Source organism: Topomyia yanbarensis, chromosome 3 (assembly GCF_030247195.1).
Source record: "Topomyia yanbarensis strain Yona2022 chromosome 3, ASM3024719v1, whole genome shotgun sequence".
NCBI lineage: Eukaryota > Metazoa > Arthropoda > Insecta > Diptera > Culicidae > Topomyia > Topomyia yanbarensis.
The window spans coordinates 300,730,600-301,849,804 of record NC_080672.1 but is presented as its reverse complement, the minus strand read 5'-3'; the positions used below and the strand labels follow the sequence as shown (position 1 = coordinate 301,849,804).

The window sequence follows — 1,119,205 nt, the reverse complement described above, 5'->3', positions numbered from 1 at the left end:
GCCCATCACATGTTGACTACTGTCAAAGTCCGTATATCTCCATAGCGGATAACAGGAGTGACACCCTCCTGGGTAAACCCGACCGCCTATGTTTTTAGTTGATTTAGTGTAAATATTTCCTAACTTTAATTGACTTTCCTTTTTCACTCTGAAAATTGCGAACCTAATCTCGGAGTGTCATATACCATACAACCCAGTGCGTTGAGATCGGAAAAAGTCTAAATGTACGTGTGCATATGTGTTTATATGTGTATGTAGATAAACGTGAATATGCGTGCATATTTTTCAAAGAGCATTAAAAAACTTTCAACAAAGCCCTGAGACAGGGGGAACGGGTTTGGGCTTGCCATCACTCGCTTCGCTAAAAACACTGCTCTTGGCCAGAAACTGGTTCCTCCTCGGCACTACCTTACAGCATGACTTCGGGGAGGGGTTTTTATTTGCATAGCACCCACTCTATTTCAACTACTAAGTAGTTAATTTCTTCAGTAGGGTTACAACACTACTCCTCAACATACTACCAACTACCCATACTATGGCAGTCGGAGAGCTAGTTGTGGGTTGAGACTTAGTGCTCTTCCCTCTACGAAGACAATCTGGGTGGCAACTTCAGATTGTCTAATTTATCGAGCCTTTTTGGCTCCCTTGTGCCTTTGGCACCGCAACTCCCTTCTCGTAGTATTTAGCACCACTTACTCGTTGAGCTCCCAACTTGTTCGCGAACTACTCGATCTAGTCCCCGACGATGAACCTAGCCTACTTCGACGGAGAATTCCCCGGCGAGAAAAGTTCTCCCGAAACCGAGCCAACCAGCCAGTGTCGAGGTCAGTTCGGCGATTCCGCTGGAGCAGGGCGTCCAATTCGCTGGTGCCTCGACGACCCGCGACTGGTGGTGTCTCGTCGCGGTCTACTCAGTCTAGTCCCCGGTAGTGAATCTAGCTTACGCCGACAGAGAGTTCCCCGGCGAAAGACGTTTTCCCGATACCGATTCTTCTTTGGTTTAAGCACCACAACTTCTTGAGACCTTTGGTTCCCTGTCCGGTGCCATTTAGTACCGCAACTCCTTTAGTTCCCCTCTCGTTCCATTTCACTCCACTTCCCCGATGAACCATTCAGCTCCAGCCCTTACTTGTTCGCAAACTACTCGGTCTAGTCCCCGACAATGAATCCAGCCTACTCCGACAGAGAATTCTACGGTGAGACAGGTTCTCGCGAAACCGAGCGGTAGATTTCTCTCGATACCGATGTTCGTTTCCGTGAGCCATTTGGCTCCCGGCTTCGTCGCGATCTGCTCGGTCCAATCCCCGATGGTGGACCTAGCCTACTCAACAGGCCAGCCAGTAGGTGCTGAGGTCCATCCAGCGAATCCGGGTGTAGCGTAGCTTCCGGTTCACTGGTTCCCCAACGACCCACTGCTAGCTATTCGACGCGGTCTACTCGATATAATCCCCGGCGGTGGATCTAGCCTACTCACGGCTATCCGGTGCTACGTCGCGTACTACTTAACTGTTCCCTGGTGGTGGGCCTAATCTACAGCGCACAGAAGAGTATTCGTATCAAAAAGCCGCCCAGAGGACGCTAGAAGGTAGGCAGACATCTTGGAGCAATGGAGAGTTACGACGATGGCTACATTTCATCATCCCGAAGGTATCAACGAAATCTTGGTTCAGAGGAATGGATGTAGGTCGGGATTTCATTCGCGTGATGCCTCGGCTCATGTCCAATCACTACACGCTGGACGCCCATCTCCGACATATTGGGTTCGCGAATAGCGGTATCTGTGCTTGTGATAACGATATCGAACATATTGAACTCAACTATTCGATTCCCTTCGGGCCCGAGGAAGATCATCCAATGTCCCGGTTCAAGATGTACTAGCAAGCCGCGATCTCCTCTATATGTCCCTCGTTTACACGTTCCTAAAAACCATCAATATTCAAATTTAACTGCCCCTATTATTTTTCTTATCATTCTCAGAAGTGTCTTATTCCGCCTGTACCGTACACAAGATGGTCTGATGTGACTCCAAGACGACACAAAACATCTCTGCCATGCCCCCACAAACACAACGGCAGTCGGAGTCGCAACGCGGTGTGTTACCGACCCGCCTCTGAGCCGTACTTGAAATCATCTGGAGGACCCCTGCCGGCTCGAAGAAGACCGCCTAGCGATCCAATACATGATGCATCCTGATGAGAACCGTCCGAGTCTGTAATCCATACCGTTGATTTCCGATGCCGGAAACTGAAAGATAATATCCTTCTCCCCTATCAACTTTGTCCACTCTCTTTCCCCTGTCTCTGATACACAGATGCAGGACTTCACACCACCTCTTTCCCTTGAATATCGTCCCAATACTTAATTGCCCCCTCTCTTTTCTAGTTATAGTTGATTAATATATAGTCTAGTTAAGAAATGCCCAACAGTAGCACTACTTAAAAATAGCCCTGATTAATCCCTCCTAATCTTAATAAAATTGAATCACTGTCTCTAGTTATTCCTAGTTTTAATATGTTTATAAAATGTTCCGCTTAGTTAATAATTAATTGCTCCAATAATCTCCCTCCTATAAAAATCCTAAAGTGCATTACTATACAAAAAACACACAAAATGTCACACCCCCAAACAACGCCCTCCCTCCCAAACCTTACGAATATTACATTTTCCCCTCTTGTGTAATTACGGTTCTTTGATGAAGGGCCGAGCCGGTGCTGGCGTCTAGTGTTGTGAAATGAGATTAAACCAATCTCATTTGCTTGGTAGATACTGTGTTAGTGTGGGAAATGAAATGAGTAGGCTTTGCTTGATATGGAATAGAGAAGGCAGAAATAAAGTATACCGACAGAAAGAAGGTTATAACCGTTGCTATCGGCAGAAATAAGGCGATAGCCGCTGTCCCGGAACAGGAAATAGGCGTAAAGCCGCTGTCCCGGAACAGGAAATAGGCGTAAAGCCGCTACCATTAGGTAGAAACTAGGCAACAGCCGCTGTTAAAAGCAGAAAATAGGTAAAAAAGATACCATAGCAACGAAAATTATTTTTAAAAATAAATTAAAAAAAATGCAGAAAAAATTACGGAAGGTTGGAACATAGATTCATTTAAATTTAACCATCTACCAGAAACGGAAACCCGCAAGGAATGGCTAAGATGGAAGCGAAATTTCGATGTTGTGCGGCCACTGCAAGTGACGAGAAGAACAGTATAAAACTGAAGAACATGCTGTTAGCGAAAGGAGGGTTCGAGCTACAGGATTTGTTTTATTCTCTAGATGGTGCCGACGTGGTGGAAGATCGAGAGAATGAAACCGATCCATATAATATAGCGATCGAAAATCTGAACGAGTATTTTTCTCCCAAGCAGCATGATTTTTTCGAGCGAAGCGAATTTTAATACCGTTTACTTCCCAAGATGGAACACGTGAGCCATTAGTAAAAAAAATTAATGAGATGCACCGAACAGGCCAAGAAATGCGAATTTGGAAAACCCTAGGCCGAGAGTCGCGAGTTAAGGATCATTGATAAAATCGTGTTCTACGCATCGATGGAATTAAAGGAAAAACTGCTACAAGAAGAAGAACTAACATTGATCACGAAGATGGTAAACTCGTTTGAATTGATCAAACATCAAGCTAAACTAATTATGATCACAGGGAACGAGACAGCTACCAAATCAATGATATCGGACTCAACTCACGTAAATCGAATTCAAGGACACACGAAACACTTTACTGGAACATGTTACAGATGCGGACAGAAAAATCACTGGCAATGATCAACGGTGCCCAGCTCGAGGAAAGAAGTGTGAGAAGTGCAATAAAATTGGTCACTTTTCGAAGATTTGTCGCTCTGTTTTAAAACGAAAACAACATGGAAATACAAGCTTCGTTCCACAATTAAAGAGAGAAAGATTCGAAAATGTGAGGACAATAGATGTAACTGAGCACAACGAAGAACAACCCAGTTTCATCTATAACATTGGAGACGGTGATAAATTTTTATGGGTGAAAATAGGCGGTGTGCTTGTTTAAAGTGTTGATTGATTCTGGTAGCAGCAAAAATATTATTGACGATGCTACATGGGAATATATGCAGAAACGTGGTCACCAGGTCATATGCCTAATACGACTGCGTGGGTACGGACGGAACGCTAAACCGTTGACTGTGTCAAAGGTGTTTGTATCAATGGTGAACGTGGAAGGTGCTACTGGTGCTACTAGAAATTGTGAGCTAGTTGCCACGTTTCGTCGTTTTTGTAGTCGTTGGTGGATCACAAGCTTTACTCGGAAAGGAGACCGCAAAGCAGCTGGGTGTACTCACAATTGGACTTTCTTGTTCAGATACGACGATTAACGTGCTGTGTCCAATAGAAAAACGACCATTTCCAAAGATGAAAAATGTACAGCTTCGACTTCCGGCAGATACCAGCGTTGTTCCAATAGCACAACGTGTAAGAAGGCCGCCGATTGCATTACTGACCAGAATCGAAGTCAAGCTGTTTCAGCTGGTAGCTACGGACATTATAGAACCATTTACTGGAGCAGTTCCTTGGGTCTCACCATTAGTTACAGTTGTCAAGGATAATGGAGATTTTCGACTTTGTGTCGACATGCGTTGCGCCAACCAAGCTATCCAAAGAGAATATCACATGATGCCAACGTTCGAAGATTTATTGCCCCGTCTAACTTCGTCCAGATTTTTTAGCCGTCTAGATATGCTATATTTCACTCTAAGGAGGAAAATTTGGTAAAAACCAAAATTTCTCCCTAGGGTGAAAATTTGATGGTAAAACCAGTCTTTGTACAGGAGGGCACAAATCCTTATTTCATACTTAGTTGCGTTTCGGCTTCGCCTCATCAGAAACCGACACTAACTTATTGTCAAAATAGATTAGCGCCGGCTTGACGCAAATCCCTTAAAACTAAAACACACTTTGTGTTTCAATCGAACGACTGATCAAACGTGATGTCCCGTTCGAGCAGAAGTTCTGTTTATGCCGATGAGACACAGTGAAGTCGAAACTTGTCTTGGCTTAGCAGGCCTATGCGAAAGCACTTTCGCATAGGCCTGCTAAGCCAAGACCAGAGTTAAAAATGAATTTGAATATTGAATGAAAATTGATCATATTTAGCCGCATTCATTTTCAATATTCAGTGACGCAGCTGAAAACGTCAAATGAACAAACCACCCATTCATCCATGCTCATTATCATTCGACTCTGATTATTACACGAAGCGACCGTGCAGCAACGAATCAAACGCATCAAAGTAGGCCCTGCACAATGTAAACGATGATGATTGTTGTTTCATATGCTTTACTGGCATTTGAAAACATTTTCCTTGAAAATTAGTGAAGTGAATATATTGTACAATATTCAACTGAATGAATAACATGGATATTTGAATGAATATTTTTTCTATTCACCGCGAGTCGCATCAGGTTCATTTTCAGCCGTCAAAAAAGAGCTTCGATTATTTTTAACTCTGGCCAAGACAAATTTCGACTTCACTGTGTCTCAACGGCATAAACAGAACTTCTGCTCGAACGGGACATCGCGTTTGATCAGTCGTTCGATTGAAACACAAAGTGTGTTTTACTGTATCGATCTTGTTGGTTATTTTCGACAAATTTGAGACTACGAAAGTAATAAAATTGAAAGACGGATAGGTATTCTAAAGCGAATCAGTTATAAACTTAGAACGGAAAACTAGAACTAGGCAGGCTCATATGGGCATGATCGAAAGGACCCGGCGGTAAAATATGATGATGAGTTATGTTAACTAACGACGCCGGCGGTAAAACATGATGATGAGTTATGTTCTACCATAGACAATGCGGTAGACTTGGGTGCAACGCCCAACTCCTACTCTGCAGAAGGCAAAGAATTCTTCACATTTCCTTTCGATCATGCCCATATAAGCCTGCCTAGTTCTAGTTTTCCGTTCTAAGTTTATAACTGATTCGCTCTAGAATACCTATCCGTCTTTCAATTTCATTACTTTCGTTTCTCTTAGTCTCAAATTTGCCGAAAATAGCCAACAAGATCGATACAGTAGAACCTTGCGGAAATTAAAACATAGTAACATACAAAGTGTGTTTTAGTTTTAAGGGATTTGCGTCAAGCCGGCGCTAATCCATTCCGACAATAAGTTAGTGTCGGTGTCTGATGAGGCGAAGCCGAAACGCAACTAAGTATGACGTCTAGATATAACTAAGTATGACGCCTTCCTTCAGGTTTACCAGGATTCAATTATTATGAATAGTAAATAATGTTTGCAACATTTGATTCATTTTACAAATTATTTTTGTTAAATAGATTGAATTATACGAATCTTCAAGATATATAACAACTTTCATAACCCATAAAGGATTATTCAGGTATAAAAGACTGATGTCCGGAGTATCATGTGCGCCCGAAATGTTTCAGCGGGTCATGGAACAAATTTTAGCTGAATGTGAAAATAAATTTTATAGATGACATTATGATTTTTTGTGCTGATGAAGAAGAACATAATAAGGCGTTACAAGAGGTTTTGGCAGTCTTAAAAAGCCGGGATATTTTATTGAATCATGAAAAGTGCATATACAAGGTCAAGGAGATTGAATTTCTCGGCCACTTAATGTCACATCAAGGTATTCACCCAGCTACAAACAAAATTTCCTCACTACGAAAGATCCGTGAACCAAACACTTCGGAGGAAGTTAGAAGTTTTTTAGGATTGGTAACTTATGTCGGACGGTTTCTTCCCGATCTTGCTACTAAGACTGCTCCGCCAAGACAACTGACTTGTAACGACAGTAAATTCGAATGGAATTGTGAACACCACCCAGGTAACCAACAAGCATTAGTGTATGCAGTAAAATAGCATATAATTTGCATTTCGGGTGCTTCTTGCAGTATATTGGCATCCTCTATGCATATCTGTTGTTAATCAGCATTCAAAAAACTGTTTAAAAATTTCTAGCTAGTAATCAGCATTCTGAATGCACAACAGCAGTAGAAAAGCATTTTCTTGGCACAGCAGTAGAGTAGCCGTATATTTCGCCAGAGGTGACTTTTAAATAGCATTTAAAACGACTTAAATGCTTATCAGCTACCCGTTAAGACGCATTTTGCATGCTTATTGGTTACTTCCCAAGTAACAATTGAAGTTTTATAGCACGCTACAAGTGCAATCTAAGTTTTATGAGTGGCTATAAAACTACCACAAAACCTAAATTGTTACTGGGGTTGGGCAACGTTGTTTTGAAGATTTGAAGCTTATGATCTCGGATGTGAAAACTCTCATTTTTTGACAATTTATTACGTACCAGAGTAATAACCGATGCTTCCCCGGTTGCGTTAGGAGCAGTTTTGGTTCAATTTCCAAACGAACATGACGATGAATACCATAACCATATTATTTGCTATGCCAGCAAAAGCCTAACGAACACTGAAAAACGCTACTGTCAAACTGTAAAGGAAGCATTAGCATTGGTTTGGTCAGTTGAGAAGTTTGCTGTATATCTAATCGGAAGGACATTCGAACTGGAAACTGACCACAAGCCATTAGAAATTATTTTTACTCCAACATCCACTCCCTGCGCTCGGATAGAAAGATGGGTTTTGAGACTGCAATATTTCAAGTTCACAGTGAAATACCGAAAGGATCAGGAAATGTAGCTGACTCCCTATCACGTTTGGTAGGGGAGACTGAGGAGACTTGATCCCCGGGGAGACTTGATCCCATCATTGTAACTCAAAGGCGGATCAGAATACATTAATCGAATATACTAGAAAGTTGCGTAGTTATATCTAACCATAAATTTCACTAACACAGAAAAAAATAAATTTGACTTGTGTAACCGAATTTGACCGATTTAAAAAAAAATCTCAGAAGAATTGAAGAAGATTTATTTTCTAAATTTTCAAACTTTTATAAAATTGATAAAATCACCAACTACATACTCTACTTTTGCATACAGAATTACAGGAGAATGTCAATTATATGAATACGTTAAAAAAAAAAATTATTGAGCTGATTTTTTTTGCTCAACTATATTTTTACTAAAGTTTGCTGAAAAAGATGCTATGGGTTCACTTGATCCCTTGAAATTCGTGGAGATTTGATCCCTTTCGCCATACTTCATACACACCACTGAAAATAATCAAATTCACACCAGAACAATTGAAGTCATTGTTGCCATAAAATAACAACAAAAAATTTCAAAAACGAACGCTTCTTCCTAGGATAGGATCCGCCAGCTCTGTCCCCTGTTTTTGAACCAATTCTGAACCAGCTCGTGATTGGATGAAAGTGACATATGCAAACCTTCGGCTTGGAAACTAAAAGTACTAAAGGGCTGCTTGGAAGTGTTGTCATATTGTGATATCAAACATAAAACGACGATTGTTAACTGTGTTGATTTTTTTGTTTTCTCGAGATACCGCTTTATGAAGTGCAGGCATTATTTGGCAGACGAAATCAAACATATTATCCAGAACTGAAGTTCCCGAGAGATCCGGTAGCGCGGTTATCGTGGATTCTGTTCTGTGTGCGGAATAATGCAAAAATGCCGCTTTTCGAAATCAACAGGCTGTGTAGCGTAAGTATGACAATATTTTGAACTTCTTGTTCCAGTACCGAGTAAATTGGTAGTACTGAGCAACCAGGGAGAAAGTTATCCCGGAAGTCGCTTCTTGTTCTTCCTTTGCTATTATCGATACAGTTGAATTTTACAGTTTTCAACTGAATCGATCATCGGTGTAAATAGGAGCGTGTATTTTCTACTGCTGTTTTCTCCGAAACGATCACATGTAGTACTGGAACAAACCTATACATTGCTCCAAAACAAAAATAAACCTTGCAGAAAAGTAGTTTTAGAATATTTAAAATAAATCCGAACAGAGAAGATTATTCTTGTGACAGAGGTTGCTTGACTCAGAAAGCAACTTACAAAAATGAAGAGGCATGAAGATATTTTTCGTAATGTCCAACAACGAATATATATATTATTTTGTTTTTCTGTATTCCGATGGAAAAAACGTTATGATCGTTTAAATGCGGATATAAAGACTAAATCTTTTTTTTTTTCAGAAGCATGAAATTGGTACATAATATAGAATATTTTAATCAGAACAAATATACGACCGAAACAAAACAAATATTTTGGCAACATTGGTCGAGTGGGGTATGTCGTTTTCAACAGGGATTAGTAAAATATAAGAAGAAGCCAGCTGGCGGATCCTATCCTAGGCTTCTTCGTAAAGAAACATAACTGTAATTGTTTACTACAATATACATAGCAACCATTCATCCAACATTTGACGTTTCTCAACCATAATAAAGACACCCTAATAAAAAAAAATTATACACGAACTTTAACCCATATAATCCAACGATTCCACATATTGTTTGGATTATACCCTGAACAGGTCGTTAGGCTCTTGGATCATAAGATGTTTATTAGGGCAGCTTTCAAATAATTGCACGAAGATTTGGGGAATTCAGGTGAGAGATGCGTAATATGTAGTAACAAAAATAACAATATCTAATCATAACAATTTAATCAATACCTACTACAATCAATTTACAAAATTGAATGGGGTAAGGTACCCATTTTTGCCCTATTAGGAAGGATACCACATTATTTCATTAAAATTTTATTATTTCAGCTTCTTTGTTATAAAGGTCCAATTTTGTTTTCGATTTTAGAGGTTTTAACCTGCAGGTCATTCGACTCTTATTAAGAGCCAATATAATAACAAAATTGTCTTGAGAACAGTGATGGCATTTCACCCTAGTGATGCACTGGCGCGTAAGTGTGATGCCTACACAGAGGATACAACGATCACACACCACAGAAAAAAGCAGAACGATCTTTCTTTCGGAGCTGTATAGACCGATTTCAAGTGTGCGCTGGTGTTGAGGTAGTTGGGTGCGAGATAACCATGCTCTCTTGCTCTTTAAATTCTCTGTGGTGCGCTCAGATAAAGTCACCACCGCGCGCGCCCCAGAGTCGCTGTGGTGTATTCACTGGCGTGTATTCACTGGCGTGTGATCTTTGGTTTGTTTTCGTCTTACAAGCAGCATTGCGACTGAAATTAATTTGATTTGCACTGGTTGTTGCGATTGATTTGATTTGCACAGGTGTTGTGTGGATGGTGGTAGCTTATTTCAAGCTTATATTATTTTCTACTGAAGATTTCATACAAGTTGCTTGGTAAAGCGAAGGAGTTTATAAAGTATTGTTACACTACCTGCAAAACTAAAAGTACTCAGTCCTCGGAGCAATTTGGGAAAACTTTTTACGTATCATCGTATAGAGAGTTTTATAATGACCAGAGGCACCTGATATGCAAACTCGTGTTATAAGTATTAATAGTTTTATTATAACTTAATCCTACAAGTTTAAAATTAGGTATACGCTTGTGACGATAATTAATTTACATACAACATCACAATTGAGCGTACACCCGTTATTCATTTTTTTATTTGTCTGTTATTTTGCGTGGAAATAGTTTAAACAGCAGGCGAAAGCGAATGTTTCAAGAGCATGGGAGCTAGGACCGGGATTCTGCGCGTCAATGAGCGAAATAAATTGGCTCAGTTTCGGGGTCAAGAAAAAAGGCCACTAGTGTTCACGCTTATTTTAAATGAACAATGAATCTTGTGTTCCATAAAAGGATGTTATAAATGGGTCAGCAGCAACAATGTTTATTATACGTATTCTAGATTTTTGCGTCAGTTAGTATTTTAGACCGTAATTATAATGCACGGATTCATTGCACGTAATATCAACAGCAAAACAAAGTATTAGGTATCTGGTAGTATCTGTCGGAATCTCTGTCAATCTCTATGAAGTTTAAACAAGCGATTTTTGTGTGATAAATTATTCCTCATTATAACTTTCTTGAATGAGGTGTTTTATCAAAAAGGTAGTGTTGGGAAAATATCAAAATATCAATGTTCACAACAGAATCTTTTCATCGCCGATTTTCTAATAAAAAGTTCACTGATATAAAATATCGCTACGGAAAAAAATCGTCAGTGAGCTTCAAGAGTGCCGATGTTTGGGAACATTATTCGGTTCAAGCAAATATCGGAAGAAGAAAAGATCGCTTGCGAACTTTTATATCAACGAAAATATAGAAAAAAGTTCGCCTTATGAAAACATCTTGCACGATCTTCGAACAGGGGATTTCCGAGGGATTTTCAAAGATTCCAAAAACCTGTAGATTAACATGATATAAAAAACTACGTTCTATAATATTACGGCGACAGCTCAATAGGAGAAAGCGTCAGGCTACTTCAGTGTCAACGAAGCTTTCTTCAGAAGCCATCGTGTAAAAAAACATCAATCGACAGAATTAAAATGGGAAAGAATTAAAATGGTGCTTGAATGGTATGTTGTCAATATATATATATATATATATATATATATATATATATATATATATATATATATATATATATATATATATATATATATATATATATATATATATATATATATATATATATATATATATATATATATATATATATATATATATATATATATATATATATATATATATATATATATATATATATATATATATATATATATATGGAAAAAAGCAAATTCTGGTATGGTGGCCGGTTCTTAACAAAAGGGTGTTTGTATGACCGAGTATGAAAGTTATATATAGTTGAGCTAATGTATCTATAGTTGCATGTCCCATAGGAGCCGTAATTAGCAATGGTTATATTAATGATACATGGTAGTGGTAATGGTACAAGAAGTTTCACATACATAAATTGGTTAATAAACAATCTTAACATTTTTTATCATTTTTGTGATTAAATGCTTTCGTTTAATATATTGAAATCGCCCATAGAACTTCATCGATTTTTTAGCAGAATTTTCACTCAAATATTCTAGTTCTTTGCACACATACCAAAGATACGTTGAATGATTTCCCATATTTGCAATTAAAATTCTAGGGCAGTTCATAAGACACGTAGAACAACTTTCAACATTCTGCTTTTATTGCACTATATTATTAGTCTAACTAATGCTATCGTTGTAATGCAGTACAAGTGTAGATTTTCAAAAAAAATATATTAGAATTAGAACGAAATATTTTTTTGTATCGCTACGTCGCTCGAGAATAGCCAAAAAAGCGTAAAATATTTGGTTTTTACTGACCCAAGCATGACTAAAATGCGACTCACACCTTAAGTGCGGAACTATTAAACTATTATGTATTTACTTTGTTAGCATTACTAGAGCATTCGAAATTGATAAATTTTGAGAAGAAAATGGAATATGTTGAGGATAATTAGTATTGTCTGATATAATTTTACTAAATATCCATAAAAACTTATTTCATCAGGAATCAAATCCTATATTTCTGTTTATCAGAAAATTTGAATCACCTAATTGGAGAATAAAAATCACGGAAGTGTACTCGATAACGTGTATGCATGAATACTTACAGGTGAATTGATTAATATATGTATAGAATACGAAGTTTACGTTAATTTTTGATATAAACGTAGATCGTATTCCTTTTTCGGATCGAAATGAAAACAAAAGCACATCCTCACGTCACGAAATCAACTATAGGTTCAAGGTTTACACAAGAAGATTTTTATTCGGTGAGGTCATAAACATCCTCTGATACATAAACTTAATATTATAAGTTTTACAAATTATAAAATCACGGTAAACAGATAAACGTTCTTTGGAACAATTTAGTATGCACTGCAAAGACGGTGGATTTGCCATTTTGAACTTCTTTGCTATACTCGTACCCGAACATGTTAGGTTTTAATTTTAATTCTCTCTCTTATTATTCCATCGCATGGAAATTCGAGAGAAAACCAGCTAATTTATGTAAATGATGGCACAGAAGAAAAATGCCGTCAAAAGATTCCAGAACTAATTATTGAGGGGTTACACCACTATAGATCACGAAAAATAGGCATATTTCGGGAATTTATCTTGACGCAATAATGAGATGAATCGAGATCTTGTTTAACTTTCAGTTAAACAGTGCACGCTGCTCTGAAAATCTAGCGAACCCGTCTTAAAGCATTAGCGGCTGCTCGTTCAGTGGGCCATAAGTGCGACTTCCAGAGGGTTAATGAGATATATAACATTATTGCAAAAAAAATGATTTATTCGAGTAATTTCGTCACAAGTTGGCGGCTGTGCAGCACTTTCCCGTCGGTGAGTTTTTTTTTGGAAGCGGTCCACGGCCGGAACTCTATGTCCCGTAATTTTTGATCCAGAGCCAAAAACCAAAGCTTTTTAAACTTCTTAGAACGACAGCAAGCAGCATACGTAAATTTTTTTCTATGTCTTGATTTTTCGCGAAATGGCACATTTTTTAGTCGAAAAACGCTGAAAATGTGTTAAAAATCGACACAAAATTTGCTTATTAAAAAATTATGCAATGAAAAAATTAAATCCCTCGTACATCGCTGGAGAAAGTAATCTTGAACATGCTGTAAAAATTTTAGACTCATCAAAAATCATTTGTTCGAGTTACATTTCCGGCCAGATCAAAAAAAAATTATTTCGAGAAAAATACGGTTAACGTTTTCAGTATACTCGAGGTATACATAAGAGGCGTTGCGAAAAAAAATTGAATATTTATTTATTGTTTTCGCGATTAATTTTTTGGAATATCATTTTCAGCATTCTAAAGCACCAGTAAACAAAATTCAACCAATAAATAAAAATTAAATGTTTTAAAAAATCTACAGTGTTGTAACCCCTTGAAAGCACTGTACCGGTCAAATAGAAGCGCTTCTAAATTGGCACGTCATTATTTTTAATAACGCGCTACAGAAAAAAACAAGTAATAATGTGAATTCTCGTGAACGTTATTTTGTTTTATGTGGACTTTATCTCGGAAAAGTTGGACATCGGATAAGCCTCTTCTCGCGTGAGTGAGAGAGAATTACAATGCCTGCGTATGATAATAATCGAAAACGTGTGTAATACCAGGACATTACTTGTAATGGATCACTTTACTTTTTGGCGTCGCCAAATTCGCAATCAAAATAAGTTAAATTACCATTGAGTTATTCAGTCGAACAAAAAATAGGCCGTTCCTAATGTGGATGTACAAATTCCGTCTTACATCTGTTATACGATTAATCTGATACTACAGATCATTATAAAACTTTGTTTATACCAGCCGATACATTGATACGTAAAACGTTTTCCTTGTTTGCCCCTAGGCTCGAATACCGCCATCCACACAACACAACGCAATAACCTGTGCAAATTAAATCACTCACCCACAATGCCGCTTGTAAGACGAAAACAAACCAAAGATCACACGCCAGTGAATACACGCCAGTGAAACCACGCCAGTGAATACACCACAGCGACTCTGGGGCGCGCGCGGTGGCGAATTTATCTGAGCGCGCCACAGAGAATTTCAAGAGCTCTTCTCCACACTCTAGATCGTTCCAGTGTTGGGTGTATGAAAATTTACCTCTGCCATCAACGTGCGCTTACACATATCAAATACGGTGGTGTATATGAACGAAAGAGAAGCGCTCTCGTTTTGCTTGCCAGAGTGTGGGGAGCAATTTCAATTTCTCTTTACTGCACAGAGGATAGGGACATCACTGCTTGAGAATGGTGGAAATCTTCTGTTTGAGCGCAGCAAAATCTCTAATAGAGTATCCCAATTATCGCAATACCATTTGAGTCAATGCTTTGAGCAAATATGGCAGACGCTGCTCTAACCAAAGGCTTCAGATGGGTAGGGTGATAATAGAAATAGGGCAAAAACAGGCTTATTACCCTGCATGCTCTTTTAAACACATTTACAAAAAGGAATCAAGTGTCCCCAAATTAGGGATCGAGTCTCCACTAATCTAAGAATTTTCAATTTTTTTGTTGGTTCCTAGCAATGCTCATAGCTCATGTCCAGTATAATATTTCCATGAAATTTTTTTATGATTTTTAGTCATCCATAGAAACAATATAAAATTACAAAAAATACATAGTTTTTTTATCATTCCACGGAGTTGGACTGAAAAATAAAAAAGGGGATCAAGTCTCCTCAGTCTCCCCTCCGGAAAAATGTGAAGATTTCTTGTGTTGGTAATTCAAGAGTCGGTTGCTGTAGACGTCGTAGAAATCAGCACGCAATGATCAAGAGATATTAGCTGTGAAAGAAAGTCTCAAATCTGGAATTTGGAACAGCCCTATAGTGAAACCTTTTGAACCCTTCCAAAATGAGCTCGGATTTGTAGGAGAAACCATGGTGAGAGGTAATAAATTGGTAGTTCCGAAGTCTCTACGAAACAGGATAATACAGCTGGCACATGAGGGACATCCGGGAGAGTCTCTCATGAAAAAACGGTTGAGGGATCGCGCATGGTGGCCACTGATGGATCGAGAAGCGAAGGAATTTGTAGTTAAATGTGAAGGATGCCAACTGGTCGGACTGCCTAGCAATCCGGTTCCAATGAGTCGTCGTGAATTGCCATTGAAAGAGTGGGTCGATGTGGCGATAGATTTTATGGGTCCACTTCCGTCAGGAGCATATTTGTTGGTAATAATTATTTCAGCATTATTTCAGCAGGTACAAAGAGGTAGAAATCATGACACGAATAACATCTTGAGAAACGGTGGATAGACTAAATAAAATATTCACCAGACTCGGATATCCCAGAACAATAACGTTGGACAATGCGAAGCAGTTCATAGGAAGAGAATTTGAAGAATATTGTAAAGTACATGGAGTAAGCCTAAATCATTCTGCTCCTTACTGGCCACAGGAAAATGGACTTGTAGAACGCTAGAACCGTTCACTTTTAAAAAGACTACAGATAAGACATGCTTTAGGAAGAAATTGGAAGAAGGATTTAAACGATTATCTCATCATGTACTATACGATGCCTCATTCATCTACAGGGAAAACACCAACAGCACTGTGTTACGCTCTAAGCTTCCGTGCATCTAAGACACCTACTTCGGATTACCGTGATCGTGATTGCATAAAAACACAATGGAAAAGAACGCGAGAACACCAGGCGACGCGCAACGGAATCGGATGTCCAAACGGGTGACACCGTTTTATTGCAACAGTCCCAAGTAACCAATAAGCATTATAAGGTAGCCTAACATCTGCTTTAGATCCACATATAAAGCTGTATTAAAAGCCGTGAAGCTCTAAATACTGATATACCCAAGCAACCAAAAGTTCGTATAAGGGAGCTGCATTTCTCAATAACATTTATTTGGGTACCATCGCATTGTGAAATATATGGGAATGAACAACCAGATAGGTTAGCCAAATTAGGATCATCAAGAGGTATTTTTTATGATCGAGGAATTCAAGGTAATGAATACTTTCCTTCAATTCGTCTTAAAATTAATATGCTTTGGTCACAAGCTTGCGATCTTAATGAAATGGGACGAATGTACCATTCCATTTTACCAAATGTTAATCGTAAACCTTGGTTTTATGGATTAAATACTGGAAGATTTTTTATACAAACTTTCTCTCGAATAATATCAAATCACCTTTTATGTAAAAACCATTTATATCGCATTAATATAATTGATTCAAATTTATGTGAATGTTTAGAATCATATGAGGATATTGATCATATCATTTTACATTGTTCGTAAGTAATAAGGGAGCTGCATAAGCTTCTCGTTTTAAGTAATTTTGCAATACGTTTTATATTCTAATAGCGGCTTAAGCAGCTTTCAAGTACCATTAAATCTTAAGCAGCTTGAAAGTTCGTAAAGAACTTTATGTGAACTTTAAAGTGCATTTTTTATGTATTATCCGAACTTCTGGTTGCTTGGGTAAGGCTGGTACTATGCCAGAAAAGGCGAAATATAGCGCTGTTACTGTGCAGAGATTGACAGCTCGTTTCTGCAGTTCTAATGCTATTATATAGCACCAGCGCACAAGTGTCAAATTTGAAAGCCTTATATTGGCACTACTAATGCTATTAAAAAGCCTCAGATGGCTGTCATTGCCCGCCATAGTTTTTAAACCATTTCTCATGGTTCCTTTCGGTATGATGAGCAAAAAGGAAAAAAATTAAAATAAAATGTTCTGTTTAAAACCGTAATTGACTCTCTTCTAATGCATTGTAATGAATATTTTAACGGGCTTTCGTTCTCACATGATACGAATGTTTTACGAAAACTCTCTTTAGTAAGTCTCGAACTGAGGAACCTTGCCTAGTCCTTCACGGTAAGTGCGCTGCGTTTGCTTCCTGGACTATATTGCATATGTTCGATTGAAATGAACTATGCCGAATATAATCTTCAAGAAGAGTTGCATAACAAGTAAACCCACAGCTTTACAATAGCATTATATCGGCTTTTTATTTGCTCTATAATGGTACTAAATGCACATGTAAAGATCCTTAAAGCATGTACGCGTTATATCAGCTTTATATACGCATATAGAGCAAGCGATAATGCTATATGTCGGCTGTGCAGTTATGCATTACTGATGCTAATATAGAGCTTTATTGCATTGTTAATGCTGTAATGGAGTTTCAATGCAACATTAGTGCAAATGTATATCCAATATAGTGCAAATATATAGCCAATATATGCTTATGGTTACTTGGGTTTGACACCATCCAACAAAATGTAAACAACATTTGACCAAAACAAATATATGGTTGTTAGAAAAACAGGCCCAAAGGAAATAGTTGAAGATTCAGGATCAAAGAAACAATACGAAAGGAATGTGGTACATGTAAAGAAAATTCCACAGTTGGCAACAACCTCTACAACTCAACACAACGAACCAACAACCTCAAAAACACTAGATAAGGAAGTAGAATTGACTTCCATTAACACAAGTCTAGATCTCGCCGAAAATTTTCTGAATTTGATAATGAAGACAGAGATTCAAGACAATCCATAAAAAGGAAACCACGAGCTCGTGAACTTCCAAACAAATACAAAGATTATATTATGCTGGGAGGGAGAAACAGACACTACGCACGAAGTGTAAATAATAGCACTTGTCAAGAAGCAAGAAAACTTTCGACAGCCAAAATCAATCAAGGTGGGCGACGCATAAATGAGCAAATTTCTTTTTGCGTGTCATTGATGCAAGCGTGTTACCGGCACATGACTTCAATCGTGTGATGGAAAGGATCTTGGGACAGTATAAAATCAGTGAAAGTTTTTTTCCCGGGTGCTTTACATTGATTTGAAGATAAAGTCAGCCGACAGTTTGCTTCCAGTACTCGAGTGAAATGGGACAAATTTCGGAACGATGTGTCTAATCTTATACTTTTAAAATAGGATTTTTGTGCCGTTCTTCTCCTTCATTCTACCACGGTTTCCTAAAAAATTGCTTAAACTGAATATTAAAAACCGATACAACATTAAATTCAATCTGAAAAAAAAAGAATTTAATTTTATAAAAATTTAACTAACAGAATCCTTGAATAAGGAAACTCGCCGGTAGAGGCATGTTTATCTGATTTGTGAAATGTTGACCAATGCATAGGTATTTGATAGGTAGATATATATAGGTACGGCTGCAGCCTTGGAACGTAAATATCCATATAATGAAATAAACGACAAAACGTTTGATATAACATGTTTTCGTTTTTATATTTCCCCTTTATTTACTACTGAAAAATATTGCCATCCTAAATAAAGTACAGAAAACTGTTTCCACCTTTCTTTTTACATCATCAAACAATTTTAACCGTCGAACTGTCAAATTTAGCCAAGGTTATTTTGCAAATAACTTTCGAAGTGTAAGATTTTAACTAATAGATAGAAATGGAATTTTTTCATGATTCTGATCATCAGATTAAGCTGCATGAGCACCCGAACATTAAAAATATTATGTCGATGTCAAACTTCACGTCGAAGTAACTTGCCAATTTTTTCGAAACTTTGTTTATATTTATTAGCATGCATCTAAGCCGTTGATGATTTTCATTTTCGCAGTATACTCTCAAAAGAAACTTTAAACTGGAGAACCATCAAATCTGACTAGCAAGGTGTCACTCATTCTAAAATTGTTAAATCAGTCACAAATTTTTAAAACTTTCTTCGCACGATTTACACAATTATTACTTGGCTTTACTATAGATATGAAAATAGCTTTTATGACATGTTTTAAATAGAAAGATGATATAAATTATTTAAAACCAAAAAGTATTTTTGAATTACCAAAAAACGTGCACGTCACAGCATATTTTTTGATTCCATATTCCCATTTCTTGGAGTAGAGAACATTTACATTTACGTCACATTTCCATAACTGGTTTTATAACAAGCATAAAATATATTTTAGGCGTAGTTCATTGAGCTTAAAATGTAAATATTATTTGACATTTTCATATAAAATTAGCGTTTATTTTACATTATAGCAAGATCGCAATATTGTCTTAAAACGATGCTCGAAACTTTTGAACGCATCTAAATTCTTATTCATCATTGAATACATAGAAATACAATTTATTTGATTGTGGCAGCACGGATTACCGAAAAATCTATCTGGCTAATTTCAAAATGGCATTAAAATCACAAAAAAACTTTAATAATATTTACTGCTACACCCAATCTAGACAAAAAATCAAGGAAATTCATCGTTCGGAAACATTTTCAAGCAAGCATATGATAACAATACTCTCATTTCCTCGATGAACACTTTTTTGTGGCTCGGAGTGACAGTTTCGTTCTGGCTGGCTATGACATTCACATTTATTGAGTCTGTTTCTCCCTCCCAGATATTATGTAGTTAATAAGTCTTTAAAAAAAAGGATACAAAAGGAGATGTGATAGTGTGGGAAATGAAATGAGTAGGCTTTGCGAGAGAGTGAATAGAGAAAGCAGAAATAAAGTAATGATTGACGTGTACGGACGTATTTCCTTTCACTCAAATCCGAAGCACCACAGATACTGTACTGGATTTCAAACAGAAATCTTCGCGATTCTGTAGGGCGTACAATCAGCACTTCAACAGAGCATTTGCGGTAACAGAATATATTTTTGTTCTGACAGTCAGGCTACCCTGGAAGCACTTATTTTGGCAGATTCGAGATCGAAATTAGTAATCGTATGTCGAACTCAAATCGAAGAACTTAGCATTTCAAATGCTATCTACCTTCTACAGATCGGTATTACTGGAAATGAATGGGCGGACGAATAGGATAGAACGGGTGCTGCGGCTGACTTCGCTGGTCCAGAACCAGTTCTATCACTGTCGATAAGATCGATAAAGTATAAGATTTGCTCTTGGGCTGCACCCGTATATGTCAACCATTGCACAGTGGAAGAAAACCAACCGAAAAGGCATTTAATTGGACGCCGCTAAGATAGTATAACAATATATACACCAAAAGTTGCGAATTTTTTTAGGAAACAAAATGCAATCGAATTCTGCTCACCGCCCGCAACTGTGACCGGAGATATGGGGTTTTGAAGTTTCGGAATATTACCGCTTTCCATCAAATCTAGGGTCTAATTGAGAAGCCGTAGTTAAAGTACAAAGAATTCTGCCCTTAAAGTTGCGGAAAACTCCAACGATTAACGGGTTTTTAATTTGATGAAAACCGGTAATGTTCCGGTATTTCAAAGTCCCATATCTCCGGCCACTGTTGCGTGTGGTGAACAAATTTGATTGCAACTTGATTGTTGGAGTTTATCTCAACTTTTTGTGCATAATTCTTTGCACTTTTGAAGTGGCTTATAAACTGGATCTCTGAGTTGGTGAAAACCGGTAATGTTCCGGGTCTTCAAAGCCCCATATCTCCGTCCACAGTTGCGCTCGGTGAACAAATTTGATTGCATTGTTTCTTAAAAAATCCACAAATATCGGTGTATATATTCACCCTTATTCTTGTTTACGACGAATGCGAGATTCGTTCGAAAGCGATTCGAACGAATGGTAAGCCCATTTGATTTTGCCGTCGTAAACGAGAATACACACCACTTTCGAACGAATCTCGCATTCGTCGTAAACAAGAATAAGGGTGATTGTTATACTTTTTCAGCGGTTTCTAGTTAAATGCTTTTTTGGTCGGATGTCTTTCACTGTGCATTGGTGCAGCTTGCGTTCAATAAAAACTTTTCTGCCGGTTGTGAGTCTAAAAATATCAAAAAATTAGCTGCATTTTTCCAAGCAGTTAAGACTAGTCTAGTTAACTGACTGGACATTGCAAACTCAATTATTACATAGCTATTCAGCCTGCTGAGTATTATTCGTGTAATCTTTGTGAATCCAATTAGCAAATTCACAATATTAGATATGTAACTGCGCTGCAGTAATGGAATTGCGTATCCGGATTTTCGGCAGCTTTGACATCAAGATTAAATACTCAAATGCATCTTGCATCGTTGAAATAAAATTTGACCGTGGTTCAATTTTTTCACATAATATATTTTGCATTATAGAATGATTCATCATATTACCTCTTTGCCAAATAAGTAATTTATACTGCCTGCTTAATATAAATATATGTTTACAGTTATTTTGCTAATATTTGTATATATATACTGTCGCTGACAATATTTTACTACCATCTGTTACGATTCTAGTTAAATCTTTGCTAAACATGAATCATCAATTTTCTCCTTTACTAAAAACAAAAGCACGAAAAAGGGGGCAAATGAATTACAAATTGTTCAAACATCTTCTTTTAGGTTGGTAAAAACACATATAAGGAAAAATATCGCTGTTTTATGGATGCTCTTGCCGCATTACTAAGTTGATAAAATTGTTTACACAAATGCATGTGGCTATATTCCTAATTGTTTAGCATGTTCCATAGATCATCTTCAGCATTATTGTTCTTTTTATTGGAAGCTGGAGCAATCTTGCTTTTCACATCCAAAGAAGCAAAATCATTCTCTAGATTAGAGCTCGGTTTCATTTTCATGCTGCTTCGGGCACTAGATCTTTGCTGGCTAATGGAAGTAGATGTGTTCTGATTCCTATCGTCGTTCGCTGTAGTCGTAAGGGAGGCATTCTGGTATCCTTCTTCTGTGGATTGCACTGCAGTGGTCATGTGTGATTCGAATCCCGTCCATTCCTGATCATCGCTGTCCGGATTTTGACTAGATTTGACATTATTATTCGTTAGTTTGCTGGAATTTGCCAATCCAAAAAACTTACTATGACTTCATCGCGTTGGAATTGCTGTCATTGTTCCATGAGTTCCAGTCACCAGCGCCACCACTGCCACCATATCCGCTCAGCTTTCCATTGGAAGAAGAACGTTGATATCCATCGCTACCGTTAGAACCGGCATCCGACGGAAAACTGTCATACCGGTCATTACCTCCAGGAGCGTTATAACTGCCAGCTCCACTGAGATTTCCCCAACCTTTGCGGCCTACTTCGCCTACCTGTTGAAAAACGGGGAAAGAGGGCGTTTCAATAAGATAATTAACACACGCAAGGTCTCAATAAAATCAGCATACTGGTGGTGTACATTTATAATACAGGTACATAATTTCATTGGATCCATCAGTAATTTGAAGTTTTATATAATACGTCTTTACCTTCAACAGTGAAGGTAGATGACCTCTGAATATGTAGCAATTTGTTTTTCGATCTATATTATCTAGAAATGGTTTTAAAGCAACACTAAGCATTTCCATTCTCGAATCTGCTCGACATCGTGATGCAGATGACTGTTTCGTAAAATATACCCAACTCAAAATAAAATTAAGATACAAAAAGTCAATAATAAATTACAATTTCAACGCTTAGTTACACTGAACAAAACCAATCAAATTTAAATAGAAACGACGTGTATGCCTTTGCTTGCAACATGGCATGGTCAAACGTTCAAACACTGCTCGAAGAAAATCAAAATGAAACAAAAATTACCTTGCTGGCTAAGTTTGTAACCTGTGAGCCGACTCCTTCCAGGAGTGTGCCTTCTTTAACCTATCATAAAAACAAAAAGTACAAATAAAAATCATTCAAAATAAATAGATCTAAAGAAAACTAAATACAACAAACTACCTTATCAGTTACAGTACCAGAAACTTCAACTACCTTTTGAGAGGCCAAGCTTCCATACTTCATGGCATTTTCCTTGGCCACGTTAGCCACCTTGGAGAAAACATTCCAGCCCTGAAACGTTCACAAATTTGTGTGAGAAAACAACTATTAGAACATAAGCAGTATTAACATACACTAGCAAAAGACGATTGCACCGAATCGAAAAGTTCGTGTGATTGACTCCTCGGAGGCGGATCCCTGCTGTACCCGAAACCAGCATATTTACCTCCTTGATTCGGAGGTAAATGATCTGGTCGCGAAGCGTTTTCTTCCTGCTTGCGACTGAAAAAATCCTCCTTCTGCGATTTAAATTCGGCCGTATTGAACTGTTGATAGCTTGTTTCCTGATAGGTTCCTCCGTTCTGATACCCTCCGGAAGCCGAGGAATAGCCACTCGATTGAACAGATCCACTACTTCTAGAGTGGGTCAATCCACTAGTGACCCCACTATTAGAATGTGATGTAGACAAAAATCCACCATCCTTAATTCTTGCCAAAGCCGAAGCTTGGTCCCATGGTTTTCCCTGGGCTAGGGTAGATATTTTATCTCGGTATAATGCCGCAGCTCGAGTGTTGTACTTTTTCTGGATTGTCAGAGTATCATCCCAATCATCCTGTGAGTCGAAAAAGTCGCGAGCATTCTTATTTCCACCGACTTTCATTTTTTCCAGCTCGATATCTTTCCATTTGTCCATTGAAACTGAGCGAACAAACGAAAGATGAACTCCAAGCCCACGGTGCTTTCCGGAGCATTCCAAGCAGATCCAAATACCATATGTCACCGAAACCCATTGTGGATTGTGAGTTCCACACTCGAAACATTTCTATAAAGCGAAGATCAACTAATTAAGAACAGCAAAATATGATGATGAACTTACAGTGTTGTTATTGTTGGGTTTCAGATCGCTCAATACTCTTCTCGTCCGAGGACTGGCCATGTTGAAAGGTACTAGGTCCGACTACCTTTACAGTCCGCAAAATCAAAGAACCACTTTTAAAACAGCAGCGAGCAGACCTCGTAAAGCGACGACGACCTTGTTTTTTATTATTTCACCGTCTGTGCATCCAATAATCGATCATGCTTACTTGGAAGTGGTTTCCAGGAAGTACTCCGACTCCATGCAAATACTCCAGTGGGCATGAAACGCCACCACAAGGATATTTCCGAGTTTTAAAAAACTATTTAATATCTTTTTGGATGAATATTCTGATCAGAGAGAACGAGTGATGCAAAACGTCAAACTACGTGTCATGCAAAGCCCTGTGACTGAAGCTTCTGTACGCACGCAAGACCCACTAACAGGGTGGCCAGATAGAATTCCTTAATATCGGTACACGCCACCGAAAAACCACCTAAAATTAAGTACTTTTGGCCCAATCTCGTGGTATCGTGCAGGAAGGTAAAATTAGGTAAACCGTGTTGAAGGTAGTTTCCATTTAACTACGGCAAAAATTAAAACTCAACCTTTAGTTTAATTTGCTTAAATTTAAGTTGAATTTACCTAATTTTGAGTATACCCCAAACAACTCAAAAGTACCTTACTGCACGGAAGACCTCGACTGAGTCGAATCTCTCGTTTTGTTTTTGACAACACTAATAAGTGCGAAAGCGACGCACAGCTCAAAAGTACCTTAATTTAAGTTAAAAAAAACTTATTCTGTAGGTTATTTTATGGTTGCGTGTAGAGTCACTAATAGCGATTTCGCTTGAACCTGAAACTGAGTCAGGTTCTAACCCTAACCGCTGTCAGTTCATACATTTTGACAGCAGTTGGGGTTAGGAACTGACTCAGTTTCGCCTCAAACAAAAACCACATAAAAGTTTATCGGTAGTTATTGTGCTTTGCAGGATAATCTCTCGATATGCGATTATATGGAAGTTCAATCCAGATAGGCGCGTGACAGCCGCCTATATAAATTCATAGGCAGCTTTTACTTTGAAGCTTTTGAAAAGCACAAAGCTAGTAAAAAAATAAACAAACATTGCAAGAGAAGATCCTCTACATTCATTTCCAATAGAGACTGATTATCAATCCTATAGTTCGCTTATGTTCGACTGTCTCATTGTCTAGTGGCCCCACTGAAATCGGCTTGCGGAGCAACTGCGGCTATATTTGATGCGCCTTTCAGACGCCCGCAATGTGAGATTTAATTATAAGTGCGATAATATCGGTAGGCCGAGTTGTTGTCCCAAAAACGTAGTATTGACATAGAATTGTAAAATACTGACAACACAGATCTCAGACCAAATCCAACCCAAAAAATGAATGTTGAGTAGGATGTGTCCAAAATCAATAAAAATCGGTAGTTTTCGGTAGGAATAACAAAATATCGGTAGTTTTGCCTTGGTCGTCTTTGAATCGGTAGGGAAGACCAAAATCGGTAGGACTACCGATAAATCGGTAGGTCTGGCCACCCTGCCCACTAAAAACATTCACGAACCACCGCATTGAAATACAGTCGTAATTCGCTAGTTGGGCCACAGCCTCGTCGCAGCAAGATTCGTAGCGCTATTCGGCGCACGATTCGTCGCAATGTATTTCTTATGGGATGAGTGACACTTTAAAAAGGTGATGCAACTTTGTGTAAATAAAACATACGAAAGCTGGAAACTTTAGAAATACAGTTTTGTCAGTTTTATTGACAAATTGAGTTAAAGTCGAGGTTAAAGTAAATATTTAGCACACATTAAACCTTGGTAATAAATACTTTTGGAAGTTGTTCAGCCATTAGTATCAAATGCGCCAATTCGATTCGTCGCCCTTAAAAATGATTGAATGGCTTGTTTCCAAAGAAACGTACAATACGATTTATAAAGAAATCGCAATGGCAAAAATGCATGTGGTTTACCAGATACAATTATTATGGAATTTTCTTTACGTGTACAGTCTGCTGTATATACATATACCATGCCAGTGCTATAGACAAGCAAAGCAATCGAAAAATAACTGCCGAATTATTTGGTGATGAAAACAACACATTTTCAATTGCAAAAACCGTATGAGGTTAGGTATTTTTTTATGAAAGCAAACCAAACTCCTTTTGCGCTACTTTGCGGCAGTGGTTGTAATCTGGGACGGGTCATGTGGATAGAGAAAAAATAAGTTCCAAGTTGATCCAGCTGTCAAACGTGCCCAGTCAAAAAGGGCAACTTGCTGGCGGAGGCTATTTGCCAACTCGGATGCGCTAATTGCCCTTCAATTTGCCAACAAGTGGTTGGCAATTAGGGGGCTATTTCAAATGCAACATTTGAGCGATTTGTCGACGTCATTTTTTTGCCGCTCTACCCGCCCTTAAATCGCCTCCAAATCGTCCAGGGAACGCGCCATTTAATCGCCCCTAATTGCCTAATATGAAAATCACAAAAAATATTTATTTTCGGATTCATTATCTACTCACATAAACTTATCAGTATACTAGGTAATCACCACCAAACCAACGACACGACTAGACACTGGTGTTTCAAAAGTGTATCGCAAATATGACTACCCCTCAGTGACTCAGGTAACTGGTACTGTCAAATTTGATATTTGATTAGAAAAGCATGAAACCAGCAACACTGATGAATTTATTGTTATTTTTTCAAAACAACCCCTAGTTACGCTTTATTGTGGCAGAAAGTTTGATAAACAAAGCGTAAAATTTTTCTCCTTGGATCTTTTGATGACGTTCGATAGATTTTTAAAAAATTGGGGAACTACTGGACAAGGGACCAAGCAAGTCGTACATATTAAGAACCCTTTACTGAAGTCAGTGAATATAGTGAAGTGTAAGCAACTACATTCATCATTCGCGGATGATTGAAGCAAATCAGGATCATTTTGCCGAACGACGTTCGCTTCGACATAGTTCGTCTCCCTTCAGCAACACTCCAAGATCTTTTTTAAAAAAAATGCTAAAAAGAGCTTCGACACTAATTCTACGTTTTATTGCCCAGATCCCGGAACATCGATATCCCCGAGTGCTCATGTTTCAACCGGAGATTCAACTTAGTGTGGGGTTGATGAAATTTGCTGACTATTGGAGTGGATATTCATAGCTTCCAAAATTCCTGCCAACCCGCACAAGAGTACTACTGCATGATTGCAGTACTCTCACCTTTGTGCCTGCATAAGCTGACCGTGGTTATTCGAAGCTGCAGTGTTGGAAATTTAAAACAGAGCATCCTGGAAGTCGAGCTCATTCTTAAAGATTTATGAGAATCATATGGCGTCCCGGTAGGTGATGTCTTGAGAATTCTAAAATTTAATTGATGTCGTTGATCTACCGGCTGCCATAAAGCTGCAAGTTTTGTGTTCTACTTTCCCGGGTCATCATTGTCCTCCCTTTCACCCCTATACTTGATATTGTTGTTACTCAGAAACCAAACCCTCAGTAAATGTATTCCCCAAGCATAATCGGAATCTCTTACAATAAACAAATTAGAATCCACACTCAAGTTTTTTTACGCGGTTTTTTTTTGCGCGGTATTTTTTACGCGGTTTTTTTTACGCGGATTTTGAAATTTACGCGGTTTTCATTTACGCGGATTTTGAAATTTACGCGGTTTTCATTTGCGCGGATTTTGAAATTTACGCGGTTTTCATTTACGCGGATTTTGAAATTTACGCGGTATCCATCAACGAGGTTCCCTTTAACGCGGATTCTTAAATTTAAGTGGTCTTCATTTACGAGGATTTCGAAATTTACGCGGTTTTCATTTACGCGGATTTTGAAATTTACGCGGTTTTCATTTACGCGGATTTCGAAATTTTCGCGGTTTTCATTTACGCGGATTTTGAAATTTACGCGGTTTTCATTTACGCGGATTTTGAAATTTACGCGGTTTTCATTTACGCGGTTTTCATTTACGCGGCCTGTATCCCCCGCGTAAAAAAAACCTGAGTGTATTTCCTCTAATTTTAATTCCAAGCAGCAATTTTTCGCTAAACAGAATGCCTACCTCCATTGGTAGTTCATAATAATGGTAGCACAATTCAATAAATCCCCATTTGCGTAGTGAAATTCTACCACCCTTCACTGACTCCGCCGGAATGTTTGGAATCGGTAACGCCTACCTGCCGGTCAACAGCCACTGGACCTGATTCATTCAAAAATCGAATTCAACCTACGAAGATTTGAACATCGAGGCGAAACATTAGCAAGGCCTGCCTGTTGATTCACGATCAGCAGCACTATCGGATTTGTGGGTAATTGCAATTGTAATTTATTAGCTTACGATACCCTGTTTGTTACATTTGTGTACCTTATGTCAGGTCAAGGAAGAAAATAATAAGGGTGAAGTGTGCAGGAGCTAAACTGCCGTTATAAGCTTAATTGTCCCATGTTCTATGGGATTCCCTATCTACATGGGACAATTATGCTTAGAACGGCAGTAAAGCAGAGCTTAGTCGAATGATTACTGCAGCAGCTCAATCCAACATATTTCACAATATAGTACGCTCAAAAACTATTAGAATGTGTTCCCTTTTCAAGTTAAAAAAATCTAAAGACAATTCCGTGAAGTTTTCCTATATCGATACTCGTGCGATTCCCTTAACACAGTCAACATATGCATTAAATTGGCGAACGAAATATTCGTACGGGCGCTGCGACAGGTGGAATCGAAGACCAACATTTAATCAATGAGAATAAATAGCTAGTAGTTGATGGACGGTCGTGCACGATTCTGTCTAAACTCTCACGATAAAATTCACTACCAGGAAGAGGTGAGGTATGCGTAGGGTATCAAGCCGCTTTTGCAATGCTCGTGAATTTGCTAGCGCGGACATTTTATTTTCCAGGTGAGTTTTTTGAATGTCTATAACAAAGATTTGTAAACTAATATGACATTTGCATCAACAGACTTGATTTTAATGGTTTGCTCCAGTCAGTGTTTTTTCTCGGCGGTCGAAATAGACTGGTCGGCGCAAGGAATACCAGTACTATAAGTCCTTCGCATCTACATGGATTAGCTGTTGGCAGCTGTATTCCTAACGGAGAATCTACACGCAGAAAAATTTAACGTATTTGAATCTAAAATGTATGTTACTGAAATATAACTTCGAACGATAAAATTATTCGCCTATATTTTCAATAATGCAGCGATAAACTTTTAATAAATACATCGTCAATTCCGCTAATTTTGCTCTAAGTTCTATAAAACAATTACTGAAATAGGGAACGATAGTATTTCCGCTGTTTCTGAATGGCCTGTTGGATGGTCACGAAGTCCTTTAACGATTTAGACATTTTGCAAACGGAAATCGTCAAACGGTCGCTTTACTAGAGATACATTAATCATTCCAAACTATCGTATGACTCGCTCTTCAATGACTCGTTGTGTTGACACGGAAATATCGGAAGCCATAGTATAGCACTCAGTATTTCCTTGCACCAAAAATCATCCCACCATGGTTCTCAGGACTTGTTACTTTGCGAAACCTCAAAATCATTCGGTTCATTACTGCCTCAGCGTAGTAATTTTGCCAAAAACAGCTCTGGCAATGGAGCGTGATCGATCTTAGCCGTCTAACAGACAACACAAAAAACAACTCTGTCGAAGTTAACCTGAAAATGATTCTAAATTTTATCAGATATATAACACAATAGTCAGAACTTACCGCTCCGTTATCAATAGTTGTTAAAATATATTTTACAATTCGTGAAACATACCATAACTGATTCGGGTTAACACACCGGGAGATGGTGAGACGTGGAAAATTAATTTTTCCGGTAACTAGGCATCTGTCCACAGTAAACATAACATGGTTGCTATATACAGCGAGAATCAATAAACAAAGAAGTGCTGCTGGAGAAATTATTTTTACGTTAGAATCAAGGGGTCACTCAATGCACTGGTAAATGTTGCTAAATGACTCGGACACTTTTGCTTCGCAATGTTTCATTAAGTTTCAGGTCGTGTCGTTGACCAAACTATAGAAGGAATCAATGGTGAAATTGGTATTGCACACCAAAACCACAATCTGACTTTCATTAAGACTTACACAGGATTCCACAATTCCCATATTCGTTAGCTAAATGAAGTTCACTATACAAACAAAATACAAGCAAGAACACGCCAATTATTAAAAAAAAAACAATTTTGAGCTTAAGCCAAACATGAACCGCCATGTTTGAAAAACGCAAAAAACAACCAAGTCCATTTCAGCCTAGATTTCAGCCGTTAGAAAATTTGTCTAAGTATTGAAATTGCCTTTAAATCGCATTCGCTAATTGCATTCGTTCCTAGGGGCAATTAGCACAGGCGAGTTGAGTCAAACGTCAAACTAGTTTAAATCGCCTGACCATGCTCGTCCGCATTTTTTTTACCGGGGAGCGTGCAGGGATGCCAAGTGTTTTTCAAATTATCTGTAATATTTTCTTAAAAAGTCTGGAATTGTCTGGATGACCTAAATTCTTTAGAAAAAGGTGCATTCCTCACCGAGGGGCTTATTTATTGCATTTTACTAATGATTTGTTTGTTAGCAAATATATTTTGGCATGATGTTCAGCATAGACCAATTTGACGCATTTCAATTTGAATCTGAGTTTAGCGAAACCTTGGACTGCTGGAACTTCTAGCTGATGAAGATTCGGGAAAAAATTGTTGACTTTCATCAAAACAACTGGTATGTTGCGTTTCCTGCTTTCTCCAAAGTGGTTTATGAACTAGGGGCAGATCACTCTAAGAATGTATAACGAATTTGCATCAAATTGAAAAAAATGCATTTAATTTCCATTTTTGCATCAGCTTTGCACTGCCTCGCAGAAAAGTTTGTTTAACAAACGTCCTACGCTGATCCACTTTGTTCGACGTTTTGTTAAATGTAGGGTTAGTTTTTCTGTAGGGTTTTGACGTCTTACACGCAACGCAAACAACATAGCACGCAACGCAAAATACATTATGAATTTCTATTTTGATGGAAATAAATGCATTTAATTTCGCTGATTTTTAAAAATGCATCACAAGTGATCTGCCCCTAGTTTATGAATCAAGGATGCATTCTTGAAACTTATTTATTTTTCAAATTGTCTGGATAAATCTGGATAAATTATCTGAAATCTGGATCAGACAAAAATAAATCTGTATATCTGGACGAGACTTAAAAATCTGTAAGAATCCAAATAAATCGGAAAGGTTGGCACCCCTGAGCGTATGTGAGTAATAGTATGGGGGATGAAAAATAAAAAGTGGAAAATAAAACATCTATCCGCGAGTCCCGTCCCAGGTTGTAATATGCTGTCAGAAATCTTAATAGTATCGCTATGTAACATTTTCTCTGTTTGCTAATGAAATGCATTTTTATGTTACATTTTGGCAACAGCTTTAAGAGTCAGAACTTTAAATAACTCCTATTATATTTAAAAAAAAATCAATATGATGATCGTTGGATTTGTTTTGCAAATGGTGTCCATTTCGAATAAAAGAGATGAAATAATTCTAAAGCTTGATTTTACCACAGATAACAGACGTTTAGGCTCGATTTGAATCGTGTGTAAATACCCGCTACTGAGATTCCGAATAAATCAGACGTATAAAACACGTTTGGCAAACGTTTGTAGATGGCGCAGTGATCGATACAATGCAGTTGGAGTGCAGCTGTCAAACACGTGTAGCAAACAGTTGCGCAGATGGCAATAGTGAAACACGGATTTCCAACGTTTATCAATTTGAAAGTTTACACAGGTTTATGAAGAAATTTTGTTCTAGCCTAAACGTCTGTTATCTGTGATTTTACTAATACATATACTCTAGAATGCATCTTACAATCACGATTTGACTGAATTCTGACGAAAATTTATGATTTTATTTTGGTGGATGTGCAATACTTATCTCTTCCAACTCAAGCATGAGTAAAGTTTATGTACTTTGCACAATTGGTCTAAGGTATTCTGGTTGCAGTTGAAAATCGAAATGAACTTGCGCCTTTCGATTTTTCTCCTATTTTCAGTGTGCGGAACTAAAGCGCAACTGGTGTAGATGATGCGCAAGTTGATTTTCCAACATATACACAAGATGCGCTTTAGTTGACCACTCTGCAAATAGCGAAAAAACGAAAGGCGCAAGTCAATTCTCCGATTTTCATGTGCAACCAGAATATTTTTGGCTTTACACTATTCGTCTCTTTCCCTACCCGAACAGAAAGCAAAATCGAAATTGATCGTAGAAACGTTGATTTTACAATAGTTTTATTTGTTAACAACAACTTTTCTCGTAACATCAATGTACTTATGATGCATTCCTTCATGCCTCCAAAATCTACAACGGAACAACAATGTAAATCGATGTTTTTGATTTCAGAATGTATGGGAAAATATCCATTTTTTCATTGTTACATCCCTTAACGACCCCCCTTTTTTATGTAAAAATCGGGTTTACAATGAAGTTGGATGTAGAAACAACAAATGTGATTATATTTCCATTGTAAATTTTCCAGAATAACATTGTTTTTCGTTGTAATTTAACAATAACATATGCTGTAATACTGTTGTCCATTTCTATTCGGGTATTCTCTTTGATGAAATCAGCCCGGGGACAACTTGACAGCTCCCATATATTGAACTCATAAGCAAATTTTGTGGTGATTTGGTGATGTCATGGCGGCTCGAATGGAGCAAAATTTGAAAAAGGCGCATCCCATTTACTATTTTCCATATCTAAAAAATAATCAATTTAAGCATTTCTTTCATCAAATTTATTTCGCTGTTCACATTAGAAACTGCCCTCATTCCTCCATACTTAAACAGAAACATAGATTCCATTTGGAATTTAAAAAATCCGAAAGAAAATAAATCGATTTTCGGAAATACAAGAAGATGACTTTCAAAATCAAGCCACTACCACTTATATTGGAATTTCCGAAAATCTTCCGAAACTAATCAACATCTCCTAAGGCATCCTCCGGTAGAGCCGAGGAAAATGCCAGAATAATGCTGAAGGGATCCATACCAAAACCATCGCAACATCTTCCGGACAGAGTTATTGCAAAAGTCGAACAAAACTCTGGCCGAAGTCGAACAAAACAACTGGTTTGATGCCAGAATTCTGATAAAAGCACACAAATATTATTCAAAACCAATTTTGCTAAATGTGTAGAAAATCCTACATATATTGTTTATTCTCCCAATCAAAATGCTAGAATTCTTGACGTTCTTAATGAACTTGAAACAAGATGTCGCAGGTTCACGAATTGTTAAGCTTGGTGATTTACTTTCATTGGCCAAAAAGTTTTTCATTTATTTTTCATTTATAACACCAATGATTTACCGATTACAAACTTCACACAACAAGAAAACCAAAACATTTTTAGGAAGGAAGAGAGCCGGTTGCTAAAAACAACACCTTCCAACTAAATCTATAATAAGATTTATGTAACTTTGCTGACGGTTTCCAATCAGGGATAAATTTATTCTCTAATATTTTTCTTTATCCACATTTTGGAATACGCTTTTTCTAAATGTTGTTCTAGCCGCATTGACGGCGTTCATAACACACGTTACGAAACACGCTTTTCTCTTGAAACTTTTTCGTGTCGTTGTTCGTGGTAGTCGTACAAAAAAGGCATACTAGCGCCACCATCAAATCGGTGGTACATATATGAAACAAGCACTATCTGTCAAGTTGTCCCCGGGCTGGATGAAATGAAATACAAAAAAGCTACATATGGAGGTTACGTTCTTTTAAAATTTTACGCATTATTTTTGTACGTTATTCATTCAAATGTTTTGCACTGGGCTGCGAAACGTCATCCGAGCAGTCATGTTTTGAGTTGAGATTTAATGGCATTCGTGTGTGGTTTACCAATTTTTACATTTTCAATTAATCACTCGTACGTGCTAAGCTTTGAACATAGAATTTGGCTGCTGATCTGTAAATAAAGTATACGTATTTTTCAAAGCTTTTCTCAACAAAAGGAAGAGACGGTACCCATTAAAAGGCACAAAGAAATTGGAAAACATCAGTGACGGATTGCTGAAAATTTTAATTACGTGTACCTTTTGTTTACATAAAATTTTTCAGTTGTGTTTGGTAAATTTCAATTTAGATCGATCAAGATTTTTTACCAGTAGTTTCTTTATTGTCAGAAGTATCTTTGAGTGTTCGACAAAATGACCAATCAAAAGCCAACCGCCACTTCTCGTTTGAAACAGGATTACATGCGTCTGAAAAGGGATCCTGGTAAGTTTTCCTCTACTGTCATCACGCCATATTTTGCTAATTATTTTATTGATAGTGCCGTATATTACGGCGGAACCGCTGCCATCGAATATTCTTGAGTGGCATTATGTTATAAAAGGACCAGAGGATTCCCCTTACCATGGAGGCTATTACCATGGAACTTTATTGTTTACAAAGGAATTTCCCTTCAAACCACCCTCTATTTATATGATTACGCCCAACGGACGGTTCAAGACAAACAAGCGGCTATGTCTCAGTATATCAGACTTTCATCCGGATACTTGGAATCCAGCCTGGTCAGTGGCGACCATTTTGACAGGTATGATTATTACACAAAAGAGTAGTGCAATTAACAACATTCGCTTACGCCCGAAGGTTTGTTAAGCTTCATGCTAGAGACTACACCCACACTTGGTTCTTGTGAATCCACTACCTACATGAAACGAAAATTCGCCCGCCAATCGTTGGAGTTCAACATGAAAAACGAAGTATTCTGCGAGCTGTTCCCGGAGATCTGCGAAGAGATCAACGAACGGTTGGCCAAGATCGAGGAACATCGGAAGCAGAATTCCGCAAATAACAACGGTCCCAGTATGACCACCAATGGTGTCGCAAACGGAACATTGCCCACTTCGGATGGTTTGGAAGTGGAACCGGTCGATGGAGGAGCCACTGGAGTTTCGAGTAGTGATGAGAGTAACAATATTTGGCATTCCCTGTATACGAATCTGATCGTGCTGATTGGATTTGTCATATTTGCGTTGATAGTGCATTATGTGATCAAAAGCATGAACATTGAATGATTGTAAGCCGATCGAATGTGGCGCACTTTCGTTTCTCCAGAATTTGTTTATGTGGAAATGGTTCGGTCGTTTTTGACTTGATTATACAATATGGTTAAATTATAGATATGTTGATTATTATTATTACGATTATATTCGTGCATGGGCAAAATTTCGAATGTCTTCTGCGCCTTTTCGGGCTTAATACTACGTCATAGTTGGATCGTTAGAACCAGTAAAGCAAACCTGATCTAGCTCGGAATGAAAAAAAAAATAAATAAAACTGCAATAGACTTCGAATTAAAACAAAACATTTTAAACGTCGATTGTCAACACTCTGTGAGATTTGTGCTATCACTGACAGATCAGTTATGATGTAGATAACGCACTACTGTGTTTCTGAATGTGATGTATTCATTCAAGAAACGGGAACGATAAAATAACGCACGTTTGAAACTAAGTTCGAACATCAGGGGTCGTAAAACAAATCGCAATACAGATTCGTTACTAAAAGGTTTATAGCAGGCTGAAAATAAGATTTATATCAACATTATGCTAATCACCACGCGATAAGCAAGCACACTCAATAGCCATAATACACTGAAGCAGCGATAGCTTAACTGAACAGTGTACTACAGTAACTAAAATTTGATAAAGCAACAAAACATGTAAATGCACGCGATCGAAAAAAAACATCGTAACACTAGACGTCTACGGAGATTGTGAATTGAGTGATTCAAATAGGTGAAAATGCAGTATTTATTGTAAATTACAATTTGAATAAACTGTGGATAAATAAAGAAAAAACCATTTCAGTTTGATTACATATCATATCATCAACTGCCGTGAGCTTGGCGGTGAGCTTCAGTCTAGAAATCTTTATGCTTAGAGATTTATGTAGTGATTCTGGTGATCCCTAGAATCGAGCAGCTCAACGTCGCGTGCTTCGGACAGAAGCTAACGGGTACCCTGACGACTGGCAGATTGAATTAACGGGTATTCAATAAAAATGAGAATTTTTTGTCATGTAGTTAAAAACAAAAAAAAAAACAATTTCAACAAGTGCAGTATTTTTATTAAAAACATCATGTTTATTCTTCAAAAAAATCTGTTTTAATCCACCTAGTGGTGCAATGGTGCCTTTCTCATTTATTCAATTATGATTTAATGTCTGGTCGCGTTCAATATAACATTGTGGAAATGTTTATTACATTCTTATTACACTTGATAAGCATATATAAATGCATGACTATCACGAATCTGACGAACATGTTGACGCTGACACACTTGAAACAAGCAAACATATAATATTTTATTAGCTTATTCAGCGTGAGTTCAATGTTGCGTTCATGTTAATATATTTTGAAATGTGGGGAAGGGAAGGGGTATGATTAGTTGGAGGAAGAGGATGCGCTGGGAAACACTTAATACTTATTTTGGTATACGGGGTGGATGAAAGGAATGCAGGTGGAGGTTGGTCTGAGAGGGGGGGGGGGCTTCGTCGGACTTAAACTAGTTCATAACCCCTATGTTTGAGTAACCCGGGCAAATGAGTGGGTCATAGGTTTGCTTATGAGGGGTCGCCGCTTCCGATAGCCACCTCGCCCGGCGGATTCTCAGCGGCTTTGCGCCGCTTCGGATCCTTGGTCTCGGTTATGCTATATTTTCCAAGGACTATTTGGTATATAGATTCAAAGAACTGCTCATTTTTGAAAGAAGGAATGAACCCCTAAGTTTGAGCAAACGTCTGGATCACCAGTTTAATTGCGAGCGCTATTTAGTATACAAATTCAAAGAACTGCTCAGGTCTGAAAGAAGGAATCAATCCTTGTTTCTGGCAAATATATATGTGTATATTAAGCCAGAAACATGAGGGTTGATTCCTTCTTTCAGTCATAAACTGTTCTTTAAATTTGTATACCAAATGGCCCGCGCAATAAACTGGTGATACACTCGTTTGCACGTTTTACCCAAACTTAGGGGTTGACTCCTTTTTTCAGACATATGAGCATTTCTTTGAATCTGCATGTTAAATAAGGTCGCAAGCAAAGTGTAGATTTACACGTTTGCCCGGTTTACTTAAACATAAGGCTTGATTCTTCTTTTAAATATGAGCAGTTATTTGAAACTATATACCAAATAACTCTCAGTTTTGTCACATAACCGAGACCAAGGATCCGAAGCGTGATCCGCCGGCTTCCGATGGTAGGTCGGCGGCCCCTCGCGAGCAAACCTATGATCCACTCGTTTTCCCGGATTACTCAAACATAGGGGCTATCAACTAGTTTAAGTCCGACGGAGCGGAGCGATGTCGGACAGCACCAGGCTTAAAGCGATTTGGCGTAGCCACATTAGGCGTCAACGCCTAGTAACTGGAAATTCTACGTATTTTTTAAATTATGCCAAACGACCATTATGCCAAATGACCATTATACCAAACGACCATTATGCCAAATGAACGCATGTGTCACCTACTGTTATGCCAAATGAACATTATGTCAAATGAACTTATGCGAACGACGTGCTCCCATTTTTAACATTAGGGCCAATACAATAGTGGGTGAACGGAAAACTGTGAGTCTAGTTATGTACGGTATGCAATCTAGGCTCGATGGCGAATCCAAGACACGGTGTCTCGATCATATACATTTGGAACAACATCAGGGGCCCTATTCTCACAGTCACGTCACCTAGTGACTAGATGAAAAATTCCTTCTAGTCACTAGGTGTCGTGACTGTGAGAGTAGGGCTCCCGATGTTGTTTCAAACTGTTCTCGACCCCTATTCGACAGCTCTCACAACGCCACCCACGTTACGGCTGGGTAAGGCCAAACTGGTGTCGAGGGTCGTCAATTGTGGCTGTCTGACGTATTCTTGATGGTCACATCGTTAGCATTTCGGCTAAAAATTGGCAGACAACCCCAATTGATTAAAAAAAATAGAATATTCATATACAAGGAAATAATTTTATTATCGTTTCAGATAGCAGGATATCGGTAAATTAGCGGAGTTGTTGTCCTCTGCACAATGATGAATTTCGCGCTAAATCGTACTCAGAGTTGGCGGCACCCTCTCAGATTTTAATGAAACTTTCTGTACATGAAGACTTTGTCAAAAAAAACACTTGATACTTTGTTTTTTTCAAAAATGATCTAGACTGTCTTTTGAAAAGGGTCATGGTTTTTTATCAATTTTTTTGTTTTCAAATAGCTGTAGTCTAAAGATGACAAATCCTAGCTAACTAACTAATCTAACTTACTAACTAACCTAATTAACCTAGCTAACTAAACTTGATACTGTTTAACTTACATTTATACAATTGATTCATAATGATAATTTTACTAGAACTGCTCTTCACAACTATTGTTACTAGACTGCTTTCAGGCCTTAGTTTTATAGTATTGTTATTTGGAAAAATGAGTGTTGATGCAGGAAAGGTACAGGTAACCAGGTAATATGCCACATAATTTGTCCTGATTCCGAAAGTACAGGTAACGATTTTAAGGTACATTTGTATTTGTATTTGTATAAAAAAGTCCAACTGAAAATTTGTCTAAATGAACTAAACTAAACTAAGTTAAACTAAACACAATTAAACTAGTGACAATACACGACGACGAAACTGCGAAGAATTCATGACGAAGTCGAAAATTTCGACAGACTATTGGCAGCGTAGTTAGTGCTGCGCATTTTAGAATGCAGCAGGGCTCGTGGGCGAATAGAACGGGTAGGCGCGTAGAGGCTTATTTGCGCTAGTAGGTCCGGATCATCATATTCAGCCAGCAGAATCTTTGACACGAAGGTAGCCTGCGCTGCATGTCTCCGATGTGTTAAAGTATTAAGTCCTAAAAGACGACAACGGTCCTCGTTCGGTGGCAGGTTTAACGGATCGTTCCACGGCCATCCACGTAACGCATATCGTATGAATTTACGCTGGACTGCTTCGATCCTAAGGCTCCACGTTGCTTGATAGGGGCACCAAACGACGTTTTCAAATTCCACCAATGAGCAGTAAAGAGCCTTGAAACACAGAGGATCCCGAAATTCACTGGAAATTTTGAAAATAAATCCCAGTAATCGATTGGCTTTGTCGATGGACGCAGAGACGTGATGAGTATACGTTAGCTTTTTATCAAGAATGACTCCTAGATCCTTCACGTGGTCAACGCGTTGCAGCTGAGTTCCTGCGATGTTATAGTTGAAGGTAAGCATATTTCTCGTTCGATAATAGCTGATGACAAAACATTTTGCAACACTAAGGCCCATCATGTTTCTTACACACCAGCTATAAAAGGTGTCGATAAGATACTGTAGCTCACGGTAATCGGCTTCATTTCGTATAACAAGAAAAAAAATTAAGTCGTCGGCAAAAAACAGCTTTCCTCCACGCCTTAGAACGAAAACTGCATCGTTCACGAACAGTGAAAAAAGCTGTGGACCCAGCGACTACCTTGAGGAACTCCGGAAGTGTTGATGAAGGATTCTGAAACAATATCGCCAATTTGAACAACGACTTCACGGTGTACAAGGTAGGGTTGAAGCCAATGGCAGAATCTAGTAGAACACCCTAGCTTATCAAGCTTTGTTATCAGTATCTCATGATTAACTTTATCAAAAGCTGCCTTTAGATCAGTGTAAATAATATCCACCTGCAATTTCTTGGACAATTGTTCCGTGCTAAATGACGTCCCGAATAGAAATGTACAGTAACAAAACCATGATTTTCACTGTGAAAGTACAGTAATTTTACAATAATTTACAGTAAGTTTTAGTGTTATTAGCATACAAAAACAATAAACTTGAACGTTTTCACAGTAAATTTTAATGTAAAATAGACTTTTACAGTGAAAAAGGGGGGTGGTTATGTATCTTAACATTAAAAAAATCAATTTTTCTCCATGCATTTTTTCTCGAAAACAGTAAAATTTAATGTGAATGCACTGTATCAGTTTTCTGCTAAATAGTGAAATTTATTGTCACATGGAATTTTATTGTAAACCTACTGTGAGAACTTGGCATCGAACAATGTTGAAACAGTAATAACTATAATATTTATTGTTTTATGATTGTTTGTAGGGTAAATGATAATGTAAAATTCTATCCGGGGTGAAGCAGACGAGATTCGTCTAGACCGAACGTCCGGGAAAAAATCCGTGCTGGGATGTACTGATGTAGTGTCGACAAGCAGAAAATAACGCTTCGTTAATGATTGATTCAAATACTTTAGATTCGACTCCAAGCGAAGTGACTCCGCGGTAGCTCTCCATGTTGCATCTGTCACCCTTCTTGAATACCGGGAACATTACTGAGCGTTTCCAATCCTCAAGAAACGTTGGCTGCTGAAGCGATAGGATAAACATATATGCAAGTGGTGTTACAAGTAAGTCCGAACATTCTTTCAATACAGTTGAAGGTATAACACTGAGGCCGGGTGCATAAGATGACTTGGTTTTCAGGATTGCAGATATAACCATTTGTTCGGAGACAGTAAACACATCCATATCAACAGCACAAGCAGGAACGTCACGAGAAGCATTTTCGAGTTCGATTTCGGTTGGCGAGTCAGCTGAAAAAACACTTGAGAAGAATCTGGCAAACAGCGTACATTTCGCAACAGTGGTCGTAGCTTCTTCGCCGTCGTAAAGCATCCTTGATGGAAGTCCAGTTTCTTTTCGCTTCGTGTTGACAAATGACCAAAACCCCTTCGAGTTTCGGCGTAGATTATTCTGCATGCGGTTCAGATAGCGTTTATACAGAAGCTTGTAGTAACAACGATACTCATTACTGGCTAAAGTGAACATGCGCTTAGAAAGAGGACACCGTCGATTTGTGTACGCACGTAGGGTTTTTGCTCGAGCACGTTTTAGCTTTCGAAGAGTGCTGTTTGACCAGGGCGGCTTGCTAGGAGGCTGACATTTAGGCACTGAGGTCTCAACACAGTTCAGTAGTAGTCGCTTGTAGATGGTAACTGCAGCATTAACACTCACTTGGGCATGCAGTACACTCCAATCAATTTGCGACAGAGAACGCAAATAGCTAAAACGACAAATCCTAGCTAACTAATCTAACTTACTAACTAACCTAACTAATTAACTAACTAACTTGATACTACTTAACTTAGATTTATATAATTGATTCATAATGATAATTTTACTAGAACTGCTCTTCACAATTGTTGTTACAAGACTGCTTTAAGCCCTCAGTTTTATAGTATTGTTATGTGGAAAAATGATTGTTGATGCAGGAAAGGTACAGGTAACCAGGGTAATATGCCACATAATTTGTCCTCATTCCGAAAGTACAGGTAACGATTTTAAGGTACATTTTGGAGAGATTGCTTGTTCAAGTTTTCTCGCAGTAGAATTTTCTATAACTTTGTCATTGACATTTTCTATCTCACTTTTAGGTGGATTAATCACAATTCAGTATACATCAAAAGAAGGGGGCTTCCATTCTGAAAGTGTTTCTAACACACCAAATCGCTAAAATCAACTCCTAGAGAATCATTAATTAAACGCACGTTTTGGTACCATTGCGACCACTGTGCAGCGCGCACAGGCTAACCACTATCGTTAGTTAGGGCTGGTGCAGAGCATAAAAAACGCTCAAAACATGAAAAGGCCCATATACCATCTCGGTCTCCTCGATGCACCACTATCGAGACATAATACAATAACCATCTTGAAGCAACTGTCTGTCAGAGGCTCTGTAGCACTGATGTATGCAATATGTTTGATGATGTTTGCAATACCGCCAAACCCATCAACCTAGGTGAAGGATTTTGCCGCAGTCGACTTGACGGTATTTATTATAGAAATGTTTGGGATCATTTGTGCGTGAATGTAATCCGGGTTTCCACAAATCTGCCTGCTTCATGGATTTGTCGAAAAATACAGTTGAATTAGAGTTATCTAAGAAATGAGTACGGTTAAAATTGAATTGATGGTCTGTGCTATGTAATCGAAGTACCAGAACATAAACCGGATTTACATACCATTGGAAAGGTCAATTCAGAAACGCTAAAAAATCGAAAATCAGTTGAAAAATGACGACGTAGCTAATTTTTTGGTGCCGAATGACCCCATGAGTTTTTGCTACAAATAAGGGCTTGACCAGTTGGATCAAGAGTCATTGTATTGCATTTGATAGCACCTACAACCTACGCTATTTCACTTGAAAAGTTCAAAATCACTGTGGTATTGTGTAAGGAACGTAACAGGTGTAAAACGCTCCTTTTTGTACAGGAAGCAGTGCATTCTGAAATTTTTGTTTAACACCTGTTTAGGGCAAACATCACTAGAGAAAGTCGTATAAGAATGCCTACCTAAGCGCTTAGATATTTCTAACATAACATGCTACGTAGGGACCGACGTCAATCAATGTGTCAATTCATAGTGCAGCCGATAAATAAAACAAGCACGATTTTATGTATATACTTTATTAAGGACTTTTCCCGTTAATCTTCAATGTTCGCATTAAAATCACGACAAATTCTCGTGACACCTAGTTTAAATGATTTGGGGTACTGTACACAGCCTGTCTATCTGTCATCGGATCTCGACTTCATTCGCGTTATAAATGCAGCTCCCTTGTTCTTCCGAAAGCTTTCATAAGGATCGGAATTTCTTGCGCTAAACGACCCTAATCCTTCGCGATCATAGCCGCCCCAAACGTCTCCTTCGACATTTGCAGTTGTAACGGCTGGAGATATGGGAGCTGCAGTGGCCACCGCTGCATTAGGCTTCATCGCGGGTGTCATTTTTCCCTCTACAGCAGGAGAATTCGGCTTAGCGTTGAAATCGCTACCACCAAAGCTCGGAGGAGTGAGCGATTTTCGATCCTTAGATCGATCGTTATCTCTCCGAGGTGATCGACTTCTATTGCGCGTTCGGCGTGGTGATCGGGATCGGGACCTTGATCGAGAATGCGTTCTGGTTTTATGGCGGGGTGATCGTGAACGCGATCTGGATCGACTACGACTTCGGGATCGATATACACGTTTTTTCTGCTTCTTTGTGGCTTTCAGCCAGTCTGGATCGATTGGAGATGGTGAGCGGGAACGTTCGCGAGCCCCACTTTCGATTTCTTCCTCCTTTTGTTTACGAGACGCATTCTTCACCTTGAAATACTCATACAGAGCTAATTTTTCCCAGCCTTCACCATCTCGGGGTCTCTCGTGACTAGGCGGCGCGTAGAAAGCTTCTACAGCTGAAAGCAACCGTTCGTTAGGAGGCGCCGGTGGAGGCAACCGAATCTGGTCGGGATCTAACGGATGATAGCTAAAATCTTCCAGGCGAATCAGCGGAACCATGAGGCCCGCCGGCAGTTCAAAATAAGGTATTGACGGAGTGAGCTGTTGTGGGCTGAGGGGTGGCTCTTCTTGATTCATACCTTCTTCCTCGTCACGAACATGATCTTGTGCATCATCATCGCAACGGTCATCTTCATTATCCAAAGGTTGATCATCATATTCATTATCTCTATCATCCAATGGGTCATTATCATGCGAGTCGAAAGGAAACTGATGCATGCCGGGTGGTGGTCTCGACATGTCAGGAATCGGAAAATTAGGTGGTGGTTGTGAGTAATCGCCGTTGTTGTCACCGTCTCCAGAGTCGTGCGAGTGCTGCAATTATATAGATGCGTGAATTTCAATGACGAAATTATACAATTGAAAGTTAACTTACTGAATAACTCCCACTTCGATTGTCACCCCCAGTATTGTTATTGCTTCCGTTATCATTGATTCGATTACCCTGTCCTTGTGCATTCATACTCTGAAGATTTTGAATAGCTCCCGACAGAAGGTTGAAATTTATATTCTGGTCTAGCAGAGACGGAATTGACAATTCCCGCTCAATACCACGACCACTGCCTAGCAGAGAGTTTACCTGACCATGACCGTTGTTCGATGATGTAGCAAGCTCCGGCAACAATGGAACTGGTCCAGAAGGTTTTTGTTGAGAAGCGAGAGCTGCCTTGATGGCTTGCTGTTCGATTTGCTGCTTTTGCTTCTCCAGAAGCGCCAACTGTTGTGTTGCATGCTGGACGAACGCTTGATGCTGCTGCTGATAGCTACAATACACAAAACCGATATCGTCCATGATGACACATATTTCAAGTTGATTTCAGGATACTTACTTTTCAAAAGTCACCTTGGTGGTTTGTGTGATCTGTCCAACAACAGCCGCGTATTGTGTGAGCAGTGTGTTTTGATACTCTTGCAGCGAGGATGGCGGTGATTTCAGCTTCGAGATAACGCAAGCGTCGAAGAAGTTCCCCTTGGATTCCCATAGCGACAGCAGTTTAGTTAGCTTGGCTCGTTGTTCATCCGTTGCGGCCGCTGGAAATGAGAGTTGTACATGTAGAAAGATTTCAATTCCCATTGAGTGATTCGTCCTGAAGTGGAAACTCACTTATTTGCGCATTGCAAAACATTGGAATTACCGCGCCCTCCAAACATTTCTTTAGGTCATCGGCACGTTTTCGGATGCTGGAAGATATGTTAATATATACATTTTGAAAAAACTGTGTGTTGAAGGACTTACAAAATATACGCACTAAGGATCGCCAAAAAAACTTGAGAAAATGTTTTTAGGAAAAAAGTATTGAAAAATAAGCAAAGTAAAACTGAGAAAAATTCGACATCGATCGGATAATGTCAACACTCATGAGAACCCACAAGCCAACAAAAAGCGTCTCACAATTACTCCAGCCACCAGTTGTGTTAAGATGACACACTGTTGCTGTTATCAGCAAAAATTCTCCAGTAGGCGTTTGAACGTCGTAGAAGTCACAAGCATTTTGCCGCCTGTGAACAGTGGGTTTAATCCACCTAGTACTCCAATTATTCTTTTCTCATTTATCAAAGGTTACGTTCAACATAAAATTGTGAAAATGTTTATTACATTCTTATTACACTTGGTAAGTATATGGGTCATTCCAAGCGAAGTGATCAAGACACGTATAATCGACCGTCACGCATTTGAACCAAATTTGGAGGAATTGTTCATCTGGGGCGGGCCAATATATTAAATCCCAAATTTTTGTGTCAATTGAATCACCTCTCGGGTCATGGGAGCACCCCCCGTTTTAACAAATTACCAAAATCCACGGCTTACATATAGAGGCTAGTTCGTTAGAGTGTAAACATTCTTTCAAATGACGTCATAGAAATCGTTAGCGTAAACATTATAGTAGGCGTGAATTTTATTTTGCAGCAAACGCGTGATGAGTTCAGTTTGTGACATTTAAATTCATGTAAAAATGGTGAAGTGTTTTGTGCAAGGATGCACAAGTTATGAGGACGATAAAATCGGTCCCAAGAAAAAAATTTTCACTTTCCCAAAGCAAAAAGGAGTATGTGCTTTGTGGATAAAAGCATGCGGAGTTGGAAGTGAGGTGAACATAAAAGGGGCCAAAATATGTTCGAGTCATTTTTTAGAAGAGGATTTTATTAAACACTGAATTTTGCAAACGCAAGCTGAAGTGCATTCCCGAGTCAATTTTTGCCTGTCGGAAACATTTATGCGGAAGAGAAAAATTGTGAAATCTCCCAAAGAAAGGAACTCGTTCGAGATGCAGTGTCTGAATACGATCGGTAAAACAATTCCTATGTTTTCTTTATTTCCAATCATCAAAATGAATTACTTTAGGAACTATGGACCGAGTCTTACGCAGTATGCAGTTGTTCAAACTGAGTTTGAAACTGAGTAAGATGCTGTTGATTGAAGTAAATAGTACGTGGCTTTAATATCACCTTTTTTAAAAATAAACTGGTGCTATCATATTGGAAAGAAATAGCTTCAAAGGAACCTTCGACTGGAACGGAAACAAAAGCAAAAATACGCGGCGCAGTTGAAGAAAACCAAAGAGCTGTGTCAAGGTGTAAATCGTTTCAGCAAGGGTCAGTTACGAAAGCTACGGAACCCACTAAAAAGGGTGAGTTGGAGCGCTGAAGATATATCCACTGCAATATCACTTTATTCTGCTGGATCGAAAGCTTATCGTCTCCTACGATCGAAGGGGTTTTCTTTACCGGCTATGTCCACGCTTCGAAAATGGTCTGGAAAAAATAATTTATGCAGAGGAATTTTACTACCAGTTCTTGAACTTTTAAAATCGACGGCATACAGCGAGAAAGAGCGAGTATGTGTCTTGTCATTTGATGAGATGAAAGTTCGATCAGTTTACGAATATAACCGGCGAACTGATAAGGTACTAAGCCCATCTAGATATGCCCAGGTAGCGATGATTCGTGGCTTGTACAAAAACTGGAAGCAGCTTGTTTTTTACGACTTCGACTGTGCAATGACGGCATCGGTTGCCAATCGAATCATCGCTGCGTTGGATGAGATTAATTTTAGAGTGGTTGCCATGGTTTGTGACATGGGTTCAACAAACATGGGATTGTGGAGGGAATTGAAAATCAGTAATGAGAAACCGTTCTTCCTTAGCAACGGGAATAATAAAGTGTTTGTTTTCGCTGATACACCGCATCTAATTAAACTGGTCAGGAACCATTTCTTGGACACTGGTTTCGTACTGAACGGTCAGATTATTAACTCACGGCCTATTGTGGATCTAATGAATCTACAGCAACATGACTTGAAAATTTGCCATAAAATAACGACCACACATTTGGATGTTAAAGATGCTGGGAGGCAGAAGGTTAAGTATGCTGTGCAGCTTTTTTCTAACACCGTATCCCAAGCTATCAAAAGGGGAGTAAGTCTTGGCAAACTAAATTCGCCAAACGCATGCGAATTGAGCGAGTTTATTAAGCTCATCAACGATTGGTTCGATTTGTTCAACTGCTCTTCTACAGCAAAAGGTTGCAGAGAGCGAATGAAAGCGTTTGACCAATCCAATGAAACCCATCAGACTATCTTAAACAGTACAACCAAAGCTATTGTAACCACGAGAGTACCAAATAAAAAAGCCATGCTTCCATTTCAAAAAGCAATTCTCACCAATAACGCAACAATTGTTCAGCTAGATAAAACATTGGAAGTTACATACGGTATTCACTATGTTTTGACGAGGAGGCTCCAGCAGGATGATTTAGAGCGCTTCTTTGGTACTATACGCGCCAAAGGAGGATTGTATGACCAGTGGTCATTGACCACCCCACGGCAATGGCATTTATGTATAGGATGAGATTGTGCATCTTAGGTAATCTTCACACATAATGATATTTTTTGTTCAAAATGCGTCAAAATGAAACTTTTCAGGATATTAATGTTTGTTTCATATATCTTAAATTAATTTCCATTTAGGCCGTTCCGATTGTACACAACAGGTTAGTAGGGGAGACCGGGGCTAGTTGGCGGTGTTTTCAGTTTTCATTTTTTACCGCTTTGATTTTAGTAGATCTTGCAAAATAGAACACGTTGCATGAAATAGTAGACTGTTGGCAACATCTCTGAATTTTATTAAATTGTTTAATACGTTGTCTTCATTTCTAGAGACAAAAATATGTGACGCGAAAAAGCCGCCAACTTACCCCAGCCTCGGGGTAAGTTGGCGGTATGTATGGGGTAAGTTGGCGGAGTGCCAGAAAATAAGCAATCCAATGGAAATACAATTACATAAGTGGTCCATAAGAAATGTGCCGATTGTCTTTTCAATAAAACTGTATAGTATTCGACACTTTTCATTATATTTCAGTCTCAATACACCGCCATTTTGACTTCGACGCGTACTCCATATTCAAAAGCAAATTTTCGAAATTCTTCAGGCGATTGGCTGAAATAATTGTCCTCTGCGTTGACGAGAGACACAAGAAAAAGTTTCTCTTACTTTGGAGTGAATTCCAGAAATAAAAATATATGATGACTATTTTTGCACTATAAATAGTACCGCCAACTTGCCCCGTGTGCGTTACCGCCAACTTACTCCAACCGTATATTTTATAAAAAAGGATTTAAAAAATTGGACATTGGATAATGCGTTTCACATTACTTGAGGTACACAACGAGAGACAGCGCCTAATGTCTAATAGAAACGGAGAAAAGGGGGTTCCGCCAACTTACCCCAACCGCCAACTAGCCCCGGGCTCCCCTAATTGGAGTAATGTAGAAGAAGGGACCGAGGAAGTAAACGATATTCTACTAACGGCTAATCTGTTGAACGATATTGTGGATGCAGGGACATCAGAGCACATCGATGAAACCAGCTTCAACGCAGCTGAAGCTGAACTTGACGATAGTTTTACTATGACAGAGTTCGAAGAAGATGCTATAGATTATATAGCTGGATATATCATTAGAAAACTACATTTATCACAGCAGGTTACCGATGAATTGGCGGGATTTACTTGGGTAGATCAGTTATCGGAGGGTGGTCTTACGAAACCTAGCCAAGAGTTCAAAAAACAACTTATGAGTTAGGAAAGCTGCTTCATAACCGTACATGGCGATAAACTAAACTATAATGAGAAGGCAATAGAGAAATGTGTGGAAACCTCTCATACAACACCATTGGCGTGCGCAAGGGGGGGGGCTAGGAGGGGCTATAGCCCCCCCCCCCTAATGCTCTGGAATTTAAAAAAATATTAAGTATTATTACAATGTTGGAAAGACATGTCAAACTTATTGCATATCTCATTTTGTTTAAGCAAGCCATGTTATCTTAGTTGGCGCAAGTTCGTTTAAATCAGGAATCTCTATCGATAACAAGATAAGGTTTCTCGTTTTTAGAAGCTTCCTCCTGCCGTGTGGAACCGATCAGCTCCAGACTGCCACTATGTGACCGCCGTCGCCCTTACCACAACGGAAACTGAACCGAGAGCGACTCAAGGTCCGATGACTTTTGAAGGATTCCCCGCGGGTCCGAAGAATACCATCCGCCAATCCGACCTACTAGACTGCGCTAATTTGTTTCGCTGATCTCCCGTTTGTACGAAAGTTGCAAGTTTTGGTCTTCTCTCCCGGTCACCATCTACGCCTTCTCTTCCCTGTCCTTGATACAACTGCTTCTACACCGATTTTGGAAATAAGCCCCCCTCTGAATATCTTGACCAAGCATAAGTCTCCGGTAAAAAAGTTTAAATTTGTATTTCGTATTCCTAGTTTTAAGATAGTTGTAATTTTACCTCTTTGTTAAAATTATTGTCCCCCATCTTGTAAATAGAATTGTATCCCTAGTTTTAAAACACCTGTGAAATTTTTCATAAATTTTTGTTCTCCCTTTTGTGTACCAAACTATATTGTTAGTTTTAAGATAACTGTAAATATTTCCTAAAAACTATTACTATTGAATTCTTTGTTTTAAAATTTTTCATAAAAAAAATGTTTTGCCCCCTCTCTTGTATATAGAATCTTATTTCTAGTCTTAAGATAGCTGTAAAATTTTTCTCTTTTATAAAAAATATTTCAACATTGTAACCTCCTAGTTTTAAAATATCCAAAATGTAAAAACAACAGAATTTGGCACCGCCAAGCTAACGCATTTGTGCCTATCAAATAAACCATATGAATAAAAAAACAAGATAAGGTTGCTGAGAGGAAGCGGTAACTGCAGCAAAGATTCGGTTACCGGCTTAAAAATACAAGAGTGTTTGTGATCAATTTAATTTTTTGCTTTGACTAAAAATTATAAACTTTTCATTGCAAATGATTAATGCAGTCGGTAAAGGCATATATGGTGATTTCAGGAGGTATTACATGGAAAGCGAGAACAAGAGAAACTTTCAACTTTTTTCTAAAACTTAACAGTAATATAATCTTAGAAGAACTATATAGATGCTATTTATTTGGATAACAACTTATTCTACTTCTATCTTCTTTTCATTTTAACGACATTAAATTACCTAGAAATTAGGAAAAGTAGGAAAAGTTTTAAAAAATTAGTTATGAAAGGATTTGAAATATACAGATAGGAAAGCTAAAGCATGGTAAAGAGGGACGACTCTGCTGTTGCCGTGAAACATAGTAGATTTAAGCAATTCGTAGTAACTTTGTCTAAGCACGACTCCTACCAGCAAAAGATAAAAAATAGTCCGGAAGCTTCTAAGCCTGTTCCTGTAACAATTGAAGTTTTATAGCACGCTACAAGAGCAATAGTTTAATAGAGAATACCAAAAAATATATGTTTAAATATCTTATTTCATGGAAAGCATGAGATGTATAATTCCCCTTTTAGGACAAGAGGTTTTGGGGAGCGATCAACAAGAGTAGCAGCAAGTTTATAAGGTGATCAGTTCAGCAGTCACATGACTATCGGATAACACACGAGGAAACTTGTTTGATGTGGAGTGCCAACGAGCAACAGATGAGAAAAATCAGACTAGGACCTTATTGCTCGCCATTGTTATATATTAGAACAGTGTAGTGAGCTGAAAGCCGCTGAAAAGGACGATCACGACAGATGCGCATAAGGCTTGATAATTATGGACTAGCATGTTAGAGACAATGTAACCTTCCGGCAGTCGCGCTAGTGCACTGAGTGCACGATGCTTTGGAAATCTAGCGAAATCGTCTTAAGGCACCAGCGGCTGTTCGTTCAGTGGGCCATAAGCGCGACTTCTGTAGGGTTAAAATGATATTCAGTTTTGGGCATGAGAGGGGTAGGAGACTCGTTAAAGTGATCAGTAGACAACCTGTAAGGCGTCGTCGACTTTTGGGGAAAGCGTTGCTGTCACTGGAAATATGCAATCGAGGAAAATATGTGTGTGGAGCGTGACTGGAAAGTGGCTCCCAGGAAATGTCTAATGCATTTAACCATGGTTCGCATCAAATACCCAGTCGCTATAAATAGCACAGGTTTACGAAAAACATTGATTTCATAGTTTGTTTTCTAAATGCATTTTGGACCACTCAAAAAACCTCGAAAAGTGTTATTATATATTTTCCTACAGAAAGGAAGTTTTCTACTTTCTACTTGATTCTCGGAGTTGTTCAGAAGTTTTTGTTTGTCATAATTTTTTTTATAAATCCATTAAAGATTCACCCAATACCTTAAATAGAATTTTTTTTAAATTGAAAAAGTAATTTTAGGTGAAAATCTAGGTCAGAATTCACATACTGAAAAAATTGATATCTTAAATTGAAGTTAACAAAGTTTTAAAGTAAAATAAAAATTATATTTCAAACTTAAAAACCTATAGTGAAAAAAAAAATCAGTGGGCCATAATCCATTACCAAATAGAAAGAGAAATAATACATTTCGTAAATATTTTGATCTGATTGTTCAAATTCAATTTTTGTTTTTTTTTTGTATTTTTGTTTTGTATATCTCATTATGAATTTTTTATGGATTTTTCCACCTTTCGAGCTCAGTTCATAGTACTTTTTTATTGATTTTATTTATGCTTTGCATTTTGTTCAGTTGTAAAACTTTTCATTGAAACATTCTTGAGTTTTGGATGCTCAAGAAAAATTTAATTGGTATTAAAACAAGGTAGCTTTATAGAAGGCGGCCTATTAAAATTGAAATAGCTCGTATGTTGAGATCCACTCTGATTTTTAACGAAATTTTTCCAAAATGATTCTAAAAACTTAGAAATAAAATTCCAAATTAGAAATATTTGGAACTCATGTGAATGTAGAATCGTTATGAGTTTTCTTTTCCGGTATAGTGCTCTTTGTGACCGGTTCTGTAAATTTTTGACTGCAATTTGCTTGCAATGAAATGCAAAATTGTCACACGAAGGAAAATAGGGAATTAATTCTGCACAAAAGAAATGACAACCCGAGTATGATGATCACAATGGCCAAACCTTTATATGTGCTGTACAAACAGATTTTATGTAATGTTGGTCTGCTGTCCTGAAGGTGCCATTGTGTTGTCGAAGCGATGTCATCGTTTTCGTACAGGGCTATCAATCAATCGAGTTGGACCGTAAAGCAAAACATTATGGCCAAAATTGCGGGTCTGAAAGATGTATGGTCAGGATCTGAACAAATTCAATAAATGCACCTGAAAGGGTTATGAAAATTTGAATTTAAACAGCTTCCGGGACAGAAGCTTTATGTTGCCAAAGATCACAAATTTCCAAGAAGTATAAAATTGTTGTTGTAGACAAGTTTGCCGAAAAAGTGTATGATCTGGCAGTAAATTTGCAGTTATGGCCATAAGACTCCGATTTTCATCACAACCTACAATATGAACCGAGTTATACATCTACGATAGTCTTAAAGACAGCTAGTCATTAATTAGGTCCCTTCCAAATTTTTGCCAGATTTGGCGAGTAGCTACTACAGTAAGAATACGCAATAGCAGTTCCGGGATAATGACGTCAACGTCCTTGAGAATAGGATGAACTTCCCAAACTGCCCGGAATTCCAACCAATCCAAATCTATACTACATTATATAAATATATAAAATTAAAACATGGCTAAAGATGATAATTCAATGACCAGATACTGAAAAAAGCAGCAAGAGATGTTGACCAGCAGCTTGTGCAGAAATTAAATGCAGGTATCACGTCCAAAGTTCAAATTTTCTTTCGAGTCGAATAAAAACCGCAAAAATCCACAATGCACAGTGGTTCCATTCCTTAAGAGAGGGGTCATAAATGTGTGCAATGCAAATATCGCTACTAAACTACATTTCTTTAGTAAATTTTGGGTCGCTGAATCCGAAACTCACATTAAAAAAAATTGTATCCACATAACAGTGTGATATGGCTTTTCTTATTAGACTAATCGTTCATATTTAATAAACATTATTTTTTGCTCTAACATTTTTTAGAGTATCAAATAGTACATTTTTTGATGTGCTTGCAATAAAAACACGACTTTTTATTGAAAATTCTTGAAACTGCAGCTTTTGTGCTTGAACGCCAATATTTTAATATCGTTTCCAGTGAACATGATATCTCGTGAACCAAATCACAGACCAATCTTTTGAAAATAATAATTAAATTTGAATTGTTTGAAAATAATAATTAAGCTATTTAATTTCAAGATATGAAGTATTAATAAATAATATAGTTTTAAAATGTGAAATGAATTTTTTCGTCTTGTGCTAACTCGTCAAACATACAACATCTTAGATTCTCCAGGCATTCTGGGTGCAGACATGCGCAGCTGAAACCTAGTTTAAAAGGAACTGAATAGTCTGAAGATCATTTTAAAGAAAAATTTGCGAGGGATATCGACGGAAAAAGTTAGTTAAAGCCAAAACCACCATACGAATTCATCTCTATACTAAAAAATCAGTTCATTATTGTCAAAATCAAGTTTAAAACAATAGAACATATATCCATAACCATATAATCACGAGATAAAAACACGCTCTTGCCAATAATTTTTTTTTAATTTAATGGACTATAGGGGGACCACTGTGCAATGTATCTTTAAACTACAATAAATACGCATCATTTTCTTCTAATAACGTTTTATGCTAAAGCATACTTCCAATTCCAAGCATCAAGTTGGCTTTGCTTATTGCAGGATACATAAAGCATATGTTAAAAAAAATTCCAGTCAATTCATACGAAATTACAACTTTAAATATTCTTAAAAATTCCATGCATCAATAGTTTATGAGTTATGTGGGACTGAAAAATGGTCAATTTTACTAACTTCAAAAAAATCATATAAAAACGTGAGAATTGTTTTGCGTCAAAGACCACGAGAAATTTTTTTCGAGGAAGTTGAAAATGTTTAATGCTAATTTTTAAGCCTACTTAAAATGGGATGGTAATTAGATAGAGAAATACTTTGATTACCTTTTTTGAGAAACCCGTTTCTACATTTAAGAAATAAATGAAACAACTTCAATTTCAATAACAAAATAAAATAACTGTTTTACAATCGAACCTTTACCAGAAATCTACCGTTAGCCCCCCCTAATGGAAAAGGCTGCGCACTAGAGTGGGACATGGTTATATGAAAAAAATAAAATTTGGCTCCGAGTAACTTTTTGGGTCGCATTTAGCTCCCAGAACAACTCTGCAAATTTTTAGCTCGATCGGTGAAACCTGGGACGGGACATGCGAAGACGGTCTTCTTTTTCCCTCTCGGTTTTGTTGTTATTTTGCAAGGAAAAGTTCGCTCGCAATATAATTTCAAGCAAAGGTCAATGATAGAGCTGTGCAGATGAGGTACAGAGTTGTACCGATGATGTACGGAAAATGATGTAGCTTTCACATGACATAAATTATGTTATCATTCATATGAATAATCTGATTATAGCTTCATTATCCGTAACTGTCAACTAGTAGAGTTTTGTACCTATTTTTATCTAGAGACATTATTTTTTACCTAGAGCCGAAAATTAAATTACTGTTTACAAGAATTTTGAATTTGTCTTGTCATAGACTAATAGATCGCAATCGATTGATCAACTTCACCGGTCTGATATAAACAGAGCAATTGCATAACCTTTCTGCTGAGAAAGTTAAACTAATTTCTACGCACACATTATTTTCCACAAATTTGAACGAGAGACGCAATGTTTCATAAGTTGATTCAGTTGTGCAGGTTATTTTTGCTATAGCAACCCAAAATAAGAGGAAAAGGGGCTTCTAGTTCTAGATTTTCTGTACTCCTCCCTGCGGGAAACGCGAGGACAGGTTACTATGATTATTTAACAGAACTTTGTTGGCTGTTTTTGAATTGACAGAAGTGTGCTACCACGGCTCTCAGAAGCGAGGCTTGCTACTCCGCGAATTCTGCGATGACGTCAGAGAAATCGTTGAGATAAACAGGCGGATTTCTAGAAAGTTGATAATTGAAAATATTAAACTCTTACGGTGAAAAAAAACAATGTGCAACGAATTCTTGACGTAATTTACGCCATAATTACACTAGACACCAGAGGTAAAAATAATCGAAGCTCTTATTTGACGGCTTAAAATGAACCTGTTGCGATTCGCGGTGAATAGAAAAAAATATTCATATGCCTATAAAGCATATGAGACAACCATCATCATCGCTTACATTGTACCAGGGCCTACTTTGATGCGTTTGATTCGTTGCTGTACGGTCACTTCGTGTAATAATCGGAACCGAATGAAAAACTGCATGGATGAATGGCCGGTTTGTTCGTTTAACGTTTTCAGCTGCGTGCGGCTGAATATGATCAATTTTAATTCAATGAATTTGAATATTTTCAACTCTGCTGGACACAAAATATAATCAGTGCAGCCATGTGATTAGTAGCGAAATTTGGGAATTTGACTGCATGTCATAGAAAACATATCTAACCGTTATTTCCTATTCCCAGCATAGGTTTTGGACATCGGCATAGCTTCCTTCCCTGGTAACATTTGAAGTTTTATGGTAGTTTTATAGCCACTCATAAAACTTAGATTACCCTTGTAGCGTGCTATAAAACTTTGAATGCTGCTTGGGTTATGATCTATCAGGTGCCGATCATTCGGTGGCAGCAAACAAAATATGAATTTTATTTAATTATTTTTATTATTATTTAATGAATTAAAATATCAACAAAAGAATAAATTAATAAAATATTCTACAAATACTACTTAAAAATGATTCAATCTACAATTTATTTATCTGACAATCTCCAATCTTATTCACACAAGGTGATGGCAAGTTTTTCATAGTGTTTAACTAATTTTATGAAATAATTATCTCACTGATTATTCAAAAAATACTCCTCAAAATTTTCAATAAATATATTCGGCATTAATTTTTCACTGTCTAATATAAATATGCATTTGTCGGTCGCTAAGGTGATCAAACTCACGAATGGAATTATTTGTTTGTTAGAAAATAAAGTAGTATTTTTTTAAATATTTTTTTTTCATGAAAATCTATATAATAAAGTAACAATTGTAACAATCTAATAAATGCATCCTAAAATAGCCTGGAATTTTTTTTTTTGATACCAAATTCTTAACTTTCTTAATTTTGTGGCAATTTCATTATTGAGCTTTTATATAATTGATGCACAATTACAGCAGCGTAAAATCAATTAAACGAAAAATGACACATCATCATGTTTTACCGGCGTCGGCGGTAAAACATGATGATGAGTTATGTTCTACCATAGACCATGCGGTAGACTTGGGTGCAACGCCCAACTCCTACTTAGCAGAAGGCAAAGAATTCTTCACATTTCCTTTCGATCATGTCCATATGAGCCTGCCTAGTCCTAGTTTTCCGTTCTAAGTTTATAACTGATTCGTTCTAGAATACCTATCCGTCTTTCAATTTCATTGCTTTCGTTTCTCTTAGTCTCAAATTAGCCGAAAATAACCAACGAAATCGATACAGTAGAACCTTGCGGCAATTAAAACATAGTAACAAAATCAATTATTTGGAATATTTATTCTTTTTATTAATTGCCAATATACCGGGAGCAGTGCGGATAGAAAAAAAAATCTTCTTTAACGCATTCTGATAGCAATAAGAACTTTTTTTCCACCTCAACATATATCTAAAGGTTTTTTAACAAAAGCATATAAATATAGACTTAAAACAAATTTTATAAATACAAATTTTTTTTTATTGCGTCATAGACTTTGCCAGGAAATAACGATACTGCCCAAACGTTATTGCTTTCAAGAAAATGAAAATCGTCAAGATAGGTCCGGTTCGCAATGACAGGCCATTGCCGGTTCGCGGTGACATTTGCTTTTTTCACTTTGCACGTCCCGTCCCAGGGTGAAACTATATTTTTGCGCCCACGGTTTAAAGTTTACGTGGGATTTCGTATGGGCAAATTGTCTTTTGCAAATTAATTCTTCCAAGAGTCGCCCATTATCTTCTAAAAATAAACAGATGTCTGATTTTTATAGGAAATTTGTCAAGGAAACAAAGTCTAGAAGACTGCAAATCGATTTGATGCTTGTGGAAAAAGTTATTAAGCAAAAACGGATGGATGCCCTGAAGATTGATGAAAATTTCACTTTTCATAGCATCACTGCTTCTAACGATTTTATTATATACAAAATTTTTAACTTTCTCTTATTATGTACAAAAGAAGCCTCAATTTATCCCTCACAACCTTGCGAAGTGGCCAAAAAGTATAGATAAACGATTTAGATACGTTAAGAGATGATTAAAACAAAATTGCGTATAATTGGACAACCAACAGCAGTGGTGCTAGAAAAAATGAATATTTTATCAATCGTCAGAGCATCAATCGGTTTCTGCTTAATAACTTTTTTCTCAAGCATCAGATCGTTTCGTGGCTTTCGAGACTTTTTTTCTTTGTTAAATTTCCTATATAAACTACATAACGATTTATTTTTAGGAACTAATGGGCGACTCCTGGAGGAATTATTTTGTAAAAGTTACCTTTCCCATACAAAATCCCATGTAAACTTTAAACAGTGGGCGCAAAAATATAGTTTCACCGATCGAGCTAAGAATTTGCAAAGTTGTTTTAGGACCCAAATGGTACCTAAAAAGTTGCTCGGAGCTGGAATCTATTTTTTGTCCCACCCTACTGCGCACGCCTATGTACAACACCCCTGCCGGTCAGGGTGAAACAACTTTATTTCAGAACTCGTCTGTATAATAGAATTAAATTATTGAACAAAGCCAGTACCGAACAGTCGAAGAAAAAGCGAAGGAAACTTAATAAAACAATTACGTAAATGATGTTTTACTCTACTTGATTGTCAATTATGACTTTAAATATATTTTTTTCTTTTCTCAATTTTTATTTTGGTTTTCTAAGTGAAGCGCAACATAACAAGTGTCCAATCAAACTCCATTTGTACAGGTCTTTAATTGAATAAATATAGTTCAACGCTTTGATAGACACTTATTGGGTGCTGGATATCATAAAAAGTAGTCGTCGCTTTGTAGGATAAAAACACTTACGCTTCAAACTATTGTTGTTCAATGCATATTTTAAATAATTTTGTATGATGAGACGGTTATCCAATGCGTGGCTTTGAATTTCTTTGTAGCATAGCTATCCCCACACCTCTGTGCTCCAAAAAAAATTCAATCTTGCCGTTTTTTTTTCAGTACTGCCATGAACTTCTTTATGTCCGGTTTGAAAGAAAACCAACGGAATAAGTTGTACACAGTAGTATCCGGATGTTGACGAATGGCCAGCGCTCGAGGTATCAGATAACAACACACGGTTTTCAGCATTTTTTCTACTTACGATAACGTTCGCGATACACTGCATATCCAATGAATTCAGTGTGGTTATTATTATTACCTATCGTATTACTAGTTTCCATAACAATAGCATAAACAATTTGAAATGCTTTCGTTCAATGAAACTGTTTGTTTATTTCAACGATTTCTATGACGTCACAAAAAATGACAGTCGCGGAGTAGCTAGCCTGGTATATGTAAGCCGTGACCAAAATCCTCGATTTTCTTTTGATCATATCTCCGGTTCTATTTACTCTAGAATCAAACCGCAAGATGATTTTTGAAGAAAATTGTTCAAGGAGTCTAGAAAAAATAATCATTTTTGGCGGCAGTGCTGCTAACTACGCGATTTTTTCAGTTAAATACTAAAAGGTAATTTTTATTTCACTTCATATATTTTAATTTTGAAAATTCTGATGCCCTCGCTTATAACCTCAATATAATTTGAGCCTATCCTGAGATACTCTGTATAGAAGCAAAAAAGTCGGAATTTCCAATATAAAATCACACAAGCGCACAACAATAAAAATCCCATGGCCCGAGGGGTGATACAATTGACACAAAAATTTGGGTTTTTGTATATTGGCCCTAGATGCACAATTTCTCCAAATTTGGTTAAAATCCGTGAAGGTCGAAGTTTGCATCTCTTTTTGATCACTTCGCATGGAATGACTCATATATACACTCAGGTTTTTTTTTACGCGGGGGATACGAGCCGCGTAAATGAAAACCGCGTAAATTTCAAAATCCGCGTAAATGAAAACCGCGTAAATTTCAAAATTCGCGTAAATGAAAACCGCGTAAATTTCAAAATCCGCGTAAATGAAAACCGCGTAAATTTCAAAATCCGCGTAAATGAAAACCGCGTAAATTTCAAAATCCGCGTAAATGAAGACCACTTAAATTTAGGAATCCGCGATAAAGGGAACCTCATTGATGGATACCGCGTAAATTTCAAAATCCGCGTAAATGAAAACCGCGTAAATTTCAAAAACCGCGTAAATGAAAACCGCGTAAATTTCAAAAACCGCGTAAATGAAAACCGCGTAAATTTCAAAATCCGCGTAAATGAAAACCGCGTAAATTTCAAAATCCGCGTAAAAAAAACCGCGTAAAAAAATACCGCGCAAAAAAAAAACCGCGTAAAAAAAAACGTGAGTGTATGTGCAAGACTGCCACGAACCTGATGATCAACATGTCGACGCTGACACTCTTGAAACGAACAAAAATATATTTCATTAGCTTAATCAGAGTGAGTTCAATGTTGTCTTCATGTTAACATATTTTAAAATGCGTAGTCGGGAGTGGAGCGGGGAGGGTAGGGGATAATTAGTGGGAGGGGAGGATGCGTTGGGAACAACCTAACATATTCTAGTATACGGCTGGGTAAAGGGAATGCGGATGTAAGGTTGATCTGAGATGGGAGAGGGGGTGAGTTGGGGAGTGGTGGGAGAGGGAGAAATGGGAGGGGTGGATGGAGGGGTGCAATAACCAACTTCATATTATACCTTCCAATTGCGACTAGGTAAGTGCAAATTGATTCAGTCATCATCGAAGTGGTTTTAGTTCGGGACTTTAGGAATTATCGATAGTGGACAATTCATTCCAAAAATCTTTGATTCACCATCAGTGATCTAGGCCAGCGATTCGAAGTAATTTTATGTTCATTTTAAAAGATTTTTAATCTATGAAGTATTACTATTGTACCGGTTTATATGAGAAATTCCTATGTGACCGCAATAACCAACCTATAACTCCAGAACCAAAAGTCAGTACTGAATGAAATTCAATAGCAGTCAATGAAAGTATTATCACAAACTACCGGCATAACACTCGAAAACAATTCTTCGCCCCCTTCAACGGTCATTTTGAATATATTTTTATTTGGTACTGTGGTCGCATTTGAGATTATGGCGCCACTGATATATGCGCAAGTATACGGGGGATAGACCACTAGTGAAAAATTGTTCCCGAGCCCTTTTGCAAATGAGCGGTTGGGACCGTGTATAAAAAGTGGAGCTAGTGTTATAGTAAAATTGGCGGATCGATATATTTTGAAGGAATTTACTAATATTGTTATGTCTGTTAGTCTGTGGTGTTATATCATTAATTTGAAGTCAAGTTTGTTGAAGTCGGCTAAGAGCTCGCTGGAAAATAGGTGTAACATTAGCTTAGGAACTTGGTGAGTTCCCCGGGGGCATCAAGAACCGTCATAGCTCGCCAATGTAGTCAAAGCTACTTTGATTGACCATTAGTGATCTAGACCCGCAAATCCAACCTATTTGAATATGTATTACATCATTTGGATGCTATGGTGTTGCTAGTTTATATGGAAATTTGAGAGTACGGCCACACTGTACTCTTCAACCCGTAACTCCGAAACTGGAAGTCGCATCAAATAAAAATTCAATAGCAGCTTATGGGAGCGTTATACCAAGTTATACCGTTCATTTGAAACTAAGTTTGTACAATTCGGTTCAGCCATCTCTGAGACAATTGAGTGACATTATTTGACACACACAAGCACACACACCCATACAAAAAACGGAGCAAGTATGGTGAATCCGTTCGCCAAAGGTGGGTTAGGTCGCCGACCCAGCATAACATACAAGTGCAACCGCAACAGCAGCAGCAGCGAGAGCGGACTACGGAGGCGGCAAACCAACAGGACGACCAGGAAAGCTAAAGGTTTCAAGTGCGCACGCCGAAATCATTACCCAAGAATACCAGTAGTCTAGGTTATCCAAAGTGACGAATTTCAGGCAAAAAATCGAAGAACTCTAGAGAAAATTTTCAATAGGACGTAAGTAACATTGAGAGCCTCTCTTTGTTTACTTTCTCTTTCGTTTATTACGACGTCACTATAACACTTTGCACTAATTTTCCAGTACATATCGAAAGCCGACGGTTTTTATTAGAATATTATGCAAAGAGTAGAGTAATAAATGTTGAAATGGCCGAGCAATGAACAGAAGAGAAAGACCCCAAAGAGAATCTCTCATTGTTACTTACGTCCTATTGTAAATTTTCTTTAGAACTCTACGAATTTGTGAAAAGCAAGGGCAACATGCACGGCCACATCAAGGATCTAGCAATTAGGAAAAAAGAGAAAGGAGGAAAAGAAGAAAGAAGACCTTCGGCCGCGCCACAAAAAACTTAGGAGAGACGCTCTAGTCGTTAAAGCAAACGACGGCGTGATGTACGCTGCGATCCTCAAAAGGGCGAGAGAGGATCCCAAGCTGATGGTGCTGGGGGAGAACGTTATAAGAGCCAGGCGTACTCAGAATGCTGATCAAGCTGACGATAGATTCATTGATCAACAGCTCGGCCTATCGAGAACTCGTGGCAGATGTGGTGGGAGGAGAAGCGGATGTGTAATTTTATTTCAGGAAGCAGTGGTCGAGTCAGTGGCGTAGTAAGAAAATTTTTCGGGGGGGGATATGAAATTTTTTTTGTATATATATGAAAAAATGTTCAAAAACATTCTGAGCAGGAAAAAATGTTCAAAAACCAACAACTCAGGGAACGGGTTTGGGTAGTCAAGGTAGGAAAGCTAGCTGTTGGTATAGAATAAATGCTCTTCCCCTACGAGGACAATCTGGGCGGCAAACTTCAGACAGTCTAATTTACTGAGCCCTTCAGTTCCCTTGTGCCATTCAGTACCACTTCCTCGTTGAGCTTCCGACTGGTTCGCGAACTACTCGGTCTAGTCTCCGACGATAGATCTAGCCTACTCCAACGAAAAGTTCCCCGGCGAGAGAAGTTCGAGCCAACCAGCCAGGTGCTGCGGTCAGTTCGGCGATTCCGGTAGAATAGGGCATCCGGTTTGCTGGAGCCCCGGCGCGACTGGTGGTGTATCGTCGCGGTCTACACGGTCTCGTTCCCGGCGGTGAATCTGACTGTAAGCTGACGGATAGGTCTCAGACAAAAGAAGTTCTCCCGATACCGATTCTTCTTTGGTTTCAGTACCACAACTTCTTGAGCCCTTTGACTCCGTAACCGATGCCATTTAGCACCGCAACTTTTTTAAGCCATTTAGTTCTCTTCTTGGGCCATTTAGCACTACTTCCTTGATGGTCCATTCAGTCTTCGACTTGTTCGCGAACAACTCGGTCTAGTCCCCGACGATGGACCTGACCTACTCCAACAGAGAATTCCCCGGCGAGAGAAGTTCTCCCGAGATCGAGCTAATCAGCTAGGTGCCGAGGTCAGTTCGGCGATTCTGGTGAAACAGGGTATCCGATGAACTGGTGCGCCGATGACTCGCGAATAGTGGTGTCTCGTCGCTGCCTATTCAGTCTAGTCCCCAGCGGTGAATCTAGCTTACGCTAACGGAGAGTTCCCTGGCGAAAGAAGTTTTCTCAATATCGATTCTTCTTTGGTTTTCGCTATTTTTCTATCGGAACAACCGGTGGGGTGCCGTGGTCGGTCTGGCGAATCATGGAGCGTGACGTCCGGTTCGCTGGCGTTTCGACGACCCATACTCGCTGCTCTGTTGCAGTCTATTCGACTAGTCCTCGACGGTGGATCTAGCTTATACCTGCGGAGAGTTCCCTGGCGGTGATTGCTCTCCCGAAACCGTTGTTCGATGTCCATTCCGCTGTAAGACGGTCATGATCTACATCAACGGTTCTCAACCTTTTTTGTACCACGGACCCCTTAGATATCACACTGGGTTGCGGACCCCACAGATAAACATCAATTTTATATGCTATGAATATGTTATTTTCAATTTGTTAGGAAACAAGATTTGAAATTTCAATATGCACTCGGAAAATATATTTTTCTTCGCGGACTCCCAGCAATGACTTCGCGGACCCCAGGTTGAGAATCACTGATCTACATCATATCTCTGTTTACTGCGTTCCACGTCTCTACGTCGCTTGTCATTCTGTAGGCTACAGTATCCGGGTTGATGTCCGGTCCTCCCGTTTTAAGTAGCTCCCTGCACGTCACTTCAAACCTCGGACATTCAAAGACGCTCCAGGCACAGTGTTGACGTTACGTACCCACACTGATACTCCTTAAGCAGCCATGCTTCGGTAGGAGCTGTTTCAGGTGGAAGGTCATCTCTCCGTGCTTTCTATTGACCCACGTCGACAGGTTTGGATGAGCCGGTAGGTCCACTTTCCTTTCTCCGTATTATCCCATTCCTACTGCTGCGTCATCATCGAATCGATTCTCATCATCTTCCTCACGTTTCTGACGTTTCATTGATTGTAGCACTTGATATCCTCCGTCAGGGTAATGCAGATGGGGATCATCTCGGCGTCAAGGCATACTGCCTCCGGTACGTAATCGCAACTCGTACGATCAGCATTCGAAGCGTCCTGTTCAGCTTTTCGCGGTTTCACTTGGTTTTCAGCGCCGCACCCCAAGCAGGAGCCCCATATCGCAGTATCGATGACGAGACACTCGATAAAGACCCGACATTTCGCATGCGTAATCAACGTGATTGTTAAAGCTCAATCAGTCGTCGAATATCACTCCCAATTGCTTCAGTGCACGCTTCGATGCATTCACAAGCCCTTCGATGGTGATCTGTATCCGCTGAACCGCTTTGCAGTTGCTGTGCAACAACAAATCCGTCTTGTAGTGAGTTATTTGCAGCTTGACCCATTCATCCAGCTCTCGATCGCATCTATTGTCTCCGTCACCGACACCTCTATTTCTTCAAGTGTCTCACCGTTAGTGACACATCGTTCACGAAACCAACGATTTTCACTTTCCTGGGCAGCCGCAGTGTTAAGACCCCACACTGATAGAATATATTCGTAAATCGCTAGGAATTAATTTCGTACAAACAACTTTCATAAAATATACGAATTTTTCGTACATATGATGAACCGTTCGTAGTTCCATCGAAACTCTTTTATTTTGTATTACGAGTTTTTCGTGAAAACTACGAAATGACTTTCGTTGGCTTATTATGAAACAGCTTCATTCAGCAAACGAGTCGTTCGCTGTTATATACGAATATCTTTATAATATTTACGAGCACCATTCATCAAACGGTCCACGTCAAAAGAGCAATATGGAGCCATTGTTGATATTCGTCAGATAATTGTTGTTGTCTGACTATTTAGTAGTCGTATCCGTGTCCGCCTGTTGCAGGAAGATTTCCTGAACCTTCCAGTTGATTCAGAATCTGGATCAGTACAGAATCAGTTAAGCCGTCGCGTCCGTGCTGTCAAACATCGATCCTAAAAGATCGTTTCGTTTCTTTCACGAAAAATAATGTCGATAACTTTCGGGCAATGTAAACTAAATAAGTAAAATTTACGAAAACTTTCGTTCATCAATCAAGCGGCCATTTCTTCGTATTACAATAAAATCGATTTGGCCACATCGATTTGTTTAAATAAAAAAAACATCGATCCGAAAAGATCGACTGAAAACAATAAGAGACTAATAAATACGAAAACTTTTCTAAGATAAACGAAAAGATTTCGTGCGACCAAAGAAATCGTTCGTAATATACACAAACGTTTATTAAAATAAACAAAACATTTCATTTCATTCACGAAAAATAATGTCGTTATCAACGATAACATTCGTGCAGTGTACATTAAATGTGTAAAATTTACGAAAGCTTTCGTTCACCATACGGCCATTCTTGTTCATGAATTGAACGAAACTTACTATTTACAATGCACGAAAATACTTCGTTGCAGAAAACGACGAATGAATTCGTGCATTGCATGATTCATTATATTCACAAATTTATATTATCAGTGCATCCTAAGTGTTGGACAGAGAATGGAGCCCTGAGTAACGCCCGCTGCGACTCGCATTGCCTTCTGCCCATTTGTTCGTCTGGTACATCAGTGCTCTACTCTGGAAGCAGCTCTTCATGATCTGGCTCATTCTTTTATGTCACGCTGCAGCATTGGTCTATTCGAGGCTGGATGGCCTGGTGACTTCCCTGACTTTGGCTGCAACATCAGTTTCTGCACCTTCCTCATTTCGGGGATTACCATCGTCTAAAGACTTCAGCAGTAGCATCAAATACAAACTATTATTATTATTATTACATATTACATATTTGTATTTGGTAGCATCCTGAACATGTTCGGATATGCCAGGATCGCAGCTTTCAGCGCCACGGTTGGTATTCCATCCGGACCGAGGGTTTGCTTTGATTTTAGTCACATCTACGCGTCTTTGAGCTCGTCGTTAGTCACTTGCCACTCGACTGTGTTACCTCTGTCTTCTTCGCCGTACGGTGTCGGTGACCAGGCAGTTGAATCGTGATTCGGGAAGAGACCCTCAACGATTATCTTTAGCTTACTCGGGCATATTTCAGCTGGTGTCGACGGACCATCGTCTTCGTCATGACGAATCAGCACGCGTCCCCCAGGGATTGGCGTTTATTTCTCAGCACAGCTACTTATGGCAATTGGCTTGCTAAGCTTGATCTCCCGTTTTAAAGAGTCCCTACCTTCTAGATACGTCGCTTGCGCTCTTCTCTCACTCTCCGATCTTGCGCTCTGAGCCCGCCTTCTGGCTCTAAGACAAGACATGTAGCGTACTGAGTTACTCATTTAACCAGTAAGCTGCACGCCGCCTACTGCATGGTCCTAGTTCTCATGACATTGTAACGTCACAAGCCGTCACAATCCTTCTTGTTAGCCGTCAGCCGTATCAACGTACTTGATTCCGTTGTTCGCCGAAGTAACTCAACAAAGAGGTTTTCGTTAAAGGCTTTCGTCTTCCATTTTAGCTTGCCGCCTGTCCTTCTTCGTGCTGCGGCAGGGTTCCATTGGCCGATGCGGTAGCGAATCGCCTGGTGGTCTCTCTGGGGATACTTCTCTCACACTCTACAGTCCATGTTCGCCGTCAGTCAAAGACTACAGAATGTGGCGAAATTTCTCTCGGTACCGATATCCGTTTCGTGAACCATTAAGCTCCTAGCTCCTCGCTTCGCCGCGATCTGCTCGTTATAGTCCTCGGCGGTTGAGCTAGCCTCCGCAACGTGCTGACAGGTAGGTGTCGAGTCTGCAGCCAATTTTCACTACAAGGAAATATTTTCACAAGATAACTTTTGCAAATGAAACTTTGAGAATTTCATTTAAAATATTAGGCATATTTTTGTTTAACATATTCAATTTTTTCAAATTTGTCCAAAATACTTCGGGGGGGGGGGGGGGTTTCGTCCCCAAAACCCCCCCGCTACTACGCCACTGGGTCGAGTGCAGGAACCTGAACGAGATCACAACAGAAGACGAAGTGAGGAGCGCGCTAATAGAGCAATGTAACCCGGAGAAAGAGCAGATATCAATCAGGTTGAGGAAGGCGTTCACAGACAGCAGTGGTAGACCTACCGCCTACCGCAGCCAACAAGCTCATGTCGACCGGTAAGATCAAAATCGGATGGTCGGTGTGCTCGTTATGATTGATTCATGGAGCCCCTAAAGCCCGTGGTTCTCAACCTTTTTCGTATCACGGAACCCTTAGAAATTACCCTGGGTTGCTGCAGACCCCCTCGGATGAACATCGATTCTGTATGCTATCAATATGTTATTTTCAGTTTGTTAGGTAACAAGACTTGAAATTTCAATCTGCACTGTGAAAATGTTTTTCTTTTCGCGAACCCCCAGCAACGACTTCACGGCCCCCTAGGGGTCCACGGACCCCAGGTTGAGAATCACTGCCCTAAACTAATGAAGAGGTGTCTCAGGTGCCTGGGTTACTGTAGAGGCCCGAACAGATCTGATCTGTGCTGAATATGTGGGGAGAAGGGACACATTGCTAGAGACTGCACAAAGCAACCGAAATGCTTGCTCTGTACAAATGTGGGCGGAAAAGACCACATGATGGGGGGCTTCTTATCTTCTTATACTCAGAGTACAAAAAGGCGAAGGCATGCCAATGATGATGGAGATAACCCAGCTTAATCTCAATCATTGTGACATTGCACAGCTACTGTTGTGGTAGTCGACAACAGAAACGAAGTGCGACGTTGCAATTATTGCAGAGCCGTATCGTGTTCCTCCCGCTAACGTTAACTGGCTAGTGGATAGTACAGGGAAGGCGGAAATCCAAGTGATGTGCGGTTTCCCTGTTCAAGAGGTGGTGGATAGCACACACGAAGGCTTCGTGACCGCCAGGATCAACGGCGAATTCGTATGTAGCTGTTATGCTACTCCTCTGTGGACACCAGAGCAGTACAACCGGATGGTGGACGCGCTAACCGACTCGTTAGTCGGGTGAACGCCGGTTGTTATAGGATATTTTAACGCTTAGGTCGTCGAGTGGGTAGCAGACTGGCTAACGCAAGAGGTTACAGCTTATTGGAAGCACTGGCGAAGCTGGACGTAAGGCTGTGCAACGAAGGTTCCGCTAGCAAATTCCGTACAGACGACTACACAATTGGTCGGCTAAATTGTAGGGTAACGTCGAGAGTGAGGACTGGCGAGCGGAAGTGGAAAATAAAGGACTTCGACAAGGACCTTTTTGTGGAAGCACTTTGTGCTGACAGTGTCATTCCAATTCCGAGTGCCGATGAGCTGTCGGAAACAGTAGCTAGATCATGCGATGTAACAATGCCGAGGAAAATTGAGCCAAGGAACTACCGGAGTCCGGCGCAATGGGGGAACGAAAGGCTAAGCATCCTCCGACTGCCTGCCTAAAATGCAGAAGACGCGTTAAGAAGGCAAGATCTGAGGTACTCAGAGAAGAGTGTAAGGTAACATTCCGGGCAGTTTTAAACACGAGATAACGTTAAGCAAGTCCACCTGCTACAAGGAGCTGTGCAGAGAAGTGGACGCTAGCCCCTGGGGCAATGCTTACCGTGTCGTTAAGGCCAGGATCAAGGGTCCATTGACTCCAGGTGAAATGTGAGCCGACAGACTGAAAATTATCTTGGAGGGTCTTTTTCGAACGTTGATGCATACGATGGAAATGCAGTTTCCAACGTCAAGCCCTTTATAGTGAGAAAAGGGCTGAAAGCGAAGAAAGCACCTGGACCGGATGGTATCTGATGATTCCGCACATGTTCAGGATAGTCCCACAGAAATTCCTAGACGATGGCTACTTCCCGGATAAATGGAAGTTCAACAAGCTGGTGTTGCTACCAAAACCAGGAAAACCACCAGGAGATCCAGCATCGTATCGGCCGATATGCCTGCTGGACACCGTTGATAAGCTCCTGGAAAGGGTCATCCTCAACAGGCTGATGAGCTACGCTGAAAGTGAGAACGGGCTTTTGGGGTCCGGATAGGGACATCGACGGTGGATGCCATCCGCAGTCATTGCGAGCGCGGAGAAAGCATTAAAGCAAAAGAGAAGAGGTGAGCGTTACTGCACCGTGGTAACGATAGACGTGAAGTACGCGTTCCACAGTGCCAGCTGCACAGAATGCGGGCTCCGGGCTATCTGTGCAAGGTTCTGAAAAGTTACTTCCAGAACCGAGTACTGGTTTACGAAACTAACATGAGGCACATGTCGATTAGGGTCACGGCGAGAGTACCTCAGGGTTCCATACTCGGTCCAACGCTTCGGAATATAATGTACAACGGACACTGTTGTGTTGTGTTGTGAGATCCTGACGAGACCTTTGAGGTGGAGATGTTGATGGCAGAGACAATAGGCATCATGGAAACCTTGATGGCTTACGTCAAGTTGCAGCTAGCTCACCACAAGACCGAGGTAGTGCTGGTCAGCAACCGTAAAAAATCCAGTGTGTTGAGATCAGCGTCGGGGAATCGGTTAAATTACAGCCATATCGACTATGTATATGAGAAGGTCCTGCGAGGACAACTAACGCATTGGCAAGGATCGTGCCGAATCACGGAGAAGCAAGATGCAGCACGAGACGTCTCCTGGAGGGTGTCTCGTCCTCAACACTGAGTTATGGCATACCGGCTTGTGCTGCCGCACTGAGCTCAACGCGGAATCGGACTAAGTTGCCAAGCAGTATGCGTAATTGCCGGGATGATTCCCATCTGCATTGCTCTGGCTGAGGACATGGAATGCTACCAGCGGAGAAATGCTCGTAATGCAAGGAGACTGGTCCGTTGCATGGATGAAATTTAAATAATCATATTTACCAGGAATGACGGCATGGGACACCTCTCCTTCTCCATTTACGCACATAGGACTAGAAGAACTGTTGAGCGTTGGCGACAAAGGCTCGACTGTGGTGGGGGTTCAGTGTTCCCATAGTACCAACTGCGTTAAATTTCAGTATGCGCTTGTCATCGACACTCCTTCACAATGGCAACGTGAGGAATGAAGAAAATTTAAAGTCACGTAAATAATAATAAATTAAAAAAAATCACAGTGGCAGTGTAGTTTGATATAACGACATTGCCAATCATTGCGGAGTCCTTGATTCTTGTCGTTGATGAAACGAGTTGAATCAGCGTATTATATGCTTGTTCTGGGGGCGGAGCGAATTTAACGATCGTGGCGGTTGTACGACTTTCCCCCGAAAACCATTCCCCAGAAACTAAAACACCGAAGTTTTTTCCCCAGAAAGAACCATTCTCCAGAAAACCATTCCGTCGAAAGTACCAATTACCAGAAAACCTTTTCCCAGAAAGTATTTTTGCCCAGAAAACCGTTACCCAGAATGAACAAATACCCAGAAGTTCATACCCCAGAAAAAACCATTTCCCAGAAATTGAGGTATTTCAACTGAAGATGACTTATTTTTTATTATTATTAATATTCTGGTTTGGTTTTGTATTATAAGAGCTATTGATAAAATGGTATCTTTTAATGTTGTACCATCGTCCTGGTCGGCAATTAAAACTTCTTTTAATTTTTTGTCTCCTGTATGTTTTTTTACAGCGACGCCGGTTTATCATATCTCCTTGCAGATATCGCATATATTCCGCCGACGTGGACTGCTCTTCCTCTGAATGCTTTCACAACTGCATAAAGTTTAAGGGCACTGGTATCTTTTAAGAGTGCATTTAATTGGTTGTGATACCCTTCTATTGCGTTTGAGGTATGTCATTGAGGGTGTTGTATCGCATGGTCCATGGTGTTGCATCGCATGTGAAATTCAGGGGAAAATGTGGCCTGTGCCTGTGCGCAGTGTTTTCCAACCCTTCGCTTCCCCAATACCCAAGCCTTCAGGCACATCTTGAGGCTTCAAAAAGTCCAAGGCCTGGGTTTGTCTGAAAGAGATCTGCATTTGCACGCTTTTCAAATAAAGTCCAGATAATCCCAATTTTTGGATCCGTTTCCACCAATTTTTCGTTAGGTGGAAAAAGCAACCATATCGCACAGAATTGGGAATAATCCTTGCGATAGCGTTTATCTCAGCTGTTTCGAAATGTGTTAATGCAATCGACGGATTAATTATAATATTGTTGTTGGCTGCTATGGTTTTCATTAGTTCTAGAGCTTTTTTGTAGTTGGATTCTGATTTATCTGGAAGGAGCATGTGTACTAAGGGTAGGAACGTTCGTTCAATGCTCAATGTTCCGATTGACCCGCGGATGTCAATTTATGTAGCAGATGAATCAATAAGGACATGACCTGTGATCAACTCGTATGCACGGTTTATTCAAACATAGGAGTTGACTCCTTCTTTTAAACATGAGCAATTCTTTGAATATGTATGCCAAATGGCCCTCGGAATGAAACTTGTTATCTACTCGTCTGACCGGTTTTCTCAAACATAGGGTTGATTCATTCTTTCCAGCACACTATGGAATAGCTGGAGCAAAAAGTTGGCTAAAATAGGAAAAACATATTCGAACTATCACATTAAAGATTTTTATAACATTCTTCGATGTTTGTTGCACCACGTACCATCGAAAATTCAAGGGGTTCCTCTACTCTCGAGGCCTAAAATTGAAATTTTTTGGGAATAATTTGCGAAAGATCTACTGAATGGATCTTGATTTTTTTATTTTTATTTTGTTTCGGCTTTTCAATTTAACTTTAAACGACAAAAACAAACATCTCTGCGACCTTGAAACGTCATTTGTGACATTGATGTTTAAATTACATGGGTCCCGCTTAAGTAAAGTTTCGGCTAATGGGGTTCTCGTCTTCAAAAGTGAAATTCGAAAGCCATTACCATAAAAATGTTTCATTTCTTCTAAAAACTGTCCGTATGCAAATTTGCGTCGATTTTAATGACGTTTACAACGCTTTTTCATTAACAAGTGCACGATTTCACAAAATCCTACGTTGCTTGCCATTGTACCAAGAAATCGAGAAAAAAATTTAGTTTGGCTCTAGGCAACCAAAGCTTTGTGCTCAATCATTAACCGTCAATAGCACGCAAAGCGATAGAGATTTGAGGTGTCCTACTAGGTATTTAACCTAATGGAGCTCTTTTTATGTTTCTAAATCTTCAGGTAATATTACATGTCTTTGCAACTCAAATGTATTATAGAGTTTTGGGATATTTCCGCGGCACGATGCCGCAAATATTGAAAATCGACGATTGTTGAATATTTAACAAACAATAGGGTGGGTGCTCCAATAGCCGCGGTGTACTACTAGTCGCAGTAATAGGCTAAACACTTGATTAAAATGCCAAACGCCGTTAATTATTTCTTGCTTTGTGGTTTGCACTAAACTCGCATGGCAACACAAGTTTTATCATAGAAGTTTGCTCAAAAAACAACTGAAATAATGAGTTTTCCTTGATTTTTGAGCTGCTATGCAGCTATAGTGGGCCAAATGTACCTAGAGTTGCATGCTTCAAATCAATGGGTTTTGCATCTATAGGAACCGGAATTAGGAATTGGGCCACTATTGCTACATGCGGAGCAAGCGGTTTTAAATGCAAAAATTGGTTCAAAACCAATTATATTTTTTCTATCAAATAGGAATCGAAAGCTTTCATTTAACATATAATCATCACCCATTCCATCTTTTTAATGCGTTTAAATTTAAGCGCGATGCGTAAATATTAGAAAAAATGTGAATAGCAAACTTATAACAAGTATTTAAGCACACATGATCTAAATGTAACGAATTGTTTATTGAGAAAATAGAAGAAAAAATTTCGGTAAAATAATTTTCTGGGTTTTGGTACTTTCTGCGGAACAGTTTTCTGGGTTATGGTTCTTTCTGGGTGAAAGTTTTCTGGGCTTTGGTACTTTCTGGGGATTAGTTTTCTGGGAATTAGTGCTTTCTGGAATATGTGTTTCTGGGGAAAAAGCTTCGGTATTTTTTCTTCTGGGGAATGGTTTTCGAGGGAATGTTATACAATCATCGTGGCACAGTGATTGCATGCCGTAGTGCGAGCAGATCTGAGAATGCCAACAATCAGATTTAGATGGCACTGCAGTCGGGCTGGTGGTTTAGTGACACAAGTTCAACAAATTGCGTCTGTTGCTAATAGGAAATTTCATTGATTTAACGGTAAAAATAAAACTCCAAACCGATTGGCACAAAAATGATTCAAACTTCACAAAATAGTTCACAATTAATAGAATCTCTTCGTAAAATTAGACCAAATTACCTACAGTGATCAGTACCCAAAATTATGCCAAATATCCTTAATGCTACACGCCCACTATATCATATTCGTTTCTTCTTCAAATTCACCCGAGGATATCAATATTCTGAGATCTGGCCACTTCTTTTCGAAATTAGCAACTGATCGTTTCGCTTATTGTAACTTTTCAAAATACGAGCGAACATGGTCAAACTGATGTTACCTACTGAGCACAAACTCAGAAGTCACCCATTTATTTTCATATACATGTGCTTCAAGTTCAGATGGGATCACTTACGTATATTTGTATAGAAGATAGTTAAAATACAACTTACCAGTGGTGGATAACATCATTTACCAAATATATCAGGTGTAACTTTTGCGCAAATAAAACTCCAGCTATTAACGCCCTATAAGTAGATAAGATCGAAAAACAAAAATTCGGGTTTCGCTTCTTGCATTTTTTCGAGTAATCGAAAATGTCTGTCTGTGTCTTTGGTCTAGTAACAATAAACGTATGTAAAGTCTGTCCGTGCGTATTCGCTTGAGATTCGAAAGTATGTTTGTTGCGAGGTCGGGGATTTTTTTTCCAACAGATTACAACGTCCCGCCAATGACAGCTTAGATATTTAAACAGAAGTTAATCGTTCCATCTATGCAAGATTGTAAGTCCGTCGTCATGTCAGGTCTCGATCACGAATAAATTAAATGATTGTATGTTGCATGTTTGTGAAATATAGTAGACAAAAAAAACGTTAGAACGCTTCTAATTACTTTCTCAAAAGATACTGCGAAATAATTTGACATTTTCCCGAATCGGTACAATGCTGTAAAATCCAGCCTTTTCCTAAAATTGTAATTAACAAAAAAATATATGTAGATTGATATTTGTTGGTTTAGTAGTATGGTTATAAAGATGTTAAATTCGAGTATATGATCATGTAGAATACAATTATAATCAGAGCAGATGAGATTTACTACAAGCAAGAGAAAAAGCAGAGGACTTGGGGGCGTCTTAATATTGGAATGTGCAAAGCTGCCGAACATAGAGCAGATAGAGAATTAATCGAAATTCTGAAGAAGACATGATAGAAGGCTAGCAGCGTCAGAAATTAGAGAATGTGCGCCCTTTTTGCTTCAATAGGAATTTTGATTTCATCTCTAGATATGGAAAACGACTGGTTGATGACAACTAGGAATATTTTAGACAAATTTCAACGAGACATACCGTTAGAGATGCTATCCTTGGTACACGAATCAACGATGGGTTGCAATTTAGCATCGAATTCGCTCAGTAATATCTTATGATCATCGGCCTGTTTTACTAGAGCGTCATTCTGGGCCCGTGTTACAGCCTCATCAATTTGTACTTGCTGCTGCTGCAGTAAAACCTGGCAGAAAAGACAATAATAATCAAATCTAGAATATTCATATTACCATTTCATTTACCCCATGTTGCGCTTGGAGATTCAACTCCGACTGACGAATCTGTTCTCTCAACGCGGTCTGCTGCGCTGAGATGGCTTCAATTTGAGCCGCTATCTGAGGAGAAATGACCGGTTGCTGCGGCTGTTGTTGCGGAATTTGCTGAGGAAGTGGTGGATTTGACCAAATCTGTGGCATCTGATTATTTTGATTCTGCGGCTGCTGTTGCTGATTAAATACATTCATCTGTTGGTTCATAAACCCCGACGAATGTCCGCCTTGCTGCTGCATTACTGAAAAAACGCTCATGATAACGTTGCGTGAGATGGAACAAGTTACTAGAACATACTCGACTGCTGCTTCGTGGCCACTTTGTACTGGTAGTACTCATAGTACTCGCCACCGTACAGAAAAGCAAACTTTGCATTTCCCTTCTGTTTCGATTTGGTCATCGACTCGAACTCTGGACCATTGCGAGCAACAAATTCGGCAAGTTTGTCGATGATATTTCGCAATTCAATATCTACAGTGAGTAGAAAGTACACGAAAACACGGACAAATTATTGTAGAACCAGATATTTAAGGGAAAATCGTAAAAATAATGGCTTGCGACACCGGGAAACGCGAGTTCACACTATTCATACTTACCATTTGGTGGAGCTGGTATATCCATCGTACCATATGTAGAACAAAATGTACAAACAGCAAAATGTCTTGCTTAAACCTTAAACTTTATATACTTTTAGCAATATTTTTTAGCAAAATTCACGTTTTTCACGTTATCATGATTAGCACAAGCCGACAACGCGAAAGAACCGTACCAGACGCCATTAAAGTTCTTTTGACAACTGTGAAAAATAACGTCCAACAAAAACTACATTGCATTTGAGTAAAAATAAAAGCAAAATGCACTGAAAAAACTAAACACGTTAACATCATGTGGCAAACTATAATAGATTTTTCCACGGCTAATGTGAGAAGCTGAATGTGTCTAAAGCTATAGCTTAAGTTCCGCTAGCACCTCGTTTTTATTCTGTAATAAAGAAAAAAGGTCAATAATTTATTACTTTACATAATATATTACTTACCATCCAAAACTTCCAAAATACGCTGTCGAAATCCTATCTAAATATCAGTTCTGGTCGTTTTTGCACAACAATGGTGTCTCAAATTGATGTTGTGGAAAACTGAACCTTTTTTAAGTGTTTCTGCACTTAATATTGCCGAACTTGTCAATACCAATGGATTTCAAGAGCAAAACTTTTCTGATTTATTGCACTGACACATGAAATTGAATTGTAAAGGTTATCGATTATGCCATAAAGTGGTACACAAAATTTCAAGTGTAATTTTATTAAAGTGCAAATGGAAAAATCTTAATTTTTCAGTGTGGTTTGAAACTTAAATTTTATGGGTGGAATGTTTTCGAAAATATGCGTGAAACATGTATGATTTAATATGTTGACACTTAAATTTTAAATGCGATGATAGTGGATCATGTCATAGGGTGGCACACTTAATTTTGAAGTGTAAATTCATTGAAGGACAAATAGAAAGCTCTTGAATCCTCATTCAGTGTGGCTTGAAACTTAAATCTTAATAGGATTTTCGATTGATTGACACCAGTGTAGTGGAGTGCACTGAAACTGCACCGTTTTTTGCACTTTCTAGCAGAAGTGCAGAAAACTGGGTATGTTCCATTGACACTTCTGCTAGAAAGTGCAAAACCAGTGCACTCCACTACACCGGTGTCAATCAATCGAAAACCCCATATGTGTCGAATCTCTTCGAAAAAAAGTGTACATTATTTGCAGTGTAGACGTCACATGACACAAACACTACGTCACATGACACAAACACTACATCACTAGCTGGTGGAAAATAATAAACAAAGACGGCAAAGGCAAATGGGATTGTTTTCAACCAGGAAGCTGCAGAAATGTTCGTGAGACCGGGCGACAAGAACTCAATGAATTAATCCAACGCTTTTTCTTGAAAAGGGCGATACAGCATTGACACCATTCAAAGAAAATAAACAGTTAATATTTTCAGATTTGGGTTTATTAGACATTTAAGAACTATTGTGTTTTTGCATCATAAATTGCATGAATCAGTGATCGAAACTCAAAACTGCATAAAGTATTCAAAGATATTGAATTACATTTTGTTTTTATATACAACACTTTTCGGCCATAGTTTACTTTTTCGTTCACACGTATCACCATTGAAGTATCGCCTTAACGTTTTTTACCATAACTCCCGTTTTACGCCATCGATTTTGTCCGAGTTTCTTCAGTGACGATCATTGTTGCTATTTGTCGCATTCCTTGCGAAACATTTTTCTGCTTCAACTGCGTTTTTACCCCGCCCTGGTTGTTTGCATGGAGCGTGGAGGACGAAACTTTAAATAAACAAACAAACAGTTTTGCCCGTTGTATATTTTGCTGTAGTTTAAGAAAGCAATTTCGTATAATCCAAACTTTTAGGTCAATTTGTTGCGTTTCAAAACCTTCATTCGCATGTATAGAAAATGCCATTTGTTTACATTTGTAAATATCACCCTTTTCACAAAAAAGCGTTGATATTGGATTTTGGTTGCCATGCTGGTATGTCGCATTGTATGAACTTTGCACATAACATTCACGTGAAAAACATATAGCGCATATCCATATGTAAAATAATTGATGTCGATTCTTCCACCCATTCCATCTATAGGTAAAACTAATCGATATTCTCGTGTAATTCATTTGGAAATCTTAGTTAATGGTATTTCTTATGTTATTTATGTGATTTTCACATAATGTTCGCAAGAATTCCGCTTGAAAATCACATTGCCTACACTCTAATAGATATTCAAATGGCAAACGTCTCCTTTTCATGTGTTTTACAATTGAATCAATTCAAGTGTTTTCCACATGATGTTAACGTATCTAGTTTTTTCAGTGTGAGGAAAACAAACCCATCTTTTATAGATGAGTATGAATAAAATCTGCTGTTTTGCCGGAACCCAACTCAGTTCCATCAAAAACGTTTGTTTGAAGCAACTAACCTGGGTTAGTGCCTAGGTTCTCAATCGAAAACGACATTAGTTATGCGGTCTTATGCGGTCGCAAACAAGAGGAAGAGAAAGAAAGGTGAGAACATTTGTCATTTTTGAGTGCATTTAGTTTTATGCTTGTAGAATTATGCATGGCCGCCCGGGCCTTTAAAAGTAAACATAAACATCCGGACGAGCATCCTGATTCATAGCGCACGAGGAAGTGAGTGAAAAAGTTGAGCTTCACCTCGGATCTTCCGCTTCGAACACTTAGGGATACTTTTTTTTTTTTCTTAAAACTACCGATAAAAATAATAATGACCGGGCCAAAACACAACTTATATCAACAGAAAATCCTACTACGTGATTTGTTTATGCTTTTCTTCTTCATATCTTCTTGTTTTATCGGCTTCATCGAAGAAAAATGACAACCGCACTCACACATAGAAAAAAGGGCACACCTGTATCCGTTTTGGGTCGCATCCGCATTCCAATTTATTCAATCTCGCTAGTAATACAGTCAACATACTCCAATGATGTGTTGTGAGGTGTTTTAATTTTTTCGGTTATGAAATATTTGGTGCTTATATTACCCACTCTGAAATAATTTTATGTTGGCTAGATTTGCTAGAAACATGTTGTATTATGACAGAATATTGAAATAATTAGCATCGGATAAATTCTGGCGAAATGTTTGCTAATAAAATGGGCATTGTGTTTTATAGCAATATATCTAAATATGAAAAATAAAATTGCTGTTCTGCCGCGATCGCTACCCTCTAAGAACGGTTGGATTCAAAATCGTCCAATGAAGGACGTTCGTCGGACCAATTTGGACAACGTACAAATAACCGTTCAACAAACGTCCATCGTTGGAACCGTGTTGAACGATTTTGAAACAATTTTTTGGATGTCTCAGTTAGAAAAACTCTAGAAAGAGAACTGCGGAGACTCCATTTTGGATCGATTGGATTCGCGTTTAGCTGTCAAAAAATGAATCCAATCGAACATTGCCTATCTTTACACGCTCATTCATAACTACTCAAAATTTGAGTTCGGAGCACTCAATTTCAAAAGTAATAGCAATATGTCAAAAAATGAGTTTTAATTTGAGTAGAACTAACTCATTTCTTGAGTAATCACAAAATCTTCAAAGTTCTGAGTGAAAAGAATACTCTCAAAAAAGTGTGCGGAATTAGGTGGTGATTTAAATTTTAAAAAGAGCCTGAAGTTAAAGCCGATGATCGTTCATCAAACTAGAAGGTAAGTTTCATTGAGTTTTGCTTGCTTTCAAATCTTACTTCCAGTTGTGTTTTTGTAGAGTCGGCAATTTATACAAGATGCCGATCGGCATGAAATAGATGCAGAGAACGACCCTTGGATTAAGTTCCCGAACATCGCAAACACCTGGACAACGGTCTGGAGGATCAGGTAAATGATATTTGAAATGCCAATGAACGTCTTTGTACTTTTATTAAAAATGCGGAATGATTATTTTCTGTATTTCCCTCCTGAGTAAAATGTACTCAAATTTGACATTTTTATCCCAAACTCAAAACTGAGTAAACGAGGAAAACTCAATTTTTGACTATGTGCACTTTTAATGAAATTGAGTGACTGGCTACTCAAATTTGAGTTGTTATGAATGAGCGTGTATAACATTGGACGTGTTGCCATGCAATGCCGCGGCATACGTTGCCAAAAATGCTGTTTTTCTCTCCGCAGTTCTCTTACTAGAGTTTTTCTAGTCTCAGTGGGTAGCCGCATACAATCAACTGTCATCAATTATTGCAGGGCACAAAAAAGCAAGAAAACCAAAAATAAGAAGCCAGTTTTCTCGTCTTGTTTTAGGTTTTCCACTAAAACAAGACGTGACAATAGGGAGGGGGCGTTCCAATTTTACGTCAGAATGGTTCAGCTCCTGATTGGTTGATTCTGACTTTTTGCACCGTACGCAATGTTACTGCAGGGATATCGAAATGATGTTTGGCAGTGTTGCTATTTATAGGAAAATATTGTCATTATTTTTGACAAATGAAATTAGTATCGTTAAAAAAGTAAAAATAACTAAATTGAACTGAAATTGTGCGGCAAAGCGAAACAAGTATTTATCATGCATTTACCGTATACGTAGTTGATTAACTGTATCAAAAATAAGACAGAAACCACACTAGAATCTAAAATTATTCAGAAAATGGCTTCATTAAACCTTACTAAACACTCATGACATGGAAAAACGGTGCCCTCCATCAATATAGTGGATTCAAGATACAAAACATTGTCGGAATAAAATAAATAAATTAACAAAACTCCATTTTTATAATTAAAAATAGCAGCACTGTTCGGAAAATTTCGGCAGGGTGAAAATAGATGAAAAGAAGAATGCCGTAGGAAAAATAAGAAGCCGATTGTCATGTCTTGTCTTAGGTTTTCCACATAATCAGCGATGCCACATGTTTTTGTGAAATGTCTGTAGAAGAATAACTAAAATGTCTGTAAAAGTCTGTAGATGGTTGTGTAAATCCTATTTACACTAGGTTATTAATTTAAAAGTAGCTTGATATTAGTAAACTATTGTGAAGGAATCACTCGTATTCGGAGCAATTTATTCTAGTGCAACACTGTTACTCTTTTAAAAGTCTGTAGATTTCTGATTACGTCTGTAGGAGGCCATCAAAAGTCTGTAAAATACAGACATATCTGTAAATCTGGCATCGCTGCACATAATGTTAACGTGTTTAGTTTTTTTGTGTATTTGTATTTCAATTCTTTTTCTACGTGTGTACATCGCCATATTCTTGCCATCGGGTCGAGAAAAAACGAAGAGTTCTAAAATGAAAATACGTCAAGTTGACGTCGCCAACGAAATTTAGTACAAGACAAGCGAATTGCGAATGCGATTGTTTTTATTTTCATTGGTTTAGAAAAATGTTCGATCTTAATTCCTAGCGTAAAATTTTAAATTTTAATGATAATGGATTTTATCCAAGAAGCTGTATTTCTCGGAGTAGATGTGCTACTGCTTGGATTATGCTTTAGGGAATACTATCAGTTTAAGCAAATCAGTTCTGCATTGAAAGTAAATATAAATACTGCATTCCTAATAATTAGGAATAATTATTATGTCATCAATTATCATTTTCAACATATTAATCGAATGATCTGTTTTCACAGGATGCCCCTCAATTGGCGATAGACGACTCACTATCGGGCAAGTTGAGAAAGAATGATGGCAAAATCAAGTATGCCGTCATACGGGGAACTGTCACTCCGATTGGGAATGCATTGAAGAGTGTAATGACCCCGTCGGTGACCGGTGTGTTACAAATTATGAAGCTCAAGTATGTCCAACCTAGAGCTGCGTATTAATATTAACCGTTTCTAACTGTTTTAGTGAACACCGGGTGGCACGCGGTTTTGCCGGATTTTGGGCAGAACAGCGAAAATTGATTCATATCTCATGTAACGAAGTACCGTTCAGTTTGAATAACGGCAAACTTGGCGTGGAGATAGTGGATGGGTTATCTGCCGAGATTCTGGATATGGACACCGTTTATGATAACTATGAACCATCCAGTTTGTCTTTCTTCGACCATATGTTTGGATTTTTTTCGGGAGTACGTCAAAAGGGGATGCAAACGACGGAGGAAGTCCTTAGGGAGGGAAGCTTTATTACGGCAGTGGGTGAGCTTGAATTAGACGGGAATAGCATTAGACTGCAACCTTCCTCAGTGGCACCGATGTTTCTTACAACGGCTACTAAGAATACATTACTAAAAAAGTTTGAAGAAGCTAAGTCATCTATGCTTTTTAAGGTGATCATATGTGGAACCATATCAGCGGTGCTGGTAGGGTTAATAACGAGGAAGATCTGGAAGCGTAAGAAAATGGAATGGGATGAGAGAAATTTGAGGGAAAGGCTGGACAAATCACGAGCACAACGAAGAGCGCTTGCACGGCAACAAGTGTTCAACGACGAACAGCGGTGCGTAGTTTGCGTTGATAATCCAAAGGAGGTGATCTGCTTGCCTTGTGGACACGTTTGTCTTTGTGAGAATTGCGCTGAAAAAATCAAATTGAACTGCCCCGTTTGTCGATCGAAAATTGAGTCAAAAGCAGCGGCATTTATATCATGAGGATTTTGTAGGATACCGGAATGAATGTTAGTCTGTTTCACAAAGGTCACAATTTTACTAAGAATATGCACAACGCCTAAAGATAAAACGTGGTGACACAACTTAAACTACTGCAGCTAGGAGAATGTTCTGAGAGAAGTCCCTGTATTATAAGGAAAATAACTACATGTCTTACTCGTTCATGATTTTCTCGTAAGCTCGTTGATCATCAACCATTCGCAAAAACACACGATATTTTCGCTCATGATAGTCTCGATTTCTATCACTCATATCTGGTTTCACTATTTCTGCCGCGCCTCCCATTTCTTCTGCGGCTGTCTGAAAACGTACAGAAATAGCTAAAAGCTCATTTAAGCAAAAACTTATTTCCAACCTTCAAGTCCATGTAGATCCCGGCAGCACATGCTCCCATAATAGCCGACCCCAACAGTACGGCTTCGGATTCGTGTGGCAGGAGAACCGGTATCGAGCAAATATCGGCATGTGTTTGAACAAATAGTGTGTTTTTACTTAAACCTCCACAGAGCAGGATCGAACGAATCGGTTCTCTGCCTGATCTTGCCAGAACGTCTAGAATATGACGCGTGCCATACTGAGAAATGAAAGGTAATACAACGAAACCAAAAAAAAAATATTTTGCATAACAGAGAACTGTTTTGGCCTACTGACCGATAGTGCTTGCATCAAAGCCAGATAGATCAGTGCCAGGTTTTCCACATCTTTTGACATTGTTAGACCGGATAGCTGAAATTTTTCGAATTTTTGCGCCGACTATTATTCACTCAATAACGTTTTTACTCACCATTCCTTTCAATTTGGGATCCGCCAGAGGTGAGCGATTTCCATGAAAATCTGGCCACACGTGTAACGATGCCGTTAACACGTGCACTGAGGGTAAGTTGCTACGTTGCTTCAGTTTTAGAAGAAAGTCGTTCAGAAACGAATAGATATTGGCGTGTGAACCGTGCTCCCGAAGTAGTTGGTCATAGCATGGATGAGTTTGCAAAATAAAATCGATCAGAATACCGGTCGCGCTTTGACCTGCTTCGTTTAGATACAAATTCGGAATGATGGCATTTTTGTATGGTCCCCAAATGCCTGGCGCCATAACCGGTAGCGGAGTGAGACTCATGTGGCAGGAAGAGGTTCCACAGATGATGGCTAGTTTTGTTGTTAGCGAATCGGTCAACTGGGTGTCTGGACTGCGACAACCCAACAGCGCTAGTGCTCCAGCGTGCGCATCAATCATTGCGGTAGCTACTGCTATGCCTGCATTCAAACCCATATCCTCAGCTGCTACTTGGGCTAAACCACCTGCAATAGAATCCCCTGGAGAATGGAGTTTCTCCCCTATCAGATGAAAATTGTTTTCGGCAAGATCGGCCAGATTGATTTTGGCGAGAAAATCGCTAGACCAAGATGCTTTGATAGCATCATAATTCCACTTGCACACTGCGGAACAGATTGAACGCGCTAAACTGCCGGTGGCCTTGTATGTAAGAAAATCAGGAAGATCAAAAAAGGCTCCGGCTTTGGTCCATGTTTGGCGAAACATATTTTTCTTCAACCACAGCAGCTTCGGACATTCCATTTCAAGCGAAACTCCACCTCCGACGTAATTCAGTAGTTCATGTTTGGTAGCGTTGATTAAATCGGCCTCAGCCTGTGCACGATGGTCCATCCAAAGAATAATGTTCTGTTCGTTAGATCCCGTGGTGCTGATAGATAATGGCATTCCATTCTTATCCAAAGCAACCAACGAACAGGTAGCATCGAATCCTATGCCTTTAATTTCATCTTTGGGACAGTGAGATGCGACATTCTAGAAATTAGATATTTTGTTTTGAAGCAATTTTCGCCTGTTACTCTACTTTCTATATACCTACACGAACACATTCACAAACGGCGCTCCATATATCGTCGCTGGATTGTTCGTAATGGTTGGGTCGTGGGTTCCACGTCTTTGTCGTTTTAACGCATGTTTTCAGTACTTTACCTTTACTGCTTATCAGAGCTGCGCGTACACTTCCTGTGCCCACGTCGACGCCGATCAAATTCACTTGAAGCATTTACGCAACGTTCTTCACTTTCTTACGGAAACGTTAAACTGAAGCTGTACCACAGCCGCAGCGATTCGTTGCAGATGTGCTGATTGTGTATTGAAGTATTTAAATTTTATGATTAATATTTTTCGTCTCACAACAGATAACAGGCACAGGGTGGTTATAAAACATCAAAAATCAACAATAATGTGGTGTTTTTACCGTTTTCAATTAATGCACGTGGCATCAAACGCGCAGAAAATTCACCAGGCGCATTCTAAGGATTTTACGCCTATAATTTGAATTCCTATTTTGCCATATTCTATAGGCGCGAATCTATTCTCATTCTATATTCAAAGTGCGCCAATGAAATATTTTAGTACAATGCTTTGTGCGACCCCTTGATGATAGTGTGGTTTGTTTTTGTTTGGAATGAAATACTTGCTTCGTTTTGAAATGTGTCCGTTCATTGATTCTACTTTATAAAAATAATATCGAATTTGTTTTTAAATTTCCGCTGATAATTTCAGAATGGTTCGTGTAAAAAACAGGTAGGTGTTAAAATATAGATATAACAAATTGTACTAGCCTTATAACAACCAGTCATCTCAAGATGACGGGAATGGTGCATATGTGGACAGTATGCCTTCGGTCATTCGCAATTTTGTAATTAAACGAACGAACAGAAATTAAACGGAAGTTGTTGATCACGAACAAAAATTTACTAATCCGATTGAAATATCGGCAAAATTGAACCGAAACGGGTGATAATCGGTTTCGGGAAATTGCTAGAACAAAATAGCACGTATTATTACAAAACAGCCGTACTGGACTGCCTATATGAAAGCAAAAAGAACCAAGAAAAAAATAAATACATAAAGAGCTAAGTGACTATCTATTAAGGAATAACTTTAAAATAAGGAATTAAGGAATAAACGATAAAAATAAGGATAAAAGTCACAGTGGAAAACTACAACGGCCGGCTGGATGGGGTTGCACGAACTGTAGACGTAGGACTACACTACTTGTAAAATATTTATTTTCTTAGTACATTTAGGAATATTAAATCAAATATATTTCTTACGTATAGTTTAAGCACAACAAATCAACATCGAATGTTACATATTGAACCAAATCTTCTTGGTTATCAGGTCATTTCATTTGTAGCAGGTGATCGAATCCGATTAAACTTATTTGAGAGGATCTGAAGAAAGAAGACAGAAAACCGCGACCGAACTAATATTTGGAAGTTTTAAATCTTTATAACGCAACATCGGCTTTGAAAAATTGTAAAATCGTTGCGATTGTGTGCGGTAAAAAACCCGGACCGTTGAAGAAAAATTAAATTTTAGACAATTTCGTGTATAAACCAAGTTTTCTAGTTATATTTTGCCATGATTGTAACTTCCCAACAAGCAACGAAAACTGAACAAGCCTTAGTTACGTGGGATTAAGCTGAACAATAACTTCAAACCATTAATAACGAATTAATGCGTTCGAGATTGTACATAAAAGTGTGCTTAGAACGAGCACAACACAAAAGAAAGCATTATTGTGTTTGAACGGACAAGCTTAGTCGCGTGTTGAGCGGCCCTGCGTAGCGTACCTCCACAGCCAGTGTGACGTAATTTTTACTCAGCTACATTGACTGTGAAAACACGCAGCGCAGCGATCTGTTCCACCTGCTGTTCAACAGGCAACTGAGCTTGTCAGGCCAAATCCGTTCCTTAAATATTCGATGATGATGTCAGTCATTGAAGCATTGCGCGCTAAATCTGTCGTGCCAGACTTGGGAAGCGCTACCTTCAGTGTGCCTGGTATTTTGACTATGTTATACAATCTTTAAATTGTTAATGCCATGATATCAAAAATATTTGGGTTTATCTATTGGAATCTGTCCTAAGAAGTATTTCGGGGCGATATGTGCAAAAAATTGAAAATCTATCGTGATATGGCTGAATTATAACTTTAAAATCTGACCCCTTTTTGTTAGATACCATTTTTGTTTAATTTGCAAAGGGCACCCCCATATCGAAAACAAAGATGTAGTCCTACGCAAAAAAGGAAGCTTGACAACGAGATAACATCGCAAACACAAACATTAAATCCTAAGCCGTAGGTGTTTTTTTTTTTTTTTTTTTACAATGGAGAAGACCTTTATGTCCTAGCCCAGTACACGTGCTAACGGTAGGGTCCAATCTACCACACGGGGTGCACTGGGGGCGTGTCGGACTCGAATGGTGACCAGCCATTAATACCGACTAAACTCCATTGGGCTCCGCCATCATTCCTCCCAGGAACTACCTCTCGGTATTACTTCTGGGGGGATGGCTGTACTCAATGTACTCATTCACTCTCACTCACGCGATCATACATCCTGTATGAGGCTTACTTGGGTGCTCTCTCAATCACACTTTGATTCACTCTCAAACACTCCCACATGAGGCTGACTTTTGTGCTCACCTTTTACGTTCCATGCGAGGCTGACTTGTGTGCTCACCTTACTCATTCCTTGCTAGGCTTACTTTTGTGCTCGCCCTACCCATCCATGTGAGGCTGACTTGGGTGCTCACCCTATCACCTGATTCACTCTCAATCGTGCCACTCTATTGTACCTTTGTCACTCCCTCTGGCATCCCATGTGGGACATTTTTCTTAGGCCCCACTTCTGACATACCATGCGAGGCTGACTTTTGTACTCACCTTTTTCATTCCTTGCTAGGCTGACTTTTGTGCTAGCCTCTACCAACCTGTGAGGCTGACTTTTATGCTCACCCTTAACATGCAATGTGAGACTGACTTGGATGCTCACCCTTTCACTCCTCTGCCACGCCATGAGGCATCGATAGCTTAGTTCCAACATACTACGCTACGACCCTCCCGTCTTGGCATGAGGCAGTCCACTTATACGCCTATGCACTCACTCTTCTGTCTTGCTTCGGGGTGGCTGGGTTTACCCCTTACGCGGTTGCCATTCGCTGCGCCAACCTACCTCGGCATGAACAGACCATTCACTCTCTTATTTTGCGCTTGGCCTTTTTCGCTCCAGCTAACCAATCACTAGTTAGCCGTGCCCGCCGTCTGTTGCTCGGTTCGCCAGATTACCTGTAGCCTACTGGCAATCTGGATGGTAGCAGCCGAGACTGCGTTCCACTTCTCCACCGTTTGACACATCCGCTGAATAAGGGTATCCGGGGTTGTGTCCCAGCCACAGACGTCAAGCATTGCTCTTCTTTCGACGTCGAACCGATGACATACGAACAGTATGTGTTCGGCAGTTTCATCTACACCTGGGCAGTCCGGGCAGACTGGGACCTCCGCGTGCCCGAACCTGTGGAGGTACTGACGGAAACAGCCATGGCCTGACAGGAATTGTGTCAGGTGGAAGTGAACTTCCCCATGGGGTCTTCCCACCCAGCTCGATATGCTAGGTATCAGCCGGTGGGTCCACCTACCTTTCGAGGAGTTGTCCCACTCACGCTGCCATCTGGCGACCGAGGTCACCCTGGTGCGCTCGTGGGCTCCCCTATTTCCACGTAGCTCAAAGCACTCCTCATCTTCCCGAATGACCAGCCCGACTGGCATCATGCTCGCTATCACGCAGGATGCATCGTGTGATACCGTGCGGTAGGCAGATATCACTCTGAGGCACATCACGCGGTAGGTGCTCTCCAGTTTCTGTAGGTAGCTGGTTACCCTCAGTGCTCTTGACCATGACGGGCCGCCGTACCTGAGGCTAGATACGGCAACGCCTGCCAGTAACCTACGTCTACTGGCGCACACCTTTGAGCTGTTGGACATCATTCTCGATAGTGCCGCAACAGCAGTCGACGCTCTCTTGCACGTATAGTCGACATGGCTGCCGAAGGTCAGCTTGTCGTCTATAATGACTCCGAGAGACTTCAGACTTCGCTGTGAAGTGATCGCGACTTCTCCCACATGGATAACTGCATGTTGTGCCGACTTGCGGTTGTTGACGATAACTACCTCCGTCTTATGATGAGCGAGCTCCAGGTCTCTCGCGCTCATCCATTCCTCCACCGTGCTAATCGCGTGTTCTGCGGTTAGTTCTACCTCAGGAATTGACTCTCCGTAGACCTCCAAGGTTACGTCGTCGGCAAAGCCGACGATCTTGACCCCAGGAGGGAACTTCAGTCTCAGAACCCCGTCATACATGAGGTTCCATAGCACCGGGCCTACGATCGAGCCCTGCGGGACTCCGGCGGTAATCGGAACCCTTTTCTGACCGGCATCGGTCTCGTATATCAGTACGCGGTTTTGGAAGTAACTTTCCAGGATCCGGTACAGACCCACCGGTAGGCTAAGCCGGTGTAACGAGAGCGCGATGGCATCCCAGCTTGCGCTGTTAAATGCGTTCTTCACGTCAAGTGTCACTAACGCACAGTATCGAATACCTCGCCTTTTTCGTTGAATCGCTATCTCGGCAGTATTTATCACTGAGTTGAGAGCGTCCACTGTGGACTTACCCTTCCGAAAGCCAAACTGGTTGCTTGACAGACCGTCCGTACCTTCCGCGTACGGGGTGAGCCTGTTGAGGATGATCCTCTCAAGCAGTTTGCCAATCGTGTCTATCAGACAGATTGGTCTGTACGCCGATGGGTCGCCTGGCGGCTTCCCGGGCTTCGGCAACAGCACCAGTTTCTGCCTTTTCCATCTATCGGGGAAACGGCACTCGTCAAGGCATCTCTGCATAGCTAGCCTGAACATGTTCGGGTTCGCTATGATCGCTGCCTTGAGAGCGTTGTTTGGAACTCCATCCGGCCCTGGAGCTTTGTTCATTGCTAGGGATTTAGCCACTGCGAGTAGTTCTTCATTCGTCACTGGAGCCACCATTTCGACCGTGCCCGCACTGTCTCGTAGTGCAGGTGGCCAGGGGCTTGTGGCTCGAGACGGGAAGAGTACTTCGATAATCGTTGCCAACCGGTCCGGAGACCGTTCTGGGGGTGAGGAGCCCCCTTTGGTCTTGGCCATCACAATCCGGTAGGCGTCACCCCACGGATTCGCGTTGGCACTCTCACACAGGTTGTCGAAACACGCTCTCTTGCTGCTTTTAATAGCCTTGTTAAGGGCTAATTTCGCAGCTCGAAACACTTCACGGCGGTTCTCTCTTGCATCCTCGGTGCGAGCTCTTTGCATCCTACGTCTAGCTCTGAGACAGGCTGACCGTAGAGCTGCAATCTCGGCACTCCACCAGTATACCGGGCATCTACCGTTTCTTGGCAGTGTTTTTCTCGGCATAGTGGCGTCGCACGCGCGTGATAGAACAGCTACCAGCGCATCCCCGCTTAGACTGTCGGTGTTGGCCTCCAGTCCCAGGGCCGCGGTGAAAGCTTCGCTGTCGAAGTGATTGGACTTCCACCCGCGTACCTGACAGGGATCTCCCGCCCTCGGATGCTGCACACCATAGTTGATCTTAAAGCGGATTGCTAAATGATCGCTATGGGTGTAGCCTTCGTCTACCCTCCATTCCATGCCTGGAGCCAGACTCGGGCTGGCAAAGGTCAAATCAATCCACGCCTCCACTCCGTTTCTACGGAATGTACTAGCGGAGCCATCATTAGCTAGCACAGTATCGAGTTTCGCAAACGCTTCCATTAGCGCTTGACCCCTGCTATTTGTACAGCGGCTGCCCCACTCCACTGCCCAAGCGTAGAAGTCTCCCGCTATTACCGGTTTCCGGCCCACGAGGTCCGACGAGAGCCTGTCGATCATCTGGTAGAACTGTTCTATTGGCCACCTTGGTGGGGCGTAGCAGCTGCAATAGAACACACCATTGATCTTGGCAATCGCCACACCCTCGGCGGAGGGGTGTATTACCTCTTGAACCGGGAACCTTCCCGTTGTACAGATTGCCACCATTCCAGACCCGTCCGACACCCAATTGCCGTTGCCGGCAGGGATACTGTACGGGTCTGATAAGAGGGCGACATCTGTCCTCGACTCCGAGACCGACTGCCACAGCAGCTGTTGGGCTGCTGCACAATGGTTAAGATTTAGCTGTGTGACGTAGGTGTAGGGTGGACCGCTGCACTACTCATAATCGCAAGTCAGTCCCATGTTCTATGGGCTTCCCTATCTACATGGGACTGACTTGCGATTATAGGCAGCGCATTAGTGGCAGAAAAAAAACAAATCAGAGAGCGTGTCTAGTGCATCGAGAAAGACTGGCCGAACCACTCCGAAGGTTTCGAAAACTGCAAGGAAATCACCAAGCTGGGTAAGTGGCGGTACAAGGTGGAATTTGTTACCGGAGAGGACAACGGGGGTTTAGAAGCGATCGATTAGGCGCCCAGGAGTATTAAAATATTCACACGAACAAATCTGAAACAGTTCTGATGTTCTAGTACTGAAGGTCGAGCGCATAAAGAGGAGAGATGCGAACAAACAGCCAGGGGGTCTGGGCCATTTGGCATAAGGTCATTTAGTACACTAAATGGACATTTGGCATAATTTATTTTATCTCCAGGATAACGGTCATCTGGCATAATTTATAATTTTGCGCGAGGGTCTTTTGGTATATCGGACATTTAGGGCAACGGACATTTGGCAGAATTTTGGGAAGTGATCACACTGAACGTCATTTGCCGTTTTTATCTACAGGAAAACAGACAGGATTTCAGACTGCGAGAAGTAAGGTCATTCGGCAAAATTTAGACATTACGCTTAGGGACCATCCATAAATGACGTAGCATTTTTTGAGCGATTTTTAACACCTCCCTCCCCCATCGTAGCAATTCGTCATAAACTTCTAAATACCCCTGGTAATTACGTAGCTTGACGGTAACTCTACCCCCCCCCCTTATCCCCGCAAAATTTAAAAAAAATAAAAAACGATGATAGTTATTCCCCTTTAAAAAAGCTACGTAGCATGACATCCCCCTGTCGTCACACATCATCACAAAATACAAAACTCCCCCCTCCCCCATATAATGCTACGTCATTTATGGATGGTCCCTTAAAGTGGCTACGCTACATCGCTTCAGCTTATGTGCTGTCCGACATCGCTGTCGTCCCCTCGGGCTTAAACTAATTCATAGCTCGTATGTTTGAGTAATCCGGGCAAACGAGTAGATCACAGGTTTGCTTGCGAGGGTCTGCCGCTTCCGACGGAGGATCGGTGACCACCTCGCCTCGGTATCGGTTATGCTGCATTACACTGGCTTCGCCCAGTTAGTTGAACAGTGTAACAACAGTGTCCCGCAAAAAAGGAGTTCTGATTTAAACCGACGAGAATTAAACGAAACTTGGTTTGGCTTAGCAAACCAATGCAATATTCTATATTTCTCCTTAGTGGAGAAAATTTAGGTAAAAAACTATAACTAAATTAGTTATTGGAGAGGCGTTTCGAGTTCCTCTCACCAGAAACAGACACTAATTTAGTGACAGGACTAATACATTATTATTATTCACGGTGTGTCTAAAACCATTAATAACTAAAAAATGACCATACATTTGGCATACGGCATTCGAAAGATACAGTATCCAAGCTTCTTCTCAATGAATTTCAAAATGATCCATCGAGAGATTCGAGAGAAATGGCGATTTGAAGTTTTATGACACGTTTCATAAGGCTACCAGCAAACATCTACGGGTTTGGACCTATCTTTATAAACAAAAAAATATATAGTAATCAAGTATATCCGCTGCAAGTTTGAAAATATTTCATTGACGGAATCGAAAGTTATAACGATTTGAATGCGGTCTGCGGCCATAGATGGGTTTTCTACCAGATTTTAAGCATGAAGCCATGTTTGTCCATTGACTATTTAGATCGTTTATGCGTGTCGCTGTTTAAAAAAAAACCATTACCATTTGATTATACAAATATAATGCCCAAAAGGTATTATTTATATGCTGCGATGAAAATATATGAAAATAAGGTTGTCTACCTAATATTAACTATAACGTTCAAATTAAGAAAAATGAATAAAAGTTGGAATGTTTACTTAAAAAGGCCATATTTCAGTAGCTTGTTGACTGACTCTAATTGTTTTTTCATTACTTAACTGGTAGACGTTTTATCAACAATTTTCCTTCAGAAGAATATAAAATAGAGTATCATGTAATAGGTACAGGTATAACTATGAATGAGATGGGACACTTGATTACCTGACAGTCCTTTTTAGGGGATTGTGTGATCTTTAGATGTCATCAATTAATATTCCGGTTCGGATACCACATCGCATCGACGATAGAGCAGTGGGTATATGGCCAAGTTCCCTCCGGGTAGTGCTAAATTTTACTTTGTTCAGTTTAATAAGCTAGAAAGTGATAGCGGAGAGTTTATTATGCTGGGGAAATACGTATTATTTAATAACATTTTAAAAGACAATAAAAGATCTCTGATTAGGTGGGGCTTAGGGATAGGCACAAATATATATTTTTTAGTAAGATGGGACGGGTTGGAATTATGTCTTTGGCATCTGACATGGGCCATTCTCAGGTAAAATTTGATACTGTTGAGAAAGTAAATTTGATTTGTCGTATTTCAGATATATCTTGGTCCAGTTTATGTGCAACAACCGATCGGAAACCGAAGCTTTATCACTTACCTCCAACCATTTGGCTAGCTTTCTCCGGGAAAAGATTGAAAAATATTACGGCGAATTTGGCATTGCCAGTACCGTTCGATTGCACGTAATATATTTCAACGAGAAGACACGTCTATGCATCATCCAGACTCGTCACGGACCGCACCGTTTTGTTACCAGTATTTTGCCTCTGTTGACTGTGGTAAGTAATATTTCTATTTTTTGTGGATGTATTTTGTATCATTGCACTTTTTTAAGGCCGATACGGAGACGGTACGATACAGAACACTTTATGTGGGGGCTACACTTCAGCAGTGTCAAAAGTTTATTGCTCGATACCAACAGGAATACGTTAATAGGAGGATCGGTAGCTGCAACGGTCAAGCACAAAAGGATCGTTTTATTGAGGAAGTGACCAAAATGAAACAAATCTAGTACTTTTTCTATGGGATTATTAAATTCAGGTCAAATAATTTCTAATGCGTTGAAAATTATTAAAATGTTCAATTCTAGTACATATAATATGATTTAATAGTAACATTCCACAACACCAGTATATCACAGGGTTTGTTTTCAAACAGGCTTATTTTCTGTAGATTTCATACAAATATGCTTGTTTTCAAACACACTTAACTTTCAAATTTCAGTATATAACTTATATTCAATAGCAATCGTCATCACAATCCTTGCTAATGAATTTTAATCGAGCTGAAGCTCCTCCGGCTCCACTTGTGTTATTCAGATAGTCTGCAATGTTGGACGACAGTGAATACAGCAATTCGTCTCTTCCTCCAGGTGCGACCTGAAATTATTAAACAAAAAAACAATAAATTCGATGATTGGAGCATTATATTTCACGTTTTCGTGTTCGATCTCATTCAGATGAGTGTTTTAGCGAATCTTTCTTTGACTGATAATGCGTGGTACTTCATGTATCATATCCACAAAATCTTGAGGACAGCGATATTGCCACTGCTAATAATTCATGATAAATGGGCAAGATAACTGGTTATCTTGTCATGGAAATGTGATTATCAATTATTTCTGTGGAATGTACGTAAGCGAAGCTTCTTACGGGTTCACTCAAATTCATGTTGTCATTCCAATACTGTGAACAGGTAAGACTTCTCTCTATAAGAGAACTCGCACGGCTACAGCCAATTGACAGTCGCGGATCAAAGGAGAGGGTCCGGACTCCCCCCCCCAGAAAAATTTCAATTTATTGAGAAATTTTAAAACAGTTCCAATTTTTAATTAATTTTAAACTCTAAATTCAAACCAAATTTGACCATCAAAACTTATTTTCGTTGAACGAGGTAATTACATATTACGTATTGTCCAATGTTAATTTCAAAACCGAAATTTCAGACCCTACCGATGTTTTTTCTGGATCCGCCCCTGCTAACCGAAACATTAAAGAGTGTGATGCTCATGAATCTTCGAATATCATGCCTTCATAGGTATATTGATGACAATAGGTTTGTTCCAGTACACGGAAGTTACTCCGGAGCAAACAGGAGCAAAAAATACTTGCGCCTTTTTACTCCGGTTTGCTACCAGAAAGAGAAAAAGAGAAGAAGATAGTACAGGAATGGTTCTCTCCGGAGTACTTCCCGTTTCTCCTGGTACTGGAACAAACCTAATTAATCCGTAGAGTACTTGACAACCTATTACTGTATTAGTGTGTTCGACGATTTGTTTTCCTCCACCTGTCATAATGGCAATTAGAAACACTAAGCATATGGAGGCTCTCGGGTCCATCAAACCCGAGAGCCTTGGGTTTATGCTAGTGTTTCTAATTGCCATTATGACAGGTGGAGGAAAACAAATCGTCGAACACACTAATACAGTAATGTTCAATCTAGTACTAAAACACCTCAGTCACCATGACGTCTTGGACAAGTGCTTGAAGTTACGATACTTCCCTTCCGCGTAGAAAATCGCCAAAATAATTCCCATCCTCAAACCCGGTAAAGATCCCACCACGCTTACCAGCTATAGACCCATCAGCTTATTGTTATCACCGAACAAAATCTTCTGAATCTATTGGTTTTTAAGGAAACATAGAACATCCTCCTGATTGAACAATTTGGCTTCAGGAGAGGTCACTCAACGACGCACCTGCTAACGAGAATGGTGAACATCATAAGGAAAATCAACGCTGTCTCCATGTTCACTGCAATAGCTCTACTGGATGTGGAGAAAGCGTTTGACAACATGTGGCACGATGGGCTCATCTACAAGCTATGCGTGTCCAGCGTCACTTCAGGGAACAGTCGTATATAGCATTCCAGCTGGGGTCCCCCAGGGAAGTCTCCTTGGTTCGATGCTATACAATCTGTTTATTTCGGATGTTCCCCGCCCACCCGATGGCTCATGGCTGTTTGTGGACAACACCGCCCTCCTGGTGAAAGGGAGGAAAGTGACTGAGCTTCGAAGTATGTTGCAAATGCTGTCTGGACATCTTCATCGAATACACCAACATCTACAAGATAAAATTGAGCCTCGCCAAACCTCAAACGATCCTGTTTAAACATCGACAAACAGCGAGTCTGGATCCCCCGACTGACTGCAGGGTGTCACTTGGAGGAACACAAATCGACTAGTCTACAAAAGTGATTTGGACTCCAAGCTGCTGTTTGATCAACACATCGAGAAAACAGTCACTAACTGCTCTCTTATGGTGAAGTGCCTCTACCCTCTCATCAACAGACGCTCCAAACTCAATAAGTTGGCTGTTTAGGACCAGATCTTCTCGTGATAGACTACGTCAGCATTGTGTGGCAAACCAGCGCGATTACACACATGAAAAAGCTACAGGTGTTCCAAAACAGAACATTAAAAATGCTGTTTGATTAACCGTTTGATACCAGAACTACCTTAGTTCACACCCTTGCGGGCATTGATACCGCCATCACAAGATTAGCCAAAATTAAGGTGAAATTTAGAGAAAAATATCTAACTTCAAATTTCGAGCTAATAAGTAGACTTTTTTAGAATTAAGCTGTGAATAATGTAAATATGTAAATATTACGCTAAAATCTAGGTTAGGATAAGAAAAACAAGCAAACAACAGATTCCGTCAGTTTGGTAGTGCCTTAACAAGCTATATCGCCAAATAATAAAATAGAAAATTGTATATAGAAACAAAGATGAAAAGAAAGCAATCCGTATCAGAGCTCAAAAAATTGACATCCCTGCGTGGACTTGAAAGAAAACGAAATTCAATTCATGCACGGCGCGATGAATTGTTTGGTTCGCTTTCCTCGTCATTCGTTCTCCCGACACAGCGCATTCAGGTTTGGATATGTTCGGTTTCAGAAGCAAACTGAATTTTGTTTCTATGCTAGCTTGAGGGGGATTATTGAGCAAAAGTGTACCAGATATAGATTACGCAGTTCACTTATTCTCGAAAATGTAGAAGATGCCAATTTCTGCCTTCAAATTGTCAACATGTGAACAAATGAATGCTTTGGTTGATGAAGGAATTTATGTTTCGTCTGCACTCTAGCATTCGATTCTGTATGAAATTTCAGTCAATTGGAAAGTTAATGAATGAGGGAGGCGGTGAATCTGAATGTTGGTTTCGGTAAATACAAGCAGAAATGGGTAACTGATTTTGAATTTTCGCAGCACTGATCCGTATCACTTGTATCACCAACTGCATGTAAATACCAAAAGAAAATCTTGAAATAAATCAACGTTTTAATAAAAATATGAAAGTTGCTAACTAGAAATAAAAAATTCGTGCGACTTATCACATTTAAAACTAATTCCACTTATCTCCTAGTGTTTTTAACTGCGCTATCCATCTTTGCAACTAAATATCTAAAACTAAAACTGCGCTATCCATCTTTGCAACTAAACATCTTTGCAACTAAACATCTAAAACTAACTCTAATCTGAAACGTGACGGATTGACGCTAGCCTCAAAAAATGAAAACACTATTTGTGTTTCTGAGCAAACCCCTAGTCGTGCGGGATGTCCCACAAGAAAAGGAGTTCTAGAAACTTTTCCACTGCGTAAATTTCAATTTGCAATGAAAAATAAAGAAATATTCTGTGTAATACACAATATTGTGAAGTCATTGTAGTTCGTTGAATAAAAAACTATCAACAATGTTCTAGAATGTTGCCTACATATAAATACGAATATTTTTGTATCATAACATACAGTATTCGTTGCATGAATTTCAACTTACAATGGAAAATTGAGACATGTTCTGTAAAATACGCAATTTTGTGACGATATTGCAGTTTATTGAATAAACAACAATATCAACAATGGCTTAGAAACTTGTCTCTCATACACATACGGACATTTTGAGAGATTTTGTGGTCTTCATATATATTTGTAATTTTTAGTTTTTTGTAGCACTAGTAATTCTACAGTCATCTAGAAAGTAAAAAACCGCAGGTTTCTAAATTGTCCAAATTAGTCAACCGACTCCTGAGATATAGTGATTTGAAAATACCGTACCGATTATATTCGAGGCAAGGTCGTAGGAGTGTTAACAGGCACGCCATTGAAGTATCTCATTATTAATGTACGTATTCAGAGATCTCCAAGAGGGTGACGTGACGTCACATTTTCGTAGCCAACATAAGAACTTTGCTTGTAACAAAATGAACGAAATTAATTTTAAATGCGAACGAGGAGCACTTTAGTTTACATCAAATCAGTTAAAGTGTTCATTGTTTTCTTTTGTTTACTGCTACTATTGTTTGTTGATGACATTTTAAGCAATTTTGACGTTGTCAAACTGACCCCCATCGATCGATGGAAAAACGATGTTGCCTATTGTCAAACCCTGTATGTAGAGATAGGGATGCCAGTTACCTGGAGATCTCACACCTTAGTTCCCTTCAGCCAAAAAATCGCATGTTTGCTTTCAAATTTGTAATGTAAACGATTTGTTTTCCTCCAAATTAAAACGTCAAAACCGTTGAGCCCAAACTCCCTGTAGGCGAAAGGTTGAGAAGAAAGTATGACAGGACAATAACCAAGGGAAATACAGGACCCCAAAAAGGCACTGAAACTACCTGTAGCCTTTAAACAACCATCAGAATACTTAGTGGGAAATAGGTCATTTTAAAAATCGACATCATTTAAAACACTGATGATATAAATTCGTAAATATAATGAAAGCGATCATGCAATGCACGAATTCATTCGTCGTTTTCTGCAACGAAGTATTTTCGTGCACTGTAAATAGTAGATTTCGTTCATTTCATGAACAAGAATGGCCGCTTGGTGAACGAAAGCTTTTGTAAATTTTACATATTAAATGTACACTGCACGAATGTTATCGTTGTTAACGACAATATTTTTCATGAATGAAACGAAATGTTTTGTTTCTTTTAATAAACGTGTGTGCATATTACGAACGATTTCGTTGGTCGCACGAATTTATTTCGTTCATCTTACAGCGTTTTCGCTTCGAAAGTCGTTTCGTGGTTTTCACGAAAAACTCGTAATAAAAAATAAATGTGTTCCAATAGAACTACGAACGATTCATTATATATACGAAAAATTCGTATATTTTATGAAAATTTTCTGTACGAAAATAATGCCTGGCGATTTACGAATTTATTCTATCAGTGTATGAGTAGCATAAAGTTCTATGTGAATAATTTCCCACTCACACTGCTTGGGGGGTTTGTCAACCAATTTAAACATTTGAAACAGCTCGCCTAAAGAAATTCTCTTCAGCCGAGATCCTGAAGACGACAAAACTTGTTGCAAGTTGTCTTTAAGGTTCAACTGAGAACGCCTCGATAAGCGATCATTTTGGAAAACAAAAAAAAATAGTTTTTTTCTCACACCTTCGAGAAAATCTTCATAAAAATGAATCAATGTATTCAGGGCATTGGTAGAGTATTGTTGATTCATTTTCATGAAAATTTTTTGAACGGTGTTGAGAAAAAACTGCTTTTTTCGTTTTTAAAGATGCTTTCTCAGTTGAACCTTAACAATTACACGCGTAACCCGAAATTTCGTATCATAAAGATTTGTAGAAATGCTGCAGATTCTTCCACATAAAATGTACATCAATCTCATCGTGATAGAACATGACGAGTTGAGCACGCGCTGATGCCGTTTGTTGGTCACACTACGTTGATGACTAAATCATCGGCTTCGGATGCTTAAGATAAGCTAACATACTCACATGTGTACTCAGCCGACACTCTTCCGGATTCTGCACCAGCACAAAGTTGCACTCCCTGTAGGCTTGATCCGTGTCCCACAAATACAGTTCACTTTCGCCTCTGTATCGTAACACTACGTTTTTACCTCCATCCGTTCCAAGTAGTACCGAGTGCTTCTGTTTGCTCCCAAGTTCCACGATGGCACTTGATCCGCGACCCGTCCGAAGATGTTCCGACTTGATCGCGTAAACTTTCTGACCGCAGAGGTACGAAAAGATTATGGTGTTTTGATTCTTTGGCCTTCGCGCTAGTACCAGGTAGAGTACGTCCGTCTCCCCACAGCCTGTTGATACGGCACGTGGTAATACAACACGGTAACTCTTGCCATTTTGAATATCCAGCACTATAATCGCACCCTCGGCATCCGATATGTACACGTAAGGGGATCCACTCGAAGAGTAGTCTACCACGATGTACTGTAGTCTAGATGCTGGCTTCACTATTTCGCTCAAGTCGACGGTCTTAACGGTTTTGTCGTTATCGAGAGAGAATGCTACGACCTTGGGCGAACATCGTTTAATAGGCTGTTGCAAATAATTCGTAATACCGGTATCCAATATCCAGATGTTTTGCTGTTGATAAAATAAGTTTTGTATTAGTCAACACCTCTCACCCATGCTAATTTTGTATTACTCTGATATCGATGAACGCATCGACGACCGACTGGAGGGAATTGCAGTTGCCCTCTTCCTGATAATCCCAACATGGGTACGGTTTGATGTGTGCGTAACAAGACACACGTTTTAGATCAATCACTCCTAGCGTAACTGGAATGCCAGTTCGTAATCGAGGTAACACACATAGTGCACGATCACGCTTGTGATCAATCTGGAACCGCAACGGGATGATGTTGCTTGGTTTGTATCGTTCGGTAGTGATGAAAATGTTCTTCGTAGATTCACAAGGGAAGTCGATCGAATTCCCGTTAATTCGATAAATTTTATCGGTATTGTCTGGTGGCTTGTTATCCGCGAAACATACTACGGATACTAGACTCCAATATAAAACCCATACGAACATTGTTGTTACTCTTCAACGCACTGTATCGTTCAACGCAATGATTATCACCAAACTAAACCGCGACTGGTCTACCGCATATGGAAGAATCACATTTTATAACTTGCAAGTTACGGTTCGCGACTATTGTTTTCGCGTACTGTTAACGTTGTTTACATAAACATATCTTTGTTCATATCTTTGCGACATGCTTCCTCGAAAAGAGTTTCCGTTTGCCGGTGTCGGTTGAGTAAGCACTGACATTGACCGTGGAAGTGAAATGTTGTTTTGTTAGTCTGTTTCCGTTGAATTTAAAATGTTACTACAAAAAATGCTTGTTTTTTTTTAAATGGGCTATATTGGATTGGTGTATATGTTGAAAGAATTTGTTGCGATATACGACTTGATTCTGGTCAATGTTTGTAATCAAACACCAAAGAGAATTGAACACTACTTCAATTCTGTTGATTCTTTTTCACTTCCGGCTTTCTTGTGATTCCAGCAAATTTAAATTCGTTTATCTCTTTTTTATTTCATCAAATCTTTTGTACTCCCTGTACAACGTTAAAGTAACTTATTCATATTAATAACTTATATCTAAACTAACATCTGCTCGAAGAACACAGAGCTCTTAATATTCCCCGATAACAGACCGAAATATTTTTTGTAAAAAATGCAGCGGGTCTGAAAAGTATGTAGACCTCCAGGTAGTATATACCGTGTTCAATATATTATAACACACCTTCAGGATGTATTACAATTAATACTCGGAATACCAAGGGGGTAAAAAGTTACGCGGACTACCAAGTGACAGGTCAAACCCAGTTAAGCTCAGCCGGAAATGAACCGGAATTCTGGCTGGTTCCAGTTCGTATTCCGGCTCCAGTGACACAACCGATTCTAGTTAGAATCGGTTGTTGCACTGGAGCCGGAATACGAACTGGAACCAGCCAGAATTCCAGTTCATTTCCGGCTGAACTTTACTGGGAAGTAAACGTTCCCATTTTTCGAGCCCCTTGGTATTCCGAGTGTTATGTTTGGAAAGAGAATGGGCAAAAATCGGAAACGAAAAAAGCAGTTTTTTCTACACCGTGTGTTAGATCTTCATAAAAATCAATCAGCTTATGTAGAACCAGGTAGACAGAGTGTATGGTTCATCATTTGGAATTTCATCAGAGGTGTTGGTAAATCATTGAATTTAATTTCAAGTTCCGTCATTGCTAACAAGCCCGTGTATCAAGTTAACAATCCTTTCTATTTCCCTTCAGTGGTCGTTATTAACGCTCGAAATTTAAAATACAGGTAATTTTACAAACAAACCGATACGGAAAATTGGAAATACTTTCCTTGATTTACAACATCTCCGCTATCATAACTCTTTGTCTGTATAATATGTTATCGCTCGGTAGTTTTCAATCCAATAAATATATCGTATAGAAGAAATAGCGAAAAATTTCTAAATACTATTGCATTGAATAGTGATCCGGACCATTACGCAGATATGATTAGCTTTTCTAGGCAATACTCCCACGGGTGGTTGTGTGGAGTTGCTTTTGTTTAGAAAACTGGATACTCTCGGTAGCCTGCTACCCAGAGTTTATAAGGAACCAACAACTAAACACTTTTCTTTTTCGAGAGATCGTGTACCCGAAGATTAACTAAACTATTACATAATAAACTATGTTTTACAGGTCGCATCGCTTGCTTGGAGCAAATCCTAGGCCTTATACCTTTCTAAACCTCCAACCCCGCGACACCTATAGAAGAGTGATGAATCGTCGTCCTTCCGTTAGGTACGTGAAGCATCAACACTTTTCATTTGGGGGAACTGGGGGCAAGTCCGACAACTTAAGCGCAATCATTTTTCTAAAATACCACAAAGCTCCAAAAATTGTATATTCTGTGCGTAATCCTAGTTTAGATGGTTCTTAACAAGATATATTTTTTTAAGTGTTTCAAAAAATTGTATTCATTAAAAATTATTGGTTGCCAAAAATGGAGAAAAATAACATTTTAAAAAAGCTGCGGGTAAGACCGACACCCCGAAGTGGCAAGAGCGACACCCTTGTTAGCTTTTTGTCCAATTTTTTTCATTAAAAATGTGTTGTGTATGTGTGATAAAGTGTAACTATGTGTATATGAGTATATGTGATACAAATACATGCTTTCTGGAATTTCATCGCTTAGCAAGAGGAAAAGCATACGAATGTGTGGTGTGAATAAATAACGTTCAACACTTGGTTTGTATTATGGTAAAGATTTTCCCTCTTCATCTTTTCAAGCTTTATTAACGCTTGTGAAACCATTCTAAGAAGTAAGATCAGTTCTGCAAGAAGAATATATCCCCTGTTACTAAGATTCATTCACTTAGAAGTAACATACGCTTTTGTAGTAAGCTATCCGATTCGTGTTATGATTTTTCGGAACTCTGTTGATCAACAATCCGGCAGTCGATGGAAATTGTTCTTCAATATAATTTTAGAATCTCATATTAGATTATCCTTTTTCCATTCGTTTTATAATAAAACTATGAATCGCGCTCAAATTGATTTTTAATTTTTTGGTCGGCTTGAGACAAATGACAAGGAATAAATGCAAATACCAGAGTTTCCGTATATTTCAAATATTAACATGATGTTATAAAAGTAGAATACCGTAAACAACTCCCAGTAGTTCGCATTGAATCAAAAATGAACTCAACCAAAAATAAATAGCGTGTCGATCTTACCCCTCCTAAAACTATCGGTCTTACCCCAGCAGTGCACATTTTTGTTAAATGTCCAATAAACAGTGTTGGAATACTCAAACTTATCCTCAACGCAGATAAACAATGATATGGAGAGTAGATTAGAATGTGCGGCAAAAATACTGGTGATTTTCAAAGCCTTTGTGCTGTTAAAACCTTAAAGTGTTTCAACTAAAAATAACATCCAAGTGCGCATCAACTTTGTTTTCGCATCTTTTATTTATTTTGTGACGTTGGATGAATTTATATGGCATCTGTGTGTCTCGAAATGCTCAAAATAATCGTACTAATGATATCCTGTTATTATTGTATAATTCAAAATTTGATATCTGGGAAAAGTCGTGGGGTGTCGGGCTTACCCACGGTGTCGGACTTGCCCCCAGTTCCCCCAGTTATTCTTTATCCTTCCTCGTGAACGATCGAGCTGGGGCGGGTGGTAATGATGGCTATCATACTGTTGAGGTATTAATATAGATCGAATTGGAATGAGTTCCTACTTACCATTTCATAAGCAACTCTTATTATATAATCACCAGTCCAACATGATGAAGCCAGTGTGCAATCCGCAAAATCATCGTCACAATGCAAAGCAATGCAAATTGGCTTGGTTATCCTAAAATACTGTCAACTTGCAAAGTATAGGGGAAACCGAGGTGAGTTGAAACAATGGAAAGTTAGAACAATGCTCATTGTTAGCGAACCCATACCGTTAGGGATCTGGCAACAATGCTGAAGTTATGCATATACGAAGGATGTAAAACAAAAGTGTTTGACAGATCCCTAATGGTATGGTTTCGCTAGCAATGGGCACTGCTTCAACTCTCCTTAGTTTCAACTCACCTCGGCTTCCCCTACGTTGTATTTCCATTAATTTATTGCCATTAGAAAACTGCTAAAATTTCATTGCAGTAATATCTTTCGTAATATGTTTGGTTGTCATCAGTGGCGGATCCAGGGGGAGGGTCCCCTCCCCGAACTTTTTTAACTTCTTGAGAAATTTTAAAATAGTTTCTATTTTAAATTCGTTTTAAATTCAAAATCATTCCAAACCAGATTCGAACACCAAAACTGACTTTAATTAAATGAGGGTATTACATATTACGTGTACAATGAACAATTCGAAATCGAACTTTCGGGCCCCCGCCGAAATTTTTTTTTCTGGATCCGCTCCAGTCAAATCCAAATAAATCCAAACAAGTCAAAATCAGTGTGCCATTTCCAGGTACTCACTAAATTATTGTTTGCAAGTCGAACTGAAAACGGAAGTGCGGCGGAGATAGAAAAAAACCTACGTGTTTGAGTTGTGCGACACGAAAATTTTAAAATGCAAAAACTTCCAATTGAAAAAATAGCGAACATTGTTGCAAACTTTGTCGCCCAATCTCATAGAAAACATAAATGGGAAAGACCAGCTGTAGCCAAGATCGTAGAGTGCTTTACAGGAGGCGGGCATAGCGTAGTTGTTCCATCGCAGCTCACCTGGGTTCGATTCCCAATACCGTACGTGAGGTTTGATATTTTTCTAGAATTTTTTTCACCCGAAAAAAGAAGTGAATGACCTTAAAGTTTAAAACGCCATAATGGAAATAAAAACGATCGAGTTGACAACTTCATGTCATACCGTGAGAATTGAAGTTTTCTCGGCGTCGGGAGGTCCGAAATAGCACAAACCGGTGCCCAACCTACCGAGTTCTGTGGTAAATTGAATCTGGTTGACATTTTGAGCCACTTGAGATTTTTGGTGTTCCAGGAAGAGCTACTCCTCGTTTGAACGCGAATTAATAAGATCAGAAGCGGTTTGGTTGGGCTTCCTCAAGCTGTTATATTTGACTGACACTGCTGCCGCTAAGGGGTGGGAGGCGACGACAGGTCTAGGCATCCAGCGGCCAAACGCTCGTGATGTCCAAGGTTACCGTATTCACAGATTTTTCTGTAATGTCACAGATTTTTTTCACAATTTTTGAGAGTCTTTTTCACAGATGACAGATTTTTTGCATCTTGATAAAAATTTTCAAAGCTTTTCACAGATTTTTTGAAAAAATGTGATTTTCACAGACTTTTTTGGAAATTTATCACAGATTTTCACAGATTTTTTTCCTGTTTTAGTCATCACAGATGGTAAAAAGATTTTTTGGCCGAAACACAGATTTCAATGTGGCATCCCTGGTGATGTCTCCCTTCCATGGTTCTGATTGGCTATATTGATTTTGCCGAGGACGTCTTCCTCGGATATATAATTTTCAGCATTGCTCGGGCGAGCTCATTCTCTGGTCGAAGCGGAGACGATAGCAGTAGCCGACAGGTATAATTAAATTAGATAATGCACTGTGTACTGCTTTGCACACCACAACTAGTTGAAAGCATGCCGTTGCGATGAATCTAGTACCGCGTTGCTTTTTTCATAGAGTTTTTAAACTTCGGCAAAATACAAACCGACTGTTCTCAAATTTGGTAAGCCGATCGTTTTGAGCTTCGGGGAACACCTTAAAACTCGGTGTATTTGCAGCCGTACACTCTCTTGCTCATTTCGACGCGTGTCGGAAAGATTGGATTTTTTTAGGTACTCGTTGCGCATAAAAGATTAAAATCGCTGCTAATTGATTCGAGCGTATCGAAAATGTTGAGTTCCTCAGTTTACCCAGTCTGAGTATATGTCCTGCCCTATGTATTAAATATATAAGTCTAAACGTGTTTGAACTAAGCAACAAATAGAACGGTGGTATACACCAAGTTAACTAAAACGCTGTTAAATAAAACGTTAAAACGCAAGTTAAATAAAACGCTACAGATCATGCACTAAGTTCATTGTTCTAGTTTCAAACTGGAACCGGTTTAATAACACTGTAATTTAACAAATAGTTTCATTTGTTTTGATACTTAACCTAAAGATTGTTTACCTAAGTTCATTAGTACATTATTGAAAATTTAATTGGAAAATGAAATTTCATATTTCGTAGAAGAACGGAATATTTTCTCCTATTAATTGGTTAATTGAAATAATAGATTAGTTTAAAGGTATAGTAGAGAGCGTGGTGTTCTACTTCGTTTTAGGATTTTATTACTGTTAAATGACCTTCAATAAATTATATTTTAATAGAAAGGATGCATAGCAAATTCTAGCATACGTGAGCAGGAGAGTAAGCTAGAACGCGAGTCGATAATTATGATAGATTAAAATTCAATCGCGAATTATATTGCACACTACATTTTTTATTCGTGTCCTGCACAAAACCCTTTAATTTTTCTGAACCAAAAGTTCTTAATATTTTGTCATGGTAAATAATGTAGCTCATTTCTGTTTTTCCGCGGAACGCTTCAGATTTTCTGAGTACTGTTTGTACACGAAGCATGATAATACATCATGTGTACATTCCCCACAATAGGCAAGCTACTGCATGTTTAGCTGTTGTTAATCAGCATTCGAAAATCTATTTAAAAACTTCTTGTTAGTGAACAGCATTATGAATGCACAACAGCAGTAAAAAGAATTTTTATCACAGTGCACTAATGCAGCCGTTTATTTTTCCAAAAGCGACTTTTGAAAAGCATTCAAAACTAGTCGGTGATCACGCCGTTGATTTCTACTTCGTGGGCGGGAATGCAGGCACGATAGTTCTTTTTAAAATACTTGTTGTGAGTAATGTTATTTGCCTGCTTTAGATAGGATATCACAATGCTGAGCTTATCTGGGCGCACTTTCGAGATATACGTCGCGGCTGAATATTTCTGTGTCGGGAGATATGAGAAATTGTAAGAAGAGTGAGGCGTTAATACAGTACGATAATACGGTGTTTTTACAAGTTCTCAACCATCGGAAATAGTTATATTGGTGAAGCTGAATATTAAAAATTCTACGCATCAGTCTATGATAGAGGTTGAATTCCTCTAAAAATCGTCTGTTCAGTTAACCGATCTGCATGTACAGTCTTCCGGAAAAATGCTCCGTACGTCGCCTTCAAACACCTAGTATCAACTGATTTGACAAAGTCTTCCGAGAAAATGTGCCATCCGTCTTCAATCACTGCAATGATGATATTGCAGACAGATTAAAGATACACATGCAGTCAATTATTTCTGTTCTGTTGAAGCTCAATATGGCTTGGCTCGAAATAGGGTCGGAAGTTTCGGTTTTCTGCATCACTTTCGAATGAATCAGTCTTAACATTTTATTTATAAATGTCACACATACTTCGAAATTTAATGGGCATTAAAATCTCCCGGACCACTGTGTTTTCTTAGCTAATAGAGTGTGGATGGCACATTGTTCTAGGCGACTCACCCCTTGAGGGTGCCTTTCCCAAGTAACCATAAGCATTAAGCCATTGCACTATATTGACTATAAATTTGCACTAATGTTGCATTAAAACTTTATTACAGCATTAACAATGCAGTAAAGATCTGTATTAGCATCAATGATGCATAACTGTACAGCCGACATATAGCATTATCGCTTGCTCTATATGCGTATATAAAGCTGATATGACGCATACATGCTTCAAGGATCTTTAAATCATGTAAGCTTTACAAGTGCATTTAGTGGCATTATAGAGCGAATAAAAAGCCGATATAATGCTATTGTAATGCTGTGGGTTTATTTGTTATGCAACTCTTCTTGAAGATTAGATTCGGCATATTTCATTTCAATCGAACATATGCAATATAGTCCAGCGAGCAAACGCAGCGCACTTTCCGTGAAGGACGAGGCAAGGTACCTCAGTTCGAGACTTACTAAAGGTAACTTTCGTAAAACATTCATATCATGTGTGAACGAAAACCCATTAAGGATATTCATTACAATGCATTAGAAGATAGTCAATTACGGTTTTAAACAGAACATTTTATTTTAAAATACTTCCTTTTTGCTCATCATACCGAAAGGATACATAAGAAATGATTTTAAAACCATGGCGGACAATGACAGCCAACTGAAGCTTTTTAATTACATTAGTAGTGCGAATGTTAGGCTTTTATATTTGAAATTTGCACGCCGCTGCTATATAATAGCATTAGTACTGCAGAAACGAGCTGTCAATCTCTGCACAGTAATAGCACTATATTTCGCCTTTTCTGGCATAATACCAGCATAATATCAGTATTTGGGGCTTCACGGCTCTTTAAGACAGCTTTATATGTGGATCTAAATCACATATTAGGCTACGTTATAATGCTTATTGGTTACTTGGGTTTCCATGTACATACTAAATTACATATTTCAAAATCGTATGCGGATAATTCGGTGTTTTTTTTGCCATGAATTCACCAAACTGACCTGAACTTCGTCCGATCGAAACCATGATTAAGAGTGAACTTCGAAAGACCAAAGAAACGGCGAAGAATGAAAAAGAATACCCAAGTAGCAATTGCAACTTGTTGAAAGTTTTGAATGTTGCACAACTGCTACACAATATTTTTTATTGTTGGATATATTTGAAAAGAATTTCCACGGGTTTTTAAACTGATTGTGCAACTATGTAACTATAGAGCTGGCCAATAGTGTTAAGTATACAAACATCAATAACAGTTGTGAAACTAATCAGAAACTTTGCTAACTTGCACAAACAGTCTAACAAGTTGCAAATGGCTCTTTGTTTACCATTCCACCCTAAAACAGAACTGTCCAACTACCCAGTGCTCGACAAATGGCACAGCTATTGTTTTCATTATTTTGCTGCAATTAAGAACATGTTGCACAACATACAAACAAAGTGCGCTTTTCCCATAACATAGTTGTTACCAAGAGAGTTACAAATACTATACAGTAACAAAGCGTGCTACTTGGGTAATGAATATTGAGTAACAGTAAGGAATATAATCCAGAACAACTTTGCCGACAACAATAACTTAGTAGAATTTTTTTTCTTAAAAATTCTATCTGTTACCAGCATTTGAATAATCATTTGCCATGGTCTGTTGATACAAGTCCCATAAAAAAGCCGTCATTTCTTCAAGTTCTGCTCAGAAAGTATTCTTAGTATCAGCAGAAGCGATGCATCGTATTATCCTCGTGATGGCGAAAAGTTCGTTTTAAAATATTCTGGGAAGTGAAAAAGTTATCCGAAAAATGGCTCCCAACAAAGTTTTAAGAAGGAACCTAAAACAATTGACAGGCTAATAATTTTTGTGCAAACTTTAAATGCTTCTGCTGATACTTAAAATCCTTACTTATCGAGATTCTAACGAATGATAGCTTCTTCACGTGTCTTGTATCACCAGCCAATTGATTGAGTAAATACAAAAAGCACTTGTAATAAATTATACTAAAATAATAATTTAAATAATTTGAAGTTTTTTTTTCAGCTACGTCCGATAGATTCAGAAAAGTATTCTGAAAAATTCCTTTGAAGACACCAAGTCTCTGCAACATTAGTTCATATTTCAGAATTTTTTTTTAAATTCGTTTCAATTACTATTTTTTCAATGTGGTAAATGAATATAGATATATTACAATTACTATTTTTTGTATGAGGGTTTCAATTTTTTCTTCTGTCTTAATCCACATCTAATTTTAATTTCTGGTTAACATGTGTCCCGGGACTTCCCCCTGCCTTCCTCACTCGACGGGCCTGCGATTTCCTTTCATTGCCATTTCATTGGATACACTGAGAAAAGATATGTCCTCAAGCAGGAATCGAACCTGCGATATTCCAGTCTCCAGTTGGGTGCGTTAGCTACTCTGCAAACCATGACAAATCAATTCAATAATCTTTCATGAACTTGCCATTCGTTTAACAATCTATAGAAAAGCTTTGATTGAAATCTTACTTTCGACAATAAAATTCCAACTATTTTTTTTAGGAAATTACTGAAAATAATTTATAATAAATAGTTTTTGATTCTATATGAGTTCTGTTTTGCCTCACTATCATTATCTAATTTATTCCGTTTCCAATAATACCAAACATGTTTTGCCCAATTTATCCAACAAACCTTCCTTAATCGTTTCTACTTCCATAATTTTGTCTTTCATCCAAATAATGATTATAAGTAGGTTGTTCGCTCGAATTGTGAATATTTCCATCTCGAGACCGAATATAGAAAAATTATAGAAAGCATTCATAAGTTAACGCCTTATGACGATCTTAAATTTACATATTTGTAGATTGGGATAGATAAATATTTAATAAACACAGGGAACGCACGTGTTCCGGAACGATCGAGATTTGTTTAATCAGAAGTTGTCGCTCGTGAGAATTCATGAAAACATGGTTTCAACTTTAGATATGCTTTCTAGGTACCTATACATAGAAATATAAAAACTGTTATTTGTTGGAGCTCCATAGATGCTTCGGCATTGAGAAAAATGTTAAACATCAAACATTATCATTCGAAACCCCTTTCAAACAGCTTATATAAACTCTACAATCACAGAGTTTCCAAACAGTCTCTTAAAAGTGTTCTAGGGAACAAATTCATGCTCCAAATTCCTCTGGTATCTTGAAGTAAGTACCTAAACATTTCACAAACACACTATATTCTTATTAACAATACCACTAGATGCCGGGTAAATACTCACTGCTGCTGCTTGGATTAGCGGTGTTTGCCGTCATCAATTCAGCAGTAGCATACTCGAACAACTCGAACGCTATATATACCTGGGAAGGGGGTCGCATAGAATGGCCATGCCCAACGACGAAACGTTTAGTAAAGGCAGCTGCGAAGTACACGCCACGAGATCTGATCGCAACCCGGTGTCAGAGAGTGGAAGGCAAAACGGTGTGCGCCTTTCCACGTTACAAGAACATCATCCCAATTACTTTGAGTCAAATTTATGCCACCAAGAAGGGTTGTGATGTAAAATTTGAGCCGTTCCCTTGCTGGAGCGAGCAGGAAGAAGGAAACTGTGACGCCCTCCAGTCAGTTATCGACATTTTCAGTGTAGGTGAATTCGTTTGGGTGTTGGACAGTGGTATCATACAAACTCTCAGAACACCAATTCAACGATGCTCGCCGAAGATTGTAGTTTTTCAAGGAAAAACTGGCAGGAAATTGAAAACAATTAGTCTCGATCGGTTCGTAACGGAGAAGTCAAGGCTACAGTACCTTCAGGTGGAATGTTTGAAAGGGGGTCATTGCTATGTGTACATTAGCGACCCTGGAAATAACGTTATCATTGTATATGACGTATATGAAGGTCGCGGGTACAGAATTGTTCTACCGAGAGCAGTACATCATGGTTGCCGGATCAGAGACGTGCTATATATCTTTCTGATTCACCAAAAAGAAGGGACCAAATTGTACTTTAGTTATCTTTGCGGGCAACGACTGTTCGCCATTCGAACAGAACATCTACGTAGAGGTCATGGAGGCAACATCATAGGTGAGAAAATAATCGATATACATAGAACCGTTCTTCTAGTTTAATTTTAATTGTAGATATTGGAGAAAAACCAAACATACCTATCTTTGTTGGAACCGACGCCGGAAGTGGAGTGTTTTTCCGGGAAGAAGGGGACAGTGATGTTTATTATTGGAATACCAACCAATGCTACAAGAAAAGTAACTTCAAGATGGTTCACAAGAGTGATGGCGGTCTGTATGCTACCCATGTGTTCCCAGATTTCAAGATAAACCGTCTGTTGGTCCTAGAAAATGATTTTCCAAGCTATGTTAAGGACTATGCTGGTTGTGGTACACTGCACCAGATTTCTATATTAGATGGGACGTATACGTGCGAATAGTGTGTTACGTTTTTGAAAATAAATTGTTTGAATGATTAGGTGTCTTTCTTATAAAATTAAATAGGATTTTTTGGAAAGTTGGGGCCCGAACCTTAGCTATTTTTTGGTAAAAACCAGAGTAAAGTCTTGGTATTACCAGGGCCTTCTTAAGACTATTCGGTGTCTCTGACCACTACACTCAAAAAATAAATCACGTTACTTTCACGTGAAAACATATATGAATCTCATCCATCGCACTTTTCACGTACATTTAATAGGATGGGCCGATAAATCAGTATCTGGGGCAACACATAATAGTTATCTAACCCACCAGGTCAAAGTTACGTGTTTTTCACATGCTTGGGAACTGAAATTCACATAAAAATTACCTGGCGTCAAATATGTAAAGCATGATTGTGTTCATGTAGTCATTACGTCAGATAATTTTAACCTGATGAAGCAGATACTGAAATTCGTATAGTAATAAGTAATAAGTTTTAATTTTTAACATTTAAAAAATAAACTGCTTGTTTTTATTTCTTCGATTCATTTACAATAGAACTTATACTTTCAACATGTTGCAGAGCACATAACTGGTTGAAAAGTATTTCATAATCACTAGTTATCCTCTAGGGAGAGATATGCGGAGGAAAAAAAGGCAAACTAGCAACGGTAAATTTCGCGATAAAAAACTAGCATCACTTATTGCGAACCAAGTTTTGCGTGACTTTATTATCATAACGTTTATTTTAAAAATAAGAAATGAAGTGCATTGGAAAATTTTGTGCGAATCGGCCTTGTAATTACGCTCTAATAGCTGAAATAAGTTTTTTTTCGGTACCCGAAGGATGCTGCATTACGCGATAAATGGGTTGAATTTTTCGAGTTCCGGCGTTCCCGTTGCTGGATTCTTTGCGACTACGTAGCGCAAGTATTATTCAAACAAAAATCAGTAAATATGTATATAATAAGAAGAGAATACTGCAAAGAAAAACTCCGTTCCTGTGTATTCGCACGTTACGCTGTTATAGGAGCTTAAGAAAAACAAAAAAGCAAACTTTTGATGATGGATCTATTTCCCGCAGAAAACCATTCTTGACCCTATCGAACAACGTAAGCAAGAAGATAGATTAGATGCATAAAATATACCATGCGGTAGCTTTCGGACAAAAAATCATCTCTTCAGATCAATCAAAAGCAACACTGCCAGCAACGCAACCATCTGGAAAAAATCAGATAGAAGGTATTACCGACGATTACGCCGGGAATCCTACCTTTGGATATAGGTTGGTTACCCTAATTGAACAGCATTATTCTTGTCAGGAAAGTTCAACTTACAATAGCGCCTATTTATAATTTGTTGTCTAATGTTTATCAACAAAAATAAAAAAAATAACATTACTATCCAAAAATATTGCACCAGTGCAGTCAAATAATGATCGACTGGCTCAAAATGTTGACAGTAAGCTGGCTCAAGATGGCGTCTTCGCATATCTCTCCCTAGAGGATAACTAATAATCACCATCCCCTACTTGCAAATTTTATCCAGGAGCTTGTTGAACGAAAATTTAGCCATACATCCTTCGATCCCTGAAATTATAGAAAAGGAAAATGAAATTTATCTATCCTCAGAATAAATAAATGGAAAACTTGTGTTGAGAAAACCGAATTATGAAAATAGAACACCAACCAGTAAGTTGTCGGCCATATTCACGGTTGATTTTTTCGCACATGAAATTCATGTAAGCTGAATTATAAACCATTGTCGTCATTTAAAGATTATGTGCTATTCACATAACTTCTAGATGACTGCCAAATGTAATTTATAGGAATCACATAATGTATGTTGACAAGTGAAAAATATGTGTTTAAATGAATAATCACGTAAAATTAAAGTGAATTATTTTTTGAGTGTATTCAACAGTTTTAGAAAGATGTACAGTGCATAATTATCCATGCTACTCGCAGACTTTTCCAAACTTGTGCCAAGTAGGCCAACAATTTAGTTTGTATGGTAAAAATCTTCAAAATATATGGAGAAAATACGGGGCTATAAAGTCTACCACCAGGTGGAATTACACACATAAGATGATCTGAGTTGATCTGGCAATTTAGTGGCAAGTGAATCTATCATGCGCTGGTTTTCGAAAAAAAGCAATATCCCGGGCACCCTAAAGTATTTAGAGTCACAGAGAATAGTCGTGTTTCAATCTAAATGTCCACAAAGAAACGTTGTAATGGCTATTGAAAAGATAACACGGCATTTGAAGGCCAGAAATAAAAGGTATCGCATGAAGTTTCTCTTTATAGCAGTTGAAGTAACATAACAGAATTAATATGTGGTAATCTGACCTTCATAGTTGCAAGACGCCGTTGGAGGATGAAGAATGCTTTGGCCAAGAGGGAATGCTGAAATAGGGCGAGTTTAGCGTCCATCATTTGAACGTTGTTTTGCCCAGAAAAATTGCATTCCGTGAAGAGTTTAAGGTGCTTTCGTAAACAAAGCGCGAAATTTCCTATTCCTAGGTGCTTTTTAATAGTTTGATTTCCACATGTTTAATCTGAACTTGATAGTCGAGACTATAGCTGCTAAACGTCGCTAATATATGTACAAACGTTTGCTATTTTAGAGGATTAAGTAAAGTAAAATTTTGTATATTATTATTCCCTAGAGATTTTTTTCGGAGGGGGTCCGAAAATTTGATTTTGAAATGTTCATTGTACAATACATACTATGTAATAACCTTATTTAATTTAAATCATTTTTGGTGGTCGAATTTGTTTTGGGAACGAATTCAAGTTTAGAACAAATGAAAATAGAAACTATTTTAAAATTTCTCATCAACTTAAAAATTTTTGGGAGGGGTCCGGTCCCCCAGGACCCTCCCCCTGGATCCGCCACTAGAAAGAAGTATTTGTTGTTAATTTTTTCTCTTCTCATAGCTCTGAAGCTAAAGAATATGCAATCTATAAGATATTATGTATTTTGCTTCGAAGTTCAGGACTTCTTGATTGTGAACAGAACAACATTCCTAATGTGATGAAGCTGGTCAGAGTCGACATCCAACTTTTGAGAAAGCCATATATTCTCTTCAAATGAACACTCCACTTCGATGAATCTTGCCGCCTTTGAAATTAATCGATGTAATGTTGATAATAAGCGTTTATCGCCTTGAGTTTCATTCATGTTCAATCCTCGCTGTAGAAATAGAAATTATTTCTAAATATATGTTTTAGACCCTCGTTTCTTACGATTGGCTTGGAAAGACGTAGAAAATTAACTAAATGTTACATTTATATAATGATAATCTACTTACTCACATTTTATAGACAACGCCGGTGATTAACTAATAAGTCTTACTGCTGTTTACCCCAGCGTGTCTAAGGTTAATCTCAGTCGAGGTCACTGGAATTTTCTAAGATGAAAAGTTCAAGCCATCCTTCGTAAGAAGTGGCATTGCGTCTTTCGTTTAACCATAAATTTAGTTTTTGAAGTTAACGTATATTAACTACATTGTAAAATTTAAATCAATTTTTTCAGAAGCATAATGTTTCTCTACAAGCAAGAACAAATTAACAAAAAGAATAAGGTCGCTCCTGTTTTGCAGCTTTATGGTGTTCAAGTTCATTTTCAAACACTTTTGGGATTTTACAAGGATGAAGAAGATGATAGGGCAAAGCTACAGAATGTTAGAACTTTTAAGGTAGAAAAAAACGATTTAATACTGGTAGGTGGACATTTCATGAGACATTTCTTACGCATATCACCTAGCTTATCACTATTCACAGAAACGAGGACCATGGTATAAACTACTATATTAGAGATTTAAATTAAAAAGGCTGTACCAGTGAATTTTGGTAGAAAATATATCATGCTTAACTTGAACATTATTCTTGTCATTTGTACCATATGCATTCCGACACAGCGATATGGTATTTCTTACTTTTTCATGGTAGTATTATGGTCATTTTTACTATTCCTCTAATTACAATCAATGGTTAGAATTACTATTTTTAGCAGTAATTTCAACCAACCAAAACTACCATGAGTGATTCTTCAAACCACATTGTAGTTTCAAATATTTCCTGGTAGTTTAATAATTAATAATTATATACTGAAAATAGTATTCTCTACCATGGCTTTACGGTTATCACTACCATACAGTTTTTCAAATAAACCACACATTTCACACCAAGGAGCCTGTTTCCAAAGGAGCGGTGGAAACCAATCATTGTTATGCACGCTTCTGGGAGTGAATAAAAAATCAAAGCAATCCAAGTGGGTTTTGACTCTCAGGTTTTCACTCCTGGTTTTGGCTCCTCCTGTCCACTCCGGTTTGTGATTCTTGTTCTGTCGCCGCTTATAGACCTAATTTAATTTCAAACTTTGCTAACAGGTCTTCGAAATTTGTATGTTTAATTTCTCAATTATCCCAGCAGAAGGTACAGGGTTCGCCAGCTGGATGTATCCTTTTTGAACATTGAACAACTCCGATATTTTTTAGCCGATTTCAAAAAACAAGCTTTTTAGCACATTTTTTGCAATTTATTATAAACCAGGTTTAGAATACAACGTCGATTAAATGACCACCCCCATTTATACACAAAAAGCGGCTCTTTTGCGGGCATTTTGCATGACATTGGACAGCATGTCGGGCTTAATCGCAGCACTTTCAGTTCGTATATCAACTTTGAGTTCGCCAAGGTACTTATGTTTGCTAGAATACACTTTACTTTTCAAGTAATTCCACAGAAAAAAGTTTTGCACCATTAAATCCGGAGTACGAGGAGGCCATTCCAAATCACCATTTATTGAGACAACGCGTCCAGGGAATTTGCTCAGCAAGAACTTGATTGCGGTGCCCCGTCTTGTTGAAAATAGAAGTTTTTCAGACCTTTTTTCTGCATTTGTGGACAGACAAAGTGCGCCAAAATTCAACGCTCTTTAAAAAAATAAGGACCGATGATTGTTTTGGAGCGCACTCCGGCCCAAACAGTTACTTTCTGGTCGTGCAGTGGTGTTTGATGTATAACGTGTGAGTTCTGTGTCCCCCAAATTCGACAATTTTGTTTATTTATTCCGCCGGAAAGGGTGAAGTGAGCCTGCCATATTTTTTAGGATAAGCACGCACAGTTTTCACTATTGAACGATCGTTTTCAATGTAAAGCGCTACGATTTCAGGCGTTTTTTTGGTATAAAATGACTTATAGCTAAAATGGCACTAAATGATGTTTCAGACATGTGTTTATCTGTCAAAATAGGCTGGAAAATGGTGGAGTTGTTCAATGTTGAAATAGGATACATCCAGATGGCGCACCCTGTATATATTGAAGCAAGTCATTTGTTTTCAATTTAATTTTCTTTAACAAATATATTATTATAACATTAATAACGGGCAAACATATCTCAAATCCGGTGTAAAAATGTTTCTGTTGAAGTGGTGAAATCTAAAAGTTCAAATGCATAGTGGAAGGTTGCAAAGCAGGTGTACTATTTATTACTGCAATGGCCTGAGCCTAGCCTAGTACGCTAACAATTGAATGCTGACCTTCGAGGTCTATCGAAAAGAAGCTTTCGCCATGAACTGTACCAAGGATCTGTTTTGCTTTTGTGCTTGATGAAATGAAAATTTAAATTGAGCTCGGGCTTTTAAACTGTATGCTACAATTATAATCTAGTAACCTGTTTTCACTCCTTGGAGGTTTTCACTCCTCAGGAGCCAAAAAAAAAACATGAGTGATGAAATCATGGATTTTAATGATTTATCAAACTATGGTTTTTTCAACGCATGCTGATTGGAGTGATTTTTGAAACACTGCTACCATGTATTTCTTTTCAGTGTTGGATCATTCATTAGTTTGCAGACCTACAGGTGCGATGAACACAGTTACGAGTCTTGTACTAATAAAACGTCAAACTGAATAAATTGTAGAAAATCGATAAAACAAGTTTTTTAAATAATGTTTTCAAGCTTATAAAATGAGGAGAATGATTAATATAAATCGATATTTAATGAATAAATGAATCAAATTAGTTAGGCTCACTAAGTGCAAAATTTGACAATATTTAAAGTTATTGATTTTTCAACTTTAAATATTGTCAAATTTTGCACTTAGTGAGCCTAACTAATTTGATTCATTTATTCATAATAAAATTTATTTCATTTCATATTTATTCATAATAAAATTTATTTCAAACTAACAAAAGGGTTTGAAATAAATAAAAGGAATGACTAAACAGAATTAATAAAATGAAGAAACGGAATAAAATGCATGAACTGGAAAAAATCATAAAATCAATAAAATGAATAAACTAAATGAACTGAAAGAACTGTATGAAAAAATAAAATAAAAAATATATGAATGGAATAAAAATACAACAAATAAAATAAATAAAGCATAATAAATAAAATAAAACGAATAAAATTAATTATATGATTAAAGTTAATAAAATTAATATATTGAATAGAACGATTAAAACAAACAACATAAATCTTTTTCTATATATAAAAATCAATGTTTTTATGTATATGATTTATAGACTCCCAAACGGCTTAACCGATTGCTGTAAAAATTTGCACATGGAGGGCATTTGTTATAAAGCGTGTTTGTGTGCTATTGGTTGGGGATTATCTGCCCGCCAGATGGCGCTCAGAACAAATCTAGAGCGTTTTTCATTACATCATATCTAACAAAAACGTCAAACGGAGAAAATCGCGTGCAAAAATTTCCTTGCAACATTCAAATTTATTTAACAATTAAAGCACACAGAAGGCTATTAATTCTACTATCACCTCTGCATTTACTCATTGCAGTATCGTATAAGCATATTACATGTTTTTCGCGAAGATTTTAGGGAGATAATTGATAACTATTATTTTATTACATTTTGCCGATCACTTTTGCTATTATGCTTTTTTACATATGTGGTCTTGGCAACACCGTTTGTAGATAGTACATTTTACTGTGATGTTAAGAGAGAAGGGCTTGTTGTTGTGATATATTTCATGTGCTGTATTGCAACCGAGAGTGTAGGTATGAGGTTTGGCATTGGAAAAACATACTAACTACAGTCGACTTGGAGAAACATCACAACGCAAAATACCACATCTACAAAATATAAGCAAAGCTTTGGTATACTATATGTGACATTTTGACTTAAGATTAAATTAACATATAAAGAGTTATCATTTTTCTCTATTATTTGTGGACGATAAAGAGTCAATGCTAAGCTTTTATTTGGCATAATAAACTCAGTTTGTTTACATTTGTTAGATATTACGTTTTGAATAAACGGTATAGAAATGGTGTTTTCCTCCTATTTCGTCGAAAGTCGCAGCAACGCGCGATGAGTATTAGCTAGTTTAATAAATAAAAATAATAAATGAAATATACAGAATAAAATGATTAAAATAAAAAATAAGCGATATTAAAAAAGTTACAAAAATATAAAATAAATAAAATTGTGTCAAATTAATTATTTGCATGAAAGGAATAAATTGAATGACTAAAAAAATTGTCAGATTATTGAAAAGAAAAAAATAAAATGTATGAACTGGAAAAAATAAAAAAACGCGTAAAATGGAAACAGTGCACAAAATAAGTTAAATGAATAATTGAAATAATTTCTAGTGTTTTCATTCTTTTTCGTTTTCACCTTTTCGTTATCATTCTTCTTTTCCTGGCGGGGTCGTTCAAGATTATCTGGTGTTTCTACTGTATTGATGGACCTTTATAAGTTATCAGTAAACTGGAACGGTCAAATTTGTTTTGGAATTCTTTGATGTCTTTTTAGTCACAGATACCTGAAAAAGACAGAATGCGAAATAGAAAAAGAGAAAGCGCTTCGTGAATGAGATAGGTAGGTATTTCTAAGTACTCGTTTACATTGAAGGAAGTGTGAAGTGTCTCGGCAATGCTGTTGATTATTTTACTGACAATAGCACAAAAGCCGTACATTTAGTCGTTTACAATGCAGTCTCTTTCTTATAGCCTACAAATTGTTTCGTCCAGAATCCTCGTTTCAGAGATATGGATTAATTAGTTTTATACAAACCAATGCCACGAAAAAGAAATGGTTCTATCGTTGGTGTTCGTCAATAATTTTTTACGTATCGACTGCAGTTAACCAATTTTTGGGTCGCTATGTTTGGTTAATTCGATGAGCGTGTAAACTATAAATGCTAGTACCAGTGCTTCCAGAAAATTTGATAGCAAATTTGTATTTCATTATAATATATTCATTTGTTTGTCGAGATTTCTACAATTAATACGAATATTCTTCGTATTAATTGTAGAAATCTCGACAAACATATGAATACTGCTTAAAAGCCAACTGTCAACACTCTCTTTGAAAAGAAATTCCGGACAAACCGTCACTCGCCAATCACAGGTGTTGGTTGTAAACAAAAGAGAAAAGTTTTCTCTTTCATTAACTGCTATGAACTGTCCTCAGCCAGTAACGATTTGTCTGGAATTACCTATCAAAGAGAATTTTGACAGTTGGCTTTTAAGCCGTAATCATATGTTTGTCGAGAAATGGAATTTTGAGAATACTTGCGTGTTAAAGAGTGTGGATTGTGGAATTAAACGAAATACATCTTTCATGATTAATTAAAGTGTTAAAGAGATTTATGCATCGTTATACTTTTCCTTGACCTGATGTACAGTGTAAACAGTGCAATAAAATTACAATATCGCGAGTGTATTACAAAACATCTCTTAAACATTCTCTTACTGTTTCTTTTTTAATGTACTAACGATATTCATTAAGAAAAGAGTAATGATATGAAAGCCTTATTTTCGTACTCAAGCTTGAGATAGAAGAGTTTCAAGAGAAAGTATGTATGAGTATAAGCAAGCTTTATGTTGGTTTGACTTCTACTGTCGGCGTTTTATCAAATGCAACCCTAATAAAAATATTATACACGAACTTTAACCCATATAGTCCTACGATTCCACATATTGTTTGTATGATACCCTGAACAGGTCATTAGGCTCTTGAATCATAAGATGTTTATTAGGGAATTCGCCCATGTCTGCGGCATGCCTACATGTTCACATAGTACAGCTCAACTCGACTCCTTTTTAATATAGAAATTCTTATGGTTTAGTTTATGGAAGAAATGGTCACAATAAAAAAACCTTGACCTGATGTACAATGTAAACTAACAGATTTTCGTATGCAATAAAACTACAAATTACAATAAAAAAACGGTCCAACAGATTAAAACATTTTGCTCAGTCGAATTTTTGTAGAGTTTGTACATGGTTTTTAAATGGTTTTTAAAATTTGTAACTAAATCTAAAGGTATTTTACTATATCCTTTATTATATCCTTGATCTGATATACAGTCCTGTGACGACAGATTTTTGTAACCAATAAAACAAATTACAATCACAAATTTTAAAATGAATTAAACTTGTACAAATGGCAGCTCTGGCTCGAACTGTCTTGTCTTGAGCATATGTCAAAATACCATGTCGAGTGTCGACTGGTCGTCATGGTCGTCATTCTCATAGTCGAGCGTAGTCGTAAAAACTGTGTTCGCATTCGATGTGTAATAACAGTGAAAAAGTTTTGTTCGTAAATCAGTTCAATCATATTTCGTTTTGGTAAACTGTGTTGCAAGTCCGGAACAAAGACCGTAAGATTTGGTTTTTAGAAACATCTCCTTGACAACTTATCGCGACGCTTAGAAATCTTCAATTTTCAAAGGGATGTATTGAAAGCGATTTTTTGCGTTGTGAGTCGTCTAGTTGACGACTGCAGCTACTGCTGTTTGAAAAAGTGATGACGGTCACGGGAAGCGAGTGCAAAATAAATTCTGAAGATCAGAGGTGATGGTGATGACCAGTGATACTTTACGTATTGGCAGGAGCAAGCGTGAGCCAGCAGGATTTTGGAGGTCAGCCACTGCACTGTCTTGTGTATCGATCGAGAACCTGTTTCTAGTATTTACAATGTTTATGTTTTATTACCAATCATGTCCAACCATCGAACCAAGTTAGTGGCAAATTTGAACAGCTGGAGGAAGTAGTATTTGTCGCACAAAGAAACACAGATAACAAAATTTTATGGTGAACTATAGCAGCAAATTTTGATATGTTGAACTTGTTTTTATTATTCAGTTCAAATACCTACGGAAACGATATTAGATTAAAATGGGACTTGTTCGACTATTGCAAATGCAATTTTATTGATAGATCCTTGTATGAGATAATGCAGACTATGTACTTAAGCATTAAAATGCTACGTTAAACTTTTATCTTTAGAGATTGAATATTTTAACGCAGCTTGAAACGTCAGATATTTAGTTGGAAATTGTTTTACACCAAAATGTCATCATTGCTTTGAATTTTAAAAAGTTTCAATCTTAAGATCCATATCAATTGTTCATATTTGTTATTGAGGTACAATAAGCTCTCGCTCAATCAAACATTGGAAATATTTGCGCAACCCAAGAGGTCATTGATTTATGCTGCCTACTACATATGCAAAGAACAGGATCAGCTGAAATTTTGAATCCCATAATTTGATGATAAGTGTATGTTGGTCTTCTTAATCATTCAAATTACGCGAAAGATGGTCATCGCTTGCTAATTTGGCCTTCGTTTGTATTAGTTTGTAGGGGTAAGCTGCTGCTGTGGTGAATCGGGTGGGGCGGTAGAATATGATGTTGGTTAAATGGGGCAAGCGGTGATGCCGCAAAATATTTGGCTTATTTTTAGATTTTCTGATCATTCGGAAAAGATCAACAAGCCGTGCGGTAGCCATCGAAAACGAGGAACGGCAAATCGAGCTTACAGTACTACATTTCCAATCAAAATATGAGAGTACTTTTCGGCTAATGGAACTTTTTACTTGTCAGGTTTTACTTCATTTTATCACAATACAATAATGAAATATGTCATTAAGCTTGGGTTTGTCTTATTTCTTATTCTCATAATATTTGTTTAATTTCAATAAGAGTACAGAATTGTTGAGAGTACTGCATTTGATAAATCTATACAGTGGTTCAAATAATTGCCATATTAACGTTTTAAAATGGCTAATAGGCTTTGTATACAAACATTTGTTTTGTTGATTTCCTATCATATCAAAGTAGAACACTGTTACAATTGCTACCATGAAGGGCGTGTAACGTGTATTTTCATGAAACTCAACTGCAGTGGCAAAATAATAAGGGGAAGAAATTTGAATGTTTGACTGATGATATTCAAACATGGTGAAACAAAAATGTTCTATAAAATGTAGAAGAAAGCTCAATAATTTTATTGGAAAGCAATTGTTCATTTGAATCAGATTGCATAAAAAAATTAAAGGGTTGTGTACAGGACACGACCACGGTGACATTAAAAATGTAGCTTTTTTCAAGAGCGTGCAAATGAATTTTATCTATCACACATATCGACTCACGTTCTTGTTCACTCGCCTGTTTTCATATGTTACAATTTGCTATATACCCTCCCCATCAAAACATAATTTATTGAAAGTCTTTTAACGGTACTCTATTAATTAATCAAGTATCTCACTAGGTGATTGGCATTATTTGGCTGATCCATATAGTAAAAATAGGGTCTGTCCAGAAAATATATTCAAAAGAAAAGTTCCATATTGAGAGCTGTGATGAGGAAGCCCACGCCCGACAACGGAAATATACAGATTCTCCATGAAATATGATATTTCATTTTCCATTTAAATTTTCAATAATGTACTAATGAACTTAAGTAAACAATCTTAAGTTCAAGTATTTCTTGATCGATTAGTGGTGGAAAAAATGAAATTATTTGATAAATTACATTGTTATGCAACGTTCGCACTACCAGTTAAAACGGGTTTTTATGCTATCTTGGTGACATTTTTCTTGTTGCTAATTATTAAAACGTGTTATAACTCTGTAGTGTAAACATTGTATTATTAAACCAATTCTGCAGCGTTTTATGTTATATAGGTGTTTTATGTGGTAATAGGACTGACATAATTATATCTTCAGTACAGCGGTTTGTTTCATAATTTAAAACAGATTTATTTTAAAATTTAAATTAGTATACCCAACCGTTCTATTTGTTGTATACTTCAAAACGCAATTAGAACTGTGTTTTAAATACATAGGGTAGGACAGATATTCTGACTGGATAAACTGGGAAAACAATTTTAAGTCCAGTAACGCTTAAGACATGGCTTGAATTTGAATCGAAAAAGAACACCCGCTTAAACTGCTGCTGGGACGGTAAGTTCTGTTTTAAAATTTTCCGTTGTGTGCAGTACGAAACAAAAGTGTTTGAAATTAGAAAACAAAAAGTTCTGCTGGGAATGTGATTGTTTCCGATGCAATTACACTCAGATTTTTCACGCAGGGGATACAGGCCATGTAAATGAAAACCGCGTAAATTTAAAAAAAAACGCGTTAATGAAAACCGCGTAAATTTCAAAATCCGCGTAAAAAAACCTGAGTGTACTCTCCTATATAAAATACTACGCTGCTGTACAGTGCAATAACTACAGAAGCACGTTGTCAGATGCCTTACTGATAAAAAACATATAACCGAAATATGAAACATGAAAACCAATAGGCTCTTTACCCTACGCAGCTACAAAGCGCCGTAAACATGGATTAACAAGTTACAACGCACACGCATGCATAAAAATAAATATATTTTTTTCAAACGCAACACTCTTAAGCAGCACACACCGTATTGAATTAAATCCAAACCACCCCGCCCACCCACTTTGCAAATCATTCTATGACACCGTGCTGGTACCCGAAAAATCCGCACACGGCCACCGCTGCCGAAAATGCATAGCGTCTACCGCTTATTGTAGTTCCCAGACGCTGCAGCCATGATCTTACCCGTTCGACATAAGAACAAAAACTGATTCAAACGGGTACGCGTCACCTCTATTTATAAACTAACCGTATATGGTTTAGTCACTTAGGTGCGAGTGTGTGCAAATGCCAACGTTACCGAAAATAGATAGCGCTTACTGCATCGCCCGGAGACGATGTTGGTCGTATGGGATAAGAGCAACAACTGATTTAAACGGACATGCGTTGCTTCTATTTATGACTTTTCGTGTTTCATTGAGCAACTAAGCTGCCCTCGCTTGACGGCTGTGTCTGAGAAATCTGGCTCACGAATGGTAATTTTCCCGTTTTTCGTGAACTTTTTAATTTTACCATTTTCCAAAAGTCTACTTTTACTGGGGAGATATTAAATTATTACCAATATTTAAGTTAGGTGTTTCTGAATCGGTTGGTGTATGAATGATTAAAATCCATCTAGTAATATCGAAGTTATAAGCGTGCAAACCTTACATAGTTTCGTTACATGGGAGATAGTTTAGATTTTAGAATGACACCTAGCCCCAGATAGTGGAGTAAGACATTTTTAATGTCAAAAATGTCTGCAGTATGTTTTACACTCAGTTGATCTTCCATCTCTTTATGCTCGTTCACTCAGCTTATATGCATATGTTATTGTTTTTGTGTTGCGATGTTACGTCTGAAATAAAGGAGTGTCGTTTGGTTATTCGAGATTCTACGGACTAATAACAAATTGTAGAAGCAGTTATTAGAATAGGTTTAGAACCTTTCCTTCGACAAATAGCGCATAACTCTGAATTGAAACAGAATAACGAATCATAATCAGTGGAAAAGAACAGAGAGTGTTTTGGTTTTGATTTTCTGCAAACTCAGCAGCCTCGCCAGGTCTGTTTCAGTGTAAAAAGTGTCACATAATAGGAAGAAGCAAAATAGCTTTGCGCTTGTGTTGCTTCGGGTGTTGATCCATCCGGAAAGCAGAGTACCACACAATTACAACACAGAACACTGTCGAACCGAGTGGTGGTGAGTCACGATGCTTGGACGTGTTCGGCTTAAAGAAAACGGAATCATGGATGAAGAGTTGCCCACTCTTCTCGAGACGACGTTTCGATATTTGGCCAAGAACTTGCATGTGGTATGCAACGTCGATCCGGTATCCCATCAACTTGAACTGAAGGACGATATCGTCATCCCGAATGAGATTTGTGATAGGTAAGCAATTATTTTGTTTAAATGTTATGCGTGATCATATATCACTGATTTTCAGGTCTGTTTCAGTTATTGATAATTTTTTTAGCGTCAGACATTCACATGAACTGGCTGGTTGGTGATTATGAATAAAAAAAATTACAATCAGCTGCCAAGAACGGTCAGAGAATGCAATGAAAACACTTCCTTTGAAAAATGCATTATAATTTTTAGTTTCCACTAGACTGCCTAGAAACGCAAGTCAGTCCCATGTAGATAGAGAATCCTATAGAACATGGGACTGACTTACAATTATGGACAGTACATTTCCAATTCAATGTATTGGGTTTCTGGCAATATAGGTGGGAACTTTCCGTCTCTATCGTACCCTTAATTTGGTTATTTGTTACTAAAATATAATTTACTTTCACAGTTTAGCGATTTCTGCTGTAAGATTTTTTAAAACATTTTGTCAAACGGGGCCATTCAGCTAGTTGTTTTAGGCGTTTGCCGATGCCAATTTTGGTGCTAGTTTGGATTGAGCTTCTCCAAGTTAGTACTAGTTACTGATCAGGGTTATTTGAAACACTAAATCAAACTTTATTTAAGCTGGGTATTGTACTGCATGCACAAATTGGTTCAATAAATTCTCCAATTCAGGGAATAAATTTTGCAACTTAATACAAAATCTCCATTTTATTTTGATGCTACCTTAGGCATTACAGATTATTTTTCACTTACAATCTAACTTCAGCTAGGTCCACCAGAGATATAAGTCTTGGGCACCTTGTTGTAATAGGTATCCGCATTATTTATTACTATATCTTAAATTAATGACACTCACTAACACAATCAACTGCATATTCTCTCATATACACTCACAATCTCTCTCATTCCAAAAGCACAAACGCTCGTGGCCTTCGCGATAACACAAACCTGGTAACAAACGCTAACACATAATTGCAATCATCCATGCATTTTTTGTTAGGGGAAACTGTGTCACTGCGACCACTAATCAGGTTATCTTTTGTGGCTGCCCCTGTTTGCCCTAGATGTTTCAAATTGCCCGAATCCAATGCAGTTGGAAGCGAGTTGTTTGTTTGTCCACATATGTCGTCCCAACCGGGTAGTATATTATTAATGTTGCTGAGGATCCGTTTGGTACAGATATGCCATATCTCGTGAGGCGTCATAAGATGCCTTCCGAAGTATCGCTCTCTTCGAAAAAATAGTACTGCACAATGGCAGAGAATATGTTCCAAGCTCTCGGGCTCGTAGTTACAGAATCGACAAATGTCATCATGACTTTTGCCATTTTTTCAGATGATACTTAGCAGGACAATGTCCTGTAAATAAACCTGTGATTATACGTAAATCTTTTTGTTTTAGATCCATTAGTTTTGTGGTTCTCGTTGTATCTGGATGTGTGAATTTTTTAGCTTGTCGAGCGCCTTCTACGTTACGCAAGTCGTTTAGTAGTTGGTCTCTTGCCCAAGCCGAAAGTTCTAAGTTGATTGCACAGTAGATATACCTAGAAATGGTTCTGGTCCAACAAACATGTTTGATGAACCACGCTTGGCTAAATTGTTACCATCGATTTCTTGGTGGCCAGGTACCCAGAATATCATTACTTTATTCCGAGTTGCTAGTTGTTGTAAAGATGAGATGTACTCCCAAACCAGCTTGGACTCACATTTCGACGACCTTAATGCCAACAGTGCTGCTTGGCTGTTCGAAAAGATTGCGATTTTTGCATGTCTGCAGTTTCGTTTCCTACAGACCTCCGAGCAGGTGTATATTGCATATAATTCTGCCTGGAAAATTGTTGATCACTTTCCCATTGATATCACTTCTATAATTTTTGGTCCGTAGACTCCCGAGCCAGTTAGCTCACCCATTTTAGAACCATTCGTATAGAATGATATTGTACCTTGAGGTAATATGGGAACCCCTACATCGCACATCTGACGATCCACTATGTGGACCTCATATGAGATATCGAAGTTCGGTTTGGCCTCCGTTTTATCTTGAACTGTAGTCAAGACAGGGTTTAGTTTGAGTTCTTTTATTATACTCAGGTAACCATTCCAATCCCCATCAAATAATGGTTTACTCTTTAGCATTCTCAGCGAGCCAAGTCTCGCCTCCCTCATAACATGTTTGTGTAATGAAGGAAGATGAATTATGGCTTCCATGGCTGTAGTGGGTGTTGATTTCATATTATCCACACATACGTACGCCCGCAATTTCGCCAACATTTATACACCCTGGTAATTAAATGAACGTTTTAGCACTTATAAATTTACAGCCGCGATCTCAAGCATTAATCCACCACTCGCGCGAACATAAATAGGTCACATCCGGCAATCCCTACCCTCGGTCCTAGCAACCTAGACTCATGCCTTCAATTGGACTAATAAAAAATGACGCTTATGTCTACTAGACAACACGTTCCATGGCAACATGACCGGGAGCTCTAGTGGTGTGGGGGAACTCTTTTCTGGTATCCAAACCGCACACTGAAACTTAGCTTTATTTTCGCGGTCCGCACGGTCATCCAAGCCACACGGTTATAAAAGCGAATTTATCCACGCGAAGTTACAGACACGCTAGCAGACGCAACAAACCCGTTAACATACAAACTCTCGAGCCATCGCGATCATCTACGCACAACTACATCCTAAACGCGGTCTCAAGTGCGGACCTACAACCACACGTGTTCAAGTGATCATAAATCAGTCACGTCCGAATTTTTTTTACCCTCGGCGCTAATAGCATAGGTCCATGCCTTCAGTTGGAACAGTCGAAAGAATAACACTCATTTCTACTAAACACGTTCCCTGGCGACATGGTCGGAAACTTTGGTGATATGGGGGATCTCACTTTTTTTAGCATTCAGCACGTTAATATACAAACGCTTAGGACCTTCGCGATAATCCGCGCCCGCCAAAGCCCGCGGTCTCGAAAATATGGAAAGTGAAGTGAACTGAATGTTTTAGCACAAATAATCTTATAAACGCGGTCTCAAGCGGGAACTTACCTACAAACGCCCATGGTCGCGCGATAATCCAGAAATCTCTTCCTTCGCCTAGGTCCACTCGTTTAGTTGGAATAATAAAAAATGACGCTCTTATTCATTAGAGTAGAGAACACGTTCCATGGTGTCATGAACGGGAACTCTAGTGATATGAGCAAACTTATTCTCTTCTAGCACCTGAACCAGACAACGAAAATTAAGTATCAGGCCAACGGAGTTCCGCAAGGGTCGATACTGGCCGTGACCCTCTTCATAGTGAGAATGAATTCGCTCTTCGCCGCGCTGCCCGGAGGCGTTTATGTCTTCGTGTACCCGGTGACATCGTATTGGTGGCCCTCAGGAAGACGATCCCGCGCACAAGAATATCTCTGCAGGTCAACGCAGTCGGCCGATGGGCACTCGTCACCGGATTCAACATCGCCGCCACCAAGTGCGCCATTACGCACTGCTGCAGCACATATCACCCAGCCAACGCTCGTCCAATCCGCCACAACGGTACAGTAATTGCGTTCCAAAAGCAACCAGTCGTCCTCGGGATCACCCACGACCGGAAACTGACAATGATATCACACTTCCGGCGGCTGAAAAAAAAGACTGCGAGAGCAGAAAGTGGTTGGTCCGGACCATTTGCGCCCACCACTCCAAAAATCACCGCCGGGCAGCGCTGAACGTCGGACGATCTCTTATCCACAGTAAAATCTTCTACGGAATCGAACTGACTTGCCGGAACCTAGAAGAACCCTCCGACATCCTCGGGCGCCTATACCATGGAGCGGTGCAGCTAGCCTTCGGTCTACTACCGAGCGCCCCAGTGTACAAACCGGAGTACTACCCTGCCGCTGGGAAACAGCCGGGTAGCCTTCAGAAGGGCATTAAGCTTACTTGAGAAAACTTCGGCCGACGAATGCCCCCTTCTCACCACTGGCTCCAACCAACACCAGGAGTTCACCAGCAATGACCTCCCACCCATCGCTCGTCTACACCGGGTGAGACTGTGGGCCTGGTGCGACCCCGTACCCAACACCGACGACAGCCTTGCTCGCACTATAAAAGTCGGCGACCATCCCAGCAGCATACTGGTTAAACATAGACAGCTAGTGCACCGAAGATACATCACATTCAAATCTTTACCGAAGGTTCCGAACGACGCCTACCTCCCTCCTGCTCAGTTTTCTCGGCGGAAGCGTCCGCCATTGCAGTGGGAATGATCCAAAAACCCACCGATACACCTACGGTCATCTTCACAGACTTACTCTCGGTCCTGAGGGACGTCGCTAACGGGACCTCCAAATATCCCTTCGTTCAGGCCATTTCTCCACTTAGAGACCCACTGGTTACCATCTGCTGGGTTCCGGGCCACAGCGGCATCAAGAGTAATACATATGCCGACCGATTAGCCCTCATCGGCAGACGGGCCCGGATCATCGGATCCAAATGAGACCCCAACCATTGACATCATCAGGGAGTTCAACACCAGCTTACAGAACGGATTCACCAACCACTGGCGGAGATCTCGCAATCACACCCAAAAAATCAGGCTCAACCGAGATCTGGACCGACCGAGGCAGCCAGAGGGAACAAAAAATATTCTCCCAACTCCGCGTAGGGCACACACGAGTAACCCACGCACACACCGTGTCCAGCGAGCCCGTTCCAGAATGTGCTTCACTGCAACACTCGGCTCACCGTCGAACACCTGTTATGCAATTCTCGAGAACGGGAGGAGCTGCGGCGTCAGTACGGCCTGACGGGTCTGATACAAGACCCCCTATCCAACGACCCGGTTCGAGAGGAGGCACTTCTCCTCTTCCTAAAGGACGCTGGCCTATACGACCGCATTTAAACAATAACAAGGATAACGCAGGCCCTTCGCCACACTCCCCGGAGATGTGATGTGTTCCCGCGGCCCATCCCACCATATATCTGCAAACAAACCTCCTTCAAGGCACCATCTTCCATGATACCGCTGCCGCACCCACTCAACCGTGAGCCCTCTGCCATACCCTGACGGGGTGCTGGACAGGTTTTCCCACGGCCCAAATCAACCCAGACAGCAGCTGACCCCAACACCAAATGAAAATCACCACAAATCTTAAACACAATAAAATGTAACATCTATTAATTATAATCCAGCTTTATTTCATGGGCGAATGACCTATAGGTTAAAGCCCCAATAAACAATAATAATTACAACACGTTCCATGGTGACATGACCGGGCGATCCAGGAATTTGGAAGAACTCACTTTCTTCTAGTATCTGAACCGTACACCAAAAATTAAGTACACGCGAATATGCAAAAGGTCACACGGTCATAAAATCAATTTTATACACGCGAAGTTACATACACACTAACACACGTGACATATAAACGCCCACGCGATCGAACACGTTAACGCACAAACGCTCGGGCCCCTTCGCGATAATACACGCGATCGTGAAGTCCCTACGCCCGCACATATGTGTATCGTACAGTGGTTATCACATTCAGAATCACGGCCCGCTGCAATTGGCCTTAAGTGGGTGAAATTTCCCGTCTCTTCCGCAGTTGTAGTAAGTTATGCTGACGGGGAACACTACCGAGACATCAGCTTTACAGCTCCAGTAGGACAACTCTTGAAAAAGAATGTAAAACATGTGGAATTTGAATGTGAGGGTTTTATCAGGCCCGGTTTCATTGAGCGTTGTTCTTGGAGCTGTCGCTTTTGCTACTGTCGGTCATGTGCGGTTCATATTTCTAATACCAAACTGAAAGCACATATTGTTTCATTTGAAAAGTTCTTAAATGGCGATTGTTATTCGTTTACAACTATTTTGTTTCACAACTCCCCACTTCCCTACTTTAATGTGTATGCATTTAATGTAAACAAGAAAGAATAATCATTTAGAAGTGAATACGTGTTTCCAAAAATGTTTTACCCGCAAGTCCCAGTGTTTGCACTTTCAACGTGTTCTAAAAGGGCGATAAACAAGAAATCTTATATCTGCGTGTTTTTTGTTGGGCCCATTTTCCTACCTTCGCTAGCAAAAACGTGGTACTTAATAGGTTGACAATGTTCTCGTAGTGGAAAAGAAACCAAAATAAATTGCCAACGCAAATGTAGACTTGCTATATACGTTGCAGTTGTGCGCCAAGAACATGTGGGAAGGTTGACGTGTCGCAGCATTGGCAGTGAAACCAATGTAAACAACTTTTGAAACAGACGACGCGACTAAGCAGGAAAGAAGTTACAGCTGATCGTGTAAAATAATGGCATACTGTTATGATACTGTTGTTTCACCTACACATACAAAACTGCTGATTTATACAGTCCAAAAATGAGCCCAGAAGCTAATCTGAAGTTTTTATTATTTTCTAGGCTAAATCGACTGCTATTGTCAATACATATATTATTTATTATGATACGATTCATATCCGGTAGGAGAGTTTTAATTATCAAAGCAAGCATTTTGTGGTACCAATATTTACTTTCAAAACAAGTGCTGAATAAAATGGTATCGGGCTATAAGTTTATTTTGCAACTTACGATTCATTCAGAAGAAATTTTAATTTGCTTAACTGTAGTATTCTTATTCAATGACCAACCGGCTACGCTTGACTAATTGAAATGTATGTACAGGCTCAACAATATGTAAAGCTACAGTAACTTAAGGTTGCACAGAGAATGCGAAAAATTCGTATGTAGAACGTTGTTACAGTACTGCTGATTGATTTTTATGAAGATCTGACATACGGTGTGGAAAAAACTGCTTTTTTCGTTTGCAAATTTTGCGCATTCTCTGTGCAACCTTAAAACACGAGCAAGTAGATGTCGACATCGCAGTAAGCATACAGAGCAGCAAATAAAAATAAAATACCAAGCATGAACTTCCCTTATGCAATGATGCGCTCGATTATACATACTGATATGTGACGTTCGAACTGTTCGACCGTTTGATTGACGATGTGTATAAACAGTTTGTCTGTAGATTGTATGTACATTTATTTCACCGGATACGATTGGGCTTCATCATGGTCTTGTTTGTAATCGTTGTGAATAACTGCAACTATATTCTTGGTGTTCATGCAGAATTTAGTCAAAAATTGCGCCTGTTAAAGGAAAAAAAATACGCTTGAACTTCATACTTTTATTTTCGACAGGGCAATTCGATCGTGAACCGACAAATGGGCGAAATTAACAAATGTACACAAACAGAGATTTGATTAATATCTGAAAGAGGAGTAAAAATACTTTATAAAAAATATAAAAACTCATTTATAAATATTTCACACTTCATGAAAATCAATAAAAAACAAAACGGCGGATCCGACTTTCGACTGTAAACAAAAAGCCAGGCGGGTTACGCCTCTGCATTTCTAAGGTAGTGTATACAGGCGAAATTGACAGCATCATTGTTTACAAGGTCCGTAACAGAGGCGACGCGTGGTTCCATCGTCAACCTGTTCAATATACCACTAAGACCCTTAAAACGTCACAATCGTCTCTATGAGACGTTTCGGTTCAGCTGATTCTTTCGTCGTCGTTTTCATCCAACATCTAACGAATAGGACCAATGAAAAATGTTCGTTGACAAAATTTCGCTGGAGCTGACCAAAACAAATTTGTTGTCAAATCCCACCAGTGAATTGTCCAACAAACTTCTTGTAGAATGCTTAATTTACCGTAGAAAAAGAACAAAAAATTATAACATATCCGAGAAGGTTCCCACTTAATTAGAATTGAAAAAGATTTCTTAACAGAAACAAGGGATGATCCATAAATGACGTAGCATTTTTGAGTGATTTTTAACACCTCCTTTTAACACAAACCCTTAAATACAAACCCCCCCCCCCACCCTGGTAATTACGTAGCTTGACGGTAAACCTCACCCCCTTGACCCCGTAAAAAATTTAAAAAAATAAAACTATGTTAGATGAAACGGGTAAAGCTACGTAGCATGATATGATACCCCCCTGTCGTCATCACAAAATACAAAACTCCCCCTCCCCCATATAATGCTACGTCATTTATGGATGATCCCTAAGCAATACAACCATGTATAACCTTCCGACAGTCGCGCTAGTGCACTGAGTGCACGCTGCTCTGAAAATCTAGCGAAATCGTCTTAGAGCAGCTGCGGCTGCTCGTTCAGTGAGCCGTTTGCGCGTCTTCCAGAGGGATAAAGAGATCAAAACTTATATATCGTTATATGATTTGAATTAACTTGCAATGTGGAATCTTATTTTTCTATACACCGAGAATTAATCGTCCTTCTGTGTAAGATAGATTGAAACATTTGTCAACCGGTTTTATAAAATACCTTAATTCCTTCAAATTTGATAGACATTTGAATGTTTTATTTTCCTTGCAAATTTTTGTAGCAAACAGACATTTAACATCCACGCGTTTATGATTAGAACAACCCCTGATTTGAGTTTGTCTGTTTTACACATTCAGTAGATATATTTTTAGCATGTGCATGCAAAGATCAAGATTTCTTTGACGCAAAACTGGATGGTTCATTATTATAGTTGAACCAACCAAATACATACGCGTATGTATGTCCCAGGGACAGAAACATCTTGTTAGACTACCCAAGAAAAAACAAGCGTTCGACCAACAGCTATGAACGCACGGCGCAAGGTGTTCGAAAATTATAAAGCGCTCTCGTTTTGTACACAGCTCCAATGCCCATATGTACATCGCAGCAATGCACGCTGGTTCAATATTTAATTTGAACCGGTGAAAAAGAGAATAGAAAGAGCCTCGCCCATGACACTCACGCTGCTATTCCAGCCGTCGCTCATGCAACTGCTCCCTCTAGAGCATGCGGTGAGAGTACGAGATGCGTGCATGTTTCTGGTTGCACCGGTCATAGGAAAGCACTGCTGGAGACCCTAGGTTGATTTATCGTTCAGATCAAATTATCGAACTTCAAGGTTCGGAGATTATTACTTTCATTAAAAATAGTTTACGTTCTACTGCTGTAATGTTAACGAAAAGTTGGTTTTGGGTCGTCTGATTGTTCCTACCTGTTCAGTGAACAGGTTGAACGTACCGACGCGTCGCCTCTGGTCCGTAAACAGAATCGCCCTAAACAAAAACCAAGTGCTTGTTACGCCCAGGAAGAATAACAAATTTTCCCCTCCAGCGAGCACGGCGAAAGCCACATTTGATTTTTGTTTTTTGGCGACACTGCAGGGCGAAATTGAGAGTCGTCAAAACAAGAGGGCGACTCAAAAATGGCCTAATCAACATTTCATAACAACACTCGGCGAAATAATCTGTTTTCAATTTTATCAACGAAAACGTTATTATATAAAACATTTTAGTTATGCTTCCGAAAACTAGTATTGTTTCAAAGTGTTTCAATACATTTGAAGGCGCAGTATGCAAACACTGTTAAAATACGATTTAATTTTCTGAACCGAATTTTCAAAGCTATTTTTCTCGATTCGATATCATTGCGACTTCGGCCCTTTGGTCGATTCATGATCGAATTGTTAGAAGTTGCGAGTTCTACATTCTGAACAACACTTTTGTTGGTGAAGGGCAGTAATGGAATTTACGTTTCCATTTCGTCTCATCAGTATCCGACGCCAACTTAGTTCCAAACACTAATAATATTTTCGATTTTGACGTAGTCGGTGCTACACTCATTAAAACTTGGGTGTAATCAGTCTATCTCTTTTTTTTGCATTACACCGGTGTAGAACCAGCTAAAAACTAAAACGCTATAAATGGGCCCTGGATTGACGCTTGCTCCTAGAACGGATTGTGTTACGTTGAGAGTTTTCACCCCATTTGCATTGGCTTGATAAACCGAGAACATGATCGTGGCCGGCAATGACGATTGACATGCTATTGGTTTACTGAAGTAAAAAGAGATAAAGTGCATTCCCAATAATTTATCTCAAAAGCAAGACGAGTTGAACTACCTATAGGCAACATGATAATCGTTAGAATGCAATCTACGAATAGTAACGTGCCTCGCTTCACAACGCAACGCAATTTGCATTGGTTTGCTAAACCGAACCAATAATCTCCCATTAGCTTAAAATGAACTTTTTTTTCTCGCGGGACATCATGTTTGACTAGATGTTTGCTTAGGAACCCAAATAGTGTTTCCGAGCTAATGTTAATCTATCGTTAGCTTAGTCCTGGCGCTAAATTAGTGTCGGATTCTGATGAGGCGAAGTCGAAACGCAAATTCCATAACTAAGTTATGAATCACTTTATCGCTTTTGTACGATATTTGCAGCATATAAACTTTCAAGTATCTTAGCGGGTCTGTAGTAAAATATTCTCTGCCTTGAATTATAATACGAACAACGGCCTCTCCATTAAGATCCTGTATCAAGACTTTGCACTTGTCAGCATTTAAACTCAATCCCACGTACTCTAAATATTCTTTTATCTTCGCAACAATTCGCTCGATATCCTCGACTCTTTCTGCTATTATGATCAAATCATCTGCAAAGGCTAGAATGATCGGCAGCGCTATGTTAGTTTGATTATTCATGTGCAAACTCTCTATTTCATCCTGAACTGATTCCAAAACTGACTCCATAATAAGATTAAAAATAAATGGAGACAGCGGTCAACCTTGTTTTATACCTCGAATGCTCTCAGTTGGTTGCGTCAAAGGTCTTTGCCACAAAACCTGTTGCTTTGCGCCCCTAAGGCATACCAAGATTCCGTCAATAAAATTCTTTGACACTCTTTTGCCTATATTAAAATCTTTTATCAACATTTTTTAAGATACTTTATATTAAAGCTTACCTCTCAAAATTGCAGGCAGAGACGTTAGTGACACACGATCAAATGCTTTCTCAACGTCCAAAGACATAAGTATAAGTGGTTTACCACCATTCCAAAATTCTTATAGTACATGTAGATGATCGGTAGTAATGTGACCAGGATGAAAAACCGCTTGATGTAATCCAATTGGCGGAATCAGCTTCTGAAGACTTTCTAGAAGCCAAAGAGCAAACACCTTATATGCGGTACAGCTCAATGAAATCTGACGATAATTACTAATGGTTTTAGGCTGACTTTTCTTTGGAATGGGAACTATGACCACATGCTTCCACTCGTCAGGCAATCTATTATCAGCCCATACCCTTAACAGCAAACGATGCAGTTCTGCAACAGTTCCATCGTCACTGTACTTGAAATATTCAGCATACAAATTATCGACCCCGGGAGTTTTACTACTTTTCAAGCCTTCAAGAATGGACCGTATATCTGCTAACGTGGGGGCCAGACCTTCAGAACATCAGGTATCATAGGTATCATTGATACATGTTTATGTTTATTACCTTCACCAACAGGCCCCTTGGCCCCAATGGTGTTAAAAATTCGCTGGAGTCCGGTAACAGCGCTCTGGCAACCATAGTTGGTTCTCCTGAACGGAACTCGCAGAAGAGAGTTATTACGTAGAGCTCGAACGCGGGCTTGAAGGTCCAGACGTCCGAGTATTGTAGGGCAATCCACTCTGGCAGAGAGTCCCTCCGAATGCTGAGTGTATCGAGGTGTATTAGCTGGCAACGGTTTTCATAGCTCGGCAGCTGAAATCTGTTTCGCCATGGGAGATGCCGAAGGGCGAAGCGTATGAACCTGCGTTGGACAGCCTCGATTCTGTCAATCCCGTTCTGGTAGTACGGATTCCAAACAGCAGAACAATATTCTAACGTTGAGCGGACCAACGCGCAGTAAAGCGATTTAAGACAATATACGTCCCTAAAGTTTTTCGCTATTCGGAAGATGAACCCAAGCTGTCGTGATGCCTTATCCACGATGTATGAAGTATGTAGTTTGAATGTTAGTGCCGAATCCATGATGACTCCGAGATCTTTAATGTGGAATGCTCGAGCCGAAGAAATGGTAGTTAAACTGAGTCGGATGGCGTTTCCGCGTGAACGTAACGATTGAGCATTTGCTCGGGTTCAAAACCATTCTGTTTAGATCACACCACGTACTAAAGCTGTCCAGTTCCCTCTGAAGAAGCTCGGCATCGGTTTTATCCCGTATTTGTTGTAAAATTTTCTTGTCGTCGGCGAAAGAAAGGCGGGGTCCTTGTAATGTGATGTTGACGTCATTAAAGTAGAGGAGGAATATTACTGGACCGAGATGGCTTCCTTGTGGTATGCCGGATGTAGCGAAGAATGGTGAAGATAGACAATCCCTAATGCTGATTTGGAGTTGTCTTCCATCGAGGTAGGAATGAAACCAGCGCAGAAGTTGTCCATGAATGCCGAGTTTATCCAGCTTCGCTATTGCGATATCATGGTTGATTTTGTCGAAGGCCGCAGATAGATCCATGTAAATAGCATCGGTTTGCAATCCGTCAGCGAATCCATCCATTACATATGTTGTGAACGAAAGCAGGTTTGTCGTTGTCGTTGTCGATCGTTTAGGTATGAAACCGTGTTGGTCATCTGCAATGTGGTGTTTGCAGTGAAAGAAAATAGGATCTAACACAACCAGCTCGAACAGTTTTGATACGGCACTCAAACACGAGATTTCCCGATAATTGTCAATGTTCGATTTGTTTCCTTTTTTATGAACTGGAAACATGTGCGCTGCTTTCCACCAGGAAGGGAATGTACCAGTAGTGAGTGATAGCTCGAAGACTCGCCGAAGTGGTTCAAGAAGCACGTTGATGCACTTTTTGACAAAAATCGAGGGAACACCATCTGGACCCGGGGAACAAGATGCTTTCAGTTTGGCATTTGCTGCAAGAATGGCAGCATTATCGACACAAATTTGGTTGATGGTTCGTCCTAGAGAAGGAGTTGAATTAGCGGCGGCAGCGACTTGTTGTGGTGGCAGGCGCTCGTTGGAAAAAACGCTTGAAAATTTGTCGGAGAACAGTTGGCAAATTTCCTTAGTGTCGGAGCCTAAAACTCCATTAAACGACAAAATACAACTGGCATTGCTAATAAGCGCAGATTTTTCGATATCCAATCGTACAAAATCATTACTTGCCTGGCACCACGTCAAGCCAGATAATTTGAAGTCGCCCAGTATAACAATATCATCAGACGGGGTGGCGATTGAGGCGATAAAAGAAACGGAGGAAAGATGTACATCGATCAGGCTGGAATCACGAATTCTGTCAGGTGGAAAATACACAACATACAGGAACAGATTGCGATCGGCAAGTTTCACTAATATCCACACTTGCTCGCAGCTCGCCCACTGGTCATTGTTGATCACTCGGGCTTTTATACCACGGCGAACGGCGATAAGCACACCACCGCCTGATGTCTTGTGGCGGTCACAGCGGTAGACATCGAATGTTGAACCAAAGACCTGACGAGACAGAATACGGTTGTCGAGCCACGTCTCGGTCAAGGCGGTACCGTTGTAACAGCAACCCGTGGTCGCGAGCAAATAGCCGTCCGTTGATGAATTTAAGCCACCAACATTCTGGTAGTAAACCTCGATGTTGTTGGAGGACGGATCGGGTACAGCAGAGAGCGAAGCCATGTTGCATGGATGATCCTTTCGTCAATCCCACGAACAGTATCGGAACGGTTCACGGTCGCTTGGTCGACTGTGATGAGGGATTCGAGGCATTCCGAATCAACTGCGTCGCGTCCCAAAATACGACTATTGTCGTCGTCGAGAGAAATGGTTGGCATCTGATAACAAGATGTCGGTGCTAAAGGCAAAAAACTGGAAGCGAAGAATACATCATCGCTTGAAGTGTTCGGAACAGATGTATACTCGCCATTTGCGGCAGGTTGGAAGACCCTTTCACCCATCCCACACACAGGACCGGGACGACTGATGATCGCTGGCTGCAAGTACTCGACTGTGGTGGGGGGATCGAGGGCTTTCATAGTGCCAACTGCGGTGCGTCCCAGTATGCGCTAAAACCCGGTGGCGGAATGCGGAGAGCAGGAGCGGGTGGTAGCAGTTTACGGCGAGAGTCGTTCGATGAGCTAGAAGCGTGAATCGGTTCAACCGTTGTATCGTTACAATTTGTATAATACTTACCGAGAAAGGCGGCTTGGAAGACCCTTTCTCCACCCACACATACAGGACCGGGACGACTGATGAACGCTGGCGGCAAGGGCTCGACTGTAGCGGGGGGATCGAGGGCTTCCATAGTACTAACTGCATTGCTTCCCAGTATGCGATCGGCATCGATACTCCTTCACAAGGGTGGTGTAGCTTGGTATAGTGGCATGGCCAACGGTTGCGGAGTCCTCTGCAGGACCATTGATGGGCCGGGTTGCATTAGAGAAGTGCACGCTTCTTCTGGAGGCGGTGGAAAATCAGTTGGCGGGTTCCAGATGTTCTGGGTACGGCTGTCTTCAAACTCCCTGAACAGTATGCCTTGCGGCCATGTGTCAGGGTTAAGAGCTGCATCACGGTACTTTGGGTGAACTCCAACTTTGAAGGATATGAAGTTCAAAGTACTGACGTCTATGCCTTTCTTAACAAGCGGAATAACCTTTATCTCCTCGTTACAATTTAGTCCTTCTTTAGACATTTTCTCGACGGTCTCTTTGCTAACGCTAGGATGAAAGCGGGAAAGATACATCCAGTTTGGCCGGACTGGAGTAGCTGTTGAAACCTTTTTAGCGAGGCGCGAAATTTGCTGGTTATTTTTGAATAACTCGGCTTTTAGTTCAGCACAGACGTCATCCGTTTTCCCAGCGATAGCAGCGGTAACACATCCAAGTGAAGAAACGGTGTCGCGAAAGCGAGCAAACTTCATCAGCTTGACACATTTATAGCACATCCAAAATAAGTTTGGGTTTTCCGCAAGTTTTTTCAAAAACGGTTTGTTAAGTTGTTTCCCACATTGCATATGTACCACATTTTTGCAAAAACCCATGCATTCAATAAAGTCGTCATCCGATTTGACAGTTTTCGCGCAGTGATCGCATGCACTTGCCATAATGCGTTCCGATCTGAGAATGCGAACAATGAAATATAGATGGCGCTGCGTTCGGTGGAAAATTTTGGTGGTTAAGTCACAGAAGTTCACTCAATTGCGTTCTTCGCTGGTTTTTTCGCAACACAAAATCAAACAGGAGACACTTTCACACTGCACAATAACAATGTTAAAAACAAAATTCTCAGTCGATTAACACGACAGACAACGATAAAAACTTCACAAATCTCGTCAAAAAGTAAAAATAGTTGGAGCGATTTTTGTAAAGAACTAATCGGTAGTAGTACACTGAACCAAAAAAGTATCGCTAGTCACCCAATTGTTAAGACCAATCCTGCCAACGTTATTCTTTCGGAGTCCTGTTTTCTTTTTATGGCGCTTTAGATAACGAAAAGTACAGTTATTGCGCTTTCCAAATCACTAAAAAATCGCACTACTTTCTGCTCTTCACACTCTCTCTTTTTTCTTTTAAGTTCATCTTTAGAATTTGCCAACATATGTGCCTATTTTGGATTGCCCGAGCGACCCACCCAAAACATATATCTCATTACACGTGCCAAAGCCAAACGACATGCTCTTTTTTTACAATGCAGAATGCAATTTACGCACTGACCCAGTACACGTGCTTAGTAAATGCCAAGCTACCACACGGAGTGTACTGGAGTGTCGGGCTTCACCATGAACAAGGTAATACCGACTAAACTCCATTGGGCTCCGCCGTTGTTCTCCCCAGGGACTACCTCTCGGTATTACTTCTGGGGGGATGGCTGTACTTGATGTACTCACTCACTTTCGCTCACGCGTTCATACATCCTGTATGAAGCTTACTTGGGTGCTCGCCTCCATGTGGGGCTTACTTTTGTGCTTACCTTTTCCGTACCTTGTGAGGCTTACTTTTGTGCTCACCTTTAACTAACCATGTGAGGATTACTTTTGTGCTCACCCCTATCGTACCATGTGAGGCTGACTTGGATGCTCACCCTATCACCTGATTCACTCTCAATCATACCACTCTATTACGGCCTGTCGTTCCTCTTGCATCCCATGTTGGACTTTTTTCTTATGCCCCACTTCTGACATACCATGTGAGGCTTACTTGGGTGCTCACCTTTTTCGTACCTTGTGAGGCTTACCTTTGTGCTCACCTCTAACATACAATGTGAGGCTTACTTTTGTGCTCACCCCTATCATACCATGTGAGGCTGTCTTGGATGCTCCCCCTTCACTCCTCTGCCACGCCACGAGGTATCAGTAGCGAAGTCCCAACATACTACGCTACGACCCTCCCATCTTGGCATGAGGCAGTCCATATATACGCCTATTCACTCACTCTTCTGCCTTGCCTGGGGGGGGCTGGGTTTACCCCTTACGCGGTTGCCAGTCGCTGCGCCAAGCCTGCCTCAGCATGAACAGACCATTCACTCACTTCTTTGGGCTCGGCCCTTTCCGCTCCAACTAACCAATCACTAGTTAGTCGTGCCCGTCGTCTGTTGCTCGGTGCGCCAGATTCTCCGTCACCTGCAGGCAATCTGAGTGGTTGCGGTCGAGACTGCGTTCCACTTCTCCATCGCTTGACACATCCGCTGAACAAGGGTATCAGGGGTTGTGTCCCAGCCGCAGACGTCAAGCATTGCTCTCCTTTCGACGTCGAAGCGAGGACATACAAACAGTATGTGCTCGGCAGTTTCGTCAACACCTGGGCAGTCAGGGCAGACGGGGACCTCCGCGTGCCCGAACCTGTACAGGTACTGTCGGAAGCAGCCATGGCCTGACAGGAATTGTGTCAGATGGAAGTGAACTTCCCCATGGGGTCTACCCATCCAGCTCGATATGCTAGTATCAGCCGGTGGGTCCACTTACCTTTCGAGGAGTTATCCCACTCACGCTGCCATCTGGCGACCGAAGCCACCCTGTTGCGCTCGCGGACTCCTCTAATGCCACGCAGCTCAAAGAACTCCTCATCTTCCCGGATGACCAGCCCGACTGGCATCATGCTGGCTATCACGCAGGATGCATCGTGCGGTAAGCAGATATCACTCTGAGGCACATCACGCGGTATGTGCTCTTCAGCTTCTGCAGATAACTGGTTACCCTGAGTGCTCTTGACCAGGACGGGCCACCGTAGCTGAGGAAAGATACGGCAACGCCTGCCAATAGCCTACGTCTACTGGCGCACACCTTTAAGCTGTTTGACATCATCCTCGATAATGCCGCAACAGCAGTCGAAGCTGTCTTGCACGTATAGTTAACATGGCTGCCGAAGGTCTCCTTGTCATCTATGATGACTCCTAGAGACTTCAGACTCCACTGTGAAGTGATCGCGACTTCTCCCAACTGGATAACTGTATGTTGTGCTGACTTGTGGTTGTTGACGATAACCACCTCCGTCTTATGTTGAGCGAGCTCCAGGTCTCTCGCGCTCATCCATTCCGCCACAGTGTTGATTGCGTGTTCTGTGGTCAGTTCTACCTCGGGGATTGACTCCCCGTAGACCTCCAAGGTTACGTCGTCGGCAAAGCCGACGATCTTGACCCCAGGAGGGAACTTTATTAAGTCATACACGAGGTTCCATAATACCGGGCGTAGGATCGAGCCCTGCGGGACTCCGGCGGTAATAGGAACCCTTTTCTGACCGGCATCGGTCTCGTATAGCAGTACACGGTTCTGGAAGTAACTTTCCAGGATCCGGTACAGACCCACTGGTAGGCTAAGCCGGTGTAACGAGAGCGCGATGGCATCCCAGCTTGCGTTGCGTTGTTGAATACGTTCTTCACGTCAAGTGTCACTAACGCACAGTATCGAATGCCTCGCCTTTTCCGTTGGATCGCTATTTCGGCAGTCTTTATCACTGAGTTGATAGCGTCCACCGTGAACTTACCCTTTCGAAAACCAAACTGATTGCTTGACAGGCCGTCCGTACCTTCTGAGTACGGGGTTAGCCTGTTGAGGATGATCATCTCCAGCAATTTGCCGCTCGTGTCGATCAGACAGATTGGTCTGTACGCCGATGGGTCACCTGGCGGCTTCCATCTATCGGGGAAGCGGCACTCGTCAAGGCATCTCTGCATGGCTAGCCTGAACATGTTCGGGTTCGCTATGATCGCTGCCTTGAAAGCGCTACATTAAGCCCTGGAGCTTTGTTCGCTGCTAGGGAATTAGCCACTGCGAGTAATTCTTCATTCGTCACCGGAGCCACCATTTCGGCCGCACCCACAATGTCTTGCGGTGCAGGTGCCCAGGGGCTTTTGCCTAGAGACGGGAAGAGTACTTCGACAATCCTCGCCAACCGGTCCGGAGACCGTTCGGGGGGTGGAGATTCCTAGTCCCACCAGGAGTACTTCCTTCAAATTTGAAGCAAATCGGACATGTTTAGCTACCGGACCAACGCACCTGAAGTTTGTATGGGATTTTTCGACAATTTACACGGAGAAAATCTATTAACTCGCATTTTCGCCGCTAGGTGGCACTGTATGCATCGTATTATCACTGTAAGTGAAAATAAGAAAGATAATATAATTGTCTACAACTTTGTCGAAGACTGCTAGTCAATTAAGTTATTAAACTTTTAACGAAGTGATGTCTGAGTCAGTTTTGCATGTGGCGTAGCAGTGCATGGTTGTGTATCAGTACTCGACTCCCACAAACTATATATTTTTGTGAAATACTCGTTAGGTTTAGCTCAATAGTATGTTCAGAAGAGTAAGTAACACGAGTCATGTTTTGGTTAGTAAATTTTAGCTCTACCTGTTACCGCCTTGAGGGCGCCAACACTATCTTTTCATAGAAGTGATATAGAATGTCGAGATATTCGGAAGAATTATTGCAAAATGCCTGTTCTACAACTTTGTGGAAGACACCTAATCTCTATCTCTTCCGTTGAAAAATTAGTGTTGGCGCCCTCTGCGCGGTAAAATGTGAAACTAAAATTTTCTAACCAAAACATGACTCGTATTACTTACTAGTATGTTCTTCTGAACATACTATTGACCTAAACCTAACGATTATTTCACAAAAATGTTTAATTCATGTGAATCGAGTACTGATACACAACCATGCACTGCAAGGCCCCATGCAAAACTTACCCAGACATCACTTCGTTAAAAGTTTAATAAATTCTTTTAACAAAGCATCCGGCTATTACTAGCAGTCTTCGGCAAATATGTAGGCAATTAAATTATATTTCTTATTTTCACTTACAGTGATAATACGATACATACAGTGCCATCTAGCGGCGAAAATACGAGTTAGTGGTTTTTTTCCATGCAAATTGTCAAAAAATCCCATACAAACTTCAGGCACATTGGTCCGGTAGCTAGACATGTCCGATTTGCTTCAAATTTGGAGCAAATACTCCTGGTGGGACTAGGAATCGACTCAGGCATGGGCCGATAGGGGTCATTTTTTCCTAATGCACATTGATTATGTGTAGTACAAACGGTGCTGCATCAATCTATAATATATAAAGATATAACGTGAAAAATCGATAGCAGTCTGAAAAGTTATATTACCCGATAGGATATCTTCATGTGTTGAATGTAGGAGCAGTATGTACCACGCTTTAACCCTTTCATGCCCAACTTTTTTCTAGTTCAGGTAGAGTTTCAAAACTATTTTTCCTTGAAAACGGTGGGGTAAAGAAACACGAAAAGCCTTTTTTCATAAAGATAGGTGCTTCCCTCGCAGTGTTAGAAGCTGCTCAATTTTTACCCTCCAATGCTCAATACAATTCTCCAAGAATATTTACAATAGTCCAATTGCGTGGAAAACGTAGCGGAAGACAGTCTAAATTGATAAAATTTATCAGCTTTCAATAAGATTGCAACTTAAAAAGATATATGAAAAATTCATTTTCCGTCAAAAACGTAAGCTGTCGTTGGCAGCACTGCTCCGTCGGAATCCAATCAGACTAATTGCAATAACTTCAGTTCTAGAGCTGATCTTTGTATCTGTTAATACTCAAATGAAAGGCAATAGTCACATTTATTAGCCTTACTTGTTTTTGTGAGCAAATCTTGCCTCAATCAAAAGTTAAAGCTGTTTAAAAACGTTGTTGTCCACAAACAACATGGGCATGAATGGGTTAATATCTCAAAATGAGGATCATGATGTGCTAGAAAGGCAAAACCGTACCATCGTAAATTGGATGTCATGGCTTCCAGACACTCTAGATTAACTTCCTGTAAAACAGCTAAGCAAACTCCTCTGGAAAACAAAAATTTGGCTATCTGGCGTCGTTTATTCAGATCTCGATAGCCGTTGACATTTAGCAAAGCGTAAACCTTTTATGAGTTTGGGTACTATCGGTAGATCTAAGCTACTTAGCGTATCGGATTGCTCGGCACGGACAATCTTGTGAGCAATTACCACCGGATCTGAAAGCGACCTTTTAATGGGTATGGACGCTGGCTTGTCCAATGACGAAATAGGGGAGCGAGTCAAATGATCTAAACCTACCACGGTATCATAGACATCGGCATTCCGGGTGTTTTCCAAAATATGAACCTGGATCATTCCCCGTATCTCAACTGGATCAAAGCGACGAGACACTGATAGTCGTGATCTTCAGGTGCGACGATATCGTGGCTAAAGCAGCGATTCCACAATTATGCATGCCTTCCGGTTCTTAGCCGTAAGCAATATCTTTCCATATCCTCAAGTGAAGAACAAGAAATTTCACACGATCTTCCTAACCTTGCGAAATTCGGGTGATTTTGAAACAGTGATGTTACATACAACAACTACACAGGCACGTGTGAAGTTTATCGGGGAAGGATCGAATACACTCTTCACATCTATAGCGGATCAACTACAGGGTACTCTTCCCACTGAGGAGTTTCTTAATGTACTTCGATGTTTTGTTGCCGAAGATATTGAGAGACACCCTATCTTTTATCTAGATACCAATAAGTAATTAAGAATTTAAAAAGTTTTCTTTTTAGTTTAATAAAAGAAATGGCAGAAAACAGATTTAACTTCTGCAGATGCATGTGCGTGAGTTGAGTTCCAAGCACACGGTAACATTAATAATTCATTCCAGATAGATTTCGTTTTTCTTTCGTTGCAAAAATAGATGAATAGATATTATATTTTCTAATGGCCTGGTGCCTTGTGTATCTCGGAGAATGTGTCTCGCGCGCACATTTTACAAAATCAATGGCTTTATACTCTTATGTAACGCCCCGCGAAAGAATAATTATTAAAATGCGTATTCGAACGGCATTCATATTTCCACTGGAGGTCGCAAACCTGAAGACTTTGATTTAAAATTAAAAGACAAAGCCCGCGAGTAGTTAGTTAAATTACAATATCTACCAAGATATATCCTAGTTCATTTCCCTACCTACTAACAAGGTGCGGAAAACTCGCTCACCGCCATGAGCGTACATGAATTTGTTTCCTTATACATCGTCGGGGGTTTGCGCCTGAACGATTGAAATATATGGCTGGCCTGAAAATATCGGTAGGAGTCAGTGTCCGCCTGGACACCGCACGGAGTGGCAATTCCTGCTGTGTAGGTTCAACTCGCAGTCATTTCCTTGCTGCGTGTTAATTTTATCATGCGCTATACATGTTATCGCTCGTGTTGAACTCTACCATTGTATGCACAAATGCCGTACTTGCGATGTAGACAAGATGGTAATGTAAATTGGGTTAGATTTGTTTGGATTTAGTTTAATTTTCAATGTTCAGGCGCGTTCGTCTCCTTCCATGCGCTACATTCGAGAGGAAACTTAGATGTCTTCTTTTCTATGCTAATAAATAATCTCGAAAGTTGTGCGTTTTATAGCGTATCATTGCGCTAATATAGCTCACTACTTTCGGTGATATGCATTTGCATAGAATTGACAAAATATCGATTGTCGCTGATTAATTTTCTTGTTTTTAACTGTAATGATAATATCTTTTGCTTCAATCATATGATTATCCACGTTTAGGTGGTTTTGGTAAGAGGCGAAGCTGGCCCATATTATAACTCAAATTGATGTCTAAATAAATTAAGTGATAACAGTTTCGGTTGAAACCTGACTCAGTTTCGAGATCAAACAAAAACGCATTCGAGCTAGGGCATACGAGTCCGGCGCATAAAGTTCATACCTTTTTGTGTGCATGAAATTAGGTGTGAATAAACAGATAGAAAGGGAATCATATGTATCAACTAATAACAATATCATACAATATAATAGATAAATCGAAATTTTAAAAACAGTTTACCAAACGAAATTTTCACTGAAATGCTGTTAAGTTTATTAAGTCTCTTGGAACTAATAATTGGAATGTGGATTGCGTGAAATTTAGTAACAAGGATCACCGTTCTGGCGAAGTAACTATTGGTGTTTGCTTCAGGCAAGATTTGTTCACAAAAATATATAAGGCTAGTAACTAGGACTATAACCATTCATTTATGCGCTTACAATTGTATTATCTATAGCACTGCAGTTATTGATATTAGTCTGAAAGGATTCCGCTGTAGCAGTGTTGCCAGGGATATTTTCAGTTAGCAGTGAAAATAAAATTTGTAGATAATTCGTTATATTGCATTATTATTGAAAACTGATAAAAACACATAAACGTAGACTATCTTTGTCTTTTTTCCTGTGCTATGGGCTATTGAACAATTTGGCAGCCCATAGCACTCTGATAGAAGCATCACTCTTAATAATCAGAGGTTTTTAGTGTTTCTTGATACAAACAAATAAAAAAAATTAGCATGAAAGGTTTCGAGTGATCGGTGTGAATGAATTTGTTTATAGACATCATTCAAAAACCGGGGATGGAAAACGTGTGCAACTTTCGTAGCCATATATTTTTCCAATCATAATAACTGGCCAACAACATTTCGATCCGCCTCAAATTTTTTAAAATCACAGTATTTTCAAATCGATTGGAATTTATGAATCGGACAAGATCGGTTGAGTTTGAATCTAATATTAATAGAAGACCCCATGTTATATAATACTTTCAGAGAAAATCACGGTATAAAGATACTTTCCTAAGATTCAAATTTGAAAAATGATACATGGTTAATTTTACGAAGATGCGAATTTTAATCCAGGTCGCAATTCTATGATTGTGAGTATTGTGCGAATTATATTAGAATTTAAACTAAACTGTTCTCATTAGAGTCAGACCCAAAAAAATGTGAAAAGCCTTCAGGCAGCACAGAAAAGCTGTTAGGAAAACTTGGAGTCTCAAACCGAATTACATCTTTGAGTTTATATAAAAAAAAATTGTATGTTTAATAATGTGGTGTGGTGTCAGATGGAAGAAGTGACGACGATCCTGTAAAAACTTAGCTATCTGCTGAGAATGGTGTTCATTGCGATAACTGGGGCACTTACGACACAGAACTGCGTAGAACTGAAGAACTTATAAATACTATCAATTTGGACAGTCTTCGGCTATCTTTTCCAAGCATCTGGATTTTTGCAAAGATTCTAGGGGAATTCTATTGTGCTTCGGAAAGTAAAAATTGAGTAGTAGCTCATTACTGAAAGAGAAGCACATACCACAGAGAACAGACGTCCATCTTTAGCGTTCAACTTGTGTAAAAATCACTAACGTTATCGAAGCTAATTGGGATATCTCCACCCGGTGCGTTACTGTCGTCATATTTTTAGTGACCGAGCTCGATAGATTGAAAATCGAATTGTAAAGTCTGAAGATATTTAGGTTTGAAGGAAACCATTTTTGTTGTAAAAATCACTTTCAACTGTCCAAACCCCTCTCGCAGGTTGATGGGATTGACGGTATTGTAAACATCATCAAGCCACAATATATTCAATAGAGTTATCTAAATATAAGGACCTTCGCTCTTTTTAGTTTTTATTTGCACCAAGTTCTACTACTAGAGGTTAATTAGTTCTCATGTTAATATTCCACCAAACATTATGACTACTGAGGATTTGATTTATATAAGAAGCCCGCTTCAAGATGTTGATTACAATACGCCTCGATAGTGGTGTGTCGGGGAGGCCGGGAGGGCTGATATGAGCCTTTTGTCTGTTCTATACCTTTCCTCTATTCACCAGCTCATAACCAACAATCAACCAGTAACAAATAGATAATTGAGAAAGGATGTGCTATGTGTGGTGATTGGCTATTCAAGTATTAGTAGTGTTTGAAGTACTAATGTATGTCTCATGTGATGATCATAACTTCAGCTGTATCTTGTACCTATCTAATCTATTACGTCTCTCATATATTGTCTTTTATTTCTTCTTTTCGAGTCCTATACTGCCATTCTACACCCGCCTTCAGCTGGGTCAACAAAGATGGTGATAGTGAACGTCTTAACACTCACACATTCTCAAACGCGGTCTCAGCGGGAACCTACAAAAATGCCATCGTGCACGCGATTACGAATCGGTCATGTCCGAAAGTCTATCCTTGATCCTAGAAGCCTAGGTCCATGCCTTCAGCTGGACCATTTAAGAAAATACGCCCATACCTATTAGACAACACGTCTCATGGCGACATGACCGGGAACCCTATCGATATAAACGATCCCACTCTCTGCCAGAATTCAAACCGCGCACTGAAAATTTAATATCAGACTCACGGTTCGCGCAACCATTCAAGAACATACGTTACAAAATCACGTCAGCGCACAAACGTTAGAGCCCCTCGCGATTTTCCAAGCAACATACGAACTCGCAAACATGATTACACCCCGGTGATAAGGTGAAAATCTCAGCACTCATAAACTTACCAACACGATCTCAAGTGTCAACCTACAAACTCCCGCGCTCGCGCCATCATGAATCGGGATCGTCCGGAAGTATCTATCCTCGGTACAAACAATCTAGGTCCTTGTTAATTATTAAAAAAATAATAAAATTGAAAAATAACTACCATATCCACTAGACAAAACGTTCCATGGCGACATGACCGGAAACTCTAGTGATATGGGGTAACTCTCTCCCTGTCAGAATGTGATCCGTACACCGAAAACTAAAGATCAGAATGACGGTCCGCGAATATATATATGAATATGAATCGCCGCAGGGTTTCAAAATCGAATTTATACATGCGAAGTCACATACACGCGACAAACACGTCAACATACGAACGCTTAAGCCCTTCGCGATCATCTACGCACACCTATGCCCGCGATCGCGTAAACTTGATAACACTGCGGCAATTGTGTGAACGTTTTAGTACTTACGAAGTTACAAACGCGATCTCAAACGCCAACCCGCAAATGCGCGATCATGAATCGGTCACGTCCGGAAATCTTTAACCTTCATTCTAGCAATTTAGGTCTATACATTCAGTTGGACCAATCAAAAAAAAAAAAAAAATAAAGCTCATATCCACTAGACCACGCGTTCTACGACGACATGATTGGGAACTCTAATGATATGGAAGAACCCACTTCCTTCTGGAATCTGAACCGTACACAAAAAATTAAGTATCAGATTCACGGTCCGCGCGCGATTATTCTAGAACACACGCGAATATGCGAAAGGCACACGGTTATGAAATAGAATTTATGCACGCGAAGTTACACGTTAGCACACGCGACATACAAACGCACACGCGATCGAGCACATTAACGTACAAATGTTCGAGCCCTTCGCGATGATACACGCGATTCCCTACGCCCGCACATGCCTGAACCGTACAATGAATATCACATTCAGAATCACGGCCCGCTACAATTGGCCTATTGCAGTGTTTTATTGGGCGACATTGCCTGTCTCGTCTGCAAATTGTAGTATGTGATTCTGACGGGGAGCCCTTCCGAGAACCTAGCTCTACAGCTCCAGTAGGACAACTCTCGAAAAAAAAAAAAAAAAAAAATCACTTTCAACTGTCCAAACAAAAGGTTCTTTTGAATTTTTTTCCAGAAATAGTCTTATTATCCAGTGTAGCGCATTCATCTGTATTTGACTCCTAAAGTGCATAGACTCTGGGTCTTACTATAAAAATTGATTCCGTTAGACACTAGTTACACTGTTACCAGTTATATTATATATAAGTAATACATTTCTTTGCATTGTAATCAATAAATATAACATCTCAAAATTATCACAGTAATGTATTGAAACTATGAAACAACTTTCACAAAATAAAAAAAAATAATTATTTGTGCCTTTGAGGGTTAATATGACTCCCATGGTTGGAAATAAAGTAAAATGTGATATCAATTGATACAAAAAATATCTATTGCGCCTTTTTTAAAAAGACCTATTATGTACAACAATAATGTTGCCAAAAACGGAATCCATTGGTTGCCAAAATCTGAGTGTACCGAAAAGGGAGCATGCAAAAATCGGAACGTGCCAAAAACGTAATCTTACTGTACTATCAATGAACAGCCTCCAAGAAACATAAAACACACATATCGTCAATACTTCCTCCATTCCATTACACGTTGAATAACCTTGTCAATACGCTCCAGTATTGACAAAACAACTGAACGTGTAAGGACCGCTAATATGGAACACAAACAAGTCAAACATTCTTCACTAGTATATATGATGATTGACAGCTGGAAAAACAAAAAGCACCACAAAAAGGATAAGCAATCAAAAACAATATTTAGAAAACAATATTTAGAACAGATGGATAAATCGTCGTACCCGGAACATCACGTTCCAGATCCATTCTTGACCGCTCATCATTCCGAATTAGATCCACATAACATCACTGTGAACAGTCTAGTGAAAGAAACCGATTCTACGCACCCCGGCTTGCTCACAAAGTCAACTTACTGTACTATCATACTACAAATTATGCAAAACATCAAACTGTCTTGAAAACAAAAACTCCAAAGTCTGTTAATGATTAGCGGCTCTCAAGCTTCAATAATCCATTGTGGTATAACAAAGTTGGGTTGACGATGTGCATCAAAAATATTGAACCCGTAAAGTCCGCTATTCATTTAATCGCTTAGCATATTACAAACACGCACATGCACTCGACTGACACTACACCACTTCATCGATACAAAACACCGCGGCAGCGTCAATGCAAACAATCGCAAGCACCGCTCCCGCTCGCGTGCGGTGGGAATTGAATCGATTTTCGATTTAGACGAACATAGATCGCGATCCAAATTTTTGAGGAAGAATCGCCTTGCCGAACGGATCCGCTCATCATTGTTCGGATACAATTCCGAACATGTATCGGAAAGAACCTAAATCGCAGCGATCCAAGGTGAGCGTAAGAGAGAAAAAATACGAACATGTGAGCTACCATATTCGCTTGGCTTTAGCCGATCGGGAGCTCAACAGATGACACTCATAAACAAGAAAGACAGAATAAAGCATCGGAGGTGGGTGAGTGCGCGTGAGCCTTGAGTGAGCATAAAACGATGCGATTCTTCCTATCCTTGCCTACTAACACCAATCATCTCCTGTGGCACTTGTGAATGATGCAGAGAATTCCTCGGTCATAATAGTCATGAGTGTCGAACTAACATTCCTTCTCATCCCAAAATTGACCTGCATGGGCGTGGCAATTGACGTTATTGATCAATAATATGCTTATTGATCAATGTTCAATATGCAATTTCAACAGGCTTTGATCAATCACGGGAAACTCACGGGCGGTCAACTAAGCTAACAAAGATAAACGATGGAAATGAACTGTAGAACGGATAGATATTCTAGAGTTAATTTAGAATAGGAAACTACATCTAGGTAGGCTCATATTAGCACGATCGACAATCCACCAGAATTGAACAGCCAAGAAACTAAATCTCTGATCTGTGCAGGACATGCGAAAAGGGCTAAATTTCAAGAGACTACAAGGAGGAATCGAAGTGCATGATCTGCACAAAGGAGGATTAGAAAGACCACTTAACGGGAGGTTTCAAATGTCTGGTGTACATCGGGGATTTTGTGATACCTCTCCAGTGAGGAAAAGTTACAGTCGGTTATTAATGTTGCAATAATTTTGTGTGCATCCTTTAAAATTACAATATAGTACGGCATCCTGAATAACAATGACAACAATGGCACATCATGCTGATTGTAGCATTGAATTTTACAAATAGAAATAAGTGTTTTTTAAAGCTCATCCAAGACCAATCTCTTTCCCATTACCCCGCGTGTTTCCCTAGAACCGATAAGACAAGACCTCTCCTCTATCATCTTCTGTATGAATCGACCAAAGTTTCCAAAAGTGAAAGAATGCGTTAAATTGTACATTGTTTGCATTTCTGCATGCATCAACAGAATGTTATTGCGGTCCGATAACGTATAGTGACTCACGATGAATTAGTTAAGCCACTAACACGACATGCATGATGTGCGTATACATGGGAACGGGGCTTGATAATAGCCTGGAAGAGGTGATAATTTGTCGGTTATTTTTGAATGCCAAGGTCAAATGAACTGCACATGTCCGATTATCGAATTCAAAAGCGGAATTTCGAATGTTTTTAAATGATTGACCTGGTTTGCAAGAAAGTTCAAAACCCTTTTTTTTCAATCGGTTATTTTGTGATATGACACCTCCTTAAATTCAGTTAACTGTTTCAATATCGCTTAAAATGTTTATCATTGCACTTCGCAAGCTGGTTGAATCAATGTTGAGTTCTTGAAAGACTGTGAGGAAACTGTGTGTTGGGTGAGTGTGGCCGATCCTTAGCCGGGTCAGTACACGTTGATCAGCTGCATTATCTCTGTCTCTCCAACGTTTCGTGTCAAATTTCACTTCTCTCAATTTCGTGTCCCGTGAGGCACACCACTGCTCCTCCCAATGTCGACGCATTGATGATTTCACCTCTCTCTACCCATCTTACGCGGGAATAGGTGCATTGATGCCGGCTGACTTCTCGCCTCATTAGCAAGTCGATCGGCTTGGTTGTTGTCGCGAATACCGGCATGACCGGGAATCTCCAACAGAATTTCACATTTCTACCACGTACCATGTTTTCCACCTCCTGTATCCTGTAACATTGTTTGGATCTGCCTGATTTTAGGGCCAAAAGGCAGCTCGCTGAGTCCGTAAAAAATACTAAGTTATTTATATTTGGCACGAAGAGTGCCATTCGGATGGCATACGCTTCGGCAGAGAAAATGCTGTATTGCTTTGGAAGACTACGCGATTGTTCCACTGCAGCTGCGTAGAGACCGGCACCCACTGTATCGTCGATTTTGGAGCCGGCCGTGTAGAATATGGACGTTTGCTGAAATCGGTTGGTTGGCATGTTTTGGATGACGGGTCGAACTTTTTTGGAGGGTCGCCTGCTTTCAAGACTTTTTTCACATCCCATACAACAGGCGGTTTTGATATGTGCCATGGTCGATGTCCTTTCCTGACAAGTTTTGCTACCGCGCTCAGTGGTTTTCTAGTTAGTTCCTGGATACGAGAAGACGCGCGAAAGTTAAGAAAGGTAGATAGTAGGATACATTGTATATTGACATTGTCATTGGTTGATTGATCATTGTGGTGGATGTGCACACTTTGTTGTAGTGGTTTACAGCCTGTAATCGCAGAGGCGAGGGGAGGGTCGATATTTCGGATAATTATTGGCACTCCGATACTGTCATGATGTTCTTGTGAAGTGTGGTATGATGTTCTGGATGGACGGTTATCAAGAAGGGTATGCATCGTAGACTCGTGAAGCAATGCCATATTGTAGATACAGGGAAAGGTTGATGGGGTTCTACTGTGAATGAGAGGGGAAAATGTATTAAACTTGGACATCAATAGTTTTCAAAAAGATGTAGATAAGAAAAATGTAGCTGTGATCACGGCTTGCCACGACGTCCCGGACTGGCACATAGGGTGATCTACCTCGGGTCCGAAGGGAATCTATTAGTTGGGACTTGGCAATACAGTACTCTGCGTACAGCCAAACAACATGCTCGATGTCGCGATAGCCGTTCTCACAAACACAATGATAACTGTCAGCAAGTCCTATACGACGGAGATGCGCATCAAACGTGTAATGGTTGGACATGAGCCTTGACATCGTACGAATAAAGTCTCGGTTCACATCCAAGCCCTTAAACCAAGCATTCGTTGATACCTTTGGGATAATGGAATGTAGCCACCGTCCCAGATGCCCATTGCTCCATGAAGTTTGCCAACAATCGAGCGTCCTCTGACGAGCGATACTGAAAAATTCATTGAAGCAAATTGGTCTTTCGTAAGTGTCGGCTTCTAATACGCCCACATTCGCTAAAGAGTCCGCCTTCTCATTGCCCGCAATAGAGCAATGTGACGGGACCCAAACCAAGGTAATCTGGTAAGATTTTTCAGATAAAGCACTCAGATATTCCGTATTTTCTCCAGGAAATACGGTGAGTGCTCTCCAAGCTTCGCCGCACGGGTGGCCTCAGTGGAGCTGAGACTGTCCGAAACGATGAAGTGATGGTCTGCGGGCAGGGTGTCAATGATCTCGAGAGTATACTGAATGGCAGCTAATTCTGCGACGTAAATTGAAGCAGGATCATTGAGTTTGCATGAGGCAGCAAGATTTTCGTTGAAGGTACCGAAACCTGTGGACCCGTCGAGAATTGATCCGTAAGTGTAGAACGTTTTGCCGCAGTCGATTTGATGGCATTTATTATAGAAAATATTTGGGATCACTTGTGGGCGAATGTGATCCGGGATACCACAAATCTTTTCCTTCATGGATGTGTCGAAAAATACAGTTGGAGCAGAAGTATCTAAGAGACGAGCATGGTTAACGTTATACGAAGATGAATTGATGTTCTGTGCCATATAATCGAAGTACAAGGACATGAATCGGGTCTGAGAATTAAGCTCGACAAGCCTTTCGCAACTTACAATCACCAATGAGTTCAAAATATCGCATCGAATGAGCAATCGATAATAGGTCCCAAAATTGATTTTGAACGGGAAGACGCCCGCCAGCACTTCTAAACTCATCGTTTGGGTCGAGTGCATGCAACCCAAGGCAATGCGCAAACAGCGATACTGGATTCTCTCTAGTTGGATAAAATGTATGTTCGCAACGGAGCGAAAGCAGAAACATCCGTACTCTATCACTGATAGTATCGTTGTTTGGTACAGTCTGATTCGGTCTCCTAGGTGGGCACCCCACCATGTTCCGGTTACTGTACGGAGAAAGTTGATCCTTTGTTGGCACTTCTGTTTCAGATACCTAATGTGACATCCCTAGGTATCTTTAGAGTCCGAGATACTTGAAAGTTGAAACCTGAGCAATAGTTTTATCCATCAACTGAAGCTGTTGTTTCGCTTGTTCATGCTTCCTTGAAAATACGACTAGCTCAGTTTTCTCCGTAGAGAACTCGATACCCAGCTGGAGAGCCCAAGGCGACAAATTGTCCAAGGTATCTTGCAATGGTCCTTGCAAGTCGACGACTTTGGGACCTGTAATAGAGACCACACCGTCATCTGCAAGTGTGCAGGAATTGACAAGACATTCGTCAATGTCATTCACGTAAAAATTGTTGAGAAGAGGGCTTAGACATAAGGCCTGGGGAAGACCCATGTAGCTAAATCGTGATGTCGATAAATCACCATGCGAGAAATGCATTTGTTTTTCAGACAACAGGTTTAGCAAAAAGTTTATTAAAATTAGTGAAAGACCATGCTGGTGCAACTTCTCATAAAGAATGTTGATAGAAACTGAATTGAAAACCCCGTGATATCCAAGAATACTGATGCCATCTGCTCTTTGTTAGCATATGCCATTTGAATTTCTGTTGAGAGCAACGCAAGGGACGTACGTCCCCTTTGCCTTTGCGGAAGCCAAATTGTGTATCTGACAGTAAGCCATTTGCTTCGCCCCAATTGTCGAAGCGAACAAAATCATTTTCTCGAAAAACTTCCGGATACAGGACAGCATTGCAATCGGTCGATACGAGTTGTGGTCGGGGGTTGGTTTTCCTGGTTTTTGGATGGCGATGACACTCATTTGTCTCCATTCATGAGGGACAATGTTACCCTCAAGAAACCTATTAAATAAATTCAACAAGCGTCTCTTGGCAGAGTCTGGCAGATTCTTTAACAAGTTAAATTTGATTCTGTCTGGTCCTGGGGCTTTATTGTTACATGCAAGAGAGCAAGTGAGAACTCCACCATCGAAAACGGTGTTTCGTTCGCGTTATCGTGAGGGGACTCGGCGCGATAGATCTTCTGTGCCGGGGCCGAATTTGGACAAACCCTCTTGGCAAAATCGAATATACAACGGTTTGAATATTCCACGCTCTCGTTAGTACTGTTTCGGTTTTGTAAGCGTCGGGCCGTGCCCTAAAGAGTGATCATCGATATTTCTCTCGTTAGCCCGTCGACGAAGCGGCGCCAGCAGCTACGTTTTTTGGCTTTCATCAAACTCTTCATGCGCGTTTCCGCCATCGCGTACTGTCGGTAGCTAGCTGGCAGCCAGTCGTTCCGGAAGGTCTTATACGCGGCGGCCTTCTTCGCATACATGTCTGAGCACTTTGTCCCACCAGGACGCCCGCGAGAGTTCGCGTTTGGTACGCGTTTAATCTGAGCTTGAATTGCGGTATCGAGAATCAAACCAGCCATGATCCCGTACTTTTCCGCCGGAGGGAGCTCTTGTGTCGATTCTACTTTTCCAGATATCGCGGATGCGTAGCCCTTTCAATCAATATTTCGTGTAAGGTCATACAAAACATTGATTGTATTCGGTGGCCCTGAACCGTTAGCAATATTAATTACGATTGGAAGATGGTCGCTGCCGTGGGGATCAGAGACTACCTTCCACATGCAATCTAACAGCAGCAATGTCGGGCAGAGGGACAGGTCTAAGGCACTCGGACGCACTTGAGGGGCAGGAATCCGTGTCATTTCACCCGTGTGCAAAATGGTCATATTGAAGTTGTCGCAAAGCTTATGGCGTGAGGTAGATCGATTATCGTCATGGAGGCAACCCCATGCCGTACCGTTGGAGTTGAAGTCACCAATAACTAGCCTCCGTGCGGGGAGGAGTTCCGCAATATCGCAAAGCCGTCGGTGGCTAACTGAGGCTCTAGGGGGAATGTAGATGGAAGAAATGCAAAGGTCTTTGCCTTCAATTCTGGACAACAACTTCAACGACAACTTCAATGCCTGGCGTCGAGAGGAGGTCGATTCGATTGAAAGAATTGCAGTTTTTGATCTCCAAAAGTACTCCTCCGTCAGAGTTTTCTCGATACAAGCAAATAATACTAAAATCGTGGAAATTTAGGTCTATTTCTGAAGTAAGCCATATCTCGCATAATGCTAATGCATCGCATTTCAAGTTATTTAGTAAGATTTTAGAGGATTCTATTTTCGGGAGGATACCTCTGCAATTCCACTGTAGAACAGTGATTAAATCCGTGACCTCGTTCGATGAATTAGCCATCGTAGAATACATTCGCTGAAAGGAGGGACCATTTCACAGTGAACTGCATCAAAAATGTTTTAACTGGTGGGAGAAAGCTTATTAAGATGCTTTTGAGAGGGTCAGAAATATTTAGTGCTGTAAAAATACGACCCACAATGTCAGAGAAATTTATTAAGCCAGCGCTGTTTTTTTCTCTGGTTGAGATACGGGAACACTTGGGGTTTTTGATGTTCCTGGAAGCGCTGGGAACTCTTTTTCGAAGCTCAGGTTTCTGAGACCGGGAGCGACTTGCTTCGGTTTTGCACCAATACTTGCTTGAGTAGTTACACATTCTGGCCTTTACGGCGGAGGAAATGTTCCACACAGGCACAACGGAAGATGTTCCCTCCTGGGGTTCATCACAGTTGCCTTCCTCAGTACACAAGTTGGTATAGATGTTCGTAGAGGTCGGTGGCGTAGCTATCTTAGATATTTCTGCAAAAGATCGCTTAGGGACCATCCATAAATGACGTAGCATTTTTGAGTGATCCCTAACACCCCCTCCTCCATGGTAGCATTTCATCACAAACCTCTAAATAACCGCTCTCCTGATAATTCTGCAGCTTGACGGTAACTCTCCCCCCCCCCCTCCTGTCCACGCAAAAATAAAAAAAAGATGTTAGATGAAACGGGTAAGATTGCCGTGACATCAGGCCAACCTCTATTCCCCTTTAAAAAAAGCTACGTGGCATGACATGACCCCCTACCTCCCTGTCGTCACACATCATCCCAAAATACAAAATTCCCCCCTTCCCCATATAATGCTACGCCATTTATGGATGATCCTTTAGAGCGTCCCTGAAGGGAACGCTTAAGATTCTCCTCGCACTGTTTGTACGCAGGACATACCGGGAGATCATGTGGGGTTCCCCTACAGTAGACTGCCGTTCTACACATAATTGTCCCATGTATATAGGGAATCCCATAGAACATGGGAAAAATATGCTTATAACGGCAGTAGAGACACTTTTCGACATCTCTTCCACAGGAATCATTCGAATGATTCCCACCGCATTTCCCACAACGGGCTTTGTTGCTACAATGGGAGGCTGAATTGCTTGAAATTAGTACAGTTCATGACCCGCGGCGCAAAAAGGTGAACAGGTAGACGAACCTTTTCAAAGAGGAGGTAGTCGGGTAGAGCAGAACCGGCGAAGGTCACCAGATAAGAGTCTGAGTTGACGTATATTTTCTTCCCGTCAGCTGCGACTGATGCTGAATGCAAACGTTTGCCCTCCAGTATCTTCACTGGCTTAAGCATTGGGCCTTTGTAACAGTCAGTCCCATGTTTCAGCAGGTCCTCGCAACTTAGATTCGAATCGGAAACTACTCCGCAGACTTCGACCTTGTTAGCTGAAATATACACCCTGTAGTCCTTCGTAAAAGACCCGTAGCCAGCAATATCATTTGCCTGATTTAAACTGTTTACCACCACCCGAAGCTTACCAGGGTGAATTTTTCTGTCACAGCCGAGTACCGGTCCGTCAGAACTCAAGAAATCTGCAATAGATTCAAACACTTTTTGTCGTTGGTCCGGAAAAAAGATCACGAAAAGTCTGTTTGCCGAGTTTGGATATACTTTGAGCCGGGGAGCTGATTTTGTTTCGACGTCCATCTCACCTTGAAATAAACCGCAATCAGGGGAAGTCATTTTTGCACGGGCCTATTGCCCAGTTCACGTTAGTAAGAGAACCAAGTGGAAATGCAAAATAATACTTAACTATTGTATGTAACGGTATCCAGACGACTTACTAAAAGAATACAACTTTACTGGTCACTGGCCGGGTAACGGTACTCAGAAACAGAAACACAAAAGATGGGAAAAATACTGATACCTCGACGAGGCGGAGAGTGCGCAAGATAACCTTGAACGCGGATGACCACTATTCTTTGTCGCTATACACCACTCGGACTGGCAATAAAACACTTCTATCTCGATCGAGCGCTCGAAAACGAATGATTTCTGACGGTTGTTGCACCTCTTACAAACATATGCAGATATTTAATTCAAAGGGAAGCACTACGCGCAATGACGCAAATTAACCGCTTCTGTCACAAGGCAGAAGCTGAATCAACGTTCAATATCTATTTTTAATTCAATATTCTGAATAAGATGATTGATTTTTATCAATATTTTCAATTTTTTTTTGAGAAATGGCTTTACCTGAGGAATGCATTTCTGGGTATTAATTCATTCTGAGTAATGCTTTTCTGGGAAAGAATGCATTCTCGAATATGGTTTTTGTAAAAATTAGTAGTTTCGACCATTAGGTTTGCTGGATAATAGCTCTTTCTAAAAAAACTTTGGTGTTCTATTTCCTTGGGAATGATTTTCGGGAGAAAGCCGAAAAGCCAAATAAAAACTAAAAATGATATTTATCTAGAAGAACCTTTACAATTGTGTTAGTAACACAGATTGAAATACTATGTTCTATCTATCTGACCCAACTATATCCATTTGTAGGTAAAGTAATGCCAGATTTTTGTGAAACGGGGTAATCCACAAATTTCAGAACGACACGTAACCCAGATAGTTTAGCATTTTCAATGTTAAAATAAATAAATATATTAGTCATAGGAAAGTTATCAACACATTGTTCGATAGATTAGATCGAATTTTAATAAAGCTAAATATAAAACTTTTTTCTATTGATATCTAATCCATTCACCATCTGTTCCTCTTTCAGATTCTTGCGCTACCAGCAGGACTGCGGCCAAGACATCAATGACCGCTTTATTCAGATATTCCGTGATACGGAAAAGACACCGCTGCGTAACATCCGGCTACGCAACAGTACGATCACCAATGAGGGTATGCGTATTTTGCTACGGCACAAACTGAACTCTCTGTCGATGTGGTATTGCAACAAAATAACGACTGCGTCGTGGAATATTTTGATCGAGAACTGCCGCCAGTTACGTTCGCTCGAGCTGGGTCGGTTCGTCGATATGCTGAAGCACAGCGAACCGAATGAGAAAACGCCGATAGATTTCCAGCTGGTTCTGCCTCAGCTGCGTCAACTGATCCTCAACGGTGTTGTGCTGCAGCCCATGATTCAGTTCGGGTGAGTTAAAATAAGCGAAGTAGGTCATGTAACTAGGTGTGTAACCAGTTTTTGTTCCAGCCATCTATGGGAGCTGACGTATCTCGATCTAACAGCATGCATATTTGCTGATTTCAGCCTGCAAGCTCTGATCGATTTACCCAACCTGAAAGCACTAATTTTGTTCAACGTTTGGCCATTGGATCACGAGTTTTCCACACTCTGCAAGTTGAAAAATTTGCAAACTTTGGATCTGTCTGTGTCCAGAGCAAATGTGGACGGAAATTATCTGACTCCAAATAAGGTAAATACATTATGTTTATTCACCGATAAAATCGATGTTTATTCACATATTACTTGTTCTCTAGTTGTTATCAAATTTAGTTGAAAATCTACCACTCCTGCGACATTTAGATATTTCTGGCACGAATCTTGCCGGGGATGGAGTAGCGATGAAGACGAATAATACTGCTAGCAGTTCGGATATCCCGGGCTTGGCTAGCCGTGCCGATCGGCCGCTGGATTTTCTTGGACTATACTACACCGCTCATTCGGCCTGCAAGTGGCACGATATTCCTGCAGTAAAAGTAATTTCACTGTTTAGCTATATGGAGATATCTTGCAGGTCACTTAAATTTTGTTTCTTTTTTCAGATCGCTGGCGAAGCGACAGAAGACCAAATTTTGGTGGCCGCTTCCGTCTACCAGGATCGCTATGAGCTGCTCACGAAAGTTCTAAATGATCTCTATCATTTGCTTCGGTTCGAAACATGCAAGCAAATTCACAAAGCGTTGGATGTTGTGTTATCCGCTATGGACAAACACATCCGTGTAAAAAATATACAAATCAGTGGCAGGTACACGTTATTTGACGTTACTCGAAAGCAGTGGTAATTTTCTTTTCTCTTTATTTTTCAGTGCCACGTTGTTTTATATAGTAAAAGGACGTAATAAGATCCAGTTCGGAGTTCCTCTGAAGAATCATATCATCCATACGCTCCTTAATGGAATGTCAACACATCTGACAGATGACACGATGATGAGAAATGGTTGTCTAACGTTGTGTCAGTTCAACATACCACAAGATGTGGTGGGTTAATTAAAAAAAAATCCGCCCATGTAAATGATAGATAACATTATCCATATTGTTGCAGTTATTCGAGTATGAAAGGTTAGTCCGTATTCTACTTCACGGTGTGTCCTACCGAGAGCAGGAAGGATTTGTACAGCGTATAGCCATTTATCTGTTAAATTCGCTAGCTTGTCAGGTGGACGGAAGTCAGAAGATGTTTCTCGGAGATTTGGGTGCTATCTCGGTTAATTTTGAATCTATTATCATGTCATCATTATTGTTCTAATAACACCACTTTTTTCAGACAATGCTTAATTTGATCAGTGATCGGCTGTCGCGCAAAATTTTTGACGATGTTATGGAAGTAGCGTGGTCTACTATGTGGAATGTGACCGATGAAACGGCGAAGAATTGCGAACGTTTTTTGGACGGCCGTGGAATGGAATATTTCTTAGGTTGTCTGAAGGTATTTGTCATTTTACTGTAGAGTTCGACATTTTGTTATCGTGAGCTGTGATTTTAGTTGTTTCCGGAGAAAGACGATCTATTGCGGAATATGATGGGTTTGCTGGGAAATGTTGCAGAAGTAAAGGATTTACGACCACGGTTAATGACGCCAGAATTCATTACAGAGTTCGCCGATCTGCTTGATTCGTCTAGCGATGGAATTGAGGTAAGAATCTCATACTGTTGATTTTCCTTTTCGTTTTCCATTCCACGAACACTCGATTGTACAAGCCGTGTGATATCCAGCGAGCTGAAATCTCTCGAAGTATTTGAGCAAAGAATAGACCCCCTTGGTACTTGCTACCATGTCGTAAGAGTAAGAGGCGACTAACAGGAGGCATCCCTGAGTTGAGGTATCTTTTCATGCCGAATGCCGACGTCGCTTAAAATGACTTAAACATTTTAGCTCCTGTGGGAGTATTATGGGCTTTGCGCTTTCACTTATTGGCGAATCTCTATGAAATGGTTATTTATTTCTTCGCAGACCGTGGGATTGAACTTATGGGCATGTCCCAGGTTCAATTTTTCTGAAGGTGATTATAACACAAAGTGTTTAGGCTCTTCTGGATGTTGTACAAAAATGGCGACAGATAACATTTCGAATGATAAATTAGTTTCCAGTATGAACGTATAGAGCATACCAAAGTTCAGTTGTGGAAATACTCAATAAATACTTCAGTTCTAGCAGTATACCGTTGTTAGAATACACATATAAATGATCAGTACCCTTGTTGATAAATACACTCAGGTTTTTTTTTACGCGGGGGATACGAGCCGCGTAAATGAAAACCGCGTAAATGAAAACCGCGTAAATTTCAAAATCCGCGTAAATGAAAACCGCGTAAATTTCAAAATCCGCGTAAATGAAAACCGCGTAAATTTCAAAATCCGCGTAAATGAAAACCGCGTAAATTTCAAAATCCGCGTAAATGAAAACCGCGTAAATTTCAAAATCCGCGTAAATGAAGACCACTTAAATTTAAGAATCCGCGATAAAGGGAACCTCATTGATGGATACCGCGTAAATTCCAAAATCCGCGTAAATGAAAACCGCGTAAATTTCAAAATCCGCGTAAAAAAAAACCGCGTAAAAAAATACCGCGCAAAAAAAAACCGCGTAAAAAAAAACTTGAGTGTAACAGATCCTTGCTTAAATATCTGGTCCATCCTTGTGTGGTGTTAACCAGTATATTTTAGTAAAACCCAGTCGCGAGCCAGCTAAATGCCGTTTGAAGGAAATGGAGTCTAGTGGCATCAACGAGAGAGTTACTTCTGCGCCCCCCGAATTTTTTCAGCAGGAAATGTGCCGCATTCTGGAACCTGACAAGAATAAAATCGTCTATATCGATGATATTCTTCTGTTCGCTGAAAGTTTGGAGGAACTTCGAAAAATTGTAGCCAATACGTTACAGATTTTACGAGCATATAATTTGACGCTAAACACGACCAAGTGTGAATTTGATCGAAATACGATAAAGTTCGTGGGACATGAGCTGGACGAGAACGGTTTCCACATTGAAGAAATTAAAATAAAAGATATCCGAAGATTTCGTCATCCTACAAATGCATCAGAGCTGTAAAGCTTCTTGGGTGTAGCCGCTTTTGTGAGCCCATATATAAAAGATTTTGCGAAAATTTCATCTCCTTTGTAGGCAGTCATATCATCGAAAACATGGAGCTATGACCAGGAACAGACGAAGGCATTTGAGCTGTTTAAGGAATCAATCGTAAATTGTACCATTTCTTTGGGGTACTTCTGTGAAAAGGATAGAACCGTTTTATATACGGATGCTTCGCCTAATGCTTTAGGGGCAGTACTCGTTCAAATCGACAACAAGGGGTCCCCACGAATAATTAGTTTTGCGTCCAAGGCCCTCACCAACACAGAGAAAAAGTATGCCCAGAATCAGCGCGAAGCTTTGGGCCGTAGAATATTTTTCGCATTTTCCACTAGGACGACAGTTTACGTTGTGCACCTATGCCAAGGGCATAACCTTCATTTTAAATAGAACCCGAGAAACATCTAAAAGGGCACTGACTCGAGCAGATGGATGTGCATTACGACTCAGTCCTTACCGCTATGATGTTGAGAACATTGCTGATCCTTCTTCTCGCTTGTATTGTGGAAACGATGAGGCTTTCAATTAAGAAACAAGTCCGTGGGAAATTGCCCATTTGGAAGCAAACACTGTTGAATTTTTGACTGAGACGGAAATTATAGACGCTACTAATCGTGATACCACAGTCCAACGAGTGCACTGGAATCGTCAGATTGGCCTAAGGATCTACAGAGATATAAAGTTGTATTGAGTGACTTGTATGCTAAGGAAGGTATGCTCGTAAAGAACGGTTGTATCGTGGTCCCCGAGGAACTTTGATTAAAAGCTCTAGAAATGGCTCACGCAGGGCACCCACAAACTGCAAAATTTAAAAGCATCCTGCGTGAACGTGTTTGGTGGCCTGGAATTACAGGTGATGCGGAAAAGTGCAGTGAATGGTAAACCAGAGAAGCACACACCCATGGAGCGAACACTGGTCTCTCGTACTGTCTGGGAAGTCTTTACGATGCAATAGACCATATGCGAAGTTTGGGGGCATATCTATCTTAGTAATCATCGATTTACGATCCACGTTTGCAATCGCACGTCCAGTCAAATATACCTTGCTCGAGTACACCAAGAAGATCCTGGACGACATATTTGTAAGGGAGGGGTTTCCAAAGTCTATAAAAAACAAACAACTGGCCTCCATTCAACGGGTTTAATATAAGCAGTACAGCGCAAATTGCCCCAACTAAAAGACACTCTTACGTCAAAACTAAAAGTCAAACACTGATTGACGTTTGAAAGTCATCGATTTCAAGGGGCTCATTAGTTGATTTCTATGACGATCTAGAAAAAAATACTTTGAAATCAAATGGAACTTTATTTATATTCCAGAATGTTCCTAGTAAAATAAATGTATAAGATGTTGGATGTTAGATGCCCTTCTTCCATTCAGCATCAGTTAGGTTGTTTCGCAGAGATGTTAGTTTTCTGACTTCTTGGAGGTCATCTCTGACTACTCAATTACATTATCTAATGATTTGAGTACGACAGCTTTGTCTGCAGCAGCTATGACAGATTTAAGCTCTTGCATGTTATCCTCCACCGGTGGAGATTCATGATATTCAAATTCTAGGAAATTGACAATTAGTTTGTTCCAAGAATGCTTTATTGTTGAAGCGGAAACATCATCCCACGAGCTGGACAACCAATCCAGACAGCCAACTTTAACATAAGCTTTCTCTCATAACGCATTTTTATTGCGTTGATTACGGACTGGTCCATGGGTTGGTATTTGCTTGTAACATTGGGAGGCAAGTAGATAACTTGGATCAATTCATCGTCACTTTTTAAATCGCAGAGATCGTGGTGAGCCGAGCAGTTATCCAAGACAAGAAACGCTTTTGGTTCAAGCCCGTTCTCGTTGCAGAACTTTCGCACGGCGGGAACGAATTCCTCGTCAAACCACTTTCGAAACATGAGTCGGGTCATCCAAGCCTTCTTCGAATTGTAATGAGAAACCGGTAGAACTTTCTTGTCACGAGGAAGGTCTCTCGGATATTCAGACGTCCCTATAAACATAAGTTTTAATTTCAAGCTTCCGTCCATATTCGCACAAGCCATGTTTCGATTCAATTTACGGCCAGATGCAGTTTTTTCATCCCACAAGACTACCGTTCGAGATGCAATCAGTTTAACGAATAATGCGGATTCATCAGCGTTAAACAGTTGCGAAGGTCTTAAACCCATTTCCACGATTTTGTTCACTCCTTTAAACTTGACGTAAGCTTCGAGATCGGCGAAGCTTTTTCTCCAACGGATATAACCGTACGTAGGCCAAAACGATGGCGGAAACGACGAGCCCACCCATTCGATGCAAGAAGTATCCGTTTTGCTGTAATGTAATAATATAAAAATTAAGAGTTTGCCTGGTCCATAATGTAATGAATATGTATATTGACTAGAACAGGGATAATCGAGTTATGTTATAAGATAGAGAAGAAACAGCACAGTTGTAAGATAGAGAAGAAACAGCACAGTTGAAGGAAAAGTATTCGCGGGTAAGGATTCATACTGCTAGTATGTTTACCGTTTCAATTAATAGTCGATTGATCTGCTTCGGACCTAGGAGACAAAAAGGAGATTAGGAAGAGACAGAAGCGGATTCAATGCGAAATTTGCCAATATGACGTTGACCCCAAGGCGATGGTAGGATGATTTTCCATAGGATGACAGACTAGATGACACGACGATACACGCTCTGAACTTGCGCCAAATAGTTTGTATTCGATTGATCCGCTTCTGACCTAGGGGACCCATGAGGAGATCAGGAAGAAAATAGAAGCGGAACCAATGTGAAGTTTTAATTGCATCACTGACGACTTAGCAGTTCTCTTTTTTGTCTGGTCCAATGTATCCTGCTCCTAACAATAGCAGGATACATTGGACCAGACAAAAAAGAGAACTTGACGTTACACACTTCGAGACAAACAGGCGCAAAATTTAGTCCTCCCGAGGACCGGTGTTTATTTGGCGGACAGTCGCTAATCCTTCCGATTTTGCAAATTTTGTCTCGCGGGACGGACCGAGATCCCTCAAGCTATAAGCTGCAGTCCTATCAGCCCGTTAAAAAAAAAAAATGAAGATCGCTATTTTGCTCAATATGAAAAACTAGCTCCATGAAACTATAGTTCAAACCTTGGTTAACAACTTTGTCGAAGACGGTAACTATCTACGAGTTTTCAAAAAAAAAAAAAAAAAAATAGTTATAGCAATTTGAAAACTTATGGTTCAATCCAAATGCAGAAATTTATTATTTTTTTCAACACTGCCAGTGCACCACCGACATAGACAATTAAAACTGATTGGTCCGTAATATTCAACCAAGCAGCGAGTGTTGCTAGGACTGCCTCTTTGTTATCCAATGAACTTCGCCTGGTATAAAAACGGCACATAAGAGAAAATTCGTCAGTTTGCTTTCTGACCTCGTGGTAGCTGTTACGTTTTGTGTCAGCTCAAACTCTTCGGTTGGAATATATTCAATGACTGCCGCCAGGCATCATTCCATCCAATGAGGCACAGGCGTGCCAGTTTCATGCATATAATGATCAGCACACATCGCAGAAAAGGCAAAACGCTCTTTTTTTCGGAGTTCAATAAACGGATTGCAAGTGTGCGCGTGCGAAGGGGTGGTTGATGTTGGCTTATTGAATACTGATATAACATGTTCCAGCCGTTGATTTGATACTCGGGGCAAACTGGGTCAACTTTGTACATATTATCTATGTATATGCTGCTATAAACACTGCATGATACTGTACCTTGATGTGGTCCGGGGGCTTTTCCACCAAAGCAGTATTACAGTGATTATATTACAGAAACTTGGGATACGATTATTTTCTTTTTAGTCAAGCTACATTGTGAACAATTTTAGTACTTAACTTGGCGACCTTTATTATCCACTGCCATGGTCAAATAATATACAATGTGGGTTTAGGGCCCAATTTTCTCTGCAGGTACCCATCTTTTGTTGCTATATTTTCAATTAGATCCATGATAACACTCACTAACACAAATTGCTTATTCTCTCATATACACTAACAATCTCTCATTCCAAACGTACAAACGTGGTCTACGCGATAACACAAACCTGGTCACAAATACGAACGCCCGCGATCTCGCCAATATTTAAACACCCTGATTGATTAGGTGAACGTTGTAACCTAAGAACCTAAGCTCGCGCAATCATGATTCGGTCACGTCCGAAAGTCTCCGCCCAAATTCATGCCTTTAGTTGGACCAATAGAAATAAAAACTAGACAAGACGTCCACGCGCGATCATTGAAGAATACGCGAACATGCGAATGGCCACACGCTTAGAAAAATAATGTGTCCACGCGACAAAAAAGTCCACATACAAATGCTCGAGTCCTTCGCGATCATCCATGCACGACCACATCCACGATCTCGTTAAAAGCATAACACCCCGGTGACTAAGTGGATGGTTTAGCATTTATAAAGTAACAATCCCGATCTCGAGAGTGAACCTCCAAATGCCCGACAGACTAGTCGACGGGGCCTAGTTCAGAGTTTTTGGGCATTCTTCAATGCACGATTAGTGACCTAAAAAAAGAAACATTCGGCATGTTATTTTTCCTTTTATTACTATATCTTAAGTTAGGTTCATACTAATACTCACTAACACAATCAATTGTATATTCTCCCATACACACTCACAATTTCGCTAACATTAAAACACCCCCCTACTTAAGTGAACTTTTCAGCACCTATAATTTTACAACCGCGGTCTCAAGAATTAACCCACCACTCGCGTGATCATAGACCGGCTACGTTCGGAATTCTCTACTCTCGATCAGCCTGGGCTCATGCCTTCAGTTGGACCAATCAAGAATGATGCTCATATTCACCAGACAACACGTCCCTCTACCATACACTAAAAATTAATTATCAGATTCATGGCCCGCGCGCGATCGTTCAAGAATACAGGTGAATATGCGAATGGCCACACGAATCTAAAATAGAATTTATGCACGCAAAGTTAGAGGCACGCTAGCATTCAAATTCTCGAGCCTTTTGCGATCACACTATTATACATTTAGTAAACGCCCACGCTAACCCAGACAGATAAGCACTGTACTGACTTATGGACGGACATACTAAATGACTTAAAATTACGCTCAACAAACCTTTCATACCCTTCCCCGTCCATCATCCCTTCTTCTCCTATGGAGTGCATGTCGTCCGCATGGACCAGCTCAGCCATTACCCAATCTATCCACCTGACCCGTACCAGGACTAACTTAACTATAACTGTTCCACCTGGTTTCGAAGAAAAAAATATGCCGCTATAAACACTGTTTATTTGTATAACTGCTGCATGTATGACGGGATTATATTATGGCATCATGCGACTAAAATACTACAAGATTTAGGTAAAAATTATTAAAAATTGTTTATAGATCTATTTAAAATTAAAGAAAACAAAACGGCGAAACATACATTTTCTTCGAGATTTCGACTTAGGCCCTTCTTCTCATATGGAATATAAAAGGCTAAGGCTAAACTAACATTTTTTGACAAACCAGAGGCGAATGGTTATTATTTACAAAATTATTCTGTAAACGGCGGTTTTATTATGTAAATGATACTTAATATCCACTGTGATCTTGTCTACTTGGTGGTTCTTGCACATAAATATTCAAATAATTCGATATTTTCATGAAATTTGAAGTAAAGATGCACGCGCCCTTTCATTTGCATTGGGTTACTACGCGCCCATTTCCTGTGCCCTATTAAAAAATATCCTCTCAAGCTCGCCTATTTACCCAGCCCTACCCAGAAAGACAGGGAAATAACTTCAAAATAATTGAGTTGGTAATTACCCACATGAAACTTTGGAACAAACCTAAAATTTGACTGAACCACTTTGTGCATTAAGGGCACAAAACCTAACTTAAATTAAGTTTTATTTTTTGTGTTTCGAATTCATCTCGTCGGTAACTAGCACCATCTGGGTGTCTAGTTAGACGATGTATCTAAACTAGTACCCATCTAAGCTTTCTCGTCAGAAAATCTGAGCCTCTGTGCTTGCTTCCCGGGACATCACTCGGGACAAGTCAGTTGCTTTGAACGTTCACATGTGTCGTGTGAACTGTTTGGAATTTTTTGTGTGTCTAACTAGTGCTAATTTGGGTACTAGTTTAGATACATCGTCTAACTAGACACCCAGATGGTGCTAGTTACTGACGAGATGAATTCGAAACACAAAAAATAAAACTTAATCTATCATTTGAATTTTGCCACGCATGTGTCGTGGGTGCACGTTTGAAGTTTTCGAGGTATGACCAAGATTCCATTTGCACAAACGCGTCGCAGGTGATTTATATGAATGTAATGCAAGCGTATGTAGGGGTAGATGGAATGAAATACACCCCTAAGAAAATATAATCATAACTTCTATAGACCATCAATTAGGAGAATTCAATTAATGATATCATTTAGCCAGCCAATATTTTACTCTGAAATCACAATCGCTTTGCAAAATATTCAGGAACATGAAAAATATTCAATCTTTCAAAATCATTATAAATTGCTCTTTGAATAATGGACAGGGCAAAACGCACCTGTGCTGGGGTAAAATACACCATAACAACGGGGGACAATACATCGTAACAAATATCAAAATAGCTGATTTTAATGCAGAAGATAGCAAAAATTGCAGCATTCGAATTAACAGCCTAAATGTATTCTACTTCACTTCGGTTATGTGTCTGACATTACCTACCCATCTTTTTTTTTTTCTAAATACCAATAAAACAACAATTAAAAACGTTTTCGGCCGTCACACTACAATTAAACAGAAAAAGCTAGATACCAAAGCAAAGTTATTGTGCATTTCGTGATCTCACTTGTGGTTACACACCGCTAACACAAAATTTCTAACCCAAATTTCCCGCGGTGCCCACCAGGGTACGAGCTACCCTAGTGAAAATCAGATACCCAATCCAGGTGGGATTATTTGTCATATGCTCGAATCCTATCTTTGATTAAACTCGAATCCTACTAGCAGATGACAAAAGATTTTAAGCCTGTTTCTAATGACCCTTCCACTTCTAGTTTTCCGATTTGTATATTTCACATCCTTGCGCTCACTGGAGTACTGTGGCTCTAACTTTTCATAACGTTCTCTACTCTAGCTAATTGAATGTCATAAAGAAGGTGAAAAATTAAATAAATGAGAAAGTTAACGTTAGTGGAGGAATACGTGTAACGTATGGCGACCGAATCATTGCAAATTGAAATTTACTATTTGCAGGTTAGCTACAACGCTGCTGGCGTTCTCGCCCATATCGCTTCGGATGGGGAAGCAGCATGGGTCATTGCTTTGCCCACTCGTGACCGTGTTTTGGTTCGCATGGTGGAAGCGATCGAGCGATGGGATTTGTCGGCCGAGCGTAACATCAACTACCGTAGCTTCGAGCCTATTCTTGGATTGATTCGTTGCTACCACACTCCCGCTTGTCAACATTGGGCTGTCTGGGCCTTGGCGAACTTGACCAAAGTAAGTAGAGAAGGGAAGATAGCCATGAATACATTTTTATGTTCGTATTAATATTTTAGGTATATCCCACAAAATACTGCCGACTGGTTGAAAAGGAACGTGGTATCGAGTTGTTGCAAGCTTTAATAGAACATTCTCAGCCATATCATCGGCTAAAAGAGCTGGCCCAGATGGTACTAACACACTGTCGAAATTTCAACGACACCATTGATCAATGCCGGAAGATGGAACTAGACGGCTGAGAACTGCAACTAATCGGTCGGAACATTGGGTAAGCAAAAAATACCAATCCCCATGTTATTGTAACCTGTAAATTTTATTTTTAATCGCAAAGTTAGACAAGCAAGGCTGGCCGTACGAAATACCAATAGTAGGATAAGGCATGTATATTACAACTATTTAACGATTTAAATTATTCACAAAAATAATAGTGATATAGGTAACATTGCTGGAGCACACCACCCATGTTGATATTTAAAACCGCATGTTAACTATATTCAGAAGAGTTCACCAATTTGGCACCTTATCAAATTAAGGCTAACACTATCGTAAAAAGAAACTATTTGCAAAATCATAACGATGCTAATTGTTGAGCAAACGGAAAAACACACATGCTTTGCTATACTTAGCTACTATTCAGGTAGACATTAATAAAACAAAACTTATTGATAAAAAGAATCTACAGAAATCATTCATTTTATCGCACACTAGATAGGACTCACGTGGACTGGATACATCTGTTCTTTTGCCCCTTTTCTGTACACTCATGTTGGTTCTCCAGTTTTCTGTTTGGTCCAATATTCATGTTGCCCGGTAAGGCACTTTGCTTAGTAAGTATTCTTCCCCAAAATTGTCGGTGTTAAGTCAGACCGAACTAAGTGACATTGCATTGAACTCGAGAAAAACGAATTTAAAGTTTTAATCGCAGCATCCTTTACGTTATAATTTGAAACAAATTTTTGCTATAATTCTTGCTTATTGTAACATATTTCAAACCTGCTAAAAGTCGAATGTAGCTGAAGAAATTCTTTATCCAGCGCAATGATTATCTCATTTTCTAGGGTTTTGCGACCTAGTTCACTCTGACTTAACACCGACCAAATGTTCCCTGTATGTTTTAAAAATCACCATGTTTTTGTGTTTTTTTTCGTAATGTCATATAATAATGTATGGTTTGGAGATCATTTTAAATATAAAATAGGCAAATACTCAAAAAATTGTTTTCGAATTTCGCTTACCTTTGTGCCGAGGATCTTCTATTTGCACCATTACTACGTTCCAACTTCCTGACAGAATATATTATACGTATTACTTTGCTTGTGTCGTTGTTTGTGGTCGCCAGTGTACACACATTCATCTATAATCTTGGTATTCATTGTTGTTGGCGTAAAATTTCCTTCTCCGAGACTCTCTTGTATTTTGTCCTCTACTATCGCCCTGCTAGTCTAATAGCTTCATCCTTCAGTCAGATTTACCTATGTCTGCACTCTTTTTAAAAAGCTACACGCCATAATCTATGAATAGATGGCCACGGAAATTGACAGATTTTTTGAAGACACTTCTCTCCCATTGCATCTTCCAAACCCTTTGCAATTGAATACAATGTTGCTGTAATCGTTTTGAACCAACGTCTAAATTGACGATTAATGAATTTTGTACAGTACAGACGAACAAATGAAATGGCTTCTGTCAAAACTATTTGGATCATTGCGTTAAAAAATCGCAGAAATCATCGTTAGGTAATTTCAGGTACTTTTGCAATTAGGTAAAGCTATACAGTACGGCAATCGAGTGTTTATATTCTAAAAGTGGTTTTGATATTGGTATCATAATTGAAAAATAAAATAAAATAAAGATCTGAATTCCAATGATTCATGTGTTTTTAAATATCACAGACCCCACTAATAAATCAACTGATCACTGATTTATACTGAATATAATTTGTAGTTGCGCTTCTTCATTTATATCAACACATGAAGTATTTTGCGAACCTCTGCTTTTGGAAGCGCTTAAGATTCAGCACTTTATTGTTTCGCCAGTCTGTCTTCGCTTGCTAAACAAGTGCGCTGTCTTTTTTGTTGGCCTCTGTCCACACTGAGTGTATCACCGACGCCAGAGGGGTGACTCTACCATCTGGACCCTAGTTATGGGCCCATCAACACATGCACCTGGGGAGTGGGCGGGCTCGTCTCGCCACCTATTGGGACTACCTCTCACTAGAATGGCTTGTATTGCGACTGACTACGATCTTGTCATTGGAACGAGATTCTTAGACGCTCCCATTGTATAGGTAAGCGAAATTGCATTCCTACCACCCAATTCCTTTTTGGTCCATCATACAGTGGCTCGTGATTATGGCCAGTGAGTAATACTTAATCAAATTATCGTGAGAGGACTGCCCAGTCCTACGGGCGGTGGTCCTGCTACAATGGGTAGTAGTAACACAAATCACATCACACACATCAATACATGAACCAGGACCAATTGCTTTGCTTCTCTTCCGAAGTAAGACGCGATCACAGATTTTTCATTTCAGAAAACCTCAATGACCTTGGTTGGGATTGAACACAAAACCCACAGGGGTGAGTGGCGACGGTTCTCCGGATAAGCTAACACGATTAGTCAAAGCGACGATGGATCGGGTGACGTGCGTTGTTCGAGTATCAGGAACACTCTCGAGTCCCTTTGAATCTCGAAGAGGGTTATGGCAAGGTGATGGTCTATCGTGCCTGCTGTTCAACGTTGCGTTAGAAGGTGTAACAAGGAGACCGGGGATAGACACGAGTGGCACGATCTTCAGGAAGTTCGTCGAGCTTCTTGGCTTCACCGACGACATTGACATAATGTCGGATACGTACATCAGACTGAAAGCTGAAGCCAGCCGGATTGGATTTGCCATCGACGTTTCGAAGACATACATGAGAAGAAGAGGTTCTAGAGACGACAGTGTGAACCTCCCATCCCGAGTTCGTTAACCGCCGACAATGATACCAGCAGAGAAATTCAGAGACGGTTCTTGGCGGGAAATCGTGTATACTTTGGACTCCGGTCGAACAAAATTCGCCGCCGCACGAAGTTCATTATCTACAAGGCGCTTATTAAACTGGTGGTCCTCTACGGCCACGAGACTTGGAGCTGGACTGGACGTGGAGGACCAACGCGCCCTGGGAGTTTTCGAACGAAAGGTGTTGCGTACCATCTATGGTGGCGTGCAGATGGAAGACGGAACGTGGCGCATGCGAATGAACCATGAGTTACATCAGCTGCTGGAAGAACCATTCATCGCGCATACCGCAAAAATAGGACGTTTGCGGTGGGCTGGACACTAGAGTGGGACATGGTTATATGAAGCAATAAAATTTGGCTCCGAGTAACTTTTTGGGTCCCATTTAGCTCCCATAACAACTCTGCAAATTTTTAGCTCGATCGGTGAAACTATATTTTTGCGCCCACGGTTTAAAGTTTACATGGGATTTCGCATGGGAAAATTGACTTTTGCAAATTAATTCTTCCAAGAGTCACCCGTTATCTCCTAAAAACAAATAGATGTCTGATTTTCATAGGAAATAAAGTCTAGAAGATTGCAAAACGATCTGATGATTGTGGAAAAAGTTATTAAGCAAAAACTGATTGATGCCCTGAAGATTGATGAAAATTTCACTTTTCATAGCATCACTGCTTCTGACGGTCTAATTATATACAAATTTTTTAATTTTCTCTTATTATGTAGAAAAGAAGCCTCATTTTTTCCCTCAAAACCTTGCGAAGTGGCCAAATAGAATATATAAACGATTTAGACACATTAAGAGAGGATTAAAACAAAATTGCGTATGATTGGACAACCAACAGCAGTGGTGCTAGAAAAATGAATATTTTATCAATCGTCAGAGCATCAATCGGTTTCTGCTTAATAACTTTTTTTCAAGCGTCAAATCGCTTCGTGGTTTTCGAGACTGTGTTTCTTTGTTAAATTTCCCATAAAAGCCACATAACGATTTATTTTTAGGAAGTAATGGGTAACTTCTGGAGGAATTATTTTGTAAAAGTTAATTTTCCCATACAAAATCCCTTGTAAACTTTAAACAGTGGGCGCAAAAATATAGTTTCACCGATCGAGCTAAGAATTTGCACAGTTGTTCTAGAACCCAAATGGTACCTAAAAAGTTGCTCGGAGCTGGAATCTAATTTGCGTCCCACCATACTGGTCACCTCGTAAGAATGTCGGACGACGACTCGGTGAAGATGGTTCTTGAGGGCGACCCTACAGGAACAAGAAGACGGGGCGTACAGCGAGCAGGGTGGAACGACCTGCGGACCCTTCGAAGACTGCGAGGCTGGCGACAAACACCAATGGACCGAGTGGAGTGGAGACGGCTGCTGCATGCAGCAAGAGACAATAAGGCTCTAGCTTGAACGAAGGAAGGAAGCTCTTCCGATCAATGTTTCGCGTGAGGTCATACCAGGCATTGATTGTCTCCGATGATCTTGAACCATAAGTAATTGAAGTGATGATAGGCAGATGGTCGCTACCGTGGGGATCAGGTACCTTCCACAGGTAATCCATGTCAAGCACAGGAAACTATGCCAAGCAAAGGAATAAACCTAGCGCACCCACCCGTGCTGGTGGAAGAGGAATCCGTGTCACTTCACCCATGTTTCAAAAGCGTCATAGTGAAGTTGCGCAAAGTTCTTGGTTTAATGTAGATCTATTAACCCTAGAACGTTGAACTTGCATTTTCCACCCTAGAACGTTGAACAGGGGTACAAACGTACCCCAATTTTCGCAGGTAAAAATGCAAACAAAAGAAATGTATAATATATCATTTTCTTCGTTTTTTAATTGCGAAAATAGCTGCGTAAGTGAAAGTACGGAATTTATTGAATCAATGATACATAAATTGGCTTTAACAAAAAATGAAAAAATCGCGGCTGACTTTTTTCACAAAAATTACTATAACTTTGCGAATTTTCAACCGATTTGAAAAAAATCAAATGATTCTCAAAGTTGAAAGAATGGTATAGAAACGGTTTAGTATGGAATTACGATAATTTTGAAAAGGGCAATTATTTGGAATAGTGAAAGTTTAACAATCGGGTTTTAGAAAACACCACGAAATGGGGTGAAAATTGAAATGAAAAAAAATATTTCTGACCGGTAATACATTGGTAACACGAAACGTTACTGTTACAGCAGTTACTGTGCGCTAATTATACTTGCGAGCCATTCTTTTGAAAAAAATATAAAAAATAAGCAAACATAAAAACCAGCAAAAATGAGAACTATGGTAGTAACAATTAGTATTATTTAATCGTTTTTAATTATTTATTCAATTATTTTAATTTAATTATGAAATAGAGCAAAGTGCAACGTTCTAGCGTTAAAATCGTGAGGGCAACCCCATGTTGCACCGTGTGAGTTCAGTAATTCCGTGGTATTACAAAGCATTTGTGGCCTCTCCAAGACTTCAGGGGCTATGTAAATAGAAGCAATGTAAAAAGTTTTGCCTTTAATTTGCGCTTTGAAGACTGGAATGCCTGGTATCGAGGGGAGGTTTTTGAGATCTCCAAAATTACGCTTCCGCTATTAAAATAGAAGAAGTTAAAGTCTGTTTCTAAAGTAAGGTATGTTTTACATAATGCAAATGCATCACATTTCAAATTATTTATTAAGATGTTGAAAGAATCAATTTGCCATCGAAGGATTCGGTCATTGTAAAGAGGAGCTATTTAGCAGTCAGCTGGCCCAAAAATAGTTCCACTGCAGGAAGAGAAGTAATCAGAAGCCTTTTAAAGAGGATCAGTAACATTGAAACCTGTGAAAAATAAGTCCACAATGTCAAAACTTTTCATTAGTCTAGCACTGGACTAATTATCTGTCGCAAACAGTGACATTTGGGGTTTATGATATCTATCTTCTTGCTGCATACTTGTTGGAATTCAAGTTACTAAGTCAGGAAGCAACTTGTGTCTGTTTTAAGGCAGGACTTCTCATGTTTGTTGTTGAATGTTGTCGGCGCATTCACAGAGGATGACACCATGATGGTGCCTTAACGAGACAGTCTAAGGTAGGAAACTGTTCTACTTTTCCGGGACGCTTCCGCAAAAAAATGAGATTTTCCTTTTTTGGTCCATCAGAATCAGGTAGTTAGTTTTCAGGTGGGCATAGACCTGTGCGCCGCCGCGCCACGCCGCCGCCGCCGGTGATTTTCAACGTACGCCGACGCCGAACGGTAGATCGGCGGCGCGCCGCCGATGCATTTTTCCCGCGCCAACAATTCGCGAGCTCTAAAATTATTGGTTCATAACTTTATCCACAAATCTAGGAACATTGTCTATGGACCGAATATACGACGTTAACTGATTCATGATTTATCACGTCTTGATCATTATTTGGTATTAGTGGTCGTCAATTGGATTACAAAATTAAAATAATCTTGATATTTTCTCGAAAACCATTACACGACACTCGCTATATAATTCAAAGATCCATTCTTGCTTCGTCAACTGGTTATGATTGTGAGCATATAAGTTTCAATTCACCATTCGTGTGCGTGAAATGGTCCACAAATTAAAAAAAACTTACACTTTCAAGATATATGTGCCTGAAATTTACGATTATGTGCCTGATCCTAATCTTTGCACCTAATCAATTTCACTGGAACGCAATGTATTATTCATTGATTTTTTAACCGATTCTTAATTCCTATTATGCTACACACGATTCACCAGTCGAGCTCGTGAAACTGTTCATGATGTAATTCATGAAGTAATTAATTTTCCACATAATTTTATTATACTTACGTAAAAAAATACAAGGAACTCAGACTATTATTCATGGATTATTCGCTCTGCCTTTTGGTTTTGAAATTTCTATGTGAGCTATTGTGTACAACTGCTAGCAACCAGTCTCATAGGCACGAGCATTAGATACAAAGACATTACTAGGACCTGTAACCTTGTTATTCCTTTGTTAAAATTCAGAGAAATGTTCGGAATTAAATGAAACTGCACTGAGCAAAATACATTACCTAACCACAATTCATGTCCGTGAAATAATTTAGAAAACTATAAGACATGTGACTCTGTGTAAAAAATCCAACGGTAAGCTCAAGACTAAAATATCACGATAACACGACGAGAATTTACGAAAATCCTTGCACGTCGTTCAATTCTTGACTGTTTTAGTCAATAAAGTTAATACAAATCAATGTTTCATCGAGTTATGAATTAGAATCATAAAAATATTAAACATATTCAGACACAACCACCTACTAAACATTTGAGTATAATGTCATCTTTTTTTTTGCGTGAACTAGTTTTGTGAAAACATAAAAATTATTTTCAATACGTGGTTAATTTATAATTGATTGAATCGTTACCTATTTTAAAAAAAATTTCTCGAAGAATAGTTGAGCAAAGTGATCTTGACTTTTCGCGACGCTGGTGCACAGATGTGGCGATGCAGAGGGTTAGATTTCTAGTCTCATAAATTATGCATCGTATGATCTAGCCCCACTCAAGAAAGATTTTCAGTGATTTGCACCAGCCCGGTATCACAGACAAATAAGACGTAACACGAGATGAATTTTCATCACTCCTAGAAAAAAAAGGTCGATTTCAATTACAAATCGGTGGCCTTAGTGAAGAGATTTTGACACAGAGCTAAATGCGTTACTTAGTTTCCGCACCCACCCGAAAACGTTACGGTCTTTTTAATCTAATGCAAACCAAAACAAACAATATGGGCCGGAAATGTGAAATTCATTCTTGTCGAAGTGCCCAAGGTGGGAGTTGTTCACAACCATTTCTTAAGTTACAACACGATGCCGATCGGTGAGTAAGCACATAACAGGACGTTAGTAATTTAATTGATTCGGTGTATCGAATGTATGCAATGGATTAGAATTCGTTGGTCCCCGGAACTGCTGGAGAAATTGGCGGGGTGCAGGTGCTATAAAAACTAGAGAACGCTCAGACCATTTTCAATCAGACTTGTTTAGTGATCAGTTTCAACCTAACAGGAGTTAACACGTTAAGTCGTGGAATGATTATGATTGATAGTAACTGTATATTTAGGTTTCGTCAGGGTGTAGAACTGTATGATTGCAGCACATCGAGCATACTTTGCACTCAAGATAGCAGCAGATCGTACGTTGTAAGAAAATGTAGTACCAGGGAATCGTATTCCTTATCATTGTGGCGATTTTGTACTTACAAGAAGTAAAAGTAAACACCAGCCTGGAAAATGAAGTAATGTGTCTACCTTGAAAGGTGTCCTTACACGATCATTAAAAGTGACATTTCTGCGCAGTAATACCAATAATAACGCCTCGTGTTAGGGTACCTGATATCTGCGGGATTCTAAAAGAGCGATGGTAAACAACCCAGGGACAACTTGACAGATAGTGCTTGTTTCATATATGCACCACCGATTTGATGGTGGCGCTAGTATGCCTTCTCTGTATGAGTACCACGAACAACGAAACGAAAAAGTTTCAAGACAAAAGCGTGTTTCGTTACGTGTGTTATGAACGCCATCAATGCGGCTAGAACAACATTTAGAAAAAGCTTATTCCAAAATGTGAATAAAGAAAACTATTATTAGAAAATAAATTTATCCCTAACTGAAAACCATCAGCAAAGTTACATAAATCTTATTAATATTTAGCTGGAAGTCTGTTTTTAACAACCGGCTCTCTTCCTTCCTAAACATGTTTTGGATTTCTTGTTGTGTGAAGTTTGAAATCGTTAAATCACCACCAAGCTTAACAATTCGTTTTGAATAGAATTTGTGTTTTTATCAGAATTCTAGCAGCAAAATAAAATCACCATATCACCCCCAAAATTTGCTTATGAATTCAATATATTGGAGCTGTCAATTGTCCCCGAGCTTACGGTAAAGATGACTAAATAGAAACAAAAAAACAATGAAACGACAACAACAATTAATTTTCTCAAACAAAACAAATTTTTTTTACCGTTGCTTAATTTCCCAAATATAATTATTATGGGTCATTGAAATACAGTCGTTACTCTGCACTCTTCAAATTTGTCCATTGCAATCATTATTTCATGCGAAGTCGTAGTATGCGACATCGACAATTTTTCTATTTCGTTCTTCAAATTTTACAACTGTAAAAATAGTTCCACCTTTCATTTATTATCTTGCATTTGGCAAGCAGGGTGGGCACTATTGGAGCTTCAGTTGAAAAAAAAAATCGATATGGTTGCGAGAATTACATTTTGTGCAATGTTGAACACAGATGTCGCTAGTACATCGCTAGTCAAGAATTTTTTTAGTTACATAGGCGTCAATATTCGTCACGCCGACACACGTCGGCGCGCCGCCGCCGGTAGGGTCCAACGGCGTGACGCCGCCAACGCCGGCCAAAAATGTCGCTTACGTCGCCGCCGATTAAAAATGCATCGGCGCACACCTCTAGGTGGGCATAAGAATAATAGAAGTTATCATAAGCCTTTTGAAGAGGATAAGTAACATTGAAACCTTTGAAAGATTAGTCCACGATGTCAATTTTTTTCATTTGTCTAGCACTGGACTAAGTATCTGTCACAAACCGTGACATTTGGGGTTTATGATATCTATCTTCTTGCTGCATACTTGTTGGAATTCAAATTACTAACTCAGGGAGCAACTTATGTCTGTTTTAAGGCAGGACTTCTCATGTTTGTTGTTGAATGTTGTCGCGGATTCACAGAGGATGACACCATTGTTTTGTTATGATATAAAACACTGATTCGAATATTTTATACTTTTATATTTGTCTTTAACTTTAAGCGATAGCGTCGTATTCGACTGGCTGTTCCTACTTGAATGACTACCTGTGTGGTTATGATGATGTGTGTGTAATGTTACTGCAGGAAACATACGAGGGGTCACTACATAACGCAACATCTTCCCCTCAATAAAATTTAAAGATTTAGTTGGTATTCCATCAAACGGGCCGGCAGGCGTGTCTCTCTTCTCGGGCGAAGACTCTTTTCCTGAGCTGGTTTGTTTTTGGTTTGCGTATCGCTATCATCACTGTTCACTGTCCTAAACGCACTCTGCGGTAAATTGTTCGAATCCAACACAGCAACCGGTGTGTTAGTTGAATCGGTAGAATCTTTTTGACGTGTGCTTTTGTCATCATCTTTATTGTTTTGTTGTTCTCCACCTGCTGAGTTCTCTGGATTATTTGCTGAATGCTGTGGCTGCGATGTTCGCAGTTTCAGATGTACAAGACTTCGCCGATACTTATTACCTCCCACATCTACTAGGTATGAGCGTTCATTTAAGCGGTTGTTTATGGTCCCTGGAGTCCATATTTTTGATGATGCCGGATCCAGCTGTACATACACAGGTGCACCAACTTGAAGCTCCGGTAAGTAGCGAATCTTTTTATCGTAATGCTGCTTGTTCCGCTTACGTTGTACCTCTATCATAGATGGAACATCTTCTACCACCTTCGGGAGTAAACGATTTGCGCTGGTTGGTACTGCACTCCCAGTCGAACGGGAAAATAGGCGTGCGACCGAACTAGAACCGATTTTACTCGGGATATTTCGCCAGTGAAGTAACGCATACCAAAATTCCGACCCACTTTTCTCGGATTTCTTCAAAAGATGTTTTGCAATTTTGACGGCGGCTTCCGACTTCCCGTTTGCCTGCTGATGATGAGGCGCTGACGTGACTTGCTTGAAGCACCAGTCGGAAGCAAATTGAATCATTTTGCGGTTAACGAAATTGGTTCCGTTGTCAGACAGTACAAGTTGAGGAATGCCGTGACGGGCAAAATTTTCTTTGCAGATAGCGACCACGGAATCTAGCGTTAGGTCCTTCAGTACGTTGACCTCAAAAAAATCCGAATCGTGATCCACTGTTACGAGAAATTTATGCTTTATTCCTTTGTAGTCGGCGAAGAACACGTCGAACGAAACCATCTGGAAAGGATACACTGGAATCAGATGGGTTTTCATAGGTGGATTTGCCTGCGATGCGGCGAATTTTGCGCATACTGCGCATTGCCTTACGACGTCCTTAACCTGTGAGCTCTTACCAGGCCAGAACAAGTTAGCTGGTGCCAGCCTCAAAGTGGCTTCCATTTCGTTATGGCTTGCATGACAATTATCTATAAGCTGTCTTCTTAATGTGTATGGAACGACAATGCGATCATTACGAAACACTAAGCCGTCCTGTGATGAGAATTCATGTCGATGATTGAAGAAAATTTTTACACCATCGGGTACTTGGTCGACCGATTTAGGCCAACCTTGTTGGATGAACTTGGTTATGATCTGCATCGTCTGATCCTGCGCCGTATGTTCTGCGATCTCTGTGAGTCTTGCATCCGAGACACTAAGAAAGCTACTGATTTTCATTTGGGCAACTTCATCGAGTATTGTGTATACATTTAGTTTCTCGTACGTGTCCGAAATCTCCTGATTCACAGCACGAGAAAGCGCATCTGCCACCACGTTATCTTTCCCGGTTACAAATTCCAGGGTCAAGTTATACCGCTGCAATTTCAATAACATATGTTGCAAACGTTTTGGCGATGAAAGAAGAGGCTTGTTGAACACGTTTATCAACGGCTTGTGATCCGTTTTGATAATTGTTCGAGGATTCCCTCCGATTATCTGGTGCAAGCGAAGACAATTGCCAGGAGTTCCTTCTCTATTTGGGCATAGTTTCGTTCGGTGGATGTCAGTGTTCTTGATGCGTAAGCTATGACACCGTTTTCTTGGAAAACTGCCACTCCTAATCCAAAGCAGCTGGCATCGCACTCGATGGTTAATGGTTATGTCACGTCGTAGTACTTCAAAGTGCCTATATCGGATACCAACGATTTCACCTGCTCAAATTCATTCTGTTCAGCTGACGACCACTGCCAAGGTTCGGTTTCCAAGATTAGCTTGCGGAGACATGTGAGATTAACGCTCAAATTGCAAATGAACTTGCTCAGGTAGCTGACCATACCCACAAATCTGTGGACTTCCTTCTTGTTACATGGAGTTGGGTAGTTTTTTATGGCTGTTATTTTCGTTTCATCCGGTCGTAGACCCTGGGTGGTTAAAACGTGACCGTAGTACCTAACCGATGTCTGGCAAAGATTCAATTTTGAACGGTTCAGTTTGACATTATTTGCTTTGAGTCGATGAAGAAGTTCCTTTAGACAGTGATTGTGATTTGATAATGCTTCTTCTAGCGTGTCTCCTACGCCAAAAACAAGCAAATCGTCTGCAATGCACTCAACACCTTTTGAATCCTGGATAACTTCTTGCAGTTTTAATTGAAATAGTTCTGGTGCGGATGCTATTCCAAACGGTAGACGGGTCCAACGATATCTGCCAAATGGAGTCCAGAATGTTGTTAATTTACTGCTGTCCACGTCTAGAACCACGTGCCAGAATCCTTTCTTCGTGTCCATTGTTGAGAATACACGAGCTTTTCCAAGTTCTGGTAGAATTTCGTCCAGTGTAGTGAATTGTAAATTCGGTCTACGCAGTGCCTTGTTCAATAACACCGGATCTAAGCAAATTCGTACGCCTGCACCCGGTCCGCCTCGTTGTACTAAGACCAGATTGCTGACCCATTCGGTGTGGTTGGCTTCCTTCGATAATTCCACTTTCCTCCAATGACTCCAGCTCTTTCTTGAGCTCATTGCGCAATGTAATTGGTATATGACGTGGCGGTTGGATTGATGGTGTCACGTTGCCGTCAAGTTCGAGCATCACTGTTCCCGTAAATTTTCCGTATCCTTCGAAAAGCTCTTTATGTTCGTCAACTATCTGCTGCGCTTCCACTCGATAAGCATGAAGTAATTTTTCTGACGAGGTGCTTGGTTCCGGCGTACTAAATTCGACTGCTTCACAAAACTTAACGAAACCAAGCTCTCGAGAAGCCCTGGCTGACAGTAGCGGACGATGATCCACATCCACGACTTGCAATATCAAACGATATTTGCGATCTAAACGACGACACTTCACTTTTACTTGTCCCAGTACCTTTATTGGGCTACCACCGAAGCTTTGCAGTCGAACCGTCGATGGCTGCAAAGACGGTTTACCTGTGAGCTCCGCTAGACAAGTGAAACCAATTAGGCTAGTATTAGCTCCAGTATCCAGGTCGCACAGTATTAATTTCCAAGATTTGTTGAATTTCAAATCCAGCTCGGCAGCTACACGACCTCCGTTATCCGAGTTATCAAAAATCTTAGATATTTCGTACTCCTGTTCACTTTCGTCCGACGATTCTTCATCTCCGGAATACTCATCATTAGAGTTATCTTTCTTCACCTCCCTCACAGATCGAGATCTCCGGTTCTTTGATTTTTCCGTAGCTCTACATACCTTCTCGAAGTGGTTTTTTCCATTACATCGGTGACATCTTTTACCAAGAGCGGGGCATGTCCCCTTCGAAAACTCGTGCGCGTCTCCGCAAAACTTGCATCGAGGAGATTTCCACTGTTTGGAACGAGATTTGCCCTTGCTGACCTTGTTGACTTCGGATTCTGCAGTTGTATATGTCAATTCTTGGGACCTTTTTTCCGTGATTTCTTCTGCTCGGCATAGATCCCTTGCTTTATCCAATGTTATGTCGGGTATAGTCAACATTTTGGTTCTTAGGTGTTACCATTTGTTTGCTGTTACAATTTTATACGTAATAAGCTCCGATTCTAAAGCCCCAAGTTTGGAAACTTTGGCCAATCCCTTGAGACGAGAGGAAAATTCGTCAATTGATTCTCTGAAACCTTGTACAGCCGAAAAAAAGCCTAGCCTGTCCACAATAATGTTACGTTTTACGACTACTTTCGATTTGATAGCAAGAAGAGCAGATTCCGTATTCGCCGATTCTTCTGCTGTGAGCTCAAAATTGAAATATTTCTTTCTTGTCGGCTCACCTATTACTGTTAACAGGAAGCTAACTTTTTTGGAATTGTCTCCGGGTGGCTATTGGTCCATTCCAATTGCCTTAGCGTAGTCGTTCCAGCTCTTGACGAAGAAATCGAAGTTCACCTCCATGTCGCCGTCTAAGGCTAACGGCGATGGATGCGGGACCGGAACATTTGCCGCACTTGGCCGTCGCTGTTCTGTTTGTTGTTGATGCTGCTGTAAGCATGAAGTTGCTGTTGCTGTTGCCGATGCATTCACTTTCTGCATAAGCTGTTGAAATATGTGGGTCTGGTGCTCCAGAAACATTTTGAACTGGTTAGAATCCATGTCGATGAGGATCTACCGATTTTCTTCGCCGAAAGAAAAACAAAATGGCCACCGTCGCGCTTCACACGATTTCCTTTAGCGAGTCTTCCACTTATTTTCGCGATCTACAAAATGACGCCGAAACAAGATTATTCGAAGCTCGCACCGACTTCTGACACCATGTTTTGTTATGATATAAAACACTGATTCGAATATTTTATACTTTTACATTTGTCTTTAACTTTAAGCGATAGCGTCGTATTCGGCTGGCTGATCCTACTTGAATGACTACCTGTGTGGTTATGATGATGTGTGTATAATGTTACTGCTGGAAACATACGAGGGGTCACTACATAGCGCAATAACCATGATGGTGCCCTTACGAGACAGTCTAAGGTAGGAAATTGTTCTACTTTTCCGGGATGCTTCCGCAAAAAATGAGATTTTCCTTTTTTGGTCCATCAGAATCAGGTACGTTTGTTTTCAGGTAGGCATAAGAGTTGTGAATTTTGAGAAAATGAACCGGTGGTGAAGCACTTCAACACTCTACGTCTCGGACTGGAACATATACACGTAGCTTTGTCGTAACGCGAATATCGCAATTAAATCGTCACTGTTGTGCTATCTTATGACATGCGCCATTTAGTACTTTTCGAGAAAAACGATTTTTATAGTTTGAGATAGGATATCTTGAAATTTGTGAATGTTAGAAGCTTTTCGGAGAAGGCGATCGTTGCTTCTACCTCTTCTGTAGTAATCTCTCGATTTATGCGAAGATTGGTTGACTATATTGACAGCTTTTGTTTAAAGTCGCTCACATACGTGTAATAAGTGAGTATTGATGATAAAAAATGTATAACTTGACAGAAATGTGTACAGAACTGATTCGTAAAACTATGCGTTACAGATCACTATGCTCAATGTTAAACTTTTCCATGCGGTGGTAGCATTATCAGGTTACAAAATGATGGTATTGGAACACAAAATTTTCACAATTTTCCTCCTTTGTTCGGGAAAAACAATGAATAAAAGTTGGTTTCATCAACAATTTATAGAGAATATATATCAAACAAGGTTATTGTTGACAGGCGACTAGACGAAAAAAATATTCTTGCATAATCCATCATTACATTTCGGCATACTTTCCAAAACTAGTGGAAATCTCAAAAGGAAATTGATTGTGTGGCTTTACATTTCTGATGTAATACTACGTTCACACTACGAGTTAAAACGTGTTTTAACGCTATCTTGATGACATTTTTCTTGTTGCTAATTATTATAACATGTTTTAACTCTGTAGTGTGAACATAGTATAAGAAAGAATATGGAAAATTTAAACATAATAGTTTACCAAATTGCATTTCAACCCCAAGAAATTAGATTACATTTTTTTTTGGTATCTGTTTATTTGCGAATAGTATTTTCATTACATCGTACAGAACTCGTATTATTTTATTTCATGTAAACTAGTTACACTGTATATTTTGTATCTAATAGTCAAACAGCATGAATTATTTTTACATCGTTTTGCTGCAAAATTGGTGACACTTTATGTGCCTCATAATCGCACCCCAAGGATGTGCAGCATAAAAAAACAACTCGAATCGACATTCAGTTTTCCAAGTGCTTTTAAAATACCTTAAGTTACTATGTGTGATTTTGTGTTATGGGAAAAGTCTTTCTCACAGACTAAACAATAAGCAAGAGAGCTCCTGTCGGTATTTAGCTATGACAGTACATGTCTAACTTGTGATAACTCTGAATAAATACAATATCAAAAACATGTAGAAATGTAAACTATAAGGAGTTAGATGAAAACGACAGAAAAAGAGAGACACAGATACAGGTGAATATTACAGATAAAATGGCACATTTATATGATGACGGTACCCTATACTAGATCTTTCAGTTAACAAATTTTTTCTAATGTTTGTTTTTATAAAATATCTTTTGTGTGCATGTTCTTTCTAATCAGTAATCACGTGTTTTTTGTCCAAGTCTTTGACTATTTTGTGTGTGAATTTTAAAATCACGATTTTTATCTCAATACAATATATCTTTAGAAATAACAAATAAAATTAATTTCAATGGTTTTTAAACAACTTTTGCTCGAGTCTTAACAGCTCATGACAGGGTGGTTTGTTACATGAAGAACAAAATAAAAAACTCTGATTCTTAAAATACGTTGTCGAAGAATATATCACTACTTCCGTACCCTGCTATTAGCACATCTTAGCTGTTGTTACATTAATTAGCAAATTTTCATCCTATCTTTTGCATTGTTTCTGGGGAATTGCTATGTTGTTGTTCACTTGACCAATAAGTCACCCAGGGTACAAGTATATCGCAAATAATTCCAAATTGCCACAACATTTTTGTTTAAAAGTCAGGTTTTAATTTTTTTTTTCTATAAAAGGCGCTGTGAACAATATGCTGTTTGTGTTATACACAGAATGGCCGATGACGTGGAGATTTGTTCTTATATGTCATGTTTTAACTCTGCAATCCAACTCGAAACAAGTACCTACGTCCTATCACCTAGTGGGGGGAAGGGGGTAATTACTATGCTAATGTTCAGTGTTCAGCTTCATCTACGCTTTGATCTTGCTGCGTTTCCGGAGGTTCCTCCGGTTCCGTAGCAAGTCCTTGTGCTTTATCCAGAGGAAGAGGCATTACTTCCGGCGGTATCGCCGAATAGGTATTGTGGATGATGTTTTTGAACTCAAGAATCGTTTTCATTGTCGTGCTCGTGGGTGAATGAATTTTCGCGATGTCATTTTCCTCCGGCGGTGGTGCCAGCGTTTCAGATTCAGCAACAGTCTCTGGCTGGGCATCATACTTGAGCTCGTCGTATGGCTGCTGCTGGGGGATGTGGGTGATCTGCGGTGGCAACGCAACGGGTGGCTGCTGAATGTCTTGAATACCTTGAACAGAAGGTACGGATTGAAGCACTCCTGCTGCGGCATCGGCGAATGATGGTGCCTTGACAACGAGTGGAGCGGGGACGAGTATTTGGACAATTGACGGCTGTTGGATCATGACCGGCGATGGTACCATTGAAAGCTGTGGTTGAAGCAGCGGTTTGAGTAACGGAATCGGTGGCTGCATGAAGATTGGGGAATCAATCGGTATTTGTTGGGGAACAATGCAGTGCGCTATGCCGATCAACCGTGCATGGTAGGATTCCATCTGCGAGACAAGCTCCGGCAGAGTTTCGTCACATAGTACGGGATTTTCTGTAAGCAAAAAATTGAAAAAAAAATTATACCTTATAAATTATACTCTTATTTTCTAATCTTTTATCTGGAAGTTATTTTTGAGTGAAATTTAGTATAAAAATATATAATCAGTCTTTTTAGAAACATCCGGAGCAGAACAATCATCGTTAGTGCAAATAAGTTTTGTCTTGTTCCTTGTTTCCTTCGTGTTTTCTTTCTTTTTCCTGTTTCTTTCTTTTTACCTTGTGGCGAACAAGATTGCTTCTTGTAGGCGCTTTTCGCGGGATTTTAACGTCTATTTATCAGCCATGGCCGTAGAACTAGATAGGGTGATATCCGAACCGGGTCTGAAGTGCGAAGACCTGTCGAAGCACGGGGTTGGTTGCTTGAAGGACCCCTCACTTCAACATATTAAGATCTTGGGATAGTACATTTCGAACGACTTTTGTAAACCTCGTGTTAGACCCTCAATGCAGGAGTTGAAACAGCTAGTTAAAGTTGAAATGGAGCTTAATCTCGCGGAAGTTACGTACATTCAGTTACACCACGTCAGAAACTGTTTTAATTACGTTTAGAAAGAAAGTTTAGGCAAAAGTTTGTGCAGAAAACTTAATTGCAAAGAACAACATGCAACACGAGGTTGAATTTAACACCAGAATCAAGTCATGTGCAGAGCATGCCTAGCGCTCTTCATCGTTCGCGACCGGGTGAAGCAAAATCTCGAGCGGGAATCCTCGCAAGAAACCCAAGCTTTCATCTAGTATGTAGGGCATATCCAGGAAGCTTTTCTCGCAAAGTCTCGTGTGCTTTGTTATCTCGCAAGCGAAAATGAAGAGCACACGCGAGTGTGGATGCACGAAGAGCATGGCCTACTAATGGCATATTCGTTTTGGACAGTGCACTACACCGGTGTAGTCGGTGTTACACTCATTCAAACTTGGGTGTAATCAGTCTATCTCTTTCTTTGCACTACACCGGTGTAGCACCAAGAAAATACGAAAACGCCATAAGAGTGTTCTCGATATTTCGCGCGAACAAGGAAGGCGATGTACTCGCCAACGAACGAGAATAGCAAAAACGAACAAAGCATTCGTTAACTAAATACTCTAAATGCTAGAAAAACCAAGACACCCAAGGCTTCTCACTACATTTTTGTAACTGCACAGGATTAAAAATTTATTTGCCTCCGGTTTTGCAGCAGATGCAATGGATACATAAATTAATATGTCAAGCATATGTTTTAAAAATCATTTTGGAATTATCAACTGATATTCTTTGTGTAAATCATGAATGAAACAGATATATTTTTTGGTAGTTGACTTGGACCAACAATTTCAATTTCTTTCAAATATTTCGAATATGCACAAAATGACTACAGATGCTTACTTAAATTAAAAGGATATATGTGTAGATACGAAACAATAACTATTCTTTAGTCTTTCTTATCGTTATACGCAAAACTACTCCATGTGCAATGGAACACCCAATACACATGAAACAATTATACGTAGAGTGGCAGTATAAGTTCTTAAGAATGTTTTTCCAAATTATTATAAATATCCAAATAGTAGAACCAACATTATAGCGTATCTCATTATTCCCTAATGAGGTCCCGGGTATATACTAGAAACTTTGCACGTGATTATCTCGAAATCATGTTTTTCCCAAAACGTCTTTGCTGTGACTACGATTGCCGAAAATGTTTTTAACCGATGTCTCTTAGAGAAAACGCACTTTTGTGGAAATGGTTATAACTTCGAGAATTAGGGTGGATGTACCAATAGTTCGCATACTCAAGGAAAACTTTTGCTAAAAATCGATGAATAGACCTATGGGCAATGTTAAAACATTAAACGAAAGCTTTCAATCCCTACTTCATAGGAAAAATTTAAAGATTGTTTAATAACCAATTTATGTATTCAAAACCGCTTGTACCACTATAGGAACACATGTACCAATAGTGGTGCAATCGCTGATTTCTGGTCCTATTGTTGCAAATCCCATTGATTTCTTATGGGACTTGCAACTATAGGTACACTATGTCAACTATAGGTGCAAGGAAGCACCTATTCAAAGAACATCAACTTTTTAAAAGTTTTTTTAGCACATTTCAAGGATACCAGTTTTATTGTCGCATAATTTTAGTGCGATGAATCGATAAAAAAAATATTTGTTGATGATTGGTACCTTAGTTAGGCGTATAACCCACTACTGCAACTATTGATTGGTGCACCTCAACTATAGGAGCACCCACCCTATTAATATTTATTCATATTCACAAGTGGGTTTTGCAAAATAGACATTGTACTACGCTAGACGTATGATAAGTATTTGATATAAAAAATGCTACATACCTTCATAGAATTTCAAATTTTTCCCTTTTGCCCTGCACCTCAATATATAAAACCGCTTAATCACAGACAAAAACTCCGTTGTATTTGTTTTCATTAAGGCTTTCAAAACGAATTAATTTTTGGCTTGTTTCTCTATAAACTATTAAAAAATGAATGGAGGGAGAGGTTGTATTTTGATAGGTTTTGTCTTCCTTACAGAGAAAGCCTAGAAACCTGCTCGGTGCTGTATAGAATCCGCGTATCATGAATATACATTCGTAAGACATCAAACATTACGTTTGTAAAAGGTTTTCTAATTATAATTGATATAGTTTAATTGATTTGTTAATAACATATTTTAGAAATCGAAAACAACTGCGCTGGATTCAAAGATAGATTGCAGAATCTGATTATCTTCACTGCAACTGAATAAGCAGAGAGCAGTCTTGTGGCGCTCTTATTTTTCCAGTATATAAAAAAGGTACTTTCGTTTAGTTACCAAGTAGTTTATCCGTTTTTACTCGGTTTAGAGATATTGACCTTAAAAAGAGTGAATAGCTCTGTAAATAGCGAAAAGCGAAGCGAAAACAGGTTATGGTATTTTAGCAAACTGTCTATTTCAGCCGTCTATATTACTTTCGAGAACATCAGAAATCGCTTGAAGCTTCATAATAGAAGTTATGGTGAAAAAACTGTTTTTGAGGGACCTTTCACAAACAACACCCTGTATCTCGAAAACCAAGAGTTTCCGAAAGAAATCTTCCTGGTAAGTTTCTCTACAACTTTATTGAAGTGAGTATTTTTCTATCTGAATTATTGAAGAAAATAAATTTCGTAACTAACTATTAAGAGGATTAGTCAACGATCCGATGTGATTGAAAGAAAGAGCGTTTTATTTCAAGAAATTTCCTCAAAGACTTCACAGTACTAAAATCAATAGTCTACTTTGTGACCACTGTGGAACGGGGCGAAGATAGAAACCCATACGAAGAAAAGAACGCTATATGGGATTTCGCCAGGGGCGAAGATTAGAATTGAGTTTCATCTTGCGTTAATTTTCGCCACTTTTTAAAATTGTTCAAACTTAATTAAAGAAAGGTAATAATCGCGGATGTGCGTTGACATGTATTCCTGCAATGCTTAAAAACATTACTATTGAATATTCTAACGCTTACTCACAAAATTTATATAACTTTCCCCGCGATAAAAAATTGTCACCATTTTTAGTTTTCAGGAAAATAAGTGCTCTACAGGTACTACTTTATTTACGACTAAAAATACGTTATGAAATATTTTTGTTGAAAATAGGGCAGTTTTCACATTTTATTCGACTTAGTTTGTTTTTCAGTAATAGTCGAAAGCGGAGTTCCAGATCGTAAAGCAGATAGAATTATTTATAATTGTTCTGCAAGGGGGGCGAAAATTAGGGAGGGGGCGAAGAATGATACTTCTACCCTAGTACAGTGGTGCGAATTCAACGGATATTCAATTTAAAGATCATTTCTAATAAATAGCTTTCAAAGACCAGGTCGTTTTGATACGAGTTATAAATTCTTAGAAAATCAAATCTTCAATTGTTACGATCAAGTAAGTTTACGGGCTTTAGACCAATCATATACCATGCAACTTCCTAAGAACACACAGTAGCTCCCATTTGAAGGAGACGCATGGTAATTTACTTGCTTCGAGAAAAAATAAGATTCAACAGCTGTGCAATCAGAAAGAAAGTTGATTGGTTAATTGCAAACATATTTCCTGTTTACCTTGAAGGAATATCTCCAGTTTGTTCGGTACTCCATGATTGCTGCAGCGCGTCTGCGACACAAGATCGACGGACAGCACACGGATCATGTTGTTAGACAAGTCAGCAGTACACAGTACCGGAAGCCCGTGGAAATCTTTATCCATCGTTGTAAGCAAATTGTACGACGCATTCATTGATTGAAGCGATGGAAGGAATGTCTGAAAATTTAAATTTAAAAAATGTCAGTATCTACGATTTACTTTGCTGCTACAGATTGTAATTTACCTTGGACAGCTCTTCCAATGTTTTCAATTTGTTGAATGACAAATCCAAATGTTCCAAGTTCTCCATGCCAATCAGATCATCGGGTGTAATAACTTCTAGCCTGTTGTGTGCTACATTCAGAATCTTCAGGTTGTTCAACCCCATAAGGGTTCCGTCGAGGGATTTAATTAGGTTATGTTGTAACCGCAGTTCGTAAACAATTGAACCAGAATCGACGAGGTTCTCCATTCGACCGGTGAGTTTTTCTATCCGGTTGTAGGATAGATCAAGAATTCGCAGCTTCCGCAGTCCGGCAACTTCTTGTAGCGAAAATTCATTCAACTGATTGAAGCTAAAATTGGCCATAATCAATCCCTTCATGTTGAGCAGGGAACCATTCAGATTAGTCAATTTATTATCAGCCAGTTGCAGTTCTTCCAGTCGTTCAGCTTCAGTGAACTCATCTTTTCTTAGATGACTAATTTTGTTATTGAATGCAATTAGCTTGGTCAGATGACCAGATCGTGACAGCAGACCGTCGAATGACCTCAACTCATTACTGTGGATGAACAAAGAATCCAAATTCTTCAAGTATTTGATTTCGATTGGTAAATGGTCGATTTTGTTGTTTTGAGCGAAAATTGTCATTAGGTTGGGAGAAGCTAGCGGAAGTTCATCGTCCAGTGACACCAAATGGTTGTCATTAAAAAATAGTATTTTCAGTTCATCCAAGTGCCGCAAAGTTCCATTCAACGAGGTAAGGTTATTATGACCATAGTGAAGCGAGAGAAGTGTCCGAGGCAAAGCATCAGTATCTACCCGTTGCAGCAAATTGGAGGCCAATATCAAGTGCCTTAAGTTCTGCAACTGTTTAAACGTGTTTCCATTGATAAACCGTAGAGTTCCTTTGGCGAAGTCCAACGTTCCAACATTGGGCAAATGCTGGAACATATCGGCCGGAATTTCCTCCAGACGATTTTCTGCTGCGCTAAAGAACTCTAACCTTGGCAGGTTCTGAAACGTCGATGCCGGTAAGTGACTGAAACGAGAGAACAAAAACAGTTTAGCAGATAATTGAATTACTTGGTGTGGTTGGTTGGTTAGAGGCAGAGGCGACGAACGATCAATCGAGATCAGACCGGCAGAATCAAAGGTGACGGGGTCAATTGGAATACATTTATTCCGAATGACAAACAACAGGCAGCGGATGCCCAAAGCATCTATAAAATGATGGGAACAGCCGCAGTGATGAGTTCGGAGAAAATCAGTGTCGCTATGATTGTAATCTAACATGCATGTGCTCCGTATGGAAGCCGTCCATGCAGTGCACGTGATTTTTTTTTAAATCAAACATTATGGATCAGTGCAACATTATGTTGCGGATCTGTTAGAATGTCGATTGGTAACACATATCTCGTGATATTATTTGAAATGAAGTATCACTGCACAGTACATCTCAATGAGGCTGGTAGATTTAATGGAAGCGAAATTGATCAATCTTCGTATAAGAAGTAATACTATGTCCATAGTCGACTATGGAAAAGTTTTAGTAGGTACAGCCGTATAAGATAGGTTTGGCCTTTTACAATTATTAGAGTGGCCTTAGTTATATTTTTTCGCGAGTTTTTAAAAACAGCATAAATCTCAAAAGACTGAACGATGATTACTTATACCTGAAATAACTGATACATTTTTGTTTTCCAGTATTCGAGTTGATTTGCCTGCCGCCAGCATTTAAAAGCGGAACTTATAAAATAAAAATAAACTTTTGTGAATAGTTTGTAATTGTTTTAAGAGCAATAACTTTAGAAAAAAGTATTTATAGTTCCAAAACAAACGATCCTGTTAGATATTGGGTGAGGCCAGGCGGGAGCTACAGTTAATTAGGGGAAGATAGGGTAATACGCACCCCAATGAAAATATTATAACTTAGCTACAGAACATTAATTGGGATAATTGATTTATTGATATAGTTTAGCCAACATTTTTTGCTACAATCGCAATCATAACGCTTTGCAAAATATTCAAAAACATTAAAAATATTGAACTTTCTTTTCAAACTCAATACAAATTACTCTTTGAAAAAGTAAGTGCAGGAAGGAGCCTCAACCTTAAAAGATCAAAAGATAGGATGATTGCGACAGAAAACGGAGCAGCGCCCAACCTTCAACGAAATGGCCAAGTAGAATTCGATGGCCATCATTCCGGTTGGGTACCCTGCGAATATCCTCCGCAATGAACAACTGAATGCTCGATGTGCACTGATCGATAGCAATACGAGCCACAACTTTAGGAAGTGCACATCCTAACAAGGGTATCTCGAAATCGCCTGTGCAGACAAGGATACGGCTAAGTGGCTGCAGGATGCCACGGCTGCGATCAAACCCTGGGAAGCCGCTTCATTGGAGTCCAATCCGTTGAAGTGTCGCAGATACAAAAACAAGCGAGAATTTTTGCACAAAACGCTAAAGGGTCGTAAAGATAGGAACGGTTCTTAAAACCGTAGAGCTCCTGTTGATGAGGCTTCAGTGAAACTGATAACCTCCCAACACAACCAGCTGAAATGCGTATGAGGAATTCCACGAACATCCATTAGAAAATATTTAAAATCGTGACCGACCAGCTTAGATTCCTATGAAACTTTACAGGTTTCATCGGTATGCTAGACTGAACATTTTCCACAGTCAATAAGATTATTTTGACTCAAGAGCAATTTTTCAAAAGGGCGTAGACGTTTCTAAGTGCATAATTTCAATTTTTATTCGATTACTCTATTTTATACAGCAAAACTATCTGAGAATGAGTTACACGAAATGAATATTTCTTCATGAAAAAATATACACTGAAAACATTTTTGTCATTTTTTACAAAATCAAAAAAAAATGTTAAAAATTTAAATTGCAAAGCAACCCATTTTTTATTTTTTATATTTTGCAAAAACTTAATGAGAAAAGAAATATTTTGAATGTGATGGCTTGATGGAGAACTTAACGGTAAAAAAGTTTTTCCAACAATAACTTTATACATCATATCCATCATAAAATGTCAAGAGTTTAATGTTCATAAATTTTTGTTTTTGTGAAAAATGACAACATTTTTTCAGTGAATATTTTTTCATATAGAAGTATTCATTCTCTGTAACTCGTTTTCAGATAGTTTTGTTGTATAAAATAGAGTAATCAACCATTAAAATTTTGGAAATTCATGCACGTAGAAACGTCTACACCCTTTTGAAAAATTGCTTTTGTATCAAAATATTGCAATTGCCAGAGAAAATCATGGAGATTGATAAACCGAACACAGCCGCAAAGTTTCGTTCGTATCGACGATGGTCATATTTTGCGGTCGGCTGGTTTCTCATGAAATCCCTCGCATTCTAGTTGAAGGGTGTCCCGGCCTTCGTCGAACGTGGAAGTTCTAGTCTTGCATGAACTGGAAAGCTCCTGTGCGTAGCCCAACGCGGAGCACTTCGCAATGGACTTCTGATCATAGTAAGCCTGCAGCAACGTTAACGAGTGCATCAGTGGCAGCCCGTCTCACGAGTTAAACACAAAAGCACCCTACAGTATGCGACTCACGAACTGATTCGCAAGAAGAGAATCGGACATCCCCTGTAGGCGAAGGTGCGCAGACGGAAAGAGCCGAAGGAAATACTAGACCGAAGAAGGATACTGGAACGTCGAGCAGCAAACAGCCTGCGACTATCCGTCGGCAAAATAATGCGGATGGAGTATAGGACCCCAAAATCGACGGCCGAAAAGCGCCAAAACAATTGCAATGGGTCTACATCTAAGTGAACCTTCATCACGCTAAAGGTGCCACAAGCGTCCTTGCCTCGAGGTTCACCAAAGAGCGCCTGGACATTGATCCTATGCAGAAGTCGTGGGAAAGTAAAAACAAAATCTTTGCTTTGAATCTCTCGGCTGAAAAGTTAGTATATTCTAAAGACCAGCCAACTCCAGGAGTTGCTGTTTTGATAAACTGAGCAATAAAATGTTCTCCAATTACAGGTTTCATTCAACGACATGTTACAATAATAGTGGAGGTACCGACGGCTAGGGGTAGGAGATTGAGATTGCATGTGCCTACTTCGCTGGCGATGCGGATATATCACCACCTTCTGTAATCGATACCCTCATAACGTATTGCAGATGCATAAACAAGCCTTTCATCATTGAATGTGATGCCAATGCGCATCGTACAATATGAAGTAGCACGGATATAGAGGCCACAGGTGAGTACCTACTAGAATGCCTTTTGTCAAATGATGTCAATGTATGTAATAAAAGGGAGTTGAACCTACATTTGAATGGCTGGCGTCCAAAAGGGGCTAACCCACATTTTTTCGAAATCGACATTTTTGCATTTTTTGATAGTTCTAAGTAATCCACGCGACTTGCCATTTAAGGTTTTTGAAAATATTTTTTACATTTTTTGCTATTAGCAGTCAAACTTGACCATGGAGGTAACCCCACTACTAGCTGGTGTCCAAAAGGGACTAACCCCACATTGAGTCTTATGGAAATTCAAGTTTCCTCGTTCATTTTCCGAGGTTTTAAGAAAAAGTAGTCTATAGATTCGCAATCAGTACATTTTATGTTGTAGCTCACATATCGGTAAACTCGATATAATACTGTTTTTAGTTGGATTGCATTGTACGTTGACGTTTCGGCCCAAACAGTCGTTCCTGAAGGTGCGGGCCGCTCACACATTTGCTAAGTAGGACTATTTTCTATCTAACATGTATTTCTTGCAAAAATGCATATTATTGATAACATTTTTTCGAAAATTCCAGTGAAAGTGTCATGTCTTTACATTAAAAGTTGACCGATCACGGTACATTGTGGTTGGAAAGTTAAAAAGCTTGGAATCAATTTGAAATGAAATCTTTCGTTATAGAGTTATGGTATCTTCGGAAGAGTTGCTGTATGGCACTTAGCGCTTTATTTGGTTGAATCATTCTAGTTCGGAATTCAGTCGCTAGGGCGGCTCTGTTCAACTTTTAAATAAATCTAGATAGATATTGTCTAAGAGAATGTTATAGGCCCTATTATTTTAAACATATCTTCTGAAGATGCAAAATTTGTAGGTCCTGCATGTTTCGAGATAGAGAAGGGTTTAGTTAAAACATTTACTTACAGATTATGTTTTCAAAAATGTGCCATAATTCAAAACATGTAGGACCTATAAAGTTGGTATCTTCAGAAAATATTACCTGACATACAACTTTGCCGTCGACACCATCTTTCTATCTCGTTCCATTAAAAAGTTGATAACAGCGTCGCCCTAGCGATTGAGTTTCGAACTAATATGAAATGATCAAATAAAGCGCTAGATGTCATACAACAACTTTGTCAATGACACTATCTAAAACGTCTAAAGTCTAAAACGAAAGATAAGGAAAGGACGTGTGAATTGTTGGTTAGCCCCTTTTGGACGATAGGTACCCCCGGGGTTACCCCCTCGAACTACGAAAATGCTCGTGAATTGAAAGGTAGTAACTGTAATGATCTTATTTTTTCTAGACAACATGAGTCATTGAACTACTAATAAAATCGTGTATTTTTACAATAATAACAATGTTAATTTGGAAATGCCGAAGTTTTTTCTATTTCCTGTACAAAATGTACAATGCGGGTTAGCCCCTTTTGGACGCCAGCCATTCATTTATTAATGAAGTTAGGCGCGAAGTAATGGACCTCACGCTATGCAGCGTTCAAATAACAGAAAATATAAAGGGTTGGCACGTTTTTGACGAACCTACTCTGTCGGATCACAAACTATGTGTTTGTGATCCGATAAAGTAGTTTCGTCAAAAACGTTCGCCATAGAAGTCAATAAAGTCATAATGCAGAAACACAGGGAATAAGAAAAACAAATTGGTGCGTATTCCTCTCACACCTAGAGCAGCCGGGGAGTATGTTCCAATCTCAAGCAGATCTGGACCATGCGGTAAATGACCTACAAAAGTGGATCGTAACCGCCAATCATGACAGTTTCCCTTTTCTAACGAGGTCTGTATGTCTCGATGTTCCTTAATGTAAGGAAAATCTGGTAACTCTTAGGAAGGAAGCTAGGCGCCTGTTTAATAAAGCGCAGATTACTGTTAACTGGTCAAACCACAGGATCGCCCTTACCGAATACAACGCTGAGTTGAGAAAGGCCGAAAACTATCAATGCGCGAATTTTGTAATTGCATCGTAAACTGTGCAGGATTTAGCGATGGCGATGATTTTCTCACAATTGGCAATGGTAAAACAATGGATGTTCAAAAAATCACCCACTTTTCAGAATCGGTTTACCAAAGAATTCTACAGATCAGGAATGCGATGGACTTCATTTCACAACATCTCTAATAAAATGGGTTGAAAACCCAAATCCTACAAATCCTCCGGCCTTGATAATATTCTTCTTCAAAAATTGGTAGGGGAATTATGGTTAAAACCGACACCTTAAGCTTAACACTTTTTCTAAGTTGCCACAAAACCAATAAAATTATAATTTTAATGCACAATTCTTCTTCAGCAAATTCTTAACAAGACTTACTTTTTTCAGCGCTTCGAAAAATTAATTTCATTAAAAATTATTGATTGTAAAACTTGGAAAACAAAGTGACTTTTTGTTGGCACTGCGGTTAAAACCGACACCCTATAGGGGTAAGATCGACACCCCCTTTAATTTATTTTCTTTCCACTTTATTAAAATCTTTATCTTTATTAAAAATTAGATATATTCGTGATTAATAAAGTGTGAGTATGTATGATGCAAATATGTGCTTTTTATTGCTTCATCATGTAGTGAGGGGAAGAAAGTTCGAAAGCGTAGTACTATAAATAAGAGTATTTTATGCTATAGGATTATTTATTGATATGAGTATTTCCACATAATCCTTGCGCACATCATTGCAACCTCCAGTGTCATTTTATTTCGTAAGAAAAGATTTGCAAGCGTTCTACGTTCTGCTAATTGGATTCATTCACTTATAAGTGACACACATACACTTCTTAGTAAAACTATCTTTTTCAGATTTGATTTTTCGGACTCTGATCATCAACGATCTATTGGGGTATACATAATATCATTGTCTCATTGTGATAAAGTTCGTCTATGACAAACCAAGAGAACACTAGAAATTCGGTTTGATGAGCTTTTTGCAGAAATAGCAAAAGCTTCGATAAAATCAGATAAGCAAAAATTCCAATTTTTGATTTTTAAAGAGACTTATAAGAAATAAACACAATAAAAGTATTTCTGTGTCTTTCAGCTATTATTATAGTGTGCTAATAGTGTAATTGAAGTGTCACAAAGATCCCCAGCCTTTTGTAATGAATCGCAAGTAAACACAACCATCTAATCAGTGTGTCGGTTTTACCCAAACCAAAGGGTGTCGGTTTTACCCCAACAGCGCACATTTTTTTTATAAAAGCAATTAAAAATATTGAATTTCTCAAACTCGTCTTCAATGCACCTAGTTGATCATAGGAAAGGCCGATAATAATAGGTACTGAAAAATGGGGTGATTTGAAAAGCTTTTGTTCGGTTAAAACCTTAAAATCTACCAACGAAATTTTACATCCAGACGAGTATGAACGCTGCTGTCGTATGTTTTGTTTATTTTTATGACATTCGGCGCACTAACGTAAATCTAATTTTTCTTCATATGCTCTACATAAACGTACTAATAATAATGTATCATTATGAAATGAATAAAAATATGATTTCTAGGAAAAGTTGTGGGGTGTCGGTTTTACCCACAGTGTCGGTTTTTCCCACAATTCCCCTAGGCATAATTCTTCTGGATTTACTAAACATCCTGAGATCCAGTCTTGATCTTGGGCTGGAGAAAAGTTCGATTAAAATTTATTCCAAAAAGATGTAAAAAAGAGTAGACACTACTCAAGGCCTATCAGTTTGATATCAATACTTCTGAAATTGATGGAAAAATACTAGATCGCTATATTCGAACGGATCACTTATCGAAAGCTCCGATAAGCAAATACCATGTTGCATATGAAAAGGGCAAATCTACGTGACAGCTCTACATAACTTTTTTTTAAATTTTTTTTACATTTTTTTTACATCTACATATCTTATTAACACTTATTGAGAAATTGAATCGAGAGTCGATTACAAAGTAATAACAGTAATAACAATTTACGCTTTAGGATCTTCCACTCTGAAATACGGAATTTATATACACTAGACAACAAGAATCACCGCGCCATAGTTGAAGACTCCAGTGATGGGATGGGCATCCTTCATCTGAACCATATATTCTAAATCAATCAGAATGGCGTCCCATACGAACACTACTCGTTTATATAAATGAATTCAAATACGCGAATTTATACTAACGCTAGCATACGCGACAAAAACGACCTTGCGATAATCTACGTTAACATAGAAACACTTGTGCCTTTGGCGATGATATATTCAATCTTTGGCAAAAGAAACAATCTCAGATACATTAGAAGTCTCGGGGATGATACCGCCGGAGACTTTAGAGATATGGGGTCACTCACTCGCTTCCAGATACGAATCATGCACACAAAACCACGATTCGCGCGATAATTCAAAAGCTCACGCGAATACGAAAGTGATTATACCGTTATATAAACGAATTTATTTTTTCTTTTTTTAACTACTACTAAGAGTGACTAAGAGTGATTAATTTTTTTATGTTGTAATGACACTCAATTAGCAAGGGACAGGAAGGGGTGGATTATTTTTAATATTAAGAGCGATAGTATTCAAGGAAGAGCAAGGGTGTGAAAAAAGAAAGTTTAGGAAATCATGGAATAGGGTCATATGAGGAATTCCACGAAGATCCGTCCGAAAATCTCTACAATCGTAACCGACCATCTTAGATTCCGATGAAACTTTACAGATTTAACCGGCATGGAAGACTAAACATTTTCCACAGTCCATAAGATTATGTTGACTCAAGTGCAATTTTTTAAAAGGGCGTAGACGTTTCTACGTGCGTTAATTTCAAAAAAAATGTGTTCCGCCGGCGTCGGCGGTAAAACATGATGATGAGTTATGTTCTACCATAGACCATGCGGTAGACTTGGGTGCAACGCCCAACTCCTACTCTGCAGAAGGCAAAGAATTCTTTACATTTCCTTTCGATCATGCCCATATGAGCCTGCCTAGTTCTAGTTTTCCGTTCTAAGTTTATAACTGATTCGCTCTAGAATACCTATCCGTCTTTCAATTTCATTGCTTTCGTTTCTCTTAGTCTCAAATTTGCCGAAAATAGCCAACAAAATCGATACAGTAGAACCTTGCGGCAATTAAAACATAGTAACATATAAACTTATAAATTTATAAACTCTGTCTCAAACGCGAACATACAAACACTCGTTGCCACGCGATCATGAAGTTTACACGCCCCGCATTTGCATCGTACACTCTATATAACAATCGAATTCATGACCAATAATTTATTCAGTTCAGTTTATTCGTTTATTTGTTCAGGACCCGAAACTCCCACCTCTATTTGGGTGCCTATTTCGAATGAGTTCTGCAAATTAATTAATGATCCAACTGAATAATGTCTCATCTCACTGCTAGGTGGATTAAGGTGGTTTTTCCTTCCCATCGAAATTGAAACGTTCGTTTTATCATTTCAAAACACGACTTACCGTAGATTAGACCATGCCCAGTTTGTTGTGAATTGCACGGTGATAGGATCCGGTTTTTATAGGTACATGTGCTATGTTTGTTCACTCCTATGATATTCTTCCGTCTCCCTTTTCGCAATGGTTGCACAATTGCTAGTGAAACTTGTATAATGTAAATAATACGGATTGATCTAATTTAATAGTTTTATAGCTATTTGAAAGTGGTGCAATTTGATTCCGTACACCCTTTAAGGGGGATCTCTACTCTCGAGACCAGAAATTGAGCTTTTTTGGGGAATAAATTACTGAATAGATTTTTATTTTTTATTTTGAAGTTTATGTTTTGACTTTTAAATTTTAATTTTGAAGACCAGTAAAAACATTGAAGACTTTGAAACGCTATTGATTACAATGATGTTGAAACTGCTGCCGTATAAGACATTTCATAGCAGCATTGTCCGATTACATTTTTTAAAATTATTTAGCAAACATACCGCTTTGTTTTCCCGTGATTTTTTTCACTTTGCAATTTCTAAAATTTATGATTAGTCAATTTGTTTTAAATTTGACATTTTTGACATATTAGAGACTATAAAAATAGAACGTAAATTTTGCCAAAAAACAACTCACAACTTCGGGCCTCGAGGGTAGAGGACCTCCTTAATCTAAACCAAAAAAATCAACACCAAGAGAATACTAAACAAGTAGTGCCATTTTCGTATTTGATATGGTACTACATCGGTCTAGTCGTTGTTACATTCATTCAAAATTTAGAGAAAGACCATTTCTTTTTCATACCACACCCGTGTACTACTGTTATACACAAAATGGGACCATGTATATAGCACACGGGTCAAATGTTCGTATCACGTCAATGTTGCACCATGTACGGCGAAAGCATCAGTATTTGCAACGACCTGGGTGCTTACTCAGCGCTTGCTTATATTCATTCTTAAAGCTATTTCGCGACTTCTATCTGAGAAAGAAAAGACTAATAGCTATTGATGAACAGTTTCTGTAGTCAGTTGAGCCGTGCCTTGCACTGAGCGTTGATATGGTGACTAGGTACACAACAAGTAGCCTGCAAATTGACACCGCGCGGCCCAAGAAAACATGAATGAGTGATAACGATAATCGTCCTGGCGGTGTTTACAATCTTTCAAATGCTGTGACGACAATTGTTGGAAGAACCTCCCGGACCGAACTGGTGTGATTCAGAAAAAATGTGCAACGCTATCGCTCCACGTGATTAATGGGTGCAGTTGTAGAAACCTTACAACGAGTTTGACCTCAAATTTGTCTTTTAATTAGCACTATCCTAGAAAAGTTTAAGACCTCGTGGACAAAATACGTCTTTTGGATGTTCTTTGAATATTTTCAGCTTTTTTCGTGCACATTGTAACGTAAACGAGTGTTATATTTTAATCGGAAGGATGGTTTTGTTGTTCGATTTTCCTCAAACGATTTGCAATATTAACGAAACGTAGCTTTTTTTTATATATGAGCAAGCGGTCTTAGTAAAATATGTAGTATAGTAAAGCAGAATATATTTCAGTTATTTTTCCGTTATTGATTTTAAAGAGCAACTCTTTATACATACTCCATTTCTCGTACCAAGCTATACAATACTCAGCATACACAAATCTGTAAAAATCTAAACAGTCGGAGATTGACAGCATGTGTGCCACGCGCCCACTAAACGGTGGCGCTTAAAACCAATTCCCATCACCATAAACATGCGAGCGTGTCTCGTTCTCATCTTTTTGTGCTCCCATTTACGACCGGACCGCATCGTTCATCTTCATCATCATCATCATCATCATCAGGATCACCAGTCCCAGCATCCGACCGCATGCTGAGCGATCGCTTCGAGCGAATTCAAACCCAGTAGTTCAGCGTAAATCTGATGCGTTCGGAATATGACTTATTTCTCAGTCCATCAAGATGGCAATCGCATTTATCTTCTTACCAATAAAATAATAATAAATTCCTTTCAACATTCTTTCCACCTCATCCGCTGCCGAGAACTGGGATTTTTTTTTAACGATTTGATTTCATTTCGCGCTCTCTCCCAGCCCAGTTGGTTAAATTTAATTGTACATAGTTTTACAAATTAATTATTCTGCATCTCATTTTGAAACCGTTTTTCGCTGCATCTTTGCTCAATGGATTCGTTCTTTTACCATCAGAGCACATGAACACGTAGAAAGATGTTTTTATGCTCGTAGCTACATTCTGCCCTCCCGACTGCAATATTGTATCCGGACAGTGGCGCCAATCTGCATGCAGAAGAATTGCTCAATTTGGCACCGAGATTTTTCCACTCAATTTCCAAGAAGTATTTAATTCAATTTAAATTCTTTGCATACTCCGACTCGCTGGAGTCCGAGCTTTTTCCAGTTTTGTCATGGAATGTGAGAAGGTATTTTCTAAACGCATGGTACAACAGCTTGTTCGATGCGTTCACTGATAACGTGTGATGTGATTCATAGGGTATAATCATAAGAGGCAGATTTAGTAAGTGATATGACACTTGTCTGATTGAATTTTGCTTTGTACTTGAAAACAGTTGAACATAAGAACGGCTTTCGGGAACTCGCTCCTAGTGAATTCAGAACGAGAGCGTGAAGAATAGGATATAGTTATAATTATCAGGAGAAAAGTAAAGCAAATCGTTCCGGTACGATTCGGAGTGATTTTTCGAAAGCACATTTGCAGCGATCTTTTATATACAAAACAATCAAACTTTGAATGGAAGAATTAGAGACAATGTCTATGTATTATATCAAAAGCAGTTTAAGAAATGTTTATTAAAACCTAAAAACTTCATACAATCCTGAAGTACTAAACAAGAACCGGATAAAAAATTGATTTTTTGTGCTTTGTATTCTACTCGTCAATAACTGACACAAATTTAGGGCCAATTAGACGATGAATACAAACAGCCCATGGCGCAATATTGGGTGTCATTCTTTTTTATTTCGGTTTTAACCTTAAGGTCATTCGCCTCTTCGGGTTAGAAAAATCTCGCATGAAAAATTTCTAACCCTATGTGCGGGGTCGGCACTCGAACCCAAGTGCGCTGCGTACAAGGCAATCGATTTACCAACTACGCTACGCCCACCCCCCAAAGGGGTGTCATTCTAAAATCTGCAACCAAACGATGTCACGATGTATTTTGGACACTATCACACATCTCTGTTGTCTTTGTGGATGGATTTAACTTTTTACTATCAAACAATTGGGAATTTCACTGACATTAGAGGAATTCCACGAAGATCCGTCCGAAAATCTTAGATTCCGATGAAACATTACACGTTTCACCGGCATGGAAAGACTAAACATTATCCATAGTCAACTTCTGTGTGAAAAACATATACACTGAAAAAATGTTAGGTCATTTTTCACAAAAACAAAAATTTATGTAAAAAATGCAAAAAAATGTATTTTCGGCAGTAGGCTGATAGCACCCAGTCGTTGCTGGTTTAAGGACCAAATGTCAACAATAGACTTAGACTCTCGTGGAGGCATGATATAGGAGACTTGTGAGAGCTATGTGATCTCACCGTTTGACGACCATTGCAGTAAAAATACTATTTTCTTTTGGACATAATTCTGAACGTCCTTTCACATCAAAATGTTTATAATAAAAAATTTCTGTTCTCGAAATATTTTAAATTTTTTTTTAACAATTCAATTATTTTGTTTACGACCTTTTCGTGAGTAATTCGCGTTTCTCCATCAACAGCAATAGGTTTATCGAAGGGGCTATAAAATTCAAAATGTTATTCAACCATAGGGTCTGATGATTACTATATAGTTAAATCATAATTTCGATGTTTTCATGTTGCTTTCAAACGGTTTACAATATCGCTTTGATGTGAAAGGAAAAGTTACAGGAATTTTATTGGGTTTTTTTTTCAAAGGACCTATTGTCGTTGGTGGAGAAAAGCGAATAGCTTATGGAAACAAAATAATTGTGTTGTTAACCCTCAAAAAGGCACGCGGGTCTTCCAGGCCCGGCAGCTATCGATTTCTTAGTTACAAAGCGTTATGCATGCAGTAAGAGCTTGATCATGGAAATTCCATTAACTGACGCAGAAATTCATTGAAAAAGTAAGATATTACGGAAATATTACATATGGTGTGCTTCACAGATTCGTATAAACTTTTTACATGCACAATAAGGCAAGGGGGCCTAACAGGCCCGCTAGGTATTCCGACATCAACTGTGCATACTGGTGATGCGAATAATATTCCTGGCACGTATGTTTGCATCCAAAAATCAATTTTGATGAATTCTTTTCAGGTTTTACAAATATTTCCTAAGCTTTGACGAACTTATCTTCGATTAACTTAAGACACATTTACCATTTATTTGTGTCATGTAATTTTTCTCACGTAAACGCTTTTCAATGCACCCATAACTGTGCACGCACTAGACCGGCAATTTTTTTAACTTTTTTCAGAACACTGCTAAATCAAGTGTTAACTAGCTCTACACACCGTATTCCACTTATGAGCTTTTTGCTATAGCTCTAGCTCACTCACAGGAGTTTTGTAATTTCTATGGTGAAATATATGGAAAATCGGACACAACAAATCAAAATTCAATAAAAATTACTCTGAATACCTCAAAACTTTAGATGGTGTAGCTTTTTTTTAATAACGAACAACTTTGTTGAAAGTTGCATAATGATTGGAGGTTACCGGACAAAGTTATTTAAGTTCCAAGACTAGAAGATTTTTTGAAAATGTCCTATTCTAACTCGTCGCTGTTGTGCTATCTTATGACAAGCGCCATTTAGCACATTTCGAGAAAAACGATGTTTAAAGTTTGAGATTGAATATCTTGAAACTTATAAATGGTATAAACAATCCAAAGAAGACAATTGATGCTTCTATCTGTTCTGCATTAATCTCTCAAATATTACGAAGATCGGTTGACTATGTTGCGAGTTTTTACTATGAATGTAAACAAAAGTCGCACTCACACGTGTCATAGGCGTGTATTGATGACAAAATTTGTATGACGTGTCATAATCGTGCATGGAAAATTTTCCATAGAAAAAAATCATCACTTTTTAACTTTTATTCATATCTTTGGGTTCATATGGTCTATAAACATTCGGTGAAATGCATTTTAAAGGAAATGAGTCAGGGAATCTAGAAAAAATGGTTATTCTTGATTACAGTGTTGCCAAATATATTTTATTTCCAGTTCAAAACTAAAACTGTGTTTTTCTCACAACTCGTATAATTTTCTTTCGAAAATGTTTATACCATTGTGTTCCTCAGACATTTTCACACATAAAACCGTCTAAAACTTCAATATAACTTGAGCCAATCCCTAGATATAGTGATTTGAAGCAAAAAACTCACAATTTCTTATCATGTTTCTAGCTATATCTATGTAACCAAGTAGAATTTCAAAATTCTGAAAACGCCACTTTGTAGAGATTTTTCAAACAAGTAATGTAGCATATCTAACTCAGTTTACCCCAAAATGGCGTTTGTCATAAGATAGCACAACAGCGACGAACTTCGCGCGAGAAAGAGATGCAGCATTTAACATTATATTACAATATCTTTTAACACAAAGTTAGATCAATTTGCAGTCTTCTGCAATGTTAATTATTTCATCTTCAGCTATACAGCTGAGGATTTTGGGCTACATAAGATGATATCGACATTTTTTACTGAATTTATTGTTTCCAATGACGATATTTCATATATTTTTGCATACAAATTAAACATTCTTGTGAGTAAACCAGAAGCATCCCCACAAGTTAGTATTTGGACATCTGGAGCCAATTACCATTCGATTGAGTGGTGTTCCGAAAAAAAGTTAATTTTTGTGCCTATCTGACGCATACTCATGAAGTTAGATCACTGTAACAAATGTTTGGTTCAAATAGAACCTCACAATTTTTCTTCAATTAAATATATATCTGAAGAATTTTGAATTTTTTTGTGAAAAATCTTATTCAAGAACAGAGTTGCCATTTATGTGGTCTGTATGGCAAAATAACAGTTTTTATCATACCATTTTATTACATAGCGTCGAAGCAAGCTGTGGATTCATAGTTTTGGTATTATAATGTCAATATACTAGCACACGAAGCTGTCATCTCAGCGTATTCTGATTTGACAAAGTTACACCGACTATGATCGCAAATCAGTCGTGTAAAGATAGGAAGTCTTATAGAAAACAGGAAAAATATACGATCGAGGGCAGTACAGAAGTTTGAGACATGCGTTTTTAAGAGCAATGTTTGGCTCGGCAAATCTTTTACTCCTGAACGAAAACTGTCAAAATTGTATATTTTCATAATATTCAATTTTTTCTTGCCAGAAAATGGAGTGAACAAACGTTTTCCAAGGACAAAGTTCTCCATTTTTGGCCTATTGTGGACACATTCGAAAAGTGTTAATTATTTATTTACATATTTTAGCTTTTGGCTTCATCCAATGCTTACTGTAGTTAATCCTAAGGGTGCCGGTGTCCAATAAATTCAAATAGCGAAATCATTCAAGCACTCGAAGAGTCATTCGCAGAGATGCCAGATTTGCAGACAAGTCTGCAAATTCGCAGACTTTTAATTTAAGCTGCAGATTTCTTCGATGTCGCAGATATTTGCAGATTTTTTAGTTTGATTGCAGATATTTGCAGATTTTTTAGTTTGGTTGCAGATATTTACAGATTTTTGAATGAAAAGGCTTTTGATTACACTAGCTTTCCTGACATTTTTGTTCTTCCCAGACTTTTAAAATTGTTATTGCAGACATTTGAAAAAAGTACCTGGCATCTCTGGTCATTCGTTTTCGAGCTCTCCATCGAGACAGAGGTTGTTTTTTCTAGTCCGTAGTGCTGTGTGAGGCGATAAAGGCGATAGTGTTAATCCGCATTCAAGGTTATTTTGCCAGTTCGGTTCGGTCCTCAGTCTTTTGTTCGCGTGTGAGGATTAAACAATAGCCAGCTGTATAAGCTGGATCGGTTCGTCGTTGGACACCAGTTTAAAGCTAAGTGGTTTTTGTCATTTGTAACACATTTATTGCTTTCTTCCGTCTGCGCGGGCGCTGACCCCGTGCGTTGACGTTTTCTATGGTTCCCTCTCCGGATGGTCAAATGGAAGTTGAATCGGGTTCAACTTCTAAGGCTCCCCCCCGGCCCAAATGCTATCCAGAACTCTCAACTGGTCCATTTGTGGTCTTCTTTCGGCCCAAGACTAAATCACTGAATCTTCTTCAGATTTCTAGAGACCTGACGGAACGGTTCTCGGCTGTGACCGAAATTTCAAAGGTCCGCTCGGACAAGATAAGGGTGTTGCTAGCCAACTCAAAGCAGGCAAACGATATTGCTTGCTGTGAGCACTTTACGCGGGATTATAACGTGTATATTCCAGCTGTAAGAGTACAATCCGAAGGCGTCGTAACCGATGAGAGTTTGACGTGCGAGGATCTGCTGAAGTACGGGGTTGGCCGTTTCAGAGACCGCTTACTTCAGCCAGTGAAAATACTTGAGTGCAAACGTTTGCACTCAGTAGTAGTTGCGGGGGATGGTTCAAAAACGTACCCCCAATCAAACTATGGTACCAATGGTACCGCTTTGTCAAATTTCGTCCTCTTGCACAGGGTTCGTCTGCCTGTGCGTCTGTTTGTGCCGCGGGTCATGAATTGCACAAAGTGTAAACAACTGGGTCACACAGCCACCCATTGTAGCAATAAGGCCCGCTGTGGAAAATGCGGGGAGAATCATCTAGATGATTCGTGCAGTAGGCAAGCCGAAAAGTGTCCTTACTGTGCGGAGAGTCTGCATGATATCTCGGCATGTCCCGCGTACAAACTACGCGGGGATAAACTGAAACGTTCCCTTGCGGGACGATCCAAACATTCTTTCGCAGAAATGTTAAAGAATGCTACGCCACCATCCTCAGCAAACATCTATACTCACTTGCCTCCTGACGAGGGCGAGGCTGGTAACCCACAAGAGGGAACATCTACTAGGGTGCCTAGAATTTATAGGAAGAGGAGGAACATTTCCTCTCGTAAAGTTCCTTGTAAAGGCCAGAAGGTGTCCCTTGACGGGGCTCCGAAAGTGACATCTATTGGAAGTGTTGCAACCAAACCGAAGCAAATAGCTCCTGGTCTCGGAGGATTAAGCTCAGAGAAGGAGTTCCCAGCACTTCCAGGAACATCAAAAATCCCAAGTGTTCCTTTGTTTCAGTTCGAGAGTAATCACAGCACTGGAATTATAAAACTCTCGGACATAGTGGACTGGATAATAAAAACTTTCAATATTACTGATCCTATTAAAAGTCTTATGTTAGCTTTTCTCCCTACAGTGAGAACATTTTTGAAGCAGTTGACTGCTAAATGGCCCCTCCTCTCAGCGATTGTATCCTTCGATGGCTAACTCATCGAACGAGGTCACGGATTTGATCACTGTTCTACAGTGGAATTGCAGAAGTATCATCCCGAAAATCGATTCCTTCAAAATTTTAATAAATAATTTGAGTTGCGATGCATTTGCATTATGTGAAACTTGGTTAACTTCCGACATAGATCTCAACTTCCACGACTTTAATATTATTCGCCTGGATCGAGACACCCCCTATGGAGGAGTGCTTTTGGGGATCAAAAAGTGCTATTCCTTCTACAGAATTAACCTTCCCTCGATAACAGGTATTGAAGTTGTCGCTTGTCAAGTAACAACCAAAGGCAAAAGCCTTTGCATAGCTTCCATATATATTCCCCCAACACCGCGGTTGGGCACCGACGGCTACAAGACATCTTAGAATCCCTGCCAGCACCGCGACTAGTTTTAGGAGACTTTAACTCTCACGGTACAGCATGGGGTTGCCTCTATGATGATAACCGGTCTTCCTTAATTCAGGATCTTTGCGATAACTTCAATTTGACAATTTTAAACACGGGTGAAATGACGCGGATTCCTGCTCCTCCAGCGCGTCCGAGCGCCTTAGACTTGTCCCTTTGCTCAACATCGCTGCGGTTAAATTGCACGTGGAAGGTAATTCCTGATCCCCACGGCAGCGACCATCTGCCGATTGTAGTCTCAATCAATAACGGTTCAAGGCCATTGAAATCAATCAATATTTCGTATGACCTCACACGAAATATCGATTGGAAGAGCTATGCTGCCGCGATATCCGACAACATCGAATCTACTCAAGAACTTCCTCCGGAGGAAGAGTACAGCTTTTTGGCTGGCTTGATTCTCGACAGCGCGAATCAAGCTCAGACTAAGCCAGTACCCGGCGCGAACATACAAAAACGCTCTCCTAATCCGTGGTGGGACAAAGAGTGCTCAGACGTGTACGCGGAGAAGGCCGCCGCGTATAAGACCTTCCGGGACGACGGGTTACCCGCTAGCTATCGACAATATGCGACGTTAGAAACGCGAATGAAGAGTTTATTGAAAGCCAAGAAACGTAGTTACTGGCGCCGGTTCGTTGACGGACTAACGAGAGAAACATCGATGAGCACTCTTTGGGGCACGGCCCGGCGTTTGCGAAACCGAAACAGTACTAACGAGAGTGCGGAATATTCAAACCGTTGGATATTCGATTTCGCCAAGAAGGTTTGTCCGGATTCCGCCCCGGCACAGAAGATTTACCGCGCCGCGTCTCCTCAGCGTGCGCGAACGAAACACCTTTTTCGATGGTGGAGTTCTCACTTGCTCTCTTGTCGTGTAACAATAAAGCTCCGGGGCCAGACAGAATCAAATTCAACTTGTTGAAGAATCTGCCTGACTCTGCCAAGAGACGCTTGTTGAACTTATTTAATAAGTTTCTCGAGGCTAACATTGTCCCACTCGATTGGAGACAAGTGAAGGTCATCGCCATCCAAAAACCAGGAAAACCCGCCTCCGACCACAATTCGTACCGTCCGATCGCAATGCTATCCTGTATCCGGAAGTTGTTCGAGAAAATGATCCTATCCCGCCTCGACAATTGGGTCGAAGCAAATGGCTTACTGTCAGATACACAATTTGGCTTTCGCAAAGGCAAAGGGACGAACGATTGTCTTGCGTTGCTCTCAACTGAAATTCAAATGGCCTATACTAGCAAAGAGCAGATGGCATCAGTGTTCCTAGATATTAAGGGGGCTTTTGATTCAGTTTAGATCAACATTCTTTCAGAGAAGCTGCACCAGCATGGTCTTTCAGCGACTTTAAACAACTTTTTACTAAACTTGTTGTCGGAAAAGCACATGCATTTTTCGCATGGTGACTTATCGACATCACGATTAAGCTACATGGGCCTTCCCCAGGGCTCATGTCTAAGCCCCCTGTTATACAATTTCTACGTCAACGACATTGATGAATGTCTTGACAATTCCTGCACGTTAAGGCAACTTGTAGACGATGGCGTGGTGTCTGTTACGGGACCCAAAGCTGTCGATCTACAAGGACCATTACAGAATACCCTGGACAATTTGTCTGCTTGGGCTATTAAGCTGGGTATCGAATTCTCCACGGAGAAAACTGAGCTAGTTGTATTTTCAAGGAAGCGTGAACCAGCACAACTACAGCTTCTATTAATGGGTCAAACTATCGCTCAGGTCTTCACAGTAAAATATCTAGGGGTCTGGTTCGACTCGAAAGGTACTTGGGGATGCCATATTCGGTATCTGAAACAGAAATGCCAGCAAAGGATCAACTTTCTTCGTACAATAACCGGAACATGGTGGGGTGCCCACCCAGGAGACCTAATTAGGTTGTATCAAACAACGATACTGTCGGTACTTGAATACGGATGCTTCAGCTTTCGATCCGCCGCGAACATACATTTCATCAAACTCGAAAGAATTCAGTATCGTTGTTTGCGTATCGCCTTAGGGTGCATGCAGTCGACCCATACGATGAGTCTCGAAGTGCTGTCGGGCGTTCTCCCGTTGAAAAATCGATTTTGGGAACTCTCATATCGATTGCTCATTCGATGCGATATCTTGAACCCGGTCGTGATTGAAAATTTCGAAAGGCTTGTTGAGCTCAATTCTCAGACCCGTTTCATGTCCCTGTACTTTGACTACATGGCGCAGAATATTAACCCTTCTTCTTACAATCCCAACCGTGTGCATTTCATAAATACTTCTGAATCTACTGTTTTCTTCGACACATCCATGAAAGACGAGATTAGTGGAATTCCGGACCACATACGCCCACAAGTGGTTCCAAACATTTTTTATAATAAATTCCGAGAAGTCGACTGTTCTAAGATGTTTTATACTGACGGATCAAACCTCGAAGGGTCCACTGGCTTCGGTATTTTCAATCAAAAGTTCACCGCCTCCTACAAACTCAGTGACCCTGCTTCAGTTTACGCCGCAGAACTAGCTGCCATTCAGTATACCCTTGGAGTCATTGAAACATTACCCGCAGGCCATTACTTCATCGTTTCGGATAGCCTCAGTTCCATTGACGCTATTCGCTCGATGAAACATGGAAAGCACTCCTCGTATTTTTTGGGGAAAATACGGGAGCTACTGAGTGCTTTATCTGACAACTCTTTCCAGATTACCTTGGTATGGGTTCCTTCTCATTGCTCCATTCCGGGCAATGAGAAGGCAGACTCCTTAGCTAAGGTGGGTGCCTTAGAAGGAGACGTTTACGAAAGACCAATTTGCTTCAGCGAATTTTTCAGTATTACTCATCAGAGAACCCTCGAAAGTTGGCAAACTTCGTGGAGCAGTGGGGAGCGGGGAAGGTGGCTACATTCGATAATCCCTAAGGTATCGACGAAACCTTGATTCAAGGGGATGGATGTGGGTCGTGACTTCATTCGTGTGATGTCCCGACTCATGGCAAACCATTACACGCTGGATGCACATCTCCGGCGTATTGGGCTCGTAGATAGTGGTATCTGCGCTTGTGGCGACGGCTATCACGACATCGAGCACATTGTCTGGGCGTGCACCGAGTACAGTTCCGCCAGGTCTCGGCTAATGGATACCCTGCGGGCCCGAGGAAGACCAACCAACGTCCCGGTTCGAGATGTGCTGGCAAGCCGCGATGTCCTCTATATGTCCCTTATATACACCTTTGTGAAAACCATCAATATACAAGTCTAACTGCCCCCTCTTATTTTCCTTATCATTCTCAGAACCCTCTTCCACCTGTATCAAAGCATCTGTATCGAAAGAGCCAACAAACACGGGACCTACGGCACGAACATAACACGCTTTACTCGAAATGTAGCCGATACACATCTGAGCCGTACTACGAAATCGTCTGGAAAAACCCCTGCCATCTTAAGGAGGACCACCCGGCGTCCCAGTACATGATTCCCCTGATGAAGGCCACCCGAGTTTGTAATCCATCCGTTGATCTCACGATGCCTGAAACTGAAATAATTTTCTCTCCCAGCCATCTTTGTCTACCCTCCCTCCCCTGACTCTTATACCCAGAAGTAACACCCCTACCCCCCCCCCCCCCCCCCAATATCATCACGAAGCATTTAGCTCTTCTTGTCTCTTCTAGTTTTAACTATTATTTTATATAATCTCGTTGAAAACGCCCAACTCTACTACCCACAAAAATAACTATAATTACGAATCTTTACAAAATTCAATCATGCCCTCTAGTTATTCCTACTTTTAAGATACTCGTAAAAAATTGTCCCCCTTAGTTAAACATTATTTGCTCCAATAATCTCACTGATAAAAATGTCAAACCATATTGCCACAAAAACTAAATGACCCCCCTAATCTTACGAAAATAATATTATCCCCTTGTGTAGATATATAAGATAGCTATAAAATCGCATTAGTTTCATTTAAAAAAAAATCAATATGTAATCCCCTAGTTTTAAGCAATTTAAAATGTAAAACAAAACAAAATTGGCACCTTTAAGCTAACGCAACGTGCCTTATCAAATAAACGATCTGAATAAAAAAAGCACTCGAAGAGTTTGTATTTTTGAATAAAATTGGTCGATATGCTTTGGATCTTTCATGCTATTACTGTGAGAGGGTATAAAATTTTAACGGGCCTTAGAGGCCCGGCTTGCCTTTTTGCGTTAGAATTTTAGCTTGCCTTCACAAGGGTTAAAACAAAATTAAAATATTTCGAAAACTGCTACATTTCAGAAAAATTTTGTTTTAAGCATTTTGATTTGAAATGACGTTTAGAATGATATCCAAAAAGAAAATTATATTTTTGTCTGAAAATAGCATGTAATATAAAAATATGTCAAAAGTTGTTAGGAAAACTGTTTTATTGAATGTTTCTAAATGATCTAAATACACTGAAACAGTTTCTTTTGCGTATTTAAAACGATAAACGTTGTGGATTGTTGACATTTCATGAAGGGGAAACACGAATAACTTTTAAAAAGGGCATAATCACACGAATTGCCTGTTTTTATTAGAGCAAAATTCCAAATAAATCGACAACTATCGCATTATGGAAGATTTTTGTTAAATGTATTCTGATTTGAAATGATACTTCGAATAATATTCTGTAATAATATTACAGTTTTGTATGTCAATTAGAATGAAATTTAAAAACATATATAACATTTGTACTGATACGTTCTCCATCATACAAACACATTCAAAATGTTCCTTTTCTCTTCAGGTTTTTGTTCACAAAATATAAAGAAATTAGAATTTTTTTGTTATTTATATTTTCGTTTTTGTGAAAAATTAGACATTTTTTTCGTGTATATTTTTTCGCACAGACGTATTCATTTCCTGTAACTCGTTCTCAGATAGTTTTGCTGTTTAAAATACAGTAATCTAGCAAAAAAAATATCTGAAATTAATGCACGTAGAAAAGTCTACGCACTCTTGAAAAATTGCTCTTGTATCAAAATATTGCAATAGGCAGAGAAAATCGTCGAGATTCATAAACCGAACACAACCGCAAAGTTTCGTTCGAATCGACGATGGTCATATTTTGCGGACCGCCGGTTTCTCATGGAATCCTCATATGTCGTGCACAGCAGAGAACCTGAAACAGGTCGTCGACTTCGAGACAGACCCCGCATTCGCTGGCTGTGTGCAATTCAGGAAAATATGAATGCTGTGGACATTCAAGGAGAATGAAGGGTCAATATCGAGTAACATACACCTTTGTATTGCGCATTGCGCACATAATAAATACGACTGAAACTGCGGAAACGCAAATAGAACTGCGCTATTCCATCTCTAGCCGGCACAATATTCATAGATTTTTCGTAAACTTTTCGACAACAGGAAGTGTATCTGCTCAATTTATAGCAGATTGATTCCTGGAATATCAGCAGCATTTAGTTTGAATTGAAGCAGCTTAAATTGTTTTTTTTTTATTAAGTACCTACCACCGGTGGCGGCGCTGTATAGCATTTACTCAGAGCACGTGTTTAGGTACTAAATTATGATACGCCTGGCGACGAGTGAACACTTAGGTACGACGTAGCATCACAGTCGGGAACTTCTCCGGCGTCACTCGTTGGCGCTTGCTTTCCAAAGCAACATTTATAAATAACGTCAAAACTTAATTAATTGCCGATCCGACGCTTATCAGCCCAACAGCCAGCCAAGCATCAACTGCACACCGTCAAATAAGCGCATGGCGCCTAGGGGAAAATAAAGTTCAAAATGTACGTATACTTTTAGTACTTGCGATAGAGCTCTTGGGTGTACGTGTTTGCCCTATGTGGACGTACGTTTTCGTAACAGTAGGTAAACAAACCGTTAAAGGAATGTTTATTTTGTACTGTTGATAATGGATGAACCTTTATAAAAATACCAAATCTATTCTTAATCTTCATGTGGGAAAAATAAGAATTTGAGTGTGAGTGTTCAGCAATTTGAGAAGCGATGTAGAGCTGAGGTTGTAGTAATGAATAACTAGTCTGTGTATTATAGAATACTGTACAGTGGAATGCGCAACACTGCATAAAATGATGCCTACTAATATGTTCCTGGCACCCACAGTTTTTGCCGTAACCTTGAGTGACTTCAACAGAGTTACACAATAAATTCATACGGAATGATTTGAAAACTTACTGTTTCATGGCTTACAGCATCATATTTATAATACCATTCCATGTATTTTATTATACATTGTTAGAAAAGAGTATAATAAAATGTCTTGCTTAGTCGATTGAAATATTTTGCCATAATGTCATGTGTATCAAAACTAATACAGTAAGATTCCGTTTTTAGCACGTTCCGTTTTTGGTATGCTCCATTCTTGGCAACAAAAATGTTCCGTTTTTGGCAACATTGTTGTTGTACATAGTAAATCTTTTACAAAATTCTCATACACATTTAGTTTTAATAATTGATATCACTTTTGACTTTTTTTACAGACATGGGGACATATTTACTACATTTTATGGGGGCAGGCATAGCAAATAAAATTATATTTGCTGATTTTCTTCTATCATTTCATTTCATATCACTTATTCTTATATAATTACTGTTGTTATAACATTTATGATGTAACAAATTGAAAATAAAAGCTTTTGCAGTAAGGTTCCATTTTTGGCACGGTTCCTGTTTTGGCAACTGAAAAAAATATATATTGTTGCCAAAAACGGAATCCTACTGTACTTTTCTTGCACGTTCTCCGATAAAAGAATGTTTAATTTGCACGATATGTAGCCATCTGACATGTTCGATAGGTAGATTTGGCTTCACTGTGGGCGTACCTTTAAACATAAACAACGCTTTTGCGAATAACAACATATACTAAAGACGATGTTTTAAATATAAAGACATGCGGAAAGAAAAACAGTAAATTGGCTATGCGGTTTACCAAGTTATTTTGTCTGCTAGTTTTGGCAACCAGGAGTTTTGTGTACACGCCACAATAAAACAACCTACAGAATAAGTTCTTTTAACTTAAATTTAGGTACTCTTGAGTTGTGCGTCGCTTTCGCACTTATTAGTGTTGACAAAAACAAAACGAGAGATTCGACTCAGTCGAGGTCTTCCGTGCAGTAAGATACTTTTCGATCGTTGTTTGGGGTATACTCAAAAGTAGGTAAATTCAACTTAAATTTAAGTAAATTAAACTCAAGGTTGTGTTATGATTTTTGCCGTAGTTAAATGGAAACTACCTTCAACACGGTTTACCTAATTTTACCTTCCTGCACGATATCACGAGATTGAGTCAAAAGTACTCAATTTTAGGTAGGTTTTAGGTGGCTTGTAAACATCGAGTAACTTGTAGTTTTATTGAAGTTGATGAGAATAGCAATATGACGATATTAAGAGAGAACTAGTCGATACGTTTATAATGTTCAGACTTTGCAACTATCGGTTATATGAAATAAGAAACTAGACACGTAAACGTAATTATATGCATTTCTTGTTACATCAATCTCAAGACTCCCCCGCGTTACTTCCTAAATCCGCCATATTTGTTTACATTGCTCTAAAGACGCTGAATCCCTCTGGATAAAGACTCGATACGTCTATCGTTTGTTTAGCATTTATCTGTCAGTGTCATTCCAATTGAGCACGAGACCTGCCAATGGTCCTCGTTCCAGAAGGATTCGAAGCGATTTTCTTCGGATTGAGTGCTTTTGACAAGTCTTGTGCTCGATTGGAATGACACTTACAGATAAATAATAAGAATAAGATAGAGATGGCGAGTCTTTATCCAGAGGGATTCAGCGTCGCTAATTGCTCGTTTGGAATCGTTGTTTTCGGTTCGATTAAAATTTTTGGCTTCAGTCTTCGCGCATCACAAAAAGCCACTTTGCATACTTTGTTTTTCCAAAATGATCTAGACTGTCTTTTGAAAAGGGTCAAACTTTTTTTTTACCAATTTAGATCAAACGGCTATAGTCTAAAAATGACAAATCCTAGAAAAAAGTGTTGCAGGAGTGATTTACACAAAATTAGTTAAATTTTTGAATAAAAATATTGAAAAAATTCTTTATCGACTCCTACACTGAAAAAACTCGATTTTAAAAATTTAAAGTCGATTTACAAAAAAACCCATCTTTGATTTGGATGAAATTTTGTTCCAAGATAGGTTATTATGTTTCCTATCTACCGTCAAAAATTCAAGTTGGACACTTTTAAGGAAAAAAAAGTTATATGAATAAAAAAATGTCCTTGTCCAAACTGAATTTATTTTTTCAGTGTATTTTTATCGAAAACTAAACCAATGAAAGTCATAATCCTCTCAGAATACAATTTCTGAACTGCTAGTTGCCTGATACTTGCAAAAAGTGACCGTGATAAAGCGCATTTCTGCCCTCTATTATTTATGTAATCGAACCAGAGAGACCTCTATGAAAAACGCCATTGCGATCACTTCCGTATTTCCAGATTCAGCAGCAAAAACACGAAGTGCCACAGATACCAATAGATTACAATACTTCGTTGCGTTAGAGACCTTCATCTTTTCAATCGATTATGTTTTGGTTTCGAAACACGTCAGCTGTATATAGCGAGTAGCTCATGCGAAGCTAGTTATCTTTTTCGTAATTTACAAGCATACTAAGATGATCTCACCAAGGTGCTTAGAGTTCTAAGGTGATTCGTCTTTGGCAGTAACTAGGTGAGAAGTGAGGGAAGCGTGCAGCAGACTGCGGGGAAGAAAAATGACAGCGAACAACTTTATTTACCCACTGAAATCCTAGCAAACATATGGAGAGAACTAGTAAACAATGTTGTTAGCTGTCGTATCTAAAACCAACATGGCTGAACGGCGTTTTTAAGGATCGTATCACCTGAGAATAAAAGCTCCTTGGATCTCACTGTACAATCTTTAAATTCAAACCCTTATTTTCGACATACCACTGAGGCAACGCTTGGAAAATATTATTCATCCAATCGTTAACCACATTTTTGCCTTTCTCATATTCTATAGGTTATGCAATCGCTCTAAAAATCGTCACCCTAATCCCAGCCCGGAGGGCCGAATTTCGTATGCCATTCGACTCAGTTCGTCGAGATCAGAAATTGTCTGTGTGTATGTGGAAAAAAGTCACCTCTGTTTCTCAGAGATGGCGGGAACGATTTGCAGTCTCAAATGAAAGGTACAACCTTCCCATCGGATGCTATTAAATTTTTTGTTGATTGGACTTCCGGTTCTGGAGTTACGGATTTAAGAGTGCGACCACACAGCAAATTCCCATATAAACTGAAATGAAAAATTCTCAAAGGGGGAAGTGTGGGAAAATTTCAAAATCGAATTTGCATTTTTGATATCAAATGACTTTAAAATGCATAAAACGTTGAGATTTGATGAAATCTCGAAAACAATTTTTTTAACGAAAATTGACTTTTTTGGACTTTGGCATATTTTTGCCTTTCTCATATAGAAAGGTTATGCAATCGCTCTAAAAATAGTCAACCTAATCCCGCCCAATTTTTTTTGACTTATAAAGGCTTAGATAGGAGTATGCAATGAGGGGTTGCTACTTTAAAATTAAAAATAGTTTAAAATTTCTTAACAAGTTGAAAATTTTCGGCAGGGTTCAGACCCCCCGAATCTTCCTCCTTGATCCGCCGCTAGTTTCAAGCGATGTTTCAGTTTCTCAAGATCTTGGCTGTCGATCTATTGTATGTATGTGCAAATCGTACTGAATATGTAATATACATTTCCATCATTGTATTGAACATAACCAGCCATGGAATCGTAGTTTGGACAAATGACAATTGCACCACTAGGTGGATTAAAACAGGTTTTTTACATTTTAACGACATTTAATTAGCTAGAGATTTCTAGGTAGGGAAAATTATGAAAATTTAGAGCTATAGTACTCAAGTGAGAGCAACAATGTGAAGTATGCAGATCGGAAAACTAGAAGTATCTTTAGAAAAAGCGCTTCTGTTATAATCTAGCCAAATATTAAAAGATGCCTTTCTACTACTCATGCGCAAATTAATAAGTATTGATGCCTTGTTAGCTTAGTGTTGACTATCAGAGATAGTACTTCATCAGTATTTAACTTAATAGGGTCAGACAGCGCAAAATTTAAAATAAAATTTAAATTTGGATTTTTTCATATTAAGGATCTCTAAGATAAGAAAAATATTCCCGATTCCACTTTATTTTTCGACACGTCCATGCAAGAAGAAATTCGTGGAATCCCGGATCACCTGCGCTCTCTGGAGATCTCTAAAATATTCATAAGTAAATACCATCACATTGACTGCCATAAAATGTTCTACACTGATGGATCGCAAATCAATGAGGCCACTGGCTTCGGTATTTTCAACAATAACACCTCGATCTCTTTCAAGCTTGCAGAACCTACCTCCGTTTATACAGCCGAACTAGCAGCAGTTCACTATAGTCTGGAAATCATTGATACTTTACTTCCGAGCCATTATTTCATCCTCACAGATAGCCTCAGCACAATTAAGGCACTACGCTTAAAGCTTGATAATCACGCCCCGTTGTTTTTGAAGAAGATACGAGAATACTTAACTAAATTAACAAATAAATCTTATCAAATTACCTTAGTGTGGATTCCCGCTCATTGCTCCACACCGGGTAATGAGAGAGTGGATAATTTAGCCAAAATAGGGGCGCTGGACGGTGACATCTATGAAAGACCTATTGCCTTCAATAAATTTTATAGCGCTTCTCGTCAGAGGACGCTTACTAGTTGGCAAACATCATGGGACAATGGAGATCTGGGACGGTGGTTGCACTCAATTATCCCTAAAGTATCAACGAAGGCATGGTTCAAAGGGTTGGATGTAAGTCGAAACTTCATTCGTGTGATGTCTAGACTCATGTCCAACCATTATACGTTGAATGCGCATCTCCGCCGTATTGGGAACGCAGAAGATAATCAATGTGCTTGCGGAGAGGGTTACGAAGACATTGAACATGTTGTTTGGTCTTGCAATGAATATCCCAATTAATAGACTCCTTACGAGCCAGAAGAAAAACACCCTATGTACCTGTTCGTGATATCCTCGCTTTACGAGATCTTACATACAAGGGCCATATTTATCATTTCCTGAAAACAATAAATATTCAAATATAATTATCCCCACAATGTTTCTAGTTTTCCCTTGCTACCCACATACAATTTAGATTTCTTCGCAGTTAGTTAAGTTAGATAAAACGTTATAAATGAAGAAAAAAAAAATAAACAAATATTACAGAAAAACTATCAATAGGTTTACAATGAAATTCAAGAAAATAGGGTATAAATAAAAATATTCAAAATTATGATTATCCTCAGTGTTAGCATTAGAAAGTGAATTTTTATTATAACGTGATAGTCTTAAGAACTTTTGTAACATGTTATGTAAAAAAAACCCGGCGTAAATAATCGTTTGCAAATGCCGTGTCAAAAAAACGTTTTATAAAAAAAATAAGAAAAATATGCTCAAGAAAAAAATTACTTGAATTCGACTTGGTTCGCTAGAGCCCATCAAACTACCAACTATCAATTTTCATATGAGGCTGACAAAATCGTGGGCTGATAAAATCGGGTCTTCACTATAATCTATCAATCGTACAATGTAATGGTACAACAACATGACAACAATGTTCCATAAATACCTTCTCGTCTCATTGCGACTGTACTCTCTGCAAAATAGATCTTTGTCAGACACGTCCATAGCGAACTAGTCCATTGTTCACATTGTTCTTTCAAAATGATGTTCTTTGGGTGTTTCAAACAACTCGAATAATTAAAAATCATATTCGATTTTGTTCTGTTTGCTTTCGTCCATTTCCGGACAGCCAGTTTATAAAAGGAGCAAATGAGTTATTTTAAATCTTCAATCTTTTCCTAATACACTAGTCATAACACTATTTGTTACTTGTATGAACTTGTCAGCTTCAGATTCGTCCAAATCTAAAAAAATCAGATCCGTTCAGTATTTAGCTAATTGTCAGCTAATGATCGTTGCTGAAATAATACTATTATTGTTAAAGTATTATTCGAACAGCATCATCTTGAATATAAGCAAACATGCTTACCATGTTCTTGAACATATATTACGAAAAAAATTTTTTACATAGCTAAACTAAAAATTATGAGCAGGCAAGCGTTTGGCGAAGCTACAACCAGAACAAAGATTTCACGAACAGTACTACTTTCGTTAGTTGATATCTCAAATCAATCGACCTATCAAATGTTTCATTACGAAACAAATCTTCTCTGCAATACCACTAGGAAATTAGTTTGGCTTGGAAATATAAATGAACGGTTCTAACGCTCCCACAAGCTGCTATTGTATTTTTTGTTGATCCTACTTCCGGTTCCGAAATTACGGGTTGAAGACTGCAGCCACATAGCAAATTCCTTTATAAACTTGCAACATGAAGATGTCCAAATGATGGAATATTGAAACAGATTTAACATTAGGGGAAAGAGGGTAACAGTGGAACTATGAAAACGTATTGTTTTCATAGTTCCACTGTTACCCTTTTTCCCCTACTTGGATTAGCGGGCCTAGATCTCTAAAGACCAATCAAAGTAGTTTTGGCCATATTGGCCACCACTTGGGGGGGGGGGGGGGTGGAGATAGCGTAGTTGGTCAATCGATTGCCTTGTACCCAGCTCACCTCAGTTCAATTCCCAACCCCGCACATTTCAGAGATTTCTCTAACCCGACGAAGAGGCGAATGACCCTAAAGTCAAAACCTCTATAATCAAAACAAACAAAAATTGGCCACCTATGACGGTTCTTGATACTCTCGGGGAACTATCAAAGTTCGTATGATAATGTCACACCTATTTCTCAGCAAATTCTTGACTGATTTTTACAAACTTGGTTTCAAATGATAAATACAATACACCTATTGACTGCTATTGAATTTCATTCAGATCTGACTTTTGATTCCGGAGATACTTACAGTTAGTTACATAGGAATTTAAACCGAAATAAGGTACCGGGCATATTTCAGAATTAAAGTCACATGGGATTCGGTGATGACTGAATCCATTTTCACCAACTAGGCCTCTCTCACATCCTCTTTTACAGGTATAACCCCTGTCCTTTCCCACTGCATTTCAAAATATGTTAACACGAACACAACATTTAACTCATGCTGATTTATCCACTTAAATATTATATTTTTTGTTCCAAGAACGTCATCGTCAACATGTTGCTCATCAGGTTAGTGGCAGTCGTGCCCTTGTAGATATGTGCAAAAGCTAATAAGAATGTAATAGACATTTTCACAAATATATTGAATATAACTTGCTATTGGATTAATAAGAAAGGCACAACTACACCATTAGATGGATTAAAACAGGTTTTTAACAAATGGACTGGATAGATCATTGCAAGATTAGATTAGTGTACATTTTCCTCTGTAAACTTGATTTTTTTTTTAAAATCGGTGACATTTACATTTGCCTATGGTTGTATGCGATTATATATTGCATGAGGTGTGAAGGATATTTCCCAAGCAGCACTTGTAACAAGCAACGACAGCGATTAGTTGCATAAGCAAAGGCTTTTACACGTGTGCTTTTTGGGTTGCTAAACCAGCGCAATAATGATTGCCATATACTTTTATGTAACGAATTATGTGGCTGAAACTGCTAGTCAACAACTGGTGTTGCTCGGGTTACTCTATTGACGAATTTCGTGCCAAATCGTATTCAGAGTTGGCAGCAACCTCTCAGATTCTAATCAAACTTTCTGTACATGAAGACTGTGTCACAAAAAACCACTTTGCATATTTTGTTTTTCCAAAAATGATCTAGACTGTCTTTTGAAAAGGGCCAAACTTTTTTTTACCATTTTTTTTTCAAATAGTTTTAGTCTAAAAATGACAAATCCTATAAAAAATGTTGTAGGAGTGGTTTTTACAAAATTAGTCAAATTTTCGAATTAAAAAAATTGAAAAAAATCTTCATTGACTCCTACACTGAAAAAATCGATTTAAAAAAAATTAAAGTCGATTTACAAAAAAAAACCATTTTTGATTTGGATGAAATTTTGTTCCAAGATAGATAATTATTTTCCCTACGTACCGTCAAAAATTCAAGTTGGGCACTTTTAAGGAAAAAAAGTTATTTGAAAAAAACTTTTCCTTGTCCAAACTGAATTTTTTTCTTCAGTGTATTTTTATCGAAAACTAAACCAATGAAAGTCATAATCATCTCAGAATCCAAAAAAACTCAGTTTGTGAAAAGATATTGTCTAATTTAGAACTAAGCATATTTTTATTAAGGAGTTTCATTTTTACTACTTTTTCATTTTTCATGAAATCGAATTTTTTTTAGTACTTTATCTAAAAGTACTCTTCCTTGAGAATGTTTTCCCAAATTTTTATAAAGATCCCAGAAATAGATCGAAAGTTACAGCGCTTTCAAGCGCGCTTCGTCTACCAAGAGCAGTGGTAATTTGAAATTTTAAACTCGATTATCTCGAAATGTAGTTCTACTAAAAATGGGTTTTCCGTGATCACGATTGCACAAAAACTAAACAATTTTCTTAATTTTTTTCAATTGATCGTAATTTAATTTTTTCGTACTTTAGTGAATATGTAACAGAAAATTAATTTTGTGATATTTTTATCAGTTTGTTCAACTGTCTAGTTGTATAACTCTCGGGGACTCGTTATGGTATTTCCATAGTCGCGAGCAAGACTGGCTCTTTTTGCCATTCGCTTGAGAGTGCCACCAATAGTATCACAGGGTCGTTTTCCATGGGATGCTGCAATAAAACGCCATTCTGCGCTTAACTCATACTTTGACTGGAATCTACACAAGCTTGCAAAGTTTTTCTTATTTTTGTATTGTGCTGCTGCTGCATCAGATATAAAATAAATTTTAGAAAAGTTTGTCAATTGTTTCATAAAATTTATCAGTTTTGAGAGGACCAAATGAACTACAGTCTTCAAGTCTTCCAGTCTTCTTGTCTTTCAGTCTTTAAGTCTTCTGATCCTCCAATCTTCCAGTCTTCATTCAAGTTTGTTATGAATATATACCAAATTCGTTACTGATACTTTTTGCATGTATCAGGTAACTAGCAGCTGGGAGAATGGATTTTGAGATGATTATGACTTTCATTGGTTTAGCTTTCGATAAAAATACACTGAAACAAAAATTCAGTTTGGACAAGGAAAAGTTATTTTCAAATAACTTTTTGTCCTTGAAAGTGCCCAACATGAATTTTTGACAGTAGGTAGGGAATATAATTACCTATCTTGCAACAAAATTTCATCCAAATCAAAAATGTTTTTTTGTAAATCGACTTTAAATTTTTAAAATCGATTTTTTTCAGTGTAGGAGTCAATGAAGAATTTTTTCAAAATTTTTATTAAAAAATTTGACTAATTTTGTGAAAACCACTCCTACAACATTTTTTTGTAGGATTTGTCATTTTTAGACTATAGCCATTTGAAAAAAAAATTGGTAAAAAAGTTTGGCCCTTTTCAAAAGACAGTCTAGATCATTTTTAGAAAAAAACAAATTATGCAAAGTGGCTTTTTGTGACAAAGTTCTCATGTACAGAAAGTTTCATTAAAATCTGAGAGGGTGCTGCCAACATGTGTTCGAGTCGGCGCGAAATTCGTCTATTGATACATCGAGTTTTCTTGGTTAAACCAAAGACTAACAGACATAACACTCAAAGACATTTTTTCAGTCGGGAATGTTGCGCTACTGATATATGCGCAAGTATAGGGGTGGATAGACCATTAGTGTAAAATTATTCCCCATCCTGAGGGATAACGCTTTTGCAAATGAGCAGGAGGGTGTCACTCCTATCATCCGCTATAGAGGTATACAGACTTTGACAGTAGTCAACATACGATGGGCCTAGCCGCTTCTAGGCACATGTCGCCCGCGCTATAGCATTGGGTTGTATTGATTTTAACAAAAGGAAGTTGTTGGCTAGGACAAAATGGCAGGGGGCTGCAAATGAGTGGTTGGGACCGTGTATAAAAGGTGGAACTAGTGTTATGGTAAACTTGGTGGATCGTTATTTTTTAAAGGAATTTCCTGATAGTGTTATGTGTGTTAGTATACACGCAGAAAAAATTAGCATATTTAAACCAAAAATATGTGTTATTGAATCCAATCATTTATTGTTTATCACTTTAACAAACAAACTTATTGGTTTGAAAATATTTTTTTATTAGAACAACAACAAATTTTTGCTTTCAATAAATACATTTTTAGTATCAATAATTTTCTTTTAATTTCAATAAAATAATTATTGAAAAACGGAACGATAATTTTGTTTTATTGAAACAATAAATAAATTTTATTGAATTCAATAAATAATTTTATTGTCTCCCGACCAATAATTTAATTTATTGAATTTAATGCAGATGCATTTATTGAATTTAATGCAGATTATTGAACCTACAAATCTTTTTTCTTCGTGTATGGTTAAACGGCATTCGAATTTATTTTTAAATTTATTGAATCTTCCATCGCCAGAAATATGATTGTACTGCACACATTACAATAAAAGAAGGACGTCTTTATGATGATTATTGATTACTGCCGTTTCATGTTTTATCGCATTCACTTTCTCTAGAATCTCCGTTGCGAGGTAAAAGAAGGCACAGGAAAGTTAATAATAGATTAGTTCTAGTACCCAGAGCAATTGAGAGAAATTTGTTCCTCTATTCGGTTCTTCTCTCTTTTTTGCCTTTGCTCCGAGAAGTAAGAAACCAAAAGTCAACGCTGGAACAAACCTAATGACAATTGAATTCCGTGGAATAAAGAGCTTCCGTAGGAAAAGTGAAGCCGCGGGATAATTTGTATGGCCACGTGGGAGTATTTAAATTTGATCCTTCCTGGCGATTCGACACGTTTCACTACACAGTGGAAACTTTTGTTCTTACTGGTCGAGGTATAACATTTCCAGCAGAAATATTTTAATTTACAGTCGTATAATAACATCCTTTCAATCATTGTTAAATGAACAAAGGATGCCAGAACACCCAGGTACTTTGAATTTTCAATTACGTTGAATAATATTCTTAAAATGGCCCATTATCGCTACCACAACGGGGCTGCGAATGGAGTCCAATCTTCGGGGTGAACTGAATTCAACTCATCCCGGTGTTATCAAGTTCAACTGAAATTTTAACAAGCAATAACAATAATGTTTATTGCTTCCAGCTGTGATTTATGTTCGTCTAATTGTTGCACTGGTGCTAAAGATGCTCTGGAGTACAGAGGTTATAAAATTAAATTTCATCATTCGTTACGGGTTTGCCCAGACTTGATCAGTCATCTTGAGGTATGTGCTTATTGCGTGATTGAGGGTAATAAGCCTATACACCGCTACTTATTGTTCCTGATTCAATGTCTGGAATGTGATCATTTTTAGAAATTACATCAATTTTAAGGGAGGTAAGGGTTTCAGCGTAAAAATACCCTTTTTGCAATTTTATTTTAGAAATTTGAGTGAAGCAATTTGTAATTTTTCTGTGCAAAAATATCGATAAGCGACTCGGTGACGGACCTTTTTGCAGAAGGTCTCTAGAAAAAACACGATTTGCGGTTTTAACTGCCAGTCAAAAACTAACCGATTTATTTCAAACTTTGCATAAACATTTTATGCAAAAAACCTAACCCCTACGTTGAGTTTTCGAGATATTTTTTCAATTAAGGGAGTTTTACATTTCTTATAAAAGAAATGTGTAGAATTCGCTCAAACTTTCAAGATGTTTTCCGAGACCCGGAGGGCTGAGCCTTATGTACCAATTGACTCAGCTCGACGATTTGGGACAATGTCTGTGTGTGTTTGTTTCTTCTTTTTTATGGAGCATAAAAAACTTTCAAAAAAGCTCTGAAACAGGAAAAAAATGTTCAAAAACCCTAACGTCTCAGGGAACGGGTTTGGGCTTGCCGTCACCCGACCCGCTAAAAACCACTGCTCTTGGCCAGAACCTGATTCTTCCCCGGCACTACCTCACGGCATTACTTCAGGGAGGGGTTTCATGTGCATAGCACCCACTCTATTTCAACTACTAAGTAGTTAGTTTCTTCAGTAGGGTTACAGCACCACCAATCAACACACCACCAGTTCACCACCATGCACACAGACCATGGCCGTCGGAGAGCTAGCTGTGGTTCGAGACTTAGTGCCCTTCCCCTACGAAGACAATCTGGGCGTTTAATTAATCGAGCCCTTTGGCTCCGTTGTGCCATTCAGCACCACGACTCGGCTCTCTTGTGCCATTCAGCACCGCAACTCCCTTCGCGCACCATTTACTCGTTGAGCTCTCGACTTGTTCGCGAACTAATCGGTCTAGTCCCTGACGATGGACATAGCCTACGGAGAATTCCCAGACGAGAGAAGTTTCCCCGAAACCGAGCCGACCAACCTGGAGTAGAGGTCAGTTCGGTGATTCCATTGGAGTAGGGCGTCCGGTTCTCTGGTACCCCGACGACCCGCGACTGGTGGTGTCTCAGTCTAGTCCCCGGCGGTGGATCTAGCCTAGTTACGAGCTAACCGGTAGGATGTCGCGGTCAGTCCAGCGATTCCGGTGGAGCCTGACGTCCGGTTCAGTAGCGCCCAAACCCAGTGCTACGTCACGTACTGCATAACTGGTCCCCGGCGGTGGACCTAGTCTACACCGTCGGAGAGTTCCCCGGCGACGGAATTTCTCTCGAAACCCGATTTGTGGCTTCACAGCGACTTTCTAGCCAATGGCTCTACTTTGTTGGTGCCTTCGCGACTTTCTCTGTAGCACGGAGAGTATACTCGAAATCACTCTGTTGACAGCGTCCCAGTTATGGTCAAAATACACTGATGTCAGTTGAACCAATATATTCTGATACTCATCTATCAGGGTATCAGAATATATTGGCTTTAGTTAGCTCTAGTTTATGTATGTGAGTACTAAAATAAATCTCAATTTTTCAATCTGTAATGCTGGCCACCCCATTAAGAAAACTTGCCTTAAACGTACAGTGCACAAAGTGGAAGGCCTGGTCGAATATGTGGGTAGTATGGGTACCCACTCGAAAATAACCGATGGGGGAATTAGCCACTCGAAAGTTTGCAACCAAAATCTGAGATTAATCACATATACGTCTCGCGCATAAAATGCATGCGTCTAAAATTCTAGATGTACAACAGTTTCTCATTTTTATTAAGATACAAATGTTTTTGCTTTACAATTTACATTTCTTGAAAATGTGTAGAATTTGTTTGAAATTATTTTTTATATTTATGTTAAGGGGAATACATTTTGATACATATACATCTTAAAACAAGGAATTCAGATCGATATTCAAAAAACAATAATGCAATTTTACTCAGACTAATGGATGCAGTTAGAAATATTTTTAAAGACTAGATATACAATTTGTAATTTTTTAACAAGAATAATCATTTGATTAAAAATTGAAACAGGGAGGAACACTAGTAGGCTTATTGTAAGGAAGATAACACACATACACAAGAGGGATGGATTCCGACATCAGTATCAGGAGAAGTGAGAAGATGGCGCACAACAATGACAGGGGAACAAGAAATTAAACTTGCAGCTTTTTGGCAAACTGGCCTCCTTGGATCCGCTAGGAACTCGGTCAGATTTTCAGGTGGGTATATGTCAACCAAAAGAGAAGAGATAACTAAATTTGGATATCTATCGCGTTTTAAAATATGTATATGAGATACAAATAGGGGAGATCAAAGATAGTCAGCACATCTCGGACGGAACGAAACCGAAGGGATTCGTCTAACGGAGATCTGGCGCTAGAACACTAGACTCATGACCAGACAACATGTTTAATGTTGCGATAACTGAACAACCATTACGCTTATATACAGTTGAGATTTTTCTGAGGTGAAAAATCTGTGATCACGCCTTCCTTCGGAAGGGAAGTAAAGTCGAAGGTCCCCGGTCCTTGAGTTGATGGATCGATATTCTAATCCAGATAGTAGAGTCACCTCTCTGGCGTCGGTAAAGAAGAAGTAGGTACAACTTCCTATACCTACTAACAAATTCCTCCTCCCGTGATATTTGTGGAGTGCGCAGTAGTATATACGGCCTCTAGCAAAAGCAAGTATCGGACTAACCATTCCTTCCCTTTCCTTCCGCGACCTACGTTCGCGCCTGGCCGGCGCCGCTATTGATCAAACTTTAGGATTACCAGGAGCTGCACATTGAAAGATGTTTCGCTACTCCCAAGCATAATTATCTACTGATTCTCTGTGCAGCTTCAGCTAATCCAGATCGATAACGGAGTAGCAGCCAGGGGTGGTCGCACAAGCTCTAGCTCAGTATTATCATTTCATCGCGAAACGTCTATCGTTTGAATGTGGATCTACATGGAAAGCTGTTATTTCCGAAAAAGGATTCTTGGTCCCGTGTATTGCGATCAAAGGTTGAATCGAGTACCACTAGACGAAATATTGTTTCTGTCGTTAACCCGTTGACGAACCGGTTTCAATAGCCGCGTTTTCAGCTTTCATCTAGTTTTTCATTTACGTTTCCAAGAACGCGTATATTCTGGAAAAATTCGGGCGATCTGACGTTCAAGAAGTCCTTACAGGACCAGCTCGCGTACAATTTTTAGCAATATCTGCCCATCATGGAATGGGACACCGTCTACGGTTGTTCGCGCTGGGTACTCATTTCGTCTAACCTTCTAATTGCAGTGTAGAAAATCAAGCCAGTCAAAACGTTGTACGCTTTCACTGCAGAAATTTTTTCTTTTCATTCGATTGTTTCGAATATAGTGGACGAGTAACCCTTTCAATCAATGGGGACACTAATTGTAGCGAGGTCGCGTACAATGATAAATCTAACGCGCTAGGCCGCTTGTGGAGTAGGCATTCGTGTCATTTTCACCGTATTCAAGATAGTCATATTGAAATTGTCACGAATATCACGCAGTAAGATATATCGGTCATCGTCGTGAAGATAGCCCTATGGTATACCACGGATGTTAAAGTTTTCTAGAACCAGCTGAGGTTCGATGTATATGGGAACAATGTCAATAAGTTTTTGCCTTTGATTCGAACTTGACAAGCAACAACTTCAATACCTGGTACATAGCAAAGGCTAATCCGATTGAAATAATAACACGTTTTGATCCCCAAAACGCTCCTACATAGTGTTTTCTTGGCCCTGGCAAATATTGTTAAAATTGTTAGGAAGTTAAACAGGCTTTACAAATTGCGAATGCATTGTATAAAAACTAGGAATATAATAAAACTGACACACTTTCGTCGGTTTTGTATCAGCACTTATCAAGGGACACTCTCAGGTCTTCACGAGGAAGTTCAGGAGCGGAAATGTTTCGGTGGCGTAGCCTTCTTCATCATTTCTTCTTGTAGCGTTCTTCAAAAGAATGCATTTTCCGCACCGTGCCTTGTTTTTGAAATGGGTATGGCTATGGCCTCATTGCTTGCAACGACGACAGCCCATGCCCGTGGCACAAAAAGGCGAACAGATAGACGAGCCCCGTTAAAAAACAAGGTTTGGAAGAACAGATCCGGCGAAAGACTCAAAATGGGGCTGATGAAAATTAGTTGTTTTCTTATACTCCACGATTTTTGCTGAACGCATGCCAGAATTTTCACTGACTGAAGCGAAGAGTTCTGGAAGGAGTCAACCCCATATTTCGCAATTAAGGCCCCTCTCTGAGACTACACCCCCAATCTCAACTTCCCAGGCGGGTACGTAGATAAAATATTTCTATCAATGAAGTTAAATGGTTTATCTTTGGTCTAGAAGTAGACTATCCAGGGGCCGGTTGTATTAAATTGATATGGCTTGTATTGAAAAGGAGACTTATCGGAAATATTTTTGCCATCGGTATTCAAATCTCGACAAACATATGATTACGGCCTAAAAGCCAACTGTCAAAATCCACTTTGAATGGAAATTCCGGACAAACCTTTACACGCCAATCACAGATGTTGGTAGTAAATGAAAGAGAAAAGTTTTTTCTTTCATAAACTGTTGTGAATACAAGCCATATCAATTTAATACAACCGGCCCCTGGATAGTCTACTTCTAGACCAAAGATAAACCATTTAACTTCATTGAGAGAAATATTTTATCTACGTACCCGCCAACCTCCATTAAGCCTGCAAGGATGTTGGTCGTCGGAGATACCTTCCCATTGGTCAACACTATCGTGCAGACTTCAGTACCCACCAAAGAAGGCTGTATCGCGGAAAATCGAAAATTAATGCAATAAAATTCATAAGAATGAGTAATTGGCACTTAGCTGTACAAATGCTCCGTGTAGTATGAGTAATCAACAAACACATTTGCGCTGAGTCGTTAGCTATACAGTCCGTTAAAAAAGGGTTTTTTTTCCAAATGGCCACCAGGTATTTAAAGGGAATTTTTATTTTCACTTACACACGCCGTGTCTGACCTTTCGTTAGTACGGGTAGAAATCACTTCGAATCTTACTACCCACTCGGGAGAAAAGTGTTCCGCCGGCCCTGGCGTGGAACAGTTACTACCAGTGAAAATGAAGACTAATTTTAAGGAAGTGACCTACATACAACTGTATCACGTCCGTAATTGCGTACAGATAGCTTTTAGAAATTTAGCTGAGGCAGAAAGCTTCATTGTGATCAACAAAATGCATCACGGCGTCGCATATGACAAAACGTTAACACCAAGATGTATATATGGACCGTGATGGAATTAAACTTCGCCTCCACGACCTAAATTACACCATCTTAAAAAATTCATATCGAAATACAGATAAGTTGGTTTTTGGTTTTTAATGCATTTTTCCATAAGCATCGGACCTTTCCGCGATCTTTGGGGTTGTATTTCATTGTGCCTATTGAAAAAACATCGATTCCGGTCCAAAGTTTTCTATTCGAGTTCCATTTCTGTAGATGCGAGCTTATGAGTTCTGTCACACAAAAAAAATTCCATTTACCGATAACACCATTATATCAATAACAATTAAAATATAAAACCATTTGGATTAGCATGGCCATTAAAAAGTATTTTCGATTGTATCGGCCAATCTCTGGAGAAGTGGCGGAAATCCAGTAAAAATAACACATCTGTTTCTCGGATATCGGTACCGGAGATACGGTTTTATGAGTACGATCACGTAATTTTGTGTCTTGAAATAAATCTTTTTAAATATGACCCAAAAGCTCGGTATTGTCCGTCTAGTTTTCTTTGATGATCTAAAAAACTCTATATAGTCAGATCCATCACTTCTAGCGGTACCGAATGTCCCTAGAGCACTAACTAAAATTCTGTACGAATCAAATCCCTTTGTCTGGATAATAGCGATTATAAAATCATCAGATTAGGAGCCGTTCAGACACCACGTGGACAAAAAATCTGTGTATTCGACCCTCTCCTCCCTCTTCATGTGCACACGTTTTCTGTACCCCTGCCCCTCTCCCAGATGTCCATGTGGACTTTCTGACCTCTTCGTCGGGTAATTTCATAAGAAAGGTATTTAAATTCCAGGAAAAAAAATCTGATTTCACGTTTGCGACTTGTGAATCAATAATCGACCTTTTCATGTCCAGTAAATAAATTAAATTTGAACTTAATCGTAGAAATAATGCATAGTATATAAGCCAATATTGTAATACCATTCTATGTAGTCTACATATGCTTGACGAAAATAAATAAATAAATAAAAGTCCACAGAACTTTGAATGTTCTCCTAGACTATCTAATTTCTGAACATCTAACTTGTATGTTTTTTTTTGTTATTTTTATTGACTTTAGGGTAATTCGCCTTTTCTCTGGTTGGAAAAATCTGTTTAGAAAAACCTCTAATCCTATGTGCGGGGTTGGGGATCGAACACAGGTGAGCTGCATACAAGCCAATCTATTTACCCACTACGCTATGTCCGCCCTCATTATAACAAAACAATTTCACCTACGTTTTCTATCCTACTCAAGACAATCTCGTCTATAAATGTAATTGTTATTTTAAATTATTTAGCACCTAAGACGAAAAAATATTTGCCATCGACAAAAATAAATCATCATCATCCGTCCCCATTGTATGTTTATACGTTACTTTATTGTATTCATTTATCTTAGTAACACAAAACTGAACTATTCTATGAGATCTTGTGTCATCAACAAGCAATCCAAAGTCGTTGGGGGTTTCTGATGTGAAAAATCTCTTAACATGTTTTTTTCGGAAGGGAAATAAAGCTGTTGGTCCCATTCCATACGTAGGTGGGCCAATATCTAGGGTCTAGTTGACGGAGCCGTCTCACAGGCGTCAGTGATAAACACTCAGTGTGGACAGAAACCGGCGAAAAATAAATATGAATAAAAAAAAATAGTTTCAAACCCAAAAATCATAATAATTGACAAAGTTGCAATAAAGTGTCATGGGAGCAAAGTTTTTCTTGGTGTTTTTTATCATGACGTTTTCGTTTTACTGAAACTGTGCAAAAATGAAAGAAATAATAAAACAAATAATGCAAATTTGCTTTACTTTCTTATAAGGAAAAAAACACAATGAAAATTCCAGGTGGACAATTCCCATGGCTCTGCTCCCCTCTCCGTGCACAAACGTGGACTTTGTTTTGTACCCCCTACCCATTCTTAAGTAGCCCACGTGATATGTGAATGGTTCCAGTTTTAGAAAGCAATACTTTCAAGATCTTCTGTTTGGAATTAAAATTATTATTATATAGAAAACGCATAAATTACAACCGGTTCCTCAGAGTTCAAATGGTCTGGATACTAATTTAAAAAAATTAACTACTAGAATGTTGGCTTGGAACAAATCCAAATCCTCGGCTGTAGTGGATGTACCAAAGCTTCCATTCTATATCATATCTTTTATCTTTCTCCATCAATGATGAAGAAGGAAGCGGTCGGCTATCTTGTTGTTGTGGCTTATGTTTTGATTGGAATAACTCCTAAGAATCACTAGCAGCCAAAATTCAAATAGATAATCAGAAGAAAAACATGAAGTATGAATGCACTGCGAAAACATTTGCAACGCAAAAATACTCCCAGAATACTGTATTATATCGATTCGTATTATCTTTTATTGACTTTCAACGCATGACGTTTAATTTCCTGACATTACGAGACAATGTTGCATTTTAACTTGAATGGTGCGAGCAATAACATTCTTCTTATGAGCTTTTAATTACTGGACGCTCTGTCGGAGAAAGATAGTGGAAGACAAGTCCGTCTACCGTCCGGGATGAATAATAACTGTTATCAAAAAGAATGAGACCACGATGACCTAGCAGGGCTTGTAATTGATAATTCCGAATGGTCATTACACCTACCTTAAGTTATCATAGTTCATCTTCAGCGACTTGATATTCATGTTCATTTCGTAGAACGTTTGCGTGGCCAGGTCCAGCAGCTGCGAGTGTGATATCGTAAGCCAAATGTTGTAATCGGGAGTGAACCGATCCTGCAAGGCGTCCACCACCTGATGGAAGGACTCCATTTGTTCGCACTTGACCTCGATCGTGTTGGCGAAGAAGCCATGAGGCGAACAGCTACAGGGAGAAATTTCCCGTCGGACGGCACAGTTCAACGAAGCACTGGCCGTCATGCCAATGATCGTATACAGTAGCGTTGCCATTTCTGCTCTGTTGACGAATTTATCACTTTTCTATAAAGTATAGAATAAATTCACTCACACTTCTGGAATGAACTTTCTGATAAGACCTTTCCGTTTCTTTCTGTTCTGCTAAAGTTGATTCACTTTGTGGGTTTTCCTTTTCACTGCTGTTCGTTTGTTTCCCTTAATTTGTATTTCTACTTTTTTCGGGGTCTTTAAAAGTTGTGTTGCTCATTGAATTGGGAAAAGGGGATTACCCCTAATCCGTTTCGTCAGTGTCCGACTAATTTAATAGACTGAGGCTATCCCCTGGTTGCTCAGATCCTGACAGAATCGCCCCGCTGGCGCCAAAACAAATACATATTCTTAAACACAGTATCAGGAGGTCACTGATAAGCACAAAACAGTAACCGAAAGGCGCCTTTCGTGTATCAGTCTGTTGGCTCACGAGCTGATCTGCGTGTTCAAGCTGATCCTACGAAAAGTTACGTTCTTCGTATCACCCACTCAGTCTAGCCCGATCTTAGGAGACAAATTTGGTTCGCACTATCGCAGTGCACTCTGTACTTTCGGTTCACTATCAGCATTCCACAGCTTCAGAAGCACTCCACAAATCAACATTGATGGTACATACAATAATTATCAAAATAAGAAAACCACAAACACTTCTGCTCTAGTGAGGAGCAAAATCAACAATATTTGTTAAAAGGTTCACCACTTACACTTTAACTGGACGTTTCCCAGCAAGATCTGCATCGAAGCGCGGTCGAAATTATACTGAGAGCAGCACATTTGAATATGTTCCTTTTAAAAACAACGACTCCATCCCGAGTGAAGGAAGATGCTAGTGTTGCATCTCTTCGTGTTCTTTTGCGGAAAGAGAAAAAGGTGAGAAAGAGAATCTCTTCCCGAAGGGGTAACGTCGATGGGGATCTATAATACCTATTGACCGAGGTGGCATGCAAGGAGCAATGTTGTGAGAGCAATAATGTGATCTATCGGTGTACGGTTTTCCACTGATCGGTCGGTCGGTTGTTTTACAGAGAAAAGGCGCTGCGAACGTTCTGCCGTTGAGTAGGTGGTGATTGGGCGTTGGATCATCTAATTGAATTAACCTCTTCATGTTCATCTTGTTTTAGAAACAACAATACCTCTTAATTCATGTTATTTTTACTCGAAGAAATCAGACAGGGCTGTTGCTGAGAGTTCCATATTAATGGCATATTTATATACTGCCCGCGAAACAAATTTTCATCAACATTAACACTCATTACCAGGTCGAGCATGATTTCGATGCATACAATGCGCGAAGACGAAAACTTTCCTTAGCATTTTTTACTATAGGGGAACCCGGGGCTATTAACATCGTGGGGATGATTCAGACCCGCTCGATTTTTCAGTTTTTTTCAGAAAGGAGATACAACGTGTTTCATTTTTGTCACCTTCAAAACAAAAATCATTATAATGGCAAAACCATGATTAAAGTAACAAATAAAAGTGAAAAAATAAAAGGCGATTTGCTAAGGAAGCACCGAATAGCCTCGGGTTCCCCAACTATAAATGGTCAGCGTTAAGCCAGAGCGAACTGGTCTATCATCATGTTTTACCGCCGGCGTCGGCGGTAAAACATGATGATGAGTTATGTTCTACCATAGACCATGCGGTAGACTTGGGTGCAACGCCCAACTCCTACTAAGCAGAAGGCAAAGAATTTCCTTTCGATCATGCCCATATGAGCCTGCCTAGTTCTAGTTTTCCGTTCTAAGTTTATAACTGATTCGCTCTAGAATACCTATCCGTCTTTCAATTTCATTGCTTTCGTTTTTCTTAGTCTCAAATTTGCCGAAAATAGCCAACAAAATCGATACAGTAAATACAAATTAAATACGCTAAGGTCCCACACAAAATGGCCATCATTTATTGGCTCACCGAACGATCAAATTTGTCTAAACTATTCCTCTGTTTCGTGTTGACAGATCAGAATTATAGAAAAAAAACCTGTTTTAATCCACCTAGTGGTGCAATTGCGCCTTTCTCATTTATCCAAACTATGATTCATTAGCTGGTTTTGTTCAATAGAATTGTGGAAATGTCTATTACATTCTTATTTCAATTAGCACGTATCCCACGACTACCACGAAAGTAGACGCGGACTCACTTTAAACAAAAAAGTATAGGAAGAGCGGGGCTAGTTTGCGGTGTTTTCAGTTTCCATTTTTCCGCTTTGATGTAGATAGATCTTGCAAAATAGAACATGTCGCTGTTGCCAACATCCCTGAATTTTATCAAAGTGTTTGTTGCATTGTCTTTGCTTTTATAGACAAAAATGTGTGACGCGATTTCGAAATTCTTCAGAGATCCCCTATATTGACGAGATACACAAAGTTTTTCTTTGGAGTGAACTCCAAAATAAAAATATTTGATGACTATATTTGCACTGTAAACAGTAACGTCAACTTGCCCCGCGTGCGTCACCGCCAACTTATTCCAACCGCATATTTTACAAAAAACTATACAAAAAATAACTTTAATTCATGGATAGATTTAATATCTATACGGATACTGAAAGCTCTTTTTACGCACTATCGAAAAATAAAATCAATTGGGAAATAGATTTAAAATCACCCTAAATAACACAAAGTGTTCAAAATTAAAAAAAAAAACTTGGTATGCTCGAAAAAACAATATCGCCCACAACTTTTACAAAATAAAATGTTTTTAACAAAAACACATTGGATAATGGGTTTCACATAATTTGAGGTACAATATACAAAGTTTCATTCAAATTGATGAATATTTTACTTTTTTAGTTCGCCGTATTGGATCCGCCATTCTGAATTTTCCAAATCCAATCTTAAATCCGTGTTTAGTGACCTTAGAAACCTATAAATTGACCTATTCTTCGACAAATAGATCGCGTAACTTAAATTGTACAAGAAAAACTGTTTTCAATTTTTGACAAGCGTTTTCTCGAAACAAGATTTTTCGAATCTGCGGGCATCCTCGTTTTTGAACCATTCACCAAATCAACTTCGCGTTTTTCTCGCCTAATAGAAGACAACATTCTCTGGTGCTGTAACCTACAAAATCGCAATATTTTGATCATTGACGATTTTTTACAGCCGACCAAAATGGAAAAATTATTCGAAAAAACGATACTTTTTTCAAGCAGCCATCATTTTGCTTCTATAACGAATTTTTTCATGTTGTTTAGGTTGGGGCACCTCTATGGAATGTAAATGAAAACGTCCAGGTGATTAAGGGGGGCGTCTGATATAAATTGCTCAAACCGAAATTTATTTTGCTCTACGAATTTGAAGGCAAAACAACAATGGATCTTTTGTGCAATATTAAGCTCTATTTATAAATTCGTTGTGCACGAAAACAAAAATATTTTCGGTCACCCAGAGCCACACGTACGAGCGTTCCAAGAGTAGACGGGCAACCATGGCCACGTCGAGGAGCGCCGCGGCGAACATATAAAATTGTCTGATACGGGAAATTCAATAAGATTTGTGAAGCTTAGACTTGTAGTCATTCGATAAACTAATAAAATAGTAAAAAGATGAAAACCGAAAAATTACATTTTACTGTAAAATTCGCTCACTTTTTTTTCAAAATAATAGGAAGAATTTTTTTTCAGTTTTCTGTGGTTCTTCGACAGCCTACACATATTATGCATTCTCATAAAAAAATTAAGTCAATTCGTTGATTGGTTTTTGAGTTATCGTGTTCGCCAATTTGAAAGACGCGGGTTGTAGAAAATGACCCATTGGGTATTTTCTCTTGAAAATTTGGGTAAAAGAAGTTTAGAATGTATTGTTTACACTCAGGCCCGTAGCCAGGATTTTAATTCGGGAGGGGTTTAATTGTTTTTGCATAAATCTGGACAGACATATGATTACGGCGTAAAATCCAAATGTCAAAATTCACTTTAAAGAGAAACCCCGGACAAATCGCTACTGGCCGAACACCGTTCGCCGCACTAAATGCAAGAGAAGCCTTTTCTTTTTTGTTCACTACCAACATCTTTGACAGTTGGCTTTTACGCCATAATCATATGTTTGTCGAGAAATCTTTTAATTCTGATGACTTAAGACAGTCGCTAGAAACTACAAATTTGTTTTTGAAAATTTCTTAATGAAAACAATTCGAAGTCTAAGAGAATAGGAACACAAAAATCCTAACAACCTGCTCTTTGTCACAAAAAAGGCGAATTATTGATGTTGAATTTGATTTTTATTATTTATTTACAAGTTACAATTTACTCTCGTTATACCAATGAGTATTCTAGAGTTAAAAGTATTTATAAGCTAACAGGAATGTGACAATCCTTGACGGTGCTGAAAAATCCAGTTGTTCCAAACTACACGTTTAAAAGGTCTAAAAGCCGCTAAATCGAAATCAGTTGAAAAATATCCATAAAATGTTCGAACACAGATAATGTCGAAATTTCCACTAAATATTCTGATTTAGCAAGCAATTTGTATGAAGATGCGTAGAAAAGGTTCATCTTATATTTTCTTGATCTCGCGTCCTGCAACTGATATCAGTTCTATGGCATCATGCTAATACATTTTTTATATATTCTATTAAAAATAAACTATTTTTCAGACTGGCCTTAGCTTGACAGATCGGAGGACCAGTCTGGAAACTTTCTTGGAGATCAATGCCAATCCCCCTATAGGCCAGTAATACAAAAAAAAAATATTTCGACAAAAGCGTGTTTTTTTCTCTCGATTATATGGTTATGGATATATGTTTTATTGTTTCAAACTTCATTTTGCCAATAATGAATTGATTTTTTGTTGCTCGTCAGGATTCTTTTTTGTCGAACTTTAGTTATCTATATTGGAATTTTTTTTAGCGGACAATGTTACTAGTAGCTGTGTATTGAATGATTATTATCGGCTTTTGGTGAATATGAAGTGTAGAAAGATGAGTTTGTTTGTATATGTATTCGAAGAATTTAGCTACAAATATTGAACTTGGCTTTAACTAACTTTTTCCCTCGATATCTTTAAAATGGCCTTTAAATGCCCTCGATATCTTTAAAATGGCCATCATACTTTTCAGTTCCACTTAAACTGGGTTTCAGCTGCGCCCAGAATGCCTAGAGAATCTAAAATGTTGTATATGTTTGAAGAGATAATACAAGACGAAAAATAATATTGCACATTTTAAAATTATATTATTTTATTATTACTTCAGGTCGTGAAATTATGTAGCTTAATTATGATTATCACATTTTTTTCGATCGGAATATTACAACTTAAGTTATATTAATTTATTGGACGCTATACTTTTCGGTACGGCATATTCGATGTACGAGGCAAACGATTCACTCCACTTCGTACCACAACGATGCTTTCGAATACGATTTTTTTTAGAAAGCCCGTTGCGATTCATATGATGTCCGTAGTTCCAATTCACAAATAAATTCTAACTCATGAACTGTTACTAAAATTATTGGTACCATAATAAGGTTTTTTTTATTTATGCGAAAAGCTTTATTTTTACAGTAGCAAATACCCTTCGTATTCATAAAAACTTTTGGGAAAAAATTCACAATTAATTTGAAATTTTGTCGTGAGCTTGCTATTATAATCACGAACAAAATTCAAAGTTTGAAAATTGGTCTGTGATTTGGTTCACGAGATATCATGATCACTGGAAACGATATCGAAATATTGGCTTTCTAGCACTAAAGCTGCAGTTTCGAAAATTTTCAATGAAAAATCATGGTTCTTTTTTTACAAGCGCATCTAAACATATACTATTTGAAAATGTCAGAGCGAAAAATAATGATAATTAAATATGATGTCATATCACACTGTTAGGTGGATACAATCAATTTTTTAATGTGAGATTCGGACTCAGCGACCCCAAATTTACTAAAGAAATATGGTTTTGTATCGATATTTCCATTGCATATATTTGGGACCGCCTCTCTTAAGGAATGGATCCACTGTGCAATGGGATAGAAATTGTCTAAAAATCGAAAGAAAATCACTTAACACTGATTACTGATAGCTTCTAATTTACGTAAAATTGATTAAATGGATTATTGATGACACCACCAAAATAACTAGAAACTATAAATACGAAAAGCTCAATATATTCAGCATCTCTTGCTTCTGACGCATGAAAAAGAATACATCGCACTTCATCCCCTTTGTGGAAGAGTAAGTGATTTCGGTTACACTTTCTAAGTCAATTCTTCACTTCGTTAAGGGGGGAGTACGGGTTCCAGCGTAAAAAATCAGTTTTTTGTCAATTTTTTTTTTAGAAAGATGGGTGAAGCGAATTGATCGAAACTTTTGTACATTATACTACATCCTTTCAATAACATTCTGTATTTTTTCATGCAAAAATATCTACAAGCGACTTGGTGATGAAGCTTTTTGTGGAACCTCTCTGGAAAAACACGATTTGCGGTGTTAACTGCCATTCAAAAACTACTTGACCGATTTTTTTTTCAAATTTTGCATACACATTCTACGTAAAAAATACCTAACCCCTACGTTGAGTTTTTGGGATAATTTTTCAATTAAGGGGGTTTTTTACTAAAAAAGCGAAATTTTTCTTGAAAAACAGCGATTCCGCAACTTTTGTAGTAAAAAACCCCCGATCTCTATATAAAAGTAGATATAGAAAGTATCATCTTTACCCGAAAGACGTGTTGCTGTTATTGTCTCCAGATTCAGAACTGAACTGACAACTCTTGATATGTTGTCTTTGCTCTTAACCCATATTATTAGGGAAATCTTCAATAAACAGACTTGTATTACTTTGAGAATTTACTGAATGTATGGTCTAGCCTGATATTTTCTTGTTCGTTTTCTTTTATGATCCGTGTTCAACGAGTAACGACTCCGGAATTTCTTCTTAAAGGAAATGTGGAAATTTGGTTTTGTTCTTTTTTCTAAGATTGTGTTAAGTGTGTTCGATTTGGAAATAAAATTTGAGGACAAGCAAAACTCTACATCTATAAATTCTGATGAAATGAATTTACCCCAAAAGATAACAAACATTGATCCAAAACTCGAAGAGCTTTGTTCTCGTTCAATCATCTTTCTTTTAATGTCGAACAGGATTCTCAACCTAAAATTGTAATAAAATCCGTCGTTTATTACAATGACTCGAACTGTTTACTTTAGTTCATTCAAATATAAAGCTTTGAATTTAAGCCAATTGTATTTTACCAGGCAGGATAGGATCAGGAAGAAGGGTCATTCTAGTTTACATTAGCTATCTCCTAGATCGAGAAAAGTAATGAAAAAGCCATGATAAAATCCGTTACTACATTAATCAATATCTTGAAAAGGTATACGATTATCGAATAAATTTGGTCTACACCTTTCCACACCTCCTTGTTCATAAAGTGTCATTTTCGCCTGAATCTGAAAATATATTTTTTCTGCTGAGAATGGGACTTTGTATACATTGAAATTTATCTGAATTTACTGTTCATTTAAACCCAACATTTGTTTGTAAGTCCTTGTTAATCGACTTCTCAATCCATAGGCCCCGCGCACACCAAAAAACTCATAAAATTTTAATAACTTTCTCGGGTGATTTTACATCGATTCATCGCATTCTACGAAATTGTAGACAATGAAATTGTTCATCAGATTCTCATCCTAGTATTTTTTGAATGTCTATAGTACCAATTAGTAGCAGAAATGCGAATTAATTTCATTAAAAAACTTATAGCGGTAAGCTTGAATCTAGTTGGTACCGCCACACGGTCAGGAATCAGGAATCAGTAGCGTCTGGCTCAAATGGCACGTTCCCCATGTTGATCGGGGATTTGTGCCTTGCCAAGAATAGTCTTTTCATCATTTTTCTGATGGGAAGGATTGGGGAAGTGGTAAGGTTAGGGGTAAGGAAAACAACGACACATAACAATTAAAACAGAGCATTCTGCACCCCCGGAGTGATGCTGAACGATCTGCAGGTGCTACAACAGCAGGAATAAAACTTCCAACCCCCGGAGGGATTTAGAACCTCTACTCAAACAGTGAGCGGGTATATCAACACCCTCGAGGGGATATTGAGATAACAGAACGACAACACCCCCGAAGAGATATTGTCATTCAAATACGGCTAAAAAACTATAGCTCTTTACCACACTGGGTTAGGAACAAAAGCATATCCTTAAATTTCAGCTCTCTGTACATAGGTTCATCTATGTATGGAGAACCAAAAATCCGGATGCGCAATTGCATTAATACAGGGAAATTGCATATCAAATGATATGATGTTCCGTAATCGGATTCACAAAAGATCACATGAATAATACTCAGCGCGCTGAATAGTAGCCATGTGATAATTGAGTTTGCAATGTCCAGCCAGTGCCCTGACCAGAATACTGCAGTTGTGCTTGGAAAAATGCAACAAATTTCTTGACATTTTCGGACTCACATCCGGCAGAAAAGCCTTTGTTTGAACGCAAGTTTGCAAGCTACGCCAATGGTTGGCATGTTCGAATGCAGCCCAAGAGCGAATCTTGTGCTTTATCCAACTTATTGACAGTGGTAGAACTGGTTCTGGACCAACGAAATCAGTCGCAGCGCCAGCTCTAGCCAATTCGTCCGGCCATTCATTTCCAGTAATACCGGAATGACCGGGTACCCATAGAAGGTAGATAGCATTTGAAATGCTAAGTTCTTCGATTTGAGTTCGACATGCGATTACTAATTTCGATCTCGAATCTGCCGAACTAAGTGCTTTCAGGGCAGCCTGACTGTCAGAGCAAAAATAGTTTCTTTTACCGCAAATTCCCTGTTGAAGTGCGGATTGTACGCCACACAGAATCGCAAAGATTTCTGCTTGGAATACGGTACAGTATCTACCAAGCGAATGAAATTGGTTTAATCTCATCTCATGACAATAGACACCAGCACCGGCTCGGCCCTCCAACAAAGAACCGTCCGTATAACAAACTACGTATTCTTCAAGTTGTCGCTCCATCCAGCCAGACAGCCATTCCTCACGAAGAGGAATTCTCACATTGAAAGTTTTAGTAGGAAAACTACATGTGAGTGTAAGGTCACTGGGAGCAAGTGTATATTCATCCCAAGTAACCATTTGGGGCCACAGTCTTGTGTGGCTAGTTACACGATCTATTGGGTTACTGTTCCAGAGCCCAGTAACCTTAAGACGGTATGCACAAGAAAGTGCTTCTTGTTTCAGAAACACATGTAGTGGTTTTATGTTCAAGAGTGCCTCGAGAGCAGCAGTAGGTGTTGTCGAGAACGCACCAGTCATCGCCATCAAGACCATCCTCTGAAGATGGTTTAACTTTGATTGGATTGTCGTGACTCCTTCCTTCTGCCACCAAACAAGGCACCCGTATGGCAGTATTGGTCTAACAATTGTTGTGTAGATCCACTGAATGTACTTGGGTTTGAGTCCCCAGGATTTGCCGAAAGCCCGTCTACATTGGCCAAAGGCCATGCAAGCTTTCTTGATCCTGAAATCGATGTGAGCTGTCCAATTAAGTTTTGAGTCGAGAATTACCCCAACGTACTTAACTGGATCTTTGACAATAATTTCAGAGTCAAAAAACTGCAATGGACGAGCTCCGGTTGTAATCCTTCGTTGCGTGAAAAGCACCATTGAGGTTTTATTTGGATTAACTGATAGTCCAACATGAAGACACCACCGCTCAACAACACATAAGGCTTGTTGCATCAAATCAAAAAGTGTGTTAATGCAAATACCGGTGATCATTATATGATAATCATCGGCGAAACCATACGTCGGAAACCCAAGCTCATTTAGTTTTCTCAACAAGCTATCGGCGACAAGGTTCCATAGAAGTGGTGAAAGCACACCACCTTGAGGACATCCGCAGTCACTCAGTTTCCTCATCTCTACTTGTCTTAACGATGAGCACAGATGTCGGTTGCTAAGCATTGCGTGTATCCAGTTCGTGATATATGAAGGTACTCCATGATCTCGTGCTGCTTCCAAAATGGATTCGAAAGACACGTTGTCAAAAGCACCTTCAATATCGAGAAAAACTCCTAAACTTGATTGCTTTTGTGAAAAAGCTTTTTCAATGTTGTAGACAACATTGTGTAACAGGATGGTAGTAGACTTCCCCCGCTGATATCCATGTTGCATTGCATGCAGCGGGTGCTCGCCCAAGCTACCATCCCGAATGTAGTGGTCGATTAAACGTTCCACTGATTTGAGAAGGAAGGAGGTCAGACTGATCGGTCTAAAGCTCTTTGCCTCCTCATAAGTGACGCGGCCACCTTTGGGAATGAATTTGACAGTTATTTCCATAACTGACATACTTCAACCCGCCGGATGCCACGCGGCCTCTAGGCTGGTTTTGTCCGGAGAAAGATAATAGAGTTATCAACCTCCTAGTGGACCACAGCCAGTTACTGGGGAGTTCGCCCGGCTCTTCCCAGGCTCCGTTCGCCATTGAGAATATTTTAAACCCCCTCAACAATTTTACCCATAGCACGGGTCGCATGACACTATGGAATTGGGGTTCCCTGTTTGGTGTTACCACCGGAACAGGTAGTGCGTAGTGTAATTCTTAGCCGGTTGAAACAACCACTACTGACACTACACGGCTTATCTAGGCTGTTCGGAGAAAGAAGCTGACATTGATGGACAGCTCCCATAGATGGCCGAACAGCCATTTTTAAAAAACTTATAGCGGTAAGCTTGAATCTAGTTGGTACCGCCACACGGTACTATCTTTGATTTTAGGCCTGAGTTTAGTCCGGCCTAAGACGTTAGTACCTGTCATTGCAGAAATGGCTGCATCCTGAAGCCAAATGAAAACAGTGTAAAAGGCCGCCATGTTCCTCTTGCATACATCTCAATAATTTGAATCAACTTTTCGAACTTTATGTGCAATATTATGGCCCATGTTGCACACAAACCATATGAGGGCAAGTAAGCAAGTTTTATCCCGTACGAAAAACAGGTGTAATCGAATTTTAAATGCATTTTTTTAAATATTCTTTATCGTCCTATATCTAGAAGGTGCTACACGCTCATTTCAAAACGCCACATCGAAGAGTTATATTGCAGGTTAGCAGAAGTCGAATCATATTGAAACAAACCGTCGAACGACATTTTATAATTGGATTCAGAGATGAAAATTGTTTTCAATTGTTAGTTTACCTATGGCTATCAAAATGAGTGAAGTTTAATTTGCTCACAATTTTGTAGTTATATTAACAAGAGTAAAAGAAAGGAATATATAATCACAATTTGTACCGTTTTCTAGTTATATCAACATAATAAGTAAGTGGAAGTTTATTTATCTTTTTACTGCTTTCGAAGGAGCTCAAAACTAAGATTGAATAAAAATTGTAAATGAAGCCATGCCATATAACCTAAGTAACACTTTTAAATATGACGGCAAACAAGCTGCTACAAATATTCTCATTTTGATCGTTATTTAAATGTTATCGGAGCTTGCTTATATTGTTCCGTAATTTATACTTTTCTAGCATATCTTGAACGATTTGCATTTCCGCTGAAGTACAAATTTTGGTTTAATTCTTAATGATAGAACAGCAAAAAGTTGAATACGGAAAAATCGCCTAAATCGTGTCGGAACGTAAGGGGGGTTGTGTAAAATATTATCGGCAGGTATTTTCGATACAAAGATTGTTTGTCTTTTCAGTCAGGCGCCACATCGAAAACTTGTTTTGCGGTATACACTATAATTCAAAATCTACTGGACCAAACCTAAGACAAGACGTGACAATCGGCTTCTTGTTTTTCATTCGACATTCTTCTTTTCGCAGATTTCCACTCTACCGAAATCTTCCGAACAGTGTTGCTATTTTTTAAAATGAAAATGGATTCTTGTTAATTTATTTTATGCCTGCAATATTTTGTATCTTGAATCCATTATATTAATAAAGGGCACCGTTTTTCAATTTCATGGGTGTTTAGTAAGGTTTGTTGAAACCATTTTCTGACAAATTTTAGATTCATTTATTCATTTTTACTCTTTTAACGATAATAATATTATTTGTCAAAAGTAATTAAATTATTTTTCTATAAATATAGCACCACTGTCAAACATAATTTAGCTATCCCTGCAGTAACATTGCGTACGGTGCAAAAAGTCAGAATGAACCAATCAGGAGATGGAACATTCTGACGTGAAATTGGAACAAAAACGACCCCCTCTATTGTCATGTCTTGTCTTAGAACTAAACGTTGAGACATTTGCACAGTTGTTTTTCACAGCACAGCTTTTATTTTTTGGTCGATTTTCGATTTTTTCAAAGCACTTTAAAATCAAAGTCCGATTATTGCTAAAACAACGATTAATATGATATTGTAAAATAATAATATTAAGCAGTTTGCAAAAAGCTCTTGTTGCCTGGGCAATGATCTGAAGAAGAAAAACTGTGCAAAATTTAAAGCGATTGGTCCAAGAAATTTTGAGATATGATTTACACCGGATTTCGTCGAGATCGTGAAGATTCACTGTCTGCATCCAGTATCAGATTCAATTTGTAAATTTATAATGGACAATTCATTATCAGACTGATCGCAGACTATAGAAAGTAACTAATTGTAATTTTTATTAATTAAAATTACTGGACTTTTGGTATTTCAGGCTTGATTGGGTAATCGTGCTGATAATTTGGATTACTTCATTTTCAGCAAAGTAGGTCTTCCATATGCATGGTTAGTAGAGAAGGTGGGTAGCATGGTATAATAAGCCACACCCGGCTAAAATGTCAGATTTCTATTCCATGGACGACTGATACAAATATTTCAAAAGATTTATGACATTTTCGACGACTCAAAAGCCATTCCTCGTAAAATTAAAATATCTAAAAAATCCAACGTACGTCGCTATTGGCATAAGGAATCAGAAAAACTTTAGTTTTTGGCACTAGGTTAAAAATCACGGCCGTGGATCCCTTTTAAAAAAACGCGCATAAGAAAAAAAAGTTACAGAGCCGCCATCTTGTGATGAAATTGCTCGAAAAAATTATTTTGTTCATTCCCATTCAACAAGGTGTAGATTGACCTTTTTATTGAGCAATAAAAAAGTCTCGAAATAAGCCTATTTTTTCGTGCTCTACAGTGGTGTAACCCCTTAAGCTAAATCGAGAATTTAAAAATCGTTTTTAAAACATAAATACATAGACTAATAAATGGCATAAACAGTGAATTTTAAATTAACTGCAGTTTTTTAACATTGCCGTGTATTGCTGACCAGAACGCAGCAATGCAAATGGCAGCATCATGTTACCGGAAGAAAACAAAAATATGCAAAAATTTGTCATGCTTCTCTTGCATACATTTCGTTATTTTCAATCCTCTCTTCGGTTTTCTTCTGTATAAATATGGCTCTCTTTGCTCGCAATAAAGATGGCAATAAATAAGCCAGTTTATCAGGTAGGAAAGACAAGCACTGACGAACTACACTGATAAAATAAAGTACTAATTAATGCATTTTCAATAAAAGTGGAATAGCCCATTAACTGGGTAGAGTCCGTACCCATTAATGAATACAGATCTTGTACGTCAACCTGGGCATGTTTTACCCATTATGTTTCGTAGAAATGTTACATCAAAATGCGTAAAAAATATCCATTCATGAAAATCGCACCAGAATGAAAGATACTGACAATAGAATTATTTCTAAATTAAAAAAACATAAATCAACATTCATTTAACATTATTGTCTCCTTAACTACTTAACAAAATAAAATCGCCAACTGGATATATTTTTGATGGCTGGATCTTTTGGCTGCTCTAAAAATGCCGAACTGGCGCATATTTGCAACATCCTCAGTATCCTAAACAGCCGTTGTTTTATGAGCGTTGCCGAAATGTTCCGTTTCCGCCACGTACTCAGATGCAGGCCGGTAATTTGCAGCTTCCGCTACGAATCTTAGTTTGTAGGTTAACTCGCTTAAAATAATTCTTAATGACTTTTCACTTATTATTAAAATCAGTATATCCATTGACATTATCTCATCGAATAGTTGTGAAATGAATAAAAGGCAATAAAATACCCATTTTTTGACAGCTCAAATAACTTCCGAAAATGGGCAATTATACATAAAACGGGTAAAGTTTTTTTACCGTGTTTATCTACCCGCATTTTTTTTATTTCCTCGTTCTTTCCTTCTCTCTACACGCTTGATTCCAATTGCACATCAAAGGGTTACAGTAGAGCACGTTTGGATAAATTGAAATCTATTCAATCAATTCAGATCAAAGTAGTTTTTGTGAATTAGAAACAGAACTACAATAAGAATTGTTTTGATTCTTTTCTTTTTGATTATCGCTAAGAGAATAAGCGGGACCATTTAATTCGTTAATATAAATCGATAACATATTTTCACGAATGATTGCGCATATATCTATTGTATCACACATCAAAGAAAGTAAATAACGGAAGAAAATTATTGTTTTAGGGGATAGATCCAAACAAATGACAATTGGATATAGATCGTAAAATGCAATATTTTATGAATTTACTTACACTGGTCGTTAGCAAATTGAATCAGAATGTTAACAGCTTCGAAATTAGCTCTTCAAATACCCTAAGCTAAGAGTAAATAATTGATTTTAAATATGTGTAATGTTCCAATAAGAATAAAATCACATAAAACTTCTGAATACAAAATGTTTTGAAATTTATTGTGAACACAACGATGATCAATATATTTATTTCCATTTTTTGCATAAATCGTTCCAATTTGCATTGATGTATTATAGAAATATATCTATATTCTGTCTGCCACAGCGCAAAAAAAATTAAATGTAACGCTCGTGAATATAAATGATCATTCTGTCAAAGTTTAATTTTATGTTTGATCTTTGTTTACATTTTATTTAAACCTCGCTGAAAATCGTATATAATTTTAATTCGCAGACCTTCATTGATAATTGATCTTTATCCCAAACTTGTGAAAATTCACTTGAAACGAAAATAAATGTTCTCCCCCACGTCGATAGGTATCATGTTCAATTAGAATGACACTCACAGTTCATTTTAAATTCAAATTGAAATATTTTAACCAATTTTTTAATCAAAGTATGAAATCTCGACAAACATAATTCCGGCTTAAAAGCCAACTGTCAAAATTCTATTTGAAAGGGAATTCCGGACAAATCGTTACTCGCCAATCACAAATGTTGGCAGTAAACAAAAGAAAAAAATTTCTCTTCCATTAACTGCTATGAACTGTGTTTATCCAGCGACGGTTTGTCCAGAATTTCCTCTCAAAGAGAATTTTGACAGTTGGGTTTTAACCAGTAATCATATTTTTGTCGAGAAATAACTATCATGGCACCAATTACAACCAATGGTTTAGCCACCTCTAACTCAACGAGCGCCTTTTCGAACTGAATAAAAACATGCATATGTATATCAATTTATTTCCTTTTGTGCATATTATGTCACTACAAAGTACTGCACATCATCGGCCAACTTTCAACTATCCAACACGTTAAAGTTCTATGTTCAGAAACATATCGGCAACAAATTGACAAAATTGTTCTCAAACCCTATGGAACGAGATATTTGACGAAGAAAAGTTATATTACTGCAAGAAAATATCGGAATGAATTTACTCATTTTCTTTAACTTGAATTTGTTTTTTAACGTTGACGTGTAACGCAGACCAGAACGCAGCCATATTAATGACAGCATCGTTTTATTAAAGCTTACCAAATATTTTAGGCCGGTTTAAAAGTTAGTCTGGTTTAAAAACAGTTAGTACGGCATTGTGCTTACGGCCATTAAGGTTTCAATCAAAAAACTTTAAAAGAAAAAGTTGTTCTAGACCCTCCGACAGAATATTTTAATTTTACTTTCAAATGAAAGAGAAAAGTCCATTCTTCATATCCCGAAGTTTTAGGGATGCCGATTTTTTTTGAATAAAGTTGTTCGACAAAGACACCGTGTAAGAGTCATCGAAAAACATGTTCTTTCTTAAATTTATTTTTGAAAAATTTCGGAGGGGAGGGCTTTAGCCCCCTAGCCCACCCTCTGGTTACGTGCGTGTTTACACTGTATTTTAATCGAAGTCAGTTTTTCTAAAATTGTTGCCGATCGATTGATATCTGCGTGTGTTATAGCAAATACGCGCGAGGAATGCATAGCTGTGTAAAACAAAAGTTCAGCGTGGCCACCGAGATAGCTAACTAGAGGTTCAATACTAATAATTAAGCGAATATAAAAGAAGTCGAATTATTTTGCCCACTGCACCCCTTAATTGTACATTTTAGCACTTGTAAACTAATAAACGCGGTCTCAAGCGCGAGCCTTTCGGTTTTAGCGGCCTAGGTGTAGCCTTTAAGTTTGCCCAATCTAAAAACAAAAAATTGACGCTCATGTACACTTTACAACAGGTTCCATGACAACTTGGCTGGATTTAATGTGATGAGAATGTAATACGATAATACCTTTTATAAACTTTTTCAGAAACTTTGCATCATGAAATCCGGGATTATGTCTAAATAAAACTATATTGAGCTACTGAGATCCTTACTACCAACACTTAAATTAGTGCAAATTCTATGGCACCTTCGTCATTTAACCTTCTCTTTGGTTGATGGCTTGATTATGAATCAAATTTCAGAAACAACAAACATTATTTTTTCGAAAGTATTATGTTTCGCCATCCCGGATTTTGGATATGACCTTACTGAATCACCAAACCAAAAGGCGTGCAATAAAACATGTTTTGGATAAGGCAACCCGCCGATCGATGGCACGCTATGCTATTCCAAGTCACATACGTACGAACGTATCGAATCACGGCATCAGCACCGGCATTCCACCAATGCCTTCGTGAACGAGCCAAATTTTCAGGCGCCATGACACTCCGGTATGCAAATTAATTATCTCTGACGATTAATGTGCGGCTCCATAATAAATTTATTTACCGGCTTACACTGACTGTAGAAATTTCAAAACTGCAGCAGAGTGCTTCATGTCTTGCTGCCGTGTATCAGGTTGTGGCGCGTGTCCCGCGAAGATCTCCCTCAGTTCTTCTGCGAAATTCCATGTGGACACATGTTCTGCTGTTCAACCGAACATTGGACAAGATTTACGATAACACGATGCAAGCGTGATTCGCGCAATCCGACCTGTCGTGTTTTACGATGTGTAATTTTGGTTGCTTTCTTGCTCAACTCCGGTAGCACTTTTGGGTTTCATGTAGAGTTTTATTACGATCCCGGTGCTCTCCTCGTCGCCGTAGGGCCTACTTCCGACGTTGATTAATGCGAAGAAATGTTCCATGTAACATCGCTGGCGCCATTTCACGTGAGTCAGCGGTGAAATATTTAGCAGCATTTTTATTAATAGTCGCGTTAATACCTTGACACTTGCGTTCCGTTGGGGCTATTTTCGGTCATGCGTTTATTATTAACTCCATGTATATTTTCGGATTAAAAAGAAAGACGTGGGAATGAAGGATCGTCTACTCGGGTAATCTCGTAAGTCCACCTTTGGATTGACCATATTCGATAAATGATGATACCTCAGATAAACAAAAGTTTCTTAAGCTTGAATATGAGCGTATAGTTTTTGATTAATGTTTAAAACAAAATATTTGTTATATACGGTTCACCGAACATATACAAAAATGTGCTCATTGCTTTTTTGGGAATACGACGTTGGACCAATGACATTTTCCAAATATACTTTTCAAATATATCCTTTAACACCAGAGCTATAATTAAACTGGAACATTTGCTTGGAGAAGCTATAATTAAATCAGGGAAAAATTCAAAATATGCAAACAATTTAATAAATCAGTCCGACCGTGGGTCTTCCCATTCGAGCGTGGCAAGCGCTATGCCCTGGCACATTGAGACGTGAATGACATGGGGAGGATACAGCGTTGAGAGTGAGAAAAACGAAAAATATTGCCTCTGAAGAGACGATAATAAATAAGCAATTAATTCCCAAATTCCCCACTGAAATGGCTTATTGGTGACATTTTTATTAGTATGTTTTATTTGTTTTGCCTACCTCTCGGCAAGATTATCACTGGAATCAGGTTGCTTGTTTCGCATGAAAATGAACAAATTTGGTTGTTCAGTTTTCTGTCAGCTGCTACGAATGCTCGCGATAAAAACCAATTCAATAACCAGACAGTGCGACGGGATAAATTTCATATCGTTTGTTTTGACCAGCGGGTGGAGTGTCATTACCATTCGCTTGGTCGAGATCGTGAAATGCCTAAAAGGAGAGTCTATAATTATTGTGACACTTTAGATTGATTGGTACATCGGCTATAACTATCGAAATGAAACTAAAGTTTTGCAGTAGTTCAGTATACGCTATATCCTATAGGACAGGATCCGCCATTTGGCTTCTTTTCCCATGTAAAAAAACTTTTCTTATTTTTTTACCTTGTTGAAAGTAACAGCACTTGTTTTATTTTTTTGGCAAATTTGGTTCATATTAATTTTATTTAATATGAACCAAATTTACGACGTTTGGTTTGAATCTTCATATTAGATTAAATTCTGCTTTATATAAAAGTCGAAACTATTTTTCTAGATCCCATATAAAAATTGATTGATTTTCGAAGTACTTTGGAAGCGAAACCTGATTTATTTGATTCGGTTAGATAGTATGACAGACACGGGATAATGTCATCGTTTATATTCCGGATAAACGGAAAGGAAAAATAAGCTAGGGTTATTTTAGGGAGAGATGCCGCGTCGGGTGAGATGCCGCACTCTCTATATCTCGTACATAGGGTCACTTTTATACGGTAATATGATATTGAAAGTTTGTCTTTCAAAGAATTACAATACTGGAGATGTAAAATTATCCTTATTATTAACTCACGAAAATTTTATTAATGTTTATGTGCATCCGGTTGCATCACGGAGTGCCGAAAATTTTTCAGTACCACACTAAAATTTCGTTTTTTTTTTAAATTGTTCGATTTTTTGATAAATCATGTATCGGTTAAATAGTTGGTACCTTTTAGAAGGCATTCTGATCATGAGCACGGTCATCCATAATTTCAGAGGAAAATGTCGTCGTGCGGCATCTCTTCCATACAATTGGTAGAGATGCCGCATCCAAATTGCGGGTGAGATGCCGCACTCGATGGCGGAGGATCCATAGCTAAAAAGTATTTTTTCACATCGGAGTGTCATTAAATGAACATTTGCGTTAGGTATAGGTTCTTAATAAGGTTTATCCACAAACTAATTGTACGAACACAGTGACATATCGTCGCTGTTGTGCTATTGTGCTTATGACAAACGCACATCACTTGTCTAAAAATCTCTACAAAGTGGTGTTTTCAGAATTTTGACATTCTGCTTGATTACTGAGATATACACGCAGAAAAAATTAGCATATTTAAACCAAAAATATGTGTTATTGAATCCAATCATTTATTGTTTATCACTTTAACAAACAAACTTATTGGTTTGAAAATATTTTTTTATTAGAACAACAACAAATTTTTGCTTTCCATAAATACATTTTTAGTATCAATAATTTTCTTTTAATTTCAATAAAATAATTATTGAAAAACGGAACGATAATTTTGTTTTATTGAAACAATAAATAAATGTTATTGAATTCAATAAATAATTTTATTGTCTCCCGACCAATAATTTAATTTATTGAATTTAATGCATAATTTTATTGAACCTACAAATCTTTTTCCTGCGTGTAGCGTGAAACGTGCTGAGAAATTTTTGATTTTTTGTTTGAAATGACTGTGTATGGGGATTGGCTCAAGTAATCTTGATGTATGAGATGTTCTTATGAGTAAAACTATCTGAGATACATAATCGCATAATCATTTTCAAAACAAAAATACACGAAGTGTGTGAAAAATTCCGTTTAAGTTTTAAACTGGAAATATAGCATGTTTGGCAACACTGTAACCGAACATAACCATTTTTTCTAGATTCCCTGACTCATTTCCTTCAAACTGCATCTTACCGATTGTTTATAGACCAAACAGAGTCAAAAATATGAATAAAAGTTAAAAATTGATTTTTTTCTATTATATGTATAGTAAAAACTCGCAACATAGTCAACCGATCTTCGTAATATTTGAGAGACTAATACAGAATAGATAGGCGTCTTCTTTTAATTGTTTATACCATTTATAAGATTCAAGATATTCAATTTCAAACTTCAAAAATAGTTTTTCTCGAAATGTACGAAATGGTGCTTGTCATACGATAGTACAACAGCGACTATACAGGATTATGAGTCTATTTATCTATATATTTAAACGTGCGATATGTACTTCGGTTTATTCTTTAAAGGTTCAGGCACTAATTATCGTGAATTATCGAAAATTTCGAGGAATTAATGCTTTTTTCAAAATGAATCTTTCAAGAACAAACCTAAGTTATATGACTGACTCTAGCAGGCTCTGATCGATTTTAATGAGCATTTGTTTTTGTTGTATTGTATGTATTATATCATGAGGTAAATCAAATGTTCGAAAACACTAATTTATGGTAAGGGGCACATTATTTCGAAACCGCTAATTTCGGAGGTATAGTTTAGTCGAAGAATTTTACACCGTAAACCAGCACATCATCTGATAAAATAGTTTTGGCGGTCAATTCTCCTAGAAGTAAAGTTTTCGGGAGTGCTGTTATTAATCACTTTGTTGAAGACATGAAGGCTCCATATGTTCAGGGTATCTAAATATTTTAGGCTATTTGCATTTACCTTTAAAATAAATTATTATGATTTTACTGTTTATGATAAATATCTTCTACAGTTTCTAAACTACAAAATTCACATATTTTGCAAAGCTTGAGCTTGTGAATCTTACAATAAAAAGATATTTTGGATAAAAATAGATTTAAGACCATTTCGTACATATCATTTTACAGCTCGATATACTCCGTAGGAGTAGATCACTTGTGATGCATGTTTAAAATCAGCTAAATTAAATGCATTTCTTTCCATCAAAATAGAAATTCGTAATGTATTTTGCGTTGCGTGTAAGACGTCAAAACCCTACAAAAAATTAACCCTACATTCAACAAAACGTCGAACAAAGTGAATCAGCGTAGGACGTTTGTTAAACAAACTTTTCTGTGAGGGAGTGCAAAGTTGATGCAAAAATGGAAATTAAATGCATTTTGTCTAATTTGATGCAAACTTGTTATACATTTCTAGAGTGATCTGCTCCTAGTATACTCCCTACATACAGTAAGACTGATTAAGGCTACGATGGATGGTGTAAAGTGTTGTGTCAAAATTTCAGGCGGCCTTTCGGTCCGTTTGAAACACGCAGGGGACTAAGACAAGGCGATGGGCTGTCCAGCCTGCTGTTCAATTTAGCGCTGGAAGGTGTAATGCGAAGAGCGGGGTTCAACATGCGGAGCACGATTTTCACGAGGTCCGGACAGTTCGTGTGCTTCGCTGACGACGTGGACGTAATCGGTAGAAACAAGGAGACGGTAGCAGATCTGTATACCCGACTGAAGCGCGAAGCAGCACGAGTAGGACTGAAGATAAATGTGTCTAAGACGAAGTACATGCTGGCTGGCGGAACCGATCGCGATAGGGAACGCTTGGGTAGTAGTATTATGATTGACGGCGACGAGTTCGAGGTGGTTAACGAGTTCATCTATCTAGGCTCATTGGTGACTGCGGACAATAACACCAGCCAGAAGATCAGAAGGCGTATTATCTCTGGAAGTCGTGCTTACTATGGGCTCCACAAAACTTTGAGATCCAGGAAGCTTCACTACCGCACGAAATGCGCCAACACACTGATTAGACCGGTGGTTCTCTACGGGCACAAAACGTGGACAATGCACGAGGAGGATCTGCAAGCACTCGAAAGAAGGGTGTTGAGAACGATCTTCGGTGGTGTGCAGGAGGATGGCGTGCGGAGGAGAAGGATGAACCACGAACTTGCGCGACTCTATGATGAGCCAAGTATCCGGAAAGTAGCTCAAGTTGGAAGGGTACGGTGGGCGGGGCATGTTGTGAGGATGCCGGACAACAACCCCACCAAGTTGATTTTCACCTCCAACCCGGCAGGTACAAGACGGAGAGGAGCGCAGTGTTCCCGGTGGCTGGACCAAATGGAGCAGAACCTGGCGAGTATCGGGCACCTGAGAGGTTGGAGACAAGCAGCAACTGACCGAGTGACGTGGCGGAATATTGTGGAACAGATTAAATCATGTTAATATGATGTATAATCAGGAAATATATAATATACCTAGTATTCATGCCCACAACAAAGTTGTTTTAAATGACAGTCGCATCAAATTCGCTGAAGATGCGAAGTTTGCTTCTATTTTTGGACAAATTAATTCTTCATAATTCTAAAACTTCAAAGATGACGGTTTCGGAATTATGCCATTTTGACGGCTAGTTCGATTTTCACCAAACCGAATTTCTGGCTACGCCGCTGACTCCTAAGTAGAAACAAAATCGTTCTACACTCATCCACAAGAAACCTCTTCGAATACTGCCTATCTGTTATAATACAGTGAAGAACCGTATCGATCAGCCCCCGATTTAGTCTGCACCAGATTTTGTCTACCCCCGATTTTATCATCTTTTTGACCCCATATGGCCTGCGTTAAGCCAATCCGAACTGAGCGCCATAATTTTTTGACATTAAAAATGTCTTATTCCACTATCTGGGGCTAGGTGTCATTCTAAAATCTAAACTATCTCCCATGTAACAAAACTATGTAAGGTTTGCACGCTTATAACTCCGATATTACTAGATGGATTTTAATCATTCATGCACCAACCGATTCAGAAACACATAACTTAAATATTGATAATAATTTAATATCTCCCCAATAAAAGTAGACTTTTGGAAATTGGTAAAATTAAAAAGTTCACGAAAAACGGGAAAATTACCATTCGTGAGGCAGATTTCTCAGACACAGCCGTCATTAGAGGGCACCTTAGTCGCTCAATCGAACACGAAAAGTCATAAATAGAAGCGACGCATGTCCGTTTAAATCAGTTGTTGCTAATATCCCATACGAGCAACATCGTCTCCGGGCGATGCAATAAGCGCTATCGATCGCTAAGTGACTAAACCATATACGGTTAGTTTATAAATAGAGGTGACGCGTACACGTTTCAATCAGTTTTTGTTCTTATGTCGAACGGGTAAGATCATGGCTGCAGCGTCTGGACGCTACTCTAAGCGGTAGACGCTATGCATTTTCGGCAGCGGTGGCCGTGTGCGGATTTTTCGGGTACCAGCCAGGGTGGCCAGATAGAATTCCTTAATATCGGTAGGGTCACTAAAAGTTTATCGGTAGTTGTCGGTAGGCCGGGTTGTTGTCCCAAAAACGTAGTATTGACATAGAATTGTAAAATACTGACAACACAGATCTCAGACCAAATCCAACCCAAAAAATGAATGTTGAGTAGGATGTGTCCAAAATCAATGAAAATCGGTAGTTTTCGGTAGGAATAACAAAATATCGGTAGTTTTGCCTTGGTCGTCTGTGAATCAAAAGGGAAGACCAAAATCGGTAGGACTACCGATAAATCGGTCGGTCTGGGGTACCAGCACGGTGTCACAGAATGATTTGCAAAGTGGGTGGGTGGGGTGGTTTGGATTTAATTCACGGCAGAATGCGACTTATGCGTGCTGCTTGAGCCCAGTAAAGTTCAGCCGGAAATGAAGCGGAATTCTGGCTGGTTCCAGTCCGTATACGGGTTCCAGTGACACAACCGATTCTAACTAGAATCGGTTGTGTCACTGGAGCCGGAATACGAACTGGAACCAGCCAGAATTCTGGTTCATTTCCGGCTGAGCTTAACTGGGAGAGTGTATATTTATGCATGCGTGTGCGTTATAACTTGTTAATCCATGTTTACGGCGCTTTGTAGCCGCGTAGGGTAAAGAGCCTATTGGCTTTCATATGTTTCCTATTTCGGTTATATGTTTTTTATCAGTAAGGCATCTGACAACGTGCTTCTGTAGTTATTGCACTGTTCAGCAGCGTAGTATTTTATATAGGAGAGCACACTCAGGTTTTTTACGCGGTTTTTACGCGGATTTTGAAATTTACGCGGTTTTCATTTATGCGTTTTTTTTTAAATTTACGCGGTTTTCATTTACGCGGCATGTATCCCCCCCGTAAAAAAACCCTGTAATTGCATCGGAAACAATCACATTCCCAGCAGAACTTTTTGTTTTCTAATTTCAAACACTTTTGTTTCGTACTGTACAAAACGGAAAATTTTAAAACAGAACTTACCGTCCCAGCAGCAGTTTAAGCGGGTGTTCTTTTTCGATTAAAATTCAAGCCATGTCTTAAGCGTTATTGGACTTAAAATTGTTTTCCCATTTTATGCAGTCAGAATATCTGTCCTGCCCTATGTATTTAAAACACAGTTCTAATCGCGTTTCAAAGTATACAACGATTAGAACAGTTTGGTATACCAATTTAAATTTTAAAATAAATCTGTTTTAAATTATGAAACAAACCGCTGTACTGAAGATATAATTATGTCAGTCCTATTACCTCATAAAATACCTATATAACATAAAACGCTGCAGAATCGATTTAATAATACAATGTTTACACTACAGAGTTATAACACGTTATAATAATTAGCAACAAGAAAAATGTCACCAAGATAGCATAAAAACCCGTTTTATCCGGTAGTGCGAACGTTGTATAACAATGTAATTTATCAAATAATTGCATTTGTTCAACCACTAATCGATCAAGAAATACTTAACCTTAAGATTGTTTACATAAGTTCATTAGTACATTATTGAAAATTTAAATGAAAAATGAAATTTCATATTTCATGGAGAATCTGTATGTTTCCGTTGGCGGGCGTGGGCTTCCTAATCATGGTTCTCAATATGGAACTTTTCTTTTGAATATATTTTCTGGACAGACCAGCCTATTTTTACTAGATGGATCAGCCAAATAATGCCAATCACCTAGTGAGATACTTGATTAATTGTAAAAATAGATTACCGATAAATGACCTTCAATAAATTATGTCTTAATAGGGAGGGTATATAGCAAATTGTAACATAAGAAAATAGGCGAGTGAGCAAGAACGTGAGTCGATATGTGTGATAGATAAAATTCATTTGCACGCTCTTGAAAAAAGCTACATTTTTAATGTCACTGTGGTCGTGTCCTGTACACAACCCTTTAATTTTTCTTGTACTTTTCGTGCCAAAATTAATTTTTCGATACCTTCACATAGACAGTTAAAGAGCACTTACTTGCATTCGTTTGCTATTTGAGTTTCTAGTGTTACATTGGATGCTGCAGCGCTTGGTCCTCTTTGACTTAACATTCAGTTGACTTTCAGTTTTCATTTTTTAACGCTTTGATTTTGGTAGAACTTGCAAAATAGAACACGTTGCATGAAAGGTAAGACTGTTGGCAACATCTCTGTATTTTATGAAAATGTTTGATACGTTGTCTTAATTTCTAGAGACCAAATTATGTGACGCGGAAAAGCCGCCAACTTACCCCAGCCCCAGGGTAAGTTGGCGGTATGTATGAAGTAAGTTTACGGATTACCAGAAAATAAGCAATCAAATGGAAATTCGATTACATCAGTGGTCCTTATGAAATGTGCCGATTGTCTTTTCAATAAAACTGTTTATTATTTGACACTTTTCATTATATTTCAGTCGCAAGACCCCGTCATTTTGACTTCGACGCGTACTGTATATTCAAAAGCAAATTTTCGAAATTCTTCAGGCGATTGGCCGAAATAATTGTCTCCTGCATTGACGAGAGACACAAGAAAAAGTTTCTCTTACTTTGGAGTGAATTCCAGAAATGAAAATATTTGATAACTATTTTTGCACTGTAAATAGCACCGTCAACTTGCCCCGTGTGCGTCACCGCCAACTTACCCCAACCACAAATTTTATAAAAATGGATTAAAAAATTACTTTTAGGTATGGATAGGTATAATATCTATACAGATACTGAAAGCTCTTTTCACACACTATCGAAAAATATAATCATTCGATGAATAGATTGAAAACCACATTAAATAACACAAAATGTTCAAAATTAAGAAAGTTTACAAGGTATGCTCAAAAACAAAATATCGCCCATATCTTCTACAAAACAAAATGTTTTGCAACAAAAACACATTGGATAATGCGTTTCACATTACTTGAGGTTCACAACAAGAAACAGCGCTTTACGCTCTAATAGAAACGGAGAAAAGGAGATTCCGCCAACTTACCCCAACCGCCAACTAGCCCCGGGTTCCCCTACTCATAACCGTGTTTTTGTAGCGAGGACGCGGGTTGAATAGCCTATACCCTCCTACTTGATAATAAAACTCAAGACTCACTGAATTACAATTAAACAAACTACTCTATGCACCCATGAGGGGCAAACTCCTACGTGCAAGTATTGTAATCAGAATGCACATCATGGACAACCTTGAAAAATGCATCTCAACCGATACCACCTCATTTACGGCAAACCAACCCCGAACAGAATTTTGTTATTCTTTTCCCTCTGTAAAAGTGTTGCGCAATTTATTAACGGCCCCTAATCGTGAAAACCTAAACCACATCAATAGTGAGGACAGCATGAACGAAAACGATAAATCGAGAAGATCTATACGTGCAATAACAAATCGTATACCCAAGATCCTATTTAAGTGGTTACATACCTTTTGATTTTTCAATAAATCGAATTTTTTATTACTTTATCTGAAAGTCTCCTTGAGAATATTTTTCCAAATTTTTACAGAGATCCGAGAAATAGAACGAAAATTTTACAGCGCTTCCAAGCGCACTTCGTCTATAAAGAGCAGTGGTAACTTGAAATTTTGAGCCCGATTATCTCGAAATGTCGGTTTCCAAAATTCTTTCCGTGATCACGATTGCCGAAAAATTACTCAATCGATTTTGTTCAATTTTTTTTCAATTGGTCGTAATTAATTTTTTTCGCACCTTAACGATTCCTTTTTAACGCATATATTTTTGTTTTGTAGATGAGAATTTTTTAATACAAATTTTAGGGCTCAAAACTGCGCTTTGTAGGAAAAACGTTCCCAATGAAGGAAAAAATTAAAGTTTATTCAACTAATCGTTAAGGTACGAGGTATACTCATACACTAATGGAATTTTCCGGCTTTTGGGATTTTAGTTGATCTATTGGTGTTCTATCGTGATCACCGCAAACCTCATAAAAAAGGGTTTTGGGGGAAAAGCCAAAACTCCGCCAATTATCAATATATTTCTATAAACTTATGCTTATTTTACTGAAAAATGTACCACCAAAATACTGTAAGTTTGATGTAATCAAATCATTTCTTTATGCCTACGTAAATTCAAACTTTCTTGACATTTTTCTCACAAAAAGGTATGTAACCCCTTAAATATAATTAAATTGGATTTGTTTATTATTTGCACATTGTATATATTAAAAGATCCACGGCTCTGTTAAGCTAACACTTTGAGTCGTACTAAATAAATGAAATAAAATGCGTTTACGCCAGAGATGGAGGTATATTTTCGTACGTATGAGGTTATGTTTTCAGCAGGAACACGTAAGTCACCAACTATTAGGCTACCAAATCATCAAAATATACATGACTTTTAACAATTTTACCACTGACATCCATTAGTCTATTTTTGAACATTGTTTCATGTTTGGCGTTGTAATCTCGCCTCGAATTAACATTCTAGCCGGATTTTTTATTGCTATCTTCATCCGCGAGGAATGTGAAATTGATGCACTTCAGAATAGGTGACGTTGTCCATTCATGAATTTTCTTCACCAGTGCCGAGCTGGGGAAAACAGCATCATGTGATTTTTCGTGCCCACTTGAGCTTTATTGATTTCAAATATTTTGTTGCGGCTGGCGAAAACTAATTTTCTCTCCCCATTGGTTTTTCCGGAATGCAGCTTTGTTTTTCCGTGCGGGCTTGGAGGAATTTTCCTAAGGAATTTTAATTTCTTCTGAGACCGTATATTGAAATTGTTTCGTGCTCTGGGAAAGCAATCGTTTATTAATTCAAATCTTTCTTGATATTGCTATATTTTGCTTTCTCTCTGCATGTGAATTTGGCTGTGAGCAATTAGATTCGCTACGCGCGGGAATAATATGTTTAGGGAGCGTTTATCGAATCTGGCGAATCGATTGTCAACCAACGCTCAATCGGAAGTAAAGGCAGTGAGATGGAAAATGACAACATAAAGTTAAGACGGTCGTTTCATGCGATAAGAAGAAAATAGAAATTCAACTTCAATTAATTTCCACGAAGCTTTAGCAGAAGGTGAATTATATCGGCCGAGTATAGCAGACTGATGATCAAGAGATTATCTGTGTAAAACATAGGTTCGAACCATATTCTGAGGTATTTTAAAGTCAGGACTTGGGCTGTCGTTCTACCAACCAGCTGAATCTGAAACTGAGCTGGATCACGCTTCTTTGTAAAAACGACCAACTCTGTTTTTTCCGTAGAGAAATCAATGTCTAGCTTCAAAGCCTTAAATTGATAAATTATCCAAACTATATTGCAATGGTTGTTGTAAATTTATGACTTTTGGTTCTGTAACAGAAACCACGCCATCATCTGCAAGTTGCCTTAGAGTGCATGGCCTGACAATACAATTCTCAATATCATTCACGTAAAAATTGTAAAAAGAAGAGGGCTTAAACAAGAACCTTGTCGAAGGCCCATGCAACTTATTCTGATAGCGGTAAGCTTGAAGCTAGTTGGTACCGCCGCACGGTACTATCTTTGATTTTAGGCCTGAGTTTAGTCCGGTCTAAGACGTTAGTACCTGTCATCGCAGAAATGGCTGCATCCTGAAGCCAAATGAAAACAGTGTAAATGGGGCGCCATATTCCTCTTGCATACATCTCAATAATTTGAATCAACCTTTCGACCTTTATGTGCAGTATTATGGCCCATGTTGCACACAAACCATATGAGGGCAAGTAAGCAAGTTTTATCCCGTACGAAAAACAGGTATAATCGAGTTTTAAATGTCATTTTTTTGATATTCTTTATCGTCCTATCCATAAGGTGCTGCACGCTCATTTGAAAATGCCATGTCGAAGAGTTATATTGCAGGTTAGCAGAAGTCGAATCATTTTGAAACAAACCGTAGAACAAAATTTTATAATTGGATGCAGAGCTGCAGTAAATAAAAATTGTTTGCGTTTGTTAGTTTACTTATGGCTATCAAAATGAGTGAAGCTGTTTAATTTACCCACATTTTTTTAGTTAGTTTAACTAGAGGAAAAGAAAAGAATATATAATCACAATGTGTACCCTTGTCTACTTATATCTTCTCACAAAGACCACAATAAGCAAGTGGAAGTTTTCTCATATTTTTACTGCTTTCGAAAGAATCTAAACTAAGATAAAATAAAAGATTGGAAATAAAGCCATGCCATGCAACCTATGTAACACTATGACGGCAAACAATCTGCTACAAATATTCTCATTTTGATTGTTATTTAAATAATATCGAAGCTTGCTTTTATTGTTTCACTATTTATAATTTTCCATCAGATCTTGGACGATTAGCATTTCCACTGTAGAACAAATTGTCGTTTAATTCTTAGTGGTAGAACAGAAATGCACAGGGTTTGAAAGAAGTTGTGAAAGTTGAGACTGGACAGTAGGGTGTCGCAAAATGACATCATGTTAAAAAAGTCATCGGGCTCACTTCTTAAATGAAAGGTTAGGGTATTAGGACCACTTTCTTCTTCGGAGTGAGTTTGCTAAAACGCTTCCTACTGGTGGCGACTTTTGATTTTTTGAAAAATGGGCCGATTTTGGATAAAATTTCAAATGTATGCCTGTTGAAGTGATCCTGAACTGTCTAAGATTTTTTTCAGCATTTTTTTATTTTTCTGGAGATCCAAACGGAGCAGTTTGGTTAGTTAGTTTGTACAAATTTTGAATTATAAGAGCGGCAGAGTCATTAAAACTTAGTAAAAAGTGAAATTTTTTGTGCTTTTCAGTATTTTTTCTTCAAAACTGGGTATCTACAAAATTTTAAAAGTACAGAAAACACTTTATATAGTTGAGCCGAATTTAGGGGTGTAATTTTGCTGAAGAAAGTGTATAGCTACGGCTAATGGGGTATAAGTTATTTACGTTTTTGTTAAATAACCTTTTGACATTTTATGATATTCATAAAAAATAACACTGTTCTACAAAATAAAACAACTTAAGTGGGCTTAGTACGCATATTATTTTTCGGAAAATAGAAGGAAAATGATGAAAAATGGCGTTTTTCGCTTATCTCTAGTACATAAGAATCGGCTTTTATGAGCATTTGACGATTTTTTTAAAAAATATTTTCTATATTCATTGCCTCCTAGCGGGCTTGAAAATCACTAAAATTAAACAAATATGTCGAGTTAACGGCAAGTTATGGCGTATATTTGAAGGCTGAATTGATTAACGTACTTACATTTTGTATATAAAATCTTATTTTCATGTTAGGAACTTTGAAGTGGAGAAAAATGCAGAAGAGTGAGGTGAGTGTTGAAAAACTGATATTTACTGTTTAGATCACATAATTCCGATATAGTCAAATTTGGGGCAAATATCCTCGAAAAAGTTTTACAACAGAATACAGCGCATCTTCTGACACAATCGTTTTGTTGAAGATGCCTCCTAGAAGTAATTATGGAGCATTAACTCTTCAAAAATTAATTAGAGACTTGTCGTCATTAGCAAAGTTATCATTATTTTATAATTTAAGTTACAAAAAAAATCATCAGATGCTCATTAAACCTCGTCCTGACATACTAAAAACGTACAGAAAACGTCATTTTTCATAATTTTGCTTCTATTTTTCGAAAAACAATGTGTGGTCAAAGCACATTTGAACTGATTTACTTTTTGGAACAGAATTATTTTTGATAAATTGCTAAAAATGTCAAAGGTTATCTAACAAAAACTTAAATAACTCATACCTAAGCTGACCAACTCTGACGAAAAAATCCGTACACTATGAAAACCATTTGCCTGAGCGAGATGAACGATTTCGCTTCGTTGCGGTATGGTGTACGGATTTTTTCGTCAGAGTTGGTCAGCTTACTCATACCCCATTAGCCATAGCTATACACTTTCTTCAGCAAAATTACGCCCCTGAATTCGGCTCAACTATATAAAGTGTTTTCTGTACTTTTAAAATTTTGTAGATACCCAGTTTTGAAGAAAAAAAGCTGAAAAACACCAAAAATTTCACTTTTTACTAAGTTTTAATGGTCCTGCCGCTCCTATAATTCCAAATTTGTACAAACTAACTAACCAAACTTCTCCGTTTGGATCTCCAGAAAAATAAAAAAATGCTGAAAAAAATCTTAGACAGTTCAGGACCACTTCAACAGGCATAAATTTGAAATTTTATCCAAAATCGGCCCATTTTTCAAAAAATCAAAAGTCGCCACCAGTAGGAAGCGTCTTAGCAAACTCACTCCGAAGAAGAAAGTGGTCCTAATACCCTAACCTTTCATTTAAGAAGTGAGCCCGATGAATTTTTTAACATAATGTCATTTTGGGACACCCTACTGGACAGATGACTTGGAAAAATGACACAAAAAGTTGAATTCGGAAGAATCGCCTAAATCATGTCGGAACTTGAGGGGGTTGTGTAAAGTATTATCGGCAAAAAATGGATGCCTTAATTGTTTATTCAGTCAGGTGCCACGTCGAAAACTGGTTTTGCGGTGTACACCATAACTCAAAATCTGCTGGACCAATCGTTGATACATTTGCATAGTTGTTTTTAACATCACTCCACAAGTAACAAATGGAGCTTTTATTTCTTGGTAGATTTTTGAACTTTTCGTAGCACTTTGAATCCAAAGTCCGATTATTGCTAAAAAACGATGAAAATGCTATTGAAAAAATAATAGTATCAAGCATTTTGCAAGCTTTTGTAGTTACCTGGGCAATGATGTGAAGAAGAAAAACTGTGCAAAATTCAGTACGATTGGTCGAGGAAATTTTGAGTTACGATTTACATCGTATTTTGTCGAGGTGCCTCCTGAAGATTCACTGTCTGCATCAAGTGTCAGGTTTAATTTGTTAAGTTATAACTGTCAATTGATTATCAGACAGATTGCAGACTATAGGAAGTAATTAATTGTAATTATTTATTTTGTAATCGGGATTTGGAGCTTTCTCAATTTTCGCACGACTTCGCAAAAATTCGTTGAATAGAACGTTTTAGCAATCCAAGATGTTGAAAGCTCAGCAATATGGATATAACCCATTTGACAAATTTACTTCGCTGAAAATCAGTTTTTGGAATTGTCAAATTCTCAGCTCGTACTGATAATTTGAATTACTTCATTTTCAGCAAAGTAGGTCTGCCAAATTCTATATGCATGGTTAGTGGAGTAGTTGGGTAGGATGGTATAATAAGCCCTACCAGGCTAAAATGTCAGATTCCTTTTCCAAACACCACATAATTATCTGAAGCAAATAAATCATTGTTTTTGGCTTTTTCATTTGCTGCAGAACAGCAACTAATACAAACGTTTCCAAAAAGGTAAGCTTCCATTATTGTTCTGTTAGCATTTGATTTAATTTGAATTAGTCAGATTTGGCTGAACTTTCTGACTACTAAATATAATGTTAGAGAAGCTCTTTCAATCCTTGGAGTGGCTAGAGACTAACAATACAACTCTATAACGTTCACGATAGTATGCACCATTATTAGCAAAATAGTGAAATAACGTTGTATACTATGTTCACACCACAGAGTTAAAACATGTTATAATAATTAGCAACAAGAAAAATGTCATCGAGATAGCGTTAAACCACGTTTTTACTTGTTGTGTGAACGTAGAATTAGCCACTTGAATCTTAAATAATTCTAATGTTACTTTGTTTAAGCTAAATCGAGATTCCAAAATAATTTTAAAAATATTAATATATGGCATAAACAGTGAATTTTCATTTAACCTCATTGTACGGTTTTTAACATTGCCGTGTATTGCCGATCAGAACGCAGTAATGCAAATCGCAGCATCATGGTACCGGAAAAAGACAAAAATATGACATGCTCCTCTTGCGCATACTATTTTCAATCTTCTCTTCGGCTTTCTTCTGGATCAATATGGCTCTCTTTGCTCGCAATAAAGATGGCAATAAATAAGCCAGTTTTAGCAGGTAGGAAAGACAAGCACCGTCGAACTATATTTACCTGTATTTTTGATTTCTCTGTTCTTTCCTTCTCTCTACACGCTTGATTCCAATTGCTCATCGATGAGTTACAGGAGAGCATTTGGATAAATCGAATCGAATATCGCATATTCAGATCAAAGTTGTTTTTGTGAATTAGAATCAAAACTGCAATAAGAATTGGTTTGATTATTTTCTTTTACATATCGCTGTGAGAATACGTGGGATCATTTTATTCCTTAATATAAATTAATAACATATCACGAATTATTGCCCATATATCTTTCGTATCTTACATCAAAGAAAGTGAATAACGAAAAAAATTAGTTTTTTTTCATTGGATGGATCCAAATAAATGACAATCGGGTGTAGATCGTAAAATGCACTATTTTATAAATTTTCTTATTTTCACTCCCAGTTTACAAATTGAATCAGAATGTTAACTGCTTACAAAGTAACTCCATAGATACCCTAAGCAAAGATTAAACAAAAGATTTTAAATATACGAATTTTTCCTATATGAATAAACTCACATAAAATATCCAAATAAAAATATTTTAAAATTGATTGCGAACGCAATGGCGATCAATATATTTCTTCGTAAAAATATATTACTAGGATGCTCAAAACTTTCATTTCTGTTTATTTATAAAATCGTAGAAAGTTTGTTAGCAAATAAAATCGTTCCAATCTGCATTGATGCATTACAGAAATATGCAATCAGCAATATGAAATATACACTTGTGATCATTCTGTCAAAGTTTAATTTTTTGTTTGACCTTTGTTTACTTTTTATTTAAGCTTCGCTGACAATTGTACAATTTTAATTTGCAGAGTGTGATCTAACCTTTATTTATAATTGATATTTATTCCAAACTTGTGAAAATTAGCTTGAAACGAATATACACCCTTATTATTGTTTACGACGAATGCAAGATTCGTTCGAAAGCGATTCGAACGAATAGTAAGCCCATTTGATTTTGCTGTCGTAAACGGGAATACAAACCACTTTCGAACGCATCTTGCATTCGTCGTGAACAAGAATAAGGGTGATAAATATTCTCCTCCCGTGTCGACAGGAATCGTGTTCAATTAGAATGATATTCACAGTTCATTTTTAATTCAAATTGAAATATTTCAACCAATTTTTTAATCAAAGTTTAAAATAACTATCATGGCACCAGTTACAAACGAGGTTTCAACCACTTTAAACTTATTTTCTTTTGTGCATTAAATATTATGTCACTACAAAATACAGCACATCATCGGCCAGCTATAAACTATCCACCAAGTTAAAGTTCTAAGTTCAGAAACATATCAGTTACATGTTGACAAAATTGTTCTCACACGCTATGGAACGAGACATAACGAAGAAAAGCTATTTTACTGCAAGAAAATATCGGAATGAAAAACAATTCTCCATGTTGTCTAATTTACTCATTTTCTTTAACATGAATTTGTTGTTTTTTAACATTGTCGTGTATCGCAGATCAGAACGCAGCATCGTTGGTTTAAAGCTTACCAAATTTTTAGGCCGGTTTAAATATTAGTCCGGTTTAAAAATAGTTAGTACGCGTTTGAGCTTACGGCTATGAATGTTGCCAAATCGCCATATGAAAAATGCATGTGCTTTTCAGACAATAAGTTGCATAAAGAATTTTTTAATATTAGTGACAGGCCACATTGATGTAATTTCTCCGAGATACTCCTTTTATGCCTAAGAACACAGACGCCATTTGTTCTTTTTTTGCGTAAGCTACACACTTAATTCGGCTCGGCAATTTCCCAGCAGCCGTTTTGTCAGCAAATTTAGATAAATCAGTAAAGTAAGATTTGTTAGCTGATTTTCGGTGCAATATTTTCCGAGTACCAGTTATGAAACGTCACTTTTACTGAGATCCCAGCCAAAACATTTTTACTGTGATCTCAGCTGTTGAGATTTCGGAAAAAGATGCAAAAAAGCTAAGATTCGGCAGAAAAAATTAAGTGTGTTGTTGGATTTCTGACGAAACTAGTGCCAGACAGTCATTCGTTCCCTTTCCCCTCCGAAAACCAAACTGGGTATCTGATAGACGACCATTCGCCTCAACCCAATTGTCGAGACGTCGTAGGATAATTTTTTCCAACAATTTCCTGATACAGGATAGCATTGCAATCGGTCGATACGAGCTATGGTCGGAGACTGGTTTTCCTGGTTTTGGAATGGCGATATCTCTCACTTGTTTCCAGTCATGCGGGACAATATTCTGCTCAAGAAACTTGTTGAATAAATTCAACAAGCGTCTTTTTGCTAGGTCAGGCAGATTCTTCACCATGTTGAATTTAACTGTGTCTGAACCCGGAGCATTATTGTTTCATGGGAAGAGTGCAATTGAAAATTCCATCATTGTCAAGGGCGAATCTATGGAATCGTTACTTGTGGGAGCATCGCGAATGATTTTCTGTGCAGGAGCGGAATCTGGACAAACTTTCTTGACAAAACTAAATATCCAGCGATTCGAAAAATCTTCACTTATATTAGTCACGTTTCGATCCCTCATTCTTCTGGCTATGTTTCAAAGAGTACTCATTGATGTTTCTTTTGACAAGCCGTCAACGAAGCGTCTCCAATAACTTTTCGGCACGTAGACTGTGAACGTGTACCCCCTTTCTGCTTCCGTTTTTTTGTAAGCAATTCAATGTTCGTTTGACAAGCTACAGCCCTGAATGTAAATTCTATAGAAAGAATAGCACTTTTTAATTCCTAGAAGCACTCCTCCATACGGGACGTCTCGGTCTAGGCAAATAATGTTGAAATTAATGTTTGAGGTAAGCCATGTTTCACATAAAGCAAAAGCATCACATTTCAAATTATGCGGCAAACTTTTAAAGAAATCAATTTTAGGGATGATGCTTCTGCAATTCCACTGTAAAACAGTGATGGAATCTTTCACCTCACGCGATCAATTATCCAACGAAAAATACAATCGCTGCAAGGATGTGCCGTTGAGCATTCAACTGCTTTAAAAATTTTCTAATTGTTGTGAGGAACGCTGAGAGTATACTTTTTAGTGGTTTAGCAATATTGAATGCTTTGATAATTTAATCAACAATTTCACAAAATTTACCCCCGGTTGATGCTCAGAGGAAGTCGAAATTTTATTATTTCCAGTAATGGTGTTCTTTTTGGATTGTACATTCCCAAAACAGGGAGGAATTGACTTCGGTTTTGAGTTCGTCTTTATTGGCTTTGGGCGCAGTTAATCTATTGGAGAAGACGTTTTAAGGCCCTTGCTTGGCAGTTTGATAAAAGAAGATTGTTTTCTTTTCCTGGACCCTCCAGGTAAAATAAATCATGTGCCTTCGCACGCTCCGTCAGAGTCAGACTGTTCCGAAAATAGAACAGTGTAAGTGTTTACTAGGAATATCGGTTTAGGAGTTGCATTTTTAACCATTTCTGTATAGCAGCGCTTAGATCTCTCCTTCAAGGATCGTTTAATTTTATCCTCGCGCAGTTTATATATGGGGCATGTAACGAGCTCATGCAAATTTCTCCGGACATTAAACATTTTTCTGATTTTTTATTGCATATATTCTCTTGATGAGACCCTCCACATTTGCCACACCAGCACGGAACAGTAAGTGGATGTGTGGCCAAGCTGTTTACAGTTAAGGCAATTCATCACACGAGGGATATAAAGGCGAACAGGGAGACGAATCTTATCGATAATGACTTAGTTGGGCAGCACAGACCCAGCGAATATCACTCGAAACGAGTCTGACGGTCGATAGACATTTGTATCTCCTTCGTGTGATACTCAATGCAATTGCTTGAATTGAAGTATCTTAACATCTTTAAGCATGATGTCTTCGAAACAACCAACCCCATGCTTAATAAAGTCATCAACAAACTCGATTCTGTGATGACCCCATCAATTTCAATTTCCTCTGAAGGTATATACGCTCTATGTTCACGCGTAAAAAGCTTACAAGAAGCAATTTCATTGGCTGATGTGTTGATGTTGTAAACTCGGTGCCCATTGTTTAGCGATGTGACACTTTTCGGTGCCGTTGCTTCAGCGGTAGACAAATAGGCCTACATGCGACACTTCCAATCTCTTCCCGTTGAGCTGCCCGTTGGTATTACCACCACGAGCGCGCTCTCTGTTTCCGCCACTGCGGTAGACAAATGTGGCTGCCTGTGGCTTGCTGTGGAAACCTCACCTGGTGATGCGACACTCTTCGGTGCCCACTTGTTGTTTTTCCTCATCGCACCGCTTCTGCGGTAGAAAAATAGAACAAGTGGGTCGATTAGAGTTGCCTGATGATACCGTTACTCTCGAATTCTGCCACCGCGGTAGGGAAATGTCGAAACACCACTTGTCGAGGATGCCGTCGACCACGCCTCCGACGCCCACCTGTCGACTTACAATTAACGAACTGGTCTCTCTTTCCCACTTCACAAGCTATACGCGTCTCTCGAGAACAAAACTTCCCAGTTGGAGGTATTACCGTCTCAGCCGGTTGCCCAAACTGTTGTGATTCCCATACCACATAGAACGGTTGTCCCACCATCACCGGACCGTTCTACCAGAAATTTTGCTGTTTGTACGCTTATCCATTCTTCTAATTCTATACCTATTATAAATGTAATTGTCCATTCTTTCAATTCTATATTAGATACAAACTAGAAGCATGTATTTTGCAAAAGAATATATTTATACTCCTGTGTGATTGGTAGCAAATTTGCCTGTACTAATCAGCGGTCAAAATTGGCAATGATTTTTCAACCAGCAATTTACATTTACGCAGGCTCAAATTTTGTGTTTTTTTTTGTTTGGAACCGTCTAGTCTGATAGCAGTGCCTTATTTCTGTGAATTTTATTAAACGATTTATAGGAATACAATATGCACGAAAACAATTTTAAGTAATAACAAAATATATGCCAATTCCCTCGAATCCTTGTCGCAATTGGTGAAGCTTGGTTTTCCGTTCGGTAATTTGTTTCATGATTGTGATTAATCAAACGTGTTGTGTCTAGCTTGAAGTGCCACGTCTCCAATTATCATATTATTCTACCATTTTAATGTCTAAAACCTCCAGCTTCAGGCTGCGCTATTGTCCACATCAAATTTAAAAACACTACTCCAGCAGCTACAATTGCCATCGTGACGCACCATTTGTTCCAGTTTTCTTGTTTAGAGACTTTCACAAGCCATCTGTGCCAGACATTTAAAACCTAACGCAAACAATGCTTACCTTCTCTCCCTGCTTTATCCCAACGTCCCGTAAAATTTTACTACTTTTCGAAATATTTTGAACAGTTTGGAAATCGCTTCGCATCGTAGTCGGGATCTTTAGCTAAACGTTCTCGTATGCTAGTTCTCATCGCTTCACAGTACGAACTCTGCAGTGTTGGATCATCCGATATCGTATTGGCTAGTTCGTCCAGTGTAACAGTGCCGCCGTTTGCGACGGTGTTGCTTGTACCAGCGCTACTGGGATTACTACTACTTCCGAAACTAGTCGGATTGACGCCGGTGCTGTGGAAAGCCTGTCGCACGCCGGTCGCTATCAGTGACGGAATATCCGCAGGAGGTTTGGTTTCTGCTATCAATTTGCGACGTTTCGAAGACATACCGGATATGTACGCGTCGGAGTAAGGGCCTTGCTGCATCTGTTGATAGAAAAGAAGAACGGAATTGGATATTGAAGGGAATAGGCATAAGCTTAATATTGTCTTCTTAGAAGCGTGTTAGGAGCCACGAGAACCAAAGTCGTGCTTACTTCCCAAAGAACAAAGTTGTAAAACTTTTTAGTGGACTTCAAGATTTTTTTTGAGTTGGCTTTTTATAGGACTGCAGCCAACGGCAAAGTGGATCTCGGTCTATCCAGCAAGACAAATTTCGCGAAATTGGATGACGGGGAGACTGTCTAAAAAAATAAACACTTGTCCTCGGTAGGAGGTTAACGTTTTGCGCGCGTTATCTTAAAGAGTCGGATGGCACGTCCTCTAGTTTATCTTTTCCTATAAAATTCTCCTGCAGTCACGTTTAAGTCATCGTTATCTCTATACTAAACAAAGATCGAATTGAAATCGCTTCTGTCTTGTTCATGTTCTACTTTTTCATATCTTTGATCTAAAGCGGATTAATAGACTAATAATAAATACAGGCTGTTTGGTTCATGGTTAAGAACCTCTCAAGGGATGATTGACTGTCATATTTGGGGAAAAATCGTTCTACACATACCATCAAATTTCAACCGTTACAAAGTTATTGAACTTTTTGTGTTAAAAACTTAGTTGTCTTAAAATAGTTCTAACTCAAAAAGTATACTTTGTATTTCAAATCTTTTATATCCATTGGACAGGTGAAATTTCCCACATGTTTCAGCTAATGAGGTTAAGTAACCTTTTCACAGCAATTTATTTAAAATTTAACAATTTTGATCGATTTTTCGTTCATTTCGCGAAAATCTTAAAGGTTAACATAGCTGCATAATTTGTTCTTTGACATGATACACTTATCTTTTCTTGTTGCAATGCATTTGGGTTATTGAACTTGGATATTTTCATCTCATTTCCACTAATACTAGCTCTTATTGAAAAAGTATGGCACTTATTGTACCTTTTCTTATTCTTATTCGAAAATCAGGAAAATTCTGCAGAGAAAAATGTATTAGTACCTTTCAGTTAAGTGAATTTAGTATTCTTTTAGAAGTAAATTAGTTTAAAGTTAGTGTTATTATTAGCATTTGCGTCATTTTCCTAAAATAGTAAATAATAAACAACACCATTATTATCATGGAATTACTGCATCTCACCAAGTTCTACAATTCTTTCTTTGACTTCATTCAATTATCTCTTTTAGTTTCGAAGCAAAATCATTTTATCACCTCGTTTCATATGCAAAAACAACTATTTCGAACCCACTACATTTGTGGTGAGGTCATGCTGTGTTAACTATTAAATCGCAGCGAAATGAAAGCGATAGAGATAATGTGTCAAATAACAAGTTATAAAGAATGTTAAAGGGCACCAAATGAATAATAGTAACGGTAAATATAGTTGATTATTAATTAGAATAATTACAAAAATCTTCAAAAAATCTTGAGTTATTTTACTAGTTAAAAGTCATTTAGTATACTTAACTAAAATATATTTGTACATACATCGAAAGGAAATTTTCTCAGCTTTCCAATGAAGCCTTGGAAATAACGATATAAAGCATATTTTTTGATTAGAGTCTTTTAAGCACTTGCAAGTCGGTTACAGGAAAAGTTTAGTAATTACAAAGAGACTAGAAGAGATAGGAATATGATGCCGAAGAACAAATTATGAATAGTCCCAAAACCCAATTTTTGGATAATAGATATTGCGATAACCATGATTCATTATTTTGAGAAAATTAACAACAACATCATCAAAAACGACAGCTTTTTACTGGTTCACAACTAAAAGATAATTAAAACTAATAAAGATATGAGAACACCATTCAATAAGAAATTTCCTCCCTTTCCATTGGAATTAAAAGATTTAAAATACAAAATATACCTTTTGAGTTAGAGGTATTTTAAGATAAATAAGCTTTTTACACAAAAAGTTCAATAACTCTGTAATGGTTAAGATTTGATAGTATGTGTAGAACGATTTTTTTTCCCAAATATGGTTAAAGAGGTTCGAGAGGTTCTTAATCATGAACCAAACACCCTATATAAAAGATGCTAAAATATTGATACTCGCAAATACTTGTTTCACTACAACGGTGCTATATATCTTCTTTTTTGAGAGTGTTATCCAACTGGAGCTGTAGAGCTTGTTTCTCGAAAGGGCTCCCTTTCAGAATCACTCACTACGATTGTATACTATTCCCCCGAAAATCATTCCCCAGAAAGCCATTCCCCAGAATTCTGCCCCCCAGAAAATATTATTCCCCAGAAAGTCATTTCCCAGAATGTACCATTCCCCAGAGTTCCATCCCCCAGAATGCACCATTTCCTAGAAATTCATTCCCCAGAAAAGCTTTATTTTTTATTCATTTGATCTTTTTAACTTACTACAGTCGTGATTCGCTAGTTGGTCACTTTTGAACTGGACCGCTTTTTAGTTGGACCATTCTCCAACTAAAAAGCATCTTAATGTCAAAATCCTATGTCATAATCACCTTGACAATCAAACTGAAAATAGTCAGAGATGTGAACAGAAGCATTTACACTATTAACGTCTCCTTTGGATAGTTTGGGACGTCTGTCAGTCGGTCCAACTAACGAATCACGACTGTACTCGGTCCCACTTCCATCAAACGATATTCTTTGCTTTCGATTCGTGCACATTTCACACAAAATAAAATACTGAAGTGTTTTCCCCAGAAAGAACTATTGTCCAGGAAACATGTAGAACAAATTGCAGAATCTTATCATAGGAAGCGATAGCACCCCATCATAGGATTCAAAAGAATGAAACAGTTTTATGTAAGTAAGATTATATGGTGCAACCAAAACTTTGTGTATTATCGAAGTAATTGAAGTGATGTGTTAAGTTGCTGAGGATGAGCTGCCGAAAGCGATGGCTCCTCGCAAGTAAGCCACTTACACGATTTACTCAAACATAGGAATTGATTCCTTCTTTCAAACATGAGCAGTTCTTTGAATCTTCATGAAAATGACTTTATGTCTGCCCCGTTTACACTTGAAGTATTGTCCCAACTTTTGAGCAAGTTTATCCTGTTTGGCATAAAGTCTTTTGGCACAACATCGTCTGACATGAGACATTATATGGTAGTTTGTCTTTTGACCTAACAGTAGTGTAGCATAAGCACAGCAAAACAGACATAACTATGATTAATTCCTTAAAAATATCGATCCGCCAAACACTTTACACGCTTCTAACCACTCATTTACAAATTAGTTAACCCTCAGACCCAGGAACTTTTTTTTACTAGTGGTGTATCCCGTATACTTGCGCATATATCAGTGGCGCAATATATGGATTATAATCGTAAATGCTATCACTGTTCCAACTAAAAATATATTCAAAATGACCGCTAACATTGGCGAAGAATTGTTGTCGAGTATTATGTCTGTTAGTCTATGGTATAAGTACCATTTGGCATAAGGTATGAAAATACTTTTGAATGTATTTCGGGTAGATCGTACATTTGCGTACGAAACATTTCAAATGCAAAGGAAAGATAAATCTCGACAAACATATGCTTGAAGCCAACTGTCAAAATTCACTTTTAGAGGAAATTCTGGACAAAACGTTACCCTCCAACCACAGATGTTGGTAGTAAACAAAAGAGAAAAGTTTTCTTTTTCATTAAATGCTGTGAACTGTGCTGTCATATGTTTGTCGAGAAATGCTCTAAAAACACACCAAACCGTTTGTCAAAATGAGCATTCAATGAGGCAATCCATTAGACGTTTGTTTGATAATTCAGCGGGGGGTTCTGTCAACAAGTCTACTCCTGTGAACAGAAAAACTCAACAAACAACTTTCGTTAGTCCGATTCGATTGATATTGGATCGAATCAACGATATTATCGGACGTCGCACTCCTCGGAGTAACGTCAGAATAAGTAAACAAGAAATAATCAGCTGATCAGAAACGTCTCATGTAGGGTTGCCACCCCTCCGGCTTTGACCCGGAGACTCCGGTTTTCGGGAGCGATCTCCGGACCTCCGGGTTTCACATCAATTTCTCCGGGTTTGTTGGGAAGAAGCATAATTTCAATTTTTTTTAAATTAATTGATTCTTTGGTTCAGATTTATTTTACCTGACTAACCCTTCGTTTCAAGGCGGCGAAGATGACTTCAACAAATAGTACTGATTTCGTTCGCAAAATAATGAAAATGAAAAACAAATCAAATATACTACAAATTCATGAAAGCAATATTTCGCTATATGCTACAATTAAAATTTTGCATCCCACTAAGTCGCTCAAAATTGTGTAAAAAGTTCTTTTGTTGCAAGTTTACCAAATCACTTCACTGTTGGTGGTGCGTATCTGCAGGGATGGCAGATTTGTTCTAATTTCACTGGCTAGGTCAACATCAAACGAATTCTTCCAGTGTTGTTGCTACTCCTGCAGCGATCCTTAACTGTTGGCAAAGAAAGTGAGTTTCGCCCCTTTGTTGGGACCTCTGGTGACGAATAACCGACACCATATAGTGCTTCCCACGTGATGCCGCTGACCCGCCCCCTTTGCACTGCTTTTTTTGTTAGTTGTGGTGAAGAGCAATGCTCGTTCGACTTATCCTCCACAGCAAGAGTAGCTGGAGCTTTTGTATTCTTGGCACTTAGCTGGGAAAACGAGATACTACATCTAATTAAACCGACAAAACCGTTCTCAAACATGAAAAATTTATAGCTTTATTTTAACGCCATGGAAGAGTAGCGCGCACTAAGCTTGGTAAAAACTTTACGCTCAACGGTAATTGTGACGCAATTTTGGTAATTTTTCAATCACCAAGTGCAAAAAGCCATGACGACTTTCAGAAAGAATGAAAGAGTACATACTTGTCTCTTTTTCACTCAATACGTGATAAAAAGCTATTGAAGTGCTTTTAAATGTCGAGTAATCGCGTTGATTCCAATTTCTGTCTAACCGCTCAAAATCCGCCCCCCGCCGCGGGTCAGTATAAATCTCCGGGTCAAAGCCTCTCCAGAGGTGGCAACACTACTCATGGATTGCCTAATTCGATTTTAATATAGATTCAAGGAAAGTTCAAAAGAAGGAATTAACACCTATGTTTGAATAAACCGGTCAGACGAAAATATGACAATCTTGCGTGCAAGAGTTATTAGACATACAAAATCAAAAAACTGCTCATGATTGAAAGAAGGAACCAATCCCTATGATCGAGTAAACCGATTATATGAGTGGATAACAGGTTTGCTTGGGAGAGACAGCCACATTCGGCGGCATGACCTCAGCAGCTCCACACAGCATCAGTTCCTTGAATTAGGTAATCAGCAAACTTTAGGCTCCACCACAAAAAAAAATGATTACGAACATTAACTTTTCTGGGGAATGGGGCATTCTGGGGTATGATTTTCTGGGGAATGGAGCATTCTGGGTAATGGCTTTCTAGGGAATGGTACATTCTGGGCAATGTCCTTCTGGGGAACGGTGCATTCTGGGGAATGGAATTCTGGGGATTGGCTTTCTGGGAAATGGCTTTCTGGGAAATGGCTTTCTGGGGAATGGTATACAACCCTCACTACAATTGCATACGAGAAGGAAAATGTCACCCACTAAAACACTGCTTAAGGGAGGGGGTGGGCGCTTTGACGATTCAGAAAATCTTGACCTATTCATATAATTTCCATGCAATAAAGCAACATTTGAACATTTTCCTAAATTTTCATTGCAAAATCTCGAAAATTGAGTAAGTGACAGTGAAGGAGGTACTTCAAAAACTTGTGGTGTACACCGTAACATAAAATCTCATGTACCATACGTTCTGAAATTTTGCACAGTGCGTCTTCACATCATTGCCCAGGTAACTACGGGAGCTTTTTACAGAATTATTATTGATATATTTCTAACACTAACATGTAACCAATTTTTTTTTGCGAAAATCGGGTTGTTGGCTTCAAAGTGCTACGAAAAATTCAAAATTCGAGAAAAAAAGCTCCCGTAATTACCTAAGGAATATTGTAAAGAAGGACTGTGCAAAATTTTAAAGCGATTGGTCTGGTAGATTTTGAATTATGATGTACACCGTTTTCGAAGAGACGCTTCTGTAGATTCACTGTCACTCGTTCATTTTAGTATTTTGTAATGAAATTTTGAGAAAATATTGTTCAATTGTGGCATTATTATATGGAAATTGACCTACTAACACTCTCCGTATTGCCACAAAAATTTTCTAAGAATGTATGCCTCGTTTACCGAATTAACCTTACCCCTCGTATTGAAGAAAAGGGGGGGCAGTTGACACAACCAGGTCCCGGTGTGCGGTTGCGCGGCGAGAACTCTGAATTTTTCGGACTGTGCGAGAACACGATCCTTGAAAATTAAGGTATCGGGAGTGAAGCCGCGTGCTAGTGAACTTTACAATTGCGGGCTGTGCGAAAGCGAGACCGTGTCCGCCACACTATCTGTGAAAACAACAGCCGGAGTTAAACCGCGTGGTAGTGTCGATAAAGCTTGCCGACAGGTGCAATTCAGTCCCGATGTGAACGTGTGCGACGTGAACTTTTTTTAATTCCTGGCTGAGCGAGAGTACGGACGTGTCTGCAAGACGATCCGTGAAAAAGTGCCCGCAGTGAAACCGCGTAGTCGTGACGAAGAAAAAGGGGGCCAGCTGATACAATCTGGTCCCGGTGTGCCGTTGCGCGACGTGAGCTTTACCATTCCTGGCTGAGCGAAAGCGCGGATGTGGCCGCAACACGGTCCGTGAAAATCAAGGCAACGAAAGCGCGGTCTTGTTGCTCGCCTGGCGCGATTGGCTAAAGAGGATCGAGAAGTAAAATTGTGTAACACCCGTTCACGTGAATGCAGGCACGAAGATCAGCACGGGATCAAGTGCAGCAAACTGTCGCAGTGAAGTTACAGCACGTCCTGCCGGATCCCGAAGGACGGTCGACGACGCAAATGGCGCTACCACGAGAGGAATCCACGTCATATATCGGATAAGTCTGCACAATATCCCTAACACCTCTTGCACTTTTGGTAACATATGCATGACACTGCATATTGGATTGTTTGGTGGTCCGGACGTGAAGGAGACCCGCACATGGGCCGTCCATGTTGGGCAGCAAACCGTGAGCTTATTTTCTTTAAATAACAACAGCAGGGAAAAGCACACAACAAAACACAAAAAAATTGTCGCTGAGTACATTTTCAAGTTTGTAAGGCGCTTGTCGTGCTTTGTTCTGCGATTATCATATTTAACGTTTGCACAGTCTTTATCAATTATGCTGTCGATTAATTTGTATCAGCTAATCGATTTACTCGATTATACCGAAAGCTTCCAATCGATTATTGATTTGTCCATTATTTTGGAGATTAATCGATTATTTGCGTTAATCGATTAAAAAAAGGCATTACTAACCACTAACCATCTCATTTAAATGGAAGTTATTTGCTCTACTATCACTTGTAAAGTCTTACCTGTCGTCTCTGTCGAACGATGTCATGCGAGATTACCGGCACCCAAGTGGACGGCAAGTGTGTATGCCATGGCTCAGAACCCACCACTACCGACGGTAGAACTTCTTCGTCATCCGTCCGTGTGGGTGGCGGAGGTACCTGAGGATTTCTTGCTGCCATCGGGATCGTCATTGTCACGTCTTCGCAAGGATCTGCAACAACAGACGGCGTTGGGAGTGTTACCGATGGTACCGCCGATGATGGTGCCGGAGCCGCGGAAATCACAATTGCTGCACATTGATCAATATTGACGATTGGAGGTTCAATAGAAATTGATATTTCAGCAATGTCAGACACAAGCTCCGGCGTAGTCGTGGACTCCGTATCATCCACGTCCATAGGCTAAAATGAGTTACAATAATTAAAGCATTTCAAACAAGACAAACTATCGGTAAAACTACTTACACTTGGGATACGGTTGCGTGTTTGACTCTGACCAGGCGCGGGTCTTCTGACAACCAAAAATTCCTGAATATCTTGTTGGTCGTGTCGGCTTGAACGTTCCAATTGCCGATGAATGGCAGGCAAAAACAGGTGCAACAGATCCGGGCTCATAGTGGGTACATCCTGAGTGCTGAAAATTGCCATATTTAATAACTCTCCGGAGAAAGCCTGTGCATTTGCAGGTCCGGCGCAGGTAACCAGAATCATGAAGAAACGACGGACGAAGGATATTAGGAAGCGCAGCAAACGAACTCCAAACTGTTGCGAACTGTCTTCCCGTATCAAATTAATGCAGAACGGTACGGAGCTGCGGATCAGGTTCTCAATCGAAGCTCGCGTGTCATAGTCCGGAAGGTCATAGGTAGAAACGCGTGAAAGAATTGGCTCGAGTCGTTGGATTAGTAAATTGATGGCCTGTGAAATATGTTTACTATTATAGGAAGAAGCATAAATTAAACGTTTGATTGCTTACATCTTGCATAGCAGCTTCGCTAATGGCTTGTCCGCTGAACAATGTTTCAACGACGTATGCCTGTAGAGAATCGCGTACCCGGTTCAATGTGTTTGGATTGGGAACAATTTGTTCGAAGTCGGCTAACGTAAACTGGCTACCGAATAAATTGAACGGTAGCGACGTAAGAATCTCTGAAGGTGCTGTAAAATATTGATTGAAGTAGTGATTTAAAAAATCTAAATATTACTCTGTACTTACGTGCACTGGCCTGACTAGCTACTGAAGTTGGAGTGGTTCTACTACTATTATTGTTACTGTTGGCCGCACTGTTTCTAGCCGTTGTTGGTTCCGAAGCTGCACGATCAGAGTTCTCACGGATATGATGGCTGTTGCATGGAAGGAACCTGAAAGCGAAACAACAGACATGTGAACGAATGTATTCGTTCGGTTTCGGTTAACGAACCTATCGAACGAGGAAAGCATGTTTGCCGGAATGGGTCTCACATTGCGCACATGCGTCGGCGGGATGCTATGAACGTGCGGTCTCGACGTCGATCGCGTCTGAGTGGAAGTAGTCGGAAGGGTAACCGTGGCAAAACGCGATTGTGCTCCACTGTCGTTACTGCCTCGATTGACGTTGGTTGATGTGTTATTGGTCATCGTTGGATTTGCTTGCGGACCTCCACCCGAGCTATTGGTAGTGGTACTATTACTATTGGTAGTGGCAGCTCCGTGCGCTGCTGATGCCGGAGGATTGCCACCGGCGTTTATCTGTACGTGAATATCGGCATGGATCGGAGCAGCATTTACAACAGCCTGAAACAATCGAGCCACCTGCATCTGAGCATTATTGTTGGCGTTGTTAGCTGGAAACAGAAACGGTTATAAGTTTTTATATATGTAACATGGTTAACAAAAATAAAAAGAAGCTTTTAAGAGATTAGTCTATTGTCTACAGAACCGGTCGATTAAAAAAGTCGGAAAATATTGGGATATTATTTTTGCACATAGTCATCGCGAACCGATGATTTATTTTATCAAATTATATACTATTTTGGAAAATAAAGTAAATGATTCTTTTTGTAATGGTTAACACAACGTTAGGGGCGTAAATACGTGCAAAGAAATTCACCTTGTGTTAGTTCCTTTTCCCGCACATTGAAATATTATCATGGTTTGCAAATTAGTGTTGATACTCAAGATAATCTAAGCGTGTAAAATCCCAAATATAATATGTGGGTTTAAGGATTTACTGATTTTTAAAACATTTTAGTTTGTAAAAGTGAGCATTTGTTGACCACTGACAATTTTAAGGAATAAAACCTCATGACGTTCTTTATTAAGATTTATCAACCGAAGGACGAATTTCGATTGCCAATCTGCATGACAGGCAGGCCCGTAGCATGCGGTTGGCCGGGTTGGCCACCACCAAGGGCACCAACCTTAAAGGGCCGCTGAAATGTGGGTCTATTTTACAAAATTAGTAGACTTCAAATTTAAAAAATGGCGAAAGCTATTTCAAACTATCGCTTGTTTTCTAAGTTTCATGAAAACAAATGGGACAGACCGCATTCAAAGACAGTAAAGCAGGCAAACTCCTTAAAGCTGTAGAAAGATCTTGGAGTAAGCTAATTCCATTAGCTTCGAGAGCTTCCTGGGAACCGCAATAGAAATTTCGCAATAGCACAAAGTTGCCGGTGCTTAAAACCTAGGCCCAGTCCGTCCTGCACTACGCCAAATATTTGGATGAAATGTTCATACATTTGAGATGTTTGTTATCCTGGAAGCGCTGGAAATCCTCGTTGGATCTCTAATTTCTAAGACCAGGTAGGCTTTATGGCAGCGTTTTCTTTTATGTAGTAGTAACAGATGTCCCCACAAAACTATCGTGGTGGATCTCTGCGCACTGGCCACGGCAGATTTTATTGCTACAACAGTTTATTTGCTTATATTTAGTGCGCGGTGCGAATAGCCGATATGAAGTCGAAGGGACATACAATTTTGTCTCGTCCTGTGCGATTTTCATTGAAAATCTTCGTTGACTGAAGCAAGGGGTCCATAAAAAAACTAATTCCGTGATTAAGTAGATCAAACGCATAACAAACTCGAATCGGTAATCACACTATCGATCTCAACTTTATTGGCAGGCATGTAGACGCGGTATTTCGGCGGTTCTGTAATCGACTTCATTCGACAGTAATGCATATTTCCTAATCTGGTCAAACTTTCTAAATATCTCTCACGGCTGAATTTAGTTCTTTCCAAATCTTTACAATACTCAGCAAGTCAGGTCCTATTGAGTTCAATGTGTTTGATTTCTAACGGGAAATCGTAAACCATCAACAAAAATTTTACGACTACAAAGGAGACATAAGGAGATAAAAGAAATTGAAAAAAAAAATGAGTCAGGGAATAGTAATGAAAAAGTGTGGTCACGTATCTTTACCCGATGTATGACTGGATGCTACCGACTTTCTTGACAACTGACAAAAAGGATGTTTAAAGTGATTAGCACCCTCAAGCAGACCTTCCCGACAGTTTTCAACGATTCTCCGGGAGCGTTTTTTTTACAATAGAGAAGACGTTTACGTACTAACCCAGTACACGTGCTATTAGTAGGTGTCCAAGCTACCACACGGGGTGTACTGGGGGCGAGTCAGGCTCAACCAGGGGGCCATACCGACCAAACTCCATTGGGCTCCGCCATCTATCCCCAGGAACTACCTTTCGGCATTACTTCTGGGGGGATGGCCGTACTTAACGTACGCGCTCACTCGTGCCTGACATTCGCACTCACGCACGCCCTACATTCCTCTGCCATGCCTCGAGGTGCAGTAGCGATAGGTACCGGCAATATACTCTAGGTTACGACCCTCCCATCTCGGCATGGGCAGACCATACCTCCGTCTATCATCCGCCTATTCACTCACTCTATCGTCATGCATCGGAGTGGCTAACGTGGTTGCTACCGCTGTGCCACTTTGCCTTAGCATGAGCAGACCGTTCATTCATTTCTCCGCACATAACCCATTCCGCTCTAGCTAACCAAACCCGAATTAGTCACACTCCTCGCCTGCTGCTCGGCGCGCCATGTTCTCTGCAGCCTGCTGGCAATCTGAGTGGTAGCAGTCGAAACTGCGTTCCACTTCTCCACCGCTTGGCACATCCCCTGTACAAGGGTATCAGGGGTTGTGTCCCAGCGGCAGACGTCTAGCATAGCTCATCCTTCGACGTCGAAGCGGGGACATACGAATAGTATGTGCTCCGCAGTTTCATCAACACCTGGGCAGTCTGGGCAGACTGGGGCCTCAGCGTGCCCAAACCTGTGTAGGTACTGTCGGAAACAGCCATGGCCTGACAGGAATTGTGTCAGATGGAAGTGAACTTCCCCATGGGGTCTTCCCACCCAGCTCGATATGTTAGGTATCAGCCGGTGGGTCCACCTACCTCTCGAGGAGTTATCCCATTCGCGCTGCCATCTGGCGACCGAGGTCACCCTGGCACGCTCACGGACTCCCCTATTGCCACGCAATTCAAAACAATCTTCGTCCTCCCGGATGACCAGCCCAACTGGCATCATACCCGCTATCACGCAGGATGCATCGTGTGATACCGTGCGGTAGGCAGATCACTCTGAGACACATCAAGCGGTAGGTGCTCTCCAATTTGCGACGGTAACTGATTACTTCCAATCAGGGATGCCAACGGTACCGATAAACTACATTTTTTTCGGTATATTTACATTTGCACAAGTCGTACAGCCCGCTACAGCGACGCATCACTGCAGCTCTTGCCAGAACGGTAGCCAAACCGAGTACATTTTCCCGTACATCAGTAGAATACATTTTTGTTTTGCTGCTGTACTCCGACTGCTCGGTGAGAGTATGGCGTAGTAAAGTTTGTTCTCTCGCTTTGTACATTTTTCTCTGCATAGCCAAAGGGAGACGCCCGCACACGAAAGCGCTGATGCCGGCCGTGGCGTAAATGAGCTGCATTCCTTGTCGTCATTTTTGAATAAAAATATTAAAAATATTGAAAAATGTAAAATAAGGAAAGAGAAGCTGTACCGCTCGCGTCTGGTGGCTGTACTGGGGACAGTAGTTTTTTGTCATGTTACTGCTTTGCACACAGGCAGCCGTACAGCGCTGGGCGTCCTGCACTAGCGAATGACAGCAGCATCGAGAGAGAAATGAGAATGTAGGCAGAAAAATTACAGCCGCAGAAAAGGTAGGCATTTTGCATCCTTGCTTCCAATGCCCTCGCCCAGGACGGTCCACCGTACCTAAGGATAGATACGGCGACACCTGCCAGTAACCTACGTCTACTGGCGCACACCTTAGAGCTGTTGGACATCATCCTCGATAATGCCGCAACAGCCGTCGAAGCCTTCTTGCACGCATAGTCGACATGGCTGCCGAAGGCCAGCTTGTCGTCTATGATGGCCCCAAGAATCTTCAGACTCCGCTTTGAAGTTATTTCGACTTCTCCCGCTTGGATAACTGCTTGTTGTACCGATTTACGGTTATTAACAACAACCACCTCCGTCTTATGATGGGCGAGCTCTAGGCCTCTCGCGCTCATCCATTCCGCCACTATGCTTATCGCGTGCGCCGCCGTTAGTTCTATCTCGAAGATTGACTCCCCTTAGACCGCCAGGGTGATATCATCGGCGAAACCGACGATTTTCACACCCGGAGGGAACTTTAGTCTCAGAGCCCCGTCATACATAAGGTTCCATAATACCGGGCCCAGGATTGAACCTTGCGGGACTCCTGCGGTAATAGGAACACTTTTCTGACCGCCATCGGTCTCGTATAATAGTACACGGTTCTGGAAGTAGCTTTCCAAGATCCGGTACAGGCCCACCTGCAGACCAAGCCGGTGTAACGAGAGCGCTGTTTGGAACTCCATCATGCCCTGGAGCTTTGTTCGCAGCTAGAGAATTAGCTACTGCAAGTAGCTCTTCATTCGTCACCGGGGCCATCATATCGTCTGTACCCACCGTGCCTTGCGGCACCGGGGCCAGGGCTCGGGACGGGAAGAGTACTTCGATAATTCTCGCCAACCGTTCTGGCGATCGTTCGGAGGGTGAGGTGCCCCCTTTGGTCTTTGCCATCACGATCCTGTAGGCATCGCCCCACGGATTCACGTTGGCCTCCTCGCACAAATTGTCAAAACACGCTCTCTTGCTGCTCTTGATGGCCTTGTTAAGGGGCGATTTCGCAGCACGAAACACTTCACGTCGATCCAATCTAACCTCCTCAGTGCGGGCTCGCTGCATCCTACGTCTAGCTTGTAGGCAAGCTGATCGTAGGGCTGCGATCTCTGCACTCCACCAATATACCGAACGTCTGCCATTTCTTGGCAGGGTTTTCTTCGGCATAGTGGCGTCACACGCGCGTGATAGGACAGCTACCAGCGCATCCCCGCTTAGACTGTCGGTGTTGGCCTCCAGTCCCAGGGCCGCGGTGAAAACTTCGCTGTCGAAGTGATTGGTCTTCCACCCGCGTACCTGACAGGGATTACCCGCCCTCGGATGCTTCACACCATAGTTGATCCTGAAGCGTATTGCTAAGTGATCACTACTGGTGTAGCCCTCGTCTACCCTCCAGTCCATGTCTGGAACCAGACTCGGACTGGCAAACGTTACGTCAATCCACAACTCGACCCCATTCCTACGGAATGTGCTAGCGGAACCATCATTGACTAGCACTGCGTCGAGTTTCGCAAGCGCCTCCTGAAGCGCTTGGCCTTTACTATTTGTACAGCGGCTGCCCCACTCCATTGCCCAAGCGTTGAAGTCACCCGCTATGACAAACGGCTTCCGACCCACCATGTCAGACGAAAGCCTGTCGATCATCTGGCTGAACTGTTCTATTGGCCACATAGGTGGGGAATAGCAGCTACAATAGAACACACCATTGATCTTGGCAATCGCGACACCCTCCGCAGAGGACTGTACTACCTCTTGAACCGGGAACCGTCCCGTTGTACAGATTGCCGCCATCCTAGACCCGTCCGCCACCCAGCTGCCGTTATCGGCAGGGACGTTGTACGGGTCTGATAGGAGCGCGACATCTGTCCTCGACAAGGATAACAACTGCCACAGCAGCTGCTGAGCGGGTGCGCAGTGGTTAAGATTCAGCTGTGTGACGTATGCCATTGCTTCCTCTTTCCGGCCTCCCCGAAGGGACACGCAGGTCCGCCCATAACATGGCTGCGGCCCTGCTTCTTACTAGCGCAGATAAGACACTTGGGTGCCCTCTCGCATTTCCGCGGCCTGTGTCCCTCCTCGCCGCAGCGACGACACAACTTGCTCCTGTCTCGGCCCTTACAGTCGTATGACTTGTGGCCTGGCTCCAGACATTTAAAACACCGGTCCACTGAAGACGGCTGTGGTATGCTAACTGGGCATACTGACCATCCGATCTTCAACTTCCCTTTATTGGTTTCTTTTTTGGCTTCCGCGACCGGTAGCTTGAAGTAAGCTACCTGCATGGCAAGCATCTCCCTGATACGTACAGAGGTCTGATCGATTTCAACGCCGCACTGCTCCTTAACGGCCGAGACGACGTCCTCTGCGTTTGTGATCTCGTCCAGTTGCTTGCACTGGAGTCACTTCCGCTCCCAACGACCTCACCTGAGCGCCGTTTCCCAAGATCTCTTGGGCCAACCTCCTATACGTCACTCTGCTGGATTGTGCACCACGCTTCAGCACCAAGATCATTTCGCCATCTTTGGTGCGTCTGACGCTTCGCACATCCTGTCCTAAATTCGAGAGGCTTTCGGCCGCCCGCATCGATTTTAGGATCTCAACGTAGCTACCCTCGTTGATTTTCACCAGCAGGGCCTCTCCTCTGTCTCTCGTCTTCTTTTTCTTCGCGGGTCGACTTCCGCTTCCTACTGACCACCTGCCATTCACCATCCTCTGCCGATGGCGCCGGTTGACTGGTGCCAGGTTGCTCCACGTTTTGCGCCCGATTGGCGACTTTCGCCTTTTTAGGCTGAGAAGTCGCCTTTTCGGGTCGCCGCCCTGCGGGATCCTTCGCACATGGATCCGCGCCTTCCAAACAACGTTTGGCTTTATTTGTTGCACGTCGTTTGGCGTTGCCCCGCGCGCCTACACTAGGCCTAGGCTGCTTCGCAGTCTTGCCCTCCATCAAGCGTTTTGTGGCCGATAAAGCGAAATATATCGCCTCCTGCGCCATCGTCGCTCCGCCCTGGAAGGAGAAGGCCTCGGTTTGGATACCTCTATCGGTCTTCTCTCTTCCCGGCAACCTCTCCATGTAGGCTACTTGTTCTTGTCTTGCGACTCGAACAGCCTGGCGGAGCACCAGCAGGTTCTGTTTAAGCTCCTTGCTGATGTTATTCTTCCCGCTTGTGAACTCGATAATACTATCCAGCTGCTTGACCACCTCCTGCATCGCGGGTAGTGGTCCGCCAAGCGTGCTGGTAGTATTATCTCCTACTACACCCATTACTCCCTCGGTGCTGTTGTTTACATTCACCGTCGCTCGATTGTCAGCCCCTGTCGGGGGAGATCTCGCCAGACCCCCTTTGGCAGAGGGGTTCAGCGCCATAATCATTTCCTCCTCCTCAATATACCCTTTTTTATTATTATTTCTAAGTTGACTCATATTCAATCCCACGAGTTGCGCGAGAAAATAGGTCCGCCACGCCAGAGCTCCGCATTAACGTGGTAAGAGACGCTTACTGTGGGGGGTGCCCAGGTACCCCATAGGCTCCGTTAACGATCGGGCATCTTTTTCACCCCCCCCCCCCCATCGATCATTCATCCCTCGGCACGAGTCGCTTCACGCCTTGGAATTGGGGTTATCCCGTTTGGTGGGCCCATATCACCGGAACGGAAGATCCGTAGCGCTATTGTATGCCGGCCACTACACGCCCCCCTTCCCTGTCAGCATACGACCACAGTCCCAACGAGTTGGCTACCCGAACTTTCCTATGGCTACTCGTATCCCAGCCGGCTCCGCGGGGAAGTAGAGATAGGAGTTCCTGGGCAAGAGGCTAAGGACCACTATGGCTAACCACCGGGTCTATATAGCGCATTGCCCAGGCATTTACCAGCCAGTCGATGAAGAGTTGGACCGTTTGGAAAATGGTGGAATCATAACACCAGTTGAGTACTCGGAGTGGGCAGCTCCGATAGTGATTATTCAACAGGATAAAACGACGCACTACAGCCGCATCTCCCTCTGCCGCAAGACATCTTCGCCAAACTGGCAAATTGTAAGGCATTTAGTCAAATTGATCTCTGATACATTTCTACAGGTCGAGGTGCATGAAGAATCCCGAGAAATGCTCACTATCAATACGCATAAGGGGCTCTACCGATACAATCGACTTTCGTCGGGAATTAAAGCAGCGCCTGGCGCTTTCCAGCAACTAGTGGACACCATGGTAGTGGGATTGGAGGCCACATCAGGCTATCTCGACGATGTCTTAGTTGGTGTTGTAGACCAAGAGGATCATCAGCGGAATCTTGTGAAAATTCTCTGTCGACTACTAGAATATGGATTTACCATCAAGTCGCAGAAGTGTTCGTTTGGCCAGCAGCAAATAAAATACGTTGGACACCTTATCGATAAGCACGGCCTACGTCCGGATCCAGCCAAAATAAAAGCGATCCGTGACAACTTAGCTCCAACGGACGTTTCACGAATGCGTTCCTTCCTAAGGGTAATTCATTATTATGGCAAGTTTGTCCCTAGCATGCGAACGCTTAGCTATCCACTGGATGATCAGCTCAAGAATGGAAAAAAGTTCGTCTAGTCATCCAAATGTCACAAAGCCTTCGAGAGCTTCAAAAATATTCTGTCGTCCGACTTGCTATTTACGCACTATAATCCGGCACTCGAAATCATTGTTTCGGCGGATGCATCTTCCATCGGAGTCGGAGCCACGATAAGCCACAAATTCCCGGACAGATCTATCAAAGTTGTCTAGCATGCATCCAGAGCGTTAACTTCAGCTGAGCAAGCATACAGCCAACCAGATCGCGAAGGATCAAATTCCGTTACTTCGGATCTTCAGATCGAAAAAAGGAATTCTCGTCTATACAGCCAATCGATTACAACACTGGGCGCTACAGGTGCTGATGTATGACTTCAAGATCGTCTACGTCAACACAGATAAATTCGGAAATGCAGATGCACTATAGCGGCTGATTGAGCACCATGTCCAGCCGGAAGAGGACTTTGTGGTGGCTAGCGTTGTGCTTTAAAGTTGGCTCTAGCAACAAGTTTGATCGATGCGCTTCCACTCAGCTTCAAGATGATTCAACATGCAACACGTCGGGAGATCAAATGCTTCTACGATCGCCGACATTCCCTATTGACCGTACAAGGTTGCATCATGTTCGGTGAGCGACTGGTGATCCCGTCGAGTTTCCGAAAGCGTTGTCTGCGTCATCTTCACCGAGGTCATCCAGGAATGCAGCGTATGAAAGCAATTGCACGTAGCTATTCTGGTTGCAGTTATTGAAAACTGGAAAAGCCAACCATCGACAATCGTATTTTCTCTGGTTCTAAACAGTGGAATCACTACTTCCGACATCATAGATTAGCACTAAACAAGAGACAAACGATTGTCGCTGGTCGGATTTTCCAGATTTCAACTGCAACCAGAATATGTCTAATGGTCATCGCTGGATGTGGACATCGTGACTCACGTCAGTTCCTGCCATCATTGCGCAGCAGTAGCTAAAAGCCCACCAAGGTCCGCACCGCTGTCGTGGCCAGGGATGCCAACGGTACCGATAAACTACATTTTTTTCGGTATATTTACATTTGCACAAGCCGTACAGCCCGCTACAGCGATGCATCACTACAGCTCTTGCCAGAACGGTAGCCAAGCCGAGTACATTTTCCTGTACAGCAGTAGAATACATTTTTGTTTTGCTGCTGTACTCCGACTGCTCGGTGAGAGTGTGGCGTAGTAAAGTTTGTTCTCTCGCTTTGTACATTTTTCTCTGCGTAGTCAAAGGGAGAGGCCCGCACACCAAATCGTTGATGACGGCCGTGGCGTAAATGAGCCGCATTCATTGTCGTCATTTTTGAATAAAAATATTAAAAAGATTGAAAATATTAAAAAATGTAAAATAAGGAAAGAGAAGCTGTACCGCTCACGTCTGGTGGCTGTACTGGGGACAGTAGTTTTTTGTCATGTTACTGCTTTGCACACAGGCAGCCGTACAGCGCTGGGCGTCCTGCACTAGCGAATAACAGCAGCATTGAGAGAGAAATGAGAATGTAGGCAGAAAAATTACAGCCGCAGAAAAGGTAGGCATTTTGCATCCTTGGTCGTGGCCAAAACCAACATATCTGTGACAACGTGTGCACATAGACTATGCTGGACCGACTCAAGGAGAATATTTTCTACTGAGTGTCGATGCCTACTCCAAGTGGGTTGAAATAGTCGAAAACAAATCAACCACTGCTGTCACTACCATCGACATGCTTCGCAACTTGTTTGCCCGTCTCGGTATGCCTGAAACATTGGTTAGCGCCAATAGTCCACAGTTCGCTAGTACCGAATTCGACAAGTTCTGCTTAGAGAATGATGTCAACCATATTACTACAGCACAGTACCACCCACAATCAAACGGGCAAGCGGAAAGATTTGTGGACACCTTTAAAAGATCAGTGAAGAAAATTAGAGAGGGGAAAGGAGCCATCCAGGAAGCAATAGACATATTTCTGATAACCTACCGAACAACGCCGAATCCAGTTACACCGGAAGGTTAATCGCCATCGGAAGCAATGTTTGGGCACAAGATCCGCATAAGCCTAGACTTGCCGCGTCCGTCAACCGTTCTGGTTGTTGAATCCGCTATAGAAAAAAAGATTGACCGGAGATTCAAAAATGGTGATTTATGCGAAGGTTTACTCTAACAACCAATGGAGATGGACATCCGGAGTTGTCTTGGAAACGATTGGGCGCGGTATGTTCAACGTGTGGGTGAAAGATTCGTTCACATCTCAAACAACTACGAGCTCGTGCCATGGGTGAAAGGCCGTCAGCGAAGCCAGTTAAGAGCGATGTAAAGTTTCCGTTGGACATAAAGGCGTGGAATCTGTCTAGTTCGCGTACCAGTGCAAATGATATCACCAGGTCCCCGCTGCTACCTGTGTTGTCGTCAGTAACAGCCGAATTACCGTCAACAATGCTTGGAGTACCATCCGAGCAGTCCACACCGTTGCAGCATGCAATGCCATCAGAAGCACCTGCGTGAGTGTGGGTGTCTCCAGAAGCAGATACGTCATTAGCACCTTCGCCTGAGTCTACATCATCCTCCAGTTCAAGCTCTCATCGTCATCGTCATGAGAATTCCTATCATCCAATGAAAACCCCACAGCTGTCCGGGAACCTCGTCGCTCTTCTCGTTCTAGAAGACCGCCGATTCGGTTTGATCCCTACCAGCTGTATTGAGGAGGGAGATGTTGGGGAGAAAAGGACATCCCTACCAACTACTCGCCAACACTACCGCTGAGCTCACTGGTGGAAGTGCAGCTGTCATCCGTCGATGCTAGAACAGCCGGATACACATAACCTGTCAGTCAGTACGACACCGCGTACAACGTGTTTAGACTTATTGTTAATAAATTTTAATTCGTTATTTTATAGATTATGTCGCGTGTTTTATTCGTCAGACATGAGTCTCGGTCACCAACAACCGCGACCGTAAAATTTGTATCTCCTCGCGCTCTAAGAAACCGTCCTCTTTCGTGGATTCCTAGACACCATACTGCTTATGGTCAGAACAATTCTGTGGATAGATGTTGCCACAAATTCAACGAAACCTCACATCTGTTTGATTTTGATGTCACCAAATCTAGTTATAAGTTCGATATTAGGAATTTTCAAAAATTTAGGATTTAGATAGTATGTAATTTTTTATAGAATCTGTACGATATCTAATGAAGATCGAAACAATTAAATAAATAAAAACTCCCCGAAATGTGAATTTTGACAGTTGACTTGTACGGCCGTAGTCGGGAAATGTGCTTTTTTCGTCAGCAATGGAGCTTCCAACTTAACTTTTATCGGCAGCCTAAAAGACATTCCAAAGTTAAGCAACTTTGGAAAATCTCGAAACACAAGCTTACTTCGGAAACCATCAAACAGTAGGCAAAGTGACCTTTTTAATCGGAACTAGGCTTTTTCCAGTTTCAGTTGGTTTTTTACACCTCAGTAGACTCACAACTACTCGACGTATTCAGTTTGGAATTTGTTACGCTTGAAAGGTTATAAAAGTAAAACAGAGTGACAGAAAGCATGCATAAATAAAAAAAGGTAAAACAAAATAATTCTAAACAAACCAAAACCACCATAAAATAAAATCTAAACATAGAAAGCACAACTCTACAGAACAAAACGTAAATAAAAACATACAGTTCGCTAATCGTTCGGGAGAGCCCGTGCTAACGGAGTCAGACTCACTGGTCGTCCGCGAATTGGTGGAAGAAGAGGAATTGGAGGATGCAGTCATCGAGTCATCGTTCACCGACTGTCCAGCGGTGTTCGTACTATTGTTTCGAGCGGTAGGTGCAGCTCTCGTAGCTGAACTTTCTACAGTATGCGGTAAAACAAAAAATTAGTCAAATCATGATAAATGGCGTTCGTCCGTGAAGAGGCGTTTCGTCCGGTTCAAACCTGAAGGTCCCATCGTCTGAAGGATGTTCTGCATTCGTCTAACGGTCGAAGGGTCGTACAGGGGTATATATACACGAGTGACAACATCGTCGGGAAGATTGGCTAGAGATGGTCTAGCAAACTGACCTTGTTGTTGTTGGATTTGACTTTGCGGGGTAGAATTGCCGGATCCAGGAGTGGCAGTTATGATTGGTATCGCTGATGTACCCGTTCCAGTAGTTGATGCCGAAGCGCCAGCTGGTCTGTTTTGAGAACCGATCGGGTTCAGGGGCTGCATCACTGCTGGACCGTTGACTACTGGAGTAGGGATTCCGGGAATCGACAAGTTGATGATCTGTGCATTAATATTGTTGTTTCCCATCTCAGGGTTGTTATTGTTATTAGTTGCTCGTAGTAAGTTTGCTAGATTGATGTTATTCTGTAAAAGAAAAGAACTTAGACAATATTTTACGGCAAACGTGAATCCGTAGCCTACCGGAACGGCAGCAATTCCCGAACTTACGAATGCGGACTGCTCAACCAAAATCGGTCGACAGCACAGATGGCGGGGCGTTGTCGTTTGCAAATCCAACATTAAGTCGCTAACTGCATGCTGGGCATGGGACATATAATGTAGTGCTTCAGATATGCGATCAAATACGCGCTGGGCGTTTTCTCGAGCGATTGAGTCCTAAGAAGGTGCAAGTATTAAAGTAAGAATGAGTTTATTATCTACAGTATATATTATACTTACTCCTTCCTCGTAGGTCGGGTCATTCTGCAAAATTTCGTAGTATTGCTGCATGAAAGGTTCCATTCTGCGCTGCACGTTTCGCATTTGTTGCACTACCTCCGCCAGCGTTTGAGTGCTGGTAGTTTGATTACGCGAAGAATCTGGGCGAGCCTGTCTCCGGGAATCAGCACTGGATTCCGAGGTGCTTGAAGATGTCGAAGAACTTCCCGATGAAGCACCGGAACTTTCCTGTGCTGGTGTAGCTGTAGCACTGGTATTAGGAGGTGTAATGATAGCAGAATCTGGTATAGTTCCGAAGACCTGCACCGAAGGATTCAGCGTATCCTGCTGTTGAACAGTCACGTTAGATATTCCATTTTGACGAAAAGCAGCAGAAACAGCACCCTGAAAAGCTTGGACGAAGTTTTGCATCTGATTGTGTGGAATGTCTACGTCTCCGACTGTACTAATGCCCACTTCGAACACGGTAGACTCCATTGTTTGCTGAGATAGAATATCCATCGCGGTGTTGTTTAAACCCCTTTCCGGGGTTTCCAAGTAGTTGACAATATTATCGGCACACTGAAGCATATGACGAGCGACAGTAATGCGATTCATGCACAGTGTTGATGATGGACTCACTGTTGGAATTTGTGGAGGAGTCTACAAGCAAAAAACAGTTGTTTTGAACAATCTTCTCAGGATAGGAGTATTTTAGAATTTACCGTAGCATTAACATTCAATGGAATAGAAGTCATCGAACCGAAATACATGGTGTTGAAATCATCCAAGCCACGGAATATTTGTGGACGAGCGGCGTTGTCACTACTGCGGGAACGTCGAGCCGAGGATCTTGTCCCTTCGTCGTTGGAGCCCCCTCCAGTGGAACTATTTCCCCGTGCCGAGGGTGGAGCTCTCTGGACGAGATGGACGACTTTTCCGTTGACATCATATTCCTTGAGAGCCTTGTCATCGCTCAACACTCGACCACAGTAGATTAAACGTTGCATTTCCACACCAACATTTATCTTTTCTGCTATTTGTTCTTTGAACTGGCGCACAGTGATCTGAAATAAATTTGAATATTAATAACTAGTAACAATAGTGCTGTTTTTTAGTTTAATTCATATTTTGAAATGAAATTTTGCTCCGACATAAACAATAATATAAAAGTATGAGTGAATGAGATTGACACTACGGCCATATACTGCCCATGATCAGTTTGCGCCACTTAAACTTTAGTAAACAATATTGCATGGATTTGCAAGTTTGATTGCATTATATTGGTAATGCATCATTCAATCTCCTATAAACTTATCTGAAAAAACACTGCTAAATCAAATGGCTTATTGTTCCACAAACCATAGGCCAAATATGAGGGTTTTTTTCAACAATTCTAGTCCACTCAAGAGTTTAGAAATTCATAAAAACTCCGAGTTACTCTGCATACCTCAAAACTTAATGGCTTATAACTTCTTTAATTACGCACAATTTTATTGAAAGTTGCGTAATGATTGGAAGTTACCGGACAGTTATTTAACTTTGAAGATCAATAGAGAAAGAGAGACTGCACATAACATTTTAGAATATGTTTTTACCACAAAGTCGGGTCAATTTGCAGTCTTCTGCATGGTTTTGCCTTTCATCTTTAGCTATACATCGGGGAATTCTAGGATAAATAAGATGAGGATGGTGCATTTTACTGAACATGATTGCTTCCATTGCCGATATTTTCATAGATTTTTCACATACAAATTTTAAAATTCGTGAGGTGATTAGACCAGAAGCATCTGAACGAGTTTATATTTGAAATGGGGTTTCTTGTGCCAATTACCATTCAATTGAGCAGTGTTCTGGAAAAAAGGTAATTTTTGTACCGGTCTAATAATTATCTAATGATAGGCTGGCAAAAACTTGAAATGGGGCGATGAGCCTTTTCCTGTCTTGTTATGAAACTTAATTTATACAACATATCCATGGAGTAATGTAATTAGTAACAGCTTTTTTAAAATTATAAACCATTTAACACTAGAAAATCTGACTTAATTCGTTACGCAAATTTAACAGGTCGGAACCACTGTTTTTAGTGTTTTGGATGCAATACATAAACACGTCATGTTTGTTTTCATACCACTTCGCTCAACTGCGTACAGAGATACTTACATCATCCTCCACGCTGAAATCATGATTCTGAGAATCAAGCGTCTTCACCTTCAGGTTTATCATTTCGGCGAGCTAAAATTAAACATAACATTCACATCATTTAGCAATGCACTAATTTGTAGAAAAAGAAATTGCAAAATAATTTGACGAAGGAACCGCCATCTTTTTTCCAACCCTATCTGTATTTCTAACCTAACAATTTAAAAACCTTAGCCTTCGCAGAAATGGTCCAAATTTAACTGAAATCAATCACCTTGCAACGCCTTCACTTGTAAAGGCTAAATAATATGTATCCGCTCCAGGAATAGGGCAACTTTTATCAGCAAAACGTATTTTTTTCCTTGTATTTAATCAGCACCACTATCGATCACCGTCGATAATCATTCCAGAAGCAATACGCGAAAAATAGTAGCTTACGAGAATTAGCACCCAATGGCTCCAAATAGTAGTTAAAACCCAAAATCTTTGTGAATATTTAACTTCTGAATCAAAGTGCAACTTTATCAGCGTATTTTGCACGAATCGAACGATAAAATTCACTGGAAATCGGACTTTAAACTAGCAAAATCTTTTCAACTGACGGACTCGACTGCTTCGTCTTCACTTCACACGTCCGTCATCATTGATTTTATTCCTACGCCACTGTAATTTTGAATTGTCATCAGTAACTGTCATCATTACATTACACCAGGGATGCCAGGTAATATTTTCTGAAATCTGTGCGCAGCTATCCTGCTTTTTACGTGCGGTAAAGGCGATCTAAATTATTTAGTTCGTAATACGATTAATTGCGCTTTTTTGACAGTAATCGTTTACGCCTGTGTGACAGCAGCGCCCAGCTGAGGATGTCGGGCGTTCATTGAATAAACATTCCTTACATCCTTCTTCTTACTGAGCGGATGACGTAAACGGCTATTGTCAAAAATGGGCAATTAAGCGGTTTACTGCCGATATACCTAAGCATAAGAATCCCATATGGATTTTTGTCGAAAATGAGATATCTGTTGGATTGTATTCTGTATCACCACTGAATCATAATGCGCAAATAAGATTACCAGGTTTGTTCAGAAAATATGGTTGGTTGTCCCATCCATAAAGCTCAATGAAAAATGTAAATCTTCAACATCGTTTTTCTCGGCTTGCTATTTTTCAATATGAGACTCTTATGCATATATGGGCAGTTTACGAACTAAATTTAAGGACGATCAGACAATAGATCAGCTTCCGTCAACGTCAACGGAGCGTCACCGTTCCATCAGGATAAGTTACATGCAGTTAAATAGAGGCATTCACACACAACATCAACGGCACGGAACGTTTTGACGTATGGCACATGTGAAACGGGCACAAGAGAAAAGTATTAAACTTATCCTGACGGAAAGGTGACGTTCCGTTGTCGTTGACGAAAGCTGGCTGATGTATCGTCTGAATCGTCCTTTAAACCGCCATTAGGGCACGTAAAAGCTGAATATAAAAATCTGCAAATTTGTGTTAACCCTCCGGCACTCGCGCAAATGGCTCCCCGAATGAGCAGCCGCTGCTGCTGGAAGATTTCGCTAGAGTTTCGCAAGGTGTTGCACAACATATACAATGGCGCGAGTGCCGGAGGGTTAAGGAAAACGAACAAAGTTGTCTCAAAACTTGAAGTGGCGACCTTTTTTTAAGTTTTTGCGCTGGGAAAAAATTGAAAAATCTGTTCTGCATTATAACAACAAAAAGTGGAAATCGGCACAGTTTTATGTCGTTTTCGCTTGAGGCAGATACTAACTCAGTTTCGGACAAAACTGCTGTCAAACCGTTTGTTTGAAACCAGTTTCGAACCTGGGTTCTAACCTGAAATATATTTCGGGTTCGCTCACACCACTGCGTTTTTCGAGAACCCAACTCAGTTTCATTAAAAACGTTTGTTTGAAGTAACTAACCTGGGTTAGTTTCTAGTCAATCGAAAACGACATTAGGAATCTGTGCAACATATTGAATATCGACGTCAACATTTCATTAGGCATTATATACAATATGCTCATGTTGAGAAAATGGCGTCTGAAAAATTACCTCGTACTTTATATTCCCATTTATGAACAGGAGCTTGATTTAAGGACCAAACAACTCAATGCCGTGTTAAATTAACCATTTTCCCGAATAATATACCAGATTTATAAAAAAAATTGTACTTATGTGCCTTTTCGATAATCCATTATTTCGCCAACAGCCAGGCTTCAAAATCGGCTTATTCAAGGTACAGTGACACAATCTCATTTTCATACACCGCTGTGCGGAATGCTTACATGCATTTTACAAATAAAAAAATAGTTCACGAGTCATTTTATTTATGTAGAAATAGTTTACTAGACAGCATAAGGAAGATACAATAATTATCTTTGTACTACAAATGCTAATTTTTTCACAAAAAAATCATAATTCTAAAGATAATCAAATATACACGCAATCTCATATTCGTACAGTACACATATTTTTTTCAAAAATCAATTGAAATTTCTACAATAAATATTCAATGTGGTACCTTTTGTTTGTAATTACAGTTTTCAATCCTATTGGAATGTTAACCACTAGTTTTTGTGTGCATTCAACTTAAATTTTATCCCATTCTTCTAAATAGTAGTTTCCAAGATCATTCTCATTATAATTCGGATAACATTTAAACAATTATAAATTTACTCTATACGTTTTTTGCGCTCCTTATGCTTTAGGTTCTTCTCCTGATCGAATTTCCAATGTCCATATTTTTTTAGTAAAAGTACCATTTTACGGAAGCTTTGCTTTAAAATTTATTTTAAGATATTCATATTAAAATACACATTCTGATCCCTCATTCCATCAATAAAGACCAAATTTCTAGCACTTCTAGTGGACATATAATACCCCATACAATAACTACACTGTCCCTGCTCTTAGCTGCTGTTATAAAACTATTACGTCCAGGTCTGAGTTCGATTTTCTCCACCCAAAACAACAGCCATTTGAGTCGAAGATGTTGAATTTGGACTCGGAGAAAAAATTTATCATCTTTCCAATATTCCAGTAAAGTTGTTTAGTGTATAAAAATCAATTCTTTGTTCATCTCATTGATGAACAGCTTCTTGCTCAGAACACAGGCATTGTAATTGTCCGTTCTCCGTACATTACGAGCCATACCAGAGCAGACTTATACTTAAATGCTATGATTCAATTTATTTACCATGTATATAACATTAATTACTCGATTTTCCCAAATTTTTCTAATTAAAAATCGTTTATCCCCACATTGTAAATTTTTTACAGTTCAAGTTTTTCGCAATATCTGTTCTGCATTTCGCCACATCAAAGTTTTTAACAACATGTTAAATAGTTGGACGCAACCTTTAAACAACTTCAAAGATTTTATGAAGTGATTCATTTAGCTTCATTTTGGTGAGTAATAATTAGTTTCCGTCCCATAATGGCAGTTAGTTTACTTTTTTTTAACCATTACGTTAATTTGAGGGAATTTCTTAAAATAGTGTTGAGGAAACTGTGCCAATGAACACTTTTCTGTAGTCATAAAATCTATTTTTCAAAGTAAAACAAAAAAATAAAGAAATAACAGGTCTTAAATTACAAATTAAATGACTTTTCAAAAGTGTACGAATATGAAATTGTGCCATTTTCACACTAAGTAATGATTTTTTATGTGTAGTGTACGGAAACTTGCACACTTTAGATTACAAATGATAAGAAAATGACGGATGATGATTCTACTACCACATTTACAAAACAATACCTATATTAAATAGCGCAAACGTTTGTGAAACAATATTAAACATATACACTAGAGGTGTACGAATATGAGATTGCGTCACTGTATGTATAACGCTTTGTTAGTGTCCATTTGAAGTAAGTATTAACCGGAATTGTTTACGTTTTGTTTATCGGCCCATTTGAAATCTCGACAAACATATGATTACGGCCTAAAAGCCAACTGTCAAAATCCACTTTGAATGGAAATTCCGGACAAACCGTTACACGCCAATCAAAGATGTTGATAATAAACGAAAGAGAAAAGTTTTCTCTTTCATAAACTGTTGTGAACTGTGTTCGACTAGTAACGGTTTGTCTGGAATTTCCATTCAAAGTGGATTTTGACAGTTGGCTTTTAGGCCGTAATCATATGTTTGTCGAGAAATGTTCTCGTCGATATTTGTGAAACACAGATTAATCTGTGCACCTGGCATCTCTGCAATACACGATTAAACGAAAGAAATCAACAGTGAGTATACGAAACACCACACAAGGTCACCCAGTAAACGAAAGGGCGACTAGGCGGGTTTAAATAGATACTGCGGCGAGCGGTCGGCTCTTAGCGAAGGAAGAGGTGGCTAGGCGGATAAAACTAGAAAAACTCTAGAAAGAGAACTGCGGAGACTCCATTTTGGATCGATTGAATTCGCGTTTAGCTGTCAAAAAACGAATCCAATCGAGCATTGCCTACACGGTTAAATAAAACAACCTGCAGAATAAGTTCTTTTAACTTACTTTTGAGTTGTGCGTCGCTTTCGCACTCATTACTGTTGTCAAAAACAAAACGAGAGATTCGACTCAGTCGAGGTCTTCCGTGGAGGAAGGCACTTTTGAGTTGTTTGGGGTATACTCAAAATTAGGTAAATTCAACTTAAATTTGAGTATAAAAACCTATCAATCAGTTGTAATTTTTGCCGTGGTTAAATGGAAACTACCTTCAACACGGTTTACCTAATTTTAAGTTCCCCCCACGATACCACGAGATTGAGTCAAAGGAACTCAATTTTAGGTAGTTTTTCGTTACCGTGTATCCTTATAACATTGGACGTGTTGCCATACAATGCCGGGGCATACGTTGCCAAAAATGCTGTTTTTCTCTCCGCAGTTCCCTTACTAGAGTTTTTCTAGGTAAAACTAGATGCTGACGATCGGTATAGGCTAATAATTGTAATTGAAAATCATTTACGATACCCTGGTGGTTTTACCAATTTTCAGTTCAAAGAAACTAAAAATATAATAAAACTTTGTTCTAGGCTACCCGCTGTAACATGCCGTTTACAGTAAAAGTAGTGTGAGCTGTTTAAACTTTCAAGCCTTTTGTTAAAAAGGGCTTATTGTTCCGCCGAACGATCTTACGCCGCAGAAGGGGGTGCGCTATAGCTTAAACAGCCGGTAATTCCTCGTCCAGTTAGTATCGTTCTGCGTAACAAACCAATACTAATTCTGAGTCTCTAGTATAGACAAAAATATTGAACGTGTAAAGCGGCCCAATATGGACAGTCTATGACTTTCTAAACGTCTCTGGTCAAGGTGTGACCGTGGCTCTCACCAACCCAGTCAAAAAGGCAAGTTGCTGGCTAACGAGGAACTATTTGCCAACTCAGGTGCGTTACTTGCCCTTCAATATGCCGGCAAATGAGGGGCTATCTCAAGTGCAACATTGCGGCGATTCGCCGCCGTCATTTAATGTTAAAACTACCGAGCCCACCCATACATTTTGTGTGCCAACAGGTGCGATACACGCTTGAAGAGGCGTTGTAGTCCCGTGATAGCGGCATTAGGAATGTGAAGAATTTAGTCGTACGGGAAATGAAGTCCAGGCTTCGCGATGCTTTACCAACAACATACGAAATGTCATTCTTGAATGTATGTTTCGAATCTAACAGTACTCCAAGATCCTTAACGCAGCTCACCCAGGGAACAAGAGCTCCCGATAAGTTATATTCAAACTCAATGGGATCTTTTTTTTCTGGAGAACGATACCACAGAATATTTCGCCGGATTCAGAATCATTCGGTTGTTTTCACACCATCTGCTGAAAGTGTCTAATTGCTGCTGCAAATAAAGTGCGTCCGTTCGGTTCTTAATTCTGTTGAAGATTAATTTTTGAGGATAATCCTTAGTAGCGTCAAACGTTTGTTGTTTGTAATCAAAGTTTTTGTCGTTAAAATGAGGATAGGTGAACCAGGGGATAGGCGAACTGCATACAAATTAAATATTTCGCGCATTAAAATAAATAGAAGGAAAAATGAAAATTGTTCATATGAGTCTACGTGTCTTTATATTTGCCGGATGAATGGTTCAACTTTCCTTCTGAGGTGGTTCAAGTATCCCAACCCGTGGCGATACATGAAACATTTGAATTTTAAATGGGTATGAGGTCTAACATTCGCTCCAAGCAAGTGATGTGACCTTTAAAGTATAGTTTGTTATCTAGTTGTTTAGTTGGTCTTCGAGTATACAGTCACTCGAAAAACAAAATAATGTTCAGTTTTTGATTATTTTTTAAACTCTGGGCAGCCAGTTTCCGAGAGTAACCTATGTTTTCTAAACAAAGGCAATTTGAACTTCATACAGCCAGCCAGCCGTGGGAGTATTACATAGAAAACCTAATCTTATCTGCGACCTTGACCAGACCATTATTTATCTCAACTATTTATCTATTTAGACAGATTTCGTCATGTGTATTGGATTGAAAACCACCCAATAATAATATGATCAAATAGCTATGATAGCGCGAAATGTTACAGATTAATGAAAGTACATTCATATCGGACTATTAATAGAATACGCGTATACGAAGGATAATAACAACCATAGAAGGGCATTAGAATGTATTGATAACCTAATAGGCGGGAACTTGAAACTTGAAATGGAATTCAAAATAGAGACTCAGCGAATTGTTAGTACCCGTTGCTATATGAACAAACAATAATCCAACTAAAGTTGTACTGGGACTGATCTCCAAACAAGCATTCATGTTGATTATATTTCACTGAAATTTCAGCTATTCGAAGCATTGCTAAGCTGTCAGTTTGATTTACTGAAGCTCAGCAAAAGTGCCATTCTTTCACTGATTGTTTCAGCAATCATATTCTATTGATTTGCTGATTGTCGGCAAAATAATGGGCTACTGAAAACTAGCGAAACAATAATGGTAAAGTTAAACTCTTAGCAAATCCTGTTTTGCAGGAAAAGTTTCAGTAAAATATTTTGCTGAAACAAAATACAAAAAAATGGTGTATAGATCCGTTTGCATCCTCTCATTCTGCATAAGGCTGATAGCACCCTGTCGACTCCGGTCTAAGGACTAAATGTCATCAATAGATGTAAACTTGTGTGGCGGCATGAGATAGGAGACTTGTGAGAGCTATGTTATGTCACCGTTTGACGAGTTAAGTTTTTATATTTGTATACAGCGATGCCAGATTTACAGACATGTCTGTATTTTACAGACTTTTGATGGTCTGCTACAGACGTAATCAGAAATCTACAGACTTTTAAAAGAGTAATAGGATTTAACAAAATTGCACTTGAATAATTTTATCCGAATACGAGTGATTCCTTCACAATAGTTTACAAATTTCAAGCTACTTTTGAAGTAATAACGTAGTGTAAATAAAGTTTAAACAACCGTCTACAGACTTTTACAGACATTTTCATTATTCTTCTACAGACATTTCACAAAAACATGTGGCATCGCTGTTTGTATAGTTCATATATATTTATGTATTGATTTTTGACAGATACCGTAGAAATTAATTGTTGATTACTTATTGTTATATTGTCGCTTACTTGCAACTAGATAGTAGTGTGGCAGTCAAACAGTTCGAATGTTTCATTAAATTTGCTACAACATCTGTCCAAGCGATTACTCTGGCCAAAAGCTGTACGGTGCCTTGAAATTCACATACCAAACAAATAATTTCTGGAAAGAATTTCGGCACAGTCAATATTGTTCGACAACACATCGAAAATCACCATTCTTTGTAGAAAAGTACTACAATACTCCAGCGCTGGCGAATCTAGCTATATGCATCTAGTATTATACTGCAGCAGGCGTTTCCCAGCGGTTTTCTTAGAGCAAATCATACAAACACCACGTTTTAACGCGTCTACACTTGAACAGCATAATCCAAGAAGCTACGGATCAGAGCGCATTATACAGACGATATTGGCTGGCCCATCTCTGTTCAAGTGTTCTAGCTTTTTTATACTACTCTTTAAGCCCGGAAGCGGTTTATTTGCTCCCATATTTGCCCTGTGAACGGCTCGGTTGCCTCAAAATTTGAAAATGGTTCAATACCATCTCCACTGGATAAGCCTATTGTCGATCGCCAAAAACTTGGCACCTTATATTTATCGACGTTGATTTGCATGCCATTCAATAAGCACCATTTATCAACATTGGCTGTATTATCTTGGAGCACAGAATAATCAAGTCTTGAGGCAATTGAGCGAAAGAATTTCAAATCGTACACTCAAAAAAAAGTAAACGTTATGCCTATTGATTTTACACATAGATTTTTGCAATTAACGAAGGCATATAGACACTATTTGCTGGCACATTAACCTAATGTGTGTATTTACAAGAAATATTAATCTTACATTCACATTTCATAACTATTAGGCACATAAAACCCCATTCTATAACGATATGCACATATAACTTATGTGTGTGCATACATAGTTTATTCAGTTGGCACATAAAAGGTATGTGTGCGCGTGATAACAATAGCATTTCTTCTTCATATGAATTTTAAGCGGTTTGAAGCAAATAGAATTAACGTTTGGATTTTTTTCAGTGTAGAGTAGTTTTCCAGACTTGATGCAGGCACAGAGATCGTTGATGAATAAGAGAAAGATAAGTGGCCTTAGGAGACTTCCTTGAGCAACACCGGTTGGCGTTTCACATACGGTTGAGCGTAGTTTTGCCAATTCTAACAAAAGCGGTTCGTTCGGAGAGGTATCTCTCTAATGAACGCAGGAGGTCGATATGGACGTCTGTTCTTTGTGATTGAAATATACTTAGTGCCTAAATCTGCGAAATAGTGTTCCAGAATATAACCGCTAGTTCACCTTAATAGCTGTCCGGAATTTGAATATACAGCAATGTGTTTAAAAATGTCCTTTCTCTTAAAATTCGAACAAGTGGGTTTTCTAAATTATTGTTAAATGTATGTCAAAAAAAATCCCGAAAAACATTAAGCACGTCGGTCCGGTAACTTGGCTTGTCCGAATCTTTTAAATTCTGAGCAGATACTTCTGGTGGAAAGAGAAATCGACATAGGGGTGAACTGCTGGGTGTCATTTTTCTTGGTTTTACAATCCGCATCTCTTAGTGGTACCACTAAAAATAAACACTATTGAATACCTACGAAATGAAATTAGCTTAAACATTGTACAGCGCAAATTCATTAGTTGGGGGTTCGCTAGTTGGGGCATGCCCCAACTAAAAGACACTCTTATATCAAAACTGAAAGTCAAAAACTGATTGACTGGAAAAAAGCATACTTTGAAATTCAATGGAATTTTATTTTTTGAATTCATATTCCGGAATGTTTTTAGTGAAATAAATGTGTTAAATATTTCGCTTCTTTCATTCAGCATCGATTAGTTGGTGTCGCAGAGAGGTTAGTTTACTAACTTTTGAAGGTCATATCTGATGAATTCAATGATTTTTAGCTGCCACTAGTATGTTTGTGCTTTATCGGCTTTTTCCGACGGTGTATCCATTTCCTGTTTTATGTGAAGGAATTTATCAAAAAATAATTTATGGCAAAAAGAGCACTAATGACATACTTTGTCACAAAAACAAACAACTTTAAAGTGGAAGGAAACAGCCAACTTTTGTGAACCGAAAAATATTTGTTTGTTTTTTATTGAACGAAAACAAAAAATCAGCGTAATTTTTGTCAGTTGCCCTAATTAACGGATACGATTCGCTAGTTGGGGCGCAGTCGTGACCCAACTAACGAATTTGCGCTGTAGTCCAGTTACGTTTAGTGCAGCTTAATTCTTTTCCTGAGCGGATTCGCCGCTGGACTCTTTTTCATCGAGTTTTTTTTGTGGAGTTTATCTTTATCTTGGGCGATATTTTGCCATTCGTTGTAGGAAAGTTCTTCGTATCGAGCCACACTCGTCAATATAGAATCCCACCAGGTATAAGAATAACTAAAAGGACGAAAACGCTTAGCGGTCAACCTTGAAGCTGCCCTTATAGGATGATGCATCGGGCGGCGTTGTATATGTCCCCAATAACGCATCTGATGGACTCGTATCTTGGTGATGCTTCGATCACGGAGGAGTAGTTGCATGGAACGTTTCACTGTTTGATCATTGTTGTGATAACAGAGAGAAGCCATCTCATGCACTATTTGTCGGTCGTATCTCCGCAACGATTTGCGATTGCGACTGCGCTTCGTAAGTACGGCTGTTTGAGTTCCGTACAACATTGCTGAGGCAAGAATGGTCTCATAAATAAGATGCCCCAACTTCCAGGTTGGTTCGCGCTTTTGAACAAAGCTCATCATAACTTTGGATTTTTGATGGCATTAGGGCAACGCATTCTGGTAGTCAATGATCAGTCCAATCGCGGCGTCAATGCAGTTCCCGTGTACTTTAAACTTTCTCTCCCATTGTAGCTTCTACCAAGAACATTTAGTTTTTCCGGAGCGGGTTGGTTTGGATCCCACACGAGAACTTTACATTTATCATCATTCATCTTCATTCCAACATATGCGAAGTTCTCTTTTATACATTCAACTATGCGAATCCTGACTAACAACCCACCCACTACCCAATCCGTGGTACTTATGGGAGTGTCACTGAGTCGGGGCCTTCCGTTAAGTAAGTACCACATCAACACTTTCTTTCTCATATCCCAAGATACGGTAAAGATTGATTGCCACCAATGGTGGTTCTCAGGCGAAATTCTCGCTTGAACTGGATCAATTGTTATTCCCAAACAATGCAAGTAGTCTGGCTGGAAGTGAGAGTCATCAGTCTGCAATCTACGAAGTATACCGTGCTTAGGCAACGCAACTGTTGGGGGTCTTTGTTGTAACTCTATTGTATATACTCCTGCACGATTATGTCGAATTTATGTCCGTTTGCCATGTCCATGTGATAAAAACAGTGTTTAGAAATTAAGACGAATATTATCCACTGTGCTGTGATAAAGTTAAAAAAAAAACACTACCCTCTCATCGCTTTTTGTTTTTATTTTCTGCAGTTGCTTTTCCTTCATTGTTTGCCTTAGAAACTAGGGTTTCTTTCATTTTACTTAGAAGCTAAAGAGTTTCCTCTCTTTTCTCTGTCACTTAAAAGTATTTTCATTTTTTTTTCATTCCGACATTTCTTCGCAATCATTTTCGCTATTATTTCGTTCTTCTACTCACTGCTATTTTTATTTTTGTAAACCTTTTAGTTTTCAGTTTTTTTTTGTTTTTTTTTACTGTTCAGGGTTTTATCGCTTAATCCTAAAAATCTTTTTCATCTATTTTGCTTCATTTTAATCCTAGTTTCATTTAACATCATTAACCCTAAAAAATCAATCCGTCTTCAAGCGTCAATCTTCCTCTGTAGTCGGTCAATTAAGTGTATTCTTCTCCACCTCGAATAATCGCATTCAATTTTAACTATTCCTTTTAATTCAACAAAGAAGTCGGAAAATTATAACGAACAGAAACAGAACATGATTGATCAGCTCCTTAATTAATACTTGTCTGTTTTGCGACTCATCTTACTCCAATTCCGTACCGAACGGTAGGATTTAGTATCACCATTAAATTTAGAGTTTTTATTGTTGCGCAAACTAAGACGAATTGGAAAATGAACGTGTAAACGAAGGTGGAAGCCCCGCTCGCGATTTTTCTCAAATGTGAACCTAAAAAATGTTGCACAAATGATCGTTTGACAGATGTTGAATCAGTTTCAAAGGAAAAAATGGAAGATATTCACATACATTGTTTTCGTTCAGTGTAGGAATCAGTGTTTTTTTTATTCTCATTTTTGCATTTTAATCATTCAAGTAGGTCAAATTGTATTGAACGAAAGTTTCTCTAAAGGGAACACAATCTTTGCCGAATTTTTTCTCGGTTGCATTCAGCTTCTCTAGTCTAAACAATTTTTTATCCTAAATATTTTCTTACAAACTATCAAAAATCTTTTCATTTGTTTTATTCCTATTTCCCTTCTTACGCTCCACTTACGCTTAGTGTGTCTGTGGTTTGTTGTCTTAAAAGCTAGTTGTTTTTTTTTCTTAAGCCTATAGCTACTTTTCATTTCAGCTACTAATCCTCTGTTTTTTTTCCCATTTCTCATCATCCTATTCTACTGCTACGGTTTTTCCTACGTTTCCATTTCGTCTACAGTTTTTTTTTTAATTTTAATTCATCAACTTGCAAAACCAATTACTCAAAACACTTACGAAAAACAGTAGACATGCAAAAACAATCGATACCAAAAATCTAGACAAGTTCCTTCCGTCGGGAAACGAATGCAATATACGTAAAGGTAACTCCACGTTCGAAAGTATTTGCGTAAAACAAGACGGGATACCTGCGAGCTACAGCTTCCAGGCTTGACACTCATCCATCAATGCAACATGGATTCAAAAATATCTCGCGTGTTTTTTGAAAAGGGCCAATAAGCATGCTGTCAAAATTCACTTTGAGGGGAAATTCCGGACAAACCATTAGCCTCAGACTATAAATCTTAGCAGTAGACGAAAGAGAAAATTTTTTTCTTCCATAAAATGTTAACATCCGTTCTCGGAGAGTTACGGTTTGGCCGCAATTTTCTCTCAAAGTGAATTTTGACAGCATGCTTATTGGCCGTTTACAAAAAACACGCGTGATATGTTCAATAATGTGGTTTTCGTTTGAAGCGAAACTGAGTCAGTTCCTAACCACAACTGCTGTCAAAATGTATGAACTGACAGCAGTTGGGGTTAGAACCTGACTCAGTTTCAGGTTCAAGCGAAATCGCCATAAGTATTCTGAAAGCCATGAAATGCAGAAGTCAGGTATCGCAACATGTTTTGAAGCATAAAACGTATGCTGTCGGGGATCAATAAAGCCGCAGTATTGTACCCCATTTTGGTTTTTGCTTACTGGCACAGTACAAAGCGATTCTGACAGCAATGAACAGAAAACTAAATAGGGTCCGTAAACGGACTTTCCTTGACGTTCAGTGGTTTTGCATTGTTGATTTGTGTTTTATTTCTGTCATCCGAGAAAATAAATACATGGAATTTGCAAATATTCTTGCTCGTTTTGCCCTATAGGTTCCTAATTTTCTGCTGGGATAAAAGGTAAATGGTTCCAAAAAAAGTCTCGTGCGAAACCGTGCCACTCTCTATAATGGTTTTTGATTCAATTTGTGGATTTTGTTTTTTTTTGTTGTATATTTTTGCATTTGTTGCCGTATTCCGCTAGAGGTTTCTTCTATTTATTCAATCTATAAGTACGCGCGCAAAAAGACATCCGCGCGCTGTATCCATGCTAAATAAAATTTAAAACATCTCCGCAGTGCGTTAATGTGTATTGGATGTAGTTAGTTTCGTTTGCGAATGTATGTGTGTATAAGGGTACAGTCGTATGTTTTCATTTGCTGCTTCATCTTCGTTTCTCAGTGAGTTCTTTCTTTCCGTACTAAATGTATAAGTAAAAATAGTCTGATTTGTTGTCTCTTGATCTGCCTATCATCACTAATCTGATTGGGTTCTTGATTTCCTCTTCGTGATAAATAAGAAAATATAGCTTAAAATTTTAGTGATGACCAGAGTGGTATCGCACCGTCAGACATTTTTTTTTCATACAACTTCAACAATTAGTGTTCTGTTTGTTTATATTTGCGCCTTTGTTTGTTTTTATATATGTTCAGTCATTTGTTAATCATTTCTCATAACTTTTCATTTTTATATTTATTTCCCATAAAGTTATTTATTGTATACTTTTCTTAATAGTGTTCTCGTTAAGTGTTTTCGAAGATGGAAGATTCTCAAGTTGTCTTGTTTTTCTTTAGTTAATAGTTTGTGTGTTGTGTTTTATAGATTCAGCAGTGTTTTAGTACAGTTTGTAAATCAATGACATTCAGACAAAAGTGCTCATAGGTTGTCAGAAAAGTTTGGCGATTGAGTCTTCTTCATACTACAAAAAAAGATGTCCTGAACAAGGATGGTTCCTCCACGACGACGGTTCAACGCTAATGCATTAGAGTACAAAATTGGGGACCGTGCTTTGAAAAGGCGAAATTCTTTTATCTCTGTGCAGACAGTGCGTACTAAGCCCTTTAGTTTGTTATATAATTTGAATATTACGTTACTTACGTTTAAAAATCGTCCTTAAAAATCGAGAGAACAGTGAGCGATACGACACACCTATGAAAAAATGGTTTCGTTTTGCGTCCAATAAGTAGATATATTACATTGTATCAAATAAGTCTCCAAGAGAGGCTAGCAAAAAACGAGCTTAGTGAGAGTGTGATTCGTGGACTAGAGCGTATAAGTGGATTAGTACACCTTATGAATACTCCATTTGTTTGTCGATAAATAAGCTATACAATATTGATGACTTTCTCTTTTCTTCGAATAAACAAACAAAAAATAATATTCGTATCACAGTTTGGAAATACTATCACATAGCGGTTTTCCTTCTTTTCCGTTTTAAATCCTTTATGTTCTAAAACAATAATCGTCCTATATTGTGTATATATGCAATAAATAATCGTTAAATCGCTTGATTATTACTATCAGTACGCACTGCCGATTGCCCAGACACTGGGTAATATTTCTAAAGGTATAATAAACTTCGCCTTTCCCCTGCACTCCGCTGTATTATCTGCACTGAAAACAATCGATCATTCAGCGTTCTACGGCATCAAAGATTGATGGGCGGGACAGAATTAAGTGTTTCAATGCTACAAGATATTGAATAGGAAATCGGGTTCGGTTCAGACGATGACATTTGTTACTATGTTTACAGATTGTTGCTACCTCATATTCCGAGTTTACGTATAAAACCTACTGAACAGATCAGCTTTACCGGTTTAGACCATTTTCTTTTACGTGTTGAAGCACAGCGTCCAGAGAGCCTGAGAGCGTTAGAGGCGCTGTCACCAAGCTGACGCGTTGACATTAGCTTCGAAAATATATCATCTTAATTTGTTATTTCACCGTTAATATTGTTGTTGTTGTTGATGCTGCTGCTGTTGCTGCTATTACACTGACATATTTTGTTCTCCTAATATTCCTTAGATTTTCGACGAGGTGAAAATAACAGATTCCACACACATACATATTTGTCTTAGTTACTTGCGTGTTGAGATTTTGCTTTCCTCTTTCCTGCGAACGAATTTCATTCGTTTGCGATAACAATTCGACAAAAGGGGACTTTCAAAAATATTTGTGTAGAAAAATTGAGTTGGTTGTTCTTTTTTTCTTTGTTGGTTGTTTTGCTTGAATCTTTGTTACAGTTTGTTATTCTGTTTATTTGCATATTACATCATAGCACTTTTTTCAATGTGTTCGTGTATTTTTTTTAAATAGACATCCTCCGGTTGATTTGATGAATGCGAGCTCAGAGCTTCAATTTAGCGCACAACACACTGACAAACTTCATGATAACAAGTGCCGTGCACGCTTTTAGCATTAGACATAAACACACGCGTGGTGGGGAATATTCGTGACATGTTTCAAAAAAATTGTGGAAAAGGCACAATTTTCATGTTAGTCCTCCGAAACTGCGTTTGCTTGCTTTTATGATTGTGTCGTACCACTTCGAGACAGTTTGATGCTGATTTTGTTCCCGGGAGAAACAATCGTAGAGTTTGTGGAGGAACGGGGATATGTGTTGGCTAAAACAAACTATAAGAAAATAAAGTGAAAATATTGAGATAAGAAGAGAAAAATAAAAAAAAAATATTTACCTACATTAGGTTTGGCGGGAGAAGATCATTTTTATGTTACACAATCCTTTCACAGGAATTCACTCCAGATAGTGATCTAGTATGTGGATTCGCTTTTTGTCTTCTTTTTAGTTGATTAATAATTTAATGCACTACCACTAAATAGTAGGCGTCAGGAAAACATAACATGACAATCTGATTTCACTTTCTATCTATAGTTTGACTCAATTGAGGCTCTGTACCGGACAAATAAGCAAGTTAAAAGTAGTGAAAGTAATGAATTTAAAAAAAACCCAAAGACTTTAGGAATGGCATGAAATTAAGAGCACTTTAATCCCGTGCGGTTCAAAATGGAACCGACCGGCACAGCTTTAATTCATATGCATGCATTGCCTGTATATAGGAAAATAAGAAACAAAACGTTTCTATGGATTCAGATTAGTTGGTACCAAAGAATGATACACACAAAATTCGACGGGTAGGTTTCTATTCCTTTTTGGTAAAGGGGACGGGCGTAGTTGGTAGGTCGATTGCCTTGTACGCAGCTCACCTGGGTTCGATTCCCAACCCCATACATAGGGTTAGAGATTTTTCCAAAAGAGATCTCTAACTTGAAAAGAGGCGAATGACGCTAAGGTTAAAATCTTTATAATAAAAATAAAACATACAACAATAAACTTTTGGGTAAGATTCTATTATCATTTTGGTAATAGATCTTGCAATTGCGCTATCGGCTCTGTTCGTATGTGAGTTAATTCGGTCGATTCCCGTGATTGTATTGGCACCGAGATAAACCAGTCGGAATTTTATCCCATTACTGGGTAGCTTCTGCCGAAATATGGGATTTCCTATCTTTATGGGACTGATATACGATCATGGGTAGTCCATGGATTCGAACTAGTTTGTCGTGGATCGGGCCCCTTGGTTTGGATAAGTTGATCCAAACCGCAGGTCATGCTTCCCGTATAGGACGCGAAGGACTGTTTACATTTTTTGCACTCGCTACCTTGTTTTTTAACCTTAGGGTCATTCGCCTCGTCGAGTTAGAGAAATCTCTTTGGAAAAACCTCTAACCCTATGTGCGGGGTTGGGAATCAACCCAGGTGAGCTGTGTACAAGGCAATTAATTTACCAACTACGCACTGCCAGCCCCCTTAGGGACCGTCCATAAATGACGTAGCATTATATGGGGGAGTTTTGTATTTTGTGATGATGTGTTACGATAGGGGGTAGGGGGTCATGTCATGCTACGTAGCTTTTTTAAAGGGGAATAGGGGTTGACCTGATATCACGACAATCTTACCCCTTTCATCTAACTAACATCGTTTTGGATTTTTTTATTTTTTGTGGGGACAAGGAGGGGGGTGAGGGTTATCGTCAAGCTACGTAATTACCAGGGGGGGGGGGGGTATACAGAAGTTTGTGAAGAAATGCTACGATGGGAGAGGGTAGTGTTAAAAATCACTCAAAATGCTACGTCATTTATGGATCGTCCCTTACCTTGTTGTTGATGTCCGGATAGAAAAGCGATTTCAACTCAACACAACACGAAACACCTCACCACTATATAGAGTCGGTTTTGCGTTTGACTGTATTTTGAACCGAGTGTGAGCCGATCTGCAAATACGAAAACGTGTCGTGTAGTGAAAAACGAAGCCCATCTTTCTCCAGATTATGTTCGCTTTGCATGATGCGCAATACACTGACAAGTGAAATGCTACGCACTGTAATAAGATCCGAGACGTTTATATGTAATGTATAACTATTGATGAAACGCGATCTCACATTCCATATGAGTGCGACAGGTTCGAATGTGTTGAGATTATCGTTTGGGGAATTTTTTTCTTGGTAATTTTTTAACATGAAATGACCATTTTTTTCTTCTAGCCGTAAAGGTATTTTGGCCTAGTTTTGAGTGTATGCGTATACTACGCTTTTCAGTGACATAATAGAAATATTTGCGATCCACTCTGTAGTGTGCTCGATTGCAAACTTTGATTTGTTAGGGAAAACTTTGTCACAGCGAACAGTATCTTTTTCAGGTTATCTGTTATGGCAGCCCCTGTTTGTTCTATAATATATTACAAATTACCCCAATCCATTGTAGTTGGGCGTGAGTTGTCTACATATGTCGTCCCAACCGGTAGCACCAATAAGCCCAGGTACTCTAGTACACAGTACTTGGCCTTATTATACTTAAGGGGGTCGTCTGGTGTAGTGGGCAGAAAAATCGACTTTTTTTTATCCGCTTATAATTGTTAGTATTGAACCTATAGAATGGTCTCCTGCCATCTCGGTGGTCACGCTGCTTTACTTTTGTGTTAAACAGCCAAGCATTCCTAGCGCGTATTTGTTGTAACACAGATTTCATTCTATCGGCAACAATTTTCGAAAAACTGACAGCGATAAAAATGCAGTGCAAACGATACACTCTAAACTACTTCTACCCAAATTTTCAAGAGGAAATACCCAATAGGTTATTTTTAAAGCGTTTTATCCGTGATGCAATTTGATGTGGGACACCCTTTAATAGCGTTTTTTCTCGAAACCGTGTCTTTCAAATTGGCGAACTTGACTTGAGTTTTTTTATGAGAATGTACAATATGTGTAGACTGTCGATGAACCATAGAAAATTGAATAAAACAATGTTTCTCTCTATTATTTTGAAGAAAAATGAACGAATTTTACAGTAAAATTTGAGATTTTTCGATTTTCATGAGGCAATTTTCCGAAACTCGAACTTTTTCCTATTTTTTTGGTTCATCGAGTAACTACAAATCTTCTTGAATTTCCTGTGTCAGACTATTTTATCAAGAGCTATCGTGTTCGCCGCCGCGCACCTCGACGTTGTAATGGTTGGACGTCTACACAGAAAAAAATATTTTGTAATTTTAAATTTTTTTTCATGCGCATATTTGGAGCATGAATATAAATGTAAAATTAAGTTCCAGTGCAAATACACTTAACTTATCGTGCTTTTTTCAGCGATAAACATTGTAATTTTACACGTTGATTGGAAATTATAGTTTCATCAAACGGCAAACCCATGCTCTTGAATGTATTTTTAATCCCATATTGCTGTAAAATAAATGACGTGTAATATTACGCGAACGAAAGTGTAAAATCACATGCTTTTTGATGCTCTTATTGAGTGCATCGAATTCAACTTAATTTTCAATCAAATTTTTGATTCAAGCTTTGTATGTTTACATTCGTATTGATTTACATGTCGTTTAATTTTCATTATTTTTTGGTGTGTACTCTTGGAACGCTCGTATGTGTGGCTCAGCGTGCATAAAAATATTAAGCAGGCTACTTTTGACAGCACAAGAACTTCCTTCCTTCAAGTTGTAGTAATCCTTGGTGTACACCTACGCTAAAAAATCAACACGCTCATTCCCAGTAAAGTTCAACCGGAAATGAGCCGGAATTCTGGCTGGTTCTATTCGCATTCCGGCTTCAGTGACACAACCGATTCTAACTAGAATCGGTTGTGTCACTGGAGCCGGGATACGTATAAGAGCCAGCCAGCATTCATGCTGATTTTCCGCTCAGAGTTTCCATGAACATCGACAAGTTCAGTTCAGTTCGACCTGTGTTCAAAATTTCGTGCACGCGTTCAACCTCAAACATGCTTCGTCTCGATTGTACGGGTTCGCCTCGAGCAACGAACCCAAGCGAACAATGTACAAACTCTAGTTCAAACATCGCATAAGGCAAAAAGAGTCAATGCTAACGACGATGAGAGTGAGAAAGCGAAAACTGGTGCCACGAACCTAGGTGTACGCACACCGCGTACGTACATGGGGTTCGGTTGTGCAGCCGAACATGTGCACATGTTTTGGTACGAAATAGCGTGTTTGAGCTCGTACACGAAGCGTGAGTTTAAAACGAGCACCGAACCAGAGCGTACATTGTATATGATGTCCATTTAGGAAGACTTAGAGCTTAACTAGGCTGGTGCTGAAATGATAGATTTCGAGATAGCTCTCATTTTACAATGTAATTAACGTATTTACCGCTAAACAATGCCGATAAATCGAATACTTTATTGAAAAATGATTGAAGTATTTAAAATATTTTAACTTTCAATCACCATAATAATCTATACTGTGCAGAAAAGCCTTCCGATTAAGGAATTATTTCATTTTTTTGTTTCAGGTAAAAATTACGAGCTGATTCTTTCACGAAGTTTGAGTTGTCCACGGTGAGCTGCTGCGTGAGATTGTTTTTGTTTATAAATCCGCTGTTTTTATTTATTTTGGCATACAAAGTACTTTTTTTGTTGAGTATATGTTAAAAAATGCGCAAGAGATAATCAGTTTCTCTTTTTGTTTTCATGTTCAAAAAAATCCTACAAACGACCTTTTTACGAGCCACTGATGAGTACTTTCTCTTTCGATTATTTCGGCGCCACTATAAAACTTTCCACTGTGATTCCCGTACATGTCGAAATATGGCGGTTTCTCTAGTATATTGTACAACAAGTTAAGGGATGAATGCGACCGATCTATTAATAGATGAAAAAGTAAGCAAAGGGACCTCTCATTGTTACTTAGGTCCTATCGAATATTTGTAACATTGATTTCGAAGCCCTGATAGCATTATGATTGATGTTATCCACCATCCGGCAAATCCATCAAATGAATATGGTGGACGCGTGGAATTTCAAACTTATTGACAGTTCATGAAAAAATTTATAGTATACTCTATGCACAAATCTCAGTAAAATCCAAGTCACCCCGTACGGAAAAACAGGAAATATGTGAGAAACTTGCAAACAAAAATAATTTTAACCTGCCCTTATATAAAATATTGATCTGCATCTGAAAAGTAATTGATAGAAAAATTGTTCCGGAAACCATACACGTACCAGCTGGGTCTCCCCAGCGAGAAGTATTAATTTCTGATTGCAAAATGAATATATTGAAAAAAGAGCACAAGAAGAGGGAGAAGAACCCCAATCATCAAAATATCAACTAGTCCTACCTCCCGAGAGGATACGAAGAAAGTCTTTGACTAACGAGAGTGGATAACTACTTACACTTCTCCGGGAACTAAAGTGTGCTGCATCATCCTAATGATGACCGGTTGTTTGCCTCTGTAGCAATCCTGTTGATTTATATCTTCACGGCGCCAATTTCTACGCCAGTTGATTGTTTTTTTTTTTGTGCCATTTTATTAACCACCACCCATCACTAACACGGAATCTGGTTTTTTACCTTCCATGCACACCCACCGAAAAAGGTAATGACTATCAGTTTCGTTGAGACTGGTAGATTGGCACGGAAGTAATTTCCGTCCTAATTTCACTTGAGTACCTTATCGATTAGTAATTAAAAATAAATTAATCGCAACGCCGATATTTTTGCTGTATCGTTTCACTCCAGTGGGTACAGAGTTTTTCCGTTCTGCACCATCCCAGAGTTCATTTTATTCAATTTAAATCGCCTTCCAAAATTTTCCTTTGCCTTACACTAAACTTCACACTGCAAAAAGAAACAAAAGCATTTCTTTCTCTTTCCTTTCGCTAGCTTCTCTGCTACTTCGCAAAGAAAATAAATTTCCTCTTCTACTATCCCAATCGTTCGCATCTTACACTCGTTTTTGATTTCGCTTCCTTTCTTTTGTTATCTCATTCTGTCGCACGTTCCAGTTTCTGGTTCTGTTTTAACTTAAACACTACAAAAATATAACTAATTCAAAAAAATCATTGAAAATTTTTCAGATTTAGTAAAACGACCTACGCTTTCTTCTATCTCTTCGCCGTAGGAAAACTGGTTCTTATTTTCCCACTCCTTTCATTTATCTCTATTTTTCTTTTCTTTCGTTCATCTTTTCTGTTCTTCCTGCACATTGATGTGCATGTGTTTCTCCTAAAATGTAAATTTTCAAATCGGTCTATCTAAGAACTAATAACTAAAATTATGAACTAGCATTCCTATCTGCTTCCTTAGCTTTCTGCTCACATGCCTGATTTCACGACTTACGAAAATCAATCTTCAATTGAATTTGTTTTCTTACCGGACAAAAATAAATTAAAAAATTAACCTAAAAAGCGACTCTCACTTACTTTCCTTTTCTCGTTTTTTTCCGCGACGCTCGCTCTTGTTTCTCTATCTCTCTATTTCAAAAGACTTCATTTCCGATCATGTCTGGCCGAGTCAAGCCAGATATGAAAATGGGAATTATTTTAGTATTATTTCGTTATCGTAGTGTTGTGAAAACACTGACGACGACGAAGAAAAGGACATTGATTGACTGGTTGGCTGGTGCGCTCTAGGATTGCACTGCCTAATCAGCCGGCTTACTATTTTTGCTACTTTTTTCAATAGTTCTCCTACTGAAGAAAAGCTCATTCGTAAAAGTTTCCTTTCGATATCTCAGATAGTTTTTGGTGTCTCGCCTGTTTTAAAGGGGCATTCTTTTCTGCCTTCTGATCCTTTTCGAAATATAATCAGTGCTTCTCGTTTGATTTCGAGTTCTTACTTCTCTCAACAGACGTTGCTCTCTGCTGTCGCAGAGAAGAGGTGAAATAAATAAGGTTTGAAAAACAAAAAAAAAACTATTGGAAAGAATAAAAAACTAAACAAAAAAAAAACTTAACAAACAGAGTAAGGACTCGTTCCTATCCGGCCGCCCGGTTGCAGTAGATTCTCCAAATTTCGTTTCTCGTGCATCGGACAACAGTGTTTATTTCTGATCGGTAACAGAAAACGGGACAGAATACTAAAAAGAAATTAACAGTCAATAACCAATCCTCATCACACCTGGTGATGATGGTTCTCCGGCATAATAGGCTTTAAAGTCATAATTTTGATTTGCGCAGAACGAAAATCACAAACTTTTAACACACACATCCCTACATTCCGCACGCAAAACTTCTTCTTCTTCTTCTTACGCATCAATTGGTTAAAGTTTTTGGAATTCATTGAATTAAGGTTTTTACTCTGTTTTCAAGTCATATGGAAAAATCAGTGTTCTCTCGTCTCGGATGAGGTATTGGTTTCCTTCTTTCTTATACGCCATTAGGCTTTTCTCCCGAACGTCACAAACCCCTTGAGTTGCTTCTAACCGCGTTTGGCATTTTGCTTCTATCAGACATTCTGATAATATCTCGCTTTTAGAACTTTAAAGTTTCGACTGTGAATCGTTGCTGCTGTTCGTGTTCTCCTTAACTTTTTTTACACACACACATTGTTTCAATGTTGGCATTCAACAGCCGGTGATAGCTGATACGACGGCAACGACGGCGTTGTTATTATTATTGTTGTTGTTGTTGTTGGTGGTGGTTGCGGTGGCTGCGGCGGCGGCGACGACGACGATGACGATGACTGGAGACTACTCTTTCAACTGGCGGCTACGAGCGACCTAGATCTGGCGGGCCCCAGATCTGGATCTCTACTTCGGAGCATGTTGATACTGTGTGGTATATGCCTCGTCTGGAGAGGCCGCCGTGCTGGCCTGTTCTGAGTCGCCCATCTGCATCGTATGGATGATCGACGGCGTGGGCGCATAGTACGGATACGTTGGGCTAATGTACTGTTTTTTTATTGGGAAGATTTGCAACTGTTACACACCGAACTAACATTGTTACTTGTTGTGATACTTACCGATGATCCAATCTGTAGTGTGGTGAGCTGCGGCATCATACCATAAGGAACACCCGCCGCTGGGTTATCGCTTGACATAATCATCGACACGCCACGTGGCTGCACTGGCGCAACGGAGTCTGTCTTATAAGGAGTGCCCACGCTAAGGTGTGGCGCCTGCATTTGCACATACTGCTGTTGAAACACCAACAGAAAAGAAATAAAAGAGAAATGAGCACACTGACCAAACGTTTGGTCTCTCTAGTTTTACATACCTGATCTTCAACCTGCGCAATCGGTTGCGTCATCATGTAGCCCCACTGGGACCCGGGTACGGCATAGCCTCCCATCTGAGGAGTGCCGAACCGCCCGTATGGCATCCCGATATGAGTGCCCACGTTCACACCTATACCGTTCTGCTGCATGTTCGGATCGTATGCCACTGGGATACCCTCGGCTCCGTCACGCCAGGTCCGTGCATTCGGATCCGGGCTCTTGAAGGGATTCTTTTTCTTCGAGCCACCGTCGGCGAACTTCACCAGCAGCGGTTCCTTGGCACCCTGCAGCTGGGTACCGTTGAAGATCTGAATGATCTGCTCGCACTTCTCCCGCGATTCCATCCGGGCGAATCCGACACCTGCGTTGATTGTTTTGAAAAGTTTAGTATTTGTCTTTCTACAATTAGGAATGGATGTTATCGGCGTCGAATAATTCTATTTGCATGTTTAAAGTTTACATCAGAAGCACGGAGGAGTTTTGTTTGTCAATTCGTTTGTTTGAAATGCGTATGCTTTACTAAGCCGTGGGTAAGAACATAGAAGTTTTTAGAAACATGAATTCTGTACATCTCAGGATAAACGTTTCGTATCGGACAAAAGTACAGCATTTTTTGTTTTTGCTATTCTCATATAGAAAGGTTATGCAATCCCTCTGAAAACCGGCCACCTAATCCCAACCCAGAGAATCGAGTTTCGTAAACCAATCGACTCAGTTTGTCTCTCTTGTGCCATTTAGCACCATTTCTTGCAAAATTCCCAAAACGGGAAAAATTTTGGATAACACCAAATTCTTGTGCATAAGGACACCAGGCATTAGGCTGAACTGCTCCACATGTTCACCTTGGAAGAGCGTAACAGCCCCCGTAACCCGAAGACGTCGTTGATTTTGGCGATCACGCAGCCTTCGTATGACCGTTCTACTACTTCTTGAATGGGTAATTTGCCCATAACTTGTATCGCAGCCGTTCTTGATCTCGCCACTCAGTTACCGTCATCAAGGAGGACTTGATATGGCTCTGCAATCAAGGCGAAGTCACACATTGGTTCTGTCGTAGACTGCCACAATAGTTTCTGTGCTGTTTCAGATTTATCAGGGTTATCTCCATTACCGTTGGCCTGTAGTCGCCCTCTTGTATGCAGTGTTTGTAGGAAGCCACCCGTCTAATGGTCGTTTCCGTCCTCTGGAGTGCAAAGCATGCACTTCGGCCTTTGTGTGCAATCTCTCGCAAGATGGCACGTCTCCTCACATTTCCAGCACATCCTGGATCTATCCGGGCATTTCCAAGTCCCTGCCAAATGTTCAAACCCCAAACACTTGAAGGATTTCTTCGCTTGTTTATTCACTCGAGGGGCGGCTCTCAATGGGCATCTCGACCGTAACTTTCTCTACCTCCTCCGTACTCCTTCTTTAACCCTTTGCGACGCGATTTTTTCATTGTTAGTACTGTTATTTTTAGCTTTATATAGGTTTTCGGGATCACTGATTCTGATTCTGATGTAGAAAATGTAAAATTCAAAATGGCGGATTTCGTCATATAGGGTACTTAAATTTCATTTTTTAAAATATTGGCCTAAAACGTTTTACAAGGGGATTTTTGGGGTCGCTGATTCTGATTCTGACGTCGAAAATGTAAAATTCAAAATCCTGATCGATAGAGGAGTGGTTAACGCACCCAACTAGAGACTGGGAGATCGCAGGTTCAATTCCTGCTTGAGGACATATCTTTTCTCAGTGTTTCCAATAAAGGTCAATTTTCGCCGTTTCTTCATTCTCACCGTTCCGGTCATTCTTTCTCTGTCTGTTTTCCAGTTGGACACGTTCATAAAAGTCCTTGAAAAAGGAAACAACAAAGACTCACGTCCAAACACGGAATATATAAACTGTTTCTAATATGTGTAAAATTAAATTGCTTAATGATGAGTACAGGCGTGCGGTGTCCTATATTTACGTTTGCATTTCCGCAACCCGGTATTGACTTGTTTCGGTAGGTTAGCAGGTTTGTTCTGTTATGATTGCTCTGCTAGCTATGTAGGGGAGTGTATACTACATATACTACACGCTTCACAAGACATCGAAACGTATCGCTATTCCCAGGCCATTATTCGCGACCTCCACAAAGTAGGATTTATTGTACTCATTTGGCTCGGCAATTGATTAATTGATTCGTAATGCAGTCAGAGCAGGGCGTTATATCTAACACTTCTTCCCTTCAGAGAGAGATCGTGTCAATGTTAAACGATTTCTTTTATTGAGTATTTTATTAATACAGTATTCTATTAATTCGGAGCTTCTCAAATTGATATATGGGCTACTCTAATTAAGTCATGAATCACTGCAGATTATAAGAGGAAACTTATTTCTGCCACAGTATGGTCCAACATTTTTGAAAGCAACAAAATGGTGATTCTTTATTTAACACTTGGTGTGATAATTGCTATACGGTATGCTGCAGATGAATTTGTACTACTCTATCCACTGCTTTTTCTTTTCCAACTTTCTGTACAAAAATTTTATGACACCCTGGCTTGTCATTTGCTGACACAATGTGCACAAGGAGCGAAATGCACCGATGAAACACACTGCGATGTGTAGATCACCTGCACAAAGAGATTTTCGAAGACGGAAAATAGATTGATCTGTGCACCAAGAAATGCGAAAATTTCGCACAAAGAGGTGCATTCCATCTTTGATGACACTAAACATGAGCACACTGACACTGAGCACGAAATTACAAAATTTTAAAAACCCGAACTCGATCCAATCCCGAAGATTTTACAATTGAAAAACCCGACTTGAATCTGAGATTGAACATTTTGTTAAACCCAAGAATTTCGAAATTTGAAAACCCGAAGCAGAAAATTTAAAATTTGAGAGACCCGGTCCGAGCCTGACTTGTTAATATGGAGAATCAACTAAAGATCACGAAGATTTTTAATTTTCGGCACCCGAGCTGGATCCTGGGCTCATCTAAGAGGGATATAATTACTCGAATCTGAAGTAGCACCATTCGAGTCCAGTTATATCTACCTATGCCTAACGAATTACTGTGGAGTGGAATTCGCATTTATATTTACTATTATTGAATGTTGACTTTGTAATGCTATGAGAAATTTTAAAAAATTCGATTTCTTAACCGGAAAACACGAAAATCGGCGGCTAACTCATGCGGAAACAAAAAATAATGATGATAGTTTCAAATAACCTTGCCCATCGTACTTAACCAAAATTTCTATTTTTTAATCGAAAACTATTCCTGCAAGAGTAGTTTTGTATAATTTATTACATGTATTCAATTAAGCTATGGCAATTCGTATTCGATAGTTTACACGACTTCACCCGCGTTACTGGTGGGTACAGCCAAACTTGGGTCGAATCAAGATTCCCTGATGTGTTATTGATGTCACATCATTAGCGTTGGAACGATCGTCTATGATGGGCTATATAATTTATTTTATGCTTCAGATAGAATAATATTCGCGCCAATAGAAATACTTCGACATTTGTAATGTAATTCTCAGGACGACCTCAACCTTCTAAAAATGCGCTACTGACTTGAAGCCCAGTCAAAAAGGGCAAGTTGCTGGTTAACGGGTGGCTATTTGCCAACTCGGATGCGCTGATTGCCCTTCAATTTGCCAGCAAATTGCTGGCAATTTGGGGACTATTTCAAATGCAACATTTGGGCGAGTAGCCGCCGTCATTTTTTTGCCGCTCTATCCGCCCTTAAATTGTCCCCAAATCGCCCAGGGAACGCGCCATTTAATCGCCCTTAATTGCCTAATATGAAAATTACAAATAATACTAATTTTCGGATTCATTCTCTACTCGCATAAACTTATCAGTACATTTTTTTTCCCCTTTTTTATTTCGACTATGTTAGTCACATTTTCTTTTTTACGTTTTAACGACATTCAATTAGCTAGAGATTACTGGGTAGGGAAAGTTATGAAACTTAGAGCCATAGTACTCAAGTGAGAGCAAGGATGTGAAGTAAACAGATCGGAAAACTAGAAGTGGCAGGGTCATTAGAACAGGCTTAATATCGTGCGGGCTTAATTTTTGCCTGCCTGCCTTATCAGTACACTAGGTAATCACCACCAAACTATAGGAAGAATCGATGGTTTAATTGGTATTGCACACCAAAACTGACTTTCGACTTTAAGACTTTAGGCTAGAGATCTTGTTCCACTATACTTATACACGACTCCACAATTTCCCACATTCGTTGGCTAAATGAAGTGCACTAGACAAACAAAATACAAGCGAGAACACGCCAATCGTTAAAAAAATTTAAGCTTAAGCCAAACATGAACCGCCATGTTTGAAAAACGCAAAAAAAAACAACCAAGTCCATTTCAGCCGCCAGAAAATTTGTCTAAGTGTTCAAATTGCCTTTCAATCGCATTCGCAAGTTGCCTTTTTTTTCTAGCGAGTTGAGCCAAACGTCAAACTGTTTAAACCGAGGGATTGCCCTTCCTATGATGATTCTCAGGGATAGACCGTTCCAACATCAAATTATGGTCTTGTCAAATTTTGGTCTTGTCAAACTGCAAATGACGTGAAAACCCAAGATGATACCAGATGAGGTAAAGGCATACGTAAAGCGAGAGTTTTGGCTTTACAATTAGCAACATCTATATTGCGTAAATACTGCTTTACTTCCAGAAAAAAGAAGTTGTTAAAATCGAAATTAATTAAAACAATGTTTTGAATATAGAAACTAGTGCTTTCAGCCTATTTGAAGTTCTCAAGGCGTTTGCCCCCAATAATATTATTGTACACACATGCATGCACCTTATGCAGATTATCTTGAATCTGTTTTGCGCTTGTCAAATCTGCCACTCTTCTTATTCTTATCTGGATACGCTCTTCTTCCCTTTGGGGCAGACCCTCGGTTTAAACCGCCTGACCATGTTCGTCCGCATTTTTTTTGACCGGGAAGAGAACAGCCAATATTTTTACTAACGACGCTGAATCCCTCTGGATAAACGTCAATCGTATGTTTACCATTTACACCCAGGTTTTTTACGGGTTTTTTGCGCGATTTTTTACGAGGTTTTTTTACGCGGATTTTCCAATTAACGCGGTTTTGCAAAAATATTCTAAGGCCTTTTGAATGCATACCCATATTGATTGGGTTACAGCGAATTTCGCTAAACCGGAAGTCGCCATCTTTGATTTCAAAATGGCGTCAAAAATCGATTTCTGGCAACTATTCTTCAAGACCATTCCGAAAATATCCATATTGATTGAGTTATAGCGAATTTCGCCAAACCGGAAGTCGCCATCTTGGATTTCAAAATGGCATTAAAAATCAATTTCTGGCACCTACTCTTCAAGACCATTCCGAAAATACCCATATTGTTGGGGTGCGGGCCATAAAGAGACGAGTCTCTCTTCCATCTTTCCGAAAATCTTCAAAGTCTTTTGCATTCAAAAGGACTGAATATTTTTGCAAAAACTGCATTAATTGCGAAATCCGTGCAAAAGAAACTTCCAGTCTTTTGCTGAGTTTTTTTACGCGGATTTTCCAATTAACGCGGTTTTTTTTACGCGGTATGTATCCCGTAAAAAAACTGGGTGTATCTGTCAGTGTCATTCCAATCGAGCACGAGACCTGTCAATGTCATTCCAATCGAGCAGAAGACTTGTGATGAATGAATTTTGGAAAGTATTGTGATAGTGAGTTAAAATATTTTGAATAAATTTCTGAATCGAATCTCTAAGGCAAGCTTTTAGTAGTACGGTGGTTACTAAAAGTTACTTAAACCGTTTCAGCTATCCGTAAACTTGTAATTTTCTGGTAAACAACAGAACTGGACCAATCCCGCACGAAGGTCGTAGTTTACCGGGAAGCGAAAAAAAGCAATATTTTTAAAACCGGCGGTAGTTTTATTGGTACAAAATTTCACACAGAATTTCATGATGAAAAAATTATCGACGTTGCAACTCTGCGTATCTGTCGTATACGAGTCAACTGAAGTTAACGCTGTGATAGTGGTGCTAGTTCACAGAAAATAATGTTACCAAACCATTTTATTTAGTTGGGATAAAATGGCGAGTCTTTATTCAGTAATTCAGCGTCTTTAATTTTTACGATCAATACTTTAAGATCGTGAAAATTCGTATTTTCATGTAGGAATCCAGGTCATCCCGGGTACAATCTGACAGAAAGTGCTTGTTTTATATACGTACCGTATGAGTGCCATCGTTGTTCATGACACTATGAAACAAGCAGATTGTACCAGGGCTGGGCTGTGACATGATCCGAATTCCTTCATGAACCGTAAGAATACTGTGTGTTCTGTTCAAGCCATTAGCAGATTTGTAAAAGCTTCAAGTAAAACACGTGTTTTGTATCTTATGTTATGAGCACCGTCAGTGTATCTATCGCCGATACTACATAATTCAAATTTATCTCGGTGGAGATTTAAATGTGTTCAAAATCGCGACCATTTCTATTACTTTACCTTTAGGAAGTGGAAGTAGGCAAATGCAAACCCATCAGTTGCTACATGATACGAAGCGAAGTCAGCAATCCCAACTTCGCTATAATCGAACCCAACGACGGAATGCTGGTCAACAAGCCCCAGCTCAGCGGAAAATGTGCCCTCCCGAGCATTGTCAGCGAGCAGGCACCACCCAGCAACGATTCGAGCGCATTGTCGGTGAGAAATGCGCACTCAACAATTTGAACCTGACCCCAGAGTCTACTTCGATCGTACCGCAACAATGCGGTGCCATTCATAGCAACATCAACCAACAACAATGTGGCCATTCGAGGCGAGCTCCGATATCACCGTGGAGAACGAGATATCCACATACGAAGCAGCAAGGTACACCATAGACGGCCTGCTGTTGCTGGCAGCAGGGCCGGCGGAAAGCGTGGGTAGTATGGGTAGTACTACCCACTCGAAAATAACCGAATGGGTAATTACCCACTCGAAATTTTGAACCATTTCAAAAAATTTAGATGCGCAACGCATGTATCTCGCACTACACACATTTGAAAACATCGATGTACCACAATTTCATTTGCATAAACGAACGTGATTAATGTGAATGTAATGTAAGCGTGTGCATTGCGAAAAGGGAAACAATCCTTACTAATGGACCCCTCACCCTATGCTTTCTACCCACTCGGGCGTAAAGTGTTTCGCCGCCCCTGGCTGGCAGTTATTATTGCCATCATCATTTGGAGATGGAGGCGAAACGCCAGAAGAATCCAGGAACTAGAGGCGCGACGATGCGAGTTCGCCCAAATCAAAACATTGTGTAGCGTTCTAAACGATGAGCGGCGTCATTTGACACCCGCTTAGTCAGCGATCCTGGTGCACTCGGCCCCAAGAAGGACTAGCCATGAAGCGGTGCACACGGCACTAACCATAAACACAATAACTCTGTAAGATTATTTGGATAAAATAAAGATCAGTTTTTGATCTGTTGTCAATCGGAGAAGTCGATTTTATATCACGTCCGGGTAGTGGAATAGGGTGCGGGCCTATTCCTCAGTTTAGTTTTAATTTCAACCCAATGTTCAACGGTCCCTGCGGAAGCGGGACCGAAGCTAATTGATAACTTTCAGGAAGAATGTTTTGCTCGTATTCTATTTACTACTCATTAGTACAGTTGAATATTGTTTATTACAAACTTTATAAAAATTATCACAAAAATTCTTTACTTTTTCGAGCAACAACTTCCAAATGACCTGCCAGGTACAGAATAACCAAAGTAACTTTTCGGAGTTAATTTAAAGCGAATATAATATGTTATTTATCGATAAAACTACGGTTCAAATAATCGCTTCGAGGACGATAACATCTACCGACACAAATAAGAAAAAAAAAGTACCACTTACCCTTGGACTGTGCATTCTGGTCGCGCAGTATTCTGGTCGAGATCACCTGACCGTACTTGGATAGCAAGTTTTCTACATCCGTCTCCTTATAGTTAAGTGGTAGATTGGCGATGTACAGGTTGGTAGGATCCTGTTCTTGTTGCTGCTTGATGGCCCGATCCGAATTTCGGATTGTTTATTTGAAGCAATCGTTTCAATTTACCACAAAAATACAATACAAATATATGGGTGACGGTTTTGGTTGTCGTAAAAGGAAGAAAAAAACAAGAGATTAAGTTAGTACACCTGTTGAGTTTCTCGAGTGGCTAGCGTTTCTAAGGTGGGAGGGGTTTTCCTGACCGAGCAGTTTTGTTTCGTTTTTTTTAATGAAAATGCTTTTTTGTCGGGGACACGAACGACGGGGGCCTTTGCAACAGTACTATTTGCTGGTAAGTTGAAACTGAATAGATTGAAGGATTCCTTCTAACAAGGACAAGCTTTTACCGGAAGAGTTCATTGAAATTGGGCGAAAAGACAAGCTTTGGAATGACGACGATTTTAAATCCTGTGGTGGTTTAGTAACAGAAGGACAAAGTGGAAGGGAGTACGTTATGAAGAGTGTCACGAGTACGTTCCGTGTGGTGGTCTCCATTGAAGTTTTTGGGATACACACTTGTTTTGGGGTAGTTGAGAATTAGTAGATATGTTGATGTATTTTTTTGAAAAGAAATAGGTGTAACATAACGCACGAATAACATGAAGATCCTGGCACTGTCTAGCGCAAATGTTACTGTTGAATCCCTAAGGGTATTTCGTACGCGCAACCTAAGACTGAGCTAGCCCTATACTTAACTTACATAAATTGTGTAATATTGTTTGTTTGGCCGGCGCACTATTATTTGAATGTAATGGTAGTTGTACTAGTAGTTTTATATAGTGATGGTAGTAAAACACACTTTTACATAGTTTGAATACTCTATACATTACTTGCTGCTTGTAACTTAGGGGTTAAGGCTATACAATTAGAACTGACTAGCAAGAGTTAGATATTTTTGTTGGTTAATATATTGTGGCTATTCGTTAGCTAATCCTATACTGTTAAGGAACGGAGAAACTCCAAACTGTCTAAACTGTATGAGTACTATGTACACAGATAACAAAAGGTAAACACTAGACTACCTGAACTTCTTTCAACACACTCTTTTATATGTTTGTACAAACGAGATAAATATATTGTATAAAAAAACAAGAAAATATGTGGGTAAAGTCTAGCCCCTACTTCGAAACTACGGTGGACGCTTGGGGAGTGAGGTTGTAAATTTAAACACAATTTAAAGAATATCTATATTTGCACTACTGAACCGACGATTAAAAATTTGAGTATACTTCAGCGAAATCTGATAAACGATTGAAATACCTCCGATTTTGTTGTCTTGTTACATAGTGTTTAGTTTGTCTTTTTTTTCTCTCGATGGATTGTGGGTTAGTAACTGATGCACAGAATTAGTTCAGCTTCTTTGTACAGCTTTTTTATAGTTGGTTGCGGTTGGTTAAAGTGTATTGTCGTTAGCAGTGGTGTACGAGCTTGCGATATACATTCTAGTTTTACTTTACATATACATACATATATACAAATTTTCTGTACTTAATTGGATCACGATGTTCGCTTTGAAAAGGGCGTTAGCAAAAAGGGTTTTCCGGTTATAATTATCGAAATTCGTCTTTGAACTAATGTTAAACGAATTTCGCCTAACAAGTGGAGTAAAAATCGATACAAATTTTCTGTTAGCAATAGTTTTACTTCGTAGGTCACTGCATGGAGTAAATACTAACGAAAAAATTCTGGAAAAAGTATTATTTCTACTAACATCTGCAAAGAATGTTAGTTATTACTACAAATGCTGGACTCCGTCAAAGTTTTATGCGCTCTTTCAAGAGGCCGATTCTTTGTAAATTCGAAATTACGGAAGTGATCAACTACGCGAAGCAATCCATCATGGGAATGGAAATAATCTGGGAGGAATAAGAAAAGCATTCGGATTAACCAATTCGACAATCTGGTCGATGAAAACCATTGCGGTTTTCAACACACGGACTAATTTTCCCTGCGCGGATTTCAAGGTAGTATATAACTCAGCGCAACCAATCAACTATCTTATAACACCTCATTAAGAGGTGAGACTACATTAACAAACAACGGATTTCGCAATTTTTGGAAGGGAAAAAATACCCCAAGAATCTTTGGGTATTTCTTGCAATGCACATTGAATGCATGAATAACCCCAACATGAAACAAACCCTATCATAGTGGGTATCAAAGTACATGGAACTTACCAATTTAGATCATTGGTAAATATAAAAGGGGGCTATCGTTTATATTGGTCACTTCAAACGATTATAAAAGTCCTGGGAAAGGTAATCTCAATTCACTTTGAGCCAAATCCAATCAATATAAAGAATAAAAGTTATTCGTACTGCGTATCTAGATCATTGGTGTCCATAAGAGCAACAATGCTTAGAAGAGTACCCAGAAAAATAATGAATTTTTGAAACTAGATGGGCCCACTAGAGTGACAGAAAAAAAATGACCCCCATCGGCCCACCCCTGAGTCGATTCCTAGTCCCACCAGGAGTGTCTGCTCCAAATTTGAGCCAGATCGAACAAGTCTAGCTACCGGAACAACGTGCTTGAAGTTTGTATGGGATATTTCGACAATTTACATGGAGAAAACCCACTTGCGAACATTTTTACCGCTAGGGGGCACTGTATACATCAGATTATCACCAAAAATGAAACTTAAGAAGATAATTCTATTATCTACAACTTTGTTGAAGACTGCAAAGCGATCCGACTCGAACAAGAAAAGTTATTAAACTTTTAACGAAGTGATGTCTGAGTCAGTTTTGCATGGGGCTTAGCAGTGCATGGTAGTGTATTAGTACTAAGTTCTAACAAACTAAACATTTTTATGGAATAATGGTTAGATTTAGCTCACTAGTGTGTTCGGAAGAATTGTAGTACATAATACGAGTTATGTTTTGGTTAGAAAACTTTAGTTCCAGCTGTGACCGCATAGATGGCGCCAACAATAACTTTTCAACGGAGAGAGATAGAAATTAGGTGTCTTCTACAAAGTTGTAGAACAAGATTTTTTCAGTAATTTTACCAAACATCTCGATATTCTATCTCTCTCCGTTGAAAAGTTAGTGTTGGCGCCATCTATGCGGTCACAGGTGGAACTAAAATTTTCCAACCAAAACATAACTCGTGTTATGTACTGCAATTTTTCCGAACATACTATTCAGCTAAATCTAACCATTATTCCACAAAAATGTTTAGTTTGTTAGAACCTAGTACTGATATACTACCACGTACTGCTAAGCCCCATGCAAAACTGACTCAGACATCACTTCACTAAAAGTTTAATAATTTCTTTCAACAAAGCCGGATTGACTAGCAGTCTTCGACAAAGTTGTAGACAATTAAATTATCTTTCTTATTTTCACTTACAGTGATAATACGATGCATACAGTGCCACCTAGCGGTGAAAATGCGAGCTAGTGGGTTTTCTCCATGTAAATCGTCAAAAAATCCCATACAAACTTCAGGCACCTTGGTCCGGTAGCTAGACCTGTCCGATTTGCTTCAAATTTGGAGCAAGTACTCCTGGTGGGACTAGGAATCGACTCAGGGGTGGGCCGAGTGAGTTTTCAAAAATTCATTATTTTTCTGGGCACTCTAGGGCCCACCCATGATTTGATTCCTTGTCCCACTAGGAGTGCCAAATTCGAAGCAAATTGGACAAGCCTAGCTACCGGACTAACGTGCCTGCAGTTTGTATGAGATTTTTTGACAATTTAGAAGGAGAAAACCCACTAGCTCGCATTTTAACCCCTAGGTGACACTGTGTGTATTAGATTGTCACTTCAAGTGAACATAAAAAAGATTATTTAATTGTCTACAACTTTGTCGAAGATTGATGGACGAATCGACTTTGTTTGAAGAAGTTATTAAACTTTTAACGAAATGATGTGTGAGTCAGTTTTGCATAGAGCCTAATAGCGCAGGGCTGTGCTTCAGTACTGGATTCCCACGAACTATACATATTTTGTGAAACAATGGTCAGCTGAATGGAATGTTTAGAAAATTTTTAGTATATAATACGAGTCATGTTTTGATTAGAAAATTTTAGATAGTTTTTAGAATGAGAGAAAAAATATAGACATTTTCAGAAGAAAAAAATGCTACAAAATGACTGTTCTACAACTTTGTAGAAGCAGTCTTCCCATGAACATCGACAAGTTTGCATCCGTGTACAACATTTCATGCGCGCGTTCAACCTCAAACATGCTTTGCCTTTGTGTACAGGTTCGCATCGAACACCGATCCTAAGCGAACGATATGCAAACTTAGGTTTAAACACCGTGTACGTACACTGTGTGCGTACATAAGAAAGGCACACACAAAACAGAATGAGTCAATGCTAGTGATGATGGGCGAGAGAAAGAGTAAGCTAGTATCAAGAACCTGTGTGTACGAACACCGCGTACGTACATGGGGTTCGGTTGTGCAGACGAACATGTGCTCGGGTTTTGGTACGCATTAGCGCGTTCGAGTTTGCACACTAAAATGATGGTGTAGGATGAGCACAGAACTAGAGCGAACATGGTGTTCGATGTTCATTTGGGAAGACTGTCTATCTCTCTCCGTTGAAAAGTTAATGTTAGCGCCATCTATGCGGTAACATGTTGAACTAATTTTTTTTTATCAAAACATGACTTGTATTAATTACTAAAATTCTTTTGAGCATACTATTGAGCTTAACTTAACCAGTTTTTTTTTCAGAAAAATGCATAATTAATGGGAATCGAGTACTGATACAGAAGCATACTAGGCCCTTTGCAAAACTGACTCAAACATCTCTTCGTTAAAAGTTTAATTATTTCTTCTAATAAAGTCGGATTGATTTACAGTCTTCGACAAAGTTGTAGATAATTAAGTTTCTTTCTTTTTTTACTTGCAGTGATAATCTGAAGCACATAGTGCCACCTAGCGGCGAAAAGGCGAGCTAGTGTGTTTTCTCCTTGATGATTGTCCGCTAGCTAGACTTGTCCGATTTGCTTCAAATTTGGAGCTGGCAATCCTGATGCGAAATTGACTCAGTTGTGGGCCGACACGGGGTCATCCTTTGTCACTTCAGTGCTCAGTAACAGTTCCATGTGTCTGGTGGTACACATTTGCTATATTGGTTAAATAGGAAGTATTATTGGAAGTTTGGAACATAGAACAGAAATCGCATGGATTTTCAAATACGAATTTGTAGAACAGTAGAAATATTGGTGGACGGGACAGAAATGTGAAGAAGCGAACGTTGAACATATACCTTCCACCTGATACAACGGGTGTGTTGGAATCGGTTTGATAGTGTTCAGAAGGTAAACTGACTTGATCAAGTTACAAACGATCAGTGACTGTATGTGCGTATTAAGGATTAAAGGTCCTTTCTACAACAACAGCATCATCAATGTGCACTGCCTCCGTGACATGGGAAGGACGCCTGGATCGTGTATACGACAGTTGCCAATGGTGGGATGTAACACTTTTTATTGGTAAAATGTTACTCGATGTGTTCTTAATTTGTGGCAATAGCTTTGACAAAATGACACGGAACTTGGAACACATCCTCCGACATCATCTGTATATGCGTTATATAAGAGGTTTAGGGTATTAACACTAGGAGATAACATGGTACATGCACCTCAACAAAAACCTATTTGAAATAATCCAGTAGATTTTAGATCCACGAGCTAGTATAGCTCTTTCGACCAAAATTCCATGTCCGATTTAAAGTATGACAAGGTGCCCCAATTTGTTGTAGAAAAACGCATAAATCTTAAAAAAAGCCTTTGCCCAAAGAAGTATACTTCGATACAGCCACCAGTGCGGTAAAATATCAATTTCAAACGAAAATAATCGTTTCAAGTTAAACTTCGAGCCTTTCACTGTAAACATACCACCACTATATCAGTTGAGTTCGGCTGCCGTCTTCGTTTGAGTCACTCAAAGTTCACTGTCAATTGAATAACAGGTTCTAGTCATTTGACGTTTTTGCCTGTTTAGTTTCTATTGAACACCAACCTCACATTAGCACGGTCTCAGCTAATGGAAGTGAACCATTCCAATGAACCACTCACAAATGAATATGAAGGAACACTCACTGACATAAAAATAACTCCGACCAAGATAATAAATAATATAGGGTAAAGGCTATGATAAGACGAGGCAACTCAAGACGGATACAGGTACGAGCATTTTTTCTCTGTATGAGTAAAGTTGTATTTTTTTTTCGATGAAGCTGATAAATCAGGAGGATATGAAAAAGAAAAGAATAAAACAAATGACGTAGTGGGCTTTTCTGCTTAACAAACATAAAACAAATTCACTCAAAAATGACAAATGTTCCGAACCTTTCTTTCTCTTCTTCTTGGAGAGTTTTCTTTCATTTCTTGTGCCCTGGTAAATAATTGTTGACAGATGACTGTATGCAACTAGCGAGGTTGGCAGTGCAGCCAATTTCTTTGTCATATTTAGATATGTTGCTATAATACACATAATAATGACTGTTTTATTAACTCACATTTCGCCAAAATATATCTGGAACTAATCAATCCAAGATTTTTATCATATACTACATGTTTCTAGCAAATTTGGTCAGCATAACAGCCTATTCATCAGAATCAAATTTGCCACAAACTTTGAAATAGAGATGGACGTACTACCAAAATACAGAAATATACAGAAATCGTATTACTAGTTGCTTTATCTTGTCTTAGGTGTAAACGGACGAACTCGTTAAAGGTCCAAGATGATAGATAACGGAAATCGATGGTTAGTCATTTTAAATGAAGGCGTAGTTGGTTGAGTGGTAAGCGTGACAGCCACCCATCCCAGTTAGTCTGGGTGCAATCCCAGCCGAGGTCGCTGAGATTTTTCTGAGGTGTAAAATCTTCCTTCGGAAGGGAAGTAAAGCCGTTGCCTAGCAAAAGCAAGTATCGGACTAACGTTCCTTCTGCGATCTACGTTCGGGCCAGGCCGGCGCCGGTTTTGTTCAATAAACACTTTAGGATTACCAGGAGTTGCACATTGAAAGATGTTTACCTAATCCCAAGCACTACTACTGATTCCCTGTGCAACTTCAGCTAGTCTAGATCGATAACGGAGTAGCAGCTACGGGTGGTCGTACAAGGTCAAGCTCAAGCTCAAGCTCGATGGTTAAAGTCATTTTTAAATCAGAGATGAGGGCAACATGGATACCATTTGAAAGGAGGTTAGGCCATTTTGAAATCCAAGATTGCGGCCTATAGTGACCAAGAAACTGTGAAAACAACTATCAATATGGGTATCATTTAAAATAATCATAAAATACCGTAATTTATGAATTTAGGCCATTTTGAAAACAAAGATGGCGGTTTCGGGTAACCACCACAGTAAAAACCATGATCAATATATATCTATATCGCTTTTGCAATGATGGTCACTAGATGACGGAAACTGATGATTGAGGACATTTTGCAATCAATCAATCCAATATGGCGCCTTTTGGTTACCTCAAATCAATAAACCCACCTTCGATATGACCTATTTATAGCATTCATATCGAGCAGAACCTTTTCGAATTCTTTCTGAAAAAAAAGATTCTCGTAGACTATAGACTGTGCTCGTAATGTGTTCCTATATAACCAGTGTGGAAATGTTTTACCTCTTCACCATGTCATCGGAATTGTACACAGGGAACTATTGGTAGAGGTGCAAATAAATAGCTGAATTACATATTTGATTTTAGCAATGAATTTGACAGCTTCGTACAATTATGATAACATACTGCGGCTATCATATTTCTTTTTCAAATTTTCTTAAATTCGCAGAGTTCAGACGAAAATAATGAATCTACTAATAACAGCTTATTGAAACTGGTTGCAATGAAAAATGTTATTTGGTAGTACGTTCATCTCTATAATATTTTTGTTGCAAATTTGATTCTGATGAATAGGCTGTTATGCTGGCCAAATTTGCTAGAAACATGTAGTATGTGATAAAAATGTTGGATTGATTAGTACCAGATAAATGCGAAATGTGTGTCAATAAAACGGTCATTATTATGTGTATTATAGCAACATATCTAAATATGACAAAGAAATTGGCTGCACTGCCAACCTCGCTAGCTGCATACACTCATCTGTCATCTGGCACAAGAAAGGCATGATAACCAAAAATACGAAGCCAGTTGTCTCTTTTTGTCTTAGGTTTACCCGGATCTCATTTGACTGGTGCTCACTGGGGAAATTGAAAGCTGATCTATTCATTTGAGAGGATCAAACGAAGGAGGTTGAATATGAATTGCGACTCATTTGAAAGCAGCGGTGAGTGAAGTGCCATGAACCCAGCTTCAGATTAACAACAACTGATGCGTTAAATGAATGTGAATGCTACTGCAGACGACTGATTGACTGCGTTCATTCAGTTTCGATTGAATGAAATGAAATTTTACTGCACTGACAGCCACTCTTAACGCTTTTTTTTGGTTCTGTAATCCAGTGATGTGCTCTAACATTTAGACTACATTCAGGCGCTTAAACTACTGCAAAACAAATACATAAATGCTTACTAATGCACTTGTTCACTGTTCTGTTAACCTCAAGATGTTTAAGACTTTTTGGCGGTATCCAACGGGGAAACAGATCGAAAAGGTGAGTTAAACGAAAGCAATTATGTGAAAAAACCTCCTCAGAGGTGGGATTCGGACCTCAACCCTGCCCAAGCAAAAATTGAAGTTTTATAGCATGCTACAAGATCAATCCAAGTTTTATGAGTGGCTATAAAACTACCATAAAACCTCAACTGTTACTAGGGTGGGGACTCCGGCCCAATGCACAATCGCTTATGCTATCACTGGGATATGATGACGTCCGAGAAGGGGCACATGATTATAGCAGATCACACACAACCGCAGCTGTAACCCAACACATTTGATTTATTTAATTTCGCCGCTGGATACCAAGGCCCGGGTTTTTATTATCTTCTGGTTTCTAGTTTTCGCTCACTGCCCATCGTACTTCGGTTTCTATTACATCATTTTACTGAATATGCTATTTTTTCGGATGTATATCGTTTAGAGGTTTAAGCCAGGGAGAAAACTACATTAAGCAGAACAACACCGGACGCGACATCGAATACAACAAAATCAGAAGCAACATCCCAGGCTATGTGGAAGATGATAAGGTACACAGGACCTAGCACCGCGGCAGAATACATCAAACAAATTATGTCGAAATACGGAGAAGTGGAATCACTTACGTGTGACGCTTGGAGAAACATTTTCCCCGGAATTTCCAATGTTGTGAAAACGGGGGTGATTAAATTTATTTCTTCTTACTTCACTAAATGCAAATCTCCGAAGTAAGGCGTAAACTATACGCAAACAACGCTGTTCATATACCCCGTGCAGACCACTACTTGCTAGTTATGTAACCCACAACAGAAAAACATGCGCTGAAGTATCGGGTGTGAACACATTTTCTACAGACAACACTAAGAAGCAGCCACATACACGTACAGATAAACCACAAACAGCCGCCCAATCAAACAATTGCGAAGTGGGAACGATTACGCCAAGTGTTTCCAAACCAACAACCAGCATCACCAATAAAGAAGCAAATGCCGATAAAGACGTATGCATAACAGCGACCCGCAAGAACAAGAAACAAATAAGAACATTTGACCTTGAGCGGCAAGAATGTAGTGTCGATGACGACATAGACGAGAACGATAATGCGAGAGAAGGTAGACCAAATGACCTTCCAAGTTGCAACAGACGACGCTGCTAATATTTTACCTCCGAGAAATAAGATATCAACACGAAGCAGCAAGCTGCGTTAATAAGCCACAATGGCCTTTTCAGTATTAGGAGAATTCAACAGGTTGTGGGCCCTATTTCAGCTGTAACATTTGACCAAGTTAATATGTGTTAACACATATGTTATCAATGGAAAACTAGGGACCTTAGCTAACCACTGTCGTGAGAATTAATTTGACTTTACCAAAATCTTTCAAGCTTTAGTGGCATAAAGAGTAACGAATAGCAAACAATCTTCTAAGGAGTGTATAACAAATCGCTTGCCTAAGCAATTAGTTCTTAAAATAGATGGCGCTTAAGTCATTTGCCTATACATTACCACTGATGTACAAGTGGTGCACTGTTGCGATTGCGTGTTCACTTTGAGACATCAGTGAGTAGAAGGGTCTGGTGTTGTGCGTTTCCTGGCGTAGGTCCACATCGAAGCACCGCAATCACATATCTTGGTGGTAGTAGTAAATATTCGAAAGAGATCTTGGATGACTAAAGTGGAGGAGTATTTCGTGCTAACAGCAGTTGAACACGAGTTAGCTAATCCTAAGCTCTATGGGAAACCTGTTATATATGTTAAGAAGGTTGGCAAAGTTGTATTATTGTGTCACTCGAGGCCCCACAAGCGGTCAATCACCTCTAATACAGAACTCCTATCCCTACAGCCCCACGGTACTACATGGAGCACGAGCAACTTTTGTGAAGATCGTGTATCCAACCCCGGTGGGATCTTTAGTCGTTTGCTGAGAGAGAAGGAGTCGGGTGAGCGTCGGAGACCGCTTTTCACAATAACCCAACTATGGAACGACGAACAAGAGGAATTTTTCCCATGCGACCGCCCGAGGAGGGTACTCCAACAACTGCTGATCTTAGTATGGGGCACAATGGGAACAACCAGAGACTAACGGGCTTCCAGGAGGGACGAGTTCCAATAGCTACCGCTACGAACGGACAGAAAGGTCAGCAAGGAAAACACACAGCAAGGATCCTGTGAGGAATGCTGCGATTAGGAAACTCATCCTCGCTGGAACGCAGAGGCATATAATCATGTGGACGACGGAGATGAACAAATCCGTGATCCGCGCCTACTATTTTTCCATGGCGCTTTAGACCGGCATGAGCGGACGACCTCCGATACTTTAGATGTTCGATGAGAGTTTGTCGGATAATATGCAGAAATATATGTTCACCCCAGCGGAATTCGATCTAATTCAGCAGAAAACGTAGAGCTGAATAGAAGGAACAATAGTGCATACAATGTGTCGAGGCGAAGTACAGTAAGGTTGAGCGCTTGGTTTGCGAGTGAAGGCTGCGAACCTGTAGTGTTGGTAGAGGAATATGCAACTGAAGTCCCATCGATCTACTTTAATGTGGACGAAGCGGTGGTGCAGTATCGTGACACGGCACCAAGGTCGTGCTCCAGGATCCCTAAGATGTAGTATTGTTTTAAGTTAACCTGCGTACTTCAGGTCACGAACGGTAACGTTCTTGCAATGCACTTGGAATTTATGCAGAACCTGCGAGATCTGCAGCCAATAGTATTCTTTGGTGCAGTGGCGAACGATAGATGTTGAGGACACCAACCTTGAGTCAACCCACCCCAACATCACCGGGATAGCCCAGTGCCATGGCAGCGCAGATTGGAGAGTCGGATCTCAAACAAACGTACCGCTATTGGAAGGCTGACCGCGTACAGAGATGGCAGAAGATCGGCGAAATTATATCGTCATATGGCTGCGATCATTACACGTACTGTGCTTCGCATATAGGACTTCAACAGCTGACGGAGAGACTTTAAACACTAGTACAGATTGAGTGTCTTATCAAAAAGGCTAAGGCGTTACATTGACTCTGCGAGACGATGACCCAAATCGGATGTTCAGTGATAAGGAGCGCGCGTTCTATAACCAAATCAGCCACGAGAAGCCCGATTACAGCGAAGGTCTACCGGATTTTTTTTTGTTGGAGACGGATCACTGCGACCAACATTTAGATCTATTGTGGTATGCCCCTTGCTTAATCTAAGTGTACTATCAACTATGACATATCACTATTGATGAGTGATTGTCTTTATTGAGATACACACTCTTCCCAGCTAGGCACTACACTTCGGAGGAAGTTTATTAACTGTTTGGATTTGCAGTCTAAATATCAAAAGGCTCCACTTTACCGAAGACTTTAAGTCTGCGTTGCATCAGTGCACTGCATTCACAGAGCAAATGTTGTGATGTTTCACTTTCCGATCCGCAGATGCGGCATGTATCATTTGTAAGTTCATAATCAATCTTTAAGATGATATTTACTCGGACAGTGTCCGGTAAGTAGTCCTGTCAAGATGCATAGCTCTTTTTTATTTTATCTATGCAACTCCAGGCTTTTTTTGTTTTAATAAAGACGGCGCCGGTGGTTGAGTGGTCGTTGAGATTTTTCTGAGTTGAAAAAATCTGTGGTCACGTCTTCCTTCGGAAGGGAAGTAAAGCCGTTGGTCCCCGGTCTATGAAATTGGTGGATCGATATCTAGTCCAGATAGTGAGGTCACCTCTCTGGCGTCGGTAAAGAAGAAGTGATCCAACTTCTATACTCTTACTAACAAAAATATCCTCCTCCTGTGATACTTGTGGAGTGCGCAGTAGTATATACGGGCTCTAGCAAAAGCAAGTATCGGACTAACCATTCCTTCCCTTTCCTTCCGCGATCTACGTTCGGGCCTGGCCGGCGCCGGTATTGATCAACACTTTAGGATTACCAGGAGTTGCACATTGAAAGATGTTTCGCTACTCCCAAGCATAATTATCTACTTATTCTCTGTGCAACTTCAGCTAGTCCAGATCGATAACGGGGTAGCAGCCAGCGCACAAGCTCAAGCAACTCCAGGCTTTTTTTATCGTTAGGTGAAATAAATTTCTTTGATTGTCGCAGTCCAGTTATGGTACTCCAATTGTTGTTTATAGCTGTGATCTCCCACTTTTTCAGCTTCATTTTGAGGGCACACGATGAGACTCCACAGAATGGTTCTGGTCGGATGAAATTAGTGGAAGACCCTCTTCTTGCTAACTCATCGGCTTTTTCATTCCCTGCAACTCCACAATGTCCTGGAACCCAGTACAAATTGACCTGATTTTTCTACGCCAATTGTCGGAGTGCACGAATACACTTCCATACTAGTTTTGAGCGACATGTAGGAGCCCTTAGGGCATTTAGTGCTGCTTGATTGTCTGAGACAATGCAGATATTTGCATACCGGTATCTTCTCCTCAGGCATACATAGGTGCATTCTAGAATGGCATATAGGGACCATTCATAAATTACGTAACGCAAAAATTGCCCAAAATTGACTCCCCCTCCCCCTATGTAACAAATTGTCACAAATTTTTCCATCCCCCCCTCCCCTGTTACGTAACAAATTCCAAGAAATTTTTTTTCTTCGATGAAAACATGTTACGTAACGATCTAGTTAACACCCCCTCCCCCCTATGTCGCAACTTGTCACAACTTGTCGTACCACCTCCCCCCCCCCCCCCTAAAAGCGTTACGTAATTTATGAATGGTCCCATATTTCTGCTTGAAAAACTGTCGGCCAGTATCCCATGGGAATACTAGCGTTTATTCCTGGTCCTGTAATACCAGATCCCGTCAAATGGTTCATTGTGGACCCATATGTGTAGAAAATTACTGAGCCTGGACGGAGAATAAGGCCACCTTGTTCCCAGGTTGACCGTACAGACTCATTAATTTTATAGAGTTTCAAAATACGGCATTACCTGTAGCCAATCTTCGTTTGTAATAACGAGGTTATTCATAGGAAAATCCTTAAGGTCTACCGGATATCGGCGATGTCACTAGCTTTTAGGCCGGTATTTGGGAGGTGCCCGTACAACATCGCGAAGGGCAACGGTGGCTAAGATGCGAGGAGGAATGGGTTTGCGAGAAAAAATGACTATTACCGTCGAAGCTAATAATGTAGGCTCGCGGTACCTTAGGAATTAGGCGACAATTGGACCAAACAGCATCCAAACCATTTGGTACAATAAACTGACTGTTGTACTTCTCATAAAAGCTATGGGTTTTAACAAGGCGTTACGCGAACTACGCTTATTCCCGGATTTAATCACCCGTGGTACAGCAATTCTCTTCCCTAAGGACAGCTAAGATATCGACGAACAGACCAATTACCTGTCTATCAAATCTGAACAAGATACTGAGTACCATCATCACCACATACGTATGGGCCCATTGTGAGCAGAATAGCATCCTGACAGCGGAGCAGAAGAGATACAAGAAAAACGCACATGGCTGCAAAGAGCAAGCCATCATCGATGCAATCATTGTTGGACAAGCAGTATATACCCGATCAGAAATACATAACAGAAATATTTCGAAACTATATCTCGCATTGCTACTTGTTATAAATATCTGTTATTTTAACTACTAACGAGACCAAATTTATAACAAAATATGTTACAGAAATTATGTTCTGTTATAATCTTGTTACTTCATTCTGATCGGATAACCAACGTAACCTATATCTATTACTAGAAGGTATACGACTCCATACCATACTTGTTCCACATCAAGGTAATGGAGATGTATAAAGTCGACCCTGTAGTTGACGGCAACACTACAGCTCAGAAGTGAGGAAGATGTGTTACGGTCTACAACGCTTTGCATCTTGAAAGGGGTATTCCAAGGCGATTCCTCGCTTTGGTTTTTTTTTGCGATGAACCCCATCTGTACGGTACTCAACCGTAACGGGCATGGCTTTCAGAAAAAATAAGGAAAGCTCACCGGAAGAGGTGACCTTCTACATAGGCGATCTCAAGGTCTATGCTGACTTGACTAGTATAGTCATCAAACTAGTCGAAAGCAATAGTTAGTGGCGACATCGACATGCAGTTTGTTCTTGAGAAATGCCGATCTATTCAGCTACCATAGGGGTGCTTGCTCGACACTGGTGGTTACGAGATCGACGAAGCCGTGGTGATTCGGGACATGATTCGTGGTGAATCTCACACTACTTTTACAGTAAACGGCAAGTTACGCCGGGCAGCCTAGAACAAAGTTTCAACAGTCTACCGATCGCCAGCATCTAGTTTAACCCGCCTAGCCGCCTTTTTGTGTACTGGGATCGTATAAGTATCGACTATCGATTTCGACTGCTCCCAAGAATTCGTCACATCGACATCTCGCTTGAGTTCCGAGGCAAGTTCTTGAGTCGAATGAACTGGATCTTGAAGTCTTTTCTGAACGCGGGGAATAAGGTCAGAGTCAGAGAACACGTTTGCTGTCCCCGTGTTGATCTACAGTTTCGGCGTCATTAAATGGAGCAGGACTTCTCTGGAAGAGTCAGAAAGAAGATTGAGGAAGGCGTTTAAACAAGCATGAATGCGTCATCCTCAGTCGCAGCTGGAGAAATTCACATCACGCTTGACTAGGGGTTTGATCAGAACCACAAATCGTGTCTCCGTTTTTTTGGACGCGGAGCTAGCTCAGTTCTGTCACTAAGGTAGTCTCGAATTCTGATGAGACGAAGTCAAAGCGCAAAGATGGTTTCTCCTTAATGGAGAAAAAATAGTTTTTACGTGGTTTATCAATGGTCCCGTACTAAACTAAATGCATTGAATAGCATCGGTCCTAATTGCAATGTATCAATTATTGTATGTCTTAAAACGGATCGAAGGTAAAACACCAGTTGATACACAATTCTTTGTTCTGAAACACTGTCTCAACTGTAGCAACAAAAGAATTTTCCAATTATTGTATTTCTCGTGCATGAAAAGAGCACTTTTCCCGTAACATGTAACCCCTTAATAAATCACGAGAACCGGAAAATCGAGACTAAGCATAGAGAACCGGAACGAACAAAACGATATCCCATTAACTATATTCGATAGGGTTTTCCGGCGCTTTTCATAAAGCTCTACCAGATGAACCGAAATTACCCAGCTGAACGACAGAACAACGCCATAGAGTGTGGAGAAAGAGGAGCGGCTAAAGTGAATGCACTGCGGTATCGATACAAGACGGCATCATCAGCCATGCAGGCAGGCAGGCAGGCAACTTTGTTGGGCTTCTAAAATGCGGACCAGCAGCAGCCATGTACTACTGTGTACCTCTCTACTCTATAATAATGCAGCAAGAAAGGCAATTAAACTTTCCGGCTGTAGTTTGCGTACTTGATTGGATTAAAAATTCATAAAATTATTATTCTCCGGTCGCTGTCGGGTGCGGTGCCCTCTGGAGACAAACTCAGCTCGTCAGCTCGTACGGTACGGCGCTGCTGGCAGGCGCACTCACAGACACCGAGTGCCAACTGAAAACTCGCTCGAAAGGATACAGATTTTTCGCTCGCTAGCACTATCAAACAGAAGACATTTTCACTATAAGCTGTTTATGTATGGTTCTATGTGTATTGTGTCTACTAGGCGCACTATAGAATATATATGAAGTAAAAAAAAAGAAACAATTGGCTTCAAATGGCTTATACGAGATTTGCTATAGTTAAAGTTGGAAACGGGAAATAATAGACGTAATGTATATATTTCGACTGGTTGGCTGGATTAAAGTGATATTCTACTATATATGAGTTATATGAGGCTCTAAGGCTTTGTACGGGAAGAATGCTGCACGCTTGACTATAAACTCTAGGAACTGAAACGCTGGAATTGAACACTCGGTTTGTTTGCTAGTAATCTCTATAAATAGTTTAAATAAATGTGTGGAACTAACTCTCGAAAACTAACTGGAAAACCAAACTCGCTAGGAATCAAGATAAAACGATCGAGGAGGAAATTGAACAGTACGAGACACACTCTTTGGATTTCGGCTGTAGTTTATTTGGGAAAGAGGGTCGCTAATGGGATTTCTAGATAGAAAACGCTTGGGCGGTTAAATATGGTCTGCTCTAGAATCTAAGTGACTATAAACTAGTTCTGGTTGTTGCGGACTGATTCAGGTGGGGTGGGTAGTTGGACGGAAGGAAAGGCTGGTTGCGGCAGGATTCAGATTAACTTAACTCTGATTACAACATAAACAACAGAATAGTTTGGAGCTAACTATATATGTATATATGAGAGTCAACGAGGAGGAAAGGGTGGTTGTTTTGTCAGGGTTTGGAAGCAGTTTGTTAAGCCAACAACGTTAGCTTATTTGTGGGCAAACTTGTCTTTCAATTGGAGTTGGTGCGCTTGGTGATTTTTGGGTTAGTCAGTGTCAGAGTGGGTTAATTATGTGCAACAGTTAGGCGATCCAATTGAACAATAATTTTTCATGACCGAAGTAAACCGGTGTTAGTATTTAGGGAGCTGCTAATTTAGCTGTCGGTTAGCATCATTCTGGTTGCAGTTCAGGGATTGGGTAGTGTACGTGTTCAGGAAGCGTAGAGTTGGAATGGTGAAAATAGAAATAAGTAGAGAAAGTAGAATCAGTGGCGGATCCAGTGGGAGGGTCCTGGAAGTCCGGACCCCTCCCGAAAATTTTCAACTTGTTTAATTTTAAATTAATTTGAATTTTATATTGGTTTCAAACTCAAAATCTTTTGAAATCAAATTTGACCACCAAGACTGATTTTCGTTAAATGAGGTTTTTACGTATTATACAATGTTCATTTTAAAATCTAAATTTCGGACTACTCCCGAAATTTTTTTCTGGATCCGCCCCTGAGTAGAATGTTTCCTTTTTAAATTAATGTATCCAGATTTTCATATCACACTTAGTGTAGGTTATACTCTCCATTACCTGGAGTACTGCCCTTTTAAACACTTGATGGATCATTCCTTTTTGTTTATATTATCTGGTGTACTGACCAATGTGATCGACCATTGATCTAGTGCGGTATATCCCTAGATCAAAGTATGATTATTAAGTCGGTTAGTTTCTATTTGTCTGAGTTACCAGTTCGGATCTGCAATATTTTGCCAATAAAGAATTATATATCGTTTCTAATTACCCATTAAGGTAAGAGCGACCAGATCATCGATGGCATAATTAGTAATACATCGAATAATTTGTTTCTGTTAGATCTATTTTCATTGCAAAAACCTCTTGGATTATCCTCAAACTACCCAATCAGCTGCTAATTATGTTTACTATGTTGAGTTAGGGACCATTCATAAATTACGTAACGCTTTTAGGGGGAGAGGGGGTACGACAAGATGTGACAAGTTGTGACATAGGGGGGAGGGGGTGTTAACTAGATCGTTACGTAACATGTTTTCATCGAAGAAAAAAATTTTTTTCTTGGAATTTGTTACGTAACAGGGGAGGGGGGGATGGAAAAATTTGTGACAATTTGTTACATAGGGGGAGGGGGGAGTCAATTTTGGGCAATTTTTGCGTTACGTAATTTATGAATGGTCCCTTATTATCGTGGTAAACACATTTTTTCTTAGATGAGCTTGTTAAACGACATCTGATTGCTAGATGATTCACAGTTTCATATCCTGTAACTCTTTAATTAATCCATTCTCAAACTAGTTTGGAAGTGAGTGTGAACGATCTAGGAGCATTGAGCATTTGTATCTCCTCTGACAGTCTGAGAAGATACTAATTGTGTATGGCCGAAATTTCTTTTCGGATAGCTTGTTTCACATTCAGTATATTTTGTTCGGAGAAAAAAATCCAAAAATGGCCATCTCCATTCTCTATCAGGATCAGCTATTATGAGCTGAAGCCTTCGTGCCTTCAACAAAATTGTTAACAACTTTGCCGAAGACACCAAGTAATTCTCTAACGAAATTTGTTTGATGAGTTAATTCTCTATAATTACTTCTAGAAAGATTAATCACAAAAATTATACGATCACTAGAAGCGCTATACTATGTAGTAAAACTTCTTCGAGGATACTAAACCAACAGATTTTTCAGTTTCAAAATAGAGTGATCTTGACCGCAAATACAGTGCGTAAAAAATTAAAGACACCCCTTTATCGTTTCGTTTATTCAAAGAAACGGTTATTTGTATTATATAATAATTATTTCTTTAAGGTTTAGAATATCATTCCAGCGCAAATAAATATAAAAAAGTGTGTTTCAGTAAAGTTATAAATATGCATGATCATCCCTATATTTGGCACATAAAAAACTATGCACATCCCTATAAAAGTGTCATTAAATTGCACACGCTATATTCGTTTTGTAAACAAGTAACGTAGAACTAGTTTTGAATCAAAGCAATGTTAATGTAGGTTTCGTAAATGGAATGGACTTCCGAACTCAAGGGGGTCTCCTCAGTCAGATTCAAAACATCGATTTTTTTCGTTGCTTCAATCGTTAGAATTATTATCTGAGAATATTTTTTAAAACTTTCAGGGTATAGCTGATTAACAGCTCATGTCTGTAAGTTTTCTTTAATTTGATTTTTTTCCTTCCTAAAACTTCAAGGCATATTTTATGAAAACCATGTTTTTCACAACTCCCTGCATGATTACAAAAAAAAAAACTTTTAGAGCTATGTGTATAAATAAAACATTTTTAGAGCTTTTTAGAGAATTCAATTGTACACACACTGAACTAAATAGAAGAATTAAAAAAATCTCATTTTACAATGCTGTTAACAGTCAAAAATATCAAATACTTCATTTAAATAATGACTAAAGAACCTAAAATTACAATCACCACTTCTATTCAGAAAAGTCTTCCGAATAAGGCAATATTCCACTTTTTGTTTCAGGTTAAAAATACGAGCTCAATCGTGCACGGAATATGAGTAGTCCGCAGCGAGCTGCTGCGCAAGATTATTTATAAATCCATTTTTGTTTCCTTCCACGTTTAAAAACCTTCTTATGTTCAAACATTCGCAAAAGATAATTTGTCTCTTGTTGTTTTCGTGGTTAAAAAAATCCTTTAAAACGATCTTTTTGTAAGCCACTGATGAGGATGTCGCTTAAGCTTCTCACTAGAACAGCTTGTGCCGCGTGATGTCCCGGTTAGTCAAGCACATAAGCTCTGGGTCGCTAACGAGTATAGGGAACGAACTGCGAGTATGTGTCCTTATTTTCTCCAAAAGAAAAAAATCGGTTAAACACTCGGTACCAACCAGTTGCTTTAGGCGGTCACATACGTTGTATGAAATGCTTGGATTGAGTATCTAACAGGCGCTAATGTGGTGTTGGGTTGGATATATCGTATAATTGGCAGCAAGTTGGTATCAGTTACTGACGAGTGAAACACAAAACCATAAAATTCAACTTTTCATCATTCAATCAACTTTAGAGTTATTTTTGTACTAAATGACATCCAAGAACGAATGAAATGTTTTTTTCTTATATCGTCCTACAGTTTTTAATGAATCAGAAAAGAAAAATGAGGAATGTTCTATATTGTTTTACATATTATAACTGATTTAGAAGATATATTTAAGTATTCCGCACTTTAAAAGTGCACAACGTAAAATCACGACCTTATACGCAGTATTTAATAACGTGATAAATTTAGCACTGGGTTACTCGGTTTGATTTCTTTTTTCTTTATTTTCAATGCCATTTGATGTCTATTTTCATATTACATAACACATAGTGCAAAGCGTGGCGCCCGTATTGACGTTCTGTCTAAGGTTAGGTACGTGTGGAATTCCAAAACAGCGTATACCTTCTGCCTCAGGATCGATCGAAAAACAAGTGATGCAAATTTTCATCTTCAATGACCATGATTCAAATTCAAAGCCTCCCTTAATCATTCATTTTCAAGTTCGCGGGATTTTCATGGCTAAACCGCACGTCTTCATTTCAAATCGATGCTTTTCATTGCGCAACCCAAGTTGTCATCTGCTATGTAGAGGCCAAGTTAGATGTGTACATGTTTTGCATTTTCAAGCTTACATAAAACAGTAAAAAGTACGTTGAGAGTAGTTTTGCTTGAAAACCCTAGTCAACACCCCAATAGAGTGATATTCACAAAGTCAATGAAATTGAAAATGAATGGAAAATTGTTGAGCAGCTGTTTGGATGAGTGGTGAAAACGAAGAACTGTCAATTGAACATAGTAGGGCTTGATTTGAGATTTTTTCCTCCTTCAAGTTCAAAACAATCTGTTGAAAATTTGCTGTTCTGTCAGAAACACAAAACTAATAAGGCTCTGAATTTTACTAAATTTATTGGAGGAATGACCTTAAAACGGATAAAATTGGCGTGATGGTGCGATCTCAAACTTTGAGATCGATTTTTTAATCCTTTTTCACTTTAAGGCTTCACTAAAAATAGTAAATACAAAGAATTTGTAGATTTCATAGTTCATTCTTCCAATGACAAAGGTTTTCTTTCGAGAGGTCAAAAGATGAAGTCTTTAAATTGACCCGTTTTCAAATGATTCGGCGCAGTTTTGAAACATCATGTTTTAAGATAAAAGCGTTTAAAGTTTTGAAAACACTTTCGATGAATTATTCATGGTAGAATGTCAATATTTTGTAACAATTATAAGGAATTATGCGAAACATTCTGGGACTGTGATAATGCCATGAAAAGGTTTCTACGCGAGACGCGCGTCTCGAGCCGAGAGCGTCCTATGGCGACCAGGACGCCGCTTCGAACAATGGTCTGTAGAACCTTTTTTGAAGCGCGGATCAAAAAACCCAAAAAAATCAAATTTTTGAAAAAAATATGAGAGCCTCCCCGAAAGTTCTTATACAAATCGATTCGTACATGCCAAAGAAAAAAGGAAAACGCCGTTCATTATTTCAATTATAACTTTTGTCAAAATTAAATGCATTCTCGGCACACTCCAGTTGAGTTTCGTCGATATAAGTCCAAGAATGAAGTGAATGACGGGAGCGTGTAGCATGCAGCCGAAAAGGCGGGAGTGCGTGAACGCACCCCGCCAGCCCCCTGTCAAGAATGGCGTCTCTGTACAGCCAGCATCACTGCCATGAAAATCAAAACAATAATTTTGGATCGAATCATTAAAAGCTGTATTTGGTTACTAAGTGCCGATTTTCTGAATGATATGGTATTTAATCATCCCGAAAGATGCAAAACGTCGTGTGGAATGCTTCAATGTTGCACATAGCGCCGAACAAAATTCTTTGTTTGGGGCTTTATAGCTATAACGCCCCATATATGTAGGTCGCTGTCAAACTCCATATGTTGGTATAGGGTTGCCAGGGGGCTGCACCCCGCCTGTGCTGGGTTTGGCTGTCGCAAGATGACGGCAGCTCTGGAGCTGTCAAACAGGAAAACGGATGTTGAGAAAAAATTCAGCCTGCTGAATGCGGACGTGTGGCGAGATTCGTTTGGAGGACGTCAGCACGAGAGCTGTCAAAAAACGGAAAAAACCGCTTGTTCAGATAAAAATTGGAGTCTTGCCGAGTCGGGTGATGTAGCCTGTTAGCGAAAAGCCGTTCTAAAAAGGCTCCTTAAATCGAATTTCCAGTGCTCACTTGGTTGTTCCAATACAAACTTTATCGCAGTGAGAATATTCAACTGTAATTTTCGACACATAAATGGGAAGTGATTCACCGAATCCCGGATCAAATAGGCCCGCAAGTGATCCCCAATATGGCTGCGTGCAATTAAATAGGAAACACGGCTGGTTTTTGATGGGCTGGACATGCAGCATCAATGCCGTATGAGGAGCTATGTCACCTGAAACATTCTGCGTAAAACTTGGAACAGGTTGTCGACTTTGTGCCAGATTTTGCACTCATTGGATGTGTGATATAGAGGAAGATGATCATGCGGCGGACAACTGGCCAAAATAACTACACATTGGTCGTAGTGGTCAAATTTGCTAAAAAATGCGATCAAGTTCTAGAAATAACAAAAGCTCGGTCATGATCTGGAAGAATAGATGAAATGTTTGGCCACGAATTTAATGATTATTGCGGGTTGAAAATGTTGTTAGAGTTTCAGACAACCACAACATAACCTATTTCCTTATTCGAAATAATCACAGGTGGCTGTGTGCTCCAATGCAAAAACAGTCAATGGTTTGATGAGTGCCTCAGACACAGGCCTGAGAATTGAACCCAATTTAGTTTCACTTGCATCAACCGGATGAGTTCTGCTCAGATTAGAATATCTGCCGACTCATTCACAATGCTACAATTTTTGAAAAATGTTTCTGTCAATCAGTGCTTACGACTGAACCTAAATCATCACAGTTTAAGTATAATCGCTATATGTGAATTGCATTATAACAATTTAGAAAAACAGTAAAAAACATGTTCAACATGTTGATTTCAGTAAACCTCCCACAGAAAAAACCTGTTTTAATCCACCTAGAGGTGCAATTGTGCCTTTCTCATTTCTCCAAACTATGATTTAGTAGCTGGTTCGTACAATATAACATTATGGTAATGTTTTTCATTCTTATTACACTTGGTAAGTATATATAAGAGCACCTTTTTGCATTCATCGCGGTATCGGTTTGAATCGGCGTTTTCTATGTGATCGCACTCCACAACCCGTAACTCTGGAACCGGAAGTCGGATGGAGATGGAATTTAATATCGGTTTCCGGGGACGCAACACCTTTCATTTGAGACTAAGTTGATCAAATCGGTCTAGCCATTTTCGAGAAACCAATATAACCGTTATTCTGAATTTGGATGCTTCCGGATCCGTCGATGGTGGCCAGTGTGGCCAAAGAGACTTTGAATGACTGTTGGTGACCTAGATCTACAAATTCAACAAATGTGTTTACATTTTGGAAAAAAATTCACCTTTTTACATTCATCGCAGAATTCGTTAGAATCGGGATTTGCTGCGTGATCGTACGTATCACCCTGTAATTCAGGAACCAGAACTCGTATCCACACAAAATTCAACAGCAGCTGATGGACCTTTCATTTAAAATCAAGTTTGTCAAAATCGGTTCAGAAAATTCCGAGAAACCGATGTGGACAAATCAACAAATTTTGTTTTGTAACCATACTCTTCAACTCGTAATCCGGAACAAGATGTCGGTTGAAAATGAAATTCAATAGCAACCTATGGGAATATTATACCTTTCATTTGAATCTTAGTTTGTAAAAATCGGTTCAGTCATCTCCGAGAAACCGATGTGGACATTTTGTTAACAAATCCGCACATACACACATACATACATACATACATACATACATACATACATACATACATACATACCTACATACACACATACATACACACATACATACACACAGATATTTTGCGATCTCGGCGAACTGAGTCGAATGTTATGAGTCGGTTAGAAAGTCGGTTTTTGGAGCAATTGCATAACCTTTCTATATGAGAAAGGCAAAAGAATAATATTTAGCTTAATCAGCATGAGTTCAATAGTATTTTCATGTGATTATATTTTGAAATGATGGTGGAATGAGTTTGAAAGTGGAGGGAATGGGGGGTTAGTAGAGTGGGAGTGGAGGATGCGTCAGAAATCCTTCATCTTATTTCGGTATACGGGATGGATGCAGGAAATGCGGGCGTGAGGGTGGTCCAAGGGGAGGGGAGTGATGAAGGATGGTGGTGTAAGGGCAAGACGGAGGGAGGGAGGGGGGCGGCGACGCAATACTCAACTGCATATTTTGTCTTCCATTTGAGACTTGACTTTGAGAAAATCGGTTCAGTCATCACCGAAGAACCGATTTGACTTTAATTGTGGAATATGCCCGGAATTCCGGACTTCCGGAATCGTCGATAGTAGGCAATATATTCAAAGAATGGTTGATTGGCAATCAGTGATCTAGATCTGCGATTAGAAGTTATTTGGTGACCATTTCAATAGTTTTTAGCCTCTGAGGTATTACGATTGTACCGATTTATATGGGAAATTCCAGTGTATCCTTACTAACACCCCTGTAACTCCGGAAGCAAGAGTCAGAACCAAATGAAATTCAGCAGCAGTCAATGGCATTACTGTATCTTTCATTTGAAATCAAGTTTGTAAAAATCGGTAGAGAATTCGTTGGGGAATGGGTGTGACATTAGCTTAGGAACTTGGCGAGTTCCCCGGGGGCGTCATGATCTGTCATAGGTGGCCAATGTGGTCAAAGCTGCTTTGATTGATCATTAGTGATCCAGACCCGCAAACTAGAGTAATGTTACATCAATTTTAATATGTTTTACATCATTTGAACATCATGGTGGTACCAGTTTATATGGGAATTTGCTGTGTGACCGCACTCTTCAACCCGTAACTCCGGAACCGGAAGTCGGATCAACTAAAAATTCAATAGCAGCTTATGGGAGCGTTATACCTTTCAGATTAAACTAAGTTTGCGAAAATCGGTTCAGCCATCTCTGAGAAAATTGTGTGAGTTTAAATGACACACACACATACACACACACACATACACACACACATACATACACACACACAGACATTTGCCGATCTCGACGAACTGAATCGAATGGTGTATGACACTCGGCCCTCCGGGCCTCGGTTAAAATGTCGATTTTTACAGTGATTGCATAGCCTTTCTTTATATGAGAATGGCAAAAACTGAGCAACACAGGATCAGTAAATAGAAAATAAGGATACAGACACATGTGTGCAAAAACTTTTACCGTTCTAAACTCCCTGACAGGCACGATTATCCGCTGCATCTCAGCAGTTCTGGTGCAGAACCAAACCGGTAGCAGACATTCTATTCAATTAGAAACAAGTACAAAGCTTCTCACTTCAACATCCAACGCCTTAAAACAGCTAAGATGCTTGAACATCTGGGAATAAGAAATTTCAACGTACGATAAGCATTATACACAAGTTATTCAATAACCCCGGTGCAGCTGCTTCTGGAGAGTACTGCTTCTTTTGCTCCAAATTAAAAATAAACGTAGCAAGTGGTAATCCCCGAGGGAAGCAAGCACCTGCAAATTTGCTTCACCATTTTCCATCATCATTGTATTTTAACTCATTTAACGCTTGCACATTAACTAGAACGAAACAAACTAGCGCGGAAGGTGAGTATGGTGTGGTTTTCGCCAGGAAGGAGTTTTAGTTTTTGTTTCACTTATTATGATGGTAATCGTGGCGTACATTGTTTTTATAACGCCACTTGCAGCAGCGAAAATCCTAAGGAGTAGTTTTCATCAACCACACCGTATCCCTGTGGAGCTCCCCCGCAATGCACTAAGTGCACATCGTTTTGAAGATCAGCCGAAATCGCTTTAGAGCTTCAGACTGACGCCTAAATGTAGATCATAACACGACTGTCGGAAGTTCATGCAAAATTTTTAAGCATTATTCTCATATTGAAGCTTCTCGTTACGTATGACTTAAGCTGAACTGCTTTGCCAAATAACCATGAGTCACTAATAGCCATGCGTGCATGAAACAATCAAGTTTTTTTTATTTTAAAATGTTTCAAGTTACAGGCGAAAAAATGCAAACGCAGTTCAATTTTACAAAACAAAGCGACAATTTCACTAATACAAACACTCGAATAAATCAATACTGGGTATCAATATTGGATCAGCTCAATAGAGAAGAGCGTAAAATAGTTGAAATATGCAGCCAAATTGGTCAACTAGTTTCTAGTGATTATATTCTATAAATAACGTTATAGAATTTCTTAGATGATAAATAATGCCTTGTGTATGAAATGATACACATTTCAAATTACGATTGTGTCAATGCGGATAACGCACCAGTTAAATGCCGAACCGCATGAATTTTGTTCTGGATACACCCGATATATTTTAATTTAACAACTGTATCCTTCAAATACGAGTTCTTAAACTGGTTCCGTATGCACAGGCCGTAAACCCACTCCATAATGGTTATCACCTCTCGCAAAAGGCGACCATTTTAATTGTTTCTGTCTGTACTTGGAATGATTGAGTGAAAATTTTAATAATCTGAACAAATACAATGAAAAGAAAGCCAAAAATAGGAGCTTCGAAATACATAGAATAAGAAAGTGAAAAGAAAAGATAAATGAAGGAAAAAAGAGTTGGCGGATGGAAGGAAGGAACGAAGGAAGGAAGGACTATTTCCGGGGTGGGGTTTGTGAGAGGGGTAAGTATTACTTGCATGCAAACAAACGTACAATGGCCGGCCTATGTAGCACCCAGATACCCACTTTGGCCATCTGAGCTTGAATGCCCTTCGCTTGGAGACCTTTGACGGCACCCTCGGCGCACGCCGGTGATTCAAAGTCAACAAATCCGTAACCTGAAAAATAGAGCAGCGCAGGGAGCGTCGTATCGAGAAAAAGAGAAAACAGAACCGGTGAAGGGTTCGTTAATTGAATGGGATATCTGGTATTGATAGTGGGCTTACCTTTACATTTATTTGTTGTTTTATCTAGTATTGCCTTTGTGGAGATGATAGCACCGTATCTGGAAGGAGGGAAATATTGGGTTAGGTTCTGCTAATTAATATTTTTAGGAAGAAGAAAATGTATCGCCATCGAACTTTGATGGATGTAGATAAATATTTAGACGAAATACATCAAATTATGTAACGACATGATAAATTGGTACAATATTTAGATGATGTTTGGATGATGGATTCCAGATCGTCTCGGGTTGCATATAACCGAAAAAGCATTACTGTAACGCGAATAGCTTCATGAAAACTACCGAATAAAACTATGCTATATTTTTCACTTCACTGTGTCTCATCGGCATAAACAGAACTTCTGCTCGAACGGGACATCACGTTTGATCAGTCGTTCGATTGAAACACAAAGTGTATTTTAGTTTTAAGGGATTTGCGTCAAGCCGGCGCTAATCTATTCCAACAAAAAGTTAGTGTCGGTTTCTGATGAGGCGAAACCGAAACGCACCCGTGTAACGTACCGAATAAAAGTTAACAACAGAATGAATGAGTCACTTCGAAAACTGAAACTCACAGAAAGCAATATTTTTTGTTAGGAGAAATTTTGCCACTGCGACCACTATTCAGGTTATCTTTTGTGGCCGCCCCTGTTTACTCTACATGTTACAAATTGCCCAAATCCAATGGAGTTGGAAGCGAGTTGTTTGTTTGTCCACATGTGTCGTCCCAACCGGGTAGTACATTATTAATGTAGCTGAGGATCCGTTTGGGACATATCTCGTGAGGCGTCATAAGATGCCTTCCGAGGTATCGCTCCCTTCGAAGAAATAGTACTGCACACTGGCAGAGAATATGTTCCGAGCTCTCGGGCTCGTAGTTACAAAATCGACAAATGTCATCTTGATTTTTGCCAATTTTTTCAGATGATACAGCAGGACAATAAGTAATAATAACTGTTCTGCTTAATTTTTCCAAATAAATGATAACACAAATTAAAAAATATTTTGAGCATCAACATGACCGTATAATTCGTAGCTGCTATTCCGTGATAGAACAGAACAAGTGAAATTGTACAGAAAATCAACGAATGGGGCCTGGGAGTAGCTATGCATTCTCAATGTGCATGTTTCGAGAGTGCTATACTTTGAAATGTCAATAACGATGCCGGCCACGTCCTTAAAGTCATCGGGGAAGGGAAGGAATGTTAGTGTAACGAAAGTTGTTGTGGAGACTGTATATACCTCTACATCTCCACGTTTGCCACGGAAAGAAGTTTTTGTTAGTAGATGGATGGGGTACAGAGTTACACAAATATGGATTCACCTTGATCTACGTAACTCTCAGAAATTGTTATTATGTGTAATAAACCTACCCACCTAAAAGAGCGATGTCCTGCTTAGGTAGAATAGTCCCGGGTTCCCCTACCATCAGGGTGTGCCAACCCTACGAGTTTTCCCGTAGATCTACGGTTCTCTGTTCTTTCTACGAATCTACGGATTAACTCGTGAAATCGACGGGCTTTTCATAACTTTTGCAAAATTCTACGGAAATTTGGTGAAAATAATACGTCTTAAATTTTTTCAAACGATTTTCCATCATGAATGTCCAAGAATCATTACACTTCCTTACACTCAAGATTTCTTCATTTTTCATGGTATTCATTAACGCGAACATTATATATCATGCATGCTTTGCTCGATTGGATTCCGTAACCAAATCGGTTGATGCATTTGAGCAGGAATAGGCAAGAACTCCGAATTATATTTCTTCAAGATTTGACTGATATTCGCGAATTCCTAATTCCTAACGTTAGTGTGATAGAACGTCGTTGAACTCAACAGATTATCCTCATCGAAAAAGTCTGAAATAGTACTGTTGGCTACCACACTAACTTAGAAGGTGAAACAAACATTGCGCTAGTTTGTTAAACCAGAAAATCTTGTTCAAATTTGTTCAATATAAAATTTCTTGCCAGCGATTTGAAAAATCCAAATGAAGTATCTTACTGATTCCAACTCCGAAAACTTTGAACATGTTCGAAGAAGTTATTAGGATATCTATATTGAGTTATCTATGATGATTAGAGCCCGATTTTGATTCCGGAATCAGGCGTATGACATTCTGGAACGCTTAGTGTCAATAAATGTGAATAACTGAATATTCAACAGTGTTTGGTTTTCAATATTGCACCTATACACGAATATGAACCAATACAACGAAGTTATGTCTCTCGATTTCAATAGTTGCTCCTAAGAAAACCAGAGCTTGATTTTGAGTATACAACCTGCGAACTCATCAATTGTTTGTGGATTTCAAGGCAGTGTACGATTCAGTGCAATTAAATTAACTGTGGTCCCAAATAATGCTTCCCGACAAACTGAATAGGTTGGGTTGAGAAAAAAGCTACGGAATAGCCAAAGAGACACCCGACTCGTTTTGTGACGTTGGAAGTATTGAAGTGAAGCGATGCGTTTCTTGATTTGTTATTCAAGAGTGCTACAAAGTGCGATGTCAAGATCTGCTGTGCAAAGAAACGGCACTATCATTAAAAAATCTCACATGCTTTTTGGCTTCCGGGTGACTTAGATACCATTGAAGTCGATCATAGAGCAGTGGAAGAGGCTTTTGTGACTTTTGAAAGAGAGGCTGCCGGGCAAAATAAAGTAAATGGTAGTTGATAGAGAACCAGGTCGTCATTAGGGTGTTGGTTCAGAGATAGTAATGGGTGCGGTAAGAGGTTATCTACGAATTCATATATCTCGGAAGACTAGTGGCATTAGTGATAACTAATAATGAAGATAGCCGTGAGATAAAAGCGTTGTGCTGTAAAAGGCATCTTCTACGATTTGCATATGGTTGGTGATATCGCAAGGCTCAAAAAGCACGGCAGACTACAGTTGGTCGAGCACTTATCTAGATTGCCGGAAAAAAACAACTAAAGTTCTGTTCAGTTGGTAACCTGGATGAGGTTGTTGAAGCTGGTGTAGACCCCGTGCTCGAGTAATAGATGCGAGAGATTTTTTTGTTTAAAATTGGAACAAAACTTTAGGCAGAAATCGTCATGGCAACGATGATTGGATTTTTTTCGATTTTTGCGAACAACAACAACAAATTCAACATAATAAATTTTAGGTTTTGCAGTATACCAATAGTCTGTTTATATACAGAAAACTGTGCGTTACCTGTCGCCAGGGAACTACTTAATTCATTCATATGTAACAATTAATTCCCAGGTGCACTTTAAAATGAGGGACCATCCATAAATGACGTAACATTTTTTGAGTGATTTTTAACACCCCCTCTTCCATCGTAGCATTTCGTCACAAACCTCTGAATACCCACTGGTAATAACAAAGCTTGACGGTACCTTGTCCCGTAAAAAATTTAAAAAAAATAACGATGCTAGTTAGATGAAACGGGTAAGATTGTCGTGATATCAGGTCAACCCCCATTCCCCTTTAAAAAAGCTACGTAGCATGACATGACCCGCTTCCCCTTTATCGTCCCTCCCTCCCCCATATAATGCTACGTCATTTATGGATAATGAATGAATGCTTTTGGGTCAGACAGAATCGCACTAATTTTTTTAAAGAATCTGCCTGATCCAGCAACGAGTCGATAATTGAATTAATGCAATTGGTTCCTACAGAAGAGCATTGGTCCACGTAACTAGAGACAATTCCATACTAAATTTGCAAAAGGGCGAATAAGATTTGTAAACAAACTTTTATTTTGATGGTTTCTCTTAATTTACTATAATTTCAAAGCAGAAAACAATTGAAATTACTTCTACGAAGGGTAAAAATTTACATTAACGCATATTTTGCATGAAATTCCACTCTGCAGCAGACTAGTGAGCGAATCAAGTTTGTTTACAAAAAACAATTTCGCCCTTTTGACGAATTAATATTGAATTAACATTGATTATTTATAAAGCGGGATTTCGACCACAATTTGTATCGGTCGATTGCATACTACTACGCGTAGACAATTTCGTTGAGGTCAATCGTTTGTTATCGAAATTCAATTTGCTTTTTGCAAAGAGAAGGATACGAATGATTGTTTTGCGCTGCTTTCAACGAAAAGTCATCTAGCATACGCTCTAAAGAGCAAATTGTTCAGGTTGTCTAGGCCAATAAGAGAGCTTCTCGTATTGTAATCACGGATAAACTTTACCGTTAATCCTAAATAATTCTTCGTATAATTTGTTGTTAGAAAAGCACACTATCTTTTCTCGTAGCGATATGACAACTTCTAGAACCAACTACATGCGTTTCCCATAAAGCTCTTGTTTAAGTCTCTTCTTTACAATTTCTACCTGAATGACATTGATAAATATCTTGTCAACTCAAGAACACCAATAAAATGGCGAATTATGACGTGGTTTCTGTCAAAGAGCTACAGATTTGCAAAAAACATGGTAAGGTATCATTGAATATTTTTGCACTCTCGCTGTAAATTCGCGTATCGAGTACTCCAGGAAGGAAATGGTTTTCAATGAAGCTCTGCTTAACATCAGCTTCCAACAGTAGATAGAATGACCGCTCAAGTTTCGAATTTAAGTATCTGAAGGATAATTCGACGCTAAATGCATTTGAAGAGGATACGTTCAGGTATCGATAGACTGAATTCAAACTAGGAATTAGTTGTATTCGCACATTTATTTGCTCTTGGTAGGGCGTTCACCAGGGAAACTTACAGACTGCTACATCACAACATCAAGTTTCAGGAATCAGAATATATTGGCGCAAATGGCACGTTCTCCGTATGTAGTTGGGGATTTGTGTCTTGCCGTGTCTTCTCTTTACTTCCTGAGCAGAAGGAGAGTAGAAGTAAGTATAATTGGAAGGGTAGGAAAAATAACTACAAAAAAAAAAAATAAACAGCATATAAGTTAAACTCACAAGTAGTCAAAATCGCCTGCGAGTAAAACTAAAGCTCTTTACCACACTGGATAAGGAACTTTAGTATATCTCTGACTTTCATTCATCCAAACACGGTTTCGTCTATGTAAGGACGGCCGAAAATTCGAAATCGCAATTGTGCTACTGCTGGACAGTTGCATATCAGATGATATGAGATTCTGTAATCGGATTCACAAAGATCACATGAAAAAGTCTCAGCACGTTGAATAGTTGCTATGTGACATTTGAGTTTGCAGTTGCTAGTTAAAGCCCTGGCCAGCATGTCACAGTGGAGCTTCCAAAAATGTACGAGATTTTTCAAAATCACTGGCACGGTTGTTCTGGAAACGCTTTTGTTTGGCGACACGTTTATAGATTTCTGGTGCTCGGATGAAGCCCAGAACCGTATTTTTTCTCATATCCAACTTGTCGAAATTGGTAGGGCGGGCTAAGGACAAACGAAGTCAATCGCTGCACCTGCCCTGGTCAAATCGTCAGCCCATTCATGTCCAGTAATACAGAAAGGTCCTGGCATCCAGACAAGATAGATAGTGTTGACAAACTTAATTCTTCGATATGGATTCGGCACGCGATCACCAGTTTGGGCCGATATTTGTCAGAGCTAAAGGTCTCATTTGTAGCCTGACTATCGGAGCAGAAGTTTATAACTTTGCCGGACAAGCTCTGTTGAAGGGACGATTGTACCCCACACATAATCATGAAGATTTATGCTTGGAATGCAGTACAGTATCTACCTAGCGAGTGAGATTGCTCCAATCTTATTTCACGACAGTAGACACCAGCACCAATACGTCCCTCCATCAGAGAACCGTCAGTGTAACAGACCAGTTGCGTTTATTGTTGTCTGTAATAACGCTGGGAACAAGAATATCTTCAACCCATGAAACCATTTGTGACCACAGTTGTGTATGACTGGTAGCAAGATTAACATGGGTACTGTTCCAAAGCCCAGTAATCTGCAGTCTCTATGCCCTTTATGTAATGGTTTGATATTTAGAAGTGGAGGCAGCGGTCAGACTTGTGGTGACGGCACCAGTCAACTCCACGAGCGCTATTTTTTGACTTGATTTTCATCCCCTCTGCCACCACACAAGGCATGACAGTATTGGACGAACAATTGTCGTGTAAATCCAAAGATGTATTTAGATTTGAGACCCCAGGTCTTTCCAAAAGTTAATCTGCACTGCCCGAAAGCCATGCACGCTTTTTTTACTCTAAATCAACGTGAGCAGACCAATTCAGTTTGGAATCCTATGGGGCGGACATAGCGTAGTCGGTAAATCGATTGCCTTCTACGCAGCTCAGCTGGGTTCGATTCCCAACCCCGCACATAGGGTTAGAGATTTTTCCAAAAGAGGCGAAGGTTAAAATCTCTATAATCAAAACAAAAAAGTTTGGAATCCAATATAGCTCCAACGTATTTGACTTGATCTGCACACAGTAGCTCAGAATCAAAGAACTGCAAGGGATGAACCCCGGCAAGTATAAGCGAATAATCTTTCAAATGAAACTAGTTCGACGCTAATCGGACACTAACTAAAAAGATATATTCATAAATAAATAAACAAAAAAAAAAATAGATTCATCTGAATAACATACAGTTTTTTCAGAATTGATCATTTATTTCACCTTTGAAGTTCTGTAAAAAATCTATCTTTCGTCTTCAAGACTTAATATTTTGAGAAGACTCTACACAACCTGTTAGGAAAAGAGAAAAATGTTAAATCATGTTCTCATGATTTAACAAAATTTTAAGGTTTGTCCGGGTAGGCGATACTGTGCATCTGTTCGATAGCCCTTAATGCTTGTTGCATTAAGTCAAAGATTGTTCTGATGCAAAGTCCAGTAATTAGTATTTGGTAATCGTCAGCAAACCCGTAGGTTGGAAATCCAAGCTTATTGAGTTTCTTAAAAAAAAGCCGTCGGCAACCAGGTTCCGTAACAAAGGTGACAGAGCGCCAACCCTGAAGACAACCCCAAACTTACATATCTCTGTCTTAGTGACGAGCACAGAATGCGATTACTAAGCATTGCGTTCATCCAACCCGACATACCTTTGGGAATAAATCGAAGAGTTATTTCTCGCCATGCTTTCGCGATATACCCGATAGCACGACTGCAAAGAGTAATCTTTTTCAAGACATGTTTGAGAATATCAAATCCCTTTTGCAGCAGCACGGGAAAGATTATATCTTTTCCAGGCAATTTGTATGGAGCAAAGCTGTCAACTGCCCACTTGAACGCTTCAGTGCTAAGCAATGTACGTGCTAACGCCCACGAGTCTGAATCACCACAATGAGATCTGTGAACATTGCTCAGCTCCGGATCGATACAACCTGGGAAGCGTGCGTCGAAGAGGTATATAAACACCATATCTGGTTTTAAGGAGTTTATCTAAAAATCTGTTGATTTCGAAAGAATTTAATTTAAACTGCTAGCCTCGTTCAGACTAGAGACATTAGTGCCAGCTAGCCCGCTCTGCAGATCTAAGACATTTCTTATATGCACTACGAGCTGGCCTGAAAGCTTTGGAGTCGTCATGCAGACGCCGGATCCAATCTTTTTTTATAAAGGGGTTCCCCTAGTCGATTTAACAGTACGAAATGGACAAGCTCCTTCGTAGGATGCTACTATGAATGAGTTTGTCGTATCCATCGTATATGTCATCTAAGTCGCCTAGATGACTAATTGCTAGAAAATATCCATGAAATTTAGTTGTCAAGTTTTACAAAAAGAGGTCCCAGTTTGTAGATTTAGGTTAAATTTTGACTCGAAATATTTGGCAATATTGTTGAGTGGTACTTGACACAACTTAGTTGAAGATATGCAAGCTCAACAGCAAATTAACTAGGGAGGTTTCAAGAATGTGTAACAAGAGCTAATAATGAAGAGTAGAACAAAAACAGTAACACAAAAATTTCAAGCGTTCAGCTCCAACGGTACGGATCCACATCAATGAAATAATAACCAGAATAATAATAAAGCACTTAATGTTAATCTCGTGCCCGTAACAATTTTCCACCTCACATTCTGCGGTGCTACAATTATAGCGAAGTCAGAAACAAGAAACATGAAGGGAAACCGGAAAGAATACGGAACGAAAAAAGAATACATAAATAGTGCAATCATCAAACGACTGACGGGTGCGACACTTGGCCACCCAAATAGGGATGCTTAATTTTTTTTTCTTCGAACCGATTCGAACCTGAAGCTTAAATATGACCATCTCGAAATGTTTCCACCAAACGTATCGGGAAACAAGTCTTGTCTTTCCGTAATAGAGAAATTTGAGGGTGGTTATCGAAGCAGGAGGAAGAACGAATCGGGCAGATAATTTGACCGGCAACGTTGCTGGTGAGGTGTTTATAAATCATTTCCATTTATCGAACCACAATGAAGAGTGATAGGTTCTTTATTGGACGATTTTTGTGTGGATGCTTCTACCGGGCTTGACTAGGACCGACTACATTGTACAGGGGATCATGGCAGCGAAGGGTGAGAATTCCGAGCTTGACGCGGAAATCATACCATCAACAGTGTTTAAGGCAACTCCTACGAGAATGCGAGATTGATTGCGGGATTAGTGATTGGTGTGGTAGCAAGGAGAATGTACAAGGAATGAAATATCTTGGTATATTAATTTTTGTTCGTGGGGACGACTGAATAATGGCGCAGAAGATAAGTTGGCATACCACATAACAAGCGTATCGGGGTGGCAGGATAAATCTATATGCAAATCTGGTCGAAGGTGAATCGTGTTTGTTCCAATCAATTCAAGTTTTAGTCGTTAAAGTTGAAATTTTGGATTTTTTTGCAATTAGCCAAGTTAAAAAAAAACTATTTCGTTGGATGTTACATCCAGTGACAAAATCAATATGTCCGATACCACCACCGTTACCATACCACATCGAATGTCCCCTCAGTGGAGGCGCATGATAGCTCTGCATAAATACTCACTGTGCACACATATTGATCAGATCCTTGTCGGTCGTACCCTGCTGCAGTCCACGGATGTAGAGGTTCGTCTTGGAGAGCTGCTCTGTCTGCTGTGGCGTATTACTGGGGCCCATCGTGTTGTTTGTGTTGGTATTACTAAGACTCGTACTCAGTGTGCCACTCTGGGAGCCGGTGTTGGATGAACTGCTGGAGTTGGTGTTGCTGGGCGAGGCTGCTGTCGGTACACGCTGGCCGTACTGAAAATAAACAGAAAGGCAATAATGAGATCCGGTTGTTCGCCGCTGTCGCCCAGGTTTCACAAAGATAAAAATTATAAATTGATCTAATCAAAGCACGTTTCTACTGGGTGTCTACTTATTTGGGAACGGTCTCGTTCCAGCAAGAAAGATTGATCGAGAAAGCATCATGGACGTACAGAAAACTGTTTGCATTTTTTTTTGGTCGAAAGCATTGAAGCATAATATCACTACCGAAGAAATTGTTTGCATTTCGCCAAGAGCTCAGTTCCCAAATTAGATTGCTGGGGTGTTTTCTCTGGGGTTCGTCTTCGCAAACAGCTCACCGCCATGATTAATTTCAAAATTTCCATAAAAAATCTCTTTACTTTTCCATTCTATTTTACCGCTCGGTTTCATAAGTTTGCTTTCACTGTACTTGGTAAGGCTTGTACTTTTCATACGGTATGGCTTAGCGAAATACATACGCGAAGTTGTCCTTTTCCTTTTTCTTCCTGCAACAGAAAGAGGAGACCTGCTTACGGTACATTCCTTTCGAACAACGGACCGGTGGTACCGAGCCTTGAGGATATGTGCCCACATAAAAATGAGGGCTGCCATAGGAATAAGGATGGCATGACGACGTGATGAAACTATGCGTTTCCATTCCTGGTCTGGGGACTTTTATTCTGTGAAAAATTAAATGCCTTTAACGGTACGTGATTTGAAGTTTAAACACAATGCATAATGGAGTAAGGAGTTCGTTTGTGTCATGAGACAAGCATTTTTTGTATATTACGAAAATCGACCGTAATTTGATAATGATGATATTATTCGTGCAAAATTGTGCTATATTTGAATAAATTTTGTCACTCTGTCTTCATATTCAAATACAAATTAGGTTTTCAATTTGAGATTTTGTATTATCTCGTCAGATAAATAGCTAATCTCCTATCAACAAAAACAAATTTCGATTTGATTTGATTTCAATCCAGTTCATCACAACTTTTAAATTGTGCTTTTTTATATCTCCCTTCAAAAAATAGAGTAAAAATCATTTGTGGAGGGTGCAATAAAGTTTTATCTCATAACAACTGTCTTCGACGCCATTTGCGTTTGGTTAAAAAAATGGAAACACGATTTATGTTAACATAAAATGCGGTATTAGAGCAGAAGCTCTGATTCTGATGATACTGTAACGAAATCGAAACATGGCTCGGCTTCACAAGCAAATGGAAATGCATTTTGTTATATGAAGAAAATTGGGTAATTTTGTATTGAAGCTTTTGTAAACAGCCGATGTACATTCAATTAAAATAATTAATGAACCAGTGTACTAAATAGTGACCTTAACATCGCAACCATCTCCAGCAAAAGCGGGCTCATGCAATAAGTTGTTCGATGCATCGAATAACACATACATCCAAACATAACTGTGTAACCGAACACTCTACGTTTTATTTTCACAAAAGTTGTGTCTTTAACAAAATGTCAGATGTCAGAAATCGATGCTTGACGCCATTTTGAAATATCTATTCATAATAAACGGACTTCCTTCACTTTATATAGTTAAAATAATAATAAATCAGGGGACGATCGTCTACTTTCCAGCGCATCGGTTTGTCATTCCCTGCCGAACTACAAGCTCTTGGAACCCAGTACAAATTGATCTGATTTTTCTTCGTCGTTCGGTACGAAAATATAACCCAATCTAGTTTTAAGTATCGCAGGGCTCACGTGGCTCACATGTAATCATCGTTACTAATCTAGGCACATTATAAAACGCGAAAGAATACCAGGCATTCCATTTGGCACACATACGAGTATATGTGTCAGGGTTATTCACCACATACACAATAAAAACTCACATTTTCACAAACTAGCATTCACACAACTTCTCTGGATAAAAAACCCACTATTACTCCGGATAAATAAATCCGACGCAGAATGGGCTAATGAGTTTAGCACGGAATTCTTTTTGTGTTTGTTGCCATGCTGGCGCTCGTCATGCATATGGAAAATCATGTCTATCCTACTTTGTTGTCGAGCTACTTGGTAATAAAGTTTGTATATCGACACTTTTTTATTTCCACGAAAACGAAGATTATCGTCATCTCCGGGTTAAAATTTTATCGAAAAACTTATTACCACGCTATTTATGGAGACTGTATTTTCTGGCTAATCATATCCTGGAAATGTTCAACATCGAAAAGATCCTTCTCGCCTGAATAGGTGAGAATTACTATGCCTGCACATTACTATAATTTAGGAACATAAAAAATGTTTCAAGGAGGAACATTCTTCGACGCATCCGTAATTCCCCAAATATAAAAAAAATATCTATCATTCCCAATTCCGTTCGAAAAAAATGCGCGCTACCTAAAAATTGTTCCAATATTTCGTACGAGACAAAGTATCCAACGGTATAGCATACAGAAACGACCCGTTTTGCCATTGTTCTCGCACGTTGGTAGCCGCCTTTGGCCGCCAGCCGGATGTCTAGAATCTCATCATCCGTATGCAGCACTACAGAAATGGTGAGTACAAACCATCAGCCCTGAAGAAGCCGAGATACTGAAATACACTCAAGTTTTTTTTTACGCGGTTTTTTTTTGCGCGGTATTTTTTTACGCGGTTTTTTTTTACGCGGATTTTGAAATTTACGCGGTTTTCATTTACGCGGATTTTGAAATTTACGCGGTTTTCATTTACGCGGATTTCATTTACGCGGTTTTCATTTACGCGGTTTTTGAAATTTACGCGGTTTTCATTTACGCGGATTTTGGAATTTACGCGGTATCCATCAATGAGGTTCCCTTTATCGCGGATTCTTAAATTTAAGTGGTCTTCATTTACGCGGATTTTGAAATTTACGCGGTTTTCATTTACGCGGATTTTGAAATTTACGCGGTTCTCATTTACGCGGATTTTGAAATTTACGCGGTTTTCATTTACGCGGATTTTGAAATTTACGCGGTTTTCATTTACGCGGTTTTCATTTACGCGGCTCGTATCCCCCGCGTAAAAAAAAACCTGAGTGTATTCATCTGGCCACCGCGCTGGCTGGGTGACGCGCAACCCATTCCTGTGAAATTCAGAACCAGACCTGGTGTAGTGAGCCACTCGTGAAGAATGGTTGATGCTTGGCTGCTTGCAGAATGCCGAAATAGCAAGTGGCACATTCGCGGATCATCTTCGTAGTTCACATGGGCTCAGCTTGGGCTTGGACTGAGATTCGGGCACAGATGAGAAACTTTACTTGCTTGGAGGGTGTCGGAAGCAGTATGTGAAAGAAATAAAGAAACGCAAACGCGAACAAAGGCTAGTACTGTGAACAAAGATGGAAATTTATTCCTCCAACGCCTCCTCTTTTCGTTTATGTTGCATGTGGAAAATTTTCATTAAATTCTTCTACTACCATAAACGCCTCGTGCATTTCCTTTTCTTCCATTGACGTTCGACAAAAGAAGACGCTGAAGATGTGTGAACATGAACCGACTGGAATTGAACAGGATTTGAAGAGCCTTTTTGAACCTATTCGAAATGGAACGTATGAAAAAAGCTGATCGATCGAGCCAACGAAGGGTTCGGGGTTGGACTGTGGAAGCGAATCACTCTCAGTTTTCGAAATCTCATTATAATGGCCTTCCCCGGAAGTACAGAGCACGCTCGTACCGGGAAATGTGTGAATGTGGAAAACTTTTGGCAAAAGTTTTTCCATGGTACTTACTCTTGTTTCCGAGCAGCTCGTATAACTGGCACTTTCTACGGCGGATTGGAATTGTTAGTAAAAGAAGTGTCGATTGCAGTTCGGGATTGAAATTAAATGGGCAAAGTGTGGAATGCTCAACGCTGAACTCTTCCCGAACAAAGCTCGTTGTAGTTTTCCAAGTAATAAACACATGGGTAGCTGCGAGCTCGGCGGGAAACTTGTTTAGATTCCTCGATATGGGGCCGGGGTTGGAACAGGGTACGGAATGTGCGCTATTGGAAATGCTTTTCGAATTAATTTAGAAGCAAAGTTTAAAAGACGGATTATACATGCTCTTTTCGTAGTAGTTCTAGTAATTTCTTAAGTTTTAATTTGATGGAGCAGTAATAGTTGCCACTTGAGCTCGTTACAATCCAGGACGTTGGAAGCCGTGTTTGGCCCTAGGTTTTACACCACTTGTTTGTAATGGGCTATTCATGACAAATTATATTTTTAAATAAATGTTACAGTTTTCATATTTTGCTAAAATGTCCTTTAGGTTTCTTTTTGAATTTTTGAAAACTAACATTTTCTTCTTACATATCAAAACTGTAGTTTCTAGCATTGAAAAGTTATTAGTTTCTTTTTTGGTGTTTTGCATTTTCCTCCTCAGAAACTAGCACCACTTTAAGGCTGGTTAGATAAGTCTAAACCAGCACCAAATCGTCGCCAGCTCACACGCCTTGCGTGAACGCTTAAACAACTACCTGGTACCGAGTGATGTCTTGGTAGTAAGCGCAGAAGTTTGGTGCTGGTTTGGACTTATCTAACTAACATTTTGTTGGTGCTAGTTACTGACGAGGAATCCGAAACATTAAAAAACCAAACTTTTCTGTTAGGTACAAGCCCTTATGCTCAAAAATTTTAGTCATGCCTAAGAAAATTTAGGAAGTTTTGCAAAGTTATAAGTGCTTTGAATTTCAAAAGTTTTTTTTGCCAGATTTATATATCAATCGTCGCCGTTTTCTTTTCAGTCATACTTCGAATCACGATTTTATGTGTAGTTGAAACATTCATGTGCCCTAATCAGTGATATTGGAATTCCAACAAAAAAAAAAACCGTACTGAAAGTAGACAGAACTTTTCAACGATACTTGCTAGATAATTAATTGCGCCCTTAATTTTGTCGGTGAACACTCAGTACTGCAAAGGTTATATCAACTAAATTGTTTTTAAAATAAATATCGTAATCTTTGTTTTTCCACACTTTTTTTATAAAGTATGAAAGAAGGAGCTGATATATGATCGGTGTTAGGTCAGACCGGACTAAGTGACAGTGCATTGATTTCAAGAAAAACGCGTTTAAAGTTTGAATCGCACCATCCTTTACATTATAATTGGAAAATAATTTTTGCCATAGTTCTTGTTTATTGTTTCATATTTCAAATCTGGTAAAAGTGGAATGTAGATGAAGAAATTATTTATCCAGTGCTATCATTAACTCATTTTTTGATGTTTTGCGACTTAGTCCGGTCTGACTTAACACCGACCATATTGTTCGAGAATTACCTTGGGACCGAGGGAAGCTGTAGTGTCGGTCTTCAATTTAATTACAACTGCCACGCGTGCGACGGCGAAACTTTAACAACGAACTGAACTGGGAACGATTTCATCCAGTTTCACTCACGGTGTTGTCCGGCGGATTTTAGCTACTGTTACTGAACTACTTTAATTTCACTGTCACAGAACTTCGGTATTGAAAAATCACGATGACTTCTAGTCAAAATTCTATTTTATTGCTCGACTGATTTATTGAGTAAATCTAGTTTGATGCAGTTTCAACAACGGGTGTATTTCGACTAACTCATTTTACTATATTGAACGATAGCGATCTCGAGTGGTGAATATAATAAACGATCATGTCCGAAAGCTACTGGTTACTACCTGCTGATAACGATCGGGTAATGTGTAACAGTGATAAGCGCTGATACGGGATAAAAAGAGAGATGACAATTATAGATTTGTGGATCACGTTTGGTTGCCAGAATCTACCCTTTTCTTAGGTTTGAACATGCCGCCCACCTTGGAATCATAGGGATTCCAATCAAATCTGTCCTGACACATTTGCACTGCACTGCTTCTTTTACTCTAACCTTTTATCTCTATCTATCTTCTACTACTATTTTGAAATTCACGATTCAATTGTAAATGTTCATCATTTGAACACAGTCTCGGCTTGAATTCAATTCTGTTTTTCAATTTTGTTGTTGCTTCACTGCGATGTGATGACACGTACCGGCTACACTGGAGGTTCGTCTCGATGAAATAATGTAACTTAGAATTGAAACCGGTAGGAATTATATTCGCCGGACTGGAATATTTTCGGATTATCAGCTGCGACGATTGCGATGGTCTGATGTTGCCATCGATGAGCTTGTTGATCAGGAACAATTTCGGATAATTGAGTGACTGCTGCTATTGTGCTCGAACTTTCTGCTAGGAGTGCATCATACTGCCGTCATCCTTCCTTCTGGCGTGGTCCACGGGATGCAGGTAGGTCAGATCAAATATTTTCTAGTAAAAGTAGGGTGGTTTTTAATTTGAAATTAAGAACATTAACAGAACTCGCCTGGAGTGGAGGCCTCCTGGCCTCCACGGGTGCCGATTGCACCGATGACGCCGACGAGGATACTGCATGAGAGTGGAATCATCATGTACTGTTGGGATGTCTGCGATGCTGCAACGTAGCTGTTGATGACCATCAGAGTTGGTTGGCCAAACCTTCTGACGACCAATCGATTGCTGGCGCTGCTTTCGTACAACGGGCCCATTGCACGACGGGAAACTTATTCGGATAATAAGGCTGCAGTACTATCATGATGTGACGAAATTTGATGTGATTACTAGTATGAATGGTACCGTGCACCATAACCGTGACGAGAAAACATGCTCGGGGAGACGACACTGATGACATAGATAAAATGCGATTGACGGGTTGGAAATGTGACGACTGGATGACCTTCAAGTATCGACGTCCCGGGCCGGGACGTAAACAGGACTAGCTATGGAGGATGAACATTCCTTAAGCTTTTTGAAATATATGATGAAAAAATAACTTAACTGGATTGCGGGAGCTCTTCGTTTGAAGGCTCCCGCGGTGCCGAAGCACCTTGTTGGAAGAGAACTAGTTCTCTTCGTGTTGAGACTCGATGTTGTCCCGGATGGGAAGGACACAAATCTTGGCAATGCCCCTCCTGAACGTACCATCCTTGGTGCGGACAGTCACGACGCGTATGTTTCCATCGGTACTGAAGAACACTTCCGCTACACGTCCCAATCTCCATTTCTGGGGAGGTAAGTTTTCCTCTTTGACAAGCACCATCGTTCCGATTTTGATGTTATCCCGCTTCTTGGTCCATTTTGTTCTGGCTTGTAAACTCGATAAGTATTCCGTCTTCCATTTTCGCCAGATCCGCTGCACGAAAGCTTGGCTTCGCTGCCAAATCGCCAATCGATTCTCCGGAATATCTTGTAGGTCCGATTCTGGTACAGCGGTGAGTGGTCTGCCAGTCAGAAAGTGCCCGGGAGTTAGGGCTGTATAGTCATGCGGGTCGTTGCTTAACGGTGTCAAAGGACGAGAGTTCAATATTGCTGCTACTTGTTGCACTATGGTATGAAGCTCATCGTACGATAATGGATTGTTGCCAATTGTACGACGGAAATGACCCTTAAATGATTTCACAGCCGCTTCCCACAACCCTCCGAAGTTGGGGGATCGGGCCGGAATGAATTTGAACTCGATTCCATCATCTTCTGCTGCACGAATCATTGAGTATTGAAACTGTTGGTCATTGAGCTGCTGGCGGAGTTCCTTAAGCTCCCGGTTTGCTCCCACAAAGTTTGTGGCATTGTCGCACATCACCAGACGTGGTCTGCCGCGGATGGCTACAAATCTTCTAAATGCTGCGAGAAATGCCTGCGTAGATAAGTCTGCGACAATCTCTATGTGCACTGCTTTGGTTGCGAGGCAGATGAAGATACCCACAAAGCACTTCACGGGAACGCTGCGGCGAACGGGATAACGAATATAGAACGGGCCGCAGAGATCTACGCCTACTTTCTGAAACACGGCTGCTGGATTTACTCTGACAGAGGGCAGATCTGCCATGATCTGCTCGTGTACCTTTGGTTTGCTCCGAAAGCATTGCACACACTGGTGAATTGTTCTTCGAGCGAGGTCCCGAATTCGAGTGGGCCAAAACTTCTCCCTGACCGATGCTATTAATAACTGCTGACCGGCGTGAAACAATTTCCGATGATAGTGACTGATGATAAGTTTGGTCAGAGGGTGCTGATGATGTAAAATCATGGGATGTTTGCGGGTTTCGGGGATGGGCGCGTGTGCTAACCGCCCACCCAGGCGTATGATTCCATCTACTAGCTGGGGATCATAACTAATAAGTATGGACGACGATTGCACTTGTCGACCTTTTGCTAAATGACTGATTTCTTCCGGAAAGCTCTCCTGTTGCGCCAACCGGACCAAAGTGGTGACTGCTTCCTCATATTCGACGAACGATAATTGACCTCTGCGTCTATGTGATACACTGCCTGCTTTAGTATTGTACACAAATCGACGAATCCACCCTGTCATGTGAACAAGGTCTGGAAATGACGAGCGTAGCGAGAAAAGTTCGCTTGGTGGTTTTGCTCCAGTGGAAAGAGTCACTGATGATTTTTCTTCTAGCAACGATTGGTCAGGTTCTAGAAGAACTTCTGTGGTTATGGGCCATGTACTGCGGTCATGACTAACCCACTGTGGGCCTTCAAACCAACGCTTCTGATATTGAAGTTGGGCGGGCGCCTTGCCCCGCGAAATTATGTCTGCCGGGTTCTCCACACCGGCCACGTGATTCCAAACACCTGATCTGGTAATGTGTTGAATCTCTGACACGCGGTTGGCGACAAATGGTTGCCAACGGGATGGAAGCGAGGACAGCCAACATTTGACAATCATTGAATCCGTCCAGAAATATGCCGGCATGGGCGTTTTAATACTACAGACGAGTTTTTCGTACAAGTGACTTAGGAGTAAGGCCGACGAGAGCTCCAATCGAGGGATTGATTGCCTTTTTTTCTTTCGATCTGGATCTTCTAGTGGTGCAACCCGTGATTTCGCCGTGATCAACCGTACGGTGACTGATCCATCGGCCGATGTGCTCCGGAGGTAGAGACATGCTCCATAGGCGACTTCCGAGGCGTCACAAAACCCATGGATCTCTGAACTGACGGAGGTAGTGCTGAATCCTGTCCAACGTGGAACGTGAAGCGATTCCAGCGCAAGGAGGTTTCTTCGATATTCCAGCCAGAAGTTCTGGGATTCGGTTGCAAGTGGTTCATCCCAATCGCACTTCTGCTTCCATAGTTGCTGAAGAAAGATTTTGGCTTGTACTATCACGGGGCCAATCAGACCAAGAGGATCAAATAGACGAGCTGAATCGGCTAGGACGATTCGTTTTGTAATGGGAAAATGATCGTTCCATGCGGGTGATCGAAACATGAATCTATCGGACCGATGCTCCCACAGCAATCCCAAGGTCTTCACAGGTGAACTGGACGAATCTAACTCCAGCGTGGTGCGATCATCGAGCAAGTTTTCCGGCAAGTCTTCTAGGAGTTGTGGTTCGTTAGACACCCACTTCCTCAAGGTGAATCCTCCCGACTCGGTCAATTCTACCATCGCCTGGACCAACAACTTTCCATCTTCGATTGTGTCCACTCCTGTTAACATGTCGTCGACGTAAAAGTCTTCCTTTAGAGACTTAGCAGCATTAGGGTAGCTAGCTGCTCCTTCTATTGCCAGCGTTTGCAGGCATTTAGTTGCTAAATATGGAGCGGATGCAGTTCCGTACGTGACCGTAGTTAGCTCATACGTACGGATTGGTTCATCAGCAAAATTCCTCCACAAGATTCGTTGGAAATGCTGGTCGCTCGGCTGAACCTTTACCATGCGGTACATTTTTTCTATGTCCGCAACAATAGCCATTCGGTGGAACCGAAAACGAATGGAGATAGATAATAGATCCTCTTGGACCACGGGTCCGACCATGAGCGCATCGTTGAGGGAGATGCCACTAGTCGTTTTGCACGAAGCATCAAAGACAACACGCAGTCTAGTAGTAGTGCTGTCTGGCTTCAAGACCGCGTGGTGCGGTAAATAATATACTGGGTTTGGTTCAACTTCATCGGACACAAGCTTCATGTGTCCGAGCCGTAAATATTCGCTGATAAATTCAGTATATGGCTGCAACAACTCAGGTTTCTGGTGGAGTCGTTTCTCCAGTCCGAGAAATCGTCTTGTCGCTATGGCTTTTGATTCTCCGAGTTGTTTGATTCGATAATCTTTCTTTGGAAGAGTGACAACGAATTTCCCATCTTTATCGCGCACCGTTGTACGATCGAAAAATTCTTCGCACGTCGACTCCTCCACTGACAAAGTGCTCTTGCTGTTGCATGATTCCAGTTCCCAAAATTTTGTAAGTAGATCACGAAGATCGAGCGATGCACACGGGTACGAAATGGTTCTGGAAACTCTAGCTATACCACTGGCTACACGACCTGATACAATCCAACCAAAAACTGTTTTCTGCAGCGTTGGTCCATCTTTTGAAAGCTTCAGTTTTCCGTCTGTAAACAGATCATAATAATACTCTGCTCCTATGATAATATCTACCGGGCCAGGTTCGTTGAATCGGGGATCCGCGAGGTTGATATCGTCCGGAATAGACAGTTGCTGAATATCGACAGATTGAAACGGTAAATCGGACGTGAGCTTTGGCAGGACATGAAGCTTGACGTTTTCGCAGTATGAGGAAATGTAGGTAGACCTCGGAGTTATCGTTGCTTCTACCATCTTCGTCGATTTAACGACCGATCCTCCAATTCCTGCAACCGACAGGTAGCTGGTCATCTCGGGTAAGTTCAGCTTCTGATACAGATTCGTGGTTACAAAACAATACTCGGAGCATGAGTCCAGAAGCGCTCTCGCAAACTGGACGTTTCCGTAAGGATCAATCACTCGCACCATGGCGGTGGATAACAAAACTTGTCGTGCTGGAGTGTAGGTGTTAGCAGACAATGTGTTGGTGTTTCCCAAGGAAGTGTGATCTGTGGTAGGTGGTTGGTGACAGTGTGATTGCAAGTTCGTGTGTGCGACAGGGAGTGAGTTCGTAGTGGGTGCTGTGTTGTGATTGTGTGTGGTCTGGTACTGTGGCTGTGGTTGTGTTTGTGAAGTGCTCGCTATTGATGGTCTGTTCTGCGCATGCGGGACGGAGTTGTTCTGCGGTGTAGATGATGCAGCTGCTCCGCCGTTCGTCGCTCCATTGTGCAGAAGCGTGTGATGTTTCTGCCTACAGTATTGGCAAAAACCCTTTGTACAGAATCGAACCATATGCGATGGAGAGAGACAATTTAAACACAGCCCACGACGCTTTACGTGCCACAGTGGGACGAGCCCGGACTTAAGTCCATATATGAAGGTTATGCGATATTCTCAGTAGTATTTTTCTCGTATCAACTGAGCCATTAGAGACATTTTCGCGAGATTTTAGGTGATTTGAATGCAAAATGAATTTTTGACAGCTTTTTGAAGGGCATAACTCAAGTGTTTTTTGCATTATTTGACCATAGGAACTACATACGGTTATTCTCGTTTTTCAAAGAAACGGTTGATTTTATGAATTGCGTTACTTCACCAAAATAATCCGTGTGATAAAATTACATCGTAAAATCGCCAAAAATAAGTCACTAGTTGGTTTAGTCAGTGTTTAGATAACTGTTTGTCATGAATTTTTATTGAATTCGAACTTCTAAAGCGATAACAACAACGACGCCCGTGAATGCCCGCGATCACACTATGCTCATTCGAAAGCTTTTCATTTTCTCTTTAAAATGAGCCTATGCTAGTTTTGCGAAAACTTGCGATAAGCAGTCAAAATTTGAAAAAACTGTGAATGGAGACGCATGGTTATTACTGATATTTAATTTGAATATTCACTTTATGACTAGAATAATGACACTAATTTATGCACAGCAATAATAGCATTTAGAGCATGATCTACAAGGGTTTTACTAGTGATCAAGAGTAAGGAGCCGAATGGGAAGTATGGTTTTTAAGTGGTAAAGGAATTAAGAATGTTTAAAATTCAGTCAATATTTTCAACCATCTGAAATGTGTCATAAAATGTTTCATGAACTATGTTTGCTAACTTACGCAATAACTGTCAAATTGAGTGAACACAGTTGAGTTCTAGTCATTTGATAAGACTTTTTTTTCGAGTTTGCATAGCGCTGATATAGCTTAAAGGTATGCGATATTACCCTAATAAAATAAGACCATTTTTAAATGAACCATTAACGCGAAAAAAGGATTTTGGATTTATTTTAATTTAAGGTATGAAATAAGCAATATAAGCAACTTAAAACACACCTGCGAAAACAAAATCGTTAACCATCTTGTTGATTAGTGAATGTAATCAATATTCCACTAAGACGCTCAAAATGTTTGTTGTGAAAATGAAAAAAATGGAGTTTTCATACCAAGTAACCCACTAATGAATTAAACGTTCCAAAATTAATCGATCACATCTTATTTCATCCTTAAAAATAATATAGTCATTTCTAAAGCCACATAATGAGAATCAATTCGTTTCAATACGGAAAATAAATTCCAAAATTACAATTGAAAGAAATCTTTATAAAAGACAAAATATTTACTTTTAAGCCACTCTAATAAATAGTAAAGTTAATTTCTATTTTCTATAACCAACATAAGAATTCAGCGTACAAAAATGTCTTTAAAAATTTTTTTAACCTTCACAGCAAAATAATTATTTTTGAGCCACCCTAATGTATAATAATTTTTTTTGCAGATATTAATATCAAAAACGGTTTAGCACACGAAAATTAATATACACAAATTTTAAGAACGATTTAGAAAAAAAAAATTTTTTGAGACACCCTAATGAATAGTAAATGTTTATTTTTGAAATGTTTTAATATCGAAAACGAATTCAGCGTACCAAAATTACATAAAGACGTCCTATATGAACCGATACGGAAAAGTTTGGACTTTAGTCCACCTTTTGTTCTAAGTCGTGCCACTGTGCGTGCTCGTACCGCTCAGTGACCTTCATCTTTTGGAACCTTTGGCATTTGAACGCAGAATGGGGACCTTCCCCACAGAATGGACAACGATTGGCAGCTTCAGTTGTCGCGTGAGAATGACTGACGGTGAAACGAGGTTTCTTCATCTCTGTCTGGCAGGGTTTGGCTGGGGCAATCGACTGAAGTACAGCACAGTGATTGCGAAGAAAATCGACTAACTCATCATAGGTGGGAACCTCCTTAGAACAATGGTGCGATTCCCAATGGCGGAGAGTAACAGAGTCTAGCCTGGAGCACATCATGTAGACGAGGATGGTACTCCAGTTCTGAGTGTTTTCGCCGATCTTATCTAACATTTGCAGATTCCGGTCATACTCACTGAGCAGATGGCTCAAACCGTCATAACATTCGCGTTTCATTGGTTCCTCAGCAAAAAGTGCATCAAGGTGAGCCTTTACAATTAGTTTCTTGTTTTCGAAACGTTTCTGGAGCAGATCCCACGCTATTTTGTAGTTCGCCGCTGAAATCTCTATAGTACAGATTTCCTGCAGCGCGTCGCCTACAAGCGATGACCGAAGGTACGTGAATTTGTCTATCTCGGTTAGTTGGTGGTTGCGGTGAATTAGGCTTATAAACATGTCTCGGAACGTGACCCAATCTCGAAGTTTGCCTCCAAAATTCGGGAGTTTAATTTCTGGCAGCTTCACCTTCGAGAAAGCACTGGGAGTTATTGGTACTGGTGCAGTTGATGACTCCGAAGACGTTGAAGCATGGGCCGTTGGGCCAAGCAGTCGCTGCAATGATGCCCTCAACTCGCAGTAAGTGTCTTCAGCTTGCTGTATGACAGAAGATTGTTCAGCTTCCCGCCTTTCACTGAGTGCTGCTAGTCGAGCCTCACGATTGCCTGGGTCTTCCTTCGACTCTTGTCTCTCCTTCTCCTCTGCATCTTCCATGATCATATCTATTTTCCTTCTAATTGTGTACATCTTCTTCATTGCACCTTCTAGCATCTCCAATCTGGTTTCGACATATGCTTCATGCTTCTCTCGCTTGAATCCCTTGATGAACTGCTTCACACCGTCAAACGTGCTTCGAATCTGTCGCTGCTGCAACTTTAGATCCTTTAGTTCACTTGACATTTTTAATTTAATCACTCTCGAACCACTTTTCAAAATCTATTTAATTAGTTCACTCTCTAAAAATTTAATTCACATTCACTACGACCGAAATACCTCCACGTCCGCGCTTGACAGAAACAGACCGTATTAAAGTTGACAGCAGCAAGGGAAAACAACCGAGCGAACAACAACCAATCAGAAAAAACCAGCAGATACCAAGACCAACCGTCAATCGAACTCAAGGGCTCCGAAAGTCACATGCAATCAAAAAAGACCGTAGATACACGCCATTTTCAAATTTATTTTTGGGTCAACCAACATGCTAACGTCACACCACAGATCATGCCAATTACTTCCCTTTATTTCGTTGATCCCAGTTGGCGTTGAGTTGTCCTACGTCCTTCCTGAGTCACAAGTGAGATGATCGCCGAAAATCCGCTTTTCAACACGTGGCTCGTTGATCGCCGAATACTGCCTAACAGCAGCCGTTGTCTTCACGATGAACAATGGCCGTCGCACTACAATGGGACCCGCGCGTGCCCACGCTGTGCACAATGGAGTCGAAGCACTGACGCCTTTGAACGTTCTTTGCCTTTTCCGACTTTCCCACGGTCCACCGGTCCAGGAATCCGGCTCGAAGGACCAAAAAATGTTCGAGAATTACCTTGGGACCGAGGGAAGCTGTAGTGTCGGTCTTCAATTTAATTACAACTGCCACGCGTGCGACGGCGAAACTTTAACAACGAACTGAACTGGGAACGATTTCATCCAGTTTCACTCACGGTGTTGTCCGGCGGATTTTAGCTACTGTTACTGAACTACTTTAATTTCACTGTCACAGAACTTCGGTATTGAAAAATCACGATGACTTCTAGTCAAAATTCTATTTTATTGCTCGACTGATTTATTGAGTAAATCTAGTTTGATGCAGTTTCAACAACGGGTGTATTTCGACTAACTCATTTTACTATATTGAACGATAGCGATCTCGAGTGGTGAATATAATAAACGATCATGTCCGAAAGCTACTGGTTACTACCTGCTGATAACGATCGGGTAATGTGTAACAGTGATAAGCGCTGATACGGGATAAAAAGAGAGATGACAATTATAGATTTGTGGATCACGTTTGGTTGCCAGAATCTACCCTTTTCTTAGGTTTGAACACATATATTGATCGAATTTTTCTAAAATTAGTCGTACTAGTACAATTTCATTGAAGACAGCATGGCTCTATCCAAAATGGTTAAATAGTTTTTCTCAGATCATGGTAAAATTGAAATGCCCCCAACTATTATTCGGGGATTCGAAAACTACGAAAGTTCTTCCAAAGACATAAGTTATTTAGCATTAGTCAAAACATAAAATTCCTATTACATTTGCTGTCAGAAAGGCTATGCTATGGAAGGGTCGTTCTGTTTGGAGGGTTAATGTTTTGGTACAAAAGAATATTGTTAGTTCTGTATCAGCCTAATGCTGATTTCGTTTTTAGACCAGAGTTGCCCTAGGTTCGCTCGGAGCTACCACTTTTGTATGGATATTGTAAATATTAGAGCGAACCTAGGGCGACTCGACTCTAAAACCGAACACAGCACAAGACGCTCCGTGTATAGTGATAGGAGGCAAAATCGGCCCAAAAAAGTGTCAGATGACAAATAAAAGTAAGCAAATGAACAAATGGACAAATAAACAAATAAATGAAAAAGCAGATAAACAAATAAAAGAATGATCAAATAAAAAAATAAACAATCAACAAATAAATACATAAACACATAAATAAAAAAAATTATAAATAAATAATCAAAAAAAAAAAAACAAATAAACAAATGAACAAATAAACAAATAAACAAATAAACAAATAAACAAATAAATCGATAAACAAATAAACAAATAAACAAATAAACATATAAACAAATAAACAAATAAACAAATAAACAAATAAACAAATAAACAAATAAACAAATAAACAAATAAACAAATAAACAAATAAACAAATAAACAAATAAACAAATAAACAAATAAACAAATAAACAAATAAACAAATAAACAAATAAACAAATAAAAAAATAAACAAATACACAAATAAACAAATAAACAAATAAACAAATAAACAAATAAACAAATAAACAAATAAACAAATAAACAAATAAACAAATAAACAAATAAACAAATAAACAAATAAACAAATAAACAAATAAACAAATAAACAAATAAACAAATAAACAAATAAACAAATAAACAAATAAACAAATAAACAAATAAACAAATAAACAAATAAACAAATAAACAAATAAACAAATAAACAAATAAACAAATAAACAAATAAACAAATGAACAAACAACTAAACAAATAAACAAGGTTGCATGGCGGTTTTTCTTCACAACAATTTAGTAGAAACCCTGAATCCCTGGTAATTTTTAGTTTTACTCTGTACTGCAGTTCATTTTGTAAAATGGTAAAAAAATGTTCAAATATAAAATAGCGGAATTTTTCTTGAAAAATAGCATTTCCGCCATTTTGTGAGCAAAAAACCTCCATAATGGAAAAATTATTTCAAAAACTCAACGTAGGGGTAAGTATTTTTTACACAGAATGTAAAATATACATTATACATTAATTATACATTATACATTAATTATTAATTAATTACATTATTATACATTGTATATGCAAAGTTTGAAATAAATCGGTTAAGTAGTTTTTCAAAATCGTGTTGTTTCAGAGCCTGCACAAAACTTCGTCACCGAGTCGCTTGTCAATACTTTTGCATGAAAAAATTACAGAATGTTATTGAAATGATGCAGTATAATGTACAAAACTTTCGATCAATTTGCTTCACCCAAATTTCTGAAAAAATGGCAAAGAATTTGTCTTAAAAAATTAGCAAAGAATGCGCTGAAACCCTTATCCCCCCCCCCCCCCTTCTTAATGGAATGTACCAACCATGTTTTTTGAAACAAACGAGTAGAGAACAGAAAATGATGCAAGCTAATATAAGGTGAATGCAGGTAGATGATCAAGTTAGGTGAATAGGTTATGGATTTATCCTGAATTGCTTATTCCGACTTTTTAAAGTTTATCGAACAAAATCTGATTGGTCATTTTAATGGTTGAAAGAACACAATAGAAAGCAAAAAATTTGTCCTAAGCCATCAAACAGAAATTGAAAACTCTTTGAAATGTTGAAATTTCTTGCTCATAAAAATAGGTGTTCAATCTGCTGCTTTGTCGGAGACATAAACAAAACGAAAATCTTCTAAGAGGCTAAGCGAAGCAAAGATTTGAAATATATAGATAGGAAAACTAAAAGTGACAAGGTCAGTAAGAACAGATTTGATATCTTACGGACTAATATTTTGTCTTCAGCTGGTAGAGGATGGGCTTATGCAGAGAAACATTAGTAAATATCCTATTGCAAAGGAAGACTATGTTTACCGGTAATTATTTGTATTAATTTCGCAGGCTTCAAAAATAGTTTTATTTATAATTGGATATTTTAATACATTTTTTAATTAGGTATTATATTTCCTCTGAAAATTTAGTGACTACTACCACAATCTTCATTATTGGCAATTGATGGGCTATTGGACGAAATCGGAAATAGTTTGGTGGATTCAGTTCTTATAGAACCTTGAAACATTATCGCACGTTCTTACTATAATAGCTACTGGCTAGATCCAGTAAAAAGTAACTTAACCATCATGGGACTTAATTAAGGATGAAATCTGTTTGTTATGGCATCCCATTTTTATAACTTCCAAATTTGTAGCCCAATGCCGTGGTTATCTTGCTACAGGAACAGATCCCTTGCTAAACCATTATTCTTTTCCGGGAAAATAAACTTGAATCTGACAGGAAACTTGCCGCGAGTGGGTACTTTGAAGAATTTGAGCTCATGTTTTGTTTAAAATCGGATTTTGCAAACGATTCATCGTCGCCCAAGACACATCCATTCAGCCTCATCAGCACCTTGGTGTTACGGTATAAGGGCTCGTATGTTCACAGCGGTTTGTTGTTTAAGGCTTCAGCGGGGTGGTTTATTTTCTCGGTAACATTTGTGTAATATTCGGAGACAAATTAGCCAATATGCCGATCAGAAACACATAACATAAATATTTCAAAACTATATCTCGCATTGTTACTTGTTATAAATTTCTGTTATTTTAACTACTAACTACTAATGAGACCTAATTTATAACACAATATTTTACAAAAATTGTGTTCTGTTATAATCTTGTTATTTCATTCTGATCGGGATTTCTACGGTTAATATGCAGTTTTGTCGCTAAATGAATAACAGAGATGTTGGGATCAGTCTTGATTTTCCGAATGACCTTAGGTTGTTCGGAAAGTTTAGTTGATGATAAACGGTTCCACTTCGGCGCTTCAATTGCACTTTTCTTCTATTTTTCCATCACTTAACTCACAGCCAGTGACTTCTTCTCGTGCTCACTCGAGAATGTACGGAATAATTTCGATATTTGCAAGCGAAGGAAAAATCGCATCTCACTCTCTTCGCCTATGAAGCATAGAAAATGAAGCAAAGCAACCTGGCGCTGCGAACGCAGGCGAGCTGAAGCTGCAACAAAAATAAAGCAGCGAATCAATTGCTGCTTTGTTCTATTCCTTTCCAGTATGGATGGTCCTTCTCGAATGGCTCGTGGTTAGCATCGGGGTTTCAACAAACAATTCTATTGTATTTGAATATCATTTTCCCACAATACAGTAAATCCTTGGATCCTTATTTATCGTTTATTGGATAACCAATAAACCACTAGGAGCTGGATATCACTATTATTTTACCCCAAACAAACCCGGCGAAAGAAGCCAAGAATTGATCCACTATGTTCCTGCTCGCATGTCATAAGAGTCGACAGAAACAAGACATTCTTTTTCATTTCCTGCACCTTATAGACTTTTTAATTGCGTATATTAAATTAGTAAACTATTTCTTATTATTTTTCTTGCCCATTCATAAAAAATCTGCTTGCTTTTCTTTCTAGTAGTTTAAATAATAAACGACGCGTGTATGAAACGGCAAGTATGTTCATCACGCAAAGCGAGGTTTTCACTTGCAGTTATTGTTTATTTTGGGCCGCTTAAAATTATTTCATATTCCCGTCACGAATAAAAACGATGTCTTCATAATTTAGTTGTAGTATAGCCTCGGTTCGATTACTAGTTTGATATTTTTTCGAGATTACCTGGTGATTTTCCCTTTTGCTTGTTTGTCTTATCTAAGTATAATAATTTAGTTAAGTATATTGCTACACATTTTCCCACTATTCGTTGTTAAAATGTCCCTAAAACGTATTGTTAGGCACCTAATTAGTCTCAAATCAGAGACTCTTAAAATCTTAAATTGAGCGCCAATTTGACATAATTTTTAATCGAATGCCTATCCCTTCTCGTAATCTCCCTCTTTGCATTAAAATGTCAGTGTATATCGAAACATCGTTTTTGACAGAAGTTTTGAAAAGTGGTATTTTACTTCAAAACTCTTGGGGCCCTTCCCGAATTTTTTTTCCTAGGTACGTGCTTACTCCGCATGAAATTTTCAAATTTTTCAATTTTTTTTCCGCATGAAAACGTAAAAAAACTGATTTTAGGGAATCTTTACCAACGCATAGATATATATCACTTGTATTAATAAATAGCATTTAAACAAAGTTATTCCAACATAACTATTTTACAAGATTGTGGTAGCTTTATTTTATTGATTAATAAATTTCATTTTTACCGGATTGGAGAATACCCTCTTAAAATAAATTAAGATGATAACCTATTTACATGCATCATCCAGTTTTCTAACCGAAAGCAAGAAAACATTTTTTACCATGTTTTCGGGTTTGGAGCCACTAAGGGATTATTAATTAATAACGAAAAGTAAAAATTGCCAGAACTGACTCCCCTCTTCGCCATGCAACAAATTGTTTCAAATTTCTTTATACCGCCCCCTTCCATAGTACGTCTCAAAATCTTTAAAAAATGTATTGTACTGCTAATATTTCAGTGGTCGCGCTACCCAAGTATCCAATAAGCAAACGCAGGCTTATAACTACTTTAGGTCGGTGTATAGGTCAGGTTTTACGAGCTGGTAGGCCCTATATACTGATTTAATGCTGATAGAGCGCAAGAAATGTCGAAATATTGTGCTATTACAATGCAGAGATTGGCAGTCCGTTTTCTGCAGTAGTAATGTTGTTATGTAGCACCAATGCAAAATTGTCAAATTTAAACCGCCTGTTTTCGGCACAACTCATACTATTAGATAGCTTTAATTGGATTTCATTTTCTGCAATGTTTTTGCAACGCTTTCTTTTGTTTCCTTCTCAGTATAATGAACAAAGAGCTGGAATAATAAAATAGTGTATAGAACAGTCTTTTAGATATAGAGGATGTTCTCACACCATATGAATAGTCTTTAATGAATATTTCCTTTAAAGGGCGAACACGAAATTATTGCGACACATTCAACAGGGCATAACTTTTTTACCATTGGGATAAAATCAACCAAATTTTGCACACTTTCTCATTGATGTGTATTATTTACATGCTGTCAAACTCGAAGTCGTGTTTTTCGATTCAACGAAAATGGAGGTGAACCAACGCGAGTCGAGAGAACAAATTCTTTCCAAACACCTGGAATTTCCTGACCTGTCGCACCGGCAGTTGGGAAAAATGTTGAACATTCACCATTCAACCGTCTCCAGAGTGTTGAAGCGGTTCCAGGAGCAGTTGACGTTGGACCACGGCAAAGGAGCTGGAAGACAACCGGGACCGGAGAACAAAAAGACGGAGGGAAAGGTGAAGCGGATGATTAAAGCAAATCCCAACGTCTCAAGCCGTGATTTGGCTAAAAAGATCGGCATGTCGCAGAGCTACGTCCAGAATGCAAAGAAGAGAGCTGGACTACATACATACAAGGTACAGAACTTCCCAAACCGCGATGAGCGGCAACAATCGACGGCTAAAACTCGGGCACGGAAGCTCTACGAGAAGATGCTGACAAAATATGGCTGCTGTGTGATGGACGACGAAACGTATATAAAAGCCGATTTTAAGCAAATTCCGGGGTTGGAGTTTTTCACCGGCAAGAGCAAGTTCTATGTGGACGACAAATTTAAGAAGAAGAAAATGTCAAAGTTCGCCTCCAAATATCTCATTTGGCTGGTCATCTGCTCTTACGGACTGAGGAGTGAGCCCTTCGTGACAAAGGGCACAGTGAATGGCGAGATCTACAAATCTGAGTGCCTCAAGAAGCGCCTTTTGCCGTTCTTGCAGCAGCACGACGAATCAGGAATCAGGAATCAGTAGCGTCTGGCTCAAATGGCACGTTCCCCATGTTGATCGGAGATTTGTGCCTTGCCAAGAATCGTCTTTTCATCATTTTCCTGATGGGAAGGATTGGGGAAGTGGTAAGGTTAGGGGTAAGGAAAACAACGACACATAACAATTAAAACAGAGCATTCTGCACCCCCGGAGTGATGCTGAACGATCTGCAGGTGCTACAACAGCAGGAATAAAACTCCCAACCCCCGGAGGGATTTAGAACCTCTAGTCAAACAGTGAGCGGATATATCAACACCCCCGAGGGGATATTGAGATAACAGAACGACAAAACCCCCGAAGAGATATTGTCATTCAAATACGGCTAAAAAACTATAGCTCTTTACCACACTGGGTTAGGAACAAAAGCATATCCTTAAATTTCAGCTCTCTGTACATAGGTTCATCTATGTATGGAGAACCAAAAATCCGGATGCGCAATTGCATTAATACAGGGAAATTGTATATCACATGATATGATGTTCCGTAATCGGATTCACAAAGATCACATGAAGAATACTCAGCGCGCTGAATAGTAGCCATGTGATAATTGAGTTTGCAATGTCCAGTCAGTGCCCTGACCAGAATACTGCAGTTGTGCTTGGAAAAATGCAACAAATTTCTTAACATTTTCGGACTCACATCCGGCAGAAAAGCCTTTGTTTGAACGCAAGTTTGCAAGCTACGCCAATGGTTGGCATGTTCGAATGCAGCCCAAGAGCGAATCTTGTGCTTTATCCAACTTATTGACAGTGGTAGAACTGGTTCTGGACCAACGAAATCAGTCGCAGCGCCAGCTCTAGCCAATTCGTCCGCCCATTTATTTCCAGTAATACCGGAATGACCGGGTACCCATAGAAGGTAGATAGCATTTGAAATGCTAAGTTCTTCGATTTGAGTTCGACATGCGATTACTAATTTCGATCTCGAATCTGCCGAACTAAGTGCTTTCAGGGCAGCCTGACTGTCAGAGCAAAAATAGATTCTTTTACCGCAAATTCCCTGTTGAAGTGCGGATTGTACGCCACACAGAATCGCAAAGATTTGTGCTTGGAATACGGTACAGTATCTACCAAGCGAATGAGATTGGTTCTCATGACAATAGACACCAGCACCGGCTCGGCCCTCCAACAAAGAACCGTCCGTATAACAAACTACGTATTCTTCAAGTTGTCGCTCCATCCAGCCAGACAGCCATTCCTCACAAAGAGGAATTCTCACATTGAAAGTTTTAGAAGGAAAACTACATGTGAGTGTAAGGTCACTGGGAGCAAGTGTATATTCATCCCAAGTAACCATTTGGGGCCACAGTCTTGTGTGGCTAGTTACACGATCTATTGGGTTACTGTTCCAGAGCCCAGTAACCTTAAGACGGTATGCACAAGAAAGTGCTTCTTGTTTCAGAAACACATGTAGTGGTTTTATGTTCAAGAGTGCCTCGAGAGCAGCAGTAGGTGTTGTCGAGAACGCACCAGTCATCGCCATCAAGACCATCCTCTGAAGATGGTTTAACTTTGATTGGATTGTCATGACTTCTCCCTTCTGCCACCAAACAAGGCCACCCGTATGCCAGTATTGGTCTAACAATTGTTGTGTAGATCCACTGAATGTACTTGGGTTTGAGTCTCCAAGATTTGCCGAAAGCCCGTCTACATTGGCCAAAGGCCATGCAAGCTTTCTTGATCCTGAAATCGATGTGAGCTGTCCAATTAAGTTTTGAGTCGAGAATTACCCCAACGTACTTAACTTGATCTTCGACAATAATTTCAGAGTCAAAAAACTGCAATGGACGAGCTCCGGTTGTAATCCCTCGTTGCGTGAAAAGCACCATTGAGGTTTTATTTGGATTAACTGATAGTCCAACATGAAGACACCACCGCTCAACACCACATAAGGCTTTTCGCATCAAATCAAAAAGTGTGTTAATGCAAATACCGGTGATCATTATATGATAATCATCGGCGAAACCATACGTCGGAAACCCAAGCTCATTTAGTTTTCTCAACAAGCTATCGGCGACAAGGTTCCATAGAAGTGGTGACAGCACACCACCTTGAGGACATCCGCAGACACTCAGTTTCCTCATCTCTACTTGTCTTAACGATGAGCACAGATGTCGGTTTCTAAGCATTGCGTGTATCCAGTTCGTGATATATGAAGGTACTCCATGATCTCGTGCTGCTTCCAAAATGGATTCGAAAGACACGTTGTCAAAAGCCCCTTCAATATCGAGAAAAACTCCTAAGCTTGATTGCTTTTGTGAAAAAGCTTTTTCAATGTTGTAGACAACATTGTGTAACAGGGTGGTACTAGACTTCCCCCGCTGATATCCATGTTGCATTGCATGCAGTGGGTGCTCGCCCAAGCTACCATCCCGAATGTAGTGGTCGATTAAACGTTCCACTGATTTGAGAAGGAAGGAGGTCAGACTGATCGGTCTAAAGCTCTCTGCCTCCTCATAAGTGACGCGGCCACCTTTGGGAATGAATTTGATTTCCATAACTGACATACTTCAACCCGCCGGATGCCACGCGGACTCTAGGCTGGTTTTGTCCGGAGAAAGATAATAGAGTTATCAACCTCCTAGTGGACTAGTGGGCACAGTGAATGGCGAGATCTTCAAATCTGAGTGCCTCAAGAAGCGCCTTTTGCCGTTCTTGCAGCAGCACGACGAAGCTCCGCTATTTTGACCAGATTTGGCATCATGCCACTATTCTAAGTGTCCTGGAGTGGCATGAGGCCAATTCTGTCCAATTTGTTTCAAAGGACATGAATCCGCCAAACTGTCCGGAGCTGCGCCCAGTGGAGCAGTACTGGGCAATGATGAAGCGGGAACTTCGGAAGAGCAAGAAGTCAGTCAAAGACGAGAAGGACATGTTAAGAAAATGGAAAAAAAACTGAGAAACTGGTACCGGATGACACTGTAAAGACTTTGATGGAGGGCATCAAGCGAAAATGCGTTCAATTTTACACTCAAGGCTTCATCGCACTATGGGGTAACTAGGCCGAAAACCTGGACAAAATTATATTCTGCTGTTCTATATATTATTTTGCAATTATAATTCAAGAGAAGCTTAAATATTTGATCTTGAGCACATTTTTCATAAAAAAATCCACCTAACAGTGTGAAATTTGTTTTCTTCTAATATTTCTTCAAAAACTCTATAATTTTCCAAATTATATTGTACATTGGAGACAATACATAAATTACCTTGTTTTATTGATGATCATTCCAAAACTTTTTATGTTATTTTTCTCCAAGCAAAAAGTAATATTTTGAAAGGAGACGATATTTAACTGATTACTACAGAAACTGCTGCTTTGTATGCATGCATTCAATATTACAGTCACAATAATGCTGCCCATCATTGTGTATGTATGTTTTGTTCTAAGTTTCAGGTGAAAATATTTGTGTCGACATAGATGAAAAAATTACTAGGAGAATCTCATTCTCTTGGTATATAGTACATTCAAGAAAAAAAAAACACTTTCAGTTTATCAACTATGAACAAAAGCACTAAAAAACTTTTTTTCGGAAGTGCTACTGTATACTGAAGAAAAGTGTGTAACGTTAACATTCCTCGATGACTCTTTGTTCCTCATCTGCAAGTTCTACCGCTGGTTTGAAAAGGTGAGGAGGGAGGGAGGTGAGGGTTTGTCATCGAAAATTTATGACTATCATAAACGGTAAACAATTTACAAAACTGATAAGAAATCTTAGCAGGCGATTTAGTTAAATAAGACTTATAGTTGCTTATAATGTTTGATAAAAAGCTCAAAAATTATGTAAAAACTACTATTTTCAAATTGCTGTCAAAACAACGGTCGGACGCGGTCGGATGAGTATCCACTTGCGATGGACTGACAATAGCCGATAGTTTCGAATGCTTTCAACCTTTTATCTTAATTTGACTTAATTTGATAACTTTTTCAATTGCGAAATAGTACTAAAATCACAAAACAAATAATTACCTTTTTTGTCAAAACAAAATAGTTTGACTTTTTTATTTCGATATATCCAGCATTAGAGTAGTTAGAATAGGTCATTAGCAACGTTTCCTAGTATAATAATACTACATTGATTGTATTGTTCAATTTCAGTAGAAAGTGTTTCCTATTGCCTGATTTAGTAGAAAAAACGTGTTTATTTTTAATAATGTTTGACCGTGTGTCACAAATTTAGACCAAAGTTTTTAGTTATCATTTCAATGGTACACGATGTAGAAAATATTGAAGAATGTTTAAAAATATAGTTTGATTAAAAAGTTAGAATTTTTTTCCCTATTTTGTCCAACTTTTTGTTCTAGCCACCCCATAGTGCATCGATTAACTTTTCTTTTGATTTTTGAGGTAAATAGATATATAAAACTACCCTAAAATTTTGGTTTGATTTTAAACATTATAAGAAAATTGGCATAACATTTTCGGTGTCGCAATAATTTCGTGTTCGCCCTTTAGTAAGTTTCGAACAATGATACCTTGCCTTGCCATTCACGACAAGTGCACTGCTTTTGCTGTCTACACTATATTCAATATGTTCGAATTCAATTAAATATGCCGAATATTATCCACAAGAGGAGATGCGTAACAAGTAAACCCACAGCATTATGTTGGCTTTATATTTGTGCTATAATGTAATGACTTTGTAATGCATACATGCTTTAAGTATCCTTGAAGCATATATGCGTTATATTAGCTTTATATGTGTATATAGAGCTAGTACTAATGTCACATTGCGCTGTTATGCATTTACGATGCTAAAGTAGAGCTTAGATGCATTTTAAATACCGAGATAGTATTTTATGTAAGATTAGTGCAAATGTATAGCCATTGTTGTTCAATGGCTTAATGCTTATGGTTATTTGGGTTACCACGTTATACACCACAAATGACTTCGCCTTCAAGCGCTAGCAGTGGCTCATTTCGGATGCCATTAATGCAATTTAGTTTCCCTCTGCTACCAACCTTTTTGCTTTGTCCAGAAAAGCTACTGTGGATTCCGGCGCTAGCTTAGTCCTGTTACTAAGTTAGTGTCGGATTCGGATGAGAGGAACTCGAAACGCCTGTCCAATAACCAATCAATTGTGGATTGTTTTTGTAAAGAGAACATTGAAAACAGATATTTTGGGTTTTGGACCACTGAGCGTTGTGACCCATAACCCATCGGACGTAATGACACGATGCAGTATAATACACTGAATTCCGGTTCACGAAAGTTTATTTAACTAAACGACACTGCTCAAAAAAGATTTTTTTTCGCGTTTTCCTCAAATTTTCAACTTTAATGTATTTAGCATAGTGATTTCAAACACGGAACTTATATTTGTGTTATTGGTGTAAATGTGACAACATACAATCGTGTTTTGAATATTGCACACCGCTTTTCTCGAAATTCGTCAAAATACGGGGTGCAGCATAGCGTTAAGAAAAACAAAATTAGCATGATAAGCTATCAGAACACTTTTTGCTTCTGGCAGCAATCTCAAAAAACAATATCGAATCTACAAGATCAAGGGATTACCCATTAAGAATACACCTGCAAGCCGTTTATGTTGAAAATAAGTATGTAGCAAACCTGATAAATGCTTTCCAATAGAAATGCGAAACCGAGAACAGGGATGTTGTTGTTGTTGCAGAAACTAATAGGTTACTCAATTTTATCGTGAATTGTTCATGCCTTACGCTCAAAACACTGTAGATACCTATGAAGATTAGGTAGCTGCATGTCAATTTAGCATAAGCAAGTAAGCTAAGCTGAGAAATAACCATAATTGCACAAACCAAACAACACATCGTTTACGTCTTTGGAGTGGTTTGACTAACGAAGCTTCGAGTCAATATAACGGCAAAATGAAAGGAAACTGACAATTAGCAATTTATTAGTTGAAAATTCAAAGGCGAACCTCCATCGAAATATTACGAATCGAGAAGAAGAGGAAACAACGAAAGGTTAGTATAAATCATTTAGCATCGATGACAATATAAACCAATACGACACGCCTCGAACAAATGAACACGGTCCAGTTAAATTTATTTAAAAAGGTACACATCTCAGCAAATGTAAACTTTATACGCTTTAAGGTGTCTTAAAGATGTACACTTGAAAAAAGAAAGTTTTCGCATCAACTTCTCTTTCAAAATATATTAAGCATATTCAAAACAAACCTTAGGCATTTTATAAGCTGTAGATTGATTCTTCTGATGCAATAATAGCAACTCCTACCCAGAAGTCAGCTCTAACTATTCCTCCATGTGAAATATCTATCTCATAAATTTATTCAAAACTTTTACTTCTTGCTTCCGGTGCAAAGAGTCCGACAGTAAACGCCAGGCAGCAACATAATAACAAAGTTATCATGGAAGCCTGAAATTTTGAATCGAAGTAATCGTATCAAATGCTCCCTTCTCGGATCGTTCATTTTATTTCATTTTGTTTCATTCTTAGCAACAATTTCGTTACATAGCGCAGTTACCAAAATACCACTTCCATTAAATTTTTCCCGATTATTTTACTCTATTTGATCGTTATACTGTTTTAATTTTCAAGTCAGCCTGTTTGATCAATTGATCAATTTCTTTTTATGATATATAAATATTTCGGAACCTTAGCATTCCAAATAATTATAAAATGATACCAGTAATGTAACCAACGACGAAAAAAATGTTTTCTAGAGAGAAATTATCAGTATTACAATAGAGGGTGTTCCAAGATTTTTTGAGGTTCACCCTGTGTATATTAACGTATTATACAAAAATAAAAGGCCAAAACAGCAACGGCAACTATTCGCGTTATTCCGTTGCTTTGCTGCTTAGCTACTTGCAGCGATTTGGAGCACGATGCAACATTCCATCTGGAATGCAAAACAGAGGAGATGTCGAAATCCCAAAAATTCTTACAGCTAAGCTTGCTTCGTGTGTAGGAGTTGAATACCTCCCCGTTGGCTGTTTCTCTATCAGTTCAAAGCGGGAATTTCGCTGACTCGGGATCGCTCGGGATTCCTTTGCTGCGGAAGAGCAAATCTCGGGTTTTGTTTGCTGGAAAAATTGCCAACCATTAGAATAATAAGCCACTCGTACCGCACCCCGCATAGCATCGTGGTTAGCATGCTAAAACCATTTTCGGAACACCGAAACCATTGGCTGGCGACGGTGTGTAACTTGCTTTACAGGAGCTTAGAACGTGATTCACGATTGCACGTGGACCATCGGGATGTAGAGGTAAGCAAATGCTTGTCGTGCACCACCTGTAGAAGTAGCCGCTTTGCATAATTTGTGCCTAGAGTTGAACATTCCGGACACGACTGTTAATCCGATAGTTGGAATTCGGCATGCTGACTCGGCAGTAGTGTATGCATGTGTGGCATTACAGATAGGAGCTTGGAATATTTTGAGTCGAAAAGAACACAGAAATAATTCAGAGAAATGAGTGGGCGGTTTTGTAGTCGGATGTTACTACGAGAAAGCTTCGAATATTTCTCGAATAAATTCGAATAAAATTAATACAAAATTTTATTTGGCTTTACTAATTGTACTCAAAGCCTGCTTCGATGGAAATCGAATTTTAGTTCGAGTTAGACTCTTGCATACATTTCTTGAGATCCAGTTTGTTAACCCCTTTATGCCCATATTGTCCATACACAATTTGTCCAGTAGATTTTGAGTTATGATGTACACCGTAAAACAACTTTTTTTTGAGGCGCCTCCGGAGTTTCACCGTTACGAGCTAAATAGTTTCAAATAGTTCTAACCTCAGAATAACAGCAAATAAAACTAAATTTCTTACGCGTTTTAATGATATTTTGGCACTGGTAAGTTTTTTCAGAGAATAAAATGAAATTTTTGTCGTAAGCTACGACTCACTTGCGAGTGAAAAAATAACAAACTGCATCACGTTGTTAGTTCATGAGCTGAATCATAGGTGTCGCATGACTGACTTTAGTTTCGCCGCAAATCGCCAATAGAAATAGTATCAAAGTAATCAATAAGCATAAAAACGTAGCCGTATATTTGCTTTGGGATTGCATACAGAGCAGTCTTTTAAAGTCGGTAAACCCTATATACTGATTTAATGTTCATTTAATGCTGATATTGTGCTATTACAGTGCAGAGATTGAAAGCTCGTTTTGGTACATTACCTTATAATAATGCTACAATATAGCACGAATATAGAACCGTCAAAATTAATAGCAGGTTATTGGCACTACCAAAGCTACTAGATAAATTCAACTGGCTGTCATTTTGAGCAATGTTTTTGCAACGCTTTCTTGTGATTCCTTCGCAGTATGATGAACAAAAGGGAGAAGAATGTAATTCTAATTAGAACTGAAATTGATTCTCGTCTAACGATATGGGATGAATTTTAATCGTAACGAAATTTGGTTCTCAAACGATATCAATTATGTTTAACGTAAATTATCTTTGGATAGCCTCGTACAGAGTCACCTTACCTCGTCATTCTCGGCAAGTGCGCTCTTTTGCTGCCCAGGACATATTAAATATGTTCGAATGCAATGATATATACCGAATATAAATCTCAAGAGGAAATGCACAACGAATAAACATACAGCACTACATTAGCATTATATTGGCTTTATATTTGCTCTGTCGTAGCACTAAATTCAGTTTGAAGGCATACAAGCCTTAGGGATTTTTTAAATGTGTTCGCGTAATTTCAGGTTTTTATACTTATATAGAGCTAGCGATAATGCTAGAATTCGGCTGAGCCTTTATGTTTTTACGATGCTAATATAGAGCTTGATTGCATTGCAAATCCTGAAATAGGATTTTAATGCAGTAGCAGTGCACATCTTTAGAAAAAAAAAAAATGCAATGGCTTAATGCTTATGGTTACTTGAGTAGTGCTAATATTTAGGATGGGAAGAGCGCAGGTTTCAACCGCTATTCTAAAGCATTAATTTTGACAGCTGAATTTGGTTGTTTTTTGAAAAGGGATATACAACCTGTTTCATTTTTTTACCATCCTCAAACCAAAAATCTTTATAATGGTAAGCCCTGATTAAATCAACAAATAAAAGTGAAACAATTAACAGGTTAGTGTTTTGGAAAGTTTGAGGCTCCTATTTTATGGAATGATTTTTATTTTGGGTGAAAACACCGATATTTTCAAGACGCTAACAACTTTTGTGCGAAGTGAGCGTACGGGGCTATTCGGACCCCCTATTCCATCAACCACTGTTCAGTGGCTTGCGGCTCCGCACACGATTGCACACTCCACATCAAAGAAAATACATGATGCACTAATCGACAGTTGTGACTAACCACATTAAATTTTTGTAATGCAATTGCTTTTTAAGTAGTTTTTCCAATAAATATTTCATAGGTAGGCATAATTCCATTGCAAAAGAAAATTAACACGGTCTGAATTGCCCCGTAGGGAGGTCCGAATGACCCCTACATTGTAAAAGGATGGAAAAACGTAGTTTTGTAAATCATTGCCTAGCGTTGCCATGGAGTGGTGCAAATGAACTTTTATGGTACTAAATTGTAGCTGAGGTTTCAAACTAACAATTGGGACCTTTCACCGATAAATTTTTTTCACATCTGTCTACATAAAAGGGTGACTTAATTAGGCGGGTTCGGGATCCCCTACTTGAATACTGATTTTGATTCTTGCATATAGTCTTCCTGTATACAATGTTTTTTGGCATTTGGATCATTTGGGCATAAAGTATCCTTCCTACATGTTGTTTCTTCCACCAGTAGATTTAGACGGCCAAACTAAGTCTCAAACCGCCGAACACTGGTTCTGATGGTTCGAGTTTTAGGTTTGACATTTCTTCTTTCACAAAATTTTAGAACTCGAATTTTGAATTATATTGTACATTGTACATGGTTGTCATATATAATAAAATGAAATATATTCATGAGAAAGGCACAATTGCATGACTTGGTGGATTAAAACAAGCTTTTTCAAATACATTTTTTTCTGTCGGCTTCTGTCCGCACTGAGTGCCTATATCATCGACGCAAGAGAGGTGACATCTGGACTTTAGATAAAGGCCCATCAACGCATGGAGCGGGACCAGCGTTTTTGCTTCCCTTCTGAAGGAACACGTGACCAGTGATTTTGCACCACCGAAAATCTCAACGCCCTTGAATGAACCCAGGCCCACCAGGGTGAGAAACGAGCTAATTTTTCATTATTACTTGCTAATTTACCATTGTGCGCGATAGGGTAATTGAAATTTAGGGCTACTTGACCGAGTATTCGCTACCTGGTGAAGGTCTAAAATGAGGCTTACGGAAGACGCTTTTATGCAGTCTACGCAATTTAGTACTGATATTAGTGCGTTAGCAGAAGCAGAAGGTCTCGTTTTGCAGTACAACCGAAATCGTGGATGATAGTGAGTACATCAAAATTAAGATTCCCATGTATGTATATAGAACATGACAAAATCTAGATACGACTACACGACCTCCGTGCACCCCTGACCCCCCTCCCCCACTTACCACACGCATGTTACAACGTTCCGTTACAACGGAAATTTACAAGTCAAAGCGAAACACATGCAAGGTTCTTTTATTTTACGTGTTTCACGCATCTAACTCTAAATGAGTTGTGTCCGTGCACGTTTACAAATTCGAGTAAATTTGAACTAGTTTTGAGTAAAAATACATGATATCAGTAAAAAGGCGGTGGTCAGCTTTTTGTTCGTCCGCCTCTTTAACATCATCTATTTTTATTAGGTGATTCATCAGCTAACTTTGAAAATGAGCACCTTTCATAATACTATTTTTCCCTTCTTATTTTATTTTATCAAGTAGAAGTCTTCATTTTAATATTTTAAAAATTGCACATATTTTGTCGCACGCAGTTCCAAATGTTCTATGATTTGATGACATTGTAAGGGAACACGCGTCCGCCGTGTAATGCCAATCGAGCTGACAATTCGTTGGACAGAGCAAACTAATGTCTATGTTTATTTAGTGTTTATTTGACCAACTAAGGAACTAATCCACTGGGCATTATTTGTGCGTAGGAAATACGCATGGTTTGGTCTGAGTGGAATGATGACTGTTTAATCGTGTACGAGAATTGAGAATTAATAATTCGCGAGAAGTAATAAGTAATTTCATAAAAACATAGTGGAATTAAATGGAAGAAAACCTTTGAAACATTACGTACATTCCACTAAGACCACCGTTCGCGTATATATTGAAAAAAACATAGTGGAATTAAATGTATGAAAACCTTTGAAACATTACGTACATTCCACTAAGACCTCCGTTCGCGTATATATGGTTAATTTCATATAGTTTTGAGTAACACATGCACTATATTATTAATTGCCATGTAAATCATATTCAATGAGCATAATAATATTACAGCTAGATTTTTGCGAGGGGACAAAACCAGAAGTCTCTTCTCTATTTATCGCACCTTCTACATTTTACAGTTTTGGTACATTGTTAGTTGAAATTAGTAATTTGATTTTTCCTGCTTCCATATGTAATCTTTCAGATTTTCTAGTTTTTTTTTGCACTAAATTAGTAAATTAATTTTGATCATACTTCTTATTGTTGCTTCTATTATTACTTGCTTTTTCTAGTTGTTGGTAGGGGTGACCTGGGCTGGTTGGCCGAAGGGGCAGGTTGGCCTTTTATGAAAAGGCTATTATGTGCAGTAGCGACATCTATAGTGATTTTGGTGTGGTATTAGGTCACCAATGTACCGACGTAATTTCAGGTGTTTTGGTGGTGTCGATTGTACAGGAGCACGTTTTTTTTTTTTCGGCACTGGTGAGTAAATTTCTGTTTCTGAAAAATAATGTGTGTAACGCGAATCAATTTACATCTGATTTCCAATAACTTTGTACTGTTGGATAGGGTATTCAAAGCCCAACAAAATGGTACAACGGGTACCAGTGTAATCTTATATTTGTTTGTGTAAATCGTGATTGTTCTCGAAAATATACATTGGGGTAGGTTGGCCGAGTTCTGTGCGGGGCTGGTTGGCCGAGTTGCAAATGTAGTGTAGAATAATGTGTACTTTGATATTTGTGAAAAGCCAACCTTTTTCAAAGCAAAATTTCATATTATGCTAATATTGATGATTATAAGGAAAAATATACACGAGAAATATGTAATAAAAATAATTTAAAATTATTACCAAATAGAATTAAGAGATTAGAATCATTAAAAGTCGGAAATAGTTTATAAAATAGTTGATTCCGATATTTTATGAATTAAATGCCAAACAGGTTTCAGAGTCTCTGGCGTGTACCGCTTCAATCCTGAAATTTTCCCTCCTGAGGAGTTTCTGGCAGGATTTGTCACCGATCGACCCATCCCAGCACAAAATTCGTCCATTAGCATAGAATCTGCTGTAGATGTAAGACTCTCTGAAGACGTCAGACTTGTTCCCAAGGCGAGTGAACGATCTGATTCGAAGAAGTGGTAAGTTCGTAAATGCCGATTGTCTCAAATTTTGACCGATTCCCCAAAAAAAGTAGTATTGGAGGAGCAGAAAAATGAAATCAAACGTAAGCGTACACTGGCGGAGGAAAAAAATCAGCGAGAGCTGGTAAAAAGTTCATTAAAGCTGCCAAAGGTAAGTCCGAAAAGGTTAAAAAGACTAAAAAGTGAAGAGTGGATTGTATTTTCTTTACTTATATACAAAAAAACGATATTTTATCTAATTAAAAGTTTTCCACTGATACATTTGACGTGTTTAATTTATTTAACCAAATCTGGCCAACCTAACCCAGCCCTAGGGTTGGTTGGCTGATTTTTCTTTCCGCATTTGTTAATGACTAATAACTTTTTCCCTAATTTTTTTCGTGAATGAAAAAAATTACATATGTGCTCAAGGGTTGCATCTTCATGACAGCGCAAACCGGTTTTCAAAAAGTCTAACCAGAATGAGTATAGAAAATCCGAAAGCAAAACTCGGCCAACCAGCCCCGGTCTCCCCTATAATAAAAAAATAAGATTTTCAGTTTAGTTAAATTTGACCACTTAAATTTTTCATTTCCTTGTCACAAAAATAATCGATATTTTTCAGTAGTACAAAATTGAACTAAAAAACATTTTAATGTGGCAGTTTGGTTTTCACTCTTATTCTATTTTCTATTCGATTTTTTTGTTGCTTTTCCTTTTGCTAGGTTTTTTTTCTGTAAAATAATATTTGAACTAAGCATAATTTAGGACATTGTCTCATTATTCGTCATTACAACATTTCTAAAACAAATTTTAAGCACTCATAAAATCTTGAATCGCGCGCGAACTTCAGCACAATATTGAATTTCTTTGTGCAGAAGTATATATAAGTGTCGGACTAACATTCCATTCATTTCCTACTGAGACCTACGTTCGGTCCTGGTCGGTGCCGGTATTCATCAATAAACAACTTGGAATTACCAGGAGTTGAAAATTTATGTATGCTTTGTTATTCCCAGACATTATCATCTATTGATATTTGACAATTTCGTGCAATTTCAGCTACTCCCGATCAATAACGGAGTAGCAGCCAAAGGTGGTCGCTCAAGCTCAAAATACATGATATCGGTGAAGAGCGCCGAAAACACATCTCTTTCAATAGGAGAAAACAAATTAGCTAAGAGTCAAGCAGGAAAACATTTATCAATGTTCAAAGTGTACAGCACCAGTCTGTGAAAATATTATGAAAACACCCCCGTATAGAAGAGAGAACCCGTAGCCACGTCTAAACCATCTTATCTATTAAGGCCCGTACAAAGTAACAGCATGTTAACAAGCTGTGCATCTTAGCAGAGAAGGAAACCCCGCACACAGCTGCTGACTAGCAAGGTTCCAGTTAATTGATTTAAACCAGAGATATCCGGCAAATCACCTTCATCTGGTGTAAGTACAATATGGAATAAAAGATAAACTCAAACGGTATACCTACATACAACAGTACAACATCATGAAAACATTATCCAAACAAAATTTAATGAACTGAAAAACGACAGGAGTAGAAAAAAATAAGTAATGAGGTGTATTCTCACCATACCACTCGAAGGATACCTTTCTTATGTTTCATCGTGCAAGCTACGGTTTGGGGCAAGAGTGAGTAAAAAATCTCAGCGGTCTATAGAATTGCTAATCGAATATTCTTAAATGTCAACAAGATATGGAGAGGGATTTCCGAGCGATGAAAATATATCAAATAACAGTTTTAAGCCCAATTGTATTTAATACAGGTTATATTACATGAAATAGATATAAAATGTTTACGATATCACTCGTACTCTTGCCCCAAAGCACCACTAAGAGCCTCACTTGGCCGCGCACGTTCTGTAGAATGATGGCCTGCCTATTCATCACCATTAGTCGGTTTCCCGTGCTCGGCTATGTAGTTCGTCCACGAAAACTTCGTTTTATGTAAAGTTCAGCCCTTGTAGGCAGAAATTGGCCAGGGTGCTTGCTTGGTAGGGCATAGAAAATAGCTGCGAGGCTTGTGATAAGGAAGCAGAAAACTCATTCTGCGGGAAACCACACGCAGTCGCTAAATTCTGGTCACGTGTTTATAAAGTTGAAGTAATAATACTTTTCACGAAATCCTAATGTAAATTCCTTTTGATGAAAAGCTCTAGATGGAACAGGGAGGCCCAAAACGTCTAGCTCACGTACGTCATAATTTTTCTTTCGCCAGTATCATTGGTGACATCTGTACAAGGATTATTCCCGAGTGCACGCTTATAATGGAGTGTTTCCTTATGAATTTTCCTATCCTTCGCCTTAGCTATGTATGTAGATGGTCGTTGGTCGACGGGCTACCATTGGGCGGGCAATTGGAAGCGTAGAATAGTACCTAATAATAGAAAAGGCGAAGGAGGATGCGGATTGTGGATGCCTACAATCAAATGTTCATCTCGGAATATATTACCGGTACGCTATTAGTCTGGATTCCGGCACGTTCTTTGGCCTGTTAATCCTCAACCTTCGATACGGCATCCGCTTCGGACCAAATGGTGGCTAAATGGAATGACGTCACATCGAAAAATATATAACGGTTGCTGTTGAGGATGCTTTTTCATTTGTATGCTTGCGTGATAAGAAACGAGACGATGGAAGGAAGCTTTGCAGTGCTCTTTTCATTTGAATTACATGAGCAGTGATCATTATTTACTCTTGTCTCTTGGAAAACTCGTATGGTTTGCATTCAAATCGTTTTGTTCTTTTTGACATTTCGTCGCTGTTGTGCTATCTTATGACAAGCGCCATTTAGCACTTTTCGAGAAAAACGATTTTTAAAGTTTGAGATTGAATATCTTAAAATTTATAAATGTTAGAAGCTTTTCGGAGAAGGCATTCGATGCTTCTATCTTTTCTGTAGTAATCTCTCGATTTGTGCGAAGATCGGGTGACTATATTTACAGTTTTTGCTTAAAATGTAAACCAAAGTCGCTCACATACGTGTCATAAGTGTGTATTGATGATAAAATATGTATGACGTGTCAAAAATGTGTACAGAAGATTTCATATAAAAATGAATTATAACTGATTCGTAAAATTATGCGTTATAGATCACTATGTCCAATATCATACTTTTCCATGCGATAGCAGCAATATCAGGTTACAAAATGATGGTATTAGAACACAAAGTTTTTCCAATTTTCCTTCTTTATTCAGGAAAAACAATGAACAAAAATTGGTTTCATTGACAATTTAGAGACAATGTATATCAAACAATGTTGACTAGACGAAACAAAACAAAACCGGGGATCTTCAAGATGTGTGAATTGAGTAACTTCAGGTTCCAACAGTTCTCGTTCACACATACGATGTTTTGAATGGAATTTAGATGCGACGTTCACAGAAACAAGAATCAATCTATTATATAACTAGTTAAGTTCTTAAGTCTGTTGTCACGATATATTGCTCATGCTTGTCTCATAAATAAGCGAGAGTTGTTAAGTGACCAACAATGTACTGTATTAGGTATTAAACTTGTGATTCCATGATATTTCAGGATAAAACGAATAGCTATCCTCGAACACACCATTTCCTAGAAACCTAAAGATCTTTTATAACATGAACACCATTGTTGAATGCCAATCCAAACCACCTATATATTGCCGGCATTATTCAATTCTGCGATTGTGCCTCCCACATAGGTCCTATCCAATCGGTTATTTGTCGTACATTCATCATAATTTCCCCATCTAATCAACACGCACTCACAGCATGGCGGCGCAGATGGAATGTTGCAGAAGCTCGTGTACCGCCAAAGCAGTTCTACGTCAGGTTTCCCAAATGTGAAAGACCAAACGTCGGAATAGAACCACACAGCTAGATCTATGTACACACTTACCCAGCTCTGAACTTGACTTGCCTATTTATACATACAAGCTGCTGTAATGGCTTTCCTGATAATAATGGCGATGATGATTTGGTGCGGCCCTACGCTTCTTATCGGTCCGACGCAAGCTGACTGACAAGTCGTCCGACATGAGTGCAAATGTATAAAACAATCTAAATTAAAGCATCATCCGAGCGGTTTGAGTGTGAGTCATAACAGTTCAGTCACGTCACGTGTACTTCGGTCTGATAGCAATAAATACAAACGCCAGAAGTGGTACAGTGTCGGACAAAAGAAGAAGACCACCTTGGTATTAGCATTTCTTTTTGGGCCACGTTTTGAATAATCTGATGCCATCTAGCGGTGGTCACTTTGGTTGATGTGAATAAACATTTTAACGAAAATGTCAGGATTAAATTCATAATCTGATTAGTGTTTCGTTATTTCCTAGTTTTTTGCAGTCGAGTTAAACTGCAAGTATGTTCAGCCTCAAAGAAATAATGAAAATCAGATTAAATATTCATCTATCGGCAAGTTTATACAGGAAAGAAGTTCAAGATTTAATCTTCAGAAATTTTTTTTGAATTTTGAAAAAGAAGATGGCTAAATCGAGAGAATCGTAGCGAGATTTAGGATTTTAGGTGCCTGAAATACGTTTGAGGAATATCGTAACGGAGAATAGCGAGAAATACACTTAATTCAAACATTTTTTACAACAACTAGCAAAAGGAAAATTTAAAAAAATCTGGAAGAAAAAGATTTAAGAGCTGAAAAAAGTTTGAGATACAACGAAAAAATATCGATTGTTTTTGCGACGATAATATGAAATAATTTTGTGTGGCCCAAAATATGTACTAACTGTACTGAAAAATATACGTTATATGACGGGAACACTATCAATTTCATGCGCACATACTGTATTATTAGCCTATCTACTAGAAAGGCCGACGTGTTTGCTATCTTCTAACTGCTGTACAATAACTTCCATAACTTTGGATCAAGAACCATATTTACAAGAAGTAAACTTCTATGTTGGAAAGCTACTTAACCTCGTCTTCATGGCTTTCAACAAAAAAGTTATGACAAACCCACGTGACATGCATCGTGGTTTGCTACTTTAGAATAGTGCTATTGACGCATGTCTTATATCCGACCTCACAACACGCGATATTTGTGCTATCACAGCCAATGTGATTGTTGATAACTTAAACAGGAAATACGTCTATTGTTGTGCATATTTTCCGCATAATGAATCATTGCCTTCTGATAATTTCAAAAGGGTTGTATCATATTGTGTGCAGAATTGGCTTTCCACTCACAATCGACAGTAATGCAAGTTTGGGGCAGCTCAGTTATTAATTTGCGAGACACCGATTTGATGAAATACTTAAGTAGCACAAATCTTAATGTAGGAAATCACCCAAGATATGCACGATCTGGCAGAGAAGAGGTGTTAGATGTAACTCACTGTTCTCACGGTATTACGCATGAGTTAGCAAACTAACTCGAACCGTCGTGATCCGATCATAAGTACATCGTCTTTGATCATTTAAACATCTAGATGTAGCACTCTCTTGAGCTGTGTAATAACCCAGTTTTGAATAAGCAGTAGTACAAAATTGGACGTAATTGTGTGGTCATATAAATTCCCCCTCTTTTTGATCAAACTGTTGATGTGTGCAGATCATTTCCTTTACGCATTTTCGGTGATCGGAATATTGAGTCACTTCCCACTACATCATACTGACAGTTGCGAGAAGCGGGCTACATCTAATCCCTTAAAATGGGTACAAATTTGGATGAAAATCAAAGTAAAAAAGTAATCGCAGATGTGCTCTCTCGACCAATACTTCGGCACATTGTATAGACGAATCTCAATATTTATTGAATGCAAGCAAAGTTGGAGAGGTCACTTTTCGATTGCACTGAAGGATGAGCTGTTAAAAGATCTTCTGTCCTTTTCAATCCTTCCTAACTTTTTTATCCCCAGTTTCAGTGGGTTAGGCTATGGTGTTGTTTGGTTTTCTCCTAATAACGAACAATTCTATACCTGGCTGAAACAGTAATTGGAGGCAGGCCCGATGAGAGGGGGAGGCAGCCAGCGCAATTGCCCTGGGGCCCGGGTGGTATTTGGGGGCCCGCGTTTTTACCCGGGAGATGGGCGAACACGTCCGGTATTCATTCAAGAGCAATAAAAATAGCAATAGTAATTTTTTTATAATCATTCACCTTATTAAATTGTTATATGATGAAAGCGTAAAAAATGAAAACTTTATTTGATAGTTGATATTTGTTAAAACAAACGTTTTTAAGAGAATTGTCTACTTCGTGTACAAGTTTAAAAAACCTGTTTTAATCCAGCGGTGCAATTGTGCCTTTCTCATTTCTCTAAACTATGGCACGGAGGCTTTTTATGTTCAACGTAATTGTGGAAATGTCCATTACATTCTTAGTACACTTTGCACTTATACACAATGGCATGCCAGCCACGAACTTGGTGAGCTATGTGTCGACGGTGAAACACTTGAAACAAAAAAATATCATACTTCATTAGCCTAATCAGCATTAGATCAATGTTATCTGCTTGCTAACTCATTTTGTCATGCGGGGGTGGGTATGTGAGGAGGGCGACAGTCCCATGAACGAACGACTCCCCAGCTTAAATTGGTATGCTTTGTGATATAGTGGTGCACGGTGTTCCTAAAACCGTTATTAACAAAAAAATGATCAAAAAATTTGTCATACTGCATTCGAAAGATACAGTATCCAAGCATCTTCTCAGTGAATTTCAAAATGATCCATCGAGGGATTCGAGAGAAATTGCAATTCGAAGTTTTATGACACGTTTCATAAGGCTACCAGCAAACACCCACGGGTTTGGTCCTATCTCTACAAACAATTTTTTTTTGTCTACATATTTAGTACATGGCATTCGAAAGATATAGTAATCAAGTATATCCCCTGCAAGTTTGAAAATATTTCATTGACGGAATCGAAATTTATAACGGTTTGGATGTGGTATGCGGTCATAGATGGGTTTTCTACCAGACTTCAAGCGTGAATCCATGTTTGTCCATTGACTATTTAGAGCGTTTATACGTGTCGCGGTTTTAAAGGAAAACCTTACCATTTAATTACATAAATATAATGTACAAAAGGTGTTATTTATATGGTGCACTGAAAAAAAAAATATGAAAATAGGGTTGTCTACCAAACGTTAAATATAATGTGAAAACTAAAAAAATGAATAAAAGTTGGAATGTTTACTTCAAAAGGCCATATCTCAATGGTTTGTTGACCGATTCTAATTATTTTTTTCATTATTGAACAGGTAAACGTTTCATTGTTAATTTACATTAAGAAGAATATAAAACAGAGTCATCTACATCAATAAATAGGCGATATAGTTGATCTCAACTATATGTATTATCATTATTTAGTAAATATTTTTGTTTTAAAAATAGCTGCCTATCCATTTTTATATACTAGTTGATTGCAATTGCTGTATAAACATCTGAATGTCAAATTCTCATGATAAGTTCAATTCGACAATAAAACTGACAATAGTTAGAGATATGAGCAGATGAACTTGTACTAATAACATCCCCTTTGAACAGTTTTAACATCTGTCAACCCAACCAGCGATTGCACAAAATTTCCAACAAAAACCGTATCATAACATAAATTGATCTGAATCAGCAAATACCTTCATATTTTTTTAAATTTATTGGTTTATTTTTCCATCATTTGTAGTTTGCGTTCGTTGCATTCAACTAATGTATAGGTCATCGTTTTGAATACAAAGATATTCACTAAATAGTGATAATACATATAATTGAGGATAATTATGTTGTCTATTGTTTGAAGTAGGCAACTCTATTTTATATTCTTCTTAATGAAAATTAACGATGAAACGTCTACTTGTTCAATAATGAAAAAATAATTAGAATCGGTCAACAAACCATTGAAATATGGCCTTTTGAAGTTAACATGATTTAATTTTTTTAATTTACACATTATATTTAACGTTTGGTAGACAACCCTATTTTCATATTTTTTCAGTGTACCATATAAATAACACCTTTTGTACATTATATTTATGTAATTAAATGGTCAGGTTTTCCTTTAAAAACCGCGGCACGTATAAACGCTCTAAATAGTCAATGGACAAACATGGATTCATCCCATCTATGACCGCATACCACATCAAAACCGTTATAAATTTCGATTCCGTCAATGAAATATTTTCAAACTAGCAGGAGATATACTTGATTACTATATCTTTCGAATGCCATGTACTAAATAAGCAGACAAAAAATTTTTGTTTGTAGAGATAGGACCAAACCCGTGGGTGTTTGCTGGTAGCTTTATGAAACGTGTCATAAAACTTCAAATTGCAATTTCTCTCGAATCCCTCAATGGATCATTTTGAAATTCACTGAGAAGATGCTTGGATACTGTATCTTTCGAATGCCGTATGACAAATTTATGGTCATTTTTTTTGTTAATAACGGTTATAGGAACACCGTGGGTGGTTTAAAGATGATGGGGTTGAAAGGGAGGGGTATAAGGGCTGGATGGGGTGGTGGTCTGAGGGGTGATTTAAGGAGATTTTTAAGGGAGAGGAGTGAACAGTAGAGGGGGGGGGGGTGTAACCCCTCTCCGTAAACCATCAACTACGCTTCTGTTAAAATCCAGAAACCTTATGCGAGTCGAAAAAAAAAATTTGGCCGGGATTAGGTTGACGTTTTTCAGAGTGATTGCATAACCTTTCTATATGAAAAAGGCAAAAATGTGCCAAAATCCAAAAAAGTGAATAGTCGTCAAATTTTTTTTCGAGTTTGCATCAAATCTCGACGTTTCATGCACCTTGAACACATTTAGCATCAAAAATAAAAATTCTATTTTCAATTTTCCTATAGTTTATATGAGAAATTTCTGTGTGGCCGCACTCTGAAACTCGTAATTCCGGAACCATAATTCCGATCGATCCAAAATTCAATAGCAGCCGATGGGAAGGTTGCACATTTCATTTGAGATTAAGTTTGGGCAAATCGGTCCAGCCATCTCTGAGAAAAATGAGTGACATTATTTGACACATACGTACATACATACACACACATACAGACTTTTTCCGATCTCGACAAACTGAGTCGAATGGGATATGACACTCGGCCCTCCGGGCCGGGATTAGGTTGGCGTTTTTCAGAGTGATTGCATAACCTTTCTATATGAGAAAGGCAAAACGACTTTTATAGCTTGAATCGACGAAATACATTATAAAAGATTGAGAATCCAATTTAAAGTATTTTCGAAGAAAGCAATAGAGCGTCAAACAGAAATGCGAGCGCACGGACAAACGCATCCGTCCTCTTCTATGTTCGCTTCTTTGCTGGTGGTGCCGGTTGTTGGCTTGGAGACACTGGGCGTGATCGTTTTTGAATGAATATTTGTTCCTGTCAGATCCGTAAATATTGGTTTTGTAGCCGTTTGTGGTTTGGCATAAGATAACGTTTACGGTTATAATAGGTGGGCTTTTTTTAGCTGCTTTTGCAGAAAGTTTTCCGTAGTGCAGTGTCTTTTTGTAGAATTCGCGCATAGGAATCTACCATGGTTGCATAACCAGTATTGTCTGATGAAACGTCCCATTTTCGGTCGATCCGCATAAAAAGATTACGTACGAAAAAGTTAGTTTGTACGGAAGCATTCTCACCACAAGAACAACGTTAGGGACACCCGGGAAAATGCGAAGCTACAGCTCTTATGGAAGCCACTTCTCCGTATCTTCACATAAATTTGGTAATCACGATGTCAAGAGCTTGTTGAGATAATTTGTGTAAGCACATATCTCTAGAGCCCATGCCTATATATACGGGGATGATGCTGTTAACGCGGCAGCTTTCGTTGGTGTGCTGCACGTTATTCCGCGAAACAAACGACTGTGCTTCTTAATGTTCGATATGATGCATTTACAGGGCGTTGACTTCTACCTGATTAAGCACAATCTGCACATTTAGTAATTTTTTCACTTCCTGAGTAGTTGGTCTTACAGGACATTTAAAAAAATCAATTGTAACACAATTCGTCTGCAGTCGTTTTTGTCGTGTATCGATTTTTAGTTTCTACTCCGGGCGAGATGAGAAGGTAGACTGACCTTAATTAACCGGTGGTTTAAATGGATAATTTTTGTATTTTTGTATTGTTATAGTATATTCAAGGATTTTTTCTTCTAAAAGTGCATTTTGTTGAGATAGAACGGTGATTTTGGGCCTCGCCAAAGATGTGTGTGATGTCAATAAGAACCTAATTATAATGTGCGAAATAAAGAAATCAAATCAGTTCAGTTCATCCAACACCAGTAGTACTCGTTTGCCATTTGTACTTGCAGTTATTTAATTTGCGTCTTATTATTGCGTTATGTGTCTATATTGTTTTCGGGTCCTGCATATTCTCACAGAATATTAAAACCGTTTCCTACGTTAGACATATCACATTGTTTATTAATTAAACCTGCATAAAATCCACGATTAGAAACGGTTTTCAATATAGATTCAATATGAGATAAACTTATGTAAATTGAAAACTCTTTTTGATTTAATAATTTTAAACGAGAATTTTGAACAGCATCTGCTACCTTCTCATTTTGCTTACAACGAAAGCTAAAAACTGCTCCATTGCTACCAGCATATAAATCAATCCGTGTGTCGCTTTGCCTGCACAGTAGAAGCAAAGTAGTGTGTTCCAAACCAATATGTCAAAAAATGAGTGATGATTACAATAGAAGAAAGTGGCCTATTGTGGTCAAACTGTACTCCTGTTTACTTTACGAGACGTTCCTTGAGATCTATTGTTAAAAGTACAAATATGGCCAATGTTTACACGCTACAATTTGACCATGTCAGACATAGCGTACTGATTATGTTCCAGACCATCAATCAATCAAACGAAATATAACCGCTCACTGTTAAAATAAAAATTCCTAATCCCTCAGGGGGTTGGAAGTATTATTCCTGCTATTGTAGCACCTGCAGATCGTTCAGCATCCTTACGGGGGTGTAGAATTGTATTGAGTCGTTACCCAAGTAACCATAACACTAATTTAAAACTCTAGATAAACTATAAGTTAGCGTTTCCATTGCTAACGAGCCGTATTCAAGTATTTTTAATGCTTCAATGCACCTAAAAAGTAAAGCATTACATTTAGCGCTTTATCGACCTACAGAACATAGGCCTCGAGTTAAAAAGCTTTTGAAGATAAATACTATGGAGCTTTTATAGAAAACTCCAAGTACTAATATAGAATCTTCTTATAGTGCTTTGAGACACCAAACAATAACAAATATACATATGCGTTCCAATAGTCACCTAAACTCGTATGCCTTCATGTAATAAATGATGATGCAATATACTTAAAATCAAAATGCAAATTCTACACGATTTTTCGAAAAAATACAATATCAAATATAATCCACAATAGACGTTTGCGTAATTTCAACCAAATATCTAGGTAAAGTTTGGATTAAACTAAGTATGCATGCAAATCTTTTCACAGATCAGTGAGCAAACGCGTATACCGAAATGAGACGAGGTTTTTGGACTGCGGATCGAATTCCATTTCTGTAGTCACTAAATCATTAATTTAAACAGTCGGCATGTCAAACAAAAAATGATCTCTATGGAACTATGAAGCCGTAAAGAATATGTTTTGTATGAGAGTATAGAACCATTAAATAATGCTTCGTGGTCTCTTGGGTATATTCCTTACCCCTAACTTTACCACTTCCCCAATCCTTCCCATCAGGGAAATCATGGCAAGGCACAAATCTCCGATCAACATGTGGAACGCACCATTTGAGCTAGACGCTACTGATTCCTGAGTACCCACAAATTGAAAAACTTGACGCTATGGCAATTTTACCCGATTTGGATACCTCGGAATAAGAAGCTGCCGCATTTACATTTCTGGCACCCTTTCTGTGGATGTGGCAATATGAGTCAACCGGAGACTAATAGAGACCACTGACTTACGAGTTTCCCTAGGCTGGAGAGGCACTAAGGGCCGACTTCTTCACCTTCGCTTAGCACTTAAGCCAGGTTTAAACGTACTGATGTTAAAGTTAAGCGAGGGTGAAGAAATCGGCCCTAACTCATACTGAACCAGATGACTTAGGTTTAAAAGGGCCCGGCGGTAATACAAGCCTTGGGGCCCGACGCGGCTCTCGACGGCCCTGATTGGAGGAGATAAGTGGGAAGGCAGGGGAATTCCGTTTTATTGTTGAACTAAACAACATTCACCAGAATAAGATATTCCTTTACATTCCGTGCAATTCCAAGGAACGTTTGAAGAGTTCTGATGGTTTGATGAGGCCAAATTTTCATTTTTGATTCGCGGGCAGTTTGCTGGGATGTTTTGAGAACCAAGTCGATTGCAAAAAAAAGATATAGCAGTATTTTTGCAGCATCGACGAACGATCGCTGTAATTTCTAGCTAAAAGGGTTAAAAACTGAGCTATGGCTTCCAACAAATAATGGCGAATGTTTATAAACCTAAATCGGTTTAAGCCGAATTTGAATGAAAATATATTTCTTCGGGAGTGTTGTCGTTCTGTTATCTCAATATCCCCTCGGGGTTGTTGATATATCCACTAATCGAGAATCTATTCCCTTGGGGGTGAATAATACTTCCGTATTGTCTATGTTCTCCGTGTCGATATTCTCCTTATCCCTAACCTCAGGAACACATTCGATCTAGTCTTGGGCTCTAACGCCAGGTGTCTTACGGCCTGTAGGCTGAGCTTTCCCGGAGCAAAATAATATTGATATCAACCTCCCAGATTGACATGCGTGCGAATTTCCATACTAATTAGTAGAACAAGATTGGAGACAGTAAGAACGAAATGAAACCAACATAGTAGTTTTAAAAAAATCTTGGACCCGAAAATGCAAAAGATACGAGAAATAATGAATCCTGGTTTTGTGGCAATTAATAACATAGTGCACGTACAACTCAAAAGTATATGAAAGTGCTCAATATAATGAGGTAAATTATTATAAAGAACATGATTTGACTTGCCGCAAATGGGTAACTGGTTTTTGATCTTTCTCATGATTTGTCAATTTTCAACCCTTATACATTCTTCAACTGATGACTGTTATACTCAGACAAGACCATGCGTATTCCCCACACGCGTTTAATGGCATGTGGATTAGTTTCCTAGTTGATCAATGACATATTGAACAAACAAAGAAATTAGTGAACACAGTCCTAAGAAATTCTTGTAATGGAATTTCTTAGGACGATGCAAACTAATTTCTTTCTTTGTTTGTACAATCAAATAAACGACCATTTGAACAATTCCATGCGACTACATATGTGCAACTTTGAAAATAATAAAATGAAAACTACTAAATTTTCACAATGAAAATAGATAGGAAAGAATCAGTGACATAACTAAGGTGGTTTATTTTCAAAAAATGCACTGCTGAAGAAATATAGAACTTATAAGAATAGGTGATAAGGGACCTGAACGAAAATAGCTTGGCTAAATCACGTCATTCTTGAAAACAATAGCTATTGTTTAGTTTATTCTAAACTTTAAGAAGTCGCCATTGATGTTATGCATTTTCGCAATGTTGACTGTCCAACAATTCAAAGAGGGCATTTAGGTAAGTTCTGATATCTATATTCGACTGCAAGGAAGTAGGTGGTGCGAAATCTCAAATTCAGTTGTCTGTTAATGCATTAATTTACAAAAGCTAGCATTAGGTTCCAACGCCTCCTTTTCCCTTATGTTTCAATTCCCGCCTAGAAGCCTGGGAATACAGATTTTTTTCGAATCGATTTCTAGCGTACCGAATATAGACTTAACGAACCCATAAGGGTTATGTGTAATGTTTTTAATAATGTTTATGATCTTTTTGACTTCTCTGTATCTAGTGATGTTTTTAAAAATAAGCTTAGAAGATTAACCTAGTTCATAATATGTAATTTTAATATGTTCTGTAATGTTACTGTAATATTGTTCAATGTGTAGTTAAGATTATTATAATGTGTCATTCTAAATCTGTAAACGTTTGTGAAGCTAGTTTGAAAAGATGATGGGGGTTTTATGCGCATTTGAAGGTTGCTTCAAAAGTTCATCTTCAAATGGGATTTTCCCCACGTAATTACAATTTCACTTCATAGAGACCAATGCTGTTCAGATGAAAAGTAAAAAAATAACCAAAAAAATTCTTTCAATCCGCGTCACAAAATTATGGCATAATCGTTCAAAGTAAACCAGCTTCAAGAAAAAGAGATATGCAGGTGAGCATTTGCTGCCACAAATAACGTGGAAAGAACTCGAATGGAGTGCCACGTATAACCATGTTCTTTTGCGGAACAAGCGAGTATTTGCAAGGGAATTAATTGAATTTTACTAACATGATAAGATTAAATTGTAATTTGGTGTATTTTTTATGCATTATGAGAAGCAAATTCTAGTAAAACACGTATGAGTTGCATGAAACAACACCGTTTGACCACAATTAATATCTGCTGCAATTAAACCGGTTGAGACAGATGACTGTATGTATGCCCACCAAATTACCCAGCCGATCTGTCAAGTGTACACAATAATTCGCTTTTCAACTTCAGAATTCAGGTGAAATCGAAGAGGACGAAATAATGGTCTCTTTTGATGTAACCGCCTTATTCCCAAGTGTCCCTGTAAAAGATTCAATTAACCTTCTCGAGGATTGGTTACTTCAACAAAACGGTAATAATCTGTGGAAAAGCAAAGTAAGAGCTTATATGAAACTTACACGCCTTTGCATGGAAGAAAATTATTTCGCATTCCGGGGTGTCTTCTATAAACAAACTAAGGGTGCTCCAATGGGTAACCCGCTCTCTCCTTTTCTTTGTGAACTATTCATGGCAAATCTTGAGAAACGTCTGCAAGAAAAAGGTATGTTACCAGCACGCTGGTGGAGATACGTTGATGATATCTTCTGCATCACCAAACGAAAAAAATTACCCAAATGTTGGAAGTCATTAACAACATGCAAAAAAATTTAAATTTTACACGAGGAAGTGAAAGGTAACAAATTGGCTTTTCTGGATGTCATGGTAAAGAGAGTGGGAGGGTCCTTGACTTTCGAAATATATAGGAAACCTACGAATACTGAAAGAATTATACCAAATACTTCAAACCATTCTTACCAGCAGAAAATGGCCGCTTTTCATCATATGGTTCATAGAATGCTTAGCTTACGTTTGGGGGAAGAAGCAAAAATTAAAGAAACAGAATTTATGTTAATTTGGTATGGATCTTGTTTTTAGTAGTAGAAATTACCAACTAAAATCAATACTAGGGTCCATAAAAGATTCAATAGACACTCTAAGCAAATCTGGGACATACAAAATATCATGTTCACATTGTGATAAAGTTTATATTGGGCAAACTAAGAGAACATTAGAAATCTGGTTTGAGGAGCACATCGCAGAAATTACTAAAGCTTCTAGGGAATCGGACAAAGATGTACCATTTCACTTCAAATCTAAGGTAGCGGAGCACGTCTTTTTCAAAAAGCTCGACCTAACTACCGAAGATATAAAAATTCAACGACAAATTTCCAATCCTGGAAATTAGATGTAGCTGAGAGCTTGGAAATTTTCAAACAGTCCCCTTCGTCCTTACTTAATCGAGATCAAGGTAATGGATTCTCATGGCTTTGCAAACTACTACCCGCACACAAAAAATGGCCAGCTTCACGCATCTAGTTACCTACGCCCCTTTCTACCTGCTGTTATGTATAAAAGGTTGTAGCAATAGCAGTTTTCTTTAGACTGATATTGAACACTGAAGAAGACTATAATAAGTAATAGTTAAAATACTACTATCTGATTTATAGTGAAAAGCAACAGTTTTTCATTATTATTTCGGTAGTGGAATTAAACGGAAAACATCTGTCTCAACAGGTTTAATTATGCTATTCCACTAAGTCGCACAAAAAGTTTTGAATTTTGTAAGAAATTATAGATCATATTAAAAAATATTAAATATAACTTAAAAAATAACTATAAATTGGCCAAATTTTTGCCACAAATAGTGTGTGTTGAATATTTTTGTGTCGCTCCAGTTTATCAAGGGATACTCATCGACACGAATCAGAATACGGGCACGCATCGTAACAAATAATATACTTAGTTCATTGTCATGCGCAACGAGATATAACCCTTTAAATTGGTAATCGAACTTCAGTAGAATGGGCTACAAGTTAGATTTTAGTCGTCAGTGTACTGACTACGACGTATAGTCTTCCTCGAACACTGATTAGGGTTAATATCACACGCGTCATTGGAGGCAACACCACACACTTCATTAGGGTCAAGTCAATACCACACATTTGATCATACTGGAATAACCTATAGGTTTTACTCAAGCAAGTCACTTAGAACATCTGATTTTTGTTTTATTCGTCAACGGTATCTATTAACGCATCATGTTTGGAAAAATGCATCTGAACATACTTGAAATCTGCCGTTCTCCAAGAATATATCGTCAATGGTAATCTTAAGTGTTTCAAAATGACATAGGGTGATGAGCCTATTATCGCTATGTTTCTATTATTACCCTACCCATATGTAATATGAAGCCGTTGGTTAAAGCAGTGTCTGCCATCTTTGTTCAACGCATTGAGTCAAATGGTAGCGCAACAATAGAGGCACTCAATTCGAGTTGTCGTTGCTCCCAAATACGAGAATTTCACTGTTTTCAGCGCATTTGTGGTATTATCTTAACAACGAAGCAAAGCTTTTGATGACAATTTGTACGCATTCCATTCAATGAGGCATCCTCCTTAGTATGGTGAAAATAGGCACTTTACCCTACTGGTTCAAATAAGAAAGATTAGGTCTTCAGATGGTGCTAGTTTGAAATTGTTGCGAATAATCAGATCAGAAACACTTTATCGTAATCGATTGAATCTATTTCTTACATATAAATAAAGTTAATCATAACTGCATTTCAACACTGTTATAAATCGTGCTGCATCTGAATTATGGATTTCAGAAATATGTATATAATTTCCAGATATAATTATGTTATTCGACGTACTTCGATTGGATTATGTCTGTAGAATTAATAATAGTATTTAACTATTAAAATAGCAAAGATTGTTGAGCTGATCTTTGTTAAAATGAATACCTATTACGTTTACGCAAAATCTGGATTTTTCATGTAACGCTGATAATTGTTTAGACTTTTGTCTGAGTATCAGGTTTTTATCTGCTTATATTACAACGAATCATATAATAAAATACAGAAAATAACTTAATTTTCAAAACTGAAAGTATTGTATGCTCTAACTCGATTATACACGACACTTCAAGTGTGAATTTACGTTTAAACGGTCAAAATCAAAGTGATTTTTTGCGCGTGGTTCAAAAAAAAAGTTTCCATGCTAAAGGCTAATTAATATGTTATTTTTCGTTAAGAATATGATAAATGTTCCTGTTTTTGGTAGGCGTCATATTAATTTGTCCGACACTGTAGGTGCTTGACGAACTGTTGGAATTTATAGAAACACCATCATCTGAACATGATTGACTTATATTTGAGAATGGCTCTTCCCATCGATAGTGAAGGAGTGAAATTTCCAGCATTCACGGCTCAAATCTGCCTGGTGCGGTATTAAATGGTGGACGTAGAATTACAACAATATGCCGCCTTCGTTTCTGCTGTTGACTTTGATAAGGGTTGCTGCTGCAGCATCGTACCTAGTGCGAAACGCCCTTCGCAAAATATTGATCGTAAGAGGGGGTGGACCAAGTAGAGGAACGAGAAACGCTGAATTATTATTTGCATACCAAAGTCAGCTGGGAGTACTGCCACCCTCTCCTTTCAGAGTCCGCTGTTCGTCAATACCGGGTGGTGAAAGATTACGTGTCACCGATCACAAATGGCATTAAATTAGCATAAAAGGACTGTCCCGCCATGGGTGCCTCTTCCATAGGACGCAAACAACGGCCTATTTATTGAACTTAGGTTCGAGATGGTGCTGGTGGATATTACGGGCGTCGAAGAGATCGATTTTATCCTTTTTTGCTGTCCCTCTATGAGTGACGTGGGAGTGCGAGCGGACGGTTCATGGGTGGGGCATGATTTGCTCAAAAACTTTCCAGAGAAGCTTAAAAAGTGGAGCCGGTGGAAATTGAAAAGCAATTCATTACGAGACCTTTTAGTACAGTATTAAACCTAATTACAAACTGTAATCGTATTAGTTCAATACGATAGCCAAAGAAGCAAATATCGGTAAAGTGATGGACATGAGAAGTTGGCTGTTACTATAACAGTCTAGCAGTTGTTCAGGTCTAATCTCATGTATGTAAAATAAGTGACGGGGTCGTCAGCACAAATCATACACTTTGCAACTGGTGTTCAACTTTTCACCCGTAACACTTAGGTAATGTTTATTTTGGTTTGGCACGTGAAATCAGTTCATATTTCTAGTAACGTTATCTGGTTCTGTAACTAAAAATCATTTTTGCGATTCGATTATTGCACTGGGACTAGTTCATTATGACATGTTTTTCAGGTTCAACTTCATGTGCTCGTGAATTGAATCTTGATCCTATTTTGACATTAATTAGCAAACCATTCAACCACTATTTTGACAGCATGTCGATTGACTGACTTACGAATCGAGCTTTCTATGCACGTTTTTATAACTATGGCAGGGTAGCGAATATCACAAAAGGCTGTTCAACATTCTTTCACGGTATAGATGAGTGGAAGAAGAAACGCCCCCAGATTGGTTGAATTGTCTCATTTGTTCTTTTCACAGGATGGGCCTCAGCTGTTTGGAACTGATCCTCCACCGCATATCAAGTTTGTCAAATCAGTTCCAACGTATTCGAGAACAATACAACGAACCCTTCACAATGGAGTGTAGATAAAAAAATATTTGCTCAATCAACCTTTCTTATGAAAACTCATCTGAGCTACTTGCTGTTTATCATCCAAATATTTTATTCAATTGCGAGTAACATAATTGATTCAATGGAAAATATATTATATCGCAACAAAAAAATCAATGGCTAAGTTTTACACTACTCTACATTAGAAAGTATGGAATTCAAGTACCTGATGTTTTGTGTTATAAAGGGTGGTCTCCGACGGTGCCAGTAAGCTTACCTGTAAGAAGAAAAAAACAGAAAAGTTTTATTTAGATTACAGTTTATTAAACGCTCACTGATAAAATTTATTGCTTATTTTTCATGTCTTGATTCATTGCCCCAGCAATGTTACCGGAAAAAAATATTCCCCAACCCGCTAAGCCAACCTCCGCACATAGGGTTAGAGATTTTTCCAAAAAAAAAAATTTGCGACATTTGTGAATAGGCCAGTTACATAGTAAAGGTTGGTTAGTGTGTTAGCAACAGCAGCTATGCAAAAAAGTACAAACGAACAACACAAAGTTGTAGAAAATCGGGATTGCGTTATCTGGTAAAAAATTGCCATCGTGGATCTTTCAATTAGAGTAGGGCGAATTTGTCGCCGGGAACTGTCCGAGTAGATTGCGACCGTAGCTAGGACCAAATGGCTCACGAAAACGGACATCGCCATCGGGAGAAATTCCGCCGCCAGGGAACTCTCAGTCGGAGTAGGATAGAATCATCACCGGAGACTATCGCAGTAGAACGAACAAAAGCTGGAGATACTGATATCCATTCCGGTGCTCTAACTAATCAAAGATTTGAATTCATTTTCCGATCGAGATAAGAATGGCATATTTGCTTCAAAAACCCACCAAAAATGCACTACTATTTGACTTAATTCTAGTTCTGACTGCAGCCAATTGAAGACATTTTGTTAATACCTGGGGTTTTCACAATCAAAATTTGACTTTAGACTTATAAATACAGCATACTAAATCATACATAAATAAATCTGATAGTGTTTTTTTACTCTTATGAGCAATGGATTAGGAAAAGTTCGCCACTTCAAAAAATAAAACTCACACCTTGACACTGCCCAGGTAACCCAGGTAACCACTAAGCATTTGTATACAGTAAAGTAGCATATTATTTGCATTTCAGATGCTTTTTTCAGTATCTTAGCATTTCGTATGCGTAACTGTTGTTAATAAACATCTAAAAATCTGTTCAAAAACTTCGTGTCAGTAACCAGCATTTTAAAAGCACAACAACAGTAGAAAGGCATTATCATGACAGTGCAGTAATGGTGCCGTATATTTTGCCAAAAGCGACTTTTAAATAGCATTTATGACTATTTAAATACTTATTGGGTAGCCGTTAAGACGCATTATCCATGCTTATTGGTTACCTGTATGATATCACCATGTTTTCGATCCATATTCGTTACAAAAAATAATGGCTTGAACGCCATCTTTTGAATACACCGGATTCTGTTTTTGCACGCACTTTTTTTGCACGGTTTTTTTTGCACGACTTTTTTTGCACGGTTTTGCAAAATAACACAATTTTTATGTATAAAATACCTATTTCGATATACAGGTTTAATGATTTGATCATCCCGTGAACAAAAATCCGTGCAAAAAAAATCCGTGCTATTTCGAGAAACCGTGTAAAAAAAATCCGTGTTATTTTGAGAAACCGTGCAAAAAAAATACGTGTTATTTCGAGAAACCGTGCAAAAAAAAATATATATATATATTTTAGGGGGTGGGCGTAGCGTATTGGTAAATCGATTGCCTTGTACGCAGCGCACCTGGGTTCGAGTCCCGACCCCGCACATAGGGTTAGAAATTTTTCATAAGAGATTTTTCTAACCCGAAGAGGCGAATGACCTTAAGGTTAAAACCTCTATAATCGAAACAAAAAAATATATATTTTTAATAGGCATTTAGTAACGGCAGCTGAAAATAAATGGCATTGGATATTTGCAATGCAAATGGGGATGATCTGCCATCTGTGCAAAAATCGCGCATTTTTCAATATTAGGAAATGAGTTGTTATAGGATTGTATGCTTTTTAGATATCATCAAATAATATCCCGGTTCATATATCACATCACATTGGCAATGGAGCAATTGGTATATGGCCAAGTTCCCCCGGGTAGTGCCACTACACAAAGTATATTAATTTTGCTTATTCAGTTTGATAAGCTAGAAACTGATAGCGGAGATTTTAATATGCAGGGATACGCAATACGTATTGTTTGGTCTGAGTAGAAAACGACTGATGTTTCTTTTTATCAACCAATTAGTGATCTCTGATTAAATAGAGCTTTCAAAGAGTTAGGGACAGGCACAAGTCTATTTTTTTACTGAGATGGGACAAGTTGGTGCTGGACCTGTGGCCTTCGTTTGGCATGATCCATTCTCGTTGGTACGGATGTGTTCATGACTGGTTTGTGGATGAGTGGTCCTACTTACAAGTGAATTGATCACTTTGCTTGGGTGGAGATATATGTGACTTCTGCTAGCTGTCAAGCTTGGATATGTTAACTGGTTCCAAGAAGATGTGCAGGACTGGCACCTACGAGAATGTTGATTGTTTCACTCGAGCTTTGGTTCTTGGAAATAACAAATCGCTTCCTCGGTGTGATATATTCGAGTTGAATGCTCAGTGGTTGAAATGTGCATTCGGTTCGAGCAGATTGAGTCGTTTGGAGGATTGGTGGTCTCCGAGAGCAGATGCGAGTAACTCTGAAGTATCCAATAAAGGGAGATTGTATCTGTGGAACTGAAAAATATTGTTACTACTCTAGCATATTTTCCTGATGTATTGTACATCATAACAACTACCAATATCGACTTTTTAGAACAGAGATTTTCAAATTCTGTTATAAGATCGAGAAGAAATATAGCACAGTTGTAGTGAATAAAGTATTTGCGAATAAGGGCCAATACTGCTGGCATCTTTTATCATATTTATTAATAGTCGATTGATCCGCTTCAGACCTAGGAGACGAAGGGAAGAATAATAGGAACAAGACAAAAAGCGGTTCTAATTCTAAATTGGTTTAGTATAGATATAGACGACTCAAACGCACTGGCAGGAAAATATTTTTTTAGAAGTAGACAAATTAGAGAACATCACACTTTTTGAGACACACATGCACAAAACTTTAGCGTCCTCCTGAAGATCGGTGTTTAATTGGCAGATAGTCGCCATTTCGTAGAATTTTGCAAAGTTTGCCTCGCGGGACGGATCGATATCCACCAAGGCATAGGTTGCAGTCGTTAAAAAAAACTAGATTCGCTAAGTGTAAAATAGCGAATTTTTCACCTTTTCAGGAAAGAATTTTTAATCAAAGTGCAGTTTAGGAAATTTTAAATGCAAAGAAGGGGTCTGTCAAGATTGCAAAATGGCAAATGCTGCCTCTTTTCAGGAAAGAGTATTTAATTAAGTAAAAGCCAATCAATAGGCCGTTGAAAATTGACAATTTCTGACATTTCAATTGCGCAAGAGAGTATTTGTATCAAAATGATTTTTTTTTTTACTTTTCATGAAAATTCTTTTAATGAGAGGATAACCATTCACATGAAAAAATCGCAAAAAATGACAATTTTGATATTGTTGTCCCAGAATCTAACAATGTTTCTTACAAAACTGTATACGACCGTATACTGTTCGAAAGGTCTAGTTTTCTTCGCTCAAAAAATGTTACAAAACCGAAAATCGGCTGAAAATGACGGCGTAGCTAATTTTGTTGTGGCAAAGGTCCCAAAAAATGCTTTTTTTTGCTTTAAAATTTCGTGTGTACATTACTTTGTATCGCATTTGCTATACTAGTTCATTTTAAAAGTTTAAAATCACTAGTACAGTGTAATCTACAAAAAGTGAACAAACTCTAAATAGTTGAAACATTTTACCATTTTAACTATTGCTTTTCAACGGACAATAACTTCTTTTAACGAATAAAAAAACTTACATTTTTCTAAAAAAAACCTCCTCGAAAAATTAAAAAACTTCTACTGGGCACATTGACAGCCCCCTTGTGCATTTAAAATGCCCAACAGTATTCATTGTTAAATACCATAATCAAATAGCTGTTAATAAAAAAAATTCAGATTTTTTTTACACGGTTTCTCAAAATAGCACGGATTTTTTTTTACACGGTTTCTCAAAATAACACGGATTTTTTTTGCACGGTTTCTCAAAGTAGCACGGATTTTTTACACGGTTTCTCGAAATAACACGGATTTTTTTTGTACGGTTTCTCAAAATAACACGGATTTTTTTTACACGTTTTTTTTTGCACGGAACGCATCCCCCGTGCAAAAAAAGAATTTGGTGCACTTTTTTCCGATTTTATCCGATATACGTTCACGTACACCAAATCATAACGCACATTCAAACCCAATCAGCCAACGTGGAACTGCTTTACTCCTTATCAAAAGGAAGCCATGCAACTCCCACGGTAATGGCATGGTGTATAATATAATACACATACATTCCTTCCATATGTTAACCCCACCATTAGACGAATCAGCTCGTAAAGCACGAACAAGGTTATTGTATAAATGTGTACGCGGGCAACGATATGGTGTTCCATAAATCCGACGTGCGTTTGGATATCAGATAGAAATAGTTTTTATTTATACGCAAAAGAGATGATTTCAACGAAATAACGTCCCAGGATCGAGTTTTAGTGTTCGGAAAAGTTATTCCTGAAACTAATAATAGGCTAACAATTCAGATATGCACAGGTAACATTGAATTTGGTTGGATTTTGCTCACACATTTTTGAATAGGATTTTTATAAACAAAACTTAAGACCCTAGTTTATCTAAACCCGGTTTTATCAGCTTTTTGAGCCGATTTTGTCAACCTCATATAAAAATTGATAGTTGGTAGTTTGATGGGCTCTAGCAGTGGAACTAAGTTGAATTCGAGTAAATCCTTTCTTGAGCATATTTTTCTTATCTTAGAGATCCGCAGATGTATGCAAAAATGTTTTTTTTTTTAAATTTGCACTGTCAGACCCCCTTAATGAAAATTTAAGCTAAATAATCAGGAAAGGTTATGAGGCTATATCTAGGGACTAATGAAGAATATTTTAAGAGCTTCGGTCTCTTAAAAAGAAAGAAAAATATGTGTCCCAATTTTGTCAATGTCCCCGTTTTATCCGCCTAAAATTCACCATGGGGCTGATAAAAACGGACCTTCACTGTATTCTTATGAAAATTGTAACCTCCGGAAAGTGTTGTGTCAGAATCCAGACTATTTTATATCTAATATTATGCAATCGTTGTTATCGGATACAACTGTGCAAAGCATGCTACGTAGTGCGTAACATGGGTAATTGATCACAAGACACTGACCACGTAGAATGAGCAACCGATCCACAATTACTAGGTGATGATAGCGATATCGAATGTCAATCAAAATAACATCCTGTTTGGTCACGGGAACAGAATCAGCTTGCAGAGCAGAGAAGACACAACAGTACTAGTACGATATAAAATTATGCCCTGTAGGAGTAGTGAGGGTAAGCTCCACGCCCGATTCCCAGAAAAATAATTGTTTAATAATACTGCAATGCCAAGTTGTTAGTGTTTTGTTGACTATTTTGAGCATTTAGAGACACTTTGAGCTCACATTGGTACATCAAAATATGAATAATATGAATAAAAATAAAGAAAACATACCAAAGTAATTTTCATGCGGCACCGGATGCTACATTTTGTTGAAAGATTTTAGGGTTTTCAAATGACAGAATCTTTGAAGATCACATTTCATATTGCACATTATTATCACAATCTGGGTAAGAATGAAGATGAGTTTGAACAATAAATTATGATTAGTTTTGTTTAATTAATTTTATTTTTTCCAAACGCTGAGAGTCACCTAACAGGGCGGATTCGGTGAAGGAATTCAGGGGGTCTGGACCTCCTCCGAAATATTCAAGTTGCAGTGAAATTTAAAATGCAAATCGTCCTGTTAAACTGTAACTAATGAGTTTACACAATATATTTTTTCTATTTTTATTTCTTCATTTTCAAACCAATTTTTTTAGTTTTCATTAAATTTAGACTCCTTCCGATTTTTTTTCTGGATCCGCCCCCGACACCTGAACAAGAATTTAGCACAGAAAATATTAGTTTTTGTTTCCATTACAGACGTGTTAACCTTAGAGCCAATCGCCTCTTTTCAGGCAATAGAAATCTTTTTAGAAAAATCTCTAGTCCTATGGGCAGGGTTGGGAATCGATCCCAGGTGAGCCACGTACAAGGCAATCGATTTACCAACTACTCTATGCACGCATTTTAGAAAATATTCTTTGTAGCTTTATGATATTACGCTAACTAAGCTTAAAGAAGCCTGGCTTACCCCCAGTACCCCTAGCACTAAAAGCTAACCCGATCAAACATGGCAAATTTGTTTACGCGACGGGGGCAAGTGTATTTATTTTTCGACGAAGCCGCTAGAAATAGCAACCAGCAACTTGTTGGATTCTATATTTCATTACATTCATACCCACGACGGCGTGGGTGGTGATTATTGTTCATCGGGTCGGTCAAGCTTTTCAGAGTGCCATCCGTCTTTGGGAAAACATTTCGTCGACGTTGATTCTGACAGCTATTCGCCTACGTACAGTTCTCTTTGCTGTCTGTCAGCACAGTATTGCTACCATTATTGAAGAGTGCGAGAGATAGATTCGATGAATGGCAATGGCCTTTGTGACATCACCCGTTATTGATCAGGGTTGCAGCTGGCATGAGATATAGAGGGCGTGCGGAATTTTTGCATGAATTATATGCGCCAATAATATTCTTTTAATATTTTTGTGATGAAACTCTCTGTATTTTTTTTTTCTTTCGAGCAATCTAAAACTTGTTTGGAAGACAGTTGACAGTCTTTTCCGGGAACTTATGCACGCTTGTCTCATTATCCTGGAAGGATCTGGGTGATTTGGGATTGCAACGCAGCAATTGTGTAAACGGTCTCTATCGCACAGAGATCTGAAAGGTCAAATAACGTGAACTTAATTGATTAAAGGCCAAATTATCGATTAAGTATATTGAAAGGTTGTGTTTGGAGTAATATGGAATTTGCACTAAGGTTTTTTTTGTTATAAGAGGGATAGGTGCCGTGAAAAACCGCGAAAAAAACACGGTAATTGTGAAAACTGTGCGAAAAAACGCGTGACATTAAATGCAAAAAACGATTTAAAGAAAAGTGATAATTTCGGCTTTTTATCAACAATTTTCATAGTCCTTTTCAAGGTAAAAGACATGGATAATTTTTGAACAAGTTTTTTTGCACGGATTATGCAATTATCACGGTTTCTGCTATTATTCTAATTTCTTTTGAGTGCAAAGAACTTAGAAGATTTTTGGAAAAGTGGAACTGGTTCGTGAAGTTACCTTTTGGCCCGGTTGTTTTCGGAACAGTATTAACGAGTAGATGCCAAATATCGGTGTGTGATGCCATTTTGAAAACCAAGATGGTGACTTCCGGTTTGGCAGAATTCTTCAAAACCCCATCAATATGGGTTCCGGTCTGACAGAATTCTCTATAACCCAATCAGTATGCATGTGTTCAGAGCAGGCTTAATGGGCGCATGAGACCATATTGACATAAAAAGGGCGATTACCGGTTTAGCGATATTCCGTATAACTCTGACAACTTTGAGTGATTTGGAACTTAATAGAGAAATATGCAGTTGCCAGAAGTCTGACATGATTTTAACATCCAAGATGGTTCTGATTTTTATTGTATCAATATCCCTTGAGGGGGTTTTCCAGTGTACAACAAAACGATACTTCCATTTTTGTATACATATTTATAAATTAATAAAAATGTGGATTTACTCGAATTTGAGTTGGTTCGTCTGCTAAAGCCCATCAAACGTATTTTCATGCGAGGCTGGCAAAATCGAGCTGCAAATTGGGGGTAGACAAAATTGGGTGTACATAAAATCGGGTCTTCACTGTATTATTATAATGTATTATGATTTCGCAGGCCCGGATGGTATACCATCTATTATTCTTAAAAATGCCCTGTCGGTGTATTGGAACTTCTTTGTCATCTGTTTCCGACCTCTGGAAATCCTCCTTCATGTTTCCAGTTTACATGAAAAGGAGATAAAAAAGAAGTTGACAACTATCGGGGTATTACTATGCTTAGCCCAGTTGCTAAGCTGTTTGAAATGGTCATCTTCAATCACTGCAAACACTAGACTCAACATGGATTTATGCCGAAACGTTCAACATCTACGATTTTTTTGTCGTTCACGACCTATGTGACAGATGCTATATCTGACGGCCTTCAAACTGATGTAATCTATACGGACCATTCAGGTGCTTTCGACAATATTAATCACGCAACTGCAGTGGCAAAGTTGGATAGACTTGGCTTGGATGCAACCATATCTCAGTAACCGTCATCTGGCTGTCAAGATAGGTGGTTGTGCACACCAAAAAATAATGAAATTTAAACGACATGTAAATCAATACGAATGTAAACATAGAATGATTGAATCCAAAATTTGATTGAAAATAACATTAAAATCAATTGGAGCATCAAACAGCATACAATTTTACACTTTCATTGTGCAATATTACAAGTCATTCATTTTACAACATTATTCGAGTAAAAATACATTGAGGTGCATTGGTTTTCCGTTTAAAGAAACCGTAATTTTCAATCCACGTGTGAAATTATAATAAAATTTGTTGATGAAAGCACGACAAGTCGTGTGTATTTGTGGTGGAACTTAATTTTACATTTATATTCATGCTCCAAATATGTGCATGAAAATAAACTTAAAATTACAAAATATTTGTATCTGTGTGTATCAGAAGAGTTCTTCGCTACATCCGGTATTCCGCAAGGCAGTAATCTCGCTCCTGTGATTTTTCTCCTGTATTTCAACAACGTTAACTTCTGCTTAGAAGGTCCACGATTGTCATTCACTGAAGACCTTAATTTATACCCACAGAATCCGGAATACTGACAAAGCAGCTTTTCTTCAAAGTCAACTGGTAAACTTTGCGGATTGGAGCGAAATCGAACGAATGACCCTAAATCCTAAAAAATGCACGATAATTACGTTTTCGAGGAAAAATTCGATTCAATTCGAACACTGTCTAGCAGAATCCACGATTGATAGAGTAAATTGTGTCAAAGATCCCGGAGTCTTTCTCGATGAATAATTGACATTTAAGCAGCATATAAATTTTATTCCAAGAACAATCTTTTAGGACAAACTATGCTAAAAATAGCCCCATCAATACAATGATGCATCATTATAATGAAAATATTGTAAAATATTGTAATACCATTCTATGTAGTCTACATATGCTTGACGAAAATAAATAAATATTGCTCTGTTTGCCCTCCGCAGATTGCCTTGGAGCAACCCATACCAGCTGCCAAGTTACGAAAGTCGCGGACAGCTTATGGGACGCGATACATTGCAAGTGCGGCGGGACCTGTCCCGTGCTACGACGATTTTGGATATTTTAAACGATCGAATTCACTGCCCTGAGCTTCTTGGTACGATAAATATGAACGCTCGCCCTCGTGCTCTGCGCAATAATGTATTCCTCCGATTACCTCTTCGCTGGACTAACTATGGAGCCAACGGTGCCCTCATTGGTTTGCAGCTGACTTTCAACAGAGTTTCATTCGGATTTGACTTTCACATTCCGCGTAGTAGAATACAAACTAATTTTTAACTATTTTAAGAAACTATCATTAGGACCATACTGTGTCTGTTGATATTAAATGTAAATAAATAAACAAATTGACATCCATTATCTATTTATTTATTTATCGCACGCATCAACAGGCCGCACTCGGCCCCAATGATGGAAACTTAAACTAATTACATTTAAAAAACTGCAGGAATCGCTTTCTTAAAAATATCCGAGACAAATGAAAGTCGAACAGGTGCGACACACGATTGAAGAGGCGTTGTAGTCCCGTGATAGCGGCATTAGCTGTTTGAATAGTTCGTCGAAACGGCACTCTCAGAAGAACGTTTCCGCGTAACGTTCTGGACCTTGCTTGGATGTTGACTCGCTCTAGTAAATCTGGAGAATCGATGCGTCCTGACAGAAGATCAGAGATGAATAAGGCTCTTGCAGTTTCTCTACGGTGCTGAAGGGTATCGAGCTGGATGAGTTGACACCGACTCTCGTAGCTTGGTAGACGAAAAGGATCGCGCCAAGGCAGGCGTCGAAGAGCATACCGTATAAATTTTCGTTGAACGCCTTCAATTCGATCGCTGCTGTTCATGTAATTCGGGTTCCAGACTGCCGAACAATACTCCAGCGTGGAGCGCACTAAAGAGCAGTAGAGGCTTTTGAGACAATAAATGTCTGTGAAGGATTTAGCCGTACGGAAGATGAAGCCCAGGCTTCGCGATGCTTTACCAACAACATACGAAATGTGATTCTTAAATGTAAGTTTCGAATCTAACAGCACTCCAAGATCCTTAACGCAGCTCACCCGGGAAACAAGAGCTCCAGACAAGTTATATTCAAACTCAATGGGATCTTTTTTTCTGGAGAACGATATCACAGAACATTTCGCCGGATTCAGATTCATTCGGTTGTTTTCACACCATCTGCTGAAAGTGTCAAATTGCTGCTGCAAATAAAGTGCGTCCGTTCGGCTCTTAATTCTGTTAAAAATTTTCAGGTCATCTGCATACGACAACCGTGGCCCTTTCAGCTGATAGTTTACATCGTTGAAATAGAGAGTGAATATCAAAGGTCCGAGATGACTTCCTTGCGGAATTCCAGACGTTGCGGAGAATAGTTTGGAGTATGCATCACCTATGTTCACACTGAGTTGACGGCCAACGAGATAGGATTGGAACCATCGCAGGAGTGATCCACTGAAGCCAAGTTTTTCCTATTTAGCGATTGCGATATCGTGATTGATTTTGTCAAAAGCTGCAGATAAGTCAGTATATATAACATCAGTTTGTTGATTCGCATCGAACCCTTCGGACACAAAAGAGGTTAGAGATAGTAGATTCGTCGACGTCGATCAATTCGGCATGAATCCATGTTGGTCTTTAGAAATATATTCCTTACAGTGAAAAAACACTGACTCCACCACGACTAACTCAAAGAGCTTGGAAATGGCACAGAGCGCAGAAATTCCTCTATAATTGTCAATGTTCCTCTTATCACCTTTTTTGTGGACAGGAAAGATGAAAGCTGCTTTCCACAATTGAGGAAAAATCGCGGTTGTCAGTGACATTTTGAATAGTTGACAGAGTGGTTCCACCAAACCAGATATACACTTTTTCAAAAACACAGCAGGGACACCATCTGGCCCGGGAGATGACGATGCTTTAAGCTTGGATGCTGCTGATACAATATCCGAGTGCTCTACACGAATCTCATTCACTGACCGTTCGAGTTGGGCCACGTCGCTAGCTGCAACGTCAATCTGCTGCGAGGACAATGTCTCACTGACGAACACACTCGCAAATTTAGAGGCGAACAATTTGACGAGTAGACGCAAAATGTCTATATCTGATTCTATTTTGAAAAGTAAGATGGCGACTTCCGGTTTAGTGGAAATCTCTAAAACCCATGAGAATTATTGGAATAGCGTTGCTGAATAGATACGTCAATGACCAGCGGAAAGAAACCGGCTTGCCTTCTGCAATGTTTTTGAATGGCGAAGCTGGTCATGATTCACAAGCCATCGTACATCGAAACCTAAAATATTCGAACATATTTATCCTCATATGGTAACCCTAAAAAGAGCATTTAATGAGAGTGAAACAATTCATTTGGCAACAGTAGAGAATCGGATATACTTGTACCGCTATTTCCATTAGAAACACCGAAATAACTTATTTTCATAAAACCTTTCAGAAATTAGTAAAAATTGCAGCATTCGTATTAACAGCTTAAAATGTGTGCTATTGCATTTCGGTAATGTCGTTAATAATACCCATCTTTTCCACTTTTGTGAAATCCCGACAGAAAACAAAATTATGTCTTTGTCCAACGAGCTTTCTGTTCCGTTGTTGTAGTGAACTATGCCCCCTTGATGTGGTGAAGTTTACCCCCGCAAAAGTGAGTTTTGCCTTGCCCAATTTTCAAAGCGTAATTTATAATGATTTTGAAACATTGCTAATTTTACATGTTTTTGAACATTTTGCAAAGCGTTATGATGGCGATTACAGGGGGAAATGTTGGTTGAATGCAGGCATTGCATTTATCGCTCATATGAGTAAATGCGTCCGGATAATTTGCTACTGCGACAATAAAAACTCACATTTTCACACGAAAAGTTATTGCCATTCACACAACTTCTCCGGATAAATACAACGTGTTATTTCAAAACACGAAAAAACAAGTCTGTCGTACTTCTTTTCCGCTTTTCTTTGAAATTAAGAATATATTTTGACGCTTTCATTGATTTCCACAAAATTAAAATATCACCTTCTCCGGTGAGAAGAAAAAAATCAAAAAAACTTTATCCAGAAAATTTATTCTCACGCTATTTGTGGAGACGGAGAATTTTGCGTTTCATCTTATCTCGGAAAAGTTGGACATCGGATAAGTCTCTTCTCGCGTGAGTGAGAGAGAATTACAATGCCTGGTTGAATGATATTTATTAGATTCTCCCAATTAATGTTCTATAGCTAAACTATGATCATATTTCCTTAGAAGGCGCGTTTTACCCCATGTTTTCACGAATAGCAGGTATCTTAGAAAGGATTTTTTACAATAACCCTGCAATTGTCAGTATGGTAATCGACAACGAATTCAGTACCAGGACATGACTTTTAACGGAGCTTTTCACTTGTGTAGTCGCAATATTCGCAAACAAAATAAATAAAATGCACATTGAGTCATTTAGCCGCACATAAAATAAGCCGGGCCTAATGTGGATACAATTAATCTGGTTTTATGGATCGTTATTTAACTGTGTTTATAGCATGATGATACGTAAAACTTTTTTCAGTTTGCTCCGAGGATCGAGTATATTAAGTTTCCCTTGGTAGTGTAAAAAAATACTTTATAAATTTGTAAATAAACTTTCCGAAGTAAATTGTATCAAATCATCAACAAAAATCATATTTTCAGCATCCCATAAACCAATACCATCTACTTTACACAACGAAACAACCAGTGCTTATCTACTCGATAATCGCAATCGCACTACCGCTTGCCAGAGTAAAACATAGCAAAGAGCACACGCCAGTTACAACTTTATTGTATACACCACAGCGCCCTCTGAAACGCGCGCCGGGTGAATTTATCTGTACACGCACCTAACGCCACATATAATTTACAGAGCAAGAGAGCGCGGTTCTCTCACCAAACCACCCCATCGTTAATCCATTTATTCAGCTTCAAAAGAAAGAGCTTTCTGCTTTTTCTGTGGGGTGTCATCATTGTATCTTCCGTGTATGCATGAAACTGGCACTCCCGTGCAGCATTAGAATGGAATGCTATCAGCAGCGCCTGGCGGCAGTAATGAGATGTATCACTTACCACCGAAGAACGCGAGCTGACATGAAACGCAGCAGCTGCTACGCTTACAACGTCAGAACACAAACTAACGAATTTTTCTTATCTTCCCTTTTTATACGTGTCGCAGCTCATTCGATGAAAAAGAGGCAGTCCTAGCAACGCTTGCTACTTGAGCGAATTGTACCGACCAATCATGGGTCAGATAATTACTATTTTCATAAAATCCATTATTTACGTTATTTTTAGTAATTGTACATCCTACAGAATTGGATACAAAATTGTTGTACATATTTTCAATCAGATAGCGCAATAATCTTATTTTTACATTCATTACAATGGCAGATATTCACGTTCAAAAGTATTCTCCGGGTAGGAGATTTTTGTTCCAATTGTTCCTGCTTTCTAACACGGAGCTGCACAAATTAATCCACGGAGATGAATCCTAATAATCACCTTCTTTCCCGGTGTTGACATACAGTCAGCGGACATCTGACAAGTGGACTTGCTGAAACCGACTGAAATGACAATTCTTTCTGATCAGGATTTGCGGCTCGGTGCATGAAATTAGCGAGAATTAATCAGGAACGAGCTTCAGTCAGATGATTTGAAATCGGTTTTTTGTGTGTATGCTATCTTACATCCACCAGAAATGAAAATGATGGCCTCTGCTAGTAGCACGTATCGATACAAACTGTTCATCCACCAGTCGTGTACAGATCACAAATATTTTTCGGTATTATACAGCCATCCGTTCGTGCCAAGAAACTAAATACGAATGTTGATAGAAACAAATCTGTAGCAGACCTATATTTAAAACTTTTCATCATTTAAGTGTTCGGTTGGCGCACCATATTGACGGCTCTAACCGAGATGAGCTGAAAATTTTCACCATTTTCGGTAGCTTTGAAAGATTTTTTAAAACACAGTATTTTTGGTATTAATGCATGTCATACATACTCCAAATTTTAATACATTGCGGAACATATTTTCGATAAAATTACCTTAAACTTCAAATCATTCTATTAAGTATGATGGAAGTTATTAACGTTCAAAATCTGACGCGACTGCCGCAGCTGATATTTTGAAACGGAACCCCCATATTGAAACGTTAGAAGTATTCTACTTCAAAAAGTTTTTTGGGCATGACTTGATCTTGTTTTCTGTTTTACATTATACACAGTTAGTGGTGAAGAAATAGCCAATGTTAGTTGGTCAAGAATGTTCAGGTATTTTTCTAAATTACCCTAATTATTGTGTTTTTTGTAAATTTTATGAGCCTTTTGTTTCTATTTTTTCATATTAATACTATCCTGGTTAAACCAAACTGGATTTTGCAATGCTTGATTTCGTCGTTTATTCGTGATTGGAGCTTCCTTCTATATTATTTGTTACAAAATATTATAGAAGATCTCCACTGCACATTCAATGTTCTCTTGATTCTTTAAAAGGGACTGCCAATTTCCGCTGCTATATTTCATCCTCGAAATCTATTGCTATGTGAAGGGTTTCATTTTTCCATAAGAGAGAATGAGATTTATCAACACAAATATCTTCATTAATGATTGTTAATAACTATTCTAAGCACAGTTTTGCTGATTTTTATATGGTTTATTAGATTAAGTCCTGCAATGCAATTCACTCAAACATATATTGTAATGTTTCGATTCTAAGTTGCGCGGATAAAATGACCATATAGATGAACTTTAAATTTTTAAGGAAAATTACAGATTATTCCCTCAGCTGCTTGAAAGAAAATTTTATATGTTGATTTGCAAGCTAGATGGAAATCACAAAACAAAAATGCGGATTCCGATAGCGACATCAAATGCTTTGAATTTTGATGAAACAATAAGTTCAGAATTAAACATAGTTGAAACTGCAATGAGAACCCCTCCACCTGATATTTATTAGGTTAGTCGTAAATCACGATAGTCGCTTGCAAAAACCTCTTCATTTTTATGTCCTAATTCCAACTCGTTTCGGTACCTAGAATTATCGAAAACGAGAAGCCTAATATATTCTTGTAGTTTATACCACAATAGATCTAAATACTGATCGCAGTGGTTCGTCTCCTCTATTAAAATTTTGACAGTAAATCAAAATTTCAATGGCTTACAAAGAAGTTGGTTATGATTCATTATGGGTAACAATATCATCTAAAAATATGGTACCATTACCAATTGCATCATGTGCGTTTAAATTGACGAAAACACAAACATTCAAAGGAGCAAAATGAACAAAGATGTTGGTTGTTGTTGAGTCCATTGCAGTTGTAAAACTGCATGTGGGAATGTAGCTGCTGTTGTTCATGCTGTTGTTGCTGCTATAGTTGTTATTACTGCTGTAATTGTTGTTGTTTCTGTTTTCATTGTGAAATCAAGACACTATAACTGAATTTATTTTTTTTGAAAGACGTTAATATTAATGTCAAATAATTCCAGGGATATTTATTGTTCACTATTCAATTCCGACTAATTTCTTAAAAAGGCTCGGTAAAATTACTCGGTATCCTTCAAACCATTTTTGTTTTCTTTTGGAACGTATTTGTGCATTTAATTACCTGATAGTATTTGCACCATTTTTCGGACGATTCTGCTGATCAAAGTTAGCTCAACAGCAAAGATTGAAAATTTACAATAAAACTCTCGACAAACATATGTTTAGTATAAGTCAACTGTCAAAATTCACTTTGAGGGAAAATTGCGGACTATTCGTTATTGGCTGAACACAGTTCACAGCAGCTGATGGAAGAGAATTTTTTTTCTTCTGTTTAGTACCAGCAGCGGTCATTGGTTTGCCCGGAATTTCATCTCAAAGTGAATTTTGACTGTTTGGCTTTTACTCTCTAACCAAATTTTTGCCGAGAATGAGTTTATTTCCATAATAAAACGAAATAAATCGCCCTGCAATTGGGACGTTTTTATCTATGGGTACCAGTAGTTAACATTTAAATTTAGTGCAAAAATTCCACTCGTACCCTTCAACTAAGAAGATTACAGATTGTGATTGAGCTACTTATTGATTTTTCTTTCTGCGCACACTCGGATGGCATGTCACAACTAATGTCACGATACTTAAAGCAAACCAACAACATAACAACATTCTACAAATTATTTCGCCTCGACACAAACAAGGAACAGTTTGACATTTCGAACAATTTCTTCCACAATTCCCACGAAGCTGACTACGATTAACTTTTTCATCCCATTTTGCACTCATACGCATAAATTGTCATGTCAGTTCGGCAAAGCTCCTTAATGAAAACAAATTGAAAATCAATATTTTCCTACTGACATTAGCACCCCACAGTTGTTGGCTGTTCGCGGAGTTTGCCCATTCACACAGAAGGTACTAGAACGTGAGATTCCACTCAGCAGCAGCAGCCGACACCCGTTCGGTGGACCGCACTACCAACAGCCCATCATAAAACTCCATTAGCGCGTTAACTGAATCACGCAGCTAATTAGGAACCGAGCCCATAACAGCAGGCTTTGCGTATCGGGGGACCATCAGGATGCTCGGCTTGGTCGTTGTCACATATTTTAAAGTGCGCTGACGAAGTATCAAATTGTTGGCGTTAATAGCCGATAGACTCATTACCCGGGTGCGGATAGCGAAAAAGTGCTTCCTTAATTGCTAGCCCGATGTGATATATGGAGGAGCTGTTTACGTCGTGCTGATGTGAAACGTGGGATCAAAATATCAAGTTACCTATTCACCGAACAAGTTTGGGACTGCATGAAAACCGTTACTTAAATGAAGGCTCAAGGTTAAAGATAAAATCGAATACTAGCCTTGCAATAGACCTGGGTGTTAAAAATTTGACAATAATCGGTAAACGACGTCCGATTACTTCACCTACAAGTGATAACTCTCATGCAACGCAACCGTTTACATCAAGGACTTGCTCTGACTGGATTTGAGTCCAACGCTGCGTTGGATCGATTTTGGTGATTGAGTGTTTTAATGAACTGTCAAAACGATTAGTGAAGCACGAAGAAATATAACCAGCATCAGCAGATCACCTCCGGTTTCCATCGACAGACGAAACGGGATACCACATCATCGCATACATCGAACCAAATCAATTGCACAATGAAGGAGATTGAGCTGCTGTCTGTAAAATGTGTTAGCCTGGCGTACTCAATTCTTGATCTTAACGGTTGAAAAACTCTATTGATTACCAATTAGCTAAGCTAAAATCAACATCAAAATACCCAAAACAATAAGCATAACTGTCAAAAGATGAATTAAATAGAAATCGATATTATCAATTTACGACAATTCATTTATAATCCAAAAATACCGGGTGAAGTGCTATCTCCGGACGGACTTTCAATATAAGTAAAAAAAACCGGATCAGGTATTGATTTTCCCACTAATTGTTTTTCCTGTAATCCTGCCTGCTCGATGTACCATAGCTGACAATCACTTTAAACCAATGATTCACCGTTATTTATCAATCTTGTCTGTCTATTTATGTACACAGCGAACCACGACTACTGCCGAAGGCAGTCTGTCGGAGCCGTCGTACCGCTATTGTACCCACAGACTTATTGGAAAAAGGTAGGGCGTTCTCCTCAACTCCACCGCAGCAGATTGGTTGCGATTACGACGCTATCGTATGTTGATGTACATATTAGGGAGCTTGTGGCACAAAGGTTTAGCCGTGATAGTACGCGGTTTTGTGATCAGTCAACTTTTACAGAAAACAATAATAAAAGATGGCTGGGTAGTGTCTGTGACGTAACCGGAGTGTTTTGACTACACTTCGGACTGTTAATTCAAATCTGATTATATTCAACGGAATCACGTTTGAATAAGACATTTTCAAATTATTCTTTAATATAATTATGGTAATTCTAAAAAGAACATTTGATAATGGCGTTGGTGCACTAGATTCGAAGATCGTTGAATGCTGCTGACTTCTGTCTTATGTTCAGGCTCATCTTTTGTTCATGAATGCGATTTTGACATGATTGGTGTAAATTTTCAAATTTCAATTCTTCTCTGAATGATTTGATTACGCTGATAAGAGCTGTTTTGTTAGCTAAAGACAATATTTCCCGAGTAGAAGATTTTTGTCCCAATTGGCCCCGGTTAGTAGCACGGAGCTGCACAAACTAAATATGGCAGTCAGTCCACGGAGGCAGACGCATCCTAATGATCATCCGACATCCGACAAGCTTGAATGACAGCATTCGACTAAAAGCACAATTCTTTCTGTTCAAGATTTGCGGGTCGATGCATGAAATTAGCGTGAACCAATTATAAATGAGCTTGGGTCCGGTCTTTTAAAATACAGTTTTTTATTGTGTATACTACGTTCCAAGCTTCTGATATTAAAATAATGCCCTTTGCCAGTAGCACACGTAATAACACAAACAAATTGAATCACAATTTACCAGCCGAACATAGCTCACAAATATTTCCTAACAGGTATTATACAGCCGTTGGAGGAGATGCTCCGTTCGCTTCAAACAGATCAATACGAATGGCAATAGAAAAACATCTATAGCGGATCTATATTTAAAACTTTTCATCACTTTAGTATTCGGTTGATGCAGCATATTGACGGCTCTCACCGAGATGGGCTGGAAATATTCATTTTCCGAGTAGTATTAATTTTAATATCATATTCAGCCAAAACAAAAAACACGTGTCAATTATTTTTAACAAACGAATACAAGAAATTCTTTTGAAAGGAATTAAAATTTTGGTTGAAAATCTGACGTGGAATAACCCACATACAACTGGCTGTAGCTCTATTCCCATTGGATAGAAATCAAACAAATTTTGCACGGATTTTCTTTGAAGTGTATTGCCCATGCTCTGTAATTGGCGAATTCGCTAAAACGCTCTAGATAGAGCAAAAGAAAATCAGGTTAATTGGTAATCCTCTTTGCTACGGTGTTACGAACACACATTGTATAATATGCAATCAATCAATTCATCCCGAAGAAAATATACCGCGAACCAATGTACCCTCCATGATTGAATTCCAGTGACTCTGTCGTGCACACGATTCCCAAGAAAAACAAAATCCCGACCACCCTAAGGTAGTGTTATGCATTTGAAGGTGAAAAATAAAAGATATTGCGTGGTGTTTCTCTTTATAGCATTTTCACAATGTAGCAGAAACCTGGCAGAATTAACATGTGGTAATCTGATTTTCATAGGTACATAGCGTTGTATGAAGATGAAGAGTCCCTGTGGCCAATACAATACAAACTTTGAATTATAAACAACTTACAATATAAATTTCTTCCATTTTTAACAATGCTCTGAAAAGTTACCTGTATTCGAGTAAACCTATTTTAAATACAGGCGATAGTATGGATTTATGTCCATTTGACTGCCTAGAAAAAAATGAATTTATGAAAACTCAATCGGCCTACCCCTGAATGGATTCCTAGTCCCACCAGGAGTACTTGCACCAGATTTGAAGCAAATCGGACACGTCTAGCTACCGGACCAACATGTCTGAAGTTTGTATTGGTTTTTTCGACAATTTACAAGGAGAAAACCCACTAGCTCGCATTTTCGCCGCTAGGTGGCACTGTATGCATCGTATTATCACTGTAAGTGAAAATAAGAAAGACAATTTAATTGTCTATAACTTTGTCGAAGACTGCTAGTCAATTCGGCTTTGTTAACTGTTATGTGTCCAACAAAAAAACACCTTTAACATGCCAACGTGGGTACTCGGGTACCCACAAATTTAAATGCTCATAACTGTGGCTTCCTTTATCCGATTTGGACACTATCAAAACTCTTCAAATTGTCTCGGAAGTATGTTATTTATTGTTACGGGACCCTATGGCAATTTAAAAAATGGAATTGGAATGGAATGGCCACCCACGGCCCCACGGGAACCTGCTCCGGAATGTCCGTTCCGGGGTCAAATCACAAAATGGTTCCAAAACCACGAGATACAGCCTACTGATGCAATTCCAAGAATTTTGATATCCATATTGTTAGTATTCCATTGAAGTTCACAAATAGTATCCCAGTACTGGAACCTGCTTCCGGAAATCCGGATTCCCGGGAACCGAATGAAGTAATCCGATTCATTTTTACCAAGTCTAAAAGTGGATGAGTTTCCGAATCCAAAACACCACAAAGTATCAAAATCGGTTGGAAATTACCTTAGTTATTAGCATTTCAGTTTTGTGGGTACCCGGGTACCCACGTCGGCCTGTTACGTAGTAAAAAAATTCAGGAGCCCCTCCTAACTCCTCCCCTTACTATATCAACAATATTATTAACCCAAAAGCTTGACTTAGTGAAGTTCTAAGATGTCACAAAGTTTCAATTTCCAGCTATGGATAAAACATAGGAATTTCATTAATTGAAACCTAAAAAGGTACCCGGGTACCGCGTCGGACACATAACGCTTAAAAGAAGTTAAACTTTTAGCGAAGTGATGTCTGAGTCCGTTTTGCATGGGGCCTAGTCGTGCATGGTTGTGTATGACTCGATTCCCACGAACTACACTTTTTTGTGTGAAATAATGGTTCAGAAGAATTGTAGTACATAATACGAGTTATGCTTTGGTTAGAAAATTTTAGTGCAACCTGTGGCCGCATTGAGAGCGCTAACAACACTAACGAACAAGCGAAATTGCCTTGAGAATCAACGAATGGGGCCACGTTTGGAGGATTTATATACTTTGAATTACTAATAACGGCGCCGGCCACGTCCTTATAGTCTTCGGGGAAGGAAAGGAATATTAGTGTAACAAACGTTGTTATGGAGACCGTGTACACCTCTGCATCTTCACGTTTGCCACGGGAAGGTGTTTTTGTTAGTAGGATGGGGTCAGTAGTGTTATTATGTGTTTATTGCTCAGAGCAGCCGGCTGCCGAGAATTTATTATAGATTTGTTTAATAAATTAATTTTGAAATGCTCGGTTTATAAAAAAGCAACTTTAGCTCCGAACAGTCGGGAATACTGCTTATGTTTAATTGGATGAAACGGCAGGGGAACGATTTTATTATTCCTTGTTCCTACATTTCAGCGAAACACGGCAACCTAAAAACAATACAATGTCATGAAAAGCGATTACTTTTAGTGTCTCGAGACATTTGTCGATATATTTATGTAATTAAATGTTTCGTAATACACGCATAATTTATATTATTTTGGTATTATTATTAATGACAATTATGTTTTGGTATCTTGCTCCGCGGACGATTTACGTTGTACTGTTGTACCCTACCGAAATACTTAGTATGTCGGATATACAACCGATGCCGCATGCGCGTTTTTTTGCGATAATTACTAGAAAAAGATTGAAAACAATAAGCACGAAAAGAAACTAACTTGTCATGTTTTGCATCAATAATTAAGCTTCAATATTTTTATACTCATGAAGAAATAAGGTTAACGTGACAGTAATGTAGTGCATACAATACTCACTACAATAAGAACAATTAGTATAATGTATTGATGATTTAATGGACTAAAAGTAAACCAATGAATATGACAATAAAACATTTGTTCTTCGTGCTGTTATGACTGCCGAAAATTGGTAACTGTACTCTTAGAAAAAATGAAAATTACATTTGTCGTAAAGAACGTAGGTACGTATTTTTCTGTCCAATAACAGGATTTTACATACTATGATGTGTAAAACAAAATGTTATAACTGTTTCAATATAAAACTCAGACTGAATGATCTAGGAAAACCGAACAACTCACATTTTTACATGTAATTAAATGTAAATTTATTTGAATTGAGACGCTTCTTGCAAGACGTTAAGTTACAAGATGTTTTTTGCAGTGTTTTTTTGAATTCTTCTTGTGAACTGTGAAATCTCAACCCTCATACTTAATTCAAAAGTCATCAATCACTCAGACAAGACCATGCGTATTCCCCACGCGCATTAAATGCCCAGTGGATTAGTTTTCTAGTTGGTCAAACAAACACTAAACAAATAAATAAATAAATTAGTTTGCTCAGTCTACAGAAATGTCAGCTCGATTGGCATCAACCGGCGGATACGTTTTCCCTTACAGTGCCATCAAATCAAAGAACTTTTAAAATTACATACGATAAAATATGTGCAATTCTGAATATAACGAAATGAACAGAGTTGAGTGGGGTCAAGTAGGTCAGTTTTCTTCGGCGAGCTCGTGCGATGATATTTTTGCACTAATTTTGACAAACGAGCACTCGTTGGAAAGGTTATACATGTTGTAACGCTTTAGCAATAATGATATTATGCCTGGTTAAATATTTTTCAAACTAAATCCGATAAGGCGAAGGTACCTTTTTTCGATGTTTTTAAAATCTGGGGGTACGATAGGTCACTATATTCGAGGTTCAATTAAACAATGTACATGCCTAGAAAATCACCGGTTCAACTTTTATTTAAAGAGTATTAATACTGCAGATTATTTAAACATTAAATTGACGTCATTCAGGTAATAAAATGAAAAGTGGAAAATGATTTGAAAAATCATGAAACTGCGAAAGGAAATGTTGAAAAAACATGTTGTTTCAGCAGCTGCGTCTGGCTTTGTACCTGCGAATGACTTCCTCGGTGTCCTCGTCGTCGCCAGAGTGTGAAATTGAAGTTGTTCATTCTGGATCACGTGGCTGATTAGCTGTGAGACGATCAGTAGTGACCTATAGTGCCCCCAAACGGCTGACCTATCGTGCCCCTAAGGATATGTTTCATGTTGATGTCCGTATTTTTTCAAAAACAAAAATATCGAAAAACCAACACCAAACTCGTGTTTTTACGTACGAAAAAACTAAGACTTTTTTACATTGATTAAATGTACTGTACAGAGGACGAAAGACAATGCGTTTTCGCAGAACAACACGGTAACAGCTGAAATGACAATCGTCGACGATGTTCTCTACCATGTATCTAATTCACACAAGATGAGCGACCTCTGCAATAACATAGCAAAGATATTGCCCTGTACCTATTGTACCCCCATACCTATTTGACCCCATTTTACTCTACTGTTTCATTGTTTGCATTAAAAGAAGATCGGAAAAAATAGTTACATAACCGAGGTGGTTCATTTTCAAAGAATGGCATGTAATGGTTCGTCCAGCATTGTCCCTCTGAAGTATTTTTGATAGTTGACTTTTGCGCTCTAAATACAAGTTCGTCGAGAATTAGGATTTTTTCTGCATATAAGCATTTTCAATTAACTTCGTATACATTTCAGGCTATTCTGAGTAATATTCATTTTCTTTTCCACCTTCTTCACAGTGTAGATTCATAAATTAAATTATTAAATTTTTAAACCCTTTTAGAAATTTTGCACATGATTTGACTATTGAATCGGAACTGGCTCATGAAACTTCCAAGGTACAATCTACTTTGCAAAATGTAATTCTCAAGAGCAGATGCATAACGAATAAACCAACAGCGTTGCATTAGCACTATATTGCCTTTATATTTGCTCCATAATAGCACCAAATGCATTTTGCAAGCAATATATCAGCTTTATATACGTATATAGAACAATCATTACTGCTATATTTCGGCGGTGCCTTATGCATTTACGATGTTAATATAGAGCATCATTGTATTGTAACTGCTGAAATGCGGATGTTGTGCAACATTAGTGCAAATATATAGCCAATATTGTTCAATGGCTTAATGCTAATGGTTACCTAGGCCTGATGTCTAAATCATCAGTGTTTGTATTTACAACCAAAATTTCAATCCGTTCGAAAAAAATTTCTTCCATTCTTTAGGTTTTTTTGAAAAAAATTGTAATTTAAAATATTGACAATATTGTGCCAAAATATAGAAGTGCCTTGTATTAATGTTATAACAGTAATATCTCGCAAAGTATTTTGAGGTGCACTCCAAAATGTTTACACAATCTTTTTAAAATTATTCTAAATATAAGTAAAAAATAAGCTAAACAATTTGTCCAGATTTGAAAAATGCAATTTGCTTATAATAATTGCAGTATAGATAAGTTATACAACAAAAAAGAATTTCGTAATTTTTTCCGATACGCTCAAGCGAAAACGTATTCAAAATTTTAAAAACACTGTTCGACTATTGTGTCGGTGCTGACTCATGAGACATGTAAGATTTTTTTCCACATCCTACTTTACATGCTCGTGATCGAGATGCCAAGCTAGCTGAAAAGGATCCGTGCTTCCCCGAATCGAAAATTTTAAACTTATGATATTATGTTGATGGTGGAAATTTCAACCCATTTGAATTTGTTTAATAAAAGAGTAGCAAAATTATTTAACTTTTGAACTAATACTCATCGTTTCGTTTCAAATTGTCAGTACATACGTAATGATAAAACTCATCGCTGGAATTGTTCTGTTACTAGCGCTTTCTCGCTGTACCAGCACCTGTTACTACACTTGGTTCCGCAGACGTCTAAACTAATGCAGTTCTTGAAGCTCTGCTCGTGCTATTCCCTTCGGCTTGTTCCAGCACAGTCTCACAAATAATATCCTGGAAACATCCGACACGCAGGCCACCGCCGGCCGTGCTGAAGTGAACTCATCAAAAAAGCAGCTAGCTATGGAACACGAGAAAGCAGGAAAAAAAGCTATAACGAGAACTAAATCAGCGCCTGCAGAACCCGTATCAGTACACATTCCATTTGAATAGCTTTATTCTTCGTTTTCCCGACGAGAGTGCTTCTTATCGCTCACGTCTATGTACGTACGTACATGCATACACGATACACGTATGTACGTACGGAGGGACTCGTGCTGGGTCGCGGGACGATGCAAACGTTTTTCCTAATAATTACACTCAGAATGAACGCGATATGAGAGGTTCTAAGGGGTTACAGGCGCAGCAGGTTCTGTTGATAGTGTTCCGCTTTTCCGCGTGGGTGGTATCATGTGGTTTTTGTTGTTGTTGCTGCTGGTGGTGGTGGAACCATCAGGGAAACCGCACCAGTCGGCGGTTGCATGGCGCTGTTGGATGAAGAGTTCATCCATATTGAGCTCGTTACGTCTCAACCACAAGTGTAAATGCTAATCATTGTGATAATTGTGCGTGAGCATCGTGGCATCATCGTCAGGCCTCTCGTCAACTCGAACGCATTTGACGTTTATCTCGCACGGTTAATTTCGCGGTTATTGTGTTTGTTGCGTAATTTCAACACATGTAGGTAAATGGATACGTGGTGCTATTTGGGAGAATGAAGGTTATTAACAGTGACGAGTAAAGCTTTTCGGGATTAGTTGCGATGCCAGTATAATGTACACAGAATTTAATGCACTAGGGGGCAAGGAACTTGATCGTCTTTGCTAGACTTGCATACGAACATTTGTGCATTGAAAGACAAAGGCGCATTTTAATGTAGCACATTACGATAAAACAGTTCAATTGAGAGTAATGTTTAGATTATAATTGCCAATAAAAATAGCACAGGAATCAGCCGGATGTATAAATGTGGCATATAGCGGGTATTAGGGATAGATTAGGGTATTAGATTATATTAGGGATCATTCGTGATTATCTCAAATAGTCCCTCATTCCAAATTCCTTCAGTTGTAAACGTAATTAATATAGTAAACAATTTATTTTAAACTATTCAACGTGTTGGAGTTTCCAAAGGAAGTTCAAATCTGTCGTTTCTGTCGGAGTCGCTACTTGTGATAGAGTGTTTTGTGGATAGGGTACCCGAGTACTCACAAAACTGAAATGTTTAAAACTACGAAAATTTCTATCCAATCTGGTTCGTTTTCAAAGTAGCTAATGAACAACTGAGCTCATATAGATCAGTAATTTATGTACGTCAAGTCCATAATATTAGTCAAATTCTAAACTGCAATTTTTATGTCATATTCAAGAATCAATTAAAAAACTGTAACTTTGTAGTTATTTTTTCCCTTTTTTATTTCGACTATGTTAGTCACATTTTCTTTTTTACGTTTTAACGACATTCAATTAGCTAGAGATTACTGGGTAGGGAAAGTTATGAAACTTAGAGCCATAGTACTCAAGTGAGAGCAAGGATGTGAAGTAAACAGATCGGAAAACTAGAAGTGGCAGGGTCATTAGAACAGGCTTAATATCGTGCGGGCTTAATTTTTGCCTTCTGATAATGAGGGTCGAGCTTAGGCAGAATAACTACGAATCACTCGAGTTCACTATCATGTGTCCTTGATAAAGGTAGACGTATCTATCTTTACCGTGACAACCGGCCGGTTGTCACGGTAAAGATAGATACGTCTACCTTTATCAAGGACACATGATAGTGAACTCGAGTGATTCGTAGTTATTCTGCCTAAGCTCGACCCTCATTATCAGAAGGCAAAAATTAAGCCCGCACGATATTAAGCCTGTTCTAATGACCCTGCCACTTCTAGTTTTCCGATCTGTTTGTAGTTATTGTTATTAGGGATCATAAAACAAAATAAAATCTCTAAGAACTTCAAATATTAATTATTTGCGAAAGAACTGATCTCACTTTAATTCTAGGCGAGCTGTATTGGCACAGAAGAGGGCCGAAATGTTTGATGGTTCGAGAGACAGCAGAAGTTATTTCAAACGTTCGAAAGCGTATATTTGATCATCTCTACCGGTTGAATTCTAAGTATTCATATTTTGATACATATTTCTGACTAAGTTTAAGTTATAAAATGAAACTCCTAATCAAATTACTCTATTTGTGACCTTGAAAAGGGCCCATGATAGTCGTGGGTCGATAAGTTATTTTGAGCTGATATACTGGCAACCGGTTTTTGCCCCCGACAACCGTACGACACGACAACGAAATATGACAACTAAATTGTTTGAAAATAGGCTATTTCTTTCAAGTCGTAGATCATAATTGGCTCTAACCTGGCAAAGGGGAGTACGCTTTCCTTATAAAATACATTTTGGTGTTCAGACATTTTTAAAATTTTATGGAGTCGAATTTTGGAACTAATAAAAAAGATACTGAAATGTTTCTATTGTGGCGAATAGTTAATTAAATGACATCGTCCTGTAAAACAATCACTATTCTTTAGTATGTTCCAATTATTAGGGATGAGATTTCATCATTTTGAGACATTCCAATTAGTCAAATTCAATCAACAGGTCTCTTAGTGATACCATATTTGAAAGTATTTTTTCATTTGCGAGAGCTTCAACGAGCATTTTTTTGCATTGCCTCACCTATTTATTTTTTTACACCTATTTAAAATATTGCTTCTTGATCGGCTAACCGAACTAAGATTGCGAAAGAGAGTTTCAATTGGATATTTTATTATTCAACACCCGTGTACAAATGTATCTAGAAGCTCTTTCACTTGAGAATAATATTCATTACAGTGAACTGCAAAGTACAGACTCAAGTCACCAAAGTACCACAAGTTACACACAACGCCGAGGGACAATACAGCATCCTTGAAGAATAACGTATACAATAAAGGTTTCATATTGCTTACTTGTGAGACTGAGAATAAACGTTAAGACTAAGTTTCCATTCTATCACCCAAATGATATCTCAGTCTGTTATTTGAGGTATTCAATGGCCTATCCGGTTGAAGGTGGTACTCATCAAATTTAGCACACATCTCATTTTACGAAACTAAAAAAAAATTAAGATTGCCCATTAAGGCAATCTCACCTTCACCAGCGGATTCGGTATTTTTAGAAACATCGCATAAGAAAACTTGAGAAAAAACTCGTCGAAACAACGATTGAAAACTATATTCCTGCTTGGAGCTCTATCATGTAATTATCTCAGTGATGGCTGCACCGATCTTAACGAACCTAGTTTCAAATGAAAGACCTAACGTGACCACTAGACGCTATTTTATTTTTGTATATGGGTTTGTTGTTCACTTTCTGAGATATGGGTGATTTTATCAAAACAGAACATGTTTTAAGCATATAATTTTCAAATATAGCAAATTAGTTACGCAATATAATTGGAAAGTTTATAAAACAGGGACGGATCCAGGGGAGGGGTCCTGGGGGTACGGATCCCCTCCGAAATATTCAACTTGTAGAGAAATTTAAAATTGATATCGGTCTGTTAAACTGTAACTAATGAGTTTACATAATACATTTTTTCTATTTTTAATTCGTTATTTTCAAACCAAATTTTTTAACTTTTTTTCATTCGGCACTCTTTTTATCCATTTTGCAATTTTAAGTTCATTTTATTCATTCTTTCTATTTTATTCGTTTCATTCTTTGGATTAATTCTGATGAGTTTGTTCATTTCATGCATTGCAGCTATTTTAATCACATTTTGCATTATATGCATTTTATTCATTTTTCAAGTTAATAATTTCATTCAATTTCATTATTTTTACAACAAGGGCCTTTTTATAACCACATAAGCTATTTTGAGCTGATTTACTGGCAACTGGCTGATCTAACCGGTTTTTGCCTCCGATCTCCGTACGGCATTTTCTTTACGTTGTTCATTATATTCATTTCATTGATTTTATTAATTTTATTCATATTATCAAATATATTCACTATAATCATTTTATTCAATTCGTTTATTTTATTGATTTTACTTATTTCATCCATTACATCAATGAAATTGATCTTATTCATTTTATCTCTTTTATTCATTATAATCATTTTATTAAATTTATTTATTTTGTTTATCATGTTTATTTTATTCATTTCGTTCATTTTATTTTTGATATATTTTATTTAATTCATTCACTCAATTGATTTCATCCATTTTATTAGTACTATTCATTTTGATCATTTTATTAATTTCATGAATTTTAATTATTAATTTTATTTACTTTATTACTTTATTAAGTTCACTTAATGCATTCAATTTAATGAATATGTTTAATTTATTTTATTAACTTGATTAATTTAACTCAATTAATTCAATTCATTAAATTAATTAAATTGAATAAAATTATTAAATTAATTGAAATACTGAAATTAATAAAATTATTATATTAAATAAAATTAATTGAATGAATTGAATTATTTAAAAAATTAAATTAATTAAATTAAAATTAATTGTGTTCATCAAATTCATTCAATTCATTAAATTTACTAAATTTATTGAATCAATTAAATTAATTAAATCATTGAATTAATTTAATTGATTTATTTCACTTAATTAAATTAATTAGATTATTCAAATTAACTAATTTAATTAATTAAGTTAATCAAATAATTAAATTCATTGAATTCATTGAATTAATTAATTCAATTAAATTCGTTAAATTCATTAAATTGAATAAATTAATTAACTTCATTAAATTCATCAAATTCATTAAATTAATTAAATTCATTAAATTCATTGAATTCATTAAATTCATTAAATTCATTAAATTCATTGAATTAATTAATTTAATTAAATTCATTTAATTCATCTAAATTATTCAATTCCTTGGATTCATTTAATTTATTGGATTCATTGAATTTATTTAATTCATTTAATTTATTGAATTCATCTAATTCATTTAATTCATTTGTCCTTTAATCCATTTATTTCATTTTATTCAGTTTTTTATTTTATTAATACAGCGAAGACCTGTTTTTATCAGCTTCTTCGTTAATTTTAGGTTGATAAAACGGAGATATTGACAAAATCAGGACAAATATTTTCCTTTCTTTTTAGTAAAACGAAGCTCTTTAAATATCTTTCTTTAATCCGTAGATATAGCCTCACAATCTTTTTGGATTATTCAGTTTAGGTTTCCCCTTAACCCTTTCATGCCCAACTTTTTTCCAGTGCATGTAGGGTTTCTAAACTATTCTCCTTGAAAACGGTGGGGTCGAGAAACTCGAAAAACCCTTTTCAGAAAGGTAGGTGCTTTCTTTGCAGTGCTAGAAGCTGCTCAATTTTTACCTTCCAATGCTCAATTCTCCTAGAGTATTTACAATAGTCCAACTGCGTGAAAAACTTAGCCAAAAAGAGTCTAAATTGATAAGTTTTATCAGTTTTCATTAATATTGCAACATAACGAAGTTATATAAAAAAGTTATTTTCCATCGTAAATGTAAACGGTCCCTGGCAGCACTGCTCCATTGGAGTTCAATCAGACTAATTGCAATAACTTCAGTTCTAGAGCTGATCCTTATAATTGTTAATACTCAAATGAAAGCTAATAGTCACATTTATTGGCCTTACTTGTTTTTGTGAGCAAATCTTGCCTCAATCAAAAGTTATGAATGGTTTAACAGATTAAAATTTAAAAAAAAACATATGTCGGATATCTTAGATAAGAATAGTATGCTCAAGAAAGGATTTACTCGAATTCAAATTGGTTCGTCTGCTAGAGCCCATCAAACTAGCAACTATCAATTTGCATGACGCTGACAATCGGGGGCTAATAAAATCGGGGGCGGATAAAATCGGGTCTTCGCTGTATTATTATTCCTGTTCAGTTCTTTCTTTTTTTCATTTCCTCCAATTTGCTAAATTGACTAAATTTAATTTATTCTTTTAATTTTGTAGCTTTTTTTTATTTTTCTTATTTTCATTTAATGAGCTTAGCTGATTAATTTATTTTATTATTTTGATTTATAGTAATCATTCTACTCATTCTATGAAGTTGATAACTTTTATTTCATTATTTTGCCTTTTAATTCCTTAATTCCATTCGTTTTATTGATTTTTATAATTTATTCGGTTTATTCTAAGTTTATTCGTGCAGGATTAGAAACTGTGCACATTTCACTTCTATTTAGGTGCCTACTTCGCATGAGTTCTGCAGACTATTGAAAGATCCAATATTGATAGGTGTAAAAAATGTCTCATCGTACTGCTAGATGGATTAGGATTTTTCTAAACAGTAGTCATAAAAGCATAAGAGTCCCATATTGAAAAACAGCAAGCCGAGAAAGACGCTGTTCAAGATTTACATTTTCATTGAGCCTTATGGATGGGACAACCATGTTTTGGTATTTTTTCGATATTTTCTAAACAAATCTGGGAATCTTATTTGTAAATTGTGATTCAGTGGTGATACAGAATACAATCGAACAGATAACTCATTTTCTACAAAAATTCATATGGGACTCCTATGTTTTTATGGGCAGTATATTTCTTCACCATTTTCACAAAAAGCAGCTTACAACCCGGAGAGCGACTAAAATGATGTGCCTGGTTGCATCTTAAGGTAAATAAGTATGTGGCAGCCGACTGGTCCACTCACATCTTTAAGTAACTCGTTAGAACGTGATCGATACGTATAGATTATTGTCTCTAATTGTTTTTTGGTGTTTATGGAGAGAGATGAACATAAATTAGGGAGCAAAGAGAGAAAAAAGAATTATTTAAAGTAAATCAATCCAAAAGCGCCTCTTATATCTTTTACATACACGTTCGAAATCGCGCTCCGATCCTCTCATTTCTGTTCAAATAAAATGACAAATTTTCGCTATTCGTACAGTTTTTATGCGTTAAGTGCAACACCTTTAATCGAAACTATTACTCAAAGTATAGTTAATCATATGATAGCAAATTCAGCAGGCAAAAGTATCTGTAAAAGTATCACACACACCGTAGCAAAATATTGAAAAAGTTTGACAGGATTCGGCTAATTTTCATCAATTTAGGGAAATCTAGAAGCAAGTCTCTTCGCCAACTCTCACGTCTTTTGATCAAGCATATTTATAGATTCCTGCCAATTTGGTGATGTTATTATTAAACAATATGACAAATTTTACGTAAATTACAAAATGTCAGTAAACAACACGAAAACTAAAAATTACAGAAATAATAATTTCTATTTTGCTTACATTTTTCTAGTAGAGTATAACACATATTGGAAAATATATTTTCCCTTGAGAATTGACTAAGCAAAAGGTCACCATTTCCAATTACTTTCCTTTCTTTTATCAGAATAATGGGTTATATATGTTGAGATGAGGGAAAAATGGTAAAACTTTGAATTTTTGTGAAGGTATTTAGCCGTATTTATATGAAATACTTGTTATACGTCTAGCCTAGTAGAACGTCCAATTTGCAAAATCCACTTGAGAATATAAGAAAATATTAATTAAATGTCGAAGTTAAAGCAATTTCAGCAAAACGCGTTTTTTTCAAAGAGGTTTGCCGTGACTACGATTCCAGTCCAACAGCTCAACTGAAAGAATAAAACTAAAAAAATCATTAGTATATGTACCATGTACCAAAGACACCATGAACGATTAATTTAAAAAAAAATCTTCTTGGAAACGGGGACGATTTTTCCAAAACACACTATTTTCATCTGAACAAAATTATTACAAAATTCATAACAATAATATAAAAATATTGACGAAAAAATGGAATCGTTCAAGAACACGGCAGTTAAATTACAACCAAGCTAAACAAAAGTTTTGATATCGGTTGAAAACTTTTTCGGTAATCGTACCCGGCAATCGTAGTCACCGCAAGGACCTGGATTGGAATACATATTTTGCACCAAATTCGCGTGATGTCGAACTGTTTCACCACTTTAGCAAATCTCCTGCCAGGTGTAAAATTTCTGGGCAAATTTTGACATTATCTCCCTCGAACGCACTCTGAGACGGTAAAGTTCGAATTGACGCTGAGATATTCTTGTCCCAGGAGTTGAGGAAAAGCGGGGAGTGTTCTTCATATAAACATGTTCAGGATACAATTTACTGTAAACTAGTTTAATCAGTTCCCAAAAGGGCCCCGTTAAAAATCTGCAATGTTCGGAAAAATTCTATTCCTTTCTGCCATGAGAAAGAAGAAACAACGAAATCTATACTCCCCCAGCTTCGGTCACCTGTACGTTGACCCCGAGAGAAACCGATTGTCCAAAACGGGCAGAGATACAACACCAACAATAGCCGCATCAGTTTCAGCTATTCTTGTACCACTTCAGATCCAGATGTTTGGTATTCCCAATTCACCTTGCCGCGTACATACATATATACGACGCTGCTCCTTCCCGAGCAGGACCGACCAGCCAGCAGTAGAAGAAGCGGCAAAAAATCGAATAACAATATAACACATGTTCATTTCGCTACTCGCAACTTCTTGACTATAGCACAACTGCAAGTTGGTACGTTACGGTGACTGCTTTTTTCTTCCCATTCCTTAAGGTCCTCGGGCCGACCTCCCAGAATCGATTACGCCAATTCTTGCTAGCAGTACTTGTCTACCGGAGGGAAAAGCTATGCCACGCTATTGATCCCATTCCAAATGTAGCGCCGCCGCCATCCCGGAGAAAATTTCCTGCTTTGGCGGGTTGTAGCAGCGCTATTGGTATACTTGGAAGGATAGAATTTGAACAGGATTTGGCGACAAATAGTAAAGCCGGGTGAAACACTCACAGGACATCGGAATAATGTCGTGATATAAATAGATATTTAGTTGCGCACACCAATATTAGTCTCATGTAAGGGTTTCTATGGTGAAGGATACTGGGAACCGACGGTAGGATAGGAGAGTGAAACTGTATGCTGCAATGAGAGTGAAATTTATTCGTTTAGGAAACAGGCAGTTGGGTTCAGATCGGGAAAGAATCAAGAGATGCTCTGACGCTGGAGTCAAGTCAAGGAAATTAATATTGAATTATTTTGCTCATAAAGAGCGACATTTTCCAAAAAGAGGTTGCAGTATACATACATTTCAGATTTGTAGTGTTTCATTGCATTACATCATAATTGGGACATAATCCCTTCATATTCATTCCTATTTTTTTTTTGAAGTGTAGTACATTACACTTCATTCTATGGTTCCTTTTCAAATGACAGATATAATGTTCGATTAAAGCTCCTTAGGGAAGGGATCAGAAGCACTAGGAATGAAAATTAAAATTTCGAACGGTTGCTTTCGGTATCTGCTTTAATTTTCGTGCGTGGTGCAAAAACACGAAAAAAGTGCCGTGCCCATGATTTTATTCCGTACATCCTTACCCACCAACCGATTCAGCCTTATTCCACACATAATGCTCAGAGTCTGTGTGCGGGTAAATAGGTGCCTGGGGAGCTTTGGCGACCGCAACAAATTACAGGTAACCATTTCTCCTGCTAAAACAAGTACCTACACACGAAAGCAAGCTAATCCGTGACTACACGTTAGTGTTTATGTGACAGGAAAACAGATTCTCATTTGCTCGTAGCTTCCACCGGAAATTGCCGAGATTTATAGACGCTGCTGCGCCATGTTCGCAATCCATACCATGTTCCACGTCTGCTGCAGCGGTTTACCCGACAAATGGGTCGCCAAAGCGATCAAATTTTAAGATTGTTTTTGCCGCAATCTCCTCTCGGTCTAGGAGCTTTCGGTATTTTCGACATCATCCGAAATTGTACGCTTCCGGTAAGAGTGCAGGGCTCAAACTACTCAAAAATTCATTTATCAATTTTTCAATTGAATTTCCCTCAAAAAGCTTGTTCGAGTTGTACAACAGTCAGTCTGTTTACATCGGGAAAGTTCTCCTGGGTCGAGCATGGAAAATTACAGCAAAACTTTTCCTCCCCCAAAAAAAAAACAAGTTTCGTCCGGCGGTTCCAGCCTGCGCACCTCTCGTACGTTTCTTTCCGTTCTCCGGAGGGGAACGGAAAGAAACGTAATGGAAGGAAAATGGAAGGAAGGAAAGTTTTAACGACCTGTTATTGTTCATTGGGCCGTTTCGGACGAGTTACGGCAAGCGGAAGTACGTAGCAGAGTCGCATCGATCCGATTGAAATGAAACAGCCTCCAGAGCTGGACAAGAACAGGACGTGTTTGAAATGTTGTTTTCGTACCTCCGGCGAGACTGCCAAAGTGCCATCGGCCGACCGAAATATCTCCCATATATGTCGTGCTTGACCGGAGTCTGGATGTGATTTTTTTCGCACTTGCCGGATGTCGGATGCATGTATGTATGTGTGTCGGTGTGGGGGCAGTCCTTAGACTTTGATGCCTTTGTAGTTCAAGTTTCTATTCTACTCGTCTTCGGTGTTGGTGCTTCAATTGAGAACCTATCAGGGGGTGAAGAGTCATAAATTACAGGGTGGCACAAAATGGTTGCTTAAAAGTTCCATGCATGGATGGTTTCAGTGCATTCTCAAATGCAAATTAGAAGGCAAGAGAGTAGTTTTCTCGTGACCTTGTATATCTAAATTCTTGTTAAATTAACACTGTAAAATTGTACACGAAATTACTACTAGTCATAGAAGTTCAACTATGGAAACAAAAGAACAATTCTTCAGGTAATCCCATATAAACACTCCAACAAGATATAAAAACAGATTCGACGCGTCGGTTTCCACCGGATCGCAATTCAACTCGTGTCAAATCTCCGGGCAAGCAGTTTTGTGCCAAAACGCAGGTTCTGACTCACCCTAATCTTGTTGTGTCTTTTGATCTGAATCTTGTAGAACGCCGGAGGTGTATACACCCGCTTGAATTGATCTTCAGTGGGCGGGGAAAGGAATAGAAATGACACTAGAACAAAAGATGTGGTTTTCTTTTGAATAGATAAATGCAGACCTGTAGCTCATTTTGTTATCCGGTGCCTGATGGTAAGATACTAGCCTAACTGCATTCTATAGTGGTGTAGTTCGATGGACACTGCATAGAAATACTCCACTTAAAGGCATCCCACACATTCAACGAACAAATAAAAATATGTTATTAATTTTTAGTCATGTAATGGTTATGTGAGTATTCATAATGGATGGACATGTTCTCATCCACATAAAAGCCTGTTGGTAATTCTCCGTTCGAGTCACCTCTTGTTTTATTCAGTGTTGTTTAGATACGATACTAGACGTTAGCTTGGTTGTGCCAATTTTTGCGTTTTGCTTTTTTAAATTTATTAAAACTAGAGGTTAACATTTATAAAGTATTGTAAAGCTTTTGAAAAGCTCTTGACATTGGGAGGTTAAGGGAGGGTATTAAATTAATTAGGGGAAACAAATCCCAATTTGCTTTTTGTGAGGGGGTTTGATTCCAACATTGGAGTTACTTGAAACAGCGTTTTTTAAATTGTCTTGAGGATATCGAAAAAACTAGTGAACCAATTTTTTCGTATAGCATTTATTTTGAAATGCATGAAACATTGTTCTATGTGAAGCACAGAGATTACCTTTATTGACTCAAAAATAATAAAAAAAAATCATTAAAAACAATGTTTTTTAAGGCCCTGATTTTTGTGGTAAATGTTTAAAATTAATAATATTTTTCGGTTCATCGATGATATAAAACCCTTTGAAGTAAAGCAAGGTGTGGTATTATGATTCCGCATGAGAATTGAGGCCAGGATCACTTAGGGGAACTATGGGTAAGACGGACAGGTGGGGTGAGACGGACACATGGTTATTTTAGGGATATAACATTAAAACTTCAATTGTATTGTATGTGTACCCTATCATTATGGGTAACCATGAACTATGAAACACTTAGTAGGCCTTGAATACTGTTAAACGTGTATAATTTAAGCAAATATTGATCATCAGTAGTGCAGCTTCTTACGGATGTAATTTTCAAGTTTCCGATTTTAAGGTTCATCGAAAAACATTCAATTTTTTGCGGATTTTTTCCTTTGTTTCGATAAAGTAACTCTTAAGTGAAATATTCGTGGAAAATAACAGGTACGTTAATTTATGCGTCAATAAGTACAAACGTTAAAAAAAATTATGTACTGTTGGGGGGCAAGACGGACGGTTTTGATTAATTCTATTGATACATCCTTATATGAATGTATAAACGAAATTCTAGCAGTCAAATGTGGAGAACCATCCAGTTAGGGGCCATGCATAAATGACGTAGCATTTTAGGGGGTAGGAGGGGGGGGGTATACTGAATTTGTGTCGAAGTGTGGCGTGGGGGAGGGTAAGGTCAGAAGTTGTGTGACGTAGCATTAGGTTCAAATTTTTTAAGGGCATTTAAACCCATTGATTAGAGAAAACAATTTATTATTCCTTCACTCCAAAGAGAAATAATTTTTAAATTCACACAAGTTACTTTTCACGCGGTTTTTGATGTGGTAAATTTTACGATTCCAGGAATTGCAAGCTCGCAAAAAAACGAAACATTTTGCATGCGGATTCAACTTGCTACATTAGTTAGCTTATGTTGCTAACTAGTAGACTTAGTTTGGTAGCTGAAGCAAATTTTCTCTTCGAATTCAACCATTTAGGTGAACGTGTGCTTCTTAGAATCTTGGTAGCTGTAGAATTTTTAACTGAGAGCTTATCTTCATGCTCCATGAAAAAGCAAAACTATTAACACTACAGACACTTTATATAACACACTTGCGGAGAGAAAAACAGCAAAACTAGCAACCATGAATGTAAACTGGCATCACGGAAGCTCCCATAAGCTTTGTATGGGTTCAGCCTGTACATCCCCTTTCAAAACTTTGCTAGTCTGTGTATAAAGTGTCTGTAATCAACAATATATTTGTCATGAAATGGGCATATAATAAGCCGCATTTTGCTGTTATAATGAAAATATTGATAAAGGCGTCCATGTTGTAAACGGAGGGGGAGGGTGTAGGGAAATGTTACGTTATTTACAAGGGGGAAGCTAGAGTTTTGTGACCAAATGCTATGAGGGGTCAAAAACTGCCTCAACTCAAAATCGTACCCCAAAACGTTATTTTTCACCTCGAATTGAACATATATATTAAGAAGAACCATAATCCATTCAAAACATCCGTTAGCAATAGTAAATTTTAATATTTTGTGTTGTGATCATCTTTTCTGAAACATGTCCGTCTTACCCACGTTCGTTTCACCCGCAGCCTGGAAAAAGTGCAGATGCTTCTTCGTTTTCTAATCCTTTAAAAATGATACTTATTGATTTTTGTAAAATAATCCCTCTGGGCACTCGAAAGCCAACATATGGAGCTACAACATAGAGTATTAGATGTTGACAAAAAACATGCTCTTACTATGTAATATTTCAGTATTTCCTTAATATGTCCGTCTTACCCCCAGTTACCCTACGCCGATTTCGATGACAGCGACAATATCGACGAGAACATTAATAATTTTCAATTTCTCATAGCCATAAATTTGTTATACCAAATTGGTGCGTATTATGTTCATTTTCCCAAAATAAAATGTCAAAAAAGTAATTTATTTTTTGGATCGAAAGAGGAAGTGCCCCCCTTTAAAGACATCCCCGAAAAGGCAAAACATCAGGTGAACCGCGGTGGTCATCCTTGAACTTGCAGGAAGATCTTCAGGTCGATCTCAGTTTCAATTGTTACTTGGGTAACAGGTTAATTTTATTTTCTATGTACTCCTTGAGGAAGTTTAACCCTCCGGAAGTAGCGGAACTGGCTAAGTCGCTGATGCCTTAAGACGGTTTCGCTAGATTTTCAAAGCAGCGTGCATTCAGTGCACTAGCGCGACAGCCGGAAGGTTAACGGATGTCACAGGTCAATCAAGAACGCCTTTAAGCACAAGTCTAAAGATCTACAAGCGTTACCACTGCTAAGAATGGCAGAAAAAACGAATCGTTAAGACAAAAGTGAAGTGAATCCTGCAACCGACTGGACAAGCGGTGAAAATCGATGTTTGGTTCTATTTTGGAGGCCAAGCGGGCGACATGGGATGAGTAATTTTCTCGATTCCTAATTCCTAATCCTAACAATAATTGGATTTTTGGATCGCGCTTCACGAGTAGATGATGGAAATTGATGTTTGGCGCCATTTTGAAACCCAAGATGGTGAATTGGGGTTGTCTATAACATTACCCACAGGGGATTCGTATTCCTAAGAATTTACACGTTCAACAAGGTACATTTTATGAAAATTTATTGAAGAATAATAACAAAACATATATGAACAAGAAAATGATAAAATTTAATATGAACGACAAAAGGCACTATAACCCCAACTTCTCGTATTCGGACAAAGGTCGAAAAGGTTCCTTTCGATTTCTGAGATTTTTTCACATTAGAAAAATTGCAAAATATGTATGATTTGCATCATGGAGCAAAAAGTTATTAAGAATAGGGGATTTTGAGGCCAAAATGACCCAGTACCCCACTATTCCGTATTTTTCTAGAAACAGTAATATCTTCATTCAAACACTAACATTATTTCCTTTAAAAATAGGTATAAATTGTAGTTTTCTAATTGCTACTTCAAAAGTTATAGCATTTGTGATTCCAAACTGAATTGCTCTGCTCACATTGAGTTCAGAGTCAAGAAAGCGTCCATGGCCTTCGGGCAGTGCAGACGAACTTTTGGAAAGACCTGGGGTCTCAAACCTAAATACATCTATTGGATTTACATGACAATTGTACGTCCAATACTGTCATACGGATGCCTTATGTGGTGGCAGAGGGGAGAGGTGGGGACAGTCCAGTCAAAGCTAAACGATCTGCAAAGAATGGCGCTCATGGCGTTGACTGGTGCTTTCACCACGACTCGGACTGCTGCTCTTGAGGCACTTCTAAATATCAAACCATTACACATACACCTCAAACAAGAAGCACTATCATGTGCATACAAACTGCAGGTTACTGGGCTTTGGAACAGTAATCATGTTGATCTTGCTACCAGTCATACACGATTGTGGTCACAACTGGTTACATGGGGTGAAGATATTTTTGCTCCCAGCGATATTACACTCATTTGTAGTTTTCCTTACAGGACATTCCATGTGAAGATTCCCTCTCGAGAGGAGTGGTTGTCTGGCTATATGGAATGACAACAACAAACTCAAGTGGTCTTTTACACTGACGGTTCTCTGATGGAGGGACGTGCTGGTGCTGGTGTCTACTGTCGTGAAATGAGATTGGAACAATCTCACTCACTAGGTAGATACTGTACTGTATTCCAAGCAGAAATCTTTGCGATTATGTGCGGGGTGCAATCGGCCCTTCAACTGAGTTTGTCCGGCAGAGTTATAAACTTCTGCTTCGATAGTCAGGCTGCAATCAAGGCCCTTAGCTCAGACAAATCCCGGTCCAAGCTAGTGATCGCGTGCCGAACCCAAATCGAAGAGCTAAGCATTGTCAACACTATCTACCTTGTCTGGGTGGCCGGACATTGTGGTATTACTGGAAATTACTGGAAAAATACGGTCCTCGGCTTTGTCCGAGCACCGCAATTATTGGAGAAATCTACAAACGTGTCGCCAAACAAAGGCGTTTCTAGAACAACCATGCCCAGTGGTTTCGAAAAATCTCCTACATTTTTCGAAGCTCCACTGCGGCATGCTGACCAGGGCTTTAATCGACCACTGCAAACTCAATTATCACATGGCAACTATTCAGCGCGCTGAGTATTTTCATGTGATCTTTGTGAATCCGACTACGGAACCTCATATCATCTGATATGCAACTGTCCAGCGGTAGCGCAATTGCGATTTCGAGTCTTCAGCCGTACTTATATAGACGAACCCATGTTTGGGCGACTGAAACTCAGAGACATACTAAAGTTTCTTATCCAATGTGGTAAAGAGCTTTGGGCTTATTCGCAGGCAAGTTGAACTACTTGTGAGTTTAACTTAGCTGTTGTTTATTTTTGTTTTTGTGCTGTTATTTTACCCACCCTTCCAAGTCTACTTGCCCACACATCCTTCTCCTTTTCTTCCACTCAGGAAATGATGAAAACACACGGCAAGGCACAAATCCCCGACTACATACGGCAAACGTGCCATTTAAGCCAATATATTCTGATTCCTGAACGTTATTTCCTTTAAAAAGAGGTATAAATTGTAATTTTCTAATTGCTACTTCAAAAGTTATAGACACATTCCACGCACTTGTATCGCTTACTTCTTGAAAATAAATCTGCTAATATAAGTAAAAGTTGTTCTGAAATATGTTGGTATAGGTTTAAGGCTCCCAAATCATATATATATATATATATATAGAAATTTTTTAAAAGAATTTTATGACGCTCGTCAATAAAAACCAGTAATACATTTAAGACTCGTTTTTAATAATTGAATAGATTTTCCCGTACCACACCAGTAGGCTCGTAATAAAATTAATTTGGAGTAATCTTAAATGCCATTTTATTGTATACATATTGTACAATCATTTCATCTTTGGACGCAGATTTTTTGAGTGAATGGATTGCCGGATAAAAGGGGGGCAAAAATTGATCATTTTTGCGTTGTCCCCTAACGCAAAAATCATGTTTTTCCAATTTTTCCCGAAAACAATGCACGATATCTATGAAATATTTTCAGAAGCTATTAGTACTCATCAATACCTTTCTAAAAATGTGCTATTTGTGTATAACAAACTTTGAAATCGTTCTTTCATATGGGTGCACTGAAGTGTTGTCCCCTAACGCTTTCCGTTACAGTACGGTAAATCCTTCTGCAGAGATACTTTGGGAGCCTACAGAACAGGATATAGACATAAAAGATATAAGCAACCTATTTCAGAAATAGCGCAGCCATGCAATGGTATGAGTGGCCTAAGGGATGGAAAGAGAGAGAGAGAGAGGGGGGGGGATAGGGCAAAATAATCGAGTTTTTATTACATCTATCTATCTTTACATCTATCTATCTTTACAATGGATAAACTATCTGAGGATAAATCAACAGTTTCAGAACAGGGTTCAAAGATATGGAATGGAACGCAATATACCGTAAACCGGGGTGACTTTGATCATCGGGGTGACTTTGATCACTCGAAACTTTTTTCATAGATCGCTTATTAAACCAGAATAGTCTACCGAATCATTTTTGTTTGAAATGATTTTTACTCTAAACTTATGAAATACTGGTTTGTTATACTTTTTGAGTATTTTATTTGGTTTTTGGGTACAAAAACTACTAAAAACCGAAATTTGACTTTACGTTATTTTTACGAAGCTTCATAAAGTGTCTATTTTTTATAAAACAAATAAATCTCAGATTTGAGCAAGAGTAATAAATTACAAGCGAGATTTTATTTTCCTTTAGAGTGGGATATACCAAATTTACTTTTAAGAGTTTGTTTATTTTAAATACATTTTTTTGTGAAACTAGTTGGCAATTATTTCAATTTTTTTTTAGCTAAAACTCGCAACTTTTTTTATTGTTCAATATTCCAACGTGTTAAAATGGATGAAACATTTTGTACATTGATAAAGCACTGAAATAAAACAATTTTAGCAGTTTTAAAGGTTTTCAGAATCTTTTATTCTAGTTGGACACAAATTATACGAATTTTGGTTACTCCAATTTTACAGTACATTGAATACTTTGTATAATACCAATTAACATCCATTTAACAATGAGTATCTTTCCAGAATTAGTTTAAACAAACATTTGAATGAAAAACATTGACATCAATAACTTAATGTGGGTGAACATGCAGATTATCAAAGTCTCCCCGGAATACGAAAACGGACATCAACTTGAAATTATTTTTGGAAAAATAGCTGTAATCGCACAATTTTAGTTAAAACCATCCAATCTTGTTCTCCTAACATCAGTACATGGTTTAAAAATATTAAACTTGAAAAAAATGTGTTACGTCTAAAAATATGTAATGATTACTTCGAAAAGTGATCAATGTCACCCCGGTTGACGGTACCAAACAAGTATGAGAGCGCACGGAAGAATTTGGTCATAGGGAATAACACTCACTTGTCCTCCTTAAATATTCTTTCAAATTGGATAACACTGTTCAACACACGATCGGGGAGCAGAACGAAAAAAAAAATAGCGAAGGTTTTGGGTCCCAGGAAACCCCTGGTGAAGAAATTTTTGAAAAAAAAAAAATGGAACCGGGCTTCACAGTTTAACCCTTTCATGCCCAACTTTTTTCTAATGCATGTAGGGTTTCAAAACTATTTTTCCTTGAAAACGGTGAGATCAAGATACACGAAAAGTCTTTTTTCATAAAGATAGGTGCTTCCCTTGCATTGCTAGAAGCTACTCAATTTTTACCTTCCTATGCTCAATACAATTCTCCAAGATTATTTACAACAGTTCAATTGCATGGAAAACGTAGCCAAAGACAGTCTAAATTGATAAGTTTTATCAGTTTTCAAAAATATTGCACCATAACAAAGATATATGAAAAATTCATTTTCCGTTGTCAACGTAAACTGTTCCTGGCAGCACTGCTCGATCGGAATCCAATCAGACTAATTGCAATAATTTCAGTTCTAAGGCTGATCCTTGTAACTGTTAACGCTGAAATGAAAGGCAATAGTCATATTTATTAGCCTTACTTGTTTTTGCGAGCAGATCTTGCCTCAATCAAAAGTTATAGCTGTTTAAAAACGTGCTGCTCACATTGAGTTCAGAGTCAAGAAAGCGTCCATGGCCTTCGGGCAGTGCAGACGAACTTTTGGAAAGACCTGGGGTCTCAAACCTAAATACATCTATTGGATTTACATGACAATTGTACGTCCAATACTGTCATACGGATGCCTTATGTGGTGGCAGAGGGGAGAGGTGGGGACAGTCCAGTCAAAGCTAAACGATCTGCAAAGAATGGCGCTCATGGCGTTGACTGGTGCTTTCACCACGACTCGGACTGCTGCTCTTGAGGCACTTCTAAATATCAAACCATTACACATACACCTCAAACAAGAAGCACTATCATGTGCATACAAACTGCAGGTTACTGGGCTTTGGAACAGTAATCATGTTGATCTTGCTACCAGTCATACACGATTGTGGTCACAACTGGTTACATGGGGTGAAGATATTCTTGCTCCCAGCGATATTACACTCATTTGTAGTTTTCCTTACAGGACATTCCATGTGAAGATTCCCTCTCGAGAGGAGTGGTTGTCTGGCTATATGGAATGACAACAACAAACTCAAGTGGTCTTTTACACTGACGGTTCTCTGATGGAGGGACGTGCTGGTGCTGGTGTCTACTGTCGTGAAATGAGATTGGAACAATCTCACTCACTAGGTAGATACTGTACTGTATTCCAAGCAGAAATCTTTGCGATTATGTGCGGGGTGCAATCGGCCCTTCAACTGAGTTTGTCCGGCAGAGTTATAAACTTCTGCTTCGATAGTCAGGCTGCAATCAAGGCCCTTAGCTCAGACAAATCCCGGTCCAAGCTAGTGATCGCGTGCCGAACCCAAATCGAAGAGCTAAGCATTGTCAACACTATCTACCTTGTCTGGGTGGCCGGACATTGTGGTATTACTGGAAATTACTGGAAAAATACGGTCCTCGGCTTTGTCCGAGCACCGCAATTATTGGAGAAATCTACAAACGTGTCGCCAAACAAAGGCGTTTCTAGAACAACCATGCCCAGTGGTTTCGAAAAATCTCCTACATTTTTCGAAGCTCCACTGCGGCATGCTGACCAGGGCTTTAATCGACCACTGCAAACTCAATTATCACATGGCAACTATTCAGCGCGCTGAGTATTTTCATGTGATCTTTGTGAATCCGACTACGGAACCTCATATCATCTGATATGCAACTGTCCAGCGGTAGCGCAATTGCGATTTCGAGTCTTCAGCCGTACTTATATAGACGAACCCATGTTTGGGCGACTGAAACTCAGAGACATACTAAAGTTTCTTATCCAATGTGGTAAAGAGCTTTGGGCTTATTCGCAGGCAAGTTGAACTACTTGTGAGTTTAACTTAGCTGTTGTTTATTTTTGTTTTTGTGCTGTTATTTTACCCACCCTTCCAAGTCTACTTGCCCACACATCCTTCTCCTTTTCTTCCACTCAGGAAATGATGAAAACACACGGCAAGGCACAAATCCCCGACTACATACGGCAAACGTGCCATTTAAGCCAATATATTCTGATTCCTGAACGTTATTTCCTTTAAAAAGAGGTATAAATTGTAATTTTCTAATTGCTACTTCAAAAGTTATAGACACATTCCACGCACTTGTATCGCTTACTTCTTGAAAATAAATCTGCTAATATAAGTAAAAGTTGTTCTGAAATATGTTGGTATAGGTTTAAGGCTCCCAAATCATATATATATATATATATATATAGAAATTTTTTAAAAGAATTTTATGACGCTCGTCAATAAAAACCAGTAATACATTTAAGACTCGTTTTTAATAATTGAATAGATTTTCCCGTACCACACCAGTAGGCTCGTAATAAAATTAATTTGGAGTAATCTTAAATGCCATTTTATTGTATACATATTGTACAATCATTTCATCTTTGGACGCAGATTTTTTGAGTGAATGGATTGCCGGATAAAAGGGGGGCAAAAATTGATCATTTTTGCGTTGTCCCCTAACGCAAAAATCATGTTTTTCCAATTTTTCCCGAAAACAATGCACGATATCTATGAAATATTTTCAGAAGCTATTAGTACTCATCAATACCTTTCTAAAAATGTGCTATTTGTGTATAACAAACTTTGAAATCGTTCTTTCATATGGGTGCACTGAAGTGTTGTCCCCTAACGCTTTCCGTTACAGTACGGTAAATCCTTCTGCAGAGATACTTTGGGAGCCTACAGAACAGGATATAGACATAAAAGATATAAGCAACCTATTTCAGAAATAGCGCAGCCATGCAATGGTATGAGTGGCCTAAGGGATGGAAAGAGAGAGAGAGAGAGGGGGGGGGATAGGGCAAAATAATCGAGTTTTTATTACATCTATCTATCTTTACATCTATCTATCTTTACAATGGATAAACTATCTGAGGATAAATCAACAGTTTCAGAACAGGGTTCAAAGATATGGAATGGAACGCAATATACCGTAAACCGGGGTGACTTTGATCATCGGGGTGACTTTGATCACTCGAAACTTTTTTCATAGATCGCTTATTAAACCAGAATAGTCTACCGAATCATTTTAGTTTGAAATGATTTTTACTCTAAACTTATGAAATACTGGTTTGTTATACTTTTTGAGTATTTTATTTGGTTTTTGGGTACAAAAACTACTAAAAACCGAAATTTGACTTTACGTTATTTTTACGAAGCTTCATAAAGTGTCTATTTTTTATAAAACAAATAAATCTCAGATTTGAGCAAGAGTAATAAATTACAAGCGAGATTTTATTTTCCTTTAGAGTGGGATATACCAAATTTACTTTTAAGAGTTTGTTTATTTTAAATACATTTTTTTGTGAAACTAGTTGGCAATTATTTCAATTTTTTTTTAGCTAAAACTCGCAACTTTTTTTATTGTTCAATATTCCAACGTGTTAAAATGGATGAAACATTTTGTACATTGATAAAGCACTGAAATAAAACAATTTTAGCAGTTTTAAAGGTTTTCAGAATCTTTTATTCTAGTTGGACACAAATTATACGAATTTTGGTTACTCCAATTTTACAGTACATTGAATACTTTGTATAATACCAATTAACATCCATTTAACAATGAGTATCTTTCCAGAATTAGTTTAAACAAACATTTGAATGAAAAACATTGACATCAATAACTTAATGTGGGTGAACATGCAGATTATCAAAGTCACCCCGGAATACGAAAACGGACATCAACTTGAAATTATTTTTGGAAAAATAGCTGTAATCGCACAATTTTAGTTAAAACCATCCAATCTTGTTCTCCTAACATCAGTACATGGTTTAAAAATATTAAACTTGAAAAAAATGTGTTACGTCTAAAAATATGTAATGATTACTTCGAAAAGTGATCAATGTCACCCCGGTTGACGGTACCAAACAAGTATGAGAGCGCACGGAAGAATTTGGTCATAGGGAATAACACTCACTTGTCCTCCTTAAATATTCTTTCAAATTGGATAACACTGTTCAACACACGATCGGGGAGCAGAACGAAAAAAAAATAGCGAAGGTTTTGGGTCCCAGGAAACCCCTGGTGAAGAAATTTTTGAAAAAAAAAATGGAACCGGGCTTCACAGTTTAACCCTTTCATGCCCAACTTTTTTCTAATGCATGTAGGGTTTCAAAACTATTTTTCCTTGAAAACGGTGAGATCAAGATACACGAAAAGTCTTTTTTCATAAAGATAGGTGCTTCCCTTGCAGTGCTAGAAGCTACTCAATTTTTACCTTCCTATGCTCAATACAATTCTCCAAGATTATTTACAACAGTTCAATTGCATGGAAAACGTAGCCAAAGACAGTCTAAATTGATAAGTTTTATCAGTTTTCAAAAATATTGCACCATAACAAAGATATATGAAAAATTCATTTTCCGTTGTCAACGTAAACTGTTCCTGGCAGCACTGCTCGATCGGAATCCAATCAGACTAATTGCAATAATTTCAGTTCTAAGGCTGATCCTTGTAACTGTTAACGCTGAAATGAAAGGCAATAGTCATATTTATTAGCCTTACTTGTTTTTGCGAGCAGATCTTGCCTCAATCAAAAGTTATAGCTGTTTAAAAACGTTGTTGTCTACAAACAATATGGGCATGAATGGGTTAAAACCAAAGTTTGTATGGAGAACTAGGGGTGTTCAAGAGACAAGATATCAATAAAAATGGTCATCATAAATTTTCGCATCTTACATAAAATGCTTATTACATCGAAAAAGTAATCTATGCAAGTTTTTAGCGCAATCGGACATCATTAAGGGGGTGCGGCGTTTGAATAATGTTTTCATAATATAAGAAAAATCCAAAGGGGGAGTACATGAAATGTTGAAAATCGAAAAAAAATGTCGAAATATGTCTAAAAATAGCATGAAACATCAGCATCTAGTCTCAAAACAAACGAAAACCGCTGAAAACAAATTATAAAAAAAAATTTAGATCCAAGGACTTAGAAATTTATGAAAAAATGATTCGAAAATCGAAAATTTTATTGTAATGCCCTACGATTGAAAAAAAAACCCATCGAACTAGGCTTGGTAGCAGCACAAATAAAAAGATGGCAGGGATTTGGGGTTCCAACTAAATCACCGTGAAGGAATTTTTGAAAAAAAATGGAACGGGATTTCACAGTTTAAAACCAAAGTTTTGTGAAATTTTTGAAAATTTGCATCTTTTAAGTGAAAATGGACATTTTTGATCGAATTTTTCCAACATATTGGGCTTGGAAGCAGAACAAATAAAAATATGGCGGAGATTTACGGTTCCAACTAAATCACCGTGCAAATTTTTGAAAAAAAATGGAACGGGACTTCACAGTTTATAATTATTGACCACTTTTCTTCTACATGAACCAAACATCGTAGTTTAACACAGCTTTTTAATGTTTTTATAGCACGTTAAAGTCTAAATTTTATCGAGGATACGCATTTCTCAGAATTCGCAAATAAAAGATACAATTTCACGAAATTCTCCAGTTTTCTATCATTTAGATAATTCAGTGACAAGCCGGCCAGCTGATCCATGAGACCGCAATTGTGTGCAGATTTTAAACAATTTCTTTTATATTGAAAAATATCTAAGTTTTCCAAAAGCTGCGTAAAACGGCTGCATTTTGATTAATTTCCGCAATCATAACTTTTAAGTGTCTCTTTGCAGACCTATGAGTAGAAACGGTTGAACAAACGCCAGAGGCTGAACTGGAAGGGCGATATTCTATTTCGAAATCTTTACTCCAACCGTATTACTCGTTTTTCGCGACATTATATACAATATGTAAATATCATAACTGCTTGACCGAGTATAATCGTTTGACAGTCTTACCTTTGCTGAGTTGCTTCAGTGTCACATTTGTTTATTTTTAACGCAACAAGAAAATAAATATTGAACTACCCTAATGACGTTTTTTGATCTGCCCTAATCAACAGTCAATTTTATTTTCAAGATTTTATAATGTCCAAAAACATAGCGCATTAAAATTGTTTGAAAAAACTTATTTGGTCAACAAAATAAAAATTGTTGAGTCACCCTAATAAACAGTTAATTTTATTTAATATGTTTTCCGATGTCAATAATGTATTCAACTTACCAAAACTACTTGAAACCACCTTTTTCGAACCATTAGAAAGTGGCGATTGTGGTCTACAATCTCTTCTATACCGGGCCACACTGTTGTATGCGGTGTGGCCTGTTCTCAATCCATATTAATTTGATTTCTAAATATCATTTGTCAAATACACATGAAGGTGAAACTAGAAATACATCTAGTTTGGCATTTCAAATCTTTGTTTTGAGTTATTTACATGTCTAGAGGTAATATACTTCGCTTTGTTTGAGCTTCAACAAACACTTCGGTCACGTGAAAAAAAAATTCATGAAAGCACGTAAATCTAAGTATACAGGATTGTTCTGTGACTATCGATGACCAAATTCCTAGAACAAATGGATGCTCTAAAGTTTGAGACAGAGCAGGTTTTTTGATAAATACAAGTGTAGGTTGGAAAATCAACATTTTGCTCTGTTGTCCACTAATGCGACATTTTCACCTCTCAGAATGAAATGACAACCTGAAAAATACCGAACCCATAATATTAACGTTGTGTTAGGACTTTTAAAGTGTTTTGAGCGTACATCGTAGGATTTTTCAAACGACAAGCTGTTAACAGTTGCATAATGCGTGCAAACGTTGTCCCCTAACGCTGGAATGTGTCTATAGCATTTAATAAATGTTTCCTCCATATTTTCCCATAGTATCAACTTCAAAAATTTCAAGCGAAGTGGGCGGGAGTCTAGAATTTCCCAAATGATGTGAAATTTGGCATATGAGCTTACTTTGACATTTGTCACAATATGCCTTTGGTCTCGGAAAAAGTAAGTTTTGAGTAGGAACAGGGAAAGTGTTACTATATCTATCATCCTCGATGGAGTCAGAAGGATCATCATTTTGAAACCCATCTTGGGTCAATATTTCAGGCGCGTGGTGGTAAAAAGTGCTTTGCTAGTTTATTCAGTAAAATTGGTTTGATTTGATTGTTTCACAACTTTGTAGAACAATATTAACAGTTTGGACGCAAACAATGTTGTTCTCCCAAATACGGCTTCGGGACCATAGCGCAGTGAAAATGTCTATTGTCATTTGACTCGGATGTTTAAGATCAATAAATTGATTTAGGGATGATTAAAATGGTGGATGATCCGTTCAATACCATATTTCTGCATGTTAGTGGCTCAGAAAACTAATTAAGATATTTGAACTAAGGATTTGCCTTTGAATTACTTCATACTTTTACACTCGTAGTGATTTTTAAGTCGTCGACAACCAGGTACATTTTTTGACATTTCCTCAGAAAATTACTATCTGATTTATTCCCATCTGAATTAATTTAAATTCTGCGGCTGAAAGTTAAGTATTTGTCATACCTTTCGAGTGGTATATAGGGGACATTCTCCTAAATACAAAAAACGATTAAATGCAATTAAACGATATACAAAAATATAGCTTTACAAAAAGTAATGCAAATTTCTACTTACATAAATAATAAACTTCTGGAATAAATTAAACAACCGCATAGAATTTGTAATTATAATATGAAGTCATTTAAGCAGAAATTTTCTTTATTGATCTGTGATAAGGAATTTGAACATCGTTTGCAACTTGATCGCAGTTCAATTAGCAACTTTAGATAGTACGTGAAATCACAAATCAGTTTTACCTTTTTATTTTTATTGAATGGTAAATAAAAAGTGTATGAAAAGTTTCCACTCCATCGTGGCGGTGTGTTTTCTTTGTTTAGAGTTCAAATATGTTCGCCAAAAGACCTATTTTAATGGGTTCGAAAGCATTCCTGGACACATTCAGTTAATTTATGAGAACAATCAACTTTAAGAGAAATTGACACCCACAATTTCCGCCCTGGTTGTTCCCTGCAACCATACAGACACACGCCCATGCCAAACTGTACACAAAATAATGTATTGGTGTCACGCACGTAGAACCGGAACCGGGCGGAAGTGGAATTAAACTTTGATAATTGAATTTGTCTATGCTGTGCTCGAGCTTTCCCGTTGCAGTAGTAAGCATTCCAGAATCAGGGCTACCATCTTGACAGTCAATCGATTGGAAATAGGTTTGCGGTTCTAATTTAATTAAATTTCTTTCTCCCAGAGTTCTGCAACAGGCACGCCGTTCCGGTTGCTGTTGTTGTTTTGCCCTTCCGGGATGATCTGATGGATTTCCGGATGATCTGTTTCGGAAGAGAATAAACCACAACAGTCGGTCTGTTACAACGAAGGAAAAATGCACCGCAAACGACAGAAACAGCCGGGACGTTGTTGGTCGGATGTTGATAAAGAAAAATTGAGAGTAAAAACACAAGATTGCCACAGAAAAGACGTACCATATGGCAGTATATCACTTTACCGCAGTTGCACATTGTTTGCGTCGTTGTCCCCCGAGATGATGACGTTTGACATTTTCTCGTGATATAGGGGGACTTGCGCGGCTGGTCCTTCTGCTGGTTACCGTACACGTTTTAGCGGAACCGGTGCCAACCAGGCGACCTGGTCAGATTTCAGTAGGTGGGTGCCAAGTTCAAAGGCCGAGGTCCAATGGTGTACAACACAACCCGTTTACCAAAAGCAACACAACACCGATGGTAACAATTAGCAAAGGTCTTACGGGACTCACTTCCGTGAAAATCGATTGAGGGTAGCCACCTGCACGCTGCAAGCTGGTTACAATATGGTTCGCACTTGAAAGTAACTTTGCTCCCTTTGCCACGGTGCAGGGTTGTTCGGAGTATTACGCGACTGGCCGACTATCCCAAATGTTTCCAATCACAGCTGGTTACCATATGTGGCAAATGGCCCACGCGTATCATATCCAGGGAAATGCACTAGGAACACGCAAAGCACCGGTTCTTCTTGTTTTCCTATTTCGTTTGCAGTGGAATTCACACACACGGGCTCTGCTAGTCCAAATCGGTGAACAATCGGAAGCACAGTGAGACCACGGTATGAATGGCCATTAACTTTGGGAACCCGAAAGCGGTGCACCACGCTCTCTCTCTATCGCTGACTGTATGCTTTGTGTGTCTGTGTCGACACGGCATCAGGAGGCGATGACGTTGATGAAGGCTAAACGACAACGACAACGGCGACGAGGACGGTGCTGATGACAACAAGCCGATATTTAGGGGCGTCTACTATCAGCACATGCGCATAGTTTGCATTACTTTGGTTCTCTCTATCGCTTACAGTCTGTTGCTCGCGACAGATTTATGCTGGATGCAGGAGAGAGGAAGCATCCGCCCCGCTTATGCTACAGAGTCAGTGGTGGGTGAGGGTGTGCAATAATGTCGGCAGCAAGGACTCCGGCGTATCTTGGGTTTATCGCACATTGCGGCGCACATGACTGGTTATCGCTCGTACGGAAGGGTAGGGAGGGTCGATGAAAGATGCTACGAATAATTTGTGCGATCTAGCTTTATGTTGATTGTTTGAGAAACTTTTAGTCAGTAGCGAGTTGGAATTTTTAGCGGTATGAATGTTGATCCAACATCCAACATTTTGGATAAAAAAAGGATTCTGCATCATTACAGTAGCGAATACTGTTTTGAAAATAAAAATAAATGGTGAAATCGGTTTGATGATTCGAGCATGAAGTGCATGTTTGCCGGCATAAAATTCGACTAAGTATAGTACAACCGCCAGTGTAAAATCGGGTATTACTATTGTAATGTTATAGTCGACTTTCACTGTTGAAAGAAACCTGCAAATTTCCATTTAATCCGATGTAACAAAAAGCATCTATCAAATGTATGTTACGTGCTATATGAAAATTATATGATCATATCGTCATTAGAAAAAAAATGTCAACCGGCAATACCGTGACTCGAACCGACGACCGGTAACCATTTACTCACTGAGCACACCTCTTTACTAACTGGGCCATACCGACATACAACTGCTTGGTCGAAAAATGGTATCCAGCACAAACCCATCTGGATGGGGTTCGTAATTTTACAGATTACGACATGTACAATTCGATGACCAGCTGGAAAATGAATATGTGGTGTTGTTTGTTGTTCATGTCAACTTTATTATAAATATATTAGTGTGTAAAAACTACAAAACATTGCATAACTACTAAGGCGGTGAAAATGGAGAAACTGATCGAATAATGAGGGAATGGAATAGCTGGAATGAAAACCTCGCGAAGATAAAAATGTCTCCTCCACTGGTTGGATTCGAACTTAGCATCCTCAGCTACTCCTAAGCTATCGCATTACCCTATGCTAAAGCTCAGAGATGGAGAATTGCCACTGTGCATGAGAAGTAATGCGGGGTGTGAAACCTCTCAAATGATCAAATCGAATGTTCAAATTTATTGATATTAATTTTTGTAAAGCGTTTGGAACAGTTTTTAATTTAAATGAAATGGACGAAAATTCGCTGACAACAGGGGTTTTTTATTTATTTTGGTAGTGCATGGTGTGCAATTTAATGTTTGAAAATAATTTCCGTCAAATGTCCACCACACTTACGTTTTAGAAAAAAGACTCAGCGTAAAGCGGCCAATTTATATTACCCTTTTTCGATATGATTCGTCTCATCTTAAATCACAACCATTTTTTAAACAGGCTAGTAGTGTAGGTATATGAATAAAACATAATACAAATCATTTAAATTTTAAAACTATCGGATCCGGAATATCTAACGTTTGGCAGCCAATACGTATCTTTTAAACAAGATGTATTTGATGAAAATAGTGCAAATTGACATCAATACTTCCAAGATTCTCCGCTCGCGCAAGAAGTAAACTGCTCGTTGAAAGAGAAAATGTGTTTTGCCAATTACAAAGTTAACCTTATTCGGCTCCAACATGTACGAAATGTGAAACTGGTACAGTTCTTAATTCGATTCACACTAGATGAACGATATGAAAATTTTGTTGAATATGATAACGTTAAGATCCCTGTGTATATGGATGATGCAGTTGAGGTGCGACAACACGATCTATCTCCGGGTACATCGGAGAGCGCAATCCGCAGATTCAAGTAGCAATACAATGAAGTGATCTTAACGTTTACGATTCTTGAAGGAATTTGTTGGCCATTGCCTACGGTGGTCGGGTAGTAAGAATACGACTTAACCGCTCTATTCCTTCCAGCATGACTCTGGAACCTGGTACCTCGTATGTATAAACCCTGATGTGCATCTATAACCAACTAACTACCACGTGTCCGCTCTGTGAATAATCTGAGCAGTATGAAAAGCAGCACGCCGAAGCAAAACATACAACCAAAGCAAACCTCACGGACAATCAGTGATAACGGTTAACCCATCAAAGAATATTGTATCATCCACAATTATAGCCGATGCTTTCGTTATAATAACCAGTACCACCAAAAAAGATGCATAATGCTTCACCGAAGAGGCATTTGTGATTAAATAATGCATAAATTTGGAAACGTTGTCCATGCGTATATTTTTACATGATGACATTGCACTGAAGTAATTAAAAATAATTACATCATATGTAAACTCAGTTGTCAGGACACCCAGTTGGAAAAAAATTAACGAAACACCCTTTAGAACAAAAATACTACGGGCGACTTAATTAACCAATTTTAACGAACTAACCAGTAATGAATTGTCATAATATAGAGGATGTTCGTGATTTTCTCCAATTCAAAATGTTCCTATTTTGGCATATTTTTTAAACAATTATTTGTAATAAAATGAAATAAAAAGGTGTTCTTTAACACTTTTTTGGTTGAAAGAAACCACATATACTAGTACTATTTTTAGTACCAAACAACATGCTGCCGAGAAAAAACGGATCGTCATTTGTAATAAAGGCATTCCACGCCAATTGTCGCAGCGCACGGAATTCGAACAACGGAGTTCGAAGGAGTAAACAGCTAGCCTTGCCGAGACCCCACATGGACCAACATGGCTGTTGCAGATTTTGTAGCAATCAAACGAAAATGAATGGAAACGCGGTAACCAAGTGTGGTCAACATTTATTCAGCCTATAATTTTGAATTTAAAGCGATGACATAGTCAATCCCTTGCAATTAATGCAATCTTCAATTTATGGAATAAGGTTTAACGAAATTGGTTGACAATATTCAGAAAAAAAGTCATAGAAATTCGAATAAATTAAGAATGTTCACTCATTCAGCCAATATCTTTGAATTCAACGAAATGACATATTTTCAATGAATTTCAAAAAACTGCCTTTCATAGAAGATTTTTTTTTGTTTATAATTGTTTGGCAATATGTACATCATAATAACTACTTACTTTGTTATCAAAAATAAATTTCAACATATCATCATTCGGATAAGCTTCAAATAATATTCACTCAATTTCGAAGTAGCTATATATGACTCAGAAAAACACGGAAATTATTTTTAGAACATCTTCTAAAACGACGCTGAAAATCTAAGTCATTAATATGGAATACCAACAAAATAATAATGTTATGTGAAATATTAAAAATAAGTGTACTGCAGATTTGCCTGTAATATTATTCGAAGTGAGATTTTTGAAGGAATGCTTCGAGAAATCAGCTGACGCAAAGTGTTTGAAGGCAACGAACGGAGAATTTTTTGCGGGAGACTGTACGCGGAGATTAGTTTACTGAGCAGACGATCTCTTAGGGAGTTCAGCCCACCTCATTCATACAACAACCCGAAGAATTGAAGGTTGAAAACTTGTAAAAACACCACAAAACTCGATTTCCAAAATATTCGACGAAAGCTCGTTCGTGTTTGACTGTTGCTCAATTCATGTAAATTCTAGTTGCAAATCTGGAATAGTATATTCGTGAAATCAGTTGACACTAGGTATTTAATTTAAGAATTGTACGGCCGTGACCGATATCATAAAAGTTTCCGCAGATAAGCTCAGAATTGTGATATCCTGCTTAAAACAAGAAAGAGACATTACTGACGACATGTCCTTTATGAAGCACTACCGCGTTTACATGCCCGATTACATAGTCGAGATCGACAGTGTGGTCATCGATGCGAGTTGCTTTTGCGTAGATTTACTGAGATACGGGGTTGACTGTTCCAAACTATTAGTCCAGGTGTCCTTGCTTCAGTGAGTGACGATTTTAAATGGTAATTGCAGAGAATGATACAAAATTGTATATCCCTTCCAACTCGTATCTTTTGGTGACCTTTGGCGTGACTACTTTACCTAGTTACGTCTGCTTTGACAAGGTTTGTCTGTCTGTTTGGCTGTTTGTACCGCTCGTCATGTTTTGCCCTAAATACAAGCAAATGGACCATTGTAGCAATAATTTACGGTATGGAAAGGTCGCAGTGAGTTATGAAGATAATTATTGCATTAGGAATGCTGAAAAGTGTGCGTTTTGTGGGGAGAGTACAGTGTGCGTACATATACCGCCCGGAGAATTGAAGGCGTTTCCTTAAAAGACGCTCTAAGTCATTTTTTGTAGAAATACTAAAGGAGGCTACTCCACTCACCACGACAAATCATTACTCTTTTTTGTCTCAGGAAGAATGCGACTCTGGCAATTCCTATGTGGGGTTATTTATTACTGCTCCAAAAAATGTAGGCAAGCGAGACGGCCTGCAAAGGTTGATTTTTTTCTGCTCCAGTACTATTGCAGTAACAGGCAACGAGAAGAAGCTAATAAAAGCAACTAACAATCCCCAAGACAGCAGCAGTGATGAAATTATGAACGACAGCGACAACCAAATTAACATCAGAAGTTATCAGGTGGTGCTGAAAATGTTCCATCGCCTTAGAAGAAAATCTCCGTAGGTGCTGACAAACTCTGTGAGAAGAATTCGATAAACACAATTTAAATATTTTTGCAAGAAATGAAACAATTGTTGCCATCTTCTTATTGCTTCGGCTTAAAGGGGTCTCCTCGTCGGTCAGCTTCAAAAATCACAATCGTTAGAATTATTATAATAATTCTACCCATTAAGATTTTCCTTTCTTGAATAAATATTTAAATTGTGTTCATCGAATTCTTTTCACGTAGTGCTGGTAGGTTTCCAGGGACCCATAAATTTCGTCATTTTTTTCGTTCTGTTCCCCGATCTTGTGTTGAACAGTGTTACCAGAGAATATTGGTGCAAAGTTTCAGAGAATAGTTGATTAACATGTCAGGCCTGTAAGATTATTTTAATTGGATTTTGTGCCTTCTAAAAACATGTTTTTCAAAATTCCGTGCACTGTTACAAAAAAACACAAATGCGGTGTATACAAGTAAAACGCTCTTTTAGATCATTTAATTGTGCATAGACTGAACTAAATTTAAAATTTTCATTTTACAATATTATTAACGCACTCCTAAAGAGGCCGAAAAAATAGTGCTTTACTAAAAATGACTAAAATATTTAAACTATCGATCATCATAGTAGTCGATACTCTGCAGATAAGCCTTCCGAATAAGTAAGTAGTTTAAGTTTTGGTTTCAGGAAAAAATGTGGGCTTAATATTGTACGGAGTTTTAGTTGTCCGCGGTGAGCTGCTGCGCGAGATTGTTTTTAAAATAGCCATTTTTATTCACGCCTTCAAAAATTTTTTATTTTGTTGCCCCAAATTTTGTTTGTTGTTTTCATGATCATGTTGGGAAATGTCCCATTGAGTTTGATAGGAAGACTTTAATAACAATCTTTTTTTTTATTTTGATTAGCCGCTTCCCCAGGAGACAACAAACGAAATGGACGTTGAACAAGATTTGTCATCCAAAAAAATGTACTCACTGATCTCGGTCGATCCGGTCCATAGAGTAAGTCTTTTTAAGAATTTTGGTGGACCTGCCGGAATGATATTCGACCGTGACCGAAAGTTTAAAAATCCGCCCAGATAATCTCAGGATTAGATATAAGAAGGAATACCGTGTATACGTACCTACCTAAAAAGTAGAGTTAAATGGTGTACTCATGAAGTCTAGTTTGACATCTGCTAGAACACGGAATTGGCTGTTCCAAAGGCCCCGTACTGCAACTAGTAGAGATTTAGATTTTCAAGCGATTGCATTCAGTATCACTCACACACAGGACAAGATTTTTTTCGAAGAATTTAAAATGTGAGGTGTAAATTTAACGTAGATAATGACCCCTTTGTTCATTAAGACTCGTATCGGATGACTTTCATGGAGTCTGCTGTCCCAAGCAAATCTTCATGGATTCAAACACCACACTGCCCCTTGAAAAAACCGTAAATAAGGCCGGTGCCAAATTTCACAACCATCAATGATAATACAGGGATTTAAGGTTTTATATAGGATCTACCGGGCCAGGGTGACGGTGTTTTCACAGATTGAATCCGTTCGAAACACTCATGGCCAACGCCTTGACCATATGGGTATTACGAGTATTACGAGTTTACTTAGGTTGTCAAATTACGTCCTCTTGGACAAAGTTCGTCGGCCCTAAAGACAAGTAATTTGGCCACACAGACACAACATTAATGAAACTGAAGCGATCTCTAAATGGACGCACTAAGCACTCTTTTGCAGAATGCTAAATGCTAAAGGGCAACGCCACTGATCCTGATAAACTCTTACGCTCTCTTGGGTCAGGAAGGAATGTGGCTCTGGTGTTCTACAACAGCAATGCCACATTGACATCGCCATGCCTAAAACAGAAAAAAAACTGTACCAAATTTTCAAAAATGCTATGAAAAATCGGAATATTTTCAAACATTGGTGGAAATATGTGCAATTTTCATATAAATGCCAATATTCTGTCATCTGTGAAAAAGAATCTGTGTTCAAAAAAGAGACCCTGATCTACAAGAGGGGACATGTTTGACGGGGCTCAGGAACTATAGGAAGAGGAGAAAGATTCCCTGAAAAGGCCCAAAGGTTCGCCATAAGAGGTCACATTAGGAAAGCCCTTCGCTATAAAGACGTTGTTGGAAACGCTTGATGAAGGTTAAAAAACGCGTTTATAGGTGCCGGTTCCCGAGAGAAACATAAATGAGCAGTCTTTGGTTCAAGTCCCGACATATTCGCAACCAAAATAGTCAAACTGCTAGATATTTAATTTAACGAATAAGGTTCGTCCGGACTTTGGCTCTAATCTCGATACAGAAGACCTTGAGGATAACATTACACCTAGTGACGAAAGGCAAGTAATTCTCGGCATATGAACGAGCCTTAGAGGGTAGCTTAACCCTCTCTTGACCAACTTTGTTCTCTACCGTATGTAGCGTTTCAAAACTATTTTTCCTTAGTACTGTTGATGAAACACGAAAAAACTATTTCGATCAAGATATGGGCTTTGTTCGCAGTGCTACAAGCTGGTAAATTTTTACATTCCGATTTTTAATACAATTCTCCTAGAATATTCAGAATACTCCAATTGCATGGAAAAGATAGTCGAAGACAGTCTGAACTGATGGGCGCTATCTGTTTTCAGTAATATTGCAAGACAACGGAATTATATCAAAACTTCATTGTTCATTCACCTTAACCTGAGACTGTCCCTCGCAGCAGTGCTTTAACGAAATCCTATCAATTCAATCGCAATGATTTCAGTTCTACTGATAATAATACTAACAATTGTGTGTGAAAGGTGATAGTCCCAGTTATCAAGTTAACTTGATTTTGTAAACAAATTTTACGAAAAGTAAAAGCAATAATTAGAAGCAGTCGTGAATTTTATTGTAATCTCATTCGTTTTATATGTAACATTGCTGGAAAATACCGATAAATCGTTACTAACTTAGCAAAAAAATTTAAATTTAATAAAAGATAATAGTCTTTTTAATCTTTTGATGCTATTTAAACTAGGCGAAATTTGAGGAACTCCGGAACACCTACGTCCGTGAATGGTTTTAAACACTTTTTATATTAAATTTCGAGAACTGGACTGTAGCAAGATGTTTCACGCCGACAGGTCAGGTCTTGTCGGTTATTCTAGTGATAATATTTTAAATAAGTCTTAAAATAATTCATTAGTATTACGAACTCCAAAAAAAATGGAAAATCTGAAAATCGGCGCAACGTATCTTGTCGAATAAACGAATGTTATTATTAATAATGAAACATAACCAATAGACACATTTCTTCAACAAGGCACTATCAGACACGCAATTTTTATGTAGCATTATTTATAGGCGATCCCTCCAGTACAACTGCGTGAGCAGATGGGGTTCAAAAGAGAGCCGAGTAATATAACACTAGCGAAGCACCCGCAGCAGAGTTTATATACACACAGTGGAAACGGACCGAATAAGTAAAAGCTACGGCTGGAAACGGAAAAAGAAATCCTAAAATTAGAAAAGACGCTCCATGTCGACGAGTAATGTAGCACCCTCATATCTAATGTACGCTGCTGAGTGATTAATAGAAAAAGGATCCACAACACAGTCTGCGTGGGGAATAGCTTGATTTGGTGACACGCTTTGTTGACCATCATAACGGAACATATGTTGAAGGTCGTTCTACTAAGTTTGCGAATGCTTAGATTTTTATGTGCTACATCGTTTGATACGTGTACGAAAACAACAAGCAAAGAGACATTTAGCTCAACTTCAAATTTGGTAGCCAGTTGTTAGATGTATCCACGTCTTCGTTTACATTCTACCTTTCCTATCTACATCCAGATCTACATTTCTCATTATCAATCCGGTAGCACTTTTGGGTTCCCTGCTTCCTATTTCCATAATTTTGACATTCAAACCGCCGCCGCACCCGTCACGATTTTGTTCCTTCGTGCGTTCGTTCTATGGGCTGCTATACCTGATGCGAAGCCATGAAAAATCATGATGTCTTTCATCAGTCTGCCCTATGGCTGCCTTCGGAGACAGTCACAGGGATATTGATGGAAGGAGCAAAACGACATACGAGCAAAAATCATTGGAAAAAAGCACTTAAGATTTCTTCCTAGCCTGGTGTAGTCCTAGAGTAACGACACACATCATAGTTACAGAACTGTGGCTATATTTAGTTTGGAACAAATAACAAAAATCAGCGCTTATCTCCAGTACGAACGGAAGGACGACGACGTAAAAGTAACCAAAGAAACAAAGGGAGAATCTGGGGAGAGGGAAGCAAAAAGTCATTCCTCATACTTTTACTAATTCAGTTCCGACCGGCATACAGCGCTTGTGCTTCTCGCGAGCCGAAAAGGTCTCCATTCCGGTTTCCGAAATGTTGCGGGAAAGTATGCTCGTTCCTGACAGATTGATTATTCGATTTCACGCCCGCCGTCTCATTATTGTCGGTTGTTGTATTTAGTTGCTGGCGCGATACGTATACATACAGGGTGTTTGGTTCATATGAGATGGAAGGAGGGTGCGAGTACAATCGTTTTCTTTGACATTTAACAGGTTTATTAGATTTGTGGTGCGACCTATAATAGGCTCCGTTCGTGCACCGTCAAGCTAATGAAGGATTTGCGTGGGCGGATGTATGCTGGATGACGTGTTTTATGAAGGCTGCCATCAAAAAAGAAGTATAGAATAATAATAAAACTACTATGAAGCGAAACAACTCCATTGGTGTCACGTGGGTACAGAAGCAGTAATCAAATTCTATGGATTGTGCAAACTCACACAGGCACATATGAGCAAAGACCTCGCAGTCGAAGATAGCATTCTGCCAAGTTTTAGTCAACATACATTTCCATCGATTCCTTTTCAATGTTGATCTGTTCATAAATTCATTGGATTGGAAATTTTGCCTATCACGAAAATTGATCGTTTTTCACGCCAGTTTTGTTATTGTAGGTACTGTTTACGTAGGAACTAAGCGAAGATATTGATACCCATTAAGGTATTAAGGCAACTATACTCATAATTTTTTTTTCCTTTTTTTATTTCGACTATGTTAGTCACATTTTCTTTTTTAAGTTTTAACGACATTCAATTAGCTAGAGATTACTGGGCAGGGAAAGTTATAAAACTTAGAGCCATAGTACTCAAGTGAGAACAAGGATGTGAAGTAAACAGATCGGAAAACTAGAAGTGGCAGGATCATTAGAACAGGCTTAATATCGTACGGGCTTAATTTTTGGCTTCTGTTAATGAGGGTCAAGCTTAGGCAGAATAACTACGAATCACCCGAGTTCACTAACATGTGTCCTGATAAAGGTAGACGTATCTATCTTTACCGTGACAACCGGCAAAAATTAAGCCACGCAAGATCACCACTGAAAACAGATTCTATTAATAGCAAGAATAAAATTACGTTATCAATTGACGTACACGTTATCGCTGTACGAAGGGTCATAAAGGAGCGGATCCACGAACAGAGTCATTTATGCGGTAAGCGCCAGAAAATCTCTTTCCAACAATAAGATCCACTCATTTGAATAACGCCATTTTCAGTACTTGTTAAGGCACTACCTGATGGTTTGCGTGGGAAGAGCACGTCAATCTTATTACCGCTTGCCCGATAAGAACGTTATCAACGATAGAACAATTCTAAAGAATTATGCGATTCTTAGAATTCTTCTTTGGGAATAATTCTTCCTAAAAGTGATTCAGGATGGCAAAGCACTCCATCATCCAGTCATAAGGTGTCCTTCTGCAGTTCCTCCCATTTCCTTTAATTTGAATTTTTTCAAGTATCTGGTTGTGGAGCAACCAAACTGGATCGTAAAGTCAAACATTACTGCCCGATCGCGGGCCTGAAAACTGTGTGATCAGGATCAGACTAAATTGTACGACGGCAAGGAAACGCATGCCAAATTTGACTTCAAATAGCTGCAGCGGCAAAACTTTTATGTGGCGAGGGATCATGGAAATGTTTCCAAGAAATACAAATTTGTTTTGCGGACAAGTTTTCCGATAAACTGATGATCTGACAGAGAATCTGCAGTTATACCCGGAAGACTACGATTTTCATCACAATCCGGACAACGGAGTTCCCACTGCAATAAGAATGCGCAGGAGTGAAACGTGATAATTGCGTAGATATCATTAAGAAAGAGATAAAAATCCCAAACTGCCTGGAATTCCCCCAGACGAAATTAATCGGGGTACCATCTAAGTCCAAGTAGAAAGATTGGAAAAATGGCTGAGAATGTTATTTCCATGGATAGATACTAGAACGAATCAGTCGGTGAGGTTGGCTGGTAGCTTGTGCTGAAGTTTAACCCAAAGTACGAATTTTCATTCGAGGGGTAGACAAATTTCAAAAGCCATACTATATTTTTTAAAATACAATAAATACGCAACATTTTCTACTAATAACGTTTTATTATTTACCAAATAGATTTTGAGATACTTGCGAATGAAAGTATCCCGACAGAATTGACATGCGGTTCTGACTTTTGTAACTACATGGCGTTGTTTGAGGATGAAGGGTGTCTTGGTTCAGAAGGAGTAAGGATGGAGTTGCACAGATTGAACGCATATCCGCCGCTCGACCTCCGTTGTTCAAACCATTAAAGCATGCTTTGTATTTCATGGAGCATTTTCTACTTTCTTCCTAAGAACAAAGTTTGACTTAAACCGACATTTAAATGAATGACACACAACCTAGCATAAATACAATCGGACCATGTGTATCGACTGGTCAGTAGCATCACCACCATACAGCCCTTTGAAAAGTCTTTGAATTAAACATAAAAAAATATTTCCTACACTCGAGTGTCCGGAGTTGACATTGCATTACTCATAAGTTGAGAATTCAAGAATTGATTCAACTAATGAAAAATTAACTATACATTTGCGGTAATCAGTTGCTCAGAGTAATTAAAAACAGTAAAGATAGAAAACCCGGTAGCGTCGGCATAAAACTTTTCAATATTGTTTCAGGATATATCGAAAAACGCTGATTTCGACTAGCATATTATGCTAAGAGTTAATGAACAAACGTATAAACGGACGAGTTATTAGCGAAAGAGAAAGTAAACAAAGAGAAACTGTCATTTTCACTTAGTACCATTTGACATGTTTGGCTAGATTTTATTTCTTCTGCCTCACCGAATATGTTTTTTATCGAGAATCTGTAAATATGTAAATCATATCCTTTGGTTTCAGCTACCTGAGCCATGCGTAGAACCGAATACAAATGATTTGTACAAGATCCTGTAGCATTTACCATTCTACTTTCAAATGAATGTTGAATGGTCTACCCATTTTTACCCGCTGATGAGTTATTTTTGGGTGCAAAGTAGGCCGTTTTTCGAACAAAGAATGTAAATATATTAAAAACTGTTAAACATACTAAGTTGCTTTGTTTGACATAATTTTGTATTCCATTAATTGAAAACATTTTGAGCTTCTAATAAATCTTGAAAAAAGTTATAATAAAAAATAAATAATTTTTTCGGTCTTTTCCCAAATAACTCTCTATATATCAAAGGTTGTTATTGTTATTGTTTTTAAATATTTAACCTTATTCGCCTTTTTGAAAATAATATATGTTTCATAAAAAACGGATATTATTCCGGTTGTCTTCTGCTGGGCGCACTGCTTTCCACTCGTCTTAAATTTCTTCCTCGGTGGTGAGCAATAGCCAGTCCTACCATCTGCTGCTTGCTGATAGTTCCGTATGCCTTCGCCCTTCCTCGTGTTTGCGATGATGTCGTCCCCGCTAAAACGGCTTTGATTTTAGCTGTTAGATGTTTGGTGCTTTTTGTGTTTTCCAGTGACACTTGTATAGCCGTGTTTAATAATTCCCTAGGTGAGTTAGCTTTTGGGGTGGGAATACCGTGGAATATCGTTTGTCCGGAATTTGTTTTTAGACTGGTTGTCTGTGGCGCATCAGCAGATGCCGAAGGTAGTTTGGTAGTGTTGGTTGTATTAGGTGAATTTTTTTGGTTGTTTTAACGCATGGCTTACCGTAGTGTGCCATCTGGTTACAATACTGGCATGTGGACGTTTGCCCAAAGTATGTGCATAGCATTCTTTGGATGTAATTAACATTTTGACATAATCTGCCCTTGAAGGTTAAGTAAAAAGGTATAGTTTGGTTCAGCCGCATTCGCACCACTGGAAAACAGTTGAGAATGCCAGGCAAAAAGTATCTCCAAGTGTCAGTTGTGACCGATTCAACTTCACCATATTTCGACATAAATCTCTTAATATAAAAGATACTAGCGCATGGTGCCAAATCGGGACGGCGATTTCCGTAAGAACATTGTCCATATACACGGGGATATTGGTATTGACGTTTTCGTATTCAATGTCGTGTTGCATATTGTTCTTCGCGTAATAAGCGAAATTTATTTTGTGATTCACACACATCGCTCGCAGTCGGGGGCAACGGGGCTTCGTTGTATCCATAAGTTACACATAAGCATTTTTGTTAGTATGTTGTTTACAAACGATGCGTTTTTTTGCCTTCTTAGCTGTGCGAGATGAGAGCAGAATGATCTCAAAGATTGTTAAAGATAGGATATTAAAACCCTCGGCAAATTTTTTGAAAAAGTATTTTCTACAGAATACACCAACTCGCTTTCTTCAATCATACGAGAAATAAATTTAACATCTCTCTTATAAGCGGAATAATCAATAAAGTTTTTACTTAAAAAAATTCTTCCGAAAGTGGAGATCGTATTAACTGACCATTTCGAAGTTATGCAGGACACTTACGTTTTTTCGCAATTTAAACCGCTAAGCGATCGGCTCCTTAATTGTCATGAATGTTTCAAAGATAAACTACTTAAGTGCGCAAGGTTTGAAGAAATTTATGCTTCCGACCAAGAATTGACTGGTCGTTGAATTCGTTTATTTGGTTTTAAGAGGGTAGTGGGTAAAAAATCGACTTCTTTTTTATCCGCTTATTTGTTGTTATAGAACCGCTAGTATAGTCTCCCGTAATTTTGGTGGCCATGCTGAACTTCTTTTGTTTTAAACAGCAATGCATTCCTCGCACGTGTTTGCTGTAACACACGCAGATTTCAATCTATCGGAAACAATTTTCGAAAAACTGACAGCAATAAAAATAAAGCGTAAACAATACACTCTAAACTATTTCTACACAAATTTTCAAGAGAAATTAGCCAATGGGTTATTTTCTACAACGTTTTTTTTTCTGTGATGTAATTTGATGTGGGACACTCTTTAAAAGTGTTTTTCTCGAAACCGCGTTTTTCAAATTGGCGAACACGATAACTCAAAAATTAATCAACGAATTGACTTGAGTTTTTTTATGAGAATGCACAATGTAGTCTGTTGATGAACCACAGAAAACCGAATAAATTTTTTTTTCTCACTATTATTTTGAAGAAAAGTGAGCAAATTTTACAGGAAAATATGAGATTTTTCGGTTTGCATGAAGCCATTTTCCGAAACTCAAACATGTTTTTTCTATTTTTATTAAGCTTAACAAGAACTGTTTAAGCCATTATCCAGCTAAATTGATTTTTGGGTATAGAATTTCCTCTGTCAGACAATTTTATCAAGAGTTATTGTGCTCGCAGCGGCGCTCTTCGGCGTCGAAATGGTTGGACGTCTACTTTTGGAATGCTCGTATGTTTGGCTCTGCGTCACTGAAAATATATTTTTTTCGTACACAATGAATGTATAAATAAATCTTAACATTACACAAAAGATCCATTATTGCCTTACCTTCAAAATCTTTAAAGAAAATACTTTTCAGTTTAAGCGCTACCGCCCAAAACAAACGTTCTACAAAACGCTAATTAGACCGGATGTCCTGTATGGCTACGATACCTGGACTATCCTGTCAAATGACCGATGTGCTCTTAATGGTTCGAACGGAAGGTGATGCGGGCGAAGGTTGAATTGATCGCGATCGTTTCATATTCATAATTCTTTCAAGCAAACCAAAAAATCATAGAGCAAAATAGAAAAAAATATTTTCACAAATCATTAAGCTTGTTTTAGTTTATTTGACACGCCCTCATGCGTTAGCACAACAGAGCCGCTGGTGTTTCGTATATTAACAATACGATAGCAATCCAAATTTAAAAAAGTCTGGTAGATACTTCCTCACCTGAGGATCATTCTGAGTTATTTCTTGAACTTACGGGTTATAAATGTGAACCCGCCGTCTTCGGCATTAGTTTATTCTCTGGTAGTACTGGCTGTTATTTGGGAGGTACTGAACACGGATTTTACAATTGTCAGTTTTACCTGCACCAAAGTCTCAAATTTGGCTATTATTCGTGGTTCAGGTGAGGGCATTACTGACTGTGTGTCATATTGGATTGCCGTAGACAAGCTTTCCTTTACGATAATTGTACATGCTTTCCCGTAATGTGCAATATGACCACATAGCTTGGCCTTGATATGTGCAAAGCTTTGTGTGCTTTGTATTGTAAGGTAGGAAGAAGTAGGTCAGTCGAAACGCATTTTGGCCACTTAAGCAGCATTAGAAATGTCTTCCGTAACGGATTCTCCGAATTGCGATATTTTTTATGGTCATATCACAAGCATGTGGTGCAGGATAGAGTGGCTCGCGGTTGTATGGGAAAACTTCAAAATGATTCAAACTAGCGGGCACAGCACTTTTGAGTTCCTTTTGTGGTCCAAAATACCTGTGCAAAATTTGGTAGCGGTTGGTTGCTTCCCAGGTTTGCACATTGCGTTCAAAGTTTGCATGGGATTTTGTGTGGGGAAATCAATTATTTTGCCTTTACGTTAATAAAGATAGCTATTTCACTGAATATAAAAAACAGCTTTATATAACTATAGTTCAAACATCGGTTAACAACTTTGTCGAAGACCGTAACTAGCTACGAGTTTTCAAGAAACAGTTATAACGATTTTAAAACTTATGGTAAAATCCAAATGCAGAAATTGATTACACTAGTTTACAAAATAAAAATAAAAATGTGAACTTTAATATTCGAACATCATTTCTGATGTAAAATTTCGTGCTCAATCCGAAAATGAGGTCCAAAAAAATTACAGTAGAACAGAGTTCGAATATTACCCCACATTAAATTTTCTCAAAATTCTTCCACTTACTTGTTTAACAGAATTGTAACAGAGAGTCTCTCATATATTATGAAATAAAGCCTCCATTCTACAAAAATTTAATAACTTTCACAATTTCTTTCCGATTTAAACTAATAAGTGCTTATTTTCATTGGTTATTAGCAGGCTTTAATGTTCCATAAAAATATAATTTTTAGGATTGCATTATCTTGCCCAAAATATTGACCAAACGCTCATTTTTCTTCAAAAAATGACGAAAAATCAAGAAAAAGTTCAATAGATTCCTAAATCGCCAGAACCAGTAGTCGCACTAAAACAAAATGTTCTAACGATGGAAAGTGCATTCAAATACCTTTAATTCAACATTATAATATTTCATATCGATGCATTTTACCGAACGCACGTTTAATTTTAAAGGTGAAATTCATTTTTTACTGTAACTCAAAAACTGTTCTACTTTGAATTTTTTGGACTTCATTTTCGGATTCAGCACACGATTTTACATTGAAAATGACCACCAGCTTGTTTAGTTCAGAAATGCTGTAAACTAGTGTTACTTTTTCCAACACTGCCGATGCGCCACCGACATCGGCATAAAAAACTTAAATAAATGAGAATATATTCATTGCAGAGACTTGGTACCTTTGAATGAAATGTTCAGAATGAATTGCTGAATAACATAGACGTAGTCAGAAAATGAAAAGAAGAGGGGAGGGGGCTTGTGTACTTCCCAGTCCCTTTTTTAGAATGTTTTGAATAAGACAAAGAATCATTACGTCCTTGTAAATGTTAACGACTGAACATTCTTAATATTTTGATAGACCCAAATATGAATCATACTACAATCTTCGTTGTGGGAAATAACATTTACAATATTTAAAATTTACACCTACAAATTTATGTTGTTCTTCCTTTTGGCAAAAACTAATTCAGGTCTGGAAATCGCGTTGGGTTCTAACCTGAAGTATATTTCTGGTTCACCTCTGTTTTGCTTGAACCTAACTCAATTTCATAAAAAAACGCTTGTTTGGAGTAACTATCCTGGTTTCGTTACTAGATTCTCAAACGAAAACGTCAATAGAAACAATTCCGAGACTTCAAGGAATCTAAGAATATGCATTTTTTTTTTAATTCTGACTCTGAACGGCTAAGAAATAGGGTTTTAAAATATGTAAAACTTATAAACCGTTGTACCATTTTAAATGAGATAACAGTAGAGCCCGTAAAGAGTAGCACTCAAACACGTAAGATTAATTTTTAATTCGGCGGTATAAACCTGCGTTGAAGATGTGCTCCTTATGTTATACTAAACTATCTGAAAAGGGAACTGGGAAGTACCAAACCACCCCCCCCCACTCTTCTTTTTATTTCCTGACTACGTCTATGTTATTCAGCAATTCATTCTGAACATTTCATTCAAGGGTACCAAGTGTCTGTGATGACTATATTCTCATTTATTTAAGTTTAAAGCATCGGTGTCGTGGTTTACTGACAGTGTTGGAAGAAATAATGAATTTCTGCATTTGGATTGAACCATAAGTTTTACAATCGTTATAACTATTTTTTGTAAACTCATAGCTAGTTACCATCTTCGACAAAGTTGTTAACCAAGGTTTGAACTATGGTTTTATAAAGCTGATTTTTCACATTGAATGAAATAGCGAACATTATTAACGTAAATGCAAAATAATTGATTTCCCCATATAAAATCCCATGCAAACTTTCAACGCAATGCGCAAACCTGGGAAGCAACCGACCGCTCCCAAACTTTGCACAGGCATTTGGGTCTACAAAAGGAACTCAAAAGGGCTGTGCTGAAAAATGTCATATTCGTGCCACTCTAGTGCAGGATCTTGTAATGGTACCTCAACTTTATCATCGTCCATATATAGTGGGGATCTAGCTTCTAAGATTCTTATACTTAACAAGGTTATTGTGCAGAATGAATCCTTTTGATATTGGTACTGTTGGGTTGATATAGTGGAGCAGGTTAAAGGTAACTTTCTTCAATTTGTCTGCTTGGGCTATTAAGCTGGGTATCGAATTCTCCACGGAGAAAACTGAGCTAGTTGTATTTTCTAGGAACCAGCACAATTAAAGCTTCTATTAATGGGTCAAACTATAGCTCAGGTCTTCACAGTAAACTATCTGGGGGTCTGGTTCGACTCGAAAGGTACTTGGGGATGCCACATTGGGTATCTGAAACAGAAATTCCAACAAAGGATCAACTTTCTTCGTACAATAACCGGAACATGGTGGGTTTGCCTCCTAGGAGACCTAATTAGGTTGTATCAAACAACGATACTGTCGGTAATGGAATACGGATGCTTCTGCTTTCGCTCCGCCGCGAACATACATTTCATCAAACTCGAAAGAATTCAGTATCGTTGTTTGCGTATCGCCTTAGGGTGCATGCAGTCGACCCATACGATGAGTCTCGAAGTCGTATCGGGCGTTCTCCCGCTGAAAAATCGATGTTGGGAACTCTCATATCGATTACTCATTCAATGCGATATCCTGAACCCGGTGGCGATTGAAAATTTCGAAAGGCTTGTTGAGCTCGATTCGCAGACCCGTTTCATGTCCATGTACTTTGACTACATGGCGCAGAATATTAATCCTTCTTCTTACAATCCCAACCGTATGCATTTCATAAATACTTCTGAATCTACTGTTTTCTTCGACACATCCATGAAAGAGGAGATCTGTGGAATTCCGGACCACATACGCCCGCAAGTGGTTCTTTTATAATAAATTCCGAGAAGTCGACTGCTCTAAGATGTTTTATACTGACGGATCAAACCTCGAAGGGTCCACTGGCTTCGGTATTTTCAATCAAAAGTTCACCGCCTCCCACAAACTCAGTGACCCTGCTTCAGTTTACGCCGCAGAACTAGCTGCTATTTAGTATACCTTTGGGGTCATTGTCACACTACCCGCAGACCATTACTACATCGTTTCGGATAGTCTCAGTTCCATTGACGCTATTCGCTCGATGAAACATGGAAAGCACTCCTCGTCTGTTTTGGGGAAAATACGGGAGCTACTGAGTGCTTTATCTGACAAATCTTTCTGGATTACCTCGGTGTGGATCCCTTCTCATTGCTCCATTCCGGGCAATGAGAAGGCGGACTCCTTAGCTAAGGTGGGTGCCCTAGAAGGTGACGTTTATGAAAGGTCAATTTGCTTCAGCGAATTTTTCAGTGCTACTCATTAGTGTTCCCTCGAAAGTTACCAAAACTCGTGGAGTAATGGGGGGCTAGGAAGGTGACTACATTCGATAGTCTCCAAGGTATCGACGAAACCTTGGTTCAACGGGATGGATGTGGGTCGTGACTTCATTCGTGTGATTTCCCGACTCATGGCAAACCATTACTCGCTGGATGCACATCTGCGGCGTTTTGGGCTCGTGGATAGTGGCATCTGCGCTTGTGGCGACGGCTATCACGACATCGAGCACATTATCTGGGCGTGCACCGAGTACAGTTCCGCCAGGTCTCGGCTAATGGATACCCTGCGGGCCCGAGGAAGACCAACCAACGTCCCGGTTCGAGATGCGCTGGCAAGCCGCGATCTCCTCTATATGTCCCTCGAATACACCTTCGTAAAAACCATCAATATACAAATTTAACTGCCCCTTCATTCTCAGAAGCGCTCTCTTCAACCTGCACCATACACCCACGAAGATTTGATGAGACTCCAAGGAGACACAAAACATCTCTGTCGAATGAGCCAACAAACACGGGACCTACAGCAAGAACATCACACGCGCAACTCACCTGTCATCTTTGTCCATCCTCTCTCCCCTGACTCTTATACCCAGAAGTATAACCCCTACACTCCCGTCCCCGCCACAAATATCTTCCCGAAACATTTAGCTCCTCCTGTCTCTTCTAGTTTTAACTATTTTAACTATAGTTATTCCTACTTTTAAGATAGTTCTAAAATTGTCCCCCTTAGTTAAAAATTATTTGCTCCAATAATCTCCCTGCTTAAAATGTCAAACCATATTGCCTTAAAAACTAAATGAACCCCCTAGTCTTACGAAAATAAAATTACCCCCTTGTGAATATGTATAAGATATCTATAAAATCTCCTTGGTTTCGTAAAAAATCAATATGTAATCCCCTAGTTTTAAATAATTTAAAATGCAAAACAAAACAAAATTGGCAGCTAACGCAAACGTGCCTTATCAAATAAACGAATTGAATAAAAAAAACGCTTTTAATCCACCTATCAGTGTGATAACACATTTCTTATAACTCTTGTCACTCTCTTTGGATAATATATCGTTTGAGAACATTTAGAACTTGATGCTTCGCGATGTTTTTGATAACACATACTACATGGGATAGTGGCAGGACTCAGAGAATCGCTCAAATCAGCATAGGACAACATCAGTGCTAGAAAAATTCAAACCAAATCAATGGGAAATCGAAAAAATGGCCCATAAAATAGACATACAAACGAATTATTGCTAATGCTCTGTTAATAAAATAATAAAGAATTTTCCTAAAGGGATTAAATATTGTACTGAGCCAAAAAAATCGAAATTTTTTTTTTGAATCGATTTGAAGTTTATACTTTACTCAAATTTCCACGCGACTGAGAACTAAGAAATTGTTTAATAAGCTTTCGTAATATTGTGTAGGAAAAAAGCTGAAAATTTCAGTATTTTCTCTATCTGCAACATATAAACCCTTAAGTATACCAATTAATTGGTATACGAATTGGAATAGGTTCGCCAAATTTTGGAAGAAGTCTATAAAATAACCCCTTGAAAACTACCTAAAAATTGTTGTAGTTCGATGCAATAAAAAATCCCCAAAAATGAAATGTACCTATTAATGTGAAACACAGTGAATAATACATACAAAAAAAACCATTTTTATCAGTCTCATGGTGTATTTTAGGCTGACAATATGGGGACATTGACTAAATCGGGCAATTTTTTTTCTTTATAATAAACTGAAGCTGTTAAAATATTCTTCCCGTCCCTTGATGTAGTCTGATAACTATTTCTGATTGTGATAAACTTTTTATTTTTGCATATTTCCATCTTCATGATAAGGAAAACATGCTCAAGAAAGGATTTACTCGAATTCAGTCTTGTTCGTCTGCTAGAGCCCATCAAACATATGTTCATATTTGGCTGATAAAATCGGGGTTTCAATGTATTATAATAGATATTCAGCATTCGAAGAAGTTTCTTGTGAACGAGTGTAGAATGACTTTGTTTCTACTTACTTTAAATCAGCGGCGTAGCCAGAAATTCGTTTTGGTGAAAATCGATCATACTGTCCAAACGGCATAATTCCGCAACCGCAATTTTTGAAGTTTTAAAATTATGCAGAATTAATTTTTCAGAAAATAGTAACAGAGTTCGTGTGTTTAGCGAATTTGTTGAGACTTTATTGAAGTCATGAATATTAACCTGAGAAAATTCACCATAAATACTTCTTGGACGATATACCGTCAAAATTATTTTATCAAATGATGCGCTGTTTAACGTTTGTAAAACTCATCGAAGATACTAAACCTCCGAGATAGGCGGTTTCAAAATGATGCTATCTTGACCTTAAATTACTGTTTTTAAACATTTGACCTATACATATAATTAGTCATACAACAAAAATCAAATGCTCATCAAAATCGATCAGAACCTGCTAGAATCGAATGGAAATTGTCATTTTTCATAAATTTCTCTCTACATTCGGAAAATGTTATCCTCGTTATTAATCATAATACGTTTTCGTCTCAACTCGACGCATTCCCAAAATAAAAACCTGTTTTAATCCACCTAGTGGTGCAATTGTGCTTTTCTCAGTTGTCCAGACTACGATTCCATGGCTGGTTATGTTCAATACAATGATGGAAATGAATATTACATGTTCAGTACGATTTGCACATACGTACAACGGATCAACAGCCACGATCTTGAGATACCATGTGATACTGAAACATCGCTTGAAACCAGCGGCGGATCAAGGAGAAAGATCCGGGAGATCCGGGTCCTGCCGAAAATTTTCAACTTGATAAGAAATTTTAAACTAGTTTTAATTTTAAAGTAGCAACCCCTCACTGCATACTCCCTCTGGGCCGGTATGATTGACGATTTTTAGAGTGATTGCATAACCTTTCTATATGAGAAAGGCAAAAATGTACCAAAGTCCAAAAAAGTCAATTTTTGTCAAACATCTCAATGTTTCATGCATTTTAAAGTCATTTGGCATCAAAAATACAAATTTGATTTTGAAAATTTTTCATTTCAGTTTATATGGGAATTTGCTGTGTGATTGCACTCTTCAACTCGTAACTCCGGAACCGGAAGTCCAATCAATAAAAAAATTCAATGGCAGCCGATGGGAAGGTTGTACCTTTCATTTGAGACTAACTTTGTGCAAATCGGTCCAGCCATCTCTGAGAAAGAGAGGTCACATTTTTTCCACATACACATATACACACACGTGCATACACACACAGACATTTTCCGATCTCGATGAACTCAGTCGATTGGCATATGACACTCGGCCCTCCAGGTCGGGATTAGATTGACGAATTTTAAAGTGAATGAGAAAGGCAAAAACATTTTTAGCAAATATTGAAAGTTATGCATTTTTTTGGTGAGCAGTTCTATGTTTCATAGAAATTAAATCAATTTTAACTTCGCTTCCTATTAAATAAAGACCCTTATTACAGTACATCTCTACAAAAACGAGCTCAATTTGAAAATAAATATGAGGATTATGATAGATTACAGAACTCTGGAATTTTCTATTGGGATGTTTTCAGGCAGGATTTTGATATTGATGCAATTAGACAACTGTGAAATCAAGACCAATAGATCAGTTACAGATCAGGACCCCATTCCGACAATTTATCAAAAGTCCTCATGATGTTTACAACAACAGGTTATCAATCTACGGATCAGATAATTGTTATTGTAATATTGAATTAAATCAGTCTGCATCAATAAATTTTCAACTTCAATCCAATATTTTTTTTGGGTGGGGGGGAGGTGTGGGGTTGTATGGTGTAAAACCCCAAAACCTTCTCTTGGCTACGCCGTTGCTTGGAGTTATTTATTTCGTTTTTCATTTTCCGATATGTTTCAGATCGATCCGATGGTTATAAGTTAGAAAAATTGCAGTCAGAAGGTTCGCACAAATGAACATTTTTGCACTGATAAGTTATAAAGTTCCTTCCAGACAACTTGGAAGTGTTCGGTGATTATTTCTAGCGGTTGTAGATAGAAAAATGAAATACAAAATTCGTGTTTCGAAATAATGTTTGGCTTATTTCAATGGATTATTACTATATTGAAAAATAAATAGGCGACAAAGAGTAATCCACAAACAACAAGCCATAACTTTTAAAGTATTCAAAATAAATATTTGAAGTCTTCAGTAAAGTTACTCGCAAAAGTAAGAGCTACAAATTTGCTGAAGACATCATTTCGATATAATCACTTCCACGAAAAAGTGTGAAAATATCTCACTTATAGGGGGATTAATCAGCAAAAGCACAATACCAAAAGAAAGAGCATATTGCCTCCATTAAATTCTCCGAAGATACTATTGACCTAAAATAAGCCGTTTTGGCGTTAATAATAGATTACATGTTTTGGTCATATTTCTGGAAACGGGAAATGATAAAAAATCTTTGGTCCGCGTTTAATGTTTAATATCTCTTTTGATAATAGTCCGATTTCAACAATCTATAGCTTGATCGAAAGGTATTCGTTAAAGCTGTCTAAAAACATATAAACTGTTAATCTATATTGTCAATTTCGGCAGATAATTCAAAAAAACTGCAAAAAACGCCATTTTTACGCATTCAAACATTCATATCTCGGAAACTAAACATCAGAATCAAAAACAAATTAATAGCGTTCATACTGTTTTTTAGTTCTTTAATTTAAAATTGGTTTGGATAAGATCGGTTCAGCCATTGCTGAGAAACACGAATGAGAATTTGTCCGTTACATACACACACACACACAGACACACACACACACACAGACATTGTCCCAAATCGTCGAGCTGAGTCGATTGGTATATAAGACTCGGCCCTCCGGGCCTCGGAAAAAATCTTGAAAGTTTGAGCGAATTCTATACATTTCTTTTATAAGAAATGTAAAATGTCATAAAATTTTATGAACATGATTAACAACAATGCAATGTAGTAATAAAAAATTGCAGTTTTGTCCGCTATAAAGCCGTACTGTTATTGGAATATAGAACACCATAGTTTTCTTATATTGATTAGGTCAATTCTCAAATAATTTATTCGTTTTGATTTTGTCACCAAATAACTAAAATAATCCTGCCATAAAATGGCAAAGGCAACGAACGGCATTCAAATTATTCTTATAGCAAACAGGAAAATGTTCGAATCCAATTGTGTGGATAAAAGTTTGCAGAATAAATAAGATAAATAATAACCATCAACCGATGCTCAAGGCAGTTAGTGCTGGATTTGGAACGCCTTGTTGCGGTTAGCATCAGGAGCGCACAGAGATAAGGATATCGGTTCTTGGAAATCGGAAATATTCAATCTTCAGCACAAACGGCCTCTCACAGAAACGCCAACTCGCAGCCAGGTCGTAGGAAGCGTAGGAAGTTTATCGTCTCGAGGTCACTGGTGGATGACTGTCGGTCGGGGAGGGCGTATCAGTGATCGTAAAAAAGGCAACAAATGGAATGACGGTAATTGATTTTGCTTTTCACTACAGTAAGTGGTTCATTTGCTGAATTGACTGTCTCATCGTGAAAGGGGTGATTCCGGCTGTCGCAAATGTCTGTCACCAATCGAACTAGTGTGGGACCGGGCGGCACCAGCTCTTGGAAAGTGTTTAAAAGAAATTGAAAATCGACCACCATTTATGAACCTCCAAGTGAAATTGCAATTTCCGAAGAAGCTTACTGGCTCAGCACTTTTCAATTTGTGTGTCACCTTTGTGGGTTTGATAGTTTTCAAGTGTTTAAAAAACTTCAAATGCTAAGTACTACACGGTAGGGTACACCCAGCTTGATGGGGATGAAACTTTCTGAACGGTTGGTACTTAACCTAGTAAACTTTGTGAAGAGGCGAGAATGTAGTATGTAAGAGGCAAACATGTCTAGATATACACCCTTTAAATCAATTACGGTGGCATCCGATTCGAAACACGTGTTACTTTATGTAACCTTTCGCTTTTACTTTATCAGGCCATTTGCCATCGCAAAGTGACGTTTAATTAAAAGCAATCCTACTAACAAGGAGAGAGCAGTAATTTGATGCAATTGAAGGCTTAAACCTCCAATAAAACCCAATGACCCATGTCCTATTAAATACTACCATCCTGGCAGGGCCCGTCAATCCATCCACCTGCCGACCATTTTTGCCAAGGCTTCCCACATACTTGTTCGGTTCGGAATGCGGGAAGAATGGAACGGAAAAGGCAAACATCAACCGGAAAGCGCCATCCTCTTTCCGGCTTCTCGTCATCGGTAGATTCGCTGTTGAGTTCACAGTCAAGACTCGAACAGCATGGAGAAGTGGCAATGACGTAACTTCAGTTGAAAGTGGTTCACCGTTTCTCACATACCCTTCGCCAGTGCTAAACGCTTGCTGGCTGTGAAAATTCGCTCAAGTGCGGCATCCAAGCGCAATCACTTGAAGCGGGGAAACCTTTTGCTTGTCTTCACCGACACGAACCGAACCGAAGCACCCCGCTGACGCGACGTCAACATCCAGAAGGGAAAAGTATCCTCCGCTCGCTACCCACCACCATCAATGGTATATGGCTAGTGTAAACTAATTTGCCAAAGTACACACACGTACAGTGGGAGCAGCCGAAAGAAGGTTTTTGATTGTACTTGCGTTACACGAGGAAGCAAGGCCGTCGTAGAACCCCCCCCCCCCCAATCTTTTTCACCGATCTTTCTAGCTATGATGAATGCTGTGTTGGAAACTTTTTGATCCTATCAGACTCTCATCGAACACAATACGGTTGAACGTTTCTTTCTCTTGCGTGGCTCCGAGTGCCTTTCGTGTATCCAAAAAGATCCTTACGCGACATATTTACACCATACATGCATAGCTTTTGATGGAAAGGGAACGGTGCGTCAGTTGCGTGGGTTTCCTTTTTTACTGAGCACACATCGGTTGAGTTTGATTTATTCACTTACCTGAAACGAGAAAGAGGAATAAACAATTTTAATCTCTTGAATATTCAGCGAAAAATGTTATAAAATAATTGTTGAAAATATATCATATTACATAATTCAGTGATGTTTCCAATTTGTAATAACATTTTCGTTTACCGGTACCGGTAATCGGATTCCAGTCCACTTGTTCTACGATTTAATGAAATGATCCATAGTAATAGTATTATCTCAGTTTTATCAAGGTTGTATGAGTTTTAGCGTAACATATTTAACCCTTTCATGCCCAAGTTTTTTTTTCTAGCGCAAACAGGGTTGCAAAACTGTTTTCTTATAAACTGTTGGGGTCAACAAACACAAAAAAATGATGCGATGCTTAATACAATTCTCCTAGGATTGTTACAATAGTTCAATTGCTTGGAAAAGGTAATCGGAAACAGTAGAAATTTCAAGACTATACTTCCGAAACAGACCGTGACCGTGACTACTATTCATTTATACCTGAATTTTCAAATGACATTTCAGTCCACGAACTATCTGAACACGAAATTACCACTGCACTAAAAAACCTAGACACACCTGACGGAATTGCCCTAATATTTTTAAAAAATCTAGCAGAAGAACTTACTCTACCATCACCCAAAACGAATCTTTGAGAGCGGAAATGCATCTGTTTTTTTCGCTCTCAAACTGTGAGCGAAAAGCTCACAAACGATGCGTTAGTGTTCAACCAACCTCATACTTGTGCAATACAATATCGTACCCCATAGCTAGACGCTGTTGGCTCATGCAGTGCAGAGATAACTTGAATAACACATACCATCGTCTCCATGCTGTCCCATTTGCGATTTGCGATGCTGCAATGATGAGAAGTTTATACAGCTCATTTGAATGACTACTCATTATGTATCGTTATGGCCCAAGTAGGCGTTCTAGTGAGTAGATGTTTGTCGGTTCTAGTCCTGATGCTACCCGTTAATCTTTTTTACATTTCTTATAAAAGAAATGTATAGAATTCGCTCAAACTTTTTTCCGAGGCCCGGGGGCCGAGTCTTATGCACCAGTCGACTCAGCTCGACGATTTAGTTTCCAAGATATGAATGTTTGAAAGTGTAAAAATTGCGTTTTTCGCATTTTTTTTAATTATCTGCCGAAATTGACAACATAGATAAACACTTTATATATCTTTGGACAGCCTATACGAATACCTTTCGAACGAACTTGAGATTGTTGAAATCGAACTATTATCAAAAGAATGGACGAAAGATTTTTATCATTGCCCATAGCCACAAATAAGACCAAAAAAAGGCGCCAAAACGATTAATTTTAGGTCAATAGTATCTTCGGAGAATTTGAAGGATGTAATATGACCTTTCTTTTAGTGTTATTTTTTTGCTGATTAATCCACAAAAGAGTGAGATATCTTGATAAATTTTCTTGGAAGTGATTGTATTAAAATGGTGTCTTCAGCAATTTTATAGCTCTTACTTTTGCGAATAACTTTACTGAAGACATCAAATATTTATTTTGAATATTTTAAAAGTTATAGCTTGTTGTTTGTAGATTACCCTTTGTCGCCTATTTATTGTTCAATATAGTAGTAAAGCATTTAAATTGGCCAAATATTATTTCGATAAAACGAATTTCGTATTTCCTTTTTCTATCTACAATCGCTAGAAATAACCGCCGAACAATTCCAAGTTGTCTACGTGGAACTTGATCACTTATCGATTCAAAAGTTTTCATTTGCCCGAACCTGATGACTGCATAGTTTCTAAGTTACAAACATCGGAGCGTTCTGAAACATATCTTAGAACATGAAAAGCTATATAAATAACTCCAAGCAAACTTCGCAGCTAAGAGAAGGCTTCAGGATTCAACCCCACGCCTTGCCACCCACCCAAACAAAAAAATAGATTGATGGATCTTCCCCTGTAACTGATCTATTGGTCTTGATCTAACAGTTTTTTTTATTCATTTCGTTTATTTGATAGGCACAAATGCGTTAGCTTGGCGGTGCCAAATTCTTTTGTTTTTACATTTTGTATATTTTAAAACTAGGAGGTTACAATGTTGAAATATTTTTTTTTAAAAAAGAAAAATTTTACAGCTATCTTAAGACTAGAAATAAGATTCTATATACAAGAGAGGGGGCGAAAGATTTTTTTTATGAAAAAATTTTAAAACAAGGAATTCAATAGTAATAATTTTTAGGAAATATTTACAGTTATCTTAAAACTAACAATATAGTTTGGTACACAAAAGGGGGAACAAATATTTATGAGAAAATTCGCAGGTGTTTTAAGACTAGGGATACAATTCTATTTACAAGATGGGGGACAATAGTTTTAACAAAGAGGTAAAATTACAACTATCTTAAAACTAGGAATACAGAATACAAATTTGAACTTTTTTAGCGGAGACTTATGCTTGGTCAAGATATTCAGAGGGGGGCTGTAGAAGCAGTTGTATGACCGGGAGAGAAGAGCAAAACTTGCAACTTTCGCTCAAACGGGAGATCAGCGAAAGATTACCGCCTCAGTCTAGTAGGTCGGATTGGCGTTGATCTAACAGTTGTCTAATCACATCAATATCAAATACCTACCTGAAAACATTCCAATAGACACTCATTCCAGAGTTCTGAAATCAATCATAATCCTCAGATTTCCTATCATATTGAGCTCACTTTTGAATGGATGTACTGTAATATGGATTAGGGTCTTTTTTAATAGGAAGCGAAGTTGGAAACACAGAACCATGAAACAACATTTGCTGAACATGTCTTTATTTTTGGAATGCGTAGAGTTGAGACGAAAACGTAATATGAAAACAAACAAATTCCGTTCAATTCGGCAAGTCTATAACAAAAACTTCATAATCAAAAACAAACCAAATACGCAAGAATTAACAAAGTTGAAGAGAAAATTATATCTGCCTCATTTGAAAGACCAATTTCATGTAAATGTACCTGTACAAATGGACACCAATAAAGCAAATTTAAACTGTTAATAAAAAAAAGTAATATGATTAATAACGAAGATAACACTTTCCGAAAGTAGAGTAAAACTTATGAAAAATGGCGTTTTCGGTTCGACTCCAGCAGGTCCTGATCAATTTTGATGAGCTTTTTATTTTGTGTTACCAATTATATGAATAGGAAAAATAAATGTTCGCAAACAGTAATTTAAGAGCCATTTTTTTCTCCATAATTTTAAAACTTCAAATATGACGGTTTCGGAATTATGCCATTTGGAGATTAAGTTCGATTTTCACCAAACCCCCACCAAACCGAATTTCTAGCTACGCCGCTGACCCTAAGTAAGTAGAAACAAAGTCGTTCTACACTCGTACACAAGAAACTTCTTCGAATACTGCCCATTTATTCCAATACAGCGATAACCCCATTTGATTAGCCCCCGATTTTATCAGTCTTATATGAAAATGTTTGATGGGCTCAAGCAGACGAACAAGGCTGAATTTGAGTAAACCCTTTCTTGAGCATATTTTTCTTACCTTAAAGATGCAAATATACCAAAAAAAATATTTTTTTTTTAAATTTGCGCTAGAAGGCCCCTTTGAAAGAAATTTATATTATATAATCAGACATAGCTATCAGACTATCAAGGGAAGGGAAGAATAGTTTAACAGCTCAGTTTATTATAGAGAAGGAAAAAATATGTCCCGATTTAGTCAATGTCAGCTTAAAACACACCATGAGGCTGATAAAAACAGATCATTACTGTATTTATTATTCACTGTGTCTATTTGTTTATTTGTTGTACCGTCACCAACAGACCCCTTGGCCCCAATGGTGGTTACTTAAACTAATTGCATTTTAGAATACTCATTATTTTAGATTTTATCGAATTCCTTGTCAGGTTGAAGTCAAAAGCCGTCGCCACACTGTTAAACACACGCTGGAGTCCAGTAACAGCGCTCTGGCGTCCATAGTTTGTTCTCCTGAACGGGACTCGCAAAAGAGAGTTATTGCGCAGAGCTCGAACGCGAGCTTGAAGATCGAGGTGTCCGAGGATTATAGGGCAATCCACCCTGGCAGACAGTAAGTCCGAGACGAACAGGGCTCGAGAGCAGTCCCTCCGAATGCTGAGTGTATCGAGCTGTATTAACTGATAACGGTTTTTGTAGCTCGGCAGTTGAAATCTGTTTTGCCAAGGAAGATGTCGTAGTGCAAAGCGTACGAGCCGGCATTGGACGGCCTCGATTCTGTCGACGCTGTTCTGGTAGTAAGAGTTACAAACAGCAGAACAATATTCCAGTGTTGAGCGAACCAGCGCGCAATAGAGAGATTTTAAACAGTATACGTCCTTGAAGTTTTTCGCTATTCGGAAGATGAACCCAAGCTGTCTTGATGCATTATCCACAATGGATTATGTATGTGGTTTGAACGTTAGTGCCGAATCCATGATGACGCCGAGATCCTTGACGTTGGAGTGTCTTCGAATACTCGAATCAAAGTTCCACATTAATAGGTTACATCCCATTTTCTGAGGATATTTTCTTTCAATTACATCGAACTACACCAATTTTTTGAGAGTTTTCAAGGGGTTATTTTTTCGACTTCTTCCAATATTTTGGTGAATCTATTCCTATTCATGCGATAGTTCATGTTAAAAGGGCTTCCTCTTTTAATTGGTATACTTAAGGGCTTATATGTTGCGGATTGAAAATACAGAAATTTTCAGCTTTTTTCCTACACAATATTACAAAAGCTTATTAAAAAACTTTCTCTAATAAGGTTGTAAAAATTAAAAAGTATTTGAGAATTATTAATATCTTTAGTCGCTCCACAACGCTCCAGTGACTTGCGGTGAGCACGATTTCTCGAATTGCTGAACTGAAAATTATGGAATAGAAGTTAGTTTTTAGAATTCTTTACAGATTTAACCCACCGAAAATCGCGCAAATGGCTCGGAATGAGACCCGCTGGTGCCCTAAGACGATTTCGTAAGATTTTCAGAGCAGCGTGCACCCAGTGCACTACCACAAGTGACGGAAGGTTATCGAAAAGTGGAAACGAGAATTCCATTGATGATTTTCTTTAACGGGTTTCGAGAGTTTTTTATTTGTTCTTTGACATTAGAATGAGCGATAATAATTCAAACCAGTCACTTTTAGAAAAAGTGGAAATCGAAGTAAAGTTTGAACTATGCACGCATGCACTTCAGAGGTAGCGTGATATCGAGAGCTACAATTTCAGTTTTTAGTTCTCTGCATCACACTGTTAGGTGAATTAAAAACGTTTTTCTAGTAAGGCTTAGTTCCCAACACATATATACAAACGAAATATTAATAACAACGGGGAAAAGCGTCAATGACGATGCTGAAATACAGACGCGGCGACGGGGAGGCAAACGATATTATCTCACTCATCATTAGTGTGAAACTTATATATGCCATTTTACTACTGCACCAGTGTGTCGTCATGGTACGGGTAGTAAAGAGGTGTCTTTACCGAATAGAAGTTTGTCCGATCTAATCTAGAATCTGATATCAGGATTTTTGACATTAAAAATGTCTTACTCCACTATCTGGGGCTAGGTGTCATTCTAAAATCTAAACTATCTCCCATGTAACAAAACTATGTAAGGTTTGCACGCTTATAACTCCGATATTACTAGATGGATTTTAATCATTCATACACCAACCGATTCAGAAACACCTAACTTAAATATTGGTAATAATTTAATATCTCCCCAATCAAAGTAGACTTTTGGAAATTGGTAAAATTAAAAAGTTCACAAAAAGCGGGAAAAATACCATTCGTGAGGCAGATTTCTCAGACACAGCCGTCAAAAGAGGGCAGCTTAGTTGCTCAATGAAACACGAAAAGTCATAAATAGAAGCAACGCATGTCCGTTTAAATCAGTTGTTGCTCTTATCCCACACGAGCAACGTCGTCTCCGGGCGATGCAATAAGCGCTATCGATTTTCGGTAACGTTGGCATTTGCACACACTCGCACCTAAGTGACTAAACCATATACGGTTAGTTTATAAATAGAGGTGACGCGTACCCGTTTGAATCAGTTTTTGTTCTTATGTCGAACGGGTAAGATCATGGCTGCAGCGTGTGGGCACTACAATAAGCGGTAGACGCTATGCATTTTCGGCAGCGGTGGCCGTGTGCGGATTTTTCGGGTACCAGCACGGTGTCACAGAATGATTTGCAATGTGGGTGGGTGGGGTGGTTTGGATTTAATTCAATACGGTGTGTGCTGCTTAAGAGTGTTGCGTTTGAATAAAATATATTTATTTTTATGCATGCGTGTGCGTTGTAACTTGTTAATCCATGTTTACGGCGCATTGTAGCTGCCTAGGGTAAAGAGCCTATTGGTTTTCATATGTTTCATATTTTGGTTATATGTTTTTTATCAGTAAGGCATCATCTGACAACGTGCTTCTGTAGTTATTGCACTGTTCAGCAGCGTAGTATTTTATATAGGGGAGTACACTCAGGTTTTATTACGCGGTATTTTTTACGCGAATTTTGAAATTTCCGCGGTTTTCATTTACGCGTTTTTTTTGAAATTTAGGCGGTTTTCATTTGCACGGCCTATATCCCCTGCGTAAAAAAACCTGAGTGTAATTGCATCGGAAACAATCACATTCCCAGGCGGGTGTTCTTTTTCGATTCAAATTCAAGCCATGTCTTAATCGTTACTGGACTTAAAATTGTTTTCCCAGTTTATCCAGTCAGAGTATCTGTCCTGCCCTATGTAGTTAAAACACAGTTCTAATTGCGTTTTAAAGTATACAACAAATAGAACGGTTAGGTATACTAATTTAAATTTTAAAATATATCTGTTTGAAATTATGCAACAAACCGCTGTACTGAAGATATAATTATATCAGTCCTATTACCACATAAAACACCTATATAACATAAAACGCTGCAGAATTGGTTTAATAATACAATGTTTACACTACAGAGTTATAACACGTTTTAATAATTAGCAACAAGAGAAAATGTCACCAAGATAGCATAAAACCCGTTTTAACTGGTAGTGCGAACGTTGCATAACAATGTAATTTATCAAATAATTTCATTTTTTTCACCACTAATCGATCAAGAAATACTTAACCTTAAGATTGTTTACTTAAGTTCATTAATACATTATTGAAAATTTAAATGGAAAATGAATTTCATATTTCATGAAGAATCTGTATATTTCCGTTGCTGGGCGTGGGCTTCCTCGTCACGGTTCTAAATATGGAACTTTTCTTTTAAATATATTTTCTGGACAGACCAGCCTATTTTTACTAGATGGATTAGCCAAATAATGCCAATCACCTAGTGAGATACTTGATTAATTAATAGATTACCGTTAAAAGACCTTCAATAAATTATGTTTTAATGGGGAGGGTATATAGCAAATTGTAACATAAAAAACAGGCGAGTGAGCAAGAACTTGAGTCGATATGTGTGATAGATAAAATACATTTGCACGCTCTTGAAAAAAGCTACATTTTTAATGTCACCGTGGTCGTGTCCTGTACACAACCCTTTAATTTTTTTTTACTAGAAGTTTCAGATCATGGAGAAAAGAATAAAACAAAATACAATGCAGCAGCAGCAATGATGATGAGATTGCTTGTGGCGGATGGGTGGGGGAATGTAAGGTGTAGAAGAAAGATACGTAACCAAATACTAACAAAGTTTCCTTGTGTGCGGAGTGTGTGTCATCGTTTTTTTTCGTGAGCGTTGCGCTCATCTCGAATTGTGCGCGACCAGCTCAATGTTCAAAAAGGATTGTATTTGGGAATGAGATTTGGGAATGAGCTCGAAAACAGAAAATGTGAGCTCGCCGTTTTGGGTGTATGATTTGCAGCAGAGAGCAGAATAGTTCTTGGAAATTGGGGATTTTTGGGACAAATGTCGCAACTTCAACTGAAGTGGGCGGGGGTGTCTAAACATGTCCAAATGATGTGAAATTGGGCATCAGAGCATACTTGGATATTAATCACAGTATAAGGAGACTTTAATATTTCAAAAAAGGGTTTTTGCAATGCCCTAGTATGGATACTTAGCGTGGGATTACCCATATGCAAAAAAAGCATGCAATGTATTTCTTTTAACAAGATCACGTATCGAAATACCGCGAATCTCCGACACCCAGTTACAGCTTGTTCCTTGCTAACTTGCGAAACGAGCGAACCCTGGCACTGTGAAAAGCATCTTTTAACACAAAGTCAAAGTAATGCTAACTGAATGTAAGTACCAAAGTGTACGTACGTATAATCTTTTATATTGCGAGCTGAGCCTGAGCCTTTTAATTCCATTCATTCCTGAAATTGCAAAGACTTCAGCTGGAAGGGTTCTTCCTCCTATCAGGCAGCAACGACCAGAAGCGTGAGTAGATATGACGTCATACTGATTGTTTGTGTGTGCGGGCCGCTCCGAAAACAGCTGCCTTCAACACCCACGCAGGCAGCGGTTCCAGCAATTTGGCCAAATCAGCAGAAACAAAACTCTTGTTACCCCTGCTGCTTCTGCTAACGTAACTGAACCGACAAAGTTAACCAACACACCACCGACCGTCCCCAATCTGTAGGGTAAAAGTATGCAGAAGATAACCAACACAACGTCAAATATCTACCTACTCTTGAAATAGATTCTCCCCTATACCGGCTCTAACAATGAATTACGGGCTGGGGAGCAAGGGGGAAAAGCTTTTGGCAAACATGTTTTACTTCGCGAAAGCCTCTTGTTGCAAAATGAAACGAGCTAAAAAGGAAAAGCTTTTAAAGCCAATGACGTGGATGGGTTGTGTTGATGAAAGTTTACGGGGAGTGCGAAGCGAGCGTGTTGGCATTTTGGTGATTTTACTGCAAAGTGACGTCGGAAATATACCTACCGTGGGTTTCGCTTGTCTGAATTGTTTTAGATTGTTGACAATTTGCTGCAACTTTAGGCTAATGAGTTTATTCTGGTCCCGGCTGTGTTTTACTCTTGACACCGCTAAACGTTCCGAGCAAGTGGGGGGGGGGTCTGATTTATAGCAAAGGAGCATTTTATTTATGGTGAAATGCAGTGCCTTACCGTGTTGGTCACATAGTACAGTGAAGCAAAACATAAAAGGTTTGCACTGATTCATTTCTACACAATAGCTTAGTTCACATTTTTTACCTGGTCCCATTTTCACGATCGCCAAAGGGAATAAATTGTTAGTTGAATACCTACTCGAAAGGACACGAGGAATTTATGCGACATTCATAGGTGTTACGAATGATAGAGTTTGTTAGAAGAGAAGGTTAGTGGGTTCTGAGTTTGGTTTGAATTGATTCATAAAACATTTAATAAAACTGAGAAACATTTCTTTTCAAAAAAATTCGCCGTTTTAAGCACATGTCCCCGTTCCGACGAATTATTAAGTAGAATACTGTTAAAGTTTCATCATTATGGGGATTCCTTTTCAAAATTTGCGACCGGATTACCGAGACTGAACAGTAGACAAATTCACGATCAAAAACTCGGGTTTTTGATCGTGAATAACACGTCAACGAAATATCGAAATTTTTGCGGTATCTGATCGGAATAGTGCACACCAATTTTTCTTCTAATTCTGTATAATGAATGATAACTATAAATAACAAAAAATGGCTTTCTGAAAGCAGTTGTTGTCTGTGATTCATTGTCTACTGTTCGGCGAGCGAATATTTTATTACATTGTTAGCACCGCCCCATTGAATACACCTGAACAGTTGCTGCGCATAAAACAAATATTTTATCTGCTGTATCCTTAAAAATAGTTTTCAATTTTAGTATACAATAATGTTACTCACGGAAACAAATTTCATATCTTACTTGGCAAAGAAAATATTTTTAGCCTCGCAAAATTTTTTAAAATGTTTGTATTATGGGGAAACTATAACTAATTAATGTTCAAACTTTGCTTTCCCCTGAACATATAGAGATGTCCCTTCGAAACGTTGCACTATGGAAAGGCATGTGACCAAATAATTGAATACTACATCAGCTCTATTTCAATTGCATACTGCGCGTTTATATATATACTATAATTAAGGAAATCCTTGTGAATCTCGGAAAAATATTTGACTTATCTGGGTAAAATGCATGTTTGACGACGAAAATTTTGAAAACATTCATTCCATGTGCCTTTTTTAAACTTTTCTTATCTCTTATTAAATTTTGAATGAAACAAATGTTCAAGTATATCTTTTGAAAGCTGAGATTACCTGTTTTGTAATGATATTATTGAAAATGGTTATTCATTGTATCGGTATGAACTTTTATGAAAAATAACGGATCAAAGTTAAAAAATATCCACAAATCAAATTCGGCAACAAGTCTACCAAAGACCACCTGAACTTTCGATGGAGGATGCAAGTATAATGATTATTCTAACTTATAGCGAAGATTTTAGCTGCCCATATTTGCTCTATAATGAATACGCTTCAATTGAAGTTTCAATAGCAGTCACAATTAGTAGCCTTTTTCATAGAATTCGTTTGTATGGGACTCATTAACTCAAGGTTATCTTGCGTTCAAGGTTATCTTGCGCACTCTCCGCCTCGTCGCGGTTTTAGTATTTTTTCCCTTCGTTTGTGTTTCTGTTTCTGAGTGCCATTGGCCGGCCAGTGACCAGTGAAGAAGTGTTCTTCTAGTAAGCCGTCTGGATACCGTTACATACGCAAGTTGAGTATTATTTTACGTTTCCTCTTCTTGGTTCTCCTACTAACGTGCACTGGGCAATAGGCCCATGCAAAAATGACTTCCCTTGAATACCGAGTTCTGACGGATCGGTATTCGACCGTGACACAAATATCGAAAATTCGCCCTGATAAGCTTCGAGTAGTTGTAAACAGTTTAAATCAGGCCAATGATATTGCTGGCTACGGGCCTTTTACGAAGGAGTCCAGAGTGTATATTCCAGCTAATAGGGTTGAAGTCTGTGGGGTCGTTTCCGTTTCGAGTGCTAGGACCTGCTGAAACATGGGACTGGCTGTTTCAAAGACCCCATGCTTAAACCAGTGAAGATACTGGAGTGCAAACGTTTGCATTAAGCATCATAACATACCTCAACTCAGACTCTTATCGGGTGACCTTCGCCGGTTCTGCTCTACCCAACTACCTCCTCTTTAACAAGGTTCGTCTGCCTGTTCGCCTCTTTGTGCCGCGGTTCATGAACTGTACTAATTGCAAACAATTGGGACACACAGCCTCCCATTGTAGTAATAAGGCCTGTTGTGGGAAATGCGGTGGGAATCATGCGGATGATTCCTGTGGAAGGGATGTCGAAGTGTCTCTACTGAAGGAGAAACCCACATGATCTCCCGGCATGTCCCGGGTGTAAACAGCGCGAGGAGAATCTTAAGCGTTCCTTTCAGGGACGCTTTAAGCGATGTTTTGCAGAAATGCTTAAGATAGCTACACCACCGGCCTCTACGAACATCTATACCAACTTCTCTACTGACGAAGGCGATTGTAATGAACCCCAGGAAGGAACATCTTCTGCTGTACCTAGAAGCAATAGGAAAACGAGGTACTTTTCCTCTCCCAAGCTTCGTCGTAAAGGCCAGAAGGTGTGTCTTCATGGCCCCCCTAAAATAACTACTCAAGGAAGTATTGGTACAAAAGCTAAGCAAGTCGCTTCCGATCTCAGAAATCTGAGCTCAGAAAAGGAGTTTCCAGCACTTCCACGAACATTAAAAACTCTAAATGTTCCTATATCTCAGCCAGAGAAAGAAACCAGCGCTGGCTTAATAAATTTCTCTGACATTGTGGACCGGATTCTTACAGCTTTAAATATTTCTGACCCCCTTAAAAGCATCTTGATAAGCTTTCTCCCCGCAGTAAAAACATTCTTGATGCAGTTCACTGCGAAATGGCCACTCCTTTCAGCGAATGTTTCCTTCGATGGCTGATTCATCGAACGAGGTTCTACAGCGGAATTGCAGAAGCATTATCCCGAAAATCGATTCCTTTAAAATCTTACTAAATAACTTGAAATGCGATGCATTTGCACTATGAGAGACATGCCTTACTTCAGAAATAGATCTACACTTCCACGATTTCAATATTATTCGCTTGGATCGAGAAGACTCTTACGGAGGAGTACTTTTGAGGTTCAAAAATGCTATTCTTTCAGTCGAATCGACCTTCCCTCGACACCAGGCATTGAAGTTGTCACCTGCAAATCAGAATTAAAGGTAAAGATCTTTTCAATGTTTCTACCTATATCCCCACTAGAGCCTCAGTTAGCCACCGACGGCTTTGCGATATTGCGGAACTCCTCCCCGTATCGAAGCTAGTTTTTGGTGACTTCAACTCCCACGGTACGGCATGGGGTTGCCTTCATGACGATAATCGATTTACATTACTCCATGAGTTTTCCGACAACTTCAATATGACCATTTTGAACACGGGTGAAATTAAACACGGGTGAAATGACACGGATGCGTGCGAGCGTCTTTGACCTGTCCCTCTGCTCGACATCGCTGCGGTTAGATTGAATGTGGAAGGTAGTCTGTGATCCCCACGGCAACGACCATCTGCCAATCGTAATTAATATTGCTAACGGTACAGGGCCACCGATTACAATCAATGTATCGTATGTCCTCACACGAAATATTGATTAGAAGAGCTACGCATCCGCGATATCCGGAAAAGTAGAGACGGCACAAGAGCTTCCTCCGGAGGAAGAGTACGGGTTCTTGGCTGGTTTGATTCTCGATACCGCAATTCAAGCTCAGACTAATCGCGTACCAGACGCGAACTCTCGTGAGCGTCCTCCCAACCCATGGTGGGACAAAGAGTGCTCAGACGTGTACGCGGAGAAGACCTTCCGGGACGACGGGCTGTCAGCTAGCTACCGATAGGACGCGATGGCGGAAACGCGCATGAAGAGTGTGGTGAAAACCGAAAAACGTAGCTGCTGGCGTCGGTTCGTCGACGGGCTAACGAGAGAAACATCGATGAGCACTCTTTGGGGAACGGCCCGGCGCTTACGAAACCAAAACAGTACTAACGAGAGCGTGGCATATCCAAACCGTTGGATATTCGATTTTGCCATGAAGGTTTGTCCGGATTCCGCCCCGGCGCAGAAGATCTACCACGCCGCGTCCGTTTTCGATGGTGGAGTTCTCACTTGCTCGCTTGTCATGCAACAATAACGACCCAGGGTTAGACAAAATCAAATTAAACTTACAGAAGAATCTGCATGACACTGCAAAAAGGCGATTGTTGAACTTATTTAATAAGTTTCTTGACGGTAACATTGTCCCTCACGACTGGAGGCAAGTGAAGGTCATCGCCATCTAAAAGCCAGGAAAACCAGTCTCCAACCACAACTCGTATCGACCGATTGCAATGCTGTCGTGTATTCGGAAGTTGTTCGAGAAAATGATTTTGTTTCGCCTCGACAATTGGGTCGAAGTAAATGGCTTACTGTCAGATACACAATTTCGCAAAGGCATAAGGGACGAACGATTGCCCTGCGTTGCTTTCTACAGAAATCCAATTGGCCTATGCTAACCAATAGCAGATGGCGTCAGTCTTCGTGGATATTAAGGGGGCTTTTGACTCAGTTTCTATCAACATTCAGTTAGATAAGCTGCACCAGCATGGTCTATCAGCGACTTTAAACAACTTTTTACAAAACTTGTTGTCGGAAAAGCACATGCATTTTTCGCATGGCGATTTAACAACATCGCGCTTTAGATACATGGGTCTTCCCCAGGGCTCATGTCCCCTACTCCACAATTTTTATGTGAATGACATTGACGATTGTCTTGCCAATTCATGCACGCTAAGGCAACTTTCAGACAATGGGGTGGTCTCTGCTACAGGATCCAATGCTGCCGATTTGCAAGGACTCCTGCAAGATACTTTGGGCAATTTGTCTGCTTGGGCTCCACAGCTGAGTATTGAGTTCTTAACGGAGAAAACTGAGTTGGTCGTCTTTTCTAGGAAGCGGGAGCCGGCGCAACACTAGCTTCTATTGATGGGTGTAACGATCAATCAGGTCTGGTTCGACTATAAAGTTATCTGGTGATGTATTAGGTATCTGAAATAGAGATGCCAACAAAGATTCAACATTCTCCGGACAATAACTGGTACATGGTGGGGTGCCCACCCAGGAGACATGATCAGCTTATAACAAACAACGATATTGTCGGTGATGGAATACGGGTGTATCTGTTTCCGCTCCGCTGCGAACACACACTTCATCAAACTGGAGAGAATCCAGTATCGATGCTTGCGCATTGTCTTAGGTTGCATGCACTCGACCCATACGATGAGTCTCGAAGTTCTGGCGGGCGTTCTACCGCTGAAAAATCGATTCTGGGAACTCTCATATCGATTGCTCATCCGATGCGACATTCTGAACCCGTTGGTAATTGAAAAATTCGAGAAGCTCGTCGAGCCTAATTCTCAAACCCTATTTATGTCCTTGTACTTCGACTACATGGCACACAGCATCAATCTTACTTCGTATAATCCCAATCGTGACCCTTTTCTAGATACTTCTGATTCTACTGCATTCTTTGACACATCCATGAAGGAAGAGATTTGTGGAATCCCGGACCATATACGCCAGCAAGTGATCCCGAATATATTTTATAATAAATTCCGAGAAGTATACTATGACAAAATGTTCCACACAGACGGATCAAATCTCGATGGGTCCACTTGCTTCGGTATCTTCAATTATACTATTACCGCTTCATTCAAGCTCAATGATCCCGCTTCAGTTTACGTCGCAGAGTTAGCTGCAATTCAGTACGCCCTTGGGATCATCGATACTCTGCCCACAGATCACTATGTCATCATTTCGGACAGCCTCAGCTCTATCGATGCTCTTCGAGCGATGAAGCCCAAAAAGCAATTCCCGCATATCCTGTGGAAGATACGGGAGTCCTTGTGTACTTTATCTGAAAAATCTTACCAGATTACCTTTGTTTGGGTCCCCTCTCATTGCTCTATCCCGGACAATGAAAAGGCCGACTGTGTGGATGTGGGTCGGGATTTCATTCGTGTAATGTCCCGGCTTATGTCCAACCACTACACGTTGGATGTGCATTTGCGGCGTATTGGGCTTGCAGAGAGTAGTCTGTGCGCTTGTGACGAGAGCTATCACAACATCGAGCATGCTCCGGGTATTGTGACGCCAGGTCTCAGTTAAAGGATTTCCTTCGGGCCCGAGGTAGACCACCCAACGTCCCAGGTCGGGATATGCTGGCAAATCGCGATCTCCCCTATATGTTCCTTATTTATATTTTCATAAAAACTACAAATATCCTAATTTAACCCCTCTATTTTTTTTATTTATCGTTTTTAGAAGTTCCCTGTCCTGCATTCCCGATCAGAATGAAATAACAAGATTATAACAGAACACATTTTTTGTAACATATTGTGTTATAAATTAGGTCTCGTTAGTGGTTAAAATAACAGGAATTTATAACAAGTAACAATGCGAGTTATAGTCTTGAAATATTTCTGTTATGTGTTTCTGATCGGGTTGTGGAGCCGATCAGCACCAAAGTGCCACTATGTGACTGCCGTCGCGCTTACCATGAAATTCGAAGCGAGAGCGACCGATTCTCCGCAGGTCCGATGAAACCGCTTCCATCAACCAGGGTCTTGACGTCTGGCTATCTTGAGTCTATACGTTATGTCGCTGATCTCCCGTTTGTCTGAATGTGGCAAGTTTGGTCTTCTTTACCTGTCCCCATGTCCGCCTACTCTCTTCTGTCGCTGATATAACTCCTGCAACACCGATGTTGGAAATAAATCAAATTTTCATTATGTATTCCTAGTTTTAAGAGATCTTTATTTTTGTCATAAACAACTCTTCTTTCCCACCTTTTATATCGAATTGTATTGCTAGTTTTAAGATTGTTGTTAACTTTCTCATAAAAACTTGATCCTCTTCTCATATATCAAACTTAATTTTTTGTTTTTAGATAGCAGTAAAACTTTTCGTATAAAATTTATTTTCCCTCTTTTGTATATTAAACTGTATTCCTAGTTTTAAGATAGTTGCAAAAAACTTTCGAACAAACTATTGTAAGCCACTGTTGTTTATAGCATTGTATTTCTAGTTTTAAGATAGCTGTAAAAGATTTCCTCTTTTATAAAAAAAATATTTCATCATTGTAAACTCCTAGTTTTAAAATATCCAAAATGTAAAAACAAAAGAATTTGGCACCGCCAAGCTAACGCATTTTTGTCTATCAAAAGTGAGTCACTCGATTATACAGTGGTGGCTCGATTGTATCAGCCTTATTATACAGTGATGGCTCGATTGTATCAGCCTCTTGATGTTTTTGGGCTACTGAGCTGTCGTAAGATCACTCGGAGGCCCAAGGCACTATTGAATGCGCTATAGCAAGCTTTATGATTGTGTTGATTTATAAATGCGGTGCGCATCTATATGTAGATTTTACTGTTTGAAAAAATTAAATGCAAAATTTTCATTACACAAAACGTCAATTAATAGATCTACGTCAATTTCACGATTACGCCATCCTTTTTTTAGTTCAAAACGAGAGATAATTTTTTTTCTGGAACTTATTACCAAAATAAGGAAATTGTTGCCAAAAGTCTGTGGTACAAAAAATGAGAAGACACTGTATATCTCACATTAAGAAGATAATGGAGACGCCAAACCTTCCAACAGAACCTCCGCGGCAAACAAAAACGACGCACACCGAAAGTAATTGAGTGAATAATGAAAATTTATCCCACCGATAACCCAATCACATACAAAAGCCATCGGAAAAGCTCCATTTTGCTCCGAAAAGTTACACGCCAAAAAAAATTCTTTCCGAGTTACGGAACTCCATTAGTCCTTCTCATCACACTCAAAGCAGCACTCTCAATCACGTTCGGTAGCAAATTGGGCGAGTCGCTGAAAACTTTGCTTTTTCCGATACATGTGTACGTGACAGAATGATTGTAGTCTGACGGTAACTTCCTAATAAATAGAAGGAGCTTGTTTCGTCGTTATAAACAGGAAAAGTTAAAAGAAAAATTTCGTTTCCGAGTGCTTGCTTGTCGTCGATGTTGTTTATTTTGCTCCGTAAACTCATCCATCGGCCGAACCCAGGAAGATAAGGCTCAATTTGACAAGTGCTGGGTAGCTTTATGTATTTCCCGAGGCATCAATTTCAAGTCGTTCATTTTGTCTGTCTCGCCCGAAATAAATTGCGCCAAATTGGACAATCTATGAGAGTAATGTTTCGGACCGAAGAAATATTAGTGAACACAGGAAAAACATGGATGTTGAACGAGTATAAAATTATTGAAGTATTAATTAGTGGATTTGAAGCAACAAAATTGAAAAAGATTTACCCCTAGATTAATTGTCAATAATAGTTTTAAAGGTATTTTTTCGTCAAACTGTTCAGATGAAGACATAAAAGTTACTTACTTCCAAGGGTTGACGCAGAGTACCGTGAAAAAGACGGCTGCCGCGGAAGGGGAATTCCAATTATCCGACAAAAAAGGAAACAAACAACTTTTATTGTACGCATTCACACTAACTTAGTCACTGTTGATGTCCATCAGCTTTCTGCGTCACGCAGAGTTATTTCCCCAAACTTAATTACATCGCCGATTGGTCTCATCTCTTCTCACCACCCACCTTCCAGGCAGCCGAACCCAAGTCAACGCCGTTAGTTTGCCGTTGCTTATCGCATAGCCCTATTGTGTAGAGAGCCACATTTTTCATCTCCGAGACCATCGTTAGTCGAATCCTGGAGTGTATGTCTTCCCCATAGGAAAGCAAGGGTGGAAAAAAGAAGCCATGAAAGATGACGGCGAAGATGATAATGCGGTTTTCCTTCCCGTGTCGGCTCCTCTCGGAATTCGGGACTATATATATATATAGATATCTGGGACAACCGGAGCGTTAATCGAATGTGCGAATGGGTCGAGTCCTCCGTTCAGCCACCCACACACACAGAAACAGTGCAGCGTGTGGGAGGATGGAAAATCGGTTGCTGTGCTGCGGTGGTGGTGCAAAAGAAAAAGAATATAGCTGAACAATGGAAGAAATCGATTGCCTCTGGCACTTTATCAAATCGGAACGAAGAAGTTCGGCAGTTGTGTTGTACATACATATAGGAAGGAAGGAAGTAGCCAGCGACGATGGGTTGGTAGAAGGAAGTTTGTGCCTATTGTACTAGTCCCGAGTTCAATGCAGTGCAGGAAGAATGGTTGGATGATAGTGGTGACAATGACGCCGGCGGCGAGGATGATGATGATGGTGACGATGATGGCTATGGCAATGACGGTAACAAACCGCAACCCAGTGGCACTGGTTGTGTGCCCTTTCGTTGTTTGCGGTGCATTGTAATTTGTGATTCTGTGACTATCCAGAACTGCAAACATCGCTACGGATGGGATATATAACAATCCTGCATGATGGTTTGTTTGGGGTAAAGTCAATATAAGGTTCAATCTTGATCGGGTTTCTTTGCTTTTCTGTTCCCCGGTATAGACTGTAATGGGACCTTCATTTCGAAAAAAGTCTCGGAATTTGTTGACAACTCGCGTTGAAACAGTTTCCTTTTTTCGTTACGAAAAACATTTTCTCACACGACCCACATATTAGTTGATGAATGTTAAACCGGCATTTTATTCAAAATTTCATAAATATTTTGAACGATTCGAAGTTTATAAAAAGTTATATACACAATAATTACGTTTCAAACAATATTCACTGATTTCTGATCTAAGTGCCAAGCAACGGGAAGGAAGCCCACTATATGAGGTAAAATAGGCGCACACACTTAATTTTTTCTGCCGAATCTCAGCATTTTTTTGCAATTTTTGCCGAGATTTGAACAGCCAAGCACTCGGCAAATTCATTTTTCACTGAAATCTCAATAAAAACTACAATTGTTTGCTGAAATATTTCGCTGAAAATTAGCAAATAAGTAGAACCTTGCCGAGATACCTGTATAAATATTTACTGATTACTCGACTGTGCGGGAAATTGCCGAGCTCAACTAAATGTGCACATATACTTTTTTTAGACCACGAACTTATAAGAGGCCAGGCATTTGGTTCCATAACCAAAAGACAAGAGTTCGTTTTCGCTTTCTTGTCAGCAAATCAGAGCTTCTGTCTTTGCCCTCCGGGACATCACTCGGGAAAAGCCAGTTGCTTTAGGTGTTCATAGTGATGTCTGATTTTCACAAATAATCGATTATTCGTTAATCGAATAATTTTTGAGAGCTTGATTAATTCATTCGATTAATCGACCAACATAATCGAATAAAATCAATAATCGATTACTTAGTAAATCTTAGTTTGCGAACCAAAAAAAAAGGTCGCTAGAAATATTTTGAAAAATTTGGAGGAGTCTTGTCATATTTTTTTTCTGCGACTTTCATTTTCAACGCATACCCTTCATTAAATATGCTCTCGATTAATTGATAGCAGCTACTCGATTTGCTCGATTTGCTGTTATTATTCTGCTTGTAATCGATTATTGATTTTTCGATTATTTTAGAAATTAATCGATTATTTGCGTTAATCGAGTAAAAAAAGACATCACTAGGTGTTCACATGTGTCGTGTGACAGTTTGGATAATTGTGTCTAAGTAGTGCTAATTTGGTCACTAGTTTACATACATCGTCTAACTCGACCCCAAGTAGGTGCCAGTTACTGACGAGATGAATTCGAAGCACGAAAATTAAGTTAGGTCTGGTTCCCTTGTTGCGCAAATTGGTTTAATTTAATATTTTTCTTTCGGGAATTAATGTTGCATAATCCAGTGAAGCCACATTTGACAAGTCTCCGCTATAGCCGAGAGGTGCTACAAAAAGGGCGGTTATAGCGTAGTCGGTAAATCGATTGTCTCGTTCGCTGGCCACCTGGGTTCGACTGCCAACCCCGCGCATGGTGGAGTTAAATTTTTCTAAGAGATTTTTCTCACCCGAAAACAGAGCGAATGACTCTAAGGTTAAAACCTCTATAAGCGAAACAAAAAAGTGGTACTGCAATGGTACCGCGGCAAAAAGATAGATTTTGGTAGTAAGGATATTGATGCAACCAACATTCCGCAATTTCATTCAATCGAAAAGTGCTGGGCAATTATCAAGCAGAAGATACAGCAAACTGGTAGGGGAATTATGGTTAAAACCGACACCTTAAGCTTAACTCGTTTTTTAGGTTACCACAAAATCAATAAAATTATAATTTATACACAGAATTCTTCTTCGGAAAATTCTTAACAAGGCTTAATTTTGTCAGCGCTTCAAAAAATGAATTTCATTAAAAATGATTGATTGCAAAACTTGGAAAACAAAGTGGCTTCTTTTAGGCATTGCGGGTAAAACCGGCACCCCATAGGGGTAAAATCGACACCCCATTTAATTTATTTTCTCTCCACTTTATTAAGATCTTTATCTTTACTAAAAATGTGTTATACGCGTCATTAATAAAGTGAGAGTATGTGTGATGCAAAAATGTGCTTTTTGTAGCTTCATCATGTAGTGAGGAGAAGAGAGTTCGAAAGCGTAGTATTATAAACAAGAGTATTTTATGCTAAAGGATTATTTCTTGGTATTGATATTTCCAAGTAATCCTTATGCACATCATTGCAACCGTCAGTGTCATTTTATTTCGTAAGAGAAGATTTGCAAGTGTTCTACATTTTCCTAATAGGATTCATTCATTTGTGAGTGACACACACTTCTTAGTAAAATTACCTGGTTCAGACTTTCATTTTACGGGATTCTGATAATCCACGATCTACCGGGGTATACAAAAGATCATTATCATCACTGTGATAAAGTTCATCTATGAGAAACCATGAGAACACTAGAAATTCGGTTTAATGAGCTTTTTGCAGAAATAGCAAAAGCTTCAATAGAATATGATAAGAAAAAATTCAAGATTTTTATTTTTTAATGAGACTCATAAGAAATAAACACAATAAAAGTATCTGTGTGTATCTTTACCATAACTATAGCATGCTAATAGTGTAATTGAAGTGTCACTAAAGATCACAGCCTTTTGTAATGAATCGCAAATAATTACAACCATGTTAACAGCGTGTCGGTTTTACCCTAACAAAAGGGTGTCGGTTTTACCCCAACAGCGAACATTTTTTCTTAAAAGCAATAAAAAAAATTTGAATACCTCAAACTCGTCTTCAATACACCCAGTTAATTATAAGAAAGGCCGATAATAATAGATACTGAAAAAAGTGGTGATTTGAAAAGCTTTTGTTCGGTTAAAACCTTACAATCTATCAACAAAATTTTACATCCAGTGGAGTATAAACGCTACCGTCGCATGTTTTGTTTATTTTTATGACATTTGACGTACTAACGTAAATCCAATTTGTGTTCAAATGCTCTACATAATCGTGCTAATAATAAAGTATTATTATGAAATCAACAAAAATTTGATTTCCAGGGAAAATTGTGGGGTGTCGGTTTTACCCACAGTGTCGGTTTTACCCATAATTCCCCTAAGACTAGTGACTAAAGGGCGAACACGAAATTATTGCGACACATTCAACAGGGCATAACTTGTTTACCATTGGGTAAAAATCAACCAAATTTTGCACACTTTTTCATTGATGTGATGATGCAAATTTTCGCCAGGTTGTTTTGAAATTGAAGGATGAATAAATCTTAAATTATGCCCTGCTATGTTCAATTCGCAGTTTTTCGTTTGCATCATTCATTCAAATAGCCGGGCTGTTCAATCATTTTCCATTCATTTTCGATTTCATTGACCCTGTAAATATCTCTGCACTGGGATATTGACTAGATTTTTCAAGCAAAACTATTCTGAATATACTTCTTACTGTTCATGTAAGCTTTAAAACACAAGATATGTCAACATTTAACCTAAGCTGGCCTCTACAGAGCAGATGACAACTTTGGTTGGTGAATGAAAAAGCATTATTTTGAAATGAAATCGTATGGTTTGGTTATGAAAAACCCGCCAACTTGAAAGTGAATGATTAAGGGAGGCTTTGAATTTGAATCATGGTTGGGTTTGATTGAGCTGAAAGTTGGCATTTGAAAATGAAAATTTGCACCACTGTTGATGTGTATTGTTTACATGCTGTCAAACTCGAAGTCGTGTTTTTCGATTCAACGAAAATGGAGGTGAACCAACGAGGCGAGTCGAGCGAACAAATTATTTCCAAACATCTGGAATTTACTGACCTGTCGCACCAGCAGTTGGGAAAAATGTTGAACATTCACCATTCAACCGTCTCCAGAGTGTTGAAGCGGTTCCAGGAGCGGTTGACGTTGGACCACGGCAAAGGAGCTGGAAGAAAACCGGGACCGGAGAACAAAAAGACGGAGGGAAGGGTGAAGCGGATGATTAAAGCAAATCCCAACGTCTCAAGCCGTGATTTGACTAAAAAGATCGGCATGTCGCAGAGCTACGTCCAGAATGCAAAGAAGAGAGCTGGACTACATACATACAAGGTACAGAACTTCCCAAACCGCGATGAGCGGCAACAATCGATGGCTAAAACTCGGGCACGGAAGCTCTACGAGAAGATGCTGACAAATATGGCTGCTGTGTGATGGACGACGAAGCGTATATAAAAGCCGATTTTAAGCAAATTCCGGGGTTGGAGTTTTTCACCGGCAAGAGCAAGTTCTATGTGGACGACAAATTTAGGAAGAAGAAAATGTCGAAGTTCGCCTCCAAATATCTCAGTTGGCAGGCCATCTGCTCTTGCGGACTGAGGAGTGATCCTTTCGTGACAAAGGGCACAGTAAATGACGAGATCTACAAATCTGAGTGCCTCGAGAAGCGCCTTTTGCCGTTCTAGCAGCAGCACGACGAAGCTCCGCTATTTTGGCCAGATTTGGCATCATGCCACTATTCTGAGTGGTATGAGGCCAATTCTGTCCATTTTGTTCCAAAGGACATGAATCCGCTAAACTGTCCGGAGCTGCGCCCGGTGGAGCAGACACCTTAAATATAAAGACAAAAATGCAAAAAATGAAACAAAATATATAAATTCTTAAAATAATAAAAAATTCAAATCAATAAATTAAATAAAGTGCCTAAAAAAGAGCGCAAAATAGCGAAATCGATAAAACGCATTAAATTAGTAAAATTATGTTTAAAAATAATGGAAGTCGTAAAAGTATTGAAACATTAAAAAAAATGCATGAATTGAACCTTTGTAATAGTAATAGAAGGAAAACAAAATTATTAGCAAAAAAGGACAAAAAATATAAAATGAAAAATAATAATTAAATAAACACAATTCTTGAAAAAAGTAAATAAATAAAATGAAATTTAAAAAAATTGAATTAATATAATATAATGCTAATAAAATAATACAGCAATTAGTTGGAGAAAATTACTAAAATTATAAAAAAATGAAATTCATCAATGAATAATATTTTAGAGATGTATAAAAAGAATAACATCAACTTGATATGAACAAATTAATAATAATTATTAGCAAAACTAAAACACTATTAAGTAATTAAAATAAATGACAGAAAGGATAAAACAAAACAAATAAAATGCACAAAATGATTAAAGCGAAGAAAATGGACCAGTTAAAAGTTTGTTATTTCGAGAGCTGTCCTACTGAAGCTGTAGAGCTAGGTTTTCGGAAGGGCTCTCCGTCAGAATCACATATTAAAATTGCAGACGAGACGCAGGCAATGGCGCCCACTGCTTAGGGCCAATTGCAGCGGGACGTGATTCTGAATGTGATATTCATTGTACGGTTCAGATATGTGCGGGGGAAGAGACTTGCCAATTGCGTGTATCATCGCGAAGGGCTCGAGCATTTGTACGTTAACGTGTTCGATTGCGTGTGCGTCTGTGTGTCGCGTATGCTAACGTGTCTGTAACTTTGCGTGTATAAATTCTATTTTATAACCGTGTGCCTTTTGCATATTCGCGTGTGTACTTGGATGATCGCGCGCGGACCGTGAATCTAATACTTTATTTTTGGTGTACGGCTCAGATGCTAGAAGAAAGTGAGATCTTCCACATCACTACAGTTCCCGGATAGGTCGCCATGGAACGTGTTGTCTAGTGGATAAGATCTTTATTTTTTGATTGGTCTTACTGAATGTATGTACCAAAGTTATTAGGACAAAGGGTAATGATTTCCGGACGTGATCGCGACGGACGTTTGTAGGTTCGTGTTTGAAACTTCGTAAGTGCTAAAACGTTCATCTTATTACCGGGATGTTATCAAGTTTGCGTGATCGCGGGCGTAGGTGTGCGATGTTAATCGCGAAGGCCTTAAGCGTTCGTATGTTAACGTGTTTGTCACGGGTGCATGTGACTTCGCGTGTACAAAACTTGATTTTGTAACCGTTTGGCCATTCCTATGTACGGGTGCGTTCTTGGATGGTCATGCGGACCTTCAGTCTAATAGTTAGTTTTCGGTGTACAATTCACATTCTGACAGGGAATAAGTTACCCCATATCACTAGAATCCCCGGTCATGTCGCCATGTAACGTGGTGTCCAGTGGATATGAGAGCTTTCTTTTTTCAATTGGTCCTATTGAAGGCATGGATCTAGTCTGCTGATATCAAGGATAGAAACATCCGGAAGTGATCAATTCATGATCGTGCGAGCGCGGGAGTTTTTAGGTTCACGCTTGAGACCGCGTTTGAAAATTTATAGGAGCTGAGACATTCACTTTATCACCGGGATGTGATCTTATTTACGACATCGCGGGTGTAGGTGCCGTGGATGGTCGCGAAGGGCTCAAGCATTTGCACATTAACGTGTTTGTCGCGTGAGTATGACTTCGCGAGTATAATTTGGATTTTACAATGATGTATTCTTGAATGATCGCGCGCAGACCATGAATCTGATGCTTAATTTTTAGTGTCCAGATGGTAGAAGAGAGCCCGTTTCCCCAGGAGTTCCTGGTCATGTCACCATGGAATGTGTTGTTTAGTGAATATGAGCGTCACGTTTTTATTGGTTCAACTGTAGTCCAGACTGCCAGGACCGAGGTAAGACTTCCGGACGTGACCGTTTCATGATCGCGCGAGTGGTGGGTTAATATTTGAGACCGCCTTTCGAAGTTCAAAGGTGCTACGTTTACCTAACAACCGGGGTGTTTTCATGTTGGTGAATTCGTGGGTGTAATTATGTGTGGCTTATTGCAATTGCACGGTTGCGTTTGTGACCAGGTTTGTGTTATCGCGAAGACCACGAGCGTTTGTTCCTATATGATAGATAGCGTATAGTAGGTATATACTAATAAAAGGAATCATAACATGCCGAATAAAGAAAAAAATATACAAAGAGCTCCATTAGAAGTGTATGGAAAAGCAAACTAATAGATGTACAAAAGAAAGAGTCCGGACAATCCGATATTACTAGTAATCAATGGACTGAGGAATTAGCCAAAACAGACGCAGAGGTTAACATTGTTGGTCCAGTGCATGCTTTGCCAATTTCAACAAGTTGACTTCAAACGTGCACTGCAACTATTGGTGCAATTTCCAAATTTGTCGTCAAACAAAAACCCGCCCAGTAATTTCAAAAAATCTCTTATATTTTTCGAAACAACAAGGCTTTAACCGACCACTGCAAACTCAATTATCACATGGTTATTATTCAGCACACTTAGTCATTGTCTTCTGATCGTTGTGAATCCGTCTACGGAACCTCTATTCCAATATTCCTCGGTTGGGCCGAGCTCTAGTGTGTTAGCAGGCTTCCAGTCCTCAGTTTTGGCAGAATTCAAAATTTGGCCAAAATAGCGTGGAACAATAGTGTTGCTTCATGAAAGATATCATACATTCTTTCAGGCAATCTTTCTCGTAATTATCCTTGTTGACGGGCTTGGTCGCAATGAAAATGTCACTTTTCAAGCCACAGGTACAGAAAGGCTTCCAAACTAGATATTTCTGCGTGAAGTTTTATATGCTTGAAAATATCCGCCACTGATCCTTCCGGTTGCCATTACGCTTGTGACAGTTGATTTGGCCACTTTTAACGATTTCCTTAACTTGGCGTGCAATTAGTACGGATTGAGGCTATACGCGAGCAAAATATCCCTGTGTTGCTGCTCTTACTTGGACGACACTTTTAGTGTCTTTGAATGTACAAATTTATCAATACTTTCATATTTATCCAGGTGTCGGTATTACATGGATTTTTTCGAATCTTTATCTGGTTTCATCTAGAATTTTATAAAAAAAAACTTTTTTAAGTTTCGTGCAAAACTGATTCAAGTGAGTTTTACAAGTCGTTCATTTATATATTTGGTACAATATTATTGAAAAAAAAAAACTCTTAATTAAAACCATGTACAAATTACGAAAATAGTAGGGTAAGGTGGGGCAAATCCGACCTAGTAAATGGTTTTGGATGAAAAATGCTCATTTTACATTCTGGGCAACTTTCTATATATAGCATTTCATTCGTATCTTGGGTAAATTTTCGGATAAAAGCATTTTACGAAAAAGTTCATTTTTGCTGTTTTCAAAAACCGCCTATGTTTTTGGTTGATTTTAAAAAGCAAAAGAAACATTCAATGAAGGTAGAATTTATAGAGTGAAAAACAATTAAAAAGGAATAAACGAGAAGAAACTAACAGATAGACAAAATAAAAAAAAACGAAAAAGCTAAAAAAATGACGTGTAAAATAAAAGAAAAAGATTAATAATATGTAAATAGTCAAAAAACTACCAACATCAAAAACTAGAAAAAAATCCAAAGCGGAGAAATGACAGGAAATGGCCAAAATTAAGACAGCTCAAAAGATAAATTTTGAAAGCATGTAAACGTTTTGAAGAAATAGTAAAATGAAAAGGCTGAACATTTGAAACAATCAAATTAAATGAAAAAAAAAAATAAAAAGGAAATTAAACAATAACTGAAGAAATAAAAAAATATTGACAAATGGTTAAAGTAGTGAAAATGGGTAAACATCAGAATGAAAAAAAAATCATGAGCATTGAAAACAGGAAAAACGGCAAAAAGTAAACAAATATAGAAATGAACAAAATGACGTAGAAATATCAATAATTCTACATATTTGAAACATAAAAATTTTCAACGTAATAAGAAATAAAAAGCATAAAAGCGGGAAAATGCAAAATATGTTTTAAAATAGAATAAATGATAAAGAAAAAGAATAAAATAAATAGATAAAAACAAAATTAAAATCAAAAAGCGGATTTTTTTATAAAGGACCTCATTTAGGACTGAATGAGTGCAATGCGATGGGAATTAGAACAATTGGACGGAATAGATTAAAGAAAAAATAAAAAATCAGGAGCAAGTAGTAATAACCCAAAAACAGACAAAAGTGAACCTATAGAGAACATGTAAAATCATCATGCAGAAAAATAAGGGAAAATTTTAAAAATAAATCAGGTAAATAATAAATAAATCTGTATAAAGAAATAGTAAAAAACTGATGGAATGGAAAACAGAAAACATTCACAAAACGCAAAAAGATCAAAATGAAATAATGGGAAAACAACAGGTAATGGAACATAACAACAAAGAAAAATGGGAGAATATTGAAAAAATACACACAAAAGAAAAGTATAAATTTCAAAACTTATAAATGAAGAACGAAATAATTTTCCACACGAAAAAAAGTAACACGAAACGAACAGAAAAAATATTTTTTGAAGCAAATGAGAGAAACCTAAAATGAAAAATATGGAAAAAGGGCGGATAGAGAAACATTAAAATAAATTTATCGAAAAATTTAAAAAAACATGCAAAAAAATAATTGGAAACAAAAGTTTAGTGAAATAAACTAAATAAATCCAAACGAAATCAATTGAACCAACGGATTGAAAGCAAACAAATAAAATGATAGATAAAATAAAAGATATGAAAAAAACATGAAACGATTAAACAAATTGAGAAAATGAGTAAAACACTATTTTTTAAAAAGAAGCAAATATGGGAAGAGAAAAAATTGGAAACAATAGAAATTCTAAATTATATGAAGAATAAAGAATTTCTCTGACGAAATGCCAAAAAATGAAAACATTTATTTAAAGTAAGTAAGTTAAAGATGAAAAAACTTTTGGATTCTCGTATTTAAATAATATTTTCCAAGCGAATACGAAAAATTTCTATGAATTGTTTTATTCGTGGATTTTGTGTTGTTGCTTAATTTGTGGAGTTATGCAGAACTCGATTCTTAAGCTCGATTAGACCGATTGAGCACTCTAAAAGAAGGTTACTGAGTTTTCTTCTTCTTTCGAATAGATTCTTTTGTGACTCATTTAGTAGTTTGAAATAATTAGGATTGAAATAAGTATGAATAGAAGCCACATAACGTCCTGAAATGATAAGAAATCGCAATTGGACTAGCAAAAAAAAATTAAACCACTGTTTTTCGAAACCAATCCACAGCTTGAAAAGTTTCGAATTATTTAGTAAAATCAATTTCGAGAACCCGGAACACACAAACATTCAAAAAAAGTAAATAGTAGGTCAAAACCCATGAGATGATTACAGTAAAATATGAAATAGATCATAAATTTCAGTCTCTTAATACACTCTTTTCAAAAATATCCTATGTCTTGTTGCCCACTGCGCGTGCTTTTGAGTTCTAAATTTCAAAGTTTTCTTTATATTGGTCTTTCGTGCAGTATAAACTTTATGATATAATTTACGATTAACTTTATGATAGAAATTGGAGTAAATTTAACCAATATAAAAACTTTGATTGGATTTTCAAATAAATTGTTATTGAAACACACCGAAGACCCGTTTTTATCAGCCCCTTTGGTGCATTTTTGATTGACAAAATGAGGGCAATAACAAAACATATTTATTTATTTTTTTTAAAACCGAAGCTGTTAAAATATTCAACAAAATTAAGGGCTGATAAAAACGGGTTTTCACTGTAATATTTGACAGAATCATTCTTTCTGTTCGAAGTCCTGGCCCTCTCCACAACTTCGGGCCCGGTGGGAAACAATCCATCCCCTCTCGACGGCCCTGCATTTACAGCTTTCGGCGGCTGGTAGGACCATCGGGAACTATCGTAACCCATCGATAGGGGATTGTTTTCGTCAATGTAGGACGAAATATCGGGGAGTATTGCGGAGCGGTCCATTTTCGATAATGATCCGAACCATGATCGAACTTGCGCTCTTTTACATCATACTAAGCCTGAGTACTAGGAAAGCGAACGATTTTTTTTTTTTTCGATTCCTAAATCGATTCCATTAAAATCACGTATATGGCACCCCTATCCCATTTGTATTGAACTGACATAAGTCAACATCTCAGCGGGCACATAAATTATGGGCCCCACTGACAGTTCAAATTGTTCTGCTCGTTTTGCTCGAAGCTCGACCTTAACTATTCAGACACGGCACGGCATGCTTCAATCATTAGATGTTTGTTAAAAAGTTTAAATATCGCACCGCCAATTGATGAAAAGTGTTGTTTTGAACATGTCGGTGAATAACAAAAACTTTTCATCATAGTTCACCAACAAATTAAACGAACTCGAATATCACAAAATTGTGTCGAATGAAATTGATTCTATTTATTGTGGATCGACCCTAACGCGACGTTTTAGATGTTGGCATAGAAATCATGGCGGCGTAGCAGATACCTGATTAAAATACTTTTATCTCCATAGCCACTGCACAAGACTCAGATACACATTAAGACAAACAATGTCCTATGGTGCGTTATATTCACCTATCTTCCAACGGACTACTGAACCAATCAAATCATTTTTCAGCGCGATTTTCGAAATAAATATCCTATATAACAAAGAAAAAAACCGAAAGGTAATAAAAAACGAAAGGTAACAAAGTTTAATCAACTGCAACAATTCGGTTCCACTTCAGCGCTAAAAGTTCTTCCCGAAAAGCGATTTATTCCAAACCGTGGATCATAATGGTGGCGGATGGTGGGGGTGTCTCGGTTGATGTCAGTATTTTACAACAAGCACAAATTTGTCGAAACGAGCAAAATTCAATCCCTACTTGGCAAAATTGGGTCCTATGATGAATACAAACTGTTCGGTGTGTTAAGCTCCCAATCCCCACAAACCCTGAGTTTCCATTCATCCAGACTGCCCGCTCGATTCAATCATCGAGCGAAGAAAATTCTTCATTTTTCACCCGAATAAATTATCCGCGCTGAGACGAAGCAAAATCGATAGTGGTAATCTGGAGCGGGAACAAGAAGATTGGCATCCGCTCGGGGACTACTGTACTAAGAACGGAGAGACCGAACTGTGGAAATCAAACAAAGTAAATTTGATAAAATATTTGATCGATAAAAAAGAAGAAGAAAAATAAGTAACACGCGAATGCTCGTTAAACGAAAGTGCTCAGGAGAAGAAAAAAAAAACGATAACTTCGGTGACAGCGAGCGAAATCCAGCAACGCGAATGGCGAATTTATTGATTCACCGGGAATGGAAGGCAAATGGGGAGAGACGAGCAAATGTGTCACCACTTTCGCAAGCTTTGTGTGATATTGGTGGCTGTCAGTTTGCTAATGCTGGGAAGATCATCAACCCTTCAGCAGTTATTTTATCTCGATTTGGAAAATTTATTACTTTTACGCCAGATAAAACTGTTTTTTTGCTCTGCTAACTTTGTATGTATTCAGAATCATGCTTTGCTCTGGATGTTTGTTACTAAGGTAACTTTCATTCAGTGAGGTTTTACATTCCGAAAAGCTGCATAACAACGGTTGAAATGCACACGTGTGAAGCTCAAACGACGTAGTTTTCTTGTGTGAAGTTATTTCTGTTCATTTGACAGGTTGCTATTAAATTAATAATAAACTCTTGGTACACTGTGGCACATAAAATATATTTACTTGCACACGGATCTACTGCATAGATTAAAACCATTATCCTTATTAATGTTGTTGGACAAAAAACAAATACTGTTAATTAACCGCAAAAATTATCGCAGTCACCACCAGAGGGTTAGGTAGTGGTTCTGATTACCGCAACCCCGTTGGAACATGTTTCAATCATTGCCCTGGTTGGGTCATACCACCATCCGATATTTACCGCATAATCGCCCACCCTTTCATTTTTCGTGATGTAAAGTTAAACTAGCTACCTTCCATAGTGTTATCGCTAAAATTACCCGGCATAATCGTAAAACAACAATCGTGTGCTGTACGTTCCGAATGATTTTCCATGGGTGCAAATTTTTACGACTAATCGTTTCAACTTTTGTGGAGTTTTTATTCCTATTCTGTTCACCTCCCCCGGGTAACATGGCTTCCAAGAAGCTCGTGTAAAATACAATGTACCTAGATTTACAGAACCGCATTTACCGCTTCGAAAATCCGTTCCACATTTGGTTATGCCATGCTGTTTAGATATCGATTACCGCAAGGTAGAATATAATAGGATTTAATCCTCGTGTCTTCTGAGAAGTCCATGTTCATGCTAAACAGACAGGAAGTGGACGGGCAGGTGCACAACGCTGAAGTTTGCTACTGCTTGCTGCTGGGGTTACTACTGCCGGAGGGAGTTCCGAAACAGGTTTTAACCTTTGAGTGTTTGGTAGACTGGAACGGGATTTCGTTTTTGGTATTAAAAATGCTAACTCCCCTATCGTGGGACCGAGTGTTATTCGCAAATCTAAAATCTAAGACCGTTGTTAATATTTGCATATTTATTTTGAACTAACAAACACTTATGGATTAAAGTAGTTATGGAATTTGCGTTTCGACTTCGTCTCGTCACAGGACCTTTTCATGCGGGACATGACGCTTGACTAGGGGTTCGCTCAAGAACACAAATTGTGCGTCCGTTTTTTTGAGCTAGCGTCAACCCGTCCTATCACTAAGTTAGTGTCGGATTCATATGAGACGAAGTCGAAACGCAAATTCCATAATTAATTTAGTTAGAGGTTTTGTGCTCTTCACGCGCAAAGACTGTTTCTAAGCAATTTTTTCCTAAATGGATAATTTTTTACCTAAATTGTTCTCTTCTAAGGAGAAATATAGCGTAGTGCACTTATCGATACAGAAACAACATGACTTTGGAATAATTAACAAACAGAAATAGATAAAATTTTATACGACTCGATTTGTACATATTTTCAGCATGAAAAATAATGTATTTTGCACTTATGAGAGATTCCATGAAAAACCAAATGAAAAGTTCAGTTTATGAATCTCCATAAATTTTCTGGCAATTGCAACATTTTGATACAAGAACAATTGTTCAAAAGAGCGTAGACGATTTTGCATGCATCACTTTAAAAAAAAAGTTCGATTACCGTATTTTATACAGTAAAACTATCTAAGAACAAATTACACGATTATGATGGAGAAAGTCGAATAACTTCAAAAAAGGATGAAATAATAGTTTTTGCTGGAGCAAAATTCCATATTCTGTAATGAGATTACAGTTTTGACTGTAAATGAGTAGGAAATTCAATAACAAGTATAATGTTATCATTAGAAATATATTTGTACTGATAAGTTGTCCATCATGTTCATTCAAAATGTTTCTTTTCTCTTCAGGTTTTGGTAAACAAAATAGAAAAAATAAAAAATGGGTTTTTTACAATTTAGATTTCTAACATAATTTTTTTAAATTAACCCTAGAACGTTGCATTGGGGTACAAATGTATCCCAACCTTCTTTGGAACCGTGTAAAAACGAGAATTCGAAATTTATCGACCTGGGACCCTAATCATAATTCAATTTAGAGTTCCTAGTAAGAGTAGGAAAAGGTGGTTTAGCCAGTTTGTTCATAGACTACGTGGAAGCAGGTGTCAAAGTTGGCGTGGGATACATTTGTATCCCAGTGCACGGTTGCCGTTAGTGTTTCGTCAGGTTTCGTGCTGTCAATGGAAATGTGACTCGTGACAATACCAGTTTAAATATAGGTTGTTTACTACGTAAGTGACAATTAGTATTATAAAATCGTTTTTAATCATTTATTCAATTAATTTAATTTAATTTTGAAACAGAAAATAAAATCGTTCTCATTTTTGCTAATTTTAATTGTTTTATTGTTTATGTTTTATAGTTTTTCAAAACAATGGTATAATTTGTGCATAGTAACTGCTGTAACAGTAAGGTTGCGTGTTACCAATGTATTACTGGTCAGAAATATTTTTTTAAATTTGAAATTCCACCCCATTTCGTGGTATTTTCCAAAGCCCGATTTTTAAACTTTCACTCTTCCAAATAATAGCAGTTTTTCAAAAATATCGCAATTCCAATTGATACCGTTTCTAGACCATTTTTTGAACTTTTAGACTCATTTGATTTTTTTTTTCAAATCGGTTGTAAATTCGCTATGTTATAGTAATTTTTGTGAAAAAAGTCAAAACAGCAAACTTTTTTTTTGTTCAAGCAAATTTATGTATCATTGATTCAATGAATTCTATACTTTCACTTACACAGCTGTTTTCGCAATTAAAAAACGAAGAAGATGATGTATTGTACTTTTCTTTTATTTGCATTTTTACCTGCGAAAATTACGATCAAACGCGTGGGTACATTTGTATCCCAGTGCAACGTTCTAGGGTGGAAAACGCAAGTGCAACGTTCTAGGGTTAATACAAATTTTTTTTCGTGCAGAAGTTTTCATTCCCTGTGACTCGTTTACAGATAGTTTTACTGTATAAAATACGGTCATCGAACAATTTTTTTTCGAAAATGCCGGATGTAAAATCTTCCAAGCCCCCTTAAAAATGCACTCAAGCCTATATTATCTCATTGACTGTGAAAAATGTTTAGTTTTCCATCCCGAACGTGTAAAGTTTCATCGAAATCACAGATGGTCGGTCACGAGTTTGAAGATTTTCGGACGGATCTCCGTGGATTTTCTCTAACTGTAGAGACACTTTCGGCACAAAACTTTCTTTTTAAAAGGTCAGCTGTGTTTTATTGATTTAAATAAATCGTAGCTCGAAACTAGTTGTTTAAAATAACATGTACATCAATGAAATTTTGCTGAAATTTTTTTTTGTATCCTGCGGGGAAAACAGATCGAAACGGTAAGTTAAACGAAAGAAATCATGTGAAAAAAATCCCCCCAGAGGCAGGATTCGAACCTGCAACCCTTGAAACTTCGGCCCAATGCACAATATGTTGAGTGGCAGCTGCGGTTGTGTGTGACTTCGCTTTAGAGACAGGCTACGATCACTGTCGCCAATGCGATAATCATGTGTTCTTTCTGGGACGTCGTAATATTCCAGGGACAGCATAAGTCTTTGTGCATTGAACCGGAGTCCCAAGGGTTGCAGGTTCGAATTCTGCCTTTGGGGGGCTTTCTTTTTTTCACATGATTGCTTTCGCTTAATTCGACATTTCGATTTGTTTTCCCCGTTGGACACTACCAAAAAGTCTTAATTAAGGTATTGGCACTTACAAACCAAAAACTGAATTATTTGTATACAACAATACATGTTTGAAAAAATAGTGCATTTCTATAGTCACTTCTCAAATTGTCAATCTATTCATCGCATTTGAATATTGACTAGGTTTTTCAAGCAAAGCTACTCTGAACAGACTTCTTATTGTTCATGTAAGCTTGAAAACACAAAACATTTAACCTAAACTGGCCTCCATAGAGCGTCATCTGCTTTGGTTGGCTAAAAATATAAAAATAATGGTTGTTTAAAAAAGATACAAAATAGTAACTTTTCCGATTGGAAAAAACACGAACAATCTGTGTCATACGACAATTTCATTGCAGGTTAATATGTTAAAATTAATCATTTAGGTCGTCCGTAGTCACTATTTTAGATAAACGAGCTAAAATCTTCTAATTTCAATGCTATGGTCATTTTTTTCGGTATTTATTTTGCAATGTCAAATACTATCAAAAATTAGTTCTTCAATCGAACTTGTAATTTCACCTAATTTGGGTGACCCGTTTGAGAAATTTTGGTTTCAATCGAATCCGTACTTCACACTAGGTATGATCGCTTTAACTCAAGCTATATATTATCAGATCATTATAGTATGGAGGTTGTGGAGTAGTATGCACCGTAAACCGGGGTGACTTTGATCATCGGGGTGACTTTGATCACTCGAAACTTTTTTCTTAGATCGCTTATTAAACCAGAATAGTCTACCGAATCATTTTAGTTTGAAATGATTTTTACTCTAAACTTATGAAATACTGGTTTGTTATACTTTTTGAGTATTTTGTTCGGTTTTTGGGTACAAAAACTACAAAAAACCGAAATTTGACTTTACTTTATTTTTACGAAGCTTCATAAAGTGTCTATTTTTTATGAAACAAATAAATCTCAGATTTGAGCAAGAGTAATAAATTACAAGCGAGATTTTATTTTCCTTTAGAGTGGGATGTACCAAAATTACTTTTAAGAGTTTATTTTTCTTAAATACAATTTTTTGTGAAACTAGTTGGCAATTATTTCAATTTTTTTTAAGCTAAAACTCGCAACTTTTTTTTATTGTTCAATATTCCAACGTGTTAAAATGGATGAAACATTTTGTAAATTGATAAAGCACTGAAATAAAACAATTTTAGCAGTTTTAAAGGTTTTCAGAATCTTTTATTCTAGTTGGACACAAATTGTACGAATTTTGGTTACTCGAATTTTACAGTACATTGAATACTTTGCATAATACCATTTAACATCTATTTAACAATGAGCATCTTTCCAGAATTAGTTTAAACAAACATTTGAATGAAAAACATTGACATCAATAACTTAATGTGGGTGAACATGCAGGTTATCAAAATCACCCCGGAATACGAAAACGGACATCAACTTGAAATCATTTTTGGAAAAATAGCTGTAAGCGGACAATTTTAGGTAAAACCATCCAATCTTGTTCTCCTTACATCAGTACATGGTTTAAAAATATTAAACTTGAAAAAAATGTGTTGCGTCTAAAAATATGCAATGATTACTTCGAAAAGTGATCAATGTCACCCCGGTTTACGGTACACGAAAACCTTAAATTTAGCATTTTTTTCCAATATAAAAAAGACCCTATAATTCAACCCCAATCGACTCACTCACACAAACACACATTGATTGGTGTATATGAAATGAATAAAACATAATGTAAATACTTCAAACATTTCTATTCCTGCTTTTTCGTTAGAAATATATGAAAATAAGAAAGAATTATTTACCCAAACAGAGCGCGACCGTATATACAATTCACGTATCTCTCGTATTTGAACGATTATTTTGCAACTCCACAGAAGTAGTCTATACAATCCGATACTGTTTGACTGAATACGTTGAACCTCAATAGTACACACCGCTTTAAACAACGGCTTCAAATTGATAACGATAATAGAACAAACTCGGGTTCAACCATTTCGACATGTTGTCGCTATTGTGCTATCTTATGACAAACGCCATTTTGGGGTAAACTGAGTTAGATATGCCACATTAGTTGTGTAAAAAATCTCTACAAAGTGACGTTTTCCGAATTTTGAATTCTGCTTGGTTACTGAAAGGTGTTAAGAAATTCTCTGATTTTTACTTTAAATTACTGATTGTTTTAAACTGGAAAATAGCAAATTTGGCAATACTGTAACCAAAATCACTATTTTTATCGATTCCCTGACTCATTTCCTTCAAAATGCATTTAACCGATTGTTTATAGCCCAAATTAAGCCAACAATTTGATTAAAAGCTTATAATTGACGCTTTATTTGTATCGAAAACTTTTCATGCACGATTATGACACGCCATGCACATTTTGTCATCAATACACACCCACGACACGTGTGAGTGCGACTTTTGTTTACATTTTTAGTAAAAACAATATAGTCAACCGATCTTCGTAATATTTGACAGAATAGATAGAAGTATCAATTGTCTTCTCTGAATTGTTTATGCCAATTATAAGTTTCAAGATGTTCAATCTCAAACTTTTAAAATTGTTTTTCTTGAAATGTGCTAAATAGCGCTTGTCATAAGATAGCACAACAGCGACGATGTACAAACTAAAAAGCAAAGAGATGCTATCCCTAGTAACAATTGAGGTTTTATGATATTATTATAGCCACTCATAAAACTTAGATTACACTTGTAGCGTGATATAAAACTTCAATTGTTACTTGGGATGTTCTGTTGGAATTTCAACTCAGCTGTAAGCTCTTATATTTTTTTGGTCTAAAATTTGCTTAGAGTCTTAAAAATCAGACCAATTTTTGACGGCGACAATAATAGATAAATGTTCAAATTTTCAATTATGTCGCAAAGCCTTTTATGTATACCTCGAGCGTACTTAAAACATCAAACTCCTTTTTCACGAAACCACTTCCTTTGAGCTGGTCGTAAATGTAACTCGAATAACTCTGGACATTTTAAAATTTTAACAGTATATTACGAATTGAATTCTCAAACGACGTACATGGCATTTCATTTTTTGAATGATTCATTTTTTTATAATAATCAATTTTGTGTCGATTTTTATAACATTTCCAGTGTTTTTTAACCAAAAAGGACGCCATTTCACGAATCCACAAAATATGGAAGAAATCCTAAGTACGTCGCTTGCTATTGTTTCAAGGAATCAAATCAAATTTTACAGGATGGCTTAAATCATATCTCGTAGATCGTTCTCTGTCTGTGAAATTAGGAAGTAACGTGTCATATAGCTTCATCAACTTGTCGGGTGTACCTCAAGGGAGCAATCTCGGACCGTTGCTTTTTTCCTTATTCTTCAACGTCTGCTATGTTATACCCCCAGGGTGCAAACTCATATATGCTGATGATCTCAAACTCTTTCTCATTGTGCGGTCAATAGAGGACTGCATCGAACTTCAGCGACATCTAGATGGTTTCTGTAACTGGTGTAATCGCAACTTGTTGGCTCTCAATGTGTCCAAATGTTCTACAATATCTTTCACGCGCAGAAAAAATCCAATTCTATAGAGCTACAACATCGCCGGCCAATTGCTAGAGAGAGTGTCAGTTATCAGAGACCTTGGTGTACTCCTGGACTCGCAACTGACATTCAGAAACCATTACTCTCACGTTATAGCACAGGGAAATAGAAACCTTGGCTTCATAATAAGAATCGCCAACAAGTTTGCTGATCCATATTGTCTGCGGGCATTGTATTTTTCACTTGTTCGGTCTGTCCTGGAAGCTTCCGCAGCCATTTGGTGTCCTTATACGAGCATTTGGACTAACAGAATTGAAGCAGTACAAGCAAGATTCCTCCGCTTTGCTCTTAGAACTTTGCCGTGGCGTAACCCAACAGAGCTACCATCATACAATGATCGCTGTCGTCTGCTCGATTTGGAAACTCTGGCAAAAAGGCGAAATACATTCAGAGCGGTATTTGTTGGGAAAATATTGACTGGTCAAATGGATGCCCTAGATATTCTCTCACAAATCAACATTGACGTACCCCCCAGAAACCTTAGATCACGTAACTTTTTAAGACTAGACTTTTTTTTTCAGCGCACCGAGTACGGTCAGAACGAAGGGCGGTGTATAATGTTTTCAATAGTGTGTATGACCATTTCGATTTTTATGTTTCTAGTGATGTTTTCAAGAATAGACTTAGGAGATTGACTTAGCTTATAAGATTATGTGAAAATATTTCTGTAATGTTATTGCAATGCTGTATACCTTGTATGTAATTTTGTTAATTTGTAATGTCAGATCATTGTAATTGTAGAAAAAACGTGCGAAAAGATTATGGGTTTTTACGCGCATTCGAGGTCTGCTTCTCAAGTGAACCTTGAAATGGGCTTTTCCCATACAACAACATTAAATTTCATGTAGACCAACATGGGTCAGATGAAAAATGAAAATAAAATAAATAAAACAACTTTAGTTTAAACTCTAGGTAAAAAATTTCGGGGATATTCCAAAAACGCGCCAGCGGGAAAAAACTACACAACCGCCATCTTGTGACAAAATAACTTGAAAAAAAAATTTGGTTTGTTTCATAGTTAGCATTATAAATCCCATTTTACAGGGTTTTGATTCATTGAGAAACTTCCTGAAATTTATCTATTTTTCATATTCTACAATGGTGTAACCCCTTATGCCTGTTGAGCGGATCTTTCAAGGTGTTCTCTAAAGCTGAAAACACTTGACTGAGATGCCCTCCACATTTGAGAACAGCCGGCTCTAGTGTTTACTAGTGTCTAAAATGAAGGGCAATACGACTATGGGTGTATTGCGTGCAGTGGAGTGTAAAAAAATGTTCTTTTCGACCCGCAACCTGCTCTGTGGAAATGCAGGAAAATAATTGACTGTTTTACATTACTTTAATTTTCAATACCATAATATCAATAATTTATCTATTGGAATCTGCTCTTAAAAGTAGGTCTGAAAATAACAGAAAATTGCCTTAAAAAAACAAAACATAAAACATATAAGCATTCAAACCTTAATCACTTTTAGTTACACATCATTTTTGTTAATTTTGCAAAGCGCACCACCATATCGAAAACAAAAACGTAGTTCTTGTTAATATAATGGCTTTTTATAACGCGAAATCTAACTACATAGGCTGAAAATGGGCAAATTCCATTTCCATTTTACATGTCAATTCTTTTATAAAACCGAAGTTAAGAACCGCTGTATTAGATAATCGGCTAGAAACTTCCAGCGTAAAACTTGGGCGGGGGTCTTTCCGCGAAAGATTCGTTCAAATAGAATCGCGTTTATACAAACTGGTTGCAGGAAACGTCGCATTACACCATTAACTATTTTTTCATTTGAGCTTTGACCAGATCTGCCATTTACTTAAATCCAAACCAGGTACCGTTAACATCTTCGTTGTTCAATATTCAACCTATACAATCAGAGACGTGCAGAACAGTGAAATCACAATGCAACATTGCGAATCCACGCTGCCAACACAACAACAGTAGGCAGACAGTATTATCTATAGCAAATCCATCGAACACTTACCGTGGTAGTGGTGTGTGGTGTGTAGGGAGCATAGGCCGGTTGCGCCGTCAGCGGGGCCGTGTACCGGTAAGCCTGCTGGGTCGGTGCGTAACCGTAGCCTGTTCCTCTGTATGGACCACCGGGGATTCCGCCGGCTGGACTAGTCATAGCGGGTCGCTGGGCACCTTTTAGTGTGTTCGGGGCAGGCGGCGGTGGTGCTCCAGGGTAGGCGCTACGAGGCGCTGCAGTCGTGCTGCCCTGTAAATATACACGAGAACGAGAAAACCGGAAATATAATGAAGGGGGTAACAATAAGTGAAAAACGAAAAATTGGAAAACAGATTAACCCAAATTTGCTGCCAGCAGGCGCGCGCGCTCCGCTAGCAGTTGACTATTTTATTGTGCACTTTTTGTCCGCTGGTGCGGAACGGTTGAGTTATTTGATTTTAATTTTAATTGTTTTCCTCTCCTACTATTTTTTGTTGGTCTACGGAGCGATACAAACTAGTGACCATGTGTAGTGGCGCGAGGTGCAAATAATTCTTTTTTTTTCTCATTTAAGCTGAGTGGAAGCAACGGAACCACCAGAAGAGCTTGGGAACCAAACCACACACAGAGGAAAAAACCGAGGCACGAAACTGAATACTGCGTTGCTTCTCTGCTCGAATTGGTAGGGAAAATGTTTTCTAAATATGTTGGATTGGTAGTGTGGTATGCCTATTTCGACACTATTCAGTACAATGTCGTACAGACTTGTTAATTACAAGAATGGGTATTGGTATTGACTGATTTACTTCATTGCTAAGAAATAGTATACAAAATGGCGTTGAAATTGTAAAATATCCGTAATTGAATGAATGAAAAATTCCGATCGGGTACCTCGTTTCCTAAGTGTGGTAGGCATTGCTCTAACGGCTTCAAGTGGCTAGATTGACTCTAGTGGTAGGGTAAATATGAGCAGTGAGCAATGGTGACAATAAACTTGATTCCGCAAAAAAAAAAGCATTAAGCAGTGGAATTGCAAACTGCGAAATCTGTACATGTATCAGAAGCACAAAATTTTATTAGATTCGGAAGCCCGCCTGTTGATGAAGTACGTGGTCTGCCATTAATCTCAATCTTCATCCACGTACAGTGTAGACAATTTCGTTTGACATTAGATTACGCAACGGATGTTGTGCTGTGACATTTTGGAATTCAGCACAATTTTTTACATGTTCCTGTAAACCTTCAATTCACACACGATGCGGCCGATAAGTTTCTATTATTTTACGAAAAGATTTTATAAGCGTTTTAATAATTGCCCATTACATAGACATTTCAATAACATCAATGTAAAGGTAATAAACGGTGGAATGACCCTCTTTAAAATACTTACATGTATGTGCACCACATTACCAATTAGTACGTGTCAATTTCGGCTCCAATCGTATGTGGGCTAATTCGATCGATGTCGATGATTGTATTAGTGCCCTTTCAAACCAGCAGGAGTTCTAGCCAGTGTCGTCTTTAGACCACTTGGGGCCCCTGGGCACCATTGAATTGAGGTGCCCCTATAGCTTAGCAGATGTAAGCTTCACACTACAAAGCTACTTTATTTCAGTTTCGGGGAAAATATAGGCGTAGCCCCTTTTTGAGTGCAGCTATTCTTTTGTTTTCATCCGTGGTTCAGTTGAACTATCATTGAATTTTCAGAGTTCTCTTTTTTGGTTCTAAAACTCGATTATCTGTGTTTTGCGCTGGACCGATCTAATCGAAATAAAAGTACCTGTGTCAAAGATTTGTTTGACTATTATATTTATTATATTTGACTTATTTACGGGACATTATCCTGCTAAGTATCATCTGAAAAAAATTGGCAAAAGTCAAGATGACATTTGTCGATTCTGTAACTACGAGCCCGAGAGCTCGGAACATATTCTCTGCCATTGTGCAGTACTATTTCTTCGAAGGGAGCGATACTTCGGAAGGCATCTTATGACGCCTCACGAGATATGGCATACCTGTCACAAACGGATCCTCAGCTACATTAATAATGGCAGCCCTAAGTTTGCGCCGCTAAAACAACAAAAATAATCCATAAAAAATTGAAAAACGATCCATAAAAAAGTTGTCCATGTTCCATAAAACAAAACTGAAAATCCATAAAACAGTGTGAATGATCCATAAAAAGGAGTGATTTGATCCAAAGATTATGTAAAATTGAACCATAAAATGGTCGCAAAAGAGCACTAAAATAGTAATAAAAGAGCAATTAAAATCAACCAATGCCCCATAAAAATATTGGAAATGTTCCATAAAATGATACATTTTGCGCCATAAATTAACTGACATTGATCCATAGAATATTAACAATGTATATTAAAATACGTCGATATGTTCCATAATATCGACAAAAATGTTCCACGGTATTACAAAATGGAGCAATAAAATGTCAGAAAAAGTTCCATAAATTTGATGAAAATGTTTGCTAAATAATTTTTCTTGGTCCATAGAAGATGAAAAAATGAACATTAGAAATGATTCATATATCGAACGTTAAATTATGGTTCATGGATATTTACAAAAATTAAATTTAATGAATTCATGTGAAATTGTTGCTATTCGAACTAATAATAAAGTTTATTACATTTGGTTGTAATGTCAAACTACAACAAACAATGCATACATTATAGTTAAACTTCAGCTTCCGTATCCCACTAGTCAGCTAACTGACCTTAGCTAACCTGAAATCATTATGGCAACTCTTTAAACGTCAGGGTATTTATGATATAAGAGCGCTGGGAGTTATTAGACCACTGATACAGGCTGGCATGAGTCGCAAATACTATCTGAATAACTATCTGAATAACTATCTGAAGTCAGTCTCTACGCATCGCTCGATCGAGATAGAAGTGTTTTGTTTTCGGTCTGTTGGAAAAAGAACAGTGCAGTAATCCGCGTTCAAGGTTATTTTTCCATTCTCTGCCTCTTCGAGGTTTGGACTTTTATTCTTTTGTGCGTGTGTTAACCGTTAGGCCACATTCCTCAACCTTTTGTTCGTAAAGCGAGGATTGAACAATAACCAGCTATTTAAGCTGGACTGGTGCGTCGTGGGAAACGAGTATACAGATAAGTGAAATCTACCTTTTTGATACATTTACGGCTTTTTCCCGTCTGCGCGGGTGCTGACCCCGTGCATTGACGGTGTCGATGGCTTCCTCCCCGGATGGCCAAATGGAGATCGAGTCGACTCCTAAGGCTCTCCCCCGACCCAAACAATATCCAGAGCTCTCGACCGGTCCCTTTGTGGTCTTCTTTCGGCCCAAAACAAAATCGCTGAATCTATTACAGATTTCAAAAGACCTGACGGAACGGTTCTCGGCTGTGACCGAAATAAAAAAGGTCCGCTCAGACAGGCTGAGGGTCGTGCTGACTAACTCAAAGCAGGCAAACGATATTGCTTGCTGCGAGCACTTTACGAAGGACTATCACGTGTATATTCCAGCTGTAAAAGTACAGTCTGAAGGCGTTGTCACCGATGACAGTTTGACATGCGAGGATCTGCTGCAGTACGGGGTTGGCCGTTTTAGAGACCGCATACTTCAGCCAGTGAAAATACTCGAGTGCAAGCGTTTGCACTCAGTAGTAGTTGCGGGGGATGGTTCAAAAACGTACCCCCAATCAAACTCTTATCGGTTGACCTTCGCTGGTACCGCTTTGCCAAATTACGTCCTCTTGCACAAGGTTCGTCTGCCTGTGCGTCTGTTTGTGCCACGGGTCATGAATTGCACAAAGTGTAAACAATTGGGGCACACAGCCACCCATTGTAGCAATAAGGCCCGCTGTGGAAAATGCGGGGAGAATCATCTAGATGATTCGTGCAGTAAGAATGCTGAGAAGTGTCCTTACTGTGCAGAGAATCTGCATGATATCTCGGCATGTCCCGCGTACAAACTACGCGGGGATAAACTAAAACGTTCCCTTGCGGGACGATCCGAACGTTCTTTCGCAGAAATGCTAAAGAAAGCTACACCACCAACCTCAACAAACATCTATGCTCACTTGCCTCCTAACGAGGGCGAGGCTGATGACCCACAAGAGGGAACATCTACTAGGGCGCCTAGAAGTTATAGGAAGAGGAGGAACATTTCCTCTCCTAAAGTTCGTTGTAAAGGCCAGAAGGTATCCCTTGACGGGACTCCGAAAGTCACATCTATTGGAAGTGTTGCAACCAAACCGAAGCAATTAGCTCCTGGTCTCGGAGGATTAAACTCAGAGAAGGAGTTCCCAGCACTTCCCGGAACATCAAAAATCCCAAGTGTTCCTCTGTTTCAGTTCGAGAATAATCGCGGCACTGGAATTATCAAACTCTCGGACATTGTGGACTGGATAATAAAAACTTTCAATATAACTGATCCAATTAAAAGTCTTATGTTAGCTTTTCTCCCTACAGTAAGAACATTTTTGAAGCAGTTGACTGCTAAATGGCCCCTCCTTTCAGCGATTGTATCCTTCGATGGCTAACTCATCGAACGAGGTCACGGATTTGATCACTGTTCTACAGTGGAATTGCAGAAGTATCATCCCGAAAATCGATTCCTTCAAAATTTTAATAAATAATTTGAGTTGCGATGCATTTGCATTATGTGAAACTTGGTTAACTTCCGACATAGATCTCAACTTCCACGACTTTAATATTATTCGCCTGGATCGAGACACCCCCTATGGAGGAGTGCTTTTGGGGATCAAAAAGCGCTATTCCTTCTACAGAATTAGCCTTCCCTCGATAACAGGTATTGAAGTTGTCGCTTGTCAAGTAACAACCAAAGGCAAAGATCTTTGCATAGCTTCCATATATATTCCCCCCAACACCGCGATTGGGCATCGCCGGCTACATGACATCATAGAATCCCTGCCTGCACCGCGACTAGTTTTAGGCGACTTTAACTCTCACGGTACGGAATGGGGTTGCCTTTTTGATGATAACCGTTCCTCTTTAATTCACAATATTTGCGACAACTTCAACATGACAATTCTAAACACGGGTGAAATGACACGGATTCCTCCCCCACCTGCGCGCTCAAGCGCATTAGATTTATCCCTTTGCTCGACCTCGCTAAAGTTAGAATGCGCGTGGAAGGTAATCCCTGATCCCCACGGTAGCGACCATCTGCCGATCGTAGTCTCAATCAATAACGGCTCAAGGCCATTGGAAACAATCAATATTTCGTATGACCTCACACGAAATATCGATTGGAAGAGCTATGCTGCCGCGATATCCGACAACATCGAATCTACTCAAGAACTTCCTCCGGAGGAAGAGTACAGCTTTTTGGCTGGCTTGATTCTCGACAGCGCGAATCAAGCTCAGACTAAGCCAGTACCCGGCGCGAACATACAAAAACGTTCTCCCAATCCCTGGTGGGACAAAGAGTGCTCAGACGTGTACGCAGAGAAGGCCGCCGCGTTTAAGACCTTCCGGGACGACGGGTTACCCGCTAGTTTTCGACAGTACGCGACGTTAGACAAGCGAATGAAGAGTTTGATGAAAGCAAAAAAACGCGGTTATTGGCGCCGGTTCGTCGACGGATTAACGAGAGAAACATCGATGAGCACTCTTTGGGGAACAGCCCGACGTATGCGAAATCGAAACAGTACTAATGAGAGCGTGGAATATTCAAACCGTTGGATATTCGATTTCGCCAAGAAGGTTTGTCCGGATTCCGCCCCGGCACAGAAAATCTACCGCGCCGCGTCCCGTCACGATAACGCGAACGAAACACCTTTTTCGATGGTGGAGTTCTCACTTGCTCTCTTGTCGTGTAACAATAAAGCTCCAGGGCCAGATAGAATCAAATTCAACTTGTTGAAGAATCTGCCAGACTCTGCCAAGAGACGCTTGTTGAACTTATTTAATAAGTTTCTTGAGGCTAACATTGTCCCACACGATTGGAGGCAAGTGAAGGTCATCGCCATCCAAAAACCAGGAAAACCAGCCTCCGACCACAATTCGTATCGACCGATCGCAATGCTATCTTGTATCCGGAAGTTGTTCGAGAAAATGATCCTATCCCGCCTCGACAATTGGGTCGAAGCAAATGGCTTACTGTCAGATACACAGTTTGGCTTTCGCAAAGGCAAAGGGACGAACGATTGTCTTGCGTTGCTCTCAACCGAAATTCAAATGGCCTATGCTAGTAAAGAGCAGATGGCATCAGTGTTCCTAGATATAAAGGGGGCTTTTGATTCAGTTTCTATCAACATTCTTTCAGAGAAGCTGCACCAGCATGGTCTTTCAGCGACTTTAAACAACTTTTTACTAAACTTGTTGTCGGAAAAGCACATGCATTTTTCGCATGGTGACTTATCGACATCACGATTTAGCTACATGGGCCTTCCCCAGGGCTCATGTCTAAGCCCCCTGTTATACAATTTCTACGTCAACGACATTGATGAATGTCTTGACAATTCCTGCACGTTAAGACAACTTGCAGACGATGGCGTGGTGTCTGTTACGGGACCCAAAGCTGTCGATCTACAAGGACCATTACAGAATACCTTGGACAATTTGTCTGCTTGGGCTATTAAGCTGGGTATCGAATTCTCCACGGAGAAAACTGAGCTAGTTGTATTTTCTAGGAAGCGTGAACCAGCACAACTACAGCTTCTATTAATGGGTCAAACTATAGCTCAGGTCTTCACAGTAAAATATCTAGGGGTCTGGTTCGACTCGAAAGGTACTTGGGGATGCCATATTCGGTATTTGAAACAGAAATGCCAACAAAGGATCAACTTTCTTCGTACAATAACCGGAACATGGTGGGGTGCCCACCCAGGAGACCTAATTAGGTTGTATCAAACAACGATACTGTCGGTACTGGAATACGGATGCTTCTGCTTTCGATCCGCCGCGAACATACATTTCATCAAACTCGAAAGAATTCAGTATCGTTGTTTGCGTATCGCCTTAGGGTGCATGCAGTCGACCCATACGATGAGTCTCGAAGTGCTGTCGGGCGTTCTCCCGCTGAAAAATCGATTTTGGGAACTCTCATATCGATTGCTCATTCGATGCGATATCTTGAACCCGTTGGTGATTGAAAATTTCGAAAGGCTTGTTGAGCTCAATTCTCAGACCCGTTTTATGTCCCTGTACTTTGACTACATGGCGCAAAATATTAATCCTTCTTCTTACAATCCCAACCGTGTGCATTTCATAAATACTTCTGAATCTACTGTTTTCTTCGACACATCCATGAAAGACGAGATTAGTGGAATTCCGGACCACATACGCCCACAAGTGGTTCCAAATATTTTTTATAATAAATTCCGAGAAGTCGACTGTTCTAAGATGTTTTATACTGACGGATCAAACCTCGAAGGGTCCACTGGCTTCGGTATTTTCAATCAAAAGTTCACCGCCTCCTACAAACTCAGTGACCCTGCTTCAGTTTACGCCGCAGAACTAGCTGCTATTCAGTATACCCTTGGAGTCATTGACACATTACCCGCAGACCATTACTTCATCGTCTCGGATAGTCTGAGTTCTATTGACGCTATTCGCTCGATGAAACATGGAAAGCATTCCTCGTATTTTTTGGGGAAAATACGGGAGCTACTGAGTGCTTTATCTGACAAATCTTTCCAGATTACCTTAGTGTGGGTCCCTTCTCATTGCTCCATTCCGGGCAATGAGAAGGCGGACTCCTTAGCTAAGGTGGGTGCCATTGAAGGTGACGTTTTTGAAAGACCAATTTGCTTCCACGAATTTTTCACTATTACTCATCAGAGAACCCTCGAAAGTTGGCAAACCTCGTGGAGCAATGGGGAGCTAGGAAGGTGGCTACATTCGATAGTCCCTAAGGTATCGACGAAACCTTGGTTCAAGGGGATGGATGTGGGTCGTGACTTCATTCGTGTGATGTCTCGACTCATGGCGAACCATTACACGCTGGATGCACATCTCCGACGTATTGGGCTCGTGGAGAGTGGTATCTGCGCTTGTGGCGACGGTTATCACGATATAGAGCACATAGTCTGGGCGTGCACCGAGAACAGTTTCGCCAGGTCTCGGCTTATGGACACCCTCCGGGCCCGAGGAAGACCACCCAACGTCCCGGTTCGAGATGTGTTGGCAAGCCGCGATGTCCTCTATATGTCCCTTATATACACCTTCATAAAAACCATCAATATCCAACTTTAACTGCCCCTTTTTCCTTATCATTCTCAGAAACGCTCTCTTCCACCTGTACCATACACCCACGATGGTTTGATGCGACTCCAAGGCGACACAAAACATCCCTGTCAAATGAGCCAACAAACACGGGACCTAAAGCACGAACATCACACGCACAACTCGAAATGTAGCCGATCAACATCTGAGCCGCACTACGAAATCGTCTGGAGAAACCCCTGCCATCTTAAGAACGACCACCCGGCGTCCCAGTACATGATTCTTCCTGATGAAGGCCACCCTGATTCTGTAATCCATCCGTTGATCTCCCGAAGTCTGAAACTGAAATAATGTTCTCCCCCTGCCATGTTTGTCCACCCTACTTCCCCTGACTCTTATACACAGAAGTAACACCCCTTCCCCCCCCCCCCCCCCTCCAAATATCTTCATGATGCATTTAGCTCTTCTTGCCTTTTCTAGTTTTAACTATTATATTATATGATCTCGTTGAAAATGCCCAACTCTACTACCACATAAAATAACTCTAATTAATGTCTCCGAATCTTTACAAAATTTAATCACGCCCTCTAATTATTTCTACTTTTAAGATAGTCGTATAAATTTTCCCCCTTAGTTAAACATTATTTGCTCCAATAATCTCATTGCTAAAAATGTCAAACCATATTGCCATAAAAACTAAATGACCCCCTAATCTTACGAAAATTATATTACCCCCTTGTGTATATGTATAGCTAATCAATATGTAATCCCCTAGTTTTAAGTAATTTAAAATGTAAAACAAAACAAAATTGGCACCTTTAAGCTAACGCAAACCTGCCTTATCAAATAAACGAATTGGAAAAAAAAAAAAAAACTATCTGAAGTGAAAACGGACACTTTATACACGAACACTGACTAATGTGGCTACGCCACATCGCTTTCTAGTGCACTGTCCGACTTCGCTGCCGCTCAGTCGGCTTTTAACTAGCTATAGCCCCTATGTTTAAGTAAACCGGGCAAACGAGAGGACTACAGGTTTGCTTGCAATTCCAGCTACGGGTTAATCAATGCCTCGTCCAACGGATCTTCAGCGGCTTTGTGCCGCTTCGGATCCTTTGCCTCGGATATGCGGCCAAGCCGCATCACACTAGCTCCCAGTATAAGCTCACTTGTTAAAGCACTGTCACTGTTATGAGAATTATTAAGCACAACTTATTTTTTCAGTTTACCATAAAATTTCGCATGAATTCATTAAGTTTATTTTTTCTAGTGCATAAGCACATATTAATGGATGGTTTTACATTTTCTTTTCTTATGGATCGTTTTGTAAATATCCATGAACCATAATTTAATGTTCGATATATGAATCATTTCTAATGTTCATTTTTTCATCTTCTATGGACCAAGAAAAATTATTTAGCAAACATTTTCATCAAATTTATGGAACTTTTTCTGGCATTTTATTGCTCCATTTTGTAATACCGTGGAACATTTTTGTCGATATTATGGAACATATCGACGTATTTTAATATACATTGTTAATATTCTATGGATCAATGTCAGTTAATTTATGGCGCAAAATGTATCATTTTATGGAACATTTCCAATATTTTTATGGGGCATTGGTTGATTTTAATTGCTCTTTTATTACTATTTTAGTGCTCTTTTGCGACCATTTTATGGTTCAATTTTACATAATCTATGGATCAAATCACCCTTTTTTATGGATCATTCACACTGTTTTATGGATTTTCAGTTTTGTTTTATGGAACATGGACCACAATTGCCCTGACATTAGATGGGAACACCCCAGTTTCAAAAAGAATTCCTCTTCGATAACAGATGGTCAAATCCCTTTCCTTGGCTTTCCCATATATCCAATCTATGATTTAATAGCTGGAATTTGACCTTCACAGATTTGAACCAATTTTGGAGCAAATATTCATCCAAGGCCAATATATCCGCCCCCTTCGTCAATGGGAGTGTCCCCCGTTTTGACAAATTGCTGAAACCCTCGATTTTCTTTTAATTATATCTCCGGTTCTATCTACTCTAAAATTAAACTGCAAGATGTTTAAGGAGGAAATTTTTTAAGGAGGCTAGAAAAAATATTTGTTTTTAGTGACAGTGCTGCCATTTTTCCAGTTAAAGGTCATTTTTCTGGCAAAATGAATATTTTAATTTTGAAAATTCTACTTTTATCGTGTTCCTCAGACATTTTTACATAAACACCGACCCTGAGAGGCACAACAAAAAGTAGTTTTTCATCTTTTCTCGTGTACTTCACGATAAAGTATGTGCGAACTCAGTATACTAGAGTTGGATTTATGCCGTTGTGAGTTTGTGATTTTATATGAGAAATTGGGGTTTGTTCGTTTCTAAACGGTGTATCTCAGCATAGACTGAAATTATATTGAGATTATTAGTGTTTTTAATGTAAAAATATCTGAGGAATACGATGCATTTATAATTTTGAAATCTGTAATATACGTATTTTGAACTTTTATTTGTTTACTTGCAAAATCGCATAGTTGGCAGCACTGCCGCTAAAAACTAATATTTTTTCAAGACTCCTTGAACAATTTTCTGCAGTTTGATTTTAGAGAAAATAGAACCGGAGGTATAATAGAAAGAAAACCAAGGGTTTTACCAATTTGTCAAAACGGGTTTTGCTACCATGGCCCGAAGAGTGGTTCAACTGGCACAAAATTTTGGATATATTGGCTGTGCTATTTCTCGCGTGGGACTGATAAGAATTATAGTTGTGATGTGCATCGAAGATATTTGCGTTCTTGAGGAAAAGCAACAGAACTTCTTCTTGCGTCGATTCGTTCAATTGGGTATCTCTATAGACGTGGGTCTGCTATAGAAGCAAATCAACAAATTCGTGGTAGTTGGTCAGGAGGTAATCAGCGGTGAGCCTGGTGTTGCAGAAGTAGCATTCTTGTAGATAATCTCCGGAAACCGTATGCAGGTGAGTGATTCTGGTGTGCCCGACTCACAGCCTGGTGAGCGCCTTCTGCTCGGTTTAGTTTTGGTGGTCCGTCCATTTGTCAATAGATCCTTTAATTTTCTGGAGATAGCCGGTAGAATATCTCCAATGGTTAGTGGAATGTTGAACAATACTTTAGTGGGGGGAGGAGCTAAACAATGTCCTCTTTCGGTACCTTCTCGGTAAGGAATATGGGCGAAGTTATGCCGAGAGACAAGTCAATTGGCGTCCAGATGTCCCCGCATTCCGCTGTGCCCTGAAACCCAACAGATGGTGGTCAGCGGGTCATAGGCTGCTTCGATGTCTTGAAGAACTGGGTGTCGTGATTCCCCTGTTAGAAGTGCTGATAGTACTGATAACGAGTCTATAAGTATCACTGTCGGCAGGTTATCTCGCCTTCTGCGTATAGCCAGAGGAATTGCAACCGCCTCAGCCGAAAAAACGGAGTAGCTGCGCGGTAGACGAAATGAGAGGCCGGCTCCAGTGCCTCTCCTATCCCTACACCCTGGTAGGTTTTAGATCCACCCTAACTGCTCTGGAGGACTGATAACCAGGATTGGGCCGCGTACACGGTTTGGATGCTGCAGAGGGCAGTATTACTTTTGTGCCTCGGGTGTCGGGAGCAGATTCCGACTCTTTCCGGGTTGTCACAGTCCCGTTTAAGTTGCCGAAAGTGCGTAAGAAGAGCGAGCTCCCTGTCAACACTTACAGTTACAGTTTCACCGAGTATTTTGACTTGTACTAATCAGCCAGTTGCTACGTAATTATATGGACAGCAGTAGGCGGTGACGTATTTGCTGGTGGAGATCTGGAAACCTACCGAAGATGCCATTTTCCATTGGCGTTTACGGCCACTTGCAACTTGATCTTATTGCGGCGCGTGGGGTCACCACCGACGACTAGTCTGATATCATTAGCATGAATGAAGATGAAAATGTGCAATACAGGCTGTAAGCCAACGAAAAATAAGGTCACAACGAGTACAGATCCCTGCGCGAACTCGTTTTCTTCACAAAAGACGTCGGATTAGTTGCCACCGATGCCAGCACGAAATCTTCAGTTGAATATATAGCGTTGTATAAATTGCCCAAGATTGCCTCGGATTTCCAACTGTTGAATTCATCCAAGAACCCCTTGGCGCCAAACGGTATTATAGGCCTTAACCAAGTCAAGAACGGCGATGTCTGTGTACATTCCATCAGCGACGGCCTACCCGACTATTTCCCGGAATGGCCAGAGCTAAGCGCCAAGTTTAAGGCTAGTACGGTAAGAAATTTGATTATGGGCCAGGCAGGATTTTAATTAAAAACCTGTTTTAATCCACCTATAGGTGCAATTGTGCCTTTCTCATTTCTCCAAACTATGATTTAATAGCTGGTTCGTACAATATAACATTATGGAAATGTCTTTCATTCTTATTACACTTGGTAAGTATATATAAGAGCACGAATTTGCATTCATCGCGGTATCGGTTTGAATCGGAGTTTTCTATGTGATCGCACTCCACAACTCGTAACTCCGGAGCTGGAAGTCGGATGGAGATGGATTTTAATATCAGTTTCCGGGGACGCAACACTTTTCATTTGAGACTAAGTTGATCAAATTGGTCAAGCCATTTTCGAGAAACTAATATAACCGTTATTCTGAATTTGGATGCTTCCGGATCCGTCGATGGTGGCCAGTGTGGCCAAAGAGATTTTGAATGACTGTTGGTGACCTAGATCTACAAATTCAACAATTGTGTTTACATTTTGGAAAAAAATCACCTTTTTACATTCATCGCAGAATTCATTAGAATCGGGATTTGCTGCGTGATCGTACGTATCACCCTGTAATTCAGGAACCAGAACTCGGATCCACACAAAATTCAACAGCAGCTGAAGGACCTTTCATTTAAAATTAAGTTTGTTAAAATCGGTTCAGAAAATTCCGAGAAACCGATGTAGACAAATCAACAAATTTTATTTGGTAACCATACTCTTCAACTCGTAATCCGAAACAAGATGTCGGTTGAAAATGAAATTTAATAGCAACCTATGGGAATATTATACCTTTCATTTGAATCTTAGTTTGTAAAAATCGGTTCAGCCATCTCCGAGAAACCGATGTGGACATTTTGTTAGCAAATCCGCACATGCACACACATACATACATACATGCATACATACATACATACATACATACGTACATACATACATACATACACACTTACATACACACAGATATTTTGCGATCTCGGCGAACTGAGTCGAATGTTACATGAGACTCGGCCCTCCGGGCCTCGGTTAGAAAGTCGGTTTTTGGAGCAATTGCATAACCTTTCTATATGAGAAAGGCAAAAGAATAATATTTATTTAGCTTAATCAGCATGATTTCAATGTTATCTTCATGTGATTATATTTTGAAATGTTGGTGGAATGGGTTTGAAAGTGGAGGAAATTGGGGGTTAGTAGAGTGGGAGTGGAGGATGCGTCAGAAGTCCTTCCTCTTATTTCGGTATACGGGGTGGATGAAGGAAATGCGGGCGTGAGGGTGGTCTAAGGGGAGAGAAGTGATGAAGGAGGGAGGTGTAAGGGCAAGGCGGGGGGGGGGAGGGGCGGCTACGCAATACTCAACTGCATATTTTGCCTTCCATTTGAGACTTGGTTTGAGAAAATCGGTTCAGTGATCACCGAAGAACCGATGTGACATTAATTGTGGAATATGCCCGGAATTCCGGACTTCCGGAATCGTCGATAGTGGACAATATATTCAAAGAATGTTTGATTGGCAATCAGTGATCTAGATCTGCGATTAGAAGTAATTTGGTGACCATTTCAATAGTTTTTAGCCTCTGAGGTATTACGATTGTACCGATTTATATGGGAAATTCCAGTGTATCCTTACTAACACCCCTGTAACTCCGGAAGCAAGAGTTAGAACCGAATGAAATTCAGCAGCAGTCAATGGCATTACTGTATCTTTCATTTGAAATCAAGTTTGTAAAAATCGGTAGAGAATTCGTTGTGGAATGGGTGTGATATTAGCTTAGGAACTTGGCGGGTTCCCCGGGGGCGTCATGAACCGTCATAGGTGGCCAATGTGGTCAAAGCTGCTTTGATTGATCATTAGTGATCCAGACCCGCAAACTAGAGTAATGTTACATCAATTTTAATATGTTTTACATCATTTGAACATCATGGTGGTACCAGTTTATATGGGAATTTGCTGTGTGACCGCACTCTTCAACCCGTAACTCCGGAACCGGAAGTCGGATCAACTAAAAATTCAATAGCAGCTTATGGGAGCGTTATACCTTTCATATGAAACTAAGTTTGCGAAAATCGGTTCAGCCATCTCTGAGAAAATTGTGTGAGTTTAAATGACACACACACACATACACACACACACATACACACACACATACATACACACACACAGACATTTGCCGATCTCGACGAACTGAATCGAATGGTGTATGACACTCGGCCCTCCGGGCCTCGGTTAAAAAGTCGATTTTTCCAGTGATTGCATAGCCTTTCTTTATATGAGAAAGGCAAAAAGGGGGCCCATTTGCTACATGACTTTTCCGGTACACGGCAACAGATTTACGCGTCTTGATTCCTTTTTGGGAAATGGTATAATGAGGGCGGTACTCCAGGACTCTGAGAGGGACCCGCCCTCCCAGATACTGTTGCAATTGACCAGCAGTGCAGTTTTGCCCACTAGAGGCAGATATTTTAAGAGAGTGAATCCGATATTATCGATATTATACCAGTGGCTTTTCCTTTCTCTTGGTTCAGTGCCGTCGTGAGTTCCTTTCCCGTGAGTCAACTGGTTCGGTGTCGTTGTCGAGTGGAAAAACGATTGCAGATAGTTTTGCTTGTTATTTCCTCCTGAGGAAGACTGGCGAAAAATATGTATTGGCCGATAGAGAGGGGAAGTAACGGCTTAACTCATTGGCAATCTTGATGGCAAGCGAGTATCCGAAGTATCTTTTTTTCGCGGTTAATGCGTTGGCTTTTCCAGAAATCCGTAAGTTAGTATGGATGCCATCAAGAAAATCATTACAGCTGGCTGCTTTGGCATCGGTGAAGGCTTTTCTGACTATGGTACGAAGTTGGTAGTAGTTGCTAACTAGTACTTCCAAAGAGAGGGTGATCAATTGATGTCACTTCTTCGAGGAACATACGGTTTTGCCGCTTGTGTAATGAGGTCGCTGATTTCTTTTGGAGAAGAGCGTATCCGGTCCGGCTCGATTCTGTCAGCAAGGTTTGACCCGTACGCCTCCCAGCCAGCGTCATCATAAAGCCAGTGTGGTTGTCCTCGGGGGTATACGGTTGCAGGAAATGTGAATCGAGTAGTGGTCGCTTCTTCTCTAGCCATATAGGACGGCCCGCAAGACCGTGTAATTGATCCTTCGAAAACCTGCAATCCGCTCCGTGTTGATTGCTACCGACCGATACGTCTATCCGACCGCTTCTTTTAATGTATGTTGGCTCCGGACGAGGTCCAGGGGTGTGGAATCAATCTCTCTTTGGATGTGGGTTTCCTGCGAGGCCAGGCAGACAAGGTTTGCCTGGGAGATGCTCCTCTGAAGGTGTTCGAGTTTGTTTGTTTGTTTAGGCTGTTTATATTCCACTGTACTGCTAGTGTGTATTGGTTCGAGTGGTAGCTAGGTTCCGAAGACTTGGCACTAGAGCGGTGCCTACTAGTGGATGGACTACCATGTGAGGGTCAGCCGATACTGGCAATAGACTCCTCTGGGAGGGGACTGAACGCCGGTGGTTCTTCGGCTGTGGTCTTCTGAGTGTTCCTGTACGAGATCTGTTCCTTAATCGAAGAATGATCACATTTATCGGGCTTGGTGTGAGATATGAATTTTTCTGCTTTGGGTGTTGCGGTATTTTTCTCTGAAATAGAGCTCTGAGTCGTTCTGTATGTGCGGTTGGTTGCGATGGAATTACCCGGTAAGGAGCAGGGTCCTCTGCACCGACAGTCGTCGGGGGCTCGTCGGTATCAGCCGGAACTTCCAAGGACAACGACAGTGCAGGGGAATAGACATTTTACCTAAAGGATCTGTTTCTAAGTTCTGGACAGCTATCTATGTCAGATCTTGTAGACCTCTGTCATTTTCTGCATGGAGCTGGATTGGCGGGTCGTGCGCAATGGTATGATGAACCGCAGATGAAGACAAATGGAATGATGAACGGCCTACTTTGCTGTTTTTTTCCTGTTTCTCCTTGGAAATTTAAGTATCAGTACTTTACTGGATGCCACGAACATCCGACTATTGGAACAAGGGTCTGCGCCTAGTTGGTTTGAAGTCTGTAGTCGGTGCGGCCAGGCAATCGTCCTCTGGAGCTTCCAATTGGAGGGCTGCCGGGAGCCTCCAGGCCACCGAGGGGTGTGTTCAGAGAATCGAAGGAATGACTTAGTGTTAAGGGAGATATAGCCTTTGTTATCGGGGAGTCCTGCATTCCTTGTTTTACGTATTTCAGGTGAGGTTTACCTAGTGTCCAATCAGTGGGCGGGACAGCGGAGATGGCCGGGTAATCCGCCGTATGTTGGTTGAAGCGGTTGTGGTTTTTGTAGTTATAGAACGAGGGAGCAGGACGGTAACTGTTTCCAGGGTGTGGCGAGCTGTTGTTGTGTTTCGAATTGAACAGTTAGTCAAACATGAAGTACCGTGCGAGCAGAAGTTCTGTTCATGTCGATGAGACAAATTGTGTTTCCGTTTTGAGGATTTAGCGTCTAGCCGGCGCTAAATTATTCCGATAATAAGTTAGTGTCGGTTTCTGATGAGACGAAGTGGAAACGCACGTAAAAATAAGTTTTGAATTTGTCATTTTTTATGGCTGCTATTCAAATTAGTTTGTTTCAGTAGCAGAATGTACGGAATATTTCAATTGTTGCTTATCCATAATTCATGATTGCTTTTAAAAATATTAAATTAAAACTATCCAAAGGATGTAACAAAGTGGAAAAATCAAGTGTGTACGATTTCAAAAATTGTTATGTTGAATGCTTGACTGGTCTGAGAAATGTTCGCAAATGTAGAGTAGAATGGGGTCAAATAGGTATGGTGAATTAGACACTCGGTAGAGAACCTAGTTGGCGACTGTCATTTGGGCTGTTACTATGGATCTGCTTTATTAGTTAGGGCGTCGTTCATGTTTTAGCGTGTTGTTCTGCGAAAACGCATTGTCTTTCGTCCTCGGTACAGTACATTTTATCAATGTAAAAAAATTCAAGTGAGTTTTTTCTTACGTAAAAATTAATGCTGAACACGAGTATTGTGTTACTTTTTCGATATTTTACTTTTTGGAAAAATACATGAACATGTAACATACGCTTGAGGGCACGATAGGTCAGCCGTTTGGGGGCACTGTAGGTCACTACTACAATGTAAATTTGATTTGATTTGTACGTAATTTCGTACGAAAGACGCCAAAACAATGTGAAGAAGACAGAAGGAACACAATTGCATCTGCTCAAGATGGCGCAAGTATTCGATCATTTTCTAAACAATTCAAGGTTCCGTTTGAAACATTACGTGCTCGTGTGAAAGGAAAGTGCTCATCATCAATGAAAGCGCATCAGATATTTCGCGTGAGTTAACAACTTTTTGGTGTTGTTGAAGTAGATAATCGGAAAAAAAACATGATCGAAAAAGAGAAGGAAAAGGAATCAACCACGTTGGCCGGAATGCACAACTTTAATTCCACACTCTGGCGACGACGAGGACACTGAAGAAGTCATTTGCAAGTACAAAACCAGACGCAGCTGCTGTAAAACATGTTTTCAACATTTCCTTCCGCAGTTGCATGATTTTTCACATCATTTGACACTTCCTCATTTTCTTACCTGAATGACGTCAACAGATTACATTTATAATTTATTTTTTTTAATTTTTAAATAATCTGCAGTATTCATACTCTTCAAATAAAAGTGGAACCGCTGATTTTCTTGGTGTATGTATACATTGTTACTTCAAATAAGTGACCGATCGTACCCCCAGATTTTAAAAGCATCAAAAAAGTACCTTCGCCGTATTGGATTTAGCTTGAAAAATATTTAGCCAAGCACAAAATCGTTATTGTCAATACGTTGCCAGATGTATAACTTTTCCAACGAGTGCTTGTTTGTCAAAATCAGTGTAAAAATATCGCTCGTCAAAAAAAAACTGACCTACTTAACCGCAGGCGACGATGGATCGGGTGATGTGCGTAGTACGTGTCTCAGGGACGCTCTCGAGTCCCTTCGAATCACGCAGAGGGTTACGGCAAGGTGATGGTCTCTCATGTCTGTTATTCAACATCGCGCTGGAAGGTGTAATAAGAAGAGCAGGGATCGACACGAGTGGTACGATTTTCACCAAGTCCGTTCAGCTACTTGGCTTCGCCGATGACGTTGATATTATTGCACGAAACTTTGAGAAGATGGAGGAAGCCTACATCAGACTGAAAAGAGAAGCCAAGCGCGTCGGACTTGCCATCAACACGTCGAAGACAAAGTACATGATAGGAAGTTCACGAGAAGAGAATGAGAACCGCCCGCTTCGAGTTTGCATCGGTGGCGACGAAATCGAGGTGGTTGAAGAGTTCGTGTACTTGGGCTCACTGGTGACCGCCGACAATGATACCAGCAGAGAGATTCATAGGCGCATCGTGGCAGGAAATCGTGCTTACTTTGGCCTCCGCAAGACACTTCGGTCGAACAGAGTTCGCCGTCGTACGAAGTTGACCATCTACAAGACGCTGATTAGACCGGTAGTTCTCTACGGGCACGAGACCTGGACCATGCTCGTGGAGGACCAACGCGCACTTGGTGTCTTCGAACGGAAAGTGCTGCGTACCATCTACGGTGGAGTGCAGATGGAAGACGGCACATGGAGACGGCGTTGGGGGAGCCGCTCACCTGTCATACCGCGAAAATCGGACGACTACGGTGGGCCGGGCACGTAGCCAGAATGTCGGACAATAGCCCGGTGAAAACGGTTCTCAATTGCAATCCGACCGGTACAAGAAGACGTGACGCGCAGCGAGCACGATGGATCGACCAGGTGGAAGACGATTTGCGGACCCTTCGCAGACTGCGTGGCTGGCGACGCGCGGCCATGGACCGAGTGGAATGGAGGAATCTGTTGTATACGGCACAGGCCACTTCGGCCTTAATCTGTTGATAAATAAATAAACTTAACCGCAGCCTACTCTAATATTAAATTTCGCAGTATGTGCGTCTTGCACTAATAAATAAAACTGGTTTTAATTTATTTCGATCAACCATTAAAAGCGTAAATTATTTTTTTTCAAATTTTGCGAAAATTTTCTCGTAGCTTCAATACGTTACTGCGATAATTTTTAAATAACTTTCGCTACGTTGTTCTAAAACAACATTGCGCATTTAAGGTTTAAAAGCGACGTTTAAGAAGTTATGATTAGCACAATGAAAGTGTCAGGTGTACATTATGGGACCGTGCTAAACGAGTGGATATTTTCGTTTTACTCAACGAATTTTTACACATATTTCTAAAATAATGGTTTTTTAGAGCGAGTAAAGGCGCTTTAACCTAGGTTTATTAGCCAGGGCAAGGTGTAAATATCTCTGTCCTACCCCAAAGGACCAAAGGAGTGGCATTAACCTTCTTAGCCAAGTCACTCCCAACGATTTATATATCCCCTTTAAACTGAAACGGTCGGTACGGTTGTCCTCGTTTCTTCCTCCTTTAAGATTCAAAACAATTCGTTGATTAAATTATTTATTAAATGAATAATTTAATTGCCGTTTAATTTTGAAACATATTCAAACCAAACTCTGCACAGTAGGCCTGGCCGTTTTAATATTTGCGACATATGAAAAAATGCTTTAAAGATTAATATTGACAAGAAAAACACTACAGAATAACTGCAGTGTTTTCCAGGATGTTTTTCAATAGAGGCTGTGTTAGGGTTAGAATCGAATAGAATAGAATAGTATAGAATATTTCTAAAATAATGGTTTAGAGCAGTTTGCGTCTATTCAATAGAATATCGTGTAAGTCATACCAATATTCTATTCTAACAAGATGCCTGCAATTTTTAGCACGTTTGGAATACTCATATTCCGATCCCTACAGAATCAGAAGTGCTAAAAAATCGTATACGCCTTTTATACAACGAATCGCATAGGGGTGTGGCTTACGGGACAATTAATTTTATCGACATACCGACGTAAGGTGCTCTAAATCATCCGACTAGTTTTCGGCCAAGATATTATTGGTGTGTATCATCACACCATTCATAGCGTAATAGAGCAGAACTATACATCACTACATGCGGAGCTCCAACCGGGAAATTTATCGTTGCCAAAAACTACATAAGAGTCGGATGATTGTAGACTTACATAAATACAGAAAAATTACTTTAATACTATCTGTCAGAAGTACGTAGACAAGCTGCATTAGAATTAACCGACTTAAACTTAATTTTTCTTCACTCTGATTGGAACTCTGAATTGAAACGCATCTTTTTCGTTATTTATTAGGGCGCCATCACTGCTAGCTAGAATGATTCTACATGTCCCCAACATTTCTAGCATATTCTAGCCAAAATTCGGATGGTTTGAATGCGCCAAAATTCGGATGGTTTGAATGCGTAAGTAGGATTGTACAAGTATGATTCTAGAAATCATTACTACGTATTGTCCCGAGGAGCTCTGGTCTTCGCTTCCACATGATCATCATCATTGTGGCCGAACAATCCGTGTGTTCCGAATCATGACCGAATATATTTTAGATTTCAAGGTCTCTCGATCTTGGGCCGCCATTATCGTGTCTTCCTAAACGTCCAACACATGCGCATCTGACTCGACTGCACACAGTCAGCAAATACGGGCTTTCGCACTAAGTTGATAACATCTTGCAATTTCTATATTAAGCATAACTTAAGCTGGTCTCTCTTACGACATTCTCGCTACATGTCCAACCCACTGTAATTCGTCGTGTTTCATCAGCTTTCTGATGTCGACTTTTTTATGCTTGGTAAAACAGCTCGTGCGCCATACGTCTCTGTCATTCTCCATTTTCTACTGTTCTGTCGACGTTGAATTCTTCTCTCAAGCATACCGAGCACATAATGATCTGGTAAAATGCCAGACCTTTTTCTAGACACCCTTTCACAAATTTTTTCTGATGGTGGTCTCGGATGCAATGGAAGTGTTGTTTTTCAAACCACAGGTACAAATAGCCTGCCACATCAGATTTCTTGGAGAAATTAGACAGTTTCATATACTTGAGCGTGTCTACCACCTTTCATTTTGGGATAGCCGTAGAAAACTCCTGCAAAGAAGCTGTTTGAAATCGGTTTCGTTACCTTAAGTTAGAGTATATTGGATTGTTGCGATGCGCGAGCAAATTTTTGATGCGTTGTTAAAATCAAATAGAAGCATTATTCTGCATGCAGACATACTTAATTTTTTCTGCCGAATTCAGCATTTTTTGCAATATATGGCGATATATGAACAGCCGAGCACTCGGCAAATTCATTTATCGCCGAGATCTCAGTAAAAGCTCCAATTGTTTGGTTATAATCGGGAAATATTTCGCTGAAAATCATCAAACAAATGACATTTTTCCGAGATATCAGTATAAAAATTTACTGATTATTTGCTGATACCAATGAAGTGGGCACCATAATCATCGTAGTCCAACAAACCAGGTGCTCAAAATCATGACCGAATGAATTACAGATTTCCAGGTTACCCGATCTTTAATGACGAATCTTTTCCTCGATCGCACACAGACAGCGTTCTAGGTTCTTTGCTGAGAATAAATTATCTGCGCTCTCTTTCGGCATTCGCACTACATGTATAGCCCCCCACTGAAGTCTACCGTGTTTGATTAGCCTTGCGTGGTTAGTATGTTTATACACTTTGCACAGACACATACAAAATGAGTTTTTTAAATGTACGATTAAAAGCAAAACGTCAAGGTTTGATCGTAACACCTTTATTCTTAGAAAAAAAAAAAAATTAATGGGCTTGATCAGCACAGGCTCTATTCATCCCTGGTAATGTCACTGGCTTGAAAGTGATATTATCAAAACACAGAAGAGAGACAAAATGGCCTTAGATACTTCCTAATTAAGTATAGTATAGTGGAAGGCCGAAACCATTTTATTGGTTTTATTTTACTTCCCTAGAATTTTGTGGTTCATCTTAACACGAAACAACGTTGACACCCACCATTGGATAATTTCCTATGAAAAAGATTTTTTATCACCTGAGATCATATTCTTAACAGCTAACCGGCAACTATTACAACTATATTCAGCCAACATATGTCATAGTATTGCGTCACATTTTTTTGCAATCATAACAAGCCCGGCTTTTAACTACGATACAGCTCTTCTGTGTCAAAGCATGACATGGCGAAAAATCCGGAAGGATGAACATTTCACATTCAACTTTGTGTTTTCAACCGCACATCCACCGTCCGGTCCGTTCGGTGCAATTAGAAACGAACTTTCGCAAGCCGGAGCAAGAATCAACAACAAAGAACATAAATCATCGTCAGCATGGAAGCTCATAACAATTTGATGTTACGATTGCCGAATGCCGCATTTGGCCAGCCGAAGGTAATGGGCCCTGAATAATAATCTATGCTACTATTGAAGGTTTAATAACCAGTGCTAAGTGGGGATTTTTTTTGTCTGCTGCGAAAAGCCATACAATCGACCGGCCAACGAAAAATGTGAAAACCTCGAAATCGCAAAGTTTAACTTATTTCTGCGTTTTGCGCGCGGATAGCAGCACACAGGAACCATATTTCCGCCTCTCGGTCCCTCACGGGCTGTGTTTATTGGTGGCCAAATTTATGGTCCTTCCGTGCAGTTGTTGGCATCCACCCACTCGTTATATATATGTATACAGACAGACCAGTCGCCGAGAGTATGTGGGAAACTTTCGGGTGCGATTCATTTTTTTCCTGTGGGGAGGGTGGAAGGGGGATGAGTAGGAATCGGCTGTTGTTGAAAATTGCAGACTATTTTCAAGTGGCGGTTTGTGGATGAGTGCTTTTGCGCAATTCCGCTTTCATGAGTGTTTGGGAAGGGTGAAACGGTTTCCATAATGGCCGAACTATTGCCGAATTGCCACCGGAGGGACAATGGACTCTGCAGTATGGTATTGGAGTCGGTTTCAAATTGTTCTGGAATATGAGATTGAGTAAACGGTTGTCTACAATCGGGATCGACGAAATATATTTTTTTTTATTTTTTGAGAAGTGCGAAGTATTCGTTGGTTGTTACAATAAATTGTTAAATGTAACTTTGTGAATGATGTTCTTTAATTCAATTGATTGGAAGGTATGAGGTGTGAGAATGCTATGGAGCATTACCAACAGCCTTCATTTTTAATTGATTTTCGAACCAATTTAAAATTCCAATTATTGAACGTCAATAACAAATGCTTACAAGTTTCAAAAAAAATCTTGTGCTGTGAAGTTACCGATCAAACAAGCTTAGTTTTTGTTGTTTATTTGATAATTACTTTATAATTAATCCAGGTTCAGTTTCAGTTCTTCTCACACACTAAATAAATAACCAAAACATGACAACTAAGAAGTTGAAGAAACACAACAATACCAGCATGATGATTACAGGTTTTTGGTTTGGACCTCTATCAATGGAGTTCCCAGCGATGGAATTTCCCAACATTTTGCCACTTTCCATTTCCCTCTCATCATACGACTCAGCCTTGGATATATATTCCCACCACCGGCAGCGAGAGTCTAAGCAAAGATATTAAATTAACAATATAGCCAGGTCTGTCAAACTCGACACATACACACACACAAGTGTACATATGACTTTTTACGTTTAATCGAGTCTCCCTACGTTGATGTGTGATGGTGTGCGGACAGTATTCTGTGCTTAGTAGAATACAATGCCGCTAGATGGCGCAGTAGTGCCCGATTCCAGTATCGCTTGAAGTTTACCCGGATTTGCTTAAGCCCGTGCTGGTAAACTATTCATCGCAAATTAATACGATCTTGTCGCTCATCGATTGGTTGGAAAAAGCTTGTTGCCGATAGTGACTCGAACCTTTCACTCGTTAAAGTTTAATTAAATGTAGATTTAACGTACCAGAGCCTACCAGAAAAAACAAGGTAATCCGCTTCGTTTTTACCCAACGAAATCTGCTGGGTGACCTGCGAATCCGTCACGTTCGAAGCATTCTTTCTATAAACTTATACCGTTCGTCACTCTCGATTTACGCCGGAGGCCAACGGCGATGGAAACGACACGAAAAAATAAAAGTTCACGGAACGCGGCACCATCAGACTACACTGAAAGAAGTGAAAACGGATACTGCAGTTCGCTAGGATGGCGCATACTTGGAGCGTGTTAATGTTTGATTTATATTTCAACGCCTGAACTTCGGCCCGAGAAAAGATGCCTTGGAACGAACGGGGGAAAAAGGTAATAAGATACTGGTGTACATACAGTCAAGCAAGTGACAAACTGGAAAAGAAAAATTAGATTTTCGTTGTTGTGAGAAAATCAGACTGTTCACTCTAGCCAATCATGGAAGTTATTCTAATAATAATTGGATTGGATGTATCTGAATACTAACGATACGATTGTATTGCTGTTTTTAAACGTTTAATCCAGTCAAGGATAACGAATCAGCACAGCGAATGCCGTCATAAAAAAGAAAAGTAATAAAAATTGTAGAACAAAAGGCGGCCTATTGGAATTACGAAAATTACGAAACAGAAGGAGCATGTACTATCCAATAGTATAGTTAGATATTCTGCCAACTGAACTAAACGACATTTCAATCGTTATTGAGCATGAGCATTAACATGATGACCGTACATTTCGTAGTTAATTCCAATTCAAAAGTCATTCACTCAGACAAGACCATGCGTATTCCCCACGCGCATTAAATACCCGGTGGATTAGTTTCCAAGTTGGTCAAAAATACTAAACAAACAAAGAAAATAGTCTAAAGAAATGTCAGCTCTATTGGTATCAACCGGCGGTTACGTGTTCCCTTACAATGCCATCAAACCAAAGAACATTTAAAAGTACATGCGACAAAATATGTGCAATTCTGATTATAACAAAATTTTCAAAGATAGCACTGTTGATGAATCACTTTATAAAAATAACTGATAAGCGCAGCGGACGAAAATAACTGACCACCACCACTGAACGACATTTCGATCGCTACTATGCAGACTGGCTCGTGATTGTATGGAAAAAATTGAAAATGATCCTAATTAATGAGCACAGCACTTTTATGTTTCCTTTGTGATTTAACACGACTATGCCAGTTGTGGGAGCGATTGGATGGTCTTCGGCTTTCCGCATAGCGTTTAATGTTTGTATGGAAATGAATAAGGGAAAAGTCACATTTTTCAGCTACGCTTATACTTATATTGCACTGAAATTTAAAAACCAACACAATAAATATGTTATTCAGAAAGTGGCTAGGAAACTATGTCGAAAACAGTAACTTGCTAGAAATTATTATAAAAAAATATAACGATTTTGCGATAATTAAGCCAGACTCGCTAAGGATGCTAGGTTCGAATCTAGCTAGTAGTGCGAAAACTTTTTTTTCGTCGATTTTCATTCCGTCTATTTAATTTGTTCAATTTCTTTCCCGATTACCTTAGTAGGAACTGGTTTTGACTATTTAAGTCAAAATCGATCAACATACAAAAAGTCTTGAAAAATTTACGTCTCCAGACTCTGACATATACTAGCAACAAAATTGACATAGTTTTATGTTTGATTTTAATTTTACATGTTGTAAATCATGTAAATCGTAAATCATGTAAAGTTACTCGAAAGAAGGCGTTTGTTTTGAATGTTATATTTCGTCATTCCTTGAATTACGGTTTGTTAAATTGTGTCATGTTTGAAATTACGATTACGATAAAATTCGTATTTTTTTGGTGTACCCTACCACAAATCTTGGACAAAGTTCGAGAATACAGCGTGCGGATGATTCATCATTTGTCCGTGGAATCTAACGCAGTGTACGATTCAATGAAACTTTTGGACAAATCTGGTTAAGCTATTTCGTATGAGTGACGAGTCAAAATCTACCATTAGAATCATTACAGTAAAATTTCAGTACAATCGACCGAAACTGTATGAAAGCAACCAATCAGTCGGCTATGACAACACTTATATTCATTTAACACATCAGTTGCTACTGAACTGATGTTCAGTTCATGGCTCTTCATTCATCGTCACTTTCGAATGAGTCGCAGTTTCTTTCTAGTCACATCACCAATCAAATGAGATTCAGGTAAACAGTCGAGAACTCGTCCAAAGTCTAAGGTAAAGGAAATTGATGATTTTTAAATCCAAGATGCGGTTTCCGATTATCACAAAGCAGTGAAAAGCACCATCAATTTGGGTGTCATTTGAAAAGAGGGTGGTCAGCAGATGCCGTAAATAGATGATAGAGACCATTTTCAAATCCACGATGACGGTTTGCGGTTTCATTAATATGGGTGCCATTTGAAAGAGTGCTAGTTAGTAGATGATGGAAGTTGATGAATGAGGCCCATTTGAAATCCAAGAGGGCGGCTTCCAGTTACCACAAAACCGTGAAAACCACCATCAATATGGGTGTCATTTGGAAGTCGCCATCTTGGTTTTCAAAATGGCGTTAATTCTATCATTTACTGGCTACCACGTTGTAGATGACGCCCATATTGATGATAGTTTTTACTGTTTTGTGGTAACCGGAAGTCGCCATCTTGGTTCTCAAAATGACATCATTCTGAATCATCAGTTTTAATTACTTACTGAATACAACCTTTCATGACGCCTATATTATTGATGGTTTTCAATGTTTTGTGTTAATCGGAAGTCACCATCTAGGTTTTCAAAATGGTGCCAATCATCAATTTTCATCACTTACACATTAAAAAACAAACCACATGATAAACAACATTAAAAATTACCTCGACCCTACATGTATGTATTACCTTCAGCGGAGGTTCTCATTCAAATGACCAAAAAAGTAAGTAAAATTTTTATTTTTTAGGGTCAATGGAAAAACATAGAAGAAAACAGTTTTAGGATTCAAAAAGCTTATATTTTCGTCTTCATTTATAATTCGGCCATGGTGACGTTCTATCTAAGGTTAGATGCGCTTGGAATTCCAAAACTGCCTCAAGGTCGATCTAACAAAACTAATAATAAGTCTCTAAAGTGAATTTATTAGAGGACTGACCTAAGAACGGGTTGAAAACTTCAAATTTGACGTAATGATGCGATCTCAAACTTTGAGATCCATTTTTAGCCCTCTGTTAGGCTTCACTGAAAGTAGTAAATTCACTAAAATTTAGAAATTTTATAGGTCATTCCTCCAATGAAAAAGGTTTTCTTTCTAGAGTTCAAAAGATGAAGTGTTTAAATTGAACCGCTTTCAAATGACGCAGTTTTGAAAAACCACGTTTTGAGATAAACGCGTCTAAAGAATTATTCGTGGTAGTATGTCAATATTTTGTTACAATTACATGGAATTGGACGTTGGTGATTACGAATTTAAAATCAGTTTTAAGAAATTCAAAATGGTCAATCCAATTTTGGAAAAACCCTTATTGAAAAATAAGTGGCATATCACTAAAATCGAGCAAAAAAGGTTTTGCAGTTTATAAACACGAATTTGAGTTAATATGTATCAAAATCAAAAAAAAAATAAAAATGGAAATTCCAATATGGCGGACTAAAATGTGACTTTAACAATGTTGATCAAAAATTTCTGTGGATGTTTGATAATTCACGATTAGTTTACAATACCTCTATAGATCAAGCCGTAAAATGCGTTCTCGAGACCTATACACATGTACAGTGCAGCGCGAAGCATTCTGGGAACGTACACAATGTCATGGAAAGGTTTCTACCTGAGACGAGCGTCTCGAGTTGAGAGCGTCTCATGGCGGCCAAGATATCACTTTGAACAATGGCTTGTAGAAACTTTTTTGATACGCGGATCGAACCCGTCTAACGTAATATACAAGACACTCATTCCTTTCGAAAAAATGCAACGTAAAGAAATTATATTTTTGAGAATTTTGAGTGAGAACCTTCCCTTAACCGGAGTAGTTGTCAACTGAATGGGGTTCATTGGGATGGTTTACTTCCATATGCTGAGACAGTGCTGTTGGTGATGCTGGTTTTCAATTGAAACTAAACGGGTAAAAAAATCAATTGACCAGAAGCTACTATTCAATTGACAGTGAACTTTATACGACTCTGACATGAAGACGGTAGCAGAAGCCAACTGATATACTGGCGGTATACCTACAGTTAATGACTCGCAGTTTCACTTTTAACGTATATTTTCGTTTAAAATTGGCATTTTATCGCATTGGTCGGAATAGCCGGAGAGTCATCCGACTCGTGTGTGATTATCGCACTTATTCTTGTTTACGACGAATGCGAGATTCGCACAAAAGTGGTTCATATTCTCGTTTACGACAACAAAATCAAATGGGATTGCTATGTGCTCGAATTGCTTTCGACCGAATCTCGGCTTTGGCGTAAACAGGAATAAGGGGGTGTATATTAAAATCTTCCTCTTGGAGGGAAGCATCGGGCTAAGACAAATTCGTGTACAACTATCAAAAATAAAGTTGTATTTTGCGTTTCGGATTCTCTTCATCAGTAACTGGCACAGACTTGACACCAGCTAGACATTAAATCTAAAATGTCACACGTCTTGTGTGAACACTTAAACAACTAGCTCGTCATCGGGACCAGCCAGTTGTTTAGGCGTTCACAGAAATCGTGTGACTTTTTGCATTTAGTGTCTAACTAGTGCAAAAGACGGTGTCAGTTACTGATGAGAATTCAAAAAAGTACAATCTATCTTTATCCGTTCGTGGTGTTAGATCGATTGAATCAGGGCAATGTACTCTTTAATTTATTGCTCAACATTGTGATCGAGGACGTGAGGCAAGGACACGGAACTATTACCATTGCTTCATGGACGATATCGATATCATTGGTGTCGATCGCAGTGTAGTGGGAGATGCGTTTGTGTCATTTTGGTCCACGTTTAGCGGGCTGCAATTCAGCCTGCGTGTAAGAATCCTGACAAGCATTCTCGCGGAAGAAATGGCTTAAAGTGAATTGTCCAGTCTAAGAGTTGAAAAAGTTTGCCAAATATTGATAGTTACCTTTTAACTATTATAAAAAACAGAATTTACCGCATTTGAGATATAAGTCGGAAACTCACCTGCAAAAGAGACAGAGAAAAAATATATGATTAATAGAGGCAAAATTTCAGGAGACTGACATGCAGAAAGACGGTAAGAAAGCTGACGAGGTTTATAAATGTCAGAAAGTGGTGTGTGTTTGTGTGTGTATTAAGATGGTAGTTATTTTTGCGATGGTGGAATCGCCAGTCAAAAAATGATATCAAAATAAAATGTATATAAAAATTCATAATTTTTTTCAAAGTGGTCGAAAAATTGCGAAAATTAGTAGAGTTTTAGCGCACTATTAAAGGTTTGAAACGGAAAGTTTTCGGATTATTAAAAAAATTACAACGATGCTCAAATTTCTGGTTTTCCTTAATTTAATTTTTTTTAAATTTTTTTAATTCATGTAAAATTTGGTTACACAATTGACATGTAGAAAACTAGTAGACTTGTACAGCATTATTTTGCTAATAGTTATATGTAATTTCCTCTTTTGGCTACTAAAGTCGGATAGGATAGGATGATCAGCCACAAAGCATATTCTCCGTATTCCGGCATGAATCTTTTATTAATTTGATTTGGAACGCCGTGTTAGGTCGTGTGAACGTACTTCGATTTTATCGTCAACGATGTAAACAGAGATTTTGGTTTTATCGTTGTCGTGTTCGACTTAGTGTTACAGGATTGTTCTTCGCAATGAAGTTTTCCGCCGGAGCTAAACTTCTCAACGTTGCCAGTGCACAGTTACGGACGTGGTGTAACTGTATGTATCCCTGAAGTTAAGCTCCATCTTCACTTTTAGTAACTGTTTTAACTCTGGGACTGCAGGTCTAACGTACGTAAATCGAAATTGTTGTTTCCTGTAGTACCGATACCGTTTGTTTTCTGTGGCTCACTCATTTCACTACGCAGCCGAAGATAACGATACTATATTGTTTGAGCAGTGGATATGCAATAAAGTGGTAGGTAGAATTGTTTGATTACTTTACTGGTAGTTTTTGCTTTTATACTTTAGAAAATGGCAAGATAGTCAGACTTTCATAGTTATTTGTTACCTTCGGATATTCTTTTTTATTTCGATTATAGAGGTTTTAACGTTAAGGTCATTCGCCTCTTCAGACTAGAAAAATCTTCTATGAAAAATTTCTAACCCTATTTGCGGGGTTGAGACTCGAACCCAGGTGCGCTGCGTACAAGGCAATCGATTTACCAACTTCGCTACGCCCACCCCCGCTCGAACATCCTTCCCTGAGGCAGGATTTCCGCACAGCATTGCCTCAAACAATGAATTGTAGCATATGAGTTGGACATGACGGCATTAACCCATTACTGCCCAACCTATTTTGCATACGCAGCATAATTTGAGTTTTACGATTGGAAAAATTGAAATAATCGTTCAAATAAAAATATTTTCTTACACGAACTAACTAATATAATAAAGAAGAACTAGTACAAATTTTAAAGCGATCGATAAAATTGCTCCTGAGATATCGTGGTCGCACCAAGCAACTTTCCAAAAAATATAATTTTAAGATAATCGAATTTAACGGTCGGTGCAGCAAGGCAACGCACAGTGGTTAAAACGCCAGAAACGTTGTCTTAATTCACTGGAGGCCAAACCATCAAATATATTCACAGGGGGTCTGTGGGGAATTGTTCATATGAATGTTCTCGCCCAACCTGATCAAAATTAAAATTAGGCTTACTATGATCGAACTAAAAAAATAACTTTCAATACTGACGAGATAGAAAGTTTGTGTCTTCGACAAAGTTTTGAAACTGCTCGTAATAAAGAATTTATTGAAGAACTTGAAGTTATATGACCGAAGGTTACCGATTTAGAAAGTGGTATTTTGTTAAATTTTGTTATAATTTTGTTATTTAATTCTGGTAGACTTGTTGCCAGAATGATTCGAAGTTGCAGTTTTACAGATATTTTACGAACCAAGTTCGTAAAAAAATATTGGGTACGTACAGTGCGGTATGAAGATGTACAATTTAGCATATTCTTAGCTAATTTTTACTAAGGAAAGTTCGATATAGGGTTAACGAGTACATGACGGAAATAGACGTTTGAAGCCACTTTGAAATCCAATATGGCGACCTCCGGTTAATATAAATTCACTATATCCCCAGTGATATGGTTTCTTTCGGATTGAGGTTGACGAATACATCGATGTTTGAAGCCATTTAGAAATCCAAGATTTAGATAAAGTCACTATAAATCCAGTGGTATGGGTATTTTCGGAAGGGGCTGAAGAGTACATGACGGAAATCGACGTTCGAAGCCATTTGGAAATTCAAGTTAGCGACTTCCGGTTTAGATTAATTCACTATAACCCCAGTGATGTGGGTAGTATTGTAAGGGGGATGATGAGTATAAGACAGAAATCGATGTTTGAAGCCATTTTGAAATCCGAGATGGTGACTTCCGATAATATTTATAAATTCACTATAACTTCAACAATGTAGGTATTTCAAAAATGAAATTGACGAGTCGATGACGTAAGAGTCTGAAACCTTTTTGAAATCCAAGATGGCGACTTCTGGTTAGGTACATTTTCTATATGCTAAACAATAGGGTTTTTTTTCGGAATGTAATAACTATGTAGAAGATACAATGATGACCCGATTTGTCTACATTTTATTTTGTTTACCACTACATGCCCGCGATTTTCACAACTTTTTGACTCGATTTTGTCAGCTTTATATCAAATTCCGTTTGCTGGGCGCTAGCAGATGAACCAAGCCAAATACTTTTGAAGTATATTTTTTATCTCATTCCTTGTTTTGACGTTAGTCTTGTTTTTTTCCTTTTTAAAGGATTTTTAGGAACGTGGAAAAAAGACAGAGAAAAAATGACCGGATAGGCGAGAATGAAGAAACGGTGAAAATTCAATTTAATGGAAACACTGAGAAAAGAGTTGCCCTCAAGCAGGAATCGAACCTCGTTAGCATCTTTGCGATAGGGTTTGAGTGCAGACTTCAACATACCCCTCCATAGCTCTACCTACTGCCAAAGTCTGGCGGCGACTGAGCTAGCTAAGGGGACAGACAGTGATAATAATATCTGAAGCCTGAGCGCAGCCCACTGGACCTAAAAATAGATAACTAGAGAGATTTGGCCCGATTGAGGAGAGGGAGAGGTGACGATCTGCTTATAGGAGACATTGGGGGTCAATAGGTCAATCGGTAGGTATTGGAGGCTGTGGCAGTGATCACGATACTGTCGGGAATATGTGATGGCATCATCACAGTTCCTCGATGGCGGAGGGATTAACGCACCCAACTAGAGACTGGGAGATCGCAGGTTCGATTCCTACTTGAGGACATATATTTTCTCAGTGTTTCCAATAAAAAGGTGATTTTTTACCGTTTCTTCATTCTCACCGGTCATTCTTTCTCTGTCTGTTTTCCAGTGGTCACGTTCCTAAAAATTTGCAAAAATAAAAATAGCATTTTTTTTAAATTCTGCATCGGAAGCCCTCCTCAAGAGAAATGTGTGCTAAATAATCTAAAAGGTATTTTGAGACTGTCTATTTTAACAACTTCTATTCATTAAAAAGAATGGAAAAATATGTCTCGTTTTTGTCAATATCGCTGTTTTGTCAGCCTAACATTTACAAAGGGGCTGAAATCAAAGAGTCTTCGCTGTATATAGGGATGGATATACTGATAATATGGTTATAGAAAATTTTGCTCAACTGGAAGTCGCCATCTTGGTCGTCAAGATGATGCCACTCATCGACTTACGTCATGTACTCGTCAAGCCTATTCCAGAAATACTCATACATAATCATTATTAAATTTCGAGAACTGCTTTGACGAAACAAATTTTAATAAGAATGTGTAGCGAACTTTTCTTTACGAACTAATTCAATTTAGGAACCCCCGGTTTGGTTCGTATAAAGAGGCATACCTACTAAGGACTTGATTCTTGGTGTTAAACGTCATGGCAATAATCCTAAATGATTCAAAAAGGAATTTGTTTGTTTCCGGATACTGTTTTAATGTTTCGAATTTTCAAAACACGCCCCTACCGACTAATTATAGCCAAAATATTCTTCTTTAACTATACCGGTCGAACCGAACGGGAAATAGGGGTCTAATCCCTAATGAGCAAAGCAGCGAACGAACGACTTCCAGCAACAAAGTCCGTCCAGATTTTGGCTCCAGTCAGCATAACGCGCGGCGGCGGAGCAGCAGATGCGAAAGCACGATTTCCAATTCTCCGCGAGCCATCCCGTGTACGTGTCTACGCTTAAGTTTTTCAACTTGATCCAAAAGTGTACCGAAGAGGATGACTTGTTCGCTCTTACCTAAACGAAACGCGGCATCATCGTCGTCGTCGACGTCGTCTTCGCAATTGAAAACCTCTTGGGTTCCGAAGAAAAGACGCCTTGATTGGCAGTATTCGATTAAAAGATCAACTGAAGTCTTACGACGAAGGCTAGCGCAAAAGGGTTGGGAAGGAAGAGTAATTGCAGTGGGAGTGTGAGATAGAGAGACGGAGTTTCATCCAAAGCGGAAATGAATTTCCTTTTGGAGGGGACTCCCCCGTCTTCGTAACGAGGCGAAAGAAAAGCAAATATGATAATAAAAGAGAAGAGTTAATATTTCCCGGATTAAATTCGGTTCAACAAAATTAATACGCTGGTGGTGATGGTGGTGATGGTGGTGGTGGTAGGGGACGCAAGCAAGCATTTGCAGTTCAAATCACGTTTGCTAGATTAAATTTGGCTCGAGCTCTGCTCGGTAATTTAGTTCGTCTCTCGCGAAGGATTGAGCTAGGTATCATTCATTTCGCGACTAAAGAAGAGTCTGCGATGTTGGCGTTTCTTTGCAATTGGAAAATTACCGAGGAATAGACTATTTATGAAATAGGGCGAAAATAATTGCATAAATGATGTGGAAATCGAAAGTAGAGACGGCAATAACGATCTAATAACAGCTTGTATAGAAAATACTCGTGCCTAGGATAAAACACTAATTATCTGTTCAAATTCTGTTATTAATTCTAACCAATCGTTACAGCGATGAAATCAAACATTCAGTATTTTGAATAGGGTCTGTACCCCAAAATGCACTTGAACTATGTTTAAATATTTAATTTACCATTCTATAGAATTTTCAACGACACGTTAACGCTAACGCATTCTCTGCATTTTTCAGTGGAAAACATAGCACAGCTGTGGAATAATGCATTAACGTTTGAACAGACGAAAAAATCACAGCGCGGGAAAGTTCGACTTTCCAGTTTTTGTTTCAAGAGTGCAAAGTTCATTTCAATTTCCATCCCACTGATTCCAGCGATCAACGATAATCGTATCACGTACCACCCTCCTCAAATGCACACACGTTCAAGCGTGTGCCTCATTCTATCGTGTAATGCACAAATCGAATCAATTGTGGCTTCAATTGCAGAGCATTCCACTCTCAGACTGGGCCACGCCACGCAACTGCTTCAACTGCTGATGCTGCTGCTGCAGTGAATCGCTGAAATTCAATCCAAATAATTTTCGGTTGAGTGTCCTTGGGCTGTGCAACACCTCCAACAGATACCTGTTCCGGATGATTAATCGGTGAGCTTTGGTTCCGACTCGATTGACTTGATTTCCGAAACCCCCTCACCGGACTCAACCCGAATTCCCATCCTTCCCGGGTAACATCCGATGAATGCAGGCGCAGAGTTCCATGAGTGCGCGGCTGCCAACGAGTACTTCTGGAGTATGTTCCTAACAAGTTCAGCAGTGCATTGGTGCAGCAGTATACGCTGCTGCCCTGCCCGCCGTGCTGATGGATTTCACCGTACGGTGGAATTCCATCCATGCATTCCGATTGCCACCTTCTCTTGTTGACTGTCAGCACTGTGTGCACAGCGCAGGACGATAGCTAGGTAGAGTGAGTAAAAGGGGGAGGGGGGCGGCAGTTACGTTCCATAGTGATGGTACCTGGAGTAGCGCCGCTTGCATGCTTTTAGTGGTTCTTTTTGGGAAATACCACAGCAAACTATGGTGCTTCAACCTGTCAACCGAGTGGTTTCTTCTGTTCAAGGCTGTCACTTTTTATTTCACCATTTGTGGTTATTTAATCAGTAGTAAACATACTGTAGTGGTAATACATTTTGAATTAGGGTGCAAAATCAATATTTTGGACACCGGAGGTTGGTGGAACTAGAGTTACTTTATTCAGAGTTAGGTGGACACAACAGCCGGAAAACTGGTAGCTCTTATTTCAGGAAGAAGACACTGGCATTCCATGTAAACGTTCAAGCACTAGCTTAATAATTTCATTGACGTCGTGAGTAAGAACTTTACATGTACGAATAGAAAAACCAATTCGAAGATATGATAATATGGTTTCATACTCTCTTGGTTTTACAGAAAAAATTCTTATTCTTTTTATTTCCTTACAGTCCATAAAACAAGAAAATAGTAAAATAACTATGACCATAACCGCAATACCTTTTCCATATACATCCTAAAAAAATATGCTATGTGACGTCATGCTCGATTGGCTCCGACATTTGACATGTTAAATTGGCTCCGCTCAGTGTCTCCGCCTAACTATGAATATAGTAACTATATTGAAATCCTCATTTTTTATTTCGATTATAGAAGTTCTAACTTTATGACCATTCGCCTCCTTTTCGAGTTAGAAAAATCTCTAACCCTATGTGCGGAGTTGCGAATCGAACCCAGATGAACTGCGTACAAGGCAATCGATTTACCAACTACACTATACCCGGCACTGTAAATTTACGCTAACATTTGGATGTTTGGTAAACTGTTCTTTCAAACATAGACGGTAGACTGTTTCCAATTGAATTGAAGGTGACTTTCAATATTATCACACAAATTGACTATTTCATAGTTGAATTTACTATAACCGATTGAACCATGAAAACGTGAACCCCAAAAGTTACTATTTTTCATTTGACGTTTCGTACATTGATTGATCGTATATACTTTGTTTGTAGCACTTTAGAAAATTTTAAATGGCGCATATTTTTGTTGAAGTTTTCATCTCGACTTTTCATAGTTAGGAGTGATTTTGGTTGAAAAACACGCCTTCTTAAAAAATTAATTAATTTGTTTAAACAAATAACGCTCTCGCAAATTTTCACTAAAAACTAACAAAGCTCTAATCTTTGTTTTAAAAATTGCATGTAGCTGCAAGATAGAAACTTAATTGCTTCGACGAAAATGCGCGTTTGCAAAAGTTCCAAGAATCTTTTGAACAAAGTGTTCACAAAAAAAATCAAGACATGAAAAGATGCTATAAGAAAACTGATTATTCAAAAATCACCCCAGCTTCAATATTTGAAAAATCATAACACTTGAACCATTATCGATAGCCATATAGTTTATTCAGCAAAGTTGCTTCAATCTGATTGTTTTATAACTTTGTAGGATATTGTGTAGCTTAATTTTATATATGTAAAAATTAAGTACGTTGGACGTCCTAACTACAAGGACCACCCTAATTTATCTAATATAAAAAAAAATCGACGGAAGGTACTAAGAAAGTTTGCCGAACACAATATATCAAAAACTAACGGTTTGGGTGCATACAGGGGCCGTATTCTTACGGTCACGTCACCTAGTGACTAGAATAAAATTTCCTTCTAGTCACCAAGTGCCGTGATGTGAGAATAGGGCTCCAGTTTTGCCTTCCTAAATACGACTTTAGGACCATAGTTTAGCAAATTTCCATAAAATAATGCAAGATTCGATCAAATTTTTCAAAAATTTTATTGCGAAATTTCGACGGAATCAGGAATCAGAATATATTGGCTCGATGGGCACGTTCTCAACGTTACATGCACAAAGTTCCGTAATTGGATTCGCAAAGATCACATGAATAACACTCAGCACGCTGAATAGTAGCCATGTGAGAATTCAGTTTGCAATGTCCAGGCAGTGCCCTGAGTAGAATACTGTAATTGTGCATGGAAAAATGAAAAAAAAAAATCTTTGACATTTTCGAACTAACATACGGCAGAAAAATGTTTGGTTGAACGCAAGCTTCGCTAATGGTTGGCATGCTCGGATGCAGCCCGAGAGCCAATATTGTGCTTTATCCACCTTACAGTCGACAGTGGTAGAATTGGTTCTTAACCAACGAAGTCAGTCGCAGTGTCCGCTCGACCCAATTCATCCGCCCGTTCATTTCCAGTAATACCGGATAAAATGTAGATAGCACTTGAAATGCTAAGTTCTTCGATTTGAGTTCGAGATGCGATTACTAATTTCGATCTCGAATCTGCCGAACCGAAGTGCTTTTAGAGCATCCTGACTGCCAGAGCAAAAATACATTCTTTTACCGCAAATTCCCTGTTGAAGTGCCGATTGAACGCCACACAGAATTGCGAAGCTTTCTGCTAGAAATATGGTACCGTATCTATCAAGCGAATGGGATTGGTTTAATCTCATTTCACGACAATAGAAACCACCAACGACACAAAGAACCGTCAGTGTCACAAACCATGTATTCTTCAAATTGTCGCTCCACACAGCTAGACAGCCATTTCTCGCTATGAAGAATTCTAACATTAAAAGTTTAGGAAGGAAAACTATATGGGAGTATAAGGTCACTGGGAACTACTATGTACTCATCCCAAGTTTGGGATGAGTAGGGGCACATGGGGAGACTTGACCAAGCGCAAAATTCTATTTTCGGCTATGGCGTCTTCTATTCGATTCTTAATTTTTTTTCAAAAATATTTTTATACTTGTTTCGATCCCTTAAGGTAATTTTGAAAGTTTGGAGTAAAAAATCCTTTCCTTGCAGAAAATATTACGTGATTAATAAATTTGCATTAAATGATGTAATTTTTTATGAAACTTTGTATGGACATATCTACTCGACTACTAAATACTGTTAAAGGACTAATATACCATCTTAATCCTTGTGAAACAGTGAAATGATTTTACATAAACTAGAACATTGGAATAGTTATTACTAGAATTCGCATAAAATTGAACGCAATAACTAATGTTGGGGAGACTTGACCAAGATTTTATAGGGAGACTTGACCAAGTGGCGATCAGCTGAAGAAAGATACAAAATTCCTAATATTTATTATGCTTTGGTATCTACTGTTAATGTTAATCACGCCATAAAAAAATCCCACTCAACACATAAGGCTTCATATTTTAAAATTTGTAAGCAAAGTTAGCAATAGTAGGACTGATTTCGTGACGTGTGAACATGCAATGCAAGCAGTACAGTTAATCCTTAAAAAGAAATGCATTTAAAAAAATCAAAATTTATCACTCTTTAATATTTTTACTGCTACCTAAGGATCTCGACAATAGGGAAAAAAATAATTACAGTATGTTTTATGTCATTATTTTTTGTTATGATTTTTCAAAATTCTCTTGGTCAAGTCTCCCCACGCCTTGGTCAAGTCTCCGCAATGGGGAGACTTGACCAGAAAAAACGATCACAGAAAAACTTTTGTAACTTTTCAAAAATTAAATTAAAAATTCTGCAAAAAATCATGAAGACGCGCAATAACTTTGCGCGTTATATCTGAATGATGTTTGGGGGATTGAAGGCTTTTTTAGAGATTTATGCAGTTTTAGCTGAAAACCTGGTCAAGTCTCCCCATGTTCCCCTACATCCTAGACTTGTGTGACAAGTTGCACGATCTATTGGGTTACTGTTCCAGAACCCAGTAACCTTAAGACGGCATGCACAAGAAAGTGCTTCTTGTTTGAGTAACACATATAGTGGTTTTATGTTCAAGAGTGTCTCTACAGCAGCAGTAGGTGTTGTTGTGAACGCACCATTCATCGCCATCAAGACTGAAGATGGTTTAACTTTGATTGGATTGTCGTCGCTTCTTCCTTCTACCACCACACAACACACCCGCATATCAGGATTGTTGTTTAGATCCAGTGAATGTACTTGGGTTTGAGACACCAAGATTTGCCGAAAGGTTGCATACATTGGCCGAAGGCCATGCAAGCTATCTTGATTCTGAAATCGATGTGAGCTGACCAATTTAGTTTTGGGTCAAGAACTACTCCAAACGTACTTACCTTGATCCGCGGCAACAATTTAAGAGTCAAAGAATGGCATGATTTTTTATTTGGATGAACTGACAGTCCAACATGAAGCCACCACTGCTCAACAACACGTTGAATCAAATCAAAAAGTGTGATACAAATAACACCGATCATTATATGATACTCATCAGGGGAACTGCATATCGGAAACCCAAGCTCAAGTTTTCTCAAGAAGCCATCGACGACAAGATTCCAAAAAAGTGGTGACAGCACATTACCTTGGGGACATCCGCAGACACTCAGTTTTCCTCTCTCAATATTCCAGTTCGATCTCGTGCCGCTTCCAAAATGGATTCAAATGCTACGTTGCCAAAAGCAGAGGCCTCTTGGCATGCTGCTATTATGAGTGAGTTTGTTTTATCCTTGTTTGACCTTATCCAAATCACTTGAATGGAAAATACCAGTCTTCCCAAATGAACACCTTACACAATGTTCGCTCTAGTTCTCTGCGCATATTAAACCCACACTTCGTATATGAACTCAAACACGCTATTTTGTACCAAAAGACGTGCACATGTTCGGCTGCACAACCGAACCCCATGTACGTACACGGTGTGCGTACATACCCGACCAGGAGAAAATAACTGGATAATAACCCGAGCATACTATTTTTTGGTATTCATACCAAAACTTGGTATTAATTGATTATTATACCTCATTGAGGTATTAGGCAGGTATTGAAAAAACATTTTTCAATACCTGCTTAATACCTCAATGAGGTATAATACTTTATTTTAGTATTATTTATGTGTTCCTGTGATTTTTACAAATACCAAATCAATACCTTCTTGAAAACCTCCATGGAGTGAATTTTGTTACTGGAAAGTTGAAAAATGTTTTATTATTCTTCAGGTATTATAATAACTCGTTTTATTATCAAAAAGTTATTTGTAGAACATGTCTGTGTTATTTTTTTGGTATTTTCCCTCTTATGTAGAGCTCATTAATACCGTATTGTGGTAAACAGTCGTTGGTATTGATACCTATATTTAGTATTCCGCAGTTATTTTCTTCTGCTCGGGTATAGGTTCGTTGCAACAGTTTTCACTTTCTCACTCTCGACATCAGTAGCGTTGAGTCTTTTTGCCTTGTGCGAATCGTTCTCGTGTACGCACCCGGTGTACGTATACGGATGTTTGAACTAGAGTTTGCACATCGTTCGCTTGGGTTCGATGTTCGAAGCGAACCTGTACATCGAGACGAAGCAAGTTTGAGGTTGAATGCGGATACGCGTGGTTTTTTTTATTAATGTTTCCTCATTCTATTTTCTACGTCTGCTGCAGTCATACCTACAACTGAGCCAAGTGAACAGCAGGCCTCTCGATCTCTAGTGTGCATGGTCTCGAGAACAAAGGGAAATTCTTGGCATCATGAGAAAAGTTGGCGAAAAAGCACTACTCCGACCGCACCAATGCCGCAGTCGTTGACTTTAAATTTTGTTCAATATGACCGAGTTTTTGTGAAATTGAATACTTTCTGAAGGTAAAAATAACTTAGGCTTGTACTAACTTAGTCTTGTACTTCCAGCATCATCATCTTCGCAATGCAGTGTTAATATCATTCAACACGTTAGCACAAGCCGAACGTTTCGTTTTGCAGAACAACTTAAAACACGTGGTTGAATGTGACAGTGATGGAATTAAAATACCCGTATATATTGAAAATGATTATATCGATGTAAAGCTACATGACCTACCTACCTTGTACCCCTCCTGAGCCAATTGCAAAATGCATGTCGCAATACGGAGAAGTAGAATTCGTTACACCTGATACTTGGAGAAACTTCTTCCCGGGTATTCCTAACGGCGTTTTTGTAGTGAGGCTGCGGGTTGAAAGGCCTGTACCCTCTTACTTGACAATAAAACTCAAAACTCGTGGAACTACAATTAAACAAACTACAATATGCACCCATGACGGGAAAACGCCTTCGTGCAAGTATTGTAATCAGAAAGCCCATCATGGGCAACCATATAACACAAAACGCTTATTTTACACGGGGATACGTACCATGTAAAACACCGAATTAAACGCGTTAATTCCGAAAATTGTGCAAAAAAGCGTTACACTCAATGCAAAAAACTTTTTTGGGGAAGGCGAAGATTTCAGATATTGCAATTAATCTTCCGATAGTCGTGCTAATGTACTGAGTGCACGCTGTCAAGCGGCAAATCAAGCAAAATCGTTTTTCAGAGAGCCATGTGTTCGACTTTTTGCCAAAATAAGTCCTTTTGACTGCAAAAGATTTAAATGATTTTTGAGCAAGTTTTTTTGCAAGGATTTCGCAATTAACACGGTTTCTGCATTGTCACATGGAATGCAAAGATTCATGGAAAAGTGGAAACGATTGATACACCCAGGTTTTTTTACGTGGGGGATACGTACCGTGTAAAAAAACCGCGTTGATACGAAAATCCGCGTAAAAAACCGCGGTAATTCGAAAATCCGCGTAAAAAAACTCTCAGCAAAAGACTTTTTTTTGCATGGGTTTCGCAATTAACACGGTTTTTGCCAAAATATTCTAAGTCCTTTTGAATGCAAAACACAAACTTTTTCCTAAAAAAAAAATCTGACTCCCTTCAAATGCAAAGAACTTAGAAGAATTTTGGCAGTTTTTTTGCGCAGATTTCGCAACTAACACGATTTTTGCAAAACATATTCTAAGTCCTTTTGAATGCAAAAGACTTAGTAGATTTTCGGAAAGAGACGGGTCTGGACCTTATGGCCCGCACCTCAACAATATGGGTATTTTCGGAACGGTCTTGAAGAGTAGATGCCAGAAACTGAATTTTGACTCCATTTTGAAATAAAAGATTGCGACTTCCGGTTTAGCGAAATTCGCTGTAACCCAAGTTCTTTGCGTTTAAAAGGATTTAGAATTTTTTTCAAAAAAAATGTTTGTATTTTGCATTTAAAAGGACTTAGAATATTTTTGGAAATACCGCGTTAATTGGAAAATCTGCGTAAAAAACCGCTTCAATTGGAAAATCCGCGTAAAAAACCATGTTAATTAGAAAATCCGCGTAAAAAACCCTAGTAAAAACGCGTAACAAACCTGAGTGTATTGAAAATTTCGTCTGGCCCGCACTTCAGCATTTTCGGAACAGGATTTACGGGTAGACACCAACTGTCGATGCCTGACGCCGTTGGTGTCCGGCGTAGCGAAAGTTTCTAAAACCCATCCAATATGGATATTTTTGGAATGGGCTTGATGAATGCATGATAGAGTACAATATCTGACGCCATTTGGAAATACAAGATGGAGACTTCTGAGTTTGCAAAATTCTATATACCTCAGGCAAAAGGGACTTAAATATTTTTGCTAATTAAGTTCGTAACATAGTAGAAGCGGAATCTTGACCGAAATTCTAAAAGTCGGGAGTGACCACAAAGCAATTGTTTTGCGTAATCGGTACGATTTCAGTGGAAAAAGAAATACCTTTGGATGGACTCATATCCCCTACCTACAAGAAGCGTCATACACTCGAGTGCGAAAACCATCGAGGAATAACGCTGCTACACCCAAAACGTACCCGGTAAGATTCGCTTACATTAATGCAATAAATACGAGCAAAAATTGCAAGCGTTCTGGTAATGTGCGAAAATTGCAAGAAGCTTCCTTGCATGCAATGCAAGAAACAGAAAAAACGAATTTTGCCTATGTATTAGCGATGTATGTGTATTGGTGACCAATATGCTTTATAAAAAAAGACTGTTGGCATTGAAACATGAACCCCGCACAAACAGATCGCTAAGCAATACTTTATCCACCCAACCATACTACCAGATAGCAATAAGTGGATAAAAGTCATATATAAACACTTGGATGATTTTACGATTAATGAAAAAAGTAAAACACCCACCCAGATTTGAACTCAGGCTCTTGCGCATCATAGCTCTAACTATAAGTACTGATCTGTCCTTACACGTAAGAACAGAACGTTAAAACTCGTACAATCGTCACATCCGCCATTTGATGCCGTCTCGTGTGTAATGAATAAACCACAAAACTGCGTTTGATGATGTTGGTGAGGAATGAATAAAAAGTAGACGGAAAATAAAAACTCGCCCTGCGTTGCTATACCAACCAGCATAGGCACGTGAATGCGGTGGTAATCCTTTGACAGTGTGTTGAAGAAAAGTATGTACGTATAGAGAGAGATGAAGTGGTTTTATCTGCTTGCAACAATTGCCAGCGGCTTTCACTGCAAAATTGCAAGCGATGCTAACATTATTTGCAAGTGATTGTCGCTTGCAATTATTGCAAGAGATTTTTGTTTTGGGTGTAACAATGACTCTTCCGTGTTCCGATAGCTGACTGCGCCCGTTGGCTGAATCCTTTGTTTGCGAATATCATAGCGGTTTTCGAGAACGATAAACAACGAGCCAGATGTTTATGGTTTATCCTGACAAATCCTGGATAAATTCCGGCAATACGACTTGCGGAATCGGCATCGGTTTGTAGATTTCAAGGCGGCGTACGATTCAGTGAAACGAAATAAGCTGGATTTTTGACATCACTGATTAATCGTTGTATGCCTAACAAAAAACACCTTTAACAGGCCGACAGAGAACCCGGGTACATACAAATTGCAAAGTTCATAACTAAGCCCGTCAAGGGGGTGGAGATAGCGTAGTTGGTAAATCGATTGCCTTGTCGCAGCTCACCAGGGTTGATTTCCCAACCCCGCACATAGAGTTAGAGATTTTTCTAAACAGATTTCTCTAAGCCGGCAAAGAGGCGAATGACCCTAAGGTTAAAACTTCAATAATCACAAAAAGCTCGTCAATAACCGATTTGGGCACTTTTACATCTCTTGAATTCAAGAACTCATCTAATTTTGGAATTTGCAAAAATGAACAGAAATTTAATGGATTGGAATCTGAAAAGGTTCCCGAGTAGCTTGTCGTAAACATAACGAGTAAGCAAATTTATATGATGCTAGATTGGTTAAAAACAGCCCTATTGAAGCACTCTCCCATCTATTAGTATACAACATAGCGTTCGAAGGTGCGATACGACAATCTGATGTGCAAAGGATCGGGACCAAGATTCCTCAAGCTTCTTAGCTTCTCGGATGACATCGACATAATCAACGGTGATCGCAGATCAGTGGAAGAAGCATGTACGCTTTTTGAATGGTAGATACCAGAAGCTGCTCAGTTTTGACATATCAATACAACGCTCCTATAATATTTACAAAACTACAACTGCGTGGAAAAGCGTAGTCCATGGCAGGTTAAATTGCTAGGATGTATCAGTTTTCAATAGTATTTCAAGACAACGACAATATATAAAACTTTCATTTTTTACTAGTAACAAAAAGCAGGCAGCACTACTTCAGCGCAATTCAATCAGATTAATAACAATAACAAATTGCGAATTGCTACTCTACGAATATAATTAATAATTGTAACTATTGTAATAAAGAGTAAAAGCTACAGATATTAGCCTTACTTGTTTTTAAATCCACATTTCTTTGTTATGAAAGTTATAAGTCCTTAAAAACGATGTTGTTTATAAAAAAACGTGGACACGAAGAAGTTAAAAGCAGCTTCGACTGCTCACCAACATGTTTGAGCAAATCAATCCTTATACATACGTATCGATCGGATTGAAAATTTATCTCAATTCGTACCTAATTTATTTTAAATGAACACATACTTTTGATCAATCTTTCCTCTTATTAATGTGTATCAGCACCACAGTACGTAAACTGTGATCTAGTCTATATACACACACACACCCTGTCTCTATTATCAATATTACCCACGAAAGCAGTAAAAGCAATCATGCGGGCCAACTGAGAAATATAATTCAATGAAATTTGGAATCACGCTGATGGAACCCAGTCCCCCGTATTTAGGCAAGGTACAGAAAGATACACAAGCACAGAAATGGAAATAAACCTAGAGCTTCGCTCAACTGTAAAGCCTACCACCCAACAAATATTACTTGCGAAAGAAAATTTATAAATAGATAGGAGCAAATAAAATTAAACCGCCGAAAGGCAGAAACCGTTTGTTTTCAATTGAACTAATTCGTATCGCTTTGGGACGTGGGCTTCTGGTAGCAGTTGTTTTGACTAGAAAGCTTTTGATTTGCATTTGATATGGCTTCAATGAAGACTAAAAGATCATTGGAAACAAAAGAAACGTGGATGATTTAAATATAGAAGCTGAATTTTGTGATATTAATATGAGCACATTATTGTAATGCTTATTAGTTATAGCAGACCGAGTCAAATGTGAAATGTTTCGGCCTTCAGCTGCTGTCGACGAACGACAATGGTTGGAGGAAGCGTTCTAAACACTACTCGCGTACAACATACAGAAGGGTATTATGACATTCATCTCAATGTGGAGTGGAATTAATGCAATAATTTATTAGCTGGTTTTGACAAATTAGTTATGAAATTTGCGTTTCGACTTCATCTCATCAGAATCCGACACTAACTTAGTAATGGGACTAAGCTAGCGCCGGATTGATGTTAGCTATAAAAACCTGTTTTAATCCACCTAGCGGTGCAATTGTGCCTTTCTCATTCCTCTAAACTATGGCACGGAGGCTTTTTATGTTCAACATAATTGTGGAAACGTCCATTACTTTCTTAGTACACTTTGCACTTATACACAATGGCATGCCAGCCACGAACTTGATGAGCTACGTGTCGACGGTGAAACACTTGAAACAAAAAAATATCATACTCCATCAGCCTAATCGGCATTAGATCAATGTTATCTGCTTGCTAACTCATTTTGTCATGCGGGGGTGGGTATGTGAGGAGGGCGAAAGTCCCATGAACGAACGACTCCCCAGCTTAAATTGGTATGCTTTGTGATATAGTGGTGGTTTAAAGATGATGGGGTTGAAAGGGAGGGGTATGAGGGCTGGATGGGGTGGTGGTCTGAGGGGTGATTTAAGGAGATTTTTAAAGGAGGGGAGTGAACAGTAGAGGGGGGGGGGGTGTAACCCCTCTCCGTAAACCATCAACTACGCCCCTGTTAATATCCAGAAACCTTATGAAAGTCGAAAAAAAATTTGCCGGGATTGGGTTGACGTTTTTCAGAGTGATTGCATAACCTTTCTATATGAGAAAGGCAAAAATGTGCCAAAATCCAAAAAAGTGAATCGTCGTCAAATTTTTTTCGAGTTTGCATCAAATCTCGACGTTTCATGCACCTTGAACACATTTAGCATCAAAAATAAAAATTCTTTTTTTAAATTTTTCCTATAGTTTATATGAGAAATTTCTGTGTGGCCGCACTCTGAAACCCGTAATTCTGGAACCAGAATTCCGATCGATCCAAAATTCAATAGCAGCCGATGGGAAGGTTTCATCCTTCATTTGAGACTAAGTTTGGGTAAATCGGTCCAGCCATCTCTGAGAAAAATGAGTGACATTATTTGACACATACGCACATACATACACACATACACATACACACACATACACACACACATACAGACTTTTTCCGATCTCGACGAACTGAGTCGAATGGGATATGACACTCGGCCGGGCCGGGATTAGGTAGACGTTTTTCAGAGTGATTGCATAACCTTTCTATATGAGAAAGGCAAAAACGGAGACACAAGTTATGTTCCTGAGAAAACCTCTAGTCAAGTGTGATGTTCCGCAAGAAGGAGAAATCTTAGGGGTTTGCTCTGGAACACAATTGTGTCTCCGTTTGTTTCTCCATTATGGAGCAAATTGTTTAAAAACATCTTCGACTTCGTCTCATCGGAATCCGACACTGACTTGGCGATAGGACTAAACTAGCGCTGAATTGATGCCGCCTCGCTTTTGGAGCTAGCTTTAATCCGGCGCTAGTTTAGTCCTATCACTAAGTTAGTGACGGATTCTGATGAGACGAAGTCTAAACGCAAATTCCATACGTAGTTCAATTTGCACCCTTAACGCGCAGATGTGGTTTTAGACAATTTTTTCCTTAATGCAGAAAAAATTGTTTTTACCTTAATTGTTCTCCACTTAGTAGAAAAGTGTTTGTTTATTATTGAACGCTCTTATACAAGAGTCTTCTCAGTTCGTTAGAGTAAAAACGACTGATGGTTCAGTCGGCTATACAAGAGTCTTCTCAGTTCGTTAGAGTAAAAACGACTGATGGTTCAGTCGGCTACTGATTAGTGGAAATGGTACACATAGCAATTCGACTTATTACGTAATCTTATAATTAATGGTTTTAAATATACAAAAAGCATACGGCTCCGTTAGTCTCACACATCAAGCGGTGTCAAATAAACGATATAAAGAACAACAATCAGAACTCACAATGAGACAGTGTTTTAGTTTCAGCGGAGAAGTTTGTAGTACCAAACTCCCTAACATTGTTGAGTATTTTTTCAATTGTGGAATGTTTTGGACTGTAGACATGGATTCATAAACTAACAAACGACTAATATATAGAGATTGAAGTTCTTTGGGGATTAGTCAATTTAATTTACCTCTTTGCATACTGGCATATTATTTGCAACAAATGGCTTACAAACGAACAGTATCTACGATATACGTATTTCGCGATAGTAGTAATGTTTCTTTAGCAGCCATTTTTCATATAACTGAATGAAAACAAATATTGCCCCGGACCTTCAAAGATGTTACAAAAATACTAAAATCCTCAAAGCGACACTGTATTCAACAAACAACTTAAATGGAATAATCGAGAAACAATTTGAAACAGTCACAAAAATGACTTTCAAATCATTGTTCGACCACGACCCTTCTCTTTGCTTCTCATCCGGCTGCACTAAATACAATCACCGAAATTATCTCACCTGTTCATTTGATCGCATTTTTCCACGCGCTTCAACCCACCACTGATTTTTTCTTCTTTCGTTTGTGTCTTCAATTTAATCTTCATTCTCATTTCACGGCTAAGGTTAAAAACCTTCACACCAATTCGTTCCGCTGTTACTCATATATTAAGTATATAGATACTGGTAGGTATGGGTCTACGGGCGACGCGCATGCAGAGAGTGAGTGTGCGAATCGGTGAGTACGGTGTACGCGCGAGGGGATAGCAAAATTGCGAATTCAACATCAACGAGGTGTGCAGCCATCGGCACCACTCTTGATTTTATTTCACTGCTACGTGTGCAGAGACCGGCTACGACCGAGCGCGCGGCAGTGAGGAAACACTGTTCCGCTGTCTGTTTTAGTATCAGAACTCAGGGGTCATGTGCTTAATATAGCCCACAGCAATTATTTGATTTTTTTAGTTTGACAATTGTTTTCACTATCTCACAATCCAAATAATTACTAACGATCTGTCGCGGAATTGTTGGATCTTACCACTCTGTAAAGCCTCGGTAAAAATTGCTCTGCCAACCCTTTGCAGTATTGAGTGCCTGCTCCAATCCAATGATGTATCCATCCTTCATAAAGTACACACCTGACCATCGTCACGTTCGTATGTGCGTACCTGACAAGATTCACCGCAGTTGATGCCTTGGTGACGGACTACGATCAAAATAGAGTGCTCTTTATGGCAATCAACGTCGCTAGCAGTTAGTGTGGTTGTGATACTGTAAAGTGTTGTGACTTATTCACTTCTCAGTACCTGTTCATTCTCAGGTTACAAGCATAGATTGAGCAAGCTCTTAAAAATGTCTGAATTTAATAGTAAACCTTCTAGGCAAACTAACTTAGTATCTGATAGAGGAAATATGTTATGTATCGGAATGAAAAAAATATTTTTCAAACTCTGACAGGATGTTGACTAATTATTGTGCCCATAGCAGACTGAACTGCAGACTGAACCTTCTCAATAAAAGTGTTTAGAATTTATCAATGACGGATTCGCTAAAATCATATATTCTCGTCGATTGAGGGTGTTTAACAAGTTGATTAACTAACTTTCCCGAGCACCTTAATTCTTAGAGACGATGAATAATAGGGAATATCTCTGAAGCAATACAATATGTAGCCGACAGCTGTGCTTTCTGATAATTCATTTTAATACATTAAGTGTGAATGTGAGTTTCTATACAAACTAGATGTGATCTTTTGAGATATCTAAACACACAATTGTGACACGTCCTGTATTTAAAAATTTACACAAAAATCTACTAATTGACGATGAATGACGATACCATTATAACACATTTTTACTATGTTTTCTTGAAACATTTGAACTTAGTGTCAATTTTGGTGCTAGTTTAGATGTGTTATCTAACAGGCACCAAAATGTTACTGATAAGGAGTATCCGAAAGGTTAAAATAACATCTAAAAACCTTCTTCTGAAATTAGTATTCATGTTCATCGCACAGATGGCACTCGAGTCTCATGGCATTTTCATTTTTAACATTACACTACACCGATATAGCCGGTGCTACACTCATACAAAGTTGGATGTAATCCTTTTATTTTTTGCACTACACGAAAACATAACGCCATAACTTTTTAACGGTTAGTCCTTGCGACATGATGTCTACGACAAACTTGCAAAGCGATACCAGATTTGCAGACTTTGTCTGTATTTTACAGATATTCGCCAGTCTCTTACCGACGTGCTACCGAATCTAGTCATCAAAAGACTTTTGAAAAAGTAGTATGTTTAGCTAGAACGACTGTATTCGAACATGAGTCATTCCATCAAAATTACATACTTTTTTATTCTACAATGTTGCAGTGTAACCAGGATTTGCACAACCATCTACAGACTTTTACAGACATTTTCGATATTCATCTACAGATATTTCGCCAAAGCATGCAGTGTCGCTGAATGTAATTGTCGAAGACGTCAAAATTCCAAGCCTTACTGACTTCAAAATCCAGGAAATATACTCAAAAAAGTGTATATTTTTATACTTTATCAATATGTAATTTAGTCAAATTTATTTTTTTTGTCCAAGTAAGTATTCGTTTCTGGCCAACAAACAGAATACAACCCAAGTAACAATTTTGGTTATATTGAAGTTTTATAGCGTTTAACAAAACTAATATTTAAAACCTCCCATGCTAACTTTATGGTCTTATGTACTTCCTGGAGGATGCTATAAACCCATGTTATGACAAATTGGCCCAGTTTTATTGTAATCAGTAGAACTTGTTATGCAAACTATCATAGGAGTAATAGTTTCATTACAGTTCTATTCTACTCTTTAGGTGTGATATTAAACCAACAGCATAAAACCTTCTCCTGACCTAGCAGTGTGAAAAACCACTATATGAGCGTTATTTAACCATCATAAAACTGTAAAGTCTTCCTGAAGAAGTCCATAAAACTTCATATGCTATCCATGTTAGAACTTTCAGTTTTAACCTGAATTTTTACACTGATTAGATGTATTCAATAAAATTTTATCGTAGTTTTATCCCTTAACATCGCATGATGCCAATCATAAAACAAAATGCCATATTGTAAGGTATACATTTTTTCAGAATAGTGATTAAAAGAATTTTATTATTGTTCATAACACACCCATGCGTGTTTGAAGGCATGCCGTTAAGGATTTATGGTGAAACATCACGAAAGAGCAACGCAAAATAAATGCGCCCGATGAATTCTACTAAAAAGGGCATTCGGTAATATTTTTCTGCAAATATTGAAACAACACTTAACCAAGTTTTAGTAAAAAATGTTAAATGTTTTGTTAAAAAGTGCAGATTCTTGCAAAAAAATGTCTCAAAACGTTTGATTCCATACAAACAAGAATGCGTATATTTGAGAAATTTTACTTCGCAATTTGCTATTTTTGCTTCAAGGCGACATTTTTTTTAATAAAACTTGGTATACTTGAATAATTCTTTCATAAGACAATTTCTCCTAAAACGGTCATAACTGAGCAATTCATATAGCAAGCGTGATTATCATGGCACTTCTGCATCTATGTAGAGAGTGACAAGTTTTATGCTGGACTAAATCACAGCTTGCTGGTTTTGATTATTTTGACAGTGACTTTGTCCAAGATGGTAAATCGAAGGTGGGGGTTTTTACTATGTAACGGTGTGCTTGTCAAATTTGAGTAGCGCAATAGATTAAAATACACACACTGAATACTCGCCATCTCTATAGTGTGTTCACCATTTACTGTCAGTGTCATTCCAATCGAGCACGAGATTTGTCAATAGTCCTCGTTCGATAAAGATTCGCAGATATTTTCTTTAAATTATGTTCCGAAATCTAGGGACAGATCTTGAGATGCATTTTTTAAAAATCAACGAAATTAAACATTTACTTTCCATCGAAATATTTGAAATGCATTTTGCGTTGCGTGTAAGACGTCAAAGCCCTGCCACAAACTAATTCTACTCCAATAAAGTTTCGAACGAAGTAGATCAGCGTAAGACGCTTGTTGAACAAATGTTTCGGTAAAAGAGTGAAAGTTGATGCAATAATGGAAATGAAATGCGTTTTTTTCAAATTGGATTCAAATTTGTTATGTATTTCTAAAGTGATCTGATCCTAGACCGAAATGCATTTGTATGAGCTTATTAAAAAACAAATCATTGCAACCCTCTCGTGATTGACAACTGCAACAGCACGCACAAAAAAGCTCTCACCTTTATTTACCATCTTGATAATCATCCTGGAAAAACGAGAAAAACAAACCAATCCTCCAGTCAGCGGTTGTTCAGAAATTCTTATTAACCTGCAAAGACGAAATAATCCTGACTTGGTTCGTCTTCTGCTTTGGGTCAAAAGAAATTGAGGAAGAATTCCATTTCCAAATGGAATTTTCGAAGTAACTTAGTTGCACTACACTTACTATATTACATGCAAATAAACAATAAGATTCGAGCTTCTGATGACAATTTTATAACTCCTTAGTATGCCTTTCATAAGAGTAATTATTTTAAAGAGTTTTTAATATAGATATTCCAAAACCTGAATACGTGCAATAATCTCCGATAAAACTGTCTTATAACTTAATTTCTTGTTGTATGTTAGTTTTATTCCAGTTTTAACAAAGTATATAGAACCGTTTCACAACCACTATATAAACTTGTAACCTAAAGCTTTATCGTGGAAGTCATAACATAGTTTTATAGTGAAATTTAGGAACAAATGAAATGACAGCTGCATAAAACCATAATAAAATCACCGGTTTCAAGGATTCCTTCATAAAACCAGTATAAAACAATGATAAGTCCTCGAGGCATTTTAATTGTTACTTGGGAAATTATTAACTCTACAAATTGAGAATTTTTCTGCTCTCAGGCCTCCAATCTTCAACGACACCGTAACGGATACATCGGTCAATTGTCGCTATGTAGTCCTGTGTTATACTGTTTTGTTTTCAGAAAATGGTCTTCTAGACAGAGGGCAAGGTGTTTTTCATTAATTTTAAAACATCTTTCAAATGTGTGTAACGTCTCATCAGTAGTATACATATATTCAAGGAGAGCAGTTTAAATGAAACGGATTAGACCAAAATGATCATTTCGATCTTATATGATAATTATTTACGTTCAGCGATATACTGGAGTAAGCCATTTTGTGAAACCAAATATCCATAGAGGCTGAAGAGGTTTGGTCTCTCTACTCTTTTTTGTGATTTATTGTATACAAGCTTGTATGAAAAAGTCCTATGCTATATTTCTTCTTAGTGAAGAAAATTTAGATAAAAACAATTTTTTCCACTAAGGAGAAAATTCTTTTAAGCCACATCTGCGCGTAAAGGGCACAAAACTTATAACTAAATTAGTTATCCACTAAAGAGAAATATAGCATGGCGCACATTACAAACCAAGTTTCGGTTCCAATAATTCTCATCAGCTTAATCAGAACTCCTTTTCTTGCGGGACATCACGCAGGACTAGGAGTTTGCTTAGGAACACAAATAGTGTTTTTGGAGCTAGCATCAATCCAGCGCTAGCTAAGTCCTGCCACTAAGTTAGAGTCGGATTCTAATGAGAAGAACTCGAAACTCTTCTACAATAACTAATATAATGAAAAAGTCGATTCGAATCGGTTTCAAAATGTGGCCCCAGTTCGATCCTATGGAAAAGTAAGCAGTTTTAATCTTTGATTAATAAAGTTAATCGACGTATGCAGTTGGAATGCTGTAATCGAGAGCTCTAAACGATGATCATGTAACTTTATTTTTCATCCATGACCGTAGAAATAATTTGATCTTGTTTATTATAAAAAGTTCTCAAATGTCTAAGAGAGAATGCTTACGAGAAAGTTGAGTATAAAGAATAGCTCTCCTGCAACTTGCGCGCGCATTTTCTATATTCAGCATTCTCGCAAGTCCATTTTTAAATAATTGTAGGAACAACTAAAATACGAATATTATGGGGTTAAACCCTACGACAAAGCGGTTATTTCACATTGCTTTCGAGTGTACATCGTAGTTTGTTATTGAAACACTCATAACCGAATATATCAATCCCTAATTGAACTTGTAGCCGTTGCAAGCATTCGGCTCCTAGTCTACGATTTCTCATCTATCATTTTTCGGGTTTCCATGTCGAACCAATCTGTTTGTGCCCAAAACTCCTGCGACTGTTCTACTGACTTGCCAAGCAACATTCAGATTATCTTCAATTGACAGTTTGTCAAACATCCCGAGTGTTTCCACATCTTCGCAACGCTCTGTACCGACAATTGTATGTTTAGTTATATGTTTTCCTGCACATGAAATCGGTGGTGCGGGACCAACTAATGGCCAGAAACCGTTCCAGGTGTCTTTTTTTAAAATGCTCTGATAATTTTGAATCGGTATGCTCCTTTTTGTCTTTACTAATGAAATCCTATCCAAAATCTTTGAAATTACACTCAGGTTTTTTCTCGCGGGGGATACAGGCCGCGTAAATGAAAACCGCGTAAATTTCAAAATCTGCATAAATGAAAACAGCTCAAAAGCTGTCTGACAGTGACCTGACCAAATTCAACGGATCCTGATGGAGGACTAAACATATGTAAAATTTGGCTTCAAACAACTTCAGCGACAAAAGTTTTATGTTTCCGTGGATTGCCGGGATGTTTCCAAAAATATAAAATATTTTTTGCGAACAAGTATGCTAGTAAGCTACAGGTCTGGCAGGACATCTGCAGATGCGACAGGAAGACTCCAATTTTTATATCAACCAACCATATTAACGGACAGCTATCAATTTCCGTTCATTGGGTCCAATCGGGACCATGTCAATGTTCTCTGCTAAAAATATAAATAATTTATGAAGACTGCAATAGCTGAAATTTTACTTATAACTAGTCGAAATATCATGATCGAAGAGATACTGGGGCAATTCGGAACTTTTTCTTCTTCTGGCGTTTGAAATACAATTGACTAATTAATAGTATGTATTACTGTTTGTTATTAGCTATATATTTTTTGCTTTTTCATTTTGACTAAATTCAATTAGCCATCGATTACTGAGTAGGGAAAGTTATGAAAATTTAGAGTTATAGTACTCAAGGGAGAGCAAGGATGTGAAATATACAGATCGGAAAACTAGAAGTGGCAGGGTCGTTAGAAAGAGGCTTGAAATCTTACAGACTAATATTTTGTCTTATACTGGCACGAGTCGAGCTTGGGCAGCATTACTACGGATCTCTCAAGTCTACCAGCATGTCTCACGGCAAAAACAGACTTGTCCCTTTGTCTTTGTCTTTGGAAAAAAGTAGGTGAAAGAAAAAGGGAAGGAAATGGAAAATGACGCCACAAAACAATCACAACGCAGAACAGTAAACAGCCTGGATTCTTCACTCCCGAAGGATGAACTCTACTGATGAAGCCTATAGCTCTTTACCACACTGGGTTAGGAACATCATATCCTAGAGTTTCAGCTATGTGTGGAGAACGAAAAAAAACGAATGATGTGAAGTTTCATAATCGGATTCACAAAGATTACACTAATAATGCTCAGCACGCTGAATACTAGCCCTGTGACAATTGAGTTTGCAATGTCCAATCATTACCTTGTCTAGAATACTGAAATTGTGCTTGGAAAAATGTAACAAATTCTTTGACATCTTCGAACTCACATCTGACAGAAAAGTTTTCGTTTGAACGCAAGTTTGCAAGCTACGCTAATGGTTGGTATGTTCGGATTCTTCGTCTACCCATGAATGTCGGAACGACCGGTAGATAGCATTTGAAATTTCGATCTCGAATCTGGTTTTAGGGCTGCCTAAATGTCAGAGCAACAATAAATTCATTTACTGCCACTTCGGAACGCACAAAGGAAAAGTACAACGCACGAATGCAGTATGGATCCATGAATTTCTTTGCAATTCTCACAATGAAACCAAGTTTTTTGTTTGCCTGTGCTATAATGCGGGAGCAGTGATCTATGAAATGTATTTGAGGATTCAGCTGAATATTAAGGTCTCTAACAATTGACACTCTTTGGTGATGTAGTTCCGTGAGATTGGATTTCTTTTACGGGTGAAGAAAATCACAATGCATTTAGAGACACTGATAGTCAACAACTTCTAAGCACAAGTTGCAGAAGGCATCTAGTGCTCGGTGCAGCTCAATGCAGTCGGTTGTAGATCGTATAATGAGAACTTCTCCAAGCAAGATAGGTTGATTGTAGTCCCCAAATAGTAAATGAGCTATCTGGGGATCAAAAGAACTTACGATGTGAAGTGCGGAGTCAATGTGCTTCTGAATAACGCTTATGTCGTCGGTTGAATCGGGAGGAAGACAAATAACACCCACACATATTCTAATATCATGTATACGTTTGCATACCCAAAGTTGTTTGAAATTGCAGACAATACCGGTTTTTCGTTGGGCGGCAACATTTGTCACGGCGATGAGTACACCCCCACCTCGTTTTTTCCAATACTGGCTGTGTCAGGATCGTTGCGATGAACATACGGTATACGACACCCCACCACTGTTTAGGACAGCGCGTCGATTTGGCCTGATAGCTCAGAGTATAATTTCATTATCTCATTCAGTGTTGTCTGCTTCTTGCGACAAATTGAAGCAAATGTTTTTGAAGTGCAGTGTTCTCACGCATCGAGATCAGACCGGCACTGCCATCCACATCTATTGGGCTACTATTTCAGAGCAACCTTCAGACTGTATGCACAAGAAGGTGTTTTTATGTGACAGCATACTACTTTGAGAACATCCGCAGACACTCAGTTTCATTATCTCTATTTATCTTAATGATGAGCGTATATGTCTGTTGCTAAGTATTGCGTGTATCCATTCCGTGCTATATAAAGGTGTTCCAACACCACACGGTACTTCCAAAATGGATTCGAAAGACACGTTGTCAAAAACACCTTAAATGTCAAGAAAAACTCCAGACTCCAAGCTCTTCTACATAGTTTTTTCAAATCTAGTGAGTATTGCATTCCACCAACGGGTAGAAGCACGCATAATTCGAGGCGGACAAGCCTCTTGATATGCTGCTAATATTAGTGAGCTTGTTTTATCCACGACCTCATCCAAGTCACGTGGGGACTCAATCATCGGAAAATGCCAATAAAACTTGGTCGCCAAGCCTTCTTCGTAGAGGTCTCGAGACGTTTAAATGATTAAAGACGATGTACTTCCGATCAGATAATGTCGAACTTGTTGAGTACTAACCAGTTTGCCAACTTATGCGTAATACCGTCAGAGCAGAGAGTTACATTTAGCACATGTTCCCTGAAGATCGCGTAAATGTTGGACGATTTCCTACATCGAGTAAATGCAGATTTGTACTGTTCAACTATTCCATCAATTCAGAACCTCTCCAATTGAAATGTGAGTTGCCCCAAATTATGTGCTGGGCATTTTCATCACTGCCGATTATGAGTGGAAGCCCATTTCTACCACGGCATAACAACTCTTTCGAACTCATCAGAAAGCGATGATTCATTGTGCGTCAGCAATAGACGTATTTCCTGTCTATGTTATTACCAGTCATATTGAGTGTAACAGGACAAATATCATGAGTTGTTAGGTCTGATATGAGACATGCGTCAATAGCACTATTTGCAAGTATTCAATCACGAGACATTTCACAAGGATTTGTCATGCAATTTTTGTTGAAAGCTACGAAGACGGGAATAGGTAGCTTTCCAAAATAGAAGTTACATTTATGGATTCTGAAATTTATTTTGAGAGCACGGTTCAGCCGCTAGAATAGAGTGATGAATGTGTGAGCGAGAGAATCAAATATACACTCAATATTCTGTATCCCTTTCCTGGACCAACCGTCAAAAGTCACACGAAGCGACAATGGAGAGTCGACCATGTCGATGGCCTAGGACCAACTCGTATCTCTCACGACTACCAATCAACTATGGGCGTACGCGCACTTGGGCTTCCAGAGTCCTGTTACACCCAAATTATCACTGGGAGCTCCGGTACGGAACTTCACAATCAAAGTCCAGGACCATATACTTTTTTTACTTGGATAAAACGGGTCGTAGGTCAAAAATGATTTTTCAGAAAATTCTTGTTTTTGGTGCATTAATATCTTCATGCTCTTGTTGTTTAGAAACAACGTTTTTAAACAGCTATAACTTTTGGTTAAGCAAGATTTTATCACAAAACAAGTGAGAAAATAACTGGGACTATTATCTTTCACTTGTTCACTAAAATTTGTAAGTATTATCCGTAGAACTAGTTATTGTAGTTGTTGCAATAAGTCTTATTAGATTCCAGTAGAGCAGTACTGCCAGGAACAGTTGCAGTAAATGACGAAAACTGAAATATCGATATATCTTCTTTATATTGAAATATTCATGAAACCAGTTAAAACCAATCAATTTTGATTGCGTTCGGCTACCTTTTCCGTGCAAACAGACTATTGTAAATGTTCTAAGGAGCAAAGTACGGGAAAAGATTAACCATATGTTGGCATTGCGAGCGAAACATAGGTTTTTCGTATTAAGCGATCTTAATCCAAAAAGTCGTTTCATTATATATAATAATTCCAAGGCTTGTACACGATAAGTATTATTTGTACTACAAAGTATTCAAGAGCATAGGTATTACCACATTTTTTCCACAAATGCCTCAATACAGTTAAAGTTATCACTATGCGTTATATTGTATTGTTCTTAGAATGTCGTGTTTCGCCGGATGAGAGAAACAAGGAATAATTGAATCGTTCATATGGCGTTTGGTTCAATTAAACATCCCGAGCAGAAGAAAATAACTGCGGAATACTAAATATAGGTATCAATACCAAGTACTGTTTACCACAATATGGTATTAATGAGCTCTACATAAGAGGTAAAATACCAAAAAAAAAAAATAACACAGAAATGTTCTACAAATAACTATTTGATAATGAAACGAGTTATTAAAATACCTGAATAATAATAAAACATTTTTCAACCTTCCAGTAACAAAATTCACTCCATGGAGGTATTCAAGAAGGTATTGATTTGGTATTTGTAAAAAATCACTGGAACACATAAATAATACTAAAATAAAGTATTATACCTCGTTGAGGTATTAAGCAGGTATTGAAAAATGTTTTTTCAATACCTGCCTTATACCTCAATTGGGTATAATAATCAATTAATACCAAGTTTTGGTATGAACACCAAAAAATAGTATGCTCGGGTTATTATCCAGTTATTTTCTCCTGGTCGGGATGAGCAACACTCCCGACAGTCGGATGTCCGGAGTTGAAGTTGCACTTTTACGAACCGCATTAATTCTACAAAAGATGGATCTATTTTAAATTCTCGGCGGCCGGTTGCCCAGAGTAGTGGACACATGATGACACTTGTTGAACTTGCATAGATCGCGTCGCTTGTCAGACTTGTGTAACGCTTTGCTCCATCTCGCTGACAGGAACTCCTTCCCGTGACAAACGTGGAGATGCAGGGGTGTGCACGGTCTCCATAGCAGCGTTTGTCGCACTTGCATTCCTTTCTTTCCTCGATGAAAACGAACGTTTATAACCGCATAAGATAATCTAGCGTTCTATCAAAACAAAAGCATGCACAATTATTCAGTCGGTAGCATGACAAGTATCAAATATTCTACACGCAGTTCTTTGGATAGCCAGCTATAGAACTAATAGAACATCCAATAAATCTTTTAAATAATCTCGGTAGCCGGCTACCCAGAGCAAAAAAACACGTTAATGCTTATTAATAATCTTCCCCTTCTCGTGATGCATGTGGAGATGCAGAGAATTCGTTGGTCTCTAGCAGAGACATGTGTCGGACTAACATTCCTTCCTCTCCCAGCGAATCTGCATTCAGGCTTGGCCGACGTCGGTATTGATCAGCATGCAGGGATCAGGAGAGATTGCACAATGTGGATCAGCATGGTATTCCCAAGCATGCTATTCCAAAGAACGTTTTGCAATATTAATCGGTCCTGGTCAATAGTGTAGTAGCAACAAACGGGTGATCTCGTATGCTTATGCGTCATTAGGACTTAAGTATAACCAGTGTGATCATAACAATAAATAAATCGGCATTCTATTATTAACTTAGAATCGGCATTCTGTTATACTAATGCAACGGAAATAACTAACTTTGTATTCCTGTTTTCATATTACTTTATTAAGTAATATTATCCTCTTACTACGAAATCATTATACATGTGCAACTATCTACAAGAATATTACTTGACACAAGAAAAAAATAAAGACGCACGCAAATACCTTCTGTATAAGATTCCGCATTTTATTTAAACGATCGCCGGGTAAAATCAACACCGACACGATAGATACCACGAAAAATTCGTCGCGTGATTGAATATTACTAAAATATAAGCAGTGCTCTTTATAGCCGGCTATCCGGAGTTCAAGTTGCTTATTTTGCTAATCGTATTAATACAACAAATGATAAATTTCCCAAATCCTCGGCAGCCAGCTGCCCAGACAACTTGTTACATGATGACACCATTGACACACTTACTAACAACTCTCCCCTTCCCGTGATACATGTGGAGATACAGAGGATTCCTCGGTTTCTAGTAGCAACCTGTATCGGACTAACATTCCTTCCCTTCCCAGAAGATATGCATTCGGACGCGGCCGGCGTCGGTATTGATCAGCATGCAGGGATCAATATAGATTGTACAACGTGGCTCCTCATGTTATTCCCAAGCATGTTGTTCCAATGAACATTTTGCAACCTCATTTGGTTCTGGTCAATAACGGAGTAGCAACTACAGGCGATCTCTTATGTTTATGCTTATGCGATTTTAATCCCAAAAGGGAAAATCGGATTGAGCCAATTTGCGCATTAAGGGCACAATACCTAACTTAAATTAAGTTGGATTTGACATCGTCTAACCAGAGACCCAGTTGGTGCTAGTTAATGACGAGATGAATTCGAAACACAAAAATCAAATTTAAGTTAGGTTTTTAGTGTTTCTTGACCCTACCAGCTCTGAGGAAAACAGAGACATGGTAGAGTGGACATGGTAGAGTTCATTTATTTTCGAATGGAAAATCAAAAATGTTATTAATTTTTGGTGCAAATTTTTAGAAAAATTTATGACAACGCCTTTCTAAGCAATGTTGTAGATGTACAATTTACACCTAATGCATATTCATATTAGCAATCAGGGATCCAGCTCAATATCATGACGATAGATTTTCCTGGCCATCTATTAAAGATTCATGATATTAACGAAAAATATACCGAAACAGCAAAGACATTCAAAATAACGGTGTGTCACTTAAGTGTTTTTTACGTATTCAACAATGGAAGAACCATGTCAACTTCTTGACACATTCAACCTGTCATCCCATGTTAAAGAAAACGAAAACGATTCTTGAAATTAGCTTAGCTAAATTAAGTGTGAGACATATCGTTTAATGTGACACTGACTTACAAACACAGCGACATGGAAATAAATTCACCGACTAACATTGCCTTCGAATGTTAGCATTTTAGATCAGCCAGCACCGCGATACTACCTCAAATATGTGCGCACGTTCATATTCTAGCGTCCATAGACATGTTTATATCGTACCGTCAACAGCCATAAAATGACATCCATACTACCAACCAACCGTCGTTGTTTCCTCCTATCAACTGTGACTTGTCTGCGGCGTTGCGAGATACGTTCCCTACGTGTGTACCTGTACCACTATGTACTTAATGCACCACCATCAACACAAAATAAAAGCCCATCACAGCGGAGAAATTCTCGCTTAGAGCCTAAACATGAACCCGTAAAAACCCCTATTCATTGCATCAATTCCGGCGCACATTCGGTCGCAGAATGGTTCTTGGATGGCTGCCGAAAGTGTATTTCACGCTGGCAGGAATTGTGTCAGATCATTCTCACGTAGGCAATGCTACTAATGCTTGGAGGCTCTTCACGACCATCATCAGAGTGCCGGGGAACCAACAGGAGCAAAAAAACCCTTGACATTTAATTGATGGTACACTGAATAAAAAATGCGGCACATGATATCACCGTCTAAAGCTGTCACCGTGATGCTGTCGCACTTTTAGAGCAAAAAAAAGTTGGAAAGTATGGAATTTTTTAGATGTTTTAGGATCCGTGATACAGAATTTTTTTATACGCGTGGCTTTTAAATTCTACATCGATTCAGTTGTTTCTTTCAGTTTGCAAAGTAGAAAAACAGCTAATTACAAAATTGCCACACACCAGTAAACAAATACATTAATTTTCCTACCGTTAACTGGAAGTAGTTTACTAGTATACACAAACAAGTGTGAGTTGCAAAATGAGCAAATTATTATATCTTATTATCTTTACTCTGACTGGGACTGCTCCAGATAAATCATTTTAATTTCAGTCCTTTCATATTTCGAGGAAAAGAGCAGCGCGACAAAAATCACCACCCAAAGCAAAAGCTGAGTGCTATCTAGTTGGGCGTAAATTTATCGATTAAAACAACTCAATTGCTGAACACCAGTCCCTCAATTCCCTTCCTTCACTGAACGTTACCAAACGGTTGATTATAGGTGTTGATTGTTCGGTGGCTCTGCCCCGCATTGGAAGCGATACTGGTGGATAAGAGTTTCGTCGGACGTGGGGACCTGAGCATCAAGTTCCGGGTGCTGAAGCAAACCCGGGCTAGGTTTTCGCCAAGCTGAACCGGTTCAGGCCATAAATCACTCCAGCACGATGGAATGTGTTATTGAAACTGACTGGACCGATGCAATTTCTTGCCGCAGTTTGTCTGTTGTAGCCGAGAGACAATGGAGAATTTTCCGAGTCAAGCAAGGATCGGTAGGTAGATGCGGGGGAGGGGGCTAGCGAGGGTTCAATGAATGGCGATGATGATGATGGTGCGATGGTGTAGATCTGATGCGATGTACGTAGATTGCACAGTGCGCTAGTGGTGAGTAGCGGCGTGGCGTAGCGGGCGCAATGTGTCCTATAAATTGAACTGGAATGAGTGGAATTAGGAGCGCCTAAGGCCTTTGTGAATATTGGTTGAGATTTCTAGCGATGATGAATGAGGCAATAATATCAGGATACCGTCTTGCAAGAACAGTTACATGGCGAGCGTGCTTATCTTGGAGAGAAATAGAGCAGAGCGGTGCATGGTGTAACGGACTGAGCGTAAACTGTTGTTGTCCACTAAATTAAAGGTTATAATGTATATTGTCCCCTAAGGAGAAAGATAGGGTTAAAACCAATTTTTCTTCACTAAGGCGAGAATCCAGTAAAACCACATTTGCGCGTAAAGGGAGGTATTATACCCTAAACTAAATCAGTCATTGCGTTTCGACCTAGTCTCATCAGAATCTGACACTAACATAGTGACTGGTCAAAGGTTTTGTACTCTTTACGCACAAATGTGGTTTTACCCAATTTTCTGCTTAAAGGATAAAAATTGGTTTTCATCAAAACTTTTCTCCCTTGGAAGGAAATATAGCATACTGCATCTTCCACTAGCTTTCTAAGCCAAAACAAGTGTTCCGAATTCGGAGTTTTTGGGGACAGCGTCAGTTCGGCGCTAGCTTGATCCTGTCACTAAGTTAATGTTGGATTCTGATGAGACGAAGTCGAAACGCAAATTACATAACTAATTTGGTTATAATGTGCTAAAGACTTTGATTGTGACTTGTAACCGAAACTTTCAAATTTGAGGGTTTCTATTCGAAAACATTTTTTCTTTTGAAAAGAATAATTTCTCAGAAAAATATAAATCCTTGGTAAAAAAAATTGGTTCCATACAAATAGATTCCGCAAAATAGAAAATAAATAGACCATTCTAGTTAAAATGGTACATAAAAAGACTATTTCCATCGTCTTCGTTTTTCACATCTCAAAGCAAGGTTTTTTTTCGAAAAATATTGTAACTTTGCGTCTCACGAGATTCACATAAAAGGGGTTTCGCATTTCTCTACTACTATGTAATTTCTATTCAATTTTTCGTAATATCTTAGTCACGATTTTTAATATTTTAATAACGAGTAGTGTGATTTATATTCATGATTTCAGAGTCTTTGTGGCGATTTTCGTAATTTCTATTCCGCGTTGTCGTGATATTTTAGCCACAACTATAGTGATTTATGTTCATTATTTCGGGATTCCTGTCACAATTTTTGATATTTTACTAACGAGTAGTGTGATTTAAGCTCATGGTTTCGGGATCTTAGCCACGATTTTTGATATTTTATCGCGAGTAGCGTGATTCATGTTTATGATTTTATAATCTTAGTCACGATTTTCGCATTTTTTTCACATTAAAGTGATATTTTAGTCACGAGTAGAATACTTTATGTTCATGATTTCAGGATCTTAGTCACGATTTTTCTTTTTTTAATCGCTAGTAGCCTGATTTATGTTCGTAATTTCAGAATCAGAATTAGTTAGAATATTTGTAATTTATAAGCACGTTATTGTGATATTTTATTTTTGAGCTGACTCTCGAATTTGATACGTGGAGTAATGTGACTCATATTCATGATATCAGTAGTTTTATCACGATTTTCGTAATTTGCCTTCGCCTAATCGTCACATGTTATTTTTGGTTATTATCGAATCGTAATGTGAGAATATGACTTGGATCACAAAGGTGAGACCGATTCGCGGTGTATTGTACGAACATGATTTTTGTGGCTCTATAACGTATTTTTGGTGCTCAGCGCAGTTTTCGTTTTCTGTCCAGACAGCACGCTTAACCTTATCAAATGAATAGCTTCATATTCGAGGTCCTAATAGTTTTCTTATATTTGCTTCTCGAACCTATGACGGATCACTAGCAGCTGTACATAACTATATAATATTGCATGTAAAAATGTATGGAACAATAATGACTCCACGAATAACATTCGAAGTTTTGTGAAATTTTTCACGTGAAAATGTCATAACCAACAGTAGAGTTGAAATTGGAATTGATTAGGGATCTCTTCTAAATATTAGCTGCATCATCAGCCAGTTCACGAATCCACGAATAATATCTCATAATTTTGTGTACTATTTCGTGACTATTATACTCGGGATCATAAATTAGTTCACGAATACATGAATAATTTTATGATTTTTTTTTAACTATTTCCGACGTTACTATTATACTAGGAATGGTGCACTATTTCACAAATACATCGCTGCGCTGCGACTAATATGCAGGGAATCGTGAATCAGTTCACGTATCTATGAATAATGTTTTAATGTTTCTAAATCCAATTCTAAATCTATGAATCTAAATCACTATTCATCCTTTGATTTTATGAATAAAGTTATACTGCCCATAATCGCAAGTCAGTCCCATGTTCTATGGGATTCCCTATCTATATGGGACTGACTTCCGATTATTGGCAGTGTAGTTCATGTACAGTAAATATGGTAATGACATGACGCAAACCGTAACTAAAGTTAATAAAACAAAAGCAACTATCTCCACTAATCAAAGAGTAATGCGGGCACTACTGAAGAGAAATTTGAACATAATTATAAAAGACATGATTTTTGTCCTAACTTTTTTCTAACGGTTTTCGCGAGGTAAAAACCAGATTCCCGACTTTGGGACTAGTTTTACCTTCCATGGACTGTCCTTTCCACTAGTCAGCAAATCAAAATTCTCGCCATTCGAAGTGATTCATGCGGATGCAAACTCCAAAATAATTACTTACTTTATCGGTGTACGTTCTTTGATAGATAAAGAATAAACAGCAAACCGAAAACAGACATGATGCCACAAACTAATTATGTCGGAACACAGCGAAAAATGGGAACTAGTCATAATTTCTAGTATAAAACATTTTCGAAAATTTCATGTATTCCGTTTGTTGTAAATATGTACTAAGAAATTTAATACAAGATCGATGGCATTAGTTTTCATGCAACAGTTAAAATTTTTCGTTCAGTATCACTGGACTCAAACATAAAGGTCAAATTTATAATGCTATTTTGCAGATAGACGTTTTGAATTGGGCTCCTATATTAAAAGGTTTGATCGGATGTCAAGCATTTCCCCATCAAAGAGAAAACATCGGTGAAGTTAGTTTCCGGTTCGTAACATTCAACGTTTCAACTACACGATACAATGGCATGTATAGAGAGTTTCACAGCACCCATAACTATACAAATAATTCTCTCTTTGCTCAACTTCTCACAGTTTTTCAAAGACGAAGGAATCACTGCATTTGTTGTAGGCGAGTGTCTTTCAAATTTACGCTTCTGTCACAAAATATCCCATACCAACAGCATGTGGTCTACAAACACTTCTAGAAGTCAGGCGTGGATTTGAAAATCGGATCAGCGTATCTGTTCCCATGTCGTAAGAGGCAACGAACAGTAGATGTGACTGTGATGGACTCGCGATATGCATGCTGTCACAGTCAATATTTCTGTTGATACCATAAACAGGAAAGACGTCTATTATTCGGCACATTTGTCGCATAATGAACATCACATCACATCACATTCTGATGATTTCAAAAGGGTTGTATCATACAGTGGTAGAAATGGGATGCAAATGCCCACCAAATTATTCGGGGAAGCTCGGATACCAGATACTCTGATACCAGATCTGGGAGGCACTGAATTCATGGAATACTGAAGTAGCACAAATCTGCAAACACCGAATATAGAAAATTGCCCAACATTTGCACGATCTGGCTGAAAAGAGATGTTAGATGTAACTTTCTGTTCTGGCGTTATTACGCCAGATATCGTCACACATCGTAATCATAAATCCACGAACTGGGACCACTTCGAAGAGAGCTTGGCATCTAGGTTCCATGGGTATTTTCCAACGATTCTTGGATAAAACAAATACACTCATAGTAGCAGAATACCAAGAAGCTTGTCCGCTTCGAGTTTTGCGAGGTTCTAGAGAAACCTGTTGGTGGAATACTGAACTTTTTTCGACTCAAAAAGCTATGCAGAAGAGCTTGGTATTGTGGACCCAGGGGGGGGGGGAGGTCTCGCAAAGCATGCAGAAATACCCTTCGATTCTCTGAGCGAAGTGGAAGAAACCCTCTGCACAAATGTCTCGAGCCTCAACGAGACTGGTAGATTAAATAAGTTACTTTCGAAATCGAAAGACTTTCATGTTAGTTTGTTTAGAACTGCTCACGATGAATACTCGCCTGACAAAAATGCAGTACTCAACTGTCATTTTGATACACACTTTCCAGACTGGGACAGGACGGACAGGAATCTAGGAGCTTAACGAACCCCCTCACCCAGTCCTACAGCGAATTGGGGAGTCTTGCTGGGATATGTTGGGGTTTGGATTGGGCTCTGCTAAACCTCTAAAAAGCTGTGCAGCCTCTGCCAAGAACCAAAGTTTCCAATAATCTAAGATCTTAGCAATAAAAGCACTGTAGCCCAACCGGAGTGCCAAGCGACACATCAGGATCGAAGCCAACCTTATTATGGCATAATGGCCATGGCGTACGTGAACGGACAGGGCATGGATCACGAATTCGACGGCGACTTTAGGCTGACAGGCGTGTTGTTCTACTCCCTGAGTAAGGAAGGACAACACCGACTTGAAATGGTAAGCAAGCTATCAGCACGGCTGCTTCCGTCCCAACAAAACCCTGGCAGGTTTCCGGGAACGTTCAAAATTCGTCACCATTTAGTTGGTTCGGTTGGAGCATTACCCATTTTACGCCAATCCGGCTCTCAGCACTATTCCCCATGAAGGATGGTGTCAGCCGTAGCATGACCCCCCTGCTCGCCCGGAGTTGGGATCCAACAAAATGGAGACATCCAATAAAACAAAATAAGAGGACGCGATTGCGTTTGCAAGGAGCGGTAAGCTGCACCGATTACGCCACTGGGAGCCACAGCGAGTACCAGCAGCGGCTTGATACAGAGTAGGTCACGAGGAAACCAACGTGAGATCGAGTGTACACTGTGAGATCAGGTAGCGAGTCCACCCCGAATGACTCACACCTTGGGAAGTCGTACTTGATAGAGGTGAGGAAAATGTCGACGAGCTTTATCAATTCGTGAAGGACAAGCACAATGTGCACAACAATGTGAGGCAGCTTGTGACAAGTATCAAATCGTCCCTAACAGTTGCAAAGCGCGAGCAGAAGGCGCTCTTGATAGGAGTTAACAGTGCACACATAGTGACCACCAGGTGATCACTTCGTGCTGACAGCGTCAATCGAGTTCCGAGCGCCGAGGAGCTGTCGGAAACAGTAGCAAGGGCATGTGATGTAACAACGCCGAGGAAAATGACAACACGTGTCGTGTTGGCCAGGATCAAGGGTTCAACGACACCAGTACAAATGTACACTGACAAAATGAAGATTATCGTGGAAGGTCTTCTCCCGAAGCACGACTCAACCGGATGGCCACCTACACCGTACGTCAATGCAGAAGTTGGAAATGCTGGTAACAATCAAGTCTCCAACAATGAGCTCCTTATAGTGGCAAAAGGGCTGAAAGCGAGGGAAGCTCCCGGACAGGACGGAATCCCCAATGTGAGAACGTTGCGAGGACAACTAACGCATTGACAAGGATCATGCCGAACATCGAAGGAGCAAGATGCAGCACGGTACGTCTCCTCGTCCGAGTGTTTCATCCTCAATATGTTGACAAGCACGTTTCGCCTGACAACTGTTCGTGCGTACAGAACGATATCGTCGGAGGCGGTATGCGTAATTGCGGGATGATTCCCATCGGCATCATTCTGGCTGGTGGACCCAACGACTCATCCCAAATGTGTATACTTAGATACATAGGAAGCATGGAGAGGTGAACTTCCATTTGACGCAGTTTTTGTCCAGGCATGGATGCTTCCGGAAGTATCTGCATCGGTTTAGACATGCTTCGTCACCCCTTTGCCTTTGGAGTGTGTATGCGACGTTCGGGTCGTCGAGGCGCCAGTTACCTGGACATCAGGCTTCACCCGAACCGCCGAACCGACCTCGACACCCTACCGGGTAGGTCGTGAGTAGGCCAGACCCACCGTCGGGGATTAGAGGGAGTAGACCGCGTCGAATAGCAGTGGGTCGTTGGGCGCCATCAAACATTGATACCAAGAAAATTCCGCTGCCGGGAAATTCTCAGTCGGAGTAGGGTAGTTCTCCGTCAGATAGTTTCCGAGTATATCTCAATAGCCTTGGAGCTAAATCGCTCAAGGAAGCGGATATTGGTGTCGGGAGAAATCACTCCGTCGGGGAACTATCGCTCGGAGTAGCGTGAGTTCACCGTCAGGGACTATCCGAGTAGATTTTGATAAGACCGTGTGCTGATTGACTAACGGAAACAAGAGCTGAATGGCGCATGGAATAGGAATCTAACCAGCTCACGGGGACGAGACATAACGGGTGTTCAATACAAAATGAGATTTTTTCAGTCCGGTAGTTAAGCAACTAAAAAAAATCAGCTTATTCAGTATTTTTTATTAAAAACATAATGTTCATTCTTCAAAAAAAACGTCAATTAATATTGGAGAAGCCATACGACGCAACTTAGTCGTAATAGTCTCACAAGAGCGCAGGACGGCACTGACGTCCATTTTCCGGATACAATTCCGGATCCTGGTAGTCAACTGCTTCGTACCCTTAGCCCGCCAATTATTTTTGTACACTAGGGCACTGAGAGAGCCTGATATTCTGAGGGAGCCGAAAAAATCCTCAATGGGCGGCACTAGGGCAAGTTGGTCGGGTTCCTACGGTATCTTTTTCTGCTCAAGATACTCCAGCGTCTTATTGGCGTAATGGGCAGACACCATGTCCGGCCAGAAGACGTACTGCCCATCCGCATGATGCTCCTTTAAGTACGGCAAAAGAATTTTCTCAAGACACTTCTCCTGGTACACTTGTTGATTGATGGCGAGACCACTCAGCTTGAACCACGGCTTTGAAATCCCTATGTCCGATATGGCGATGTACAGCACTTTTTTTCAAATTTATGCTTAAACTTATATTTTACTTCGAAGCGTGTGGCCGACTTGTCGCTGGAATAGTAGCTGTCATTTCCTGGAATGTGTGTTTTTGTGAGCGGAAAGTAACTTTCATCGTTCAGCACGAACGACGTTCCGCGGTAGTTCTTCGTCATTCATCGGCACTGCGATTTCACGATCGCTATCTGCTCGTCTGTGTACTCGGGGGACCGAGTATTCTTCCGACAGATGATGTCTTTAATATTGAGGGTTCGGTGAATCAAGGTATGGGAGCAGTGATATTTTCAGTCGCTACCGGCCTTCCGAATCACTCTCAGGGATGCCAGGATCCGGTACACTGTACTCACGGGCACGTTTTCGCCTCGAAAGTGGTCTACTGTAAACTTTTTCCACGATGCGTTTCGTAAAACCGTACAACGCGCTCGCGGAGTGCTTGCAGTTTCGACGGCTTTTTCGATTGTACTGACAGCACCCGAGCGAAAAGAAACATGCCACCCATTTCTAGGGAGTCCAGAGAGCAACTCTCTTGGGGAGAAAAAAACGCTCTTTACTTTAATTACAGAAAGGTATTGAAATCATTCTCATCTTTTATTGTACACCCGTTAAATGGTAATTTAGTAGATGGAGACAAAAAGCAAGAGAAGAATCAAGAGTTAAATCAAAGCTCGTCATTTCATGAACCAAGTGAGGCTCCGACATAGAGCAGAAGTTGTGAGTCCCACACAGAGACAATACACTACAGGCCAGACTTTTGAAGCATTTTAAACTTTTTTCTTTAAAAGAAGCAGGTATTGCGTCAAACCGTCCCAGTTGATAACGTCCGAAAACAGTGAGTGCCATGACTTCCTGAACGTTATAACATCCGGTGCCGTTCTTGTGTCTTAACGCCCGAAAGTAGTTCTGCGTCATAACGTCTGGGATTTAACTCTACGTCATAACATCACAATATAAGGGTGTATTTTAAAAACCCGGACGCAGCAATCATAAGTGGGACAGAATGGAGACGATGGTATGTGTTATTCAAGTTACCTCTTGACTTTGTAGCTGTGGAGTTGGATATTGTATTGCACAAGTATGAGGTTGGTTGAACACTAACGAATTATTTGGGAGTTTTTCACTCACAGTTAGAGAGCGAAAACAGATGCATTTACGCTCCCGACGATTAGTTTTTAGTGTACGATAATCCCTCTTTAAGGGTTTACTATGGCATTGTCGCACTTTTTTTAATCTAAAGTTTTTTAGAACGGCTCAATGCGTTAGCACAACTGAGCCGTAGGTCTTTTAATTTTTTTTACAATAAGTAAAAATAAAAAAAATGCTAAGAATGTCGGTCTGCCAGATCTTGTTGACGCAGTTTGCTGCTGCGTGCTGAGATCATTCAGTCTGCCTTCTCTCGCGTTATCGTTCCCGTCCATGAAATCATCGGTACTGCTTTCTTGCTGTTCACGATCTGACGTTCTTATTTGATTCTTGTTCTTACGGGTCATCGGTATTTGCTTCTTTATTGGCGATGCTAGTTGTTGGTTTGAGAGCGGTTATCGTGGTCTTTGTTCCTGCATTATTGGTTAATTGGATCGTTGTTTTTGGTTTATCTGAAGGTGTCGGTGGCTGCTTGTATACTTGAACGTAATAGATTCTACTTCTCCATATTGTGACATGATTCGTTTGATGTAATCTGTGCGCGGGGCTAAATCATGGATACGCGCATCCACCATGTCGTTTTCCATATACACGGGGATCTTGATTCTGGTGTTATTAAATTCGACCTTGTGTTGCATGTTGTTATTTGCAATGAAGTTCTCTGCCAGCGCTAAACTTCTAAACGTGATCAAACCACAGTTTTTAACGTAGTGCAGCTGAATGTACGTAACTTCAGCGAGATTAAGCTCCATTTTAACCTTAACTGTTACACTTTCTGAAATGTGGGTCTAACAGAAGTTTTATCAAAGTCGATTGAAATCGTGTTATCCCGTAGCACGGACACTTTTGTTTTATTTGGCAAATTCATTTCACTTCGCAGCCGGGGGCAACGATACAATTTGTTTGTGCACTGATATAGAACAAAAGCTGGCTTGATTCAATGGTGCCTATAGCATGATGTAGCGCAGCGATTTTTTTGCTTCTTGTGCGAGGTCAGAAGATAGACTGGTTGTCGCACATGATGGGATTGTATAAATATAGCTTCCGTTTTTTTTATTCCAATTTTACCCTTCAATTTAACACACACATACACACTTTTAAATGTATAAAAATTGAGTTTTTGACAAATTTATGAAAGACCATCCCCATGAAAGTATATGCGAACAAATTTCTAATTTGGAAAAAATGAATAACTTTTTCACTCTCTCACATCTTTTATTAAAACAAAGATGCTGCCTCATAAAAATATTGATCAATTTACATATTTTATTAAATAATCGCAAAGTAATGGTTATTTTCATATTGTTGCCCCAAAACCGCATAGTATTTCTATGGAGAGGTCTCTTCTTCATCTTTCCAGAACAATAAAAAAATGAAAACTGGCTGAAAAATAATGGCGTTGGTATTTTTTTAAGTGCAGAGTCCCAGAAAATGGTTTTCTTTGCTAGAAATCAAACTTTTGAGGGTGCATCAAATTGTTCACACGTGGTTTTGTGTCATTACAATTAAGGATGACATGAGACTCCCCGGAGGGACTCGAAAGCCTGCATTAAATGGTAACATTGTGTTGTTCCCTATTCTCACTGCCACTCATCATCAAACTCACACCGGTTCAATCTGATTGGACAACCGATAGGATGTAGATTGTTCTTCTAATAATTGAGACTATTATGACGACAATTCATTACAAAAACTTTTCTTCTCTAGTACAGTCAGAAAAACACCCAATCAAAAATTCAATTCACGGCACAGCATATTAACTGGGACCTGGAAAAATGTCATTTCATTGTCTAAGGATCCTTTCAACGTTCCCACTAACAGTGTATGATGGAGGGTCGTCTGAAAAGATAATATCTCTTCGAAAGTTGCCAAACGAGTTGAAGGTACCAATGCAACATCATCCTACCGCTTAAATTGCTCGTGATGATTATGATGATGATGATGATGATGATGAATGGTATACGTGCTTTTGGCGTGAAAATTTTCCACCGCAATGGAAATACGCCAAAATGCAGAAGTATAGTAAAAAAAAGCTATCTGCGATAAACCGAGTAAATATCAAGCGGAAAAAAGTGAATGCACGAAAAACTAGCACTGCAAGTTGCGGGAATGTGTTTGATGATTGGATATTGCTGCATGAAACGGTCATGTGTCAAAAGTGAACAACTGCATATTGCTTTTTTTCCGACGTCTGGGATATGGCATTTCACTTGGCTGTTTATCACGCGTGCGAATATATTTTAATTATGGGGCGAAAACCTCTACAACCATCTCGATGTGTCGTTATTGTTCACACTCAGGCTGTATAACTTAATTAGTATCTTTTGTTTCCGTCAATTGCCGGGATAGAGGTGTAATCAAACCTTTCGCCGCTTTCCGTTCCCCCACAAACAGACACTCTCAAATTCAGCAAATTCGCGTTAAATAATCTCTTTCATCTGCTAATTGTCGAGTTTCCCAGAATCATTCACCGCACACCGATCGCACCGGGTGCAGACCGGTACTGCCTACAATTCGGAACGGGGCTCAGGCTCAGGCTACGGCATGTAGTAAGCTAAAATAGCTGTCGCGAATCATCATCAAGGCCGGCTCCTTCCCCGCACCAGGTCGCAATGGATGATCTCATCGCACACGGGGGCTGCTCCTCTGTAGGTCTGTGAAACTTGATTTGCCACTTTTACTGCAGCAGAGCGCATTAAGCAGAAGGTCTAGCCGTTCGTTCACATGGGCAAATGTTTGCCAATTGGTTGTGTGCATACTTCGCAACAGGTTCCAAAGTACAGTTCATTATCGGGCTCGATTAGCTGTGGCAAAAACTGATCCAGTATACCGTCGATTGGCGGTATTGAGTGCTGATGATGATGATTATAGTTTGTTGCAATTGAATTGACACTATTCAGGGGGGAAATTTAGGGCAATTTGTTCTATTCATACACGTTCATCTGACGAATCAGCCGATCAGCTCCTGGAGTTTGACAGTCAAAATTTATTGAACAAAGCATCGTAAAATTTATTCCTGTGAAATACGAAGTTAGGTCTGGTTGTCCTAAAACAACTTGTGCTCGTCTTTAATCATCGGTTGAAACTTACCTGAAAGAAAGGAAGAGAAAAGAAAACAAACATTAAGAGATCTGATAATAATAAACCAATCATTTTTTTTGTGTCGTAAGAAGTAGGTAAGAGCAGATAATATGATGACCATTAAATTAAAAATAGCAAACTACTATGTAAGCGGCATAACCGGAACCCTCCACAACGATGCAAATCAAGTATCGAAGTCCGTTTCGCCCAAATTTCTTTCAGCAAGTTAATCAGTCACGCGATGTTGGTTGATATTGTTGATGTTATTTTCGTAGTATTCACCCGTGTTGTCTCGGCATCTCCACATTGGGATGACGAATTATTCCGCACTTTGGAACCAGTTTGGGCTTTTCCGTTTTATTTCTGAACCTTACATGACAGCCCATATATCATCACACAATGGCCTGCTGTGATGGTCAGGAGATAAAACTATATAATAATTCATAAGCAATTGATAAATGTTGTTCCATGCTACGCCGTCAATTACACCCGTTACAACTTGAGCGAAAGGAGTCTATTTCTTTCGCCAGTGAATCACCACAACCATAACTGAACTTTCAAAAGACTAAGTAAAAGTTTGCAATAGCAATTAAACAATCACCAAAACATTACTGTTGAAAACTATTTTTCAAAACGAATTTGGATCTTTGGGAACGCTCTAACTAGTACTAGATCACTAGTATTTTTCACTGTAACGATTTAGATCTTGATAATGCGGTATGTTTCGGTCACGGTTACCGACCGTCATTCCATACTGGAGGAATAAATAAAAACCACAACTTTCGCACACCTGCTCTTGCCACAAACATCATCAACACGGCAGCAAAAACAAAAACAGCAAATCGAATAGCTAAATCTATTTCTGGCATGCTGCGCCAGCGGATCACGTTGAAGGTAGGTAAATATTCAGCAGCAGCAGCAGCAGTGGGGTGAAGGAACTTTCGCAAGTCAATTCTTGCCCATCATCATCGTAGTCGTAGTTGGAAATTCGCAGCAGTACCGTTGGTTGAAGCGATGGAGAAGGTGGAAGCGATTTGAACCGTGGTACCCGGATTTAGTTGGGTGAGATTATTTGTGCTATGATATACGTACCGGATGGCAGTTTGCAACGCTTGAAAAGGGCTGTTTGTCTAATTGGAAGCACAGTGTTTTGAGGGGGAATCATTGTGATTCCATTATTTGAAAGACATTAAACATGCCAAAATGCACGGTACGCGAGAAAGTAAGGTCTTTAGGTCAGGGTTAGAGACTAGAGATGGTCGGGTTTCAATTTTTTCGAACTCGAGCCTGACCCGAACTCGAAAGCTTGAAAATTGAAAAACCCGAATCCTCGAGCTCGAACATTTTAAAATTGCAAAACCCGAACCCGAAAATAAAAATTTTGCGAAACCCGAGCCCGACCCGAACCCGATATTTTCAAAATTTAAAAACCCGACCCAAACCAGAAAATTTATAATTTGAGAAACCCGATCTGAACCGGACTTGTTAATACGGAGAATCAACCAAAGATACCGAAGATTTTTAAATTTAGGCATCTGAGGTGGATCCAAGGATCATCCAAAGCTCATCAAAAATAGTTATAGAATCACTCGAACCTGAAGTAGCACCATACGCGTCCAGTTATAGCTACATATGGCAAAACGAATTACTGGCGAGAGAAATTGGCATTTATACAGGGTGTTTGGTTCATGGTTAAGAACCTCCCAAGGGATGATTGACTGTCTTATTTGGAGAAAAAAAATCGTTCCACACATACCATGAAATCTCAACAGTTACTAAGTTAATGAACTTTTTGTGTTAAAAATTTAGTTGTCTTCAAATAGCTCTAACTCAGAAAATATACTTTGTATTTCAAATTTTTTAGATTCATTGGATAGGTAAGAAAATTTTCCACTGAAAAATGTCCCAAAATGTTTCAGCTAATGAGGTTAAGTAATCTTTTCACAGTAATGTGTGTGTGTGTTAACCATCCTATCTCCCACTAGCTGGTAGTGATTTACAGAAAAAAGATGTTTGCATGTATTTAAACATTCATGCAAATAACTTGGTTCACGGATTTAGGAAGGTGTTAGCTCAATTGACTTTCCGATGACCCATTTCGTGTACAGTGCCAGACATGTTCCGAGGTCATCGTTCCATCAACTAGCCCCGCCTTACTGTAATGTTTGTATCAATTGGATTGTAACATTACAGTAAGACTTTCGATTCCATTTAAGCAGGAAATCGACGCGTATTTAGTATATTGGTTCAATTTGTATATATAACATAACAAATGTGTACTAAAACACTTACCATTTTTGCAATTTTTTACCTTCATTTCTATCTCCCATTTACGTTTCCTTTGACTCTCATCCCCATTTCTTGAATTCCTGCTTATTTAAGAAAGAAAAGGGGACATAAAAAAACCGATAGACTCCGTGTTTTCCTCAGCGCTTTCGTTTCTCTTAGTATGGTGTCACTGCCTGTTGGACTTGTGTAAGTTGTTCCATTGGAGATCTCCAAGGGGCTGAAATTGGAGGAAGATCTGACTTCTATCCAGAAGTATCAGTTTTTAACATTAATAGATTATATGTGTGCACTACAAAACAATCCCGTGTATAATGCAACCATTTTTTGAACATTTATATGTACATATACACACATATACACATACACACAAACACACACAACAAAATAATAAAATTTAAACGACATGTAAATCAATACGAATGTAAACATACAAAGCTTGAATCAAAAATTTGATTGACAATTAATGGGAACATCAAAAAGCGTATGATTTTACACTTTCGTTCGTGTAATATTACATGTCATTTATTTTACAGCAATATTAGATTAAAAATACATTAAAGTGCATTGGTATCCAGTTTAATGCAACTGTAATCTTCAATCAACGTGTAAAACTATAATGAAATTTGTCGAAGAAAGTACGATAGTTTGTGTGTATTTGTGGTGGAACGCAATTTTACATTTATATTCATGCTCCAAATATGTGCATGAAAACAAATTCAAAATTACAAAATATTTTTTTCTGTGCATATATACATACATAGATACACACATGTATACATAAAATTATACACATACATTCATACACACATACATATACAAATACCTACATACATATACGCATTGTAATACATATATACATGCATACACACATATACACAATTTCATACATATACTCGAGTTGAAGGAGGACCCCACGATTAACAGCTCAACTATACAAGAGATTATTACTACATCACTGGGAGAAAGGGCAGAAGTTAAAGCCTTAAGCCAGGACTGTGAACAAGCTGAAAGGTGCACTGAAGCTGCATTTTAACCTGGGCGAGTTGCACATGACGATCCGGTTAACTAAGGAGACACGGTACCGTACCGAAATGGTAGGGTATAAACAATAGAGTTCTATGCAAATCACTTCACACTAATTGGAGGTTTGTTTTCCTCCAGCTGTCATATATAAAACTGTCAGCCAATTTAAACGTTAGAAATAGCTCTCGTAAAGTATTTATAATGGTGTTGAAAAGCTCTACTTTGCCTTAAAACTTATTCGGGGGACGTACAATTCCGGTTGGTTATATTCCAACATGAAAATAATCCGACCGAATAGTTATTTTCGATTTGTTTTCCTCCATCTATGATAGGTGGAGGAAAACAACCATTGAACACACTAATACAGTTACAGATTGTCAAGTACTCTATACAAATCCTATCAAGCAGCAAGTGTCACCCCAGCCAAGCAAGGGCCCAAAAAGCATCGCTATGTAACCTATCATCTACCACCTCACACACGAAATCAACCGACAAATGAGTACCGAAAAATATAGCCAACTACAGCGGCACAATCATCAAATCATCAAAAAGTCGCAAGAAAATGATTCCAGAGAACACTATGCTGAAGCATACACTACCAAGCAACTAGCGGAAGGAAAAGTGAAAGAGAACGTCCCGCCAGACTGAGCAGTGTGTACCCTTCCTAGAGTCGACAAGTCGGGACACGAAAGGGCTGGCTGTGTGTGTGTTGCTACACGACACGGAAGGACTGGATGACTGCAAGATGCGCGATACACATCGTCACTGATGCTACACACACCCACATGCGCAACGTACACAAAATACAACTTGACACATACATCAATCCAAAACCTTCATCGATTGAGCCGAGGGGCTATTGATGTCAATCCCTCTGTTGAAACAACTCGTGCTGATGCGGTGTTGAAAATGTTAATGAGAGATATATAGATGTTAATATAAGATAGGTATAAAAAATTGTACTTATCGTTTTGCTGGTACTTGATGTAGCCAATTATCACTGTTGATAGAGCCGATAGACATCGGATGTCAACACAGTCGCATGTATGGCATATATTTCGAATTCCAGATTCCGGAATACAAACCAGAAATTCTTGTGAGTCGCCCCTCACACAAGTTTGCTTTGTCGATCCTGCATTGTCGTCACACACTTTCCAAAAATGATAAGTTAATGCACAAAACGGGAGTATTTAAGTTGAACTCCATTTTCCGCATGCGCAAGGGTCTTCCTCCCGCACAATCAAATACCACTTCACCGTCGAAGGTCGCTTTAACACACGATAAAACGCATAAACTAACGGAGACAAAAAACGAGACAACTATCGCGCCGCCGTGTTGCCAGTCCTCTCATCTTTTCACAGTAATTTATTTAAAATTTAACAATTGTGATCGATTTTTCGTTCACTTCGCGAAAATATTGATAGTTTAATTAACATCACTATTTTAATAATTCAAATTGTTAGTCTTGAAGAGTTGTATAATTTGTTCTTTGACATGATACACTTATCTTGTCTTGTTATCATGTGTTTGGGTTATTGAACTTGGATATTTTTATCTCATGTTCACTAATACTAGCTCTTATTGAAAAAGAATGGCACTTATTGTACCTTTTCTTATTTTTATTCGAAAGCCAGGAAAATTTTGCAGGGAAAAATGTATTAATACCTTTCAGTTAAGTGTATTTAGTATTCTTTTAGAAGTTAATTAGTTTAAAGTTAGTATTATTATTAGCATTTTCGTTATTTTCTTAAAATAGTAAATAATAAATAATCGAGCTTATTATTAAGCACCCTCATTAACAGAAGACAAAGATTAAGCCCGTACGATATTGAGCCTGTTCTAATGACCCTGCCACTTCTAGTTTTCCGATCTGTTTACTTCACATCCTTGCTCTCACTTGAGTACTATGGTTCTAAGTTTCATAACTTTCCCTACCCAGTAGTCTCTAGCTAATTGAATGTCGTAATAATAAACTTCACCAGTATTATCATGGAATTAATGCATCTCAGCAAGTTCTACAATTCTTCCTTTGACTCCATTCAATTATCTCTTTTAGTTTCGAAGCAAAATCATTTTTCATATGCAAAAACAACGATTTCGAACCCACTGCATTTGTGACGAGGTTATGCTGTGTTAACTATTAAATAGCAGCGAAATGAAAAGCGATAGGGCTAAAGTGTCAAATAACAAGTTGTAGAGAATATAAAGGGGCACCAAATGAACAATAGTGACGACAAATTTAGTTGATTAATAATTAGAATAATTACAAAAATCTCCAAAGAACGCAAATTTTGAGTTATTTTACTAGTAAAAAGTCATGTAGTACACTTAACTAAAAGATATCTCTACATACATCGAAGGGAAATTTTCTCAGCTTTCCAATGAAGCCCTGGTAATAGCGATATAATGCATATTTTTTAGATTAGAGTCTTTTAAGAACTTGCAAGTCAATTAAAGGAAAAGTTTAGAAGTGGAATTACAAGGAAACGAGAAGAGATAGGAATATTATGTTGAAGAACAAATTATGAATCGTCCTCAAATCCAATTTTTGGATAATAGATATTGCTGTAATCATAATTCATTATTTTGAGAAAATTAACAAAAACCTCATCAAAAACACTACTTTTCTCACCTTTCCAATAGCACTAAAAGATTTAAAATACGAGGTATACTTTTTGAGTTAGAGGTGTTTTAAGATGAACAAGTTTTTTTACACAAAAAGTTCAATAAATCTGTAAGGTTGAGATTTGATGGTATGTGTAGAACGATTTTTTTCTCCAAATATGACAGTAAATCACCCCTCGAGAGATTCTTACTCATGAACCAAACACCCTGTATTTACTATTATTAAACTCCGCATTTGTAATGTTCTGAGAAACTTAAAAATCGTCGATATCTTAATCGGAAAGTAGGATAAATCGGTTAACGGCTAACGCATGGGGAAACAAGAGGCATAATGATGACAGATTCAAACAACCTTGATCAAAATTTCTAGTGTTTTTTTATCGAAAACCATTCCTGCAAGAGTAGTTTAATATAATTTATTACATGTATTAAATTAAGCACTGTCAATTGGCAAGTCGTATTCGACAGTTTACACGACGTCACCCGCGTTACTGGTTGGTACAGTCGAACTTAAACTTGTGTCGAAGGGTGTCAATCAAGATTGTCTATCGCGTTCTTGATATCACTTCATTAGCTAGTACAGTATGCGCGCCATTAGAGACGCCTCGCCATCTCCAATGGAGTTCTCGGAACGACTCCAAACTTCTACAAATCCGCTCAAGGCTTGAAAAGAGCACACAATATTTTTAAGATTAATTCCTTAAAATAGTGGAAATTCATGTATTTTCATGAAGGAATCCGAATCATGCAACGGCCTAGCCCAGGGACAATCTGACAGAAAGAGCTTGTTTCATATATGTACCACTGATTTGATAGTGGCGCTAGCATACCATTGCCATATGAGTGCCATCGTTGATAGATTGTCTCTACTTTCCGTAGATTGTTCTTGCTTGAACCAATATATTTTCCGAAAATTTTACTTTGACTTGGTCTATCGATGATTATCATGAAAAGAGAGACGGAGAGAGATATAAATTGGGTGTCTTCCACAAAGTTGTAGAACTGGCATCCTACAATAATTCTTCCGAACATCTTGATATTCTATCTCTTCTATTTGTGTTGGCGCCATCTATGCGGTCACAGGGGGAACTAAAATTTTCTAACCACAACGTAACTCGTATTATGTAGGGTGGTAAGCCTATTTTAACCATACTTAGCAGGGTGTCACTAATTCATTAATCGCTTGGCCTACAATCATTGAAATGCGTACAAATTGGTATCAACAGCTTTGCTTCATTGTAAAGAACCAAGATAATAAAACAAATGCGCTGAAAACAGTGAAATTCTCGTGTTTGAGCGCAATGAAAACTCCTATTGTTGCGCTACCATTTGGCTCAATGCGTTGAACAAAGATGGCAGACGCTGCTCTCACCAACGGCTTCAAATGGATAAGGTTCTTCTGAACATACTATTGAGCTAAATCTAACCATTTTTAGACAAAATTGTATTGTTTGTGGGAATCGGGTACTGCTACACAACTATGCTCTGCTACGCTCCACGCAAAACTGACTCAGACATGACTTCGTTAAAAGTTTAATCACTTCTTTTAGCAAAGCCGGATTGACTAGCAGTCTTCGACAATGTTGTAGACAATTAAATTATCTTTCTTATTGTCACTTACAGCGATAATACGATGCATACAGTGCCACCTAGCGGCGAAAATGCAAGCTAGTGGATTTTCTCCATGCAATTGTCGAAAAATCCCATACAAACTTCAGGCATGTTGGTCCGGTAGGTAGACTTGTCCGATTTGCTTCAAATTTGGAGCAAGTACTCCTGGTGGGACTAGAAATCGACTCAGGGATGGGTCGATTGGGTTTTCAGAAATTCATTATTTTTCTGGGCAGTCTAATGCTCATTGTGCACGTTTTTAGAGTTCTATATTTTGAAATATCAAAAACGGCGCTGGCCACGTCCTTGCAGTCATCGGGGAAGGAATGTTAGTGTAACAAACGTTGTTATGAAGACCATGTATACCTCTACATCTCCTCGTTTGCCACGAGAGAGAGTCTTTGTTAAAAGGGTGGAGTAAAGAGGCACACAAATCAGGATAAGTGATACAATCTATGCAACTATCAGAAGTGTTTTCATGTGTTTACTGCTCTGGGAAGCCGGCTGTCCAAAATTTATGATAGATTTATCGTTTGTTCAATTAATTTTGAAACACTCGGCTTGAAAAAAAAGCAACTTCATCTCCAGACACTCGATAGTCGGGAGTGTTGCTTATGTTTAATTGAATCATACGGCGGGTGAACGATTTTATTATTCTTTACTTCTTTATTTCGGCGAAATACGTCATTTCAAAAGTAATACGATTACTTTTAATTTCTCGAGACATTCGTCGAAATAACTATACAAGCGAAGATTTCGTAGTACAAGTATTATTTATGGAAGCAGCACGAGGTCATGGAGTACCTTCATATGAATGGCTGGCGTCCAAAAGAGGCTAACCCACAATTTGCATTTTTACAGGAAATGGAAAAAATTTCCGCATTTCCAAATTAGCATTGTTTTCATTGTAAAAATACATGTTTTTATTAGTAGTTCATGTTGTCTGTCTAGAAAAAAAATAAGGCACAAATCCCCGACTATGTACGGGGAACGTGCCATTTGAGCCAATATATTCTGATTCCTGTCTGGAAAAAAAATAAGAGCATTACATGCACTACTTTTCAATTCACGAGGATTTTCGTAATTCGGGGGGGGGGGGACCCCGGGGGTACCTAGCGTCCGAAAGGGGCTCTAAAATCTAAAAATTATTTTCAAATTTCTTAAATGGCAGCACACGTGGATTACTTAAAACTATCAAAAAAATGTAAAAATCTTGACTTCGGAAAAAATGTGGGTTAGTCCATTTTGGACGCCAGCCATTCATATATCACGAACTGGAAACACGCAATGCTTAGCAACCGACATCTGTGCTCATCGTTAAGACAAATAGAGATAAGGAAACTGAGTGTCTGCGGATGTCCTCAAGGTGGTGTGCTGTCACCACCTCTATGGAACATTGCTGCCGATGGCTTATCGAGGAAACTTAATGAGCTTGGGTTACAGACATATGGTTTCTCCGATGATTTATATATTGTGATCACCGCTATTTACATTAATACATTTTTTAATTTGATGCAGCAAACCTTATGTGTTGTTGACCGATGGTGTCTTCATGTTGGACTATCAGTTAATCCAAATAAAACATAAATAGCGCTTTTCACGCAACGAAGGAATACAATAGGAGTTCGTTCGTTGCAGTTCGTTGACTCTGAAATTTTTGTCGCAGATCAAGTTAAGAACGTTAGGGTTGGTCAGCTCAAATCGATTTAAGAATAAGGAAATCTTACATGGCCTTCGGCTAATGTAAACGAACTTTCGGCAAATATTAGGATCTCAAACCCTAGTACATTCAGTGAATCTACACATCAATACTGGTATACGGGTGCTTTGTGTGGTGCGACAATCTAATCAAAGTTGGACCATCTTCAGATGATGGTTTTGTTGGTGGTGCGTTCTCGGCAACACCTACTGCGGCTCTAGAGCCACTCTTCAACATAAAACCACTATATGCGTTTCTGAAACAAGAAACCCTTTCTTATGCATACCGTCATAAGGTTAATGGACTCTGGAACAGTAACCCAGTAGATCAATATATACTCTTATGTAGTTTTCCTTTAAAAAAATTTAATGTGAGAATTCCTCCTCGCGAGGAATGGCTGTCTGGCTAGATAGAGCGACAACTTGAAGAATACGTAGCTTGTTACTCTGATGGTTCATCGCTGGAGGGCCGAGCCGTTGCTGGTATCTATTGTCATGAAATGAGATTAGACCAATCTCATTCGCTTAGTAGATACTGTACCGTATTCCAGGCAGAAATCTTCGCGAATCTGTGTGTCATACCATCGGCACTTCAACAAGGAATTTACGGTAAAACAATTCATTTTTGCTCTAACAGTCAAGTTCTGCTAAACGCACTTAGTTAAGCAGTATTGAGATCTAAATTAGTAAACGCATGTCGAGCTCAAATTGAAGAACTTAGCATTTCAAATGGGTACCCGGTCATTCCGGTATAACTGAAAATGGGTGGGTGAATTGGTTGATATATCCGTTCATCGAGAAGAATCTTTTATCCCCTTGGGAGCTAAGAATACTTCCGTATTGTCTATGTTTTCCATGTTGTTATTTTCCTTATCCCTAACCTTTCCACTTCCCCAATCCTTCTCATCAGGAAAATGATGAAAAGACACCTCATACCAAGGCACAAAACTCCAATCAACATGGGGAACGTGTCATTTGAGCCGTTCGCTACTGATTCCTGATGTTTAATTTTCAGTGTATGATTCAGATGCTAGCAGAGAGTGAGCTCCGTTATATCGCCAGAGCTTCCAGTCAAGTCCGAAACCGAGGGTAGGGATTTCGGTTCTTGAGTTGTATTATCGCGCGTTGGTTTGAGCGTTTGTATGCTAACGGACTTGATTGCGTGGGGTGTATGTAGATTCATTTGTATAAATTCATTTGTATAACCGTGTAACCACTTGCACATCCGCTTAGTCACCGGAATGTTTGCACGAACTGCGAGTTTGAGGTTCAGGTGGCTCAATTCTATAAGGGAGTGAGTTCCCCTATGTCACTAGAGTGTCCGGCGCTGGCGCTTTACAGACGATACTGAAAACATGGATATAGGCTGCTTGGACCAAAGGTAGGGAAACTCGAGCAAATGATAAGCCAATAATACCCCCATGCTCACGGTCCAGATTCACCCCCATTATATGGTATTTTAACAATATTTGTAATGGGATAAACCCATGAAAACACCATCGCCATGGCCCGGTAGATCCCGTGTAAAAACCATATTTTGGTGTATCTATGGGTTATTGAGACCATTTTATGGTGTTGGTTGTCAAATTTGTAACGGACCATATTCATGGTCCTTTTAAAGAGTTGTATGGTGTTTGAGCCAATGAGAATTTGCTCGGGCATGCAAACGTGGCCGGTTCATGATCACGTGGTACCGCGCGTTGGAATAATCGCACTTGAAATCGCGTTAATTAATTCTTAAGGGCTAACAAATTCACACCGGAGTGTTTTTATGTAAACAAAATCGCGGTCGTAGATGTGCGCGACGGATCGCGATTTTTTTTGTTAGGGGAAACTTTGCCACTGCGACCACTATTAAGGTTATCTTTTGTTGCTGGACTGATCGCGATAGCATGTTCGCATGTGTAACGAGATCTGTAATATCGTGAGAGCCACAAGCGTTGTTAGGTTAACGTGCTGAACATTACAAACTGGTGGATTCTTAGTACTAAAATCACTGAACTGTGCACCAACTGTGGGCGCCCCACCAAGCCGTTCAAAGCAACCGATTAGAGTGCAAATACTGTCTGTTTCACGCAGACCCATTCACAGATCATTCAAACGCACAACTGCTGAACCATCTCGACTTTCAGTTCCATATTCAACCTGCCGGTTCAATATTCGATCGAATCCCAATTTCGAGGCAACAAAACAAATTCTTATCAGTAGCATTTTTACTACGTGCAAAGCGTCTGTGGTACGACGTGCAAAGCTAAAGAACTAGGCAAACTATGAAATATAAGTGTCTCTTCCAAGAGACATTCATATTTGTACAATCTCTGTAATTGTAACTGTAAAGTCAATCGAACCACTTGAAGGCCAAGTTCCGCAACGAAAACTAGTACCTTTGCCATGTTTTGCAGAGCTGCGGCGCCAACACCGACTATCTGCGTATATTTGTCCAGATTGCCACAGCCCCCTAGCACCACCATCAGCGCCAACAACCTTGCATTATATGCTTATCATTTGACTGAGTGACTGCTTCCCGTTGGAGCGCGCCCGGGAAATCATTAACGCGCAAGCAAATTCCGGACGCCATCCATTTACGCGACACTGTTGGCGAAGATAAGCTCTTTTTCATGTCTCCTTCCGATGGCGTTCTTCCTTTCTTCTTCGAGTTCACGCATTTGGTTCGGTGTCATTAATGTGTCCGGAATCAGATCCAGATAAAGAGAATACCCGGTACCGAAAAAAAAACTGAATAAAGGAAGGCTCTCCTGTGGCCAACAAAATCAATCGCTAAGATTGAGGACGAAATAAATTGTTGTCAAATCGTTGAACAAAAAATAACCATCAGAATCGATGCTTTACTAATGCAACACCATTATCCAAACGAAAAATTCGTCGGCGTCACAAAAGAAAAGGTTCGATCGTTAGCGCCTTTTTTGGTGGCCCAACAGTTCAAGAATACATTGGAGCGGCGAAGGACATTGTAAAAGTAAAGAATGTTTATGCAAAATAATCGTGGTCAGTTTTTTTTTTCTCGTGATATGGAACAGTCAGTGTTGCGGTTGGCCCATGTTTCCTTTTCATACAGCAAAGTTCGTTGTCCCTTTCTCCAGTTGATGGATGATAGACAGTTACGAAGGGTTTTCTTGGGTTCCGGAGATTATGCGATCTATGTACAGGCTTTGTTCACCGTCGATTCCGGAAGATTTATCGAACCCGAGCAGCCAAAACAATTAATCATGTGCTTCCAGAATTTATGGTTCCGCTGCGATAAGGATGCCGAAGTTCAATCGCTTTTGGGGCGCTGGTGTTCGTGTGTCAGTGAGCCGGTGGTTGTAAAATCATCTGTTTAGCATAGGTGTGATTTCAACCGAAGGAATGGCATTTGGGTGTTTCTAACATGGTTTTGCAATTATCGGCAATGATTCAAATACCTTTGTGGGGAGGTGGAAATTATCTTTTGCCAATTGTATCCATTCGATATACAACCTGGATAAAATTTTTATAATTGATGTTAAAAATAATTATATGTTTATGAAAACAAATCCTGACGTACTAGATACAAACGAAAAACGATCTCAGCTGACATTACACGCGAGGCATATATCCGAACGACTCATACATTAGTGATAGTGGATTCCCGTGAAATTAGAAACCAGTTACCATATTCACATTCACCCGTACACGCTTAGCCTAAAAATATCTGCTACAAGGCTTTTCTTTCATATGGTTTTTTTCTCCCCTTAAGCCCACCCATAATCCTTGCAGTGACGTGTTTCCTTATATGCTCCAACTTTGCTGGCATATACTTTTCCCCAATAGAGGGCCCGCTTTGCCACAAATCTCCATTTATCAAGTTAAGCTTTTCGCCTTTCATCTCTCATTAGCTTGGGTTGTATACTACCAGTGTAATTTTAGTACCTAACCGAAAAGTTTTACCACAACATTGCCGAATGGGGACAACTTTTCCCTACAATCGAGAAAGGAAAACAGACGATAGTAGAAACGGACACGAAAGGAAACTGTTATTCTGTCTTCTTCGTTAACTTTTATTTCTACCAGCTATTACGCCAAGGCTGACTACGTGGTTTGCTTCCCTGTAATTTATAACCATAACCACCCTCAAAGTTGCTACTTCGCTCTAGGGTCGGTGTAGGCTTGGACTTGGAGGAAACGACTCTTGCGGGGCGGTATAATAATAGCGCATCTGCGAACCTGATAAATTGGACATATTCTTTCCTCTATCTAGTTCAAAGCAACTTGTTGGAACTGGGTAGTAGTGTGGACAGAGGGATTTTTTCTACAGATGACATGATTCATGTTAAAATTAACTCTCTGCCGATGACTTTTTGATGTTTAACATGATTTGTTACCGACAAAAATCAATTCTCAACACGCGTGCAGTAAAAAGAAAATCAAAAAATGACGACCATCTCATGATTTGATTTCCAGATGTGGTTACAAATCCGATCATTTCCCGAATTCAGCTTGTGTCTGTCACAAAAAGTCGCACAAATCAAGCGTTTGCCCGACCGTATCGTACACCATACCATATTGTATACAGTATAGCACAACACAACATATACTGCTGCCGATGACTGACGAGCGACGAGAATGCGATGAATGGAAATGAGTGATGACATGCACACTGTCACGTCTCACGTCGGCATGCGTTGTGGATCCGCGCCGCGCCGCGCCATGCCTCGCCGCGCCACGCCGCCGGAATGATTGGCGATCCAGAACATGGTGGGATTTGGGGGGAGTCGTGGTGGTGCGCGGACAGTAACCGATGATGCGAGGAATAAATGATGCGAGGGGTGTAAACAGAGCCGGAGAAGTGCAAAAAGATGATTGATAATGGACAGACTTCAATTGGTATCGCGCAGTGATGGAATGTGCGAGTGTAGGTCGATGAGTTTGCGAGGTCTAGACAAGGGTTGTCTCTCTTTTGGTTCTATTCAAAACACCTTGCTTGTTGTGGTGTTAGAATGGGTCCGGTATAAGTTGCGGCGATTTTATGCAGGATGTCTCATTACTTCGAATCCAATGTATTTACGAGAAAACTACCACATAAACAGGTAATAGAATAACCTAATAACCCGAAACGTGTATTGATATGTGCGAAACAAAAACATCAAGGTATCCTCTGGAAAAATACTACGACGGGTATTTGAAATAAGATAAACCCAAAAACGGCTGATGAAAAAAAACGAAATTTCCAAGCAAAAGGGATATGGGATGGTCACCTCTCACGCATCAAAACCGCTTGATTAAAATTTTTCGGCGGATGCAAAGGACCATGTGGGCCTTACCGCTGAAGGACCATCAATACTGGACTACGGATTGCCCCATAAATTGACCATACATCGTATCTTAATTGGACCATTACTGATATCATTGAAGGACCAAGCAAACTACCAATGACTAAGCATGAATTACACCATTTTTGAACCATACCATGCCAGATACAAATACAATATATTCAACCAAGCCAGGACTATTGCTTACACCATTGAAGGACCATGAAAACGAAAGAGCACTGGTTTGATTCAATACAGCAGTCGCTGACTTTAAATGATGTGCTATACGACCGAATTATCCGGTCCGGTGAAATATTTTCTAAAGGTGAATTTACTTTAGGTTTACGGAAGTCGCTTTTATCCAGTTCCACCACCTACGTCATTCAGAGTTATTTATTATTATTTAACATGATAGCCCTAGTTGAAATTACGCATTGCAGACCATATTTTTACCGACCACCATTTTATATTTTTCAACCGGTAAGCTCAATTTGAGATACAGATTAAAAATAATTGGTTCAATAATGTGTTAAATGACATGTCGCCATACGAACAAGTGGAGTCAGTTATACCTGAGGGATTCCATGAGAAACCGGCCGACCGCAAGACATGACCATCGTTGATTCAAACGAAATTACAGAAAAAATGTGTCATTTTTCACAAAAACAAAAATTTTTGTAAAAAATTTAAATTTAAAAAAACCCATGTTTTTATTTTTTAATATTTTGTCAACCAAAATCTAAAGAGAAAAAAAATATTTTGACTGTGATTGCATGATGAAGAACTTATCGGTAAAATTTTTTTTTTCTAACAATAACTTTTTACATGTTTTTTTAATTTCATACGAATTAACATACAAAACTGTAGTTTTATTACATAATATAATAGCAAGTATAAGTTCAAATTTAAATTTATTTCAGCAAACCTGAACCTCTGTACTAATTTGAGTACTAGTTTAGATAAATCGTCCAACTAGACGCCCAGTTGATGCAAGTTACTGACGAGATGAATCCAAAACACAAAAAATAAAACTTAATTTAAGTTATTCGTGTTTCTCCATCTACAACAATAGGTTTTTCAAAATGCCCGTAATATTTCCTGTAACTTTGCTATTGACATCAAGGCGATATTGTAAATCATTTGAAAGCTATATAAAACAATCAAAATATTATTCAACCATATGGTCTGATGATTAAATTATATATAGTTGAATCATATTTCGGTTGCTTTCTTGTAGCTTTCAAATGGGTTACGATATTCCCTCAATGTCAAAGGCAAATGTTAATGGCATTTTGTAAAACCTATTGTTATTGATGGAGAAACGCAAATAACTTGTGAAAAGGTCGTACTAAAACGAAATAATTGAGTGGATAAAACAAAATTTTATATATCTCAAAAACTACTACATTTCAGAAAACTTTTGTTGTGAGCATATTTAAAAATAATGTTGTATTTTTGGCTGCAAATATTATGAATTATAAAAATATATCAAAAGTTGCTGTTAGGAAAACTTTATTGAAACCTTGTTCATGATCCAAATACACTTAAAAGGTTTCTTTTACGTCTTTAAATCGATAAACATTAGATTGTTGATATTTTATGATAGGGTAACGCGAATAACTTTTAAAAAGGGCATAATTACGTTAATTAATTATTTTTGTTGGATCAAAATTCCAAATATCTTGAAAACTATCGCATTTTGGAAGATTTTTGTTAAATGCATTTTGATTAAAAATGATACTTACTATTATATTCTGTAATAAATTTACAGTATTGTATGCACTCGCGCCGTTGTATTTAGTACAACATTTTCAGAAACTTTAGCGAAATCTTCTTTCAGCATCAGCAGCTGCTCAATCGGGGAGCCATTCGCGCGAGTGCCGGCGGATTAAAACATGCATAAAGCTATTGTTAGAAAACAAATTTACCGATAAGTTCTGAATCGTGCAATCAAATTCAAAATATTTCTTTTCTCTTTAGGTTTTTGTTGACAAAGCATAAAAAATTAAAAAATGGGCCTTTTTTGAAATTTAAATTTTAAACATAAATTCTAGTTTTTGTGAAAAATAACGTCGAAACGACTACGCCCTTTCAAAAAAATTGCTCTTAAGTCAAAAAAATCTTATTAGCTTTGGAAAATGTTTAGTCTTGCATGCCGGTGTAACCTGTAAAGTTTCATTGGAATCTAAGGTAGTCGGTTCCGATTTTAAAGATTTTCGGACGGATCTTCGTGGAATTCCTCACCTGATACTTGGAGAAAAGTTTTTTCAAGTATTCCGGATTGCGCTTGTGTGGCAAAGATGCAAGTTTAATGAGCTATTCCTTTGTATCAGACTAGGCAAATCGAAACACAAGAAACGAAAATTGCACAAACTACGCTGTGCACCCATCAAGAACAGATTCTTATATGCCCGTAATGTAATCAGTAATCCTTGCGGAGAAAATGCTGAGGTGAATGCATCACAACCGGCTATCAGCACTCATCAACGCAATCCAGTTTTCAATACTTTCACCTGAACCACAATATTGCGATCCAGGTCATAGTGACAACTACAAATACAGTGTTGTCCAGTATCTCTAAAATCAACAACCATCCCCATGAACTAATGCCAATGACAGAGGGTATACACTAGTGACTCGCGCAAGTGCAAGAGACAAGGAAGACAAGCAAACAAGAGAGAAGTTGGTAGGCAGTAAGTTTTACATGGGACCTAACAGCACATGGTGGAGAATCAGGAGTCCATTTCGGTAATCTCTTCAGCAAACTTCCTCAGGAGATTAAGAGCTAGCCTGAGGAAGACCAAATAGTTTGAAATAAAATTCTGCCGCTAGGTAGCGCCAGTGAGCATGTTATTTTTTTCTGTATCTTAAGATACAGATTTTTTAGAAATTCTGTGACTTCGACTAAGTTGCTCAGATGATCAAAATTTACGAGCGGGGTGCCAGAGAACTGGGCATTACATACATTATAGAATAGTGCCATTAGGCGGCGATGTGAGCATCTAGTTTTTTTGACCTACCGTATCGCAGTTTCTTGATTTTTCAGTAAGTCGGTGTTTTCGGCAAAGCTGCTCATGAGATCAAGGCCTACGAGGTGGTATATCGAATAGTATTGAATACTTTCACTAGGAGGCGGTAATGAACATTCATTAGAAGGTTGTTCTCTCTTTCTTCGAATTAAATCCGAAAATGGTGAATGTTCCTGAGGGAGAGTTAATCAGTTATATTCCGGAAATAGGGTCATTCGCCTGTTTTCGGGTTGGAGAAATCTCTTTAAGGAAGTCTACAACCCTACGTGCAGAGTTGGGAACCAAACCCAGGTAAGCTACCTACAAGGCAATCGATTTACTAATCAAGCTATGCCCACCTCTTTCAATGAATTGTCAGATAAGGTCCTTTTATCTTATTGAACTAAACTGATAAATTATTTTACCAGTGATACACTGTTCATGAAATTGTGTGTATTCATGATTTTGGAACATGCACATAGAGAAAGATAAATTTGGAAGTCATAAACCCGGTTGAACATTTTTGCAACACCACTCCCCACTCAACCTCTCACGATAGTGATCGGTAAAAAGGACTACTTATAACATCCAGAGAAATACTGTGTGTTTTTCGTAGAGCAGAAAAAATGTTAAAAAACACGGGGTTGAGCAGCCACACTGACCCGCTAAAACAACTACTTTTGCCGCAGAGCCCTTTGATTCCCTGTCCAATGCCATTCAACCCCTTCAAGCCCTTTGGCTATCTTATCGTGCCATTTAGCCCTACTTCCTTGTCGAGCCATTCAGCTTCCGACTTGGTTGCGAACTACTTGGTCTGGTCCCCGATGATGAACCTAGCTTACTCCGACGAGGAATTCCCCTGGCGATAGAAGCTCGAGCCGACCAGTCAGGTGCCGAGGTCAGCGCGGCGATTCCGATGGAGCAGGGCAACCGGTTCAATGGTGCCAAGACGACCCGCGACTGGTGGTGTCTTGTCGCGGTCTACTCAGTGTAGTCTCCGGCGGTGAATCTAGCTTACGTCGACAGAGAGTTCCTGGCGAAAGAAGTTCCCGATAGCAATTCTTCTTTGCTTTCAGCATCGCAACTTCTTGAGCCCTTTGGTTTGTTGTCCAGTTCCATTTAGCACCGCAACTGCTTTAAGCATTTTGACTCCCTTCTCGTGCAATTTAGCACCATTCCGTCGATGAGCCCTTTATCTCCCGACTTGTTCGCGAGCTACCCTCCCGACCCGAAACCGAGCCAACCAGCCAGAAACCGAGGTTGATCCGGCAGTTCTTGTGGAGCAGGGCATCCGGTTAGCTCGTGCCCCGACGACCCGCGACTGGTGATGTCTCTTCGCGATCTACTCAGTTTAGCCACAGGCGAATAATCTGGCTTATGCCGACGGAGAGCTACCCGACGAAAGAAGCTCTCCCGATATCGATTCTTCTTTTCTTTTGATTTCGCTGTATTTCTTTCGGGGCAACGGGCAAGGTGCCTTGGTCGGTCTCGTGATTCCAGGTGGTCCGTAAGGCCCAGTTCTCTGGCACCCCGACGACCCATATCCGATTCTATGTCTATTCGACTAGTCCCCGGCGGAGAGTTTCCCAGCGGTGATTGCTCTCCGAAAACCGTTGCTCGCTATTCATCAGGCCATTTCCACTGTAAGGCGGCCATGACCTGCTCCGTGTGTTTACGTCGCTTCTGTAGACATTATTCGGGGTGATGCCCGGTCATCTTGTTTCAAGAATCTCTTTGCGAAACTCGGACATTCAAGGACTATGTGCTTCGGTATCTCCTCGACGTTCTCACACTCCGGGCATACTGGTAACGTTGCGTCCTCGAATCGATGAAGATATTTCCCTAAAGTAGCCGTGGCCGTCAGGGGTTGCATCAGGTAAAAATTGACCTCTTCGTGCTTTCTATTGTCCCACGTCGACAGGTTTGGGATAAGCCGTATTGTTCCATTCTTGCTGCAACCTCGTCATCGAATCGATTCTCACCATCTTTCTCGAGTTTATGGTGTTGCTCCAATTGTAGCACTCGATATTCTCCACCAGGGGGATGCAGAAGGGGGATCATCTCGGCGATAACGCATACTGCCTACGATGGTATTGTTCTGTAGGCGCTCGTGACTCATAAGGCCTTCAACTGGAACGTCCTGTTCAGCTTTTCGCGGTTCCGCTTGGTCTTCAGCGCCGCACCCCAGGCCAAAACCTCGTATCGCAGTACGGATGACGAAAAACTAGCCAGTAGCTGTCTCGTGTTGCTTCTCAAACTGCCAGCGTTTGGCATGATCCTCGCTTCTGTGTTCGTTGACTTCGCCGACTTTCCGCAGACGCAGTCGATGTGGTTACTGAAGCTCCACCGAACGTCGATTATCACTTCCAATTGCACGCTTCGATGTAATCACGTACCCGCCGATGTCGATTTGCATCCGCTCAATCGTTTTGCAGTTTCTGAACAACAACACATCCGTTTTCTGGTGAGCAGGTTAACGCCGTTCATCCAGCTCTCGATCGAATCTATTGTCTCCGTTACCGACACCTCCACTTTTTCAAGTGTCTCACCAATCGCCGTTAGAAACCCACGATTTTCACTTTCCTGGGTAGCCGCAGTGTCAGGACCCCATCGTACACCCCCTTCCAGATTGTTGGCCTGAGAAAGGAGCCCTGAGGAACGCCCGCTGTGTCTCGCATTGAATTCTGTCCTTCGTTCGTTTCGTACAGCAGCACTCTGCTCTGGAAGTAACGTTTCAGTATCTGGCATAGATAGTTGCGGACTTTCACTCTGTGCAGCACTGCGGCGATGGCTTCCCAGCTGGCGCTGCTGAACTCTTAATTCGGACAATAGCGCAGTGTCGATCTACTCTTCGCTTTTGTTGAGATGCCTTCTTGGAACTCTCGCGCGCTGCTCAATTGTCTCCACTGTCTATACTACTTTGCGAAATTTGAACTGGATTTTCGACAGTACGCACTCGCCATCCCTGCATTTCGACATCCAGTTAAGGATGATTTTAGGTTTATACAAGGCCGGATCACCCGGTGGCTTCCCTGGCTTTTAAAACAACAAAGCTTCTGTACTTTCCACAATTCGGGGAAGTTGCCTTCATTTAAACACTTCTGCAACACCTTTCTGAAAATATTCGAATATGCCACAATCGCAGCTCTCAGCGCTACGTTTGGTATTCCATCCAGATCGCGGGATTTCTTTGCTTTCAGTCGCATTGATGCTTCTAGGAGCTCATCATTAGTCACTAGCCGATCGTCGGTGTTTGTTGCTTCTTCTTCGTCATACGGTGCCGGTGGCCAGGCAGTTGGATCATGCTTCGGGAAGAGACCCCCCACGATTATCTTCAGCTAAACTACTTACTAAACATGATGTCCCGATTTAATGCGGCCATAAATGCGCGCCTACCTATCTGCCTCCTCTACTATTGCTCTCTGAGCCCGATTCCTGCCTGTGAGACTAGCAGCGTGTAGTGTACCTGTAAGCTGGGCACCGTCTATTGTGTGGTTCCAGATTTCGCGCCATTGTGGCGTCGCAATCCGTCACAATCCTTCTTGTTAGATCAGCCGCATCCACATTCTCGATTCCGCAGTCCGGCCGAAGTACTTCCGCGAAGAGGTCTTTGTTGAAGGCATTAGTCTTCTACTTTCGCTCTCCGCTCCTTCCCTTGCTGCCGCATGGTTCCATTGGCCGGTACGGTAGCGAATTGCTTGTTGGTCGCGATGGATACACTCTTCAGTCCATTTTCGCCGTCAGTGAAGGACTACAGAATGTAACGTCGATGATAGACTCCCTCCTGTCTCTCCGAATAATCGTAGGTCTAACTACTCTAGAGCCAGGACACATCCTCTTGTGTTGGTTACTCTACAGCCCAGGCATTGAAGTAACCCCTAATGACTACCGTCTTTCGGTCAATCAACTTTTCGGGTATCTGCTCCAACATTAGGCTGAACTGGTTCACTACCCATCATAGAGGTGCGCAACAGCTGTACATGAAGACGCCATTGATTTTAGCTATCACGAAGCCTTCGTATGAACGTTCTATCACTTCTTGAATGGGAATTGACCCTTAACTGGTATCACAGCCATTCCCGTTCTATCCGCCACCAAGTTACCATTATCAGGAGAGTATTGATACGGTTCTGCAGTCAGAGTCGCACATATTTTCTGTCGTTCGTAAAATGCCACAACAGTTGCTATGTGGTATCACAGTTTTAAGCCATTGCAAACCCCTGCCAAGCGTCTAAAGCTCACACACGTGAAGCATTTCTCCGCTTGTTTATTCACTCGTGGAGAGGCTCGCAATCGGCATCTTTACCATCCAACCGTAACTTTGCCTACCCTCAGCGCCTTGTCAGCAGCAGTTACCGGTAGACGAATCATCGCTGTCTGTGTTCCTCCGTAGTCCTTCTTTAATCGGATCATCATGTGCACTTCGCCCAGGTTGCACTGTGCCTTCAGTGAACCTCTCAGTTTGTCTAACGTCGTGATCGCATCTAGATCCTTGCACACAATCACCGTCTCCGAGCTTATGGCTTTAACTTCTCCCTCTTCACCCAGTGATTTGGTAATAACCTCCTGCATAGTCGAGCTGTTAGTCGTGGGATCCTTCTTCAACTCGAAGACCATCTCGCCTTATTGGGTCCTTTCTGACCGCCTTGAGCAGCGCTGCATACGTCGTGGCGTCATTAGCTTTGACGAGTTCGGCTTCTACTTTTGGCGCCTTTTGACGAACCGAAGGTTTCCCTTCAGCTCCACTTTTCGCTCTTCCATCTGCTTTTGCTGTTTCCCGTGTTTCTCCGACCTACAACGGTACTCCAGCTTTTTCCCTGTTGGGTGACGTCGTTTCCTTCGACAACAATAGCGTCCTCATCTTTTCCTTCTGGCAACGACAGAGTCTGCCTCTTGGGCCCGCCTGGTCTTCCGTCTGCTGGCGAGGTTATTGTCCGCTTTGGAGTGACGGAAATGGGTGTGTTCTCCACTCCAATCTGCTTCTCCTTCACCTGCTTCGGAGGGGCTAGGAAGATAGTAGCCTTAACCGACGCCAATGCTCGCTCAGTTACATCAGCCCACGGCGTTACCGTTTCAAACTCCTTCACGGCAGACACCCGAGCCTTTCGGATTCTGAGAATCATCTCCTTAACATCCTTATGGGCATTGTTTCTCGCGTCCACCAACTTGTGGAGCCTCTACACCTAGCACTTCGCTGCGACTGCTTTTGGCTTCTGTAGAGTGTAACTCATCCTGCTCTGATCTGGCTGTTGTTGCTGTTGCTGCAGCTGCTTCTTCTCCACTTGTTCTTGCTGAATAACTTCAGCTGCTGCTGGTGGTGGTGACCTCGCCAAACTATTTCTGACGAACGAAATCGCCGCGCCTGCTCCGTATGTCTGCGTTTCTTGTTTCTTCTTCCTTTTATTGGGTCTCAACTTCGGGTCTCTATCTTCAGGCGTTGTACGTGTCGCCTCTTATGATTCCATGGTTAGCTGTGAAAGCAGAGAAGTCATGCTAGGGTTCATAGGAAGTAGTGTTCAGACCCGGATCGGCGTAAAAACGGGAATTGTCCATCCGAACCTAGTGCCACCAACTATTGGTGATGAATTTTGAACGTACCTGGAGACTTGCCAAGATTTTAGTGGGACCGAGGCAGCCATACTGTTAGCCCACTCACCATTTCAGGTCGGTGTCATCCTACCTTACTCAGGGAGTAAGACAACACGCCTGTCACCTCAAAGTCGCCATCTAATTCGTGAACCGTGTTCTGTCTGTTGATGTTCGCCATGACCAGTATGTCGTAATCAGGATATTACTGGCGTCAATCCTGATGTGCCGGTTGGCACTCCGGTTGGGCTGGGCTAGGGTACTTCTATTACTAAGATCTTTGATAGAATATTAGCAGAAGTGGCACAGACTCATTTCGACAGAGCTGCTGACTTATATGGTATTTAATAGAGGTTTAACAGAGCCCAATACTGCCTATCCACATTATGTACTACCAAAACTCTCCAACTTGTGTTACATTCGGGAGGGGGTATCGTTTTGCCCCTGAACGACTGTTCCTGTTAACTCCATCTTTCCCTCGTGTGTCTCCATCCTATCTCCCACTGGCAATATCTTAGTTGGTGGATTTAGGTAGGTGTTAGCTCAATTGACTTTCCGATTACTCAATTCGTATACAGAGCAATCCAATTTTTATATTGGCTTCCATATCTATGATAAATTATCAACTTTATCGCTATAATTAATACTGTACAATAAATCAACACGATCTAATTTATTCCACTGGGTAGAAAGGCTTCTAAAAACAGTGTTGCAGCATACGAGGAACGGTCGAAATTCCATAGAAGTATAATTCCGCGAAAAAGTAGTGTTATCAGTAAATTTTATTGTACCCAACCAGCATTCCAATCACAGAATGTCACACAATGTTTCAATTTCTAAGAAAACTCCAACCAACGGAGCAGCATTTCTAAACGCATGACATATTCTATTACTCAGCTCTGCCTCCGACAGACAAATAAAAGACTGAAAACATTTCTCGTGAAAGCTTCCTCCATTCACAAACTCCGACATGAATAGCTGGGTGGATCTGAATCACTGACAAAAAAGTAACAGATTCCTATAGTGCAACTGACAGCTGATGCCGACCGGTTGGTGATGCACTTTGAAAGAGGCAGCCTCGTTATTTACGACTTGTATGAGTGTGTGTATGTGAGTTGTGTATCTTTACACAACACACTCGAAGAAGTAAAAATCTCAAGAAATCCGACAGCTTAATGACCAATTCCGATTGCAATCACGAACGTTTTTCTTGTAATTCCGGAAAAAGCTGGGTAAATGCGAAACGAAAATGGCCCAACGATTTATTTGCTGCTCCGAATTGCTGCCATTATTCGCCTAGAAGCGTTAGTGTGTATATGTGTATGTGTGTGAGTTTGCGTAGGTATCACAGCCGGTTGAACTGTGAATCAATAATGAATCTTCTTTTTCTGCTCCATCGAACTGCGAGGAAGGTCGAACCGTTCGGAGCGGGAGGGTGCTGGAATCGGGAGGAGAATCACGTTAAATATTAATGCGACGGGCGGTGGCATACTTTACGTCGAAGGGCAACAAGGTAGTGTAGCGGAGCGAAGAACAAAAGCGCCAGGCACGCACACCGGAAAAGTGTGAAGGAAGTCGAGTTTTTCATCCAGTGATTGCGTTTTGTGCGAACGACAGCGAATGCCGGTGGGGTTTACTACTATACTACAGGTAGGTGGTAGCTTTGCCAAAAGTTGCACGATAATCGTTGATTATCGTTTCCACTTTGGATCCCCCTTCGGACCGTTCGCGTTCTATCCGGGCCGAGATGGAAAGGAATGATCATTAAATGTGGACCCTTTTCGGAAGGGCAAATAGCATTGACGGCAAACAATGGGGGGAATCGCTACGGAAGAAGATTGGTGCCTATCGTAACCAGCCATTGCAGCATAAATAACGGAGCTTTATATAGATAATTATGGCTATCGAAATGGTTTATGTACATGGTTTATCAGTTAACTTGAATGACTAGGAGTGTTGAGAGGGAAACAGCACTCATTAGGAAGTGATAGTATTAATCATCGTTAAACGTAAAAGTTTCATTTTACGCATTGAAGTCATGCAAAACACGCATTACAATTAAGAACGAGTGTTCATTATCCAGATGTTGTGTTGGAACAACATAGATCCAAGATCTGTCAACTGTGTTAAACAGTAGTGGAGAGACGCACACATTCGCGTTGAAACCCCAACGTGGTCAGGACGTTTTCAAATTTCCAAAATCTACAGCAAAAAGCGTCCCTAAAAGATATCGGCAACCACTGTCGTCGTGCGAAAAACTAAGAGAAACTAACTCATTCCTCGATCCCGGGCTCTGATTTGACCAAAAGGTTCACTACTGCCTTTAGTACCGAGCCGGTGACTTTGTATGCGAAAAGGATTTCGGTCGTACCATGACGGTAAACATCGCAACAATACGTAGAAACAAAACCTGATTGTCAAAAACAAAAATATTGAATATATTCCACTGGACGTCACGTAAAAATGATTTTGGAACAAATGTTAGATCAAAAATTATACCTTGCTAAACGGATAGCTTCAAAATTGTCGTCGTACACAAATCCGCTCACTTGTTGATGATTTGGCAAGCCATCTGTAGTTGTGGAAGGAAATTCAAGAGTTTCATCGTTAGAGCGACTATGAATGGGCGCTACAAGGAGGAATGTCACTAGAAGAGAATATTGCCATGAACTCAATCATACGAAGGTCCCATTGAGTTCTGGCCTGACTTAAACAGCTGCCATTAGCCTTGGAATGTCATTGTAAATTTTATTGAAAAAAGTAACTTGATCAGATTTTCGTCGCATCGAAGACTGTGGAGCATAAAGCTTTAATTTTATAATATAAAAAATAATCAACAGAACATCTGATTTGGAGAAGTGATCAAAAAGGATGCTTGGTTGAACCAACTACTGTGCAAAAACAATGAGATATTTATCGAAAAGTTAGAAAATTCATCCGAAAATATTCATTACAAGTACGTTGAAAGTCCTGATAAGAACTGGTTTGTTGGATTACACTGTGTTATCCATAGACATCACAAATTTGCTAGATAAACTATTTTATTGGCACCCGCAAAGGATCATAATCCGTATTTTTTGTCATTACGTAATAAATATATTAATTCAAAGCAGTGTTTTTCCTTTTGTTTATTTAACAAGACTCAATGCGTTAGCATAACTGAGCCGTCGGTTTTTTATGATTTTTTATAATAGAAGTTTTAACCTCATTGGCCTCTTTTTCGGGTTAGAAAAATCTCTAACCCTCTTTACGGGGTTGGAAATCAAACCCAGGCCGCGTTGTCTGCCGGTACTTGAGGGTGATTCCGTCCGCCTTCTCTCACGTTCTCGTTCAGTTCATCGGTACAACATTCATATTACTCACGGTCGAGTAACATAATCATTACCTCATGACTTAGATGGCGAAATTGCACAGCATTAACTTCTGCTACGTTGAGCTTCTTGTTCATCACCAACAAGTGCTGCATTACACGAATCACGAATAATGCACAATAATGTTGTGTATTTATTAAGGTTTTAACCCCAAGGGTCATTCGTCTTTATTTGGAAATAATACTTTATTCACGGAAATAATATATTACAATTGATGAAAATAATAGTTTGCGACGATGTCACCGTAGCTAGAGTAGCTCTGATTCTCGCTGTTAGATGTTCGGTGCTTTTAGTGGTCTCGAGTAACTTTGGTATAGACGTCTTCTTTTTTGTTTATTTGTTTCCTAGGTATGCTAACTATTGGCTTGTCCTGCATTTATTTTTGGTTGGCTGTCTGTGGTGTATCAGCAGATGTCGAAGACTGTTTGGTGCTGATAGTTGTAGTAGGGAAGTTTTCTATAGCTGTTATGGCGTATGGCTTACCGTAGAGTACCGTCTGGTTACAGAACTGGCTCGTGGGCGTCTGCCCAGGATATGCGCATAGGGTTCTTTGCATGTATGTAACATTGAGATGATGTTCCCTCGAATGTCAAGCGAGACGGTATAGGTTTGTTCAGTCGCATTTGCCCCGAACCAAAACTCCGTTGAGAATGTCAGGGAAAAAGTTTCTCCAGGTGTCATTTGTTCTATACTTCGCTATGATTATTTTAATATAATCTGCACTCGTAGATTTCTGTAGATCATTGTTCATATACACGAGGATCTTTGTTTTTACGTTATCATATTCGACATCGTGTTGCATCCTTCCCTACAAAGCTTTCTGCTTCGGCTAAAGAGTTGAACGTTATTTGTATTACTTGTCTCGTATGATGTAGTTGTATGTCTTACACTTCTGTAAGTACAAGTTCCATTTTAACCTTGATTAACTGTTCCACCTCGCGCACTGTAGGTCTTAAACGGGCCTGCGAAAAGTCAGTCATGATTGTGTTCTTCCATACTAGGCGAAATTTATTTTGTGTTTCACTCGCAGTTGGGGCCAATGGGACTTGCAGTGTTTTAGACAAGCGTATGTTACGTTCGCGACGGCGCCTCTACATTTAATTTCGGATGAATATTTGACGACAACAAAAACACAATCAGTGAAATGAATAATATGGCAGAAAATCACTGTAGAAGCAGCAATATGTTTATATTCGTTGAATGAATAGTGGTATAATTTATCCTTCTTTATTTCATGAGCTGTTCATCAATGCACGTTTTTTCTTCTTAGAAAATTTCAACAAGCATATATGTAAGCACTAATTAAAGCAGACGCATTATAAATAAGTTACCCCATGCTAATACTTCGGTCTACTTCTGTTACTCGAACAAAGATTTCTTTAAGTTCATAATGGCACACCTAAACCAAAAACAACGAGGGCACACTTTCTGTTTTTGGACTCACGATTTTATGCCCAAAAGCAATCCCTTTTAAACAATAAGCAATTCTCTCACAGTTTGAGGTGAGCGCAATGCTATCGAACAAAATCGATGGCACACACTCACGTACAGAAATACGTCGTTAATTTTCAATTTCGTATCAATTTGCTTCTTGCGATTCCCTCCACAAGCAATCTTAATATTGCAGCGATGCATTTTGTATTGTTCCACTCTCTTCTCCGCTGCTATAAATGACTCATGATCTGAAACTTCTAGAAAAAGATCCGGCCATCAGATTCCTAGATTAGAGCCGACAAACATCTATTCTCTTTACTATCCGTTCTATGACGCCATACGCTCGTTATGTCGTAAAATGGCATGTATATATAAGCTTAAGTACAGATTTGCAGACATGTCTCTTACAAATTTCATCTACAGACTTTAAAAAAGTAGTATAAAGTTTAGCAAAATTGCACTAGAACAACTGTATGCGAACATGAGTCATTCTCTAAAAATTGCATACTCTAATGTAGTAGGATTTACGCGACCATCACAAGTGTGAAGTTGATTGAACACTACCAAATCATTTGGGAGATTTTCGCTCGCAGTTCGAGAGCGTAATAACAGATGCTTTTATGCTCCCGATAATTTATTTTGGGTGTAGCCTTAACCCCAGAGATTCGAGTAAAGAATTGCTCAATGCTAAAATAGTGGATATTTACATTCAAGCTTCTCGTATTCGGTTTGATCGTTTCAGGGATGTGGAACTGACTTCGTTCAGCAAGTTAATTACCACAAAATGTACATTAGAGTGACAGGAAAAAAATGACCCCTATCGGCCCACCCCTGAGTCGATTTCTAGTCACACCAGGAGTACTTGTTCCAAATTTGAAGCAAATCGGACAAGTCTAGCTACCGGACCAGCGTGCCTGAAGTTTGTATGAGATTTTTCGACAATTTACATGGAGAAAAGCCTCTAGCTCACATTTTCACCGCTAGGTGGTACTGTTCGCATTATATTATCACTGTAAGTGAAAATAAGAAAGATAATTTAATTGTCTACAACTTTGTCGAAGACTGCTAGTGTATCCGATTTTGTTAAAAGAAGTTATTAAACTTTTAGCGAAGTGATGTCTGAGTCAGTTTACCATAGGGCCTATCAGTGCATGGTTGTGCATCAGTACTCAATTCGCACGAACTAATCATTTTTGTGAAAGAACCGTTAGATTTAGCTCAATAGTATGTTCAGAAGAATTGTAGTAAATAATAGGAGTCATATTTTGGATAGAACATTTTAGTGCTACATTGTACCGCATAGAGGGCGCCATCACTAAATTTTCAACGGAGAGAAATAGAAATTAGGTGTCTTGCACAAAGTTGTAGAACAGGCATTTTGCAATAATTCTCCCAAACATCTCGATATTCTATCTCTCTTCTAGGAAAAGTTAGTGTTGGCGCCCTCTATGCGGTCACAGTTGGAACTAAAATTTTCCAACCAAAACATAACTCGTATTATGAGGTATAACTCCCCTGAACATCCTATTGAGCTAAATCTAACGGTTCTTTCACAAAAAATGTATAGTTCGTGGGAATCGAGTACTGATACACGACCATGCACTGCTAGGCTCCTTGGAAAACTGACTCAGACATCACTTCGTTAAAATTTTAATAACTTCTGTACGATGATCATATGCAGGTGCCTTGGTCCAGGATTCAACAACACCAACACTCGATGCAACACCAGTGATAGCGTCTTATCGTTTCCGTCAGAATAGGCAACTTTTGCAAATTACCTAATGAGAGGTCGACTGTACTTGGCAGCGAACGAGCTGCGGGCAGCCAGTGTTAGTTTGGCGCGAAGCCAGTAAAGAAGCCATAAGCTAATGGCACAAAATATATTTTATTATAAGATGACTTTTAGAATATAAATGCATAGTTGTAAAATTTAATACATGATCCACTACGTTAAAATAAACAAGTTTATGTGTACAAGTGCACGGAAAGTGACTACGATGTGCAATTTTTAATGTGCTTGGCTAGTGAGTCTTTCACTAACCTTTTGCTAGAGTCACTACAGGCGAAGGTGGCAATTTTATTTTGCGTCACGGCAAGAGAGTCCGATAATATGAGCTACCGACTTTTAACTTCTTTTAACAAAGCCGGATTGACTAGCAGTCTTCGGCAAAGTTGTAGATAATTAAATTATCTACCTTATTTTTACTTACAGTGATAATACGATGCATACAGTGTCACCTAGCGGCAAAAATGCGAGTTAGTGGGTTTTCTCCATGTAAATTGTCGAAAAATCTCATACAAACTTCAGGCACGTTGGTCCGGTAGCTAGACTTGTCCAATTTGCTTCAAATTTTGTGCAAGAGCTCCTGGTGGGACTAGGAATCGACTCAGGGGTGGGCCGATTGAGTTTTCAAAAATTCATTATTTTTCTGGGCAGTCTAATGTACATCTTGTATCTTCATGTACAAATGTAGGTATAATATGATAGGCAAGTTAGCAAAATTAGAAAATGGATATAGATAACAGTAGCCTTAAAATGCATCCGAGGCGACAGTAGCCCCTAAAATGCATCCGAATCAAATTATTTTGTTAGAAAAAGTAAAGAGATATCTGAAGCTTAAATAATATCATATTATATATAAAACATTTAGAGCAATTGTAGTAACTACCCTGAGAAAAAATAATTATAAAATAAAATAAATATCAAATTTAATTTCTTTTCGCTATTCTCAGGTACAAAAATGAGATCGCGAAAGCTAAATTCAAATTGTTGTAGATAGCCATCAAGATTGCTTACTGCGAGCTTTTCACGCATGAATAGCACGTGCATGTTCCTTAACACAACGTTGAGATCGACGGTGTTGTCACCGAATCGAGTTTGACGCATTTCGAGAAAAAAAGATTTTTAAAGTTTAAGATTGAATTTCTTGAAACTTATAAATAATAAAAACAATTCATAGAAGACAATTTTACGATGATTGATTGACTATATTGAGAGCTTTTGCTGAAAACGTGAACAAAAGTCACACTCACACGTGTCATAAGAGTGTATTGATAGCAAAATTTGTATGACGTGTCATAACTGTGCATGAAAAATATTCTATACAAATAAAGCAACAATTTTTAATTTTTATTCATATCTTCGGAATAGTTTGGAATGGGTGAGATGCATTTTAAAGAAAATTAGGCAAAGAATCAAAAATAGTAATTTATTGTTTTCGGTGTTGCCAAACATGCAAATGTTTCAACTTAAAACTACTCTCGTGCAAGGCTACAGTAGCTAAAGTAGCGCAGTCTGCACAGCACTGGCACGTGGCGGTTTCAAACTCATAGGTAAGTAGTGTGGTTTGAACTTAGGATATGCGTGGAGCAATGAACATCAACGACGGAAACACGTGGGCTACTCGGCCTACGCTACACAAAAGCAATTGATATTTTTACGAAACCTTCTTCGTATTGTTGCACAGATTTTGTAATAGCGCTATTATACTATGATAAACCATGTTGACGCATCTCGATTGTGACTTCAACATCTTCACACTCGATAACATGTTTCAACTTGTTCAGCAAACTAATGTTTCCTGTGGTGGGTTAACATCCTGAACAATAGGATTTGAATGTTTCGTGTTTCACTCGTCAGTAACTGACACCAAATTGCTGCCAACTAGACAAGATATCCATACTAACACCAAATTGGCGTTAGTTAGACACTACATCAAAACAGATCACACAACATGTTTGAACGCCTGATTGGTACCGATTGATATCTCGATTAGCAAAGCATAGAAGCTCTGGGTCGCTGATGAGTATAGGAAAACGAACTGTCTTGTGGCATGAGCACCAAACGTCTGTGAGTATGCAAAATTTTTTTTTTTCTAAAGACATATCGTCTAACTGGCAGCAAGTTCGTGTAAGTTACTGACGAGTGGAACACGAAACATTCAAATCCAACTTGCCCTCATGCAAACATTGGCTTTAGATCCCTTCTCTCATCCAAAAGCTTGTTTTCCTAAAGAGTCAAACCTGAGAGTGGGATGTCCTCCATGATAATAAAAAATCTATTCATTTCAAAGACCAAATTCTCACTATTATTAGTTTTAGTATATTTGTATTTTGTTTGGAAATCCTGGACAATCAAACCTCCGCTAATCTATCTATTGTATGGCACAAAGAAAGAAAACAGTTCAGACGCTAACCTCTGCAATAATTTAAAAAAAAACTGGAAGATTTCCGAATTTATCCGTTTGACTGGATTGCGAAAATAACTGGAAATTCCGCTTCAAACTGGAATGTTGCCTTCTTCTGTTTCGGAACAGCTAAAGTTAGGAATAGTGTTGGTGTGTTCACAAGTAGTGTTTCCAATTTTGGACTAGCATGAGTCTGGTGCATTGGTCAAGTGCAAGATTCTGAAGAGACGAAGTCGAAATCCAAACCATCCGGATAGGTAAGGTTTTGTAGCCTTTGCATAAATTTTGTTTGAAACCAATTTTCTCTTCAGGGACGAATGTTGCGTACAACTACCTAATGGCTATTTTTTAGGCCTTGTTACCTCGCTTAAGGTAAAGCTATATTTTTATATTATAAATAAAACTTTGTCACTAAAGTAGTGTAAATGCACTTTTAAGTGTGTAAAAGTTTAATCGCATATAAAACCAAAAATAGTACCGGCTGTCATCAAACCTTTCAAGTGTAATTCAGTGCATACAAAAAACTACATAGTTGATAATATCCACTCCCGTCTAGTAGAGGTCATATACTAGTTAATAAAGTTATAGATAATTGAATCAATTTATAGATAATTAAATCAATGCGTTTCCAGATCGGTCAATACTTAGACATCAAGTAGCGAAGCGGAAACAGTGCTTCATTACCATTCACCGTATTTATACGATCACTTCCTCTATTCCCCTTGAAACAGTTATCGGAACCAATCCAAACCTAAACGAAAACAAACAAAAAACAGGTTATATCACTTCCCAACCAATTGACGGCCTTCCCTTTGGCACCCTCTTTCGCAGAACCACACCAACAACAAAACTCCCGACCATCCGATCGACCGGCAGATTTCTACATCCTAGGTCAATCCACCCGAGGCCGTATAATCAGCTCGATTCGCGTGCACGAAGAGTCGAGAAAAGAAAGCCCGAAAAAAAACGCGAACTACTCCCCAACCAGCTCACAGATGATATAAACATTCGCCACACGATCGCGCGGCCGGGCACCGTCGCTCGAAACCGCTCGAATATTAGGAATCTCGTTTTTGTTGCGCCCTCTTCTTTCCTTTCATCTCACGCTCATTTCATGGTATGCGATCAATTTTTTTTTGTTCCAAATGAAAACAATCTTCCACCGGCCGGAATCCCCGGTGCGGAGGCAAGCCAGCACAGCATTGAGCCGGTGAAGCGTGTTTTCGTTTCCCTATGCATACATGCAACGGAGTTATTTTCGTGGAACACAGCACGCATTCAATCGCGAAACGATCGCCGCTACTCATCATGGAGGCCGCACTGTTGGTTGAATAATATATGTAAGTAGGATCTACACCAGTCTGGGTAGCGAAGAATTCACAACTACCATAGCCAGCTCTAGCGGATAAGAATATTGATCGGCGCCGGGGAGTGAGTGGCTACGTGAAACCGGCGGTTTACTGCAGTTTGGTTGAGTGGAGATATGTGGAGAAAGGGAGGAGAAAGAAATCTTCCCAAAAAACAGCATAACAATAACAAAAAACAACACAACACAACACGAGAAAGGAAGAGGTCAATAATCTCTAATGAGAATAAACAGGGCGGAGCGGACAGTGACTCATAACCAGCACCAACACCATCGGAAAGTGCGGCGCAGCGCAGGCAGCACGCATACGGCAAAACGTTCCGAGCGATTTATCGGGAGCTGTCTGCCCTACGACGACGGAGCAATCAGATGTTGTTTCGCGGAACCTGAGGGAAGGTCGGTGTGTTTACTAAATGATCGAGATCGTTTGCTTCATAAAAATGGTTGCTCTTGATTCTGGAGGGTGACGTGATTTCGTTCAAGGTTCCCTGTCATTCGCGGGGTAACCATTTGTTGTTCAAACAGAAATGACTCTTCGGTTTCTACGGGGGGCACATCTGTATTCTTTGTGGACCAATTTTCGATTTTCAGGCATAAACCTAGGAATGATTCTATAATTTAGATGAAATGCCTTATAAATGTGTTATCTTCATAATCAGTATCAACCGATAAAAAGTAAATTATCTATTCATATGCTGATACATATGATTTTTTGTTTATTTAGTTCTGTCAGCAATACATTTGGTGTGCCGGAAGGTAGTGTCTTAGAACCTTTTTTATTCTACATGTATATAAATGACACGAGGTGAGTTTTACGCGAAGTGATCAAGATACGTGCAATAGACCTTCACAGATTTGAATTAATTTTATGGGAATTATTTATCTAGGACGAATATATAAAAATCAATATTCTGGTGTCGATTAAACCTTGCTCCAAAGAAGCCCTCCCGTTTCGACAAATTGTCAAAAACCTTGATTTTATTATGAATATATCTCCAGTATTATTTGCACTGAAATCAATCCGCGAGATGCTCTTTGAAGGAAATTGTTCAATGAATCCAGAACGAATACTGAGTTTAAGCGTCATTGCTGCCAAATATTATTTGAACCATACCCGAGATACAATGCTCTTCAAACGGTCATAAAAACCGACCCAGACTTGATAGACGCAAACCAAAAACGCAATGTTTTATCATTACCCGTCTACTTCACGATAAACTATGTATGAACTCAGTACTCAAGATGGTTTCTTATCGTTGAGTTTTTTGCTTCAAAACAGTGTGTGTCTGTATTGACTCAAATAATATTGAGGTTTTAAGTGTATTTTTATGAAAAAAAAAACCGCGGGACACGATGGAATTAGAGTTTCAAAAACAAAAATAAATATGTTCTAAGTAAATCGAATTTTTAGCTTTTGACTGGAAAATTCGCATACGGTCAAGGCTCCGAAAATGGCAATCACAGGCGAAATTTTTTTTAACAAATTTTGCGTCAAACTGTTTTTTCCGTATGTGTATAACCCCTAATATTAAACAAAATAAATAATAAGCCCAGAAAAAAAATCCATGTCATGACGAATTCCACGAAGATCCGTCCGAAAATCTTTAAAATCGTGACCGACCATCTTAGATTCCAATGAAACTTTACACGTTTCACCGTCATGCAAGACTAAATATTTTCCACAGGTAATAAGATTATTTTGACTCAAGAGCAACTTTTTAAAAGGGTGTAAATGTTTCTACGTGCATGAATTTCAAAATTTATTTGTTCGATTACTGTATTTTATACAGCCAAACTATCTGAGAACGAGTTACAGGGAATGAATACTTCTGTCTGAAAAAAATATACACTGAAAAAAATGTTGCGTCATTTTAAAAAAAAAAACAAAAATTTATGATAAAAATTTAAATTGCGAAAAAACCCATTTTGTTAAATTTTTTATATTTTGTTACCAAAAACCTAAAGAGAAAAGAAACATTTTGAATGTGATTGCATGATGGAGAAAAAATTGGTAAAAAAGTTTTTCTAACAATAACTTCGTACATGTTTTTAAATTTCATACTAATTGACATACAAAATTGTAATTTTATTACAGAATATAATTCTAAGCACCATTTAAAATCAAAATGCATTTAACAAAAATCTTCCAAATGCGATAGTTTTCGAGATATTTGAAATTTTGCTCCTTCAAAAACAATTAATTCGTGTAATTATGCTCTTTTTAAAAGTTATTCGCGTTACCACATCAAAAAATGTCAAAAGTTTAATGTTTATCGTTTTAAAAACGTAAAAGCAATCTTTTTAGTGTATTTGGATCATGGAGAAGCTTTCAATAAAAAAGTTTTCCTAACAACAACTTTTGACATTTTTTTATAATTCTTACTATTTGCAGTCAAAAATACAATTTTCTTTTTGAATATGATTCTAAACGCCATTTTAAATCGAAATGCTCTTAACAAAAATTTTCTAAAATGTAGTAGTTCTCGAGATATTTTAACCTTTGTTTTAACAACACAATTATTTTGTTTTATTACGACCTTTTCATAAGTTAGTCGCGTTTCTCCATCAACAATAATAGGTTTTTCAAAAGGCCCGTAAACTTTCCTGCAACTTTCTTTTTGACATCAAGGCGATATTGTGAAACATTTTAAAGTTACATGAAAACAACCAAAATATGATTCAGCTATATAGTTTAATCAACAGACCCTATGGTTGAAATATATTTTGGTTGCTTTCATGTAACTTTCAAATGGTTTACAATATCGCCTTGATGTCAAAGAGAAAGTTGCACGAAAGTTTACGGGCCTTTTGAAAAACCTATTATCGTTGATGGAGAAACGCGGCTAACTTATGAAAAGGTCGTTCATGCAATCACAATTAAAATGTTTCTTTTCTCTTTAAGTTTTTGGTAACAAAATATAAAAAATTAAAAATATGCCCTCTCGCAGGTTGATGGGATTGACGGTATTGTAAACATCATCAAGCCACAATAGATTCAATAGTTATCTAAATATAAGGACCTTCGCTCTTTTTAGTTTTGATTTGCACCAAGTTCTACTCCTAGAGGCTAATTACTTCTCATGTTAATAATCCACCAAACATTATGACTACTGAGGATTTGATTTATAAAAGAAGCCCGCTTCAAGATGTTGATTACAATACGCCTCGATAGTGGTGTGTCGAGGAGGCCGGGAGGGCTGATATGAGCCTTTTGTCTGTTCTATACCTTTCCTCTATTCACCAGCTCATAACCAACAATCAACCAGTAACAAATAGATAATTGAGAAAGGATGTGCTATGTGTGGTGATTGGCTATTCAAGTATTAGTAGTGTTTGAAGTACTAATGTATGTCTCATGTGATGATCATAACTTCAGCTGTATCTTGTACCTATCTAATCTATTACGTCTCTCATATATTGTCTTTTATTTCTTCTTTTCGAGTCCTATACTGCCATTCTACACCCGTCTTCAGCTGGGTCAACAAAGATGGTGATAGTGAACGTCTTAACACTCACACATTCTCAAACGCGGTCTCAGCGGGAACCTACAAAAATGCCATCGTGCACGCGATTACGACTCGGTCACGTCCGAAAGTCTATCCTTGATCCTAGAAGCCTAGGTCCATGCCTTCAGCTGGACCAATTAAGAAAATACGCCCATACCTATTAGACAACACGTCTCATGGCGACATGACCGGGAATCCTATCGATATAAACGATACCACTCTCTGCCACAATTCTAACCGCGCACTGAAAATTTAATATCAGACTCACGGTTCGCGCGACCATTCAAGAACACACGTTACAAAATCACGTCAGCGCACAAACGTTACAGCCCCTCGCGATTTTCCAAGCAACCTACGAACTCGCAAACATGATTACACCCCGGTGATAAGGTGAAAATCTCAGCACTCATAAACTTACCAACACGATCTCAAGCGTCAACCTACAAACTCCCGCGCTCGCGCCATCATGAATCGGGATCGTCCGGAAGTCTCTATCCTCGGTACAAACAATCTAGGTCCTTGTTAATTAATAAAAAAAATAATAAAATTGAAAAATAACTCTCATATCCACTAGACAAAACGTTCCATGGCGACATGACCAGAAACTCTAGTGATATGGGGTATCTCTCTCCCTGTCAGAATGTGATCCGTACACCGAAAGCTAAAGTTCAGAATGACGGTCCGCGAATATATGAATGGGCGCAGGGTTTCAAAATCGAATTTATACACGCGAAGTCACATACACGCGAGCACACGCGACAAACACGTAAACATACGAACGCTTAAGCCCTTCGCGATCATCTACGTACACCTATGCCCGAGATCGCGTAAACTTGATAACACTCCGGCAATTGTGTGAACGTTTTAGTACTTACGACGTTACAAACGCGGTCTCAAACGCGAACCCGCAAACGCGCGCGATCATGAATCGGTCACGTCCGGAAATCTTTAGCCTTCATTCTAGCAATTTAGGTCCATACATTCAGTTGGACCAATCAAAAAAAAAAAAAAATAAAGCTCATATCCACTAGACCACGCGTTCTACGGCGACATGAATGGGAATTCTAATGATATGTAAGAACCCACTTTCTTCTGGAATCTGAACCGTACACCAAAAATCAAAAATTAAGTATCAGATTCACGGTCCGCGCGCGATCATTCTAGAACACACGCGAATATGCGAAAGGCACACGGTTATGAAATAGAATTTATGCACGCGAAGTTACACGTTAGCACACGCGACATACAAGCGCACACGCGATCGAGCACGTTAACGTACAAATGTTCGAGCCCTTCGCGATGATACACGCGATCGCGAGTCCCTACGCCCGCACATACCTGAACCGTACAATGAATATCACATTCAGAATCACGGCCCGCTACAATTGGCCTAATGCAGTGTTTTTTGGGCGACATTGCCTGTCTCGTCTGCAAATTGTAGTATGTGATTCTGACGGGGAGCCCTTCCGAGAACCTAGCTCTACAGCTCCAGTAGGACAACTCTCGAAAAAAAAAAATATAAAAAATTAAAAAAATGGGTTTTTTCGCAATTTAAATTTTTATCATAAATTTTTTTTTTGAAAAATGACAACATTTTTTTCAGTGTATATTTTTTTCGGACAGAAGTATTTATTCCCTGTAACTTGTTCTCAGATAGTTTTGCTGTATAAAATACAGTAATCGAACAAAAAAATTGAAATTCATGCACGTAGAGACGTTTACGCCCTTTTGAAAAATTACTCTTGTATCAAAATATTCCAATTGCCAGAGAATATCATGGAGATTCATACAGCGAACACACCTGCAAAGTTTCGTTCGAATCGACGATGGTCATATTTTGCGGTCGGCCGGTTTCTCATGGAATCCCTCTCATTTATAAAAGTTTGTTGATGCTTCTTGCATGACCTGAAAATGACTAAAAGACCGCAAGGAGATAAAAAGGTAAACAGAATCCAAATTTCCAACGTTTTGCCTGGATCCACATTTTTCTATCGTAGTCTAATTGAAATTTAATTATATTGCATGAAAATTTGAGATGAATATGGATTAATGCTTATTTTTAATTGAGAAATAATGAAAAACAAATAACTTGTAACGTGACAGATCAAAAATTCGAAAAAAGTTTTATAGACTACACCAACAGCTTGCATACAATGTCTCACCTACATTTTTCTTACTACTTTGAGTTTACTTTTTTAAACTGTATTTTGAAAACCGTAGTTTTATTCATTTTCAAGAAAATACAGTTGATCTTATGTAACGTTTTCTGCTATAAAGCAATTGCATCAAGTTTGATTGAATTACATCAAAAATGGTGACCATCTTCGATTCTGATGAAACTTTTTAAGTTTCATCCATATGGGAGACTTAGTATTCGGAATTGTTAAATAAACAATTTTTATTCAAGAGTAATATTTAAAAAGGGCGTATGAGACCTTGAATGCACTAATTTTAAACTGCTTACTGTTCGAAAATCCATTTGTACAGCAAAACTATATGATAGCGAGTTCTAGGGGATTAATTCTTCTGTGTGAATATTTTTTGGTAAAATTTTTCAAAAAGTAAAAACAAAAAAAGTTGAAAAACACAATTACAAAAAACAACGATTTTTTTGTTAACGCAAGCCTAAAAACTGAAGAAACTGTAATTGCATTATTAGAAAGTTATTAGTTAGAAAGCATTTTTCACAACGACTTTAAGTATCCTTCTAAATTTCCTAATATTTTCCAATAATAAATATAACTTTCTTATACAATATACGGAATAACACTTCGAAGCCAAATGCTCTTAAGAAAAATTTTCCGAAATATTTTGTTTTAAAAAAATCTAGTAGTGAAAATACGCCCTTTTAATAAGTTACTCACAAATACCAAACGCCAAAAAACATAGCGCGTTTAAAATTTAATTAAATAAAAAAGGTTTAAAACACAATTTTATTGTGGAGAAAATAACAACAAATAACATTATAATAAAAACTTAAAACATATTTCAAAAATCTTTTAATTTAAAAAAAAATTCTGTAAATAATTTAGTTGTAATGTATTTCAAAATGTTTTTCCAATTCAAAATGGTCATGAAAAATTGTCCTTCAAATGCAGATGTTTTTAAGGTAATTTAGATTTTCTTTCGACATTATGTGTTACTTCGTGAAATTACAACCTTTTCATAAGCTATTCAAGTTTGTTGATCAAAACCAATACATTTTTCAACATAAACATTTCCCCTTAATACTCAGTTCCTAAAGCAAGGATGATCTGTGTACGAATGTCTCGATATACGTGCTTCAATAAAAAAAAATACAGAACTGTAACGTGACAGATTCTGGTTGAAACTTGACAGATCATTGAGAATACTCCATAAAATCGACAAAAAGTTTTTTCTTCAGGAAAACTATATTTCAAAGTCTTCTTTGTTTTCCAAGCTTCAACTTAAAACTTAGTTCATGCAAATTTGGGGGCCAACGGAACAGATTTTTTCAATTCAAGCCTTCAAACTCACTGCGAAAATTGTGTAACGTGAAAGACGTATCAAAATGACAATAACGCGTAAACCGTTCATGATAGAAAATAACTTTCTGTAGAAAAAAAAATGTGCGGCTTAGTGACCTTAATAATGTGCAATTGAGATAAAATCTGATTTTATCAATTTTGCAGACTTATCTTATGAAATATACGTGAACTTGTAAAGTGACTGACAGAAGCCTTGACCATATTTGGCAGCACTGCTTTTAAACATTAGTATTTTTTCTGGCTTTCTTAGCGAATTTCCTTAAAAAACCGTCTCATGGATTGATTCTAGAATAAATAGCAATATAATCAAGGGAAAATCACGGTTTTTGACAATTTATAAAAACGGGGAGGGGGTGGTGTTCTCTCATAGACTAAGGAGTGGATCAATCAACACACAAATTTAGATTAATATATATTGGCTATAGATGAACAATTGCCCGAAAATTGGCTCAAATTTTTTGATCACCTTGCGCGGAGTGACCCATGTAGTATTAGTGCCATTATAGAGCTAATATTTGGCCAATATATGAGCTCTGTGAATTTATTCGTTGTGTATCTCGTCTTTAGAATAATATTCGACCTATTTTCTTGCATTCAAACAAATACAATCTGTTAACGTGTCGCGTTCGTATGAGCAATATACAAGATGATCAAGCATTGAATAACTTACCCATTGCTCTTGCCTAGTTTAGTACCTAAGGATCACAATTAAGTGGAACCAGATTTCGAGTCTTAGCTATTAATATAGCAATAGACAATATTACATCATGTTGAAAAGAAACATTAAAACTGCGTTGCAAAATCACTGCGACAAAAATGACTGGCAACTAAAGCTGTCTAAAAGCATGAGTAGTGCTGACAACAGGCTTCCAATGTGGACTGTTTACATTGGTGCTCTATAACCGCGTTAGTATTACAGTAAACGTCAATCTTTATACTGACGAATTTCGCTCTAAACCGTATTCAGAGTTGGCAGTACCCTCTCAGATTTAAATTAAACTTTCTGTACATGAAAACTTTGTCACAAAAAGCCACTTTGCATACCGTCAAAAATTCAAGTTGGGCGCTTTCAAGGAAAAAAGTTATTTGAAAAAAAAAACTTTTCCTTGCACAAACTAAATTTTTTTTCAGCGTATTTTTATCGATAACTAAACCAATGAAAGTCATAATCATCTCAGAATCCAATTTTCCAACTGCTAGTAGCCTGATACATGGAAAAAGTATCAGTAACGAATTTCGTATTTATTCATGACAAACTTGAATGAGGGCAAAGATAAGCTATTTAACATCATCGATATAAGCGAGATTTAACTAAATACCACTTGGCCGTGTACGAAGAAGTATCTTGTCTATGTACCCGCCCGGAAGGTAGAGATTGATGATGTAGTCTCTAATAGGGGCGAAGCTCCTTCTTTCGCTTCGGTCAGTGAAAATTCTGGTTCGCAAGCAATTGCGTTCAGTAAAAATCAAGGAGGATTTGAAAACAACTTATTTTCCATCAGCCTCATTTCGAACCTTTCGCCGAATCTGCTCTTCCAAACTTTGATCTTTTGGACGGGGCTAGTTTACCTGTTCGCCTTTTTATGCCGAGAGGCATGAATTGCCGTTGTTGCAAAGAATTGGGCCTACAGCGACTTATTTTAGAAAGTCTAAGGCACGCTGTGGAAAATGCGGAGAGAATTATAAAAAGTTTTTCTACTGTGGAAAGACTCCGCATGATCTCTTGACAAATCCCGCATATAAATTATGTGGGGACAAAACATTCTCTTAAGGAACGCTCCGATAAGAAATGGAAAAGAGCGCTACGCTACCGACAACGACTAATTTCTACGTTTCCTTGAACACTAAAGAGCGAGAGTCTGATCATCCCATTGTGGGAACATCTTGAAATGTGCCTATAAATTTCCGAAAGAGCAAAATCAGTTTTCTCTCTTAAGCTTCCTCGTAAAGGCCTGAGAGTGTCCCTCGAAGGGTGCTGTTACAAAACCGAAGTAAGTGGTTTCTGGTCTCGGTAATCTTAGAAACTAGCAGGAATTTCCACATGGGACTTCAAAAACCCCAAGTGTCCCTATATTCCAGTCCCTACATTTTCTCCCAGGCTATACACAATGCATTTGCACTACGATTAAACCGTGAACAGTCTCCTACTTCGTGGTGGGCAGAATGCTTAGAATTGTACACGAAAGGGACTTTTGAACGTCGAATCGCCCGAATTTTTCCCAATATACGCGACGCTACAAATGCAAATAAAAAACTCGATGAAAACTGAAAAACGCGATTATTGGCACCGGTCCGTCGACGGATTAACGGACGGGTCATCAGAGAAACAGTGTTTCGTCTGGTGGCTAAGGCCTACGTTGTGTATTCAATTCATCCTGTGATTGGAATACATGGAACTTTCGTCGTATGATGACAGCTATACATCGCTTTTATGCTAATTATCATGACAGAGGCTGAGCTGCCAACATTCTCTCTACAAAACTGATGGTTTTATATTTACCTATCAACGACCATGCCCCACATCGTTACAATTACTGGAGGCTCTCCGTTTGTGGAGTATTTTCCATACTTTTTGTATATCCTGGAGAAACCATGGGAGTTAAACTTAGCTGAAAATATATTTTCTCTGTAGCTTATAATTATCGATTTATGGGACGTTTTTTATGACGACCTCCTTAAATTCAAATTTTAAAGCCTAACATTTTTGTTTTGGATCTCTCGTAATTACAATGTTCAGAAATATTTTTTATTGTAACAAAATGTATAACTTCGCTGGAAAGACCAAATCACTGTGGCTTGTTTGACAAAAGTAGTAACAGATTTTGTGTTTATTTTTCTCTGTTATTGAAGCTGTATAATAATTGTTGATTTTTTTCTTCGAAACGCTGATAAATAGGTTTGTCCTTAGGCACCCGTTCAGAAGTTATACACTGTTGAAACTGAGCGAGTAGGCGTTGAACACCCAAAAACGCTTTTGATTGATATTTTGAGTGGCGTGTACTCAGTGTACTAGCGCATCTGCTGGAATGCATTAAATACGAGAAAAAATAACCCTACTACTCGATTAAACAATCAACTGGAATAATTATATCGCTACGAAGCCGAAAAAGAATTCGAACTAAATAGCGACTCTGGAAATATTATTAATACTGTATAGCAGTAGTACGGCTACATTTATCGAGCCAGTTGTCAATAGGCAGCAGGGCAAAAGTCAATCCAACCACAGTACGGTATGAGATCATTATCGTGTCTGCAGAACGTCTCTCGTCACCCCCAGCAGACACATACATTCCCACATACCTAATATGCGGGTTGGTATATTGGTACGAGGCATTCGATCAATTATGGGTACATAGAGCGGTTGCCATCATCATCCGACGCCGAATCGATGAAATGTGTGATTCGGTCTATTTTTTCCACCGTGACATGTGGTGCATTTGATCAGCCTCACAGGAATTTGTAATCGGACAGATAACAACATTCAGAATGTCTATAGCAGTTCATTTGATCTTCGATAGGGCGCAACTGATAGGTTCCAAATATATGAACTAGAACCAAATTAATTATGGCGATACCTACGTGAATTCAATGTATGAAAAAAACAAATTGGTTGACACTTCTATACCACTACTTCGCGTAGGATGAATTAAGCAATTTTCAGATGTTGATACTATTTGTCTAAAAAATCTAACTTAACTCTAAAAGTTCATCATTCATACCTACAGGCAATCCAATTAGCAAAATATCAAGACGATAATCCAATGCAACTCCGTTGTACGATACTATTTCGCTGGAACACATAGACCGCTTGGTTTCTTATAGATGATACCACGAGAGGAGGAAGTGATTTTTCTCGCCAGTTTTTCGACACTCTACCAGTCAGACTTATCCCACTGTCTGGTCTGTCTGACCGTCTGGTTCGATTTTGGAAAACGAAAAACTTACTATTTTTTCGTCGCCATCGTCTTTTCGGTGGAAATTCATGTTTCCTTGGATTTGTATAGCACACGACTTCGCACAGCTTAGACAAATATGTACGGACAGAACTCGACTGCTGATTGTGTTTTTTTCTGTGTGTGCGAAGTAGCACGCCATGTGCATTAGATTATGCGAACTGAGTGTTTGCGTTTGTTTTTCCTGCTAAGATTTGCTAATTCCAAGCAAGGTCTTCTCCGAATCGGTCTATGTACACAAAACGTGGGGTAGGGTTCAGTGTTTTTTTGAAGAATGTTATATTTGTACTAGAAAATACACAAAGAATTGTATACTAAGTAGTACAATGCACTGTGTGTCTTATAAAATTCATAGGAAAAACTTTTCAAAAACATGGATACGGCGATCTGCTTAGCCACGGTAGGTTGATACTTGCAATCTCGAAATATCATAAGTAAGACGAACTTTGTCATATTTCAAAATTTTAAATGTGATGGAAACATTTATAACAGAGTATACTTTTGATATACGGTATTGTGCCAATTTTCGCCCTTTCCGTGTGAAATGGCAAGCGATTACCTTCACTGTCTCGAGACATTTGTCGAAATGGATATGCTAATACCTATGTTATTGAATTACATAGTATTATTTATGATGTATTAACTTTGGTATTGTTATAAGAAATGAGACAATTATGTATTGGTTTCTTTCTCCGCGAACGATTGGATATGGTACCGATTATTATATTACAATTATTCGCGCGCTTTGTTATGCTAACTGAGCGTATTTTAAACATCATAAAATAAGCACTATCGAAATACATGAAACGGCTAGCTTTGTATGTCGAATATACAAACGATGACATGTGCGTGGGTTCTGTCAGCTAATTACTAGAACAGGATTGGAGGCAATAAAAACGAAAAGAAATTAATAGGGTGATGAGCCGATTTTCATCATACTAAGCAAGGTGCCTCACTAATTCGGTAATTTCTTGCCTTACAATTAATGGAATGCGTAAAAATTGACATGAACCGCTTTGCTTCGTTGTTAAGCACCAATATAATAACACAAATGCGTTGAAAACAATAAAATTCTCGTGCTTGAGCACAATGAAAACTCGAATCGAGTGCCCCTATTGTTGCGCTACCATTTGACTCAACGCGTTGAACAAAGATGGCAGACACTGCTCTAACCAACGGCTTCAAATGGGTAGGGTGATAATAAAAACATGGCGCAAATAGGCTCATCACCCTATAATTTAAACCAATCGTGTGAACAGGAAATGCAGCAGATACAATAAATAAAGAAGGAACTCCTGTTGTTGTCACCTTTTACGTCAACAATTAAGCTATGATATATAAAGATATGATAAAATGCTGTTAACATGACAATCAATAATATATTGGATGTATTACTCCAAAGTGTATGAAAGTGCTCAGTACAATGAGAACAATTAATATAATTAATTGATGGTTTATTGAATTAAAAGTAAAAGAATGGAGATGACAATAAAACGTTTGTTCTTCGCACTAATATGAATAACGCAAATTGGTAACTAGTTTTAGATTCATTTCGCCAATTGTCAACTCTCAACCCATGCATCAACAGTCATCATTCCACTCAGACAAGACCATGCGTATTCCCCACGCACATTGAATGCTCGGTGGATTAGTTCCCTAGTTAAAAAACGATTAAAATAACATACGACAAAGTATGTGAAGTTCTGAATGTAATGAAATGAAGACTTAGTTATTTGCAATAAAATAAGATTTTCAAAGGTAGCACTGTTGATGAATCACTTTATAAAAATAGGTGATAAGGAACGCGGACGAAAATAGCTGTCCACCGTCTATCATTGGTTGTCTTGCTAAAATGTTAGAAAAAATCGGCCTTTCGCACACTATCAAAATTTGAATAAGATTTACTGAAATTGAATTCACCGATTGTTTAAGTAAGCGAAATCCATGGACTGGGAGTATATAAGGTAACATTTGTCAATTTTTCGGTTTATGCAATGTAAACAATTCCACCAACGAATCATGATTTGCTGAAATACTTTTAGTAGAAATGTTTACTTGACCAAAATGTGCGTAGTTTCGAAAGAGTGGGCATGCGCTCTCTCGAAACAACAAACATTTTTCCTAAACATTGTTTAAGCATGGAATAAAACGAAAAGGATATATCTTAATTTCATTGAGATGACTCGCACTCGTATTTCCCGTTAGCACCTGAATAACAGACTTAACCTAGCTCTAGCTAAATTTAACTTAAAATTGAGCGTAAAAAAACCAGCGATGGGTTGTTACCTGAGTTAAATGAAAACAACACTGACAGCAGTTTATCAAAATTTTCTTTATTGAACAAGGGCCCTAAATTAAGTCAAAATTATCCAAAGTTTTGATAGCAATTACAAAACGAATACAGCACTGTCTAGTACGAACTGTCACACCAAAAGTTTGAAATCAATGATTGTCACAGAGTGTTGAATAATCAGCATGTTTTATTCGGGTTCATCATCAAAGGAAAGAAGCATCTGAAAATGAAATTTCAAGATTTGACAGGTTTTCTAATTTATTTTTTTTTTTAAATTTCCAAGGGTTTTTAAACAAATAAATTTAAAACCCTAATTTTTATTCTTTACTGTTTGAGATTGCAGCTTGAGGACCATTCAAAAAATAACGTAACACTTTTCGAGGGATGGGATATAACAAAATGTGAAATGTTGTGAAATACGGGGGACGGTCAGTAAGCTATAACGTTACGTAACATGTTTTCACTGAAGAAAAAAAATTGTTTTGGTATTTGATACGTAATATGAGAAGAATGAGGGGATAGATAAAGCAGTTTATGACAATTTGTTACATAGGGGAGGGACGAGTCAATTTTGTGCAATTCTTGCCTTACGTAATTTATGAATGGTCCCTTGTATTTCATTTTATTTAAATGCATCAGTTTTCCTATGAATGCAAATCTACATGACAGGTCGCGGTAACATCCGACCCAAAAGCTACTCTTAGATACAACTACGTAGTACTTATGGAAAAGTAGTTGAGTCGGTGGCCTTCTATAAAGTAAGTGCCGTTTTAACATTTCCTATCTTATTCCAAGTATAGGTGAAGATGATCGTAACCAGTTCTTATGTTATTAATTTTTTAGGAGATACACGGCGCCTTCGAAAAATTATTACGGAACGAATGTTAGAAAGATAGTAGATAGAATGGAAAGACTGAAAAGAAATTTCTCACAAACAGTCTGAGTTAGTTCACTCCCCAGTAAGGGTTGCAGTCAATAAATAGCACTGGGCTTTTCCATAGAAAGCTTTGCAGTATGCCTGGCAAAAAACTAAATGAAATTTCTCATTTCGGTGGAAATATTTACATGAGACTATTTTCTACGAGCGCATTTTTTGACGTGACTAACGATTTACCTTTCAATGTAGGTGCCCCTGTTCAACATTTCGGAAGAAAAATCTTGTAAGCTTTCGAACGTTTATATCTATTATTGTATTGCATGACATGAATCAATTGCATGTTCAGCAATGTTGTATTAATTTTTTAAGTAGGTATCACATTAACGAAAAAACAGAGTTTTGAAAAAGCATTCGAAAACTACTTGGAAAAAGTGAAAATTTCCAGGCCATCTCGGTCAGAGCCGTCAAGTCAATGTGGTAAACCAAGCTAACACTTATAGGATGTAAAATTTTAAATATAGATCTGCTACAGACTTGTTACACATATTCTGAGACATTATGTAAGCACGTACAGTGGAGACCCGATTTTATCAGCCCCCGATTATATCTACCCCCGATTTTATCAGCTTTTTTACCCGATTTTATCAGCTTCATATGAAAATTGATAGTTGGTAGTTTGATGGGCTCCAGCAAACGAACCAAGTTGAATTCGAGTAAATCCTTTCTTGGGTATATTCTTCTTATCATAGAGATCCGTAAAAAGCAAAAATAAAAATGTAATTTTTTTATAAATTTTGCATTGTCAGACCCCCTTAAGGGGAACATAAATTAAATAATCAGAAAAGGTTGCGAGGCTATATCTAAGGACCAAAGAAGGATATTTTAAGAGCTTCGGTTTATTAAAAAGAGAAAAATATATGTCGCGATTTTATCAATGTCCCTGTTTTATCAGCTTAAAATTCACCAAGGGGCTGATAAAAACGGGTCTTTACTGTATAGCAATCAATACATAAAATTCGTCACGATCTGACGAGACAAATGAAACACTAGCGTTACTTTTTGCGAAGCTGATCGTTTGTATGCTTATTGTTATTTGATCGAGATGAGTGAGGCTACGTAGAAAAGTGTGGATACACTGCGGAATAAAGCAGTAGCTACTGATTCTAAATATTGTCGAGTTCGTCATTTTGTTCGTTTAAGATGAAAATGAAGCTGGAGCTTACGGAAGTCACTTTCATACAGTTCCATCGTATACGAAATTCGAATACCAAACCGAGACTGAAAGCTTTATTGTACTGTATTGTGTTCGACAGGGTTTTCAGATTTCAGTTGATAAATTTCCAATGCGTTTTCCAAATCTGTAATCGAAACCTTGGTGACATCTTAAAAACTGTTCGAGTTCGTTCGGTCGTTGTCCCAGTAGCGATATACTATTTATACATTTCAATAGAAACCTAGAAATATGAATGTCAAAATTCTTAGCGCCACAGAAGTTTGTTTATTGTCCTAACGAGACTAGCTGATGATTTATCCCGCCACGGTCTCAACGGAACAGGTTCGCGTGGAGTCGACAGTGATTCAAACCTTCTTCGGTTTGCTGTTGTTTTTTTTGCTGTGGAAATTGTCCATTAGGAGGTCGATAACAGTTTAACATCTTCTTCCAGACAAAACCAGCCTAGAGTCCATGTGACATCCTGCAGGTTACAGTAAATTGAAGTTGAAGTCGAGTAAATATCAATCTATCCCGCCTTGGGCAGGATGTAAAAGCTTTAATTGCTTTGGTTCCATAAGGCAAAACTCTGTGCTGGAAAGCTACTTAACCTCGTTTTCATAGCTTTCAACAATAATGGGATGACAAATCCACGTGAAATGCCTCATGTGTGTGTATTTGCGAATAGTGCTACTGACGCATGTCTGACATTCGGCCTCACAACTCGTCATATTTGTGCTGCAACAGTCAATATGACTATTAATAACACAGACAGTAATTTCATCTATTCTTCGGTATATTTGTAGTGTAATAAATCACACCCTTCTGAATATTTCAAAAAGGTTGTATCATACCGTGACACTGTGACAGAAATGGGTTTCCCCTCATAATGCTGCAGTGATACAAATCTCCATCATATAGGTTGCATGCTTTATGCTCTGACAGTATTATGCATGAGTTGAAAAATGGCTCGTTTCCAACGAACTCGAACCGTTGTTTTCTGATCATAAGTACGAAATGGTACCTCAATTTTCAAACGATTGAATCTCCAAGTGACTTGATTTGACAAGTACGATGTCGTGAATAAAACAAACAGCATGCCGGTTCGAGTTATGCGTACCTGGAGAGGAACTCCTTGATGGAATACCGCACTTGCTATACTAGAGAAGTATAGAAGAGCTTGGAATTGCATACGCAGAGAAGGATCGTAACCATTTAAATTGGTTCGCAAAGCTTACACAAATACCCTTCAATCCTCTGAGTGGCACAAATGTTCCAAATCTCAACGAGGCTAGTAGATTAAATAAGTTACATTCGAAAACGAAAGGTTTTCATGTTAAAACTGTTAATGGTGGATACTCGTCTGACGAAGATGGTGTACTCAACTGTATTTTTGACACTCACTTTCCAGATTGTACGGAGATATCACCGACGATTGCCTCTGACTTCATTTCAGGTAGTTCTGATTCTTATGCATTTGCTCGTATAATTGTGACAACCGAATTATCACGATTGAAAGTTTCGCTCCGTATAAGTCTCCGGGAAAAGATGAGATCATTCAAATTCTGCTTCAACCAGGATATGAAAACTTCAAGCATACTTAAAGCATATTTGAAAAAAAAATCTTACCTGTAATTTTGGAACATGATACATTCTATTGGCGTGGCCGCGAAATAAATGTTAAATTCATTCTCGAAGGTTACCGAGCAAAAACTTTCGAACGATCAGTCTGAACTCCTTCTTTCTCAAATCTGTAGAACGTTTAATCGATCACTACATTCGAGATCACGGAGTACCTTCATTCATCACGAATTAAATTGAATACACGCAATGCTTAGCAACCGACACCTGTGCTCATTGTTAAAACTTAATGAACCTGGGTTTACAACAATTGTTTTCACCGATGATTATCATGTCAGGATCTCCGGTATTTGAATTAACACATTTTTTGAATTGATGCACCAAGCGTTATGTGCTGTTGAGCAATTGTGTCTTCATGTTGGACTATCAGTTAATCCAAACACCAATTGTGCTTTTCACAAAACGAGGGATTACAACCGTAGCTTGTCTGTCGCAGTTCTTTGACTCTGAAATGATTGTCGCAGATCAAATTAGGTACGTTGGGATAATTCGTGACTCAAAACTAAATTGGTCAACTCACATCTATTTCAGAATGGACTCAAACTCAAACACATTCAGTGCTACACAATCGTGTGGTGATAGATTGATGTTAATTTTGAACCATCTTCAGAGGATGGTCCTGAAGGCGATAACTGGTGCAATGTCGGGTCGAAAGGCACTTTTGTCCATAAAATCACTTCATGTGTTTTTCAAACAAGAAGCGCTTTCTTGTGCATACAGTCTTCGGGACCACCCCTTGCTGCTACTTCGTTATTGATCTAGACTAGTTGAAGTTGCACAGGGAATTAGTAGATAATTATGCTTGGGAGTAGCCAAACGTCTTTCAATGTGCAACTACTGGTAATCCTAAAGTTTGATCAATACCGGCACCGGCCATGCCCTAACGTAGATCGCGGAAGGAAAGGGAAGGAATGGTTAGTCCGATACTTGCTTTTGCTAGAGGCCGTATATACTACTGCGCACTCCACAAGTATTACGGGAGGAGGATATTTGTTAGTAAGTATAGAAGTTGGATTCTACTTCTTCTTTACCGACACCAGAGAGATGACTCTACTATCTGGACTAAATATCGATCCATCAACTCATGGACCGGGGACCAATGGCTTAACTTCCCTTCCGGAGGAAGACGTGCACGCACTAAGTTTGGTAGATTCGGGAACGAAATTAGTGACCGCATGTCGAAATCAAACCGAAGAACTCAGCATTTCAAATATTATATATCTCTTATGGATACCCGGTCATTCCGGTATTACTGTAAATGAACTGACAGAATAATCGGCTAGAGCAAGCGCTACGACTAACTTCTTTGGTCCAGGACCAGTTTAACCACTATCAATTAGTTGAATAAAACACCAACCATTAGCATAGCTTGAAAACTTGCGTTCAAACAAAAACTTTTCTATATAAGATTTTATGGTTACCGGAACATATTTATATTGTGGAATTGTCGACTTTTCTCGGTGCATTCACCGGGAAAAGTCAATAAGTCCATGAAATAAAAACTTTTCTTCTGAATGTTAATTCGAAAAAGTCAAAGAATTTGTTGCATTTTTCCAGGCACAATTGCAGTATTCTAGTCAGCGCACTGACTGGACATTGCACACTGAATTCTTACATGGTTACTATTCAGCGTGCTGAGTATTATTCAAGTGATCTTTGTGAATCCGATTACGGAACCTCATATCAGTTGATATGTAACTGCCCTGAGATAAGATAATTGCGGATTTTTGGTTCTCCATACATAGACGAACATATCTAAAAGGAGCTGAAACTCAAAGATATGTTATTGTTCCTATCCCAGTGTGGTAAAGAGCTATAGACTCCATCAGTAGGGTTCAGAAAAATGGCATCCGAATAACATGCGAAACGTGCCAATCGAGCTAATATATTCTGATGTCTGATTCCTGATTTCGGAATCTGCAATGTTCCAAAAGATTTTGATAATTTTCTGACAGTTTTGAAGAAGTATGCTTCTTGCTTTTCAATATAGATAGCAGTTCATTGCAACTAGAATATGAATGTGACCTACACCAGCGATTCTCAACCTGGGGTCCGCGGACCCCTAGGGGGCCGTGAAGTCGTTGCTGGGGGTCCGCGAAGTGGAAAATCTTTTCCGGACGGATATTGAAACTTCAAGTTTATTTATCGTATCAGACTGAAAATAATGACAGCACATAAATCGATATTAAGCCGTGGGGGTCCGCAGCCGCCCAGGATAATTTCGAAAGGGTCCGCGATGACCCAAGGTGATTTGGAAGGGGTCCGCGGAGCAAACAAGGTTGAGAACCGCTGATCTACATCATTCACATTATTTAATTTATTTCTATGAAATTGTGGGAAAATGGAGTTGTTATTGTCTATATATGAAAATCTGCAAAAGGTGTCCTCGACCACCTCGAATGTTGGGTAAACAGTTTCCAGTTTGTTTTCACATTGGTTTGATTTTTTTTTCTTGATTTATATACAAATCCCCGAAAATGTCAGGTTTTCTCAGATCATATTGAATTCCCTGATTATCCGATTTTTTGTTTCAAGAATCTTCTGTTGGTTAATGCCCTGAAATGGTACTAATTTTCATAGTTACACGAGTAGAGTTTGCTTGATCTTGGTGACGCGGGTCAGTGCTGGCGTCAACCGATAAAATTGTTTCCTTTAACCCATTTTTGTGACTCAAGAAGTTGAAATTAATAGTTTTTTCGATATTGACAATTCGAATATTTTTCCAATCTGACAATCATTGTTACTTTCTCTTCTGTTAATGACTTGGTCATTTTTATATTTACCCCTTAACTCTTCGCATAATATGTTAGTCAAAATCGCTGTCTTTCGATCAGTATAGTAAAGTAAGAGTAAAGTTTTATAATGACGCTGTAATAATCGGAAAAGACAGTAAAAAGGGAGTCTCTCATTGTTAGATACATCTATTTGAAAAAGTACTCAAAAATTGTATAGAGCTTTTCAACAACCGCGAATTTAAATAAAAGTGATGGAATATCAAATTATCAATAAGTCAAGGTTGGATATGGAAAGTAATATAACGTAATTCTAAATCCAGCAAACATTTCAAATTTGGATCATCATCGAGATTTAATATCTGCGACTTTTTTTCGTGAAATTCAACGGGAAAAACAGGTCGAAATGGTGAGTAAAACGAAAGCAATTATGTGAAGGAATCTCCCCAGAGGCAGGATTTGAAGCTGCAACCCTTGGGACTCCGGCCCAATGCATAAACCCTGCTGCTATCCGTGGGCTATGATGACGTCCCAGGAAGGACTAAGCTAGCGCCAAATAGACCCTAGCTCCAAAAAAACAAAACTGCTATTTGTGTTTTTTTAGCAAACTCCTAGTCCTGCTTGATGTCCCACAGAAAAAGGAGTTATGATTAAGCTGATGAGAATAAATGAAATTGAAACTTGCGGGACATCATGTAGCACTAGGGGTAAAAAACTCAAATAGTGGTTTCGTTTTTTGGATCTAGCATCAAACTGGCGCTAGCTAAGTCGTGTCACTAAGTTAGTTTCGGATTCTGATGAGACGTAGTCGAAACATAAATTCAATAGCTAATTTAGTTACAGGTATTGTGCACTTCACCATGTTTGGTTTTAAACAATTTGCCCCTCATTGGAAAGAATATTTTTTTCCAAGAAATTTTTCCACTTTGGATAAATATAGCATAGTGTAATTCTATTTCGTCCGGTAAGATACGACTGTTTTCAGGTTTCAGCTAATTCGCAGCTCAGCAATGCTAAGAATCAGTTGGAAAATCTGCCCAAAAAAAGTAAACGTTTCACAAAAAATGCAATACGAAGATCGTTTTTTTTTCGATTATAGATGTTTTAACCTTAAGGTCATTCGCCTCTTCGGGTTAGAAAAATCTCTTATGAAAAATTTCTAACCCTATGTGCGGGGTCGGGACTCGAACCCAGGTGCGCTGCGTACAAGGTAATCGATTTACCAATACGCTACGCCCACCCCCACGAAGATCGTCTTACAATATAATTTTTCGACTCCAGAACTTTCAATAACATTTAAACTACAGAGTCAGTATCAAATATTTCTCGAGACTTTCGTACGCACCTCTTCACAAACGTCAAAGTACATTTGACCAAGTTTGGGTTGAAAACCAAGGTTTTCAAGGTGCATTTTTCTTCAACTTAATCTGTAGACTTAGCACATAAAAACCCACTCATCTACACTGCAATATCCCCAAAAATGGTAGACAACAACTATCATTCTTTCGTACTTAGTAGTTAAACTCCGTTTCAATATAAATTAGGAATACTAAAGTAATTTGTTATATTTCCAGAATCTCCAAACCTGTCCCGAGTATTATCCCCCTATCTACAACTACGGCTGTGCCGAAATAAAGACTTTTCACTCCAACTCCTACACTGGAGCTCAATCCGCACAATTTCCCCATTTTACTACCGGCAACCAGCGCCATTGCCTGACAGTGGCAACGATGCAATTTCGCGATTCACCACGATGCCACGCAGTCAAAATCGTATGTGGCTGACTGTCTGCTGGCTGGCTACACGAAGCGATATCTGGAAATGCGAGGAAAAATCAAGCCGAAAAACTATTCACCAGAAACGAGCGACGACGACGACGACGATTGGAGTGGAGAAGCATAGGAAAAATGGAGGGCAAGCAAGTCAGAAAAACTAAAAGTCCACACTGCCACATAGTACACTTCCACCGAACAACGGACGAAGATGCTTCTCGTCCGTCGGGTCGGTTAGACACCGGACTTGCCTATTCTTCTTGATTTATATTCCGTTCGAGGCTGAGACTGTTGGGTCATTGCGAAGGCAAAGCGAAAGCCGCCTTAGCGGCAACCGAAAACGGAAGTTGTTAATTATTTTTTCCTGCATCGCTCCCCTCATTCTTAAAGTTTCGGTTGACTATCGTCGTCGTCATCTTCGTCGGATTTGCAGCCTTAGCTGGAAGAACTAGATGCCCCACGACACGAGGAGATTCGACCGTTCTGGTTGTCGCCATTTTTAATGTACATTCCAGACACACCGAGTGGCTCTCGGTAAAAGAGCTCACAATAAAGGAGATTGGGAATTATGCGGCCAGGTCCAGACCGTTCATTAGCAGCCCCAACATCAACTTCATACATACTAGTATGTAGTTCAAAGCCGGATTATGATAATTGCAAAAGCAGAAAGTCTCGGTTGAGTTGCCAACTGACTGACTGGCACGCAACCTCAGCTTCCTGAGAAGCTGCTTTGGCCAGACACGCGGCCCAGCCCGGCAAGGGTAGAATCACGTTTCATCAACCCGGATAATGAGCGCTAGGAACGGTAGGCGGAGAACTCAATCATGCGGTCAGCTGCCCGCAGCAGACTTACTTGGATTGTGCGGCGTCGGCGGTGGTATCGGCTCCGTCAGCGTTCAACCAGATCCAGAGATCGACGACTGGTCCGTGATTTTCGTTCCGCGTGCGTGTTTTAATTATATCTATGTACGTATATTGATCCGAAGAAGGTAATATAATCCAATTTTCACGGTTAACCAAACGGTGCAGTCGTCGTCGTTGTAGACGTCGGTAGGTGAACTTTCCAGAATACCCGTCGATGCAGCAAAACCACAAAACGTTGCGGACTTGTCTGACTCGTGTCGGCTGGAACTGAAGGAAGATGTGCACCGCCGGTAAGCAGATTTTCTTGGAATGAAACTGGAAAACTTCCAACTATTAGCTTTCGCTCTTTTGACCACACTTATACACTACTTTTAGAGGAACTTCATCACTTCCACTTGAACTTTCTTCCTCGTCGAAGACGATTTCTGGAATGCTGCCTTTTTCTGGGGCGTTGTTGTCACACACTTTCGCCGGAAAACACACTCAACACACTGTGGTGGAAGTCGCGAAAAACCGAGACGTCGACGATCGAATGGTCCACGCCTAAGGAGTGCAGCAGCAGTAGCAATAGCACGTAGCTCTACTCTGTCGGCAAAGCTCGTCGTGTTTTTGTGGTTGTATGTATGTTGCTTTTCTCTAGCTATTCAGTGCTCTTCTTGGGAGAGCTTTCGACGGGTCCACAACTACACACAAACCGGTACCTTCGGGGGGGTTTTCGCAAACTCACACTCGGCTGGTAATACACCGCTCCCAGATATGTGTGGGGGTGGTGACTCAAGAAAACAACAAAAACAACAACACTCTTCAACTGCTCGTAGACAAATATTTTCACATACACTTCAAGACCGATTTTTTTTCGGCAGAAAGAGATGATTCAGAAGGCGACCAAACTCCAGGCAAGTAAAACAATATTGATCGCGGTACTTGCAACCCAGTGGTACACGCACTGATTCGGCACAAATGAGGCTTTTCGATTCCCGACGTTGACCGTGTAACGAATACCTCTTAGATGACTCAACCTTTTTCTGTCTAGAAGACCGATAGCCCGATGACAACTGGTTCGACCCGAATCTACCCGTGTTATCAATCCTAGGTACAAAACTGAACTGATGACGAGATTCCATTCATCCAGCCATGTCCGAAGTTTTTCCTCTCTGCAGTTCTCCAGCGAATCCTCTCGAGAGGATCGCACACCATCGCACATCCATCGTTCTCGCTCTATATCTACGACCGCACACACTTGTCTTCCAAATATTGCACCCCTTCAGAAGAAAACTTTCTTCTACACTCCACTCCACACGATCGAAACCAGAGAAAGCCATGAGAAAATACAAGTGTCAAAATACATCCGCTCTGTTCTCACTCTCTGGAAAGCGTATACGCAAGTCACTCATTCTCTCCCTCTCCGTCATTTCAGAACTCTCCTCTCCCGTACGAAGCCTGCTATTCCAAAACACACTCACACACTAGCACTTAACCACCCTCTTCGATACACCCAAAACAAGTGCGGTTTCCTGCCCGCACGGTGAAACTTCACCACCCACCACCCACAATGGTTCTCATCCTCTCCGACAGAGCTAGTACACCAGCACCTACACTACTATTCCCTGCATTTACAGCACACTCACACACCGATACCGGCTCAGCTGCCCGAAGAAAGTAGAAAGGGAATTTCATCAAAACAGTCTTCAACCCGTATCGGAAAGTGCTTTGTACCGCCATCCCACCCCATCCCTCTACTGTTTCACCCAACAGCCTACTGCTGTTGCGGAACCGGTACCACATCCGGAAGGGAAAGATTTTCTCCCAGCATAGGTACATCATCGTCGGTCAGGTTCACAAATCGCAGTCACAGCGCAAAATGGAACACGAGATTGGTGTGCTTATGACGGTTTGATGATGGAATGGTTTTGTATCCGGTTACTGATATTGTTCATCAACCATCACGCCTACGTGGAAGCCCATGTATGATATGTTTGGAACCTATATCACTAAATGTAGTAGGCTATTGTCAATGCCGAGAAAAGCTTTTGCCGTTCGGGGAACATTCGAGAGCGGACGAAACAAAAATAAAAGTCAAAACGTCGCACTGATACAAATCGAATGAGTGCGTAATTCAGCGCTCGATCTAGTGGTGGTGCATGGTTGAACAATCACGATATGAATTCTGGGTACTTCCGAAATTAGCACACTGTATTTTCGACTAAATTGTTCTAGCGCCAACGTTTTTAGATTTGGTGCTACACCGGTGTAATGTGAGAAAGGGATACATCTACTGCACCCAGTATTGAGCGAGGCATGTAATCGGAGTCACACCGACAAAAACCGAAACGCCATTAGAACTTTATAAAATTGGATCGAAAAAAAATGAAACACCTGGTGAGGCTGCTTCCGTCACATGCACCAGGTTGCAATTGTGGCTGTGACCACTATATTTCACAAATAACTCCACACGATGTATCCGCGCGCGTGTGTGTGTGCGTGGCTGGCATGAAATTATAAAGCGGAAAATTATTAAGCTTTTGAAGCCGTGCAAAATGGACCACCACAATTTTTGGAAAACGATGCGGCCGGCCACACCGGTGTGATGTGATGTGTGGTAATAGGAAGCCACCGTCATCAGTTCAAGGTTTCGCCGATGGATGCGGAACGCGGCGGGGCAGCGGCGACCGATCGGTTGCCTTAATCCGCTCGTTTCTCGGCTGCGGGTGGTTGCTGAAAGTGTAGCATGGGGAGGAATGTGGTGTGATTCGTTTGTATTGTTCCGTGGGATATAAAATAAATGGTACGATAGAAGTTCATGGACGAGGCCATTTTCTGCCTTTCATCGGTAGCAGGCAAAATGTGGCGTGGGATAAAATTGAGGCTTAATTAGTTAACATTTTTGAAGTTAGGTTTGTGTGGATTTTTGTGAGGCATGCTCAGAATATGGGAACAAGGTATCTTGGAAGAATTCATTTTCTAGACTATGCCTGAAGTTAGGCATCGCACACATAAAAAGGCTTTTGTATTCTCATACAGAACAGGACAAAAACCCGGGAGCAATCAAATGTTTTTGCCAAAGAGTAATTTGATGAACTATTTAAACTTTACAAGCACCATTCTACACGGCCCCTGGGTCGATTACCACCAGGTGTGCCTGCTCTAAAATTGAACCAAATCTGACAAGTCTAGGCACTGGACCAACTTGCTTGACAGATTACATGGAGAAAACGTGCATATTCACCGATAGGTGGCACTGCAAGCGAAAATAAAAAATATAGATGTCTAAAACTTTGTCGAAGACTGCCAATCAATCCAAATTTGTTAGCATACTGTTTTACTAAAACCAAACCAGTTTTTCAAAAAATCACAAAATTCGTGGCAATCATCTACCTATTCATCACCATACGCTGTTAAGCCTATTGCAAAACTGACTCAGACATCATTTCGTTGAAAATTTCATAAATTTCCCTAACAAAGCAGGATTGACTTGCAGTCTTCGACAAAGTTTTAAGCAATTAAATTATTTTTTCTTGTTTTTACTTGCATTGATAGTCTTACGAACACAGTGCATCCTTGTGGAGGCTGGGTTTCTCCACGTATATAGTCACAAAATCCCATACAGACTTCAAGCAGGTTGGACTGGTAGCTAGCCTTTATCCAATTTGGTCCAAATTTGGCGCAAACACTCATTGTGTGATTAGGGATCGACTCAAGAGTTGGCCAATTGGCTTTACAAAATATTGTTTTTTTTGGAATGTCCATTCGACACGGAAACACAAGAGTCCTACTGGAGCTGTAGAGTTGGCTTCTCGGAAGGACTCTCCGTCAGAATCCCTCACTAGAATTGCAGATGAGACGAAAAATGTCACCCACTAAAACACTCCTTCAGGCCATTTGCAGCGGGCCGTAATTCTGAATGGGATATTGAGTGCACGGTTCAAATATGCGGGCGTAGAGGCTTTACGATCGCCTGTATAATCACGAAGGGCTCGAGCATTTGTATGCTAATGTGCTCGATCGCGTGAACGTTTGTATGTCGCGTGTGCTAGCGTATATTCGTGAGTATAAATTCGATTTTATAACCATGTGGCCATTCACGTGTATTTTCGAATAATCGCGCGGACCGTGAATCTAATACTTAATTGTCGGTGCACGGTTCAGATACTAGGTGAGAGTGAGTTCCTCCATGTCACTAGGCTTTCCCGTCATGTCGTCATAGAATGTTGTGTAGTGGCTATAAGCTTTCTTTTTTTTTCTTATTGGTCCAACTGGAGGCATCGATTTAGGCTGCAAAGATGGAAGCTATGGACTATTGAAGGTGCCCGATTCATGATCGTGCGCACACGTGCGTTTGTAGGGTCGCGTCAAAAAATGTCGCTCATTTTTCTCAGAGATGGCTAAACCGATTTGCCCAAACTTAGTCTCAAATGAAAGGTGCAACTTTCCCATCGGCTGCTATTGAATTTTTTATCGATCGGAATTCTGGTTCCGGAATTACGGGTTTAAGAGCGCGGCCACACAGAAATTTTCCATAGAAACTATAGGAAAAATTAAAAATAGAATTTTTATTTTTGATGCCAATTGTCTTTAAGGTGCATGAAACGTCGAGATTTGATGCAGACTCGAAAAAAAAAATTTGACGAAAATTCACTTTTTTGGATTGTTGCCTTTCTCATATAGAAAGGTTATGCAATCATTCTGAAAATCGTCAACCTAATCCCTAATCAACCTGATTTTTTTTAACTGGCATAAGGTTTCTTGATTATAACAGAGGCGTAGTTAGGGATATACGGAGAGGGGTCCCCCCCTTCTACTGTTTACTCCCCTTCCTTTAAAATCCCTTTAAATTACCCCTCAGACCACCACCCCATCCAGCCCTCATACTCCCTCCCCTCTCAACCCCATCATCTTTAAACCACCACTATATCACAAAGCATACCAAATTAAGCTGTGGAGTCGTTCGTTCGTGGTATTTTCGCCCTCCTTACACACGCACCCCCGCATGACAAAATGAGTTAGCAAGCAGATAACATTGAACTAATGCTGATTAGGTTAATTAAATATGATATTTTTTTGTTTCAAGTGTTTCACCGTCGACACGAAGCTCATCAAGTTCGTGGCTGGGTGTACTAAGTGTACTAAGAATGCAATGGACATTTCCACAATTATGTTCAACATAACCAGCCACCGACCCATAGTTTAGAGAAATGAGAAAGGCACAATTGCACCACTAGGGGGATTAAAACAGGTTTTAATTTATCGATAAATAAAAAATAAAAGATGAAAAGCAGAAGTTCGTACGTCTTTTCATTTTTCCACAAAAAAATCTCAAATATTGCTTAATTTTCCGTCGAATCCAGGAGAAGGTCCCCTTAAATATGTATCTTTTGGTTGTTGTAAAGGTGTGAACTTTCACCGATTTCTCCGAGAATTCATGACTTCAAAATGAAATAGCACGATTATAACAGAAAAAATGTGCCCAACCGATTGAGTTATAATTAGGTCTCGTTAATAGTTGAAATAACCGAAATTAACGGGAGATGTAGTTTTGATAGTGGTCTGTTATGATCTTCTAATCAGGACAATACTTCCAGGTACTACAGATGACTTTCACTCCGTTATGACTCCTGGTTTGTATGTCACAGGTTGAATGTTGCAGACAATTTCCCAAGCCTTCAAATAGGGGAACCCGGGGCTATTCGGACCTACTTAAGCCAATCGCCTTTTAGGTGGATAGATGTGAGAAAATTTACCGATCAAAGGTCCTAATTGTTAGTTTGAAATCTCAGCTACATTTTGATGCCATAAAAAGTTCATTTTCACAACTCAATGGCAGCGCTAGGCGACGATTTGCAAACCTCTACGTTTTTCCATCTTTTTACAATGTAGGGGTAATTCGGACCTCCCTACGGGGAAATTCAGACCGTGATTTTTCTTTAATTTTTTACAATGGAATTATGTTTAGCTATGAAATATTTATAAAAGTGACTCCTTAAGAAGCAAATAATAAAATAAATTGATTTACAAAAACTTAATCTGGTATGTCACAGCTGTCTATTGGTGGCCCATGTATTTTGTTTGCTGTGGCGTGTGCAATGGTGTGCGCAGCCGCAAGCCGCTGAACGGTGGTTGACGGAATAGGGGGTCGCTCATTTCGCATAATTGTGTGAGCGTCTCGAAAATATTTGTGTTTTCACCCAAACAAAAATCATTCCATAAAATAGGAGCCTGAAGCTTTCCAAAACACTTACCTCATATTTTTTCACTTTTATTTGTAGCTTTAATCAGTTTTTCCATTATAATGATTTTTGTTTTAAGAATGGCAAAACAACGAACAACGTTGTATCTCCTTTTTACAAAGAACAAAGAGTAAAATTCAGCTTTCAAAATTAATGTTCCAGAATAGCGGTTCCACGAATATGTACGTTAGTCAGAAAGTCTTGCTATTTTCTGAGAAATCGAGGGGGTCCGAATTATCCCCACTGTCTTAATAGCCCCGGGTTTCCCTATGTATTTTCGAGCATTATGTTAATTTCTCATAAAATTGTGGTAAACTGCAACGTACTCAATCAATAGAAGTTTTGAGAAGTCAAATGAACTAATCATTCTTATGTCTGTCTGCTTTATTGCCATACCATAGCACACCACCAGCCTTTCGATCTGGTTTTCCCACATCCCATAGATGGTAGCATGCGGACGACAGTAATTGTAATTGTACCCAATCGAATGATGGCAATTCCGATGTTTCCACTCACTCTTCGCACCGCCCGTATCATCCGCTTACGCATCACGCCATCAGCACCCGTGACATTACCAATACCCACAAAAACCAGCAACACTGTCACTCAATCGCCAAACCCAACGCGTTGGGTCGCTGAGGGGTGAATCAAGTGAATCTGACCGGAATGATTCTAAGTGATTTTCTAAATGAGACTAGAATGACGGTATTATCTGCAAAGATGACTATTTTTTAATTCATAGATTATAAAATATTCGCGGTTGCCAGTATTAGCATTTGTTGTTAATTCGTGATATTCATATCGTTTCTTTTATCAACAGCAAGAGGAAAACAATTCTTGAATAGCTCTCTTAACCCTCGCCTAGCTGTATTTGGTTATCCTTCCGTTAGACTAGGACTAATATCATTACAATTATTGGAAGTGCGCTTCTTATCGATCTATGCAATAAAAATAGCACTCAGTTCGGAATTAAAACACCCCCCGATCCCGATATTGACACTGCCACTGCTGATGATAACAATGACGGAACACTAAACATCATTCTAGATATATCGCTGTTCGATGGATATTATTATTGTGATGTGGCAATGAATGGTGGCTGCCGGGAGACGAGCCCGGAGACGATTGGCGAAACTGACCGTGTGTCTGTGTCTGTGTGTGTGCGCGTGTGTGGCGGCAGAAAGGGCGACAGTTTCGCTCAGATGCCTAGCCGTAATAATCATTTTCGAAAATGACTACCAACCAGAGCAAACGCCTCGTGCCCCGGGGAAACAAGGAAGCAAAAATCCCCTACGTCAGCGCTGTCATTAGAGGATCTCGTCAGATAGAAGATAACTTATTTTTTCGGCCTTCCATTGTTATTATAGAGCTGCCGGGTCGGTCTGTCGGTCGGTTGTGATATGAACCATCGTCATCATCATTATCATCACCACCGTTCAAACTACATAGAAGCTTGTAGGTATAGGTTTGTCGTTCGCCGACCGATGAAAATGTGTTTCTTGCTAGTATCGATACGTACATGGCTTTAGTTAGTTTTTCGCACATGAACTATGGGCCGGCATTGGTTGTTTTGCTGTACTTATATATACCAACAGTATTGTTATTTCATCCGATTTTTTCCGATAGAATAGATGCTTCGGTGCCGAATTGTATTATGTTACCGCTTCGTTTTGTAGAGGACCTCCAGTCAAATTGAACATTTCGGGATTCAAAAAATAATTAAGTGACCATAACTCGCCAACAAATGGTTAAGAACAAACGAGAAAACAACAAACTTTACAAACAATTAATACTTCTGAGATGCTGATGGAAGATCCAAGGTAATTCCCATTTAATACCAAAATAAGCTGATTCTTGCGTGTAGAAGACAAAAGGTTAAGTTGCCGGGAAAATCGGTGCTTTTCTAAACTCTCTTCCTTTAACTCCTTGCTCTTTCTTGAGTGCTATGGCTCTTAATATTGAAAAATTGATTTACTGATTTTTAAAGTAGAATACTACTATTGTTTCAATATAGGAGCCTCTTTGAAAAATTTTCGGCCGAAATTTTATCCGCTTTTTTGAACGCACATATCTGCCGTTGCACTGAATGAAAAAAAATAAATTTTTGCGCTATCTGATTGGAAAATAATTTTGTAACAACTTCCGTGTAAATATACAATTATTTAAAAAACGGAAATAAAGGATTTTGTGGAAGGAGTTATTATCTGCGCCATGATTGGTCCGTACAATTCGATCAACGGATCAAGCGAACCAGACTAGTTTTCGTTCGAAGGTTCACCTTTTTGACGTTAAAAGTAAACTGGCCCTTCTGGGTTGAATGTAAACTGAATCGAGCACAGTACACACTCAGGGATGGCAGATTTATCTGGCACCGCCAGAATTTTTCGCAGCTTCCAGACAAAAGACAAACCTATCATTCCGCCAGATTTTTAAATTATAGAAATTGTTTCACATAAATTTTGGCAATTTGGGTCATATTGACAGAGATTGCAGTCAAGTGACAGATTTTGCCAGACATTTTTAGTTGAACAGCCAGATTATCTTTGAAAAATAATGGTAACCCTGTAACACACTATGTGAATGGGGTAGTATGCGAGGCATGTTAGCTTTGATTTTCTTTTCGCTCGATGGCCAGCCCCTTTGGTTTCGAACGTAAAGTGAACCGAGTACAAAACTGGGATGTCGTATACGAGAGCAGCATTATTCATGTTTTAGACTCGTGCAGGCTACACCACACATACGCTCGCTGTCTGGACGCGCTAAAGGAGGAAAGGTGAAGGAAAAGCCAAAATCCCACTTAGTTCGTAGCGATCTCCATTTTCCTATCGGCGAATCTATCGTTTGCTGAAAAAGGGTCACTAAGCCGAGCGTGTCGGTGCACCTGGCAGCAGTGTTGGAATATCTTACCGCCGAAGTATGGGAGCTGGTGGGAAACACTGCCTGTGATAACAAAAAGACCAAAAGAAAGCCTGCGCAACCTACTGCTGCTGGCTGGTAGTACGACAGTCAAACGAATATTGAGAAAAAGTGACTAGCGCAAATACTCATTTTTTTCGCTCTTTCGCTTATTTTTATGCCATATACCTTTCCATTCCTTTATGCTATTAAGACTAACATAACCAAAACCAATATGCATATTTCCTCAACAATCCGTCCAGTCGACAGTGTTGCCACACTTGCATTTTCTGTTCTTCATCAATAACATTCCAAAAATATTTCAAAAGAATGTTGTATATTTAAAAAATTTCCAATTTTTTATATATAAACCATATTTACCATAACGCAATATTTCAAAATTTATCACTCAAACATGATTCCGTGGAATTTGAATATAAACGGCCAAAGTGTAGTCACGACACTCCGATGAAGTCATAAACATTACCGACCTTTTTTCTCGCCGGCATGTTGGTAACAACTAAAAGTAGTATATGTGGTCTTCTTCGTACGAAAAAGTGGTCCAGAAGACCTTTTTCCATGTTATCATAGAAACTCACACAAAATAAACGAAAAAGAGGCTATTTGAATCGAATCACGAATAATGCTGATTTAATCATTGGAATAGGTCGTTTGGGTCTCATGCAATAGATTTAGACCGAAAGTTTTAAAAAAATTAAATGGTAAAATCATAAGTGCTGTAGCGTTCGCTCAATCATCATCGATTTTTGTTTCTGCCAAATCTTGGGTGTAGCTGTGCGTGGATGATCGCATTGCATGTTCGCCTTTGTGTGTTATCGCGACGGGCTCCAGCGGTTGTATGTTGACATGTTCGATCGTGTGGGCTAATGTATATATAACTTCGCGTTTATAAATTTGATTTTATAAACGTTGTCATTCGCACTTTCGCGTCCCAAGTAACAATTGAAGTTTTATAAAACTATTATAAAACCACAATTGTTACTAGGGGTATGTTCTTGAATGATCGCGCGGACCGTGAATCTAATGCTTAGTTTTCAGTGAACGGTTAAGATGCTAGAAGAGAGTGGGTCCCCGGCCATGTTGCCATAGAACCTATTGTATAATATATATCAACGTCATTTTATTTTATTACTTTTCATTAGATTGGACCAACTTAAAGCTTGTACCTATATAGCCAGGACCGAGGATAAGGACTTCCGGACGAGATCACGAAAAAACGGATGTTTGTAGGTTTTTGCTTGGGACAGTGTTTATATGTTTATTAGTGCTAAACCGTTCACTTAATCAGTGGGGTGTTTTCATGGTTGCGAGATCGCGAACCTAGGTATACGAGGATGATCGCGATAGATTGAGCGATTGTATGTTAACGTGTTATGTTATGTGTTTGATCGCGAGGGGGCATTTGTATGCCGTGTGTGCTAGTGTGTGTAACTTCGTGTGCATAAATTCGATTGTATAACCGTGTTGTGACTTGTGTATTCGCATAATTTCTTAAATATTCGTGCGGACCGAGAGCCTAACGTTTATTTTTAAAGTACGGCTCAGAAATAAAGGCATATACCTAAGAACGCGCGTTTGTATAATCGCCCTTTAGATTCGAGGGTCTGCCCCAAAGGGAAGAAGAGCGTGTCCGGATAAGAATAAGTAGTCAACAGTTTTTTCGGCATTTAATTAGCAAGGGACTGGAAGGTGAAGTATATTTTTCAATATTTAGAGCCATAGTACTCAAGGGAGAGCAAGGTGTTGAAAGGAGAAAGTTTAGAAAAGCGTGGAAGGATCATATATGCAAGCTTAGAGCTCACCGGCGACTTAACCCTTTGTCTGCTACCGTAGTGGTCAGGGTCTTTTGGCATTAGAAATGCGAATCACCTGAGTCTACGGCATGTCCGAACAAGGTGATTCGCATTTCTAATGCCAAAAGACCCTGACCACTACGGTAGCAGACAAAGGGTTAAGTCGCCGGTGAGCTCTAAGCTTGCATATATGATCCTTCCACGCTTTTCTAAACTTTCTCCTTTCAACACCTTGCTCTCCCTTGAGTACTATGGCTCTAAATATTGAAAAATATACTTCACCTTCCAGTCCCTTGCTAATTAAATGCCGAAAAAACTGTTGACAAATTAACTCAATAGGTCGTTAACAAAAATGGTTAACAAAAAAATGGTAAAAAAGAATAAGTAGAGTGGCAGATTTGACAAGCGCAAAACAGATTCAAGATAATTTGTATAAGGTGCGTGTGTACAATAATATTATTGGTGGCAAACGCCTTGAGAACCTCAAAAAGGCTGAAAGCACTAGTTTCTATATTCAAAACATTGTTTTAATTAATTTCGATTTTAACAACTTCTTTTTTCTGGAAGTAAAGCAATATTTACGCAATATAGATGTTGCCAATTGTAAGACCAAAACTCTCGCTTTACGTATGCCAATACCTTATCTGGTATCATCTTGGGTTTTCACGTCATTTGCAGTTTGACAAGACAAAAATTTGACAAGACCATAATTTGATGTTGGAACGGTCTATCCCTGAGAATCAACATAGGAAGGGCAATCCCTCGTTTAGATTACGTTTATAAACTGTAGGTGTTAAAACGTCCACTTGGTCACAAGGGCGTTCTTATGTTTGCCGGATCGCGGGCGTAGTTTTGTGTGGATGATCGCAATTGCATGTTCGAGTTTGTGACCAGATCTGTATTATCGCGCAGGACACGAGCGTTTATATGTTAAGGTTTGATCACGTAGGCACGTTGAACGATCGCGCGAACCGCAAGTTTGAGTGTTCGGTTCAAATATAGAAGCCAGTGAGTTTCCCCATATCACTAGAATATCCGGCTTTGACGCCCGGATGCTTTTATTAGTTGATTTTTTTAGACCAAGATTGAAGGCATAGACCTAGGCTACTAGGACCAAAATAAGAGGTATTCGGACGTAACCGATTCATGTTCGCGTGGGAACGGGCGTGGGAATAGTCGCACTTGTGATTACGTTCATAAATTTGTAAGCGCCAATATACTGACATGACCACCGAGGCTTTTCTATGTATGCGAGATCGCAGGGGTACGTGTGCACAGATGATCGCGATTACATGGTCGCATGCGTGATCAAATTTGTACTATCGCGAAGAACAGGAGCGTTTCAACGTTAACGTGTTTGATCAAGTGGGCGTTTTTTATGTCGCGTATGCTAACGTGTTCATAACTTCGCAGATTTGAATTCGTTTATATAACCGTGTAGCCATTTGCAAATACGCGTGGCCTTTTGAATGTTCGCGCGACTCGTCACACTGATGTTTAATTTTGAGTGTACGGTTCAAATGAAGGAAGATGGCATATGGAACCGTGGTTATAAATTCGTAAGCATGGCCACGTTGACTTAATCGCCAGGACGTTTATATGATTGCGAGATCGTGGGATTGCGTTTGCGACCGAGTTTGTATTATCGCAAAAGTCTCGAACTTTTGTATGTCGTCGTGTGCGCTCTGTTAATCGCGCGGGCATTTTTATTGTATTTCGTTTGCATATGCGCATGTTCTTTTGAGTGTCGCTCAGAAAGAAACAACAATCAGTAAAGGTAAGATGGGCTTATGAAAGGAATACTACAATATATTAAAGAAAAATATTAGATATTGCGACAATCATGCGCAGAACGGTAAAAAATAATTGAAATGAAAGGTGAGCAAAAACATACAGCAAAAGATTAGTATTCCGAACACCTCATATATGGTAGAAACGCTAACTAATGGATGAATGTTGGTTTGGGCAAGTGAGAGTAGGTAAAAGTAAGCAACATAAAAAGACTCAATAAGCCCTCCCGGCTTCCTCGATGTACCATTATCGTGGCGTATTGCAACCAACATCTTAAACCAACTTTCTGTTAGAGGTCAGTTAGAAAAGCTTCAATTAATTTGAATAGAATATAGTTGTTTGCCTATTCAAAACATATAATGGAGATTTAGGAATAAAATAGCAAATAGTGATGGCCGATTGTAATATTGGTGAAGATGTTAGCTATACCGTAAACCGGTGTGACTTTGATCATCAGGGTGACTTTGATTATTCGAAACTTTTTTCGTAGATTGCTAATTTAGACAGAATAGTTTATCGAATCATTTATATTTAAAATTAAATTTGCTCTGAACTGATGGAATAGTCATTTGTTACGCTTCTTATGCATATTGTTTGATTTTTGGGTACAAAATCTCAAAAAAACTAAATTTTACTTTACCATACTTTCATAACGGTTTCAAAGTGTCTATTTTTTATATAACAAATAAAGTTTAGATTTTAGTAAATTTAATTTTAATAACAATTCTTTGTGAGACCAGTTCGAAATTATTTCAAATTATTTCAAGCTTAAATTATTCCATATTTTTATATTCAATATTTCAACGTGTTAAAATGGATGAAACTCTTTGTTAATTGATAAACCACTGAAAATTACAATTAACCAGCAAAAATGTTTTCAAATTCATTTATTTTAATTATACTCGAATTATACGAATTTTAACTGCTCGAATTTTACAGTATGTTGCAACCCTTTGTAAAATGCAGATCGACATGTATTTAACAATGAGAATCATTTCAGAATTAGTTTAAATAAACATTTGAACGAAAAACATTGATATCAAGAACTTAATCTAGTATGGTTCAGCTATAGTTATCGGGATGAATAGCAATACTAATCTACATAATTTTACCGACACTACAAATCCGACAATGTTGATAAAACAGATCAATATATACACTCAAATTATATTGATTACCAGCATAATACTGATCCTGGAAACTATAACTGAACTGTACTAGAAATTCTATAATGCATTCTTGAAAAAAGAGTTGTTTGCGATTGTCGTAAGGCCACTGAATAATTCGTTCTGTAACCCGCTTCATTTATCAGTTAAACTTGCATCTGATTATAGACTCAATCATTCTACAAAAAATATGGCAGTAAACCAACGAATTATTGCATCATTGATCGAAAAATATGTTCAATAAGTCCATTTTTGAATGGTAATGATAACGAACTATTCAGTGTACCGTTAGATCTTCAAATTTAAAAGATACTACCATCAATACGATGCGCGGTATTTTTGGTTTATAACAAGTTTCTACGATAGCGGTAATAACCAATAAAAAGTTTTTAATGATAACAAAAACAATTTCTAGCAACGTTATTGTATGACACCATTCTATTAAGTGTTAAAGTGAGAACAAATACACTTCATTTTATTATGATCTTCAAATTGGACGTAATCAAAATGGATATTAAAATTCACAGATTAACAAACCTAGATCATCAAGGAGTTATGTAAATTTTTAGAAACATTTGTCCATTAACTACTTCGAAATCAATGGAGGAAGTGTCTACATACCTATCCAGATCGATATCCAATTTCTTAGCTTTAGACCATTGCATTTGAACTTTACAAATTCTAATAAAATCAATATACGGAAACCAAAGTCATTTCTCTAAAGTTGTCGTACACAGCTTGGTGCTAGCGGCCGGTTTATGCAATCAAATTGCATCACAAGAAAAGGTTCGTCAAAATTCATCTCTTCAAACGATCGTTATCATAACTTCTAAAAATAAAAAAAAATAAAACATCATTACACTTTTTCATGCTCGTTTTACTCAATTTCATAGTCGTATCCAAATGCACGTACCTTACTTTTAACACAGCTCATAAGGTCTTGTTACAACGTTTGGCCAATTTTTTGTTAGGAAATCCGTTTTTTCTTCATTTCCGCTTCCGATTTTACTCCTTAAGATTCTTCGATAGTGCATGCTTCACGATGGCCCAATATTTCTCATATGGCCGCATTCCGGTGCAATTTGGAGATCTTCCTGTTACATGAAATTGAACTACTTGGCCTTGTATCACTCCAGAACATTTTTCGAGTAATGACACCGGCCAGAAAAGCGTAGAGTTATCGTGAAACTTCAAAAGTGAAAGTAGACGCTTTTGGAGGCATTCATTAAAGTACATTTGCCCTTGGACCGTTCCGGTTGTCATGAACGATGTACTCCGCTATCCACACGAGCAAATTGCCTGCCGAATCATGTATTTTTGGAAAACTTAGACATCTTCTATTATATTCTATTCTAACCCTTACACAGCCATTATTGAAAAGCATCCTAGAAAACACTACAGTTATTCTATAGTGTTTTTCTTGTTAATATTAATATTTGAAGCATATTTTCATATGTCGCAAATATTAAAACGGCCAGGCCTACTGTGCAGAGTTGGGTTTAAAGATGATTCAAAATAAAACGGCAAATAAATTATTCAAATAATGAATAATTTGAATATCGAATCATTTCGAATCATAAAGAAGGAAGAAACGAGGACAACCGTACCAACCGTTTCCGTTTCCGGGGATATGATAAATCATTGGGAGTTACTTTGCTAAGAAGGTCAATGTCTCTCTTTTGGTTCTTTGGGATTGGACAGAGGTATTTACACCTTTCCCTGGCTAATAAGCCTAGGATAAAGCGCCTTTACTCGCTCATTACACTTTTATCTCTAAATTCTCGACAAACATATGATTAGGGTTCAACTGTCAAAATTCACTTTAGAGGATAATTCCGGACGAACTGCTAATCGCCCAACACAATCGTTGACAGAAAACAAAAGAGAAAAGTTTTCTCTTTCGTTGACTGCTATGCATCGTGCTTGGGTAGTGATGGTTCCTTCAGAACTTCCCGTGAAAGTGAATTCCGACATCCGGCCTTTGAGCCTCAATAAGATATTTGTAGAGAATTGACCTCTTAAATCATTATTTTTATATTATTAATAAAACAAGAAAAAACACTTCCTTTCGCATTCCAAGATCTCCGTCCTGATGCTCTACACTATTAGAAACGTCATCAAAATGCATGATGTTATCCACACTATACTTTTTCCTGACTTCACATTTCACACAATCACTAACACATTTCGTCACAGATGTTGCGTTGAGGCTTCAACTGGTAGACATACTCCGTGATCTTCATAAAAACTAGGATCCGAAATTCGATAAAAAAACTAAAGATTTCAAAAGAAAATGACGGCCACGATTTTTTTTGCATCCGATATGCATGGTTCTTGGCAAGCTTAGACATCTTCTGCTTTCAAACTTCCTAATGAACGTCGAACGTTGACTTACAATCGATGAACCATTTCTAGATCCTTGCATGATAATGGCACCGTGAGAGAGATCTAGATTCTATGTAGGGTAAGGTGTGGCAAATCCGAATTAGTAAATGGATTTGGCTATAAAATGCTCATTTTACATCGGATCAAGTCGTATATACCAAATTAGAGGTTGGACTTCTGGGCAACTTTCTATGTATAGCATTTTATTCGCATCTTGGGAAAAATTTGAGATGCATTTTACGAAAAAAATCATTTTTGCTGTTTTCAAAAATGGTGGGGTAAACCCGACCGCCTGTGTTTTTGGTTGATTTAGTACAGACATTACCCAAATTTTATGGTTGTTCAACAGGGGCGGATCCAGAAAAAAATTTCTGAGGGGGTCCGAGATTTCGATTTTGAAATGCTCATTGTACAGTATGTAATAACCTCATTTAATTAAAATCAGTTTTGGTGGTCTAATCTTGTTTTGAATGATTTTAAGTTTAGAACGAAATAAAATAGAAATTGTTTTAAAATTTCTCAGCAAGTTTAAAAATTTCGGAGGGGGTCCGGACCCCCAGGACCCTCCCCCTGGATCCGCCACTGTTGTTCAATGATAAATCAATGAATGGTATGTTATTGAATTGTAACATGAAGAAAATGGAATTCAATGTCAATCTTGGAATATCAAAATCACGAGCAGTAGCACGTAAAGATAATTCCATTTGCATCGGCGAATTGCTCGACGAATACTATATTCATCACGTTTTCGTGTTTTTCGTTTGTTATTATGAACCATTGCGCAAAAAAATAATAAATGATGATAAAAAAATATATTTCAATTTGATAAACAAAAAATTTCTTAGCAAAAAAGCGGTCGGATTTACTCCACTTTTTAGAGGTCGGATTTGCCCCACCGCGTCATTTTTCATTACGATGCGATTAAAAAAATATGAAAAAAGTTGGACTAAATTCATCTATGCACTTTGTAGGACTTTAATCAAAGAATTTAAACCCACTTACATTTTTTATGCAATCACTTTTACAATCAGAAATATCCTGTAGTCAATGATGCACAAAAATCAAATCAAAAGTTGTAAAAACACACTTATTGTCGTTTGAGCATCTCAATGTAGACTAATAAAATGCTGTCATGCCACCATTATGATTACTTTTGATGCTCTACACGACAGCATTGATAATAGTTCGCGTAGTGCTTCCGATTTTCGATAACAGAGCGGGGTCGTGTTACCCAACGGTCGGATTTGCCCCACCTTACCCTACGCACAATTTGTTAACGTCGCTCCATTTTCGCAACGATTGCACAATAGACTGCCCAGCAAAATAATGAATTTTTGAAAACTCAATCGGCCCACCCCTGATTCGATTACTAGTCCCACCAGGAGTACTTGCACCAAATTTGAAGCAAATCGGACAAGTCTAGCTACCGGACCATCGTGCCTGAAGTTTGTATGGGAGCTTTTTTGCAGCTAGATGGCACTGTATGCATCGTATTATCACTGTAAGTAAAAATAAGAAAGATAATTTAATTGTATACAACTTTGTCGAAGACTGCTTGTCAATCCGGCTTCGTTAAAAGAAGTTATTAAACTTTTAACGAAGTGATGTCTGAGTCAGTTTTCTATGGGGCCTAGTTGTGCATGGTTGTGTATCAGTACTGGATTCCCACGAACTATACATTTTTGAGAAATAACCGTTAGATTTAGCTCAATAGTATGTACATAAGCATTGTAGTAAATAATACGAGACATGTTTTGGTTGAAAAATTTTAGTTCCAACTGTGACCGCATAGATGGCGCCAGCACTAACTTTTCATAGAAGAGAGATAGAACATCGAAATGTTCGGAAGAATCATTGAAAAATTCCTGCTCTACAACTTTGTAGAAGACACCTAATATCTATCTCTTTCCGTTGAACAGTTAGTTTTGGCGCCCTCTATGCGGTACAATGTGGAACTAAAATTTTCTAACCAAAACATGACTCGTATTATTTACTACAACTCTTCTGAACATACTATTGAGCTAAATCTAACGGTTATTTCACAAAAATGATTAGTTCGTGGGAATCGAGTACTGATACACAACCATGCACTGCTAGGCCCCATAGAAAACTGACTCAGACATCACATCGTTAAAAGTTTAATAACTTCTTTTAACAACGCCGGATTGACTAGAAGTCTTCGACAAAGTTGTAGACAATTAAATTATCTTTCTTATTTTCACTTATAGTGATAATACGATGCATACAGTGCCACCTAGCGGCAAAAAGACGAGTTACTGGGTTATCTCCATGTAAATTGTCTAAAAATCTCATACAAACTTCAGGCACGTTGGTCCGGTTCGCTTCAAATTTGGAACAAGTACTCCTTCTGGGACTAGGAATCGACTCAGGGGTGGGCCTATAGAGGTCATTTTTCCTGTCACTCTATTGCACAATTGCTAGTGAAACTTATACAGTGTAAGCAATACACTGTGAACTGATTTCAGCAAAAATTTCAATAGAAAATACCTAATGGAAAATGTTACATCAATTTGAAAGTGATGCAATTTGACTCCAAACACCATTTAGGCAGTCACGATAATTCTAGTTTGAACACAAAGAACGACAACATTATAACCTTCGATGGATTAAAATAGGAGTTTTTCCACTTCGGACCCACTGTCTCGTGTCTATAGACTCAGTTGGTTTCATTCCTATAACAGAGACGCGTCGAATGAAAGAATAACATATTCCGGAAGCACCTTCTAGGCAGAAAAAAACATGGCATCGAGTGGTTGTCTCTTTAATTGCACACGCGCACTTCTACACTTTCAGCCTGGTTGCAAATGTAGAGACACGTGCTTATTTGAAAGTACTCTAATTTGCCAATAGCTTCAACATGTCTAATGACAGTTTTGGCAACTACCAAAATCACAAATTACATGGATGGAACTGTAAAACAGAAGACATGATACCTATTAAGGTTCTATTACAATAATTGAAATTCCGTTTACTGCAAATCATACAGTCAATATTTGCTCGATGCAAAAACACACTCAGTTAATAGTTCCGATATCAAATAGTCGAAAAGAAACTCGAGATTTGCATTCGTATATATGTAGGCATCAACAAAACTTCTCTTATTAAGGCAAGCATCGAATCGATGTGATGATGAGTGCCTCATCAATCGTAAAACAGGGATTGACCCGGTTCGAAACAGTACCAGACCACTGTATCGATGATTGGTCCCGGCAAGTTACTATTACTATTGTCTATTTATCGTCCCCATCATAGACGACTGATTACACGGTATCACACAAATGACTCATGGTCTGCTGAACTTTAATACCGCAGAGAACTCAAGTACGGAGTTCACTCATACCCCCACAGCACAGCTGAGCCTATCCTGAAGCTGCTGCTGCTGCTGCTATCGACCGACTGCCTGGTAGTGGAAAAGACCGCTTGTGTTTGTTTATTTACTTTAGCAGCTGCTGCTGCCTTCATTTCCAGTGAACCCAGTGCAGTGCCAGCCAATGCATTCTGTTCCTGTATCGTAGGTTTGCTGCACTATTTGCGACCGGAGTTCGGCATTGAGGCAAAGTTTTATCAGCAGATTTATTTGTCTCAATGCGGCTGTGGCTTTGCTCGGAACAGCAGCTTAATCTGCACTTTATGCAAGTTTTCAACTGAAATGAGCTTTACGTTTATGGGCTGGGAATAATTTAAATTGGAAAAGCTGTTAGTTTGGCTCGTTTTGATTTTAATTTAGGTCTTCTAGTTTCAGTGACCTGTGGTATCAATGCCACGACGACTGTACTTAGAGGGAAGACCTAGATAGCTTATCAAGAGTAAACAGTATCGCGTAGAGCAATTCCAGATAGAAACACAAAAGAAATGTAGAAGCTGGTCTGATCTACACGATATATATGCAAATTTGAGCATGTGTGTGCATATGATAGAAATTCTAGATCTAACGTTCGCGAACTGGCTAATACATTAGGTTTCCTCGAAAGCACTAGGCTATAGAGATTCTAACATTATGTTTATTTTTAAATGAAACCTGAGATCCTGCGCCAAGAAGTTAAACGGATGGATGCTGCTGAATTCAAAGCGTTCACGTTTATAGGATCTGATTATGATAAGTTTTCAGGTAGGGGGCAAACATTGATAATAAATATCTCAAACCTTGAGCGCAGTCCCCTGGACTTAAAAATAGATGAGAGAGATTTGGCCCGATCGACCAGAGGGAGTGGTGACGATCTGCTTATAGGAGACATTGGGGGTTGATAGGTCAATTGGGATGAATTGGAGGCTGCAGCGGTGATCACGATACTATTGGGAATATGTGATGGCATCATCACAGTTCTGTCTGTTTTCCAGTGGACACGTTCATAAAAATCCTTAAGAAAGGAAAAAACGATGACTCACGTCAAAACAAGCAATGTATAAGTTTTCAGTAATGGTAAATTCATGAGAAACGTTGGGAAGTTTATTAAAGAGTATTACGTGACTTTCGGATAGATTCCGCAATCGTTTATCTGACCCATCCAACATTTACAGATTATACTTCATGCATTAATTTCCGATAATTTACGGGTGGTTTGGTTGAAATAGGTTCAAAACTGAAAATACCGGACCCAAATGAACTATTTTGGAGTCACAAATGCTTAGTTACTTGTATTTCAAATATAATCAGCGGTAAAATCCATAAAATCCTTCACCAAAACTGGCATAGGAAAAAATATATTATTTAGCAAGCAGTTTGTAACTACCGACTGGAAACCGTTGCCTTAGTGACAGATTTATTTAAGTATAGTATAAAATTATTCATCAGTGTAGACAAAGGGAATTTTTTTTATGAAGGGAAGCCCAAATCTGTACGACATGGCCTAGAAAGTTATAGTTTTCGGCAAAGTTGTTGAACAATTTATGGACTACTCTTTTATTACATTGGTTTTTGAATACGAGTGAAATAGCGATCTGTCTGAGTGGAGCTGTCAAAAAGTACATTTTCCTCACTAATTTTCATGCTAATTTTAAAGACAATGCGCGAGTCCAAGGAGCAACTAATCGCTCCCATAATTTGCACAGTAATTTGGGAGCACAAAAAAAACTCAAAAAGTGCTGTGCTCGCTAATTAGGATTTTTTCTTCGTACAACTTCGAACCAGTATAGTACCCATGCGTAAACACGATACTGCTGAGACTTCTAGTAAAAATCAAAAGGCTGCGGGGTCGCTCGAGGTAATGAATATATTGTTGTGGCTACAGGGGCCCCTTTTCAAAGTTTCTGAGGAAATGTGAGGGAGAGTTGTTGAACGTTAGTAACTTTCATTGTACTGAGGGAAATTACAAAATTTCTATAAATAAAGAAAGACTTGATTTTTAGAAAATCTTTCGTAAACGACGTGGGAAACGAAATTTCCCTGCCTTGTGGGTGCATGGTTCGACGCTGTAGTAAGAGAAAGGCAGTTTGAATTTTCTTCACCCATAACATCTGTTCGGAAACTGTTTTTAAATTGAATTCGGGCACCTAAACTGCACACCTAGAAATTTACATGGATGTGTAAATTTACATCTCTTGACCATGACATATACGAGTATAAAAATGACATAGTTTTACGTTTGATTTCAATTTTACATGTCGTGGAATTTTGCGAGTCACGTAATTTTACTTCACATATCGTCGTTTTTGTGCTATCTTATGACAAACGCCATTTTGGGGTAAACTGAGTTAGATATGCCACATTAATTGTTTGAAAAATCTCTACAAAGTGGCGTTTTCAGAATTTCGAAATTCTGCTTGGTTACTTAGATATAGCGAGAAAAATGATGAGAAATTGTGAGTTTTTTTGCTTCAAATCACTGTATTTAGGGATTTGCTCAAGTTATATTGAAGCTTTGGATGTTTTTATGTGTGAAAATGTCTGAGGAACACAATGGCATAAACATTTTCAAAAGAAAATTACACGAGTTGTGAGAAAAACATAGTTTTAGTTTTAAACTGGAAATAAAGGACATTTGGCAACACTGAAACCTAAAATAACAATTTTTTCTAGATTCCCTGACTCATTTCCTTCAAAATGCATATCACTGATTGTTTATAGACCATATGAACGCAAAGATATGAATAAAAGTTAAAGATTGATGATTTTTTTTCTATGGAAAATTTTCCATGCATGATTATGACACATCATACAAATTTTGTCATCAATACACGCCTATGATACGTGTGAGTGCGACTTTTGTTTACAGTCATAGTAAAATCTCGTAACATAGTCAACCGATCTTTGTAATATTTGAGAGATTAATGCAGAATAGATAGAAGCATCAATTGTCTTCTTTGGATTGTTTATTCCATTTATAAGTTTCAAGATATTTAATCTCAAACTTTAAAAATCGTTTTTTTTTCGAAATGTGCTAAATGGCGCTTGTCATAAGATAGCACAACAGCGACGATATGGCGTTTGTTTAAAATGTTGAAGAGTGTAATTTTATGATACTGCGCACGGAAAGTACATCTTTCATGTAAAATTAAACAGAGCACGATTATATTTCGTCATTTCGTCGATTGCGGTTTGTTAGATTGTGGCATGTTTGGAATTACGTCAACGATAAAATTCAGATTTTTTTGGTGTGTGCCTAAACAAGAGTAGATATGTCAACCAATGATTGCGCTTAACTGTACTCCTACTGCACTGTTAGCCTCAAATTACGCAGTCGCTTACAAAAAAATTACGTAAATCTGTTGCCAAGCTCCTTGGAGGAAAAGTTTACTGTCAAAAACTTAATTTGTGATGTTTTTCGTATACTCCGTAAAATCGAGGACAACGGTCCATTATGTGCGCTGTAAATGTATTTTTCGACAGTTTATAAATAAAATAAAAAAAACCATTAAGAGGAGTTTTCAATTTGATAGATTGCTCTCAAATAACGTACCCTGGAATTTAGTCTAAAAACTCTCCAAAACACATGTTAAATTATGCTACATGTATTTGTGTGCTTCATTCATCGTTCGCTAGTCAAATGAGAAGCATGTGGATTCACAGTCACACACATGTCGTTTTTGTTAATCAGTTTTATTTTGCATTATAACGAATAGCTTTTTCGAACGAATCATTCTCAAAACCGACAAACGGGTATCAGGCTCAAGCGAATCACCTTCATCACGGAAAAACATTCCGCGGAATATGGGTGGCATGAGCAACATTACGATGATGAGTTCTCAATGTTTAGTGGTTCAAACCAAAAGATGTTGTTTATGTTTAATGGTTCGCAAAGAGTGAAGCCAAATCTACCAATCGAACAGTCAGATGGGTATCTATCGTGCAAATTAAACAAACATTCTTCTTTCGGAGGACAAAGTAATTAGTGTTAGTGTTGATAAAAATAATATTATGGCAAAATATTTCAATCGACTAAACAAGACACTTCATTCAGATTATTATACTTTTTTGGTATAATAAGTGTTATAAATAAAGTGCAGTAAGCCATAAAACAATAATTATTCAATTCACTTCGTATGAATTTATTGTGTAACTCGGTTGAAGTGACTCAAAGTTTTAGTAAAAACTGTGGGTGCCAGGAACAAAGAAGTAGGCATCATTTTATGCAGTGTTGCGCATTCCTCTGTACGGGACTCTATAGTACCACAGACTCTAGCTCAAACCGGTCCTGGTTTGCTGCTTATAATCTCAGCAAAACCAGTAATTGACATTTAGTGTCTAGCTTCAGTCGGATGTTTCATCAATTGTTTTTTTGTATCACACTATCAATTATCTTAAGTGACATTAGTACCGATCGTGTAATTGTCAGGCCCAAGCGCAATCACGATACACAGGTTATGTCCCAGGTATTTTTAAATAAAAAAGGATAGCAATTAACAGTTTTCTAAAAGATTTATACTTCATTGGTATAAAAATACCATTGCATCCCGTTTTTGGCTTTATAGTTTTATTGCTCACTTTTGAAATACTCTGGAATATATTTGTAAAAGTTATATAGGTACTCTTTTTATGGAGAGAATACACGAAGATTCCTTTTCAATCTTTTTTAATTTTGATTTTTTTTTCAATTTCACGGACACTTCTGATAATTTAATTGCAAAATATTGGTAAACCCTTTGGATCAAATTTGTAGAGATGAAGAAAAAACTTGTTTTAAGATATTCATCTTTATTTGATGGTTTATACGAGTGGTTATTTTTTATATATTATTGTATATTTTCTTTTCGATTATTGGTTTGAAGATCATATCAACCTTCACAGCACCAGGTTAAAACTTTTCTGAAAATTTTATTTTAAATTTGCTTTCATTCCGTAAATTTTTGACTGATTTGGATGAAATCGCCTTTAAAAAATCGGAAATTTGGTCAAGTTTCTGTGTACCAATTAGCGTTTAAATCCACTGACTAGAATTATTATTCCGAATTCCCGTAGGGTACATACGACATACCAGTAGAGTGACAAACGAGTTTTAAAAAAAAATTTCATAAATTTAAGTAATTTTTTAATAGAGTTGCATATGACATTGAGTATTTAAGTAATTTATTAATACTGTTACATAAATACATTGATCTCATCAATTTAAGTAATTTTTTCAATAGTGCTACATATGACTATTTTACATCGTTCCTTCACATTTGACATAAATTTGACCAATCTTGTTCACTGGAAAACCGGAACCTAAGAAAATGTATTTACTTTTTTATCATTTCAGCTTTTTCGATTCATAAATTTATACGAAAGGCAATGATCTTTTAATCATACGGTCCTGAAGGTCTCTCAATTTCGGTAAGGCTATTAGAGTTCCAGTTTCGTATGAAATCAAATTGGGACATTTTTACGCCATTTTGAAAACTGAGATGGCGGCTTCTGGCTACCACAGTGAAAACCTTCATCAAACTGAAGGAAAGTGGTTAGTAGAAGACTGAAATTGATTTTTAACGCCAATTTAATGCCAAGATGGCGGCTTTCAGTTCCAAAAAAATCAAAGAAAAAAATCTTTAAGTGAAAACCATCATCAATATAAGTATCATTTTAAAGGGTATTGTTAAAAGAACACAGAAATTGATTTTTAACGCCATTTTGAAAACCAACATGGCGGCTTGTGGTTCTCAAAAACAGTGAAAACCATCATCAATATGAGTATCATTTGAAAGGGGATCTCTAGTAGAAGACCGAAATCGATCATTGATGCCATTTTGAAAACCAACATGGAGGCTTCGGGTTACAAAAAAAACATTGAAAATCATCCTCAATGTGGGTATCATTTGAAAGGGAATAACAAGTAGAGGGCCGAGAATTGACGCCATTTTGAAACCCATCATGGTGGCTTGCGGTTCTCAAAAAACAGTGAAAACCTTTATCCATATAGGTGTCATTTGAAAGGGAGTGGTTAGTAGAAGACAGAAATTGAGTTTAACGTTATTTTGAACACAAAGATTGGGGCTTCTAGTTACCACACAACAGTGAACACCATCATCAGAATGATTGTTATTGTAAAGTGATCATCAGAATACGGAAATTGATGGTTGACACCATTTTGAAAATCAAAATGGCGGCTTTCGGTTCCCACAAAACAGTAAATATTGGTGTCATCTGAAAGGGAGTAAGCAGTAGAAAACTGCAATTGATTATTGACGCCATTTTGAAAACCAAGATGGCAACACTTGGTATCAAAAAACAGTGAATACCATCATCAATCTGGGTGTTAGTTGAAAGTGGACGGTTGGTAGAATAAGGAAATTGATTTTCACTCCTATTTGAAAACCAATATGGCGGCTTCTGATTGCCACAAAATTTATTTAGAAATGAAGCGTTACGCAACAACTATTTCATAACTAGGTGGGAATCAAAAATGTGCTGTTGTGATAGACATCCACCTTTCCTAGTGACTTAAAAAGTGCAATTTTAGGCTGATTTTCAATATAGGCGATGCGAGAATAGCCCAATGAAATCATATTATTTCCAACATGTTGAATGCAGTTCACAACAAGATTAGTTCGTTCTAGCATTAGCCGTTTACATGGGTTGTCAATTGCAACTTAAAACTAAATAATCACTAATTATCATTTAAATATGTTTCGATTATGTTCACAGTGGGGATAATAATGAAGACGACATCATGCTTGACCAGGGGTTTGCTCAGGGACACAAATTGTGTCTCCGTTTTTTGGAGCTAGTGTTAATCCGGCGGTAGCTTAGTCCTGCCACTAAGTTAGTGTCGCAAATTCCATAACTAATTCAGTTATAGACGAATTTTGCGCCAATTCGAGCAAATGTTGGCAACACCCTCTCAGATTTTATTGAAACTTTCTGTACATGAGAACTTTGTCACAAAAAGCCACTTTGCAATCATTGTTTTTCCAAAAACAGATCTAGACTTTGTTTTGATAAGGGTTAAACTGTTTTTTACCAATTGGCTATAGTCTAAAAATGACAAATCCCTCCTACAAAAAATGTTGTAGGAGCGATTTTCACAAAATTGGTCAAATTTTTGAATAAAAATATTGAAAAAATTCTTCACCGACTCCTGCACTGAAAAAAATCGATTTTAAAAATTTAAAGTCGATTTACATAAAAACCCCATCTTTGATTTGGATGAATATTTTTTCTAAGATAGGTAATTGTGTGCCCTACCTACCATCAAAAATTCAAGTTCGGCACTTTCAAGGAAAAAAATTTATCTGAGGAAAACTTTTTCTTGTCCAAACTGATTTTTTTCAGTATATTTTTATCGAAAACTAAACCAATGAAATCCATAATCATCTCAGAATCCAATTTTCCAAGTGCTAGTTGCCTGATACATGCAAAAAGTATCAGTAACGAATTCGGTAGATCAACACATAACGCACGACCAGACAACATGCCTAATTTCACGATAACCGCCACCACAAGCGCAGAGACCGTTCGCCCGAACTCTAATGGGCCGGAGATTGGCATTCTAAGTATAATGATTGTACATGACCCGAGATATCACCCGAATGAAGTCATGACCCTCATCCATTCTCTTGGATCAATGTTTGTTGATACCTTTGGGATTCCTGAACTTCCATCCCTCCACGAAATTTGCCAATTTTCGAGCGTCCTCTGAGAAGAAATATTTAAATTTAAAAACTCGTTGAAGCTACGCGATCTTTCATAAATTATTACCTTCTAATGCCTAAATGTTCACCTTCTCACCTCCTATAACTGTAATGATGTGAGCATGATAGGTAAATATAAAACCATTAGTTTTGTCGGGAGAATATTGACTCTTTTATGATTGCACTCACCACTACTGTCATAATAATTAGCATATAAGCGATACATAGCTGTCATAATATGACGAACGTTTCGTGTTCCAATCACAGGATGAATCGAATACACAACGTAGGCCCTAGCCACCAGATGAAGCATTGTTTCTCTGATGATTCATCCTTTAATCCGTCGACGGACCGGTGCCAATAATCGCGTTTTTCAGCTTTCATCAAGTATTTCATTTGCATTTGTAGCGTCGCGTATTTTGGGAAAAAATCGGGCGCTTGGACGTTCAACAGTCCCTTTTGCGTACAATTGTTAGCAATCTCTGTCCACCACGAAGTAGGAGACTGTTCACGGTTGTTCGCGACGGGTACTTGTTTCGTCTGATCTTTAATCGTAGTGCATTGTGTGAAACCTATAGAAGATTGAAGGGACCGAAATAAAGAGACACTTGGAGTTCTTGATGTCCCATGTAGAAATTCCTGCTAGTTTCTATGACTACCGGGACCAGGAACCACTTACTTCGGTCTTGTAACAGCACCCTTCAAGGGACACTCTCAGGTCTTTACAAGGAAGCTTAGGAGAGAAAACTGATTTTCCTCTCTCGGAAATTTATAGGCACATTAGATGATGTTCCCACAATGTGATGGTCAGACTCTCGCTCTTTAGTGTACAAGGAAACGTAGAAATTAGTCGTTGTCGGTGGCGTAGTGCTCTTTTGCATGTCTTATCGGAGCGTTCCTTAAAAGAATGTTTCATTTTGTCCCCACATAATTTATTTGCGGGATATGTCGAGAGATCATGCGGAGTCTCTCCATAGTAGGAAAACTTTTCATGATTCTCTCCGCATTTTCCACAGTGTGCCTTGTTTCTACAATAAGTCGCTGTAGGCCCAATAGTTTTCAACGACGACAGTTCATGCCTCGCGGCACAAAAGCGATTAGTTCGAAATGAGGCTGATGGAAAATAACGGTTGTTTTCATATACTCCTTGATTTTTCCTGAACGCAATTGCTTGCGAACCAGAATTTTCACTGGCCGGAGCAAAGGCTTCTTGAAGGAGCGAACCTCATGCTTTGCAATTAAGGTCCCTCTTGGAGACTACACCATAAATCTCTACTCCCCTGGCGGGTACATAGACATGATACTTCTTCGTACACGGCTAAGGGGTATTTAGTTAAATCTCGCATATATCGATGATGTTAAATGACTTATTTTTGCCCTCATTCAAGTTTATTATGAACATATACCAAATTCGTTACTGATACTTTTTGCTTGTATCAGGCTACTAACAGTTGGGAAATTGGATTCTGAGATGAATATGACTTTCATTGGTTTAGTAGTATCGATATTATAACCGGTTAGCTTTCCAAGTATTAGGAACTATGATTTAAGTTTATCTTAGCAATCGCAATTTGGAGTCTACCAAAATTATTTAGTCACAACAGCCAACATGGCAAGAAGTCGTTTTTACTTCCCGTCCTAATAAAAAAAATATCCTCGAAATCAGACTAACGCCGCCGATAACGATATTTTCATCGGCGCACACCTTTACGGTGAACGACATGATGTGGAAAATAATTTTGCAAAATTATCTACAGTAATATCATATATTTGCCATTAAATTTGAAAATGCCAGGGTTCACTGAACGCCCTTTATTACCTTAGAAGCTTGAAAAAAGAACAAAACTAAAACCAAAGTCTTGATTGTCTAAGAATCGATTTTATTGCTATTTCTAGTGCATTACGCGAACCCTGCATGCCACTATTTCGAATTTTAATTCATTTGTAAACATAAGATGAGAGTATAAATGAAAGCTTACTTAAATGGCAGCTTTCATTTTAATAGTATTGAAATAAAATCGATTTCATCCCCATTCCAGCTATTGCAGGAAATATTTGAGGTGTATTTCAAATGGATGTAGTTTTCCAAGAATTTAATATTTAAACTTTGTTTAAGAAGTTCATTATTAGATTGTCATGATGTAGACAGTGCAAACAGCTTTGTAGCAATTTAGAAGGGAAAGCTTCAAACTTTAAAAGCAAACAGCCTGCTTCCCACCTCACAACACTTCGTTGTAGCATAACTGCAATCTGCACTTCTGGGGAGCCATAAATTCACTCACCATCCCTCCAGCATGTTCCGTACTGTACATATAAATCGAAATGCGGTAAAAACTTACCTGGAACGAGAAGAAAAGAGAAAGAGAAACACACAATTAATTTATTATCATTAAATAAAAGCCAAAGTTTCGAATTCGCACGCCATCCAATCTAGCACCATAAATGATTTCTACTCGTATTCTGGCGAATAGACTGCTGCAGAGGACCCTCCACTCAATTTGTTTCGAAAATTCTTCCCACTTGGTTCGAGCCTTTGGCAAACAAGCAGTCACTTTAGAGTTCCTCTGGTGGGTACGTCCTCAGTTCAGCAATGAAATCTGGAACTAACACTACCTCCTAGTTGAGTGAGTGAGAGAGAGGAGGTGTGTGAAAGAGAGAGAGAGAGAGGGAGAGCTCAGAACACAACTCTGGGGAGCTGTTGTCATAATGAAGCAATTAATTTGTCTGTGTATTTCCAGCGAGCAGCAGCCGAGCAACTTGAAACGACAACGCCGACGACGTCGACGCCGCCCTGGTAGAACTTTTTGCTGATGGAAGCCCTGACTAGATCTGCACCCAAATCCATGCGGTATTTATTTTCATCGTCTATCGCCGTCATCGTTTCACAGTCTGGTGCAGTTTAACACTACATAGAGAACACACCCAGTGAATAGCTATTGCTAGGATATTGGAGCAAGTGAGAAGTAGTTCATCTTGCAACTAAAGCTCCCCAAATGAATTGGAACTATGTTGGTCGGATGAGCCTCTGCTGAGGTGGATAAGGTTTTTGGAATTTGTTCTAGGAAGCATCCAATAATAATTGTGCAGGGGCACTGGGGATGGAAACATATTCCTAAGATCACCTGAGTCGCAGTGCATAGCTAATAGTATAATTGTAATTTCTTTTAAAACAAGTGCCCATATTTTTTTTTTTTTTAATTTTCAGCTACCAAAGTAGATGGATATGAGAAATGATTTATTGTATTTATGAAATAAGACAATAAAAATAAAGAGTTTATCGATCTCAGGAGCCTTGCGTGCACCACGAAACACTGTCCATTCCCAATCCTGATAGAACAATTTCGCAACCACAAAAGCAGACAGCCGAAACTAAAAGTGTAAAAGAAAAGGATAAATGCAATCAAGTTTTACTCTGGACTACTTGTAATGCATCGTACTTGCTCCGCGCATACCGGAGGTAAAAGCTAATACTAAAGTTTTTGCTACTCCTTCCTACTGGGTGCAGATCGAAATTAGCTTCTCGAAGTTTCAGCCAGAGGCAGCGGTTCAGTCAAGTCCGACACCAGTGGGGCGTGGAGGCAAACCGAGAGAGTTCAGATTTACGCCGGGTTGCGTGATCCAAGACGGTAAATTCTGAGCAGAAGTGCTTTTTTGCCACAGCAGCAGCAGCCGCAATTCTACTACTTGGCTGAGATTAATACTTAGCACATTCACTCTTTTGGCTCGGTTTGCCTCTGGTAGCTATAGATTTTTCTGTGTAATTAATCACGGGGAGATACTTTGCACCGACAGGGAACTGGAGATGGCTGGGAAGAACCGAACAAGACATCCGCTTCTGAGTGCTTTCCTCGCGGGGAAAGTAGTTTAGAAGATGAGATGGTTGGTTGGAAAGTTTGAAATTAGTGAAAAATAGACCAAAAGATTTCGAAACAATTTAATTAGAGCGGCTCGATGCATCATGGTCAAGACGGGGGATTCGCCAAAAGTTTTAAGTACGAGAACAAATATAAATAAGTTTAAGAAGTCTTGTGAAGCAGCTGGTTTGTTTGGTATGCCGTTGGGATTTTCAGAAAAAAAGTAGTAGCATGAAATTCTTCCTAGCAAACGACAATTAGCCAAAGCAAAGCAAGTCCATACCGAAAAGGGACCGAGTCTAATCCATTAGCATGTATAGTAATTTCTTTCGGTTTCACTGATGAGCAGATTATTTTGACTCAGATGTAATTTAGAATATTTTGCATGTGTTTTATTTTTCATTCTGCAGGATTCAGAAATCTTAATGGCACGTACCACGTATGTAGTCTGGAATTTGTTCCTTACCATGTGCTCCCATAATTTTCCTGATCGAATAGAAATGAGAATTAGAAGGATGGGGAAAATGACAGCACAAAAACAAACAGTAGGTAAGCTAAACTCGCAAGTGGTTCAAATCGCCTGCGAGAAAACCTAAAGCTCTTTACCGTAGAGAATGAAAAACTTAAATATGATACTAAGCTTCAGTCATTGTTTTCCGAGCTCTCGATCGAAGCAGATCGTTTTATTGTGCCGTACATAGTGTATATAGGTATATATCACAAGTAAAGTTTAACTATATTCTGAGGCAGAACCTAGACTGGTGAAGTGAATCGCAGAAGAACCTGATCGGTCGCGATTTAGCTACATGGGTCTTCCCCAGGGCTCATGTCTAAGTCCCCTACTCTACAATTTTTACGTGAATGACATTGACGATTATCTTGCCAATTCATGCACGCCAAGGCAATTTGCAGACGACGGGGTGGTCTCTGTTACAGGGCCCAAAGCTGCCGACTTGCAAGGACCATTACAAAATACTTTGGACAATTTGTCTGCTTGGGCTCTTCAGCTGGGTATCGAGTTCTCCACGGAGAAAACTGAGTTGGTTGTTTTTTCTAGGAAGCGTGAGCCGGCGCAACTCCAGCTTCTATTAATGGATGCAACGATCAATCAGGTTTTCACATTTAAATATCTCGGGGTCTGTTTCGACTCTAAGGGTACCTGGGGATGTCACATTAGGTATCTGAAACAGAAATGCCAACAAAGGATCAATTTTCTCCGGACAATAACTGGAACATGGTGGAGACCTGATCAGGTTATACCAAACAACGATATTGTCCGTGATGGAGTACGGGTGTTTCTGTTTCCGCTTCGCTGCGAACATACACTTCATCAAACTGGAGAGAATCCAGTATCGTTGCTTGCGCATTGCCTTGGGTTGCATGCACTCGACCCATACGATGAGTCTAGAAGTGCTGGCGGGCGTTCATTCGCTAAAAATCGATTTTGGGAACTCTCATATCGATTGCTCATCCGATGCGACATTCTGAACCCGTTGGTGATTGAAAACTTCGAGAGGCTCGTCGAGCTCAATTCTCAAACCCGATTGATGTCCTTGTACTTCGACTACATGGCACAGAGCATTAATCCTTCTTCATATACTCCCAACCGTGTTCGTTTCCTATATACTTCTGATTCTACTGTATTCTTCGACACATCCATGAAGGAAGAGATTCATGGAATCCCGGACCATATACGCCCGCAAGTGATCCCCAATATATTTTATAATAAATTTCGAGAAGTCGACTGTGACAAAATGTTCTACACTGACGGATCAAATCTCGATGGGTCTACTGGCTTCGGTATCTTCAACAATACTGTCACCGCTTCATTCAAGCTCAATGATCCCGCTTCAGTTTACGTCGCAGAGTTAGCTGCAATTCAGTACACCCTTGGGATCATCGACACGCTGCCCACAGATCGCTACTTCATCATTTCGGACAGCCTCAGCTCTATCGAGGCTCTTCGTTCGATGAAGCCCAAAAAGCAATTCCCATTCTTCCTAGGGAAGATACGGGAGTCCTTGTGGACGTTATCTGAAAATTCTTATCAGATTACCTTTGTTTGGGTCCCCTCTCATTGCTCTATCCCGGGCAATGAAAAGGCCGACTCTTTAGCAAAGGTGGGCGCATTAAATGGTGACATATACGAAAGACCAATCTGCTTCAACGAATTTTTTAGTATTTGTCGTCAAAGGACACTCAACAGCTGGCAAATCTCGTGGAGCAATGGTAAACTTGGACAATGGCTACATTCCATTATCCCAAAGGTATCAACGAAGCCTTGGTTCAGGGGGATGGATGTGGGTCGGGATTTTATTCGTGTAATGTCCCGACTTATGTCCAACCACTACACCTTAGATGCGCATTTGCGGCGTATTGGGCCTGCGGAGAGTAGTCTGTGCGCTTGTGACGAGGGCTATCACGACATCGAGCACGTTGTCTGGGTATGCGCCGGGTATTTGGACGCCAGGTCTCAGTTAAAGGATTCCCTTCGGGCCCGAGGTAGACCACCCAATGTCCCAGTCCGAGATATGCTGGCAAATCGTGATTTTCCCTATATGTCCCTTATTTATACTTTTTAAAAACGATAAATATCCCAATTTAGCCCCTCTCTTTTTATTTCTCGTTTTTAGAAGTTTCCTCCTGCCGTGTGGAACCGATCAGCTCCAGACTGCCACTATGTAACCGTCGTCGCCCTTACCACTACGGAAACTGAACCGAGAGCGACTCGAGGTCCGATGACTTTTGAAGGATTCCCCTCGGGTCCGAAGAATACCATCCGCCAATCCGACCTACTAGACTGAGGCGCTAATTGGTTTCGCTGATCTCCCGTTTGTCCGAAAGTTGCAAGTTTTGCTCTTCTCTCCCGGTCACCATCTACACATTCTGTCCCCTGTCCTTGATACGACTGCTTCTACACCGGTTTTGAAAATAATCCCCCCTCTGAATATCTTGACCAAGCATAAGTCTCCGATAAAAAATCAAATTTGTATTCCGTATTCCTAGTTTTAAGATATTTGTAATTTTACCTCTTTGTTAAAACTATTGTCCCCCATCTTTTAAATAGAATTGTATCCCTAGTTTTAAAACACCGGTGAAATTTTTCATAAATATTTGTTCCCCCTTTTGTGTACCAAACTATATTGTTAGTTTTAAGATAACTGTTATTATTGAATTCCTTGTTTTAAAATTTTCCATGTAAAAAATTTTTTGGCCCCTCTCTTTTATATAGAATCTTATTTCTAGTCTTAAGATAGCTGTAAAATTTTTCTCTTTTATAAAAAAAAATATTTCAACATTGTAACCTCCTAGTTTTAAATATCCAAAATGTAAAAACAAAAGAATTTGGCACCGCCAAGCTAACGCATTTGTGCCTATCAAATAAACGAAATGAATAAAAAAAACCTGATCGGTCGCTACTTTTTACGAGGGTCGTTCAATAAGTCCTTAGAAAAAGATGGAAAAACAGTTTTTTTGAAATTTTCTTTTTTATTTCTCAATATAATCTCCTTACACCTCTACACAATTTTACAACCTATTTCCCAAAATTTTTATTCCGCCCAATAATAGGGTTTCGTAAGTTCTGCAAAATACTCCTTGGAAATGAACCGTCGTCCGCCAAGCCTGTCTCTTCGTTTCTGGAATGTAGTAGTGTATTCAGGTTTCGTCCACAGTGACATATCGATGAAGGAATTCGGCAGGATTGCGATAGAAGAGTGTCAACGATTGAGCTTATTCGCTTCTGAGAGCAAACGCGACACCCATCTAGCCATGCAAAATTGAAGCAGCTGTACCTTGTGATATGCCTGTGGCCTCAATTAATTCCCGCACTTTGATTCGCCGATCGCTTAAAATCAGATCGTAGATTTTATCGATGATTTCAGGAGTAGACTCCTCAACAACTGGGCATCCAGAACGATGTTCATCTTTTGTGGATGAACATCACGTTTAAACTCATTGATCCAATTGTAAACCGTCGCAAACACAGGTGCATATGTGCCATGAACTGCATCCAACTCGGCTTTGATTTTTTCCGTGCTTAAGCCTTTCAAATGGAGATGTTTGATGACAGCCCTGAGCTCGGTTTTTCCATAGTTATGAACAAACAAATGTTGTTGACTTTAATCGACAATATAAATTGACCAACGCTATGGATCGAAATTTTGACAGCTTTCCTATCTATTTTCCGACACTACGAGTGCCACCTCTCGGATTTTCTAAGGACTTGTTGAACGACCCTCGTATATCCCTTTTCCCTTAATATAAGTTTCAGCTTCCGTTTGCACCAAGGGCTATCTTCGTGCCTAAATATCCGAGGTCAAAAAAGAATGAACTGGAACAATAAACCCACTGATACTCTCATGGATATACCGGATATCCCCAAAATTATGCCTTCCCCAGTACACCTAGCATAAAAAAATATCCATCGCTGAATATTTTAAAGATCTCACGGGAGTTAACGGCTCACTACCTGGCTGTAACTCAGTTAACACGTATTCGCTAATAAGATACATGTTGCCTGGCAAACCAGATTGCTTGCTGCGAGCGTTTTACGAAGCAACTTAGGGTATACGTATCTGCTAGGGCAGTGGAGATCGATGGGGTCGTTGCCGAACCGGATTTTTCTAGTGCAAAGACTTGTTAAAGTACGGGGTTTGCTGCTTCAAGGACCCTTCACTTCAGCAGGTAAAGATTCTAGAATGCAAGCAATTGTATTCAGCAAAAAACTGGGGACAATAATACAACAACTTTTACTCGATCGGACTCGCTTTGGGTAACTTTCACCGGTAACTTCTCTTCCTAATTATAGTCTCCTGGATAAGGTCCGTCTACCTGTTCGTCTGTTTATACCGCGCGTAATGAACTCCAGCAATCGCAAGCAGTTGGGCCACACAGCCACCTATTGTGGCAATGAGAAACGATGCGACAAATGTGAGGGAGAGCATGAGGATAACTCTTGCGACAGAGAACAGAAAAGTGTATTTACTGCGGGGGCCCTCCGCATCGCCTTAAATCATACCCTGCATATAGGCACAGTGCGGGGATTAAATTAAGCACTCCCTTAAGGAACACTAGAAACCCTCTTATGCAGTAATGCTGAAGAGTAGTTCGTCACCAATCTTTGCTCTTTTGGCTCGTATTAAGCAAGAATCTAATCACAAGAGGGAAAATCTTTTGTTAACCCGGGAGAATCCAGGAATAGGAGAAATGTTTCCTTGCCTACACTGCCTCGTAAGGGTCCCAAGGTGTCCGTCCTTCTCTAAGAGTGCGCCATCTACAACCAACGAATCTAATGGAAGTGCTGCCATAAAGCCGAAGCAAGTTGCTCCCGGACTTGGAAATTTGAATTTCAACAAGGAGTATCCACTACCACCCTTTTTTAAGCAGATACTCAGTCTAGTACTGGACTAATGAATTTTTTCGATATCCTGACATGTTTTTCACAACTTTTAATATTACCGATCCTCTTAAAAGTCTTCTGATAACTTTTGTCTTCATAGTGAGAACATTTTTGAAGCAGCTGACCCCTCCTTGTAGCGATCGTATCCTTCGACGGCTAAGTCATCGAACGAGGTTACTGATTCGATCACTGTTATACTGTGGAATAGCTGAAGTATTCTCCCAAGAATCGATTCTTTCAAAATCTTACTAAACAGTAGTAGATGTTGTCGAGAGCGCACCAGTCATCGCCATCAAGACCATCCTCTGAGAACGGTTTAACTTTGATTGGATTGTCAGAACGTCTCCCTTTTGCCACCAAACAAGGCGCCCGTATGCCAGTATTGGTCTAACGATTGTTGTATATATCCACTGAATGTACTTGAGCTTGAGTCCTCAAGATTTTCCGAAAGCTTTTTGTTGATTTTTCATAAAAAAATAATTCGGCAAAAAAAATCTTTTAAAACCTTATGTGACAGACAAACTTCTCACGTGAATTTTAAGCCTAAGATCACGAAAATCCGGTATAAACTGGTGATGTTATTAAGCACCGAGTGAAAATTGTTCTGTTTTTCACATTTCTCTTTTGGTCTTAAATAAGATTACACTAGTTTACATGAAAAATGAAGTTGCGAGAAAAAGTGTTTTCTAGATTAATTTTGGGTAGCTGAACACAAAAATAATACTCTTTCAAAGAAATTCGAGTTTAAAAAAAAGTTTTTCTTTTGATTCCTCATTTTTGGTTTTGCTCTGTTTTTTATTACAGAAAAATGATTTTTCATATTTTCAGAATCTTATGTGACAGATTTTAACAATTTTGAGGTAATCGTGATAAGCTAAAAAGAAAGTTGTTTTCTAAGTTAATTTTGGATCGCTGAATACGAAAACAAAGTCTACTTTTTTTAAAGAAGCATTTTCAAGATTTCCTCGAAAAAGGTGTTTTGGGCACTATTTCAGTTATTTGTCAATACCTCGTTCAAATTGGATCCGATCGAAACAGTGCGAAAGGTATTGGTATGCCCTTTCCGAAAATGTATAATATGTGTAGATCAAATGTACATTTATTATGATTAAAATCGACCAAAGTAAAAAAAGTCTAATGTTCGACCTTTTGGTATGAAGCATTGAGTGAAAACGTAACTTTTTATTTTTCGCACAATCATATTTTTGGCTGAAATAATCTACTATACTGGATAGTTATTGTTTGTATTGGCTACTGTCTTCTCGAGCTTGCATCCATCCATCTTACGGCATTTGAATGGTTTTGGATATTTCATTGTACAACTAAGTGCTCTTTTTAAAATGTGGAAATATTCGTTGGAAAAGTTTTGTTTTTTCTGTGATGAGTACATATATTACGAATTAAAGGAATTTTCGCCTTCTACTTCAACAGGCTTCACAGCAGATTCTCAGTTCACATGATATTACGTGGCTAGTGCTACGATCCCATGAGACTCCTTCCCGATAGGGACTCGAATATTTGACGACTGGCGTATGAGACCAGTGCTACACCTTCTAAATCGCCGCACCAGGGTAGGGTCCGCTAAAATCATAAAATTTTCATTTCGCTCAATGTGCCATAGCATTAACATTTTTCATCCGATGTTAGTGATATTAGGCTTAAAATTAACGTAAACATATTATCTGTCATCTTAGATTCTAAAAGGTCTGAAAAAGGATTTGTTTTTCTGTAAAAAAAATCAATTGTAAATGAGTAACTTTTAAAAATGGTCAAAAATGCACTTTTTTAAACTTTGGACGCTTGCAGCACCAAAAATTTTACATATGATCGACACATATTATATGTTTTTGGAAAGGGCATCTTGGCACCTTTCAATCTGCATATTGACTATATTAATTGGATGATTTTGACACGAAATATTGCTGTATCGATTTTGTTGGCTATTTTCGGCAAATTTGAGCCTAAGAGAAACGAAAGCAATGAAATTGAAAGACGGAAATATTGACTAAAAACAACAAAAAAATGAATATTGTTTTCGTGTTAAGCGAACCAAAATTAGCCTAAAAAATACTTTTTCTTGAAGCTTCATATTTCTTCGAAACTAGCGTTATAGCTGTGTACCTGAAAGCTGGGTTGTATGGGGGTAGGGCTATGTCGAACAGCCTTTCCAACACTTCCTTCGTCTTCTTCTTCGTCATTGCCTTCGCCGGACGCTCGCTACCGGCCCTACGCTCCACGCTCAGCGCTGCTAGGATCCGGTAAACTGCACTCACGGGCACGTTTTTGTCTCAAAGTGGACTACCGTAAACTTTTTTCCACGATGACCATGCATTTCGTAAAACCGTACAACACGCTGCTTGCTGTTTCGACGCCATCTTCGATTGAAATGACAGCACCGGAGCGAAAAGAAACATGCCACCCATCTCTAGGGAGTCCAGAGAGCAATTCTCTTGGAGAGAAAAAAAAATTACGCTCTTTATTTTAATTACAGAAAGGTATTGAAATCATTCTCATTTTTTATTGAACACCCGTTAGATCATTTTTGAAAAAAAACAAAGTATGCAAAGTGGCTTTTGTGAAAGTTACGATTTAGCGTGAAATTCGTCATTAACTACATCACGCATCATAAGCAAATTTCCAGCATCCATTCCCACAAACAAGCTATTTTCATTACTTCTATGCGAGCTCGGCTGACAATCGGCTGAAATTCTCTTGCTCTTGTTTCCTTTGTTTCGCGATTTTTTTTTTCAAAAATGACAGTTGGAGCAAAAAGGTGCGATAACGCTAAGCAGGAGACCATCCCGATCAGAAACACATAACAAAAATATTCCAAGACTATATCTCGAGCTGTTACTTGTTATAATTTTCTGTTATTTTAACTACTAACGAGACCAGATTTATAACACAGCTTATTACGAAAATTGCATTCTGTTATAATCTTGTTATTGCATTCTGATCGGGATATCACCGGAAATGTCCGAATAAACATTCCAGTGTTGAGACGAGTATTGTACAATCGCTACATGTAATCTATGTTTCACTACATCATATGGTGGGGTAGCTAAAGTAACAGACCGACATTCCAAAATTCAATGCCATCAATACCACCATATTGCACGACACTGCTGAGGTTTTGGATCTTATGACACAGTCCATTTGAAAATAAATCTGAATAATAACAAGCAGATCAATCATTACAAAGTACTTTTCCGTTGGAGTTGCTTTGAGCATTATACCAGGTTCGGTGTTTATCGTTAAAATCACAGATAATAAAAAATAGCAATCGATTTCGAGCATTAGCGTCTCCTTTCAAGAAAATAATTTGGTCGACAGTGCATTAGAAACGCAAATAGGCTGCAGCAATAAAAATTATACCAAGATTGGTTTCAACTTCGATACCTAAACTCTCTATCACCTTTGTGCCATAAGACGGTAAGATGCGATGTTTGATTCTGCGATTAACCGCTATTGATTAACCTTCACCGAATCTAACAATTCGATCAAATCGATGAATAACAAAGTTATAGTTACTCTTCAACTTAATATTTGGTTTTAAAAATGTTTCGGACACAACGGTAATAGGTATGCAGATTATGTGCCCTCAAGAAGTCGGAAAATTTGTCTTTGCACGTTTTAGTGAACGAGAATTTAAATCCATCACAATTTTGTTAGCAAGCAGTTTGAAAAACTTCAAACATGTAGCTAGAATCTAGCATTATAGTTATCAATTGAAACATTGATTGTCGCAAAAAAAATCAAATTTTCTTCCTTTATGTTACCTAGATCCATTGGAGCAAAGGAAGCGATATGTGGTGATTAAATTGGAGGCGTGGTATTCATCGTTCTTTTAGCCGCGTTACCTGTCACTGAAGCATAAGATAACGCACCATCGTAGGATGGTGTGACAAAGATTGGAGCCGCTCGTATAGGCAGATAAGTTGTGTTTCTATTTTAAAGCGAATTAACATGGTTAAACATGTTTTGCAGGAAGGTACCTGTAGTAGCAGGTAAATTTTGTATTTGTTGTTTTGTACGAGTTTATAATTTTTTCACTAATAGGACATGCTCAGAAATACGATTTATAGTTTCCGCGACAATTAGTGCATTTGAAACTTTCTTTCACCAGACAAGCGTCCTTTGTAAGCGATTTATCACAACAGATCATACATCTGGATTCCGAATGATACTTTTTGTACCGTACCCAAAGCCTTGGCATCTACGTCACCGGGTCAGATTTAGAATTCTGCCCCCATGTCGTACATAATGTTCCCACTTTACTCGTACGTGGAACATAAAGCATGTTTTTTCTAATAATTTTAAATTATTAACCTTATTATGCTTAAAGTGAATTAAATAAAGCTCCTGAATATGTTCAGAGCGTGCTGACGTGTTAGTGTCGTTAGGAAGTGAAGGAATGAAGCCAAGCGAATCTTTTAATTGGTTGGATATGTCGATCAAACTTTGACCATGCGGTAAGCCTTAACCCTTTCATGCCCAACTTTTTTCTAGTGCATGTAGGGTTTCAAAACTATTTTTCCTTAAAAACGGTGGGGTCAAGAAACACGAAAGACCTATTTTCATAAAGATAGATACTTCTATGGCAGTGCTAGAAGCTGGTCAATTTTTACCTTGTAATGCTCAATACAATTCTCCTAGAATAATTACAATAGTCCAATTACGTGGAAAACGTAGCCAACGACGGTCTAAATTGATAAGTTTTATCAGTTTTCAATAATATTGCACCATAACGAAGATATATGAAAAAATCATTTTAGGTCGTCAACGTAAACTGTCCCTGGCAGCACTGCTCCATCGGAATCCAATCAGACTAATTGCAATAGCTTCAGTTCTAGAGCTGATCCTTGTAACTGTTAATACTCAAATTAAAGAGAACAATCACATTAATGAGCCTTACTTGTTTTTGTGAGCAAATCTCGCCTCAATCAAAAGTTACAGCTGTTTAAAAAAGTTGTTGTCCACAAACAACATGGGCATGAATGGGTTAAATGGTCTATCTTGAAAACATATGAATAAAATTGAAAGAAATTCTCCGTGAGATCCAGAATACGACGATTGTTTACAAATAATTTATTCACTGTAACTCAACATTCTCCTCTACGACCAATCTGAAAAGAGGCCTTCGCGTCCGGAAGGAACGTTGAAAGCTCAGTTCGAAAGGTTCTGGAGTCATCACTGTTATCGGTAGAGAAGATTGTGGTTTCTTTTCATTGGCTTACGCACAATGCGTGGTAATTTACAAATTCCTTCAGCCTCACACCGAATGAGCTGTGGAGAAGTTTTTTTTTAATATTTGGCGCACGGCCTTTCTGGGAGGACCCAGACATGTTGCAAAAATTAATGATTTCATTTGGCTGAATTATACTCGAAAAAAGATTGAGTCTTGAAAAAGACTGATTGAGTAGAAAATAAACGGTAATCTTGAAAAAGACTGTTGATGTTGAAAAACTCTAGGAAAACCCCAAGCTATCAAATTTTTGTTGACCGGATCGAACGAAGGTTCAAATCGGACTGAAGCTGATTTGTGTAAAATTGTTTAATTCGTCAGTCGACTATGAAATCTATATCCATATACTAACTTCCATAGCACATCTTGGTTCATGAAAATCCTGACTATTATCAACACAGCAATTCCTATTATAATTTCTGTCACGCTACAGTTGCTTAGAGGTAATGAGAGAAATACAATTCAAGGTCGCTATCTAGTATCAAATATATTCATTGGACATGAGGATAATCTATCATAAGAAACTTTGCAGCACATGATATATGAGGGCGGCGCTTCACCCAACGATAATGGAATTCAACACATATCTATGAAGGTGTGAATAGCTATGGAACGAAAACTTATTATCTCTGTTGTGTCCAAGGATGGTCGAAAGCAGGTGCTAGTTTCAATGAATAGAAATGCAGCCCATCATTAATCAGAAATAACATCATAATAGGTAGCAGTAATATATAACAGTAATATGTTGTGATAAAAGTTCAGTTCTAATTTATAGCACAAAAATGACGACGTGCGTCACCGTTCAGTGTCATATCACATTAAGGTGCCGTTGCCGCCCCAGAAGTGCGACATCCACCAAAGGATGTCTTTTCATATGTATTCATTCAATTAGATTTGCTAAGGAATACTGGGCCAGTCGACTGCGACGGTACACCAATTAATGTGTCTACAAGTTTCACTTCTATATCATTTCATCTTTTAGTGCGTTGATGATGGAACTCAATAAAGAATTTATGTTCTAGGAGCGGTTGCTTGATTGATTATTTATTGACTAATTGATGATGGTTGGATTGTGACATTGATCTATCCAGGCTTAGTATTATCTCTTCTGAGACAAATCAAGTTCCGACCTGAAACCCGATACTCTCAGAGTATACAAAGAAAGTATTTCCAAAATCAATGCGACAAATGTTACTGAGAATACTAGAATGAGACCGCCAATGAATATTAATTGTATACAATTTGTACTGCTCATATATACATAGACTACTGCTTCATCCTTACCCATACACTGTCCTACAGTACACCGTAGCTATCCGGTACTGAGTCGGACATTGAACAGGTTCTACCTGTAACTCAACTTAATTACAAAAAAACCCTTTCTTTCACATGTCTCCCAACAAGTCTGGTCTGCTCGCGACAACTGACGCATGTCTCAGAGCTTGCATAAATAAGTAGTAGGGCTATTTCTCTACTTTATGATAGATACCGAAGCACTCCAATTGTATCACCATTTAAAATACATTAGCTTCCAAATTCCTATACGGATTTGTTGTTAAAATTTGTAGTACTGGTAGCTTGAATGACAAAACGTGACATCATTTTGTTAGTGCACCTGTAGTAGGCTTATCACCCTACCTAGATAGAACACAGCCCGTACACCAAACGTAAAAGTTTCCGCAACTGAGCATACAGCTTTGTGGGGCAGCAGAGTGTTGCTTGCTAGTGGCTGCTGGAGGTGCTTGCGGTGGTGGTGGTGGTGCGAGAGACGATTTTGTTTACTACTTGATTGATGAGTTGCGGCTAGCCGAGGAGTCGTTGTTTGTATTCAACTGTACGGTCAGCTTCGAAGTGTGAGTTTATTTTAGTCTGGCTGTCTGGTGTTTACTAAATGCCACTATCGTTCTTCCAGGAAACGCTAAATGTAATCAGTTTAATGCTATAGCTGTGAGCAGATGCAATCTTGCTGCACAGGACGAAACAGGGGGTTTGATCAACAACGTGGTTGTACATTGTATAGGGCGAATGTTGACGGAAACGATTGGAGATGAGATGGAGTTTAGTTTTAATTTTATTCCAGCTAAATGAATAAAAATGCACTCGCTTTCGGACATCCGGGTAATCCAACCGAGTAGTTTTTCAATAGTCCACAAATGAATGGCGCTTTCATGTAGTCTTACGTGGATAGATTTTGGCACTTTTCAGAACAAATTCGATTTCCATTTCGCTGATTTGCACACGTGAGTTGGAACAACCACTTTGTTTATCGAATCTAGAAACTTCGAAGAGTGACTCATCTACACATTGAATCAGATTGACACTATAAGTAAAAGCATGTAACCGGTCAGCAAACTACGAAAACTTTTTCAATTACTCATCTAGGATGTCGGAGTGATGATGAGGTTAGGTTTCGACAACGAGGTTGACGTGCACATATGAAACTGAAGGGTTTAAATATTGGAAATATTTTCTTCTTCTTCTTTACCACGAATCTAGTATGTGAAGGGATATTGTGGTTATAGTGATGTAATAAAAAAAGTTAATCCTGAGAACTTCAACCCGCTTTGCAAAATTTTGTTTCTACAGTTTTTGAAACCGATAGTCAGTGTACCTACAGGGCGATTGCACGGCTGGTACAATGAATTATGTGGAGAATCATCCCCATAATGGATGGGATGCTAAAAAGTGTTTCCAAACATTAGGGAAAGTTCACTTGATCTCTTACGTCAGCTCGCATACAAACAGTGTGACAAGAAACTAAAGCATTCCCATCAGACACGCCGCAATCATTTGCAGATATGCTAAGGAGAGCTACGCAACCATCCACTACAAATCTGTTTGCTTTCTTCTCTGTAGCGAGTCCACGTTAATTGTATTGTATTGTTTATTGGGGCTTTAACCTCGATGAGTCATTCATCCACGTTAAATTTCGGACAGCAAGGTACAAAATGCTAGCAAAAAAATCAGCACATCATTTCGATGCTAATTCTATTGTCTTCAAATTTTTCGTTGTGTCCAATATCGTAAAGTGCATTAATTTGGGACGTTTGACGTAACGAAAACAGGATCATGAACAAAAATCCTGTTTTATAATTATGTTCAATTTCCCTTCAGTAACGCCTGAAGAACGCTTTTATAAGTGAAGATATTAGTTTTTGATCTGTGAATATCACAGTTTCCGCCACATTATTGCCAAATTGATTTTCTGTACACGTGAACTGGTTCACAACTTTATAAACGTTATTCATAAACCAAAAGTTGACTCGTGATTGTATTCATAGATTTAGGAACATTATTCACAGTCCGATTATACGACGTGAGCTGATTCACCATGAAAAGATGAAGCTGCTTGTCGCAGTGCGCTTGAATATTTTATTTTAAACCACTGCGATGGTACAGGGAAAAAAATTGTTCCCAAAATCGTGAATAAAGTGCCATGAATTCTGGAACAATCACGTTTTTACGCTACGAAAACAGGACCATGACAAAAAATCATGGTTTTTATAATTATGTTCAATTTCCCTTCAGTAACGCCCGCATAACGCTTTCATTAGTGGAAATATTTGATTTTGTTTTGTGAACTTCAGTCACGGTTTCTGCCAAGAACTAGTTCACAACTTTATGAACATTATTCATAAAACCAAAGGTTGACTCATGATTTTTTTTTCATAGTTATAGGAACAATAGTTCACAAAATCAAAATATTCTGGCTATTTTTTCGTGAACTATTCCACGAAATTCGGAATTTTATTCATGAATCCATTCAATCCTCGAGAACTAATTCATGATCCCTAATATATTAGTCACGATCCAATATCAGTGCTCGTGAAATGGTTCACCAAATAATCAAATATTATTCATGCATTCGTGAACTGGTTCATGATTCCTAATATATTAGTTACGATCCAATATCCATGCTCGTAAAATAGTTCATGACATCATGAAATATTATTCATGTATACGTGAACCGGTTCATGATACCTAGTATAATAATCACAACTTACCATTCGTTTTTGTGAAATAGTTCACGAAATCATAAAATATTATTCATGTATTCGTGAACTGGTTCATGATTCCTAACATACTAGTCACGATGCAATATCCGTACTCGTGAAATAGTTCACGAAATCATGAAATATTATTCATGTATTCGTGAACTGGTTCATGATACCAAGTTTAATAGTCACAACTTATCATTCGTTTTCGTGAAAAAGTTCACGAAATCATAATATATTATTCATGTATTCGTGAACTGGTTCATGTTTCCTAGTATATGATTTACGGTCTATCTAGTATCTATTGGCGTGCTTGTGATATTTAGAAGATATCCCTAATCATTTACAATTTCATGCAACATGGTAATGAAATTTTTACGTGAACTCTATCACAAAAGTTGGAGTATTATTCGTGGAATCATTTTTGTTCCATGCACTTTTTTATGAAATACCCAGCTACTAGCGACCAGCAATAGGTACGAGCAGTAGATATAAAAAACTTTAAGAATCTCGAACATCGTTATTTATTTGATAAGGTTCATTGTGATGTGCGGACAGAAAACGAAAACTGCACTGGGAACCCAAAATAGTATGCGTGATATAGTTCACACAACCAGATATCACGAATGAGTCTTATTTTATTGATCCAGTTCATAATGTAACGTTATTCCGAGTAAAAAAACCATTAGTAACCAAAAAGTAGTAGATCACGATAAGGCTAAGAGAATTTACGAATACCATGATAAAACTGCTGATAACTTGAACATTAGTTACACTACTCTTTGAAAGTATACTCTAAAATAAAATATCATGATAACGTGAATGGAACAAAAACTAAACATGCCCAGGGAACAACAGTAACCCAACCAACCATTCTAATGTAACGCCATGTATACAGGGTGTTTGGTTCATGGTTAAGAATCTCTTGGGGGATGATAGACTGTCGGGGCTGATATTTGAAGAAAAAAATTGTTCTACACATACCATCAAATCTCAACCGTTACAGAGTTATTGAACTTTTTGTATAAAAAACTTATGTCTTAAAATACCTCTAACTTTAAAAGTATACATTGTATTTTAGATGCTTTGGTTCCATTCGAAAGGTGAGAATTTCCTATTGAATGGTGTTCTCATATCTTTTAGTTAATTAGTTTTAATTACCTTTTAGCTGTAAAGTAGTTAAAAGGTAGTGTTTTTGAGGAGGTTTTTGCTAATTTTCTGGAAATAATGAAGTATGATTATAGCAATATCCGTTATCCAAAAGTTAGGTTTTAGGACGATTCATAATTTGTTCTTGGACGTCATATTCTTTGCAACTTCATTCTTCACATTACTTTGTAATTTCATTACTATACTTTTCCTGTAACCGACTTGCAAGTGCTTAAAAGACTCTAATCTAAAAAATATGCTTTATATCGTTATTTACAAGATTTCATTGGAAAGCTGAGAAAATGTCCTATCAGTGCATGTACAAATATTTTTTAGTTAAGTGTACTAAATGATTTTTTACTAACGAAATAAAAAAAATTGTGTTTTTTGGAGTTTATTAATTATTCTAATTATTAATCAACAAAATTTATCGTTACTCTTGTTCATTTGATGCCCCTTAATGTTCTCTATAACTTTTTATTTGACACTTTGTCTATATCTCTTTTCATTTTGCTGCTATTTAATAGTTAACACAGCATGACCTCGCCGCAAATGTAGTTGGTTCTAAATCGTTATTTTTGCGTATGAAACGATGTGATAAAAACGATTTTGCGTCGAAACCAAAAGAGATAATTGGATGGAATCAAAGAAAGAACTGGAGAACTTGCTGAGATGTATTATTTCCATGATAATAATGGTGATGTTTATTATTTACAATTTTAAGAAAATTAACGAAAATGCTAATAATAGCACTAACTTAAAACTAATTTACCTCTAAAAGAATACTAAATTCACTAAACTGAAAGGTATTAATACATTTTTCTCTGTAAAATTTTCCTGGCTTTCGAATAAAAAGAAAAAAAAAGTACAATAAGTGCCATACTTTTTCAATTAGAGCTGATATTACTGAAAATGAGTTAAAAATATTCAAGTTGAATAACCCAAACTCATGAAAATAAGAAAAGGTAGGTGTATCATGTCAAAGAACGAATTATGCAGCTCTTCAAGACTAAAAATCTGGATTATTAAAATGATGAGGTTGACTATTAGGATTTTCAAGAAATGAACGAAAAATCGATTAAAATTGTTTAATTTTCAATAAACTACTTTGAAAAGGCTACTTAAACTCATTAGCTGAAACATGTGATGGTATCACTCAATGCGAAATTTTCTCACCTTCCCAGTGCACAGTGGTCCAGGAAGCGAAATTAGCGGGAAACAATTGTTAACGCTTTCATCTTTAGGTTTAGAGATTTGGTGTCTTAGAAACATTTATTATGCGTGACAAACTGCATCTTTTGGCTGAAATGATTTTAGGGTGGTCCTTAAAATGTCAAAGTTGTAGACATTATTTAAAATTATAGTTCAGATAGAATGATACTTTCTTCTGCAATATTCTAGAACAATCAATTCTGAGCAACTTTGTTGAAGATACTAACTTTGTATCTCAAACCGTTTTCATTTTATAGTGAGTTCCATATCATAACATAGGGTGTCTCTCAAAAAAGCAGTTTTCTCCGTACAGTTTTTTAATATGATTTTTCTCACAAAAGTACCTTTCAGTGTACTTTTAGAGCATGATTAGAGACAACTTTTGCTGAAGAAAGAAAATTTTCATCTTGTCTGGTTCAAAAGTTATGCTTAATTTTCACTTAAAAATACGCCCTTTTCAAATGACGATATCTCAAAAGGGGGCAAACTAAAATCGATAATTTTGATTGCATTTGAAAGGCTGTACTTTTGCCTACAATATATTGAAAAATTGGAGAACGCTTTTTTGTCTTTCTCAAATAAATCAAATTTAAGTAAAAGCATTTTTGCGTATAATCCTACAGCGCTCATATTAAAAAATATTTGTTTTACGCTGATTCTGTGAATTCTTCTAAAGACTGTGGTTGAGATTTGATGGTATGTGTAGAACAATTTTTTCTCAAAATATGACAGTCTATCACCCCCCGAGAGATTCTTAACCATGAAGCAAACACACTGTATATTATTTTAGGAAACACATAGTTTCATGAATACGAGGTTTATTATTCATGATTCCAGGAACTTGGTCACGGTTTTCGTAAATCGTTCAGTTCACGAAATCGTGATCTTTTGTTCACGAATTTATGAACGGTTTTTTCCGTGTATATTGTTTTGAACATAACACTCGGGGAGAATCGTGTCGACTAACAATCAAGCCACTATATGCTAGTACTTTCAGAATGTTATGATGTTGTTTGCTCCTTTTTTTCTCCTTAACGAGTTATTTAAGGTGGAAGTTACCTAAAAAATATCGCAAAATTAGGAATATCTTTTTAAATTCAACAGATAGGAAGTAACTATGTTCGGCTAAAATATGAGTTTCGATACCGCAAATAACTTTGTGGAAGATTCCAAGAAGGTGGGAGAATGTCCAAAAAAGTTATAATGAAAAAACTAACTTTAAGGGGTCTTCCGTATAATATGTTCCATAACTTGCACACTATTGAAGCTAGATATATGGTGCCTTCAGCAATTTCTTTTGTAGTTACATTTGCTACAACTTTGCCGAAGACACAAAGTCTCTATCTTAATTAGTTCAGAAAATAAATTTCGTATATCACTTATAGGTGAATTAATCACTAAATGATATACTCCTGTAGATGTGCAATCATAAAAGCAACAACTTCTCCGAACAAACTATACTTCTAAAGTTAACGGTTTAGACGCTATTAATTTTGAGCACGAAAACGACGTTTTAAAACACTGTGCCACCGAACCAACGCACAATGGGAAAAAGTACAAAAAAGGCGACTTTAGTCAATAGTGTGATAAATTGCTAAGCGCGGTTATCGAAAATGTGCACTTCTTACGTAAAAATATCTGGGGAATCGATTGCAGGTATTTAAAATAATCGCAAAGTACGCTATCATGCTTGTTTTGCCCCAATGTCCCCTTTTGTTAGCGTTTCTTTGTATTACTGGCTATACAACTCGGAAGAAAACTGAATGGGGGCTACTATAGTTAGTGTTTCTTATGCAAAAAAGTTCAAAGATTCTATTAAAATAGTAGGATTGTCTGGATAAATCTTTTTATTCCGTTTTACCCCATTCCTCCCCAAACGTTGGGTTTTAGTTTAATTTTACTCAACCTCTTGGAAGCATGCTTAATGCCGCTGATCAAAACTAGTGTTTCTTGAGCTTGAGCTTGTGCGTCCACCCCTGGCTGCTACTCCGTTATCGATCGGGACTAGCTGAAGTTGCACAGGGAATCAGTAGATAATTATGCTTGGGAGTAGCGAAGCATCTTTCAATGTGCAACTCCTGGTAATCCTAAAGAGTTTTTGATCAATAGCGGCGCCGGCCAGGCCCGAACGTAGATCGCGGAAGGAAAGGGCAGGAATGGTTAGTCCGATACTTACTTTTCTTAGTGGCCGCATATACTACTGCGCACTCCACAATTATCACAGGAGCATATTTTTGTTAGTAAGAGTATAGAAGTTGGATCACTTCTTCTTTACCGACGCCAGAGAGGTGACTTCACTATCTGGACTAGACATCGATCCACCAAACTCATAGATCGGGGACCAACGGCGGTACTTCCCTTCCGAAGGAAGACGTGACCACAGATTTTTTCACCACAAAAAAATCTCAACGACCTGGAATTGAACCCAGGCAAATTGGAATGAGTGGCGGTCACGCTTACCACTCAACCACCGGCGCCGTCTTTTTTCCCCGGATTTTTCTACATAAGAATTACTATTTTCCATCAGCATCATTCAGCCTCTTTTTGAGAAACTAAGCCAGGTTTTACTTCACACTTGAGATATGGGAAGAGTTGGGGTAAAACGCGTACACACGTTTCGTGCGGTCATTCTGTCTTCAATAGATTTCCCAGAGTTTTGGGCATAAGAAATACTATTTTTGATCAACTGCATTCAGCCTCTTTCTGAAATGTAGAGGCAGGATTAACTTGACACTTGAGTTATGGGAGGAATTGGGGTAAAACGGCTACATGCATTTCGAGCGGTCAGTCCAATTATATTCAAACGATAACCTGGATTTTCATGCATAAAAATTACCAATTTGGATCAGCCGCGTATAACTATTTAACGAAATATAAAGCCAGAATTAACTTCAAACTTTAGTTGTACGAAGAATTGGGGTAAAATGGGTGTACATGTTTCGTGACATAATTATACTTATCTTCAATCGATTCTCTGGACTTTTTTACATAAGAAATACTAATTTTGGTCTGCCGAATTTACCTTTCTTCCGAGTTATATATTCATTCTGGAACATAAACTCAAACGAAAAGGGGAATTGGGAGTAAACGGGCATGATAGGGTACCGTGCGGTCGTTGTAATACTATCAATCAATTTTTCAAACCTATATAAAAACACCTTTCCTGGTAGGTAGGTTCATTTTTTCCCACTGTGCCACGTGCGTTGCTCTGCGCTTATCGTGGCAGTTATCGCGACATGAAACATGTTGCCTGGTCGTGCGTCTAGAATTAACGCGCTAGACCTCCGCTAAACGATTCCCTTCAGCCTCGTTCCAGTCCAAGATGTGATAGATATCCTCGATCTCCTCTATATGTCTCTCATATAGATATTTTTAAACATGATAAATGTTCTAATTTACTTAGCTCTTCTTTTTTTGGTTGATATGCTAACAGCGACCTGGCTCCAAAAGAGTTTGCAGCGGGTCCAAGGTTTTTCAGTCGATTATCTGGTTTATGATGCCCTGACAGTGAACTTCCGTTTGCCAAAAAGTTGTAAGTTTGTTTTGTTCTTTTCCCTGTAATTGTTGTCTTCTCTTCACTTTCTCTGATACGCGCTCTGCTACTCTGATGTTGGAATCAATCCCTCTTGTATGTCTTTGGCCTGCCTTATGAAAAGAATAATAGTGTTTCTCCTTTTTTTAATTGTTAATCAAATAATAGTTCTTGTAAAAAATAGTTACATATCGTATATTTAGTCGTCAACAATATTTCTAACTGCATCAATTAGTCTGAATAAAATTACATTAATATTGTTTGCATATCGATCTAAATTCCTTGTTTTAAGATGTAGACGCACAGTGGCGGATTTGGCTAAAAACCTGGCCAAAAGTCGAAAATTGCATGGTAGTACTTTGGGGTCTAGTACATATATTGTCCTTCAGATGGTGCTGCCGCATGCTATTTTAAGTGAAACACTCCAAAATTTTCATATTTGAGGTGTTGACACATCCAAACAGTTTAAACCATCGCGTTTTGCAGATATTTTTCATCGAGCGCCCGAAATATCAGTATTATTCAAGTGTAGCTAGATTTTGATAAAAGTGTCGGTTTCAAATTTATAATAATGGAAAGTTATGCTGACGGTATGTACTTTATTTACATGTATCGGTGTCAAAACATATTATTTTGTTTGTCTATAGAAAATGTCAATAACTTTCACGCTTTTGTAGCAGACGATTTCAACAGACATTTTTGCTAAATGATTGAAATACTTTTTTTGTCCACGTATGTCCACTATGTTTCAAGGCAATTTGTATTCCTTGAACGATTCTCTATTTGGAACATTATAGAATTCTTGCCCGAATTTGCCCGTTTATGAGTAATCTTTCATTAAGTGGAGAGGGAGATGGATTATTAGATCTTCAGTTTAAAATTTGGACTCGTACTTTTAATTACTGCTGCACCTCTGGTTGTCATAGCGAGTCGAACAATACTGAATTTTGATCAGCAAGAGTTGTGTATTTAGTGGTGAAAATTTCATCGAGATTCATAAACATGTTCAAAAGTTATCAAAAGTGGAACGCAAAAGACGTAAATAATTTTGGTTCAATATGATTGAAATCCAACGAGGTCAACAGAAGTAATCGCCAAAGGTTCCATATATCAAAAAACGATTATGAAGACCATGATTAAACGTTTTCGGGGAGCTATGACCTCTGATCATGCAAAACAAAACAAATCTAGAAGTGGAATATATGACTGGATACTACAAGCGAAAAGAGTAGAGTAGTTCAAAATAATACTGGGATCTCCGGCCGTGATTTGGCCAAAGAGCTCACTTTGGCGTACACTCCAGTTTGTCGAATTTGTTTGTGAGAAGATTGACAGTCGTAGCATGTCAGCAAGCATGACAACAAAATGTGGTTGCTGAAAACTATAACAGGAAGCATCGTAAAATAATGTACTTTGTACAAATCGGTCAAATTTAATTTAAATAAAACTATCAATCTTAGTGAATTTCACTTATTTTCGTATTTTTCTCATATTTATTTTTAGTTACTGCAATTTGCATGCAACCTTGTTGTCAATTATCACTCCATGCATTTCGTCGCAGAATCGGCTTATTTTCTGTATATTAGAAAAATACTATTTTTCGTTCTTTGAGAAATATGTGCATCAGCAATTGAACAATAATCGTACAGAGAGTTTTAAAGTTTTGTAACTATATTGCATAATATTTCAAAATACATAGTTTGAAATGACTAATAACATCAATTCTCATAATAGCTACATTATCTAGATACCCAAACAGCTTAATGCGTGCAAATCAACAAATTCTATCATTTAGCTACACACTATTTAAAATTTTTATACAATATAAACGTTATTGGCATTCACTGGAACCATTAAATCTTCATTCGTGAAAATTTACTTATATTTAAAATAAAATGTCGGCCATTTTGCATGCGCCATTTTGAATTTTGAAAAGCTGACATCAAAATCGTAATCTGCGCCCCAAAAAACCGTGGTATGCACCTTTGCAGATCAATCAAAACCATTTCGACTTTTGGCCAGGTTTTTAGGGAAATCCGCCACTGTGAGACGTTTCAAAATGTATTCCCATTAATAATTATATAAAAAATTTAAATTCCAAGCAAATCCTGATTATTATCCCCTATTTCAAGAAATTTGGCATCGTCCAGCAAACGCAAACATGCCTGGTCAAATAACCAGACTGATGAAAAAACCCACGTGATCCGCCGGCCTGGGGTTACTGGTTTTGTCATATTTTCAACACAAAAATCAAGCTATAATATTATTATACGACTGATAAAATATGGTTTACATGACAGTTAATAATAATTAATTAATAATAGCAATAAAACATTTGTTCTTCATGCTGATATGCATAAGACTGAAGAAAATAGGCAACTGATTTTCCATCCTTCTCGCGAATTACCAATGCTAAACCGTCATACATGATTAAAGTTATCAGCCCACCCAGACAAGACCATGCGTTTTCCCCATGCACATTTAATGCCCTGTGGACTAGTTCCCTAGTTGGTCAAATAAACAGTAAACAATTAAACAATTAAAATAACATGCGACTAAATATGTGCAATTTTAAAAATAATAGAATGAAAACTACTTATTTGCCATTGAATAAGAACGAAAGAATAGTTGCATAACCAAGGTGGCTAATTTTCAGACATAACACTGCACCGTTGATAAATAAAATAATAAAAAAATCGGAGATAATAGACACGTACAAAATAACTGACTACCGCTCAAATTTCTAAATTTCTTGGCGCACCTCTTCCCACCATCAAAAAACAATTGTGCTGGAACAAAAAATTTCAAAAATAATGGTAATGGTCTAATGTCTATCGTACATTGCGTCAATCGCACAGTGGCGTAACTACTACCAAAACCTGACCAAAATAACAAAAAATGAATTTTTGTGTTTTTACCCATTTTTTTCAACACAATTGTTTTTCTATTTTTACCATTTTTTTTGTTAACGACCTATTGAGTCAATTTGTCAACAGTTTTTTCGGCATTTAATTAGCAAGGGACTGGAAGGTGAAGTATATTTTTCAATATTTAGAGCCATAGTACTCAAGGGAGAGCAAGGTGTTGAAGGGAGAAAGTTTAGAAAAGCGTGGAAGGATCATATATGCAAGCTTAGAGCTCACCGGCGACTTAACCTTTTGTCTGCTACCGTAGGAGTCAGGGTCTTTTGGCATTAGAAATGCGAATCACCTGAGTCTACGGCATGTCCCGACAAGCGTAAAGTAACTTGTTACTACATGCTGTCGGATCCGACAAAAAGTTAAGTCACGGTAAACTTCCACACTAAGCATTTGCGACGTTGAAACTCCATTAATCTGTTTAATCCATCATCACATCATCATCCATCATCACAATTATAAGTATCATTGCAGGCTGCTTATTGAAGAATGTGAAATATAACTAACAATAATCTTACTATATAAATAGTCACACACACAAGTTGCCTTCTAAACGTAGGTGAATCGTTCGTTCGGGTTATATCTGTTGTGAATTTGAGTACTGTATATCAATGCTCTTTTTTTGGTGCAAAGTTTATTAATTAGAAAGTTTATTCAGATTTTTATGTAGATCACTCACAAACATCTGACTAACGGTCTTAGGAAATTTTGTTTACAATTGAATCTTTTTAAAAAAAATTGTTCACATGTTAATTTTTTTTTGATTCTGAGTATACTCAAAGTGCTATTTTTGAACCATCGACAGAGAGATTATTTTCTACATACCCATAGAAGCATTAAAAGGCTCACAAGAAGATTTAAATTCTGGAACAATTTCTTGTTATGCTTATTTAAGATATGTTTGGCAATTTAGAAAATGAGCTAACGGAAGAACTTTATTGCACTAAAGAAAAAACTAGCCTAATTTGATCCAAAATTAAGCAGTTTTAAGACCAAAAAAATGCTTTAATTTGTGGTGTTACGTTCATAAAATCAAAACCTTTAAGTGCGAAGCCTTCTAACTGACGCCATCCCCAATAACATCGTTAGATTTGAAGAAATCAAAATTAAAGTGGATTTTTTTTTAATTTTGGTTCTTCATTACACTGCTAGGAGGATTAATACGATAATTGTTTATTCATATATTGTGCAAAGCTGCAAGGAATCACTTTTTACTACTCTATGACATATAATAAGACTTGAAAACGTGCAAAATAACGCTTTTAGGATGGGGGGCGGTACGAAAAAATTGTGACATATGGGGGAGGGGGAGTAAGTTGGAACGTTATCTAATGTTTTACTAGGGGAGTGGGCGTAGCGTATTGGTAAATCGATTGCCTTGTACGCAGCGCAGCTGGGTTCGAGTACCGACCCCGCTCATAGAGTTAGCAATTTTTCCTAAGAGATTTGTCTAACCCGAAGAGGCGTATGACCTTAAGGTTAAAACCTCTATAATTGAAATAAAAAAAAATGTTTTACTGAAGAAAAAAGAGGGGATAGAGAAATTTGTGGCAATTGGTTACATGGGGGAGTCCATTTTAGGCAATTTTCGCGTAAAGGGAATTTTTGAATGGCCCCTAACCTCATACACATTTTTTCGACAACGAAAAACCGTATTTAAAAATCTCAAAATTCAATCAGGATTTCGAAGCTCTTCAGTGATAATTTATTGGTGATACCGCGTCAAGTTTTAAAATAAAATATTGTAACTCTGTCGGTTGAAAAAAGCTGCACGCAACTGCAAATCAAAACTCACCTTCTTTTATCATCAAACAACGGGTTTACGTAACTTTCCCCCTAAAATCGGCTTATATGACGGATGGATTTCAATTGCGTTACGCAATAATCGGGGTATCCAGCAACTTGGGCCAAAGTGGGATTTCACACCGGCTGCACATTGATTGAACCCAAATTGGCTATTTTTAGGCAAATAATCCAGCTGGTTTCTAGTGACAGCCTTGCCCAACGTACGAGCTACGGGAGAGCTTGGTTGTAATCCTTTTCCGAATGCGGTTGCTGATTGTGAGTGGTATGAAATGAGAAAGGGACTCCGAACCAATTCGTCGCTGCCGTCATGCAACATCAGACTGTTTGACAACAACAACAAAAAAACATCAGCTGCGAAAATTGTCCGGTTTGTTACAAATAATTCAATTTTTCAATTCATCCTTCAGTTCTCAGCTCGGTTAGGTTTTTTACGGCCAGGCAAGCCGTAGCGTGACGTTTTGCGCGAAACGGTTGGGGGTTCGGGTCCCAGGCAAAGCTTTGAAAGAACGGTATCGGTACAACTGCTATAGGCAACCCGGAGGACTTCCGGTCCAGGATGACTGGAACATGTAACGCAATTAAAATTTTATGTTTGTCAAACCCATTCGCCTCTTCCCGTTCTTGTGTCTTGCCCGGTTATCCACGCTCGGGGGATGATTTAGTCGCCTGTTGCGCCGTTTTCCCGAGCTACAAGGAGGACGAAACCCCGTGTACACAGTCCGGATGAAATAGGTTTCCCGTAATAAATGCGGCTGTTCATTTGATTACTGGTCGTATTTCACCCGGATTTGTGGATCTGGCATCTAAACTGTTTGAAAAAGTTGACGATTCTTGCTCTCACAACCAGGCCCGACGAGAGGGGGGGGTCAGGGGGGGGGGGCAACTACCCTGGGGCCCGGGTCTGTTTTGGGGGCCCGCATTTTTAACTGAATTAAATTTATTTTAATTTAATTGATGAAGTTTATTGTTTCTGTCGACACTGCAAATATATTACAATCAACTACTTCAACTTTAGCGGCATTAATTGGGTTCGCAATAATACATCATTTCTGTACCCAGACTCATCACACTCATCAACTAACACGTGTATCACTCAGCTACTCGACGGTTACAGCACCGCGGGGCTAGTTCAACTATGTGACGTCACTAATGACAACAACTGTATTTTGGATCTTTGCTTTGGAAGGCAGGAGCTCTCCGATCACTTTGCCGTTTGTCGTGCTCCAGCTCCTCTCGTTAAACTATGCCAACACCACCCTGCTCTTCATTGTTTTCTCCAAAAATGTGTACCTTGTACATTCGAAGATACCACTGAGAAACTGGCATATGCCTATCGCAAGACAGATTTTCGAGGAATGTACCTTTTCTTGTCTCGTATCAATTGGAATGAAATCTTGTCACAATCTGATGCAAACGCAGCGACTGAAATTGTTTCGAACGTACTGATTTATGCTATCGACCAGTTTACTCCTAAAAAACTCAATCATGGCTGTGAATATCCTCCATGGTCGAATCGTACACTAAAAAAGTTTAAATTGGCCAAAAGGTCAGCTCTAAAAAAGTTTTCGAAATACCGAACGGATATGCTAAAGAATCAGAATCTTTTTAAATCATTGTTACAAGAGACTTAATAAGTCTCTCTTCAATTCCTACCTTCATCGTATTCAGAGCCACCTTCGTAACAATCCAAAAAAGTTTTGGAATTACGTTAATGAACAGAGGCGTGAGTCAGGTTTACCCACTTCTATGTCGCTGGGTGATTTAGAAGCGACTTCATTGCCGGACATCTGTGAGTTATTTCGCCAAGAATTCAGCAGTGTTTTTACCAATGATACTCTTAATAATCAACAAGTCTCCGCAGCAGCCGACAACATTCCCCGTAGGACTAGTATTGGACCTCATTTCACGATATCTTCCGATATTGTACAAAAAGCTTGTCCGTCGTTTTCAATATATCGTTAAGTTCCGGAGTGTTTCCTACCATCTGGAAATTATCTTACGTTTTTCCGGTTTATAAAAAAGGATCCAAAAGCGAAGTTCCCAATTACCGAGGAATCGCATCTTTATGTGTACTATCGAAATTATTGGAGCTCATCGTTCTCGAGTTTTTGACACATTGTTGTTCTAGATACATCTCAGAAACTCAACACGGTTTCATTCCCAGGCGATCTACTTGCACTAATTTAGTAGCCTACACCTCATTTATCGCTCGCTCGCTACAGGATCGATTGCAGGCTGATGCAATATACACCGATCTGTCGGCCGCCTTCAATAAAATCAACCAATGGCTTCGATCTTACTTGTCAGGCCGTAAAATGTCTGTTAAAATCGGGAATCATTTATCCTCATCCTTCGACGTAACGTCCGGCGTACCTCAAGGCAGCCATATCGGTCCTTATATTTTCCTTCTATACATAAACGATCTGGATTCATTGATTAAGTGCTTCAAGGTGTCTTATGCCGATGATTATAAGTTATTCCATATAGTTAAAAGTTACTCTGATGCTTTGTTTTTGCAATCTCAGTTAGACATTTTCGCTAATTGGTGCATGACTAACAGGATGGTTTTGAATGCCTCGAAGTGTTCTGTGATTACGTTTGCACGAAAACGCTCCATCGTAACATTCGACTACACTATCTTGCAAAACAAATTAAAAAGAAAACTACAGTGAAAGATTTAGTGGTTCTTGTGGATTCAAAGCTTACATTTAAGGATCACATTGCTTTTATCTCGTCTAAGGCTTCGCGTAATCTAGGAGTTATTTTTAGGGTTACTAAGCATTTCACTAACGTACAGTGCTTAAAAACGTTGTACTGCTCGCTCGTTCGTTCCACACTGGAATACGCCACCGTTGTTTGGGCTCCTTTCTACAAGAACAGCATTCAACGCATCGAGAGTATTGAGCGTAAATTTGTGCGTTTTGCGCTGCGCCACCTGCCTTGGAGCGATCCCTACAATCTGCCCAGATACGAAGATCGTTGCAACCTCATTGGTCTTGAAACACTGTCTTTGCGCCGCAATGTGACCAAAGCGTCTTTTGTCTCTGATCTGTTATTGTCTCGCATTGACTGCCCTGATTTACTCCGTCTTCTCAACATTGATATTCGCCTCCGAAACCTTCGTTCCTACTCTTTTGTCCGTCTTCCAGTGTCTCGTACTAATTATGGCAAAAATGAACCCGTCAGTAGCATGTGTAGAGTGTTCAATCAATGTTACAATGTCTTTGACTTCAATTTGTCTCGCACTTCTTTAAAAAAATTGTTTTCGCGCACCCTTTCCCAAACCTGATAGTGTTAGCCAATTTTTTATGTTAATGTTAATACTTTACCTATGTAAGATAGAGTTTAAGAAGTGTTTATTTTAAGCAGTGTTTAGTGTTAGTCATTGTATCATTTGGTTTGTTTGTTAAATGTTGATACCTAAAAGATAGAGGTTTTGTGCCTACGGGAGAAGGAGCTTTTGAAAATCCACTCCCGCGGGTTTTTCCCTCTCAATAATAATAACTACGTTCCAATCGTTCCAATGGTTTTCTGAAGTACGTGAACGTAACCCAATTAGATTCATTCAACAGTGCAATAGAACCATTCTGGTTTCATTTATCGCAAGTGTTTGTCAAAGTGTACAGTATGAAGTTGTTTACAATTTATCATATTCTTAGCTAATGTTACTAATAAAAGTTGGATATTTTCGGAATGGGGTTGACGAGTAGATGACGAAAATCAATGAATGAAGCCACTTTGAAAACCAAGATGGCGAATTCCAGTTAAGACATCTCTATAACCTAAAATATTGACATTTTCGAAAAAAGTTAATCATAGAATTGAAATAGGTATATTGATTTGTGATGCGGATGATATGATTATAGAAAACTTCTCTGAACCAGAAGACGCTATATTGGGCTTCAAAAGGGCATCGCTCATCTACTCGGCAAACCCGCTTAAAAATACCCTCATAGTTTATACAGATATTGTTTGAAATAGCTCCAAGGTACCATTTCTATCATCTACTCATTACGCCCGTTTCAAAAATTCCCAAATTGTTAGGGTTATCGAGATTATTGTTCAATCGGAAGTCTCCATCCTGGATTTCAAAAAGGTGCCAAATATCCATTTTCATCATGTACTTGTCAAGCCCGTTCCGGAAATACCCATATTGTTAGGGTTATCGATAATGTTGCTCAACCAACGAATTTTGATAAGAATGTGAAGCGAATTTTTTATGATCTAAATCCCAAAAAACGAACTAATTCAATTTACGAACCCTTGGCTTGGTCCGTAAATAGAGGTTCCAGTGTACACATTTGATGCAGAAAAATGTGGGAATTGAACTAGATACTTATTCTACCTATTAGTATTCACCAAAAGTTGAAACTCTTTCTCTCACAACTCTCTGTCTCAGTCTTTCTAACAGCAGACTTCGCTGTTGGATCCCATTCATCGCATTCGGAATGTTTTCTCTCTGAATGTTGGCGCAAATGTAACAACTGATTCCAAAACCGATTTTACTATGTTCAGAAACCAATAAAGAAAATTCGTTCAGGTCATAGTGACAACTGCAATAGCTGCATCCAGTGCCTCAAAATCATCAACATGTACCAACAATAAGAAACAAGGCAGCATCAGTGGTGCGAAATTTTACATTCAGTTGCCTATTTCTGATTAATTTGCTGAATTCAATATTCAGTTTCAATGCTTCCCTCATTCATTCACTTCCAAACTGACTGAAATTTTATGCAGAATCGAATGGTTGAGTGCAGAGGAAATATAAATTCATTCACAAACCAAAGCATTCATTTGTTATTATGTGGACAGTTTGAAAGCAGAAGTTCTTTTACATTTTCGAGCATAACTGAACTGCATAATCTATATCTGGTGCACTTTTGCTTGATGATCTCAGAGCGTACGGACGAGGAAAACAAACAAACCTTCGATTCATCGCGGCGGGAATAAATAGAATTTTATTTCTCTTTCAAGCTCACGAAGGGATGTCAATTTTTCTAAGCTCGGATTCTGAGCAGCATTAACGATGGTAGCATTAACGTGCGTCAAGGGAGCATGAACGATGGCGATATGGACTGTATGGCAATGTCGCAAAAAAGGTTTCCAATTGCAATGGCAAATCGGACGCAAGTCATTCTAATGGCCAGCCACAAACAAATATTCCTTTATTATTTTTATTTTTTTCATCTATTACTTATTTAAAATACTGACGACTCTGGTAAGCTAACGCATTTAATCGTATCAAATAAACAATTTACATAAAAAATAGTTTAATTGAAACGGTTGCATTTGTATAGTTCCTCTAATCGATGTTGAAATAAGAAGTCATATATGGTACGGCCCGTCAGTACTTCGAACCCCGGGGCCCGGCGCGGCTCTCGACGGCCCTGCTCACAACTGAAAAAGTGTGCAGAAAACACACAAAGCTCCATAAGAAACGCCCTTTTCTGTCTCCGACCGTTCCCGACTGGGTGGCAACTGAACCGCTGATGTGAGGAACGATTTAACCGCCCTCTTCGCGTTGCTGTTTGCCGTGTCAGGACTCGAGAGGAATGTCGCCTGCAGGAGCGGAAACTTTTTCGGACATGATGTGACAGTTGCACCAGAAGAGGAAGAAAGTAATTATATCAACTAGGGAATTTCGCTGGGGTTTTCCTTCCTCTGCGCGATGCGTGCACCAGCGGAATCTACCTCCCTGGCAGAGCGACAAAAATGCATCCGATTCAAAGTTATCCTTGTCGGTCGGAGTTAACGTTTGCACGTGGGTGAGCTTTCCGACAGAAAGGGCCGGGTGATGCAAGCTAATAAAAATGCTAATGCCGGGTGGACGTGGATGGTCGACTTGCAGTATCTGCCTGTCAATTAGTTTATTAGCATACTCGAATTAGATAGTCGCGCATTACCTTGTACAGAGTATTTTTCGTATTTTGATGTTTTGTTTTTCGATATGTTACTTGTAACTTAAAGCAAGTCAGTGGAATTTCGTTTACATGTATTTAGCACAAACTAAATTAATGGATGCCCTCGTTGAGCAAACATCCCACGATCATGGTACGAGTGGAGCAGTCATAATTTTTGACCTACGAAAACAGGGCTCAAAACCCCAATACGTCCTATACAAAAATATATCGCGAAAGTATCGTTAGATTACTACTTATTAATTTTTATGAAGATTTTACCAATGCAATGGCGTGAAAAAAACTACTGCGTTGCCTTAAATGAAATTATTCAACTCTGTTCATAACTGCTACGCAGATCGTAGGTTGCACATTTTCACATTTTTCATCGATAACTACACGTGAAAACAACGCTGCAATAAATTACTCTTTCCAGGGTGCAAACGATGAATTTTGGTACGTCATGCAAGCTTCCGTAAAGTAAATAGCAGTCGCTCTCGTGTAACTCGATTAATATTTTAATAGTATCTCTCTTGCCGCTGGTCGCTATTTTCCTACCAGCGCGTGTGACTATAAAACAGAGGAACCCAGCGAGATGGCACAAGGAACGAACGAACGAACGGTACGCTACGGTAGATGATTGAGTGCGAGCCACATCATCTGAAATTCCACAGCAAAACACCTTCACCATCGTACGTACGTACGTACCTAGGTACCTACATATAGTTTTCTGAAGACTTTCTTGAAAAGCGATCAATTCAACGACAGCTAGGTGTCGGGTGCTAATCTTACCGTTATTATGCTACTCTTGGCTGTCGGGTTCATAAATTTTCCGCGACACAAATTTACCTTTTGTGCTACCTGGTCTCGGCTAGTGTCACCGCTACCACTACTGGTTGTGGTTCGTCCTAGACCTTTGGTCTCCCAGTAAAGTATATAAGATGATTTATGACGAAAGGGATACTTGTGCGTTTTATGTGATGTGCAAGTTGATACAGCGTCTTTAAATGCTGACACGTGGAAGCTGGCCAGGGAGATCAGTACATCGATGGTGAATACATGAGTAGTATTGAAATCCTTGGTATCTAAACTCGTAACAGATAATGTCGAATGGAAATTCGATTTAGTGAAGTTGTGAGTTTCGTAAATTGGCTTCTTTATTTAAAAAATAAAGCACTTGATTTCCCTTACCTTTTTGCCTTTCTCATATAGAAAGGTTATGCAATCACTCTGAAAAACGTCAACCTAATCCCGGCCCGGAGGGCCGAGTGTCATATCCCATTCGACTCAGTTCGTCGAGATCGGAAAAAGTCTGTATGTGTGTGTGTATGTATGTATGTGTGTGTATGTGTGTGTATGTATGTGCGTATGTGTCAAATAATGTCACTCATTTTTCTCAGAGATGGCTGGACCGATTTGCCCAAACTTAGTCTCAAACGAAAGGTGCAACCTTCCCATCGGCTGCTATTGAATTTTGGATCGATCGGAATTCTGGTTCTGGAATTACGGGTTTCAGAGTGCGGCCACACAGAAATTTCTCATATAAACTATAGGAAAAATTAAAAATAGAATTTTTATTTTTGATGCTAAATGTGTTCAAGGTGCATGAAACGTCGAGATTTGATGCAAACTCGAAAAAAATTTGACGACAATTCAATCTTTTGGATTTTGGCACATTTTTGCCTTTCTCATATAGAAAGGTTATGCAATCACTCTGAAAAACGTCAACCTAATTTTTTTTGTTCAACTCGCTTAAGGTTTCTGGATTTTAACAGGGGCGTAGTTGATGCTTTACGGAGAGGGGTTACACCCCCCGCCCTCTACTTTTCACTCCCCTCCTTTAAAAATCTCCTTAAATCACCCCTCAGACCACCACCCCATCCAGCCCTCATACCCCTCCCTTTCAACCCCATCATCTTTAAACCACCACTATATCACAAAGCATACCAATTTAAGCTGGAGAGTCGTTCATTCATGGGACTTTCGCCCTCCTCACATACCCTACCCCGCATGACAAAATGAGTTAGCAAGCAGATAACATTGATCTAATGCTGATTAGGCTAATGAAGTATGATATTTTTTTTTTTGTTTCAAGTGTTTCACCGTCGACACGTAGCTCATCAAGTTCGTGGCTGGCATGCCATTGTGTATAAGTGCAAAGTGTACTAAGAATGTAATGGACATTTCCACAATTATGTTGAACATAAAAAGCCTCCGTGCCATAGTTTAGAGAAATGAGAAAGGCACAATTGCACCGCTAGGTGGATTAAAACAGGTTTTTGGAATTGAATTTGTGCAACATTTTTTACCCGAAAAGTCAAAAACATATGGATGAGCCAATGGGCACACAAGGGCACGATACCTAACTTCGAAAAGTTGGATTTGAGTGTTTCGTGTTCCACTCGTCAGTAACTGACCTTAACTTGCTGTCAGTTAGACGTCAGTTTAAATATATACCCATAACATAATAGAAATATTTCAAAACTATACCTCACGTTGCTACTTGTTATAATTTTCTGTTATTCTAACTACTAACGAGACTTCTGTAATGTATAGCACCACTTAATACTAAAATTGCATTCTGTTATAATTGTGTTGATGCATTTTGATCGGGTACTAACACCGAATTGGCGCCAGTTAGATATTAAATACCAACAGCTCATAATGAAACTTCCGGTCTATCCATTTGTGAGATGGCTGAACTGTTAAAATATCTATCCCATAATCGATTTGGAGTATATCTGACCATTGAAAGAAAACTCAGGTGTGGTAGAAAAGCAAAGGTATCTGATCCTGAAATTCGTTGCAAACGTTCTTCTTTTCAAACGGAACCCGAAACTGAGGGAAACTGAGATTTTTAGAATTTTGTTGCAGCGAAACCGTTAATACGTGTGATTATGCCCTCATTAAAAGTTATTCACGTTTCCCCATCATAAAATGTCAAAAATCTAATGTTTATCATTTTAAAGACGTAAAAGAAACTACTTCAGGGTATTTGGATCATGGAGAAACTTTCTATAAAAAAGTTCTTAACAACAACTTTTGACATATTTTTATAATTCATACTATTTGCAGTCAAAATGATTCTAAACGCCATTTTAAATCAAAATGTCAGTTACAAAAATTTTCTGAAATGTACTGTTTCTCGAGCACGGTGTGTCTAAAACCAATATTACCAAAAATGACCATAAATTTGACATACGGCTTTCGAAAGATACAGTATCCAAGCATCTTCTCAGTGAATTTTAAAATTATCCGTCGAGAGATTCGAGAGATATGGCGATTTGAAATTTTATGACACGTTTCACGGGTTTGGTCCTATCTTTATAAACAAAAAGATATTTGTCTACTTATTTGGTAATTGGCATTCGAAAGATATAGTAATCAAGTATATCCCCTGAAAGTTTGAAAATATTTCATTGGCGGAATCGAAAGTTATAACGATTTAATGTGGTATGCGGCCATGGATGGGTTTTCTACCAGACTTCAAGCATGAAGCCATGTTTGTCCATAGACTATTTAGTTCGTTTATACGTGTCGCTGTTTTTAAGAAAACCTTACCATTTAATTATTCAAATATAATGTACAAAAGGTGTCATTTATATGCTGCGCTGAAAAAATATGAAAATAGGGTTGTCTACCTAACGTTAACTATAACGTATGAATTAAAAAAATGAATGAAAGTTGGAATCTTTAATTAAAAAGGCCATATCTCAGTGGTCACTGAGAAGATGCTTGGATATTGTATCTTTCGAATGCCGTATGCCAAATTAATGGTATTTTTTTTGTTAATAATTGTTTTAGAAACACCGTGCGAGATATTTTAAATTTTGTTATAACAACACAATTCTTTTGTTTTATTACGACCTTTTCAGAAGTTATTCGCGTTTCTCCATCAACAACAATAGGTTTTTCAAATCACCCAGGACATTTTATCTTTTGAAATCAAGGCGATATTATAATCCATTTGAAAGCTACATGAAAACAACCAAAATATGATCGAATTATTTAGTTTGATCATAAGACCCTATGGTTGAATAGTATTTTGGTTGTTTTCATGTAGCTTTCAAATAAGTTACAATATCGCCTTGATGCCAAAGAGAAAATTATAGGAAATTTTATGGGCCTTTTAAAAACTTATTGTTGTTGATGGAGAAACGCGAATAACTTCTGAAAATGTAATAAAAAAAGAATTGTGTCGTTTAAACAAAATTTGAAATATCTCGAGAACTACTACATTTCAGAAAATTTTTTGCTATGAGTATTTTGATTTAAAATAGCATTTAGAATCATATTCAAAAAGAAAATTGTCTTTTTGGCTGCAAATAATATGAATTATAAAAATATGTCAAAAGTGGTTGATCGGAAAACTTTTTTTATTGAATGCTTCTCCATGATCCAAACACACTGAAAAAGTTTCTTTTACGTCTTTAAAACGATAAACATTAGATTTTTGACATTTTATGATGGGGTAACGCGAATAAGTTTTAAAACTATCGCATTTTGGAAGATTTTGGTTAAATGCATTTTGATTTGAAGTGATACTTGGAATTATATTGCACCTAGAAATGTTAACGCCCTTTTAAAAAATTGTTCTTGAGTCAAAATAATCTTTCTGATTGTGGAAAATGTTTAGTCTTCCATGCCGATCAAACGTGTAAAGTTTCAAAGGAATCTAGGATGGTCGTTCACGATTTTAAATATTTTCGGACGGATCTTCGTGGAATCCCTCAACTGCCTCAGGAACGCAGCGAAAATTGCAGGAGATTCGTAATCCTACACCTACAAAGTAATTAAAATAGCAGGTTTAAACAGTTTTACAGCACAAGTTATGCCGCGGCCCGCGAAGCCAAATCCTAAGGCAAAGAAACGCCTTAAAAGAATTTGCTGGCGAAATACAGTTGTGGCGACATGTAACGTACTGTTAAGCCGTTTACCTAGACAAGAATTGTAAACTTCGTTCAATCGACAGAGTGACCCGAAAAACTGCCAAAGAATAAAAAGGTCGCAGTTTACAAAAAAGTTTTTCGTTTGGCAAGCAATCAGTAGTTACGGACTGAAAAGACTCGCATCCGTAATTTCTGGAACCATCAACCTAAAAAAAACTCATCAAATATGGACCGACCGAATGGGATTTTTAGAACGTAGTAACGGTGGATATTTATCTGAAATTATTTCAAAATGTTGAATTTTAGGCCATACGTTACTAGCATAATTTGTTATCAATGTTTTTTGTGCAATTTATTTCGATTTAAAAAAATTATTAAAGCACGCTTTACAACTACTCCACTGAGATAATATATTCGTAAATCTGCTACAAATTGGTTTCGTACAGAAAACTTTGGTAAAATTTACGAATCTTTCATACATATTATGAATCATTCGTAGTCACTTTTATTTTTATTATGAGTTTTTCGTGAAATCCACGAAATGACTTTAGTTGGCTTGTTACGAATTGTTCGATGGAATATACGGAAGTCTTTCTAATTTTGATGTGCCGGTCTCTTTATCTCGAAAAATCGAGTTTTTTCAACAGCCGATTAAAATATCGATAAAGCAAGATCGATTTATTTCAAACTGCCCATCACTGCGAAATATATTCGTCAATATTACGAACTTTTTCGTGTATTCTATTAAACAACCCCACAATTAATAATATATTTTTTTGGTTTTTGACTTAATTGCCAATACCACCTTATTTAGAACTGGTGGTATCCAACGGGGAAAAAATTCCCCCAGAGGCGAGATTCGAACTCGCAACCTTTGAGACTCCGGCCCAATGCACTAACCCTTATGCTATCTCTGGGTATGATGAAATCCCATAAAGAACATATGATTATCCCACTGGCGACGGTGATCGTACCCTGCCTGCAAAGCGAGAATCACACACAACGGCAGCCGACCACCTTTTATGATCGTCTGATGTCTAATTTTTAGTTCATTATCCACTTCGGTGGGTGACACAGCTAATGAAGACTGTCGATTTCTGGTCCCTTGCCCAGTGAACAGAAGTATGACGGGAGCGAACTCGCCGTTCGAATTAAACTAATAATTCAATTTTTTGGTTTTTGACTTAAGTGATATCTAGCGGGGAAATTAAATAGATCAAATGTGTTGGAGTGGTCAGCTGCCGTTGTGTTGTGATTCTCGCTTTGCAGGCAGGGTACGACCACCGTCGCCAATGGGATAATCATATGTTCTTTCTGGGATGTCATCATATCCAGCGATAGCATAAGGGTTAGTGCATTGGGCCGGAGTCTCAAAGGTTGCTAGTTCGAATCTCGCCTCTGGGGGAATTTTTTTCATATGATTGCTTAGCTTCACTCACCATTTTCGATCGTTTTTCCACATTGGAAAGTGGAAGCAAAGTTTCAAAACGAGCGCTACAGTTTTGATAGACAAGTTTGTAATTTGTTGTATAGAACATGGTGTTCAATTTGTTTCAATACAGAAGAAAAAAAAATTGTGATATCGTTGAATAACCACACAGGAACTTGAAAGAGCGACGCACTATTTTGTTTATTACTTGGCCTCCAGTCGATTACTAGCGCTTGTAATGGCTTTATCTTTGTGAAACACCACAATAAAATTGGATTTTGAGATGTAAAAAACTCGAATCAAGCACAACATTTATCAATCACAAGTGGCTGAAATGTGAATTGTTGTTGTAGTATTCAAAATGTTTTTATGTAGTATCGTTGAACGAAATTACCTGATTCGTATGTTGTACAAGCGGTAAAATTAACTCATAACAAAGTTATGAATCATATGAAATTTTTTTGGTACCAGCGCGACTTGTCTCGAAAGGATTATTGTGGTATCACTGTGGAACATAATATAAATTTGTTTCAGACTCCTTTAAAAATACCGCATTAGGAAAATTTATATTTTATCTTATTTGACTGAAACAATTCGAACTTGTTAAACATAAAAACCGCATATGAGCCTTCAACAAAACATCTCTCGCTAACTTTATTTTTTTCACATGTTTGAATTGCTACTTGTGTAGTGTAGGAGAGAAACTTATGGCTGAAGTACGAAATGAACTGATTTGATGGTATATAACTGCAAAACAGCAATCAGCCTTGACTCGAGTAACTGCAGGAGATGCTAACATTAAATGCAAGTAATTGGCGCTTGAAATTAATGCTAGAGATTTTTGTTTAGAATACAGCAGAAGTCGATTTTGGAATTGTACCAGAACCACATTCCGTACATGTTGGAACCGAACTTTATAATTGTCAATATGTGTTTTCTCTTTCACTAAGTACTCCTTTTCTCGCACGGCTTAGCGCTGCGTTGCGTTGCATTGTCACGATGATTTTGGTGGATTGCACACTGACTTCATCGTGTTGCACTGCTGATTATCTAAAAGAGTTGCTTAGGACATGGTAATTACAGGGTTGCTGATACGAAGTGGTACCCATGCAGAAGACTATACATTTTTTGTCCTTAAACATTTATTATTCGTTTAATGGCGATCATTGTGTAGAAATAATGCAATATTCCAAATCAATTCACTTTTGCACGACATGGTCACTTTATGCCTTTATTCCAGGTTATCTTCCAGAACTTTGACCCTTTCGCGGACAATAATATCGGGTATTCCAATACTAGCGCATTTAGTACTTCAGACCTTACACTCTAAAAAGTATTAGGCATAAAAATCCATGAGATTTGCCACTGAATAATTTAGTGGTCATTGCGTCAGCGAAAACAAGGTGTACGGAAATTGATCACGTTCCGTCAAACAAAGAAGCTCTTTTGCTCTATTCAGCCTAACTTTTTTCATTTTGCTGTAACATTGGAGCTATCTAGTTGTTAGGAACTTGTAAGACTTCAACATGAGCTCGTTTTTTAATATATGCTGTATTCTTTCACGGGATATTTTAGATCTTTTGCCAATTCATTGTGACTTCGTCGTGGATTTTGATGAATTTACGTCTTGACTTTCGTAACCATTTCTGCCGTTGTTGCGGTTTTGATCCACCACCAAAGCATTATAACGACTTATGGTACAATACACGAATATTTTATTCACTTTGGGATGACAGAGCTCTCGAACAATACGTTTGAACTCCATTTTGAATAACTTTTGTTTCTATTTTGTTCTTTTTAAAACTTGTTTGCAACATAACAAGCTATACCGGTCTAAAGTTGATAATACTTCATATCAGCTAGGATTCCTAGTATCGGCCCTTTTGGGCGAGTACCGATTCAACGGTACTTAAACCGTCAGTGCCGGTAGTAGCGGTAAAATACCGGTTATTGAAAATTTTTGCTAAAAAAAAACTAAATAACACCAGAGCGAAATAAAATGTTATAAAATGTACCTTTTGATCTTGCACAGAGCAGAAACAAAAGATTAGTCTGTTATAGTTATCAGTAAAGCAAGCAATCAATTCTACTGCTTTGTTGCTTAACCACTGCACAAACAGTATAGTATTTTTTCTTCGGCTGCGCAGTGAAATCAGAAAACTACAGAAGTAAAACGTACCTCTACTAGGAGAGTTATCATTGCGAATGACTTCAAGCAAACTCGAATTAGACCAAATATGTAGTTGGTGGAACAGTTCCAAACGGTGATATGGGCGTAAGAAGTTTAGCCGAGGCTGAAAGTATCATTGTGAAGATTCCTGTGTATATGGATGCTAATGAAATCGAAGTAGTTCCTTAAAGGAATCATGTCGAAAGAAGGACAAGTGCAATCCATTATCCATTATTGTGAGAATCCAGTTGATGAAACATATTCGAAACATTCTCACATAACTTTCGATGCTAATCACATATAATCAAACTACGCTGATCACAAACTCAGGTCAGATCCATATGTGCCCTATTCGGATCGAGGTCAGGTATTAAGTTGGTGTTCGTTCTTCTATCGATTAATATTTAGCAGCAAAATGAGTGCAGGTGTGACTTAGGGCACAAACTTTTCATGTCGGTATTCTTCGAATAATGGGGACCAACCCGAATGTCGCTTATGGGAGATTCTAAAAAGAAATTGTTTCTTTACTTGTGTTAATTCTAAATACACAAATTTAATGAAAGGTCATTGAAAATAGTTGCAAAAATGTAAAATATCCAGTAAAGTACAACAGGAGTTATATGCGTTCATCTAATGCCACTTTGCTGACCTTATTTGAAGCAGACCCTTATACGTGCTGAAAGGTCAGGTTGAATGTATGCGTCATGAAAAGCTTCGCATGGTACCGAAAATACCGGTATCAATATTCAATCAGTGCCGGTATTGCGGTACCAAGAATGGGTCGACTCATATTACAACCTCAACAACATGGTAAGGATAGAATTGACAGGAAGTGTTGATGCTTCACCTACTTAAAGGAAGAACAACGATTCATCACACTGTCTCAGAGTTAAAAGTATAGAAGGCTTTAGGTCTAGGATGCGCTCCAAGCAAGCAATGCGACCTGTAAAGCATAGTTCGATATCTAGTTGTTTGGTTAGTCATGACGCACACGGTCACTAGGGTGGGACAAAAAATAGATTCCAGCTCCGAGCAACTTTTTAGGTACCATTTGGGTCCTAGAACAACTGTGCAAATTCTTAGCTCGATCGGTGAAACTATATTTTTGCGCCCACTGTTTAAAGTTTACATGGGATTTTGTATGGGAAAGTTAACTTTTACAAAATAATTCCTCCAGGAGTCGCCCATTACTTTCTAAAAATAAATCGTTATGTGGCTTGTATAGGAAATTTAACAAAGAAAAAAAGTCTCGAAAACCATGAAACGATCTGATGTTTGAGAAAAAAGTTATTAAGCAGAAACCGATTGATGCTCTGACGATTGATAAAATATTCATTTTTTCTAGCACCACTGCTCTTGGTTGTCCAATCATACGCAATTTTGTTTTAATGCTTTCTTAACGTATCTAAATCGTTTATCTATACTATTTGACCACTTCGCAAGGTTTTGAGGTATAAATTGAGGCATAATAAGAGAAAGTTGAAAATGTTGTATATAATAAAACCGTCAGAAGCAGTGATGCTATGAAAAGTGAAATTTTCATCAATCTTCAGGGCATCAATCGGTTTTTGCTTAATAACTTTTTCCACAAGCATCAGATCGTTTTGCAGTCTTCTAGATTTTGTTTCCTTGACAAATTTCCTATAAAAATCAGACATCTGTTTATTTTTAGGAGATAACGGGCGACTCTTGGAAGAATTAATTTGCAAAAGACAATTTTCCCATACGAAATCCCATGTAAACTTTAAACCGCGGGCGCAAAAATATAGTTTCACCGATCGAGCTAAAAATTTTCAGAGTTGTTCTGGGAGCTAAATGGGACCCAAAAAGTTACTCGGAGCCAAATTTTATTTTTTTCATATAACCATGTCCCACTCTAACGGTCACTCGAAAAAGAAAAGATATTGTTTGGCGTTTGAGTTTTTTTAAACTCTAGGCAACCTTCAGAGAGAAACCTATGTTTTCTACACAAAGGCAATTAGAACTCCAAATTGCCTGGAAAAGCTAATCATATCTTCATAAATGAAAATGCGACGAATTTTCAGTACCTATTGGCCCCTGATTATCAATACTAGTCAGATCAAAAAAGGATTTGGACTGATCTCCGATCAACTAATGATTTGTACGGTAGTGTTTTCATGCTTAGATCCGTTCGCACTCTCTCATTCTGCTACTATCGACAGAAGACTGGTAGCACCCAGTCGTCGCCGGGCTAAGGCCCATGACTTAGAGTCGTGTGGAGACATAAAACGGTAAGAAAGTAAATCTGTTTCTTTAATTGAAATTCCAAACGGAACCACTCGCACAGATCACTTAAAAATATTGAGATTTTCACAGTTTTGATCGCTGAATTTTAATTTTTTTTAATTTCGATAAAATATATCAAACGAGGTTGCAAGGGACCATCCATAAATGACGTAGCATTATATGGGGGAGGGGAGAGTTTTGTATTTTGTGATGATGTGTGACGACAGGGGGGTAGGGGGTCATGTTATGCTACGTAGCTTTTTTAAAGGGGAATAACTAACATAGCTTTTCATTTTTTTAAAAAAATTTGCGGGGACAAGAGGGGTAGAGTTACCGTCAAGCTACGTAATTACCAGGGGGGGGGGGGGTATTTAGAAGTTTGTGACGAAATGCTACGATGGGGAGGGGGGTATTAAAAATCACTCAAAAAATGCTACGTCATTTATGGATGGTCCCCAAGTATTGTTCATTGCATTAAGTATTATTTATTTAAACATTTCTTCAAGTTAACTTCGTTTGTAAAAGTCTGAATTTCCTGAAGATTACTTTATTGTAAACTTACAAAACTGAGACGCAAGGCAGGACATCCATTATGCGTGCAGAACTTTTGGAAAACAGATTAAAAACGTTTCACTTCAATGGTTATTGAGATACAACAATTGTTTAGGAAGCATGTGTTATTTGGTTAGACTATTTCCAAAAGGTTAAGTTCAGATCGTTTAGGGTTTGGCGTGGAATTACTCTGTTTTGGTATAACCAGCATCACAATAAGACGAAAGAGCCTATCATGGTAACAAAAAGTGGGAAGGGTTTTCGTTCATCGCTTACCGGCTGTGCATACGAAAACCTTTCATCAAGCATGGATAAAAGGATTATTTCAATTGCTCCAACATATTTATCCCTAATTTTCATCTTCTTTTGGGGAAACACTATACGAGAACTGATATTTTCTAGCAGTACCCAGCAGCCTTGGGGAGGCAACCGTGAGAACCATGCGGTAAACAAAGTTTTCCTTGCCGGTTCTTCCGTTCTCGGCTGCTGCTTCACGTATGTGTTTGGCAAACAAACTCCCCACTTGTTTATCGGTGGATGAAAACAAACTTTTTTCTTCCAACGGAAATCTTATGAACATAGCAACTGCACCGAGTGGTGACGACCGAGCAGCGAAGCAAATCAGGAGAACTGTACTGAATATTTAATGAAATTTGTCAGCTTATTTGTTTTCCTGCTTTCCTCTTGTGAGATTCGTGCTTCGTGCTTGCCAAGGAACGAACACCCGATGACGACTTAAGAAGTATGGATGTGAATTCAACAGTGTAGGAAGCCAGCTGCAAGAGTGCATCTAACGGCAGTATCCATCATAGATAATCTTGGAAAAATCTAGATCGGTAGAGCTTTACCGAAACGGAATCGTCGCAAAGTGCAGTGCTTGGAAGAAACGACACAGATGTTGCTCCATTTTGAGTGGTTTATGATGATTTTTTACTTTTCCTATAAAATAAAGGTGAAGAAATTGTTTTTTCAAAGTTAAAAAAAAATTTCCTTGGTACGAAAAATGGGTTCGCCCTTGGAAATCAATACCACTCGGTGACGTTTGGTTTATGTGAACCCTGGCATAACAAATTATCAAAAACGTCAAATTTGTGTTTAGAGGTTAACGCCAACATTCCTGAATAGATTGGGGTTCTGAACAACCAAATATCAATAAGAAATATTTTTGGACGTCAAGCACAATTTTTAAGATATTTTCAAGATCTTCAATGGAATTTCGTGGATTACGTTGAATCGAATTGCGTAATCATGATTAGTTGTTGTAATCATGATTAGATTCACATTTTCTGGATTTTAATTTCTAAATGTATATATTCGATTAGTCATTTAACGTGATACTGGGCATACATTGTCAACGCCATTTTCTGCGGAAAAATCCAAAAAAGACAATTCTGCGAATTTTTTGTTAAACGTTTAGAACTCAAAATGATCAGGAAACTATAGAAAGGTAATATTCAACACACGATGAGACCGTATAGAAGTGGAAACAACTACTGACTACTTTCACAAACCATATGTACTGCATTTTGTGTCGGAGTGAACATCCCGTAACTTACCTGGAAAGGAAAGATAACAATGGAATTACTTTTTTTGAATTATTTATATTAATACTATTTATATTATTTAATAATATATTATTTGAAAATATCGTTCAGATTCTAATTTAGAATAGCTCACAAATCTGAATAGCCTCCTTTTTGAAAAGTGAAAACGCCTCTTCCACTGTTCTGCGATCGACACCAATTATGTCGATGTCTTCCGCAAAGCAAGGCAGGTCTAGTCATAGTTGATTCAGTATAATGTGCATCGCATTTTCGTATCGCACCCTTTAGAACAATGTTGAAAAATGATTCTATAACACTGAAAACAAATTGGATGACTCCCCAGTGGTTTTAGTTCATTCAGAGCCGTACGAATGATCTTAATCATTAAAGTTAAACAGAGAAACAGACGAAAATCGAAAACGAAAAAAGCAGTTTTTTCCGCACCGTTTGATAGATCTTCATGAAAATCAATCAGCTTATGTAGAATATTGTTGCACTACTGCTGATTGATTTTCATAGAGATCTAACAAACGGTGCGGAAAAAACTGCTTTTTTCGTTTCAGGCATTTAATGTATATGAGTAGGATTTGATCGCGTGGGCGTTTGTATCTTCGTGTTTTTGAATTTGTTCATATAACAGTGTAGCCGATTGCATAATCCTGTGAGCTATAGAATATTCGCATGAATCGTCATTCTGATGTTTAATTTTGAGTATATCGTTCAGATGAAGGAAGAATGTGAGCTCCCCGATCGCACTGGAGTCTCCAATTACGGTGACTTGAGACTTGCTCTCTAGTGTATGGGTAATTCCATCTCAGATTGCAAACCAAAATTTCACTTCCTTACAAAAAAATTTCTTGCATTCTTTAATTAAAAATAAGGGAAACGTAGCACTATGTTGAACAATGCATACATAACATCACAAACAAATTGGACGACTCCCCAGTGATTCTGATAGTTGGTTTTAAACCCAATCAGAGTCGGCCGAATGATCTTAATCAGTCTAGAAGTATCTGTCACTGTATATTGCGAATAACTGAATCGTACGCCGCCTCTAAATACTAAGACTTTATATTAGACCGCAAGTTGTATTCTTGAAGCGTCGCAAGGATTCGTTGCAGATTTGGTTGCCCGCGTTTGTAATCGTCTATAATGATGTCTGTTAACGGGAGTAGTCTGCTAAACAGAACACGGGAGAGTGCTGTAAGGAAATAAATGGCCTTTCTAGCTTCATATGAAGTTGAGGAATTCATATTGTTTTTATCAACCTCAATTTTTAATTTAGTTGCATATTCTCTGCTAGATTTGTTTTATTGTTTTATTGTTTATGTATATCAACAGGCTATGTTGTTATGCCCCAATGATAAAATAATTAATTAATTAACATAAAATACAAATTAAAAGATTATCATTAAAATACACAATTAAGACACATTATACCATACAAATAACATAGTCAAACATATTAACGAGTATGGACAACACTATTAGTCAGTATGGTTCTGATCCTGACAAACTCCTCGCAAACCGACGACGGAGCGTTGCGCGTGGAAGATGGTAGTCGAAGACCGAAGCGACTCTATTGAAGGTCCTCTGGATACCGTTGATCGCTGTGTTCATCCCATAGTTGGTTCGACGAAATGGCAACCGAAGCATGAGCCTGTTCCTTAGAGCTCTGGGGAGGACGTTGAGCGAGATATCTTGCAAAAGGGCAGTGCAGTCGATCCTATTCTGTAGAATGTCTGCTACTAAAAGCGCTTTGGAGAGATCCCGCCGGGTTCGCAGGGTGTCCAGGTCAATAAGTAGACAACGACTTTCGTAGCTGGGTAACCGATGCGGATATAGCCACGGTAGCCTGCGCAAAGCGAATCTAATAAATCTTCGTTGAATAGATTCTATTCTTTCCGCACTGTTCAAGTAGAAAGGACTCCACACTGCGGAGCTGAACTCAATAGTTGGGCGGACCAATGCACAGTACAATGACTTCAAACAATGTACATCGGTGAAGTCTCTAGCTATTCGCATGATGAGGCCCAGCGTTTGTGATGCTTTACAGACGATGAACGAGACGTGCTGTTTGAAAGTGAGTTGGGCATCCAGGATAACTTCAAGATCTTTAACGTGGGTGACGCGATCGATTTCAACTTCCCCCAAGGTGTATTTGAAGCGAATAGGTTGCTTTTAAATTTCCATTTAAATCACACCAAGCTGCGAAACTGTCCAGTTGTTTTTGTAGGAAATGGGCATCAGCAATCGAATGAATCTGTGCATACATTTTCAAGTCATCCGCAAAGGACAGACGAGGTCCTTCCAAAACATGAATTACATCGTTGAAATACAATAAAAAAATTATTGGTCCAAGATGACTTCCCTGTAGAATACCGGAAGTAGCTTTAAACTTATCTGACTGTGAATCACCTATAGTGACATTCATCCACCGGTCGGTAAGATAACAATTTAACCATTTAAGGAGTGAACCATGTAATCCTAGTCTCTGCAACTTGGCAACGGCTATAGCGTGGTTAATCTTGTCGAAAGCTGCCGACAGATCAGTGTAAATAACATCCGTTTGATTCCGTTCCGCCATAGTCGTAGTGATGAATGAGGTAAGACACAGCAAATTCGTAGTAGTCGAGCGTCCGGGCATGAAACCGTGTTGGTCATCGCTCAGGTATTGCTTGCAGTGACTGAAAAGATTATCTGTCCAATAACAAATCAAAGCGCTTCTTTCATTTGGTAGCAATTCTTGTTCATTTGTTCGACTCTCAACATGGTCATTGATCACAACTGTGACTAAAGCATTTTTCTATCACATACGTTTTATAGAATTACTTGGCCTCCGCGAGCACCTCTTCATCATACAGCGGCTCTGGGTTGCTTAGAAATTTTAATACGAAGAAAAAGTCCCAGAAAGTAGATCTTTGACAAAAAACTTTTTTCGAGATTCCACCAAATCTCATTGTTTCATGGAAAATATTTTTTTTTAAATGTGGGACAATTTTTTTTAAACTTATGATTGTGTAGCTTATTGGGTAACTTAAATAAATCTGTGTAAAAATTTCAGAAAGATTCTCAATGTACTTTACGAGATATTTTAATTATAACTGGCTATCACTTGTCATTTCAAGTAAAATTATCTAGATTTATTGTTATAATTGTAATATCTCGCCAAATATTTTGAAATCTACTTCCAGATTTTTACACTACCACAACATGATTCTTTATTTAAAATACATAATAAGGCCATTTTTTTTGTTTAAAATTTAAATTTAAATAATTTCCGAGTTATCAGTGATTCAATTTTTTTCGGTTTTATGAATTTTAAAAAATCAAAACATAAAAAAGTCATCTTCAGTCAAAACAAAAAATACGTGTTCATTATTTTTAGTAAAATAATGCAAGAAAAAATTAGAAGGACTTAAAATATTGGTTGTAAATCTGACGTGGAATGACCCGTATATAAGTTCGGTTTTTAGAGTGGGAGCTCCCGGACGAGTACGATTCATGATCGCGCGAGAGCGGGCGTTTATATGCTGCAATATGAGTCCGCGTTTATAAATTATTATTTGTATGTCGGCACATGAGACCACGTGTATGACACCACGTTAATTTAATCGCCAGGATGTATATAAGATTGTGAGATCGTGGGATAGGTATGCGTGAATGATCGCGTTTATGACCAGGTTTGTATCAACGCAGAAATCTCGAGCGTTTGTATGCCATCATGCGCGTTCTTTTTATCGCGGGGGCGTTTGTATGTTGCATATCCCGAGCAAATGATAAGCCCATAATACCCCCATACTCATGGTCCAGATTCACTTCCATTATATGGTATTTTGATAGTGGTTGTAATAGGATCAACTCATGAAAACACCATCGGCATGGTCCGGTAGATCCATGTAAAAACTATATTTTGATGTATCTATGGGTTATTGAGACCATTTTATGGTATTTTAATGATTGTAAAATTTGTAACGGGCCATGTTCGTGGTCTTTTAAGGGGTTTTATGGTGTTAGACCCCATGAGAACTAATAAGATTTTATGAACGTGTGATCGTTTGAATATTTCCATGTGTTTTTGAATATTGGCGAGAAAGAAACAGCAAAAAAAAAAATACAATACACTTATTAGCCATTCATTTGGTAAAAGATAGATGGATCTACAACTCGTTTACTATAATAAGCTGGAGAAAGAGCTGAGATATTTTGACAACAATGCGCAAAATGGCTACAAAAATAATTGAAACGAAAGGTGAGAAAGGCAAAACTATACAGCCCATGGCAAATATACATTAGTATTCTGGACACCACTAGCCACAGTGGCACGACTTAGAACAAAAGGTGGACTAAAGTCCAAACTTTGCCGTATCGGTTCAATTAGGACGATTTTATGTAATTTTGGTACGCTGAATTCATTTTTGACAATAAAACATTTCAAAAATAAGCCTTTACTATTCTTTAGGGAGTCTCAAAAATATTTTTTTTTCGAAATCGTTCTTACATTTGTGTATATTAATTTTCGTGCGCTAAATAGTTTTTGATATTAACATATGTAAAAAAAAACATTATGCAATAGGGTGGCTCAAAAATATTTTGTTGTAAAGGTTCAAAAATATTTGAAAGAAGTTTTTGTGCGCTGAGTTTCTATTTTAATTATAAAAATACTGCTACTTATTAGAGTGGCTTAAAAGTAAGTATTTCAATATCAATTCTTCAAAAGGGCTAATGAGATTTTCGTAAACAAACTTATTTCGCTCATTATTCCGCTGTCGAATAGAATTTCATGAAACATACACATGATTCAACATCTTTACCCTTGGTAGAATCAATTTCAAATGTCTTCTGCGTTGAAATTATAACAAATTAAGAGAAATCAGCAAAACAAAAGTTTGTTTACAAATCTTATTAGCCCTATTCAAAAGTTGATATGGATTTTGTCTTTTATAATGATTTCTATCAATAGTAATTTTCGAATTCATTTTCCATATTGAAACGAATGAATTGACATTATGGGGCTTCAGAAATGACTATTTTGTTTTTACGGATCAAATAAGATGTGTTCGATTAATTTTGGATCATTTAATTATTATTATTATTTCGATTATAGAGGTTTTAATATTAAGGTCATTCGCCTCTTCGGGTTAGAAAAATCTCTTATGGAAAATTTCTAACCCTATGTGCGGGGTCGGGACTCGAACCCAGGTGCGCTGCGTACAAGGCAATCGATTTACCAATACGCTACGCCCACCCCTATAGGATCATTTAATTCATTAGTGGGTTACTTGATATGAAAGCTACATTTTCTATCATTTTCAAAACAAACATTTTGAGCATCTTAGTGGAATGTTTAATTACATTCGTAGGTGTGTGTTTAAGTTACTTAGATTGTTTATTCCATATCTTAAATTCAAACAAATCCAAAACTCTTTTTTCGTGTATGGTTCATTTAAAAATGGTGTTATTTTATTTGGATAATATCGCATACCCTTAAGCTATATCAGTGCTATGCAAATTCGGATCAAAATAGTCTCACCAAATGACTAGAACTCAACTGTGTTCACTCTGTTTGACAGTTATTGCGCAAGTTAGCAGTAAATAGTTCCAGAAACATTTTATAACCTATTTCAGATGGTTGAAAATATTTACTGATTTCCAAACATTCTTAATACCTCTACCATCTAAAAAACATACTTCCCACTCAGCTCCTTACTCTTGATCACTAGTAAAACCCTTGTAGATCATGCTCTCAGTGCTATTTAAAAGTTGTGCATGTATTCGGGTCATTATTCTAGCTATAAAGTGATTATTAAAAATTGAATATCAGTAATAACCATGCGTCTCCATTCACAGTTTTTTTTTTTAATTTTGACTGCTTATCGCAAGTTTTCGCAAAACTAGCATATACTCATTGTAAAGGGACTTATTTTTGGCGATTTTACGATGTAATTTTATCACACGGCTAATTTTGGTGAAGTAATGCAATGCATAACATCAACCATTTCTTTGAAAAAGGAAAATAACCGGATGTAGTTCCTATGGTCAAATTATGCAAAAAGCGCTAGAGTTATGCCCTTCAAAAAGCTGTCAAAAATTCATTTTACGTTTAAATCATCTAAAATCTCGCCAAAAATGTCTCTGATAGGAGAAAAATACTAGCGAGCATATCGCATAACATTCATATATGGACTTAAGTCCGGGCTTGTCACACTGTGCTAGCTACTGGCTTAAATCTAGTTTACGCTGGTGATGGTATGAAAAGCATGCAACATTGAAAAGGCACAATGGGATGGCTTATCCTCGATTCGCCATTATCAAGGCGTATTTTTATCGAGAGTAGGCGTACTGGAGCTGTCGAGCTAGGGTTTCGGTAGGGCTTCCCGTAAGAATCATTCACTACAATTGTTGACAGAACGGAAAATAAAACCCACTAAAACACTGCTTACGGCCAATTGCAGCGGGCCGTGACTCTGAATGTGATATTCATTGTACGGTTCAGATATGTGCGGGCGTATGGACTTCGCGATCGCGTGTATCATCGCGCAGGACCCGAGCGTTTGCACGTTAACGATATCGATCGGGTATGTCGCGTGTACCAACGTGTATAAATTCTATTCTATGACCGTGTGTCTTTTCGCACATTTGCGTGTGTTCTTGGATGATCGCACGCGGACCGTGAATCTGATACTTAATTTTCGGTATACGGTTCAGAAACTAAAAGAAAGTGAGTTGGTCCATATCACTAGAATTCTTGGTCATATCGCCATGGAACGTGTTGTCTAGTGGATATGAGCGTTGTATTTTTATTAGTCCAACTGAATATATGGACCTAAGTTGCCAGGATGGAGGGTAAAGATTTCCGGACATGACCGATTTATGATAGCGCGAACATGGGCGTTTGTAGGACCACTTTTGAGACTGCGTTAGCAAATTCGTAAGTACTAAAGCATTCACCTTATTACCGCGGTGTTGTCAAGTTTGAGCGATCGCGAGCGTAGGTTTGCGTGAATGATCGCGAAGGCCTTGAGCGTTTGTATATTAACGTGTTTGTCGCGTGTGCCCGCGTGTATGATACTTCGCGTGTATAGATTCGATTTTATAACCATGAGGCAATTCATATATTCGCGTGTGTTTTTGGATGGCCACGCGGACCATTATTCTGATATTTCGTTATCAGTGTACGGTTCAAATTTTGACAGGGAGTGAGTTATCCCATATCACTAGAGTTCCCGCTCATATCGCCATGGATCGTGTTGTCTAGTGGATATGAGAGCTTTCTTTTTTCAATTGGTCCGATTGAAAGTATGTACCTAGACTTCTGGTAGCGTGTTTGTCACGTGTATGTGACTTCACGTGAATAAATTCGCTTTTTTGCCGCCATGTGTTGTTTAGTGGATATGGAGTGTTTTACGAAGTATTGCTAGTGTTCATTAAAATCTGGATTGAGTTACGGATTTCAAAGTTATGGTAATTAGATCGTAAACTTAGATCTGAACGAAACATTATACTTTTCAGACCGAAAATTCAAGGTTCATCTTATAATAAACATGTTTTTCCCATCTGCTGAATTTTGAACGAATCACAGCTATGCCACTTCACAACATTCATCCTAAAAACAACGCTGTCAACAACTGTTTCCGTTATCGAAATATTGCTGTACCCTTAACCATAACACAAACCTTGATTCCACTCACTCCACTGAACAGAAAGAGAGCAAAGAAACAAATCCGTTCTCGATTTACATACAAATGTCAATAATGTCACCAAATCTGCCCTATCTTATCCGTATCCTTCAGTGAAAGAGACCGCCTGGACAAATGTAATTTTTCATCCATTTGTGTGCTCGGTGGTTCGGTCGTGTGGACACATACTGGCATAGTTGGCCTGAAGTTATCCCCGCCCCGTTCCACCCGGTCACCCCTACGCTACTGCTACTGCACCGCACCGACTTTCCGATGTTTCGCAGATATCAACTCCAAGATTCCAAACCCACCGGCAACCATCAGCAAGCGAAGTGGAAAAAGTATGCAAAATGTGCCCCCTACTTCGTCATCCCCAATCACCCGTGATGCCCTGTAGGAAGGGGAGGGCGAGGGGGAGGGGTTAAGAACATCTGTTTTGCCGATTGGGCCGCGTATTTTATCTCCGCGGCAACAACGTAGCTACGATATATGGATGAAGCTACTCGACGATAGTTTGACCCGACAGTTGCGGAACGTGCCTGGTCATTCCAATACAGAAGGGAGGTTGCTTCGAGGAACTGTGCTGCTATGGAAGTCGAGTCAGATGGTGCAGAAAATTGAAATATGTAGTAGGAACTGGACTCGATGTAGGTATGTGTTTTTTTTGCTGGATATTTTTCATTTCTCATTTTGATTCACAGATATTAGCTTGCGGCTGCAATCGCCAAACTTGGACTGGCGAAATACTTTTACTCGATGTCGTCCGCATTTTATTGGAGAGTTAAGGGACGAGAGGAAGTAACACATGTGGGACTAACCAGAGCAGTATCTAGTTCCGATATTGTTGACTTTGGTTGAGAATTATTTAATATCGTAGGGTATTGTTAGCTTTCCTGTATTACCGGGAGATTATAAACAAATAACTATTCTGCTTTTGTAATAAAACCTGATTCAGCTATGCTGACAAAGTTTCGTCAATTCACAAGTAGGGTATCAATTTTGTAATACATCTAAACATTGTGGCGCTACAAAAAAAACTGACCTTGCGTCGTTCTGAAAGTCACTAAAACTATCATTCATCGGCTCAGTAACTAAAACCATTTCCAACCGATTGGCTCAAATGAACTGGCTGCGGGGATTGTTCGCATTTTCAATTTATCAGTTATTCTCATCGACTCCCCAATAGATTACCTCTTTTAGTGAATAACTTTTGGGATGCAATGCTGCTCGATTCATGGATGCTCACGTTAGTATGTGTGCGGCTGAATATACGTATGACTGACTGAGCCGCTGTGTGCAATTTTCGCCTGTGATAGTGAGCAACAGTGGTTGCAAAAAAAGCATATCCTACATTTATTCATATCAAAGCACTATAAACATGCATAAAAGATAAGATCCACATCATAAAACACAGCAAAGTTGAGGTCTCGAGTTGCTTCCGCCTGTTACCACTAGCTGCTATACCGTGCCCAAGGACTCGTCGGTCGAATGCCAGAGATATTTAGCAGCATCGGGAACCGCATTGATGGCAACAGCCGTTTAGATTAATAATGAATTTGTAGTCGGGAGGTTGGGGGAAGAGGGGAATTCAAGTGGTGTACATCGATTTGGTATCAGAGATGGGTTCAGGGCGATAGGAGCTGGCATTTGAAGCTGAAGTTTCGGTCGTTCGGTGGAATGCTCAGTCTCGTTAGATTCATAAATCGCTAAAGTTGCTGGTCCGGCGGGAGGGGTCTCTCGCAATTTATGTACATGCGTGAGAATTGTATGCATGAGTTTTAGGTACTTCGGCACTGAGCGTTTGCAGCTGGAGAAATACGCAGCGTCATAAATATGAATTACTGTATGGATTATATACCGTCATTCTAGCGTTCAGTTACTTCCGCAGTGTGTGGGGCAAGAAAGCTATACGACTGCTGTGGATATGTAGTACAATCTTTTCTTTAGTTTCTGATTTATATTTTTTAGAGCTAAGCGTTTTTTCTGGAATGGGGAAAACCCGATTGAGTACTGGTTCGGTTTACCCAGGCTCGTTTGCCAAGATAGTGTAATGTAAAAAACTGATTGATAAAACATCCGACCGAAGTTTTAACTACTGGGTTTGCTGAGAACAAGGATGCAAAATGCCTACCTTTTCTGCAGCTGTATTTTTTCTGCCTACATTCTCATTTCTCTCTTTATGCTGCTGTCGTCCGCTAGTGCAGGACGTCCAGCGCTGTACGGCTGCCTGTGTGCAAAGCAGTAACATGACAAGAAACTACTGTCCCCAGTACAGCCATCAGACGCGAGCGGTACAGCTTCTCTTTCCTTATTTTACATTTTTTAATATTTTCAATCTTTTTAATATTTTTATTCAAAAATGACTACAATGAATGCGGCTCACTTACGCCACGGCTGGCATTAACGCTTTCGTGTGCGGGCCTCTCCCTTTGACTATGCAGAGAAAAATGTACAAAGCGAGAGAACAAACTTTACTACGCCACACTCTCACCGAGCAGTCGGAGTACAGCAGCAAAACAAAAATGTATTCTACTACTGTACGGGAAAATGTACTCGGTTAGGTTACCGTTCTGGCAAGAGCTGTAGTGATGCGTCGCTGTAGCGGGCTGTACGGCTTGTGCAAATGTAAATATACCGAAAAAAATGTAGTTTATCGGTACCGTTGGCATCCCTGGCTGAGAATATCGTCAATAATGTACTCAGCAATACATTTTTTCATCAACCTCCCCGCTAAAAAACACTAAATATTGTGATTTAATCAGCATAATGTGGCGCATCACACGAATATTATGTGGTTCGATCGAATCTGCATTTTTCTGTTTCATTTTGCTGTCGTTATTTAGCATGAAAATCACATTCGCTTGAAAAGTTTCAACTCAAATCACAACATTTTTCGAGAGTTGTCCTACTGGAGCTATAGAGCTACGGTCTCAGTAGAGTTCTCCGTCAGAATCACTCACTACAATTGCAGACGAAACGGGAAATGTCACTCACTAAAACACTGCTAAAGGCTAATGCAGCGTGCCGTGATTATGAATGTGATATTCATTGTACAGTTAAGATATGTGAGGATGTAGGGACTTCACGATCGCGTGTGTCATCGCGAAGGGCTCAAGCGTTTGAACGTTAAAGGGCTCAATCGCGTGGGCATTTGTATGTCGCATGTGCTAGCGTGTTCGTGACTTCGAGTGGATCAATTCGATTTTATAACCATGTGTCCATTCGCATTTTCGCGTGTGTTCTTAGATTATCGCGCCGGGCCATGAATCGGATACTTAACTTTCGGTGTACAATTCAAATGCTGGAAGAGAGACAGTTCTTCCACATCACTAGAGTTCCCGGTCTTGTCACCATGGAACGTGTTGTCTAGTGAATATGAGCGTCATTTTAGATTGGTCTATCTGAAGGAATGGACCTACGCTGCTAAGACCGAAGGACGTGACCGAACATTATGCAATTAATGCTTGAAACCGCGTTTGTAAATTTATAGGTGATCAAACGTTCACTTAATTACCGAGAAATTTTGATGTGGGCGAGATCGCAGGCGTAAGTATGAGTGGATGATTGCAATTTCATGTTCGCGTTTGTGACCAGGTCTGTATTATCGCGCGAGCACGTTTGTTCCTTTTGAAATGAGAAAGGTTGTGAGAGAATATGCAATTGATTGTGTCAGTGAGTGTTAGTATGAATCTAACTTAAGATATAGTAATAAATGAAAAAAAAAAACATAAATTAAGTTTTATTGTTTGTGATTCGAATTCATCTCGTCAGTAACTAGCACCATCTGGGCATCTAGTTCAAACGTTCAAAACAACTGACTTGTCCCGGGAAGCAAAAATAGGAGCTCATGTTTGCTGACGAGAAAGCGAAAATGAACTCTTGTCTTTTGGCTAGGGAGCCAAAATGGTGCTAGTTACTGACGAGATGAATAAACACAACAAATAAAACTTAATTTAAGTTAGGTTTTGTGCCCTTAATGCGCAAAGTGGCTCAGTCCAATTTTTACTTATGGGCCTTTAAGTTTGCATAAAAATAACATGCCAAATAAAAAACAAAGGATGCAGAAGGATTAAGTAGAAGCGTATGAATTGACCGATATTATTTTTAGTATACATGAGTAGTGGAAAAGCAAACTACTAGAAGTACAACAAAAACAGACTAATGTAGTAGAAGAAAAGAACACCTGAAACATGCAATCAAACTAGTTGTACTCGTCTAAATGCTAGCAAATGATATTTTTTTACCATTAACGACACCTGCATTCGGTTAGTTTTTTCATGCTATGCTGAAATTGAAAAAGTGACCAACGAATCCCTGGAAGGGTTACCCACTATTCTATCATATAGCCCAGTTCTGCATCTATTCCCTTACCCAGCTGTCACAAACACTCAGAGGAACACACGCACAGATAGAAATACGACTAGCACGTAACAATTTTATACTACTACTAACAACTATGATGATTACTGCATCAAAACTAATAGGCTTCTACTTTTACCTTTCCTCCATTAATCTGTGCACGATGACGAAATCGACCGATAACTCGACACACAATGGCTCTCACTGCAAGCCATATCCACCAACAATAGCATTAAGATGTGGAACAATGTGTGCAAACACGGCCCATAGAAAAATCAGTTCAAGTCGACCCGCCAGCGTGCACAGACGAACGGTTGATCGTTAGTTTGGGCTGGTGCAAAATATGAAAAATACAAAACATAACTAATGGCCCTCTCTCGGTCTCTTCGATGCACCACTATCGAAGCGTAATGCAATAATCATCTTAAAGCAATTGTCTTTCAGAGGTGCTTTAGAACTGATGCACAAATAGTGTTGATAATGTTTGCAATACCGTCAAACCAATCTACCTAGGGGAGGGAGCTTCATTTTATTCATCGTTTAAATTTTATTCAGAGCACAATTTTATTCATTTTAATAATGCAATTTATCCTTTTACTTTATTTTATTTATTTGATCAGTTTTATTGTATTCGTTTAATTAGTTTACTTCATTCAGTATTCATTTTGTTCATTTCAGTAAATTTGTTCTTTCTTATTTTAGTTACCTAATATTTTTGCTAATTTGCTCAATTCCAATTACTTTATTCATAGTTTTCTTTTTAATTGTTCTGAAAATTTTAAATGTCGAGTTTATATATCATTAACCAAATTAAACGTTGTTCAAGTCATTATTAACCGTTTAAATCATACTATTCATATTATGAAGAAATTTTACATTTTAGTAATTCTATATTTTTCATTATGGTAAATTTATTTGTTTCTATCACTACATTACTTTCATCGTTTAATTTTAATAAATCATTCAGTTAATTTTCTCATGCAATACGTTTTCTCATTTATTAATTTTGCGTTTTAATTCATTTTATTCTTTTAGCTATATTTATTTATTTAATGCAATTAATTCATTTAGTTAATTTTTCTCATTTTATTGGACTTATTCATTTTATTCAATTAATAATTTTATATTTGCCTTTATATTCCTTTTATTTATACGTTTCATTTCATGCAACTCATCAATTCAATTTATTTTAATTTTTGTAATTTTAAATCATTTCATTCATTTTTCATTAATTCTATTACTTTTATTCAGATTATTCATGTTATTCATGCAATTAATTTTATTATATTCATTCGTGTTACGGCAGAGCTCAATTTCTAGTCGCCACTCATTTATTCGTTTCTAAAAATATAAAATATAAAACTATAAAATCAGTTCAGTCAGTCGCAGTCGGCGGTGGTCGCTTGATCGTAGTTCTTTGTTCCATTTCCATTTCTATCGCAGTCTGTCTATGTGCTGCTTTTCCGTATACGTTGGAGTTTTGTGCGTCGAAAGTGGGATGGCAGGAAACGGGTCCTACCGATGAGAACGAACAATTCGTTTTATTCATCGTATATAATTTATTAATTGTATTGATTTCATTAACTGTATTGATATTATTCATTGCATTCATTATATTCGTTGTATTTCTTGAATTCTTTGTATTCATTGCAATCATTATATTCATTGTAATCATTGTGTTCATTGTATTCATTGTATTTATTGCAATCATTGCATTCATTGTATTCATTGTATTAATTGTATTAATTGTATTAATTGTTTTAATTATATTAATTGTATTAATTGTATTAATTGTATTAATTGTATTAATTGTTTTAATTGTATTAATTGTATTCATTGTATTTATTGTATTCATTGTATTCATTCTTTGTATTAATTTCGTTTATTTTATTTTTCTATTGATTTTCGTTTATTTACTTGATAACCATTCTGCGCAATTAAAGAATTCGATTTTATCCTTTATATTATTCATGTTATTAAATTCGTTCATTTTACTTATTATAAGGAACTAGGCTAATCCGGACCGTTTGCCAATTCGGACTCGCTGCTGTTCCTCGACGTTAAAGCCCATATATTAGTTTCATTGCTGCCATGCCCAAGTAAACAATTAGCTTTACAACGTAGCCTTATATCTGTTGTAGATCTGCAAATAGGACAGTCTATGAAAGCCGTTACGCCCTATTGTTAATTTAATACTGATATAATAACTGAAAAGGCAAAATATTATGCTTTTACAGTGCAGAGATTGACAGTCCGTTTTTTGCATTATTTGCGCTGTCATACAGCACAAATGTAGAACTGTCAAAATCGAAAGCCTGCTATCTGCACCGCTTGTGCCATTAGACAGCTTCAATTGATTGCCACTTTCAACAATGTTTTTGCGACGCTTTCTTATGTTTCTTTTTCGGCATAATAAACGAAAAGGAAGGAAAATTAATGAATCGTTAAGAACTCTTATTGACATTCTTGTAATGATAGTAGATTAATTTTCTGATCTTACCGGAATTTCGTTTCAACTCGGGATAATAAATGTTTTACAAAAATACCTCTGGTGGGATTCGAACAGAGGTAGCTTGCATCGTCAATTGCTGAAAGAGCACAGCTGTCGCTGCCTAGGTTAAATTAGATATGTTCAAATGCAATGGAATATGTTGAATACAATATTAAAGAAGAGATGAATAACGAATAAAATCACATAATTGCACTAGCATTATATAGGCTCTATATTTGCACTACAATACCATTAAATGCGCATTTCAAGCCTACATGCTTTAAAGATCTTTTAATCTTGTTTGCTCTATATTACATTGACATAGGTACGTATATAGAGGTACGACATTTTCCTGCACTTTTATGCATTAATAATGCTGATGTAGAGCTTGATTACATTGTAAATAGTGATATAGAGTTAGTGCTAATTAATAACGAACATAGTGCTTTAATGCTTATGGTTATTTGGGAAGGAATAATAAAAATATTTCAAATTTTATGTATCATGTTATTGTTTTAATTGCCGCAAACTCGCATTTCATTGATTTTGTCGGTTATTTCGGCAAATTGCAGACTTTATAAAGGATGTTTATTTTTTTTATTGGGTATACTGTAAGGTAAATATTTTATTTATTTATACAAAATAATAATATCCATCGGTTTTTGGAGTCTTAGTGGACAGACAGAGTGAGAAAAAGCATACCTGAGTTGAACATTTTCATGTCATTCACAAACAATTGGTAGAAATTGTTATAAATGATAATACATCTTATGAACAAAGGTAAAACATTATCATGATGAATAAAAGCGTCAAAGCACAGTAGATCGGCTACTGGACGACTCATTAAACTCGAAAACCTCTACCACTGTGATGATACATGTCCGAATACATGCAGCAATCGATTTGTGGAGTCTAAACAAGATAGAATGAAATTTTTTGCTGAAGCAGTGTTGAATTTGAAAAATGTTCTATTTGGAATCTGAAAACTATCGTTGGAACATAGTACTAACAGCAAAGGACCCAAGCTACTCCCTTACACTACAGACTACCGTTATTACAGAGTAATTGGAGAGTTGTGACTATATGTTGTAATCTAATTTTACTCATAGAATTCTTCCGGAAAGATATGTATCCAACCAAGACACAAATTGTGAAGAAATGTCGAGACGAGACAGCTTGCAGAAAAGAATTCTATGATTAATTTTATCAAATGCTGCTTTCAGATCAATGTAGATGACCTCCATCAGCACTTTGGCCTCCATGCTAGCAACACAGTTGAATATGAAACTAAACAAAATTGTTGCAATTGTTCTCCTTGGCAAAAAATCCATGATGCTTTAGTTCTTTGCACAATCCAAAAAGCACCACTCACAATAACCTCAAATAGCTTCGAGAAGGCTGATCACGATCATTTGCCATATTCAGCATGAGCGATTGCCCATATGTGAAGGAATTTGGCTCTAAAGCAAATTAGTTTTAAACATAGAATGGAAAACTAGCTTAAGTTTAACGTTTCGCGTTCCGCTCTTCAGCATACGGTAGTCATCGGAACCACCGTAAATATGTTGAGTCCAAAAATGCAAACATGACTTATGATCGTATAAAACGACTGTCGTTCCTTTAGAACAAAATATATGATTCTGAGAGACTATAGTGGAATTGAAATTTTTGTTTGGCTGGGAAAACTTTGTTTTTTTTCTCACTAAGGAGAAATTACGTAAAAATCGTGAAACATGAAACGTTAAACCCAATTTACTAAAGTAGGTTTTGGGCTCCTAGGCACCGGAAAAAATAAAAAAAAAAAACTAAGCGTTGTTATATCTCTCCTTGGTGGAGAAAATTTGAGTAAAAACTATTTTTTTCTCCACTAAGAAGAAAATTGTTTTAAACCACTTTTGAACGTAAAGGCCACAAAACCTATAACTAAATTAGTTATTCGAGAGGCCTTTCGAGTTCCTTTCATCGGAATTCGACACTAAGTGACAGGACTAAGTTAGCGCCGGATTGACGCTTGCTCCAAAAAACAAAAACACAATTTGTGCTTCTGAGCAAACTCCTAGTCCTACGGGATGTCCCGCATGAAAAGAATGTACTGATTTGAACTGATGAGAATTAATGAACCGAAACTCCTCGGTGGAGAAAATTTGGGTAAAAACTATTTTTTCTTCCACATTTCTTGCGGAACATCACGTAGGACTAGCGGAGCAAACCTCAGAAGCACAAATTGCGTTTTCGTTTTTTTTTTTTGGAACTAGCGTCAATCCGGCGCTAGATTAGTCCTGTCAATAAGTTAGTGTCGCATTCTGATGAGAGGAACTTGAAGCGCCTCTCTTATGACTTATTTAAAGAAAAAAACTAAAGCTATTCAGGCACATATGAGCAAGAATGAAAGCAACAAGTGATGAAACGTTTATATTCTGCTTGCTGGGAGTCAGGCATTCTACCCGAGCCTAACAACATGGTCCGTAAGTGAGCATAACTTACAAAGGAGCTTTGCTGCCAACTCCGTCGATAAATTCTTCACAAAGCTTCGTCTGGATTCGTCTCATGGGAGCTTGCTTGGATCTAGTAGTCAGTTTATAGCAGATTCGTTACAGAATACCGTCTTTCAATTTTCACATTTTTCATTTCTCTTAGTCATCATTAGTCATATTCAGAAACATCTAGTTTGAACCGTTACAAGCCAATTAGTTTTTGATCACCTGTATACTGATTTAGATACCTACATATTAGATGTATGTAAGACAGATACCAGTATTTTTCCACGCTACTTATATTTGAAGGAACTAGAACCGGAGCAAGAAGAGCAAAATGAAACAATTTTCACGCAGGTTGTACAAGAATACCTTAGTTTGGTTTCCCTCACGTTGCTCCATCCCAGGTAATGAGGAAGCGGACTCTTTAGCTAAAGCGGGAGCTTTAGAAGGTGAAGTTCACGAAAGACAAATTTGAGGAATTTTTTTCAATATGCTGGATGGAGAGGATGCTAGAAAGTTGGTTGACATCGTCGAGAAATGATATCAATGAAAGTTTGGTTTAGAGGAATGGATGAGGGTCGGGATTTTATTCGTGTGATGTCTCGGTTCATATATAAGTGCCTTGTTTTTCTAAGAGACGGTTGAAACTGTGCGCAAGTTTTGATTACTGTTGATTCTATGCTTTGAAGAGCTTGCGAAGGGCTTTCCGTGGACGCTTTGTGATCTGGCATCGATACATACAAAGAGTGGTCTGCATGTGAAAACATGTTACGTAACGATCTAGCCAACTCCCACTATCCCCTATGTCACAACATGTCACAATTTGTTGTACCCCCTACCCCCCCACCAAAAGCGTTACGTATTTTATGAATGGACCCGTAATGATAGTAGCTTGTATTTCAGTTCGTTAAAAACGATGTTAAGTTCACTTCATATTGACACGTCATGTCGAAAAGGTTGCGCTTTAGTATCTGATACCAGATCGGGTAGTTATACCTCGATTTTGTCATCATGCATGTACCTGATTACCTTGAGCCCAAGATCTTCATATTCATCGATATGATCAGGATGCACATAGTATTTATGTATTTATGTATTTATGTATTTATGTATTTATGTATTTATGTATTTATGTATTTATGTATTTATGTATTTATGTATTTATGTATTTATGTATTTATGTATTTATGTATTTATGTATTTATGAATTTATGTATTTATGTATTTATGTATTTATGTATTTATGTATTTATGTATTTATGTATTTATGTATTTATGTATTTAACAATTTACGTCCATCTGACAATGAGTCTTAATGAACTAAATTACAAATAATTAATCTAAAGTGATAACAAACGATTTCGAAACTGTGCAGAACTAATGACGAAGTCGAAGATGTCGGTAAAATCGTTGAATCCGGACGGACCATTGCTAGTATCGGGCTTTTGGCAGCGTAGTTAGTGTTACGTATTTCAGTCTGCAGCAGTGTTCGAGGACGAAGGACACGGGTTGGTGCGTAGAGTGTAATTTGTGATAGGAGATCGGGAACATCATATTCGGCGAGAAGAAGCTTAGATACGAAGGTAGCTTGCGACGCGTGCCTACGATCTTCTAAAGTGTGCAGTCCTAGTAATCGACAACGGTCTTCGTATGGCGGCAAGTTCAGCGGATCATTCCAAGGCAATTGACGTAACGCATATCTTATGAATCTGCGCTGGACGACTTCAATTCTTTGGCTCCAAGTTGCATGGTAGGGGCACCAGACGACGTTTGCGAATTCCAACTGTGAGCGCACCATCGAACCCAAGTAGCACGCTTTGTTACTGTATAGTATTTGTAACTCTCTTGGTAACAACTATGTTATGGAAAAAGCGCAATTTGTTCGTATGTTGTGCAACATGTTCCTAATTGCAGCAAAATAATGAAAACAATAGCTGTGCCATTTGTCGAGCACTGTGTAGTTGGACAGTTCTGTTTTAGGGTGGAATGGCGAACAAAGAAGCATTTGCAATTTGTTAGACTGTTTGTGCAAGTTAGCAATGTTTCTGATTAGTTTCACAACTGTTATTGATGTTTGCATACTTAACACTATTGGCCAGCTCTATAGTTACATAGTTGCACAATCAGTTTAAAAACCCGTGGAAATTCTTTTCAAATATATCCAACAATAAAAAATATTGTGTAGCAGTTGTGCAACATTTAAAACTTTCAACAAGTTGCAATTGCTGCTTGGGAACAATACAATGCTTTGAAGCACAAAGGGTCCCGGAATTCGTTGGATATTTTGAACATAAAACCTAGTAGACGATTAGCTTTGTCAATGATCGCTGAGAAGTGAAGGATGACGCCCAAATCTTTTACATGATCAACGCGTTGCAGCTGAGTTCCAGCGATGTTGTAGTTGAAAGTAAACATGTTCCTCGTTCGATGAAAGCTGATAACAAAGCATTTAGCAACACTAAGAACCATCATGTTTCCTTTACACCAACTATAAAAGGTATCAACGAGATACTGTAGCTCGCGGCAATCGGCTTCTTTCCTTATAATTAGAAATATTTTCAAGTCGTCGGCGAAGAACAGTTTCCCTCCAAGCATTAAGACGAAAGCCACATCATTCACGAACAGTGAAAACAGTAGCGGACCAAGTGTACTACCTTGGGGAACTCCAGAATGGTTGGAAAAGGACTCAGATTCATTGTCACCAATTTGAACAACGACTTTACGGTGAACAAGGTATGATCGAAGCCAACGGCAGAATCGGGCAGTGCATCCAAGTTTATCAAGCTTCGTTAGCAGTATCTCATGGTTAACAGTGTCGAAAGCAGCCTTAAGATCTGTGTAGATCGTGTCCACCTGCAGTTGTTTGGACATTTGTTCCATACAAAAGGATGTGAAGGAGACCAGGTTCGTCTCCACCGATCGACCGAGAAAGAATCCGTGCTGACAAGTGCTTATGTAATGTTTACTAGCAGAGAACAGCACCTCGTTGATAAGCGATTCGAATTTTTTTGACTCGACTCTCAGCGAAGTGATTCCCCGGTAGTTCTCGATGTTGCTTTTGTCACCTTTATTGTGTACCGGAAACATGACTGAACACGTCCAATCATCGGGGAATTTTTGCTGCTGAAGTGACACATTGAAAAGGTGCGTCAGTGGAATCGCTAAAATATCCGAACATTTTTTCAGAACAGCTGGCATTGCACTTAGTCCTGGAGCATACGACGATTTCGTTTTTTGTATTGCAGAGAGAACCGATTGTTCTGAAATGGTGAATACATCCATATGCACCGCACCAACAAGAACATCACGGGACGCGTTGTCGAGCTCGATGGCAGTTGGCGCATCAGTAGTGAAGACACTCGAGAAGTAACTGGCAAATAGGGAACACTTTGTCGCCGTCGTAGTCGCTACTTCGCCATTGTAGACCATCCTAGACGGAAGACCCGTTTCCTTCCTCTTCGTATTCACAAAAGTCCAGAAGCCCTTCGGATTTCGTCGTAAGTTTTGTTGGATGCGGTTCACATATCCTTTGTACAGCAATTTATTATAACAGCGGTACTCATTACTGGCTATTGCGAAAAAGCGCTTGAGAATAGGGTATCGTCGATTTGTGTATGCAAGTAGAGCTTTGGCACGGATGCGTTTCAGATTCCGAAGTATTGCGTTCGACCAGGGAGGGTTCCTGGGAGGCTGATAATTTGGAACAGATTTTTCAACACAGTCAAGGAGTAACCGATTATAGAGATCAACTGTAACATCTACATCCACTTGATCAAGTAGTACACTCCAGTCAATCAGCAACAGTGAGCGGCGTAGAGCTACTAGATCAGTTTTGCGAAAATTACGACTATTCACAGCTAAAGCTTCTTCATATAGTGGTGAACTAATGGTGGAAATGGATATTTCTTAAGCGGGATGATAGTTATCCAAAGGAACGATCACACTGGAAGCTTCGCTCACAGAACACTCAGGCAAAGCATTCTCATTAACAAAGACAAGGTCAAGAAAACGAGATTGATGGTTGGAAACCGTGCTTACTTGACTTAGTCCGTAAAAAGCCATCCCGTCCAGAAGTAAGCGGCTGGCAGGATTTGTTGTCGAGAATAACGGGTTAGGGTAAGCGTACCCACGTCCAGAAGAAACCCACGTGAGTCCTGGTTGGTTGAAAGCCTTTTGACCAAACTTTTAAACTTCCGGAAGTCGCACTAGCGTACGAACGGCGCTGGTGGTAGAGTGGTAAGCGTGACCGCCACTCATTCCAGTTGGCCTGGGTTCAATTCCAGCCGAAGTCGTTGAGATTTTTCTGAGGTAAAAAATCTGTGGTCACGTCTTCCTTCGGAAGGGAAGTAAATCTGCTGGTCCCCGGTCCATGAAATTGGTGGATCGATATCTAGTCCAGGTAGTGGAATCACCTCTCTGGCGTCGGTAAAGAAGAAGTAGATCCAACTTCTATACTTTTACTAACAAAAATATCCTCCTCCCGTGATACTTATGGAGTGCGCAGTAGAGATGGTCGGGTTTGGGTTTTTAGACCCGAAACCCGGACCCGACCCGAACCCGACGGGTTTCGGGTCGGGTTCGGGTTCAATAAATTTAAGCCTCTCGGGTTCGGGTCGGGCTCCGGGTTTTGAAATTTGAAATTCTTGGGCTCGGGTCGGGTCCGGGTTTTGAAAATTTTGAACATTCGGGCTCGGGTTCGGGTTTTTCAAATTAGAAATTGTCGGGGTCGGGTCGGGTTTGGGTTTTGAACAAAACACGCCTACCATTTCTTGACGCTGTATATACACAAAACCCAGCCTTTTTTATACTTCGTGATACGAATGAAAGACACATATAACCGTACCAAATGGTAGCACCTTTAAATCGCTAGAATTCGTCGTATTTTCTGGTGCTCAAATATAGTATTTTTTCATTCTTGTATTAAATTCTGTCTCTTCAGATTCGCAAACTGACTGAATTATTTTATGTTTTAAAAGAACATTCATGAGAGAGCATTCAACAATACGTGTCTCACATCTAAAATCTCTTTGCGATTTATTTTTAATGATAATTAGTAATAAATCAAGTCAACAGGAATTTATCGGAAAATATTGGTTCAACTTTCTGTTTTAAAATATTAATTTCAACAGGTATTTTAAAACCGATACGTAGGCCGCGGTCAGAGTAAACGCGTAAAACTCAGCTAAAGCGTACAGCAAATAGTATCCAAAGCAAAGCGAGTAGAAATCTACGGAAAGTAGAAACAATAATCACCAATCTATTGATCCGAAATCAAACAGTGGGTGTTGCGAGTGCAGTTAATGGTAGTACTTTTTGCTACATATTGAATAATAATTGTCCATTAACCCTACAACGGTTTCGTGACTTTTTCTCTAAGTAAACGGTTTTTTTGGGATACATTCGTAGCCAAGAACTAAAATCGCTCTAATATGCCTAATTTTTTATTAAATTTATAATTAAATTGGATAGTTTTATTCTCAAACATACAATTTTTCACAAGTTTTTCGTTTACTGTGTATCGATGTTTTGCTTTTAAAAAAAGATAAAATAATGTCTTCGGAATTATGCAAACACGACAAAACATTAACGTAAATGGTTTTGTGGGGTACATTTGTACCCCAAACAAACTTTAAGCGGGCACAGTTAATTTGGTCAAATGCAACAAATAGGTTTTACCTGCGTGCTTTAATAGAGGTTTAATAATAATAATCAAATTGATTTATGATAAAGAATGCTTGCAGTTAAAATAAACTGTAATCATTGACTAAAAAGGACGTTGTAGCCCGGGCCCCGGGGACGATTTCACAATTCCCACATATTGAAATCACAAATTTGGTGGTACTGCTCTGGTAAATTACCACAGCTAACATGTGATATATTATAGCAAACTGCCTTGCAGGAATGGTTTTACATTTTCTAGAAAAGAAATGTAAAGAATTCGCTTTTGATACAAAATTAGAAATTTTGGTTAAGTACGACAAGCAAGGTTGTTTGAAACTGTCGGGTTTCTCAAATTAAAAATTTTCAGGTCCGGGTTGGGTTCGGGTTTTAAAATTTTAAAATTCTCGGGGTCGGGTTCGGGTTTTACAAACTTTTCATTCTCGGGTACGGGTCGGGTCCGGGTTTTCTTATTTTTAAATTTTCGGGCTCGGGTCGGGTGCGGGTTTTTCATATTTTATAATTTCGGGCTCGGGTCGGGTTCGGGTTTTTCAATTTTCAAGCTCTCGGGTTCGGGTCGGGTTCGGGGTCGAAAAAAAAGAAACCCGACCATCTCTAGTGCGCAGTAGAAAATACGGCCTCTAGCAAAAATAAGTATCGGACTAACCATTCCTGCCCTTTCCTTCCGCGATCTACGTCCGTGCCTGGCCGGCGCCGGTACTAATCAAGAACACTTTAGGATTACCAGGAGTTGCACATTGAAAGATGTTTCGCTACTCCTAAGCATAATTATCTACTGATTCCCTGTGCAACTTCAGCTAGTCCCGATCGATAACGGAGTAGCAGCCAGGGGTGCGTCGCACAAGCTCAAGCTCCAAAAGTCGGACTAGTGTACGCTGCTCTGAAAATCTGGCCAAATCGTCTTAGCGGACCAGCGGCTTCTCGTTCAGTGGGTCATTTGCGCGACTTCCGGAGGGTTAAATGTTCTCAGCCCTGAATTCCTTGTATTATGGAACCAAAAAAATAATAATATAAGATTTAGTTGTAATTTCACCTTCAACAATGGTTCCACCTTACAGCAGATGAGTAGACACGAAAATGTTTATAACATTTCGTCACGATGATTTGATCCATTGATACATATGATTTTCACAGAAGCAGTGGTTCTTTGCCTACACACAATAACGAGGCAATTAAAAGGATAGAATGGCGGCTATTGTAGGTACGTTCTGAATAAATTCCATTCACGAAAACACAGTCTTGATGAGATTATTCTCAAGCGCCGCAAATTGGCGCTTAACAAAAGCACCAAATCATCTTATAGTTTCCACTGTTACCCTGTATGTTCCTTAAAACACAAAGAATGATATTGACGAAATCATCCTGAAGCCGATCAAATCCGAGATTCTCACTGTGACACACTTTTCTGACACATCAACAGAAATCGTTGATGAATAAACCAATGATGGTTGGTCCTATTTGACTACCTTGAGTGAAACATATACGCATTTGAAGCAAGATTAAGTGTGTGGTACCAGTCCTAATGATGCCAATTATTACTGAATATATAAACATGTTACTATAAAACTTAGCAGCCTGCTGATTTTGGTCGACCTTCACTGAATTCCCGATTTTTTTAAAACTTTGTGCACTTGGATAGGAATGTTTTTGAAAAGATTCTAAACTTTTTAAAGTTTTAACTTGTACTGTTTGTTGTTCAAATATGTCATTTATGATTTTTCGGGTGATACCGAATTTTTAGTAAACTAAAAATCAGACTAACATATTACAAACATTTTATAGAACTCCTCGTATGACACTAGTCATGGAATATATCCAGAAGTAACAATGTCAAATCAGCACTGTCAACCCGTTTTAAATCGATTAACTAACACGAAACAAAAAGTTTCACCACGCAGTCATTTATGCAAAATAAATCAAAGGCGAAATTGACTCCCTGAATACCGATGAGTCTAATAAAAAGTAGCTAATTTTGGCAAGGATAATATGATTTGTCAAATCATTAGCCACTAGCTACGTATGAAATAGTTTTCTAAACCAAGGATTAGATATGTCTCGTCAGGTCTCCGCTTTCCCTTTATCATCAAAGTAGAGCTGTCTAATTATTTTTATAAATCCCTATCCATAAGAGAAATAATGAGAAGCTATTATGTTGATTCCTAATTTCTCATTCAAAACACTTAAGATGGTTTAATGTAGTTGGCACGCCACAGACCTGATGCTGAATCAACCTAGGTTCAATTTTCAACCCAAACCGATAATCAAGCTTAGATAAAAGCTGTGAAAAATCCATTAAAAGATATTCCCATCAAGTAGAAGAGCAACACGAAAAAAACGGAATATTGAGTATTAGTTGTAATAAATTTAGAACAATAGCTCTGGTGGTAAACATGTATTCTTCATCTACTATCCACTCATTTCTACGATAGACGCTCGGTTGCTGAAACATTGACAATCGAGCGGCTAACCAAGAACGGGCAAAATTCGGCTAGAGTAAACATTACAATTTGTGAAATCACGTTCTGTGCGCTTCCAGTTGTCCTTTTTTTCGGTCTCGTGTATGTATATAAATATCTATATATGTTTACCCTGAAGCTTGTGACGGGGACGACCACACCCTAAACTAGACACGGCGCCGAACACAGTTGGGATGCTGCGGGAAACTTTTTGCCGCCCCCACTCCCCCCGGTTGATTGTGTTTGTGTGCTGCAGTGGGACACGCCAACCAGAACGGGACGCTTGCAACGTGTTATCTTCGGTGGGAAATTGCGGGTTGTGAATTACTGCAAATTTGAAGTTCGCTTCAGATTAAATTGTGTGAACTGATGTCGTTATGGGTTGGTTCAATGCATTGGGATTTTCAAAGATTTCGAGCATAGCCCCATCAGATAGTAGTTAAACTTTAATATGCATTGACGGTGTCATCCCACTATGACTACAGAATAGTGAACTCTGATAATCAATCACGAATGTAGACATTCTGGCGTTGCATAAATGAACTTTCGCCACCATTCCAATACACACACTGTTCTCCGATTACATGTTCGTGCTTTTAAACAGATGCCACTACTCAAATAGCCGCGCCCAGGACCCGCTACGATGCCACACGCTTCAACCACGACACCCTAAAGTTATGCAACTGGCCAGTGGACACGAACTGCACGTGACTTCAACGCTGATGGTGGTACTGGGTCTTGTTTCATTCAGCTAGCTCAATGGAAAAGCCATGCACATTTCCCGCTCGATGTGATGCGGAAACTGGGTATGGCATGTCTACTATGCATAGTCTTTCGATACGACGAACGACGGATGGAAGGCTGTCCATACATATTTGGTCACATCCTGGGCTCACGCGATTTCCGCCCTACAAACAACTGTGGCCGGAGGCAGGCAGTGCAGTGGCGAGCATCAAATAAATCCAATCACGGTTGATGGCACGTTTCGGAGATTTTTCCATGCGCCATGCGAAGTCGGAGATTTTTCCCGGTTCATGCAAAGTCGAAGATCAAATTACGAGCAGAGGGATCTTGATATTAGTCAATTCGAAATCACGTTCTAAACAATTTATATCACCAAATGAAAAAGTGATCCAGCTGAAAACTGTCATTCGCGAAAGTGTTACAACCATAAAGAATCCGTGCTTTAATTCTCACTTCCGCAAGGCCTTTGATTCCCGCTCATTTTGCACGAAGCAGCATACCAAATTAATTCCCGGGCCAAACGTTTCCACAGCCTCCTCGGTTCCCATCCTACTGCTCTAATATCCCGGCATAGTTTTATAAGAATTATTGCACACAAAATGTCACGTTTACTAGCCCGCTACGGTGTGTGCCACGCGGTGAAGGAAGAGATCAGAGAATGCTCGTAACTCGTGGGAACAACCCCATTCCACCCAGTTTCATCTCCAAAGGGCGGGCGGCTGGCTACTTTTTAGCGCGATGGGGTCAGAAAGACCTAGATTCGTTGGGGTGGGGGGGGTCGGCTTTCCCAGCAGAGCGTGTGTTGATTATGCGGGAGATATTGTCACAGCACAGCTCCTTGCGTTCACTCAATAATGTCGGCCTGTCGGCAATGTGGGGGCCTGGAATGCACCACGCTGCTGATTCGAGCGATTATCCTACAACGAGCACTCACAACACGGAGGGTTTTTTTTGTGTCTCTGAGTACTTGAGAAGGCTAGGGATGTTCTAGGAATTTTATATAAACTGAATCTCCCAGGGCTAAAAATAATGAAACGTGGTTTGGTAATTCTTTTGTCGTTTCTGAGGTTCTCCGGAATGGAATGTTAATTAAATTTGCTTTCGTTTTTGCTGGATTTGGTTGAATCATTTTCTGATTAGCTCTTCCTTCCAGCGGAAGCAAATTTTCATTCGTGAAAGTGGAATATGATTATTCAATCGGACAAGCCTTGCCACCGGACTAACGAATTCAAAGTTTGTATGGGATTTTTCGACAATTTACATGTAGAAAGTGCACTAAGTTGCATTTTCACTGCTAGGTGGTATTGAATGCATCAGTTTAGAATTGCAAGTGAAAATAAGAAAAAAAAATTTATAACCCTCAAGTTTGTCGAAAACGGAAAATCAATCCAACTTCCTTAAAAGAAGGTATTAAACCTTGAATGAAGTGATGTCTGAGTCAGTTTTGCACGACGAATCAGTAGTCGATTCCCACGAACTTTATAGCTTCGGAAAATAATGGTTGGGCTTAGCTGAATAGTATTTTAGTATATAATATATGTCACCTTTTGACTGTAAAATTTTAGTTCCATATCTCGCCGCATAGAAAGCGCCAACACTAACTTTTAAACGAAGAGAGATACACTTTGGACATGTTCACAAGAATTACTGGAAACGGTTTATTCTACAACTTTGTAGAAGATATCTAATTTCTATCTCTTTCCGTTAAAATGTTAGTATTAGCGCCATCTATGTGGAGAAATGTAGAACTGAATTTCTAGTTCAAAGATGGCTCATATCATGTACTAAAATTCTTCCAAACATATTATTCAGCTTACCCCAACCCTTATTTCGCCAAAAAATAAAGTTCGTTGGAATCGACTGTTTACAATTTTGTCGAAGACTGAAAGTCAATCCAACTTCCTTAAAAGAAGTTATTAAACTTTGAATAAAGTCATTTTTCCATAGGGATTAACAGCGCATGGTTTTCAGTCTTCAACAAAGTTGTAAGCAAAAAAAGATCTTTCTTATTTTCACTTTCAGTGATAAACTGATGCATACAGTGCCAACTAGCGGTGACAATGCAATGTGAGCTAGTGGGTTTCCTCCATGTGAATTGTCGAAAAATCCCATACAAATTTCGAATACGTTGGTCCGGTAGCTAGACTTGTCCAATTTGGTTCAAATTTAAAGAAGACACTACTGGTGGGACTAGGAACCGACGTGGAGGTCATTTTTTCTTGCCTTTGTCATTGTACATTGAGTATCTATCATGAGTTTTCTCTTCCGCATATCCCTACGGCCGTCATGGACTTCAGGTGTGTCAAAATTGGACCCCCAATTCGAAAAGTTGAGCGTTTGCTGAAAATTAAAAGGTGTATTGGCGAATATTAAGATTATACTATACAGCTGCAACATGTACGAAATTTTGTGCTAATATAATGCAATACTTCCGGTACAACCGAAAGCGTGGTTTCACATGACAATCCCTGTGTACTATGAAGATAATACTGTTCAAGGGCTTATATTTGTTGAGGTGCAGGAAAAAAAGCAAAGCTGAAATATTTATATCAAATACTTGTTGTACTTCAGATATAGTACAATATCTTATTTGAAAAATCCATTTGAGAACATGAAAAAATATTAATATTTGCCGAAGTTTTAACAATTTCCGCAAAACGCGTTTTATAAAGAGGTTTGCCGTGACTACTATTCCTGTCTAATAGCTCAACAGAAAGCATAAAAACAAAAAATAGAACCGTACAGGAACTTGTGATGTTCTTAAATGATCCATTGTAAAGATTTATTATTTCATTTTTAACTATTAAAAAATTCCTAACATTGATATGATACTTTTGACACAAAATGGAATCGTTCAAAAACACGGCAGTTAAATTACATACAATTAGAAATTTTTTTGAGATGAAAACTTTTTGGGCAATCGTAGTCATCGCGAAGACGTTTTTGTAAAAACATTATTTCGAGATAATCGCGACTAAAGTTTCAAGTATATACCGAGGCCCTCGTAAGGAAGCAAGATCAAAAACACAATAACTTTGTTTCTTCTGCTTGGATCTTTATAATAATTTGGGAAAACATTCTTAAGAACCTATACTTTAAGAAAAAAGAATAAATTTTTTTTTGATTTTTTGATCAACCTCCTTAAGCAAAACCATCCCTCCCTTCGTTACACTGGAACCCATACCTGCTTATTCTTAGACCACATTGTGAACATATGACAATCAGTCTACAAGGTGTCAGTACCACAAACAATTAACACGCTACGAAAAACGCTGCGCGGGTGTATCCCGGACAAAAACTGTTATCCCAAAAAATACCAATAAAAGCTTCAGCACAAACCATTGTCCAAGCAGTAACATCTGTTTATCCATCAGCGAAAGCTAAATAAGCTATCTTCCAGCACATTAGAAGAAGCTACCAGCAATGCCAATGATATGCCAAGAAACAAGGAAGATGGTTTCACAACCGTAATTCGCAAACCGTAGAAACAAGTCATAGCAATCAGCCTCACCCCAGACGAAAGTATGGACGAAAGCAGACTGAATGATTCTCAGGTATTGTCAGGCGACGCCGAAAATGTTCCACCGCACAGTGGTCGCAATGGTACCAAAACGTGTGTTTTGCCTTTCTCATATAGAAAGGTTATGCAATCGCTGCACACAACGACTATTTAACCGAGGTCCAGAGAGCCGAGTCAAAAACACTCTGAGCAGAAAAAAAAATTACAAAAACCAACAGCTCAGGAAACGAGTTAGGGGCAGCCCGACACGCTTCTGAATTCTCTCCGCCCCACCCTACGGCATTATTTCGGGGAGAGGTTTATTTATGTGTACAGCGCACAATCCCATTCAACTACTTAGTAGTTAGTTCTTTCAGCACATCTCCTCGTCACACTACCAGTTTTCGATCATCCACACAACGTAGCAATTGCTATATTGCAATAAGAGAGATAGCTGTGGGTCAAGAATTAGTGCTCCTCCTCTACGAGGACAATCTGTGCGGCAAGCTTCAGACTGTCTAATTTACCGAGCCCTTCGGTTCCCTTGTGCCATTTAGTACCACTTCTTCGTTAAGCTTCCGACTTGTTCGCGAACTACTCGGTCTAGTCCCCGACGATGCACCTAGCTCACTCCGACGGAGAGTTCCCCAGCGAGAGAAGTTCTCCCGAAACCAAGCCAACCAGCCAAATGCCGAGGTCAGTTCGGTAATACCGATGGAGTAGGGTGTCCGGTTCGCTGGTGCCCCGACGACACGCGACTTGTTGTGTCTCGTCGCGGTCTACCCAGTCTAGTCCCTCATGCGGTGGATGTGGCTTGCGCCGACGGAGATTTCCCCGGCGAAAGTAGTTCTCCCGATACCGATTCTTCTTTGGTTTCAGCATCACAACTTTTTGAGCCTCCCTGTCCGGTGCCATTTAACACCACAACTCTTTAAGCCCTTTGGTTTCCTTCTCGTGTCCCGACGGTGAATCTAGCTTACGCTGAAGGAAAGTTCCCCGGCGAAAGAAGTTCTCCCGATACCGATTCTTCTTTGGTTTTCGCTATATTTCTATCGGGCCAACCGATAGGGTACCGTGGTCGGTCGGACGATTCCGGGTGGAGCTTGGTGAAGTCTACACGACCAATCCCTGGCGGTGCATCTCCGGCGGAGAATTTCCTGACGGTGATTGCTCTCCCGAAACCGTTGCTCGCTGTTCATCACGCAGTGGCGGATCCAGGGGGAGGGTCCTGGGGGTCCGGACCCCTCCCGAAACTTCAACTTGTTGAGAAATTTTATATTAGGTTGCATTTTATATTAGTTTCAAACTCAAAATCGTTTTAAACCAAATTTGAACGCCAATACTGATTTTCATTAAAAGAGGTTTCTACATTGTACAATGTTTATTTCAAATCGAAATTTCGGACCCCTCCCGAAATTTGTTTCTGGATCCGCCCCTGTCATCACGCCATTTCCGCTGCAAAGCGGTCATGATCTGCGTCACCACTCTGTTGACCGTGTTCCACGTGTTTACGTCGCTTGTCATTCTGTAGACGACATTATCAGGGTTGAGGTCCGGTATTCCCATTTCAAACGTTTTCCTGCACGTCACTTCGAACCTCGGACATTCGAAGACCACATGCTCCTCGATGTTTTCAAACTTCGGGCAAAACGGTGACGTTACGTGCCCGAACTGATGAAGATACTTGCTGAAGCAGCCGTGTCCCGACAGGTGCTTTGTCAGGTGCTTTCCATTATTGATCGATGTCGACAGGTTTGGGATCCCTTTCTCATTATTGTTCCATTCCTGCTGCAACCTCCCAACAAATCGATGCTCACCATCTCCCTCCCGTTTCCGGTGTTTCTCCGATTATAGCGATATGCTCTTCCAGGGTGGTGCACATGTCGATCCTCCCGGCGATAACGCATACTGTCTCCTACAATATTGTTCTATAAACGTTCGCAACTCGTGCGGCCATCAGTCGGAATATCCTGTTCAGTTTGGTCTTCATCACCGCGCCCCAGGCAGTTTCGATGAAGAAACACTTGCTAGCAGACTTCTCGCGCTGCTCTCCACTGTCGTTTGTCACGATCCTCGCTATTGCGTTCGTTGTCCTCGCTGACTTTTCGTAAGCGTAGTCGACATAGTTGTTGAAGCTCAACCGACCGCACGCTCCTCCGACATCGATCTGCATCCGCTTAATCGCTTTGCAGTTGCTGATCAACAACACCTCCGTCTCATCATCTGCAACTTGACCCCGTACATCCAGTTCACGATCGCGACACTTTCCTGGGCAGCCGCAGTGTCAAGACTCCATCGTACATCCCGTTCCAAACAGTTGGAGCGAGAATGGAGCCCTGAGGAACACCCGTCACAGTCACTAGTGTTGACTTCTGCCTTTCGTTCGTCTGGTACAGCAGTACTATGCTCTGGAAGTAACTTTTCAGGATTCGGCACAGATAGTCGGGGACCGTCATTCGATGCGGCGCTGCGGCAATGGCTCCCCAGGTGTTAAATGTTAAATGCATTTTTCACAGCTATCGTGTCCACAGCGCAGTATTCGCCTCCGTTTAGATGCCTTCTCCGCATTCTCGAGCACTGCCCGAATTGCATCTACTGTTGATTTTTTTTTTTATTCATTTCATTTATTTGATAGGCACAAATGCGTTAGCTTGGCGGTGCCAAATGCTTTTGTTTTTACATTTTGGATATCTTAAAACTAGGAGGTTACAATGTTGAAATATTTTTTTTACAAAGGAAAAGAAAGTTTACAGCTATCTTAAGACTAGAAATAAGATTCAATATACAAAAGAGGGACAAAAGATTTTTTTATGAAAAAATTTAAAACAAGGGATTCACTTTGATATACAAAAGGGGGAATAATAGTATTTTACGAAATATTTTACGGTTATCTTAAAACTAACAATATAGTTTAGTACACAAAAGGGGGAACAAATATTTATGAGAAATTTCACAGAAATCTTAAAACTAGGGATTCAATTCTATTTACAAGATGGAGGACAAGAGTTTCAATAAAGAGTAAAAATTATAGCTATCTTAAAACTAAGAATACAGAATACTAATTTGAATTTTTTAACTAAAACTTATGCTTGGTCAAGATATTCAAAGGGTGGCTTATTTCCGCATCAGTGTAGCAGCAGTTGTATCAAGGACAGGGGAGAGACAGGGAAAGAAGAGCAAAACTTGCAACTTTCGCTCGAACGGCGGGGGGGGGGGGGGGGGGAGGGGGATCAGCGTATCAAATTTGCGCCTCAGTATAGTAAGTCGTCGAGTACCGGATTGGCGGATGGTATTCTTCGGACCCGCGGGGAATCTTTCAAAAGTCATCGGACCTCGAGTCGCTCTCGCTTCAGTTTCCTTCTATGCAGGCGTAGCGGTAAGGGGGATGGCGGTTACATAGTGGCACTCTGGAGCTGATCGGTTCCACAAGGCAGGAGGAAACTCTAAAAACGAAAAATAAAAGAGAGGGGCTAAATTGGGATATTTATCGTTTTTATGAAGGTATAAATAAGGGACATATAGGGGAAATCACGAGTTGCCAGCATATCTCGGACTGGTACATTGGGTGACATCTACTGTTGATGCTCCTTGGCGAAATCCGAAATGAATGACAGTCCGCGCTCGCTCTTCGTGCATTTCGTCAGTCACAGCCTTATACGAAGGATTCTTTACAGTTTTCCGAGTGTAGCCAGCAAGCATAGCAAGATAGCCCGGTAGTTTCCCTAACTTTGGTGACAACACCAGCTTCTGTACCTTCCACATTTCGGGGATGTTGCCGTCATCTAAACACTTCTGCAGTACCATTCTGAAAATATCTGGATAGGCCAGAATCGCAGCTTTCACCGTCAGACTTGGTACTCCATACAAGCCGGAGGCTTTCTTTGATTTCAGTCGCTTCGAGGCTTCTGCAAGCAATCGTTAGCCAGTAGCCGATCGTCCATGTTTACTCCTTCTTCCTCGTCGTACAGTGTCGGTAGCCATGTGTGTATGTATGGGTGTTATGTGTGTATGTGACAACTTGTGTCACCTCTGTTTCTCAGGGGTGGCTGAACCGATTTTCACAATATCAGGCTTAAAACGAGAGGTACAACGACTGCTATTGAATCTATTTTATTGATAGGACTTCCGGTTTCGGAGTTATGGGTTGAAGAGAATGGTCACACAGCATATTCCCATATAAACTGGTACCACCATGCGGTCTAAAATGTCTACAACATTACTTGGATTTGCGAATCTGAATCATTAATGACCTACCGAAGGTGATTCGACCACATTGGCCGCCTAGGATGGCTCTTGGAGCCCGAAGGGAGCTTGCCAAGCTTCAAGTTAAGGGGGCGTCTGGTGTAAACTGCTCAAACCGAAAGTTATTTTGTTTTACGATTTTGAAGGCAACAATGGATCTTTTGCGTATGTCTGACACAGGAAATGCATTATGATTTGTGAAGCTTGGACTTGTAGCTATTCGATGAACACAAAAAAATGGTTAAAAGTCTCGGAAAATGGCTTCATAAATACCGAAAAATCTCACATTTTACTGCATAAAGTGGCTCACTTTTCTTCAAAATAATAGGGAGAAAAAAAATCAGTTTTTTGTGGTTTATCAACAGGCTACCAATAATGTGCATTCTTATAAAAAATCATGTCAATTCGTTGATTAATTTTTGAGTTATCGTGTTCGCCAATTTGACAAACGCGATTTAGAGAAAAACGCTATTAAAGGGTGTCCTACATCAAATTGATTTTATTTCAAACGAAAGTCAGGTGGTAAGTCAGGTCACAGGAATTTGCAATATAAACCGTTACAAGCGTTCAACATCTGTTGAAATGAAAATATAATAACAGGGACCAAGACGCACACTAAAGAGTCTCTTTATTTCTGCTCTTTGATGTGTGCAGCCATGGAGTAGAATGTACACATGGAAGCAACACACATTGGTGTGAAGCGGTCTATTGTAAAAGAGAAGAACGGTAGTTTGCATGAAAAGTGCAAAGAGCGTTTCTCTTTATTTGCTACGAGGTGCATTCCATCCCTGTCCGCAGGTGGATACTACCATGTAGGGTTTCAAAGCTATTTTTGCTCGAAAACGGTGGGATCAAGAAACACGAAAAGCATTTTTTTGACGTAGGACTACGTGTTTGTTTTCGATATAGGGGTGCACGTTGCAAATTCTACAAAAATGGTATGTAACGAAAATTTTGGTCCAATTTTAAACGCATATAATTCAGCCATCTCAGGATAAATTTTCATTTTTTTTGCGCATATCGTCCTGAAATACTTCTAAGAATAGATTGCAATAGATAAACCCAAAGATTTTTGATATCATGGCATTAAAAATTTAAATAATGAACAACCTAGTCAAAATATCGCGCGTTTTCACACAGAAGATAGCGCTTCCCTAGTCCAGCACGACAGAATTGTGTACCTAACACGCTACGCTTCTATGAATGACGTCATCATCGACTATTTAAACGGACGGATTTCGCCGAACACGCTCAGTTGCCTGTTGAGCGGCAGGCGAAGCAGATCACTGCGCTGTGTGTTTTCAAAGCCAGTGTAGCTGAGTTAGAAGTCCGTTACACTGCTTGTGGAGGTACGCTACCCAGTGAATGCGACTGAGCTTGTCCGTTCAAACACAACAATGCTTGGTCTATACATGAAATGTGATTATATTGTCTAAAATTTCATTTTTCTTCACTGATCCGGGTTTTTTACCATACACAATCGAAAAGTTTTTACAAGCTAATCTTATGCTATAAAGATTTAGTTCCAGATATTAGTTCGGTCACAGTTTTCTGTCTTCTTTCTTCACATCTTCTTAAATAAGTTTAATCGGATTCGATCACCTACTACAAATGAAATGACCTGATAACCTGATTGGTAATATTCGATGTTGATTAGTTGTGATTAAACCATACGTAAGAAATATGTTTGATTTATTATTACTATAAATGTACTAAATAAATATTTTACATTAAGTAGTATAGTTCTACGTCTACAGCTCGTACAACCCCATAGGGCTGCCCCGTGTAGTTTTTATAAAGATAGGTGCTATCCCCACAGTGCTGGAAGTTGCTCAATTTATGCCTTCCATTGCTCAATACAATTCTTCTCGAATATTAACAATAGTCCAATTGCGTGTAAAACGTTGTCGAAGACAGTCTCAATTGTTGGGTTTTATCAGTTTTCAGTAATATTGTAAAATAACGAAGATATATGAAAATTTCATTTTTCGTTGTGAACGTAAATTGCCCCTGGCAGCACTGCTTTATCGGAATCCAATCAGACTAATTGCAAAAACTTAACACATTTGTTAGCCTTACTTGTTTTTGTGAGCAAATTTTGCTTCAATCAAAAGCTACAGCTGTTTAAAAACGTTTTTGTCCACGAACAACATGAGCATGAAGGGGTTAATCACCTTCAATGTACACGTATGATAATATCCCTAGTAACAATTGAGGTTTTATGATAGATTTATAGCCACTAAAACTTAGATTGCACTTGTAGCGTGTTATAAAACTTCAATTGTTACTTGGGATGCGTGATCAACTTCGAATGTATTATCAGAATGTGAGAGGACTTCGTACGAAAATCTATTAGCTGTTCGTTGCTGTCACGGATGTTGAATATGACGTGATTGTTTTAACTAAAACATGGTTGAATGATCCAATCAACTCGATGCAACTGGTAGGACCAAGTTACACCATCTACCGCAATGATCGTGACCCATCAAGTACTGGAAAAACGCGAGGTGGTAGTGTTCTTATCATGGCATCAAATCGGCTATCGTCAAAACGAAACATAATTAACAACAACTATACAGTAAATATTCGCAAATTATTTAAGCGATACAGCGCTTCGGCCTCCATAACTGGAATTGAATACAGTCTTCGCTATGTTCCCTACGATGTGTTCAACCTAAGTAACATTATTTTTTCCGATGAAGATATTCTTGATGCCATTGGAAAATGAAGTCACCAACATCAGCTGGACCAGATGGAATTTCTGCTATAATTCTGAAGAAATGTGCAAGCACACTACGTGCTTAGGGTTGCCACCCCTCCGGGTTTGACCCGGAGACTCCGGTTTTCGGGAACGATCTCCGGGCCTCCGGGTTTTACATCGATTTCTCCGGGTTTGGTGGGAAGAAGCATAATTTCAACTTTTTTGAAATAAATTGATTCTGCAAAATATTAAAAAAGTCTAAGTTTACTATTACTCTGGTTCAGATTCATTTAGCCCGACTAACCCTTCGTTTCAAGGTGGCGAAGTTGAGTTCACCAAACATTGCTGATTTCGTTCACAAAACAATGAAAATGAAAAATAAATCAAATTTACTACAAATTAAGGAAAGCAATATTTCGCATCCCACTAAGTCGCTCAAAGTGGTATAAAAAAGTTATTTTGCTGCAATTTTACCAAATCACTACACTTTTAGTGATGTTTATAGGCAGCTGCACCAAGGTATAGCGGGTTTGTTCTAATCCAACTGGCTAGGTAACATCAAACAAATTCTTCTGGTGTTGTTGCTACTCCTGCATCGACCCTTAACTGTTGGCTAGGGAGGTGAGTTTTGCCCCTTTGTTGGGACCTCTGGCGATGAATAACCGACACCACATAGTGCTTCCCATGTGATGCCAGTGCCCTGCCTCCTTTGCTCCCCCTTTCCTGTTAGTTGCGGAGGAGAGTATTGCTCGTTCGATTCATCTTCCACAGCGAGCGTAGCTGGTGCTTTTGTATTCTTGGCACTTAGCCAGGGAGGAAAATTACTACTCCTGATTAAACCTACAAAACTGTTCTCAAATGTGATAAATTTACAGCTTTATTTTAACGCCATGGAAGTGCTGCGCACTAAGCTTGGCAAAAACATCACTCTATGGTGATTGTGAGATAATTTGGGTAATTTTCTAATAACCGGTGCTAAAATCCATGACGACTTACAAAAGGAATAAAAGAGTACATACTTGTCTCTTTTTTACACAATAGGCAAGAAAAAGCGAATAAAGTGCTCTAAAATGTCGAGCAATCGCTTTGATTCCAATTTCTGTCTAGTTTCACTCACTTTTTTCGTGAGGGCCGATCAACAACGGATCAGATGTTCAGATGCTAGGCAAATGCCGGGAGTACAATTTGCAGACACACCATCTGTTCATTGATTTTAAGGTGGCGTATGACTCAGTGAAAAGAAATGAGCCGTGGTAGATTATGTCAGAACATGGTTTTCCGGCGAAACTGATTAGACTGATACGTGCGACGTTGGATGGTTCAAAATCAAGTAGTCGGATTTAAGATGAGATCTCAACTTGAAGACTGAAGCAAGCCGATGCATTTTCAAATTTGCTGTTCAATATTGCTCTTGAAGGAGCTATCAGGAGAGTTGGCGTGCAAAGGAACGGACCTATCATCACAAGGTCGCATATGCTCCTTTGTTTGGCGGACGATATTGATGTAATCGAAATCGACCGTAGAGCAGTGGAAGAGGCCTTCGTGCATTTTTAGAGGGAGACAACGAGGATAGACTTAGTCATAAATTCAGCTAAGACAAAGTACATTTTTTGATAGGGGAAACTTTGCCACTGCGACCACTATTCAGGTTATCTTTTGGGGCTGCCCCTGTTTGCTCTACATGTTACAAATTGCCCGAATCCAATGGAGTTGGAAGCGAGTTGGTTGTTTGTCCACATGTGTCGTCCCAACCGGGTAGTACATTATTAATGTAGCTGAGGATCCGTTTGGGACAGGTATGCCATATCTCGTGAGGCGTCATAAGATGCCTTCCGATGAATCGCTCCCTTCGAAAAAATAGTACTGCACAATGGCAGAGAATATGTTCCGAGCTCTCGGGCTCGTAGTTACAAAATCGACAAATGTCATCTTGACTTTTGCCAATTTTTTCAGATGATACTTAGCAGGACAATGTCCCGTAAATAAACCTGTGATTATACGTAAGATCCATTAGTTTTTCGGCTCTCGTTATATCTAGATGTATGAATTTCTTAGGTTGTCGAGCGCCTTCTACTTTACGCCAGTCGTTTAGTAGTTGGTCTCTTGCCCAAGCCGAATGTTCTAGTTTAATGGCACAGGTAGATATACCTAGAAATGGTTCTGGTCCAACAAACATGTTTGACGAACCACACCTGGCTAATTCGTCGGCCATTTCGTTACCATCGATTCCTTGGTGGCCAGGTACCCCGAACATCATTACTTTATTCCGAGTTGCCAGTTGTTGTAAAGATGTGATGCACTCCCAAACCAGTTTGAACTCACATTTCGAAGACCTTAATGCCAACAGTGCTGCTTGGCTGTTCGAGAAGATTGCGATTTTTGCTTGTCTGTAGTTTCGTTTCATACAGAAAACAAGACAAAGTACATGGTAGCTGGTAAAGAGAGAGGCAGGTCTAGTGTTGTTGGTTCCGAGGTAATGCTTGATGGCGATGTGTTTGAAGTGGTCGAAGAATTCGTTTACCTTGGTACACTTGTGATTTGCGACAACGATATTTCCCGTGTGGTAAAAAGGCGTATGCAGCTGCTAACAGGGCCTTTTACGGTCTACGTAATCAGCTTAGGTCGTGCAACCTGCAAACGTCAACAAAACGTCGCCTTATACAAGACACTGATCCTTCCTGTCGCTCTTTATTGCCACGAAGCGTGGACGTTGAGGGAGGCAGATAGGAGAGCATTCAGAGTTTTCGAGCGCTGCGGACAATACTCGGCGGGATATGCGAAAATGGAGTGTGGTACAGACGCATGAATCATGAGTTGTACCATGTATACAAGCGGATATTGTAAAACAGATAAAATACGGGAGACTGCAATGGGCTGGTCATGTGGTACGAATGTCGGAAGAAAGAATTGCAAAAACAAGCAGGGAACCAGGAAGAGGACGCCGACTTCGTGTGAGGCTACGTACACGTTGGCTATACGCAGTGGAAGAGGACCTGAGATTAACGTGCGGGGGAACTGGAAGGACTGGATGGAGCTCTACGATACGTCCGGCATTGGCAAGATGGCGCTGTAGCCAACATATCGGGAGTCCTCCAGGGAAAAAAATTGGGATCCTTACTTTTTTTCTTGTATTTAAAGATGTTTGCTTTAGCTTACCGCAGGGATGCAAACTAATCTACGCTGAAGATCTTAAACTATTTCTGATCATACGTTCAAAAAATACGGCATCACACTACAGCGATACTTAAATGCTTTCTACTATTAGTGTACTCGTAACCTTTTAACTCTCTACCATGGCAAAACCCAATGGAACTACCACCATAAGTGGATCGCAGCCGTTTGCTTGACATGGACACCCTTGCAAAAACAAGAAATATATCTCTAGAGCTGTTTTTATTGGAAAGCTTCTGACTAGTAAGACAGATGCCCCAGCCATATTGACACAAGTTAATATTTATGTGCCTTCTAGATATTTGAGATCACGGGACTTTTTAAGACTTGACTTGAGTCCTGTTGAGAAATAGTACAATAAAAGGATGAATATAAAGTGATGATTTCATCTCTTAGTTTAAGTATAATAATACGGTCAGGACTGGATATGGCGCGTCCATTTGCAGAACGTAGTAAAAAGGAAAAGATAATTATAAAATTTGGAAACCAAAAAAGAAGAAACTAAATTAACCATTCAGTTAAGTCATCCCAAGCTTCCTTGATATCTCTCAAAATAACTGAATCTGCCATTCCATATTCGAACATCCCTATATAGCAGAAATCATTGTGCAGCGCATACCGGCGGCAGTTCTCGAAAGTGGAAGGAATGGTATTTACATTAAAATAGAAAATTTAATGGAAGATAAATTTACTTAGGTTCTGCCACCGAAACGCGCACGTTCGGCACTCTTGCCTTCTCCTTCCTATTCCCGGCAACATTGTTGCAGCGCGGGAGTCTTTGCTCTTATCAAACTAAACCTAACCTGTCTCACATATGTACGGTGGCCCACGCGGGGTTACCCCGTCCCAAGGAACGTGTTTTTTTGTTTGATGGAATAATGAAGCAATAGAAAGAGATCTCTTCCGGAATTAAATATTCAAATAATTCCACACGATTAAGCCCACCGCCAGGGCGCTAGACCCTATCACCGAAGCGTAGGTGTAGTATATATGTACATGCATACTTCTGTAGCCCATTGGAAACTGCAATCGGCAGTACGGTTGCCGGGAAGATAGAGAAAAAATGTATTCATCTCACGAAACTGGAATGAATTTAAATTTGGAGATCATCGCATCAGCTGATGCGAGGGGCCTTCTGAGGCAGCATCTAGCGGGAGCGAGGCAGCATTAGTTAGTAGACACCGACTAGTACTACTGCCGCTACTAGTAGTGGGGCATTGGCGTAAGAAAATCGCTTGCATGTCTGTCGCTTTTCAGTCTTTCCTGTACGGTGTATGAGTGTTTGATTAGATTTAGCAAGGAAACGAAGTTATCATCATCTCGCAGAGAAATGTCGAGCTGTGCAAACCGTGCGCCCGCCGCTGCCGGAAAGCAACGTGCGGAATACTTGATTAGGGGCTTTACGCTGTGAGTTCCAGGCCCGGTTTATAATTGAGTTTGGTTGGCCCTTGCTACTTTGTAGTTTCCGTGGATTTTTTTCGTCATGTTCCCATGATGGTAGCGCTTCAAGTGGAGATTGCATGATCATCATTGGGATCAGGTCATATAGGTGGGTGGATGGATTGTGTATATAAATTGAAGTCATGGTAAAATACCCAATAAGGTTATGTTACGCAGACAATTTGTCAGTACAAGTAAAATCAATCACCGAAACGGTACCATAGATGGGAGAGAATTTCAACTCTCGAAGTATTTCGCATTACCATTTCAATAGCACTAATCGAATATAAATTTGGTCCGTTCCGATAAAACCTCACATTTTCAAAGTTTGATCCAACATCTTATTAGAATTGTTCGGATCACTGAATCTGTCCGCCAAGAGCCTGTCAAATAAATCAATTGCTCCAATCCATCTCTTATCCAGATTGAGTAAACTGTTTATCGATAGCATCAAAATCACCGGAAACTCAGTTCCCGATGGGCGGTACGTACATAGCGTGAGAAAAGTTCGCTTTCGGTCAGTGGTTTTTTGTCGACACCCACCCAGCATTTTTCCTGAAATTAGATGAAAGACCGATCAGGAAAGCACGCAAGACTAGACGATAAACGAGTCTCTGTCAACATTTTGACATGGAGCCAAAAGAAAAGTCAGCTTTTTCTGATGCCTATTCCCACTGCAGCTGAAGTTTTTTTTCTTCTTTCCCACCGCCGTCACCCGCGCCCTGCCAATGGTAAACTGACGACGGATTCTGATTTCATTCATTCACTGTTGGTAGGTAGAAAATGTGAACTGTCACGAACCATGGCTGACTCCCGTGACTGGCTTTGTGAACATCGTTGTCAGATTCGGATGATGTCATTTTTTTCACTTTTCACGTGAGTAAAACGAAACACATATCGGGGATGTGTGAACTATTCCATACGAACGGGAAAAAATGTACCTGAAAACAGCCTTACAGCCCTCGAATGATGGATAAAAACCAACCAGCATTGTTCGAAAGGCTAAAGGAAAAGCACGTAATCTCAGAAAACATGTTCTTCCTGTGAAGGTAGCGCTCCAACGCGAAAATGACGCGTAGGTCGAAAGCTAGGACCGTTGTCATTTCAGTAAACCATTTATGCAAATAAACTTTCTCGTATTCTTAGTAGGTAGCCCAACGTAGTTTATCCTGGCTGGCTCGCTTGAATACGTCGTATTTTTCGGTGCGCTAAAAAGGAATATAATAAGGCCGAGAAAAGGTAGCCTGGTAGAGAAAGGAATGTAAATAACATCATGATGCTGTCGTAATATGTGCTCCAAAAGACAACGGAAAACACAATAATAGTGTTTTGAATTTTAGTCGAATCAATATGGGACAATACTTTCGTAACAATACATAGTACGTGCTTGTTCTATGGTTTTTAGATAATCCAATAAACATCACTGTAACCACTGGCAGCTTCAGCGGGAGAACAGAATTCCATTCAACTAGAATAGTATACAGTTTTTTTTGTATGCAATGTTTTCCTGATTGTTCAATTGCATACTACATTGCGACACAGAGGTGTTCGTTTCATTCTTTTGCATCTTCGATGCTCGAGTACCTATATTCGATTCCTAGTAAAAACACGGTGCTACAGTGATTTTGTACTTTTCAAGTAACCTAGTGTAGGTTGTAGATCTCGCCAAATGCAACACAATGTTGAAAAATGTTGAATACCAAAATCTTGATTTAAGGCAAAAAAACTAATTTTGGGAACCTTCGGCCTTGAAAAAATTTCTGCGCGGTCATTTTATCAACCGATTTTGAATTTTTTGAGTGTTCTGCAAAGAAGAAGAAATTACCTTTTCAACCTTGTTATGTTTCTTTTGTTAAAGATTTGGGTCAACAATATGAAAACAACCGTAATTTTGCGATTTTTCCATGAAAATTATGAAAATTTCTCAACATTATTCTGAAGAAGCGTTTCTGTTTCAATAAAATTTTAGACAGAGCATTCAATTACGCATCCAACGACCTATTTATCATCCAAATTGGTTCAAAAATGGCAGAGTTGTTAATTTTTTTCCAAATTAGAAACTTGCTCGCATGAACTCTAAAGGGGTTAGTGAGGTATTATCTCGCACTATAAGATGCTATAATTGTATCTTCCGTTATTTTTTCCAATTTCAACCTCAATGTTCACACGCATATTTTTGAATGAAAACGTAATCGAGCAAAAAAGATTTTTTTTTAAATTTTATATGAGACTGTCCCCTTAAAAGTTCATGTGACCATGTTTCTAATTTAGAAAAAATATTAATAACTCTGCCATTTTCCAACCGATTTTGATAATAAATAGGTCGTTGGATCCGGAATCAAATGTTCTTCCTAATTTTCTGTTTAAACAAAGTCGCTTTCTAATAAAAATGTAGGGCTATTTTCCTATTTTTAATGAAAAAATCGCAAAATAATGAGTACTTTCACATTGTTGACTCAAAACCGCATAGTACTTCTTTCCAAAACACTTAGAGAATTTAAAATCTGTTGAAAAATAACCGCGTAGAAAAAATTGTCGTGCTGAAAATCCTGAAAAATGCTCTTTTTGCTATGAATCAAGATTTTGAGGATATATTAAATTGATTAACCGTGGTTTTGTGTTGAATTTGACGATTTCTACAACCTTTTTCAGACCACTTTAAATGTACATTCATTTTTTAATTTTATAGCACCGTGTAATTGAATAGTGATTTCGATTGTTGAATTGATGTAAAGAAATGATTTTTTGTCGAGCAATAAGTTGTTTGATTATAAATCAGTGTGTTTGTGTCTAATTAGCGAACGCTGCAAGTGTGGATTAGGCGAAAAATGTTAAATTAATTTTTAAAAAATAGTACCTAAGCTTTCAAATTTATATGCGTTTTGAAAATCAATTGCTTACTAATGTCATCCGCTAAACGATTGACTAGACGTACTGTGACAGTTGCACTCCAGCTACATAGCATCGATTGCTACGCCACCTATAAACGTTCAATGAGTTTTAGCCGTTCATCATATTTTAAACGAGGGTTGTAGATATTCACACATATTTCGGATACGAGACCAAAGGTCTGTTAGAGTTCTATGCAAATAATTCCACAAAATGCTATTTTTCACCTTAGTGAAGGAGAATTAAGGTAAAACTATTAATTCATTTTAGTTATGGAATTAACGCTTTGACTCCGTCTCATCAAAATTCGAAAATAGCTTAGTGACAGAGCTAAGTTGGCTGGAAATGAATTTTATAACAAACAAATAATCGAACATAATAAAATTAACAAAAATGTAGAAAATAAGAAAAAATTTAAAAAATATATATAATTATAATAACGATTGTTACATATCATCGCGAAAATAACCCAACCGATAAGCTATTTTCAATTTATTTTCCATCTTATCGGAACACTACGACAGGTGGATGAAAACAAATCGGTACTCACACGAATACAGTTACAAGTACTCTATGAAAGGTTCTAGAAAATTGAATGCTAGCTCGTATGCAAGAAAGATCCATTCTGTGTGCTCGATGAAAGATTGGAATTAATATGGTGGTAATGTTTCGTTAGGTCTGATGTCACAATTTTATTTTAGATACTTGAAGTTCAACTAAGAAAGCCTCGAAAAGCGACGATCTTTAAAAATCGAAAAAAGGATTTTTTTTGCTATCCTTACACAAACTTTTTTTTCGAGAGTTATTCCTACGGGAGCTGTAGAACTGAGTTCTCGGGAGGGATTGCCGTCCGAATCATTCACTACAATTGCTTATTGCCAATAGCAGCGGGCCGTGATTCAGTTTATGATATTGAGTGTACGGTTCTGACGTGCGGGCGTAGAGACTGAGCGTGTAACATCGTGAAGGGCTCGAGCGATTGTATGTTAACGTGTTCGTTTGCGTGGGCGTTTGTATGTAGCGTATGCTATCGTGTATGTAGCTTTGCGAATATGAATTCGATTTTTATTTTATAACTGTTACAAGAAATCAGGAATCAGTAACGACTGGTTCAAATGGCACATTCCCCATGTTGACCGGAGATTTGTGGCTTGTCGTTTGTCTTTTCTTCATTTTCTGATGGGAAGAATTGGGGAAGTGATAAGGTTAGGGGCAAGCAAAATAACGACACAGAGAAAATAGACAATAAGAATGTATTCTTCTCTCCCAAGGGAATAAAAGACACTTCTCTTTGAGCAGATATATCAACACCTCAGAGGGGATATTGAGATAACAGAACAACAACAACAACGGCTTAAACTATAGCTCTTTACCACACTGGGTTAGGAAGAATAGCATATCCTTGAGCACAGATGAACACATATGTATGTAGAACCAAAAGTCCTGATACGCAATTGCATTACTGCAGGGCAGTTATCTATCAAATGATATGAAATTCCGTGATCGGATTCACAAAGATCACACGAATAATACTCAGCGCGCTGAATAGTAGCCCTCTGATAATTAAGTTTGCAACTGTCCAGTCAGCGCTCTGACTAGAATACTGAAATTGTGCTCGGAAAAATACAGCAAATTCTTTGACACCTCCGAACCAAAAAAAAATGTTTACTACATCGACAAATGTGTTTTTGTGAAAAATCGCGTAAAAAGGAACTGTGCAAAATTTCAAAACAATTCCAACAGGGATCATCCATAAATGACGTAGCATTATATGGGGGAGGGGGGAGTTTTGTATTTTGTGATGATGTGTGACGACAGGGGAGTAGGGGGTCATGTCATGCTACGTAGCTTTTTTAAAGGGGAATAGAAAAGAATTTTTAAAAAATTTTACGGCGACAAGGGGGGCAGTGTTACCGTCAAGCTACGTAATTACCAGGGGGGGTATTTAGAGGTTTGTGACGAAATGCTACGAGGGGGGAGGGGGGTGTTAAAAATCACTCAAAAAATGCTACGTCATTTATGGATCATCCCACAGATTTTGAAATGTTGAAAATATTAAAATGTTTTTTATTTCTTCCGAAAATAAACTCAACTCTTCCTTAACAAGGGATAGTACGCCGTGGAGCTCAACGTAATAAGAAACCTTCGGTGCCTTACATTTTTTCCACCAGACTAGGAAAGTATCAGAGAGTATGATCCAAATCAACTCAAAAAGGAAAAAAATACAAATAGGGGTGCCCATTTTCACCATACTAAGTAGGGTGTCTCACTAATTCATTAATTTCTTGGCCTACAATCAATCGATTGCGTAAAAATTGACATCAACAGCTTTGCTTCGTTGTTAAGAACCAAGATAATAACACTAGTGCGCTGAAAACAGTGAAATTCTCATGTTTGAGCGCAACGAAAACTCGAATCGAGTGCCCCTATTGTTGCGCTACCATTTGACTCAATGCGGTGAACAAAGATGGCATACACTGCTCTAACCAACGACTTCAAATGGGTAGCGTGATAAAAGAAAAATGTCGAAAATGGGCTCGTCACCCTATATGTGTTTGTACGTATCCGACAAAACTCTAAAACTTCTTTACTTCGTCCATTGACATCTAGCATAATATTCGTATATAAGACAAATTTTGTCTCTATCATTTCGTTAGGCAATCGTAGAACGATTCACTTGTATTATTTTCGACTAACATGCGACTCAAGCGTGTTAATTACAACTTTATTTAGAGCTGGCACGTTCCGTAGTTTCGCTTGATGTTTACAATTAACAATCGCGAGTACCTAACGTATGCAAGGAAATGAGCTAGAAGAAGGCCATTGTCTAGCGGTACCTCATTAACGTTTCCAGCGAAACCAATTTTCCTGTCAAGAGTGAGACATGGCGGCACACATAAGTCAGACCCCTGAATTGGAGTGTGAAAATGAGAAGTTATATGCATAGAGAACAGACCTTTAAGGTAGCCGATATAGCTGTGTAAACATTCAATCGAAAATACGTTACAAACCACCATGGCACTCAAGTTCTCACGCGTAAATCACCCTTCGACGCAAGCTTGCACGCAATGCCCATGTACCGATCGTAGCGCCGTCCGTTAGGTTCAAGTAACCAAATAGTTAAAGATACTAGGAAATTTTCCTTACAGACATTGAAAAGTTTTCTTGGATGTCAGATCTCAATGGTAAAACTCTAAACAAGCTATTTTTTTCCAAAGATAACAAATGACAATAACAGATTTTTACTCATCAAACCATAAATACATTTTCCTACGAACTAGTAACATAACATTACTATTTAACACATACTAAGCGAGTATTCGTCAGTGTTAAAAAAGTGTTCCATCAAAAAGTCTATAAACCAACTCTTCTGCCAAAAGGAAATGGGCAATCAAAAAAGTTTCTACAGACATAAATGACAGCAGGAATCTTCGCTGAAGCATTCTACATTTTCTGAGCCAGTCTGTTCCTTTTTCTATTTGTCGCCCGCCAACAATCCGGCACCTTTTTGCAAAATCGTTTAGGTTCAAGTAGCATAAAAAATGAAGGCGCGGCTTGACGGAGAGACAGAGTGAGTTAGAGAAAAACTTTGAAAACTCCCCCTTCCTCTTCAACTTCCGGCTCTATCAAAAAATCATTCCCAGCAGTTAGCGGACAAGAAGATGCAATTTCTGGACTCGCAAGTACATAAAGGTAGTAACTAGCAGCAAAGAAGAGGTTACATCACCTCGGAACAACTTTTGCAATTTCACATTTTTTTTGCGATTGCGCTGCTCTTGGAAAGGAACACAATCGGAAGAAACAACACACTTGCACCGACGGAGCGGAGAGAGTAGTACCTTTGCCGTTTATCGAAACCCGGAGAAGAAAACGGGGCACAGTAGTGCTATGAGCGCATAATTAACAGTGTAATTATCTTATGAAATATTCGCACTGATAATAAAACAAGCTAATTATGCTTTAAATATTGTGCACGTCTTGTCGGTGGCACTGTACAGAGACCTGGTTTCTTATGGCAGTGACGAGACCTGGGCACATCCTTCTTCCTTTTGCATTCTTCTAATGGTGTGGGAGGAGGGGGGGGGGGTTAGTATGCTGCCGAGCGGCCACTTTCAAACCCGACGCGAGACAAGAGCTTCCGTTCTGTACACTTATTATATCGGGCTATTTATGCGATAATGAAAAACTATGCTGGAACAGCTGAAGCATGCTGGATGCAATTTTCCGCCCGTAGCGTGCGGTTTCAAAGTCTTTCAAGCAGTTGTTCCGTTAGCTAGAAGTTTTGAAATTTTCGTCAAAATATGTTTGGACTAATTTGAGAGGGTAAGAGCCGATGGTCGTTTGACTGTTGGATCCCCATTATAATAAGAGCGACGAGAAAAAGGATAAACCTGGCTCATCAAGCTAAAAGATGGAGTCTTAAGGTCATCTTTACTTTTGATGATTTTGGCATAAGAAAGCTTTCTAACGGAACAATGAACGATACCTTTTCCAACAAAAACTCTGCAAAATTAAAAGTATCGTCTTGGCTGCCTCACTCCAGATTACTCTATATGTCCCTTTTTCATGTTTCTTTACCGTTGGCCTTCGCCGCACTGAGTGCCTATTACCGACGCCAGAGAAGTGAATCCACCACCATTCTGAAAGTACAACTCCTTGAGAATATTTTCCCAAATTTGCATAAAGATTCGAGATTCGTATTGGGGCTAATTTCCGATCAATTATTCATTTTTACGGCAATGTTTTCTGTACTAGATCTGTTCGCACCCTCTCATTCTGCTACTATCGGCAGAAGGCTGATAGCACCCAGTCGTCGCCGGTCTAAGGACCAAATGTCATCAATAGACTTAGACTCGCGTGGAGGCATGAGATAGGAAACTTGTGAGAATTTTGTTATCCCACCGTTTGACGACCTGTTTAATATATCTCACTTTTAGGGAGATTAATCATTAAAATCACAACACCAGAGTCTGTAATGTCCACAAATTTCTCCGAAGACGTCATTGACCCAAATATACAGATTTAGGCGTAATTATTACATCGGATGGTTTTTGCGAAAAAAAAAACCTCTATGCTCTGGGTTATCTTTTTCACATCATTGCTCCCATTTAACTTACCATTTCGAGCTTTTTTCCCAGTTTGATACCACCAAAGAAGTCTTAAATAAGGTATTGCCACTTACGTCAAAATCCAGAAAAAATAGATAATTTGCTGAATTCGAACGACGACTTCGTTTCTGTTGTTCCTCTGTTAACTGGGCAAGGGACCGAAATCGACTATCTCCTTTAGTTCTGATTTCCACCGAAGTCCGAAAAGTAACGAAGTCAAAATATGTGCATTGGGCCGGAGCCCCAAGGGTTGCAGGTTCGAATCCTGCTTCTGGGGTGATTTTTTCAAATAATTGCTTAACACACACAGACATTTTCCGATACCAACGTACTGAGTGGAATGGTATATTTTAGCTTGCCCATTTTCAGAGTGATTGCATAACCTTTCTTCATTAAGAGAAAGGCAAAACGAGACAGGAATGCACTATTTTAATGTATAAGAGATATTATATTATTTTAATGTACATGAGAGATACACCAAAAAACCAAACTTTCATTAAAATGATACTTCAAACGAAATCTGATCAACATAGCATGTTGAATTTCACATGTTAGTAGTCCAGTAGAACTTAGAGTTCTCTAGCGCATTTGGAAACAATGACTTTTTAGCTGGGCACTTTTCTTCAGTCAGTAAAACGTTAGCAGATTGCTCACAGTGATTACCGGCAATATTTCTTTGTTAGAAAATTGGTGTGTCGCTTACCCATGAATGACGTTTTTCCCATAATATTTCAGTATATTTTGGCTTCTTGTTGGCTATTCATGCACTTGCCAAATACAGCATGGAAAGATTAGTCGGTGTTCGTTCTTTTATCGATAAGGATATAAAAGAATATAAAATAAAGACGCAACTTACGCTACAAACTATTCATGTCGACACACAGTGAAGAAAAAAAAACCAATCAAAGCGTTAAATTGCAAAGTTTTCAATTAAAATTTTAAATTACGCATATAATGGGAAAATTATTGGATGTGAAATCGTTAATTATTCGTGTATCTCAAAATGGCTCTAGGTTCTCATTACCTTAACAAAACTAAATCTTAGTCTTGTTTTTACATCTTGTGAAGGAACTTGAACTTTAATTACGACGGACTACGCCACCGATTCTTAATATACATAACCATTGAAGGGCTAGTACCATGATCCTAAATACTTACAATCCTTCCTGACTGGCGCTCGAACGTGCAATTGGTTTAGGCTAGCAGTGTCTTACCATCTGAAACGCCAGACCAATTTTTTCATACAAGCTTGTATACAATGCCACCCCAGGTTTATCACAAGCCGTAAATATACAAATTATGCTAACAAACTGCTAACTACGAAAAGTAAAGGACAGAAATTACTAAGAGAAATGCAACCCTTGCCACCGGAAACAACACACCACCTTCGACGTCATCAACTATTTATACCTACTACCAATTATTGTTTAACCAATCCAAAAGTCGCTACATGAAGCATCATAATCTGGACTTCGCTCATACTAATATGCAGCCAACCAGACAACAGAACTGCCGAGTAAGACGCCGAGAAATTAACGATCTAGCAAAGTACTTCCAAATCACGCAAACTCAATTGAAATCAACAACCCCCCCTCCCCCACATCTGCGGCGTACTATTATTGCATTAAGATTTAATCGCACCATTTCGGGCCTCACATAATCATAACGATTATACAATTTCAGCATAGAAGCCACCGGTGATCCCACGAAAGGTGGTCAAAGGTGAAATGGTTGAAGCTTGGTGGTCGGAACTACTGCCGTTTCTCCTTTCTTCCACCTGAATGCAAGCTTTGCACGCACGGTGCTCGTTTTGTATCATTAGAGGAAGCTGGTGTACTAGGAGGCAGGTTGGCCTTGCATCGAGATTTACTTAAAACTGGAGATGACAAATACTAACAACTTTCAACAATCTTTAGTTCATGATCAAAAAAAAAATCGAGAATCAAAAAGATGGCCAAACATTTTGGAATATTTTTTTAATTTGATTATATTCAGTAATTATTTACTAAATGCTTGCAATTCATACCTCCAGACTGAAGATTTCGAATTTCCTGAAATTATCAGCGAAACATTTGCTATTTTCCCAGCTGATCAAATTTACCTGATACTCGACAATCAAATGCAAGTGTGTATGTTTTTACTTCTCTCGTTTTGCTCCACTACAGAATGCCAGATACACCAGTCTCCCATAACATAACACCATTCACTGCGGAATTTCTACTACCGATCCGAGTTTAGTTTGCGGTGCATTTCACCCTGACGATTCTACTCGACATTATTGGGGTGGTGATCCGGTCGAAGTGTACGCCGGCACGACATGCACAAATGAAATTTCTAGGTGTTGGTGTTGTGTTGATGCGAGAACGTTTGTTGCTGGGCGTTGTGTAGTAGTTTGAGATTTTCATTAAAATTTAATTAAATAAGATGTACGCAGAGGAACGAAGAATATTAATTAGACTATTAATTGTGCATCCGTGGAGAAAGGTATCGCGGAACAGAATATAATGGCATGATTCCCCATTCAGTGATACCGATCCATGGAAGGCTTCAGTACGTGCATTTTTTAATAAATACCACAAATCGGGCCACCCGAATTGAACGATAGGCAACGTCGCACTGTCTTAGCTCCCGATACTAAACTAACAATGTGAACTAGACCCAATTCTATCACCTACTTTAATAATTTTATATGTCAGTGTTGAGGAATTCCAAGGAGAAACTGGCCGACCACAAAATATGACCATCACCGATCCGAACGAAAATTTGCAGTTATGTTCGGTTTATGAATCTCCGTGATTGTTTTCTGGCAATTGCAATAATTTGATACAAGAGCAATTTTTCAAAACGGTGTAGACGTTTCCATTTCCATCCAATCATTTTGTTCGATTACTCTATTTTTAACCGCAAAACGAGTTAGAAGGAATGAATACTTCTTCACGAAAAAAATATACACTGAAGAAAATGTCATTTTTCATAAAAACAAAAATTTATGCAAAAAAATTAAAATACAAAAAACCCAACTTTTATTTTTTTTAATATTTTGTCGACAAAAACCTAAAGAGAAACGAAATATTTTGAATGTGATTGCATGATGGAGAACTTATCGGTAAAAAGTTTTTCTAACGATAACTTTATACATGTTTCTGAATTCCTTACGAATTGACATACAAAACAGTAATTTTATTACAGAATATGATTCTAAGTAGATTTAAATTCTTAATGCATTTAACAAAAATCTTCCAAAATGCAATAGTTGTCAGGATAGTTGGAATTTTACTCCAACAAAAACAATTATTTCGTGTAATTATGCCTTTTTTAAGATTTATTCGCGTTTCCCCATCGGAAAATGTCAACAATCTAATATTTATCATTTTAAATACGTAAACTAAACTTTTTCAGTGTATTTGGATCATGGAGAAGCTTTCAATAAAAAAGTTTTCCCAACAACTTTTGACATATTTTTATAATTACATACTATTTACAATCAAAAATACAACCATGGGGTCTGATGATTAAACTATATAGTTGAATCATGTTTTGGTTGATTTCATGTAGCTTTTAATAGGTTTAAAATATCGCCTTAGTGGGAAAGGAAAAGTTACAGGAAATTGTATGGGTCTTTTGAAAAACCTATTGTTTTTGATGGAGAAACGCGAATAACTTATGAAAAGGTCGTAATAAAACAGAATAATTGCGTTGTTAAAACAAAACGTAAAATATGTAGAGAACTTTAGTTATAAGCATTTCGATTTGAAATAAGAAAATTCTAGTTTTGACTGCAACTAGTATGAATTATAGAAATATGTTAAAAGTTGTTGCTAGAAACAGTTTTTAGTGAAAGCTTCTCCATGATCCAAATACACTGAAAAAGTTCTTTTTTACATCTCTAAAACGATAAGCATTTGGTTATTGATAATTCATGATGGGTAAATGCGAATAACTTTTTAAAAGGCCATAATTACACGAATTAACTGTTTTTGTTGGATCAAAATTCCAAATATCTCCACAACTAACGTATTTTGGAATATTTCTGTTAAATGCATTTTGATTTGAAATGACACTTAGAATCATATTCTGTAATAAAATTACTATTTTGTATATCAATTAGTATGAAATTTCAAAACATGTACAATGTTATCATTAGAAAACTTTTTTACCGATAAGTTCTCCATTCAAAATGTTTCTTTTTTGTTAGGTTTTTTGACAAAATATGAAAAGTTAGATAATGTTTATTTCGCAATTTAAATTTTTTGTGCCCTTTTTTATGAAAAATGACACAACTTCTTCTTCCGTGTATATTTTTTCGTGTAGAAGTATTGATTCCCTGTAACTTGTCCTTAGATAGTTTTTTTGTATAAAATACGATGATTGGTAATTTTTTTTCAAAAATGCTACATGTGGAAATTTAACTTCCTTTAAAAAATTGCTCTTTAGTCAAAATAATTTTATTAATTGTGGAAAATCGGAATCTAAGATGGCCAGTCGCGATTTTAAAGATTTTCGGGCGGATCTTCGTGGAATTCCTCTGTTGTGGGAATTTTCTGTCCATGATGGAACTCAAGCATAATAATTTGTTGGTGTTGACTAACATTCAAAAGTAGTAATTTTAACAAAAGATGCACTTTTCTAATTCGTATCACCACGTTAAAGCTTACTGGTACCCGAAGGACTAAATGAAAATCGTTCAAATTATACTTTTTAACGACATTCAATTAGCTAGATTACTGGGTAGGGAAAGTTATAAACATCAAGAGCCATAGTACTTAAGTGATAGCAAAGATGTGAAATATATAGATCGGAAAAGTGGGAGGGTCATTAGAAACAGGAATTAATTCAGGGGGTGGGCGTAGCGTATTGGTAAATCGATTGCCTTGTACGCAGCGCACCTGGGTTCGAGTCCCGACCCCGCACATAGGGTTAGAAATTTTTCATAAGAAATTGTTCTAACCCGAAGAGGCGAATGACCTTAAGGTTAAAACCTCTATAGTCGAAATAAAAAAAAGGAATTAATTCATACAGGCTAATCTTTTGTCTTCTGTTGACAGGAGTCGAGCTTAGGCAGCATAACTACGAATCACTCAAGTTTACGAACATGTTTCCTGGTAAAGAGTATTCCAGCATTCGAAAGGCACACAGATATGCACAGCAGCATTTCATTGATGCTAATCGTCGACAGGTTTTCAGTGTTGTTCTTACGAGGTTTCTCTTTTATCGGTCCTCAAAGCAAGAAGCGACAAGTCAGTCTTTACCAGGATACATGTTGGTAGACTTGAGTGATTCGTAGTTATGCTGCCTAAGCTCGACTTCTGCCAACAGCAGACAAAAGATTAGCCTGTAAGATTTTGAGCCTGTTTCTAATGACCCTAGACCCACTTTCTAGTTTTACGATCTGTATATTTCGTTGCATTCACTGAAGTTTCATAACTTTCCCTAACCAGTATTCTGTAGCTAATTAAATGTCGTTAAAAAAGTAAAAAGAAAATGTGACTACATATTAGTCGAAATAAAAAAAAGAAACAAAAGTTCAAATTATATATTATATAACATTCCGTGAACAAATTATATTTTATATAACATTCCACCATGTCGGAATACGGAACAATGGTTAAGTTTTATACCTGGAGATTTTTTTTCAGGTGTTTCCAACGGTGTTCGTGTCGCGAGAATGCGAGTTACAAAACCTATTCCTTCCTTTTTACATTTCAACGACATTCAATAAGCTAGAGATTACTGGGTAGGGAAAGTTATGAAAATTGGAGCCATAGTAGTCAAGTAAGAGTAAGGATGTGAAGTATACAGATCGGAAAACTAGAAGTGGCAGGGTCATTAGAACAGGCTTAATATCTTACGGGCTTAACTTTTGTCTTCTGCCAATGAGGGTCGAGCTTAGGCAGCATAATTACGAATCACTCGAGCTCACAGAATGTCTCCTGGCATAGACAGATTTGTCTATCTTTACCGTGAGAACTATTGCTACCTGAACTTTCAATACGAAATAGAAGGCGTAACCAAATCTCAAATCACGCTGTGCACATATGAAGGACAGACCCCCACGTGATAGTTTTGTAACAAGAAGGCACACTACGGACAACCATGTTCAAAAACCTCTAACGCAACAACATCAACTGGAAGCGAACCCATCACAAAGCCCTCATCAACATCAACCAAATCACAAACAACCGGAGTTGAAAGTGGCTGTCGGCAAAGCAGGTGCCTTGTGACCGACGGAGTTTGTGCATACAATAATAGCCATCTTTTTGAAGTCGTGGTTTGAGGAGGTGCGGCATATGTAAAACACACATCTTTGGGACGACAAAAGAGTTTGACCAAATCAAACAATGTAACAATGCCAGTAGAACCCCTTCAACATCTCCCTGTATCTACAATATGGAAGTGCTTCGCGAGGCTACGATGCATACCCGATCAAAATGAAATAACAAGATTCTAACACAATAAAAAATTCGTAAAAGATTGTGTTATAAATTTGGTCTCGTTAGTAGTTAAAATAACAGAAAATTATAACAAGTAACAACGTGAGATATAATTTTGAAATCTTTTTGTTATGTTTCTGATCGGGTACTCTTCTTCGATAACCGTCCAACCAGAACGTCATGACAGACCTCACAAGCAGATGATATAGAGAACATCATGACAGCATCAGAGTGGCAATAATTATCCAAAATATCGACCCGGGTCGCCTCTGCGATCGCAGCCTGGAAACCTTTTTATTTTAATTTTTTTACTATGATTTTTTTCCTTTTTCCTTTTTTTAATTAATTACTAAGGGACTGGAAAATATGGAACATTTTTATCATTAGAAGCTACTCAAGGTAGAGCCAGGGGGTGAAAGAAGAAATTGAAGAATATAACGCTAATGTTCTATATAACGTCACTTTCTGCAAGGAACCGAATGACTTATTAGAATGCTAGAATCAAACGGATATAAGGAGCGATGAACTTGGAACTCGATTTTATATGTATACGAAATAAGTAGCCGGAGAGTCGATTGAGCTAACATCTACTCAAATCCGTGAATCAAGTTATTTGCCAGGTATGATTTCTTTTTCTGGCCCAAACTAGAACAACGCTACCTTGGCCAGATTCCTACGCGCCAGCTTTGTAACTAGACGGTAAATTACGAAAAACAATGCTTCGAAGTCGCTAAGAAAAATTAACCTACTACAACCAACACTAAAAACAGTTTTTAACAGTTGATATGACACAATCAACCTATAACCTAACCAATAACTAATGCGCTTTATATGTCGAAACTAACTTCCTGTCCCAACAATGAAAAAATAACGATTGGTATAGTGTCTTCAAAGCAACAACCAGCACAATAAATGCCGATATTTACAACAGCGACACATAAGAGCATCAAGAAATTTGTACTGATCAAAGGACGTGACTGATAACGCGAAAGTAGACAAATGCGCTGGCTCCCAAGTTGTGGTGGATAACACAGCTAATGCTTCACCGCCAAGAAAAAAGTTCTCAACACGCAGCAGCAAGCTGCATCTACAAGGCCCTACTCTCCGCAGTAACTTGTGTTATTTCTTTATCTTGACAGAATGTAAAAACATGAAAGCTCCACGGCTCAGTTATGCTAGCGCATTGAGTCGTATCAAATATAACAAAAATAAATATTATAATTAATGTTAGGCCGTGGGGGTCTGCAATAACCCAGAGTAATACCGAAGTGGTCCCTGATGCGCAAAAAGTTCAGAACCGCTGAATTAGACTATTTGAATAAGGTTGTGGATACACTATGCTATATTTGTCTTTAGTGGAGAACATTTTTGGCAAAAACTATTTTTTCTCTATTAAGAAGAATATTGTTTCAAACCGTCTTTGCGCGTAAAGAGCACAAAACCTATAACTAAATTAGTTATGGAGTTTGCGTTTCGACTTCGTCTCATCACCAAACCAAATGTTTCGATTTAATTAGTTCTCATCAGCTTGAAATGAACTTTTCTTGCGAGACATCATGCTTGATTAGGGGTTTGTTCAGGATTGTGAATTGTGTGTCCATTTTTTGGAGCTAGCGTCAAACCGGTGCTAGCTTTGTCCTGTCACTAAGTTAGTGTTGGATTCTGATGAGACGATGTCGAAAAAGGAAATTCCATAAGTAATTTAGACGTGAATATGACAAATTCCTGTTTGCTTCGTCCGGTTAAATTGACTTGGGGAACCCCTGGGTGGATGGTTAAGCTTGAAAGAATGAAGAAGTATATGAGACGAGTTTGGAACCGGTTACAGCGTGATGACTTCTGGAGTTTCCGGTCAGCTCATTGTGCGAATAAGAAATGCTCTCCAAATTGTCTTGAAAAAGATTCTACTTTTCAGTATTGCTACCTGGAATATTCTGTAACCATGGCGAGAAACAATTGTTAGATTTCTTTCCAAAGGAAGCGCTTAACTATGAAGAAGTCAAAGACATTGGGCATATCAGCTTAAGTTCGTTTCTTCGAAAAGCATTGGAACGGAATCGGACAATCAATCATCACGTCAGGAACGTTAGTGTAGTTGAATACCTGCTACACAAAAAGGCAACAAGCATATCAGTGTGGGAAATCAACGATCACTCTACTTCACTGCTACTACTGCTTAGTAACCGCATTCTTTGCTCGTCACTGAGACAGGCAAAGATGAGAAAATTTAGTATTTGCGGCTGTCCTCAGGGTGGTGTTCTGTCACCTTTGCTATGGAACCTGGTTGCCAACGGTTTGTTGAGGAAACTCAATGGATTTACAACTTACGGGTTTGCTGACGATTGCCAAATACTAATTACTAGACTATGCATCGGAACAATCTTTGATTTAATGCAACATGCACTAAGAGCTGTCGAACAGTGGTATCGACAAGTTAAATTATCAGTTAACCCAAACAAAACTTCAATTGTTCTTTTCACGCAGACGCGAATAACTACCGGGGTTTGTTCCTTGCAGATATTTGATTCTGAGCTACTGTGTGCAGATCAAGTCAAATACGTTGGAATTATATTGGACTCCAAATTTAATTGGTCTGCTTACATTGAGTAAAGAAAGCGTGCAGTGCAGACGAACCTTTGGGGTCACAAACCTAAATACATCTATTGGATTTACACGAAAATTTTACGTCCAGAAACGTCATACGGATACCTTGGGTGGTAACGGTTCAGTCAAAGCTAAAATATCTGCAAAGAATGGCGTTGACTGGTACTGTCACGACAACGTCGACTTCTACCCTTGAGGCCTTTCTAAATATCAAACCATTACACATACACCTTAAACAAGAAGCACTATCATGTACATACAGACTGCAGGTACTGGTATTTGGAACAGTAATCATATTGGTCTCGCTACTTGACTGTGGTCAGTGACTACTGGTCACAAATGGTTACATGGGGAGCAGAAAGTCTTGCTCTCAGCGATTTCAAACAGTTTTCTGTACAGGACATTCCATGTGAAGATTCCCTCTCGAGAGGGGTGGTTGTCTGGCAACAAACGCAAGTGACCTGTTATACTGACGGCTCTCTGAAGGAAGGGCGTGCTGGTGCTGGTGTCTACTGTCGTGAAATGAGATTGGAACAATCTCACTCACTAGGTAGATACTGTAGTGTACTTCAAGCAAAAATCTTCGTGATTGTGCCAGGTATCATGGGCCTTTCAACAGAGCTTGTTATAACTTTTGCTCCGATAGTCAGGCTGCAATCAAGGCCCTTAATTACGTTCCAAGCTAGTGATCGCGTGCCGAACCCAAATTGAAGAACTAATTGTCAACACTTTATACCTTGTCTGGGTTCCCGGACATTCCGGTATTACTTGAAATGAATGAGCTGATGAATTAGCCAGGCCAGGCGCAGCGTTTGACATCGTTGGTCCGCCCTGCCAATTTCTACAAGTTGGATAAGAGAAAAAATCCGGTCCACCAACAATGGTCACAGCAATTATTATAGAAATCTACTAACGTGTCGCCAAACAAAGGCCTTTCCACATCAACCGTACCGTGAGACTTTGAAAAATCTACTACATTTTTGGAAACATCACTGCGACATAGTTGCCAGAACTTTAACCGCAAATTTAATTGCAAACTCAATTACCACATGGCAACAATTCAGCACGCTGAGTCATTCCCATGTGATCTTTGTAAATCCGACTACCGAAGCTCATATCATCTGATATGCAACTGCCAGCAGTGCGGCAATTATCCAACGCGGTGAAGAGCTTTAGGCTTTCTCGCAGGCGATTTGAACTACTTATTAGTTTAACTTACCTGCTGTTTGTTTTGTGCTGCTATTTGTCCCCCTTCCAATTCTACTTCCTCCCTCCGCCTTCTCCTTTCCTTCCGATGACGGAAATAATTAGAAGACACGACAAAGCGCAAATCCCCGACTACGTACGGGGAACGTGTCATTTGAGCCAATATGTTCTGATTCCTGATTGCATACCTCTATGCTCGCAGATCTTCGAAAATAATATATCGATAACCCTCCTGTTGGCACTTCCGAAGACAAATTCACCCAGACTAACACGTGAATAATACGATTCTGTAGCCAAATGTACGAGGTGCGGTATCATCTCCCAAAAATACCCTATCGGTATACATTGGAGTTTTCTGATAACAAATCTTTGTTGATAAATGACAAAATATTTTTTTAAATGCACCGATTATTTATGGCCAATTAGTATTCACAAATGGAAACCCTCGACCTCCAAGGCATACTAACCATAGAAGAAAATGATTTTTAATCCCTCTGCAATTCCTTTGAGTAGAGAACCCCTGTCAGGTCAAAATGTTTCTGACACTCTTTGGTGTGGTAAAGTTTTTGCCTATTGCCACTTTACGTAACCAACCTTTTGAATGTCAACAAGATGAAGCGCCTCTTCTTGGTAGCCCAAAGTGCCTTTATTCGACGCTTCGTTCGAGTTCACCTGACACTGTCTGCGGCACGTGAAAAGCGAATGAAAAAAAGAAATATGAAAATCTCGTTACCACGAGGTAGCTTCTCCTCCCACACTGCAATGGAGGAGAGACGGTACGCCGCCGCGCCGCTTTGACAAGATGAACCATAATTTCTTATTTATGCTTGTATTTAGGTTAATTGACATTCCTACCGCATGATTGAACAAGTACGCTATCGTGCCGATGAGCAGCAGTATGCGGCGAAGACAGTAGATAAACATAATAAATATTAATAAGGTTACTGATCTTTGCATAAAAATCAAAGACATATTTAATTATACGATTAATCTAGTGATTCAATGTAACGTAGGTAACTGCGGCTGATTTGCCATTTTAGAGAAAATATAATATGGTAATAGTAACTTAATTTTAAATTGTAGATTTTGACATTTTCCCAAAACCGTTCAATTCAGTCAAAATTAACCCTAAGAAACAATCCGCCGAAACAAATGCTTTCATTTAAATCACCTGAAATGATAAACACCAAAAGTTTCTCAACCAACGAGATGAAAAATGGCACACCACGAAATAAATTCCCTCGCTGTTCTCATCGGAAGCGAAGGTAATTTCTACACCGCACCATTTTCCATCAAAGTTCGCTTACCTTTCTCAGGAGAAGAAGGGAAAGAAGGAAGGAAACTGCTGACACATCCGGATTAGCGCTTTTGGTAACAAATTGCATCAACATCGCCGTGGCAGAAGCTCTTTCGGCATGACGCGCCGAGAGCTGTTCTTCCACAGCGTTACAATGCAGGTGGGGTGGGGGTATGTAGAGGTACATAGGTCTGTACCTATCTATGCTGTTGTACGCCACGTTTCACGGTAAATGACCCGTGTTACGAGCTTTCCGCACATCGTATATGTGTACTACACGTTTCCACGAACTGAGATAATCGTGTAGAGTCGTTTTTCCAAGTGTTGCCACGCTTGTCGCGCTCAAAGAAATAATTGTTTTACACGCACTTTTGCATTTGAAGTGTCATCTGACTGTGTTGAGGGTCCAGTGGGATGCATCGTACTGTTTGAGGTAGTGCACATTATAAGAGAGCAAAATGGCAAATAACAAAACGTCATTGGATGGAGGCAGATTGTAGGTATTTACTCTGAGTTAAAAAAAACACTTGCTTAAACTGGAAGTAAAGTGCATCAAGATTACGTGTGGCATCTACAGTATATTTAGTATATTCGGCTACACTTTTATGTGCATTTATACCAGCCGTACTTTTCGAATATTTGTAAAATTTTATTGTAGCAGGAACTTCATGAAAGTACCAGCGATCGCGCATGGAGTTGATTTACGGTCAGTTGGTTTTTGCTGAGTAGCACACGATGCTGCAATTCCCGGAACAGGTTTTCGGAAGGCTATTCTAGGAGGATACCGGCCGAGCTTCTAAAAGTCGGGAGTGACGGGCTGTATGAAGCAATCCACTGCGTGATTATGAGGGTGGAAAAAGAAATACCTTCAGTAGATGGGTGGCCTCACATAGACTGTCTAACTCGAGTGTAATAACTGAAGAGTGGTGGTAAAATTTGATCCAAAATAATGCATGAAATTTGCTGATTTTTTGAAACATTCAAATTATTTTTTTTCCAAGTTCAATTAGTATGCAACATAGAAAAAAGATTCAGCAAAGCTTCCGAATGGCCGTTTTTTGGGTTTTCTTGATTTTTCACTAGATTGTCCAATATTCTTCGTTTGAACGGAGTTCTGATGAGTTGGGATAGTTTATTCCCTCGGGCACCACATGACATTGTTTTCGTAATGGCGGAGTTCCAAATTAGGCAAATACATCACGGACCAATCGTATTGCTTCATGAAAGCCGACAACCAATTTTCCATGTGAATTTACCGATTGAGTTCCGGTTGCAATAGAAAGACCACTTTTCAAACCACATGTACAGATAGCCTACTAAACCAACTATTTTTAGCTACCTTCGACAGTTTCATATGCTTGACAAACTTGCGACTCCCTCTTGTGGATTTTAAGGCAGCGTACGATTCAATGCACGAAGCGAACTAATGATGTTTAAATCCGCCTTCTGAATTCTCGTTTCTAAGCTGTTTCGTAAGACTCAGAAAAGGGTTCAAATCAATCGTCAAAATATTCGGGCAGACTTTCTTCCGAGGCTAGATAGATTAAAGCAGTGTGATTCAAATTTGTTGTTAAACATAGCGCTCGAATATGCTATATGAAGATCTGATTATCAAAATCACTGGATTCGATCGCACAGTTTCATATGCTTGGAAATGTGTGCCACCTTTCTCTTTTCGGTTGTTGTATAAAACTCTAGGAAGCCCTAAATAAGTCTTCCTTGAAGTAGATTTCCTGGTTCATTACCACGCAATTGAACAATAAATGTTCATGATACCATGGCACACACGACTGGGCGGAATTCCACATAGTTTAGAGGGTTCATTCCTTTCCCAATTATCTGGATAAAACTTAGCTTGGGATCTAATGAACGGCACCACATTTTTTTTTAAACATTTGTGCATCTATTACGGTTGTGATAGAGTCGGAGTTTTTCTGTTACAGCTTCAGATTCCTTGCCAGACCATTAGATTTTCCCCAAAAACAACTTTATATTTCGTGGAAACATCTCCGTGATCCCTGGCAAGATAAAACTCCTGCCGCATCGGATGTATTCGTAAAATTGGGTCAGACTCTGATCATACAGCTTTTACAGTTCGGTAGCTCGATACTCGAAGATACCTTTGCGAGTATATTTAAAGAGTAGTTTCCTTGAAACGTTTCAGCTCTGCACAGATAATATTTGACTATTTTCTGCTTCTTTGCGATTTTCATGTCCAACTATGTCGGGTTTTCATTTCTTTTGTGCAGAATTACTTCTCCGCGTGTTCTTCCATCATGTGGCAATTCGAGAAGACATGAACCTTTTTCTAAATTTTTGCACAGACTTTGTAAACAAGTTTCTGTCAAAAGATTCCAGCACCATTGGACTAGAAGCACCGTACCGGATAAGAAGAATCGTAGTTATCGATTCTAAATTGGGAGAGGTGTAAATAAATTATCTAAGAATATTCAGTGTTTAGTCCGGTCGGGCTAAATGATGTTTTATTGATTTCAAGAAAAACGAATTTTAAGTTTTGATCTCGGTTTATTTTATGTTATCTTTCGAAATTAATTTTTGCCAAAATTCTTCCTTATGGTAATGTTCTCCAAGTACAGCAAAATATAATAGAGCTAAAGAAATCGTAGAACAACATTACTTTCCGTTTCAGCACTTTAATGATCTCGCTAATTCGGCATTCGGGTTGTTCATTATTTCGCAATGCGCAAGCAAAATTTAGATGCGCAGCTCCTCGTGCTTGAGCGCCATTTTGATTACTGAAAAGCAAATGTCAAAATAGCAATAGAGGTATTTTCTGCCAAACAATGAGGGGTGATTAGATTTGTTTAAATACACGATTCATTTTTCTCAGCTTGCTGTTTTTCAATATGGGACTCTTATGCTTTTATGGGCAGTTTATTAATTGATGAATTCGACTATAACGTACTCAAACAGATCCTAATTTCGGCTAAGCAGTCTCTTATGGATAAAAACGAATTATGATTACTCCGACGTTTCGATGCAGGGTTCGCATCATCTTCAGGGGACAAATCTACTCATTCGTTCCTTGTTAAGTGGCTTTTCTAAGCATACTGTCATTACAAAAAGGAGTGGTGGCTGGTACATGGGTGTTCGCTTTGGTCTGGCTTGCTATGGCGGTTCTGAACTCATGCCAGACCACTGCATCGAAACGTCGGAGTAATCATAATTCGTTTTAATCCTTACGAGACTGATTAGCCGAAATTAAGATCTGTTATAGAGAGTTTTGGTTTAAACTGTAAACAAAAGCCACACTCACACGTGTCATAAGTATGTGTATTGATAACATAGTAGCAGAACTCTAACAACGTATGCGTTATTTCTAAATAATATAAATTACGGTAAACAGATGTGCAACGTAAACAAGCAAATAGAGCATTTAGATATTTCCACAAAAAACACATTAAGACTGTGGGCCGAACAACCCTACACATTAAAAACCAGTCGTATACACAAGGGATGACGCAATACGTATGACGTGTCATCATTGTGCATGGAAAATTTATAAAATTATTAAATTTATTTATAAACTTTTGTTCATGTCTCCGGTTTTATTTAATTTTGATCGATGAGATGCATTTTGGAGGAAATTGGAAAAGAAAATTAGAAAAAATAGATTTTTTCTTAAAGTGTTTTCAAATATGCAATATTTCCAGTTTGAATCTAAAACTGCATTTTTCGCGCGATACTTGTATTTTTGTTTCTAAAATTTTAATGCCAAAAATGACATTTTGTACACAAACACATTTAAAACTTCATTTCATAAACATTTCAAACTTCATTTCATGGGTAAAGGTAAATTTCTCATCAGGCAACCACTGAATAATAAACAACTACCGTATCAACCTGGGAAAGCAACTTTTACGGTATTCCATGATCTTTTCAAAACGGTTAAAAATGCTCCGTCAAATAATGAATGCGCAATATCGCTCTCCATCATCATTGAGGAAACCTTCAACAATACTGCACTCGAATTGATTCGGGGTCGGCTGAATCAACGGGGATGAGCGCTGCACTGTCGAATGGAATACTGATATGCTGCGTTACCGGACTTCGTCAGCGTCGTTAATGTGAGAACCACTAAAGGTTGTCCTCAAGAAGGAATGCTGTCACTCCTTCTGTGGACGGCCTGGTAATGGACGGCCTCCCGAGCGAACTAGAAGGTCTAGGGTTCGAAGCACCGGGTTACGCAGATGACATTGTCATTACCGTTAGGGGCTATGATTTGAACTGCTCTAAACGTTGCATAGCGATGGTGTAAATGCGAGAATCTTAGTCTAAATCTTCAAATACCCCTACAATTTGATTTACAAGAAAAAGGAAAGCTAAACTGAAACCTTAATAGAATCACTATCAAATTTTCGTCAGAAGAAAAAATAATTAAATTATTGTGGATTAAGAATGGCGTTTGAAACCAAAAATGATGCACTTGCTTTATACTTTAGTCGTCTGGCCAATAGTTGCATATGTCATGTCTGGAACTAATAAAAGTTTAAAGAGTGGCTTGTTTGGCAATCACAGGGCCAATTAAATTAGTCCCAACGTTTGAAAGTATATTAAACCCTAGCACCATTACATATCCACGTTACAAAGGTTGCAGCACGTAGTTCCTCACGAATACATAATCTTTATCGGTGCTTTCCGGGGTGTTTTACGGTGCAAAATCCTGGAACTTGTCCCGGATTTTGTTACCAATAGTCACATTCACAAATAGTATGTCGATTATGCAGGTCTATGAACTTTCAGTCGAGGTTGTCATACCTGACTGAATTTCATTGAAAAAACAGGGGTCATCCGATTCCGGAAGGCGCCATAAAATATTATACTGGATGCTCGAAAAGAGGCTGTGGTGTATTATACTTACTATAGTTTTCGCGAGGCCCTAGGTTATACATCGTAAGTCTTTCAAGTGTAGTAAATGCAATTAAGACCTGTTCCAGAAATTGTATGCTTAGAAGCTACCTATGGAGCAAGAAGATGTTCTTTTTGTCTGGTAGTCAGGTCAGGTTCCTGTAACTTCGAGTCCAAACTCGTCCATGGTGTCTGAAAATTCTGATGAATCTGGCAAAGAATTACAAGCTCACTTTGATGTGACTGACAGGTCACATTGGAAAGAAAGCCATGGTTTGGTCTTAACTCATCTTAACCCTTTCATGCTCAACTTTTTTCTAGAGCAACCCTGTTTTGATCAAGATGGATGCTTCTCTCGTAATGTTAGAAGCTGCTCAATTTTTATTTTTAGAATCAATGCGACTGTCCAGTTCTCGCTAGAACCAGACTGAAAGCTACGATCTTTGGTAAAAGATCCTAAAATTTTGAGAATATCAGGCTTCTTTGTGTAAGTTTTTAGGATTCCTCAAGTATGTTAAGCGGACCATTTGTGCACTGTCCAATACGCACCTAAGTGATTCGCAATAGGTTAATGTAAAAAGGTAGTGATCTATTTTGCCGTTTCGTGTACTTTACAGTAACACTAAAGAAGGAAGTTGGAATAGAGGAAAGTTTGGGATCTGACAACAATCGTACTATTACCCATACACGAAAGATGTAAAAGAATATCGTTGTTGCCGGATTCCTGCCGGTATTGTTTTGCTAGCAATGGGCACTGTTTCAGCTCTACTCTTTTTTTATTTCGTTTATTTGACACGGCTCATAGCGGTAGCTTAACGGAGCCGTGGATCTTTTATGTATTTACAATATGTAAAAATAAAAATAAAAACAAATATTATTGTTTGTCCGTTGGTACTCGTGCGCGCAACTTTTTATTGCGAGCGGAGACCTTCTTTCGCGGCTCGCCTACTGCGTCATGCAGACCGTTTAATTCTCTCCTGTCCTCCACATCAAGGTCATCATCATTAAAAGTGCCTTGGTGCTCGCGACCAGATGTTCTTTCCTGCTTCTTGCACTTACGGGTGACCAATGCAAATCCGTCGTCATTCTTATTATCTTCATCACCGATGTTACTTACAGTTGTTTCAGGAGTGCTGGATTCAGCTCTACTCTGTTTCAACTCATCTCGGTTTCCCTTACGGTACGAGGTTGTCGGCGAGTTCATTTAGTTCGCTGTGTTTTTTAGGTTGGGAATCGGCGTTTCAGTCTGTTTTTAATAAAGAACTCCGGCACGTTCTCTTCTTCCAACGTTTCGGTCCTTATTGAATCTTACTCAAGGAATCGACATTTTGGAGTTCTCTTATCGGTTAGTTCTTGCTAAACGCATAGCTATAAAGTTCTGCCCAAGTCTCTGGTATCGGGTCATGGAATCACTTGCCGTACGAAAACTGTTGGGGTCAATCGATTTGAATTGGATGGGTGTCACTGTACAACTTAAGATGTCGGTTTACTTCAGTTTATTCATTTTACTAAAGCAGAATCCCCGAACTAAAAAAATCGAATTGCCTAGTCCTAGTCTAAGTTTATAACTGATTCGCTCTAGAATACCAATCCGTTTTTCAATTTTATTTCTTTCGTTTCTCTTAGTCTTAAATTTGTCGAAAATAGCCAACAAAATCGATACAGTAGAACCTTGCGGCCATTGAAACTTTGTAACATACAAGTTGTTAAATATAAACGTTGTTTTGAGCCACTGTGAAGTGCTTCAAATGTGCTTTTCTCATTTCTCCATCATATCCATCACTTTTTAGTACACTTTGCAACTATATACAATGCACTGGCATAGCCAGGGCGGGGGTGTAGGGGTAAACTATGAAGAATTCATTCTTCAGGCTAATTTAGTTTGTTGAAAATATGAATACTCCGTGTATTCAGGATATCGAAATATCTTAGTCTATATGTGGAAGGAACCCTTTAAAACAAGTTATTCTAATATTACTGTATTTTATAAATCTCTTCTGCTGTTAATAAGCAATAAAATTTATATTCTGTCCAAGGCATAAGTTTCTGAAGCTTACGATAAAGCATTATATTGAAGGGAACTGGCAGTCCCAGGCATGAATCTCTAAAGCTTACAAAAAAAGGAATATTGAAGAGAACTGGGTCTAAGAACTTTTGCTAAATATCGTTTTATATCCCGATATGCTGCATACGTGTAGCCTTCATAGATTAAATGATATTACGAATAACTTTGCTGAAGACATCAAGTTACAGTTTTGTGAAGAGTTAATTCCCCATAATTACTTCTAGGAGAATTGATCATTAAAACTATTATATCAAAAGGTGCGCTGTTTATGTTAAAAGTGCACGTTCCCGAAAAGAAACACATTACAGAAATATTCAAAAAAATATCTCACGTTCTTACTTGCTCTAAATTTATGTTATTTTAACTACTAACGAGACCAAATTTATAACACAATATGTTACAAATATTGCGTTCTGTAATAATCTTGTTATTTCATTCTGATCGGGTTCTCTAACCTCATTAAAATATTAAAAAAGAAAATAATCTGTGGAGGTTTGACAGCTGTTTTTAACCTTCCGGCAGTCGCGCTAGTGCACTGAGTGCACGCTGCTCTGAAAATCTAGCGAAATCGTCTTAGAGCAGGGCATATGTTAAGGTTATGTTTCTGAACTTTCAATAATTTATCATACTTACATTAAATTTAGGCAAATTCGAAAAATCAACGATTTTCATCAGCCCTGCGCTACTATATGCGAATAGTGATCTTTGAAAATTAATTGAGAATCTAGTTGAACACCGACCGACAATCTTTTAAGCGTTTCATCATGGATAGAGTATCTTCATAAAATTGGCCTTTTCTTGCTTGTGAATCACAGAGCATTTACAGATAGTGAAGGTCAACAAATTACGAGTGCTCTAATCACAGAAGGTTTCTGCAACTCAGTACAATAAATACGTATATTAAACAATAGTCAGCGCAAATAAGTGTGCAACTTGCCGGAATAACGAAGCAAACGTCACTAATAAACAAGGTAAACAGTAATGGTCCAAGATTGCTCCCTTGTGGCACTCCCGAAAGCTTCGGATTCACTATTCCCCAATTTCCAGGAAACGGTTTATGGCGTATGATTGGTGAAATTGGGCTATCCTCCCAGCCACTCAATTTTGTTAGCAGCAATGATTGATTGACATTATCAAATGCCGCTCCTAGGTTAGTGTATGCGGTATCTAGTTGAGCTCCTTTTTCAATGATTGTATGCAGTGCTGTTCGAATGAGAAATATGATTAAGCTTCGCTAAGGAGGTTTCCCACTAGGATCTTCAACAGTTTCGATCCAGCACAGAGCAAAGATAGATTGCAACATTATGCTAGGTAACTTTAAAAAAAACGGATTTTTCCTAAGATTTAGGAAATTTCCGTGCGAAAGCGAAAACATATGTCGAAGAAAGAAACACAATTGTGCAGTTATTTATGGTTATGGCTGGAATGCTATCCGAACCAGAAAACGACGACTATATTGATATTGAGGAGGTTGGAAATGTTATCAGTACGTGTTTCAAACGTACTGGTTCGACCACCAACAACGACAAAAGCAGGCAAAATCTGGCAGGAAAACGTGTCAGTAATTGATTTTCAGTCCTGAGCCATGCATATCTCTATCACCATGAACAAATCAAACAAAACCGGTGTTATTTTTATTGCGAATTTAAATACATAAGGAATATTTTCGACAAGGTTCTCAAAATAATGGTACATTACGAGCATTCGAACGAAATAATAAATATCCTGATATTTCTCCAGCCTTCCCATTCGCATTGGTTGATAAATATGTAACACCGGAATACACATGTCTCAGCCAATTCATTCTTTTTGCTCATTCGGCTCTTCACGGAGCTATCCGTATTATACGAAGTGATAGTGATGAATGTTTAGATTATTGTTCTCAGGGGGGAAGAGCCTCGATGGAACGAATGGGGGAAAATATCGCCTTTATATATACTGTGGGGGAAGTGTGAAACATACGTTTGGATTTGGGTCATATTAATCTGACTACACTGACATTGAAGCAAGGGATTATCCCACTTTGTTTCTTCTGAGTGGTTCTGATCTCACATCTTTCACGGATTTGTACCTCTTGTAGCAATTTTCAAGAATTTCACACGCTCCCGCAGAAATCTAGTTTTCAATCCTAAAACTTATTCGCAGAAACTAAACACAGCAAAAAATGTAAGGCGGTGCTAACATATAATTAATGTGTCAGCACTCATCAATAATCCTGATTAGAAAAGATACGGTAAACGGGCAACGAACTCTCTAAGATTCAGTTACCGTGACAGTTGTTATCTGACTATCAAATCCCTTTCCATTGATTGACTGTTTTTCCAAAGCACACAAATCACTTATAGGGTTATGAGCCTATTTACGCCATGTTTCTATATTCACCCTACCCATTTGAAGCCGCTGGTTAGAGCAGCGTCTGCCATCTTTGTTCAACGCATTGAGTCAAATGCTAGCGCAACAATAAGGACACTCGATTCGAGTTTGCATTCCGCTCAAACAGGAAAATTTTGCTGTTTTCAACGCATATGTGTTATTATCTTGGTTCTTAACAACGATGCCAATTTGTACGCATTCCATTGATTGTAGGCCGAGTAATTAAGGAATTAGTGAGGCACCCTTCTTAGTATGGTAAAAATAGGCACTTTACCCTACATGTCTTTTATCTAACCAACCCATTATCTCGCTCTTTCTCTCTCTCTCTCTCTCTCTCTCTCTCTTACACACAGACACAACACCGCAACCTGATAAAATGATGAATTAACCTATTTTTGTCAACCTAGAATAACTCCTTATACTCTAATAATAACGCAAAACTATAACAAGCGAATGTTGTACAAAACTTCTTACTAAATACATTTGGTTATGTTATGTTTTGCTTGAAAGGGTTACAAAGTTTTGTCGTTGGGAACAATATCCATTTCTATTAGGTATTCTATAAGTGCATAAGTGTACGAAAATTCCCTCAAAATTTCATCAATATTGGATGACTGCAACTTGAATTACTGTTATCCATAGTTTGCTACTTCCTGACCACTCAAAGATGGTGCGTAACGTTCGATATGTGGAACCTCGATTATCTCGAAATCGTATTTTTTAAAAAGTACCTTTGCGGCGACTACGATATCCCAGGAATTAATTAATCGATCAATTTTCAATTTTGAGTAGTTGTTCCTAATTATAACAGATAATTTTTTAATTAAAATATTTTCATTTTAAACAACCAACCATTTCCATTTCTTCCAAATGGTAAAGTAATTTGGTGCTGCGTATAAAAAATAAGTTGAGCAGTAATGGTTTAAAAATGCGTTCCCATCAGAGTAGTTTGAACTATGCGGTCCAAGCCCGACAAGTCAGCTTTCTCGACGCTCGCACCGATGAGATGAAATAAAACAGTTTACAATTTGACAATAAACTATTAAATTGCCATCATGTTTGGACGCATCATCGATCACTGTAAAGGTGAAGTGAAGGGTCTGTCATTGGGCAAACGCAGACAACAACAGCGACGTCGTTGGCGCTGCTTTGTCTGGTTCAATTGAATTGATGCTGTAGGAGGTCTTAAGACGTGGACGCACTGCTGCACGACTGATGGCGACAAACGGCGATGGCTCAGCGAGTGCTCACCGTACACGGGGTCTATAAATAAAACTGTGCGGAGGAGGTTGGTTGAAGAGAGCTGATATCGCTCAGCGGATGGATCGCTAATAATTTGCGACAAGACGCAGGGAGCGTTTCAATTTGTTTTATGGAATCCGAAAGTTACCTTTTACTTTCTTTAGACAAAAGAGTTATTTTCGTGTTAATTTTGTATGATGGAATAGGGAAGCAAAAATGTATCTGATGGAAAAGAGAATGCATGTGTGGCAAGGTTATTTTAGGCATGAATATTAATAATTCATGACAGATAATTGATAATTATAGCACAATAAACAAAAACAAATATAATCATCGAAATCTGAGATGAAACATTGCACATGCAACACTGGGTACATAATTCAAGATTTTAATTCCATGTTTCTCTACAGTCTCAAGCGTGTTGTCGCGCAACGTGAGATTTGAAACTAAAATAATTTCAAACCGTGATACTTCGTTAGGCTAACAGGTGCAGGTAAACTATAGTGACAATATCAACATTTCCCTGATATTATGGAGAGCTTGAAACTGGTGTCTAATGTTTCGTTAGTTTTAATTTCAATATAGCGTAACATATTAATTAATGATTGCTGAAAATCGACGCTCGTAGGTAGAATCTTGGAATCAAGCACATCGTGAAATTAAAACTTCAGATTTATGTTATAACAGACAGATTTGAATAGTAATAACACATTTAAAATTAAGAAACGATTCCAGCTTACAAAATTTGAAAGATTATTTAATCAAGATATACGAACATTTTGGATAGATGCATTGATGCCAAGAATATCGATAGTATGAAGTGAAATTTTAGTTCCATATTTCGTTGCATCGATATTTGTGGCTGTGTCCCCCACTAGAAAATTGATAATAGTCTATTAACTTTCTCCGGGCAAAAGCAACCTAGAGGCTTGGTGGCAGCCGGCGGCTTGAAGTATCTCAGCCAAGAATTGATCCGCTGGGTTCCTGCTTCCATGGCGTAAGAGGCGAACAGTGAAAAGAGTGGTCCTCAAGCCAAGGTGTTTCCCCGTGCCGAGGACTGGCTGACTGACAGGACTAAAATTTGCCAGTCGCACACGGAGTGTCGTGGGTTCGCTGTAGACGGTTATGAACCAACGTGTTTGTGGCAGCTCAGATATCAATTTGAGAGGCACCGAATCGATGAAATACATAGGTAGTACAAATCTGCATATACTTAATGTAGGAAATCGCCGAACATTTACTCTATCTGCTAGGGAAGAGGTGTTAGATGTAGCTCTCTACTCTGACGGTACTACGCATGAGTTGGCGAACTGACAGAAATGCCCTTCGATCCTCTGAGCGAAGTGGTTGGAAAAGCCTCTGCACAAGTGTCTGAAGTCCCAACGAGACTAGTGGATTAAATAAAAAAATCGAAATACTTTCATGTCAGCTCGATTAAAACTGGTATTGGTTTTTGATACATACTTTCCAGAATGTACGGAGCCATCGTCGACGACTGCCCCTGAGTTCTTTTCAGGTAGTTCTGATTGTTGGGCATTCGAATCGATCAAATGGGCGATTGAAAGTATTGCTCCGTATAAGTCTCCTTGAAAAGATGGAATCATTCCAGTTCTACTTCAAAGAGGATATGAACACTTCAAGCATCTTGCACCAAGATACATTCCATTGGTGTGGCGGGGAATAATTTAAAATTCATTCCCAAAGGTGGCCGTGGGGCTTATGAGAAGACAAGGAGTTTTAGACCGATCAATCTGACCTCTTTCCTTCCAAATCAGTGGAACGTTTAATCGACCTATCTCTACAATCTGGATATTAGCTTGGGCGGGTACCCGCTGCATGCAATGCAGCATGCATCTCACCTGACGAAGTCTACTACTACCCTGTTACAAAATGATGTCTACCACATTGAAGAAGCTTTGTCGCAAAAGCAATCAAGTTTGGGAGTTTTTCTTGGCATTGAAGGTGTGCTTTTGACAACGTGTCTTTTGAATCCATTTTTGAGGCAGCACGAGGTCATGGAGTACCTTCGTATATCACGAACATCCAACACGCAATGCTTTCGCAACCGACATCTGTGTTAATCGTTAAGACAAGTAGAGATAAGGAAACTGAGTGTTCGCGGATTTCATCAAGATGGTGTGCTGTCACAACTTCTATGCAACTTTGTCGCCGATGGATTGTTGACGAAACCTAATGAACTTGGGTTACCCGGATCTGGTTTCGCCTATTATTATCACAAAAAGATCACAGATATGTGCATCAATACACTTTTTGGTTTGATGTAACAAGCCTTATGTGTTGTGTAACAACGATTTTAAAATGAACACTGTAGTTACACTGACGGTTCCTTGTTGGATGGCGGAGCCGGCGCAGGTGTCTATTGTTGTGAAATAAGATTACACCAATTTCATTCGCTTGGTAGATACTGTACCATATTCCAAGCGGGAATCATCGCGATTCTGTGTGGCGCTCAATCGGCGCTTTAACAGAGAATTTCGGATAAATGTTTATATTTGCTCTGACAGTCAGGCTGCACCATACGTACTTAGTTCGGAGATTCGAGATCGTTCCGGTATTACTGGTAATTAATGGGCGGACGAATTGGCTAGAATTGGCGCTCCAACTGACTTCGTTGGCCCAGAACCAGTTCTACCACTGTCGACAAGTTGGATAAAGCACAAGTTTCGCTCTTGGGCTGCATCCGAACATGCCAACCATTGGCGTAGCTTACAAACTTGTGTTCAAACAAAGACTTTTCTGCTAGACGTGACTCCGAAAATGTCAAAGAATTTGCTGCCTTTTTCCAAGCACAATTGCAGTATTCTGGTCAGGGCATTGACTGGATATTGCAAACTGAATTATCACATGGCTACTATTCAGCCTGCTGAGTATTATTCGTATGATCTTTGTAAATCCGATTGTGGAACTTCATACCATTTGATATGTAACTGCCCTGCAGTAATTGCAATTGCGTATCCAAATTTTTGGTTCTCCATACATAGATGTTCCTATGTACAGGGATCTAAAAGTCAAGGAAATGCTATTGTTTCCATCCCGGTGTGGTAAAGACCTATAGACTTTATCAGTAGGTTTCATTAATCCATCGCAAGTACAGAATCCAGGCTATTTATCGTTCTGTGTTGCGATTGCATTGTGTTGTCATTTTCCATTTCCCTACCTTTATTATTTCATCTCCCTTTCTCTGCCCATTAGGATGAGATAAGACCACATGGTACGGCACACATCTCCGAATAACATGGAAAAAGATTAGGGGTTTGCTCAGGAACACAAATGGTGTCTCCGTTTTTTTGGAGCCAGCTTCAATTCGGCGCTAGCTTAGTCTGTCAACTAAGTTAGTGTCGGATTCTGACGACACAAAGTCGAAACGCATTCCATAACTGATTTAGTTATAGACTTTGTACTCTCCACGCGTAAAGATGGTTTTAAACAATTTTCTCCTTAACGGAGAAAAAATAGTTTTTACCAAAATTGTTCTCCACGAAGAAGAAATATAGCATTATGGAAAAGTGCGAATTGAGCCAATGTATTCTGAATCCCGATTCGATCAAACACTAATTCACTCTAGTCTTGTTACCTCCTCCTTTTGAACCCCAAAGTAAAGATATTGATACAGATTAAATTCTAACCCAAGTCGAATAGTTTGGCATCTACACTAATAAGATGGATGAGGGATCATCTACCATATATCTCACTAATTCTCTTACTACGGATGGTCCAAGCAATCATCGTTTCAGTTTCATCTATTCCTAGTAAACCATCAAAAGTTTTTTGTTTAATTGTAGTCGTGAAAAAAAACTCAAATTGCCTATTTTCTGTACAGGAATACTACCTATGCTCGCAAACCAGTCCCATAAAACTAGAAAATTCCATAGAAAATGGGACAAATATGCGATCATGGGCAGATTAGCGTTGTAAAATTTGAATGACTCCTCAATATCTAGAACGATCCAGAAAACCTACTAAAGGAAGGGTATTTCGAAGTGCAAAAAGTAATCCTCCCATTTCATAACGCTCGCAGAATCTGCCCTGATAACACCCATACCGTGCATACTAAAAAACGTGATGATAATTTTGCCATCCCATAGCTTAAAAATAGAGAGAATAGCAGTGTTCGCCCATTTTATCTGCAATGGCGACGATGATGATGATGATGATGTTGCAAAAAATATGATTGGAACACCATACTAAAACCAAACCGGTTCGAAGCCACCATTACAACATTTTTGGAATGCCAATTCAATTTTGCAAGTCGCTACACCGACGACCCGATACAGACGTTAAATGCATTAACGGTACCCTTCGTATCTTGCGCATCGATGACGCACACAGGATCCGGTTTCATCGACGAGCGCGGCGATTGGTGCATCTATAAAAAATAAACGAAAAATAAAATGCATTTATGACGCCATATATGGGACATGTCTGGTCGGGTGGCGCACAGGCTAGGCGCTGGTCTTACAAGCCAGTTATCGTCTGTTGTAAGTCCCGATCAGGATGGATTCTAAGAGTCGATAGTACGGTTATTCTGGTGCTAAAATTGACATGTACGCATATAATTGGCTGCGAGGTTTGTTGAAATAGATGGCCATGTTCTGTTCCGAAATGTAGTACCGAGACATTATTTTATATTATGAGACATGTCTCAACATCCCAGCAGACAGAACTCGATAATAGTTTTTTTTGAATGACTGGAATTATCCTCGCGTGCCGGACCGAAACATGGTAAAATCATCTTTGTGTGTATTGGGGGTAAGGAGATTCCCGTCGCTTAAAAAATTTCAGCTGCTTGGATTCGATCAGCGGAAAGAAGCGACAACCAAGACGCAGCAGCAGCAGCAGCAGAGTACACTGACTTCTCGGTTACTCGTTTTGGATTTCCCGTTTTTATTTTGCAGTCTGCCTTGTACGCCACGCTCGCTGCCTTCGCGTGCACACATTCACACTCCGTGCACATGCTTTCAATCGTCGTCGCCCCCCGGTGTTCTACAACCCGACGAATCATCATTCCTCCAGCGTATATGTATGTATGTATCATAAACGGTGCAAGAAGTTCTTCTCTTCTCTAAGTTCCGCCATCCATTCGTTTCTGTTTATAATTCATGTGTTTCAGCACGTTTTTACGATCCACTCATCCATCCCATCTGCATTACTTTCACCTGCACCTCACCCCATCCAGACACTGGCTTTTGCAATTTGACTGCTCAATAACGGAACTAGACTAATCCGAAACCGGAAGTTATTCTGCGGTTGAAGAAAAAAAACACACTTACCATCATCTTGTAGCTTACTGTTTTGGTGTCCAGATAAACTACCATACCACACTGGAATTGTAGATGGCCGACACTATGGAAACCCCGGAAAATGTTTTTCCTTTAGTTTGTTATTTGTAATTTACACGCGTTACGTTTTCCCCTACTGATCACTTCCTTGTTTGGATGTTTTCACAAGAGATTTTACAGATTCAGACTGCTGCAGAAAACGCACTATATATGGTACTTTACACCTCCAGGGTCACCGGCGAGAAACAGCACCGAAATTCAGCAGATTGTCTGGTCAAAATACTTTACAACACCTTCTGGAATCTACGAATATTCAAAGTGAGCACCTGCAGTAAATGGGATACCTGCGGTAAGTGAAACTCCAGAAACCCCGGTAGACTATCAACAAAAAGCCCTAGTAAGCCAGGTTCTTGGAAAAAATCGCAAATTTTAAACCGAACAATTTAGGCTCAGCACACACGTAAAATTTGGCGAAACTTTTCACTTTGACTTTTCCGATATTGATTATTTTCTACGACACTCACACTGATACGGAGATCACGAACACATCGTCGCAGTTGAATCGAATGAGCGACCGGCCATCATCGAATCACGGAACGATGATGGACGAGGGTGAGTTTGTTTGAGCAAATATTTCAAAATACAGACAAGGCGGTACTGAAATTTGACAATAAATTGACGATATTTTGAAAATAGTTACCTTTGCTGGTTAGACATAACCCCTGAAAACATAATCAGATCATAATAAATTTGAACCCTCATGAGAGCCACTCCCTAACGATTCTCAGAGAGTGTGTACTCATGCGCGAGACAAAAAAGCTCTCTCGAAAAATATGCTCTCCAGAGAGTAACACTCTCTCGCTCTCAAAACCACCACATTCAAAGCATGTGTGCATGTTTTCATGCTATATTTACCGTACGTCTCCCCCCGTGGTGGATGGAGTGCACAAACACCGCGTAGCCTACACCCCTCACTCAAAACTGATGCATCCGTGGGACCGGTCTCCGGAGGAAAAATAACATTCCTCACGAATTGAACCTGTCCGGTTTCAAGTGCACATTGACTCTTTGATACGTGGATGGCTCTCGGACTCCGGAGCTGGAGCTTGTACCACCGCGTTGTATCTAATCCACCGCCATACATGACAGCGACAGCAAGTTCTGAAACCACTCGGGACTCTGTGGTTTTGTACAGACGAACGCGCCGACACTAGGGATCATCATCACCATCACCGCGCGCGCCTGCACACACACGCTCGCTGATGTCGCCGCCGCCTGTGACTTGTCGTGTAGTGCAACCGAACGAGCGACCAGCATAGCAGTGCGGCTTAACGAAGTAACAATGATCCGATTATCACGCATTGCCTGTTTCCCGTTGCGGCTGAAAGTGTGCTGTGCAAAACCGACCATTGCGAAGAAGATCCGATAAAAATGGAACTCATTACTTCTCGAGGGCGCTGAATAGGTGGATCTTGCTAGCAAACATCGCCGCAGTAGCGGTGGTGGTGGTGGTAGTCACCGAGTTAATGGGATTAACGGATCGGAGAACTAAACGGTGTGACCTTGACGATCTGGAGTGAAGCTAGGATGGTGACTGTTGTGGTATTTGACGTGAGGGCGGATGATTTATAGACTGACAAGCGTTTTGTTGAAATTCTGATTATCGCCAATAAATACCTAAATGATTGAAGAAAAAAGTACAGTGAAGACTCGATTTTGTTGGGCTCCTATTTTATTCGGTTTTGAGCCGATTTTTTTTCAGGAAATTTCCTTCAACAGAATTTGACGTTCGCAAAGTATTGAAAAGTCTCGATTTATTGTGATTGGTAGGTTCAAAAATTCCTATTCAGATTCCGATGGTTTGTTTGGGGTTTTAAATGGTTTTTAAACTTTTGATAAATTTGTTGGCATATGGTAGAGTAGAGTGGGGTCAAGTAGGTCAGTTTTGTTAGGCGAGCTCGTGCGATGGTATTTTTGCACTGATTTTGACAAACAAGCACTCGTTGAAAAGGTTATTCATCTGGTAACGCCTAGGCAATAATGATTTTATGCCAGGCCAAATATTTATCAAGCTGAATCCAATAAGGTTTTTTTTTCGATGTTTTTAAAATCTTGGGGTGCGATAGGTTTCGAGGTTAAATAAAACAATGTACACGCCTAGAAAATTAACGGTTCAACTTTTATTTGAAGAATATGAATACAGCAGATTATTTAAAAATTAATTACATAAATAATAAATGAAATCTATTGACGTTAATCAGATAAGAAAATGAGAACGTGACAAATGATCGTGAAAATCATGCAACCATGGAAGGAAATGTTGATAAAACATGTTTTTTTCAGCAGCTGCGTCCAGCTTTCTACTTACAAATGACTTCCTCGGTGTGCTCGTCGTCGCCAGAGTGTGGAATTGAAGCTGTGCAATCTGGCTCACGTGGTTGCCTAGCAGTGCGACGATCACGTTTGTGCTTCGGAGCATTTTTGTGTTCCTTTTCCTTCTCTTTTTCTATCATGTTTTTTTTTCGATTATCTACTTCAACAACACCTTAAATTATTATACACTCAAGTTTTTTTTTGCGCGGTATTTTTTACGCGTTTTTTGCACGGATTTTGAAATTTACGCGGTTTTCATTTACGCGGATTTTGAAATTTACGCGGTTTTCATTTACGCTGATTTTGAAATTTACGCGGTTTTCATCCACGCGGCCTGTATCCACCGCGTAAAAAACCTTAGTGTATTGTCAACTCACGCAAAATATCTGACACGAATTGTTTGTAGAATACACGAATACGAGCGATAATAATGACCTTCGAAAGGAAATACAAGGGTTTGATAACCCAATACATTGGCCTATTAGCAATAACGGAACACGAAACTAGATTCATAAATGCAGACGCGGCGAATCTTCAGTACCCAGTACGCGTAATCATCGACACTGGTTAGATTAAAGTCGTACTGAAACTGATCTTCGATCAACTATTCCTTTAATGGTAGTGTTTGCACGTCTAGATCCGTTCAAATCCTCTCATGCTACTACTATCGGCAGAAGACTGATAGCATTCAGTCGTTCGCCGGTCTAAGGACCAAATGTCATCAATAGACTTAATTAAACTCGTGTGAAGGGCAAGCGGTAGGATACTTGTAAGAACCATGTTATCTCACCGTTTGACGACCGATGACAAATAAAACACATATTTGCTACTTAAAGTTGATTAAAAATGCCTTCAAAGCGAATAATCAAAATTAATCGAATCTTGAAATATAGGCGGTGCAATTCATTTCAAAGCCAATCGTATATGACATACGGAATATAAAATACGTCAAACATGTAACGACTTGATCCATAATTTAGTTCAACGTTTATTAATAATTTATGGCTTTGAAATATGTATCGGTGAACTGAATTCTAGTATTTTAATTATATTGTTTCAGCAGCACATGTTCTGGCTATGTTCGCTATATTTTATTATGAATTGTCCGTAGCGGGGGGAGGGTAGCGTAGTTGGTAAATCGATTAGGGGCCGTACACAAATGACGTAGCTTTTTTCGGCGATTTTTGACCCCTCCCTCCCCCTTCGTAGCATTTGGTTACAAAATTCTAACCTCCCCGTCGTAAATAACGTAGCATTTACCTATCCCCTCCCCCTCGTCCCATGCAAAGCGCCCAGGCAATGAAAAAAAAATTGCAAATGTTTTTCAATTATTTGATTAAATACACGTCCTTTCAAAATGTTTGACGACTTTTATCAACATTTTCATTATAAAGCCGTGTGCTGTCCGGCGGGCTGAAATTTTTTTGCGCTATTTCAGCCAAGAATAGAACCTCTGGGAACTGCTCCCATGTCGTAAGAGGCGACTAACAACATGCTAGGAGTTCCTAGGTCGAGGTATTGCTCCGTACCGAAGACTTAACCTGGACGGACCTTAAGGTTTTCCATATTACTTTTCTGATTCGCTATTCTCGATTGTGTACCAACGTTTTAAGTTTCTTCTGGCGGTAGTATATTAGCCATAAATGACGAAATCTAATTCGACACTAAGTAACAGAATATATTAATATACCGGCACTTCCACGCCAAGGTTCAACTTCCAAAACTTTGGTTTAAAAATCGTTTTTAAAAAAAGGAAACTTTCATGTAGGAAATTTATTGAATTGGCCTAAGATGGAGCTGTCGAATAGCACAAAAAGTTTTTAATGTTGCAAGCGATCTGTAGATGTGTTAAATTAGGTATTTTTTTTATTAAATCTGGAACCGTCTACCGACAAATCTACATTTACGAATACCTCCAAAAGTGACTTCTTGAGGTCTCATGAAGGCCTGACACTAGCTTTATGATACTTTCGCTTTCCTAAACAGTGATAAAAATCTCAACATTCCAGAACTTCACTTTGTCAGAAAATGTTGGGCCATCGGAAGCTAAAACTTCGTAAAATCGTCTTTTCCCCATCTAAGCATGTCTAGGTCGGACAACAAAGAACAGATGATAAAAAAAAATATATCAGCCAAAAACTCTAAATCTAGAGTTTTCAAATTCATCTGCAATTTCATTTATCATTTCTCTTCTGTACTGTATTTGTAATTCGCCCAGAAACCAAAATTTTTCCGATGAACTTCCGCACAATTTAGAAATTGTCATACTGCCTGGTATTCTGATTTTCTTTCTAATTAGAATGAAGATCACGTTAAACAAAATTCTAACAAGCAAGCTAAGTATATTCCGTTCCGAAATAAGATCCGATAAAACGCATTCTGAATTGAGGATTACTCTAGAACGATCATCGATTTTGACCATTTACAAGTAAACGAAAACAAATTTCGGAAAAGTCACGCACACGTACCCAGCCCAAATTCCTACTGTACGAGTACCAATTACAAATCCAGCTCGTACAACCATCATACCATGAAAGAAAACCCTTTCAGAGCCATGACCTTCTCGCAGTGCACTCTCGTTCCGTACAGCTGTCAGATCCGCGCATACGACACATATGGCAGCCCACCCACCCGCAATCATACACCTACCGCCTGTACTAATACTACTATAGACGCGAGCAGATCTCTCACGAGAGAATCTTCTCCTGTTTTGCTCACGCCATCAAATGCCTACGTCTACATATTTTTTTTATTCATCTCCCCATCTCGCTTCACCTACCTTACCACTCCAAAGGGATATTTAAATGCCGGCCGGTTCAATGGAATTCTATGAAAATTGCTTGCTATCTGTGATTCCAATTGGACAACCAAACGCTAGCCTGTGCGCCTTAAATTTACCCGTGTAATACTATGGCGTTCTGGATGGAGATACATGAAAACTACTTACTACATCGTCACATAATTTACCTTTTTCTGAAGACCCCTGCTCTGAACACCCTTCGCCAATGCAATGTACCAACCGATTTCGATAGATCTCTGAAAGTTTTCTCAAATCAAACAGTACCGTTTGTTTATTTACGCATATGTATAAGGGTAGTTGGCATAGTGAATACGATGAGGGACACGATTTAGTTATTAGTTATTTTTACGATAAACGAAACATACCCACAATCAAGATTATTTTGTTCTGTAGGAAGTGCGCTTCCGGTGTCGCAAAACTGGACCGAATTGAATTACAATGACTTGTTCCTAATATAAGTATTATATGGTAATCCATAACCCACCCCCGTCGTACCTTCTCAGTACACACAATAGAACCCTTCCCCTAAAAAAAGACAAATCACCTCAGAGGGAAGGGAATTCCTGAAACCATCCAACATCATCGTATAATCCATGCACGACGCAGGCTACAGTTTCAGCACAACGATGACGTCTTTGATCTGAGCACTAAAACGAACCACCTCGAACCACTACAACGGAATACTGGGTGTGGATTGTTCACTTTAAACTAATCAAAGAAGTACCAATACTGATGTGCACGGTATGCGCCATGGCAGCACCAGACCAGCATACACCAGATTGCATATCGATCGATACCTACTCCATGCTGCTAGTATTGGTAACGAATTTATGCTGGAGCGTGAGCGCTCTCAGGGAAAACCATTTTCCGCTACAATACACGCTCTCTCAGTTTTCCAGCAAGTTGAGCGCTCTCATTTACATATTTGGATTCGCTCGATCGTAGAATAGTGGTGCTACTGGCGGAGTGTTTCTCACAGTGGATGTGGAGTAAGATGGGCATTTCGCGGGAGAAGTAGCAACATATTTCTGCATGTGAAATAAGGTTTGATTTATGGTAGGACGAATTTACATATTTTCGACAAAGTTTCAACAAATCCGTGGGTTCAAGAAAAATCCATTCATTTTCCGAAATATTGCAATTTGATTTATCCCTATTGCCTACATGATTCGTTTAATTTCTATTAAGATATAATATGCTTTCACAGTTAAGTGATTTTGCAGTGGGAATTTTCAAGTCTACTTGTCAGGTAAATAAAGGAACTAGACGAATCTTTAAAAATATTAGAAATTATAAAGAGAGATAATTGAAACCAGACGTTGCATTTATCATTAATATAAGTAATGAGTTGGGATAATCAGCCACTTCGAAAATAAAAACTCACTTTTTTACATGAAAAGTTATTAGTTATTTACGATGAGAAGGAAGATTATCAGTTTATCGATATTCTCGCGCTGTTTGAGGAGACAGAGAATTTTACGACGCAGGAAAAGTTGGACATCAAATAAACTCCTTCTCACGTGAGTAAGTGAGAGTTTCAATGCCCGATTGCAACGATTTTTATCGGGAATTGTTTATAATACCTATTGCTCATTACAATTTCTAATGTTTCTACATTTGCGAGGCTGTGCAACTCGTTTGTGTTAAACCAGGGAGGACGGCTTAAATTTTTTTTTCAGAATGTTGTCCTGAATCCTTTGAAGTGTTTTCTTCCTGCCTACACAAAAACTATCTCAACTTGGAACTACATATACCATTGTTGGACTGAATATTATTTTATAATTTAATAATTTTATAAGATCTTAGAATTCTTTTGTCCAAGAGGGATTTATTTTATTTGTTTGGGTAATCATTGAAAATGTTCAAACGTCGATGCAGTCGATTGCAAATAAATCTAAGGCTTTTACCCGAGGGAGAGATGCTAGTATCTCCCCAGGAAAGTGGCTTTTTACAACCTGCGGGCAGATTTGGAAGATCAGAATGAAAAGTATTAGATTGGACTGAAGCTCAATTCCCGAGCAGAGTCTGACAACAAATTGAAAACTAAACTTGATATTGTGATGTTCGGCAAATGATTACTTAGGTTGTTGTCGTTTTGGTCGTTTTAACGGTTAAAAGATCAAAATGGAGAGCAGCAAAATTGTCCTATGACATCAAACAGAAAACTAATTCTGCTATCAGTGAGAGTAAATTGAAAGCTCATTGAGATGTTGATTTTTTTTTGATAACAAAATACGTATTCACTTTGATGTTTCATCAAAGAAATAAAAACGTTTTTAATCCAGCTAACAGTGTGATGAAACATTTCTTATAACTCTTATCACTCTCTACTGATATTATATCGATTGAGAATATTTAGAACTTTATGTTTCGCGATGTTTTTGATAGCACATGCAGAGAACTAAAAACTGAAATTGTAGCTCTTGATATCACGCTACCTCTGAAGTGCATGCGTGCCTAGTTCAAGCTTTACTTCGATATCGGCTTTTTCCAAAAGATACTTCCCAGTAGTATCTTTGTTTTGAATTATTATCGCTCATCCTAATGCCAAAGAACAAATAAAAAACTCTCGAAACCCGTTAAAGAAAACCATCATTACTAGAATTTTCGTTTCCACGTAACTTTTCGATAACCTTCCGTCACTTGTGTTAGTGCACTGGGTACACGCCGCTCTGAAAATCTAACGAAATCGTCTTAGGGCACCAGCGGGTCTCATTTCGAGCCAGTGGTGGATCCAGGAGGAGGGTCTTGGGGGTCCGGACGCCCCCCCCCCGAATTTTTTTAGCTTCTTGGGAAATTTTGAAAAGGTTTCAATTTTAAATTCATTCTAAGTTCAAAATCATTCCAAACCAGATTCGATAATCAAAACCGATTTTAATTGGACATATTACGTATTGTACAACAGTTCAAAGTCGAAATTTTGGACCCCCTCCGAATTTTTTTCTGGATCCGCTCCTGTTCCGAGCCATTTGCGCGATTTTCGGCGAGTTAAATTTGTAAAGAAACTAACTTCTATTCCATAATTTTCAGTTCACCAATTCTAGAAATCGTGCTAATCGCAAGTCATGAAAAATAAACTGCGTTGTGGAGCGACGGTCACTACCCCATTTACTAAAGCTATTAATAATTTTCAAATACTTTTTAATTTTTACAATCTTATTAGGGAAAGTTGTTTAATAAGCTTTTGTAATATTGTGTAGGAAAAAAAAGCTGAAAATTTCTGAAAAGTTTATTTTATCAATCCGCAACATATAAGCGCTTAAGTATACCAATTAATTTAGGAAGCCCTTTTCACATAAAATATCGCACGAATAGGAATAGGATCACCAAAATGTTGGAAGAAGTCGATAAAATAACCCCTTGAAAACTACCAAAAATTTGTGTAGTTCGATGCAATTGAAAGAAAATATCCTTAGAAAATGGGATGGACCTATTAATGTGGGACACAGTGAATAATAAATACAGTAAAGATCCGTTTTTATTAGGCATTGTGTGTGTTTTAAGCTGACATTGACTAAATCGGGACATATTTCTTTCCTTCCTATAATAAACTGAAGCTGTTAAAATATTCTTCTCTTCCCTTGATCTAGTCCGATAGCTATTTCTGATTATATAATATAAATTTCTCTTAAAGGGGCCTTCTGACGCAAATTTAAAAAAATGATTTTTTTATTTTTGCATATTTGCATCTTTAAGGTAAGAAAAATATGCTCAAGGGTTTACTGAAATTCAGCCTTGTTCGTCTGCTAGAGCACATCAAACATACTAATTAACAAAATCGGGGGCTAATCAAATGGAGTCTTCACTGTATTGTAATAAATAGGCAGTGTTCGAAGAAGTTTCGTGTGGCCGAGTGTAGAACGACTTTGTTTCTACTTCTAGGGTCAGCGGCATAGCTAGAAATTCGGTTTGATAAAAATCGAACTTAATGTCCAAATGGCATAATTCCAAAACCGCATATTTGACGTTTTAAAATTATGGAGAATTAATTTTTCAAAAAATAGTAATAGAGTTCGTTTCTTTAGCGAATCTGTTGAGACTGTCATTTAAAACAACTTTATTTGCAGGAATGAATACTACGTGTAGGGAGTATATCAAGTTTTAAATTGATGTTTCCGAAATGTTCCTTAATCTATTTTTTTATCTTGAACAACAGCTTCACAAACTCAAGTTTTGGATAAAATGTAGAATTTATTGTTTATAAATAGTAGAAGATCAAACACAGTAAAATCATAATAATTTATTTTAAAGGTACAAGTAGCCTAAAATATGTTGATACAATGAACACACGGAGCCTTCATGTCTTCAACAAAGTGGTTTGTGATACCACTCCTCAAAATTTTGCTGAAGACATTAAGTCTAGTTCGAAACTTGTTTGAGGAGTAAATTCTCCATAAATATTTCTTAGAGGATATAACGCCAAAGTTATTTTATCAGATGATGTGCTGTTTAACGTTTGTGAAATGAATCGAAGATACTAAACCTCCGGAATTGGCGGTTAATATAATTAAATAAATTAAAATGATGTAATCTTGACCTTAAATTACTATTTGCGAATATTTATTTTACCTATTCATATAATTGGTAACACAACAAAAATAAAGCTCATCAAAAGTGATCAGGACCTGCTAGAGTCGAACGGAAAACGCCATTTTTCATAAGTTTTACTCTACTTTCGGAAAGTGTTATCCTCGTTATTAATCATATTACGTTTTCGTCTCAACTCTACGCATTTTCAAAATAAAGACATGTTCAGTTCAGCAAATGTTGAATGCTGTGCATTTTTTCGGTGAGCAGTTCCATGTTTCTCTGTTTCCAACTTCGCTTCCTATTAAAAAACCCTAATCCATATTACAGTACATCCATTCAAAAAAGAGCTCAATATGATAGGAAATGTGAGGATTATGATTGATTTCAGAGATTTGGAATGAGTGTCTATTGGAATGTTTTCAGGCAGGTATCTGATATTGATGTGATTAGACAACTGTTAGATCAAGACCAATAGATCAGTTACAGATCAGGATTCCATTCCCACAACTTTTTAAAAGTCCTTATGATGTTTAAAACGACAGGTTTTAAATGTACTGATTTGATAATTATTCTTGTAATATTGAATGAAGTCAGTCAACATCAATGAATTATTCTCATCAATCCAATTATTTTTTTTTTGGGTGGTTGGCGAGGGGTGGGGTTGAATCATGAAGCCTTCCGTGGCTACGCCGTTGCTTGGAGTTATTTACATAGCTTTTCATTTTCCAAGATATGTTTCAGATCGATCCGATGTTTGTAACTTAGAAACTTTGCAGTCATCAGGTTCAACAATCAGCCCCATGGTGTATTTTAGGCTGACAAAATGGGGACATTGACTAAATCGGGTCATACTTTTTGTTCATTAAAAAAACTGCTAAAATATTCTTCCCTTCATTTGATGTAGTCTGATAACTATTTCTGATTAGTTAACATAAATTTCTCTTAAAGGGGTCGTCTCGCGCAAATTAAACAAAAATGAATTTTTCATTTTTGCATATTTGCCTCTTTAAGATAAGGAAAACATGCTCAAGAAAGGATTTACTTGAATACAGCCTTGTTTGTCTGCTAGAGCTTATAAAACATATTTTCATTTAATCAAATCGGGTCTTCATTGTATAATAATAGATAGGCAGTATTCCAAGAAGTTTCTTGTGGACGAGTATAGAACGACTTTGCTTCTACTTACTTGAAGTCAGCGGCGTAGCCAGAAATTCGGTTTGGTGAAAATCGAGCTTACTGTCCACATGTCATAATTCCAAAACCGTCATTTTTGAAGTTTTGAATTTATGAGGAAATTAATTTTTACAAAAAATAGTAACAGAGTTCGTATCTTTAGTGAATTTGTTGAGACCAGCATTTAAAACAATTTTGTTGCAGGCATGAATAATAAATTTCGGTTCATATTCCTCGTCGGCAAACAGAACCTCTGTGCTTACTATCGAGACATCACTCGGTATAAGCCAGTGGTTTAGTGTTCACGCAAGACGTGTGACTTTTTGGAATTTAGTGTCTAACTAGTGCTAATTTGGGTACTAGTTCAGATACATAGTCTAACTGGACATCCAGATGGTGCTAGTTACTGACGAGGAGAATCCGAAACACTAAAAAAACCATACTTTATGAATAATATGTGTAGGGACTTTATCGAGTTATAAAATGATATTTACGAAATGTTCCTTTATCTTTTTTTTCTAAAATAAATTTCTTTTGTGAGGTTCACAAACTCAAGCTTTGGATAAAATGTAAATCTTATTGTTTCGAAACAGTAGAAGAGATTTATCATAAACAGTAAAATCATAATAATTTATTTTAAAGGTAAATGCAAATAGCCAAAATATGTTGATATCTTGAACACATGGAGCCTTCATGTCTTCAACAATGTAGTTTGTAATAGCACTCCTCAAGATTTTTCTGAATTAAATAAATTAGTTTCTTTTTGTTTTTATTGTCTCCAATCTTGTTCTAGTAATTGGCAAAAAATATACGCGCATGGCTGGTGTCCACTAGGAGGCTGATATTACTTAAAAATCTAGAAGAAAACTTATGATGAAAAAACTGCTTTTAAGAGGCCTTTCGCAAATAACGTCCCATATCTCAAAAACCTCAAAAGATAGTGTTGAAGTCTTAAAATAGAAATAAAATAAAATATTTGTAACGAGTTTCTCTACAACTTTGCTGAAGTAAGTATTCGTCTATCTGAATTATTGAAGAAAATAAATTTCGTAACTCACTTTTAGGAAGATTAATCATCAATCCGATAAGACAGAAAGAAGGGGAGTTCTACTCCAAGAAACTTTCTCAAAGACGCCATATTGCTAAAGTCAACTGTTTTGAAGCAATCTAAAAAAAACCCCTTTTTTGCTCTTTGGGACCACTGTGGATCGGCGCGAACATGTAGATTCACGCTTGAGATCGCGTTTGTAAATGTAGAAGTGCTAAAACGTTAATTTAGTCATCAGGGTGTTTTTCTGTTTGCCAGCTCATGGGCGTAGGTGTGCGTGTATGATCGCGAAATGCTCGGGCGTTTAGATGTTAACCATTTTCGTCGCGTCTTCTAGCGTGTATGTAACTTCGCGTGGATGAATTCAATTTTTTAACCATGTGGCCATTCGCATATTCGCGTGTGTTCTTAAATAATCGCGCGGACCGTGTATCTGATGCTTAATTTTCAGTATACTGTTCAGATACTAGAAGAGAGTTCTCCCATATCAACCGCATCAGTTCCCAGTCATGTTGCTATGGACGTGTTGTCTAGTGAATATGACATTTTTTCATCGGTTCAACTGAAGGTGCGAGAGTAGGCTGTCTGCATGGAGGCTAGGCACTTGCGGACGTGACCGATACATGATCGCGTGATCGGTGGGTTAAGACGTTGGACCATGTTTGTAAATTCATAAGTGTTAAAACGTTCACTTTAATACCGGGGTACTTTAATGTTGGCTTGATCGCAAGTGTAAGTATGTGTAGATGATTGCAATTACATGTTCACGTTTGTGTTATTGCGAAGGCCACGAGTGTTTACGTTTGGAACGAGAGAGACTATGCATGTATATGTGAGAATATTCAATTAATTGTGTTAGTGAGTGTTGGTATGAGTCTAATTGAGGATATAGTAATAAAAGAAAAAGGAACATGCCGAATAAAGATGAAAAAGATGAAAAGAGTTTAAGTAGAAGCGTATAAATTGACCGATATTGTTTTTAGTATACATCAGTAGTAAAAAAGCAAGCTAGTGGAAGAACACGATTCGCGTGCGTCGATAAATTAATCGTATCTTCATTTATCCAACACCCGAAAAAAGTGACCAACGAACTCTAGGAAGGAAAAAATTGCACGCGAAACAATAAATTACCAACTATTCTATCATCGCCAGTTCTGCATCCATTACCTGACCACAGATACTCAGACTCACGTACTCAAGTAGACACACGACTAGCACATAACCATTGTACACTAGTACTACAAACTACTGATTACTACACTAACACTAATAGGCTTATACTTTTACATTTCTAAATTGGTTGATCGTTAGTTTAGGCTGGAGCAAAGTATGAAAAAACACAAAATATAAAAATAAAGGCTTACAAGTTCTCTCGGTCTCCCCGATGAACCACTATCGAGGTGTAATGCAATAACTATCTTAAAGCAATTGTCTGTCAGGGGTTCATTGATGCACGAAGTATGCCTGATGATGTTTGCAATACTGTCAAATCCATCAACTTAGGGGATAGGCGTAGCTGGGGCGGTTAAAATTCTATTCCTAAAATGGTAATATGTAAAATGAAACTAATAGTTTTTTTGCAAAGAACAAATATGTCTCTTTAAAAATTTGTTTAAAATAGTTGTTATAACTCCTTTTTTACTGATAGTTTTTCCATGATGTAATGACATTCAGAATGTTTCCTTTCTTTTAAGGCTTCTGTTGTCAATAATTGTTAACATTTTTTTTACTTGTAAAAAAATTTCACTGCTTTTTTCAATGTACATTTTTTTCGAGCAGAACTATTTCCCTTTAACTTATTCTCGGAAAAAATTTACTCTACAAAATACGGTAATCGAACAAAATTTGTTTGAAAGTAATGATTGCAAAAACTACTACGCCCTTTTGAAAAATTGCACTTGAGTCAAAATATTCTAATTAACAGAGGAAAAGATGAAGATTAATAAACCAAAGTTTTGTTCGAATCGGCGATGGTCATGTTTTATGATCGGCCACTTTGCTATGGAATCCCTCAAGTAATAAAAATAAACAATTGTCGTTCTGCTGGCACGTGTGGTGCGTTTGAATGTGACCCAATTGCATATGTTGCAAGCGGAATCTGCATGGAACGATGTTTTTTCGCGCACATATCCGTCACACATTCCTTCATCGTTCGAACGATCTCACTACCAGGTCTATGTTGATTCCCATTCGCACACACATATACATACACCCGTGATTTAATCGATGGAATTCTGTTATTATGTACATATGGTGACTTTCATTTACCACTATCTTGCATTTCATAGACGGGAAGACCGTCACTTGACGCACGACGATCGCGTGTGCATATATTTTGTTTCATGTTTCGTGTACGGCACGACGACGCCCGGCGGCGATTGTTTGGACCAGGGGCTGCCGCGAAACAGATAGTCATGGAACCTAATTTCCACATTCTTATCATGCTACACGTACTACACACAGTTCCCCGTTTTACCATTCGAGATGATGCTGGTAAATAATGGTGGTGCGAAACTTTGCCAAGGCAGACACCACCGATGCCAAAAAGCTAGCGCGTAATCGCGATAATTGAGCGGTACACACATAAATAACACAACGATATGATGGCATTGCGACAACGGCAGAAATAGCGGAGTACGGTTGTGTACCTGACATTACAAGAGCTCTCAAGGGCCCCGGTGAGAGTTCGTGTAGAACAAAATATGGTAGAAAAACAGGACCTATCTCGGGATTGTGACAATAGAGGAAGTAGATTTATAGATAGATAAATTGTGTTCATACTTTCGACGGCATATAATGTGCAAATGTGTGAGCTGGAACTTCAGAGCTAATCATTTCAATCTCTGTTTCGATGTCGGTAAAAATGCTTCAAATGATCTTATGCATCAAATTTCAATTTTATAAATCTAGGCTACATAACTTGGCATCAGTAAATTCAGTCTTGCTGCATCCGTCACAGTTTCAGTTGTACTTCTTCAGTTTGCTGTAGCTGTATCCGAGACCGTGATAACCGCCTCCAAATCCACCCTCCTCACCTCCGAAGCCACCCTGTCCTCCACCGATGGAATGTCCAATGTTTTTCACCTTGGCTTCGAACCCGTTCTTGTCATCGGCGTAGTACTCCACAATACGCTTGGTGCCATCGGGTTCATCCAGCGTGTACTCGCCCTTGACGACATCTCCATCACGAACCTCCCACTGGCTTTTGTGATCACCGGTATGGTAGTCCTTCACTCCGTACTCGTACTTGTACTTCGGGTACGAGTAGTAATCCAAACCACTCTGCGGATCGAGAATTTTGTTTTTTTTCAGTTAGCAATGTTCCACTGTTCACTGTCGCTCCAAACTTACCTCGCCTCCGCCGATGCCGCCACCCAGTCCGCCGCCAATTCCACCCCCGAAACCACCACCCACTCCTCCGCCAAAGCCGCCGCCCAAACCACCGCCAAAACCGCCGCCAATGTCGCCGCCAATTCCGCCGCCGATTCCACCACCGAAGCCACCCTGGCCGCCACCGTACCACTTGTATGGGATGTGTTTAACCTCGTTGACGAACCCGTAGTGTTCGAAGGCCAAAGTTACGCCCACCAGGGCAACGGTTACCACGGCAAACTTGATCATTTTTGTTAGGCTTTACGCAGTTGCACGTTCTACCAAGAACACAACTTGATGGACTGATGACTTGTTGATAGAATCACTGCGTATTTATGGTAAAAATTCAATAGAGTTTGCCCAACGTGCATCAAGGTCGTCGAACGGAACTGATATGCAGAAAAATATGTTCAAATTTCTCCACCCACCTCAAGGTCGATCACGCAAGGTATCGGCTAGGTTCAAATAGCCAAGCAGTTTATTTTGAGATATACACTGGCTAGAAGGCGGGGGTCACGCCTCACTAAGGCGCGCCGGATCGCTTCACCGAACAGAAAGCAGTGCTGGCCGTCGCGATTATGATCGCCCTTTGATTGAAAAGGCAACGAACCAATAAAGCCTTCAATAATTTATGCTCAAATAGTTCTATAATTTGCAGCCATTGAAAGATAGACATGGTAAATTAAACTATCCATTAAGTTGTTAGGTGCGTAATATAAAAAGGTTTGAACAATGCATTGAAAGGAGTCATAATTTTTGACAATGTTACAAGTGAAAACACTGTCTAACAATGCTCAAACTGACAGCTGCAGTGGGAACTGGCTCTGGGTTGGGGTCGCTTTTGCGTGTTGGACTATCTGCCGTGGTACGGCAGACATCGGCGGAAGGCAAGCGTAGGAGAGAATAGCGTAAAGAAATTTATATAATCTTTACCGAGTTTAATTGAACGAACTGCCAATGCCGGTCATTATTGTTTTTATTGATATTTGGAGAAATTATTTACATTATCAATCCGGAAACGGTTAAAGGGGTTACAGAAAAAGCAGAATTTTCGAAAAAATAACTTTTTTTTAGCCTGAAAAAAATAATATACCATAAAATGGAAGGCGACATTAATATTTAAATATTCAATTTTTCAATTCTACGGCAACGCCTTCAATGTATACTGAGTGTACTGAAAACTACCGGCTGGCAGTGTAACTCGAACAAATGATTTTGTCGCTTTGGAATTTTCACACTATATTCAAAATTGCTTTCTCCAGCGACGACGTTTCTACTTTATTGATGGACCTTATTAGGAAATTGAAGCGTTCAATTTGTTTTGGTATTCAAAGATGTCTGTTTTGGCACAGATTTCTCAAAAAGAAAAAGATTTTTCTACAGAATGGAATTTTCAGGTCCAGTATTTTAACGCGTATTTGAAATAGTACACTGAGATAAGGTCACATGTCCTTTCAAGCTCCTTCAAAAGAGAATGACAGAGAGAGAATGCTATTCGTTAATGGGATAGGTAACTATTTCACATTATTCATTTGCATTAAAGTAAATAGAAAAGAGTGTGAAGTGTCTAGGCTATGTTGGCGAGTATGTTTTTGTCAATTTTAAGGGTCTCCACCAAACTTTTTTCCCGCATCTAATTTATGGATTGTGGATTTTTGAACATTGATCCATTATTTTTTATAAAAATTCATACCAACACAATGAATAGGCATTTTTAATAATATAGTTACAAGGCAAGCTTTCAAATGACATATTAGAACATATGTTTTATTCATAATTCATTAGAGATACGACAATTTAAAAAAAACGCACGTGAAATGTCTATTTTCAAAAATTTCATCTTCAAACATCTATATTACCCAATTAAGTCAAATATTTTTCTAAGATTCGCAAGGATTTCTTTAATAATATAGTGTATATACAATTGAATTAAATTGAATTTGATGTAGTTTCCAATTTTTGGCACATGCCTTCCCATAGTGCAACGTTTTGAAGGGATATCCCTACATATTCAGAGGAAAGCAAATCCTTATGTAATTATAGTTTTCTCATAATACAAACATTTTGAAAATTTTGGTGCTAATACAAATATTTTCTTTGCCTAGTAGGATGTAATATTACTTTTGATTCTGTGAGTAACTCTGTTGTATACTAAAATGCAAAAATTATTTTTAAGGAAACAGCAGAACTTATCGTAGCTGTTGTGCTATCTTATGCAAACGACATTTTGGGGTAAAATGAGTTAGATATGCCACATTAGGGTAATTTCGGGAGAAATGTCGCGTCGGGTGAGATGCCGCACTTTCTATATCTCGTCACTTTTATACGGTTATACGGTTATATGATATTGTGAGTTTGTCTTTCGAAGAATTCCAACACTGGAGATGTAAAATAATCCTTATTATTAACTCACAAAAATTTTATTAATAATTATGAGCGTCCAGTTGCATCACGGAGTGCCGAAAGTTTTTCAGTACCACATTAAAATTTCGTTTTTTTTAATTGTACGATTTTTGTTGGAAAATCATGTATCGGTTGAATAGCTTGGACCTTTTAGAAGGCATTCAGATCATGAGATGCCGCATCAAAATTGCGGGTGAGATGCCGCACTCGATGGTGGAGGATACGTAGCTAAAAAGTATTTTTTCACCTCGGAATATCATTAAATAATCATTTGCGTCAGGTATAGATTATTAATTAATTAATTTATTTATTTCCATTTTTCATCTGACCCACGTTGGTCTACATGAAATTTAATGTTGTTGTATGGGAAAAGCACATAATCTTTTCGCACGTTTTTTCTACAATTACAATGAACTGACATTACAAATTAACAAAATTACATACAAGGTATACAGCATTTCAATAACATTACAGAAATATTTTCACATAATCTTATAAGCTAAGTCAATCTCCTAAGTCTATTCTTGAAAACATCACTAGAAACATAAAAATCGAAATGGTCATACACACTATTGAAAACATTACACATCGCCCTTATGGGTTCGTTCTGACCGTACTCGGTGCGCTGAAAGTCTAGTCTTAAAAAGTTACGTGATCTAAGGTTTCTGGGGGGTACGTTGATTTGTGAGAGATTATCTGGGGCATCCATTTGGCCAGTCAATATTTTCCCAATAAATACCGCTCTGAATGTATTTCGCCTTTTTGCCAGAGTTTCCATATTGAGCAGACGACAGCGATCAATGTATGGTGGTAGCTCTGTTGGGTTACGCCACGGCAAAGTTCTAAGAGCAAAGCGGAGGAATCTTGCTTGTACTGCTTCAATTCTGTTAGTCCAAATGCTCGTATAAGGACACCAAATGGCTGCGGAAGCTTCCAGGACAGACCGAACAAGTGAAAAATACAATGCCCGCAGACAATATGGATCAGTAAACTCGTTGGCGATTCTTATTATGAAGCCAAGGTTTCTATTTCCCTGTGCTATAACGTGAGAGTAATGGTTTCTGAATGTCAGTTGCGAGTCCAGGAGTACACCAAGGTCTCTGATAACTGACACTCTCTCTAGCAATTGGCCGGCGATGTTGTAGCTCCAGAGAATTGGATTTTTTCTGCGTGTGAAGGATATTATAGAGCATTTGGACACACTGAGAGCCAACAAGTTGCGATTACACCAGTTACAGAAAGCATCTAGATGTCGCTGAAGTCCTCTATTGACCGCACAATGAGAAAGAGTTTGAGATCATCAGCATATATGAGTTTGCACCCTGGGGGTATAACATAGCAGACGTCGTTGAAGAATAAAGAAAAAAGTAACGGTCCGAGATTGCTCCCTTGAGGTACACCCGACAAGTTGATGAAGCTATATGACACGTTACTTCCTAATTTCACAGACAGAGAACGATCTACGAGATATGATTTAAGCCATCCTGTAAAATTTGATGGAGCACCCAGTCGCTCGATCTTTGCCAGAAGAAGAGAGTGGTCTACACAATCGAAGGCAGCTTTAAGATCAGTGTATATAGTGTCTACTTGTGATCCATCTTCGATGTTTTTAAAACAGTACGATGTAAATTGGGCTAGATTGGTGGTTGTTGACCTGTCTGCAAAAAAACCATGTTGGTCCTTCGATATGTATGCTTTGGTCTCACGATAGAGCATATTTCCTACTAGAATCTCAAACAACTTTGATCCAGTGCAGAGCGAGGTTATACCACGATAGTTCGCAACATTTTGCTTATCACCTTTTTTAAAAACGGGAAACATTACTGATTTTTTCCAACACACGGGAAACACTGATTGCGACAGTGATTGGTTGAAGATTAATAAGGTATATCCACAAACTAGCGGACCTAACACAGTGACATATAGGAATATGGGTCTAATTATCTATATATTTAAACGGGCGATATGTATCTAAGTATCAGCTACTTCGATTTATTCTTTAAAGTTTCAGGCACTAATTTTAAAAAACCCATTGATTTGTAGTGATGTCAATCTTGGGATAAAAATGTAAATTTCGATGAATTGATGCTTTTCAAAATGAATCTTTCAAGAACAAACCAAAGTTATATAAATACATTGTTGGATGAAACAACCAAAAACTGATTTTAGGGAACCGCAACCAATATATCGCTCGTACAAACATATAAATAAGTAGTACCATTAATTAAGTTACTCCAACTTACCGTTACACGAGATTGCAAAAGAAAAATATTTTTAAAATGTTGAATAAGAAAATGTTTCTGGAAATGGTATTACCCCCTTAAGAAAAATCAAGATGCTGGCTTATAGGATTTATAGGTGTAATCAAACTTCATGAAACTCAGCTGAAGACCCCTAATCACAAAAACATAGCTAAAAATGCTTTTGTTCACCATTTTTCAGTTTATGACCATGGTGCGGCATCTCCTTTTTTTAAAAAAATTTTCATGGAAATGTGATGATTTTTTTTTTCATGACAAAAACCATTGCACAATATTTTCGAAACTTGTCGCAGTTGATAAAAATGATTTTATCAAATATTGAATGGTTTACTTTGATGCAGGATCGATTTCAAGAAATGTGCGATTAAATTCGATATTCAGACGTTATCTCTCCCCAAATTACCCTACTTGTCTAAAAAATATTCACAAAGTGGCGTTTTCAGAATTTTGACACTCTACTTGGTGACTGAAATATAGCGAGAAACGTGCTTAGAAATTTTTAATTTTTTGCTTCAAATGACTGTGTCTGGGAATTGGCTCAAGTTATCTTGATTTATGAGATGTTTTTACGTGTAAAACTACCTGAGAAACACAATAGCATAAGCATGATTTTTACATGATGTCATTCTGGAACACCCTATCATACATGCAGACATAGTCCTAATTTGTCAAGCTGATTCGAACGGTGTATGAGATTTAGCCCTCCGGGTGTTGGAAAAAGTTTTCAAAGTTTGAGCGAATCCTATACATTTTTTTTTGTAAGAAATGTGAAACACTTTTTTTATTCATTTCGTTTATTTGATAGGCACAAATGCGTTAGCTTGGCGGTGTCAAATTCTTTTGCCCCGCCACCTTATCTTATTGCCTCAATGTAATAGTTTTATACCATTTATAACAAATCAAGTGATGAATTTAATATGTAATTTAATGTATTAAAAATAATGATTACAGAATTGCTAAAAGAAACCCATGAATGTAATGTCAATATTGAATATACTTGGACTGGAGGGGTGTACCTCATTAGTGAATCATCACATAACATAAATATAGCCATTAAATATAGATGATTGTATCATCTCATTAGTAATGTGTCATAATTTTTTCTTATATAACATACCCGTATTCGTCTTCTCATGAAAGCAGACTTACCTGAAAAAAGAGAGAAGGGAAATCATCAGTAATGTTATCATAAGTCATCAATAGTCAGATGTAAACAAAATTCAGTTTCCAGCTGTAGCTAAATTTGCACGGAAAATAACTGAATGGATGCGCTGCACTGAACGAATGAAGGACAAAGCTTACAACTGAAATATCACTTTCAGTGCGACGAGCATGACTTTAATTTCCTTCGTCTTTCAAGCTCATCCGGGGTTGTCAATATTTCTGAGCCCTGCTCCGGGGTCAACAGATTGCATATGCAGATTCAGTATATTTTAACATCCAACATTTTAAGTCGATTCCATCAACAGATTGGTGGATCGTCGATTGCGATGACTCTTCCTTTCTTCTGTGACACTAATGCAATAATGTCCGAGAATGACTGACGCGTGCAGAAATGTCTATCCAAACAAAAATTCTTTCATTTATGAAGTAAATATTAAATTGTTCGTTTTATTTTACTTGTACAAACTTTGGAGAATTATTCCGAGGCCCTGAGCGTCGAGACTTATATGCTAAACGACTCAGTTCGACAAGTTGAGACAATGTTAGTGTGTTGAAATCGAAATATTATCTACAGAGAGCATTATATTTAACATTATGAACGAACAAAAGTTTTATACGGTTTCCCAATATCTGGAAGCAATACCGATGCGATTTTTCACCTCAGAAAATTCCAACGACTTCACCTGTGGCTTTAACCCAATCATCAACGCCATCAAATATCTTGTTTTTCAAGAGCTGTCCTATTGGAGCTGCAGAACTAGAGTCTCGGCAAGGCTTCCCGCCAGAATCATGTGTCATGTCACTACAATTGCAGACGAGACGGGTAATGTCACCCACTATAACATATGCTTAAGGCCAATTGCAGCGGGCCGGGATTCTGAATGTGATATTTATGTATGGTTCAGATATGTACGGACATATGGATTTCACGAGCGCGTGTATCATCACTAAGGGCTCCAGTGTTTGTACGTTAACGAGCTCGATCGTGTGTGCGTTTGTATGCCATGTATCACCGGGGTTATTATTCAAGCATAGGTTGCGTGTGCTTGAATGATCGCGCGACCTTGAGTCTGATATTTAATTTTCGGTGTATGGCTCAAATTCTAGCAGAGAATGGGTTCCTCCGTATCTCTAGGGTTCCCGGACATGACGCCATGAGACGGGTTGTCTACTAGGTATTAGCGCATTTTTTTCAATTGGTGTAGCTGAAGGCATGGACCTAGTTTTCTCGGAGCGAGGATAGACTTCCGGACAAGAGCGATTTGTGATCGCGTGCGCATGGGCATTCTTGTGGGTTCCTGCTTGAGCATTTATGAGTGTTAAGCCGTTCACTTTATCACCGAGGTATTATCATGCGAGTGTGCGTGGGTGGTTAACGTGTTTTTTCGTGTGTGCTAGCTAGTGTACGTGACTTCGCGTGTATACACTCGATTTTGTGACCGTGGTATCATTCACATATTCGTGTGTGTTCTTGAATGATCGCGCGGGCCGTGTAACTGATACTAATTTTTTAGTGTGCGGCTTAGATGCTAGGAGGGAGTGAGTTCGCTCGTAACAACTAGAATTCCAGGTCATGTCACCATGAAACATGCTATCCGGTGGATATGGGCGATATTTTTGGAATGAATCAGATGAAGGCGTGTGTAAAATGGTAGTATAGGACTCGAAAAGAAGAGTTAAAAACACTGAGAACTGACATACAAGTAAAGTTTTCAACTTGTGTAAGAAATAAACCTGTCGCTTTTAAATGACAACAGCAAGTAGCTACTTGCCACTGGCCGGCGCTTCGATCGTCCAGCAATCGCTATACGGGACTTGGGTGCACAAAGGTGATTCACGCATGCAAACCTGTATACGATGGTGATTTTCAACGTATTTTTATTTGAATGTTTTTTCGGGTTTTTCGGGAAAGTTTGTTCTTGCTTATATGTCTGTTCTCTGTGATAAAAGGCAATAGATGAGAGATGTAATAGATAGCACAGATACAAGATACAGGTGAAATTACGATAATCACATGACACATCACGTGTTTGAAGCATACACTAGTAATACTTTAATAGCCAACCAGCACATAGCATATACTTTCTCGTTTATCTATTTGCAGGGCGGTCGAGAGCCGCGCCGGGCCCCCGGGACTAAAATTACTGACGGGCCCTAACATATATGACTTCTTATTTGGAAGATTGTAACTTTCAAATCAATCCCTTTTTTATATGATTAATTTATTTGACAAAGTCGTGTGTCTTTTATTCATTTAATAGATAAAAAAAGGCTAAAAAACAAATAAAAAAATAAATAAACGAATATTAGAGGTTGTCCATCAGAACCACTTGCGCCTGATTTGTCTTTACAATTGGAGCCCTTTTTTGTGACGGGAGCTGTCATACACGTCAATATCGTCATCATTTATGCAGCCTTGATGAGCGTTTATGTTGCCATCGTTAATACTGCCTTGATTCTTTGCTTGTTGCTTCCTGTTGATTTTGAGGTATTAGATTAGAGATTATGACCTGAACGGATTTTCCTTAGTGGTTTCTGAACATGTTTTCCGCATTGTGTTTATGCAAAGAGTTGTCTGTTTGGTTGTACTGCATTGTGTTTCATTTTTCCAGGGAAGGAAAGAATGGACCCAACCGCATTATTACAACAAAACCATCATTGAAAACGTCTGAGAAGTAATTTCTCTATGTATCCACTGTAACTTCTCAGAATTACGACATTACTTTCTCAATGGCAACATTTATGCGGTGCTAGAGAATGTAGCCATACCTCGATTTTTTTTTCATGGTCCATATTCAGGGGCATTTCGATTCAAGCGCTACTACATTCAACAAATGATTTTGGTTGATATTAAAAATGATTCTTTTTGCCTGAATCAATTTATTGAAATGTTCAGTACTGTATTGTCGATATGGTGAAATTGAATATACGTACATTTTCATCATCAAAAATTGCTCCGTACCATGAATACTCGACCTAATCCGACCAGACCTAAAGACAACGACCACCGTCGCATGGATACAATCATGGATTTCTATTTTGATGGAAAGAAATGCATTTAATTGCGCTGATTTTTTTAAAATACATCACAAGTGATCTGCCCCTAGACGACCACCGTATTTATACGGAGCACCATATTTTGCTCCTGCTATCATTTATCTCAGACGATCCCCACGCTGTTTGAAAACGTTGTAGTTTATAAACAACATGAGCGTAGAGGGCTTAACGGTTTCAGTCGTTTTTAAGCAATAATAGCATGTTTTTGCTTCACTCACAGATTTGTTAAAAATAAACAATAATTATTGTATCGATTTTGTTGGCTATTTTCCGCAAATTTAAGACTAGTCCTAGTTTTCCGTTCCAAATTTATAACTGATTCGCTCTAGAATACCTACAAAAAATATTTTGTAACTATTAATTTTTGAGCATTCAATCTAGTAATATTGTGCTCACTACAAAACATCTTGTTTAGAGGATATGACTATATCCTTTATTTTAACAAAAGAAAAATATCAAGAGCTAAGCAGTATTCACAAAATTAGTTCAAGTTTCAAGATTTTTTTTCAATTCGCCTAAATATTATTTTTTTCGTATGAGGATCTTAATTTTTTTTCAATCTCTACCCACATCTTTTATTTTCAGTTAAACACGCGGGCCCCCAAAATTGACCTGGGCCCCGAGGCAGATGCTCCCCCCCCCCCCCTCTCGTCGGACCTGGTCTATTTGTTTATTGGTTGATCAACAGATTATCAGATAGAATAGAAAATAGGCTCACATCATCCCTAGCGGCCTCCTCGATACACCGCTTTCGTATTGTATTTATCACCTTGAAGCGGGCTTTATACACGGAAAAAAATTGTTCCCAAAATCGTGAATAAAGTGCCATGAATTCTGGAACAATCACGTTTTTACGTTACGAAAACAGGACCATGACCAAAAATCTTGGCTTTTATAATTATGTTCAATTTCCCCGCATAACGCTTTCATTAGTGGAAATATTTGATTTTGTTTTGTAAACTTCAGTCACGGTTTTCACCAAGAACTAGTTCACAACTTTATGAACATTATTCATAAAACCAAAGGTTGACTCATGATTTTTTTTTTCATAGTTATAGGAACAATAGTTCACAAAATCAAAATATTCTGGCTATTTTTTCGTGAACTATTTCACAAAATTCGGAATTTTATTCATGAATCCATTCAATCCTCGAGAACTAATTCATGATCCCTAATATATTAGTCACGATCCAATATCCTTACTCGTGAAATGGTTCACAAAATCATCAAATATTATTCATGCATTCGTGAACTGGTTCATGATTCCTAATATATTAGTTGCGATCCAATATCCATGCTCGTAAAATAGTTCATGACATCATGAAATATTATTCATGTACCTCATGTTCACGAGAACCGGTTCATGATACCTAGTATAATAGTTACAACTTACCATTCGTTTTCGTGAAATAGTTCACGAAATCATAAAATATTATTCATGTATTCGTGAACTGGTTCATGATTCCTAACATACTAGTCACGATCCAATATCCGTACTCATGAAATAGTTTACGAAATCGTGAAATATTATTCATATATTCGTGAACTGATTCATGATACCAAGTTTAAAAGTCACAACTTATCATTCGTTTTCGTGAAAAAGTTCACGAAATCATAATATATTATTCATGTATTCGTGAACTGGTTCATGGTTCCTAGTACATGATTTACGTTCTATCTAGTATCTATTGGCGTGCTTGTGATATTTAGAAGATATCCCCAATCATTTACAATTTCATGCAACATGGTAATGAAATGTTTATGTGAACTCTATCACAAAAGTTGGAGTATTATTCGTGGAATCATTTTTGTTCCATGCACTTTTTTATGAAATACCCAGCTGCTAGCGACTAGTTATAGGAACGAGCAGTAGATATAAAAAAAACTTTAAGAACCTCGAACATCGTTATTTATTTGATAAGGTTCATTGTGATGTCCGGACAGAAAACGAAAACTGCACTGAGAACCCAAAATAGTATGCGTGATACAGTTCACAGAACCAGATATCACGAATGAGTCTCATTTTAATGATCCAGTTCAAATTATCATGTTATTCCGAGTAAAAAAAACTTTAGTAACCAAAAAGTAATAGATCACGATAAGGCTAAGAGAATTTACGACTACCATGATAAAACTGCCGATATCATGACCATTAGTTACACTACTCTTTGAAAGTAAACTCTAAAATAAAATATCATGATAACATAAACAGAAATTACGAAAATCGTGACTAAGATCTTGAAATCATGAACACAAATTACACAACTAGTTACAAAAATCTAAAATCGTGACCAAGATCCTGAAATCATGAACATGAATTGATCTATTCATCACTAAAATATCACGATAACATGAACAGAAATTACAAAAATCGAGACTAAGATTCTGAAATCATGAACTTAAATCACACAACTCGTGACGAAAATATTTAAAATCGTGACAAAAATCCTGAAATCGTGAACATGAAGTACTCTACTCATGACTAAAATATCACGATAACGTGAATGGAAATTACAAACATCGCGACTAAGATCTTGAAATCATGAACTTTAATCCCGCTAACGTCATGAGTATTCACAAAAATCGCGAATAAGCTCTTGAAAGCATGAACAACGTTTGACTGTCGACTGTGTATTCCCAAATCATGAACAAGAATCACAACAAAAACTAAACATGTCCAGACAACAACAACAGTAACTCAACCAGCCATTCTAATGTAACGCCATGTATATATTCGGGGCGAACTGGTTTTTAGAAAACACAAATAGTTTCATGAATACGAGGTTTATTATTCATAATTTCAGGAACTTGGTCATGGTTTTCGTAAATCGTTCAGTTCACGAAATCGTGACCTTTTGTTTACGAATTTATGAACGGATTTTTTTTTCCGTGTATATAAATCAAATCCTGAGTACTCATAATGATTGGTGGATTATTAACATGGAAACTAATTAACCTCTGGTAGTAGAACTTGGTGAAAATAGAAACTAAAAAGAATAAAGGTTCTTATATTTAGATAACGCTATTGAATCTGCAGTGGCTTGATGAGGTTTACAATAGCATCAATCCCAGCAACCTGCGAGAGGGTTCAATAAAAAAATATTACGATTTTTTGAGCTCCAACTTTGTACAAAACCCCTAGAATAATGTGAAATACATTCTCCAATATGTTTATGTTGCATTACATTATTTTGTTGAAGATATGGCCGATTTTGTGTGTTTTGATAGTAATAAGTAAATTCTAAACATTTTGCGATATAATTATATTTTTCCGTAGTGTGTGAAATAGCTTTTAGTATATGTACTAGACCGGCACCAATTTTGAACTTTTTTTCGGAACACTACTAATTCAAATGGTAAGTGGCTCTATGAACCATATGCCAAATATGCGGTTTTTAAGATAATTCCAGTTCACCCACAAACGTTTAAAAGTTTCTATAGTATATATAGAAATCGAAAATGAAAACTCAAAATTGTATAAGGGTCATTCCATGCGAAGTGATTAAAAAAAGATGCAAACTTGAAATCGACCTTCACGGATTTGAACAAAATTTGGAGGAACTGTTCATCTAGGGCCAATATATAAAAACCCAAATTTTTGTGTCAATTGAACCACCCCTCGGGTCATGGGAGCACCCCCCGTTTTGGAAAATTGCCAAAACCCTTGATTTTCTTTTGATCATATCTCCGATTCTATTTACTCTAGAATCAAACCACAAGATGGCTTTTGAAGAAAATTGTTCAAGGAGTCTATAAAAAATATTATTTTTTGCTGACAGTGTTGCCAACTATGCAATTTTTTCATTTAAATATTAAAAGTTAATTTTTCTCTCAATACGTATATTTTAATTTTAAAATTTTTAATGCCATCGCGTTCCTCAGACATTTTTACATAAAAAACACTTATCGTTCCAATATAATATGAGCGCATCCTGAGATATACCGTTTTGAAGGGAAAAACTCCGATTTTCTCATATAAAAATCCATTTTTATTGGCCAAAATTGAGAAAATCTTCAAACTGTCATAAAAATCGACCCTGGTCTGCTAGAAGCAAACCAAATACGTAGTTTTTCATCATTTCTCGTCTACTTCACGAAAAGTTATGTTTGAACTCAGAATACTCAAGTTGGTTTTTTAGTGTTGCGCGCTTGCCATTTTATATGGGAAATTGCGGTTTTTTCTCTTCAAAACGGTGTATCTCAGGATGCGCTCATATTATGTATCATGTAAAAATGTCTGAGGAATGCGATGGCATTAAAAATTTCAAAATTAAAATATACTTATTGAGAGAAAAATTAACTTTTAATATTTAACTGAAAAAATTGTATAGTTGGCAACACTGTCGGCAAAAAAAAATATATTTTATAGACTCCTTGAACAATTTTCTTCAAAAGCCATCTTGTGGTTTGATTCTAGAGTAAATAGAACCGGAGATATGATCAAAAGAAAATCAAGAGTTTTGGCAATTTTCGAAAACGGGGGGTGCTCCCATGACCCGAGGGGTGGTCCCATTGTCACAAAAAATTGGGTTTTTATATATGGCCCTAGATGAACAATTCCTCTAAATTTTGTTCAAATCCGTGGAGGTCGATTACACGTGCCTTGATCACTTCGCATGGAATGACCCATAACTAACTCACAGTGACTCTGCATTCCTCAAAACTTGAGGCCGCATAGTTTATTTTATTACGAACAGCTTTGTTGAAGGCTGCATATTGATTGGAGGTCGCCGAATAAAGTCATTTGGCTTTGAAAGACGGCAGATTTTTTGAAAATACCCCATTCTAAGCATTTGCAAGAAAGAGAGACAACACATACCTATATATTTGAATATCTGATTACTATAAAATCAATTAACAGTCTTCGGCAATGTTGATTCTTACACCTTTTACTGTACCTATTTCTGAGGATTTTAGGATGTACAAGACGATTCTGACATTTTCAATGAATTTATTGTTTTCATTGCCGATATATTTTTACATACAAAATTTAAAAGTCTTATGTATAAACCATAAGCCAAGGAACAAGCTCATATTTGTTTTTTGCTCATATTTAGTCTTATGAAGCCAACTATCCTTCGGTTGAAAATGTGTTCCGAAATAGGACAATTTTCGTGCCGGTCTAATACGTATAGAAGTATTTTTATCACTTTTTCATAAAATGTTATGTAAGTTGGCGGTGACGCACGTGGTCTAATTTGGCGTTGGTGTTCACAGTGTAAAAATAGTCATCAATTATTCTGGTAAAACACATAAAACAATGTTTGTTATCGCTCGCATAGTGTTTTGATTCGTTCGTTCTCTTCGAGCAAAAATTGGAACCGAATACCTGCATTGAATGAAAGCGTGGTTGCTTCGTTTGACGTTTACGGTTGCCTCACTGCATATTGAAGTTTAATAGGATAGATTTTCATTAAAATGAATTCCGAATATTTGTAACTCTGGTTTGTAGTGTGATTCCTAGCCGGGTGATACAACCCTAACCTACTCCGGATACCAACAATACACGTCTTATTCAAACTGCTTGGTAAAAGAAGAATTCAGATTTCATAGATGGCTTGGAGCATCTTTAAAGCAAGCTTATTGAACCAAAAGTTTGAATAGTTTGCAATGATATATTATTGGTTTTGTAAATTCAGGATGGTCATTTTCACTGGAAACCAAAGTAAAGTGGAGTTCTTTTTTAATCTAGTTTGCATTGACGCTGAGAACCCTTTCATACAGTGATCGAGCATACGACTGGTTTATAATTCCAACGTATAACTCGGCATACCACGGATATTTTCAATGGCACCATTGTATATAACCCCCTGATTGAAATGCACTTATACGGAATACAGCCTGTGACAAACACTTACTGAATAGAAAAAAGTTCAATAGTTCCTAGTGAAACTCTGTCTGCAAACAATCACACCTCCACCCCATTTCCAAAGTGCGAAATTAAGCCATTGCCCACTTTTATCACACCCCGACAACGTGTAACAGACTCAGTGATACCTATTTACCCAGTACCGACGAAAAAAAAATCGCCAACCAAAACCCGGCAATCAAACCCGGTACATTCAGCACTCTCACGCAAGCTGTCGATAATAATAACACTTTGGGCGACCCCAGAAGCACCAACAGCCCCCAGAACCGCTAGCCGCGGTACAACCCAAATTACATAAAAACACATGTTGCTGCACGCAAGTCAAAGTCGTTTTCGCGTTCGAAAAAAAAATATGATAGAATTTGTTGTTGGTAACAATCGACGGTTCGCGGTGGGTGTCGGTCGGACGCACCTGATGTGTGTGGAGTATACGAACTTACGTGCGTTTGAATTCTTTCTCGATGCAAAATAATCTAGGGCCAACGAAAGCGAAGTCAATCAAAAAGTGTGTTTTAGCCAGGGGCAGTCCGGCAAAGGCTAGAAAATGCGTATCGATATGTACCTACGCACTGCTGCCGCTGCCGCTGCAACTGCATGCACCGAGGCTCGGCTCATTCAAGCATATAGGCATATTAGCAGGTGCCGAACATCGAACAATTGTACAATCAGTTTGGGGTGGTGCAGTTTCGTATATTTGCCAGCGAGTGATTACAGATTAACTTATATCACTTTCCACTATAAAACCCTTCGGCGGCCCATCGAAACCCATCAGTTGTGCCAGGTTAATCGATCTAGTAGGTTCTCACTCGGGCTCCAGTGCAGTTTGATCCAGTTCCAGTAAAATGGCCAAATACTTCTTCTTGTTGCTTGTTTTGGCGGGACTTGTCGCAGTCCAGGGTACCCGAGGCCTTCGAGGCCATAGGCACAGAGGATCCCACCATCTGCTTGGAGCCAGCAGCCTGATTGGTCTTGGATACGGACTCGGAGCGGGAGGATACTATCCGTATGGAGCAGTACCGTCAGGACTATATGCAACGCCATTACACTATCCCCTGTATAACGCTCACTACGGACTGAGTCACGGATACGGACACGGTTATGGCTATGGACATAAGCCCGTAAGTTGCTGGTCACGAGTGGTTTAGGTGGTTTGAAGCAGTCTAACAGAAGTTTTCAATTTCATATTTTCCAGAAACATGGATTCCATCTTGGCTATGAAGTCGGATACCAGGGCAAGCTCGGATACGTCAAGCTGAAGCGAGACAACCTGAAATCTCTTCAAGTTGCAGTCGGTCTTGGTCAGGAACAGCCAGCATACTACGGTTAAATCAGATGTGAACTGGATTCACATTATCAACTGTTGCCGATGATTCACACGACCCGGAACGACGCAGAGCAAGCGCACATTTTGTGTTGGCACAATTAGTCATTATAGGAAAGATCAAAGTGAAGCTCTGCCAAGTTCACCGTTGGTCTCATCTATCTGTCACCTGTTGGCGTGGTTGTTTTAAACCCCGTTGCAGAACCAACCGATGAAACGATAAGCCCTGCTCGATGTAACAACATTGCCACACCAGTTCTTCCGTGTCGTGTGATATGGCATAATGCAAAACCAAAAAAAAAAAAGTTTACACGTGTAAGTAGTTTGAACGCACTAAAACCGATAGTTACTAAGCAATCATAGGAAGTAAGAGTGTGGCAAACTGTGGATTTTGTATGCATCAGTGAACTCGAAACCGAGCAGCGTTGGTGTTTCTATATTTAAGCCGTAGACTTATTCGCATGACTGTATACAAACGATAATGATAAAGTTCGATTAGAACAATTGTGACCTGTTCTACTAGGATTTTGGTAGAATTGATCACTCCCACCGTTGACAATTTGTACATAACGAATGACAAACCAAATATAATTCATTATTTACAAAACAAAAATTATTTCATTTATATCTACATCCATATTATGTGGGATGCATTTATGAAGTCCGAAAAATAGCATTCAAAAGTTGACGAAATGTAAAGTTTGTTCTTGTCTTTGATACATACTTATTTACATATTTGCAGAAAGAAGTGAATGCTTAGTTCGCTCCCATGGTAATTTTTATCGTCCCAAAAAATTGGTCATAACTCTTTTCTCCTTGTCATATTTATAATGTACCACGTTTCAAATATCAGCGTAACAATCTCAAAGCATCTAGATATTTTGGCTATATACGAGTTTTCTTTTTTCATCTGTGAGGCAAAATTTTCTTAAAATTTCTGGATTTCAAGAACAAATTGTTTATCTATTACAAATTATCCATGTCTTTATGCACCATGAACATCTATTTTCAATTACGTAAATATTTATTTCGTGTTATTAAGACAAGATAGTTCATGTAAGTAGTCGGCCCCTAGAACTGATGAGTTGCACGTCTGGTTGTGCCATGCAGCACTAACTAAAAAAAATCAATTATTACAAGACCAATGTTTCACTTCTCCAAACTTGTGAATCAAAATATCGATGTTTTTTTTTTGTCTGACAAGAACAGCTTGCGCAGTCTCAAACGCCTATATCAAACTTGATAGTTATAACCGATAGTTTACATGAAAAATTTTGAGCAACCATCGGTTAGAAAATTATCGAACCGCATATAATAGGCTCTTTTTACCTTTCAAGTCATCCTGATAGTGTGTAATTGAACGTACAACATGATTGGTGCGTGCAAAGAAAAAAATAGTAGAAAAAATAGATAGGGTAACTGTTCCTTAATTTATCGTAGCATCATTATTAATCCTATCCATGTTAACATATTGGTTGGAAAAACTTCTATTATTAAACGTATCGACTCAAATGGAAGGATCAAGGGTATTCGATTCGAATCATCGCATCTTTCAAACACGAGACACGTGTACGGTTATTATTTTTTATGGGAGGACTAAGACCACCATGCGCTTCATTAAATAGAACAATTTTGGGATTTTCTTTTGGGAATACATATAGTGAAAGCTGTCAATTGTTTTGTCAAATTATTCAACAAGTATATTTCAACGAAAAAATCTTTTTTTGGATTTTGTGATAAAAAATGGCCGCTAAAGGATCCAGTTTCTACGGTATTTTTTATTTTTTTTGATAACAAGCGGGCGACCCGGCTATACCTTCAAATCCGAAGCTGGAACAAAAAGCCAATTTGTTCTTCCAATGTACATTATGTACTACCGGACCATGTAATGATTTACAAAGACGTCATTTTTTTCAAAAATTCAAAGCATTAGATCAACAAATTAATCTTGACTGTGATTCACTGGGAGGATGAAAACAATCTATTGGAGGTTTTCCGTAAAACTCAATTTGGTTAAGAGACATACACGATTCAGCCCATGAACTACTAAAGTTATGCAAAGTTATCTTGTTAAAAGCTACCATTCACACAAGTGAGTCGTAGCTTTCAACACAAACTTAATTTTGTTCTCGGAAATACTTAATGGGTGCTAAAATATGGATAAAGCAAGTGCAAAATATAGTTTTATTTGCAATTATTTATAAATTACTATCGTTTATTAATTAATTTATTTTTTTGTCTATTTTACAAGGTCTGCATGAAATACTGAATGCGGAAAAACCCATTTGAAGATGTACAGCGTGTAATATAAACACTAGAGTGGGACACGGTTATATGAAAAAAATAAAATTTCGCTCCGAGTAACTTTTTAGGTCCCATTTAGGTATCAAAACGATTCTGCAAATTTTAAGCTCGATCGGTGAAACTACATTTTTGCGCCCAAAATGTGTAAATTCATGCCTTTAATTAATTCTGAAATCTAACTTTTTACTGGTAGCAGATAGATAATTTCAGTCTTCGGCAAAGTTGTAGAGAATATTATTTTTAGCAAATCTTTCATAAGAAATAACTCTCTAACTATAGCCGTTCCAATGTTATGCGGTGTTTTCATGAGGACCCCCTTCAAAATTGGTTTTTTTCATGATAATTCTTGTCGTATTTATTTTTCCACAAATATGTGTTCCGAAATGTTTTAGATATTACGAAAATGCACAACTTTGTTTAATATTTGAAGACGATATTATGTTTTTGGAGAGAGTTACAGTTTTTTCTATGATTAATATTATCAAACTTCATAGCCAGTTTTCTCAAAAAGTTGCAAAAATATGCAGATGAAATATTGTTATTTTGAAACTATCATAAATCCCCTACAAATTCCTGAAGGAATGGTTTGTATCCGATAGTATCCTAAGATGTTATGATCGAATGAAAGTGCTAGTAATCGGGGCGATCGTATTATGTGTTATATTGAATATTTAAAAATAAGATGAACATAAACTGCCAAAAATAAGAATAAAAAACTGCCAAAAATAAGATAAACATAACTGCCATCAAATCCCCACTTTACGGTCAGTTCGATCCTTAGGAGTTTATCGTCCGAGAAATACTGTAGGTTTTCGCTGTTCGCTTCTACTATGCGGTTTGACGTATGATCAAGAAGCTTTTGTAAGTCAACTTCGACAGAAAACTCGGTAACAGTTATGGATAATTCATCGGGGTAACATTTTTGTTTCTCGGCGATAACTTTAGTGTATGATGGGTATATATTAACATTTCGTACTTTTGCACCTTTCTGAATTTTTATATATTTTATTTATTTGAGAAAACTGGCTATGAAGTTTGATAATATTAATCATAAAAAAGCTGTAACTCTCTCCAAAAACATAATATTGTCTTGAAATATTCAACAAAGTTGTGTATTTTCGTAATATCTAAAACATTTCGGAACACATATTTGTGGAGAAATAAATACTACAAGAGTTATCATGAAAAAACCAATTTTGAATGGGGTCTTGATGAAAACACCGCATAACATTGGAACGGCTATAGTTAGAGAGTCAATTCTTATGAAAGATTTGCTAAAAATAATATTTTCTACAACTTTGCCGAAGACTGAAACTGTCTATTTGCTACCAGTAAAAAGTTAGATTTCAGAAATGTGTTTACACTGTATTTTGGAACATGGCTGTCTACTTCCGAAAATCCGCCTTGGTAGCCCCAACAACTTATCTAAAGTCACCAAAACACAGAACCTTGAAGTTTTTCCGCTAACTAATTAAAGGCATGAATTTACACATTTTGACCACTGTTTAAAGTATGAGAAAATCGACTTTTGCCAAATAATTCTTTCAAGAGTCGCCCGTTACCTCCTAAAAATAAATAGATATCTGATTTTTATAGTAAATTTGCCAAGGAAACAAAGTCTCGAAGACTGCGAAATGATCTGATGCTTGTGGAAAATGTTATCAAGCAAAAATCGATTGATGCGCTGAAGATCGATGAAAATTTAAATTTTTATGGCATCACTGCTACTGACGGTAGAATTATATACAAAAGTTTTAACTTACTTTGATTATGTACAAAGAAGCCTTAATTTATCCTTCAAAACTCTTGTGAAGTGTCTAAACATTTCCGATAATTGATTTAGACACATTAAGAGAAGATCAAAACAAAATTGGATACAGTTAAACAGCCATCAGCAGTGGTGCTAGAAAAAATGAATATTTTATCAATCGGCAGATCATCAATCGGTTTCTGCTTAATAACTTTTCTCAGAAGCCTCAGATCGTTTCGTGGTCTTCGAGACTTTATTTCTTTGTTAAATTTCCTATAAAAGCTACATAACGATTTATTTTTAGAGGGTAATGGGCGACTCCTGGAGGAATTATTTTGTGACAGTTAATTTTCCCATTACGGCCAATTGCAGCTGGCCGTGATTCTGAATGTGATATTCATTGTACAGTTCGCGAATAGAGCAAGCGATTGTACCTTAACGTGCGCGATCGCATAGGCGATTGTATGTCGCGTTTGCTAGCGTGTATATAACGTCGCGTGTATAAATTTGATTTTATGACCGTGTGTCCATTCGTATATTCGCGAGTTCTCCGGATGATCACTCGCGGACCGGTCTTGGGTGGCTTCCTTCCAGTTCCCATGTACGTTCAGGGACTTCATAGGGTAATTTCGGGAGAGATACCGCGTCAGGAGAGATGCCGCACTTTCTATATCTCGTATATGGGGTCACTTTTATTCGGCAATATGATATTGTGAGTTTGTCTTTCGAAGAATTACAACACTGGAGATGGGAAATAATCCTTATTATTAACTCATGAAAATTTTATTAATGATTATGTGCGTCCAGTTGCATCACGGAGTGCCGAAAGTTTTTCAGTACCACATTAAAATTTGGTTTTTTAAAGTGTTCGATTTTCTTTTGGTAAATCGTGTATCGGTTGAATAGCTGGGACCTTTTAGAAGGCATTCTGATCATAAGCACGGTGCACTCCATAATTTCAGAGGAAAATATCGTCGTGCGGCATCTCTCCCATACAATTGGGAGAGATGCCGCATCAAAATTGCGGGAGAGATGCCGCACTCGATGGCGGAGGATATGTAGCTAGAATGTATTATTTTCACCTCGGAATGTCATTAAATGATCATTTGCGTCAGGTATAGATTAATAATAAGGAATATATTGGCTCGAATGGCACGTTAGTTACTTCGGTTTATTTTTAAGAGTGTCAGGCACTAATTTTAGTAATCGCATTGATTTGTAGTGATGTCAATCTTGGGATAAAAATGATAAAATTCCGACGAATTGATGCTTTTTAAAATGAATCTTTCAAGAACAAACCAAAGTTATATAAATACATTGTTGGAAGAAACAACCAAAAAATTTAAGGAACCCACACCAACATATCGCTCGTACAAACATATAAATAAATAGTACCCTTAATTAAGTTACTCCAACTTAACCGTTACACAAGGTTGCAAAAGAAAAATATTTTTAAAATATTGAATAAAAAATGTTTCTAGAAATGGTATTACCCCCTTAAGAAAAATGAAGGCGTTGGCCGATTTATAGGTGCAATCAAACTTCATGAAACTCAGTTGAAGATCCCTAATCACAAAAACATCCACGATAGCTAAAAAATACTTTTGATCACCTTTTTTCAGTTTGTGACCATGATGCGGCATCTCACCCGCACATGCGGTATCTCTCCCGCAATGACCTTTTTTAAAATTGTTCATGGAAATTTGATGAATTTTTTTTCATGAGAAAAACCATTTCACAGTATTTTCGAAACTTGTAGCAATTGATAAAAATGATTTTATCAAATCTCGAGTACTTTTTCAAATGGACGTAAGTGACAATGAGAGATTCTCTTTGAGGTCTTTCTCTTCTGTTCATTACTCGGCCATTTCAACATTTACTACTCTACTCTTTGCATAATATTGTAGTAAAAACCGTCGGTTTTCGATATGTACTGGAAAATTAGTACAAAGTGTTGTAATGACGTCGTAATAAACGAAAGAGAAAGTAAACAAAGAGAGGCTCTCAATGTTACTTACGTCCATTTGAAAAAGTACTCGAGAAATATTGAATGCTTCACTTTGATGCAGGATCGATTTTAAGAAATGTGCGGCATCTCTCCCCAAATTACCCTATTCTCTTCCACTGCGTATAGCCAACGTGTTCGTGTTCCCTGCTGAATTTTGCAATTCTTTCTTCCGACATTCGTACCACATGACCAGCCCATTGCAGTCTGCCGCATTTTATCTGTTTAACAATATCCGCAGTTTTGTATACTTGGTACAACTCAAGATTCATGCAGCTGAGCCACACTCCATTTTCGCATATCCCACGGAGTATTGTCCGCAGCACTTTACGCTCGAAAACTCCGAATGCTCTCCCATCTGCCTCCCTCAACGTCTACGCTTCGTGGCCATAAAGAGCGACAGGGAGAATCAGTGTCTTGTATAAGGCGAATTTTGTTGACCTTTGCAAGTTGCGGAACCTAAGCTGGTTAAGTAAACGGTAAAAGGCCCCGTTGGCAGCTGAAACATTCCTTTTTACCTCACGGGAAACACTGTTGTCGCAAGTCACAAGTGTACCAAGATCAACGATTTCTTCGACCACTTCAAATACATCATCATCGAGCACTATCGTCCGCAAAACCAAGGAGCATATGCGATCTTGTGATGATAGTTCCGTTCCTTTGCACGCCAGCTCTCCTGATAGCTCCTTCAAGAGCAATATTGAAAAATTTGAAAGCGCATCGCCTTGCTTCAGTCTTCGAGTTTTGATCTCATCTCATTCAGCTCAAATGAAATTGCCCATGGCAAAAAGTTATTGAATTAATAGAATAAATTAAATTGTTTCAAAATAACAAATTGGATGAAATGAATAAAAATAATAACTGAGGAAAATTAATAAGATGATGAAATAAAATCAAACATATAAACCGGAAAAAATAAATTATTAAAAATAATAATGAATAATAGGAATAAAATAAACAAAAATAAAACAACAAAATCAATAAAGCAAACAAATTTAATAATTTGGATGAAATCAACTTTTTTCAATTTTTACCTTCCGATCCATAGTACACATCTCCTGCATAGTTTTCAATAGTGCAATTGGGCGGTAAAAGTAGCCGAAGATAGTCTAAATTTAAAAGATTTATCAGCTTTTAAAAATATTTTAAGACAATGAAGATATATCAAAATATAATTTTTCAACGATAACTGAAAATATCTTTGGCATCACTGCTCCAGCTGTGTGAAAATGTTGTTGTATATAAACACAATGGACATGCAGGGCATGTTAATGAAGTCAATAAAAGGAATAGAATGAATAAAATGAATAAAATAAACAAAACGAGTAGAATTCATGAATTTAATGAACTGTACAGAATGAGTATATAGAAAGAAATTTTGAAAAAAGAAAAAATGATTTAGATAAAGCAAAAGAACAACGTGTTTCCATTCTGTTTTGTTATCACCTTTTCGTTTTTTTTTTCTTGACGGCATACTGAATTATCCAACGCCTCTCTACTAATTTTGGTATTGAAAGCATAAGGCAAATATGAAACCTTCGCTAGAAGAAAGAACTTGCATCTCCCATCGAGAGTTCAGGGGGTCTTTGGGTTACATTTCCGGATCTAATTGATGAATATTGTTGGAGATTGATCAGTTATTTACCATAAAAGTTCATTCCAATACAATGAAAATGCTCATCTCAAAGCAGCTATTCTTAGTTTTCAAATCATATATTTAAACATATGTTTCATTTTGAATTCAATAGAGATATAACAAGTTTAAAAGTGCTCGTGGCATGTTTCATTTCAGACCCAAGGAGATACCCAAGGATTTCTTTCAATTTAGTAGGAGAGACGGAGGAAACTTGATCTCATCATCGTAATTGAAAGGCGCATCAGAAAGCATTAATCGAATATACTAGAACTGAGATTCCGCGAAGAGAAAAATCTTTTTCGGACGAATATTGAAAAATCATGTTTTTTCGTATAGACTGATAATAATATATTGAGAGCATAAAAACGATGTTAAACCGTGGGATCCGCAACCGCCCAGGGTGATTTCTAAGCGGTCCGCCATGATTCATACAGACCACTGAACATAATATTTATGGGAAGTTTGATAACAGGGCAAATTTTTTTTTGTTGTTTTCCAGAAATGCTCATAGTTCTTGTCCAGTGTAATATTTCTATATATTTATTTGATTATTAGTCATACCTAAAAACTATATAAACTAGAAAAATTAGAAAAGCGGATCAAGTCTCCTTAGTCTGCCGTATATATAAACGCTCGGTACACAATTGAAATTAATTTGTAGTTAATGTAGTTTTCGATTTTAGGTCACATGAATCTCCATAGTGCAACGTTTCTCATATCAATTTTTTTTTAAATTTTGTCAGGATTATAAAAAAATTCTTTTTTTAAGTGGAATGTAATATTAATTTTGTTTTCGCGAGTGTTCTACACTAAAATGGAAACCTATTTATAGGGAAACATCAGACCAAAATAGTTTTGTCTTTTTAATTCTACACAATAACATTGAAAACATCAAATTAGCCTGGGCATTGCAAATATTTCAGATTATTTGAAGATCTTATGGCACAACATAGAAATGGAGAGAGAAACAGCAGGAAATACGTGAGTTGTGACAGTTACCATAAACACGAGAAAAATGATGGTTATAACTGTTTTTTTTGTATATTGGGCGATAGTTTGATTGCTTACATCCTTACTATAAATAATGGAACTGGTAATTTTACGCCATAACCAGTAAAACATAAATCTTGCAAATGAAGTCACATTTCAACTAGAATTTCGGGATTCTAAAATACTGATCGCTGAATATGAATTATATTAGAAATCTATTTTATTGCTGCTATGTGGATATCTTGATGATCTGTGTATTTACACTGCTGACCAATAAAATAGGTGTGTGATAGATTATTTCGTTTTTCTCTCAATTACGCATACCAAGTTGCAGCAGTTTCAATCACACCTACCGCACACAGAAGCCTTGAGATCTGTCAAGTTACTAGTGGGTTGTTAGCGCTGATTATATTTGCAATCTTTGTCAAGATGTAAAACAAGACTATCGCAGGCTTTTTCGTGTGATCAATATAATAGGTGTGTGAAATATATTAACGTGATATTATTTTACATAATTCCATCATACGCTTTATTTGGCGAAGTTTGAATTCTGCGTGTTAATAAATATATTTAAATGTTGAATAAGTCAAAGATTTTTTATAGAATGGGTCGAGCATCTCACTGTACTCAAGTGGAACGAGTTTTGCTAAGAAATTTTATTCAAGAAGATAAGACGTATAAATTAGTCGCGAATACACTGCGGCGTTCCTAAAACTTCGTTACAAATGCCTTAAAATCTTTAAAAAAAGGAAACACGCAAAAAAAAAAACAAGAAAACATATACAGCAGCTGACCATCGTATTGCAATTTTGGCGAAATCTGATCCATTCGGGTTATCCAAGACCAATTCAGCACAAATTGGAAAAGTGGTAGGTCCGAGAACAGTTCGCTGTAGGCCGTAAAATTCCCATCTTCCAGGAAGAATTGCGAAGAAGGTTCCACTATTTCGAAGCCAAAGTCTTTGAAGAAAAATGCAATTTGCTTTTCAACAGCGTTAATGGGCCTGGTTCAGAAGGAATCAAAAAATGGCGACATATCCTTCGGAGGGACGAATCAAAGGTAAACCTGTTTTCCTTCGATGCACAATGAAACGTTAAACGTCCAAAGTGCAAACAGTTTGATCTGCGACACACGCAAAATATGGCAAAGCACGGAGGAGAGAACAATGAGGTTTGGGGCTTGCTTTTCGTGGAATGGCGCAGGTCCTATTCTTCGTAACACCACTATAATGGCAAGATTCGAATGCAAGGCTAAAGGATACGTTCCTAAAGGATGTCATGCAGTCCTATGCTAAAAAAAATAACGTGCCTTTACATGACAATTTCACAATTTCAATTCACATCGAAGTATGTAAAGGAATGATTTCGGGATAATGAGGTGACTATAATTTCGGACCATGCCAATCTCCTGTCATCAATCCCGTAGAAAATTTACGTAATGTACTCAAAAAGAAGTTATTCGATCGAAATATCACAAATAAGGATAGTTTGTGGAAAGGAGCTTAAAAGGAATGCTACCCTATATCAACGGAAACTTATCAGCGTTTGAATGACTCAATGCCAAGACAAATGAATAAAATTTGGTTGAATACGGGAGCTTACACAAGTTATTAGTTGTTAAAAATGTTCAAGTCTTAAAATCATTGGAAAATTTTAATGCAATGGATTACAATACACCTATTTCATTGACCAGGTACTTTTTTGGATTTCATGAAGAAGAAAGAGTTACGATAAAGCATAACATTTAATTTACAAATAAAAGTGTTCTTTTTCATATTTACGACTGTGCCTAACTAAAAAATATTTGGATATAAAAATATGTTTAGAGAAAACTCAAAATTTCAGGTATTTTTATTTCACGTCTATTTTATTGACCAGCAGTGTATATACCACCCCATCTACCTCACGACTGAAGGCAATGTTTAATCTAACATTTCCAATACTTTGTAAGAAATATAAAAGGTTATGGGAAATAAACTCATTTGAGGGGGTATATCGGTATGTAGAATAGAATGGGGTCAAATAGGTATGGGGGTACAATAGGTATAGAGCATTATTTTTACTATGTTATTGCAGAGGTCGCTCATGTTGCGTGAATTAGATACATGTTAGAAAACATGTTTGACGACTGTCATTTCGACTGTTACTGTGAATCGGTTGTATTAGTTACGGCGTCGTTTATGTTTTTGTGTGTTGTCCTGCGAAAACATAATATCTTTTTTCCTCGGTAGGGTACATTTAATCAATATAAAAAAATATCAAGTAAGTTTTTTCTTACGTAAAAATTCATACACGAGTTTTGTATTACTTTTTCGATATTTTTGTTCAAAAACAATATGTATAGCAACATGAAACATACGCTTGGGAGTACAATTGGGCAGCCATTTGGGGACACTATAGGCTACTACTATATTGTAAATTAGAAACACGTTGATAGAAAAATTGGGCGTAATTTAGTGCAAAAAACGTCAAAACGAAGTGAAGAGCACATGAAGAACACAATTGCATCTGTTCAAGATGGCGCCAGTATTCGATCAGCCTCTAAACAATTCTTAGTTCCGTTCAAAACATTACGTGCTCGTGTGAAAAGGAAAGTGCTCGTCACTAATGAAAGCGGGTCAGATATTTCGCATGAGTTAACAATATAATAATTTATGGTGTTGTTGAAGTAGATAATCGAAAAAAAAACACGATCGAAAAAGAGAAGGAAAAGGAATCCAAAATAATGCTCCGAAGCGCAAATGTGATCATCGCATAGCTAAGCAACCACGTGAGCCGGAATGCACAACTTCAATTCCACGTTCTGGCGTCGACGAGAACACCGAAGAAGTCATTCGCAAGTATAAAGCAAGACGCAGCTGCTGAAAAAACATGTTTTTCAACATTTTCTTCCGCGATTTCATGATTTTTCACATCATTTAGTACTTCCTCATTTTCTTACCTGAATGACGTCAATGGATTGCATGTATTATTTTTGTTATTATTTTTCAATTATCTGCAATATTCATACTCTTCAAATAAAAGTTGAACCGCTGATTTTCTAGGTGCGTACACTGTTTTATTTAACCTCGAATACAGTGACCTATCGTACCCCCCAGATTTAAAAAAACATCAAAAAATATCTTCGCCTTATTGGATTTAGCTTGAAAATATGTAACCAGGCATGGAATCACTATTTCCAAGAGGTTGCCAGATGCATAACATTTCCAACGAATGCTTGTTTGTCAAAATCAGTGCAAAAATACCATCACACGAGCTCACCTAACAAAACCAGACATGCTGTTTCATTTTATAACTTTTTTCACTTTATAACTTTTTTCCCTTAAGAAATAGACATTTTGCATCTTCGATAAAGTTTCTCAAAATAAGTTCCGCTACAAACTTACCATAGACACCTTACCATGTTAATAATAAATAAAGAAAATTATTTTTTAATCTGATGGTGTATACTCAGCAAAATTAGCCACCATTATTTTATGGTACTGAAACAATAAAGAAACTTCTCCGAAAACATCAATGTACTAAAACAAATAGTTTCGTCCCAAATATTAAAAACCGTCTTTTTCATTTCATCCCAATGTGTGCCGCGTCGACTCTGGCTTGCAGGACGAAATTATCTGTATATCTAGTTATACAAACTATGGAGATAATTAAACTTAGTAGCGTACGTTTTAGCAGGATAACGCAGGATTTCTAATATTACAAATAAAATTGGTGTCATTTTCCCCAAGCACGGAACCATAAATCAAGACAAATAAGTGAAAACTCCAACCTACAACTTCCACAGCAAATTACGGCATTTAATCCTGTACCAGAAACAAAGAAACTCCAAGCTACAACCTCTTCTACTTCCCAAGCTCCATTTATTCTTCCATGTTTGTTCAGGAAGAACATGTAAGACTATGTATGAAGATGTTAGCGGTTCGTTATCCACTCACAAGATCCCAAACCATATGTTTGCGGATATGCTAACTCTACTTCCTCTGACTCGTGGCACCACTGACCAGCTGTATTTAGTACTATCCATCCGGAACAGGCACCCACCACTAGGGCCATCCGCAATTTTCAACCAAGCACACACACAGGCATAAAAAGGACGAAAACAAATAACCAAGCCTCTATGATTTACGACTGTACACCACCTTCCAGTAGTCACGCACAAGGGAATCCGCATCCGCTCCCGAAATTCATCCAATATCCGTTTCGGTAGCCAAGATGTGTCTACTCTATAACAGCATCCAGCGGCAGCGAGGATTTGTAACACTGTTGGCAGTTGTGCGGTGCAAGGCTTGTGGCACTTTTAAAAGCTACCAACGAACGAATGACAACGAAACGAGAGCTTCCCACAACAAACATGCACAGCATATATCGTCGGTTCGGTTCACTGGAGGCACAACTCAAAATTAATCATGTTTGAAATTCTGATGGCAAATGGGGATGGCTTTGAAATTCATCAAATTAGTGTGCCTTCTTGGCTTTTTATAAAGTTGTAAAAAGAGTGGAATTGAAGTAGCAACCTAAAATATGCTAATTTAAGAATGTCGCATAGCCCTAGATAGTACAGGGCATTTTGGATGACAAAATATAAATGATGTGCCCCAAGAATATGTTTTGGTGTCCAAATTTTCAAACGAACATTCGCAGATTGTAAGTTGTTCCCCTATAGCACGAAAGCGACGATATGACTAGGGGCTTACTCAACCGTGGTTACGTATATGGTATTTCTCCAAATGTTCCTTCTGACGAAGTTCGAATTGAAAACGTACTGCGGTTCACGATGATTTGTCGACAATCTTCAAAATACTTCTGTTCGCACCCTATCATCGTACATTCGTTCGTTAGAATATTGTCGGATAAAGACGTGGATATGCTGGGAAAGTTTCACAGGTTTTCAAGTGTGGCCATGGAATGTTTAGCTCACGATGAAGGACTGCACTAAAAGCTCATTCCTCACATCCGAACACGTTCCCATTGTACCGAACTGAGCGCACTCGCACGACAAGGACGTGTAGGATTCTCCAATTTCGACGCACGTGTGCCGGAGCTCAGACGACAAGACTGTGTCGCGCCTAGGGTACCCTGCGCTTAACAGGAAATTAAGCTTTGTAACTGCTATTCGTTACAGTTGTTTTAATGGCCTGTAGTAGGCGATTACGACCAATACATTTTAGCTCACTTGAAAGCTGCAATCTTTTGTAATGATCTTGTTTAACTGCATTATTGCTGGATCCACCCCGAACACTGCCAACGAATGGACCCAGTTCGATAATGATGACAACATTTACACATTCCAGTAACGGGATGCTGCTATTGCTGCAACTGACGGTGGCCATAGCAATGATGATGATGATGATGATGAGGATGATGCTGAAAAGCTGTTGTTCAAATCTCAATTGCACCATAGAGACTTTTAAATAAGTACACATTGGAATGACAATCATTGTGTGTACGAGTCGGACACAGCAGCGGCCTAGCTGAGAGAGTGGGCTCGGTTGGTTGTAATGTACGCGTACATATGTATACATGGGAACATATCATCCCTTTTCCTAGTGTAATGTCTGTACTTGAAATCATTCGGCACACAAGCCAACCGTTCTCCGGATTCAAATGAACATTGGAAGTGGGTAGTTAAAATTCGGGTTTTCCTGGTCTAATTCTGTTCATCGTTATTGGTATGGGAGGGAGGGGACTTAAATATGAATTGGGCTAAATTTCGACGCCGTATATGGAACGATTAGAGAAGATTGATTATTCCTTTCAAAGACTGTAGCACTGTTCCCATATGAAGTCACAGTACTATGGTCTCAAAGCTATTGAATGACAAAATGTGCATTTTTACGACCCAATAGTTCGTTCTTGATCTGCAATGTATCAGAACAAGCCACGGTAATATTGAACTGAAAAAAGGTGCGAAATCGGCAAAGTCCCAAAAAGTCGATTTTCATAAAAAAAATATTTTCGTGTTAACATAAAATCTCGACGTGTCATGCATTTTAAAGATGTTTGGCATCAAAAATACTAATTCGATTTCTGAAATTTCATTGGGTCCCCCTTTGAAAATAAAAATTGAGTTCCGGCTTATATAAGAATTTCATATGTGACCGGACGATTTAGTCTATATTTCCGGACCCATATAAGCGATCTGTACGAAATTTTATAGACATCTGTGGGGATATTATAGCTATCATTTGGAACTAAGGTTGTGAAAATCGGCCCAACCATTTCCGGGAAACTGATGTAAGTTCGTAAATTTTGAAAGATGGACGCTTTTCTCGGGCACTTCCGGAACCGTCTATGGTGGTCAATGTAGTCAACGAAAGTTTGGTTGGCTGTCGGTGACCTAGAACAGCAAATTTAAGTTGTTTGAGAGACATTTTTACCTTTTATGCTTTCATTTTTACCTTTTATGCTTTCATCGGAGTATCGGTTTGAATCACAATTTGCTATGTGATCGCACGCCACAACCTGTAACTCCGGAACCGGAAGTCGGATCGAGATGAAATAGCCATTTACGGGGACGCAATACCTTTCATTTGAGACCAAGTTTAGTTGAATCGGTTTAGCCATCTCCGAGAAACCGATGTGACTGTTATTCTGAATTTAGATACTTCCGCCGGGGCTTCCGGAACCGATGATGGTGGCCAATGTGGCCGAATAGACTTTGAATGGATGTTAGTGACCTAATACTACAAATCGAAGCAGTTGTGGTCATATTTTGGAAAAATTTTCACCTTTATACATTCATTGGAGAATTTATTAAAATCGACATTTTCTGCGTGTTTGTACTCATCACCCTGTAATTCCGGAACCGGAAGTCGGATCCATTAGAAATTCAATAGCAGCCTATGGAAACGTTGCACCTTTCATTTGAGACTAAGTTTGGCAAAATCGGTTCAGCCATCTCTGAGAAAAATGAGTGACATTTTTGGTCACATACACACACAGACGCACATACACACATACATACATACACACACAGGGAAACCACCAGGAAATCCAGCATCGTATCGGCCTATATGCCTGCTGGATACTCTCGGTAAACTCCTGGAAAGAGTCATCCTCAACAGGCTGACGACCTACGCTGAAAGTGAGAACGGACTATCGTAGAGACAGTTCGGGTTCCGGAAAGGAATATCGACGGTGGACGCCATCCGCATCGTCATCGCGAACGCGGAGAAAGCATTGAAGCAAAAGAGAAGGGGTAATCGCTGCTGCGCCGTATAACGATAGACGTGAAGAACGCGTTCAACAGTGCTAGCTGGGGAGCCATCGCCGTAGCGCTGCATAGAATGCGGGTTCCGGACTATCTGTGCAAGGTTCTGAAAAGTTACTTTCAGAACCGAGTACTGGTCTACGAAACGAACACGGGGCAGAGGTCGATTAGCGTAACGGCGGGAGTACCTCAGGGCTCCATACTCGGCCCAACGCTCTGGAATATTATGTTCAACGGAGTGTTAACACTGGAACTGCCCAAGGGAGTGGAGATGGTCGGCTTTGCAGATGATGTTGTCCTGACGATAACGGGCGAGACCCTTGAGGAGGTGGAGATGCTGACGGCAGAGACAATAGGCATCGTAGAAACCTGGATGGTTAACGTCAGGTTGCAGCTGGCTCACCACAAGACTGAGGTAGTGCTGGTTAGCAATCGTAAGCAAATCCAGCGTCTCGAGATCAGCGTCGGGGGACAATCCATTCCATCGATGCGCGCGCTGAAGCACCTGGGTATGATGGTTGACGATCAGTTGAATTACAACTGCCATGTCGACTATGTATGTAAGTGAGGCTGCGAGGACAACTAGCGCATTGGCAAGGATCATACCGAATCACGGAGGGGCAGGAGGCAGCACGAGACGTCTCCTGGCGAATGTCTCATCCTCAATCCTGAGATATGGCGTACCGGCCTGGGCTGCTGCGCTGAACTTAAAGCGGAACCGGACGAAGTTGACAAGCACTTTTCGCCTAATGGCTGTTCGTGTCGCAAGTGCGTACAGAACGATATCGTCGGAGGCGGTATGCGTATTTGCCGGGATGATTCCCATCTGCATCACTCTGGCTGAGGACGTAGAATGCTACAAGCGGAGAAATGAACGTAATGCAAGGAGACTGGTTCGAGCGGACTCGTTGGCTAAGTGGTAGCAAGAGTGGGATTACGCGGAGAAAGGAAGGTACACCCACCGACTCATCCCAAATGTGTCTACTTGGGTACATAGGAAGCATGGAGAGGTGAACTTCCATCTGACGCAGTTTTTGTCCGGGCATGGATGCTTCCGGAAATACCTACATCGGTTTGGACACGCTTCGTCACCCCTTTGCCCGGAGTGTGTGAACGTGCAAGAGACACCGGAACACGTGGTCTTCGAATGCCCCAGATTCGAAGAAGTCCGAAGGGGTTGCCTGATATAACAGTGGATAATATCGTCGAAGAGATGTGCCGCAACGAGCATATCTGGGACGCTGTCAACAGAGTTGTTACGAGTATACTTTCCGAGCTGCAAAGGAAGTGGCGAAGGGACCAACAAAGCAACGACATTGGTTAGAACGCCGCAGTGGAACCACAAATAGGGTTTCGGGAGAAATTCCGCCGCCGGGAAACTCACCGACGGTGTAGACTGGGTCCACCGCCGGGGACCAGTTGAGTAGTACGCGATGTAGCACCGGGCTCGGGTCGTCGGGGCGCCAGCGAACCGGACGTCAGGCTCCACCGGAATCGCCGGACCGACCTCGACACTCTACCGGGCAGCTCGTGAGTAGGCTAGATCCACCGTCGGGGATTAGACCGAATAGACCGCGTCGAATAGCCAGAAGTGGGTCGTTGGGGCGCCAGTGAACCGGAAGCTACGCTCTACCCGGAATCGCTGGATGGACCTCAGCATCTGCTGACTGGCCGTTGAGTAGGCTAGGTCCACCGCCGGGGACTAGACGGAGTAGACGAGGCGGAGAGCTTAATGGCTCACAGAAACGTACATCGGTATCGGGAGCGGTCTGCCGCCGGGGAATTTACGATAGGGCTGATTCGGCGCCGTGGACTACCCGACAGAATCGTGACGAAAAGGGGAGCTAGTTGGCTCACGAAACAAACACCGGTAACGAAAGAAATTCCGTTGCCGGGGAACTCTCACTCGGAGTAGGATAAGCGGTAAAGCTGGAAGATTTTAGTAGAGCTAAATGGCTCAAGAAAGCGGGTATCGGTGTCGGAGGAAATTCCTCCGTCGGGGAACCATAGGTCGGAGTAGGGTGAGTTCACCGTTGAGCACTATCCAAGCGGATCCTGATGAGGCCGGGAGCTGAATGACTCACGGAAACATGAGCTGAATGGCTCAGGGAATCAGCACCTAAACGGCTCACCACAGGGACGAGAAATAAACGGCGACGTAATGGATGGAGACAAGAAGCAGGAGAGGAACCGAGAGTTAAATCAAAGCTCATAGGTCGTGTCACTCCATGAACCAAGCGAGGCTCCGAGATAGAGCAGCAGAAGGAGGTGCGACGAAAGCGCAACGAACCCCCCCCCCCCCCCACGAAGTAATACGACGACGTAGTTCCGTGGGGAAGAAGGGCGTAAAAAGTAAGGAATGTTTTTAGTGGTTAGGCACGAACGTGAGTCGTGAGTCCCACACAGTGCCAATACACTACAGGCCAGGCTTTTGAAGCTTTTTTAACCTTACTATAAAAAAAACATACACACACAGACATTTGCCGAACTCGCCGAACTAAATCGAATGGTATATGTCACTCGGCCCTCCGGGCCTCCGTTAAAAAGTTGGTTTTCAGAGCAATTGCAATACCTTTCTATTGAGAAAGGCAAAAAAAGATTCTATAGCCATATTTTGAACCGCAACTATCCAAGAATGAGTTGATGTTTTTCCTACAATAACTTTAACCCTTTCACGCACAGTTTTTTTTTTCTAGTGCATAAAGGGCTTCAAAACTTTTTTTTTCTTGAAAATAGGTTGGGTCAAGAAATACGAAAAACCCTTCTTCATAAAGATAGGTGCTTCCCTCGCAGTGCTAGAAGCTGCTCAATTTTTACCTTCCAATGCCCAATACAATTCTCTTAGAATGTTTGTAATAGCCCAATTGCGTGGAAAACGTAGTCGAAGACAGCCTGAATGAATAGGTTTTAACAGTTTTCAGTAATATTGCAGAATAACGAAGATATATGAAAATTTCATTATTCGTCGTCAACGTCGCCATGTCCATGGCAGCACTGTTTCATCGGCATCGCATTCTGAATTATTGCAATAATATCAGTTCTAGAGTTGATACTTGTAACTGTTAGTACTCCAATAAAAGGTTATAGTAACATTTATTAATCCTACTTGTTTTTGTTAGCAAATTTTGCGTTAATCAAAAGTAATAGAATTTTTAAAACGTCATTGTTTATAAACAACTTGCACATGAAGGGGTTAAGTATGGTTTTAAATTTCACACTGAATGACAGACAAAACTGTACTTTTTCAGAATATCATTCTACTGCATCGATTTTAATTTTCGACAAATTTAAGGCTAACAGACGACGCCGTCGTCGGCGATAAAACATAATGATGAGTTATGTTCTACCAACGACCATGCGGTAGACTTGGGTGAAAAGCGTAACTCCTGCCAGCAGAAGACAAAAGATTCTTCACATTTCCTTTCGATCATGTCCATATGAGCCCGCCTAGTCCTAGTTTTCTGTTCTAAGTTTATAACTGATTCGCTCTAGAATACCTATTCGTCTTTCAATTCCATTGCTTTCGTTTCTCTTAGTCTTACATTTGCCGAAAATAGCCAACAAAATCGCTACAGTAGAACCTTGCGGCAATTACAACATAGCAACATAACAAAATTTCAATCTAACACCCATTTTAAATTAAAATGTTTTCAATGAAAATCTTCCAAAACATGATAGTTTTCAAGATATTTTGAATTTCGTTTTTTTTCGTATCCCATTGGAGCTGTAGAGCTAGGGTCTCGGAAGGTCTCCCCGTCAGAATGACGAGATGGAAAATGTCACCCACTAAATACTGCTTAAGGCCAATTGCACCGGGTCATGATTCTGATTGTTATATTAAGTGTACGATTCAGATGTACGGGCGTAGGGACTTTTTTTTTATTTCAATTATAGAGGTTTTAACCTCTTCGGGTTGGAAAAATTTCTTAGGAAAAATTTCTAACCCTATGTGCGGGGTCAGGACTCGAACCCAGGTGCGCTGCGTACAAGGCAATCGATTTACCAATACGCTACGCCCACTCCCACGTAGGGACTTTATTATCGCGCGGGAATGGGCGTTAAATTGTGCGCGCTTGAGACCGCGATAATCAATCAGATTATAATTGTTATAGCGTTCACCAAATTATCAAGGCGTCTTTGTGTTCGCGAAATTATGGGCTTAGTTGTGGATGGATGATCGCGATTGTATGTTCGTCTTTGTGTATCATCGCGAAGGGCTCGGACGTTTGTAAGTTAAGATGTTCGATCGTGTAGGCGTTTGTATGTTGCATGGACGTTTGTATGTATAAATTCGATTTTATAACCGTATCTGACCGCATACTCGCGTGTGTTCTTGGATGACCGCGCGGACCGTGAATTTTTAAATTTTCGGTGTACGGTTCAGGTGCTAGAAAAGAGTGCGTCCTTCCGTATCACCAGAGATTCCGGACCTGTCGCCATGAAACGTGTTGTCTAGCGGATATGAGCTTTATTTGTTTTATTGGTCGAACTGAAGGCATGGACCTAGGACACTAGAACCGAGAGTACGGACTTCCGGACGTAACCGATTCATGACCGCGCGAATACGGGTGTTGGTAGGTTCTCTCTTGCGACCGCGTTTGTAAACTCGTAAGTGCTAAAACGTCCACTTAGTCACCAGGATGTTGTCCTGTTTGCGAGATCACGAATGTAGGTGTGCGTGGATGATTGTAAAGGACCCGAGCGTTTGTATATGGGTCATTCCATGCGAAACACTACCATTTACATAAATCCCTTGCAAAACTACAAATACGTAGGTCGTTATCCTGACTGGCACTAGTCATGCTATGTATATCATGGATTGGCAAGATAAAAGGTTAGATTTTTGAAAAAAATGTGTCACTTCACGTAGTGATGTTCTCCGATTTTCATGAAACTTTTAGCGTTTCTTTATGCATTTGCAGGATGGACTTTGGTTGAATATCAACTTTCTACCGTAAAGTGTAATGAAAATAGTTCTGAGGAACAATCTTTCCAAATTAACATCGAACACCATGTTCGCTCTAGTTCTGTGCTCATCCTACACCATCATTTCGTGTGCAAACCCGAACGCGCTAATGCGTACCAAAACACGAGAATATGTTCGTCTGCACAAACGAACCCCATGTACGTACGCGGTGTTCGTACACACGGGTTCTTGATACTAGTTTTCTCTTTCTTTCACCCATCATCACTAGCATTGACTCATTGTTTTGTGTGTGCCCTTCTTATGTACGCACACGATGTTTAAACCTATATTTGCACATCGTTCGCTTGGGTTCGGTGCTCGATGCGAACCTGCACACAAAGGCAAAGCATGTTTGAGGTTGAACGCGTGCACGAAATTTTGTACATAGGTGCTAACTTGTCGATGTTCATGGGAAGATTGCTGAGGAAATAGGTCAAAGTATAGTCGATAAAGTAGTACTGTTTGGATCGGAAGCAGATGAACAAAAGTTTTTTACACGGTGGATACGTACAGTCTTAAGATCACTCGGGGCTATTGGGCACTTTTGAACTGAAAGACTTTAGGCACAAATCCCCGACTACATACGGGGAACGTGCCATTTGAGCCAATATATTCTGATACCTGATACCTGATCCACAGAATGCAATCAGCAATATGCTGCCGTTAATTCGTAGTAGAAAATGATTGCTATAGGGGAGAGATTTTCAGCATTTGCCCTTGGTGAGCTGAGCAAGTGTGTGAAGATGATCAGTGCCTTGATCAACAAGGAACAATGAAGAACTTGGATGGGTTGAATTTTAAGTACTTTTCAATGAGTTTAAGGTTGTTTTCGCAACTAAATCACGCTATTTTTCGTAATTTCTTAAAATATTAAATAGAGCGAAAATGGTTCGACACCTATTTTTGCACTACGAAAATAATACATAGTTTCGATGTCATAGAAATCGTGAGGTCTTTGAACCGTATGGGTCAGTAGCCAACGGAAATTGATGATTGACGCCACATAGAAGTCCAAGATAGCGACTTCCGGCTACCACAAAACGGTAAAAACCATCATCAATATGGGTGTTATTTGAAAAAGGTTGCTTAGAAAACATCGGAAATTGATGATTAACGTCGTTTTACAAACCAAGATGGCGACTACGGTTACCAGAAAATAGAAAGAACAGTGAGCAACATGGGTGTCATTTGAAAGGGTAGACAATCGGTAATGAAAGTAGACATCGGTATTTGATGATTAACGCCATTTTGAAATTCAAAATAGACTTTCGATTACCACAAAACAGTGAAAAGTCATTTTGAAATCCAAAATGACGATAACCAGTTATCAGGAAATAGAGAGAACCATCGTCAATATTTGTCATTTGAAAGAGGGTGGTCAGTAGACATAGGAAATTGATGATTAACGCCATTCTGAAATCAGCGATTGGCGATGACAATATTTTTTTAAATTTCACAAAATTGATTTCAAAAATTAAATTTGATATTATTAGTACTTATTTCTCTTTAATAATAGACGCTAGAGTTTTAATGAGTTAGAAAAAAAACGCTTGTCTTCAAAAATCCTAAAAATCATCTAAAGTAGGTATATGTTATTGAAAAATGAAAACTGCAAGTTATATTAAAAATTTGGTTTTGCATTAATTGACCCTTGGTAATATTTTTAAATTACTTTCACGATGGAAAATATAGAAGAAATAGTTTCATTCTGACGATGCAATTTTGCGCTTTTCAAGTCTTTTCTATTATATAAAATGGTGGATTGGGAAGTTCTAAAATTAATCAACTATTACAATTAAGTTTTTAACGGTTTGAGATAAAGTTTCACAGTCTTTCAGAAAATTTAAGTAAATCAAATTAAAAAAAATCGAAGATACTTGAGCTACAATAAAAATTTGTAAAAAATAGGGTGTTTCTCAAAAAATGGTGGGGACGAACATAGCGTAGTTGGTGAATCGATTGTCTTATACGCAGCTCACCTGGGTTCGATTCCCAACCCCGCACATAGAGTCTAACCCTATGTGCGGGGTTGGGGTGGAGCTATGGAGGGGCATGTTGATGTCTTTATTCACATATTCTATTCACTGCCAAAGTCTGGCGGCGACTGAGTTAGCTAAGGGGACAAACAGTGATAATAAATATCTCAAGCCTGAGCGCAGTCCACTAGACCCAAAAATAGATAACGAGAGAGATTTGGCCGATCGATGAGAGCGAGAGGTGACGATCTGCTTATAGGAGACATTGGGGGTCGATGGGTCAATTAGGAGGTATTGGAGGCTGCGGCGGCGATCACAGTACTGTTGGGAATATTTGATGGCATCGTCACAGTTCCTCGATGGTGGAGTGATTAACGCACCCAACTAGAGACTGGGAGATCGTAGGTTCGATTCCTGCTTGAGGACATCTTTTCACAGTGTTTCCAGTAAAGGTGAATTCTCACCGTTTCTTCATTCTCACCGTTCCGGTCATTCTTTCTCTGTCTGTTTTCCAGTGGACACGTTCATATAAATAACTTTATACATGTTTTTAAATTTCATAATAATTGACATATAAAACTAATTTTATTACAGAATATAATTCTAAGTATCATTTTAAATCAAAATGCATTTAACAAAAATCTTCCAAAATGCGATAGTTTTTGAGATATTTGGAATTTTGGTCCAGCAAAAGCAGTTAATTCAACCAAAGGGTCTGATGATTAAACTAAATACTTCGATCATATTTTAGTTGTTTTCATGTAGCTTTTAAATGGGTTACAATATCGCCTTGATTACAAGATATGTTATGGGCCTTTTGAAAAACCTTTTGCAGTTGACGGAGAAACGCGAATAACTTATGAAAAAGTCGCAATAAAATAAAATAATTGTGTTATATCCAAATATCTCGAAAACTCCATCATACAATCACATTCAAAATGTTTCTCTTAAGGTTTTTGTTGCAAAAAAAAATTGGAAAAAATGGGTTTTTTTTCCAATTTAAATTTTTAACACAAATTTGTTTTTGTGGAAAATGACACAAAATTTTTTTTCGCATAGAAATATGCATTCCCTGTAACTCATTCTCAGAAAGTTTTGCTGTAGAAAATACAGTAATCGAACAAATTTTTTTGAAATTTATGCGCCTAGAAATGTCTACGCCCTTTCGAAAAAATGCTCTTGTGTCAAAAAAAAATCTTACTGATTGTGGAAAATGTAAGATAGAGAGCACCACCACTAACTTTTAAATGAAGCGAGACTATATATTATCACGTTCAGAAGAATTACTGCGAATAGCCTGCAGTTCTACAACTTAGTAGAAGTCACCTTCTTTCTATCTCTTTTCGTGGAAAAGTTTGTGGTGGCGCCATCTGTGAGGTTAAGTGTGGAACTATATTTTTCTAACCAACGCATGATATCTATACTATATTTTTCTAATCAACGCATCATACTATTCACTTAAACCCGACCGCAAAAATATAAAAATCGTGGAAATGATACACTACAAGGCGTTGTTAGACCCCATTTAAAACTGACCCCGACATCGCTTCGTTAGAAGGTTAATAACTCTCCTAACAAAGCTGTAAGCAATTAAATTCTTTTTCCTAATTTTACTTGCTCTGATGATTTGATACACACAGTATCACTCAGCAGTGAAAACACGAGGTAGTGGGTTTCCTCCATGAACATTGTCAAAAAATCCAATACCACTTCAAACTCGTTGGTTCGGTAGTCCGCTTTGGTTAAAATTTAGAGAAGAAACTCTGGGTAGGAATAAGGACGGGTCGGTGGTGGTCATTTTTTGGCTTGTCACTGCAATATGCAATCTATTCTTCTTACAAGTTGCAAATTCATACGTTGTAAAATATCATTTACCGAATGATGGAAGAAATATAACCCAAGAAATCAAATTTAAATATCATCTTTTATTGAGAAATAGCACACATGTTGAGTACAGATCACAGCTTATTTGACAGATACACATAGCAGTCGAAAAAACTGCGGTTAATCTAACATGAACATACCAGGCAAAGTCGGAAATGGAAATCGGACTCAGTCTTCAGTCCTAGTTCAGCCAATCGTTTCGGGTTCGGTTTAATTGAATTTCTTCAGTTTGCTGTAACTGTAGCCATAACCCAGTCCACCTTCCTGCAGTCCGCCCTCTTCCCCGCCGATGGCATGTCCAATATTCTTCACCTTGGCTTCGAATCCGTTCTTGCTATCGGCGTAGTATTCAACAATGCGCTTCGTTCCGTCAGCTTCATCCAGTGTGTACTCCCCCTTGACGACATCTCCGTCGCGCATTTCCCATTGGCTCTTGTGGTCTCCGGTTTTGTAATCCTTCACTCCGTACTCGTATTTGTACTTTGGATAAGAGTAGTATTCCTCACCACCTTCGTAGCCACCCCCCAAGCCGATGCCGCCCTCGAATCCTCCCTGCAATCGTTTCGATAGTCAAGTGTATGCACCTTCAATGTTTCACCAAATTTTACATACCTGCGATCCGCCGAATCCTCCACCGATGTCGCCACCCCCACCACCACCACCAATATATTTGTACGGGATGTGTTTGACTTCACTGATAAACCCGTGATGCTCGTAGGCCAGGGAAACTCCCACAAGGGCCACAGCAACGATTGTTAAGCGGAACATTGTCAGATGATGGTTCTGTGTCGGCCAATGGTTGCGGTTAGAATTTGCAAACGCTACTGATGTCCCTCGAGCCACCATACTGCACTATTTATACTAATGAATGCGGTTGTCCAAAGGCTACCAATGGAAATCAACAACCGGGCGGAGGAGGCGGCCTGCAGCAGTCGTTCAGTTATCGTGCTAGCTGCATTCTTTCGAAGGTTGTTCCACCCCTCATATTTTTTTTCTCTGTGAATGCTTGCAGCCGGAAGCTTTGAGGGCTCGAGTATTTTCACACAGCATGGCTGGATCGTTTGTGCCAGACGATTGCAGAGACAATCACCGATTGAGAATTGACCATCGATCGATTGGTTTCACCAGGGTTCATTAAAAATTCATAAAACTTTTTATGGGAAAGTTCTATGACTATGTAAAGTTTTTTTTTGTTTGCTGGCCTGAGCTGGCGGACTGTGCATTCTGGTGGGTAGCTAATATGAATTTTGGAGCAGCGTTTGCTACCGAATCGGTTCCGGTACAACGCGTCGTTGAGGGTTGTTTCCAGCTGAATGAACTATGGTGAGAACAATCGCTTGTGCGAGAAAGGAGGAAACCTGTTGCGCTTGATTAGGTGCGTAAGTATTTTAATAAATTTTAACATCTGTTATTGTGTGCAGTAAAATATATTGAATATGTGTTCATTAAATACACAATGATTTACAGCTTGATAGAAAAAAATCGGTGAATTAGAAATAATTAAATTGCTATAAGGTAGAATATGGTTGACTCTTCAGTGAAGAAAAACATTGTTTATCATATTTTCATAATGTTTCCCGAGTTTCGAGCGCACGTCGTTCTGGGTGATAGATTAGAATTCTGTACTATTGAGCATCTTTTGAAAGAATAATACTCGGAAACTATTCGCTGTATGGAAAAAAAAAATCAAATAAAAAAAAAAGTTCGCATGAGCTGACGAAAAAAATTAAAAAAAAATTCTTTTTATTGTAAACTCATAAAATCTGCAATTATTAGAATAAAATTGATTTTTTCAAAGTTAGAACATTATTTTTACTCATTATTTTTTTTTTATATTAAGAATCATGTTGAAAGGATTGTGCAAAAAATTGGAAGTGGATCTCAAAATATTGCGCTAGGGCCAGGATCTACCAGGCCCTACGCTCAGAATAGATAAAAAATCGTCGAAAATAAATTATTTTGCAAAGGAATCATCACAATATCATTTGTTTTGAAGTGATGCCAGATTCGACCTCCTGTTAGCGAACTGAATTGTTTATTGAGAAACAAAACATGACTAGAAGCATTTTTTTAAATTTCTTCGCATCAGGAACATATAGTACTGCTCACGTTCAGGAACAGAATAACACTGTTGTATGTTCGGTACTCTAAAAAATTGAGACCTAATTTTGTGAAATACAATACAATACGTTAAAAAGTTTGATTTTTTTTAATTTTTACTAGATTATCATAGATTCTCACTCCCAATTGCACCGCATACAGGAGGTCAACACTTATTGGCTGTGGTTGTATGGCCCACTTATTTACCATTAATCCGGTTAGGACCCGTGGCATAAAACGACGAACAGATAAGGAACCTTATCAATGAGAAGATAGGTGAAACAGACCCAGGGAAAATCACTCACTGTGAGGATGAGCTGACATAGGTCTTTATTCCGTTAGTTGTAACTGATTGTTGAATACAATCATTTACTATCTTCACTGGCTGATGTATGGGGTCATTGAGAAAGCCAACCACGTGCTTCAGCAGATTCGCGCAAACCAAAATCGTCTCGGTGAACACGCCGTCGATCTTAACTTCTTTTGTTGGTACTTACATGTGGTACGACTTCGAAAAAGGGTAGTCGCTAGTAATGTCATTTGTTTGTTTTAGAGTGGTTACCAAGAAGGGCTTATTAGAGCAAATTTTTGATATTTCGGTCAGAGTCGAATATCGTTGTGTTACAACGAGGACCTTATTTATAATTTAAAGCCGAGGAATCGATTTCATTTCAACATCCGTTTGAGCGTGACGTTAATCTTGGCTATGGAAAGTCATTTTTGAATGTGGCTAGAGAACAGAAAGAGAAATTAAGGAATCGAAAATAGTAATGAAAGAGGACGGCGTTCAAAGCACATGAGCTGGATTGGATAATAAATCGGCTAAACTTTCTATTTTTGCATGTGGCTTCATAATAATTTTGAGTTTTGTTTGAAATGCCCTGCTTCCGTGCACATGTTTAATTTTATTTTATGTGAATAATCGCTTGGTTGTTCTACTTGGTTGATCTACACGCACATTTTCAGGAATAAACTCGTAACGATAAGGCATGCTGATAGTCACTAAAAGGCAGACTTGCCATGAACATGAACAATTTTGTACCTGTGTACAAAATTTCGTGCACGCGTTCAACTTTAAACATGTTTCGTCTCGATGTACAAGTTCGCCTCGAACATCGAACTCAAGCGAACGATGTGCTAACTCTAGTTCAAACGTCCGTGTACGTACGCCGGGTGCGTACAGGAGAATGATTCGCACATGGCAAAGAGAGTCAGCGCTAGTGACGATGAGAGTGAGAAAGAGAAAACTAGTGCCACGAACCGATGTGTAGGCACACCGTGTACGTACATGGGGTTCAGTTGTGCAGGCGAACATGTGCACGTGTTTAGGTACGAAATAGCGTGTTTAAGTGTAATATAAACACAGAACCAGAGTGAACATTGTGTGCGATGTGCATATGGGAAGACTGCTGAAAGGTGTATGGAATCAAATTGCATATTTTTTCCATCAGGGATTATCTATTGAAATTTTGGTGAGTTTCGTTCAATGTGTATTTTTACATTGTATAAGTTTCACTAATGATTGTGCACCCCTGGCAAGAATAGAGTCAGAAGAACATAGGCAGCGTAAACATTTTTTGCTCACGTACCTGGAAATTCTGGATATCTTTCACCTTGTCATTGGCAAGAAGACGGGAATGGTATAAATCTTGGGTAAGTAGTGCTTTGAAACGGTTTAACGAACGTTCGACTGTCGGTACGAAGGAAAAAGTGGTCACACTGGATATCCGTACAGTGAGAAGTATCTCAAGCCGGTCGTCTAAGCATTCAAGATGGATCCCAATAGTTTAGAGAAAAATGTGGTGCAAAAACTGCATTTAACCAAATATTTTGCGCAAGATGCAAAAAACGTGCAAAACTACACACGTACGATATTCAAAAGGCGCCAAATCACGACAAACGACAGAATATTCTCGGAAAATCACATGCGCGGACGCTCTACACTTAACAGTTGATGAAACCGTATCATCCCGTCATAGATGACGAGACTTATGTGAAAGCAGATTTCAGGCAGCTTCCTTTTCTTTACAACTCGTCATAAATTCCTGAGCCAGCTGGAAAGCAGAGGATTCTAAGTTTACTACAAAATGAATGATTTGGCAGGCAATTTGCTTGTGTGGAAATCGGAGCACCCCAATCGTTATAACCGGAATGATCAATGAGCAGGTGTACTTAGAAAATGAATCTAAAGGCGTTTCCCACTTCCACTTCTGAGATTTCAACAATGGCTCAACGCTTTTCTGGCCGAATTTAACCTCGTGTCAATACTCGAAAGATGTTTTGGAGTGGTCAATTTTGTGCCAAAGGATCTTAGTTCCTCGAACACACCGGAATTGCAACCAATTGAAAAAAAATGCGCTATCATGAAGCAGGCCCTCCAGCAGCATCCTAAGGAAGTGAAATCGAAAGCAGGAAAATGGATCTCCACACAAAAACAAGCTGCCCTAAAGGTTGTACAAGACCATATTATTAGTGTTAAGAGGAAGGTACGTGCGTTTGGATATTGCTAAGAAATTGAATAAAACAAAGATTTCATTGTAGTTATAAGTGTCAAATTGTATCTTTTGAACATTTGTTATCTGTTGATATAAAAGATTGGCAGGTTTTATGCCTGCTGGAGAGAGAGCTCCAGCGGGCTTTTCCCTATATACTGAAAATGAAGTATCAAATTCTTCCAAGAACACATGCGAATATGCGAATAAACACACGATTAGAAAATCAAATTTATACACGCGAAGTTACACGCTGGCACACGCTACATGCCAACGTCCACGCGACAAGCAAACGACCACGTGACCCAACACGTCAACATACAAACGCCCAAGCACTTCGCGCTGATACCCTTCTAGTCCGATTAACGCGGTCTCAAGCGCACACAAATGAACGTTCATGCCCATAAAGTCCATACGCCCGCACAACTGAACCGTGCACTCAATATCACAATCAGAATCACGGTCCGCTGCAATTGACCTTAAGCAGTGTTTAAGTGTGTGACATTTCCCGTCGTCTGCCAGTAATTGTAATAAGCGATCTGACGGCAAGTCCTTCCGCGTACCTATCTCTACAGCTCCAGTAGGCCAACTTTTAAAAAAAAGAAAAAAAAATTAAAATATCTTGAAATCTTACAGATTTTGATAATTTTTGGCTACGAGCATTTTCATTAGAAATGAGAATCGTATTGTGTAATAAAATTATGTTTTTGTCTGCCAGTTAGTATGACATTTAGAAACATGTTTAAATCTGTTGTAAAAAAATATTGTTAATAATTACTTTTCCGCGATGCAACCGCATTAAATATGTTTCCATCCTCTCCAGACTTTTGTTGACAAAAATAAAAATTTTCAAAAATGAGTTTTTTTGTAGTTTTAGTTTTAAATAAAAAATTTAATTTTTTTTTGAAAATTCACAACTTTTTATTCAGTTGTTTTTTTTGCGAAGAAAAGATCATTCCCTGCAACTTTTTCTCGGAATGTTTTGCTGTACAAAATACAGATCTCGATTTTTTTTTAAAACTATTAGGGCCTTTTAAAATATTGCTCTCGAATCAAAATGATTTGCTTTGTTGTGCAAAATGCTTAGAACCCATGCTGGTAAAACGTCGTGCTTTTAAAGATTTTTGAGTGAATCTTGGAGGAACTTCTGTATTGTAGAATCTAACGGGAAGTGCCGATTTGAACACCAGTGCATTTTCTACTTCAGTTCGAATCAATGAAAAAGTTATCTTACTTCAGTTCTTGCCGAAGTGATCGTTTAGAGATAAAACAATATGAAAAACAAAAGTGGAATTCTGGTCAAATAACTTGACTTCGAGTCTTTTCGTATTAGCCCGAGTTTTTGGAATATTCACTTACAGGTTTCAGAGCTTAGGCTCTATCCAATCCCATCATATCAGGCATTCAATAATGATAATTTTCGATAGATTGCGACAGGCAAATAAAATCATTTTGCGGGATAATCTACAACATGTCGCTGATTGTGACCGAGATAGAATCAAATTCAATATCCTCGTGTTTATGGATAATGGCAAAATCGAGATTTGACTACACGATATGACAACTCGAACTTGCGATACGGCCTTTAAAAGTGTCGCTGTATAGAAAAGTGGAATCGGTTACAAAGGATACATGCAAAAACTAATTATTCCTAGATACTTCAATGGTGAGTATGCGGTAAATTTGCGGCCTGATCCGACAATACAAAGCACAAGACAGTGCCATGCTTTGCAGTTATCAATGACAGATTCATACCTCCTCATTCTATGATGAAACGGCTCACTATCATAAACCGTAGACAGCAGTCCCTAAGAAAACTCATCTTCGACAATCAATACCAATGTACGGTCTTCAATATTGCCGCCTGATCCCCAAATGGTTGCCAACTTTGTGACAGTTGATCAAGCAATAACGACAACTACAAAGCCGCAAAAACTGTGTGCAATAACTCCATGTCAAAAACCAGAGTTTTCAGTGAGGACGAAAATTCCAAAGAGGACGAATCCACATCTGTAATTTGTAATGGCCAGAAGTAAGAAAGAAGATCCTCCCGCGATCTTAATGTATTGTAGAACAACCTTAGAGAAAAAATAATACTTCCAAGATGGAGTTCCGCTACGGAAAAGGATTTCCATGTACCATAGCAAGTTACGTGCACTTTTTATCAGTAAAATAGAAATTCTGTGCTACCTCACTTATGGTTTTTCGAACTTGGGGTCTAACCGATGTTAATACGGTGCATTTTATTTTTAATTCATCGATTTGTGTAGTACTCTGTTAACACGTACAGCTGTTTTTGGGCATTTGAAGTAATGAATACATCCTCTTTATTCCAAGATTAAAATTTGAAAAAAAAAATCAGCGAAGGTTTCAGGTCTTTGGTTTCTGCATTCAGATCGAAATCAAATTTCATAATTTCGGGATTGGATGGTAGTGGATATTTAAATTCGAAACCTAATCATTTTGATTTCAATGTTCTAAGCAACATAACAGTCTATTATAATTTCGTAAGTTAATTTCGATAGTAGTATCTACTTTTCTAAAGAAACCCATATCATTTCTAAGACCTTCCTGCATGACAATAAACTTCAGTTTGGTTTTGAACTTGACAAGAAAAATGTTAATCAGAAAACAATTATTCAGTATGTTTTAAAAGCATAATGCGAAGAACGAAAAGATATCTCGGAATGGTCGAACTAGACTTTGATTGTAAACTTAATATAGTTGGGTTCCATGAATACGCACTGCTGTTTAAATAACAAATGTACATGGAGGAAACCGATCACAACACTAACACAGGAACTCTGACATATATGTAGTTTTCACATTGAATCCAGAAAATATTTCGATTATGGAGGTTTCAACATTAGGGTTATTTGCCTCTTTTTTCGGGTTAGAAAAATTTCTATTGAAAAAGCTTTAACCCTGTGTGCGGGGTTGGGAATCGAACCAATCGCTTTAATAACTACAACCTGCTAACCCCTAAAATCATTGTTGAAAATATGGCCTGTAGTAAAATATAGTAAACATGAGAAATACTAAACAGTCTAAGAAATCAACTTTTGTGTTTTTAATTTTGAGATAAAATGTGTACGGGTTTTTCCTAGCCCACAGTTGGTCAGCTTAAACACACGGAAAACAAACAGTTTGACGCAAAAAATTTCGCTGTGTGGTTGCCATTTTCGGAGCCTTGACCATATGTAAATCATTTTTCGTCGTGTCATGTCAAAATACACTAAATCAATGATCACTGAACAATAAGCACAACGACTGGGCCCGGGACTTCTAGAATAAGATTCTCCTGGGCTAAATTATGGGTGATTGTTGTCAGCATTCGTCACCTTTCCTGAGTTGAAAAGCACGTACCAACAGTTTACAAATTCGGCCAAAGTATGGCAAAACCGCGCTTAGACTTAAGCTACTAAGCGTGGAAAAGATTGCTACAGCGAATGTCAGTTCGAAAATATTTACTTTACTCTAGTGAACGCGTTGGATGCTTTATTACACTGATTAAATAATTTCCCACATTTTCCGCTCCGCTGCTGCTACGGAACTAGCTATACATACGTGTGTGGGGCCAAACGGGAAACAAACTCGCAGCTGATGCTACTACCGAGATAAATGTTACTGTTTTATAATACTTTGTAATAGGCTACTGTGCGGGTGAAGCAAAGCTATTCTTGTTGTGTATTCTCTTCATTATACAAACTTTTAAATAAAAATTGAGTGCAAATATTAGGACGCATCCAAAAACAATTCAAGAAGATTTTCCACGCAACTGTCCGCGATTATTTGTCCAAATAGGTCTACCTGCTGTGAATAATATTCTTCCCGTTATACGATACCAGATGGTAAAAACAAGAACCTCCCCCGTTGTTACATTGTAAATTGTGCACTTTATGCATTGTTGAGTTAGCATAATTAGATAACCACAGGCAGAACTCGATTTTCGGATGCCACATAGGACCTGCTTCGCATCATACCAACCGTACTCAGTTCAAAGAAATGTCAACAACCACCATCAGCAGAAGGGGCAAAATTTTCCTTTCGCGGTGAAACAGCCACGACACAGGAGAGAAAGTGTGCACAATTTACTTCCAACTAGTTGAGCAGCAAATTGTGTGCAAGAATTTTGAGAATCACTTCAGTCAGCCAGCCAGCCAGCTCTGCTAGGCTAGTGTGCCTGGAGGGCTCTAGCTTTCTTGGCGCTTGAAGCTTATCCTAGCAGCGGATCTGAAGGGCACACAGAGGCATACGGCATACAGTCGGAAGTGGAACAGTGTTTTGCCGATAGAAAAACATTATGCGCACAGAACATTATTCATATTGCAGTGAATGGGCCGGGTCAGCACTGGGAATTAACGATCGGCAGTTCATACGCCATCTCTATTGGAAAACTTAATCGTAATTAGCACTGATGTTGAATGCGGGAGGTGTTATTCATGTTGAACCATTTATAAAAAAAAGTATCTTAGCCCACAAAAGGGTGTTTTAACTGAGTTGACATCTGATCTTGCATGTTTGTTAATTACTTCAGATTTCTTTACAATTTCATCATACGAGCAACGCTTGAGCAACATCTTCAAATCGATCGCTCAAGTAAACTTTGGCGCATTGCTGCCAACAAATCATATTTTCAAACAAACTTCATTTTTGGTTAAATGAGTGTATGTATCAGCCAGGGCTGGCGGAACACTTCTGCCCAAATAGGTAGTAAGATTCGGAGTGATTTCTACCCGTACTGATGAAAGTACATGGCGTGTGTAAGTAAAATTGAAAAGTCCCTGATAATAGCTGGTGGCTATTTGAAAAGATGCTTTGTAGACGGATTATATGACCGACGGCGCAGCTAAAAACCTCTTTTAATCCACCTAGCGGTGCAATTGTGCCTTTCTCATTTCTCTAAACTATGGCACGGAGGCTTTTTATGTTCAACATAATTGTGGAAATGTCCATTACATTCTTAGTACACTTTGCACTTATACACAATGGCTTGCCAGCCACGAACTTGATGAGCTACGTTACGACGGTGAAACACTTGAAACAAAAAAATATCATACTCCATTAGCCTAATCAGCATTAGATCAATGTTATCTGCTTGCTAACTCATTTTGTCATGCGGGGGTGGGTATGCGAGGAGAGCGAAAGTCCCATGAACGAACGACTCCCCAGCTTAAGTTGGTATGCTTTGTGATACAGTGGTGGTTTAAAGATGATGGGGTTGAAAGGGAGGGGTATGAGGGCTGGATGGGGTGATGGTTTGAGGGGTGATTTAAAGAGATTTTTAAATGAGGGGAGTGAACAGTAGAGGGGGGTGTAACCCCTCTCCGTAAACCATCAACTACGCTCCTGTTAAAATCCAGAAACCTTGTGCGAGTCGAAAAAAAAATTTGGCCGGGATTAGGTTGACGTTTTTCAGAGTGATTGCATAACCTTTCTATATGAGAAAGGCAAAAATGTGCCAAAATCCAAAAAAGTGAACCGTCGTCAAATTTTTTTCCAGTTTGCATCAAATCTCGACGTTTCATGCACCTTGAACACATTTAGCATCAAAAATAAAAATTCTATTTTTAATTTTTTCTATAGTTTATATGAGAAATTTCTGTGTGGCCGCACTCTGAAACCCGTAATTCCGGAACCAGAATTCCGATCGATCCAAACTTCAATAGCAGCCGATGGGAAGGTTGCACCTTTCATTTGAGACTAAGTTTGGGCAAATCGGTCCAGCCATCTCTGAGAAGGCAAAAATAATACCGTTAAGTTTCCTTTTCGATGCTAATTATATCCATCTAATATAACCGGCTCCTGGATGGTCTACTTCCGGACCAATGATAAGCCATTTAACATCATCGATATATAGCATTATCTAACTAAACAACACTCGACTGTGTACGAAGAAGTACTTTGTTTACATACCCGCTCAGGAAGTAGAGATTGATGGTATATTCTCCGAGAGGGGCCTGAAGTACGAAATATGGGTTCCAGAACCGTTTGCTTCAGCAAGTGAAAATTATGGTATACAAGCAATTACGTTAAGCAAAAATCGAGGACAATAAGAAATCAGTTTATTTTTCATCAACCACATTTCTTCCAAACTTTGTTCTTTTGAACGGGGCTTATCCACCTTTTTGTGCCGGAGGGCATGAACTGTCGTCATTGCCATCAATACGCAATAGTATTACCCATTGTAGAAACAAGGCACGGACGGAGAATATCATGAAAAGTTCTCCTTCTGTAGAGAGACTCCTAATTAACTGTTGACACATCCCGCATATAAATTTAACGGGGAAAACTGAAGCATTCTTTTGAGAGGGCAATTATAAAAGAGGCTGTGCTGCAAACAGTTTTTCCCACAAAACTTATGGTTTCATATTTACTTATCATCGACCATACCCACATCGTTACAGTTTCAATGAAGCTCTCCGTTTGATGAAGCATGGAAAGCACTCCTAGTTTTTCGTGGATAAAATATGGAAGTTCCTAAGTGCTTCATCTGAAAATTCCTACCAGATTACCAAATACCAATATTAGTTTAAGTTCTTTCGCATTACTTCATTCTGGGTAATGAGAAGGCCGACACAGGCATTAGAAGGTGGTATTTATGAAAGATCGCGTAGCCTCCACGATTTTTACAGTATTTTTTGTCAGAGGACGCTTAAAAATTGGAAAATTTTGTGGGACAATAGAAATTTGCTATATCAGCAAAATTATTTTAAAATAACATACATAATATAGTTGGTGGTGTCTGGGCTTTACCTATTCGCTGATATTAAATTTCGAGTGTACGTTTAAAATAAAGCAAAAAAGTGAGCTCCCCCATCTCACTAGGGTCTACAATAGAGTGACAGGAAAAAAATGACACCTATCGGCCCACCCCTGAGTTGATTCCTAGTCACACAAGGAGCACTTGTTTCAAATTTGAATCGAATCGGACAAGTTTAGCTACCGGACCAACGTGCCTGAAGTTTGTATGACATTTTTCGACAATTTACATGGAGAAAACCCATTAACTCACATTTTTGCCGCTAGGTGGCACTGTATGCATCATATTATCACTGTAAGTGAAAATAAGAAAGATAATTTAATTGTCTACAACTTTGTCGAAGACTGCTAGTCAATCCGGCTTTGTTAAAAGAAGTTATTAAACTTTTAACGAAGTGATGTCTGAGTCAGTTTTCTATGGGGCCTAGCAGTGCATGGTTGTGTATCAGTACTCGATTCTCACGAACTACATATATTTGTTAAACAACCGTTAGATTTAGCTCAATAGTATGTTCAGAAGAGTTGTAGTAGATAATACAAGTCATGTTTTGGTTAGAAAATTTTAGTTCCACATTGTACCGCATGGAGGGTGCCAACACTAACTTTTCAACGGAGAGAGATAGATGTTTGGTGTCTTCTACAAAGTTGTAGAGCAAGCATTTTTCAATAATTATTCCGAACATTTCGATATTATAACTCTCTTCTATGAAAAGTTAGTTCTGGTGCCCTCTATGCGGTCACAGTTGGAACTAAAATTTTTCAACCAAAACATGACTTGAATTATCTACTACAACTCTTCTGAACATACTATTGAGCTAAATCTAACGGTTATTTCACAAAAATGTGTAGTTCGTGAGAATCGAGTACTGATACACAACCATGCACTACTAGGCCCCATAGAAAACTGACTCAGACATCACTTCGTTGAAAGTTTAATAACTTCTTTTAACAAAGCAGCATTGACTAGCAGTCATCGACAAAGTTGTAGACAATTAAATTATCTTTCTTATTTTCACTTACAGTGATAATACGATGCATACAGTGCCACCTAGCGGCAGAAATGCGAGTTAGTGGGTTTTCTCCATGTAAATTGTCGAAAAATGTCATACAAACTTCAGGCACGTTGGTCCGGTAGCTAGACTTGTCCGATTCGCTTCAAATTTGGAACAAATACTTCTTGTAGGACTAGGAATCGACTCAGGGGTGGGCCGATTGAGTTTTTAAAAATTCATCATTTTTCTGGGCAGTCCAGTCTACAACTGTGGCACCATGAGACTTATCGTTTAGTATATAATAGTGTAGTTCTGTATTTCAGGGTGGGAGCTCCCGGACGAGTATATTCCATGGTCACAGGAGAGCAGGCGTTTCTTTGTTGGCACATGAGACAGCGTTTATAAATTCGTTAGTAATACCACGCGACTTAAGCGCCAGGACGTGACTGCAATATCGTGGGGTTGTGAAAGATCGTGTTTGCGACCGGGTTTGTACAATCGCGAAAAGCTCGAGCGTTTGCATGTTATTGTGCGCGTTCTTTTAATCGCGTGGACATTTGTGTTGAATTTCGTTTGTATATTCTCATGTTCTTTTGAGTGTCGCCGAGAAAGAAACAACACGTAATTAGATATTCTTTCAGCAAAGATTAGATGGGCTGACAACTCGTATACTACAATTTATTAAAGATAAAATATTCTAACAATCATGCACAAAACGGCAAAAAAATAATTGAAATGAAAGATGAGAAAGACAAAACATACAGAACATGAAAAAAGAGCATTACTTCTCCTAACTATGCGGGATTGATTTGCAGTCTTTGTCCAAATTGTATTTTTACTGGTAGTGCAATCCACTAAGGGTCGCTCGTTTCAGTTTTCGAAAATTCGATTTTTTTCTGGGCAATGTAATCAACATGTTAAAGGCGAATGACCGATCGAGGTGAAAGCCTGAATAAACAATACAATACACTACAATAATCGACATGCTTTCCACTCGTATTACTAGCAAAAATCGAATAAGGCACAAAATACATGCACAACTATGGACAACAAACACTTAGACTGGCTTCTTCTAACATGCTTCTCATGGGGCTAGCGATCGATGAATGAAGCAAAAAAGTACATTTGGTACTTATATAACATTCCGGTATTCGTAGTATCTCTTTTGTGCTCCATATTCCTCTGCCTGAAAGAGACTGGAAAATTTCAGTTTCCTGTGCTACTTCCGAAAGAATTTCTGAAAATTACTGAATGCGTTGTTTATAGAATTTATATATATTTCGAAATTTAATACAAAACTTATGATCATTTTTCCAACTTATTAGTGCAAACATGATGTAAATTGTTTCAGAACAATGAAGTTTACTGACGTTCAAAAACTCTCCCTTCTGTTTTATCCGATAGTTTGAAAAAACCCCTCTATATTGAAAAGTTAGGTACAATTAACAACAATTTCCCACCCCAGCTGCTGCTCAGGTAACGGATGCCGGAACAACAGAATCTACGCACAGCGTTTCCGACCCACGGCACGTACCTCCAAATCAATAACAAGTACTACCAATGATAAAATAAGTGACAAAAACACGGATATACGATTGTGACTCGTAGAACCAACAATCAATGCAAGGCAGTTAATCCGAAAAAGATATACAACCAATGCCGAGAACAGCATGGACGAAAACACGACAAATCAAGAGAAAGCGGATAAGGTGATCCAAAAACAACAGTAGGCGATGCAGAATTTCAAGAAAGAAGATCTTTACGCGAAATAACAGAACGCGTACACAAGGTCCGATGGACATACAATTAAATTCGACTTCTTTATTTCTATATTCACTTTGTAAATATTAATAGATCCACTGCTCAGTTAAGCTAACGCATTGAACCGTGCCAAACAAACGAAATATAAAAATAAATATTCGAGTCTTTACGCGCGATGAGATAAAAAAACGCTTTTAATCCACCTAACAGTGTGATGAGACATTTCTTATAACTCTTATCACTCTCTTCGGATATTATATCGTTTGAGAACATTTAGAACTTGATGCTTCGCGATGTTTTTGATAACACATACTACATGGGATAGTGGCAGGACTCAGAGAATCACTCAAATCAGCATAGGACAACATCAGTGCTAGAAATCTCAAACCAAATCAATGGGAAGGCGAAAAAATGGCCCATAAAATAGACATACAAACGAATTATTGCTAATGCTCTGTTAATAAAATATCTAAATTCCTCAATCAATGCATTGTGGTGGGAAAACTGATTTTTCTAAAGGGGTTATGTATATTGTACTGAGCCAAAAAAAATCGATTTTTTTTTAATCGATTTGAAGTTTATACTTTACTCAAATTTCCAACGCGACTGAGAATTAAGAAATCAACGCTTTTTCTTGAAAAACCCCACCATTCCACTATGGGTCACAAGGGCGGTTTTTCGGTACAAAAATCAATAACTTCCAAACCGTTCATTTTAGAGAAATTATGTCTGAGAGAATATTTTTGGAAATTAAATTTTCTTACTTTTAAAGCAAAATATAGCTAGGGTGGTCCTCTCAAACATTATTTTCGAAAAATTATGTTTAGAACTAAATGGTGTAGGTACTTACTTCAGCAAAGTTGTAGAAAAATGTTTTTCAAGTAACATTTTCAAATGCATCAAAGTTATAGCATTATCGGTTTTCATGTTATAATTATTTTTCTTCTTTATCTTAGGGTGTCATTTTAGTGTTTCTGAAAAAGTCAGTTTTTTAACTATAACTTTTTACATAGCTAGTCTATCTTCATACTCTCTATGAAGCAATTTTAGTACTTTTCATTGCGCATATTTCTGCTGAAGAATGTGAATCGATATCATTTTTCGTTATCGAATTACGATCATTTTTTTAAATAAAAATGATAGTTTTCAATGACCCCTAACTCAGAAGGTTGCAAAAACTAGCAGCTAAATTTGTACTCTTTCGAAAGTGCATCAAAAATACTGTAAAATATCTCAAAATCAACTTTTTCTTTTTTGTCATTCAGCGAAAAATGTTGACATCAACATTATGATTAAATGACATCAGCATACGGCTGTTTTTAAGGGTCTGGTCATTGCCATTTAGAACCTGCTTTACTAGATCAAAAAGTCGAGTTGTTAAATGATTTTTTGAGCTTGTCAAATATATGTACACAAATATTGAAAACGTTAGGCTCAGACAGATATTTATTTTACTATTCTACGTAACTACTTTATTATCATCGTCATCCTCATAATTATTATAAACACAATCATCAACATCATCAGCATCGTCGTCGTTATAGTTATCTGAATCGTGTCTCTTTTCTCAAAGTGCTAACTCATTTAATATTGAACTTATTTCAGCGCGTTTACTGTATCGGGATCTTCTAACTGCAAGAACCGGATTAGACGAGTCCATTGATCTAAAGAAAACATCTTCCATGTTCGCGACTCTTGAACAATTTCTACCGTGATTCAGTCGATCGTTCCGAGCCTCAGCTCCTTGTTCGCTCATGAAACTTGTTGGTAATGGAAGTGTTGACATAATATAAAATGTAGCGCATTTTGCCTTAAAAAGCAAATGAATTAAGGATTACCCTTCATTCTGTTCTAAGTAAGCGACGAATTTCTGTGAATGCTGGTTTGGGAAGAAGTGCAGTTTGAATCTTTTGTAGGAACTGTTAACGGCTTCTCAAAATATTTCGAATTTTTATCGAGCACTTTCGTCTCAATTCGATTACTGTCTTTCCAAAATTCATCAAACCTTTTACATGTTTTAATTGTTACAGCTTTTGCATTCTGAGTGAACTTATTTTTTTCATTTTGTCCCACATCAAATTATCTCATTATTTCCTCAAACACAACTTTTATTTTATTTTTATTTTCACCTTTGGCCACTTTCCAGAGATCGAACAACTTTATTTTATGCATTTTAACAGCACTAATAATACAAAGCACTACAGGCGTTGATCAAAGCAGTCGTCGGCTACTGCGATTCGATTCATGAATGAGATTGATACCAATTAAACTGTCACGACTCGTGGTGTTGTTGTTTATATTTGACATCGAAGGGCAAAAATGCTGACTTTGATTTTGAAATATTTTATAGTATTTTTGATGCACTTTCAAAAGAGTACAAATTTAGCTGCTAGTTTTTGCAACCTTCTGAGTTAGAGGACATTGAAAACTATCATTTTTACTTAAAAAAATGATCGTAACTCGATAACGAAAAATGATATCGATTCACATTCTTCAGCAGAAATATGCGCAATGAAAAGTACTAAAATTGCTTCATAAAGAGTATGAAGATAGACTAACTATTTGAAAAGTTATAGTTAAAAAACTGACTTTTTCAGAAACACCCTAAGTTAAAGAATAAAAATAATTATAACATAAAAACCGATAGTGCTATAACTTTAATTCATTTGAAAATGTTAACTGAAAAACATTTTTCTACAACTTTGCTGAAGTAAGTACCTTGCTATACCATTTTGTTCGAAAAATTTTTTTTTGAAAAGAATGTTTGAGAGGACCACCCTAGCTACATTTTACTTTAAAAGAAAGCGAATTTAATCCCCAAAAATATTCTCTCAGACATAATTTCTCTAAAATGAACGGTTTGGGAGTTATTGATTTTTGTACCGAAAAATCGCCCTTGTGACTCATAGTGCATTCAAAGAAAATCAACAGTGCATATTTCCAGACTTGGTTTTATTTCCAATTTAGAACTATTGTGTTTTTTATATCCTAGATTGCATGATTCAGTGATCGAAACCCTAAACTTCATGAAGTATTTGAAATTATTAAATTAAAATTTGTGTTTGCTATTGAAATTGACAAAATGATTGTATATATAGTATATAGTCCCTTTGGCGATTGTTTACTTTTTCGGTCCCACCTATCAGCATTGAAGTATCGCCCTTACGTTTTTTTTACAATACCAATTTTACAATTGGTGGGGGTTTGGTGAAAATCGATCTTAATGTCTAAACGGCATAATTCCGAAACCGTAATTTTTGAAGTTTTAAAATTATGCAGAATTAATTTTTCAGAAAATAGTAATAAGTACCAAAGTCCAAAAAAATCAATTTTTGTCAAACGTTATTTTTTTCGAGTTTACATCAAATCTCAATGTTTCATGCATTATAATGTCATTTGGCATCAAAAATACAAATTTGATTTTGAAAATTTTTCATTTCAGTTTATATGGGAATTTGTTGTGTGATTGCACTCTTCAACTCGTAACTCCGGAACCGGAAGTCCAATCAATAAAAAATTCAATAGCAGCCGATGGGAAGATTGTACCTTTCATTTGAGACTAACTTTGTGCAAATCGATCCAGCCATCTCTGATTAACAGAGGTCACATTTTTTTCCACATACACACATACACACACATACATACAGACATACATACACACCCGGGAAGCCGCCAGGCGACCCATCGGCGTACAGACCAATCTGTCTGATAGACACGACTGGCAAACTGCTTGAGAGGATCATCCTCAACAGGCTCACCCCGTACGCGGAAGGTACGGACGGTCTGTCAAGCAACCAGTTTGGCTTTCGGAAGGGTAAGTCCACAGTGGACGCTCTCAACTCAGTGATAAATACTGCCGAGATAGCGATCCAACGAAAAAGGCGAGGTATTCGATACTGTGCGTTAGTGACACTTGACGTGAAGAACGCATTCAACAGCGCAAGCTGGGATGCCATCGCGCTCTCGTTACACCGGCTTAGCCTACCGGTGGGTCTGTACCGGATCCTGGAAAGTTACTTCCAAAACCGCGTACTGCTATACGAGACCGATGCCGGTCAGAAAAGGGTTCCGATTACCGCCGGAGTTCCGTAGGGCTCGATCCTAGGCCCGGTGCTATGGAACCTCATGTATGACGGGGTTCTGAGACTGAAGTTCCCTCCTGGGGTCAAGATCGTCGGCTTTGCTGACGACGTAACCTTGGAGGTCTACGGGGAGTCAATTCCTGAGGTAGAACTAACCGCAGAACACGCGATTAGCACGGTGGAGGAATGGATGAGCGCGAGAGGCCTGGAGCTCGCTCATCATAAGACGGAGGTAGTTATCGTCAACAACCGCAAGTCGGCACAACATGCAGTTATCCATGTGGGAGAAGTCGCGATCACTTCACAGCGAAGTCTGAAGTCTCTCGGAGTCATTATAGACGACAAGCTGACCTTCGGCAGCCATGTCGACTATACGTGCAAGAGAGCGTCGACTGCTGTTGCGGCACTATCGAGAATGATGTCCAACAGCTCAAAGGTGTGCGCCAGTAGACGTAGGTTACTGGCAGGCGTTGCCGTATCTATCCTCAGGTACGGCGGCCCGTCATGGTCAAGAGCACTGAGGGTAACCAGTTACCTACAGAAACTGGAGAGCACCTACCGCGTGATGTGCCTCAGAGTGATATCTGCCTACCGCACGGTATCACACGATGCATCCTGCGTGATAGCGAGCATGATGCCAGTCGGGCTGGTCATTCGGGAAGATGAGGAGTGCTTTGAGCTACGTGGAAATAGGGGAGCCCGCGAGCGCACCAGGGTGACCTCGGTCGCCAGATGGCAGCGTGAGTGGGACAACTCCTCGAAAGGTAGGTGGACCCACCGGCTGATACCTAGCATATCGAGCTGGGTGGGAAGACCCCATGGGGAAGTTCACTTCCACCTGACACAATTCCTGTCAGGCCATGGCTGTTTCCGTCAGTACCTCCACAGGTTCGGGCACGCGGAGGTCCCAGTCTGCCCGGACTGCCCAGGTGTAGATGAAACTGCCGAACACATACTGTTCGTATGTCATCGGTTCGACGTCGAAAGAAGAGCAATGCTTGACGTCTGTGGCTGGGACACAACCCCGGATACCCTTATTCAGCGGATGTGTCAATCGGTGGAGAAGTGGAACGCAGTCTCGGCTGCTACCATCCAGATTGCCAGTAGGCTACAGGTAATCTGGCGAACCGAGCAACAGACGACGGGCACGGCTAACTAGTGATTGGTTAGCTGGAGCGAAAAAGGCCAAGCGCAAAATAAGAGAGTGAATGGTCTGTTCATGCCGAGGTAGGTTGGCGCAGCGAATGGCAACCGCGTAAGGGGTAAACCCAGCCACCCCAAAGCAAGACAGAAGAGTGAGTGTATAGGCGTATAAGTGGACTGCCTCATGCCAAGACGGGAGGGTCGTAGCGTAGTATGTTGGAACTAAGCTATCGATGCCTCATGGCGTGGCAGAGGAGTGAAAGGGTGAGCATCCAAGTCAGTCTCACATTGCATGTTAAGGGTGAGCATAAAAGTCAGCCTCACAGGTTGGTAGAGGCTAGCACAAAAGTCAGCCTAGCAAGGAATGAAAAAGGTGAGCACAAAAGTCAGCCTCGCATGGTATGTCAGAAGTGGGGCCTAAGGAAAATGTCCCACATGGGATGCCAGAGGGAGTGACAAAGGTACAATAGAGTGGCACGATTGAGAGTGAATCAGGTGATAGGGTGAGCACCCAAGTCAGCCTCACATGGATGGGTAGGGCGAGCACAAAAGTAAGCCTAGCAAGGAATGAGTAAGGTGAGCACACAAGTCAGCCTCGCATGGAACGTAAAAGGTGAGCACAAAAGTCAGCCTCATGTGGGAGTGTTTGAGAGTGAATCAAAGTGTGATTGAGAGAGCACCCAAGTAAGCCTCATACAGGATGTATGATCGCGTGAGTGAGAGTGAATGAGTACATTCAGTACAGCCATCCCCCCAGAAGTAATACCGAGAGGTAGTTCCTGGGAGGAATGATGGCGGAGCCCAATGGAGTTTAGTCGGTATTAATGGCTGGTCACCATTCGAGTCCGACACGCCTCCAGTGCACCCCGTGTGGTAGATTGGACCCTACCGTTAGCACGTGTACTGGGCTAGGACATAAAGGTCTTCTCCATTGTAAAAAAAAAAAAGACATACATACACACAGACATTTTCCGATCTCGACGAACTGAGTCGATTAGCATATGACACTCGGTCCTCCCGGTCGGGATTAGATCGACGAATTTTAGAGTGAATGAGAAAGGCAAAAACATTTTAAGCAATTGTTGAAATTTATGCATTTTTCGTTGAGCAGTTCTATGTTTCATAGAATTAAATCAATTTTAACTTCGCTTCTTATTAAATAAAGACCCTTATTACAGTACATCTCTACAAAAACGAGATCAATTTGAAAATAAATCTGAGGATTATGATTGATTACAGAACTCTGGAATTTTCTATTGGAATGTTTTCAGACAGGAATTTGATATTGATGCTATTAGACAACTGTGAAATCAAGACCAAGAGATCAGTTACATATCAGGACCCCATTCCGACAATTTATCAAAAGTCCTCATGATGTTTACAACAACAGGTTATCAATCTACGGATCAGATAATTGTTATTGTAATATTGAATTAAATCAGTCTGCATCAATAAATTTTCAACTTCAATCCAATTTTTTTTGGGTGTTGTGGGGGGGGGGGGGGGGGTTGTATGGTGTTAAACCCCAAAACCTTCTCTTGGCTACGCCGTTGCTTGGAGTTATTTATTTCGCTTTTCATTTTCCGATATGTTTCAGATCGATCCGATTATAAGTTATAAGTTAGCAAAATTGCAGTCAGAAAGTTCGCACAAATGAACATTTTTGTACTGATAAGTTATCAAGTTCCTTCCAGATAACTTGGAAGTGTTCGGTGATTATTTCTAGCGGTTGTAGATAGTAAAATGAAATACAAAATTCGTTTTATCGAAATAATGTTTGGCTTATTTCAATGGATTATTACTATATTGAACAATAAATAGGCGACAAAGAGTAATCAACAAACAACAAGCCATAACTTTTAAAGTATTCAAAATAGATATTTGAAGTCTTCAGTAACGTTATTCGCAAAAGTAAGAGCTACAAATTTGCTGAAGGCATCATTTCGATATAATCACTTCCAAAAAAATTTGTGAAAATATCTCACTCATAGGGGGATTAATCAGCAAAAGCACAATACCAAAAGAAAGGGCATATTGCCTCCATTAAATTCTCCGAAGATACTATTGACCTAAAATAAGCCGTTTTGGCGTTAATAATAGATTACATGTTTTTGGTCATATTTCTGGCTATGGGAAATGATAAAAATCTTTCGTCCGCATTTAATGTTAAATATCTCTTTTGATAATAGTCCGATTTGGACAATCTATAGCTTGTTCGAAAGGCATTCGTTAAAGCTGTCTAAAAACATATAAATTGTTAATCTACATTGTCAATTTCGGCAGATAATTTAAAAAAAACTGCAAAAAACGCCATTTTTGCGCATTCAAACATTCATATCTTGAAAACTAAACATCAGAATCAAAAACAAATTAATAGCGTTCATACTGTTTTTTAGTTCTTTCATTTAAAATTGGTTTGGATAAGATCGGTTCAGCCATTGCTGAGAAACACGAATGAGAATTTGTCCGTTACATACACACACACACAGACACACACACACAGACATTGTCCCAAATCGTCGAGGTGAGTCGATTGGTATATAAGACTCGGCCCTCCGGGCCTCGGAAAAAATCTTGAAAGTTTGAGCGAATTCTATACATTTCTTTTATAAGAAATGTAAAAAGATGGAAACTTGACATCGACCATCACAGATTTGAACCAATTTTGGAGCGATAGTTCATCTAGGGCCAATATATAGAAATCTAAATATTTGTGTCAATTGAATCACCCATGAGAGCACCCTCGTTTTGATAAATTGGAAATTGGAAATTGGAATTCGATTTTCTTTTGATTATATCATTGGTTCTATTTACTCTAAAATCAAACCGCAAGTTTGATAAAATATTAGTAGGAAAAGTTAGGACAATTAGAGCCATAGTACTCAAGTGAGACCAAGGATGTGAAGTATACTAGAAGTGGCAGGGTCATTAGAACAGGTTTAATATCTTACGGGCTTAACTTTTGCCTTCTGCTGATGAGGGTCGAGCTTAGGCAGCATAACTACGAATCACTCGAGTTTACCAGCATGTCTCTTGGCATAGACAGACTTGTCCATCTTTACCGTGAGAACCGACAAAAGAAAAGCCATGCAAGATCACCACTGAAAACCTGTCGACGATTAGCATCAATAAAAAAAACAAAGTTCATTTTTCTCGCAATACATAGGTAAAGCCCGGGGCTATTCGGACCTATCTATCGCATAGTTTTGCAGCACTGCCGCTAGAAAATAATATTTTTTTCTAGACTTCTTAAACACTTTCCTGCAAAAATCAACTTGCGGTTTGATTTTAGAGTAAATAGAACCGAAGATATAATCAAAAGAAAATCGAAGGTTTTTCCAATTTGTCAAAACGGGGATTTTCTTATCAAGGACCCCTCAGAAATCACCCTGGATAGCTGGGAACCCCCACGGATAAACATCGATTTTGTTTGCTATCAATGTTACTTTCAACTTGTTAGGAAACAAGACTTGAAATTCAAAAATGCGCTCGGAAAATTTATTTTTCTTCGCGGACCTCACGTAATAACTTCACGGCCCCCTAGGGGACAGCGGACCCCAGGTTGAGAGTCACTGATATAGAGTAATGAGCCTATTTTTTACGTTCCTATTATTCATTAGTAAGGTTGGTAATGATACTAATTTATAGGCATTTTGTCAATTAAAGGTCAAACAAATAACGCAATTATGTGGACCTTCCCTAGCAGAATCAAAATAGATTCATTGCTCTATATCTCTCGATAGAACCCCATCTTTTTCCAGCTTTGTACTCACATTTGGAATCATCTGATGTCTGGGTGGCATCTGTGGACGCATCCCAGCTGGCGGTGGTGGTGCTGGGCTGTAACGTGGCTGCTGCATGCTGCTGCTGGTGTCCTGTAAATAAGCGAAAACCCGAAAAATACCATGAAAATTGAGCACCAGACCAATGAATGACTTTCATCGCAAACCAAGCACTTGATAATAATTAAATAAACCTCAGACCCTGGCCTTTGTCTGGTAAACTTTTACTCGCGGTGTTTTGGTCGTTTTGATAAATGACAAATTTATACGGAAAATGCGCAGAACAAAAGAGAACACGTAACTACAACGAAAACAATAACAAAATACGGGAGAACGAAATGTACGATCTATTGTCTAGTTCACTACAGGGGGAGGTGGGAGAAGATTTTGTTTTTATGTAGCACGTAGATCCTCCATTCTTTACGCTAAACAGTTAGTACGTACGACTGCTAGCCACCATTCAGTCTGATGTCAAGGATGGTGGGATAGGGTGTTCATCATCGCAGGGAAGGGGTACTGGCTCGAGCAAATGAAAAGTCCAAAATACCCCCAGGCTTAAATTTACCCCTACTGCATGGTGTTTTGATAGTGTTTGAAATGGGATCAACCCTTGAAACACTGTCACTATGACCGGATAGATTAAATATAAAAACAATATCTTGGTTATTGAGATCATTTTATGGTGTTTTGAAGATTGCGAGATTTGACACGGACCACATGTGTAGACTTTTTGGGGGGCTGTATGGTGTTTGCGACCATGGCAATTTTCTCGGAACCGACCTGAAGGTAAAATCATAACGGAGCAATTTAGGCCCATCGGCTATCATCGGTCACAGATTACGCGTTTGTTGAAGTCCATCCAGAAACCGTACAATATCTTACCCAGCCATTTCCTAAACGTTTGTTTACAATTAAAACCCTTGAATACTCGTTAGGGGGTTGGATTAGCCCAAAATTGCTGACGCATTACTTCAGCGTGTTAAGGAAAACGGATGGTAAAATTTTCTGCTGTCATCTTCATGTTAAATAGGTTTAAAGGAAGAGGGATGGGGGATGAGGCATTTTTGGTGAAAAAAATCGCTAACAAATTTTTCTTGGCTATACCGAAAGTGTTAGTCTATTCAGTTAATTTTCTTTTTATTTATCGAGAGTTGTCCTACTGGATCTGTACAGCTAGGTTGTCGGAAGGACTCCCCGATTAGACTTTTCAGTCATTTTTCATGCAGTAAAACATTTGAACACTATTTTTCTAAATTTTCGTTGCAAAATATTGAACATTGGGTGAATGACAGTGAATCTACACCATAACTCAAAATCTCCTGGACCAATCACTTTGAAATTTCCCACAGTTCTTCATTGTCCAGGTAATTACGGGAGCGTCTTAGAAAAAATATAATCATTACTATTTTTACAACAGCATATTTCCCGATGTTTTTCAGCGAAAATCTAATTTTTGTTTCAAAGTGCTACAGGAAATTCCAAAATCAAGAAAAAAATAAAAGCCCTTACCAAGAACTGTTCAAAATTTCAAAACGATAGGTCCAAGAGATTTTAATGATGTATACCGCAAAATAAGTTTTCGACGAAGTGCCTCCGGAGACTCCCCGTCGCTCGCTCAGTTTTCAGTATTTTTCAATAAAAATATGTGAAAATATTAATTAATTGTGGCATTATTATATGGAAATTGAATGAATGTACTAACATAATCTCTGTACCACCATAGCAATTTAAAAAAATATCGAATCAGCCTTACCCTCTCCGTAATGCATTTTTTTAACAAATATTCTACCGTCGACGCACAGTGGTGCAGAACTGAGAAAGGCTGGTCAAATGCAATTATCTCGCAGTTATAAAATTGGGTGTTCTACCTTAAGAAAAAGTAAAGTAGCGGTCCTAATAGATGCGTAATAGAATACAAGAACAAAAATCTAAACAAAAGCCAGAAAACATTTACGACCTCCTTTTATTCATTTTGGGGCCACTCTGCTGGCTCCACATATCACAGAGTTCCTAGTTACATGATTTTATTGCAGTTTGCGTATCCCCCATTTCCACCATCTTTGGGATTCCTACGTTCCTCCCAAAATAATTGTAATGCGGCCGTTGTGCTGCAGATCTGAAGTGCACCAAAACAATCAGTGGAATATAGTGGTCCGCAACAAACCCCGTTGGATGGGTATTTGAGTGCGCTGTACTGCAATAAAAGTGAAGAATATAACCCCGCCAAATGCTTTATTGCATTCCAATGCAAATTTAGACTCAGTTTGGGTAGCGCAGACGGGTATGGCCATGCATGACCAGGATATAGTCTGGGCTTCAATCTATTTTTATAGATCGTCTGTAGGAATAGTAGGCTAATTGAACTGTAGTAAATTATTCATGTACAGTTCAAATCGTAATCTTTAATTAGCTGAATCGAGACGCATTGACAAATTCGACGGATAATATTATATTACTTCGTGATGATATTCTTCTATAATTTTGATAACGGCTGATGCACATTTCGATAATTAAACATCGCTAAAGAGTAGTATTACATAATAGAATATCACACTGCGAAAAATGCACTAGTATGCATCTTACATAAATTGTATCCAGACAATCCACCAGGCAGTGGAAGCATACACAGTATCCGTTAATAGTAAGGGGTTAATGATTAAATAACAGTAGAATATATCAAAATTTCCCCTGCAATTCTTCCAACTAATAAACCATGCAAAATAAACACGTCGTAAAGTAGAATATTCATGACCTAGAACAGGTGGCCAAATTCTACCCAAGTAACCATAAGCATTAAGCGATTGCACTATATTGGCTATACATTAGCATTGATGTTGCATTGAATTCCATTACAGCATTAACAATGCAATAAAGCTCTATATTAACATCAATAATGTATAAATGCACAGCCGAGATATAGCATTATCGCTTGCTCTATATGCGCATATAAAGCTGATATAACGCGTACATGCTTCAAGGATCTTTAAAGCATGTAAGCTTTACATGTGCATTTAATGCCATTATAGAGCAAATAAAAAGCAGATATAATGCTATTGTAATGCTGTGGGTTTATTCGTTATGCAAGATGGATGAAGATTATATTCGGCATATTTCATTTCAATCGAACATATGGTATATAGTCCAGGAAGCAAACGCAGCGCACTTACCGTGAAGGACGATACAAGCTACCTCAGTTCGAGACTTACTAAAGGTATTTTTCGTAAAACATTCATATCATGTGAGAAAGACAACCCATTAAGGATATTCATTACAATGCATTAGAAAAGAGTCAATTACGGTTTTAAACAGAACATTTTATTTTTAAATTGTTCCTTTTGCTCACCATACCGAAAAGAAACATAAGAAATGGCTTTAAAACCATGGCGGACAAATGACAGCCAACTGAAGCCTTCTAATAGCATTAGTAGTGCCAATATTAGGCTTTCAAATTTGACATTTGTACACTGGTGCTATATAATAACATTAGTGCTGCAAAAACGTGCTGTCAATCTCTGCACTGTTAAAACTTTTTTGGTTCAGTGTATTTTCACTGATTAGTTGTTTGTGTTGATCGCTCCAGTTATTTTTTTAATATTTGACGTGATTTGTGTCGTTTAATCATCGTTTATCGTATCAGTCGATTCTAAACTTTGTTTGCGCCCTTGATATTGTGAAGTTTTAAAGTGTTTTCTACAAATTTTGTTTTTGTGTCGTGAAAAATCCAGTGAAAATCGAGATTGTTTACATCACCGGATTTGTGTGTAATTACCCACAAAAAATTCACGCGCTCACTTCGCCACCTGCACGCGAGTAGGGGAAAGTATTTCCCACCATAACTTGGCGCACAGTGAGACGAAAACGAAAAGTCGGATCTAGGGCGGGTAGAAAATTGGCATTATGACAAGTGCATGCGATCACTGCGCGAAAACCGTCAAATCGGACGATGACTTTATTGAATGCATGGGATTTTGCAAAAATGTGGTGCATATGCAGTGCGGTAAACAACTCAACAAGCCGTTCTTGAAAAAACTTGCCGAAAACCCAAATTTATTTTGGATGTGCAATGAATGTGTCAAGTTGATGAAGTTTGCTCGCTTTCGCGACACCGTTTCCTCGCTTGGATGTGTTATCGCTGGGAAAACGGATGACGTCTGTGCTGAACTAAAGGCAGAGTTATCAAAAAATAACCAGCAAATTTCGCACCTCGCCAGAAAGGTTTCAACAGCCACTCCAGTCCGGCCAAATTCCGGTACATCTCGAACACCTCAGAAACGTCGTCGCGAGGATGGCCCTGATCCGAGCAGTATTCTTGTCGGCGGTCGAAAGCTAGTCGATAATAGCAACATTCTCACGGTTCTACCTCCCACTCCGTTGCTCTGGATGTATCTTTCCCGCTTTCATCCCAGCGTTAGCAAGGAGACAGTCGAAAAAATGTCCAAAGAAGGGCTAAACTGCAACAAAGAAATAAAGGTTATTCCGCTTGTTAAAAAAGGCATAGACGTCAGTACTCTGAACTTCATATCTTTCAAAGTTGGAGTTCACCCAAAGTACCGTGAAGCAGCTCTTAATCCTGACACATGGCCGCAAGGCATATTGTTCAGGGAATTTGAGGATAGCCGTACCCAGAACATTTGGTGCCCACCGACTGATTTTCCTACGCCCTCGGAAGCCGCATGTATTCCGCTAATTCAACCCGGCCCATCAACCCTACAGAGGACTCCGCAACGATTGGCAATGCCACTATACCAAGCTACACCGCCATTATGAAGGAGTGTCGACGCTGATCGCATACTGGGACGCCACGCAGTTGGTACAATGGAAGCCCTCGATTCCCCCGCTACAGTCGAGCCCTTGCAGCCAGTGTTCAGCAGTCGTCCCGGTCCTGTATGTGTGGGTGGAGAGTCTTCCCGAGCAAAGTCGAACATCAAAATTACAACAACTAGAATTCATATTTTGATAATAGCATCAAATTGAAATCTTATTGTGCTATCAGTTTCAGATTTTTTAAATGTGACATCAAATTTTGATCTCAATTTACTATCATTGTTTCTTTGAATAATTTTCTATGATTATATTTCTTTGACAAAACATCAAAGTGAATACATATTTTGCCATAAAAAAAATTCAACATCTCAACGAGCTTTCAATTTACTCTCACTGATAGCAGAATTAGTTTCCTGTTTGATGTCGTAGGACAATTTTGCTGCTCTCAATTTTGATCTTTTAACCGTTAAAACGACCAAAACGACAACAACCTGAGTTATTATTTGCCGAACATCACAACATCAAGTTAAGTTTTCAATTTGTTGTCAGACTCTGCTCGGGTTCCAAGCCGCCTTTCTCGGCAAGTATTATACAAATTGTAACGATACAACGGTTAAACCGATTCACACTTCTAGTTCATCGTCCAACTCTCGCCGTAAGCTACTACCGTCCCGTTCCTGCTCTCCGCATCGCTCCATCGGGGTTCAACGCATACTGGGACGCACCGCAGTTGGCACTATGGAAGCCCTCGATCCCCCCGCCACAGTCGAGCAATTGCAGCCAGCGATCATCAGTCGTCCCGGTCCTGTGTGTGGGATGGGTGAAAGGGTCTTCCAACCCGCCACAAATGGCAAGTATACATCTGATCCGAACACTTCAAGCGCTGATGTATTCTTCGCTTCCAGTAATTTGCCTTTTGCTCTAACATCTTGTGACCAGATGTCAACCATTTCTCTCGCCGATGATGATCGCTACATTCTGGGGCGCGATGCAGTTGATTCGCTCTCTGCAGAACCTGATCCGTCATCCAATAACATCGAGATTTACTACCAGAATATTGGTGGCTTAAATTCATCAACGGACAGCTATTTGCTCGCGAGCACGGGCTGCTGTTATGACGTCATCGCCTTAACCGAGACGTGGCTCGACAACCGTACTCTGTCTCGCCAGGTGTTTGGTTCAACATTTGATGTCTTCCGCTGTGATCGCAATGCCCTCAACAGCCACAAGACATCAGGTGGTGGTGTACTCATCGCCGTTCGCCATGGTATAAAAGCCCGAGTGATCAACGATGAGCGGTGGGAGAGCTCCGACCGAATTCGTGATTACAGCCTGATCGATGTACATCTTTCCTCCGTTTCGTTCATCACCTCGATCGCTGCCCCGTCTGATGATATTGTTATACTGGGCGACTTCAACTTACCTGGCTTGACCTGGTGCCCAGCAAGTAATGGATTTCTACGATTGGATATCGAAAAGTCTGTGCTTATCAACAATGCCAGTTGTATCTTGGACAACTACAGTAGCGCAACTCTTCGGCAAATTAATAATATCATCAACGAGAACGGACGTACATTGGACCTCTGCTTTGTAAGTGCCCGGGACTACGCTCCGTACTGCTGCGTCGCTCCGACACCTTTAGTCCAGTATGTGCGCCATCATCCCCCACTACATCTTGTACTCGCTGGTAACCTAGGAGTGAATTTTGAAGACGTCTCAAGCTCTATCGTCTACGATTTTAAAAACGCTGACTACGACAGCATCGTTAGCACGCTGTTGGATATAAACTGGGACGAAAATCTTAACAATGATGACGCGAACGAAGCAGCGGTGACGTTTTCTAATATTCTTAACTACCTAATCGACCGTCATGTGCCAAAACAAACAGTCAGCACAAATCAACACCCTCCCTGGCAATCAACAGTGCTTAGACAATTAAAAACTGCCAAACGAGCCGCATTTAAAAAGTTCTCGAAGCATAAGACACTTGCATTACGAAACCACTACTTTCAACTCAACCACGACTACGAACAGCAAAGCAGACGTGCCTTTTTTAGATACCAGCGAAACGTAGAACGTCAACTGAAATCCAAGCCCAAGTCGTTTTGGAAATATGTGAACGAGCAGCGAAAAGAATCCGGGTTACCATCTTGTATTAAATGGAGTTTTAGGCACCGACACTAAGGGAATTTGCCAATTGTTTTCCGACAAATTTTCAAGCGTTTTTTCCGACGAGAACCTTTCCTCACAACAAGTCGCTGCCGCTTCAAATCTAACTCCTTCTCTAGGACGAACCATCAACCGAATTTGTGTCGATAATGCTGCCATTCTAGCAGCAAACTCCAAGCTGAAAGCATCTAGTTCCCCGGGCCCAGATGGCGTTCCCTCGATTTTTGTCAAAAAGTGCATCGGCGGGCTTCTTGAACCACTTCGGCGAGTCTTTGTGCTATCACTCAATACTGGAACATTCCCTTCCTGCTGGAAAGCAGCGCACATGTTTCCAGTTCACAAAAAAGGAAACAAATCGAACATTGACAATTATCGGGGAATCTCGTGTTTAAGTGCAGTATCAAAACTATTCGAGCTGGTTGTCTTAGACCCTCTTTTCTTTCACTGCAAACACTACATTGCAGACGATCAACACGGCTTTATGCCTAAACGATCGACAACGACTAACCTGCTCTCGTTCACAACATATGTACTCGATGGATTCGCTGACGGATTGCAAACCGATGCTATTTACATGGATTTATCTGCGGCCTTCGATAAAATCAATCATGATATCGCAATAGCGAAGCTGGACAAACTCGGTATTCATGGACAACTACTGCACTGGTTTCGTTCCTACCTCGATGGAAAGCAACTTCAAATCAGCATTAAGGACTGTCTATCTACACCATTCTTCGCTACATCCGGCATCCCACAAGGAAGCCATCTCGGTCCAGTGATATTCCTCCTCTACTTTAATGACGTCAACATCAAATTACAAGGACCCCGCCTTTCTTTTGCCGACATGAAAATTTTTCAACAAATACGGGATAAAACCGATGCCGAGCTTCTTCAGAGGGAACTGGACAGCTTTAGTACGTGGTGTGATCTAAACAGGATGGTTTTAAACCCGAGCAAATGCTCAATCGTTACGTTCACGCGGAAACGCCATCCGATTCCGTTTAACTACCATCTCTTCGACTCGAGTATTCCAAGACACTCTAACGTCAAGGATCTCGGAGTCATCATGGATTCGACACTAACGTTCAAACCACATACATCATCCATTGTGGATAAGGCTTCAAGACAGCTTGGGTTCATCTTCTGAATAGCGAAAAACTTTAAGGACGTATACTATTTAAAATCTCTCTATTGTGCGCTGGTTTGCTCAACACTGGAATATTGTTCTGCTGTTTGGAAAAAACTACCAGAATGGTGTCGACAGAATCGAGGCCGTCCAACGCCGGTTCATACGCTTTGCACTCCGATATCTTCCTTGGCAAAACAGATTTCAGCTGCCGAGCTACGAAAACCGTTGTCAGTTAATACAGCTCGATACTCTAAGCATCCGGAGGGACTGCTCTCGAGCCCCCCTGTTCGTCTCGGACTTACTGTCTGCCAGGGTGGATTGCCCTACAATCCTCGGACGCCTCGATCTTTTCTGCGAGTCCCGTTCAGGAGAACTAACTATGGGCGTCAGAGCGCTGTTACCGGACTCCAGCGTGTGTTTAACAGTGTGGCGACGGCGTTTGACTTCAACCTGACAAGGAATTCGATAAAAACTAAAATAATTCGTATTCTGAAATGTAATTAGTTTAAGTAACCACCATTGGGGCCTGGGGTCTGTTGGTGACGGTACAACAAATAAACAAAGCACTATATTTCGCCTTTTCTGGCATAATACCAGCATTATATCAGTATTTAGGGTTTCATGGCTCTATAAGACAGCTTTATATGTGGATTTAAAGCAAATATTAGGCCACGTTACAATGCTCATTGGTTACTTGGGTATGTACTTGGTCGGAATGGGTATCTGGTCGAATGTTAAACAAATTGACTGGAGATATGCAAGCCCTCTTCTACACTTTCTATTCCTCAAGAAATCTAAAAGTAAATTTTTGGCTGTTCATTAAAAAGGGTTTGATTCATATAACTTGTGTGATTTATACTTTACAATAAAGTAAACCTTTAGATAGCTTAAAAAATATTTTAGGGACCATCATTTATTCCAATACACCTGAACTGAACATTTCAAAGCAATAAGATCATTAACACAAAAACATTTTCCTCGTCTAGAGCACACGACACTAAATAGCGTTTTGCCACATGAATTATCATATACTTTAGTAGGGAGCACTGGAGAAAATCGAATCAAGTAAAGGTTTATGGACTATACAACTGGAACGAATCAAGTGATACGCAGGTACTTACTAATTTATTCAGAAAGCAGGATATGACTTTTCCGTTATACTAAATAATCAGAAAGCACTATCCTTAGTGGAGAACAATTTTGCTAAAAACTATTTTTTCTCCATTAAGGAGAAAATTGTTTAAAACCGACGGCGCCGGCGGTTGAATGGTAAGCGTAACCGCTACTCATTCAAGTTGGTCTGGGTTCAATCTCAACCGAGGTCGTTGGGATTTTTCTGAGGTATTCCCCGGTCCATGAGTTGATGGATGAATATCTAGTCCAGATAGTGGAGTCACCTCTCTGGTGTCGGTAATGAAGCAATAGAATGGAACTTCTATACTTACTAACAAATATCCTCATCCCGTGATATTTGTGGAGTGCGCAGTAGTATATACGACCTCTAGGAAAAGCAAGTATTGGACTAACATTCGTTCCCTTTCCTTCCGCGATCTACGTTCGGGCCTGGCCGGCCCCGGTATTGATCAATAATACAGTTTAGGATTACCAGGAGTTGCACATTGAAAGATGTTTCGCTACTCCCAAGCATAATTATCTACTGATTCCCTATGCAACTTCAGCTAGTCCAGATCGATAACGGAGTAGCAGCCAGGGGTGGTCGCACAAGCTCAAGCTTATTAAGAAATTTGTTTAAAAACCATCTTTGAAGAGAACACAACCTATAACTAAATTAGTCATGGAATTTGCGTTTCGACTTCGTTTCATCAGAATCCGACACTAATTTAGTTCACGGACCTGAGCAAACCTCAAGTGTGATGTCCCTCAAGAAATGAAGCTCATTTTAAGCTTTTATTGTCTCCGTTTTTTTTGGAGCTAGCTTCAATCCGGCGCTATAGCTTAGTCCGTTAACTAAGTTAGTGTCGGATTCTGATGAGACGAAGTCGAAACGCAATTTCTATAACTAATTTAATCCGAAAGGGTTATGAAACTATGTTTAGGGACAAAAGATGAATATTTTAACAGCTTCGGTTTATCAAACAGTAAGAAAAAATGTCCTATTTTCATTTTTTGGCGGCTTAGAATACATTTGATAAAAAAGGGTCGTCACTGATTATGTCCATGCGAAGTAGAAAAGTTGACGAAGCTACTGCATAGGGCATGGGCTTGCTAAGCCGAACCATTTTCCGGTATTGCAGGTTTCATAAGCAAATCAGGTCTTCTTTCCTTACGGAACCTGTCTTGAACGGCTGTTGGCTTGTTTGTTTTGGAACACTAGCTGTGATTTTGTTTTGGATCCAGCGTCAGTTTTTTGCTAAGTCAGTGTCAAATTCTGATGAGACAAATTCGAAACGCAATCCACGACTTACAAAACCCTTCTTTGTAACCTGTCCGAAAACAGTTCAAAATTTCGGCAGACATGACAGTCTGCACCCAACAGTCACTCACACTCCTGCCATGGTTGGTTGAGTGACCACTGTCTAATCAGCAGAAAAAATAAAAATAATGCAGTTTATGCAAAACACTGAGCATTCGCAAAACTTACCGAGATTTGCTGCAGATTGACTGGGTTTCCTGCTGCGTTCGATTACAATGCTTTTTCAACTATCAAAAGGCACTAATCAATCAGTCTGGGTAGCTAGCAGATTCCTGCCGGGGAGGAAAACACTTGAAATATCTCGCTTGCAACACAACGAAAACTGGCAATGCAATCATCCGTAGCGCACAGGTTAGTTCACTCACTAATACAATGCTCGAATAGTCCCCTAAATACGAAGGCGCTCCTGCTAGAGAAACGAAAAACAGAACTCGCTCGGCGTTAGTGGGTTCCCTGTTGTTTACGTCTTCTTCGCGTACTTCTGCATTACACACTCTTTCACAACACTGAAGAGAACTCGCGGTTTGACATGTGTACAGGGTTGCCGAACTTGTTTGATTTTGCGGAATATATATTTCAACGATATTTCAGATATTTAACAAACTTATCGACAAAGAAGGGATATCAGGGATATCTGATTGCTGCTATCTACATAGTCTCAATTCATGTCGGACTTTGTTTAAAACAAATGCCTTGCACATTCCCGTAGCTGTTCTCAAATTTTGAACATTCAATATATCGTTCGGCCAAGCTTATCATCTTTATTGGATAATTATAGAACTTCAAATTGAATTTAGGTAGCGGCGAGCTAGTGCACATATTAATATTTGAGTTAGAGATATAGTGGGGCTCGCGTAATCTGCATAATTATAAATTCAATACAATAGAGAGTAAATTACGACTGAACGACATATAATTCCTACTAACTCTTAGAAGCGATGGTATCAAATATACATATAGGTATAGTATCTCTGTCCACTATCACTAATTTTTTCAACGCATGCTAGGACCTTCTTTAGATTTCGATGGACTTTGTGCTATAAGATACATCCCAAACCCAAATTATCACGGGTGTTACGTACTACGTAGCCTTATATAGCTTCTAGGTAATGTGACTAAGAAAGAGACCTCTTTTCGTGGCATAACAATTCTACTGTAACTGTTTTAAGCGACATTATGTACCGCAACAGATTTTGAAAAACATTGCCTTTGAGCGTCAATAAACAAAATTTAATTTTACTTGATGTGAATATTTGAATAAAACACATTGTTTTTATTCAAATATTCACATCAAGTAAAATTAAATTTTGTGACGCGATAATGCGTATCAACATTTTCCTACAAAAAACTGCTCTAAATGATGATTTTTCACAACTATTCTATCATCTATTAAAAAGGTAATAAATAAAATATCGCCTTGAAATTTTTTTGCGAACAACTAAAATTTTCAGTAACAAAGGCATAAACTTATAGAACATTTACGACATTTCAATTGACGGCTATATAACTAATGAATCGCTTTCGATATTTAACACATCGTTCGAAATATAGTTAAAACCAACAATTCTAAGTGAAGCACTACCACTTTTACTTGTTTTTTAGGTTTTGGTCTTTTCCGATGCAGATGAGTTTTTTTTCACTATTTCGTATGTAAAATAATTACTGATTATTTCCACCTTCAAAAAAACACAAAAGATGACCCCCTAATCTTAATATTATATTATCGCCTCTTGTATATGTATAAGTTAGCTGTAAAACTTCTTTAGTTTCATCATGAAAAAATCAAAATAATATTTAAATGTGTAACCCCCAGTTTTAAGAAATTCAAAATGTCAAAGAAAAAATGGAACCTTTAAGCTAATGTAAACGTGCCTTATAAAATAAACGAATTGAATAAAAAAAATACGACCGATAATGTCAAACAAAAACCTGTTTACTATTTTGTAGAAAGCAGTTAGATATCATTCTGAAGCTTTAATGGTTGGACATAAGTATCATTACGTTTTGAAAGTTGAGCTATATCGTTGTGTTTAATAATTTTATTTTTCCTTCAATGACCCAATTATCATGTTGAAAATCAAGAGTTCGTTTTGGTAACATGCCAGCAAAATAATGTTGAAACGCCTGTTAATCTAATAAATAAACGAATAGAATAAACGTAATGTTGATCGATGAATACTATTTTTTAGAGGATTGGGTAAATTAAAAATTGCCACTCTAGAAGGTTACGAAAGCTTTAAGACAATCACTTTTTATCCCTATTACAAATACGAGAATTACTACCCTGTATGAGACTTAACTATTTATCTGATAAAAAAGATCCTCGTAATCCACAAAAGATGTTGGAAACAATCACTTAAGAAGTTTTTAAATTTGAATGATTGTATTTCAGAACTTTAATGACAAAGTAAATGCTATTGCGCTACATTGCATTTGGCCTATTTTGAGACTTCGCAGTAGATTATTGCTACGATTCAACTGACACTAAGTATCCTTTCTGAGGAGCATAAGCAGCATCTGGCTTATGAAATCAGTGCCCTGCTCTCTGTTCCACCAAAGCGATGAACTTCTACTCAAGAAAAAAATACTCCAATACTGAAGCTGTATGAATCTGTTGGTGTTGTACACCCAAATTGTTTCACCGTGGCACCAATGGAATCAGATTGTTTTTAGAATTGTTGAAATCAATATTCAAGATGCTGTCAACGCACCACCTGTCATTCTTTATGAACCCACAAAATGATGAGTTTGACAAGCAGCACATAAAGCTCGAAAACAAAATTTGAAAAATCGCCGAATCTCGTTTTCTGAAACGGAAAGCAAATTAGTAAAAAATCATTCTTATAGCCCTTTGTCAACTAGGTCATTAAATGAATAAACAATTTCATTTCCGCATAAATTTAGAGCGTTTTTTTCAAAAAGACATATCTGCAATGAGTTACTCTCTTTGTTTACTTTCTTTTTCGATCTTTACGGCGTCACTATAACACTTTTCACTTATTTTACAGTACAAATCGAAAGACGGTGGTTTTAACTAGCATATTGTGCAAAGAGTTGAAGGATACATGTTAAAGTGACCGAATTATTAACAGAAGAGAAAGTAAACAAAGAGAGTAACTCATTGCAGATATCTTTTTGAAAAAACGCTCAAGGAATCCGTAAGCTTAACTTACTAAATATAACAATATAACTCTTCAACACTTCAAACTTCAGAACGAATTTTGATTTTCTAAGGATACATAAACAGGTCCTTGTTTAACACTATCGGTCTTACTTGACAACCGCCACAAGTGTTAACAGTTTTGGTAATTAACCCAGCAAAAGAATAGGAATAAATGTAGTTCAATGGAAAATGTTGCTTATACAAACTTTATTTCCTTGTCCTGATACTAGGTGTAAACCAACAAAATACCGTATTCAATAAAATTACAATTACAAACTTAATTTCTTAAAATAATTTGCATCCATTGTTTATTAGGACGGATCCCTTCTCAATTGGGTTACAACGCCTCCTATGTGTTGTTTTGTTCTTAGACCGCTTATGTTAGCTATAAATTGAATACTTTACGGTGACGTCACAAATGAACTGAGTGTTCATTTTTGGCAGTTCGCTTGTACTGTTTACAGTGACTTAGAAAAATTCTTTACGATTTGCTTCGAGCGAATCTAGTCGTCCACAAATTTTTCTAAGTCCATGTAAACAGTACAAGCGAACTGTCGAGAAAAGTGAGGTTAACTGTTTCAGTAAAGAACCTAATTATGAAATTTTTCCAAAGAGCCGTGCACTTAAAAAACAAGACTCTGAAGAAAATCGACAAATCATGGCAACCCTGCTTATGAGTGCACTGGCCCCACCGCACTTGTCAAACTGCGTGATCATCATCTTCCTAGCCTGTGTCCACCCAAATCCTTACACTACCACTCACTTCACACCGCAGCACCTGAGTCGCGAAAAAGGATTATTTTTCTTCAAGATTTTAGCTACTCTCACAGCAGTCACCAACACACAAAATTGCGCAATTCTGCGATTTTTAGAGAAAATGCACCAACTGTGGCAATTACTCTGCCAAACACGGGATTTACTTGAAAGAACACACAGCAAAAACGCAAACCAACCGGAGAATATCGACTGGTAGCAGAATTATTTTTCTTCCTCCTTCCGGAAGGGGGGATTTTTTTTTCGCAAACAAAACAGCAAGAAAACTGCACAGCGGACGAACACAAGCACGATAGCACCAACAGCGGTGTCGCGTCGGAAACCGAGACAAACTAATTTCGAAATTAGTTCCGATTTGCACAAGTTTTGGCAAATTTAGCTAATAACACCACGGGCGAGTGGCGCAGCACACAACACACGAAAAACGCGAATAACGCGATTAGGCTGATACCAAAAAATGACAGACTTCTGAGAGGAGTTCCTAATCCAATGTGTGTGAGTGAGTGAGTGTGGGAGCAGCAGCAGTAAAAGCAGACACCCAGAATGCTCGGATCCGCTCAGCCCCCGGCGTTTTGTCAGCTGTATTCTTGACGTCGTGCGTGGCTAGAATTTGGGTACTCACTCTCGTATGCAACTGTACCGGCTGCTCTTCGGGTGACAGGGTATTCGAATCGATTATAGACCGGGCATGAGTGGTTTGAACGTGGCATGAAATCCGTTGCTTGCCACGTGACTGTGGTATAAGGCGCGGTGTTCAATTGAAAACGATATGGATAGAAAAGTAAATGCTTGGTCGTAATACACATACCGTTTTAGAATTGATTTATCTATTTCTTAGCGTACTTGACAAATGGAGGGTCATTGAATTTTCAGTAAACCCATAATAAGGCGGTGGCTACCTTTTCTTTTCACTCATAATGCAGGAATATGTAGTGATAAGTTCTCTTGTCTTATGAAATCTGCTAGGAATCAGGCAACTTTTGTTATTGGTTTTTATTGTAAAGAAAAAACTTTCAGATCGGTGAAGAGTTCTTACGGTGAATTCATTTTGGACATAAAAATTAGCTCGACATTGGACAAAATATTCTAGGCCGTCGGTGATGTAAATTTGTAAAAGCAACCTTTATCCGAAAAATTGGTTCATGAGTGGCAAAAGTTACAAAAAATTCACATTTCTTAGACACCCTAATGTAGAAATACCCTACTACTGAACTAACGGAAAAAAGGCAGCGGAAAAATGCTTGTTTTCGAATACTATCGGAAAATAAATCAAATTACTCCAAATTTAGTCTGTTCCTAAATAAGTTAGGGGAACATGGGGAGACGACCAAGCGCAAAATTCTATTTTCGGCTATGGCGTCTCCTATTCTATTCTTAATTTTTTTTCAAAAATATTTTTATACTTGTTTCGATCCCTTAAGGTAATTTTGAAAGTTTGGAGTAAAAAATCCTTTCCTTGCAGAAAATATTACGTGATTAATAAATTTGCATTAAATGATGTAATTTTTTATCAAACTTTGTATGGACATATCTACTCGACTACTAATTACTATTAAAGGACTAATATACCATCTTAATCCTTGTGAAGCAGTGAAATGATTTTACATAAACTGGAACATTGGAATAGTTATTACTAGAATTCGCATGAAATTGAACGCAATAACTAATGTTGGGGAGACTTGACCAAGATTTTATGGGGAGACTTGACCAAGTGGCGATCAGCTGAAGAAAAATACAAAATTCCTAATATTTATTATGCTTTGGTACCTACTGTTAATGTTAATCACGCCATAAAAAAAATCCCACCCCAAACATAAGTCTTTATATTTTAAAATTTGTAAGCAAAGTTAGCAATAGTGGGACTGATTTCGTGACGTATGAACATGCAATGCAAGCAGTACAGTTAATCCTTAAAAAGAAATGCATTTAAAAAAAATCAAAATTTATCAAATGCAACTCTTTTATATTTTTTACTGCTACCTAAGGATCTCGACAATAGGGAAAAAAATAATTACAGTATGTTTTATGTCATTATTTTTTGTTATGATTTTTCAAAATTTTCTTGGTCTTGAAGACCAAGACTTGAACCAGAAAAGACTTGACCAGAAAAAACGATCACAGAAAAACTTTTGTAACTTTTCAAAAATTAAATTAAAAATTCTGCAAAAAATCATGAAGACGCGCAATAACTTTGCGCATTATATCTGGATGATTTTTGGGGGATTGAAGGCTTTTTTAGAGATTTATGCAGTTTTAGCTGAAAACCTGGTCAAGTCTCCCCATGTTCCCCTACAGTCTAATATTGCCACATTCCCTAAAACACCATAAATCTGGGGGTAGCTTTTTGCCCAGTGTAAAATCGCCTGGTCTCCAAGTTGTGTCGTAGGCTTTAGATATGTCGATTGAAACTATCTAGTTATACTGATTGTCATCTGTTCTATCTGGGCTAGATGGGATTCAACGCCCCTTCTGGACGAAATGCATGCTGACAGCGATCCAGTCTTCCAGTTCTGTGACTAGTCGATGGTTAACTAAGCGTTCGAACAATTTACCTATGCAACTCAGGTGAGTAATTGAGAGATAACCAGCTGGACTACAGCAGTCTCCTTCCGGTTTTGGAGTCGAGATTACGAAACCCTCTGTCCACTGCTCCGGAAATGTGCCAGAGGCCCACACTTGATTAAACAGATCGAGTAGAGCTGCTTTAGCGGAGAAAAGAAGTCGTTGCAGCAAAGGTTATCCAACATTGTCAGCTCCTGTTGATGCTCCACCACCCTTGGAGAGGGTCCACTCCACACTAGCTCATCCATGGAAAAGTCTGTTTCAAAGCGTTTGAAGAGATTGGGTAGTCGTGATTTAGGTAACGCGTTTATCATTCCGGCTTTCTTCTTACCATTGTTTTTATTTTTTTCTTATATTCCTCCACGACTGTTTCAGTGACTTCTGATGGATTATTGGTGATACCACTTGGAAGGTTTAGGGTGACCGTGTTAGTGCACCTTTTCTCCTGGAGCTGATTAATGCAATTCCATATTTGTTTTGAAGGGCTGTGGAGGTTGAAAGCCTGAGCTAAATTTTCCCAGATTTTTAATTCAGCTTCGGAAATAGCTTTGCGGCAAGCTTATTGGGCTTCGTGGAGATATATGAGGGCTTTACTATGGTCACCGACCGCAATACGACGGATGGCAAGTAGTTTCTTTCATCGGAGTTTCACTGCTTGCTCTACCTCTTCCTTGTACCCGGACTTTCCGCTGCTTAGAGGAATACTGGCTTCAGAAACATACTTTTAGCGAAGTTATTCACTGTCATTATTTGGTCGGGACGAATGGTACTACTGGTGAATTATACGTAGAGATCCGCTATCCCCTCTCTCGTAGATCCACCTTGGTCGGCATTGGTTTGTCTGGTGTTCCAGGTGTATCGATACTAAAAGGAAAGTGGTCGCTGACTGCGCAATCTGAGAGTATTTTCCAGATGAATTTGGCTGCTACGGCTGTAGAGCAGATTGCTTCCAGTAGAGAGATTATCTCGAGTATGGGAGTCATCGTTCAATACCACCGGATCTCTGTTGACTATACCAGTTACAAGAATTGCGTGGCCTCTTTTTCATGCGTCATTTTTTGTATTTGTTAGACGACTGCTTTATGAGGAATTATGGGCATTGAGATCACCCAGGAAGTTTTGTGGTTTCGGCAGTTCCTCCAAAAGATATTTCAAATTTTCAGCAGCGTTTTTGTCTCTTGGTGGGAGGTATACTAAGGCAAGTTGTCAGTTGTGCGCCTCTCTTTAGCGATTCCGGTGTATCGCGCAGGATGTCTGTCAGTTCCGATGTGGCGGCCGAACTGAGGGGGCCGCGGCTACCCAGGAACCTGAGCGGGTATGCAGTGATCTGATTTTCTACCATAGACGATGAGTTCGCGGTTTGCGTTGATTGAGGTTGAGTTTTTGTAAAATGCGGTTGACCTTCTGCCATAGCTGCTTTATTGTACCTTTGTGGGGTCGAGAAAGTGTTAGATTGCTGGGTTATGATTGGTGGGTGTTGAATAGTTATTCAGACATAGTGTGCACTTCTTGAATCTCGACGTTTATTTGGCCCGTTCCGGCTTTGTAAGTGTCTAATTGTTATCAATTTTAAATGTAGTTACCGCTTCTTCTTCTTTATAGATCTGCAATTTCGACGGTGACTTCATGATTACCCTTGCAGTAGCAGCAGAACTTGACCATGCGCGTCATGAGCTTCGTGTGTTTCTGAACAATTGGGACAGATTGGAGATTCGGTGAATTTTTATCTGGAATGCCCATATTTCGCACAGTCCGTAATACAAGTGAAGCCGAAGAATTTGTTCCTTAAAGGTGAGGGCCACCAGGAGTATATTGCGAATCTAAGTACTATTTCATTTGATGATCCTTCTCACGTTATGGATGCCTTGCGAAACAAGATTTTTTTTAGCTGTTCTAGGTCCATATCGATAGTGTCTACGTTGTAAACCACTCCTTGGCTGAATTTCAATTGAAGTTGTGGAATGATTTCGACTGTGGTGCCGTTGATTAACCGTTTGAGGGTTAACAGTTTTGGTAGGTCGAGTGAGCGTTCGTGGGAAGGATATATATTTTTTTCTAATTCGTTTATTTGGCACGGCTCAAGGCGTTAGCTTCACGGAGCCGTGGGTCTTTTATATATTTCCATGATGTAAACAATATAAATAATAAACAATTAATGCTAAGATAGATACCGTACGCGCGACTTGCCATTGCGCGCGGAGATCCGTTTTCGTGTCGGGGAAATCCTTGCATTCACGTCAACTATATCATGGGGGTCATTTGTATCTTTGTCGTCTTCGCACATGTCCGGGTCATCATCGGGGTTACTGCCTTGATGTTCGCGATCAGGTGTTGTTCCTAACTTCTTTCCCTTTCGGGTCACGACCGTGAACCCTCTAGTAGCTAGTAGCTCCCTCGTTGCTAGAATTAGCTGTTGAGTTTGTGGTACTTGACGCGGCTTTCGCAGTTGTCATTATTGCTTGAACAGCAGCCACAAATTTGGCAACCGTTTGTGGCTCAGGGAATGATATTGGAGATTGAGTGTTGGTATTTCTTTCTGTAGATGAGCTTTTCTTAGCGGTTTCTGGGCAGGGTTGTCCGTAATGTGCCGTTTGTTCACAGAACTGGCACGTGTTAGTTTGTCCTTGATAAGTACATAGAGTTCGCTGTATAATGGTATCACCCCCTTCTGTTGTGTACTGCGGGGTAAGGTAGGAGAGAATGGGTTGGTCTACCCGCATTCTCACCACAAAAACACCATTTGAAATACCTGGCAAGTAGTTCCTCCACGTATCCTCCGTGATTGATTCCATTGCTCCGAAATACGACATGAATCTTCTAATGGCCACTTTGCAAGTACGTGGTGCCAAATCATGTAATTTAACTTCCACGTTTCCGTTATCCATATACACAGGGATCTTGATTTTTGCCGTGTCACAATCCAGAATGTGTTTCAAGTTGTTTTGCGAGATGAATCTTTTTGCCTGGGCGAATTTGTTGAACGTTATCAGCACCGCGTGTCTGACGTGCTCCAACTGAATGAAACTGACGTCTGAAAATCGAAGCTGCATTTTCTCCTTCAGCAAATGTTCCACATCACCAATACTCGGTCTTATGCGGAAAGACCGGAAGTCAATGGCCACCGTGTTGGCCCGAAGAATCACATTTTGTTGTCGAGACTCAGTCATCTTGATAGAATAATAGTAACGGTTCCCTTTGTTCTTCAGACAAAGCACACAAGAAAAAAGCAACTGCTTGCGCTGGCTTGGGTAGCAGCAGAGAGCACACTGGTATTGTGACTGATGCCTTTGGTGGTTGAGAATAGACTTGAAGGATATATTTTGTGCCTCTCGCTTCCTTCGAGGCATTAACCAATGATTTTGGATTGCGACCAAGTAACTGCTGCAGCGACGTGTTGATGATGAATGGGTTGTAGGGAAGTTTGTTTAAAGAAGGGATAGTAGTATGCTTCGAACAATGATTTTCATCAGTTGCACAAGAAAGGTTTGGGTGAAGATTCTATCTCCGTTTTATCATCCAATTCGGCGAAGTAGGTTCCAAAGAGAGGCAGGAGTATTATTAACCTCCATGAAATGGTCTTATTTATTTTAAAGAATTAGGTTATTAAAATTAAAACAAATGAAATTTACAAAATAACTAAACTTATAAATGTGTATGAAACGGATAGTATTAAATCTATTAATTAAATAAATAAAATTAATAAGTCTATCTTCTGACCTCGTACAAAGCAGAAGCAAAAAATCGCTGCGCTATAGGCATCAGCGAAGCAAGCCAGCGCTTTTATTTCGTTTATTTGACACGGCTCATAGCGGTAGCTTAACGGAGCCGTGGATCTTTTATTGTTTTTATTGCGAGCGGAGACCTTCTTTCGCGGCTCGCCTACTGCGTCATGGGGACCATTGAATTCTCTCCTGTCCTCCACATCAAGGTCATCATCGTTAAAAGTGCCTTGGTGCTCGCGACCAGATGTTCTTTCCTGCTTCTTGCACTTACGGGTGACCAGTGTAAATCCGTCGTCATTGCTACTATCTTCATCACCGATGTTGCTTACAGTGGTTTCTGGGGTGCTGGATGCTGCTTTGGCAGTTGTCAATATGGACTGAACAGCTGCCACAAATTTGGCAACCGTTTGTGGTTCAGGTATTGGTATTGAAAACTTTTTTTTGGGTTGGTTTACCGTGGATTCGTTGGCAATCGGTAGAGATGCATTCTCCTCTGTATCTTCAACGCGCAAGGTTGTCCGTGGTGTGCTGTTTGATTACAATACTTGCACGTGGGAGTTTGTCCCTCTTGGGTGCATAACGTAGTTTGATTAATAGTAGCTTCGTGGGTTTTGAGTTTTATAGTCAAGTGGGAGGGGATAGGTCTTTCGATCCGCATCCTCACCACAAGAACACCGTTAGGTGTACCCGGGAAGAAATTGCTCCACGTATCACGTGTAACTGATTCTACTGCGCCGTATTGCGACATGTATTTTGCGATTAGATCAGGAGGGGTACGTGGTGATAGGTCATGTAACTTTACATCTACATAGTCTTTTTCTATATACACGGGAATCTTAATTCCAACTTTATCACTTTGAGCCACGTGCTTTAAGTTGTTCTGCAAAACGAAACGTTCGGCTTGTGCTAACGTGTTGAATGATATGAGTACGACATTACGAAGATGATGATACTGTAGATACATAACCTCCTTGAGCTTAAGCTGCATCTTCACCTTCAGCAGGTATTCCACTTCACGAAAACTCAATCTTATTGAACAGAATTTAAAGTCAACGACCGCTGCGTTGGGTCGGAGCAGAGATTTTTCGTCAACTTTACTCATGATGGCAAGAATAAATTAAAAGTTTCCTTTGTTCTCGAGACAATGCACACTAGATCGAGAGGTTGCTAGTTTTTGTTCACTTGGTTCGATTGTACGTCTGACTTGGGCAGAAGTAGAAAGTAAACTGTCAGCGCTTTGTTCTATATCCAGTACACAAACAGTACTGTATCATTGTCTCCGGCTGCGCAATGAAATGAGTCTGCTTAAGGAAACAAAAGTGCCCGCGCTACGGGATAACACAATTTAGACTTTTAGAAAACTCGTGTTAGACCCACAGTTCAGGAGCTGGAACAACTAGTTAAAGCTGAAATGGAGCTTAATCTCGCTTAAGTACATTCAGCAACACCACGTCAGAACCTGAGTTATGATTACGTTTAGAAGTTTAGTACAAGCAGAAAACTTCATTAATCATTACAAAGGACAATATGCACGAAGTCGAATTTAATAACACCAGAATCAAAATCCCTGTGTATATGGAAAACGACATAGTGCACGTTTGTATCCATGATTTGGCACCGCGAACAAATGAAGATTACATCAAGCGAATTATGTCGCAGTACGGGGAAGTGGAATCTATTATGAATGACATTTGAAGACATTTTACCGGTATTCCCAACGGCGTTCATATTGTGAGTATGCGTGTGACTAAACCAATACCTTCTTACATGACTATCGAATGCAAATCACCGAAGGATGGCGCAATCTATGAGCAAGCAACGCTGATCACATTTCCCGGGCAGACCCCAATATGCCAATTCTATACCCAGGCAGCCTCAGAAATAATTGAATTAATAATATACATAAAAAGAAAGAAAAAAAAATGATAACATGAATAAAATTGATAAACTTGATGGATGGCGAACAAATTGGATAAAATTCAATAATAATTGAATGCAGTTTGATAAATGATGGGTAAAAAATAACATGAAAACAATGAATAAGAGGGTTTTAATAAATGAAATTTATTAAATAAAATGCGTCAAAGGCATAAAATGATTGAAGTTTATTGACCTAATTAAATAATGAAACGGATAAAATGAATGAATAAAATAAATTGAATATAATTATTAAATTCATAAAATGAATAAACTTTAAAAAAATTCAAACATTAATGAAATCAAGTCATAAAAATAAAATAAAAACTTTTAATTTGAAAGCCATCATTTCAGAAAGTCCAGTAATGTTTGTGAATGCCCTATTGTTTAAATCGGCATTTGAAGAAGTGATTAAATAAACATTGAACCTGCCAGTATTTTCATACTGTTGTTGAAGAATTCAAGCAGTTATCGGATTCAAAGTTTTACACGTACATGCAGGGAAATGGGGTCGATGAGTATAACTGTACAAAAAGTTAGTCAAAGGTTCCGCAAAAATATTTGGTGTGGTAGGCCATTTGCAGTTGCGGTACAAAAAGTATAAGTTTCGTAACAACCTTAACTGTGCACAAGGATATTTGCTTTGAAGAGTGAAAGAAGAAGCATAGGTATGTGGCTCTCACTGTTCGCTAGTATTTTTCGCCAGATTTAAAATAAAAAAATACAATAAAACAATGAGTTATTTTTTTGTTGCACAGATTAGTAGGTGTTAGGTTGATCACGAACAGACCTTACGAGCTTGCTTCTAATCTATAAGACTGGTCTTCCGCGTCTTATGGAAAACCCTCAAAGTGTGAATAATCAAATGTAATTGTTAGATGTAATCTACCTGAAAAGCCAATATAGTTTTCGCGGAATAAACATTAATTAATAATTTTTATTTACTAAATAATTGTAAGCGTATGATGCGGCCTGGGTTTTTTCAATGTTTGAACCGGTTAAATTAACGAGCAGCGTGAATCCCAGTACTGTCCCGTTTTTACAAACTAAAGAGTAGTTTTTATCGTATTTTTTCGTTTCAATGCAATGTATAGTAGATTTTATACCGTGCGAAATATTTCCCTTTGGCAAGTTCTTACCCTGAAGGTTTTGTGTACTTTGAAGGAGAAAACTTTTTAATCGATTCTTATATCAAATTGCCTCAGTCCGCATTACATAACCTTTACGCCAAATTTTACAATCTAGTATGAGGGGGTTTTACGGAACATTGTCAATTCTGATCGACTGCGTGAATAGCTTATCTCATCGAGGATATTAAGTGTTTTTCGGTTCTTCAGTCATGTCTGCTCTGATCTGATTTCTGTTAGTAACCCAAAAAGATCCGCTTCTGTAACTGAAACCGAACGGAAAAACTTCCGATGCAGGCTCTTTGGATTGTACTTTTGGTTTTCGGAACATTATACATTCATAGACTTTCGGTTCAATAAAACATTTTGCTATTTTTTATTAAAATATCGTCAAAAGTGGGGTCCCTCAATAGATTGTCTGAAATATATTGCATCTAGTTTGTTTTGTAAGTTTTAAAATGTTGTAAGTTTTTGAAATATGGCCATTCAAAAAATTATTGTATAAATATAAGCACTTTAAGACAGAACATTTTAAGCTCTCATCCGTATCACATCATAACCATGCCCAGTGAGGCGTTTCACGAGCAAAGTCCCAAACCGCGGGTTGCCCCTGGTGGCGCGCTTCCAGGTCATCGGCAGCATTCCAATCGAATGGTTTCATACGCTTCGGCTTCGCGCCCATTGAAGGACCTGCCTCTTCATCATTGCCTACGTCCACCGATTCGACACTACGCTTGAACGCCTGACCGTCAGTGATCGGTTCAAACAGGGGACCGGAGTATGCTTGGAATATCACCGTTCCATTACTAGCATTGGTTTCGGAGAACAGCTTCATGTCGATGTTACCGAATGCCGTCGGGTTCTGCTGGTCCAGGTCACCACGGTAGGCGCTTTGGCGGATGAATTTGGCTATCCCATCCAGGTCGGTGATGTTGTTGAGAATTTTATCTTGTGCGGAATGTTTCTGTTGCGTATTGGTGCTGTTTGTTTTTACATGTCCGATGTCGGCTAGTTCCTGTGTAAAGAAGAATAAAAAGAATTATGTACCATAGTCGATAGATTACCAAATGTTGGAAAATAGGTAGATATTCTTACCAAATCCAATTCTGATGCATTGGTTTGAACAAAAATTCAATTGATATTTCTTTTAATTTTACATTGGTATTAGAAAGAAAAAAATCTGTTCAAACTCACCTTAAAAATGGGCACACCGTTCCCAAGCCAGTAACCATCCTCGATGATTTTCTCTGTCATATCCTCTGCGTGCAGCCGACCAGGAAGCTGATCTACGACCCAAAATAAGCCACCGTCGCTAATTTTCCCAATGGAGGTAACTTTTCGCACACGCTCTTCAAAATCAACATCCACATAGTCTTCCATATGCTTCGTTTCCGTTCGTTGCCCATCGTACTCAATCATTTCGATCTGGTTCATAAGAGTTTCTTCCGTTTCAGCCGAATCATCGGTAATGTTAGTTCTATGGTTCAGCCGCTTCATATCCATAATTAGCCACTGTTTAGCACCGGTTGATGGACTCCGTGCGAAATACTTCGACCAAACGCGGCCACTGTGTGCCAACCGGTTAGCAGCCATCACTCGTGGACCCAGAGGAACCGATCGCACCAGATCGATCTTAGTCCAGAGATTCAAATTGTCATTTTCTATCTTAATTCCGGCTGCCACCATTTTGTGTCGCTTTCCAGAGAGCATATAGAAATCATCCATCGATGACAATGCAGCTGGATAACCGGTGAACACGATGTTTGTACTCGGAACCACCCGGTCAACGGTAGCTTCGGATGAGAAATGATAGTTAAACGTATACTTCTTTACCACTCTTAGCATCGACGCGTAGCTGCCATCACTTGCGTGACCCAACAAAATCTTCACCAGTCCGCCACTGTTCTCCAAAATCTTCAACAACAGAATCCCTTTGTTCGGTTCCACTTCCATGCCACTTTCTCCATCCAAAAAGTTCATGTAGTACGCTTTCAGATCCCGTATATCGACCGCACTGTTCATCAACAGGAAGTCCTCCATCGGTATCTCGTACTCCATGCGCGACCGACGAACGCCCTTGCGGAAGCCAAACTCCAGCCCGTCGAGCTGATCATAGAACAGGCCAATCTGGTACCAGTAGTGGTCATGCTTGCCCTTCATGTCCGCCATCTTTTTGACAGTTTCCATATTTGTGGTGACGATACGACGCAGCCAGTCGCAGAACTCCTCCGACTGATCGTCCCGAGTGCATTCCGCGTTGATGGTGCTGGATGGGAGAAGAAGACAATGAATAGTTTAGTTACTGTAGGTTTGTTGGATTGAGTTTCGCTGAAAAATGGAATTTATTATGATTTAAGTAATGGAAAATTGGGCGGATAGGGTAATAAGTCTATTTTGGTTGTATCAGAGAAAGTCGTATTTTTTAGTTCAATATTCGATGTTTAATTGATTCAATGCCAATAAGTTGATATCGATATTACAGGTTCGTTTCTATGAAACAGTATAAAAGTGGAAGTGGTATGAAAGCAGTAAACTACTCGTGTTTGAACTTAATAAAAATTTGATTCGAGTGTGCTAATTTTTACCCTACCATTTAAACCAATGATTTGAATAAAGAAAAAAGAGGCTGTAATGGCTTCATATGGGTAGGGCGATCATAAGAATAGGGTTTTTCGCATTAACAATTAGAGCTACAACCATATACGCTTTGGACATCTCTTATCTAATCTAAATAATTCTTTCTAGAAATCAGCCAAATATGAACATTACCAACTCATATGTAGTCACGATTCCGCAGACTTGTGATAAAGAACGCGCGTATTCACAAGCAAAAATACTGGAATTTACTCACTTCGTCCAGTGAAGATAGATAGTATGCCAGCTGAGCGCTCCCTCCAACATGCCGGCAGCGAATGCTTGAATTTTGTCAGGATACTCGGGCTGAGATTCTAACTCCAGCTGGGACCAGCCATTTTCTAGCAGGCTGTTCCGATAGCAGCCGCGCACCGCTCCTTTCGGGACCACCTCCAGATCGTTTCGTTGACCCCAAAACTCCACTCGGAAGCCCGAGTTGCCGGCCCAGTAAGCCGTGGCGCAGTACGTTCCGTCGTAGACGGGCCTGAAAAAGGGGTAAAGGCATGTTATTAAAGATATTATTCGAAAGGTAACAAGTTTTTTACAATCTAAGCCTTTAAAGTGCCTTAAATGTGGTGCAACTCATCAGGTAGAATCAGGGGTTCTAGAACTTGGAGCAAAATGGAAGGAACAGGCCTAAAAGCTTCAATTCAGCCGGAAAGTTAATATTATTTGCGTAATGGGCCGTGTCACTATTTATTGCAACACTATTTGGGTTATTCCATGCGAAGTGATCAAGGCACGTGTAATCGACCTTTACGGATTTGAACAAAATTTAGAGGAATTGTTCATCTAGGACCAACATACAAAAACCCAAATTTTTGTGACAATTGAACCACCCCTTGGGTCATGGGAGCACACCCCGTTTTGGCAAATTGCCAAAACCCTTGATTTTCTTTTGATTATATCTCCGGTTCTATTTACTCTAGAATCAAATCACAAGATGGCTTTTGAAGAAAATTGTTCAAGGAGTCTATAAAAAATATTATTTTTTTACCGACAGTGTTGCCAACTATGCAATTTTTTCAGTTAAATATTAAAAGTTAATTTTTCTCTCAATACGTATATTTTAATTTTGAAAATTTTAATGCCATCGCGTTCCTCAGACATTTTTACATAAAAAAACACTTATCATCCCAATATAATATGAGCGCATCCTGAGATACACCGTTTCGAAGGAAAAAAACCGCAATTTCCCATATCAAATCGCAAGCGCACAACACTAAAAAACCAACTTGAGTATTCTGAGTTCAAACATAATTTTTCGTGAAGTAGACGAGAAATGATGAAAAACTACGTATTTGGTTTGCTTCTAGCAGATCAGGGTCGATTTTTATGACAGTTTGAAGATTTTCTCAATTTTGGCCAACAAAAATGGATTTTTATATGAGAAAATCGGAGTTTTTCCCTTCAAAACAGTATATGTCAGGATGCGCTCATATTATATTGGGATGATAAGTGTTTTTATGTAAAAATGTCTGAGGAACGCGATGGTATTAAAATTTTCAAAATTAAAATATACGTCTTGAGAGAAAAATTTACTTTTAATATTTAACTGAAAAAATTGCATAGTTGGCAACACTGCCGGCAAAAAATAATATTTTTTCTAGACTCCTTGAACAATTTTCTTCAAAAGCCATCTTGTGGTTTGATTCTAGAGTAAATAGAACCGGAGATATAATCAAAAGAAAATCAAGGGTTTTGGCAATTTTCCAAAACGGGAGGAGCTCCCATGACCCGAGGGGTGGTTCAATTGACACAAAAATTTGGGTTTTTATATATTGGCCCTAGATGAACAATTCCTCCAAATTTTGTTCAAATCCGTGAAGGTCGATTTCAAGTTTGCATCTTTTTTTGATCACTTCGCGTGGAATGACCCATTTAGATAGATTTCTCTACTTCTGCTCTACGATATATTTATTAAGTTTAAAACTACCGAGTGATAACACATTATACAGGCAAAGAGTTATGATAGCGCGAGATCCTATACGAGCGATAATAACGAGCATTTAAGGGAAATATAAAGGATTGTTAACCTGATGCACGAGCTTATTAGTAATAACGGAACTTGAAATTGACTAAAAACAGACGCGGCGAATTTTCAGTATGTATTGACCCGTGATCATCGATACTAGTCAGATTAAAGTCTTATTGGGGTTGATTTCCGATCAACTACTCATTTTTAACGGTAATGTTATCTCGACTAGATCTGTTCACACCCTCTAATTCCCTACTATCGGCAGAAGGCTGATAGCAACCAGTCGTCGCCGGTCTAAGGACTTAGACTCGCGTGGAGGCATGAGATAGGAAGCTTGTGAGAACTTAGTTATCCCACCGTTTGACGACCCAATTTCTAAGAAAACAGTGTAATAGAAAAACAAACCGAAAAAATTAACGATTAAAATATATGGAATGGAAACCAGAGACATATCTTTAAAATGTCTTCTTATTTCCTGTTCCTTCGGTGTTTGTAATTTGTTCAAAAGCGCTGGATGTAGTCGTCAATTTTGCATTTACAGATGGTTTACCATACCTTTCTGGGTGGACAAAAGTTTGGGAATCAACTGGAGATGCCGAAATCTCAGAATTTTTATTTGCTATATAGAACGATTTTTCTCTTGGGTGCTTGTACAGGATTTTCCGTATGTGCATACTGATTAGAGTACTGGCACGAGGAAAACAGATTGTCATAAGTACACAGCATGGTAAAAGCATAATACACTAAAGACCCGTTTTTATCAGCCCCTTTATCTTTTGTTGACAAAATGGAGGCAATGACAAAACATATCTATTTATTTTCTTTTGTAAACCGAAGCTGTTAAAATATTCAACATTATTCCGTATACATAGCCTCATAAACCTGGCTGGTTAACGGAATCGGGTCGAAAGGCTGGCAAAATTAGGGGCTGATAAAAACGGGTTTTCACTGTAGTACCATGTAGGATGACGAAGGAAGGAACACTTGAACACCGTAGTTATAGCATAGGATAAAAGTATCATCACTATATTATATTATATTTCCTGATTATACATCATATTATCATGATTTGGTCTGTTCCACAATATTCCGCCACGTCACTCGGTCAGTTGCTGCTTGTCTCCAACCTCTCAGGTGCACGATACTCGCCAGGTTCTGCTCCACTTGGACTAGTCATTGGGAACGCTGCGCTCCTCTCCGTCTTGTACCTGCCGGGTTGGAGGTGAAAACCAACTTGGTGGGGTTGTTGTCCGGCATCTTCACAATATGCCCCGCCCACCGTACCCTTCCAGCTTGAGCTACTTTCCGGCTACTTGGCACACCATAGAGTCGCGCAAGTTCGTGGTTCATCTTTCTCCTCCACACGCCATCCTCCTGCACACCACCGAAGATCGTTAGCACCCTTCCTTCGAAGACTTCGAGTGCTTGCAGATCCTCCTCGAGCATTGTCCACGTTTCGTGCCCGTAGAGAACCACCGGTCTAATCAGTGTGTTGTGCATGGCGCATTTCGTGCGGTGGTGAAGCTTCCTGGATCTCAAAGTTTTGTGGACCCCATAGTAAGCACGACTTCCAGAGATAATACGCCTTCTGATCTCCCAGCTGGTGTTATTGTCCGCAGTCACCAATGAGCCTAGATAGATGAACTCGTCAACCACCTCGAACTCGTCGCCGTCGATCGTAATACTACTGCCCAAGCGTTCCCTATCGCGATCGGTTCCGCCAGCCAACATGTACTTCGTCTTAGACACATTTATCTTCAGTCCTACTCGTGCTGCTTCGCGCTTCATTCGGGTATACAGATCTGCTACCGTCTCCTTGTTTCTACCGATTATGTCCACGAAGCACACGAACTGTCCGGACCTCGTGAAAATCGTTCCCCGCATGTTGAACCCCGCTCTTCGCATTACACCTTCTAGCGCTATATTGAAAAGCAGGCAGGACAACCCATCGCCTTGTCTTAATCCCCTGCGTTTTTAAACGGACCCGAGAGGCCGTCCGAAATTTTGACACAACACTTTACACCATCCATCGTAGTCTTAATCAGTCTTGTCAGCTTCCCAGTGAAGCCGTTCTCGTCCATCATTTTCCATATCTCTACACGGTCCACCGTGTCATATGCGGCTTTAAAGTCGATGAACAGGTGCTGTGTCGGAACCTGGTATTCACGGCATTTTTGGAGGATTCGCCGTATAGTAAAGATTTGGTCGTTTGTTGATCTGCCGTTGATGAAACCGGCCTGATAACTCCCGACAAATCCATTTACCAGCGGTGATAGGCGCCGGAACAGAATCTGGGATAGCACTTTGTAAGCGGCATTTGTCACGGTGATCGCTCTGTAGTTTTCACTGTCCAATTTGTCGCCTTTCTTGTATATTGGGGTAATGACCCCTTCCTTCCACTCCTCCGGTAGATGTTCTCTGTCCCAGATTCTTTCGATTATTCGGTGCATGCTTTCCGTCAGTTTCTCCGGACCCACCTTGAAGAGTTCCGCTCCTAGACCATCCTTACCAGCTGCCTTGTTGTTCTTGAGCTGTTGAATAGCCTCGTTAACCTCATTCATAGTGGGCGCCGGCACATCCCCGTCGGCTGCGACACTGACATAATCGTCCTCCTCGAACGCTCGATTGTCCACCTGCGCACCATTCAGATATTCATTGAAGTACTGCCTCCACATTTCGACCACCTCACGTTCGTCCGTCAAAATGCCACCTTCCTTGTCTCTACACATTTCGGCCCGCGGCACAAAACCGTTGCGAGAGTCATTTGGCTTCTTGAAGAACGCCCGCGTTTCCCGAGAGCGATACAGCAGCTCCATCCCCTCTCTCTCAGACTCTTCCAGGCGGCGCTTTTTGTACTGAAAAAGACGAATCTGCTGTTTTCGCTTCCGTCGATATGACTCCACGTTCTGACGAGTGGCTTGAAGCAACATCGCTGCGCGTGCTACATTCTTCTCGTCCAATATCTCTTGGCACTCGCCATCGAACCAATCGCTCCGTCAACTCCTCTGTTCGTAACCCAGGACGCTCTCCCCAGTGCTGCTTATGGCTGCTTTAGTCATGGTCCAGCAGTCCTCAAAGGGAGCATCGATGAGCTCCTCCTCCAGTAGCAGCACTGCTTCAAGATGCTGCGCGTTCGTTGTCGCGGCGTTGGTTTCCCTCAGTCGGTCTAGGTTATAACGCGGCGGGCGCCGGTATCTTACACTGTTCACTACGGATAGTTTTGGGCGCAGTTTAACCATCACCAGATAGTGGTCCGAGTCGATGTTAGCGCCCCGATAGGTCCTTACGTCGATAATGTTCGAGAAGTGCCGTCCATCAATCAGAACATGATCATATGGCGTCTCTGTTTGTTACGGTGATCTCCAGGTGTATCGGTGCAGGAGGCGGTGCTGGAAGAAGGTGCTCCTTATGGCCATGTTCTTGGAGGTGGCGAAATCGATTAGTATCATCACTATCCAGCTTTTTTCGTGCCATAATGGCGGTCAAAATTGTTCAGTTCGTAATACGACAGCAACGCCCAGTTGAAGATATTGGGCGTTCATTGAATAAACATCCAACGCATTGGACTAACGTAGGATGACATAATCTCACTGGGCGGTTGTCGTAAACGATTATTGTCAAAAAAGGCCATTAAACGTATTACGAACTGGATAGAAGTACACCTATCCGTATTGCGACACGAATTTACAAATAGTGCGGATCCTACAACCGTTCGTCGACTGCTTCATCTTCAGAATATAGTGGAATATTTACCCTCTTATTGTCACACTATTTTAGTTTTATATATTTTCGCTACTATTGCTGATTTCTATAACAGTATCGCATTTTGTAAGTGGGCATTCATTTTATCCTACAACAAGCCCTCCATCTCTTCAGTCGAAGATAGGATTTTCCAGTTTTTGAAGTCTACAACGGCACTACGGATGATGATATTAGGCGAGAATGCTTCAGCCGTAATGAGGTTATTCATAGATACATTAGGCATAATGAACGATTGGCACTTAGCCATAGCCCGGGATTTTATTTATCTGTATTATACGGTTTTAAGGGTTAATAGAGATCTGAGAAAGAATACAGATTTAATACAGATTTCCAAAACATAACAGATTTATACAGACTTTACAAAACAGCTAGTTAAAAAAACCCAGCAGTCTTTTTTCTAACATTGGAATTTCAAACGTGTTGCAACTTTTTATATTAATTTATACACATGGAAACGCTCTTGATCGCATAACAACTAAATTGTTAGTTGTATTTCTGAAATCGATTTGTTAAAATTTAGTTGGATCAACTAAATTCATTGTTGATTCCAATAGGTTACCAATTAAAATTCAAAGTAGCTTTAGCTGTTTCAACTATGTGTACTAAAGTTGAATCAAAAAGCCTGTTAATTAATAATCCAAGCAACTTTAATTGTTTCAATAGTTTAATTATTAAATTGAGCTGGATCAACTAAAAACATTACAGATTCGAAACCCTTGTGGATTGAAAGTTGAAATAGCTTAAGCGGTTTCAACTATGTGAATGATTTATTTAACTAGATCTATTAAAGTCATAGTTGAAACAAAAAGCTTATTGCACGGAAAACCCATTCATCACAATTTTAACCAAAAAATTGATTTTCTAATTTAATCTAGTTGATATTTGGGCGAACTAAGTTGTTTATGTATTTATGTATTTATGTATTTATGTATTTATGTATTTATGTATTTATGTATTTATGTATTTATGTATTTATGTATTTATGTATTTATGTATTTATGTATTTATGTATTTATGTATTTATGTATTTATGTATTTATGTATTTATGTATTTATGTATTTATGTATTTATGTATTTATGTATTTATGTATTTATGTATTTATGTATTTATGTATTTATGTATTTATGTATTTATGTATTTATGTATTTATGTATTTATGTATTTATGTATTTATGTATTTATGTATTTATGTATTTATGTATTTATGTATTTATGTATTTATGTATTTATGTATTTATGTATTTATGTATTTATGTATTTATGTATTTATGTATTTATGTATTTAACAATTTACGTCCAACTGACAATGAGTCTTAATGAACTAAATTACAAATAATTAACCTAAAGTGAAAACAAACGTTTTTCGAAACTGTTCAGAACTAATGACGAAGTCGAAGATGTCGGTAAAATCGTTAAAGCGACGGACCATTGCTAGTATCGGGCTGTTGGCAGCGTAGTTAGTTTTACGCATTTCAGTCTGCAGCAGTGTTCGAGGACGAAGGACACGGGTTGGCGCGTAGAGTGTAATTTGTGATAGGAGATCGGGAACATCATATTCGGCGAGAAGAAGCTTAGATACGAAGGTAGCTTGCGACGCGTGTCTACGATCTTCTAAAGTGTGCAGTCCTAGTAATCGACAACGGTTTTCGTATGGTGACAAGTTCAGCGAATCATTCCAAGGCAATTGACGTAACGCATATTTTATGAATCTGCGCTTGACGGCTTCAATTCATTGGCTCCAAGTTGCATGGTAGGGGCACCAGACGACGTTTGCGAATTCCAACTGTGAGCGTACCAGTGAACAATACAACGCTTTGAAGGGCAAAGAGTCCCGGAATTCGTTGGATATTTTGAACAGAAAACCTAGTAGACGATTAGCTTTGTTAATGATCGCTGAGAAGTGATGGGTGTACGTTAGCCTTTCATCAAGGATGATGCCCAAATCTTTTACATGATCAACGAATGGCAGCTGATTTCCTGCGATGTTGTAGTTGAAAGTAAACATGTTCTTCGTTTGATGAAAGCTGATAACAAAGCATTTAGCAACACTAAGAACCATCATGTTTCTTTTACATCAACTATAAAAGGTATCAACGAGATACTGTAGCTCACGGCAATCGCTTTCTTTCCTTATAACTAGAAATATTTTCAAGTCGTCGGCGAAGAACAGTTTCCTCTCCACGCATTAAGACGAAAACCACATCATTCACGAACAGTGAAAACAGTAGCGGACCAAGCGTACTACCTGGAGGAACTCCAGAATGGTTGGAAAAGGACTCAGATTCATTGTCACCAATTTGACCAACGACATTACGGTGAACAAGGTATGATCGAAGCCAACGGCAGAATCAGGAATGGTGACAACAACAATCTAGCGCTGTTGTTTTGATGCTGTCAGTTTCAGTCTGGGCACGAACGTTTCAGTCTAGCACAAAACATGAAAAGCTTACCTGAGTTAAAGTTTGAACCGCTTGTCTCAGCTTCCCAGTAAAGTTCAGCAAAAATTCTGCCTGTTTCTAACTAGTATTCCGGCTCCAGTGACACAACCGATTCTAACTAGAATCGGTTGTGTCACTGGAGCCGGAATAAGTATTAGAAGCAGCCAGCATTCCGGCTTATTCTTCGGCTTAACGTAACTCGGTTGTAGCGTTTGTTTCAGTTCGGACACAATCATATATGCCTTTACACTACCGTTTCAGCTAGGCCACAAACGACTGGAAGTCAACTGATCTCATTGTTGAATTGAACTAGTTCATCATAAAGTACAGCATAGGATATTTCAAACGTTTCTTTCACCTACCGACGGATGAAGGTATGCAATTAAATTGTTGAAATACACCCGGATGCCAGTAATCCACAAGTAAATATCGTATTCAACGGATATGTTTGACATGACCTTTTTAAATGGAGGTCAGAAATGGCCAAAGGTATTTAAGGATTGTTGGTAATTTTTATTTCTTTTTTATTTGGTCAGCCAGCACTATCAAAAAACCTCATACTTATTCCACATCTAGTTTGGCATCTCAAAAGATGAAAAATTATTATCATCTTGCATATAACAAAATTTGTTAATAATTGAAATTTTACGATAGGTATAATCAACTAAATCCGAAATAGAAATGTTAGAAATAATTTTGATCTGGCAATGAAGTCACTTCGAGAACGTTCCCGAATTATTGTCCGCCGCGTGAATATACACAATCAAACAACAGTTCGTATCTCGTGTTATCAATGTTCACTGGAACAATGATACCACGTTCGTTGGGGCCTATCGCGAGATGCAGGATTTACAGTGCTACTATAGTTAGCAGCTCCAGAGTGATACCTGGGAGAACTACTGTTTTGAATGGAAAATTACGTTCCGATTTAACTCTGCTCTGGCTACCGGTATAAGCAGTACAAGTTCGTTTAGAATGGGGTAGGAGAAATTTTCAAGAATTTTACCGTATAACTTCCTATGATCGATCTAATATATGAGCGACAGAAAATAAAAATCGCAATGACAGAACATGCTTCGTATGAAGTTTGAAAACAGGTTAAAAATAAATAATTGAATCGCAGAAAAACAAACATCCATCGTTATATTCAAGATTAAGCGTCGGTTAAACTAAGAGCAGGATGCGTTTTTTTCGATTTCAACATAGAAGGTTTTTTTTTTAAAGACGTGTCCCTCGGACAGTCCGATTTTTACGCTTGAAGTTTCTATTCGATTATTATTATCTAATATATTTCAATTGAGTCTTGCGAGGTATGTTCTGTGATTGAATCTTTTATTTTCAGTCGCTCATATGCCAATTTTGTCAAATAAATGTACAAAGCTCCCTACCGATTTGATTTTCATCCGATAAATGCTTGAAAATGAAGTAACAGTGCTGCAATAATTTTCTGTTCGCCTTGTAAAAGACATTGTGTACTAGGGAGCAGCTCCCTTATTCTGCGCTACATGTGACGTGAGACGACAAATCTCACTTCACTTTATGTAGCTTTTCTCACCGGTTCTGAAAGTCGACTTGGGTGAGGTGAGAGTCCACATTGTCGTTAACCCTAGAACGTTGCACTTGCGTTGTCCACCCTAGAACGTTGCACTGGGGTATAAATGTACCCCACGCGTTTGATCGCAATTTTCACAGGTAAAAATGCAAACGAAAGATTTGTATAATACATCATTTTCTTCGATTCTTAATTGCGAAAATAGCTGTGTATGTGAAAGTAAGGAATTTATTGAATCAATGATACATAAATTGGTTTGAACAAAATAAAAAGTGAAAAAATCATGGTTTTGACTTTTTTCACAAAAATTACTATAACTTTGCGAATTTTCAACCGATTTGAAAAAAATCAAATGATTCTTAAAGTTGAAAGAATGGTCTTGAAACGGTTTGAAATGGAATTTCAATATTTTTGAAAATGTTCAAATATTTTGAAGAGTGAAAATTTAAAAATCGTGTTTTGGAAAATACCACAAAATCGGGTGGAAATTGAAATGAAAAAATATTTCTGACCAGTAATACATTGGTAACAGGCAACGTTACTGTTACAGCAGCTACTGTGCGCAAATTATACTTGCGAGCCATTGCTTTGAAAAACTATAAAAAATAAACAATAAAACAATAAAAATCAGCAAAAATGAGAACGATTTTTTGTTCCGCTTCAAAATTAAATTAAATTAATTGAATAAATGATTAAAAACGATTGTATAATACTAATTGTTACTTACGTAGTAAAACAACTAGTATTTAAACTGGTATTGTCACGAGACACATTTTCACTGACAGAACGAAACCTGACATAATACTAACGGCAACCGTACACTGGGGTACAAATGTACCCCACGCTAACTTTGACACCTGCTTCCACAAAGGCTACAAGCAAACTGGCTATACCATCTTTTCCTTCTCTTACTAGAAACTACTCTTACTCTCCCAGGTCGGTCAATGCCGAATTCTCGTCTTCACACGGTTCCAAAGAAGCCGTGGGGTACATTTTTACCCCAGTGCAACGTTCTAGGGTTAAATGGGCATCTCATGTCACCCGAAGGGAAACTTAAGAATCGGGTGGGACATGTTATATGGAGTGAGGTGAGATTGGTCGGCTCATGTTACACGCCGCATAGAATAAGGGGGACCGTGGACCTGAGTAAATGACATTTAGAGTTTCCACCCCTCCGGGTTTGACCCGGAGCCTCTGGTTTCCGGGTGCGATCTCCGGTCAATTTCTCCGGGTTTGGTGGAATGATTGATAATTTCAACTTTTTTGAATGTAATTGATTCTTTGCAAAATATTTAAAAAGTAATATTTTTGATTTCGTGCGCGAAACAACGAAAATGTAAAATAAATCAATTTTATTATAGTTTAAGGAAAATGATATTTCGCTATATGCCACAATTAAAATTTGCTTACACTAAGTCGCTCAAAAGTTATTTTCCTGTAATTTTACGAAATCACTTCGTTGTTGGTGGAGCCTATGTGCAGCTGCATCAAGGGATCGCCATCCCTTGATTCAGTTTGTTCTAATCTAATTGGCTATGTCAACATAAAACGAGTTCTTGCAGCAGTGTTGTTGCTGATCCTGCAGTGACCCCCAACTGTTGGCTATGAAGCCAAGTTTTGCCCCTTTGTTGGAACTTCTGGTGACGAATTATCGAGACCACAGAGTGTTTCTTCCTCTCCTATTAGTTGAGGATCAGAGCAATGCTCGTTTGACTTATTCTCCACAGGGAGAGTGGCTGGTGCTTTTGTATTCTTTTCACTTAGCCGGGGAAGAGAAATTCTACACCTAATAAAACCGACAAAACCGTCTACAAACATGAGAAATTTACAGCTTTATTTTGACGGTATAGACGAGATCACTCTACGGCGATTGTGAGGCAATTTTCTAATCAAACAGGACTAAATTTCATGAAAAATTACAAAAGGAATTACAACGTATATGCCTTTCTCTTTTTTTGCACATGAGGTAATAAAAAGCGGCTGACTCTGAACGCACACGAGGTGATAGGACACACGTCAAAAAAAATAGGTAGAACAAAATCCATAGTGAATATGTTTCGTGGGGTATGTCCTGTCGCCTTTTGTGCGTTCAGCTTTAGCCGCTTTAGCTTAAAGTCCTCCACCGTCAGGTCAGTAAAAATCTCCGGGTCAACGACTCTCCAGAGGTGGAAACCGTTGGCATTACATTAAGTAAGCACCTTTTTAACATTCATGGTATTATTTTAAGTATCAGTTAGCATGCCGTTAGATTGCTAAGAGCGCTAGACACACTGCGCTCTCGAAAAGATACTACGGAACGAGAGCGAGGAAGTGAGTTGATAGAAAATGGAGCGAGCAAACGGAATTTTCTCACAAGCAGTCTTAGATCTATTCATAGAAACGTGGTAATAGATAATGTGCAGATGCAGATAATCAATATTTCAAAAGAACGACGATTTATTCGCGAGTTTTTTGGAACTAAAACAAAATTTAATCGGCCTCCCTTTTGCCTACAAAGTACAAATAATTTATACCGTAAATTCGTCTACTGAAATTATGTTGAACTCAGTCCAGCGCTAGCTTAGTCCTGTCACTAACTTAGTGTCAGATTCTGGTGAGACGAAGTCGAACGCACATTCCATAACAAATCTATTGAACTCCTCCCAAGAAGCAGTTATAGGCACGAGCTTTCTACCTCTACCAAATCCAGCTCGATTGGCAAATAAATTGATAAATATTAGTCGCCACGATCTGATGTGTGAGATAAGGCACTGTTACTTCAATTGTGGTTCTGGTGATCCTCTATCTGTCGTTGGTCGAGATGAGTAAGACTCTACTACAAAATAGCAATAGACTTCAGTTCAACACAGTAACCGTTAATTATACATATTGCCGCGAGGTGGAAGGTGAGGATGGAGCTCAAGCTTAGGAAAGTCATAGTTACACAGTTTCATCATATACGAAATTCCGATAACTGAGCCTACAATACGAAATAGTCGTTATCAGTTCTCAGACCACTACGGAAAATGCTACAAAAAAGTCGTCAATCTACTGTAATCAAATCCATTACATAGTTTTCAACATCATCAGGTAAAAAGGTTACCCAGCCAGTAGCCTCTGTCACGGAAGGAATGCCGCTTCTAATATTATGAATATGAACAGAGTTGAGTTGCGCTGAGAATTCCCTCGATAGCTGTTGTTTGAGAGAACCCGAAGGAGCGTCCCAGATTCCGATGTTCACTACATAAAAGGCTAAATAGCTGCCACGAATCATGTATGTCGCTGACAGTAATGTGTCTATGAATAAATTACTAAGAATGATCCATGTTTATTGTTAGAGGAGAAAAACCAGGATTAATCAAACGGTTTTCTTCGAGTTCACTGGACATCAGGATATGGGGAACCAGGATGTCTGTTATCCCTAAGTTAGGAGTCCTGATATTTTTGCTATACCTACTGCTCTAATCAGACTGTTCGCTATCAAATGGGCTTTGATGGTTTAATTTTGTCCTCTTTTCCATAATGTTTGATAAAAATCATTTCTACCAGTTCAAGCAAGTTTGTTATCATTGGAGACGTCACATTAAAACCGTCTTACATTATGCAATTATCTGGATTTAAATTGCCTAAATTTATATAATTTACAGCTATGCAATTTAAGTCATGTAATTTTCATATCGCACTTAACTTTCCGTTACAAAAGATGAGTGCTTTCTGTTTCAATTTTTCCATCAGGAATTTACCGATTTCTATTGAACAGTGTAGAATACAATTCAAACTCACCTCTCCATCTCCGCAATAAAGAACGCTCCGAACGCGAGCATGAAGGCACCGCCTAAGATGTAGGTACTTATCCGTGTTTTGTACCAGGATGCACCGACTACCTTCAACATGGTTCCTATTTTGGCTTTGGCTTGATTATTGAACACAATGAGGCGTGCGGCCTTTCCCTTTCCGAACTGCACTTGATAAACACGATTGAGCTAAATGGCACACACTTGCACTTGATTTTTCTTCTTTCTACTATCACTTAGATTCGAGAGGACGGATTCAAAAATTTGCACTGAACCGTTGGTGATGATGATGATGATGGCCACTACGTGTGCCGGTTTCGCGTCGGAAGAAGCGGGAGCTAGGCCTGGCAATAGTTGAGGTCGGCAATTACCAAGCCCAAGCCGTGGAACAGGTGCAGCAGAATTGTGGAGATTTCGAAATAAAAATAGCAAAATTGTAGGGTCAATCCGAGCTGGCCAGCCTCACAGCCGCAGGAGACGACGACGCTCTGGGCTGCCTTGGACGCCAATTTGTACGGGCTGGAGCTCCCTCCGGCTACTCTCATTGGTAAGCGGTTTCGGAGTGACACGGTTTGAAGCTGTGGAGCAAGCTGATGATGCCGGCTACACAAAATAGATGATCAGATGAAATCGGTGAGGGAACCAGAATGGCAATTTTTTGGGCTTCAGCTTTGAATCTTCGTGGGTGCTGGATTCGTGGGAAGACAGGAATAATCACAGATGGTTGTTCGCTATAGTTATCACACCCGGACCACGAGGATGAGATCACACCTGCACTCGTCAAGCAGAGTTGCTTCCTGTGGAAGAAGATAAGATCGATGAGTCAGAAAACATGGTTTCGATTCTCGTACAATTATAAATGGTAGATGTAGCTAGATTGGTATCATTGTAATGTGTTCTTGAATACTTGATTCACCGCCGAATTGGTGCAAGGATGACATTTTTTGCTTTGAAGGTTCAAACTACGTGGGGAAATAAAAATGAAAATCCAAGGATAAACACTTATTAGCATCTGCTATTATTACGGGACACCGTATTAGCTTACTTATTTAATTAAGATAACAGCGTAGGCAAATAATGTGTCATATGCACGAAAGTCTTGTTATGAGTCATGTACTGAACGGCTAAGTTTATAAATCCTAAGTTCTAGAAGATCAAAACTCGGAAACTTGATTTGGTAAGTAATCGCTTTATATGCAGATTTCCCTGGTAGGCGCTAAGGCTTAACAACCACATAACACATTTGCAACGGTATTAACCTACCTTGACGGTACTACCTTGCACCGAGCTATATTCGTTAAGCACCAAAATTATCACAAATGCAGACTAGTTAGACGCGCCTGAACTCCGCTTGTTTCAACTGATCGAGCACGCTTGCGCAATGTTACGAAAGCAAAACACTCCGTGTGACGACAACTTTCACAAATTTATGCACAGAAATAAGCAACACTGTAAGCCAAACAACACGACTTCCGTCCCGTCGTCGACGTCGTCGTAAAGGTGTACAGAAACGGTTCCTCAAACAAATGACGCAAGGTTTGCTATTAGGTGGGACTTATTGGCGAGCTGAGCTGATTCGCGTTTTCGCTGAACTGTTCACTAGCGCGGTTGGAAATGAACTGACTTGCGATGGCCGTAGGAGAGATCCCGAAAAGTCGCGAGTCGCGTGATGGAAACGTTGCCCACAAACACAACCAGAGAATGATCAGCTACTATGTGAATGCTGGGTGGTTGTTTGGATGGGAAGGAAGGGAAAAGATATCACCAATCTGGTGGAGTGAGAACGTAGCGAGTGGCGCCGGTATATGTTGAAGTACTCAAATGAATCAGTGTACAGACCTACACAGAGGATGTAACATATTCGTCTTTCTAATCTTACTGTTTATATAAAATAAATTACGTTCTCAAAATTCGGCATTGTTCCGTCAACATTTGATGGATTGCTAAAAAAACTGTGTTGCACATTTAATTACTAATTATGAAAATGTTCGTTATCTACCTTTGAACTTTTGGACATAGTGGTTCAAACATTGAACTCGCATCGTCCTGTTTACATGGACAATTTCCAATGTGGTAAATCTAGGTCAGCTTAGACTTAGACAATTGTTGAAGATTTTTTGCACGGATTTTGCCAATAAGACGGTTTTTGCATTCATTTAGTCCTTTTGAATGCAAAGACTAACAAGATTTTTGTAAAAATGGAAGAGACAGGTCACGAAGATTCCTTTTGGCCCACACGTACACAATAGAGGTATTTTTGAAATGGGTTTGACGGTTAGAGGCCAAATATTGATGTTTGTCGCCATTTTGAAAACCATGATCCAATCTTGGTTTTTGTTGGGAAAAGACTTGATGAGAATAAGGCTTCTGGTTTAGTATAAATCTCTAAAACCTGATTAAGGTTGATCAGAGAATGGTACGAAAATCGAAAGCGAAAAATGCAGTTTTTCCCACACCGTTTGCTAGAACCTCATGAAAATCAATCAACATATTGAAAGTATTGCTGATTGATTTTCCAAGCTGCATGTTTCGTTTTAAATTTTTGTACCATTCTGCGTACAACCTTAATCCCATATTAAATACCTTTAGACGGTTATGAACACTGCAGCAATCCTAGCCATAGTCGAAATTCTAAGAATTGTTTTTATAGTGAAGTGCAAACGCATTTTATTATATAAGAGTATGTCGTCAGGGTTGGGCATCTAATCCTAACTTAACGAAGTCATGGGTGTGTTTCGACTTCGTCTCTTCAGAAACCGACAGTAGCTTATTGCCGGAATAATTTGGCGCAGACTTGAGGCTTAATCCCAAAACTGAAACAAGATTTGTGTAACGAATCAAACGACTGGTCAAACGTGATGTCCTGTTGGAGTGGAAGTTCTGTAATGCCGATGAGACAAAGCGAAACCGAGACTTGTTTTGGTTTAATATGTGAATGTGAAAGAACTATGCTGTAGCGATCCCCAATATATTTTATAATAAATTCCGAGAAGTCGACTGTGACAAAATGTTTTACACTGACGGATCAAATCTCGATGGGTCCACTGGCTTCGGTATCTTCAATAATACTATCACCACTTCATCCAAGCTCAATGATCCCGCTTCAGTTTACGTCGCAGAGTTAGCTGCAATTCAGTACACCCTTGGGATCATCGACACTCTGCCCACAGATCACTACTTCATCACTTCGGATAGCCTCAGCTCTATCGAGGCTCTTCGTGCGATGAAGCCCAAAAAGCGATTCCCATATTTCCTGGGAAAGATACGTGAGTCCTTGTGTACGTTATCTGAAAAATCTTATCAGATTACCTTTGTTTGGGTCCCCTCTCATTGCTCTATCCCGGGCAATGGAAAGGCCGACTCATTAGCAAAGGTGGGCGCAATAGATGGTGACATATACGAAAGACCAATCTGCTTCAACTAATTTTTTAGAAGACACTCAACAGTTGGCATACCTCGTGAAGCAATGGTGAACTTGGACGATGGCTACATTCCATTATCCCAAAGGTATCAACGAAGCCTTGAATCAGGGGGAAGGATGTGGGTCGGGATTTTATTCGTGTTATGTCCCGACTTATGTCCAACTACGCGCTAGATGCCTACTTGCGGCGTATTGGGCTTGCGGAGAGTAGTCTGTGCGCTTGTGATGAGGGCTATCATGACATCGAGCACGTTGTCTGGGTATGCGCCGGGTATTTGGACGCCAGGTCATAGTGAAAGGATTCCCTTCGGGCCCGAGGTAGACCACCCAATGTGATATTCTGGCAAATCGCGATCTTCCCTATATGTCCCTTATTTATATATTCATAAAAACGATAAATATCCCAATTTAGCCCCTCTTTTTTATTTCTCGTTTTTAGAAGTTTCCTCCTGCCTTGTGGAACCGATCAGCTTCAGACTGCCACTATGTAACCGCCTTCGCCCTTACCTCTACTGAAACTGAAGCGAGAGCGACTCGAGGACCGATGACTTTTGAAGGATTCCCCGCTGGTCCGAGGAATACCATCCGCCAATCCGACCTACTAGACTGAGGCGCTAATTTGTTTCGCTGATCTCCCGTTTGCCCGGAAGTTGCAAGTTTTGCTCTTCTCTCCCGGTCACCATCTACGCCTTCTCTCCCCTGTCCTTGATACAACTGCTGCTACACTGATTTTGGAAATAAACCCCCCTCTGAATATATTGACCAAGCACAAGTTTCCGATAAAAAATCTAATTTGAATTTCGTATTCCTAGTTTTAAGATAGCTGTAATTTTTACTTTTTGTTAAAACTATTGTCCTCCATTTTGTAAATAGAAATGTATCCCTAGTTCCAAGACATCTGTGAAATTTCTCATGAAGATTTGTTCCCCCTTTTGTGTACCAAACTATATTGTTAGCTTTAAGATAACTGTAAAATATTTCGTAAAAAACTACTCCCCCTCTTGTATATCAAAATGAATTCCTTGTTTTAAAATTTTTCATAAAAAAAATCTTTTGCCCCCTCTTTTGTATTTCGAATCTTATTTCTAGTCTTAAGATTGCTGTAAATTTTTTCTCTTTTATAAAAAAAATACTTCAATATTGTAACCTCCTAGTTTTAAGATATCCAAAATGTAAAAACAAAATAATTTGGCACCGCCAAGCTAACGCATTTGTGCCTATCAAATAAACGAAATGAATAAAAAAAAAGCGGTACGCTATTTTCCTCCCGAAGGAATACACGCACTTCTTGACCTAGCTTCCAGCAAAATAATTTCGTGAAAAAACTTTCGGTTTTAATCACATCGCACAATGGTACGATTTAGAACAAAAGGTGGACTAAAGTCAAATCTTTGCCGTATCAGTTCAAATAGGACTGTTTTATGTAATTTTGGTACGCTTAAATCGATTTTGATATTAAAACATATTCAAAATAAACATTTACTATTCATTAGGGTGCCTCAAAAATATATATATTTCGGGGAAATTGTTTTTAAATTCCTAAGAAGCAGTAGCATAAAAAATCTGGCTCGAAAAATGTAACATACTCGCGTTGAAGCGAAGCGAAAAATCGAACACAACGCACCCTTATTCATCCTACCATTTGAGCATGCGTAGAGATAGCAGACACTGTTCTAACTAATGTGTTTAAATGGGTGAGATGAATGGAGGTGCTAAGATGAATTATGGCACAGTAACCCTATATTAATTTTCGTGTGCCAAATCGTGTAAAAAATTAGATACATTAGGGTGGTTCAAAAATAATGATTTGGTTGCGAAGGTTGGAAAAATTGTTCAAGGAAATTTTTGTGCACTGATTTTTTATTTTGGTCATAAAAATAGAAATTAACTTTACTTAATAAAAATAAACTCTTTTTCGCGATAATATCGCCTACCTTCAAGATATATCAATGCTACACAAATTCTGATCAAAATAGCCTTACCAAATAACTAGAACTCCACTGTGTTCACTCAATTTGACAGTTACTGCGTAAGTTAGCAAGAAATAGTTCCAGAAACATTTTATGGCATATTTCAATAGATTCAAAATATTTACTAATTTTTAAACATTTTGAATACTCTTACCATCTAAAAAACCATACTTCCCACTCGGCTCCTTACTCTTGATCACTAGTCAAACCTTCGTAAATCGTGCTCTCAATGCTATTTAAGAGTTGTGCATGTATTCGTGTTATTAGTCTAACTATAAAGTGAATATTCAAATTCAATATCATTAATAACCATGCGTCTCCATGCGTTCCGTCTTCCATTAATAACCATGCGTTCAGTTTTTTTTTTTAAATTTTGACTGCTTATGGCAAGTTTTCGAAAAATTGGCATAGACTCATTTTGAAGAGTAAATTAAAAGCTTTCGAATGATCATAGAGTGATCGCGGGCATGCGCGTTGTTGTTATTATCGCATTAGAAGTTCGAATTCAATTAACCCTCCGGCACTCACGCCGTTGTATTTTGTCCAACACCTTCCGAAATTCTAGCGAAATCTTCTTCCAGCACCAGCGGCTACACATTCGGGGAGCCATTCGCGCGAGTGCCGGAGGGTTAAAATTCATGACAAACAGTTATCTAAACAACAACTAAACCAAGTGACTTATTTTTGGCAATTTTATAATGCAATTTCATCACACGGATAATTTTGGTGAAGTAATGCAATGCAAAAAATCAATCGCTTCTTTGAAAAACGAAAATAACCGGATGTACTTCCTATGGTCAAATAATGCAAAAAACACTAGAGTTATGCTCTTTAAAAAGCTGTCAGAAATTCATTTTACGTTTAAATCACCTAAAATCTCGCAAAAATCGCTCTGATGGCTCAGCTGATACGAGAAAAATACTAGCAAGAATATTGCGTAACCTTCATACTTGAACTTAAGTCCGGGCTCATCCCACTGTGGCACCGACAATACAATAACAAGAGGAGCGAAAAACGAACATTCGATCTTCACAATTTTTTTTAATTGTTTGTATTTACATTCTCGTGTACTTGAACGGTTCCTTTTTCATCAAAAAATTTTCAATCCTTTGCAATGAATTTTCGTTTAAAATTTGGAACACCAAGAACTCAATTTTTTGGTCAACATGTTTATTTTGCAAGAAAAAAAATTTCTATTGGGAAACCGATCCGTTTAAGTGTACCACAATACAATTTTCTTCAATAAAATTGAAGGGCAAGTAGCGCATCCGAGTTGGCAAATAGCCTCCCGTTAGCCAGTAAATTGCCCTTTTTGACTGGGCTACAAAAGACTTTCACTAACAATGCCCAACAGACATTTCTCGAGTACTTTTTCAAATGGACGTAAGTAACATTGAGAGCCTCTCTTTGTTTACTTTCTCTTTCGTTTATTACGACGTCATTACAACATTTTGTTCTAATTTTCCAGTACATATCGAAAGCCGACGGTTTTTACTACAATATTATGCAAAGAGTAGAGTAGTAAATGTTGAAATGGCCGAGTAATGAACAGAAGAGAAAGACCTCAAAGAGAATCTCTCATTGTTACTTACGTCCATTTGAAAAAGTACTCGAGATTTCTTTCATTAGAAACAGACCCTCCGCTCAGAAATTACCTCAAGTAGAAAAGTAAATGGCGAGAGTACAATAAATTGAAACCACTAAATTTGGTCAAGTCATTCCACAATTGGTTGGATCTTTTTTTTCCAGTTTCTAATAAAAAAAATGATAATCATGTGATGTTTGCTTCGTTCGTTGCTTGGCATGAATCAATACATATTAGGCGTCTGTTTACCTGTCCTACAAAAGTTTGCTGCGCATCGGCGAAATCTGCAAAGCAGGGTCAAGTCACGAGCTGGCAGATCGAATACATTGGTGCTAATTGAAAACAGAAACATTTCGTCATACCGACTGGCCTCGTGTAGGGGAAGATGGGGTAAAACGCACCCTCTAAGGAAATACAATCATAACTCAGCTATAGAACATTAATTGGGAGTTAGTAAGTTAATGACATCGTTTAGCCAACATTTTTCTGTCTAATCACAATCTTAACGCTTTGCAAAATATTTAAAAAAATGAAAAGCGTTCAATTTTTCGAAATCATTCAAAATCACTCTGAAAAATATACTCAGTGAACACGCAAGTAGTTTTGGTTTCTGTCGAGATTGCACAAAAGTGTGCCAATAAGTAGCGTTAGGTTATGCAATTATTAGGATTCCAGAACGATTTTTCTGTTTTCGATTAAAAAACATCAAGATCAAAAAAGAGACATTTTGCCTCCGTTGGAGCAAAGATATTTTACCCGACGGAGCAAAGAGCAAATTTAGCAAAAAGTGACTTAATTTCATATATAGTGCGACAGAATAACGAACAACGGTAAAATAGAACTGGAATGCACTGGGAATAACAGTAAAAAACATTTGTAAGAGAGGAAAATCCTTGTTGCACGAATCACAATAATCACATGAGAAGAGCACGTTATTGTTTAATTAGCAGGCTGCTATTGATAAACGGTTGTCAAACTTTGACAGAGTATGTTTATTATGGCGGACTTCCGGCTGGTGTTATCCTTTTCTAGACATTTTCAACAATTTTCGCTATAAACAACAGGTGCATTTTGCCCCGGGGGTGCGTTTTACTCCATCTTTCCCTATCGATCGTTTAGTCAAGGCAACTAGTTTTGGCAGATGATATTTCTTCACAGCTATAGTTGAATGGGTAGTTGTTTGGTATTGTAGTTTTTTTCTTTTTTCGATGAATGTGGATAGTTGCGGCAATAATGCAATTGCACTCAAGGGATACTAGGATTTAGAAAAATGAAAGAAAGCGAAAACGATGACTTGTAAACTAATCAAACGTCTGGTTCTACGCTAATTTTACGAAAAAATGGAAGTTACAGACAAGTAGAATACAACACACAAGAAATCCGACTTTGAATGATTGCTAGTGACCTAGAGCTACAAATCCAAGCAGTTGTGGTCACATTTTGGAAAAAAAATCACCTTTTTACATTCATCGCCATATACGTTGAATTTGGGATTTGCTGCGTGTTCGTGCTTATCACCGTGTAATTCTGGAACCGGAAGTCAGATCACTTAGAAATTCAACAGCAGCCAATGGGAACGTACCTTTCTTTTGAGACCAAGTTTGTAAAAATCGGCAAAGAATTCGCTGAGAAATAGGTATGACATTAACGTAGAGACTTGGTAAGTTCCCCGGGGCATTAAGAACCATAATAGGTGGCCAATGTGGTCAAAGCGACTTCGGTGGTCATCAATGATCTAGACACGCAAATCCTAGCAATGTTGCACACATTTTAATATGTATTGCATCATTTGGACATCATGGTGGTACCAATGTATGTATGAATTTGCAGTGTGATCGTACTCTTCAATCTGTAACTCTGGAACCGGAAATCGGATCAATAAAAAAAATCAATAACGACCGATGGAAAGGTAGTACCTTTCATTTGAGACTAAGTTTGTACAAATTGGTCCAGCCATCTCTGAGAAAATTGTTTGTCACATGCACATGTACATACATACATACACACACATACACATACAGTCCTTTTACGATCTCGACGAACTGAGTCGAATGGTATAAGATATTCGGCCCTACGGGCCTCGGTTGAAAAGTCGAAATTCCGACCGATTGCATAACCTTTCTATATGAGAAACACAATACTCTAAAAAACTGACTTTTTCTATGTTTTACAAAAATACTCATAACTTCTATATTTTTATTTAGATTCCAATGAACAACCGCTCATTATTTTCGTAATTGATCATATTTCAATACCTACGAATAAAAAATATTTAATAAATCGTTCTTCTTTGAGTAATTTACCGTCAAATAAAAAAAATCCAAAATTTTGCAAGAAATAGCAATTATTTTTTAATTAATTACTGAATAGAGATCTAATTGTAATAGTGATCAAAAAATGTTCTAGGAATAATTGATAGGTCTTGTAATTGTCGATCAAATGATATTTAAATCATTAAAATTGGTAGAGTACAACTGGAGATATTTGTGATGATGTGAAGGGCCAATTTTTTAAAATACAAAAACGGATTTTTTCGCAGTATCTCAAAATCTGTTCCATACAGAATTTTTTCAATCACATTTTCGTTTTCAGCGGGCCATTTTACTACGGAAATGATAAAAATATTGTTAGGATACAAATCACTGTAAACTAGTGTTATAGCAGGCATTTTTTAAATTTTAATGGCAATGGCAAACACTTCAATCGAAGCGAGCGATTACTTTTAAATTTGTCGCAACATGATGCGTGGAAAAGGGGGGGGGGAGCTTGGATAATTCAGTTATCAAATATTAGTTATCACTGACGAACTTCGCTGTCCGCTGCTACATAGATGTATTACGCAGAAAATAGGCTTTGCATATAGCATGTTATAATACTTTCAACTTTCAATAGAAATGATATGTCGGCATTTGCAAAACGATTGTTTATAGTCAATTTTCTCACATGGTGTAGGTGTTTGGAAAATTGAGCACAAATAGCAAGGCACTAGTTACGCAAACAGGAACTCCCTGATGTTTATTGCTGCCGCTGGCCCTTACCAGCAGTTCGAGTTCCATCCGTCGGAATAGAGTAATTGGAAAATCGTTCAACGTCAGGTTATCCGACGTGCTCGCGCAAACCAACAAATATTTTAATTGATCGATTGATGGTGGTAATAAATTCTCGGCGGCCGATCTGTTTTGTTTGCGGCACGGACAAAGTGCAGAAATCTGAAGTGCCTCATTCAAACGTGCAATGTGCGGTGGAAAGTTTTCCGATATTAATCAAGGTCAGACACTTGAGAAAATATTTTTTTTACGATTAAACGGATATATACTGGTCACGTCGTAAGGTAGTAAAACATTGCTTGGAAACCGTACAATTTTACTCGGACCGCTGAAGCCCATAATCATAAAAAGGCTTTATTTGACGAATGATACAGATAGAATTGCAATAAACGAAAATGAATGCAATTGACTATTTAAAAATAAAATTCTTTAAAAAGGAATACAGTCCTGTCGGAGAGTTCTCGCAAGGTAATCTGACGCCTACCCATTTGTCTTTTTAAAAGACTCATGGAAAACTACAATTCAACTCACCTCCGCAAGTTAGCCCATTCACTTCCGGGAGATAGAGTTGCTCCCGTACGGTGGCCAGCAATGTAGAGAATCGGCAGAATCCAACTAACGCGTACAAACTATCTTTTATTTCCCGTCGTCAGGAAGCGGCTCCCGAGCAGTCGTGTCAACCCATCGAAAAATGGAGGCTGTAGAAGCACCGTGTAGTTGATGCTTGCTGCTCGCGTCAGGTGCTTGCTTGGTTGTTGTTTGGTGAAGAGGCGCTGGAAATGTAGACAGAAAATGAGAAATGTAATAAATGCATAAATACGTTTCGGGTTTTCGACTCCACATTAATTAAAAATTAACAGAATTTTTGAGTGATGCGTCAGGTCATCGTTTATGTATTACGTTGATAGTACTGTTTTGAAATTGTGGATAACTATTACAAATTTAATGGTTCTTATTAAAATGCAAACGGAAAGGTCCGAACTAATCTGATTTTAATTACGTTTTACAACTACCAAATGCTTTGTTTTACATTGCTTACAAAAGAAATGTATAGGATTCGCTCAAACTTGAAAACATTTTTTCCTTAAATTTCAAGCAAGTCTCACGAGGAAATTTTGAATTAACATGAATCATTCTAGGATGGATTTGGATGATACCTTCAAACTAGTAATTCAAAATCAATAAAATTTCCAAATAAATTCCCGTATCATATCAACATTGGGGATAATCAATTTTTTTAAATATTTTCGAAATCATGCAAGAAAAGATTTTCCAGCAAAAATTGAAACCAACATAGACCCAATCTATCTACCAAAGTTATACGCATATTTAAACGCCTATTTTTGTACACTGAAATTTGAAGGTTGAAATGATATACACTTTCTTACTGTCTGAGTCGATTCCACTACCACGTAGTAACAGGCAGTGGCGCTTTAGTTTACAACTTTCTGCACATTTTGATGACGACTCGTGTCTGCATGCGGCAGCCTTTCATTCAGCAAAATTGGCGTGAAAGTCATAACATTAGTCAATATCAAATTCGCATCAAGAAACCCCGACAACAGTAGCCTGGATTCACGATCTCAGTTGGGTTTCGAGTAGCACGCGACAGCCAGAATAACTGTTTGTTTGCACACGTTCCGGCCCTGGAGCCATTCTTGGATATACGTATGTACGAACTTTGACAGTCCAGACCAGTGATTCTCAACCTGGGGTTCGCGGACCCCTAGTCGTTGCTGGAGGTCCGCGAGGAAAAATATTTTTTCCGAGTGGATATTGAAATTTTAAGTTTCCTAACACACTAAAAATGATATATTGATAGCATACAAAATCGATGTTATACCGTGGGGGTCCGCAACAACACAGGGTGATTTCTAAGGAGTCCGTGGTACGAAAAAGGTTGAGAACCGCTGGTCCAGACGATATATAAGTTGCCTTGTGGTGACCACTGCCCAGCTGGACATTGGAGCCAGTGAGTTCTTATCTTTTGTTTATTTTAAGACGCTCGTGTGTTACTAATTCAGACATTTTGCGGTAGGTAGGTAGGTAGCCGGATTGGTTCCAGTCATACACACATCTGGTATTTGTTGTTTACGATGTGTAGAAATTTGAGCATTGTTTGCAGTTTCGGCGTTGCAGCATAATGGTTTCTGGCGTTACGTCCAACCCATTAGACCCCAATGTTGCATTTTCGCAATTGAAGCCCACACGGTAAAGGAAAAAGTAAACAGGCATAAAGCAATAATTGAATTACATCTAAAGTATAGTATTTTGATAGTACATTTTTTAGTGAATGAAACAAGCATTAGTTTATAAAAATATATTCAGATTTTTTTTTATTTTCTTGGCTTGGCTTGGCTTCTACACACGAAAGTCCAATACAGCAACAAAAATCGCAAAACTCAAAAAATGTCCATGACGCTTGCAATCAGTCATTAAAGCTAAAAGAAACCGCAATGTTTTTGAATTTATTGTGGACAGATCTGCTGAAACTGAATCTCTCTTAGGCAGTGTTGCTACTGTTAAAATGAAGACTAACAATGATTTATTTTAAATAATAGGGGAGACTGAGGAGACTTGATCCCCGGGGAGACTTGATCCCATCATTGTAACTCAAAGCCGGATCAGAATACATTAATCGAATATACTATAAAGTTGCGTAGTTTTATCTAAACATAAATTTCATTAACACAGAAAAAAGAAATTGGACTTTTGTGTAACCGAATTTTTACCGATTTAAAAAAAAGTCTCAGAAGAACTGAAGATTTATTTTTCAAATTTTCAAACTTTTATAAAATTGATAAAATCACCCACTACATACTCTACTTTCGGATACAGAATTACATGAGAATGTCAATTATATGAATACGTAATGATTGAGCTGATTCTTTTGTTCAACTATATTTTTACTCAAGTTTGCTGAAATAGATGCTATGGGTTCACTTGATCCCTTCAAATTCGTGGAGATTTGATCCCCTTCGCCATACTTCATACACACCACTGAAAATAACCAAATTGACACCAGAACAATTGAAGTCATTGTTGTCATAAAAAAATGTCAAAAATGAACGCTTCATCGTAAAGAAACATAACTGTAATTGTTTACTACAGTATACGTAGCAACCATTCATCCCGCATTTGACGTTCCTCAACCATAATAAAGACAGCTTACAAATAATTGCACGGAGATTTGGGGAATTCGTAAAAAAAATCAGGTGAGAGATGCGTAATATGTAGTAACAAAAATAGTAATATGTAATCACAACAATTTAATCAATACTACAATCCATTTATAAAATTGAATGGAAAAATGTGCCCGTTTTTGCCCTATTAAGAAGGGTACCACATTATTACTACAAAAATTTCATTATTTCAGCTTCTTTGATTTGTTATTAAGGTCCATTTTTTATTTCAAATATAGAGGCTTTAACGTTAAGGTCATTCGCCTCTTATTAAGAGAAAATATAATAACAAAATTGTCTTGAGAATGGTGAAAATCTTCCGTTTTAGCGCAGCAAAATCTCTAATCGAGTACCCCCATTATCGCAATACCATTTGAGTCAATGCGTTGAGCAAAGATGGCAGACGCTGCTCTAACCAAAGGCTTCAAATGGGTAGGATGATAGTAGAAACAGGGCAAAAATAGGCTTATTACCCTACATGCTCTTTTAAACACGTTTTCATAAAGGAATCAAGTGTCCCCAAATTAGGGATCGAGTCTCCACTAATCTAAGAATTTTACATTTTTTTGTTGTTTTCCAGAAATGCTCATAGCTCATGTCCAGTATAATATTTCCATGTAATTTTTTATGATTATTAGTCATCCCTAGAAACAATATAAAACTACAAAAAATACATAGTTTTTTATCATTCCACGGAGTTGAACTGAAAAATAAAAAAGGGGATCAAGTCTCCTCAGTCTCCCCTAACATTGCGAATTTTCAAAGTTATGTGTTTTTTTATGCGGTACGTATCCCCCGCATAAAAAAACTTCAGTGTATTTCTGTCAATGAAATAGTTATAATTGTCGAACCCACAACAATCATCACAAGCACTTAATTTCAACCACTACTGTAAGCACCGCATCTAATTTTTGCACTATCAATTGTAGCTCGTTGATCGAACAACCAGCTTGTGGACTGTGTAGTTGGAACTAGAGATGGTCGGGTTTCAATTCCAACTCCCAACTCGAACCCGAGAGCTTGAAAATGTAAAGACCCGAACCCGACCTGAGCCCGAAGTTATAAAATATGAAAAACCAAAACCCGACCTCATTCAAAATTAAAAAAACCCGAACCCGAGAATTTTAAAATTTGAAAAGCTGAACCCGATTGCTTAAAGAGTTGATTGCTTTTCGGGTGAACATTTTTTTTCCAATTTTCGAAAAACTGACAGCGATAAAAAGACAGTGAAAACAATATACTCTAAACTACTCTTACCTAAAATTTCAAGAGAAGATACCTAATGGGTTATTTTCTACAGCGTCTCTTTCCGTGATGCAATTTGATGTTGGACACCCTTTAGTAAGAATCTAATTTAAGATTAGCTTGAATAGAAAAAAAAATATGCAAACCAGAGTGCTTGACACAGGTGCCCAAGCACCCGAACGTATTCCGATGATTATCGCGAGCAGGCATTGTAATTCTCTCTCACTCACGCGAGAAGAAGCTTATCCGATGTCCAACTTTTCCGAGATAAGATGAGTCGCAAAATTCTCCGTCTCCACAAATAGCGTGAGAATAATTTTCCGGATAAAATTTATTTGGATTTTTCCTTCTCACTGGAGAATGTCAAAATATACATTTAATTTCAAAGAAAAGCGGCAAAGAAGTAGGATAGACTTGGTTTTTCGTGTTTTGGAATAACGACAGCAAGGCAGCGAGCGCAAAAAAGGATACCGTGCTAAACTTATTCGCTCAATCTCCGGCGGTTTTATTTATCCGGAGAAATAACACGTTGTATTTATCCCGAGAAGTTGTGTGAGTGCCAATAACTTTTCGTGTGAAAATGTGAGTTTTTATTGTCACAGTAGCAAATTATCCGGACACATAGCGATAAATGCAATGCCTGATCGCGAGTGCTTGACTAGTGCTTGCTCGGAAAAGGCGGACATGAGTTCGCTTCGATCTCGTTCTTATTAAAAGGTTTCGGAGCAGCAGTAAATTGAAGATCCGAATTTCAAGAGAGTAAATGCCAAATAGATCTAAAGCTGCTCATAGTTTAGATGCATGTCCATCACAGTTAATAAAATCTGGTGAAGTCGTTTCTTGTCCTTATAAAGCGTCGCTAATTTATTTCAAGTTCTACTTGGTCATCACTGAAGGCTTTATTATATCGATATAAACTGATATTTGACATAATAACATCTTTTTTCGAGACTTTTTTCTCTTTTGTTGTGAGCAGATATGTTATCCTGGTCGGTTGAGTTTACGCGAGTACCGTTGTCTTATTCCTGAATATTCTATTGGCAATCAGAAAATGGATAATATGCCAAAGTATTTACAGCTAATATCATCATCTAATCTAAGTCGCAAATTTGTTTACGGAAACAAAAAAATGATACTCGCTTCGGCAACGCTGCTATCGGATACGAGATTTTAGAAACATCATTTTGAAAGCACTATATAATAGGGTGTGTCAACAACTTGTATGCTGTCGCAGATTCAATCGATTGGGACACGGTTCCCACGACCACATGAGGAATTTCGGAAACGTCACCCTGCTCGAAACCGACACTAATATATAATCCACTCAAAAGTAAATGGCGGTAGGTAACGTATGCGGAATAAAATTTGGACGAAATTCAAAAGGCAATATTTTTGTAGAAAACCCTTTATTAAATGTTCTCTCTATATGAAAATATTTGTCAACTTATTAACTTAATGTGGTATAAAAATTGAGTCCATTCGAAAAGTTTTATGACAGTTTGCAGAAACTTATTGCAAAGGAGTCGAAAAAATTGATGTTGGCATATTCTTAATCTCTTACTTAATTTTAATTATCGTGTTTGTTAGTTTTAGGTTAAAAAATTAAAGGGTTGTGTACAGGACACGACCACGGTGACATTAAAAATATAGCTTTTTTATCTATCACACATATCGACACACGTTCTTGTTCACTCGCCTGTTTTCATATGTTACAATTTGCTATATACCCTCCCCATTAAAACATAATTTATTGAAGGTCTTTTAACGGTAATCTATTAATTAATCAAGTATCTCACTAGGTGATTGGCATTATTTGGCTGATCCATCTAGTAAAAATAGGCTGGTCTGTCCAGAAAATATATTCAAAAGAAAAGTTCCATATTGAGAGCTGTGATGAGGAAACCCACGCCCGCCAACGGAAATATACAGATTCTCCATAAAATATGAAATTTCATTTTCCATTGAAATTTTCAATAATGTACTAATAAACTTAAGTAAACAATCTTAAGTGTAAGTATTTCTTGATCGATTAGTGGTGGAAAAATGAAATTATTTGATAAATTACATTGTTATGCAACGTTCGCACTACCAGTTAAAACGGGTTTTTATGCTATCTTGGTGACATTTTTCTTGTTGCTAATTATTAAAACGTGTTATAACTCTGTAGTGTAAACGTTGTATTATTAAACCAATTCTGCAGCGTTTTATGTTATATAGGTGTTTTATGTGGTAATAGGACTGACATAATTATATCTTCAGTACAGCGGTTTGTTTCATAATTTAAAACAGATTTATTTTAAAATTTAAATTAGTATACCCAACCGTATTTGTTGTATACCTTAAAACGCAATTAGAACTGTGTTTTAAATACATAGGGTAGGACAGATATTCTGACTGGTTAAACTGGGAAAACAATTTTAAGTCCAGTAACGCTTAAGACATGGCTTGAATTTGAATCGAAAAAGAACACCCGCTTCAACTGCTGCTGGGAGGGTAAGTTCTGTTTTAAAATTTTCCGTTGTTTGCAGTACGAAACAAAAGTGTTTGAAATTAGAAAACAAAAAGTTCTGCTGGGAATGTGATTGTTTCCGATGCAATTACACTCAGATTTTTCACGCAGGGGATACAGGCCGTGTAAATGAAAACCGCGTAAATTTAAAAAAAAAACGCGTTAATGAAAACCGCGTAAATTTCAAAATCCGCGTAAAAAAACTGAGTGTACTCTCCTATATAAAATACTACGCTGCTGAATAGTGCAATAACTACAGAAGCACGTTGTCAGATGGCTTACTGATAAAAAACATATAACCGAAATATGAAACATGAAAACCAATTGGCTCTTTACCCTACGCAGCTACAAAGCGCCGTAAACATGGATTAACAAGTTACAACGCACACGCATGCATAAAAACAAATATGTGGCGAGATGGATCAACTATGGTCTTAGCTGGCAACAACCCAAAAAAAATAAATAAATAAATAAATATATTTTTTTCAAACGCAACACTCTTAAGCAGCACACACCGTATTGAATTAAATCCAAACCACCCCGCCCACCCACTTTGCAAATCATTCTGTGACACCATGCTGGTACCCGACAAATCCGCACACGGCCACCGCTGCCGAAAATGCATAGCGTCTACCGCTTATTGTAGTGCCCAGACGCTGCAGCCATGATCTTACCCGTTCGACATAAGAACAAAAATTGATTCAAACGGGTACGCGTCACCTTTATTTATAAACTAACCGTATATGGTTTAGTCACTTAGGTGCGAGTGTGTGCAAATGCCAACGTTACCGAAAATCGATAGCGCTTATTGCATCGCCCGGAGACGACGTTGCTCGTGTGGGATAAGAGCAACAACTGATTTAAACGGACATGCGTTGCTTCTATTTATGACTTTTCGTGTTTCATTGAGCAACTAAGCTGCCCTCTTTTGACGGCTGTGTCTGAGAAATCTGCCTCACGAATGGTATTTTTCCTGTTTTTTGTGAACTTTTTAATTTTACCAATTTCCAAAAGTCTACTTTTATTGGAGAGATATTAAATTATTACCAATATTTAAGTTAGGTGTTTCTGAATCGGTTGGTGTATGAATGATTAAAATCCATCTAGTAATATCGGAGTTATAAGCGTGCAAACCTTACATAGTTTCGTTACATGGGAGATAGTTTAGATTTTAGAATGACACCTAGCCCCAGATAGTGGAGTAAGACATTTTTAATGTCAAAATTACTGGCATATACACTTTGCATCAAATTATCACAGAAATCCTCATTTGGACGCAATTGCGGTACATTTGGAGGGTTATCAGCCTTTTATACAAAAGGTATGCCATAATCCTCCAATGCGCCAAAGCTTTTTTGGCATAACAACTAGGTGTCAGATTGGCCGTTCGCTGTCATTTTGTTCACATGGTTTCTCCTAGTCGAAATTAACACTAGATGTTTAAAATAAGTGTGCCTAGAGTATGACGTTTAGTACGGGGCCTTGCGCAGGGTTGCGTTTTTGTTTTAATGTTGGAAGCGTTGTCCAAATTTCATTCCGCATACGTTATAAGTTAAAAAGGTAAATCTTGAAAGCGATTAAGTCAAATTTCATGATAAAAATGTTTTTATCTATGTCAATAAATTTACTATAAGACTTTTAATAGAGTATGTTGTGTTCCTTTCTTAATGTAAATTTCCGTTGACGATGTTCAATCTGCTTTAGCCCAGACGTAAACTTGTCCACCAACTGCTCTATTAGATTCACGCATCGAACCGTGTCAAATCAACGAATTGAAAAAAAAAACTAAAATTTGCATTCACTTAACAATGCATATCTGTATGCACATAATCTCTATGTGCATACAGATATGCAATGCTCGTAACCTTAGTTTCAAAAATATATAAAGTAGATTCAAACTTTCACATCCACTCGAAAGCGGATGAATGACTGTGAGCGCGAAAACGTTTTCCGGAAGCTATCCATCTTGTTAGGCACATAACGGATCCTCATTTTTAGTACCACAATAATTAGACATCAAATGAATTTCCCGTTCGTAAATAAAATAATTCTTATATAAAAACCACAACAAAGAGCAAACACACCATATAACCAGTATGCGTTGCGGGCCCGAAGGGCCCGATGGGCCAGTACTTGCTTTACTACCTACCCTGGTGGCGCCATATCAACAGCACCACGGCGTAGCAACATTGAGTGTTAGTTTGTGTTGCGAAAACAATTAGCAGTATAGACAATTATCTCGGGAATGCCCAGTCCACCAGTCGATAGCGGCACACTGTTTACGGTTACGATCACGTACCGCAGGCATGTGCCATTTTAATAGTACATCGGGAGGATTATTGACGCCTGCTCTATATTTTAAAGCTTATTTTCAATGATTAGGAAACCTTACGAGACGTTTAAAAGGTACTATTATATGAATAGGTTTCGTAACTTTGCTCACTCACGCGAGTTGCGAAAAACAAAAAACTTGCATTTTCCGGATAAACATAGCTTCGCAATTATTAGCATGAGAATAATTTTACAATTCAATGTAGCCGGTTATCACTCTTTTCACTATAAACGCGATACAAAAATTTGTTTTTCAAGGTAATAAACCTAAATGTTACCACCATTAGTTACAAAACAAAAAGTACAGAAAAATGGAGTTTTTTTTTGTAATGTGTGTTATGAACGCCTACCTCGTCAGTACAAACTGAAATCAGTAATAAATCCACCTGGCAGAGTAAAAATATTGTGTTTTATTTATCCGGGGAACTGATGTGAATGATAATTATCTTTCAATTAAGATGTGATTCTTCATTTACGGATCAGTACATTTATCCGAATCCTATACTCTTAAAATGACACCCCACTAATAGGCAAGAGCATACTGCCCTATACTCATAAAAATTGCTGCAGTTCCATGGTGCGTCACAACTCCTCGCTGAATCTTGTATGTGCTCAATGGCGGATATGATAAGGCGTTAAAGGAACACATGATTCCTAGGGCGGGCCACGAGTGTAATAATACCAAATTGACTTTGTTCATTGCGAATCGCAGTAGAAACTGTATCCACTTTCGACCACATCGTGACAACTTCTTGCATCATCTTTCAGCCATTGAGACGCAGATGATCGCAGAGAAGATCGTTGTCAATATTGATCCTATCGCATGTGTTGACCAAGCCTTCTTACTTGCGTCAAAAATTACTTTGACATAGAGGGTGGTTATAATAATTCGAGAAAGACTGTTATTACAGTCGATAGCAGACGTGATAGATTAAACATTCATATGAATTATTCAACAAAAACAAGCTCAACTGTCATACCTTAAGGGTAGAACGAGATCTTCTCGATTAGTATATTGGCTTAACTTCCCCGAGTGGATGGTAGCCGTCTGAAACGTAGATATTATGCCAAAGTTACTATTTCAATTTGCCTAAGGTCCGATTTCTTCACCCTTGCTTATCTTTTAAACCAGGTTCACCAGTACGTTTAAACGTGGCTTAAGCGTTAAGCGAGGAGTCATGTTTAAACGTACTTATTTAAAAGTTAAGCGAGGGGGAAGAAATCGGCCCTTGGTCCAGAATTTAGTTCTATTTGGCTTATAGTACATATTTTATTTGGGGTAGGTGTACTTTTTATCACGCTGAGATTTTCACTAATAAACTTTGGTTGATTTTGTTTTTTTAATTACTCGTAGAAGGTGTAGAGCTCATTTTGATAATGTTCCTATTTACATCTTACTCACTTAAATCAGTTTGTAAGAGTAGTACATACTATCTCTGCTCAATCCATTAGCTCAAATGGTAGGGCAGAACCAGGGGTACATGATTCAAATTTTCAAATTGCACACTTCCTAACAAACAATTTAGCTGGATCATTGCTTGAACAGTTCTTGTCCAGCTTATTCCCTTGTATCAAACGCTTGTTCAGCTTTCGTTGTTTGTTGGGTTCTGACGTTAGTTTTTCGTAAATTATTTTAGGGATCGAAATAAAAGATGATTAGTTTCCATGCAATGCAAAAAAATCGCTAGGAATAATGTAAAATAGGTAAAGTATCCTTTGTACAACAATTCCGAAGTGTCTGTTGTTTTCATGTCTTGCTATTAGACATTGCATTTATCACTCAAATGAGTAAATGCGTCCTGAGATGCTGCTACTTGGACAATAAAAACTCGCATTTTCACGCGACAAGTTATTGGCACTCACACAACTTCTCCGGATAAATTCAACGCAATATTTCTTCGGTTAAATAAATCCGCCGCAGTATGAGCGAATGAGTTTATCACGCTATCCTATTTGTGCTCGCTGCCTTGCTGGCGCTATTCCAAAACACGAAAAAACAAGTCTTTTGTACTCTTTAGTCGTTTTTCTTGGAAATGAAGCGTATTCCTTGACACTTTTATTGATTTCCACGATATTAAAATACTATCACCTTCTCTGGTGAGAAGGAAAAAAATGAGATAAATTTTACCAAGAAAATTATTCTCACGCTATGTGTGGACACGGAGAATTTAGCGACTCAACTTATCTCGGAAAAGTTGGATAAAGGATTAGAGATGGTCGGGTTTCAATTTTCAATTTTTTTTCGAACCCGAACTCGACCCGAATCTGAGAGCTTGAAAATTGAAAACCCGAATTCGACCCGAGCCCGAAATTATAAAACTTGAAAACCCCGAGCCCGACCCGAGCCCGATCGTTTTAAAATTGAAAACGCCGACCCGAATCAGAAAATTTATGATTTGACAAACCCGATCCTAACACGACTTATTAATATGGAGAATCAACTAAAGATCCCGAACATTTTCAATTTTAGGTACCCGAGCTGGATCCTAGGCTCATCTAGGAATGATAGAATCACTCGAAATAGAAGTAGCACCATACGCGTCTAGTTATATCTGCCTATGGTAAAACGAATTACTGGCGAGTGGAATTGGCATTTATATTTGGGTCATTCCACGCGAAGTGATCAAAAAAAGATGCAAACTTGAAATCGACCTTCACGGATTTGAACAAAATTTGGAGGAATTGTTCATCTAGGGCCAATATATAAAAACTCAAATTTTTGTGTCAATTGAACCACCCCTCGGGTCATGGGAGCACCCCCCGTTTTGGCAAATTGCCAAAACCCTTGATTTTCTTTTGATCATATCTCCGGTTCTATTTACTCTAGAATCAAACCACAAGATGGCTTTTGAAGAAAATTGTTCAAGGAGTCTATAAAAAAATATTATTTTTTGCCGACAGTGTTGCCAACTATGCAATTTTTTCAGTTAAATATTAAAAGTTATTTTTCTCTCAATACGTATATTTTAATTTTGAAAATTTTAATGCCATCGCGTTCCACAGACATTTTTAAATAAAAAACACTTATCATCCCAATATAATATGAGCGCATCCTGAGATATATCGTTTTGAAGAGAAAAAATCAGATTTTCTCATATAAAAATCCATTTTTATTGGCCGAAATTGAAAAAATCTTCAAACTGTCATAAAAATCGACCCTGATCTGCTAGAAGCAAACCAAATACGTAGTTTTTCATCATTTCTCGTCTACTTCACGAAAATTTATGTTTGAACTCAGAATACTCAAGTTGGTTTTTTAGTGTTGCGCGCTTGAGATTTTATATGGGAAATTGCGGTTTTTTCTCTTCAAAACGGTGTATCTCAGGATGCGCTCATATTATATTGGGATGATAAGTGTTTTTTATGTAAAAATGTCTGAGGAGCGCGATGGCATTAAAATTTTCAAAATTAAAATATACGTATTGAGAGAAAAATTAACTATTAATATTTAACAGAAAAAATTGCATAGTTGGCAACACTGTCGGCAAAAAATAATATTTTTTATAGACTCGTTGAACAATTTTCTTCAAAAACCATCTTGTGGTTCAAAGTACGTCGAAATTCATATTCCATAGTGGAAAGTTGAAGCAATATTTTCCGACAAATTTCCTCTTTGGTATATTGATGATTACCATGAAAAAAATTTGCGTAGGGAATTTAGATGCGAAACACTTATTGTTGAATGCTCTCCTGAGTGCTCGCTTCAAAAATAAAATATTTCGGGCAGTTTGTGAATCTGAAGAGCAGAGATTTTATACATGAATGAAAAAAATACAATATTTGCGCACCAGAAAATATGACGAATTCAAACGATTAAAAGGTGGTAAAATTTAGTGCGGTTTTATGTGTCATCCATTCGTATCATGAAGTAAAGTTAATTACTACAAAAAGTAAACGGCGTCGAGAAATGGTTAGGTGTGATTTGTTCAAAACCCGACCCTGACCCGAACCCGTCAATTGCAAATTAGAAAAACCCGAGCCTGAAAGTTCAAAAAGTCTTACTCGACCCGAATCCGTGAATTTCAAATTTGAAAGCCCGGAATCCGACCCGAACCTGAGAAGTTTAAATGTATAGAACCCGAACCCAACCCGAAACCCATCTGATTCCAGTCGGGTTTAGGTTTCGGGTCCAAAAACCCGAACCCTATCATCTCTACATCGAATAAATTTCTTCTCACGTGAGTGAGGGAGACTTATAATGTCTGTTTGTACTTAAGTATGTCCGGTAGAGTGTAGAAATGTGCGATGTAAGCATTGAATAGTATCTACCACAAGGCATATATTTTCAGTGGAATTAGAATAAACCAATTATGCCACTCGAAGTTCAACTACTCGATGCTGAATCGTTCAATTGTTTAATGGTTTGAAATTTAGAATTTCAAGCGTAGCCCTAAAGTGATAAAAAAAATTAAGGGAATGCATCTATATATTGAACACAATCTATATATTGAACACAATTTAATCGAATAAACATATTGCGGTTGTTCAACACAACAAAATAAAAAGCAGCGACAGACGCTGCATCACTCCATCATTTGATGGATTCGAGCTCATCCCAGACGTATTATTAATTAAAAACAATTGCCCTTAGTTGGAGAAGCATGCAGACAGTGAGTGATTGGAAAAAGTTCAGACGCAAAGTCTGTTATATGCTACACCCTGTTACGAAGCATGGGTTTCTAACATATTTCAACACATTCTCGGAATGTCAATCTTTTATTATGGTTGATCTTTCGTTGGCACTAATGGATGCTGGTTTATGTAACTACTGGATATAGCCGTTTCTAATTGGATAAAGTTTATAGTTTAGCTGAAGATAGATTTGGGTACGGAGGGAACAGACTTCCCAGAAAGAAACACTGATTTTTTGAAAATTCAATCCCACCCCTCAGTCGATTCTTACATGCTCATTCGCTACTTCGCAGATGCTAAAACAGCCATTACCCCGAGAAATCAACATATTTGCGGTATACCTGCCCAATGTCGAGTAATATTAAATCAAACATTGGAAGAATGTCAATAAGAGAAATTTACTAACTTGCTAAGAGTTTTATTGAGACTTTTAAACTATTTATATTGAAACAACCCAGCTGATCAATTTTTACCGCTAGGTAACATTGTATACATCAGATTAATTTTATTCCCTACAAAATGTGTAAATCAATTCAACTTTGTTAGACAAACTGCATCGATTTGGTTGACTATTTTCGGCAAATTTAAGACCAAGAAAAACGAAAGTAATGAATGTGAAAGACGGATAGGTATTCTAGACCGAATCGGCTATAAACTTAGATCGGAAAACTAAGACTAGGCAAGCACATATGTACATGATCGCCGGCGTCGGCGGTAAAACATGATCATGAGTTATATTCTCTCAACGACCATGCGGTAGACCTGGGTGCAACGCCCAACTCCTACTTAGCAGAAGGCATAGGATTCTTCACATTTCGTTTTCCTGCCATGTCCTAGTTTTCCCTTCTAAGTTTATAACTGATTCGCTCTAGACTACCTACCCCGTTTTTTCATTTCATTGCTTTCGTTTCTCTTAGGCTTAAATTTGCCGAAAATAGCCAATCGATACAGTAGAACATTACGGCAATTAAAAAATAGTAACATTTGTCAAAGTTATAAAGTTTCTAGTGGAGTAAAGTCTGAGTCAGCCACGAACTTTTTTGTGAAACAAATTGTTTGGTTTAACTAAATCCTATGTTTGAAAAAAAATTCATAGACCATTCGTACCGTAACTCTCAGACCGATCGGGTATTTTTTTAATCTCGGTGCGGTGTGTGATTAGACGCTTTGTCTTGGTTTCGCTTTGTGTTCTATTTTTCAAGGTCACATTGCTCAAACTTTGGTTCGCGCAGTGAGGATTAAATAATAGCTAGCTGTACAAGTTGGATTGGTGGATCGTGTGAAACAAATATAAAGATAAGTGATATCTACCTTTCTTCACAAATTTTCTACGTTTTCCCGTCTGTGCGGGTGCTGAACGGTGTCGATGGCTCCCTCTCCGGACGGCCAAGTGGAGGTCCAAACGACTTCCAAGACCGACCCAAATAATGCCCAGAGATCTCGACCGGTCCCATTGTGGTCTTCTTTCGCCCCAAAACGAAATCGCTGAATTTCTTACAGATTTTGAAAAACCTGACAGAACGGTTGTGACCGAAATAACAAAGGTCCGTTAAGACAAGGTCAGAGTCGTGTTGACTAATTCAAAGTGGGCAAACGATTTTCCTTACGGGACTATTATTATATTCCAGCAGTAAGGGTACAGCTTGAAGGCGTCGTCAACGATTAGAGTTTGACATGCGAAGATCTGCTGCAGTACGGGGTTGGATGTTTTAGAGACCGGTAAAAATACTTGAGTGCAAGCGTTTGCATTCAGTATTAGTCGCGAGGGATGGTAAGAAAACACACTCTCAATCAAATTCCTATTGGGTGACCTAGCTGCTATTCAGTATACCCTAGAGTCATTGATACATTACCCGCAAACCATTACTTTATTGTTTCGGATAGACTCAGTTCTATTGATGGTATTCACTCCTCGTATTCTTGGGAGCTACTGAGCTTTATCTGACAAATCTTTCCATATTACTGTGGTATGTGACCCGTCTCATTGCTCCATTCCGGGCAATGAGGAGGCTGACTCTTTAGCTGGGTGCTCTAGAACGTGACATTTAAGGAAGACCGATTTGCTTCAACGAATTTTTCAAAATTCCTCATCAGAGAAACTGGCAACGTTGGCAATCTTCGTGGAGCAATGTAGAACTATGAACCTGGCTACACACGATATTCCTAAATTGTCAACGAAACCTTGGTTCAAGGGAGTAGATGTGACTCGTGACTTCGTTCGTGTTATTTCCCGACTCATGCACATATCCAGCGTATTGGGCTCGTGGTATCTGCGTTTGTGGCGACGGATATCGAGCACATTGTTTGGACGTGCACCGAGTACAGTTCCGCCAGGTCTCGGTTAATGGATACCCTCCGGCCCAGAGAAATACCACTCAACCTTAACTATCTCTTCCTAAAATCAATCAATACAACAACTTAGCCCCACTCTTTCTCTTTTTCTCGTTTTCAGAAGTCTCCTGTACTGCTTTGTGGCGTCGACTCGCATCAGAGCGTCTTTATTCTCACCTTTGTGCTCGCACAAATCAAAATTGGAGCCGAAACAACCTGAAGATTTAGCCCAATAATTTGGAGGATTCCGCATGGGTCCGATGAAGACCACCCGACGTGCTATCTGGGCAGGTAAGGCTGTACTGTTGTATCGTCAATGATTTGCCATAAACTGCAGGCTATTCGTCTCTTCTCCGTCATCGTTGTCCTCCCTATCTCCCCTGGGTATTGCTGTTACTATGATGCTGAGATCAAATCCCCCGGATATGTCTCTCTCAAGGAAATAGGCCGGTGCTATGAAAAGCGAATTTGAAATTGTTTCCCTTATTGCCCTGCATTAATTCTCAATTACATTTTCCTAACTCTAAAAATTAAAACTAAGGTGTTTGAATTAGTATCGAAGTCGAAAAGCTCAGCAAACTCGTTGAAGCGACGAACCGTCGCTAAAATCGGCTTATTAGCAACGTAGGTAGGTTCAACGGATCATTACAAGGTAATTGACGTAAAGCATATATCGTATGAATTTTCACTGGACAGCTTCAATTCTTTCACTCCATGTTTCACGAAAAGGGTGCCAAACGAAGTTTGCAAATTCCTAGTATGAGCGCACCAGTAAGCAATAGAGAGTCTTTAAATTTAAAAGATCCCGGAATTCGCTGGAAATTTTGAACCTAAAACCCAGCTGTCAATAATCGCTGATAAGTGATTGGTATAAGTTGGCCTTTCATCAAGAATAACCCCTAGATCTTTTACGTGGTCGACGCGTTGCAGCTGAGATTCAGCAATATTGTAGTTGAAATTAAGCCTCTAGTGCCCAAATTTTTATTTGGCTTGAAAAAACTTTTGTAGGTGGGTCTCGTGATGAGAAAAACGAAAATAATGTTGATAATTCATGTAAGCATTGGATTTTGGAAGCCTTAAAATAAGTAGGCCGCCTAGAGGCGGTGTTGGGCACCTGGGCGAATAAAAAACAAAAACTTTTTTTCTTCTAGTTACTTCAACATAAGCGAATTCAGATGGTTTATATTTTGGACTCCATCAGAACGCAAATTACCCAAGCTAAGGAGTATTTCTTTAGTGCTTTAGTTGTTTAATTATTGACTTCTAATTTATAGTGGGGGAGACCAGTGTCTGCTGGCGATGGTTTCACTTATCATATTTTGTTTTTTTATTTAAGAAGATCGTTATTATTTAATTTTCGAGATTCTTCAGGTGATATTCCGAAGTACAAATTTTGTTAGTGGTTACGTATATTGTATATACGGCCACGAAAAGTTCTTTTCGCGTGCTATCGAAAAATCTAGTCATTCGTGGAATAGCTTTGAACTAGCTCTAAATAACAAAAACACTGAAATTTGAAAACTTCACCTAGGGTAATGAGCCTATTTTCGCCCTAACCATGTGAAGACGGTGATTAGAGCAGCGTTAGCCATCTTTGTTCAACGCATTGGAAAGCAAACACACCAAAAAAATCTGAATTTTATCGTTGACGTAATTCCAAACTTGCCACAATCTAACAAACCGTAATTGACGAAATGACGAAATATAACCGTGTTCTGTTTAATTTTACATGAAAGATGTACTTTCCACGCGCAGTGCCATAAAATTACACCCTTCAACATTTTAAACAAACGCCATATGAGGAGTGAAATTACGTGACTCGCAAAATTCAACGACATGTAAAATTAAAATCAAATGTAAAACTATGATTTTTTCTAGGTGTGAAGATACTGGTGCCAATTCATACGCATTGCATCAATTGTATTCCGAGTAATTAATGAAATGGTGAGGCACCCTCCCTAATACGACTAAAATGGACTCTTCACTCTAATATGCTCGAAAACTTAACGCTTAACGTGAACGAAACAGAATGTAATGCAACATGAGTACATGGGAGAATGTATTACACAGTACTTGAAGTGCAGGACTATAAACAGCGCCAAATGTCTAATACAAAAGGAGAAAAAAAGATTCCGCCAACTTACCCCAGACTCCCCTAAATATAATTAAATGATAAGGACATCCATATTTATCGCCTTTAGGCGGGCAAAGTGTTTTACCAAAAAAGCTAAACTTCCAAATTATTCCACTAAACCAATTCACATCTACAGTAAAATGCTACTAACAGACTACTCAAAAATATTTTTTCTAGTTATTAAAATTTACAAAAATAGTTAAAATTTGTTTAATGAAGATTACCACTAATCGCAAAATAGTTTTTTTCTACGTTTTCATCGAATTTTCAACTTTGAGCGTCAGTTGCCTTTAACAGAAAGCTACGATTATTCAAACAATGTGTGTGTATGAAAGGTGTGAGCGTTGGGAAGAAATAGTAGTGCGGGTGACAACATACAATCATGTTTTAGTAGTTTTATTTAGATTTTTAAAGTGGCCTCCTAGAGGCGGTGTTGGGAACTAGAGGGTTAAGCATTCCTAAGCTGACCAGTTCTGTCGAAAAAATCCGTACACTATGCGAACCATCTACCTGAGTGTGGTGAACGACTGCGTTTCGTTGCTAAAAGGTGTCCGGATTTTTTCGCCAGAGTTGGTCAGCTTAAGCATGTCCCTTGTACGATGTATCAATGCGACACAGTAACTCACGGCAATCGGCTTCACTCCTTTCAACAAGAAATATTCCATGTCATCGGTAAAAACCAGTTTCCCTCCACGCATTAGAACGAAGACCACATCGTTCACGAACAATGAAAATAGTAATGGTCCTTGTGTACTACCTTGAGGAACTCAGGAAATATTAGAAAAGGATTCATCAGAGACGCTGTCACCAATTTGCACGACTACCTCGCAGTGTATAAGGTAGGATCGAAGCCAGTGGCAGAATCTTATCTTATCTTACATCCTAGTTTATCAAGTTTTGCTAGCAGTATCTCGTGATTAACTGTGTCGAAAGCGGCCTTTAGACCTGTATAGTCCGTGTCCACTTGGAGTTTCTTCTATGCAAAACCAGAAACCAGACCGACCAGAAAATAATCCGTACATAAATGTTGACGAGCTGAAAACAGCACCTCGTTGACAAGCGATTCGAAATTTGTTCAGTTTTTTCAGTGAAGTGATTCCCCGGCAGTTCTCGATCTAGCTTTTGCCACCTTTCTTGTGAACTGCAACCATGACTAAACACTTCAAAATTTTTGCTGCTGAATTGAGACATTGAAAAGGTGCTTCAGTGGGATCGCAAAAATATCGGAACATTTATTCAGAATAGCTGAAGGCATATCACTTAGTCCTGAAGCATAAGACGATTTAGAGAGAACCGATTGTTCTGAAACGGTGAATACATCCATATCCACCGCACCAACAGGAACATCACGGGCCAACTTTTCGAGCAAGATAGCAGATGACGCATCAGTCGTGAAGAGTAACTGGAAAATTGAGAGCATTTTGCCCCCGTCGCAGTCGTTACTTCGCCATTGTAGACCATCCTAGACGGAAGACCCGTCTCCTTTCTCTTCGTATTATTAAAAGTCCATTTCCATCGAATTTCGTTAAAAGTTTTATTGGATGAGGTTTACACACAGCAATCTATTGTGACTGCGGTATTCATTAAGCATGGCGTTGTACCAGGGAGGCTTCCTTGGAGGTTAATATTTTGGAACGGATTTTTCGCTACAGTGAAGGCATAAATGGTTATAGAAATCGACCGTAGCATCTACATCAAGTAGTACACTCCAGTCGGTCAGCAACAGGGAGCGTGCTACTAGATCAGTTTTACGAAAATGACGACGATTCACAGCTTCTTCATATTGTGGTGAACTAATTATAGAAATAGATATTTCTAAAGCGGAATGATATTTATCCAAAGGAACGATCACACTAGAAACTTCACTCAGGCAGTGCATTCGCAATGACGAAGACAAGGTCAAGAAAATGATTGATGGTTGGAAATCGTGCCTGCTTAATTAAGTCCGTGAAAAGCCATCCTGCCCAGAAGTAAGCGGCTGGCAGGATTCGGTGTCGAGGATGAAGGGTAACGGTAAGCGTATCCACGTCCAGTAGAAACCCACATAAGCCCTGGTTGGTTGAGATCACCAAGGACTATCATCAAAATGTTTGCCTGAAAAGAAGAGCGCTCTACAGAGTCTAGATTGAGCTGCGTAATAGAGCAGTCAAGTCGTTTAACTGGATCTAAACAGCTCCATGGATGTAAACAGCTCCAATAAAGTAATTTCTTTGTCTGTGTAGTAAACTTCGTCCAAACAGCTTCAATGCTTGATGAACTATCCACACCAAATTCACAGGAAGCAAGTGCGGAAGAAACAGCGCTTTGAGCTTCGCCGCTGATATGAGCGCCTTGACCGCGTAAGAATCCCCGAAGAGCTGCATTTTGATGTAATACGATTATCAAACCAAGTTTCTGTCAGAATGCGAATATTAAAGTCGCCGTCAACAGCAGCCAGGTACAATTCCTTCATTTTCGTCCGTAGCCCTCTGACGTTTTGGTAGTACAACCGCAAACCGTCAGCGCCACGTACCGAGCGTCCCGACATATTGCAATGACGTGACGTATGTACCCGATAGCAAGCTAGCGAGCGTTTCGTCATTTCAAGCAAAATACTCGCCTGAGAAGGGAGTTCGGAAGACCCCTCTCGATCTCCGAACGCAGGGTCGGGACGACTGAGCTGGTCGCTAGCTGTTAGCACGACTGCGTTGGAACGCTCGGGGCTTCCGTAGTACGGTATAACAGGCGTCTCGTGATTGCAGCGTAGCGTGTATTTATCTATATCCTAGCTTGGATATAACTTATATTATGTACTGAAGTACAGTTTAGATCCGCAATTTTGTATAAAAATCATGCTGCTCCAATTTTGGGTGAAAAAATTTGTTTTGTTGTTATGCTGAATTTTTATGTTGACATATGCATATTTAAAACTAGCTTTCATGGCCCTTAACAAATTATCTAAATCGAAATGATTATCCAAATCATGTGCGCATGAAAATCAATCAGAGTCAAACCAAACATCAATTCCTGAGCGTGCCTGTAGTGTCACATTTTCGTTTGGTGCCCAGACCATGAATTTATTACTAAATGTTAGGCACACACGCGTTCATGTATTTAAAAATAGATCCAAGTATTGACAGTTTTATTAGATGGTTTCAAAAAATAAATAACAACAAATTGGAAGTAAAAGAGAAGATAATAACATGTGACATTTCGATAGCACTGGTAGAGTAGAATGGGTTCAAATAGGTATGGCGGTACAACAGGTATAAGTCATTATCTTTGCTATGTTATTGCTGAGATCCTTCATGTTGCGTGAATTAGATACACGGTTGAGAGCATCGTTAACGACTGTCATTTCCGCTGTTACCGTGGATCGGCTGTAGTAGTTACGGCGTCGTTTAATTTTTCGCGCATTGTTTTGAGAAAACACATTGTATTTCGTCCTCAGTACAGTACATTTAATCACTGTAAAAAACTGTCAAGGGACTTTTTACTTACGTAGAAATTTGTGCTGAACACGTGTATTGTGTTGGTTTTTCGATATTTCTTGTTTTGAAAAAATACGGGCATCAACAACGCTTGGGGGCACGATGTGTCAACCATTTGGGAAGACTGTAGGGCACTACTATTAATGTAAAGTGTCAAGCAATTAATTTCAATTGAAGACTTTCAGCCGTTTCCCAAAACTCCACTGCGCAAACCATCGAATCGAGGCTGAAACAAATGCAAAGCTGCACTTCTCACTGATTCAGTGATGCTGGAGTCTTTATGAACTGAGCAAGCAGCTACAGCTACAACTTTTTAATATCTGCAGTAGTCATACTCTTCAAATAAAAATTGCTGATTTCTAGGCTTGTACATCGTTTTGTTTAATCACCAATAAAGTGACCTATCGCACCCCCTGATCTTAAAAACGTCGAAAAAAGTACCGTCGCCTTAATGGATTTAGCATGAAAACTATTTACTCAAGCATAAAATCATTATTGCCAAAACGTTGCCAAACCTTACCAACGAGTGCTAGTTTGTCTTAATCGGAGCAAAAATACCATCACACGAGCTCGCCAAAGATAACTGACCTACTTGACCCTGCTCTACTCTACTACTGGTGAGTTTTGCCATGATTGGTGTAAATGTCGTGTTTTTTGGCCCTTCTTTGAAATATTTTTTTTATTTCGATTATAGGAATCAGGAATCAGAATATATTGGCTCAAATGGCACGTTCCCCGTACATAGTCGGGGATTTGTGCCTTGGTAGAGGTTTTAACCTTACGGTTATTCGCCTCTTCGGGATAGAAAAATCTCTTATGAAAAATTTCAAACTCTATGTGCGGGGTCGGGACTCAAACCCAGGTGCGCTGCATACAAGGCAATCGATTTACTAACTACGCTACGCCCACCCCCTATTTGGAACATTTAGAAATTAACGGATTCGCGTCATGTGTTCTTCATTTTGTTGATATCGTGAATGCTTGAAATATTTTCAATCATGAATACTATTTTGGGTAGGACGAAGTTTGTCGGATCAGCTAGTTCATTATAAAATACAATCTCTTGATTGTTTATTCTTCTTACATTCAAGAGATTATGTCCTCCTTTGCGCTATTTTTTAATTCAACAAATTAAGGGTAGCCATCTCTCTAGGTATAAGACCAAGTTGTGGTCTACATCTTTTGACGAAAATCTATTTCAACCCCAAAATCCTTGGATTAGTACAGCTATCGGTACTTTAAAATCTCAAGACTCAAACATACAACTAGCGATCAGAAAGATCAGTGTCAAAGATCTTCACTACCAAACCGAGTTTTTGGAATTGTGTACAAGATTTAATTGCTACAACAGTTTTGCTTACTACACTGAAGATACTCGATTGTGTTTATGCTGCTTTGAACCTCAATGTACAGAAAAGGGTTCATATTAGAACTAATGGAAAAGTTATTTCAAACTGGCCCCTTATTTCGACGGAAACATCTAGTATTTCATGTTTTTGCCATGCATACCTCAACCTTGACAGTTATTACCTTGATGTTTATCCTCATTCGACGAACGACAAACCCATCCCCAATTCGATACTGGCCAGCCTGCGTGCGTCGAGCACTGGGGAGCACATATGCTAATACGTGCTAATTGAAAGTGCATCACACATTCAACCACGCGTTTCTGTCAATGTTGACAAGCTCCTGGCACTCCTGGAGTAACGGAAAGCTGTTTTATTATTAAACAGAAAAGGGATAGATTTTTGTTGACCTTTGAACAGTTGTGCTGCTAGGAATTTGATTTCAAACAACTAAGACTTCTTTAATCTTGCGATTGTAAGCAGCTGGTCAGGTGTGCATTGGGCTAAATATTATTGTTACTGCATGTAACAGTTATTCATACTATGTGCAGTCATTTCTGTTAAGCTATGGAAGTACCTCATTGTTATATCTCTAATAATGAGGTTTTGTGCCGGAGGCTATCGACTTATTGATCCATCTCGGAAGAAAACATCACTTTTTACATCATTATGAAATGGGTTCGAATTAGTGGAATCAAAAGAATGATGTATGAAAATACTTGATACAAATATCACATCGGAGGGCATTTGCCAATCTTATAGCAAATTAGAATGACATTGAAAGCGAGTTACGCGTGCACTGTATTCGATCGATGAATCGTTTGTTTGTTTACCCGTTCAACTAAACATGAGCCACGTCTGAAAAGATAATTCTGTGGCAGTAAATTACGAAAAGTTTGCTTGACCGATCGGTCATTTTTTATTGATAATCCTAAAATTTAGAAAACTGAACAAATTAAATAAATTAAGATCATATGTGAACTCAGTTCTCAGAAAAATCAAAGAACACGACCCTACTAATTTGAGATGAAATCCCCAAAACACTAAACATTTGAGATACAATCTCTACAATGCCACGATTGTTTTACGTTGAAGTCCTATCCCAAAATAAATAGTTATGATAACTTGTTCAATGGGGAATCACGTTAGTGACACATTTATTTGGCGGCAATCGGTTAGCGTAATACAAACAAGCAGGTGATAATGACAATTTCGAACGATGAATGACGACACTCAGCTGATTGTATGAGTGAGTTTAGGTGAATCGAATCTATCGCCAGCGACACATATCTGTGATCAGTACATGCTGCGGTCATTACAAGTTTATACAACAGCGCTAGGGTTTTGCCATGTCGTTTTGCTTGCATGCGCGTGTCGCGAGCTGCGGAATTAGAAATGAATTGATATAGGGTAACTGTTATCTGATTAATCTTAGTCCCTTTGTTCATCCTAGATATTTGGACCAATTGAGCCAATTGAGGTATTGGCTCAATTTGTTACGCAAAAAATGCGGTTGGAACAAGTGTATTCTACCCTTGCCATTTGTTTTGTTATAATAATATCATTGTAATTGACAACTGCTATGCACGGCTAGCGACAGCACGTCGGAAGAAGAGCACGTTGTTCATACAATTCGATTGAATAAGGGATCATCTACCCTACGACACTTTCTTTCTCTCAATGTCAGAGGTTTCGCGAATTGGGACATATGCAGAATGATTTAAAAAAAAAACAACAAATACAATAAATCTCGACCTTGAATTGACTGTCTGCGGTTCAGTCAAGCCTGATAGTGAGCGAACGTATTTCAATCGGTGTGGGCTTATCAGGTTGAAATTCGATTTCGTTTTTTTTTCATAAATGTTTTGCAAATGTTACTGATTCTATGATACTGCATTATCACCTTCATCGAATCACATTTGGAAAAGATGGTTGGGTAATGTCTAGGACATAGCAGAGTTTTCGCGTCGGAATTCGTATGATAACATAATCAAAATTCCACCAACCAAGTTGCAGTTCCTAATAATTGTCTCCTTAGTATACCGGTGAATTGTATATTTGTGGTGTTTGAAGGATGCGGCTGGAGCATCCATTCAGAAGACTATATCCTAAGTATTCCGAATGGATGCTCCGGCCGCCGCCTTCAAACACCACAAATATTCAATTCAAGATTTGTGGCTGGAGTTAACTTGAAACGAGCGACCATCAAAAATCAATGAGCTAAGATCATATATTTGAAAATTGTTTTATTTGCGTTTCTTGCGAATTGCTTAGCGTTGAAAACAAATACATTTTACACACTAAAAAAAGTAAGAATAAACAAGATTCAAGTTTGATTCAATCAATACTATTGCGAATTCATTTCTTGGCTTTTCAAATCTTTTGTAATAACCAAAGGAAAGAACAACTCAAAGTTACTTGAAATCGAACAAAAATTCTGTTGCTTTTCTACCAAGAGATCAGTTCGATCTAACAAATTTATTTTGTTTCAACAATATTTCTGTTTAAAATGCATACAGAAGTATTTGTTGAACTAAACCAAATACATGCTTTCGAGAAACGCTCAATTCAGTTTGATACAGTCATTCGTCAAGTTTGAAATTCAACTAAACGTTTTGTTGTTTCAAAAAGGCCTGATTCTTCTGCATGTACGGGTAGTGACCGGCATAGAAATTTACAATATAGTATTTTCCACATAACCAGCCATTGAACAATTTCCTGTCCTGTCACTAAGCTAGTGTCGGATTCTGATGAAACGAAATCGAAAGGCAAATTCCATAACTACACTCTTAGAAAAAATGAAACCTACATTTGACGCAAACAACGTAGCGACGTATTTTATCTGTCTGATAATAGGATTTTACATGTTATGATATGTAAAATTAAATAATGTGACTCTTTTGATGTAAAACTCAGACCGAAGGATCTAGGAAAAGCCGAACAACTTACATTTTTACATTTAATTAAATGTAAATTTATGTGAATTGGAACGCTCCTTTTATGTGCATCTGGCAAAACGTAAAGTTGCAAGAATTTTTTTTTTGCTGTGTAGTTTAGTTACAGGGTTGTGCTCTTCACGCGCAAGATGGCTCTAAACAATCTTCTCCTTAATGAAGAAAAAATTGAACCAATTGTATGATACTTGGGAGTAGTACATCATACTCAACGTGCAGCCTAAAGAGACTAAGATTATAGTATGATCAATAACGTAGATGGCCAATTTTGGGATGGGAAGAAATGCTAGTTCAACACTTGTAACTATTATGACCGAGGAATTCTCCGCACCACGCACAAATGTCGCAGGATAGGATTGGTATTAGTAGGTAGGGAAATGATTCGGGATATATCTTGGTAGATATTGTGATTCAGCTTAGTACACACGCGCTTTTAGATCAAAGTTTGCAGGTGCGCGACCTCCAGTAGAAATATGAATGCCGTTCGAATGGACATTTTAATAATTATTCTTAGTAATATGTACACAAGTCGCTCGCAATCAATTTCCGAGAATTCGAAACGAGCAATTTGAACTCCGAACAGGTGACTATCGGGAGTATTGTGTCTTATTAACACTTCAATGATAATTTCCCAAGTTGGCAGTACAAAGCTAGCGTACAAAAAGTATAAAAAAATATCCCAAATCAATGGGAAGAAATTCACTGCGAAATGACAAGTTGGCATCTCCACTCTCCATATTAGACGCGTTGCAATAATTGGGTTAAATGCCAAATTGAAAACGATATGTTTATTATGCGTAATAAATATAATAAACACAATGACAAGAGGTCTTGATCCATCGGCGGCTCAAAAGAAGGATGAATGGAAGAACCGACCGACTACCATATGTGCGGTTCAAACTCGAAAGAGGCAGAGTACTGTACTGGATAATTTTAAAGAGCGATTTTACGAAGTTTCAGCTTCTGATGGTCCTACATTTTCTGACACAGTGAAGTTCTGGAGTGTTGAAATGTTTACCACTGTTTAGGACAGCAAAAGTAGTACAAGCTTGCTGATAGTCGCTTCTTACGACATGGGAGCAGGTTCCCAGTGGTGCTATTCTTGGCTGAAATAGTGCAAAAAGATTTTACCCCGTCAGACAGAACACGGCCTTATTATAATAGATGTCTATAATCAGAAAAAGAACGAACGCCATAATAAATCGTCTGCTCTGTAAACCGATCTACATATACAGTCTCTGAGAAAAAATCCTCTGTCAGTCGCCTTTGAACCCCTAGCGTCAACTAGTTTCACAAATTTTTCTGTTTAAGATTAAGACAACAGTTGCCCGGCAAGTATCTATTTCAAATAGACTATAAATAGTACCGTGGGTAATAGAGTGACAGGAAAAAATTGACCCTTATCGGCCCACCCCTGATTCCTAGTCCCACCAGGAGTACTTGCACCAAATTTGAAGCAAATCGGACAAGTCTAGCTACCGGACCAATGTGCCTAAAATTTGTATGGGATTTTTCAACTATTTACATGGAGAAACCCCACTAGCTCGCATTTTCGCCGCTAGGTGGCACTGTATGCGTCGTATTATCACTGTAAGTGAAAATAAGAAAGATAATTTAATTGTCTACAACATTGTCGAAGACTGCTAGTCAATCCGACTTTTTTAAAAGAAGTTATTAAACTTTTAACGAAGTGATGTCTGAGCCAGTTTTGCATGGGGCCTAACAGTACATGGTTGTGTATCAGTAAATTATATGAATTACCTTTACCTTGTTCAGTAAATTATATGAATTACCTTTTAATAATTGGGATCAGTACAGACTTAGTGCAAAACAAATCATTGGTAGTTTTCCCTTCTTTTAAACATGAACTGTTCTTAAACGGAAAAGAAATCAAAATCTCTATTTTAATTTAACGTAAGTGATTTGTATATTTAAATGCTAAATTATAGTTCGCCCAATGTTCACTGTCCTAAATGAAAATTGTGTCATATGATCATTACATTATGCCGAATGATTTGTTGCCAAATGGTTCATCGAAACTATCACCGTAGATAAACAAACTGTATCATTGGAAAATAGGTTTACTTGCGCATTCTCCAAGATTCTTTTCGTGTAGTTAATGTATAGAATAAACAATCCCTCGACGTTCTGGAAGTTTGTGAACAGCAGTAAACGCGCTGGTGGCATTCCCGTAAATGTTTATCTTGGAGATGCCAGTGCGCAATCCACAGCCGAATCCGTAGACCTTTTTGCAGAGCATTTTCGTGGGGTATTCACCAACCCAGCTATCTGTCCGTCACAAGAGTATATATACACATTACCATCATACAATATCAGTCTCCCTAGCTTGAATATGACTGAAGCAGACGTGTTGAAAGCTCTATCCAGTGTCGACCCATCGAAAGGACCAGGCCCGGATTGTTTGCCTCCGATATTCATTGTCATTGCCGGTCAGCATTATTTTTAACCGCTCAATCACTGAAAGCGTCTTCCCGAGTGCATGGAAACAAGCGGCTATATTTCCAATTCACAAGGCTGGAGACATTCATAATGTTGAAAATTACAGAGGAATCTCACTTTTGAACTGTTTTGCTAAAGTCCTTGAAAAATTGAGATGTACGCTGCTGCTTCTCACATCATCGACGAATGTCAGCATGGATTTGTGAAGCAACGTTCTACAAACTTCAAATTTGATGATGTACACAAGCATCTTGGTCCCCTCTGTTGAGAACCTTCAACAAACCGATGCAGTATATTTTGACTTCTCGAAAGCATTCGATAAAGTACCTCACAACATTGCTCTTCTGAAACTGCAAAGACTAGGATTTCCTGCGTGGTTAACTAGATGGTTGCAATCATATCTGTCTAGTCGGAGTGCTTTCGTTGAAATTGGTTCAACACGTTCTAGCTCGCTCGACATGCCAACCGGAGTCCCTCAAGGAAGTCACCTAGGGTCGCTATTTTTTATTTTATTTATAAACGACATTTGTGCTCGTATTAAATCTGGAAAACAATTCTTCGCCGACGATTTGAAGATTTTTCGTTCCATTGCTTCTGGACTTGACTCTGCTGCACTTCAAGATGATGTACTTAATATTGAACAATGGTGCCTGTTGAATGGTATGCAGATAAACGTTGACAAATGTAAAATGATGACCGCGTCATCGAAAGAGTGGACGCAACACTTGGTTTCCTGAAGAGAAATACCGCTGGCTTCAACGATTTCTACGCACTAAAATCTCTATATTGCGGATTGGTGCGAAGCATTTTGGAGTATGCTGTGCAAGTGTGGGCTCAACATCACAACGTCCAAATAAACCGATTAGAACGCGTACAAAGATGTTTCGTGCGATACGCTCTAAGAAATTTGCCATGGAACGACCCAGCCCATCTACCACCTTACAACGATAGATGCATGCTGCTTGTGTTACCGACGATAGAATTCCGCCGCACATTCTTGCATAGAATGTTTATATTTGATATGTTGTGTAATAACATTGACTGCCCAGATATTCTTGCACGGATTAATGTGTTTGTACCTCCTCGCGCTCTAAGGAACCGTTCTCTTTTGTGGATTCCTAGACTTCGTACTGTTTACGGTCAAAACAATCCTGTGGATAGATGTTGCTACAAATTCAACGAAACTTCACATGTGTTCGACTTTAATGTCACAAAATCTAGTTATAAGTTAGCTATTAGAAATTTTTAATTAATTTAGAAAGTATGTTCTATTTTTTAATAATCTGTACGGTATCTACCGAAGATCGAACAAATAAAAAAAGGTGATCCTAGTATACCACCCGTAGGAATACCAAGGTAAATCACGTCTTTCGATGATGTAGAGCTCTTGTACCTTGTAATTTGCGTACATCTTTCTAGGTAACTGCGTTACCACTCGGGAGCATTTCCTCTTACGCCATACCCCTCCAATACACAAATCAGTTTATCAAATCAAATGTTTAAAAGCTCGTTTTATGTCAACCAAAACTTCCGAAACAACTTTTCCATTCTCAATGACCTGCTTACGTTTCAACAATAATGGATTAAGCGCTGTTTCACACGGATAATTTTTCCGAAGACCTGATTCTTCACACAAAAGTATACCAGCACTATCTACATAACCGATCGATTGTTCTTTAACGACTGTCTCTAAAACTATCTCGAAGTTCGGCAGCATATTTATCGGACTGCGACCCTCTACTCGTGATGAATTCGAAACATTTGGTACTGGTATTACGACCGTCTTCTTCCACCCTTCCGGAAAAAACACTACACCTGAGCGACTCATTAACTATTAACCATTTGTCAACAATTCTTTCAAACGCCAATACCACTACTACCTTAGTAACATTATCCGTTCCCGAACAATTTTTAAGATCCGAGACAATTTCTTTAAATTTAAGCATATTAATAGGCTTGAATTCTTGAAAAAAACGGATTTTCGATTCTTCACGGTTGCCGTGTAGGTGGGGGAATCGCTACGTGGATCCCTTCAACGCTCTTGATAGAAAACTTTTTGAGTTTTTCTACTGCTACTTCGTCAGAATACACACTACTCGAACCATCAAATAAATAACCTTTGAATTTTTCTCCTAATTTGGTAGGAGTGTTTAAACATTTCCAGAGTTTCTTGGAATCGCCAGTACATTTATTTCTTGATAGTTTTTTTGCTAAACAAAGGTCACGCACAGGATGATTGTGGGGCATTTAATTCTTTTATCAGTCTAACTAGAGTTGCTATGTGAAGAAATCTCCTCTAAGGGCCAATACAGTAATGATTGTCACAGAGAACAGACGTCCATCTCCAGCATTAAAGTAGTGTAACAATGGAAGATATTTCAAAAGGTAGTTGGTGTATCTACATCACCTGTCATGACCAGTCCCTCTCTACCGTGGGAACCGGTAAAGAGGGACAAGTCTGTCTGTGCCAGGAGACATGTTGGTAGACTTGAGTGGTTCGTAGTTATGTTGCCTAAGCTGGACTCCTGCCAGTAGAAGACAAAAGATTAGCCAGTAAGATTTTAAGCCTAATTATAATAATCCTGCCACTTGCCAGTTTCCCGATGTGCATATTTCACATCCTTGCTCTCACTTTAGTACTATGGCTCAAAATTTACAGAACTTTCTCTACTCAGTCATCTCTAGCTAATTGAATATCGTTAAAAAGTAAAAAAGAAAATGCGATTACATATTAGTCAAAATAAAAAGGAAATAAAGCATATTCTTCTTTCCAACGGCTATTTCTGTCATTACCGCCTCATCATTTTGCTCTTAACTAGTACCATAACTGCCTCACCCGTCCAATAAAGATACGCCAGAAGTTTTTGTTGAATTCCGAAACTAAGGGAAACTATATTAAGCACATGAAAATGTTTGAAGTGCAGAATTATATTGCCTGAAGTTGCCTCTTTAGATTAAAGCGAAACTAGAATACTTGAAAAGGAGTCCTCAGCAACGCTATTACGTTCGGGTTATCATCTTGAAATCTATAGTTTTCACATGTCTTTGGTATTATCACTTCGAATGAAAATTGAACTACCAATTAGATCGAGTTATAGTTCAAGCACAAACAGCATATATTTGCACAAATTCCTTTTAAGAAATATGTTAGAATCTTGAGTAACAAATGATCTATCTGATCACTTGTCAATTCGTACCTGGCGATAGCATCGACATATATCAGATGAACCCTGTAATTTTTATATAACTTTAACGCTAAATATGGACGTCTGTTCCCTGGAGAGAGAATGTGCACAAACATTTGATAAAAATGCATTCTGTTGTGGCGTAACTACGTAAACTATAATTGCCCAGGAGTATTACAAGATGCAAAATGCGCAATAAAATAATCAATATGCAATTAAACAATCAGTCGGTCAGTCGTCCATATTAATTGATCCGATTATTTTAACCGTGATAGATGATAATTGATTCAATCATAAGCGTTACAATATTATTGAACTTTTTCCCTTCATTGCTATGTTTGTGTTAAACTAGCTTGAACTCAAGAAGTATGTTACTTAATTCAATTCTTTCTTTTCCATTCATGCAGCTTCAAAGTATTATTAGCTGCAAATTCGATAGCTTTCCCAACGGAAACAAAAGTGGCCAAATCTAAATTTAATAATGTTTCATTTTGCATTTAAATCAATTCACTCACTAACATAGTCAAACCAACCGTATCGTAAGTCCGAACAGAGCACGTGCTTTTGAGATCCACCCGATCAAGTACATACACAGTTCATCCGAAGCAAGACTTCTAGGTCTTTTTCTCAATGGCTTCCCTTACTCGCCAGCCGTGTGTCTGTTTCTGTTCATATAAAATCGGTCTACAACATACGCGCGCCCATGCCATACCCGCACGCGGGTATCTCTTCCATTTTTTCTGCCGTCGATTATGTCCGACATTCAGAAACGACCATTGCCCTCGTCACAGGCTTATTGCTGCGTCTGAAATGCGTGTGGCGATCAATCCCGTCTCGAACGAGTTTTTCTGGGTTCGTGAACCGCTCGCAAGTAGGTGACACATTTTTCATATTATCATTAAATTGTAAATTTACTACTATGTTTGGTATTAATTACGCTCGGCTAGTCATAAATAAATAGATCAGCTTACCGCGATTCAAATAATTATCAGAGGTTGCCACTTTAGATGAGGGTACACAGCTACCAGAAGATCTACGTGAACAACGACGATGAACAGAATGATAGCGATTTTGATCGATGCACAATTTTATAAACCACTTTAACGCCTCAAAACATAACTCACTTGGCAACAAACACTTTCACAAGACACTATTTCCGTTTTCTTTAACAGGATTCACAGCAATTCTTTTGCCCACAGTTCAGCACAAATAAGGACAAGAAATTTGTCACAAAACTGTTAGAATATTAGAAAAAAAATAAGCTGAAAACCGTGATTTCATTGGAACGGACAGCAAGAAAATGATTTTCCACTGTTTAACTCGGACAAGGTAATCATTCGCCGCGTGGACGTTTTTCAGTTTGCGACACGACACGAAAATACAACCGTCAGTAGCAAGAGCCGGGAAATGAATGAATCTCGTCGTGAGTACGAATGGCTAGTGAGAGTATACGATTGAAAGGTTTCAGATATATACAGATTTTTTTTCGTGCTGATTGACGTTGCGTTGTGGTAAAACGAGTGATTTGGTGTTGGTTATGAATGAACTTTACAGTTGTATTACTTGCGCAACGTGAGTAGTACAATTCGTAAATCGTTTCCAACTACGGACGGTTGTTGATAGACACTAGAAATTGATAGAGAATATTGCGAATTGTGATAGAGGTGCTCGAAAATACGGGATTGAAGATAAAACTTTTTAATGTATTAGAATGATGAACCTATTTTGGGAGCATAGTACAGTTAAGACCCGTTTTTATCAGCCCCTTGGCGAATTTTAAGCTGATAAAGCAGGGACATTGATAAAATCGGGACATATATTTTTCTGTGTTTTTAATAAACCGAAGCTCTTAAAATATTCTTCTATGGTCCTTAGATATTGCCTTACAACCTTTTCTGATTATTTACTTTAAGTTTCCTTTAAGGGGGTCTGACAGTGCAAAATTTAAAAAAAGAATTATAGTTTTAGTTTTGCATTTTTCGGATCAGTAAGATAAGAAATATATGCCCAAAAAAGGATTTACTCGAATTCAACTTTTCATCTGATAGAGTCCATCAAACTACTATCTATCAATTTTCATATGACACTGATAACATCAGGTAAAAAACTGATAAAATCAGGGGTAGATAAAATCGGATCTTTGCTGTATTTATTTCCGGTTTTTATACTGAGGTTTTTTTATCCGGCTCTTACAAAGTCCCAGTCCGATGTTTATGCTTGAAGATTATATACTGTTTTTATATACTAATATACTTGAAGCTGGTTTTAAGAAGCATGTTCTGTCCTTGCGACTTTTGTTTTCGGTCGCTCAATATGTAACAGTAAACAATCATGAAAAGTAGGTACTTTTAACCTATTCATCCAGTTAAAGATCTTTATAGCATTTTCTGTAGATATTCAAAAAAGCGTTTGAATACAATAATTACATTATGAGTCCATACTTTAAATGCGTTGATACTCAACGGAATTTTCGGATTAAAACTGGCTTAGTCGAGGAATTTTTCAAATCACTTTTTATGAAAATATTTGGATTGAAAAAAAACTTAAATATGACTAATTTAATTAAATATAGTACGATACAAATTTTTGAAGGATATTATATGATCACTACATGAAGAATCTACTGTTTTAGGCATCATCAGGACTTTTGGAAAATAGTGAGAATTGGATCATGTAACTGAACTCTTAGCCGAGGTCCTATAGTTGTCAAATTATCATGAGTTCTTTTGAAGGGATCTTCCGCAATATGGATTAGGCACAACGCTTCGAATGGGAAGCGAAGTTTGATTGTCTTTAAAACAAACTTCCTCGTCGAAAAATTGGATAATTTTAAATTTTTGCTAAAATGTATTTTTTTAAGAATGCATATAGTTGACATAAAACCTCAATGTGATTTACAACAATAACAATATTGTGAAAAATAGAAGGAAGATGATGAAAAATTACTTTTTCCGTTTGGTCAGGATCAGTTTTTATGATCAGTTGATTTTTGTTGTGTAACCAATTATATGAATAGCCTTTAAGCAGTAGTGGAAATAATAAAATTTCAAAATATTTCAAATTAGTGGCTATAAATGGTGTTTATTTGAGTGTTCAATTGAATGGTGTAGTAAAATGTTGTAAACGAGGACTCGTGTTGGAATTGCGAGCTTTAATAGTGAAGAAAAGTAAAAATTACTGCTCGGGAAAAAAAAATGTTTACGGTCACGATCACATTATTTCGGATTAGTCAACTTTCTTATGTTTAGTATCTTTGAAGTATATTATGACGTAAAGGAGCACATCTTCTAATAAAATAATTTTGTAGGTTAATCCTCCTAGAAGTAATTATGAAGTATATTTTCTTCAAGCAAATTTAGTTCGAGAGTTAATGCCTTCAGCAAAAGTTTCGAAAATGCTATTTGTTGAATGGGGCGGGCAAAGCGTAGTTGGTAAGTCGATTACCTTGTATGCATCTCACCTAGATTCGATTCCCAATCCCTGCACATACAGTTAGAAATTTTTCTAACCTGAAAAAAGACCAGAAAGACCCTATCGTTAACGAACCTATACTCAAAATGAAAAGAAAAACTTTGTTGAAGACATTCCATAACTAAGTTTGAAGAAGAACGTGTGTAAAGAATATCGAAATATACTAGACTATATGGTCGATGTTAAGTCATACCGGTCTAATTGACATTGTATTGATTTTGAGAAAAAACGAGTTTGAATCGAAGCATCGTTTAAGTTATAATTTGAAATTAATTTTTGCTATAATTCTTGCTCATTGTAACATATTTCAAGTCAGCTAAAAGCCGAATGTAGCTGAAGAAGTTATTTATCCAGCGCTATGATTATCTCATTTTTAAGGTTTTGCGACTCAGCCCGGTCTGATTTAACACCGACCCTATGTGAAACAAAACTTTTAAAACGAGTTATTTTGATCTTACTGTAATTGATAAATCTCTTCTGCTGTGTATAAGCAATAAAATTCACATTCAATTCAAGGAAGTCTCTATAGTTTTATTGATAAAAAACTGGCTTTAAGAAAATTTCTTTAATACTGTTTTGTATATCGATATATTGCATTTATGTAGCCTATTTTCTACAAAGTTTTTAAAAATGACATTATCAATAACTTTGCTGAAGACACCAAATCTCTTACTATTTTTGAAGAGTTACTTCTCCATAATCACTTCTAGGAGTTTTCATCACCCATATTATTATATCAATATATGAGCTTTTTATGTTGGAAAGCTTTTTCAAAGTTGTTAAACCTTCAAAGTTGATGATTTCGAAATTACGTGATCATGACCGTTAGAAAAGTTTTTGAACATTTAAATTTACACCTTGTACTTGCATTTTTTGACTTTATTGACATATTACAAAAACCTGTTTTAATATGCCTAGCGGTGCAATTGTGTCTTTCTCATTTCTCCAAACTATGATTTAATAGTTGGTTCGTACAATATAACATTATGGAATTGTCTTTCATTCTTAATACACTTTGTAAGTATATATAAGAGCACCTATCAGTTTGAATCAGAGTTTTCTATGTGATCCCACTCCACAACCCGTAACTCTGGAGCCGGAAGTCGGATGAAGATGGAATTTAATATTAGTTTCTGGGGACGCAACACCTTTCATTTAAGACTAAGTTGATCAAATCGGTCTAGCCATTTTCGAGAAACCAATATAACCGTTATTCTGAATTTGGATGCTTCCGGATCCATCGATGGTGGCCAGTGTAGCCAAAGAGACTTTGAATGACTGTTGATGACCTAGATCTACAAATTCAACAGTTGTGTTTACATTTTGGAAAAAAATCCACCTTTTTACATTCATCGCAGAATTCGTTAGAATCGGGATTTGCTGCGTGATCGTACGTATCACCCTGTAATTCAGGAACCAGAACTCGGATCCACACAAAATTCAACAGCAGCTGAGCAGTTAACAAATCCGCACATACACACACATACATACATACATACATACATACATACATACATACATACATACATACATACATACATACATACATACATACATACATACATACATACATACATACATACATACATACATACATACATACATACATACATCCATACATACATACATACATACATACATACATACATACATACATACATACATACATACATACATACATACATACATACACACATACATACACTCATACATACACACAGATATTTTGCGATCTCGGCGAACTGAGTCGAATGTTATATGAGACTCGGCCCTCCGGGCTTCGGTTAGAAAGTCGGTTTTTGAAGCAATTGCATAACCTTTCTATATGAGAAAGGCAAAAGAATAATATTTAATTAGCTTAATCAGCATGAGTTCAATGTTATCTGCATGTTATTATATTTTGAAATGTTGTTGGAATGGGTTTAAAAGTGGAGGGAATGGGGGTTAGTAGAGTGGGAGTGGAGGATGCGTCAGAAATCCTTCATCTTATTTCGGTATACGGGGTGGATGAAGGAAATGCGGGCTTGAGGGTGGTCCAAGGGGAGGGAAGTGATGAAGGAGGGAGGTGTAAGGGCAAGGCGGGGGGGGGGGAGGGGCGGCGACGCAATGCTCCACTGCATATTTTGCCTTCCATTTGAGACTTAGTTTGAGAAAATCGGTTCAGTCATCACCGAAGAACCGATGTGACTTTAATTGTGAAATATGCCCGGAATTCCGGATTTCCGGAATCGTCGATAGTGAACAATATATTCAAAGAATGTTTGATTGGCAACCAGTGATCTAGATCTGCGATTAGAAGTAACTTGGTGACCATTTCAATAGTTTTTAGCCTCTGAGGTATTACGATTGTACCGATTTATATGGGAAATTCCAGTGTATCCTTACTAACACCCCTGTACCTCCGGAAGCAAGAGTCAGAACCGACTGAAATTCAGTAGCAGTCTATGGTATTACTGTATCTTTCATTTGAAATCAAGTTTGTAAAAATCGGTAGAGAATTCGTTGGGGAATGGGTGTGACATTAGCTTAGGAACTTGGCGGGTTCCCCGGGGGCGTCATGAACCGTCATAGGTGGCCAATGTGGTCAAAGCTACTTTGATTGATCATTAGTGATCCAGACTCGCAAACTAGAGTAATGTTACATCTATTTTAATATGTTTTACATCATTTGAACATCATGGTGATACCAGTTTATATGGGAATTTGCTGTGTAACCGCACTCTTCAACCCGTAACTCCGGAACCGGAAGTCGGATCAACTAAAAATTCAATAGCAGGGGGAGCGTTATACCTTCCAGATGAAACTAAGTTTGCGAAAATCGGTTCAGCCATCTCTGAGAAAATTGTGTGAGTTTAAATGACACACACACATACACACACACAAACACTTACATACACACACAGACATTTGCCGATCTCGACGAACTGAATCAAATGGTGTATTACACTCGGCCCTCCGGGCCTCGGTTAAAAAGTCGATTTTTACAGTGATTGCATAGCCTTTCTTTATATGAGAAAGGCAAAAAGTTATAAAAGGTATCTGTTAGAATAATTTGGTTTCTGAACATTCACCAATTTATCCAACTTACATTAAATTTTAGCGTTTTCGAAAAAACAACGATTTTCATCAAAACCCTCCCCAAACCAAACTTCTGTCAACGCCACTGATTCTACGGAATCCCACACTAGGTGTATATATTTGTAATCATATAGTGTAAAAAGCTAGTTATTTCGTTTAGTACATCAGAGGTTATTAGCGTTCGAAATTTGACGCACTTGTCACTGATGATAATTTTAAAGGGACCCTATATTGAAAATTTAATGTATTCTACATTAACCCTTTCATGCCCAACTTTTTCTAGTGTATGTAGAGTTTCAAAACTATTTTTCCTTGAAAATGGTGGGATCAAGAAACACGAAAAGCCTTTTTTCAGAAAGATAGGTGCTTCCCATGCAGTGTTAGAAGCTGCTCAATTTTTACCTTCCAATGCTCAATACAATTTTCTTAGAATATTTACAATAATTCAATTGCATCGAAAACATAGCCAATGACAGTCTAAATTGATAGGTTTTATCAGTTTTTAATAATATTGCATCATAACGAAGATATATGAAAAATTCATTTTCCGTCGTCAACGTAAACTGTCCTTGGCAGCACTGCTTCATCAGAATCCAATCCAATCCAATCCAAGTTATAGAGCTGATCGTTTTAACTTTTCATACTCAAATGAAAGACAATAGTTACATTTATTAGCCTTACTTGGTTTTGTGAGCAAATCTTGCCTCAATCAAAAGTTATAGCTGTTTAAAAACGTTGTTGTCCACAAACAACATGGGCATGAATGGGTTAAAAGATGGGTGGGTTATGTACGGGCGAGTACGATTTAAATAGTGCGGTTTGTATCACCACATTAAATTTAAAATTTATTTTTGAGTCGCATAAGTTTAAATCGCACAATATCAGACATTTAAATATATTTTTGTGATTTGAATCGTGCGATTTATATCACCACATTAAATTTAAAATCTATTTTTAAATCGCGCAAGATTAGAAATTTAATTTTATTTTTGTGTTTTTTGTTCAAAATCGTGCGATTTAAATCCTACGACTTAAATCGCACGATTTAAATCGTACGATTAATATCACCACAATAAATTTAAAATTTCGCATTTCTTTTTCGATTTAAAATCGCGCAAAATTAGAAATTTAAATTTATTTTTGCGTTTTTTGTTCAAAATCGTGCGATTCAAATCGTACGACTTAAATCGCATGATTTAAATTGTACGATTTAAATCGCACGACTTAAATCGTACGATTTAAGATTTATATTAATTTATTATTTTAAGATTTATATTTATATTTATTTAATTTATTAATTTTAAGATTTATATTTATATCGTTTTATAACATCAAATTTAAAATTTATTTTTGAGTCGCACGATTTTTAATCGCACAAAATCAGAAATTTAAATTTATATTTGTGATTTTTTGTGCCCTAACACATGCAGCTTCAAGTAGGAATAAGTATAATGGATGCAAGTAACGTTCGAAAACTGGCACGGTTGCTACAGTCGATATTTTTAATCGGGTCCCGTATATTCAAAGGTAAATGTATTCCACACTAAAAAACTAGGTTTAACAGATTCGCCATAGAAAATGTTTTAAGTATCTGAAATTTTTAACCTTAGAATTTCAAGCTCTTCAGTCTTTTGTAAGAGTATCCCTAAAATTTTGTCGAGGCCCAGCAAACCAGCAATCGTATATAAAAGTTTACAATAAATTACAAATAATGACAGACTAAATCAAAATTACAAATAGTGCAAGCAAAAATTATGTTTTGTTGTAAAAAGTTCACATAAAATGCAAATCTGTGATCGAAATACAATGTTGACTTGAAGTTATTTATTAGTCCACTACAACTTAAAACAAAATTGTATATGCGGAATAATAAAGACAATTTTGAAGCATTGTATATAAATTAATTTGCAATTGGATTAAACTGCAAAATCGTCCAAAAAATAGTCACCTCCTTATAGCACTTCGCAAATTCTCTGCCAGACTAGTTCAATATTTGAGCAATAATAAATGGCTTGAGTACAGAATGTAGGTTGTGATTTGACAGGTATAGAAGGTATCATTGGAGTGCCATATTTAAATTGAATTATGGTATTTTTAGATCGTAATCACAAAGCGATAAAAATGATCAAATATAATCGTTGCTTGACAGTGTATAAATAGATGAGTACATAGCGGCTATGCTGGGAATACGAAGATCTCAGGTTCGAAACTGGAAGTAAATCGTATCAGGTAATTTTAATAATTGATGTTCCAGTAACTCCAACCTTACCCATGAAAAACATATCTACTAGTGTGGGCATAACTGTGTCTTATGAAGGAATTATGGAAATTCCATCCTGATTTTTTTATTTTCATAATATTATTTTTAAAAAAATACTTCTTGTTACCACATTGGGGACCTTAAGCTGCATAAACCTTCATGTGTGATTGTAAAGTTGATCACATATAAACTCAAAATGATAAGCTAGATGATTGTACAATGCTTCTTATGAGATCAAAATTCGTCGTAAATCACATAGTTCTACTATACCGATTTGTTGTACGTATATGGCCTCCACTTTTGTTCACATAGAAGAGATCTGCGCATTTTATACAATCAATTCATATCGTTGAAGAGTGCAGTTAATCAAATTGCAACTTATTAAAGTGAATCAAAATGTTGGCTGGGGGGAACCAATTTTCTATCACATCAAAAAAAAGTTATTTTTTCGCTAAATTTTATAAATCATAATAGTAACTTTCAATGTGTATCAGAGTTTAGGGCAGATTCATAGAAACAATTTCTTCGAAGTTTTGAAGAGTTTTTTTTTTTAATTTAGATGTGGGAGTCTACTCTTGATGTAATAAACTGTAGTAGGTGTAGTGGAAATGTGAATATTCTGGTGAATGCAATTCGATTTCCAAAAGGTAGTAGCATTATAAACTTCTCGCAATGGGCAACTTATATTGAAGCTTATGGAATTAAACAAATTTACGTAGGGTAAAGTGCCTATTTTCACCTTATTAGGAAGGGTGCCTCACTAACTCATTAAGATACCCCTCTTAATGGTGTAAAGTGCTTAAAACGAAAGTTATTTTGTTTTACGATTTTGAAGGCAAGGCAACAATGTATATTTTGTGTAATGTCTCACATGCATTGTGCACGAAAAAAAATATTTTCAGTCACGTAGAGCCACACACTCGAGCGCGCTACGAGTAGTCGTCCAACCATTTCCACGTCGAGGATCGCAGCGGTGAACACAATAACTCTTGATAAAATTGACCGACACAGGAACGTTTTGTAAAGCATAGACTTGTAGTTACTCGATGAACCAAAGAATAGAAAAAAGTTCGAATTTCAGAAAATGGCCTCATGAAAACCGAAAAATTCCATATTTTACTGTAAAATTCGCTCACTTTTATGGAAAATAATAGGGAGAAAAACATTTTTATTCAGTTTTCTGTAGATTATCGAAAGGCTATACATATTGCGCATTCTCATAACAGAAATCAAGTCAATTTCTAGCTTAGTAATTTCATTGTTGACATCTTGGGTAAGAACTCTACATGTAGGTACGTATAGCGAAACGAGATCGAAGAAATAATGTAGTTTAATACTTGTGCGAATATCTTTCCGTGCTACAGAACAAATATAGTTTATTTTCGTTTCTCAATGTTCGATAACACAAGGAAAGAGTAAAATAATTATCACCATAATCATAATACCTTTTCCATATACACCCAAAGAGAACATGTTGTGTGACGTCATGCTTGATTGGCTCCGGCATTTGACATGTTCAATTGGCTCCGCTCAGTGTCTCCGCCTAAGTATGAATATAGTAACTATAATAAAATGGACTTCCATGGAGTATATACATGAACAGAGATAAATGAATTCATAAGTCTGCTAATGACATGCTTAAGAGTCCAATGGAATCGATTGTAAAGCTGGTTTATATGCAGCAACTTTCTAAGATGCTTTTTTCTAGGTGTAGATTAGAATTGTCGCTGGTGTTACCATTGTTTTCATTTCGGAGCATGTTTGTTTTGTTTTTGGTATATACCGGTCAACGTATCTCAAGTAAAATTCTTTCTTAGTACACGTAGAAAAATGAGACCTCTTTGTAACAACAAACCGTTTAGTTGAACTTCAAATTGGTAAAATACAGAATTTGCATATTTTACATGTTCGTCTCTTAATTTTGCTTTGATTTTTATGCATTCAACACCGAAAATGTCCAATGCATGAAATTTACAGCAGAAGAGACGGTGTGAAATATACTATAAAAGAAATTTCTTTCTGGCATACTGTTATAATTTTGAGGTACGCCACATGAAATTGACTAGTTTTTACGTGATATCCACGTGTGGCAGATAATTTCCTGTGTTACTACAAATTGCAAATCATGTGTGAAATCAATATATTGAATATAGATAATTTTAACAATGTAAAGTTTTCGACTGTTGTTGTTATGAAATGATAGAGTTTGTATATACAGCACAAGGAAAGGAAAATCTAACAAAATTCAATAAAGGTTTAGAAAATTTGTGCATTTTAATTAATGAAAATACATCAGCTAAGAATGGCCATTGTTTTGCTGGCTAAATGAAACAAAAAAAAAGTCGATTTGAAACGATGATAGAGGATCATTTTTTTATTTTTTTTGCTCATTTGCCAAGTATACCAGAATCAAAACAATAATATTCCTACCACTGGTGCCACCGACAATCCTAATCTAGTATTCTGTATCTACTTAATTATTAAACCCTTCATTCATTGGCTAGCTTCCGATTACGTTTGGGCTTTTCAAGTGCCGTCTTCAGGGGCTACTTTACGCCAGAAGTAATGAAAGATTTTTGAGTAAATAGTTCAAATTAGACGTTGTTTTGAATAGAGGCACAGCATCGTTTTATTCGTTGATTACACAAATATTTACAACGAAGATGGGTTGAAGAAAGCACTAGTGAATCATCCTAGCAGACAATGAAACAGAAACAAAAAGTATATCAAACCAAAAAAATGTGATATAGGTACTCATCAAAATATGAAATGAGAGGTTAAAGATTACAGAAAATTTCGCCCGCGTTGCAGAAAATTCCGTTTACCCGTAGTTTTGATACATTGATAATTGGTGACTATATTTTTATAAGAAAATTGGGGCGACTGTACGCCAAATTTTACTCAACTACGTACCACGCAATTTTTCTGAATATTCATTACACTGGTTTGGACTAACCATTTTATTAAAAAACAACGCACAAGATTCATTTACATTCACACAGGTAATAACGAGTTTATTTCTTCATGAAAAAGCAGGCAATTCAAATGATTTTGTGAAAAGAACTATTTGACAAAAAGTACGCAATATAGATATTAAAGCTAAAGTGATTTATTGGTTTTCTTTTCATTTAATTGCGATAAAGTGCTACTTTTGAGCTTAAAATGATTGTAACTACTGGACCTGATACTGTATTGAAGTTCACCAATATAAATCTTTAGCATATATGAACTAACTATACCTACTCTTCCCTAACAACGCATTCAATAAGAATGCTGAATCATCATGCACAGTATCAAAATTACTACCTCACCGCATCTACTATCATCATCAACATTTTTTGTTTATTACTATTTATAGACAAACATATGTTATTATAATGTTGGCACATTGCTTAGTCGAGGCTGGACGTCGATGCCAGGGTAACGAGTTCGATTCTGAACCCTTTCCGCTCCCCAATATAAACTAACGAGTACAGATACATCATCCAAAGATTATGAGACGGTCAAGTTCACTTGATCAGCGAATGGAAATTACTTTCGTCAGCTGATAACTACCAAAGGGCCCTGCACTATACAATGTTCCCGGGTGCTGTGGTGGTGAAAGGGATTCAACGATATGCGAGACATGCGCAACGACCGGCAGTTTTCCAACCACCCTCAACACAGTTTGATGAAGGTCACCCAGTTGGACTATGGGTTGAACCGTTTTAGTTTGCCGTGTGCAGTCAAAGAAGTTCCAGCTTTTGGTTCAACAGGTTTGTAAAAAGTCAAACCGGACACTTACCGGCTCTCAGTGCAGTATAATATGTTTATTAAAGTGAAAATTAAATAAGTACATCCATTGAGGGCTTAAATTGTATGTAATTAAAAGGCAAAATTACCTTTTCAGTACAGCAAGTGCGTAGTATCGTATTAAGCTTATGATTGGAATTATATAATTGCATGTTGCAGTCCAGAGAAATCTGAGAACGATTTCTTTCGAGAGCTATTTGCAAGTAATGGTGATCTCTTGAATTGTGGCCAAAACAACATTTTCATCCGTCACGTGCTGTCGAACTAGATAACTACGCATGTGATCATCTCATTATCCATACGCTTGTATCGAAACAGAAACTGTAGTTACCATTGCATTCCAAGATAAACACTTCTTCTGATATTAACCCTAGGCGTGAACTAATGTCCTTCAAAGAGTTTAAAAAATATCTCCCAGTTTTAACACTTTACTACGATAATTTTGAAACGTTTTGCGAAATGTTGGTTTAAAAAAAACATTGCACATTTTTTAAGGGTTAAACACTAATAAGTTTGGAATATTTAACCCATTCATGCCCATGTTGTTTGTGGACAACAACGTTTTAAAACTGCTATAACTTTTGATTGTGGCAAGATTTACTCACAAAAACAAGTAAGGCTAATAAATGTGACTATTGCCTTTCATTAACAGCTACAATGATCAGCTCTAGAACTGAAGCTATTGCAATTAGTCTGATTGTATTTCGATGGAGCACTGCTGCCAGGGCCAGTTTACGTAGACGACGGAAAATGATTTTTTCATATAACTTTGTTATGTCGCAATATTATTGAAAACTGGTAAAACTTATCAATTTAGTATGACTTTGTCCACGTTTTCGACGCAATTGGACTATTGTAAATATTCTACGAGAATTGTATTGAGCATTGCAACGTAAAAATTGAACAGCTTCTAGCACTGCGAGGGAAGCAACTATCTTTATGAAAAAAGGTTTTTCGTGTTTCTTGATCCCACCTTTTTCAAGGAAAAATAATTTTGAGATCCTACATGTACTAGAAAAAAGTTGGGCATGAAAGGATTAACATAAGGCGCCTATCAGACTATTCAAAAGAAATCTCCCACTATTTACCAGAGCGTTAGTCCGGCCTAGAGTGAACAGGATAGTGACGCTTTCTGTCAAATGTTGGCATAATCTTCCATAATTAAGAATACCCAACAATCTAAACACATATGTATACCCAATATGAATGATTCCGAGTAATTGCAGTTATTCCTGAAATATAAATGAAAATTTGATTGGGACTGATGTGCGATCACTTTTCATATGGCACTGAAATGCAGTTATTTTTAAATTGGACAATCTGACTCGTTGTTTTTCCCGATATCTACAACAAAGCTATCACTAGTATGCACGGAAAACCGATTCATCACAATTCCAACTGAAAAATTAGTTGAGTTTTTGGTTTCGTCTAGTTAATATTTTGGCGAACTAAGTTTTTGTTAAAGGGGACATGCATAAATGACGTAGCATTTTGGGGGGTAGGGAGGGTATAGCAAATTTGTGACGAAGTGTGACAAGGGGGAGTGTAGGGTCAGAAGTTGTGCGACGTACCATTAAGTTTAAAACCCATTGTTTAGAGAAAACAATTTAATGATCCTCCATTTCCAAGAGAAATGAATTTAAATTCAAACATGCGGTTTTTCATGAGGTAAATTTTACGATTCGCGGAATTACAAGTTCGCAAAAATACGAAAAGATTTTGTATGCAAAATTTAGTAATTTAGATGAACGTATGGTTCTTAGAATCATTGGCAGCTGCACGATTGTGAACTGAGAGAACTTGCCTTCATGCTTTACTTGACATATAAAATTCAAAACAAAACTATCAACACTATATTTGTCACGAAATGGGGCTTATTTTGCACGCAAAACATTTTGAAAGGAGATGTATTTAAAATAATTGAAAAACATATGTAACTTTTTTTTCATCACCCGGGCGCTTTGCATGGAACGAGGGGGAGGGGGTAGGTAAATGCTACGTTATTTACGAGGGGGAGGTTACAATTTTGTGACCAAATACTACGAAAGGGAAGGGGGGGTCAAAAATTGTCGAAAAAAAGCTACGTCATTTGTGTACGGCCCAAAACAATAATTCAACGCTGTTGGTTTGATGCTGTCAGTTTCAGTCTGGACACGAACGTTTCAGCCTAGCACAAAACTTAAAAAGCCTACCTGAGCTAAAGCTTGAAACGCTTACCTCAGCTTGTAACGCTTGTTTTAGTCCAGACACAATTGCATATGCCGTAACACTACCTTTTCAGCCAAGACACAAACGACTGGAATTCAACTAATCTCATTGTTGAATTAAACTGCTTCATCATAAAATACAACATTGGATATTTAAAATATTTTGTTTCACCTACCGACGGATGAAGGTATGGAATTAAGTTGTTGAAATACTTCGTATGCCAGTAATTCACACGTAAATATAATATAGAGTTTGTTTCTCATAATGTTATTTTTTTATAAACTGCACTCTTAAATAAGACGAAATAGCCAAAGGTAATTAAGGATTGTTGGTTATTAATTGATGATTTCAATTTTAGATGAAAGGTATAACTTTTATTTCTTTTCTATTTAGTCAGCCAGCACTACAAAAAAAACTTCATACTTATTCCACATCTAGTTGGAATCTCAAGAGATGAAAAATAATTATCATATTGCATATTACTATATAATCGACTAAATCCGAAATAGAATAATTTTGACCATTTTCGGCAATACTTTCAATATTATAATATTATGTATAACACATGTGTTGAAAAAATGTCAATCAAAATCATTTCTTTATTGAAATGTTTTTAAAGAAAAACTAGGTAAAACAAAAATGAGATCAGTTGAATTTCTGTTTTTTTGTGTACTGGTTCAGGTAGTTGCGTCCAGGCTAACTTGCATAACCATTAAGCCCAGCATGTATGAACATAGTTGCTGTCGCATCCGCAAGAGAACATTTAGTTACGTTTTTCATTTTTCTGGTGAAATCAACTAATTAGGAAAACAAGAATTTGTATTGTTATTTTCTTCATCGAATGGTTTTCAGTGTGGGAATGTGTCCGGTTGTCGGTACACTTTTGTTTTTGGCTCACAACATTACTCCAATTGAACAATATATGAGAATAAGCATACCAATGGAAAGCTAGAGACATTAGCTAATAACTTATGAAAGAAATAATTTATTCTGTCAACGTGAAAAATTTATTAACAATTTAGTAAAATGATAATTTTTTACCATTTTGAAAAATGTGGTCGGTATCCTGAGAAAATTTACTAAAAATGTACAAATATGAATGATAATCATCAAGTTTCAAAGTGAAAAGGATATTTATTCATTTCAACAACTATCAAAGACATTGTGAACATCATTCTTCATCAGAACCACAATATGTGTATGTGAAAAATTAGTGCGAATATTACGCACTGCTAAGGCACTAACGGATTATGCAAATTCCCAAAATGGGAAAATTTTGGACGATGCCAAATTTTTTGTGCATAAGGACACATACCTTACATAAAGTACGGTTTTTGTTTTAGTGTTTCGGATTCTCCTCGTCAGTAACTAGCACCAACTGGGTGTCTAGTTAGACGATGTATCTAAGCTAGTACCCAAATTAGCACTAGTTAGACACTAAAATCCAAAAAGTCACACGTCTTGCGTGAACACTAAACAACTGGCTTATACCGAGTGATGTCTCGATAGTAAGCACAGAAGTTCTGTTTGCCGACGAAGAATTTGAACCGAAACTGTCTTATGGTTTGAAAACCCAAACGCCTGAGATTATGCAAATTCCCAAAATGGGAAACCATAAGACAGTTTCGGTTAAAATTCTTCATCGGCAAACAGAACTTCTGTGCTTACTATCGAGACATCACTCGGTATAAGCCAGTTGTTTAGTGTTCACGCAAGACGTGTGACTTTTTGGATTTTAGTGTCTAACTAGTGCTAATTTGGGTACTAGCTTAGATACATCGTCGAACTAGACACCCAGTTGGTGCTAGTTACTGACGAGGAGAATCCGAAACACTAAAACAAAAAACCGTACTAACGGATTGCATTCACTGCAATTGAGTCAGTTTCAGGCAGTTACCATTTTTTACCAAAGCTTCAGACAGATCAGACAGAGGTCAGCCAGACAGAGGAGGGGGAGGGGAGCTACAGAGTTTAACTCTCTTAGTCCACCCAAACACACACCAAACTGTCTGGTCGTGACAATCTGGTATATGGGCTTTCTTCATGTAAATGTAAAACACTAAACCTAACACTAAACAAGTTTCACTTGTTTAAAAAATATATTGGTTGTAGAACAGAACATTTGAGTGTGTTTGCTTCAGCAATCGGCACAAAAAGATCGAGCTAATATAACACACAAATAATATTTATCAGAATGTTTATGTCTGGTTTCTGTCAAAAGCTACATAGGAGTGCCGACAACCGACCACTTTCCCGTATGGATGTAGCACCAAGCATAATGAGGACAATAAATTTTTGCAATATTTGTAATTTTTGTTCTTGCAATACTGTGTACTATGTGATTATGTTTAATTGTAGTGTAAAATCATTGTAATCAACTGTGAAAAATTTGAAAAGATGATGGGTTTTTACGCCCATTTGAGGATTGCTTCTGAAGTATGTCCTGAAATGGGCTTTTCCCATTCTAGAAACATTTCATGTAGACCAACACAGGTCAGATGAAAAATAAGAATAAATAAATAAATAAATAAATAAATAATAATAAAAAAAGCATAATCTACAAAAATACAAATGGGACAGATATGCGATCAAGGGCAGAGCAGTTAGGCGGGTGAAAATAACAATTCCTTGAAAACCGATTTATCACAATTTCAACTAAAAAAGTAATTGAATTCTTGACTTCGTCTAGATATTTGGGCGAACTAACTTTTTGTTGGAAACAATAATCTAGCGCTGTTGTTTCGATGCTGTCAGTCTCAGTCTGGATACGAAGGTTTCAGCCTAGGCACAAAACTTGGTAAGCTTACCTGGGTTAAAGCTTTTAAAAGCTTGCCTCTGCTTGTAACGTTTGTTTCAGCCTGGACACAAACGCATATGCCGTTACACTATCATTTCAGAACAACTGAAATTGATTTAAACTTGATTTAAACTAGTTCATCGTTAAATACAACATGTTTCAAAATGATGACTAATTTTGATTGACGTTTTGTTTCACCGACCAACTGTTGAAAGAATGGAGTTTAATTGTTGAAATACTTCGGAGGGCAGTTATTGCATTCGTTAATTGAATATTTAGTTATGTTTCTCATAATGTTATCTTTTGTGGACTGTAATCTTATTTTTTTGTTATGATTGAAAGAGACGAAATAGCAAAAGGATTGTTTGTTATAGATCAATGAGTTTAATTTCATATAAAAGGTATAATTTTTAATTCTATTCTATTCAACTAGCCAGCACTGCGAATAATATTTATTCCATATCTAATTAGGGATCTCAAGAGATGAAAAATAATTATCTTGTTGCATATTACAGAATCAATTCATAATTTAAATTTTACAATATAATCAACTAAATCCGAAGTAGACAGATTTTGATAGTGTTTGATAATGCTTTCAACCTTCAGTGGTATACATGTATTGAAACAAAATGTTATTGAAGATCGTTTCTTCTGTTGGAAATATTTTAAATGATGAACTAGTTAAAACCAGCAATGAGGTCAGTTAAATTTTTGTTGTTTGTGAATTGGGTTAGGTGATTAGGTCCAGGCTAAAACAAGCTTTTAAAGCTGAGACAGCTACCTACCTGCATAACCGTTATGCCCAGCTTATATGAACACAGTTGCTGTCTCTTACTCGATGTATTTCAGTAGGGTGTGCATCTTGGCTAGTTTGCTGTCAAAATCAATAATAATTTTCAATAACTATTATTTTGAGGATCTCGCAAAAATAAGAGATTTTTGCCATTAAAAAATATTTTTTTGTTGTTGAAATCAACTAATTAGTAAAACAAGAATTAGTTTTGTTATTTTTTTTCATCGAATGGCTTACAGTGTGCGCTGAATTTCGCACGGAATATCGCGCGGAATATCACGCGTAATCACACGAAATTTCGCACGGAGTTTCGCGTGGAATTTCACGTGGAATTTTGCGCGGAATTTCGCACGGTATGTAGAGCGTTTCATTTTTGACAAGCAAAAGGCTCCTATTCAATGGAATGTTTTTTGTTTGGGTGAAAACACTGATATTTTCAAGACGCTCACCTCTTTTGCGCGTTTTCATTGTTTTTAATGAGTTTCTCCAATAAAGATAATGCCATTGTAAAATATGTAAATAAAAATGATGGGGTAAATTGCCCCATAGGGAGGTCCGAATAATCACTACATTGTAAAAGGATGGAAAAACATAGTTTTGCAAATCATCACCTAACGCTGCCATGGACTGGTACAAATCTCGACAAACATACACACCTAAAAAAATAGTGTAAATGTACGTCTCCTGACCCTGACATATACGAGCATCAAAAATGACTTAGTTTTACGTTTGATTTTAATTTTACATGACGTTTAATTTCGTAAATCATGTAATTTTACTCCACATACAGCGTTTGTTCTGAATGGTAGGAAGTGTAATTTTATGTCATTGCGCATGTAAAGTATATGTTTCATGTAAAATTAAACGGAACACGGTAATGTTCCGTCATTTCGTAAATTACGGTTTGTTGAATTGTGTCATGTTTGCAATTACGTCAACGATAAAATTCAGATTTTTTTGGTGTGTAGGATTACGGCGTAAAAGCCAACTGTCAAAATTCTGTTTGAAAGAAAATTCCGGACAAACCGTTACTGGCCGAATACAGTACATAGCAGTTAACGATAAAGAAAACTTTTATCTTTAATCTACTGCCAACATCTGTGATTTTCGAGTTACGGTTTGCTCGGAATTTTCATTCAAAGTGAAGTTTGATAGTTGGTTTTTAAGCCGTAATCATATGTTTGCCGAGAAATGATTTTTATGGCTCCAAAATTAACCTTCATGTGAAAAAAACTAAATAATTACCCTGACGAAAAAAGCACTTCAAATAAAGTTCAACGCGAAAATTTCCGATAAGGCGAAGTGAGTTGACAATGACGATGAAATTAACGTGAAATTCATCTCCAGTAATGGCGCTGAACTCATCGCGCTGAACGGCGATAAAGTTGAATTCAACGTTAACAACCCTGATTTCGGCATACTTTTAAAATAGTGGCAACCTTAAAAGAAAATTTGTTCAATAATCTTGAAAACACAAGTTCTGTAAGCGCAGAGAAAACTATGGTGGTAAATGTTTTGCTCACAAGACCAGAACCTAGCTAATGATTATGATAGATTTGCAAAGGAATCATGTATGTCATCAAAAACATCTGTAGGTTTACTATAAGCTTTTTGGATTCAATGTGCACTTGATGCTAGGATTGTTGTCTGACTTTTTGTTACCACAAGATAGCACAAGTCGTTCAATCGAGAAATTGGCGTTTGTCATAATCATGTTCCGCTATACCGTAAACTGGGGTGACATTGATCACTTTTCGAAGTAACCATTACATATTTTAAATGCAACACATTTTTTTTTCAAGTTTTATATTTTTAAACCATGTACTGATGTATGGAGAACAAGATTAAATGGTTTTACCTAAAATTTTCCGCTTCCAGCTATTTTTCCAAAAATGATGTCAAATTGAAGTCCATTTTCGTATTCCGGGGTGACTTTGATAACCTGCATGTTCTGTTCACCCATATCAAGTTATTGATATCAATGTTTTTCATTCAAATGTTCGTTTAAACTAATTCTGGAAAGATACTCATTGTTAAATATATGTTAATTGGTATTATACAAAGTATTTCAATATACTGTAAAATTCGAGTAACCAAAATTCGTATTATTTGTGTCCAACTAGAATAAAAGATTCTGAAAACCTTTAAAACTGCTAAAATTGTTTTATTTCAGTGCTTTATCAATGTGCAAAAAGTTTCGTTCATTTTAGCACGTTGGACTATTGAACAATAAAAAATATTGTGAATTTTAGCTTGAAATAATTTGAAATAATTGCCAACACATCCCACTCTAAAGGAAAATAAAAACTCTTGTAATTTATTACTCTAAACGCTTGTACTTTATTACTCTTGCTCACATCTGAGATTTATTTGTTTTAAAAAAAAATACTTTACGAAGCTTCGTAAAAATAAGATAAAGTCATATTTCGGTTTTTTTGTAGGTTTTGTACCCAAAAATCGAATAATATACTCAAAAAGTAAAACAAATCAGTATTTTATAAGTTTAGAGTAAAAATCATTTAAAATTAAAATGATTCGGTAGACTATTCTGGTTTAATAAACGATCTACGGAAATAGATTCGAGTGATCAAAGTCACCCCGATGATTAAAGTCGGGGGTTTACGATATCTCAGTAACCCACAAGAATTTCAAAATTCTGAAAACGCCACAATTTAGAGATTTTAAAATTCATGGTATATCTAAAACAGTTTACCCCAAAATGGCGTTTGTCTGAACAGCGGCGACCTGATCTTTGGCGCCTTTGATTCTCACTCTGGCCAGGGTTAATTTAAATTTGACGAACGATTTCGGTAGACAAAACGACCAATCAGGAGGTTCAATATTGAGGAAAGGGCTGGATGGCAATAGCTTGCGATTATCGCTTTTTTCTCTTATGTTTGTGGTAGAAAGGCCGCTTCAGACTATGGTGCAATTCTCAAAAATCAGCGAAATTGAATGCATTTCTTTCCATCAAAATAGAAATTAGTAATGTATTTTTGTATTTTGGGTAGCTTGTAAGACGTCAAAACCCTACAAAACACAAGCCCTTCATTCAACAAAATGTCCAACAAAGTGACTCAGCGTAGGACGTTTTTGAACAGACTTTTCTGCGAGGGAGTAGAAAGTTGATGCAAAAATGCGAATAAAATGCATTTTTCCTAATTTGATGCCACTTTGTTATACATTCCTAGAGTGATCTGCCTCTAGGCATCAGCGCATGTTTTTAATCGATTCGTAAATTAATTCTCCTGATCTTCCTAGACAGAATCTGCTACATGGGATTGTAATTTTCCATCGCTCCCCTTTTTATGCATTCTAATAAACGTATGCACTTCGGTCAATTTTATTACCTGCTTTGATTAACCTGCTTATCCTGATCCACAACTCTTTGTTGGAATACGTTTTGTGTTGCAATTCTCAAAACCATGCTCCCTTAACGTAAATCTCCCATGCAGGCATTGCATTTGTTACTGATGTAAGCAAAAATTTGAAAAAAACTTCCATTCCGAAAACACACTCACACAAGTTATCTCTGTATTTTAAAACGCAAAATTTTCCACTGGGCTGGATAATGAGCTACTGAGTTTAGCGCCTTATTCCCTTTATGGTTACTTCTTTGCAAGCTCTCATGTCGTACAGACCAAAACCGAATTCTATTCTACTTCACTTTATCTTCTCTTTCTAACTTAGGGACTATCCTGATTGTTTATTTTCACGAAATCGCATTATCTGGTTAGTTGAAAGGCTTATAAGGGCCTTACACGAATTCGGAATGTTATTCTGAATAATAATGTCACTTTTAGTGGTCGTGTAAGGCGAGTAATGGCGGAATTCCCATATAATTACAGTAATGTAATTGCTTAGTTAATACGGTTTAATTGCGCGTGTAAGGGTAATATTGGAAAAGTTATACTCATGCTCTTTTTAGAGACGGAATATTGCGCGTCTCATCTTATATGATGATAAAATGGACATTGGATTATTTCCTACCCTGATAAAAATCCAAACGTAAATCCTATTTGCTCCAAACCACTTAAAATCCGCATGAAGAAGAAATGCTAATGTTATCATGCGCACACATACCTTCTATGTGTCAACTGTATAAACTATGTACCTATGCATACACATAAAATATATGTGCGTAATGTTATAGAATCGAATTTTATGTACTTTATAGTTATGAAATGAATGCGAGATTAATATTTCTTGTAAATATACACAATAGGGTTATGTGCCAGCAAATAGTGTCTAAATGCCACCGCTAATGGCAAAAATCTATGTGTAAAATTAATGGACATTACATTTATATTTTTATCAGTGTAGCCGTGTGAGTGGTTGAGAATTACAGTGCATGTTGCTGTACTCAGGCGATATAAATTGATTGTATAATATGCACAGATTCATTTTACATGTACAAAAGGAGAGGTCATATAATACATACAAATGGGTATTATGGCACTAAGCGACGTATTCTCACTTTATCTGGAATATTAAACAATCATCAACTTTTTCGTTTTGAAATTATATATGATCAACTATGCGATACATATGAATACCTTTAGAACTTAATGTTTTAAGCGATTTATGACTCTTAAAACGAAATGGGTTGTATTTCGCATCCAAATAGCTAAAGCGGCAATAAAACTTTGCTGATGTTTTTGGGTCGAAGTTACCATTATTTTATTATAACATATTAAATCTCAAAATCATGAGCTTTCAGTATCCGAAGCCTATCCATTATTTATACATCTAATTACACAGAGGATGAAGCTAATGTGAATCGTGCTGAACGAAATAAATATTCGTTCAGTAATCAAGTATATTCATTTCACAAATCATTTCGGAAATGTTTTTCAAATATTGTAAAAACACATAAAAAGTAATCATAGTTGCTTATACTACGTTTACACTACGAGTTAAACCGTGTTTTAACGTTATCTTGGTGACATTTTTCTTATTGCTAATTATTATAACGTGTTTTAACTCTGTAGTGTGAAAATAGTATTACACTGTGTCATGGTTTACTTTGATTTATTTCATTCGTCATTGCACGCTCGTTTCGTCTAACGTCACGTTACATTATCGGTCAAAAAAGAATCATCTTCCAGTATATTCAGTTAATGTTGATTGAATTTTTCGTGAAATTTTGTCTACCTTCTGAGTCTGAAATAAGTTTTGATGTATGCGTTCATTTGATAAAGTTATAACATATTTGTCGAATGAAGATTCGACAAATCGTTGTAACGTCACGAAAGAATGTGTCATATGATGGATACTTATTTAATGAACTTCGAATAATTGATAACCAAAAATATATAAATTAGTACCATCATCCAATTTAAACATGCTGATCTACTAGTAATAATAACATATTACATGAAGTTTTGCAAGCGATGTCTCACTTAATGGTATGACAAGACACAAATTCAATTTATAAACTCATGAGAATCAAAAATAATCATATGATACACTAGCTTAGCTTAGCTAAGGTAGACTGCCCGTAGTTGCACTTCGTGATTGACCGAGTGAATGAAAATCCACAATGAACCGAAAAACTGATGCTTGGAAGGGGCAAATCATTCTCACTGACAGTGAGTCACTGTGCATATTTCACTGCCCCAACACTTTCATAAAATGGCCAATAACGTCGCTGGCCAAGTCCAATGCTGCTCTACCTGGGAAGGAAAGGAATGTTGACAGAGACCGAAGAAAGAACTGCAGTTTTTTTGCACGGATTTCGCAATTAACACGGTTTTTGCAAAAAAATATGAATTCCTTTTGAATGCAAAAGACTTAGAAAACTTTCGGAAAGATGGAAGAGACGAGTCGGGAAGACTCCTTATGGCCCTCACCTCAACAATTTGGGTATTTTCGGAAAAGTCGGTGCCAGAAATAAATTTTTGACGCCATTTTAAAATCCATGATGGCGATTTCCGGTTAAGCGAAATTCTCTATAACCCAATCAATATGGGTATTTTCGGAATGGTCTTGACGAACAGCTGTCAGAAATTGATTTTTGACGCCATTTTGAAATTCAAGATAGTTACTTCCGGTTTCGCAAAATTCACTATTACGGAATTAATATGGATATTTTCGGAATGAGGATTTTTTTTGCAAAAACAGTGATAATTGCGAAATCCGTGCAAAAAAAACTTCCACCAATATTCTAAGTCCTTTGAACTTTTTCAGTCTATCTCAGGCAGAGCCGTCAAAAACAAGCACCAAATGAAAACCAAATAGTTGTTAATTATAGATACAAGTCCTATTCAGATTTGCCGATATCACGATACCAGGCCTGCATGTCGATAACAGGATACTGAAAAGACAATATTGAGAGGTCCGTAAAGCACCATCGTCTTCAGATGGCGAATCAATTCTTTTTCTGACGTCAAAGGGTCTTTCTAGAGGTAGCATATTAGCATCGAAAGAATGTATCAGAATATGTACTTTGACATTACCATGAAATGACCAGGTGTCCGCTTTAGACAACAAATGATTTAGGTAACAAACTTTTGGTACATATTTCTAACCAATACCAACGGTTTAGAGCACTTTGTGTCTATTAAATTAAATAACGTTAACCTGTAAGCCATAACCATATTCTATTTGTTGCTAAAAAGGCAGCTGAAATTTGATGTTCCTAGCACGTTTAGAATACTCATATGTTGCTCCTACAAGGAATAACAAGAAAAATCGTGTACGCCTTATTTGACTGCAACATCACACTATTCAAAGGGGATGAAGCAGTAATTTACATCACGACTCTGACGCTCTGATGATGCTAGATGGTTGATAGTTGATTGTAATGGTGAATGCAAATAATTAGTTCCGTTCTATTTGGAGTGCCGAATCCTATTGCGGAATCAATTTCTTCCCTGACAACAAGGGGCTCTTCTTTAGCCAGCAAAGACGATCCATAGAATATGTTAGAACGTTTTTGCCTTTCTCATATAAAGAATCGGTGATGACTGAACCGATTTTCTCAATCCAAGTCTCAAATGGAAGGCAAAATACGCAGTTGAGTATTGCGTCGCCGCCCCTCCCCCCGCGTTGCCCTTACACTTCCCTCCTTCATCACTCCCCTCCCCTTGGACCGCCCGCATTTCCTTCATCCACCCCGTATACCGAAATAAGATGAAGGATTTCTGACGCATCCTCCACTCCCACTATACTAACCCCCCATTCCCTCCACTTTCAAACCCATTCCACCAACATTTCAAAATATAATCACGGGAAGATAACACTGAACTCATGCTGATTAAGCTAATTAAATATTATTCTTTTGCCTTTCTCATATAGAAAGGTTATGCAATTGCTCCAAAAACCGACTTTCTAACCGAGGCCCGGAGGGCCGAGTCTCATATAACATTCGACTCAGTTCGCCGAGATCGCAAAATATCTGTGTGTATGTATGTGTGTATGCATGTGTATGTATGTGTGTATGTATGTATGTATGTATGTATGTATGTATGTATGTATGTATGTATGTGTATGTGCGGATTTGTTAACAAAATGTCCACATCGTTTTCTCGGAGATGGCTGAACCGATTTTTACAGATTCAGATTCAAATGAAAGGTATCATATTCCCATAAGGTGCTATTGAATTTCATTTTCAACCGACATCTTGTTCCGGATTACGAGTTGAAGAGTATGGTTACAAAACAAAAGTTGTTGATTTGTCCACATCGGTTTCTCGGAATTTCCTGAACCGATTTTGACAAACTTGATTTTAAATGAAAGGTCCATCAGCTGCTGTTGAATTTTGTGTGGATCCGAGTTCTGGTTCCTGATTTACAGGGTGATACGTACGATCACGCAGCAAATCCCGATTCTAACGAATTCTGCGATGAATGTAAAAAGGTGAATTTTTTTCCAAAATGTAAACACAACTGTTGAATTTGTAGATCTAGGTCACCAACAGTCATGCAAAGTCTCTTTGGCCACACTGGCCACCATCGACGGATCCGGAAGCATCCAAATTCAGAATAACGGTTATATTGGTTTCTCGAAAATGACTAGACCGATTTGATCAACTTAGTCTTAAATGAAAGGTGTTGCGTCCCCGGAAACTGATATTAAATTCCATCTCCATCCGACTTCCGGCTCCGGAGTTACGAGTTGTGGAGTGCGATCACATAGAAAACTCCGATTCAAACCGATACCGCGATGAATGCAAAATGGTGCTCTTATATATACTTACCATGTGTAATAAGAATGAAAGACATTTTCATAATGTTATATTGTACGAACCAGCTATTAAATCATAGTTTGGAGAAATGAGAAAGACACAATTGCTCCTCTAGGTGGATTAAAACAGGTTTTTATTAGAGTAGAATGGTGTCAAGAAGTATGGGGGTACAATAGGTATAGGGCATTATCTTTCCTATTTTATTGCAAAGGTCGCTCATCTTGTGTGGATTAGATACACGGTACAGAACTTCGTTGACGACTGTCATTTCGGCTGTTACCGTGGATAAGCAGTAACAGTTACGGCGTCGTTTATTATTTTTTTTTCTCGTGTTGTTCCGCGAAAATGCATTGTCTTTCGTCCTCAGTACAGTACATTTAATCAATGTAAAAAAATCCAAGTGGGTTTTTTCTTACGTAAGAATTAATGCTGAACACGAGTTTTGTGTTCGTTTTTTCGATATTTTTGTTTTTGAAAAAATACGGACATCAACATGGAACATACGCTTGGGGGCACGATAGATCAGCCGTTTGGGGGCACTATAGATCACTACTGATCGTCTCACAGCTAAGCAACCATGTGAGCCGGAAGGAACAACTTCAATTCCACACTCTGGCGACGACGAATACACCAAAGAAGCCATTCGCAAGTACAAAACCAAACGCAGCTACCGAAACAACAAGTTGTTTTTTTTTTTTTAAATTTCCTTTCGCGGTTTCATGATTTTTCACATCATTTGCCAATTCTCATTTTCTTACCTGAATGACGTCAATTTAATTATTAAATAATCTGCAGTATTAATACTCTTCAAATAAAAGTTGAACCGCTTTTTTCTACGTGTGTACATTGTTTAATCGCCATATTGAATTTAACTTGAAAAATATTTAGCCAGGCATAAAACCATTTGTGCCAAAACATTACCAAATGTATAACCTTTCCAACGAGTGCTTGTTTTACGAAATCAATGCAAAAATGCCATCATTCAAGTTCGCCTAAGCAAACAGACAAACTTGACCCCACTCTACTCCACCTTAAGGGCATGGAAAAATTTTATATTGTGACAAATGTCAAAGCTCAGATACCAAATTTCACCTCATTTGGACAATTTCAGACCCTCGCCCACTTCGCTTAAAGTTTTTAAATTGGTACTGTGTGAAAATATGGAGGAAAAATATAATAAATGCCATAACTTTTGAAGTAGCATTTAAAAAATTACAAATCATATCAATCTTAGTATTTGAATGGAGATATTTCCATTTCTCAAAAAATACGACAAAGTGAGGTACTGGGTCATTTTGCCCAAAAAAAATTATTCATTTTCTCGTGCATAAATCTCTGTTATTCTTCAATCAATTTTAATAAAATGTATGTTGTAGAACATGGAAAAGCCTTAGCAACAAAATAAAAATAGATTCGTTACCGGTAAAATTCAGAAACAACAGATTTTTTTACTTTTATCCTCAATTTCACATTTTTTACATTAAATTTCACATATCAACTCCATTTAACAATAAATTAATATTTAATTTACCACTTCTAGTTTAAAATACACTTAGAGATCACATAAGAAAAGTTTTATTCTTGGAAAAAAATGCGGAAAGTTTGGGTCATTCAACGAAATAAAGGTGGTTTGTAGAGATAATGCCAAAAATTTGATTTTTCTCAATTTTACCGGTAACGAATCTATTTTTATTTTGTTCCTAAAGAAATTTTAACGGTCAACAAGGCACATTTAATGAAAATTATTATAAAGATATATGTACGAGAAAATAATAAAATTTAACATAAATTGCAAAAGGCCGTATAACCCCAATTTCTCGTATTCAGACAAAGGTCGCATTTCTGAGATTTTTTTCACATTAGGAAAACTGGAAAATATGTATGATTTGCATCACGGAGAAGAACATTTTAAAAAGATGGGGTATTTTGGGGACAGTTTCTTGTATTTTCGAGAAACGGAAATATCTTCATTCTAATACTGAGGTAAAAAGAGGTATGATTTGAAATTTGCTAGATGCTACTTCAAAAGTTAATATTTTTTTCCTTTTTTAACTGTCCAAATGATGTAAAATTTTGCATCAGATCTTAATTTGACCTTTGTCACAATATGAACTAATTCTCCCTTTGAGAATTTAAAAAATGAATGATTTATTTTTGGAAATGTCCTAACCACTATATTCGGATGATTTCAGATCTGCATTCATACCGAAAAAATGACTTGAATAGCATCTATTAGAAGTACGAAAAATGCGAATGAGCAGCCTAAAATGTATTCTACTTCGCTCTGATTGTGCACTTGACATTATCCACACATCTTTTTTTCGTGACTAAAAGAATAGAAACGCATAATTTAATTTTTTAGTTCCGACAATACTGGTAGCTACACAGTATGAATATACATCTAAATTATATCTATGCAATGTATGGCGTTCCCAAAAATCCCAGGGCCACTGGCTCAAGACCAGTTTGCCCATGCATAAAGACGGCACTGTGGCTGTCTTTACCTACTTTCCTCTATGAGGGAAGAAATTAGGAAATTTTCCACTCAGAAAACATACACAAATTCTCCGGGTAACCGAAACGCAAAATTTTCCACTCCGTTGGATAATGAGCCTATGCGTTCATCACCTTATCCCTTTTGTGCTTGCACCCAACCTATAGGACAAAATCAAAGTCTATTCTTCTTCATTTTCTGTTTCCTTGTTGTTGTTTATTTCCATGAAAAGTAAAATATCTGTATTGAGAGGAAAGTTTTATGAATTATATTGTATTGGAAAAGTTAAGCTCATGCTCCTCGTGGAGACAGAAACTTGTGCGTATCATTTTATCCGGATAAGATAGACATCGGATTATTTCCTACTCGCGTGAGTGAGTGAGAATTACAATGCCTGCGCCTAAGCATTTTGATCAGCATCTTATCAGCACATACTCGCGTATCCCTTGAGATATTTCGACCAAACTAAGATTTCGTTATACATATTCCCGTATCACTATCTGATCCCGTGAAACATTTGCAAATAGCTGATAGTCGCAACAACGGCTGGCAATAATTTCGCAATCTACCAACAAATTTTGCGACTAGTTTTATTTAGCCAGACAAGTACTAATCTGCTGATTTATTTATTTACCGTCGGATCTTTCTCGGGTAGTTTTCTTTGGCCCTGCTATTGGTATACGGATGATGAGAAGAAAAGATAAAAAGCTCATTCTTGTAAAGCGTGAGCGAGAGAGATACTCATTTGTAGTTCTCGTTACAATTGTGTCGTCTAGTCAACCAACTGATGGTTTCTTCATTTTCAGGTCAGTTGTGAATTTGGTTCGCTTCAGTTCAGACGACATTTTTCGTAGCTTGTCACTAGTAATCTGACCCGTTCGCTGAAACAGAAGTATAAGTGCCCAATTATTGTGCGACGAGTAGTTTATCATCTTGAGCCACGTGCGTGAAACATATTTCTAATCGAATTGCTGACACGGTTCATTTGAATAATGGCAAAGACTCAAATGAGACACTTGTTGGATCTTTCCCTGGAGGAAAAACGCGCGTTTCTCGATTCCTTCGACATGCTCATGTCGGATTGTGACGGTTAGTAGTCGTTAATGGATCACATGTTTAGCTGTTTGTTGGCGCGTTGATTCAAAATCATTTTATCTTTTCTTTAGGTGTCGTTTGGAACTTCACCGGTCCAATTCCCGGAGTGGACCGGGCCCTGCAGCTACTGAAAGAGAACGGCAAAAAGTTAGCTTTCATCTCCAACAATGGAATGCGCACAATGGCGGAATACACACAGAAGTTCCACAAACTGGGAATCGAACCCCAGCAGCATGACATTGTACACCCAGCTTTGACGACGGTTAAGTATCTCAAATCGGTCAACATGCGGGACGCGGTGTACTGCATAGCTACCGAGGTTTTCAAGGATTATCTACGGAGCGCCGGATTCACGGTACTGGATGGGGTAAGTGAGACTCTTTGTGTTAGCTGGCGCCATTGTTCTAGTGTTCTAGAAATTACACTTAGTACTTTTTTACTTATACAAAACTAGACGAATTATGGCAATCATTCGTAATTTGACGTGTTAGTTGAATATTTGAGTTTAAAATTACCGTTTTTTCCAAAATAACGGCAGTTAGATAATTATGTATATTTGTAGTAAAATTCACAAATGTATTTGGTACAATTTGGTATTTATTTTCTTTCATTCCAGCCCACCGATCAAATCGCCGACGAGCGGATTCCCAACGGAGTTCGGGTCTTCTCCGAGTACTTTTCGGAAGCCGACGGTCCCAAGGTAGGAGCCGTGGTAGTGGACATTGATGTGAACATTTCGCTTGCCCACATGATGAAGGCCAAGTGTTATCTGCAACAAAACCGTGATTGTTTGCTCATTGCTGGCGCCACGGATTATATAATTCCACTGGATTCCAGCATGGACGTGATAGGGCCGGGATACTTCATCGAAATTCTTGAACGTGCCAGCGGGCGGAAAGCGGTGGTACTCGGCAAACCGGGCCAAGCGTTGGCCGAGTTTATTTTGGAGCAGTTTCACGTGACTCAACCGGAGAGGACGCTATTCATCGGTGACATGTAAGTGCTCTGTATAGTTATCAATCAGCCAATTTGCATTAACTCTTCCGCTTAGTTGTTGTACAAGATCATACCGGTTGGGCAGGACTGATAACAAGGGGGAGGGGGCTATCAGTAGGACAATGGAAGCTCTGATCTCAGTATCGGTTTGGTATTGTGCTCAGAAAGTTGCCTGCTGGTGCATGGGAGACTTACCTCATGCTTTTGCTGTGCTGAAAAAGTTGACGGAATTTCACGAGTTTCCAGAGTTATTTTTAAGCAATGTGGAAACAAATGATTATTCAACAAGAAAGAATAGTATTCTGTTTTGTTCTGTTGTACTACAACACTAAACTGGAGAATTTGTGCCGTAGAAAGTTAGTTTTACGTGTCTGAAAGATGCTTCATTGTTAAATGGGAGGCGTCAACAATAAAATAAAATTTATGCTCGCTAGGTGAACAATAGACCACCAATCAAATCACGGTTAATGGCTGCTTTTGCAAAATAATTTTTATTGCAATTTATGGAAATCCCTAACAGATTGCGCAAAAAGATATTTATCATTTTTAGTACATCGGCAATAATGGACGTTGGAAAACTAGCAGTAGGTATTGTCTGGGATATAGCCAGGCTGTTGAAGTAGGACAATTATTTTGTGTAAGTTTTCTGTATAACCTTAAAAATCCTGACAAAAGCGTGTTACTCATTCGCCAAATTCAATTTTCGAATTACTGAACTAGTCAGCATTGTTTAACTTTTCTCGGCAGAATTTTACCGAAAACTATATCCTACGCTCAATAGATAGTTTTGTACCTTCTACCTTATTGGCCTCAGCGTCATCTCGCCAATGCCGGGCGTATCGTAGAGCTCCATTTTTGTCGGTCTTGGGTGGCGTCCTTCCAGTTCCCCCGCATGTTCAGGGATCTCAGGCCCTCTTCCACTGCGTATAGCCAAGGTGTTCGTGGCCTTCCACGAAATCGACGTCCTCTTCCTGGCTCCCTGCTGAATATTGTTTTCGCAATTCTTTCTTCCGACATTCATACCACATGAGCAGCCCATTGCAGTCTGCCGTATTTTATCTGTTCAACAATATCTGCAATGCTCTCCTATCTACCTCCCTCAACGTTCACGCTTCGTGGTCATAAAGAGCGACTGGGAGGATCAGTGTCTTGTGTAAGGCAAATTTTGTAGATGTTTGCAGGTTGCAGGAACTAAGCTGGTTACGTGGACCGTAAAAGGCCCAATGGGGGCGGCCATAGCGTAGTTGGTAAATCGATTGCCTGGAACGTAGCTCACCTGGGTTCGAGTCCCAACCCCGCACATAGGGTTAGAGATTTTTCTAACTCGAAGAGGCGAAAAACCTTAGGGTTATAACCTCTATAATCAAAAGAAAAAAAAAATAAAAATGTGAAAGGCTCTGTCCAATGTTATAAGGATAGGCAGTGTTCGATTGGGTTCGTTCTTTGGCAGCTAAACAACACGAATCCAATCGATCCAAAACGGAGTGTCCGAAATTCGCTTTCTAGAGTTTTTCTAACCTCCATATCCAACCATATCGAAATCAAATGTCAGTCAGATCATTGCACAGTGGTCCCGAATGCAAATTTAGCAGGAATTTTGTGATTTTACTGAAACTAAACCTTTTAGACTTATTATTGTCTATCCCAAGATAAATTAGCATTTCGTCGATTTGTTGCTATATGTTTCACACATGAGTGCGAACGAAACAAAAATAAACGTCAAATCGTTTTTTCGTTTGCACTAATGCAAAGTAAATAGGCGCGTGATTCGGCGCACGGCTTGGCGGCGCATGGCTGATATGTCACGATGTGGATTTTAGAAAAGATTCGCAATATGTCTTTTTATAAAAGTTTTCGTAGTTTGTTTTGTTGAAACAACAGTTAGGGTGGTTTTAATTTTTCCAAGATCAATAATTTAACTTTTTAATCATTCTAGAGCCATACCTTCAGTGAAGTTGTAGAAAGAAAAGTTCGCTAAAGACATGTAAGCTCTATCTGTCATACTTTTCATTTTACAACAAATTTTAAATCAAAGGTTAGGGTGTTTCTTAGTGTTTCTTAGAAAAAAAACTGTTTGTTTTCTTCAAATAACTTTTGCGAATAATTTGTTCTATGGCACCACATATCTAGTAATTATCGTTGAAAAGTAACACGCAGAAAAATATTTTTTAATGTCAAATAATATGAGGGTTGAAATAATAAATTTACCAAGTTGTTCTGTGTTCAATAAAAAATACATGTTTATACAAATAAAACAATTGTTGAAATAATTCTGAAGAATTTATTGGATCAAACATGGAAAATAGTTGGACCAACAAATTTTTTTATTGCTTTTATCATAACAACAATCGAAACAACAAACAACTTTGTTGAATCAATGAGCTCATTTTGTTGAATAAAACTAATAAAATATTTGGATCAATGCATGTCAAATGTTCAATACAAAAAACATTTTTGTTAAATCAAATAATATCTTTTAATGTTTTAAACATAACAAATATTTGAATCAATGCATAGCAAATATTGAAGCAAAACCAATTTTATTGTATATAAAATATGCCTATTCTTTAATAGGAACCAAAGGGTAACTGTCATGGTGACAAATTTAGAACAAACCAATACTCGCTGACAACAGATAACATCAGTACAAATGAACCTCACAAAGTAAACACTTCCCATTGACTTATTGGCCTTTCTCGAAAAACAGGCTACAAACGCATTAATTTTACGCAGTCAAATCATTCTGGAACCGCTTCGGAATCCAGAATGGATGCAGTATGGCCCAGTCAAACCCATTCCGGGATCGGTTAGGAATTCTGAATGGATTCATTATGAGTTCCAGCTCAAAGGCAACAACCGATTCCGACTCAATCGTTTGTTGCATTTGAGCGAGAATCCATAAGGGATTCCAACCTGTTCCGGAGTAGATTTGCTTGGAATGAAATGAAATTTTATTACATGCAGCGCATACGATTCCAATCACCGTCCCTTTATGTAGTACCTTTGGCCGTGCGCGTGGTTTATTCCAGATATGCGCTATAATGTAGTGCTTCAGAGTCTCGGCTTTTCCAAAAAAAAAAAAAATTGCAGAAGGCGCACGAATACGCTGTGCCTTCCTGTTGGACCAGAGATGGTGAAGTACAGGAAACTGCCCTCTCGAACGGGTATTATTTATCTCTGGTGCGGTGACGTGTTTTCAGTTCTGCGATTGCCGTTTTTAAGCCACACAGGGTGTTTTGTTTGAGTCCTGCAATAGAGGAAGGCACCATAAAACGCACCGTGTGCATTCGACTTAATTTATTCACTAACCTTTGTGCGACATCATGATTATTTTCAAGCTGCACTTGCGCCCTTCGAGTCCGGAAAATCTGAGCACTATAAGAATTTACCGAAATCTGAATTCCCTGATTTAAAAATTGCGAATTTCTCCAGCATTGACGCACGTGGAAAAAATTTTCTTCTTCGTAGCAACTTTTATTTTTTATTTGTTTCAATTCAACAAGGACTGTTGATGTAATGCATTCAGTCCTTTTGAATCAATCAGCTGCATGCTTTTGTTAGAATCACTGATTTGTTTGGAACAAACAATAATTTTGTCGATCTTCGAAAAGCACAGATAACAAAACTTGTAAGATTGATTCAAAATATATTTTGGTTGATCTAACCAAAAAAATAAATTTGGTTTAATAAATTCCTTAGTTCACAATAAAGAATTTTTATCGATTAAAAATGAAGAAATAATTTATAGAGTCAAACATGCACAATTCTTTTGCGTGTATGAGTACTTTTTCACCGACAATGGTGTTCTTTAGAATACCAACATTACTCATTGGGCCAAACAAATGATAATTCTTTTCCAACTATATATTTAAGGTCATGATTCGAGGTATAATTGATCAAAAAATAGCGAGTACAATATATTTTAAAATTTCACAAAATTGATTTCAAAAAATCAACCATCGATATTATAAGTACTTATGCCTATTGAATAATAGAAGCTAGAGTTTTGATGTATTAGAAGAAAATATTCGTCTTCAAGAATTCTGCAAAATGTCCAAAGTGATATGTTAGGAAAAAAAAATAAAACTACAAAAGTTATATTGAAAATTTTGTTTTTCATAAATAAACCGTTGCTAGTAATGTTTTAATTGCTTTCAAGGTGGACAATATAAAAGATAAAGCTTCATTTTCATGACAAAATTTTGCACTTTATAAGACTAGCAGGTTGAGGGTTCTAAATTTATTCGAATCAGAAAATTAGCTTTTTAATGATTCGAGGTAGATTTCCGATGTCTTCCAGAAAATTAAATTTTAAAAAGCTTTGTCGAAGACGCTGGAACTCTATGTCTTGCTCTTTCCATTTTACAAGAACTTTACCTCAAACATTAGGGTGTTTCTTTGAAAATGGTTCTATTTGTATGACTTTACTTTCAGATATTTTAAAGGAGAACAGTTTGTCTTAAAATACTAAGCCTCTAGCTTCTTTTGTTATGAAGTTATAAATACTATTACTGAAAACGTACTATTTTTAAGTAAATATTACAAGATATACAAAAATATCGTGTTTGCCATTTTTTTCGAGCTATACTACTAAGCATTCTATTTCGTATGACAGTAACGGTATTTAATGTTAAGTACCCTAATCAAAGATAATTTTGAAAAAAATCGAGTAGCTGGTGTTTAAAACCAAATTATGCACCCTAAAAAAATCTTCAAGTTGTAAGGCTACTTTAGTGTAAAATTAAAACTACAAAAGCTACAGAAATAAAGCCGTTTTAAGGAACACCCTAAAGCTTACATTTGGATTTGTCGTATAATGGAAAGTATAAAAGATAAAGCATATGTATCATCAGCAAAATTTTCCAAAATGTGTTGTTCTACAACTCCACCGAAGACAATCAAGCTCTATCTCGAACTGTTAAAAAGTTTAATTTTAAATCTTGCTAAAATTAGAACCACCCTAACTTCAGTTTAGACGAAAAGAAGAGATTTGCAAAGCACAACAACTTTCCTAAACATTTTGTAAGACTAAGTTATTTAGTTTTTGCAAAAAGTTAAAATTCCTGCCAAATTTACACTCTGGCCCACTGTGTATTGAGAAGATCGTCCGCTACTAGTGACCAGAGCTGGGGGGATAACACACTTCCCTGGAGACAGCCTCTATTGGTTGTTATAGTTGCTATCGTGCCTCTCAACATGGCTGTGATCACTCAACTCTTGAGCATTGCAAGATTTGCCCTTTTGATATACAAATTGATACTTGTTTGGTGGAGCTTTCGATAAATGCTCCGTTCGAATATAGTGGTCCAGAGATTTTTTGATAAGTTTCAGATGTCAAACTGATAGGTCTATAGACCTTGGGTAGTGTCAAGTCTTTTTACCCGTTTTGTAGTTTATTATTATTGTTGATTAGGCTTTTAACCGATTAGTCATTCTCTCGTATGATAGAGGTTATAATGGTAATAGTTACTTTTTACATTTTAACGACATTCAATTAGCTAGAGATTACTGGGTAGGGAAAGTTATGAAAATTAGAGCCATAGTACTCAAGTGAGAGCAAGGATGTGAAGTAAACAGTTCGAAAAACTAGAAGTGGCAGGGTCATTAGAACAGGCTTAATATCGCACAGGCTTAATCTTTGTCTTCTGCTAATGAGGGTCGAGCTTAGGCAGCATAACTACGAATCACCCGAGTCCTGATAAAGGTAGATAACCGCGATAACCGAATTTAGCTTTACCGCGATAACCGAATTTAGCTTTTTTGGTTTTTGGGATATTTTCTTTTGAAGGGGTTGGTTTCTATTCGGTTGAACAGGGTCGCGGGAGACCTCTCCAGCACCCGGCCGAGGTGTGGCAGAGGATCCACGGTTGGTTGATTTTCACTTCGGTGGTGACTGGCTGTTCTAGGTTGGCTCGTCGCTTCAGTAGGTGGGGAGGTGGCTACTCCAAAGGGCCATGGGCGACCTCTCCAGAACCACAAGAGTGGCAGAGGGTCCATTGATAGTGTGGTTGTGGTGTACCTCTGTTGAGATGCGCTCAAGGTTGTGGTCTAGATTGATCTGGGTCGTGTTAGTAGTTGGTGGGGATTTGCTGAGACTTTCGGTTTACTGTGGTCTTGCAGGGCCATGCGCGCCCTCTCCATTGCCGTTGCGTGACGTGGCAGAGGGCTTATCGCTGGTGTGACTGTGGTTGTTCCAGGTTCTCTTTGAGGGTTCGGTCTTGGCTTGGGAGACCTCTCCAGCACCCGGTGGGGGTGCGGCAGAGAGTCTACAGTCGTACACTGCGTACCGCTAATTGTGAGATTGGTTGTGGTTGACGCGAGTGCCGCAAAAAATCTCTCGATCAGCCGGCGAAGATGTGACAGAATGTTCACGTTTGGTCTGGTAGATTCAGATGAAGTCGTATAGGCAGGCGTTCTTTAAAAATAGAAGAAGTACTCCCCCTCGGACCGGGTCGTTTGACAGCACGTTTTGGATTGAATCGATCAGATCATACTGTCGCCGAAGGTCCTCGAGTTCCCAACAGTTGCATCGGAGGTGTTCAACAGTGAGTCGGGTGTAGCATGTGGTACATTCCGGTGTTGGTTCCCAGGAGATGGTGTGGGCGTGAGTAACTCTCCTGTGTCCCACCCGGAGTCGGGAGAGTATTCGCTGTTCTTTCAAACTAGCTCGAGCAGACCAGCAGTCGGCGTTTCGCTTGACCTTCTGTTTGTGGCCCCGGGATCTCGGCCAGTGGATAGTGAATCCGTTCCGGAGGTTCATGTTGAATTCGGCATCTATGTTCCCACTGATGTCGCGGTGGCGTTTGTGTAATAAATATTATCCTCCTCCAGCTTTTGGGTAGGTGCACAAGAATAAGACTGGAAAGAGGATGTTTAGTAGATCCGGAAGAATGGTGCCTGCCGATTTTTAAAGAAATATTATCTTGGCCGGACGATTCGTAGGGTTCGAAGGAGTATAACCCATTTAATTGGAGAAGGTGTGAAAATCTGACAGACAGACAGGTTCTGTTAGGACGGAGTCCATAACATGTAACATTTTCTTCATTCACAACCGACCCAGGAAAGTGGATGTTCATTAGAACATCCAATGTTTCACTATTGCCAATTGTGAGAGAACCATCTGTGTGATTCTTTGAAAAGACTTTTTGAGAGCGAAATGCCTACGAAAAGTTTCCGATGCTTCCACAAAACTTTAACTGACGCATCCTTACCTTTTCGAATACGTAGTTCAGCTGGTTGTGTTGCGAGATTATCAATTTCACTGAAGCCTCATCTAGCGCCAACAGAAGCTCTGCCGTTTTGAGGACCGTTCTTCTCTTCACGATCCACCCCAGCGTTCTGTGCAGAAACTGTCATTCCGATTCTGCACCAGGCGGAGAATGTTTCCATCGGACGATACAGCCACTTAGCTGTATCCTTATCAACACAGGCGAGTTTGAGATACCCTGCAGTTCCTAAACTTGAGTCTCGTTTTGCTTCAGCTCTTCTCCATGAAGCTTTTGATCAATGCTCAACAAGTAACTGAGGATATTCGCAGGGTACCCAACGGGAATGATCACCATTGAGTTCGACTTGACCATTTCGTTGAAGGCTGCTCAGTGTTTTGTGTCGGTCTTGGAGTCTACCCCTTGATCTTCTAGGTTGGGGCTCCTTTCTGCACCCACTATTGTTCGGTGACTCGGTGTCCGTCGAACGTTCTTGCTTGGCTATGAGATTTGTTGCCAACCTCAAGTTGTCTTGCCTCACTATCCTTCTCTTCTTCCACCTTCATTGCCGCAATCTCGCGCAAACTCATGTTTACAGTGTTCTTGGTTTTCCGTTTTGTTCTCACGAACAGCTAGGGAAAGAAAAGTCAACATATCAGAGCTCCGCTTGACAGCGTATGAAGTGCGCCCTGGTGCCCTGGCACGGGCAGCCCCCTGGCAACCCTATACCATCATAAGGAGCTTGACAGCGACCAACATATATGGGGCGTTATAGCTATAAAGTCCCAAACAAAGAATTATGTTCGGCACTATATACGATATTCAAGCATTCCACACGACGTTTTGCATCTTGTTGAATGATTTATCACCATATTATTCAGAAAAACAACATTTAGTAACTAATTACAGCTTTTAATCATTCAATTCGAAATTAATGTTTTGATTTTCATGGCAGTGATGCTGGCTGTACAGAGACGTCGTCCTAGACAGGGGGCTGGGCACGGGTCGCGACACATCCTGGATTGGAGCATAAATTTCACGGTACGTGTTTTGAGACCCGTCCGTTGACACCCTCTCATTCTGCTGCTACAGCACCCAGCCGACGCCGGTCTAACGAGCAAATGCAATCGATAGACTCACGTGGAGGCATGAGATAGGAAACTTATGTGTTCTATGTTATCTCACCATTTGACGGGCTAGTCATAAGCGAAACGATAAGTTTCACGATTGAAATGTGCTTCGTAGTCGGCCGCTAATACAGTATTTTAATAAGTGTTTACGTGTCTGAGTCGTTCAGATGTGATGAATAAATAACAAAAGGTACGTTCTTAACTTACTATTCGAGGAATGTTTACAAATATCGTATCCGACTTGTTTGTGACGCCAGATGGAACACAGCAGACCGATACACTCGCTAGTTTATGTTATTGTTTGTGGCACTAAAACCTGGATTCTAACAGCACTGCGCACTTACTATTCTTCTATTAAATTCTTCTCATAGACTGGTTAGTTCGACTGGTCTGTCTATGAAAGTACCATCTCTATCACTTGAAATACATGTGTTTTGACAGCTCGCAGTTTTCAGTAGCAGTTTGATCACTCGCACTTTGAAAGTGCGAAGTCCAGGTTGGTGGGAAGTGCGCAATATTATCATTTTTAACAGTATACTACATCGGAGTAGTTGGTGCTGCTTTTGGGTGTAATCAGTCTATTTCTTTTTTGCACTTCACCAGTGTAGCACTAAGTAAAAACGAAAATGCTAATGGTGTTCATAAAAGCAGATCAAAAGTAAGATTCGAAGATCTGGGAGTGCAAAGGGACGAAACCACCATCACAAGATCTCATGTAATTTTGCGGACGTCGTTCGCAGAGCAGTGGAAGAGGCATTTTTGTAACGGACAGTGTGAAGCGAACTAACTATGAACTCTGACGACACCCAGTGACAGATATAGAACAAGGCAGTCCAAACAGAATTCGTTCCGAGTTGGAAATAGATGTGATTTGGTACGAATTCATATATTGGAACACTATAAGGTGTTGCCATTTTAATTCTGATTTCACAGAAAAATTAAAAAGGAATATTTAAAAAAATATTAAAATTTTTTTGACTGAATGGCATGGCCGGATTAGATAGCCTTCTTGAAAGTGTTTAGATTATAAAAAATAACATAGAAAACATAGAAAAACAATAAATTAAATTTTTCTTTTCTTTAATTTGCAACATACAACGTTTAAGGAGAGATTAAAAGAATTACTGATCCAATGGTTGATTTTGTACAATGTTCACTAAATTTACTTACAGGCTTTGGATGAAAAATTATAAACATTTAATGTTCGAACATTTCTCTCTGCTCTATATTAATCGTATTCTCCTGCTGTCCCATTACAGGCTTCCACAAGATATGGGATTTGGAACGCGCTGCGGATTCCAGAAGGTTTTAATGCTCAGCGGAGGCACCACCAAGGAAATGCTGCTGGCTCACAGCAAACCACATGAGCTGCCAGACTTTTACGCGGACAGTTTTGCTGATTTCATTCAACTGTACAAAGATGTAGCTAACTAGTTAAGGACGGGTAAACTATTTTGAGCTTTAATGGCTGTAAGCATCTCAGCATTAAATTGCAGTTCCAGCAGATATTAATCGAATAGGATGTGATATACAAAACTAAAACTTTCTGATAGGTTTATTGTGTTTCTGATTACTGCTAAAGCTGGTCATTAAGCTAAATTTTATTTGTCTAGTGTATTTTATCTTTTAACCCAAACGGAGACATTGTTGGTAGATGTAATAACTATAATAAAATGACTTGTAAACAAACTTAACTGGGCTTTCTAAATTTTACCTGTACCCAAACACGGTACATTTTGATCATTCTCCCCCGGTTAACCTGAAGCCTACGATCAACAATGTTCTGCTCCTCAACCAAACCAGCCTTTTCAAACATCGTTCTAAGATCTTCTTGTGTGAAAAAATACACAAGAGTTCCGTCGCCTCTAACGTAGAAGTTGTCCTTGACACATTTCCCAGGCTTAAAACGGAGCTGAGCTAAATCATATCGGCCATAATCCCGTAAAAGCAGAAGGCCACCCGGCTTCAAATATCGGGAAATTTGATTTGCAACGTGTTGCATCCTGTGTATTAGGAGTTGTTAATCGTACAAACCAGAATTTATTTAGTAAAATATTTACCTGCTAGGATCGATTGCTGAAAGGACAAAAATCAGTACCACAATATCAATACTGTTTTCTTCGAACGGAACGTTCCATTCGTCTGCTGTGGCATCTAAAACGAACGCCTCACATCGCTGATCAAACTCTTTACTTTCCTTCAAGATCTTAATTGCTTGCTTTGAGAAATCACTGGCATAAATTTTCAAGTTTTCCTCCACACTGTATTTCAGAATGGGGAAAACTGTATTACCAACTCCGCATCCGATTTCAAATATCGTCCGACTGCCGTTGGTATCTATGCTCATGTTACTAAAATCTCTAATAGTATTTTGCAAACCCTCTGGAAATACTCTGTCTGGGGCATCTTTGGTATTCCGGGGTGCCAATTCGGGGAACTCCGTAAACAACCAGTGGCGATCTTTGAAGAAACGATTCTGATGTATGCCATAGAACTTATCCCAGTTTGTATCGGCTTCCGTTTCCAGTTTCAACACCTCGTCAGGGTTCAATTTGACGGACGAATTTTTCTGAACACTATCAAGCGCCACTTGCTCCTGTTGCTCATCCCACTCGACATTATCCCTGAAAAGAGAAACATTGGAAATGTAGCCGATTAGATTACCGTTAAAGAAAATTCTACAAACGAACCAAGTATTGAAATCAAACACCCTAGCCGGATCTTTTAGAAACCGTTCACCAATCCGAGGTTTTTTCCGGTAACGCGTAAATTCATATTCATAGCAGTGTTTCACAAATAGTGGTAATAACTTGAAGGGAAATGTAACTTTTTGTAAAAGAATCCTACCACGCATTGTGCTGGAATACATCGTCGTTGGACGAAAGGAAGCGGTTCCCAAATTGAGGTCGTTTATCTTCCTCTTCCGTTACTGGTGATTGCTTAATGTGAGGCTGTTCCATTAACTTGTCACTTTCAATCTGCTTTGTTACCGTTAAAGTTGACCAAAAACACAAATCAAGAAAGAATATGATCCAAACGAAATATAATACTAATGCCGAGAAACATCAAAATCTACATTAACCAGATTAACCATATGTTTTTGGCAGTTTCTGATGATGCAGATGACAGTGAACTCCTATATAAATACTGAAGGTATTTATGAACTCTAGTATACGTTACAGCAGTGCTTCCAGTTATAGTAATCTTTTGTTTATTTACACTGAGAAATAAAAATATGCAGAGTTTGCATATTTTCTAGCTATGCCACAGTGGTCCCAAAGAGCAAAAAAGGGGGTTTTTTAGATTGCGTCAAATCGGTTGACTTTAGCAATATGGTGTCTTTGAAAAAGTTTCTTGGAGTAGAACTCCCCTTCTTTCTGTCTTATCAGATTAATGATTAATCCCCCTAATAGTGAGTTACGGAATTTTTTTTTTTTTTTTTTTTTTTTATTTCGATTATAGAGGTTTTAACCTTAAGGTCATTCGCCTCTTCGGGTTAGGAAAATCTCTTATGAAAAATTTCTAACCCTATGTGCGGGGTCGGGACTCGAACCCAGGTGCGCTGCGTACAAGGCAATCGATTTACCAACTACGCTACGCCCACCCCAGTTACGGAATTTATTTTCTCCAATAATTCAGATAGACAAATACCTACTTCAGCAAAGTTGTAGAGAAACTTGTTACAAACATTTTAACCGAAGACTTCAACTCTCTATCTTTTAAAGTTTTTGAGATATGGGACATTATTTTTAAAAGGCCCCTTAAAAACTGTTTTTTCATCATAAGTTTTCTTCTAGACTTTTTCTATTATATAAATGTTCTAGAACATTGTTTGGACTATTAAACTGCTTTACTTTGCCGAAGACGGAAACTTGCTATCGCTAGTATGTGAGGAGATATTCACGTTTTTTGATTGAAAATAGCTCTTTTTCCAATGCCGATAACTTTTAAACGGGCAAAAACGGGCAAACCACTTTGTAAACAAATTAAAGTGCAAGAAAAGCACAACAAATACTGGAAAAATCAGATCTCCCCAAGGCGGCCCTCTATGGAAATACTTGAGCTGAAGTTTGTCTCATACCGTCTGTCGTGTCCGGGTGTATATGTTTCGCATTTTCCAGTGAGAAACACCACTTTGTCGCTCAAAGCCAATCACAAGACTGACACATTTTTTCTCATTTTATTTAAACCCTAAATTTTCTCTATGTTCTTACTCTCTCTCTCTCTCTCTCTCTCTCTCTCTCTCTCTCTCTCTCTCTCTCTCTCTCTCTCTCTTAGTCCTTCTCTCTCTCTCTTCCTCTCACAATCCCTACACCGTCAACAAATGCAATTGATTACTCGCCGTTTGGTTGCTCTTGCGCCATAGTTATGAAGTAGGCGCAAGGGAATTGTCAGTTTCCGGTGTCAGGCGTATGCATTGAGTTTTTGAACAACTGTAACTTTTGACCCAAGCAAACAGAAGTTCGGATAATACTTAAAAAGCACACTTTAAAATTCACAAAAAGTTCTTAGCGAACTTTCAAGCTGCTCAAGCTTTAATAGAACTGCTTAACCCGCTATTAGAACATAAAACGTATTGCAAAATTACTTAAAACGAGAAGCTTATGTAGTTCCTTTATATCAACTTTTGGTTGCTTGGGTATTTACTCAAGACGTGCTTATAACAGTAAGAAAGGATAATTATTACTAGAGATGGGCCATTCGTTCGCGAACGGTTCAAGTGAACTGGTTCTTCGAAGAGAATGAGCGAACGGAAGTTCTTTTTAAAAGAACGGTAGTTCTCAATTCTCTTCAAAGCGAATGAACTGAACCTGACCCAAAGCCGTTTGGCGAATTTCTCGGACCGATTTTTAGGCGAGCGAATGAAAATGAACCGACTTGCCGTCCCACAAACCGCTCTCTGTGCTCTCCCAGAATGGAACCGGCGAAGAACGACTCATCACATTCTCTATTTCTCTAGTTATACATCATGAAGAAATCGCTACCGTTGATGAACTTGTTAAGCATACAGGGGTATAATAGTTTGGGCAGCATCTGTTTGGTTCCTCTCCAAGAATCGAATATTTTGAGAGACATTCGCTAGATACAAGTAAAATATCAGCTGAACGGAAGAACGGTTCATCTGAACTAGTTCTTTTTACAGAACTGTTCAGTCGGGAATGGTTCTTCGAAGTGAACTGTTTCGCCCATCTCTAATTATTACGACTTTAACCCTTTATTTCAGAACTAACAGTAGGGGATGGGTGTAGCGTAGTTGGTAAATGGATTGCCTTGTACGCAGCGCACCTGGGTTCGAGTCCCGACCCCGCACATAGGGTTAGACATTTTTCATAAGAGATTTTTCTAACCAGAAGAGGCGAATGACCTTAAGGTCAAAACATCTATAATCGAAATAAAAAAACTAACAGTAATATATGGTGATGTTACAGGGATGGGAATTATCATTCATTCGCATGATTCTTGGCGCAGTCGTTCATTCACGATACGACTAAAACACTCCAAAAGAACACAACTGAACGTAGGTAGAGATGAACTTCCGAAGATGTGAGCCAAATAAAAGAATGACACGTACTATGTCGAATGAAGAAGATCGTGTTCTTCATTCGCGGATTGAATCGGAAGATTGTACTGTAAACATTCACAAGTGAATCAACTTTTAGTTCACAAATGAATGTGACATTGTATTCTCTGGTTGGGTTAGGTCAACTTTATAGTGCAAATGTACACTATAATCAATGTTGAGAAGTAGATTGCACTACAATCCACTTGAAATTGATATTGTGATATGCACGGAATCGTTTTAAGTTATTTTTTTCCACCAGCACATTGCAAACTACTTACTCAACAATAAGAGATCACCAAGTGAAAGTTTCATAGGTCTATAAACAAGAACGACAAGTTTTTTTTTATTAGAACGATCCGGTGAATGTTTTGAAATGAATCTTTGTGAATGAAAGAATGCATTCATTTGCGATCCTTGCGGCTTTCATTCAAAACACTCCGTATGCGATGGAGAATGAATCATAGCCGGGCGCTGTCACTTTTTTTCAGTTCTGTGTTTTGCTTCTCGCTTTCGCACGAACGCGTAACTCTGCACAAGAAGGGTTGCCGAGATCGGGTTTCACAGTAAGAGCATGTTGGTGAATGATTTCAAATTGATCGTTTCGTGAAATGATTTTTCCCATGCCTGGTGATGTATTTAATGCCGGAATAACTCTAATATGGACAAACTTAGGCTCTAGTATTTCCATAGAGGGCCGCCTTGGGGAGATCTGATTTTTCCAGCATTTGTTGTGGTTTTCTTGCACTTTAATTTGTTTACAAAGTGGTTTGCCCGTTTTTGCCCGTTTAAAAGTTATCGGCATTGGAAAAAGAGCTATTTTCAATCAAAAAACGTGAATATCTCCACACATACTAGCGATATCAAGTTTCCGTCTTCGGCAAAGTAATGCAGTTTAATAGTCCAAATAATACTCTAGAACATTTATATAATGGAAAAAATCTAGAAGAAAACTTATGATGAAAGAACTGTTTTTAAGGGGCCTTTTACAAATAATGTCCCATATCTCAAAAACTTTAAAAGATAGAGAGTTGTCTTCGGGTAAAATATTTGTAACGAGTTTCTCTACAACTTTGCTGAAGTAGGTATTTGTCTATCTGAATTACTGGAGAAAATAAATTCCGTAACTCACTATTAGGGGGATTAATCATTAATCTGATAAGACAGAAAGAAGGGGAGTTCTACTCCAAGAAACTTTCTCAAAGACACTATATTGCTAAAGTCAACCGTTTTGACGCAATCTAAAAAACCCCCTTTTTTGCTCTTTGGGACCACTGTGCTATGCCTCAGCAGAAAGTGGGTATCTCCGTTATTTATTCGCACGGTAAAAAACTTTACCCATTTTGTGTATTCAAATTGCTCATTTTCGGAAGCTATTCGAGCTGTCAAAAAATGGGTATTTTTTGTTTCTAACAACTTTTTATCCATTTCACAACTACTGGATGAGGTAATGTTAAAGGGTATATTGATCTTAATAATGGGTGAAAAATCCTTAAGAAGTATTTCAAGAGAGTTAACCTGCAAACTAAGGATCGTAGTGGAACCTGCAAATTATCGCCCTGCATCGGAGTCCATGGCGGAAACGGAACATTTTTCGGCAATGTTCCGAAAACAACGTCTGTTTAGACTACGGAGGATGTTGAAAATATGCGTCAGTTCGGCATTTTTAGAGCAGCCAATAGATCCAGCCATCAAAAATATATCCAGTTGGCGGTTTTATTTTGTTAAGTAGTTTTAGAATAGGATTTCTATCTATATTTCTATACTTTTATAAGGAAACAATAATGTGAAATGAATGTTATCTTATGTTTTTTTTTTAAATTCAGAAATAATTCTATTGACAGTATTTTCACTCTGGCGCGAATTTCATGAATGGGTATTTTTTACGCATTTTGTTGTAACAGTTCTGCGAAAAATAATGGGTGAAACATACCCAGGTTGACGTACAAGGTCTGTACTCATTTATGGGTATAAACGCTTTACCCATTAAATGGGTTATTCCACTTTTATTGAAAATGCGTAGTTTTCTACGCATTAATGGGTACTTGATTTAATTAGTGTATCGTGCAGGAAGGTAAAATTAGGTAAACCGTGTTGAAGGTTGTTTCCGCGCGAAGGAAATGGAAACGAAACGATTGGCAACTGGAATTTAGAGACGTCCTTTCGTGGAATTGGTTCTTGTACTGAGAAAAACTTCTTCAGACTTTAGGCAGTCCTTTTAGCGCTGAGATAGACGTTGAAACCAAAATAGACTAGTACCTCACTGCAAGTGGAGAGCTATATTACTATTACGGATTTCAGAACGGTTTTCGCAGCGAAAGAACCTCCCTATTAGGGAGAATTTCGGGGTGCATAATAGACCTCTTGCATCGATTACATTATTTGATAGGCAAACATTTTCCGTATGCATCTCATGCTCTGGTTCTATTTTTATTTCTGTTTTCTTTACCCACGCATTGCTGAGGGCCAGCGCATGGTTTGTTTAAACTTTTATTTGAAACGTTGCACATTTCAATGCTTGACTCGTTGCGCGGTAACTATGGCAAAAATCATAACTCAACCTTGAGTTAATTTACTTAAATTTAAATTGAATTTACCTAATTTTGAGTATAGGTAGGTAATTTTAAATCTGTGCATCCCACTTCCTCCAACGAAAAACGAAAGAGAGGGAGTCCAAATTTACCTAAAAATAATGAGATATTCCCCAAAGCCGACTAAACTTCATCCCATTAATTTTGAGTAATAAAATCATTCCCTGTCCCTCGTTTTCCGGCAGTGAAATAAGGACAACAAATTAAAATTACCTATACTGGTAGGTAATGGATTTTAAGTATGTATACGTTACGGCAGTGCTTCCAGTTGTAGTAATCTTTTGTTTATTTACACTGAGAAATAAAGATAATATATTTTGCACAGTTTGAATTTTTTCTATCTCCGTTATTTATTCGTTGCGATTTCTAAGCATTTTCTTGCATATACCGTGCAGAGCCCATACACCGATCAGGTCCCATTCACTGATCATTTTGACGCAAAAGTCGTTTCGTCGCAATTCGCAATTTCGAATATTAAATAGAATTAAGAAATTAGAATTGAGTAGTTTATCTTGTTTCTGCTTACATTATGTGATAGGGTACGCTTTTCCATATTTTGATCATCTTGCGGCAATACATATGAAACTGGAGCTTCTTTATGACGACACATAGAGAAGAAAAGATAAGCACCATAAAATAACACCATCCCAGTTAAATTACATCCGAAATGAGATTCGATGGAATTCCAAGCGAATGCAACTCATCCTGAATGTATCGGGTTTCGAATCAGTTGTTACATTTGCGCTGAAATTTTAAAACAAAGCATTCCGATTACGATGAGTGGGGAATCTGCTGTCAAAAAGAGTGAAACAGAGAGTTGTGAGAGAAAAAGTTTCAACTTTTCTTGGTGGAAACTAATGGGTAAAATGTATGGGCGTAAACAGCTTTTGTAGACTTTATTTGCAACGTTTCAAGTTGGTATCTAAATAAACTTCTACAAACTGTTCCCATGTTTTTTCTACATCAAATGTGTATCCATTCTACAACTACAATATTGTAGTTTCTCCAAAATCCCATGTTTTAAAATTTTTCCCATGCATTTAAATTCACGTTAGCCACCACCGAAGCAGCGCCATCTCTCAAATATTTTCATGAAAATATTACCTAATTAAAGCGAAGCATGGAAGCAGTACTTATAATATCAATATGACATAAATTTTCAGTATGCTTCTCTTATTATTTCGCCAAATAGTCATTTTTGTATGCTGCATCGCATCAAACGCGAATTCTGCCTTTTGTTATTTTTGTTGCTTAAAAAGATAACTTGCAATTTAAGAAAATAAAACTGTTTTATGGCTAATATATCTAAGTAATCAATATGCAAACAGAATTGACAACACGTTTTAGTCTAATTTTCTACGAATAAAATCTTATTAACTCAGCATTTTCAAAATAAACAATGATCGGTAAATGGGTCTGAAAATATAGAGTATTCTATTTACCGATCACGAAATAATTAATCACATTCAGTCTGCGATTTCCAACTGTAACTGGCATTAGCTGTAGTTGAACGTGGTATGTTAATGTATTCCTTTCAAAACATCTGGTTGAAATTCGGACGAAATATGCGTAAGGGTTATCCGGAAAACAACCAGTGTTTTCCAATTATGAAGATGCAAATTGACGAGTAGGTATCTAGATGTAATTTCTAGAATTAGTGAACGAGTGCCACTACAGGTTCTCTTGATGTGTTAAGCTATTGCTCAAGTCATAACGTAATGCGGGTATCTTTGATTAATGAGGAAACTTTGACCACATAAAGCTTGTTTCAGTAACTGTACTATGAAAAAATTCGCTTTAACGAAACCATCGAAACAAAAAAAAAGTTCCTGAAAAATATCGGTGAAAGTACTTTGTATATATACAGACAATTTTGTTTTCTTTGAGGACGTAACAATATTGGGCATAAAATTGTTTCAAGGTATGCAATTTACACAAATTTTCGCTCGTTATTTAACGTTTCGACTTAATAATTGGACTGATCAAAGTTACCCCGACAGCAAAGATTGTAAATTCAAAATAAAATTGCTATATTTTTTCACAAAAACAAAATAAATCACCCAACAATTTGAATCTATGAGTATTAGTACCTGCTTCAAAAATACAAATAATTATATCTAATTGATATCATTAAAGCTTTTCGAAAATCTTTTGAAAATGTGATCAATGTTGCCCCATTTTACGGTAACTCTAATCGAACTACGGAACTCCGAACTAGGCACAGTGAGGCAGGATGCCATATTCGTTGAACGAACTTTCTTGGGCTTTGGGTATGTATCATGCAAGTTTGGTGTTTTCGACAGAGAATGTTTGATAAACATAACTTTGAGAGCTTTAATTGCGATTTAGATAAGCAAAAACTGATATGGATCAACTCTATCTTTTGACAGAGGAATGAAAAAATCTCATGCAAAAAGTGTTTATAAGTATCACATGGTAAATATCATCGCTTATGTCATGGACGATGATTCCCTTGAAAGAACCCAATACGTTCGAACTGTATGTCCATCTGAACGAGCTGAGTTTTCCAGTTCAACAAACCACATCGATTTGAGTAAGCGACTTGACTTTTACAAGAACCAAGATGATTAGTTTATGCGAAGCAATGAATAAACACCCAAATAATAGCTCTCTGGTGATAGTTCTACCCTCGTTTCCTGAACAAACCCCACACTCTAGGTCAAAAAACTGGAAGGAACCATGCGTAATCCGCACTCAAGTGAATTGATCAATCCTGGTTGATAAAATTGAAAACATTTTCATAATAAATCATACAAATAATACACATGTTTAGTGGTATAGGGTTTAGTCACACTGTTTAATGGAATAATTAGTTTTTCTTGTACTATCACTAAAATTTTCATTTATAAACTGTTCACCGGTCATAAGATGAGCAATAACAAGTGATCGGTGAATGGATGTCTATGAGATCGGTGAATGGATATTCATTATTTGTATTGATCGGCGAATGGTCCTCCCGAATAGAAATGTACAGTAACAAAACCACGATTTTCACTGTACAGTAATTTTACAATAATTTACAGTAAGTTTTAGTGTTATGCTACAATACAAAAACAATAAACTTTAACGTTTTTACAGTAAACTTCAATGTAAAATAGACTTTTACAGTGAAAAAAGGGGGTCACGGTGTGTTTGGTAGAACAAATTTATTCGAAAAAAAAATCGGCATCGCTAAAACTTCAGTATGTGATAGAATGGGCTTTTCGCTTTCCTTTGAAAGTAAAATTAAAATATTCTGTTGGGGGCTCCATAACAACTTTTTATTTTAAGGTTTTTTTGTTTGAAAACTTAGGATTTTCAGTGAAACTGGTTCACATTATTGCCCCTAGGTAGTACTTTAGACATTTAAATATTACCAAAAGTGAGATTCTTATGGACAATTTCATTGTGTACAACTTTGTAGAAAACTACATCGCAATCTAAAATCGCCAGAGAAAGCTATTAAATTTTTATCAAAGTTTCTGGATTCGTACGGGGCCTATTGGTTAAGAAGCTTTTTTCCAAAAACATTTTTATTTGTAAGAAAATGGATTGCCTTATTTTAAAGGTGTGCTCATAAGAACCTGAATGCTAGCAAAGTCCCACCTTTAAGCGTAAAAAACATAATTCCAGATTTCACCGTTTTATGCGCACCAATGATATTTTAGGAGCATGGAGATATAGAGCAGAGTAGATAAAATTTAAACGAAATTAGGACTCTTTTGAAAGATGCTGGGTAATGCAGCAAAATGAAACAGTTTTTTTATGTCACAGATATATGTGTGCCTTCTTTTTTTCTTCACTCTTTCTGAATTCTGCTTGATGTAATCTTGAATCAACTTTTTTGCTCGTTAGCATCTTGTGGGATATATTTGGCCTAAATTTTAACTTTATATTTGATCAAACTCGATTAGATATTCAGTCATTTGATTTGATTTCGATTGAGAATCCTGATTGACAGTTTCATGAAGGATAGAAAAAAAATTCGATGATATTTATATTCAAGTTTGTTAACTTTTGGGAATCGCTGTACATTGGACAGAAATCGCAATAGTAAATGAGAAATAAAGGTTTTGTCTATTGTACGAAGATAGCGATCTTAATATAAAAGTAGATATAAAAAGTATCACCTTTACCCGAAAGACGTGTTGCTTTTAATGTCTTCAGATTCTGAACTGAACTGGCAACTCTGTCTTCTTGATATGTTGTCTTTGCTCTTATCCCACTTTATGAGGGAAATCTTTAATAAACAGACTTGTATTACTTGGAGAATTTACTGAATGTATGGTCCAGCCTGATATTTTCTTGTTCGTTTTCTGTTGTGATCCGTGTACAACGAGTACCGACTCCGGAATTTCATCTTAAAGGAAATCATGGAACATTTTGTTCTTTTTTCTATGATTATGTAAAATGTGCTCGATTTGGAAATAAAATTTCAGGACAAGCAAAAATCTGCATCTATAAATTCTAATGAAATGAAATGAATCCCAAAAGATAACAAACAAGGATCCAAAACTCGACGAGCTTTTTATCTTTTTCTATCATCTTTTTTTAATGTTGATAAAGACAAACAGGATTCTCAACCCAAAATTGCAATAAAATCCGTCGTTTATTACAATGACTCGAACTGTCTACTTTAGTTCATTCAAATATAATGCTTTGAATTTAAGCCAATTGTATTTTACCAAGCAGGATAGGATCAGGAAGAAGGGTCATTCTAGTTTACATTAGCTATCCCCTAGAGCGAGAAAAGAAATGAAAAAGGTATGATAAAATCTGTTACTACATTATTCAACATCTTGAAAAGGTATAAGATTATCGAATAAATTTGGTCAACACCTTTCCACACCTCATTGTTCATAAAGTGTCATTTTTGCCCAAGACCCAGAGAAATCTAAAAATATATTTTTTCTGCTGAGAATGGGACTTTGTATACATTGAAATTTATCTGAATTTACTGTTCATTTAAACCCAACATTTTTTGTAAGTCCTTGTCCTCGACTTCTTAATCCATAGGCCCCCGCGCACACCTAAAAACTGATAAAATTTTAATAACTTACTCGTGATTGGTGATTTTATATCGATTTATAGCATTCTACGAAGTTGTAGACAATGAGATTGTTCATCAGATTCTCACTTTTAGTATTTTTTGAATGTCTATAGTACCAATTAGTAGCAAAAATGCGTATGAATTTCATAAAAAACTTAAGTTTTCAATCAAAAAACTTTAAAATAAAAAGTCGTTCTAGACCCCCCGACAAAATATTTTAATTTTACTTTCAAATGAAAGGGAAAAGTCCATTCTTTCATATCCCAAAGTTTGACAGAGGCCGATTTTTTTTGAATAAAGTTGTTCTACAAAGACACCGTTTTTCTCCATACATTTTTTTCTCGAAAACAGTAAAATTTAATGTGAATGCACTGTATCAGTTTTTTGCTGAGCAGTGAAATTTATTGTTACATGAAATTTTATTGTAAATCTACTGTGAGAACTTCGCATCGAACAATGTTGAAACAATAATAACTATAATATTTATTGTTTTATGATTGTTTGTAGGGTAAATGCTATTGTAAAATTCTATCCGGGCTGTACTGCCGTTATAAGCTTAATTGTCCCATGTTCTATGGGATTCCCTATATACATGGGACAATTATGCGTAGAACGGCAGTGTAGATTAGGTGAGCGTTTCGGTTATTTTTCACTTTCCAAAAATTATTTTGTAAATTTGCGTAATTTTACTTAGTAGTGGTTTAAATTCTCTAGTTGAAAATGAATATCCATTAGATTTATCTTTTAATCGTATTTTTAAATGAACGTTGAAAGTGAACATGGCTGTTAATTGATCGGTAGATGGGCCTTGCACGGTAAAACCATTCTAGAATTTTTCTTTTTATCCGTGCAGGGCAACTTCGGTCCTTCGGTCGGATTACGATTGATTTATTTTCCTCACATGGATCTGGCATCGCTGAACGTAACGCTCTGTAAAGCTTCTGCGTCTCTGCCCTTGCTCAACCAATAACAAAATGTCAAAAAGTATTCCTTTATGTTTACATTTCTTGAGCGTTTTTTCAAAACGTCATATCTGCAATGAGTTACTCTCTTTGTTTACTTTCTCTTCTGTTAATAATTCGGTTACTTTAACATTTATCCCTCAGCTCTTTGCATAATATGCTAGTTAAAACCACCGTCTTTCGATCTGTACTGTAAAATAAGTGAAAAGTGTTATAGTGACGCCGTAAAAATCGAAAGAGAAAGTATAAACAGAGAGTAACTCATTGCAGATATGACGTTTTGAAAAAACGCTCAAGATTTGAGTTTTGAACAGATCCGCACCGAACTTATAAAATTAACTCAAAAATGGATTCGAATCCCTTACAAATTCAAGATCTTAGGTAAGTATGTTTATAGCTGAAGCAAAGGAACTTCTATTAAATCATTTTTTATCAGCAGTAATCCTACGCCTTGCACAAGCGTTGCTCCGGATTTAGGCTATGTGACGATAAGCGGGGATGAACCGAATGCTGCTCCATTCGTTAGCACCGGCTTGGCATCGGAATCCCCAGCTTTTCGACAGTGGAAGGACATTTCAACCGAGTTTTTCAGCTGCGTCAAAGAGCTAAAGTTGGGCGAGTTAATACACGATAACATGTTCGGTTTGTTCGATGCAATGTCCGCTATCGAAATGATGGACCCGAAAATGGATGCTGGAATGTGTTGCAATAAAGAAACCACACCGTTGAACTTTCAGACTGCGGTTGAGGTGAGCTAAAATGTTGCTTTCGCTAGAACGGTTGTTTTAATAACTTTAATTGTAGAGTGGAAAAATGAAGTTGACTAATTTGGACAGTCGGGAGTGTATCGGAATAATCGATGCCGTTTATTCGTGCTCGGTGTCTTGGCTGGAAGGTCACTCGATGGCACAAACGGTGCTAACCTGTTTGTATCTGCATCATCCCGATCAGATTGAGGATAAATCGATGAAGGCATTTGCTTGTGCCGTTCACAAACTGGTCAATTTAATTCGCAATTTTATACTGAGAGCCAGAGTATATGAGGAGGAAGATTTTCAACCTAGTACCTACGGGTACGATCTGTGCGTAGAAATGACGGAAACCAAGGTGTGCAATATGTTAAAAGGTGCCGAAGAGGACTGGATTCGGAAAGTGAAGGATGTCGAGAGTGATAAGGAAAAGGAAGAGATAAATGCTTTAATATGTCGTTTGAAATTTACTCGTTTGCTTCTACAATGTCTGGTTGCGTTGTATCCCACTAAGGTATCTACATAATAGCATGTTTAGTGTTTTCATAGTGATAATCAGTTGACTTATAGCAGAATTCTACATGGAATGCCACAAATGCAAGCGCGAACTTGGTAACTGTAATTATTGACAGTGTAATATTTTGAGCGCAGTGGATTACTAATCTATTTCAACCTTACAGAACGTGTCTCCCAATAAAACAGAAATGATTGATATTGTGAAAACCTTGAACGGAGCTCTTGAGTTAACGCAGATTATGGAGAGGACGATCGAGTTTGGAACGCAAACGGAACCGGGCTGTAAGGTCGATAATTTTATGCACGGTAGATGTTACGCCACGTTGTTTTTTTCGCAGCCGACGCTCCAAATCCGATGGGGTTTTCAATGATGGTCAATCAAAGATTGTTGCCACCCACTTTTCCTCGGTACACAAAGATAAAAGATCGCTCAACCTGCATTCAGTATCTGGCTGAGTTGATCCAGCGACTGAAGCATGCGTGCAAAATAGTTCACTGCACCAATTACCACAACGCACTGGTGAGTTATTTATGTTATGTCATTTGAAAAAAAAATATTTTAATGTGTGATACAAAGCTACCATCAGCTAAAGGTTTTTGCAGTAATTGGGTTAGACTTTTTCCATGAAAACTTATCAAACGATGGATATTTCAAAATGATTTAGTTATCTGGAATATGATTGGATTCCTTGGAAGTGATGCATGAACTGTGACGATATCCTGTCTAGCATTACCCCGTTATCTCTGATGCAGGCCGCCCATCAAATTTTTATTTCGCGCTGAAAAAATACGTGCCTGCGATTTTATTTTATTTCTCTTAAAAACAATTTTATTCGCGGGAATCGATTTTCTTCGTGATTGTCAAATTGATGCCTCCAACCGGCATCAGTATTAGGGAACGTGGATCTAACTTCAGCTCTTTATTCATCTGTCCTTCATCAGCCAAATCAAAGTTGAACTTGGACAGCAGCGATACTAGACCCACCTTTGTTTGTATTTTTCCCATTCGCATTCCAATGCAGTTTCTTGGACCGGTTCCGAATGGAATATATGCTTTACTAGTTGCCTGTTTTTCGTCGCTGAATCGTTCTGGGACAAATTTTTCCGGTTCCGGAAAGAAGTTAGGATCATTGTGCAGGCCCATTACAGGAATAATTATCGGGGTACCCTTCGGGATTGTAACATTGGTGCCTGGAATTGGATACTCTTTGGTGCACTCTCTATTCAGAAAGGGAACAGAGGGATATTTTCGAAGTGTTTCGTCGATGCAACTTTCCAGATATTTCATTTCCGCCAAGTTGTCGTATGTTAGATTGCCTCCACTTTGTGATAAAACGTGATCAATTTCCTTTTGTACTTTGTGCTGAATAGTTTTGTTCTTAGCTAGTTCGTGTAAACAAAATGACATCGCGGTTGAAGATGTTTCATATGCAGCAGTGAAAAACACGAATGCATGAGCGGTGACTTGCTCCAACGACAACTGCTTATGTGAGTTGGGCACTCCGATATCCCACCGTTCGTCGATGGAAACCGTTCCAAGATTACGCAGTTGGAGTAACAACTGCATCATATCCTTCCTGATTACGTTATTGCTTTCTCGATGTTCCAATGTATCCTTTACGACATTTATCATAAAATCTTCCACTTCTTGATCGATGAACTTAAAGCCTAGCACCGAGTTTAGCTTGGGCGTGAAGAACGTACTTGCTAGACGAAGCGAATTTTTAAGTGACGTAGAAAACACTCGGGTACCCATCTGTCGAAATATATCTTCGTGGTTGTTGATAGAATCGATCTTAATTCCAAACCCGACCGATGCTATGATATCGGTTGTGTAACGTGCCATAACTTCCCGCATATCAATCACCTTTTCTACAGCGGCTCGTTTTTCGATATGCTTTTGCAGGACCTTTCCAACATCCATCATTATTGGTAACATTTCCTTTAACCTCCCGGATGTAAACGTTGGACTGAGTTTGGATCGATGATGTTTCCACTTTTCTCCACCCAGCGCAAACAGATGGCAACTCAGGGGATCTTTTTCCTCATTCACGTGTAAACCTCGATCGTGAAAATGTTCGAAATCGCGTACCGTAATGTCTTTTATCATCTGTGGATCGTTGATTAGCATTCCCGGGCGAAATGACACGTAGATTCCCACGTATGGTAGATTTTTGCTGATTTCGTACAGTTTACTACACATCACTCCGATGCAGTGCTGTTGTCGTATGAATTGGCCCACGTCACCGAAGACGAACGAAGGTCCCAGTTGAGCGATTCCATGACGCTTCCAGTAGCTGAAGTGGTGCAGTAACAATAGGTAAACGACCGGTGCTGCAAGCACGGCAAGTATGATCCAGGAAATCATTTTGTAGAGATGCTGGATTGTGGAATTGTAGAAATAGATTCCGAGAGCCAACTGAGAATTTTGTGCACATGCGAAGTTGTTTATATGGCACTGATAAGCTAAAAAAAAAAGGTGCCGACTCAGGCTTTCTTATCGTGTCTATTAAAACTAGTGGGTCAGTTGGCTTAAAGTGCCGGCTTCTCACGTTGGATTTTAAACAGAAACTCTCACGAATCGATTGCTTAAAGTGCGCAATAATACGCGCATGCAACAATTCTTTGTTTGGTTGCTCTTGAAAGTGTCTTTTGGGGGTCAAAGAAAATGAATAGAAATTGAACGTATATTTTTTTAAACAAAGCAAAAGTCGCAATCTTTCTCTCCCATCAAGCATATTTCGTGCATCAGAACCTCTGATAGGTTGTTATTGCATTACGCCTCGATAGTGGTGTATCGAGGAAACCGAGTGGGCTTATGGGTTTTTTATGTTTTGTGTTTTTTCTATACTGCCGCTAGAAGCATAATTGTCCCATGGGTATCCCATATAGGGATACCCATAGCACATGGGACAGTTATGCTTCTAGTGGCAGTATACCTTGCACCAGCCTAAATTAACCACCACTAGCACGCGCGCGTCGGTGTGGCCGACTGGCGGGTCGACATGGATTCGCTTTTGCTGTTGCCCGTTTTGCAAACATTGTTTCACAGCTTAATGGAGGTGCTGGTGGACACGGCTCGCAGTGCGGGTTACTGTGTGTCGATTTATAGGTCGGCTTCGTCATCGTGCACAGGCTAACCAAAGGAATGTAAAAGTAGAAACTTATTAGTGTTAGAGTAGTAAAACGGACACATACACATATAAGCACACGATTAGCGCATAACCATTGCATTGTACACTAGTACTGAAAACTACAATTTTAGTACTAGTGTACAATTAGTATGTGCTAATCGTATGTCTATTTGTGTATGTGATCGTCTGTGTATTTGTGACAGCTGGGTTAGGGAATGGATACAGAGCTGACGTATATTATAGAATAGTGACTGATCCTTCCTAGGATTCATTGTTCACTTTTTCCCATGCTCAATTCGTGCATTCGATTCGATTTATTCAGAAGATTGGATTGGATAAATTAAGGTACAATTTTTTTACCGATGCACGTGTATCATCCATTTTCAGTCAGCATAGCATGATGAAATTGTAACATAATACAATCGTCGTTAATAGTAAGTAAAAATAATTTGCTGGCATTTAGACGAGTTCAAGTAGTTTGATCGCATGTCTTCTTTTCTTCTATTTCATTATTTTTGTTGTACTCCTATTAGTTTACTTTTTCACTACTCATGTATACCAAAATAATATCGGTCAATTTATACACTTCTAATTCAAAATAAATTCTTCTAAAGGGCTAAAGAGATTTTTGTAAACAAATTTATTTCGCTCATTATTCCGCTGCAGAGGTGAATTTCGTGAAAAATACACCTAAATCTACATCTTTACCCTTGGAAGAATCAATTTCAAATGTTTTCTGTGTTGAAATTATAACAAATCACGATGCCGGTATTGGCCAATGAACACTTAAGGATTACCAGGAATTGCACATTGAAAGATAGTTTCGCTACTCCGTAGCATAATTATCTACTGATTCCCTGTGCAACTTTAGCTAGTCTAGATCGATAACGGAGTAGCAGCAACCCAGGGGTGGTCGAGTCTACTTTCTACTTCTGCCCAAGTCATACGTACAATCGAACCAAGTGAACAACAACTAGCAATCTCTCGATCTAGTGTGCATTGTCTCAAGAACAAAGGAAACTTAATTTATTCTTGCCATCATGAGTAAAGTTGACGAAAAAACTCTGCTCCGACCCAACACAGCGGTCGTTGACTTTAAATTCTGTTCAATACGATTGAGTTTTCGTGAAATGGAATACCTGCTGAAGGTGAAGATGCAGCTGAGGCTTAAGGAGGTTATGTATCTTCAGTATCATCATCTTCGCAATGTTGTACTCGTATCATTCAACACGTTAGCCCAAGCCGAACGTTTCGTTTTGCAGAACAACTTGAAGCACGTGGCTGAAAGTGATAAAGTTGGAATTAAGATTCTCGTGTATATAGAAAAAGACTACGTAGATGTAAAGCTACATGACTTATCACCACGTACCCCTCCTGATCTAATTGCAAAATTCATGTCGCAATACGGAGAAGTAGAATCCGTTACACCTGATACGTGGAGAAATGTCTTCCCGGGTGCACCTAACGGTGTTCTTGTGGTGAGGATGCGAATCGAAGGCTCATCCCCTCCCATTTGACTATAAAACTCAAAACCCACGAAGCCACTATTAATCAAACTACGTTATGCACCCATGTGGGGCAAACACCTACGTGCAAGTATTGTAATCGGACAGCGCACCTCGGGCAACCTTGCGCGAAAGATACAGAGGAGAATGCATCTCTACCGATTACCGATGCATCCACGGCAAATCAGCCCAAAAAAGAGTTTTCAATACCAATACCTGAGCCACAAACGGTTGCCAAATTTGTGGCAGCTGTTCAGTCCATATTGACATCTGCAAAAGCAGCATCCAGCACTCTAAAAACCAATGTAAGCAACATCGGTGAAAAAGATAATAACAATGACGACGGATTTACATTGGTCTCCCGTAAGTCCAAGAAGCAGGAAAGAACATCTGATCGCGAGCACTAAGCCACTTTTAACGATGATAGCCTTGATGTGAAGGACAGGAGAGAATTAAATGATCCCCATGACGCAGTAGACGAATCGCGAAAGAAGGTCTCCGCTCGCAATAAAAAGTTACGCACACGAGATCCAACGGATAATTCATAACATTTGTTTTTATTTTTTTTGTACATATTGTAAACACATGAAAGATCCACGGCTTCGTTAAGCTACCGCTATGAGCCGCGTCAAATAAACGAAATAATAAAAAAAACCCAGGGGTGGTCGCACAAGTTCAAGCTCTTATTATAATCCTCTTTGCATCTTTTTTTCTTTATTGGGCATGTTGTCTCCTTCTATTACTATATCTAAAATTAAATTAATCTTATCCTTGGTACCAGCAGTCTAGGTCCATGCCTCCAAATGGATCAATTAAAAAAGCTCTCATATCCACTGGACAATACGTTTCATGGCGACATCACCGTGAACTCTGATGATATGGGCCAACTCACTCCCTGTCAGAATGTGAACCGTACACCGAAAACTAAATATCAGAATGACGGTCTATGTGGCTGTCCAAAAAACGCACGCAAATATGTGAATGGCCACACGGTTACAAAATCGAATTTATACACGCGAAGTCACATGCAGGCGAGCACACGCGATAAACACGTTAACATACGAACGCTTAAGTCCTACATCGACCTACAAAAGCACACGCGCGCGAACACGTCATCGTACAAACGCTCGAGCCCTTCGCGATGGTAAATGAATATCACATTCATAATCACGGCCCGCTGCAATTGGTCTTAAGCAGTGTTGTAGTGGGTGAAATTACTCATCTCGTCAGCAAATGTAGTGAGTGTTTCTGACGGGGAGCCCTTCCGAGAATCTACAGCTCCAGTAGGACAACATTTGAAAAAAAAATATTGCTATATGAGGGATTCCATGAGAAACCGGCCGACCGCAAAAAATGACCATCGTCGATTCGAACGAAACTTTGCAGGTGTTTTCGCTGTATGAATCTCCATGATATTCTCTGGCAATTGGAATATTTTGATACAAGAGTAATTTTTCAAAAGGGCGTAAACGTTTCTACGTGCATGAATTTCAATTTTTTTTTGTTCGATTACTGTATTTTATACAGCAAAACTATCTGAGAACAAGTTACAGGGAATGAATACTTCTATCCGAAAAAAATATACACTGAAAAAAAAGTTGTGTCATTTTTCAAAAAAACAAAAATTTATGATAAAAATTTAAATTGCGAAAAAACCCATTTTTTTAAATTTTTTATATTTTGTTACCAAAAACCTAAAGAGAAAAGAAACATTTTGATTGTGATTGCATGATGGAGAAAAAATCGGTAAACCTTTTTAGTGTATTTGGATCATGGAGAAGCTTTCAATAAAAAAGTTTTCCTAACAACAACTTTTGACATTTTTTTATAATTCTTACTATTTGCAGTCAAAAATACAATTTTCTTTTTGAATGTGATTCTAAACGTCATTTTAAATCGAAATGCTCTTAACAAAAATTTTCTAAAATGTGGTAGTTCTCGAAATATTTTAACTTTTGTTTTAACAACACAATTATTTTGTTTTATTACGACCTTTTCATAAGTTAGTGACGTTTATCAATCAACAATAATAGGTTTTTCAAAAGGCCCGTAAACTTTCGTGCAACTTTCTCTTTGACATCAAGGCGATATTGTAAACCATTTGAAAGTTACATGAATGCAACCAAAATATATTTCAACCATAGGGTCTGTTGATTAAACTATATAGCTGAATCATATGTTGGTTGTTTTCATGTAACTTTAAAATGTTTCACAATATCACCTTGATGTCAAAGAGAAAGTTGCAGGAAAGTTTACGGGCCTTTTGAAAACCCATTATTGTTGATGGAGAAACGCGACTAACTTATGAAAAGGTCGTAATAAAACAAAATAATTGTTTTTTTTTCAATTATAGAGGTTTTAACCTTAAGGTCATTCGCCTCTTCGGGTTAGAAAAATCTCTTAGGAAAAATTTCTAACCCTATGTGCGAAAAATAATTGTGATGTTAAAACAAAAGTTAAAATATCTCGAGAACTACTACATTTTAGAAAATTTTTGTTAAGAGCATTTCGATTTAAAATGGCGATTAGAATCATATTCAAAAAGAAAATTGTATTTTTAACTGCAAATAGTAAGAATTATAAAAAAATGTCAAAAGTTGTTGTTAGGAAAACTTTTTTATTGAAAGCTTCTCCATGATCCAAATACACTAAAAAGGTTGCTTTTACATCTTTAAAACGATAAACATTAAATTTTTGACATTTTTTGATGGGGTAACGCGAATAACTGTTAAAAAGAGCATAATTACACAAATTAATTGTTTTTGAAGTAGCAAAATTTCAAATATCTTGAAAACTATCGCATTTTGGAAGATTTTTGTTAAATGCATTTTGATTTTAAATGGTGCTTAGAATTATATTCTGTAATAAAATTACAATTTTGTATGTCAATTAGTATGAAATTTAAAAACATGTACGAAGTTGTTAGAAAAACTTTTTTACCGATTTTTTCTCCATCATGCAATCACAATCAAAATGTTTCTTTTCTCTTTAGGTTTTTGGTAACAAAATATAAAAAAATTTACAAAAATGGGTTTTTTCGCGATTTAAATTTTTGTTTTTTTGAAAAATGACAACATTTTTTTCAGTGTATATTTTTTTCAGACAGAAATATTCATTCCCTGTAACTCGTTCTCAGATAGTTTTGCTGTATAAAATACAGTAATCGAACAAAAAAAAATTGAAATTCATACACGTAGAAACGTTTACGCCCTTTTGAAAAGTTGCTCTTGAGTCAAAATAATCTTATTACATTTGGAAAATATTTAGTCTTGCATGACGGTGAAATGTGTAAAGTTTCATGGGAATCTAAGATGGTCGGTCACGATTTTAAAGATTTTCGGACGGATCTTCGTGGAATTCCTCATATATAAAAACCTTTTTGAATCCACCTAGTAGTGCAATTACGCCTTTCTCATTTATCCAAACTACAATCCAAAATGGAAATGTCTATTACATATTCAGTACGATTTGCACATACATACAATGGATTGACAGCCACGAACTTGAGATGCTATGTCTCGACGCTGAAACATTTGAAATCAGTGGCGGATCAAGAAGGAGGGTTTGTTTCCACTTTAAAATAGTTTCAAACTCAAAATCATTTCAAACCAAACTTTACTGGTTTTTATTGAATGCGTTTATAGCGTATTACGTAATGTGTTCATAGCAAAATAGAAATTTCAGAGCCACTAGGAAATTTTATTCTGGATTTTCTCTACTTGAAGCAAAAATATATATTGGGCGAGGGGGGGGGTTTCTTTCGGCAAATAACCCACAACCGAGCCCCCCCAGTCTGTCTTGATATACCTACTAGGTGAAGGTGATTGGGATGAAAGAGGTGTGTGTGGATGAGTTGGGGGCCTCATGAGGGGTGGGAGGGAGGTTTGTATTTGATGGGAGGGGACTTTGAGGGGTGGAATTGGGGAAGGGTGGTAAAGTGGGGGGGGGGGGGGGGCTGAAACACAGAAAACCAATATAAGTCAAATAAAAAATACAAGATTGGGTTGACGATGTTCAGAGTGATTGCATAACCTTTCTATATGAGAAAGGCAAAAAAGTAAAAAATGTGCCAAAGTCCAAAAAAGTCAGTTTAAAAAAAATTACATGAAATCTCAACGCTTTGTGCATTTTAAAGACATTTGGCATCAAAAATGCAAATTTGATTTCCCCCTTTTGAGGTTTTTTAGTTCCTGCTTATAAGTAATTTTGCAGCCATTTTAGAAAATTTTGCATCATTTTGATATCATGGTGGTGCCAGTTTATATGGGAATTTGTTGTGTGTTCAACCTGTAACTTGTTGAAACCAAAGAGAATAGAGAAAGAGACGAAGAGTGAAAATCAGTCAAAACGGCAACACTCCCTTTATGATGATTTTAACACTAGAATTTTGGCAACCGCTTCCACAGGCAGCACTTTAAATGACTCCTATTATATTTTGAAAACAAACCGTACGTCGATCGTTGGATTTGTTTATCAAAAGATGTGCATTTCGAAACAAAGAGATGAAATAATTCTAAAGCTTGTTTTTACTCATACATATACTCTAGAATGCACCATACAATCACGATTGAACTAAATTCTGACGAAAACTCAAATTTCTTTTTTGATAGATGTACAATACTTATCTCCTCTAACTCAGGCATGAGTAATGTTTATTTACATTGCACGATTGGTCTGCTCAATAAGGTATTTTTGGCATCACACTATTCGTCTCTTTCCCTATTCTCTTTGGTTGAAACCACTTGTTCGACTCGCAACAACTGACAGAAAGCCATTCAGGCAACACTGCTTACGTCAAATGATAGAATTTTGGACACCATAAAATTCATTCTTGTCTGTAGCGTACTAGCGTCCACACGTGTACTAAATTCTCTACTTAGCCCTTGTTTCCCACGTTTTCTCTTAACCTCAATAGGTTATGTGCTCAGCGTTTGGGCAAGTGGTGGCGAAGGAGTGCGCGACGCAATTCGAAAAATAATTCCATTCTTTCTGTGCGTTAAGTACGCGGTACGGTTGAAATTTTTTTTTTTTTAGTTTTTTAGTGGGCGAGTCCGGTAAACTTACCGAATCAAAAATGGATTTTTCAAAGATGTGCGTCATCCGGCTGAATAACCGGAACTATCGTTCGTGGGATTTCAAGGTGCAGATGCTGATGATGAGGGAAGGTACGTGGAAATACGTGGATCCGGGAGTCGCGCCAGCACCGGTCACGTCGGAATGGACGGAAGGTGATACAAAAGCGCGAGCTACCATCGCTTTGTTGGTGGAAGACAATCAACATAACCTCATCATGTCAAAAGCCACAGCGAAAGCAACATGGGATACCCTCAAATCTCACCATCATAAAGCTACTCTCACCGGAAAGGTTTCGTTGCTGAAAGAAATTTGCTGCACAAACTATCAAGAAGGTGAGAATATGGAGGAATTTTTGTACGGTATGGAGGAGTTTTATTCTCGGTTGGAGAATTCGGGCGAAAAGCTGTCTGCGAATATGCAGGTGGCCATGATTTTGCGGAGCCTTCCGAAAGCGTTTGATGCCCTTACCGCCGCTTTGGAGAGCAGTTCAGATCAGGATTTGACGATGGAAATTGTGCGAGCAAAGCTCATCGACGAAAGTGAGAAACTGTACAGCGGGAAATCTCAGGAGGAGCGCGTGCTGAAGGCGAAAAGTGAAGCTAAACCGGCAACTGTTTGTTTCATCTGTGGTCAAGCGGGACATACAAAACGTGAGTGCAAACCAGGTAATTGGCATCCCTATCGCTACATACAGAGTTTGACAATAGGCAACATCGTTTTTTCCACCGATCGATGGGGGTCAGTTTGACTATGTCAAAATCGCTTAAAATGTCATCAACAAACAATAGTAGCAGTAAACAAAAGAAAACAATGAACACTTTAACTGATTTGATGTAAACTAAAGTGCTCCTCGTTCGCATTAAAAATTAATTTCGTTCATTTTGTTACAAGCAAAGTTCTTATGTTGGCTGCGAAAATATGACGTCACGTCACCCTCTTGGTGCATACAGTTTCTGGTCCGGAAGAATACCGGTGATGAAAAGAAAAAGAAGAATAATCCGAAGCAGGAAGAAAAAAGTGAAGCAAGTGCGCGAAAACGACACAAAATCGTTCACGTTTATGGTGTGTCGGCATGACAGTTCTGACGTTTCTCATTCGTGGTTGGTCGATTCGGGTGCCACCTCGCATATGTGTAGTGACAAAAGTGCGTTCATTTCACTTGAACACGGTACGCGTGCGTACTGTTTGTCCCAACATTGGAGGGAGATATGATCCGAAACACAGGGATCCAGATGTTATTGGTAAAATAAAGCGACACGATTTGGCAACGGGACTGAAAATCGTCGACTGTGGTATCCGCTGGACCTATGAATGCTGTATTGAAGGCAAAATGGCTCGGCCATCGTTTCCGCAGGTTGCCGAAAAGACAACTACTGAAGTGCTAGATATTATACACAGTGATGTTTGCGGACCAATGGAGGCGACTCCAGGAGGTTGTCGCTATTATATGACCTTGATAGACGATCATAGTCGATACACTTACGTCTATTTCTTGAAAAAGAAATCGGAGGATAAAATTCGCGAATACGTGAGATTGGATCAAAACCAGTTTGGTCGGAAATCACGAATTATCTGCTCGGATCAGGGCGGAGAGTATTCCAGCCAGGCACTACGAAAATTCTATGCGAACGAAGGGATAAAAGCGGAGTACACTGCAGCTTATTCACCACAACAGAACGGGGTTTCATAGCGGAAGAACCGGTCTCTAAGCGAAATGGGTCGCTGTATGCTTCTAGACGCAGGTATGCACAAGCGTTTTTGGAAGCAGGCGGTAAATACTGCTTGCTACCTGCAAAACTGTTTGCCGTCAGCCGCAGTGGATCGAACGCCGTACGAAATTTGGTTTGGTAGGAAACCGAATTTGAACTACCTACGATTGTTCGGATGCGTTGGCTACGTTATGATTCCATCGGCGAAGCGAAAGAAATTGGAAGTCAAGGCAATCCGAATGACATTTGACGGTTACTTGGCCGAGCATAAAGCTTGTAGAATGCTGAACACACAGACAGGAGCAATCCAAATTAGTCGTGATGTCCATTTTATAGAGCTCGGTGACGGATCCAAGGATCAACTGGATCATCGCAAGCCGGAGGGTACAAAGAAGTCGAAAGACAACGATGAAGTTGAGTGGTCTCTTGATAATATGGCAAGTGAATCTATTGTGGCGGATGACTCAAATTCTGAAGCAGATTTCTACGGATGGGACGATGACGATGGTAGCTGGCCAGGAGGTTTTTGGAACGATAACGACTGGCTTCGCGGACTGTGGAATGATGATGACTTTGGAGATCCGGTACCCGAGAATGAAGCGCCTGTCCCACCTCCACATGTTCGTCGTTCACAGAGAGAAACGGCAGGTATTCCACCGGCAAGGTATTCCGAGGAAGTGAATTCAGTGAAGCAAATAGTGAAATATGTTGAAATTAAGACTGCGTATCTTCACGGACAGCTGCAGGGGGAGATCTTCATGCGCCAACCTCCCGGGTATGAGACGGGCAATCCGAATGAAGTCTGTCGATTGAAACGCAGTATTTACGGACTCAAACAGGCCGCCCGTGTTTGGAACACAAAGATCGACGAGCTGCTGAAACACATGGGTTTCTGCCAATCGAAGGCGGACTCGTGCCTTTACATACACCAAAAGGCGGGCAAGTCCATCTTTATACTGATCTATGCTGACGATGTAATTGTCATCTGTTATACGGAAGAGGAGTTTGCTAAGATAGTACAAGCACTGAAACAAAACTTCACGATCAGTGTCATGGATATCCTACGATTTTTTCTCGGCATACGTGTTCGGCTGGATGAAGGACGATACTGTATTGACCAGCAGGCCTATTTGGAGAGAGTTTTGGAGCGGTTCGGGACGCACAATGCGAAACCGTCCAAATATCCAATGGATCCCGGCTTTTTAAAACAAAAGGAGGAGAGTGGTATACGAATGGATTCACCGAAAGCGTACCAAAGTCTAATTGGTGCTTTGTTGTATGTCGCCGTGACCACCAGAGCAGATGTATCTATTGCTACGTCAATCCTTGGAAGAAGAGTAAAAGAGCCATACGAGGCGGATTGGAATGAGGCCAAGCGTGTATTACGTTACCTCAAAGGTACACTGAACAACGTACTGTACCTAGGAGGTGATGGACAGAAGCTTGAGTGTTTTGTTGACGCTGACTGGGCAGGTGATGCTAGCGACCGCAAATTAAATTCTGGGTTCGTGTTTAAGTACGGCGGTGGACTCATCGGATGGGGCTGCCGTAAACAGAAATGCGTGGCATTGTCTAGTACCGAGACTGAATGCGTCGCCCTTGCCGAGTGTCTGCAGGAGATAAAGTGGATTCAGAAACTAATGTTCGACGTTGGCGAGCAACTCGTTTTCCCGATCCTGGTCAATGAGGACAACCAGAGTTGCATCGCGTTGACTCGAGGAGATAGAGCCGAGCGCAAGGCTAAACACATCGACGCGAAATATAATTTCGTAAAAGATATGGTTCGAGATGGCATCGTACTAAATTCTCTACTTAGCCCTCGTTTCCCAAGTTTTCTCTTAACCTCAATATAACTCCGGAACCGGAAGTTCAATAAAAAAAATCAATAGCCTATGGGAAGGTTACACTTTTCATTTGAGACTAAATCTGTGCAAATCAGTCGAGCCATCTCTGAGAAACAGAGGTGACACACACAGGCATTTTCCTATCTCGATGAACTGAATATATCTTTTATGTAAAAGTTCTCAGATCTTTGAAAGTAGAAGTAGTCGGTGTATGAAAACCAATTATGTGCCCTAAAATAATCTTCAAAATTTCCAATGTAAAGCTCTATCTCGAAACGCTAAGAAGTTCAATTTTAAAAATTGGTGCTTAGCGTTTCAGCAAGAAAAAAAAAAATACTTTTTTTACGATTTTTTTCTAGAATTTTGGGTGAAGCAAATTGATCAAAATTTTTGTATATTATAATGTATCATTTCTATACTATACTGTGATTTTTTCATGCAAATCGGTTAAGTAGATTAAGGCAGTTAACACCGCAAATCATGTTTTTTTTTCTAGAGACTTTTCTAGAGAATTTTATTGAAATGATACATTATAATACATAAAAGTTTTGGTCAAAGCGGCTCACCCAAAGTTTAAAAAAAAATCTCGAAAAAGTGCTTTTTTTCTTGCTTAAGCCCTTATTCCCCCTGCCTTTAAGGTTTCAATAAAAATAGTGAATACAAAGAATTTTAGATTTTATGTCATTCCTCCAATGAAAAAAGTTTTCTTTCGAGAGGTCAACAGATAAAGTCTTTAAATTGAACCGTTTTCAAATGAGATCGTACGCAGTTTTGAAAAATCATGTTTTGAGATAAACACCTTTCATGTTTTGAGAACACTTCCGATTAATAATTCGTGGTAGAAGGTAAATATTTAGTTACAATTACATGGTATTATGGGCTTTGGACATCGCTTGATTACGTATCTGAAGTCAATTTTTCGAAATTCAAGATGGCCGATTCCATATGGCGGACCCCCACTAAAAGAATAAGTGGCATTTTAGCCAAAATCGAGAAAAAAATGTTTTGTGATTTTTAAACACGAATTTGAGTTAATATGTAACAAAATAAAATAAAATAAAAATAGGGATTCCAATATGGCGGAATAAAATGTGACTAACAATTTTTACCAAAATTTTTCGTTTTGCACCGTATTCTGTGGTTGGTTGAAAACTCACAATTAGTCTGCCATACCAGGTCCATATAACAGTCCTTCCTCCACCTCGAATTGCTCTTGGAGAAAAATGGCTCGAGTTTTCTTCTCCAGATAAGCCGTTCTCGCGTAGCCGGACACCCTGCGTCCGCCAGCTTGCAGACGTTGATTATCAAAGGACCTGGCGAAATGGGCTGCTTCAGACCTAGCAGCAGCTCCTAGCGTATTTATAATCTTTATAACGAACTTCCTTCATTGAACAAGTTTGTGGCTATACTAGTGACACTTTTCATGGTTAATGAAGCAGTATGCAAATGTTTCGGGGCCAGTCAGGCTTGCATGGAAAGCACCGAAATACTTACTATTCAGATATGCTACAATCAGAAGCAGTTCAGTCGCGGCCGTAGTGGTGCCCCCTACAGATCAAGCCGCGAAATACGTTCTCGAGACCTGTACACATGTACAGTGCAAAGCGAAGCATTCTGGGAACTTACATGATGCCATGAAAAGGTTTCTACCTGAGGTGTCCCATGGCGGCCAGGACAATGGCCCGTAGAAATTTTATTAATGCGTGGATCGAAAAACCCGTGTAACATAATATAGTATGCACATATACCTTTCAAAAAATGTAAAGAAAAACATCTGTTTTTTGGAAATTTTAAAAATATTTTCCAGCAACTTTTCATGTTTTAAAGTAAGTAAAATCTCCTAGAGCGCAGTTAGCTATCTAGCAGGTTTTCTCTAGAGTATGTGTACTTTTTTTTTATTTTGATCATAAATGTTTTAACCTTAAGGTCATCCGCCTCTTTTTGGGTTAGAGAAATATCTTTTGGCAAGCAGTTTATTTCTGAGATCTGTTGGTGTTCTCCCATTGACGGTAACCGACGTGTTAATGCTAAAATGAATGCGACTCGATCTGTGCCATCGTTTGCGTAGGGAGCGATAAATTTGTCGCTTCGATCCGTTTATCTCGTGTTCAGCCAGTCACCCCGTATTTGACCAAGAAACCGTCTCGTTACGTGCCGTCAGTGTCTGGAAACAAAAAACCAAAAAAAAAAACTAACCCTAAAAACTGCATTTCAAAAAAAATTGTGCATGAAAAGTAATCGTAAAGGCACGAGAAAAAATTATTACCAATATTAAAAAATGGGAAGATCCGCAGTTTTCCAGTAATTGTGATCACGGGAGAGTCATTTTCGGAAAAGCAACATTTCGAGATAATCGACTTTCAAGTTTCAAGCTACCACTGTTCTTGACATACGCCCTTTGAAGCGCTGTAATTTTCGATCTATTGCTCGGATCTCGAAATAAAGAAACGGGTTCAAAAATAACTTTTTTTCTATTTACAGAACTTTTTCATGGACTTCAGCAAAAAATTTGGCCCCTGTTTGCTATCGCGTAGCATCCTACAGACTCTGTACCTCCCATCACACGATATGGTATTTGGCACGAGAAAACTCACTGAAGTGCTGAAAGAGTCGGCAAAGGCTTTCATCGCTCCACCCGTATTGCTTTCAGACAATCCACTTTCCACGAACACTAATGTAGGTAAATTTGACTGCCGGAGAACCAAATTTAATAAAAAAAATCAATCAATTTCAGGCCTGCAACTGTGTGGATTCCTTCTTCGCGTACAACGAGCACACCTTCAGTGTACTGTTCGAAATATGTGGCTACAATCGTGCTCGCCAGCGGGACAAACTAGGAATCATGCTGTCTAACTTTGCCAATCTGCAAGATGAAGCCGAACGGGTTGATGCGTATCTGCATTCGCTCTCGATGAAGAACGAAAATCCTCGCCAACATTTGGCGTGTTTCGGAACGTGGGTACTGTACCACTGCTTACGCGCTATGTCCTTTTTCTTGCTATCGGGTCTTGAGTTGGAACTGTACTCGGTTCACGAGTATCTGTACATTTTCTGGTATCTGTACCAGTTTCTTTTTGGTTGGATTGTATCGGCTCTAACGCGTGCGGATACATTTCTGGTGGAGCAGGATTACGCGGTAGATCCAAAGGGAGCAAAGGGCAATCAGAAAAAACCAAAGGTTAAGAAACGCAAGGGGAAGACGGACGCGAAAGAAATAATATTTAATCAAGCTATGCAAAACATGTGCGGAGGCTACTACAAAGCTCTCGGAGGTTTTATCGGTGAGGAAAGGATACCGGAACCACTGCCAATGTTCGACAATGAAAAAGTTCGCTTCGAGCATCGTTTTGCCCCGTTTGCAACCCTGTCTACTCCGCCGCCAATGGCGTATTCCGATTTTAAGCTGATGAAGTCTTACTTGCTCAAATCACCGGCGGAAGAACTGTATGCATCGGCGGCAAAACACTTCCACGAAGCTCGCGTCCTGCTAGAATCTTATCCGAACCCGGATGAAGAGGTAATTCTGTGTGTCTTCTTATTAATGATTTTAATCATTCTTTTTTCGTTTTGCAGTGGCACGAGATTGTGAAAGTGGCCAAAACGAATTTCGTCATGATGAATTTGCTCGCGACCGGTCTAAATCGTCAGTCCAAGGCGCCACCAGAGTTTGACTTTTCTTGTCATCGGTATTTTCCCATCATAAGAAACAGGAAGTAGGTGTTTAGTTTAGTTCTTATGGTTAAATTGTTGTTTGGATACTAAAGTGTGTAAAAAACTGTGGTTGTTTGTGTGTATTCATAGCTCGAACAGTATTCATGATCATTTGAGGCGTACAATAAAGCAACTTCGGCTACATGAAAGAGAGTTTATTATTCGAAATACCTTTAACATCGAAATGTAGTATTCAGAAAACAAAGCTCAATAAAACCTATTGAGATTTAGTGCAGTATGAAAGAAAAGTGAAATTTAATCTCACTCGTTGCTAGTTTCGCTACAAACTTAACTCTATTTTTTGTTGATTTTTTACAACGCGGACTAGGTATCGTCGTAGTGGAACTGTAGACGGTAAATCGATTTACCGTATTTTAATCACATTTGTTTTATAGGATGAAAGTTATTAAAAAAACAAAGCACTAATAGTAATACATAACAGAATATCACATGAAACGGCTTTCTAGAATAATCAAAATTTAATTCAGCGGTTCAACAAATAATTCCTGGGCTTATGTATGTTCAATTCCTATCCTGGAAAGATTATTAGTAGTCACAAAGATCGTAGCATTAGCTCTGCAATCTGTCGAAACAGATGGGTAAAGTATAAAGACTTTGCTTTGGACAAATTATTTGCTAGTCACTAAATTGAGCATACACTTGCTTGTTTTATCAGATACAGCGATGAAGATAGGTGTCGCAGTAAACAAAAATAGTGACATTAAACACAATGACATTGAATAACTTACTGTTGTGCACGCCATAAAAAATCGAATGCGAGACAAATTTTTCGCCAAAGAAGCTGATGATAACGTTTTTGCAACATCATGCATTTAACCGGTTTGTTCTAGTACCGCGAGAAAACTAAAAGTAATGCGAAATGGATTGATAGCTGCTCATGTATTTGCTTCTTCTCTGTTTTTGTACCTCCTTGAGCTAGGAAAATGAGAACGAGTATGTCGCATATGTCTGTGTGAATTACCACTACGCTGTCTAACGCATGGAGCTAAAAATTCACTTTACGTGAGCCATTCTGTAAGGTAATAGTAGCACAAGTATGTAGAGAGAGCTGTGGTGCCGACCGCAGGTAACTCGTCGATTAGATGATTTTAAATCCCATTTAAAGTCTAAGAATATTCAAACAACTACATGTGCGTGAACGTTACTCGAAATAAGAAATACAAAGTTTCGCACAGAGATAGCTAGCTTTCTCGAGATGTGCATTGAGACCCTCTATTTGTATACTATGCTAGTCAAAACCGACTTCATTCGATATGTTATGAAAAAGTAGTAAAATCTTTATTCCACTAAGTCCAACCGTGAAATGAGCCGAAAGTCTGGCTGGTTCTAGTTAGTTTTCCGGTTCCTGTCCACACCCGATTCTAATTATAATAATTTTTCGGCTGAATTTAACTAGGATAGTTAATTTATTTATTCTATCTATCATCTGACCTTGTTGGTCTTGATGAAATATTAAGTATTAGGATGGGGAAAGCCAGTTTGAGGTAAGCCTCATGTTAAAGCCGAATTTACACCTATCCGATCCGTTTCAGTGCCGGTTCAGTTCCGTGCACGGACGCCAATATTCTTTCATTCAAATCAAACGCAAGCATTCACACTTGTCCGGCACGGCACCGTCCCGGACAAGTGTGAATGCTCGCATTTGAAGTGTATGAAAGAATATTGGCGTCCGTGCACGGAAATTCAGCTTAATTCTACTCAAATTGGCGTGAAAACCCCATATCTTTTCGGTTCAATAAACAGTATAATATAATACCATACTCTTTAATAAAATACAATGCAAATTCAAGCAATAAATTACTAAAAATGAAAATTACAATACAATACATAAAACAAGAATTATAATGATAAATCCAATTTCAGGCAAATCAAAAACTCCTTAATCGCCAGTTCTTGAAGGTAGTTGACACGTTGAAGTCGAAATCCGCAAACACTTCGTTGAATGTGGCCAACATTAAGCGAATAAGGTAAGGACCACCATACAAAGAGTTGCTATATTCCAACAGTAAAAAGTTTCGCTGAGAAAGACACGTTCAGGTGCATATATGTGTAAAGGGCGAACACGAAATTATTGCGACACATTCAACAGGGCATAACTTTTTTACCATTGGGTAAAAATCAATCAAATTTTGCACACTTTCTCATTGATGTGTATTGTTTACATGCTGTCAAACTCGAAGTCGTGTTTTTCGATTAACCGAAAATGGAGGTGGACAATGGCGAGTCGAGAGAACAAATTCTTTCCAAACACCTGGAATTTCCTGACCTGTCGCACCGGCAGTTGGGAAAAATGTTGAACATTCACCATTCAACCGTCTTCAGAGTGTTGAAGCGGTTCCAGGAGCGGTTGACGGTGGAACACGACAAAGGAGCTGGAAGAAAACTGGGACCGGAGAACAAAACGACGGAGGGAAAGGTGAAGCGGATGATTAAAGCAAATCCCAACTTCTCAAGCCGTGATTTGGCTAAAAAGATCGGCATGTTGCAGAGCTACGTCCAGAATGCAAAGAAGAGAGCTGGACTACATACATACAAGGTACAGAACTTCCCAAACCGCGATGAGCGGTAACAATCGACGGCTAAAACTCGGGCACGGAAGCTCTACGAGAAGATGCTGACAAAATATGGTTGCTGTGTGATGGACGACGAAACGTATATAAAAGCCGATTTTTAGCAAATTCCGGGGTTGGAGTTTTTCACCGGCAAGAGCAAGTTCTATGTGGACGACAAATTTAAGAATAAGAAAATGTCGAAGTTCGCCTCCAAATATCTCATTTGGCAGGCCATCTGCTCTTGCGGACTGAAGAGTGAGCCTTTCGTGACAAAGGGCACAGTAAATGGCGAGATCTACAAATCTGAGTGCCTCGAGAAGCGCCTTTTGCCGTTCTTGCAGCAGCACGACGAAGCTCCGCTATTTTGGCCAGATTTGGCATCATGCCACTATTCTAAAAGTGTCCTGGAGTGGTATGAGGTTAATTCTGTCCATTTTGTTCCAAAGGACATGAGTCCGCCAAACTGTCCGGAGCTGCGCCCGGTGGAGCAGTACTGGGTAATGATGAAGCGGGAACTTCGGAAGAGCAAGAAGACAGTCAAAGACGAGAAGGACATGTTAAGAAAATGGAAAAAAACTGAGAAACTGGTACCGGATGACACTGTAAAGACTTTGATGGAGTGAAAATGCGTTCAATTTTACACTCAAGGCTCCATCGATTAACTTTTCTTTTGATTTTTGAAGTAAATATATGTTTAAAACTACCCTATAATTTTGGTTTGATTTTAACCATTATAAGAAAATTGGCGTGACATTTTCGGTGTAGCAATAATTTCGTGTTCGCCCTTTAGTTGACTCAATAGCTCCGAAGAATGCTATTTTGAACATGAATCCCATCTGGCGCACAGTGGCCGGAGACCGGACAAAACCTATGTTTCAAATATTGATATTTTTCATTTTTCCTAGGTTTATTATGTATATTCTCCAAATTTTGTGACCACCGAATGAGAATTAGATTTTTGATAGCAATTTAAACGATGCTGTGTCAGACAATTCCAATGAAATTCATTTTCGAAATCACAGTGAAGATTCATTTTAAAATAATATTACTCTTTCAATTTCAATCTGATTTGAGCACAACTAGAATCATTTTAAAGAACATTTAAAGAACTTTGTTGATCATTTCAACATGTTTGCCAAATTTAATTCGAACTATGTTTTATTTTTACAAATATATCTTAAGTGGGTTGATAGCAAATTCTTTTTTTCACAAATGTATTCTGTACAATCAGGTGAAACAGTTCGGAACGGTCACTTATTACACATTCTTTAGGAAATCATCTCTACTTTTCGAATTTCAAGGTATTGTTTTGCTCCTTTTTGCCCGGATGGGTTTAAAATCGACATTTTCAAATGTTCAAAAAAATATTTTATGTAGAGATTGAAAGTAGTTTTATCAAATTATTAAGTTGTTATTGATATAGCTAATCAGTAAAAAAAAGATTTTCAATAAAAATGGTATAATGCTTATAAGAAAGGTTCGATAACACTGTATGGGAAAATTTATCTAATTTTTTATAACTTTTGACATTAAAAATGAACTCAGCACTCCAAAATTACCTCAAAATGTAATTTTCAGCCAAACTGGGCAACATTTTTGGTATTGTGCGGCTTTTGTTTGAAGACCCGCCCCTGTGTTCCGGTTTGCCTTGTTAATGATATAGTCGTAATGAGGTCGGAACGTGAGTACCGAATCCAAAGTGACTCCAAGATCGCGCACTTGTAGAATACGCTCAAGCTGCTGATCTCCAACAAAGTAGTCATACGAAATTGACTTATGCTTGCGGTGATACGATATTACAGTGCATTTGTGAGTATTGATTTTTAGCAAGTTTATGGAACACAAGTCATCGAGCCTGTCCAAGAGCTGTTGTAAAGCTAAGCAATCCAGGATGCACTTGACCACCAATTTGATGCCATTAGCATAAAATATCCCACACCTAGGTGGTAATATTGCAGCTGGATCATTAACAAATAGAATAACAAAAGTGGGTTCAAATTACTTCCTTGAGGAACACCCGATTTGTTTGAAAACGGGGCGGAAGATGCGCATCCAATTTTCTCAAAAAGTTGACAATCAGATCAATAGAAACATCTATTAACTTTAATCTTTCCAAAAGTATTCCGTGATCAACTCTGTCAAACGCTGAATTCTAGTCAGTATATACCATATCGATCTGAGCACCAGCGTCCACATTTCGTAAGCAGAATGAAAGAATTGAACGGGATTCGTAGAGGTTGACCTTTTTGGGGCGAACCCATATTGGTCAAATGTGGCCACATTTGCAATTATAGCGCCACTGACATATGAACAAGCATATGGTGGATAGACCACTAGTGAAAAATTGTTCTCAAACCTAATGAGTGTTTAGGACCGTGAATAAAAGGTGGAGCTAGTGTTCTGAGAAAATTGCCGGATCGATGTTTTTGAGGGAATCCCCTCATAGTGTTATGTCTGTGAAGTAGCTTTGACTGCATGCAACCAAAGAGTGCATAGTTCACTACGATCTCAAACACGATCAAGAAAGCGCACAACGATGTAATTCCTCGATAATTTTTAACATTTCGTCGATCTCCTCTTTTAAATACTGGAAACATAATTGACTTTTTCTAACTTGCCACCGTGTCAGCATATTTGGGAGCATTTCCTCGATCTTGGGACATCCTTGAAAGGAGTTGGCTATGTTGTTTCTACCTGGTTCGTATCGAAGTAAGAAATCAAAGCTATACTGTCTCAGAATCCACTTGTACTCTGTTAAACAGATACTCGAGAGGCTTAAAGTCAGTAATTATCGTGAAGTGAATACCATATAGATACACGAAGAGTCCATATTACGGTTTGGCAATATTTCTGTTTGTGTACTGCCAACTTCTGAAGATGCAAGAAATCGTTCTGAATACTCCATTCCTAATTTCGACCCGGCTTGAAGCAATCTTCATGATTGCTTCAAGCCGGGTCGAAATATCCTAGCGACTCAACTTACCCTACGATTGACTGTCTTTGATGAGCAACTGTCTCATGTGGAACGTCAATGCAGAGAGATTTGGGACAAAACATTCAACGAAGTTAAGTCCCAGCAAAGATCTTACTTCAGAAATCGACTATGAAGCTTGCAAGCCAAGGAATGTTCTCCCTTTCGTCCGTGGAACGACGTACACTTCAACAAAATCACTGCGAAATTTCACACTATGTCCCAAAACACGACCTCTATTGTAAAATAAACCGACTTCTGGTTATTGATCCACATATTCCTATCATTCAAAATTTGTAGAACACGTTCTAGTGTAGTGTCGTGCTCTTCTTCTGTTGCGCCATGGATTAATATATCGTCCATGCACATTATAAAGTCTTTCACCCCCTGAACAGGTTCTCCATCTCACCTTGGAACAGTTCCGGTGAAGACTTGATGCCGAACATCAACCTGCAGAACTTATAGAACTCGCTTCGTGCCATAAAAGTATTAAAAAAACGAAGACGAAAAACGACAAGCTGCAATCGTCAAACGACAAACAACAAATGACAAACGACAAACGGCAAACAACAAACGAAAACAAAAGGAAAGAAACTCGGCAAGAATGTTTATAGTTACTATTCGATTTAATAAATTTTATCAATGATTTTGGCTTTCAGACATGAGATATTTATTGTGTTTTTTCTTTTAAATACTGTGCTGTTTGTTGGTGGCTCTAACATGGTTTCAAATAAAGAGATTTTGCTACAGATTGAAAGAAGACAGTGGAATTGACACTCTCTCTACTCACTATTTTTAAATTAAAGGATTGGCATTTTTCTTGAACTCCTTGCTACAGTGCATTTTTATGTGGCAAATATGCATATCCTCCGCGGCTCATGGCAACCAAAAACTTGTTAATTATGTGGTTTGGCAAAAAGGAATTATTTTCATTTGGCTTTGGTACTACATTAAAGTGAGTGGATAAAGTTGTCCCGCATGGTTAGATGTCCCGGAGAGTCTCCCGCATTTTCATTTACGCTGATTTTTCAAAACTATCGCCTCTCAAAATGATATCTAGAAGTTGCATTTGTAATTTACATTAACTTCTATCTACATGGACTAGGAAATAATACATTCACCAGGAAAATATACCAGGAAATGAAAGCAAAATAGGAAAAAATTTCGATAAAATGTCTCTCAAATAACTTCAATTTGCTGCTCTAGGTCACCGACGGCTAACCAAACTTTCGTTGACTACATTGACCACCATAGACGGTTCCGGAAGTGCCCGGGAAAAGCGGCCATCTTTCAAAATTGACGAACTCACATCAGTTTCCCGGAAATGGTTGGGCCGATTTTCACAAACTTAGTCCCAAATGATAGCTATAATATCCCCACAGATGTCTATAAAATTTCGTACGGATCGCTTATATGGGTCCGGAAATATAGACTAAACCGTCCGGTCACATATGAAATTCCCATATAAGCCGGAACTCAATTTTTTTTTTCAAAGTGAGGACTCCATGAAATTTCAGAAATCGAATTCGTATTTTTGATGCCAAACATCATTAAAATGCATGAAACGTCGAGATTTTATGTTATCTCGAAAAAAATTTTTTTTTATGAAAATCGACTATTTGGGACTTTGCCGATTTTCAGTTCAATATTACCGTAGCTGTTTTTTCTTTTTCAAAATTTTAGAACTCGAATAATGATTTATTTTCCTGTATATAGTTGTCATGCGATGTATAATAATAAAATGTAATATATGCATTTAAAAGCTTCTAATGAATATAAACAACGCACACATTCTCGTGATTCATGATTGAGAAAGGCACAATTGCACCGCTAGGTGGATTAAAATAGGTTTTTATATGTTGTGGTACCTGGGTACTGCCCTGGGAAGTACGTATCTGTACAGCGGGAAGTATGGCCCTGAGTAGGAAGTGTCAGGGGATAGACAAGAGGAGGCAGAGAATAGAAAAGACACGTTTTGCATCGTACACGAAGAAATCAATATCAATTCTTCAAAAGGGCTAATGAGATTTTTGTAAACAAACTTGTTTCGCTCATTATTCCGCTGTCAAGTTGAATTTCATGAAAGATACATATGAATCAACATCTTTACCCTTGGTAGAATCAACTTCAAAGGTCTTCTGTGTTGAAATTATAACAAATTAAGAGAAATCAGCAAAACAAAAGTTTGTTTACAAATCTTATTAGCCCTATTCAAATGTTGATATGGAAATAATAAATATATTGTACTTTAATTAAGAGTAAGATACCACATTGGCGACCGAGGAGAACTGGAAAATAGGAGAAAGAAAGGAATAGAATGTTCCTCAGCAAAGGAGAAAATTGAGGTTATGTTGAAATTTTGTCCTTTTGCACTTTAGGATTGTTACAGAACAGCTGTTTGTCAGTGGTTCTAATTTTGGGAAAAAACTGTAAGCGGATTGCAGCTGTTGACAACAGTGATAATAGAAGGCTACCAAAGGGTAGCGGCTGTAACAAAACAGCGAAAATCGAAAGTCAGCGTGAGAAGGCTACCGTGTGTAGCGGCTGTTAAACAGCGATTAAAAAAGCCACGAAAGCGACGCTAGAGCGCAACCGAAGGCTACTCGAAGGTAGCGGCTCTCAGAGCGGTATCAAAGCGGTAGCAACCCTATAGCGAACAATACACAGATTAGTGTCATTGGATTGTTGGTAAGGTTCACTGTAACAGTAAGAAATGTGCAGAGAAATAACAGTTTTAATTTTAGCTTTTCCAAATCGTTGCTATGAAGAAGTGGGATATTCCACAATTTAAATTCAAAGCTCTATCGAGGAATATAGTGCGCAGCGAGTGGGTCAAATACAAGCGCAATTTTGAATTCATTTTAGCTGCCACTGGAGAAACTGATAAAACACGCATTCGAAACATTTTCCTTGCTAAAGGTGGGCCGGATCTCCAAGAAGTGTTTGCATCCATTCCTGGAGCAGACGTGCAAGATGACGTTGAAAAAGGAATTGATTCTTTTGCAGTAGCTATTGACAAACTGGACGCTTACTTTGCGCCCAAACAACACGAAACATTTGAGCGCAACTTATTCTGGATATTAAAACCGAACCCGGACGAGACTCTGGTAAAATTTATGTATCGTTGCCAAGAACAGTCGAACAAATGCGATTTTGGCAAGTCTGCCGAAGAAAGCAGATCGATCAGCGTTATCGATAAAATCATTCTGTTCGCCCCAAGTGATTTAAAAGAACAATTGCTGCAGAAGGATAGTCTGAACATTGACGAAATTACGAAAATAGTGAGCACCTACGAATCAGTCAAGCATCGGGCCCAGGCGATTAGTTCAACTGGTGTTTTGTCTGACAATGTTGTGCTGGATCAAGAGTCAACTAGTGGTATCAACATGATTCGCCCCTCGATTTCGAAAGAATGCACACGCTGTGGAAGGAAGGGTCACTTTGCGAACGATAGTGGTTGCCCAGCGAGGAATAAAGAATGCAATAAATGCAAGCGCAGTGGGCATTTTGCCAATCAATGTCGGACCATCGGTTCAGCAAAGCGTAAATTCGGGGGGTCAAACTTCAGTAACAAACGGTTCAAGACAGAGCGTGTTCGAGAAATAAGAAGTAATGCGGAAAACCACAGAGATGGAAAAGACCGGAGTTTCATATTCAACATAAGTGATGGTGACGAATTACTTTGGATGCAAGTTGGAGGCGTGCTATTACAGATGATGATCGATTCGGGGTGCAAGAAGAACATTAATGACGAGCGATCTTGGAATTACTTAAAAGCAAACGGTTGCAAAATTTGGAATCAGAAGAAAGCGTGCGATGAAATATTCCTTCCATATGGCGAAAACGCAAATCCCCTGACGGTACTTGGTTCGTTTGAGACTTCTGCTGCGATTGAAGACGTTGGAAGGGTAACAGAAAGGGTAGCCACATTTTACGTCATTCAAGGTGGTCAACAGTGCCTATTGGGCTGAACAACCGCTACCGAGTTAGGTGTTCTATTTGTTGGATTACCAAGCACTCACTGTGTTAACTCAGTGAAGGTAGATGAAAAGCGTCCGTTTCCCAAAATCAAAGGAGTGAAGGTTTCCATACCGGTTGACAAAACCGTTACACCTGTGTGTCAACATCCAAGGCGGCCCCCAATTGCGTTGATGGTGAAAATCGAGGACAAGCTGAACTCCCTTTTAGCTAACGACATAATTGAACCGGTGGAGGGTGGTTGCCAGTGGGTATCCCCCCTAGTTACTGTGATTAAAGACAACGGCGATCTACGCTTGTGCGTCGACATGCGCCGGGCAAACGTCGCTATCCTGAGAGAAAGACACATGATGCCCACAATTGATGATTTTCTCCCACGTTTTGCGGGCGCCCAATACTTTAGTCGCCTCGACATCAAAGAGGCTTTCCATCAAGTGGAACTTGATGAAGAGAGCCGCTATATAACAACGTTTATAACTCACATGGGCCTCTTTCGCTATAAGCGGCTTATGTACGGAATTGTAATTGCGCCAGAAATATTTCAGAGGATACTCGAGCAAATATTGAGCCGATGCAGCAAAAACACTGCAAATTTCATCGATGACATCCTAATATTCGGCAAGACAGAAAGTGAGCATGATGCAGCGCTTGAATTAGTATTATACACTCTTAAGGATTATGGAGTGCTGTTAAATCAAAAGAAATGTGTGTTCAAGGTCGAAAAGTTAGATTTCCTGGGGCACACTCTTTCCTCACAAAGCATACAACCTGCACAGGATAAAGTTGTTGCTATCCAGAAATTCCGTCTACCTTCTTGTCCAGAAGAAGTTCGGAGTTTCCTAGGCCTTGTTACGTATATTGGACGTTTCTTGCCAAACCTGGCAACCATTACTGCTCCACTCCGAGAGTTAACTTGTGCTGGAGTTAAATTCAAATGGGGCGTAAACCAACAGCAATCGTTTTCAAAACTAAAGGAAATGATTTCCAATGTGAACCTACTACGGTTCTTCGACAATTTTCTACGCACGCGCGTCATAGCAGACGCTTCGCCGGTTGCATTGGGTGCCGTTCTAATACAGTTTGAAGGCACAACAGATGATAATCCTCGTTTAATTGCGTACGCTAGCAAAAGCCTGACGCATACTGAGCGTAGGTACTGCCAAACTGAGAAGGAGGCCCTCGCTCTAGTTTGGGCAGTGGAGAGATTTTCTCCATATTTACTGGGACGTGAATTTGAACTTGAAACCGACCACAAACCGCTCGAGGCGATATTTAAACCAACCTCACGCCCGTGTCCTCGAATCGAAAGATGGGTTCTTCGACTGCAGTCTTTCACCTTCACTGTTAAATATCGCAGAGGGGATAACAACATTGCCGACCCACTTTCCCGGATGGTCGAACCTGGTATTACGGAGGATTTCGATGCGGAGAATAAATTTATGGTTTTAGCGGTACTAGAGTCTGCGGCGATTGATGTTCAGGAATTGGAGGAATCTGGCAAAATGGACCGAGTTTTGGGACTAGTTAAGAAGTCTTTGCAGACAGGAAATTGGGGTGAACCAGACGTTAAGTCGTACATCCCTTTCAATAATGAGTTGGGTATGGTAGGAGACATTGTTGTCCGAGGTAATAAACTTGTTGTTCCAACCAATCTACGTCAACGAATGTTGGACTTGGCCCATGAAGGACATCCAGGGGAGTCGATCATGAAGCGCCGTCTTAGAGATCGAGTCTGGTGGCCAGGAATGGACCGTGACGTCACTAACTGCGTAGTAGCTTGCGAAGGATGTAGATTAGTAGGACTTCCTAGTAAACCTGAGCCGATGTCACGCCGTCCACTCCCGAACAAGCCATGGGTCGACGTGGCTATTGACTTCCTTGGACCATTACCGGAGGGGGTATATTTATTCGTCATAATTGACTACTACAGTCGGTACAAGGAAGTGGAAATAATGAATAAAATCACAGCAAAGGAAACAGTTTCTAGATTGGACAAAATATTTACGCGACTAGGATACCCACGAACAATTACTTTGGATAACGCCAAACAATTCGTGGGCATTGAATTCGAAGACTACAGCAAGAGATGCGGAATCCACCTCAATCATTCTGCACCATACTGGCCTCAGGAAAATGGCCTCGTTGAGAGGCAGAATAGATCGCTGTTGAAGAGGCTACAAATAAGCAACGCTTTACACAGGGATTGGAAACAAGATTTACAGGATTATTTAGTAATGTATTACACTACTCCACATTCTGTAACCGGCCGTACACCAACGGAGCTCCTATATGGCCGTACGATTCGATCGAAAATACCGGCTTTAGACGAAATCGAGACTGCCCCTCCGCTAACAGATTTTGCTGACAGAGATTGTGAAGCAAAGAAAAAAGGGAAAGATCACGAGGATATTCGACGAAAATCGAGGAGTTCATCCATCAAATCAGGTGACTCAGTTCTAATGCAAAATCTATTGCCAGGCAACAAACTTCAGACAACTTACAACAAAACAAAATACGTTGTGGTGTCCCGATCTGGTTCTCGTGTCACCGTTGAAGATCCCATAAGTGGCAAATCATATGATCGGAACGTCGCACATCTTAAAAAGATTACAGATCCAGTTGAAACATCGCCGTCTTTGTCCAGTAGTCGAGAAAATGAACCTTCAGGTGGCGCGGATTGTGAGCTTGGTATTGTGTCCTCCGATGATGAATTTAACGGGTTTGAGGACGAACAGCCATCCGAAGTAGTTCTACCAGAGCGACAGCAAAGAACAAGAAAAAAGCCAGCGAGATTTAAAGATTACCAGTTGTAATAATCTAGATTGAAAAAAGGGGAGATGTGGTACCTGGGTACTGCCCTGGGAAGTACGTATCTGTACAGCGGGAAGTACGGCCCTGAGTAGGAAGTGTCAGGGGTAGACAAGAGGAGGTAGAGAATAGAAAAGACACGTTTTGCATCGTACACGAAGAAATAATAAATATATTGTACTTTAATTAAGAGTAAGATACCACATATGTAAAAATATCTGAGGAACACAATGGCATAGAAATTTTCGAAAGAAAAATACACGAGTTGTTAGAAAAATACAGTTTAAGTTTAAAACTGGAAATATAGCATATTTGACAACACTGTAACCAAAAATAACTATTTTTCTAGATTCCCTGACTCATTTACCTCAAAATGCATCTCACCAATTGTTTATAGACCAAACGAAGCCAAAGATATGAATAAAAATTAAAAATTGATGATTTTTTTCTATGGAAAATTCTCCATTCACGATTATGACACGTCATACAAATTTTGTCATCAATACACGTCTATGACACATGTGAGTACGACTTTTGTTTACATTCATAGTAAAAACTCGCAACACAGTCAACCGATCTTCGCAATATTTGAGAGATTAAGACATAATAGATAGAAGCATCAATTGTCTTACTTGGATTGTTTATACCATTTATACGTTTCAAGATATTCAATCTCAAACTTTAAAAATCGTTTTCCTCGAAATGTGCTAAATGGCGCTTGTGATAAGATAGCACAACAGCGACGATATAGCATGCAAAGCTAGTCTAATATATGAAACAGAATAATTTCACTAGTTTATGTGAAATTTATTAATTTTTCGATTATTTTGTTTGAAGGTATGTGAAGCTATGTTTTCGTGCCATGTGAAGCCATGGAGAAAAAAAATACCTAGTATCCCCAGGGACCACGCACTTTAAATGTCATGGCCGTCGTTGGATAAGTTGGTTTGAAAGCAGCGACACTGTTTCCGACTAACATTCGACATGGACATCTCGCACAATCGCCATGCATGCGGCACATAGGTAACAAGCGATAATACCACTATCGCACTTCCGACAGCTTGGACAGAAACAGAAATTGGTACAATTTATCTCTGCACAAAACATTCCGAGACTGTTTATGTATAGTTCAGGTTGTGGTGCAGGTATGCAAAAACACCTGCTCCGGATAGGTTAACTGGTTCTTCTCACGTTGTGCACTTGGTCCTTTGAATAAGCGATAACGGTCGTTTATTGGCACTTCCTATTAGAGCGCAGTGTACGTGTGTGGCGGAAATGAGTATCCGCTTTGCTTGGTCCTCGTTCTAGTACAAATTTTGTGTAACTTTAGTTTGTTGTGGATAGAATAGTTCACTAAACGACGATGATGACAATTATTACTCACATTGCTTTTGTTTGTTAAATTTTATCTTTATATGGCTTGTGCTAAGCCGAGGAGGATCAAGCGCCATTTGGTATACATGGCCAAAAACGTTATCACATCCATATTTATTTATTGTTGAGTATTCAAATAGTACTAGGTAATTGAGTGTCCCTTTATTCACAAAAAAAATTAAAAAATGTTGAAATATTTTTGAAATAATTATTGAAAATTGTTTTAGTGCCATGTTTGGTTTGGCTTAATGCTTAATTTTGGTCCATTTTCAAGGGATGCTGGATATATGGCAAAAATGGCGGAAATGAGGACCTTTTATGCTACCATCCAAAAAGAGGTTTGCCGCCTCTGGTGGTAGTTTGACCAGGAGAATTTTACTGACCAGGGGATAGATTTCAAGAGACACATGGGTATGCGCTGAAATCAATCAAAATTTCGAATCAAAGTGATTACTCGACAGAATTTTGCAACGCTTTCACCGCTTTTTATTATATACAAGGTTCAAAATAAATAAGTATCCAAAAACACCGGCCACTCTCGCTGTGAAGCATATCCCGAGCGAATATTGTTCTGCACCAAAGTAAAAAACGGGCAAGAAATCACACTGTGGTGTCTTTCGAGCATCTTTGTGACGAGCCCATAATCCGTTGATCCATTGAAGCGAACAACCTGTGGGGTAAAGTTAATCTGAACCCAAATGATGGTGAACACTTTTTACATTTATTTGCCAACACCGAGAGGTGTCTCCTTTTCGATTACAGTCTACACCCCGAGTATGATGTTTATCGTGTTGTGTGTCGCTGGACGATTTATAAAATGTTACTGAGAATTCTTGTTAAAGAAAAGGGCAACACAAAGCTACAAAATAATCCACTGAATCCTTCCAGGCGAAATTCGAATTACCTAAAAGAAGACCCGGAATTCGCCTCCAAAAATAGTGTAGGAACCCTGAACAGAAGGCTGTGAATTTTTTTCTTTCTAATAGATCAGGAATCAGAATATATGGGCTCGATTCTTTCGATAATAATCCAGCACAGCAATTACGATAACAGGATATTCAACAAATAAAAAAATCGATCTCATATTGGCGAAATTCCAAGACAACACACATGAAAAAATAGAAATTTCAGCATTAGGTTCGATTTCAGTTTCTTATCATAAAACTTACACAGCAGTAAAAATTTGGTCTAACGATTTCATAGAGATTAATTTTTAAATAATTTTTCATTTATCGGAATTATGTCCATTAATTGAAAGATCATTACAGCTAGAAGACCCAGAACTTAAAATCGCTTTAAGCTGTTCGTATACGAGGCAACAGGGCATGCCACAAAAATATTCACTATGGATTTTGCTCTTCCAATTCTAAGGCTGTTGCTGTTTTCGCGTTGAAATATAACATAAATCACTATTTCGATTGACTTTAAGAGAAACTTGTGCTAGATCCATAATTGAGCGACCGAAAATAAAAGTCGCAAGGACAGAGCGTGCTTGGTATAACCCGTTTCAAATATATTAGAATGTGAAGATCGGAAATAAACTTCGGACAGAGATCCTGCAGCATAAGAATCGCTTAAAAAATGTTCTCCTGTGACACTCGGCAAGGATGATTCTTCAGTTCAGATTCAAAATTAATAAATCGTTCGCAGAAGCATCCGTGAATCGTGATGTTCAATATTAAAGTCGGCTAAAAGAACTGCTTCGTGAAAATCGGTTTGTATACTGAAGGTTTTTTTTATCCGACTCTTACAAAGAAAAGTTCCGATTTTTATGCTTGAAGTTTGTATCCGGTTTTTATATTTAAATATGTTTGAAGCGGGTTTTATGGAGTATGTTCTGTTCTTGCGACTTTTATTTTCGGTCGCTCATTTCAGTAGGTGAAACAACTAGTAAAAGTTACAGTGGAGCGGAAGTGACCTACATCACGTAAAAGATTATGTTTTGATTACCCAACGACGCACAGTGGCGGGTCTTCGACCAAATATCGGACAAAACCAAAAATGTTGCCCAATCCAGCTAAAAATAATAACATGTTTATGATAAATCTTTTTTGCACTGATTAGATGTAACTGAAACTAGATATAACACTATAAAAGGATAAAACTATTTTCAATATATGCAAAAAGTGTTTTTTAACGTTTATTCAGTTATTTTGCACTAATCACCATGCTCCTCCATGTCAGCAAAAATTTAAAATTGTCGCTTTTAAATCCCTCTGGGCATAAACGGGCCAAACGAGACCTTGAAATTCGAAAGGTAGAGATGATTTCCCGTAAAATGTATAATAAGTGACCGTTCCGCACTGTTTCACCTGATTCTACAGAATAAATTTGTGAAAAAAGAATTTTCTATCAACCCACTTAAGATATTCTTGTAGTAATACTACATAGCTCGAATCAAATTTGGCAAACATGTTGTAATGATCAACAAAGTTCTTTAAATGCCCTTTAAAATGAAACTAGTTGTGCACAAATCGGATTAAAATTGAAAGAGCAACATGTTTTTAAAGTGAAGATAGATATTGTGATTTCGAAAAACTGACACAGCGATGTTTAAATTGCTATTAAAAATCTAATTCTCATTCGGTTGTCACAAAATTAGGAGGATATTTCATTCAATATATAAGAAACTTGGGAAAAAAATTATCAATATTTGAAACATAGGTTTTGTCCGGTCTCCGGTCATTGTGCGGCGTTCGTATTGTTAGAATCTATTTTTCGCACATAACTATCGAAGGCAATTCAGCAAGGGATGGCGGAACATATAAGCAACAATGCTAATCAGACGGCCCACCACGGAAAAACATACGCCGAAGCAAGTAGTCAAAACTTATCTACTACCGCCAACTCTAACAAGTAGCCACCAACACTAACACATAAACCACAAACAGCCACCCAATCAACCAAAAGCGAAGTAACAACAACTATGGTGAGCAGCATAACAATCAGCATCATCAATAATGAAGCAAATGTTGATAAAGAAGGACTTTTCTATTGTTTTACTCGTAGAAACAAGAACAAGTAAGAACATCTGACCATGAACAACAAGAAAGCCGTACTTATGACGATATGGCCGTGAACGATATTGCGAGAGAAGGCAGCTCGAATGACCTTCCAGCTGCGGTGGATTATGCAACTAATGCTTCATCGCCAAGGAAGAGGATCTCGCTACGCAGCAGTAAACAACACCAACAAGATCCGGCAGACAGATATGTTTAGTAGTTAGTATGCTTGCTTATTGTAAAAACATAAAAGATTCACGACTCAGTTGTGCTAACGCATTGACCGTGTCAAATAAACCTATTAACATTGCCCAAGCAGAGCCTTTCGTGTCGTGGAAGAGCCTACAACTCACCAGTGAATGCGTTAAAACCAGTATTCCTGTATAAAAAGATGACGACACTATGGAGGTACGTTTACACGATCTAACACTGCGCACCTCTAATGGCGTAATAAAAATACATGTGGAGAAATGGACTTCGTTTCAGTTGATACCACTAGTTTACAGCATTAGCTGATTGTCATTTTCAATTTTAAATCATTGGGTGAACTCGAAAATGCAGTCAAAGAAATTGAAAGTAGAACAGTTTTAAGTTACAGTAAAAAATGAATTTCGCCATTAAAATAGGTAGGGGAGAGTGAGGACACTTGATCCTTGAGGATACTTGATTCCCTGGCCATATCTCATAATCTATGCACAAAAAGTTATGACAATATAAAAAGAAAATGGAACATTTGGTCGTTTATGTTGTTTAAAAAACAAATCTGATGTATTGCATTTGGTTTGGGAACGTTGTAGAATATTTTAGGAAATATGTGTTTAAATCCATCTCGAAGATCTTTTTGCAAATTTTTTGAACGGTTGTATGAGATCGTCGAACTAATTATACATGAATATTTTTAATCACGATTACTTTCTAAGGGCTTTTGTCTAGAAAAACACGTTTTTTGAATAAAAAAAATTCACAACATATAAAAAAAATTAAAATTTTGATCACCTCATAGAATAGGTATCTTTGATCCCTGTAACATTGGGTATTCTTGATCCCTATCATTAGTTCTCTCAAACACTTTCGAAATGTATAGAAATAGTAAAACATCATTTTCATAAAGTATCTGCCACTATTAATTGATCAATTATGTTTATTCCGTGAACAAATCATGGTTAAAGTTATTGAAGGTTGGAAAAGCCAGTTAAACAGCACTGATTTACCGTAAATACTTGTCTTGACTTTCCACTGTGGTTAAAGTTTGTCGTGCATCTAAAAAGGTAGTCTTATTAATTAATTCGTCATGATATGTGGTTAGCTGGACTTTCGTGTGTATAGGTCATAGTGTGCTTTGTTTCTTTAGCCCTAGTAGGCGGGGGATCAAGTTACCACACGTTTTTACAGAAATCTAGTTTTGACATGATTTTCAAAACTGTTCATATTACAAACAGGACATAGTATTCGGATTTACACGTTATTCATAGCTCTTACAATTCGAATTGACTACAAGATGGCGAACTTTGCAATTGAAATTTTTATTTCATTGAAAAGTTATGAGCGAAAAACAAAAGTGGGATCAAGCGTACCCACTCTCCCCTAATGCATTTTGTAAAATCCAAATATCGTCGGATAAAATGTTTAACGGCTCTAATTAGTTAGAATGTAATGAAAATCGTGAAGGTTATTTGTGGTAAATCATAGCTTATTCGATAAAATTTCGATCCAAGTTTTTCCATGAGCTTGTTTGATGGAACATTAGGGAATCTTTGTTGAAATGCTTGAAACAGTGCTTATATTATTCAAACTAATCTGGAGTACCGATAATAACACTTTCAGGTTCAGTCCTGTGAGTAGTTAACGAATGATTTCTATACAAGATTTATAATATATAATATTTAATATTTATAATTTGAGGTGGTCTGATAAGTTGCTGGCCTGAAAATGAAAAAAGCTCATGCGCCGACAAATTTTAATTTTAGCCATGAAATCATAGTTTGGATAAGAGGGAAAGGTTTAATGGCCCGGCTAGATGGATTAAAACCGGTTTTGTTAGCTAGTGCAACAATTCATTTAGACTGAATTTTGATAAATTTTGAAGAATTGTGACCTCCGGAACCACCATTTTAATCAAACTCCTCGCAATGCCTGTAAAAATTCACTTGAAATTCACTTGTTTTCAGTTTTGCACTTGTCTGCTCGAAATGTACTGATTTAAAGAAAATAATAAGCTATTTTCAGTACAGAAAGGTTTGAAATATGTAAATATGCATCGAGCATATCGAGCACTGGAAACCGGCGTTGATCACAAGCCTGACATTCCTGGCTGCTAATAGAATCGCTACGATGCATGATTTGCCAGTTCAATTTTATGCAAATATTTGCTTACGTTCGCTGTTCGCCGGTCGGATGTGGAAGTGTTTTTTTTTTCTGCTGCTCTACATCCTCTCGATGCTAAAATGTTTTCCAATTGCTGTTATTATCCTGTATGTGTATGCACAGTCTCACATACGCAACCGTGTATATGCAGTACCTTTCGAAGTGTCCGCTGTGAACACTTATCGTCTATAATAGGGTGCGTCAATTTACGAAAAGCTGCTCAAAACCAAAAGGTGAATATTTTAAATGCAAGTTTCGTATTTCGACATTCCGGAAATATTGCTTGTTTTTAGTTTTCCGTAGTTTCGCTAAATGGCGTACCCTAAGGCACATCTTGCCCGGAGAGTTTGCTTTGATATTGAGTTCTCCGGCGCGCGTGAATGGGACGAATGCAAAACTATATAAACTGTACGTACACTGACAGTTACGCAAATCAAATTACCATCATTATCGGATAAAGCGACCCGCAAGTGACGCGTAATACTATAGGGTTTATCCTGGTGTCGGCACAATCGGCCAACAGCAGACTATGACCTCCTTTTTCTTCTCATACGGTACCCACAATAATGGACACGATGCGGTCATAATGCGTATATTTATGCCATTAATGTGCGGTCAGAATTACTGGTCGTTCTGTTATTGTTAATATCAAATATTTGCGGTGGTCAGCGGCAGAGCATAATATAAACATTTTTTTTCCGGCTGGTTTTCCGCGGGGTAGCTAACTAGAATGCGAGATGCGATTTCAATTGTTCGATAAGATCATCACGTAATTTTGCATTTGATCAATAATTAGACATAAGCATATGGTAAGAAAAAATACGTTGAATATCTCGTGTATGATGTAATTAGGATAGCTTTGCTCACTAAATAGTAACCAGAGCTTCAACTTTTCGACAGGTTGACCTTGAACAAGGAACAAATCTCAAATCATGCCCCTAGTTGTTGATTGCATTGATCATTCAAACCGCCACACGGATCAATCATTTTCCATTAATTTTCAATTTCATTGGCCCTGTGAATATCTCTCTACTGGGGAACTGACTAGGGTTTTCAAGCAAAACTATACTATACTTCTTATTGTGCATGTATGCTTGAAAATGATAAACATGTCAACATTTAACATAAACTGGCCATAATAGAGCAGATGACGGACTTGACTGGTGAATGTAGAAGCATCAATTTGAAATTGAAGCGTTCGGTTTTGTCATGAAAATCCCGCCAATTTAAAAGATAATGATAGAGGGAGGCTATGAATTTGAATTTTGATTGAGGTAGATTCAATAGAAAGTGGGCATTTGAAAATGAAAATTAGAATCATTGATTGTACAGGCCATATTCGATTATCCGTAGTCTCGATTATCCGTAGACTCGATTATCCGTAGAAAATGATTCGATTATCCGTAGTACGAGAATCCGAACAAATTGTTTCGATTATCGGCACTTAATTTTTTCTCAAGCTACATTACACACTTATAATTTATTAGTTGCTACCAACTACAGTTTCTGAAAGAATTAGTATTTTCTAAAAAATAATGAAAACTTCGCAGGAATACAGAAATTTTAATTATTTAAAATATAATTTTGAATTCGATGCGATGACTTACCTATTTTCGTATACCAATCAATTACAATTGATACTAGCTACAGTTTCTGGAAGACCAAAATTTTATGTTCTCAAAAAATATTCACAAAAATACGTGGAAATTCAGAAATATTGCATTTTTCGCAAAAAAACTTGTTTTATCCCAATATATAAATACAAAAATCGATAGAAAAGGATATCAGCTACAATTCTTTGAAGCACAAAATTTAAAACTCTCGTAAAAATTACAATAATTAGGGAAAATAGAGAAATTTCATATAATCATCAAATTCATTTCAGTGCAGTGTCCTATAAAATTTTATGCGCCTAATAGATTGGCTGCAAACTATAATTTCCTGTAGATGCCAGCTATAATTACAAGAAGAACAAAGTTTTAAAATCTGTGATTTTTTCTGTAATTTTTAGAATGAATATAATGACCGATTTTGTCAGCCCCAAAATCTGAACATATATGTTTCATATTGATTGGAACTATCAAAAGTATGATATAAAACCCAACTCAACTCTTCGGAATCAGTCTATTATCGCATCAGTTAAAAAAAATCGAAACTTTTAATCACTTTAAGAACATCGACATTTTGAATTCTTAGCACACTTAAGTAAAAGACTTTTTCTTTAATCCCAACATTTAACATAGGAGAAATCTAAACTTTGTCTTAAATGTGGCTGACAAAATCGGGTCAAAAAGGTGACAAATTCGGAGGCGGACAAACACGGGGACCAATAAAATAGGATCTTCACTGTAGAACAGCGCTAATAACTCGTTACGAAGTAGATACACTGAACATTCTTTAAGTGACTCGGCTACGTAGAACGCCGAACAATGGCCAAATGAAGATTCTGGATGATGTTTCCACCAAGCAAACAAGAGAAAAAAGTTTACTGTGTGACGATGTATAACAAACTGAATCACTCAATGCGTTTGAACATATTTATAGCTAAAAACTTCCAAGAATCAGCTAGTTTCTGAGTGGCTCTCCAAAGCCCTTAGGCGCATGACGACAATTATGATGCTGCTGCTGATTGCACAACGCACGATCCTTGATGTCGCACGTAAAAAGGTTTTTTACGTGTAACGTGTGCAAAACTCATCCAATGCTGGTCTTTCGTTGGACCAACGTTAAGCAACGCCCAGCAAACCGTTCAGCAGGCGTCCATTATTGGACCTGTTTTGGACGGTTTTGGAACAAATTTTTATGCTTCTCAGTGGAATCTAGCGTGCTGCTTCTCTTAGGGCCGATTTCTTTACCTTCGCTTCCCAGTCAAAAAGGGCAAGTTGCTGGCTAACGGGGGGCTATTTGCCAACTCGGATGCGCAAATTTCCCTTCAATTTGCCAGCAAATTGCTGGCAATTAGGGGGCTATTTCCAATGCAACATTTGGGCGATTTGCCGCCGTCATTTTTTGCCGCCCTACCCGCCCCCAAATCGCCCAGGGAACGCGCCATTGTATCGCCCTTAATTGCCTAATATGAAAATTACAAATTATATTTATTTTCGGATTCATTATCTACTCACATAAACACCACCAAACTGTATGAAGAATCAATGGTGAAATTGATATTGCACAGCAAAATTTACCACAATCTGACGTTCATTAAGAATTTAGGTCAAATATCTTGTTCTACTATACTTACACACGATTCCATAATTTCCCACATTCGTTAGCTTAATGAAGTGCACGAAACAAACAAAATTCAAGCGAGAACATGCCAATTGTTAAAAAACAAATTTAAAGCTTAAGCCAAACATGAACCGCCATGTTTGAAAAACGCGAAAAACAACCAAGTCCATTTCAGCCGCCAGAAAACAAACAACAACAAAACAAAACAAACTTATAAAAATTGCAACAAATTAAAAAAAAAAACTTTTTGAGCGACTTAGTGGAATGTGGAATAATTAACGATCTTAAGGCTCAAGGAATTTTTTGAGCATATATAAGAAAAATCGCTTGGTATTGTTTGTTGCTTTGAAAGTTGGATTTTTGATGCACTTCGCTATCACACTTTTTTCACGGTTGTAAAATGAGATGATATAAAAACGACAAAAAATAACTTTTTCGATCAAATATTTTATAAAAACCGCGAGATTGGCAGGCATGCTAACCTACCACACGCAAAAATAAAACAAACCAAAGAATAAATTCTTTTAACTTACTTTTGAGGTGTGCGTCGCTTTCGCACTTATTAGTGTTGTCAAAAATAAAACAAGAGATTCGACTCATTCGAGGTCTTCCGTGCAGTAAGGTACTTTTGAGTTGTTTGGGGTATAGTCAAAATTAGGTGAATTCAACTTAAATTTAAGTAAATTGAACTCATGGTTGAGTATAAGAAACTTATCAATGAGTTGTGATTTTTGCTGTAGTTAAATGGAAACTACCTTCAACACAATTTACCTAATTTTACCTTCCTGCGCTATACCCTGAGATTGAGTCTAAAGTACTCAATTTTAGGTAGTTTTTCGTTTGCGTGCAGATAGTAAAAGAAAAAAGAAACCTGTTTCTGAGACTTTTCGATGTCAAAAATTGGTCAGGTCAAAAGAGCTGCACTTTTGATCACACTTTTGATTCATCACACTTTCAAACTGTGTAGTTCGATTTCGTGTGAACTGTGCAATAGAATGCGAATTTTTCAATAATACACCTATTTACGTATATTATTTGCTCGAAGGCTCATGAACTACAAGGCGTCCCCATGCGAGCAATTTGAAAAACTTGCATATAACGCGATTGGCGCAATATAAATTTGTTAAAATTGACCTTTCATCCGATTATTGTAAAATTGCGAGGCTACTTCATTCAAACTTAGTCGTCGTCAAACGGTGAGCTAATATTGTTCTCACAAGTCTCGTATGTCATGCCTCCATGCGAGTCTAGGTCTATTTTTGGTATTTGGTCCTTAGACCTGTGACGACTGGGTTCGGCTAGTATCGATGATTACAAGTCAATAAGTACTGAAAAATCGCCGCAGCTGGATTCATGAATCTAATTTCAAGTTCCTTTATTGCTAACAAACGCATACATTAGATTATCGATTGTATTTTCCTTTTATGGTCGCAATTATCACTCGTATACGCGTATTCTATAAAACAATCCGATATGAATACTTTTCTGGATCTACGGGACTAATTTTAAATTACGTAACACTTTTAGAGGGGAAGGGTACGACAAATTCTGACATAGTATGACACATGGAGAGGGGCAGTAAGCCAGTTACGTATCATGTTTTTGTTGAAGTTAAAAAATTTTTTCAAGGAATTTGTTACGTAATAGGGGAAAGGAGGCTTGAGAAATGTGTGATAATTTGCTATATGGGGGTTGGAGTCAATATTGGACAATTTTTGCATTTCGTAATTTATAAATGGTCCCTGTAACGTTTCGCGTTATCATAACTATTTGCCCATATTATCAGTCGGTTATATTAGAATTATAATAAAAATTCTGTCCAAATACTATTGCAATAACTTTCCACAATAGATCTAAATACTGGTCGCAGTGGTTCGTCTCCAACAAAAAAATAAATGCAATAACTAGTTATCCGATTAATTTCGCAGATAAGATTAACTTTTTAGGCAAGACTCTCACACTTGACTGTTTGGAATTCAAATTGCCTTTATTTAAAACTAAATAAGATGTTTTCTTTTTCGAGTGACCGTGTACTTGGAGTCCCTTCCAAATTTCCAACTCTGCGACACTAATGGAAGAATCTGATGAGCCATCGTCTTTCCGTTGAGTATGTGAAGCATCAATACGATCAATACTCCCTATCTATCCTATCCTTCATCTTTCGCCGTGAATGACAGTGATGGGGGCGGCCGGCAATGGTGGCATTCATGGGTCGGATTGGTGTGAGCTACTACTAACCATTTCTTTAGTAACTATTATTAGATAATCAACTGTGAAACATGATGAAGGCACTGGACAGTATACTTAACCTTTCCGCAAGCGTGCATGAATTCATAACACGAGTGTTCATAAGCTATACACCCAGGTTTTTTTTTTTACGCGGGGGATACGTACCGCGTAAAAAAAACCGCGTTGATTGGAAAATCCGCGTAAAAAAAACCGCGTTTATTGGAAAATCCGCGTAAAAAAAACCGCGTTAATTGGAAAATCCGCGTAAAAAAACCTCGTAAAAACCGCGCAAAAAAAACCGCGTGAAAAAACCTGGGTGTACATATTTTAAAACCTGCTTTTAGTGTCCGAATTAATAAATATATATCCATAGATTCCTTAAAGTCTCGGAATTGCTTCTATTGTAGTTTTCGTCTGAGAATCTAAGAAAAAAACCAGGACAGTTACATTAAACAAAAGTTTTCGATGAAATTGAAATAGGTTCTTGTGAAACAGCGGTAAGGTTAGCGAACCTGAAATATATTTCAGGTTAGAACCCAATCCAATTTTCAGAACTGAGTTTTATCCTCAAGCAAAAATAACATAAGTTTTTAGGTGTAAATCTTTAATGCTTCGGATGATATTTCCCACAGCAACGACTGTAATATGATTTATATCTTGGTCTATCAATATATTAAGAAACCAGGACCGTCGAGAGGGGGGGGACCAGGGTGTTTCCCCCCGGGCCCGGAGTTCTGAAGGGGGCCCGGATTTTTAACAGAAACAAAAATTTTGACAAATACTTTTTCGACAAAAATTTATTTGAGAGTGCAATTATAAATTTAATATCTTGTGTATGAGGTAACTAGAATAACGAAAATTCTAAATTACTGCATATTTGATATCAACTATGTTTATACCAACCTAATTCTCGCATCGAAACAAGATCAGACTCGAGCGGGTATAACGGTATTTGTACATTGAATGTCATGTACGCAGCTCACCTGGGTTCGAATCCCAACCCCGCACATAGGAATAGAGATTTTTCATATGAAAATTCTTAACCTGAATGAAGAAGCAAATGACCTTAAGGTTGAAATGTCTATAATCGAAACAAAAATATGATCAGACTTGTAAGGGTTAAACAATTGAATGGTTTGATTAGAAGTCATGGTGTTGTGTTCAAATGTCGCCAATATGAAATCGATTTTTTTGATTTTTTGAATTTCCAATCTTCGAAAGCGCAGGATTAGTATCGAAAATAATTATTGAAGGAAAAAAACCCTGCTTAGGGTTGCCACACCTGTTTTTGGAGGCGAATTTCGTGGCATCGTTCAGGTAAATCCGAATTCACCCGGAAGAATCCATTGGATTATTTTGCAATTTTACGTTGCCCTTTCCTTTACCAAGAATCGTCCAGCAACCAGTCCTCATAATCATTATCGTCGGGATGCACACCCTAATTGTTAAGGAGGGCCCCTCTTGGCGTTGACAAATATTATTTTAAAAGTGTCATTTGGGTTTACTTTACCCCATTGAACCATTGCTTGAATGGATCAATGTTTCTCACAAAGATTCTCGAAAGAAACTGAAGTGTGATTTCACACCCCGTGTTTGTTTACTGAGGAGCAGAGCAAAGTTCGCTCGAGTTATCCTTCACAGCGAGAGTGGCTGGTGCTTTTAGATTCTTTGTGAATATCAGAGGAAGCGAAGTACTTCACCCAACTAAACCAACTAAACTGTTAACAAATGCAAAAACATACACTAAATGTGAACGGCACAGAAAGGTGGAGTGCTTTACCAAAATATTACACTCTACGGTAAATGTGAAGAAAATAAGATATTTTTCCTCCTACTGCTACGAGCTACATAAGAAATAAAACAGTGCATATTTATTTGTTTTTAAGCGTTTTATACAATGAAAAACAGCGGGAAGCGCTCCAAAATTCTGTCGAGTGATCACTTCAATTCGAAACTCTACCTCCATTTGAGAGCTCAATTGGTCAAATGAGTCATCGAAAACTCTTGATATACCAAAATAATTCGAAATTAATCCATAAATTTAAATTTAAAATTAAATATTTTTGGTTTTCCGTTCATTGTTACAAAATCCACAAAAAATCATATTCAGGTACGAGATGATATCGAAACATTTTTGTCAAGGGCTCGTACTAAATGACGTAGCTTCTTTCTGAGATTTTCGACTACCAATTCCCCCTTTTCATTATAACAGCAAATTGCGTACACAACAAGCCCCTTTCATGACGAGTATAGTGTTAATTTTTTTTAATTTTATATATCATGGAGCATGAAGAGAAGATCTCTCAGTTCACAATCCTGCAGCTGCCAATGATTCTAAGAAGCATACATCCAACTAAATTACTAAATTGTGTTTGATTGATTTCGAAGAGAAAATTTAACTCTGCTACCAAACTAAATCAACTAGTTAGCAAGATTAGCTAACTAATGTAGCAAGTTAAATCCGCATACAAAATCTTTTCGTTTTGGAGAAGTGAGCGTGAGATTTTGTACGGCGCTTCCTGAACGTAACGATTTTATTTTTATTTTTGAACTAGTTTCTTGAAATCAGTTACAACATTCTTGTAAAATACTTCAAGGTGTGCTAACACACCAACACAAATAAAATAATAATTCATGTTTTTATAGGATTATGAATGTTTTCGAAACCAGCATAGCGTAAAATCCAACACAACCCTTATTTGAAATTTGATCCATGTTTTTCATTTTTTCCATATTTTTATTCCTACATGGATTTTTTTTTATTTTGATAAAATTTCATTGATCTATTTTTTCAAGTTGTGGATTGTATTTGTATTTCTACAATTTTAAGATTCTGCCTTTTTTATCTATTTCCATACTTTTATTTTATCCATCTTTTTATGTTCCTTACTTTTGCTTTTTTTCTATTGCTATCATTATCACTTACTTTAATTTATAGTTTTTTCTCTGTTATTTCATTTTATTCGCAATTTTTCGAGAAAATTCTGCTTTTTTATTTTATTTTTCTTATTGTTTCATATTTTGATACTCTGATTCATTTGTTTCTTTTGTGATTCCATCTAATTTTTAGAATTTGTCTATGTACTAAATTAATTCTTATCATAGACTTTTTCTATTTCCTTTTTTTCATATTTTTTTTGCATTTCCAAAAGCAATTTCAATTATTCAAATCCTTTCCAATTTGTCTTATTGTTTAATTTTTTACCTTTCTCTTGTTTTCTTCCTTATTTTCTAGTTTTTAGCTTTCTGTTTTTCGTAGTTTTATTTTCCCCATTGTTCATTTAATATAATTTTATTTATTTTTATACCTTTTTGCCTTTCTCAATAGAAAGGTATTGCAATTGCTCTGAAAACCGACTTTTTAACGGAGGCCCGGAGGGCCGAGTGACATATACCATTCGATTCAGTTCGTCGAGTTCGGCAAATGTCTGTGTGTGTGTATGTATGTGTGTATGTATGTATGTGTGTGTGTATGTGTGTGTATGTGACCAAAAATGTCACTCATTTTTCTCAGAGATGGCTGAACCGATTTTGACAAACTTAGTCTCAAATGAAAGGTGCAACGTTCTCATAGGCTGCTATTGAATTTCTAATGGATCCGACTTCCGGTTCCGGAATTACAGGGTGATAAGTACGAACACGCAGAAAATGTCGATTTTAATAAATTCTGCAATGAATGTATAAAGGTGAAAAATTTTCCAAAATATGACCACAACTGCTTCGATTTGTAGTATTAGGTCACTAACATCCATTCAAAGTCTATTTGGCCACATTGGCCACCATCCTCGGTTCCGGAAGCCCCGGCGGAAGTATCTAAATTCAGAATAACAGTCACATCGGTTTCTCGGAGATGGCTAGACCGATTCGACTAAACTTGGCCTCAAATGAAAGGTATTGCGTCCCCGTAAATGGCTATTTAATTTCATCCCGATCCGACTTCCGGTTCCGGAGTTACAGGTTGTGGCGTGCGATCACATAGCAAATTGTGATTCAAACCGATACTCCGATGAAAGCAAAAAAGGTAAAAATTTCGCTAAAATGTCTCTCAAACAACTTAAATTTGCTGTTCTAGGTCACCGACGGCCAACCAAACTTTCGTTGACTACATTAACCACCATAGACGGTTCCGGAAGTGCCCGGGAAAAGCGGCCATCTTTCAAAGTTTACGAACTCACATCAGTTTCCCGGAAATGGTTGGGCCAATTTTCACAAACTTAGTCCCAAATGATAGCTATATTATCCCCACAGATGTCTATAAAATTTCGCACGGATCGCTTGTATGGTTCCGGAAATATAGACTGAACGGTCCGGTCACACATGAAATTCCCATATAAGCCTGAACTCATATTTTTTTTCAAAGGGACCCCATGAAATTTCAGAAATCGAATTCGTATTTTTGATGCCAAACATCTTTAAAATGCATGAAACGTCGAGATTTTATGTTATCTCGAAAAACATTTTTTTTATAAAAATCGACTTTTTGGGACTTTGCCGATTTCGCACCTTTTTTCAGTTCAATATTACCGTGGCTGTTTTTTCTTTTTCAAAATTTTAGAACTCGAATAATGATTTATTTTCCTGTATATAGTTGTCATGTGAGGTATAATAATAAAATGTAATATATGCATTTAAAAGTTTTTAATGAATATAAACAACGCACACATTCTCGTGATTCATGATTGAGAAAGGCACAATTGCACCGCTAGGTGGATTAAAATAGGTTTTTTCTTAAGATTTAATTCGTTATTGTTATTTCATGATTTTTTCCATTTAACCTATTTTGAAAGTACTTTTTCTGCTGACCATTTTCCTATACATTTACATTGATTTTTTTTATTTTCCTAAAAAACATTTGGTCTATCTTTTTTGACACTATGCGCACTTTTTCTTTATTTTACAATTTACTTCGTTGTTTGAATTTATTTCAAATTTTATTTCTAGTGTTTTTTTTCTATTCTTTAAATAATTTAATCCATGTTATTCATTTTTTTCGTGTTAATTTCTCCATTTTTTGTGTTACCATGTTGGATTTTTTCAACTATTTTTTGTTTTCCATTTTGTCGGTTTGCTCCGTTTTTGTTCAATACTTCCGATTTGCTTAACTTTTTCGTCTTTTCAACATTCAAATTTTCCAGTTTTTCAAAATTTTCCGGTGCGTCCATTTTTTTCTAATTTCACTATGGTTATTTTGTTCTTGTCTTTTATATATACTCCTTCAATTTTATGCATTCCTAACGTTTTATTTACTTTTTCTATTGCTTTAAATATGTCTTGTTTTTAATGTTAAATAAGTTTTGTTATTCTTGATTTATCGAGTTTTTCAGTTTTATGCATTTTTTATATTAATAGTTTTTTTTTCATTTTCATTGATTCTTAAAAAAATTCCTACTTTCCTATCGATTTTTCATTATTTTCACCATTTGTTCAATAATGTTCGACTTCTTTAATCTTCGCAATATGTTTTCTTTTATCAATTTTTAATAGGTTTTGTTTTGGTTTTTCTCGATTGAACATTTTTTGACAACTGACATTAGTTTGTTTATTTTGTTGATTTTGTTGTTTTTTGCTCTTTTGTACATTCTTGTAATATTTAGTTTTCCTATTGTTTTTTATCTTTTGCCGTTGATCGCCGTTTAGATATTTTTAATTTTTGTAATCACTACATTGTTAATCTTTCCATTTCCCTACTTTTATAAATACTATTAGCAAAAATGGCGTTTTTCAAAGTCACCAAAACGATCGAAGAGGTATTAAAAAACTCCCAAAGTATAAAAAAAAACTCTATGTTTTTTCCTTCATTGGCACTACAAACAACTAGAGAGAAAAACTGGTACATAAATATAAAATTTCATTGTGCTATACATAATATCTGTGAACTCCAATGGATTTCAAACATTAACTTTTTTGTACTCAGGCAATACATAGTGGTGGAGGCCCGTACGTTGGACCCCCCGGGCCCGTATTTTCTCTCTGCGGCCCTGTAAGAAACTACAGTCCTTCACGTTTACAATGACGCAATTATGGCTTTGTTGAACACCCACATCCCTTTCTTCTTTTCATTTTCTGACTATGACTACATTATTCAGCAATTCATTCTGAATATTTCATTCAAACTTACCAAGTCTTTGCGATGGATATATTCTCATTTATTTATGTTTAAAATGTCGATGTCGGTGACGCACTGGCAGTGTTGGAAGAAATAATGAATTTCTGCAATTCTAACCAATAGGTTTTAAAATCAGCTGACAGCTCATAGCTACCGTATCCGACAAAGTTGTTAATCAAGGTTTGAATTGTAATTTTATAAAGCTGGTTTTTTATATTGGGTGAAATGGCGCTCTTTATCAAGGTAAATGCAAAATTCCCATATAAAATACCATACAAACTTTGAAGGCAATGCGCAGCAACCACTCCCACTGCACAGGCATTTGGGGCCATAAAAGGAACTCAAAAAGTGCTGTGCTGTGCAGCCTATATTGATTTAAACTACTCATTTTAAAGTTTTTTCATACAACCGCGAGCTACTTTAATGGACAATCTTTTGCTGAAGATGAAAAAGAGTATGCATCTCAACCGATTACCAACTCATCTACGGCACACCAAACCAAAACAGTTTTCTATACCAATACCTGGTTGTCAAATGCCAAATTTATGCTGTTGAAGTTAATAACAATGACGAACCGTAAGTGCAAGAAGCAGGGAAGAACATCTGATCGCGGGTACTAAGATTGCTTTAACGATAATGATCTTGGCGTGAAAGACGAGAGATAATTAAACCCCATGAGGCAGTAGGCGAGTAGACAAATGACTTCCCGCCGCGAAAGAAGGTCTTTGCGCGTAACAGAAAACTACGTGCACGAGATCCAACGGGTAACCAATTTGGTTTTATTTGTATTGTTTACATACTGTAAACATATCGAAGATTCACGGCTCCGCTATGAGTCGTGTAAAATAAACGAATTAAAAGAAATCCCAACCCCACTCTACGATGAGTCGGTATTTCCGGGAGTTTCGAAACCGATTCTACCGATACCACTACCCCGATCTACTAATTATTTGCTTTATAATTAACTTCCTGCGTACTTGTCATTGTAGTCTACATTGACTCGATTCCGATGCAAAACTTGAGTTTCGGATAAGTCAAGATATCGTTAGTAGCGTATGAATTCGAATTATAAACTAAACTTAATCAACCATCTTTTCATTTCCGCTTGCAATTCCTTTAATTAAACAGCGAATCGCCAGCGGCTGTTGTTTCACACTATTTTTACCGAATGGAATAATTTCGCGTGCCCCGTAATGTGACAGAACAAGTGTGTATAATTGGATGGCCTTGGAGGCACGCAAGTAGGTTTCGGGACCCCAGCCAGCAGGGGGTACGCAAATAAATGCACCAGATCCATCGCTCGCAGCGGATACATGATGATAGATTAATTAGCGGTATTAAATCACAATCGAGTGCAGACGACACGGTGATGCCGGGATTTGCATTTGTCGATGTTTTCCATCTCTCGGGGACCTCGGGCTGCGATATGGATCGCACCGTTCCGACTGGTTTGAGCATTGCTGACCACACCGATGCATTTCCACTGACAGATGATATTACTCCCACTGCACTAGACTGCTGGTAATTGCTAAATTTTGGATTGCTAAATAAAGGTTCAACATTACTGGTGGTCACCTGCCAGCATTTCATTTCATACGTTGAATAAAAAAAAGCATAAATTAGCCTCGACAGCCAGCGACACTTTTGGTGTAAGCGTATGAGGAAAAGCAATTAATGCATGGGTGCAAGGGTGCTGTGCCAGCGATACGGTGCGGTTAGGTTAGCCCAAAGCTCTCGTTGTGGACCAGGCAGTGGATGGGACAGTATAGACTACCCCTGGTATTCCACCGAGTTCGTCGTGGAATGGAGTTGAAATCGTGAGTGCACCGATTGTCGTCTCCCGTGTAGGTGTTCCACGCTGATCCAATTTAATTTGTATTTCCCCCTCCGAGTGTATTGGCCCTATCATTAAAAGCTATTAGAAGCAGATCAATTGATATCGTAGGCAATTAGGTTTACTACATGGATATGGCAAGGGCGAGATAAGGCTGAACGGGCTGTGTGTTTCTCGGTTATGGTTGAAAACTATCCTACGATTTCGGACAAATGATATTGTGTGCCATGATGGTGTGGAACATTGCATCATTTTCAAAGCACAGTTTGGGTGAGCACTTCATTAAATTAAGCATGTAATTGCCAATAAAAATATATTGCATTGTGATTCAATTGGCTATTACCATCGATTTTGAATAATTGTCGACCACTACAGTGTTGCTGATTTGATGAAAATGTGCTTCGGGCACATTGGTTTGTAGAAGAGAATTTGCGTTTTGAGGTTGAGAATGCAAATATTAAGAGAATAGGATTTAGACTAGCAAGAATTGGGTTCTAAACATCGCACGAAGCTCTAGAGTGTTTAGTTTGTTATTGATCTAATTTATTCAATACGACTACATTAGGCAATTAGGCCACTGCTGGAGCTTTGAAATTACAAGGCTAAGGAGGTCACCTTCGTCCCAAAGGATCTTAATGCCTCAAGTTTATTGCGGCTTATTGAGAAATACTGGGCCCTCGTGAAGCAGATACTCCGGAAGCAGTGGCGTAGCCAGAAATTTGGTTTGGAGGGGGTTTTGATGAAAGTCACAAATTTTTTGAAAAAATCTTATAATTTAATATGAGTTTGATAAATTATTGAAAACTCAAAAACATAAGTAGTCTAACAGAAGTCATTCCAGTCTACAAACAAGAAGGATCAACATGGAACAGTTTTCAAACCTCTATAGATTATTTTCTTGTATAAAATGTCAATGAAGTCAAAAATTGCGATCTTTTAAAGTGGGATAAATGATCTAAAAAATTTTCAACGTTCAAGATCACCTAATATAATAATCCTAGACTTTGAAGGTTTGGCAACTTCGGGAAGTTATCAACAAAAAACAGCGCCTGCTTTGATATAGAAATTTTAGTGATTGATTCTCATAGAGGTAATTATGGTGAATTAATTTTTCAAAAATATTAAGAGACATGGTGCCTTCAGCAAAGTTTTTGATAATGTCAATTCAAACAATTTTGTTGAAAATATGAAGGTTACATGAATTCATCATATAGGGATTTAAATGAACTGGGCCTACTATATTTCTCCTTAGTGAAGAAAAATTTAGGTGAAAGCTATTTTTTCTGCGCTACAGATAAAATTGTTTGAAACAATCATTGCGTGTTGAGAACACAAAACGTATAACTAAATTATGGATGGAAACTTGGGTTTCGACTTCATCTCATCAGAATCCGACACTAACTTGGTGGGCGGACTACGCCAGCGCCGAATTGATGCTAGCTCCTGAAAATGGAATCACTCTTTGTGTTTTTGAGTCCTTTTAATCCCTGGGAATTATTTGTTTTAAATCCAGTTCCCTTATTTTTTTTGTAAGCTTCAAAGGCACCTTGAACGCAATGTGAATTTATTATTTAATTATCGCAGAAGTGATTTATCAAATACAGTAATTTCAGAATAGCTTGTTGTAAAGGTTTTCTACTATTTCGATACTCTGAATATGTAGGACATTTATGTCTTTGACAAAGTTGTTTGAAATAGCACTTTCGAAAACTTTGCTGGAGACATTAAGTCTCGACTCAAATTTGCTTGAAGAGTAATTCTTCTCTATAATAACTTCTAGGAGGATTAACCGTCAAAATTATTCTATCAGCAGAAGAACAGTTTTACGTTTTGAAATTCTTCAATGTTACTTAACATCGAAATTTGGCAGTTTCGAATGAATGTGATCGTGACCGTTAAAAATGTATCGAGCATTAATTTTACTTTTCTTCATTAGTCAACCTCACAACTTCCAGTACTAGTACGTAGCACACAAAATTTTAGTACGCCATTCATTGCATCCTGCTAAGAGGCTATTCATATAGTTGATAATACAACAAAAATCCAATGCTCATAAAACCGATCCTGACCTGCTAGAGACAAAATTACATCAGATTTCTACTAGTTTCTGAAATGTTATGCTTGTTGTTAACTATATTGAATTGTTGTCTAATGTTGAAATGTATGCAAGTTTTCGGTAAACAAGCTTATGTTTTATATGCAATCAACCTATTCAAATTTAGATTCCTATTCGAAAAATTGTCTCTAATCCATATTTTGAAGCATCTTTCCAAAAATGAGCTCATAATAATTCAGACAGTTATTTTATTTTACATTGAAGTAATTTGACAACTATGGGATTTTGGCTAAGAGATAAGTTACAAGATCCCCTTCCCACAATTTTCCAAAAGTTCTCATGACGCTTTAAACACAGTTCTCAATGTAGTGATCAGAGAATATTTTTCCAAAAATATTTTGTGGAATATTAAATTAAATTCGTCAGTATCAATTATTTTTTTTCAATCCAATTAATTTTGGTTTGGGGGGGGGGGGGGTTTTATCCCCCAAAACCCCCCCCCCCCCCCCCCTGGCTAAGCCACTGTCCGGAAGCATCCTATGTAGTAAAAATGGGAAGCAGAAATGACAAAAAATGGATGGGTTTCGTCATCCTGCACCACGCAATCTAACTTCGTCAGCATACTCACGTACAGCTTCCGCTATCGTTATCTGGCTGACTTATTTTACTTATCGTCATGATTTGGAAACACCCGTCTTGTCGACAGGCCGGCTTGTTTTTTGGCTCTCTGCATGAATGGAAACGACACTCCCAGCTTGTTGGTGGCATCTCGGATAGAGATGTTGGAGTTCCGATTGAAGTAGCTTGCCACTCTTTTCGTCACTTTTGCGGCCTAAGGCTTTCGATTTTCCACCTATACAGTCGTCCCGGTTGTAAACAAATTGTTTCAGAGCACTTTTATTGCGTTAATTTGGTTACATTCAATAATTTTGCCAACGAGTAGTTTGAATTTTTGCTGAATGCAATTACTTGCAAACCAAAACCTTCATTTGTTGTTGTCCTTAAGGCAGCCAACCCCATCTTCAGCGTATATTCGTACGGTCTAAAGTTCGAATATACGCGGTTTGGAGACAACACCTTTAATCTTCACAACACTTGCAGGAACGTATATGCGATGGTTCTACGTAAAATGCTTGCAGCAAACACTCTGGTTTGTCTGGTCAAGATCATTCACTATTATACGTATACATGTTATTTTAGTCAATACCCCAGTAAAGATATATTCACAGGGTCAATAAAATTGAAAATGAATGGAAAATGATTGAGCAGGTCGGCTGTTTGAATGAATAATGGAAACGAACAACTGCGAATTGAACATAGTAGGGCATGATTTGAGAATTTTTCCTCCTTCAAGTTCAAAACAAACTGTTGAAAATTTGCAGCTCTGGTCCGAAGGATATTGTATCATTGCAAGAATCGGCTACTATTGGAATCATCTGCGCCTTACACATTATTATTAGGTGATTTTCCTCTTTGCTAGAAGGGAAGAAAGTTATGCAAACGGAAATGGATCGTAAAGGGAACAATAGACTAGATCTACAATATGGCGTTTTTAAATGCGAGCTTTTCAATACAACTATTTATTATGAAATTAGGAAACTTGTGTGAGGAATACTGTCAAGATAACAAAATTTCACGAAAGATTCAATCAACATAAAATGAATATACTAGAATTTGATGATTTGACTTTTATTGAAATACGTTGAAAGTTCTAATTTGTGACGCGTTGTAATGTCACGTTACATTATCGGTCATAAAACAATACTCTATTTAGTTAGTTAATCCCTCTCCTCCCGTTATCCTTCCTTCCTTCCTTCCTTCTGCGGCTGTTCGCCCATCTAAATATGGAAGCTGTTCTTCAATGTCAGCTTCTTTCACCGAACAGCCTAGATAAGCCATGTAGTGTCGGTAGTGGTTGTTTCAACCGGCTAAGAATTACACCACGGACTACCTGTTTCAGTGGTAAAAATCTACCAAACAGGGAACCCCAATTCCATAGTGTCATGCGACCCGTGCTATGGGTAAAATTGTTGAGGGGGTTTAAAACATTCTCAATGGCGAACGGAGCCTGGGAAGAGTCGGGCGAACTCCCCAGTATGCTGCATTACGCAGCGGAACGTTCACTCTACACACCGATTTTTTTTTTCACCGATGATCCACTTAATTTTGCCGAATTTTTGTTGGCTGGGGGTTTGCAGAGACTCTCGGCTGATGGTAGTTCGGTGAAGTTTTGTTGAGTCTCGATTATCAAATTTCGATGTGTACAGATGAACCTGCCCAGAGGCCGTGTGGTATCCGGCCTAGAATTGAGCCACTGGAGTCCTGCTGCCATGTCGTAGGAGGCGACTGAAAGTAGGAGACCCTAAGTCAAGGTGTAGTTCCGTGCCGAGGACTTAATGATTGGAGGGTCTAAAATATGCCAGTCGCGCACGGAGCATTTTGGGTTTTGCCCTTGCTGTGTTATGCGAATCTCTGACACAGTGGACCATTATTTTCTTCGCAAATCGTGGGAATCAAATGATCATGTCCCATTTAAACCTGATATGGCTCGCTAAATGCGTTAACATCCCAACTCGCTTGGTGTCCTCTAGTTGTTGTGCAATTTGTGTTGGAGATGAAATGTACAGTTCTCTAATCAACAATGGTTAGAATAGCACAAGTCAATCTCCAACATAAACGTACAGCAACTATGAATTTATCTCGACTCATGCAGGAAGGTAAAGCTTCCATAGCATTGGTTCAAGAACCGTATTTCCATAAAGGAAACTTCTATTTTGGAAAGTTACTTAACACTGCCTTCATTGCTTACAACAAGACAGGCATGACTAACCCACGTGAAATGCCTCGTGCTTGCATTCTTGCAAATAAGGCTATTGACGCGTGTCTCATATCGGAGCTCACAACTCGCGATATCTGTGTTGTCACAGTTACATTGACTGTCGGAAACGTAGACAAAAAATAAATATATTGTTCAGCATACCTACCGCATAACGAATCATCTCCTTCTGATGATTTCAAAAGCGTTGTATCATATTGTAGCAGAAATGGGCTTCCGCTCATTATCGGCAGTGATGCGAATGCTCATCACATCATTTGGGGCAGCTCAGACATCAATCTGAGAGGCTCTGAACTGATGGAGTACATAAGTAGTACAAATCTCCATATTCTGAATGTGGGAAACCGACCAACTTTTGCGAGGTCTGGGAGGGAGGAGGTGTTAGACATAACACTTTGCTCTGATAGAATTTTGCATGAACTGGGAAATTGGCAGGTTCCAAATGAAACTGAACCGTCTCTATCCGATCATAAATATATATTTTTCGAGCATTTTGATGTCACCTTCAATGTGGTGACATATCGTAATCCTAAATCTACAAACTGGGACCTCTTTTTGGAAAACTTGGCGACTAAATTTCATGGATATTTTCCAACAATTAGTCAATTAGACGACTTAGATGACGTCGTGGATACGACAAACTCATTCATATTAGCATCCTACGAAGAAGCTTGTCCACTTTGTACTGTTAAATCGACTAGGGGAACCCCTTGGTGGAGGGCTGAGCTTGATAGAATGAAGAAAGTTATGAGAAGAGCTTGGAACCGGCGTCAGCGTGATGACTCCAGGGCTTTCAGGTCAGCTCGTAGTGCATATAAGAAATGTCTTAGATCTGCAGAACGGGCTGGCTGGCAAAGCCTATGCACTAATGTCTCTAGTCTGAACGAGGCTAGCAGATTAAATAAAATTCTCTCCAAATCGAATGATTTTCAGATGAACTCCTTGAAAACCAGAGATGGTGTTTATGTGACAGACGAAAAAGATGTTCTTAATTGTCTCTTCGACACACACTTTCCAGGTTGTATCGATCCGGAGTTGATCAATGTTCACAGATCTCATTCTGGTGATTCGGACTCGTGGGCGTTAGCACGCACATTGGTTTCCACTGAATCGGTCAAGTGGGCAGTTGACAGTTTTGCTCCATACAAGACACCCGGAAAAGATGGAATACTTCCCGTGCTACTGCAAAAGGGATTTGATATTCTTAAACATGTCTTGAAAAAGATTTTGCTTTCCAGTCTTGCTACCGGGTATATCCCGAAAGCATGGCGAGAAATAACTGTTAGATTTATTCCCAAAGGGGGGCGCTCAAGCTATGAAGAAGCCAAGAGTTTTAGGCCTATCAGCTTAAGTTCTTTTCTTCTGAAAGCTTTGGAACGGATAATCGATCATCACATCAGGAACGTTAGTTTAGTTGAATATCCACTGCACAAAATGCAACATGCATATCAGTGTGGGAAATCCACGATCACTCTGCTTCACGATGTTGTTTACAACATTGAGAAAGCCTTCTCGCTCAAGCAATCTAGCTTGGGTGTATTCCTAGATATTGAGGGTGCTTTTGACAATGTGTCCTTCCAGTCTATTCTGGAAGCGACGCGCGGTCATGGGATACCTGCATGTATCTCAGGTTGGACAAACGCAATGCTTAGTAACCGCATACTTTGCTCGTCACTGCGACAGGCTGAGATACGGAAGTTGAGTATTTGCGGTTGTCCTCAGGGCGGCGTTCTGTCACCTTTGTTATGGAACTTAGTAGCTGACGGCTTGTTGAAGAAACTCAATGAGCTTGGATTTCCAACCTACGGGTTTGCTGACGATTACCAAATACTAATTACTGGATTTTGCATCGGAACAATCTTTGACTTGATGCAACAGGCATTAAGAGCTGTCGAACAGTGGTGTCGACAAGTTAAACTATCAGTCAACCCAAGCAAAACTTCAATGGTTCTTTTCATGAAGAAGCGAATAACAACCGGGGTTCGTCCCTTGCAGTTCTTTGATTCTGAGCTGCTGTGTGCAGATCAAGTCAAATACGTTGGAGTCATATTGGATTCCAAACTGAATTGGTCTGCTCACATTGAGTTCAGAGTCAAGAAAGCGTGCATGGCCTTCGGGTAGTGCAGACGAACTTTTGGAAAGACCTGGGCTCTCTATTGGATTTACACGACAATTGTACGTCCAATACTGTCATACGGATGCCTTGTGTGGTGGCAGAGGGGAGAGGTGGTGACAGTCCAGTCAAAGCTAAACCATCTGCAAAGAATGGCGCTCATGGCGTTGACTGGTGCTTTCACCACGACTCCGACTGCTGCTCTTGAGGCACTTCTAAATATCAAACCATTACACATACACTTAAAACAAGAAGCACTATCATGTGCATACAGACTGCAGGTTACTGGGCTTTGGAACAGTAATCATGTTGATCTTGCTACCAGTCACGATTGTGGTCACAAATGGTTACATGGGGTGAAGATATTCTTGCTCCCAGCGATATTACACTCACTTGTAGTTTTCCTTACAGGACATTCCATGTTAAGATTCCCTCTCGAGAGGAGTGGTTGTCTGGCTTTATGGAAAGACAACAACAAACGCAAGTGGTTTGTTACACTGACGGTTGTCTGATGGAGGGACGTGCTGGTGCTGGTGTCTACTGTCGTGAAATGAGACTGGAACAATCTCACTCACTAGGTAGATACTGTACTGTATTCCAAGCAGAAATCTTTGCGATTATGTGCGGGGTGCAATCGGCCCTTCAACTGAGTTTGTCCGGCAGAGTTATAAACTTCTGCTCAGATAGTCAGGCTGCAATCAAGGCCCTTAGCTCAGACAAATCCCGGTCCAAGCTAGTGATCGCGTGCCGAACCCAAATCGAAGAACTAAGCATTGTCAACACTATCTACCTTGTCTGGGTGCCCGGACATTGCGGTATTACTGGAAATGAATGGGCTGACGAATTGGCCAGGGCAGGTTCAGCGATTGACTTCGTTGGTCCTGAGCCCGCGCTGCCAATTTCGACAAGTTGGATAAGGGAAAAAATACGGTCCTGGGCTTCGTCCGAGCACCGCAATTATTGGAGAAATCTACAAACGTGTCGCCAAACAAAGGCGTTTCTAGAACAACCATGCCCAGTGGTTTCGAAAAATCTCTTACATTTTTCGAAGCTCCACTGCGGCATGCTGACCAGGGCTTTAACCGGCCACTGCAAACTCAATTATCACATGGCAACTATTCAGCGCGCTGAGTCTTTTTCATGTGATCTTTGTGAATCCGACTACGGAACTTCATATCATCTGATATGCAACTGCCCAGCGCTAGCGCAATTGAGATTACGAGTCTTCAGCCGTCCTTATATTGACGAAACCATGTTTGGTCGACTGAAACTCAGAGACATACTAAAGTTTCTTATCCAATGTGGTAAAGAGCTTTAGGCTTATTCGCAGGCAAGTTGAACTACTTGTGAGTTTAATTTACCTGTTGTTTATTTTTTGTTTTCTGCTGTTTTTTCCACCCTTCCAAGTCTACTTCCCCCCACCTCCTTGTCCTTTCCTTCCGCTCAGGAAATGATGAAAACACACGGCAAGGCACAAATCCCCGACTATGTACGGGGAACGTGCCATTTGAGCCAATATATTCTGATTCCTAGTTAATGTTGATTGAATCTTTCGTAAAATTTTGTCTACTTTCTGAATTGTAATAGTGTTTTGATGTAGGCGTTCATTTGATAAAGTTATAACATATTTGTCGAATGAAGATTCCTCAAATCGTTGTAACGTCACAAAAGAATGTGCCTATTGGAATCATCTACGACCTCCATCCAGGGCAGGAAAATTTCGAAAAATGAATTGATTGCTGTTCGAAGCTTCACGAAGCACCTTCTCAAGCATACCACATGCAATCGATGAGTTTGACACAATCGCTGCGAACATTTAGGGGTAAAACTTATCTCTGCTCGGACGAAGCGAGCTTCGCATCTAGTTCGCTCTTTACAATGTTCGAAAAAGTTCACATTAACCTTAGAAGCACACATCGTCGAACACGAGGTAAGCTCTTGGCTCGTGGTTTTTGCGTTTTTGGAACATTTCCACAGAGTTTCGAAGCGATATTCGGTGAACACATATAAAGCGAATGCCTCGTTTATTTGAGAATCGCGAACATTGAAGTTTTATATCGCTTCAAGCATCAGCATCATGAGGCCACCGCGAACATGTTCGGTACGTGACTATCTGTCTTAAAATCATAAACTGTAAATCTTATTTTGAGTATAAATAAAATGGATTATTTTAAGATTATAATTTAGGATTTAGGGATTAGGTGCGTCGCATACCTTACCAACTTATGAGCCACGAGTTTGAATGAGCTTAGTGGTAGTGAAATTCAATTTTTTTTTCGGAATACAATTATGTTTACTAGCTACTTTGATTGCAAACTCGTCTTTTCTTCATCAATCGGAGTATATTTTCCCTGCCAAGGAGTTTAGGGTGAAGATGTATAAAGTATGTTTAAGGGGGTAAGGGTTTCAAAAAAAACTTGTTTGGTGAAATGACTCTTTTGGATGAAATGATACATTATAATGTACAAAAGTTTTGATAAATTCGCTTCGCCCAAATTTCTAAAAAAATCGCAAATAGTGTTTTTAACGCTAAAACCATTACCCCTCTCTTAATAATCTCCCTATCTAAAACAAATTCTTCCTAAAAAGAACAATTTTCGGATGGAATCTCACTGCTCACGTCCGAGTTCAGTTAGACGGCGAACTTCAGTTATTTGCATCCACTGAGGGGTAGTTAGGCGTAGTCCGTTGGCCTTTGTTGCGGTTTCTAACGTTCTTGCGCAACATTCTTAAATCGGCTAGTCATATTCACTCAATAATATGCGATGATTTGTGTGTTAAACGTTATTTTTAATTTTACCAAATGAATTTATTAACAAAATACCTACATACTTGAATCCATTATTATTGTCATTAATTGAATTATAATTTCTTGGCATCTGTACCAAACCAAGAGGAAAGCTCCCAAATGATTTTTATAATATTGTTTTATAAGTTTATTGGTTGATTACCTAATCACAAGAGACAAAATATTTATTTTCAAACATTTTCGACAGAATCTGTTCACTTAATAAATGAAGTGTCAAACTTATTACATGTTCCACTTTTATGAAATTTATTTCCTGACTCCTGTACATGTGTTTTGTGATAAATAATGAGAAGGATATTCCAACTTGTTTGTATTGTATTTGTTAACTAATTACTGATGGAGAAACGCAAAGAACTTACAAACAATGTTCTAGTGATTGTTTTTTGTTGGAAATCCAAAAACAATTCTGAAAAGGGCAAAATTTGGTTTATCTTCTCCATGATGTAATCTTCTCTTATTTGACTTTTACTAATAAAAAATAAAAGAAAGAAATCTTTAGGGCCTTCTGTATTTTTTTTTTTTGAATCAGTTATAGCCGAAATGCTTTATGTAAGGGAAATCTCGCAAAATGAGAAGCGAAATAAATAACTCCAAGTAGAATGCAAGTCGTTCTAAACTCGAACTTTTTCGAATACTGTCTTTCCATTATTATTCGCTTTTTGTCGCATTCCATATTTCGATATATTATTTTGAAGACCCATATTTAAGATCAATACAATAGTAATTCTTCAAAAGGGCTAATGAGACTTTTGTAAACAAACTTATTTCGCTCATTTTTCCGCTACAGAGTAGAATTTTATGAAAAATACACATGAATCAACATCTTTGCCCTTGGTAGAATCGATTTCAAATGTTTTCTGTGTTGAAATGATAACAAATTAAGAGAAATCAGCAAAACAAAAGTTTGTTCACAAATCTTATTAGCCCTATTCAAATGTTGATATGGAATAATAAAATCAATCAAGATCAATTTTGATTTTTTTTTAATTTTGCGGTGGTGTAATCCCTTAAGTGGTTGATTTAACGGCTTCTTTCAAAATTTATCGAACCTACTCCCATTCGTTCATTCGTTAGAGTAGTTTATGTTAAAGAGAGTGTACTAAATTAATAGGAACACTTAAATTTAGGAAGTTATGACCCTTGCTCCACAATGCAGTTTGCGACAGAATTGCTCAACTGAAAATTATTAAATGAAATGAATGAAAACAAACATTAGACTATAGCATTTTGTACGTATGCACTTCAGAGGTCCAAGGGTTACAATTTCTGTTCTAGTTCTCGGATCGCCAACACATTTTTTTCGATTTTTTGGCCCAGTTCTCAAGGGAAATCCAGTTTTTAACTTTTTGCATACATATTGCATTGAATGAAGAACTTAGATAATGTATTCATAAAGTATTAGTAATAATTCGATTGTCCGTTGATTTTAAAAGGCTATTTTCTATAACTTTACAACTGATTTAATTTCACTTTCAAAATTTCTCGAAATATCATGTTCTAAAAGTTCTCAACCGATATAATATTCGAAAACAGTTATAAAAATGTCTCATCACACTGGTAGATGGATTCAAAGCGTTTTTTTAAATAAGTGCACGAAAAAACATGCGCCCTTCTAGAACATACTTCTGAATCAAAATGGTTTTACTGTTAGTCGAAAACAAGATTTACAAAACGACCAGAACTGCCAAATATGAATCGGGAATGGTCGAGTTTATTGACATTCCCTATTTATTTCTAGGATTCATCATACACATCATGACGTTATTTATTTAACTGATAATCGATTTTTTCCTTTGAATGGATATCGATATCTTTATCCTCAAGAAACTGACATAACTGGATCCTCAAGAAACTGACATAGGAACATGACTAAGATAAGTGAGCCACTCAATACGTTGCGTACATTGTGTTTAACTTCATTTTCTAGCCCTAATTTATTTCATTTGAAAATTTATCCCCGCCCTGTCACGAAATCTTGATTTTATCCCTACTGGTAATATATCAGTAGGGTATCTTAAATAAACTTGTTACGTCACTTTTCAGTTAACCCCAGCATCCATAAGCTACACATTGTCACAATTATTTTTCACCTATTCCACCCTTAATACAAGGCCTCTGTCTAGAATATACTTTTTTGCATAACTAGTAGGTAGGTATTTGAATAAAGAAAACTAATATCGTCCGGCGAACATGTTAGCGATGGCCCTCGCGATGCTAAATTGATATAATCCTTCGGTGTTCGCGATTCTGAAATACTTCGAGGTAAACTTTTTTCTGTGTTCGCGAACATCGCTTCGAAGCTCCGTGTAACTGTTTCAAAAATATCGATCACACGAACCAAGAGCTTAGCTCGTGTTCGTCGAAAACTACGCAAAAGCTTTTACATATCTTTCCGAACATCAATGAAATGAACAAGAAGCTTCATTTGTCCTCGCCGAAGAGCATGCAAAAGTATCGCCCAAATGTCCGCAATTACGATGGTAAGCGATTGTGATGCGAAGCTTGTGAATACGAACCAGTAACGCAAAGCTTCGCGCTTTGAAAGTATTCGAACATAGGTTCGGTTCGAATATTTCCTGCCCTGCCTCCATCTTATTATTAGGTCATTTTTCGCTTCGTGCGAAGGGAAGAAAGTTCTGCAAATGGGAATGGATCATAAATTTAAGGGAAGTTTGCGATTAAGAGAACAATGGACTAGATCTACAATATGGCGGTGATTAACAAAACGTACACAGACACAACTGAATATTGTTTTTATTTTCATTTTTGGTTAAAGTCCCAGTGTTATGCTTAACAATATGGGTGAGTTTTGGCTTGGGTTCGACCTGATTGCAAACTTGGAATGTTTATGTAGAACTCTCAGTAAACTATATGTTTGTCCTATAATATCTATAATGAGAAATACTATCGAAATGTGTTTACAAAGTAGTGCTGATGCTACTATCAGTTCATCTATCAATTGAGAATGACACATCATTAAGTCGGTAATGGAATCCAATCAGAAAATGAAACATTTGTGTCAGCACAGCACAGGATGTCGTAATGAGATTCTAGCATCCCATTACTAAAAGTCAGCGAGAACTGCAACGACCAGACGAAAATAAGATAGACTAAATAAGCCACTAAGCATCCGAAAAAAAAACCTACATACTCTGCTGGCACGAAAATGTTAAATAAATATTTTGCTAAATAAATTGCATGCATCTACACATGAACTTTGGACATGCATTCCTGTAGCGAAATAACACCGGTTGGTAGGATGCATTCGTCCATTGCTGCAGCTGCTTCTGTCGTTCTGACCATCTTCGCTGCATTCTGACTGAGCACCAGAGGCACTGGACGACATAAAAACGATACGTCTGTCTGAACTCTTTCGGCACGTCACTACCGAGTGCCCTCGAACGGATATGCTCTGGAACATGTCGTCCGCTTTTTCGGGACCTAAAGGCCGAAGAAGGAAAGTAGGTGAAGTTGATGGCTGGCAGCAGGTCAGCAATCCGAACAGAAATGGATTCTTACTATGTAGGTACCTAGCTACCCTGGAACCATTCGCAGTCCGTTGTAGCAGTTCAAGATAAAAGTGTGCCATCGCATCGCTTCGGGCCCACCCAGATGAAGGGGTGGATTAGTGATTGGAAAGGAAATGAACAGCAACAATATTTTGTTGCACAATTGAGGTAATTTTCGGAATGAGTGGCTTATTTACTCTCGAGCTCTGATTGCAGTTTTACGTCGTTATGTTTTAAGCACTGGTTTATAGTTATGGAATTGGTGATATAAATCATCTTGAATGGTTTTTGTTGTTTCTCAACATTCTTGGAGAATAGGGTCATTAGTCGTTCACATGGAGAGTTGATTTTACCGTCCTCCAAGATCATTTTAACATCAATCACGAAATATTGAGGTGAAGCTGAATTCAGTCCCATATTGTTTCACTCGAAATCACACACTAAGAAAAAATCGCGTAAACTTACGTCTCCTGATCCTGATATATACGGGTATCAAAATGACATAATTTTAGGTTTGATTTTAATGATGATGTTGAAATGCATTAATCGTGCAATTTTATTTTTAATTTGATGTGTAATTTAATGGCACTGGAAAGTACTTCTTTCATGTCACATCCAGTGTTAGAGGACTGCGATTGCACACCTCATGCAACTGTTAACAGTTCCTCGTTTGAAAAATCCTACCATATTAGCTCAAACAACTTAATTGAATACTTTACAAGTCCTATCACAACTTTAATGTTATGGGTTCATTGTTTTTCAGGTTGTCTATTCATTCTGAGAGGTGAAAAGATCGCGTTATGGGATAACAGAGCAAAATTTGAGAAGAGCACACTCCGCATACCGCAGTTCGGCCCGCTATAGAAGAAATTTTAGACCACTATCGAAACATTTGAATTGTTCGAATAAGATGGTTTCAAGTAGTTTTGGTAAATTTAATACATTATCGACATCGGAAAATATATGAAACGAAATTTACTGTTCATTAGGGTGACGCAAAAAAAAAATCATCGTTACAGAGAAAATAAAATTGAATAAGCTATCACGTGAGCCGGAATGCACAACCTCTTTTCCATACTCTGGCCACGATGAGGATACCGAAGAAGTCACTCACAAGTTCAAAACCAGACGCAGCTGCTGAAAAAACAAGTTTTTATAAACATTTCCTTCCGCGGTTCCATAATTTTTCACATCATTTGCCACTTCCTCATTTTCTTACCTGAACGACGTCAATGGATCCATTTTTGAGTTATTAATTTTTAAATAGTGTACAGTAGTCATACTCTTTTTAGGCGTGTTGCTGTTCGGCCATCTATGGAAGTTGTCCTTCAATGTCAGCTTCTTTCTCCGAACAGCCTAGATAAGCTGGGTAGTGTCATTACATTACGGACTATCTGTTCCGGTGGTAGAAATCCAACAAATGGGGAACCCCAATTCCATAGTGTCATGCGACCCGTGCTATGGGTAAATTTGTTGAGGGGGTTTAAAATATTCTCAATGGCGGAGCAATCCATTGTTAATACTATCTACCTTGAGCTGGGCGAACTCCCCAGTATGCTGCATCATGCAGAGATGCGTTCGCTTTGCGCACTGAGTTTTGCTAGGTTTCGATTATCAAATTTCGATGTATACAGACGAACCTACCCAGAGGCCGTGTGGTTGGAAATGAAATGCACAGTTCTCTTATCAACAATGGTTAGAATAGCACAAATCAATTTCCAGCATAAATGTACAGCAACTATGAATTTATCTCGACTTATGCAAGGTAAAGCTTCAAAGGCATTGGTTCAAGAACCTATTTTCGTAAAGGAAATTTCTATATTGAATAGGTACTTAACACTGCCTTTATTGCATACAACAAGACAGGCATGACTAATTCTTGCAAATAAGGCTATTGATGGGTGTCCCATATCGGAGCTCACAATTCGCGATGTCTGTGCACTCACAGTTACACTGACTGTTGGTAATATAGACAAAAAGTTTCTATATTGTTCTGCATATCTACCGCATAACGAATCATCTCCTTCTGATGATTTCAAAAGCGTTGTATCAGATTGTAGCAGAAATGGGCTTCCGTTCATTATCGGTAGTGATGCGAATGCTCACATGATGGAGTACATAAGTAGTACAAATCTCCATATTCTGAATGTGGGAAACCGACCAACTTTTGCGAGGTCTGAGAGAGAGAGGAGGTGTTAGACATAACGCTTTGCTCTGAAAGAATTTCGCATGAACTTGTTTGGAAATTGGCAGGTTCCAAATGAAACTGAACCGTCTCTATCCGATCATATATATTTTTCGATCACCTTCAATGCGATAACATATCACAATCCTAAATCTACATACTGAAACCTGTTTTTGAAAAACTTGACAACTAAATTTCATGCATATTTTGCAACAATTAGTCAACTGGACGACTTGGATGACGTTGTGGCTACGGTAAACTCATTCATATTAGCATCCTACGAAAAAGCTTGTCCACTTAGTACTGTTAAATCGACTAGGGAAACCCCTTGGTGGAGGGCTGAGCTTGAAAGAATGTAGAAGGATATGAGAAGAGCGTGATGACTCCAGAGCATTCAGGTCAGCTCGTAGTGCATATAAGAAATGTCTTAGATCTGCAGAACGGGTTGGCTAGCAAAACCTATTCACTAAAGTCTCTAGTCTGAACGAGGTTAGCAGGTTAAATAAAATTCTCTCGAAATCGAAAGATTTTCAGATGAACTCCTTAACCCATTCATGCCCATGTTGTTTGTGGACAACAACGTTTTTAAACAGCTATAACTTTTGATTAAGGCAAAATTTGCTAACAAAAATAAGTAAGGCTAATAAATGTGACTATTGCCTTTCATTTGAGTATTAATAGTTTCAAGGACCAGCTCTAGAAGTGAAGTTATTGCAATCAGTCTGATTGGATTCCGATGGAGCAGTGCTGCCAGGAACAGTTTACGTAGACGACGGAAAATGAATTTTTCATATATCTTCGTTATGTTAAAATATTATTGAAAATTGATAAAACTAATCAATTTAGACTATCTTTGGCTACATTTTCCACGCAATTGGACTATTGTAAATATTCTAGAAGAATTGTATTGAGCGTCGGAAGATAAAAATTGAGCAGCTTCTAGCACTGCGAGGAAAGCACCTATCTTTATGAAAAAAGGCTTTTCGTGTTTCTTGACACCACCGTTTTCAAGGAAAAATAGTTTTGAAACCCTGCATGCACTAGAAAAAAGTTGGGCATGGAAGGGTTAAAAACCACAGATGGTGTTTATGTGACGGACGAAAAAGATGTTCTTAATTGTCTCTTCGACACACACTTTCCAGGTTGTATCGATCCGGAACTGAACAATGTTCACAGATCTCATTCCGGTGATTCCCACTCGTGGGCGTTAGCACGCACATTGGTTACCACTGAATCGGTCAAGTGGGCAGTTGATAGCTTTGCTCCATATAAATCGCTAGGAAAAGATGGAATACTCCCCGTGCTACTGCAAAAGGGATTTGGTATTCTGCAACATGTCTTTAAAAAGATTATGCCTTCCAGTCTTGCCAAAAGCATCGCGAGAAATAACTGATTTTCTCCTAAAGGGGGGGCGCCCAAGCTATGAAGAAGCCGAGAGTTGTGGGCCTATCAGCTAAAGTTCTTTTCTTCTAAAAGCTTTGAAACGGACAATCAATCATCACATCAGGAACATTAGTTTAGTTGAATATCCACTGCATAAAATGCAACATGCATATCCACGATCACTCTGCTTTATGATGTCGTTTACTACATTGAGAAGGCCTTCTCGCTCAAGCAATCTAGCTTGGGTGTATTCCTAGATATTGAAAGTGCTTTTGACAATGTGTCCTTCCAGTCATTTCTGGAAGCGAAGCGCGGTCATGGGGTATCTGCATGTATCTCGGGTTGGATAAACGCAATGCTTAGTAATCGCATTCTTTGCTCGTCACTGCGACAGGCTGAGATACGGAAGTTGAGTATTTGCGGTTGTCCTCAGGGTGGTGGTCTGTCACCTTTGTTATGAAACTTGATTGCCGACAGCTTGTTGAAGAAACTCAATAAGCTTGGATTTCCAAGCTACGGGTTTGCTGACGATTACCAATTACTAATTACTTCATACAACAAGCATTAAGAGCTGTCGAACAGTGGTGTCGACAAGTTAAATTATCAGTTAACCCAAACAAAACTTCAATGGTTCTTTTCACGAAGAAGCGAATAACAACTGGGGTTCGTCCCTTACAGTTCTGGGGTTCAGTGAGCTACTGTGTCCGGATCACGTTGGAGTTATATTGGATTCCAAACTGAATTGGTCTGCTCACATTGAGTTCAGTCAAGAAAGCGTGCATGGCCTTCGGGTAGTGCAGACGAACTTTTGGAAAGACCTGGGCTCTCTATTGGATTTACACGACAATTGTACGTCCAATACTGTCATACGGATGCTTTGTGTGGTGGCACAGGGAAGAGGTGATGACGGTCCAGTCAATGATAAACCATCTGCAAAGAATAGCGCTCATGGAGTTGACTGGAGCTTTCACCACGACTCCGACTGCTGCTTTTGAGGCACTTCTAAATATCAAACCACTACACATACACCTCAAACAAGAATCACTATCATGTGCATACAGATTTCAGGCTACTGGATTTTGGAACGGTAACCATGTTGATCTTGCTACCAGTCATACACGATTGTGGTCACAAATTGTTACATGGGGTGAAGATATTCTTGCTCCCAGCGATATTATACTCACATGTAGTTTTCCTTACAGGACTTTCCCTCTCGAGAGGAGTGGTTATCTGGCTATATGGAAAGACAACAACAATCGCAAGTGGTCTGTTACACTGACGGTTTTCTGATGGAGGAACGTGCTGGTGCTGGTGTCTACTGTCGTGAAATGAGATTGAAACAATCTCACTCACTTGGTAGATACTGTACTGTATTCCAAGCAGAAATCTTCGCGATTGTGTGCGGGGTACAATCGGACCTTCAACAGAGCTTGTCCGGCAAAGATACAGTTAACTCGCTCTATGTCGATATTCTCTATGTCGATATTTTTCTCTATCTCGATTATTTCGTAGGTCCCTTCAGATCGCACGTATAAAAACTCCTCTATGTCGATATTTTCTCTATCTCGATATCTCCCTATCTCGATGTCCCTAGCTTTATATTTGCCTGCATTATTCTCTCTCTATGTCGATGTGTTTTTTTTTCTCTCAGGACATCACAAAGCATATACATACATGATGAAATGAAAATTGGCGATCAGGGCACTAAGTCCTATATCAATATTCAGCATGTAGTGGCAGTAAAGACATGATTTGGGGTAAAGTGGATATTTAATATGTTTTCCTACGAGACTTTGTAAAACGAATTCATCTTAATTTGCATTTATCGAGGTTTTCTAGAAGTTATGCATTTTTGGGTACAAAATTTTGACTTTAACATACTATGAAAATATTTAAAATGCAGCCATCTGTAGCACGGAAATCATACTTTCGTGATCAAAACAATTTCAATTAGGGGAACATGGGGAGACTTGACCAAGCGCAGAATTCTATTATTGGCTATGACGTGTTCTATTATGTTCTTAAAAAATCTTCAAAAATATTTTTATACTTATTTCGGTCCGTTAAGGTAATTTTAAAAGTTTGGAATGAAAAATTCTTTCCTAATAGAAAAGATTCCGTATTTAATAAATTTGCGTTAAATGAAGTAATTTTTATCAAACTTTGTATGGACATATCTAATCGCCTAATAATCACTTCTAAAGTACTCATACATTATTTTATACTTTATGAACTAGTGAAATGATTTTACATAAATCGGAACATTGAAATAGTTTTTATTAAATTTTGCACGTGATTGAACGCAGTAACTAATGTTGGGAAGACTTGACCAAGTGGCAATAATCTGAAGAAAGATAAAATTTTTCTGATATTTACTATGCTGTCGTACCTATTGTTAGTGTTAATCATGTCACAAAAAATCCCACATCAAACAACAGTCTATATCTTTTTGTACTAATAAACAAAGTTAGTAATAATTCGTAACGTATTAATATGCAATGTAAGCAGTACAGTTAATCCTTAAAAGGAAATGCATTAAACACAGTCGAAAATTTAAAGGGTATGCCACCCTTTTATATATTTTACTGCTACCTAATGACCTCGACAATATGGAAAAAAGGATTACAGTATTATTTATGTCATTATTTGTTGTTCTGATTTTTCAAAATTCTCTTGGTCAAGTCTCCCCAGGCCTTGGTTAAGTCTCCCCGCAGTGGGGAGACTTGACCAAAAAAAAACGATCTCAGACAAACTTTTATAACTTTTGAAAAAGTAAACTAAAAATTCTGCAAAAAATCATGAACACGAATAATACCTTTTTACATTATATCTCAATGACTTTGGAAGGATTGAAAACTTTTTTAGAGATTTAAGCAGGTTTAGCTGAAAACCTGGTCAAGTCTCCCCGTGTTCCCCTATATGTGGGGCAGAAAGATAAACTGCAAATAAGGGATTCCCACTCAAACAGCAAACTTGATGTTTTGCAGTACGTGTGCACTTTACCTCGTCGTCTACTACCCTACTCCCCCAATACGAGCATCTATATTCATGTCCTGAAAGAAAATCATTGCGTTCTATATGTCGATCTCTCCCTATGTCGATGGTCCCTTCAATATCGACATAGAGAGAGTTAACTGTATATACTTCTTCTTCGATAGTCATGCTGCAATCAATACCCTTAGCTCAGACTGACGCGTGCCTAACCCACATCGAAGAACTAAGCATTGTTAACCCTTTCATGTCCAACTTTTTTCTAGTGCATGTAGAGTTTCAAAACTATTTTTCCTTGAAAACGGCGGGGTCAAGAAACACGAAAAGCCTATTTTCATAAAGATTGGTGCTTCCATGGCAGTGCTAGAAGCTGGTCAATTTTTACCTTCTAATGCTCAATACAATTCTCCTAGAATAATTACAATAGTCCAATAACGTGGAAAACATAGCCAACGACAGTCTAAATTGTTAAGTTGTATCACTATGCTATATTTCACCCTAAGGAGGAAAATTTGGTAAAAACCAAAATTTCTCGCTAGGGTGAAAATTTGTTGGTAAAAACCAGTCTATGTACAGGAGGGCACAAATCCTTATTTTATACTGTGTTGCGTTTCGGCTTCGCCTCAACAAATTTTCCCCCTGGCGAGAAATTTTGGTTTTTACCAAATTTTCCTCCTTAGGGTGAAATATAGCATAGTGCTTTCGCATAGACCAAGACAAGTTTCGGTTTCACTGTGTATCATCGGCGTAAACAGAACTTCTGCTCGAACGGGACATCACGTTTGATCAGTCGTTCGATTGAAACACAAATAGCCGTAAGCACAAAGGCGTACTAACTGTTTTTAAACCGGACTAACTTTTAAACCAGCCTAAAATATTTGGTAAGCTTTAATCATACGATGCTGTCATTTTTATGGCTGCGTTCTGATCTGCGTTACACGTCAATGTTAAAAAACAACAAATTCAAGTTAAAGAAAATGAGTAAATTCATTCCGAAATTTTCTTGCAGTAAAATAGCTTTTCTTCGTCAAATATCTTATTGCATAGTGTTTGAGAACAATTTTGTCTTGTAGCCGATATGTTTCTGAACTTAGAACTTTAACGTGTTGGATAGTTGAAAGTTGGCCGATGGTGTACAGCACTTTATAGTGACTTAATATTAAATGCACAAAAGAAAATAAATTGTATACATATGCATGTTTTTATTCAGTTTGTATAGGCGCTCGTCGAGTTAGAGGTGGTTGAACCATCGGTTGTAATTGGTGCCATGATAGTTATTTCTCGACAAGCAAATGATTACGGCTTAAAAGCCAACTGTCACAATTCACTTTGAAAGGAAATTCCGGACAAACCGTTACTGGATAAAAACAGTTCATAGCAGTTAATGGAAGAGAAAACTTTTTTCTTTTGTTTACTGCCATTGGCGAGCAACGGTTTGTCCGGAATTTCCTTTCAAAGATATTTTTGACAGTTGGCTTTTAAGCTGACAGTTAATGGGTTATTCCACTGTTATTGAAAATGCGTAGTTTTCTACGCATTAATTGGTATTTTATTTTATTAGTGTAGTTCGACAGTGCTTGTCTTTCCTACTTGATAAACTGGCTTATTTATTGCCATCTTTATTGCGAGCAAAAAAGCCATATTTATCCAGAAGAAAGCCGAAGAGAGGATTGAAAATAACGAAATGTATGCAAGAGAAGCATGACAATTTTTTGTATATTTTTGTCTTCCTCCGGTAACATGATGCTGCCATTTGCATTGCTGCGCTCTGATCAGCAATACACGGCAATGTTAAAAACTGTACAATGAAATTAATTTAAAATTCACTGTTTATGCCATTTAATAGCCTGATGTATTTTTGTTTTTAAAACGATTTTGAAATCCTCGGTTTAGCTTGAGGGTTTACACCACTGTAGAGCACGAAAAAATAGATTTATTTCGAGAATTTTTTATCGCTCAATAAAAAGTCGAATCGACATCTTGTTGAATGTCCCATTCAACAAGATGTCGATTCGACTTTTTATTGAGCAATAAAAAATTCCCGAAATAAATCTATTTTTTCGTGCTCTACAGTGGTGTAAACCCTCAAGCTAAACCGAGGATTTCAAAATCATTTTAAATACAAAAATACATCAGGTTATTAAATGGCATAAACAGTGAATTTTAAATTAATTTCATTCTACAGTTTTTAACATTGCCGTGTATTGCTGATCAGAGCGCAGCAACATAAGTATTGTATCAAACAAAATAATTTTTTCGAGCAATTTCATCACAAGATGGCGGCTCTGCAGCATTTTCACCTCATGCGCGTTTTTTGGAAGGGGTCCACGGCCGGAAATCTATCTCCCGTGATTTTTGACCTAGCGCCAAAAACTAAAGATTTTCTGATTCCTTATGTCAATAGCGATGTAGGAAGGATTTTTTCGATATTTTGATTTTACGCGAAATGGCGCACTTTTGAGTGAAAAAACGTCGAAAATATTATAAAAATCTACACAAAATCGTTAATCAATAAAAAGGCAAGCAATAAAAAAATTTAATCCTAAGTACTTCTCCAGTCACGTATCAATTTTGAATACACTGTAAAAATTTCAAAGCGATCAAAAATCATTTGTTCGAGTTACATTTCGGCTAGTGATTTCGAGAAAAACGCGGTTAAAGTTTGCAGTACAAATGGTACATACATAAGAAGCGTTGCGGCCAAATTGAAAATTTGTATATTTTTTAATTGTTTTCGTTCTCTATGTTTTGGGATGTCATTTTAACATCCTAAAGCACATTTTAGACTAATAAATAGAAAATCGATTCCTTTAAATTCTACAGTGGTGTAACCGCAACAATTTATTATTTAAGATCCATAATTGACTAAAACTAATGCTTATAGAAAAAGAGTGGAAGCTTACATCTTTTGAAAAGTCTGTATCAGTTGCTGTTCTGCAACACATGAAAAATTCCATAAAAATTGCTTATTTGCTTCAGATAATTATGTCGTCCTTGCAATGGAAATCTGACATTTTAGCCTGGTGGGGCTTATTATACCATCCTACCCAACTACTCTACTAACCATGCATATAGAATTTGGCAGACCTACTTTGCTGAAAATAAAGTAATTCAGATTATCAGCACGATTACCCAATCAAGCCTGAAATACCAAAAGTCTAGTAATTTTAATTAATAAAAATTACAATTAGTTTCTTCCTATAGTCTGATAATGAATTGACAATTATAAATTAACAAATTGAACCTAATACTGGATGCAGACAGTGAATCTTAAGGTGGCACCTCCACGAAATGCGGTGTAAATAATATTACTCAAAATTTCTTGGACCAATCGTTCTGAATTTTTGCACAGTTTTTCTTTTTCACATCATTGCCCAGGCAACTACAAGAGCTTTGCAAAGAGCTAAATACTATTATTTTACAATAACATGTTAATCGTTGTTTTAGCAAAAATCGAACTTTGGTTTAAAAGTGCTACGAAAAAATCGAAAATCGACCAAAAAAGCCCCCTAATTACTTGTGAAATGCTGTAAAAAACAACTGTGCAAATGGCTCAACGTTTGGTTCAGTAGTTTTTGAGTTATGGTGTATACCGCAAAACAAGTTTTCGATATGGCGCCGAACTGAAAAGACAAACAATCTTTGTATCGAAAAAAAACAAGTATCCAATTTTTTGCCGATAGTACCTTACACATAAAATACTACTAATTTTTCTTGCTTTTGATATACTTTTCCATATAAAAATCCAGTTAACAAATTTTCTATTGCGATTAGAGCTATGTTCACCTGTTAAAACATGTTAAGATATGTCTAAGGAACAACATTTGGTGATATGTGGGCATGTAGAGCCTATTAAATCAGAGTGTAAGTGATCTTACTATGGAGACATAGCAAAAACACGATTTTTGAATGGAGACACCTCTAAATCATGTCCAAATTATGTCATGTTTGGCGAAACTTCTTAAATTCACACGAAGAAAAAAAATCCGAGCTGACCCATGTATATTTCAAAACTTTTTCAAAATGTGAAGAGGTCTTCTGTGCATATCTGTTCTATCATTAAACGAAAATTTGTACTGCAGCGGAAATGCAAATTGTTCAAGATATGCTAGAAAATTATAAATTGCGAAACAATACAAGCAAGCTCCGATAACATTTAAATAACGATCAAAACGAGAATATTTGTAGCAGCTTGTTTGCCGTCATATTTAAAAGTGTTACTTCGGCTATATGGCATGTCTTCATTTACAATTTTTTATTCAATCTTAGTTTTGAACTATTTCGAAAGCAGTAAAAATATAAATAAACTGTGATTGTGTATTCTTTTCTTTTCCTCTTGTTAAAATAACTAAAAAGTTGTGAGCAAATTAAACGGCACTTATTTTGATAGCCATAGGTAAACTAACAAATGAAAACAATTTTCATCTCTGAATCCGATTATAAAATTTCGTTCGACAGTGTGTTTCAATATGATTCGTCTTCTGCTAACCTGCAATATATCTCTTCGATGTGGCGTTTTGAAATGAGCGTGTAGCACCTGCTAGATATAGGACGATAAAGAATATTAAAAAGATTGCATTTAAAATTCGATTACTCCTGTTTTTCGTACGGGATAAAACTTGCTTACTTGCCCTCATACGGTTTGTGTGCAACATGGGGCATAATATTGCACATGAAGGTCAAAAAGTCGATTCAAATTAATGAGATGTATGCAAGAGGAACATAGCGGCCTTTTACACTGTTTTCGTTTGGCTTCAGGATGCAGCCATTTCTGCAATGACAGGTACTAACGTCTTAGGCCGGACTAAACTCAGGCCTAAAATCAAAGATAGTACCGCGTGGCGGTACCAACTAGATTCAAGCTTACCGCTAAAAGTGTGTTTTAGTTTTAAGGGATTTGCGTCAAGCCGGCGCTAATCTATTCCGACAATAAGTTAGTGTTGGTTTCTGATGAGGCGAAGCCGAAACGCAACACAGTATAAAGTTTTTCAGTTTTCAATAATATTGCACCATAACGAAGATATATGAAAAAATCATTTTCCGTCGTCAACGTAAACTGTTCCTGGCAGCACTGCTCCATCGGAATCCAATCAGACTAATTGCAAGAACTTCAGTTCTAGAGCTGATCCTTGTAACTTTTATTACTCAAATGAAAGGCAATAATCACATTAATGAGCCTTACTTGTTTTTGTGAGCAAATCTCGCATCAATCAAAAGTTGTAGCTGTTTAAATGCGTTGTTGTCCACAAACAAAATGGGCATGAATGGGTTAATACTATCTACCTTGTCTGGGTGCCCGGACATTCCGGTATTGCCGGAATTTTTTATTTCGATTATAGAGGTTTTAACCTTATGGTCATTCACCTCTTTTCTGGTTAGAAAAATCTCTTTAGAAACATTTCTAACCCTATGTGCGGGATTGGGAATCAAACCCAGGTGAGCTGCGTACAAGGCAATCAATTTACCAACTACACTATGCCCGCACCCTACTGGAAATTAATGGGCTGACGAATTGGCCAGGGCGGGTTCAGCGATTGACTTCGTTGGTCCTAAGCCCGCCGAATTTCGACAAGTTGGATAAGAGAAAAAATATACGTTCCTGGGCATCGTCCGAGCACCGCAATTATTGGAGAAATCTACAAACGTGTCGCCAAGTAATGGCATTTCTAGAACAACCGTGCTCAGTGATTTCGAAAAATCTCCTACATTTTTCGAAGCTCCACTGCGGCATGCTGACCAGGGCTTTAACCGGCCACTGCAAACTCAACTATCACATGACAACTATTCAGCACGCTGAGTCTTTTTCATGTGATCTTTGTGAATCCGACTACGGAACCTCATATCATCTGATATGCAACTGTCCAGCAGTAGCGCAATTGCCATTTCGAGTTTTCGGCCATCCTTACGTAGACGACACCATGTTTGGGTAACTGAAACTCAGAGACATACTAATGTTTCGTATCCAATGTGATAAAGAGCTTTAGGCTTACTCGCAGGCGAGTTGAACTACTTGTGAGTTTAACTTACCTGCTGTTTGTTTTAGTTCTTGTGCTTTTATTTTTTCTCCCTTTCAATTCTACTTCCTCCCTCCTCCTTCTCTTTTACGTTCGCTCAGGAAATGATGAAAAGACACGGCAAGACACAAATCCCCAACTACATACGGGGAACGTGCCATTTAAGCCAATATATTCTGATTTTTGATTCCTGAATTACATCAATGATAAAATTCATATTTTTTAGGTGTGCTGTTATCACTTTTGTTTGGCCTTACAGATTTAGTTCAATAAAACGAAATTGCTTTAAATTTGTTTATAAATTGTTGTAATAAAACACATTAATTAACACCATGTAGATCACTTCTGAAAGATGAGCATATGGATTTCCAATATAGTCAAATTCCAATATCGCCAAGAAAAGAAAACATCCCCACTTTGGCGCAAATCGTGTGTGAAAGTTCTAGTTTACCTACAATAGATTAAGATTTTATTCTGTGAGTAGAGTATCACCTAAACTACACCACTGTCAACACTTTCCCTGTTCGTTGATCATGGAAAAGGATTAGAACACCGAAAAAATTTCGACACTTTGATCCAACTAGCCAATAACAGGAACAAACGCATGCATGCTCTGCTCAACAGTAGGCAGCCTGTCCAGGTCGAAAATAAACCGAGTGCCAGTCAGTCGGATTTCACTTTGTAGACAGGTCTGTCAGATATCAATTTTTCATCTCGTCGACTGCCATCGTGGGTGTGTGTTTTGCACTGCCTTGACCGATCGGTGCACGAACGGGTTGGCCTTTTGCAATATCCCAATATTTACATAGGGCTTGTGGTGCCACTGCTGCAGCATAGCAAGTTTTCCGTCGTTTTCCATTCTATTTGAAACGCTTTCTACTTCTTTTTGACTCGTTCGGTGACATCCGATCAGACCGGCATGGCAGCTAGTGAGCGTTATGGCACATGCCGAACAAGTCCTCGATGCTTGAAACTAACCAGCAAGCAGCATGTCGTACGATGCTCTGTTGGTGCACAATGCTTCGCTTTCAGTGACTATATCCGCGATGTCCCGGTATCATATGGCAGCAGCAATGGTGGGATTAAAAATTCCGCTAACATCAATATAGTGCAAATTTAAGTTCGCTTGATTTAGTTTTCCCATCCATTTTTTCACTCCATTCAGCACTCCTTTTGTTCTTCATCATGTGACTGCGAAATTGGAACTCTTTCTGCTTATGTGCGGACGGTGACGATGCTGTCTGTTTTGGGTAAATATTACCATTCTATCTTTGGCGTTCGGCTTTCTTTTGTAGTGACGAAGGCAGCAGCAGGAGCAGGATCCGAGAATTTGATGCTGCGGATGACTCAATGCACACATATATACCTACATACATTTCCGCAATGGTTTTGTAGTAACATTCATTGGCGTTGGATGAATATCAAGTGTCACCCCCTTGTTGTCATTCGTTGAAATATCGTGGCGATTATCCGGAGGAAAAGTATGAGAAGAGATAGGAGAATGGCGTAAAGGGTCCTTTGCCGTGGCTGGTTTGATGCGAAATGGTTAACAAGTGTTCAAGTTAACTAGAAAAGACGCCACTGGAGATCCTTAAGGTTCGTCGCCTTGATTTGATTATTTAAATGATTTAAAAGTTTGCTTTCAATAGTTAAAAAATATTAATTTTAAGACTTTGGTTGATGAAGTAAACTAATTATTTGATTCTGTAGAGTTTCTATTTAAAATGTACATAAAGGGCTGCCTTTTGGAAGTTTGCTATTATTAGTATTTTGTTCTAAAGCGGTGCTTTGAGATGTGTAGAAATTGTCCACTGTGCTCTTTAAATTTATATAATAAAACCTCTGGAATATTTTCGATGCTTGGTACATTATCCTAGTCTTTCTTCCACTATTACAGATGTAGGCCGCCTGGCATCCGGTGGGTTGATGGATATCTCAGCCAAGAATTGATCCACTACGTGGGATTCAAATGATGGCCATATCCCTAATACTCATTTCGGAATTTGCTACAGGCGAATGCCGCATAATGAATCATCTCGTTCTGATAATTTCAAAATGGTTGTATCTTACTGTGGTAGAAAAGCTTTTCCCCTCATAATCGGCAGTTATGCAAATGCCCACCACATAATTTGGGGTTGCTCAGAGACCAATTTCAGAGGCACTAAATAGATGGAATACTTAAGCATATACTCAGTGTAGGAAATCGCCCAAAATTTGCACGATCTGGCAGGGAAGATGTTTTAGATGTAAATTTCTGCTCTGGCGGTATTACGCATGGGTTTGGCAAACTAGCTCGTATCTAACGAGCTCGAACCGTCGTAAGCTGATCATAAGTACACCGTCTTTGATCATTCAAAGGTTTCGCTAGATATCATCACACATTGTAATCCCAAATCTGCGAGGTGGGACCTCTATGAAATAGGGCTTGGCAACCTGGTTTCATGGGTATTTTCCAATGATTATATCTCCTGGTAGCTTGGATGAGTTCGTAGATAAAACAAACTTACACAGAGAAGCAGCGTACCATGAGGCTTGTCCACTTCGAGTTATGAGTGCTTCTAGAGGGACTCCTTGGTGGACTGCCGAACTTGCTGGACTTAAAAAGTTTTATAGAAAAGTAGACGCAGGAACGGGTAGGAAGGAAAGCAAAGCTTACAGAAATGCTCCCCTCTGAGCGAAGATGCTGGAAAAGCTTCGTCACAAATGTCTCAAGTGTCAACGAGGCTAGTAGATTAAATCAGTTACTTTGGAAATGGAAAGACTTTCATGTCAGTTCGATTAGAACTGCTAATGGTGAATACTCGTCTGACGGACATGTAGTACCCAATAGTAGTTTTGATGCAATCTTTCCAGGCTGTACGAAGCCATCACTGCCCCTGAGTTCTGTTCAGGTAGTTCTGATTTTTGGGTATTTGCTCATAGACTCGTGTCAACCGAATCGATCAAATTGTTTGAAAGTTTGCTTCGTTTAAGTCTCTGGAGAATATGGAATAATTCCAGTTCTACTTCAAAGAAGATAAGAACACCCCAAGAATATTTTGTTAAAAGTTCTTGCAACAGAATACTTACGTACATTCCGCTAAGACCTCCGTTCGCGTATATAATGAGAATACTTTTTTGGTATGGCGGAGATAATTGTAAAATTCATCCCCAAAAGTGGCCGCGTTACCACCGATCATTCTGACCTCCTACCTCCTAAATTAGTGGAATGTTTAACTGACCGCTAGATTCGGGATGTTAGCTTCAGCGAGCACCCGTTGCATGCAATGCAAAATACATATCCGTGAGTGAAGTCTACAACCACCCTGTTACACAATGTTGTCTACAATATCGTGAAAACCTTTTTCGCTAAAACAATCAGACTTATTCGTTTTTTTCTTGACATTAAAAGTGCTCTCGGACCAATTTATTTGCATTATACCAGTTTTAATGAATATTTCGCACTGGGATCATGATTGTTTGCATGTAAATCATACGTTTGGGTGTATCCACATACCTATTCTAACAAGTCGGCATTCAATTCGTTCGGTGACTCTCAGACCGATAGGTCGATGATTCCAGTCCGAGCAGTTCTAATACGCTTCCAAGGTTATCTTGAGCGTTTTTGCCTCTTCAAGGTTTCGGATTTTTTTCTTCTATTGTGTGTGCGTGTTAACCGATATTCGGTGAGCAAAGCAGTGAAGCAGTAGTAAGCCGCCTGGATACCGTTCAATTTACAAGTTAAGAATCGCTATAATTTTCCATTCTTGCCTCCAATACCATCTCGCACTGGGTCCGTGCAAAAATTACCCCCTGATAATGATTGACCTCAAGGCGAGATAGACGTAGAAATAAAATCGCCTTCCCGACAGAAAATGTCCCCATACTGCGCAACCGGGCCTTTTGTTTTCTTCTTCCGGACCAAAGACTAGAAATGTTTCAATCTATTGCAGATTTCTCGACCTTTGACGGAACGATGTGCGGCCGTGACAAAAATATCTAAAATTCGCCTCGATAAGTTTGGGGTGGTGGTAAATAGCTTGATCATGCTGGCTACGGGCTTTTTACGACGGAGTATAGAGTATATTTACCAGCTGATCAGGCTGAATTTGACGTGATCGTCACCGATTCGAGCTTGATTTGCGCGGATCTGCTGATACATGCGGTTGGCTGTTTTAATGAACCCATCCTTCAGCCAGTGAGGATACCGGACTGCAAACGTTTGCATTCAACATTAGTCCTCAACCCAGACTCTTTTTGGGTGACCTTCGGGTGCAGTGGGTTATGTACAGCACTATTTACAAACAACTGGGACACATTGTCTCTTGTAGGTTCGTTATGGGAAATGCAGTGGGAATCATGTGGATGATTCCATCGGTAGGGAGGTTGAAAAGTGTATATAATGCAGGAAAAATCCACATAATTTCCCGACGTTTCCCGCGTATAAACAGCGCTAGGAGAAACTTAAACTTTCCCTTCAGGGTCGCTCTAAGCGATCTTATACAGAAATGCTAAAGATAGCTGGGCCACCGGTATCTACGAATATCTGTACTAAGTTGTCCACTGACGAAGGCGACTGTGATCCTCTGCTGTACCTAGAAGCAATAGAAAAGGAGGAACATTTCTTGTCCTAAGCCTCGTTGCAAAGGTCAGAAGGTGCCTGTTCAAGGTCCTCTAAAAATAACTACTTGAAGAAGTACTGGTGCAAAACCAAAGCAAGTAATCCACGGTCTCAGAAACCTGAGCTTAGAAGAGGAGTTCCCTGCATTTCTTGGGTCATCAAAAACCCCAAGTGTTCCCATGTCTCAGCCGGAGAACAAAACCAGTGCTGTCTTAATAATGTTCTTTGACATTGTGCACCGTATTTTTACAGTTTTAAATATGTCTGACCCTCTTAAAAGCATCTTGATAAGCTTTCTTCCCACAGTAAAAACATTTTTGATGCAGTCCACTGCAAAATGGCCTCTCCTTTCAGCAATTGTATCTTTCGATGGCTAATTCATTGAACGAGGTCACAGATCTGATCATTATTCGACAGTGGAATTATCCCGAAAATCGATTCTTTTAAAATTTTTATAAATAATTTGAAGTGCGATGCATTCACATTATGCGAAACATGGTTTACTCCAGAAATAGACCTCAATTTCCACGATTTTAATATTATTCGCTTGGATCGAGAAGAATCTTATAGAGGAGTACTTTTGGGGATCAAAAAGGGCTGTTTTTTCAATCGAATCGACTTCTCCTCGACACCAGGCATTGGAGTTATCGCTTTCCAAACTGGGATTAAAGACAAAGACCTTTGTATTACTCCCACGTACGTTCCTCAGAGCCTAGAGCCTCAGTTGATCACCGACGGCTTTGTGATATTGCGGAACTTTTTCCCACGCCGAGACTATTTTCAGGTGTCTTTTACTACCAGGGTGCGGCTGGGGATTGCCTCATGATGATAAAATATTTACCTCACTCCTCGAGCTTTGTGACAACTTCAATATGATCATTTTGAACACGAGTGAAATGAAACGGATTCCAGCTATCCCAGAACGCCGGAATGCCTTGGACTTATCCCTCTGTTCGACATCGCTGCGGTTAGATGGTAATCCACGATCTCCACGGCAGCGACCATCTGCCAATCCTAATTACTATTGCTAGATGTTCAGGATCACCGAATACAATCAATGTTTCTGATTCACCTCACACAAAATATTGATCGGAAAAACTACGCGATATCCGGCAAAATCGAGTCCACACAAGAGTTTCCTCTGAAGAAAGAGTACTGGCTGGCTTGATTCTCTATACCGCGATTCAAGCTCGGACTAAACGCGTAGCAGACGTGGGCTATTGCGAGTGAAGGGCATCACCATCCAAAAACCAGGAAAACCAGCCTTTGACCACAACTCGTATCGACCGATTGCAATGCTGTCTTTTATCCAAATGTTATTGTTTGGCCTCGAAATTTTGATCAAAGATTTGCTTCGACTTATTGTCAGATACACAATTTGGTTTCCATAAACGCAAACAGAAGAACGATTGTGTTGCGTTGCTATCAACAGAAATTCAAATGGCCTACGCTAGCAAAGAACAGATGTCATCCGTTTTCTTGGATATTAGGGGGCCTTTGATTCAGTTTCTATCCAAACTCTTTCTGAGAAGCTGCACCAGCGTGGTCTTTCATCGACTCTAAACAACTTTTTGCTAAACTTGTCTGAAAAACACATGCATTTTTCGCATGGTTATCTATTGACATCACGAATTAGCTACATGAGTCTTCCCCAGGGCTCATGTCTTAGCCCCCTTCTCTACAACATTTACGCGAATGATATTGGCGAATGTCTTGGCAATTCCTGCACGTTAAGGGAGCTTGCAGATGACGATGTGGTCTCTATTACAAGTCCTAAAGCAGTCGATTTACAGGGACCATTGCAAGATACCTCGTACAATTTGTCTGCTTGGGCTCTCCAGCTAGGTATCGAGTCTCCACGGAGAAAACTGAGGTAGTCGTATTTTGAAGGAAGCGTGAATCAACGAAACTACCGCTAGCACTAATAGGTCAAACTATTGCTCAGGTTTAAACTTTCAAATACCCAAATCCCGAGATATTCGACTCTTGAGGTATCTGGGGATGCCACATTAGGTATCTGAAAGAGAAGTGCTAACAAAAGATCAACTTTCTCCGGACAATAACCGGAACATTTTTGATATTGTCGGTGATGGAGTACGAAAGTTTCTTGTTCTGCTCAGCTGCAAACTTACTTTTCATCAAACTAGAGCGAATCAAATATTGTTGTTTGTGTATTACTTTGGGTTGCATGCACTCGACTCATACGATGGGTCTAGAAGTGTTGGCGTGCGTCCGTCTGCTGAAATATCGATTTTGGGATCTCTCATATCGATCGCTCATCTGATGCGATATTTTGAGCCCGTTAATAATTGCAAATTTCGAAAGGCTTGTCGAGCTCATTTCTCAAATCCGATTTATTTCCTTTTACCTAGAATGCATGGCAAAAATTATCAATTCTTCTTCCTTCTTATTAAACAACGCCTTTAAAACGATATAGATTGTTGACATTTTTTTTATAGGGAAATGCGAATTACGTAATTACACGAACTTATTGATTTTCTTGGAACAAAATTCCAAACATCTCGTCAACTATCGAATTTTGGAAGATTGATTTGAAATAATTTTAAGAATCATATTCTGTAATAAAATTACAGTTTTGTATGTCAATAAGTATGAAATGTAAAAATATGTATAAAGTTGTCGTTAGAAAAACTTTTTTACCGATACGTTCTAATTGAAAAAATATATAAAAAATTTAAACTGGGTTTTTTGAAATTTAATTTTTCAACATATTTTTTTGTTTTTGTGAAAACTGACATTTTTTTCAGCGCATATTGTTTTCCTACAGAAGTATTCATTCCGTGTAACTCGTTCTCAGATAGTTTTGCTGTTTAAAATACAGTAGCCGAACATTTTTTTTGAAAGTAATGCGCGCAGAAACGTCTACGCCCTTTTGAAAAAATAATCTTGAGTCAAAATAATCTTATTGACCGTGGAAAATGTTTATTCTTCCATGCCGGTGAAGCGTGTAAAGTTTCATCGTAATTTAAGATGATCACGATTTTCAAAGTTTTCGGACGGATCTTCGTAGAATTCCTTATATGTATGAATTAGCTGTAAAATTTCTTTAGTTTCATTCTAAAAAAAATAATACTTAAATGTGTAATCCTCTAGTTTTAAAAAAATAAAAATGTATAATAAAAAATTGCACCTTTAAGCTAACGTAAACGTAAGATCAAATAAACGAATTGAATAAAAATCCATTAATTTTAATTTTTCTTATTTGTAGACTGGAATGACTTATGATTATGAACTTTGAATAATTAGTCAAACTAACTTTCAATTTTATTATTTTCAAAAAACTAACGATTTTTATCAAGCCATACACCGCCCCACCAAACCGAATTTCTGGTTACGCTACTGGTTGAACTTTTCATTCGAGACATTTGAGTTTGTGCAAATCGGTTAAGCTACTCTGAGAAACAGAGGTGACATTTTTGCTACATGTACACATACATATATAAATATTAGGGTGGGGCATTGTTATATGGAAAAACGTAATCATAGCCACATCAACCGAGCACAGCACTTTTTTGGTTCGTTTTAGGGTCCCAAACAACTGTGCAAAATTTGGGGTCGATTGGTGTTGACCCGGCGTAGCGCATTGCGTTTGAAATTTGTATGGAGATTAGTATGGGAAAAGCTACATTTTTGCATTTTTAATTCTACAAACTACAATTCTTACTTTAGTATGCAAACAAATAGATAGAAGTGTAGTCCAGGATATGCTGAACAACTTTGCCGAAGGATGTATAGTGTTAGAATGTTCCTAAGCCAAGTTATAGCTGGTCAAAGTTCGATACATCGAATTAAATGCCAAAAATCATTTTTATTGCCAGCACTGCCGGTGTACCAATGGTATTTCATATAGCATTCCAAAATAACATTATATATTTTAGTTTTACCACATTGGTATGTTTGGATGAATTATTCAAAAGCCTTAGCTCAATTTCATGTGCGTAGGTAGTTGAGCAATAGGGTGTAGTGAGGGGGGATGGGGGGGGACTTTAATATATAGAAATTCAAACTGAAATGTTGTCGAGTTGGAATGTTCAGATGAATTATTTCAAAACAATTACACAATGTCCTACGCATAATAGTAACGATGAAATAAAACATACTGTATCCCTTTGCCTTGATTTTTATTAATAGCATTTACGTTACAGACTGAATCAACTGATGTCGAGTTGATATGTCAGAGAATTGCATTGATTATATTTCAGTTTAATAGGCACTATGATTTGATGGAATGCGCATTTCGATGCTGTTCGATCACCTGAAGCAAAAATTGTTGTAGGGATCTGGTGGATTTCATGTTGAAATCCAGAAATTACATTCACGCTTCGTGATCGAACAGCATAGAAATGAGCATGCTATCAAATCATAATGCGTATTAAACCGAAATATAATCCTCTGACATATCAACTCGACATCAGTTGATTCAGTCTGTAACGTAACTTCTATTGATAAAAGTCAAGGCAAAGGGAT

The 1,119,205-nt window shown here is 38.5% G+C and overlaps 22 protein-coding genes across 61 annotated transcripts; 9 read left to right on the top strand and 13 right to left on the bottom strand.

Annotated features, from left to right (window-relative positions):
* Nucleotides 1-21,358: 21,358 nt before the first annotated feature.
* Nucleotides 21,359-24,260, bottom strand: LOC131690747 (ADP-ribosylation factor GTPase-activating protein 1). Of its 4 annotated transcripts, none has more exons than XM_058976711.1 (7): nt 24,098-24,260; nt 23,890-24,045; nt 23,146-23,835; nt 22,973-23,083; nt 22,835-22,894; nt 22,115-22,347; nt 21,359-22,056 (listed from the first exon to the last, which is right to left on the bottom strand). In XM_058976711.1, the coding sequence occupies exons 2-7, from the start codon at nt 23,947-23,949 to the stop codon at nt 21,747-21,749; spliced, it is 1,464 nt and encodes a 487-aa protein (XP_058832694.1). In that variant the 5' UTR covers nt 23,950-24,045; nt 24,098-24,260; the 3' UTR covers nt 21,359-21,746. The 4 variants fall into 4 exon arrangements, with proteins under 4 accessions (XP_058832694.1, XP_058832696.1, XP_058832697.1 ...); XM_058976713.1 differs by having other exon boundaries at nt 23,890-24,026; XM_058976714.1 differs by having other exon boundaries at nt 23,006-23,083; nt 23,890-24,260.
* Nucleotides 24,261-33,733: 9,473 nt separating this feature from the next.
* On the top strand, nt 33,734-35,769 carry LOC131691242 (ubiquitin-conjugating enzyme E2 J2). Of its 3 annotated transcripts, none has more exons than XM_058977482.1 (4): nt 33,734-33,822; nt 33,892-34,172; nt 34,228-34,491; nt 34,548-35,769. In XM_058977482.1, the coding sequence occupies exons 2-4, from the start codon at nt 34,103-34,105 to the stop codon at nt 34,973-34,975; spliced, it is 762 nt and encodes a 253-aa protein (XP_058833465.1). In that variant the 5' UTR covers nt 33,734-33,822; nt 33,892-34,102; the 3' UTR covers nt 34,976-35,769. The 3 variants fall into 3 exon arrangements, with proteins under 3 accessions (XP_058833465.1, XP_058833466.1, XP_058833464.1); XM_058977483.1 differs by lacking the exon at nt 33,734-33,822 and having other exon boundaries at nt 33,833-34,022; nt 34,082-34,172; XM_058977481.1 differs by lacking the exon at nt 33,734-33,822 and having other exon boundaries at nt 33,833-34,022; nt 34,079-34,172.
* A 6,607-nt stretch (nt 35,770-42,376) lies between these two features.
* On the bottom strand, nt 42,377-74,665 carry LOC131688232 (calcium homeostasis endoplasmic reticulum protein). Its single transcript, XM_058972405.1, has 10 exons — nt 74,478-74,665; nt 74,179-74,352; nt 73,854-74,122; nt 73,633-73,795; nt 73,179-73,251; nt 72,740-72,814; nt 44,371-44,447; nt 44,096-44,297; nt 43,642-44,029; nt 42,377-43,580 (listed from the first exon to the last, which is right to left on the bottom strand). The coding sequence occupies exons 1-10, from the start codon at nt 74,500-74,502 to the stop codon at nt 42,495-42,497; spliced, it is 2,532 nt and encodes an 843-aa protein (XP_058828388.1). The 5' UTR covers nt 74,503-74,665; the 3' UTR covers nt 42,377-42,494.
* A 5,070-nt stretch (nt 74,666-79,735) lies between these two features.
* On the top strand, nt 79,736-81,112 carry LOC131690355 (mitochondrial E3 ubiquitin protein ligase 1). Its single transcript, XM_058976062.1, has 3 exons — nt 79,736-79,945; nt 80,041-80,207; nt 80,261-81,112. The coding sequence occupies exons 1-3, from the start codon at nt 79,835-79,837 to the stop codon at nt 81,000-81,002; spliced, it is 1,020 nt and encodes a 339-aa protein (XP_058832045.1). The 5' UTR covers nt 79,736-79,834; the 3' UTR covers nt 81,003-81,112.
* A 61-nt stretch (nt 81,113-81,173) lies between these two features.
* LOC131690354 (FGGY carbohydrate kinase domain-containing protein) lies at nt 81,174-83,400 on the bottom strand. Its single transcript, XM_058976061.1, has 6 exons — nt 83,267-83,400; nt 82,889-83,150; nt 81,805-82,824; nt 81,672-81,746; nt 81,376-81,594; nt 81,174-81,320 (listed from the first exon to the last, which is right to left on the bottom strand). The coding sequence occupies exons 2-6, from the start codon at nt 83,069-83,071 to the stop codon at nt 81,174-81,176; spliced, it is 1,644 nt and encodes a 547-aa protein (XP_058832044.1). The 5' UTR covers nt 83,072-83,150; nt 83,267-83,400.
* LOC131690356 (uncharacterized) lies at nt 83,255-92,069 on the top strand. Its single transcript, XM_058976063.1, has 3 exons — nt 83,255-83,595; nt 91,558-91,798; nt 91,855-92,069. The coding sequence occupies exons 1-3, from the start codon at nt 83,576-83,578 to the stop codon at nt 92,029-92,031; spliced, it is 438 nt and encodes a 145-aa protein (XP_058832046.1). The 5' UTR covers nt 83,255-83,575; the 3' UTR covers nt 92,032-92,069.
* Nucleotides 92,070-92,257: 188 nt separating this feature from the next.
* Nucleotides 92,258-98,826, bottom strand: LOC131693605 (major royal jelly protein 4-like). Its single transcript, XM_058981539.1, has 3 exons — nt 98,440-98,826; nt 97,767-98,378; nt 92,258-92,398 (listed from the first exon to the last, which is right to left on the bottom strand). The coding sequence occupies exons 1-3, from the start codon at nt 98,824-98,826 to the stop codon at nt 92,258-92,260; spliced, it is 1,140 nt and encodes a 379-aa protein (XP_058837522.1).
* Nucleotides 98,827-109,042: 10,216 nt separating this feature from the next.
* On the top strand, nt 109,043-110,226 carry LOC131688023 (uncharacterized). Its single transcript, XM_058972149.1, has 2 exons — nt 109,043-109,865; nt 109,922-110,226. The coding sequence occupies exons 1-2, from the start codon at nt 109,043-109,045 to the stop codon at nt 110,224-110,226; spliced, it is 1,128 nt and encodes a 375-aa protein (XP_058828132.1).
* Nucleotides 110,227-119,699: 9,473 nt separating this feature from the next.
* LOC131686758 (protein zer-1 homolog) lies at nt 119,700-171,895 on the top strand. Of its 14 annotated transcripts, none has more exons than XR_009305180.1 (14): nt 119,700-119,852; nt 123,670-124,244; nt 160,157-160,534; nt 160,595-160,817; nt 160,882-161,100; nt 161,167-161,369; nt 161,431-161,602; nt 161,667-161,828; nt 161,889-162,050; nt 162,108-162,257; nt 170,972-171,217; nt 171,277-171,488; nt 171,556-171,597; nt 171,649-171,895. XR_009305180.1 is itself a non-coding variant. In XM_058970727.1 (13 exons), exons 2-12 carry the CDS (start codon nt 124,066-124,068, stop codon nt 171,457-171,459), a joined length of 2,277 nt encoding a protein of 758 aa, XP_058826710.1. In that variant the 5' UTR covers nt 119,700-119,852; nt 123,670-124,065; the 3' UTR covers nt 171,460-171,488; nt 171,556-171,895. The 14 variants fall into 14 exon arrangements, 12 of the variants coding, with proteins under 12 accessions (XP_058826710.1, XP_058826706.1, XP_058826707.1 ...); XR_009305179.1 differs by having other exon boundaries at nt 171,552-171,597; XM_058970727.1 differs by having other exon boundaries at nt 171,556-171,895.
* A 9,252-nt stretch (nt 171,896-181,147) lies between these two features.
* On the bottom strand, nt 181,148-182,752 carry LOC131688022 (uncharacterized protein K02A2.6-like). The gene has a single exon (XM_058972148.1). The coding sequence runs from the start codon at nt 182,750-182,752 to the stop codon at nt 181,148-181,150; it is 1,605 nt and encodes a 534-aa protein (XP_058828131.1).
* Nucleotides 182,753-186,811: 4,059 nt separating this feature from the next.
* LOC131688651 (insulin-like growth factor-binding protein complex acid labile subunit) lies at nt 186,812-237,809 on the bottom strand. The gene is made up of 4 exons (XM_058973063.1): nt 236,745-237,809; nt 192,997-194,014; nt 192,731-192,929; nt 186,812-188,652 (listed from the first exon to the last, which is right to left on the bottom strand). The coding sequence occupies exons 1-4, from the start codon at nt 237,047-237,049 to the stop codon at nt 187,991-187,993; spliced, it is 2,184 nt and encodes a 727-aa protein (XP_058829046.1). The 5' UTR covers nt 237,050-237,809; the 3' UTR covers nt 186,812-187,990.
* Nucleotides 237,810-274,845: 37,036 nt separating this feature from the next.
* LOC131694279 (large proline-rich protein BAG6) lies at nt 274,846-300,386 on the bottom strand. 5 transcript variants are annotated; one of them, XM_058982873.1, is made up of 13 exons: nt 300,010-300,386; nt 299,757-299,828; nt 298,319-298,660; nt 297,615-298,256; nt 297,357-297,551; nt 296,882-297,299; nt 296,621-296,797; nt 284,670-285,072; nt 284,465-284,610; nt 284,225-284,406; nt 283,714-284,166; nt 283,270-283,650; nt 274,846-275,825 (listed from the first exon to the last, which is right to left on the bottom strand). In XM_058982873.1, exons 2-13 carry the CDS (start codon nt 299,817-299,819, stop codon nt 275,448-275,450), a joined length of 3,780 nt encoding a protein of 1,259 aa, XP_058838856.1. In that variant the 5' UTR covers nt 299,820-299,828; nt 300,010-300,386; the 3' UTR covers nt 274,846-275,447. The 5 variants fall into 5 exon arrangements, with proteins under 5 accessions (XP_058838856.1, XP_058838858.1, XP_058838859.1 ...); XM_058982875.1 differs by having other exon boundaries at nt 296,669-296,797; XM_058982876.1 differs by having other exon boundaries at nt 297,008-297,299.
* Nucleotides 300,387-320,805: 20,419 nt separating this feature from the next.
* On the bottom strand, nt 320,806-913,012 carry LOC131688439 (protein alan shepard). 12 transcript variants are annotated; one of them, XM_058972672.1, is made up of 12 exons: nt 912,560-913,012; nt 908,802-909,042; nt 898,129-898,230; nt 537,769-538,005; nt 420,056-420,106; nt 367,127-367,362; nt 358,245-358,303; nt 358,012-358,136; nt 331,170-331,314; nt 323,308-323,669; nt 323,054-323,224; nt 320,806-322,982 (listed from the first exon to the last, which is right to left on the bottom strand). In XM_058972672.1, exons 3-12 carry the CDS (start codon nt 898,213-898,215, stop codon nt 322,842-322,844), a joined length of 1,614 nt encoding a protein of 537 aa, XP_058828655.1. In that variant the 5' UTR covers nt 898,216-898,230; nt 908,802-909,042; nt 912,560-913,012; the 3' UTR covers nt 320,806-322,841. The 12 variants fall into 12 exon arrangements, with proteins under 12 accessions (XP_058828655.1, XP_058828651.1, XP_058828654.1 ...); XM_058972668.1 differs by having other exon boundaries at nt 323,054-323,227; nt 912,560-913,011; XM_058972671.1 differs by having other exon boundaries at nt 323,054-323,227; nt 331,170-331,311; nt 912,560-913,011.
* On the bottom strand, nt 833,453-834,585 carry LOC131688440 (adult-specific cuticular protein ACP-20-like). The gene is made up of 2 exons (XM_058972682.1): nt 834,188-834,585; nt 833,453-834,133 (listed from the first exon to the last, which is right to left on the bottom strand). Exons 1-2 carry the CDS (start codon nt 834,472-834,474, stop codon nt 833,815-833,817), a joined length of 606 nt encoding a protein of 201 aa, XP_058828665.1. The 5' UTR covers nt 834,475-834,585; the 3' UTR covers nt 833,453-833,814.
* On the top strand, nt 849,789-850,758 carry LOC131688442 (glycine-rich protein-like). Its single transcript, XM_058972684.1, has 2 exons — nt 849,789-850,097; nt 850,172-850,758. The coding sequence occupies exons 1-2, from the start codon at nt 849,822-849,824 to the stop codon at nt 850,304-850,306; spliced, it is 411 nt and encodes a 136-aa protein (XP_058828667.1). The 5' UTR covers nt 849,789-849,821; the 3' UTR covers nt 850,307-850,758.
* On the bottom strand, nt 875,069-875,901 carry LOC131688441 (adult-specific cuticular protein ACP-20-like). Its single transcript, XM_058972683.1, has 2 exons — nt 875,636-875,901; nt 875,069-875,575 (listed from the first exon to the last, which is right to left on the bottom strand). The coding sequence occupies exons 1-2, from the start codon at nt 875,867-875,869 to the stop codon at nt 875,234-875,236; spliced, it is 576 nt and encodes a 191-aa protein (XP_058828666.1). The 5' UTR covers nt 875,870-875,901; the 3' UTR covers nt 875,069-875,233.
* A 9,238-nt stretch (nt 913,013-922,250) lies between the features above and the next one.
* LOC131688438 (putative phospholipase B-like lamina ancestor) lies at nt 922,251-981,258 on the bottom strand. 2 transcript variants are annotated; one of them, XM_058972666.1, is made up of 6 exons: nt 980,811-981,258; nt 948,592-948,833; nt 938,027-938,834; nt 924,750-925,016; nt 923,093-924,164; nt 922,251-922,913 (listed from the first exon to the last, which is right to left on the bottom strand). In XM_058972666.1, exons 3-6 carry the CDS (start codon nt 938,134-938,136, stop codon nt 922,452-922,454), a joined length of 1,911 nt encoding a protein of 636 aa, XP_058828649.1. In that variant the 5' UTR covers nt 938,137-938,834; nt 948,592-948,833; nt 980,811-981,258; the 3' UTR covers nt 922,251-922,451. The 2 variants fall into 2 exon arrangements, with proteins under 2 accessions (XP_058828649.1, XP_058828650.1); XM_058972667.1 differs by lacking the exons at nt 948,592-948,833; nt 980,811-981,258 and adding an exon at nt 939,301-939,661.
* Nucleotides 981,259-992,298: 11,040 nt separating this feature from the next.
* On the top strand, nt 992,299-1,021,036 carry LOC131690321 (glycerol-3-phosphate phosphatase-like). The gene is made up of 5 exons (XM_058976016.1): nt 992,299-992,403; nt 1,009,728-1,010,010; nt 1,010,088-1,010,383; nt 1,010,633-1,011,012; nt 1,020,607-1,021,036. The coding sequence occupies exons 2-5, from the start codon at nt 1,009,914-1,009,916 to the stop codon at nt 1,020,779-1,020,781; spliced, it is 948 nt and encodes a 315-aa protein (XP_058831999.1). The 5' UTR covers nt 992,299-992,403; nt 1,009,728-1,009,913; the 3' UTR covers nt 1,020,782-1,021,036.
* LOC131690320 (tRNA N(3)-methylcytidine methyltransferase Mettl2) lies at nt 1,021,020-1,022,465 on the bottom strand. Of its 2 annotated transcripts, none has more exons than XM_058976015.1 (3): nt 1,022,195-1,022,465; nt 1,021,408-1,021,971; nt 1,021,020-1,021,350 (listed from the first exon to the last, which is right to left on the bottom strand). In XM_058976015.1, exons 1-3 carry the CDS (start codon nt 1,022,305-1,022,307, stop codon nt 1,021,038-1,021,040), a joined length of 990 nt encoding a protein of 329 aa, XP_058831998.1. In that variant the 5' UTR covers nt 1,022,308-1,022,465; the 3' UTR covers nt 1,021,020-1,021,037. The 2 variants fall into 2 exon arrangements, with proteins under 2 accessions (XP_058831998.1, XP_058831997.1); XM_058976014.1 differs by having other exon boundaries at nt 1,022,038-1,022,462.
* Nucleotides 1,022,466-1,033,516: 11,051 nt separating this feature from the next.
* LOC131689604 (N-alpha-acetyltransferase 35, NatC auxiliary subunit) lies at nt 1,033,517-1,051,903 on the top strand. Of its 5 annotated transcripts, XM_058974814.1 has the most exons (10): nt 1,033,517-1,033,554; nt 1,033,812-1,033,891; nt 1,033,950-1,034,259; nt 1,034,315-1,034,773; nt 1,034,830-1,034,877; nt 1,034,940-1,035,057; nt 1,035,114-1,035,295; nt 1,050,525-1,050,719; nt 1,050,778-1,051,560; nt 1,051,617-1,051,903. In XM_058974814.1, the coding sequence occupies exons 2-10, from the start codon at nt 1,033,857-1,033,859 to the stop codon at nt 1,051,758-1,051,760; spliced, it is 2,274 nt and encodes a 757-aa protein (XP_058830797.1). In that variant the 5' UTR covers nt 1,033,517-1,033,554; nt 1,033,812-1,033,856; the 3' UTR covers nt 1,051,761-1,051,903. The 5 variants fall into 5 exon arrangements, with proteins under 5 accessions (XP_058830797.1, XP_058830800.1, XP_058830798.1 ...); XM_058974817.1 differs by lacking the exon at nt 1,033,517-1,033,554 and having other exon boundaries at nt 1,033,808-1,033,891; nt 1,033,947-1,034,259; nt 1,034,833-1,034,871; XM_058974815.1 differs by lacking the exon at nt 1,033,517-1,033,554 and having other exon boundaries at nt 1,033,808-1,033,891; nt 1,033,947-1,034,259; nt 1,034,833-1,034,877.
* On the bottom strand, nt 1,035,327-1,037,183 carry LOC131689605 (probable cytochrome P450 6d4). Its single transcript, XM_058974818.1, has one exon. It carries the CDS (start codon nt 1,037,141-1,037,143, stop codon nt 1,035,605-1,035,607), a length of 1,539 nt encoding a protein of 512 aa, XP_058830801.1. The 5' UTR covers nt 1,037,144-1,037,183; the 3' UTR covers nt 1,035,327-1,035,604.
* Nucleotides 1,051,904-1,061,449: 9,546 nt separating the features above from the next.
* LOC131688021 (uncharacterized protein K02A2.6-like) lies at nt 1,061,450-1,064,089 on the top strand. Its single transcript, XM_058972147.1, has one exon. It carries the CDS (start codon nt 1,061,450-1,061,452, stop codon nt 1,064,087-1,064,089), a length of 2,640 nt encoding a protein of 879 aa, XP_058828130.1.
* Nucleotides 1,064,090-1,119,205: the final 55,116 nt, after the last annotated feature.

Bases quoted from the DNA above. Each gene is read 5' to 3' on its own strand.
- LOC131690747 (XM_058976711.1), bottom strand. From the start codon at position 23,949: ATGGCCAGTCCTCGGACGAGAAGAGTATTGAGCGATCTGAAACCCAAC. The intron at 23,836-23,889 runs GTAAGTTCATCA...TTCGCTTTATAG, and splicing joins AACCCAACAATAACAACACT to AAATGTTTCGAGTGTGGAAC. The intron at 22,895-22,972 runs GTAGTTTGTTGT...TTTTTATGATAG, and splicing joins CTGGTACTGTAACTGATAAG to GTTAAAGAAGGCACACTCCT.
- LOC131691242 (XM_058977482.1), top strand. From the start codon at position 34,103: ATGACCAATCAAAAGCCAACCGCCACTTCTCGTTTGAAACAGGATTAC. The intron at 34,173-34,227 runs GTAAGTTTTCCT...TTTTATTGATAG, and splicing joins GCGTCTGAAAAGGGATCCTG to TGCCGTATATTACGGCGGAA. The intron at 34,492-34,547 runs GTATGATTATTA...TTACGCCCGAAG, and splicing joins AGTGGCGACCATTTTGACAG to GTTTGTTAAGCTTCATGCTA.
- LOC131688232 (XM_058972405.1), bottom strand. From the start codon at position 74,502: ATGGATATACCAGCTCCACCAAATG. The intron at 44,298-44,370 runs GTGAGTTTCCAC...TCTCATTTCCAG, and splicing joins GTTTTGCAATGCGCAAATAA to CGGCCGCAACGGATGAACAA. The intron at 43,581-43,641 runs GTAAGTTAACTT...ATATAATTGCAG, and splicing joins ATCGAAGTGGGAGTTATTCA to CACTCGCACGACTCTGGAGA.
- LOC131690355 (XM_058976062.1), top strand. From the start codon at position 79,835: ATGATAATGGATTTTATCCAAGAAGCTGTATTTCTCGGAGTAGATGTG. The intron at 79,946-80,040 runs GTAAATATAAAT...CTGTTTTCACAG, and splicing joins AAATCAGTTCTGCATTGAAA to GATGCCCCTCAATTGGCGAT. The intron at 80,208-80,260 runs GTATGTCCAACC...TAACTGTTTTAG, and splicing joins TTACAAATTATGAAGCTCAA to TGAACACCGGGTGGCACGCG.
- LOC131690354 (XM_058976061.1), bottom strand. From the start codon at position 83,071: ATGCTTCAAGTGAATTTGATCGGCGTCGACGTGGGCACAGGAAGTGTA. The intron at 82,825-82,888 runs GTAGGTATATAG...TCTAATTTCTAG, and splicing joins CCGTTTGTGAATGTGTTCGT to AATGTCGCATCTCACTGTCC. The intron at 81,321-81,375 runs GTTGGAAATAAG...GTACGTTTTCAG, and splicing joins GGATCTACATGGACTTGAAG to ACAGCCGCAGAAGAAATGGG.
- LOC131690356 (XM_058976063.1), top strand. From the start codon at position 83,576: ATGGTTCGTGTAAAAAACAG. The intron at 83,596-91,557 runs GTAGGTGTTAAA...GTCGTATTTCAG, and splicing joins ATGGTTCGTGTAAAAAACAG to ATATATCTTGGTCCAGTTTA. The intron at 91,799-91,854 runs GTAAGTAATATT...CACTTTTTTAAG, and splicing joins TTTTGCCTCTGTTGACTGTG to GCCGATACGGAGACGGTACG.
- LOC131693605 (XM_058981539.1), bottom strand. From the start codon at position 98,826: ATGTTCGTATGGGTTTTATATTGGAGTCTAGTATCCGTAGTATGTTTC. The intron at 98,379-98,439 runs GTAATACAAAAT...TTTTATCAACAG, and splicing joins ATGCGTTCATCGATATCAGA to CAAAACATCTGGATATTGGA. The intron at 92,399-97,766 runs GTGAGTATGTTA...TAATAATTTCAG, and splicing joins AGTGTCGGCTGAGTACACAT to GTCGCACCTGGAGGAAGAGA.
- LOC131688023 (XM_058972149.1), top strand. From the start codon at position 109,043: ATGCCGGGTAAATACTCACTGCTGCTGCTTGGATTAGCGGTGTTTGCC. The intron at 109,866-109,921 runs GTGAGAAAATAA...TTTTAATTGTAG, and splicing joins TCATGGAGGCAACATCATAG to ATATTGGAGAAAAACCAAAC.
- LOC131686758 (XM_058970724.1), top strand. From the start codon at position 124,066: ATGCTTGGACGTGTTCGGCTTAAAGAAAACGGAATCATGGATGAAGAG. The intron at 161,370-161,430 runs GTACACGTTATT...TTTATTTTTCAG, and splicing joins AATATACAAATCAGTGGCAG to TGCCACGTTGTTTTATATAG. The intron at 161,603-161,666 runs GTGGGTTAATTA...ATATTGTTGCAG, and splicing joins TCAACATACCACAAGATGTG to TTATTCGAGTATGAAAGGTT.
- LOC131688022 (XM_058972148.1), bottom strand. From the start codon at position 182,752: ATGTTATTGAAATTGCAGCGGTATAACTTGACCCTGGAATTTGTAACC.
- LOC131688651 (XM_058973063.1), bottom strand. From the start codon at position 237,049: ATGGCAACGCTACTGTATACGATCATTGGCATGACGGCCAGTGCTTCG. The intron at 194,015-236,744 runs GTAGGTGTAATG...CTCTCGTTTCAG, and splicing joins ATGAACTATGATAACTTAAG to TCACTTACCGGCATCGACGT. The intron at 188,653-192,730 runs GTAAACAGGAAA...TTTTGCTTACAG, and splicing joins ACTGGAGATATTCCTTCAAG to AAAATCCCGTACTATGTGAC.
- LOC131694279 (XM_058982873.1), bottom strand. From the start codon at position 299,819: ATGATAAACCTGAAGGTGAAGACGCTTGATTCTCAGAATCATGATTTC. The intron at 298,257-298,318 runs GTAAATTCTAAA...TTTTGCTTGTAG, and splicing joins CATTGAATGTTAATGCTACG to ACTCCTCCACAAATTCCAAC. The intron at 283,651-283,713 runs GTAAGTAGTTTT...AACTCATTTTAG, and splicing joins CACGCAACCGTATCCCAAGT to CCTATGGACGTGGATGATAC.
- LOC131688440 (XM_058972682.1), bottom strand. From the start codon at position 834,474: ATGATCAAGTTTGCCGTGGTAACCGTTGCCCTGGTGGGCGTAACTTTG. The intron at 834,134-834,187 runs GTGAACAGTGGA...CGATCCGCAGAG, and splicing joins GAGGTAAGTTTGGAGCGACA to TGGTTTGGATTACTACTCGT.
- LOC131688442 (XM_058972684.1), top strand. From the start codon at position 849,822: ATGGCCAAATACTTCTTCTTGTTGCTTGTTTTGGCGGGACTTGTCGCA. The intron at 850,098-850,171 runs GTAAGTTGCTGG...CATATTTTCCAG, and splicing joins ATGGCTATGGACATAAGCCC to AAACATGGATTCCATCTTGG.
- LOC131688441 (XM_058972683.1), bottom strand. From the start codon at position 875,869: ATGGTGGCTCGAGGGACATCAGTAGCGTTTGCAAATTCTAACCGCAAC. The intron at 875,576-875,635 runs GTATGTAAAATT...AAACGATTGCAG, and splicing joins GAGGATTCGGCGGATCGCAG to GGAGGATTCGAGGGCGGCAT.
- LOC131688439 (XM_058972668.1), bottom strand. From the start codon at position 898,215: ATGCAGCAGCCACGTTACAGCCCAGCACCACCACCGCCAGCTGGGATG. The intron at 538,006-898,128 runs GTGAGTACAAAG...GTATATTTACAG, and splicing joins GACATCAGATGATTCCAAAT to GGCAGCACGACTGCAGCGCC. The intron at 358,137-358,244 runs GTAAGCCCACTA...TCTATTTTTCAG, and splicing joins AACAACAAATAAATGTAAAG to GTTACGGATTTGTTGACTTT.
- LOC131688438 (XM_058972666.1), bottom strand. From the start codon at position 938,136: ATGTTGAAGGTAGTCGGTGCATCCTGGTACAAAACACGGATAAGTACC. The intron at 924,165-924,749 runs GTGAGTAAATTC...TCTCCCATCCAG, and splicing joins ATCTATCTTCACTGGACGAA to CACCATCAACGCGGAATGCA. The intron at 922,914-923,092 runs GTGAGTTTGAAC...TTCTTTACACAG, and splicing joins ACGGTGTGCCCATTTTTAAG to GAACTAGCCGACATCGGACA.
- LOC131690321 (XM_058976016.1), top strand. From the start codon at position 1,009,914: ATGGCAAAGACTCAAATGAGACACTTGTTGGATCTTTCCCTGGAGGAA. The intron at 1,010,011-1,010,087 runs GTTAGTAGTCGT...TCTTTTCTTTAG, and splicing joins GCTCATGTCGGATTGTGACG to GTGTCGTTTGGAACTTCACC. The intron at 1,010,384-1,010,632 runs GTAAGTGAGACT...CTTTCATTCCAG, and splicing joins GATTCACGGTACTGGATGGG to CCCACCGATCAAATCGCCGA.
- LOC131690320 (XM_058976014.1), bottom strand. From the start codon at position 1,022,216: ATGTATTCCAGCACAATGCGTGGTAGGATTCTTTTACAAAAAGTTACA. The intron at 1,021,972-1,022,037 runs GTTCGTTTGTAG...TTCTCTTTTCAG, and splicing joins GTGTTTGATTTCAATACTTG to GGATAATGTCGAGTGGGATG. The intron at 1,021,351-1,021,407 runs GTAAATATTTTA...CCTAATACACAG, and splicing joins TCAGCAATCGATCCTAGCAG to GATGCAACACGTTGCAAATC.
- LOC131689604 (XM_058974813.1), top strand. From the start codon at position 1,033,857: ATGGATTCGAATCCCTTACAAATTCAAGATCTTAG. The intron at 1,050,720-1,050,777 runs GTAGGTAAATTT...AATCAATTTCAG, and splicing joins CACTTTCCACGAACACTAAT to GCCTGCAACTGTGTGGATTC. The intron at 1,051,561-1,051,616 runs GTAATTCTGTGT...TTCGTTTTGCAG, and splicing joins ATCCGAACCCGGATGAAGAG to TGGCACGAGATTGTGAAAGT.
- LOC131689605 (XM_058974818.1), bottom strand. From the start codon at position 1,037,143: ATGATTTCCTGGATCATACTTGCCGTGCTTGCAGCACCGGTCGTTTAC.
- LOC131688021 (XM_058972147.1), top strand. From the start codon at position 1,061,450: ATGGTGAAAATCGAGGACAAGCTGAACTCCCTTTTAGCTAACGACATA.